The sequence below is a fragment of the Armigeres subalbatus genome, chromosome 3, assembly GCF_024139115.2.
Source record: "Armigeres subalbatus isolate Guangzhou_Male chromosome 3, GZ_Asu_2, whole genome shotgun sequence".
Taxonomy (NCBI): Eukaryota; Metazoa; Arthropoda; class Insecta; order Diptera; family Culicidae; genus Armigeres; species Armigeres subalbatus.
In genome coordinates, this window is record NC_085141.1 from 65,726,604 (window position 1) to 66,623,674 (window position 897,071).

Here is an 897,071-nt window from a genome sequence, read left to right on the forward strand (position 1 = left end):
TAGTAAGTAGCAAAGCTGGGCAAGATCTCAGGTAACATTACAGTTCCAGAGTTTATATAGCATTTACAAGAAACAAGATCTTCGAGCATTTTAACTAACTTCTAGAAATGGTTACAGATTTCTGAAAATTTTATTAAATATTTAATCATTAAGGTGAATATACAATAAAGCCAGGAATCGGCCATTTTGTAAACCACATGCTTTTCCAATATGTTTTTCAAGAGCACGAGATGAAAGAACCATAACGACTGAAATAATGGTAGATCGTTTGCTTAGTTATGCTGAACAATCATAATTTGAGTTTCGGCACTGTACGAAAACTATTACGCCAGATTTGGGCTTTTGGAAATGTATGTAGATAAACGTGTGGTGAATTTGAAATTCACCACGGGCTTCATTCTATAATCACCTTAAGCAATTATTACTAACTTCTAGGAATTTGTACCTTCAAAAACATTGCTACCCTTTTGACTCAAATCCCGAACATGACTCATATTCCGAACACTGGCGTTTTAGCACCCTAAAACTAATAATTTCGTAAGTTTATCGTACGGAAGATCAAGATTGCAAAAGAATGCAAGATCATATGGAGAAAACTTCGCGAATATGGTTCTAATGACCGTTTAAATGCGAGTGTTCGAAATATGAGTCATGTTCGGAAATTGAGTCAAAACGGCACGATTTACCAGGAAAGAACGATCAATAATCTTTCAGGGTGTTCTCGAGAATTATGTTAGTCCTAATTTTAAATATTTAACTTCTAAACCTTCATGAAAACGTATATACCTACGTTTTTGTACAGATTTCAATCAACTATTTAAAGTTTCCAGAGCTGTTTTTCTCACAGGCTTGCTACCTCACATCCGGATGTGCTACAATTACTGTAAACTACTTCATATTTGCATATTCGTTCGATTTTGAGCTTTTGGAAACCAGCTCACTAGTCTAGTAACTACAGACATGAGGTCGTGGGCTCAATCCCAGGCTCGTCCCTATTTGAAAAAAAAATGTGGCATAGACTAAACATCAATTTTCTTAGTAAATATTCGATCTCTATCCTATCGAATTAACGAAATAACGAAACTTTCTGCGATATCGTGGGAATACACAAGTATTCTCGGTCTTTAGTAGCAACAATAACTATAAACTAACATTCCTCTCCTTTTCCCACCTTACTGGCTTCGTTATTGCTCTATATTTGAGGGCTGCTGAAAAGTGTTCTTCCAGAATATAGTAGATCCCAATTTTTATTCATTTGGATCGTAATGCAATTTACACTAGTTCTGATCAGTCCCGCAGTAGAAAGCATTGAGAAGTACAACCATCTAGGATAAATTAAGCTACGCTATATCTCATAAAATTTAATAGATTCACTTAGCCTCCTCCCTGACTTGCAGAAATGTTTCAACAATTGTATGGAAGAGCAAAAACTATTAATAACTTCAAGACTTCTTGGAAAATTTTAATACATCATTGAGCATTTTTTCGAATAGAAATCCTCACAGACTCTGAGGAGCCTTTCGGAAATTTTTTTCTACAATTATGGTCATACGGAAACCATCTGAAATCTCTGAAATTTTTTTATCTAGAACAGTATTGATAATATTAGATCCTTTAGTTATCCATATATGTTTTTACCAAAATCATGGGTAGGACAATGCTTCGACTGTCCTACCCAGGTATTTTCATGCGTAGGACATGTCCTACTTGTCCCACCCACTCCCGGCGCCACTGCATTACAGTATGGACAACAATAGGAGGGATCTTCTCACCACTAATGTGGTCCTTAGTTGTAGACGTAGCTTAGAGGACTAGGAATTCAGCTTAGTAAACAGGTAATTGTGGAGTATACCTTTATAAGTGAACGGGCGAAAACCCGAAGATGTCGTTAAACATTGCATTCTGAACCACCTTTGAGTTCGGACGCGCTTTTTTAGCGCTCGTGTATATAATTTTATTATTTTGACTTTTTTTATAAATATTATTAACTGACCGCGCGCGACCTCCGCGTTCGTTTTTTTTTTCTCTCGTAAGTAAGTACCCGCGTGTGACAATGAAGTGTGGAATGGTGAACTGTGCACAAAACGGCAGCTGCAGACGCACATTTCACGCAGCATGCGTAGGAGTACAGCGCAATCACGAGGAAGTATTGCGGACTTTCATGCTCCCACTATGTCAAGACTGTCAGGAAAAGTTCACCTTTGAACAAAACCTGCAACATTTAGCAGAATCCTTCTTTAATATCAAAGAAGACATTGAGCGCACTTTGTCTGCAAACCGTAAACTGCTTTCTAACTACGAAAGCTTAGCTGCCACTCATGACGAAACGCTTGAACGCGTAGAAAAAATGTTTGGTACTATTAAGCAAAACATTTCAAACGTCGCCAACAGCAGCAAAAATAGTGCTACGGAAATAAAAAATAAATTATCAGCCCTACTTGACACACCTTCAGCATTCACCTGTACGACTGTGGAAAAGACCGCCAATTCGACAGCAGCTGCAACAACAACAGCAACAACAACAACAACGGAAGCAGAACACTCAACAGACTTGCTGCCGGACCTCATGAATGCAGTCAAGAGCGACTTGGTAACTTTAACCAAGTCAGCTGTGACTGCGGCAATAACTGAAATTACATCAGCAGTAGCAAAACGAAGCACAACTGGAGACTTCCCTCACTTAATTTCTTTGAGTGAGCAACTTTTAGAGGAGGTCAGGTCAGTTTCTGCTGCTATTTCCAATATTGACTGCAGTACTGACAAAATTTCAACGCTCGCAAACAAAACTTTGGCGGATGAACTAGCAGAGGAATCCCAAGACAAAAACTCCACTGAAAATAATTTAGTTGCTGGGGCTCACAATCCACAATCTCAACTCAACATCAAAGTAAAACAGCACCAACCAAACCCATCTCCTGCCCGGCAGAAAATTTCGCGTGATGCCATTGCAGAGCTTTTCGCTGAGCGACGCGCAAAAATGGCGCAAGTAAAGGGAAGTTGTGTTAGACACCTCAATAAAGCTGGTTGGAAATGCTTTCTGCCAGGAAAAAAATGCAGCTGGAGCCCAGACTGGAAAAAACTGGAAGAATACCAGCAGCATGAAATCTCCAGAAACACCCTCACCAATAATCCATTGACTGAAAAGGCGACTAACAGTAAAAGACATCATAAACAAAAAGCTCCACCAATAAGAAGCAAAAACAACGTTACAACTTCCTACACCAGCAAAAACAACAACAATAACAACAAATCTACAGACAAACAGCTGCTCGTAATGGCAAAGCATCAATTTTCCGGACCCCCAGCATCTACAGACCACCCAATTGCAGCTCTCTCTGCTCCTGCTGCAAAATCGTTCATCAATTTCAAAATAGGTGAAACGATAAACCCGGCCAAAAAACAAAACCCACACCTCCACCAATCCTCAACCAACAGAGTGAACCAAATAGCGGAAATCTGCAAAGCCTTCAGCAACAGCACCAGCAACAACAACAACAGCATCTACGACAACAACAAGAACAAAATCATCAACAACACCAAATATATCAGCAACAACAACAACAACAGGAAACACAACTACCGAATCCTGACAGCCAATTTGAGTTAGATCCGATGAGACCACCCATCGTCCGTCTGACTCAGCAATCCACCGAAGGAGACGGCCGTTTCCTTAAAGCCAGACTACGTGACACGAGGATTATGAAGGTTGTCCGGTTGTTTTTGGCATACATGAAGGACCAGTCTGCTAATGTATGCGTCGAGGGAATGACTCCAACGAGCATCAGGATGCTCCTTGCATCTGAAGGACTGCCGACTGCACCAGAACATCTACATCAAATATTCATCCAAGTACATCAGGAATACGGAATTGGGCCAGCAGAAGCTGCAGCTGATCTACAGTCATACCGACAATACCTGTCCAGCGAGCGGACACATCGCCTGCAGCAACTACGGGAGAGCACAACGAGGTACCACTCTCCTTCCCCCGGAAATTTTCGCAAGTAAGGACGCCTTCTTCGGCTGAAGAAAATAGCACTATCTTATCGACCAACGGGGTAAATATTTTAACAACCAACGTGCTTCCAACAAGTTCTTCATCAAAACAGAATGCCACTGAAGTTTTGATTTACTGTCAAAATTTCAATCGCATGAAAAGCCCAGCTAAAATTAAGGAAATTCATAATAACATCTTAAGCTCGTCCTTCTCGGTTATTTTGGCAACTGAAACCAGCTGGGATGAAAGCGTGAATAGTGAAGAACTTTTTGGAAGCAGCTTTAACGTATTCAGGGACGATCGCGATTTCTTAGAATCCAAAAAAAAGTCTGGCGGTGGAGTTCTAATCGCAATCTCTAGCAATTTTGATTCAGAGATAATAACTACAAAAAAATATAAGAACTTTGAGCATGTTTGGGTGAAATCTAACATTGCAGGAGAAACCCATGTTTTCTCCTCTGTGTATTTCCCACCGGAACATGCGCAAACAACATCTTATGAAAGCTTTTAAAAACTGCAGAAGAAATTTTATCGGGACTTCCACCTGAAGTCAAAGTACATATTTACGGAGACTTTAACCAACGCACCGTTGACTTTATTCCGGATTCAGAAAACGAACAAATTCTACTTCCAGTCGCTGGGGAAAATGAAACACTTATGTTTATATTTGACAGAACTGCTAGCCTAGGACTTAACCAAATCAATCACATTAAAAATCAACAGAACTGTTACCTTGATCTCCTACTAACCAATATTCAAGAAGATTTCTGTGTGACTAAATCATTGAATCCCTTATGGAAAAACGAAACATTCCACACGGCAATCGAATACTCTGTGTTCGTTCATGAATATAAAAAAACCCAGCGACTGTGACTTTGAAGAAGTCCTTGAATACAACAAAGCAAACTATGACAACATAAGACATAAGCTAAGTAGATTTAACTGGAAGCAAATTTTAGAGAATGAAGGTAATATTGAATCTTCCGTTGATGTCTTTTATAACATTATTTTTGATATTATTATTGACGAGGTCCCAAAAAGAAGAAAACGACGGAGCGGAAATTCAAAATATCCAATTTGGTACAATAGGCAAAAAAAAATTTAAAGAATCGCAAACAAAAACTACATAAAACTTACAAGCTAGACAAGACGAATGAAAATTTGGAAAAATATTTGAACATCTGCGATCAATTAAAATTAGCAATTGATGTAGCATTTGAAGAACACAACACGAAAACAGAAAACGAAATAAAGTCATGTCCAAAGAACTTCTTCAATTACGTAAAATCAAAATTAAAATCAGACAATTTTCCGTCAACCATGTATTTAGACGAACGCGTCGGTAATTGCTCGGAAGATATCTGTAATCTTTTGGAGATTTCTTCCAAGAAATATACACCACCTTTTCGGAACAAGATCGCGACCTAGATTTTTTGCGCCTATCCCAGAATTCGCTAGGGATATCGGTGTTAATCAGATCATGGTGAACGATATTCTAAACGCTTTAAAAACTTAGATGCATCTAAAGGCCCTGGTCCTGATGGTATTCCACCGATATTTATGAAGAGTCTGGCTAAAGAGCTGACTGCACCTTTGTTTTGGCTCTTCAGATTGTCATTGAATCCGGAAATTTTCCCAGGGTATGGAAAAGCTCCTATCTTGTGCCTATCTTCAAATCAGGCAAAAATCTGACATTCGTAATTACCGTGGAATAGCCATTATCTCTTGCATTCCCAAACTTTTTGAATCCATTATCAATGAAAAATTATTTTCACAACTTAAAACAGAATTACGAATAAGCAGCATGGATTTTTCAAAGGTCGCTCTACCGCTACAAATTTAATAAAATTCATTGACTATTCTCTTAATGCAATAATGGTCACTACGTGGAAGCTCTATACACTGACTTTAGCAAGACGTTTGATCGCATTGACATTCCAATGTTGCTCCTCAAATTGCAAAAAAATTGGAATCGAGCCAGGACTCCTTAGATGGCATGAATCTTATCTCACAGACCGGCAACAAATAATAAAATTTAACGGAAAGAAATCCAATCCCATTCAAGTCACTTCAGGAGTTCCACAAGGCTCTCATCTTGGCCCTCTTTTATTTATATTATATGTAAATGACATTACCTTCATTCTCAAAAATATAAAGATTTTAATTTATGCCGATGACATAAAGCTATTTATGGAAATAAAAAATGAAGACGACATAATCATATTCCAGAATGAAATACACATGTTCTATACATGGTGCAGAAAAGGCTTTTGCAACTGAATGTTAAGAAATGTTAACACCAAATACACAAATTGTATTAGGGAACAATACTGTAGAAAGACACGAAAGAGTTAGGGATTTAGGAGTGATTTTAGATTCGAAACTAACTCTTGTTGATCACTATAACACAATCATCCACAAAGCTAATAATATGCTAGGCTTTATCAAGCGTTTTTGCTTCAACTTTCAGGATCCCTACACAATCAAAACACTATATATTTCATATGTACGATCTATACTGGAATATTGTAGCATTGTATGGTCGCCTTATACAACCACACATGAAGAAAGAATAGAGTCAGTACAAAAATAATTTCTATTATACGCTCTTCGTAAATTAGGTTGGACGTCATTTCCTCTTCCATCTTATGAAGCACGTTGCATGCTTATAAATATACAAACTTTGAAAGAGCGTCGAGAATGTGCAACGGTTTCATTTGTTAACGATATAGTTTCTCAACGTGTTGATTCAACTGAAATTTTATCGAAATTTAACTTTTACATACCTTCTCGGCTACTTCGACATAGAACATTATTTTTAACCAACCACTGCCGAACAAATTACGCCAAATTTGGGCCTCTCAACCGAATGATGGCCGTTTACAATCAACACTGCGAAACTATTGACTTAACAATGTCTCGGCATAACATTAGACAGTATTTCCAAAGAACAAACATTACAAATTCAGCAATATAAACTCAAAATCAAAATTATACATCACTTTACAACCTATTATTTAATTATACTATAGCATTACAAAAACAAACATGTATATGTATATGTACTAGTCTACGTTGGTTGACGAAATAAAATAAATAAATAAATAAATAAAATAAATAAAAAACGACAAATTAATGTATGGGTCGTGAGTCGACCGTTCGGAGATAAATACAGGTGTAATAAAAACATGTGGTGAGTCTAATCGAAAACTTCAAGCAGTACGTTACTCCGATCCGACGAAGTATCACGGTGTCTTACAAAGTCTTACGGTAGTTTCAATACTCAAAAAGTGGCGACGAGAGATAAAGTGACTTGAGTGGCATACAGTGCTTTGAAAGAAGGTTATAAGTGTTAGCTGAGAGTAAAATCTTGTTCTGGTGAACACTGTACAATTGTATAACCCGTTGCAAGCCAAAGTGCGATAAAGGAATAAAAGACGAAATAAAACATTGTGCGGATACCTACAGGACAGCAGCGTGACCCCTCCAGCAAATTGAATTGACCATCGTTGACGCGCAGTGGAGTCAATATCAGGGAGAAAAGAATCGCTTGCACTAGGTAGATCACAGAGTTCCTCATTTTTTTTAGTAAAAGTGATCTCTTCTAGCGCCATTTTGGACGCTGATGTGATCTATTGTTTGTTTCTCTTCCTTAAACAGACAAAGAACTGAAATTATTCAATAGGACAAAAACCTGAAAAGAAAAGTGGATTACATAATTGAATTTTTCTATACGTTTATTGAAAGATTTTTTTTTCTTTTTTGACGTAAACTACGTCTAAGGGGAAGACTCAGATACAGGGTGTAAAATAAAAATTTCTAAATTGGGGACCGTCACGAAAGCATGTAAGATTTGTAACATTAAGAGCACCTCAACGGGAGTCCTCATCTCTACTCTTATTATAGCGCTCCCTCCCCAGTGCTATTTTAGTATAGCGCCCCACCATCCCACCAATGGTTTCTGTTTGAGGTATAGCGACTTCGTAAGTATATTGAGTTCTCACCAGGCGTTGCTAAAAGTAGTCGTTTTCTTCTTCAATGGCTCTACATTCCAACTGGAACTTAGCTAGCTGCTCAACTTAGTACTCTATAAGCATTTCCTCAGTTATCAATTGAAAGCTTTTCTGTGCCCGTTATTGCATGAGTATGTATTTTGTGTGACAGCTGTGCTCAAGGAGCCCACTTGAACATAACAGAATCGGGAATCCAGAGGGCAATTCTATGCTTCGCTCGTAAGGCTAGCTGGAGACCCGACATCAAACTACTTCCTTTTTTTTACCATTATTCCTTCTGGACTTCCTTCCTCCTGGAAATTTCCTTCGGGGATTTATGCTACTCGCGGTCGAAGAAATTCCTCCTGCAATTCCAACCAGTTTTGCTACATGAATCTCTTGACTTGACAAAATCCTGCAGGAATGCTCCCACATTTTTTTTTCTCTGAAGAATGTCCCGGACAAACAGTTTTGTAACAACATCCGAAAGAATCCAAAGCATTTTCTAGGGAAAACTTACTAAGGTTTCAAATGAAATCACAAAAGAAATTATAGGGCAGTTCCAATAAAAAAAATCCCGATAGATTCTGGAAGAAATCCTAAAACTATTCTGGGACAACTGCTAAAGATTCTTAAAAAAACTCAAAGATTGCTTGGGAACTCCCGGAGAAATCTTCCAGGGATCCTATGATGAATTTCCAAAGCAAATCATGTTCAAATGAAAAAAAACTTGCGGGAGATTTTCTGGCGGAACAACTTGAAGAACATACTGAACAATTACTCAAGCAACCTTCTGAGGGATTCCTGGAAAACCTCCTCCTTAGAACAACTTGCTAAAGAAAAACAGTAAAATTTTCTTTCGCGAAAATCCATGAAAATTTCGGACTCTAGCGGGCATCCGTGCGCATCGTTCCTCATCATACCTGATCCACTATAGTATAATTACTTCTCCGCGTCTTCGCGGAGTTGAATTGGGGCGCTAGATCAAAAAAATTGAATATTTCCCTTGCTATTTAATTTACGCCGGAATTGTATTGAAAAAGAAAAGCAGAATAGCAACTCTGTATGGATATTTAGCAACCCAGTATGGGGCACTAAATTTGGAAACTCACGGCTAATTTTGAGTTGCGTTCTTATTTTACATTCCCGTTTAGATACCGCCGGTGTAAAAGTGGGTCTCTATAAAGGGCCCGGAAATAGCGATAGGGATCCAGATGGGGACTCCCGTAGAGGTGCTCTAATAGGTCCTTATCTTTTAATGGATTTTAAGTTTCATATATCAATCGATTCGCAAACTCTACACCAATTTGCCAGTAGTATTGAAACGTTTGAGTATCAACGCTAAACTATTGATTTTTTTTTAGTTCTTTCATGTATCATGCATCTCATATGCAGCGCGTTTTAATTCTTGGCTGCCTACTTTTAGGGTATTATCGATTGTTGAACTGGGGTGGCCCAGCTGCTAGACAGTGGGGATCCCTACTCCCTCACAAAGTGGGAGATGCTGCTAAAACTGGGTAGTAGTGTCGGTGGGATAGTTTCTTCTCTTCTATATACAGCGGAATAATTGGTACTTTAAGGTTCCCCCAAACACACGCGACGCAATTCTATCGCTTGGCGACAGCGATTCTGTCGCCGTTAACATGGAAACGTAAATAGAACATTGCCTGCAGCGACCCAACGATAGAATCGCGGCGACTAGTTGTCGCCGGCGCGGCGATGAAATCGCTTAGGTCTGGGGGAGCCTTTATTTGGTTTTACGTAGTTTATGTCGAGTGGTCGTATCTTGTATACAACCCTAAATTTTTTTTTCAAAGGTGTCGAAGGGCATTATCGTGAAGATCGCTTTTACCTTTCCGGATTGGTCCAGTTGTTCCGTGTCCGCATCTGGGTAATTACCCAACGACTCGCGTGGTTGCTAACGGGCATAATCACGAGCAACTATTGAAGTCAGCGAATGCTGAGAAGTTTTTTCTGGTGAGTCAATTCATTTTATTACTAAGACCAAACTGCTATCGTAGATTGGAGTGGATTATTGATCAAATTATTGGTTGAAGTTAGAAGAAAATCAATACCTATTTTTGACATGGCACAATCTAATATAACGACTACATTAGAACCCTACCGGAGAGGTACTTCCTTTAGTGACTGGGTTGACAGACTTAGGTTTTTCTTCAACATGAATAAAGTTCCTGAGGACGCTAAAAGAGACCATTTTGTTACCTTGAGTGGTCCAACTATTTTTAAGGAGCTGAAGCTACTGTACCCTAATACTGATCTAGCAGGAGTTTCTTATGATGAAATGGTAAAAAAATTGAAAGCACGACTGGATAAAACAGAGTCTGATTTAGTACAACGCCTTAAATTCAATATTAGAGGACAGCAGCCGGATGAATCTCTGGAGGACTTCGTCCTATCTGTCAAACTTCAGGCGGAATTTTGCAGTTTTGAGGCTTTCAAAGATATGGCCATAAGAGACCGTATTGTAGCGGGAATTCGTGATAAGGTACTACAACATGGAAGACCAATGGACCGCCATCAAGAATGCCTTCATCGCCACCAGCGAGAATAATCTGGGCGAACTGCGCACCCAGAGAAAGCAATGGATCACCGATGAGACCTGGAGGAAGATAGAGGAGCGAAGAGAAGCCAAAGCCGCGATAGAGCGATCGAAAACCAGAGGAGCCAAAGTCTTAAGAGCTCCGCACATAGGATACGTTTGCGTTGCGTTTGACAGTTTTCCCATGGGAAATGTGTCAAACGCAACGCAAACGTATCCTATGTGCGGGCCTCTTTAGCCCGTCAACGATACGCGGCTCTTGATAAGGAAGTAAAACGCTCATGTCGACGGGACAAGCGAGCGTGGGCAGACTCTCTGGCCGACGAAGGAGAGAGAGCCGCCGCAACCGGGGACATTCGCCTCCTCTACGATATCTCACGACGCTTAAGCGGGGCGAAGATGAACGCAACGATGCCTGTGAAAGACGCGAATGATCAGTTATTGACCGACCCAACTGACCAGCTGAAACGCTGGTTCGAGCACTTCGAACAACTTTTTCAAGTGCCAGCCAGGCCATCACCACCTCGGCATGATCTGCCTAGGATCCGACGTATAACACGCGTCAATACCGAAGCTCCATCACTGCTAGAGATTCAAACAGCCATCCAAAGCATGAAATCGAATAAAGCCCCAGGGGTCGACCGCATATCAGCCGAGATGCTCAAAGCTGACCCCATGACATCCGCACAACTACTGCATCGTTTATTTCAAGTTGTTCAGAAGCTTTTTAAAAAGGTTCGGATGCTTGGAAGCCTCCTTTCAAGAGGCCTGGAAGCCTCCTTTCAAAAGGTTCGAAAGCCTCCTTTCAAGAGGCTCGGAAGCCTCCTTTCAAGAGGCTCGGATGCCTCCTTTCAAGAGGCTCAAGCCTCCTTTCAAGAGGCTCGGAAGCCTCCTTTCAAGAGGCCCGGAAGCCTCCTTTCAAGAGGCCCGGAAGCCTCCTTTCAAGAGGCCCGGAAGCCTCCTTTCAAGAGGCACGGAAGCCTCCTTTCAGGCTTTTTTCAAGAAGCTTGGAAGACTCCTTTGAAGAGGCTCGGAAGCCTCCTTTCAAGAGGCTCGGAAGCCTCCTTTCAAGAGGCTCGGAAGCCTCCTTTCAAGAGGCCTGGAAGCCTCCTTTCAAGAGGCCTGGAAGCCTCCTTTCAAGAGGCCTGGAAGCCTCATTTCAAGAGGCCTGGAAGCCTCCTTTCAAGAGGCTCGGAAGCCTTCTTTCAAGAGGCTCGGAAGCCTCCTTTCAAGAGGCCTGGAAGCCTCCTTTCATAAGGCCTGGAAGCCTCCTTTCAAGAGGCCTGGAAACCTCCAGTCAAGAGGCCAGTAAGCCTTCTTTCAAGCGGCCCGGGAGCCTTTTTTCAAGAGACCCGGAAGCCTCTTTACAAGAGGTTTAGAAGCATTTTATCAAGACGCTTAGAAGCCTGCTTTCAAGAGGCCCGGAAGCGTCCTTCCAAGAAGCCCGGAAGTCTCGTGTTAAGAGGTCTGAAAGCCTCCTTTCAAGAAACTCGGAAGCCTTCTTTCAAAAAGCTCAAAAGGCTCCTTTCAAGAGATTCGGAAGGTTCTTTTCAGAAGGCTCAGAAACCTTCTTACAAAAGGCTCGGAAGCCTGCTTTCAATTGGCTCGTACCTGCTTTCAAGTGGCTCGTTGGCCTCCTTTAAAGCGGCCCGGAAGCCTACTTTTAAGAGGTTCGGAAGCCTCCTTACAAAAAAAATCGGAAGGCTCCTTTCAAGCGGCTCGAAAGGTTCCTTTCAAAAGGCTCGGAATGCCTCGAATGGATCTAAACCCTCTTTTCAAGAACCTCGGAATTCTACCTTCAAGAGGCTCGGAAGCGTATTTTCAAGGGGCTTTGAAGCGTATTTTCAATATGCAAAGCCTTTCAACAAGAGGCGCGGAAGCCTACTTTCAAGATATTCAGAAGGTCCGTACTAGAGGCTCGGAAGTCTCCCTTCAAAGGGCTCGGAAATAATCTTTCAAGAAGCTTAGAAGAATACTTTCAAGAGGGGGTACCTCTGGTGTAGAGTGCTGCACAATGGGGTCCTGTCCGACCCTATCCGGGTCGTAGCTGGTGTGAGGCAAGGATGTATTCTATCACCGTTACTGTTCTTCATCGTAATCGATGAGATTCTGGTAGATGCGATTGACCGTGAACCAAACCGCGGGCTGTTATGGCAGCCTATAACCATGGAGCACCTAAACGACTTCGAATTGGCTGATGACGTTGCACTCCTCGCGCAACGGCGCTCTGATATGCAGAGTAAGCTCAACGACCTTGCCGAGCGCTCCTCCTCGGCAGGTTTAGTCATCAACGTCAACAAAACCAAATCGTTGGATGTAAACACGGTGACTCCTTCCAGTTTCACAGTAGCCGGGCAACCAGTGGAGAATGTTGAAAGCTTCCAATATCTTGGTAGCCAAATGGCGTCAGACGGCGGTACCAAGATCGACATAGGCGCACGGATCAAGAAAGCAAGGGCTGCCTTTGCGAGTTTAAGAAATATCTGGAAAAACAGGCAGATAAGTGAACGCACCAAAATACGAATTTTCAACTCTAACGTGAAATCTGTGCTGCTATACGCTAGCGAAACATGGTGTGTATCAGTGGAGAACACTCAACGGCTGCAGGTGTTCATTAACAGATGCCTGCGGTATATAATTCGAGCCTGGTGGCCTCACAATTGGATCTCAAACAACGAGCTCCATCGTCGTTGTCACCAGAGGCCGATAGCAACAGAAATTCGGGATCGGAAGTGGGGCTGGGTCGGCCACACTCTACGTAGGGGCGGAAACGAAATCTGTAAACAAGCATTAGACTGGAACCCAGCGGGACATCGCAGCAGAGGCAGACCCAGAGGCTCATGGCGGCGAAGCCTCAATAAAGAAATAAAAGAAGTCGACCGAAATCTAACCTGGCAACAGGTTAAAGCGATAGCCAGGCAACGCTCAGGATGGAGATCTTTCAAGTCGGCCCTTTGCACCACCGGAGGTGTACAGGATCCATAAGTAAAAAGTAAGTACTACAACAAAGACTTTTGAATGAAGAGAAACTTACTTTAGATAGCGCAGAGAAAATGATTGCGACTTGGGAAATAGCCAGAAATAATGCGAAAAAATGAATTGTGCCAATAAAACTAGAATGGAGCATGTAGCAGCCATAAATGCTAGGGGGGGTTCGTCTAGCTCAAGATTCAAAAATTTTGGTTGTTGCTACGTTGGAGTCAGCATCTAAATATTTCATGCGCCCACATGCATTCTATGGGTGTTCACACATACTATCCATGTGGGTCATAGTATCTATGTGTGAATTTGTATGCAAATAAGTATGTGCCGACGCATGTTATGCATGTTTCAAAATACATGGATTTTTGCCATAAAGTATGTGTCGATTTTCCTGAGTGTTGTTGAAGGAGAAGTCGTAGTTTTGGTTAAATTTAAAGGAATTGAACGAAAACTGACCCTTCTTGTACTTAATTGTAATAACAATTTCATTCCACTCTTAGGAAGAACTTGGATTGACGTTTTCTCCAAACTGGAGGAATTTTTTTGTTAATTCAATTTCTACTAGTATTGTGACGAATCATGAAATAGTTGATGAAATTAAAAGTAAATACTCAAATGTTTTTCATAAAAATTTTACCACACCGATCCTGGGCTATGAGGCGGATTTGGTTTTAAAATCCGAGGTACCGGTATTTAAAAAGGCTTATGACGTCCCCTATCGTTTAAGGGATAAAGTATTAGAATATTTGACGAAACTAGAAAGTGAAAATGTTATCACGATTAATCCGGTGACCGGCATCTCCGGTGATCGTGGTTATGAAAAAGAATAATGAGATTAGATTGGTTATTTCAGTAAACAAATTCATAGTACCTATACATACCCATTGCCAACTGCCCAGGATGTTTTCGCCGGAATAGCGAATTGCTCTGTGTTTTGTTCTTTAGATCTTGAAGGTGCTTATTAGGGTGGCTCAAAAAACACTTTTTCAAATTTTTTGATGGGCCGCCCTCTTATTCGGTTCTATTTGATGCCCTGATGCTCTGGACAAAATTTCAGCCAAATCGGTCAACGTTTGGGCAGTGCTAAACTCGTTGGAAGTTTATATGGAAAAATGTATGCAGAAACATCCAAAAACAGTGATTTGCAGTTGGACGGCACAATTTAAGATCAAGAACCATGATACTCATTCAGTTCTTGTAAAATAAAATACAGAATGTTATGCTGAAAACCGCGAGAAGATTAGAGTTTATTACGCAAAGATATTAGCATTTTACTGGAGTGTTGTAGGTGAATTTATTTCTTTTCAAAGGTAAAAGAAACGAAATTTGCTCAAACCCCACTGCAGAGAAATGCTAATAACTTAGCCGGGCAAACTCGAATCTTCTCGCGGTTTTCTGCATAACATTCTGTATTAAATTCTCCAAGATCTGAATGAGTATCATAGTTCTTCATCGTAAGTTGTGTAGTCCAGCTGCAATTTACTGTTTTTGGATGTTTCTGCATACATTTTTCCATATAAACTTCCAATGAGTTTAGCACTGCCCAAACGTTGACCGATTTGGCTGAAATTTTGTCCAGAGCATCAGGGCATCAAATAGAACCGAATAAGAGGGCGGCCCATCAAAAAAATTGAACAAAGTTTTTCCCATACTAATTTGAGCCACCCTAGTGCTTATACACAATTGCCCTTATCAGCCCGATCCTGGCAATTTATGGTAGTAAATACAATAAAAGCACTCTACACATACAATAGATTGCCCCAAGGTGCATTCTCAAGCGCCTCAATATTTCAGCAAGTTATGGAACAAGTTTTAAATGGTATTGAACATGTAACTGTTTATTTGGATGACGTTTTGATATCGGGCATAAGTTTTAACGATTGTAAGGTTAAATTGATGGCGGTCTTAGAGAGATTGGACGCCGCTAACATAAAAGTGAATTGGGATAAATGTAGGTTTTTTTGTAACTGAGCTTGGTTTTTTGGGACATGTTATTAGCGAAAAAGTTTTAAGACCGTGCCCCGACAAAATCTCGACTATAAAGCAGGCTAATGCACCACGTAATGTGACGGAATTGAAATAGTTTTTAGGTTTAATTAATTATTATCATAAATTCATACCACGGTTATCGTCGAAAATGTATTTTTTATATCAATTATTGAAGTCGGATGTGAAATTAGTTTGGGTATTGTAACAAAGCGTTTGTAAGTAGTAAAAATCTGTTGACACAAACACAATTCTTAGAATTTATAACAATAAAATATTTCATAAAACTAATAATTACCGTGTAAAGCTTATGGTATCTTAGACCCGTTTGCACCTTGAGCGCCATCTCTAAAATAGATGAGACATCTGAAGCTTTTTTATCAAAGTTTACTGATTGTTTCGCGAGATCCCGTGAGTACCTCCACAAGTAATCTCATTTAGGTGACCACCGAGAGAATTTAAAGAAAAACCTATTTGAACTGGACACTCGATTTTATTTATGGAACTACTACCTACTCGTATCGAATCTATACCAGCGGTGGTAGAAAAAGAATCATATAGGCAGCAAATAACAAGGGAAAATGAGATGGGGTGCTACCATTGCGTTCACTAATATAGATACGCAAATTTTGAGGGTTTTTATAAAATTTAAGCAGACCTAACTCGTTCGAATAAAGACTCGACAGTTAAAATTTAGCCAAAGTGTACCATATAGATTGTAATTTCTAAAAATCGTAGTGCCGTGCAGGTGAAACTATATTGTAATAACTAGAAAATTATTATAATTAAAGAAACTGTGTATTTTCCTTAGATTGAAATTTAGATCAGGGAAGCCATTTTGAATTTTATCCTTACATGTGCTAATTATCAAGGAGGTGTAAGGTAAGAAGATGTTTTAAAAACCTATCCGTTATGCTTGATGATAAAATTGTGCTAATTCGAATGACCAGGAAAATCCCGCTGGTCATCGCGGGTGTGAGTTTGGGATCGAGAGGACCGGACGAGTTCTTTGATCTAGGAACCCCTGTGCACTGTTGCAGTGCCCTATAGAGCCCCATATCGACGCTCACGAAAGCTTCCCACCGTCACGCGACATCGTTACCTGTGCAGCCTCAACATAGACAGAGCTTGCTAAAGGGTTGCATACTACGCGGAGAACCCATCGCACGAACAGTGCAAGGCACCGACGTTTCCAAGTGTGCCCCTGAGAAAAGCGTGAAGAAAAGTTCGATGTTTGGGCATATTTTATTGTAAAAACCCTGAATAATCCACCTAGCGGCGATGGTGCCTTTCTCGTGCATTAAAAAAAGTATTTTGGCCATTACTCTTGAGCCCATAGTTCGATCAGGCCAGTTTTCAATAGGAAACAATGGGAGAGTATTCTGCGTCGAATGCAACTTGTTGCGAATAAATCGGTTAAGGATAAGTGCCTAAAAAATGAGTGACATTTTTTTACTAAATTTTTTCTATAAAAAATTGGTATTTTGGCCATAACTTCCGAGCCCATAGTCCGATCTGACCAATTTTCAATAGGAAACAATGGTAGAGTATCCTGCGTCGAATGCAACTTGTTGCGAGTAAATCGGTTAAGGATAAATGCCTGAAAAATGAGTGACATTTTTTAATCAATTTTTCTATAAAAGAGGGGTATTTTGGCCATAACTTCCGAGCCCATAGTCCGATCTGACCAATTTTCAATAGGAAACAATGGTAGAATATCCTGCGTCGAATGCAACTTATCGGAAATCGGTTAAGGATAAGTACCTGAAAAATGAGTGACATTTTTTTTGGGTTGGTGCGCACAGACACACACACATACACACACACACACACACACACACACATACACACAGACATCACCTCAATTCGTCGAGCTGAGTCGATCGGTATATAACACTATGGGTCTCCGGGCCTTCTATAAAAAGTTTGTTTTTGGAGCGATCATATAGCCTTTACGTATACTTAGTATACGAGAAAGGCAAAAAAAAAAACAAAAACTTGTTGCAAACATAAGTGTTGCAAGTCACCCCGTTTGACGGTACATAAAAATGAATTTCTGTCTGTCTGAACCTTATAGACTCCGAAACTACTGAACCGATCGGCGTGAAAATTTATATGCAGAGGTTTTTGGGGTCGGGGAAGGTTCTTAAGATGGTTCGAGACCCCTCCCTCCTTTGCAAAAGGGGGCTCCCATACAAATGAAACCGAAATTTCTGCATAACTCGAGAACTAATCAATTTTAGGCGAAACGAAGTTCGTCGGGTCTGCTAGTAAATAATAATAATGAAATATGTATTCAACCTTATATCATATTCGTTATATCGTTTGGAAAGTCAACATACAATCTTGGAAAAGTCTGTCATATTCATATAAAATGTTCTTCAGAGCTTGAAATCTACGATTGAAACAGTACCTTTTTAGTTATAATGGAGTTCGGATAATGTAAAAATATTTTTTGAAGTATTATTTTCGTTATTAATTAAAACAAAACAACATATAATATAACGTTGAAAAATATTCAAAAATGTATACCTATGCACTAATGAGTATTATAAAAGGCATCAATTGAGATTCATTGGCCCAAATCAAAACAAGTGGCATTGTTCAGATACTCACCGGTGTCGAGCAGTACTCCCCCGGGTAGACAGCGGAACGGATCATTTGTTAACTCCTGCCAATTACGTAACTTTAGTTGGAGTTTTTCAAAAAGTTCCTTGACCACCGGTTTCCCGGCCAGATTATTCCTTTCGGCGGGATCCATCTTGAGGTCAAACAGCTCCCACTCCGGCCGATTATAATACAGTTGTAGGTTTTTGTACCAGCGCATGTCCTGGTTGTTGGCCTTGCGCGCCAGCAGATCTTGGAAGGTAGGTGAAACGAAAAGATCCTGATCGACGGGGAACGGCAGCTGGTGGTTCAGGTTGTGGATCAGCTTGTAGCGTTTGGTGCGGATGGCACGCATCGGGTAGGTCATGGTGACTTCGTGGAACGATTGCGAAGCAAACACGGCCTGATCCGGGTCAGTGGGTGGCTCAGCGGCGAGCAAGGGAAGAAGCGACTTGCCAGTTAGAATGGGTTTTGGTGGGGGTTGTTCGTCGATGGCATTTGTATCGGGCTGGGCAACATCAACGGGGTACGATAGATTAAACCAATCCAAAAAAGTGGGAAGTAGATCAAGGTGGCTGGACAAAGAATAGGTGACCTCGTTTCGACGACTTTTTGGATCCGGCGAACGAATGAACATGGGTTCAGCCATCCCTGGGTCGTAGAGATTAGTACGGGCAGCCGGGAAGGGTGGTCCGTTATCGGACGTGTAAACTACGAGAGTGTCCTTTTCGAAGCCAGCATCGGCGAGTTCCTTCAGTACCAGGCCAATACCTTGATCGAGGCGAGAGATGGTTGTGTACTGGGCAGCAACGTCCCTGCGAGCTGGTTCAGTGTCCGGAATGTAGTACGGTAGGATCAACTGGTCCCAAACGTAATAAATGGGATGCCAATCAGGAATCAATCCCATTCCTTCTTCTCCGGATCCCCAGCGTTCGCAGAAAGGCCCGTACTGGGGAGTTATGTGTCCACAACGATGTGGATCATGGAACGAAACCATCAGGAAGAAAGGCTGATCCTTCTTCTTACTCTCCCCAAGGAATTCTCTGACAAATAGCTTTATGTTAGTGATATTCCTTCCAACCTGATTAACAGAGTACTCTTCTTCTGTTCGCTCGTAATCGAACTTAAATACATCTGCCGGTCCAACGTGTTTCTTACCGATTAGGCCGGTCCGGACACCCGTCTCAGACAGTATGGTCGAAATGCTTTTCACCTTGTCGAGGGCATTGAAATGATGCACTCCGTTGTGCAGACCGTACATTCCGTTCTGGTGCTCCGGCATTCCAGTGAGGATCGATGCTCGAGACGGGGAACAACTGCTAACGGAAGCATAGGCATTGTTAAATATCAAACTCTGCTTCGCAAGGGCATCTAGCGCCGGAGTTTGCACGATCTTGTTCCGGTAGGCCCCGATCTCGAATCCACCGTCGTCCGCTGTTTGAGGAACGATCATGTTACACATATTGTAGATATGGTTATTAGAAATCATAACAAGAAAGGGCAGACTCACCTAATAGAAGCAGAACATTCTGATGGGCAGAGGTGACTCCTATTAAAATAATTACTAGATAAAATGGAGCCCCATAACGAATGTCCATCTTTGAAGGAGAAAGAATTATCCTAAAGACGGTGACGACTTTCACTTTTGAAAGTGATCTCGAGGATCTCGGCCTCTCCAGTGCACATTCGAATCGAATATAACGAGTTCTTTCTGATCTAGGTGGCGCCGGGAAACGCAGATCATTACTGCGTTCAACTAGCTGACTCTTTCACTCTATCACTAAATGTATGCGTATCGCAGAAAAAAACAGGTCTGTGCCACGAAGCAGAAAAAGAAAAGACTTTTTTCTGTCTCTGTCTATTTGCGCGAAGTCGAGGCAAAATTATTCTTCACACAACCAATGACAGTTCTTTATGGGTTTTTACAGTTGAGTAACAGAGAGAAGGGGATGGCGGCCATGTTTTCTCTCCAATAGGTTTTCTCATAGAAGGAAAAAGCAGTATTTGCTTTCGACTTCGTGAATGGCCTTATAGTAATGCCACAGACAAACAGACGTAACACTAGAGAAATTCCCATCGATCATGACTTCAACGCTCAATTTGAATTAGGTCGATTACGCGTTTCACAACTAGAGGCGCTAGCGTCGTAATCCTTCGAGTTTGACATTTCACTCCAGCGCCTTCTGGTGACAATCTCATACGAAACATTGTTTCGTGTAACATGCTCGCAAGATGGTAGTAGAGGAGTTGGGCGATGGATTTCTCTGAAAAATGTTCAATCTGTTACGTCTGTTTGTCTGTGGTAATGCTGTCCTGTGCTGTCCAATGAACAGCTCGAAGTTGTTCCCATCCCTCTCATGTCCATTCGTTGACAAAAAAGAACGAGCAGGATGGGAACAACTTCGAGCTGCTCATTGGACGGAACAGGACAGCACTAGTGTAACCTGACAGTTTGAACGATATAAAATCATAACAAAAATAAACGTGCGCATGGAGAGGCAATAAAAGAGTGTAGAGTGGAGCTTATTTTATTTTTAATAAGCGCTTTATTACGATCAAATAATGGACACCGATAAATTAAATCACGAGGTAGCTATAAAAACACTAGATACAATTATGAAGTTACAATTTTGTGTTCATCTTGCAGCTTCAAATCTTCCGTAACCATGTGAAAATCGCCCGCGAAAACATCATCCACAAGCTGGTTCGGGACATCAAATTCTGGAAGGCAAAACAAGAGACCAATGCGGACAACAAACGTGCCACAAAAAAGATGGAATCTCTGGTGGCATTAATGGGCCACATCAAGGCTCAACCGGCTTCGGAGCTGACCAAAGCCATCATTCGGTTCAATCCGAAGAAGACGAATGGTGCCGGCCAGGACTTGACGGAACGGGCGTTGGCGAGGTTTCACGAAAATAAGAAGCTGCTACCGGAGGTGAGAGCATTGATTCGACGGTTCGGATTAAACAGTAAAATGGAAGTGTTGGATAAGTATCTAAAAAAGCGAAAAGATGATGAGAAGAAGAAGAAGAAGAGTAGAGATAAGATCCAAAGCAAGAAGCGGAAGAAGGTCCCAAATGTGAAGCAGGATGTGGTGGAACTAGAGTCCGAGGACCAAGGGTTCTGCGAGACTGTGGCAGAAGCTAATGAGTCGATGGGAACCGTTTCGGGTTCAGACTCGGAAGACGACAATGGCAAGGAAAAAGTCGGATTGTTTGTTAAAGCAACACCAACTAAACAAAAGCAAAAAGTAACGCAGAACAAAACACAAGTCGCCAACAAGAAAGTTAAGCAAGCCAAAAAAGAGCGAAAGGAAAAAAATATATCACCGGAAGATGAGGACAGTGAGAGTAAATGTGTACAAGTCCAGGACAATTTTTTCGTTACAAGTAGCGGTCAAAGTTACGTGGCTACTGCACCGGTTGTGGATCAAAAACAGCAGCAACAGGAAAATGAAGAAGAGTTCAGCTGGAAGCGGGCCAATAAGCGGAAGGATAATTCGGGCAAGAAGGATGAACGTTTCCAGAAGCGACCATACCGAGAAGATATCAACGAGGATGACGAAGGTCAGTCGTCTTGGAAATCCAAGCAGCAACAGAAAGGTAAATATCTCTATTGCATGACAAAAGAATCAATTGTAATGCCGGAACTTTTAGGAATCAAACAATTTCAAGGTCAGAGCAAACGATTTGGAGAAAAGAACGAAGATTTGGACCTTCACCCGTCATGGGCCGCGAAACAGAAGCAACGCGGCATTCAAACTTTTGCAGGCAAGAAGACGAAAATTGAGTCAAACGAAACGGAGACAGTATCTGCCGCGGAAGATCTACACCCATCCTGGGCTGCGAAGCAGAAACAAAAAGGTCTAAAACCATTCCAGGGAAAGAAAATTGTATTCGATTCCTCTGAGCAAGGGCAGCAAACTCTTGCAGACGATGTTCATCCATCGTGGGCAGCCAAACAGAAACAGCAAGGAATAAAAGCGTTCCAGGGCAAAAAGGTTATTTTCGATACCACTGAGGTCAGAAGTGGTGCAATGAATAATGATGCAGCACCTGCAGACTTGCATCCATCATGGGCGGCTAAGCAGAAAGAGAAGGGAATTTTGGAATTTCGGGGGAAGAAAATCACTTTCGACGACTAGAACCGCAATTCTAAATTAAAGTGCATTTGTAAAATAACTTTTTTTTGTGTTCCGTCTAATTTTTAACTTTAAATGGAATAAATGCGTTGTTATAGAATCGTAACTGTAGTACCTATTGTAAGAAATATAGAATTATAGAACGTCCGTTTTGTAAACGCTTCGTGGTTTAGGTTTAGGAGGAGCCCGAAGTTGTACTTGTAGCTCTAAGAGCAGTTCCGGCTTTTTGTCAGAAATTTTCTCGAAGCGGGCGATAGCAATCGGGAGCAAAACTTCGCCCATGTAGACCTTGTTCTTTGAGATAAAATTGAGATCGACACTCATCGAGGGATGCGGCTTCACGGCGTGTTGCGCCAGGAAAAGTTCTTTCAGAAGCATTTCTGCATCTAGCGTCAAAGAATCATATCTAGCCAGATAGGCGCAACTCTCCGTAGTTGTGAGAAAATGTCTACAAAAGTTTACCGAAGTTTGTGTCAGATTAATCCAGGTATCCCCTGTTACTAGCGGTTTCATATCCAATCCTAACGCATCAAACTCTTTCAGAACGCTCCTCAAATTGGCTTTTGTCTGTAGATTGTAAGGCTGCCACACATCTTCGGTTCGCCCGATTGAATCTACCAAGCGAAATTTAGCTTCCTCCAGGAGCTGCTCCAAAGTATTACGCAGCAAACCTTCCATGTGGTAGGACAAGTCTAAACCAATGTCGGTCAGCTTAGAGCAAGGTTCCCTGACGCCTTCCACCACCTTTGCCACCATCTCCAATTGAGTGTCCTTCGTAAGATAGTGCTTGATAAGTTGCGAAGCGAAATACTGCAGCTCCATGTTGCACCAAACGATCAAGGCACTGGTGCAAGATGCTTTGCTACTGAAAGCTCTCAGAAATTCGCTAGCCACCTGTGCCACATCGCAAAAGAATAGCTCCGATACTGCCAGATTATTACGACGAGCCTGTCTCTGTGATGTGCGAATAGCACTGCTACAAACTCTCAACAGTATCCCACACGCTTCGCGGGCTTTCCCCATCTCTACCAGCAACTTCAAAGGCCGTCTACTGGAACGCAGTGCAGCCTGCAAACTACGACTTTGCGAATTAGACAGTTCCTGCATCAGTACCGAAGACAATGTGCTCTTCAAACCCTTAATCTTTTTCCTTATTTCAGCCGCCCCGCGAAATCCGCTATCTTTCTCCAAATATTCTTCGCACTTCTGTACCAAAGCCAAGCAGTCCTCAAAGTGCCGTTGAGCAATCTCCGCTTGGATTTCTTCCGGTGCCGAAGCCAACCAATCTGGCGCCAGCTTCTCCACAATCGGAACCACGTCGGAAGCCGTCGGGCTGAGCATCTGACTGTCAACCGATTTCTGCTGGTGTTCAAACTTGAGAGCCGGCGGCTGTGGGGCAGGGCCCTTTTTGTGCTTCAGCTGATTGAATTTAATAGCCACTTCGAACTTGTCGATCCACTCCAGCTTTGAAGCCGAATTGACGCACTGAAAGATGCGTGCCCCGTCGCTGGTGAAGACATTGATCGCATTCTTGTTGACCCCGTCCAAGTCTTTGATGTTGATAACGGCTATTTTTTTGGTGTCGTACTCCGTCAAGAATTCCAATTTTCTATGTAAACAAAAATTGTACGGTTTGAGCATATCTGATGAATGATGAAACAACAAAAACCTACTTGTCGTGTTTAACTTTGGCCAGAACCAGTATCTCATTGAAAAGAAACAAGTGGATCCGACAGATGGGACGGTAATCATTGGAGTCCAGTTCGATTAAACCGCCCTCGTAAATGAATACTTTGTCATCCAAATTTCCCTGAAAGAGTTATTTTTTGTTATTTCAGATAAATGTACAATACAATCTTTTTAATTCCACCTTATATCCAATTAACGATTCCTTAATCAATTGGATTGCCTTCTTGTTCTGCTGTTCCTCATTGTCGTTCGGGTCAATACTCTGATCCTCGATAATGTACTTCTGATCATCAAGCATAGACTCGTCCCTCAAAGTCGACAGTAGATTACGCTGCTCGATCAGGATATGCGACAGTTGGTACATTTCCGATTCCAGATCTAAAACCCATTGATAACCATTAGAACCCTAGAGCCTGCTTTAGAAAACCGCAATTACTTACGGGAAATCTCCTTGGCCGTCTCGATAAACTGCATATAATTTTCGTAGACATGCTTCTTCAAGGTAGATGATACCAGGTCGCTGTGACTCTGGATCTTGCCTTTGGTCTGCTGCAGCTCCGGTCCGCCCACGCAATCCTGAACCAATTCTTTGACATCTGTGAATAGCAGCGAATGCAGTCTATAGAAGCACCGTTTTTCATGTGTTCACAATTACTTACACTTCTCGGCATTGAAGTTATCTTTTTCGAACACCGCCACGGCCGATTCAGGCATAATTTCAGCGAATTAATACTTAAAAGCTAAATTTAATCTCTGATGGAATTCTGAATTTTTATCAAATCAATGTTGTTTTGACGTTTTCAGCATCATCATTTTGTAGTTTTGACATCACGTCATCATTGATTTTTTTTTTTTTTTTTTGGATAAAAGGCCTTTTTTGAGAGTAATTTTTCAAAATGACCGAAAACAGTTATCCCGGATAAAAGTGTATACCATAGGCTCAACAGTGTAAACAATTGAATAACCATGCGCTCTACGGTATACAATAGGATATATAGTTTCTTGATGGTTGTCCATATTGTATCAACACCGTGGATATAATACGTCAACATAGTTCTCTAATGTAACAATACTTCCAATTGTTTTTAGAACATTTAGTGCATAAATTTTAATCATTGATAACTTCTGAAAATTTTGTTCAAATTGTATATAAGCCATATAATAATATTTATCCAATTGTAGCAAATATGCATTATTTTTCTTAAAATTTCATTGTTGACCGGTAAAACCGTCATAATTAAGAAATCCAATATCGTATTGTTTTACTATAAAAATACAATTCAATCTAATGTAATTTGAACGGTTTTCTTCGGATATTTCAACAATATAATTACGATACACTCTATTGTTTGACAAAAGAAAGTGTATGAAAAAATCTCAAATTTTGTATAGTTACGATACTTAACAACCCGTACGTTCTAATGCGAAAACTTCATTTACAATTTAATGAATGGTTCATAACAATGCATTCTAATGTATTTCTATTATTTCATCTACAATAAAATCTATTGTAAATTTATTGTGTATTATAGTGATGTTACAATAAATTGTATTGTTTTTCTATAATATTTTTTATTCGGGATGGGCCAAACACAATGCACGTAAAAAAATTAATGTTATTTATATTTAACAAATATATATTATTAAGATTTCTAATACTTTTTTGCCAAAGCAGGCGCTTAATGATATGTACATAGAAAAAAAAACTTATAACATCGCATTAGTCACATACATTCTAAAACTTATACTTTTCATTAACTTATGAATGTTATTAGCTTTTTGATATGGGATCATTCGGGTCTGTTCAAATATAACGTAACGCGAAAAACGTTGTTTTCAAGAACCCCCCATCCCCTCGTAACAAACTGTAATAAAATTTAGAACTACCCCCATCCCTATAGGCTGCCTCACACCTCGGGAAAATTTTCCAGCGGATTTTGAGCCCCGTGTATTTTAAATGGGGCCGGGATTTTGATTTTCCGTGTCCAAATTCCGAAAACATCGCATATGCAAAAATGCATGGGGAAAAAATCCGCGAACCAAATTCCCGAGGTGTGAGGCTACCTTATGCGTTTTGCCTTTCTCGTATACTAAGTATACGGTAAAGGCTATATGATCGCTCCAAAAACAAACTTTTTATAGAAGGCCCGGAGACCCATAGTGTTATATACCAATCGACTCAGTTCGACGAATCGAGGTGATGTCTGTGTGTGTGTGTGTGTATGTGTGTGTGTGTGTGTGCGCAAAACTACTCAAAAAATGTCACTCATTTTTCGGGCACTTATCCTCAACCGATTTGCTCGCAACAAGTTGCATTCGACGCAGAATCCTGTCCCATTATTTCCTATTTGAAATTGGTCAGATCGGACTATGGGATCAGAAGTTATGGCCAAAATACAAATTCATACGAAAAAATCGCGTAAAAAATGTCACTCATTTTTCGGGCACTTATCCTCAACCGATTTGCTTGCAACAAGTTGCATTCGACGCAGAATCCTGTCCCATTGTTTCCTATTTGAAATTGGTCAGATCGAACTATGGGATCAGAAGTTATGGCAAAAATACAAATTCATACGAAAAAAACGCGTAAAAAATGTCACTCATTTTTCGGGCACTTATCCTCAACCGATTTGCTTGCAACAAGTTGCATTCGACGCAAAATCCTTTCCCATTGTTTCCTATTGAAAATTGGACAGGTCGGACTATGGGATCGGAAGTTATGACCAAAATACCTTTTTTCATAAAAATCACAAAAAATGTCACCTATTTTTCGGACACCTAACCTTAATCGATTCACACGCAACAAGTTGCATTCGACGCAGAATCCTGTCCCATTGTTTCCTATTGTAAATTGGCTAGATCGGACTATAGGATCGGAAGTTATGGCCGAAACACCATTTTAGCCTTTTATACGAAAAGGCTGTATGTTCGCTCCAAAACCAAACTTTTACGGAAGGCCTGGAGACCCATAGTGTTATATACCAATCGATTCAGCTCGACGAACTGAGATGATGTCTCTATCTCTCCCACTTCATACGGGAGTTTGGCAGAAAGACGGTCATGAGATTTATATCATAACAAATATTGCCCTCCGCTCGCGTGATGGGAATGACATTTTCGTTTTCTTTTGTGTAGTCGGAGCTTCAGTTCAACTAACATCCAAAAGTGATATCCTTAAAATATATGACTGGGTGAAATGAAACAGGGTTATGTACGTCAAAAGATTGGAAAAGGAAACAAAAATGTCGAAATTCCTATTAGCATATTGTAGATCAAGCTGAAAACCGAACCGAGGTCCCGCGAAATCGCATTTTCTCGCATTTCCGGATGTTGCAACTGCATCGCGAGTAGTGCGCAACTGTGCCATAGTCGGGCACCACTCGCGATGCAGTTGCGACATCCGGAAATGGGACAAAATATGATTTTCGGTTTTCAACTGGATCTACAATATCTTTGCCATAAATAATCTGATTTTCATAGAACGGACAATGAAATTTGTCTTTTTTACTCCTAGCCACTAGCTCATCTGTTTTCAAGCACACACATTTTACGAAGGTCGAGAAAGGCACCATCACCGCTAGGTGGATTAATCTGGGTTTTTTAAATGAAAATCATCATTCATATGGCAACGTATTGAAATTCATACCGATTCATTGTGGCAAATTTCCATAAGGCGTTTGATTGAAAATCATACGTCCATTTTCCTCAGTGTATAGCTCCTATGATGTACACGCTTAGATCAATTTACCTCTTTATGGGTACTTGATTCACCCATATTTGGGTATTGAATACTTCACTCATATTATTGGTAAAATATACTGAGGAAATCGGTGAATATTACCAATATTTTCGGTAAAGTGACTTTACCAATATATGAGTTAATGGATTTACCCAAATTTGGGTGAAAAAGTAAACATTGTTTTGTTATTTATATCTCATTCCGGGGAGTAGTAATTGTTGTTTTTCTAATATGTTGTAAAATTAGTTTTTTTAATGTTAATGTACCGAATCACGAATTACGGTAAGTGTCTCTGTTCTACCTTTATTCGTCTATTCTGGAAAAGATGAATCTACAAATAAATTTTCATCTTTTCCACAGCCGGAAGATTAATACCATAAATACAGGGCTACAGCAGCACTCCTGTCGAATTTCGCTGATGAAACTCCGAACTTGCCTACCGAATCAGCAGCTCCCCCAAATAGTAAGTCACGATTATGATATACCCTCTAAAAAGATAATCGCTCCAATACTCTCAATGACAAATAATATTTCCCGTTAACAGTTACAGAATTGCCGTTGGGAACTCTCCTACGAAACAACATTGCTTTCAAGGGTGTTTGGCCAAAGTCGAAAATCGCACACAAACTATTCAACGTGTAAATTCCACGAAATTCAGCTAGGACACAGACAATCGCCCTCGTCGAGGCGTTAGGTGATCTACCAGACCGGAATCAATCTTGCGCAGATTCAACAAGTTACTGACCGGAACGAAACCAGCCTCTGCGACTCTGCCTATGAGGCACCCAGAACCAAGTCGGCGTGACTTTTCGAAAGAATGGATCGTTACCGGAGGGGTATATTGTAGCGTTAGGATGACCCGATTTGAACTTCTGGGAAGATGTAATCTGCGCGCAGAGGAACGGCGTTATTCCCACACTGACGGTCAGAAGGAGACAGCAAGGATTGGGTCGAATTTCGAGCATAAATGTCATCTACAACATGGCGTTGAAAATGCAATTATAAGCTGACCCAAGCTGTAAATCTGACTTGATTCCAATGGATCTGTTACAGGTCACCTGTATGTCAGTCTTCCGAAATGCTTATGCAACACGGAATGTTGGATCCTCGTACCTGTTCCTCCCACTGGTAAGTACATAATTCTGAAAGTATGCAGTTAAAACATAATACACAATAACTTCTCCATTTGATTCCAGCATACCTAAGCGGTTTAGCTACTTTTAGTCTTGCTCTTCCTATGGTCACGGTTGTAGAGGCCCAAAGAAATGCATTCTACCGAATCCGCCTTCTACGTTATCCCCGGGAGCGAGAACGCATTTCTAAAGACAGCCAAAATGCAGCGGTCCGGATTGAAATATGGTTCCGGTATCATCATATGCAGAAACACCAGCAGCAGACAACACGAACTTCCTCGAGAATCGCAGCATACTACTTCTACTTCCTGAACCATGCCGAAAGCAGCAATATTAAAATGTCATAAATAAGATTTACGTTTAATCACAGATAACAGATATTTAAGCTAGAACAAATTTTATTGAAAATCATGTGTAAACTTTTGAAATGATATACGTTGACTCACTACTGCCATCTACTCAACTGATTGCGGAAGTACATACGGACGCAACTGATAAGTAACCGTCGAACGCAGCCAATACGTTTGACAGTTGTATTTAGGCTGCGTTTTACACAGTAATGATCATCGCGCCATCTCCAAACGATTGCCAATCGCGTTCCAAATGTTCGATGCATTTGAATCAACGGTTGCGGATATTTACACACGTATGCTATACCGGCCTAAATATCTGTTATCTGTGGTTTAATTAAACAGATTTTAAACTCGCAGTTTTAATAACAGTTTCTTTCCATGGCAAACTAAATGAAAATTTAAAACCAATTTTGAATTCCTATGGGAAAGACGAAAGGCGAAAGCTGGAAAAATCACCCAAATTTGGGTGAAATATACCTATATACTATTTCTATACTGAACCACCCAAATATGGGTAAAGGTCATTTTACCCATATCTAGGTATGTGCACTTTTTGAAGATTTTAGGTACTCTTCACCCATCTATGGGTGAACTGAACTAAGCGTGTAATGTATTGTGGATTTACTTGACCAATGGATTCGAAGGTCGATTCACTTGCCTATTTCAAACGTTCCCTTTTCCAGCAAGGTTTGCCAAACTCAATAAATGTTTGGTAGATTACCTTGTTTTTGTTGAGTTGGCAACCGATCAACATGTTACTAATAGCAACTTAATTGTTGCAAACGCAATATGCCATGGATAATAAAATTTTCATTTCTGTTACTTCTACCTAATCTCCCGTTCAATAAAGACGTGTTAACGCATAGCTCTGCCTATTTTATTAGGTTATGGGCCTAGTAATTTATCTTTTAAATAAGTAATACACGATAGAATGAGAGAAGAAAAGCTGTGGCTGTTCGATGGAACCAATTTCGGTAACTGAAAGTTCCGAATTGAAGTTTTGATGGAGGACAAGAACCTGCTGGACTGTCTGGAGAATGCCATTGAGGACGAGGATTACGCGAAGGAGCTTCCAGAAGACACAGCGGCTGTCAAGGCGGAGAAGAAGCAAAAACTCGACGAGCGCAAGGCTAGAGACCAGAAGTGCAAAAACTTACTAATTCATCGAATAGCAGAGGATCAGTTGGACTACGTGAAGCGAAAGAAGCATGGGACGCTCTGAAGAACTCGTTTGAGCGTGTTGGAATTGCCGGGAAGCTGTTCTTGATGAAGCAGTTCCAAGAGCTGCGCTTGAAAGAGAGAGATGCGGTAAAAGTGTACCTGCTGCAGTTCGAGAAAGTGCTACGAGAAATGAAAGCAGCCGGTGTCAAAATCGAGGAGGAAGATGTCGTTTGCCAGTTATTGCTGTCGCTGCCGAAATCGTACGATGCTTTAATTACGGCTTTGGAAACCATCCAACCGGACCAGCTAACATTAGAATACGTGAAGAAGCGGTTGTTAGACGAATCAGCCAAACGAGCGAACCAAATGAATCACACAGAGGATAACACAGGTGAGTCGGCGTTTGCTGGAAAGATCAGCGGCTTTAAATGCTACGAGTGTGGAAGATTCGGTCGTAAGCGCACAGAGTGTCCCGATTACCGACCGACAGATGGTAAGAGCCGCGAAAGAAATTCAAAATTGAATGCAAAGGTTAACCGCAAATTCAAAGCTAAGGCACATGCCACATGCGAAAGTGAAATTTCATTCATTGTTACCACGGACAACAGTGTATTCTTGGCGCCTACTATTATATCGAGCAAGCGAATCGAGTGGTTTCTAGATTCGGGTGCGACAGATCACATGGTAAAAGACAAGAGTCTGTTCGGTGAACTGCATTCGCTGGTTCGGAAAGTGTCGATTTCAGTGGCCAAGTGCGGACAAATCATCGTAGCAGAATTTGCCGGCACTATCCGTATAAATATGGTGGTCGATGGTAAGAAGTGGCCATCGGTAATTAAAGATGTTCTGTACGCGCCTGAGTTGCAGTTTTCCGTCCGTCGGCTGGAAGACAACGGGATGCGCGTAACGATTGCTGGAGGAAGAGTGACCATCGAGAAGGATAAGCAAGTAGTGTGCGTGGGGCATAGATCAGGCCAACTCTATGCTTTGGATATTTGTTACCGTGACAGCAAGAATTCAGCAAGTGCAATGACAACGAAGAATGAAAACTTTGAATTATGGCATCGACGGTATGGCCACCTGGGGGAGTCGAACCTGAAGAGCCTATGGAAGCATCAGATGATCGAGACGGAATCGAAAATTCAAGATTGGCCTGATCGGTGTTTGTGTGAAATTTGCCTGGCAGGTAGACAAACAAGACAACCGTTCAACAACGCAGTAGATAGACGTTCATCTAGACCGTTGGAGCTCATCCACTCTGACGTGTGTGGACCGTTCATTCCTACAACGTGGAACGGTAAGCGCTATTATGTGTCATTCATGGACGACTACAGCCATTTTAGTAATGATTTTACAATGGTCTATTTGCTCGAATCAAAGGATGAGGTGCAGGAAAAATTTGAACAATTTTGTGCACAGGTAACGTCTTTCTTTGGTACACGGGTGTCGAGACTCCGATGCGACAATGGCGGGGAGTATACTGGAAAATCGTTCAAGAACTTTTGTCGCACGGAAGGTATACGGAGACAACCGTTCCGTATAGTCCGCAGCAGAAGGGTGTGGCGGAGCGCCTAAATCTCACTCTGTTAGACAAGTCTCGATCCATGCTGCAAGATTCTGGTTTGCCGAAGAGTATGTGGGGTGAAGCTGTCCTCACTGCTGCCTATATTATTAATCGAAGTCCAACAGCTGCTCTGGAAGAAAGAAAGACACCATATGAAATGTGGTACAAAAGAAAGCCGAACGTAGATAGGATGCGTGTTTTCGGTTCAACTGCCTTCATCTGGGTACCAAAGCAGAAGCGTGGGAAACTGGATCCAAAAAGCGAAAAGAATCTAATGGTAGGATACACCACTAACGGATACAGAATTTGGGATCCGAGGAAGCAAACAGTTTTTACATCCCGGGATATTATCTTCGACGAAAGTAAGAAAGTGAAGCAGAGACATGAACCAGAACGTGTATTCTACGAATCGGAAAACGACACTGGCGAATATGTTGTGGATGAAGTCACTGCTGTTCCTCTGGATCCAGCTTTACCCGAGATCGAATCGTTCAGGGATAGCGAATCTGCCGACGATGAAGAATATGAGGAAGCAACCGGCGCGCTCCCTTCGCAATCAGATAGTGGAAACTGCCCTGCAGTAGCGTCCACAAGGCAAAGCGAACGGGAGCGCAAAATCCCCGGTAAGTTTTTTGATTTCATTACAAGTTTTGAAACAAATACTGGCAGTGAATGTTTCGCAGGTTCTTCTAAAGATTCAACAACTGATGGTGATGCAATAATGGCTTTCGCATTGAATGCGGAGGCGTTCGTTGAGGACTTACCAACAACCATTGAAGAACTGAAAAAGCGAAGCGACTGGGATCATTGGAAATCCGCTATAGATAGTGAACTAGCATCAATCCGGAAGAACGATACGTGGGAACTCGTTCAGAAGCCGGCGGGAAAACACCTTGTAGAATGCAAATGGGTTTTCAAGGTGAAGCGTGACGAAGCTGGAAATGTTGATCGCTACAAAGCGCGGTTGGTTGCGAAAGGCTATTTACAACGGAAAGGGTTCGATTTTGATGAGACGTACGCACCTGTAGCTAAAATCACCACAGTAAGGACACTTATGGTGGTGGCGAACGAGAAGGGGTACCATGTCCACCAGATGGACGTTCGAACTGCTTTCCTCAACGGCATGCTGAAGGAAGAAATATGTATGCGACAGCCCGAAGGTCTCGATTGCAAGAATCCAAGCCTCGTTTGTCGTCTCAAGAAAGCACTGTATGGCCTAAAGCAAGCCCCGAGGAGCTGGAATAATCGATTCCATTCCTTTGTAACAAAGCTCGGTTTCAAGCGCTCCGGAGTGGATACCTATTTGTACTACTTGAGGACGGGTGGATCTGTCGTTTACCTTCTGTTAGATGATATGGAATATCATCTTCCAAACTTGACGTACATGTTCATGCCAAGCTCCCGTATGAAGGGAGCTTGGCAGAAGGAAGGTCGTGCGATATGTGCCATCACAAATATTGCCCTCCGCTCGCTTTCAAATAGACTTCTATAAAAACATTCTTCATGCCTGCCGTATCCTAACGGAACTATCAATTCTATACTTTCGCCTCTAATGCTATCATGAACATGTACGTCCAAGTTTGGAAGATGATATTAGCATTTCCATATCATTGTAAATCGTTTAACTTCACGTAGAAGTAACACACACGAAATCATTAATTTAGTTCTGTTGTATGTTGATGATATCATCCTTGTCTCGGACGAAATAAACCTAGTGCATAGACTCAAGCGGAAACTTTCGAAGCAGTTCGAGATGTCCGATATGGGTGAGTTGAAGTTTTTCCTTGGACTTAAGGTAGACCGAACCCGTAGCGTAGAATCCATGAAAATAAGCCAACCTAAATATATTGCTGATCTGCTTCAAAAGTTCGGCATGGCTGACTGCAAACCTGTGGCAACTCCGTTGGAATCTAATTTAAAATTGGAAAGTAGAAAACATCAAGAACTAACAACCAAGCCGTACAGGGAACTCATAGGTTGCTTGATATATTTGGCACTTACATCGCGACCAGACATAAGTGCTGCTGTGAATTTCTTTAGCAAATTTCAATCTGCTCCAGCTGATGTCCACTGGTGTCACTTGAAACGCATATTACGCTACCTGAAAGGAACCATCAATCTATGTTTGGTTTATCGTCAGGAAAAAGAAGTACAGCCGCTTATAGGATACGCCGACGCCGACTGGGGCAATGACACAGATGATCGTCGATCAATATCCGGAAATGTTTTTCAAGTGTTTGGAAGTACCGTCTCGTGGATGACCAGAAAACAAGCAACTGTGTCACTTTCATCAACGGAGGCCGAGTACATTTCTTTGAGTCAAGCTGCATGCGATGCCATTTGGCTCAAGAATCTGCTCGAGGAGCTTGAAGTTGCATTCATTAATCCAATACCACTAATCGAGGACAATCAAGCTTGCATCCGGATTGCTGAAGAACCAAGGGATCACAAACGAATGAAACATATCGACATTCGATACAACTTTATTCGAGAGAAAATTCATGATGGTTTCTTCAAAATACTCTACAAGCCAACATCCGAGCAAGTCGCTGATCTTTTCACAAAGGGCTTAGCTAAAGGACCGTTCGAATATCTGCGAAACAAACTAGGACTATTCGGTTGAGCGGAGGTGTTGAGTTGGCAACCGATCAACATGTTACTAATAGCAACTTAATTGTTAGAAACGCAATATGCCATGGATAATAAAATTTTCATTTCTGTTACTTCTACCTAATCTCCCGTTCAATAAAGACGTGTTAACGCATAGCTCTGCCTATTTTATTAGTTTTTTGCTCCTTGTCTATCAAAACAGATGTCAAAACATCGGAAAAAGAAAGAGAAGTCCGAGGGAACCAGCAAAAAGCATGTTGCGGACTTGTCAGTTTTGACAGATTTTACTGTGAGGATGGGTGTGAAGGTGAAAACGGCGATTTCAACGACCGTTCAAGGAGCGACTATTTCGAACGGTCGGGTCCAATAGGGAAATCCATGTACACTCTGAAATAAAACTAATCCGAGAATGGTTTTAAATTAAACTTTTCCGTCATTTCTGAAAGTTATACTAAGCTAGTGTAAAAATTTATACTATCAATGATTATAATTTAAACTAAGCGGAATTAACGTAGAAATATATGTTGCTAGTATTCTGTCTTTTGCAGAATTTAATATTTTCTTCTAGCGCGTGGTCCACATCATTCGTACCGTACACTTTTCAATTAATTAATTATTTAATACAACAGCATTTGAGGCCTACAAAAAGGTGAGAAAGTGAGCATTTTTGTAAAATATGTGTACACTCATTTAAATTGACCTTTTCTTTTAGATCGGCTGTGAAAAATGATCAAATACCAAATCACGCATTTCCAGAGGACGTTTTACGGCTGCAATTCGCGACGCTCGACACTGTTGTTTACCATCAGCTTGGATGCTGCTTTCCACCGGGAAGATATAACCTGTTTCATCGCCCAACCACTCCTCAACCCTCAAACATGTTCCAAGCAAAACTTCCGCCGAGTTACAAAGTGCCGGAATACCAAATAAGGTCTGAGCGGGGCGCTTGCGTTGCATCATCTGTTCTCAAGCGATCCGGAATCATGTACGCAAAGTGCAGAATACATGAAAGTTCCACACTCAACAGGATCTCTAATCAACTTCATGGGGCAGCCGGCGTAACACTGAAAACCTTGGTGGCAGCCTAAGACATTCGCAAAACGACCACGCATTTTCGGAAATCATCAATACGGATTCGGGGAACGCACCGGAGGTGAGCTGCCAAATAGCTGCGGTTAAGTTGGGGAGTGACTATGCTAACGAAAGGTTGGTAACGAAATTAATAATCCGGTCAAACGCATTGATGACGTGTGTGTCGTACAACAACGCCGAAATTTCCACGATAAAGAGACGGCTTTAAAGTTAGCCAGAAAATGGCTCGAAATATGTATTGTATATTACATTACCAAAAATGAATAAAAAGATAAATATATTTTTTTTCTTTGATTTTTATTTAAATCATTTTATAAGTGAATTAAGAACAACAACATAACCTACAAATTTTGGATCCAAAATTATACGGCAGGATAATCTTAATAACAATAAATCCTATTTATACTAATTCACGATTTTTTCAAAGTTATACTATCCCGGTATTGTTGAATCAAATACGAGTATGGGGTCAACCAGGCGAATAGCCATTTAGTATGACTTTTAACCTATTTAGTTTAAATATATTTCTGAGTGTACAATATTTTAGTTACTAGATAAAGATTGTCGCTTCGGTTCCCTTTGTTCTGCTGTCCGGAACATGTTGGGTACCAAGCTGTCAAATCGTATGGATTTTTCTTCTTTGACATTTAGCTCCCCTATCCTCGCCAGCAAAAGATGACAGCGACGACAGCGACAATCTTTATCTAGTAACTAAAATATCTTTTATTTATATGTAGATGGAAACTTGGATGGAAACCTTAATATTTACGTTTTGGATTAGGCTCTTTTCAAATGTTAAGCGAGAATCATGCAAAAATCATTATGATTTTTGCCCCCTTCGAAAAGCCTATTCGCCTCCACTTCTGAACTGTTGATGGAAGAATTTCACCTGTCAAAATTGTCTTCCCTGCGTGTCATCAGTTTGCGTCTTCAAAACATCGTTTCTCTGTTCACTGTTTGCAGCTGATACGGGGAAATCCAGTGGTATAAAAAAATAAACCTGGTGCGTACATTACTGCGGAATTAAATGCGAATCCTGCCGGAAAAAGTATTTGTCGACAGTTTGGTATCCGTGTGCATCCCGGTTTGATCCGTTTCTGTTCCGCCTCGGTTGGAGTTTCGGTGTTTTGCGTTGTGGTCGCACTGCAGGAAAAAATAGCAACAACCATGTCCGAATCCTACGGTAAGATGGACGTGCTCTGTGTGGGGGTGATTTTTATGTAAATTAATTGAATATTTAGTGATTAATCGTTTGATCGAACGACGAATGAAGTGAAGAACGTATTTTGAGGGATTTCGTTCGATTCTGCTTCTTTCGACCGGAGATAGCTCAAATAGATTAATCAACCAGTTTCGTCTCTGTAGTTGCATTTTGGTTGATGGAATTGGAGCTCATTACAGTTTCTATTTTGGTTTCGTGTTTCTCGCTTTGTTTGCAGATTATCTCTTCAAATTTCTCATCATCGGACGGGCTGGCAGTGGAAAGTCGTGCCTGCTGCATCACTTTATCGAAAACAAATGTAGGTATTCCGGTTTGTTGGTCTTTGAACGATGTGTTAATGCGCTAATGGTAGGCATTGAAGGGTGGGTCGGAGACGGCAAGCGGGGGTGTTTGATAATGGCCCAGAACGTATTTGAGGCGAAGTTCCTCACGAATGCGAGCATACACTCATAGGCTTGTATAAAATAGCTATCATGTGCAGCTTAACATTGACTTAGTTGCTCTCAGAAGAATTGCTTTTTGCTGCCGTTGCAGAAAATAAATCGAATGAACAAAGTAGATGAAGCGAATTCTTCGTCCTGAAATTGGTGATGCTCGGTAAGAATCAATTTATTTGTATTCGAAATTGAATTATGTTTCAAGTTTGCATTATCCAAATGTTTTTTTTTTGAAAATCAAGTCTGTACCTACAGGATCATGTACAACTGAGAAAATAAATAATAGGTCTGTTGGAATTTCAGAATGGGCTTTAGATTAAAAAGATAGAATGATTTTATATCAGAATGAAGTGAGAAACTAGAGAGATGAGAAGAGATCACATGAAAAAATGTTGTACCCATTATGTACAAGAGAGTCAGGATTGATATTGTGACCAATTCGTTAAAAATGTCACTGTAATATAAACCGTACAATGATACTATCGTTCACGGTCCATTTCGTTTAGCCAATAATAATAACTTTTGTCGACTACGGTTCGATTTTCCAGGACCGATGTCTTCGGAAGTTCAAAACTTGCCCAGAAGCTAAGTGTTGACCGAAGCATCAGTTTCGTTCAGATTCGAATACCGTTACTCATTTTTGAGTACTCGAATGAGACAATCATTTTTAAGTAGACCTCTGTACTGTCCATAAATGCGTAACTCACATGTAGATAGGAAATCATGCAAACAGTTCTTTTCAGTGAATTTTTGTTTGCGATGGCTTATCAAGATACGGAGTGGAGTGTCGTTGCGATGAACTTCAGCGTCAACTAAATCTTATGGTTCTTTATTTAAGAAATTTTCAGCCCTAAGCAGAGGCGTCGCGTGGTCAATTCTTCAACCTGTGCACCGAGCGGCGTATTTCGGTTTTCAGTTGTTTGATGTAGCTGTCAAGGTATCAGAATTAAAATTACGAGTAAGCACGCGTCGCACATAGGGATATTTTCGCAATCTAGCCGGAATAAATTATTTTATCTCTCAAACTGCTATATTTCACTCTATTTTATGATACTGTGATAATAATTTAGCTGAAATATCAGTTTTCCTAATTTTCACTTTTTGACCCATGTGCTTTACCCTTTAAAACCCTGAAAAACATTGATAATTTTAATTAATTCGTTCTCGTCATCGCTTCTTCCGAAATCAGTTCAACTCTATGTGTTTGCAAGAAGAAACATAGAGCTAAAAGATGGCGTCATGGGAATTGCTCTATGACTCTTCCTCTTTTCATAGGAATGTTGAATGTATGATATAAGTCATAAATGCCTTAAATACAGTACCAAACTAAAAACATCCGCTTTCAAAATGGCGCAAGATTTTTCTTCGGGATCCTAAAATATAGACATAAATGCGTCCTCTCTATACTGAAATATTACCGAATATCATCGAATAAGTGTTTTATGCTTATTGAAAATATGAGGAACATTAAATAGTTTTAGCTCGAAAATGGACTTCGAATTACTCTTTTGTATTTTTGTTCAAAATCGTTTATTCTTGTCAAAAACACGTTTACATGATACTATTTTGTCTACTTTTTCATGGTATGTACTGATCTGTGGATTACTGTGACAAATATTTGACCACAATAAAACATACCGAACGTAATCAAATTCAACAGAGAAAACCGGTAATTTTCTCAATTCAAAACCCCAAACTTTCTAGAAGTGTAGTGGTAAAACTTTAATTCTAAATAGAAAACCTAGTACTAGGAGTGGCTCGTCTACTGTTCAGAGAAGATTGAGACATATTTAGACTGCTCTAGGACAATTTTGAAAATTTAACTTTATTCCGGCTAGAATGGCGAAATACCCCTATGTGGTGATACCTTTTCAAAATTATATTTGTTGTAGAAAAAAGTTAAGAATTCAATGATGAAAATTATGACGAGCTGATGATTGTTCATGCTTCTCGTATCAAAGTTAAATATTTTGAGAAAAACCTGACATGAAAAAGGGAACTGAAATGACACATCCAATATAAACGATCCCATATGTTTCGTCTATCCTTTGAGAAAGTGACGTATGCGCCAAATAACATCATACATGTTTTCCATTTTTCTGTTCAAGAGCTCGATGAGTGCTATCCGTTAACACCATTTTTGGAAAATGGCGTATACGTCACTTTTCCAGATTACGGCAGTAGGTTTATGCTTCTTAGCTACATCCCTTTTATCGAATTAAATTCAAATTAAACTTAAAGTGACAGCGCGTTAAATAGAAAAACAAACTAATCTTGAGAATCATAATGCTTTTCAATATGACATATAAGACATCAATTCAATGAAACGCTATCTTTTGATTTTAATTCAAGTTATTTTGTAGAATGAGATAAGTCTTAATAGTTATGTGTTCAGAAAATTGAATTTTATTAAGAATGATTAGACACATTTGTAATTAGCATGTCATACATATCAGAAAAATGGGTTCTATACAATGAAGTTTATAATCGAAACGTCCCTCAACTAGTAATTATTCTATTTTAAACCGTCTAAGACGAATTAAGTACTGTCCATTTAATTCCACTAGTTAATTTTCGTAATCTTTGCAGATACGTATTTCGACCACAACTGTGTGGTCGTCTTCAGTGTCTTGTACTTGACTCGACTTGAAGAAAACAATCGCAACTTACACTATTTATACTACGCTAGGTACCTAATCTAATCTTATTTGCCTACTTTATTTACCTATATAGTAAATTACTTTATTGTTTAGGTAGAAACTTGAAGAGCCAAGAGCTGCCATTTCCCTGATCCTTATTCAACAGCGCTGTTTGTACCTGTCGGTAATTCGTCTTAGACGGTTTAATACATTCCACTAAAAGAGCTTAATATATTTTTCTGAGTATTCTATTTTAGTTTATTCCTTTGATGAATCTTTTTCTCCGAAGGGCTGTTTTCATACCACGTGGACAGATGTTGAACAGTTTTAGATGTGTTCTTCCCTCCATCAGCGTACACATCTGATCATGCAATTTTTCATTAATTTGTGTGAACCATGGACATTCTTCCTACCCCTCTATCCCGTAAGTTTATCACATGGTGAATAGCTTCTAAATATTTTGGATATTGGATTTGGCGAAAAATTCATCATAGGCCAAAATCCCAATCAATATGAAATATTAAATAGCTTTTGATCCGATGTGGTTATTCAAAACCGGACTTTCACCATGCAACGCTTTGAGAGAGCAGAAAATTTATTCACCGCCTCTTTCCTTTTTCTATTTTGTTCCGATTGCGCGCTCTTCAACCAAACGCGCATGCGCTGTTTGAAGCGGTATAGGTGAACTACTCGGTAGGCACCAAACCGATGTGCTTTTCTGCATCGGCACCATCGGCAACAAACCGTGCACTGCCAGCGATGAACGCTTTGGCTACCTATACATCGCCGATTGCGGTTAAAGCGGGTGACCTACACATACAAAATAATGCGTGTATGATGCATGGCAAACCGTTCTCTACTGAAAGTGCACGAGTTGGACAACATGTGGCGGTGCGTCGTTTGCGTCGGTGCGTCGTGGAGTAAAATATAACGCGCCCCCATCGCAGCATTTCAGTTGCCTCATAGTCATATCACATGTCGCCTGTAAAAAATCCGTGCATATTTTAGGATTATGTACTTATACCTTATCGTTAAATTTGTACTAAACATATGACAAATGCACATAATCCAAGTATATATTTGTATAAGATTGACAAGAAATCTATCGAGAGTTTAAATGTTAGGGACAAAATTGCTACCTGTGCAGTGCACAGGTTGCACATGCGGACGCGACGCCTCTGGTCCTAAGCTGGCTTATCTGTCCCAACCGTGTTGTCTGTGTAGGTATACGATAGACTGTTTGAAAACATTATGAGAGTATGGTTTATCTTATAAACTAATGCTTCATAATCTATTTCTTGTCGTTTTATTGTTACTCTTTAAATTTCAAAATAAAGACGTGAATACCACTAGAATAAATAATATGTTTTTCACAGACAAAGAGGATAGCTCGCACACCATCGGTGTCGAGTTTGGATCACGCGTCGTCAACGTCGGCGGCAAATCCATCAAGCTGCAGATATGGGACACAGCTGGTCAGGAACGGTTCCGCTCCGTTACGCGGTCCTACTACAGGGGAGCCGCCGGAGCCCTGCTCGTGTATGACACAACATCCCGAGACAGTTTCAACGTTCTTTCCAATTGGTTGAACGATGCTCGCACACTGGCCTCGCAGAACATTTGCATCCTGTTGGTGGGTAACAAGAAAGACATGGAGGAAGAACGCGAAGTAACGTTCCTGGAGGCAAGTAACTTTGCCCAGGAGAACGAGCTTATCTTTCTGGAAACGAGCGCCAAAACCGGTGAGAACGTCGAGGAAGCATTCCTCAAGTGCTCGAAAACGATCCTGGCAAAGATCGAAACGGGCGAATTGGACCCCGAACGGATCGGAAGCGGTATACAGTTCGGTGATACTTCGAAGCGAAGTGGAACGGGGCTGACCGGAGGACGACAGCAGAGCAGTGGCCGACGCCGGGCACTGGATTGTGCAGGAGGATGCCGTACCTAAGTCTAAATTTGTAGCAAGGAAAGCAAGCTTTATCATGTTCCAATCTATCGCAAATGCTGCTTTATGGTACCGTTACGGGATTCTAATTGATCGCACCAAAGTTCTGCTTCGTGAATAATCAAAATTTACATTTAACTTAAGTTTTTCCTACATTATCTTTGTTTTGTACTACAAGGTAGATAATAGCACCTTTCGGTTCCCTATATCGAAAGGCACAAGATACCTAACTGTCCAAATCAATTTTTGAAAGCATGCACCGTAACCTCGGTTAAAAAAAAAGTGTTACAAACGATCATTGAGTCTTCGCTTTACGGTACCATGAACCGAGTAGAAAATGAATACATTGTAGTGGGTGTCTTTTTATCGCAACCAAACAAAAGCAAACTTATGGTGATTGGGTTTTGTAAAATTGAACGAATTACCAACCACTTTTTCACTTATTAGGTTAACGTCAATTAGGCATCGATTAGTACGAGATTCTCGAAAGTGATGTATCACTTATGCATTATTTACGTTATTTTTAAACGAATCGGACATTTTCAAACTATTTGTATTTATTTACACAGCCGCTTTCGAATCATAAATGTCAGCAAGGAATTTATCTAAAATCTCAGTTTGTGATCTTTGATTATTTACAATGAAACCAATTATACATTTATATATTTTATGTAATCAAAACTATATTTTATGTAAACTACTTACTTTCAAATATGAATATCCATTCCTCACAGCAAGACGATAATTTTTCAACCAGCAGCTAGCACCGTAAGTTGGTGTGATGTGATAGCAAATCGCAGTAAAAAAAACAGCATTAGCACTAATATGTTGATCGTTTGGTGTGAATTGTAAGAAAATTTAAAAATGAAAACAATCGCAACTTTACCCTACTACATACTTAGAAATGTGGTGATTTTTTCAATACAAGTGCTGTAAAATAAAGATGCGGACTTATCAAATACAAGTTTTTGATCGTCAGTACGTAGAATGCGGCGATCGATTAATACTAATTCCTAGTGATAATTATGGTAAACAAAACGGAGACAAAAAAACCTTATGTATTGATCAATAATAATTGTCTTGTAGACCAAATAAGAAGAAAAGCTGAAAGCTAGTTTCATATGAAATAGAAGTTAAAGAAATCCCACCCAGTAGGTGTGTGTGTGTGTGTGTGTTTCCATTTTATCTCCCACTGTCCGGTAGTGCTTTTATGGAAGAAAATGCCTTCATCAATTTGTTGATATTATTATTTTATATCCATAGATGAAAGAATTTTTAGCCCTGGGGATAGAAGGATATATCTCTACTGTGCATCCAAAGAACCTATAACAAGAAGCTCAGACCACATCTTGAGGTAATTTTCAGCAAGTAAGCCCCACATAAATACACTCAGATATCAAATGGATATTTGCAATGTATTTACACTTCCGGGATCAAGATTTATATCAATGACATACTATTTTAGGGGTCGTTCAACAATGATGTCACAGGTTTTAGGGGAGAGGGGGTCTAAGATTTTGTGACAGTACATGTACTAGGTATACAAAAAAGCACAGAGGTGGAGAGGGGGAGGTCTAGAAATCTCAAAAAGTAGTGGACGTCATATTTGAATCGCCCCTTATTTTATTTTATTTTATTTTAATGATGTATAAGGGGGCCAGGGGCCAGGTCACCGATACAAACGGGCGCGGAACAGACAAAACTCGATTTTCCGGAGGAAAAAGCACCAGCAGGAAGATCGAGACCTGTACCGCGCTAATAACGCACGAAAGTTCTATGAGAAGTTAACCGTTCACGTAAGGGCCACGTGCCACAGCCCGATATGTGTAAGGATATACACGGGAACCTTCTTACAAACGAGCGTGAGGTGATCCAAAGGTGGCGACAGCACCTGAATGGCGATACAGCAAACAACGGTGGCGGTATGGTAATGAACCTAGGAGCACGCGCGCAGGACATGCGACTTCCGGCTCCGAATCTCCAGGAAATCCAGGAGGAGATCGGCCGGCTGAAAACAACAAAGCCCCTGGAGTTGACCATCTACCAGGAGAGCTGTTTAAACACGGTGGTGAGGCACTGGCTAGAGCGCTGCACTGGGTGATTACCAAGGTTTGGGAGGATGAGGTTCTGCCGCAGGAGTGGATGGAAGGTGTCGTTTGTCCCATCTACAAAAAAGGGCGATAAGCTGGATTGTAGCAACTACCGCGCAGTCACATTGCTGAACGCCGCCTACAAGGTACTCTCCCAAATTTTATGCCGTCGACTAACACCAATTGCAAGAGAGTTCGTGGGGCAGTACCAGTCGGGATTTATGGGTGCACGCTCTACCACAGACCAGGTGTTCGCCATATTCGCAGAAATGCCGCGAATACAACGTGCCCACACATCATCTATTTATCGACTTCAAAGCCGCATATGATACAATCGATCGGGACCAACTATGGCAGCTAATGATACGGTTGATCAAGGCGACGATGGATCGGGTGATGTGCGTAGTCTGTCCAGTTATTTGGTTTCGCCGACGACATTGATATCATGGCACGTAACTTTGAGAGGATGGAGGAAGCCTACATCAGACTGAAAAGCGAAGCTAAATGGATTGTACTAGTCATCAACACATCGAAGACGAAGTACATGATAGGAAGAGGCTCAAGAGAGGTCAATGTAAGCCACCCCACCACGAGTTTCTATCGGTGGTGACGAAATCGAGGTGGATGAAGAATTCGTGTACTTGGGCTCACTGGTGACCGCCGATAACGATACCAGCAGAGAAATTCGAAGGCGCATAGTGGCTGGAAATCGTACGTACTTTGGACTTCGCAAGATCGCTCCGATCGAATAGAGTTCGCCACCGTACCAAACTGATTATCTATAAAACGCTTATAAGACCGGTAGTTCTCTACTAACACGAGACCTGGACGATGCTCGCGGAGGACCAACGCGCACTGGGAGTTTTCGAAAGAAAAGTGTTGCATACCATCTATGGTGGGGTGCAGATGGTGGACGGTACGTGGAGGAGACGAATGAACCACGAGTTGCATCAGCTGTTGGGAGAACCATCCATCGTTCACACCGCAAAAATCGGAAGACTGCGGTGGACCGGGCACGTAGCCAGAATGTCGGACAATAATCCGGTGAAAATGGTTCTTGATATGTACGGTGTAATGCTTATTCGAATGAGGTTCTGAATCCTCACATGAGTAATTGTATTGGTATGTAGAAATGATATAAATATGGAATAAAGATGACTTTGAGCTCTATTTTGATTTGTGAGCTGGAACGTATCAGATGTGTATTTATTTCTATAGTGACCGGCTTGTTTTAATAAGAACACAACTTAACAGTTCTTGACAACGATCCGACGGGAACAAAAAGGCGAGGTGCACAGCGGGCAAGATCGATCAGGTGGAGGGCGATTTGCGGACCCTCCGCAGACTGCGTGGCTGGCGAAGTGCAGCCATGGACCGAGCTGAATGGAGAAGACTTTTATGTGGAGCACAGGCCACTCCGGCCTTAGTCTGATAAATAAAATAATAAAATGGCCTTGTGGATATTCTTGCGGGGGAAGAAAGTGCTTCGGAATACCATTCCGCGGGAGGCTGCAAAGTTTATGCATCGTTGGCCGTTGTCGTTCGATACGGTATGCAGACTATCCGGTTCGATGACCGGTCTATACATTTCCTCCCTTCCTACCTGAGCGCTCATGTCACCGATGATGATTTTGACGTCCCGCAGTGGGCATCCATCGTATGTCTGCTAAAACTGTGCATAGAACGCTTCTTTCTCATCGTCGGGTCTCTCTTGGAGTGGGCAGTGCACGTTGATGATGCTATAGTTAAAGAAACGGCATTTAATCCTCAGCGTGCACATCCTTGCGTTGATTGACTGCCACCCAATCACGCGTTGGCGCATCTTACCCAGCACTATGAAGCCGGTTCCCAGCTCGTTGGTGGTGCCACAGCTTTGGTAGAAGCACAGATAACAGATATTTAAGCTAGAACAAATTTTATTGAAAATCATGTGTAAACTTTTGAATTGATATACGTTGGCCCACTACTGCCATCTACTCAGCTGATTGCGGCAGTACATACGGACGCAGCTGATTAACAACCGTCGAACGCAGCCAATGCATTTGACAGCCGCATTTGGACTGCGTTTCCGCATTTGGACTGCGATTTTTCCGACTTTCCCATGCACTATTTTGAAACTTTCTTCGCCTATCCTACATAATTTTAGATCTAGTTTTGTTACGGACATCTTAATGATGGTAAATATGAGGGAAACCACAAAAGGCGTTTTGCATCGGGGGGGCGTTTTGGGGCCTCTTCCCCTTCATATATATGCACGGCCGCTTCGACATCGCGAATAAAGATGGGCGAACCTATTGTATAGTATCAGTACGATCGCTGAAACATCTTGGTGTGTAAAACAGTTGTGGCGATAAATTATCACTAATGATGTACAACAGTTCAGTGGCAAAAAGAAAGACGAAATACGTAACTGTTGTTTCATAGTTATACTTTAATAATGGAACTCAAGGGTCGTAGGATTCGTAGATCGACAATTTATTCTTTGATATTTAGTGTAATAATTGACAACATTGTTTTGGGTTGCCGCATGGTGAATAACCAGTTTGTTTAAATTCACTCTAGTCAAATCCTAGAGTGCTGCAACGTAGCGTATCGTCGTGCAACATTTTTAAAAACTTGTTGATCATGCGTCTTAAATCGCGATCACAGAGAGAGTGGGAAGTCCAGTTCAGATGGAGAGTCGATCTCTCTGCACGATTGTCCCATTCGACATAGAGTTGCGTGCCTTGTTATGCTTCACACAAGGTTGGTAGGTCCAGAATTTGTACGCCTTGATGCAAAACTTTTTGTTTGAACGCCGAATATTTGTCAAGTTCAAATCATTGAGATATTAATATCGGAATCAGTCTAATTAAACAAATATTTATCGTCCTGATAAAGAGTGCAATTAAAGTCTTGCAAATATTTCGGACAACACAAATACCTAATTGGTATGTAATGAATAAAGAATCCTGTCATATTAGTCCTGTCATATTAGTTTTGAATCTGCAGCTGGACAACACTCACACAATATATCAAAGATCTCAGACAGAAATGATTGGGAGCTAGGGTAACGGGAGGTCATATCATATTATCAAATCAATCATTTAGCGATAGCACATCGTTTTGTAGGGAAATATTTATCACCGCCCCAGTAACATTTTGGTTTTATTCTGGTTTTATAATTCTCTTGAAGAGCAAATTATGGTTTTCAAGAGCGTTTAAAAATTTAAAATGTTACAAGAGTTAAAATATTTCAAACAAAATTATAAAACACATTTATTTTCATTTTTCTACCTCTAAGCTGTTGGTTTGATGCACTTCTCGATTGTTACTAGCAGATTCATCTGTTTTCACGACGTTGTTTTCCATTTAATTTCAAGCTAAAACAATTCTATCACTTCAAAATTCACTTCACAACACATAAAGCACATCACATTTTCACTATAAATATAATTATATTTCAAAAACCAACGCGATTTCCCATAGTTTGATATAGGTTTCTTTCGAACAACGTCTCAGGCTAACTTGTCTGTATTCCAAACTGTTTACATGGCTTGTAGTACCTGCAAGGGTTGCCGATCTAGATTTTTATTTCAGAAATGCTTGAATGAACTTTTATTGTGAAATTTAACTTTTATGTATATAACAAACATAAAATTAAACTGATAAGATCGAAAACTACAACAAAAACTGCAATTTTGTAATTATATTTCTAGACCAACATTTGAAAAGGGCGTAACTGCCAAAATTTATTCCTTCTGATTCCTCGCCTACATATATAGCTATATATGTGCACAAAGAATCAGAAGGAATAAATTTTGGCTGTTACGCCCTTTTCAAATGTTGGTCTAGATTTCAACTCAAATACAAAGCATTGAAGAATTCGGCATCACTGCAATCATATCGTTACGTATACACACAAGTAATAGTGTGCGTATTTTATGTTGGAAACAGTATTATTGATATAGGTAAAGGCATAGGATTAACTATTCTTGAATGTTATTGAAATAGGTGCATGGCGGTGATGAAGTTTTTCAGCTAAATTATTCTTTATTTCTTTTCATTTTTGAAGTTATCAAATTGTTTTCAATTAAAAATTACGTGAGCAGAGCATAATTATTCTCATGTTTCTTGATTATTGGGTGAGAAATCAATGCATTTCATATGCGCATTGACTTATTGTTATTGATATAGGATCAGATACCCTAACTGTTTATCCTCACGTTGTAATAACTTTAACCACTCATCGTCTCCGATACTAATCTGCATCACACTAGCCTTCGCTGGTTCGGGTTCTTCCCGAAGGAACTCTTCAACTGGATTCCGGCTCAAACAGTCAGCAGTCTCTTTTTCTCCCCTTTCCGATGAACCAGCTCATAGTCATACTGTAACAGCTTTAACATCCACCTTCCGACCACCGGTAATATTTGCTTCATCGCGATAGTCACAATTATTACGTGGCGGCCCACCTTGTACTTTCGAAAATGTTCTACTGACTCTACTACGGCTAACGGTTCTAACTCGTAGCTAAACTTCTGTTGCTCCGTTGGTGACGTTTTACGATTAAAGTAACTAATTGGGTGCAAACCGTCGTCCATTCTCTGTAGCAGTATACCCGACAAACCGTGAGAACAAGCATCTGTGTGCAGTTCGATCGATCTCTCCGGGTCATACATCACTATCACTGGTCGGCTCATCAATACCACTTTGAGTTTATCAAAAGCTAATTGCTGGACAACATCCCACTGAAGCTCAGCGTCCTTTTTAGTGAGTCTTGTAAGGGGTTCGGATATTATACTGAAGAACTCTCTCACGAAGCGTCTGAAGTAGTTCGCTAAACCCAGAAAGTCACGAACATTCCGCAAACTAGATGGAACTGGAAAGTCTTTTATAGCACAAATCTTCTCGAGTCCTGGTCACCTTCACTAATCTCGTGGCCCAAAAAGTTCACTTGGCTTTTCAGAAATAGGATTTTCTCAAGATTCACTGTCAGCCCATTCTCCAATAATGCATTTAACAGAAACTCAAACTTGTACATCACTTCATCGATATTCGCTGCTCCAAATGTAACATCGTCTAGTTTAGGTACAAATCCTTTTATTCGATGTGGTGCAATTACTGCATCGATCATACGCTGGAAAACTGCACTGCCATTGGACAAACCAAATGGCATCTTTCGATACTCGTAGTGCCCACTGGTGTAGAAAATGCCGTGTATTTGCAGCTATTTAGTGATAACAGAATCTGATGATACCCACGGAACAAACTAACCGCTACAAACAGCCGTCCTCCTACTAGACGATTTAGTAGGCAGTCTTCGATAACAGGCATTGGTCATTTATTATTAAACATTTTCATATTTATTGCACGATAATCCACGACCATGCGCCAATCACCATTCTTTTTCTTCACAAGTACCGTCGGACTGATGTACGGCGACTTCGATGACTGGATAATACTCGTAACGAGCAATTCTTCTACCGCATCTTCCACAATTCTTTCACGGGCATATTCCAGCGGGTACTGTTTAGTGTAGACCGGTTTTTCATCCACCAACTCAATTTGCATTTCACTATTTTTAGCAGTACCCATCTCCTTACAGTTCTTTGCTGATAGTGCTCGATAACACTTGCGCTCATTCTCCCTACCTTCTAGATTTATCTCACTAGCTGTTATCGGCTCGTATGCCCGAATACTATTCTTATTCGGTTGAGTACCATCCGCCTCCATCGATGGCTCGGAGACTACATTGCCCGTACCGGATCTCTCTTCGGATTTTTTCAATTCTCACACTTCCCTTTTCTTTGATAAAACGTTTATTGTCCTGATCAGGAATATTCCGACCGAATATCATTGAATTTTCCTGCACTTTGTTTGGCACTACACAGAAAAAAATAATGAAAAATAAACAGCGCGTAAAATTTGGCATGCGGAAATTTACGCTATTCTTCGCTAAAATGGTCCTCTTCCTAACAAGATTGCTTACAACTTGTATGCAATATTGACGATTCACGTCAAATATTGTATACATTTAGGCTATATCCCGTGTGGAATTACGCTAATAATAGTGTTCCATTTATGTGCATCATTTTTAGCATAAATTTCAGTGGATTTTTCTATCTGTGTACAAGCATAGTCACTTCCAAATTCAGCCCATCCACTTCAACTAGTTCGAAACTACGCTCCATGCTATAATATTTGACGTTGTTCAAAATACCACTGCGGCGTATTTCCTGCATCACTCTTGGGGTCGTTTTCTTCACTGGAGGCTTGGCAAAATGACCTCGTTCGCTACAGCGAAAACATTCGATTCGCAGATGAATGTGAGTTCTTCTTCTCACTACACATTGCTGCTACATGGCCCACTCCACTACATCGATAACATTTCATTCTTGATACAGTTTCCCCTCTGGTCACTGGTTTGGACGAAGATTCACGAGGCGTCTCCATTGGGCTTCAGTTGATTGACTTCGGATATCCATTTTAACTGCTTCAGTAATTCGGGTAACGTTTCAGCCTGAGCGATCGTGCCATACTGACCTTCGAGACCCGATACTGTATATACTTTATCGTGGCTTGATCAGGAAGTTTCCCTTTTCTTCCCAACGCAACGTGACTGTAGAAGTACGTCTCTAAACTTTCTCCAGACAGTTTCTTCCTACTCATCATATATTGATGTATGCTCACCACATCCACCGAAGTTGGGAAATCCAGCACTAGTCTGGTCTTGAATTTCGGCCAAGTTTTAACACTAGCACCAGTGAACCAAAGTTTAGCTGCCCCTTGCAGATTCACTATACCACATTGCAGCATCCACGAGTCATCTTCTTAATACAATGCATCAACCTTTTCAATTGTTTCAATATCACGAACATCGAACCGACGCTCATTTTCTACAGAGAGATTTCTGATTGCATCAATTAGAAGCTTGACCGCGTCGTTCTCCATTGAATCACTTGAACTACAACTGAAACGCTGTTTACATCGTGGATCTTGTGCGTTTAGTTGTTCGAACAGCTCACGATCCGATTTTTCAATAACCTTTTCGGACTCTTCACCAGAAAATAATTTCTCCAACAGGCCAAAAGAACCACTACTGCCCTCGCCCGAATCTGTTTCACGAATCACGTGCTCAGCTACTTCATCACAACCCGGCAACGCCAAAATCATGAAATTGCCCTATTTGCCTCGCGAACACGCTGAACTTTTCACGTACGATCGGTGTAGGGTAAGACGGTATAATATGCCCCCCTCCCCTCTAAGGCAACTCCTTGCTATCTTTTCACTTTTCAACGCAACTTATGCAAACTTTGTGTTATTTGGTAGTCCAGGAAGTCGTAAATATTAAAAAACCAACATAAGTCCATTTAAGCAAAAGATATTTTAGTTACTAGATAAATATTGTCGCTGTCCGGAACATCTTTTGCTGGCGAGGATAGGGGAGCTAAATGTCAAAGAAGGAAAATCCATACGATTTGACAGGTATGTATCACACATGTTTCGGACAGCAGAACAAAGGGAACCGAAGCGACAATCTTTATCTAGTAACTAAAATATCTTTTATTTAAGCAGATTTGAATTACATTTCAATGGTTTCCATATAATTTGGAAGCAACTGCTGCAACCTCGACGCGCTTGTGCCCATTTGGTAAGGGCAGATCGTCCTGCCTACACTGGGGCGTTTTGACCAGTGAAATATATTTTTGAAAAACGTTACATTTTTTTAAAATGGAAGCAATTTCATATTATATTAACCACTGAGAAAAGTTATTTTGTTCCCAAACTGAGTGTTCCAGTGCAAGTTTTGTTGAGCAAACAAACATTGAAAGTTACACAAAAACTGTAACTTTTTGCATTTTATTATTTTCATATGTAAAAAAAAATACTTCCACATTAACATAGTATGATGGTTTACAAATATTTATAGGAACCAACTGATTTTGTCCCTTAGTTAGTTTTAGTTTTCTAGAAATTAAAGGGGGGCGTTTTGGCCAGGTAGGGCGCATTATACCGTCTTACCCTATATCCTGTCTACAGAATTGTAAGAGTAAGGGAAATACCGTGATATCGACCGAACAATCAACAAATCGAGGTGTTCTTTTCTGTGGTACAAATTCAACTAACTTTAATTCAATTCTTTTTGATCTAGGATGGGGCACAATACAACTTTATCGTGGTATACACATGTATACAGCTATATTTCATTAGGATGGGTCTTCCTGAACCCAATATAATTATTCTACCATTACACAAGTTATTGCCTATAATAAGATCATAAGATCATCGTGTTAGCTCCATGATATACGAATGCAAAAATGGTAACTTGGCTTAGAAACCTCGCAGTTAATAACTGTGGAAGTGCTTAATGAACATTCTTTGGATGTTCGAGTATTATGAAAGCGCAGTTAAGGACGAACTTTTCGGGATCATTTTCAATAATGAAGCAATGATCAACTGTCATCTTTTTATTTCACGTTTGTTACGACGCAGCAAAACCAAAATAAAAAGATGACAGTTATTCGTTTCTATTTCCTCGGGAGCTCAGTGGTCACAATAAAAAACTCAGTGGACTGTAAAACTTCACTTCCTAACATTCGCGCTTCGCGACATCTTTATTCAAACTCAAACTTATTATCCTGACTTCCTGTCTGATCAGCACTAACCGGAAATACATTGCAAGAAAAATCAAGCAAATCTAGCTGTCAAAACAACCCCGCGAGCTTGACTTGCAAGTATGTACTTGCGGGAAAAGGCCGCCTAAAGAATGCAATGGAGTCTACCATGGATATTCTGGACTGCAGAGAATTGCATTCAGCAGCCACGGTAGATGGAAAGAAGGTATATTCCAAGTCAGGTTCGCTTCGGGTGACGTTCGCCGGTTCGATGCTTATTATTATAATCTTTATTAAAGAGGTTTTTAGCCCAAGGCTAGTTCACCTCCGAAAGGTTGGATGCTCCCAAAATATGTTGATATTGAAAACGTGCTATTTCCGGTGCGTCTTTTTGTTCCAAGTCCTGCCAGGTATTTGATTGTACCAATTGCAAACAACTTGGTCACACTGCTGAGTTTTGTGACAACAAACCACGTTGTGGCAAATGTTCTGAAAGGCATCGGGAGGAGTCCTGCCAGCAACAGGCAACAAAATGTGCTTATTGTGGTTTGAATCCTCCCCATGGTTTGCAGGAATGCCCGGTGTACAAAAAGTGAAGCGCTCGTTGGTACAGCGCTCCAAGCAGTCGTATGCGGAAATGGTTAAGTCGCAAGACACATCCGCCACAGCCACTGCATCGACTGCTATTTCAGCCACCGTTCGTGTAAGTGATTATTATGATTCCATATCCATTGATGAATTGGACTCTGACGTAGCCGATATGGATGATCCTGCGGAGGTACACGTGCCCGAAAAGAGGAAGCCGAGGCAACCGTCTTCCCCGGGATCGCCGCCTGTCCCTACTGCTTCTTTTGATCCTAGTTGCAGTAAGACATTACCGCCATTGCCAAAATCCGATGTTTCGAAGAAACATCCGGCTAGGAGAATCAATGAAAGAAAAAAAGTACTTTACACTTCTAGTATTCCGTCCAAGCGAGGATTGATCTTCTTTAAGGACCTTCTGGACAGTTTTTTTTTCGAATTTATTCAATATTCCGAATTCATTGAGGCCTATCATTAACCTTTTTATACCAATAGTGGAAAGTTATCTGAAACAATTGACTGTTTCATGGCCCCTTCTTGCAGGAATTATATCTTTCGATGGATAATACGGCCAATACCCAAGATACAATCACTGTGCTGCAGTGGAACTGTCATAGTCTGAAAAATAAATTAGACGTGTTCAAGTTTTTGATTCGCAATTCCGATTGTGATGTATTTGCTCTCTGTGAAACATGGCTTTCTTCTGAAGATGAAATCAACTTCCACGATTTTAATATTATTCGCCAAGATCGGGATGATCATTATGGTGGCGTTCTTTTGGGGATTAAAAAATGCTACTCCTTCTACAGAATTCCCATTCCGACTGTTCCCGGCTTAGAAATCGTCGCATGCCAAGTAAATGTAAAGAATAAAGATCTTTGCATAGCTTCAGCGTACATTCCTCCAAATGCCTCTATTAATCGTCGACATTTTTGGAGCGCAGTCTCCCTCCTATCATCTCCAGTATTGATATTGGGTGATATGAACGCACATGGTATTGGATGGGGCGAAACGTATGACGATTATAGAGCGCCTATTTTCTATGATTTGTGTGACGATTTCAATTTGAATACTTTGAACACTGGTGAAGTAACTCGAATAGGACCAAATGGTCAACAAAGCCGTATTGATCTGTCTTTATTTTCAAATTCACGATTATTAGATTGCACGTGGAAGGTAATTCAAGATCCCCATGGTAGTGACCATATGCCGATAGTCACCACAATTATAAGTGGCTATCAACAATCTGAGCCAGTTAATGTTCCTTTCGATCTCACGAAGAACATTGACTGGCAAAAATTTGCATCGGCGGTAATAATTGGTATGGACTCAACTGATACTCTTCCACCTTTGGATGAATATCGATTCCTTATTGAGTTGATTCAAAAAAGCGCACTAGAAGCTCAGAAACGACGCGTTTCAAGTACATCTGTCATCAGAAGACCAGCCACTCCTGGATGGCATGATGAATGTACTAAGTTGTATTCTGAGAAATCTGATGTAAACACGGAAGGTCAGAGCTTTTTGAAAGGTATTTGAGGCTCGAAAGAAAACTCAAAAAACTTCTCAAGGCAAAAAAACGTAGCTACTGGCGACGTTTTGTCGAGGGACTATCACGAGAAACCTCAATGACAACACTTTGGAAAACGGCTCGCAACATGCGGAACCGCATTTCCACCAATGAGAGTGAAAAATACTCCAATCGATGGATATTCAACTTCGCAAAAAAGGTCTGCCCAGATTCCGTACCAGCAGAACCGCTATTTCGAGAATCAGTCACTAATCCCGGTTCTTTGGGTGGACCATTCACAATGCTGGAACTTTCTATGTCTCTTCTTTCATCGAATAACTCTGCTCCGGGATGTGATAACATCAAATTCAATCTTCTTAAAAACCTCCCAGATATCGCAAAAAGACGATTACTTGACCTGTACAACTGTTTCATGGAGTACAACATTGTGCCACCTGAATGGCGACAGGTCAAAGTAATAGCTATTCAAAAGCCTGGGAAACCAGCGTCTAATCACAATTCATACCGACCGATTGCCATGCTATCATGCATGAGAAAGTTATTGGAAAAAATGATCCTTTCAAGAGTCGACCATTGGGTCGAACAAAATGCATTACTCTCAAATACTCAGTTTGGTTTTCGAAAAGGTAACGGAACAAACGATTGTCTAGCGTTTCTCTCTTCACATATTCAGCTGGCCTTTGCGCACAAGGAGCAATTGGCTTCAGTATTCTTGGATATTAAGGGCGCTTTTGATTCAGTTTCCATAGAAGTACTGTCAAAACGCTTATTAGACCGGTAGTCCTCTACGGACACGAGACCTGGACGATGCTCGTGGAGGACCAATGCGCACTTGGAGTTTTCGAAAGGAAAGTGCTGCGTACCATCTATGATGGGGTGCAGATGGCGGACGGTACGTGGAGGAGGCGAATGAACCACGAATTGCATCAGCTGTTGGGAGAACCATCCATCGTTCACACCGCGAAAATCGGACGACTGCGATGGGCCGGGCACGTAGCCAGAATGTCGGACAGTAACCCGGTGAAAATGGTTCTCGACAACGATCCGACGGGCACAAGAAGGCGAGGTGCGCAGCGGGCAAGGTGGATCGATCAGGTGGAAGATGACTTGCGGACCCTCCGTAGACTGCGTGGTTGGCGACGTGTAGCCATGGACCGAGCCGAATGGAGAAGACTCTTATATACCGCACAGGCCACTTCGGCCTTAGTCTGATTAAATAAAAATAATAAGGAGTACTGTCAGACAATCTGCACAGTAGTGGATTACCCGTTATTTTGAACAATTTCTTGTACAATTTGTTGTCAGAAAAACAAATGAACTCCACACTCGACACTCTGACAACTTCCAGAAATAGCTACATGGGCCTTCCCCAAGGAAGATTCCTTAGAGTCTATCTCAACTACATTTCTTCAGATCTTTGTCCTCCGTGTTATAATCCACCTCGAGTTCACTTCACCAACGACAGTTCCTCAATTGAATACGATCTGTCCACGAAATATGCTATTCAAGGAATACCAGATTATCTTCGACAAATATCTATTCCCTCTCTTTTTTTTCAGAAAAATATGAACAGATATTTCACTGATGGTTCTTGCATCAACAGATCCACTGGCTTTGGTGTTTTCAATGTAACTTCAACCATCTTCCGAAAACTTCAGAAACCGTGCTCGGTTTATGTTGCTGAGCTGGCAGCAATTAACTTCGCTTTGGGGATAATTTCCAATCAGCCCGTATACCATTATTTCATCTTCTCGGATAGTCTTAGTTCTATCGAGGCACTCCGGTCGATGAAACCTGTTAAGCACGCATTTTACTTTCTTACAAACATAAGAGAGCAGATGCGTGTTTTGGTCGAAAGATCATTCAAGATTACCTTTGTATGGGTCCCATCTCACTACTGAATCTACGGCAATGAGAAGGCAGACTCGCTGGCAAAGGTGGGCGCACAGGAAGGTGAAGTTTATGATAGACAATACTCGAGCAACGAGTTTTTCCCATTAGTCCGTCAGAGTACTCTTCAAAGTTGGCAAACAAATTGGACACACAACGAACTTGGACGGTGGCTATTTTCCATAGTTCCAAAAGTTTCTGGGCGAGCATGGTTCAGAGGTGAGGGCTTAAGTCGAGGCTTCATTCGCGTGATGTCGAGACTTATGTCTAATCACTATTCACTAAACGCACATCTGTACAGAATAAACCTTGTCGATAGCAACTTCTGTAGATGTGGAGCCGGTTATGATGACATCGATCACGTAGTTTGGTTCTGCTCGGAAAATGACGCCTCCAGAGAGCAATTATTGGATACCCTTGTGGCCCGAGGTAAACAACCCTTCCAGGAGATAAGAGGTGTTTTGGGGGATCGTGATGTGGTCTATATGCAAGCCATTTATAGTTTTCTTTGTTCCTCTGACATGAAAGTCTAATACTTTTGTTTTTTTTCTTTTCTTCAAAGTTTTTTTTGTTTTGTCTCTGTCTGTCTGTCCCGTAGAGCGCCGTAGCTCTGGCCGTCCGGAAGATGCTCCCATTCGAACCATTCTTCGAGCACGACGACACACCACATCGTCCCCGACGCCAAATGATCGGATGAGCTGCTGAAATTCCTTGATTATGATGATTCCCTAATTCCGAATCCTAATCCCCGTCCATCCTTAAACATTGTAAACCTAACCTCGAGTCACCACGAGTACGTTGGCTTATTTCCCTCTCTAACTAATTTAATAATAAGATTATGTCGATTGTACATATCTGAAAGAAACGTGGCTCCGTAAAGTGTTATACACGCCTGAGCCTACCAAATAAACGAAATTGGAAAAAAAAATTTCCAAGCTCGCCGGATACTTCACGAAACGGAATTTTGACAACATACCGCCCATCGTCTCCTCTAGTATGTGTGACTAGCTAAGACCGCACATTTGTATTTGTATTTATTAATCTTTTTTATCTGACTTTTATAGTCTTAATGAAGTAATATAGGATTAGGGTGGTTCAAAAAATCGATTTTGCTCCACAACGCTCATTTGATTCTGTATCATGTTCTGAGTGTCCTCCGAAAATTTGAGCTCATTTGGATTAAAACTGATTTAGCACAAGCCGTTTCAAGTTTGCATGCAAATTAGTATGGGGAAATTTATTTTTTCATTATACTGATTATGGCGCTTCCTCATTAAGCGCAGGTTAAAAGAAAACCTACATAGGTAGATGGAATACTCAAGTGCTTTCACTCAGTGAAAACCGCATCTTAATTAATCGTTCCAATAATTACTAATATATATCTTTCAAAGTTTGTAGAAAACTTTTTTCCGTGGGCTTTATTAATCCATTCAAGGACACTCCTCACGGAATCCATAACTAAATGCGTTCTCAAAGGCACACCATTCAATACGGAAGTAACGCACAACAACAACATTTTCATTATTTCGACTTTGCTGCGTCGCAGCATGCGTGCATTAAGATTTTGGATTTCGTAAGGATTGTCTTAAAGAATCTGTGTCAAAAGGTCGAAGGTCAAAAGGTCGAATATGTGTCATTAGAGTGATTCAAATTTTGACTTTTTTGCTCCCCGATGCTTAAACGATTGCATTTGCCTTTTTATTAACCCACCTAAATTTTTAGTTAATTTGGATGTAAATTGAGTGAGCACGTGAAGCGGGCTTCGTAGTTATATGGCTACTGCTTCTGCCTCATACGCAGGAGGTCGTGGGTTCAATCTCAGGTCCGTTCCATTCTCCTACTTTGTATCTTTCTCTTTATTTCTCATGTTCTAGCAATCGCTAGAACTGGAAATGGACTTCCATACCGTTTCCATTACTATTCCTTTACCTTCAACTTGAGTATTCTAACAGTAATCTGCTAGAATTGGAAATGAACTGATAGAGCTCGTTTCCTACATCCAATTAGAAATTCCATCAGTTACCTCCTCCTATCTATCACATTGGCAGCTCGTTAACCAAGACGGACCTCTGCCTCTCCAACCTAACCCAGAAATTCCAAAAATTCCGCATGAACTCGTGGCAAGTGAAGAGGTATATTCGGCTTACAGTGGGCGAGTGAGATTGCATCATTATTTCCTCTCCCTTGCCTACATTGACTTGCATTCTGACGTGGCAGGCGCCAGTATGACCTAACAAATGAGATCACCAGTACTTGTACATTGATGATGTGTGCTAGTCCCAAGCAAACATCTGTTGGTTCCCTGAGCAAGAACAGCTGATCTGGTCATAATGGAGTAGCAACTACGAGGAGTCAATCAAGCTCAAGCTAATTTGGATGTAAATTGAGTGAGCACGTGCGGTTTGAAGTTTGCATGAAAATTGCTATGAAAACAGTAACTTTCATGGAAAACGCTTCCCTTTAAGCTTTAAAAACAGATGAGTACATTGGAAACATGAGAAATTTTACAAGGGAACAGGCCGTCTTTGTTGCGAAACGATTTGATGCTCGCAAGAAAAGTTATTAAGGAAATACTGAATCGTGGGAAATTCAATTTAGCACGTAAAAGAATAACATCAATATCAATAATAAGCATTTTTGTTTTTTTCATAACTTTGCCTCCAAACGAGAAATCGCTTCGCAACAACTACCTTTCAGCTTGAGAAGTATTCTGTGTAGGCAACGCGTTGATTATATTTGAATAGTTCATGGGCCACCTCACGGTACGGTCTTCCACATAAGGGTCAGTTTTCACAGTAATTTCCATACAAACTTCAAATCTCGCGTGATTTTTGAAAACGTCGTAAGTCCAAAAGAGAGGCTCTCTTTGTTTACTTTCTCTTTCGATTATTACAAAGCCATACTAACATTTACATTGGATTTTCTTGCACCGATCTGAAGAAAATAGCTTTGCCTAGTGTGCTGAGGTGAAAATATTGCAACAAATTTTAAACTAGCCTAGATATTAGCAAAAGAGAGCGTAATGAAAGAGAGTCTCTCATTTGGACTTACGACGTTTTCAAAAATCACGCGAGAAATGACGTGTGCACAGTCAAATTACATCCAAAATTGCAAAAAAATTAGGAGGATTATTAATATGGCAAATGCAATTCTTCAAGCATCGGGGAGCAGAAAAGTCAAAATTTGAATCACTCTAATGTGTCATAACGTCGAAGGTCAAAAGGTCGAAGGACAAAAGGTCGAAAGAACAAAAAGACAAGAAATGAGATGGGAATTGTGAGTGAGATGCAAGATGGAAGTAGTGAGCATAGATAAATGAGAAGTGAGAAGTGAAAAGTGAAAAGTTGAAAGTGAGAAATGAGAAGTGGAAAGGAAGAAATAAGAAGTACAAAGTGGCAAGTGAAAAATGTGATGTGAGAAGTGAGGAACGGAGAAGTAAGAAGTGAGAGGTAAATAAGAAGTGAAAAGGAAAAAAGAAGAAAGGAGGAAACATATATAGTAGGAAAGAGAGAGGAAGAAAGAAAAAGAACAGAAGAGGAAAAAAGAACAAAGAAAAAAAGAAGAAGGAAGATGGAAGAAGGAAAAAAGAAGGAAGAAAGAAAGAAGGAAGAAAAAAGGAAAATAGAAGAAGGAAGAAAGAAGAAAGGAAGAAGAAGGAGAGAAGACACAATTAAGCAAAACAAAAGAAAGAAGGAGGAAGAAGTAACAGGAAAAGAGAAGAAAGATGGAAAAAATGAGAAAAAAAGAAGAGAGAAATAAGGAAGAAAGAAGAAATAAAGAAGAAAGATGGAATAAATAAGGAATAAAGAAGAGATAAATAAGGAAGAAAGAAGAAAAAAAGGAAGGATGAAAGAAGCAAGAAAGAAGAAAGAAAGAAGGATGAAAGAAGAAAGAAAGAAGAAAAGAAGGAACAAAAAAAGAAAGTAGGAAGAAAAACAGGAAACAAGAAGGAAGAAGAAAGAAAGAAGGGAGAAAGAAGGAAGAAAGAGAGAAGAAAGAGAGAATAAAGAAGGAAGAAAGGAGCAAAAAAGAAAGAAAGTAGGAAAAAAAGAAGGAAAAAAAGAAAAAAAGGAGGAAGAAAGAATGTGGAAAGAAGGAATAAAGTCGGAAGAAAGAAAAAAGAAAAAAGGAAGAAAGGAAGAACGAAGAAAGAAAGAAGGAAGAAAGAAAAAAAAGAAGGAAGGATGGAAGAGAAAAGAAAGAAGGAAAAAAAGTAGGAAAAAGAAAGAAGAAATACGGAAGAAAGGAAGAAGAAAGAAAGAAAGAAGGATAAAAGAAGAAAGAAAAAAGAAAAAAAGGAAGAGAGAAGCAAAAAAGAAAGAGTAAAGAAGGAAAAAAAGGAAGAAAGTAAAAAGAAAGAAGGAAGAAAAACAGGAAACAAAATGGAAGAAAAAAGCGCTATCGGAATTATAAAGTCCTAAAGAACAATCAATGCTCTACTCCTTTAGAATCGCGGAAACGTCTATGATTATTCTAAAGACTCCGATTAACTTTGAAATCACCATTTGATAACGAACATATTCTTAAAAGTCAATGACTTTATATGTTCCTTCCATAATCATGGGTAGGACAATGCTTTGACTGTCCCACCCAGGCAAATTCATGCGTAGGACATGTCCTACCTGTCCCACCCACTCCCGGCGCAACTGATTATTAATAATTAATAATTAATAATTCGTTAAAGCCTATACTGATGATTGATTATTATTAATAATGTATGTTGTAAAATGGCGCAGGAGGAGAGATACCACATGGTCCATGTTGCTTGGCTATTATGCTGCGATGTTGCATTTTGTGTTGTTGTCTTCGGTCATCTCTTCTTAAATGGTATGGAGATAGACGATATCATTTCTTGCAAGAGTGGAGAGCGAGAGACATCGCCGCGCGCGCGCAAAATTTGTGAGCGACGTTGGCCGGTCGAGCAACTGAGCCTCAGCTTTGTCCATGCAGTGACGATCAGTTTCAATTCAAACGCTGACGACGCCGGTGGCAGCTCCTGCTTGAGAGCTCGTGTTGGATTTGGGAGTGGATAGGACTTTAGAACTTTCGCATACTTTGGTTCTTTTGAATTTGGTTTCGGTTGAGTGTTGCATTCTCTAAAAGTGCTGCATACGCATAATTTATAACACGTCGTGAGAACGCTTTTGCCCATATTAAGAACATAGGGTTTGCAGAGTTGGAGGAAGTCAAGTTTTGGAGAAATACTTCGGATCATATGTTACAGCTATCGTCAGATCATCAAACAATTGAGAGTGTCTCTGGTTTCATTCATTGAGTTTGAATTCATTCACGAGGAGGATCGACGATCATTGCAAAGGCAAGGGCCAACGATTGGTGGTTACTCTGGAAAGCGTTGCACCTGATGGTTAATAGTTGGGTTCTGGTGTAGAACACGCGGTGGAATTGCTGTGGCTGCAAAGTTTCGAATTAATACGTGGATAGCGGTGCTTCAATAGATTTCAGGTGGACAAACTGCAAGCAAAGTCCTGAATGATATCAGAATCGGTGATGACACAAAACGGAACAAGAAGCTTGTGGTAGATGGTAGTGCTATAGCAGTTGGCGGTATAATAGAAGAGCAAGTATATGATCGAAGCCGTGTTGAATATTCATGAAAATTGATTTTCGAGATCCCAACCAGTTTTTTTTGTCTGGCTTTTGCACAGTCTTTCTCTTGGGTTGTTCGACATATAGTGGCGTTTGGTTCCGTGTTCTGTTCGATTAACCGTGATTGGTAATTTATTCACGGCGAGAAGAATTCCTGAACTTTATCACAGTTGTACAAGCACAATCAGTGAAAGAAATCCGAGAACAGTGAACCGAAGTGACATTTCTACTTCCGAAAGGAATTTGCACTAGAATTTGGGTACAGCGAAATTTCAAAGGAAAATCCCGCGTCCACGCGTGTCCGCTGGCGGAAAACCGAAAAGAAAAATCGACTGAGGAGTGAAGTGTCAGTATCAGTCGGCTGCCGGCTACCGTGCTTGAAAAAGGGGGTGTGCGCAATAAAAAAACGAAAATATTCGCAAGCTGCTGAAAGAGTGGTAAAGTAAGGAGTAAAGTGGTTTCATGAGATAAATCACTGCTGGCTTGGGTGTGATTGATCTTCGCAGAGAATTGCCCTGGTAATCGGAAGATTTCTTAGATACTAGGTAAGATATTTTTATCGTTCGATAAGGGTCAATGTTTTGTTATTAAGTACACACATTCATCTCATAATCTTGTGAGTAGAAGTGAGGGTAACTAGTTTTGCGCCCTTTTTGTTTACAAACTGCGAGTATAATTTCGGTAATGGATAGCGCGGTAAATTACGCTAAATTGCTACCCTGCAGATTCGGAAATGATTGGGGAAGTTTTTTCTCCTTCTATCGTTTTGTGAGTGTTGTTAATGGATTTGTATTTTCATGCAGTGATTGGCTTTAAACGGGTTTAGAATAACGATGATTTTTTGTTGTGGTAATAATCGAATGGAGTCTATAATAAATAGTTAGCATTGGTGTTTAGCATAGAGTATAGGGGAAGTGTACCGGTTTTGGCCACCTCAGTGTCTAATTTGGCCAACCCTGAAAAATGCATATTTTTCAAAAACAAAATAGCATAAGGGATATATCTCCTGTTACAGCTAATAACACCCACTGAAATAGCTTTATTTTTGGTATTATGCGAGAAATTGACCAAATTAGGAACATAGCCAAAACTGGTTCAGTTATCCTATGCCATTTTGCTAAAATTAGTATTGATGAGTTGATTTATTCAAGCTTTTTGTAGGGAAAATGAGAAAATTAAGGTGTTGTATTTTGGCGCATACGTCACTTTTTCAGATTACGGCAGTACTGCAGCCGAATTCCGAAGGTTCAAGAAAAAATTGAAAAAGTTCTTTATAAAGGCTGTGAACCATTTTACCGATTCGTTTAACTTTTAGTTAAAATTTAACAGTTCGATGGTTGTTTTCTCATCGTTTTGGGTTTTGACAAATTGAAAAAATAATACTAAATTTGGATTGATTTTGTTTATTTCTTTACTTTTCGTGTTTGTAAAAATTAATTGCATAAAAATAAAAATAAAATAAATGAAATAAATAATGGAAAATAAAATGGAAATAGTAACATGGAAATAGTAAAATAAATTTACTCCATATTTGTATTTGAATATATGGGCTTATTTCAATTAGTTTACTTTTTTTTTAAATTAAATTAGGCCGATACAAATATTAAATTTATTTTATGTCCGGCAGCTCTTGGAAAACACGACGAGGGGGTATAAAAAAAAAGGAAACGAAAAAAAGTCCAAAATGGGAATAATTGCATGAAAAATTTGGAATTTTAATGGAAAATGATAGCAAAGAATGTTTAGAGAAATCAAAGAATATGAATATTTGTAATATATTTATGCAGTAATGAACTTAGCAAAAACTTTATATAATTTAAAAAATACTGGAACTTATTACCGTAGAAATTTTAGTTTTTCTTTTTTTGACAGTGTTGCTGATGGACTCTAAACTGTTGAATCCATAACACCAACATTTTTAAAGTACGGCTAGAATTATAAGCTTTTGTTTAAGTTAAGTATGAAGCTAAAATTAGTTGTACTGGGGCAATGATCAGATGTATTTTTGAAATCAGATATATGTTGTCTGAACATGGATGGTTCGGAATTGCAGACTTCCCGGACTATACGGAAGGTGAAGTTTGAAGTAGAATCGGTAAAGCACGTCATATCATGCTCACATTCCTAAAATTATTGAAATGCCATGCTACTTGTTGGCGGCAAAGATACGACCTCGGATAAACCCGTAGAAAGAATGCAATGGACGTTGAACTTACTCATGCAAGAAATATGCAAGGATCAGTTACGGGGGTTTCTGTATAGTCGTAAGGAGGCCATTTCGGCTCATGCACGGCGATTGCTGCCTTACACGATCTGAGATGTCTTATCAGGTGTCTGGTTGCAGATTTTGGTTTATCTTATTTAATGGTACGATACATTGAAAACAATCTTGCTTTTTGAGCGCTACACCTCCACTTGTTTTATGAAAAATAAAAGATTCTTCCAAACAATATCTAAAATAAATCTCTATTACTAAGCTAATCAAAATTACACAATTCATAGGCTATACGGCACTAGGATTGGTTTCTTTCTCAGCACCCATGTACTTAGACCTCTTCATGTTTTCAAAAAGTATCGAAAATTCAACCAGTCAGCCCAGAATCACAATTCTTATGCTGAAATAAGCCTTCTGCCAAATTTTCAGCTAATTCGGATGAAATTTCGAGGTGGCTCAAGTCAATTAAGTGTTTTTGTTTTTGGACTATTTTCAATTTTGTAAAAAATCTAACAAGAGATATAAACGCCGAAAACCATCGCAACTCTATACGGAAGCTTTTGGTGTGCTCTACAAGTCTTGTGAACATTGCAATTCGTTTGTTAAATGTTTGTTAATATAATTGCCAATGTGCGATTTACCGTTAAATTCTTAAAAATCAAAAGCTAAACATTTGTTATAAATTTGCTCATATGGCATTCATTAAGTTGGATCCAATTCTCACCCACCCACTCTTGTGTTCTGAGCACCTTTTAGGGTACACGGGGATAACGTTAAGGATCTCCATCCTTGACTTGAGCCCAAGTCTGATTCCCATTGACTTTTTTTATTTCTCTGTTAGGGTTTCGCTGCCAGGCGATCCTGGGTCTGCCTCTGCTGCGATGTCGTGCCGAATTCCAGCGCTTGCTTGCAGATTTAGTCTCTGCTCTTACGTTGTCTGTGACCGGCCTACGCCTATTCACACTGTGAAGTTGCCGTTCATATTGGATCGTCGATGGAGCTCAGTATTCGGGATCCAGTTGTGAACCCACCAGGCCCGAACTGTAGAACATAGACATCGGGTGATGAATACTTGCAAATCTATGTGATCTCTGCCAATACGCACCAAGTCTCACTTGTGAATAACATCACAGATTTCATGTTAGAGTTGAGTATTCGAGGTTTGGTGCATTACCTGGACAGATTGGATTTCCATGTTTTTTGTTGATCTTGGTCCGCCGTCCGACGTTGGCTGGCTTTGGTTTCGACCTTCTCCAGTTGGAGTTTGTTGAGTGGGAGCATACGACCAGGGCATTCAGTTTACTCTACATGGTAGATCGCTGTGGCGTTAGTAGAGCAGTATCATCATCTCGTTCGATTGCTCTATGGAGGTAGACTGCTAGTAAGGTCTAAGATTTGGTCAAGGTATAATACATGCACCCTTGTCTCACTCTTGTACTCAGTCACGATTCCGTGGTCAATCAGTACTAAATGGAAGGTCTCTTGAAATTAAATAACCAGCTCCAGCATGATGCAAAGCGTGACAGAATAGTTCTCACATGATCGTCCGAGGCGGAATTTTTCTATCATCCACAGATTTATCCTTGCTCTATTCAGGTGTCGTGAAATATCGAAGAGATGAATATCGCTAATTGTTGCGGGTATCCTACCATCGTCGGCCGGTTAGTCCTCCTGAGCCCGCTTCTCATGTCTGCAGGCAGCAAAATTTGACTTACTTCCCAGACCCGGTTTTAGTTGGCAGGACTAGTATTTAGTTCCTCTGGAAAAGGATTAGCTGAAAACGGAGACGATGCCTTCTTGAGTCCGTAATAAACGCAACGCTGACATCGGTTTTGACTATCACCTTCTAATTGGCGACAATGCATTGCTCGGATTCAGCGGTGTCAGGAGAGGCTCGGGCGACAAATCAAAATAGACCGTTCAGAAGATCCAGCCGTGAAGAAATCGTTCGTTGAAGATCTTAGAACTCGGGTAGTGGATGGTCTGGAAGGTGGCTGCGTAGAAGATAAGTGGGCAGTGAAGAATGATTTTATCGAAATCGGATAGAAAAACTTGGGTGAACTGCTCACTCAGCGAAAAGAATGTATTACAGATGTAACCCGACGGAAGATTGAGGAGCGTAGAGAAGCAAACGGTGAGGAAAGTGAAGAATCAGAAGTAAAGTAGAGTCCGTCAACGGTATGTATTCCTCTAAGTTGCAGTTGGACAGGCGGGCATGAGTGAACTTCCTGACCATGACCGATGAAGAAAGGATGGCTGCAGCAACCGGAGGTTATTGCCTCAATTGCTTTTTGACTTAAGCTGAAGTGTTGGTTCAAGAACTTCGAACAGCAGCTTTAAGTCTCAGCCAGTGTTCTTCAAAAACCACCCATCCGAGGCATACAATTTGAAGTATTGACTGACGATCACGAAACGCTACATTAAAGCCTGTCCACGTTAAATTTCGGACACTTATACGCTACCATTTAGGCCGTTACAAATATTTAATTGACTTTTTGTCCTACTAGTCTCCGAAAGGTCAAGGGGGGGGGGGGATAATAAAAAATAAATATTAAAATGAAAAAAATCAAAAAACTCTTCGGATTTGTTAAAAAATGTTTTGAAAATCCTCAAAATTATCCGAATTTTATTTTGTTGCCCCCTCAAAATATCATTTTTTGGCAAAAAATTCCAAGGGGGGGGAGACAAAATGGATTTTAAATATTTGTATTGGCCTTAGACAAATAATATCATGTTCGTCATTTTTTGCATTTCTACATGTAAGCTAACGTGAATATTTTTTTATGTGGAAGAAACAGATGACATTCTGATTAGTTAATACTACTTGTAAAATGCATTTTTTAATAGGTGGGTCGCGAGACATATAGAATTTTGCTAGGTGATTCGCATACCCAAAAGTTTGGGAAGCTCTGATTTAGACTATGAGATAAGAGTAGCTTTTCAAAGTTCACTAATCCAATTTTCACTGAGAATAATGCATATGACGTTAAACATCAAGATTCACTTTATCAAGTGATAAAGCTAGAATTTTTAAAAGCCTATATTACATGCTGATAATTTTTTGGCAAGTTTTTGTTTTTGCCAAGTTATTCTCAACCAAATTAGTTTTATTTTTTAGAAGAATTTTTTAGTTTTTTTCATTTAATGAAGCGCTACATATCGCGTCACTTACAAAGTCAGGTATATGAAGTAACGTCAAATTGAGTTACGTACTAATTCTAAAAATAATCTGATTTGCTATACACAATTAACCATTCTGAATCTCAAATTAATTGAGCATATATTGCATATATGAGCATGAATCAATTATTTGATGCACCCTATTACGCACCTCAATCAATTCGCTTTGACGCAGCCGCGCTGTTGCCATCTAGTGGTGACGGACGTATGCGTGAAGTCACTGTATTTCAATATGGTGAAGTATAGGAAGTATATTTTAAAATGATTTTAAAATGTTATTAACAATGATATGTTGCTCCTTATCTACACAGGTTTTTTTAATCAAAATAATTCAACTTTTGTGTTACCAATATAAAAGTAAATTAAATTTCTAACCCAACAAATTGTACTATTTTCGGCTAAAATGTGTTTTAACGCTTTAAGAAGCATTTTAAAACTGACGTCCTATATCCCTTGCCGGGTGAAATAAAAAAGCATCACCCGGCCCCCATTTTGTTTTCTCGCTTTCGTTAGGGCCAATTCAACCAACCCCTTGAGAAGATTTTCGTTTTGACGTTTCATCTTGCTTCGTTCGCTTCGATCCTCGGGATGGATTCTTCAGTCTTACAATCGCCAGCGCACGAACGAAATCTAGTAGGCAGAGAAGAAAATCAATAACAATAATATTTACGATTGTTATCAGTATACCTGATTCACGGTATACAGAAAACAAGGTAGGCTCGTAAGAAAAATGACACTTCAAATATGACGCATATTTTATCGCCACATGTTGGAGTACAAAAGTAAGCATGCTGCGACCGTAGAGCATCGTCTCGGTCAAGATGAATACACAGCTAGGTGTTTCAATGTGCTCAGTTTATGGACGAGAAGAAGGCGGGGGTGAAAAATTCATTTTCGGTGCAAAACATAAACAAACCGGCTGGCTCTCCCATACTAAAATCCAAGATGGCTGAATCGTGAATTTGGCAGATTGGAACACCTAGCTGTGTATTCATCTTGGTCTCGGTCAAGAATGTGCGAAGATAGCAGTGACGTAACATGTTTACATTCAAACTGAATGTTTACATACGTGATGAGCCTACCTTGTTTTTTGTATGCCGTGACCTGATTGTATTTCACAGTAGCATTCCTTGTGCTGCTGCAGTATTTTTTCTTCCAATGGTGCCCAAACGTCGGCGAATGCTTCCGCCTCAGGTTTCAATTTCCAGAAATCGCACGAAATCCACAACATATTTGGAAGATGAGTGGATTGCATTATATCATTACGCGGAAAGTAGTGATTCACCAGTTCTACATCAAACGCTGGGAACACCGGGAAATCCAAAATAAAATCGTAGAAGTTCTCCTGGTCGCGATATTGCTGTCAGAATGTACTAGTTCACAACTTCAGCACTTGACCCTCGGCCTGCTGATTTGGGATGATTGTCTTCAACTCAAGGACCTGAAGTTGAACATATATTTTATAAGTATTTGTTCTTAATGTACTTTTGTTGTAGGTATACCAGTTCTCGAAGATTATCCATTTCGGAGTTTCCAAAAGTGCTTGGTGCAACATCTTGATTGGCAGGATCACGGCATACAAAAAACAAGGCAGGCTCATCACGTATGTAAACATTCAGTTTGAATGTAAACATGTGACGTCACTGCTATCTTCGCACAAGCTGGACCGAGACGATGCTCTACGAACGCAATGGAAAATCAGAGAACGGATCGGCATGAAATTGAGGTCTAGTTATCTGACAAACACGGCAAAAATAGTTAGCGCTTGGTCCTAATAATCCGAAGACGTCATGTACCGCTAATGTATCCCCACAAAACATAGTTACTACTGCTTTCAATTCAAATGGCACGTTACCGTAGAATACAGTGATACCTTGTTCCAACCGTTTAAGGTCCTCTATGAGAGGCCCAAGAACCTTTTGATATCCATGTTTCTTGGCATCTAGTGTAGTGCAAAACAGTAATAGGAAAACAGTTTGAGGAGAGCAATTATACTTTTCTGGCAGATTTTGGATTTTCATGCTGACATTGCACATTTTGTTGATACCTGCTCTAGAGCTAAGTGCATTCCCAAGCTCAACATCATCTTGATACAAACTTATTCTCACCACATTCGGGTTCTCCTTGAAGAAATCTTGTGTTTTATATGTTTCTCCTGTTCGAAAGGAACTGAATTCAGTAGTGCATGGTGTCATCGTGAAATTCAATTCTTTGAGAAGCTCTCTCGTGTTTGAATCTCTAAGCAGAAGGAATCAACTACACTGATGTACAAGGCTGTTTCATTAACCATAACTTTCATAGGAATAGATTTAACATGTCGAACATCTTCTCGGCGGCTCAGTAATATTTGCTTGGGTATGGGAGCAGAGACTGTTTGCTTGTTAATGAAATTGGATTGCTTTGCAAAAGTATTAATATCACGGAACAAGTCATCCAAACAGAACAAGTTCCGTAACTCAATAATTTTTTAGAACTGAGTTCAACGCCTTGTTCATTCAAGACTTGCAAGGTTTGTTGTTCCAAATAGCCACATACTTGACGAGTTATTGTGTCGCACAATCTAACAAACTCCGAAATTTTAGTTTGAGGCAATCCAACATCGGATGTCATACGACAAATACTTAAGCTAATAACTTGTTTGATTCCTTCCAAAGTTCTGTTCTCTTCAAAAATGTGTTCAGGGTCCGGACCCAGATCTGTTTCAAAATTATCGTGCTGTAAATCTGGTGACGGCGATTTTTGGATGGATTCCGGCTGGCACAATGCAGCAGGATGTTTTTCCACAACAAGTGCCAACTGTACAATCAAAAAAAATGTTCGAAACAGAAAAGTGTCCGTTTCTAAGGTGATGGTTGATATGACGGTGCAATCCGGAAACATATCCGGATACATGTTCCCGACAGTAGAAACGTATCAGCAGTATGCAGTATCGGAGAAGCCTGTAAACAATTGTGTTCAAGAATAGTTTAAAAAAAAAGCTTACGGAAAATTTCGATGAGTCGAGCATCCTGCTCCTGTAACTGCTGGTATAGCTGCTCCATTTCAACGGATTTCGAATGCCGGCCACGAGATCAAAACTTTTCACAACCGATCACACTATGAGCGCGAGACTATTTGAAGCAGAAAATGGCTGACACTTTGACAGTTGATTTTAGTTTACCGTATTTCGGTAATTTACATGTTATTTTACATTTTGTTCGGTAATGTGCTTACCGTATTCAGTAATTGTTTGTTTTTACCGCATGAATTGTATTTTTTACCGAATACATTAATTTTAGCTTCACGGATCGTTCGGTTATTTTTTACAAAATTACGGTAATAGTAACATGTCGACCCATGTTTACCGAAAATTCAGTAATATTTTTTGTTTATCGAAGTACCGGCGTACCCTTCATGAAAGGTACCGTCGCGCTTTTTGCACTCCGTTTACTTGGTTCTTATGGGTGAATAGCATTGCGGTGTATCGCTTGGCGCGGCCTATTAAATGACGATTGAATGATTGAAGTGTTATTTTAAGGGGTGCTGCCCAAATAGTAAAATAAACCAAGATAATCATGTTTACGTTGATAATCAATTTTAATAAAGCTGACAAATTGATTTCAAGAAGTTTTCGAGTTTATTGATATATAAATCTCACAAAATAAAGGCGCTACTAACGTTTAAAATCTTACATGATTTCATGGTGGTCCTCAATTATGAAATATTTATTGTACACCCTGTACCCAACTTTCCCCTTAGACGCAGTTGACTTTAACGTCCTTTTCAAATGTTGGTCTAGAATTATTGTCCTTAAGCATGAACCTGTTTGCATTTAGAGGGATCCCAATGAAAACTTTACGAATAATTATGTCCATCAGACTTAAGGCATGTAGGCTTTAACGAATTATTATCCAGGGCATTGCCCTTGTTAATAATCAATCACCTCTTTCAGCATCTGTAGCACTTTTTCATAAACACTGCACAACTCTTTTGCTTGGGGGGTCCCGAAGCGTAGTTGGCTACACGTTCGCCTTATAAGCTGAGGGGTCATGGGTCAAGGAATAAAAAAAGTTACACTCGTTTGCTTCGACCGCGATCATTGCTCTGGTTCTATTGTTCTACTTTTTGTGCAAATCACCGCACAAAAGTGGCTCCGATTCGTTTGATGATAAAACCTCGAAAATCCATCAAAAAATAAAGGATCTATTAGCATTTGAAATCTCGCCTAATTTCGTGACGGGCTCGAATTTGTTAATTTTTATTTTACACCCTGTATCCGAGTCTTCCCCTTAGACGTAGTTTACGTCAAAAGTTGATGTTGTTGTAGTTATGCTTTGGTTCAACACACTTCTACTTTTATGTAAATTTCAATAAATCTTGCTCATGCATTTAGGACAATGCATTACTATTGCAATAATGGAATCAATAAGAGAAGACAATAGTTGTTGTTACATTAATTCCATCTGATTTTTCTAAGGCTACTGTTATAAGCTTTCCTCGTGAAATTCGTATAGCTTTTCTATTGGAAATTTTCCATTAGATATTATACTCAGACTCTAAACTGTCAAATTCTGCGAATTCCATCGCCGTTCCACAGTATTACGTAGGGGGCTTAAGTGATTGAAAATGCGTATTATTGAAAATAAATCGGTTCTTTCCAAGACCACAAGCTGACCACAAAAGAAAGCTGATACGAAAAAAAAAACTTTCTTTCAAGTACAAAACACAATCGCTTGGCGACGGAAGAAAGATCAATTTTAACAAAATCCTTTTTTGTTTACCTTGTGTATTGTACACAAGTCTTCTGATTTTTGAGAAACAGATGATAAATCACTCACACTTGACCACAGCTTGACACGTGCAGAGACATAAACAGGAACCTTCTCATGAACGATTGTGAGGTGATCTGCCACAACGGCTTTTCTAGATCAACATTAAGAAAAGGTGTAATACATTCATATGGATAAAAAACTAGAACGATTACATTTTAACATTTCTACTTTTCAAATGTTTAGATTGGCCCTCCGTAATACTGCCACCCTCCTACTGTACGCATCGCACGTCGCGTCTACTCTGGCTGGCACCTAAGCCGTATACGGCATGGACGTGGACACCCGAAATGTCGCAATCGATCGAGATAATGAGGAAATGTACGAATACGAATTTCCGGACAAACCGGTAACATAAAATACTAACGAAACGTCTTTCTGGTTTACCTTAATTTGATTGTTTTCATCAATTTCCACTCTGATAAATATTGAATACAGTGATTCAGATAGCAAGCTTATGTTTGCTTGTTTGTTTAAATCCGAAAATGCCGTTTGAATCAACAATATCTTAAGTGCAGCTTAATAACGTTGTTTTTTGTGGGTTTCCGTCCTTTACCCATACGGCCCTTGATCAAACGGATGGAAATCACAAAGACCAACCAATGTTTCGTAAAAATTTCATCGTACTTTTTTTTTTAATATTTATTCAGTCGTACAGATGCTCTCGTCTTTGACCATGCACCAAAGTCTCTTTCGCGATCGCGATCGTTTGCTTACTTACCCCAATCAGGAAGCTTAGCCAGTAATAATTACTCCCGGTTACAGTTGGATTTCCTACAACAGGATTTTCTTTTCATGTGCATTCCGATAATGTTCATGCTTTCGGTGAGGAGTTCAAATTCATAAAATACGGAAGACAGCAGTACCCCGCTGTTAAGCATGCTGTAGGAAACTCGACTGTAGCTGTGTTTAATGCCTAGACGCATCTCGCGACGGTGTGCAAAAATAAATAAAAGTAAAAGGATTTTTTATTACATTCATAGGGTAAGTGTAACTCTGTTAGCAAACTCGATAGAAATACATTGACTCAAGTTCTGTTATAGACACAGTCTGGATGAAACGAGTCAACTTACACTCAAGTAGTGGTGTGACAATAGAGTCAAACTAGACATGAATCCCTGTCGAATGTAATTTGTTGCATTTACATCAAAAGGGCCACTCAGCCCAACAAATCGATAAAAATACCCTTCAATACAGAAATCGTTTTAGAGTAAACCCCTTTGTTGTACGAGAAATACAAAAGTTGACAGAAGGGTGACTAGTTTAGAAATTTGAATTTGCTTTAAAAAATTTGGGTCCACAATAGATAACGTTCCTCTATTTAACCAGTTTGCGCTGGGTCCGCGGCCGATAATTTTTCGCGACCAGAGCTGAAACGTGCCGTTTTTTAATGCTATTTTCTGCACACATTTGCCTATATTTCTGACTGTCTCTACTAAAAATAAATATGCAACAGAGTCCCCGGTACTGTGATGTTTATGAGTCTGATATTTACACACATTGCGTGTACAATATATAGACTATAGTCTCAGGCTGACTGGTTGATTAGCAATGTCGTGGGTGTGGGGAGGTTGGCCCCATGCATGTTTTCGGGGGCACATTTCCGGACACGGTAGTCGTTTATTGCAAATCCATTGGTCATTAGTTGTCTGACCCAGATTTTTCCTAATGTCGATGATGACGTGGGCGGTTGTACTTACGCATAACATCTGAAAGGAACAGGTTTGGTTTGGTTTGGTTTTGAATACTTGAATGGCTATAGCGGAGCATTACGCCATTACCGGTGGTATGGCAAATCTTCATCTTTGTTGGTCTTGGGAGATTCTCATCTTGGTCTTGGGTTCCTCCAGCTCTTATCCCCAGGTCCTTATCCACCGAGTGCAGACTTCCTTGACTTCTATCTAGATCCCTGTTTGAACTGTTTTCGCATTTATTTCTTCTGATAAGTGATCAGCCCATATTTGCTTTTTCACACACTTGATACAGCTTTCCGATTGGTTGAAAGATGTACCAACCATTATTGTGTCAATAGGTTGGCAGGTTCATTTTTATTAGAAATGTCTTCTGAATCTAATTATCCTTTGATTGAACTATTGTTTATGCCAAATTTGAATACAAAAAGCCATAGGAAAGCTCTTGCAATGGAAACAAACCTGTCAAAGGCCACCACTACCATCCTACATTTTTGCTATTTTACTAATTTTCAAGATTGCGCCGGAAATGAAAAATCGCGAAACGATTGCTAGCAACATATCTGTAAGCTCAACATCCTTCAGTTAAATTTAGGCAATCATGATTTTAGGAAGCCCTACAATATTCAGCTGTACATAGTAATATGATGTAACCCCTTTTCTTATGTCAAACGCCCCTCCGGGACATCGTGACGGCAGTAGCGATAGCAACTACAATACTAAAGTTTTTTTTTTCAGACAAGAGCAGTCCCCAACTCTAATCTTGTGAAAGGAATTGATTATACAAATCGACAACGATACGTGATGTGGCATACAATAACTGTTCATATGGCATATGCACCCGTCTGGCGAACTGGGGTCGGGGGTTCAAGTCTTCTCGAAAGGGTAGTGGTTGCCTCCAATAGATTGCATATGTATACACCGAGATTCCAAACATTATGAATAGTATAACTTTAATTCTTGGTCCGGTGTCAATTGAGTCATGGTTTGGGTGTGATTTGGATATCTGCGTGGTTTGGATATCTGGTTGGCAACAGCGTCGTTACACTTATGTGTAGAGTCTGACCTAATGGTTCTAACCGTAAAGGAGTTTGCCTAATTCTATACGATTACCAATGTTTTTTTTTGTACTCATTTAGTGGATTTTCAATAACTTATTTCAGAGGCTGAATTTCAAAATGTGTTATGTAAGGCATAGTTTTAGAGAACTCTTCGCGTTAAAAGTACACCATATAATTTTAAAATTTAGCCTCTCAAACAAGTTTTTTCTTAGTCAATTTATGTACCTCCTTCGACGGCAACGACAGCAAGTGAAAGCACAATAGATAACTGGAAGCTTCGCAGCAGTCCTCGTGAGCTGTTGTTGACAAAAATATCAACTTCAGGCATACCTCGATAGTACGTACACCTGCGTAATATTTTAGTGTACGTACTATCGAAGCAAAAAAAAAATCCGAATAAAAAAATGTTTTCTTTTCCTTTTGTTTATTTAGGAGTATTTAACTCCCCCGCAAACCAACACTATCAAGAGGTAACAGAAGCGTCCACCTACGTATTGATGATGTTGGTTTGCGTGGGCGTGCTCTTAGATTCGTCAAATCGACATTTCATTCTTAGTTTACAAAAGCAGATAAGTAGTTTTGAAAATTTTGTATTGAAATAGGACCCAGATTTTTCTTGAAATAGTGCCCACGTTCTGCATTTACAAAATCATCTTATTTGTAAATGCGAGGAATTTTTTTTAACGAAGTATTGTATATTAATGCTTTGGAACATCAATAAACTACGGAACATTTGTTAGTAGGAGTAATGTTTTAAAGATACACATTACATTACACATCTCACATAATTATGCATGTTACTACAAAAGTGTCGATTGGGGATGATTGATAGATCACTACATTTTTACGTGACATATTTTATGGATTTTTCCTATAGATTTATGGGAATGAAAAACTTTTAGGACAATCCTCACGGAATCAAAAACAGAAAGCACTCGCTTTCTCAAAGGCACCCCATTCAAAACGGAAGCTTCGCTTTGTCATTTTTATTATTTCACGCATGCTGCGACACATGCACAAGTTGCTTTCGTATTTGAGTGTTGTGCCCTGGAAAATGCGAGTACATTCAGTTTTGGATTCCGTGAGGATTGTCCTTAAGGTTACCCTGAATTGTCACTGTCGTTGCGGCTCTATTGGCTCCATTGACGCTGTCGATAATTTTCTAAGTTATTTTATTTTCTCGTCTCTAGAATCGTGTTCACCTTCCTCGTACACCAAGGTGTAACAAAAAGGCTATATGTTCACTCCAAAAACGAATTTTTGATAGGAGGCCGACTGATCAACTTAGCTCGACGAATTAAGGTGATGTCAGTCGATAAAGTCTTTCAATCCAAATATTTTCCCGTAACACGATAGATCACTTTGACGTAGTGTGTTGCGGTGTAAGATCTACCAAACAGAGCCCTAGCTTAATCCATTTTTCTAGCTAGGGCAATAAGTTGTGGTAATTAAGGATTCATCGTATTTAGTCCCCGCTACCAACAGCAGTCTCAGAAATAAAACATAATTAATGTTACCTTGCAGACAGTTGAAAGACTCGAATTTTTCTTGTTTGAGGCTAGACTGTATGCATCGGAAACAACTTTTCAAGCAGTTAGTTAAAAAAAACCTCGGTACCCAGTCCTAGGCTGAACTGACTGCTGGAAAAATCGAGTTAGGGGTTTAAATACGTACTAACTCTTCTTGAACTGGTGAACAATGGTAGTGAGAGAAACACATGGAAGCTCTGAACTGAACAAATTCTCTTGCTTGAAATGGTCTTGTAGACAGAGCTAAATCCCGGGATTCGTTGTTTTACTGGTGATATTCTAGAAGCAAGACAAGGATGTGGCTAGGGCTCCGATGCATGGCCAAAAACAGTGTCACTGTTCTGTTTTCTCGAGAAAGGATTGATTTCCTATTGATAAAGGGCGCGACTTTAATGGGATTGCTCTCTGTGAAGGGTCTAAATAGCGGGGCCTTGTCATGGTGCTCTTGAGAAAATAAATCAACAAATGTATCGAAACCGATACTGCATTGCTTGAATCATATATCATCAATCATCAATAGTAATGAAGTAATTCGACATGCACTTAAACACTAAGGATACGGGTAACGCTAATGTCCCGTTACGCTGGGATATGGATACTCTGAAGTAGTGCGTAACGGTGTAAATCCGGTCATATCGCCAGGCTCGGTTAAACACTGAAACTGACAATATGACGTCCCTAACCCCGAATCCCAAGGTGTCAGGCGACCCGTGCCGAGGGGATGAATGGCCTGGGGGGTGAAACAATTAGCCAGGCAGTTAACGGAGCCTGTAATGCTGGGTAGACACCTTTTTTCGTGGTGCATTACGGAGAAAGATCTACCACACTGTGCTCTAGTTCTTACTATTCTTGTTAATACTTATGAGTGATGATCGGAAGAGTATGGAACGACTATAATCTGCTTTTAGATGACCCACCTTTTGCCACTTTTGGATGGAGTCAATGGAGTAAATTATAAAAACGTAACTCAATATTAGGCTGGTTTTAAAGCCGATGACATGAATCTCAAAGCTCCAGAGCGCTTATTAATTAGGAAAGAAGCGGATACGAATTTGGTGGATCTGCTGAACCCTCTGACTGATTAGAGCTCTGTGTAAAGGTGAGATTCAGAAATGCCAAACGCAATGAAATCAGATCTCTGTACAAAAACGAATCCGGAACTCATAAGAAGACGCAAAAATATGTTTGAACTGCAGTACCGATGCATGGACAAAATCAGTATTATCCCACTTATTGTTGAGCCGAAACTGATTGAGGGGTGCGCCTTTGAGAGTTGGTATAAACCATTTTTGGAAGGGTATAAATAGCGGTACCCTAATCTAAAGGGACCTCACATTAAGTTTGAGTAATATCTGAATAAAACACGACTATTTCATTTCTTCTCAATAGAAATGTAGCAGAAACTCAACGAATGACACGGGTATACTACAAAAGTTCAATGTTATGGACGCAGTGGTTCATCCCGAACAAAAAAAAAAAAACGCTACAATAGATCTCATAACAGGTCGCAGTGGCATACCCGAACAGGAAAAAAAATCCAAATAGGGACACGGCAGGTATTTTCGTCTGTTCGTCATAGTCTCGAAACCCAATAAAGGAGACGCTTTTTTGTAAAACTCATACGTACCAAATCGGAGAAACGTTCTGCTATAGTGCAGTTCTAGCAAATGTACGTTGCTTTCGTTGGTTTAAACCCTTACGACGATGGACGGAAATACCTGCCGTGTCCCTATTTGGACTGAGATGAACCAGCTGAGCTAGAAATTTCTTAAATAAAGACATAAAAAACATCATTGGATGACGATCTACTCACAACTAGCGTGGAGCTAATCTCTGACCAAAAAGTGCGAAGTGCGAAAATTGCAACATGGCCACTAGATCCCTTTCTATTTAACATTTTCGGTGTTGAACTTAATCTGTAGATTAAAAAAACACTTTAATAAAGATGAAAAAAATATATTTAACATTTCTCGGTCAAACATGAAGCTAATTTTCCAGGAAACGTGGGAATTGTTCTTCGAGAAACTAAAGCAATGCTAGAATTTCATTTGTATTTCAGTCTGAAATTATTTCATAACTTTGATTAAAATTTGTTTGGAAATTCAAAAATATTTCCTCTGAAAATTCCTTATGAACTTCATTTGAAAAAAAAAACTTCTTGTTTTAGAATTTCTCTTAGATTTATCTCAGAATTCCTCCGAGAATTCCCCCAAGATATCTATCTGAAAACTTATTAAATTTATCCAAAAAATCCTTCTGGGACTCAAGACAGGAACTCCATCTCGGTTTTTCTTCAAGAATTACTTTTGGAAATTCTCCAAGAAATCGCTTGAGAACTCTTTCCGATACTCCCACAAAAATCATTCGGAAATTCGTCCTGAAAAAGGAACTTCATGAAGCAGTTCTTTGAGGAATTTTCTTCAGAATAGCTTGAGAAATTAAAGTGGGAATTTCAAAATGAATAAACGGGAAATTCTTGAAGAAATTTTCGGAGGAATTGAAGAAGAAATTTCAGAAGACGTACCTAAAGGAATTTCCAGGGAAATTCTTGAGGGAATTTTTGGGAGAACTCATGGAGGAATTTCTGAAATAAAAAGTAGGAATGTTTCTAGAAGAATTTCATTGTTGCAATACATTGCTGTGAACTCATGGAAAAATTTCTCAGAAAATCCTGAAGGGCTTTTCGGATGATTTTTTGTAGACATTTTAGGAGAAGTACGCACAGAAATTTTGAGAATTCCGTCAGGATCTTAGGGGAGAGTTTTCTCAATAATTTCTAGAGGAATTACAGGGAGATTTTTTGGAGGTAATTCCGAAAGAGTTTAGACGAAATTTTGGGAAGAATATGTGGAGAAATAGCCAGATGAATTTACAGACGAAATTTTCAAGAAATTTCCGAGAGAATTCTCGAAGAAAATATCCCTGAACAATTTCCGGGAAGGAGAGAGAGAGAGAGGAATTTTCGAATGATTTTCCGGGACTATGAGAGCCTCCATGTAAGATTTGAAGAAATGCAGGGGAATTTCTAGAAAGGCCTCGAAGTAATTAATGAAGAGGTCTTGATGGAACTCCTGGAGTAACTCCAGAGAGAATGTCAGGAGGAGTTTACATGAGAATTTCTGAATGATTTTCTCGTGGAAGCTCTTGGAAAGAGGACGTGGATTCTTAAGGAAACTTCTAAGTAAATTGCGAAAGAAATCTATATAGTTGTTATATTTGAAAGAATTAACATAGAGTTGCTTGGTAATAATTTTGCAATTTTCGAAAGAATTCACGAGGAAATTTCTGGAAAAAATTCCTATGAGTCCTAGTCGAACTTTCGGAGGAACTTCCGGAGAAATTCCTGGAGAAATTTCTCGAGAAACTTGCGGAGCAATTCCTCGAGGAACTAGCGAAGGAAGTCCTGTAGGAACTTGTGAAGGAATTCCTGGATGAACTTGTGGAGGAATTCCTGGAGAAACTTGCGGCGGGTATCCTTGAGGAACATCAGAATATATTCCGGAAAATTTCTAATGTACGAAATTAATTCACGTCGTTGTCAATCACCAGCAGCGTGACGCCGCCACGCCACCGCCGATAAAATTTGAATCAGCGTACAGGTCTAGATTGAATATCAAGTGAAATCCTGTGTGGAACGAAATCCTCATTTTAGTAACGCTGCTAATTTTTTTTAAAGAAAATTTATGTCACTGACAAGTAGGTAAATTGTAACTAAGCTTACTGTAAACTGAATTCAACGATTAAACAATGTTTAATAAACATCTTGTCGCAAATTGAACCTTAAGAAACACTATTCCCACGATGGAATTAATTTACTCCTCGGGGAAATATTATCTGGTCTATTAAGTGAGTTATTGCATGGGGACGGGTTCTAGACTAACTTCCTTGATAGATAAAATAATTCATAAATATATTGTTTGTTCAATTAAGTGGATAGCTACACTGCTTTCGAAGAAAATCATCTATACGTCCATTCCCATACAATTTCAATAATTGCGGATAATTCTCTTACGGGCAGTCCATATATCACGTGGACAGGTTTTGGTTAGTTTTAGATACCCTCCTTCTCAAGCGTGGACAATTGCTCATATAAATTTCCATAAAAATATGAACCGTGGACATTTACCCCTCCTAGACTGTCCACGTGGTATATGGACAGCTCCTTAGAGTATGTAATCAGCTATTTCAGATGTTCCTTGAATTATTTTAAATAATAGTATAGTTTACAAAAATTAAGACAGTCAAACATTTATGATACGTTGCTTTTCTAAGTTTTGTTACTAAATTCGTTAAAGGCTCACAATAGTGTTTAAATCAGATGTGAAATTATTACGTAGCATATGAAGGACCCCACGCATGTGTTATGATCAAAACATATTCAAATTACTAAAACCGTACAGAAAATGAAACAAAAAAAACTTTTTTTTTGTGTACGTATTATCGAGGTAAATGTACGTACAATCGAGGGTACGTACTATCGAGGGTACGCACTATTGAGGGTACGTACTATCGAGATATGCCTGTTTACGATATCCTGCGGTTATTTTTCTTCAGATTATGATTTTGCCGGATGTCCACCTGTCATATTTCCGTGATAACGATCCTGCGCTATAGTCTGCAAATTAAAAAAAAACTTTGGAATGTCTGATAGATAATAGTTTAGATATCTCGTTGAGGAGCTCGTTGCAATAGAAACTAATTTTGCTGGAGATAAAAGTTCCAACCATTATTCCTCAGATAAGGATTCTTTTTAAAACATATGTTGTTGCACTCCAAATATATTTTACGTATAATGTACTTGAAAGATACCATTAATAAACTTTATGCTAACCAGTTCTTTCTATAGTGCAATATTGAACTTATTTGGGAAAAATTTGGCTTCGCAGTCTTGGATGGGATTTGAAAACTATGTCTTTAATCTTTTCCCGACGTTTCGGTCCAATGGTGGAAATTAGCAAGTCCATTTGATTGCACGTTACACAGAAACATATTTGACGAAGAAACTTTAACAAATCGACCCCTTGAAAAAGGCCCTAAATGGACCGAAACGACGGGAAAAGATTCAAAACATATTTTCCGATTCTTTCCAAGACTGCGAAGCCAAATATTTCCCAAATAAGCTTAATACTACAGTCGAGCGGAAAAGACAATATTGAACAACAGGCCCGAACTTCCATCACCTTGGAATCGAACGAACTGGAGCGTTCGACTGGTTCCAAGGGTGTCTTGATAACTAGCATAGCATAGGTAATTGTACAAATCGTCGATGGTTATACAATGCTAAACTGAGTAAGAGAAGGAATGTTAGTGCATATGATATACGAATGCAAAAATGGTAACCTGGCTTAGAAACCTCACAGTTAATAACTGTGGAAGTGCTTAGCGAGCACTAAGCTGCGAGGCGGCTCTGTCCCAGTGTGGGGATGTAATACCACTAAGAAGAAGAAGAAGAAGAAGAAGAAGAAGAAGAAGATGCTGACGCCGATGACCCAAGACTATTTCCAACACCGACGACCACTAACGATGCGAATAGTTTACCGCTGGAACCACTCTCCACGAAATTTCGATCACCACACCGATGATGATGCCGAAACGATAATTTACCATATGTGATTTGAAAATCCAAACGTCTTCATACGACGCACGCTAAAGATTCCGCTACCGACGGCATCGATACGACTGAACGCCAATCGTTTGGTTTTTTTTTTATATTGTGAAGAGAATTAATTTCGGATCAACTTCCTCTAGAACAAATGGTGATTCTCTAAATCATCTATTTATTGTCAATAATGCGTATTTTATATCACTCATTGCGACAAAACCAAAGTTAGAATCTTGCGTGAAAACTTCACTTTTGACAGACGACAGGCAAATCGGCTCGGCACAGTGAAAATAAAATCTGTAGCAACCACCAATACTGACGCCATAAAATTTTCTTCCGTCATAATGCAAATAAATTTATTGCTTTGTCTCCTTCCGACACGTGCTTGGGATTCTACTGCCGACGGCAACTTTGTGCCGTTGCCAAGCGATTTTTTTTGTACTTTGAACAAAGTTCATAGGGGAAGAGGCCCCAAAACCCCCCCTGAGGCAAAACGCCTTTTGGGTATTCCCTCATATTTACCGTATTTGGCATGACCGTAACAAAATTAGACCGTAAAAATTGTCAAAATTAAAGATAGGATGGTTGGAAAAACCGAAATTTTCCATATTTCGATGAAACATCTAACATTTCGGCGAGGCAAATAGCTCTATGGGAACTAACCAACAATGTACTATGCGTCTCCACCCACTTTCCATACTAGAATGCTGACTCGCCGACGCGTGGTGCCTTGTGCCCTAATAGCTGCCAGCTAGAAGGCGTTTTGCCTCATGATTTTTCCGGCAGCGAAAGCGAAATATCACCACTTTTTTGAAATGTGAATATCATCAATATTATTTAGATTTTCTACAATTTTTAGATGGCATCAGTTAGCTATGTTGCTTAACTGTTGCATAAGGTAAAAATATGCATATAGCCGAAAACTATATAAAAGTTCATTTAATCATCATACAATGTTCTGTGAAATTGTTCTGTAGCATACCAACTGCCGTTTTTGCAATTCTGAGGTTAATCGAGCAATCAGAACCAATTTCCAGATCGAATGAGTGACGGAGGTGTATTTTCCTATACATTTTGGCTGAAATCCCCATACAAACTTCAAATCAAATGCGCCAGCTTATGCAACAAGCGATTTAGCTGAAATTTTCAGAGATTGATTTTCTCACCCAAAGACACAATTCTGGGGGGTGCCCCATGGAATTCGACAACATTTTTTTCTCCCCAGCTGGAGTCTAATGGAGACACATCAATCACAACGTAACTTCAAAGTTACAAAGGAAGGGATTTAAATTGATACACGCAAAAAAAAGCGTTCATGAATTCGTAAACTAACGAGTTCACGGTGTATTTTTTCGTGAACAACAGTCACGGATTCGGGAATACAGTCACGTTTTCTGGAACGTTCTGGAAAACGTGACGGGTGTTTCCGAATCCATGAATTAAATCACGGTGTATTTTTGCTGGTTCACGAATTCGGGAACGAATTTTTTTGCGTGTAGTACTATAACTCGTTGTATGGCAAGTAGCATCTTGTAAACCGTTGATTACATAAATATTTTTAAACTCATCAAAATGAACTGAAAATCTTTTCTTTTTGCAACTCGTTATATAAAAACCCATATTAATCCATCTAGCGACGATGATGCCTTTCTCGTACATCGTAAAATGTATTGAAAAAAGCACATAAGAGAAGCCAAAAGCACTTTAGCGGAATAAATCGCATTTTTTCTATCATTTGACATGTTTTTGAATTAATTATTATGTATGTCACCATTCTTGAAAAAAATTGTTTTTGCCTTTCTCGTACAACTAAGTTGTACCGAAAGGCTATCATTTCACTCCGAAAACGAACTTTTTATAGAAGCCTCTGAGACCCATAGTATTATATACCAATCGACTCAGCTCGACGAGCTGAGCACATGTCTGTCTGTCCGTGTGTATGTATGTGTGTATGTGTGCGTGTATGTGTGTGCACAAAAGCTATAAAAACATTAGACAACTTTTCGTATAGTAATCCTTAACCGATTTTTTCAGTTTTATTCCACAAGGGACAAAGCCTTGTGGAGCACTATTGCATTTTATAATGATCAGTCATTGCATTTAAAAGTTATGAAGAAAATGTTATATCGGACCATACAAACCCCATATAAGGTTGGTGTCTTAACTAAATGCGAGAAAGGCACCACCAACGCTAGGTGGATTAATCTGGTTTTTTTTTAGATTTTGGATTGATTGATTGTATTGATGAATTGAATGATTTTTCAATAATTCCGAAATGCAATATCTAATCGGGCCAATATTCAATAGCAAACAATGGGACCGCATTCCCCGTCGAATGCAACTTGTTGCGAGTAAATCGGGTAATGCTAAGTTCCAAAAAGTGTGTCTTCACAATTTGTACACACACACACACACACGCGCATACTTACACATACAGACATTACTTCGGTTCGTCGAGCTGAGTCGATCGGTATATAACACAACCCAAGTAACATTTTAAATTTTAAAATGCTCTTGAAAACCATAATTTACTCTTCAAGAGTATTATAAAACCAGAATAAAACCAAAATGTTACTGGGGAATGGGTCTCCGGACTCAAAATTTCTTGGTTTTAGTAATCCTATACCCTTTCGGTACAACTTTGTTGTACCATCGTTCGGGGTGACATTGGGCCTAGGGGGTAAGATTGGGCCAAAAACGAAAAATGTTCCAACTCCTAATATCTCAGAAAATGTTACGAATTTTGATAAAAACTTCAAACGGTTCGAAATTGTATTAAATTCACGTCTAGGAAATCACAAAACAAATTCCAAGAACTAATTGTGCTCGTACGATAATGCTTGGAATTTGAATGTAAAACTATTGAGCGAATGAACCCGTATTAAAATAGTGTCAGTAATGCCCCACAAATCTATTGCATAACTAGTTTTTAGATCGATGGATACCTGGTTATCATGATACGATAATCTGTTGTTGTTTTATCGAATTTTATTAATATTTATATAACCGTTCTGGTTTTTCGTAGCAATGCACGCAAAAAGGGGTGAGATTGGACCAAGCCTTCAGTTGATTTGCCTTACAAAGTTGGTAAGAGCCGTAATATAGGCAATTATTTTGATTGAACGATTGAATATTTTCATCGTCACCGCTGAACTATTTCATTTGGCCCAATGTCACCCCATATAACTTTGAACAACATATAACTTTGAAGAATTTCCATAATTCATTATTTTTTCCCCACACAGCGGTAAATTTATTATTCAAGCTTGTACCAAACTAATTAAAACTTGATTCCAATGTTAACTGCTAGAGCTTTGTAACATTTACTTGGAGCATACCACATTTTGGCCCAATGACACTCCCGTTGGCGGTACTAGAAAGGCAAAAATGTTGTGCTACAATCTGCACTTTATCAGTACGCAGCGACTGCCAAAAGTTTCTCTCTGTTCTTCTTCATTGGCATCGCATTTCTCCACAGATGTTGCATTTCTGCTTCGCAGATTCAATATTTATGCCTAGAGAAGCAGAGCATTTCCGAAAATTGCGTAGATCGGTCCAGATTCGAACCCAGCATAGTTCGCCTTGTGATAATGCGTTTTTTCACGCTGGGCAATGGAAGTTCTCTTTGTCTCAATGTTCCCTAAAGTTAACAAAGTTCAAATTCATGTTAATATTTCATCGATTCTGGCAGTAACTTTCTTGTCTCGATAAACTTTGCTTTTGCGACATGGTCATTATTAAAATTGATTTTTTAAATTCTGTCCATTTCACCTCCTGGTTGGAATTTTATTGGTTTATTCAAAACTGAAAAAGAAAATTAATTAGGCATTTTTTTGTAAACTAAAGAAGAAAATTAACTAAGTACATCTCGATTATGAATTCTAACAAAGCAAGATCAAGGCTGAATGCGCATCGCTGGGGTGGTCGGTAGTCATAGTCCGTATTTGGCGTAGACACAAAAAAACCTGAGCTTATAGTGTAGGCATAAGATAAAATGGTGTTATCTCTATTATCATGTGAGAAGTGTGGTGATAATTTTTGTAGATCATGGTACTTCACGATTTGAGACTGTGGCGAAAGATTTTCGCGGTCACGGCTTGGACTATGGATTATTTGTTATGCAACATTGTAACGTAGCTATAAGTAATTGGCTTCGAAACCATATTCATTGACAGGTCAATGCAATATCGATATTGTGTCATCGCTGGCATTGGTAGGAGATCACCGATCCCGTCATCGCAACATGGGCAGTTTCCAATAAATTAGTATTATCCTTAATTTTTCATACCCTCTCGAATAGCGTCAGACAGTTGGTCGTGTATCGATTCGATCATCGTTGCTGCTGCGCGGCCGGCCTTCGATTCGGATGTTGTAAGATGTAAACGCATCCCTGGACATTTGTATAAGTCGTCCACTGTAAATTTATGGCCATACGGGAGTAGCGCGAGCAGTCACACTTCATCTAGCACCATTATTCATGTTGAGTAATCGAACCACGCACAGTCATATGTCTTTGCAACAATATTTTCTGATCAGTGAGTATTGTTGTCTATTTTCAAGGTATTTTTGAGTGCCATTGGCTCGTTCTACTGCTAATTGGGCTTTTGATTCTTCGATCAACTGGAACCAGGCCTTCTTTTTAACTTTGTGTTCGATCACAGTAATTGAAGGGGAAGTTTCGGTAAATTTGACCTAAATTTTGTATTTTTTTTACAGAGCTAATTTTTTTATTGCAAATTGTCAATTAAATCTTTCTCTATAATCTCAATTTTGATTAAAAATTCAAAAAAATTAAAACTCAAAAACCAATACGGCTGCCGTCCGAAACACTTGTTCTTACACTGCATAAGTGGCATTTTCTTTAGTTACAAAAAAACATGAAGAGAAACATTACAATCAGTCTAAGACATTAACTACCCTCAAGTATAAGGCTGACACAAATCCTTTGCAAAAGAGTGTGACTATTTTAGTTAAAAATATTGGAATATTTAGATTATCATTTTTTGTGGCGCACATTGCCAGCGTCGTTAATTTTAAATGGAAATACACTATTTTGGAGAAAAAAAACTTTTTATTGTAATATTGTTGGTTTTTCTTGAAAATTCTTGGATCATATAATAACTGATATGTTAGATTATTGATTAACACTTCGAAACTACATTGTTTCGGATGAAATCACCTCCAAATTAATAGATTTGCTTAAGGGGTGCATATATAGTTCATCTAGGGTAATTTGCCAAATGTTGAACGGCTAATTTCTTTGCCTATTGTTGAACGCACGTGCAATTGTTATGGGCGTTCAACAATAGGCGACAAAATCTGAGACGAGACCTGCAAAGAGGAAACAATGTAACTTCAGCTGCTGCCAGTCAACTGCTGTCACGAACTGTCAGGTGCAACCAGCAGCTTTTTGAGTGAAAGTATTGGTATCCCAAATAAAATATTCCACATCATTTTGGTTTTACCAAGACTTTTTTACTTTAACGAGTATTCCAAACCTTCCGTTTAGCTTGTTAATAATCAGTAATAAACCTGTGTTTTGTTCCCGGTATAAAAATCCTTATAAAAATGAATTAACTATTTCGTGAATTGGATACACTTTTATTGTGCTCAGAAGGGTCCACCTGGGGCTTAGGTGAAACAGTCAAGTAAACAGTTGAAACTCGATGGTCAACTGTGATGAAAAGAAGAACAAGTGTCAAAACAAGAGAAAAGAAGCAGCGTCTTTGCAGGTCTCGTCTCAGGACAAAATTAGCCGTTCAACATTTGGCGGTTTCCCCTAGCTGATTATAAATTGTCATACACATATACAGAAAAAATAATCCGATCAACAATGATATGGAAATGCTAATATCATCTTCCAAACTTGGACGTACATGTTCATGATAGCATTAGAGGCGAAAGTATAGAATTGATAGTTCCGTTAGGATACGGCAGGCGTGAAGAATGTTTTTATAGAAGTCGATTTGAAAGCGAGCGGAGGGCAATATTTGTGATGGCACATATCACACGACCTTCCTTCTGCCAAGCTCCCGTATGAAGGGGGAGGGAAGAATATCAGTGTGGAAGCTGATATATCTCCACTGGCAAAAGGAAGGTGGTTTGACTTGCTCATATGCCATCGCGTGCGGAAGGATTTGCTATCGACGAGTACTGTCTCCAAATTTCTAATATGACATCAGCATTTAGTCGAATAGGATTTTTATTGCACAGTTCTGTTTTCTCATCCGATCAATTCACTGCTTATGCCAATATTTTCGCAATAACAGCGGGTTGCAATATCTCACACAGTCGAGCAAGGTCGAGTCTGGAAATATAAGAATACAGTTGCTACAGCTGAATCATCTCATATCATCCTGCTACAGTTGCTCCCAGCAGGAGTGTCTTCTTTGGACGAGACTCGGAAATCGATTCCATTCTTATATTGAACGTGCGGATTCACTTTACCGCTGTTCCATTGTCAATGAGAAATCACTCTAGGGGACTTGGGGGCAAAATTATAATTCTAAGTAATGTGATTCATTTCACTAATTGAAAATAAAGAACTCTTTAATCAGTCGTTGTAACGATTTTCCTGCACTCAATGATGAACCGTCGGATCATTATTTTTTTGTAAATTAGGTACACTCACATACTTTTGTGAACATAAGAAAAATGTAGATTGACATTCTCTAAATCTAAACCTTTGTTTTACTCAGAAATCGACACTAGGTTGCGTGTTGTGAGCAACTACATTTTTTCTGTTTTCATTCGCCATTTTGACAAAAAAATAGAGGATTAGAGCTTTCATTGGCGATAAACAAATCTCGCTTAACTTTTCAAAAGGACCTAAGTAACATTTTTTTCATGAATTAATTTGAATACAGCAATCAATAGCTTTCATGTTGTTCTATTGATTGCGCTATTCAAATTAATTCATGAAAAAATGTTACTTACGTCCTTTTGAAAAGTAAAGCGAGAAATATTCAGCTTTCAAAACAAAGTTTTCTTGAAGTCTAGGACTGCTTTCAGTTTTTTATGTTTATGAAAATTTTGAATATCTATTATGTAATAAAGAAGATGCCAATAAAGAAGAATAAGATGTCATATGACGTCATGATGCAATGGTTCATAGCAACATGTCAGAATTGGCCCATCTTACTGTTTGTCACTTTATATTTTACAAAGCGTTCAAAATGGGCTGCCCCCCACCCCCCCAAAATGAATGGAACAATGAGATTGGGTGCCCTCAATTGTTCACAGTCTGCTTATTGCGTGGTCTGAAAACGTCGCTAACAAGATCACTCTCCCCCGATTCCTTTATAACCCATGTGCTGAATGACATTTCCAAACAACAGAAAAAGCGACCGTTGACGCATTATTTATTCGATTAATGAAGATGCGTCCGAGATGAACGATTCTGTTTGCATACTTGTAAATTATATTTATCCAGCCGTTGCTGCCGGTGTGCTGTCGCAGAATGTGCTGCATGGCTGGGGCCACCTCACGGACGACTTGTTGGTTAGAATCGGTTGCTGCACGTTTGCTGTTGTTGAGTTGAGACATCGAAACGTCAGGCCGCAGACGAGAAAGAGTGTATTGGATTTCTTTCTTCTAACGAGCGAAGAAAGCGGCCTTTCATTACTTTGTGGATTGAGTTCTTCTTGGGTAGGAGGAAATGTTTGACGTTTGATCAATCATTGGACTTGTTCAGGGCGTTTCCTATATGGCAAACTTATGAAAAGACTTTATCCACAACGGGATGGTGCGATTCAATATAGATGTTTATTTTGGCGTGTTGTGATTCATTCATGAAGAATAATTGAAATTAATTTCGATAGAGGTAAAGTATTTTTTTGCATGGATAAAAGCCTGGTTGAGGATATTTTGTTCCACTGCACTGGCTTTATTTCGTATATTTCAAGGAATATATTTCTGAAAAAAATATGCTGAGCCTGATTATAAATCAATGCGCTTTGTCCTTATAGTTATATGATCAAAAAAAGTAATATAATTAAAGATCGGAAATATAATTGGTGGAAATATTGTTGTTGTAAATTCGTACGAACGATGTCGCTAAAGTGCTTTTTTATCAGACATCAATCAAGGAATCCTTCTGATGTCGTTCTGTAAGGCCATTGTTATATTTATTGGGGATTCTGCCAAATTGGACCAAGCGCCAATAAAAAAATACCCATTTTTATACACAAATTTCCGTGTAGCTGATCCAATAGATTACAAATCGAGTCGGATATTCTTACATCCTATAATATCCAACAAGAAATGTACGAATGTATTGATATGAATTTATTACTGTTTTCATTATAAGAACTACACATCACAAGCCAGTCAAAAAGGCGGTTTCGTTCAACCCCGACCATTTATGGCTCAAATATTTGAGCACATTTATCCTTGTAAATCTTCGTATATTGCAGCTCTAATCAAAATTATGCCACCAGACGGCTTGCTTACTTTGGTTATTACGCCAAGTAGACGAAACAACAATAATTGTGCACAATCTCTTATTTAAGCTATCAAAATCGATAAGTAACTAATCGATTTCTCTCGATTCTGGTCGATTATTGAATCGTTTAATCGTTGGGTAGTTATCGATTCAAAATAAATTGATTATTCGATTAATTTGCGACATCTCTACGAGAGCCTCAAATATTATCCAAAAAAGTATTGTTTAAACGTGTCACTGTACAAATGAAAATCTTATGACAGATGACGACATTCCACTAAAAAAACTTAAATATTTTTTCTCAGTTCTGAAGAGTTATTTCTTCTTTAGTTAGCCTAATTTGTAATTCTATCACGCACGCAGAGAAACGTGAACATTAGCATTTCGCATTTGCGTTCGTGTATTGTGCTTACCGAAGTGGATGCACATGAAATTTTGCTTTATACCAACCCTATACTAAGACAATTGTTGAGATGCAAACGGTTCAGTCTCTAATAGGTCTCGTGACCGTAGCGTATTACCGGCCTTACAAACGGTGGGCAAATAAATCGATCAAAGAGTGAAAGTGCAAATGAGACACGACTCTTCTTAAGGAATCATAAATTATGATTCATAATTCTTAATATTTGAATTGTAGTACAGGTCAGCCTCGTTATAAGGCAACTTTTTTTTTCGTTTCGTTGCTTTATATACATAGAAGTTACGTTATATAGAATCATAAAAAACATTTTTTTCTTCAGATAGTGCATAGCCGTTACGGCATCTTTAATTTTTATATCAGTACATATTACGTATTTTTCTTGAATATAGTGTTTCTCAAACTATGGCCGCACGTCACTTTACCTTTCATGATCAAAATTGTAGTTCGATAAAATGTTATACAGTTATGTTATATTCAAATCATAGTTGATGTTAAATTTATAAGTACAATAATGGATACAAAAGTCTATAGTTTTTAAAAGTTACGTTATTTAGAATTAAAAGTTGCCCTATAACGAATTACGTTGAATTGAGGTTACCTTATAACGAGGTTGCCTTTTAACAAGGCTGTCCTGTAATTCAATGCTTTCGAATTAGAAGTCAATAAGAAATTTCAGAATTTAGTTTCGTCCTTATTTTTTATGATTAACACATGAATGTATGTTCACTCTGTTGTTAAGACTATTTATTAGAATGATTGGTGAGTGTTTTGCCATATAATATGTATGTAATAAATTTGGAATAAATAACCATTCTGGCAGCGTTGTTCCTGTTATGGGTCATGCTTGGTTTATCAACTCACCATATGACCAAGTAGAGTACAGTCTCTTTTACCTACCTGGTACCTGGTACCTGGTTGGCTACAGCGTCGATACACCTATGCCTGGCGTATTGTAGAGCTCCATAATCGTCGGTCTTGTCGTCGGTCGGTCTTGTTCCTCCAGTTTTCCCGAACATTGCAGGTCCGATTCCACCGCGTGCAGCCAGTGTGTTCGTAGCCTTCCACGAAGTCGACAGCCCCTATCTGGTTCTCTATTGAATATTGTTTAAACTATTCTTCACATTTGCATTCACTTTCACATTTGCATTAAGTGACCAGCCCACTGAAGTCCGCCGTATTTTATACGATTCACAATATTTTCTTCTTTGTATACCACGCCACACACAATTTTCTAGTTTCCCTCCGAGTATTGTTCGCAGCACTTTTCGCTCGAAAACCCCGAAAGCTCTTCGGTCCGCCTCTTTTAACGTCCATGCTTCATGTTCATAAAGGGCCACTGGTAGAATCAGAGTTTTGTATAGAGCAAATTTCGTTTTCGTCTGCATGTTGCGGGACCTAAGCTGCTTACGTAATCCGTAAAAGGCCCTATTCGCAGCTAACAGCAATACGTCTTTTCACTTCACGGGAAACGTCAGTCTCTCTTATTCATTTATAATTCTTTAATTCGATATGCCCACTAATTTGTTTTGAAATTTGACTTCTTGACTTCGCGATTGAGCCTGTTTCGTATCGGACGCGGATCCGGGAGTTTAGTTCCGTTTTGTGCGGTCGGAAAGTGAATCAATTTGTTCGCGATTGAACGTGTTTCGTATCAATTTCGACATTATACAGTAGATGGCTCAGTTGAGCATCATATAGCCACCTACAAAGTGTAGTACAATCACCTATGCTACGATATGCTAAAAAAATATGACCTCTTATATTCGATATTCTGTTTCCCAAGATGATCCTTTTTGTACCGCATAAAAACAATTTCCCTGAATTAGGAAATGGGTTGAATATGAGTTGTGTGTGATGAGTTGTGTTGAAATGAGCCCACCAGATTCTATTGCCTACTATTTTAATAGGACTGATTATGAGCATGTGAAATTGTCGTGATTCAACAAAGATGATTCCTGATGGAAATGCTCTCATTTGTACTTCGGTTGTTTAAAATAAATTGAACGATTAAATCTGTGAATGTACGAAATGCGGATTTGAAATATTCTGTTCTGCAGTCGAATCAGCGGAAATAAGATCTTCAACTTTTTAGTTTTCAGTTGCTAAGTTCTGTTATTTGAAAAAAAAAACAACTAGATTAATAAAAATAATGCCAAGCGAACGAATCAAAATGATGATAATTCCGTCAATAAAGTAGGCTTGTCCTTGAAGTAAAGCTTTAGGCATAGTTTTCTAAAAAAAGAAAGAAAGGTGGTCGGAGATGCACCAGCAGGATTTTTGCTAAGCTTCACTGGTTATCTTGTGTCCTGTGCACGTGTTGCCTGGGTCGTTATTACAAAGCGGTTTAGTATCTTATCAAATTTTGTTTCTCATTTATAGCGTGGTATAATTTGTACATCCCAACAATCAAATTATTATAATTCAACTATATGAAGGGTTGTTATGAAGACGTCCTTACTGTTGAGGTCGAAATACGTATCTGTCAAGATACAATTAAGTGTTGGAATTCAATGGGATTGTATAAGCTCGTCTTATGACAAGTGAAGACATTCCACTAAAAAGCTTAAAATAATTTTCTTATCATTATATAATCACTAAAGCTGTTATAATTGTCTAATAATCTTGATTTGCCTATATGATATCATTGATTGATGTCCATAATAAAATATCTAATTGAATAGGTGTCTGTTGGAAAGGGAATTTACGATATTTGGATAAAGGGGGGGGGAGGTAGATTTATTTGAATGGCACCTAGGGACTTCTTTTCATAGCTCCGATGTCCATCTCATGAAAAAAAACAAGCAATGAAAAGGAATTTGATTAGTTTCTTTTTTTTTTGTTATTTTTTCAGCAGTGAGCACGCATGTTAGCAAAAAGAAGCGACAAAATTGGTGCCGTATTTGTTTGTTTCGCGATGAGATGAATATATGTTCAGTGAGATGGAAAACGGAACAGTACGCCTATATTCCCACTTTTCAACAAATTGGCTTGCTATATTGTCATTAGTCTCTCATCATTCATGCACTTAAAGTCTAATGATTGGAATGCTGAAAAAAGAAGTGAAAAAGCGCATAGTTTGCTCACAGCATTCCCTATCGTATCTAATACAATATGAAACTACACCCTTCGGAAAAGAAAATAGAATGTGCTGACTTTGGCCTTTTTTTGCCTGAATTCAACTCCTCACATGTGTAAGATTGCCATGACAAATAATGCCGTTATACGCATAGCTGTCCCATGCACATTGGAACCCCACTAAAAATAGGCCAAATATGCGATTGACGGCAGTATAAGAATGTTGGTCCATGTTGTTAAGTTGTGACGAATGGTTTCCATACATAAAACAGTCTGAACTTTGCCTTTCGAAGAGATAAGAAACTTTTCCGATGAGTGGACGTAAAATATATTTAGTTCAACGGTAAAAAGACCACCTCTAGCTCCCATAGCGGGCGGGGAAATGCCCTTCGCCATACAGCGCCTCTCAATGTCAGTAGACCAGGGAAGGTCGACAGAACGAGTAGTATAGTGGCCTGACAGGAGATCACGTTACAAGACAAATGTAATTTGGCTGAGTACGGCGAAAAACGGGAAATCAGTCGTGAGTGGCAATGCTTTTTTCCCAACTATTTGTCATTGCCAGTGTGGTGTTATTTTCACTAATGACAGTGAGCTATCGGGTTTCTCTTTCGGGACTTGGAAGATCTGTTTGACAAAGTTAGCATAGACTTAACGAGATTTTAATTAGGGAGTATATTCTTTGTATAGAAAATCACGATATTCGATGTAATGAGTTGAAAATTGAAATACGTCAATAAATTTCTTAGATAAATTATCAACTAAGGATTTTATTATCGTAATTCTACTCGGTTAATTACTTTTATAAGCATGTTTTCAATTCCTTATAAATAGCGCTGATCAGTAACTTGTTCTAAATGATTGGAATTTTGTTATTATAAAGTATGAGTTTCAGCAACTAACGATTTGACTCCGTCATTAGAGGAATTCAAACAACGAACTGATCCCAAGGTACATTTTTAGTTTTAAAACGCTCTTGAAGACTACATTATAAAACTAAAATGTTACTTGGGATAGGCACTTGTTCGTATGGCATAAACAATGGGCAATTCAATTTTGGTAACTTGGTAACTGGTAACTTAGCTTAGAAACCTTGCGGTTTATAACTGTGGAAGTGCTGAATAAACATTAAGAGCGAGGCGGCAATGTCCCAGTAAGGGATGTTATTCAGCTATTCAGAGTTTCCACAACAAATATTAACAATTTCAATAGAAAATTCTATGCTAATTCCAATGAAAATTCTTTGATGTTTCAACGGGAAATTGTTCTAAATGTTGATTTAAAAAAGAAATTCTTTAGATTTCTATGGGAAATTTTGCATAGTTTCCAAGGAAAACTTTTTTTTGAAGCTCCACTGGAAACTATTCGGAATTTACAATCTTATTTTTTTCAAATTGCAACGAGTTCCTTTTTGAATTTCTTTGGGAAATTCTCAGGAATTTTCTTCAAAATATCCACTAAATTTCTTTGAATCATGTTTAAATTCTTCTGGAAACTGTTCCAATTATTAAAGAGGTGATATTTCAGAATTTTGATGAAATTTATTTGGATTTATATGGGAATTGCATTACCCTTGTTTTTTTTTGGAAAATCCACGGGAAATTGTTCAAAAAGGGGAAGGGTTTTTTGGCAGAAAGTCGTACGGCGGCAAGCCATTTGTCCGAATGCTACTTGACCGAATAGCACGTTAAGCCGAAAGTCATATAGTCGAATTCCATTTGGCCGAAACAGTTATTAGGTCGAGAAAGGCTCGGCAGAAAATTTCATATGACAAATTTTCATATTTGACCTAACAGGTCATGAGCCGAAAATACCGTTGGATTGAAATGGTTGCTTGACCGAAAATGTTATTTGCTGCACAGGTAACATGGCCGTACATGCTTATTCGTTCGGGCAGATGGCTCTTTCTGCCAAACGACAATTTCGGCAAAATGTCCCATTCGATCAAACGATTTTTTCGACCAATGGTCCAGTTCAGCCGAACGACGTTTGTCCATTGGCCAAATGACATTGTTATCCTAATGATCCTTTCTGCCAAAAGACCATTTCGTCAAAACGGAATTTTCAATCAAATGACCTATTCGGCAGAACATTTTCGGTCAGATGGATTTCGGGCTAATGGTTTGCTCGGCCCAAAAAGTCGTTTGGTTTCGCAAATAGTAAGATATGTAAAATAAATTACCGAAACTGTCGGATGCAGAAGTAAACTTGTTTTTGCTGCTTCACAAGACTGCAACGGCCGAAAACGACTTGATTTTCATTTTTTTTTCAAATTTGCATGGGAAACCGGTTCTTTGGAATTTCCTCGGAAAATCTGCGGACAAAATCTGAATCGGCGTGGAAAATTATGGATCAGCGGTCTGATAGGTTTTAAACGGCGGTGGCGCACGTCTCTTGTCGTAAGCTTGAAATTGATTTTTTTTTAATTGGAAATTTCACGGAACAACGAACATTACAGTCAACTTTTCGGATAACACTTATGTGAACAGTTAAGAGCCACTTTTCCCATTTGTGTTTGAGTTCTTTTTTGTGCATTTTAAAAACGATTTACGCTTCTATTTAGACAAAAGCTAAAATTTCCACCGAAAAAAACTTGGAGGTGCTACGAGACGAGCCAGCCCAGGGCTGAAAGTCTCGCTAATAAAGACAAAAAAAAAAATAGGGTACCAATGCAATGGAAAAGTCTGAGAGGGCATTAAAGAGGAAGATCGAGAACCGCTGCTCTTAACGATGACTTAGGCTATCCAATTGACCCTAGATACACCAGGTCAACAATCCCGTCTTCACATGTTACGCTCTGCTAAAATCAACACTGAGACGAAGCTGTTGCAAAATATATGCTTTCTGTCTTAAAACGAATTCATTCTTCTTGTCATTGGCTACGACATAGAAATTATCAAAGACAAAAAGACTCCGTGAAAATTATTTTTAAATACATTCCTTAAAACATGTAAAAATGGCGTTTGATTTAAAAAAAGTCTACTACGAGAACGAGTTTATAGTTTTGAAGCACTTCAACAACCCTATTATAAGTAGAGTGTTGGGCCATGAATAGCACTTCAAAAAGTGGGTGTGCCATATGTCAAACAGAAATAATTCAAGGAAACCGCGAAACAAAGCAACATCATATATGAATGTTGAATGTTGATATGATTTCTTATGGCATTGTGCAATTGAACAACGTGTTGTTTTAACACGTATTTCTTGCAACTGAAGATTAAATAAAAATATTTTCTTGAAGGTAAGTTCCTGGTTATTTTTGCAATCCATTGATATTGATAAAAATTATCCATTATATGCTTGTTGAAATGAAGGCAAACTGCCACTTTCCATAAAAGCTGGGCTCCAATGTTATTAAATATCAATGTTTTCATCACCAGGTACACCGTGCCGCAGTGCAATATCAATGCACTGAACGACGCACCAAAATTATTCATCAATGATGGGCGGCCCACGTGAGCAGCCGGTTAACTTTCGATGACAACGCGTTTATTTGTTTTCGGCGAGGGCCATTTTTTCTCCTCCTGTTATTTAATGCATTTTTCACGGGGAGCGAACAAAAAGCATCAGACTGATTCTCATTATCGGGGCAGGTCCTGGGAGCGATTCCATTTTTGCATTTTGTCATTGTCGATACCCGGACAAAAGCCAAACCTTGCATAATTCCTATACACATAATGTGTGCGGCCTTTTGGCATTGTTGGACGTGTTGGAATGCCTGACGCACACGCAATTTCGCAAGCCCTTATTTGGAGCAGTCAATGGGGAACTTCTTTGGGGTTCCTCCGGAACGGGCTTGGGACTAGGGGGCTAAAATTGAAAGTGTACTGTCCTCAGTTTCATATCGTGATTGACAGTGATAAATGGAAAACTGGGCTGTCAGCAAAGACTTGCACCGATCTTTCTGTATCAGTAATGACAAAAGGCCGACGAATCTATTTGTACAGATGCGGGATTGCAATATCCGAGTCGCACACTAGGACAGAATCCTTTCTCTACTGGACAGAATAATTTACACTCTGGATGATTAAGTATACCCGAGACGTGCCTGGTTGTTGGTAATGCTAGACTTTCGATACAAAAACATTTATTTTGAGCTACCCGTGAATTCAAATATTTCACAATTTTCTCTACATAGTATCTCAGTATCTACCCGAGTGGGGAGCAATTGTATGAGATAACGCAAACTTCCTATAATCAAGTGAAATCAAAACATGTCCGGACTCGTTGACCTTAGTCAACTGTACAGAAGTTTTAAGTTTGTATGTAGCGGCTCAAAAATAGTATTGAGAAATAATTCTAAATAGCTCTTAGAAGCACACTAACATGACGAGATGAATAATTCCGAATAAAACATAAGACGAGTTTGTACCATTTAATTCCACCACTTGATTGTACCTTGACAGATACGTATTTCGACCTCAACAATAAGGTCGTCTTCAGTGTCTCGTACTTGACTCGACCAAGTCGTCTTATGGCAAGTGAAGACATTCCACTAAAAAGCTCAAAATTTTTTTCTTAACACCTGGGAACAAAGTTACAACACATCAAAGTTGACCGTTTCATTTGAAAATGTTTGCTGCTGTAATTCTGAATACCAGGTTTATTAAGTGCTAACGGGACCAAGAAAGTCTTATATGAAGATGGAAAAAAGTTTTGTCCAATGATGACACAGGCATGACCCTGTGTGATCCGCTTATGATCAGAATTGCATAAAGGATGCAACTTTTCTTGGATGTTGCATAAAAATGATAATATTTTCTGCGTCGGCCAATTGGTCGAAAGAAAGGGGTGGTGACCTTTGGTTTGGTTATTAATGACTTTTGCTGATTGGTGAGGATGTTCTTCACTTTCCGAACCCGATATGATTGGTTTTAAATATCAGGGTCCACCGCTAAAAAGGGTGGTGTTCCATTTCAATAATAAATCACTGCCAGGATCTTCGCTGGGATCGAGGATTGAGCGAGCTTCAGCGTAGACCCTCTTTACGACAGACCAGCCATAAATTGTGCAAATTAGCACCATAGTAGGAGCGCTTTGACGAGTATTTCGATGAGATATGATAACTGCTTTTGGAGCTTGGAAGCTGAAGAATCGCAACAGAAGCACAGTTGATGATGGTCAATAAATATGCAAATTTTGACTGCACAAATTGGAACAAATTAGTTGCAAAACGAATCGAACCATGTCCGAATCTCGTTTGAGTTTTGATTTGATTTCATAAGAAAGATCAAATTCACGACGTGGACCTTCGGCATGACCTCATGCGATGATTTCATCTCTGGATATCACAGCCTCTTCCGATGGCCTTCCATAAGTAATGGACTGCAACCAAACACGTTGTAGTAACGACGAGCAAATCATCACCATTTCATCCGACCCAAATGACATTTCTTCATCAGAGTTGTTCATTGTTTTCAAAGATCTACACCAAGGATGCATGCGATTCTCAAGCCTCTTGTGTCCTAGATCGATCGTTGGCAGTCGATGCCATTGTAAATCGTCGTTCGTGCTTTGACTGAGGCTATAAGGTCGACCTCGCCTTCGAAGAAAAAATCGTAAACTAAAAAGCTCTCTCGGAAAACAATTGTGCGCGCACAGATCGATAATATTTATGCCATGATTGATTCTTGCGAGTGCACTTTGTTGCCTTTTGTTTTCGGCGTCTTACACGTCTCGGTACGACCACCTTCCATGCATCCTGAACTGGTTCCCAAACTAGCGTATCTCCCGTTTTTTTATTGAATCAAATTTTATGAAAAATATGATTACATATTTATATATAAAAAAACGAAATACATAACATGCAGTCTAAAATATATTAATTATTGGTAAACGAAAGGGACTCTTCTGATTATTTCAATATAATATTCAATAAATCCGGTGAGGTTTATTTTATTTTATTAAATATTTATTAATAATTCTCCAGCCCACCCAATTCGAAAAAGAGAACTAGCACACTTTTTTTATATTTAATACTACCTTTCAAAAATAATAAATCTTTAAGTATTTTTGAACAATATTAGCAGCACTTTAACCCTTTCAGGCCCACATTTTTCTAAGCGATATACCCAGTAAGATTGATATGTTTCATTTGTTTTCGTGATTAATAATGATGACAAAACAAGTTGAAACATATTTTTTGGGATGTGCTAAATCATCCAAACTATCCTTGAGTCCAGAACCTGCGATCTACAGTTACCAAGCTAGCTTTTTTAGTCACTCCAAGCCTGGATATGTATTCAACCATATCCATAACATATTCGTGAGGATCAAGAGGCATGGTAAGATGGTGTTGGAATATCCTGGGTTATCCAAACCGTCCTTGAGAACTTGCAATCTACGGCATCGACACTAGCTTTTTCGTCGCCTCAAGCTTGGATATGCATTCATCCGTATCCAAAACATATTCCAGAAGATCAAGAGACATAGTCAGATTGTTTTGACACATCCTGGGTTACCCAAACCGTCCTTGAGATCAGAGCTTGTGATTTACAGTCACGAACTAGATTTTTTCGTCACTAAAAGCTTGGATATGTATTCAACCATATCCATAATATATTCCTGAAGATCAAGGAACATGGTAAGATGGTTTTGGGATATCCTGGGTAATCCAAATCGTCCTTGAGTCCAGAACTTGCGATCTACAGCCATAGCAGTAGATTTCCCAGGTAATGTAAGCATTAAAAAAGCCATACGTGCGACTATAACGGTGTCACAGTGGAAACATGCTTTAAACTGGCACTATAATAGCTTTATAATGCCGATAAGGCGAAATATAATGTAAATGGTTACTTGGGTTTTCCATCACCATGACCCCATATTGAAATCGTTAAAACTTTCTTATTTTTTGGCCAATTTTGGATTTTTTGGGCAGTTTCGAGAGATAATTCAATCATCTTTCAGGAAGTTACCTAAGATTTATCATAGGTGAGCGGGAACTTCGCGGGGAGGGGCTTTAATGAAAATGGGTACAAAAACAGAGATTTTTGTTGAATGTTGCCAAAAATTCCTAATTATTTTTTCCGCCATAAGACATTTTATTCCCACCAGATGAACTTTGCCAGACATATTTTTTTTTAACTTTCAAATTTGGGCGATAGGAATATTTACAATATAGGAAATTCCATATATCGGAATATCTTGAGTTAATCTAAATTAATGATTTCATATAAAACACCACCTATCGGCCAAGTTCCAAACTAATCAATGCCTCATGTCAAAGCACACGCCTGCCTGCATAATCTTTTTAAAAAGCTGCAGCTCAAAATGGGTAGGATTTTCAGATAAAAGCAAAAAAAGCTTACAAAATCACTGTTTTTGTACCTTTTTCTTACGAAAACCCCTCCCTGCGATGTACCCGCCCACCTATGACCAATCTTAAACCCAGACAGGTCAATATAACCCAGACAGACAGAAGGTTAAAGATTGATTAAATCGAAAGCCTCAGAATGCAGCCGTAATTAATTTTTTTTATTAAACGTCGCACCTCCTAGTGGTTAATGGTTCAACCACTCTATTTTCTTATCCTTACACTTACTTCATTTGCTTGTTGTCTGATGAGTTCGTTTCTTGTAACGGCAATTATTATATAATCTTTTAAACTCAACCAAGAAATAAAGAAAAAATACAACCAAAGGTCTTTCCGAGTCAAACAGTGATTTAGAGCAGACGTAGTCTCAGTATAAAGTGGAATTTTTAGTAAATCGACTGAAGTTAGTTGGTTAGTAGAACCGCCATTATGATATTCATCTTGCTTCTTGCTTTTTTCTACTTTTTCCTCCGCCTTTCTTCTTCCTTTTTCCTTCTACTTTTTCACTTTAACTTCCATCCTCATTCTTTATCTCTCCTTTTTTCATCTTCCATATTCTTTCTCTTCCCTTCTTTTTTTTATTTTCTCCTTTCTTCATCTTTCTCCTGTCTTATATCTTAACATTCACTTTTCACTTCTCAACATCTCGCTTACTATTTCCCAATTATCATCTCTCACTTCTCATCTTTGCTTCTGTTCTCCCCACTACTCACTTCCTACTTCTCGCTTCACAACGATCACATCTTACTTCACAGCATTCAATTGTAACTTTTCATTTCTCTCATCCCACTACTCACTTCACTTGTTACTGCACACATCTCACTACTCAGTACTCATTTCTATTTCTCAGTACTCACTTCTCACCACTCTGTACTCATTTCGAACATCTCATTTCTCACTTTTCACTATTCACTTAGAACATCTCACTTCTCACTGCACTTAATAAGGAAACAAATTTTAACTATTCGGACAAACGGCATTCGGCCAAATGACCCTTTGGACGCCTTTCGAATAGTGAGATTCCGAACATAAAGCATCCAGTCATCTTATCTGCAAAGCATCCACTGGCACTCATACTCGCCGAACATTACCACAAGGTTTTATTACATGCCAGGCCACCATTAATGATGGCTACGATGCGTCAGAAGTACTGGGTAATCGGTGGGCGGAATCTTCTTCGTCGTGCATACTACCGCTGCACGAAATGTTTTCGAAGCAAGCCAGTCCTGATCCAGCAGAGCACTGCAGATCTTCCCAAGTCTCGTGTTACCCCGACACGGCCATTCGCTGTGGACCAATTTACGTCAAATCACCGGTGCGGAATCGAGGGCCAAACAAGGCATATATTGGCGTATTCGTTTGTTTTGCTACAAAGGCTGTTCACATTGAGTTGATCACAGATCTATCCAAGCAGGCCTTTCTATTGGCTCACCGGCGGTTCCGAGCGAGCGGTCTTGTTAGGGAGCTTCACTCGGACAATGGAAGCGTTTCCAAAGGAGCATCCAACGTCCTCCATCGAATATATGAGATACTAAAATCCAATCATGACGACCGAAACCAAATTTAAACCTGGTGCGCCGCAAATCAAATTCCGTGGAAATTCATCCCACACCGCGCTACACACTTTGGGGGCTCATGGGAAGCTGCGGTCAAGTCTGCGAAACATCACCTTCTTCGGGAAGTCGGTAACACTAATCTGTATTACGAGGATATGATCACATTGGGCCAGATAGAAATGTGTTTAGCCATTGACTCTAATTCCGTCAGACCCTGATGGCCTGGGTGTACTGAAACCTGGCCATTTCTTGGTCGGCTCTAATTTGCAAACTGTTCCGGAGCCAAGCTACACCAACACTCCAGACAACCGTCTTGACCACTGGAAGCTTACTCAAAAATTGTTCCAAAACATTTGGGCTCGGTGGTATCCGGAGTACCTTGCTCAACTTCAGTCACGAGCAACAAAGGGTTGCAAGTCACCTATCCTGGTCCAGTTGGATCAAAACGTAATCGTCAAGGATGAGAATGCACCTCCTATGCAATGGCCGCTCGGGAGAATAACAAAACTTCATCCTGGGAAGGATGGAATCGTTCGCGTTGTCACGCTAAAGACCGCTGAGGCTGATACCGTCGTGAGGCCAGTTGCGAAGATCGCAATTCTGCCCATTGCAAACCACGAAGATAGCAGTAGTTTCTGAATCTACAAAGACCGGAGAGCAGACCGAATCTGACTCAACGCGAAAATAGAGCGCAATCAGGTGATTAGCGTTCCTTCAACTTTAACCGAGTCAGTTCGATCTTCTTCTTCTTCTTATTGGCATTACATCCCCACACTGGGACAGAGCCGCCTCGCAGCTTTGTGTTCATTGAGCACTTCCACAGTTATTAGCTGCGAGGTTTCTTAGCCAAGTTACCATTTTTGCATTCGTATATCATGAGGCTAACACGATGATACTTTTATGCCCAGGGAAGTCGAGACAATTTCCAACCCGAAAATTGCCTAGACCGGCACCGGGAATCGAACCCAGCCACCCTCAGCATGGTCTTGCTTTGTAGCCGCGCGTCTTACCGCACGGCTAAGGAGGGCCCCAGTTCGATCTACCGGGTCTTTTTTATTCATAGGACATTCCTCATCCTTTCCATGAAATAAACTGGCCCTTCTAAGACCGGTAGAGCATACTGAATCTGGCTCAACGCGCATTTAAGGCATAATCAGGTGATTAGCGTTCCTTCATTTCTATCTGAGTCAGTTCAATCTACCGGGTCTTGTCTCGTTCATAGATAATCCTGTATTCCATCTGTTTCCTCATCATGTCTACATCTCTCGTTCATCCAATCTATTTTACGGCATCATCGCACCATTTTCCGGGAGCTACAAAGATCGGACTAGCAGTCCGAAAGTGCTCAATGCGCAAACGAAGCGCAATCAAGTGATTGAGGCTCCAATAATCATAGGGTAATCTGTTCGATTTACCGGATTTTTTATAGTTCCAGAATTCGATCATCAATGTTCGCCGTCGACATCAATTTACTATCGCCTCCCATGTATTGAGCTGATGAACCGCCCATTGGAGAGATGCGCCATTCAATATTTTCGATTAATCGGAACACAAGCAACGAGTTACGAAATCCAGCGGAGAGAAAAGAGAAAGAAAAAGAGAGAGTCATAGGACGGTCCATCTTTTTGTTTGAAATTTGAAACTTTATGTTTCAAGGTGGCCGGAATGATCGGTTACAAACGATCATAAATGAAGATTTAACCGATTCAATACGGATGGGTCATATATGACCCAAGACGAAAATCAGTTTTAAAAAAATGTCAAAAAATCAGTTTCAAGAGATAGAGCTTTGCTTTCTTCAGCAAAAATGTTCAAAATTTACTGCTCCATCTAGGAAAAATATTGCACAGGTCAGGTTACGGGCACTACGATGACCTAGAGCAGCGGTTCTCAACCTCTTTCTTGAGAGGTACCCCTTAGAGTTTTTGCATTCATGGAGGTACCCCCTCATAAGATTCTCTTGAAAGGGTGCTTCCGAATCTCTTGAAAGAAGGCTTTTGAGCATCTTGAAACGACGTTTCTGAGCCTTTTGAAAGTAGGCTTCCAAGCCTTTCGAAATAAAAATTCCGAGCCCCTCGAAATGAGGCTTCCGTGCCTTAAAAAAGGGGGCTTCCGAGCCTCATGAAAGGGGTTTTCGAGCCGCTTGAAAGGAGGCTTTGAACATCTTGAAAAGACGTTGTAGAACCTTTTGAAAATAGGCTCCAATCTTCTTGAAAGAAGAATTCCGATCCACTCGAACTGAAGTTTCTGAGCCACATGAAATAAGGCTTCCGAAAAGAGGGGACCCTCCTACCGAAAAAGCACTTCCAATTTCTTTTTAAAGGAGGCTTCCGAACCTCCTGAAAGGAGGCTTCCGAGCCTCCTGAAGGAGGCTTCTGTCTTTTTTGAAAGTGGGCTTCCACGTCTCTTGAAAGGGGGCTTTCATCCCTCTTGTAAATAGGGCTTCTGAGCCTCATGAAAGGGGCGTCCGAGCCTGAAAGAGGAGTTTTCTGAGTCTTTCGAAAGGAGGCTTACGACCTGCTTGGAAGGAGGCTTTTGAGATACGTAGAAGAAGGCTTCCAAGAGTTTTTTTTTATAAAAGCCTTTATGGCTCAAGGCTTCTGAACCTTCAAATTAGGCCCTAAACTGAAGAATCGATATTCGATTTTTTTTTTCACGGAACGGCCGACATAGCTTATGATCCTGAGGACGTCAGATTTTTTACGACTCAGAAGTCGAAATAAACCTTGTTTTTTGTTTATTTTGAAATTTGAAAACAGATGGAAATCTCGCTTAACTATTCAAAAGGACCTAAGTAACATTTTTTTCATGATTTAATTTGAATAGCGCAATCAACAGAAAATCATGAAAGCTTTTTATTGTAGTACTCAAATTAATTCATGAAAAAAATTTTACTTATGACCTTTTGAAAAGTTAAGCGAGAAATGCTTCCTCGTTTGACGTACAAAATAAAGTAGTATAATATGTTTTCAAACGCACCAGCAAAATACCAAAGGGTATTTGACTCAACAACAACAGTTAATACATGGGCGTGGCGATTTGATGATTCATTCGTTCTGAAATGTTGCCTTTTCAGCTACAAAAGTTATAATTTTATAATTTAGAAATATAATTTTTTTTTTTTTTTACCAGAATTTATATAACATATCGGTTCATGTGTTCCTGACCGATGCACTATCTTTTGCAAACATAAACGAGGTACGGATTTAGGACCCAATTCAAGATTTTAGTTAAGAAGCATGTTCTTAACATATTATTCAACATTTTGTTTTGATCAGGTGGGTTGCTTTTGAAGATTTTTTTGATCTTTTGTCCAATAATCCAATAGTACTTCAAACACTGTGTTGGTTGTGATGGACATGATTCAATAGGCTTTGATTTAAGAAGATAAGAACATCGTTTCGACGAGAGGTCGTACAGATTGAACACTTAACACCTAGCATGAGACAACGGACAGGACACATACACCCAGTGGACCAGTGGGAAATTTTTCGATAGTGGATATTTTCCTCATTACCGGGGCGTCGATTGACGTCGCTAACCTCAAGGGCCGCAAGGGCACCAAGCTTACATTTGCTGATTGCAATGCACATTATGTTCAATACAACGTCTTGGAATAGTTTTTATTGGCATTGTAATACATCCGCCATTACGCATTTTTGTCCGAGGTACCCCCTGGGGTCAGCGAAGGTACCCCCAGGGGTACATGTACCCCAGGTTGAGAACCGCTGACCTAGAGCATCCAAACTATCATTGAGTTGTAATTTTTATGATCTTTGAAATCAGCACCATACTTTACCATATTCTTGTTAAATAATTGAAATTGAAATGCTTAATTATAAAATCCAGTGCCAGTGTTTGAATAGCTCCAAGGTAACTCGTAACACCATTACAGACACACCACCGAACTCGATCAACATCTACGACACTCCAAACTATCCTTGAGTACAGATCTTAATATTCAAATCGATCAACATGAAGATCTCTGGTGTCTCAACTATTTTTATGAGTTGGAATAACTCCACGGGACTTCATTACACCATTACAGACAAACTACATAACTCGTTCGACATCTACGACTTCCCAAACTATCCTTGAGTACAGATATTAATATTCAAATCGATCAACACGAAGATCTTCGATGTCCTTACTAGTTTTTAAGTAATAATAGCTTCAAGGTACTTCGTAACACCATTACAGACACACAACATAATTCTATTCACATCTACAACACTCCAAACTATCCTTGAGTACAGATCTTAATATTCAAATCGATCAACATGAACATCTTCGATGTCCTCATTAGTTTTATGAGTTGGAATAGTTCCAAGGTAACTCGCAACACCATTACAGACACACCACAGAACTCGATCAACATCTACGACACTCCAGACTATCCTTGAGTACAGATCTTATTATTCAAATCGATCAACACGAAGATCTTTGATGTCCTTACTAGTTTTATAGGTTGGAATAGCTTCAAGGTACCTCGTAACACCATTACAGACACACCACAGAATTCGATCAACATCTACGACACTCCAAACTATCCTTGAATATAGATATTAATGTTCAATTTGATCAACATGAAGATCTTTGATGTCCTCACTAGTTTTATGAGTTGGAACACCACAGATTTCGATCAATATCTACGACACTCCAAACTATCCTTGAGTACAGATCTTAATGTTCAAATCGATCAACATGAAGATCTCCGGTGTCTCAACTATTTTTATGAGTTGGCTCAACGGAACTTCATTACACCATTACAGACAAACTACAGAATTCGTTCGACATCTACGACACTCCGAACTATCCTTGAGTACAGATCTTAATATTCAAATCGATCAACATGAAGATCTTCGATGTCCTCACTAGTTGTATGAGTTGGGATAGCTCCAAGGTGCCCCGTAAGACCATTACAGACGCATCATAGAGTTCGCAGATCTTAGAGTACAAATCTTAATATTCAAAACGATATACAAGATCTTCGATGTCTCAACTATTTTTATAGGTTGGAATAACTCCACGAAACTTCGTTACTCTATTACAGACACATTAAAGAATTCGTTGAACTTCAACGAGACAACAAACTGTCTTTGAGCACAGATCGTAATATTCATATGGATCAACAAAAAGATCTTTAATGTCCCCCACTATTTTTATGAATTGGAATAGCTCCATGGTACCTCGTAACACCACTACAGACACACTACATACTTCGGTTGACATCTACGTCTCTCCAAACTATCCTTGAGTACAGATCTTAATATTCAAAACGATCATCATGAAAATCTTCGATGACTCAACTATTTTTATGAGTTGGAATAGCTCATGTGTGGTATCGTAGATACTATTTGTACATGGTGATGTAATGATGTCCCGGTGCTGTGCGTTTCCAACCACGTTCGTTCGGTCCACCATTCAATAAAGGTGTGCAGTTGTACCTATTTTGTGAAACCAAATCGATTTCTATTGGTATCCGAAATCGATCCTGATTACGCTGGAGGGCATGAAGTAGATGAAACGTCGGTACGTCGGTACGATTCGTCGTGAGTGGGTGGGATTCACAGACCAGCTGCACAGGATGAAGGTATCGTGAAGATCGCGACATAGTGAGGTGAAACGAACCGTGCAAAGTCTTCCTTATGTGGGGCAGGATAAAGTTAAATGGTGTTGTTTTTTTAGTGCAATTACTGAGACTGTTGGTTTCAGTGTGCCGTTTTGAGGAACGGATAGCAAACTCCTCCGATTTCCGGCATTCTCGAGCCTGGCGAGCCGGATCAGTACTCTCTATCTCGATACCTCCCTAATTCGACGATCCCTTCAATATCGAGTAGGGAGAGTTCACTGTAATTGAATGCATATTAGAGTGGGGCGTCATGGTCATTTTTTCAAATCAATGGTTTTTCGAAGCTATTCTGGGTCCTGAACAACTGTGCAGAGTTTGGTTGCTTCCTCGCTTTCCGCATCGCTTTTTAAGTTTGTATGGAAATTAGTATGGGAGAATGTATATTTTTGCATTTCTACTTCATCGTAAACCAAGTGGCACATTGCGTTAAAGTATAACCCAAAGAATGCCGAAAAACTTTGCTGAAGAAGGCACGTTGCTGGAACGTCCATGAAAAAAGTTATAACGCTTCGAACATTGAGTGTTCAAACCATATGCAAAAAATCGTTTATACTGCCAGCACTGCCGTACTACGTAGACCAATAATTTAAATGAGTGTTATTTCAAAATAATTGATCTTATAGGGCTTTATGGCTAATGGGAGTTATACGGAATTATTTCACAAAGAAAAAAAATCCGACAAGAAGGAAGATGGGTTTTGCCCTTCGATAACCATAGGTTGGCCGGTAGTGCTGGCAGAAACATTGATTTCTTGCATATGATTTGAACAATCAATTTTTTAAACGTAATAACATTTTTTGTAGACCTTCCAGATACGTACCTTCTTCGGCAAAGTCTTTCGGCATCTTCCAGACTATATGCTAACGTATTGAGTCACTTGATTGATGATAAATTGAAGCCGCTAAAAGCAAAAATGTAAAAAAGTACGTTTTCCCATACTAATCTCCATGTAAATTTAAAACGCGATGCGGCATGCGAGGTTGCAACCAATCGTGCCCATATTTTGCACAGTTGATTGGGGTCCCAAAACGATTCAGAAAAACCTTGATCTCACTTGATCTGACGAAGTTTGCCTTTTTCCTTCCATACAACTGCGCCCCACTCTAATGCATATTGAAGCTTCAAGTGCTGAAAAAAGTTTCTTGTGGCTTTGGATTTGGAACTCAAGGACAGTTTGAATTTCTTAAAATATCCCAAAATGATCATACATTTGTTGACCTCTCAGCAGATGTAATGGATATAATTGAATGCATATCGATGCTTTGAGTACCAAAAATAGCCCAATTTGAGGAAAGTTTGGATGATCCAGAATATCTCAAAGCAAAAATCATTACTTTGGCCTGGAGGAGGCCTGAGCACTTGACCTGAGGAGATGTAATGTATATAATTGAATGCACATTGAAGCTTTGAGTACTAGAAGAGGATTTTCATGCAGCTGTAGATCTCAAGTTCCGAACTCAAGGACAGTTTAGATGACGCAGAATATCCCAAATCAATCTTACAATATCTGTTGACCTCTCAGGAGATCTAATAGATTTAATTGAATGCATATCGAAGCTTTGAGTACCGAAAGAAGCTTCTATGCAGCTGTAGATCTCAAGTCCCGAACTCAAGAATACTCAGAACTATCTTGCGGTGTTTTTCTCACCTTCTATCTTCTATAAGTTGTAATGAGCATGGTTGAAGACTCAAATAAACTTTGAATAACGACAAAACGCTTTTTTGCAGCTGTGGAAGTCATACACTTAAAGATAGTTTGGATGGCCTAGGACGTCCAAGGAAGATTAAAAATAGGTTATTGTATATCTCGGTAACTCTATGGATACGTTTGAATAAAAAAATATTTTGAAACAGTACAATCCATTGTCAATAACCCTAACATTTTCTTTTTCATAACTTCACCGTGCTCATGACGTTCTAGGTTGTCGTGCGGTCTTGATCGCCCATGCCTGATATTTTTCCCTTGATGGGGGAGTTAATTTCAAGCAATTTTGCTGAAGAAAGTGTTCACTTTTATCAATCGTACGATTTTTTACATCCATTTTTCTGTTGGGGTCATATATGACCCCGTGGGCCTAAAAGGGCTAAAGCATTTCAAATGATGCGTTAAGATGCGCCGCTGCAAACCATTACCCAGCTGAAACTGGCTGGGTTTGATTCCCGGCGCGGTCTAGGATATTATCGGGTTGGAAAACTTCTTATCTTGCCTGGGCCTTAGAATATCATTCTTTTAGCCTCGTGACATACGGATGCGAAAATAGTAACTTAGATGTCCCGCTGTGGAAACTGAACTGAGAGGCGGCATTGTCACAGTGGAGGATGTAACGCCAACAAGAAGGAAGAATAAGAGTAAAAACGCAATGGCATGAATGAAGGTGGACCACACTCCTAAATCGTTTGGAAACCTCCAGAGTGCGATAATGTAATAAAAATGAGAGATGGAATTATTACACGGCACATTGGTGAGGCCCATTTCGATTGTTTAAGCAACTTCTTTTTTTTCTGCTGTGTTGCTTTTGAAACTGTTGTCGTTCCTGGCACTGAAAATGGGCGGATGACGGTGAAAAATGGCATCCTTTTGCGGCGCAGGTTTCGATTGCATTCAGCATGTTACCCGTCATAATCGACAGCAGTGTGTAGTAGTCAAATCCCACGACTTTTTAGGGATGGCGAGTTATGTAATCCTGTCTCCTAGTGAGTGGAGCTACAAGATTATTTTATTTTAATTAATATTTCGAAAACCTCTTCGTGACATTGATTGGATGGTTACTAGAAGGGGGCAGCGTGATGATTTTAAGATGTACTTGCAGCAATGCATGTAGGGTAGATTGTTCGTAAAGGTTTGATTATTTTGAATGTTTAATTGTTCTCTTTCGTGAACTGTCTTCACTTGTAATAAAACGAGTATGTACTATCCCATTTTATTCTACCACTTTATTGTACCTTTGACAGGTACGTATTGCGATCTCAAGAGTAAGGCCGTCTTCAGTGTTTCGTACTTGACCCAAAAACCTCTTTTGAGCAGCTCCTTTTTATAAAGAACGAAAGCTTTGACAGCAAATAGCATCACTCTGAATATTCTGACATGAATTTCGCAAATTTTGAGCTATCGAATGGCACCGATGTACTCAAATCCATAATCCATAATTTTCTTCTGGGGTTACACCAGTACCGATTCAAGTCATCTGTAGATGATCTAACTCACTCGAAAGTAAAGGGCATGAGTTTCACTGGGTTTTGGGAGAAAAATTACGAATTTTGAGCTGACGAACGGCGCCGTATCTCCATCTTTGGAAGTGTCCTATTAGGATCTTTATCTGAACCATACTTAGCGTGTGGACGTGATCGGATTTAAAAAAATATTATATTTGATTAGGGATAGGAAGTACACTTTTAAACGTTAAAAGCAACGGGAAGAGGTGCGGTTACAAAGAAGGATCATGCTGAAGGTCTTTAGAAATCTAGCTGACAAATTTGGGCTATTCCTTGTATAGTAATGTGTTTGAATAAAAACGTAATTGAACTAGAACAGATGAAAACTTTAAGATTTGTACTTTTATTGTTTGTATTCTAAACTAATGATGACATTATCTTTATTTCAGGTATGTATGATCGCATTGGATTACTCTTTGTTGAGGTAATTGTATTTTAAATGTCGTCGTCTGTCCGGCGGAACCTTGGAGAGATTGCAGCTGAACCCTTTTCTCTCTTGTTGAATGAAACGACTTACTTTGTTTCATTGTTTACCCCACAATCATAATTAATACTGGTAATAAAATCGGACCCATTGCGAAACCATTTGGATCAATTGACGGAGAATGTGCTATCTTCATTAGCAGTCATTGCAGAGTGCAAGTACAAGTGCAAATCAAACATTAATTTCTTTTCTTTTCCGATGCTGTGCCACACATAAACACGTCCCCAATGCCTCCCATAACAAGTGTGCAAACGATCATTAATAACAATTAAAAAGTCATTTTGCAACAGTTTTTCAATTTCCTTTGCGCCCGAGCCTCCAGCAAGATGTGCTCTGGTTCTGGAGGTTGAACGGCGCGCCGCAGTAAATATCCTTGATGAATCGTTTGTCTCCTTGGGTCACCGCAATCCAGCATCAGTGGGAATCGCCTCCGCTGGAGATTCACATTATTGGCGGATTTACGAGATCGTTGAATATAGGCGCATTGAACTGGATTGAAACAGCTCTGTAGGTACTGCAAGTGCGAGAAAAGTGAATGCCAAACTACTGATAGAGTTGTCTGCCACTTTTTCCTTAAGTTGGTAGCCGATGGTTTATTTGCTGCCCATACCATCAACCAACGCGCAGCGTCTTATGGGTGACCTCCGGCCAGATGATGGGAATTAATTTATGGGAAAACAACAAGTTTAGTGGTGGCGTAGTGCTGACTTGTTTCGATCACTATCTGATGATTCGTAGTGGAATGAGGGAAGCAGAACAAACAAAATCTCAAATTGATTTATGATTTACCAAAGACAGCGGATTGATCTCCCAAACTTCAAAAGCCAAGTCGCACACTCCGGTTTTCGACAGCTCATTCACCAGTAGCAGTACCACTACGCGACTCGTGGTGGACCATCCTGACCTCGCTTCCGGAATAGAGGAATACGATCGTAAATTTTATGCTTCAAAGACTGATGATTGAAATTTAATGGTCTACCACTCACTGCTCTATCTGTTCCTCTTCTGATAAGACGGAGCGAACTCTACCGCTGCCGTGGTTCTAAAGGAGATTAACAGTCCCCTTACATCTGACCGAATCCCAGTTCGACTTTTATTGGCATTTTACGACCGGATAGAAGTTCAACGCATAACGCAATCTCCACTTGAGAAGGAAGCGAACGAAACCCGTTGACTGGTGGTTCGTAGCTTCTGGGCAAGAAGCGAAAATAAAATAATTCCGCTGACATTACTACTCGCCCGTGCGCGGACCAGTCCCAGGGCACCGGTTGTTTACCGACGGAGTATTATGTTTGGCACCTTGTCCAACTCTGCTGTCTTTTCCGAGCAAATATTGATGTTACGTTTCCAAACCTTTCTGTGGCCCTAATTTTTCCTCATTCGTCGCGGCCATTTGTTCGTTCGTTCATGACTGCTTTCCTTCTTTGCGATAAACTGTTTATGGTGCAACTTGCTCGGACGGTGTGAATCCGAATGCATTCCTAGTAGACGCACTTTTGCACCACTGTGTGTTTGTTTATTATTGTAGTTAAAACAGTTACGCCGAGAGGTGACATTTTCACTTATGTTTGTTCATGAGAGTATTAAATTACTTCTATCATTTCTTTTCCATGTTATACATATGTTAACACGCTTTAATAAAGATACGTATCATATTACACACATATTTTTTAGTAATTTATTTTTGAACTGGAGCAATTCTGGTTTGATGTATTTGAGCACACTTACAATTAATCTTCTTTAACAAATGAAATGATTTTTGAATGCAAACTGCTTCATTTGTGTTATTCAGAATTAGCGAAAAAACCCAGCATGGGTGATTGTGTTGCAAATCTAGACCAACATTTGAAAAGGGCGTAACAGCCAAAATTTATTCCTTCTGATTCTTTGTCCACATATATAGCTATGTATGTAGACGAAGAATCAGAAGGAATAAATTTTGGCTGTTACGCCCTTTTTAAATGTTGGTCTAGAAATGTCATATAATGAACTTTTTGCAGCACCGCACTCTAAGTCAATTTCCGGGCAATTGTTTTGTTTCTTTTAACAACTGACCCCAAGTTGCATTTTACTTTTTTTTTACCTTTCCCCGTTAAATTAACTAACTTTTTGTATATACAAATGTTACGGAGCTCAAGACGAATCGATTAGAGAGAATATTTTGCAAATAGGTTAGCTCGTTCGTGAGTTAAATGGTCAGAAAGGGAACCTGAACTTTCTGCTTTCAATTAATACTAGGGAAATGCCAATAGAAGACTAAGTTGAACAGCAGGCCAAGTTCCAGTGGGCATGTCGAACCATAGAAGAAGTAGAGGATATCGTATCCAAATGCAATGGTTGAGCTGCGCAGGCCCACTCATGGCGTGGTGCTGTGCCTCGTTCCGCAATTCTAAGACAAAATTTAAAAAATTTCTTTAAGAGTTTCCATACGAATTCCTAACAGAATTTACAAAAAAAACTTCGTCATTCTTAAATTTTCCCAAGAATTCCTCCGGAAATTACTTCGAAGATAAATCCAGACATTCCTTTGGAAATTTGTTAAGACAATCCTTTGAAGGTTTAAAGAAGCTACTCTAAGAAAATTTCCAAAAATTCTTCGGAATTTCCTTTGCGAGTTCTTTTAGGCATATCTTTATAAATTCTTTTAGAAATTTCTTTGGAAATTCTTTTCAAATTCCATTGAAGATATCTTCGGTATTATTTAAAGTCACTCCTGACAGAATCCCAGTTTCAAAGTGCTCGCGTTTTCGGGGGCACACCACTCGATACGGAAGCAACATTTTTATTTTTTCACGCATGCTGCGACGCAGCAAAGCTGAATCAACAAAAATGACAGATGTCCGCCGCCTCCGTATCGAGTGGTGTGCCACCGAAAACGCGAGAACTTTGAAACTTGGATTCTGTCAGTAGTGACCTTAAGGAAAATCCTCTAGAATACCTACAGAAATTGTTAAAGAGATACCTCCAAAAATTCCTTTGGGAGAAAATTCTTCGAAAATTTCTACAGGAAATTCTCTGGAATCTCTTATAGGAATTTGTATTCCGAAAATTTTGCCGCACGATTTTTTTTCGGTTTTTTTTAGAGAATAAAATATGAAATAATATCGGAATTTTTGGAAGAGTTTCTAACGGATTGTTCAAAGAATTTACAGACAAATTTTTTTAAAATAATTTCCGAATTATTCCCAAAAGAATTTCTTAATGAATATCTGAAGTAACTCCCACAAAAAAAACTTAAAAGAATATCTGAAGGCCTCAAGGATTTTCTAATTAAACTTCCGAATGTATGTCTGATGGAATTCATAAAACAAATTGAAAAATATCCTTAATGACGTTCTGAAGACATTTCGTAGAAACTCCAAAAACAATTGCTTCCTAGAGCTTCCAAAGGGATTTCTTAAGGAATACTGGGAGAATGTCTTTAAGAAATTCCAGTAATAATTACTGCGGCAATTTCTTAAAAAAAAGTTCGAAGGAATTTTCCCATAAATTATGAAATTATGAAGAAATTTCGGAAGGAATCCTTCTTAGCGAATTTTGGAATATTTTCCTGAAACAATTCCCGGCTTTTCCGAAGAATTTTCCGTAGGAACTCCGACCAAACTTCCAAAGGAAATTCCAATGAAATTCTTTCAAGAATTCGTTAAAAAAATTTCGAAAAAATCTTGGAAGGAATTTTCGAAGATATTCTCAAGACGCAAATATTCTTTAAGACTTTTTTGAAGGTTTTCCTTTAGGAATATCTTAAAGCATTTCCGAAAGAATTTTACATGCTATCTCCGAAGTAAATAATACTCGAAGGAATTCCCAAAATAATATCCTAATGAAATTTTCGAAGGATTCCATAAAGAATTTGTGAAGAGATTCCGAAGGAATTTCAAAAGGAATCTCCGAAGGTCTAAAGGAAATTCTGTAAGAGTGCCTAAAAATCCGGAGGAATGACCGAAGGAATTGCTTGAAGAATTCACGAAAGAATTTCTGGAGGAAGTTCTGAAGAAATTCCTGAGGAGAATTTCGAAGAAGGATCTCTCGAGAAAGCCAGAATCTATAAATATATTTCGAAGAAATTCCTAAATCAATTTCTGAAGAAATTCCTTAAATCAATTTTTGAAAAAATTCCTAAAGGAATTCCAAAAGGTATCCCTAAAGAAATTTCGGAAGGATTTCTCCTACATGAATTTCTGAAGGTATTCCGAAAACAGTTTCCATAAGTGTTATAAGTACTGAAGAAATTCTTTAAATTTGAGAATTCCGTTAGGATTTTTTTTAATTCCTTTGGAAATTTCCTTATGAATTATGTTGGAAAATTATTCGGAAATACATACCTGTGGAAAATCCTTCGGAAATTCCTTCAGGGATACTACTAAAATTATTTTAGGATACCTTCGGAAAAATAATGATGCAGAGGGTTGGACTGATGTTGGTCAACATTCAAATGTAGTTAACGACCCCAAAAGGTAATTGAAAACATGGCATTTTCCATAAGACTTGAAAAGAAAAAATCTTTATCGACTCGGCGCCTCGAACCGTGGACCTCTTGATCTGCAGGCCCTGACACTACCACATAGCCCACTCTAGATCCATACCAGTGGATCGAGCATACTGGATGACATTGCTTATAAATCATGGTCAACTTTGTTTTAGCATGGGGGGAATGGTCTTGCTTAACTACCCTATTCAAATGTTGAGTATTTCATGAAAACTGCATTATTACATGCCGAAGCTTATTTTTCAGAATAAAGTGATGTATGGACGAAATTCCCGCAACACTCGAAGGAAATGAAAGGAAAAATTGAATTGGGCACATATTGAAAATTTATACTACCCCCAGAATCACCTAAAATAGTATCTAGTATCCACGACAAAGTGGTAGATAATAGTCTAAAGAGGCTATCAACGACTAATCCTTTTATTATGTGGAGTTAAATTGATGCATTCAGATGATATTTTTACGAAAAAGTCTGAAAAATCACAAATCTCGTTTGATGCACCTCTAAATCTCCTTGGATTTGGCTGAAAATTGGTCAGGAGACTCCATTTAAGATACTCATTGAAATAGAGGGATGGCACTTTGAATCTGGAATACTTTTGAAAATGGTGAATAGGTCTATTGCATAGCTTAGGCAGGTTCAGCTTTAGGTTTCTCGACCTTTTGCCCCGTCCATTTTGAGTTGCATAATGATGACGGTCGAGCTTGGCAGGACGCTTCTCCTCGACTATATCTCAATCGCATTGTGCTGCTGCATGCCGGAAATTTGCCGTAAGCGCTCTCCTTGGCGTTGCTTCGTCACATATTTCCTTCAGTTCTATCTCTTTCGCACCTGATGCGTTGAGTGGAGACCTCTCCGTACCTCTCCTTACGAAGAGGTTCGCTTCACTTCCGTAGTTTTGCTGGTTGGTTTAACATTATTGATGATTTTTGAATCTCCCTTAGGGCTGCCCTTGAGCTCAGCAGGAATAGTCGCCTTCTTGATCCCATGGGCAGGGCTCCTTCCCGGCCTGCTAAAAATGTGGGACCCTTATCCTCCTTACCTCGATCCCCCCGGGACCACGGGTTGCTGCAACTAGTTCGGGGGGAGCTGGCTGTGCTCATGCACTTCTTCTAAAATTCCGGCCCCTAGCTTATGCTAGTTCGCCGACTGGCTGGCTAATCCACTGCTACTCGATCCCTCGGCGGTCGTGCTACAAACTTCCTAACTCGAATCCTCCTGACTCCCCCAGGCCTCCACCAGTTCTGCTGAAGGAAACTTCCGCACTGATGGTGCCCCGACTACCGGCGGCTATCGCAGGGGACGCTTTCGCGCATTGCGCCTACTTCGTCTTTGGGTTGCAGAGGTAGTCCGACAGTTCCGGTGGTGGATGACGTCCGCACTGGCGGCGCCCTACATACCCGAAGCGCTTTCTTCTTCTTTCTTCAGCAGGTTGGCTGTTCGAGTGCCAAGGTTGGTCCGACGATTCCGGTTGGCAGACTCGTCGACCCGAGGCCAAACACTGCTCACTGGACTCACACTGGATTTTCCCCCGAGACTACGCTTATTCGCTGGTCACTTCTCCATCTACGCTGCAGCTCTGACAGTATTTGCGTCACGACTCTGCTGACCACATTCCACGTGCCTTCTTCGTGACACATTCGCTCTGCGATTTTGTCCGCCCGTAGGGCAGGCATTCCTCTACGTACTTCCGCAAACCTTGGGCAATCGAATACCACGTGTTCTGGAGTCTCTTTGACATTCTCACACTCTGGACATAACGGTGAATTAGTATGTCCAAACCGATGTAAGTAGTTCCGGAAGCATCCGTGTCCCGACAGAAACTGCGTCAGGTGAAAGTTCACTTCACCATGCTTTCTGTTCATCCACACCAACAGGTTTGGGATGAGCCGGTGGGTCCACCTCCCTTTCTCCGTACTGTCCCACACTTGTTGCCATCTCGCCATCGATCGGATTCTCACCTCCTTCCTTACGTTTCATTACGTTCATTGCCTTCGCCGACTTTTCACAGGCGTAGTCAACGTGGCTGTTGAAATTTAGTCGATCGTCAATCATCACTCCCAAGTGCTTCAGTGATCGCTTCGAAGCAATCGCATGGCCTCCGACGACGATCTCCATCCGCTGGATCGCTTTGCAGTTGCTGACTAATAGCACCTCCGTTTTGTGGTGAGCTATCTGCAGCTTAACACCGTTCATCCAGCGCTCGATCATGGCTATCGTCTCCATCACCAACACCTCCACTTCTTCAAGAGTCTCGCCCATTACCGCTAGTGACACGTCGTCCGCAAAACTCAAGTTTCTTACTTTCCTGGGTAGCTGCAAAGTCAACACTCCGTCGTACATCCCGTTCCAAAGGGTTGGATCAAGTATGGGGCCCTGAGGAACACCCGCTGTAACGCGCATCGATTTATGTCCTTCGTTCGTATCGTACATCAGAACTCTACCCTGAAAATAACTTTTCAGGATATTGACAGATAGTTGGGGACTCGCAGCGCCGCCGCGATGTCTTCAAAGCTAGCGCTGTTGAACACGTTCTTCACCTCTATCTACCACTGCGCAGTACCGATCTCCTTGTCTCTTCTGCTTGGACGCCTTCTCAGCACTCTCGAGCACTGTTCGAATTGCATCCACTGTCGATACTGCTTTACGGAATCCAAACTGCATATTCGACAATCCGCGTTCTCCCTCTGTACATTTCATCAGCCTTCTTCTTCTTCTTCTTCTTCTTCTTCTTCTTCTTATTGGCACAACATCCCCACACTGGGACAGAGCCGCCTCGCAGCTTAGTGTTCATTGAGTACTTCCACAGTTATTAACTGCGAGGTTTCTAAGCCAAGTTACCATTTTTGCATTCGTATATCATGAGGCTAACACGATGATACTTTTATGCCCAGGGAAGTCGAGACAATTTCCAATCCGAAAATTTTCTAGACCGGCACCGGGATCGAACCCAGCCACCCTCAGCATGGTCTTGCTTTGCAGCCACGCGTCTTACCGCACAGCTAAGGAGGGCCCACATTTCATCAGCCTATTGAGTGTCTAACAGGCATATAGGCCTGTATGCGGCCGGATTGCCGGGTGACTTTCCTGGCTTAGGCAGCAACACCAGCTTCTGGATCTTCCACATTTCTGGAAAATTGCCTTCGTCCAGGCACTTTTGCAGCGCCTTCCTGAACATGTCCGGGTATGCCAGGATCGCAGCTTTTAACGCAACGTTCGGTATTCCATCCGGACCCGGGGATTTCTTCGCTTTCAGGCGTTTAGTCGCTTCTGCAAGATCGCCATTGGACACTTGTCGATCTACGGAGTTTGCTTCTCCTTCTTCGTCGTACGGTGCTGGCGGCCACATGGTTGGATCATGTTTCGGGAAAAGACCCTCCACAATTGCCTTCAACTTGTCCGGACACATTTCAGCTGGCGTCGATTTGCCTTTGATCTTCGCCATCACGACCCGATACGCGTCCTCCTGGGGTTGGCGTCTGCTTCTCGGCACAGCTCTTTGTAGCAGTCTGACTTCCTAAGTTGGATAGCCCGTTTTAATGCGGTCCTAGCTTCCCGGAACACCGCTTTGCGTTCCTCTCTCTCTGGCTCCGTCCTTGCTCTCTGTACCCGCCTCCTAGCTTTGAGGCAAGCAGCGCGAAGCGTACTGAGCCTGTCGTTCCACCAGTAAGCTGGACGCCAATTGCTTCTCGTTTCTAGTTTTCGTGGCATTGTAGCGTCGCAAGCCCTTACCATCATTCTTGTTAGCTCGGCCCCATCAATGATCTCGGTACTGCTGTCCGGTCGAAGTGCCTCAACGAATAGGTCTTTGTTGAAAGCTTTCGTTTTCCACCTTGTAGCAAGTACGCCATATTTATTTATTTATTTATTTCAATGTTTAGTTTATCTTTGTAAATATATTTATTTTGTTATTTAAATTTTAAAACTTTGCATGTATAGTTGCGTCTTTTGAAATAAATCTTTGTCTTGGATCACCGCAAGAATAGTCTATAAGAAGTACGCCATTGAGTTACCTACGTTAAGAATTGAGTCTTATGAGTTCCCTACAGTCAGCTACCAAAGAAACACATGGGGTTTAGCCAGCTTATAGCGCATCATGACGCCAAAAGTAGCGCGTGGCTTGCGGCCAACGACCCGCACGCCGGTCTTTTCAAGTTGCGTTGACCTTTGGCTTGTCCGGCATTCCACGCTTGGCACGATTCTTAGCGAGCAAGCTTACTGGCTAATTTGAATCGTCTGTGGGAATGAGATGCACGATTTTGGGGGATTTCGTGGATAAATTCTTTTGATGCTCGGGTTCGCAAATTTCAACTTCGTTGAATTTCGCGAACTCTGGAGACAATGTCTAAAATTTCGCGGTATCTGAGGATTTTTCCAACCCGGAATCGTTCACTTTGTTCCGTTCCGTGGAAGAGGCAAAAGCGGTCAATTTTGTTCCGTGCCGTAGTGTGTTCTCAAAGGTGAAAAGTGACATAGATTTTTAATAGGTGTTAGCTAATATATGTTCTTGTTTCCCTCTAGTCGAGCCAAAGTCTATAAAAGCTCAGTTAAAGCAATTCCGTGTTGTGTGTGCGTAGATCCGTTTAGTGAAAGGTAAATTGTTGAGTTCGAATATGCAAGATAGTGTCTTAATTCTCGTGTGCATGTAAATTGTTGAATAGGTCGTGGCAGCATTGGTGAAGCCGACACACTACCCCCTGTTATTAAGACCGTTTTTGACCCCACGCATCGGCTACAAAGATTCCCGGGGTACACTTGGCCGGAGAAGGTTGCGTACCATCAAAAGCGCACCTTTGGCAGGCGAAGCCAAACCACCGAAACCACTCCAATCAATTTCAACGTTTTCCAACCGCATAGCAGCAGATCGCCGTTGTCGTCGTCGTCATCGTCTAGCAAGTGCCGACGGCGCCTCAACACTTTGCTTTGCGCGCCAGGACGGACGCTTGTACCGCGCCCATGCGTAAGCCCGCGCACCGAAGGAGGGAGTGAGTGACCACCACATCGACGCAATACGCCGTCCGTCGGCGTGAGTTTCTGGCCCGGAGTAGTGCTTAAAGCAGCTCCGGCCCCATCCGTAGGTCCGCTCCTGACTAGCTAGTCGAAAAACCGTGAGTAATATGCATGCGTAATTGTTTGTGTCGTCCATGGCCATGTGACTCGATTAGAGGCACAACAATTTGTTTTTGTGAGTACGTCAGTAGCCCATTGAGGACGGCTCCCGTGTGAAGCTCACCGTATGTGAGAAGCGAGAGTGAGCTCGCAGGAGAAGTTGTCGGAGTCAGCTAGAGGAGAAGAATCGCGTAGCCGGAGATACCGCCGGTGAAGAGAACGGGAAAGCAGAATATATGTAAAGAGAGTGTACACACGTAAAGAGTAGAGAAGATTAGATTGCACGCACACGTAGATAGAAGTTAGAGGGAAACAGTGGGAATGCTAGGCCTAGGCGAATGCAAGGAAATAAACGAAATGCATTAAAATCCATGTAAATGTTTGTTGAGTGTTCCATGTATGAATTAATCGGAGCCGAAATAAAAACCCAGAGTTGAGACGTTAGACTGGTCCAAATCGGTGTAGTTTGAATATATTTAGTTACTGTCCTTTAAAGAATTTATGTCGCTTCGTGTTCGAATTTAGGTTTTTGTTATTGTATTTACTGGGTAGTCAGCCCGATTTGACTTTTGGACCGCTTTCTAGTCTTGGACGGGGTGAAACGGGTAACTTTTTTGGGTTGGTCCGATGAGGAAAACCCCCGCCTGTATGATTTTGTCTCCAGGCCGGATATCGGAAGAATTTATTTGAGGAAATCTTTTGGAATTAGTTGTGTCCGCTCGGAAACGAGAAGTACGACGGACGTATTCGGTTAGCCAGTCAGCTTTCTTTCTAAGAAAAGTGACCCTTCCCCTAAGGAGGTCTCAAGCCGGGCAACGATAACTTGTTGGGCGGTCTCCTACCAGGAGTGGCGCATAAGCCGCCCAATTATTAACCGGAAACGCGACTGGCCGACCCGTTATAACCTGTGTTTACTAGTTATCCTTCTTCGTGTTTCACCAGGGTTTCGTTGACCAATACGGTAGCGAATCGCCTGGTGGTCGCTGTGAGTGTACTCCTCGCTAACTCTCCAGTCCATACTTGCCGCCAACGAAGGACTGAAGAACGTGATGTCGATGATAGACTCCCTCCCATCTCTCCAAAATGTGCTTACCGAGCCTTCATTACACAATCGTACATCTAGCTTCGCTAGAGCTTCCTGCAGCATATATCCTCTTGTGTTGCTCACTCGACTGCCCCACTCCATGGCCCAGGCATTGAACCTTCTATGACTACCGGCCTTCGTCCGATCAACTTATCGGTTAACTGATCCAATATCTGGCTGAACTGCTCCACGGTCCACCTTGGAGAGTGATCGTTGATTTTGGCAATCAATAAGCCTTCGCATGAACTCTCCACCACTTCTTGAATAGGGGATTTGCCCATTACTTGTATCGCAGCCAAACCCGTTCTATTTGTTACCCAGTTGCCGTTATCAGGGGGAACTCGATACGGCTCTGCAATTATCGCGACATCGCACATCGTTTCTGCTGTAGACTGCCATAACAGTTGCTGTGCGGTTTCACAATTATTCAGATTAATCTGAATTATCTTCACTACTGCTGGCCTGCGATCGCCCTCTTGTAGGCTGGGCATTTGTAGCCACCCGTCTGATGGTCATTTCTGTCCTCTGAAGTGCAAAGCATACACTTCGGTCTTTGCGTGCTGTCTCTCACAAGATGACCTGTTTCACCACATTTCCAGCACATGTTAGATCTACCCTGCTCCTGCCCGGTGTCCAAAGCCCAAACACTTGAAGCACCTCTCCGCAGATTTGCTCACTTCTTGGGCGGCAGTGTGTGCGTCTGTCGGCCGACTGCGGTGGGCCGGGCATGTAGCCAGAATGTCGGACAATAAGCCGGTGAAAATGGTTCTCGACAACGACGGGCACAAGAAGGCGAGGTGCGCAGCGAGCAAGGTGGATCGATCAGGTGGAATACGATTTGCGGACCCTCCGCAGACTGCGTGGCTGACGACGTGCAGAGTTGAATGGAGAAGACTTTTATTCACTGCACAGGCCACCCCGGCCTTAGTCTGAGAAATTAAATTTTAGGTACGAAATTTTAAAACTGATTGATATTTAATATTTAAATAATTAAACATTATTTTACATAAAATACTGTCAGCAATTAGTCGGCATATCAGCAAATGTACAATCTTTTACCGATATTAACCAAAAACCAGCTAACAAACGTAATTTTCGGTAAAATATCAGTACTAAAATTTGCTAAACAGTCGGCTATTTTGAGAGGAAACTGAGTTTGTAAGATTATCGCATAACACATCGCAACGAATTTCGAATATGGAACATTTCAAGAGGCGGTTTTGCAAATTAATCACTAACCACGGTGTCCGCTAAAATTAACCTCAACGTTCAGGAGATTAGTAACCTCGCGCCGCCCTGTCAAGTCAAGCAGCGCTCCCGAGTATTGAAATTTTGTTCTTGCTGATAGGTGCTGCATTTTTTTTTTTTCTTATTAAGGAATTGTTTGTCTACTGCTAGTAGCTGACATTTTCGTTCTCCACTTTGTTCTTCATTGCACACTTGAGTTGAGTTAATAAGTGTAGCACAACAAAATCAGTGATAATCAGTAAAAAAGAGTCTATGTAGGTAAGTTGAAGGGATGAGATGCAAAGGGGTGTAATAGACAGTTTTGACTTTAGTAGTTCCAAAACATTTTCATTAGTGGTGGTTTTTGGGAAACATTGAAATAACAATTATTCCCGTCTATCGTAATAAATTCTACAATTCATCAAATTTCCATGCACTTGAAATGTTGCAGTTAATTTTCCCGAAGCACACTTTTGTCACTTATATTCCTTTACTTATAATCAACTCATTTGGTATTCCATATGTGATGATATGAGCACCGATCGCGTCGATTCACGCGATCATATGCACGGAAGAAAGGTGGGGTGATTGCGGTAAGAAACCTATCAAATTTCAAGCTCACGCGATTGAACGCGACGTATTCACAGTAATGTTTATTGACTATTAGAGGAGAGTTACTCAATATCGTACACCGTAATCAGCTTTATTTTAACAACGAAAATTCGCTTTTCATTCTTGGCATCTTAACATCTAAAAAAAAAACTTTATTTTATGTTGAGGTTTCATTGCGCCTTCGGCCGAAAGACATACGCGCATTTATTTTTCATACTCATCACCCTCATTCGGCCAATTTTGGCAATGTTACCCTAATTGCATTATCACACAAGCATAGATGGGAACCTCGGGTTGGACGAGAATCATTTCTATCAAGTGTATTTGCATTAACGGCTAAATTGTGTAATGTGAGATTGTTTTATGAACGAAGCGATTAATTAATTGAAACAGATGATACTCACTTCACTGGAGGCATTCATGAAAACACGTTAAAAGCAGTCTAATGGTCAGACGTTAACCGGATGCACAACTGGATTCCATACAAGGTTGAAAATGCCATTTCATGTCATTTGATTATTTTGCACAGATCTGACGAGCTCGGTGGCTTCCGCTTCTGCCTTATAAGCAGGAGGTCGTGGGTTCAATTCAATGCTCATCATTTTCCTACTTTGTATTTTTATTTTAGTTCTTTCTGTGTTTCACATTCTACCAAAACGATTCCTACTGTTAAGCCTTACACACTCGCAAAAAAAGTCTACCGTGGCGCATATGACAGGTCGTAAAGTTCTCTGCATCTTTCTTAAGTAGGTGCCCAACTAACCGTTCTTTCTCTTCCTAAGCATTCGCAAGGACATGGCCAGGATAGATCTCGACTATTGAAGAGTGTATTGCTTCCATCTAAGAGATAGTGATTACTCCTAAATCCATATATGTAGTAATGGATGAAAGTAATGCTACTCTCTCTGCGAATTGCTCAATGCTTATGCTAATTTGATAATTTTGCACAGAACTTTTATTTCTCAGTAATTTTCAATTATTGAAAAACAATCTAGAGCTTTTTTGTGGAATGTTGTCACTTATCTTAAGACGAGTGAGCACTATTTAACACGTACGTCCCCAACCCCCATTTTACGACAAAACTCAAAATTGAAAACCACGCAGCTCAGCCAATTTCTAACGGATTTTCAAGCAATCTTCTGGAATCGATCACAAAATTCCTATAGTTTTAGGAACCGAAGTCAATTTTTGTCCAATGGCCATGGTTCCGGATATATTCCGGGGAGTACTGGGGTTACCTCCCTCCCGGAAAAAATGGTCACTGGCAGATCGGCTTCGAAATCCATCGTGCGATATGTCAAACTTCATGATTTTGCAAAACAAGTACACTGGAGTACATTTCGGCGATTTTCGATCGAATTGGTCACCCTCCGGGTACTTTCAGGGCCTGGTTCCCTTGGGGAAGTGGCCAATTTTCGTTCAATCTAGGAACCCATCTTGCGACATGTCAAACTTCATGATTTTGCAAAACAAGTACACTGGAGTACGTTTCGGCGATTTTCGCTCGAATTGACCACCCCCCGGGAAGTACCCGAAGAAAGCAGGGCCTTGGAATCTACCTTGCGGCATGTCAAACTTCATAATTTTGCAAAACAAGTACACTGGAGTCCATTTCGGTGATTTCCGATCGAATTGGCCACCTTCCGGGAACTTTCAGGTAGACCTGTGCGCTGATGGAAATTTAACCGGCGGTGGTGTGATAGATCATTTTCAGCCAGCGGCGTCACACCGTTGGTGATTGGCGGCGGCGTGGATCGGCGTTAACCAGTTTCAAGCGCCAAAATTTATTCGGAAGTTCCTCCAGAAATTCTTACATAAGTTCCTCCACGAGTTTTTTTAAAAGATCGTCAAGAAATTCCTTTGGCTTAGTAGTCATATGACTACTGCTAATGCCTCATACGCAGGAGGTCGTGGGTTCAATCCCAAGACGTTAACCAAGACGGACCTCTGTCTCTCGAACCTAAACCAAAAATTCCAGGAAATTCCGCATTAACTCGTGGCAAGTGCAGAGGTATATTCGGCTTGCAGTGGGCGAGTGATTGCATCATCATTTCCTGCCCTTCCCTACATTGACTTGCATTCTGACGTGGCAGGCGCCAGTATGGCCTATCAAATGAGATCACCAGTACTTGTACATTGAAGATGTGAGCTAGTCCCAAGCAAACATCTGTTGGTTCCCTGTGCAAGAACAGCTGATCTTGTCATAATGGAGTAGCAACTACGAGCAGTCAATCAAGCTCAAGCAAGCTCAAGCTCAAGATCGTCAAGAAATTCCTTTGGACATTCCTCCAGACATTCCTCTGTAAGTGCCTCTGGGAAATTCTTCCAGATACTCCTCCCGGATATCGTCTGGAAGTTCCTTCAGGAAGCTTCTCCAAGAGTTACTCCAGGAATTCCTCCGGAAGTTCCTCCAAGAATTCCTCCGGAAGTTCCTCCAGGAATTCCTCCGGGAGTTTCTCCAGGAATTCCTCCGGAAGTTCCTCCAGGAATTCCTCCGGAAGTTCCTCCAGCTATTCCTCCGGAAGTTCCTCCAGCTATTCCTCCGGAAGTTCCTCCAGGAATTCCTCCGGAAGTTCCTCCAGGAATTCCTCCGGAAGTTCCTCCAGCTATTCCTCCGGAAGTTCCTCCAGGAATTCCTCCGGAAGTCCCTCCAGGAATTCCTCCGAAGTTCCTCCAGGAATTCCTCCGAAGTTCCTCCAGGAATTCCTCCGGAAGTTCCTCCAGGAATTCCTCCGGAAGTTCCTCCAGGAATTCCTCCGAGTTCCTCCAGGAATTCCTCCGGAAGTTCCTCCAGGAATTCCTCCGGAAGTTCCTCCAGGAATTCCTCCGAAGTTCCTCCAGGAATTCCTCCGGAAGTTCCTCCAGGAATTCCTCCGGAAGTTCCTCCAGGAATTCCTCCGGAAGTTCCTCCAGGAATTCCTCCGGAAGTTCCTCCAGGAATTCCTCCGGAAGTTCCTCCAGGAATTCCTCCGGAAGTTCCTCCAGGAATTCCTCCGGAAGTTCCTCCAGGAATTCCTCCGGAAGTTCCTCCAGGAATTCCTCCAGAAGTTCCTCCAGGAATTCCTCCGGACGTTCCTCCAGGAATTCCTCCGGAAGTTCCTCCAGGAATTCCTCCTGAAGGAACTTCCGGAGAAATTCCTGGAGGAACTTCCATAGAAATTTCTGGAGGAACTTCCGGAAGAGTTCATGGAGAAACTTCCGGAGGGATTCCTGGAGAAACTTCCGGAGGAATTCCCGGAGGAACCTCCGGAGGAATTCCTGTAGGAATTTCCAGATGAATTCCTGGAGGAATTCTTGAAGGAACTTCCAGGCGAAATCCGGGAGGAGTTTCTGATGGAACTTCCCAGAGGCACTTACGGAGGAATGTCCAAAGGAATTTTTTGACGATCTTTTAAAAAATCTAGTGGAGGAACTTCTGGAAGAATTCCTTGACGAACTTTTGAAGAAAGGTGCTTGAAACAGGTTCACGCCGATCCACGCCACCGCTGATCACCAACGGCGTGACGTTGCCGCCGCTGGCTGAAAATGATCTATCACACCACTGCCGATAAAATCTCAATCAGCGCACATGTCTACCTGCAAGTACCCGGAGGGTAGCCAATTCGATCGAAAATCGCCGAAATGTACTCCAGTGTACTTGTTTTTGCCAAATCATGAAGTTTGATATGTCGCAAGATGGGTTTCAAGAGCGAATGAACATTGGCCACTTCTCCAAGGGAACCAGGCCCTGGAAGTACCCGGAGGGTGGCCAATTCGATCGAAAATCGCCGAAATGTACTCCAGTGTGTTTAATTTGCAAAATCATGAAGTTTGATATGTCGCAAAATGGGTTCCAAGATTGAACGAAAATTGGCCACTTTCTCAAGGGAACCAGGCCCTGGAAGTACCCGGAGGGTGGCCAATTCGATCGAAAATCGCCGAAATGTACTCCAGTGTACTTGTTTTGCAAAATCATGAAGTTTGATATGTCGCAAGATGGGTTTCAAGAGCGAATGAAAATTGGCCACTTCCCCAAGGGAATCAGGTCCTGGAAGTATCCGGAGGGTGGCCAATTCGATCGAAAATCACCGAAATGTACTCCAGTGTACTTGTTTTGCAAAATCATGAAGTTTGACATGTCGCACGATGGATTTCGAAGCCGATCTGCCAGTGACTATTTTTTCCGGGAGGGAGGTAACCCCAGTACTCCCCGGAATATATCCGGAACCATGGCCATTGCACAAAAATTCGGTTCCTAAAACTATAGGAATTTTGTGATCGATTCCAGAAGATTGCTTGAAAATCCGTTAGAAATTGGCTGAGCTGCATGGTTTTGAATTTTGAGTTTTGTCGTAAAATGGGGGTTGGGGACGTACGTGTTAAACGGGACAGTTACTAACTCGTCTTTATGACATGTTTCAATTCATGATTCTTGATGTGTCATAAGATGAGTTCGTACTATCCCATTTAATTCCACCACTTGATTGTAACTTTAACAGATACGTAATTCGACCTCAACAGTAAAGCCGTCTTCAGTATCTCGTACTTGACCCGACTGACATTATCTCCTGAATGGAAAACCGCCCGTAAGTCCAGATGGACTCTGTTCTCCACTTATCCACGATCCAAGTACCGTTTCCGGCAGGGTCGTACAGAGCTACATCAACTGCAACTGTAAATGCATTCTCCCTTGTAAAATAAAGGTACCTCAATTGTACACTCATTACCCGGCTGAAACCCTTCTGTGATAGGAGCGCTGCTCGTGCCCGTGCGGAGGCCGGACAGGCTTGTCTGCCGGCTCGGCCAGGCAGGTGAAAGCTTGGTGGCATTCAGCTCCACGCCTCCAGCATAGCTTACTGCGATCGTTCACATACAGTCATAAGAATTATGACCATAACTTGAGACACTTATAGTAGGTCTGAGGTGGCTAGCCTAAGTTTAGCGGACATCTCGACCAACCCACCTTCAGGTAAGCCTTATCCAGAACCTTCTTGGCTTCTGTCAGAGGAACCTGGAATGAGGCAACCTGCGTTCCCGCTAAGTATCTCCGCAACCAAATCGTGGAGTCCTTGATCTCGACGTCACACATGGTCGCACTGGGAAATATCAGTCCCAATGAGTGAGATTTGAAGGATATATCCTCGCTCGTTCACACTCAATTCTACGCATAGCATAGCACAGTTTCTCTGGCTGAGAGGCGCCGTCATGGGCAGCGGGAAACAACGGAAAATTGAAAACAAATAAATTGCAACAAGCGCCGATGAAAAATTGCAGCACTGATGAGCAAAGGGGTGGTATACTAATTACGTAAGCATATTTTGCGTGTTTTTCGAACCAACCTCTTCCCATGTAAGATTTTTCAGATACAAATTATTTTTTGTTTATATGGAGCGTAAGAAAATGACAGCCTCCCCTCCCCTCTAAAAGTGTACGACTTCATAGGTCTTTCACTTGGATCCCACCATTTAACACCTCCTCGCTAAACTTTTTATACGTGGAACTCTTCCACGCAGTATCCTGCTTCAGGGCGAGACTTCATCGTATTTTTAACCGTCAGACGATAATCGTTTCACCACTGCCTTTTCGTTTGCCATTGAGGTTTCCATCTACATCCGTTTATGTGGAAGAACTGTCAGTTTTTCTTGTTTTCTGGTTGTTGCATTGCCAAACTGAAAAAACTTCGCAAATTTGAACTAGATGCATGATTTGTCTAACAGACATCAGGTAAAAATGAATTTTTTTAGTTTGATTCAGTGTGCAGCGCGAAAAAATGCCTCTGTGATAGTGTTGGTAAAATCTGCTTGGAGACCTTAATGGCCATTGGAAGGGGTATCCTTTTCTCCACTTCACTGGCACTCGCCTTTGCTTTGCTCCGTCAGCCGCACTTCTAACAGTTTGCTTCACCTACACAGAAAAAATAAAGAACCTAAAAAAAAAGTTTAAAGAACTCAACTTTGAGTACGAAGTTCAAATTTTTAACTCAATATTAGGTAGTTTTCTCACTCCCTCTCATGAATGTTATTATAAACAAAGAGAGCTGCATCGACTCAACGTATGCTGTTCCGTGGAAGAAGCCAAATTTGAGTTGTTTTCACCATAGTCTCGAGTGAGTGAAAATAACATAAATTTGAGTTGGTGAAACTTCATAGTGGGTGAAAATTCAACACGGGAGTAAAGGCAAAGTACTCACCGGATTTTTTTTCGTATTTTACTTATTTTTGGCTTCTTCCACGCAAGGTCGGATTTGAGTGAAAGGAACCGTCAAGTGAGTTGTTTCGCGGTTCCGTGTACCTTTTTGCTTTTCTTTTCATTCATTCACACCCTCCGTCTAAGGCAGACTTTCACTGACACACTGACTGTCCAAACGGGGATGCGCTGCCGAGAAAAGACAGACACCCGGTATATTGGTGGAGTACCGAGATTGCAATCTTTGATCAGCCTGCCTTAAGGCTAGACGAAGCATGCAACGTGCCCGCACCGAGGAGGAAGAGCGGACCGCCGTGAAGCGTTTCGTGCTGCAAAATTGGCTCTCAACAAGGCTGTTAAGAGCAGCAAGAGAGCATGTTTCGGCAACCTGTGTAAGGGAGCCAATCCAAATCCGTGGGGTAACGCTTACAGGATTGTGATGGCCAAGACTAGAGGGGGCCCTTCACCCCCCGAGCGGTCCTCGGATAGGTAGGCAAGTATTATCGAGGTACACTTCCCGTCCCATCCCACACGTCAATGGCCTCATGCACCGTATGGTGTTTTAAGTGCGGCCGAAATTGTGGCTCCGGTGACAAACGAAGAGTTAGTCGCGGTGGCTGATTCCCTGGCATCAAGCAAAGCTCCCGGGCCTGATGGAGTTCCAAACACTTTTCTCAAGGCAGCGGTCATAGCAAACTCGAATTTAGATTAGCTATGCACAGATGCCTCGATGAGTGTAGTCTTCCCGATAGATGGAAAAAGCAGAAGTTGGTCATGTTACCGATGGCCGAGAAGCCGCTGGGCAACCCCTCGGCGTACAGACTAATCTGTCTAATTGACACGACGGGCAAGTTGCTGGAGAGGATCATTCTCAACCAGAGTATAAAATAAACGAAATTTTTTGGTAAAGTCCACCTTTCTTCACTTGTCAGTTCACTTCCAGACACATTCATAGTCGGATGCCATCGCGCTCTCGTTACACCGGCTTAACCTGGGCCTGTACCGGTTGGAAAACTATTTCTATTGGAAAACTTTTATACGCAGTGTTGGGAAAAACTCAAAATCTCAAAACTCATGAACGATTCAAATCACTCGTGATTTGAAATGCACCCAACTCAGCACCTAACAAAATCATGTCTGAGTTGAATCACCCATTTGAATCATCGTTAGTTTTCTTTTGTTCTCCTTTGTAAATTAACAGTAAATTAACGTTCAACACATAGAACAATGGATACCCTTGCGTGTGTAAACAATAAATTGCCCCCAAATTGATTTAAAAAACTTTTTAGAGCGAAATGATTTTTTGGGAAATGAGTGAAATGATCCGTTTTGGCATGAAAAACACAGACGTGACGCATTATTTTAAAATCGCAAACGAGTTATTTCGCACGAGAGCGCTCAATGAGCCAGGCAGCCATGTCGACTTTGCGTGAAGACGGTTTCGACTACTGTTGCTGCATTATCGAGGGTGATGTCCAACAGTTCCAAGGTGTCCCCGTCTGCCCTGACTGTCCAAGTGTTGACGAAGCTACAGAGCACATTCAGTTCGTATGTCCTCATTTCGACATCGAAAGTAGAGCTATGCTAGACGTTTATGATCAGGATACAACCCCGGATACCCTTATTACGAGGATGTGCCAAGCAGCGGAGAAGCGGCCCGCATTTTCGACTGCAACCACTCAGATTGAACGTGAATCAGGTGGCAGGGTGAGCATCCAAGTTAGTCTCACATGGCGAGTAAAGGGTGAGCACCCAAGTTAGAGTCACGTGGTGTGTCAGAGCGAGCGTAAGGTTTTGTCAGAGGGTAAGCACATGTGCTGGATCGTGCATAAATGCATTCTCTCCTGTAAAAAATAGCAAAAGACTTCCATCCCGACGAACGAACTTCAGTTACCCTCCTCGACGCTGTTCTTAAGGGAAGGCAATCTGCCGTCCTTTTCGTAGGTACTGGTCCGTAATCTCCACGACCTTTACTTTACAGGGTGCGGCAGAAAATAATGCGAAAATTTGTTCTATTTCTTTCAAATCCCATTTGAACTGCTCCAAGCAATAATCTCAACATTTTCGAGTTCAGTTATCATTATAAGGTCCTTTCAAACACATTTACTGAATGTGTGCTTTATTTTTATTAATAATATCCTCAAGATGACGCCGGAGCTAGAATACGCCTTTCGAACCTAGTCCTCCAACATCGACTGCCATGTGCAATTGTGCATGTTATGGTTGACGTTAGGGTCTTCACACAAGGGTGCGATGGTTTCCCGACTCATGCTTCAACCAGTCAAGATCCGGACTGCTAGGGTGCCATAAATCTTTCGACCAAAATTTCATGTTGTTCTTTAGCGATTGTTGGGTCGATTGGACGTGGGACATGACGCTCCATCATGCTGTAGGACAACGTTTTGATTCTCGGAAGCTTTGGCCTTCCTCCAGGAAAGCACTTGATCCTTTAAACTACCAAAAATACAATTCGTTATTGATTTTAACCCCAACATCAATAAAAACAGTTTGCAGTTTCAAACCGTTGGACGCCCCCAAGCCAAACATGATGGCACCAATCCTACTGGTGGACTGGTGGTTTGGAATTTAAACTTCACTTTCTCCAGAACATCTGCAATTTTCTTCGGTGAAATGAGGTGATGATGATGATGATGATGATGATGGTCCCGCCACATACCCCTACAAAGGTTTGAGCTAGACGATTTATCTTTAAGATATTTAATTGTGATCAATTTAATCAGATTTTGCAAAACAATAAACGATCCGATTATTTTCACAGATATAAACAACAATACAAATTATCATCGCTTTCCAGCAAAAAATATAAATAAGTAAAAAGAACCGTTGAGTTCTACTGCAGATTTTTGCAAGCATCATCAGTGATACAGCGAGGCCGAACAAATACAAAACTTGTAATATCTCTCGCATGAAGACGAAAGTTTCGTCAAGAAGCGCGTACTCAAACCATTCTCGCTAGTACCAATCAATTTACTGTACAAAGCTCGACAACATTCAAAACTTGTGTTACTTCTCCGTAGATAACAAAAGCTTCGAGAAAATCGCGTTCTATCTGAGAACTCCCTACTTTTCTGTAGTATCTTTCAAACAGTTTAAAATATTTCAAATTGTAGTGATAAATAAAAAAGTCATTTATACCTGTATTACGCGCGCGATTCTCAAACTTTCGTAGACTACACATAAAGAATAAAAGTTAAAACACATCAACAAATAAAATACCATCATCATCATCGAGGCGAACAATATAGTCTATAAGCGCCCTAATGAAATAACAAATCATTTACATTCGTCCAAACAAAAATATCCGTTATCACAAACTTCGTCAAGATACACAATTAGTCAATAATAAAACTTAAATAAATAGCTGTTTAAAAACAGCTTTCACGTGTGAAATGCAAAGTCTCTTGAACTGTGATAGTGTACTTGCTCGCTTGATGTGTGCAGGCATCGAATTGAAAACATTTATTCCTTTATAAAACAATGAATTTTGTGAAGCACCATGCAAAAAATAAGGTGTTCTTATTTCTTCCGCGTTTCTAGTATTATATCCATGAATGTCACTTCCTCTTTCAATTCGATTACACAAATATCGTGGCAGCAATCTATTTATTATTTTAAAATGAACACCATAGTCAAATAAACAATTCTCTGCTTCACTGATAACCATTGTAAAGCGTCCAACAAAAGGAGGAGGAAGTGAATCTATTGCATCTTAAAATCAAACGCATTACTTTATTCTGCAAACGCTGTAACCTCGATATTTGTGTTTCATTAGCTAGAAATAAAATGGAAGCACAAAAGTCCAAGTGAGGAGAGATGATTGACTTGTACAACTGTATTTTACTCGCAACAGTTAATTCGTTTTTTAATCGACATAAAATTCCATACTTCTTGGCTATTTTCTTGATGACATTGTTGATATGAGAATCAAATTTCAATTTATCATCAATAATCACGCCAAGATATTTAATTTCCTGAACGCGATCAAGTGTTTCATCATCAATTTGAACGGAAACATTACCAATGACTCGATTTCGCGAAATTACCATGTATTTAGTTTTGCTTACATTCAATTTCAACTGTTTGTACTTCAACCATCTACTTAAAGAACGCAAATCTGTATTCAAGCGTGAAACTGCATCTTCGATAGTTCTAGCTGCAATGAATAATACGGTGTCATCCGCGAATAGATTTATATTACAAAATCGTAAAACCCGTCCCATGTCATTAATATACATAATAAATAAAACGGGCCCTAATACACTTCCTTGTGGAACACCAAGATTATTTTCCATAGGATTTGAAACACAATCATTAAAAGCAGCCTTTGAGTTCTGTCAGACAAATAGCTTCTAAACCATTCATATGCAGAACCCGAAATTCCAAAGCGCTTTATTTTTTCCAACAATAAGGGCCTAGAAATTGTCTCAAATGCGCGTTTAAGATCCAAAAATACAGCAATGATAGTATCTTTACGCTCCATGTTCTCTTTCCATTTGGCTAACACCAAGTTCAATGCGGTTTCACAAGAATGTCCTTCTCGATATCCCGATTGTTCTTGTATTAGCAAGTTATTACTATTCAAATATGTAACTAACTGGCCTTTGACAACAAGTTCTAATATTTTTTCTAATGTGTGCAACATGTTGATGGGACGAAACTCTTCGGCTTTAATCGTTCCAGCAACTTTTTGAATAGGAATCACAAGAGATTCCTTCCATACCTGCGGCACGTGCCCGGTTCTCAGTGATTCATTTATGAGGTCCAGCAGTTTGTGTCCAATGACATGAAAACAATCTTGTAGAACTCTAGCGTTAACGTTATCAACTCCAGCCGTTTTACCTAATGAAAAGCATATGTTTTTAAGTTCATCAATTGTAATTGGGCGAAAACACTCGAACCTACATCGGCTGTTTAATTTCATCGGGTTCATCAACCAAATCAATAGATTGATTGATTGATAAAACACTATCGATGAAATATCTATTGAAATTACAAGCAATTGTTTGTTCCGACTGTTCTATTGTGCCATTGAAAGTTATGGACCGCGGCTTGGAACAATTGGGTTTTAACAAAGATTTTAAAATTTTCCATAACTCCCTGCTGTTATTCTGATGCTGATCAATTTTCCTCTGAATATATTCACAACGTGTTGTTTTCAACGATTGTGAATATGTGTTCCGCGCGATCTTGTACCTATTCCAATTATTATGACTACGTCTTCGCAAAATCTCTTGAACAATTTATCTCTTTTGCGTTTGAGACGCAACAGGTCTAAATTGTACCAGCTGTTCGAGTTATTCAAAGATACAAATTTTTCTTCAATTAACTTATTGGTACTCGATTTCAGAACGTTCGTTAGAACAGCTGCTTTCTGATCTAAGTTCCCGGAAATTACTTGAAAATCCTCGTTTCTCGCAACAAGATTCGAAACAGCTTGTTTCGAATATTTCCTCCAACACTTTAATTTAACAAAATCATCAAGTCTATTAAAAGTTTCTACATTTATCACTAAAGTTTCATGATCGGTTACTTTCAAACAAGTATCTGTAACTGAGTTTACAGAGTCAACATTAGAATAAACATGATCAATTATAGTTCTACTGTGTCGGGAAATTCGCGTGTAATCGACAACCTTTTGTTTCAAATTATAAAACTCAGTCAGACGCTTCAAATGATTCGAATTGTCGTCACACCAATTGATATTAAAATCACCAGCTATTACATTCAGTTTACTTAAATCGACAAACATTTCAAACCAGTTCTCTAAAATTTCAATAAAACGCTGGTCACTTGAACTTGGCGAATGATATAAAACACCATAATTACCATTCTTCATGCCACGTACAACTGTAATGCCCAAGAACCAATTTCCTTCACAAGCCTCGTTCAATTGAAGCATGAAGTGAACCGATTCTTTGACATAATAGTCCGTGGGAAAACAGGATTATAATTTTTTCCTTCTTCAACAAAGATAGCAATCTTTTTGATCGAGTTACTCGTAGTTCCTGTACCCGATCCGTAATCAAGTGGCATTTTACTCAAGATTTGGAAGGTACATGGAAGCCTTCTTTGATGGTCTTCGCATGGATTTCTCAGAAATTTTGACTTCCTTGGCATGTTTTCTGATGGAACGCACCAGGTTGCGAGCAATCTTTCCACGAGCCGATTTGATCACGTTTGGCATACGTGCAAAGCACGGACGTCCACTTCCCGGCTTTCGCAGCTTAGACCCATCATGCAGAGACATTTTAAGGTCACTCCTGACGGAATCCAAGTTCCAAAGTGCTCGCGTTTTCGGGGGCACACCACTCGACTCAGAGGCGGCGCAACACTGTCTTTTTTGTTTATTTTGCTTTGCTGCGTCGCAGCATGCGTGAAATGATAAAATTGACAGTTGGGCGTTGCTTCCGTATCGAGTGGTGTGCCCCCGAAAGCGCGAGCACTTTTAAACTTGGATTCCGTCAGGAGTGACCTTAAGTCGATAAACTGTGGCCAAAAGACATCCTACCATCATAGCAATATCATTCGGCGTCGTCTGGGCGAGCAACAAACTAGTAATCACTTCTTTTAGATACATTTTTACAAATTTGCAATACAACAATTCAAGACAAAATTTTCAAAACGATATCTGCTTTTGTAAACAAAGATTCAAACGTCGATTTGACGAATCTGATAGCATTTCGACGCAAACCAACGCCTTCAACAAGTAGCCGAAACCTTCACCTACCTATTGATAGTGTTGGTTTGCGTGGGGCTATCAGATTCGTCAAATCGACGTTTGAATCATTGTTTACAAAAGCAGATAAGTCGTTTTCAAAATTTTGTCTTGTATTACAATCTCTCGGTGTGGCATTTGAAAGTAAACATAAACAAATGTACTTTCAACATAAATTAGTAACTTGCTACAAGAATTAATCCAATTTTGAAGTTTAAACATTTTAGCATTATTTTCTGCCGCACCCTGTACCTTCGGAGATGCACCGCCATGCGTCTACAAAGATATACAGTCTGGCTTTCTGTCACCTGCTTGTATTTAGTCAGTAGAAGAATTTTCAATTCAGCCTTCTTACTGGACTTCGCACACCATCAACTTCCTTTTCTTCTGTAAGGAATCCTACGTTCCGCCTCCTTACTGGACTCCACCGTGAAACTCCCTGTTGCCGAGGAGTATCTGAGTAGTACGCGACCAAGCCGGGAGCTGAATAGCTCGCCAAGGAAGTGGTTCCGAATGATACAAGAACGGAGCTGAAGGGCTCTAGGAGTAGTTCGTCATCAAGCTGGAAATAAACGGCTAAAGTACGTAAGTAAAAAGTTGGGCCAAATTTCAAGTCTCAAAATATAACTCCCATTAAAAAAAAGAGAATCAGTAGATCAATCATTAGTTAAATTTGGAAAGTTTTCCTAATAGTTTTTTATTTTCTTTTTATTCTTAAATCTTCAGGGTGTTCAATAAGTTCGAATACACTTTCAAAAAATGTTTGAAAATTGTAATTAAATTATTTCTTTTCCCGGTTACATTTCATTGAAGATATTGTTTATAAGGAACGTTTGTAACATTTCTTCTGGAATGACCTTTATTTTGTACTTCTTTACGAGCTTCAAACGTTTCTGAAATCCATCGCAAGCGGCACGCACGGTCTGCATGGGCATTTCGTTCCAGATTTTGAGAATTACGTCTTGAACTTGTCCAAGTTACTGACCTTGTATTCGTACAGCTTTAACATAATAAAGGACCAAATAAGAAAGTTAAGAAGGTTCAAATCCGGGAAGCTGGGAGGTCGCAAAGTTTTGTCCAAAAAGTCGATGAAATTGTCCCCATATAAGGCTTAAATCGCATTTTCCGTGTATAAAGGGTTATCGTCCTATTGTAACATGTAGGGCTGATTATCACCGGGCCACTGGGGGTATCAATCTTCCCCAAAATCTCTGTTTTGTAGTACACCGCAATGATTTTGACCTTCAAAAAATGCTGTTTACAATGCCCCAATCCATTTTCACCGCGCGTAATAAACAAACAACAAGTGACAGAATGTCAACATCACACACATCCGTTAGCGTATATATACCGCTAACGCTGACACCAATACTTATACAGAATATGTACATAGGGGTTACAAACACAATGATCAAACATTTGTATTCGAACTGATTGAACACCCTGTATGACAAAAGGTCGAAATTACGAAATTGATTAAAATTGAAAAGCCATTTTTTTAGTACAATAGAAAGCAAAACTATAATTAAAATACCGTCACGTCATCGGTGACGGTGACGTCACGTCATCAAGTGACAATTCGCCATATAGGGGTAAGCTTGGGCCATGTCTTTATAATGGAATTTATGTAATCTAAGGACAAGGAAATTGTAATACAGTGAGTCCAAAAAGTATTCGTCTAGCTGTGCATTTTCTAGAAAATGTCAAAAATAGAATCTAGTGAGCTCAAAAAAATAAAACTATTGATTACATTGTGTAGCAAAATAATCAATTCATCTTTATTGTTAAAAGTCAAACAGAAAAATAAAACAATAACAAAAACAAAGGTAACAAAACCTAACAATTCATTAAATACGGGCTCAAAAAGTATTCGTCTATTCAGGTTTAGCACGCTTTTGAAATGAAAACAGGTGTTGTAGAATGGAATTCAATATTTCGTTGGATTCCCCTGTGTACACCCAGGTTTTTTTTACACGGTTGGAATTCATTAATTTTCCGGTTAACCGGAACTTTCACAGCTTTTTAAATACCACCTGAATTTTCTTTGATTTTTTGTGAATTTTTTCGTGATTTTTTGTGAATTTTTTTCATTATTTTATTAACGCTGAAGGTCTTAAACGACCAAAACCAAACCGTGTAAAAAAAACCTGGGTGTATCTATGACGGGCTGTAGTTCTTGTGGCATGGAACTGACCAAATTAGCCGTAACGGGGGACGAAATATTCTTCCATTCTTCTTTCAACACTAATTTCAATTCTTTGTTGTTGGAAACATGACTTTCACGAATTTCACGAAAAGTTTGTCGTCCAGAACCTGCAAATGGAGTTAAATTGGATTCATATCTTGGTTCTGAAGAGGCGTTTTGAGTTGATTGGGGTATTATAGAGTAGCTACAGCTTAGTACTTTAAGCTGTGTGCTCGAGGTAATTATCACCCCGTAAGATGTATGTTCCCTGTAAGCCTAATTTCTCAGCAATGGAGTTCAAATTTTCTTTCAAAATGCGGATGAACATTTTGTGATACATAATTCCTTCAATAATGTGAAATTTTCCCACACCGGTTGCGCTCAAGCACCTCAGAGACCATGACGGAGCCCTCACCATGCTTTACTGCTCGAAAGAGATTCTGCGGCTGTATCTCAATATTCTTTTTCCGCCATACCATACATCGGCCATTTGATCCAAATATGCTGTACTTGCTTTCGTCAGATAACATGACTTGATTCCGAAAGTCATCCTTCTTCCAACGATATTTTTAGCTGAAATCGAGCTGTTTTTGATAATTTGATGGCTCACTTGAATTTTCTTCCGTGATACTCGCCCATTATACCCATACTTTTCACAAGTATTTCTGTTCGTATTGGTTCATATCTGAGCACTTCTTCTCTCCAACTCACTTGCCTATATGGGTGAACTCGTTTTTATGGATTTTTTTATTTTCCGCACAATAAATCGCTCATCATTATCAGCTTACCATCGCTGATGAGCACTCTGTTATTTGTTTTGATAGATTTTTGTGGCGCTGATGCGACCAATCCCCAATTAAATGGTTGAATTCTGGCTACCCTTGGTCTACCCACATTTCATGCAAAGTCATAAGTCAACTTGCACTATTTATGCAGGCGTAGAATAAGTTTTTTTTTTTCATTGGGACTCATCTCTTTACTTTTCCCACCCATGGTGCTTCTATTTTCCGCGCCAAGTTCAAACAAACAAACAAAAACATTATTTTATCTGTCATTGAGTATTGACAAAATATTGCTAGACATCACTAGAGTGTGCTATTGTAATTACATGCGAATAAAACTATTATATTCGTGTTTCGCTCGATTATTTTCTGAATAGACGAATACTTTTTGAGCAAGCGAAATTGACGAAATTTAGATATTCTCTACATACCAGAAAAAGTAATTGAAATTTCTATTTGTTTTTGAATAATAATCATGTGTTGATAAGTTTTCTACCAAATTTAGAAGAAAGTTTTTTGATTGCACTTCTATCACGCCTAAGTTTTACATCTTACTAAAAAATATGCAGCTAGACGAATACTTTTTGGACCCACTGTATGTATAAAAGACCTTTTTGAGCTATTTAGAAATCCTACCTACAGACTGTCCGTGAGATTATTAATTTATTCTTCAGACTAAGGCCGGAGTGGTGATGTATAGGAACTTGCGTTGGTTAGCGGCGAAATAGTTCATAGTATGGCAGTGATTAAAAAACATCCAAACTAACACAGTGTTTCACTCAAACGCGCACTCGATGCGACTTCAAAAGAACGATATTTTGCGTCCTCAATGTGCAATGATCTAATAGGTACGATTAGGTACATAGTTTATCGCATACTCCACGCAATTCTCGCCTGGCGGTTTCTGCACATTATGGAGGATCACGCTTCTGGAAAAGTTCGGAAGCAAAATTCTTATCATGCGTCATTTTTCTCGTTTTTTTTTTTTTTGGGAAAAATACAAAATCCACTTTGAAGATTTAAATCTTGACTTTGACGGAGAAATGGTGGTGGTGGAAATGGTGGTTCCGAAGTTCCGAAGAAGTGATACTGCATTAGTTAGTTACTGGTAGCACAAGTTCTGGTGGCAGCATGAAAACTACAACGCCAGCGACGACGAAGATGGTGCGTGGGCGCTGGTGACGGTTGCTGGTTGTGGGGGTGGCTGCTGTACCTTAGGTGCCAACAGAAAGCTCCGATCCTCGATGCCACCTGTTGTCCAGTTGTCCGGATGCATATTGCATCTAAAAATCGCACTACTTTCAAGTACATAATTGTACGGTATTGTGATATAAGTGGATGGTAAGTACCTTCATTGTGCAAGAAAAAGTGAGTACAACTTCACTTCCCTATATTTTATTTTCACTTATTGAAGAAAAGCTTAATTGTAGAATTAGATTTGCAATTGCACATCAAATTTTAATCAATAGAAGGTGGCAAATTATCGATCACGTAGGGTGTAGCGGTGAAAGATGTTGTAAAATTTTCTTCTACAATGTTCCTCAATTTGGTATGCTGAAATTCTTACTGATAAGGAAACAGGTTGAACGAACAATGAATTATTTTGGAACACCTTATCGCATATTGCCAAGGTCTTTTGAATAAGTGCATAACAGATTTGCAATATGCAATTTGTTTTAGATTTTTGGAAAGGATGTTGGTTTTGATGCACATAGTTGGGTTTGACATTGGAGGGTGTTTTTTATGAGGTGTGCGAGGGAGAGTTCGGCTACCGGTGGGACTTGAACCCGCACTATTCCATTAAGAACACGGACGTATTACCAATTATACAACAGCTGCCCTTGCGAGAAAGCTGTCCCATAACCAGCTAATAACGGTGGCATATGAGTCAATTCCCCGTATCCATCGAATCCTACTTTAGCAATATTTCACATCTTTACTCTCTACCCAACTATGTGTATCGAAATTGAACAACAGTCGATCGCGTTTGAATCACAAACATGTGCTTCTGCCTGTCGTATTGAGGCGGGTTTGCTTCTGCTACGACAATAGAGGCTTGTTTGCAGCCGTTTGATCATTTATTCATCCACTTAGAATTCATTTGTTGATCAAAATCATTATCATATCAGGGGGGGAGGGGAATTTAATTTCTTTTTGCTTTTTTTCGTTTCAGAGAGCGAGCAAAGGCGCTTAAACCTAGGCTATTAGCCAGGGCAAGGCTAATACCTTCGCCCCATCCGAGGAAAATCATCGGCAAGGATAATGGAGTGACATAAATTTCTTAGCAAAGTCACTCCCAACGTATTTCCACAAATTTTCTATCATTTACTTATAATGATACTCCTAAACCACATACCCTACCCACCATCCAATTCCTTGACATCTATGAGGGCGTCGGTGAGTCGCTGGCCTCTCATTAAGTAGATGTCATATCATCATTTCCTTCCCTTTCCTAGTAACGGAGAAGATGGGCGTGGCCGGCAATGATAGCTTTCATGTTTTATCATTTTGGATTCAATTGGATTTCCATTGAATCCCGAATGGAAATCCATAAGCAATTGGGGTAAGAAAGGTAAAGAATATACATGACAACTATCAGTATGCAATCTACGAAATACTCCGTTACAACGCAACGCAACGCAACGCAAATTATGGAGGATCACGCTTCTGTTGAAACACGCGTTACAAACAAGTGCCCGACCTATCAGGTACAAACTAACCGGCATCACCATCCCGAGAACTGATAAAAATCATACCATACTCGTCCAGTGCATAGTGGTTGCTGCATGCTTCCTATCAATTGGTTACAGAACTGCTCTTGAAATGAAGAAGAAATTTCTGGGAAATGTTATAAGCTAGATTTTTCTTTATTCAAATTATCGACAAAGGAAAGCTCATCAAGGTAGTCGAATAACACGTTACAAGGTCCTAGTGCGAACATAGTATTAGAGGCATGTTTCAAAACTTGTTATCGTATATTTCGTCTTTCAATGTGTACAGCATTACAGATTTCTAAATTTTGTGTTTTCGACCTTTTGTCCTTTCGACTTTTTTTTGTCCCTTCGACCTTTTGTCCGTCAACTTTTTGTCCTTTGACCTTCTGTCCGAAACCCATCACATAAACTACCCGGGAAAAGCTTGAGATCAAATCGATAACTAATTTTGTTGTTGTGAAATCGCTTAACTTGATAACTTAGGTTGATATCCTTTTGGTCGTTTTAACGGTTAAAAGATCAAATTCTTCAGCAGAAAAATCTTACTGTGAAATCAAATCGAAAACTAACTTTGATATTGGTTTTGATAACAACATATGTACACATTTTGCTGTCAGATCATGCAATTTAGAAATCTACAGCAAAATGAGATCAAAATATGTAATCAATCATGATGATTCATATTTGAAAACAAATTATGATTTTAATTTGATGTCAAAATCAAAATATGTTTTCTATATGTTCTCATTATGTTTTCAGACTATGGTCGGGTAGCGTATACGCTACAGTTATAACTATTCTATCATGCAGATGCCCTCCTTAGCCGTGCGGTAAGACGCGCGGCTACAAAGCAAGACCATGCTGAGGGTGACTGGGTTCGATTCCCGGTACCGGTCTAGGCAGCTTTCGGATTGGAAATTGTCTTGACTTCCCTGGGCATAAAAGTATCATCGTGTTAGCCTCATGATATACGAATGCAAAAATGGTAACTTGGCTTAGAAACCACGCAGTTAATAACTGTGGAAGTGCTAAATGAACACTAAGCTGCGAGGCGGCTCTGTCCCAGTGTGGGGATGTAATGCCAATAAGAAGAAGAAGAAGATCATGCAGATGCTGATGATACGGGTTGTAGAGGATAGTCGCAGCTACTGCTGCAGATGTAGACTAACAACAAATACTCATCGTAAGTTTTTTTTATTGTTGAAAAATTTGATTATCCTTATCTCGACAATCAATTTGTGCTAGGTATATAATTTTATTCTTTTCTTATGCTATTTTGGTCTTATCAGGGATGTTACAAGACAAACAAAATATTTCTCGGTCATTAATTCTGTCGCTCGATATGAACCATTTCCCCCAAAAACGTTGTGCCTGTTAGCAGCGTCGGGGATTATGCAATCGCATGAACCACTACTGTTGCTGTCGCGCGTTTCTGATTTCCAGAAACTTTACTCTGTCTAGGTTGACATGCTTTTGTCATATCAACGAATGTTCCGAGCGAGATCAAAACCGATCGATCATGGTGGATCACGTGTTTGAGTCCGTTTTCCCAGGCGACGCAGAGTGGCGGATACCTCGATCAGTATTCGTTACTCCTTAGCATAACCGGCTCATTGGAAGTGCATCAGTGTGAGACGCATAATCGCAATGTTTTGTAGTAGTCCTCACGCGTAGTCCGGTCACGATCCTGAGGTTGCATCAAGCGTGGTGCAATGTACGCAACATTGTACCAAGCGGTGTTTTTGACAACGTCTAGCCCATACCGGCAAAGCATCGCCGGTAATTGTTGCGTGGTGCTGCGGCCGGCATGTTGATCTTGATACAGTATCAGTCAATAAAAATGCATCAGAGCTTTGTCTCTATAAAACATAAACAAACTTCGATCTACCATATCGTACTATCGTAAAAGATTAACTAACTTCCAAATTTGCAAACCCAATTGTTTGATGACTTCTCAAAAAGCTGAACTACGTAAGAGCCGTTTAAAAGTGTACATAATTTGATATTGTGCAAACCAAGAAGTTTGAGCTTTTCATGTGAAATTATAATGATTTTTTTAGCTGGTCTACTGACTATCGTTTCTGCCTTACAAATTTATGCTATGAGTTCAAACTCATTTTCGTACCTTTTCTACTTTATTGTTTAATTTACGTTCTTTATGGGATTGTGGCTCTGCAGAAGTTCTCTTGAAACCTTGTGAGATTAATACATTCGAGGTAATAAGGAAAAGGGTTTGAATGAATTTTTGTTGTCCGATACTGTGTGTGAGTAGATATCCGTGGTAGCGTAGAAGATGCGTGCATCGGGTTCATTATTTGTTCTTCTTATCATGTTTTTCATGCGTAGCTAGATAGCAATCTGTATGTACAAGATGTTATGATAAGCGTTGTTTTTTGCCTAAACTTTTGCGGTAGGTCGACACGAATGGACATATTGTAAGAAGGGAGCAGCACATTATAATGACTCATGATAAAGATACTCATACGAAGGCATACAAAATAAGAGGAATGTAGTCAAACAGTGTAAATACACAATTCCTTTTATAACTTTCGATGCTGACATCAACACATACACACGGACAGATTTGCTCAGCTCGTCAAGCTGAGTCGATTTGTTTATAACACTATGTATATCCATGACTTCTATTAAAATTTTCATCAACGAAATTCAGGAAATGCATTGAGGTCCGTTTATTAAATGCTGGTCACATTTGCATTGCACAATTCACGTTAATCAAAAAAAGCAAAGCTAACTGAACTGCCTTCTGATTTTCCGCGCCAGCTTGTCTCTTCCTTGTGTTTGCCTAAGTTTGTACGACTGATTCTCGACAAACTCCGGATGATGACGCAAATGTTCGCGCGTGTAATCACCGACTGGAATCGATCCGGTATGGTGCTCATCGATGCCTATCCGCGTTAGCACCTCATAATTATCGAAATGACCATGCCACACGCATACTCTATGTGACACTTCCTTTCGGTGACGACGACGACCGATGATGGTCAGCGGGTGGTGACGTTCGGTGCCAATTTGGAATTTTGGCCTATCGGGGCAAGGTTCTCAAGCTGGAAAAAAATGGCCCATAAAGTGGACATGCAATGAGCTTAAAACCGGGCGGTAGCTTTTGGCCACTCGGACACGTACAGCCGGTCTGAAGGCATCGATTTTGGTCGTTAATTGATTATCGAAGCCAATCTTGACACGTTTATTGCGTATGATTTGCGATTTAACTTGGTGGTTGGCCATTTCCAAAAAATCATCAAATGTTCGCTAATGTGACCTCACGGTCAACGAAGCACATTGCGTTTTGCGATTTGTGTTTTAATGGGATTGGGATCGATATGAAATAGCAAGCTCCAATGCTCAAGGGGTGACAACGTGTTATGCGTGAGTTGGATCAGAAGGATTTTAAAGATAAGGTCATTAATTGATATAAAGGTTCAAAAATTCGAACTTTAACCACTTATAGTCTAGTCTAATTAACGAGTTTTGCAAGGCTATTATTTTTAACATATTTTTATTGCATTTGTTTCGGTTTAGTGGCTACCAGGTTTTTTTTATTAACTATATTTAACTATTTTTTTATTTTATATTTTATTAACTTTTATTTTTTAACTATATCTATTTGAATCGATGCATACTCAAAGATTAATGAATCTGAAAAAAAAAACTCCTATAATATAGAACCGTTACAAATTTATAATTGAGGGGTTTGAAAGCAGAGGAGTGTAAGTGATATTTTGACCAAAATTGAGTTGACTACAGCAAAAAATGCTTTTGTTCTGGAGCTTTGCGTTTGACCCCCCTCAATTTTGTTTGCTGTTTCTTCAAGTTTAGAGGTGTTAAATTCTGCACGTTGGTATGGCACGATATCAGCGATATCTGTCAAAATATGTATGCCTCTGAATCTCGTTTAACTTCATCGAACTGTATCAGATAAGTTGTCTGTGATTGTATTTAACTTTCCTATTTATCAAACTTTGTAAAAGCATTCGGATAACAGACAAGAAGCTAATCTCGTTTGTGACCATAGATGGAATAAGGCAATGATAATAACTCGTTCTTTCAGCCGACGGGCTACGCCAACTGTTGCTGAATTCGCCTCCCCCTCGTAGATAAACGTTATTCCCTAATGCCGGATTTGCATTCCAAATAGGTCAATACCCACTTAAGATGGCATAAATATCACCGCAATCGTCTGGTATAATTTGGCATGGATTTATTTGATAGGATTCATAAAACATATTTTAATATTCAGTAGCTTGGTGGTTGGTCGTATCAATTTAAGTAGATGGAATATGAGGTGTTTAGCAGATGCTGTGGTTTATTGCCGACTATCGGATGAATGGAAATGTTATTACTCTTTCCTACTTGAACACGAACCTACATATCGACAATGTTGCTTGGTATGCGACGTGCAGATTGCAAAAACTGACTGAATGTTAGAGTTAATCTATTTTTTAAATAATTATTTAGAAATTATTCGGGAAAAGTCAACGTGATCATGTCGATTTTTTTGAATTAAATATAAATTACTTTTCGTATAAAAACACCGAGTTTGGATTTTTTTACAGATCGACAGGACATTTAGATATACCAATAAATCACTCTATTAGTTCATTTACTGAATAAATATTATAAAGGCATTAAGAAACTGTAAAATCAATGAGACGATGTTTTTGCAGAAAGTGTAGAAGAACACTGACTGAGCCCATAGTTCGATTTCGAAAATTGGAAAATTTACGATACGAGTCAATGAGGAAATTCTGAAGAATTTCCCGAAATAGTTTTGAAGAATTTCCCAAGAAAATCCCGAAGAATTGTCCTAAAAAAAATTCGAAGGATTTCCCGCAGAAAAACCGAAAAAAATTACGAGGAATTTTCGAAGAATTTTTCGTGGAGTTTCAGAGAGTTTCCCGAGGAAATTCCGAAGAAATTCCCTTGGAAATTCCGAAGATTTTCCCTTGGATATTCCCAAGAATTTCCCGTGAAAATTCCGAAGAACTGCAATTCCGAAATTCCGAAGAATTTCCCTTGGAAATTCCGAAGAATTTCCTTTCAAAATTCCGAAGAATTTCCCAAGCAAATGCCGGTGAATTTCCTGAGATATTTCGGAGATTTTCCCGTAGTAATTCCGAAGATTTTCCTTTGGATATTCCTAAGAACTTCCCGTGAAAATTCCGAAGAACTGTAATTCAGAAATTCTGAAGAAATTCCCTTGGAAATTCCGAAAAAAATTTCCATGGAAATTCCGAAGAATTTCCCTTGGTAATTCCGAAAAATTTCCCTTCAAAATTCCGAAGAATTTCCCTTGGAAATCCCGCAGAATTTCCCTTGGAGATTCCTAAGAAATTCCGGAGAATCTCCCGTGGAAATTCCGGAGAATTTCCCGTGGAAATTCCGGAGAATTTCCCGTGGAAATTCCGGAGAATTTCCCGTGGAAATTCCGGAGAATTTCCCGTGGAAATTCCGGAGAATTTCCCGTGGAAATTCCGGAGAATTTCCCGTGGAAATTCCGGAGAATTTCCCGTGGAAATTCCGGAGAATTTCCCGTGGAAATTCCGGAGAATTTCCCGTGGAAATTCCGGAGAATTTCCCGTGGAAATTCCGGAGAATTTCCCGTGGAAATTCCGGAGAATTTCCCGTGGAAATTCCGGAGAATTTCCCGTGGAAATTCCGGAGAATTTCCCGTGGAAATTCCGGAGAATTTCCCGTGGAAATTCCGGAGAATTTCCCGTGGAAATTCCGGAGAATTTCCCGTGGAAATTCCGGAGAATTTCCCGTGGAAATTCCGGAGAATTTCCCGTGGAAATTTCGGAGAATTTCCCGTGGTAATTCAGGAGAATTTCCCGTTGAAATTCCGGAGAATTTCCCATGGAAATTCCGGAGAATTTTCCGTGGAAATTTCGGAGAATTTTCCGTGGAAATTTCGGAGAATTTCACGTGGAAATTCTGGAGAATTTTTGGGAGAAAATTTCGGAGAATTTCTCGTGGAAATTTCGGAGAAGTTCTCGTGAAAATTTTGGAGAATTTCCCGTGGAAATTCCGCAGAATTTACCGTGGAAATTCCGAAGAATTTACCGTGGAAATTCCGAAGAATTTTCCGTGGAAATTCCGAAGAATTTTCCGTGGAAATTCCAAAGAATATCTCGTGGAAATTCCGAAAAATTTCCCGTGGAAATTCCGAAGAATTTCCCGTAGAAATTCCGAAGAATTTCCCGAGGAAATTCCAATGCATATCCAGAGGAAATTCCAAAGTATATCGCGAGGAAATTCCAAAGAATTTCTCGAGGGAATTCCGAAGAATTTCTGAAGAATTTCCCAAGGAAATTCCGAAGAATTTTCCGAGGAAATTCCGAAGAATTTTCCGAGGAAATACCGAAGAATTTCCCAAGGAAATTCCGAAGAATTTCCTGAGGAAATTCCGAAGAATTTCGAGGAAATTCGAAGAATTTCGAGGAAATTCCGAAGAATTTCCCGAGGAAATTCCGAAGAATTTCCTGAGGAAATTCCGAAGAATTTCGAGGAAATTCGAAGAATTTCCCTGAGGAATTCGAAGAATTTCCTGAGGAAATTCGAAGAATTTCCTGAGGAAATTCCGAAGAATTTCGAGGAAATTCCGAAGAATTTCGAGGAAATTCCGAAGAATTTCGAGGAAATTTCGAAGAATTTCCTGAGGAAATTCCGAAGAATTTCCCGAGGAAATTCGAAGAATTTCGAGGAAATTCCGAAGAATTTCGAGGAAATTCTGAAGAATTTCCTGAGGATATTCTGAAGAATTTTCCGAAGAAATTCCGAAGAATTTCCGAGAAAATTCCGAAGAATTTCCTGAGAAAATTCCGAAGAATTTCGAGGAAATTTCGAAGAATTTCGAGAAAATTCCGAAGAATTTCTTGAGGAAATTCCGAGGAAACTTCGAAGAATTTCCAGAGGAAACTCCGAAGAATTTTCCGAGGAAATTCCGAAGAATTTCCTGAGGAAATTCCGAAGAATTTCCTGAGGAAATTCGAGGAATTTCCTCGAGGAAATTCCGAAGAATTTCCTGAGGAAATTCCGAAGAATTTCGAGGAAATTCGAAGAATTTCCCGAGGAAATTCGAAGAATTTCCTGAGGAAATTCGAAGAATTTCCTAGGAAATTCCGAAGAATTTCCTAGGAAATTCCGAAGAATTTCCTAGAAATTCGAAGAATTTCCTAGAAATTCCGAAGAATTTCTAGAAATTCCGAAGAATTTCCTAGAAATTCGAAGAATTTCCTGTGGAAATTCCGAAGAATTTCCTGTGGAAATTCCGAAAAATTTCCCGAGGAAATTCCGAAGAATTTCCCGAGGAAATTCCGAAGAATTTCCCGAAGAAATTCAGAAGAATTTCCCGAAGAAATTCCGAAGAATTTCTTGTGGAAATTCAGAAGAATTTCTTGTGGGAATTCCGAAGAATTTCGCGTGGAAATTCCAAAAAAAAATACCGAGGAAATTCCGAAGAATTTCCCGAGGAAATTCCGAAGAATTTCCCGAAGAAATTCAGAAGAATTTCCCGAAGAAATTCAGAAGAATTTCCCGAAGAAATTCAGAAGAATTTCCCGAGGAAATTCAGTAGAATTTCGAGGAAATTCCGAAGAATTTCCTGAGGAAATTCCGAAGAATTTCGAGGAAATTCCGAAGAATTTCGAGGAAATTCCGAAGAATTTCCGGAGGAAATTCCGAAGAATTTCGAGGAAATTCCGAAGAATTTCCTGAGAAAATTCCAAAGAATTTCCTGAGGAAAATCCGAAGAATTTTTAGAGGAAATTCCGAAGAATTTTTCGAGGAAATTCTGAAAAATTTCCCGAGGAAATTCCAAAGACTTTCGCGAGGAAATTCCGAAGAATTTCCCGACGAAATTCCGAAGAATTTCCCGACGAAATTCCGAAGAATTTCCCGAGGAAATTCCGAAGAATTTCCCGAGGAAATTCCGAAGAATTTCCCGAGGAAATTCCGAAGAATTTCCCGAGGAAATTCCGAAGAATTTCCCGAGGAAATTCCGAAGAATTTCCCGAGGAAATTCCGAAGAATTTCCCGAGAAAATTCCGAAGAATTTCCCGAGAAAATTCCGAAGAATTTCCCGAGAAAATTCCGAAGAATTTCCCGAGAAAATTCCAAAGAATTTCCCGAGGAAATTCCGAAGAATTTCCTGAGGAAATTCCGAAGAATTTCCCGAGGAAATTCCGAAGAATTTCCCGAGGAAATTCCGAAGAATTTCCTGGGGAAATTCCGAAGAATTTCCCTACGAAATTCCGAAGAATTTCCCGCGGAAATTCCGAACAATTTCCCGAGGAAATTCCTAAGAATTTCCCGAGGAAATTCCGAAGAATTTCGAGGAAATTACGAAGAATTTCCGGAGGAAATTACTAAGAATTTCCGGAGGAAATTACGAAGAATTTCCCGAGGAAATTCCGAAGAATTTCCCGAGGAAATTCCGAAGAATTTCCCGAGAAAATTCCGAAGAATTTCCCGAGAAAATTCCGAAGAATTTCCCGAGAAAATTCCGAAGAATTTCCCGAGAAAATTCCGAAGAATTTCCCGAGAAAATTCCGAAGAATTTCCCGAGAAAATTCCGAAGAATTTCCCGAGAAAATTCCGAAGAATTTCCCGAGAAAATTCCGAAGAATTTCCCGAGGAAATTCCGAAGAATTTCCCGAGGAAATTCCGAAGAATTTCCCGAGGAAATTCCGAAGAATTTTTCCTAGGAAATTCCGAAGAATTTCCCGAGGAAATTCCGAAGAATTTCCCGAGGAAATTCCGAAGAATTTCCCGAGGAAATTCCGAAGAATTTCCCGAGCAAATTCCGAAGAATTTCCCGAGAAAATTCCGAAGAATTTCCCGAGGAAATTCCGAAGAATTTCCCGAGGAAATTCCGAAGAATTTTCCGTGGAAATTCCGAAGAAATTCCGAAGAACTTTCCAAGGAAATTCCGAAGAATTTCCCGAGGAAAATCCGAAGAATTTCCCAAGCAAATACCGAAGAATTATCCGAGGAAATTCCGAAGAATTTCTCGAGGAAATTCCGAAGAATTTCTCGAGGAAATTCCGAAGAATTTCCCGAGGAAATTCCGAAGAATTTCCCGAGGAAGTTCCGAAAAATTTCCCAAGGAAATTCCGAAGAATTTCCCAAGGAAATTCCGAAGAATTTCTTCGACATTCTTCAGAATTTCCTCGGGAAACTCTTCGGAATTTCATAGCGATTTTTTTTCGGAATTTCCTCGTGAAAATCTTCGTAATGTCCTCGGAAAATTCTTCGGGAAATTACGCAGAATTTTGCGACATTGACCTGTAACTCGCGTTATTTCTTGGAAGGTCGCGGTTTTTTTTAAATAATATGTACGTATTTTTTCTTATATATCGTCAAAGCACATATCCCTTGTATCTATGAGCGTAACATGCACACAGCAATCTATTGTTAGGTTTTTTATATAGCACAAACCTAAAGAACTCAAATCAGAAAATTATGTATTGTTCTGAATTGTACAGATGTTCTATGTCACCCAAGAACTCCATGGAGTACAGGCCTTTTGCATCTACAAGTGAAACTGTTTGCCTTTGATTTTTAAAAAATTGGTTCAGACTCTTAAGCTTGAAACAAGTAAAGGGAATACATTATAAAGCTTGGAGCCAGCACGGAGCGATCCATCTTCAAAAGCACGTGGCTTAAGCGCCACTCTATTGGAGAGACCACGGCCGGATGAGACTCCCAAAGGGCGAGTCCATTTGTTTGCCAGATAAGATTTACGGATCATTCCAACTGGCTAAGAGCTTATTCATGAAAAAACGGCATCACCCTATCTATCGCAGCATGCCTTACAGCGACGAAGCCACTCAGAGAGACGGTGAGAGCCCACCACATCTAATACACTACAAGCGTGAGTGCGCCTATCATCACGATTTGCACTCCTGGTAATAGGCTTGATCTGTGTTGATAGTCGAAATGGTTAATACTGGTCGATGACGTCATTACCTCATAGTACCGCTCTTGACGGGGCGTGTTCACGGGTCTGTGATGGCGGACCCAATTATTTGTCGGTGGGTTTTAAACTTTTCCATGGTATATACTCTCTTTATTTTACCTGCCCTTGATAGTATTTTGTCATACGTATTGAATTAGTATCCAGCCCATCGTAGTCTGCCACGTATTATAAGAATAAGATTTGCAGCCATAACCAGGTGGATTTTGTTTTAATGCCATCTGGGAAGTCCAAAGAAAGGCTTAGGGATAGTCCCCAGGCAACACTTCGAGAAACTTTTTTTTATATGGAACATTTTGCAAGGTTTTTTTTTTATCGTCGGGCCTTACAAGAATGTTTTTCTACTGCAGGCAGCCGAAGATATTGGCAGTTGATTAACGCATTGGTTTTCCTGTCATAAGACGAGTTTGAACAATCCCATTGAATTCCACCACTTAATTGTATCCTGACAGATACGTATTTCGACCTCAACAGTAAGGCCGTCTTCAGTGTCTTGTACTTGACTCGACTTGAAGAAAATGATCGCAGCTTACACTATTTATACTATGCGTAGGTATAATAATTTATCTAGGTACTTATCTTACTACGGTGCTTATTTCTACTCGCTTGATGCGCTTAATGCTTAGGTATAAACTTGAAGAGCCAGGAGCTACCATTTCCTTGATCTTTATTCAACAACCGCGTTTGTACCTGTCGGTAGATTTCCAAGCTCTCAGCAACATCAAGTTTCCACGGAGAAGAGACATTTCTTAAAATGGTAGCTCCTGGCTCTTCAAGTTTATACCTAAGCATTAAGCGCATCAAGCGAGTAGAAATAAGCACCGTAGTAAGATAAGTACCTAGATAAATTATTATACCTACGCATAGTATAAATAGTGTAAGCTGCGATCATTTTCTTCAAGTCGAGTCAAGTACAAGACACTGAAGACGGCCTTACTGTTGAGGTCGAAATACGTATCTGTCAGGATACAATTAAGTGGTGGAATTCAATGGGATTGTTCAAACTCGTCTTATGACAGGTGAAAACATTCCACTAAAAAGCTCAAAATAATTTTCTTATCAAAATGGCATCCAAGCGGAACGAGCGTAGTACTTTTATAGATTTGAAGAGGAGGATCGCAGGTATTCTTAAGGACGTGGCCTTCCTTAAGAAGTGCCAAAGGAGAGGCTGACTCCTGTCAGCCATAGGATTAAGATGGGAGCTCACATCCCAAAATCTATCAGTAAGAGGGCGGAATCGGATTTGTTGAAGTTGTCAATCAAGGGACACTATGCCAAGCTAGAGAGGTTGAACTTAGAGTGCTACAACCTGCACCTCAAGCTGGCAAAGGAGAACCAAGATTCTTTCGACATATTCCTAAAGAAGGTACAGCGGGCCGAAGAGTGTGAAGCGGACAGGAAGAGGAGACTGCACAAGAAGAAATTGACCATTCTACGAGGGAAATCAGCGACGGAAGGTAGAACGACTAACCCCACAGTACACATGATCGAGGGATTCGTTGTTAACCGTTCGACACAGCAGTTTACGGAGGAACAATTAGCACACCTCAACAAGGGGTTAGGGTATGCGACAACCCAGAAAGCGGATCTAGAGCAGATAATCGTGGATACTGAGACAGCGATTTCACGAAATGTTGATCAACGGGACCAGAATAGCGTGAGAAACATCGTAGCAGACGCCGTCAAAGCAGGACATCATGGGACATCGAACAAAGACGAGAGGAGGATTTTAAAGGAGTTAAAGGAGAAACCAGTTTACTACATGAAGGCGGACAAAGGAAACGCAGTGGTGATAATGGACAAAGAGGACTACGATGAACAGATGACGACAAAAATCAACGGAGGACCATACAGGCATTTGAGAGTGGACCCACTACCCGGACTAATCCGACTTACGGATAAAACGATAAAGGAATGCAAGACGATCATCGGAGAAGCCCGCGTTAAAATGACGAACCCTGTTTTACCAAGGATCAAAGGACTACCAAAGATACATAAGCCAGGTACAGAGATGCGAGAAATAGTTTCATCAGTGGGATCCCCTACACAAAACTTGGCCAAGTGGTTAGTCAAGGAGTTCCAGAGTATGCCGAAGCCGTTCCCCAGCAGATCAGTTGTAAACACCCAGGAGTTCACCAAGAGGATATTGGAATCAGGAAACATCGGAGAAGAGGACATCATGGTATCATTCGACGTAGCGGCATTGTTCCCAAGCGTTCCAGTGAAGGATGCTCTGAACCTTTTGGAGGATTGGCTACTAGGACAACGGACGGATACAACATGGCGAGGAAAGGTAAAGATGTATCTCAAGCTTGCAAGATTATGCATGAATGAGAACTACTTTACATTCCGTGGAAGCTTCTACAAACAAACGAAGGGTGCACCTATGGAAATCCGCTATCACCGTTTTTGTGCGAATTATTCATGGCGAATTTGGAGGACAACCTAGAGGAACAAGGAGTACTACCAGAGAAGTGGTGGAGATACGTGGACGACATTTTCAGCATCATCAACCGGAAAGATCTACCCAGGATTTTGGAAGCGATAAACAACGTGCATAAAGACATCAAATTCACCCACGAGGAGGAAAAGGAAGGTAAATTACCTTTCTTGGATCTACTGGTTATCAAGGGAACAAATGCAACATTAGACTTCGAAATCTACAGGAAGCCCACCAACACCATGAGAGTCATCCCATACACATCAAATCATTCGTATCAGCACAAAATGGCAGCTTTTCATCACATGATCCACAGGATGCAGACGATTCCCCTGAGCGAAGAAGAAAAAACGAAGGAGCTACAACACATCTTGGAAACAGCGAGGATCAATGGATACAAGGAAAGAACAATACAAGCAATCATCAACAAGAAGCAGAGGAACCTACGGAAAAACGAACTGACAACACTAACACCGATCGATGAACCGCTGAAGAGGGTATCGGTCCCCTATGATCGACACATCACCCACCAGCTACGCCATCGACTGAGGAAATTCGGCATCGATTTAGTATTCTCCAGCAGAAGCAATCAACTGAAGACACTGTTGGGCTCCACAAAGGATAGAGTAGAAATGTTAAATAAGGCCGGGGTTTATCAAATTAATTGTTCACAGTGTGATAAAGTATATGTAGGTCAAACAAAAAGATCGTTAGATGTAAGGTTCAAAGAACATATTGCAGAAGTAAGTAAGGCTAAGAGGGAAACTGATAAGGGATTAAATTATGAGTTTAGGTCTAAGGTAGCTGAACATGTATATCAGGAAAATCATTCAATTACGACATCAAACATTAAAATTTTAAGAAATGTCTCTTCTCCGTGGAAACTTGATGTTGCTGAGAGCTTGGAAATCTACCGACAGGTACAAACGCGGTTGTTGAATAAAGATCAAGGAAATGGTAGCTCCTGGCTCTTCAAGTTTATACCTAAGCATTAAGCGCATCAAGCGAGTAGAAATAAGCACCGTAGTAAGATAAGTACCTAGATAAATTATTATACCTACGCATAGTATAAATAGTGTAAGCTGCGATCATTTTCTTCAAGTCGAGTCAAGTACAAGACACTGAAGACGGCCTTACTGTTGAGGTCGAAATACGTATCTGTCAGGATACAATTAAGTGGTGGAATTCAATGGGATTGTTCAAACTCGTCTTATGACAGGTGAAAACATTCCACTAAAAAGCTCAAAATAATTTTCTTATCACATTGGTTTTTTAAAAATGTGCTGTTCCTATGTCTGCCTTCCGAATGCTAAGGAAAGGGAAGGATGGTTAATAGGACATCTACGTGCCACGGAAGGTTGTAGAAATCGTATTGGTAGAACGTGAAACACAGAAAGAATTAAGATAGAAATACAAAATAGGAAAAGGAGGAGCCTGGAATTCAGCCCACGACTTCCTGTTTATAAGACACTAGACCACCGAGCTCGTCTTCTTTTTAAATTTTATTGGAAATAATTTTAACACAAAAACTAAAGCCGAAAGGCCATGTGGCCCTACAACTTGAGTTGTTAAGAACACCGTATTACACAAACATTGAAAAATAAATGAATTTAAGTAAAAGGAAAATTCATGGGTCCTTAGTTAGGCTTATTCGAAAGGCTGTGATGTGGATATTACGAATTATATGGTTCGAAAAATTAATTAAGTACACATGTGTAGAGTGAGAGGATGCCGAACTTTTTGTATGTGCGATTCATTAGAAAGCAGGCGAAAATTCGTTGCCCTTTTTTTGTGGATCCCACGACTGTAAAAAGGTGAAGTTTTCGTTTTGTTCTTGCTAAGAGCATAGATTCCACGATAAATATGTGCGTATCAATTACGTAACTGCGTTTGCGTAAAACAACTTTTTGTACAATTTCATCGACTGTCTTCCTTCCTTTTGTTGCTGAGCCAACACTGTTAACACTGTTTGGGAACCTGTGGTATAATACATATCTATCGAAGAAAAGATGGAACAGAATTGGCGCATAAAATCACGTTTTGCGAATTTGCATTGGGAAAAGCCATTACCCCCAAACTCTATTATATAAACAAAAGTTCCCGCGTGCATGGGGGCCGAGAACCGAGATTAGACCGGAGTATGACTCAGTCCCCCGTTGATCGTGTCAGCCGGTTTCTATTTTTTGGCAAATTCATACCAACATGACTACCACGCTGCTTTATATGTGCGCTCACGAATATGTGATTGTGTGAAGGTAAATACGTCACCTTATAAAAATGGGTAATCGTGTCTATAGTGGAGTTGTCTACGAAATAAAATTATTAATTTTTATTTTTAGAGGACTTAAAGACGAAAACGTATCATTTCATTTAATTTAATCTTCACAAATACGCTTATTATGACCGCAACGACTGAATCGTTTCAGTCGTTATAAAGTTAAGCACGCAGCCTTGACAAGGATCCTACAGTTGAAGTCGTAATACACCCATCTGATAAGATACAAATAATACTCTGGAATTTATTTGAATATCACAAACCGTAAATATCATTGGAACTTCATTGGAGACAAAGCATTGGCAGTTGAATTAAAGAACGATAGCATATGCTGTTTTTATTAATAAGTGAAATAAAAGAAATACTTCATTTATCACACCATTAAGGTTGCATTTACTCTAACAGAATTGAATATCCAGCGAATCTGATCGAATCGATGGAGGAAGTGATCTTACAAGCTACACACAGTAAGCTAGGGAAGTGTGTCACTTGCTTAGTCGAAATTAGACGGATTTTTCTTCCTCAATGATGCGGTATAAGCGTGCGCATTGACGTTGGGTGTGATTTGCGAATTTATTTATGGAACTGGAAACTTTCGTTAGGATTTCTGCCATTTTCAAGTTCACGCAGTTTGCCAGTAGAGGTGAAATAAATGAAGCGTGTATCGTGATGTGAGATGATCGTTCGTTCTTGGAAGCCATATTTTGAATATGGCATTAAAAATATTCATTTAATGGCAAGCAGTAAATTATACTATTTTATGATTTATTGGACGCGAAACCAGGCAATTAAATCACAATTGTTTCAACACGTAGCTTACATTTCTGAACTTGAAAACTTCAGTATTGACATTGAAGATTAAAGAATGGAGATCCGTTCTACATAGCATCAAGTTAACGTATGCTCATTTTTCTGATACCAAACTAGTTGTATGATTGATTCTTCCTGGGCATTCAGAACATCTACTCTCATCTTCCAATATCCATCCGGAACCACTAATGGGACCCAATCACCACTGGGTGCGAATTCCCGCACCCAGTAAACTCCTTTCCGAAACGGGCAGTACCACTCGTCACCGACCCGTGGTAGGTTGGTATAATCGATGAAGTATTTATCGTACTCTTTGTACATTCCGTTCAGTAAATCACAGACTCTTATCCTTGGAACCTTCATCGGGTACTCGTTGAATTGTTGGTTACCCAATCTGCTGTGGGCACATGTCAATGTGAACCAATACTCATTACCGAAGTCCTGGAATGCTTCGGCTTCGCCATCCACGATGTATGTTGAACGGTTGTATTTCTTTACTCGTAAGCCAGTGATATTCACGTACTCGAATCCGGACACCTGTTCCACCCGGTCAAGCTGTATTTTCACTGTGATGAAGACGGCTTGTTGGACTAACAACAGCGCAGCAAAAGCAAACAGCCAGTCGGACATTTTACGGCAACAATGCTAACTAGAATCCCTGGGCTAGCCATTTTATATTATTTTGAGCCTACAAAGTCATAAATTACTAATGTTTTCACTTTAGTGGATGTTGTATGATAATTCGTTGTCACGTTTTTACTACGGCAATTAAAGACACGCAATACATTGGTTTCATTTAGTAATCGAGTATTAATCAGTTGCTTTGGCATCAGCACATAGGCGGACTTAGATATTAGTACTGGGTCATCACAGTATATTAAGAAATTTAAGTAAATTTAAGTTCTATCAGTTTTGTCTAGGAACTAGAAAATTGAATAAATATCTATCCTAATGCTAACATGTTGATACTTTTATGCCCAGGGAAGTGGAGACAATTTTCAACCCGATAATTTTGTAGACCAGCAGCCGAATTCCAAAAATTTTCTTCTCTTCCTAGCGCATTCCGATAGACTGAAAAGAAAGAAAAAAACAATATTGTTTGCGAAGAAAAATATCAGTTCGCATATTTTTCAGTAGATGTCTTTGACAACTACTGATTGTTCACAACATCCTCATATCGTAAATAAAACATGCTTTCGTTTATTGTTACCGAAATAATGAAGAGATAGCTTTACCTTAGCTTTAGCTTAGCTTTAGCTTAGCTTACCAGCTAGCTTTTAGCTTGTTTTGCTAGCTTTAAGCTTTAGCTTTAGCTAGCTTTAGCTTTTTAGCTTAGCTTGAAGCTTGCTTAGCTAAAGCTTTAGCTTAGCTTTAGCTAAAGCTTTAGCTTAGCTTTAGCTAAAGCTTTAGCTTAGCTTTAGCTAAAGCTTTAGCTTAGCTTTAGCTAAAGCTTTAGCTTAGCTTTAGCTTAGCTTTAGCGAAGCTTAAGTTTAGCTGAAGCGAAGCTTTAGCGGGCTTTAGCTTAGCTTAGCTTAGCTTTAGCTTAGCTTTAGCTTAGCTTTAGCTTCGAAGGGCAGTAGCTTAAGCTTTTGAAGCTTAGTTTAGCTTAGCTTTATTAGCTTTTAGCTTAGCTTTGAAGCGAAGCTTAGCTTAGCTTTAGAGAGCGAAGCTTAGCTAGTTTAGTTAGCTTAGCTTAGCTGTTTTAGCTTAGCTTTAGCCAGCCCCAGCTCTGCCCCCAGCTTTACCAGCCCACCCCAGCTTAGCTTTCACCCTGTTCCTGTTCAGCCCCACCCCTGTTCCAGCCCCAGCTGTTCCAGCCCCTGTTCAGCCCTGTTAGCCCCACCTGTTCCCAGCCCACCCCACCCCACCCACCCACACCAGCTCCACCCCAGCCCTGTTCCTGTTCCACCCCTGTTCCCACCCTGCCCACCCTGTCTGTTCAGCCCCCAGTTCCAGCTGTGCACCCCACCCCACTCCTGTTCCCTGCCCCTGCAGCCCCACCTGCACCCCAGCTCCCACCTCAGCCTGTTCACTGTTCCTGTTCACCCCACTCCACTCCAGCCCACCAGCCCCCACTGCACCCCCAGCTCCAGTCTGCGTTCAGCCCCAGCCCCACCTCAGGCCTCAGCCTCACCCCACCAGCCCCAGCCCTGCACTGTTCCCAGCCTCCCACCCCACCCCACTGCCCTGCCCTGTCCCCCACCAGCCCACCAGTTCCCAGCTGCCCCAGGCCCAGCCTCAGCTCACCCCAGCCCCAGCCTGTTCCCAGCTGCCACCACTGCTCACCCCCTGTTCTGCCTCCCAGTGTTCCACCCCACCTGTTCAGCCCCACCAGCAGCTCCCACCAGCCCACCCACTCCCACAGCTCCAGCCCTGTTCACCCCCAGCTGGCCCACTCCAGCCTGGCTGTTCCCAGCCCCTGTTCCCCAGCTGCTGTTCCAGCCCCACAGCCTGTTCCCACTCTGTTCCCAGCAAGCTGGCAGCCCTGCACCCCACCCCACCCCCAGCCCCACCTGCTGTGCCTGTTCCCAGCCCCACCCACCACCACCCCACCCCTGTCTGCACCCCTGTTCAGCCCACCCAGCCCCAGCTCAGGCCCCAGCCTCACCCCTGTCTCAGCCCCCAGCTCCCCAGCTCCCAGCCCTGTTCCTGTCTCAGCCAGTCTCAGCCTGTTCCCAGCCCAGCACCCACTCCCACTGAGCCCACCCCCACTCCAATTAAGCTCCCAGCTTTAAGCCCCAGCCCAGCTCCACCAGGCTCACCTGCTCAGCCCCAGCCCAGCCCCCAGCCCAGCCCCTGTTCCCAGCTCCATGTTCCCAGCCCCCAGCTCCAGACAGCTCACCTCACTCAGCCAGCTTTAGCTTAGCTTAGCCAGCTGCCAGCCTGTTAGCTCACCACCTCAGCCAGCCTTAGCCTTTATTTAGCTTACAGCTTAGCTTTAGCTTAGCTTTAGCTTAGCTTTAGCTTAGCTTAGCTGCTTTAGCCTTTAGCTTAGCTTTAGCTAGCTTTAGCTTAGCTTTAGCTTAGCCTTTAGCAGCTTTAACAACTAGCTTTAGCTTAGTTTATTTTTAGCTTAGCTTTAGCTTAGCTTTAGCTTAGCTTTAGCTTAGCTTTAGCTTAGCTTTAGCTTAGCTTTAGCTTAGCAAAGATCTCCTTCTCCGCTTTAGCTTAGCTTTAGTTTAGCAAAGATTAGTGTCAAAGATCTCCTTCGACACTAATCAACTGCAGTATCCTTGAGGGCACGTATACCGACGAAGATATCATATTTCCGGCAATAATCAGCAGGTAGCAGCAGCGGGCAGTCATAATGGAGTAAAAATGCTTCGTACACTTTCTCCTCTACGTTTTGGGCTTCTCAAAAGGCCAGGCTTACCAAAAAAGGGTTTTTCAATAGCGATTCTATATTTGTACTAATTTCAAAAAAAATCCATTACCTACGACAGAAAATTGTCACACCACACTTGAAAAAATGTTACATTTAAAGCGGAGCCTACTACTCTTTTTCTGATGCCATCTCAAAATTTTAAAGAAAAACTCAATGATATTGATATTATTCACCAGTAGTGGTACGAATTCTGTCTGAGATTTGTAAGATATTGCTAACATAGCCTGTTCAAACTCACTTCCTATTATCCACCTAGCGGTGACGATGCCTTTCTCGATAAAATCAAGATATACTGAAGGTGGTAACTTCGTTTTTTTTTTCCAATTCCTATCTACCAAAAATGTTGGCAATTTTGTTTTTCTGTAAAACAAGCATAATACATTATGTTATAATCAAGTTATGACGATCGATCGATCAAGTCATGACGATCGACACCCCCACCATTTGAACGATTCCTAATTATAAATAGAAGACAAACAAAACTGCATACATAATATAATATGGAAATAATGAGATGTATAAAACGAAAACTATATTCAAATTTGCCCTTGAAATCACCCAAACTTCACCATAACTCCACACCACCCATCATACCACACACCACCCAAACCAAACAGCATATTGAAGCATCAATAAAACTCCTCTTTTTCCCCTTCCAATGTATGACACAAAACATACGCAAACACCACCATGGCCACGAGCGTACGAACCAGCAGTTAATCGTGATTGTACCCGTTTGGCATAAAGTCATTTGGCATAATGTCGTTTGGCATAATGGCCGTTTGGCATAACGACCGTTTGGCATAATGGTCGTTTGGCATAAGGTCATTTGGCATAACTGCTATTTGAGCTGTGTAATGGATAAGTAAGATTTGGTGAGCCATTCAGTTACGTGGTTTCCTTCATATGGGTAAACAGTAAAGCAAATGTGGAGATTGGGCAAATCAAGCATCCGAAAGATATTCAATTTGCAAAAAAGAGAGCTAACCGCGGTGGAGGTTGGTACTCGGATTCTGATGGCTTTTCCGCAAACGTGACCTTTAAGTGGTCTTGTTGTGTAGGGGTTATCACGCCTATCTAGAGAGTAGGAGGTTGAGGGTTCGAGTCCCTCCAAGACACGTGGATTCTTTTTCGCAAATTTCATATCAATTTGTCCATTTCGAAACATATGCTGTGCATATGCACAGCCAAGATATTTAACAAAAAAATGGTTTTCGTACGGCCGAGTTGCCGAATAATATGCAATTAATTGTAATCAATAGACATTTATTTATAATTCATGTGAATGATTATTACTTGTTTTACGACTTATTCAATAGCAGGGCGACTCGACAGGTTCACCGTGTTGGACTCGCGATTCGTTTCATCTGTTTGAAAACAGTATAGAACGATTAGTTCTTGGTCCAAAAACTCCCATTACATATCATTTGCTACCTTTGAAGATTGTTTAAGCTGAGGTTAGAGTTTCCAGAAAATTTCAGCCCACGTCGACTGGGCTTGAGACGGCTCGCGAACATGTTTTTAAACAGAGTAATGGGGTAGAAAAAGTTGCTTTTGAAATTTGCCGGGGATAAACCTTACTGTGACAAGAATGGCATGACGACAAGACCCTAGAATGAGAAAATCTCTTCTGTTCTTCGAATACGCTTGTTCCTCTCATGGCATGGCAGGAATAAATTCATAATACCTTGCAAATGCAATCATTTAAAGGAGGTGATATCTCTGTGCGCCTTATATCGGGCAAATGCATTCATCTAAACATGGCTTTGTACACATTTAACCAACAAATGCGTTTATTAAAAGAAAGTATTACCAACTCTGTTCGCCTTATATCCGGCAAATGTGTTCATCTAAAGAAGGCATTATCAACTCTGTTTTCCTTAAACCGGGCAAACGTATTTATTTGAAGAAGGTGTTATCTTCTATGTTCGCCATATTTATTAAAAGAAGACATTATCAACTCTGTTCGCCTTATATCGGGCAAATGCGTTCATCTACAGAAGGCATTATCACCTGTGTTCGCCTTAAACCATTATCCTCTGTTTGCCTTATATTGGACAAATGCGTTTATTAAAAGAAGGCATTATCATCTCCGTTCGCCTTAAACCGGGCAAATGCGTTCATTTGAAAAAGGCATTACCTCCTCTGTCTGCCTTATATTGAACAAATGCATTCATCTAAAGAAGGCATTATCTCCTATGTTTGCCTTATACTGGGCAAATGCGTTCATTTTAAGAAGGCATTACCTCCTGTGTTTGCCATAAACCGTTACCGTTCATTTAAAGAAGGTATTATTTCCACTGTACACCTATGTTACTAGAAAGTAGGTGTTATCTCGTCACTTACACCATTTCGTAGAATAGAACTTTTCCAGATAATAATGGCGTAGAATGATAATTTAAGTAAAAAATGTTTATTAATCATAAGCTTTATTGCGTTTATCTAAGTAACTTTAAGTAGTATATACTTTCATTCTAACCAAATTCTTTTCAAAGAATGTCATTTTACGATTCATCGGTTTCTGTGGGTGTTAAAAATAGTAATAGTATAAAACTACATATTTGAAATGTAGTCAGGCTAATGGACTTTCGGAGTAATGGATCTCGTCTGTCCCATCCGGGGTACTGACATTCGGGGTACAGGGGTGTAGCCACAATTTCCTCTCTGGACTTCTGCCTGGAGAATGCATTTTCTGAATAAAGGGACCATATATTCCTTTGCCTAAACCGAGCAAACGCCTTGAATAAAGGAACTATGTCGTCTTTTACCTTTTGCCGAGCAAATGCATCCTCTAAATGAAGGAATCTAATCTTCCCTTGCCTCTAACCGAGTAAATGCTTGAATTGAAAGAAGGAAGCATATCGTATTTCGCCATCTGCCGTGCAAATGCAATGAAAAATGGAACCATATCTTCTCTGATGTAACTGTCGGAAAGATGCATCCTTTTAAAGAAGGGATCATATCCCTCTTTGCCTTAAACCGAGCAAATGCTTTAATTGCACAAATGAATAAAATCTCCCTTTGCCTTCGCCAAGAAAATGCATCCTTTGAAAGGTGGAGCTATATCTTCCCTTTCCTAGAACTGAATATTGCATACCTTGAGTATAGGAACCATACATATTCTCCCTTGTGTTATGCCTAAAAAATGCATTACACCCGAATCTGTTTTAACACGGATTTTTTACATTACTCATACAAAAGTTTTGCAAAGTTGCTCCATTTTGCATGATTTGTCGAGAAATCGTAAAACTTTTTTACAAGGATTTTCAAATTTTGAACTGACAACTTTTTTTACACGGAAAACATCTCCCGTGAAAAAAAAGAATCGGGTGTACTTAAAAAAAAAGAAACATATGCTTTTTAGACTTATGAACGGCAAAGCACAGACAAACAGACATAACGCATTGAACATTTACTCATCAAATTCATCGTCGTTCAAACACTAACGACATCTGTTGATTTCAGTTAGTTGGGCAAATCACGAACCAGATGGCGGTAGTGAGCAAACGTCAAACTCGAGCAAAAACGATGCGCGCGCCACGAGTGTTCGATTGGCCAACTAATGATTATTTGAAATGACCAGTAAATCAGTGAACGATGGAAATTTGACGAGTGTTATGTCTGTTTGTCTGTGGACAAAGTATGCTTTAAAGAGATGAATATTGTAGTTTGATTTAGTCAACGAAGATCTTGCTTCTGATACAGAGGTAAAAAGATTTTAAGTGTAAGAGGCAGATAATAAAAAGTCTAATTAAAGTACCTTCAAGCAGTGATTTGATAGAATCTGAACTTTAATTCGAGTTAAAGTGACAATCATTATAAATAATTGAACATATTATACATAAGTTTCGAAATTGATGATTACACAACTATTATGCCAAATGACCATTATGCCAAACGGCCATTATGCCAAACGGCCGTTATGCCAAACGGCATTATGCCAAACGACCTATATGCCAAACGGCGTTATACCAAACGACTTTATGTCAAATGACCTACCACCTTAATCGTGTCGTTATCATGTGCAATTTCTGTTGCCAACGATGAAACTTACAACTGTGTTGGTGCGAATGCTCCGATAAAGTATAATGGCAATAAACATCATCGAGTCGGCTCTACACTTAAAAGCGCGTACGTTGTTCGTCGATTAGTTTTCGTGTTCAACACGTTCCACATAGCAAGCTTTGAAAAGCTTTGCTCGTTGCGTTAGCGTTATCGATATTGCCGTAGCGAGGTTTCTAACCCATCGAGCAAACGTAATTTATATTATAGCATGGTAGCATGCTCAATGCTCGTAGTCCCGATTATATTGGAGAAAATGGAAAACTGCCTAAACCATTTTCCTTGTCAGTTACGAACGCATTAATCAATCTTGATGAAATTAAATAGCATGTAATTAGAAGAGTGGCTCTGCGGAATTCAACTTGATGCGATAAAATCAGTTGAGTCTAAGTACATGAAAATCGTGTGAGTTTTTGAGGTTGAAAAAGTGACCATACAGACACACAAACTGTATGTACACACACATACATACACACACACAGACATCACCTCGATTCATCAAACTGAGTCGAATGGTATAAGAAACTTTTCTATCAGATGTTACTGTAAAAAGTTCGTTTTCAGAGTGAAATGATAGCCTTTCGGTACAACTTTGTTGTACGAGAAAGGCAAAAACGTGGTGATATTCCGTTGCCGGTAAACTTATGAGGTAAAACGCCAAACACCAGCTTCTTATTGTCATTACATCCCCACACTAGGACAGAGCACCCTCGCAGCTTAGTGTTCATTAAGCCCTTCCACAGTTATTAACTGCGAGGTTTCTAAGCCAGGTTACCATTTTTGCTTTCGTATATCCTGAGTAGGGTGGCTCAAAAAACACTTTTTCAAATTTTTTGATGGGCCGCCCTCTTATTCGGTTCTATTTGATGCCCTGATGCTCTGGACAAAATTTCAGCCGAATCGGTCAACGTTTGGGCAGTGCTAAACTCGTTGGAAGTTTATATGGAAAGATGTATGCAGAAACATCCAAAAACAGTGATTTGCAGTTGGACGGCACAATTTACGATCAAGAACCATAATACTCGTTCAGAAAATAAAATACAGAATGTTATGCTGAAAACCGCGAGAAGATTAGAGTTTATTACGCAAAGATATTAGCATTTTACTGGAGTGTTGTAGGGGTGAATTTATTTCTTTTCAAAGGTAAAAGAAACGAAATTTGCTCAAACCCCACTGCAGAGAAATGCTAATAACTTAGCCGGGCAAGCTCGAATCTTCTCGCGGCTTTCTGCATAACATTCTGTATTAAATTCTCCAAGATCTGAATGAGTATCATAGTTCTTCATCGTAAGTTGTGTAGTCCAGCTGCAATTTACTGTTTTTGGATGTTTCTGCATACATTTTTCCATATAAACTTCCAACGAGTTTAGCACCGCCCAAACGTTGACCGATTTGGCTAAAATTTTGTCCAGAGCATCAGGGCATCAAATAGAACCGAATAAGAGGGCGGCCCATCAAAAAAATTGAACAAAGTTTTTCCCATACTAATTTGAGCCACCCTAATCCTGAGGCTAACACGATGATCCTTTTATGCCCAGGGAAGTCGAGACAATTTCCAATCCGAAAATTGTCTAGACCGGCACCGGGAATCGAACCCAGCCACCCTCAGCATGGTCTTGCATTGTAGCCGCGTGTTTTACCGCACGGCTAAGGAGGGCCCCTGACGCCAAACACCATGCGTCGGCAAATCAGCATTCTGGTATGGACAGTGCGTGGAGACGCGCAGTGCATTGTAGGTTTGTTTCATTAGGGCGTTTAATGTTTCTTCAAAATGTGGAAATTTTCGGTTTTCCGGGCGTTTTGGGGCCTCTTCCCTGATAAACTATTGTAACGACAAAGTTATGTGCTTTCAAATCGAAGAACCGATTGTAAAGACTTTCCATTCACATTCTCTTTTTCGTGTTCTTATTTCCCTCTAATTCTACTTGTAAATCTTCTTATTCTTATTCTTATTTTCTTTTTATTTCTTCTTCTTCGATGGCTCTTCATTCCGGCTGCAGCTATACCGGCTTTTCAACTTATTTTAGCATTTCTGTAGCAAATATTTTGATGTAAAAACTTTGTTTTTATTCGAAAGTTTCTCTATGTCTTCCATTTGCAGAAGTTGTCCCTTGAGTGGCAAGCACAATGAGTGCACTATGCCCACAGGACATCCCCATCGTCATCCGATCGGTACAGACAATTTATCGGATAGTATTCCGGCTGCTAGGTCGCTCCAGCTTCCTCGGTTGAAGATTATAGGAAGAGAAACTTGACCAGAGCTCACCCGAACTGCTGTAGCCGGAATAGCCAGCAGATAGTGAAGACACTTCCTGATACGATTGCAGCCCTCCAGTGTTATGTGTCTCAAACAAACACTTTGTTCAGGGATCCAAGCATGTTTTTCACTCGAGATCATCTTAGATCGAACAAGAGATTTGGACTCGCCCTCTCCGGATTGGCGATCCTCGGCTCAAAAAAACCCTATGTTGAATACGCCATCGGTTGAATACGCCAATGCTAAAGTTCAGATTCCATTGCTAATGTTGGAAAAACTCACTTTCTCGCGTGTGTACGATTTCATACGCAGTACTTAACAGACAAACAAATAAACAATATAGCGTGTCTAAACGTTGGAATGTTCTCTTTTCTGATATCCGATTATGTTGGAAACTGTAGAATTTCCTGTTTGTCGCAATAAATATTATCGATGCTCATATACATCGCTTACTGTGAGACGACATAAGTAGTAGTTTGTGCAACTTGTCGCAAAATAGGTTCTTTTCGGTACGAGGTATATGTTTATTCAACCAGGCTTCCCGAGTTAGAATACTACTTTTGCGAAGCAATGGCGAAAAATGGGGTTTTATATGATAAATCTGAACCAAAGTTGTTCAGTCCGATTTACTTCACATGATCATTTCATTTTTTGCCTTCCTTGGGCATAAAAGTATCATCGTGTTTAGCCTCATGATATACGAATGCATAAATGGTAACTTGGCTTAGAAACCTCGCGATCAATAACTGTGGAAGTGCTGATTGAACACTAAGCAGCGAAACGGCAATGTCCCAATGGGGGATGTAATTCCAATAAGAAGAAGAAGAAGAAGAAAAAGAAGGTTATCAAAATCAAGTCTAGTTCAGTCGGATTGAACCCAAATCGTTAAAGAACCATAAAATATCATTTCCATCATTATTGGTAACCTTGAACGGTGTCACACGACCTGTTATGGCTCAATTTAGAACGATTCCGTATGTTTTCGGATTAAACTCAAGTGGCCCAGAAGCGATGAAAATATCAATCCCATCGTTGCATTGTGAAATCATGAAGTTTGAGGTGTCACCCGACGTACAATATGATTGGATTGAGCCCAAGTTGCCCAGGAGACCTAAAACCTTTGTAAAATCATGTCTAATTGATCTGAGAAGTGGCCTTTTCGTAGGCCCCTAGGATTGTGGCCTGATTGGATCCAAAAGACCCAGGGACCCTAAGAATATTATTTCTAACATTTTGACGTAGGACAACGTCTTACCCGAATGTACTGGGTGTCAAATCAGAATCTAAAATTGGGGACCGTCACGAAATCATGTAAGATTTTGAACGTTAATAGATTCTTTATCTTTTGATGAATTTTCGAGATTTATACTGCCGTGAATCGCAAGTCAGTCCAATCTGCATTTTAATCAGTTTTGAGTTAGAACTGTGATTCACTTTCTTTTTGTATATATATTTAGCTATGCTAGTCAGAACGGGAAGTTTGTTCTAGAAAATTGAAAAAATCCATTCCAAGTCGAATTGTCCCATAACGAAAAGTAACCGCAAGTCAGTCCTATTAGTAAAAACAATTTAAGTAGCATGAAATAAATTGCAATAAGACATTAATTATAACTAATATAAGTTATATTTTGTTCGGAAATAACAATGGTTAATAATATCGAAATTAAGAAATGATTTTTGATAGCATTTTCGAAGCATTTCTGAAGGTGTTTTACTATCATTATTGACGAGCGGTAAAATAACTTTCAGCAAAGAAGCTTTGCTCTCTTCTGATATTCCTTTGGGAACAGCCTGTCGTTTTAGCGTGTCTTGCAGAAGGAAGCCATCACTTTGAATCTGGTTGTACGGTAGATTGTGGGAAACTAGGTAGATTTACTTTCGGTCCTATTTCAATCGCTACCGTAGCTTCAAACGCAGCGGCTCTCGCTTGTTCCAGGCGTTGCGCCTTGTCGCTAAATTCATGGAACTCGTCTGACACATTGGACTTCATCCGATCCATACAACATAAGCATTGCAACGCCGAGATAATTCGTAACGGATAGAAAAATCACAGACAAACAGACATAACACTTTGAACATTCACCCATCAAATTCATCGTAGTACAAACACGAACGAACATCTGTTGTTTTCACTTGGTTGGGCAAATCGCGAACCAGATGGCGAACCAGTAAGCAAACGTCAAATTCGAGCAAATCCGATGCGTGAGCCACTTGTGACTGATTTTTCTTCTTCTTATTGGCATTACATCTCCCACTGGGACATTGCCGTTTCGCTGCTTAGTGATCAATCAGTACTTCAACTGTTATAAGGCGCGAGGATTCTAAGCCAAGTCACCATTTTTGCATTCTTATATCATGAGGCTAACACGATGATATTTTTATGCCCAGGGAAGTCGAGACAATTTCCAAACCGGAAATTTCCTAGACCGGCACCAGAAATCGAACCCAGCCAGCCTCAGCATTGTCTTGCTTTATAGCCGCGCATCTTACGGTCTTAGGAGCACTACCATCCCTCCCCCCTTGTGATCGATTGGCCAACTAATAATTTAATAATTATTTAAAATGGCCCGTAAATCAGTCAACCATGAGAATTTAATGAGCGTTATGTTTGTTTGTCTGTGGAAAACTTTAATTTTTGCACTACGGAATTATTCTGACTCCGAGACAAACAAAAAAACGTCACCTAGACTAACGCTGCTACAAACGATCGACTTGCGGTTACTTTTCACGTGGATGAAGAATGTAAACGCATGTCAGTCACACTCGTATTACTATTGGAAAAATGATTGTATCAATAGTTTTAACAATGTTTCTACTTAAAATCATTCACTCTGTATTATAGCATAGCTTTTTATATATCAAATCAAATAATTGAGAAAACATTCTATTTTTTTGCAAGCGATTTTCTCGTTTTCACTTTTTTACAAATAGGACTGACTTGCGATTTGCGACAGTATATATCAATCGACTCCGCAACTCTCCAGCAATTTTTCAGTTCCATTGAAACTTTGGATTATTTACGATAAACTATTGAAGATTTCAGTCAATTCTTGACTTACCCAGTAAAACTATCAGAATTAACCAATTCCATTCATGCATTCCCAACACGGACATCAGAATGATGTAAGTTACGGGCATTTCATTTTCTACAGGTATAAAAAGGCCCGATGGCGAGATGATCCACGGTGAGTGGCCACGGAGAGAGGGAACGGAGAGCATTGGTCCTAGCATCGAAGGCGGTGCGGGGGTTTCTGCAGCTGTAGCGGTTAAGCGGCGAATAATCGAGCGACTCACGGTGTCTCTATGGGGAGATATTATTTTTCAAAAATCAGTATCTCTGAAACATCCACCCCGCGAAAGTAGACCGTATACCGTCTTTCATATGGTGGGAAAACTGAAATGTTCTATCGGGGAATCTAGAACATTTTTTTTACTATTTGTGGTGCAAATGAGTCTCTTCGTACAAAGACACCGTGTGCTATCATTGGCGTCAGTGACACTGCAGGGAAATTTTCTTGCATGGTTCTGGATCTGGATTTGTTGCAGGACCAATAAGTTGGTTCTTTTTATTATTATTTATTATTATTATTATTTAATCAGACTAAGGCCGAAGTGGCCTGTGCGGTATATAAGAGTCTTCTCCATTCGGCTCGGTCCATGGCTACACGTCGCCAACCACGCAGTCTACGGAGGGTCCGAGAGTCATCTTCCACCTGATCGATCCACCTTGCCCGCTGCGCACCTCGCCTTCTTGTGCCCGTCGGATCGTTGTCGAGAACCATTTTCACCGGGTTACTGTCCGACATTCTGGCTACGTGCCCGGCCCATCGCAGTCGTCCGATTTTCGCGGTGTGAACGATGGATGGTTCTCCCAACAGCTGATGCAACTCGTGGTTCATTCGCCTCCTCCACGTACCGTCCGCCATCTGCACCCCACCATAGATGGTACGCAGCACTTTCCTTTCGAAAACTCCAAGTGCGCGTTGGTCCTCCACGAGCATCGTCCAGGTCTCGTGTCCGTAGAGGACTACCGGTCTAATTAGCGTTTTGTAGATTGTCAGTTTGGTACTATTCGAACTCTATTCGATCGGAGCGTCTTGCGGAGTCCAAAGTACGTACGATTTCCAGCCACTATGCGTCTCCGAATTTCTCTGCTGGTGTCATTTTCGGCAGTCACCAGTGAGCCCAAGTACACAAATTCTTCTACCACCTCGATTTCGTCACCACCGATGCAAACTCGCGGTGGGTGGCTCACATTGTCTTCTCTTGAACCTCTTCCTATCATGTACTTCGTCTTCGACGTGTTGATGACTAGTCCGATCCGCTTAGCTTCCCTCTTCAGTCTGATGTAGGCTTCCTCCATCTTCTCAAAGTTACGTGCCATAATATCTATGTCGTCGGCGAAACCAAATAGCTGGACGGACTTATTGAAAATTGTACCACTCGTGTTTATCCCTGCTCTTCGTATTACCCCTTCCAAAGCGATGTTGAATAGCAAACACGAAAGACCATCACCTTGCCGTAACCCTCTGCAGGTTTCGAAGGGACTCGAGAATGCCCCTGAAACTCGAACTACGCACATCACCCGGTCCATCGTCGCTTTGATCAACCGTGTCAGTTTATCCGGAAAACCGTGTTCGTGCATTAGCTGCCATAGCTGGTCCCGATCGATTGTATCATATGCGGCTTTGAAGTCGATGAATAGATGATGTGTGGGCACGTTGTATTCGCGGCATTTCTGCAGTACTTGGCGAATGGCGAACACCTGGTCCGTGGTGGAGCGTTCGCCCATAAAACCCGCCTGGTACTGCCCCACGAACTCCCTTGCAGTTGGTGCTAGTCGACGGCATAAAATTTGGGAGAGTACCTTGTAGGCGGCGTTCAGCAATGTGATTGCGCGGTAGTTGCTACAATCCAGCTTATCGCCCTTTTTGTAGATGGGACACACGACACCTTCCATCCACTCCTGCGGCAAAACTTCCTCCTCCCAAATCTTGGTAATGACCCAGTGCATCGCTCTAGCCAGTGCCTCACCACCGTGTTTAAATAGCTCTCCTGGTAGTTGGTCAACCCCAGGGGCTTTGTTGTTCTTCAGCCGGCCAATCTCCTCCTGGATTTCCTGGAGATCCGGAGCCGGTAGAATTATGTCCTGCGCGCGTTCTCCCAGGTCCATCACCATACCGCCATCTTCGTCTGCCACATCGCCATTCAGGTGTTCTTCGTAGTGCTGCCGCCACCTTTGGATCACCTCACGCTCGTTCGTAAGAAGGTTCCCGTTTATGTCCTTACACATATCAGGCTGTGGCACGTGGCCCTTACGTGAACGGTTTAACTTCTCATAGAACTTTCGTGTGTTATTAGCGCGGTACAGTTGCTCCGTTTCTTCACGGTCTCGATCTTCCTGCTGGCGCTTTTCCTCCGGAAAATCGAGTTTTGTCTGTTCCGCGCCTGTTTATATCGTGCCTCGTTCGCCCTCGTGCGGTGTTGCAGCAATCTCGCCCATGCTGCATTCTTCTCTTCCACTAACTGCTCACATTCGCCGTCATACCAGTCGTTTCTCTGATCCGGGGGCACCGTGCCAAGTGCAGCGGTTGCGGTGCTACCAATGGCGGATCGAATATCTCTCCAGCCATCTTCAAGAGACGCTGCGCCTAGCTGCTCTTCCGTTGGAAGTGCCACTTCCAGCTGCTGCGCGTATTCTTGGGCTAGTCTACCATCTTGTAGCCGCCCAATGTTAAGCCGCGGCGTCCGACTTCGACGCGTGTTGTACACCGTCGAGAGTTTTGAGCGCAGACATACTGCAACGAGGTAGTGGTCGGATTCAATATTCGCACTGCGGTAAGTGCGGACGTTCGTGATATCGGAGAAGAATTTACCGTCGATTAGAACGTGGTCGATTTGGTTTTCCGTTTCTTGGTTAGGTGATCTCCATGTGGCCTTGTGGATATTTTTGCGGGGAAAGAAGGTGCTTCGGACTACCATTCCGCGGGAGGCTGCGAAGTTTATGCATCGTTGGCCGTTGTCATTCGATACGGTGTGCAGACTATCTGGTCCGATGACCGGTCTATACATTTCCTCCCTTCCTACCTGTGCGTTCATGTCACCGATGACGATTTTAACGTCACGCAGTGGGCATCCATCGTATGTCTGCTCCAGCTGTGCGTAGATCGCTTCTTTCTCGTCGTCGGGTCTCCCTTCGTGTGGGCAGTGCACGTTGATGATGCTATAGTTGAAGAAACGGCCTTTAATCCTCAGCTTGCACATCCTTGCGTTGATTGGCTGCCACCCAATCACGCGTTGGCGCATCTTACCCAGCACTATGAAGCCGGTTCCCAGCTCGTTGGTGGTGCCACAGCTTTGGTAGAAGGTAGCCGCTCGATGCCCGCTTTTCCACACTTTCTGTCCTGTCCAGCAAATCTCCTGCAGCGCCACGACGTCGAAGTTGCGGGGATGTAATTCATCGTAGATCATCCTGTCGCAACCTGCGAAACCTAGCGACTTGCAATTCCATGTTCCAAGCTTCCAATCGTGATCCTGTATTCGTCGCCTAGGTCTTTGCCGATTATATCAAGTCGCATTATCTCTTATATTGTTCGTAATGATTGGTTTTCTAGGCGGCTTATTGGGCCTGCGCAAACCTCCTGTCTCGTCGGAGGGCCGTCGTGTCAGGGCTGTTTAGCGTCCCACCTAACACCAGGACTTGGGCTTGTGCGCTTTGAGCGGCACACGGTCGCTTTGGTGGGGCCTACTTGCGGATACATGCAGCTTTTTATAGAGGTTTAACAGGGCCCACTGTCAAACCCCACCACATCCTAGGCAAGCCCCACAACTCGCAGATGGCCTGGGGAGGGATCGTCAAGCCCTTGGACATAGTCCCTGCTGCCCGTTGGTTCTTTTTAGGACTAGGGTAAAAGTTCCGATAGTCGTGGGTGTTCCTATAGTTGCGGTAGTGATGTTTTTACACAATCCACATAATAATCGCAGCAACCCATATAGTCTATCAATTAATTGATCTGTCATTACGCGAAATAAAAGAAAACAGATTGAGAATTGCATCAAAATCGGTAAAGTATCATTAAAATACCTTATTTTCTTCTCTGCTTTGCACACACTTAACTCATTGCACCGTATTCGGTAAATTTTACCGAAATCTCAACAGCAGAACTGTTCGGTAATATATTTTACAGATTTGTTGTAATTTTTTCCATTGCTCAACTGTCAAAATCACCGAAAATCAGTTAAATTATTTACCGAACAGTTCTGCTGTTGAGATTTCGGTAAAATTTTACCGAATTCGGCGATTTATTTTAAGTGTGCACCAATAGTTGCGGTAGTGTTCCTATAGTTGCGAGTCCCGTATAAAAACAATGGGATTCGCAACTATAGGAACACGAATTAAAAAATACCGCAACTATGGGATCATTGCTCCAATAATTGGAGGTATCATTTTAGGCAACAATGGGAGATTCTTTCGTGATTGGATCAATCTTCGTTTGAAAATTTATTGAGGAGCTTTCGAATGTACACTTGAGGTAAGTGAAGTAAAGTACAGACTTGGAGTGAGCAAAAAAATAGTGATTGAACGTGCCTAGTTACTCCACTATTGGGTGTTTTACCCTACCATTTTATACAAGGAAAGGTTGTTGTGTGAAGAATTTTGGTCAAAGTGCAAATTAAGTGCTTAAGAGAGGTGTGTCGGAGGGAGATGCTACAAATATTTATTCGCATGGATGGCATGGACAAATATTTATTCGCATGGATTGTTTGGTTTTGTTGCAGTTTGTAATTGTGTAGGTATTAAGAATAGGGGTCATGGCATAAAGTCATTTGGCATAACGCCATTTGGCATAAGGTCATTTGGCATAATTTTGAACTGCGAGAAAAGAATGGGTCATTTGGCATAACGGACATTTGGCAATATTTCGAACTGTGAAAGTGAAAGGGATAATTCATGTATTGTTTAGCGTAGATAAAGTAGGTCGTGGCTGTTTTCTGATAAATTTAGACTGATGGTAGACATTTTCCGGAAGAACGAAATTATAAAACGGCAGAATTACTTCCGAGGGAGGGATCACATCCATCCTTTAATTTATTCCTGCCACATGCCTACTTTTAAAGTAGGGATTACATCCACCATTGCTTCAATCCGGGGCCTTAAGACCGGATCAAATCTACCATTGCCTTAATCCGGGCAAGCGCCTAACTTTAAAAACTCAAGCAATACACTTGTCGTAGACGAGTTACTAAAACCAATCATGTCACATATAAGTTACTGCAACCAAATCAATCTAAATTGTGCTACTCGGGGATCACATCTATCATTGATTTATTCCCGGCAAGCGCCTACTTATAAAGAAGAAGTCACATCCACCATTGCCATAATTCGGGCAGGGCCTACTTTTAAAGAAGGGATCACATCTACCATTGCCACAATTCGGGCCACACACCTAATTTTAAAGAAGGGATTACATCCACCATTGCTTCAATCCGGGCATGCGCCTACTTTTAAAGAACGAATCAAATCTCCCGTTGCCATAATCCGAGCAAGCGCCTATTTTTAAAGAAGGGATCACATGCCTAAATCCGGGCAAGCGCCTTCTTTTAAAGAAGGAATCACATCCACCGGTGTCATAATCCGAGCAAGCGCCTACTTTTAAAGAAGGGATTACATCCACAATTCCCTCAATCCGGGCAAGCGCCTTCTTTTAAAGAAGGAATCTCATCCTCCATTGCCATAATCTATGCAAGCGCCTACTTTAAAAAAAGGGACCGCATCAACCATGGCCTTAATCCGGGCATCCGCCTTCTTTTAAAGGAGGGATCACATCCACTATAGTCATAATCCAAGGAAGCCCCTATTTTTAAAGAAGGGACCACATGCTCCATTGCCATAATCCATGCAAGCGCTTACTTTTGAAGAAGGAATCTCATCCATCATTGTCATAATCCGGGCAAGCGCCTACTATAAAAGAAGGGATTACATCCTCCATTACCATAATCTATGCCAAATGACTTTATGCCAAATGGCCCGGCCCCTAAAATAGATCGATTCTCACGATAACAATTTTATGGAAGCGAAGATTTAACCGAGACGAATTTTGTTTAAAGTGCAAATTATAATCGCTTGGCGACAGCAGAATATTGCCCTCGGTATTCGCAGGCATGGAAATAAAACCTGGAACAAGTAACAGACTATACTCTAACTTTCACCTACTCAGTGACTGAGTAAAATTGTATTGCCATCTCTTTTCTTCCCACGAAAATTTTACTCATTTTCCGTCAAAAGCAGAATTACTCATAGTTTTGAGTTGTCCTGCTTTTGACGAAAATTGAGTAAAATTTCCTTGGGATAGAAAGAGAGAGCAATACAATTTTACTCAGTCACTGAGTAGGTGAAAGTTAGCGTGTACCTATGTACTAAAATTAATTTTGGAAATTCCACTAGACTGCTGCTATCCATGCGAATAATTTTCGGCTGCCTCTTTCTCTGACACGCGCTCGTGATTCCGCTACCTACGAAACTATTTGCCTTCACCAAGCGATTGATTTGTACTTTGGTTAAAATTCGTCTCGCCTCAAGTTGTGGCTTAAGAGCTGCTTTCACTGATGGTAGCCAGGTGCTTTTCCTTGCTCCAATCAATAAAGTAAAAAAAAGTTAATTGTGTAGCCACGCCCCTTTGGTGAGTGTTACGGTTACACAATATTTGAATACAATTAAAAAGCACTCGTTACGAAATTTCTCGAGATTCAGCAGCTGATTGGAGCAGGAATGTATGTAAACCATCGTAAAGTCATATAGAATCTCGCGCCCTCATGCAGCATGTGAAGAGAAATTCGAAGAGCGGGAATTTTTTCTCAGCCAAGTAATTACAAAATAATTTTGCTTATGGGAGTTATTTCAAAATATCCCTTTTCTCGTTTGAGAGCAGAAAAGCGGCTCTATCCGCAGCTCTCGGACTGTGCACATTGATGATGAAGAGCAAATCCCATGCTTTCATCCATTGTTGCAATTGCGATTGTTCTGGTCAATCACGGAGTAGCAACTACGAAATGCACGGTCATCATGGTCATGCTCATGCATTTAAAAAATGCCCAATAAGTCCACTGGATTGTGGCCGATGTGACCAGATTAATCCGATGCGGCCGGAATCCGAGTGGCCCATGAACCCTGAAAAAATCATTCCCAGTATGACTTTGTGAAATCATGAAGTTTGAGGTGTCATACGACTTATTTTGACTCAATTTGGGAAATGGCCATTCTGGAGGTTCCCAGGTTTGTTTCAGGGTGGCCCAGCAGCCCTAAAAATATCATTCCCATCATTATATTGGAGCCCATCCGGTGTTTTGAGTTGATTTGTAAATGGCCACTTTATTCGGAGACTGACCCCAACGGATTCTGGAATAATTCTGGGACCGTTCAAAGGATTGATCCAATATAAATCAAAAATTGGGATCCATCCGGATCGAATGCATCTCGTTGCGAAGGAATCGGTCAAGAAATGTGATTTTTACAGCAGTTTTAATTTTTGAAGGCCCCCAAAAACAGACGTCAGGGGCGGAAAGGTTATCATCTGCAATTCACGAATTGAAGGCTTGCTATGGGGTTTGCGTTCATTCTTCTCCACTTTGACCTGGTTTCAACGGTACCAACAACCGAATGAAAATTGATATGTTTGAAATTGTCAATGACTATTTTTGCAAATTGACGTAATCGAACTGTTTTCTTCGCTAGTAGGGACACGGCAGGTATTTCCGTCCATCGTCGTAGGGTCTAAAACCAATGAAGGCAACGACCATTTGCCATAATTTCACTATAGCTGAACGTTTCTCATGAGCTAACGATTTAGTATGGATGAGTTTAGCAAAAAAGTGTCTCTTCTATTGGTTTTTGAGACTATGACGAAAAGACGAAAATACCTGCCTTAACCCTAGTAAGGCTGTTCTACCAGCAGCCAACCAAATGCGGAATCGTAAACTCTTCTTTGATCGACTAGTTAAATAATGATAATCCATCGAGAAACGGTTGAGATATTAGCATTCAAAGTCTATCGTATTTTGGAGATGTTATACAATACAGCAAACGCAGTCGTGGTCCTACGTCAAAATTCTTGAAAACGGTTTCTTTAGAATCGTAAGCCCACTTGTTTCAATCTAGAAAATATGCATAAAATCATAAACAGTCTCGAAAATTTTGCAAGTAGACTTTAATTCATTCCAGTAAATCATTTCAATCGCAAAAGCTGTCCGTTTCTGCCAGTTTTGCTATCAATTTCCGATTTTCAATGGTCCTTCTCGGTAAAACAAACATTGTAGTTATCCGCCAGACATGTTTACATATAATTAATGATGGTTCATTTTCTGCTTGCTCTTCTCCGTTTCCGCAGGTACGGTACTGGAACGCTACTCGCATGCACCATAAATTAAGGTAACACATCAAACCCATATTTCATCGACAGTCGCGTGAAACCGACAATTACATTCGTCGCCCGAATGTCAGACTGTGTGCCTCTTGGGCTTCGTGTTAGGCGGTGCATCGAACCCGGCAATTACCTTTACACTGCCACGCCATGGACCACAATACACCCATTTCCGATGACAACGGTCGCGACGTGTGGAAGATCGAGTTCATCGTTTCGTACCGTTGTTCTACCATATAATGATGACCCGAAGCAGGACTTCTTCCTTGGACCTGCTGCCAAAATCTGGCACCATTATCCATATATCAATGGGCAAGAAGCGACCGATCGATCGATGGTGTGTTCTCGGTAGTCGCGAGGGAGTATAACTCGAGCAGCTTTGGAATTTCTTGAGACATGCCCGTTTGTGTGTTTCTCTGCCGTCAGCATCAGTCGGAAACAATGATCATTGAATTCGATCGCTCACAGCGGGACTTTCTGATGACCAGTACTTTTTTTATTGAGCCGGGTAACGTTTCATGGCCGTGAAATCCTCTGCGAACGCTGGTTGTTTTCATTGTCTTACCCATCCTCCGTGTGCGAACCACGGGGACGATCACCGGAACGGTTTGTTGTGGTTGCGTTATTCGCGAACAAACTGTGATTCGGAATAGTGATCTTCGGGATCTGGTGTTAGTCTTTTCGTTTTGCCTTTCGTTCACAAAACATATGCACGGAAAGGCTATCATTTCACTCCAAAAATAACTTTTCAAAAAGCATAGAATTTTAAACTCTATTGGCATGAACTCGACTATTTGATGCGAGTAAATTAAAAAAGAAAATATTACACTCAAACATCAATCAATATTCTGCTATGCAATTAAAGTACCACGATGGCACTATTCTGTTCTCCAAGTTTTATAAATCATTCACGTTTTCATTCATATATTCATGTTGTGTTGTTCAATGTTTATGAAATCACGTCTAATCGAATAGTTTAAATTCCATGATTTCATGTTTATAACCATAAGAAAGGATTTGTTACCGTCCAGACACTTGCATATTGTATAAAACAAGCGTAGTTCGAACTAGTTGGTTTAATAAATGTGCTCTTTTTAAGAGTCACACGTAAGGGAAAACTGACCAGAACCCAAACTAATAATAATCCCAATTTATTTCGCCTTTCTCGAAGCTTCAATCTCAACAACTGTCAACATTTTGTTTTAGTTTTGCTGCGTCGTCGCAAGGAAGAATTAAATATATAAAATTCGATGACCATCGAAAGCGCGAAGTGGGACAAGAAGTGGCCATGTTTCGATTCTGAAAAGATTGTCCTTAAGAGCTGCTAACATCGTATGGCGGACGAACTCCGATCGAATACATTTTTCCTCCATGAAAATAAAGGAATGATCGGGATTCCACAAAGTTTTCTCACAACATGCATAGGAAAAGTTGGCGGGCTTTGTCCATCGGTTATCAAGATTCAAACGTAGCGGAATGTCTCAACCCTACCTTGACCAGAAGTGGTGTAATATTATTTCGAGGGACATGTCTAATAGGTACCTTTGCAATAAAACAGCTGTTGTCCAATTCAGTTGCGCTGAGAAGATAAGCACTTTCAAAGGTAGTTGACGGACTTCTTCGGTCGGTTGTCCAATGTCCAAGTAAGATCGAAAGGAAACGATCTGCGAAGGTAGCAAAGGCTAATATCAATTTATTTCATCTTGAAATGTGCAACCGGGAGTTTTTGTTGTTGGCATCGTTGCCTTCTTCGGCTCGCTGGCAGTTCGTGTTGTTGGGGATAGGCTGTCACATTGTTTTCCACAACATGTCAGTTAAGTCCGTCTACACCCGCATCGCTTTTCTTCGCGCGTTCAATCAAAGAAACCCGTCTTCGTTGTTGGTCGCTGATGGCCGTTGACACCGCCAAGCATGATAAACTATGATGGTAAAAACCGATGACAGATTGGAAAAAGTGACTCTCCGTCTATAATAGGTGGGTTTTACTTTTGTTGAAAGTACTTTAAAAGAGGCTCATATTACAGATTGTAATCGGCAAGACCTTCATGCGCGATAATGATCAGAACGATGATGAGCAATCATTCAGAAATGATATTTTTCATGCTGGTGATGAACCATAACCCAAAGTAAATAGTAATAAAATTCAGGGAAATATCGATATTAAATGACGTTTGAAATAGCTTTAAGTTTGCAATGCTCTTTGCAGAGATCCAGTTTTATCTGATTTCAAGACCCTACACACATCAGATTTCACTTACGATCATATTGGATTGTTTATTCTATAGCATGTGAATACCTTTTTGTGTGTAAGAAATCTAAGACAATTTTCTTTTTATTGCCCTCAATTGACAACATTCAGCAATCCATCAGAAAATCACTCATCCGAGTTAACGTTCCGGGCTCGCCTCGTGGGCACCCACAAGCGTGGAAATCCCAACTATGTGGATTACGACCCAAGTGTTCACTCTATTTGATGTAGTCGTCATTCGCCGGATGATCGCGTGCCTGATGCTAATGTCTAATGCTGATGCCACTGGTACCGATCCACACAGATGTTTCCTCGATGCCCAAGTAGTGACGATTTTCCTCTTACGAAGTGGTTATAAAATGACGATTAACATACTTCCCGTCGTCGTTAGTTTGTTTTAGTAGCATTTGTGGTTGAAGACTAGAATTTATTTCTATCTGTGAATTTCTTTTGTTTCCGTGATTTGAAACACTATTGGCGAGTGCAGTCGACGACGTGGGTGGGGACAGTTTCGAGGTTGAACCCCAATTAGCTGATGCATCTTTGAATAAAAGCTGGATACTGGTTTGTTTACATTTGAAAAGTGCTAATGGGTGTCCGCTTCTACACCAAGACTTTGTTGACAAATCGGGTCGGGGGTAGACTTTGTTGGTAGCGTGGTTGTTCAATATTGAGATCATATAAACAGATTCTTCTTCTTCTGCTGGAACGTTTGAAACAAGCTTCACTTAAATTTTATTCATCGATCAGGCTAGTGCAATTCTCTGTTCAAGTCTGAAATTGCATCATCATTAAATCCCATTCAGCTTCAACCTCGTAATCGCCTGAAACGCACCGATCTAGAGAAATTATAAGACATGTCCTGCCGTTGCCATAAACGTTTTGGATAGTGATTCGGAATCGCCTTACCGCCGGGCACAGCTTGAGCCAGTAAGTTATTACGAGGCTTAAAAATAAGCCACTTGTCTCCCACAAGGAACCGAGCTAGCGCACACCCCCGCCGGCGAACTGCATGGCCCAAACGATTAAGCACGCCTGCACACCTGGACATAAGGTGATGAAGACTTTTAGCTAATTAACTATCGTGGCTTGTGGGGTCTTTCTTTGCTCAGTCGACAGAGACCGTGTTCAACACAAAAATGCATTTTTTTTTTCGGAAATTCGAATTAGACCACATTTTATAATTTTCAATAACATAAATCGACTCCGCTTTGCTTGCCTTCACTTATTTTCATTATATTTGTAGTATACAGAACAAAACAACAACAAAATTGGAACGACAGACAAAAGCGGATAAAACATCTTATGATTCATATGGGACAGTTATGCGATTACAGGCAGTTAAGGTGTACGCAGAATCTCCATGGGTTACCAACATTACAATTGAAAAGGGGGCGCATGGTACGTTGTTTATTAAGAAATGCCAGATAACAGACGTTTTTCCTCCATGAGTGTTCCGACATCGGATTAGTATAATTGAACTTTCATTGGTTTTGATATACTTTTTTCACACTCGTGTAGCCCTGGATCATTCGGGCAGTATTTTTGCTCCTAACAGCTAACAAGCTAACAAATAATAAATTTCGTTCAGTTACTGTAGTAACTAGACGTATGCGCCGGTCCGAAAATCGGCGGCGGCTGCGTTTGTCAGAATTTTGGTCGGCGGCGGCGGTGTGAATCCTAAAATATTCATTTGGAAATTATTTTCGGATTTTTCACGGGAACTGCTTTAAAATTTCGAGTGTTCTTTGAAATAACCATTTGAAGTTCCTTGGAATTTCAAGGAAAACTCTGCGGAATTTTCACGGGATTAACATGGGAAATTATTTAGAATTTTAACAGAAAAATGTTCGAAATTTCGATTTAAGTATATTGGAATTTGAACTGGTTTTTTTTTAAAAGGCCATTTGGCCGAAGGTCATTAGGCCGAGTCCCGGATAAAAAATATGATTAGAATATCATAAATTTTACTGTTACATCGCCAATTAAAACATAGTAATTACCATTCAATGTAATGGAATTTTAACAACTGAATCACATCAGAGACAATGGTTTTCCACGATAAAATGAATGGTAAATAGGATTTTTACAATAAAAAAGGGGGGTTGTTATGTATCTTTCCAATAAAAAATCGAATTTTTTTCATACAAAATTCAGAGCAAAACAATTGATTTAACGGTTCTTCAATGAGATGAATTCGAAGGCCAAAACAATAGAAACCAATGTGTTTCAAATGTTTTTTCTCACATTTTTTTATTGTTTCACAGTAGAAATACAACGGGATTTTAAATACACTTCACTTCAATTTCGACTTCAATATTACAATAAAAATACAATTCAATTTAAAATAGATTAGATTCCATTTAATTTAAATTTAAATTATTAGTGGTATTTTTGAGTCTGTTAATGCTATTCAGACCGAAATTCAGGATGCATAAACGTAGATTTCGGTCGCCGATTATGCAACCGGCTATACTCACTGAAGACGCTGTAACTGATGCTGCTCGCATTTTTTTCCTGCCTGTGGAAGATATAAATTTTAAAATCATGTCAGAATTCTTACAAAAAGTATAAACCGAAAAGAAAAGAAAAGTTACCTGTTTATTTTTTATTGTATCCCGTTGGTGATATAGCTCGATGATAGTCGCCGAACGATATTTATTGAATCATCAGTGATGGTGGCAAGCAGCAGTGTTTTATCATTAACTCAATTTCTGAAACGGAACAAGGATACATGTTGACACAAATTTTGCGAACTTCTTCGGCGGTGTAAATAAAGGGCCCCTTCCTAAAGGTCTTTCACGTAAAACAAATTAATGTTATTCAGATTTCTAAAACTTTTTTTGCATAACGATATGTATAAGAGAAAGTTTAAATATTTTACTTGGTACATACATTCCAAAACTTATACTTTTCATTAACTTATGAATGTTATTAGCTTTTTGGTATGGGATCTTTCATGAGATGGCATTATGAAGTGTATTGATATGTTCGAATAGCTTGTTGCTTATGAGGGTTTAATTTATAAGTTTTTTCTTAACGTGTTGAAAGATTTCTCCCACAACAAAATGATCCGGTATCATGATGATAACACTATAAATACTCACCACGGTACAGCGGCCAATGATCAGCCGTCGCTTGCTCGCATAATCAAATAATAAAAGGAGCACTTCGTTTACTTCGTCTTTCCACTAATCAACTGAGACTAATCACAAACAAAAATGGAATGCGCTCATCTAAATCCAGTCATTCTCCAAGTAAAATTGTACGTGAAAGATTTTGTTCCTTTAATTTTTTTAAATTTGAATTGATCAGAACATGAATATTTCAAGAGCTGCAATTAAAATATATATTTGAAAATCGGTAGAACATTTTTTATGTAATAATGAAAGTTATTGTTATTTTATTGTTTTCAATTGTTATTTCATCAAAATAATGAATCAATGAAATATTCTTAAATTATATTTTTATTTTCTTTAAAACGGATTATCTGATTACCGAGATGGAATACCTTTATAGTTTGTTTAACTCTTGGGTGAGCAATATAAAACATAAGCCAACAACTAAAATATTATAGAATGTATCGGTCACATTTAAATGTATTGTACTTTTAAAGTAAGTACAATAAAAGATTTTTACAACCGGGAAAAATCTACAATAAAAGTACAATAGATTGTATTATTTACCATAGAACCAATTGTATTCCAATGGATCATACCATACAAGGTACTGTGAATTTTTATCCGGGGTGGCCATTAGGCCGAATTAGCAAAAATAAGCAAAAAGTTAAAACTGAGAAGTTAGTTCTTCGCCTTACCCCTTCTTCGTTCTTGTATCTTCATTCTTCTTTCTTCCTTCTTCCTGCTTCCTTCTTGCTTCTTCCTTCATGCTTCTTTCTTTTTCCTTCTTCTTCTTTCTTCCTTTTTCCTTCTTCTTTTTTACTTTTTAGTACTTCCTTCTTCCTTTTTCCTTCTTCTTTCTTCTTTCTTCTTTCTTCCTTTTTCTCTCTTCCTTCTACTTTCTTTCTTCTTCCTTATTCCTTCTTCTTTCTTCCGTTTTCTTCCTTCTTTCTCCCGTATTTCTTCTTCGTTCTGTTTTCTTCCTTCTTCCTTTCTTCTTCTTCCTTCTTCTTTTATCTTTCTTCCTTCTTTCTTCTTCATTCTTCCTTTTTCCTTCTTCCTTTTTCATTCTTACTTCTTCTTCTTCTTTTTCTTCCCTTTTCCTTCTTCCTTTTTCCTTTTCCCTTCTTCATTCTCTTCTTCCTTTTTCCCTCTTCCTACTTATTTCTTCTTTCTTTCTTCTTCCCTTTTCTTTTTACTTTCTTTCTTCTTCCCTATTCCTTCTTCTTTCTTCCGTTTTCTTCCTTCTTTCTCCTGTATTCCTTCTTCGTTTTTTTCTTCATTCTTCCTTTCTCCTTCTGTTTTCTTCCTTCTTCCATTTCTCTTTTTAGTTCTTCCTTCTTCCTTCTTTCTTCAGCCTTTTTCCTTCTTCTTTCTTCCTTTTTCCCTCTTCCTTCAATTTTCTTTCTTCTTCCTTATTCCTTCTTCTTTCTTCCGTTTTCTTCCTTGTTTCTCCCGTATTCCTTCTTCGTTCTTTTTTCTTCCTTCTTCCTTTTTTCTTCTTCCTACTTCCTTTCTTCTTTTTCCTACTTCCTTTCTTCTTCTTCCTTCTTCCTTTCTTCTTCTTCCTTCTTTTTCCATCTTGCTTCCTTCTTTCTTCGTCCTTCTTCTTTTTCCCTTCTTCCTTCTATTTTCCTTCTTCCTTCTTCTTTCTTCCTTCTTCTTTCTTCCTTCATCCATATTCCTACTTTACTTCCTTCTTTTCTTCTTCCTTCTTCCTTCTTTTTCATTCATTCTTTCTTCTTTCTTCCTCCTTATTCTTTCTTCCTTCTTCCTCCTTCCTTCTTTCTTCTTCCTTCTTACTTCTACCTTCGTTTTCTTTCTTCTTCCTTCTTCCTTCTTCCTCCTTTTTCTTTTTTCTTCTTTCCTTCTACTTCTTCCTCACTTTGCACTAGTGACTTCTCACTCCCCAGTTCTCCTTCGGCCTTATGACCGTTCGGCCTAATGACCATTCGGCCTAATGGCCATTCGGCTTAATGACCCAGCATTGTTTTGAAAAGTAAAGCGAAAAATTACATTTTTGGCCACATGGTTTTTCTGCGAAAAAAACCATCTCAGCCATAAGCGGGCTCATATGGGTAGTCATATGGCTACTGCTTCTGCCTCATACGCAGGAGGTCGTGGGTTCAATCCCAGGTCCGTTCCTTTCTCCTACCTTGTATCTTTCTCCTTATTTCTCATGTTCTAGCAATCGCTAAAACTGGAAAAGAACTTCCATACCGTTTCCATTACTATTCCTTTACCTTAAACTTGAGTATTCTAACAGTAATCTGCTAGAATTGGAAATGAGCTATAGAGCTCGTTTCCTACATCCAATTAGAAATTCCATCAGTTACCTTCTCCTATATATCACATTGGCAGCTCGTTAACCAAGACGGACCTCTGCCTCTCCAACCTAACCCAGAAATTTCAACAAATTCCGCATGAACTCGTGGCAAGTGCAGAGGTATATTCGGCTTGCAGTGGGCGAGTGATTGCATTATCATTTCCTCCCCCTTCCCTACGTTGACTTGCATTCTGACGTGGCAGGCGCCAGTATGACCTAACAAATGAGATCACCAGTACTTGTACATTGAAGATGTGTGCTAGTCCCAAGCAAACATCTGTTGGTTCCCTGCGCAAGAACAGCTGATCTGGTCATAATGGAGTAGCAACTACGAGCAGTCAATCAAGTTCAAGATCAAGCTCAAGCTCAAGAAAAAAAAACCATCTCAGCCATAGAACCAAGTTGGTTAATCGTATTTTCGGTCAAGTGATCTATTTTGCAAAACGACATTTTTCGCCAAATGACCAGTTCGGTCGAATACTCAACTCGGCTAAATGACATTTTCTGCCAGATGAGCTTTGGCTTAATGGTCGGTTCGGCCAAATGACATATTTGGCCAAACACCTTTCATCTTTGTAGTCTGCGGCCAAATGATCCTTCGCGTCGTTTGACCTATTTGTAAGAATGTCAGTTGTCCGAGAGTTATCTAGTCAAATTCCATTAGGCCAAATTGAGCGTTTGTCCGAAACGGTTATTAGGTCGAAAATGGTTTTATCAAAAATATCATTTGGGCGTTCGACTGGTAATTTGGGCAAAATGTTGTGGTTCTAACAAGTTATTTGGCTGAAAATGCCGTTTGACCGAATGGTAGAATGATCACGAGCATCGTCCGTGAAAGACTTCTGGACTGATGAGCTTTTTGTAAATAGTCGATTTGGTATGATAGCGATTTCAATTCAATAGGAGCGCCTTGCGGTGTCCAACGTATGCCAAAATGTGCTTGTATAGTTTTCGGCGATCCTCAGTGTGCCCAAGTACACGAATTCTTCAACCGTCTTAATTTCGTCACTGCCGAAACAAACCCGTGGTGGTTGGCTTACGTCGTCTTCTTTTGGACCTCTTCCTATCACGTACTTGTTAATGACTAGTGATCTTCTTAGATTCCCTCTTCTGTCTTTTGTAGGCTTCCTCCTTCTTCCCAAATTTACGTGCCACAATATCAATTCCGTCGGCGGAACCAAATAGTTGAACGGACTTTGTGAAAATCATACCAGCACTCGTGTCAATCCATGCCCTTCGTATTACTTCCTCCCTAACTTCCTGTTAAAAAGGACTTTCAAAATGACTCGAGAGGGCCCTCGAAACGTAAACTACGCACACCGCCTGATACATCGTCGACTTGACCAACCGTATCGGTTTATCCGGAAATCCGTGTTCGTGCGTGCATTCACTACCATGGCTGGTCTCGATCGATTGTATCATATGCGGCTTTGAAATTGATAAATAGATGATGTGTGGGAACGTTATAATCGCGGCATTTCTGCAATTTAGTGTTCGCCTATGAATCCCACCTGGTACGAACTGTATTGCAATTTGTGCTACTTGGTGGAAGTTGTTGAAACAAAAAGAACGTTTCAGAAGCTGTTTAGCACCGCACAGAAAATTGCAGCGTCGTACGAAGAAGGAGTGTGGTGTTGACGGTTGCAAAATATATAACCACAATACACTTTTGCATTTATCTGGAGTCCGTAACTCGAATACAGTGAACGTCGTCGAAAAACCGAGGAAGCACCAGAATATTCACAATTCTCTAGTTCATTCTTTTTTTCGACACCTGCCAGTGACAATCCTTAGTAATGGTAAATAAGTCAGAACATATAGGGAGAATGACGGCTTTGGCAGGTTTTGTTCTATTATTGGCAGGGGTTTTTTTATGACTGACTGAGGCTCAAATTTGGCCTAAGCATTCTTTGCATATCAAAGAATATTGTGGCCAAATTTCATAAAATTTGGTCGACAAAACCCCCCCCTGCCAATAATAGAACAAAACCTGCCAAAGCCGTCTTTCCCCCTACATTTTTATTCGTGCAGGTCGGAAAAATCGGTGCTCTACTTTATGGATGATATTGTAGATCCAGTTGAAAACCGAACTGAGCTCTCGCGACAATCGCATTTTCTCCCATTTCCGGATGTCGCAACTGCATCGCGAGTAGTGCGCATCTATGCCATAGCCGTGCGCCATCATGCGCACCACTCGCGATGCAGTCGCGACATTCGGAAATGGGAGAAAATGCGATTGTCGCGAGAGCTCAGTTCGGTTTTCAACTGGATCTACAATAGGTCCTTTTCAACGTTAACGGTATCGCGTCAGCGTTAGGCATCCATGGGTTAATCAATGCCTACTCTTTGTGCTGGACTGCACTGGAATGGACATGACGAAGGTAAATCCGAACGTGTTGGTGTAATAGCAGCAGGGGAAGACAAAAAGTTCAAGTTCAGTGTTCTTATCAACACCTAAAGGGTCTTCCAATATAGCATGTCCGACTGCTGACTTCATTGCGCGTACGAGAGGGCAAAACAACATACCATAGTCAGTGGTGGTCGGACACCAGTACTGTATCTACATCCAGATGGTGATTCGGGAAATATGAAACAGTATCAGTGGATGAAGCAGTTCTTCACAGTAGAGGAGTTAGTATGAATAAAAGAGGGTCGTATGAATAAAAAGTAGCAAAACTCAACGCTTGTAGCATCTACTCAAAAATAAAATCCACAGAGAAAACTACATGTTTGATATGAATAAAACCTTTTTCGAACTTATGGCATATGCTACATTCGAACTTAGCCTTTACTACAGTTTACTACCATTTACTACATGCAGAAACGTCAAAACAAAATAGACCCCATGATGACGATGATGATTTCATCATTTTTTTGCAGCTAATCAACAAAAGACATGTCTGTTTTGTTTGTTTTTCTTAAATTGGACTTCTATTTTCAAGAACAAAGCCGATTCGCTTCGATTCTGATGAATAATTTGCATTTTTAACATGAGTAGCAACGTCTTGAGCAGACTTCAGGAAATCAGTAGTAAACTCTTCTTTTATTCATACCGAAACAGTTGTTTGTAGTATGTTCGAAATGTGTAGTGTAGTAAAGTCTCTTTTATTCGTACGAACATGTTCCACAAGTGACGTTTACTACTCAAAATGTAGTAAACTCGAACTTACTACTTTTTATTCATACGACCCATTGTCAAACTATAGGCTGAAGAAGTTAAGCGAAGCCATTGGCCATGATACAGGACCGAATTGACAGGCTATAACGAGTGTTGTCATCAGTTGTTGATCCCCGGAATGTTTCTACAACGAATATCGTAGGATCCAGTAATCTTCTGGCGTAACAGATTCGGGAGATCCATGATGACTAGAGTGATTCAAATTTCGACTTTTTTGCCCCTCAATGTTTAAACGATTGCATTTGCCATTTTAATGATCCTCCTAATTTTTTAACAAATTTGGATGTAATTTGATTGTGCACACGTCATTTAAAATTTGTATGGAAATTACTGTGAAAATCGACCTTTATATGAAATACCGTTCCGTGAAGTGGCCCATGAAGTATTTATATATAATCAACACATTGGCTACATAGAATACTTCCTAAGCTGAAAGGCAGTTGTTGTTGCGAAGCGATTTGTCTTTTGAAAGCAAAGTTATGAAGAATACAAAAATGATGTTATTCTTTTACATGTTAAATTGAATTTCCCACGATTCAGTATTTCCTTAATAACTTTTCATGCAAGCATCAAATCGTTTCGCAACAAAGACGACCTGTTTCCTGGTAAAATTTTCTATGTTGCCGATGTTCTCATATGCTTTTAAAGCTTGATGGAAAGCCTTGGGGAACGGTGTTGCATAAAATTTACTGTTTTCATACAATCAAACTGCGCGTGCTCACTCTATTTAGATCCAAATCAGATCAAACTTTAGGAGGATTCTTAAAATGACAAATGTAATCGTTTAAGCATCGAAGGACAAAGAAGTCAAAATTTGAATCACTCCAATGATGACTGTGCGGTAAAGTTCACCAATGCTGCAATGATTTGGGAATTAAATCTCTCTTCGGCGCCCCAAATGGGCGAATCATGGGAGCGCACGGTGCTGTCTCTAATGACGATTTCGGCACTCCTCACCCGAGCGATAAAGTTCTGCAGATCGCTAATTTATATTCCGCTGGATTCAGCAGAGTAAGGAGTCCTAACGCCTAATCATTTCCTGCTGTTCGGTAAGGATAAGGAGTCCTAACGCCTAATCATTTCCTGCTGTTCGGTACAAAGAGCATTGTTCAACCCACAAGTCCAATGGAAACAGCCGTTGGCAGTTCAAGGGATAGTTGGACTAACTAGGTGGCCCTTGGGTAGCTGCAGATCTCGATGACTGGTTTCAGCATGAACGTGCACGAGTTCAGTCGTGCACGAGAAATTACAGAATGTTGACGTAATGAATATGAAACAAATTTGCTTGGATTTGGATTGAATTTTCGGAACCGTCGGAAGAAAACTTTGAACTTGAGAATTTTAATATATTACGGGACAAAGTGCAGCCGATGTGGATCGACAAGGAGTTTTTTTACGTACCCATAAGTAAGGATGTAAGGATCAAATCGTACAATATGGCATCCGTTTCGATGATGCAGTCGTTGATGGTTTCTAGTAGTTCGTTGCCAAGACCGCATATTGACTTTACCGGGATTGGATAGCCGTCAAGATATTTGAAGCACCGTAACACGTGATGCTTCTGGTGCAGATTGTTTGCACGTTAGTTTTGGCACATTGTTGATTGTGTGGGATATAAAATTCCAAATGCAATCAATCAATTTGGTAGTAGAAGTGCTTTAACCTTCTGTCTGTGCTCAAAAAAACTTACGTTGTCTGTGCTTTGGGGTCAAATTGACCCCAAATTGAAATTGCTATAACTTTTTTTATTGTTTGGCCGATTTTGGATTTTTGGGGCTGTTTCGAAAGATACTTAAATCATCTTTTAGGTCGTAACCAAAGATTGACTATTGGTGGGCGGGTACATCGCAAGGAGGGGTTTTAGTGAACAAGGGTACAAAAACAGTGATTTTTCGTGATTAATTTACTTATATCCTTAAATCCTACCCATTTTGAACTGCACCTTTTTCAAAAAGGTTATGCAGGAAGGCGTGTGCTTTGGCATAAGGCGTTGATAAGTTTAGAACTTGACCGCCAGGTGGTGGTATATTTGAATTCAAAATTTTAGACTACTCAAGATATTGCGATATATAGAATTCTCTCAGTGTAAATATTTTTATAGCACAAATTAAAAATTTGTTAAAATGGCGTCTTGATCAAAGGTCGTCTAGTGGGAATGGACTGTCTTGTGAAATCCAGAATTGGCCAAACATTGAAAAAGTTATAGCAATTCCAATTTGGGGTCAATTTGACCCCAGAGCACAGACAACGGAAGTTTTTTGAAAAAAGTACACTGTAGCGCATATTTTCAAGATTTTTTAAGCGAGTTTGCATCTCGGAGACAGATCTCGGCGAGTTTTACCAAACTACCAAAAATTAGGAGAATCGGTTGAAAACTAAAAAAAATGGCAGCCACTCAAAGTGGCCTGGGGTTATATTGACCCCAGAGCATAGACAAAAGGTTAATATTATAAGTTGCTTAGTATTCTACATATTTTCTACTTCATACAAAATATACACCGTTCGTTCAGTGCATTGTTTTTTGCTTTGATCTCTGCGGTTTTCGTTTCTGACCCGTAACGCTGGGTAGACACCTTTACGTGGTGTGTTACGGGGTAAGATCTACCACGGTTACATTGCCAGCTACAGGCAAATCCTGGCCCAACAAATACCTTCCTCATTATCCAACTCCGTGGTACTTATGAGGGTGTCGCTAAGTCGGCCTCTCGTTAAGTAAGTACCACATCAACACTTCCTTCCTCTCCCTAGTTACGGTGAAGATGGGCGTGGCCAGGAGTAGTAATCCTCATGCTTTTGTTATTTTTGTTTAAGACTGAAATCAAGGACTACTCCCCTTCTTGATTTCTGATAGCATTCTAGATAAGGATCTCAAAAGTAAAACATGAGTATCACTAGTGTCCAATCTACGAATTACACCGTAACAATGCTAATGCTAATGATCTCTGCGGTTTTCGTTTCTTTTCCCTAAGTGGACACCGCCGATTTTCAGCATTCTTGCTTTTGCCGAGATGTAAGTAAATGTTGCTAAATGCCGAATAATATCATGTCTGAAAATCAACTAACAACCGTCATTTGTTACTGAAGTCTAGTACTTATTTATTGGCTGAATGCAGGCTCTGATTCTTCAGAGGCGTAATGCCTACCATCAACTAAACACGAATCGGGCCTTATTCCGACTATATGCTAATTATTATGTTTCTTTCTCTTCTCCTTATCGATGGATAATGTCGTCCGCCTCATGTGACAGATAAAGATCATAAATTTGTGGATCGATATATGCTCGCCATTATTCGATGGCGTCTCGGAACGATGGCGGCCTCATCGCGGTGATACGATCGATGGTGGGTTACTGTTTTTTTGTTTGAAATTTATCGCTGAAGATTATCGCAGTTGGTGCTACTATTTTGGACTGCGGTTGCGCGATCGAATCGAATAAGGGCTGTAAATTAGTTTTCGGAAAGTCTACAGTCCGGTTCATTACTGAATCGCGCACCTATCAGCGGCCGTCACCGCAAACAATAGGGTCAAAACTTTATGGGCAATCGTCGGTTGTCGGCTGGTGGGAGGTCAGCAGTGTCTAAAGATTTCGTAGTCTGGGAGGATGCTGTGAAGAGGGTCGCGTCAGATCTTGACCGTCTTGAGGAGCGGGTGAGGTGTTGTGCGAAGAAGAAATCTAAACTAACACTGAATGGTTGACTGACTGTGTGAAATGTTTGGTCTTTGGTTTTAGTTGGTCCGCTGAGATTGTAGTTCCCACATTTGACGAGCAGAGCGGAGTGCAGTCGGTTTCTTTCTCTACATACGTTCCCTAATTGGTGCGCGAAGGCGTGTGACTATGACCTGCCCGCCAGACTACACAGGTTCATGGTTCTTGTGAAGTTTATTGGCAGGCAGACAGACTGGGAGGAAATATGTGTGGAGCCGTCCGAAATAAACTTTTCATAAACATCATAATGTGTGATGGACGTAATTTATTATACACATACGGTACTGCTTGGGTGTAGTTTTTGTGAAAATATCAGTTCAAACGATCGGATGAATCATTTATGTATTTATTTAAATAATGTACATAGAGTAATGAGTCAATTTATCTCTCAGTTGATTCTAGTACATCCGATACATTGGAGAATAATGATGCCTTACTAATTGCTTTACTTTATCAAAAGCAGTTTTGATAATGATTAATTATTTGCAAACGTCTTAGGGGAAATGTTACACGGATGACGATAACAAAACACTAAAGAAGTTTTCAAGTAGAAAACGAAATGAGTATCTGTTTGATACACAAAAATGAATTAGTGGAAGTAAATGGAAGAATAATAGTCTTTTAACCGCGAAAGTTTTGATAACTAAATTAGCGAATACAATACAAGGACGAATGCAAAGTTTTTAATCCAATAATACACGAAAAAAGTCAACATAAAAACACTGACTTTCACTGAATGTAATATGTAACTCACATTGAAAAATTTGGATTAATCCACTTAGCTGTACACTTAGTATACCAGGCTACTTGGAGCTCCGTCTTCCCACTAGTTGAACAGGAACTTCAAATCATTTGTCACATCCCTCTGCAATGGTCACTGCGCAAGTTCATTCACCACAGAATACTGCTCGACCAGGATCAATGTCCCTTGGAAGTCATTTTAAGTCAACCGAGCTTGTAATTCAATGGATTTATCTCCTACTTGTACTTACTTCCCATCGTTGCACCCAGCAATCATCTGATCTTTGGCTGCTGCAACTGCACGGTCAAGTTCTCGAACATGATCTTATTTTTCGATTCAATGCACGCAATCGGATAAAAAAATAATACGATCCAACCAGATCGCTCCGATCGTCGTAGACAACCCAACGCAGCAGACTCCGATGAGTCTTCCGCTGGCGTCGTCTATGTCGGCGTTCGGAGTTGATTCAAAAGTATAAGATTGATAATGTCGTTCCTGTTCGCGTGACTATCATCTAGGTTACTTCGACCTGGCAGCCAAAGTTCCAGTACTACAAGTGTCAAACCGATGTTAATGATGAAACTACAACATGATGCATAAATTATGGTCAATTGAAGCTTGTTGAAGCATAATTTGGCAAAATAATTTAAATGACTACAGCGCCACTAGCGTTCTAGTACTTAGGCTTCTACTGCGTTCGGTCGTTCGTTCTTTCAAACGCATTACATGCTGCGTGTAGGCGTTGACATCACACGCGAATATGCGCGAGATGGGCGGAGGCGACGCGAGACCGCAAGAGGAAGGCTGACTGAGGTCGGGCGCTGCGCTGGTGATCGATGTGATGCTGCACAAGCTGAGAACGTCTCACCCTTACGACGAAAGGAAGGGCTCCTCGCGCAGATTAACCGCCGATCTGCGCCTGCCTTGAGATATACCCGACAAGATAGTCTTTGGAAAAGATGAATATTAATTGTTTGGAAGATAAATGGCAGATAGACAAATAGAAGTTGTTTTTTGCATGTTCTGCGACAAAAGACGACGACGTCCGATGTCGGGTGGTGCTCTGATCTGGCCCGGTGGTGTCGTATTCCCGGTGTGGTTCACCGCATGCGTAATGTACTATGCGTGTTCCGGTTGTGTGTAGTACAACATCGGCTAATGTAAAGACAAGCTTTTGGGGTAATGGGTAAGGGAAGAGAGGGAATTGCTGTTTATATATAGCCTAACTATGCTGATATTGCTTTGAAAACAAGAAACAAGGAAATATCGTAAGGACGCCAATCTTTGGTTCAGCTTCGAAAAGCAATTCAATCCAATCACTTTTCAGAACGAAGTAAGTGTACGGTATCATTTTCGATTAGTATCATAATCTTGGATGATCTTTGGAATCTTCATTTTTTGCATCGTAAACACATTTTACAAAAAAAAAACAGTTGTTGTGTAGTGCGACATTTTTCAGATGTATAAAATCAAAACGATCTCATTTTCCCGCCCCTATGTCAATAAACAATCGACTAATCGACGATACATTCTTCTCCGACATCACGAACGTACGCACTTACCGCAGTGCGAATATTAAATCCGACCACTACCTCGTTGCAGTATGTCTGCGCTCAAAACTCTCGACGGTGTACAACACGCGTCGGAGTCGTCCGCAGCGGCTAAACATTGGGCGGCTACAAGACGGTAGACTAGCCCAAGGATACGCGCAGCAGCTGGAAGTGGCACTCCCAACGGAAGAGCAGCTAGGCGCAGCATCTCTTGAAGATGGCTGGAGAGATATTCGATCAGCCATTGGAAGCACCGCAACCGCTGCACTAGGCACGGTGGATCCGGATCAGAGAAACGACTGGTATGACGGCGAAAGTGAGCAGTTAGTTGAGGAGAAGAATGCAGCATGGGCGAGATTGCTGCAACACCGCACGAAGGCCAACGAGGCACGATACAAACGGGCGCGGAACAGACAAAACTCGATTTTCCGGAGGAAAAAGCAGGAAGATCGAGACCGTTAAGAGACGGAGCAACTGTAGCGCGCTAATAACGCACGAAAGTTCTATGAGAAGTTGAACCGTTCACGTAAGGGCCACGTGCCACAGCCCGATATGTGTAAGGACATAAATGGGAACCTTCTTACAAACGAGCGTGAGGTGATCCTAAGGTGGCGACAGCACTACGAAGAGCACCTGAATGGCGATATGGCAGACAACGGTGGCGGTATGGTAATGAACCTAGGAGCACGCGCGCAGGACATGCGACTTCCGGCTCCGAATCTCCAGGAAATCCAGGAGGAGATCGGCCGGCTGAAAAACAACAAAGCCCCTGGAGTTGACCAACTACCAGGAGAGCTGTTTAAACACGGTGGTGAGGCACTGGACTGGGTGCACTGGGTGATCACCAAGGTTTGGAGGATGAGGTTCTGCCGCAGGAGTGGATGGAAGGTGTCGTGTGTCCCATCTACAAAAAGGGCGATAAGCTGGATTGTAGCAACTACCGCGCAATCACATTGCTGAACGCCGCCTACTAGGTACTCCCCAAATTTTATGCCACCAACTGACATCAATTGCAAGAGAGTACGTGGGGCAGTACCAGGCGGGATTTATGGGTGAACGCTCTACCACAGACCACAGGTATTGCAGGAATACCGCGAATACAACGTGCCCACACATCATCTATTTATCAACTTCAAAGCTGCATATGATACAATCGATCGGGACTAGCTATGGCAGCTAATGCACGAAAACGGATTTCCGGATAAACTGATACGGTTGATCAAGGCGACGATGGATCGGGTGATGTGCGTAGTTCGAGTTTCAGGGGCATTCTCGAGTCCCTTCGAAATGTGTAGAGGGTTACGGCAAGGTGATGGTCTTTCGTGTCTGCTATTCAACATCGCTTTGGAGGGAGTAATAGGAAGGGCAGGGAATGACACAAGTGATACGATTTTCACGAAGTCCGTCCAGTTATTTGGTTTCGCCGACGACATTGATATCATGGCACGTAACTTTGAGAGGATGGAGAAAGCCTACATCAAACTGGAAAGTGAAGCTAAACGGATTGGACTAGTCATTAACACGTTGACGACGAAGTACATAATAGGAAGCGGCTCAAGAGAGTTCAAAGCCACCCACCACGAGTTTCTATTGGTGGTGACGAAATCGAGGTGGTTGAAGAATTCGTGTACATACCAGGACGTAACGATACCAGCAGAGAAATTCGAAGACGCATAGTGGCTGGAAATCGTACGTACTTTAGACTCCGCAAGACGCTCCGATCGAATAGAGTTCGCCGCCGTACCAAACTGACTATCTACAAAACGCTTATAAGACCGGTACTTCTCTACGGACACGAGACCTGGACGATGCTCGTGGAGGACCAACGCGCAATGGGAGTTTTCGAAAGGAAAGTGTTGCGTATCATCTATGGTGGGGTGCAGATGGCGGATGGTACGTGGAGGAGGCGAATGAACCACGAGTTGCATCAGCTGTTTGGAGAACCATCCATCGTTCACACCGCGAAAATCGGAAGACTGCGGTGGGCTGGGCACGTAGCCAGAATGTCGGACAGTAATCCGGTTCTCGGCAACGATCCGACGGGAACAAGAAGGCGAGGTGCACAGCGGGCAAGGTGGATCGATCAGGTGGAGGACGATTTGCGAACCCTCCGCAGACTGCGTGGTTGGCGAAGTGCAGCCATGGACTGAGCCGAATGGAGAAGACTTTTATGTGCAGCACAGGCCACTCCGGCTCTAGTCTGGTAATAAATGAATAAATAAATGTCAATAAACAAACAAAGTGAATGGAAAACAGCATCGATTATTTTTAAAACCTGGTAACTAACTATTTTTATAATATTTTACTAAACGTATGCCTGTGCTTCCATAAGCATAAGAAAGTAATGGAATTCGCAACTATAGAAACGTAAATAAAATATCCGCAACTATTGGCACAGTGCACCAATAATTGAAGTTACGATTCTAGGACGGAAAATATGGAATACATGCAACGGAAGCGTTTTTCCAATAAAATAGGTAAGGAAAGATTTCCAATGTTCATCCAAGGTGTGAGCTTTTTAATAATTCTGGGCAAATGAATAGTGTTGGAACGTGCTTAGTTCCTCCACTATTGGAGCATTTACCCTATAATTTTTTTTGATCTCTTAAACCACGTACATTTTTGCGTTCTATATCTATATGCCTCCCCTAATCCTAATTTGACTGTGAGGACGAGGCAGGCATCGTTATTGGTCTTGAATAATTGAAACTCCAAATCATGTACAGTGAGAATGGTTTTGTAATCTCAGGAAAGCCAAACACCGTTCATGGAATAATGCTCAAAGCAATTCCAACGGCAAAATTTTATTTGAAGATTGTTCTGCGGGATATTATACTATTCAATATCCCAATGGCCCAACTTGTTTTTCATCCACTCGAAATCCTTCGACAATTGATTTGGTTTTAACTGATTCAAGTCAGCTGTGTGGCCAATTGGTAACTCATGCTGACTTTGACTCTGATCACCTTCCTGTGACATTTGAAATCTCACAAGAAACCATTTATTATCCAATCAGCTCTACTTTTAATTATCATAGAGCTGATTGGGATTTATATAATGATGTTAATATTCCTTTGGATACCAAAAGTGATATTGACAATGCGCTCGTATCTTTGACAAATTTAATTGTCGAAGCCAGAGGCATTGCAATTCCTAAATGTGAAATTAAATTCAACTCCATTATTATTGACGACGATCTTCAGCTACTGATCCGTCTTAAAAATGTGAGGCGAAGGCAATACCAAAGAACTCGCGATCCCGCGTTGAAAGTTATTTGGCGAGATTTGCAAAATGAAATTAAAAAACGTTTCGCTATTCTGAGAAATACCAACTTTGAGAATAATAATGTCTCGAAGTTGGATCCCAGTTCGAAACCCTTTTGGAAATTAACGAAAATTCTTAAAAAACCTCAAAAGCAAATTCCAGCGCTTAAAGAGGGAAATAAAATTTTATTAACAAATGGCGAAAAGGCTCAAAAACTTGCTCAGCAGTTCGAGAGTGCCCATAATTTTAGTCTAGGTCTCACTAGTCCAATTGAGGATCAGGTTACACGGAGCTTCGAATACATTCTCAATCAAGAGAATGTTTTTGACCCTTCGTTGGGAACTAATTTGGATGAAGTGAGATCTATTACTAGAAAATTTAAAAATATGAAAGCACCGGGTGATGATGGTATTTTCTACATACTTATCAAAAAACTTCCTGAGAGCTCTTTATCCTTTTTGGTTAATTTATTTAACAAATGTTTTCAATTGGCATACTTCCCAGATAAATGGAAAAACGCCAAAGTTGTTCCAATTTTGAAGCCGGACAAAAATCCTGCTGAGGCTTCTAGTTATCGCCCAATCAGTTTGTTTTCTTCAATAAGCAAACTGTTTGAAAAGATTATTTTAAATAGAATGATGGTTCATATTAATGACAATTCTATTTTTGCTGATGAGCAATTTGGTTTTCGCCATGGGCATTCAACCACTCATCAGTTATTAAGAGTTACGAACTTAATTCGGCTCAACAAATCTGAAGGATATTCGACTGGAGTTGCTCTTCTTGATATAGAGAAAGCATTTGACAGTGTTTGGCATGAAGGTTTGATTGTACATTATTAAACTGATCCAAAATTATTTATCAGATCGCTCACTGCAGGTAAACTATCAGAATTCTAAATCTGATAGATTACCTGTAAGGGTTGGTGTCCCCCAAGGCAGCATACTGGGGCCCATATTGTATAACATTTTTACTTCTGACTTACCTGATTTACCACCAGGGTGTCAAAAATCTTTGTTTGCAGATGACACGGGCCTCTCAGCCAAAGGGCGAAGCCTTCGTGTCATTTGAAGTAGATTGCAAAAAAGTTTGGACATTTTCTCCACTTACTTGCAAAAATGGAAAATTTCCCCGAATGCTTCCAAAACTCAGCTTATAATTTTCCCACATAAGCCGAGAGCTTCTTATTTGAAACCTTCTAGCAGACATATTGTCACTATGAATGGGGTTCCAATTAATTGGTCTAGCGAAGCTAAATATTTGGGACTTCTGCTAGATCAAAAATTAACTTTTAAAAATCACATTGAAGGCCTTCAAGCCAAATGTAACAAATATATTAAGTGTCTATATCCACTTATAAACAGGAAATCAAAACTTTGTCTTAAGAACAAACTTTTGATTTACAAACAAATTTTTAGACCTGCCATGTTGTATGCTGTGCCAATATGGACTAGTTGCTGCAATACCAGAAAGAAGGCACTTCAGAGGATTCAAAATAAAATTCTGAAAATGATTCTGAAGTTGCCTCCTTGGTATAGTACCAATGAACTTCATAGAATTTCTAATATTGAGACATTGCAACAAATGTCCAACAAAATAATTTCCAATTTTAGACAAAAATCGTTGCAATCTTCTATTGCAACGATTAACTCTTTGTGCCCTCAGTATAAAATAGGTTAAGATTAGTTTAAGTTGAAAACATTGTAATTCCTCCATGGTTCAATTCAAGCAGAGGAAAAATTCTAACTGCCAGAGGCAATTGAAATGTATTAATAATAACTAAAAATATAACATAGCAAATAAGGATGATAGTGTTAAGAAAACACGGAACACCTAGTCTAAGAGATGAATGCATGTATTAGATAATTAGCAAATAAAATTAGTTAAAAAAAAAATGAATGAGAAGTGGAAAGTGAGACGTCTCACTTCTCACTGCTCACTCATCATTTCTTACTTCTCACTTGGCGCTCCTTAGTTCTCACTTATCACTTCTTATTACTTACGCATCTTTTCTCACTCGTCATTTCGTACTTCTCATTTTCTTAATCTCGCGATGAGAATTGAGAAATAATGAGAGAGAAAAGAGAAGCAATACGTCTCACTTCTCTTCTTATTTCTAACTTCTCACTATGAAAAGTGAGAAGAGTAAAGTGAGAAAGGAAACACCTCTCTTCTGATCAATCATTTTTTCTTCTCATTTCTCACTTTTCGCAGTGAGATTGGAGAAAGAAGAAATCTCGCTTAACTTTTCAAAAGGACCTAGTAAATTTTTTTTCATGAATTAATTTTAATACTGTAATCAAAAGCTTTCATATTGGTCTGTTGATTGCGCTATTCAAATTATTTCATGAAAAAAATGTTACTTAGAACCTTTTGAAAAGTTAAGCGAGAAATGGTTAAATGACATGGTTTAATGGTATATTCGGCCGATTGACCTATGGGGCTTCCTTAGCTGTGCAGTAAGAACCTATTCGACCAAAGGACTTATTCAACCACATAACCTGACTAAATGACCCACTCGGCCATATGACCCGTTCAGCTTAGAGATATTCGACAAAAAGGCTTTCAGCGGAATTAGTTTCGATCAAGCTACCCTTTCCCCAATATTATGTCAAATGTTTATATAATTAATTAATACTCGCTAATCCGTCGATGTTCATCTCGCGTAATTATTATTAGTTAGCACAAACATTTTTTGTGCTCACGATTTAAACTTCGAGGTTTTCCCTACGATTCGATTTAATTTGGTCCTTCAGGACCTCTTTTTCGAGATAAACGATGAAGTATTATGAAGGGGAAAATGTAATCGTGGAGCAAACGGTTAAACTTGTTTTTCTTTTCCAAATTATTAACACATATTTGCAGAAATTTGTGTGAAGTGTTGAGTGTTCTCGAATAATGCAAAAATGTGTGGGGGAGTCCCTTTCTTCTACAGCAAGAAGGTCTATACTGCCATTATACGCATAACTGTCCTACGTAATAGAGAATCCCGGCAAACATGGGACAAATATGCGTATGACGGCAGTATAACCACCAAAGAATTCTTTTTTAACTTTATTAATGTGTTTTTTTAATTCTAGGATTAAGTTCAAAACAGCACCACCAAAGAATCATTTCTTGTCTTTGAAAACATCCATATGCCAAATTCGGTTCCATTTGCTTAATTTGTTCTAGATCGAAAATAGCTCGTTGCTATGAAAAACGACCACAAAGCATATGCCATCTCTTGTTTTGAAGTGTTTGTTATTGTCCAAAGATTGTCTAGTAGCCTACACGCCCGTTTCAAATCACTCAGAGACTTTGGGAAATTGTTTTGCCGGCTCTTTCCTCTCTCACAGAAATCTTACTCATTTTGAGCATGAGCATTATGACCGCACAATTCGTAGTTGCTACTCCGCGATTGACTAGAACTTGCGGAATTGTACAGAGAACACAATTAATGGGGCTTGGGATTAGCTACCCATTCTCAATGGACACGTTTCGGGAGCTCAAATATTTTAAGTCAATAACGGCGCCGGCCACGTCCTTACGGTCATATAGGAAGGGAAGGATTGCTAGTCCGACTCTCGTTGCTACTAGAGACCGAGTATATCTCTGCATCTCCACGATTGTCTTAGGATAGGATATCGTTTTAGTTACAAAGAAAGATTTATCTGGATTCGCTTCGGTAAGCGATGTAATCTTTGGGATGGGATAACACTTATAAATTACTTTTGCTGTCTCGCGACGAGTAAAAAACACACTCGGTGGCATGTGAAAACTGAGGAGGATCGCGCTTTGTACAACCGAAACGACGCGCAATTCTAACACACAATTCTCCAAATACCAACTTATTACCTTCGCTGTCTCGCAATAAGAAAAACAAGATAAATTATGCACGCCCGGTGGCATATGCAAACTGTGAAGAATCGCAAATCGTGAAAAAGCGCAATACAAGCGCATCATCCGCCGAATATCTATTTTTTCTCCGGCTCGCGACGAATAACACACGCACTGCACATACTTTCCCGATGGCTACTTCCACGGAAATCTAACTAATTTTTCGTAAAAAATGGAACTACTCAAATTATGAGTAGTTCCACTGTTTACGAAAATTGAGTAAGATTTCCATGAGAAAAAAGGGACGGCAATACAATTTCACTCAGTCTCTGAGTGATTTGAAACGGGTGTGTAGAAGTTTGAATATATCGCCATAAGAAGAGAGTATTCTGAACAAAATATGACAAGAACACATCGAGATAGAGAGATATCGAGATAATCCTCCGTATCGAGATGTAGAAAGCTCAAATGTATGTAGATTAGGATGCTCATCTGATTCTTTACCATGTTCTGAGTGTCCTCTGAAAGTTTGAGCTCATTTGGATTAAAACTGATTTAGCACAAGCCGTTTCAAGTTTGCATGCAAATTAGTATGGAGAAATTTATTTTTTCATTATACTGTTAATGACGCTTCCCCATTAAGCGTAGGGTAAAAGAAAACCTACACAGTTAAAAGGAATACTCAACAGCTTTCACCCAACAAAAATCGCATTTTGATTAATCGCCCCAATAATTAGTAATCGAATTTAATCTATACCATGGTTTTCTGGAGCTAATTGCATAACTCATCAACAGGCAACATTGCTGCTCGTGGCGCGAAAGATAGCACACACAAATTCAGGCTACTATGTTGCACTGCACATTTCAGTGATGCCCTCAAAGAAGTTTAACGATCATGACTAAAGATTCGCAACCTGTCTTTAAATCGATTACTAATTATTGGGGCGATTAATCAACATGCGATTTTCGTTGGGTGAAAGCTGTTGAGTATTCCTTTTAGCTATGTAGGTTTTCTTTTAACCTGCGCTTAATGGGGAAGCGTCATTAACAGTATAATGAAAAAATAAATTTCCTCATACTAATTTGCATGCAAACTTGAAACGGCTTGTGCTAAATCAGTTTTAATCCAAATGAGCTAAAATTTTCAGAGGACACTCAGAACATGGTAAAGAATCAAATGAGCACTGTGGAGCAAAATCGATTTTTTGAACCACCCTAATGTAGATTGATGGGACCGAGAAAACCACCGACATAGTGAGAGATATCGACATATAGAACATCAATATGTAAATAGAGAGTCGTTAGTAGAAGATAGTAGAAGATATAATGCTACTTCAAAGGTAATTACCCTTATTACGGCTAACATCTAGAGCATAAATTCCACTATTGTGTTTGAATGAGGTACCCGAGCAAAAAAAAAATCGATGACTTTGAGAAGTAGATTTGGCTAAATAATAAGTAGGGGAACGGTTCGGCACTCCATCTCATAGCTCCTATGTTCATACCATCAAAAACAAAGCAATGAGGGGGAACATCCATAAATTTTATAACGCTTGGTGGGGAGGGGGGTGGTTGTTAAGGTTTGCCCGAAGTGTGACGACCCATACACAATTTTCAGATGCTTGGGGCCCTCCTTAGCCGTGCGGTAAGACGCGCGGCTACAAAGCAAGACCATGCTGAGGGTGGCTGGGTTCGATTCCCGGTGCCGGTCTAGGCAATTTTTGGATTGGAAATTGTCTCGGTTTCCCTGGGCATAAAAGTATCATCGTGTTAGCCTCATGATATACGAATGCAAAAATGGTAACTTGGCTTAGAAACCTCGCAGTTAATAACTGTGGAAGTGCTTAATGAACACTAAGCTGCGAGGCGGCTCGGCTCTGTCCCAAGTGTGGGGATGTAATGCCAATAAGAAGAAGAAGAATATACAAAAAGTATGACATAGGGGGGAGGGGGTTTCTGTTGATGGATAGTCGATTCTTTGGAAAAATCAGTCATTAATTGACTATCAAAGAGGCATTTTGTTTTCGAAAACTAAAAGTTTCATTAATCATGTAAATTCTCTGTTGAAAAGTAGTGAGTGGAAAAAGAATGTGAAGTTTGAACGAAATCGATGAAATTCCGCCGAAGTTATTGCTTTTTTGATCTTTTTCTTGATTATTATTTTTTGGTATAGATTATTATATGACATTTCACCCATCTTCCCCTATAATAAAAAGTCTAAAATTTCAGATAGAAGTGTTTTCGGAAGTTCCAAAGGTTATAGAAAAGGAAAATATTAAACATTTCAACAACCACGTCTAATAACATATATTTATATCTTTAAACAGGAATTTTCCCAAATGACCATTATACTAACGAAGAACTCCCATATAATTGAGTTATTATTACAAGATCACAAGAAAAAAGCTACAAGTTATGTAAAAACTTCGAAAAGCAATTCATACTTTTAAGGATAACTTAATTATAAAAACCTCCCAACGAATAGTAAAATCGAATCGATTATCCTTGAGCTTGCTTCAACGCTGGACAAACAGTATGTACCCCCAAACACACCGTTCGTATCACCTGAAGGATAATTGGTCATTAGCACAATCTTGCTTATCACGTTCGTGTTCGCTACCAGCTATAATCTCACACTCGAACTTATAATGCTTAGCGGCTTCGTTGGCGTTTTTGCTTGTGAGGGGAGGTGGACACAATTTGCCTTGCCTTGTCTAGACAAGTGCGATTATAAAATGAACAACTGACAAATTAAGTATTGATGTTTTGTTCATATGTTTTGCGTTATTCAACATTCAAATCTATGGCCATGTGTTTCTTTTTGTTTATATTTCACATACACCTTTGCTTATAAAACGTTTTGATTTAGAATTCAAATGCTTTCTTCCTAAAACAATTCTAAACTGCATAAATTTTTTCTCATAATAAGTATTGGTACCAGTGTGCGTTTTGAGTAATTTTCCCCTATTCGTCCATCGATCCATCCATCTGGCAGTCACCATTCGTCGGCTATTGATGCTGACCGGTTCTTACCGTCAACACACTCATAATATACTATACGAAACTGTGAACCAGAAGCCGGGAGACACCGAACTCACCTAGCGCGGCCGTACGGTTCTTTGCCCTCACGGCGACTACCGTCGGCTCCGGCGTTGTTGAAGATCTCTGAACTCTCGATTAGTACCCCTTCCAACCCATTGCCTGCTGTCCCATTCGAGGCGAACATACTTTTTTGTTTACGTTACCATCATCCACCAGATCGATCAGGCAGAGTGACGTTTGTATGCGCGTGATTCGTTTAGGAAGACCAACATGCGACGCCCGTCGTCCTCATAGTTCCTGCATGCAGGTCCATAAATTGATGCAAGTTCATGGAGTCGCATGGCTACGATGGAGGCTGACTCTGGCTCAGTGGCGGCGGCGGCCAAGAATAAACAACAATAGTCGGACTTTCACATCTACTGCATGTTTCTCGTAGGCATAGGTTTGATGCAGGAGCGTTTCGGATGACGATGGGGTTGGCGGTAGGAAACGAACGTCTCCTGGCGTGGTCCAGTAAATTGAATTCTATTAAATTTGCCAAAGCATTCTTCGTTGAACGTTGGTTTGACGATTGTTTAAATCACTGTCGATGGTATGGCACCGGATTTTCTTATACATTCTCGGAGCAATTAATCACAATGTTTAGATATCTCTTGATACATCTAATCTATATAGTAAAAACGCTTAATACTATCTATGTATGGTAAGAAAGTAGTTCCAATGAATGCCCATTTAATACCTTATCCTCTGATAAAGTCCATTTAATTGATCTTCCTTATACAAATAGTTCACGCCAATTTGCAGAATCCATCCGCGATTGATTGAAACATCACCCTCATTCATGATTCTGCTACTTCGGTACGTTAATGGCTAAGACCTTCGATATCCATCCATCGTGCAATGCAACAGTCAGACAGTGTAAGCTATTATGTCGAATGTACAAATATTTTCCTACACGAAAAAGGTAGCCCCGTCAGCAGGTTTTTTAAAGCAGTTGGTTGGTAGGTACTTGCGCGGATCGATGCCGATAATGCTTTGTACAATACTCTTGTCAGCGGATTCAAAACAGAGTCGAAAATAAACATTTCGAAAATCGGCTGATGGGAAAGGCTTCGGAGAGGTCGATCGCGAGCATTGCTTAGCGCGGCTAGGGTTGGTACGTTGAAGGAATACTGAAAGCAGTGTTACCTGCCACACTCCATCCGGATATGCTGCAGCTTAGATCCACCCCAACGTAAATACGTTGCGCCATCGAGTTGAACGACATCTTGAACTACAGCGAACGTCACGTTAGTCGGTTAATAGTGTGTTTATTTTTGGCGACCCAGTGTCAAATTTGGAATGTTCGTAAATCTGTCGTTTTGGGGCATTTTTTGTTGAATGAATGTTGTAATGAGTTTGTTGGTCGATGCTCATCGGGTGCTTAGAGGCAGTTTTCTTAGCCACTTTTTTGGTTTTGTAGTAACCGGTTTTAAAAAAATAGCCATTCAAGTTCGCTCATATGGATAAGGGGATAGACGTGGAAACGTGGGCTGCTAGCTTTCCGTGATCGTCAACCGAGTCACGTTTTTGTAGAGGCACTTCTCGAAAGTACCAAATTGATCTATTTGGACACCTGACCAACGGGCTAATTGCTATGCACTTGACGTGGTCTTGAAGGTGCGTGGCATTTTTCGATGGGAAAATGGCTTTGCAATATTCTAAATGATTGCCCATTTATCGTTGTTGTTCTGGATATGTGTATGTCCATCCAATGTCCTTTGATGTACTATCTTCATCAATACCTGTATGAATAATAATATAAAACTCTTCTTCTTAGTAGAGGGATCGAAACTGTCAAAATATATTGCTCTATCAATTTTCTTATTGAGCTTGCTGACGTCTGATATTCAAGCGCATAAGAATCTACCCCGTAAAGGAAGTAATGATTTACCTACGTCACTTTGCTTTTGGAAATCATTTCTGATTCGATTCCTATTTGATTTGTTTCAAATACTAGAATAGAAATTTCTTATCCCCAGCGTTGATTTTTATTACATGGTCAGTACCTGGAGGTGTTTAGTGATGTATATAAAAAAAACATTCGGTTTGATTATAATCCTGTAATATTTTTTCTTCTCTATTAAATAGGCTTACCTGTAATAAACGGCAATGCAATAATTACAGAGAAATTTAATTCGTTCCAATAAGGTTATCATAACGATAATCAAGCACAGTTTTGAGGAAACAAAAAACATTAATATAGTAATGAGAGATTACTTCCCACACATTTTGTTAGTGTTAGTGCCTTATCCGAAGTTTCTCATCGTAAGCTTCTATTCATGTTTTTTAGATACTGAGCATACAATTAAGTCATCAGCGTTATCATCCGCGGCAGCGGCTTATTTGTTACCAAAAACACTCGTTTCCACAGTGATCGTAATCTTCCTACATATGCGTAAAGTAACACTAATGCAATTTTTTTAATGGTTCATATCCACGAGCGTAGCCAAACTAAATCGCCTGTTTTGCTCAGCAAATTTGTTCAGCTTGTTGCATTTATGGATCTTCTTCTATAGGAACTTCCTAAATTTTGGACTGTCTTATCGGCAACCGTTGTTGTGTTGAAAGCGTAGAATGATAGCGCCATTTGAATATGGTACACAGATAACTAATTTCCCACCACTTAGATGAGCTGTTGGAATCCGTTTCCCGAAGTACCGTGCATCGGAGTCACATTGGTAATGTTCGATATACTCGTTGTTGAATGAAAGGTTGTCCAAATAGATTAGTCAATATTTGCCAATTATGGATTCAAATTTTCACAGCGGAAGCCGTTGTTAGAATAATAAACGATTATAAAGAGGAGTGCGTCGAAAATCGTCAATCGCAGCATGTTTCTTAACTTGGCTCAATGACGACGTGAACTGGTGACAATTACACATGCGCTTCGACAAACTAATGCTGCTCTATTATTATTTATTTATTCAGAGTAAGGCCGAAGTGGCCTGTGCGGTATATAAGAGTCTTCTCCATTCAGCTCGGTTCATGGCTACACGTCGCCAACTACGCAGTCTACGGAGGGTCCGCAAGTCATCTTCCACCTGATCGATCCACCTTGCCCGCTGCGCACCTTGCCTTCTTGTGCCCGTCGGATCGTTGTCGAGAATCATGTTCACTGGGTTATTGTCCGACATTCTGGCTACATGCCCGGCCCACCACAGTCTTCCGATTTTCGCGGTGTGAACGATGGATGGTTCTCCCAACAGCTGATGCAACTCGTGGTTCATTCGCCTCCTCCACGTACCGTCCGCCATCTGCATCCCACCATAGATGGTACGCAGCACTTTCCTTTCGAAAACTCCGAGTGCGCGTTGGTCCTCCACGAGCATCGTCCAGGTCTCGTGTCCGTAGAGGACTACCGGTCTAATGAGCGTTTTGCAGATTGTCAGTTTGGTACGGCGGCGAACTCTATTCGATCGGAGCGTCTTGCGGAGTCCAAAGTATGTACGATTCCCAGCCACTATGCGTCTACGAATTTCTCTGCTGGTATCATTTTCGGCAGTCACCAGTGAGTCCAAGTACACACATTTTTCTACCACCTCGATTTCGTCACCACTGCCAACTCGCGGTGGGTGTCTCACATTGTCTTCTCTTGAACCTCTTCCTATCATGTACTTCGTCTTCGACGTGTTGATGACTAGTCCGATCCGTTTGGCTTCCATCTTCAGACTGATGTAGGCTTCCTCCATCTTCTCAAAGTTACGTGCCATAACATCTATGTCGTCGGCGAAGCCAAATAGCTGGACGGTGTGCCACTCGTGTTAATCCCTGCTCTTCTGCTGCTTTATACAGAATATAAAAGAAGGTCTGCAAATTTCTTTCAAACTCTCTAAGTACACCTTTGGCCTCCACGGGCACTGTTCTGGTCTCGTGTCTGTAGAAGACTAAGGTGTAGTGACGGTAAACTGTCTTGGGAAATCCCAACTAAGTTCTTTGACTGCAATATCCCTGGCGCATTTCTTATCTGGGTAACGAAGCTACTCGCTTGACCTCTCATGTCAAGGTGTGTCACCCTCAGACACATCTAATAGTGTTTTTTCCTCATTCTTATTTTAAATCTGTTTTCTTCTTTTTTGTCTTTTTAGATTGATGTACTGGGGTAGGGCAGCCAATCTATTTTACCTCTGCTTATTAGGATATAACGGAATTTTTCTTCTTCTTCCTTTCCTTAATCTTTGTCATCCTCTTCTTTTTATCCAATGACCATTTCAACTTACTTACTTTACTTATGGATCCTGTACACCTCCGGTGGTGCAAAGGGCCGACTTGAAAGATCTCCATCCTGAGCGATGCCCGGCTATCGCTTTAACCTGTTGCCAGGTTAGATTTCGGTCGACTTCTTTTATTTCTTTATTGAGGCTTCTCCGCCATGAGCCTCTGGGTCTGCCTCTGCTGCGATGTCCCGCTGGGTTCCAGTCTAATGCTTGCTTACAGATTTCGTTTCCGCCCCTACGTAGAGTGCGGCCGACCCAGCCCCACTTCCGATCCCGAATTTCTGTTGTTATCGGCCTCTGGTGACAACGACGATGGAGCTCGTTGTTTGAGATCCAGTTGTGAGGCCACCAGGCCCGAATTATATACCGCAGGCATCTGTTAATGAACACCTGCAGCCGTTGAGTGTTCTCCACTGATACACACCATGTTTCGCTAGCGTATAACAGCACAGATTTCACGTTAGAGTTGAAAATTCGTATTTTGGTGCGTTCACTTATCTGCCTGTTTTTCCAGATATTTCTTAAACTCGCAAAGGCAGCCCTTGCTTTCTTGATCCGTGCGCCTATGTCGATCTTGGTACCGCCGTCTGACGCCATTTGGCTACCAAGATATTGGAAGCTTTCAACATTCTCCACTGGTTGCCCGGCTACTGTGAAACTGGAAGGAGTCACCGTGTTTACATCCAACGATTTGGTTTTGTTGACGTTGATGACTAAACCTGCCGAGGAGGAGCGATCGGCAAGGTCGTTGAGCTTACTCTGCATATCAGAGCGCCGTTGCGCGAGTAGTGCAACGTCATCCGCCAATTCGAAGTCGTTTAGGTGCTCCATGGTTATAGGCTGCCATAACAGCCCGCGGTTTGGTTCACGGTCAATCGCATCCACCAGAATCTCATCGATTACGATGAGGAACAGTAACGGTGATAGAATACATCCTTGCCTCACACCAGCTACGACCCGGATAGGGTCGGACAGGACCCCATTGTGCAGCACTCTACACGAAAAGGCCTCGTACTGTGCTTCGATGAGGCCGATGATTTTCTCAGGAACCCCCTTGCGTCTCAGGGCGCCCCACATATTCTCGTGATTGAGACGGTCGAAAGCTTTTTCGTAGTCAATGAATACCAAGTAACCATTTCAACTGGTACTACATATATGCAATGCATACTGGTATAAGCATTTTCACAGTTATTTTATTATGAACATGAATCATGTGAGCCAACTACAATGGATATTGGCTCTCTTCTTCTTGGCGAAGTTCTTTCTTTTTGTGAGTCATGGAGATCGATGTACTCTCCACCCCAGCCAATTTATTTTTGTCCTGATTATTAGGATTTAACGGAATTGCGCCGATACCTCCCTGTTCCGGCGGTGCTGGGACAGCAGGAGTCTTACTAGCGTGGATCCTGTGAATCACATCCTTAACCCCCTTATGCACATTGTTCCTCTCTTTCACAAAATCGCAGTGCTCCGCTGCCAATCTCTTCGATGCCATGTTTTCAACTTTTGTGGCGACTTGTTTCGCTCGCTCTGCCGTGGTCGCTGCTGCTGTTTTTCCTGCTTCTGCTGCTGCAGTTGCTGGAGCACTACTGCTACTAGTGGCGGCTATCTTAGTTACCCACCACTGGCAAACGGATTCGTCGCTGCTGCACCTACTTGTGTGTAATTTGTCGAATTATCCATTGTTGGTCTTCCTTTAAACCGATATCTCCGTCTATCGCACGTAGTCTCTTACGATCCATTGATTGTCTTTGCAAGCAGTGAGGTCCATGTGAGGGTTGACACGGACGCACTTTATTAGCAAATGGATGGATGCGGCAAATAAGACAAAGGTGAACATGATTCCCTCACGATTTGAGTATGTATCAAGAAGTTATTATCGAAAAACAGTTTGTTCACGGGAGGTGTAAAATGCACTTCACAAGTACCGTCGTGCGGGGATTCTTTTGAAAAATCGGGGGCTACTTTGGACATTTTGAAACAAGAATTACAACGTTAACAACTCTCAAATTGCCATTATCCCCATTCGGGTGTCTTGTTGATAGATAGATGGTAACTATTTGTTTCAAATTTGGTATTTTATTATTTTAGTTTTTTTAGAAAATCAAAAATCCAAACTAGCCCCCGGAATCAAAAGAAGCCCCGCACGACGGTAGGCATTTTCCAGCTATAAGGCAACGATGAATGTCAGAGGAGAAGAGAAAAATAAATATTAGTGAGTCGTTTTTTGAAGTATTATTTTTAATGGTAATAAAGAACTTAGCACAAACATTCGTATTAATGATTTAATGCTTACGTGATCTCTATGGACTTGCATGGACATACTTGGCTGTACAGGGTGTCTGCAAATTATCCGTACAGATTTTGATAGTTTGCTTCTACAAATCAAAAACAGACAATAATGTACTGAATCGGTAGCTACATGGGCTTAACAACTCAGCAGGCTGTAACAGATGTATATTCTGCGAACACTGAGCGTCATTTCATGTAAAAAAAATCTTTGTGAATGCTTTTTTTCCGGTTTTACGAACAAAAAAGAATTACCTTCCTACTCACCCGACTTGGATTGAATTTATCATTCGGTATGGTCTAACTTGAAATCGACAGCCATCAAAACACCGTACATATTATCGAGACATTTGAAATCATGTCATAATCGTCAAAAATGTGTGAAAAGTATCTGTATAGAAACTTGCGGCCATTGTGATTTTTTTCCAACACAATCGAAGGCGTACAACTCAGGATACAGGGGTCATTTTAATGTGAACAAATTCAGCTTGGTATATGTAGTCCTATTATAATAACATGCAATGCATGCTGGTTCTTTAATTTACTCCAAAAAATATTTAAAAAAAACCTGTCTTGTTGTACGGATAATTTGCAGACACCCTGTAATCGATTTAGTACTAGGCGTTGTTTTTTCTTCTTTACATTTTATTTATTTTATAGCTTTATGTACCCGGCCTTGCTCGGAATTGCCAGTTTGATTCGCAGTTTTTTTTTTCACAATCGGAAAATGAATAAACCAATTGGTCAACAGGATAATTGCGTTTTCTTATCGATACTTCATCATTTGATCAAAAGAAGGCAGATTTCATTTGAAAACATTGACTGATTTTGGAGAAGGGAGCGAACCCATAATCGCCATATTCCGGGCAAACGTCTATTTCTAAAGAAAGACAAACATCCACCGATGCCTTATTCCGGGCAAACGTCTATTTTTAAAGAAGGGATCACATTCACCATCCAGAAGGAAACACATTAATCATTGCTTTTCACGTTGGGCAAACCATGATTTCGATAAATGGTTGAATTGATCGATAACTAAACAATACAATAATGGGTTCAGAAGTTAGGCTGGAGCATACACACAAACATACAAACATTGAGTTTTATATATCTCGGCAACTTATTCAAAACGACGTATGTGATTTTGTAAACAAAGATGCATACGTCGATTTGTCAAATATGATGACACTCCCACGCAAACCAACACAACGAACATGTAGCCGAACCCTCACCCTACCTGTATGTGGCGATAGTTTGCGTGGGAGTGCTATCAGATTGCAGAAATCAACGTTTAAATTTTTGTTTACAAAATCACATACGTCACATACGTTGAGTAAGTATCCGAGATATATAGATAGCTAATAGCTATATGTATCCGGCTTATCTAGGGACTGAAAAGTAAATTATAGAATTAAAATGTCCAATGCTGTAGCACGAAACCCACAGAGGTAGATCTACCGCTCATAGAATTGAACCTTTGTATCAATATATTTTTATATCTTTGTTTGGCCCTTCTACCTTTTCAATAAACATCTTCCAAAAATAGAGAATAAGTGTACCAAATCTGGTTGGAATTTATCCTGGGAGTTACACTGAATTGCTCATTTTTTAAAGACAACCCCTTCCCCCATAACTTCCCTTTTTCCAAAATGACCCTCCCACCTTCTTTGTTATCTTCTCCTTAGGATAGAAAATGTGCACCAAATTTGGCTGAAATCGGTCCTGGGGGGTGGGTGTTACACCGAATTGCTCTTTTTTCAAAGACAACCCTTCCCCCTTACCCTCCCCTTTTCCCAATGATCATTCCACCCCTTTGTTATTTTCTCCTTAGGATAGAGAATGTGTGTACCAAATTTGGATGAAAGCGGTCCAGGGTTTCAAAAGAAACACTGAATTGCCTGTTTTCTGAACTATACCCCTCCCCCCAGACCCCTCCCCTCTTTCCCAAATTACACTTCCATGTGATCGACTTCTCTTAGTGAATATGTGTACAATATTTGGTTGATATGGGTACTGGAAGTTGGGAGTAATACTGAATTGCTCGTTTTATAAAGACAACCCCTCCCCCCATACCCTCCCTCTTTTTACAATGACCGCCTCACCCCCTTTGTTATCTTTTCTTTAGGGTAGAGAATGTGTGTATCAAATTTGGTTGAAATCGGTGCAGGGGTTCAGAATTTACTCTGAATTACCCGTTTTATAAACAGTACCCCTTCCTCCAGACCCCTCCCCTTTCCCAAAATCTCTCATATGATTGTTTCCTTATAGTGAATATGTGTACAAAATTTGGTTGAAATCGGTCCTGGGAGATGAAAGTTACACATAATTGTTCGTTTTCTAAACAAAACTCCTCCCCCTTTCCTAAATGACCCTCCCACCCCCTTTGTTAACTTCCCCTGAGGATAGAGAACGTGTGTACCAAATTTGGGTGGATTCGGCCAAGTGGTTCAGAAGTATTTAGCGAACATACATACATAGATTGGTTTTTATATATATAGATTTAAGATTATTATTTGTTTGTAAGTTCCACACCGACAAGGCGTTGTTGACCTGGAATATAACTTGTGGGAAGGGTCATGGGAAACCCATTCGACCGGAAGCCATTTGGCCGAATGCCACTGGCCGAACAGACCATTAGGCCGAAACCCATCTGGCCGTCATTTGGCCGAAATGATCATTTAGTCTAAAAGGTAGTTTGGCCGAAAGAGTCGTTTGGCTGAAAGGGTTGTTTGGCCGAATGGGTCATTTCGCCGAAAGGGACGATTGGCCGAAAGGTTCGTTTGGCCGAAATGGTCATTTGGCCGTATAGTTAATGTGAATAGTGAGAAATTAGGAATGAGAGGAAAGACATCTCACTACTTACTGACCCATTCGGCCAAATGACCGAGATCAGTGCTTGTTTTCTCTTGTTTTGGACAGCAGAACGATCGCGCGATCTGCCGAAATATTGTGTTCTGCATTGCACGGCCGGTAATAAAGTTAATCAGTTCGGTGCTTGTTTTCTCTTGTTTCGGACAGCAGAACGATCGCAAAATATACCAAAATATTGTGTTCTGCATTGCGCGGCCGGTAATAGCCATCAATCAAGTAAGTGCAGTGCGTGTTTTAGTCGTCGAGAAAGAAATAAAATTCCTATATTGTGTTCGGTGGCTCATGAGCATGTCGTGCGCGGTCGAAGTGCGTTCTTCAATAGTTTGCTGTAGCCATCGAGCAAGTGAGTACAGAGTGCTGCGCTTCCGTGCGGTCGTCCAAAACGCGAATCTCCTCAGTTTTCATATGCCACCGGGCGTGCATGTTTTAACTTTTACCTCGTATTAGTGTTATTTCCCATCCCATAGATCGCATCACTTACCGAAGTGAATCCAGATAAATTATCCTTTGTAACTAAACCGATAACCTATCCCACGACAATCGTTTAGATGCAGAGGTATACTCGGTCTCTAGTAGCAACGAGAGTTGGACTAACAATCCTTCCATTCCTATATGACCGTTTGAACGTGGCCGGCGCCGTTATTGACTTCAAATATTTGAGCTTCCGAAACGTGTATATTGAGCATGGGTGGCCAATCCCAAGCCCCATTCATGGTGTTCTCTGAACAATTCCACAAGTTCAGTCAATCACGGAGTAGCAACGACGAATTGTGCGGTCATAATGCTCATGCTTAATTACTCTTTCGGCCAAATGACTCTTTCAGCCTAATGACCCTTTGGGCCTAATGACCCTTTGGGCCTAATGACCCTTTCGGTCAAATGACCCTTTCGGTTAAATGACCCTTTCGGCTAAATGACCCTTTCGGCCAAATGACCATTTCAGCCAAACGACCCTTTCGGCCAAACGTCCCTTTCGGTCTAATGACCCTTTCGACCAAACGACGCTTTCGGCCAAATTACCCTTTCGGCCAAACGTCCCTTTCAACCGAAAGAACATTTCGACCGAATGACCCTTTCGGCCAAATGGGCCCTTAGGCCAAATGACCCTTTCGGCCAAACGACCCTTTCGGCCAAACGGCCCTTTCGGCCAAATGACCCTTTCGGTCAAACGACACTTTCGGTCAAACTATCCATTTGGCCAAATGACTTTCGGACTAATGACCCTTTCGACCAAACGACCCTTTCGGCCAAACGACCCTTTCGGCCAAATGACTTTCGGCCTAATGGTCTGTTTGGCCAAATGACATATTCGGCCAAACAACTTTCGGTCTTGTGGCATTTGGCCAATGGGTTTCGGCCAAATGACCCTTCCTCGTAATATTCGGACTTGGGGTCGGACAAAAGACGCCTGCAGACTAGATCATCAACTTCTATTAGAGCATTTTGGATGTTTCATGGTCCACCGAAAAATACTTATGTGGACATAAAAAAGTCAGATTATTGAAATATCTTAGTATTCTAACTTAAAGGAACATAAAACATGCAAGTTATTTTATCCTTATAGTTGAGGAACATTCTCAAGCGACGAACTCCTTGCTATTTTGTGAACAAATAATCACGGAATTCTCCTCATTATTCAATTAGCGGTAGCCACCAGTCGATTTCTAAGGCGGAGAACCACAAATGCGGCACATGAGCATACCAAATACTTTTGTACTGTTGCGGTAAACCTGTAGATATGGCAACGCAGTGTCTGTCGCACAGTGAGTAGAGTGGACAATCTGCTGTATCTAGCAATACGGCGAAGTACGAATGGGAAGAAATATGATGGTAAGGTCATTAGGATAAAAACAAAACAGATGATTATCTATCCAACGTGGAAATCATATTGTGTGAAACTTTAAACTCTTTAAAATATTGTAAAATTTCCTAAATAAAAGCTAGTTTGTTAAAAAATAATTAAAACGTTCACTGTACAAGTAAGTCTACATAAATTAATCAAAAAGTCCTACTTAAAACTAACTTAAATCTAAATAAATTAGGTACGATACTGTCAAGCAGGTTAGATTGAATTTGTAAAAATAGTGGATGTGCACGATTATTTTACAGTAAGTTCTGAGCAATTATTTGTTTTCCCTAAACCAAGATATAGACTAGCTACTTAAACTAACTTAAACTTATATGAATTTAGAGTTTCTACTGTGCTGAACTGGAATTTATAGCATAATCAACGAAATACGGTCCATTAGTGAGAGGAAAGCGATTTCAAAACTAAATTGTAAGTAGTCGAGACTTTAGTTAAGAGTTCATCATGCTCATAGAATAAATTGAAATTACAGCTTTGATCAACTGTTAAAGAAGACGGTGATTACAAGGACTAGTTTCTCAAGCAATCCGAACATAAATCAAAGAATTTATGCCTCAAACGATGGACTCTGAGAAGAGAGATTGCCTTATGTGCAACGCTCCGAACAAGATCTGCGACATGGTGCAGTGCGATAAGTGTGAGCTTTGGCTTTGGAGGTGAAAGAGGAAGATTGGAGTTGTACGAAGTGCGCTAGTACGCTGTTAGTGCCAAAGCCAAGGAAAACCAGCAAAAACGTGACAAAGAAGTCAACTGTTTCGAAGAGTGATGGAGGATCCATAGCATCTGCTTCGGAGGGCGACGGAGTGTTGGAAGACTCCCTTAAAAAGATGCAAAAAGAGCAGCGGGAAAAGGAAAAAGCGTTGGCTGAGGAAATGATCCTTCGGGAAAAACAATTAGAATTGGAAAAAGCCCTGCAAGAGAAACGGCGTCAGATGGAGAGAGATTTTCGCGAAAAGCAACTTCAACAAGCACGAGAGCTGAAAGAGCAGCAGTTGCGTGAAGAACGTGAGATGTTGGAGAAAGAGTTGGCTGAAGAAGCGGATTTCCAAGACCGACGCAAGAAGATGTATGAGGAGTTCCAAGAAGCAAAAAAAGCAGTTTCCGTTGCCGATCGTGAGAGCGTGGCCGGCGATACTAAGGAGGAAAAGGAGATGTCCTTTGAGAAAAAGGTGAACTTCTGGCTGAAGAAGCAAACGACTGAGAAGCTACCCACTACGACACTAGATGAACCGATAGCGGGTTCATCGAAGCAAGTTTTCTCAAGGAACGTCTCTCACCTTCAAGATGAAGTCGATTCGGCAGAATCTGAAGAATATACAAATGAAGAAAGCGGAGATGAAGATAACGATGAAGAAAGCGACGAAGACGAGCCAGACAATTTTCAGCTATCGCGGGAGGAACGAGAACTGCTTGCGCGTCTGCTAACCGGCGACAAAAAGAAGCATCAGCTGCCGATGGGGAAACGCCAACCACCGGAGAAAAAAATGCCGGTGAAGAAGCAGCAATCTATGCCAGAAAAGGTTCCGTTGAAAGTGACGAAACAACTGCCGTTGGTGGAAAAGTATCTCCAGTGCGCCACTAAATTGTCGAAGGAACAGATCGCAGCTCGACAAGCTCTCTCGAAAAACTTACCCGTCTTTAAGGGTGAACCAGAAATGTGGCCTATCTTCATTAGTAGCTATGATATACCACGCAAGCATGCGGGTTCTCAAACTTGGATAATCTCAAGCGGCTACAAGACAGTCTGCAAGGTAGCGCACTTGAAGCGGTAAGGAGTCGTCTTGTGCTTCCGGAGTCCATTCCGGATGTTATCGATGATTTGCGGCGTCTCTTCGGAAAACCTGAGAAGCTACTTAAGACGTTGTTGACTAAGGTACGCAGCGCACAAGCTCCGAAAGCGGATCGCTTAGAGTCATTTCTTCAGTTTGGCATCACGGTTAAACAGCTTTGTGACCACCTCGAAGCTGCTCACTTGTCGGATCATCTCAACAATCCAATGCTGGTTAACGAGCTGGTGGATAAACTTCCACCAAACTACAAACTGGAATGGGTGCGCTATAAACGGGACAAAAGAGGAACGCCGCTACGAGTTTTTACTGACTTTACGAACAGCATTGTTTCTGATGTTTCGGAAGTTGCAGAGTTCACTGCCTTCGGTATGAACGAAATTTCATACGTTGGTAAAGACAAGCCGAAGAAAAAGGAATTCATCCACGTGCATGGTGCTACATCGAGCAAAACGATTCTGTGATGACTTCAAGAAGCTTAGCATTATGGATCGGCTGAAGACGATTGAGCAACATAAACTTTGCTCATTGTGCTTGAATAATTACGGCAAAAGCCGATGCAATTTTAAAGTTCGCTGTAATGTCGCCGGTTGTCTCGGTCAACACCATCCACTACTGCATCGAGCGGAAAGAGCTGTGCAGTTATTAAATATTGAATGCCACACTCACGGACGATTAAATCGTGCCGTAATTTTCCGTATGGTACCGATTACTCTACACTATCGAAACTGCGCTATGGATGTTTTGGCCTTTTTGGACGAAGGGTCATCCTCTACACTCGTGGAGGAGTTTGTGGTTAACGAACTTAACGTGCAAGGAATTCGCGAACCGTTAGAAGTAACTTGGACAGGCAACGTCAAGCGCTTCGAAAATCAATCCCAAAGGGTGGATCTTAAAGTCTCGGTAAGAGGATCACGCGAGATACTATCGTTGAAGGACGCGCGCACGGTAGCAATGCTGAAGCTGCCAAAACAAGCCATGCATTACGAGGAAATCGCAGATCGATACTCTCATTTAAGAGATCTACCGATAATTAATTATGCCGCAGAGGAACCTCGTATCATAATAGGGTTGGACAATCTAGATTTATTTGCTCCTATAGAATCTCGAATAGGTGAGCCTGACCAACCGATTGCCGTTAGATCAAAACTTGGGTGGACTATCTACGGCCCAGGAAATACTACTCTGGGTGTAGCGGAAAGCTATGTTAACGTGCATTCTGTTGTATCGACGAGTAACGAAGAACTATTTGAAATGTTGCGAACGCAATATTTACTCGAGGACACCGGTACTGCTTGCATGACAGCACCAGAATCTGCTGAAAACCAACGAGCGCGTGAAATTCTTCAAGCAACAACAATACGAATAGGCGATAAATTCGAGACGGGTTTGCTCTGGCGTGAAGACGAAAGACAGTTTCCAGACAGTTATCCTATGGCGATTCGACGAATGAAGGCGCTGGAGAGAAAACTTGAAAATAATCCTGAACTCAAACAAAACGTCCATCAACAAATAGTTGAGTACTTAGCTAAGGACTACGCGCATAAAGCTACAGAGGAGGAATTAGCTAACACCAAGAAAAACGAAATTTGGTACCTTCCGTTGAATGTAGTGCTAAATCCTCGGAAACCAAACAAAGTCCGTCTGGTGTGGGATGCAGCTGCCACGGTAAATGGAGTTTCCCTAAACTCTGAATTACTAAAGGGACCGGATATGCTGAAGTTCCTGCCATCGGTGCTCAATCAGTTTCGACAATATCGAATTGCATTTGGCGGAGACATCCAAGAAATGTACCATCAGTTGCGCATACGAGAGGCAGATAAGCAAGCTCTGCGGTTCCTGTTCCGGTTTAATCCTGCGGATGCTCCGAGTATATACGTCATGGACGTGGCTACGTTCGGGGCTAGCTGCTCCCCCTGTTCAGCGCAATTTATAAAAAACTTGAACGCAGCTGATTTTTCTAAGGAGTTTCCTAGTGCTTCGTCTGCAGTTGTGAACAAACATTATGTGGACGATTATTATGACAGTGTCGACTCAGTCGACGAAGCAATAACGCTGGCAAACCAGGTGAAGCTTATACACTCCCGTGGAGGATTCCACATCAGGAACTGGGTTTCCAACTCCCCGCAGTTCCTTGACGCAATGGGTGAAGAAAAGCTGAATCCTGCTGTTCACTTCAATAGAGACAAGAATACGCATACCGAGCGTGTTCTGGGTATTGTGTGGGACCCGAAAGAGGACGTTTTCCTGTTTTCCACCGCCGGACGAGAGGGATACCAAGCAGTTCTACATGGAATGGAAATACCTACAAAAAGGATCGTATTAAGTTGTGTTATGGCGATGTTCGATCCGCAAGGCTTGCTTTCTCCGTTTACTGTGTTTGGGCGCATGTTGATCCAAGATTTATGGAGAACCGGATGCGATTGGGATGAAGAAATTGATGATGTGTCATTCCAGAAATGGATTCGCTGGACGAAGGTACTGCCAATGATAGAAACGATCAGAATTCCTCGGAGTTATTTCGGAAATGCTACAATGGATCAAGTTGAGAACTTGCAGCTGCACATTGTGTCCGACGCTAGCAAAGGCGCATATGGTTGCGCGGCATATTTTCGCGCTGTAGTGGACGGATGCGTTAAGTGTGTACTAGTATCGAGTCGAGTGAAAGTAGCACCGTTGAAGCCGATGTCAGTCCCACGACTTGAGTTGCAAGCGGCAGTTCTTGGAGCCAGGGTGGCTTCAGTAGTGAAAGATAGTCATTCGTTGGTGATCAATCAGCAGTTTTTCTGGACAGACTCTACGACTGTGCTCTCGTGGATAAGGTCGGATCAACGCAAGTATAAAGAGTTTGTTGGTCTTCGTATCGGCGAAATTCTTACGCGAACAAATCTGTCCGAGTGGCGTTGGGTCCCGACCAGAATGAACGTTCCAGATCAGCTGACTAAGTGGACAAAAGATCCGGAAATAAATTCAACTAGCAGCTGGTTCACCGGGCCGGGATTCCTGCATTTACCCGAAGAAGATTGGCCGAAACAGAAGTTACCACAACCAGGCACATACGCGGAGCTGAAAGCGCACCTATTTGTTCACGACGTGCACCTACCAACACCTGTAATAGCAATAAATAGGATTTCGAAATGGACTATTCTGGTGCGAACAATGGCCTGTGTGTTTCGCTTTGTTTCAAATTGCAGATACGTGGCGCACCATTAGATACGCTGAGACCTACGGAAAATCAAGCGCAAAGCATTATTCCGACCAATCATCCGAAAACGCGAATGCCATTGAAGCAAGAAGAGTACGAGTAGGCGGAAATCTGTTTGATGCGAATGGCACAAGCGGACGCATTTAGCAACGAGTTGAAAATTCTAATGAAAAATTCTAAGCTTCAGGCTGGAGAATGGTTGGAAGTTGAAAAATCAAGTTATTTGTACAAATTAACTCCACTTATAGATGAAGCAGGGCTGTTACGCATGGAAGGTCGAGCGGGACCTGCCGAATTCCTACCATTTGACTTGCGGTTTCCAATAATACTACCTAAAGACCATGCCGTTACATTAAAAATTGTCCAACACTATCACGAGCGGTATGGACATGGGTACAGAGAAACGGTGAAGAACGAGTTGCGGCAACGTTTCATGATTGCTTAGGTAGGCAGCGTCGTATCCAAAGTGGCAAGAGAATGTGTGCAGTGTTAAATAGCAAAGAGTCGTCCGCGGTCTCCTCGAATGGCTGCATTACCGGTGCAAAGATTAACTCCTTATCTTCGGCCATTCTGCTTCGTGGGCATCGATTATTTCGGACCGTTGGGCGGCGAAGTGAAAAGAGGTGGATTGTGTTATTCACTTGTCTGGTAGTCAGGGCAGTACACCTTGAAGTAGCGCACTCATTGACAACGCAGTCGTGTATGATGGCAATAACTCGCTTCATCTGTCGTCGTGGCCCGCCGTTAGAAGTATTCTCAGATAATGGTACAAATTTTAAGGGGGCGAGTAGGGAGCTAGTCAACGAAGTACGCAACATCAACGAGAATTGCGCAGGAGAATTAACATCAGCCCGGTTGAAATGGAATTTCAACCCTCCCGCATCTCCCCATATGGGGGGAGTCTGGGAGAGACTAGTTCGTTCAACGAAAGATGTTCTGAAGACCATAGATGATGGGAAGAGACTGACAGATGAAATTCTGACGACTGCAATTGCTGAAGCTGGGGATATCATCAACAGCCGACCGCTGACCTACGTCACAAATGAATCAGATCATTCTGAGGCTATCAGCCCAAATCATTTTCTTCGTGGAGTTACACCGAATGAACCAAGGTTCAACACCTTTCCTACCAACACAGCGGCAGCTTTGCGGGATTCCTATCAGCGATCGCAGCAGATAGCAGATGAGATGTGGAAAAGATGGATCAAAGAGTATGTTCCATCAATCAATCAGCGTACTAAGTGGTTTGGTGAAGCGACAAATTTGAAAAGAGGCGATTTGGTGTATATTGTAGAAGGAGACAAGCGGAAGAGTTGGGTACGCGGAATAGTAGAGGAACCAATAGTTTCTGGAGATGGCAGAGTACGTCAAGCCTGGGTACGTACCAACAGTGGTATTCTGAAGCGGGCGACAGCGAAACTTGCGGTGTTCGAAATCAATGAAAATGACGCTGGACCGGAAGCATCGGACCAGGTTCACGGGGCGGGGCATGTTGCGGTAAACCTGTAGATATGGCAACGCAGTGTCTGTCGCACAGTGAGTAGAGTGGACAATCTGCTGTATCTAGCAATACGGCGAAGTACGAATGGGAAGAAATATGATGGTAAGGTCATTAGGATAAAAACAAAACAGATGATTATCTATTCATTCCACGTCGAGCATCCGTGCGAGACGGTTGTAAGTCCGCGTACGGTCTGCTTCTCATTCGTTTTTTTTTCCTGAAGTACAGGTAGTGGTTTTTTTTCCGAAAGTGTTTTGAAGCATAGTGCTTGAGTGGAAGTGGTGCTTAGCTGTAGCAGTTAAGTAGCCATTTCGTTGGTTTTGCAACTACGCAAAACTTTGCAGTTTATTCGGCGTCCATCGCAGGCGCAGGCATCATCGTCCCACGCCGACAGTCATCATCCATCGTGCGTCTCCACCAACACAGACGCCGCCGTCCTGCCACCATCCATCCACCCAGTTGCAGTGTTGGGTGCGGCGAGAACACCAACAATAGCGTGGTTCGCTTCGACCGCACCACCGGCGAGTGTCCATCGAGCTAGTGTGTGCTGCCAGAACTGTTAGCCGGCAACACAGCAGTGTGAACGCAAGTATTTAATTGAGCTCCCTCTCATTGTTTCCCTCTCTTCTCCATCTTATTGGAATATTTTTTTTCCTTTTTTTTTACTCGTCTTGCCCTCTGTTCCAAATCATTATTTTGTTTGTGTGTGTGTTTTTTTTTCTGTCCTTGTGATAATTGTTTAGTTTTAAAATAGATTGTGGCTCGCTGCAGCGGCGCATTTCGTGTCCGCAATGCGCGAAGGCGAAGTTGGCGGGGGTACTTCGTATTCCATGTCAGATGTTTCGTTGCATTCGGGTGTTCCAAACCAAAACGAAATGGACACCAGCAACGCTAAAATTTCCTCTACGAGTTCCCGTCCCAAGGTCTACCCTCACGACTCTAGTGGGCCGTATGTTGTTTTCTTTCGACCCAAAGGCAAACGTTTGAATATCAGCCAGATTAGCAAAGATCTGGAAAAGCGATTTTCGTCTGTCACGACCATTGACATGGTTGGGTCCAGTAAACTCCGTGTCACGGTCAGTGATCGCAAACAGGCCAACGAGATTGTCACCTGTGAGCTTTTCACTCTCGAATATAGGGTGTATTTACCGTCAGCAGTGTGTGAGATCGCGGGGTGGTGACGGAGGGAAGTATGACATGCGACGATTTGAAACAAGGTTTCGGTCGTTTCAAGAACGTTTCTTTGCCTCCTGTTGCGATACTGGATTGCAAACAAATGTATTCGGTGTCGCAGGAGGGAGAGAAGCGGAGTTATTCCCCGTCTGACTCTTTCTGCGTCACTTTTTCCGGGTCCGCACTGCCTGACTACGTAGTGATTGGCAAACTTCGTCTACCTGTTCGGCTGTATGTACCGAAGGTGATGAATTGTGTTAATTGCAAGCAGCTGGGCCACACCGCTCAGTACTGTTGCAATAAACCTCGCTGTGCATCATGCGGAGAGAAGCATATGGAGGGAGCGTGCAAGACGGCACCGAAATGTGTCTATTGTAACGAAAGCCCTCCACATGCTCTTGAAGCTTGCCCAACGTACATACAGCAGCGAATCCACCAGAAGCGGTCTCTTCAGCAACGTTCTCGGCGAAGTTACGCCGAAATGTTGAGGAAGGCCGCTCCTCCACTCGTTTCTGACACCATCTACTCGTCTCTTCCTTTGGACGATCAAGGTAGCTCTGACTCCGAGGTTGGAAATGGGGTTCCCTTTGTTTTCAATGGCTCAACGAGGAAGAGAATAAAACAGAGCCAGCGACCCTCGAAAAAGCCTAGAAAACAGCCTCAAAGTGAGCCCCAATCCAACATGGTCAAATTCAAAGCGGGAGGATATCCTCACAAGCGTTCAACTTTTGTGGTTTCACATCGGGATGATCGAGAGTTTCCACCGCTTCCGGGAACATCTAAAATCCCAGATGCCCCATTTTTTGCGATTTCTCAGCCAGAAAGAGAGCATACAGAGCGAGCAGAAGAACTCCCTAGCGCTCCAATGTTCACACTTTCTGGCATCGTGGAGCTCATCCTCAACTTCTTTGATGCTTCCGACCCCGTGAAGAACATGGTCAAAACTGTTCTTCCTATTCTGACTCCTCTTCTGAAGCAGCTGGCTTCGAAAATGCCCCTCCTCGAGTCATTTGTATCCTTCGATGGCTAACTTAGTCAATAAGGGTAACATGATTTCGATTCTACAGTGGAACTGTCGAAGTATTCTTCCAAAATTAGATATTTTTAAATTTTTAGTTAACAAATTACAATGCGATGCTTTTGCTTTATGTGAAACATGGCTAACACCAGATGTGAACCTTCATTTTCCTGATTTCAACATAATCCGCCGCGATCGGGCAAATCGATATGGAGGAGTGCTTTTAGGGATCAAAAAACAACACTCCTTCTATAGAGTCGATCTTGCGCCGATGTCTGGCACCGAAGCTGTCGCATGTCAGGTGACTATTCGAGGAAAAGACCTCAGTATCGCCTCGATATATCTTCCTCCAAACACCGCGATATCTCGAAGAGATCTCGCACATCTGCTCGGTTATGCCCGAGCCACGGTTGCTCCTGGGAGATTTTAACTCCCACGGAACAGGCTGGGGAGAACTGTACGACGACAACCGTTCATCAATGATATACGACCTCTGCGACGACTTCAATATGTCAATTTTGAATACAGGAGAAGTTACACGAGTGGCTCCTCCAGCAAGAGATAGCCGTCTAGATCTTTCCATTTGTTCGAGCTCATTATCGTTGGACTGTACTTGGAAGGTGGTCCAAGATCCCCATGGTAGTGATCATTTGCCGATCGAAGTTTCGATTTCCAATGGACATAAGCAATCTGCTTCCATCGATCTTTCATATGACCTCACGAAGCACATCGATTGGGGCAAATATGCGGACGCCATCAGCGATGGCATACAGTCGATAGAAGCACTTCCCCGCGGGAAGAGTACAAGTTTCTATCGCAGTTGATTCTTGAAAGCGCTCTTCAGGCACAACGTCGGCCGGTGTCAGGAGCTTCGGTTCGTAGGAAACCCTACAGTCCGTGGTGGGACATCGAGTGTACGCAACTTTATCGCGAGAAATCCGCCGCGTTCAAAGAATTTCGGAAACACGGGGCGATCGTTCTTCACAAACGATACACCGCGCTCGAAATCCAGTTTAAGAAACTGGTCAAAGTGAAGAAGCGCGGATATTGGCGCACTTTTGTTGAAGGTTTATCGCGCGAGACTTCAATGAAAACTCTGTGGACCGTCGGGAGAAGAATGCGCAACGCGTCGTCCGTAAACGAAGATCGTGAAAGCTCGTCGCGGTGGATACTTGACTTCGCAAAGAAAGTTTGTCCGGATTCGGTACCGGTGAGGCAAGAGCTACGTGATGCTTTTGCAGACAGGGATGATATGGATCGTCCCTTTTCGATGATTGAATTCTCACTTGCTCTCCTTTCATGTAACAATTCCGCTCCAGGGATGGATAGAATCAGGTTCAATTTGCTCAAAAACCTCCCAGACGTCGCGAAGAGGCGCTTATTGAACTTGTTCAATCAGTTACTGGAGTGCAACATTGTTCCGGATGATTGGAGGGAAGTGAGGGTGATAGCCATCCAGAAGCCCGGAAAACCCGCGTCGGATTGTAACTCGTATCGCCCCATCGCGATGCTGTCATGTCTTCGGAAGCTGTTGGAGAAGATGATTCTCTTCCGGCTAGACAAATGGGTTGAATCGAATAATTTTGTGTCAGATACACAATTTGGTTTCCGCAGGGGCAAGGGAACGAACGACTGTCTTGCGTTGCTTTCTTCAGAAATTCAGCTTACTTTCGCTAAAAAAGAGCAAATGGGCTCAGTGTTTTTGGACATTAAGGGGGCTTTTGATTCAGTTTGCGTCGATGTCTTATCTGACAAACTCCACGAGTGTGGACTTTCACCAATTTTGAACAACTATTTGTACAATTTGTTGTCAGAGAAGCGTATGAGTTTTTCTCATGGTGACTCGGCAACTTCACGAATTAGCTACATGGGTCTCCCCCAGGGCTCATGTTTGAGCCCCCTTCTTTACAATTTTTACGTCAGAGACATTGGTGAATGTCTCATGCCAAATTGCTCGTTGAGACAGCTTGCAGATGATTGTGTTGTATCCGTTTCGGGGCCAACATCGGTTGATCTGCAAGGACCATTGCAAGATACTTTGGACAATTTGTCTACTTGGGCTACGAAGCTGGGTATCGAATTCTCTCCGGAGAAAACTGAGATGGTTGTCTTTTCTAAAAAACATAAGCCGGCAAAGTTCCCGCTCCAACTGATGGGTAAGACAATCACTCATAGCATATCTTCTAAATACCTCGGGGTCTGGTTCGACTCGAAATGTACCTTCGGGAAGCACATTGTGTATCTGACACAAAAATGCCAGAAACGGATCAACTTCATGCGATCAATAACCGGAACATGGTGGGGAGCGCATCCCGAAGATCTTATGACGTTGTATAGAACAACCATTTTGTCGGTCCTCGAATACGGTAGTTTCTGCTTCCAGTCCGCGGCTAAAACACACATGCTGAAGCTTCAAAGGATTCAGTACCGCTGTCTCCGTATCGCGTTAGGATGTATGAATTCGACACATACAATGAGCTTGGAAGTACTTGCGGGAGTACTGCCGCTAACAGATCGTTTCGCGGAATTATCGCTCCGGTTCCTCATCCGCTGTGAGGTTCTCAATCCATTGGTCATTGATAACTTCGAGAAGCTGCTCGAACAAAACCCTCAATCTCGATTCATGAGTATTTACCACTGGTACATAACGCTGAAGGTAAGCCCTTCTTCGGTAGATACCAATCGTGCTAACTTCTTAGACTCTTACAGTTCCTCTGTTACTTTTGATCTGTCCATGAAGCAGGAGGTTCATGGAATACCAGACTTTCTGTGTGCGGAGGTCATACCTCCATTATTTGCAAGCAAATACGGGCACGCCAGTGAGGAGAGAAGCTTTTTTACAGACGGGTCGAAAATTGATGACTCCACTGGTTTCGGTGTTTTCAACGTTTTTCATAGCGCCTACTTTAAGCTCAATGAGCCTTGTTCCATGTATACTGCTGAGCTAGCAGCTATACACTATTCACTCGAGCAAATCGCATCCCTACCTCCTGACCACTTTTTCATCTTCACCGACAGTCTAAGTTCCTTGGAGGCTGTTCGGTCAATGAAACCGGTTAAGCACTCAGCGTATCTTCTAAATGGGATACGGAAAGCTTTGAGTGCCTTATCACAACGGTCTTACACAATCACCATGGCTTGGGTCCCTTCTCATTGCTCGATCCCGGGAAATGAGAAAGCGAACTCTTTGGCTAAGGTGGGCGCTATGGAAGGTGATATTTACGATCGGAAAATCACCTTCGATGAATTTTTCACATTAGTTCGTCAGGAAACCTTGAACAGCTGGCAACAGAAATGGACAAATGGGAGTTGGGTAGATGGCTGTATTCAATTCGCCCGCAGGTGTCAGAAGCGTCCATGGTTCAAAAGATTGAATATGGGACGAGACTTCATTCGAACCATGTGTCGTCTAATGTCCAATCACTACACTCTAAATGCACATCTTTTCAGAGTGGGGCTCTCGGAAGGAAATCTCTGTGTTTGCGGCGAGGATTATCAGGACATCGATCATGTCATGTGGGCGTGCGAGGAGCATCGTGGCCCCAGATCTGCGCTAACTGAACATCTCCGGGTCCGAGGAAAACAACCAAAGCCTATTAGGGAAGTGTTGTCGGGCCTTGATCTCGAGTACATGTCCCTGGTCCACCAATTTTTGAAAGTTGCTGATGTTAAACTGTAATCATTGTCTGCCCATTCCCTTGTCTGTCGTACCCCATATCGAATGTCTTCCTCTTGTTGTACATTTCCATGTCTGTCGTTAATCCCTTCCGTATGTCTTCCTCTCGTCGTTGTCTCCCAAAAAAGTTTGTTTGTCCCGTTACAGATGTAAAAATGCGAGGAATGTCAACTTTGTGAACATCAGCATAGTAATTACTTAAGCACCCTAAAATCCTTTCCTTTCCTACTGTATTATTGTATTCCCTAACCTCGACTAAACCGCGAGTCTTTCGGTTCCCCAAAACTAACACTATGTATAAGAATCAAGAAATGTATTGTTAAACTTGATTTCGGCTCCGTAACGCTTCACGGCAAATGAGCCTTCCAAATAAACGAAAGATAAAAAAAAAATGATTATCTACCCAACGTGGAAATCATATTGTGTGAAACTTTAAACTCTTTAAAATATTGTAAAAATTCCTAAATAAAAGCTAGTTTGTTAAAAAATAATTAAAACGTTCACTGTACAAGTAAGTCTACATAAATTAATCAAAAAGTCCTAATTAAAACTAACTTAAATCTAAATAAATTAGGTACGATACTGTCAAGCAGGTTAGATTGAATTTGTAAAAATAGTGGATGTGCACGATTATTTTACAGTAAGTTCTGAGCAATTATTTCTTTTCCCTACACCAAGATATAGACTAGCTACTTAAACTAACTTAAACTTATATGAATTTAGAGTTTCTACTGTGCTGAACTGGAATTTATAGCATAATCAACGAAATACGGTCCATTAGTGAGAGGAAAGCGATTTCAAAACTAAATTGTAAGTAGTTAAGAGTTCATCATGCTCATAGAATAAATTGAAAAAACAGCTTTGATCAACTGTTAAAGAAGACGGTGATTACAAGGACTAGTTTCTCAAGCAATCCGAACATGTACTGTCGACCAGTGTAAAAGGTGTCCACAATTAAATTGCATAACTTTGAACTACTCGCCAAAAATAATTTTTTAACCAATTGTCATGAAATTTTCAGGGACTAAAATAATATGTAAGCTTGGTTTACGTACAACTATTTCACTACAATTCATTAATACATCCAAATGATGGAACTTTTTCCTAAATAAAATCATAAGATTTTGTACAAAACCTGAGAACAACATTTTTCAGCTATCTTTGTTTCCCAAATAAAAAATAACTGATTTTCGTGTCTAAGTCGATTAGCTTAGCTTAGCAACTGTGTGGTCGATAACAAAATAATTAGTGGAATAAAATGGAGAGTACTAAACTCGTCTTAGACGATTGGATACATTCCACTAAAAAGAGCTTAACATTTTTTTTATGAAAATTTACTAGTTTTTTACGCGGTAAAAATCCACTTCTTTGTATTTGCATTTTACCCATTTTAATACATAAGTGAAAAGCTCTCCCTATAAATATTATTCAGTCCACCCACCCCCGGTTTGGTCGACTAAAACTAAAGACCTTTAACGTCTATTAAAAAATAAGTTACCCAACATAAAAAAATCTTTAAAAAATCAAAGAAATTTCCGGTGTTATTTAAAAAGCTGTGATAGTTCCGATTAACCTCTTTATCTACCTTTATTTGAATTTTCCTTCACTTTATCTACTAGTGATGAATATCTCAGCGAGTTTTGTTTTTTCCATTACAATATCTCCTCACCAAAGCTGTTAGAACATCGGTTATTAAGTAGTTTTATTGTTTTATTGTCAAAATATAAAAACAGATTTGAAAGGAAAATTATATATTAGATTCAAGAAAAAGCAAATATGTACAAATGAAATAACATCATCCTACCGAATAAATCACCCCGCTGCACGGTATTTATACATTTGACGTATTTTGCCGTCCGCGTGCTGTGTGGTGACGTGAATATTGTCGCTCCCCCTGGCATGCTCGGAGAAATTTCCTGGTTCAGTGAAAAATCAATTTGATTGTGTGCTATTCCCCGCGATAGAAAAGTCTCGAGATTTGTCGTTACTGTATGTGCTTCTTCCGGTTTGGTCGCGCAACGCACAGATGGTACCGATCTGCATCATACACACATGGTGCGTAACATCATCGCCGGTTGTTGTCATCGATCGCTCGCAAGGTCTTTCCTCCAGTGCTCTGTTCGTACGGTCGCTCCTCGGCGGCTCTCTTTGGGATCCGATGTGGTTGTGCTGTGTTAGACGGTATTTATCTAACGAATGTGCGGTGCGCTTGTTTAAATTTGAATAATTCCGCAACAGGAGTCACCTCCACCGAAGATATCATGCAGCATCATCGCCGTAATCTGGCTATGATAGGCGAATGGCGCACCCTACCACACCTGCGTCCGCGCCGTTTCTCGCGAATGGTTTCTCCAAGTATTCGTGATCGCGTTGCACTGGCTCTCTTTTTGTTTTGTTTGCTTCTATCATGGTTGAAGCGGTGGGTGAGACATGCGACATGGCCTTTTGTTGTTTTGTGTTTTAAATCATTTTCTAGACTGGGAACAGCCGGTGTAATCTAATTTACGTGATCTTTTGGATTATTCCTGAACAAACTCCCACCATCGAGATGCTGTGCAAAATGTCAGTATTCTCATTAAAAGTGTCACAAGTGATCTCATACCAACGAATGGCGATGACACGGCATGCAAATTCGTCTATGAACGATCTCCTTCCCCTGAGTCAAGGTCGCGTTACTTCATCCGCGATCTTGACTCTGACCGGGAATCTCTATGGTGCGGGTGGTGCGGTGGTCGGCTGCGGAAAGCTCCGTATGGCCGAAAATGGCTTAGAACGATTATGGCTGGACTGAATGAAAACAGCCCCGCGGGGCATGATGTCGCACATTTGGTCCATTCATCATTTTCATATACATAGCTTCCAAGGAGCGAAACGAGTTCTAATAGTTTCGTCGACTGGCATACATTATGGGAAAGAGTGTACCACGACGACGATGACGATCGATGGATCTAATTGGTATGCTGGCGTGGTCAAGGCTAGGTTTCTGGAGAGTGCTTCTCTTCCTTCTGTTTGTTGTTTGGCATCATACACTAATTGTTTTGAATGAAAGAAATATCCGCCCGCGAAGCATGGGCAATGACAGGATAAAATATATGTCACATAGCTGAGTGACGCGAGAATGTACGCTTCAAAATGTATACAAAGTGAAAAATTTGGCACAATACTCACACTACATCTTAATGTAGGTTCATTCGTTCGTGATCATCGGAGTAAAACGTATCGAATGTGAGTTGAGAAGAACCAGATGGCTGTCTCAACTGGTGCCATTGAACAACAATATTTATTAGTTTCAATCCTGTCATGCTCTGGTTAATGGAGTAGAAATTATATCAGAAATTTAATTTATGTGAAACGAAACGTAAGAAACAATGGATTTCTATAGTTTGAATATTCATCAACTCAAGTTTTAGGGGTCTTCCGTAGCTCCGCAGTAAGAAGCACGGCTATAAAGCAGACCATGCTGAAGGTAGCTTGGTTCGAATTCGTGAGCAAAGACTATTCGTGATAGCCACATGATATACAAATTGGTACTTTAGATACCGCTTGGATACGCACCAATAGATTCACGAGTAATAACTTTAATTTTAATGAACACTAAGCAGTGAAAGGCGATGTCCCAGCTCGGGGATGCAAAGCCCATAAAGAAGAAAGAGTAGATCAAATCGAACGAACTAGTAAAATGCTCTCAAAACTAAATATATTAACTTGCTGGTATGCTAATTCACATGTTTTCTTCTTTTTTTTTAGGTTGGTATTGGTTCCGACGATCAAGAAACGTGTGGCTACACAGCATGAATAAACGAGCTGATATTTATGCAAGGTATTTTTTTAATCAAATTTATTCGGAAATCTTATAATGTGTTCTCGTGACAAAATATCGTGCTGAGCAGTGATTTGGAGTTGATTACTCTTAGACTCCAGATCATTCTCCCCTTAAAAATAGGATTTCGAGCTATTTGTTATTTTATATGATTTTATTTATGTTAGAAGTGGTTTTACCAGGATTTGTTTTTTAATGGTGTTCAGTGACGATAGCAGTTTTATTCATGGATTGGATTGAATATTTCTGAGCCAACTCAAAATGTGCAAAAACTGAAATAATGAAAAATCAGGAAATTTCAATCGAGGAAAAAATCATAAAACACTATTTTGAAAATTGATTGTGAAATATTTCAATTCCAGCTAGAAAGCTTTTTATTGACAATATGTTCTCAGTTGCACCAACTGCAAGGGAGTTCGTGGGGCAGTACCAGGCGGGTTTTATGGGCGAACGCTCCACCACGGACCAGGTGTTCGCCATTCGCCAAGTACTGCAGAAATGCCGCGAATACAACGTGCCCACACATCATCTATTCATCGACTTCAAAGCCGCATATGATACAATCGATCGGGACCAGCTATGGCAGCTAATGCACGAACACGGTTTTCCGGATAAACTGACACGATTGATCAAAGCGACGATGGATCGGGTGATGTGCGTAGTTCGAGTTTCAGGGGCATTCTCGAGTCCCTTCGAAGCCCGCAGAGGGTTACGGCAAGGTGATGGTCTTTCGTGTTTGCTATTCAACGTCGCTTTGGAAGGGGTAATACGAAGAGCAGGGATTAACACGAGTGGTACAATTTTCAATAAGTCCGTCCAGCTATTTGGTTTCGCCGACGACATAGATATTATGGCACGTAACTTTGAGAAGATGGAGGAAGCCTACATCAGACTGAAGAGGGAAGCTAAGCGGATCGAACTAGTCATCAACACGTCGAAGACGAAGTACATGATAGGCAGAGGTTCAAGAGAAGACAATGTGAGCCACCCACCGCGAGTTTGCATCGGTGGTGACGAAATCGAGGTGGTAGAAGAATTTGTGTACTTGGGCTCACTGGTGACTGCCGAAAATGACACCAGCAGAGAAATTCGGAGACGCATAGTGGCTGGAAATCGTACGTACTTTGGACTCCGCAAGACGCTCCGATCGAATAGAGTTCGCCGCCGTACCAAACTGACAATCTACAAAACGCTAATTAGACCGGTAGTCCTCTACGGACACGAGAGCTGGACGATGCTCGTGGAGGACCAACGCGCACTTGGAGTTTTCGAAAGGAAAGTGCTGCGTACCATCTATGGTGGGGTGCAGATGGCGGACGGTACGTGGAGGAGGCGAATGAACCACGAATTGCATCAGCTGTTGGGAGAACCATCCATCGTTCACACCGCGAAAATCGGACGACTGCGATGGGCCGGGCACGTAGCCAGAATGTCGGACAGTAACCCGGTGAAAATGGTTCTCGACAACGATCCGACGGGCACAAGAAGGCGAGGTGCGCAGCGGGCAAGGTGGATCGATCAGGTGGAAGATGACTTGCGGACCCTCCGTAGACTGCGTGGTTGGCGACGTGCAGCCATGGACCGAGCCGAATGGAGAAGACTCTTATATACCGCACAGGCCACTTCGGCCTTAGTCTGATTAAATAATAATAAAAATAATAATAATGTTCTCAGTTGCAAAATTACAGATTTGGATTTGTATTGCATCGAATTTTTTGACTAGATTCTAAAAAAATGAAAATTTCTTAACGTGCTTGTTAAAGCTTCTTGGAGAATTTTTCAATGGTTAGAGAGTCTATACATATATTTATTATTCTATGGAGCAGGTAGAGCTGGGACCTCAATTTCTTCAGCCAAAATGTTCATCAGGATGTCGGGTACACAGGAATAATATTGGAGATCAAGTTTTACTATAACCTGAAGACCCAGATATCCAAAACCTTTGCATCTAACAGCATGCAGATGAATCTGAAATGTTTGAATACTTTACCACATGGGTGACATCAATGCGAAGATCGGATCCGGAGAAATGATCGAAAAAAGGAGAGCTGTACGCCGAATTATGTGGTAATAATGACATGGTGATCGGGGGATCGGTCTTCCCTCATTAACCGGTTCACAATGTCACGTAGGTCTCCCGTGACGGCTTTACAGAAAATCAAATGGACCACATCTGCATCAGTCGAAAATAGAAAGGAAGCCATGTTGATGTACGGAATAAAAGTAATGCCGATATTACCTCCTCATCGACGAAATACGCCTGCGTATAGAGAGTATTCGTCGGCAGGAGTACGGCGGTTCAACACACGCCGACTGGAAGATGCCACGGTGAAACGGTCCTTCGTTGAAGAACTGGTGACGCGTGCTGCAGATATTCCGGAAGGTGGCAGCGTGCAAGACCAATGGAACGCCATCAAGAACGCATTCATCGCCACCAGCGAGAATAATCTGGGTAAACTGCGCACCCAGAGAAAATAATGGATCACCGATGCGATCTGGAGGAAGATAGAGGATCGAAGAGAAACCGAAGCCGCGATAGAGCGATCAAAAACCAGAGGATCCAAAGTCTTAGTCCGTCAACGATACTCGGCTCTGGAGAAGGAAATAAAACGCTTTAGTCGAGGGGACAAGCGAGCATGGGTAGATTCTCTGGCCGACGAAGGAGAGAGAGCCGCAGCAACCGGGGATATTCGCCTGCTCTACGATATCTCACGACGCTTAAGCGGGGTGAAGATGAATACACCGATGCCTGTGAAAGACGCGAATGATCAGTTATTGACCGACCCAACTGACCAGCTGAAACGCTGCCTGGTTCGAGCACTTCGAACAACTTTTTCAAGTGCCAGCCAGGCCACCACTACCTCGGCATGATCTGCCTAGGATCCGACGTATAACACGCGTCAATACCGAAGCTCCATCACTGCTAGAGATTCAAACAGCCATCCAAAGCATGATACTAAATAAAGCCCTAGAGACCGATCGCATATCAGCCGAGCTGCTCAAAGCTGACCCCATGACTACTGCATCGTTTATTTCGTAATATCTGGGACACCGCAACTTTCCCGGTCGACTGGATGCAAGGTATCTTAGTAAAGGTGCTCAAAAAGGGTGACCTGACTTTATGCGATAACTGGCGAGGCATTATGTTGCTGTGTACTGTTCTATGTAAAGTTATCCTAGCCCGGATTCAGGAGAAGATCGATGCGACTCTCCGGCGGCAGCAGGCTGGATTCCGTGCCGAAAGATCCTGTGTAGACCATATTGTCACGCTCCGTATCATTCTGGAGGTGGTCAACAAATTCCAAGAGTCCCTTTACTTGGTATTGATTGATTACGAAAATGCTTTCGAACGTCTCGTGAGACGCAAAGGGGTTCCTGAAAAAATCATCGACCTCATCGAGGCACGATATGATGCCTTCTCGTGAAGAGTGCTGCACAATGGGGTCTTGTCCGACCCTATCCGGGTCGTAGCTGGTGTGAGGCAAGGATGTATTCTATCACCGTTACTGTTCCTCATCGTAATCGACGAAATTCTGATAGGTGCGATTTGATATGCAGAGCAAGCTCAACGACCTTGCCGAGTGCTCCTCTTCGACAGGTTTAGTCATCAACGTCAACAAAACCAAATCGTTGGATGTAAACACGGTGACCTCTTCCAGTTTCACAGTAGCCAGGCAATCAGTGGAGAATGTTGAAAGCTTCCAATATCTTGCTAGCCAAGTGACGTCAGATGGCTGTACCAAGATCGACATAGGCGAACGGATCAAGAAAGCAAGGGCTGCCTTTGCGAGTTTAAGAAATATCTGGAAAAACAGGCAGATAAGTGAACGCACCGTAATACGAATTTTCAACTCTAAAGTGAAGTCTGTGCCGTTATACGCTAGCGAAACATGGTGTGTATCAGTGGAGAACACTCAACGGCTGCAAGTGTTCATTAACAGATGCTTGCGGTATATAATTCGGGCCTGGTGGCCTCACAACTGGATCTCAAACAACGAGCTCCATCGTCGTTGTCACCAGAGGCCGATAGCAACAGAAATTCAGAATCGGAATTAGAGCTGGATCGGTCACACTATACGTAGAGGTGAAAACGAAATCTGTAAACAAGCATTAGACTGGAACCCAGTAGGACATCACAGCAGAGGCAGACCCAGAGGCTGATGGCGGCGAAGCCTCAGTAAAGAAATAAAAGAAGTTGACCGAAATCTACCCCGGCAATAGATTAAAGCGATAGCTGGACATCGCTCAGGAAGGAGATTTTTTAAGTAGGCCCTTTGCACCACCGGAGGTGTACAGGACCCATAAATAAAAATAATAATAACTAGTCGACCCGGCAGACGTTGTCCTGCGTAGTAGGCGAAAATGCGCGTTGTGAACCGCCCAAGCAAAATTTACATACGAATCTTTATTTTAGTTTTTCACGATTTACTCAACCTTTTTCGTGATTTTGGCATGAGGAAATATCATATAAACCCGTCGGAAACTATAACGAATGTTTCTGCTGAAGAAATGAAAAAATCCATCCAGCCGTTTTCGAGTTATGCGGATACGAACACAGACCATTTCATTTTTATATATAAGATGAAATCTTGGCAGTAAGCAATAATTCAACCATGGAATATTTTTATTTTTTTTTAAAGCTTTGTTTAGGTGTTTTTAAATCTTAAAGTTAAATTTCCCTATGCGGGTCAACCTTGGGTCCCGCCAGGAGCAGAGCAACAATGGCTAGTGAAAGGAAGGCTAGCCAGAGGGGCCACTTTGCGAGCCAACCAAGGGCTTCGCCGATTGACTTAAAACTTAAAATTAACACTTTAAAAATGCTTAATGTTATAAAATAAAATTGGAAGGATAGGAACACAAAAAACGACATCGGACATGATGTGATAATGGGGTCTTAGACTAGGTTGTCCAAAAAACGTGACTCCAGAAACTTTTCTCCTACTGCTCCGCTAAAGGTTATGTTTTCTGCTGTTTTACTAGTTCTTATGTGCGCTGTTCTCCGGTGATAACCCTAGCAGCACACATGTTCCACTTAGGTTACTGCAGCTCGTATGTAACCAGATTAAGTCACAAACAAGTTGCTGCAACCGATTGTGACTGACTTGTGCTGCTCGGGAAATCTAGGACTGGGTTTAGTTCTCGTCTGCCGTCAGTTCTACTATTTACCAGCCATAAATTCGCTGCCCACAGAAGATCCTTTAAGATCAATCGACCTTTCATTTGTGAAAGGTTCAGATCGCCAGTTAAAATAGGCGAATTCAGAAATCCGAAAGTCGGAAAGAGCTTGGTTTGCTCGACAGAGATTTATCAATGATCCATACTCCAAGAATGGCAGCTAATGCACGAAAACGGATTTCCGGATAAACTGATACTTTTGATCAAGGCGACGATTGATCGGGTGATGTGCGTAGTTTGAGTTTCAGGGGCATTCTCGAGTCCCTTCGAAACGCGCAGAGGGTTACGACAAGGCGATGGTCTTTCGTGTCTGCATCGCTTGGAGGGAGTAACTCGAAGGGCAGGGATTGACACGAGTGATACGATTTTTACGAAGTCCGTCCAGTTATTTGGTTCGCCGACGACATAGATATTATGGCACGTCACTTTGAGAGGATAGAGGAAGCCTATATCAGACTGAAAAGCGAAGCCAAACGGATTGGACTAGTCATCAACACGTCGAACACGAAGTACATGATAGGAAGAGGCTCAAGAGAGGACAACGTAGTTGGGCTCTCTGATGACCTCCGATAACGATACCAGAAGAGAAATACGGAGACGCATCATGGCAAGAAATCGTACTACTTTGGACTCCGCAAAACGCTCCGATCGAATAGAGTTCGTCGCCGTACCAAACTGACTATCTACAAAATGCTTATTAGACCTGAAGTTCTCTACGGACACGAGACCTGGACGATGCTCGTGGAGGACCAACACGCACTGGGAGTTTTCGAAAGGAAAGTGCTGCGTACCATCTATGGTGGGATGCAGATGACGGACGGTACGTGGAGGAGGCGAATGAACTACGAGTTGCATCAGCTGTTGGGAGAACTATCCATCGTTCAAACCGCGAAAATCGGAAGACTGCGGTGGGCCGGGCACGTAGGTATAACTAGTTTAAAATTGGAGGCAAAACAGATATGATTTTTTTATTATGTACAAACTTGCGCATTTCCAACTGTTTGAATGATTCTTTAGATTAGTAATGGGCTATCTGATAAAGTTTTTTTTTTACACGGTTGATACCGAAACTTTGGATGTTGAAGGAGAAGTCATATCAATTAGATATTATGTGACATGTGATGAACATCATACGTGCTTGATATTTTTTTCCAATGACGCTCTGCTGAACGCCACATGCGACGCTTCTATTCCTCCTTTTATGTTGCGCCTTTTGAAGCCAACCTTGGAACGAGTCGTTCTTTCCCTGAATTTGGATGTGAATTAGGGTTCTCCCAAATTGCCATCTCAAGCAACACAACGCCTGATAGGGGTCTTTATAAAAATTCTTAGACATGCTGGATGGTACGAGATACAATCAACAAGTTTCCATTTTAAGTGATTCATCCTTAAGATTTCCAAGACGCCTCAAAATGGTGGCAGTCAGATGGAAGGAGTTAGTCGAGGGTCTGTTGAGCGGTGAGTCAAGTAGCAGGATGGAGCAACACTGAATGAGATTAAGAAGGCTCAAAAAGAGCTGAAAGGCAGTAAAACTTTTGAGAAGGACGCGATCCCGGCTTCCTAAATTTGGATATGTGCGGCTGCATCAATCGATCCACGACATAATTCAGAAAATGTGGGAGGATGAATAACTACCTGAAGAAGGAATCGCCATTCTGTACACGGCGTAAAAAATGCTGTCACGTATTCTGTTTAATGGACTGAAACAGCTTGAGGAGTCCTTCGTCGGAGAATACCAGGTTTTCGTGAGAGAGCGATCAACACCGAATCAGATCTTTAGCTTGCGTATGATCCTTGATAAAATGCGGGAGTACAACTGGCGGACTAACCATCTGTTCAATGATTTCAAAGCAGCGTATGACTTATTGAAAAGAAATTAGATGTGGCAGATAATTTCTGAACATGATTTTCCGGCGAAACTGATGAGGCTGATACGAACAATGCTTGAATCAAAATCATTCAAGGGAATCACGAGCTGTATGATGGGTAAAAGAAGAAATGCCTCTATTTCTCCTTTTCAGTTGCGACTTGGACACCTTGAAACGACCCAGGTAACCAATAAGCATTAAAATAAGCACTATAGTAGCAATATACTGGCATTGCATATGCTTCATGCTGTATATAAGCATTTCGAAAACCTGGCTGTTCTAAATAAGCATTCTCAAAGCAATCATGAGAGGCTTAGTCTTATAATAGCATTTTGAATGCACAATGTTGTTTTTCGTTAAGTGCAATGCACAATGGTCCCAGAGTCGAATCTAGCAAGACAAAAATGTTTGCGCCAAAACTATTAGTTTTAGATATATAGTGTCTTTGGGAAAAAAATTCATATTTTTGACGATTTTTTTCCATGTAGTGAAATTAGGATGGTACCTATATTTCAGAAGTTCATAATATCAACTTTTTAATTTTTCGGTAAAGACTTGCGCAATGTTCCACAAAGTTGTAGAGCAATTAATTTTGAGCAACTTTGCCAAAGTAACATTTTTCTATCACTTATGGTTCACAAGTTATGAGCTTTTTCAATAAATACGTTAGGGCGGTCCCTAAAAATCGGTATTCGTCACATAACTTTTCATACATTCATTTCTCGCATAAACTTTGTTCCGAGCACTTTCAGGACTTTTGAAGACGCACATTTTTGTTGAAGTACCATGGATCTATCTCTTATAACAAAAAGTTATTCGAGTTTTGTATGAAAACATGTTTTTTTCATATGCGTATATTTCAAAATGGAGCAAACCGATTTTCAATCTATTGGTTCTATTCGAAAGCTCGCACTTTTCTGCGTTTATGGTGGAAAAACTGAAAGAGCGTTTTTTGTTTAAAGCGTTTTACACCCGATTCTGTTTTTACACGGATTTTTTTTACACGGCCGTGTAAAAAAAATCCCATTCAAAATTTTGCAAAGTTGCTCCATTTTGCATGATTCGTCGAGAAATCATAAAACTTTTTTTACACGGATTTTCAAATTTTGAACTGAAAACTTTTTTTACACGGAACGCATCCCCCGTGTAAAAAAAGAATCGGGTGTATTTCATTTTGAAAAAAATATGTTTTTATTCGAAAAACGGCTATAGCTTGATAAATAAACGAGATAGGTCCATGGGTCTTCAACAAAAGGATGTGCCTTTAGAAGTTCTAAATGTGGTCCATACAAATTAGCCCTCAAAAATCAATACATAAAAATATATTTAAAAAAACGGCTTTCTTAAGGAAATAAACGTTAGATCGGTCAAAGTAGGCTGGTCGACAGAGCGTATGATTTGTTTTCTACGTTATTGCCTTGCGACAAAATGACAACTTTCGTGATAATTTTCCAAAGCTCTCATAGATGTGAAAAATTTCTCCGCAGTACAAATAGCACGTGCTATCCAAGCATTGCTATTTAAGCATCCTAGCACTACGTGGCGGCCAAATTTTAAAAATTATCGAAGTAGTTTTTTTATCTGGAGGTATGTTTTTCTTAGGCGACTATCTGGCGCGTATTTCCGTTGCGACCAAAAATGAGCGGAAGAGTTGTTTTTTTTGTAAGCGGTACAGTACATGGTTCATTAACAAATTACTTAATGCCGAAAAGACAATTTTCAACCCCCACCCACCCCTTTTTACAACTTTGATCTCGTGCTTGATGAAGATGTGCTCCGTTTCAAGGTTTTCCGTTCCGGAATTTCTCCTGATGTACCTACTTAGCCAAGTTTGTTGCGTTCAAGAAATGCTCTTTTTTTCTATTACTTACCTTCCATAACATTTCAAACTTTAATGCAAACCACTGAGATTTTCCCACCTGATTAAGATTTGCTTTTAAGGTAATAGTAATAGAAACATTTCAGTAGCTAACCACTGGTCATCTTCGCTTTCTCCCACTGGCGATACCGAAAAAAATCTAATCAAATTAAGGTAGGCTTGTAACAAAGGCTATACTTCAAAAGTGACGTACTTTTAACGCTACATATCCAACAGAAAACCAAGCTACTACCATTAATATGCATAGTAGCCTGATTTTCTGTTTGATGTTTAGCATGGCACACAAAAGACATGGCAGTCTCAACGCGTATGTAAACATTCAGTATGAATGAACCGGTGAACCGAGAAAATGCGCTCTCTAGTTCAGCCTACTTTGATCGATCTAACGTTTATTTCCTTACGAAAGCCGTTTTTTTAAATATATTTTTATGTATTGATTTTTGAGGGATACTGTGTATGGACCACATTTGAAACTTCTAAAGGCACATCTTTTTGTTGAAGACCCATGGACATATCTCGTTTATTTATCAAGTTATAGCCGTTTTTCGATTAAAAACATATTTTTTTCAAAATGATATAAAACGCTTTAAACAAAAAACGCTCTCTCAGTTTTTCCACCATAAACGCAGAAAAGTGCGAGCTTTCGAATAGAACCAATAGATTGAAAATCGGTTTGCTCCATTTTAAAATATACGCATATGAAAAAAACATGTTTTTCATACAAAAACTCGAATAACTTTTTTTTAAGAGATAGATCTATGGTACTTTAACAAAAATGTGCGTCTTCAAAAGTCCTAAAAGTGCTCGGAACAAAGTTCATGCGAGAAATGAATGTATGAAAAGTTATGTGAAGAATACCGATTTTTAGGGACCGCCCTAACGTATTTATTAAAAATCTCATAACTTGCGAACCATAAGTGATAGAAAAATGGTTTCTTCGGCAAAGTTGCTCAAAATTAATTGCTCTACAACTTTGTGGAACATTGCACAAAGCTTTACCGAAAAATTAAAAGTTGATTTTATGAACTTCTGAAATATAGGTACCACCCTAATTTCACTACATGGAAAAAAATCGTAAAAAAATATGATTTTTTTCCCAAAGACACTATATATCTAAAACTAATAGTTTTGGCGCAAACATTTTTGTCTTGCTAGATTCGACTCTGGGACCATTGCGCAATGAAACAGCTACATTAGTGCCACTTTAAGGCCTGTAGTGTTCAAACGTCAAACGTTTTCCAATATGGAACCATATAGTGGGTACTATTTGTCCAAGGAACTTACATTTGAGAATAGAAATAGGTACGTGCAGAATGTTTTTTCTATTCCGACCATTGACAGGAGTACTTGTCGTTAACCTAACGCTATCACTAATTACACAGTTTAGCTACATTTTATTATTCCATTGCACTATTTTTGATTGATGCATTAAAGCAGCACTACTGTAGCTGTTTTATTGCAACTGGGTATGATGTTTGTGACGGTTGCATTCTGAGATGAGTTAGATTAAGTTTCAATGTTCCTAAAGGGGCGTAATGTTTATGTTGGGCAAAGTTATTCCCACTACCATCTCTCTCTTATGGGTCAGCTGGTAAGGGCGATGACAACTACAGCGACGGGTGGCAAGAGCGCGAGTTCGAATCCCGCGCGAAGAAAGTAAAATAATTATGTCCCATTTCAAATATGAAAATACAATAACGATATAATATGAAAAAAAAAACTATATAAAAAAGAATTAAAAAAATGCCATTGAAAAATCTTTTTTCTTGTTTTAAAATTAAGCATTTATTCAGCATTTCGGATGCTGGATAAATGCTTTTCAACCAAATTTCTACTTTATCGATAAAGTAGGATAAAGCACCTAAGAAGCCATATATTGGGCCAAACCCTGCATTAAAATAGCATTAAAGGCAGGCGACTATATGGCTTATTGGCATTTAGTGTTTTGCAGTAAAGGTGCATATAATGCCACTTAAATGCTTTATATAATGCTTACTGGTTACCTGGGGAGTCATTCAGGCAATGCATTTGTATGTGAATTAGAAGATCATCCTTTCGCAACCTGCGAAACCTAGCGACTTGCAGTTCCATGTTCCAGGCTTCCAATCGTGATCCTTTATTCGTCGCCTAGGTCTTTGCCGATTATATCGAGTCGCATTATCTCTTATATTGTTCGTAATTAGTGGTAATTAGTGGAGATCCTCTTGCATCAGATGTCTCCACATAGATATGGATTGATATGGACGTTCTTCCCTACATGGTGATGCTGCTAAACTATTTGATTGCTACACCACAGCTACATTAGTCACATTACGAACGAAAAAAATCGCAGTTTTACGATAACGATGTAAAATGTTTTCTAGGTCACTAAAAAACAAAAGAAGGAAGCCTGTGGAAAACAACTCCTGATAAGGATGAATTACGAGCCTTTAAGTATTTAGTAAAGACATCCTTCTTATTTTAATGTATATTATGATTATATTGGTTGCGTGATTGCTACCGTTGCAAACACCACCTTTGACCACCTCTGATAGCAATGTATAAAGCTTGGGCGCCATGATGATCTCTGACTTGCATTCTCTCACTTATAAATCCCATCAAACATTGGGGTAGATCATGCAATGACCGAATTTCACCAGAATAGGTCATCGCTTCATCTGTATCTACGCCTTTCCAGTCAACTTAAGAAAATTGCTACATTCAACAAATATCCCGCTAAGCTTTCCTTTCCGCCTGTTTTCTGGACACTACATCGATATCCCTAGAAATAAGACCCGCAAAAAGTTAATCAGCGCGCGAACCCGTCGTAAATATATAAATAAATAAATTGATCGATTTTATTGCCTCCACACTCCGGAGCTGATGTAAGCCGATGTGGAAGTCGCATGGCACTGCTGCCGCGCCGCCGTTGCGTTGATTCCAGGCACCAGAATCGGCAAACAACGGCTGCTGCCGGAGGAGGTCCGGCTCTGCTGCTGCTGTTGCTGCGTCGTCATTCAACAGGTGGGTAGGCAGCCAGGCAATGAAAGCGAAAATTCACGACCAAACGAAAGTGAGAATCGATTCGACATGTGGCAGGGCGAGTATTTAACGTGTCCCGTGTAGTATGGTTGTACGAACTCGAGTATCGTAATAGTGGGCCCACGCCAAAAACTTCTTTGTACCTTTCTCCGGAGTACTGGAATGGTTTTGTGATCACTCCGTAAGCCCCACAGTGTCATATATACATTGTCGCAATAGTAATAATATTTTCAATGTTCGGACATGCCGTGTTTGTGCTGTCAAGTTCATAATTAATATCGTTTTGATCCAAACTTCAAAAATGACTCAGATTCCGAACAATGGCGTTTTAGCGCTCTGTAACTAAACTTTAAATGATTTTCCGTACGATGGATGAATATTGCAATGATTTATTGGAGTTCTTCTGAGAGCTAAAGAGACCATAAGTTTGAACAATGAACAATGCGGTAATAAAAGCTTTATAATTCATCAAAAAACTTATATTATATATATAAGTATTAAAGGTTATAGCATAAAAAAATGTGTTTAAATTTAAAACAGTACTGCCATAAACTGACACAGTGACGTATACGTCATTCATATATTGTAATTTGACGCATACGTCACTTTTTCAGATTACGGCAGAGTAGGTGGATAGATTTTTTTCATGTAGAGCCGGTTTACCGGTTTCGCTATTCGAGCTTGCTTATTGATGATGGTTTATAGTGTTACCAAATAGCAAGTCAGGTAATTTGGGGTTTATAATTGCGTATTTCTGCCGCATGGTATCCCGTTGGTGACATGAGCTTGCAGGCACAGGTGCTCATTTAGCTGCCTAGCACTGATTAAGAGTGGACTATAAATGTTGTGATTTCTGCTCATAATATACAACGTTGGAGCAGCCATATATATACTGCTGGGTGGTACGCTCAAGATTTATGAGTTCCCGTTAATCCGATGTTTAAAAGAATGATTTTACCTGTACGGGTTTTCGTTCGGTTGGTCAGTTTCGTGGAATAGCACTTATTGTGAAATCCTTCAGCATTGTTCCACCGAATAAGCCGCGCCGCGGGGGTCAAGGCGATTCCACTCACCGCTGTGAGATATCACCACCATGGCGATGATCATCGATTGACAGAATTGATTGGTAGTGAAAATTCTTCAGCGGTTATTGATTTATGACTGAGACGTCGCTTGACAAATAAAAAGTGAATTGAGGCATGCGTAAATGTGTTCAACAATTTGCGGCATCTCTTGAAAATCAACTCAGAATGACCAACAGTTCCATTAATATTGATTTACGAATAACGTTGCCCTGATCGCAGTTCGTTGCCAGTGTAGACACATTTAACACCAAGACTCCGAATAATAGTAATGAAAAAAAAATGATAGTAGGGTACGGGAGGCTATTACGCTTCGGCATACCACTCTAAAGCCGCTATTGCGTCTAGGTTTAATTTCAACTAGCTGCATTTAAATTCTCGAGCGAGCACAATCGTGTGTGCGTAGGTATTTTGGCAAAATAATGTTTCTATTTTTGGGGTTTTTGATCCTCTGTCAGGAATTGGACCCTGCCTGGAATATCATCTGTAATCCTAATGCTAGAAACGTGGCTGATGTAACTAATCTTTAGACATTTCGACATTAACTGTTAAATGAACGATTGTCAATATTTCATGTAATGGTGTTAAAGCATCTTCTATGAATGGAGAGTTGAAATGCATACAGTAATAGAGTTTCTAATTATATATCCACAAAGGCAATTTTTTTACTTTAGATAAACATAATTGTTTATTCAAGACAGAGCTCATGAGTGCCAATATTTTTCATGAATTCGAGGCCTACGATTAAACTATGTAAATATTTTCTACCTCTTGAATGTCAAAAAGGCACTCACTTAGCCGCCATTATCGAGCGCAAAATACTGGATAGATTTCCAGGATTGTCCACTTGTTCCCGGAGTTATTCCGGATTTAAAATGGGTGTAAGCCTTTGGCCATTTCCCAGAACGCATACTTCGGAAATGATTATTCGAGATATTTTGATTGGAAACGATACATAAACTATGCCAAATTTGATCTTGAATTTGATCGGTCCAAAATATGGCCTGTATTCCGGATTCCGGACGTACCACCGGAACCTGTTACGGGGTCACTTTTCGAAAACAGGCGAGTACCATCATGTGACACATCAAACTTCATGATTTCAAAAGTTATGACATTCTATGGTTGTTTTGTACTTCATGTACCGTATTTGAACTGATTAGTGTCGGTAAACGGATTTACCGAGTACCGGTTCAAGGGTCAACTCTGGGAAATAAGTAAACCCCATCGTGGAAAAATCATTTGGCTGAAACCCATTCGGCCGAAAGCCATTTGGACGAATCCCGCTAGACCGAACAGACCATTAGGCCGAAACCCATCTGGCCGAATGGGTCGTTTGGCCGAATGGGTCGTTTGGCTGAAAGGGTCATTTGGCTGAAAGGGTCATTTGGCTGAAAGGGTCATTTGACCGAACGGGTCATTAGGCCGAAAGCGTCATATGGTCGAAAGGGTCATTTGGTCGAAAGGATCATTTGGCCAAAAGAGTCTTTTGGCCAAAAGGTTAATTTGGCCGAATTGGTCATTTAGCCGAATAGTTTATTTGGTTCATATTAGGAATGAGAAAAGAGATGTTTCAATTCTCACTCTTCATTTTTCTCTTGTTACTGTAAAAAGTGTCACGAGATAAATGTAGAGTGATAAGTGAGACGTCTCACTTCTCACTTCTCATTTATCACTTTTCACTGCAAAAAGTGGAAAGCGCGAAGTGAGTAGTGAGACGTCTCACCCCCTTATTTGAAGTCCACGTAGACTTTTCTAAATTTTACAAAATATGTTGTGTTTTGTGCATTTTGAAATAATTTGGAGATGTTACGTTATTCAGTTATACAAATCTATCTAATTATAAAAAAAAATTGAAATTTAAACAGAACACAATCCAATTTAATCCTTTGTCCACGTCTACTGAAACCAGATCACGAAGCCAATCAATGGAATTTCCGTGCATTCGATTTCTTTTGAAGGTGTGCGCCACAGCCACTAACGTTTCCCGATTTATAACCCTGAAGCTTTGCCTGAAAACTCAGATGCTTAAATAAAACCATGCAATATCTCATTGTAATTTCGAAGAACTTTCTGTAAAAAATAAGCCAATAAATCATCCGTTGGAATCCAAAATTCCAGAAGTTTTGTAATTAAAATTAAGAATAACCTCCCGAGGTTTTTTAGAATTGAAGCTAGCATTTGAATATATTTCCCTTTGAATTAAAGAATAATTTCATGCATATTTATATAAAACTAGCTGTATGTACCCGGGCTTGTCCGGGATTGGCAGTTTGATTCCGGAACTTTTGGAATTGCCAATTTGATTTCGCTAAAACCAGTTGGTAATCGATAACCCCCATGTTGTTGATACTTCCTCAATTGATGAGAAGATCAAAAGATTCGTAAAGAACACCCAATGATTAAAAGAAGGTAGATATCACTTTCAATGAATGAAATCCTTATTGTTTTGAATAGGAGATCATTGTGAAATGAAGCTGGGTTTGTAAATTTTGCACCTATATGTTGAAATGGTTGGGTATTTTTATTTATATGGGCGAAAACATCGAAAAAGCTTAAGGGGTGCATTTTGGACCATTCTCCCAAATTTATTTCAAACCGACCCATGCATTTAATAGGTACGTATAATGTTCGTTTCATTCACATGTCCCTCACTCCTTTCTCCTTTGACCCTCCCATACAGTATATAACCTTATGTTAGAGCAGAGGTTCCCAAACTGTGGGTCGCGACCCCCAGGGGGGTCGTGGGCTGTTCAGTGGTGGGTCGCGAAAGACAAATTCTTAATTCATAATTTTGTTACTATTTTGTTCCACAAATCTATTCCATATTTTGAATTAGGATCTAACTAATGATTGGATGATTAAAGAACAACAAACCTGATGAGGTCAACGGCCTTTTTTTGTTATACGACATTTGAGCAAGTAGAAAGAAGTCCTATACAATCCAAATGTAAGCCTCGAACCCAATCCAAAACCAATCATAATCCAATTCGAATCCAAACTAAATCAAATCCAAATCTATTTAAAATCCAATCCAATTCAAATTCAAATCCAATCGTAAAATCTAATTCAAATTCAATCCAAATCCAATCCTAATCAAATAGAAATCCAATTCAAATCCAATCTGAATAAATTTTAAATCCAATCCAAAACCAATCCAAATTCAATTCAAATTCCATCCAAATCCAATCCAAAAAATTGACGAATTTTTGACAAATACAACGATGGAGTATAAAGCAATTTAATATAATTTGTCCAATCTAACGTGAACTCATTTTTATCTGATTTCATAAAATCAATGCATCTGGTACCTGGTGGGTCGCAAGCCATATGGGATTCTGCTAGGTGGGTCGCGTATCCGAAAGATTGGGAACCTCTGTGTTAGAGAATATGTGTTCCTCATTTGGTGGAAATCGGTTGAGGGGCTCAAAAGTTACAAACGATCGTTTACTAAACAATACACTCCGTAAATCCTCCCCCTTTTCCAGGAGGTTATCCTGATTTTTTCGTATTCTAAAGAGTTCCTCTCCCCTATCCCCTCCTCCTTTATACAATGACCTTCCCTCCCCATTTGTTATTTTCACCTGGGAATAGAGAATGTGTGCTTCAAACTTGGTTGAAATCAAGTTACAATGAATTGTTCGAAGAAAATCCCTCCCCCCCTTACCCTCCCATAAAACCATCCCTCTTTCTTTATTTGAAAAATGTATTGGAGGTAACCACTTTCCCTTCGATGGGACTCGAACCCATGACCCTACAATTTGAAAAATGTATTGGAGGTAACCACTTTCCCTTCGATGGGACTCGAACCCATGACCCTACAGTAGGGTCATGGGTTCGAGTCCCATCGAAAGGAAAGTGGTTACCTCCAATACATTTTTCAAATCAATATCTTCCACATAACGTACATATTCACATATGAGTTTCCATAACATTGTAAATTAACGTCCAAGTCGGGTGGTTTAATCCCCCGAAAATAGGCAATTAACTTTGATTGAACCCATCCCTCTTTGTTATCTCTTTCTCAAGGATAGAGAATGTGTGTAGCAAATTTGTTTGCAATCGGTTCAGGGTTTCACAAGTTACACTGAATTGTCCGTTTTTTTAACAATACCCCTCCCTCCCGACACCTCCCCTATTTTCCAGATTAGCCTCCCATATGATCGGCTCCTCAATTTTGATTGAAATCGGTCCTGGGGGTTGGGAGTTACACGGAATTTCTCATTTTCCAAAGACAACCCCTCCCCCCTACCCTTCCTCCTTTCTTAATGACCACCCCACCCCCTTTGCAATCTTCTCCTTGGTATAGAGGATGTGTTTAGCAAATTTGGTTGAAATCGGTCCAGGGGTTCAGAAGAAACACCAAATTGCCCGTTTTCTGAACAATACCCCTCCCATCAGACCCCTACCTCCTTTCGCAAATTACTCCCATATGATTGTCTCTTCTTAGTGAATATGTGTACAATATTTGGTTGAAAACGGTCTTTTGAGTTGAAAGTTACACAGAAGTGTTTGATTTCTAACCAAAACCCCTCCCACCACCGGTCCCCCTTTCCATATCACCATCCCACCTCATTTGTTAACTTCCCCTGAGGTTTGAGAATGTGTGTACCAAATTTGGTTAAAATCGGCCAATTGGTTCAGAAGTAGTTAGCGAACATACATACATAAATTGGTTTTTATATACAGTCGACTCTCTACATCTCGATGTTCTATATCTCTCCTTATGTCGATGGTTTCTTTGGTCCTTTCAATCTACATACATATGGGCATTCTACATCTTGATAACCTCTCTATATCGATATCTCTCTATCTCGATGTGTTATGATCATATTTTGTTCAGGATCCACTCTCATCATGTCGATATGTTCAAATTTTTAGGCTACTAGACCATTTTTGGACAATAACAAACGCATCAACAACAAGAAATGGCATTTGTTTTGTTGTCGTCTTTCATAGCAACGAAGTTTTTTGGATCTAGTACCCGTTTGAATTTTCCTTCCATTACTCGATCTCTCCTTATCTCGATCGTCCCTTCAATATCGAGATGTGGAGAGGCGACTGTATATAGATAGATAGATAGATAGATAGATAGATAGAAGATAGATAGTTCCGGGCAAAATCAAAAATGAACCCTGTGGAAAATCCGAAGGGTTTCTTGCGGAAATTTCGAAGAACTCCCCTTGAAAATTACAAATAATTTCTTTTTCAAATTTCAAAGACATTTTGACCGTTGCATAATCCAAAGAATTCTCGCTTAATTTTTTAAAGAACTTAGGCAACATTTTTCAATGAATTAATTTGAATATTGCATATCAGCAGACCAATATCAAAGCTTTTGATTGCAGTACTCAAATTAATTCATTAAAAAATGTTACTTAGGTCCTTTTGAAAAGTTAAGCGATAATTCTCCGTTGAAATTCAAAATAATTTCCCGTGAAAATACTAATGACCTTTTTGTGTAATTTTCAAAGAAGTTCCTGTGCAAATTTTAAAGATTTCCCGGTGGGATCTAGAAAAAATTTTTTTTGTTAAACACATAAAATTTACCTGGGGAAATCCAGGACAGTTTTACGCCGAAATTACACAATATTCCAGAAATTCCGGAAAAATGATAAAAAAAACAATCAAAGAAATGAACGCGATAAAAAATTGCTACGCCTATCCAAGCCGCTACTGCTGGCTTCAATGGTTTCGGCATGTTTCCGAAAGCATACATATCTGATTCCTTCTGTATTTACTCCTTAATATAGATAGTAGAATCTATAGATGAGCGAAAGCATGGCTGAGTCGATTTTTTTGCCCGTAACGTTTCCATTGAAATCGTGACGTCATGCTCGTTTGGAGACACGTTTGACAGTTCGTTTGGAGACAGAGGATTGATCTTCGCTCATCTATATATTCCACTATCTATACTCCTTAATTATTAAAAAAAAAGTCAACTTGGAGTCTTGAAATACTCCCGGCTCCCTTCGTAGACAAACGTAGAGTTTTCTAAACCACTAAGAGTCTACGTGGTTTATGGACAGACTTGCTCGATAGCTATTGTGCCTTGCAACAAAATGACAACTGTCGTGATCATTTTTCTACCCGCAGTACAAAAAGCACATGCTATCAAAGCCTTCACTGCCAGAATACACCACGTGGCGGCCAAATTTCCAAAATATCAAAGTAGTTTTTTCTCTGGAGGTATGTTTTTCTTAGACGACGATCTGGCGCTTAGTTTTGGTTGCGACGAAAAATAAGCGGAGGAGTAGATTTTTTTTTATGAGCGGTACAATACTGCAAACTATAGAAGATCGGACTACAGAACACCAAATAGACATTTTTTAATTTTCGTGACGACTTAAACACACACTCTGCTTGCTCTATGGCTACTGTAAACTATCTATTTCTATTAGTCTTTTCTACTTCTAGAGAATTATTCAGAATATGTTAAATTTTATTCTCACTTTAATACAACGATGAATTCGATTTGCCATGGTCGCAACTCTTATATTGATAGATCAGAATCTTCATATTAATGCACAATTATTTAGAAATATTGACTTTCTATTTGTCTGGCACCAGTCACGCCTGTATACATAAAAGTAAGACTCAATTTCAGGAAATTCGAAAACTATACTTCTTCGGCTTATTGGCCTCGTTTAATTTTTTTTCCAGAAATTCCTTGCATTCATTTAGGACTGATGCAAAATCATTTAATTTTACGGGCCACGGGCTACCTAAACCACCTTCGTTCCGCGAAAGATGGGTGATCGAAATACACAGGTTAAGCGATTTGCACTGGATAAGCAGGTTGACTGCATCAAGTCTATGGCTGCTTAAGCGTTTGCAGCGTCGTACCGGATGCTTTTCGTAAGTGTTTGATTCCAGAGAATTTCTCATGAATATTCAGAAAAAAAACTTTTTAATCAAATTAGGAAGAATTTATTATTGCAAATCAAAAGAATTTCCAATGGAAACTCGGAAGAATTTGAAAAGTTTTGAAGACGATAAACATCAAGTAAGAAGAAGCATGTGTGTGCACGAGTTTACTTTGTGGGATTCACCACATTCACGAACTATAATGATCGAATACCTACTTAAATTAGTGTATGTAAAGGAAGAAAAGCAAATTATAGATTATTATATATTATATTTAACATTGGCATACATTCTGATGAGAAACACAACTGATAATTAAGGTAAGTCAGATGTTCCTTTGTTCGTTTTAAACACCATGAGAAAGCCCCATAAAACAGTCCTATTAATGAACTCTCGGATTGTCACTATCGATTCGCGCCATCGCAAAATGAAGAGAAATGTCCAATCAACGTCAGTTGATAGACACCACCAGGCAGGCAGGTCACTTCTACAAAGTGTGAAATATCATTGCAATTGATGCTGCTGCCGCTGCTGTTGCTCCTGACAGGGGAGTCAGAAAGCAAACAACAAACAACATCAATGCCAATATTTTTGCGCACAAACGACGCTGACAGCTTTTGACTCGCACGCGCCTTCATCGCCAATACATTGGCGTTTATAGCCGTGTGATCAATAAAAATCGCTGAACAATTATCGCCGCTGCATACCGCTCTCGGATAGCGTCCGCCGCCGCTTTGAACCTGAAGAGATCTTCTTTCTGCAGAGATAATACACGGCGGGTAATACATATGCAGCTATATGCAGTATGTGTTAAAATAAGTAAAGAACTCATATTTTATTAAAAAGAAAATAATATTCATATGCTCACTAACTGACATCTCTCTACTAACTAAAAGCACGCCCATTTTTGTCTATGAGGCTGAAGTATTGTAAATTTCAACCAAAACTCAAAGTTATTTTTAGGAATTTTGCAATTCTATGCAACATCCTAGAACGCAGATTCCCAGGGAAAAGTGATGACTTTTAGAACAGTTTTGTTCCCTGGGGTCAAGGCTGGGGTTGAGGTCATGATTATGCAAAATAAGTTAGAGAAGTAAGCTGAAAGATTTTGGCTTGCGACCTCATGGTAAGGTCTGATTCCTATTGACTTTCTCTAATTCTTTGTTGACGCTTTGTCCCCACGAACCCTTGCGTCACTTCGACTGCTATGTTCGGCAACTGCTCCCTTATCTCCTATTATCTCCTCCCAAGGTACCTCCAAATACCGACCTTCTGACTTTCTATTTCTCGTCGTGGAGTTTTTCGCTAAAAATCTATATTTTTATTTATGTCGACGACAACTTGTTTCCCACCCGAAAACATCCTAGGACGAACTGAGAAACGAACCATCTCCGGATTGGCAATTCTAATCCTTTGCTCGCAAGGCTAACTGAAGTCCAAGGCCAGGTTCAATAAGTCCCATTTTCGGATTTAAAACTGTCAAACTTTCAAAAAGGTCAGCTGAGTGGCATTCATCTTGAATCCTCACGTCGTACTACCAAATCCATCCTTTTCTCTATAAGTCTATAGGACCTCAATCGTCACTTTTGGTAGTAACATGCATAATTATATATGATGTGTAATATATCGTTAGCACATTACATCTACAAACGTCACGTAATTTATGGATGTTCCGTTCCGAAGCATTAACATACAATATTTCGTAAAAACAATAGCCTCACATTTAGACGATGATTTTGCTTAATGCTACATGTAGGCACCATTTCGATAAAAATCTGGGTCATGCTTGTCCGTTGTGTACTATATCAAATATAAATATGATTAGAGTACAGAGGCTTCTATCCAAATTTTGGCTTCCAAGCAGTTTTGTAAACATTCCACCACTCCTAAATAAGTAGAAAGAAAGAAAAGAAAAGTTTTGTTCGTTATTTTTTTGCTTCGATAGTACGTACACTAAAATTACGCAGGTGTACATACTATCGAGGTATGCCTGTATTTGTATTGAGGTAGAGGCCACATTTTCATGTTTTAAAGCAACAATTAAAAAAAACCTATGGAATTATGTAATTAAATATTAGGTAATAAAATACAAAATCATTTATCCAAAACAGAGTTCAAGAACAGAAATTGCGCATTTTTATTTCACTTTTAAAATGCTTTTTCCTAATACGAGTTCCCACTTTTTCACGCATGTCTGTTGTGGATTGTATTCTAGATTACTCAAATTGAGGTCGTGCGTAAATGATGCGGATTTAATTTTGGTTTGTGCGGAATGCAATTGCTCTCGATACTTGCTCCGGAAACAAACGTGTGCTTCTCGAACAGATATTGGCTGGGTTTAAAATATATTTCTAGATTTTTTTCTCAAAACGTTAGAGAGATTTCTCCGATTTTCTCATTTCTTTCACATACCAACTTATTTTCCACATTTCTTTGGCGCACACTGTCCATACACGGTGGGAATGTTCTGCACTGTACTCTGCAACGATTGAAGGCACGCATTTGTCTCAGTCAGTGTGATCGGTGGCGGTTGTCTCGTCTAGTCTGTGTAGACTCCGTATAGTCCTGCGATGCTAAGAAAAGACCTGTTTCCTGGCGAACTGCTTCTTTATTGGTGCTCGCTCGAAGAGTGACTCACGTTGCTATTATTATCGTCTACCGGAGCAAGTGATGCGCTGTTTTTAGTATTGCAGCCGCAATCAATTTAATCGAGGGATCACCACGTACGAACCGGCGAACATTCATTTCAATTTAACTAGTAGTGAGCGGTTGCAGCGACTCTCTTCGCCCCCTTTTCCCTAAGAGCTTATAAGAGTATACGGCACTTAATAGAAATATTGTTTTAGAGAATTTGCAATGGTATTCAGTAGAATATGTTTAATTTCAATAACTGAACAGAAACTGAACATTTTATTCAAGAATATGCTTGTTTTTTTGAGACTCCAGATAGCCTAATCGGTAAAGTTTATTTTTATTCCTTTCTTTATTTGTTTGGCACGCTGTGTTACTTAACCGCTACTGTGCCGAGATCTACTGTGGTATTCTGCTGTACAGAATCCACACAGAATCTATTTTTATATATTTTATATATATATATTTATAAACTTCCATGAGTCGATGTTCTATAACTTGATATCGACTCATGGAAGCAAATTATGCCGTATTGAAAAATATTTTCTGGGTTACTGTGATGGTCCCTTCAAACAGCTTTCCGAGGATTTTATATTCCACATCTCGATATTTCCATGAGTCGATGGTTCCTTCAATATCGACTCATGGAGGTTTAACAGTACCATTATTGTTGTCGTTGACAGCCCATCTCAACGTGTGTCAGTTTGTCCATGTCGTGTATCGAATGATCGTTGCATTGTTCGGTTGCCATTTATCCGGGTAACGTTCGAGGCCAAGTTGTCAGTCAAGAAGAACAAGTTGTCAGTCGTCATCAGGCAGCCGTAACGGTAAGGTGCGTACCCCAAAACGCCACCGTATGAGTTGGGGATCCGGCGACTGACGAAGGTTTGGTGGAGGTGCTGGGAATCGAACACATGACCATTCGCCTGTGTAGCCAACGTGTAGCCAACTACGCTATGGAACTCCTGTAATCGGTAAAGATATATCAAAAGTAATCCTGATCGGCGGGTTTTATTTCCAGTCCAACAGAGGAAATTTTGCGGGATAAAATTTTTTTCAGTATTTTTTGGACATAAATAGAAAAGAATATCCAAGGTGCATTAACAATCGTATGGCTAGGTTGCGTGCTTTATGCGTCAAAGCTTACTCCTCTTATTTTTATTTAATACGAAAAAACTTTAGAAATATCGTAATCTGAAAAGTAATCTATTTGGGTGAATGTGGGAAATATGGCTTAAACAAAAGATCTTTATTCCTATTTGCGTTCAGAATCTCGAGAGTTCCATATCACATACCCTTAGCGGAGCCATGCTCCGTTTACGGCCTGATTAGTTTGGTTCCTGTCCGCGATCGTTGCAACCCGTTTCGTTTGACTACGGAGATCGCACACCAAACTAGTCGCCCGTGGAACGAATAGAGTCCGATCCGGGCAGCACGTTAATAGGAGAATAAATCGACTTTTAACATAATTTATTCATTTGTTGGTGAAGTTTTGCCCACGGTATTTGAAGGCGGATGACGACACGGAGGCAATCCGTGGGAGGGAGAAAACGCAATTTGCATAATTGGACCGCCGAGTGAAATTGATAGTCCGAGGGTTGACAGCGGAATCCAAGCGATGTGGTCGAATGTTATTTTTATCAAGCGATGTATGCTCCTAAGTAGAGAATGGATTGGATTCTGTTTATAGAAAGTTTTGCTAAAGTTGTTCTAAGAGCACCCAACCAGCGAATTTTGGCAAATACAATTCCGAAAATTTCAACCATTGTATTAAAGCCATACAATGTTGTATTATTTTAATGCAGTATCTGTATGAAAAGCTTACATTTGTTATATTAAAACCATGCAGAATTGTATATGTAAAAAGCAGTTAGGTTTTCATATATGGTTCTGGGTTATTCAAGTACTCAAATTCAACAAAATAACTAGTTCTGCCTTTCTCCTGGTTAACACAGACAATGATTTGAAACTAATAATTTATTGAATTTTGGATCATGATTTTTAAAGCTTTAAATCAATGTTATCTCAAACCAAACTCTACAACACTTACCAATACCTACTATCTGACATAATCGCTCTTAAAAGCATTGAATATATGCACTCGATATTTTTGTACATCATATAAACTAACTGCAGCAGTGTGTACTGTAAACTCTAATAATAACTCGAACCGGCTCACTTTGGACATGCTGGCTGATGTGTGAGAGAAAATATTGTTTACCCATTTCGGTTTCGGTCTCTGGATCTAAACAATCACGTTCTAGTTGCCAACGTTGGAAAGATAAACAATAAGCAAACAACGCGCATTCGCGCGGCTCCAACTAACAGAAAAACTCGATACATAAGCCGATAACCTAGCAACACTGGTCGTTCAATTTTAGAAACCGTAGAATGTGCAGAAAAATATTTCCATAAGGTCTATCGCTTGGAATGAGTTATAAAGGTGTACGACACACTTGTAACAGTATTCCGTATGTTGAGTTTCATCCATTTCGAAAATCGAGTTCCTTCTGTAAATAAACCCGAGCGGCTTCATCAGAAAAAGCCAATGTGTGTGATGGTCATCTCTAAAGGAGAACTAGACCGCAACATGAACGCCCAGCTGGGAGTGATTAGGGAGAAAAATGGGTGTGCTATGTGCCGCCTCCCGTGCCCTCTCCGAAAACTGAAGCGCGAGGCGTTGAAACTAACCAGATGCCCTCGCGAGCCGCGGATCATCCAACAGCCATCAGAACAGCTCAACGCGCTCTAGTTAGGGACTCGGGCTTCTAGGGAAGAAAAATAGTTGTGATGACTGTCAGGTTTTGTATCAACAAAGATTTTTCTCCCCGTGGGCGCAGTAATTAGACCGCCGCATTACCATACTTCCCAAACTAAGGTAGTCGGTACTGGTGAAGGGATGGCGCGGTGTTTATTCTAATGACATGATACCTTGATAATTTGACTATGTACGATCACATGTTACACATGCAGTAGATCATTTTCGTTGAATTTCTCAGAACGGTTTTTATTTACGCTGATTGTGTGCACATGCACAATCATAAACGCAAGAGAGGTTGGGGTAGTTCGGACAAAACTAATTCGTTACTTTTTGTCGGGGTTGAATCTATCATTTAGTCAAATTTTGTCTTCTTTGCCCATAGACGCATTTCGCGTCAAATCGTATTTGGAGCTGGCAGCACCCTCTCAGATTTCATTGAAACTTTCTGAACATGTGGACTTTATCACAAAAAAGGTCACTTTTGAAAAGGGCCTACCTTTTTTTCACCGATGTTTTTCAAATGGATATAGCCAGGACCCCCTTAGCTGTGCGGTAAGATGCGCGGCTACAAAGCAAGACCATGCTGAAGGTGGTTGAGATCGATTCCCTTTCTGGTCTATTAAGATAAAAAAATCACGTTAATAAAGAAATAAAAAAAAAAATTCGGTTGGAAATTTTCTCGTACAAAATTCGCACTGACAAGGGGCTGTTCACAAATTACGTAATGCTGTAGGAGAAGGGAGGAAGTCTGATGGAGCGTGACGATCATACAAAAAATAAACCTTTCATACAAAACGTGGTGCGTAATTTGTGAACAAACCCCAAGTATATCGGTACATTGTAAACGAATATGAATCCAGCATTTTAGCATTGACAGTAAAATCTTGCAGGAAGGTTTTAATCGGAAGCAATCACGTCATTTAAATTGTCATTGCACCTACAAGTCACTTTCTTTTTTATTTGCAGTCGTTGTACAAACTTCTTGGAGTTGGAATACGCTTCCGTTAGATCAAATAACTGGCGCAATGGCACACCGGAACAGGAGTAAAAAAAACTTCTCGGCATTCTGTAGCTGGATGAAAACCATTTAAAAAATCAGTACTCATCCAAAATTCTGCTTCAAATAGTAGCTTGTGGATTTTTAAGCACGAGTTGTACGTTTATCCAATGAGGCTTGCCAAGTAGGATGAATACTACGAGTGCTGAAAAAATTGGGTGTTGTTAACGAGTTGCACACGCTATTTTTTGCGATGACGAAAAAGGTACTTTAATATGATAAATCTGTAACAAAATGTTACAGTCTAACTGGCTTGTCATGATAATTTTTATCAATTAATCATTATTCTGCTGTTCTCTGCAGATTTCAGTTGCATAATGGTCATTGAAGCATCTATGTATTTCGTTGGTATGAAAAAGTAGCCCGTTTTTTCACTCAAACATGATCTGTAAAAAAGGTATAGATATTCTGATCAGGAATTGGAATTGGAATCTGTGTAATAAATTTGAACAAATTTCAAATATTGGCAATGCTAGCATGAATCAGGGTGTCGACTCAAATTTGGGAATGAAATTCCCTGACTTTCCCTGACTTTCTAGACCATTTCTCGAAAAGTTCCAGGTATAAAATTTTTTTTTTTCTATTCCTAGAAGCACATGAAAATCTCTGCATGTTTGATTCCTATCCATATGAGTTCCTAAGTTACTGGAAGCCTTATGACTTCTAGAAGCAGAACATTAAGGATATGTAGAATTTCGTAAGAAATTCTGGTCGTTCACAAAGAATCAAGTAAATGCGCAGAACTCCTGAAAAGTTTTCATAATTCACATCTTTCCAAAATTTACTCCAATGTTATAAACTTTCTGGTGCATTCATCCACCATTGGAAATTTCTACGGACTTCCTGGAGTCGCAATAGACCTCCAAGACTACTGACACGACTCTTTTGACACGACTTTTGAACAACTTTTTGAACTATCGTGGGAGTTTCTAGAAATCCTTCTAATTCCGTTAAAAAAAGCTTACGGGTTAGGTATTTTGTAGACATCGAGAAACCTCCATTGGGTCTCAAGAATACTTACGAAGTAAGAATTCTTATTCACTCTCTTTGGAGTTAATGGACTTCTAAAAATAATCACGAACGCTGCAATCTTCCAGATAATCAAGAATACAATCCCCACAAGATCACATAAATCCATGCAGCACTTATAGCCTAGAAAAACATTCTAGCCATGCAATACTTTAAATATGTTGGTCTGAATACACTCAGGTCGTTTAATATTTGTCGATTGTGGCCTTTGCCAATGACCCCATGGAAAAATATAAAAAAAGTTCATGTTTGTGAAGAAGTGTGGATGGATTTGAAACTTTATAAGGAACATCTAATGGAGTTTTTTTTTGAGGAACTCGTGGAAACATGTTTGGCATATTTTTCTTGGCATATTTTTCGTATGAATACTTCCACGAAGACATTTCAATGCAAATTTGAATAACACCATACAATCTAGAAATTTTTTGGAGCGGAGCTTTGAACAAAAAAAAATCTATTAAACATCCATCAAGGAGCTCCAGGATTAAACTATTGAGCGAGCTCTTGGAAATCCACTAGGATTTTTCTTAATGTTTCAGTGAGAATTCTAAAGTAATTTAGAAAATTTTCTGATGGGAATAATTATTTTCACAAGATATCCTAAAGCATTTTCACTGGACTATTTTCTGGACAAAATTCTCAAAGATCAACCAGAATATTTCCTGATAAAATTGTTTTATAAACATCCGAAGGAGCGAATGTAAATCTGAAACATTTCCATTGACAAAAACATTACCCTCTTCTTGCGTCCGACTATGGTTATGGAGTATCGAGAAAACGTTTTATTGAGACCATCGCCACCTACGTACATGAGGTAGATTATATGATGCTTTAATCAACTGTCATTCTCTCTACATGACTAGTACCTAAGTATGTGAGGCTCGACCAATGACTTTAAAAGCCCATCATCAAATGAAAGTTCACAAAATGTTTTTAAAACATTCCCTATAGAATCTTGTTTGGGGATGATGCCGATGCTGTGGAGTGTTGTCAAAGGTCAACAAAGATAGTATTCGGCGTTTTATTTCAACAAGAATATCTAGGTTTTTGGTTGTAGGTTAAACATTATTGATGATTATTTGTGGTTCGGTTCTGAACTATGCCACATTTCAGCCATTTGATTCAGTTTAGACAGCTTAGACTAGATATATTAGACTCTACAAATAATTGGGCGCTGAATTTTCATCAAAAGGTGATTTTTGAAAACGTCGTAAGTCCAAAAGAGAGGCTCTCTTTGTTTACTTTCTCTTTCGTTTATTACAAAGCCGTACTAACAATTACATTGGATTTTCCAGCACCGATCTGAAGAAAATAGCTTTGTCTAGTGTGCTGAGGTGAAAATATTGCAACAAATTTTAAACTAGCCTAGATATTAGCAAAAGAGAGCGTAATGAAAGAGAGTCTCTCATTTGGACTTACGACGTTTTCAAAAATCACGCGCGATATGATATATTGTTGGTTACTAATCAGCAATTTAAATTTATCACGATAGATCGCATTTCTTCCAATATCATAACCACATTAATATAATTTTATTAAGACTCGCGATGGATGATTAAGTATTTGAACGCTAGATGAGGAAACTGCAAAATAAAATCAAAAACGACTCTGACACAAAACCACTCAATCTATTTGTATCAGGCCTCAACAGTGATCATTTGAACAACATGGATTTGGAACCTGTGTTATTGCTTAGAGATAAATAGAAACAAACTCGATTACCATGGGTACATGGAATGGGCCCGGAGTAAACTTTTAATCTAGAGACTGGCAACGGTCACACACCAAAAACTTTAAAGCTTGATAGTGAAAGTGGTTGTCGACTGTAACTGCCTCGGAGTATTGTTTTGTTTATTGGCTATGCAGTCTGATTACCAGCTAAAACGCTATATTAATTCTGATCCGAAGTTTCGGCACTTTTATTGATCCTATTACAATGGATTAAAATGGTTCAGCGTTTCATTGTCATAAGTGTTTAGCATATTGCTCGAAATAAAAAAATCACCATAAATTTTCAACATTGGGTTTTGTGATTTTTCCCTGACCTCAATCGAAATTCCCTGACTTTCCCTGACATTCCAGGTCCAAATCGGAATTCCCTGACTTTCCCTGACTTTCCAGGTTTTTCCAGGTAGTCGACACCCTGATGAATCCAATGCCGAAATTTAAATCAATCAGAAGTCTTTCATTTTTATGAACTGCAAACATTCTGCCTAACAATATGAACATATTCAATCATACATTTTATAGTGATTTGAACTGTGTGACTTAAAATGTGTGAGTATGGACTGATTATCTAGAGGAAAGTGCTTGTGTGTCCGAAGTTCTTATTTGCACGATATTTCCAGCACCGCACTATAAAACAATTTTCATGTTTTTGTTTGCTGATCAGCAGTTGTATTTTAACGATTTTCAAAGTTCCTCGTCAAATACATCAGCTATTTATTCATATAAACATTGCGAACACCAAGATGAATCGATTACACTGGGGTCGCTTTTTACGCCATTTGTTTTTGGTTGGTTTGGTAACCCAACCAAAAATTCACTAAAAAGCGAAAAAAATCAGGTCACATCAGGTCGTATTTTTGAAGTTATGGAACTAAGGGTATGCGATAACACAATTTTTCTTAACGAAACGAAACGAAATTATAAATGCTACTGTTGGATCGGAACGAAACGAAACAAAATTCAGATTTTCTTCCGAAACTTCGCAACGAAACGAAATCCGGGTCCATTTGATTCGAAATTTTACGAACCGAAACGAAATTTAATTTTTCTCCGTGAACTTTTTATTAAATAGTTTTTTTAATGATATATAAATAATGCAAGAGAAAATAATTTTGTTTAATATTTTTAGAGTCAAATAGGGTCGTAGATTTTTTTCTCTAAAATAAAATTTTGATGCGACAACAAAAAAAATCAGAAAATTATCAGGGTTTTCAAAAAATTCTTTAACACATCCGAGGAGGTTTTTGATTTTTTTTTTCTCATTTTAATATTTATCTTTTATTACCCCCTCCCTCTTGACCTTTCCGGCATCAGTAGGACATCATTTTTTTGCCTTTCTCGTGCAACAAAGTTGTACCGAAAGGCTATCATTTCACTCCGACAACGAGCTTTTTACAGAAGCCTCGGAGACCTATAGTGTTATATAGCTCAGAAAGCTGAGCAAATGTCCGTCTGTCCGTGTGTATGTATGTGTGTATGTGTGTGCACAAAAGCTAAGAAAAACATTAGACAACTTTTCATATAGTAATCCTTAGTCGATTTTCTCGCAACAAGTTTCATTCGGCAGGGGGCAAAGCCTCATAGATCACTATTGAATTTTATATCGATCGATCGTTGCATTTGAAAGTTATAAAGAAAATGGTATATCGAACCATATTAACGTCATATAAGGTTGGTGTCTTGACTAAATGCGAGAAAGGCAGTGTTACCACTCGGTGAATTGGTTGGGTTTTTTTTTTAATGTAACAGCCTTAAGGCAAAATCAGCAATGCTTAGTTTGAATATGAATCTGAAACATTTATTTGCCCAGCAGCTGTTCTAGATTCATTTTTTATACCAGTCAACTGTCAAAAACTTAAAACTGCCATAACGCTCAGTTCTATTTTCTGCAGATTTGAACCACGATGAATCAAGAGTTTCAAATATTTTGGTGTATGAATGCGTCATTTTAACTACGGATCAATCCACTTTACAATCATGGCGCCTTCCTTGGCAGCAACATAATGATTTCATTTAATTGAAAATTTTAAAAACATGTGTTGGGTAAACCAGCGAGTTCGTTCTATTTTGCTCCAGATTCAAACTAGAATAGTGATCGAACATTTTAAATTAAGCTGAATCACTACTGATTTCATTCTACATAATTCTTACCCAAATGCCACACAGATAGAAAAAGTTGTTGAAATTTACACGAAAATAATGCACATAAAGGAAATGCCAAAATGAGTGTAAATTTAAACGATATTATCGCCCGAATGTATGCAATTTCTATTGTATTATGTCACTTTTCATATGACTTATGCTACAGAAATTGACATAATGCTATAGAAATTGCTTACATTTAGGGCGAACTTGTTGAACAAGAACCATGTACGCCCAGAATAGTGTAATTTTCCGCGTCTTTATTTTTTACGCGCTTATTAGTTTTCTTTTTTTTCTGTGCATAGGGAAAATCTGGCTTAATTTTACAAAAGTACATAGGTAAGTAACAGATCATTTTGGATCCAGTCACCGTTTTCAATAGAATGCCCCTCACTATAAACAACGTGAGAAAATTCAATAATATTATTCATCGCTTAATATCGCTCAATATTTCCAACAGATTTCACATTGATAAGATCTGTTCACTATTTTGAAAAGTATTCAAAGTGCCACCCCTCCATTTCAATTAACATCTTAAATAAAGTCTCCAGGTAAATTTTCGACCAAATTCATGAAGATTTATTGAATCTGTAAAATTTTCCGAAATGGTCTTTTAAACAGATCTAAGCAGTTTACAATTGCAATACAAAACTCGACTTTTTCAAATTATTACAATATTATTTGTTTTTAATTTAAAGTAATTTTTTGTGAGATTTTTATGGTGAGGGGCATTTCTCATCCATCACTTCTTTTTCAAGGATGTTATCGATCGTTTAGTAATTTGCGTTTGATCATTTAGTAGTTTGTCAATAACTCATTCCAGAAGCTGAATTTCAAAATGTGTTGTATGATGGACTCCTAGTGCGAACGTTTTTCTACAACTTTGCCAAATGGTTCGTTGTTTGAATTCCGCTAGTAACAGAGTTATAGCTATAGTATCAGATAACAAAATTCCAATCATTTAGTTTAAGCTACTGCAACTAGTGATGTAACTTCGCTATTAGTTGAATTCTAACAACAAATCATTAGGCAGAGTTGTAGAAAAACCTTCGCACTAGAAGTCCACCATACACCACCTTTTGAAATTCAGCTTCTGGAATGAGTTATTGACAAACTACTAAATGATCGAACGCAAAATAACCAAACGATAAAAATAAAGCAAAATATAGAACAAATTTTACGTAAAAAAATACGGTTATTTGCTGATTTTAGCAATAAAATGAAAGCTAGGGCATGATATAACAATTCAATTGAGACTACCTTGTTACTATTCAGTCGGTAGCTTTGAAAAGTTGATCGCCAGTGTAACCTAATTAATTTGACACAGAATCTTCCAAATACAGATCGCGATACAGATTTTATTTTCACTCCGGATAATCAAATCCTCCGGATAATAGAATCACCATGAAAAAATTAAATCTGCAATTAAAAACCCTATGTTTTATTTTACTTGCAGTGGTGTAGTCAAAAATTATTTAGAAAAACAAACTGAATAGTCCACCTGCCGTAGCGGTGACTTTCTGGTGTATTATGGAAAACTAGTATTTTTGCATAATGTTCATTAAAGCACCCATTTGGTTGGTATGGAAAAGTAGGCCTTTTTATCACTCAAAGACAAGCTGTAAACCAGATATTATGATCACGAATTGCAAAAATAGTTTATGACAACAACTCAAACGCAGACCTTTACGATTATTGCTAAATATTAATTGTTAAAAGCAGCAGCACGTCCAAACTAACAACAAACTGCCCTACGGAAAACGCACCGCGGCACGATTGTGACAGAAAATCGGTACGATTTTGAAGCATTTGAATAATCTGGATCTGAAGAATCTAGAAAATGTGACAAAATTATAAATTTCCATAATACAGTCCCTTCCCGATTTTGGGAACACGACCGGATTAATGTTTTATACAAAATTTCATTTTTTTTTTGTTGGAATGATTGAAGCTAAATACTTAGAAAATGCACAATAAAGTATGTGGAGTGTTTAAGTGATGCACGTGCATCATAATTGACATTTTTGTGATATTATTCATAACTCGGCGGTTGTAATTCAAACAAGATTGAAACAATCTCAAGAATGGTAATCAAACGATAATGTAACTAATTGGCCAATTTCATAATACAAATTGAATAATAAATAATATTTGAAATTAACAATAGCGTCGGCCACGTCCTTACAAAAAATTGTGGTGATAAAAAAAACGTTTCTATTGTATGTAAATTTTCTTGTGGTCGGTGTGATTAAGAGTAAAGTTCTGTGCCCAATTTTCGGTGACATTATGGAAAAAATGAACGCAAGGCATAAGACATGCCATTATTTTAAAAAATGGTAAGGGGTCGTACACAAATTACGTAAGCAATTTTTATGGGATTTTCGACCCCCCTCCCCCCATGTAAGATTTTTTTTCATACAAATGATTTTTATTTATATAGTGCGTAAGAAAACGACAGACCCCCCTCCCCCCATAAGTGCTTACGTAATATGTGTACGACCCCTAACGGAAATCTGCATTCTGCACATTGGTCGGCGAATCCAATGTAGTGTGAGTATGGATTAACTACACTGGACTACAGTTCTCCATGCACTACTTTCATTAGTATAACTTTGAAAAGATGGAAGAATCCTACATCAGACTGAAGAGGGAAGCAAAGCAGATCGGACTAGTCATAAACACGTTGAAGACGAAGTAGGCTCAAGAGAAGACAACGGCCATTCACCACGAGCTTGTATCAATGGCGACAAAATCAAGGATGTTGAAGAATTCGTGTACTTGGGCTCACTTGACCTCCGATAACGATGCCAGCAGACAAATTCGGAGACGCAACGTGGCAGGAAATCGTACGTACTTTGGACTCCAAAAAACACTCCGAACGAATAGAGTTCGCCGCCGTACCAACCAGACTCCCTATTAAACCGGTGACGGTAGTCCTCCTTGGACACGATATCCGGACAATGCTTGTGGAGGATCAACGAGCACTTGTAGTAAAAATGGTTCTCTAAAACGATCCGACAGGCACAAGAAGGGGAGGTGTGTAGCGATCAAGGTGGAAGACGATTTACGGACCCTCCGTAGACTGCGTGACTGGTAACGTACAGCAGTGGACGGAGATGACTGTTATGTACCGCAGAGGCCACTCCGGCCTTAGACTGAATAAATAATAATAAAACCACATGTGACGCATCACTCGCCTATCGAAGCAGCTAGAATTACACCAGCGATCTCATGGAAACTTCACAGGAGGTACTCCACTTCTGATACTTTGCCATCACAAACAGAACACTCGAAAGCAGGCATTGGAAGTGTGAGTGAGCATTGATCTATTGCAATCGTAGCATCTATAGCCAATGAGTTAACTTTCTCGCTCAAATGGATGCCAAACAACGAGTAGGAGCAATTGTTGCTGTGATAAACAATGAGCAACACCGTCTAACAAGCCAAGCCATGGTGAGGTATCCATGTAAGCAACGATTTTTGCATTAGTACCATGCTTTCTTGAATGGCTTCTTCTAATAGCGCACCGTAACGACGCTCATTGTTGTGTTACCAAGTTTCACTTAATAGACTTCCATTGGTGAGCGTTGAAGATCAATTAACGGTGAATAATCGAACGTCCAATTTCAAAGATTTTAGGAAGCTCATAACTTGCCCCGCGACAGTGCATCAAGTTGGCTTAGATTAACCCGATTTTTTCTCTTGGTCTGATCTTTTTCCAATGCCTGCTCGAAAGCCTTCCGGTTACATGTTACCAAACTCTTATCATTACTGTTGTACTGTTGGCAGCCATGCTGGAATCAAAAGGCTCGTTATGCAAAGCGGAAAAGCTAACTGTTTTCTAATATTATTCGCTAGACAAATTTGCGTGAATTTTAAACAATAAGACTCTCTAAAATAAATTGTTGCTTATAATCTGTACGGGAATGCAGCAGAAAGACGGATAAAATGATAAAATGACAGTTTCTCGGCTGATATCAGAAAAGAGGCGCAATATATGGCTATATAGCGCATTTAGAAAATCGAATGTGCTAAGCACTAGCAATTAAACCTACTGGGGTTTGCTTGCTCCTGGATCACTCATGCAGTATTGGTTGCATTGTGATGTAAACAGCGGGCTTCGCCTAATAGATGTTGTACTATGTACAACGGTGTGAGTCAGCTTGTCGACGACAAAATCAGTGAGAATGCAAAAAAATACGACATTCTACGGTGGGCTGGTTATATTAGAGTAGTGTGAATAGGGACATGGAAAACGTGGATAAAAAGAGCAGAAAAGTTTCAATAAAAATTGTTTGCAATGAGCGGTGATACGAGTGGTGATTCATTATTTCAGTGAAAGTGCCCACTATTCGTACAGAGCCTATAATATGTCCATAATATGACTGTATACGAAATAAAAATATCTGAAGGTAGAAGTTTAGGTTATGACAATGATCTCAATCGGAAAGATATGAATCAGTTCCAGAATCCGAAATAAATGAGATACCAGAGAATGTCTCAAATATGGAGCATTCTTAAATCTGCAAATATCTAACAATCTACTAGATCAGAAAAACTTCTGAAATGTCATCATCTCCATTTCATTGCTTTCAAACAATGGTTGTTTAAACTGAATACTTTCAAAAGACAACGAAAAACAGACATTACTCAGTAGTCCAGTGAGGATTATTTTGCTTATCGAAGAGTTTCCACAACTAGAAAAGCACAAATCGAACAAACGCCTCATAGTACATTATACTTCTTCATTCATACTTCATACACAACTCAGTTAATATAAATAAAAATATAGCATACCAAAACGATGAGATCCACGCATTATTTACATGCACTGAACAATATTATTTAAATTAACAAATGGAAAGCTAAATCCGTTTCTGCTGAAGATGCAGAATTGTTTTACGTAGTGAAATTTAGTGAAAGAATTTATATGTAAGAAATATTGAATAGAATATTGAATAGAATGGAAACCACGTAAAAACCGACACTAGTTTTGAGTGAAAATTTTGCAAATCGATAGACATGTTAGTGAGTTGAAACATTTAAATAAATAAATAAAATCAATTTATGTTAATACCCAACAGATCAGACCCTGTCATGCTTTGGTTTGGCCCTTAGTTTTTGAATGTTGAAAAGTTTTTGGAATACTGTGTACCCCCGATAATATGGACGGGGTTTATTTTTTAATTTGAACTTCTGGTTACTATATGAGCAATATAAAACCGGTTTCTGGCTGCTCTCTTTGCTGTTTTGTTATGATTCTGCGCTCCGTTTCACGATATTCCATTATACTTTTCTAGATCCCACGTACTTAATGACGTTTTAAGAGTTTTTAATTTGAACGATGTTCAAACCAACGGGGTTCAAATTAAAAAGCTTTCAAATTAAAAACGATCACATTACCGGGGGTCCACGGTATATTCAATAATATAATTTCGAAACATTTAAAGCAGAATCAAGTAACCCGAATCTTGCAAACAAACCGGGTCCTATACAAAACACGTTCAATCGCGCACTAAATGATTTGCTTACCGACCGCACGAAACAACACACAAATACTCGAGTTTCGCTAATGTTTCGCATCCTACACAAAACACTTCAATTGCGCACTCCTTCGAAATGAAACACGCACACTAATTGATTTACTGTCCGACCGCAAAAAAAAACAGAATTAAACTCCCGGATCCGCGTCCGATACGAAACACGTTCGATCGCGAGTTAATTGATTTACTTTCCAACCACACAGAAGAACTATTCCAAGATCCGCGTTAAACGTGCTGAAATATTTTTTTTTGAATGGATAATTTTTTATTGCTTAGGAAGACTTTGCATCGGAAATTTTATTTTTATTCATAGCTTCTGTCCTAATTTCTTTATTGATTATTTCATAATTTTGTATGGAAAATGCTTAATTCTTCATGGAAATTTCATTTTGCTACCATTAGATATTTAATCAATATAACATGTATGCTTTAGCTCTTGCTAATCTTTTATTGCTTTCCCATTTCAGGTATGTGCCAACTGTAAACAAGTATTATATGATGTTTTCTCGTAAGTACAAATACCGTTTCGAACATAGTATCGATATGTTATTTTGAGCATTTATGTATACACAATCAAAAACACTTTTTCAAATTTTGTGATGGGCCGCCCTCTTATTCAGTTATATATGATGCCCTAATGCTCTGGACAGAAGCTTCGCCAAATCGGTCATCGTTTGGGCGGTACTTGTTGGAAGTTTGTATGGAAAAATGTATGCAGAAACATAAAAAAAACAGTGATTTGCAGTTGAACGGCACAATTTACGATGAAGAACTATGATACTCATCCAGTTCTTGTAGAATTAAATACAGAATGATATGCTGAACACCGCGAGAAAATTAGAGTTTATTGGGCAAAGATATTAGCATTTTACTGGAGTGTTGTGGGGTGCATTTATTTCTTCTCAAATGTAAAAGAAACGAAATTAGCTCAACCACCACTTCAGAGAAATGCTAATAACTTCACCGGGCAAACACTCATCTTTTCGTGGTTTTCAGCATATTATTCTGTATTAAATTCTCAAGGACGAGTATACTCGACGATAAAATCCTTTAAAAATGTTACAATGACGGAGAGGCACCGATGCTCTACATTTTAACTTGTTAGAACTTGCGAAAGAAATCATGAAGTCCCCAACAGTGTTGGAAGAATCATACTTAAGTCTCATCATATAAAGCTCATGGGCGAGCTACATTGCTTGTGATTCTAGAGGGAGAGCATCGCGCTTGAGTTTTGTTTAGGCAGAATCGCATCGTTTCGTTCAATCGCCAAAAAATGATTTCACTTCAGGCGGCGTCGAAACTCGGTGGAGGCGTGCGTTTTTGTTCACATATGGATATATTATCCATAGTTTTGAACAAAGAAAGTAGGGGAAGGTTGTCGGTTGTCGGCACCCTTTTGTTTTTGGTCCATAACTCTCGTAGAAATGCAGAATGAGGTGATATTTGCATACCAATGGAAGCATATAGCTAATAGCTAGTGGAGAGATTTGTTTTATTTCATCTATTGGAAAATTTTATTACCAATTTTGTTAAGCGTTGATTTTATGCCGTTTCTAAAAAGGTGGTCGGTTGTCGGCACCCTAAAAAACCCACTCAAAATGAAAAACTATGAAGTGGGGGCGTTATGGTTGTAAAGATCAAGATTTATTGTGTCAATATCCTGCATTTGTTTTTATTAGCCATTCGATTTATAATTTAAGAAAATTCGACGATTTTGACAATAATGTCTTTTGTCGCCATATGTTTCCGCTACTTTACTTCCACGTTTCAGAGTATCATCAGATCTTTCAGGGAGCGACGAAAAAGTTTGCACATATTTGCACCTTTTTAAGTTAGAACTATTTGAGAAAATATCTAATTTGAGATAATTTTATATAAGAAAAATCAAAAAGAGCACTGATAGGTGGATATGTCTCACCATTCAAGTTCAATTCTAAAATCTCCTTCATATAAAATTTATTGCGAGCAAATCGGATGAGTAAAAGTGCCAAAAATGTGTTTTTTAATACACTTGTTGAAATTATAGTATTTTGAACATAATATTTGAACGCATTGACCTATGAGGCTCCTTTTCTAAAAGAATCCCCCGCTAAATGCAGCTTCTTTTGATGAGCGAATCGGTTGAGGTAATTTTTACACTAATGCACACTATTCGCATCCATCCATACAGACATATATTATCTTATTCTGCGGAGCTTTGTAGATTGATATACGGCAGTCTACCTTCTAGCTTTGTATCACAAATTTAGTTTTAGAGTGAACCTCTCGATGTCGCTTCGTAACGTAATACCCCGATTTCAATCAAAATTCCACATTTACTCGTTAAATCAATTCGAAGAAATCTCCAGTTTTTACCTTCTAACCACTTCTTCATCTTCACCGACAGTCTATGTTCTTTGTAGGCTGTTCGGTCAATGAAACCGGTGAAGCACTCAGCGTATTTTCTAAATGAGATAAGGAAAGCTTTGAGTGCTCTATCAAAACGGTGATTCATAATCACCATGGCTTGGATCCCTTCTCATTGCTCGATCTCGATGGGACGAGACTTCATTCGAACCATGTGTCGTCTAATGTCCAATCACTACACTTTAAATGGAGATCTTTTCAGAATGGGGCTCTCGAAAGGAATTCTCTGTGTTTGCGGCGAGGACTATCAGGACATTGATCATGTCGTGTGGGCATGCGAGAAGCATCGTGGTCCCAGATCTGCGCTAACTGAATATCTCCAGGTCCGAGGAAAACAACCAAAGCCTACTAGGGAAGTATTGTAGGGCCTTGATTTCGAGTACATGTCCCTGGTCAACCAATTTTTGAAAGTTGCTGATTTAAGACTGCGACCTTAGCCTGCCCTTCCCTTATCTGTTGTTCCCCATTACGAATATCTTCCTCTTGTTGTCTATTTCAATGTCTGTCGTTAACCCCTTCCGTAAGTCTTCCTCTCGTTGTTGCCTACAAAAAAAAATTTTATCCCTTCACAGATGTGAAACATCGCGAAGAATGTGGACTTTGTGAGCATCAGCATTGTAATTACTTAAATACCCTAAAATCCTTTTGTATCCCTGAATATAATTTTCTTCAAATGTCAAAAAAATTCAATCACTGTGTATTTGTCCGAAAAGGCTTATTATAAAAAAAAAATCAGTATATCTAAAACACCCACTACACGAAAGTATAGGTTTTCTTCTTTCACGTAGGTGCATTTTAAAAATGTTCTATCGGGGGTCATTTTTCCATACATTTTTGGGGAGGTTAAATCGGCTATAATTTTAGATTTCTATGGAGTTTGCACCAAAAATAGTGAAAAAAATAAAAAAGTACTAGATCCCCCGATAGAACATTTAAGTTTACCCACTATATGAAAGAGGAGAGTATATACTTTCGCGTGATGGGTGTTTCAGAGATACTAATTTTTGGAAAATAATATTTCCTCTTAGAGACACCGTGATAGGATCACTCCAAAACCGAACTTTTGATAGAAGGCTCGTAGACCCATAGTGTTATATATACCAATCGACTCAGCTCGACGAATTGAGGTGATATCTGTATGTGTGTGTATGTGTACAAAAATGTGAGCAACACTTTTAAGTAAGCATTATCCGATTCTAGTTGTTTTCTATTGAAAATTGGCCCGATCGGTCATTGCGTTCCAAAGTCATATTTTTTTTGTGTTTTTTGCCAAGGGTCTCCCCTTGGGGAAACAAATTTCAAAAACGAAAATAAAATGTTTTTTAATTGCGTCAATGCATTCAAATGACCGTAAATGGATATGAATTGATGGAAAAAGTAAAATCTATCCCCCATAAAGAGCTATTTCGACCTCTCTTATGTATTGTTCTTATTTTTTAATGTGCGAGAAAGGCTTTACGAACGCTAGGTGGATTGATCTGGTTTTTTTTAATAACTCCGGAATGCAAGAACAGGTTCGATTGCTTGTATCATTTCAACTACCGAAAACAAAAATCAACCACAGAAGATAAGTTTGGATTGCAGCTTCAAATTGAAACTCGTAGAACCGTTCGAGCATGGATCAGCAAAATTTGAAATACCGAAAATACCGGTATTTTCCGTCTCTAAAACCGATATTTTCGGTACTTAAAATTGGCCGGTATTACCGGTTAGACCACCCTAATTAGGGCCGAGCACTTGTATAGCATAAATAATTGTAAGAGCAAAAGGGCAAAAGGAAAAATAAATTTTGCTACTACTTATATGAAATCCTGATCAGTTATTTTTTGTTGGTATCACAGACTAAGGGAGCCCTTTAGAGTCAATACTATGTCAAATCATGATTGTAAAATTATGCAAAAAACCATAAACCACAATAACACATTTGCTGTTGAGCGCACATTTGCATGATAGCTTCGATAGTGAGTGATAATCTTATAAGCTGACATAGAAAAAGGCCAAAACCAACCAACCTTCGTTTTACGACTGCTTATTCAATCGACAGTTTTCGTCGATGACTAATGAAGCATTTAACTGGTAATCAATGGATCACCGTAACTTTAACAGATCTTTTTCACAGCCGACTAAATGCGACTACTTCCGAATACATCATCGCTGGGCAGTCCAACCCTCGTTCGCTAAAGCAGCTCAGCAACCTTTTATGGTGTCTAACTGCGTGGTGTTCCAAAGAAGAATCCCATAAATCTTAATCAGCACGTAAATTTGTATGCTATAATTCGCTGCCACCGAATCGATTCGCGATGGCGAACCTATCAAACATAATTGACGTTTCGACGACGACGTCGGGACACTTGACGCGTTCGTCGCCATCGTGGGTTGATTGTTGCGGCGGTGTCGTTTATTGTTCGCACTGTGTCGCATTCCCTTTGACCTGCTGAGCTGTGGAGGTTTGCCGTTTGCTGAAAGTGCCCTGCGGGAAGAACTGGACAATACCTCGACCGGACTTGTGAACGTTTCATCACACATTTCTTTGGGCGAGTGAAAAAAGCACCATCATTAACAACTTGAGTAGTTGAGAAGCTGGGGTTCGCCAACGTACATGATCGGCTGAGAGCATGAGCATATGCAAATGCAAATGCCCTAGAAGCACGCTTCAATCAGAGTTAAAGACGCTAAATGTTTCGCTATAATTTGGGAACCTCTGATGACGGTGGTTGCATAAACTGTTGTATGACAAATATTCATAAAGTCACGCTGCCCCCACGATAAGGATCAATGGGCCAGTGACTTTGGCGGTGTAATTGAGGTTATGCGTAGGCATCGGTGCACCAGCATTGCTTTCGCGTTTCAATGTGTCCCTCCAGGGGTGGAATTATTAATTTTTGGTCGTTAATGGGCGACGCCGGCTTCATTTGAACTTCAACATCTGGCCCAACACCAGGAGCCATAACCCACCCGCACATTCTTTCTTATCTGCGTTCGGAATCAAATCCCTATTCCAGTTGTGGTTTTGTGAATGAGTTTTATACAACCAACTACCAATCGCTAGTTTACCGAGATGGGCTCATAATTTTATGGCACCCAGATGAAGATTTATTGCCATGTGTTCTTAATTGCTACCCAAGTTTGTTCGCGGTTTATTACCCTTTCTTGTTTGTTCCGAAAGATTTCCCAGACAATGGAGGAACGCTGACCGCTGACTCCGGGGCCGAGACACTGTGTATCGTCACGAATCACGAATCTATTTCCTCAATGGAATTTAATAGACTTCGTCACCATGCGCAGAGGCTGTTGATCCCATTCGCTGCCGGTGTGAATTACTGTTAGTGATGTCAAATGTTCAGTTAAACATCAAACTGTGGGAGTCCTACAGCGTGTAATCATTATTGCGTAACTGATATCAAGCGCGTTGCTACATCTATTTTAGCGTGGAAACACGATCAGATTGATCTTTCGTTCGATTTTGGGCAACGCCTACGGATGCGGCTTCAAAAAAAACATGAAAACTGTCTAACGAACTTGAATCGCTTTTCTGCTCTACGGGTCATGATTTATGGTCAATTTGTTCGATGATGCGTGCAGGGGAGAATTAGCACGCGTGGTAAAACGGACTGCCAGTATTCTTTCTTCCAACATCATGCGATAAATTGATTCTTGTTTGATATCACACCCAATCAGCTAATATGTAGCTAATAATACAATTCTGTAAATAAGAACCTATTTTCTGCTGTGTGAACTCGGCAGAACAATTGTCTTGATGTTGGCCCAAAATCCAAAAAATGTTAGACCAAACTTGATTTGCACACTTTTTTTTAGTTTTTGATTTCACTTTGAAGAACAGTTTTTCTTCGTCTTCAATGGCTTTACGTTGCAATTTGGTCTGCTTTTCGACTTGCAAATAGTTAGAAGTGTTAAAAATATGGATTCTTTGGGCAAGTTGAATAAGTGAAAGAATTGATTGAACCAATAAAAGGATCATGATGCATGACATAAGTTATTATATTAGGTACCATTTGATTAGGTGCAAGAACGTTGCCTTTACTTACTATGAGTGGTGCCCTATCGCTGGAGGTGTCTCTCCCAGTGTACATGGCTTTAATTTTCTTTCGCGTTTTATACTACTCTCTTCTACCAGGAAGGCGGTAGGCAATTTAAAACTCATTGGAACTATTTGTTCGAATTCGGATCGCGAAAGATTTATTGCCGTTGTGTTGTAGCTTTTTCGATGATGATCGTCATTTGTTTGTCATTTGCTCGTTTAGTTTTCGTTAGTATCGTTTTTGGAAACGTGCAATTTATTTCTTATCTTTGGAGTCTTTTGTTTGTGCGAGACTGTATCGTATATCATCGTTATTTTGACTAATACACTACCTACTTAAAGCTACTTTGAATTTGCTAATCGAGCTTGCGAGGATCACCTAATTTGTTGGAGCATTTGGCAAAATTGTTGAAGAGGTCAAGGAGAGACATTGTAGTTTCTATCGCTTATTAGTTTCACCCAAATCGCTTATTTGTAGCAATCCATAGTGCAGCCATATGTTCCTACTCCTATACCTATTCTATTCTTTATAATTTTGGATTGCCGGATATTGCAATATGATTTATTTTTATTTTATTTAAAATCACATAAATTTATCACGGAAAGGTATAGCAAATAGAATTTAAAATAATTTTAAAAATTACGGTCTCAATTTTTTTTGAAAATGACTTGTTACACGAGATTAGAAATTCAAAAATCACCAAGACTAGTTTTTTCTCCTTGATCCCTGATCAAGATTTTTTTATAAACATAATAAACAATCGAATCAACATATTTTCTTCTTATTATTGGCATTACATCCCCACACTGGGACAGAGCCGCCTCGCAGCTTAGTGTTCATTAAGCACTTCCACAATTATTAACTGCGAGATTTCTAAACCAGGTTACCATTTTTGCATTCGTAGGGTAGAGAACCATTTGGGCAGCATCCCCAATTCCCGTCAGCAACGTTCATTACTCGAGCACATTACAATCGAATTGCTTGTTTTTTAGTACATGGTTAGTTTCTGTCGATATCTAGTGATGTACCAAAAATCAAGTCATTTGGTTGGAACGCGGTCGAATTATTAACGTTGCGGACGGGAATAGGGGTGCTGCCCAAATGGTCCCGCTCCCTATATCATGAGGCTTACACGATGATACTTTTATGCTCAGGGAAGTCGAGACAATTTCCAATCCAAAAATTGCCTTGACCAGTACCGAGAATCGAACCCAGCCACCCTCAGCATGATCTTGCTTTGTAGCCGCGCGTCTTACCGCACGGCTAAGGAGGGCTCCCAAATCAACAAATGTATAACGTAGATATGTAATTAAAAGTCTAACCTAAAGCGTATCTAAAAAAATTCAAACATTTCTTTTAAATTATTTGGAGTTTTGCAAATCCAGCTTTGGATTTTTTCCGTTATTCTACTCTTTTCATGTTCAAGTTTAAATTTCACGAGAACAACATTTATTTTCTTTATTTTTGATAGGATCAATTTAGTAGCTATGAGATGAAGAATAGGAACAGAGTGTCTGTGTAATCGTGCTAAGAGGTATAAAACAAATGTATCTTCTGCGGAGATTTGAATTACTTGGAGTCGGATTTACAGATAAAAAAATCACTATATATCAAATGCTAAAGGTGGCAGGGTATCCGAGCAAAATAAAAAAAAAACTCAATGAATAATTCTGTTATTGATTCTCAATACTATTATGGACTTGTATGAGATTTCAGTTACTGCTCAGCTTCTGAGACGTGCAGATGTGTTTCCGATTGCGCTCTTGAAAAGTCAAGTGATCGATTACAGTGGTTAAAGTTCGATTCCGTCCGTGCCGCGTCGCGCGTTTCAGTGATCCGCGATGAGGCGAGAAAATACTTTTCGTGAAGCTGTCGTTCGAAAAGGTTCACGGCTTCTGCCGCACGGTACTCGGCCTGAAGAAAGAGGAAGTGTTGAGACTACAGTCACTATGGTCCAGGATACAGATTTACGCGGAAAAATGAATTTTACGCCAAAACTATATTTTTTAGAAAAAAACTGTTGTTCTACAAAATTGTTCGAAATAGTAAGGTCATCATTATGGTGCAACCAAAAAATAGGGTGGCCCATCATATAAAAAATAGGAAATATTTTTTAATTTTTCGGAATATTGACATATTATGTTCTACAAAGTTGTAGCGCAGCTTATTCCAATCAATTTTGCTAAAAAACTTTTTCTGTAGCTCTTAAAGTGGCTGATTTAGAGCAATTTTACCTAATTGGATTAGGGTGTACCTAAAAAAACTGTATTTTTAATCTACTTTTTTTGTTTTAGATTTCTCGAAAAAGTCGTCTTCAGGTGACTTTAGAGCTCAAAAAAAATGCAACTTTTGATGGGTAAATATGCTCAATATCTTCTACCGATCAAAAGTTAAAATCGTTTTTCTGTCAAAATTATATTTTTTGCATAAGTTGATATCTCCGGTTAGGGCAGACCAAAAAAATATGTTTACATGTTTATGAAAGAAAAATTCATATTCTTTATTATGACAAAAAATTGGGGACATGTTATTTTTTATCTCAAGTTTTACTAATTTTACTAAAATCATGTTTTTTTAAATAAATTAATATAACTCGACAATGGAAGAAGATACAGACGATATTCTTATAGCAAAACACGTATTTTGGAAAGCCCCAAAAGTCTTCAGAAGGTGACATCCTTGAAAAATAAACAAAGGTTTTGAGCAGATCATAAATATTGTTTTTTGAGGGACACCCTAATTTTGGTAAGTAAAATTACTCTAAACAAGTGAGCTCAAGAGCTACATAAAAAGTTTATATAGCAAAGTTGATTGGAAAAAGCTGCGCTACAACTTTGTAGAACATTTTATGTCCATATTCCGTAAAATAAAAAAAATAAAATTTCATATTTTTATAAAATGGTCCACCATATTTTTCGGTAACTCTATAATAAGGGCCCAAGTATCCAGAACAACTATATCTCCAATTTTTGACATAATAAGGAATTAATAAGAATTTCTCTTTCAAATGCCGTAAAAACATATTTTTTTGGTCTGCCCTAAACGGAGATATCAACTTATGCAAAAAATGTAATTTTGACAGAAAAACGATTTTAACTTTTGATCGGTAGAAGATATTGAGCATATTTACCCATCAAAAGTTGCATTTTTTGAGCTCTAAAAGTCACCTGAAGACGACTTTTTCTAGAAATCTAAAACAAAAAAAGTAGATCAAAAATACTGTTTTTGTGAGGTACACCCTAATCCAATTAGGTAAAATTGCTCTAAATCAGCAAACTTAAGAGCTACAGAAAAAGTTTTTTAGCAAAATTGATTGGAATAAGCTGCGCTACAACTTTGTAGAACATAACATGTCAATATTCCAAAAAATATAAAAATATTTTTTATTTTTTTTATATGTCGGGCCACTCTATTTTCTGGTTGCACCATAATGATGATCTTACTATTTCGAACAATTTTGTAGAACAACAGTTTTTTCTAAAAAATATAGTTTTGGCGTAAAATTCATCTTTCCGCGTAAATCTGTATCCTGGACCATAGTGCAGTGCCACAGAGGTGAACAATGTGCGTTCGTCAAGGTTGACAACCTGGCGCTCGCACAACGAATAGTGCAAGAAAATGACGAGAAGCATGAAGTAGAGCACGCGGGAAAAAAGTACAAGCTTCGCATCACCATGGAAGATGGATATGTAAAGGTTAAAGTGCACGATCTGCCAGAAAACGTCCCCGAAGACAATATCGTTAAATTTTTGAATGCGCTCGGTGAAGTGTTTTCGCTGCGTGAGCTAGCATGGGGAGAAGGGTTTGAGTTCGGTGGGATACCGCTGGGCATTTGGTCGGCCCGAATGCTAGTATATCGGAAAATGTATTCGTGGGTAACGACCGATGGACAGCAGGCCTACATTGTTTACAAGGGACAGATCGTCTCTTGTAAATACTGCAAAGAGTAAGCGCATGCTGGCATATCGTGTGTCCAGAACAAAAAGCAGCTAGTCTAGAAGACTTATGCGAACGTGGAGAAGCAAACTGGGCCACGACAACCACCGAAGAAGATTAACGTTGCAAAACACCCGAGCCACAAACTGATAGGCCAGCGTTCTGTCGCCCCACCACCAGCATCGCTAGAGGCTTTCCCCGAGCTCTCAACAGCCGTCGAGTCAGATCGAACTGTCCGGCTCGAAAAACCCAACTGCTAGCCAATCTGCTGTTCCAATTGCACGAACGGTGTCCCCCAGTTCGTTGCAAATACAAACTGCGCGCAATTCATCGTCGTCGTTGCGCATACAACCACAGATCGCTGAAGTGGTCCTGGTTGACATATTTAAAAAGTAAGCAAACGCGATGCGATCGAAAGATCGAACCACCGGCACCGATACGGACGATTCGTCCACATCGACGAGAAGTAGCCGAAGCCGAGGAGGCCCGCCCGGCAGAAACAGCGATGCCACGACGCTGACGACGACGACGACGACGATGCGGACTTCCTTCCATAAATGGCTCTCACGTTATACAATCTCGCATCCATCAACATCGGCACGATCATGAACCCCACAAAACTGAACGCACTCCGAACCTTCATAAGCAGCCAAAACCTCGATATCGTGTGTCTGCAGGAAGTCGAGAACGAACAGCTTTCCTTGCCTGGCTTTGTCGTTTTCGTGAATGTGGACCACACAAGGAGAGGCACAGCTGTAGCGGTGAAGGAGCACACATCCACTCACGTGGAGAAGAGCCTGAACAACCGACTAATCGCGCTACGAATGCACGACACAACGATCTGCAACGTCTACGCTCCTTCCGGTACTGCACAGCGCGCTGCTAGAGAAGAGTTCTTCAATGGCACCCTTGCCTATTATCTACGCCACCACACCGAGAACGTCATCGTAGCTGGCGATTTCAATTGCGTGCTGCGTGCGTGCGATTCGTCTAGCCCGACCACCAGTCCATCTCTTAAAACCGATGTACAGCAACTGCAGTTACATGATGTGTGGGAGAAGCTATGTCCACGTGATGCCGGTTTTACGTATATCTGTCAAAAAGCGCGATCTCGCCTCGATCGGATATACGTGAGCCACGGTCTTCGCGACAAATTGCAGTCCGCCTACACGCACGTCTGCTGTTTTACAGACCACAAAGCGCTAACGCTCAGACTCTATCTCCCTCCACTGGGACATGAGCCCGGACGCGGTTTCTGGGCTCTTTGACCGCATCTTCTAACCGAAGAAAACGTTGCCGAGTTCCGATATAAGTGGCAATATTGGACCCGGCAGCGCAGAAACTGCGGGTCGTGGATGGAATGGTGGCACTCAACGGAAATCTTCCCCATGCCTTCGTGGAGGGCGTCATCGCTTTGAAAGATCGGATCTCCAGTCTCCGGCATCACCGTCGCGCTGGTAAGCTCATCAGCTTCGATTTGGAGAACGCCTTCGATAGGGTGCGGTATTCGTTTCTTTTCGAAACCATGCGGTCGCTTGAGTTCAACGAGGAACTCGAACATAGCCAGTCAGTCCACATCCCGGCTGCTAATCAATGGGCACCTCTCTCGATCGTTTGAGATCACAGGTCGGTGCGGCAAGGCGACCCGTTGTCCATGCATCTGTTCGTGCTCTATCTCCATCCACTGGTGTGTAGGCTTGAGCCGACGTGGTATCATCGTGGAAAATAGAAGCAATGAATAAAATATTTCGTCGCTTTGGGCCTGTCGCCGGCGTAAAATTGAATTTGCGGAAAATGGTTGTAGTGAAAGTTGGCGTTTTCGAAGGTAACGAAATTTGTACCCAGTGGCTACAAACAGCCAACGTAGTCAAGATTCTGGGTGTTACCTTCGTCAACTCGATTAAGCTGATGACTACACTCAACTGGGATGCGCTGGCGGACAAGTTTTCACAGCACATGTGACTGCAGTCCTTGCCCACACTAACTCTTCACCAGAGGGTGATTATGCTGAACACGTTTGGTACATCGAGACTGTGGTACCGGTACATTTCGTCTGTACTGCCTCCGCTTGGTGTCAACACGGCGAAAATAACAGCAACAATGGGACGTTCCTGTAGAGAGGAATGCCTGCGCGGCGCGCGCGTTCCCATTATGCAGCTGGTATGCAAGAAGGAGCACGGCGGGTTAAATTCGCACGTTTTGGCATGGAAATATCGTAGTCTGGCCACTAACAGACACTTGAAAGAAATCGACTCCATTCCTTATTATAAATCCCTTCTATTCCACGCAATTCCTCGCCCCGCAATTTCTATAGACAATCCTGACTTAAAATCAATACAATCAAATTTATCCCAAATTCCCCACCATATCCAACAAAACCCCTCCGCCTATCTGATTCACTGGCACTTCGTCCAGCAAATCGAACTGCCAAAGGTGGAACGAAACAGTCCAGCGCTTGACTAGCCACGCGCGTGGCGAAATATTGGGATGAAAGAGCTTTCCTCATCGCAGCAATCCCAACTTTACCTGCTGGTAAATGGGAAAATCGAATATCGGAAGCTTCTGTATGCGATGCAACGGGTGGCGGCCAAGAACTGTCAACACTGTGACATACAGGTACCTGAAACGCTCCAGCACAAGTTCTGAAGCTGCACTTGTGTCGGCCCTGCATGGACGGTCCTACAGCAGAGGCTAACCGGCTACACGAATGGTTGGAGGAGATTGTCATTCGAGGACCTCGCGAGCCCTCAGGAATTGGAAGAGCTGCGCGAGAGGAGATTCTCCGCCAGCTTGTAAAATACATCGTCTTTGTTATCGAGTGTAATGGTAGAATTGATGTTAACGCTTTAATGTTCCAATTAGACTTAGATTAATTTAGAAAACGTTTGAACTATAATTGTAAATAATTGTATATATAATGACGAAATAAAACTGAATTTTCAACCCCAAAAAAAAATTAAAAATTTTAATATAATATCAAAAACTAATATGCAAAATATTACAGACATAACATATTTTGTTATTACATCATCAAAGGCATAACAAAATTATGTTTCGTGTTGTACTAAAATATCTGATCATGTTATGCCTAAAGTATTTTGGAAATTAATTTTTGTTATTATTTTTTGTCATGTTACCGCTTAGTTATATCAAGTTCATACGATCTGCCTTTTTGAAGATATTAGCTTCTGCTCAGGCTCCATAACAAGATGGTGTGGCGTTTGCGATATCACGAAGCATGCCACGGAAGAAGTAAACCACATAAAAATATGAAAATAGTGTTTTGAAATGAAAAAAAAAACGACGTAGAAGAATAAGGTCGAGAAAACAGATTAAAAAATGTTTGTGCCATTCATAAATACAGCCGTTAGAAGAAAACTTTTTTTTTTCGAAGAAAAACCTAAATAACCTAAATAACATCACATTGCTAAGAAATTTTAAACAAAAAAAGTCCAAGTCGAGTCAAGTACGAGACACTGAAGATGACCACACAGTTGTGGTCGAAATACGTATATGCAAAGATAACGAAAATTAACTGGTGGAATTAAATGGAGAGTACTTAATTCGTCTTAGACGGTTGAAAAAAAAAAATTTGGAGCAAAAAAACTGCAATTTTATCACCCACTTGAGAAAATTGCTCTAAATCAGTCAATTTAAGATCTAGAGAAATATTTTTTTCAGTAAAACTCTTGGAAACTTGGCTGAAATATAACTTCACGGATCTCTGCAAATAAAAAAGTGTTATCTTTCATTTTTTTTAAATGTGGCTCATTCTAGTTTTTACGAAAACCCCAATAAGCCCCTTACCGTTCGGAACAACTTTGTGGAACAAAGTTTTTTATATCTCTGCTAAGTTCGGCTTGAAAAATTTATTACCGCTTTGTCTGCTACCTGGACCACTGTGCATTGTTAGGAGAAGTTATTCAAATTTTGCGTGGCCACTAAAACGATCTCTAGGAGGCTCCTAACAATCCAAAAATAAGTCACTACATAATGATCATCCGTTTAGAGGATCTACTAAAATTACGCTAGAATAAAACTACTATGGGGATCAAGTATTCCCACCTTCCCTTACTGAAGATCTTTTCATAGGAACATTTAAAGATAAAGTTTATATTTCTGAACAGCTTCGCCACAGCTTCAGGTGTGCTCCATGTCATGCGCACATGCTATGACAAAATTTGAAATGCGGCTCAGCTGGCGCCAAAAGATGACACGCTTCTTGACATCAAGTACATCAGTATCGTTCGTTGCAATGTCAAATAATGAAATAGCTATTTCCTGTTTTGAAACCCGCTTTCGTTACTATTTTTATAGCCCATGCACCGCACTCAGGTGACCTGTGACGCAAACATGACGCTTTTAAGGATGCTTGATCTTTGCCTCGGCTGCCTCATCGGTTCATACCAATTAATAGATAAAAATGAAATTTCAAAATTTTACCCCAGTTTTTCGGCATGGTGTCCAGTTGTTTCCATTTGGATAACCGACTCTGTTAGTCAATACATACGCAGTGACCACAGGTGGCGAAACACAGAACCTGAGTAGCACTCATAAATATCATGATCATCATATAATCATCAGTGTGACATACAGAAATCTTGATTTAGAAATGCATTTATTTTGTTTGCCTATCTGTTACACTAAGTGCATGTGAAGACTATATGTTCGCACAAAAATCAAAGTTGTTTAGGAGACTCGTAGACCCACAAGAATCCTGACCGGATCGAATTGGGGCAATCGAAGCTGTGGAAATGTGGCATGCATACATGATGTATCATGATGTATTTTCGACATAAAATGGTGCAAGACTTCATAGTGCTGCTCATGTTTGAGTTAAATTCAGTCGAGAGCTGGTTCTTCCCCGCAGCCTTATTGCTTTTCAGCTCTTTAATTTTTTAACCTCATCTTGTGTAGGCGACTCCACAGCTTGTTCATCATCGCTAGTGTTCATTCTGTTCACCGATGCACTCTCATTTGCACTGCAACAAAGTTCCAGCGTATTGCTTCCACCGGGCAACCACTTCGGTCTTATCTGTCAGCAAATTCTCTTCTTGATAGTTGCACATGACATGGAGATGGCGCTATCTTCTCCGCACGCCTTTGACAGTTTCATAAAACCTCCGCATATTGTTCTGTTCCACCTTTTCCTGCGCCTCCCTAATCACTTGTTCTTCATACTTTTTATTCTTCATGCGGTGGGTTCGTTTTTCGGCTGCTCTTGCTCTTGTACCGATTTCTATTCAACCGGGTACCCGACATCAACATCCGGATCATGGTCACGTTCTTCTCGTTTGTCAATCTCTGACACTCCCATAGATTATCGATGTTGTCGCTAACGTTGATTGCACCCGTTCGTCGAGCTTCTGGTGGTATTTAGCCGATACTCATTACGCCAACAATCACTGGATACTGTAACGCATCGTTCACCGTGATATTTTATTTGATACAGTTGACAACTGTAGTAGTCTGATCACGGTTGTCAACTGTATCAAATGTTCGGACCACTGAATGTCCGAACATCGATAACATCTGAGAAATTCTGCTTATCTACCAGAACATCTGGTTACAAGATTCACCATTTGGGTGTCTCCAGGTGTTCTTTCGGATATTCTTTCCAACCTTCCTACATGAAGCAAGCCCATATCGCTTGCCGCTGATCTGCTGAGTAACGAGCGTCCACCTTCGTTTGCGACGTAGAATGTTGTTTCAATCGGCGGTCTCTGCGTCCAGGAACACAAATCTCAGTTTTGAATGCTACATTGGTGGTAATGGGATTCCTAGAATAATATGCGTGCAGCTCATTAGCTGAGGACACCGGTATCGGATGATGTTTAGCATTACCTCCATGACATTATCGTTTTAGTTGCTCCCGAGTTAATCATGAACGTTTTTGGACTTAATGAGCCTACAATATAATCAACCAAGACATCATTCAGCAGAATAAAACAATTTATTCATGTTCTATTAAAACTATCGTTTCTTCAAGAGGAGTTCTCTTTTTCAATACCTTCTTGTCTTCTTCTTCTTCTTCTTATTTTTCTTCATCAGTCCAACCGGTAGGGTTGGCTCTGTCCGCCTCACGTTGCACGTTGCTAACGCTGCTCCTGTGTAATGGCCGATTGCAGCGTTTACAACGTTGCTGGTTACGTTCTTCACGTGACTTGTAGACCAACATTTCAAAAGGGCTTAACAGCTAATATTTATTCCTTCTGATTCTTCGTCCACATATAGAGCTATATATGTATGTAGACGAAGAATCAGAAGGAATAAATTTTGGCTGTTACGCCCTTTTCAAATGTTGGTCTAGACTTGTCCGGGCCACGGTATCGCATTGACTGATGTCTATCTTCTCTTTCCTCGTCTTTTTAACGCTTTCGTTGCAACTCCGTCGGCTTTTTTAAATTTCCTCGATGAACTGCAGATATTTCGGAGTCAGCGTGCTGAGCCGTTTCAGTCATACAAGCCTATTCTCTCGTGGCGGATTGACGATGAAATTTATATCGTAGTTATAATTTTTTTCCGTTTTTTTGTGAGATCCTTATTCCGCAGGCCCTTCAACATTTGTGCTCTGATTCTTACGGGTCTTGCTTCATCACAGCGAACGTTTCGTGTTCTGCAGTCGTGTCCGTCATCGACTGTAAATGAATCATTTGTCTGAGAAACTGCATAAGTCCATTTTACACTATTTCGAGAAAACAACAAAAAACTGTTTTCGAACAAATTTGCACCGAATCTTTTGATTTCTTCGATACAGATCAATAGTTTTTGGCAAAACTCAACACCCTGAGGCACTTTCAGTGCAAAAAATGTAAGCAGTACTGCACAATTGCTCTTCAAAGTACGTGGACATATGTAGTTTCTCAAACAAACGAATTTTTTTTTCATACATTTCTGAACAAAAAATTTTTTATCGTATTTTTTGCCAGAATACGTGTTTTTGGACGAGGATTCAGAATATATAAAAATCTCATTTTGACCAAAAGTGTTACATATGCAGTTTCTCAAACAAACGGTTCAAATACCCTTGAACGTTGTTCACAAAAACCGATTACCAATTCGGTTCTGTTAAATTCGGCAGCAACTTTGCGGGTCGCACGATTCCGAACCCAATGACCCTAGCAGAGACACCGCAATTTTGAACGTTAAACAGAATCCTTAGCGTTGCCCAAATATGCCGCGATCTCAAAATTTTGCAGAAAGCGGTTCCATTTGTAGGCGAGAACACCGCTTGGGAAAGATGTAATATGATCCCATCTTACTGTATTCGCGTTTCCGGTTGACCGATCGTTATGCTGAGAAATGTCACAACTTTTATCGACAACGGGAAGTGTCCTGGTAGCTGGCCGCTCGTATGTACTCATCCTTTCAGTAAGTTCCGCCATGATTTTCTGCAAGCTCTCGATCTTCTTCATAGCTTCGGATTCCGTCCATTTCGGGTTTTCAGAGGATAACTCGTCAATAGCTTTTGGAGCGGCGCGTACATCGTTTTCAATTCATGTGTCTGGAGAATTAGGGTAGTCCGAATCGGCGTTTTCTTCCAGGCTTCCACAGCTATGTTCATTCTTTCCATTTCCTATCATCGATCATCTGAACAAACAGAGTTATTGAGGTTCTCCGACTCTTCGTGTTCGCTATCCAAACTATCAGTGTTCCTCACGTATTGTCCTGCCATTGTAGATTTTTTTTGTAGCAGCAACATGTCATGAACCAGTGTCAGCTTTTGACAAATAACGAATTGGTTATTTTAAATACAGTAAAGACCACTTTAGAGGTACTATTCAAAAAACTTCATGACAACCTCCGTGGTTCGCTGACAAGAGTGAAAACAATATCCAATATTGTATATCATGAGTATATAGCAATATCTGGAGTCTGCTAAAGAGTGAAAACGGGCCACTTATTGTTCCCAAATTGCCTTTTCCTGGAGTCCTTCCGACCAATTCAGCAAACTTAGCAGATCAACGACTCAACTAGAAACGGTCCACTTAGTCATTTAACTGCTTCATTCTGCAGTCATTCTGAATAATCCAGGAATGTCAACACAAAAAAACGTTCCACCTTAACGTTTTATTCACTCACAATAATTCTCCTTTTTGTGCCGAGTGATTCCTGTTTATGGTCTGTGACTTTACTGTTGGTTTCTATAACACAGATATCAGAAACTAAAATTCTGGCAGGATCATCAAAATGAGAGCACTGGACTCTAAGCAGGAATCACTTAGCACGAGGTATCTGGTCCTTGTGCACACACGTCTCACCTCGAGGTGAGTTAGCCGTTGAAAGAGGACGATCTGTCAAAGCTCGTGGACAGGTGGCTGCGATCGCGTGTTGCTAGACGTACTTAGTAGCTCATTTCGAGCAGTGAAGGTTATCGTCTTACTGAGCTACTTCAACGAAGCGGCGTATGCTCACAGTGCTCAGGCTGCACTACCAGTTAAGCACGCAACCCTTAGCTGGTGGTATTGTAATCGGTCGATCCCTAAAAGCGTTAGATACGAACTTGTGATGACAAGAGTTCAATGGACGCCCATTCCTGGATGTAAATCCACCATTTTTTCCCCGCATATTGTTTTGAATTTAGTTGATTTTTTTTTAATTTTCCACAAGAAATTCTTTTCAATTTTCGAAAGAATAAATTCACACCATTTTCCTAGGGTCGTTTTCAATTTGAATTGGAAATCTTTCTAAATTACCTTGAACATCATTTTTAATGTTTATGCGGTTTTCCTTATTTTTCATGCAAGAACCATTTTAAAATAGACTATGCCTTTTTGACAAATGATGAATCATCAACTCCCAAAGATCTCCTCTTGTAGGTCATTTTACTAACACCATTCATTCCAAACAGCTACTAAAACAAACAAATCTAAAAACTAACAGCACTGAAGGTAACTATGAAAAAGCTGCGCTCGATAGGTTGTGATGACCGGCCGGCATATGACCGACCGCTGGTAGAATCGATACAGGCGCCACAACAATCTACAGCAGAAGTAGCGTATCTGCATAAACAATCGAATGGCCATTTGTGGATGCTACGATTCGTTCGCTTATAAATGGTGCGTCTACCTGCTCGCCCAAATAGTACACATAGGGGGAATTGACTAATAATGGACTTGTGAGTGATCTAGCGCCAAGCAGTTTCTAATGAAAGTATTCTTCTCATAAAATGCTCAAGTACAAGCAACATGGCCTAATTTAGCCGGGAGGGCGCCCCGGGGTCGACAGTTCCCCGGGACCACTCAATTTACAAAAAAATGTTGATTTTGACAAACAATGTGTTTGGATGTAAACTACATCTGAAAATCCTGTTCAGGTTTATGAATAATATATTGGATTTCTTTAATTGAATCTCCACTTAATGTTGGTGTTTTATTTCGAAAAGTTCTTCTTTCCTATTAAGGATCGTCCAAAGGTTTCCTTCTATTGACACTTTTGTATCACTTTATTCCATATGGCTTGAGGGCTCACTATAACGCAATGTACCCTAATCGAACGAAACGACGACGATGAGTTGAGGGCGATCAAGAAGACACGCCAATCACAACTAACGCTAGAAGTCGGCTCGGTTTAGTTCGCATAAACGTAGATATTTACTAGCTTGGTTACGCACACCCAACGCTGAAACGACACATCGATGACGATCGCTCGGTTGATCGCTTTGGTGGGGTGTGCGTACGACATCATCGCGCTGTAGCGTGCCGGGGGTTCAAGCTCATGGCACCGTTGGGTTAACCGAAAAATAGGAAGGTAAGTAGAAGCGTGGAACGAAAAAAAATGCCTACGTTTTGCCAAAAAGTGCTTCCATGCGCTAAATTTAGCGAAAACAACCTTGAGGTTGCTTACATTAAGGTTTTTTCCTGGACTTGTGAATTCGCGGCTGCTGTTGCCGTATTCGAAACCGAGGGAGTGGGGGAGAAGAGTTGCCAATTTTATGCGTGAAATAATGGATCGATTACACTGGTTGACGGTAAAAAACGTGGATCATTGGTAGTTCAGAATCACAAGAATTCACGAGTAACAGTCAAATGTTGATTAATGTTGGGAATATTTCAAGAATTTCTCAGAACTTCCCCAATATGTAAATCAACAAACGGCAGTCGAGTTATGTGGCCTTTAACTGTCGTTGTTGATTTGAACGTCCTGACACATCGATTACTTTTTTAATTGTGTTAGCCAGTGTTATTTACTTTTGGCGGCCCGCGCTTGAACCTAGAACATTAGTCAGAAGTTTAGAAGAAGAAAGAATATCAAAATGGGATTTATTTTGAACACTGATCGTTTGGACTGATTAATATGTTTGTAGGTGGTACGGTATGGGCCTCCCACAGTGCTTTGTATATACGATTACAATTGCAAGGCATTGGAAGATCTGCCTCTAATAGTTAAAAATAGTAACATGTACTTTTGCATTAAATTATTTATAGTCTCACTTATTTGAAACTGCAATGAATAAGCTTGGGGTTCTATCCTTTCACACTAGCAAACAGACTGTTGCTTTTAATACTTTCATACTGTGTGTCATCTGTGATTGACATTCTATCATTCTATGACAAGTATCCAAATTGTGTAACTTTTTTCCCAGTTTACCCACTACTAGTTATGGACGTTCTAGAAATAAATTGAAAATACACTTTTTTTATGGGAGTAAATTAAAAAACTAGAAAATTCCCAATGAGAATAACGTGCGAATGCCGACAGTCTATATAATCACTAATTTATTAAGCTGGCGAATTCCAGCATAGTTATAATATAGAATAACAAACTATTAAAGCCGAAAGATGTTCCACTCTCCCGGTAAGTTATCACTCGATATTTGAACTGCTGCATTGCGTTTGCGTATTATCCGATACAGAACACCTGGCCATTTTTTTTTTTGCTTTTGCCGACTGGTCTTGACCTCGAACCATCCATACATCAGTCAGTGGCGCCCATCATCTACGCTAATTAGTTTCTAAAATTGGGAGGAATGTTAATACTAAATACCCAATAACAATTAAGCCGATGAACCTGGACTAACCCACGCACGCGGAGTGGAATTTTGCAAACACACAGCGCCATTACTACTGTTCTGTTATCGTAAATATAGTAGCCACGGCCGGTCGGTGCTGGATTGCTCCCACGTGCAGTTACCACATGGATAATGCGTACCATGCAGCGGGAAAAAAAATCTAACAAATTTTTATGGGTTCACTTTGTGTACACATTATGTGCAATGCCCGTGTCGGTTCAACAAGAAGCTCAGGATCAGTTGCCGATGCATGTCAGTTGCCAGCCAGACCGAAAGCATTAGCCTCGTCACTATAGGTTCTATAGCTAAGTGCGCGAGCTTACGATCGATGCCGCTCGTGAGGTGAAATTAGATCTTGTTTAGTCTCGCGCGGTAGCTACTAGGAATAGACCATGCCATACCTTCTACCGATGACTCCGCTGGCTACACATGTCTTAAGGATTACAGTGCAAGAGAAAGTAGAAGGGGAAATTAAGGGGTTTATGAAGATGGAAATGTAAATTTTTTGCAAGCGGAATGGACTTCCAGTTCTGTGAGACTGGTTTTATGCTGTTCGGTAATAATTTTACGAGGCGGTGGTAATGCAAATATTTTTAGCTTACCAAACTGAAATTCCAGACCAACATCTGGAAAAATACTGGACTGTGGAATTCGCTGCCCTGCTGATTGAAGTTTGGATAGTGACTATCTTTAACAACACAAAGACGAATGTGACGAATGCGACGTGGGACCAGAGTTTATTTTGGAAAATCCACCTTTCATCACTAGTCAGTTCACTTCCAGACACATTCATAGTCGGCTCTGAGCTGTCAATATTCGGTTTAATATTGATCATCGAATATTTATGTACATTCTCTAGTATTATTTCTATTTCAATACTAAACACTTTTTTATTGAGTACAGTTACGCATCACACAGAACTAAGTTCGATTTTCAACCATGAGGCACTTCCATTGGTAAATTCTTGTTAATCTTCTACAATCTACGTTGTATGACATTAGGCAATACGTTTACACTGCTGGCTTAAATTTTCAACGTGACGACTAATTTATAGAACTCATGAAATCAATGTGAACTCGACTCGTGGAAAACTTATTCCAGGGTTTCCGAGGCTTGTGATAGACCCTTTATCACAACGGACCTTTCCATCCACTGACTGGTAGGCTCGAGCGTCCCGTCCTCTGCTTCAGACCCATAAGGGGTCCGAAACAGTTCAGTTTCAGGGTGGTTTAAAACTTGTGAGATAATAGAAGATAGAGGAGGAGAGTATGGAGCGGCTTGTTGACCGCTTCCGGCTCTAGCGACTGCTATGGAACCTTTTTATTAGAGAAATGTTTATAGAGATAGAAACGGTTGTGTTTATGTTCATAATAGATGTTTAGACAGTTCGGGATCGCTACGATAGAGTTTATTATAGCTTAGATGATTTATACTTATGGTAGAAAAGAAATGATTGAAATCCGTTTTCTGGTGATTGTCGCTTCTTGTATGTAGATTCGTATGTAGGTTGATATGATAGAGGTACGTGCAGTTTGGGATTAGTGTGATCACGTTGGTTTAAGTTTGAAAACAAAAAAATGATAAGGAGGGAGCAGGAGGGGTGGGGGAACAAATACCTAACCATTTGACGCAGAAAGATTAAAATAATTAAACTGAATTAAAATAAATCAATTAAATTTTACAATTTTGGTCGAACTTAAAAGATGTGTTCCAAGCGTGCCCACCGAATTAGGTATATTAGGAGTACTGATAACCTATGCTACTAATAAAGCTCGTGATTGAAAAATGGAGGATGGCATTGTTATAGCTCATCAAAATATAATATTATTCTAGATATTCTCTTAAGAATGAAAAATGAATCCTAACTGTCCAGAAACTGCTTTCACCATACTGCCGCCCCTAGCACAGCCACCTCTGCCACTCATAGGCAATGTCCCTCCCACTACCTTGACAGCCTCCAGAAGTATCTACCACAAGATTTGAGAACTAGTATGAATTATTGACATTTTATTTATCATCAGACTAAGGCCGGAGTGGCCTGTGCTGCACATAAAAGACTTCTCCATTCAGCTCGGTTCATTGCTGCACTTCGCCAACCACGCAGTCTGCGGAGGGTCCGCAAGTCGTCCTCCACCTGATCGATCCACCTTGCCCGCTGTGCACCTCGCCTTCTTGTTCCCGTCGGATCGTTGTCGAGAACCATTTTCACCGGATTACTGTCCGACATTCTGGCTACGTGCCCGGCCCACCGCAGTCTTCCGATTTTCGCGGTGTGAACGATGGATGGTTCTCCCAACAGCTGATGCAACTCGTGGTTCATTCGCCTCCTCCACGTACCGTCCGCCATCTGCACCCCACCATAGATGGTACGCAACACTTTCCTTTCGAAAACTCCCAGTGCGCGTTGGTCCTCCACGAGCATCGTCCAGGTCTCGTGTCCGTAGAGAACTACCGGTCTTATAAGCGTTTTGTAGATAGTCAGTTTGGTACGGCGGCGAACTCTATTCGATCGAAGCGTCTTGCGGAGTCCAAAGTACGTACGATTTCCAGCCACTATGCGTCTCCGAATTTCTCTGCTGGTATCGTTATCGGCGGTCACAAGTGAGCCCAAGTACACGAATTCTTCTACCACCTCAATTTCGTCACCACCGATAGAAACTCGTGGTGGGTGGCTCACATTGACCTCTCTTGAGCCTCTTCCTATCATGTACTTCGTCTTCGACGTGTTGATGACTAGTCCAATCCGTTTAGCTTCGCTTTTCAGTCTGATGTAGGCTTCCTCCATCCTCTCAAAGCTACATGCCATGATATCAATGTCGTCAGCGAAACCAAATAACTGGACGGACTTCGTGAAAATCATACCACTCGTGTCAATCCCTGCCCTTCGTATTACTTTCTCCAAAGCGATGTTGAATAGCAGACACGAAAGACCATCACCTTGCCGTAACCCTCTACGCGTTTCGAAGGGACTCGAGAATGCCCCTGAAACTCGAACTACGCACATCACCCGATCCATCGTCGCCTTGATCAACCGTATCAGTTTATCCGGAAATCCGTTTTCGTGCATTAGCTGCCATAGCTGGTCCCGATCGATTGTATCATATGCGGCTTTGAAGTCGATAAATAGATGATGTGTGGGCACGTTGTACAGTGTTGACCCGATTTTGTCACTCCCCGATTTTGTCTACCCCCGATTTTGTCTACCCCCGATTTTATCACGTTTTCGACCCGATTTTATCACGTCCCGATTTTGTCACGTTTTCGACCCGATTTTGTCACCCCAAAAAATTTTGTCATTCTTTTTATTTTTGTAAATAATACCAAAAATAACATTGATTTTCATGAAATAACTTTCACCGCCTGTAGTTTATTACGAACGACTTCTGAGTACCTGGGAAATATTCTGTATACAATTTCGATAAGAAATAACGGGTATCGTTCACGCATTTGGCCTTTCCAAAGCATAAAATGATTCATATTTGTGGAATGAATTTAAAAAAATGAAAATATTTTTTTTTCCAATTTTGTCACATACCCTGTTTTATCACCCCAAAATTCACCAGGGGGGTGATAAAATCGGGATATTACTGTATTCGCGGCATTTCTGCAATACCTGACGTATGGCGAACACCTGGTCTGTGGTAGAGCGTTCACCCATAAATCCCGCATGGTACTGCCCCACGAACTCTCTTGCAATTGGTGTTAGTCGGCGGCATAAAATTTGGGAGAGTACCTTGTAGGCGGCGTTCAGCAATGTGATTGCGCGGTAGTTGCTACAATCCAACTTATCGCCCTTTTTGTAGATGGGACACACGACACCTTCCATCCACTCCTGCGGCAGAACCTCATCCTCCCAAACCTTGGTAATCACCCAGTGCAGCGCTCTAGCCAGTGCTTCACCACCGTGTTTAAACAGCTCTTCTGGTAGTTGGTCAACTCCAGGGGCTTTGTTGTTTTTCAGCCGGCCGATCTCCTTTTGGATTTCCTGGAGATTTGGAGCCGGAAGTCGCATGTCCTGCGCGTGCTGCTAGGTTCATTACCATACCGCCAACGTTGTCTGCCACATCACCATTCAGGTGTACTTCGTAGTGCTGCCACCACCTTTGGATCATCTCACGCTCGTTCGTAAGAAGGTTCCCGTTTATGTCCTTACACATATCGGGCTGGAATTATTAACATGTCCTGCCATTATTTTCTTCTTATTGGCCATTATATAAAATGATTTGTTCAAGCAAAGTCGTCATAGATGCGGGAACGACATCGCCATAAACGACACGGGAGAACCATGCTCCACACGACAGTGCAACAATGCACCGAATCGGGGACCTCCTAAACTGTTCTATGCAACGCAGAGTTTTACCCTCTCTTGCGTTATGAGATGCTGAAAATAAGCTCCTAATCATTTGATGGCAAAAATAAAAATAAAATAAAAACAATCAGACAAAATTAAAATATTCTAGCTAAATTTTACTATTTGGTCGAGCATGGGTCAGCCGCCTAACACATGCGTTTAAAAATATGTTCCATGCGTGCCCCCCACATAAAATGATAACGTGTGCTAATCACTAATGATACTAAACGATTTAAATGGAATTAGGTATTGTTCCCGCTTATCATTTTAGCACCGCCAGGGGGAACTTGGCCGGTACCCACTGCACTTTTCTTTCCCTTTCCACAAGCAATTGCCATCATTTGTGATATTTCAACGGAATCTTACTGGGAATTCTGAAAAGGCAGACAATCAATGCAGTTAGATTGCCAGGTAATGCGTGCACATCGTAGCACTGGTGATGCATCACAATCGTATATATACAGGAGTATATGCACTATATGATGACATTGACCGGAAGATTAGATAAGCATTTCCCCCCATGAGGCACTTCCATTGGTAAATGTCAATATAATCAATGCTAATTTCTGTCTCCAGAGGGTGTCCAGTAACCCTGCGAGCAAAGGCGTAGGATTGCCAATCAGAAGATGGTGAGTTCGAATCTCGGTTCGGTCTAGAATGTTTTCGGGTTGGAAACTTTCTCGACACCCTTTTTCTCGGGCATAGTGTATCCATTGTACTTGCCACACAAGATACAGTCTCATATGCAATGGCTGGCATAGAAAAGCTTTCAATTAAAAAACTGATGAAAAGTGTTAAAAAAGAATACTAAGTTGAAAAGCAGGCCATGTTCCAGATTAAATGTTGAAGAAGAATTAAAATTGAAAAATTGAATTAATTGAAGAAGAAGAAGAATTTCTGTTATTTTTCATGCACTTTCAGTGACAGTCGAATAAACGAGTCGATAATGTAGTCTGACCATGAGAATGGGTCATCGCTCTCACCGGCAGTCTGGATGGTGTTGCTCTACACTATCGCTCAAAAAGGTCTCTTATATTTTGGTCTTCTTGCCCCCAGATGTATTCAATCTATTCTACAAGCATTCTAAGTAGTTGAAACCGTGACCCATTCTCACCCCCATTTGACCCATTGTCACCCCGGTCGACGGTAGTGCGTCTTTTCCATCACTAACTCAACAGCATCAAACAGCATCAGTTTTACATTTTTGTGTTCAAATCATTATGGGGAAAGATAATGAAGGGATTTTTCACATACCGCTACCGCCTGGACAATTTTTTCTACGGCCGGTTGTACTCCAGCGGCTAGGAAATTGTCGGAATTCCGTGATGCGACCGTCCATCGCTTCGTGGGTTTGGGTGGCCGCTTTAATCGAATACTCATATTCCCTCCACAGCGGTACCCGGGCCAAAATGGCGAAAGATGGCACGGCGGTTGTGATCTCTTCCTTGGTTCACTCTTATCAATCGCACGCTTTTCGTCCACCGTTGACGATGACTGCCGAATGGGGAGAGGATGACGCTTTCACTGCACTACGTACAACACGTGCCCGGCGACTCCAGATGGACCAAAGGGGCTTCTCGGGTTTCACTAACCGGGCCAATGGCAAATGGCTTACTTACTTACTTATGGATCCTGTACACCTCCGGTGGTGCAAAGGGCCGACTTGAAAGATCTCCATCCTGAGCGTTGCCCGGCTATTGCTTTAACCTGTTGCCAGGTTAGATTTCGGTCGACTTCTTTTATTTCTTTATTGAGGCTTCGCCGCCATGAGCCTCTGAGTCTGCCTCTGCTGCGATGTCCCGCTGGGTTCCAGTCTAATGCTTGTTTACAGATTTCGTTTCCGCCCCTACGTAGAGTGTGGCCGACCCAGCCCCACTTCCGATCCCGAATTTCTGTTGCTATCGGCCTCTGGTGACAACGACGATGGAGCTCGTTGTTTGAGATCCAGTTGTGAGGCCACCAGGCACGAATTATATACCGCAGACATCTGTTAATGAACACCTGCAGCCGTTAAGTGTTCTCCACTGATACACACCATGTTTCGCTAGCGTATAACAGCACAGATTTCACAGATTTCGTATTTTGGTGCGTTCACTTATCTGCCTGTTTTTCCAGATATTTCTTAAACTAGCAAAGGCAGCCCTTGCTTTCTTGATCCGTGCGCCTATGTAGATCTTGGTACCGCCGTCTGACGCCATTTGGCTACCAAGATATTGGAAGCTTTCAACATTCTCCACTGGTTGCCCGGCTACTGTGAAACTGGAAGGAGTCACCGTGTTTACATCCAACGATTTGGTTTTGTTGACGTTGATGACTAAACCTGCCGAAGAAGGGCGCTCGGCAAGGTCGTTGAGCTTACTCTGCATATCAGAGCGCCGTTGCGCGAGGAGTGCAACATCATCCGCCAAGTCGAAGTCATTTAGGTGCTCCATGGTTATAGGCTGCCATAACAGCCCCCGGTTTGGTTCACAGTCAATCGCATCTACCAGAATCTCGTCGATTACGATGAGGAACAATAACGGTGATAGAATACATCCTTGCCTCACACCAGCTACGACCCGGATAGGGTCGGACAAGACCCCATTGTGCAGCACTCTACATGAGAAGGCCTCGTACTGTGCCTCGATGAGGCCGATGATTTTCTCAGGAACTCCCTTGCGTCTCAGGGCGCCCCACATATTCTCGTGATTGAGACGGTCGAAAACTTTTTCGTAGTCAATGAATACCAAGTAAAGGGACTCTTGGAATTCGTTGACCTGCTCCAGAATGATGCGGGGCGTGACAATATGGTCCACACAGGATCTTCCGGCACGGAATCCGGCTTGCTTGCGCCAGAGAGTCACATCGATCTTCTCCTGAATCCGGGCTAGGATAATTTTGCACAGAACTTTGAGAACGGTACACAGCAACATAATGCCTCGCCAGTTATCGCATACAGTCAGGTCACCCTTTTTGGGCACCTTCACTAAGATACCTTGCATCCAGTCGACCGGGAAAGTTGCGGTGTCCCAGATATTACGAAATAAACGATGCAGTAGTTGAGCGGATGTCATGGGGTCAGCTTTGAGCATCTCGGCTGATATGCGGTCGACCCCTGGGGCTTTATTCGATTTCATGCTTTGGATGGCTGTTTGAATCTCTAGCAGTGATGGAGCTTCGGTATTGACGCGTGTTATACGTCGGATCCTAAGCAGATCATGCCGAGGTGGTGATGGCCTGGCTGGCACTTGAAAAAGTTGTTCGAAGTGCTCGAACCAGCGTTTCAGCTGGTCAGTTGGGTCGGTCAATAACTGATCATTCGCGTCTTTCACAGGCATCGTTGCATTCATCTTCGCCCCGCTTAAGCGTCGTGAGATATCGTATGGCGCGCCGGTGGATTCCCCTCAGCAGCTTGCTGGTGACGCCAGGTGGTTCGAAACGATGTCAACGGTGCGTTACGGGTGTGATTCTGGATGAGTGTAGGGATGTGCAAGATGATTTTCGTATTTCAAATTGATGTTTTAGTGTTTAGTTTTATTTTAATTCCATTCCGTCACTTTTATGTTCACACCCTAGTAATATAATTTAAGAGCAATAATAAGAAGTAGTTTATGTAAAAAGTAAATAGGATTTTATTAATAATCAATTATGTACAGTAACTTTGAGTAAATTTCTAATGTAAGCAATTTGGCAGGTTACAGCATCCACCGAGAAATAATGTTGGGGCCATATCTTATTTCCTGGAAGTTCCTCCAGGAATTCCTCGAGAAGTTCCTCCATTCATTCGTCCGGAAGTTCCTCCAGGAATTCCTCCGGAAGTTCCTCCAGGCATTCCTCCGGAAGTTTCTCCAGGAATTCCTCCGGAAGTTCCTCCAGGAATTCCTCCGGAAGTTCCTCCAGGAATTCCTCCGGAAGTTCCTCCAGGAATTCCTCCGGAAGTTCCTCCAGGAATTCCTCCGGAAGTTCCTCCAGGAATTCCTCCGGAAGTTCCTCCAGGAATTCCTCCGGAAGTTCCTCCAGGAATTCCTCCGGAAGTTCCTCCAGGAATTCCTCCGGAAGTTCCTCCAGGAATTCCTCCGGAAGTTCCTCCAGGAATTCCTCCGGAAGTTCCTCCAGGAATTCCTCCGGAAGTTCCTCCAGGAATTCCTCCGGAAGTTCCTCCAGGAATTCCTCCGGAAGTTCCTCCAGGAATTCCTCCGGAAGTTCCTCCAGGAATTCCTCCGGAAGTTCCTCCAGGAATTCCTCCGGAAGTTCCTCCAGGAATTCCTCCGGAAGTTCCTCCAGGAATTCCTCCGGAAGTTCCTCCAGGAATTCCTCCGGAAGTTACTCCAGGAGTTCCTCCGGAAGTTCCTCCAGGAGTTCCCCCGGAAGTTCCTGCAGGAGTTCCTCCGGAAGGTCCTTCAGGAGTTCCCCCGAAAGATCCTATAGGAGTTCCTCCGGAAGATCCTCCAGAAACTCCTCCGGAAGTTCCTCCAGGAGTTTTTTCCGGAAGTTCCTCCAGGATTTCCTCCGGAAGTTCCTCCAGGATTTCATCCGGAAGTTCCTCCAGAAATTCCTCCAGAAGTTCCTCCAGGAATTCCTCTGGAAGTTCCTCCAGGAATTCCTCCGGAAGTTCCTCCTGGAATTCCTTCGGAAGTTTCTCATGGAATTCCTTCGGAAGTTCCTCCTGGAATTCCTTCGGAAGTTCCTCCTGGAATTTCTTCGAAAGTTCCTCCTGGAATTCCTCCGGAAGTTCCTCCAGGAATTCCTCCGGAAGTTCCTCCAGGAATTCCTCCGGAAGTTTCTCCAAGAATTTCTCCCGAAGTTCCTCTCGAAGTTCCCCCAGGAAGTTCCTCCGGAAGTTCCTCCAGGAATTCCTCCGGAAGCTCCTTCAGGAATTCCTCTGGAAGTTCCTCCAAGAATTCCTCCGGAAGTTCCTCCAGGAATTCCTCCGGAAGTTCCTCCAGGAATTCCTCCGGAAGTTCCTCCAGGAATTCCTCCGGAAGTTCCTCCAGGAATTCCTCCGGAAGTTCCTCCAGGAATTCCTCCGGAAGTTCCTCCAGGAATTCCTCCGGAAGTTCCTCCAGGAATTCCTCCGGAAGTTCCTCCAGGAATTCCTCCGGAAGTTCCTCCAGGAATTCCTCCGGCAGTTCCTCCAGGAATTCCTCCGGAAGTTCCTCCAGGAATTCCTCCGGAAGTTCCTCCAGGAATTCCTCCGGAAGTTCCTCCAGAATTCCTCCGGAAGTTCCTCCAGGAATTCCTCCGGAAGTTCCTCCAGGAATTCCTCCGGAAGTTCCTCCAGGAATTCCTCCGAACGTTCCTCCAGGAATTCCCCCGGAAGTTCCTCCAGGAATTCCTCCGGAAGTGCCTCCAGCAATTCCTTCGGAAGTTCCTCCAGGAATTCCTCCGGAAGTTCCTCCAGGAATTCCTCCGGAAGTTCCTCCAGGAATTCCTCCGGAAGTTCCTCCAGGAATTCCTCCGGAAGTTCCTCCAGGAATTCCTCCGGAAGTTCCTCCAGGAATTCCTCCGGAAGTTCCTCCAGGAATTCCTCCGGAAGTTCCTCCAGGAATTCCTCCGGAAGTTCCTCCAGGAATTCCTCCGGAAGTTCCTCCAGGAATTCCTCCGGAAGTTCCTCCAGGAATTCCTTCGGAAGTTCCTCCAGGAATTCCTCCGGAAGTTCCTCCAGGAATTCCTCCGGAAGTTCCTTCAGGAATTCCACCGGAAGTTCCTCCAGGAATTCCGGAAGTTCTTACATTAATTCCTCCGGAAGTTCCTCCAGGAATTCCTCCGGAAGTTCCTCCAGGAATTCCTCCGGAAGTTCCTCCAGGAATTCCTCCGGAAGTTCCTCCAGGAATTCCTCCGGAAGTTCCTCCAGGAATTCCTCCGGAAGTTCCTCCAGGAATTCCTCCGGAAGTTCCTCCAGGAGTTCCTCCGGAAGTTCCTCTAGGAATTCCTTCGAAAGTTCCTCTAGGAATTCCTCCGGAAGTTCCTCCTGGAATTTCTCCGGAAGTTCCTCCAGGAATTCCTCCGGAAGTTCCTCCAGGAATTCCTCCGGAAGTTCCTCCAGGAATTCCTCCGGAAGTTCCTCCAGGAATTCCTCCGGAAGTTCCTCCAGGAATTCCTCCGGAAGTTCCTCCAGGAATTCCTCCGGAAGTTCCTCCAGGAATTCCTCCGGAAGTTCCTCCAGGAATTCCTCCGGAAGTTCCTCCAGGAATTCCTCCGGAAGTTCCTCCAGGAATTCCTCCGGAAGTTCCTCCAGGAATTCCTCCGGAAGTTCCTCCAGGAATTTCTCCGGAAGTTCCTCCAGGAATTCCTCCGGAAGTTCCTCCAGGAATTCCTCCGGAAGTTCCTCCAGAAATTCCTCCGGAAGTTCCTCCAGGAATTCCTCCGGAAGTTTGTCCAGGAGTTCTTTTGGAGGTTTCTCCGGAAATTACTCCAGCAGTTCCTCCAGAAATTCCTTCCAAAGTTTTTCCAGCAGGAATTGCTCCGGAAGTTCCTCTGGAAGTTCCTCCAGGAATTTCTCCGGGAGGTCCTCTAGGAATTCCTCTGGAAGTTTGTCCAGGATACTTTTTTGGGAGTTTCCTTAACGAGTTGCTTCATTCCAGGTACCTTTGGGGGACGCCAAGAAGGTACTGAATAAGGCCAAGCTGAAGGTGGGTTGGTCGGTATGCTAGACGAGCGCAAACCAACAACCTCAGGCCTGCTTCAAGTGCTTCGATTACGGACATAAGTCATATAACTGCAAATGTCCTGATCGGAGTCGGCTTTGCCGGAGGTTTGGAGCTGAAGGTCACAAAACTCACACCTGTCAGGCCGCACTGAGATGTTTCATCTGTAATCCTGGCACAAACAACAAACTCCGATACTGAACATAGGCTTGCTGAACGAGGGCCAAACGTCAACGCTCAGAGAACCGAATGGCGAATCATGCTCGTCTCCTACAGACCGATCATAGCTTGCGAGCGACGGGTGATGAGGTTACCCTTGAAGTCGATGTTGTGTTATAACGTCGGATGCGTTACCATAGGCATTCTCAATAGTCCTCCCCTGATGTATTGCTTAATTGCGAATCGGGGGATGCGGACTGCCAATGGGGTTTTGGTGGATCAGGTGAGCCCATCCCCACACTATCTAAGTTAACCTCCTCAGGTCTCTGTTTGCAGATTGCTGCTAGCCCTTGGCCAAGAAAAAAAAGACAAAAAACATTTAAATGATGCCATCTATTGACTTCCATATCGTTGTTCTGCGATTGAAAACCACGATGTTAAGACAAACAAGTTTATTTTGGAGCTCAGTTTTCAAAAGTTTCAAACGCAACATGTTTAATGTTCGTCTCGCGAAAATAACTTAGAAAAAAATCATTGCATTCTATGCTAGAGGATTTTTTTTGGCTTTTTTTATAAGCGAAGAGGGGTAATGTGGGGTTTGAGTAAGTTACCATCAGCGTGCGATTATATATTAACACCTCAGCTTGTCAATCGGTGAGCAACAAGCAATGACTCGGCCTTTCCTTGTCAGCTTGTTACGTTTAGTTTTGATTTTGAATTAATAAGAAATAATTAGTAAGTAAACGAACGCAAACACAAATTGGAAGGAACAATAGCGCAACAAGTGGAATGCACTTTTGATCCAGTGCAGATTTTTCGAACTTCAATTGCCATTTCAAGAGCGCTCCGTGTACGCGAACAACATGGAACAGACCTATCGGACAATGACGTTTCTGAAATTGACATCTGCCCGCATGCACACGCACACACCATCGTACGTCGCACAGAAAGTGAACGCAAGAAACGAAAAGTCATCGTCACTCGTCACCCACCTCTTGCCTGCATCGAATGGCAAAACAAGTAGATTCCTTTAAGGCCTGTGAAAGTGGTCAGGGCAGTGCTAAGAAAAGTTGTTGAAATTCCGGACCGTTTCGTGTCTGGTAGGCGGCACCGTTCCGTCTCAGTGTCTGCTGGTGGAATCGTGATTTGTGACGCGGACACAGGTGAGAGAATCCTGCCGTTTCTGGTTTATGCTGCTGACGACAACTTAACCTATAATAATCCGCAGGAAGCACGATCGTGCAAATTCTCGGAATACGGCACAACGCCGCCGCAGGAAGAAGAGGCAACGTGCGCGAGTTTGATTCGTCCACAGCGCAACAGGAATCACGGAATAGCGTGCCAATTATTGTTACTCCGAAGGTAATTGCCATCAAAAGTTACAATTGGGGAGTCTAACCTCGCATTCTCTGCACTATTAGCTGACGAAGATCGAGCGCCTGGCGGTGTGACTGGTGAGAGGACAGGCTAAAACGCTCATCAGATTGAGCGGAAATACCCCACTGGGTAAGAGCCGGAAAGAAATTTGATTGTGGACATTTAGCTAAATAAATGATTCAACAGGGTTTTTCCGTGGAGCCAATTTCCATCATCGAGGTCCGGGAGGATCGTGATCGAGGCAGCGGTGCGATAAGGCGACGGGCGGATTGCCGATACATCGAGTGTGCTTCACTCGGCCGGCAGGACCAAGTCGGAGGAGATTCGTTCGGAAACAAGCAGCCCTTCAGTGGATCACTCGGAGGGACCCCATCCAGTTACTTGGTCGCACTGGACGGCCAGAGGGGTCTCCAGGAGAGTGATCGCAATGCTTGGACCAAGAGCGAATGTGGCAGCAGAAGAATCGTGGCGATGAGAAGTCCGCCAAGAAGGTAGTGTAGGGGGACGCCCCGAACACAAGGAGAAGGTACAAAGAGTACAAGAAGAAACCGTGAGTAACCAACCAATTTCTAACTAGTAAGAAGATGTAAAAGGAGAAGCATAGAGAAATCAGGGACAGGTAGGAAGAAGGCAGGTGTATAAATAAGGGCAAATGCTCTGAATATATGTATCAAACTTAGATTTGCGGCGTTTTGTTTTTTGGTTGTCGCTTTAGCCCTCCAGTCTTGTAGTTTTGTTGTACGCTTAGGTAGTTCTGCTCTACCCGCTACCGGGAACTCGCAATAAGCTCTCCGTGACGTGCACACGCACCCATTTCAGTCATCGCATTTCACTCCGGTTTCTTGATTAGGTGATCTCCATGTTAGGCCTAGTGGATATTCTTGCGGGGGAAGAAAGTGCTTCGGACTGCCATTTCGCGGGAGGCGGCAATGTTTATGCATCGTTGGCCGTTGTCGTTTGATACGGTATGCAGACCATCTGGTCCGATGACCGGTCTACACATTTCCTCCCTGCCTACCAGAGCATTCATGACATCGATGACGATTTTGACGTACCACAGTGGGTTTCCATCATATGTCTACTCCATCGTATGTCTGCTTTTTATCGTCATCGAGTCTCACTTCGTGTGGGCAGTGTACGCTTCCAATTAAAATATTTTATAAACCCGTATATTTATTAGTATTTAATACGAAACTTGTACAAGAAGCTGTAATTTTTGTATAAGAATTAAGCAAATTTGCATACCGTCACTCGGGGTGACATTTGGCCTAGGGGATAAGTTTAGGCTAAACACGAAAAATGTTTCCAATCTTAATACCTTAGAAACTGTTACGAATCTTGATGAAAACTTTGACCCGTTCAAAAGAATATTAAATTTCAAAACAAGTTGCAAGAGCTAACGAAACACACGAAAGTTCTATGAGAAGTTAAACCGTTCACGTAAGGGCCACGTGCCACAGCCTGATATGTGTAAGGACATAAACGGGAACCTTCTTACGAACGAGCGTGAGGTGATCCAAAGGTGGCAGCAGCACTACGAAGAACACCTGAATGGCGATGTGGCAGACGAAGATGGCGGTATGGTGATGGACCTGGGAGAACGCGCGCAGGACATAATTCTACCGGCTCCGGATCTCCAGGAAATCCAGGAGGAGATTGGCCGGCTGAAGAACAACAAAGCCCCTGGGGTTGACCAACTACCAGGAGAGCTATTTAAACACGGTGGTGAGGCACTGGCTAGAGCGCTGCACTGGGTCATTACCAAGATTTGGGAGGAGGAAGTTTTGCCGCAGGAGTGGATGGAAGGTGTCGTGTGTCCCATCTACAAAAAGGGCGATAAGCTGGATTGTAGCAACTACCGCGCAATCACATTGCTGAACGCCGCCTACAAGGTACTCTCCCAAATTTTATGCCGTCGACTAGCACCAACTGCAAGGGAGTTCGTGGGGCAGTACCAGGCGGGTTTTATGGGCGAACGCTCCACCACGGACCAGGTGTTCGCCATTCGCCAAGTACTGCAGAAATGCCGCGAATACAACGTGCCCACACATCATCTATTCATCGACTTCAAAGCCGCATATGATACAATCGATCGGGACCAGCTATGGCAGCTAATGCACGAACACGGTTTTCCGGATAAACTGACACGGTTGATCAAAGCGACGATGGATCGGGTGATGTGCGTAGTTCGAGTTTCAGGGGCATTCTCGAGTCCCTTCGAAACCCGCAGAGGGTTACGGCAAGGTGATGGTCTTTCGTGTTTGCTATTCAACATCGCTTTGGAAGGGGTAATACGAAGAGCAGGGATTAACACGAGTGGTACAATTTTCAATAAGTCCGTCCAGCTATTTGGTTTCGCCGACGACATAGATATTATGGCACGTAACTTTGAGAAGATGGAGGAAGCCTACATCAGACTGAAGAGGGAAGCTAAGCGGATCGGACTAGTCATCAACACGTCGAAGACGAAGTACATGATAGGAAGAGGTTCAAGAGAAGACAATGTGAGCCACCCACCGCGAGTTTGCATCGGTGGTGACGAAATCGAGGTGGTAGAAGAATTTGTGTACTTGGGCTCACTGGTGACTGCCGAAAATGACACCAGCAGAGAAATTCGGAGACGCATAGTGGCTGGAAATCGTACGTACTTTGGACTCCGCAAGACGCTCCGATCGAATAGAGTTCGTCGCCGTACCAAACTGACAATCTACAAAACGCTAATTAGACCGGTAGTCCTCTACGGACACGAGACCTGGACGATGCTCGTGGAGGACCAACGCGCACTTGGAGTTTTCGAAAGGAAAGTGCTGCGTACCATCTATGGTGGGGTGCAGATGGCGGACGGTACGTGGAGGAGGCGAATGAACCACGAATTGCATCAGCTGTTGGGAGAACCATCCATCGTTCACACCGCGAAAATCGGACGACTGCGATGGGCCGGGCACGTAGCCAGAATGTCGGACAGTAACCCGGTGAAAATGGTTCTCGACAACGATCCGACGGGCACAAGAAGGCGAGGTGCGCAGCGGGCAAGGTGGATCGATCAGGTGGAAGATGACTTGCGGACCCTCCGTAGACTGCGTGGTTGGCGACGTGTAGCCATGGACCGAGCCGAATGGAGAAGACTCTTATATACCGCACAGGCCACTTCGGCCTTAGTCTGATTAAATAATATATGCAAGAGCTAATTGTATCGTACCATAATGCTAGGATTTTGAATGTGATACTATTAATCAAACAAACCTGTAATAAAATACTGCCAGTAATGCCTCACAGTTCTATTATATAGATGATGATAGATAGATGGATACTTGATTATCATGTTACGATACTCTGTTCTTGTTTCAAAGAATTCTGTTTTCGTAACAACGTGCAATACAAGTCACAATATCCCAAGACTATGATGATTTTGTAAGATTCTTATATAAGGAAATCTGGGAAGTCCTTCCAACTTCACAGATAAATCAACCATTATTTCAAAATCTGCTATTTACAGTCATTTAATGGATTCTTAAGTTGATTATTCACATTTAAAAACACTAACTTCAAGAATGGCATCTTCTCAATTCGAAATCATCAAGTGATATCCAATTCCACTTAACAAATCAGTCATTCGGTAAACCTTATTACACATAAAATGACGGCAAACGTTACCGACCATGTGGAATCGTCGTATAACCACCGAAGTAAATCATCAATCATGGGTCTGTGTTCCATCCTATCGCCGTTTTTCATTGTTTTGTCCCGTCACCGCGTCATTGGCGCTGAGTTGTTGGGTTGAAAATAGCTTTCTCACGCACGTTGGTAAATATGTCACGCTTGTCCCGAGCCGTTGTTGTATAAGGTCGCCGCATTTCTTTTCCTCTTCCGAGATGTAAGCAAAGAAAACAGCGTACACGCGCCGCCACGTAGCGGCGATGAAGGAAAAGCGGTCAACTACATATGTATGGAGGTACCGGTCTGCCAGAAACGAATGATGGCCACTTGATCTGAAGAGCGCCACTGTAGCGCAGGGTTGGCTCAACGGGATAGTTTTCCGAACCGAAGGAAAAAATGTATGAAATCAAAAAGATTTTTCCCGAAATTACTTTGACAATGTGGTGAAAATAATCATGTCCCTTTGATCCTAAATTTTCATGGTTTTAGTTTTATCATACTCTTATGACAGCTACGATTAATTCAGACACAAGTTATTTCATGCAATCCACCCCTAGCCAATTAGCTTGAAAAGAAAAATTTATATGTTTCCACTCTCTCGAATAGTAGGACCCATCAACGATTTTCCTTTCGCTGATCTGAGCCACGGCTCGGTCAGAACTGTATATTTGGCGATGTGGCGCAGATGAGTGGATATGTTTAGAGTAGCGAAAGATTTAGAATAGTCGTTTGGCGTTCCGTGGTTCTCGCGGCAATACCCTATAAAATGTATATAATTTTAAATTTTCAATGTCATTTTCTAGTGATGTTCCTCAAGTCTAACTTTTGCTCTTTTTTGGATCGTTTATTTATTTTTTCGCAGATCTCCTCTTACTCAGTGCTTGAACCGGTGGAAAGCATCATCACAACGCAGATCCTCGCCAGACGGCGTAGTGTAGGCGGAGCAGCCGGTTCACGTTCGGGGCTCAGTTCGCTACAGCCGCTTGATGCACGCTGACACGTGAAAAACGTATTGTGGGGTCGTGAAATTCCGCCTGCGCGCGGGTCCCTCACACCATCCCCCGTTCCACTAGATTCGAATTTGCGGACCCTGGCAGGGACGACCATTGCCAGGGTGGTGCAGCTGCCGCGGACCAGGACGACGACCTTTCGCAACTGTGCATCTCGACGATGACGACCTCGTGGTCCTCGCCCAAGTGTAAGGTCTGCACCTTGGTCATCTTCCTGCTGGTGTTGATAGTGACGTTGATAGTGAGTTTCATGCGCCATGGAAACGCCAGTCCCCAGCCGCAACCAGCTCCCCCTACGAGAATGGATGCGGCGACGACGGCGAGCGGTGATAGTGAAAGTGGAAGTGATGCAATTAGTGTTATGGGTAGGAAAAGTGGAATCTCGCCGCAGCAAGGAGTTACGGTGCCGGGACTAATGCCGGATGGACCCGGTGGTGCAGGTGGAGTGTTTAACGGCAGCAGCATATCAGGTAGGTAACTTGAGCGGAACAGTATTTTGATTTTTCTTAAAAGGTTTCTATCAGATCAGGTAAATACACTATAGCATTAGCATTAGCATTGAGCAATTCGCACAAATTCGTAGGTGGTACAAGCCAAGACTATTGCATGAGAGTAGCATCACTTTCATCCGTTACCACAGATATTGATTTGGGACTAATCACTATCTCTTAGATGGAAGCAATGCACACTCTCCAATAGTCGAGGTCTGTCCTGGCCACGTCCTTGCGAATGCTGGGGAAGGGGAAGGATGGTTAGTTGGACACCTACTTAAGAAAGATACAGAGAACTCTACGACCTCTCATAGGTGCCACGGGAGGTTTTGGGATTGTGTGGGAGGTTATAACAGTAGGAATCGTTTTTTGGTAGAATGTAAAACACAGAAAGAACTAAGATAGAAATACAAAGTAGGAAAGGCACGAGCCTGGAATTGAACCCATGACCTCCTGCTTATAAGGCAGAAGCGGTAGCCACTAGACCACCGAGCTCGTCAGGTAAATACACTATATATGACAAATTTAACTTATGAAACATTGAAAGCGATTTGCATTTGACGGAGAATCCTGTCCCATTAGTTTCCGTTTAAAATTTGGCTTAAAGATTTAAATATTATTGTCGACTAATTTCAAAACTTTAGTTTTGTTTTGACTCTTATACACATTGTATTTGCTCGCAACGAGTTGCATTCGACGGAAAATCTTGCAGTGAGTTTAAGTTAATGTAAATTATAGAACCTATCCATCTCTCAGTGCTATTTTGGCCTTAATTGCATGCTGTTTTAACTTCTTATTCCCAAGTAACAATTCTGTGGCCGTTGGGTTTTATATGAATTTTAATAACGTTTTATTGAGGGAATAATTAAAGCCAATTGTTTTATGGTGGTCATAAACAATGCTAACGAACACAGGTTTTATATCACTCTTGAGATATCCATAAAACTCTAATAAACCATGTTTTAAAACTCTACTTTTTGTTAGCTTTGAAGTTTTATTAATAGTTTTATCATTGCTTTCAAATGCGTCATAAAACCAGTTTGGGTTACTACTTTAAAACTACTCTACATGACTCAATCTATACGCCAAATTGAATTTGGAAAGCAGTGTTGCTGTATAACTTATACATGAATCATGCAATTAAACGCATGATGACAATGAGGTTAGCATATTTTTACCGACATAATGTTAGTGAAATGTGTTTCTGATAAACTTAAGATGCTTTTCATTTCCCAATTTTAAAATAAATAACTCTAAAGCGACAGGTAAAAATCTCCTGGTCACAAGAATCTCCGGTGTTATCCAATAATACCAATGAAGATTTGTCAAAAACAATTCGATTTCTGTCAATAGTAATTATGTTCTATGAGCAGGGTTATTTGAAAATTATTGAACTGTCACTCTTATGTTAGTTTTGATTTTGATTTGGGAAATGAGCCACGTTAATATGATATGCTGTTAAATATATGCACTTAATTGGATTGCGGCTTTCCATGAAAAGCCGATGCGATAAAGAATCATTTTAATTCACGATGATTTCGAGCTTCCGGTTTCTAAAAAGTGAAGGAGGAAATATTTTTTGCATTTTTCCTCATACACATGTCCTCCTGATTAAAGAATTTGCCCTTGTAACATACACACATATTTGATTCCTGTTATTATATTCCATATATTCGTAGGTTTACGAGCACTTTAATTTCCACAGAATTGGCATCGTTGCCCGTAGGATGAAAAAGTGCTTCCCGCCTCAGCCACTAGGCTGCATGTTATCGAACCGAACGCCATCTGTTGTAGGGAAGTGTAATCATGACACAGTTTTATGACAAGTTTAAAACGGTCATGAAGTAACCAAGGAGAATTATTGAGGTTATCATAAAAGCCATTGGGCTATTTATCGCCAGATTTTTTGTTTTCCTTTTTATGATGTCGCCATGTTGAAATAATGATCAACGTCATAGCCGTGATTGAAAAAAATACATCAATTACGATCAAATAGACTAGTCCTTAGTGGAATTAAAATATTTCTGAGATTCTTGATAGAAGCACTTACTTTTTTAGGTTACTTTTTTACAAACTATTTGAAATTGAAATATTTTGAGCAGTTTGGAAAATTATTTAATTTCCTTTTTTCATGCGATTATTCGACAATTTGGAGGCGCGTTGATTTTAAGTTTCTACAAACTCAATATTTACGATAAATTTGGTTGCGCATGTCATTCTGGTGTATAAACTACAAGTAAAATCAGAAGCATTATTTTCCACACCAGCTCTACATAGGGGACATTGACATCTAGTGAAAATAAAAACAAAGTTGGATGACAATAAATATAATCCATAATATGAAATTGAAACAGTTTTATTGTTACTCTTATGATGGTCACGACAACCTCTTATAGAGTATCAACAAATTCAATACAATGTTTTATTGCAGTTTTATTACTACCGTAATTAGGCCGGAAGGCTATCTTATTGATGTTATGAAGAGGTTTTGGTGGAGCTATTAGTTTTATTAGCAACTGGTCATGAAAACCTCTTATAGAGCATGATAAATCTTAAAATGTTACTTGGGATTAGTTTGTGTATTGTTTGAGAAAGATTGGTGCCTTTCTGATTGGATTTTACCTTCCCGTTTCCGATTTTATTTATAACTTTATCTGTCGCTATCTTTAGCTCATCGATATAAACAATCTTCCAAGTTTTAAGCTCGGAACAAAACAATATTTCGATTAAGATAAAATTGCTCTACAGCACAGAGTTGTCATCGCTAATGATGTTTTGAATCTTAGCTTGAGAAGTTTACACTTTCGGGTTTAATTTCTGTTTGCACAAGAAACACTTTATTGGAATACATACAACTCATTCCACCTGTAGAATTATTTTCCTCAAAGGTAAAAACTGGTTCACATAATACTCGATTTTGTTCAATCTAGAGTTGGGCGGAAGTAAAAATTAAGATATATGATATGGCTATGCAGATTACATTTCCATCAACCACCTCTAGTCGGTTGCGATACCCACATACACAACGACGTCAATTTAAGCTTGTCAGCGGGAATCACATGCTCTCGAGTGTGATCGGGGCCGTTTAATTAGTCGCCATCGGGTTTATTGCTTGCGTAGACAACATAAAAGTCCTTCCCGGTAATAATCGTAAATATTTGTGTCAGCCAATAAAAGAAGGTCTAGAACATGCAAACACGTAATCAGGGTCATGGCCGAAACGAACGGTTTCGCCACGGTTTCTTTGTTGTCTGAATCCAGCAGGCCTTAAAATTCGGAACAGCTCCGAATCGGGGGAAACCGCTAATTGATCTATCTTCCGATGACGTTTTCGACGTCACGATTCGATCCTTTATCGTTGCGCCGCACCGTACTCGCTGCATATGAGGACCCACCGTAAATTGCTTCCAATCACGCAATCCTTATATTCTTTGTGTCTTCTGCGTGGCGCCTTGTATTATTCATATGATTGGACAAAGAATTTCTCTCCGAGGCAATTAAGGCCGATCGAGGCATTCTTCGGAGATGTTCATATTAATTCGCACACAGTTCGTCTTGTTCTTCCTTTTTCCGTTCAACCATCCACGCCACCACCATCAATCACGGCGCCATTAATGTCAGTCGACCAGAGCGGTCAGGATTTATTATTCAATTATCTCGAAATTAGGGCTACCTACTTCGGCGTTTCTGTCGTGTGTGATGCTGCTTTGCATTGCAACATAAGCCATCCAGGAGGGTGATGACGTTTCAAGAAGGCGAGGCTCGGGATAAACTGCCTTATTTTGATGAGGAATGTGAGTCATCCAGAGAATGGAAACGATTTATGACCGTTTTGGTCAAAGGGTATCTTGTGGATCCATTCTTGATGCGGCCGCTGACCACATAAACTTGATACTGTACGTAGCATCGGGGTATGTCGCATCCCGCATTGTCGTAAAAATCTAGTTAATGCTCATATTTAAGCGAACTCCACGATAAGATCGTAACCCGCGCACTTGAGCAGCCTATTGTCAAGATTCCCGGATTGCAAGATCTTTCTTTGCCCAGGCAGCAACCGGGCCTGCAGCAAAAACATAACTGTCATAACTGTTTGAACTGGAACTCTTGTTTGGGTTACGTAAGTTATTCTCGCCAAGGGGTAAACTTTCGTGATGGCATCGAAAACATTTGAAACATTATTCTTTAACGATGATGTTTTAGCAGGGAATGGTATTTTGACCGAAAATTAATCGGCCCAAAGACATTTTGCCGAATTTCACTTGGCTGAAACTAATCTATCCGAATTCCATTTGGCCGAAACGGTTATTAGGCCGGAAGCAAGTTGACCCAATAAGACGTTTTGTTATTTAGCTATTTAGTCGAACAGGCCATTTAGCCGTATTGGCTTCATGGTTGAAGAAGTTAAATGACCGAAAATGTCTGTAGGTCGAACTGATCATGTGATTTAAAGCGAAATACGTCCGAAAATGTCATTTGGGTTAACAGGTCATACGACCGTAAATTTTGTTTGCCGAGCGAACGAAAATGTCGTTTAGCCGAACAATAGTGAATGCAAATAAGTATGAAGTGATAATTAAGAAGTTAGAAATAACAGTAGGTTATTGGAGTTTGTTTTTTGTTTTGAGAAAGCACATTTACTGTAAATTTAAATTCTGAAATCGAAATCACTGGAGCTTGAGCTGATTTCTAGCTGAAAAAAGGCGAAATATGTCGTAAGTAAATGTCTTTCTAAGGCCAACTTGGCTTCTGGATCCCTTGCCATGTAATTAAGAAATGCTTCTGATATTACTTTGTAACCGACAGAAAAATTTGTTGAATTTAACACAAGAAACAATGCACATAAAGAGAGTAAGTTTAAAAGGAATTCACTGTGAATTTTGGAAGAAATGCAGACTCTGAATTTCAGAAGGAACTTGTGTAGAGTTCTCGAAGAAGATTATTAACAATTTTGCAGGAGGAACTCCACCCGAGCAGCACACATGTCGCAAAAAAAAGTTTCTGTGACCCATATCCAACCAAATTTAGTCACATTTGAGTTGCTGCAACCAAATCGGTCTAGATTGTACTGCTAAGGCAGGTAGTATCCATGAGAAATTTTAAATGATTTCCCAGATAAATAGCTTGTGCCCTTCCTGGAGATACTTCTAGAGAAATTGGTGGAGGAATTCCTGGAGAAACATCCTAAGGGATTCCTAGAGGAACTTCGTGAGGAAATCCTGGAGGAACTTCCTGAGGAATTTGAAGAAAGTTCCTGAGGAGTTCCTGGAGTAACTTCCTCAGGAATTCCTGGAGGAACTTCCGTAGAAGTTCGTGGAGGAACGTCCAGTGGAATACCTAGAGAAGCTTCCGAAAAAAATTCTGGAGGAACTTCAGAAGGAACTCCTGGAGAAGCTTTTAGAGGAACTCAAGGAGGAGCTACCGGAGGAATTCCTGGAAGAGCTTCCTGGAAAAATTCCAAGAGGAACCTCCGGTGGAATTCCTGAAGGAACTCTCTGATGAATTCCTAAGGCTTCCAGAGGAATTCGTGGAGAAGCTTCCGGAGGAAATGCTAGAGGAAATTCTGGAAGAGCTTCCAGAGAAATTCATGTAGGAGCTTCCGGAGGAATTCCTAGAGGAGCTTCCGCAGGAATTGCGGGAGAAACTTCCGAAGGAATTTTTGAAAGCAATTCCATAAGAATTCCAGGAGACGCCTCCAGAGGAATTCGTGGAAGAACTTCCGGAAGAATTTTCGTAGAAGTTCCTGGATCAACTTTCGGAGAAATTTCTGGATGAACTTACGGAGGAATTCCTGGAGGAACTTCCGGAGGAATTCCTGGAGGAACTTCCGGAGGAATTCCTGAAGGAACTTCCGGAGGAATTCCTGGAGGAACTTCAGGAGGAATTCCTGGAGGAACTTCCGGAGAAATTCCTGGAGGAACTTCGGAGGAATTCCTGAAGGAACTTCCGGAAGAATTCCGGGAGGAACTGCCGGATGATTTCCTGGAGGAACTTCCGAAGGAATTCCTGGAGGAACTTCCGAGGAATTCCTGGAGAAACTTCCGGAGGAATTCCTGGAGGAACTTCCGGAGGAATTCCTGGAGGAACTTCCGGAGGAATTCCTGGGGAAACTTCCGGAGGAATTCCTGGAGGAACTTCTGGAGGAATTCTTGTAGGAACATCCGGGAGAATTCCTGGAGGAACTTTCAGAGGAATTCCTGGGGAAACCGCAGTAGGAATTCCTGGAGGAACTTCCGTAGGAAATCCTGGAGGAACTTCCGGAGGAATTCCTGGAGGAACTTCCGGAGGATTTCCTGGAGGAAACTTCGGAGGATTTCCTGGAGGAGCTTCCGGAGGAATTCCTGGAGGAACTTCCGGAGGAATTCCTGGAGGAACTTCCGGAGGAATTCCTGGAGGAACTTCCGGAGGAATTCCTGGAGGAACTTCCGGAGGAATTCCTGGAGGAACTTCCGGAGGAATTCCTGGAGGAACTTCCGGAGGAATTCCTGGAGAAACTTCCGGAGGAACTCCTGGAGGAACTTCCGGAGGAATTCCTGGAGGAACTTCCGGAGGAATTCCTGGAGGAACTTCCGGAGGAATTCCAGGAGGAACTTCCGGAGGAATTCCTGGAGGAACTTCCGGAGGAATTCCTTGAGGAACTCCCGGAGGAATTCCTGGAGGAACTTCCGGAGGAATTCCTGGAGGAACTTCCGGAGGAATTCCTGGAGGAACTTCCGGAGGAATTCCTGGAGGAACTTCCGGAGGAATTCCTGGAGGAACTTCCGGAGGAATTCCTGGAGGAACTTCCGGAGGAATTCCTGGAGGAACTTCCGGAGGAATTCCTGGAGGAACTTCCGGAGGAATTCCTGGAGGAACTTCCGGAGGAACTCCTGGAGGAACTTCCGGAGGAATTCCTGTAGGAACTTCCGGAGGAATTCCTGTAGGAACTTCCGGAGGAATTCCTGGAGGAACTTCCGGAGGAATTCCTGTAGGAACTTCCGGAGAAATTCCTGTAGGAACTTCCGGAGGAATTCCTGTAGGAACTTCCGGAGGAATTCCTGTAGGAACTTCCGGAGGAATTCCTGGAGGAACTTCCGGAGGAATTCCTGGAGGAACTTCCGGAGGAATTCCTGGAGGAACTTCCGGAGGAATTCCTGGAGGAACTTCCGGAGGAATTCCTGGAGGAACTTCCGGAGGAATTCCTGGAGGAACTTCCGGAGGAATTCCTGGAGGAACTTCCGGAGGAATTCCTGGAGGAACTTCCGGAGGAATTCCTGGAGGAACTTCCGGAGGAATTCCTGGAGGAACTTCCGGAGGAATTCCTGGAGGAACTTCCGGAGGAATTCCTGGAGGAACTTCGGGCGGAATTCCTGGAGGAACTTCCGGAGGAATTCCTGGAGGAAACTCCGGAGGAATTCCTGGAGGAACTTCCGGAGGAATTCCTGGAGGAACTTCCGGAGGAATTCCTGGAGGAACTTCCGGAGGAATTCCTGGAGGAACTTCCGGAGGAATTCCTGGAGGAACTTCCGGAGGAATTCCTGGAGGAACTTCGGAGGAATTCCTGGAGGAACTTCGGAGGAATTCCTGGAGGAACTTCGGAGGAATTCCTGGAGGAACTTCCGGAGGAATTCCTGGAGGAACTTCCGGAGGAATTCCTGGAGGAACTTCCGGAGGAATTCCTGGAGGAACTTCCGGAGGAATTCCTGGAGGAACTTCCGGAGGAATTCCTGGAGGAACTTCCGGAGGAATTCCTGGAGGAACTTCCGGAGGAATTCCTGGAGGAACTTCCGGAGGAATTCCTGGAGGAACGTTTTTCCACGAATCCCTCCAAACGTTTCCTCGGAAGTTCCTCCAGAAATACGTCCCGATGTTCTTCGAGGGACTCTTCATGAAGTTCCTCCGGGAATTCCTCCGGAAGTTCCTCCAGGAATTCCTCCGGAAGTTCCTCCAAGAATTACCCCTGAAGTTCTTCCAGGAATTCCTCCGGAAGTTACTCGTTAAGTTACGGAGGAATTCCTGGAGGAACTTTCGGAGGAATTCCTGGAGGAACTTCCGGAGGAATTCCTGGAGGAACTTCCGGAGGAATTCCTGGAGGAACTTCCGGAGGAATTCCTGGAGGAACTTCCGGAGGAATTCCAGGAGGAACTTCCGGAGGAATTCCAGGAGGAACTTCCGGAGGAATTCCAGGAGGAACTTCCGGAGGAATTCCAGGAGGAACTTCCGGAGGAATTCCAGGAGGAACTTCTGGAGGAATTCCAGGAGGAACTTCCGGAGGAATTCCAGGAGGAACTTTCGGAGGAATTCCAGGAAGAACCTCCGGAGGAATTCCAGGAAGAACTTCCGGAGGAATTCCAGGAGGAACTTCCGGAGGAATTCCAGGAGGAACTTCCGGAGGAATTCCAGGAGGAACTTCCGGAGGAATTCCAGGAGGAACTTCCGGAGGAATCCCAGGAGGAACTTCCGGAGGAATCCCAGGAGGAACTTCCGGAGGAATTCCAGGAGGAACTTCCGGAGGAATTCCAGGAGGAACTTCCGGAGGAATTCCTGGAGGAACTTCCGGAGGAATTCCTGGAGGAACTTCCGGAGGAATTCCTGGAGGAACTTCCGGAGGAATTCCTGGAGGAACTTCCGGAGGAATTCCTGGAGGAACTTCCGGAGGAATTCCTGGAGGAACTTCCGGAGGAATTCCCGGAGGAACTTCAGGAAGAGTCCTTCGAAGAACCTCGGGACGTATTTCTGGAGGAACTTCCGAGGAAACGTTTGGAGGGATTCGTGGAAAAACTTCCTGAGGAAGCCGGGAGCCATTTCCAGAGGAATTCCTGGAGAAACTACCAGAAGAACTTATGGAGGAATTCCTGAAGGAACTTCTGGAGAATTTCCGGTGATTTTTAATGCAAACGGCCTGTTTGGTAAAACGGTTATTTTGATCAAATGACTAATTTGTCATGGACATTTCGGCTAAATGACATATTCGGTTACACAACTTTTTGCCTAGTGGCCTTTGTCCAAATGGCTCTCGGTCCTGCCTATTTTGGCAAACTTTTTCCTTCATTGGATAATAGGCTATTTAACGACAGTTAAGCCCATTCCATTCTGTTTGTTTCCGCTATAATCACAATGAGTATGCATTTTTGTCTTCTGCTTTAATTGTTTTCGTTCCCAAAATATTTTGCTAGACCACTGCACTGCAGTCATTGGCAATCAAAGGTATAATTTTCTTAACAGTATTTACATGCCTCCTACTTGTCGTGCATTGCACACTGAACAACTAGCGTAAGATATACTCAATCAAGTTAAAAACCGTTTGTTTATGGACATTTTGCTTCAATTGATATGAACACGGCATGTATTACCGTCCATCGTCTTCTTCTTCTTCTTATTGGCATAACATCGCAGCTTTGTGTTCATTAAGCACTTCCACAGTTATTAACTGCGAGGTTTCTAAGCCAAGTTACCATTTTTACATTCGTATATCATGATGCTAACACGATGATACTTTTATGCCCAAGGAAGTCGAGACAATTTCCAATTCGAAAATTGTCTAGACCGGCACCGGGAATCGAACCCAGCCACCCTCAGCATGGTCTTTCTTTGTAGCCGCGTGTCTTATCACACGGCTAAGGAGGGCCCCTACCGTCCATCGTCATAGGGGCTAAAACCAACGAATGCAACGTCCATTTGCTAGAACTCCACTATAGCAGAACAGTGCTCCTAAGCTTACGATTTGTAACGAATGAGTTTGGCACAAAAATGTCTCTTTTATTGGATTTCGAGACTATGACGAGAAGACGAAAATGCCTGCCTTAACTCTATTTTGTATCGCAGTTTTCTAATTTGGAAGTAAAATTATTAATATTTATATTATACAATGTTCTGAAAACTCAGATGTGAATATGTACTTTATGTGGAAGATTATGATTTGAAAAATGTATTGGAGGTAACCATTTTCCTTCGATGGGACTCGAACCCCCGACCTTTATACTCAGGGTCGTGGGTTCGAGTCCACATAATGTACATATTCACATCTGAGTTTTCAGAACATTGTAAATTAATGTCCAATACCCGGAAAATAGACGAAGAACTTTAAATGAACCATATTTTTTATTTTTAATATCATAAAATTTGTGGAAAATTTGTAGTTTTTCGATGGCAAATTTGTACTTTAACATGGAAATTTTTGAGTTTTATCTTTCTCATTTTTCAAACTATAAGTCTTTGAGAATTTTCAAAAAAATACGGAATTATCATGTTATACAATTGCTTCTTCTTCTTATTATTATTGGCATTACATCCCCACACTGGGACAGAGCCGCCTCGCAGCTTAGTGTTCATTAAGCACTTCCACAGTTATTAACTGCGAGGTTTCTAAGCCAGTTTACCATTTTTTTGCATATGTATATCATGAGTCTAACACGATGATACTTTTATGCCCAGGGAAGTCGAAACAATTTCCAATCCGAAAATTGCCTAGACCGGCACCGGGAATCGAACCCAGCCACCCTCAGCATGATCTTGCTTTGTAGCCGCGCGTCTTACCGCACGGCTAAGGAGGGCCCACTTATACAATTGCATCCACTCTGATTTCTTGAAAGGCTTTAAGAATGATTGGATGTTTTCAGTACAAGAAGGATAAATTTTATAAATTGAAAATAAGTTCTATTTCTAGACATTTTACTTCATTATGGACCTGAAACATGTTTAGCTGTAGCATAGGACGCCGAGCCCATATAACCTACATTGTACCGAACAACATCATCTCGCATTGTTCAAATACTACCAGCTTATCCAGTCTTCATTTCCATTGACTTGATTTAACCTCACAAATCACTCTTCTATAGTTGAACGATTTAACCACAAAATATTCACGCTTGATAGAAGCCAGTAGCTGTGGTCAGACAACGGTCTCAGTCGTTGCACTTCCGGTTCGGTGCAGTATTTCACCCATTAACCATTTTTTACATGATGAAAAATTTCCATTCAAATCAACTGTGAGTGAACGAATGTGACAAACAGTTTTTCCCTTTCATCAAAGCGCAAAAGCAATCAACAAACTTTCTACAGAAAAGGCGCGGTTTGTTATTATGATTGTAATTGGATTGCATCGGCTGAGGGAATGCCGGCTGCAAACTGTCAATCAAAACATCGGTTCCTGGAATACGTTCCAGTTTACTCCCACTTTTTCGTACGTGCATTTCATGTCAGCGAATATTTCCACCAGACATTGGCGAAAATGACACTCTAGTGGTGTAGCTAATTGTGTTGTTTGTAGCTGAAAATATAATTCTCGGAACTGCATTCAATTGGTGAAAGAATGCACTTTTGCTGTAAGCTATTATATGTTTCCATTCATGCCAATTGCCGAAATTGTTTACGGTCGAGGTTTAGTTTTGAATAAAAACATTCCGCTCAGCGTAAGCCAAATTAATTGAACCCAGGACAGTTCTGTCGATTAAGCAATCCAAACCGCAACCGGTTGAACGAAAACAAACGTTGATAATGGGGATCCATTGAATGAAATTTAATAATGGATTTCGTTTTAATGCTTCTCCATCATCATCGTCTTCCTCGTGGCAGTTTGGCCAACCCTGATCGAGATAAATATGATTAGCAAACCCATTCTCGGAGCAATCCAAAGTGATTGGGCATGTCGGTTCGGACCATATCTCCTCCATCCTACTGTTGCCCACGAAAATTGTGCCCAATCTCAGCCCCGAACGCGATGATTGGCCCCTAATTGGGCACGATTAGCCCGAAATGCCGATCGATTCATCAAAACTCCTACCACTTCATCGCTCGTAATCGCCTCATTAGCCGAGAGGGTCTCGCACGATAGGAACCCGCACCGTAGCATGGAGAGACGGGTCTAGTCAACGCATGCAGAGCCACTTAAGAAATGCCGCCCTGATGGCCCTTTATTGCTTCTTGTACCATCGAATGTGTGTGGTTGTTAGGAGGGCGGCAGCTATCTTTACTAGGTGTAGGCATCCGGTAGATGGTCATGTGCATTCGGGAGTGAGAAATGTGTTCCTGTTGAATATGCCACGAGCTCTGCGCAGCTCGCCGTAGGATTCCACGGTTTTTGGCAATCGCCGACCATCAATGTTTGACCGGTAGAAAGGAAAGGAATTCTCTTCGCGATGGGCCAGTGGTTTCTCAGTCGGGATTAGTACCTCTCTTTAAAGATTGATTAATTATACCAATTTAGCTGATTGATTTGCTTTACTGGGAAATTTTTCATTATCTGTTTTAGCTGTAAATACTAGACTTCGTATTGTTAGACAATGTTGTTGGGAAAACATAGCGCAAGTAGGCCGATATACCTACAATATTTTTGGAAATTTTGCCTCTGGAATGAGTAGACCAACATTTGAATAGGGCGTAACAGCCAAAATTTATTCCTTCTGATTCTTCGTCTACATACATAGCTTTATATGTGGACGAAGAATCAGAAGGAATAATTTTTGGCTGTTACGCCCTTTTCAAATGTTAGTCTAGAGTTATTAGAAAACAGGACAACCCTGGCTAAATTATTGGTACACTTAGAAAGTTTTGATTTTAAGTTAATAAGGAATACATTTGGTGACTGTAGTCGACCTGTCGATGTGCTAGAGGCGTAGTCGAGATAGTCATCCTCTTTGTATCGTTCTAAGAGCTGGTTGGGCGTGGGAGTGTGAGCTAAGTAAGACTCGTGAGCTAAGTGAGACTCGGAATGTCCTGGCGATAAATATTTTGTTCATCGATTTTCACGAAAGAGCTGAAAAGATTATATCGCTGAAGTTTATACCCCTGTACGTTAAGTAATGCCATTACAGAGGTATTTGACATTGACTTGTTTCCTCTTAAAATATTTATTACTCGTGTTAGCTAGGGCACATTTAAGCGAACGTGCTGGAATCCAAATTTTGATTCTCGTGAGATATTGCTTTGTTCGAAAAATTTAAATAACCGACGGTAGATCGATTTTTCAAAAAGCTTGAAAACCCATAAAAACCGGGCTTGGTAGTCACATGGCTACCATTTGTGCGAGAGTTTGGTACAGCCAGCGCCGTAGCGCGTGGTTGGCCAGGTTGGCCCCCGCCAAGGGCGCCAAGCCTTAGGGGGCGCCGGAATCCAGAATTGCACTATGGGAAATTATGTAAAATCTCAATCAAGGTTTTCTCTACGCGGTTGGATACAACTTGAATTTTCTTCGATTTTTTATGAATTTTTTTGGTGTGGTTAACTCATCCCAAGTTAAAAAAAAAAAGCTTGAAAAACACCCTCTTCACCACTGATTGAACGTGGTTTACCATAATTCATGATAGATGATAGACCTTTAAAAAGGCCACAACCTATTGGCTGAAACGTCGGGCAAATAAAAAAAATAGTTCTTTCCAATCCCCGACCAAGGTTTAATGGCGTCCGATAGTGATCCAACCACTGACCGGCACACTTGAGAGATGGATTTTATTGGCATAGGTAGATCCACTAGTGCGTGAATTCACAACATGGAAGTATGATTTTTTTTTGTCGGTAACACACTCACTGCTGGGTCTAGTTTTTCTTATTTGCGTAGATTTGTTTAAACTTTCAGAAAATCGTTGATATATTTAGAAAGAGTTTTAGAAATGTTCCTGCTTTTTTAATACTCCTTACACTTATTGGAAGATACGCAGGTTATAGAGGCTTAGTGATTTTATAAAGCAAACATTTAATAAATCCACCACGCAAAAAAGGTTAATTTTGAAAATATCCCAGCTTTTATCATGCTATTTGAACATGCATGAAAGTAAGGGGCGCCCAATAACGGTTTCGCCAAGGGCGCTGAGAGTCCACGCTACGGCTCTGGTACAGCCGATACAAAGGTGGGTAATGGTGGCTAATATGCTGATCCTTAAGGCTGGGTAGATCGTTCCAGGAAGTCTTAGTACCTTCAATCTTACGGAGTTGGGTGGTGTTGGGAGCAATCCACTGCCTCTCCCAGTCCTGGTTGATGATCTTTCTTACCATTGACACCAGCCTGCGGGGTCAAAGCAGTTTAGCGTCGACCTCGATAACTGAAGTTGGAACGCAATAAAGGCTTGAATCTATGAATACTTTGAATGGTCGATTTGCAGCGCGGTGGAGTCCGTAAGCATTAGGATCGATGTATCGGAAAGAGTGGATGCGGCGGTGAGTAGTACAGCGCTCACCACCGAAAAAACGCTGCGTTGTTCGGCGAGACATTCAGAGATTGTAGTCTAAGCTGCTCTGCAACCAATCTTCGCAGGCCTTCCAAGCTATCCTTTCTTTTAAAGCGCATCGGGATGGAGCGGTTTACGTTGGCTATAGGGGAATGACGTCCATGTCAGTGAATCGATTAGAGCTTGATCTACCCGGAACCGGGTGGCCCTATATTTGGTCTTATATGGTTTGGATAGGGTTTTTTCAAGCTTAATCCTCGATCTGCAGCTGGCCTCAATGGCTCTGCAGTGAAGCGTGAAAGACAGTCCACCGTCAATGAAGATACCGATGACCTTCACAAGTTTTCGGTTTGGAGTCGGCTGGCCATAAATTTTCAGGCCGGGTCAAATTTTGTCACATTTTTTTCCTGTTCCGGTGTGCCACTGCGACCAGTTATTATATCTGTTGTAGCGTTATTCGTATCCTAAGTGTTTAAGAGCATGTCGAATTACCCCATTACTATTGAGAAGCAATGCAGAATCGGTTTCGATACACTTGTTGTTTTATTTTCTCAACAGCACCGCATGACAAGGTTCCGCTATTTAGATCCTTCACAACGAGCAGGCCCTCATCAACACTAAATCAATCCTTTCTTGAGAAAACAGAACAGTAATACTGTTTTGGCCATCTATCGGAGCCCTAGAAACATCCTTGTCTTGCTTCTAGAATATAAGCAGTAAAAGGCAGAAAACCCGGGTTCTGTAGACACATAGCATTTCAAGTTAGAGAATTTGTTCAGTGATAAGAACTTCCTTGTGTTCCTCTCATTACCATTGCTCACCAGTTCATGAAGAGTTAGATAGAGTTAGAGTTACAGCAGTCTGTTCAGTCTAGAACCGGGTACCGAGGTTTTTTTCAAACTAATTGCTTGAAAAGTTGATTCTTCAACTATAGCATCATCAACGTGCACAGCCCACACGAAGGGAGACCCGACGACGAGAAAGAAGCGTTCTATGCACAGCTGGAGCAGACATACAATGGATGCCCACTGCGGGACGTCAAAATCGTCATCGGTGACATGAACGCTCAGGTAGGAAGGGGGGAAATGTATAGACCGACAACGGCCCACGATGCATAAACTTTGCAGCCTCCCGCGGAATGATAGTCCGAAGCACTTTCTTCCCCCGCAAGAATCTCCACACTGCCGTTATACACATAACTGTCCCATGTACATAGAAAATCCCAGCAAACATATATAAAACATATGTATAACGGCAGCACAAGGCCACATGGAAATCACCTAATCAAGTAACGGAAAACCAAATCGACCACGTTCTAATCGACGGTAAATTCTTCTCCGGCATCACGAACGTTAGCACTTACCGCAGTGCGAATATTTAATCCGACCACTACCTCGTTGCAGTATGTCTGTGCTCAAAACTCTCGACGGTATACAACACGCGTCGGAGTCGTCCGCCGCGACTTAACATTGGGCGGCTACAAGACGGTAGACTAGCCCAAGACTACATACGCGCAGCAGCTGGAATTGGCACGATACAGCCAGACGCGGAAAAGACAAAACTCGATTTTTCGGAGGAAAAAACGCCAACAGGAAGATCGAGCCCATGAAGATACGTAGGAAGTATACCACGCTTATAACACACGTTCTATGTTCTATGAGAAGTTGAAGTTCTATGAGAAGCAAGGGCCACGTGCCACAGCCCGATATGTGTAAGAACATAAACGGGAACCTTCTTACAAACGAGCGTGAGGTGATCCAAAGGTGGCGGTAGCACTACGAAGAGCACCTGAATGGTGATATGACAGACAACGGTGGCGGTATGGTAATGATCCTAGGAATAGGTGTTTTCCAGGATTAGGGCAATGGTCGATATGATCCCTTCTTCAAAAGAAGGCGCTTTTCCGGATCAGGGTAATTGTGCATGTAATTCATTCTTTAAAAGAAGGCGCTTGTTCGGATTAAGGCAATGGTGGATCTGATTCCTTCTTTAAAAGTAGGCGCTTGTCCGAATTAAAGCAAAGGTGAATGTGATCCCTTCTTTGCAAATAGGCGTTTATGAGAAATGAAGCAATGGTGGATATGATACATTTCTTAAGCTTGCGTGCTTGCTCCGATTAAGGCAAGGATAGATGTTATTCCGGTGTCCTCCTTAGCCTAGCGGTAAGATGCGCGGCTATAAAGCAAGGCCATACTGAGGGTGACTGGGTTCGATTCCCGGTGCCGGTCGGGGCAATTTTCGGTTTGGAAATTGTCTTGACTTCCCTGGGCATAAAAATATCATCGTTTTACCCTTATGATATACGAATGCAAAAATGGTAACTTGACTTAGAAACCTCACGGTTAACAACTGTGGAAGTTCTGAATGAACACTAAGCAGCGAGGCGGCTATGTCCCAGTGGGGATGTAATGCTAATGAAGAAGAAGATGTCATCTCTTCTTTAAACATAGGTGGTTGCCCGTGTCCGTGTTTTTTTTTTAATTTTTTTTTACAAGGGAGAATGCATTTACACACTAACCCAGTACACGTGCATTGTAGTTGCCAAACTACCACACGGAAGTGTACTGGAGTGTCGGACTCGACCATACCGGTAATACCGACTAAACTCCCTTGGGCTCCACCATCGTTTCCCCCAGGAACTACCTCGCAGTACTACTTCTGGGGGGATGGCAGTACTAAGCGTACTCGCTCATTATCGCTCACACAGGCACTCGTCCCATGCGAGACTGACTTGGGTGCTCGCACACCATTCACTCCATTTGAGTCTTACTTGGATGCTCTCCCAGGCGCTCCGCTGCCATGCCTCGAGGTGTCAATAGCGGTAACTGCCTGGGCCTACAGATATTACGCTACGACACTCCTGCCTCAGCACGAGCAGATCAATCACACCACTGCCGAAGCAGACCACACGCTACCCTGCCGAAGCAGGAACACTCCCCATGCACCACATGTGCACAACTGTAGGTGTGTGGGTACAACCCACTGCTACCCTGCCGCCGAAGCAGCTTCTCCAAAGACCATTCGCTCCATGTGACCCTTTTTCGGGTGCTCACTCTAACACTCCACTGCCATGCCTCGAGGTGTCGATAGGTCCCTCGACTCCTACCTCAACATGTGCAGTCCATACTCAGACTTCTGCTGCGCTTCGAGGTGACAATAGCGGCGACACGCTATGACACTCCTGCCTCAGCACAACCAGATCACTCACTCCCTGCCGAAGCAGCTCACGCGCTACCCTACCGAAGTAGGGACACTCCCCAACTCACTCTAACACTCCACTGCCATGCCTCGAGGTGTCGATAGCGGTATGTAGGGACAAATCAACGATACTACGCTACGACACTCCTACCTTAGCATGTGCAGTCCATACTCAGACTTCTGCTGCGCTTCGAGGTGACAATAGCGGTGACGCGCTATGACAATCCTGCCCCAGCACAAACAGATCACTCACTCCCTGCCGAAGCAGCTCACGCGCTACCCTACCGAAGTAGGGACACTCCCCATGCCAATTGGCACTCCCTGGGCTTGTGTTTTTGAAGCGGCACACAGTCGCTTTGATAGAGTCTGATTACGGGCACTTGTGGTTTTTTGGGAGGGATTTTAGCAGAGCCCACTGCTAAATCCCACCACGCCCTAGGCAGTTCTCCCTGACTCGCAGACAGCTGGGGAGGGGTCGTCAAGCGTGTCCGTGTTTGAATGTGTCTATTGTGGATATGTTTTCTTTTTTAGAGATAGACATTTTGCCTAGACTTGTAGATATAACTTCTTCAATGAAAGCAAATGGCGTCTAGTATGATTTAAAATGATATTATCCAATTGTAGATATGATTTAATTTTTGAAATGAAGTCTACGTCTGGAATGAGACGAAGAAATATGATATCCATTCGTAAACAGTTTGTTTGTATTAGACAAATATGTTTTTCCTTTTAATCCCTTTTATGAAAATAAATTATACCGCAAATCCCTTTATCACTAAATAATGCCAAATCCACGTTATGCAAAATTACCTTCTTTATATATTTTTTTTTCTATTCTTTAGCCATGAATAATAAATGGAATTTCCAGTTTTACTATTTCTGGGGAATGGTACATTCTGGCAAATTACATTCTGGCAAATGGTCTATTCTGGGGAATGGCTTTCTGGCATATGGTCCATTCTGGCAAATGGGTTTCTGGCAAAAACCATTCTGGCAAACTGATTCTGGCAAATGGTTTTCTGGCAAACGTCATACAATCTTTTTTTCTTTTGTGCATGTCTTTCTGCTCCATTTCTGTTTAGAAGAAATTTGAGTCGTAGTAGTCGATTGTACGACAATTCCCCGAAAACCAATTCCCCGAATGCAATTTCCCCGAATGTAATTTCCCCGAATGTAACAATTCCCCGAATGCAGTTTCCCCGAATGTAACAATTCCCCGAATGTAACATTTCCCCGAATGGAACAATTCCCCGAAAAAAGTACCTCTTGCAAACACATCTTCGCCATCGACTGTATGCATCCAAAAAGAGCAGGGTTAAAAGATACGTTCAAGAGTGTCTTATTGGACATCATCAGCCCAGTATCCTTTGGTAGTAGGTTATTATTATACCTATTAGAGGTTCTTGATCCTCCAAGATCTCTAAATGATTTCCAAGGAAGCTCAAATAACTGATTTTTTTTTAAATAGAATGGCAAAAAGCAATTTGATTGAAAGTGTTTTGGTAAATATTTTTTCTATCTTCGAAATCAAACTTACGTCCTGTATATACTAGCTCAAGAAGTTTAAGACAATGGTGGATGCGAATCCTTTAATACAAAAATAATGCGTTTGCCCAGAAAGAGGAAATAGTGAATGTGATTCCTTCTTTAAAAAATTTTCCCCAGATAATTAGTGTTATTATTCTTTCATCAATAATATATTTACCCAAAATAAGATAATGGGGGATGTGATCCATTCTTTAAAATAAGACATTTTCACGAAGTAAAGCAATGGTAGATGTGGTCCCTTCTTCAGAAATAGACGTAAGCTCGAAACAATGCAAAGATTAATGAGTTGAGAATGAGAATGAGAATTTTGATGTAGGGTGAATTTGGCCCGAACAGAATGTTCAGAATTAAACAAATTGGCATTTTATTAGAAATGTGTGGTGTACCATAGTAGCAGTTTTGAAACATAAAATTGCTCTTTATCAATCCTTTATTATATCTGGCAAGCGCGCTCCTTTACTGAATGAATCATCTCCTCTTCTTGCCTTATTGCGGACAGACGCTTTATACCAGATAGACGAGTTAATATAAAGAAGGCGGTATCTCCTCCATTCGCATTACACCGGGCAGACGCGATAATTTAAAGACGGCATTGTCTCATTCTTTCACTTTATCCCAGTCAAACGATAACGACAAACGTTCAAATAAAGAAGGGACTAACTATTGAAAGGCAAAAAGGCCTTATACCGGGCAAACGTATTCATATGAGGAAGGCATTATCACTTCCCTTCCCCTAATACTATGATCTATCATCATCTAAAGAATTCAATATCTACTCCCTTCATCTTATACCGGGCAGACCCGTCCATTTTAAGAAGACATCATCTTTTCCCTTTGCTTTAAAACGGATACGTTCATCATACCGAACAAGCTTATCCATCTATAGATGGATATATAAATATATGGATATATCTTTATAAAGAAAGCAATATCTCCTCTCTTTGCTTTGGGCTGTTTTTCAACATAGCTAGTACAATGGATACACTGTGCTCAAGGAGCCGAAAATGCTTCCCACCCGGAAGCATCCTAGGCCGAACCGTGAATCGAACTCGCAACCTCCGGATCGACAATCCTACGTCTTTGTTTGCACGGCTATCTTGATACCCATCGCTTTGTTCCGCCTCATGAAGAAGAGAGAAGCTTTCGGGGAACTGTTACATTCGGGGAATTGTTTCATTCGGGGAAATGTTCCATTCGGGGAAATGTTACATTCGGGGAATTGTTATTCGGGGAAATTGTATTCGGGGAAATTGCATTCGGGGAATTGGTTTTCGGGGAATTGTCGTACAATCGTAGTAGTCGTTTTTTATGCAGATATTTCTCAAGCTTAATGTACCCTTCGTACCCTAAATACCATTCGAGAAATGGCTTATAACAACTCTCAAAGGCGAGCCCCTCAATCAATTTCGGCTTTAACAAAAATTGAGATAATACTGATTTTGACCATACATCGATACTGAAGTTCAAACATATTTTTGCGTCTTCTTATGAGTTCCGAATTCATTTTTGTACAGAGATCTGATTTCATTGCGTTTGGCATTTTGGAATCTCACCTTTACACAGAGCTCTAATCAGTCAGATGGTTCAGCAGATCCACCAAATTCGTATCTGCTTCATTCCTAATTAATCAGCGCTTTGAAGCTTGGAGATTCATGTTGCCGGTTTCGAAACCAGCCTAAGATTGAGTTACGTTCTTATAATTTACTCCATTATAGAGTCAATGGAGTAAATTATAAAAGATGCAAAAGATGGGTCATCTAAAAGTAAATTATAGTCGTTCCATACTCTTTAACCATCACTCATTAGTATTAAAAAGAAGAGTAAGAGCTAGAACACATTGTGGTAGATCTTACTCTAATGCACCACCAAAAAAGTTTCTACCCAGCATTACAGGCTCCGTTATCTGCCTGGATAATTGTTACACCCCCTAGGTCATTCATTCTCATGGCAGGGGTCGCCAGACACCTTGGGACTCGGGGTTAGGGACGTCAGCTCCAGTGTAGTATCCAGCCTGGCGATATGACCGGATTCATACCGTTAGGCACTACTTCAAAGTATCCATATCCTAGCGTAAAGGGCAATCCAGCTTTCCACGCTCGCCATAATGGCGGCTGCCATAAAAAAAATTGACAGTAACTGCTTCCGACGCTGATTTGTTTTCGACGCTGACCGTATCTAAGCAACAGTTTTCACATTGTTTATTTATTTCTATAAGGATAGCCACATCTGGAAAACAGGGAAAATTTCAATTTACGGAATACACTTTTAAGATTTTAAGAAGAATATCACAAATACATACCAATTTTTATGTTTTAGGTTGAATCTTATTCCTACAGTGTTAAAGAACAAGTTTTATTCCAACGTCAGTACCAACTTGTCACCACCAGCAATGGCTCCTTTTACCTACTTATAATGCAGCAAACCAAATATATCTGTGTTCCAATTTCAGCGAAAGGATTTGAGTATTTCCTATTCCGATGTACGGGCACTTGAATATACCCAGGGACGCTTATTTTGAGAATATTTTCACAGAAAGTTCTTTCGCCATGCCACATTACTAGATCGACGAGTGCATACTTGCAAAAAGCTACAGGAGAGTATAGCTATCCGTGTTAATACAATCTGAGAATCCCGGAAGCTCTAGGATAGGAACCGGGTGGCAAAACTGGCATGTGTTGTTTTGTTGTTTGCCATGTCTATTATACATGGAATATTGTCTGTTAATTTATCACAAATTTTGAAAGAATTTTCAACAAAGAATTTTCAACAAACAACGTTCTTTGGGGTATTAATTATAATTAATTGTACCACGATAGTCATTATTATTTGGATATTGTTTGTCTCTCGATGGCACACAGTGCGGCATCACTTAGTTTGATTCGGTGTAATAATATGACTGTAAAAATACCTTCTGGGGCCATTGTAACAGTAATGCTCAACGAAGGCAAATAATAATTTGTTTCAAATCTATTATTTTTTATCAGTTGATTTCAATAGATTTTTTAATAATAAATATATGTAGCAAATATTGCAACGAAAGAGACAGTTTTCTGGTTCCGCCATCGGGGGTGACAATGAGTCTGGGGGTGAGAATGGGTCATCGCTCTCACCGGCAGCGTGGAGGTCGGATAGCAAAATCGTTCAAAATGGTCTCTTATATTTTCGTCTTCTTGCCCTCAGGTACATTCAATCTATTCTACAAGCATTCAAAGTACTTGAAACAGTGACCCATTCTCACCCCCATTTGACCCATTGACACCCCCGACGATAATTATTAAAACGAATAATTGTAGCATAATCAACTACAGTGACATTGGCGACATTAGCGCTATAATTGATTAAAATGGAAGAACGAAAAGAAATTGAGATTTGCCTTTGTTGCTGTTACCATTGTCAATGTTCAAAAAAAAATAGTTTTTGCGGTAAATTTGTGTACCTATATTCTGCGTCTCGTATGAGGTGAGACGTTTCGACGTAGTTCTAGAGGTTTACTTTTCGACCCAGTTATGGGACATGGTAAATGGCTTTCCTAAAAATCTTCTTGAATTAAGTCTCATAATCAAACGCCTGTGTATCGGAATCGAAACTCCCGGAAATACTCGAATCCAAGTGCTGAAACTAAAGCACTGACATATTTTATTTGCTGCGTTGTAAGAAATAGAGGATCCATTGCGGGTGGTACCAATGCAGGAATACTTGAACTTCAACCTAAAACATGGAAACTAATTATATATTGTGGTATTCGTCTTTAAATCTTAAACTTGATCCCAAAAGTAGAAATTTTCCATGTTTTCAAGGCGTAACATTCGTTAAAGAAATAGATAAACAAAGTGAAAATTGTTGCTTAGATACGATCAGCGTCGAAAACAGATAAGCGTCGGAAGCAGTTACTGTCAGATTTATTTATGGCAGCCGCCATTATGACGAGCGTGGAAAGCTGGATACTGCCTTTGATTGCATTTCAATTCCATATTTGCAGGGTTTCTTATTTATATGGGTCAGTTATTCAATATTGTATATGGGTCATTCCATACCAAGTGACCGAACCACTTGTAATCGACTTACACCAATTTTTATCAAATTTTGTGGATTTGTTTATCTACCGATTATATGTGAAAATCCAAACATGGGCGTAGCCAGTATTTCGAGAAGGGGGGGGCCAACTTTTTCAGTCTTCTAAATCGTAGTTTTATAAAAACACATGAATAATAACACATGAAACCAAATCGAAACAATAATGATTAAAACAATAATGGATTTAAAAATGCGTGATTCATTGCTCATCAGATATTTTTAAATAAAATGAGAAAAATATTAACGAACTTAGTATTCAGAAAGAATATAAAATCAGCTATAACAATTATTATAAAAATCCTGCATTCTTCCATAAGTCTTGTCTTATGCATTCTTCCATAAGTTTAAGAAAACTAGAACCATACATCTGAATTTCTAAACAAATCCTCTCTGAAATAATATTTATTATAAAATAGGCAGAAAAATCAATATGTAAGCTTTCTCCAGGAATTCCTTCGACAATTGCTCCTGGCATTATATCCGAAATTCTATCAGGGATTCTTTAGGAATGCCTCCAGCAACTTATTCGGCAGTGTCTTCAGGAATTCCACCATAAATTTTGCCGGGAATTGATCCGAAAATTCCACCATTATTTACTCCAAGAAAATCTTCACGAACTTCTTTATAAGTTCTGCAGAATTCCCTGCAATAATTCAAATAATTTCGTGCTGTTTCCCATAATTTTTAAGAATAAGAATATTCCGTGGAAATTCTGCAGAATTGCCAGTAAACATTCCTGAGAATTTAACGAAAGATCTTCGAATTTCTTGTGTAAATTCCATAAAATTTTCCGTGAATTGTTTCGAATAATTTCTTGTGAAAATTTCAAAGAATTTCTCCAGGAATTCCACCGGAAGTTTATACAGAAATTATACCGAAAATGAAATCAACAATGGAATTTTCGGAGGAATTCCTAGATTAATTCGCAATGAAATCCTGAAAGAATTCCAGTGGAAACTTCAAGATTTCCACTGGGAGATCCTCCAGGAGTTTCTCCGAAAATTCCTCCTGGAATTCTTCCAGGAGTTCCACCGGCATTTCCAATTTCTCTAGGATTTCCTTCGAGAAATAATTCCGGTAGTTCTATCGGCAGTTCCTCTGAAAATTCTTCCGGGAATTTCGGCAGAATTGGAATTTATTTAGGCTTCTTCAGGAATTTATATAGATTTTCCACCAGAAGCTCCTCTGAGAATTTCTCTGTGAGCTCCTCAGGGAATTCTCCGGGAGGTCCTCTGATGATGAGGATGTTGTTTTGTTTGTTTGTGTATTTACGACACGTTACATCGGAAGGGTGCATGATGATTATGATGGTCCAGCTACAAACCCCACCAAAGGTTTCAGCTAGACGAGATTTGTCTATAAGATGAATTCTCTTGTTTCCGAGAATGCTTCTGGTAGTTTCCTCGGGGTTCCTTTGAAAATTCTCCCAGGAGTTTCTTCAGAAATTCTTCCAGAGAATTCCTTCGAGAGTTCCTCCGGGAATTCCATCAGCAATCCGGGAGTTTCTCAGGAAATTCCTCTGGGAGTTCCTATTCCACTATTCCAGGAAATTATTCAGGCTTTTTCGGGAAATCTTTTAGGCTTTCTTCAGAAATTAAGCTGGAAATTCCTCCAGAAGTTCTTCCGATAGTTTCTCTGGGAGCTCATCCGGGAGGTCCTCTAGGAATTCTTCTAGGAGTTCCTCCTGAAATTCCTCCGGGAGTTCTTACGGTAGCTCCTCCGGCAGTTCCTTCGGGAATTCCTCCGGGATATCCACCAACAGTTTCTACGAGAATCCCTCCGGGAGTTTCATCAGCAGTTTCTCCGGGTGTTTCTCTGAAAAGGAACTCCCGGAGGAACTCCCAGAGTAATTTCCGGAGGAACTCCCGGGGGATTTTCTATAAGAATTTCCGGAGAAATTATCAGAGGAATTCTCGGAGGAACTGCCGGTGGAACTTCTGGAGGAATTTATTGAAGAACTACAGGAAGAATTTCCGATTTCCGAGGAACTCTCGTAAGAATTCTAGGATGAACTCCCAAAGGAACTTCCGTAAGAATTCCAGGAGGAACTCCTGGAAGAATTCTTAAAAGAACCTCCCGGAGGAATTCCCGTAAGAACTCCCAGAGAAATTCTCCGAGAAACTTCTGGAGGAATTTGTAGATAAATGCCTGAAGAAATGCTAAATGAATTCCTGGAAGAAAGCCTGATTGAATTCCAGAAGGAACTACTGGTGGAACTTCAGAGGAATATCCTGAGAAGGATCACTCAGGAAAATCGACACATACTTTATGGCAAAAATCCATGTATTTTGAAATATGCATATCATGCGTCGGCACATACCTAATTGGACACAAATTCACACATGAATACTATGACCCAGATGGATAGTATGTGTGAACACCCATGCAATTAGAGGTGTGCGCCGGTCCGATATTCGTCGGCGGCGGCGTTTGTCAGAATTTTGGTCGGCGGCGGCGGCGTTTTCGGCGTCACGCCGACAACCATTTTAGCCGGCGGCGTGGATCGACGTGGCGATTTTTTTAAACGTTTTTCTAAGATTTTTTTTTCGCATTTTTTCGGGATATTTTCATGACACTAAAAGAAGAATCTTTTGAATTTCACATGAAAAATCTAATGCACTTCTCCAGAAAAATCTATAAGTTTTTTCCAAAATTTGGAAAATATTTTCGGATTGTTCGAAGTTTCGAGCAATCTTTGGAATTACCAAGAGAAGCTATTTTGAATTCCCAAACAAAATTGTTTGGAATTTCAGCAGAAAATTTATCGCAATTTACATGAGAAACTTCAGAATTTTCAAAAAAAAAGTTCTTAACTTCTACAGGAAAAATATCGGAAATTTATGAAAAGTTCCTGTTGTGTTTCTGTTGAGTATTTTTCCAAATTTGCACAGAACATTATTGATAATTGTAGTAGAGTGCAGCTGGAAGAATGGATGTTCAGGAGAGATTCTCCGTAAGTTTAACGGAAACTTCTTTAGAATTTCCGCTGAGGATTGTTCAAAATGTTTCAACGAAAAATTGTTCGAAATTATTGGATTTCTACGGGAAATTCTTTGTACAGTAGAAGTTTGATAACTGAAAGTCATTTAACTGCAATGCTTTTAACTGAATTTCAAAAGTTACATCAGTTTCGCAGTTATCGGACAGCTGAGCTTCAAAACGAAGTCAAAGTCGATGATAGCTGCATAGCAGTGAACAATCAGATGCACTTCTTTTTTGACGACGTCTGACAATTGTTTGACGTCTAGAATGCGTCGCAGTTATCGAACGCCATTCGCTAACTGAAACGAAAATATGTTGCAGTTATCGTACAACTAATGTATTGTCCATACGAAATTCTTGGGTAATTCCATTGGCCGAAAACCGTATGTCCGAACTGGTAATTTGGTCGAAAAAGTCGTTTTCCCTAACAGTTCGTTTGGCCGAATAGGTCTTCTTCTTCTTCTTCTTATTGGCATTACATCCCCCACTGGGAAATTGCCGCCTCGCTGCTTAGTGTTCATTCAGCACTTCCACAGTTATTAACCGCGAGGTTTCTAAGCCAAGTTACCATTTTTGCATTCGTATATCATGAGACTAATACAATGATTTCCACTGTCTAGTGAAGTCGAGACAATTTCTAAACCGAAAATTGCCTAGACCGGGAATCGAACCCAGCCACCCTCAGCATGATTTTGCTTTAAACGCATCTTGCCGCTAGGCTAAGGAGGGCCCCTGCCAAGGTTATCAACCCAAAATGCCGATTGGCCGATATGGTCGTTTGACAGAATGGGTCATTTGTCCGAGAATATCGTTTAGGCCAACATGTCATACGGACAAATGTCAATAACTGAATAGCTAATTTAGTCCAAAATATCCATTCGTTTGGCCTAATGACATTTACGTTGAAAAGACCTTTTGTCAAACAACCGTTGAATGAAATTTCGTAACATCTCTACTTTTAAGTCAATACTGGCATTTAAGCCAAATGCCATCTGACCAAATCCTATTAAGCCGAATTAAACATTTATCCGAAACTGTTATCCGGTCAAAAATGGTTTTACCAAAAATGTAGTTTGACAGAAAACGACAAAAAGCCGAAATGGATATTCAGCCGAACTGGTAATTTGGCCGAAAAAAAAAGTTTATCCGAATAGATCATTTGACCGTTTGATAGGAATGGTAATTTGGCCCGAAAAATGTCCTTTCTGCAAAACAACCCTTCTGGCCGAACGGCATTTTCTGTCAAATAACCTATCGGCTAAACTCTTTTTTGGCAAAATGATCACAGAAAGGATATTTATAGGCCAAATGGCTCTTTCTGCTAAAAGACATTTTCAGTCAAATGATGTATATTCGTTTAAACAACTTTTTCACCTGAACGGCATTTTCAGCCAAATTACCCGTATAGTACGAGGTTCAGTCATTGAAATTTTGCCGTATGACCCCATTGGACCAAATGACATTTTTGGCCAAATGGCCCATTCTGTCAAAAAAAACTTTTTCTGCTAAATGGCATTTTTGACCAACGATCATTTCGGCCAGACAACCGTTAGGGCAAACGGCTTTTTCGACCAAATTACCAGCTCAGCTGTCTGTTAATTTCGGTCAATGGAACTTACCAAGAATTTATAATCGAAAATAGAGAGAATTTTCTGAAGAAATCCAAAAACAATCCTCAAAAATTCCGAGCATTTTTCCGATGTTTTAAAGTTGGCTATGCCAAACTAGCCGTTTAATGATGAATTTCTCCCTGCGAAAAAAAATCACTCTAATAAATTAATCTTAATTAACCCGTATCGGCCTATGTGAAGGAAAATAATTCAAATCACTGCCATTGCATCATTTCTAGTCGTATTGGCCTGGGTTTAGCACTGTTCTGATTGTACGGATCCCAGAATTCAGAATACATTTTTGGGACTTGTGATGTGGCCCTCCTATCCGGAGTTATTCCGGTGGGTTACTGGGTCAGATGCAGTAAATTTGACCACAACTTCCTTTTTCGGCTCTATAAGTGCAACAAAATGTTACTTTTTTAGTCTTATTCCTTTCATTTAGGTTCATTCGTATGTAGGGATTATGGCAGTACCGTCAACTGGGGGGAAGATGATCATTGAGGTGAAGATGATCATTTGAAGTGTCAGTCAAAAGTTGCAAATTTTTTTATGAAACGGTAGTTAACAATATTCTCCGTTCAAGTAATGTTACCGCTAGGTAGAAATCCGAGTTTTTCGATTATAATCATGAAAATGTATTTTGTGGAAGAAAGAGAGAGATAGTCATAAATGACGCTATTTTCGTTTCAAATATTGACTTCGTAGACTTCTTCACGTAGTAAATTCAACATTCATACAAATAACCTAGTGTATTTTGACTACTAGGTCATAATGACTTTAGTAGAGCTGTCTTGATCAACTTTACCCCAAACCAGATTACTCAAAAAATGTGTGATAATTCAATTTATTTTAATAAATGCGAATGCATTTCAGAAAAATAAAAGGTATTAATTATTGCAGCGTATAGCAGTACATGTTTTGAAAATATTTGTTTCGATTTAAATTGTAAACACACATTGTTATTGCATGTTTTGTCTTAAAAATGATCATCTTCCCCCCAGTTGACGGTACCAGAAATCATGGTGACACCTGTTCCAGGGTTTCTTCGAACTGACCCTTCGGGAACCAAAATTGACAGTTCAATATTTTTGCTCCATAGCAATAGCAATATGGGAATCAAACTGCAGCATTTTGGAAGACGAATGGAATTATAACATCCAGATATGATATTGGCCACCCTGGGCCTAATTCCAAGGCTCTTGGAGAAGCCTTCGGGGGCACCAAAATCAGCCAATTTCAAAATATCACTAACTTTGGCAATATTGGTATCAAACTTCAGCATTTTGCAAGACAAGTGGGATTATGACACCCAAATATGATATTGGCTATCTTGGGGCCAGTTCCGAGGCCCTTGGGGACGTCTCCCGGGGCACACAAATCAGCCAATTTCAAAATATCAAATTGGGGAAATCAACGTTAAATCATCTCTTTCACTAGTCACAATTTTCTGTGTGAATTTCAAAGAATATTCCACAGAGACTCAACAGAGCTTTCCGTAAATATTCCGAATATTTTCCTGTAGGAATTTGGAACAACTTCCCGTAAAAACTTTCTTCTACCAAATAGTCTTTTCGGTTAAACGATTTGGCCTAACAACTTTCAACCTTGTGACTTTCTACCGAACAACTCTTTTCTGTCCAAAAATTCAATTTCAATTAGATTATTTTTGGGATTTTAACGGGAACTCCTTCGCAATTTTCACGCTTAGTTTTTGCGGAGAGCTCTTCGAAATTTTAACAATATATTGTATGGAATTGTCATGGAAATAATTGGTATCTTCATAAAAATTCTCTGGAGTTTCAACGTAATGTTGTAGAGATCTATCAGGAAACTATACGAAAAATGCACTGAATCTTCGGAGTTTCCACTGAAAATTTGAATCGGCGTGGAAAATTATAGATCAGCGGCGTGACAAATTTTAAACGGCGGCGCGCCGATGCAAAAATGCCGGCGGCGGCGGCGAGCCAAAAATTGTCGGCGGCGGCGCACACCTCTACATGCAATGCATGTGGGCCCATGAAATATATGTGTCGAAAATATGGAATCCATTTCGCTAACCCCATTGCAAAAATCCATGTGTGAACTCATGAATATAATGTGGAGTTTTTTGTGAGTGATCCTTGCTGGAACGACGACCAGAATTGTTTATTCTGCCAGCACTGCCAAACTACGTGTACCAATCATTCAACTGAGCGTTATCTAAAAAAAAATATTTTTTAGGGCTGAGGAACAAATTGCAGAAACATTGATTTCTTGCATATGATTTCAACAATCAAACTTCAAAGCGTTGTAATATTTCCAGCAATGTTTATTCTTCAGCAAACTTTTTCGACATCCTTCAGACTATATGCTAACGTATTGAGTTTGATGATTGAATTATCGATAAAATAAAGCCGCTAGGAGCAAGAATGCAAGAAAAAAATCCATGCTAATCTTCATTTAAATTTCAAACGCGATGCGGAAAGTGGGGAAGCAACCAATCGAGCTGTGTGTGTGTATGTGTCAATGCGAATGTGTGTGTATTAGGGTGGTTCAAAAAATCGATGTTACTCCACAGTGCTCATATGATTCTTTACAATGTTCTGAGTGTCCTCTGAAAATTTGAGCTCATTTGGTTTAAAACTGGTTTAGCACAAGCCGTTTTAAGTTTGCATGCAAATTAGTATGGGGAAATTTATTTTTTCATTAAACTGTTAATGATATTTCTCCATTAGGCGCAGATTAAAAGAAAACCTACATAGCTAAAAGGAATACTCAACAGCTTTCACCCAACGAAAACCGCGTGTTGATTAATCGCCCCAATAATTAGTAATCGATTTTAAGACAGGTTGCGAATCTTTAGTCATGATCGTTAAACTTCTTTGAGGGCATCACTGAAATGTGCAGTGCAACATAGTAGCCTGAATTTGTGTGTGCTATCTTTCGCGCCACGAGCAGCAATGTTGCCTGTTGATGAGTTATGCAATTAGCTCCAGAAAACCACGGTATAGATTAAATTCGATTACTAATTATTGGGGCGATTAATCAACATGCGGTTTTCACTGAGTGAAAGCTGTTGAGTATTCCTTTTAGCTGTGTAGGTTTTCTTTAACCTGCGCTTGATGGGAAGCGTCATTAACAGTAAAATGAAAAAATAAATTTCTCCATACTAATTTGCATGCAACCTTGGAACGGCTTGTGCTAAATCAGTTTTAATCCAAATGAGCTCAAATTTTCAGAAGACACTTAGAACATGGTAAAGAATCAGATGAGCGCTGTGGAGCAAAATCAATTTTTTGAACCACCCTAGTGTGTATGTTCGGAAACTGGTAAAAATATGCAATGTTCACAGTGAAAAAAGGACTTTTCATTTTTTAAATCCTGTATCTCATAATCGGAACATAATACCTCTGGGTTTCAAGCGTCTCCAATGTAAAAATGGCCAAAGAACACGTTGATGAGGTTATTTTTTAAATAAAACTATACTCATTGGGTTAAAAATGCATTTTTCGGACAAAAACTTAAAAATTGTTCATTTGGCAACACTGCACCTCAAAAAAATATTTTTTTATAAATTCCTTGAAAAATCTTCTTCCGAATGGTTACCTTAGATTCATTATAGACCTCACCGTTCCAGAGATATTAACAAAACAAAATGATGGGTTTCATACATTTGTTCGAAAAGGGGGATGGTCGTATTAATCGTGGGGAGGTCCAATCACTACGAAATTTTGGATTTTGGGGTATAACCCATACATAAACAATTGGTCAAAATTTCATTTAATTCTAAGAAAGTCGATTGCACGTTTGCATTTTTTCTCGGTCACTTCATATGGAATGACCCATATACTGTAGTAACAATTAAATCATACAATACCACCAATGATGATGATATGTACTCGAGATCCCTAAGATGATAGGAAGGCCAAATTCCAACGAGATCGCAGGACTCATGACCATAAAAATGTAGATCAAGATAATTTGAACTTGACCACCACCAATGGCTACTACTATTTCGCGTATGAACATCAAAAGCCTGTTTTAGGATCGTGTTCACCACCAATTTACGTAGCGCGATAATAAAACGAACAAAAAACCAAACATTAGGCTTGGGAACCTCTGACTTCAGAGGAGCCGACCAGCAAACCACACCAAACGGAGAGGGCGAGCGGTCATTTCCCATCAGACCAGGGCGATGGCGGAAGTCGGTTAATTATGTTTGGTTTTTGCCTTTATGTGGTACCCGGTTTGCCCCTGCTGTTTCTGGATTGCACCGAACCGGCAGATTTTCTAGCTCTCGTCTCAATTTTTGATTTGCTCGGACACGCGTTTTCCACAGCACAGCTTATCTGCATACCTTAGCTGAACGTGCTGGAACATCAGTGTTTAGATACATAATCATAGATGAACTCATCTAACGCGGCATCCTACACGGTTGAGAAAAATAATATCTTATTTATGGGTGATTTTTTCTCGCATTTTGCTGGCTATTTACTGTGCTGACAGAATGTGTAGAAAGCATCAAGAAATGTTTTTTGTACCAGTTTTCGTGTAAAATCAAGTCAATTCAACTCAGTAGTAGATCATATTTGAAAAATTTCGATTCATCCTAATATTTGTTTCATAAATTGAGCTTATGGTTTGAGTGAAAAGTACCATCAATTAGACAATTTTTTTACCGTGTACACACAATCTAGCTAAGAGAGCAAGCGCGGAAAGAAAAAAGCGATGCATCGATTTCATCCAACAGATGACCACCTGACTGATTGATTTGGGGGAAAACTTGACTTTATCTGCTGCGGCAAGGCGTGCGTGCGCAATCCCTTGAGCAGCAAAATGGTGCTAATTAGCGGCATCCAGCGGCGGGAAGTCGTATGATGATATTTATTTTTCCTCTCGGACTCCACCGCAGCACCGCCTCAGCATATCTAGAAGGGAGCATTTGGGCATGGGAACCGTAAACTAGATCCGAGAGATGTTATTTGGACGGTCGTAGAATGAGACAAAAATCGTCAAAAGAATGCTACAGACGGGAAACGTTACAAATTGAATAGCAATAAAAAGACAACAAACAGATGGCAGAGTATGATTTTGAGCGCCCTAATGAGTGTGGGTTTTGTTTTGTCGAGATTCAAGGAAGTTTGATAGCCTTTTATTGGGTATGGCTATGAAAACAGAAATCTTTGTGTAGCAATTTAAGGAACTTCTGACGAATTTATTACTTCAATAAAATATGGGAACAGTTTTACAACTCTTTTATAAAGGTTTAAGTGAACATAAATCGAGATTATCAAGACAAGTCTGAAGACAGCTCAAAAATACATATCAAACATATGCAGAGTACTTCAATTTTTGACGTATATGGTTTTGTAGTAAATCGATTTGTATTTAATATTTGTTGCATTTCAAAGTTTTTTACAGTCTGCATGGCAGAAGGACTGTCAGAAATTTACTACTTATATCTTGACCTAAAATAATGAATGACACACGTGCTGATAGAGGTTCGTGCAGAATTTAGGTCATCAATTAGGCAAAAATAACAAATACTTGGTAGGAAGTAACACAATTTCCTCTCTGAGGAAATGACCCGCAATCTCCGATCGTCAGACTGTCGCTATTGCCGCCGCGCTAGGAAACGATGTAATTACGCACACCGACAATTTTCATTTGAATTGTGGATTTACATGAGCATCTTGACTTTTAACGCGCAAGCAACCTACAACGTTTCAAACATATCGATTCTAGGGCGCACACCCACGCACTTCGGTTTCGAAGTGGGTTTTCACGTGGTGCGCCGCAAACGCAATTTGCTCGAGCGAGCGCGTACAATAACAATAATATTTATCGAGGGGGACCGAGTTTCCATTAAATTGTTCGGCTCACTCAGCTTACAAAACAGCGCTGTATGTCATCGGGTGATCTAGAGTGGAATAACGACGGAAATTATTTGGTTCAATCTTTGGCATACACCCCCAAAGGCCAAGGGTTGGGAAATTCCGCTGTTTCGGTGGGAGGTGGATCGCACTTAACTCAAATCTATATAGCGATTTTGGAAGTGATGAATAATGGTTTAGTGGTAATTGTATGGGTTAAAGTGAAACATTTGGAAAATTATTCACTAGTTAATTACGTTCTGCCCAATTTCACTTTGTCATATGTGACGCGTCGAGCGGAACATCTTGATCGTCTTGATCAAACCAATAAAGAACCATTATATTTAATTTATTAAAGTATGTTATACTCTTTTCGTCACCTGAATACTTGACTTATCTCCAGCTACCTTTATTTCTAAAAATTCAAACTTAACGTTGCGCAAAGTAGCTCAGCATTGGGATCTGAAGTCAAACCGATTAGACTCGGTCATCAAATTCGGCATTGCCGTAAAACAACTGTCCGACCACTTAAAAGCGGCGAACCAACAAGATCACCTTAGAAATCTAGTTCTAATGGAAGAAATGGTGAAGAAGCTGCAATCTAATTTTAAGCTGGAATGGGTACGCTTCAAGGACTAAGGAGCAATGTCGATTCGTACGTTTGGGAGTTTCATGGAAAATCTAAGGATAAGGATAAGGCCAGCGAAGTGACACTTCTAAATGCGCCATCAGAATCTATGGTTAAGCAAGAGCAAAAATGGTCAGTGAAACAAAAGGGGTTCCTTCTACCACACAGTGGTTCGAATGCTACATCTGATGATAACGCCGATTTGAAAAAAATGAGGAACGACAATCCATGCGCAACGTGTTTAAGGACAATCCTCACGGAATCCAAATATAAAAGTACTCGCCTTTTCAAGGGCCACCACCAAGGAATGTAAAATAACAACATTGCCAATGACAACGACATTATCCTCTCTTGTAAATGTTGGGACAAACTCAACTCACAATAAGCGTTTGTCCCGAACTGCAACAGAATAGGACAATTATCGCCTGCCACGCATTTTGAGAAGTAGTCGGTTTCCGATGATGTTTTTGGTTAAATTAGTATCAGTTATCATAGATTAGACATAAACTTAACCATCTGTTGACATGATTTGCGTTTTACTTCTAAAATAAACAAGTTATCGCAGTTTGAAAAGTTCACAACAATTACCTCTCCATGTTTGTTGCAAATAAAATGGAACGCAACAATGTCTTTATCCTCTGCAGATGAGGACAAAGAGTTATCGTTATTCTCTTTTGTCGCTTGTTTTTTGAATTTTTCAGCGACAATTACATTCCTTGGCCACCACTCAATACGGAAGCAATGTACAACTGTCATTTCTATTATGTTACGCATGCTGCGACGCAGCAAAGCTGGAATATGAAAAATACATATTGTTTCGGTTCAATTTTTCTAGCTTTCTCTGCCTACCTCTATGTTTTTTTTTATATCTGAGGTAGGGTTCGAAATGTATTTGATGGACCGTAGGCACCAGTGGCGCGGCCACGTTCCCAGACGTGGGTAGGACAAAAACTGGATTTTCAAATCTATGGAATAGACTTTCCGGAGATCCTCTCAGATTTCAGAAATCTCAAGAATAATGTTACTCCGAATCTCAGACTTTTTTCCTTCTAACTTATAAGATTTCATGCAAACGTAGGTATATTTGTGATTCCTACAGATTCCAATAAAAAAAACTTTCAGAATTATTTTTCTTATCCGGATGTGCTACCATCATTATATACTGCTTAATATTTCTGCGATTGTTCTCTCATGTCCTTAATTAGTTTCTCAACTTTTGGATATGAGCTCGGCAGTCTAGTGACTTATCGGCAGAAGCGGTGCCTTATAGAGAGGAAGTTTGGCAAAGACTACATTACATAATGTAGTCTATCATCACTTTTCTAAGTGAATCATCGATCTATACTTCTATTCATTTACCTCATCGAGTTAACGAAATTTTCTTTCTGTGGTATTGTGGGGATGCAGAGGTGTTCTCGGTCTCTAGTAGCAACAATAACTACACACTAACATTCCTTTCCTTTCCCAGCTGACTAGAGCTGTAGGTAGTAAACATCAACATTTGTTCACTTGGATCGCAGCGCAATTCACACCAGTTTTGACCAGAGAAGCAACCCTCGACAAGTACAGTTAGTCTTAGCTAAGTTAAGCTGAGCTATATCCGTGTTTAGATATTCAACTTTTGATTAATTCATCTGTCAGTCTGCCGACTTTTGTAAAATTTCAAAAATTCTCTAAGCGTCCCTGAACTTCTTGAAAAATCTCAAATCATTGAGCACTTTTTGGAATGGAAAGAATTCCACATAGACTCTGGAAAGCCATTCGGAATGGATTTCTTCTTTACAATCCCGGAACCTTTCACGATTATCAGTTTAACCTCTGATTCACTTTGAAAAGTTTCAATGATATTTTTTTTCGAACTAGCAATTGAAACAATATTGATAGCATTAGATCTTTAAGTTATCCATATGGTATGTTCTCACCATAATCATGGGTAGGACAATGCATAGACTGTCCTACCCAGGTATTTTCATGCGTAGGACATGTCCTACTTGTCCCACCCACTCCCGGCGCCACTGGTAGGCACTAAAGTCCCTTAAAATATTAACGTGCCTTAATGACGATTGAGAAACATTTAGTTCGATCGTAAATGGGTAAATCAACAGATAATTTCGAGTGTGTTTGCCTAAGCCTGTCTAACATAATACTTGCAGTGTTTTTCAGGCATTGTGACTGCCTAGCAAAAGTTATCGAACCATTTCGAGGTTGCTATAGCACAACTTTTTGCGCCTGACATTTAACCCCAGCGATCGCTTCTATACAACGCAAACACAGACTGAGGAGAAGTATATAAAAACCGCTCCAGTTAATATTGTTATTATAGTGCTTCCGATTCGCTGCGCCATACAGAAGGCACCAAACGATCAAGATTCGAATTTCGGAAGCGCGGTAGCCGAGAAAATGATGCCCGTTGCATGTTTGGATTATGAAAATGCTTCGTATATATGCGTGGCGCGCGGGGATTTATGGAAGATGAGATCACGGGTCGTAAATCACACTTGCAGAACGATCCGACGGGGCGGTCACGGATCCGGAATGGCTGGTCCCCGCGCCGTCGCCTCATCGTAAGTGGCACCCGTGCGACTCGACGGTTCCAGACGTATGGATGGGCTACGACTAGCGGCCTTCTTTGCGGATTGCAAACAGATTTCCCGCAGCATGCGAATAGCGATGAAAATCAGTACGAACCTACCACCATCCAGTCTGTGAGGTCGTGATGGTGGTTAAGCTATTTTGGTTCAGACAAATCTGTCTAAGGGGAAGCGGAAAAATACCATACAGAAGTGTCACACTAAATCGATGATGTTGCTTTTGTTGCTGCTGTTGCAGATAAATCGTAAAAAACGTTTTTATATCGCTCTTCATGAAAATCAGATTACGCATAAAACTTGATTCGCCATGGTCGGGTGAGCTGGTTATGTAGAGTGAGTGAACTTGCCATCTGAATGAGTTTATTGTTGATTTGTGTCTGGCATAGTTTTGCGTTTTTTTTGCTAAAACAAGTTTTTTTTTGTTGTTGCGGAAGGCAGAGGCAAACCAAACGAACTTCACCGTTGCAGACTGGATGTCTGACATCACATATCGGGACTGATTTGCGATTTGAGCGTAACTTATTTTGTAAGCAAACATTGTTTCTATATGGATTTCGTAGAATGCATGCGTTTTTCTTTAAAACTAATTTCCTTATCTGCTAGAGCAGCGGTTTTCAACCTGGGGTACCTTCGACGGGCCCAAGGGGAACCTAGAACAAAACTGCATAATGGCGGAAGTATTACAATTTTAATCAAAATTTATTTAATAAATGATGCTCTCCACATCACCTGATAGCTGATAGCTTATTATTAAGTTTTGATATATGTATAATTTTTTTTCTCATAATTTTGTCTTGTAAACTCAGAGAACTGTGGATGAAGTATGAATCTTCTATCCAGAGCTTCCCAAATCTTGAGTATGCGACCCACCTAGCGACCCACCTATGAAAAAATGCATTTTACCAAGTAGTATTAAGCATTAATTGAATCAGAATGTCATCTGTTTCGGCTTCTTCCACATAAAAAATATTCACGTTACCTTACATGTACAAATGCAAAAAATGAACAAAAATGAACGAACATGGTATTGTTTGTCAAAATGTTAGCGTTTTTATTTTACTTCATTAAGGGGACAGCTTTTAGGCATAAAAGTTTAAATAAAATAGCGTGGTGATGGATATTTAAAATAAAATGCGGTTTGAACTTGAAATAATGTTCTTGAAAAAAATGATCAAAAGGTTCAGCATTCGAGCTGCAATTAATATTTGTTCTGCGCGACCCACCATCAATCCGTTCGCGACTCCCCTGGGGGTCGGGACCCACAGTTTGGGAAACCATGTTCTATGCAATCTACCTGATCCAAACAAAATGTTGATTGATATGATAAGAACATGCTTCAGAACTAAAATTTAGATCTTACACGTTCAGAAGCCTCCATCTGAAAGACATAAATGCTTTTTTATGAAAAGCTCTGTTACTTTGCTGCTATGCCTCCGCCGAAAGCCTCCTTCTAAGCATCTCGGAGTAATCCTTTCAAGAGGATCGGAGGACTCCTTTCAAAATGCCCGGGAGCCTCCATTCAAAAGCCCCGGAAGCCTCCTTTCAAGAGGACGGGAAGCCTCCTTTCAAGAGGCCAGGAAGCCTCCTTTCAAAAAGCCCGGAAGCCACCTTTCAAGAGGCCCGGAAGCCTCCTTTTAAGAGGCCCGGAAGCCTCTTTTCAAGAGGCCCAGAAGCCTCCTTCTAAGCATCTAGGAGTAATCCTTTCAAGAGGATCGAAGGACTCCTTTCAAAAGGCCCGGAAGCCTCCATTCAAAAGCCTCCTTTTAAGAAGCCCGGAAGCCTCCTTTCAAGAGGCCAGGAAGCCTCCTTTCAAAAAGCCCGGAAGCCTCCTTTCAAGAGACCCGGAAGCCTCCTTTCAAGAGGCCCGGAAGCCTCCTTTCAAGAGGCCCGGAAGCCTCCTTTCAAGAGGCCCGGAAGCCTCCTTTCAAGAGGCCCGGAAGCCTCCTTTCAAGAGGCCCGGAAGCCTCCTTTCAAGAGGCCCGGAAGCCTCCTTTCAAGAGGCCCAGAAGCCTCCTTTCAAGAGGCCCACAAGCCTACTTTCAAGAGGCCCGGAAGCCTTCTTTCAAGAGGCCGGGAAGCCTCCTTTCAAGCGGTCCGGAAGCCTCCTTTCAAGAGGCCGGGCCTCCTTTCAAGAGGCCCGGAAGCCTCCTTTCAAGAGGCCCGGAAGCCTCCTTTCAAGAGGCCCGGAAGCCTCCTTTCAAGAGGCCCGGAAGCCTCCTTTCAAGAGGCCCGGAAGCCTCCTTCCAAGAGGCCCGGAAGCCTCCTTTCAAGATGCCCGGAAGCTTTTTTTCAAGAGGCCCGGCAGCCTCCTTTCAAGAGACCCGGAAGGCTCATTTCAAGAGGCCCGGAGGCCCGTAAGCCTTCCTTTCAAGAGGCCCGGAAGCCTTCCTTTCAAGAGGACCGGAAGCCTTCCTTTCAAGAGGCCCGGAAGCCTTTCTTTCAAGAGGCCCGGAAGCCTTTCTTTCAAGAGGCCCGGAAGCCTTCCTTTCAAGAGGCCCGGAAGCCTTCCTTTCAAGAGGCCCGGAAGCCTCCTTTCAAGAGGCCCGGAAGCCTCCTTTCAAGAGGCCCGGAAGCCTCCTTTCAAGAGGCCCGGAAACCTCCTTTCAAGAGGCCCGGAAGCCTCCTTTCAAGAGGCCCGGAAACCTCCTTTCAAGAGGCCCGAAAGCCTCCTTTCAAGAGGTCCAGAAGCCTCCTTTCAAGAGGGCCGGAAGCCTTCTTTCAAGAGGCCTGGAAGCCTCCTTTCAAGAGGCTCGGAAGCCTCCTTTCAAGAGGCTCGGAAGCCTCCTTTCAAGAGGCTCGGAAGCCTCCTTTCAAGAGGCTCGGAAGCCTCCTTTCAAGAGGCTCGGAAGCCTCCTTTCAAGTGGCTCGGAAGCCTCCTTTCAAGAGGCTCGGAATTCTCCTTTCAAGGGGCCCGGAATCCTCCTTTCAAGAGGCCCGGAAGCCTCCTTTCAAGAGGCCCGGAAGCCTCCTTTCAAGAGGCCCGGAAGCCTCCTTTCAAGAGGCCCGGAAGCCTCCTTTCAAGAGGCCCGGAAGCCTCCTTTCAAGAGGCCCGGAAGCCTCCTTTCAAGAGGCCCGGAAGCCTCCTTTCAAGAGGCTCGGAAGCCTCCTTTCAAGAGGCTCGGAAGCCTTCTTTCAAGAGGCCCGGAAGCCTCCTTTCAAGAGGCCCAGAATCCTCCTTTCAAGATGCCCGGAAGCCTCCTTTCAAAAGGCCCGGAAGCTTCCTTTCAAGAGGCCCAGAAGCCTCCTTTCAAAAGGCCCGGAAGCCTCCTTTCAAGAGACCCAGAAGCCTCCTGTCAAGAGGCCCGGATGCCTCCTTTCAAGAGGCCCGGAAGCCTCCTTTCAAGAGGCCCGGAAGCCTCCTTTCAAGAGGCCCGGAAGCCTCCTTTCAAGAGGCCCGGAAGCCTCCTTTCAAGAGGCCCGGAAGCCTCCTTTCAAGAGGCCCGGAAGCCTCCTTTCAAGAGGCCCAGGCCTCCTTTCAAGAGGCCCAGGCCTCCTTTCAAGAGGCCCAGAAGCCTCCTTTCAAGAGGCTCGGAAGCCTGATTTCAAGAGGCTCGGAAGCCTGATTTCAAGAGGCTCAGAAGCCTGATTTCAAGAGGCTCAGGCCTCATTTCAAGAGGCTCGGAAGCCTCCTTTCAAGAGGCTCGGAAGCCTCCTTTCAAGAGGCTCGGAAGCCTCCTTTCAAGAGGCTCGGAAGCCTCCTTTCAAGAGGCTCGGAAGCCTCGTTTCAAGAGGCCCGGAAGCCTTCTTTCAAGAGGCCCGGAAACCTCCTTTCAAGAGGCCCGGAATCCTCCTTTCAAGATGCCCGGAAGCCTCCTTTCAAAAGGCCCGGAAGCTTCCTTTCAAGAGGCCCGGAAGCCTCCTTTCAAAAGGCCCGGAAGCCTCCTTTCAAGAGACCCAGAAGCCTCCTGTCAAGAGGCCCGGAAACCTCCTGTCAAGAGGCCCGGAAGCCTCCTTTCAAGAGGCCCGGAAGCCTCCTTTCAAGAGGCCCGGAAGCCTCCTTTCAAGAGGCCCGGAAGCCTCCTTTCAAGAGGCCCGGAAGCCTCCTTTCAAGAGGCCCGGAAGCCTCCTTTCAAGAAACCTTCTTTCAAGAGGCTCGGAAGCCTCCTTTTAAGAGGCCCGGAAGCTTCCTTTCAAGAGACCCGGAAGCCTCCTTTCAAGAGGCCCGGAAGCCTCCTTTCAAGAGGCCCGGAAGCCTCCTTTCAAGAGGCCCGGAAGCCTCCTTTCAAGAGGCCCGGAAGCCTCCTTTTAAGAGGCCCGGAAGTCTCATTTCAAGAGGCCCGGAAACCTCCTTTCAAGAGGCCCGAAAGCCTCCTTTCAAGAGGTCCAGAAGCCTCCTTTCAAGAGGGCCGGAAGCCTTCTTTCAAGAGGCCCGGAAGCCTCCTTTCAAGAGGCCCGGAAGCCTCCTTTCAAGAGGCCCGGAATTCTCCTTTCAAGGGGCCCGGAATCCTCCTTCCAAGATGCCCGGAAGCCTCCTTTCAAGAGGCCCGGAAGCCTCCTTTCAAGAGGCCCGGAAGCCTCCTTTCAAGAGGCCCGGAAGCCTCCTTTCAAGAGGCTCGGAAGCCTCCTTCCAAGAGGCTCGGAAGCCTTCTTTCAAGTGGCCCAGGCCCCCTTTCAAGAGGCCCGGAAGCCTCCTTTCAAGAGGCCCGGAAGCCTCCTTTCAAGAGGCCCGGAAGCCTCCTTTCAAGAGGCCCAGAAGCCTCCTTTCAAGAGGCCCAGAAGCCTCCTTTCAAGAGGCCCAGGAAGCCTCCTTTCAAGAGGCCCGGAAGCCTCCTTTCAAGAGGCCCGGAAGCCTCCTTTCAAGAGGCCAGAAGCCTCCTTTCAAGAGGCCGGAAGCCTCCTTTCAAGAGGCCCAGGCCTCCTTTCAAGAGGCCCGGAAGCCTCCTTTCAAGAGGCCCGGAAGCCTCCTTTCAAGAGGCCCGGAAGCCTCCTTTCAAGAGGCCCGGAAGCCTCCTTTCAAGAGGCCCGGAAGCCTCCTTTCAAGAGGCCCGGAAGCCTCCTTTCAAGAGGCTCGGAAGCCTCCTTTCAAGAGGCTCGGAAGCCTTCTTTCAAGAGGCCCGGAAGCCTTCTTTCAAGAGGCCCGGAAGCCTCCTTTCAAGAGGCCCGGAATCCTCCTTTCAAGATGCCCGGAAGCCTCCTTTCAAAAGGCCCGGAAGCTTCCTTTCAAGAGGCCCGGAAGCCTCCTTTCAAGAGGCCCGGAAGCCTCCTTTCAAGAGACCCAGAAGCCTCCTGTCAAGAGCCCCGGAAGCCTTCTTTCAAGAGGCCCGGAAGCCTCCTTTCAAGAGGCTCGGAAGCCTCCTTTCAAGAGGCTCGGAAGCCTCCTTTCAAGAGGCTCCAGAAGCCTCCTTTCAAGAGGCTCAGGCCTCCTTTCAAGAGGCTCAGAAGCCTCCTTTCAAGAGGCTCAGGCCTCCTTTCAAGAGGCTCAGAGCCTCCTTTCAAGAGGCTCAGGCCTCCTTTCAAGAGGCTCAGAAGCCTCCTTTCAAGAGGCTCAGGCCTCCTTTCAAGAGGCTCAGAAGCCTCCTTTCAAGAGGCTCGGAGAGCCTCCTTTCAAGAGGCTCAGAGCCTCCTTTCAAGAGGCCTCAAAGCCTCCTTTCAAGAGGCTCAGAAGCCTCCTTTCAAGAGGCTCAGAAGCCTCCTTTCAAGAGGCTCAGAAGCCTCCTTTCAAGAGGCTCGGAAGCCTCCTTTCAAGAGGCTCGGAAGCCTCCTTTCAAGAGGCTCGGAAGCCTCCTTTCAAGAGGCTCGGAAGCCTCCTTTCAAGAGGCTCGGAAGCCTCCTTTCAAGAGGCCCGGAAGCCTCCTTTCAAGAGGCCCGGAAACCTCCTTTCAAGAGGCTCGGAATCCTCCTTTCAAGAGGCCCGGAAGCCTCCTTTCAAAAGGCCCGGAAGCTTCCTTTCAAGAGGCCCGGAAGCCTCCTTTCAAAAGGCCTGGAAGCCTCCTTTCAAGAGACCCAGAAGCCTCCTGTCAAGAGGCCCGGAAGCCTCCTTTCAAGAGGCCCGGAAGCCTCCTTTCAAGAGGCCCGGAAGCCTCCTTTCAAGAGGCCCGGAAGCCTCCTTTCAAGAGGCCCGGAAGCCTCCTTTCAAGAGGCCCGAAGCCTCCTTTCAAGAGGCCCGGAAGCCTCCTTTCAAGAGGCCAGAAGCCTCCTTTCAAGAGGCCCAGGCCTCCTTTCAAGAGGCCCAAGCCTCCTTTCAAGAGGCCCAGGAAGCCTCCTTTCAAGAGGCCCCAGGCCTCCTTTCAAGAGGCGCCAGAAGCCTCCTTTAAAGAGGCGCCAGAAGCCTCCTTTCAAGAGGCGCCAAAAGCCTCCTTTCAAGAGGCCCCAGAAGCCTCCTTTCAAGAGGCGCCAGAAGCCTCCTTTCAAGAGGCCCAGAGCCTCCTTTCAAGAGGCCCGGAAGCCTCCTTTCAAGAGGCCAGAAGCCTCCTTTCAAGAGGCCCGGAAGCCTCCTTTCAAGAGGCCCAGGCCTCCTTTCAAGAGGCCCGGAAGCCTCCTTTCAAGAGGCCCGGAAGCCTCCTTTCAAGAGCCCCAGAAGCATCTTTTCGAGAGGCCCGGAAGCCTCCTTACAAGAGGCCCGGAAACCTCCTTTCAAGAGGCCCGGAAGCCTCCTTCAAGAGGCCTGGAAGCCTCCTTTCAAGAGGCCCGGAAGCCTCCTTTCAAGAGGCCCGGAAGCCTCCTTTCAAGAGGCCCGGAAGCCTCCTTTCAAGAGGCCCGGAAGCCTCCTTTCAAGAGGCCCGGAAGCCTCTCTTCAAGAGGCCCGGAAGCCTCCTTTCAAGAGGCCCGGAAGCCTCCTTTCAAGATGCCCGGAAGCCTCTTTCAAGAGGCCCGGAAGCCTCCTTTCAAGAGACCCGGAAGGCTCATTTCAAGAGGCCCGGAGGCCCGTAAGCCTTCCTTTCAAGAGGCCCGGAAGCCTTCTTTTCAAGAGGCCCGGAAGCCTCCTTTCAAGAGCCCCGGAAGCCTCCTTTCAAGAACCCCGGAAGCCTCCTTTCAAGAGGCCCGGAAGCCTCCTTTCAAGAAACCTTCTTTCAAGAGGCTCGGAAGCCTCCTTTTAAGAGGCCCGGAAGCTTCCTTTCAAGAGACCCGGAAGCCTCCTTTCAAGGGGCCCGGAAGCCTCCTTTCAAGAGGCCCGGAAGCATCCTTTTAAGAGGCCCGGAAGTCTCATTTCAAGAGGCCCGGAAGCCTCCTTTCAAGAGGCCCGGAAACCTCCTTTCAAGAGGCCCGAAAGCCTCCTTTCAAGAGGTCCAGAAGCCTCCTTTCAAGAGGGCCGGAAGCCTTCTTTCAAGAGGGCTGGAAGCCTCTTTTCAAGAGGCCCGGAAGCCTCCTTTCAAGAAGCCCGGAAGCCTCCTTTCAAGAGGCCCGGAAGCCTCCTTTCAAGAGGCCCGGAAGCCTCCTTTCAAGAGGCCCGGAAGCCTCCTTTCAAGAGGCCCGGAAGCCTCCTTTCAAGAGGCCTGGAAGCCTCCTTTCAAGAGACCCGGAAGCCTTCTTTCAAGAGACCCGGAAGCCTCCTTTCAAGAGGCCCGGAAGCCTCCTTTCAAGAGGCCCGGAAGCCTCATTTCAAGAAGCCCGAAAGCCTCTTTTCAAGAGGCCCGGAAGCTTCCTTTCAAGAGGCCCGGAAGCCTCCTCTCAAGAGGCCCTGAAACCTCCTTTCAAGAGGCCCGGAAGCCTCCTTTCAAGAGGCCCGGAAGCCACCTTTCAAGAGGCCCGGAAGCTTCCTTTTAAGAGGCTTAGAATCCTCCTTTTAAGAGGCTTAGAATCCTTCTTTCAAGATGCCCGGAAGCCTCCTTTCAAGAGGCCCGGAAGCCTCCTTTCAAGAGGCCCGGAAGCCTCCTTTCAAGAGGCCCGGAAGCCTCCTTTCAAGAGGCCCTGAAGCATCCTTTCAAGAGGTCCGGAAGCCTCCTTTCAAGAGGCCCGGAAGCCTCCTTTCAAGAGGCCCGGAAGCCGCCTTTCAAGAGGCCCGGAAGCCTCCTTTCAAGAGGCCCGGAAGCCTCCTTTCAAGAGGTCCGGAGGCCTCCTTTGAAGAGGCCTGGAAGCCTCCTTTCAAGAAGTCCGGAAGTCTCCTTTAAAATACCCGAAAACCTCCTTTCAAGAGGACCGGAAACCATCGTTCGAGATGTTTGGAAATCTCTCTTCAAGGGGTTTGGAATTCATCTTTACAGAGACTTAGAAGCCTACCTTTCAAATGGATCGAAAGCCGACTTTCAAGAGGCTCGGAATAATGAAAATTTTAGCCACTTTTTATATTTATATTTTATATAACCTATTGAATCTCAGTTAAATTTTTTGGTATATCTTATGAATTACACTCATTTTCGTTTACCTCAATTAATGCGAAAGTGCGAAGGGGTACCTAACAAGAAAAATTATTGAGAACCGCTGCTCTAAGAAGCTCTAATTTTTTTATTCTTTCGAAATGTTTTTGGGCTTATGACCTTTCGGGTAATTGATTTCGGGTTAGTGTCCCATTCAGGGTGATGGTTTTCAGGGTACTGTCCCATTCGGGGTAGTAGCCTTCAGGGTAATGGCATTCGCTAGTGGGGCGGGGCCGTCAAGGATTAGATGAAAAGGCGTATCGATCAGATAATGTTTATCGGATTGCCATGATTCCTGATTAGTGTTCGTGCCTTACGATATCGTAAATGTTTATTATCAATACTAACATATTTCAAAGCTTGTCAAATTTCGATTTAAGATAAGGGTGTCCAACATCAAATTGCATCACAGAAAAACCATTGGCGTAACTATGGAAATATTCTAGGGGAAGTTAACTTTTTTTCTAATTATTTTTCTTACATTGAAAACCAGACAAGTTATCATCCATTTCATTGAAAGTCGCCATTCTCTGATTGAGCACTATCTCGACGCTCGACCCAATAAACGAATACTGATCACAAATTGGGCAACCGGAAAGATTTTAACAAATTTGGACTTGACCATCACAAAACATACTCATCGCTTTTCATTTAAATATTAGTTAGTTCGACTTGAATTTTTGAATCTTTCTCGAACATATGCGTGAACATCAAACACGATGAAACATGCTTTAAGTGGGACGTCTTTTTCTGTGCTAAAACTGTAAATTTGCAAACAATTGATTATAGTTCGATTGGGATTTTTGTTCCTGTCTTCTGGCTTTTCCTTTTTGAGATAAATTCAAACGAATTTACATTTGCATTGTCTGACGTTTCGGCCCGTTCATTGGGCCTTTCAAGGGCCAAATAAAAGGACCGAAACGTCTATAAAACCCGTTTGAATATATCTCAGACTGAAAATTTGCATTAATTCCTGGAAGCCTCCTTTCAAGAAGTCCGGAAGTCTCCTTTAAAATACCCGAAAACCTCCTTTCAAGAGGACCGGAAACCATCGTTCGAGATGTTTGGAAATCTCTCTTCAAGGGGTTTGGAATTCATCTTTACAGAGACTTAGAAGCCTACCTTTCAAATGGATCGAAAGCCGACTTTCAAGAGGCTCGGAATAATGAAAATTTTAGCCACTTTTTTATATTTATATTTTATATAACCTGTTGAATCTCAGTTAAATTTTTTGGTATATCTTATGAATTACACTCATTTTCGTTTACCTCAATTAATGCGAAAGTGCGAAGGGGTACCTAACAAGAAAAATTATTGAGAACCGCTGCTCTAAGAAGCTCTAATTTTTTTATTCTTTCGAAATGTTTTTGGGCTTATGACCTTTCGGGTAATTGATTTCGGGTTAGTGTCCCATTCAGGGTGATGGTTTTCAGGGTACTGTCCCATTCGGGGTAGTAGCCTTCAGGGTAATGGCATTAATGCGAATTCGTTAGTGGGGTGGGCCGTCAAGGATTAGATGAAAAGGCGTATCGATCAGATAATGTTTCATCGGATTGCCATGATTCTTGATTAGTGTTCGTGCCTTACGATATCGTAAATGTTTATTATCAATATTAACATATTTCAAAGCTTGTCAAATTTCGATTTAAGATAAGGGTGTCCAACATCAAATTGCATCACAGAAAAACCATTGGCGTAACTATGGAAATATTCTAGGGGAGGCTAACTTTTTTTGTAATTCTTTTTCTTACATTGAAAACCAGAAAAGTTATCATCCATTACATTGAAAGTCGCCATTCTCTGATTGAGCACTATCTCGACGCTCGGCCCAATAAACGAATACTGATCACAAATTGGGCAACCGGAAAGATTTTAACAAATTTGGACTTGACCATCACAAAACATATTCATCGCTTTTCATCTAAATATTAGTTAGTTCGTCTTGAATTTTTGAATCTTTCTTGAACATATGCGTGAACATCAAACACGATGCTTTAAGTGGGACGTCTTTTTCTGTGCTAAAACTGTAAATTTTTCAAACAATTGATTATAGTTCGACTGGGGTTTTTGTTCCTGTCTTCTGGCTTTTCCTCTTTGAGATATATTAAAACGGATTTACATTTGCTTTACCTGACGTTTCTGCCCGTTCATTGGGCCTTTCAAGGGCCAAATAAAAGGACCGAAACGTATATAAAACCCGTTTGAATATATCTCAGACTGAAAATTTGCATTAATTCCTAGTGGATGACAAATGCTTTTAAATCCGCCTTGTACTGAAAATGCGCCGGAAATCATAACGCATGGTTTAAAGAAACTCGATTTTTGAAGTTCCATTTGATGGTGCCACTAAATGGTTGTTTAGTCTTATTTGGAACTAAAACATGCATCGATTTGGTAGTTATCGATTAACACGATCTTCGCTAATCTTTCCTAATTTGCAAACCACGTCCAGATGAATTCCGCGACTTCTGCGTTCCGTGTTGCTAATAGCTGCTCGCTTTATCTTCGGACGAATCTACTAGCCACAATCTACGGACACACCAGCACACGGGGTCAATCTCCCCTGCAGTTTATCGATTAACAGGGACATAAAATATATCTGCTGTACAAACTCCACATTCCCACATTCGATCGAATGGATTCGCCCGGCATAAATTATGCAAAATAAATCGCATCTGATCTGTTATAGAAGCGTTTTTTCTTCCATTATTTGGTACCTTCATTGTAAACGGCACATAAATAAAAACGATTTTTCGCAATTATCACAAAAAAATCTGTAACATAAATATGATAAAAAATATAATCAAATTAAAATAAAATTTTATAAACTCATAATGCATACAATTCAATTAATAGAATCATATCTTTTGTGTTGCATTTTTTTTACAATACATTTTACTATTTTCATCTGCTCATAAAAATGTCTATTGGATGTTTGTAGATTTTTCTTATTTAATTATTGACCGTCGCATGTTTCTTCTTTGCTACACTTTTCTCGCTCGCCAAATCTAAACAGGGGGGAAATATTTTACATAGGCATGGGCGTTTTATCTGAATCGCAGATCTTGTACCAACGTCATGAACATTTGCAGAGCTTTAATTGCATAGTTTTCACGTGTGCATAGCTGCTGTCCGGAATCGAACGCATTTCACTAGAGCAACGGCTACAGCAGCAGCAGCGAATACAAGCCGTATTGGATCTTGATAAAACGAAATCCAACCAGGTTGCGTTCGGGGTAAACTTCCCGGTATATGTAGGTACCTGTTGTTGCAACTAAGTACCTTTAGGAATGGATGGCCGTATCTAAGTTTGATTAGTGTGCGGCGGTGCGCACGGCCCGCAACCATGTCTGGCATTGAACGGAAAATCTCCGTTACCCTAGAAGGCAGTTGGGATTTAAATCAAATGCAAAATGCATCGTTTGTTGGATTAGGATTAGTCCGGCACAACCGGCGAAGAAGGGGGTGATGCTGCGGTAAAACAGTTCACTAATTAAGATAAAATGTTGCGCCGCTAATGGTTTGTTTCTGCGTTCTTGGGTAATAGTGGCGGCCGGTTTCTGTGTTACGCCGGAATGAGTTATCAAAACACATTCTTCGATTCTTTGGACCCGCAGCGAGCGGTGAAAATTTATTGACCCATTAAATGTATGCATTTTGCATACATTTGCTACTTGATCACAGATATAGGCAGAGTTTTTATGGAGATTGCGAGAGAAAACGGTACTCTTGCATAGTCCATGAGCTTAGTTATAAATTATAGATATAATTTAAAATAAAATATTATTGCAACACCTTAAGTTTATTTCCTATATAGCATTACTGTTGCTGAGGTACAACAGATCTGGTATACATTTTTATACTAAAATATTCTTTTCTCTACGTCTGTCATGCTTACTTATCGTCGATTAAAGTTTGGTTCGTGATCCTACGAATTCGTTCACAGTTATGGTTATAGATCAGCATAATGAAAATTTCAAGAAATTGCGGTTCTTTTGTCCTTTAACCGTCCCAAATATATGCGAAAGTGCAATGGTTGTTATGTCAACTATGTAATCATGATCAAAGATTTTATGGAAAATATAATAATAATAATAGTTATAATAGTTTTAATAGTTGAAAATTAGTATTTTCAGAACAATACAAAGAAGCGTTGACTCTTCCTTGATCGAATGTTAAAAACCCAACTTAGTTCATCGAGTGGTTATACTGCCTTTCTCGCATTTAGCCAAGACACCAACCTTGTATGGCGCTTATATAGTTCGATTCCATTTTCTTTATAATTTTTAACGCAATGGTCGATCGTTATCAAATTCATCAATCAACAAGGCTTTGTCCCCTGTCGAATGCAACTTGTTGCGGGAAAATCGGATAAGAATTACTATATAAAAAAAAGTGGCTAATGTTTTTCGGTTGCACACGAACAGCGAAATGGTGAGTTGACATCTGGGTAGGAGCGACCTACACAGCTCTGGTCCTCACAAGTTCCAATCTTACGCTTCCACGGGTCTTCCGATGACAATCGACCGTCAGCTAAGGGTTTTGTACTTAGCTGGTAGTGCAGCCTGGGCACTGTTGTCCTTCTGACATCAGCTAGAGTGAGGGGGTGCGACCAAGGGAACCATCGTCCCTAACCCCTAATCCCAAGGCGTTAAGCGACCTCTGCCGAGGGGATGCATGGCCAGGGGGGTGAAATAATGAGCTAGGCCTTTAACGGAGCCTGTGAGGTACCTGGGCACCCTCCACAGTAATTGTCCCTTACCGCGTCATGCTGGGCTCTGGCGCGGTGGACCTCTTTTCCCGAGCAACTCGTGGGATCAAAATGGAAAACCTAGTCTTTTCTTCTTCAATTAATGGTAGTAGTGTAGGCGTCAACCCCTTCGCAAGAGGTGAGTTGTTCAAATATCTGCCTAGGAGGCCAGAGGCAATAGTCGGCAGCTCGGTGCGCAGCGGCAGCGTGGGTGGACGGCCCATGGCTTGTGAGGGCGATGAACCGCAAACGCGATGGGCTTTCGGCCTTCGAGGTGGCGACGGAACAGCTCGACGCCATCATCGACTTTGCGTCATCGAAGCATAATATCAGGAAGGACATCAAGGGGAGCTTGCTGAAACTTCGAAAGTCGATGTTGGACGCCAAGCTGGAGAAGGCGGTTGGGACGGCCAAGCACAAACCCGTGGAGTCGAGGTCTACCCAGACGCAGACTGAGGCCTAAGGACTTGCGGACTCGGGCAAGGTCGAATCGACGGAGGGCATGCCAGCGAAGACGGTGGTGCCAAAGTCTACCCAGACAGACGCTCAAGTATTCGCGGGCACGTCGGGGGTGACTACTTCAACGGAACAGACACTAAACGGAAGAGACAGTCTCCAGGGGATGAGCTCCGTGGGGGCCGCTCCAAAACGCGGAGAGTTACTACCCCGAACAAGGGTAGTGGGACTGGGAAGCTGAACCCCGGCCAGGTACCTCCAAAAACGGAGGAGGAAGGACCTGGAAAGGTCCGTCCACCCAGGAAAGACGGTGGTAAGGGGTTACGGCAGGCTGAGAGCTCTCGGGCGAGATGATCCTCGAGCTGAAGCGGGGCGTCTCGCAAAAGGTCGCCGCCTATAAGAAGTTGGCAGAGGAGGTCCTGGGCGAGACGGTCAAGGTGAGGGCACTCACGACGGAGATGAGTTTAAGGGTTAAAGACCTGGACGAGATCACCGAAGTCGAAGAGCTCCTCACGGCACTGCGGCGATAGTGTTTGCTTCAAGTGTCTGGAACCGGGGCACAAGCAATGGGACTGCAAAGGCCCTGACAGAAGCAAGCTCTGCCGACACTGCGGATTGAAGGGACTTAAGGCACAATGCTGTACGAACCCTCCCAATTGTTTTATTTGTTCCAGCAAAGCTGCGAACAGCAAGCACCCCATGGGGGGTTCGAAGTGCCCGGCGTTTAAGCGTGCTGCAAAATCACAGTGCAGGTATGGACAACGGGGAAACACGCAGTCCAAGAGTTAGTGTCTTAGACACGAGGGCTTCGTCATTGCCAAAGTCAACGGGGTCTTCTTCTGCAGCTGCTATGCGCCTCCTCGATGGTCGATCGAGCAGTTCGGTCGTATGCTAGATTGTTTGACGGCTAACTTGATGGGGCATAGGCTGGTGGTGATAGCGGGGGACTTCAACGTGCCAACGGGGGCAGATCCTGCTGGAATCACTTGCCATGTTGGATGTGGACTTGGCTAATGTCGGTACCGAAAGTACCTACAGCTGGAACGTCCAAGTAGTACACTTGTCACATATCAGTCACTGTGACTCATATGCGACCAAATCCAGTCACATTGGAGTTGCTGCAACCAAATCGATCTGAACTGTGCTACTAGGGGGGGCGAGTCTATTATCGACGTTACGTTCTGGAGCCCGGGCCAAACGAGTAGTTCGAACTGGAGGGTAGATGATGGTTACACTCACAGCGACCACCTGGCGGTTCGCTACAGTATCTACTATATGACCAGCATTCAGCAGACGGAAGAAGGGGCGAGACCTAGCCCTCGTATGTGGAAGACATCTTACTTCGACGACTAGGTGTTTAAGGAAGCGCTCCGCCGCGAGCACAATACTCTCGGTCTGAGCGGCGAGCAGCTGGTAATAGTACTCTCGCGTGCATGCGATGCCACCATGCCTAGGAAAGTCCATCCTAGGAATGGGAGGCCACCGGCTTACTGGTGGACTCAAGCAATTGCGAACCTGCACCGCGCCTGCCTACGAGAACGGAGGCGGATGCAGCAAGCACGCACATAAGAGGAGCGTGTTGAACGGCGGGTGGCGTTCGTGGCTGTTAGAGCCGCTCCGAAGACTGAGGTTAGATCAAGCAGACCGCATCGTGCTTTCGTGCTGTGCGGTTCTTTCTCTCTTTGCGGAAGGAAGTTTTTAATACTACCCGAAGCTATTTTAATTTCAACGGTGCTTCTTAGCGCTATTTGTACCCACTGATCCTGATCTTCAAATTCTGACCAGTGTTGGTAAAATCACTCATAAATCTCAATCAACGAGCGCTCCCGTGCGAACGAAATCATCTGCGATTTTATAGGAATGCATCACGCTTGAATTTTTCATGTTAAAACGCATCATTTCACTCATTTGCCAAAAAATCATTTTGGTTTTGAAACGCATGAAATCAATTTGGGGTTAATTTATTGCTTATATATGGAAGAGTGTCTAATATTTTATGCAGCAATTCACTGTTTTTAACGAAAAAGAACAAAAGAAAACCTACGATGATTCAAATGGATGCTTCAACTCATCCATGAGTTTTTGGGTGCTGAGTTGGGTGCGTTTCAACTCACGCTTGATTTGAATCATCCATGAGTTTTGAGATTTTGAGTTTTTACCAACACTGATTCTGACTCGCAACAAATCAAAATTCTTCGTAATTGGTGACTTCAATGCCAAACACCGTTCATGGAATAATGCTCAAAGCAATTCCAATGGTAAAATTTTATTTGAAGATTGTTCTGCGGGATATTATACTATTCAATATCCCAATGGACCAACTTGTTTTTCTTCCAGTCGAAATCCTTCTACAATTGATTTAGTTTTAACGGATTCAAGTCAGCTGTGTGGCCAATTGGTAACTCATGCTGACTTTGACTCTGATCACCTTCCTGTGACATTTGAAATCTCACAAGAAGCCATTTATAATCCAATCAGCTCTACTTTTAATTATCATAGAGCTGATTGGGATTTATATAAAACGTATATCGATAGGAATTTTGATGTTGATATTGGGCCCTCCTTAGCCGTGCGGTAAGACGCGCGGCTACAAAGCAAGACCATGCTGAGGGTGGCTGGGTTCGATTCCCGGTGCCGGTCTAGGCAATTTTCGGATTGGAAATTGTCTCGACTTCCCTGGGCATAAAAGTATCATCGTGTTAGCCTCATGATATACGAATGCAGAAATGGTAACTTGGCTCAGAAACCTCGCAGTTAATAACTGTGGAAGTGCTTAATGAACACTAAGCTGCGAGGCGGCTCTGTCCCCAGTGTGGGGATGTAATGCCAATAAGAAGAAGAAGATTCCTCTCGATACCAAAAGTGATATTGATAATGCTCTCGTATCTTTGACAAATTTAATTGTCGAAGCCAGAGGCATTGCAATTCCGAAATGTGAAGTTAAATTCAACTCCATTATTATTGACGACGATCTTCAGCTACTGATCCGTCTTAAAAATGTGAGAAGAAGGCAATACCAAAGAACTCGCGATCCCGCGTTGAAAGTTATTTGGCGAGATTTGCAAAATGAAATTAAAAAACGTTTCGCTATTCTGAGAAATACCAACTTTGAGAATAATGTCTCGAAGTTGGACCCCAGTTTGAAACCCTTTTGGAAATTAACGAAAATTCTTGAAAAGCCTCAAAAGCTCATTCCAGCGCTTAAAGAGGGAAATGAAATTTTGTTAACAAATGGCGAAAAGGCTCAAAAACTTGCTCAGCGGTTTGAGAGTGCCCATAATTATTTTAGTCTAGGTCTCACTAGTGCAATTGAGGATCAGGTTACACAGAGCTTCGAAGACTTTCTCAATCAGGAGAATGTTTTTGACCCTTCGTTGGGAACTAATTTGGATGAAGTGAGATCTATTACTAGAAAATTTAAAAATATGAAAGCCCCGGGTGATGATGGTATTTTCTACATACTTATCAAAAACTTCCTGAGAGCTCTTTATCCTTTTTGGTTAATTTATTTAACAAATGTTTTCAATTGGCATACTTCCCAGATAAATGGAAAAACGCCAAAGTTGTTCCAATTTTGAAGCCGGACAAAAATCCAGCTGAGGCTTCTAGTTATCGCCCAATCAGTTTGCTTTCTTCAATTAGCAAACTGTTTGAAAAGATTATTTTAAATAGAATGATGGTTCATATTAATGACAATTCTATTTTTGCTGATGAGCAATTTGGTTTTCGCCATGGGCATTCAACCACTCATCAGTTATTAAGAGTTACGAACTTAATTCGGCTCAACAAATCTGAAGGATATTCGACTGGAGTTGCTCTTCTTGATATAGAGAAAGCATTTGACAGTGTTTGGCATGAAGGTTTGATTGTAAAATTGATGAATTTTAATTTTCCTCTGTACATCATTAAACTGATCCAAAATTATTTATCAGATCGCTCACTGCAGGTAAACTATCAGAATACTAAATCTGATAGATTACCTGTAAGGGCTGGTGTCCCCCAAGGCAGCATACTGGGGCCCATATTGTATAACATTTTTACTTCTGACTTACCTGATTTACCACCAGCGTGTCAAAAATCTTTGTTTGCAGATGACACAGGTCTCTCAGCCAAAGGGCGTAGCCTTCGTGTCATTTGTAGTAGATTGCAAAAAAGTTTGGATATTTTCTCCACTTACTTGCAAAATGGAAAAATTCCCCGAATGCTTCCAAAACTCAGTTTATAATTTTTTCACATAAGCCGAGAGCTTCTTATTTGAAACCTTCTAACAGACATATTTTTACTATGGCTGGGTTCCAATTAATTGGTCTAGCGAAGCTAAATATTTAGGACTTCTGCTATATCAAAAACTAGCTTTTAAAAATCACATTGAAGGCATTCAAGCCAAATGTAACAAATATATTAAGTGTTTATATCCACTTATAAACAGAAAATCAAAACTTTGTCTTAAGAACAAACTTTAGATTTACAAACAAATTTTAGACCTGCCATGTTGTATGCTGTGCCAATATGGACTAGTTGCTGCAATACCAGAAAGAAGGCACTCCAGAGCATTCAAAATAAAATTTTGAAAATGATTCTGAAGTTGCCTCCGTGGTATAGTACCAATGAACTTCATAGAATTTCTAATATTGAGACATTGCAACAAATGTCCAACAAAATAATTTCCAATTTTAGACAAAATCGTTGCAATCTTCTATTGCAACGATTAACCCTTGTACCCTTAGTATAAAATAGGTTAAGTTTAGTTTAAGTTGAAACCATTGTAATTCCTGCATGGTTCAATTCAACCAGAGGAAAAAATTCTAACTGCCAGAGGCAATTGAAATGTATTAATAATAACTAAAAGCGTAACATAGCAAATAAGGATGATAGTGTTAAGAAAACACGGAACACCTAGTCTAAGAGATGAATGCATGTATTAGATAATTAGCAAATAAAATTTGTTAAAAAAAAAAGGTTAGATCAAGCAAAGAAGCCTGCTTCGAGGGCCTGTGTCAAAGTGCCAACGCGAATCCGTGGGGTGACGCCTATAGGGTCGTAATGGCCAAGACACGTAGGGCGATGGCCCCTACAGAGCGGTCTCCAGAGAGGCTGGAGAGGATCATCGCGGGGCTCTTCCAACGTCATGACCCAAGTCCCTGGCCTCACTTTGTGGAGCTGCCAGGGGCCAGGTTGGCCGACGAGGGAAGAGTAACTGTGACGGAACTTGCGAGGATTGCACAGTCCCTTAGTGTAGGTAAGGCGCCAGGACCGAATGGTTTTCCGATCCTGGCCATCAAAGCGGCCATTGCTGAGGCTTCCGAGATGTTCAGATCTGTCATGCAGAGATGCCTGGACGATGGTATATCGAGTAATCAGTTCGGCTTCCGAAAGGGTAAGTCGACCGTAGACGCTATCTTGTCGGTTACCAAATCCGCGGAGATAGCTATCCAGCGTAAGAGAAGGGGAGTTCGCTATTGTGCAGTAGTGACTCTCAACGTGAGGAATGCTTTCAATAGTGCCAGTTGGGCAGCTATTGCAGATGCGCTCCTGCGTCTTGGAATTCCCGAGTACCTGTACAAGATTCTCGGAAGCTACTTCCAGAATCGAGTACTGGTATACGACACGGAGGCGGGGCGGAAGTGCGTTGACATAACCTCAGGGGTTCCGCAAGGTTCCATACTGGGTCCGGTATTATGGAACAGCTTTCATGTACGACGGTGTCTTGAGGTTGAAGTTACCGGTGGGCGTGGTAATCGTCGGCTTCGCTGACGATATTACGCTGGTGGTCTACGGCGAATCGATCGAAGAGGTGGAGTTGACTGCAGCCCACTCGATCGCAATTGTGGAGAAGTGGATGAGTTCCAGGAAGTTAGAACTGGCTCACCACAAGACTGAAGTGGTTGTTGTTAACAACCGAAAGTCGGAGCAACAAGCGGTGATAAGGGCATGCAATTGCGCGGTCACCTATGAACGCTCCATCAAACTCTTGGAGGTAATGATCAACGATAAGCTCACCTTTGGTAGCTACGCAATTACGCCTGCAAGCGTACCTCCACATGATGATGTCCAATAGCTCTGCGGTTTATGCCAGCAAGCGCAAGCTTCTGGCTAGCGTCGCTCTGTCCATACTGAGGTATGGGGGACCAGCTTGGGGCACGGCCCTGCGTATTAACTGCTACAGAACGAAGTTAGAAAGTACGTATAGGCTCATGTGCCTAAGAGTTGCGAGCGCGTACCGTACCGTGTCGCACGATGCACTTTGGTCATCACCGGTATGATGCCTATTGACATCGTTATCGGTGAAGACATAGAGTGCTTCGAAATGCGCGGCACGAGTTGCATCCGTAGGACTGACTGAGGTTGGCCTCAATGGTCAAATGGCAGCGTGCGTGGGACAGCTCCACTAAGGGTAGATGGACACATAGGTTGATACCGGAGATAGGTACGTGGGTCAAGAGGCGTCATGGGGAAATTACTTTTCACCTGACCCAGGTCCTCACAGGGCATGGTTGCTTCAGACAGTATCTACACCGGTTCGGACACTCGGCCTCGCCCGAGTGTCCGGTGTGCGCAGTTTTAGAGGAAACGGCGGAACACGTGTTGTTCGTGTGCCCGCGTTTTCGCACAATGCGTGACCACATGCTTGCCACATGTGGTCTGGACACTACTCCGGACAACCTAGTCCGTAGGATGTGTAAAGATGAAGTTAGCTGGAACGCCGTTTTATCGGCTATCATCCAAATTGTCTCGGAGATACACAGAAGGTGGCGCGTGGACTCGAGGAATGGCTAGTTCAGGCGCAAATAAGAGGTGGTCCAAGGGTTCGGAGTCGGCTTCATGGGTCATACCGGTGCCCTGTGGTCGAACTCGATCCTTTTGTCGAACAAGTGGCCGCGTGAAGAACAACATGGTATCGTCGCTTTCGCGGCGTCGGTCAACCGGGCGGGTTCCGAGCCCGAGGACGGAAAGGGGTCCTCGTCAAGGCTGGGGCAGGCGTAGGCACCGCGTCGGCAAGTCCCTCTGTGTGCTGGCGAATAGACCCTATCGCAGAGCGGTCAATTTGGGGTGCACGCGGCATCATCATTCTTGATACCAGTCGTGCAGAGGGAAGCAGCAGGGAAGTCGACCCTTCCCACCTTCCGAGGACATAGGACGTGGTAAGGCCACCTGGAAAGCCGGCAATGCGCTGGCACGATACCATGGTGTTCTTCTAAAAAAGCGAGTCACGATGTTCGGTGCTGCAAGGACACGCAGCTAACCTCGAGGGTGCGTTGTGCACACGAACAGACAGACATTTTTTCAGCTCGACGAGCTGAGTCGATTGGTATGTAACATCATGGGTCTCTGAGACTTCTATAAAAAAAATCGATGTTGGAGTGAAATGATAGCCTTTCGGTACAACTTTGTTGTACGAGAAAGGCAAAAAATGAAGTCCATCGAGAAACAGCTGAGATATTAACGTTCAAAGTGATAAATAGTTGGAAATCATTATTTGCCGAACAATACAAAGAAGCGTTGACTCTTCCTTGATCGAATGGTCCAAAAACTTGAAAATCCATCGAGGATCAGCTGGATATTAACGTTCAAAGTCTATCATATTTTCGTGACGGTCTCCGATTTTCGCATTCGCATAGTGTACCTCGGTATAAAATACATTACATTACATTAATACAGACATTACCGGATTCATCCTACTTGTCCTGCATTGCTAGGCGTCCCGGAAAATGTCCCGCATTTCAAGATGAATGTATAAACGATGGAGAATTCATGGAATCCGTAGGAAATGGAATGTCTAGCAAATCAGTAACAGATGTAAATAATCAGAAGAAAAAGGAAAACATCGGCAGTCTACTGATCGTGGAGAATGAAGGTTTGAATAATTTTAAGATTATAGACAATTTCTGTAAGGTTTAAAAAATCTAGCCATTAGCAAATATTGAGTTTATTGGTCAGGGTCTATGTAACGCAGAAATCTTAGGAACCTGAAGCAATGGAATGCGGAAATATCAAGGATTTGTATACGGAAACTAAAATACCTCATGCTATGCTGAAAAGTTTAGGTCCTGGCAATGATTTATTTATATATTACCAAACTAAGGCCGGAGTGGCCTGTGCAATACATGAAAGTCTTCTCCATTCAGCTCGGTCCATGGCTGCACTTCGCCAACCACGCAGTCTGCGGAGGGTCCGCAAATAATCCTCCACCTGATCAATCCACCTTGCCCGCTATGCACCTCGCCTTCTTGTTCCCATCGGATCGTTGTCGAGAACCATTTTCACCGGATTACTGTCCGACATTCTGGCTACGTGCCCGGCCCACCGCAGTCTTCCGAATTTCGCGGTGTGAACGATGGATGGTTCTCCCAACAGCTGATGCAACTCGTGGTTCATTCGCCTCCTCCACGTACCGTCCGCCATCTGCACCCCACCATAGATGGTACGTAGCACTGTCCTTTCAAAAACTCCCAGTGCGCAATGATCTGATTCCTCAAAAAATGAAAAGATCTGAAAAGCTTCAAAATCATGAAAATTGATTCATTGATTGAAATAAAAACAAAAAAAGCTCCGAGAATTAACAATACAAGACAAGAACGAGAATTGACAAGAAAAGACAATTTCACCGTCTTCAACCAATGATTGTTCAAAAACAACGAACGAAGAAACCACATTCAGTAAACCAGTGAAGAATGTTTTACTAATCGAAAAGATTCCACAACTGGAGCGGGAATTAAACTTTCATCTCATGATACACAACATACTACACAATACTACAGGGCCACAAGGTCTAGATTTTGAATCATTTGTTTGTTTCTATGAAATCAAGTACCATTTCGACATTTTTTTTTCTTTTTTTGTCTTTATTTTGGAGGTTTGCAGCTCTGGGCTGGCTCACCTCTTACTTGACATTGTATTGTAGCTTGATAGAAGAAAAATCTCTTTTTAAACGTTTCGATACGCTTTCAAATGTTTAAAATATATAATACATAAGGTGTTCCGGATTGGTCCAAGGAAAATGTAATCACTTTACTTTAAACACAATGTTGAAGGAGTAAAACAAATGACCACCAAATTGGACGGCTGCTCTTTCCCTCGCAATTTGAATATGTTACTCGATGCTTGTTTACGCACAGAATGCAATGAGAAATATTTACAGCATTGCACTCAACTAACCTTTATCTTAAGCTATAATAACTGCTCAGAAATTGCAACCATTCAGCTTATCGCTCTTTTATGTAAAAGTTTTGCAAAATATACCTACCTATTCAGTACATAGCTCTAGGCGGTGCTTAACCATCGTATTGAATCCTGTCGAAAAGCATATTTCCACAATATTTAACAGGAGGCGGAAATGTTCTATAAATTGGCGTAGTTTTTTTACGCGCATCTACCGAGTTTAGTAACGAGAAAACCCTTAACCGCTCAACATGCACTTTATGTCACACTTAAAATATTTTCTCGCATGTTACTGCGCGCAAAAACATAATCTTCTACTTTATTATCGTAGGTTTAACATCCACTCATCGGTAGTTATGCAAATTGGCTCGAACTGTTCATGCAGGAATTATAATTGGGATGCATGGCGTATGCACTTACCTTGATTATTGTTATTTTCTGCCCTGAACTTTTCTTATTTTGATCGTTCCACAAAGCAGAACCCAGGAACACCAGACCATCGCATGAGCTGCATTTTACGCGGAAGCGTTTTCAGATATACATAATACATCTTGTTAACATTCTTTTCGATTTTGAAGATTCTGGTGCCGAAATAAACCTATTAAAATATCGAAACGTTTATCAATTAACAAGGCAACGAACTCGGCCATGTCACGAGGCCCAACACACTCCATTAATCGTTCCATAGCCTTATACACATAGCCGGCGCGTAAGTAATCGAAACATGTCATTTGCACCTCCCCAAAAGTAGCGCCAATTCGCCACGCCGGGAACTACACTAGCATTACTTCGTTTTAATCAACGGTTTACACAAGTGGATAAACTCTGACATTGATATCATAATACGCACTCGGTCGCGCTCGTCGAGCTTCGGGTTGCGGTGGACCAGTTGGAAAAGTCAACGATCACGATCGCTGCTGTATGCCTATAGGACGGAAACCCCACGGTACCATGATGAATTAACGTTCAACGGCCAGAAGAGCTACTGGCTGTTGAAACGACTTTGTATGGTCCAACGCTAGCGATGATTGATTTCGGACGCACGAGAAAACCTGAACCGAGGATTAAGGTTCGGAGCCCCCCTTTTTATGCGACAACATGTCATTACATCACTCCCAAAAATGGTCCCACTCGGGTCTTTGTACTCTTGTTGGGTCCGACATGGTCCCAATGGTGGTCGCAAGCGGTAGCAATCGCCAGAAGCAACAGAACAGTAGGTTACCTGTTTAGTGTGACTGGTTTCTCTTCTGGGACTGCAAAAGGTGAAACAGTGACGAGTCACGTCGCGCCGGACGGTGCGTGGAAACGCATATTTCAACGCGTGGCTTACGCGGTTCAGAGTGATCTCGATTTGTCTTTTCATCCGACCGATTGACACTTAGATAAACGAAACGTGTCTATTTGTGAGTCACGATTTGGTTGAGATATCTATTTGTTTCTATGTCGTAATCCAGCCGATGCAGATACACCGTTATCCAGAATGTCAGTAGCATTATGCACCGTGGGCACAAAAGAGTTGTACTTGTCAAAACACAATCCACACTAAAAACATAAAACATTTACTACAGAGCCGTAGCGTGGACTCCCGGCGCCCTTGGCGAAATCTTTTTTGGGCGCCCCTCTCGTATTAAGGAAAAATGTGCAATATTTCACAATCCAATAACATTTTGAATCTCACCTTAAAGTTTTATAATTTTTTATTAACGAGATTTTTTTCACTATGTTGGCTCATCTTGTAGAACAATAAGATTAAAAAGTTTAGTGGATTGAAGATGCTTCATATAACAAGCAATATATTAGGCGGTATGTCCCTGGAAAGTTTTTAAATTTTGTGACCTTTTACACTAATTTGCAAAATATGGTAAGAGCTTGGTAGAGTCGTGGACAATTCTGGATCCTCGTATGAAATCTGTTGGAACATCCAGGCTGAAAGATCATTAAAATTGCTGAAAGTTATTTACTTACAGCTCATAGTGTCCTAACGGTTGTTTCTTGCTCTTAGTGGAAGGAACTGACGTACTTGCAAATACATAGCAGAGAAAAGAGATTTGAAAATCATAACAAATCATATACTAATGTCCAATGGTTGGAACAAGAAAATCCAACTCTGAAGTGGATCGATCGATGATCGAAATCGCTATCGGATTTAGGAACAAGAAATGGATGGATATGGATGTTGGGTCAATAACATCCAACTTTGAAGTAGTCGGAATCGCCATCGGAAGCAGGACGGCCAGGAAGTGAGGAAATGAGGCTATGAATGCTTTGATAGCACATGCCTTGGCACATGTTGTATGTATTGCGGATAAATTTTGCTAATCTATGAGAGCTTTGATGAATGATAACCAGAGTAGTAATTTAATTATATTTATTGAACGGCTATTCAGTCTTGCAATTATTACAATGAATTTTTTTATGTACCCGACTTTTCAACACTGGGATTGTGTCTTTATTGAGTGGAAAAAATTTTTGGTGTTTGTCCCTTGAAAAAGGCACAATCCCCGTGTTGAAACGTCAAATAAAAAAATAACTCATTGTAATAATTGCAAGACTAAATAGCCGTTCAATAAATATAATTCAAACGCACAGTCGATCCATAATCGGTAGTCATTTAATCAAGGCACATTATCACTGCTTATCGTAATGCCGCCAGGTCAAATGCGTCCATGATGATATATTTTCGGACTAAATGAAGTTTTTCTGAATGAAATGAGAGTTGTCTTAAATCTACACCATCCTTACCTTTACCTCATCCCGATATAAGTCCCGATATAAGTCATCCCGATATAAGTCATAATTTGGTGGCAGTTTGTGTCCGAAAATGGCAACAATCCGATCTACAATTTTCAAATAACTTTTTGAATAAGTACAAGTATAAGTATTCTAGACTTTTTCTTGGCCCCTTGTAGACGGTTCCAAAAGGCTCAGAGAAACCGAAAGGGCAGTCAAAGTTAAGACCAAATCATTCGACTTGTTTATTTGAGATAGAAGAAAGATTAGATTTCTTGAAATTTCTCCGCCATAGACCTTTAGACTTTATGGTCGGTTTGTTATTATTTGGCCATGTAACGAATAAAATTGTTCTGTTTCCCATACCGTGATTCTTGATTCTGGCACCCCCTGAGGGCTGGCGCCCTTGGCGGGGGCCAACCCCACGCTACGGCGCTGCATTTACATAATGTTTTGCGGATCACTCCCCGTCAACAAGGAAATCAAAACACTGCGGAGTTTATGAAATACTGCTGGTTTACCTGTTTCAGAATGCTGCTGCATCATAAACTAAGAAATTGACATTATTTGGATGTGGTTTGGGCAGTTGAAGATTCATATATTTAGGATTTTGGAGATTGTTTGATTTGGAGATTATTGGCGCGTGCGATCAAATATTGGAAAGACGTTTATCTACCCTATCTCAATGAAAAAAAAATCATATTTGAGAAACTAAAACTCTTGGTTGTTTGTACAATTGTACATATTCTGATAGGAGGATATGAGTTTCTTCTGACTGAACTCCTGAACGTAGGAAGATGGATAAAGTTACTCTCATGCTTGAGATCGGGAAACAGTTTTCCCAGACTGTGCGATGGACTTATTTACAATAATTTATAATAATAAAAAAAAAATCACAAAAATAAAGAAATAAATAAAAATCCAGACTCTAACATATCGCCTGGCGATTGATGAGCAAAAACGGTGACGTATTCACTGTGGTGAGTTTAAATGTTTCCCTAATGTAATTTTTTTTTTTTGTTACCGAGATCATCCGAAATAGGAACTATTTGGTCACTCGTAGCTTATAGCAAAAATAAACTGCTAAGTCAGATTGAGATTTTCAATCGTACAAATATTCGAATACTTTAAGTTGGCGATATAACAACCGGCAACGCTTGAATCGGTTTGGCTCACATTCGACGTTTGCTCACCTGCTGACATTTGATCAAACACAATATCATTAACATGCGGCGATAGTGATTTTAAAATAATGATTTTTAACAAATATTATCTTAATTTTTAATATAATATATTTATTTTTGTTTGAAGAATATTAAAAGGCATTCATGATTTTTTTTCTTCTTTTATTTCAGGTACAGTTTTAGACGTATGACGTTTGTGGCTTGCATTCCTTTGCTTCAACTGTGAGTAAAAAACACTTTTATTTATACATTAGATAATGAGAGCTATTTTGTTTAAATTCACATGAGGGATCAAATGCGTTCAAACTGTAGGGGATCAAGTGCGTCCATGTATAGTAACCATCTTCTGTTGAATTTTCAAAATAAATCCAGAAGAAATTATAGCAATTTGACAGATTTGAGTTGCGAAGTCGTAATAACCCATCAAAAACAAAAATAATAACCCATCTAAACAAAACGAAAAACTACTTTTATGAGCAGAGCATGGACATTATGACCGCACAATTCGCAGTCGTAACTCGGTAATTGACAAGAACATTTACTTCTGATACCAGAGGTGAGCCAGCCAAGGGCTGAAAACCTCTTAAATAAAGACAATAATAATAATAATAAGAACATTTACAGAAACGCGAAATGGGGGCTTTCTACCCATTCTAAATATACAGTGTACACGTTTCGGAAGTTTAAATATGTTAAGTCAATAACAGCATCTTACACCCTTACGGTCATACAGCAAGAGAAGAATTGTTAGTCCGACTTTAGTTGCTACTAATTCGAGACCTACTATAGGGTAAGACGGTATAATGCGCCCCACCTGGCCAAAACGCCCCACTTTGATGTCTAGAAAACTATAACTAACTAAGGGTCAACATCAGTTGGTACCTATAAATATTTGTAAAACCATCATCTTATGTGAATATGGGAGTATTTTTGTATTACGTAATAAAAATAATAGAAAAATACAAAAAGTTACAGTTTTGATGTAACTTTCAATGTTTGTTTGCTCAACATTCTGGAGCGACGCTAGCATACTGTCCGCAAAACTTGCACTGGAACACTCAGTTGGGCAACAAAATAACTTTTCTCAGTGGTTAATATGATATAAAATTGCTTCCATGTTCAAAAATGAATCGTTTTTCTAAAATATGTTTCACTGGTCAAAACGCCCCAGTGTAGGTAGGACGATATACCCTTACCAACTGGACACAAGCGCGGCGATCTTGCAGCAGTTGGTTGTTGGTTTTTCAATGCCAAGCGCATAAGGATTTGTAACTTTTTTATTATGGGATTGATAAAATACGGGCAATACATTTGCGACTTTCTGAACTACAAATTAACACAAGGGGGTCCCGTAGCGTAGTTGGCTACACGTTCGCCTTACAAGCGAATGGTCATTAGGGTGGGACAAAATTTTATTTTCACTTCCTGCATGGTTTTCGCACGCCTCTTCGGTCCTATAATGCTTGTGCAAAATTTCAGATCAATCGGTGAAACTATATTTTAGCGCCGGGGATTTTGATTTTCCATAGGATTTACTATGGGAAAATTTATCTTTACAAAGAAAAAATCCCCAAGGTGTCCCATTATACTCTAACGATAAATCGATCCAACTACATCATATGAAATTTTACCAGCAAACTTTCATTGGAAGACCGCAAAGTGATCCGACGCTCGTGAAAAATGTTATTTACATAAAACTAATTGCTATATGAACGCAAGGCTCATTGTACTTTATGTTCCACCATCACTGCCGTCTGTTGCTTGCTGTTGTTTGCACGAGGCACCACTTTGCGTGGAGGATTCGCTCAGCATGAATGAAAAGCGGGTTACTAGGGATACGTTTATTGGCCTTACTGTTTGAGTCTTCGGCCTTCTAGCTAGAAGAAATTCAACCAAATTTCAATGAAGGTGTGATTAACAAAAAGATGCATGTAACGAACACTTTCCACACATCATGCAACGAAGTGATAATAGATGCGATGTATTAGTTGGGGCCTCTGAATCGCGACGTCAATAGTTCGAAGCTGGTCTGAACGGGACGGGGATTTTTTGGTACTGGTAATCTTTTTGATATTCATATTTATATTCCTAAATTCTAATTTTCGAGATTTCCAGTATTTCTAACAGATTTAGATAAGATACACAGATAAAAATATGTTGGAATTTTAAATGTATTTTTATGCACATATTTGGAGCATGCAAATAGACGCAATATCTAATCGATCTTATTTTTCCTTTAAATAAAATTAAATTCAAACTGTGCCTGCTTGTAAAACTCAGTCAAATTTAATTGAATATCATGTTAATTCGTTTGATGGAATTAGCAGCAATTTTACAAGTCGTTGAATTTTCAAAACTATTTGCTGTGTACTTGTGATACTGATTTCCGAAGAGAACAATTTAATGAACTTGCTCTGCTGCGTTGATACTTGATTGACATTTATTGACGATTATTCAAATCAAAGACTACCGTGTTAGAGACACTTTTTGTAAAGTTGTGTATTTTCTAAATTGTGAAATAGTTTAGGAGATTCCTAGATTTGTTTTGCCTCGAGTTGGAAATCTCTTTAATAAAGATTTTAGAATAAATCTAGATTTTATGTAAAGTTTACATCACATCCCATTTTAAATCAACGTCACATCATGAATATTCAATCAAACAAATTTAGCAAAGATCTCAATTATATAATTCTGCAACTATTACCAACATCATTGGGGCTATTTTAAGCCTGTTGATGGAAAAGAATAAATAAATAAATAAATAAACTAAAAAATTAAATTATTACGATCTTATAGAAATGGATAATATATTTTCCCATAGAAAATAATTAGAAAGCACATAAAATGAATCTATTTGAAAGGTTGTTTTGAAATGGCTCTCTTGTCTCAAGCATATTAATAAATAAGTGATTATTTTTGAAATTTTGGTTTAAAGCATATTTATTAAATCTATTTTATGTCACATTCCGACATACGAACTCAAAATATTCGTTTACAACATCAACGGTGATATTAAGAACTGTTTGTACAGTAGCTCATGATTTTAAGATATAACTATTAACTATCAACATCATTATTGTTTAGATGTAAGCTAAATAAATAAATCATCACTTCATAATTAAAAAAAAAAATACACGGCTGACAGAATAGTTTGTATGAAAATAGAAAATTAGTTATAATTCAAGTCTTTGATTTGAATTATTGGCATATCAATCAAATATCAAAGAAGCAAAGCAACTTCATTAAATTATTCTTTTCTGAAATCAGTATCACAAGAATCATATCTGTCTTTTAGAAATACCAGAAAGCTTCTCGAAAGTAAGAATATGGAAATATAAAGAATTTCCTAAAGAATACCAGCTTCGAACTATTGACGTCGAGAATGAAAGGCCCAAACCTATACCTCGCATCTATAGTCGCTTCGTAGCATTGTGTGTGGAAAGTGTGCGTTACATGCCTCTTTTTGTTAATCACACCTTCATTTAAATTTGGTTGAATTTCTTCTAGCTAGAAGGACGAAGACTTAAACAGCAAGGCCAGTAAACGTAACCCTAGTAACCCGCTTTTCATTCATGCTATGCGAATCCTCCACGCAAAGTGGTGCCTCGTACCTACAAACAACAACAAGTAGCAGACGGCAGTGATGCTGGAACAAAAAGTACAATGAGCCTTGCGTTCATACAGCAATTAGTTTTATGTAAATAACATTTTTCACGAGCGTCGGATCACTTTGCGGTCTTCCAATGAAAGTTTGTTGGTAAAATTTCCTATGATGTAGTTGGATCGATTTATCGTTAGAGAATAATGGGACACCTCGGGGATTTTTTCTTTGTCAAGATATATTTCCCCATAGTAAATCCTATGGAAAATTAAAATCGCCGGCGCTAAAATATAGTTTCACCAATTGATCTACAATTTTGCACAAGCATTGGAAGACCCAAAAGGCTTCTGAAAAATATGAGGGAACGAAAATTTATTTTTTTCATATACCCATGTCCCAGGCTAATGGTCATGGGTTCGATTCCCAACCCCTCCACCAAAACCTCGTCGGTCGCCGGATGCGCAGCCCATGCGGTAGCGTATTGGGGAACGCGTCTTACCGTCACGGTTGCCTGATGACGACTGACAACTTGTTCTTCTCGGAGGCATTCCTCGAACGGACCCGGCTTAATGGCAACTGAACAATGCAACGAAAACTGGATGCTCGACATGGACAAACGGACACAATGGACTCACGATGAGATGGACTGGCAACGACAACAATAAAGGTTATGGAAATCTAAAAATAGATTCTGTGTGTATTCTGCTCAGCAGAATACCACAGTAGATCTCGGCACAGTAGCGGTTAAGTAACACAGGCACTAACAAATAAAGAAAGGAATAAAAAAAAAATAACACAAAATTGCATAAATTGCGTTGAAAAATAAAAAGTTATCAAGGAGTTGCCTTAGGGGGGGGATATTATACCGTCTTACCCTACCTATGCATCTCCGCAATGGTCATGGGATAGGATATTGCTAGGGCTAGTTACAAAAAAAAATATTTTATCGGGATTCACTTCGGTTGGCGATGCGATTTATGGAATGGGATATAACTATGCGCATTGAAAATATTCTTCTCACTTCCCTCCCTATCAAATCGGCGTGGTGACCTAAAATACGACCAAACGCGCACTCGTTAACTTTCTACCGACCGCACAAAGCAGTACAAGTTATTTCGGATGGTCGTGAGATCGTTCTGCGTGCTTCTCGAAAACACAAACAAACGCGCACTGAATTACTAGACGAAGAACTAAGACTCGAGAGAGTGCAAAGGAGATTCATACGTTAAGCGCTAAAATCTTTGCCGTGGAGAGGTCTTGAAAACTTGCCGCCCTATTCTGAAAGATGCCGTTTGCTAAGTTTAGACACTCTGGAAAACCGACAAAAACTACAGCGATGTTTGTTTGTTGCTATATTAAAGTTATGTCCATTTAGAATCCGGAATAATAAAATCATCTGTATCTCGGTATCGGATTGACGTACAAATAAGGTTAATACATCAAAACAAGGGTAATTCACTGTACTTTAAGGAAAAAATATTGATATGAATGATTTTTTCTTGTTTCTAGTGAAAATTCGCACCTTCTTCTTTATTCCTCTTATCAAAAGTTGCACACCTCCGGAATCAACTGCCTTGACACATTTGTTCCACATTTTGGTCATATGAATCGCGTCCCGAGCTGTTTTCCACTTTTCTTGAGTTTCCGCTTCATTACTACCCGAAATGTCTCGATGGGCCGGAGCTGTGGGCAGTTGTGCGGATTTAGGTTTTTATGGATGAAATCTTCGTTATTATCGCGGTATCACTGGATGACTTCCCGGCTGTGGTGGCAACTCGCCAAATCCGGCCGAAACTTCACGGGACCTTTATGGGCTTTATGGAAGGTAGACCGCGGTTTTTGAGACATTTCTTCTTGTACAGCTTCGAGTCCATCGTCTTATTCGTCACAAACACTTAGGTCTTTGCTCCATAGCTGAATATCCCTTGCCAAAATCATTGTTTTTTTTTGCAAGTTTGTCCAAAAAGAAAACATAAACTTGGCTGCTGAAACTAATGTCCCCAATCTTCTATCCATGATGAACTTCCATGTAACAAGTAGATCACTGCAGAATACTACTTCATTACAACCAACTTGGAATTTGGATACAATGGACCGATCTCTGTCGCGCTTTTATTGCCATCATAGATTTATTCGAGCTCAACGAATCAACATACGTTTCGTAAATCTGGTTAAACGTTTGGTTATCTAATAATAAGTTTTTATTTCTATTAAGACTATTTGCCAGATAGACCATCTCAAATACAAATAGTTTTTGTAGAAAAATGCGTCATGCCAACTTAGGAGGTTTTTAAAGTACCGTTTTGACTCAAATATCAAACAGACTCATATTCCAAACACTTACCACATGGAGATTAATCTGCAATACTACTTGATACTTGATACTTGATGGGCTACAGGTCTTCGATGAACCTACGCCGAATGGAGTATCCTTCTCCACTGGACTCGATCCTGGGCCAATCGCTTCCAGTCGCCCTGAACATTGAGCGCCCTCAGGTCCTCTTCAACTGCAAAAAGCCATCGTGTACACGGCCTTCCATGAAGCCTGCAGCCTCTTCCGGGTTCTCTACTAAATATTATCTTCGCTTGACGTTCTTCCGGCATACGAACAACGTGACCAGCCCACCGTAGTCTGCCGTGTTGTATAAGCTTAATAATATCCAGCCCTTTATACACTTGGTACAATTCGTGATTCATGCGACGCCGCCAGATACCGTTCTCCAGTTTACCGCCGAGTATTGTCCGCAGCACCTTACGCTCAAACACTCCGAAAGCTCTCCGATCAGCCTCCTTTAACGTCCATGTCTCATGGCCGTATAAAGCCACCGGAAGAATCAGAGTAGTATACAGCGCGAGTTTTGTTTTCGTTTGCAGACTACGGGACTTAAGCTGGTTACGAAGTCCGTAATAAGTCCTATTTGCAGCTGCAATACACCTTTTCACCTCGCGGGTAACATCATTATCGCACGTCACTAATGTTCCAAGATACACAAATTCTTCCACCACTTCAAATTTTTCACCATCCAGCACCATTTCGCTACCACCACCACACCATTAATGAACCCACGTTGATTGCCAGCGACCATGTACTTCGTTTTGCTGGTATTGATCGTGAGTCCAATCCTCGCTGTCTCCCTCTTAAAAGGCACAAAAGCCTCTTCCACGGCACGGCGATCAATTCCGATAATATCGATATCGTCCGCAAATCCCAGGAGCATATGCGATTTTGTGATAATGGTACCGCTTCTTTGCACACCATCTCTCCTAATCACTCCCTCGAGCGCTATATTGAACAGTAGATTCGAGAGTGCATCACCCTGCTTTAAACCATCTAAGGTAACAAATGACGTCGATATTTCATCCGCAACCCCTACACTTGATTTCGATCCGTCCAACGTTATACGAATCAGCCGTATCAGTTTCGCCGAAAAACCATGTTCAAGCATAATTTGCCATAATTAATTCCGTTTCACTGAATCGTACGCCGCCTTGAAATCAATAAACAGATGATGTGTCTGCAAGTTGTACTCCCGGAATTTATCAAGGATTTGTCTCAGGGTAAACATTTGATCCGTCGTAATCTGTAATATTTCGTTATTATTACATAAACAAACTAATTTCAGGTGTACGGATCAATGACATTATAATTGTCTACCAATGAGATAGCGTTGAAGTTTTTAATTTTAGTGAATTTAAAAAGGTGATCGGAATTTGAATTGAACTTTCCCAGCAAATTCCTAAAACATTCATCTGAAATTTGTTGGCCTCATGTTGGTTCAAAATCGGGATTAAGCCAAACTTGAGAAACGGCACTTTTTCGAATTTTATTTTAATTTTTTTAAATAGTTAGAGGCTTCAAAAAATATGATTTCTTTGGAAAAGTTGACCTGAAAAAGATTAAAGAATCGATTAGGTTGAAAAAAATCGGCTAGAAGGTAAATTGTTCAAAATGTGGGCTTTTACATAAAATTCTTCTGATTTCAACGAGATATTGATCAGAATTGTCAAGGAAACTTCTTTGAATGTTCCACAGGAAATTCTTTGGAAATTTCATTAGATTTTTTTTAATTTAAATAGGATTTTTTTTCTAGAATTTCTACGAGAAATTCTTTAGAATTTTCACGAAAAATTATCCAGAATTTACACAAAAAATCGGTATTTCAACGAGAATTTTCGGGTTTTCGAAGGTTTTTTTGTTTTGCTGCGAGAAATCCTTTGCATTATTTATAAAAAAAAACCTTCGGAAATCCTCGGGAAATTGTCTGAAAAGGGTCGTTTGGCCGAAAGTCATTCGGTGGAAAGCTATTAGGCTGAATGGCACTTGGCTGAATATCAAGATAAGCCGTAAGTTATATAGCCAGCTGTATTGAACGTTTGGCCGAAAAGATTTTTAGGTTGAAAATCACAACGGCTGTTGAAAAGGACATACGGCTGAGCTGGTAATTTGGCCGAACAGGCCATTTGAGTGAAAAAGTGGTTTAGCCGAAAATGAACTTTCTGCCAAACTACCATTTCGACTAAAGGGTATTTTCATCCAAGTGAGCTATTCGGTCAAACGACGACTTTTTGGCAACATTACCATTTCGGCAAAACGACACCCTCAGCCGTATGTTCCAAATGAATCTCTCTGCCAAACGACTATTTCGGCCAAACGGCATCTTCGGCCGTGAAAATAAAGAGGTTTTGCTTTTAATAGCTACTGTAAAAATTTCAGCCAGATCCGTCAAGTCTAAGTGGGTGCTCAACAAGCATAAAACTTATATGGGAAAAAGTTACTAAACATATGGAAAAAGGCATACATTCTACCCTTTTACCTGTAGGTTTCGCTGTAGTCATTCAATCCCGCCTATTAGGGATATTTACAATCTTCACAAAGAAAACCGCGATATTTTTTTTTTTCTGAAATGGCAATACATAGTAATTAATGCAAAAACATACAAAATGATATAAAAATGCAATGTATTCTCCTAAAGTGCTTTTTTGACCTTTCTTATGTTATTTTTTTAATATATTTTACGATGCTCGAGAAAGGCATCATCACCGTTAGATGGATTAATCTGGTTTTTCTTTCAGTTCTTTAGCTACTTTATTTCTCATTCTCACGAAGAATCGAAATATCTCTCGCTCCTTCGTTGCAGTTGGCATTAAGGGCATGCAATACCACACTTATTCCTAACGGAACGAAACGAAACTTAAAATGTCTGTTGATTTGAAAGGAAACAAAACAGAATATAGAGAAACGGTTCGGCACTTCATCCCATTGCTCCTATCATCCCATCAAAAACAAAGCATTGAAAAGGAATTTGGTTTGTCTCTTATTTTTGTGATTTTTTGCACCAGTGAACACGCGTGATAGCAAAAAGCAGCAACGAGGATGGTGCTGTATTTCTTTGTTTTGCGATGAGATGAATATATGTTCAGTGAGATGTAAAACGGAACAGTTCCCTTAAATTTACTTTCGAGACTTCGAAACGATACGAAAACAAGATCCATTTAATTCGAAATTTTTCGGTACGAAACAAAATTGTTTTTTTTCGTGCAATTTTTATTGTATTGGTTTTACATTATAATCGCAATTCTGATTTCATTTTTTTAATGTCAACTAAATGCTTTGCTCAGTTTTCCAGGTATGATGAAATAATTTTTCCTTTCTCATACAAAAGTTGTACCAAAAGGCTATCATTTTCTACCAAATTCGACCTTTTATAGGGTGCTTGGAAATCCACAGTCTTATATAGATTCAGCTAGACGAACTGCTATTAGGAGAGGGAATTTAGTTTAACACTGGTTGTTATGAGAGACCGAGGAATGCTCTGCATATCCGTGAGCGCCACGGGAAGGAATGGTTGATTCGTTAAAAAGGCAATTCAAGTGAAGCCATCTTGGTTTATTGTAAACGAAGTTATGTTGAAAACTCGAAGACGAAAACCGTGTTTCAAATCATTCCAACGCAAAATCTAGTGACTAGCAGCAACACGATCATTATTGTGCAAATAGTAAAAAAAAATATCACAAAATTTAAATTTACATCTTGGGGGCTGTATGTATACAGCTGTATGTGCGGCTTATTTTTCGAATTTTTTCGAAACCTGGAATTCGTGTGCTTAAACGCTTTTTTATGGTAAAAAAGAGTAGCCTCAGAATTTGAGGTCAAAATATTGATGTTTAGAGGTCGCGCAAAGGCCTTTAAGGGAATTTTTAAACCATCATGCTTAGACTTTCCTAAAAATAATCATAGTTTTGGCAATTTTCATCCGATTTACAATCTATTATAATTAATCTCTTCAGTATTGAATTTATGAAAACTTTATGGAACATCATTATTCTTGAAATTAGCTCCAAATGATGGTAATATGCAGATTTTGATAAAAATTTCTTCTTTTTAAGGAAAATAAATTTTGCAAACGCTCTAACTTTGTCAAATATCAGCCGAATCCGGATATTTTTATATGGAATCAAAGAGAAATTTGTATTCTAATTTTCTTGTGCTTCTAAAACCATTTGGCAATGTTTAGACCAAATACTACAAAACTATTTTTATTTTTTTATTGGTAGAATTCTTCCTATAAAAATATATGTCAAAATTACTTTTTCAAACGGAGAACATTCTTAACAAACCGTTGCTCATACAGTCCGGTCTATTAAAACCGTAGTCACTATGATCAAAACATTACCGAACTACAGTGCAGTTCAGTAACCATTTTTGATTAAGGTACAACTATTATGAATCTACTGTCCCGGGTTTACCATGAGTGAATCGAGCCTTCCCGCATAATTATTTACCGTTCTTCGTACAGCTACAAATAGAACGTGGATATGATTGATATCGTTACCTATTAACACTAAGTTCTTCAAACAATACGAAATTATGGAAAAACCTTCATTAATATAAACCAATGAGGTTTACGGTCTTCGCAAAATAATAATAAATATTATAATTCAATACCATTATGAATATGGTACAATGTAAAATGTAGACCGTTTCTATCATAGTTCGGCTATAATAAAGGCTACTTGTTGATTTTAATTCAAATGATAAGTAAATCTCAAAAGATTTTTCAGAAAAATAGTTCGTCACCAATTTAATAAGATTATTTATAATTACAATTAACTTGTTTCAAAATTTCACTCGTGGTATAATCATCACTGTAAACAACATTTCATTATGTCATAACATTATTAAATTTCAAAACAGTAAAGCATAATGAAATTCTTACAGATAATTCAGTTTTCTGCTATTTTATATGAAACGGAACTATTATGTTTGAAATGTATTATGAAAGTAATAAAATTATGGAAAGTAATAAAAATGTGGCGTCTTTGCCCAATAAAAAAAAATGTCTTGCAGTATTTGGTCTAAAACATTGCCAGATAATGGTTTTAGAAACTCAGTTTGCTCTAAGAAAAATTAGAATACAAATTTCTCTTTGATTTCATATAAAAATATCCAGATTCGGCTGATATTTGACAAAGTAAGAGCGTTTGTAAAACTGATTTTATTTAAAAAAAAGATGAAATTTTTATCAAAATCTGCATATTACCATCATTTGGAGCTGATTTCAAGAAATATGATGTTCCACAAAGTTTTCATAAATTTAATACTGAAGAGATGAATTACAATAGATTGTAAATCGGATGAAAATTGCCAAAGTTATGATTATTTTTATGAAAGTCTAAACTTGATGGTCAAAAAATCACCTTAAAGGGCTTTGCGCGACCTCTAAACTTCAATATTTTGGCCTCAAATTCTGAGGCTACTCTTTTTTTGCCATAAAAAAGCGTTTAAGCACACGAATTCCAGGTTCAGGACACATTCCAAAAATAAGCCGCACCCTAGCCCACAAGCATGTACTTAGTCTTCGATGCATTCACCGCTAGTCCAACTTTTGTTGCTTCACGTTACAGGCGGGTGTACAGTTCTGCCACCTTTGCAAATTTCGGCCGACAATGTTCATGTAATCCGCGAAACTGTTACACCCGGCTCTCCGCATGACACCTTCTAGCGTAATGTTGAACAGCAGGCCCGAAAGTCCATCACCTTGTCTTAGTCCCCGGCGCGATTTGAACGAACAGGAGTGTTCGCCCGAAATCTTCACACAGTTTTGCACCGTTGTTGTTTGATCAGTCTGATAAGCTTCCCAGGGAAGCCGTTGTCATCCATAATTTTCCATAGCTTTCCAAAGCCCTCTTCTTCCAGGCGGCGTTTCTTCTCCTAAAAAATTGCGGGTCTGCTGTCTCCGTTTCCGTGTTAAACGATTCACGTTCTGCCGGGTAGCTTGTTGCAGCGCGACCGCCCGCACTGCGTCCTTCTCCTCCAGAATCTGCCTGCACTCATCGTCGAATCAATCGTTCCGCCAACTTCTTTCCACATACCCGACGTTGTTCTCCGCTGCGTAGTTAATGGTTGCTTTGACTGCCTGAAGAGGGGCCCCTTCGAGCTCACCCTCTTCCGGAAACGCTACCTCGAGATGCTGCGCTTATGCAGTTGTGACATCGAGTTGCTTCAGTCGCTCTAGGTCGTACCGCGGCGGTCGTCGGTACCGAACATTGTTGATGACGGATAGTTTTGGGCGCAGTTTAACCATCACCAGATAGTGGTCAGAGTCGATGTTAGCGCCACGATATGTCCTGATGTCGATAATGTCGGAGAAGTGCCGTTCATCAATCAGAACGGTCAATTTGTGATTCTGTCTGCAGTGGTGATCTCCAGGCGTATCGATATGGGAGGCTGTGTTGGAAAGGTGTTGCGAATGGCCATATTCTTGGAGGCGACGAAATCAATTAGTCGTAGGCCGTTTTCGTTCGTCAGCCGGTGAGCGCTGAACTTCCTAATAGTCGGTCTAAACTCCCCCTCTTGGCCAACCTGAGCGTTCAAATCTCCTATGTACTCACGTTCCAGCTGCGCGTGGAATGCGACCTTATCATCATCAGTGTTTCCGAAGTGAGGGCTATGGACGTTGATTATGCTAAAGTTGGAGAACCGGCCTTTGAACCTCAACCTGCACATTCGCTCATTGATCGGCCACCACGCGCCCGATCACGCGCCTTTGCATATCGTCCATCACTATGAAAGCTGTTCACAGCTCGAGTGTGTTGCCGCAGTTCTGGTAGATGGTATGATTACCTCTAAACGTACGCACCATTGATCCCTTTCAACAAAGCTCCTGCAGCGCTACGATGCCGAATCCACGGTCCTTGAGCATATCGGCGAGCAAACCTCCCACGCCCCCCACCCTTTCCCTGTCAACATACGACCATAAGTCCCACCGGGGTTGGCTTCCCTAAGGTTGCTCGTATCTCGGCCAGCACCACGAGGAAGTAGTGATAGGAGTTGCTAGGTAAAAGACTAAGAACCGCTGTTTAGAAATTCGGCGGCACCAGTAAGGCTGTCCTACTATTATGTTTAGGGACGAACTGGGAAGCCTCCTTTCAAGATGCGCGAAAGCCTACTTTCAAGAGACTTGGAAATCATAAAAAGTCCTGTATTACCTAAATTTGAATTGAGAAGTTTCATGGAATAATGAAAATGTGAGCTAACTTCACGGAGAGCCATATATCCCGTTAATTTTAAGGTCTATTTTTCGTATCTCTTGTATGATACGCTTATTTTCATTCACAGAAAAAAGGATACCTCAATTAATGCAAAAGCTCTAAGGGGTACCTCTCAAGAAAAAAGTTTGAAACAGTTGTGTTATAATTCGAAATAAGCGTTCATTACTATCACATTGGCAACGCGTTATCGAAGACGAACCTCCGCCATAGAACCTAACCTCCAGATTCCGATAAAATTCCGCCCCAACTTGTGGCTAGTGCAGAGGTGTTCTCAGCTTGCAGTGGGCGAGTGATTGCATCATCAATTCCTTTCATCTCCGATAGACCATGAGGACGTGGCAAGCGCCATTATCGACCATTTAAAATACTAGAGCTCTCGGACTGCGTACATTTAGGTTGAAGAGCAAATTCCATGCTTCCATCCATTATTGGTTCTCTGTGAAACTGCGATTGTTCTGGTCAATGACGGGGTGGCAACTACGAAATGCACGGTCATCATGCTCATGCTACTATTTGCTCAATGTTCCTGCGGTATCGAAACGAAATCTTCTTTTTCAAATATTTTTCGTGGCCGGTTTGATAGTTTTACATTTTTTATATCAAAAGGAAGAACTTTCAAATACACTAAAATTTGAGAAAATTACATTTAAATCAAGTCTATCACTGCCACCGTAAACAATTGTACTTTTATATTAGTAAACAAATGCACTTTTCTAAATCAAAGTGCATAGTATCAAATAAAACAATGCTTTTTTTGCTGTGTACCTAGCACTACTTCTGTGTTTTATATACTGGGATACACTACGCGATTTTTTTTTCAAAAATGTTCCCAAAAGGACTAAGAAGAATGGACTCTATTTTTCCAAATTTAGGTAAATGTGAAGGCAAAATTGAAGGATTTTGTATTGAAAATTCTAGACAATTTCTGAAAAATCCATGAAATTTGCATTAACTCCACTTATCTTAAAGAATAGTGGAATTCAAGGAAATTCAAATTATGTTTTCCAATGAAGAAGATAAAAGCATAGATTTTCTCGTGGAAATTAATTATAATTACCTGTGTAAATTAAAAAGAATTTTCCATGAATATTCAAAAGATTTTCAGAAGAAATTCTTTTTAATATTCACAAGAATTTCTCGAAAAAATTAAGATGAATCATCATGGTGAATCACTAATTAGAATTATTTTTTTGTGGAAATTTAGAAGATTTTCCGTTAAATTAAGAATAATTTCCTGTGTCAATTTAGAAATATTTTTGCAAATGTTCAAAGAATTTAAGAAGATTTTCCCATGGAAATTGAATGAAAAAGATTTTTCTTTGAAAATTAAAAGAAAATCCCATGGTGAAAAAGTTTTCAAAAATAAATGTTATAGTTAATTTTTCTGTATGTTCACGGAAAATTCAGGCATTTGTAGGTTTGATTACAAAAGTGTTTTCTAATAAATATTGAGCTGTAATTGTAGTTAAAAGCAGAAGAACCCTTTGTCAGAATTGAGTCATTCAGTAAACCTTATATAACTGCAATTCATTAACTAGCACTTTGCATCAATCAAAACAATCCACTGCACACCACTCAGTCTAGGTGTATATCTGCAATCCCCGATCGAAAACCAGTTACCCGACTCGAAAACAAATCCCGCGCCAAGCGATCGTGTCTTGGGCAAGGTCACTTCCCGCAAAGTTGGTGCAGTCCGCACACTCAGCACCAGGTTTGACCACCACCATTCATCGATTCGTCACTCATCAGCAGCTCTCTGTGCCGCCGTGCAGTCGTCAGCCAGTGCAGCGAGATGCAATCGATTCCTCAAGTGGCTCTCCGTATTGATGCTTGAGTTGATTGATTGTGCTCGAAAGGCGTCACCGCGAAAAAACACTTCGCTTCGAAGATCGAGTGAGCGTATCATCGCACGCCGTGAGATGTTTATCGACGCCACCGCCGCCGCCACTGGCCACAAGTATAGGAAACGCCATCGTCTCAGCATCATCATTACACTCTTGGTCCTGGCCGCGATGGTGTGAAGATGACAATTATTATGTGCAGTTATCGCGCTCTTCACTGGGCTTCGCTTCACTCATTGTATCGATCCCAGATGAACCGGGTGTTGATTCGATCGAGCGATGGAGTCCAACGGCGTTAAACAACTGTTGCTCATTGGATTATACTTACCTCGCGTGAGACAGAGTATAAACCTTTGTAAATATGCATATCTTGTAAATGCAGAAGATATGTTCCTATGAATAAATGATTGAAATTTATAAAGCCAGCGACAGTAAATTGGCAGCAAAAAACATTTTTATACATTCATATGAAAGTTTTTACGGGGAGCTGATATTTGTGGGGGCGAACGTGTTTCGTCCTTCGTTAGTACAAAAACGTATGTATCGATTGCATGGTATGATTTAGTTTGAACAAAGATCGCTAGGAATAAGTTAAATTAAAGATTCTTTTAGTTGTATTATTATTCGTTGGTTCGTTGTTGCTAACTAGACCATTAGCAATTCCAAATATGTATTTGAAGTATTTATTGTTGAAAAAACGAACACATGAGATAATTAATAGGTTTATGAAAATCAAGAGTCATGGAAATCAACTGAATAAAATGGACCAATCTTATAACAGGAAGAAGCAGTAGTACCTCCCATTGCAAAAGCAACCAATCTATCGACAGTGAGTTCAACAACGGAACAGATGATCCAATCCCGGGAATAGCGGTACCTCGGTACGTGCAGATCGTTGCGGTTCGGTTGGGTGGGTTGGTTTGGACATAAATATGACATAATTATAGAGAGGGCAGAAGGCAAACCGTGAAGAGTTGATTCGAGAAACGTGACCTATACATTCCGTTAGCAGTCAGTCAATATATGTTCAGCATGCAGCCTTTGGCAGCGATTTGCTCGCTTCGTGTACAGCGAATTGGTTGGTTCGCACTTATGAATGGGTTTGCGGAACGACAAGTGTGATGCCGTGATTCGCACAGTCCATTGATGCATATGTTAGCCCCATATTTTGCAGTTGTTGTAATTTCGTAGACAATTAGTGACTTCAATGAAGAGTGACATTTAGCGTGCATGAAGAGAGACGTTGATTTTGAATAGATTGATGTACATGTTTACAACTGTTATCGCGGCGTAATGGTAACGAACTAATGCCATTTTTTATTCAGTCAAAATGAGTTTAACACGTAATTCATGACTCTTCACGTGCCGCCCGAACAACCAAAACTAGTCTGAACCGCACATCAGCAACCCAACGCTATTATTAATGCACCTTCGGAATACGCCCCATGAATTCTTAATCATTGCGTGAGAACAAACTTCCAGACGGTTACACATTAGAATCAGAATTCAGAATCCTCACCTCAGTTCCACGGAAAGTCATTAAAACCATCCATCAATTTGCATCGAACGTAACAAAAAAACAGCACTGGATTCTCGATATCCATTGAACAGCCCCCAAAAGTACGCCATTTACAGGGACCATTATTACGAATTCTACTGCTGCTGATGATGATGATGGGTTCCCGGGCCCTCACGACTTTGTTTCATTCAATTTTACAACCATTTCGAGAGTCACAATTTTTGCATAATAAACTCCCATTAGCGAATTACTTTTGGCGAACACGGTGATCTGATAACGACAGAACGCTTCGCGCGCTGTCTGCTAGTGGCTGCTATGTATGTCCATATTCTTCAAGTGTTTGCTTCTGCATTTTCGCTGGTTGGTTCTTGCTTTAGCTGGTTCTGCTTTGCTAATTAATTCATCTCTTCCGATTCGTGCGTGCCTTTCAGCAAGTATTCAATTTAGCATAAACATCATCTTCAGTTATGATAAGGCAGCATATTCTGGACACAGTTCTGTTTGGCATGCGAAAATTGGTTTTACACGGTGATTATCTCTTGGCCATTTCATGTTATATCTCTGTGAATTGCAAAGAATTGTTATAGAATTTCATTATTTTTGAAATCTTTATGAAGTTGGATAGTATATTTATTTTGTACGGATGCGGACAACTCATATAATTATAACACAATTTCCATTTTCCATAGAAATCTCATTACGCTCAACGCTCATAATCAGACTTCCAGATTCTTAGCTGTCAGGATTCCTAGCTTATGTACTCCCAGACAATATTACATTTTGTTCGGGCTTGTGTATCTCAAAGGACAATTGAACTTTTTTTTAATCTGTTAGAACTTTAATGAATTTGTTGAGGATGATGGAATACAAAAGAGGATTTTTAGGAATACAGACTTTTAATAATCCTTACGCAGTTTCAAGAGTTCCTACGAAGCTCACTGAATTTGCTTGAACTTTTGATAATATCCGCTAATTTCTAGGTTGTTACTACCGATGACGCCCATGCGTCTTTGGCATGGACATCCGCACGTCCCGAGCTAGCTCACCTCCTTTCTTTATCTCAGGGTCGATCAATCGCACTAGTGGAGACTTTCCTGTACTGTACCTCTTTGCAACCGCCGTGAAGAATTTGAGCTGAAACTTGATTTTCGGTGCACACAAGAAGTGGGCCAAGCAAAACTGAAAAATTGACTACCGTAATCCAGGGGAACATTGATTAACGGGGTAACATTGATCAGTTTTACCACTTTCAAGAAATAAATAAAATATTATTTCCTGTTATTACAAATACTTATTGTGAGTAAGGTATCATAATCTTGACTAAATTTGCTGCTGAATGATATAAACTTCGGATGAATTTGCAATTTTTTTCGCCAAAATTTGAACAATAGAATCAACATTAATTTTTGAACAGACAGGAAGCTGTCAAAAAAGCACTCAGTACAAGTATAATAACAAAAAAATTAAGCTCGTACCTATAGTTATGTTATGTTATGTTAAGAAATTTTATTATATTTTGTTGAAAAACCAGATAATTCCACTAGCGGTGATGATGTTTTGCTCGAATCAATCGATGCACATTGCTTCAGCATAAGAGATTCCAACTGTAATTGGCTACCTTAAGGCGTTTGCATACGCTTTTTCTATAGATAAATGATCAAAGTTACCCCAAATTGAAAAATCAAAAAACATTTTTTAAATAAGTTCAAAATTATACGTTCTTATAAGTTGTACATGTAGCAGTACGCGTTTTAAAAATATGAAAAAAGCTATAATTTCACTTACGGGGGAAATATTTACAAAACAATTAAAAAATGATCAATGTCCCCCCGGATTAACCTTCCATAGTTCGTACCGCGGAAATCGGGCGACTGCGGTGGACTGAGAACGTAGTAAGAATGTCGGACAATAACCCGGTGAAATGGATCTCGAAATAAATTAAATGAACCCTAGCCTAATACATTCGTTAATTCGAAGTCATTTAGGTGCTCCATGGTTATCGCAGCCCGCGGTTTGGCACCTTCCAGAGATCCCTCCATCATCTTATGTAGTATAATCAGTGGCCTAGCCAGACAATTGGGGGGGGGGGGGGGGGTTGTTTCTGAACATTTTTTTTTTCTTCTGAAAAATTTGTCTCTGGGGGGGTTTTATGTCCAAAACCACCCCCGTGGCTACGCCACTGAGTATAATAGAAAGCTATTGAAAAGTCTTTTACCTGTATGGAATATCAGATCTCCATGTTGTAAACTTTGTACAAAATTTGAAATTAAACAAAAATGTGAAAATTTTCCATGTTTCGCCTTATTTTAGAAGGTTTAAATCAACAATATTAAAACCCAACCAATGCATTCTGATTATGTAGAGATGGTCAATATTAGTCATATTTCAAATAGCGACCATGATTTGCTTCACCCAAAACAATTATGTGTGACATTCTTTGTATTAAGCATTTTGTATCAAATCTCGCATTCAAACCGATCAGAGAATGTCATACTTGTTAATACAGCTCATTGTATTAAGTTGGTTTATTTGGTTTCAATCAATACATCCAAACGAATCTTGTTGGCTCCTCCTAGAACAAGTATATGAATTCCGTACAGCTGTATAACTGTAACCCACACAATCTTCCCGATTCCATTTAGCTTGATAACGGAAAAGGACGCAAATATGCATGGTGCTTATTCCTCTCGTATCACTCATTGCTATCCCTGTTACCCTTCCACTTGTCACATCCGCATAGCATGAAACGTAGATTATGATTGCCTTTGGTCGCGTCGTTCCTCATCTGGTAAATAGTCCAGATGGTTAGCGCGTCAGTCTAGATGTGCTAAGGGTGGAGGGTTCGGGTTCAATTCCCGTCTTTGACCGAATTTTTTTGTATGGTTGCTGAGGTTGTCGAAGTATACGGAATTTCACTTTTTGATGGGGAGTGTAAAATTAGATTCAATGTAGGCACTAACACATAACCAGTTCTTATTTTCTCGTGAGCGGAGACCTAATACAAGGGCCTGCCGTTTACTTAATACAATCTGTGCATATGTCGCAAATTATGGCAAACTGTACACGAAACTAATGCGAGATTGCAATAAAATGTTGCAATCTCTGGTTGGGTGTTGATATATAATGTATCTATGGTCCAATATCAATTTCTGTATCCGGTAGCTGTCCCCCGGGTCCGGACAGTGAGTTTTTTCATGTGATCAAATAGCCATTCTCTACACCTGTTTTGTTAAACTTACTTCAATTCAATTATTTTTTCTTACTGAAGTATCAGAAAGCTATAGAAATTAGCAGAAACAAAAATTGAAGATGTCATTGAAAATGGAGGGAATTTTGAGTAGGATGTAAGAAATTGATCTGGAGAGTCAAAAAAGCTCTACTAACACGTGTTAATATCTACAACGTGAAGCAAGTGAAAATTATCACTTTTCTATATGATTTCTTTACTCATGTAATAGGAATTTGGTCATATTTGAACATGATGCAATAGTGTCCGGTACTCGGGGACACTTTTCTGAACCGTGAAAATTTTCACTAAAATTCATTATCAAAATAAATCTTCACAAAACGTGTTCAAATGATCAAATATAGTTTGTATGAATCATCAATGATAGTATTTTGTGTATATGGTATAGAAGTAAACATAATAATTAGAGAGTGTTTCGTTAAATGGCTTATGTGTCCGGCACTGGGGGATCTCCCCCTACTGCGTCTCGATGAGGCCAATGATTTTTAAAAGCCTCCTTGCATCTCAGTGGTCAGCTTTGAGCAGCTCGGCTATTATGCGATCCCTGCGGCATCGTTCGATTTCTTACTTTCGATGGCCGTCTGGATCTCTAGCAATGACGGAACTTCGGTATTGACGTAGGACTATGTCTATGTTTTAGATACGGATATGGAGGTACATTTCAAAATTTGGATAAATGAAACCATCATTTGGAAGCTTATAAGTTGATAATTTTTTAATGGATTTTCATGATTTTGTCACCAATCAATTGTAAATTTATCAAAGAATCATTGCATCATTAATATTTATTCATTCTCAATAGTAAACTATTGATTTGTGCTCTATTCTCGAACACATTTTTTTACCACAAACAGTCAATTATTGCATGATTTCATTGCCCTCTATCAGTTTACTCCTTACTCATTTATGGCATAGGTTCAATAAGGAAATTGATTGATAGGATAAATGGCATGTTCGCTTAAAGCCTAAATGAATAAAACTAAGTAAATTCTCTCCACTGATGTAATGATCTGTGAATCAAACAGAGATCCGAGTAAAGAGCATTTACTAGGTGTTATTTATATAGGATAATATCTTCTTCTTATTGGCATATTACATCCCCTCACTGGAACATTACCGCCTAAGCACTTCCACAGTTATTATCTACAAGGATTCTAAGCCAAGTTACCAATTTGCATCCCTATATCATGAGGCTAACACGATGATACTTTTTATGGGATAATATGTCAACGCTAAAAATGAACAAATGACTACTAGGGTAATTGATCCGATTGATTGATCTGTGGGTGTTCCTAAAGTTGCGGTAGTGTAGTTTTTATCAAATATACGCAATAAACGCAGCAACCTACATTCTACTTCTATTTGTTGACCTGTCATTATGTGCTAGAAATGTAAACAGATTTCCAAAATAATTGGTAAAGTATCACTGAAATATTATAATTTCTTCTCTGGTTATAGCAAAGATGGCAAGAAGCAACAAGATACCCGATTTCTATGATTTTACGGAGACACGATAAGCGCCCCAAGTGAACAAAAACCGAACTAGTACACTGTTAATTTTAATCGATCATCTTTTGAAGAAATGTCAATAAAATAAAACAATAACAGCTGAGCCATTGCATCATGTAAACAACTCATACAAGGCGATGGCCAAAAATAATTTCTTTAAAAGTGAACTGGTAAGATTTTTACCAATCTTATTTTCATTTTATGAAGTGTGTATAATAAATTATGTTCAAGAATGTGAGACCCTGGACCGAGATTTGTCAAAACCCGGGTATCAATAAGAGCAGTCAAATCTGCTCGATGCATTTCGTCAACTCTGCTTTTTTTTACAAATAACAGAAATAAATCTCAATGATAACAAAGTCCAGCTATGAAATCCGTTTTAGCTTAAGGCATTTCGCAGGTCCATCACAGCCTGCAGCAGTAATATCAACTCCGATGGAAATATATGTTTCATCAAGGAAGAAGCAACTTCGATGGATTTAGGCCACGAGTATGAGGATAACGGAATTGATGTGGCTGGAGAAGTTGAATTGGGAAATGTTGATCTCTAGATCATGATTACGCATTGGATGTGGAACGAGTTATTAAATCTATGGAGCGACTTGTTATTGTGGAGAAGGAGAAAAGAGTTTTAAAGAAAAAAAGTAAGGAGCTATCAGAAAAATATGTCTAAACAGAAGTCATGAATCAATCTCGTTGCAGAAACAAGAAACACAGATGATATTACCGTGTAACTGACGTTTGTGTTCTTTCTTTTCTTTCTTTTCTTTTCTTAAACAAAAACCTTTAAAATAGTATTAATGCTTGAGTTTTTGTGCAACAGATGGAAGCACTTTCATTGATTTCAGTGTCTCCGGTGAGATATATGAAAAGTTTTGAACTCGGTAATCTTGTTGCTTCTTGCCATCTTTGGTTATAGTTTCGATAGTGTTCCTATAGTTACGAGTCCTGTATGAAAACAATAGGATTCGCAACTATAGGAACACAAATTAGAAAATATCGCAACTATTGGAACATTGCACCAATAATTGGAGGATTAATTTTTGCTGCTGCTATTGGAATACTTTTTACTAAAAATACAAACGAAGATCTTTCGATTGCACCGTTGAGGTAAGCGAAATAATGAATAATTTTTGTGCAAGCGAACAAATCTCGCTTAACTTTTCAAAAGGACCTAAGTAACATTTTTTTCATGAATTAATTTGAATAGCGCAATCAAAAGCTTTCATGTTGTTCTGTTGATTGCGCTATTCAAATTAATTCACGAAAAAAATGTTACTTAGGTCCTTTTGAAAAGTTAAGCGAGAAATAGTGGTGGAACGTGCTTAGAATCCAATTATAAAAGTGCTCGCGTTTTCGGGGGCACACCACTCGATACGGAGGCGGTGCGAAACTGTCATTTTTGTTGATTTAGATTTGCTGCGTCGCAGCATGCGTGAAAAAATAAAAATGAAAACGCGAGCACTTTGAAACTTGGATTTCGTCAGAAGTGACCTTAACTTCCTTCTCAGGAGCCTTCTCTTCGGATGGTAACCCGGATTTGAAACTTGATTCTATTAACTTTTCTATGCACTTTTCGTGGGGGAACGGACTCACTTTTTGCTCGTCGATGCTGCTGCTGTTCGTGATATCGCCACCACGAGGTCTTCTTGGTTGGCAATGGCGCCGGTTCACAACCGGCTAGAGACGATTTACGGCACTAAAACCGCCGGGAAATACTGCTATCCGGCTTCGCTGATTCACGGATTCGGGATCTTTGGTTCACTTTCACCCCCGCCTGGAGGACTTGGGGTCGTTTGGTCACGGACGACCTTCGGCAGACCACTGCCGAGCGTTCGTGTGCACACACTTTAAAAGGAAGGTTTCCGGGTTTAGTTCACTCGCGGTACCATGCACACAAGGTCGGAATATTCACGGTCACTGTACCGACTTGTAACTCTTCGACCTGTTGCAACCTCTTTCACATCACTAAGGGTCTCAACGTTAGCGATAAGGAGTACCGGGGCTCATTAATAGCCTACCTAGTCTGACTTGACTTTAAATGTCGAAGTAGAACACTATCTTGCACACTATTCAGGATCTAACAGAGAGCTTCCATGTGGGTCGGTGAGCCTTATATAGGGTCCATTAGCCTTATATAGATTGAGAGAGCTCTAACTTGACGGCACATGAACTATTTTTCCCGCGCTGCTAGATTTCCTTTCATTCCTTTTTTTTTTGGAATTCAGCTTGATGATCGATCACAATCCAGCTACCACAATTATTTTCAACTCAATTAATTTTAGCGAAATTCGATGAGGGGGGGGGGTATTTTTATATAAGAAAAATGTTCTTGTGTGATATCAAAATTAATGGCGTGACAAAACAATTACCTCAAATGGCATTTCAGTCTTGTAAACTTTAAGAAAGGTTACAAGGTATTACAACCAGTGCAGGAATGATATGTCCCTCCTCACAGAATACGATACTAAAAAGTCTACACCAATAGGTTTTTTTAGACTCTTTACAAAGCCAAATAGCTGATAGTTCTTTCGAATCCTGTTAAAATGCATAATCTTCTAAAAGTTGTCCGGAGCATTGTATAGTCTTAATGAAAGCCGACATTCGTCAAATTCGTCAACATTCGTCTAAAACGACATAGAAGAATGCGTTCTCCAGCACAATTGATGAAAATCTTTCTGCCCTTTAGCAATTCCAATAGGATAGATTCGAATGATAGCATTTTAAAAAGTTTCCGATAAAAGCATTTATCCGGGCGTACCAAATCAATAACTAAACGAATGTCGTCCTCTACAGGCTCAATTATTCCTGTTGACAAAAGTTCCTCAATTTTAGTAGTGTCTTCTTAAAGACTGCCGGTATATGATTATACACATTTCTAGCAGGAGGCAAATATTATAATGTAGCAGAACAGATGAAGCGTTGAACTTCAAAAATTCTTGTGATACTTTCATTTTGGATGCTTCTGCTTCTTGTATGTTCGGCATGATTGACATTAGATTTAGACGTTCCCAACTTTTTGCCAAACCACGAACTGAAATCTCCTTTTCTTTGAGAATCCAGTTTTCCATGCTAGCCATTATGGTGGCTGCTATAAATAAATCTGCCAGTAACTGTTTTCGACGCCGATCTGCTTTCGACGCTAGGCGTATCTAAGCAACAGTTTTCACATCGTTTATTTGCTTTTATGAGAATAGTCACAATTCGCCAAAACTTGAGGAAATTCGGAACAACATTTTTAAGATTAAATTTTACTAGCTAACACCTTTTTTTGCATTTTAGATCGAAGAAAAATATTCACCGGGCAGAATTGTCGTGATGTACATGTCCGTGTTATTATGATTTTATGATATATTACTCGCGCTTAGTTTCATAGGGGCGTAACTGTATAGATCGATTTCTCTTCGTCGATGTTTTATTTTTATTATTGGACCGAATCGCGCTAGTTTGTCGATGATTTAATGGTTTGGTGTGATAAATAATGATTGTATCTTGCACCATAATCAATTATCACGATTGTAGCTTTTGACACAATTGTAGTCCTGAAAAAGGACTGATTAAGGGCGCCATTCACTATCAGTATGCGATTCACTATCAGTATATTTCGCTTTAGTACTGTTCTAACCGACGACGGGATTTCTGCAACAACCACCAGCAACGGCCATCATTGTTGGATAAATACAAAAACCTTGATGATGTTGCTGACGACGGCCACACGATTATTTACATCACACCGGATCTGCCACATCCGTCATCTACGTGAGAGAACACTACTGATATCGATACTGGAACCGCTCTCTAGAGGTGGGCAAAACAGCTCATTGCAGTGAGCGGATCTGATCCGTTCAGCTCATTTAAAAGAGTCAGCTCCTTAGATCAGCTCTTCAGTTCTTTAATGCTACATATATTAAAAAATGTTTAATAATTTGAAGTATTCATGTCATTCATTAGGGTCTATATCTATTTGTCTTGCTTTGAAATTTTTAAAATGTTAATGTTAAGAAACCTCGCAGTTAATAATTGTGGAAGTGCTAATTGAACACTAAGCTGCGAGGCGGCACTATCCCAGTGAGGGATGTAATGCCAATTAAGAAAAAGAAGAAGATGATGATAACTGATGTGGCCCATGCTTCAGTACAAACAACTGGACTGAATTTCCCGTCGACTTGCTTCGTGCACAAATGCAGACATCACCTTTATTCGCTTCGATATTTTAAAATTGGATGCAAATTAACGATTAATATGAAATGCTCAGGTATGGAAGTATCGAACAGCTTACGACGTACAAATAACAATTCGGATCTAATTGCTCGATTCACCGGGATATAAATTTACAGTGTACGATCGGTACGACGTTTACCCCCCGATGGGCAGTTATCATAAAACTTCATTCTCCGCACAATGTCCAGTCCGATAATGTACGCATTAAACATGCATTCCCACTGGGGCAGCACCGAAAAAATGAAGATGAAGTATGCGATTTACACTGTTCGGTATGGATTTCGCCGCGAAGAACACACCACGCTGCTGTCCCGTCAGAAGTTATGCTTTATGAAGCGTTGAGAACGTCCGTAAGGCGCGACGCGAAGGGAAAAGTGTTGAAAAGGGCCACTACGATGCCATCACCGGACGGAGTGCATCATCCTCGACTCTCTAAATCTGCAGGCATTCGCCGAAAAGCGATTCTCGAGTTTTCGGTTCTCTGCTACAATATCAATCTCGGAAACGTGGAAGAATTTTTCACATGCTTTTCGTCCGTTGTGCGTAGGGTGGTTCGAAATTGTTGCCTGAATGTTGATACTTTGGATAGCATTTCGGACAGAGGAGACTACCGGACTTACTTTTAATTTAAATGAGCCAATTTGTACAGCTTCGTTTTCTGCATGAACATTTTATCTTTCCCTGCACGGGTAGCACGACCGACCAGGCCGTTGACGCTTCAATCATGTTCACGCTTGCGGCGTTGCGGAACCTCGAAAGGGAAGCATGCATGAAATAAAAATTAATTTTATTCGCATTTTTCACATTCAGTTGAACTTTGGCTTACAAGCAGGAATTGAGATAACAACTTCGTTAGTGATGCAAAGGCGTTATTGTAAGGATATACTTATGTACTAACTTGCTCCCCTTTGCTGTTTGGGAATACGCCTCAGTGATTTAGGTTTATGATGTTTTAAATTTCACTACAAATCCTGGATGATCTAAATGAGGCTTCATTGCTGTAGAATATTTTCGTTCAAAAATGTTTTCGGTGCATTTAACTGACAGATATTTTGAATCAGCGATGAAAACAAAATTGTGCGGTAAATATTTTCCTATGTGCAATTCTGGATAGATCTGAATTTTCTTATTGGTGGGGTATAGAATATCATTATCCTTCTCTTCGTCCTACGGAAATTCAGACCAGTATCAGTCAAACATAGTGTATTTTAGTGAGAAAGCATTTTTTTACCAAATCCTCATGGGATTATTGTTCACTCACTTCGTCAACAGATGAATATGAGCGCGGTACCGATAAACTGAGCTTACAGTCTACATGGTTCATTTTCAAACTATGTTGTTCTATCAAACTCTCTGATGCAAATCAGACTACGAATCGAATCGTATGTTTGCAATATTGAGAATACGGCTATCATGAAGTGTGTTATTCATGCTCTTATATTTTCAAGAATAATTTTTCTACTATTTTATAGTGGAAAATACGAAGGTGCCCCTCATTATAAGCTTAAAACTTGTCGAATCAATCATTAACACTACATTGTATTCAATCCCTAGTAAATCACTTGAAAAAAATAACCTTTTACCTTCCCAGAATTGTTTGTTCAAAAGCTTTGTCAGTTTCAGTCGGAGCACACATTTGCCACCATCACTACCGGTGTGATTTCTTTCAAATTGGCAAATAACAATAATCCATCATTCCCAATCGCAATTAGTCAAAGCTCGAATCCCCGGTCGTTAATCGACAACGGCAAGTCATCCTTGAGAGTCCGTTAAGCGCCAAGTTGCAGTCTTGGAAACTCCCTGCAGCACCCTCTCTTCGATGCAACAATTCCCAGACTCGGGTAACTGACTGTGCACTTCTCACGCCTGATTGAACCTCATCAATCTCAATCAGTCTCGCGGCACTTGGGACCGTTGCAACGCCGGTATTAATCGAATCAGATTCGCTCCCAGAAAGTACATATGGCTCAACTAAACAATCAAATCAAGCCTGGACGCCCTGGCACCAGGAAGAATCTTAACTCGTATTCCGCCTCCCATATTCCACTGTTTCATTTGTCATTTAAGGCGTTTCCGTGACTGCGCACCTTGATTTCGGATAAGTGTTCCATAATGATCAGCATCTTTTTTGTGCATCCAGAAATGATGTGGTAAAGTTGTGTGCCAAAAGTGCAATTACACTCGACCAAGCAGCGTAATCACATAACGCATAGAAGCGATGCGCAAATGAAATAACAGAAAAAAAACGGCGGAATGATGAAAGGATGAGGAAGTGGTATGACAGAAATAAGCAGCAATCATACATTTCGGTGCAATTTTCAGAGTCACGGTATGCCACGGCATCGTGAGCCATTAAAATGTGAGCAACGTGAGATGAGTCTTTCATTACCTAAAATTAATTGAGAGTTGAAAATTCGGGCGAAAGTTGAAGATCTCAAGGGTTTTGTGGATTAGTATTCTCAGGTCCTATAGCCTTTCTCGAAAACTAAGTATACGGAAAATCTATAGGACCGCTCCAGAACCGAACTTTTGATAGAAGATTCGGAGACCCACATTGTTATATACCAATCAACTCAGCTCGAAAAGATGAGGTGATGTCTGTTGTATGTGTTTGGTATTCAACTTTATCCGAGTTGCTCGCAAATCGTTTGCAATCGCAGCGAAAATTGACCAGATTGGAGCCATGGTGCCACCAGTTATGGAAAAATATTGGAAAACAATTCAAAATAAAAAAAATGTTCAATGATTGCTGCAATGCATTCAAATGGCCGCAAATAGATATGAATTGATGGGAATAGTGGAATATATCTCCCTAAAATGCAATTTTCACCTCTCTAATGGGTTTTTTCATTATTATAATGCGCGAGAAAGGCACCACCAACGTTGTTGTACTACGTAGTTGTATTAAATGTCAAATTTGACTTTTTCGCAACATTTGAAAAATTTGAGATCTTTCATATATGAATTAACATTACCGAACCAAAAAAATTGAACAAATACCTATAAAATCTCTCAAATTAATTTTGAATAGGGTAATGGGTTACGTATACTGAGTTTTTCTACATTTTAAGTCATACATTCATTTACGCATGGTCATATGCAGCATTGACTACCATTTCCGCTAAAATCTATCAATCGACATCATTGCCTGGTGTTCTACTTACCATTTATACTCGCATTTATACTTGCAATTCTTTCAGAAGAATCCCTTGAGGAGATCCTTGTGGAATTCCTCGAATAATTTCTGGTGTAATCCCAGGAAGAACTTAAGGATAAATCCCTGGAACAAGGAACTTCCGGAGGAATTCCTGGAGGAACTTCCAGGGGAATTTCTGGAGGAACTTCCGGAGGACTTCCTGGAGGAACTTTCGGAGGAATTCCTGAAGGAACTTCCTGGAGGAACCTCCGGAGGAATTCTCGAAGGAACTTCCGCAGGAATTCCTGAAGAAACTTCCGCAGGAATTCCTGATTAGTGGAGGAACTTCCGGAGGAATTCCTGGAGGAACTTTCGGAGGAATTCCTGGAGGAACTTCCGGAGGAACTTTCGGAGGAATTCCTGGAGGAACTTCCGGAGGAATTCCTGGAGGAACTTCCGGAGGAATTCCTGGAGGAACTTCCGGAGGAATTCCTGGAGGAACTTCCGGAGGAATTCCTGGAGGAACTTCCGGAGGAATTCCTGGAGGAACTTCCGGAGGAATTCCTGGAGGAACTTCCGGAGGAATTCCTGAATAAACTTCCGGAGGAATTCCTGAAGGAACTTCCGGAGGAATTCCTGGAGGAACTTTCGGAGGAATTCCTGGAGGAACTTCCAGAGGAACCCCTGGAGGAACTTCCAGAGGAACTCCTGGAGGAACTTCCAGAGGAACTCCTGGAGGAACTTTCGGAGGAATTCCTGGAGGAACTTCCAGAGGAACTCCTGGAGGAACTTCCAGAGGAACTCCTGGAGGAACTTCCAGAGGAACTCCTGGAGGAACTTCCAGAGGAACTCCTGGAGGAACTTCCAGAGGAACTCCTGGAGGAACTTCCAGAGGAACTCCTGGAGGAACTTCCAGAGGAACTCTTGGAGAAACTTCCAGAGGAACTCCTGGAGGAACTTCCAGAGGAACTCCCAGAGGAACTCCTGGAGGAACTTCCAGAGGAACTCCTGGAGGAACTTCCAGAGGAACTCCTGGAGGAACTTCCAGAGGAACTCCTGGAGGAACTTCCAGAGGAACTCCTGGAGGAACCTCCAGAGGAACTCCTGGAGGAACTTCCAGAGGAATTCCTGGAGGAACTTCAAGAGGAACTTCCAGAGGAATTCCTGGAGGAACTCCTGGAGGAACTTCCGAAAGAACTTCCGGAGGAATTCCTGGAGGAACTTCCGGATGAACTACCGGAGGAATTCCTGGAGGAACTACCGGAAGAATTCCTGGAGGAACTACCGGAGAAATTCCTGGAGGAACTACCGGAGAAATTCCTGAAGGAACTACCGGAGGAATTCCTGAAGGAACTACCGGAGGAACTTCCAGAGGAACTCCTGGAGGAACTTCCAGAGGAACTCCTGGAGGAACTTCCAGAGGAACTACTGGAGGAACTTCCAGAGGAACTCTTGGAGGAACTTTCATAGGAACTCCTGGAGGAACTTCCAGAGAAACTCCTGGAGGAACTTCCAGAGGAATTCCTGGAGGAACTCCTGGAGGAACTTCCGAAAGAACTTCCGGAGGAATTCCTGGAGGAACTTCCGGAGGAATTCCTGGAGTAACTTCCGGAGAAATTCCTAGAGAAATTTCCGGAGGAATTCCTGGAGGAACTTCCAGAGGAACTCTTGGAGGAACTTCCGGAGGAATTCCTGGAGGAACTTCCGGATGAACTACCGGAGGAATTCCAGGAGGAACTTCCGGAGGAATTGCTGGAGGAACTACCGGAGAAATTCCTGGACGAACTACCGGAGTAATTCCTGGAGGAACTTCCGGAGAAATTCCTGGAGGAACTACCGGAGGAATTCCTGAAGGAACTACCGGAGGAATTGCTGGATAAACTTCCGGAGGAATTCCTGGAGGAACTTCCGTAGGAATTCCTGGAGGAACTTTCGGAGGAATTCTTGGAGGAACTGCCGGAGGAATTCCTGGAGGAACTTCCGGAGGAATTCCTGGGGGAACTTCAGGAGGAATTCCTGGAGGAACTTTCGGAGGAATTCCTGGAGGAACTTCCGGAGGAATTCCTGGAGGAACTTCCGGAGGAATTCCTGGAGGAACTTCCGGAGGAATTCCTGGAGGAACTTCCGGAGGAATTCCTGGAGGAACTTCCGGAGGAATTCCTGGAGGAACTTCCGGAGGAATTCCTGGAGGAACTGTCGGAGGAATTCCTGGAGGAACTTCAGGAGGAATTCCTGGAGGAACTTCCGGAGGAATTCCTGGAGGAACTTCCGGAGGAATTCCTGGAGGAACTTCCGGAGGAATTCCTGGAGGAACTTCGGAGGAATTCCTGGAGGAACTTCCGGAGGAATTCCTAGAGGAGCTTCCGGAGGATTCCTCGAGGAACTTCCAAAGGATTCCTGGAGGAACTTCCGGAGCATTACTGGAGGAACTTCCGGAGGAATTCCTGGAGGAACTTCCGGAGGAATTCCTGGAGGAACTTCTGGAGGAATTCCTGGAGGAACTTCCGGAGGAATTCCTGGAGGAACTTCCGGAGGAATTCCTGGAGGAACTTCCGGAGGAATTCCTGGAGGAACTTCCGGAGGAATTCCTGGAGGAACTTCCGGAGGAATTCCTGGAGGAACTTCCGGAGGAATTCCTGGAGGAACTTCCGGAGGAATTCCTGGAGGAACTTCCGGAGGAATTCCTGAATAAACTTCCGGAGGAATTCCTGGAGGAACTTCCAGAGGAACTCCTGGAGGAACTTCCAGAGGAACTCCTGGAGGAACTTCCAGAGGAACTTCTGGAGGAACTTCCAGAGGAACTCCTGGAGGAACTTCCAGAGGAACTCCTGGAGGAACTTCCAGAGGAACTCCTGGAGGAACTTCCAGAGGAGCTCCTGGAGGAACTTCCAGAGGAACTCCTTTAGGAACCTCCAGAGGAACTCCTGGAGGAACCTCCAGAGAAACTCCTGGAGGAACTTCCAGTGGAACTACCGGAGAAATTCCTGGAGGAACTTCTGGAGGAATTCCTGGAGGAACTTCCGGAGGAATTCCTGGAGTAACTTCCGGAGGAATTCCTGGAGGAACTTCCGGAGGAATTCCTGGAGTAACTTCCGGAGAAATTCCTGGAGAAATTTCCGGAGGAATTCCTGGAGGAACTTCCGGAGGAATTCCGGGAGGAATCCCCGGATCAATTCTGGGAGGAACTTCTGAGAGAAACTTCCGGAGGAATTCTGGTAGGAACCGGTGGGCCTCAGGGAGGAGCTTCTGGAAGAATTCCGGTATGAACTTCATGAGAAATAATGGAGGAGCTTCCTGGAGGAACTTTCAAAGGAACTTCCGAGGAATTTCTGGAGGAATGTCCGGAAGAATTTCTGGATGAACTACCGGAGGAATTCAGAGAGGAACTTCAGGAGGGATTCTGAAGAATTTCTGGAAGGAGGACTCTTGGAGCAATTCATGGAGGAAATGGAAGAAAATCTTATAGGAATTTTCGGAGGAATTTCTGGAGCAACTTCCGGAGGAATTTCTGAAGGTATTCCAGGAGGATTAATGAAGGAATTTCTGTAGCATTTCTGAAAGAATTTTCAAATGCAATCCTGATGTAGTTTCTTAAATTTTCTAAAGGCATTCCTCAAGGAATTTTTGAGAAGTTGCCGGGTGAACTTCCGGAAAAATCCTCATGGGAATTTCCCGCGGAGCTTCAGGATGAGTTTCCGGGATATTTTTTTGTGAAATTCCCAGAGAAATTCCTACAGGTCTTTCCGGAAAAATAGCTGAAGGTTTTAATGGAAGGCTTTCCGAATCAATTCTTGGATGAATTTGAAGGAAAATTCCTAAAAGAGACTTCTGGCAGAATTTCCTAATGAATTCTTGGAGAATTCTCCAAAAAAAAATCCAGACGTAAATTTATCAGAGGTCGTAAAGGAACTTCCTTCAAATCCATGAAGCAATTTATAAGAGAATTCTTGGAAAACATTGGCCGCTTATTATTGGTGTCTTTCCTGTACGAAGTTTTGCACATCTGATTCTAATTAGTTTGGAGTTCAGAAACAAGTAGTGTTTCACTCGATGGCGCAGGATATACAACGTACCCATGTATAAGCCAGACGTTGCCAACGTAAAAAGGACCGCCAACAACGTAAAAACAACCGCCAATAAAACTGCACTTCGATGACAGGGACTATTGGTAATACACAGAAGTGAAAGCACTTTACGTGATCTACTCTGTAACCTGACGGACATGGTTCCACCAGAACAGCAGTTGGAAATCTTACCAAATCCCAAATCTGTTCTTCAGTTTATATAAACCTGATATCGGCCCCACAAAATTAATGTTGTTTATATCAACAATTTGCTGGAAAGCTCTTGATGCCGCTTTCATGCCCGGCGGCAACCGATTTCACTGGTAGAGACCTCGGTATATATTGATCGTAAGAATCTACAGCGATGGTTAATCGATTTCCACCTGCAGCAACGAAATGATTAAATCTATCTGACAGCAGAATCTATCTAAACAGCAGAAGAAGAAGAAGCAAAGGCATCCTGAAGAAGGAACTCAATTCCTGCTTGACTTACGCTTTCGTCCAGAGGAGTAACTGCTCTAAGAGGACCTCAGAGAGCCTTGCTTTCGCTTAAATCGTGTCAGAACCAAGCAGATGAAGAAGTTCTTTGCAGACCCGGATTAGGCAACGATTATTATTTTCACTGATGTCTTTTTCGCACAAGAAATCACCAATCAGCACCAGAGACTTCCTTGTAGCAGCTTTTGCAACTATTGATGATGGACGCATTCAATAGGACCGGTATCCAGTTGCATCCGCACCGTTTCTTCATTTATCTTCACGGATACAACATTCCAACGTTTCTGGACGATACAGTTACCACCTTACAGAAACATTTGCTTTCCGTCGATTGAATCTTTCAAATTTCATTTTTATGGCGTTACCCTTCTTGGCGGCTGTTTTTTTTTTAATCACTGCACTTATGATTCCTGTATGAAAAGTATCTCGCATAATGAAGTCCTTCGCACAACCAACATAATACTTCCTGATTGATTGCATTATTTTCGCTTTCCTCTCAGCATTGTAACTCGGTTTGAGCTTCGGCTAACCTCTTTTGGAAAGCTTCCACGATCGCATTGCATTCACCGACATTGGGTTCTAAACCATTTCCGTATCACACCGCAAATTGACCAACCTCTGGCACTCTCCCGAAATCCGCTCCGGCTCCAATAATGCCACGTCAGCTCGATCCACAATTCCAGTCAGCAAATTTGTCCTCATTTCAACGTTTGTCTGATTCCAAGCCATAGACGAATACTAAACATATTAAGTTCTCTTCCGTTAGTTTCTCTCTCCACGCATGATTTATTTATTCGACAAGCATACATGAAATAGGGGTCCATGACGTTAGGCATAAGTACGTTAGACATAAAGGATGTTAGGCATAACGGACGTTAGGCATTATGTACGTTAGCAGTGGCGTAGCCAGAAAATTGGTCTGGGGGGGGGGGGTTTTCTGAACATAATTTTTTTCGAAAAAAAAAATTTCTTCTAAAAATGTTGTCTTTGGGGGGGGGTTTATGCCCAAAACCACCCCCCTGGCTACGCCACTGTACGTTAGGCATAATGGTCGTTTGGCATAATTCTGCCTTCTTTATGTCATGGGCTGTTCTTTGGGTCATTTTATGCCTAACCTCCATTATGCCTAACGTATATTATGCCTATCGTCCATTATGCCTAACGTTCATTATGCCTAACGTACTTATGCCTATCGTCTTTATGCTTAACGTACTTATGCCTAACGGGGTATACCCATGAAATCTCGCTTAACTTTTCAAAAGGACCTAAGTAACATTTTTTTCATGATTCAATTTGAATATTGCAATCAATAGCTTTCATGTTGTTATGTTGATTGCGCTATTCAAATTAATTCATGAAAATAATGTAACTTAGGTCCTTTTGAAAAGTTAAGCGAGAAATAGTCTTTATTCATTAGCTTCGTCATTTGTAAACAACAGTACCTCCGGCTGATGACGGATTCCGTAGAATCAAAAGAGAATTGAGTTTTGCCACCGACTCCAAAAATGAAAAATCTTTATGAAGCTTCGGTAGGGTGAAACTAACATTGCGCTCTTGCTCAGACTTTATTTACTTCCTCATCAGCAAACGAAGCTTGACCCTTCTATGCAGGCGACTAGCAGCATTGACGAATAATGTCTTTTCCCGTCAAAAATGTTTTCCGTCTCAGTCGATTGTTGATTAATTCAAGGTCAACTTTCCTATGAAACACATATTTTTTGAAGCCTTTATTTTAAAAATTTAAAACAAAAATAGAAGCACGTGTGAACCGGTTTGAAGAACTGGCCTGATATTGGATTAATTCCGAATGTCAGGCAAAACTTGATAAACAAGAACATTTTTTTATTTTATTGTTTTAAATTTTAAAAATAGTTAAAATAGAGGCGTACATAAATAGGGGTTTCTATGGAAAGTTGACCTTAAATAAATTGAAGAATCAATTGAGCGAATATAAAAAAAAATGTCGAAAAAGTTCAATTATGAATATAGTAGCATCTTAATAATAATGGAACAAATACTATATGTAGCAATTCCGTGTTAATTTTTTGAGTTTGAAGACCTTAACAAAATTGACCATTTTTCACATAAAATATCTAGATGTTAAACTTTTAATATAAAATGAAGAAAGCCACCATGAAGTATCATTCTATTATTGAAACAAACAAACACATTTCACTCTTCAATTCTTTGCTTTCAAGTAAGATTAATATGAGTACATGTGTTTAAACCCACGATTTATTACTATATTATTCGTTTACCTAAAAACCACGAATAGCTACCTCCTAGCTCATACAATGTACGACCCATTCGTTGACTAGTCATCATTCTGACTGACCGCCCACGGGCTTTCACTGCCCTCTAGCACATTCATGGCATGAGTGTTCTCGCCACATGATGTCCAATCATCATTCCACTCAGGTCCAACAACCAACCAACCGCAACGATCATATTTTCGCACGCTTCGCCTCGGTACATGTGGACCTGGCCGAAACAACACTGGTCATTATTTTCACGAATTTATACCCCTGTTTAGATCGTTAAAGGCAGGTAATTGAAGAGAATTAAAAGCGGATATTTATCGACCTCCAGAGCAAACAACCTGCCGTTTTAGCGCGGGTTAATGATAGCAGAGCTGTTCAGTCAATCGACGATGAAGACGACCGGTGTGTGGAATAGAGATTTATGGATCACGAGTTCACGCCTGGGCTGTGATTTATCGTCCGGAAAACAGAGCAACAAACAGTTTGACAGCTACAATGAGAGTGTTTCTCTTTTCTTTCGGATGGTCGAAGTTCATTATATGAATCAAGAATTTGGGGCATTACTTGGGTGTGCCTGAGGCGGATCCATGTTCGTGGCTTGGAGCCCTCGGAAGCATTTTTCGGATGAAGCTAATTGGGGCTTCGAGAGTTTTCGAATTCAGTAAGGATGATGCGGTGGATGAGGATGATTTGCTGTGAGCCTGCGAAAGGTCTCTGATCGCCTTGTCGTGAAACTGTCGGAGGTAGTTGAATTTATGGGTAACGGTGGGTGGTCGGATTGCTAGTCGGATCATCAGAGAGTCCTTTTTAAGGAATCCTCCGTCCAACAGTTCATCCCGAGAAACGAAATTTTTCCACCCGAATGGCATCCATGGTTGAAAGTTATGCTCCAGTGATTTCTTGATGCACTTTTTCGGAGACTCGTTGATGAGGTCCACCGAAAACTCGTACCTGGGAAATGATGAGTAAATGATATCAGGAACAGAGAAAAAGGATGCTCACAAAAATTGACTCACACGTTAGGAATTCCTTCAACAAGTTCCAAAAATATGCAGGCAAACAACCCTTTAGCGTCTCCATTACCTCCAGGAAAAACCTGAAGTCGCCACGATCCACCGAGATCGTCACGAATGGTGTCCGAGTACAGACAACCGTAGTTGTTGCAGGCTTCCGTAACATTTCGAATGCAACAAATCTCATTCGCGCAATCTACGGAACATTCCCTGAAACGATAACGATTCAAATCAGTGCACAGCGGGCAAATATTCGAGACACGTACTCCAAAAGAGCGGTGTTGTAGCGCTCCAGCTTTTCAGCGTATTTTCGCAGACAGTCGTACTTTTCGATAAGATTTGGTGAACGAACCGAAAATCGTATCTCGAAACAGTCGTTTTCTACAAACTCGTCCAGCAGAAGTTTCTGATCGATGAAGTGATTCTGGCCCCAGCCTTTGCGCAGCTGGAAGTATTCTTCGTCCTCGTAACGGTGCGGTTGTGTCCGGTGTGGCAGTTCGATGGTGAAGCAGAACCTAAGAGGGTGGATATGAACTTATGTCAAAGTAGGTTACAATGGATAATAGAACCCTCAAATGTTAAGTGGAATATTTTCACAGGGCTAAAACTCCATTTGTTTCAATTAATTTTTATGTAGAGGAATTGTGGGTAAAACCGACACTGCGGGTAAAACCGACACCACTTCAAATCTCTGATTTCAAGTGATTATCGGACAGAATTTCAACACGCTTTGAATGAACGTTTGATTTCTTGTAGAGGAACTAGGTTTAAAATGCGCCAGTCAGCTAATACGAGCCATTGCATTTTCTGGGTTAATAGGCTAAATTGAGTTACAAAACCGATGGCAGCTGACGCCTAAACATGTTTTTAGATCAACAAATTAAAAATAATAGTCAAGACATCTATAATAAAAATTTTAAAAATAAATTTGTTTTTTTCCGCCTTTTGATAAAATTTAAACTTCCGTTCCCTTAAGGATTTTCCACTAGATAAAAACATTTTTTCAATAATCTTTGCACATGTCTGGAAAAATAAATTAGTAAAGATTGTGCTATGTTACTAAAAAGTTACTACATTACCACATAAAAAACACACATTGTAATAAAACCTCTGCATGCAGGATAAAACGCGCATATCTGATGTGCTTGACTATGGATGTCATAGTTTGAGAAGGGCGCGTGCCAATAATAATTTATTTTTAAACAAGCATCAATTAAAAAGTGAAAAAGTAAGAATTGAAAAGTGAGAAAATAAAAGTGAAAAGTGATGAGTGAGAAGTTATGAGTGATGAAAAGTGAGAAGTGAGAAACAACAAGTGAGAAGTAGGAATTGAGAATTCCACTAAAAACCCCTCAATAGTTTTATAATATAATCAATCGTGAATTGTAAGCTGAGATTTGGGATATGAGAACTGAGGAGTGAAATGGGAGAAGTGAGAGAAAAGAATGAGTATTGAGAAGTGAGAAGCGATAGGCAAGCAGTAAGAATTCTTACTTAAGTGCGAAATAAGATGTGATCAGTGAAAAGAGAGAAGCAAGTAGTGAGGTGAGAAGTAATAAGCGAGATACTTTGTGTGAGAAATGAGCAGTAAAAAAGCATGAAGAGGAAAATGACAATTGATAAATGGGATGTGAATAGTGAGAAACGAGACGTGAGAGGTGCAAGGTACAAGGAGTGAAATTGTAGAATAGAGAAAAAAAGCGAGAAGAGAGACGAAGAGAGAGTAGCAAATAGTATGGCAAATATACTACTCAGAATAGAGTTTTTTTCAGCACAGATTTTTGGGCATCCAAGAAATCTCTGGAGTAAGGGCTTAAGATCTACAAGCGTAGCTGAAGATCAATCAAACTGTTTCAATTATGACACATGTCCTTCTGGATGTGTAGAACAGAAAGAGCCATCGTAAGAGATTCTGGGTCATTCAAGAAATTCCTGGAGTTAGGCCTTAAGATCTACACCCGACACTAAAGATGTATTGGACTGTTTGGTACATGTGGTACATGCCCTTTTGGATGTGTAGAACAGAATAAGTCAACGGCAGAGGTTTTCGGTAATCCAAGAAATCCCTGGAGTTAGGTCCTCCGATGTACATGCGTAACTAAAGATCAATCGGACTGTTTAAAATGTGGTACATGCTCTTTTGGATGTGAAGAATAGAATAAGTCAGTGATACAGATTTTCGGTCATCCAAGAAATCCATGTTAGATCCTCAGATCCACACGCGTAACTAAAAATCAATGGTACTGTTTTAAACGTGGTACATGTTCTTTTAGATGTGTAAAATATTGGGACACAGGGCTGCACTAGTAACCGAAGATAAATCGATCGATTTTGAATGTGGTACATGCCCATTTTAAATTATAAAATATGATGTATCTACGGCATAGGTTGTCGGTTATCCAAGAAATACCTAGAGCAAGACCTTGAGATCTACTACAAAACTACTACAAAAAGAGAATTGCCCTTTGTGGTGCATAGGCACAGTGCATGTATCATATTTGAAATATTCCAATTGCTCTATGGTTATTTATGTAGATCTAAACGCCTTATTCCAGGGATTTTTTGGACAACCAAGTATTCATATTTTGGACACATTCTATTCTATGCATCACAAAGGGCATGCTCCATATTTGAAACAATCCAAGTAACTTTTGGTTACGCATGTAGATTTAAGGCCTTATTCCAGGAATTTCTTGGACGACCAAGAACCTATGCTTGGAACGCGGTGTATTATATGCATCATAAAGGGCATGTAGCATATTTGAATCAATCCAATTGATCTATGGTTACACATATAGATCTAAAGGCCTTATTTCAAGGATTTCTTCGATGGACAAGAACCCATACTGTAAGCACATTATATTCTATCCATCACAAAGGGCAGGTGTCATATTCGAAACAATTCAAGTAACCTTTGGTTACGCATGTAGACCTAAGGGCTTATTCCAGGAATTTCTTGGACGACCAAGAACCTATGCTTGGAACGCGTTCTATTCTATGCATCACAAAGGGCATGTACCATATTTGAAACAATCCAATTGTTCTATGGTTACGCATATAGATCTAAAGGCCTTATTTCAGGGATTTTTTGGACAGCCAAGAACATATTATGTGAACACATTCTATTCTATGCATCACAAAGGGCATGCTCCATTAGGGTGGTTCAAAAAATCGATTTTGCTCCACAGCGCTCATCGGATTCTGTATCATGTTCTGAGTGTCCTCTGAAAATTTGAGCTCATTTGGATGAAAACTGATTTAGCACAAGCCGTTTCAAGTTTGCATGCAAATTAGTATGAGGAAATTTATTTTTTCATTATACTGATAATGACGCTTCGTCATTAAGCGCAGGTTAAAAGAAAACCTACATAGCTAAAAGGAATACTCAAGAGCTTTCACTCAGCGAAAACCGCATCTAAATTATTCGTTCCAATGATTAGTAATCGAATTTAATCAATACCGTGGTTTTCTGGAGCTAATTGCGTAGCTCTTTAACAGGCAACATTGCTGCTCGTGGCGCAAAAGATAGCACCCACAAATTCAGGCTACTATGTTGCACTGCACATTTCAGTGATGCCCTCAAAGAAGTTTAACGATCATGACTAAAGATTCGCAACCTGTATTAAAATCGATTACTAATTATTGGGGCGATTGATCAACATGCGGTTTCCGTAGGGTGAAAGCTGTTGAGTATTCCTTCTAGCTATGTAGGTTTTCTTTTAGCCTACGCTCAATGGGGCGGCGTCATTAACAGTATAATGAAAAAATAAATTTCCCCATACTAATTTGCATGCAAACTTGAAACGGCTTGTGCTAAATCAGTTTTCATCCAAATGAGCTCAAATTTTTAGAGGACACTCAGAATATGATACAGAATCAGATGAGCGCTGTGAAGCAAAATCAATTTTTTGAACCACCCTAATGCTCCATATTTGCCATAATCCAAGTAACCTTTGTTTACGCATGTAGATTTAAGACCTTATTCCAGGGATTTCTTGATCGATCAAAAACCTATGCTGGGAACGCGTTCTATTCTATGTTTCATAAAGGGCATGTGCCAGTTTTGGAACAATCGCATGAAGATCTAAGATCGCAGTTACGCATGTAGATCTAAGAGCTTATTCCAGGAATTTCTTGGACGACCAAGAACCTATGCTTGGAACGCGTTCTATTCTATGCATCACAAAGAGCATGTACCATATTTGAATCAATCCAAGTAATCTTTGGTTCCACATGTAGACCTAAAGGCCTATTCCAGGGATTTCTTGGATGGCCAAGAACTCATACTGTGATCACATTATATTCTGTGCATCACAAAGGGCAAGTCCCATATTTGAAACAATCTAAGAAATCTTTGGTTCCGCGTGTAGACCCAAAGGCCTATTCCAGGGATTTCTTGGACGACCAAGAACCTATGCTGGGTACGCATTCTATTCTATGTGTCATAAAGGGCATGTACCATGCTTAAAACAGTTCGATCGATTTTTGATGCTCCTATAGACCTTATGGCCTTGATCCAGAGATTTCTTGGACTATCAAGAAACTCTGTTGTGAACACATTCTATTCTACGTATCACAAAGGGCATATATTACATTCGAAGCAATCCGATAGATCGTTGGTTACTCATGTAGACCTTAAGATCTCACTCAAGGAGTTTCTTGAAAGCGGGATACATGAACAGAAAATCGTGATTTGGCTCCGTAATGCACAAGGTTACATGCGCCGACCAAATAAGTTAAAGAATAAACATATCTTGTATTCACACATCAACTAGTTACACGTAAATTCAGCAAAACAAATATTAATTAACGTTTCATAAGCTGTCATTGCAGTGGAAACAAGAATAGGACTTTTCATAAATTGATACTTGATGCTTCTGTCAGTTCACTGCTGTTTGTTTACATTTTTAGGTTGGCGCGTTTTAGCTACGGGGTGGCGCGTTTCAACAAAAGATATTTTAGTTACTAGATAAAGATTGTCGCTTCGGTTCCCTTTGTTCTGCTGTCCGAAACATGTGTGGTACATACCTGTCAAATCGTATGGATTTTCCTTCTTTGACATTTAGCTCCCCTATCCTCGCCAGCAAAAGATGTTCCGGGCAGCGACGACAGCGACAATATTTATCTAGTAACTAAAATATCTTTTGTTTCAACCCGCATGGTTTGAATTTGCACGAAAATGCAGCGCTTCAAAATAAAATCGTTTTATTGGAATATAGTTGGTTTTTGGTCCAAATTTTTATTCCGTATTATAGATGGTAAGTTAAATTAGTGATTAACACATTGGAAGTACATAATATCGACCATTATCATCGTAAAATTCGAAGATTTGCTTAGGGGGCGCATATTGAACGTCCCTCCCCTATTTCTAGTCATTTTGTAACAGGCGGAGAGGTGTAAGAGTAAATTTGTTACTAACATTCTTATACTCTATATATATTTTTCACCCGACCCACTAAAGAAACTAAAAAAAATATGATATGTGGTGATGACTTTGAATATATAAAATTTTGTTCAACCATCGTTTATGAGTGACCACTAAAGACGAATTTCATACACAAATATCGAAATGAATGTTGTTAAACATTTTCAATTATGTTGTAACATCATTTAGAATTGTTCTGATGTTCGATTTCATAACTACTTGATGTGTCGGTTTTACCTTCAAGTGGTGTCGATCTTACCCGCACCCCAGCTGTTTGGGCTGGAAGATGGACTGTTCGCGTTTTCATCATAAATCAAATTCTATCAAGAAATATTGTCCTGAGACCTCATGGACTGATGCATGAAGAGCCAAAGTATGCTTGTATGAAATTTCTAGACCAGAAAATTGCTTCATAGATTGGGGAACTGTAAAGTTGCTTAAGGTATCGGTTTTACCCACTATTCCCCTACATTGGTAAAAACTTCATCATTATTTGCTGAATCGGCTCCAAGTGTCTTAGTTTTTCATTCCTAAATCTTCCGTAGTTTAGTTTAGTTTTTTTTATTGATAAATTATTGACAATAAAGTAGTTGTTCTTTCCTTCCATTACAAAGGTAATGAAGTCTCCAATCGAAACACAGCCGTTTTACAGATTAGATTTCTTCAGGCTTTTTACAAGTAGGTATCAACAGTCAAGCTTTTAAAGCGTTGGTACCAAGGTACCGTTGAGCAATAATAATACAGTGTACAACGGGCATGCTTCGCACAAAAAAGAACTCAAAATTTCCAACTTGTTATTTTCTAGTCTGGACCAGGAATCAAATCTAGCTTTTCTCAATATGTCTTTGTTATGATGTCGCAAGTTTTACCTCTTAGCTAAAGATAATCCCAATAATATAGTTACTTGATTAAAAATGTAACCTGTCGTAAAGCAGTGTTGCGCTAGGAACGAGAATTATTTCCATTGAGTCTCTGATTTTTATGGTGCCGAATATTTATGTATGAATATTTGAATCATTTGTTTGAGAAACTGCATAAGTCCATTTTACACTATTTTGAGAAAACAACAAAAAACTTTTTTTGAACAAATTTGCACCGAATCTTTTGATTTCTTTGATACAGATCAATAGATTTTGGCAAAACTCAACACCCTGAGACACTTTCAGTGCAAAAAATTTAAGCAGTACTCCACAATTGCTCTTCAAAGTACGTGGACATATGTAGTTTCTCAAACAAACGAAAAAAATTTCATACATTCCTGAACAAAAATTTGTTTTTTGTATTTTTTGCCAGAATACGTATTTTTGGACGAGGATTCAGAATATATAAAAATCTCATTTTTTCCAAAAATGTTACATATGCAGTTTCTCAAACAAACGGTTAATTTATGTAGTGAAAAAGCATTTTTTTAGGAAGCCTCGGTTTTACTGGCTTTAGAAATGTTTGACCAGCTTTCATGCTTAACTTTTTCTGAATGCTCATAATATATAAAACTCTATTTATGTATAGTTCTTCAAAACAGCTTTTTACTTTTTCGTTATTATATAGTTTCTTTCTTATTTTTATTTATTTCAGGTACTTAAAAGGCATACTGACACCAATGTAACCACCTGAAGTATGAATATGTATGTAAGTAGGAGGGAAAAATAAATCTTAACAAAGGACTTTTTTTTGACTTAAATTCGTTTATTTTTCAATTTTTGTATAGTACAGTATTTAAAAAACAATTCAAGTGGTTGGCCACAAGGCCCTTCAACTTTAGTCTCTTTTTTAAGGTTATTTTCAATAAAATTTCAAAAGATTATCTAGCTTGATTTACCATATCATCCTTTAGGAGGAATTGATTATTTCAGAAATTTGATAACCTAACTACTATGTACACTAATATTTACAATAAAAATTTGATAACCTAGATTGGAACTAGCGCCCTAATTGGAGCCTGATCCGAATGCAAGCAACGGACCCTAAACTTTTCTTTACACTCACCAAAGCGTTCATGTAAGGTTTTTATTCCGGCCAGACGGTGGACCTCGGATGTTCTTGTCCTGGGAGGGGTGTTGAGGATCATCCTCAGGAATTTGTTTTGGACCCGTTGAAGTTTGAGGTGGTGGGTTTTAGCGCAGCTCTCCCAGAACGGCATGCCATATTCGATCACAGGGAGGATGATTTGCTTGTAGACAGCAAGCTTATTTTTCAGGGACAATGACGACCGGCGGTTGATCAAAGGGTACAGTAGTTTCAACAAGACGTTACACTTTGTCACCGTTTTGTCAACCTGTTGCCTGAAAATAAGCTTGCTGTCGAGGGTCAAGCCAAGGTAGCCGGCCTCATTGGCCCATTCCACGGTCGTGCCATTGAGGATGATTTTACAGTCCCCAGGCGGAACATGTTAGGAGATTTAGAGTGGGGGAAAATGATGACCTGGGTCTCCGCCGCGTTAATACAGATCTTCCAGCTGGTAAGGTACACTGCCAGGGCATACAGGTCTCGTTGAAGTTTTGCCACTAGCGCTCTGACCACTCTACCGTTGTAGACGATGGAGGTATCATCTGCGAACAGATCCAGAATGTCGCCTTCTGGAGGTTCTGGCATGTCGGAGGTGAACAGATTGAAAAGCAGGGGCCTGAGGATACTGCCCTGGGGAACGCCTGCGACGATGTTGTGCGCATTGGAACTCGCTCCGCTGATTGAGACCCGGAATGTCCTTGCCGACAGGTAATTGTTGATGATTTTCACCAGGTAGCTGGGAAGATTGTAGCGTTGTAGTTTGTACACCAGGCCATCATGCCATACATTGTCAAATGCCTTCTCGACATCGAGTAAGGCCATGGCGGATGTTTTCGAGACAAACTTGTTCCGTCTGAGGACGTTGGTAACTCGGGTCAGTTGGTGTACAGTTGAGCGACCGCGTCGGAAACCAAACTGTTCCTCGAGCAAGATGTTGAGATTTTCGGCAGACTCAAGTAACCGATGATGAATAGCTTTTTCGAATAGCTTGGATAACCCTGAGAGAAGGCTGATGGGTCGATAACTTTTGGGGGAGGAAGGATCCTTCCCAGGCTTCCGGATGGGGATGACTTTCGCTGACTTCCAGGACGATGGGAAGTAGCTAAGCCGGAGACACTGATTAAAGATCAGCGAGAGGTGCTCAAAGAACGGAGCACTCATGTGTTTGAGCTCGAGATTCAGGATGCTGTCGAAGCCTGGGGCCTTCATGTTCTTCGATGATATGATATAGGCCGTCAATTCGCCAGCTGAGATCTCCAACTCCTCCGAGAAGTCGTTGGGATACAAATGGATGTTGTTAGCATGCTCGTTGACGGCTGCTTCGTGTGGGCTGACGATGTTCTGCCCAAGATTGTGTGAGCTGACGAAGTGACGACCTATTTCAGCGACCTTCTCTGCAGGAGTTATCAAGCGATCGTTAGAGCTCATACAGTCTACTGGGATCAAAGGTGCAATAGGCTGAGGCTTGGATTTAAGAATTTTGATCATTTTTCAGAACGGTTTAGCATAGTCTGGGAGAGTGCGGATCTTATTCGAGAAATCGTGATTTCTACCATTCTGGCCTTGCTAATTTTTGTGATTCGTTTGCAGAGTGCCTTAAGTTCAGGCCGTCCAGTACGCTAAAACTGCCTGTGAGTGACATTCCGCAAACGAATCAAATCTTTAATGAGTGTATAGATGTTTAAGGAGTTGCTTACCTGCCGAGCCGTCGGTACGTGTTGCTCTCGGGCCGCCGTGATCGCCTCCTCGATAGCGCACAGCTGGCGGTCGATACTTTCCGGCGTCTCCGGACGCACCTCGTAGTCGACGGTGTTATCGACGCACTGCTGGAAACACTGCCAGTTCACTCGGTGGTAGTTCCGCCGTAACTGCTGGTGCCGATTGACCGAGGAGCCCAGTTCCGCCACCACCGGATAGTGATCCGAACTGAGCTCCTGGTATACAACCGGCTGCGAGACGTGGTCACCCAGGTTTGTTACGTAGAGGTCGAGCGTTGCGTGGGCACCGGACCGACTCAGCCGAGTGGGGAATCCGGGCTCAGGATCGTGTAGTGGCCTTCCTCCATGTCGTTGCTCCAGATGGTGCCGTTTCGATTGCCGCGACTGTTGCCCCAGGCTTGATGTTTGGCATTCAAGTCGCCGGCAATGATATACTGGCCTTGCCTCCGCGTCAGCTTGACGATGTCCCTCCGAAGGGCAGCCGATGATCCATCGCCGGCTTTGGCTTGCGTTGGACAGTACGCCGCGATGAGCGCGATTGTGCCGACCGAAGTGGTGATTTCGACACCGATGGCCTCGATGACACTGAGCTGGAAGCTTGGAAGCAGACGACAGTTGATGTTGTAGCGAAGAGCGATGGCCACACCACCGCTCCTGGTCGGCCGGTCGAGTCGCACGATGCGGAAGTCCGGGATGTTGATGTTCACCTCCGGTTTTAGGTGCGTTTCGGTGATGAACGCCACGTCTATTTCCTTCTCCTCAAGGAAATCCTTCAGCTCAATTGTTTTGCTCTTTAGCGAGCAAGCGTTCCAGTTGACCAGGCCCACCCTAGCAGCCATTTTCAATGATGAACATGCCAAGTGTGAAGACCTGGTCGAATCGGGTTTTGCAGCCGCGCAGTCGAGTGGCGAGCTGCGCGAAGATCGGCATCAGTTGCTCCGGAGTGTACAGCGGGGCAGATTCTTCCGGTGGGACGGCTTCGTTCTCCGACTGCCGACGGAACCCAGGAGGAGGAAGCGGGGGCCATTCGCTGGTGGATGGTGCCGACGATGCTGGAGCTTGGACCGATGCAGCTGCCGCTGCCAGTCGCTTGTGCGGCTGTAGCGGTGGGAGTATTGGAATCACACGACGGGGAGCCGGGATGGCTGGAAAGTTCACCTCGTTGATTACAGGAACACGGTTCTTCTTCGGAATGGTCCTGGTGGAAGCCTTCTTCCGGATTTCCAGGAACTCGGCTCGCTTTGGGCAGCCCTTTGTGGTGGCCTGATGTTTGTCGCCACAGTTGGCGCACTTGGGATCGGCCACCTCCATTTTGTCGCACTCGTCAGTCGGATGGGGTTCGCCACACTTGTTGCAGCGCGGCTTCATGCGGCAGTTCCTGGTGCCGTGCCCGAAATTGAAGCAGTTGGTGCATTGCGTGACATCGCGGTGCACTGGCCGATATCGCTCCCAGTCAACGACGGTGTAATTTATAACGCCAACCAGCTTCAGGTCCTTCCAGGTAGTGGAACCGTGCTCCAGATGGATCAGGTAAAGCTGGTCGCGATATTTCCTCGCCTTGTCGTGACGAGCGATCTTGTGGACGGCTACTGGCTTCAGTCCGCAACTTTCAAGCTCTGCTTGGAGCTCTTCCTCCTTCATGTCGTGAAGTCCTCGCAGCAAAGCCTTGAGCGGCTTCGTGCCGGGGTGGTCATGAGTGTAGTACTCATACTTGTGGACCTCGAGGAACTCCACGACGGATTGATGATGGTCCCTGTTGGCCGGCATCACTTTCACGCCCTCGCTGCAGAGCCGAAAAGTACATTTCAGCCCCTTAGCGATCAGCTGGCGAATTTTTGGGCGTAAATCCGGCGGATCGCCCTTCACAAACACGGGCGGGCACTTCTCCTTCCGCTCCGGTTGCACCTGCGGCAGCTGCGATTGCTGCTTCTTCCTCTTTTTCGGCGGATTGCCGGCGTCATCAAGCGGCAACGGCGAGAACACGTTGCTCTGCAAAAGCTGCTTGGAGGGGTTACCCGCGCCTCCAAGAGCAGTGCGCTTAGGCACTTTTCCAGCGACCGAATCGGCCACCGAGTCTCCCATGACGGGTCCGGGAGAAAATAACGCCAACGCGACAAGCGAAAACGTAAACAGCGAACGAACGAGAAAAAACACTTGAAAAAAAAAAATGCGCGAGCAAAAAACACGTCCGTACGTGTTGCTGTCTCGAACTGGAATGAGATGACTTAACAAAGGAGATTGTAGGTTATTGTATTGGACGAACCTAATCAGAGATATACTAGACAATTTTCTGGAATAAGGTTTTTAAAAAATGATTCTTTCTTTTGAATTACACGTTTGCCCTGACAGACAGAATAAAACAGAACCACGTGTTTGCCTGCATGAAAAGGCAAAACAATGGATGACTCTCTCTTTCAAAGTAAGCGTGTGCCAGAAATATGACGAAAGTATGGAAATTAAAGGAAGCTGGCACAGAATAAGTTAAGAGAGTAAAATACTTTTCATCTTAAGTACGCAATTTATCCGGAATAACTAGAGTGAGTTGATGGTTCATTCTTCTAAAGCACAAATTCTCCTGGAATAGTAAAATGTTGTTTCTTCGTAATGTTATTCCCGTCGAAAAAGCAGTGATGGAGAAGTGATACACCGTTAGGGAATGTAAAATAACAACATTGCCAATGACAACAACATTGTTCTCTCTTGTAAATGTTAGGACAAACTCAACTCGCAATAAGCGTTCGTCCCAAAGTGCAACAGAATAGGACAATGATCGCCTGCCGCGCATTTTGAGAAGTATTCGGTTTTCGATGATGTTTTTGGTTAAATAAGTAACAGTTAGCATAGTTTACACATAAACTTAACCATCTGTTGACATGATTTGTGTTTTACTTCTGAAATATACAAGTTATCGCAGTTTGAAAAGTTCACAACAATAACCTCTCCATGTTTGTTGCAAATAAAATGGAACGCAACAATGTCTTTTTCCTCTGCAGATGAGGACAAATAAGTTATCGCTATTCTCTTTTGTCGCTTGATTTTTGCATTTTTCAGCGACAATTACATTCTTTGTACACCGTGAAGTGTTATACAATCCATGTTACCCATTCACAGATAAAAATATTTTTATTTTTATTGCATTTTTATATACATACGCAACATTAGATTGAATTTGCTGCTATTTTAAATCACAGTCCCACAGGATGCTCTTCGAATAATCGTTACAAACCTCCCGGAATCACATATTGGTTCTTCTCTTTTCAATCTTTTAGAAACTGACGTGACCTTCTAAAAACCTTTCTGGAATGCAGCCAGCAGCCGATTGTGGTGACCATCTTTGGTGCTTTTCTAACTACATACGTAGACTAAAAAGGTTTCACAGCAACGCAGAATATTGTGTTAATACTCGACTGTTGCTTACATAATACATGAATTGGTTTCAATTTTGAATAATAAATACGTGATCCGTTTAGAAATGAAGAAGGGAAGTGAGTCATAATTTGAAGTTGCATTAGAGCTAAAATATTATTAAATCTGACCAAATTTCATATTTTTCTGACCATTGTGAATTTGTTGCAAACGACCGAATTAAGCATAGGTTTCGTCGGAAAAGTTTTCCAATTGAAGGAGTTCTGATAAGATAAGCTTTTAGTGTAATGTCTTTAGATTTACAGCCCGCGGATGGCTACACACGCTCAAATACGTTGGACCAACATTGACCCCGTCTCCAAGAAAACGCTTCGGTTGTTGCTTTGTTGGGCCGTGTGTGAAGTTGTTTGAACAACCATTTGACATTTTTTGGCTCGGTTGGAAAAAATCAAAGCGGTTTGATTTTGGTTTGAGCTGTCGGGGCGGAGTCAAGATTTGCCGAACATGTTTGGGCGTTTGTAAAGCAGCGTACACACGGTCAAGCAGTTTGACCAACATTGACTCCACCCCGCGTTTAGTCAAGCATCGACCTTGTTCTATAAATCGCGACACGAACATTCAATTTATTCGATAAACACGAACGACCGACGCACCAACTTGAACACCAACCATCAAAACATATATGTGCATTTGTGCGACTTCACTACAAATGCTCGAACATGTTCGGCGATCCTTGATTCCGCCCTCGACTGGTCAAACCGAAATCAAACCGCTTTGATTTCTTCCAACCAAGCTGCTAACTGCCAAATGGTTGTTCGAACAACTTCACACACGGTCAAACAAAGCATCAACCGAACCGGAGGCGGAGTCAATGATAGCCCAACGTGTTTGAGTCAACGTGTGTACGCTACATAATGAAGTCGCACAAACACTCATATATTTTTAATGGTTGATGCTTAAGTTGGCGATTCGGTCGTTCGTGTTTGATATTGTTGGTCAGATGAATTGAGTCTTCGCGCCGCTGTTGGTAGAACGTGGTGGATGCTTGACTAAACAAGAGGTGGAGTTGTTGGTCAAATTGCTTGACCGGTGTGTACGCTGCATTATAAGCAGTGCAGTGGTGCAATTTATCAACAATGCTAACCGCCGATTTCTTCACCTCCGCTTAGTTATGGGTAAGCACCGTTTAAGAGTTAAGCGGAGGTGAAGAAATTGGCCCTAAGAGGCGAACCAGTCTCCGTCTATAATAAAGCTATAACATTTTCTGGTGTCGTGACCAGGACGAGTTTTCCAGACTCGATCGTTCGTCGCGAAAATACTCGGCAAACTAAATCTTACTCTTCTTCTTACTTCACTTTAACACGACCCCCAGGTGGGTCGCGAGCAGATTGTTGGTGGGTCGCGTAGAACAAATATTTATTATAAATATTCATCACCACGCTATTTTAGAAAACATTTATGCCTAAAAGCTGTCCCCTTTATGAAGTAAAGTAAATACGCTAACATTTAGACAAACAATATCATGTTCGTCATTTTTTGTAGTTGTGCATATAAGCTAACGTGAATATTTTGTTATATGGAAGAAGCCGAAACAGATGACATTCTGATTCAATTAAAACTTAATACTACTTGGTAAAATGCATTTTTAATAGGTGGGTCGCGAGACATATAGAATTTTTCTAGGTGGGTCGCATACCCAAATGTTTGGGAAGCTCTGGTTTACACAGTAGATTAAATCAAATTGTCTCGCATTCTCAACAAGTTCGCTATACGTTCATTAGAAATACTCTGCAAAAGAATATGTTAGGTAATTTCCAAAACCGCATTTAAGTAAAGAGAATCAATTTTGTTTTATTTCTGATATCTCATAATCTTTATCTTATACACTACACCAGGGAGTCCGACGGGAATGTTCCAGGGATTCCAAATCCACGTCGACGGGAATGTTTCAAAGATTCTGTCGGAAATCCTCCAGGAATTCTAACGTAGGTAATGTTCCAGGGATTTAGGAGCAAATCGTCGAAGGATTCCGAAACAATCTCGTCCGCAAATCGTCGAGGAACTCCGAATTAATCCTCCAGTGATTCCGTAAAGAATCCTCCAGCGATTCTGAAAGGAATCCACCAGGGATTTAGAAGCAAATCTTCGACGTATTCTGAAGCAATTTGTCAATTCCAAAATAAATCGTCGAAGGAGTCCGAACTAAATCTTCGAGGTATTCCGAAGCAAACCGTCGATATACTCCGAAGCGAGTCGTCAAATGATTCCAAAGCAATTCGCCGAGGAATAATAAAAAAATCGTCCGAAGTTCGAATCGTTCGAATCATAATTAACACCAAGTTCAAATCGGTTTTTGGAGGATAATCGGAGCATGGGACGGAATCGAGTGAGCGTGGTGGAGCTGGGTCGTTTTTTGTACCACCCTACTAATATTCTTTATGTTTTTATTAATATGACACCAATACTACAACAGTATATGAAATTTGTTATTACACCAATACTTTCAAAGGTTATTCGGCACAAGTGTCCTGTCTTTTTCTTTCAAGTGATAGTATTTAGAGTATTCACCAGAGCACCGACATCCATTTTCTTACTATGGATTTTGACAGGTTTGCCTGATCGTTCTTTTTGGGGGGATAAATTTATCCCCCAGTGTCAAATTACCCCAATACTGAGTTTTTTTTGCAATAGTATGTGCGTGAATTTTGAATGTTTACGTTTTTACAGGAGAATATGGTGCAAAACGCCCATACCACTCCATAAAATTTACAGAACAGAAAAAATTTAAGAACTATAAATTAAAAGTATTTTACACTCGATTCCATGCTTTAAACTTAAGAATGTACAACTTATTTTGCTCTATAATTCAGAATGCTACTTGCACAAGGTACTGTCTATGCCTTTATTCGTTTTATATCATTTTCACTCTCGGAATTGTTTATATTGCATTCGCAGTGCACTCGTATTAAAAGACAGAATCACCGTCTTCGACCAAATGTCGCACAGACTGAACACTTAACATCTAGCATGAGTCAACGGACAGGACATTCACGCAACACCCAGTGGACCAGTGGAGAACTTTTCGCTTTACGAAAAGTTTCCTCCTTACCGGGCACAATAGGAAAAAAGGAGGTATTTTTGGCCAAAATTATGAATCCTGCAATAAACAGTGGTATTCATCATAAAAACATAGATAGAAAAGAAAAATATTTTTTCTGAGCCTTCAATGGGGTATGGGGCCAATTTTCGGCATAGTATCGATTTTTGTCATATTCTACAAACCAACGGAATTTGGTCACTTTTTGGGTTACAATAAGCCTGTTTGATGCTGGATAAAATACTAATGGTCATATAAACTGTATATTCGTGTCACAGACAAATGGACGCAACACAGATTTCCTAAAATGATCAAAAAAGCACTATCAGCTTCTGGTGTTGAAAATTCACTGAGTAGAACTTATTAAACCAACAAAGGAGGGTAGAACAGATTCAATTAGCGCCATATTGTGACATCAACGAAATAGAATTTCATTTATTTGATATTTCATTAAGATTTCTTTCATAATTATAAAAAGGTATTGTGCCAAGGAGTTATTCAACACACTACTCATCCAACACGTTATGGTTAAATCTATAATTCGCTCCTATAATGTATTAATGTCAAAATTGTAAATTTTGCACAACTTCCCTTCTCACTGCGTAACGCTTTTTATATGATAGATGATTTTTTCTTGAAATATGCGCAACGTTAAGACATAACCCTCCCCCTTAAAATGTTATGTAAATTGTGTTCGTCACCAAATTCAATTAAAGTGGCATTATTGAGTAACTCAGATTAAAATTGAAAAATAAGAAGTTTACCAAAACACCTGATTAATCCCCCTAGCAGTGCATTATAAGAAAATGTATTTTGGCCATAACTTTTGAGCCCATAGTCCGATCCAACCTATTTTTAATAGGGAACAATGGAACAACGTTCTCTGACGAATGCAACTTGTTACTAGTAAATCGGTTTAGATTAAGTGCTTGAAAAAGAGTTAAGACCATTGTTGCGCACATACATACAGACATTCACACACATGTACAAACAGACATCACCTCGATTCTTCGAACTTAGTCGATTGGTATACAATACTATGAGTGTTTGGGTTTTTTAAATGCTTTTAGAGCGATCATATAGCTTCTACGTATACTTAGTACACGAGAAAGGCAAAAATGAGCAATTTTTAAAATTCATGTATCAAAATGGTGAATTTGGGCAGAATTTTATTCATGGTCCTCAAAGTTTAAGAGTTCAATAGTGTAGTGCATGATGTTTTACTGCGGGGTATTGCGGGGTACCAAACTGTTTTGTTCGTTAAATATTGCGTAAAATATGCTTTTACAAAACTACTAAAAACTAAATTCTGGACGGAGCTATTATTCCAATATCAAGCCTATTGCATAGATCTGTTTAAGAGCTTTGTAACTATATATAAATATGTTTTTGAGACGAAAACATGGCAAAGCTGCCCGTTTCCCCAAAAACCGTAAACATATCATTCCTAGGAGGGGCTAGTATGAACACCGCCCCCTCCCCTTCCCTGAAAAATCTAAAAAATGAAAACCGTCCTGATTATAAAAATATAGGTTATAAGCTGTGTATTCATCACATTTTACTCGCCCAAATCTAAAATTGGCCTTTTGGTAGTTTTGGCCACACCTTTATATGGGGCTGTCCTATTGTGCCGGGGCGGGAATCGAATCCACACTCCACAGCACATGCGCCCAAGCGATTGAGGTCGCTAACCGCACGGCCACGAAGCCCATTGGTGACTAAGAAAAGATGTGACAAAGATGGCGTAGCTTGCCATCCCCGTGGTATTCACCCATTGATGTCTATAGGGCCGTCACTTTTACGCACCAGCGAGTGAACTGAATGGATTGTCCAGGATGAATTTATTGGGGGGTGCTCTGACTTATCAATATCCCTAACTCAGCCATCTTGGATTTTTGTATGGAATTTATGCTCGTTTGTTTACGTTTTGCACTGAAAATCAATCTCGAGATAAAATAGAATACTGTGGCTTCCTGCTGGTTGCTTCTCAGGTAATCGCAACGGTCACTAAACACGACAGAGTCAATGAAAATCTTACCCATCGTATGCACTCGTCATGATAAACACTCCATGTACTCAGTAGTGCTGTCCAATGAGAGCTTGAAGTAGCTCGAAGTTTCTCCCTGTCCTGCTCATGTCCATTTGTTGACAAAAAAGAACGAGCAGGACGGGAACAACTTCGAGCTACTTCGAGCTGCTCATTGGACAGCACTAGTGACTCCGGATGCATCTCACTAATACAATCGAACACTGCTGTCATTTGGTTTGTGGTTTGTGCTAAAAATGATTTGATTTGTTCAATGCATTCAAATACCTTAAGTTTAAACTAGAAAGAAAATACCACCGCTAAGTGGGTCATCACTTTTGCCAGTTTTCTAATAAATATATTTCGCATCGTTGGTTTTGGAGCTTGAGATCCTGATGTGCTATTACCAAGAACAAACTAACAGCTCAAGATATTTATAAGTTCTTATAAATGCCAACCCTGATATTTTTATGATATTCCGGTGCAAATTTGAATTATTTTCGCTTGTTATTTTTACTCTTATTTCAAACAAGTTCATATCATGTTTTGTTATCAATATCACGTTTTACTGTTAATGAGCTATCGTCGTCTACCCGGGTATGTAGAAGACGAGACACACAATTTGTAACGAATCGTTATAGAATAATGACAGGCATTCCCGGGAGGGATCATATTCCTTGGATATAACCTAGGTCAGTGGTTCTAAACCTTTTGCTTGGGAGGTACCCCTTCGAACTTTTGCATTTATCGAAGTACCCCCTATTTTTTCGCTGTAAATGTTATAAGTAATAAGCGTAACTCTGTCTTAATTGTGCTGCTAGAGATAAAATAGATATATGAAAAATGGACCTGAAAATTAACGAGATAAATGCTGTTGTGAAACGTAAGTCAGTTCCAAACTTCTTACAAGTCTTTGAGGACTTGAAAGTAGGGTCCCCCCTTGGAAAAAAAATTTTCAAAATCGAACAAAAAAATTGTCAAAAATTGCTGCAATGCTTTTAAATAAACTCATATAAATGTGAATTGATGAAAATAACTGAATCTATCTCCCTAAAGTGCAATTTTGACCTATCTAATGTGGTTTTCTTGTTACTCTGATGTGTTTTCTTGTTTTATAATACACGAGAAAGGCACCATCACCGTTAGGTGGATTATTCTTGTTTTTTTTACTATGGATTTTAACAGGTTTGCCTGTTCGTTCTTTTTGGGGGAATAAATTTATCCCCCAGTGTTAAATTACCCCAATACTGATTTATTTTGCAATAGTGTGTGCGCGAATTTTGAATGTTTACGTTTTTACAGGAGAATATGGTGCAAAACGCCCATACCACTTTATAATGCAACATGATACAATCATGAGTAAATAGAGAAAAACCACAGGTTGAGAACCACTGATCTAGGTGAATAAATTCCTTTCGGTTCCCTATATACTGATACGATCGTAGAAAAGCAAAGTTGCGCTAAAATTAAGAGTGATTTAAGGAAGGTCATTCAAAAATGATGTCAAGAATGATTCTTTAGGTGGAGTTTTTAGTTTAGCCCACTAAAAATCACACAAATCATACCTTCCCTCCACGCCTTCGTACAGCTGCATGAACACACTGACACTTTTATTCTTAGCATCATCGAACCCGTTCGGATGTATCTCCAACCGCCAAGTGTTGCCCAAATCATCCCGCACCAGATCCGAGTATTGCACCTGGTTGTTCATGCGTGCCTGGTGGAAATTTCGCACCGTAAAGCGCCATACCACCGGCGCCGGCAACAGTTTGCTGTAGAACTTATGCTCCGGAACGTTTGGAGCCAGAAGGTCCAACTTCTTCTTCAAAACATGGCACTGCGTTTGCAACTGGTGTTGCTCCGTTTCCGGAACCGTATCTTTGGAAATGCTTTCTTGCAGGGTATACAGCAAAATTTCCAGCTTATTCAACTCCTTGGATAGAATTTCACTCCACGCGTCCACTTCCGCTAACTTGCCGTTGTACTGCTGATTTACATCTCTAAACTCCTGCTGCACCAGAATGTTGATCGATTTAATTACCCCATCTTTCGATTTCTTCAGTGCTTCTCGCCTTCCCTCCAGTATATGATCGATTCGTTCGGATGCGGCAGTGAATGCACCTTGCGCACTACGCAAGTCATTTTTCAAGTCGATTTTATGGGCAATTGGAGATCCACTTGGTTTGGCCACCAAATTCCGCAACGAATCGATGCTATTGCCCCAGCGAAACTTCACAAATTCCGGCAAGCTTACTGTTCCCAGACAGTTGGGACATGCTTCTTTGCCAGATTTCTGCAACCAATCCCGAATGCAACAATAGCAGAAAAACTTGGAACACTTGGGGCAAAGATGGGGATCGTCCGTCGTCTTCAAACAGATCTGACACTCTAAACTATCGGTCAGCTCCTGAAGCAGCTGTTGCTGTTGTTGATGTTGTGAAGCTTCACCGGCCATCTTGCCAAATCAGCATACGATGGTTACCCTCAATTCCACTGGCTTATCTCGATCCGATCGACGATTTGTCTAGCTCAACACACTGCATCCGCTAATCAATGCGGTCATAGATCTCTGACCTTGCCTTTCAAACCCCTTCGTTGCACTATTACGGCAAATCAATGAACAGAAAAATTCTTTTTCCACTATTTGTTTGTGTATTTTTCAACCAAAAAAAAATCGACCTTCTTCACGATCACTCCACGGGAAAACTAACCGTGCCAAGCATTTTCTCACCACCAGCAGTACGGGTGGGGTTCTATTTTTGGAAACCATTCGTCGGCGCAAGTGCGTTCTAGAACCGGTGGGTTGTATTGGTGACGTTCGGCCATGGGAACGCCGCACCGAGCTGATCTTGAACGAAGGAAACACAGCCGTTCCCAAAATAACTGCCGGACTGCGCCGGTATGCGATAGGATTGATCAAGCGCTCTATAATTGCATTTCTTACGCTGAGTCAGATAAGAATGGCTAGCTGTGGAGTAGCCATCCGCGTTGTTGTCTTCACGGGAGAGAAGGTGTATAGAGAAAAATCCTTATCACGATTTGCTGGTGGTCATTGACTGCTTGTTAGATGATTATGAATGAATAATCCTGATTACAAAAATGATACGAATAAGCGAAATGATCAATATATAAACGATCCACTGGAACTTAATCGATACAGTTCAACTTTTCCTTTCATTTCTTTCACTACCAAGTCAAGGAGTATAGTGAGGAGAAAAAAATGTTGGTGAAATTGTTTCTCCTCGCTCTGGGTAAGATTTACATATTACGATCATTTGGGAAGAGCAGCATCTTAAAGAATATCTCATCTCTGCTTCTACAGTGGGGATTAGTACTGCTTACCAGTACTCGTACCAGTTCGAATTCCCGTACAAATACCCAGAAAATAGAACTGGATTTGAATTTGGCGCTTGGGAACCCAACCGCCAATATGTCTACAATGTAACCTCGAAGACCATGACTGCCCTGCCGGATCTGGAAGACCAATGGGCTGGTACTGTAACGCGTGCCTACCTTGTGTTCCGTCCGAAGAGTCCGGAGTACATTTTTGGCTATGTCAAGCAGCCAGAGTACGCCGTTTTCAACGAGATCCTGCCCCATGGATACAGAACAGATCTCCGTAGCCGCGATCTCAAGTGGCGCCCAATGCCAATGAGCCCAAAGCCGTTTGCCCTCCGTTACCACAAAGGAGCCATCAAAGGTTTCTACGTTGACCAATCTGTTCCCAATCACGAAGTCAACATTCTTAAGGCATGGCTCAGTCAATTCCAGCTTGACACCCGTGGAGCTAACATGTATAAATCCAAGCACAACCAATTTCCTGGAAACAACTCTTTCACCGGTATGTACGAAGTGATGGAACCAGTTGTAACCGGCAAATGCAAGACCATGTACGACGTCAGCGTTCTCCCTGAATACATGATCAAAGCAAACAGTCATATGGTACCTCAGCCACAACTTCGCGAAGACGATCAATACTTCTTCCAAATTGTCAAGACCTACGATTTTGATCGTTGCGAACAACGTATGGGCTACCACTTCGGCTTCAGCGGCTACAGTGACTTCCGTCCAAACACCAACAACATGGGCAACGTTGCTTCCAAATCTGCCGTTACGAACGTATACTTGACTGGTACCTGGTATAACTACACCATCCAATCCGCCAGCACTGTAAACAAAGTCGCAGTTGCTCCCTCTCTGATTAATAAGGACAAAGCCCTAGTGTATGCTTCCGTAAATTGCACTTTGAACCGCGTAGAAGAATACAAGCAGACTCCAATGGGTCCAGCTGAAGACCATAAGGTCTTTGTCGACATGGTCTACAGCTATAACATGCCGAGTGACAAGAAGAACAACGTCCGCCCAGGAAATGAAACTTCCTCTTCTTCGTCTTCGTCCTCGTCCTCGTCCTCTTCGGAGTCCAGCTCATCCAGCTCGTCTGAATCGTCGTCCAGTTCTGAATCAGAAGAAAACCCTAAGGTCAGCCCTATGAACCAGTACAAGGCTAAATTGGAGGATGTCGAAAAGCGTGGAAACCGTAACCGTCGTGACTTGAATGCATACAAGGAAAAGCAGTACTACGAAGCCTATAAGATGGATCAGTACCGTCTGGGTCGCCTAAATGATACCTCATCTGACTCCAGCAGCTCGGACGATTCTTCGTCATCCAGCTCCTCATCCAGTCAAGAATCCAACGAACGCAACAACTCTTCTTCTTCATCTTCCTCGTCATCATCTTCTTCGTCCTCATCCTCGTCCCAGTCCTACAGTTCGTCTTCCTCATCGGAATCCTACTCTCTAAGCAGCGAGGAGTTCTACTATCAACCTGCCCCGGAAAGCTTCAAGGATGCACCACAGGCTCCGTTTATGCCATTCTTCACCGGATACAAGGGATACAACATTCAATACGCACGTAACGTTGATGGACACCGCGCCATTTACAAATTGGTCCAGGAAGTCGCCGATGAGATGCAGAACCCATCAACCATGCCGAAGTCGAATACCCTGAGCAAGTTTAACATTGTAAGCCGCATTTTCCGCACAATGAGCTATCAGGAGATCTATGAAGTTGTCCAGAAATATTACGTTTCGCCGAAGGAACGCATGGAAGGCGACAACAACAGTGAGAAGTTTGCCAAGCGCGTCGATGCCTGGTGCTTCATTCGCGATGCTGTGGCAGAAGCTGGTACTCCACCGGCCTTCAAGGTTATCAAGGAATTCGTCGAAGAGAAGAAAATGCGTGGCCTCGAAGCTGCTGACGTTCTGTCGACGCTGGTAAGAGCGATCCGCTATCCCACAGAATCCCTGTTGCATGAATTCTTCCTGCTGGTCACGTCCGACACTGTTCAACATCAAGAACACTTGAACACAAGCGCTCTCTTTGCCTACAGTTTGTTCGTTAACCACGCTCACGTGAACAATCGTTCTGCATATAACTACTACCCAGTGTTCAGTTTTGGCCGTATGGCTGACGCTGACTACAAAATTGTCGCCCACAAAATTGTTCCATGGTTCTCTCATCAGTTGCGCGAAGCTGTGAATGCCGGAGATAGCATTAAGTGCCAAGTCTTCATCCGCTGTCTTGGAAATCTTGGACATCCGGAAGTATTCAACGTATTCAAACCGTATTTCGAAGGCAAATATGAAGTTAGCGATTACCAGCGTTTGGCTATGGTTGTAGCAATGGATAGAATGACCGAAAATTATCCACATATGGCCCGTTCCATGTTGTACAAGATCTACCAGAACATTGGAGACATTCACCAAATCCGATGCGCTGCTGTGCACCTGCTGATGCATTCCAATCCTCCAGCTGATATGCTCCAACGCATGGCTGAGTTCACACACCACGATCCAAGCCGTTATGTACGTGCTGCCGTCAAATCTGCCCTCATGTCTGCTGCTGAAGCTTATGATTATGATTCGGACAATGAGTTTGCTGAAAATGCCAAGGCTGCCATCAAGTTCCTTGACCCAGAGGACTACAGCTTCCAGTATTCTTCATCCTACATTCGTGACTATGCCTTCGAAAATCTTGAAATGTCTTATCGCATGTATTACGGACAAATTGCATCCGATGATCACGTCGTACCCAATGGTATGTTCTTCCAACTGCGCAACAACTTCGGAGGGTTCAAAAAGTACTCCTCTTTTTACTACCTGTTCTCAAGCATGGAATCGTTCTTCGATCTGATTGACAAGCAATACGATAGCAGCTACTTCAAGGAAGACTATAAATCAGCTGACTACTACTACAAGTACTACAAACAGTTCCCCAACAAGAAGAGTGAATACTTTGACAAGTACTACAAGTCCCACGGACCACAGAGCGACTACTACCAAAAGTTCAGCAAGAGCGAATACAGCGACAAGGAACCACAGAAGTACTCTACTACCCGCATTGCCAAGCTATTGAACATTGATCCACGTGAAGCTGAAGAGCTGGAGGGTCAGTTCATGATGAAATTGTTCAACCGCTACTTCTTCTATGCGTTCAACAATCAGACCATCGAAAATGTTCCGGAATACCTCAAGGACATGTTCGAAGATTTGGAAGATGGTTTAAATTTCAACTACACCAAGTTCTATCAACAAGATGAAGCTTCCCTGGCTTTCCCGCTGGCTACCGGATTCCCATTCGTATATACTCTGAAGACGCCAACTTTGTTCAAGTTTGAAACTGAAGCCCAAGTCAAAACCTACCCAAGCATTCACAAGATGCCAACTGGTCACCCGGAAAATGAAAACGATGACTTTATCTACATGCCAAAGATGTTGAACGGATCCGTTGATGTGAACCTGCTGTATCATCGCATGGTTGATGCCAAGGTTGGATTCGTCACTCCATTTGACCACCAGCGTTATATCGCTGGCTACCAGAAGAAATTGTTCACCAACTTACCATTCAGCATGGAGTTGTCAATGAACTTCGAAGCCGACGAATATGAATTTGAACTGATGCCCTTGGAACCAAGGAAGGACCAGCTATTGTTCCACTTGAGCTCTTGGCCGTACACTGGCTACAAGGATATCACCGAAATGCGCCCAATTGCTGAAAGCCCAACCGTCAGGATTGTTCATGATGATGATCAGACAACCAAGAGCTTCGAACGTACGATGGGACAGGACATGGTTGGATTTGCTCTGCGTTTCCAAGCCAAGTACGATCAAGACTTCTTCAACATTGAACAGCTCTACGATTTCTATCAACAGCACGACCTCTACTCTGCCCTGTTCTATCCATTCGCCACTCAGCCTTATGAATATCATCAGTTCAACTTGTACTATGATGCCCAACGTACCAATGTGCAGAAGATCAAGATCGCGGCCCACTACAAGGAAGGAGACTTCGACCAATACTTCCAAGACACCGATGTCAAGCACCCGAAAGGACGCCACGGCTACTCTGGATACTATAACGAAGCTAACTTCGCTCAACCTTTCATCTTCTCTGCTGCTAGCCAGCGTCGTCAGGAGCAGTTTATCAAGAACGCGGCTGCTGGAATCCGCAACAGTGATGTAGGAGTCTTCGACTTTGGTGTTACTTTCGAAGGAAAGAAGCAGAAGGCCGAATATGTCTTCACCACTGCCTACGCTGATAGCCCGGTTGATGAAAAGTCTCGTTTCTTGTTCTTCTTCTCTGGAAGCCCATACTTCCAATCGAATTACTTCTTCGGAATGCCATACCAAGGAAAACAGTTCCAGATGTGCTTCTCTGCTACCAATGAATTCCCGAATGTCCCTAAGCTGAACTTCTTGAATGCTCTGAACCAAAACGAAGATGCCGATCTGAAATGGGAGCTTTCTTATGGTGAGAAGTGCCAAGGAGGAGTCCAATTATCAATGAAGGGTAAACTGCATCAATCGGACATGTACCGCCATTATCTGCGCACCTCCAATGTTGGCTCAACCTGTAAGGAACAGATGGATCGTGGCTTCTACCAACTGATGGAATGCCAAAACGCCACCCGTCGTGCCAGTTATTTCGACCAATACTCTTTCAAGTTTGATTTCAAGAACTTTGATTCCTACTCCCAGAACTTGACCTATAAGTTCTATAGCTTCTTCCAGCAGTTCGCTTTCCCGTACTACGAAGCAAACTACTTCTACAAGGGCAAGGACAATCAAGCTCAGTTCAACTTCGAGCTGGCTCCATATGCTGATTACTTCAATGCTTCGTTCTTTGGACCTGAGTTTGCCTTCCAGGTTGAAAACTACCCTATTGAGAACTACTACTACCGATACTTCACTTCGATTCACTCTGATTTGTCTTTCTTCGATCGTTTCGCTACCTACGCCTATCGTGGACAGTACAACCGTAAGTAGTGACAAGATAATCTTGATTGGGTTTTATGATCTTATTTCCGATTGATTTGTTCCACAGCATCCTGTTCCGTGTCCAGCAAATACGTTGCTACCTTCGACGGAAAGACTTACGATTACACCATGGGCGATTGCTGGCATGTCGTTTTGCACACCGTTAAGCCAGATTACGAGTACTACGCTTATCAGTCGCACTTCCAGAACTCCGACTACGAGTACCGTTTCAAGAATGGATTTTATGAGGATCAACAAATCAGCGTTCTGGGACGTTCTGGACCAAACAACGAGCTGTTCTTCAAGGTCATCCTTGGACAGTACAAACAAAACGATTACAACATTGATATTATCCCGAGCGGTTCTGAGCTGCCAAAGGTTTACATTAATGGAAAGCCCCAACAGGTTCACGAGAAATACGCAATTGAACTCTACACCAACGATAACGGCGGAGAGCAGCCATTATTCCGCTGCTATGCCCTTCCCGGAAACGAGCTGGAGATCAACATTCGCAACAATGATCTGAAGATTGTGCATGATGGATACCGCGCTCGTTTCTTCGCTGATCAATCGTACTACAACAACTTCGTTGGTTTGTGCGGAACCAACGACGGCGAATACTATGACGAGTTCGTTACCCCTGACCAATGTTACATGCGCAAGCCAGAATACTTTGCTGCATCATACGCCCTCACCGGCCAGAACTGCTCCGGACCAGCAAAGGCTTTCAACTACGCTTACCATCAGAAGGCCAAGGAAGAATGCGTCAAGCGTGAGGTATTCTACGGAAACGTGATCTATGAACACGATTCTTATCGTCCACGTTACCGTTACTACAACCACAATGTCGAAGATTCATCAAGCTCTTCATCGTCTTCCTCGTCCGACTCTTCGTCCTCGTCTTCAGAGTCCCAATCTCGCGACAACTCCGGAAGCTCCTCCAGCTCTAGCTCTGAGGAAGAAAGGGAATACCACCCACACCAACAACAGCATACCGTCAAGCAGTGCGAAGTCAGGCACCAGCATCAGTTCTTCGAGCAGGGCAACCAAATCTGTTTCTCGATGCGTCCTCTGCCAGCCTGCCCATCTCACTGTTCGGCCACCGATAAGATGCCGAAGTACTTCGACGTGCACTGCCGCAATGCCGATGACCAAGCCGCTCAGCTGTACAAGCGATTGATCCAGAAGGGTGCCTCTCCGGACATGAAGGCTCGGTCTGTCACCAAGACTGTCAAGTTCAACATCCCGAAGACTTGCGTTCACAGCCAATAAAACCTCAACGAATCGTTAAGGACTGACCCCCCGCTTCCACCCATGAACAATTTAAGTAAAAATGTATGATTTCTAAAAGCAATAACCAATCAAATAAAGCAAATTTCAAGCAATTTAACAATTTCCTCTTTAATTTTCTTTATCATTATGGACAATGGAGCTGTTCCGTCCAAGCTCGATATTCTCTTTCCGAGATGGTCACTCCCTTTTTTGCTGGGCGCTGGTTTAGCGGTCGGTTCATTATTTTCGATGAGTAAACAGATAAATCATTCACTCTGCGTGGTTGGGTTCGCGAAATGGAGAATTTATTCTAATGAGAATGTCTTAATTAGGCTTAATACTTCCTGCGGTGAGACGGTTCCAGTAATTGCGACGAAATTGGAGGGGACTGAGTGGCGGCAGCACTGGGAAACAATGTCCGGAATGATGAATAAGGTCAAGCTTGCAAATTGATTGGCCACCAAACCACGGCGACGCGACGGCTCAGTGGCGTACCAGGTGGAGCGTTGATTCGATCGTGAGAGGTTGGGAAAATATTCCGTTGGGGTAGAAGAAGCAGAGGTACAAGAATACTCAGCTATAGAAGTAGTGAAATTAAAAGCGTATTGCACATTATTTTAATTAAATTAAAGTGCAATTTTGCGCAACGCAGAGAAAAAATAAAGTACTTAAAAAAAGTTTAAAGAACTTTGAGTACGAAGTTCAAATTTTTAACTCTCTAGTAGGTAGTTTTCTTACTCTCTTTGTCTCTCATGAATGATTTAAAAACAAATAGAACTGCATCGACCCAGCCTTTGCCATTTTAACCATAGTCTCGGGTGTGTAAAATAAATTTGGTTTGATGAAACCTGGTGGTGGGCAGTGACATGTAATGCTTAAAGGATCCTAGAGCTTTGTCAAACAGATCATTGTACAAAATGTGAGGCATGAGAAAGAAATTGAAGAATGTCATGGAATGTTATGATATTAGGGTGAATATACAATCAAGCCATGTGGTGAATTCTCGCTTAACTTTTCAAAAGGACCTAAGAAACATTTTTTCATGATTTAATTTGAATGTTGCAATCAACAGACACATATGAAATCTTTTGATTGCAGTACTCAACTTAAATCATGAAAAAAATGTTACTTAGGTCCTTTTGAAAAGTTAAACGAGAATTTTAAATTCACCACACGGTTTTCTACTCCTGTTATCAAAAGTTCGAATTCAGCGTAATAATTTTCGTACAATGCTGAAATTAAAGTCGATTGTTTAGCATAAGTTAGCAAACGATCTACGGATGTTTCATCCCCATGGGCGTTGTGGCTCTCTCAATCCGTGCTCTTGAAAAATCACTAGAAAAAGCACGTTGTTCAAAAGATGGCCGATTTGTGGCATTATTGTTATATAACCACCTTAATATCATTTGACACTAATTCGGCTCTCGCGCCGTCAATTTCAGAGCAATGACCTAATAGAAAAAAATAGGATCAGCCCGCATTTCACTTACTTTTGGCTGCTTGAACGCGAGAGCGGATTAGAGTGAAAGGAACCATAAAGTGAGTAGATTTGCTGTTCCGTGCATCCGTTTTATTCCACTGTTCCCATTAACCTTTCCGTTCCTGACGTCTGTTTTTAGGGGCTTTCAAAAATTAAAACTGCTGTTAAAACCACATTTTTTACCCATTCCTTCGCAACAAGATGCATTCGATCCGGATGGATCCTAATTTTTGATTAAATTTGGATTAATCCTCAGTACGGTTCCAGAATTATTCCAGAATCCGTTAGGGTCAGTTGTCGCCGAAAATAGAGGTCATTTACAAATTTAAGTCAAAACAAGTCGTGTGACACATCAAACTTCATGATTTCACAAAACAATTATGGGAAAGATATTTTTAGGGGTCCGGCCACACGGGCTCAATCCGGGGTTCAATCCGAGGGAGCTCCGGAATGGCCATTTCCTAAATTGAGTCAAAAAAGGTCGTTCGACACCTCAAACTTCATGATTTCACGAAGCATTGATGGGAATGATATTTTTAGGCCAGGCCTTAGGGAGGCGATTAAGCTTCCGGAACTCGCACCATTGTAAAAAGTACAACACCTTCGAAAAAAGCAAGCTTGTTTACTAGAGCGGCGGGACTGCGTGAGTGATCAAGGACCATGCGAGTCCCGGAAGGTTAAAAAGTTTAATAGATTGAAAATACTTCAAATAGTATTCGGCGGTATGCCCCTAAAAAGTTTTGAAATTTTAAGGCATTTTTCAGTATTTGCAAAATTTATAACGGATTTTGTAGAGTCATGAGCTTTTCTGGATCTTCGTATATAATGTTACTCATGATTCATTTCAGCACATATTGTCCATAACGCCTTTTTCTTGTACTCTATTGAAGGAACTTGACTTACTTTAAAATACATCACGGAGAAAAGGGTTTTTAAAAATCGTGACAAATCATATAAAAATTTGGGTCAAAAAAATCTAACTCTGGATCGTTCAATGGTCGAAATCGCTATCAGAACTCTCGGATCAAAAGAAATCGAACTTTTGAATGGGTCTGCCAATAGTTTGGAGGCACTGTTGTACTTCGTTGGGTTAAATTAATCTAACTTTGCAGAAGTCGTAATTGCAATCGGGAGCAAGACGGGCACGTGGTGAAGTGATCCGATGAATGCTTTGATAAGACGGGCTGTTTGTATTGCGGATAAGTTTTGCTAGCCTACGAGTACCTTGAGAAATGATAACCAAAGTTGTCAAGCAAGGTACACTTTAACAGTTTTGCAGTTTTCCTCATTGAGCTCCCCTTATAAGTTTCGTTATCGTTCTTCGAACTACATGGGGTTTTTCTGAAGTGATCATTAGAGCCACAGCCCACATGGCCTTTCGAAATTTGGTCAACTAGTTAACAAAAAATAGAAAACATTCGATCCACAAATTTCCATTTTTTTTAATACCAATGAGATTTTAGGCTTTTGCTTGGCCCCTTGTAACCGGTTCCAGAAACCAAAATAGCGGTCAAAACTCAGACCAAAATATTTGACCTGCTGATTTGAGATAAAAGAAATATTCTTTGTTTGCACTAGATTACTCAGAATATCCTCATTATAGACCTTTGGACTCTGTAGTCGGTTTGTTATTAATTGGCCCTGAAACTAATAAAATCAAGAATGAAATTGTACTATTTTCCATTCTATAATTCTTGATTTCGGCGCCCCCTGAGGGCTGGCGCACAATGGGATCATCCCGAAAATAGACGATCGATAATGTTTTCACCATCCAAACGGTATTTTTAGCTACGATGTCTTCCTAGGGTAGTCTCATATTTTTTCCTTGGATCAGCAGGAATATAAATTTTAAGGATCAATTTACATGGATTCCCGAGCAAAAAAAAAGTGCGTGAAATTTTTTTAGACGGTTGATGTCTGGGGGAAGGGATCATTTGCAGAAAATTATTTTAAGCTCTTTTTAGTGGAATGTGTTCAACCGTCTGAGACGAGTTTAGTACTCTTCATTTAATTTCACTACGTTTTGTTATCTTACGCAGATACGTATTTCGACCTCAACTATGAAGTCGTCTTCAGTGTCTTGTACTTGACTCGACCTAAGTCGACGAAACTTTGCGCTTCTCACTTTTGACAGCGAGAAGTGATAAATGAGGAGTAAGAAGTGAGACGTCTCACTTCTTTTTCCTCATTTCTCACTTTTCAAGTGAACATTTCGGCCAAATGACCCTTTCGGCTAATGACCCTTTCGGCCTAATGACCATTTCGGCCAAATGAACCTTTCGGCCAAACGACCCTTTCGGCCCAATGACCCATTCGGTCAAACGACCCTTTCTGCCGAACGACTCTTTCGGCCAAACGACGTTTTTGACCAAATGACCATTTTTGCCAAATGACACATTCGGCCAAACGACGCATTGTGCCAAACGACCCTTTCGGCCAAATGACTTCTGAATGAATCTGTTTTCTGAGGTATTTCATGTTTTAGTATCAATTAATTAACTCAGTATGTTTCGTGAGCTTGTACATATAAGTAAAATATAAGTAAAAGCAATTTGAGGAGACTACAGCAATATACAATGAGGATATGTAATGATATAATGATTATTAGATTTTTAATTTATTATTATAAACTAAAAGCTTAAGAATGCCACTTTTATGAAAAAATCTGAGATCCTACAATTTATTTGATTTTGCTTGGATATTTTACAAAATAGTTTGTTTTCTTTGACTTTTGAGACATTTAACCTTCTGTCTGTGCTCAAGAAAACTTACGTCGTCTGTGCTGTGGGGTCAAATTGACCCCAAATTGAAATAGCTATTACTTTTTTATTGTTTGGCTGATTTCGGACTTTTGGGGCTGTTTCGAAAGACAATTTAATCATCTTTCTCAAGCCGCCATTTTAACAAATCTTAAATTTGTGCGATAAGAATATTCACAATGAGGAGAATTCTATATCTTGAGTAGTCTAAAATAATGAATTCAAATATACCACCACCTAGCGGCCAAGCTCTAAACTAATCAATGTGTCATGTCAAAGCACACGCCTTCCTGCATAACCTTTTTCAGATATAAGTAAAATAATCATGAAAAATCACTGTTTTATACCCTTGTTCACTAAAACCCCTCCCCGCGATGTACCCACCCACCAATAGTCAATCTTTGGTTACGACCTGAAAGATGATTAAATTATCTTTCAAAACAGCCCCAAAATCGGCCACACAATAAACAAGTTATAGCAATTTCAATTTGGGGTCAATTTGACCCCAGAGCACAGACAACGGAAGTTTTTTGAAAAAAGTACACTGTAGCGCATATTTTCAAGATTTTTCAAGCGAGTTTGCACCTAGGAGACTGATATTGGCAAGTAGACATACAGGGTGTTCAATAAGTTCGAATACACTTTCAAAACATGTTTAAAAATTGAGATTAAATTATTTCTTTTCCCGGTTCCATTTCATTGAAAGTATTGTTTATAAGGAACGTTTGTAACATTTCTTTTGAAATGACCTCTATTTTGTACTTCTTCACGAGCTTCAAACGTTTCTAAAACCCATCGCAAACGGCACGCACGGTCTGCATGGGCATTTCGTTCCAGATTTTGAGAATCACGTCATAAACTGATCCAAGTTACTGACCCCGTATTCGTACAGCTTTAATATAATAAAGGACCGAACAAGGAAGTTAAGAGGGTTCAAATCCGGGAAGCTGAGAGGTCGCAAAGTTTTGTCCAAAAAGTCGATGAAATTGTCCCCATATAAGGCTTAGATCGCACATCGAAACCTCGCAGTTAATAACTGTGGAAGTGCTTAATGAACACTAAGCTGAGAGGCGGCTCTGTCCCAGTGTGGGGATGTAATGCCAATAAGAAGAAGAAGAAGGCTTAGATCGCATTTTTCGTGTATAAAGGGTTATCGTGCTATTGGAACACGTAGGACTGATCTCCGTCTTATCACCAGGTCACTGGGTGCATTAATCGTTCCCAAAACCTTAGTTTTGTAGTACGCCGCAATGATTTCGACCTTCAAAAACGGCTATTTACGATGCCCCAATCCATTTTCAACGCGCGTAATAAACAAACAACAAGAGACAGAATGTCAACACCACACACATCCGTTAGCGTATATATACCGTTAACGCTGACACCAATACTAATACAGAATATGTACATTGGGCTTACAAACACAATTATCAAACATTTGTATTCGAACTTATTGAACACCCTGTAACAGGCTAGCAAATTATTAAAAATTTAGGGGACCAAGAAGTCTAGACCAACATTTCAAATACACATATACACTGGATTCTGTTTTTACACGATTTATATTTTCTCTAGTTTACACCCACCCAAATTTTAAACGCATATTAATTACCATGTGATTTTTTTTTAATTATTTAGGATTTTTTGAAACATGTTGCAAAAATTTCTGGGGCAAATTCAAGTCACGATCAAAATTACAAGCGAAAAAAAATCGTGTAAAACAGAATCCTCTGTGCAAGTTCACGGAACATAATGAATTGATTAATTTATATTAAAACATGGAAAAGCTCGGAAAATTGTTGTTGAAGTTAGTTTACCAAATTGAAGCGATTTCTCCTACAAATGTCAGTCCAAAGTATAGGGTTTATTCAACAAAGATGTTCAAAATAACATACTCTACAACTTTGCTGAAGACATCAGCCAGCTCTCCAAAAAAATTCTATCGAAAAAAAAACTTTGCTCGGGTATCCTAGGGTAGTAAGTTGGTCCTTGATTTTTTTTATTCCTTCTGATGCAGGAAATAAATATGTGACTGTCCTTAAAAGATACGGAAGCGAATAAATGCCGTTTAGGGAGTCAAAACATTTTCGATCGTCTATTTTCAGGATGATCCCATTGTGTGGCGCCCTTGGCGTGGGCCAACCTGGCCAACCGCACGCTACGGGGCTGTCCATAATAAATCGTTTGACGTATCTCCGGATGGCCATGTTTCGTCTATAACTGAACCGGTGCCAGCGAAAGTGGTACATGTTACATTGAGTAAATTTTACAGGAAACGCATTTTTCCAAAAACTTAGAAAATAAAATTCAAATTAGCAATTTTTTCCTACTCAACTGCACCAACGTTTTATGACTGATGTGCCTGAAGGTAGTAATGAGAAATTTGCGTAGTTTCTTGACAAATTTCATGTTTGTTGAAACAAAATGCACATGTACCACTATTAACACGTACGTCCCCAACCCCCATTTTACGACAAAACTCAAAATTCAAAACCACGTAGCTCAGCCAATTTCCAACGGATTTTCAAGCAATCTTCTGGAATCGATCACAAAATTCCTATAGTTTTAGGAACCGAGATCAATTTTGGTGCAATGATCATGGTTTCGGATATAATCCGGGGAGTACTGGGGTTACCTCCCTCCGTCCGTGCAGAGCCCAATATAACCCATAATCGCATATTTATCCCATACGAATAGGAAACCCAGCAAAGATGGGACTGATATGCGATCATGGGCAGTATAGCTCCTTCCGGGAGCAGTTGCAAGTGATTTTTTTTTTAAATTTGTCGGAATAAACTCCAAGTAGTTTACTAAAAAAACATGCTTTCGGTACCGTAACGATTCACGGAAAATGAACCAAGTAATAAAAATGAGTTTTTTTGTTCTCTCATGAAATTTGGACGAGTTTGAGGAGTCAAAGGAACAATCATGCGATGTTCAATTTATTTCCGTTCTTCAACCAAGAGTTTCAGATCAAGTTTTGAATATTCTTCTGCGATCGTTGGATAACAAGGTTCATTCTAAATGAAAACTATGAGAATAGCTCGACTACTTATGAATTTTTGAAGAGTTTGTGGGACGAATGATTCTTTTCACTCTTCAATTTTGGCCTCGTATATCCGAACTGGAATGTGTTCCAAGGCCACCGGATAATCAGGTACTCTCCATAGAGAGACTAAGAGTTTTTTCAGGTTTTTTTTTTATGAAATTCTAAATGGCTTAATGTGTTAAGCCTGATCAATTTTGACCTTCACTAGCAAAGGCTAGTGGACTTGATAGCTATCGAGTGACGAGTTGTACTCAAAGAAGAAACTTTTCAATTCTGATATATCGGATGAGCGATTCGTTGAAATGATCTTTTTTGACAATTACTGGCAATTATTTCGTAAGTTTCGAAACCTATTTCGTGACCACCAGATGGCCAGCTCCATTTCAATATGAAACAGTTAGAATTGCTTGACCAGTTAAATTTTGGCAACTTGACCCGGAGATCATTGAGGTCTTTTCTGAAAAGGAGTGTGTCGGACAAATGATTTCCATCACATTTCAATTTTGCACTGTGAAAATAATCTATGGTACTTTTTAGTTTTCTTAAGAAGCTCTGAAAAGTCTGAGGTGTCATACAAACAACTTCTTTTGGTCTTCTCTAACGAACATTCTCATTTTCCCAAATCAATCCATAGACCATAATAATGATCAGTTTTATTCCAAGTTGAAACAATGAAAATGTCAAGACTGCCCATGAAACACTGAAAAGTTGGCCTCGGCGTGCATTATTTTGACAAATCGAAGTGACATTTAGAAAACTCAAATATCCATCTATTACTCACTGAATGAATTTTATTTGATTGTTAAAAAATGTGAAAAATAAAAGAGCGGATTTTTTGCTAACTGTGTAGGACATTTCTGATTTTAAAAGGTTTGAAATGTCGGTGTACCAATTTCTTTGTTGTAAAATTCAAGCCTGTTGGCTATGAGGAATTTTCAGTCAAAGAATTTTTGGTCGGTGGAGTTAGAAATTCATCAATCTTAAGAATTTGCTGCTTTTTTTTCAAATGGAATAAAAAAATCGAGATAATACATTTATTTTGTGTGTGTGTGTGTGTGTGTGTGTGTGTGTGTGTGTGTGTGCGTCATCCTCTACCCCTCACCCATCTGGGGGCGTTGGTCAAGTAGTACTACGAATAATTTGATCAGATCTCATGTTCCGTTATGGTGTCCTTTTTGTTACGAAGACTAGTACTACAAAAAGGATTCACTCCTGAAGCAAGAAAGGTTTCTTCAGAAAGTGTAGGGAAAAGGATGTACTAGTAGTTCATAACAGGTACAGCCAGAGCCGTAGCGTGGACTCCCAGCGCCCTTGGCGAAACCATTATTAGGCGCCCCTCACTCTTGCAAATGTTCGGAACAAAAAGCGTGCTAAGAGCAGGGAGAATATTAATTAACTTTTTTTGCGGGGAGGATTTAATGATTTTTTTCTTTCCTAAAGCCTCTCTAACCTGCATATGTTCCAATAGGTAGAAAGTAAGGGTTATTAAAAGACCAGAACATTTTTAGAAATCCCCTGAAGTTCAACGTTTTTCGTCGTTTCTCATTTATTAACATTCATTTCATCATTGCAGCAATTTCCGAAAAAAAAATGACAAAAATATATGTTTTGTTAATAACTGCGGAACGCAATGTTCGTTCGGTCTAATTTTCAATAGGGTCTAACTAGGCCTCAATCTGCGTCGAATGTAACTCGGATAATGCTAAGTACAAAAAAGTTTGTGTCACATTTCTTGTGCACATACATTTCTTGTGCACAGACATCAGTCTATTGTGGAGTCGATTGGATGACCTTCGGAAACGCCATTAGTTCTTTTGATGACAACAAATCCAACTCCAGAGTGCCTTGGTTTGCAAAAACTTTTGATCTTTCAATGAACTTCCACTTTGGAGTGAATTGGTTGATTGTGAGAATAGCGATTGGTCCAAGTAGTATCAAGACCAAATAATTAGGTTGTTTGATGACCAGAATAACCAACGGGCCTATTCAGATCAAGGTGTATGAATTTTTAGAGTGGGTCTGACGGTAGTTTGGTAGCACTGGTTGTTTTGGTTGAACCAATAAATTTCAATTTCAGCATACCTTGAAATGATGGTACTAAAACTATATGAATTTGATTTACGCTTTTTTTAGTCTACTCTGTGTTTCGCCTTTGGCTTATTGAAGTCCTTATCTAGGGCTCTTTCCCCAGAAGCTTGTTTCATGCATTTGTATTTCCTCTTCCACTTTCTTTTCCATCAAGTATATGATGAAAAAGACATTCCCAAATTAGGGGAGCATACCGACGTTACAATACCTTGAAACGTTATGACCCCGGGAGTTATTGCTGTCCCAGAAAGGGTCTGACCAACGGCAGCTTCCGGGGTGGGCGCGAAAGGCCTCTTTTCTCCCAGCTCCCAGGGCGTGCGAGCGTGGGGAGATTTCGAATGGTGGTGAAGTTTATTCATCACACTTTACCTTTATTGGTTTATTCAGCGGTTCTTGACGATCTTATGGCCGAGGTAAATTACGGAATTTTCATCCGTTGATGGAAGCCGATAACACGGGGTTAGTTGGCACTATGCGTGAGAAAAGCTGGGACGAACAATAGCTGTCGTTGTCAGGACGCTGTATGACAAAATGGCGTTCGTGGCGAGGTACCGCCTGTCGGTTCGGATGAGAAAGTACCTCCAGGAATGCGTAGAAATCCCGGCACCTCTGGGCAGGATGTTAGCAGGCTCGGTGGTTCTCACTTGGCAGGTCTTGCTAAGCTCGGCTTGTACAATACGCACCGCTCGCTGGAAGTCGTCTGCCAACCGGATCAGCCGGAACAGTTGTCAACCCCGGAAACGAATAACCAAACGTCGGCCATCCAAATGGTAATTCCTGGTAATATTCGCTCCGGAGGTGCACTTAGGCACGCGCCGCCTTGCGAGATGGCGTTCTCGTGTTGATAGCACCTACAGTTGGTGAGAGGCGTCGAAAAGGCGCAATATCCAGCCACGCACGTAGCAGGATTCCCACGTAGTTCCCGAACTTCACACTATCGGACTGACTATTTGGGCTGATTTACCACACTTATCTCCAAATTCCGAGTTTCACGAGGAATGAAATAAACTTCAAAGATGCGAATTGGATGTAGGTTCTTAGTATCTCGTACCTCGACTGATCGCTTTCTTCATTTTTTGCATTCTTCATCGAAGCCACTGGAGCTCATATTTTTGGAAACCGTATTTATTTGTCACCCACTTTGCCAAAATTCACCGCTTTGATTCATCGCCCACCCGTTTTGAAATGACGGTTAGACACTCAAATTATTTCCTTGCATTCCAACACCATACACAAAGTGTTACCATTCGGTAATAACCTGATTATGGATGTAGTCCCCGCGAGAATCGTGATAAGATGTTAAATTTGTATCAGTTTGCACCAATGAATTTGTGAATAATTTAACTCGCAATTTGTGAGTAACTTAACTCGTCTTAGACGGTTGAATAATTTGTCATCCTTTTCCATAGCGGAATTCTGGATTTCGGCGCCCCCCTAAGGCATGGCGCCCTTGGCGGGGGCCAACCCTGCCAACCACACGCTACGGCGCTGGGTACAGCAAAACTTCCCAAGGACGCCCTTATTTGTAATAGCTACTCAGGGAATAGAAGGTCAAGAAGAGCCACCGTTGCTAACTAAAGCGTGAACCGGATACCTGGGACTCCCACAATATCCGCGGCAATAGCAGCAACGATGCCCTGTACGTATTTAGTGTCAAGTTTGTTGAATTTATATATTTTTAAGGCAATGAAAAATAAAGAACTGGAACGTGCTCACCCGATTTGTTCGTCCTCTATCAAAATTGGTCCAGTTTAGAACAGGATGCACCATGGATATCCAGGAAGACAACATAAATTACAAGCATTTTGTACTTCTCGTCCTCCTTTGCTTCTATTTGAACTGTGGCCGCAATACCCCATTGTCGCCGACGCAGTTAATTGGTTATCTTCGCAAAATTATAGTGCGTTCACATTGAGTCTTGCAGTATTGTTTTGCTCTATGATGAAAAATTATCATACTGAATGACGCTCTCTACAAATAAATGGAAATAAAAAATATATATATATATTTTTAGAAAACCTCTAATACAAACTACAAATGCATTTTTATGCTTTTCCAATTTTCCATTAGAAGAAAAGGGTTTTGGCGTTGTTATGATCATAATCCAAAATTAATCAAATAACATAGCATAAATCATTGCTATTTTTTTAACAGTTGGGCGAATATTCCTTCTTGATGACAAATAAGCAAAAATTTCAATATTTATATCATTGAATATGTTGGTAATTAAATAAAACGAAAATTAGAAAAATTAATAAATTTATACCATACGTTAACATCAGAAATGCTTATAATTTTTCTTGAATTGTAGACAATATTATTTTTTTAATCAAAAACGGTTAAATTCAAAGTTAATATTGTGCTATATGAAAATAAAACCTCTATCAAAAACATATTACTAATCTTGTATATTGAGATGAGATATTGGGTTTTGGTCAATTAACTTCAGTATAAATGTATCTAGGTGAAGAAGAGTGGATAAATGTCTGAGTTCACATATCTTTTTTTACTAGAAATAATGTATGAACTTACATTCACGCAATCGCCATTGATTAAGATGGAATATCTAGCTAAAATTTTGAAATTAGAGTGAATAAACCGATTTTTGTACCCAGGATTTACATCAAGCTACAAAACATCGAGTGTACTGTATATGATTTATCATATGAACTTACTCTATCACACCATATACCCTATATCAGTAGAGTAGACACATGAAATTGAATCGTGAAGTAAATTGATATCTATTTAAAGTGTCGTTGACTTTGCCGTTTGCTTTCTGTAATTCCCGCGGAAATAATTACACGCAGAAAAATATAGTCTATTAGAAATTAAAATTACAATGAGTAGGATGAACAAACTGTTTGTGCATAAAACTAATAAAAATATTTCTTTACATTTATTTACTAAATTTGTTGAATCTATAAAATTTGAAATCGAAAATAATATTTGCTTATTTTTGTTATTCCTGTTTTCAACTGAAGTTGACTCAAATAATCAATTTTGTTGAAACAATAGTTTGCATTGTAAACTCAAGGATATTTTCCTTTTGAATCTGCCTATTTATTCTCCATGTTCGAACAAAGGAACCAGATGTATGAAACAATTAGACAAATATTCTTTTACTAAGTATATCTTATTTATAACAAATATTAACAAGAAGAAAAATAGTGAACTATAGGTCTGTAAGTTTTTAAGGTAAGTTTATTTTTTTATTCAACTTTCTACTGTTTCATATTTTCCTAATAATATATTCCTAAAAATATTTTTATCAGATTTGTGATTAAAATCATCAAATAAATGAAGATAATGAAGGTATTTTTTTTAGCTCAATAGCCAATTCATGTAATAAAATGATTTTCTCTTTTTCTAGAGCCAGATTGTTTGAGAATGAAGGATGAAGGCAAAAATACTGTAATAGAAGTATGACATAAAAATCATATCTTTGATTAAGGACAAAATAAAATATACTAGAACAATCCATGTTTTTAATAACAAAACAGTGACATCTGAAATGTGCAAAAAAAAATCCAAGGTTTTAAATGGAAAACACAATATTTTTACACAACAATTGGAGTTTTGTGCCGAGAAAAATAAAAATATTTGTTTCTACAAAATTTAGTTTTTGTTTCTGGCGTGTATCAAATCAATGAAATTTACTGGTAAGCCGTGAGTCAACAATAAAATTTGTTGAATCGATACGAAATCCTTTTCAGTTTACAAGATATTTTTCTTCGTGTACAATATATTAAGTTTTTCAGTGAGTAGAAATTTTTTAGTGATCTAAGAAATTTTTGAAAATAAATTGTGGGTATAAGTAATAACTCCCTGGCAATAACTGGTGAATTTCAGGTATATATTCTTCTATGATGTTATGCCAATGCTGCATCAGCAACAATGATCGAAATACAAAAATGGAAATGCGAGTGGATACGACTCGATACAATTCTACTCTCTATTCGCACAGTAAACTTCAATGGTTAAATCGTAAAATAAATATCGTTATCCCTGTGGGATTTGCCATAGCACCTTTGTCATTCGTCATGTTTATCACCTATTAATGTTTATCACCTATTAATTTATAATAGTACTCATGGTATAAAACTGATCAATTTCTTGCTACTCTCTTGAGTAACGTTGATTCATTTTAAACATTTGAATGCATTATTGATATTATTTTCCTATGTAGAGCTACGTCCTCAGAATTATTTTATTTTTATAATTAATGAGGTAATGAAATAATGGAGTAATAAGGAAAAATATAGATAGAAAAAGTGAAGAAATTATTAGGAAAAAAACACAAAGGATTGAATTAAAATGATACTTAATGGATCCAACAGATCAAGGCAGATCTTGAATTGATCACCCAAAATTCGCCTAACGCCAACTGCCCAATCAAGTTATTTGGTACCGCTATCTCACTGCGTTCACCCGGTCTTCTGTTTCCGATGAGCCTTCGATTTGTCGATGCGAATTGCCAATTTATATTTATCTCTATCAGCGGATTCCCGACTGGTTCAGCTTACAAAACGGCTTAGCATGGCGATGACTTGATGGCCGATAACCTAAGTCTTTTGATCTCACTCCTCGTCTCACTCCGGAAGTTTAAAAAGGGATCAGCCGATTTTCATCCGAATATGGAAAGATTTAATATTCTAAACCACCAGAAAAAGACGTCAACCGCGAGGCATGGCTTACTATTTCATTTTTTAGATAATACATTTATTTTGTGTGCATTTAAAATTCTAACCTCTTAAGCCAAAAACTTTGTGAAGAAATTTCTCAATTTTTATATATGTGTTTAAGTATGTGTTTTTTCATTTCCAATACCACACCGTGTGAAATGTCCACGAATCTACTATTTCTCTCGATGACAGCTGGTGATCTTCACCTTCTCTACTCCAAGTGCTTAGTGGTGTGCAGGTTTTTAATGCACTATGTAAAATTCGCAAGTTGGAGTGCGTACATATTTTAAAATGCTTATATTTAGCATCTGCACCCAAAAAACAAATCTGACAATTATTGTATAAGATCTGGGCATATACAATTCTGTAAGCTTTTTATACAGATATTGTATTAAAATATTACAAATCTGTATTATTTCAATACAACAATTGTATTAAAATCTTCCGAAATTGTATATGCCCAATTATTATACAGTTTCTGTAAGGTTCTTATGCAGATCTGTATTAAAATCTGCCATCCGCTGGTTGGGTGATGGAATAAAAGTTTTATATCTCCTCTTCGACTTTTAAAGAACAAAATGAGTAACATTTTAATTATATTCTTTCTTTTTCGATAATCTTTTAGTGGATAATTGAATCATTAACAGCTCTACGTGCATTTTGTATTTCGCCCTAAGTTTAACTTATAATTCTTAATAGCCTCTGCCTCAGAAAATGTGTGGTTCATTAAAATTATTTTCAGTTTGAATTTTTTGCAATTTTACCATACAAACAACATCCATTCCTTAAAAAATAGGTAATTTTAAGCTATGGAGCAATATATTTTCTTCAATGTTATCAGAAGGAATCATTTTCATCCTCAATCTAAATCATTTTATATAGGAAATTTACGCCGGCATTATACCTACTTATTTCCGGGTTGTAAAACCAGTTTTAAAATTTGTTAAAAAGTAACAATGAGCTGAGTGTTAATTTGAGTAGCCATAAACTGAGGGTAAATTTTATTTGAGCTATGCTTTTCTCTGGTCCTAGAGATTCCCTCAAAGAGAATGTATAGTCTAATATAAGTAGGTGTGCTCTCCTTGCTACACCGCCGACTACTCGCATTCCCATACGAAAGCTTATTGAATTCTATCGCAGGTCTACAAAGGGACCCTACCTCTCCAAGCGATATGCAAATCAAGCGCAGACTGCACTGCATCGCCTTTCGTCGTTTCTTTGGGACACCAAAAGCGGAGTACATTATTCGAACAAGTCAGAATAACCGCACTTGATCTTGGGGACAATGATGACGACCGAGCGACGGGGAGATCGCGGTGACTTGCACGGACGGCGGTGGTGATGTATGACAAACAGCCATAATAAATTACACCGCCACAGATATTATCGTGCGCAGCTCCCCTGGCAAGGGTTATAACTTTATTAATTTAACTATTTTAATGAGACGAAAAACATCAACCGCGAGACGTTTTGACCGTAAACAAGTAGAATTATTCTAATCGGAAAAAGACATCGACATGGCGCGGCAGCTTGAATGCCTCCTGTCAGTACGAATTACCGCACTCCTAGGAGCGGGAAAAGTAAAACTTCTTTGTGGGGCTACGTTCGGCGACTTAGCAGGAAATCGCGTGCATAGAATCCATAAACAAAACATCATTCGAGCGCGCCGACCGACGTCCAAGAATGAAGGATATGCAGTTGCTCCATAAGTGCATCCCCAATAAGTTTTCCGCCTTTCACTAGAGCTACCGCAAAACAGTGCTGAAAAGGTATCGTTTCTATCGAAAAACTAATCATCGGTATTAAGTGCAAAAATCTAAAACTTATGGACAATTTATTCATTTATTATCGTTGTATTGTTAAAAATCTCATGTCGTCGCACATGTTAGTCATTGAAGAAGGTCATACCAAAGCTTGAGTGGATTAATCAGATTGTTTTTTTTTTTCATAGTCGAAATTTCAACTCTCCTACTTCCTTGTTGGTACTGCAGCAGTCCATTTCACGCGAATTATGATCGCGCGCACATGTCATTTCGTTGCTATGATCTGACGACGGGACGACGCGTGCCTTCCTTGTTTACAGAAACGTGCACTCAGAGAAACTATTTGCTTGGTGCTCACATCCAAGATGTCGTGACAGTTTAGCAACGAAAAGATTAAATGCAATTGAACTGACAGCGGATTTCGAATGCATCTGAAGAGCGGTGCGAGCATGATCTGTGCCGGGCATTGAATATATGTACGTCGTTTGGTAAACAGATCCCATTTCAGTTTGGTGGCAATTTGCGATGTTTATTTTAGTGCGTTGTCAATCATGTATAATGCACTGTTGGGCAGGATTAAAAAAGTTTATATGAGTAATCTTCTCCCGTTCTCGGCCTGTTATAGACTTTTGCTATGTTTAACATTATAAAGATAGAAGTGTTGTTATGTTTTTAACTGATGACATGAATGTGATAAGTAACGCATTACTATGAAAAAACGTAATCTATCGTGGGGTACATAAATTCGTAGAGCATCGAAATCCGTCCACTTCAAGAGATATTAAGAGATGTTGTATATCCACAGTCAAGCGAGTAGTAGTAAAGCACATGTGAAGATTGGACAAATCAAGCATCCGAAAGATTTTCAATTTGCAAAAAAAAAAGAGCTAACCGCGTTGGAGGTTGGTACTCGGATTCTGATGGCTTTTCCGCAAACGTGACCTTTAAGGTCCTGAAAGAATCCAAGTTTCAAAGTGCTCGCGTTTTCGGGGGCACACCACTCTATACGAAGGCGGCGGACAACCGTCATTTTTGTTGTTTCAGCTTCTGCGTCGCAGTATGCGTGAAAAATAAAAATGACAGTTGTGCGTTGCTTCCGTATCGAGTGGTGTGCCCCCGAAAACGCGAGCACTTTGAAACTTGGATTCTGTCAGGAGCGTTAGCGTTAGCGTTAGCGTTGTTACGGTATACTTCGTAGATTGGACACTAGTGATACTCATGTTTTTCTTTTGAAATCCCTATGTAGAATGCTATCAGAAATCAAGAAGGGGAGGAATTCTTGATTTCAGTCTAACAAAAAATAACAAAAGCATGAGGATCACTACTCCCGGCCACGCCCATCTTTACCGTAACTAGGGATATGGAAGGAGATGTTGATGTAGAACTTACTTAGTGAGAGGCCCCCGACTTGGCGACGCCCTCATAAGTTCTACGGAGTTGGTGTTTGGGTAGGGTAAGATAGGTCAAGGATGTTTGCCTCAAGCTGGCAATTCGACCCATAGCATATGTTGTTTATATGTTTCTAATTTAAACTCTTGCCAGCCGGCTGTCGAAAGAGTATATACTTATATCTATTCTATTTATTGTTTGTTCTTTAAACGTTCATGATTTATCAAGCCAATAGAGGCAGCAATATTTAGTTTTAGACTATGTATTCACTCGTGAAACTCTGATATCCCGGCTTATTTTGTGGGGATAGATTATTAAAATATAATTATTAAATTTGGGCAAAACTTTTTGATCATTGAAACTTGGATTCTGTCAGGAGTGACCTTAAGTGGTCTTGTTGTGTAGGGGTTATCACGCCTATCTAGAGAGTAGGAGGTTGAAGGTTCGAGGCCCTCCAAGACACGTGAATGGTTTTTCGCAACTTTCATATCAATTTGTCCGTTCCGAAACATGTGCTGTGCACAAGCCAAGATATTTACCAAAAAACTCTGATTAATCCACCCAGCGGTGTTGGTGCCTTTCTCGAGCAAAAAAAATACTAAAATATATGAGTGAGTGCTTTTTAGCGTGTTTTGGGCATAAAAAATAGTATTTTGGCCATAACTTCTGATCCCATAGTCCAATCTGGCTAATTTTCAATAGGAAAAAAATTGACAGGATTCTCAGTCGAATGGAACTTATTGCGAGTAATTCGACCATTACGTGTGGAGTGCAATTCGCACTGAAACAGTGCATTATGAGCAACGTAATACACTTTTGTTCAGATAGCAAGGCAGATATTCGGTATTCGGCCAAACGGCCCTTCCCCGCTTTTAAAGGCGACTTATTGGTCGCTTTGACGGATGCTGCTTGCGGATACATGCAGCTTTTCAAAGCAGTTTAACAGAGCCCATTGTCAAACCACACCACATCCTAGGCAGGCATCACAACTCGCAGATGGCTTGTGGAGCGATCGTAAGCCCTTGTACATAGTCCCTACTGCCCTGGGAGGGAGATTCAGACTCAAAAAATATGAATGTCAGTGCAGACCTAACTTTAGTTGTCGTGAAACGTCACCGCAGACCTAGCTGAAAATGTTTAATAAAGTATCGATACTGATAATTTGCTTGAAAACTATAAAAGCATAAAATTATATTGAACATTATCAATCTATATTTGAAGCGACGGTTGTTGAACAAAAAAAAATGCCTAATACAATCGAACTGTGAAACTTGTTTGAAAATGGTGTCCATTGTAAATAAAAAAGGAGACGTCTAGGATACATCCCTTTGCTCATCGCTTATTAATTCATTATCTGCATCGCTCGTTTCACGTTCTTCAAAGTCAACCCAATCCGCAGCTACAGTAAAATTATTTTTCGTAATCTTATTCGTGAATAGTCGGGTTTTGACGATTTGAAAAAATCTGTGAAGTGTTCGTCGTCCGAATCTGGCATAGGGGAACTGTTCCGATCTCCATCTCACTGTACGTATATCCATCTCATCGCTAAACAAAGAAATACGGGACCAAATTCGTCGCTTCTTTTCGTCAACATGCGTGCTCACTGCTGAAAAAAATCACACAAATAATAAATAAACCAAATTCCTTCCATTGTTTTGTTTTTTATGGGATGGAAATAGGAGCTATGAGATGAAGTGGCAAACCGTTCCCCTATATGGTAAAAGCATGGAAGCGAGATTTCGCCGTTATGAAACAAGCTACTTCGAAATGCAAAATAAAACAAAAACACATTTGTCAACATGAATAATCAATCCTTGCCATCCATTTCTTTAAGTTTCTTCAAAACTATTCATGTCCAAGTTTTCTTATGAACCATCGATAGCGATCGATGCCGTTTCATAAAGAATTTTAAATTACTTAAAAATTTGCAAAGATTTTTTTTCCAAAATATCGATACCGATATGATATGATTTTTCACCGTTATACTTTATCGATCTGTCAGAATTTTTTATAAGAACTTTAATTTTAGGTTCTTCAGAGGAGCATCGAGAGTTTTCTTTTATGCAGATTTTTATTTATTTATTTATTTGCTTAATCGTTAATCTAACCTGGAGGAAAGAATACTGTAGAACCTTTGCTCAGAGATCTTAATCATTGGACCACAATGCAGTTTTGATTGGTAATAGCTAAATTGCATTAACATTCTATCCCATATAATTTTCATTCAAATATAATCAATATGTAGGGCAATTATTTTCCTTACCCCAAAACATCAATTACCGGCAATGTCCTTGTGAAATGGTTCTTCATGACGACAAGGCTATCCCTTCATAATCCAAAAGCTAATGTCGTTTCATTCAATAAATTTTTATCTCAAGAATATAAACTTCCGGAGATAAACAAACGCCAAAATACCGATGATTCGATGAACAAAAAGGGATAAAGGTGGTGATCATTTATGAAATTATTTGTCAAAATATATCATTGCGTTGATATCGTAATTTATTAGAAATCAGATAAACGTTTCATGAATGCTCATGTCGTTATTGCATAGTGGTAAATATGTTCCGGTTTTCATCTTTAACATGCTTTTTCAAACTATATCATTGCATTCGAGATTGCATTGATATCATACTTTACAAGAATTCAGATAACGATTTATTGAAATTTATATCATTATTAGGAATAAATTTGTGTGAAGAAATATCGACAAAATTATTAAATTTTATATAAAGTGACTTTGAATGAGTTTTGGTTGTTGAGTTGGTCGAGATAGATGCTGACAAGAGATTCGTGGGAAGCAAAAAACGACTATGTTCCGGACACTTCCTAATTCGATACTCCGGGAGAGAGAGTTTCACGAGACGCTTCATATTTCAAATTCCCCCACTCGGAACGTTATCTGAAACTCGAGAAAGTTACGCACCAGCTTCAATGAAATCAACGAAAACATCGATGACACGCAAAACAAAAATTGGTCAGTGCGTGTGACGCTTGCTTTGGTATATTTTGCTCGTCGATAAATTTCTTGCGTCATGATGTTTAATTTTATTTTTATTTCGTGTGTAGTATCTGGATCTCCCTCCCAGCTACTGCCCACTACACCTTATGAACGGACAGTTGTATTTGGAAGTGACTCCAAAAGCGGGTTCTCCCTCTCCTGAAAGCTTAAAACGGTTCAACAATCTTCTGGCCGGATTTGGCCACTGCACGAAGCACGTGCTAGAATGGTATAAGGCGAATGACGTCGAATTTGTGCCGAAAGATCTGAATCCCCCGAACACACGACGAGCTCGGTGGTCTAGTGGCTACCGCTTCTGCCTTATAAGCAGGAGATCGTGGGTTCAATTCCAGGCTCGTCCCTTTCCTACTTTATATTTGTATCTTAGTTCTTTCTGTGTTTCACGTTCTACCAAAACGATTCCTATTGTTATAACCTCCCCACACAATCCCAAAACCTCCCGTGGCACCTATGAGAGGTCGTAGAGTTCTCTGCATCTTTCATAAGTAGGTGTCTAACTAACCATCCTTCCTCTTCCTCAGCATTCGCAAGGACGTGGCCAGGACAGATCTCGACTATTGGAGAGTGCATTGCTTCCATCTAAGAGATAGTGATTAGTCCCAAATCGATATCTGTGGTAACGGATGAAAGTGATGCTAATACTCTCATACAATAGTCTTGGCTTGTACCACCTACGAATTTGTGCGAATTGCTTAATGCTAATGCTAATACTAAAGATCTGAATCCCCCGAACACCGGAACTGCGGCCGTTGAGCGTCTTATAAAACGACATAACGTGGCGACGAATGTAGAAGCAATGAAGAAAGCAAGCGTTAATATGCAAGAAAAACTGTGTTTGTGGAACCTTAGATGCGATGGTGGCGCAAGAAAATCATCATCGGTGGCATTGATACACAGATCTGTCAACAACAGAAGCAATAAAACGCTCTATCATTATTAGTGATCGATAAGATGAAGCTAGAGTTGAATGGATTTTGTCTGGAGCAGACAATCTACAATAATAAAATAATAATGGTTTATGAATTGTTATAAACATTTTGTTCACCAGACCTTTTTCTATATTAAAAACTTGTAGGGGAACGGTTCGCCACTTCATCTCATAGCTCCTATTTCCATCCCATCAAAAACAAAGCAATGGAAAGGAATTTAATTTGTTTATTATTTTTGTGATTTTTTTCAGCAGTGAGCACGCATGTTGACAAAAAGAAGCGACGAATTTGGTGCCGTATTTCTTTGTTTAGCGATGAGATGAATATATGTACAGTGAGATGGAGATCGGGACATTTCCCCTATTTGTTATTATTAGCGAATATAGCGATTCACAATCATAACACGCTAATTTAATCGTTGATGCACTATTATTTTGTTTTTGTTTACTCATATTTAAATGATGCATAAATTGCCATCATTATGCCATTGTAGAGCCTCTCGTATGCCGTTCCTAGGCTGACCAAGCATTTTCATTTTATATTAATGTGACCAGACGTCCCGCGTTTCGCGGGACGCTGCATTTTTCAACTTCGTTTTACAAACTTATTGCAATCCATACAGCCTTACAAATATTTTTCTAATTTTTTTTGGGCCAAAATCTATGCGAAATGCACTTTTGGAGGAACCACTTTCAAGCCAGTAACGCAATCCAGACAGGCGTCCCGCGTTTCGCAGGACGCTTGCTGGTCACATTATTTTATATTCATATTTTCTCATGACCCTGCGCCCCAACTGGATCAACTTAACTGTTCTTATTTGTATTTTCATAGGGTAAAATGCCCAATAGTGGACCCCCTAGTAGCGAAATTTTGCTCTTCCTGTCAAACGGCTTAGTAATTTTCAAAATATTAACTCTGCTTGATATCTAACAACAAGCTCTGCATCCCCTCTTCACGATACATACATAAAACACCCAAATACACGACGTTATTCGTTGAAATTAACATTTTAAAGTCTAACTGAATTCGCCCTATAGTAGACCCCCTGGGGGTCCGTAATAGGAAATTGCTTCCCTATAGTCGACACTTCATTTGATTTTCATGTTCCGTTTCGGGACGTTCTTCTTCCCTATTATGGACCCCCCAAAAAATTCCTATAATGGACACTCTCGTGTTTATTTTTTATAGAATTGTAAAAAATCATCTAATTTGACTTTCCATAGCATTTCCAACGCATGTAATCAAATCATAGGACTGTAAGGTAGGTTCTCCCGATAGAATTTCATAGCGAAATGTTGACATTGTGCAGTAATAATGCAAAAATGGCTGGAGGGTCCACTATTGGTAGGGGGTCCACTATTGGTCATTTTACCCTAGTTTTAATTCGCTTCTGTTCCTTCTTCTTCTTCTTCTTATTGGCATTACATCCCCACACTGGGGGACAGAGCCGCCTCGCAGCTTAGTGTTCATTAAGCACTTCCACAGTTATTAACTGCGAGGTTTCTAAGCCAAGTTACCATTTTTGCATTCGTATATCATGAGGCTAACACGATGATACTTTTATGCCCAGGGAAGTCGAGACAATTTCCAATCCAAAAATTGCCTAGACCGGCACCGGGAATCGAACCCAGCCACCCTCAGCATGGTCTTGCTTTGTAGCCGCGCGTCTTACCGCACGGCTAAGGAGGGCCCCGCTTCTGTTCCTATTCCTAGAATATATACACAAAAGGATCCTCAATCTTTCGACCGAGAATCTAACGTCAGTTTTTGAAAGCAAATGCTAGCCGAAAACCTCTTCAATATTGTCCATTGCAATTTATAATCAATTCCAGTTACCGTCAATCGAAAAGGCAGGCCAGCGACAAGACTGTGACCACATCCGCTATTTTTCCTCACGCTTGGGGGTGTTAATTACAGAAAATTGAATTCTTCGTGATCTCACGCATAATTTCCATACGTATAACGAATTTGCTCTCCGTAGGATGCGAGAACGGTTACTGCGCTGCGCTGGCAGCAGTAATTGCCTAAGCACTGCGTGGGCCTTCCTGATCAACGGGTGGAGGGTTTAAAAACTAGAACAGCCGGCACTTTGGATACCCTCTTATTAGGCACGTATCACATCACTTTGTCACCAAACGAGACCTCCTCAGACCTGTCGCTGATGCATAAAAACAAATTGCCCATTCAGCAACGACCCGATGATGACGACCACTACACGCGCCACTATCGACGGACGTCCTTAATTGACTGTATCGTGTCTAGCGGAGACGAGGTCGAGCAGATGGGGAAGCCATTGGTGGTGTGGGCCAACAAAAATATCGGTCAAGGTGGTTATAGACGCGAGACGCTGCATCAACTGCATATGACAAGTGCAATCTCCGAGGTGCAGTGAACTTGAGTAGCGGTCGTTCGATGCATGTACATATATCGACGTTACTGTCTACCCGCCTTCTCATCAGTTTAGCTAGAAGTTTTTGCTCTCCTATCTGTCAATCTGTTACAAGCTGGGTGAGCTGACTTGTCTGTCGATCAGAGCACTGATAGAGATGACGATTCTATAGCTGTCCGTCGCAGACAACAATCATCCATTGAGATCAGAAGAACCTAACAAGAGTGATTAATGGGTCTAGTTGTAGCGATCTTTATTATTGTAATGAATTTGAATGGGGCTTCTTACACCGCTTGATTTCTTGGTTTGACAAACAATATAGAAACTGTTGAAGAAGTTTATCGCAATTTTCCCACAATACAGATCACCATATATTCCAACTTCAGAAGTAAAGCCGCAAAAGCGTGGGTAACTCAAAGAGTAAAACACGAAAAAACAGCAAACATAAGAGACAACAACAAAAGAAGCCAGTATCAATTAAACGTACCAACGGAGATAAGCCATTAACGCAATTAGCATAAACATTATTGATTTTTGATATTTACACTTGGTGTTCAATGTTCGTTGCGGGGCACTTCAGCTAAGAGTTCGATGAGCACATGCACCGTGCTTATACGATCGGCTCGACGTGCTTTGGTACGGGGAGAGTAGGTCTTTAATCGCTTTCATTTTCCAATCACTACCTACCTCTTTCTTCTCCCTTTCCTTGAGTCGTTTCTTCGTAATAGCGAAGTATCAAGTCGGAGTGCGCCAGCTCCTCAGACAATGAGCGAGGTTGCTTGCCGCCCGGTGGAAGTGTTTTGCATGCGCGGTGCGATGTCAAGAGAGGTTAAGCAGGCAGTTAGGTAGGCAGTCCAGCTTGTGTGTCCTCACTCCTTATTACCGATGGTGGATCGAATGGTCGCGGAGAGTAGCGATGCGCGAGTACTTAGTACTCGCAGTCGCCCCGGGTAAGATAATAAAGCCTAGGCGAAATGACAGCAATAATCGTTCTATTCGCGCACAGAAGCGACTTTCATTTGCATTCAAATGCGATTGGATACATGGCTACCGTTGTTTTTCTCACGGATCCGGAACAGAGGGGAAGGTTTTGCTTATAGCTTATAGGTCGGTGACGATTTTCGATCATTTACATGCGGAGGCAGTAGTGAAATCCTAATGGCTAATGAGTGCAATGTTTTTAGAGTACCGAAAGTATGGTTTTGGGTCTATCAAATAAACCATGATTTAGTATGTACCTAGGTATCCCACACCTACTTGTAATGTAGAAACTCTTAGTTCAATTCCAATCAGTGACGTTGGTATTGTAGTAAACTGAATTTCCGGACTTTAATTTCCAATCAACAATATATTTTTCACTAAGTTGACTATTGCACAAAACGGTATCATGCCATGCTACTTTGAGTCGAATGAGAAACAGTTCATCTCCCCATCGCCGATGGCCTCCAAAGAGCTGAAGGGTCAAATGTTTTTACTTGTTTCTTCTACACCGTAATTTGGGTGTAAATTGACCCGCGGGTTCAAATTGATCACTCTATTATCATGTTGAATACCAAAACATAGTAATTCACTGTAATGGAATATTCATACTGAATGGTATCACACTCCAAGAAAGTGTTGAAATCTACATAAACGAGTTGGATTAGACAGAAACATGTATTAAGGTGAAGGTGGGTTGAGTACCAAAACAAAGCTTTGAAAGTGTTGGTACAATAAAAACTGTTATATACTGTAGTAGTATTGGTGTCGTATTTATAAAAAAAACAAAGAATATTAGTAGGGTGGTTCAAAAAACGACCCAGCACCACCTTGCTCAATCGATTCCGTCCCATGCTCCGAGTGTCCTCCAAAAGCCGATTTGAACAAAAACTGATTGAGCACAAGCCGGTTAAAGTTTGTTTGAAAGCTAGTATGGGAAACTAAACCTTTCATTACACTGGCTACAGTGCCTCTCCTCCAAACGCTGGCGAAAAGAGAACCCACATAGCTGAATGAAAACCGCACCTTGGGAAAGATCCATTGATTACGTAACGCGAAATAAGCATTTTATACCCCGCTTGATTTTTTCAATGCCCTTTGAGAAGAAGTGAAGTGCAGTGATAAGCCCACCAAATCGCGAACGGCTATTAAATTGGCACGAAACTGCTTATTTATGCTACAATTCGTGCCGAAATGCATAGGACTCTTTGAAGAAACATGTTCATTATTACGGGAAGTAAATAAATATGCTGTGAGCAGGTTAGTAATTTGAATATCAAACTTTTGTTCGGTGCTGTTCGATGCATTCAAATGTTTGTGGCAGAGGAGTGCGGGAGGTGTGGTAATGACCCGTGGAAGGTCCGGTGCCATATTGACTGCCATCGTGGTACTCTACCAACTATGTCCTTAATGGCGACTTTATCAACGTTTTTCATAATAAGTTTAATAACAAAAACCATCAGAGATCGAGAAATTACTTTTGTAATGTAAACATATTTAGCAATATTTTCATTATCTTCAGTTTACCAAACAAAAACTTTTTAAAGAGATCAATTTCCCCTGGGATTACGGTACCATACACACCTAGTGCAGTAGAATCATTTAACAATTTGCGTTTTGCGAATTAAAACCCGGGGGCACGTTTAGCTTGTTTACCTATCATTCATCCCCTGTCATGGTGTGACAAGTGTCCCCGAGTCGGCTTGTCTCCGGACTGTTGATCGTGTCGAGTGATCATCGGCGTGTGAAAGCCGTTTTTGTGTCATATTCGATACGATTCCCACCTGATGCATGTGCCTGGTTCGATCGAGCGAAGTGTCACCCTCTGACCGGGACCGTTAATTACCGGTTGGTATGCCCTTCCTCGTTATAAAATTATTTTCCCTCGGAGGGATTTTATGAATGATTGATGGGATTCCTGGTTGGTGTGCATTATAATAATTCTGCGAAAATAATCATTACGGAACCCGTTAAGGAGATGCACGTTGGCAAGATGCACACCTAGAAAGAAATATTGATGAAGAGGCTGGGCAATGGTTGTGTCCTTGAAACAATCGGTGAGAACATGTCTCGTTACGATCAATGTGTTGATGAATTCTAGTGGGATTACGATGAAGCTTAAAATAAATTATCATTAGTCAATTCTTGCTAATGTGTATACTGTTTATGCACTCACAAATGGCGATTGAGGTTTTAGAAGAATTTAACATCTGTATAGGGGAACTGTTCCGATATCGAACTTACTGAACATATATTCATCTCATCGCGAAACAAAGATATACAACACCAATGTCGTCGCTTTTCTTCCCAACAAGCGTGCTCACTAATGAAAAAAAACACAAAAAATTAAAATTCTAATATTCGAACAATGAATAAAAAATCGGTAATGTGAAAATCAATAAAGTATAGTACAAACAGTTCTGATCAGGGATAGAATCCTAAAACAAGTCTCTCACTAATCATCTCTGTATACATATATAGCATACCGCGAGAAACTTTTTCGCAAGCTATCATGAACTGATTCGGGAGACTATACCCCATGATAAATTTCTTTTAGAAAGCTCCAAATGTGGGGAGCACTGGCTCTGATGATGCATTTAAACTTGTTCTACACAGCTGTGCAGTAACCAACGCGAAAGGAGCGAGAATCACCATTTTTCTGTGGGGGCTGCCTATCCGATTCTGTTTTTTCGCACTTGTATACAAGTTTGATAAATTTGTTATGATTCGGAAAAGCTTTTGCCTCTCTTTTATCGTTGTTCGTTATCTATTGAGAGCGATTTCTGCAAACCCTGGTTCTGATGTTATACAGTGTGTAAATTTCATCAGATATCTGCAAACTAATTTAAGTGAGAATAATTTTATGGTCAACGTGAACGAGAAACAACCTTACTTACTTAAAGGTCCTGTACATCTCCGGTGGTGCAAAGGACCGACTTGAAGGATCAACATCATGAGCGATGTCCGGCTATTGCTTTAACCTGTTGCCAGGTTAGATTTCGGTCGACTTTTTTTTATTTCTTTACTAAGGCTTCGCCGCCATGAGCCTCTTGGTCTGCCTCTGCTGCGATGTCCCGCTGGATTCCAGTCTAATGCTTGTTTACAGATTTCGTTTCCGCCCCTACGTAGAGTGTGGCCGACCCAGCCCCACTTCTGATCCCGAATTTCTGTTGCTATCGGCCTCTGGGGGTGACGAAGGTGCTCGATGTTTGAGATTCAGTTGTGAGGCCACCAGGCCCGAATTATATACCGCAGGCTTCTGTTGATGAACACCTGCAGCCGTTAAGTGTTCTCCACTGATACACACCATGTTTCGCTAGCGAATAACAGCACAGATTTCACGTTAGAGTTGAAAATTCGTATTTTGGTGCGTTCACTTATCTGCCTGTTTTTCTGGATACTTCTCGCCGATGCAGCCCTTGATTGCTTGATCCGTGCGCCTATGTCGATCTTGGTACCACCATCTGACGCAATTTGGCTACCAAGATATTGGAAGCTTTCAACATTCTCCACTAATTGCCCGGCTACTGTGAAACTGGAAGGGTTTATCGTGTTTACATTCTACGATTTGGTTTTGTTGACGTTGATGATTAAACCTGCCGAAGAGGAGCGCAAGGTCGTTGAGCTTACTCTGCATATCAGAGCGCCGTTGCAACGAGGAGTGCAACTTCATCAGCCAATTCAAAGTCGTTAAGGTGCTCTATGGTTAAAGGCTGCCATAGCAGCCCGCGGTTTGGTTCACGGGATAACTTAAAGATGACATTGCATAGAACTTTGAGAACGGTACACAGCAACATAATGCCTCGCCAGTTATCGCATACAGTCAGGTCACCCTTTTTGGGCACCTTCACTAAGATACCTTGCATCCAGTCGACCGGGAAAGTTGCGGTATCCCAGATATTACGAAATAAACAATGCAGTAGTTGAGCAGATGTCATGGGGTCAGCTTTGAGCGTCTCAGCTGATATGCGGTCGACCCCTGGGGCTTTATTCGATTTCATGCTTTGGATGGCTGTTTGAATCTCTAGCAGTGATGGAGCTTCGGCATTGACGCGTGTTATACGTCGGATCCTAGGCAGATCATGCTGAGATGGTGGTGGCCTGTCTGGAACTTGAAAAAGTTGTTCGAAGTGCTCGAACCAGTGTTTCAGCTGGTCATTCGGGTCGGTCAATAACTGAACATTCGCATCTTTCACAGGCATCGTTGCATTCATCTTCGCCCTGCTTAAGCGTCGTGAGATATCGTAGAGGAGGTGAATGTCCCCGGTTGCTGCGGCTCTCTCTCCTTCGTCGGCCAGAGAGTCCGCCCACTTCACGTCCTTCTCCAGAGCCTAGTTTCGTTGACGGATGTTGATCAGACGCGATATCGGTACTAAGTTTATTCCGTACATCAAGAAGGCTTCGTTTCCATTTTCGGCTGATACAGATGTGGTCGATTTGATATTCTGTAAAGCGTCGGGAGACCCGAGGGACCTTGTGAGCCGGCCGATGAGAGAAGAGCGATCCCCCGATCACTATGTCGTTATTACCGCAGAATTCTGCGAACAGCTTTCTGTTTTCGCTCATTTCTCCAAGACCATGGCGTCCCATAAAGCGCTCATGGTTCGAGTTGTCGGATCCGATCTTCGCATTGAAGACGCCCAAATAAACCTTGATATCACCCTTCGGAATTATATCTACGACGGCATTGAGTAGACTGTAGAAGTTTTCTTTGTCTTGCAGATCGGCAGCATCGGGAGGCGCATTACATTGAATTATAGTAAGGTTTCGGTCCCGTGTTCTAAATCTGGCATCGATTATCCTTTCACTTCATAAGCGCAGAGTGTGCCTGGCCGCTTAGTAGGAAGCCTCCCTAGTAGCATTTTGGTTTTATGCTGGTTTTATAACACTCTTGTAGAGTAAATTATGGTCTTCAAGAGCGTTATAAAACTTTAAATGTTACTTGGGCTACTCCGCGATGCCGGGTAAACCAGAGTATAGCAGAACTTGTCCCGACGGCGTTCTGTGTTCTCCAAAGTTTGGCCAACGGACTTCACTCAGTCCCAGGATCTCAAGCTTTATGCGGCGTGCCTCATTGGCAAGTTGTGCCCTGCTAGGCTAGGGCTAAAACATTCCATGTTCCTATTCGTGTCCGTTGTTGCGCGCTAAGAGTCGTCGACGTAAAATCAGTCCGTATCGGATCATTATCGGATTCTCGAACAAATTGATCTTTCGAGAACAGTATAGGTTTGTTGGCCCAAGGTTCCCTATCCACCGGGATGGGGCTGCCATCTTAGGTATATCTTCCGGGGAATAGCATTTCATATTCAGCCTCTGGATGCCAGATCAGACTCTGTTGGAGCCGCACCTCCTTGGTGAACAGACGCTCGATCAGTCGGGTCAAATTTGTATACAATTCCACACAACCAAGACTAGGCTAGTGCCCTTTGAGTGGGACACGGTAGCTTTGATAGGGCCTGCTTGCGGACATATTCAGCTTTTTATAGAAGTTCAACAGAGCCCACTGACAACTGTACTACTACACAGATTTAAACAATATACAGGTCGGACTCAATTATCCGGAGTATTTTTTTCTTCGATTTTTTTTAATTTTAATTTTTCAATTTCAATGTTATATAGGGTAGAATACGGCTTTGGCAGGGTGCGACATTTGTTGGCACCCTCAACAATATTTGCGTTTTCCAGCAAACATACACTATTTATGAACATAAATTTGATTCAATCTCACAATTTAAAGTCTAGGCTTTCATTTGAATAAGTTGTTTGTGTAAAAGTAACAAGATTTGACGAATTAATCACCGAAACAAATTTGCACCTACGAAATCCTTGCCATTATTGCATCGCCCAAGAAAGCAGCAGAGCGATTCCAAGCAACAGCATCAAAATTTAAGAAAAATTTTAATTCATGATTTTCTATTGAGTTGAAACTTTGCACAGTTTTTCAATTTCATCTAAATCGTCATTTTTCGATATCAAATCTTCATATTGAGTCACGACTAACTTTTCAAAAGGGTGTATGTGAAAATGGTTCAAAAATATTTAAAAAGCTGCACAGCAAAAACGGAATGTTCGATTGTTATGATTTTTTCAGCAAAGTTAGACAACTAAATGGTGATTCTTAAGAAAATGTGCACAGTAAAAAAAATTTTTTTGCCTTTAAAAATATCATTTTTGTCACAAAAACTCAAATATCTCAAAACCCTATCTTTTTTCGAACGTAATTTTTTTAGGGAAAACGGTCCATTATATTAGCTATCTACCATAAAAATTTGGTGATGGTAAACTAATAAACAAAAAAGTTATGACATTTCAAACATTTCACAATTTTCACATATAGTAAACAAAAAAAAATTTCCGTGTATTTTTTTTTAAGAATCGCAGTTTGATGCTGATTTTATTGTTAAGGGCCTTGCGTGAGTTAAACAAGTTGTTTGTATGATATTCCATATTTATGTATTCATCGATATTATGTATATTATATGTATAAATATTATATGTATAAATAAAGAAAAATGAATTAATATTATCCTAAGTATTAAATTAAATGTGGCAGTTACACAATGTTGTTATAGAAACTCTAAGAGTTTTGGGTTTGAATTTTGGTATGGGTTATGATATCATGAAAACAGTTTATTAATACTTATTTTTTATTTATTTTTATTCAAATTTTTTAAAATATCGAACACTTTTGAATTATTATCAGCACAGTTTGAGTATACTTTTGCTTTAATTTTATTTTCCGACAATGGAATGAAACAGTGAAATTTTTGGGTTCCTTGGATCGTTTTCGCGTTATTAAATTGCTCGCTGAGCTCTGAAGCCTTTATTTCGTACTCTTCAGTAGTAGTAAAACAAAATGATAATTTGGTTAAATCTTTTTCTTTTCTACGACTTGCCCAATCAAAAAGTTCTTTCGCAGTTTTAATTGGATGCTCACGTTCTTTGGCTAAACTTGCTCTTGTGGCCATGCGCTTTATTGTTCCTCCAATAGCATCACAAGGACCTTTGCCATGTGATGTAGCAAAAAAATGCCATTCTGCATCAATTCCGTACATCTTGTCTTGTCTTGTCTTAGCACATGCACAGCCAGTATTGAAAAGCATCCTGGAAATGTCGGTTGTGTTCCCGAGCATTTTCTTGTCTGCATTAATATTTGCAGCATATCATAAATATGACACAAGTATTAAAACGGCCAGGCCCACCGTGCAGGCTTGAATTTGGGAGACAATCCATAACTCCCCGGTAATCAGATTATTTAGAAATAAATAACATGATCCTCGAAGAGTTTTGAATCTACGAAAGGAAGAAACGGGGACAGCCGTACCAACCGTTTCACATTCAGGGGAAAATATGATTGACGAAATCGTTGGGAGTGACTTTGCTAAGAAGATTAATGTACACTCCTTGAGTCCTCGACGTCTTGGGATGGGACACAGTTTTTAGTCTAGTGCCCTGGCTTATACATTGATGGGCAAAAGTATTCGCATAAATTAAGATAGATTACTATGAAAACATGACGAATACTTATGTACATCAGTGTACATATAGGCCTAGGCTTAAGCGCCATTACTCGCTCTCTGGAACGAGAAAAAGAAACAAAAGCGATGAAAATCAAGCGAAAACTCATTGACGATAACATTATACCATATTTTTACTTACACTCCATATTTTCCGTCCTTGGAATTGTTTTTTTTTACTGCTCCCATCAAAACACAATTTATTGAAATTGCTTACCACAAATTTTCGCGAAAAAAAAATGAGGAGTAAAAATTAAGAAACGAAAAAAAATATCATCAAAAAAGCCGATTTTCGTTCATTCTAGGTTCCGTTCTCCCAGGTTCATTCTAAAGAAAAGAGGAGTTAGTCAAAGATGTTTTTCACCACAAACAGAAAGCATAATATTTATATTTATCAGAAAACAATGCAAACAAATCCTATCCTTAGCATGCGTTTGGAAAAGAAAGATGATTGAACGACAGCCAGGTCTATGATACGTTTGAACCTACGGAACAAACCTTCTGAATTATTGGAATAATTTGCCTAACTTCAAACTGACAAACGACAGCTCGCCCTAGATTGTAGTTATCCAGGAGATCAACTGTATCTCACTATCTTCGATAAATCGTTGAATTGGGGCAAGAAACCAAATGAGTGTTACTAAAAACATGTTTTAAAACAAACCGAAACCAAAGATTCACTTCGAATCTTTTTGTTTTATCATTGTTGTATAAGATAATTGTTGAATTACCTAGCCCACATTTTATAAGTGTTTCAGAGATCTAGTGTATCCCGTAGAAAAAGTACAATTGTAATAAAACAATTACGAATTTTGTTTGAGATTGTAGATGATGGATTGTACAATGTTGTGAATAAGAATATAATTGGAAACGGCTCACCGGATATAACTGTCGAATCAACTTCAAATTCATGTCCTTCTAGTAAATGTTCCGTACATAAGTTGGTACAAACATCGAGTTCATCTCATCCGGTTGTCCGATGCGTCGAAGTCAACTCACAGCTTTGTTCGACTTGTAGATCAGCCGCCAGTTGTTGATGCGCTCCACATTTCTCGTCCCGTTCAGCGTTAGCACTGTGTTTCGCCATATTTTGCGTCTCACAATCAAATTTCTTCGTTTAAAATACGCTTTCCTTTTCTATATTTTGGATTTTTTTTGACAACGGAAAATTTTCACGACTTGTTCGTATCCCCGGCACACTTCGATCCCTTCCATTCTGCATCAATTCCGTACATTGATTTAAATTGACATAGGCTCGAAAAATTCTTACGATTTTTGTACTGCGACGCTGCTCCATCAGACATGAAATATATCTTTTTGACTTCTTTATGCTTATCAACGCGTAAAAAGTTAATCATTTTTTCAATGAACAAGTTTACGGATACTGAATCGTGTCTTAAATCTTCGGAAATTATAATAAAACTTAAGTGTTCAATTTGCGTACTTCCATTAAAATAAATAACGAATGGATGAATTGTAGCTTGTTGTACGTTCCAGTGATGGGACTGCACTTCATCTTGCAATACAAAGCTGTAATTTTCAGAAAAATCACAAATGACTAAAAATTCACCATTTTGTAATGTATTTTTCGTATTTTTAAAAAGCTGGGTTGTTCTGTTTTAATGAAATCGTGAGGGATTAAACTTTCTAATTTCAAGCAAAAATATGACACAAACTCATCTACAGGTTTTACAATAGTTTCTATGTCACACCTATCCGTGGTCACCCATTGCTCAAATGATAACTGATCAATATATTTTTCTTCAAACTCAGCGAATAAAGTATTTTCCAATGATGAAGAATCTGGACAATCCGAACAAGATCGTAGATAGCAATGGTACCAGACTACCAGTTAACATTTTAATATCCTTTGTTAAATTGATTCTTTTCAAACTATGTAAAATAAGATTAATATTCTCATGGGTTGTGCACACACACACATTATGTGTTCCTGAATTGGAAAGAAGCTTACATTGCCTTGGCCGAAGGCTTGCAAATGAGGAAAAACCTATTTTAATATTATCGTGAATTTCCTTGAAGCGTGTGTACGCTTCTTTCAAAAGTCGTCATCATTAATCGTTTTTGGATTGCTTGACGCTTTCCATCTTTTTTACTGATACATAATCTTTTGACCAGGCATAGCTCGACTTACTTCATCATCTTCAAAATATTGAACTACTATTTCTTTTGTCTCATCTGTTAATGCAGTACTAGACCTAGTATTTTTGGTTGAAAGACAGTTATTCTTCAATTGTTTTGCCTCTTTTACTGTATTTCTATTGGTTTTGAACTCATCAATGGCATCCTGAATAGACCACGAACACGGTATTTTTTCTCCGGGTAATAAACGTAGTCCATCTTACTCCATTTAATCGGAGTCACTTTTATCCCAGCTATGCCCTCGTTAAAGCGTTCGATGTTGACCTTTTGGATACACTCATCTTCCGATTGATTTGTTGAAACAGATTTCGCTGGTGGTACGGTGGCAAGGCTCTCAGCACTTAATACTTCTGGTAATTCCTCAGTTGCTGTCGTTTTCGAACTTCCTGCGCTCTGCTCAACCGATGATATACAGATTGCTCTTTTGTCAACGTTTAGACGGCAGGACGTGCAAATGCGTAAATTTGTATTCAATGTGGACATTGGAGCATAACCAGTCGCTTTCAGTTTATCTATGGTGCTTTCGGTGAGATTTCGTAACTCTTTTGAACACTTTTTCCATCAAACGGCCTACAACAGTTGAGAAAGCGGCTACTCATGTTGTTCGTAATATTTCAATAAACAAAATCACTTTTAAGTTTTTACTGACTAGTTTGGTGTCATTTGCTTGACTGAAGAAAAAAATTACTATAAGATCTTTAACAACCTTAGTAGTAGTAATTTTTTGCTTTTTCGTGAGCATTGTCATGGTATGTACCTATCATGCATTTGCTGTTGTTGAAGATACCCGTTTCCTCCCGATCATAAAGTCTATTCTCTAAGAGGTATGTTTTTTGCAGCTGTAAACTATAGACGTACACGTGTATATAAATCTTTGATTTTGCAGCTTTTGTCTTAAAAATAACATTTTTTGATATGTTTCTATCAACGTTATTATCAACAGGTTTCAACACTATTAAAAGAATTTTTCGCCAGTCACGTGCAATGAAAATTATGACACTATCAATACTTTTGATCACAACACTGGATCGTGTCTAAGTTTCTTATAGATGCTATGAATAATTAAATCAAAATATCATGAAAACAACTTGTTTAAATCACGTCCCTTAACAATAAAATCTGCATCAAACTGCAATTCTCGAAATAACTTACACAGAAAAAATTTTTTTTACTAAATGTGAAAATTGTGAAATGTTTGAAATGTCATAACTTTTTGTTTATTAGTTTACCATCACCAAATTTTTATGGTAGATAGCTAATATAATGGACCGTTTTCCCTAAAAAAATTACGTTCGAAAAAAGATAGGGTTTTGAGATATTTGAGTTTTTGTGACAAAAATGATATTTTTAAAGGCAAAAAAATTTATTTTTTTACTGTGCACATTTTCTTAAGAATCACCATTTAGTTGTCTAACTTTGCTGAAAAAATCATAACAATCGAACATTCCGTTTTTGCTGTGCAGCTTTTTAAATATTTTTGAACCATTTTCACATACACCCTTTTGAAAAGTTAGTCGTGACTCAATATGAAGATTTGATATCGAAAAATGACGATTTAGATGAAATTGAAAAACTGTGCAGAGTTTCAAATATTTTCGAAATGGTCGCTCAGGATCGACTGACATGCCCCCGTGGAATGCCTCAATTGCGCATTCGACAGAAGAAAACGCAACCTTGCCACCATAGAACGATGTGTTTGGGTGCATAACAAATGATAGCAGAATTCGCTCTCAATTGATAATTATGATAGCAATAGATGAGAAGCATAAGGCTTTTTTGATCATAACAAGTCATAAAAACAAATTGCTTGTCCTGATTTTCTGAATTTCCATTAGAAGTACTTTCCAATTTCCAGGGAAATATCTTCTTATTTTATTCAGAAATTCATCTAAATTTCTTGAAACTTTTTTTCTTTTGAGTTTCTTTTGAGTTTCCACCATAAATATGTTTGAAGCTACACGGAATTTCTTATAAATTTTCACGGGAAAATCTTCAGCAACAAACGGAAACACGACTGGCACCAAGTAGAGATAGTAAGGATCTGTAAATGGTGATTTTATGTGCAGATAATTGCCTATTTTATTGATTCTCAAGACCCCTTTTTGTCTTTCTCGGACACGAAGTATACCGAAAGGCTATATGTTTGCTCCAAAATTAAAACAATATTTTGCCTGCAGCGAGCCAACAATAGAATCGCAGCGACTAGTTTCGGCGATGAAATCGTTTAGGTCTGGGGGAGCTTTTGCATTGTTTCCTGTCAAACAGGACTTTCATTGTTTTCATTTCTGCGAACAAGTTTTATTGCTTTCTGTTGAAAATTGACTAGATCAAACTTTGGGTTCAAAAATAATGTCCAAAATACTATTTTTTGTACAAAACCCGTATTTATGTCTAGCTATTTTTGGGACCCTTTTTTCAACCAACAAGTTGTATTCAAATGGGAGTCCTGTCTTACTATTTAATATTGAAAATTGGCTGGATTATAGACTCAAAACTTAGGGCAAAAATACTATTTTTCCATATTACACCAATACCGCTAGGTGGAATAATCAGGGTTTTTCTTAAATAATTTCTAACTACACCACTGCAAATGAAATAAAACATAAGTTTGTCGTTATCTAATTGCAGATTATATTTTTTCTGGTGATTCAATTATCCGGAGGATTATATTATCCGGAGTGAAAAAAATATCGATACTCCGGATAATCGAGTCCGACCTGTACTCAAAAGAGAAACTGTGCAAAATTTGATTTATTTTTTTAAAATTTTCAATACAGAGTTTTTTTTTTTGTTTGACGGCTTACAAATATTTTTTTACGGTTTTGAGTACCTACATGTTTCCCCAAACACACGCAACACGACTGTTGCCGTCGCCAGGTGACTGCGATTCTGTCGCCGTTGGTATGGAAGCGAAAATGAACCATTGCATGCAGCGACCCAGCGATGTAATTGCGGCGACTAGTGGATATCGTGGCGATAAAATAGCTTAGGTTTGGGAGAGCCTTAATTCGAGCCTGACTAGCGCAATTGAAATCTATTTCCCTGACTCGTAGTTTTTTTTCAATCAGAATTAAGGTGATTATAAAATTTGTAACGGTCGGCTAGCTTCGCCGTCCGAATCGGTTGGAGTAACCACTTCGCTTAAGCGCCAAGCAGGCAAAAAATTTCACCTGCATGCGAAGAGGCAAGATTTGTATCCCGGCGAGACTCCTCAAGGCGAGCCCTTAAGAAAAACCCAACTAAATTCACCGAGTGGTGACACTGCCTTTCTCGCATTTAGCCAAGACACCAACCTTATATGGCGCTTACATAGTTCGATTCCATTTTCTTAATAACTTTTAAACGCAATGGTCGATCGTTATCAAATTCAATAGTGATCAACTAGGATTTGTCCCCCGTCGAATTGCAAGAAAATCAGTTAAAAATTACTACATGAAAAAGTGGTTTTTCGGTTTTCGTGTGCACACACACACATACACACGGACAGACAGACATTTGTTCATCTCGACGAGCTGAGTCGATTGGTATATAATATCATGGGTCTCCGAGACTTCTATAAAAAGTTCGATTTTGGAGTGAAATGATAGCCTTTCGGTACAACTTTGTTGTACGAGAAAGGCAAAACAACCGAACCGGCGAATCATACCACCTCACACTCTCCAAACTCTATCGTTAGACGGAATGGTCAACGGGGAATCAAAATAACGCATGCAAAAATTAAAAAAAAAACTCGGTTATCGCTTTTCTCACCTCGTTCAACAGTTCGAGCGGGCAGAAAAAAATGTATTTTTGATTTCAATAGATCGCTTAAGCTACCGGGCGCGGCTCTTCTTTACCGAACTTTCAAAGTAATTGAGTTCAACTCTCGATTGTGGCAAGTCCTTTTTTTATTTATTTAGCCTATGGGGAGCGGTACCGATGGTCAAGGATTTAAATATTTTGCAATACAAAAAAATAGAGATCTCTGACCTGTTTGTGATGCTTCGCTGAAGGATACCTGCTGCTCGATGCGATGCTGTCAGTGGTGGGTGTCTCGACTTACGACACGTGCACACCAGGGTAGTTCGTTGGCGGGCCCGCTTCTTTCTCTCGCGAGTGCTGCTTCGAGGCCAACAATGGAGTGTGGCCGGCTATTGACGACCGGCTGACACCCCGGAAGTAGTGGTCACTTCCGATGGCCCGTAGATGCGCTGGGGCCTGATCACTAACCCGCTGCGAGACCAGCTACAAGCGGACGAGTCTTCGGACCTTCCAGAGGCCACGCGACGTGCGTAACCCCCTACACCTACACGGACGAAACACCTTCGCTTGAAGGATATTTGGTCCTTCAAGCGATAACACACATTATAATTTCGGTCTCATGGACTAGAATATTTGTGTCGAACATTAACCTTGGCAATTTCAATCACCGAACTCCGATTCGTAAGCAAATACACTTGACCTTTCGTTAATCTACAGACATTGTACATTCAAATAGGAAACACTAACTCTCTTACAAAAACTCACATTTCTAGTAAAAATAAAAAGGCGCATTTGGACCTTTCATCACTTCCTCAACCACTTGGGAAACTCCCGAGAACTATGGGACAGAGTATAAATTAACATTCATAATATTGGAAGCTTTTTGCTTTTTACACTACTAACAATATAACTTGCGATTGGCTATCCACTAGTACAATTTTGCTTCCACTATCTTCGGGACCTACGTCCGTTCACTATGCCGATCGACTCGAGAAAGAACGATACTCGGACTAAAAATAGATGACCTTTACCTTGGCCATTGCGTAACCGCGAGATTCCTACACATACATCTACTTCAAAATTTAGCAAATCATCTTTTTTTCTAGACCATTGGCCATACTGTCCAATTCTGGAGCGAGCGATTTGATATGCTTCGCGATCCGTTAAAAATGGATGCTTCAAATTCTCGCCACCCCTAGCGCTGCGGTCGATTAAAATTCTAAGCAAAAAGCACGTGGCAGATTTGTGGTTTTGTTGTATAATCACCTTAAGCAAAACACAAATAGCCATGCGTATACCTAATTTGTGACCGTATCGGTAAGAGGTGGTGGGTAAGGTGGAGTTGTGTGCGAAAACATCAACTGCATGCAATCAAATGAGATCAAAGTTTTTTTATACCATGTTTTATCTGTTATCTGTACCCAAATTTCTGTCATAAATCAAAGGTGGTTCTTCTTCTTCTTCTTGGCATTAAATCCTCCACTTGTACATTGCCGAGCGCATTTGTTCATTTAGCACTTTCACAGTTATTAACTGGGAGGTTTCTAAGCCAAGCTACCATTTTTGTATTTGTATATCCTAAGGCTAACACGATGGTACTCAAGGAAGTCGAGACAATTTCCAACCCGAAAATTTCCTAGGCCGGATCGGGAATCGAACTCAGCCACCTTAAGCATGGCCTTGCCGCACGACTAAGGAAGGCCCCGAAGACCCCACGACTAAAGACGGAAATCAAAGGTGGTTTATACTTTGATTCAATTCTAAGATAAAATGACAAAAGCATGAGGATTATTATTTCCGCTAATTTCCCCACCCCTCTCAATCTTCTCTAGCAAATAAAAGGGAAGTGGTGATTTGGCACTTACTTAAAGAGATGTCTTCATTTGAACTACTCCCTTTAAAAACCATGTAGTTGAATATTAGGGAAGTTGTTCATTATGTCGGTAATTTTTTGTAGCTGGCTATATGCGACCGTGAAAAATGTTACTCCGCACAATACTATAAAAGGTGTCTACCCAGCGTTATGGGTAGATAAATTCATTATGTCTGCCACCAAATACAAACAACATTATTGAATTTCTATTGAATACCACACACATTTCATAGGCCGATTTATTCCTCGGCCGATCGCATCTACTAAGATCTTCAATATAAATAGCCTAATTAAAATCCAAAAAAGTGAAGAAGATTGATCACATCAATCAAAACAAACCCATTACAGCCAGAACATCATCAAACATTGTATACATATGAAAACATCCGACAACTGGACACACCTACCGTCAACCCTAAACGTCTTCTAAGAATCGATCGTTATTGAATTTCTATTGCCCTTTTGTTATGCTCCGCATATTGTCATGTCTTCCTCGCGCGCCATTCAAATCGCCGAATAGAAACGAATAACTATAATAACGGACTAACCAACAACAACAATCAACGTCGCAGTGTGATGCTTTGTGACCCTCAATCAACCGATTTGTTCCTACAAACAATAATGTGCCTAGGAAAAACATAATCATTTGCATAATTTAATATTTTTCTTGTCGCTTCTTGCCGCCGCCTTGTCATCCGTTGCGTTCACGGATCATTCGTTCTCGGATCGGATGTGGTGCCACGGGGCACACTTTTGACTGGAGACGCGATGAAGACGACCGTCGACAGACGCGACGTATCCTATGGACGACTTCATTGAACCTGCCTACAGGTCCAAGTCACCGAGACTTCCCTCCGTTTGGCGTTGGACTCCCATTGCTTGGTGCGAGCGGTATACTTGCTTAAAGTTATTTTCATGTTAATGATGCATTCAAATCGAATTGTCTTCCTCGCCATAGATGTGGATGACAACGACGACAACTCTCAAGTACGCGAGAATGGCAGCTAAATGAAGGCTTCAAAAAAAGATGGAAATTGTTTGAAAAACTTAAAGTTTGGCATTTACAAAATTTGCTGAATTCTTAAAGTAAACCGGTAATTTTGAATAAAGAGTTTATCATTCTGCATGCTTACAATGTAATATTTGTATAAAAATCTCGCCATTTTGTTTGATTGGACCAAGATATATAAGATTTTTTTTTTCAATAAAAATAAAAGTAAATATGACAAAGGATGGTTGGATGTATATGGAAATTATCTTCTCTACTACGTTCCGTCCACATTGTAGTCACAAGAAAATGAGGCTTGGTTGGAATTAGATTTTCTTCTTGATTGTTCGGGCTCCGGACGGAATGAATACACACGACAACAACGGGAGGAGCAAATTAGTCAATGGTACTTGTTTGCTTGTTTCTTACGGGTCTATGCTTTTTCACTTCTCAGATTGCAGACAAGCGATCTGGGTGGGCGCATGCTATTAGCGTCCATTTGCGCGGATTGAGCATGCTTTCAATGGAACGGCGACGGAGCGGCTTGCTTGGAGGCACAAATAGTACACGCCGTCGCTGCAGTTCCGAGCTGGTATGCAAATGTCCATGGCAAAAGCATAGAGCACAAAATGACCCGTGAAGTGTAAAAAGGATGAGCAAAGTCTCTTCCACGCTGTATGTTGAGTTCAAAAAACACATTATGATAATCGGTGGACGCGATCTAATCTTGTATAATGTTTTTAGTGGAGTGCATTGCTACTGAAATTAAACTGATTTGCAATCGTTCACGGATGAATCGTTTTTCCTAATAACTTGTTATGTAGAGGCCTAGATTAATCCACCTAGAGGTGATAGTGTCCTTCTGGTGTATTTTAAAATGTGATGAGAAATATACATTAGAGAGGTCGAAACAGCACTTTAGGGTCATCTTTTCCATTATGTATACTCATTTGAAGAACTCTTGTCGAACGCAACTTGTAGCGAGCAAATCGGTGAAGAATTAATGTCTAGAAATGTGCGAGATTCTTGCATGCTTGAGGACGGCAAAATCTGATTTTTTGATTTCGTCTCGTTTCGTTGAATTCCAGAGATTTCGCCAGAAAAATCTAGATTTTAACAAAAAAAAAGGAAATTCGAAACAAAATCTAACGAATAATAATCTTCGTAAAATCAAACATTTTCGTCTGTGCCGTTGAATAAAATCATTTGTTTATTTGTTTATTTATAAAAATAATTCAACTGACAATGAACGTCTAAATGAATATTAGTTAAACTAATTGGTTACGGTCAGCGGTACGGAAAAAGTCAAGTAACCGATGACGAAACACGTCAACTGATTAATTAAGAAGAATTCGTTGAAGCGGCGACTGATGAATCGAATTGGTTCGTGTAGTGCATAGTTGCTAGTCTATGGTTCTAGAAGCAAAAATAGACGTCGACGAAGAGGTCTTTCAGTTGCATATAGATTTAACTGCGACAGTAGTGCTGGCTAGTAGATGTGACCCGTGAGCAGCTTTCCAGAAAACAGGCAAGTTCGTCGGATCACGCCACCTTAGGGATCGAAGAGCGTATCTTAGGAACTTCCGTTGAACGGCTTCGATTCTAGCGATCCATGTGATCTGGAAAGGGCACTAAACCACAGCGGATAATTCCATTATTGATTGCACAAGGGAACAGTACAGTGATCTAAAGCATAACGGATCACGGAATTCGCCGGCAATTTTGAAAATAAAACCCAATTGACGATTAGCTCGGGCAACAATGTAGTGAGGTGTGTATGTCAGTCCGCTATCCAGGATAACGCCAAGATCCTTAATGTGCTGAACGCGAGTGAGCGATCGTTCAGACAGACCATAGTCTAAGATGATTGGTGCGTTTTTCCGGTGAAATGAAATTATGTTGCATTTTTCAATATACTTAAGCCCATAAGATTTCTTGAGCACCAGTCCGCAAAAATACACAATATATTTTGCAGTTCGTTGCAGTCTGTCAGGTTTTTTATAACGTAAAAGATTTTGAAATCGTCTGCGTAAAAGAGACGGCAGCCTTCTGATATCATTAATAAAGATCGAGAATAGTAGCGGGCACAGATTGCTGCCTTGAGGTACGCCCTATTTGTTTGCGAAATCTTCTGATTTTGACGTGCCAATTTTCACACGCACCGAACGATTCTGCAAACATGACCTAAACCAATCGGCAGCCGTTGCTGAGACGCCGAGTAACATCAGCTTCTAATCTAATTTCTCACTCGGTTTCTTTAACTAGATTATTTATCAGTAGCTGATAAGGATTTAGCTTCTAGTTGGACGTGGTACCTGGGATACAAGCTACACTTGAAAGTAATTATTTAAGTGAATCTTCTGAGGTTTCCACTGCCACTGTCGTTATTGCTGTTATCGCCATTGGCATGGCATTTTTCTATTTCAACTTCACATCATTAGACAAGGTTGCCAAATTCTATACTGTATCGCCAACATTCCCCTTCCCGTAAGGATGAGTGATAACACCATCGTTACTAGGACTTGCGACATCCAATACTGCTAATTTTGAAACCGGTATTCGAAACAATCCGTTTGAGGTCTGTATTACAGCCTGGCGAACTCGGCCATCTCTCCCTTTTACTATATCCAGAACTCGTCCACGCGTCCACCCATTTCGTTTGTTGTCCTCGATGGTGACCACTTAGTCCCCGGCATTGACAGATCTTGCTTCGCCAAACCATTTGGTCCGCTTCGTCAGCACTGGGAGGTATTCCCGTATCCAACGTTTCCAGAAATGGTCCAAGTTCTCTTGAATGAGAACCCAAGTGTTGCGAAGTATTTTGAAGGGACACCCCAACTCGACTGATGGGTGCTTAACGCCATTCGAACTGCCGAGAAGAAAATGGTTTGGGGTTAACGCCTCTTGTTCCGGGGAATCAAGCGGCAAGTATGTAAGTGGACGGAAGTTTACGATAGACTCAGCCTCCATCAAGTGAGCTAGTAAAGCTTTATCGTAGAATTTCCTGTCCTTAGGTATACTCATAAGCGCTGTATTGACTGAGCATACCAGGCGCTCCCATGAGCTTCCCATGTGGGGAGTGGATGGTGGTATGAAGTACCACTACCAGGTACCACTTCGTCTCCGCATTCGTAAACATTGCTGCAGCAGGTTCGTCGATGCGCCTTATCTGTTCTTCCAGAATCTGCTCCGACGAAATTCCGACCATTATCGGAGTATATCTCTAATGGTGCTCCCTTACGGCATATGAATCTGCGGATGCAAGCTATGCATGAAAGAGTAGACAGGTCGTACGCGACCTCCACATGAACAGCACGGATTGTTAAACATGTGATTCGACAGACCCTTCTTTTTGCATTTGCCCGACCTACTTTGATGAGAATTGGTCCGAAGTAATCGATCCCGATATAGCTGAACGGCCGCACTTCGGGAGACAAACCACATTGAGGTAGTGGACCCATTCTTGGTACAGCTGGTTGCGACTTGTATATCTTGCAAAATTGACAAGATCTTGTCACTGTCCGTACGACGGGTCCCTATGGCAGGGATCCACAATTAAGAAAATAACATAGTGTTTTCGTGGTAGAATGACAGGATACTTGAGGTCAAATGAATCAACACGTGCCGCTGAAGTGCGGCTGTCTATACGCAGAACTCCAGTTGGGTCCAGCATAGGCGTGAGTTTGTAAAGAGGGCTTGACTTCGCAAGTGAACTTTGCTGGTTTACCGGATGTTTATTTTCTGACATGATAGCCATTTCGTCCGGAAAGATGGACCATTATACCATCTTCCATATTTGGGTTTCAGCTGCTTTCAAAACTACATGAGTCGGTTCTTTTCCCACTTTTGAATTTGATTTATTGGCTTTATAGACGGCGAAAAGGTGAACAACGAATGCAACCGCTCGCATCAGTAGTCGGTTCCAGTTGGAGAAGCGTTCGAAATCGATGAATGGTGTAACCAAGATGAATATAGGTGTTGCAATCTGCCAAATTCACGATTCAGCCATCTTGGATTTTAATATGGAAGAGCCAGCGGGTTTGTTTTCATTTTGCACTGAAAATTAATTTTTCACCCCCGCCTTCTTCTCTTCCATAAACTTGGAAGATTGCAATACCTAGATGTGTATTCATCTTGGGTGTAACTACTTCGTGAAACAAGTGACACGGACGTAATTCTTCTTCTGTGGAGATAATCGGAGAAACAACCTTCGGCCAAAACTCCTCCGACATGTTCAAAAGCTCTGGTCATTGAACCCAACAACTACAGGGATCGAAGCAAGGCCCTCTGCCCCATTTGATAGCCTCATCTGTGATGTTAAGCTTGCTTGGAACCCACCGCCACTCGTTGACCTTGCTTAACGTTAAGACTTCTTCTACGCGACAAGCAACGAATTGCTTATAGCGGCGATGTTCAGAGCGAAGCCAGGCCAAGACTGTATTCCCTAGTAACATTTTTGTTTTATGCTGGTTTTATAACACTCTTGAAGAGTAAATTATGGTCTTCAAGAGCGTTATAAAACTCAAAATGTTACTTGGGTTGGAATCAGACCAGCAGAAGCGTTGTTGAATCGTGTGATTTTCTTCCACGAACGTCAGCAAACGATCTCTCAGGACAACGGCCATCAACTCAAAGCGCGGAACTGACACATACTTTAACGGAGCAAATTTTGTTTTTGCTGTCACGAGTAAACATAGTGGAATTCTTTCTGTGTCGATAATCCTGAAGTATACAACGGCATCGACGAACAAATGTGCTTGCAGCGTTTCATATTGTTTAGTGCAAACTTTTGCGAAGTAACATCGAGGTATCCGTATTATTTCTACTACGTTCAATAACTCGATCCATTTTTGCCAACGTCGCTCGATCCGTTCATCCATGTATTCATTCCACTTGATAACGCTTCGCCGTACATCCTGCATGATTATTTTGCCTTGCACCAAGAAAGACGCAAGGATCCCGAGCGGATCGAAAAGGTCGGTCTACTTCTCGAACGGATGAGAGCATCTATTTCGGTCCGAAACATGGTAGTTTCCGTTTCCGTGTGCCAGAGCATTCCCATCACTCTCTCCGTTTCACCATCACCTGCAGCTTTCAAGTCTTTTGTCGTTACCTTCAAGCACTCACCCAGATTCTCCAAAACTTCCTTCTCATTGCTTAATCAATTACGGATTTCCGAAATCCGCCCTTGCTGTGTACTGCTCTGTAACTAGTTTGGCTTGCTGCGTACTCTCGAAACTATCGAGGTAATCATCCACGTAATGTGATTTTATGATTCCTTTTGTCGCCCTTGGGAACTGGGCCTCATGCTCTTGCCCATTTTTATTCTTTATGAATTGAGCAGATGAAGGTGAGCTGGTCGATCCAAAAGTCAAGACGTCCACCACGTGAATTTTTGGGGGTTCTTCAATGGTATCGCGCCATAGAAAACGCTGGGCTTGACGGTCAGCTGCGATGACCTTTATTTGATGAAACATTTGGTCATTTAGGTCACCGCAGACTGCCACTGGAAATTGGCGATAACGGAACAGAACCGAGGGTAGTGGTACTAGGAGATCGGGTCCTGGAAGAAGAAATGTGTTCAGCGACACCCCTTCAACTTTCGCTGCTTCGTCCCAAATCAATCGTACCTTCGTAGGCTGCTTAGAATTAATAACGTCACCCAACGGAAGGTACCATGTTCGCCTGGGATCAGTCTCGTTCAACTCCGCTTCTGTGGCAGGGTGCGCATAACCTTTGTCCTGATATTCCTGCAGTGGTCTGTGCAGGTTTTCTTTCAGAAAAGGACCATGATTCATACGTCTCTCCAAACACTTCATTCGTTGCAGAGCCATTGGAAAGCTGTCGGGAAGCTCGATTTCATCGTGTTTTCGCAACAACCCTGTCGCGAAACGGTTATCTTCTCTACGAGTTGTTTGTTCCAGAATCCTCCGTGCTCTATTCGCATCATCTGACTCAAGATGTTCCATCTTCCTTAATCCAACTTCTTCTGCGTCAATGTATTCACGAAGCAAGAAGTTCATTTTTTCTCCGGGGTCGCACTCGCAAATATGGTAGTTGGAATGGTTTGCTTCACAGTTGTCCGACATACTCCCATATACACACCAACCGTGTTTTCACTGCTATTGATCCTTCTCTTCCTTCTTTCATTTTTTGTGGCACCGCCAGCGATAGATTACGCAAACCGATTAGCAATTTAGGAACCGCTCTCTTGTAGCTGCAAATCGATAATCCAATTAGATTCTGATACTTCGTCTGAAGTTCTTCAAAGTGAAGAGTTTGAAATGGTAGATTCAAACGATCCACGGTTCTAGCGTAGTCCAATCGGTATTTCTTCTTACTTCCCAGTTTCCGATATTTCCCAGTTCCGATATTTCAATCGAAACTATCTGCGTGCTTTCCTCTAAATGGAACATACCCACAGTCCATTTCTAACTCTCTGACTTTGGTGCCGGGGTTTCACAGACAGTTTTATCAACTTGGCGATTATGACTTCTGGACGCCCATAGAGAGTTTGCAACATGCGGATAACTTCAAGTACGGAATCTGCCCTTAAGGCATCGTTGCAACCGTGCCAGGTTTTCCGCTCTGGTGTATCCACAAGCTGAAGTACTATTGCGGTAGCTGCTAATAAATAACGGCCACTCTTCTGGGTCACCGTAAAAATCTGGCAGATTTTTCGGCATAATCTGTCTTCCCGCCAGCTATTTTTCAGCTTCATGACTGCTACACCCTAATTGTGGTTACTGTGTAGTACTGACTAATCCGATCTCCGTTAAGCGTGCGAATCTGCTACGCTGCTGCTCTTCTGTGCGTTGACCTATGAAAGGGTTCGGTGAATTAAAATCGCGAGTATCACTAACCTAAACGGGTTTTTCGGAAACTTCAGCTTGATTCCAATTGGACTGAGACGAAGGTTCCACAAAGGCTTGTCCTAACGAATTAGATTTCGCAATGGCCACATAGGATGTGGCTGATTTACGCTGCTGTAACTCCAGTCGGCATTTTCGAAGCAGTTCTTAAAGATCCTGCAAAGCCTGGCAATCATTTATCGAATCCTCTTGACATTTCTTAAGTTACGATTTAAGTATAATGAAGTCATCTGGCATAGGCTTTGGTACTTCAATTTCCTTGGGCTCTGTTCGGCTCCGTTTGATAACGACAGTGCGCTTTGGTGACACTTTGCTATTCAACTGACCGTCATCAGCAGACCTACCTATTGATACTATCGCAGGCATGGAGTGACTGAGAGGATCGTTTATTTTGGTTGTGCCTACAGCACCTTCTTCTTCCTCAAGCAATGTACATACAGAGACGGATTTCGGTTTCATGCCTTCATGAACTCTTTCTCCATACTTATCCCTAATTCTTTTTTCCGTAGCTCTTTTTCCTATGCTAGCCGTTGTAAACTAATTGCTAGCAGAGCTCTTCGGTTCGACGTCATCGACGACACCCTCCCCTCATGTAAGATTTTTTTTCATACAAATGATTTTTTATTTATATGGAGCGTAAGATATTGACCGACCCCCTCCCCCCTATAAGTGCTTACGTAATATGTGTATGGCTCCATATCGTCAGCAGTGTCGGGAAGATCACATCCAGCGCAGGCATACGAGTCATGAGGTGAACTTGTCTTGGACATCCTTGTCGAATTTCTTAAAGATTTTGTTCAGGAATGATACAACACCGGTTCTGTTTAGCGTGATGCTTTAAGAAATTCGGTTTGGTATTAGGTGATTCCTATTCCGCGAACAAGGTATCTAATTTATAACTCGGTTTCTTCAACTGGATTATTTATCAGTAGCTGATAAGGATTTAGCTTCTAGTTGGACGTGGTACCTGGGATGCAAGTTACACTTGAAAGTAATTATTTAAGTGAATCTTCTGAGGTTTCCACTGCCACTGTACCCAGAGTTATAAACTATCCAAGTATAAATCAGACCAAATTCTATACTGTATCCCCAACATCCATAATATATTGTTATAGATCAGGAGACACGGTTTTGAGATATCCTGGGTCATCCAAACTGTCCTAGAGTTCCGAACTTGCGATCTACAGCTACGGTCTCTCGTCACTAGGAACTTGGATATGTATTCAAGCATGTCCATAACATATTCCAGTATACCATGAGACATGGTAAGCTGGTTTTGGGACATCCTGGGTTATCCAAACCATCCTTGAGTTCAGAACTTGCGATCTACAGCCACCACTATAGCTTTTTCATCTCTTTAAGTTTGGATATGTATTCATCCATATCCATAATACATTCCTGAAGATCAAGAGACATGTTTAGATGGTTTTGGGATAAACTGGGTCATCAAAACCGAGCCCACCCACGCAATCCAGCACCACTGATGGAAGCAGCGAGCCCTCTTCCTTCATTTAATTGCGCTGTATATTTCATTACTCACTTACGGTATCTGTTGACCACCCAAGAGAGGTAATGGATATAATTGAATGCATCTTGAAGCTTTCAGTACTGAAAAAAGATTTTTTTTTGCAACTGTAGATTTCAAGTCCCGAACTCAAGGATAGTTTGGATTGCCCAGAATATCTCATCAATATCTTACCATATCCGTTGACCTCCCGGAAGGTGTAATAGATATAATGGAATGTAATTGAAGCTGGCTGAAAAACGATGTTCTTGCAGCTGTAGATTTAAAGTCCTAAACTCAAGAAATGTTTGGATGGCCTAGGACGTCCAAAGAAGTTAAAAAATAGTTTGTCGAGCATTTTCGGCTCACACCTCTAATATGATATCCAACATCAGTCATAAGCTCGATCATTGGATTGGTCAAATGATCTGAGCTCCAGAACGTTTTCAAGAACCAAAAAGGTGATGCACGGATATGTGGTTCAGGACTTGGTTGATCGGGTAGTTTGCATGTTTTTAACTGCAGGACGTTTTGAATAACCAAACCGGCCTATAGTAGCTTGAAAAAGTAAAGAGTGAAATTCAATCGGGTCAATGGACCGGGTCCGCGACGTTAGGCATAAGTACGTTAGGCATAATGGAGGTTTGGTATAATTCTGCCTTCTTTATGTCATGGGCTGTTCTTTGGGTCATTTTATGCCCAACGTCCATTATGACTAACGTTTTTATGCCAAACGTCTTTATGCCTAGCGGGGTATACCCCAATGGACCTACTGCGATGTTCGTCGATGCACGGATGCATCGTTCAGGACTTGGTTGATAAGGTAGATCACATGTTTTGAATTCCAGGACGTTTTGGAGACCCTAAAATAGTTTACGTTTATTCAAAACTCGATCAATTTAAGTTTTAAGAGTTAAGATGACATAGATATTTTTGGACATATATCTCAACTTAGGACATATTGTTTCTAGACATATTTCCTGATACATTCGAGGATGTATACTACAGAACAGATTGGACGGCCAAGAACAACCGAAAACAATATTTCAACGCTTTTTCAGTTATATCTATACTAGTTTTGGCAGGATCCAGTGAAAAACCCAAACCAAACGTCAATCTCCGTAAAATAGAGTCGTCCTGAAAGGGCTAAGTTAGTGCCATGAAACCACTGATTTGATCTAGTGTTGTGTACCCTCATGTGATCATATCCTCATTGCATATTTGATTAAAGCGCACCTTAATCATTCTGTTTACCTTTTCCACCACTGCAAGTCATCATATATCATCGACCCAACCATGCTGTCAAATTGCGCAACTTATCGAAACCGAAAACGGCATGTCCTGGCTTTTTTTCCTTTTAACAAACGAAACCACCCATAAATTACAATCATATATAGGTGCTCGCGCAGCTCACTTCAACAATGGATAAATTCGAATGAACCTTTAACTCGATCAATAGTAAATCATTTTATTCAACTCTTCTAGTGTGACAGTCAGTAGATATTCTCGCCAAGTAATTCATAGTTAAACTCGAAAATTAAGGACAAGCTTCCCGGAATCCAAAACTAAATGCACTAGCGTTTCAAGAGCACCCCATTCAAAACGGAAGCAACGCACAACTGTAATTTTTGTTATTCCATTTTTGCATTTAGTTTTGGATTTCGGGTGGCTTGTCTTTAATGTAAGCATCTTTAATTTGATAGAATTTCACCGTTCCAGAAGGTGTTTCCTTATTCGTCAGATTCATATAGGAAAAAAATGTTATTTTTATCAGATCTCGAGCCTACGGTAAAAAATAGGCCATGATGCTTTTGCTCTATTTGCGTTTGGTTAAACTCTTTAGTTAACGTCGAAGGTAACCGGATTGTTGCGATTAATACTTTTGCTTATCGCAACGGTGAATATTGAATAGCTGTGGTTCCCCATGAACTGTACAAAATGACTTTTTGCATTTCCTGCGGTACTTTGCTTGTAGAACGAAAATTTATTCATATCCATTTATGGACGCATTTGTTATATTTGGACTATCTACAACTACTGAATCGAGGAACATTGGATACGATGAATGATTACTGGGACTGATGAAAATAAACTTATTGGGTCTCCGTTCGGTTCAACAGAACCCCAACTAAATGACATCGAATCTTCTGTCGAGGTTATTCAAATTTTTGAACTAGCGGCAATAATATGAAATCCAATACTTTATCCCGGCTAGATGTTTTATACTGTGCATTAGGGTGGCTCAAAAAACACTTTTTCAATTTTTTTGATGGGCCGCCCTCTTATTCGGTTCTATTTGATGCCCTGATGCTCTGGACAAAATTTCAGCTAAATCGGTCAACGTTTGGGCGGTGCTAAACTTGTTGGAAGTTTATATGGAAAAATATATGCAGAAACATCCAAAAACGGTGATTTGCAGTTGGACGGCACAATTTACGATCAAGAGTTATGATTCTCATTCAGTTCTTGTAGAATTAAATACAGAATGTTATGCTGAAAACCACGAGAAGATTAGAGTTTATTAGGCAAAGATATTAGCATTTTACTGGAGTGTTGTAGGGGTGAATTTATTTCTTTTCAAAGGTAAAAGAAACGAAATTTGCTCAAACCCCACTTCAGAGAAATGCTAATAACTTAGCCGGGCAAACTCTAATCTTCTCGCGGTTTTCTGCATAACAATCTGTATTAAATTCTTCAAGATCTGAATGAGTATCATAGTTCTTCATCGTAAGTTGTGCCGTCCAACTGCAATTCACTGTTTTTGGATGTTTCTGCATACATTTTTGCATATAAACTTCCAACGAGTTTAGCACCACCCAAACGTTGACCGATTTGGCTGTAATTTTGTCCAGAGCATCAGGGCATCAAATAGAACCGAATAAGAGGGCGGCCCATCAAAAAAGTTGAAAAAAGTTTTTCCCATACTAATTTGAGCCACTCTACTGTGCATTAGGGTGTCCCAAAAAAATCGATGTTCGAAAAGTCATGGTGCTCAACCCTGAAATGAAAGATATACCTGTCTGGATAATTTTTGTAGAACAAACCGAATTTCTAGAAAATCGTTTAGAGGTCGCGCCAGATCGATTTTTGAAAAATGAGCTTTTTTTAGGTCAAAAATCAAATATTGGGTCCTTTCACAATTTTTTTCAGGGTCACCGATTCGTTTTATATTTTTTATTTTTCTGTGGATCTTTGCCCATATTCTCCATGAATTGGTTTTTGGTATTATACGTGTTTACAGTCTGCAGAACTTTTTAAACATCGAAAAAAGCACATTTTTTGACTAATTTTTGAAGTTATTTCATTCTTACTCAAAAAATAATTTTTTCTCGTTCAGAAAAACTTACATACTTCAAAGAGCTATTTATGAGGAGTATTTCCATAAAAAAAGATCCAAGAAATGTTGTTCTGGGGCTGAGATATTGCAGTTTTAGTAAATAGTCAAAAAGTGTCCAATTCGGTATCGGTTTTGATTCAATCATAGGATGCTTTTCACGGTATACAAAAAACAAGGCAGGCTCAGCACGTATGTAAACATTCAGTTTGAATGTAAACATGTATCGTCACTACTATCTTCGCACAAGCTGAACTGAGACGATGCTCTACGGTCTCAGCATGCTTACTTTTGTACTCTAACATGTGGCATTAAAATATGCGTCACTCTTGACGACCTTGTTGTCTGTATACCGTGATGCTTTTGACATGTCATATGACAGTCAAACAATTTTTTTCGTCGTTCCAGTTCGACAGCTTTTTCATCAGTTCACTTGAGATATTGGAAAAGTAAAAACGGAATAAACGTAAAGTAAAAACGGAAAAATGACACTTCAAGTGAGACCCATATTTTATCGCCACATATTAGAGTACAAAAGTAAGTATGCTGAGACCGTAGAGCATCGTCTCAGTTCAGCTTGTGCGAAGATAGTAGTGACCACACATGTTTACGTTCAAACTGAATGTTTACATACGTGCTGAGCCTGCCTTGTTTTTTGTATAACGTGAAAAGCATCCTATGATTGAATCAAAACTAATGAAGAGAGCATAGTAAACCGTATTATTTGTATATTGCTACATATTAACTGTTGGATTTGATATCATTTTATAACTGGCTCCATCCATATACTCCAACCAAATCCTGTAATTCAGGTAACCAACTCCATCGGAAATAAAAGCTATGTTACATAGAAAATATTCCCATTTATGTGCTTTTGAATTGTTTTTAATTTAAATTAATATATTGGTGCAATCTTGATAAAATTATAACATGTAAAGAAAAAGTACCGAATTGGACACTTTTTGACTATTTACTAAAACTGCAATATCTCAGCCCCAGAACAACATTTCATGGATCTTTTTTTATGGAAATACTCCTTATAAATAGTTCTTTGAAGTATGTGAGTTTTTCTGAACGAGAAAAAAATATTTTTGGTGTGAAGATGAAATAACTTCGAAAATTAGTCAAAAAAATGTGCTTTTTTCGATATTTAAAAAGTTCTGCAGACTGTAAAAACGCATAATAACAAAAACTAATTCATGGAGAATATGGGCAAAGATCCACAGAAAAATAAAAAAATATAAAACGAATGGGTGACCCTCAAAAAAATTGTGAAAGGACCCAATATTTGATTTTTTACCTAAAAAAAGCTCATTTTTCAAAAATCGATTTGGCGCGACCTCTAAACGATTTTCTAGAAATTCGGTTTGTTCTACAAAAATTATCCAGACAAGTATATCTTTCATTACAGGGTTGAGCACCATGACTTTTCGAACATCGATTTTTTTGGGACACCCTACTGTGCATGCACCATGCTCCTAATAAACAATCCGGCAACGGTGACCTAAGAAGAGAAAAATGCCGATTGTGTTTCCATCATCTAACTTTTGTTTCAGCTCCATTTCCCTGTTGTTTTTCTGCAGATAAATATGCACCTAGTCTAAGCTATTTAGAAGAAACATTCTTCTTCCATCCCTTCTGGATCACTGTGTGCGAGGGTTGAATTAATGACAACGTGTCTGCTGTGCCACTCATTTGCATTTGGATCGAGATTTCTCAGGCATTGGGACCACTACTATCATTTCTCAGAAGGTCTCTAATCTGTCTGACTCAGTAACCACCGGCATTTGAACAGGTCACGCCCAACGATACGTTACCATCCAATAGGCAAATGAGTGCACAAAGCCCTATCAAATAAACAGTGACATTTGTGAAGGATCGTAGGGAAACTATCAACAGTTGCTACTTGTGGGAAATCGGTCACGGGCACCCCAGCTTAATTGGAATTATAAGGAAGGGACCCTACCGATAGCCTTGGAAAGCTTATCTCCACTTCAAATCGCTGTCGCTGGTAGCGCCAGCTTCTTGTAGAAAATAGGACTGTCACGATTCTAATTATTGTCTACTGCGGAAATTCCCAACTAATAAGCGAGTGCTTACTGAGGTATATGTAGATGCGAAGCTCCAATAATATGTATTGCTTGTAAAGCAACATTCAAAGTAAAATAAATTGATTGTGACTCCAGCGAGCACATCAACTCGAACGGTCCTTGAGTTATTACTAAAAAAAATCCATTAATCCTGCAGTCCATTACTTCATTCTCGAGGCGGTGTTCTGCTGGATCGATGGCATGCAAATGCAACATTAAATAAAAAGCCCGTCCATAACCATTTGTCAAATCAAAGGATTCGAGTCCTACACCCTGTCGAGCATCTCTGCGACAGTGATTAAAAACCAAATTCAATTTACTGATGACTGAGTCAGCAAGAAAAGGGCTCCCCGATTCTTAAATCCAATTTAAATTTATCCGCAAAGAGTAGGTTTCACCGTTGACAGGCACAAATTCTCCGGAAAAAGCCGGACCGTACAAATTTTGCATATCGGATCCCGACAACAAGGAGAAATGCGAAACGACCTGCATCAAAACGATTAAAGTGGTCAGTAAATTTGGTCGCTCCGCGCCCCGGTCAAGCCGGCGATTTCGGATGAATCACTTAGCGACGACGGCCACGGATTTATTGGGCTCCTTCTTATAAAAAATGTTCCCGACAGCTAAAATAAAAGAAACTAACCTTCTTTCCCGCTTTGTATCTTCATTTACAGATGATTCGTCCATTCTGCGAAGGCCGCTGGACGGCAGCAGTGACGGCAGCTGGACGCCTTTCAGTACCGCCGACGGTAATGGAACGGTGACGGCGTCGGATTTCAACGAAGAGATCCCCCGGTTACACGATCCAACGAAATCGGACGTGGAGTATATCCAACCCACCAAGATACTGACGCAGCTGCACGATAATGACCTGCTGTATGATTCCAAGACAATGAGATCTGGTGAGTGGGTTGAACGCATATTAATTCTTAGAGCAACATCTTTTCTAATATTACGAGTGATGGGAAGTGTCAAAAAAATGTCATGGAATTCCTGTTACTAAATTGCTTCTATTTATTTTTTTAGAAGATATTAACAATTCGGAATTTTCTATTAACATGTTAAGCTTAAAGGATTCTAGAACTTACAGATTATTGTTTTAGATACAAAGTGTGATCGATGAGAGTGAAATTAAAAAAATGTTACAAACTGTCATGAAATTAATGTCATTTGACACTAATTCGGCTCTCAAGCCGTTATTATCAGATTTAGAAAAATGACCTATTAGTAAAAGTTATAGGGTACTTTGAGGACTAGATGTTTATATAAAAACACAATTTATTGTAAATAACTTGTGAAAAAAGTTATTAGCAAATTAGCCCCATAACATCGAAATGACATTTCCCATCACTTACGATTTTTGAAAAATAAATTCTAAGATGAATCGTCTAACAGAATAATAATAATCAAGAGACGAGTCAGCCTAGAGCTGCCAGTTTCTCTAATAAAGACAAAAAATAATAATAAGTACAAGATTTTTCCAAGTTTTGCTGTCGACTGTTTAAACTATTTTTTTACCAGCTAAACAGGGAAGATGTTCGGTAGTGGGCACCTCTACGAATCTTTTGACAGAAACCAGATGCTTTCATTCTGACAACTGTCATTTGTTTGCTGTTCTTCATATAGTAATCATTAGGGTGCCAATGGACTGTATGGGAAAACATTGTCATTGAATTTCAAAAAACGACATTGTTCACATGTTTCATTACCCCAAAATATGACCCCCATGCAAAATTTGAGCTCAATCGGACATGATTTAGAAGTGCCTAAAATTCATCAAAGTTTTGAAATTTTTACCCAAGAAAATTTTCCCAAGGGGGGGCCAAAGAAATAGTCGAAAATCGATTTTTTGTTTTTGATGCCAAATGACTTAAAAATGCATGAAACGTCGAGATTTGACGATATATATATTTTTTTTAATATCGTTGTTTTACTCTTAGAACATTTTTGGGACTGGGAAATTTTTGCAGATGATGGAAATTTTGTTCATCGAATTTTAACACCGGATGATACGCAAACGTTTTCGTAGCCAAAAATATCCCCCTAGGCAAAACTTGAGCTAAATCTGACATGATTTAGGGGCGCTCAAAATTAATCAATTTTTTTTTCTCACAAGGGGGAATAATTTTGTTTTTTGATGCCAAAGGACTCAAAATGCATGAAACTTTGAGAATTAATTTTTCAAACAAAAAAATCGACTGTTTTGGGACTTAGAAAAAATTTCTTACGGCGAAAACAATTTTTCATCGAATTTAAAAACCGGATTTCCTCAGAGAGAGATTTACTTTTGCGCGGTACCACGTCCGCATGAATTAAAAAAAAATCAAAATTTTGTCCGACGTAGCTCAAATTTCACATAGGGGCATATTTTAGGGCTTAGGAAATGTTTGCGTAACGTCCCGAAACAGTCGATTTTTTTCAAAAAATTAATTCTCAAAGTTTTATGCATTTTGAGTCCTTTGGCATCGAAAAACAAAAAAAAATCCCCCTTGTGAGAAAAAAAAATAAAGTTTTGATTAATTTTGAGCACCCTCACAATTCAAGTCTCAAATCAAGAAAAAAAATATTCCTTTTATCAAATTACGTTTTCAGTCATTCATTTTTATTTTTAGCCGAGTTTTCCAGGGTTAATTTGTCCAAAAACATCAAATTTCAAAAACTGTCAATTTTTTTATTCAAATTGTCGTAATCAAGCTAATTCCTTCGCAAGTGGTAAGGTCTAGGTAAGTCTAGCTTTCCATTGGTATACAATTATTGGCATAGTATCAACAGGTCGGGGCTCTAAAAAACCGCACCAAGCTTCTTTTTAACTGACTTATGATAATTTGTTCGTAAAAGGAAAACGTAAATCATTTCATACCAATTCATATGTGCATTTGTTGTAGGATATACTTAGTTATGGGGTTGAGGAATATCCAATACGATTTGTGATCAACTAAATCCGCTAGACGGATGCTTACACGCTTAATTTATTTTACCGGGATCTCAGCAAAATGGTCAGCTTTTACCGAGATTCGCACAGCCGTGCCCCAGCAAACATGTTTTTTGCCGAGATTTCTGTCAAAATTGCTGGAAATCAGCAAATTATTTGCCGAAAATCAGCTAGCAAACCTAATTTTTGCCGGAATATCAGTTTTTTTTATTTTGCCGGCGCACGGTTGTGCGGATTTTTTCCGAGCTGCAAAAATAAAAACTAAGTGCGTAGGCAGAAAAATATGAAATTTTTTGTTGGCGCTTGGTGCGATTTCGCAGGACCCCAGCCAACTAGAGCTAAGATTATGAATGAATGATTATCACAGTCACATTATCGGGGCCCTCCTTAGCCGTGCGGTGAGACGCGCGATTCCTGGTGCCGGTCTAGGCAATTTTCGGATTGGAAATTGTCTCGACTTCCCTGGACATGAAAGTATCATCGTGTTAGCCTCATGATATACGAATGCAAAGATGGTAACTTAGCTTAGGGGCAAGCCAGAGTAAACGCGACGAGCGATGCGACGCGGCGCACGTAAAAGAATAACAATCATTATCATCAGGCTGTCAAATTGCACTGTCGCGTCGCATCGCACGTCGCGTTTACTCTGGCTTGCCCCTTAGAAACCTCGCAGTTAATAACTGTGGAAGTGCTTAATGAACACTAAGCTGCGAGGCGGCTCTGTCCCAGTGTGGGGATGTAATGCCAATAAGAAGAAGAAAGATTATCACAGCTGAATCTCTCACAAGATTTTGCAGTGCGTCAAGATTACTGCACAGGTTTTCTAATTTTTCCATACAATATTTATTTTGAAATACCTAATTTTTATTGGCCTTGCATCTGAAACAAATTTCTATAGTCAACAATGAAAATATTTTGTTTTCATCGTCGTTTCAAAGCGTTTTACAGTGCGAAGTCCGAAAACGGGGAGAGTAGGATTATCACAGAAATCTTACACTGTGCACTCGCTTGACTGTAGATATACAACTGTAAAGCACATGTGGAGATAGGACAAATCAAGTAGGTATCCGAAAGATATTCAATTTGTAAAAAGAGCTAACCGCGGTGGAATTTGGTACTCGAATTCTGATGGCTTTTCCGCAAACGTGATCTTTTAGTCGTCTTGTTGCGTAGGGGTTATCACCCCCATCTAGAGAGTAGGTGGTTGAAGGTTCGAGTGCCTCCAAGACACTTGGATTCTTTTTCGTAAATTTCATATCAATTTGTCCATTTCGAAACATGTGCTGTGCATATGCACAGCCAAGATATTTAACAAAAAAAACCAGAGATCTTAACAATTTTGAAAAGAGCAATAAATATGTCAAAAGCCTAAAATTTCTAATATGGAGATGATAAATAAAATCCTCGGTCCAGCCTTGGAGGTGTTCGGCTTGGCTACACGTCCAGAATGTTTTCGCCTTCAGTTCGGAATGTCACTGATTATGATCCTAAGCAATGAGTCTTCAGCAAACAAATACTATTTTGTTCAAGTTGTAAAAGCATTTCACTATTCTGATCAAGTAATTTGAAAGTGGAGGAATAAAATATATAGCTTGAGCTTGATTGAATTCCCGTAGCTGCTACTACATTATGACCAGATCAGCTGTTCTTGGACTGAGAACCAACAGATATTCGCTTAGTCCCATGCACTCATCTTCAATGTACAAGTACTGGTGAACCCATTTGTTAGCTCACACTGGCGCCTGTCACGTCTGAATGCAAATCAATGTGGGAAGAATGGAGGAAATGATGATGCTCTTCTTCTCGCCCACTGCATGCCGAATATACCTCTGCGCTTGCCACGAGTTCGTGCGGAATTTGTTGAAATGTTTTTTTTATGGGTTATGTTCGAGGGGCAGAGTTTCGTCTTGATTAACGAGCTGTCTATGTTAGATTGCTAGAACATGAGAAATATAGAGAAAGATACAAAGTAGGAGAATGGAACGGACCTGGGATTACCTGCGTATGAGGCAGTAGCAGTAGCCATATGACTACCAAGCCCGTTTACATGAGAGTGAAGGATTAAAATATATAGGTTAAAAACACTATTTATACGAATGGGTAATATGGGTAAAATAGAAGTAATTTTATGGTGCGATGAATAATCAAAACGATGCATTAATATTCTGTGTATAGCACTAATTTATCAAAGTAGTTATGAATATTATTAGAAAAATCGTCGATCGTTTCAAACCATTGTACTTAAATCTACATATTCCCATCATTCCAACTTTGTATCAGCTCTCCTGTCCAGTCGCAATGTGCATCAAAGGCGTCCCAAGTGGTACGTGCATACTACACTGGCATTTGGGAGGCATAACTTTAAAATCCGCTCTAATGTATTCAATATACTATGAACTTTGCACACACTGTTCAACTATCTCGATTCATTGTGGAACTTGCTTCAGAATCTAACTTTAATCTAACTGAATACAGTCGACTCTCTACATCTCGATGTTCTATGCCTTGATATCTCTCCCTATGTCGATGGTTTTCTCCATCCCTTCAAACTACATACATCTGAGCTTTCTACATCTCGATAACCCCCCTATCTCGATATCCCTCTATCTCGATGTGCTCTGATCATATTTTGTTCAGGATTTACTCTCCTTATGTCGATATGTTCAAATTTTTAGGCTACTAGACCATCTTTGGACAATAACAAACACATCAACAACAGGAAACGACATTTGTTTTGTTGTCGTTTTTCATAGCAACGAGGTTTTTGGATCTAGTACACATTTCAATTTTTCTTCCATTCCTCGATCTCTCCCTATCTCGATGGTCCCTTCAATATCGAGATGTGGAGAGGCAACTGTAGTTAGTTACAGTATGTAAAGTTTTACCCTTGCTGGTTTCATGAGCTTAGAGGACATGCAGAGGTAGAACAATTTTGATAATATCATAACATCTTAAATTTTGAAATCACTGGCACTGTTATTTATTTTATCAAAATTGACAAAGCACCGATGAGCATCACATTGTTCAAACCTGCTCACGACCTCAGCATACTTCGACCTAGGAGTCAAAAAGAGGCTACAGATGCTTCAGTAATTATAATCAATTCGAGAGGAAATTTTTTTATTTTCTGACCGCTGCTTTTCGTTTAAACCATTGAAGCGTGAATCTTTCTTTTGGCCTGGTTTTGATACACTCTTCTTCTTCTATGGCTCTACATTCCAACTGAAACTCGGGCTGCTATTGAACTGTTGCTATTGAACTAAATTGTATTCTATTAGCATTTCCCCATTTATTAATTGAAAGCTTTTCTATGGCCACTATTACATGAGTGTATCTTGTGTGGCAAGTACAAGAGATACGCTATGCCCAGGAAGTCGAGAATGTTTCCCACCCGAAAACATTCTACACCGGAGCGATAATCGAACTCGCCTTTTCCGGATGGATAATATTACTGGGGACCTTAAATACATTATTGATACATTTTTATAATTATTGCCCGTAAATAAAACCCAGTCACCGAATGCTTAAATCTATATATAGAAAAAATGAAATGGTCTGTGTTCGTATCCGCATAACTCGAAAACGGCTGGGTAGGTTTTCTTCAATCCTTCAGCAATTATGTTCATCATCATTGCCGACGAGTTTATATGATATTTCGTTATGCTAAAGCCATAAGTAAGGTTGAGTAAATCGTGAAAAACTTAAAATAAGTATGGAAAAATCGCCTACTATGCAGGATAACGTCTGCTGGGTCGTCTAGTTGCTTCATAAAATTCGCTTCTTATAATTCACAAATTTCCCAAAGTCCCAATGTTACACGACATAATACCTATAAAAGTTGTGATTCACTCAGCTATGTTGCACCAAGAATGAAGTTATCCAGGGATGAATATGAGTTTTATGCCATGTTAGTTGTTATATAAATGAGTTTCCTGAAGCAAATTGACGTGGCCGATGGTAAACATGTGTGGAAACTGTTTCAACAGCACTACTCAAAATCCAGATTATCCTATTTTAGTGAATCACATGGTTGATATTTTGACGGGAGTCGCTCATATAATTGGAATTGATGATCATCGCATCGCCTATGGACTGATGAAGTCATATAGGTATGCGGAAAAAGAAACGACATGTGGTGTGCAATATATTTGCGTATTAAGCACGCAAACGAGCTGCAGAAATCTGAACAAGAGCAATAAAATAAATTTATGAATTTATTTCAGTTGTTGGAAAAAGGGTGTCCGGTGGTAGAAGACAAGCGTAGAGTGAGACAAAATTGCTGCGTCAAACGATTCGCAAGCGTCAACTTTATAAACGTTTATCTACCATTTCTACATGGTGACGGCACGAGGAGTAGTTCCTGCGAAGTTTAAGTTTGCTTTTTGATAAGAGGAATAAAGAAGAAGGTGCGAATTTTCACTCGAAAAAAGAAGAAAGATACAGAGATACAGATGATTTATTATTCCGGATTCTAAATGGACATAGCTTTATCCACCCAAAACAATTATTTGATTGCTCACTAATATACCATTAGGCCAGGAGCCATTATGCTGAACGGTCATTGAGCCGAATAAGATGTAAAAGGTGAGAAATCAGAAGGAACAAGTCAGTTCTTTATCCTTTTTTCTTCTTTCCCCTTTTTTAAACTTCCTTTATCTTTCTTCCTTCCTTCCTACTTATTTTATTTTTCAAAATTCTTCCTTCGTCCTTGTTGCTTTCTTCGTTTTTTTCTTCTTCTTTCTATTTTATTTATCTTCTTCCTTCCTCTTTTTTCTGCTTCCTATTTCTTTCTACATTTTTCCTTTTCATTTTTCTTTTCGCTCTTTCTTCTTTCTTCCTTCTTCCTTTTTCTTTTTTATATATCCTTCTCCCTTCTTATTTCTTTTTTCTTCCTTTTTTACTTTTTTATTCTTCCTTTTTCACTTTGACTTCTTCCTTCTATCTTTATCATTTTTCTTCACTCATCTTCCTTTTCACTTTTCATATCTCACTTCCCACTTTTATATCTCACTTCCCACTTCTCACTCATTTTCCACTTCTTATTTCTCATTTCTCACTTCCCCTTTCTCATTTTTCATTCCACACTTCTCACCTCCCACTTCCCACTTTTCACTTCTCACTTCTCACTGTTCATTTCTCTCTTCTCACTTCCTACTCCTCACATTTTACTGCTCACTTCTCATTTATAAAATAGCAGTTTTCACTGCTCATTTCTTACCTCTCACTTCTCACTTTTCATTTCTCACTTCTCACTTCTCATTTTTTACTTCTGACTTCCTAATTCTTACTTCTAACTTATCATTCGGTCTAATAACCATTAGTGTGATCAAAATTCTTCTTCCTTTTTTTATATTTCCTTCTTGCTTTTAACTTTTTCTTCTTCCTTCTTCCTTCATCTTTTTTTTCTTCACTCATCTTCCTTCTCACTTTTCATATCTCACTTCCCACTTCTCATATCTCACTTCCCACTTCTCACTTCTCTCTTTTCACTTCCCACTTCACACTTCCCCTTTCGCACTTTTCATTCCTCACTTCTCATTTCCCCTTTCTTATCTTTGACTTCTCACTTTCCTTTCTCACTTCTCACTTTTCATTTCTCACTTCCCTTTTCTTATTTCTTACTTCTCACTTCTTAATTCTTAATTCAAACATGTCATCCGGCCTAATATCCATTCGACCTAATGGCCATTCGACTTAATGACCTTCCGGCCTAATGACCCAACATCTTCACTAATATGTACCGCTCAGTGAATGTCTTCCACAAAATGGCTTCGAAACTTTACTGAAAACGGTTATATTTCACACCTTACAGATTCCAAGATATCGTCCAACAACGTCAAAACAACTAAGCGGAAACTAATCTGATTATCCAGAACGCGCCACAATGTCCTAAACACTTTTGTCTAAAATCCTTCGTTTTCATCACGCATAATTGCAGAACACACTAGTTTGGTTGAGTAAATCGCAAAGTGCGGAAGGGTTTAGGCTTTTGATGTTTGAGGTTTCAAGCGAGGAAACGGGCTTTCTTTTATCGAGCTGAAATCACATCGACTTCTAGATGGTTAGAACTTAAAAGTTTTCATGTTCCAAAAAGAACCATCGCCATTTTTTTTGTTTTTGCCAATCTAGTTTACGAACCATTACGTTAAACATGAGAGGTGAAGATTGCAGAGCACAGAGATCTATCAGTAAACCGGTTGAATAAAAATTATTTAATTCCCACGCATCATCATCTTGCAACGGCGTCCCAACCAGATCCAACTTGATCACATTGTCGACGAAACAAGACTGAAAGGCGAGTCTTCCATCTGGATTTTTAATGGATTCATTGGATATGTCTACCAACGGACGTCCGAATCTTCATTCATATGCTTTCTGTGGTGCATATGAGATTTATGATTTACTTTTCGCCGGCTCATTAAATGCTACAGTGACTACGAAGTATTCTCGGCAAGCGAGAGTTGCATTATGATGAATTTTGAAGCACGGTGAGACGCGTCAAGAGGCTTAACGTGGCGAATTTCGGTTCAAAGGTAAATGAACTTCCTCTCTGCAATGGTTGAATACGAGGTTCTCTTCGAGATGGATGCATGCAGCCGTTGATAATCATGTGCTGGAATTACTCCAGCAGCGCCTGCCAAAGGCAAATAAACCGGCCAGATTAACCTATTTTGTCGGTATGTAAACGATGTTGTTATTTTGACGGGAGTCGCTCATATGATTTCGCTTGATGATCATCATATCGTCTCTCACGGAGTGATGAAGTCATCGTATGCGGAACACGGAAAAGACATGTGGTATGAAATATTGTAGCAGATATAATCCTCAAAGCAGCGCAGCGGAGAACTAAACAAAAAATATAAATAGCATGGAAAGGTGTATTATAAAGATTTTCCTTTAGTATACAGGCAAAATTATATTCTAATTTTCTGTTTATTTTCTTGCACATCAATATTGACAAATATCGAATGATCTTAATCGCACAGTCAGTTTTGGGAAATATAATTTAGATATCTTTGGACTAATTTGCTAATAACTTTTTTTCACAAACTTTTTACAAGTGAAAGAACACTCTGGGGGATCTCCCCCTATTTGTTTTTTAAACAATTATTCTCCGAGAACAAATGCACAATCGTATAGAGATTATTTCGGCTATGCTAAAAAATGGAACACACAGTTTATGAACATGTACCCCTGAAATGATCCTATATCTTTTTCTAACAGGTGATTGCTTTAATTCTGAAATTGTCGGCCTAAGATCCGATTTTTTGCCAAACGACTTTTATCATAAAAGTTTTATGTCATGACATTCCGTGACATGTTTGTAATTACTCTATCATACCACACACTTTGTATTTAGAACAATTGTCTATTAGACAAAGCTCTAGGATCCTTTAATTGTAGCATGTTCATCGAAGATCTCGCATTGTAAATAACTTTAAAAAGTTATTAGCAAGTTAGTAATAGCAATTCAATGACATTTTTGTGACATTTCCGAACACTGGGTACAGCGCATCGATGTCGCAAAGATTAATTACTTTAGCCTTGGAAATGGACAATGTATTCCTCCGGATATGTTACGACATTGTCCGTACATTCTAATTACGGCAGTCAATATGACCAAGCGCCACGTCGATACATTGGTTTTTAGCGCCAACCCACACGTCTCAGCCAACCAACCAGACGCAGACAAAAACGTGACAAGTATTTTAAATCACAGCGACGTCGTCCCCATGATGCAGGTTAATGCAACTTGCATTGCTGCCAGACCAGAGTGAAAATATCTTCGTGTTCACGTCACGAATTGCGATCGACATATTCCGTCATCAACTGTAATCACTTTGTAATTTGTGTGGGGTGTTAGTTCCATTTTTTGGCAGAGCCGAATTAATCTCTATACGATTGTTCATTTGTTCTTGAAGGACAATTGTTAAATAACCAAATAGGGGGAGATCATACTTATGATGATCAGTGCTCATACTTCGGAAGCACTGATCATCATAAGGACGCATTTCCCGCGAAGCTCAAAGTTAGTACGACAGCTGCCCAAGCCACAACGTCGAAATCATCATAGAAGATCCAAACGTTTTGGTTGAGGAGTCTGGAGGAGTGAGACGTCTCACTACTCACTTCGCGCTTCACACTTTTCACAGTGAGAAGTGAGAAATGAGGAGTGAAAATAGAGACGTCTGACTTCTCACACTCACAGAAGTTAGTAGTAAGGCATCTCACTTTTCACTTCACACTAATCACTTTTCACAGTGAGAAGTGGAAAATATGTAGTGCGAAATGAGACGTCTCACTTCTCACACCTCATTTTTCACTTTTCAAATGACTTTTTCGGCCAAATGTCCTGCTCGGCCAAATGACAAGTTCGACCAAATGACCTATTCAACCAAATGATTTGTTCGGCCAAATAACATATTCGGCCAAATGTCCTATTCGGCCTAACGTCCTATTCGGCCAAACGTCCTTATTCGGCCAAACGTCCTATTCGGCCAAATGTTCTATTCGGCCAAATGTCCCATTGGGCCAAATGGTATATTCGACCAAACTTCCTATTTGGCCAAACGTCCCATTCGGCTAAATGTCCTATTCGGCCAAATGTGCTGTTCGGCCAAACGTCCCATTCGGCCAAATGTCCTATTCGGCCAAATGTGCTGTTCGGCCAAACGTCCCATTCGGCCAAATGTCCTATTCGGCCAAATGTCCTATTCGGCCAAATGTCCTATTCGGCCAAATGTCCTATTCGGCCAAATGTCCTATTCGGCCAAATGTCATATTCGGCCAAATGTCCTATTCGGCCAAATGTCCTATTCAGCAAAATGCCCTATTCGACCAAATGCCCTATTCGACCAAATGTCCTATTCGGCCAAATGTCCTATTCGGCCAGGACGTCAAATGTCTTTTTCGGCCAAATGACCTATTCGGCCGGATGGCCCGTTCGACCAAATGACTTTCGGCCAGATGGGGTTTGGCCTAATGGTTTGTTCGGCCTAGTGGCATTCGGTCAAATAGCTTTCGGCCGAATCGGTTTCGGCCAAACGGCCCTTCCTCTCATCAAGCTGGCTTCGTTGACGGCTGCTCAACAACAGACCAGTTAGGTGTTGTACGGCTAATGCTCCAAAAGTGCCGTGAATATCAGGTCCCAACGCACCTTCTGTTTATCAATTTCAAGGCAGCATACGACAGTGTAAAATGCGTAGAGCTATGGAAAATCATGGACAAGCTTTTCCGGGAGGTTTACAATATTGATAAAGACAGCGGTGGATGTTATGCAAAATTGCATGAAGATTTCGGACGAACAGTTCGTTCGAATCCCGCCCGGAACTACGACAGGGCGATGAACTTTTGTACCGGTTGTTCAACATTGCCCTAGAAGGTGTATAAAAGCCGGGGTACGATTTTCAACAGATCCAGTCAATTTGTTTGTCTCGCGTATGTTGTCTACTAAACACCCAAGCAACACAGTTCAGTTGCATTAAGTCACAGCAACTTATTTGTGACCAATTCTAGTCACGTTTAAATTATTTTGCCAAATTATGCTTCAACAAGCTTCATCTGGCCATAATTTACGCATCATGTTGTAGTGCATGTTTCGTTTCATCACCAACATCGGTTTGACACTTGTAGTACCAGTAGTCAGGTGGCTGCCAGGTCGAAGTAACCTAGATGCTAGTCACGCGAACAGGAACGACATTAGCAATCCTAAGGACCTCTAAGGGCATGAAACTTGGACCATGCTTGTGGGGGACTTGCAAGCTCTTGGAGTGTTGGAGACGGGTGCTTGGGACCATCTTTGGGGGTGTGCAAGAGTACGTTGACGAAGGATAAACCACGAGCTCGCCCAACTCTACGGTGAACCCAGTATTCAGAAAGCAGCTAAAGCTGGAAGGTTCCACCAGCAGTTCCTCCGAGAATTCCTCTGATAATTTCTCCGGATATTCCTATAGAAAATCCCCCTGGAGTTCCTCCGGAAATTACTCTGGGAGTTCCTCCGGAAGTTCCTTTTCAGAGAAACACCCGGAGAAACTGCCGGTGAAACTCCCCGAGGGATTCTCGTAGAAACTGCTGGTGGATCTCCCGGATGAATTCCCGAAGGAACTGCCAGAGGAGCTCCCGTAAGAACTCCCGGAGGAATTTCAGGAGGAACTCCTAGAAGAATTCCTAGAAAACCTCCCGGATGAGCTCCCAGAGAAACTATCGGAAGAACTTCGGGAGGAATTTCCAGCTTAATTTCTGAAGACAGCCTAAATGATTTCCTGAAAAATCCTGAATAATTTCCTGGAATAGCTTCTGGTGGAACTCCCGGAGGAGTTTCTGGAGAAACTCCCGGATGAATTGCTGGTGGAATTCCCGGAGGAACTCTCGAAGGAATTTTCTGGAAGAATTTCTGAAGAAACTCCCAGGAGAATTTTCAAAGGAACCCCGGGGAAACTATCAGAAGCATTCTCGGAAACAAGAGAATTCATCTTATAGACAAATCTCGTCTAGCTGAAACTTTTGTTGGGGTTTGTAGCTGGACCATCATCATCATCAGAGGACCTCACGGAGAATTCCCTGAGGAGCTCACAGAGAAATTCTCGGAGGAGCTTCTGGTGGAAAATCTATATAAATTCCTGAAGAAGCCTAAATTAATTCCAATTCTGCGAAATTCCCGGAAGAATTTTCAGAGGAACTGCCGATAGAACTACCGGAATAATTCTCGAAGGAAATCCTAGAGAAATTCTTGGAAATGCCGAAACTCCGGTGAAATGCCGGTGGAACTCCTGGAAGAATTCCAGGAGGAATTTTCGGAGAAACTCCTGGAGAATCTCCCAGTGGAAATCTTGAAGTTTCCACCGGAATTCTTTCAGGATTTCATTGCAAATTAATCTAGGAATTCCTCCAAAAATTCCATTGTTGATTTCATTTTCGGTATAATTTCTGTATAAATTTCCGGTGGAGTTCCTTGAGAAATTCTTTGAAATTTTCACAAGAAATTATTCGAAACAATTCACGGGACATTTGATGGAATTTACACAAGAAATTCGAAGATTTTTCGTGAAATTCTCAGGAATGTTTACTGGCAATTCTGCGGAATTTCCACGGAATATTCTTATTCGTAAAAATTAAGGGAAACAGCACGAAATTATTTGAATTATTGCAGGGAATTCTGCAGAACTTATAAAGAAGTTCGTGAAGATTTTCTTGGAGTAAATAATGGTGGAATTTTCGGATCAATTCTCGGCAAAATTTATGGTGGAATTCCTGAAGACACTGCCGAAGAAGTTGCTGGAGGCATTCCTAAAGAATCCCTGATAGAATGCCAGGAGCAATTGTCAAAGGAATTTCTGGAGAAAGCTTGCATATTGATTTTTCTGCCTATTTGATAATAAATATTATTTCAGAGAGGATTTGCTTAGAAACTCAGATGTAGATGCAGGATTTTTATAATAATTGTTATAGCCGATTTTACATTCTTTCTGAATACACCCGATTCTTTTTTACACGGGAGATGCGTTCCGTGTAAAAAAAGTTTTCAGTTCAAAATTCGAAAATCCGTGTAAAAAAAGTTTTATGATTTCTCGACGAATCAGGCAAAATGGAGCAACTTTGCAAAAATTTTGTATGGGATTTTTTTTACACGGCCGTGTAAAAAAAACTCAAAGGTGCAGCCCAAACGGGTTGTACGCAAAGGTGTCGTAGGACTACGTAGCTATTCGAAATTGATGGTATTTGCCATAATAATTTGTGTCGTTTTATTTACATTGAGCAAACTGCTCGGAGGCCAACTGAATCAAGAAGTCGAATAGTTGTTCCCAGATGGATGGACTTTGAGTCTCTAACCGTGGAATTAACATGACTCATCGGCCGCTGAAGCCACTCGACTGGCTTTCAGTCGGGGACATCACAATCCTTACTTTGCCACGTACGCTTACATCGCGGGCGAAAACCAAACGTTGCAAATAAATATATTTGCTTTTGGTTTCACGCCACTTCTGATTCTGCTTATTTCTCCTTTTTTGATTTCGCCATTTTTGAGGATGGTGTCCTCCAAAAAGGTACTTATACAAAAGAAGGTTGATCCGACAATCCGATATGAACTTTCTTCAAAGTGCAAAACTCAATCGTAACTAGCAAATTTGATAGCGCGGCGAAGGGAGATGATGCAATTAATTTGAAAGGATGGAATCACTAACAGCAACCAAGATATCACGCTAAACCCGATGCCGCCGAAACCATTTTCACAATTAACTCTTTCTTTCTATAAAATGCTGGTCCTGAGAAGAACCAATTTTCTTTTCCCAATGCGTCTTTCCAATAACTAACTGTATCCAAACGCTTGTCAGCACCTTGCGTTGAAATTGTCCGACACATTTGGAATTAATTTTCAGCATTGCCACTGCTATTCACGCCTTCATGCTGCTGTGTCCGCTCCGCTGCATCAAATTTTGTCGAACCGCTCATTCCGCTCTTTTCGCGGAATCCCGAGCAAAATGGCTCGCGCGCGCCGGAAAGCAGCTTTCTTGTATTTAATAAATTAAGCCCGTAAGCCCCGCCCCTTTGTGATCTCTATGGTTGTAAATATAATGTGCACTCATAACGATTATTGAAGGGGCGGGGCTAATTACTTCATTAGATATAAGAAAGCTGCTTTCCGGCGCGCGTGAGCCATTTTGATTGGGATTCCGCAGCAGACAGCGGACCGTTCGGAGAATGACAAATTCTAAGAATCCTATGAAATTTTCTCGCAAGATTCTATATTTGGTTATGATATGTTGGTTATCTAAGATGCGTATTGTTGCGAGGAATAACAACAGAAATTTGACTCAAGACGAAGTTTCTTCATATTACAAAACATTATCTCTTGGCATCTGTCTGTCCGAGCGACGTTCACCGATGGGTAATTGCTGTAGAAAGTTTCCACTAAGGTGGCGTCTTCATTGATTTTATACAAAAGCCACCATTTTTTACAAAAGAAGGTTGATCCGACTATCCGAAATAAACTTTCTTCAAAGTGCAAAACTCAATCGTAAATAGCTAATTTGATAGCGCGTCGGAGGGAGATTTTGTAGTGAATTTGATTGAATGAATGGAATCACTAAAAGCAACCAAGCTACCACGCCAAAACCGATGCCACCGAAACAGTCCATTTTCGCAATTAACTCTTTCTTTTCATAAAATGTTGGTCCTGAGTAGAACCAATTTTCTTTTCCCAATGCTCCTTTCCAACTAACTGACAACCAATTTGTAATAAATTTTCAGCATCGGCACTGGCGGTGCGGGATCGCCACAGTGCTATTTTTATGGTCAACCCTTTCTTCATATGAAATGCTGGTTCGTTGAGGTTGAATGATCTGCAGCAACACATCGAGCACCGCCACCAATGCAATGGATTTTCTTTGAAAATGTTATTAGCGCCTCCGTGATGCTGTGTCCGCTCCGCTGTGATCGCTTTGATGCGTCCGCTCTGCGTAAAATCTTGTTCAAACTGAGGATTAGATCCAAACCCGCAAGTGATTGATTTTTAATGTCTGTGCTAGTGATGCATGTACGTGATTGGTTGGTTGACCTATTTCTAAACTTTTTATCAATTTTCGATAATAAATAGTTAAAATTCAGTATTTTCATATAAATACAAAGAAGCGTTGACTCATCCTTGATCGAATGGTCCAAAAAAATTGAAAATCCATCGAGAAACGGCTTAGATATTAAAGTTTAAAGTCTATCATATTTTCGTGACGGTCCCCGATTTTCGCAATCGTAAAGTGTACCCCAATATAGAAAACACAGACGTAGTCCTACGTCAAAAACGTGTAAAAATAGAATCGGGTGTACTAAGTTCGTTAATATTTTTCTCACTTTATTTAAAAATATCTGATGAGCAATAAATCACGCATTTTTAAATCCATTATTGTTTTAATCATTATTGTTTCGATTTGGTTTGGATTTGGTTTCATGTGTTAATATTAATGTGTTTTTAAAACTACTATAAAACTACGATTTAGAAGACCAAAAAAGTTGCCCCCCCCCTTCTCGAAATCCTAGCTACGTCCATGTCTGTTTATAGATGTAAGATAAATGAATGAAATGAATGTAAAAATGCCTTATGAATAATTATATGTTTTTCGACCATCCAAAAGAAGAACAGTCGTTGAAATTAGAATATCAAAAACTTAAAACAAACCGCCACCTGTCAGACAATATCTATAATTAAATATTCAGTAGTCAATTGTTATATTCGGTCAAAGTTGTGTAAATTTATACTGTCGCCGCAAGCGTAACTATCACATATTGATATGGATTTCACATCAATGTAGAATAGTTAAGCTTGCAGCAGTAGTATATGACTTGATTAAAATTCCGTCTGGAAAACGGTGAGATGTTCCGAATCATCATTGAGGGATTATTTAATAAATAAAACTGACTTAATGTGTTACAACATCCCAAAAAACAGCAGAGTTACTGTTTCATCAGGACGATTAAAAAGCTTGTGACTTACATTGTTATATTTTTGAAGACTTATACAAATATTGAAGTGTACATAATAATGTTGATATTTTTTCAATCAGAAAACAAAATTGAAATTGGTATTAATTTTCACGTCTCAAATAATTCAGGAAAAAGTTTGTTAACATTTTTATTTTTCAAGCATGGTTCGAAATATGAAAATGTATAGCTTTTTCTGTCAGTAAACGGCACAAAATCCGAATTTCTCCAGAACCCTACTATTGCGGAAGGTGATGGTTACGTTCTGCGCTGACTCCCTGGAAGTATTCTTTGCCGCGAGGGGCACGACAATCCGCTTAAGGCAGTGACAATAAAAGTGACCAGTGCGCTAAGCGGATTCCCCGTGAGCTTAAAGTACGTATACGGGCAGGTAGGTATCGCTCGTTTGTCCAGTCTTGGTGACAGTAAGCGGTTTTTAAAAATCAAAGCTCTGAAGCCTAAATGGCTCGAATGCATTAGGATTGACTTTTATGCATGTTGATTGGGCGATTGGGTTCAGTTAATATGGGAAATTTTTATGACGGGATATGCGACGTTGCATTTAGCTGTATTTCCGCAATAAATGAAACATATAATTGAAAAATAATTGAATCGTTTTATGATAATGGTTTTCATTTATCCCAGTTTTTTGCCTTTTGAATTGCTGGGTTCAATTTATTCCTATACTAGCGAAAAATACCCAGCTTTTTCAGGGTGTTTGTGATACAAATGTCATATTCTGAACTATTCGCAGCACCGCACTTTAATCAATTTTCGTGCTATTGTTTTTGTTTCCTTTAACCACTGACCCAAAGCTGTTTTCTACTGATTTGCTACTTTTCCCCGTTAAATTAATCAACCTTTTGTACATACAAACCTTACAGATCCCAATACGAATCCATTAAGGAGAAAAAAAATCATAATGGGTAGCACGTATAAATATGTATATTGAATGTCGTAATGTAAATAAGATCAAATAACATTATTTTGAACTTCAGTAATTAACCATAGGAACCACCTGAAATCATTATGAACAAGTTCTTTTTGTTTCACAGTGTAATATGATCCTCTTGCTGAGGCCGAGAATGGTCTTTTTTGACGAGCTGATATTTTTATCTGCTAATCTGCTTTCAATGTTATGCATCGCCAGTACTATTTAATTTTGCAAATGTGTTTCCCTCAAAATAAACATGAATTCAAAAACACAAACATACGACCATTAACATTATGGACTGCACCTCATCACAGAATCAAAATGACAATCCAAACACTTCGGTTTATGCTCCATCAGACGCCACCATACGAAACGAATTAAAACCGTTTTATTGGCGGCATCAAACTTTATTGCCGCACTTCCTCCATTAGGTTCCTACGGCCCGGACACCACCCGAATGCGCGCAACAGCGCCGAAGTCCTTTAAACCTAACCCTGATGCTGGATGGGCAACCAACGAGATACATGTCCGTCCATGTGCCTCAATAGTCTTTTAATCGTGCACATCGAACCAATAAGATGCGAGGTCTAAAATCGTAAAACGCGCGATCCGACTAATTATCCCTACCCTACATGGTGTCCATTACCTCTCGTGTTACAATGCCTGCACACATGACTGGGACCAGCGACAATCGTATCTTTCGAAAAATAAGGAACTCCCCCATTGAGCCATCAAGTTCCTTTACGATGGCTCGCCCTTAATGGCATTTCAATGTCAGGTCTTTGTCAACTCATTTTCCGAGACAACCAATATCCCGCTGAGTGTGCTTCTTCCTTTGGTTAGGTAGGGTCAGTGCACCGGTTGAGGTCATATAGATTACTAAGTTGGCCGACCACGCTAAATATATTGTTTCTTATTAGGTAATCTCGTTGTTTCAATAGAGTGTAGCAGCTGCTGACACCCATTGAAAATGCTAAAGCAGGTGGAAATTGTGAATCTAATGATTTATTCCCTAAAAAGTGATAAAAAATTATTGGTCAATACAGCCACTCTCACCCTATTTAATGAGTGGCCATTTAATACTCAAACATGAATTCTCGTGAAGTTCTAGCCATTTTTATGCAAAAATAGATCCGAACAAAAAGAAAAGATCTCTTTGGGCAGCACTTATTTTTCAGTCTCCATAGGGAGAAGAACCCTTTTGTTCGATGGTTCTGAGCATCACTTTATTAACCTCGTACTAAAAACGACGTAGTTCGGTTGTTATGTACGAGTCCGGAAATTAAATCTCCAATATTCATAAATTTTAATTTGGTTTTTACGGTTTATTTTTAACATGTCGTTGTTTCAACACATTTTTTATGTGAATTATTGCGACCATCCTTCAATAAGAAATGACATCAAATTTCATGATTGAATAATTACCCTATGCTTTGAACATATTTATTTCCAGATTCCACCGGAGCGCACCTCGCACCCAAGTTTCACCGGACTGGGCTGTACCGTAATCGGTCCTCGCGCATATGGGATCCCCACCCGGAGTACGAAATAAACGCATTCGGGGTTAAGATGCACATCACGCTGCGACAAGATAGCAGCTTTATACCTAAGGACCTGAAGGTAAATTCAAAATGGAATTCAATTCATACATGATGGGGTGTAGAATTTGTCCAACTGTTTTGAACTCCCATCTATGACCATAAACGAGGTTTACGCTTCAACTGCAATCCCAATACTTGATTTCAAGCCATCAAACGCTTCACGTATCAGCCTGATTGGTTTCGTCGGAAAACCATGTTCAGAAATCATGATAGCCATGTAGTCCCTGTAAACACCTGATTAATTCTCATGTAATCTCGGGTTGTATGGACAAGCTGCGCGGCAACATTTTGTACATCTTGAACTAAACCGAAAACGCCTACGCAACTGTAGTTGTCGTCGTGATTTTTCACACTGCTGTACTACATATCGTGTTGGCATCATCTAAGGCAGGCCTGCCCAACCTTTTTAAGCCACGGGCCAATTTTCAGAATGACCACTTGCTAGCGGGGCAGAAGATATTCGGTACATGTTTTGCCTTTCTCGTATACTAAGTATACGGTAAAGGCTATATGATCGCTCCAAAAACAAACTTTTTATAGAAGGCCCGGAGACCCATAGTGTTATATACCAATCGACTCAGTTCGACGAATCGAGGTGATGTCTGTGTGTGTGTGTGTGTGTGTGTGTGTGTGTGTATGTGTGTGTGTGTGTGCGCAAAACTACTCAACAAAATGTCACTCATTTTTCGGACACTTATCCTCAACCGATTTGCTCGCAACAAGTTGCATTCGACGCAGAATCCTGTCCCATTGATTCCTATTTCAAATTGGCCAGATCGGACTATGGGATCGAAAGTTATGGCCAAAATACAAAATCATACGAAAAAATCGCGTAAAAAATGTCACTCATTTTTCGGGCACTTATCCTCAACCGATTTGCTCGCAACAAGTTGCATTCGACGCAGAATCCTGTCCCATTGTTTCCTATTTGAAATTGACCAGATCGGACTATGGGGTCGAAAGTTATGGCCAAAATACAAAATCCTACGAAAAAATCGCGTAAAAAATGTCACTCATTTTTCGGGCCCTTATCTTCAACCAATTTGCTCGCAACAAGTTGCATTCGACGCAAAATCCTGTTCCATTGTTTCCTATTTGAAATTGGCCAGATCGGACTATGGGATCGAAAGTTATGACCAAAATACAAAATCCTACGAAAAAATCACGTAAAAAATGTCACTCATTTTTCGGGCACTTATCCTTAACCGATTTGCTCGCAACAAGTTGCATTCGACGCAGAATCCTGTCTCATTGTTTCCTATTTGAAATTGGCCAGATCGGACTATGGGATCGAAAGTTATGACCAAAATACAAAATCCTACGAAAAAATCGCGTAAAAAATGTCACTCATTTTTCGGACACTTATCCTCAACCGATTTGCTCGCAACAAGTTGCATTCGACGCAGAATCCTGTCCCATTGTTTCCTATTTGAAATTGACCAGATCGGACTATGGGGTCGAAAGTTATGGCCAAAATACAAAATCCTACGAAAAAATCGCGTAAAAAATGTCACTCATTTTTCGGGCACTTATCCTCAACTGATTTGCTCGCACTGATTTGCATTCGATGCAGAATCCTGTCCCATTATCTCTTATTTGAAATTGGCCAGATCGGACTATGGGATCGAGAGTTATGGCCAAAATACAAATTCATACGAAAATATTGCGTAAGAAATGTCACTCATTTTTCAGGCACTTATTCTCAACCGATTTGCTCGCAACAAATTGCATTCGACGCAAAATCCTTTCCCATTGTTTCCTATTGAAAATTGGACAGGTCGGACTATGGGATCTGAAGTTATGACCCAAATACCTTTTTTCATGAAAATCACAAAAATGTCACCTATTTTTCGGCCACCTAACCTTAATCGATTCACACGCAACAAGTTGCATTCGACGCAGAATCCTGTCCCATTGTTTCCTATTGAAAATTGGCTAGATCGGACTATGGCAGTGGTGCTCAGCACTTTGGGCGTTTTTCCTTAATTTACTTCTCACACCATAAAATGAGCTTAACCCATATTAAATTAGCACTTGGTCGAAAGCTTTCAAATATATCTATCTGCTGAGGGTAATAAAACGGATGTTGGTGTTAAATTCACTCCGTACGAAACGATCAAAGCAAAACAAAGTGCGGCCCGCGGGCCGCAGGGTAATTTTACTTTGATCAAGTCGTACGGAATGATTTTACCACCAATATTCGTTTTAATATCCTCTGCTGATAGATATATTTGAAAGCTTTCGTCCAAGTACTAACTTTCAAGATGAAAGCTCATTTTTATTGTGTGATAAGCAAATTAAGGCAAAAAACACACAAAATGCTGAGCACCACTGGACTATGGGATCGGAAGTTATGGCCGAAACACCATTTTAGCCTTTTTATACGAAAAGGCTGTATGTTCGCTCCAAAAACCAAACTTTTACAGAAGGCCTGGAGACCCATAGTGTTATATACCAATCGATTCAGCTCGACGAACTGGGATGATGTCTCTGTCTCTCCCACTTCATACGGGAGTTTGGCAGAAAGACGGTCATGAGATTTATATCATAACAAATATTGCCCTCCGCTCGCGTGATGGGAATGACATTTTCGTTTTCTTTTTGTGTAGTCGGAGCTTCAGTTCAACTAACATCCAAAAGTGATATCCTTAAAATATATGACTGGGTGAAATAAAACAGGGTTATGTACGTCAAAAGATTGGAAAAGGAAACAAAAATGTCGAAATTCTTATTAGCATATTGTAGATCAAGCTGAAAACCGAACCGAGGTCCCGCGAAATCGCATTTTCTCGCATTTCCGGATGTTGCAACTGCATCGCGAGTAGTGCGCAACTGTGCCATAGTCGGGCACCACTCGCGATGCAGTTGCGACATCCGGAAATGGGACAAAATATGATTTTCGGTTTTCAACTGGATCTACAATATCTTTGCCATAAATAATCTGATTTTCATAGAACGGACAAAGAAATTTGTCTTTTTACTCCTAGCCACTAGCTCATCTTTTTTCAAGCACACACATTTTACGAAGGTCGAGAAAGGCACCATCACCGCTAGGTGGATTAATCTGGGTTTTTATATGTACTTTTTCAAAATTATAAGTGTAAAATATATTTTTTGGGAAAATGGTAAATGCATCATGAAACAATCATGATTATCCTTAAACAATTGAAAAATGCTCCTTAAAAAATCTGATCATTTTTCCTTAAATTATTGAACAAATTACCTTGGAATATATAAAATGCTCCGTAAACATTTGAAAAGTGTACCGTAGAAATGAAAAAAATGTACCGTAAACAATTGAAAATGCTCCTTAGAAAACAAAGATTTACTATTTAACTAACGATAATTGCGCAGTATATTGATATAAGAATTATTGTGAAATAGTTGAAAAAGTACCTTGAAATTGGCTGTCATAAAGTAGAATCTTATGCACTATTGTATAGCCCCTGGAGTATGAAGCTGATTGTTTTGCTTGGTAACTCTATTCAACAGAAAAATGCTCCGAAAACTAAGGAAAATGCTCCCTAAAAAGAAGAAATACTCCTTAAACCAATAAAAAATGCTCCTTAACCTGAGAAAATGCTCCTTAAACTAAAAACACTGCTCCGTAAAAAAAATGAAATCCTCCATAAACTTATACAAAATGTAATCCTAGCCTACAATCAATTCAAAGCATTGTTGAAGAAATTGTGCACCAGACTGCTCATAGACAAACAGACGTCCCATACAACTGCACATCGCATAAACATGCTTGACGATACGAATTTCATTTAAATCACATTGCATATTTTTAATGCTAATAGGTTTATTTAATCATCAATTTCCCTGCATAACCACAAAAGATATCTTAGTTACAAGATAAATATTGTCGCTTCGGTTCCCTTTGTTCTGCTGTCCGAAACATGTTGGGTACCGAACTGTCAAATTGTATGTATTTTTCCTTCATTGACATTTAGCACCCTATCCTCGCCAGCAAAAGATGTTCCGGACAGCCACGACAGCGACAATTTTTATCTTGTAACTTGAATATCTCTTATAACCACCCACGGCTTGAGGAACTCGAAATTGTCGAAAACTGCGCTTAAAAAATTTTCTAAGGAGCATTTTCAATTGTTTACGGTACATTTTTTTCGTTTTTACGGTACACTTTTCAAATGTTTACGGAGCATTTTATATATTTCAAGGTAATTTGTTCAATAATTTAAGGAAAAATGATTAGTTTTTTTAAGGAGCATTTTTCAATTGTTTAAGGATAATTTCATCTGTTTTAATGGACAATTTTTGGGCTGCCGTTGATTATGTTAGGAAACCATTTCATATCATATGTATTCATATGTACATTTGTTGTAGGATATCCTCAGTCATGTGATTGAGGGATATCCGATACGATTTGTGATCAGTTAAATCTGTTAAACGAAAGCTTGGGCAGAAAAATAGGATTTTTTCTATTAACGATTGGTGCGATTTGGCAGATCCCCTGCCATTTGATCGAATGACGTTTGGTCGAATGGACATTTAGTCAAAGTCAGGTTTTAAAATGAATAATCTTCGTACATTTGATCGAATGACGTTTGGTCGATCCACTTTTGAATGAATAATCTTGCTACATTTAGTTGAATAGCGTTCCGTCGAAGGCATATTTGAAAGAAAGGAACAATAATTAGAAAAGAAAAGAACTATTGCGGTGTTTTAATAATATAATTATTGCTCCAATGTTGACCAAAGAATGATTGATTCATTTGTTAAAAAAAATAAACGGTTGATATTCCAAAACAATAAAAAAACAATTGGTATTCCCGACAGAATATTGACTTTGGCGAACCCCTCTACCCCCTAGCAGCTCCTGGAGGAATATCCGAAAGAATTCTTGGAGGAATATTTTATTTGTCTTATTTGTCTTCTGTATTTCACATCCTTTCTTCATCAGGACCACGACCACAACAGATCTTTTAAAATATTTTCCAATGTTGTTCCAGAAAACGCACATATTTTCATATTACTAAATCATCTGGTGTTTGAATGATATGGAAATGCTAATATCATCTTCCAAACTTAGACGTACATGTTTATGATAGAATTAGAGGCGAAAGTATAGAATTGATAGTTCCGTTAGGATACGGCAGGGCATGAAGAATGTTTTTTTTTATAGAAGTCGATTTGAAAGCGAGCGAAATATTTCAAGGAATTCTTTGGGAATCTATTAGGAATTCTTCAGAAATTTATTAAAATACTCATTCAGGCATTCTATCAAAAGCTTTTTCAAAAATTCCATGATTTCCTTCTGAACTTCTTTCTTCCTTCAAGAATTCATTCGGAAGATATTTCTGGAATTCTTCCTTCGGAAATTATATTCTTTCGGATTTTTTTCAGTATTTTATTCTAAATTCACTCTAGAAATTACTAGAAATTTTTTACTTTTCTTAAATTTCGCAGTAATTCCTTCAATTTTTTTACTTTTTTAAATTTTCGCAGCAATTCCTTTAAATATTTTCTTCGGAAATTCTTTTAAGTATTCCTACAAAGGCTACTTTATAAATTCCTTCCAACTTGACAAATGCCAGTCGCTACTAAACCGGTAGCGTACCTGACAGGTGACCAAATTTGGTAGCGCAGTAAGAGCGTTGGTATTTGATGAACTGGTAAACGCCAAAAGTCACCGGTACGGAATACAGCAACCAAATTGATAGCTGAAAACGGGGACTGGTACGAAAAAGAGTGACTAAACTAAAATGACAAAGTGATCAAAATACTCGCGCCCGGTAATGATGCTCTTGGGCATTCCATTGGAAATTTATTTAGAAATTCCACCGAAATTTCCAACAAGTATTGCTTTGGAATTGTTTTTAATGATGTCTTTGGGAATTCGATTGGAAACTCTTTAAGGAATTTTTTTAAAAATTATTTCTGGAGAAATTTCTGAAGTAAATCTATTCTTCTATATTTTTATATATATAAAACAAAATTGGCATTTGGACGACCGCGCATCACTCAGGAACAAACAGCCAAATTTTTACTAATTTATATTCGTTTTCTTTTTCTTTTTACGAGGAAAAATGTTATAATGAAATGAGAATGCTTTGGAAATCAAAAATTGAATCTTTTGGATGAAATGGTTTTTCTTACAACTTGCACGGAATTTTAATATTCGCGGATCAGTCAGGAACAGACAACTTTTACTAATTTATACTCGTTTTCTTTTTCTTCTTATAAATATTAAACAACTTTTGATATTTTTTATTCGTTTTCTTCTTCTTTTTACGAGGAAAAATTTATGATGAAATTCGAATGCTTTTCAAATCAAAACTCAATCTTTTCATACAATTTGCATGGAATTTTAAAATTTTGATCATCTATATCAGCGGTTCTCAACCTGGGGTACCTTCGCTGGCCCCATGGGGAACCTCGGACAAAAATACGTAATGGCGGATATATTACAATTCCAAGCCTTCTTTCAAGAGGCTCGGACGCCTCCTTTCAAAAGGCTCGGACGCCTCCTTTCAAAAGGCTCGGACGCCTCCTTTCAAGAGGCTCGGACGCCTCCTTTCAAGAGGCTCGGACGCCTCCTTTCAAGAGGCTCGGACGCCTCCTTTCAAGAGGCTCGGACGCCTCCTTTCAAGAGGCTCGGACGCCTCCTTTCAAGAGGCTCAGACGCCTCCTTTCAAGAGGCTCAGACGCCTCCTTTCAAGAGGCTCAGACGCCTCCTTTCAAGAGGCTCGGACGCCTCCTTTCAAGAGGCTCGGACGCCTCCTTTCAAGAGGCCCGGACGCCTCCTTTCAAGAGGCTCGGACGCCTCCTTTCAAGAGGCTCGGACGCCTCCTTTCAAGAGGCTCGGACGCCTCCTTTCAAGAGGCTCAGACGCCTCCTTTCAAGAGGCTCAGACGCCTCCTTTCAAGAGGCTCAGACGCCTCCTTTCAAGAGGCTCAGACGCCTCCTTTCAAGAGGCTCAGACGCCTCCTTTCAAGAGGCTCGAACGCCTCCTTTCAAGAGGCTCAGACGCCTCCTTTCAAGAGGCTCAGACGCCTCCTTTCAAGAGGCTCAGACGCCTCCTTTCAAGAGGCCTCAGACGCCTCCTTTCAAGAGGCTCAGACGCCTCCTTTCAAGAGGCTCAGACGCCTCCTTTCAAGAGGCTTGGACGCCTCCTTTCAAGAGGCTCAGACGCCTCCTTTCAAGAGGCCTGGACGCCTCCTTTCAAGAGGCTCAGACGCCTCCTTTCAAGAGGCTCAGACGCCTCCTTTCAAGAGGCTCAGACGCCTCCTTTCAAGAGGCCTGGACGCCTCCTTTCAAGAGGCTCAGACGCCTCCTTTCAAGAGGCCTCAGACGCCTCCTTTCAAAAGGCTCGAACGCCTCCTTTCAAGAGGCTCAAACGCCTACTTTCAAGAGGCTCAGACGCCTCCTTTCAAGAGGCTCAGACGCCTCCTTTCAAGAGGCTCAGACGCCTCCTTTCAAGAGGCCTGGACGCCTCCTTTCAAGAGGCTCAGACGCCTCCTTTCAAGAGGCTCAGACGCCTCCTTTCAAGAGGCTCAGACGCCTCCTTTCAAGAGGCTCAGACGCCTCCTTTCAAGAGGCTCAGACGCCTCCTTTCAAGAGGCTCAGACGCCTCCTTTCAAGAGGCTCAGACGCCCCTTTCAAGAGGCTCAGACGCCTCCTTTCAAGAGGCTCAGACGCCTCCTTTCAAGAGGCTCAGACGCCTCCTTTCAAGAGGCTCAGACGCCTCCTTTCAAGATGCTCGGACGCCTCTTTCAAGAGGCTCGGCCGCCCCCTTTCAAGAGGCTCCCACGCCTCCTTTCAAGAGGCCTGGACGCCTCCTTCAAGAGGCTCAGACGCCTCCTTTCAAGAGGCTCAGACGCCTCCTTTCAAGAGGCCTCAGACGCCTCCTTTCAAGAGGCTCAGACGCCTCCTTTCAAGAGGCTCAGACGCCTCCTTTCAAGAGGCCTGACGCCTCCTTTCAAGAGGCTCGAACGCCTCCTTTCAAGAGGCCTCAGACGCCTCCTTTCAAGAGGCTCAGACGCCTCCTTTCAAGAGGCTCAGACGCCTCCTTTCAAGAGGCTCAGACGCCTCCTTTCAAGAGGCTCGGACGCCTCCTTTCAAGAGGCTCGGACGCCTCCTTTCAAGAGGCTCGGACGCCTCCTTTCAAGAGGCTCGGACGCCTCCTTTCAAGAGGCTCGGACGCCTCCTTTCAAGAGGCTCGGAAGCCTCCTTTCAAGAGGCTCGGACGCCTCCTTTCAAGAGGCTCGGACGCCTCCTTTCAAGAGGCTCGGACGCCTCCTTTCAAGAGGCTCAGACGCCTCCTTTCAAGAGGCTCAGACGCCTCCTTTCAAGAGGCTCGGACGCCTCCTTTCAAGAGGCTCGGACGCCTCCTTTCAAGAGGCTCGGACGCCTCCTTTCAAGAGGCTCGGACGCCTCCTTTCAAGAGGCTCGGACGCCTCCTTTCAAGAGGCTCGGACGCCTCCTCGTAATCCGTCGAATGTTTCACGGGAAACTCTTATGAATTTCCACGGATTTTTTTTCCGGTAGCTACTAGACCATCCATCATGACTGATCAACTGTATTTCTGTTCCACACTTCTAGGTGTAAAATAATATGGTCACTCGAATTGTTGATGTTTATTTTGTATATTGCAATTCTGTATACATATTCACATATACATTAGACCTCTTAATGTTTTCAAAAAGTATCAAAAATTCAACCGGTCAGCCCAGAACCACAATTCACATGCTAAAATAATTCTCCTATCGAAATTTTCAGCTAATTCGGATAAAATTTCGAGGTGGCTCAAGTCGATTTAGTGTTTTTGGGCTATTTTCAATTTTGGAAAAAATCTAACGAGAGATATAAACGTCAAAAACTATCGCAACAACCTATATACGGAAGCTTTGGGTGTGCTCTACAAGTCTTGTGAACAATGCGTTTAAAGAAATCTAAGCGTGCAAATTTATTACAAATGTTTAGCTTCTAATTTTTAAGAATTAAACGATAAATCGCACATTGACAATTATATAACTCAAATTTCCAGGGAAATAAGAGGAATAATAATAGAATAAATTAGCAATCATTTGTCATAAACTCAAGAATTTTGTAGAACAACGACTTTTGGGGGAAACAGTATTTTTATGCACTTAAAAGCATGAAAATCACTTTAACATGGACAAAATGTGAACGGAACGAATCGCATTGTTCACAAGACTTGTAGAGCACACCCAAAGCTTCCGTATATAGGTTGTTGCGATAGTTTTCGACGTTTATATCTCTCGTTAGATTTTTTCCAAAATTGAAAATAGCCCAAAAACACTAAATCGACTTGAGCCACCTCGAAATTTTATCCGAATTAGCTGAAAATTACGATAGGAGAATTATTTCAGCATGTGAATTGTGGTTCTGGGCTGACCGGTTGAATTTTTGATACTTTTTGAAAACATTAGGAGGTCTAATATACATTCTGCTTCCTGTTGGATTCTCGGATGTTCCGATTTGCACCATAATAAAATTTCCCGAGAGTTCATAAATCATTTCGGCTTATATCGAACCGTGTGCAGCATTTGAATCCCACTCTCTAACCTTGATCCATCTAAGTGCACTTTTGATTGTTCGCATAAGCTGGATCGCCTGTGGTGGCCGCTAGTCGGCGATCGCCACACAATTGTTAAACCGACTAACACGTGTAGAACGAAAGAAACAAAACACAATAAACAAACTTTGACTAAACTGATCAACCCAATCGCACCCTGTACTTCGGCACCCTCGCGTGATCACGGAACTCAATAATCACTCGGGAAGTTATGACCACTTCACCACGGGCGGTGGTGCTTCGGTGCTGCAATTTTCTCCTCCGACGACGGTCGAAATGTGCGGTGCACTCGCGTTCGCAACCACAGGCCGATAATCTAATTACCCAGAGTAAATTATTGGACCACTTGAAGTTTACACAGAACAAGTGGCTGCTTGTATCCATTCAGTCGAAACTAGACCTGTTGAAGATTACGCTAATTTAACTCATAAGTGCGAGATGAGTGCGCATGCAGTCAATTAGAGACATTGTTGTACTCAGCCCGTGTGGTACCTACAAAAATCAAGTCACGATCTTAGGTCTTGTTCGGTACAGTTTATTATACACGGCACCTTATTCACTAAAACAAAATCTTAGCTATAAATGAAACAATAGTTTAGTAAATGCCCAAAGTGGCTGGGGAGGGGGAAAAGCACAATTTAGAAAAAAAAGGACATTTATGTCTGATAAAATCAATCTTGCTCTACGAGAAAGGTCCTTCTTAAAAATATTGATTAAATATTGTTAAGTAATTGTAACAGAGTTATGAGGGCAAAAATGATAAGAAATTTCACACTTTCAAAATATTCAAACTTGAAAAATGAATTACGTTCAGCCCAGATTCGCTCAGCAACAAAATTGCTCAATCGATAAAACTAATCCAAATAAACTCCCCATTTAGCAATTCGCTACGTAAACACAGCTAATGACACTAAACATTGAGAATTATTTCATGAGCAACAAACCGCATGCATTTCCTTCTCTGTAAGTGTGGAAATGAACGATATTATCTCCAAGCAGCAATTTTAGCAACAACGCCGCTTGATGATAATCATACGCCCGTGAGTGCAATTATACTCACAGTTTGCAATAATATGTCATTGCTTTTCTGTTTTAGTTGCACTGCGCACCGCGAAATGGTTTTCCTTTTGAGCCCGTGTATAATGTTCAGAAGAGGCGACTAAGCATCAAGGGTCTAACATATCTCAAAGATTATGCCTGCACAGTGCACTGTGGAATGAACTTTGCAGGAAATTGGAAACGTTTTTTATGAGTTTGCTGTAAAGCGAACAAACCTCAAACAATCCTTTCCCAACAATGAAGAACCATATCAAATACGACGAATATTTAGCGTAAATTTCAATTTGAAAAAGGTAAACACAACTTATTTTCTGCAAATATTAGTTCACATTTTTTATGTGTTTTGTAAATAAGTTGATCAATTCCACGAATGTTTTAAATACATTCGACAGTATTTGTGTTCCGCTCCACTGCGCAGTACTTGTGAACCCAGTAGGATATCCCGTAGGCAATGCGTTGCAGTCGTCACACCTCTGCTGTTAGCCGTCATAGCCTGTGTCCAACCAACACCGAGCGATGAGTCTTTGCTCGTGGGGCCAGTCGGAGGCAATCGCCGTAAATTGGCACCTACTAATTGGAAAATTACGAACCACACGTGTGGCATGTCTAGCTAAGACACACCAGCTGCTGGGCACTTTGTTGCCATCGTCGTCGTCGTCATCGGTATCATGAGCGTTTAGCTTTCTGTATCTAATCGTGAATATGGGGCTGGCTGTTTTCTGCGTGTTCTTTTGAATCAGCGTATATCCTGTTAGGCTTGGCCACTGTTATTGTAGTTTATCAGATTGAACGGTATAGTATACTGCCCATGATTGCATAGTTGTAATATTTTCTAATGAATCGTCTCCAAACTATTGGTTCTTTTGGTTGCCCAGATGAAATCAGAAAGTTTGGTTTGATTTTTTTTAAACTAATCCAAAGTATTGTAAATGTTGCTACCGAAGAATCCAACTGAGAAATTTGCATTTTTTTTAATGCAATTTTTATAAAATCATTAAGATTTCCATACTCTTGCTTACCTTCAACATTATCCCTAACATTATCCTGAATAAAACCTAACATAGCCTGGTGCCATTCTGGAGACTCTTTAGTCTGAAACTTGCTGAGCACTGGTAGTAAAGGGTTTAATTCATAGCTCTCCATATTTTTTTTCGTACCGGGTTGATTTTCGTTATAACTCAAAAAAGTATTAAGAATAACTTTCCAAAAACTTCTATAACCAACTAACAACGGTTATATTAAATTGGTATAATGCGGTTTCCTAACTGATTGTCTTCTATTCCTAACGTGATCCCATAGATTCCAGGACTCCCATGGTCCTGGATCACTCCGGCCGCTCTTATGATCGACAAGCGTGCTTTTTCGTACTATACTTTTTACAACGGTCCCAGAAGGTTAATTTTATATAACGCTTGTGGTTGTTCAGTTTACAGACTATGTCAACAATTTTTGTTCATATATACTAATTCTTGGAGTGATTTTATATTTATTTTATACTAATTATTACAAACATTTAGAATAAATAGGCCATTTCTTCAACTTTAGCATCATCAACGTGCACTGCCCACACGAAGGGAGACCCGGCGACGAGAAAGAAGCGTTCTACGGACAGCTGGAGCAGACATACGACGAATGTAAACTCCAGGACGTCAAAATCGTCACCGGCGACATGAACGCACAGGTAGGAAGGAAGGAAATGTATAGACCGGTTATCGGATCGGAGTGTCTGCACTCCATATCGTATTATAACGGCCAACGACGCATAAACAATGCAGCCTTCCGCGGAATGATAGTCCGAAAAACTTTCTTCCCCGCAAGAATATCCAAAAGGCCACATGCAAATCACTTAATCAAGTAACGGAAAACCAAATCGACTACGTTCTAATCGACGGTAAATTCTTCTCCGACATCACGAAAGTCCGCATTTACCGCAGTGCGAATATTCAATCCGACCACTACCTCATTGCAATATGCGTGCGCTCAAAACTCTCGATGGTGTACAACACGCGACGAAGTCGAAAACTGCGGCTTAAAATTGGGCGGCTACAAGACGGTAGACCAGCCCAAAGATATGCGCAGCTGCTGGAAGTGGCACTTTCAATGGAAGAGTAGCTAGGCGCAGCTTCTCTTGAAGATGGCTGGAGAGATATTCGATCCGCCATTGGTAGCACCGCAACCGCTGCACTTGGCACTTGGTGCCCCGGATCAGAGAAACGACTGGTATGACGGCGAATGTGAGCAGTTAGTGGAAGAGAAGAATGCAGCATGGGCGAGATTGCTGCAACACCGCACGAGGGCGAACGAGACACGATATAAACAGGCGCGGAACAAACAAAACTTGATTTTTTGGAGGAAAAAGTGCTAAAAGGAAGATCAAGACCGTGAAGAGACGGAGCAACTGTACCGCGCTAATAACACACGAAAGTTCTATGAGAAGTTGAACCGTTCACGTAAGGGCCACGTGCCATAGCCTGATATGTGTAAGGACATAAACGGGAACCTTCTTACGAACGAGCGTGAGGTGATCCAAAGGTGGCGGCAGCACTACGAAGAACACCTGAATGGCGATGTGGCAGACGAAGATGGCGGTTTGGTGATTGACCTGGGAGAACGCGCGCAGGACATAATTTTACCGGTCCGGATCTCCAGGAAATCCAGGAGGAGATTGGCCGGCTGAAGAACAACAAAGCCCCTGGGGTTGACCAACTACCAGGAGAGCTATTTAAACACGGTGGTGAGGTACTGGCTAGAGCGCTGCACTGGGTCATTACCATTTGGGAGAAGGAAGTTTTGCCGCAGGAGTGAATGGAAGGTGTCGTGTGCCCCATTTACAAAAAGGGCGATAAGCTGGATTGTAGCAACTACCGCGCAATCACATTGCTGAATGCCGCCTACAAGGTACTCTCCCAAATTTTATGCCGTCGACTAGCATCAACTGCAAGGGAGTTCGTGGGGCAATACCAGGCGGGTTTTATGGGCGAACGCTCCACCACGGACCAGGTGTTCGCTATTCGCCAAGTACTCCAGAAATGCCGCCACATCATCTATTCATCGACCTCAAAGCCGCATATGATACAATCGATCGGGACCAGCTATGCACGCTAAAAATGAACTACTCAAAATTGAGTCGAATCCGACTCATTTTCATTAAAAACGGGACAACTCAAAATTTAAGTAAAAGATACTACTTCAATAAAATGATGATTGCACTTAAACTAGGAGTCTGTTTGTCGTAAAATGCACTTAGATAGATAGATAAACTTGATTCGCATCTGTCATATTAAAAATTGATGGAAGGCCAAGCTTAACTTTCGCGAAATCATCATTTTATTGAAGTAGTATCTTTTACTCAAATTTTGAGTTGTCCCGTTTTTAATGAAAATGAGTCGGATTCGACTCAATTTTGAGTAGTTCATTTTTAGCGTGTGGCAGCTAATGCACGAACACGGATTTCCGGATAAACTGACACGGTTGATTAAAGTGACGATGGATCGGGTGATGTGCGTAGTTCGAGTTTCAGGGGCATTCTCGAGTCCCTTCGAAACCCGCAGAGGGTTACGGAAAGGTGATGGTCTTTCGTGTCTGCTATTCAACATCGCTTTGGAAGGGGTAATACGAAGAGCAGGGATTAACACGAGTGGTACAATTTTCAATAAGCTATTTGGCTTCGCCGACGACATAGATATTATGGCACGTAACTTTGAGAAGATGGAGGAAGCCTACATCAGACTGAAGAGGGAAGCTATGCGGATCGGACTAGTCATCAACACGTCGAAGACAAAGTACATGATAGAAAGAGGTTCAAGAGAAGACAATGTGAACCGCAGTTTGCATCGGTGGTGACGAAATCGAGGTGGTAGAAGAATTTGTGTACTTGGGATCACTGGTGACTGCCGAAAATGACACCAGCAGAGAAATTCGGAGACGCATAGTGGCTGGAAATCGTACGTATTTTGGACTCCGCAAGACGCTCCGATCGAATAGAGTACCAAACTGACCAAACTGACAATCTACAAAACGCTCATTAGACCGGTAGTCCTCTATGGACTACGTGGACCTGGACGATGCTCGTGGAGGACCAACGCACTTGGAGTTTTTGAAAGGGAAGTGCTGCGTACCATCTATGGTGGGTATGCAGATGGCGGATGGTACGTGGAGGAAGCGAATGAACCACGAGTTGCATCAGCTGTTGGGAGAAACATCCATCGTTTACACCGCGAAAATCGGACGACTTCGGTGGACGGAGCCGAATGGAGAAAACTCTTATATACCGCACAGGCCACTTTGGCTTTGCCTGAATAAATAATAATAATCATGGCAGGAAATCGTACGTACTTTGGACTCCGCAAAACGCTCCGATCGAATAGAGTTCGCCGCCGTACCAAACTGGCTATCTACAAAACGCTTGTTAGACGGCAGCCCAAAAATTGTCCATTAAAACAGATGAAATTATCCCTAAACAATTGAAAAATGCTCCTTAAAAAAACTAATCATTTTTCCTTAAATTATTGAACAATTTACCTTGAAATATATAAAATGCTCCGTAAACATTTGAAAAGTGTACCGTAAAAACGAAAAAAATGTACCGTAAACAATTGAAAATGCTCCTTAGAAAATTTTTTAAGCGCAGTTTTCGACAATTTCGAGTTCCTCAAGCCGTGGGTGGTTATAAGAGATATTCAAGTTACAAGATAAAAATTGTCGCTGTCGTGGCTGTCCGGAACATCTTTTGCTGGCGAGGATAGGGTGCTAAATGTCAATGAAGGAAAAATACATACAATTTGACAGTTCGGTACCCAACATGTTTCGGACAGCAGAACAAAGGGAACCGAAGCGACAATATTTATCTTGTAACTAAGATATCTTTTGTGGTTATGCAGATTAATAGATAAATAAACCTATTAAAAATATGCAATGTGATTTCAATGAAATTCGTATCGTCAAGCATGTTTATGCGATGTGCAATTTTATGGGACGTCTGTTTGTCTATGAGCAGTCTGGTGCACAATTTCTTCAACAATGCTTTGAATTGCTTGTAGGCTAAGATTACATTTTGTATAAGTTTATGGAGGATTTCATTTTTTTTACGGAGCACTGTTTTTAGTTTAAGGAGCATTTTCTCAGGTTAAGGAGCATTTTTTATTGGTTTAAGGAGTATTTCTTCTTTTTAGGGAGCATTTTCCTTAGTTTTCGGAGCATTTTTCTGTTGAATAGGGTTACCAAGCAAAACAATCAGCTTCATACTCCAGGGGCTATACAATGGTGCATAAGATTCTACTTTATGACAGCCAATTTCAAGGTACTTTTTCAACTATTTCACAATAATTCTTATATCAATATACTGCGCAATTATCGTTAGTTAAATAGTAAATCTTTGTTTTCTAAGGAGCATTTTCAATTGTTTACGGTACATTTTTTTCATTTCTACGGTACACTTTTCAAATGTTTACGGAGCATTTTATATATTCCAAGGTAATTTGTTCAATAATTTGAGGAAAAATGATCAGATTTTTTAAGGAGCATTTTTCAATTGTTTAAGGATAATCATGATTGTTTCATGATGCATTTACCATTTTCCCCATAATCAACCAAATATGGGAAGAGCAGATTTTCTCGGATGACTGAAGAAAAAGTTGAGTGATCTTGATCCCAAATAGCCTGGTCCCAGGCCAAGACCCATCCAGCTTCAGATCGATTTCCCTAACCTCATGTCTTTCCAAAGTGGTTGAAAGGCTAGTCAAGGCCTGTCTGCCCGACAAGTAGGAGGAAGACGGAAAATTCGGTTTGCAGCAACATGCGTTCCTAGCCTAAGGGATATGCTCCAGAACGAATTCGAGCAAAGATAATATACCGACTTTGTCAACCACAATTAGACCCCTCAGGACTTATCCAGTTGGCGGATTTGGTCCACAGTTTCCGCTCCCACCGGGCCTTTCAAACATTTAACAGCATCAGCGTCCAGGACGTAGGACGTATGAGGAAGGAACTGGTGTCCTATAAGGATCTAGTAGCTGCCCGGGCCATATCCCGCTGGGCCTAATGGGTGGGGCTAACAATTGCAACCAGGAAAAGTGTCCGTGGGGACTTTTGGAATGAGCGTGACCGTCTTTCTGGCCCCATCGTTAAATTGAGCCTACAAATAAACGATCCTGGGTTCCTAAATGACCAGGAGCTAACTTTAATCACCCAGTTTAGAGCACTCAGAGCCGGATGCAGACCAAGACAGACGATACAGTCCAAGCTGCACAGGACAACTAGCATGCCCATCCTTTACCGGATAGGTTAGGGAATCTATGACAAAAGGTCGAAAGGACAAAAGGTCGAAAGACAAAAGGTCGAAAAGACAAAAGGTCGAAAGGACAAAAGGTCGAAAAGACAAAACGTCGAAAGGGACAGAAGGTCGAAAGGACAAAAGGTCGAAAGGCATAGAAGATCGAAAGGGACAAAAGGTCGAAAGGGACAAAATGTCGAAAGAGACAAAAGGTCAAAAAGAACAAAATGTTGAAAGGTCGATAAGGAACAAGTTGATAACAAGTTGGGTGTATTCCAAAGGAATTTGTGAAATGCATTTAATTTCAAGCAGAAATAACACACTCATCTCATCAATCAAAGTTGAAGAATGAGCAATTTTCAAAGAAGGAGTAATTACTATGAAACAGTATTATGAATATCCAGATAGTTCTGTTAGAGATAAAAAAAGATTGTTGATTTAGAAATATTGAAAATACGCCGATGTGTAAAAACCCCTCTCTCCCCCAGACAGCTAGACGCCGCGATTCTATCGTTGGTTGGATGCTGGCAATGTTTCATTTACGCTTCCATACCAACGGTGACAGAATCGCAGTCTCCAGACGATAGAATCGCGTGTGTTTGGGGGAACCTTAATACACGCCGGTGTATTTGATGTGCGCCATATTGAGAAACGAAGAAAACGAACATTTAGAAAACTAAAACATCCATAAACAACTATAAGTTGTACTCACTGAATGAATTTAATTTAATTGTTTAAAATTGGGAAAAATAAAAGAGCAGAGTTTTGCCAATTGTGTAGAGCAACTCTGGTGCGAGATTAATTCTCTCCGTTTCAGTTTCTTGTCTATTTCGACCTTTTGTCCCTTTTGACCTGTTGATCTTATTGATCTTTTGTTTATTTCGACCTTTTGTTCCGTTCGACGTTTTGTCCTTTCGACCTTTTGTCCCGTTCGACGTTTTGTACTTTCGACCTTTTGTCCCTTTCGACCTTTTGTCCTTTTCGACCATTTGTCCCTTCGACCTTTTGTCTTTCGACGTTTTGTCTTTCGACCTTTCGTCCTTTCGACCTTTTGTCTTTCGGCCTTTTGTCCCTAACCAAATATATTATATTAACAATATGGTTCACTTCGAGCTTTTCCATACAACGAAATGGCGAATCTTTTGCCGGTGATAACAACATCATCTAGCGAGCAAAGAGCCCAAGTAACAATTTCCATGCTTCTTGGATTTATCTAATTCTTATTGCAGACTTATGACAGCAATCACCAAGCTAATTGCTCAGTTTTATTGGCGCTCTTATCGCTATCAATAAACCTCTCATAAATCTGCTGAAAAAAGCTTCAAACGTCAAATGCCTGTTGACCATATGAACAGATCTATGGTTGTGATAAAGAGCGTAATAAATCTAATTCTCAACGCTCGGATAAAGGTTCAATTTTTGGTCATAATGTGGTCAAATGAATTACCCTCATAAGAATGTTTGCATTGCGAAGAATTTATAACGGCGTTTAACAAAAGCAACATTTTTCTGATCAAATTTCATGATGGCCATATTGAAAATGGAAATGCATTTCGAAGTCAGTGAAAAATATCACTGAAATTTATGATTAAACGTAATTTTCACCGCGTATCATGCCTTCTCTGACAACCAATTTTACTTATTAATAATTTTGGTAAAAGTACTAATCAATTTAGCAGACATCTTAGATAATGTGGTTATAAATATATTCAATTTATTTCCCTGATGTACGTTATATTGTCGGCGCTTGGTGTTCAACTTTATTTTTTCACCAGCTTTGACCATGAAATCGGGCGCGCACCTCATTTTCAATGGCAGTAAATCAAAAAACAAACCTGAAACAAATATTATTTTGTTGTCATCATCATAACTTCCATCAAAAATCCATTTTGTTATTGTTTTTCTGCAAAGTTTTGTTTCTTTTATTTTTCAAAGAAACATTTTCGACAGCTCCAGCAGCCAAATTCCCTTTTTTGCGGGTGCTCTTATGATAGGTTTATAGTGGTTATCTGGAGAGGGCCACTTGGCAATATCTTACTCTTATGGAGGTCATCAGAAGGTTGTCGTGTATTCTTCGGTTTTATTGTTAGATCTTTTAAATTGATCTTGATAACCATTCCTAGAGCGGAATAAAACTTGAAATGTTACTTGGGAGGAATCTAAACGTGTTTTCTTCTTGTTTATTCTAGCTAATCTTCCTGCCAATTTACAGTGACAGTCATACTGTTGAAAAGTTTTCATACGACACTGCAGGGATGTCCATACTTTTCTGAATAAATCGATCATCAACAGATCGATTTTTTTTCTTTTACACTTTCGATAATACAGGAAAATAAATTGTGATCCGACTGCTCCAATAGAAGCAAATGCTTGCGCGCTTTAGAAAATATTGATTCAATTTCTTTTGAGTCGAAAATAATTGCAAGCATTAGCTAGTTTTTCGCAAGATTTTTTATCCATAGTTGCCAGCATCCAAGTGCTAACATATATGCGTGGAAAGCAATGTTTAGTTTTTAATAAACCACCAGAAATTTGCATCACATGCAGGTGTTCTCAACAGTTTTAAGCAGGTAGTTAAGCAGGAAGGTTTTCGCAACTTCACCTGCCAAAAAAAATCCGAGGGGGGAAGACAAAATAGTCCTTAAATATTTGTATCGGCCTTAAAAGAAATAATATGGACTCAGTGGCCAAACTTAGTTTTATTTAAATATTGCATTATTTACAGCAATTCAAGCAATTTGGAGGGCTTTGCTTCTTAACTGTTCAAAAAGATCGATTTTTTTTTTGGAAAAAATGCTTTTTCAGGATTGGTCATGTTAGGCAGGTGGCGGCCAAAACCGGTACAATTACCATCTATCAAAATCAATTTGATTCATTAACGAATTCCCCCCAGAAGTACTTGAATTATTTTCTACGTTCGTATATGTTTAAACCGTGTGATCAATTTGGTTGACTGCAAACTGAATAGCTAGTTTGCAGTCAGCCAAATTCCGAATTTCATATTGCGTTTTAGTTAGTTTCACGAACCCGTCTTTACTCAAAATTTTCATTTAGGTTTTACTGTCCTACTGTCAAATTTCAGCTGGATTACTGCTACATTCTAAATAAATTTGAGTGCGATTGTGTTGGTTTTTCACGGCTGTTGAATTTTGTGTTCATATCCTACCTTGATTCAATCAGAAAAACAATCTTAGAAATGTGAGTTAAAAAGTGACAAGGGATATTTCAAATAATTTTGTAAATAAACAGATGAATAAATAGATTCAAAATGTTTCATATTTGTAAATTTATTGAGTATTTTCAGAGCGTGATATCATTTTTTTCTCAGTAAAAATTAGGGTATCCAATCATGGTTTAAACCAAATGGCGGGTTTCAGATGAGCCGTCAAAACAAAGTTGATTTATTTCATTAAAGGGACATGTTGCAACTGCGATTTCTAGTTTATATGGAAGCTTAGTTCATTATCTTTCTAAAAACATCCTGGGTGCACATATTTATGCTTAGTTTCATTGAAAGAAATTAATAATTATATAACTTTGATTCGTACCATGGTTTGAACTACACTGTTCATGGTTTGAACTAAATTCGTACCATGGTTTGAACTACTGCAGCAGCCAGCAGCTCCTAAATATAATACTAATCACATGCATGAAACGCTGAGGAAATCTATAGAAAAGCAAATTTGTTATACTATTCATCTTCTCGCATTAGATTAGTAACTCGAAACGTGTGAAAATCGTCTAAATTATCAATATGAAAATTGCGATTTTTTCATATTGTTCATATTGGAAACGTAAACAAAATGCTCCAGTTAGGCGCATGCAGCGCTCCTAGCGGACAGCAGCTTCAAGATCAAGTTCAAGTTTACGAGCTTTTTGAAATTATGACACTGACAAGGGGGATTTAGCGCAAATTCAGGACGTTTTTAAATCGCTCCATTTTATTACTTAAACAATATGTACAAATGTTTAAATAAACTCTATCACTTCCAGTATACCTAAATATGCCATTCATACTGTTTTAGGTTCATTTCCTGCCAATGAGATGGTAATTTCTACAGATTTCAAAATGGTTCAAACCATTATACGCTTTTCACTAGTTCAAACCATGATTGGATACCCTAATAATAAATAATTATTTTCTTAGCTTGTCACTAAGTTAACCAAAATGTTCATCGGGAGTTGATAAACGGATGATAAGCCGTGCAGACAAAATGTCATTCGACTATCATGATAACACTACTTTTGTCGATAGTTAGAAAATTATGTTTTCGACACGTGAAATGTCAGCAAGAAAATACAAAGACATGTCACAAGCTCGTAATCTGAACTAAATGCTCGTAAAATCCATATATGTAAATAGTAAAAATGCATGAGCTGTACGATATAATATAAAAATGTCTTTTTCAAATTGATACTTCCCAAACGGACAGAAAAAGTCATTTTAACTACACTCAAATAGTTGACATCCAACACACAATCTAGTCGCCAGTATTTCACAAATTTGAATGTGCGAATGAATAGGACGGTATGTGCACGAACAGCAGGAAGCGTCGAATCTCGGTGTCAGCGTTGTTTTGTGCGGTGTCAAAATCAATCTTCAGTTTAGTACATTGATATTCAATTTGAAATCTCAAAATACGAATATTATTTTATAGTGCAGTGCATGGATTTAACATTTTCAAGTCAGATTCTTAGAATATAAATCTGTTTAGTATATAAAGTAAAATAATAATCATTCATCGGTGCAAATCAACCGCAATTCCAAATATTCATTTCAACCCCGGTAGATATTCATTTTCTACGTTCGATTATCAATCGGCTGTTAAGGATCGGGTGGATAATTTGGTATGTAAGTTTGACAGCATGCTGCGAGATATTCGTGCCTGCATTGTCGAGCGTCTGATCAAAACGTCTATGCAACTGATAGTAAAACGAAAATTTTCGTCCTTGAGTATAATCTTGTTTTTTTTCTCTCAGTCGATTCTTTGACTTTTTTATTGTCAAATTTCCCAAAGAACCGTATTATTTGATGCCTTTAAATATTTTTAAAATTAAAACAACAAAAAATTAAAAATATATGGCAGCCAAACGAGCTGCAGAATTGGGCCAATGTAAGATGAAAACCGGCAAAAAAGTGTGAGAACAGAGAGCGAGTATAAAACGAGATGTGAATGCAGAATATTAAGTATTAACTTCAACAGCAACCTCTTAGCTTTCCAAATGTTTCACCGTGTATCGATATGGTGCACCGGCGGTTCAACGCGCAACATCTAATTTGTTATACATATTAGTAAAAAAATGTCTACCAAATTTTGATTTTGACATTTGATTTTCCGTTGGTATTCGATTAACTTTAATCGATTATGTGCACAAAAAACATAAGACATCCCTATTTTTTGTTGTGATGACATTTTGAAGTGTGTGTGTTTACCGATCCTCATATTTTTGGTAGTTTCGTTTCAGCGTGTATCGATCCTTTTGGGCACGGATGGCGCCACATGCGGTGTCGCCAAAATTTCGTGAGAGTGAATCATATTGTTAATATAGTATATTTGCCCTAACCCTAGGTTAGGCGGTTATCGACAGCAGACTGCAGTATGGAGTCCATCTGACCTGTCCAGCACACGATAATCAATACCTACGTGTCGCCTCCGGGATCCTATCTAGGCATCCACCGAGGCTGCCTACGCTGAAGCAGGGGTCTTCAATTTCACCACCGTGTGCTGGCGGCAATTTTCTAAAAAGCCGCCGCTTACGCTTCTCTCTGCGCACGGTCTACTTCCATTGGCACGCGTCCACGTGTCTACTGGAGAACCACCGTAGTTCTACTTAGATCGGAAGCGGAATTTAAACACCAACTTCGCCAGGTTTGAGCAATGATACACTGACGAATCGGTATCTCTTCGTGGTATCGGAATAGATTAGGTGTGGAAGGAAATGGTTTAATCGTCTCTGAGAACTTGCCCCCTCTTTGCAGTATCTTTTTCCGCTGATGTTGTGGCCATCGCCACCACTTCCTTTTTCGACAACCTCAGCCAATACGATTGTGGCCTTAAAACCCCGAAACACCCCTGGCTCCAAAGTATCCCTCCAAATGTGCCGAGTCCAACCTCATTGGAATTTCGTGTCCTCAGCTGATGTCAAAATTTACTGGATTAAGAAATGTGTAAGACTTGATTGGGAAATCGAATTACCAGAGTCGATCACTACGCAACTGAGAAAAGTTTAAGGGACTTCTGCCCCTTTAATCGAGATGAGAAGCTCAGCGAGTAGCAAGTAGTATCCAGGCTTCTAACTGGTCGGACGAGTCTCTTCCACAATTTTGATAGCGAAACCTTCCGGCCTTTCTGCGAAACCTGTGAGGTTCGCAACACAGTGCAGTACAGTTATGCGCTTCATTTGTCGGGGCCTCAAATATAAGGTACCGCACTTCATATACGACGAACAAAATTTTATCAGTGTTTTCTTTTAATGTTTTAACTCATCTGCTAATCTCGTATTTTGTTCAATTAATTTTAAATTTGGATTCTCCATTTACTGTTAGATTATGTTTTAAACTAAGTTTGCTATGAAATACTATGTCTATACAGTAGACTGGCCCAGATTACTATGGGGCGAAAAAATGTTGTCGAATTCCACGGGGCACCCCCCAGGATTGTGTCTTTGGGTGAGAAAATCAATCTCTGAAAATTTCAGCTCAATCACTTGTTGCATAAGCTGGCGCATTTGATTTGAAGTTTGTATGGGGATTTCAGCCAAAATGTACAGGAAAATAGACCTCCGTCACTCATTCGATCTGGAAATTGGTTTTGTTTGCTCGATTGACCTCAGAATTGCAAAAACGGCAGTTGGTGTACTACAGAACAATTGAAAGGGTGTTTTTCGACTGGATGGGATGTACTGTTCGGAGGATGGCTTTCTCAGTCTGAAGTATCAAAACGATGGTTTAGTTACTTGCCCGACGTTTCGGCCGATGGGTTGTGGCCTTTTTCAAGGGTCGTATAGTCTATAACAATAATTTACGATAGACGATAGACTATACGACCCTTGAAAAAGGCCACAACCCATCGGCCGAAACGTCGGGCAAGTAACTAAACCATCGTTTTGATACTTCAGACTGAGAAAGCCATCCTCCGAACGCTACAGAACAATTTCACAGAACATTGCATGATGATTAAATGAACTTTTATATAATTTTCGGCTGATTTATTAGGAGCTGATTTGTGTATTTTTGGGTTTTTTGATCGAATCGCATCACCCGAAACCTATATAAAAGTTCATTTAATCATCATACAATGTTCTGTGAAACTGTTCTGTAGCATACCAACTGCCGTTTTTGCAATTCTGAGGTCAATCGAGCAATCAGAACCAATTTCCAGATCGAATGAGTGACGGAGGTGTATTTTCTTATACATTTTGGCTGAAATCCCCATACAAACTTCAAATCAAATGCGCCAGCTTATGCAACAAGCGGTTGAGCTGAAATTTTCAGAGATTGATTTTCTCACCCAAAGACATAATCCTGGGGGGTGCCCCGTGGAATTAGACAACTTTTTCTTTCCTGGGCCAGTCTACTATACAGCCAACCCGAAATACCAACATTTTATTTCAATCTTCCATAAATTGTGCGGACAGTTTGCCATAATTTACGACAAATGGAAGCTCAAAAGAATTTCAGAAGAAGTCCCGATGAAAATTCGGAAGAAACTTTCATTGCATTTCTTGAAAATCCATAGACGATCCCAAAACATAATCAAGCAACAACCTTATGTCACTTCAGTTGTTAGCATCCACGTTCCGGGTCGTGGGTACGACAAATGGGAACTCCATTTGTCCATTTGTCGACCAGTTCTGGACTTCTGGTTGACAAGAATGTTCTTACGTTCGACTACCATTATGATATTAAAATCGAGTGAAGTCTACCGCTGTGCTACCGATTGTCAACTGTAGCTTGTTGGTTGAAGCATATTTTGCCAAATACTTTATTTGGGCTACGGCGTATAGCACTTATGTTTCAACTGTAGAACAGTCAAATGTGAGCTTTCTTCATCTTCTTAAAGTTACGAGCCGTAACGTCGGTGAAGCTAAAGTAGATAAATGGACGTTGTTAAAATCACAACATTCGATGTTGAACAGCACGCCCAAAAATCAATCACCTTAGCGTAATCCCCACGTGCGCCCCTGGAACTCAAACTACGCACACCATCCGATCCATCGCATCCTTCACTAATCAAGTTAGTTTGTCCGGAAATCCATATTCATGCATAGCTGACCTCGATAGATTACGTCGTATGTAACTTTGAAGTCTACGAACTGATTGGACTTCACATCCGCTACATTTTTTCAGTATCTGACACATAGAAAACACCTGATCCGTCCATGGTAGAGTGTTCACTCAAGAGCATGTTTGTGTTGAATATAAAAATCATGAAACTTTTCCTCTCTGGTACCATTCTAGGTGACGCACATCATCTCATCTAATGAAACCCTGCAGCGGCCCAAAGACCATCTGGAAAACGAAGCCCTACAGCGGTGCTACTACAAAGGGCAGGTAGTTGGCGACGAGAAATCGGCCGTCACCGTTTCGCTCTGCGAAGGGATGGTAAGTTGCCTATTAAGAATACCAATTATCAACAATTACCATGAAAAAGGATTTCCGACTGAATTTTTTTTCGAACACTCAACTTCAAATAACTTTCAGCGACAAACGTAAATATTCCAATTAACTTGGATCCAAACTGTTAGTGTTGTCATTGGCAATGGTATAAACGTGACTATGAAAAAGAATACTTATTACTTATTGTTGTTACTTTTCTTGGGCATACATAACTAGCGAATTATAAACTTCTTTGTCTAATGGAAAAGAAAAACAAAACTCCAAACCAATTCGTCGGCCCACTTACAAACTAGACAATGTGTTGACAGCACGAGACTGCTAACAAAGCTTATATAAACTGATGCACATCCATGCCAGAATTTGGAGAAGAAAAACATGTGCTGAAACAAGAGCCAGTAAATTCAATCTGGAGAATTCCCAGCTCGATCTGACTCATGTGTGAGTCGCTATGCAACCATCCAAAATAATGGCCTTAATGATCAAAAATACCTACGGAGTAAGCCATAAATCTTTCATCTGATGGAAACAGCAAACGACTGCCTAACCAATCCCACACGCTTGCTTAAGTTGATTCAAATATTCAACAAAAAATGATTAGATTATTGTACTATCCTGCCTAAAATCTTATTGTAAATAGGTGTGTAAAAATCACAAAATCATAAGTTGATGCAAAAATGTAGCAAAATTACTATAAAAGTAGTATGTTTGTATAAACTGATCCAACACAATCAACCAAATCTTTATGAAGACCACAGGGATGAGCCTGTTTCTAAACTTGGTGTGACAATTAGTATATGAATTATAGCCCATTCGATTTCTCAAGCTTGAATAATGTTGTTAAGGCTAACTTTGAAGAAACTGAACTTCGTTCAATGAAATTTAGTATGGATGATTTTCAGCGTGCACTGCTTTAATGACATTGGAGGATGGGATGCGTTAATGCCCAAGACACTGTTCTAGAGCTGCGCTAATTTTGGATTTATTGCCATTTTTTCACCACCTCGTGGTTGCTGGATTCGGTTTGGTGAATAATCCGCTTTGCCAGATAGGGAGAGTTGCAATAAGGAAGCGAACAAAAACAATGCAAATGTCGATTTTTTCTCTAATGTGGATTGGCGCACCATGGCGTGCCTTTTGGAACGTTGTTTAAGTATTTCTTAAATGACAATCCGGCACATGCCGGAAATAACTTAGTTTGATATTTTTAGCATTCAAATCCCAGCCTAATCAATTTAATAATAATCGCGTTCAATATTACCACAAAGAGAGCCTTGTTTAACTAATTCAAACCAATTACATTAATATTATATGCAATAATTCTCAAGGTGTAGAACTTAATTTAAAATAAAAAAGAAACACAATTATAAAGTATAAATACCCTGATTAATCCCCCTAGCATTGGTTGTGCTTTTCTGACGCATTTTAAAAATGAAAAAAAAATTCATAAGAGAGGTCAAAATTGCACTTGAGGGGGATAGATTCGTTTTCATTAATTTTTATCTATTTGTGGTCATTTGAGCGTATTGCAGCAATTTCTGAAGACATTTTTTTTTTCGATTTTGAAATTAGTTTTCCAGGGGGAAGGGGGCCCTTGGCAAAGGAAAAAAATGTTTTCTCAATAACTCTGGAACGCAATGACAGATTGGGTCAATTTGAAATAACAATGGGACTGGATTGTGCGACTGACGCAACTTGTTTCAAGCAAAGCTTTTTTCAAAAGTTCGGTTTTGGAGCAGTCCTATACTGCCGTTACTATAGTAATAATTAATAATTACTATACTATAGTAATATACCATATGGTATACGTGAAAAAGGATCGTAGTGTGCCGCGCGCGACGGGTGTTAATTTTTTTCGCTGCTCGATTGTTTTCCGTTTCCGTCCGTTTTCCAAATCCGTCCGCGAATTTGTATACACTTTATGTTTTTCAATAGTCGTGGTATGCTGTTTAAGTGAAAAATCAAATTATTGCCGAGGACCATCCATCCACTTCGGCTGATGATTGGTGCATGTTCGTCATAATGCGTCGCATTTGAATTCAAGATTCGCAGGCGCAACACGGATCGAGCGTGCACAGTTTCAACGCAAGTGGACTTATTTGGTGAGATGGTTTCATAATGGTTCTACTTATTTTTCATATTAACAAACGAAAAGTGTTCTAATTATATAACTTCTTAACTAAATACGCGCTGGATTAGAGAATCCGGAAGTTTATTTATGGTAGCATAAACAGGCGGGGCTTATTGTGTGCAAAAGTGACATCGGACTGGTCATTAACTATTAGGCAGTCTGAAACGGGTCACTAGAGCTGTAATAGAGCTAGCACTTTCCTACTCACGGATTAAATCTAACAGCTTTCTTCTATAACATCACTGCCAGACAGTGGGGGTTAGATCGGGCACACACAGTCCTATACTGCCGTTATACGCATAACTGTCCCATGTTCATGGCAATCCCAGCAAACATGGGACAAATATGTAACCAACATATATTCCAATATTACCAACTTGGTTTTGCAGTTGTTGAAACATCTTAAAAAAGTTAAACCAAAAGAGTCGTCATGGATCGATATCGGACACAGAATTTGTGCAAGAGCTTGGTGTTTAGTGCTGTTGTGTGCGGTAGGAATGAAAATTAATTGGTGCGGCTTTGAATAGGACGCAGAACTTACGTAACATTACGATCGAGTTTCGATTATTACGTAGCTAAAGTTTTACAATGTTGATTTCAGATTTAAAAAAAGAACAATCATTCCAATCGCATCTGTTGTGATGTTTTGCGGAACCTCACTATAGCAAGTTATCCAATTTGATGGTACTTCAAACTTCATAATTAAGTAGGAAAAGCGTCTCACTTCCCACTTTACACAAGCTACTTATTTTTCTCACTTATTGCTTCTCACTTTTTTACAGTATTTCCCACTTATTTCTGACTTCTTATTTTTCTTTGCATCAGGCAAGATATTCAAACGCTAATAGCGCCTTTATTTATCGATGTATTTTAATACCAATCATCTTGTTAAATCCATTGAAACTTTTTATTATCAACTTTAAACTATTGAAAATTTCAACTCTTTCCAAACCCAGAAAAAAATCAGAACCAACTAATTTCGTTCGTGCATCTCCAGTTCGGTCCTCAGATTGATGTAAGCTACGGTCCTTTTGGCACACCGCTACTTTTTCTCTGTGCATAAAAATACCCGCGTCATTTTCGATCGAGACTGCACACGGAGGTCGGTCGAGGGCGTCCAGTAGCAGCTCCATCTGAGAGGTGGCAGCGGCATCAGAAGCGATCATCGATGGTGAAGCGGCGAATCATCGACGGTCAGGTTGCCAGCAGCACTCCAGGGGAACGCTTTGCATTGCAGCTCTTAAGTCTGATTTGTCTAACCAAATTAAAACTAGTTAAAAGTTAAAAGGATGTTTTACAATTGTGCAACCACTAGCGAATTCATGGCGCCCAGTGATTTTTTTCTCGTAAGAATTTTAAGATTAGTTATGTGCTGTTGGAATACATCCATAAATTTTGGGGGATTGCAGGTTGTCTTCCTTGTAGATGGGGCACATAACCCCTTCCTTCCACTCCTCCGGTACCGTCGTCGGGGGTGACAATGGGTTTAATGGGGGTGGGAATGGGTCACTGTTTCAACCACTTAGAATGCGTGTAGATTGAATTGAATGCATCTGAGGGCAAAAAGACTAAAATATTAGAGATCTTTTTGAACGATTTTGCTCTTCGACCTCCAGACTGCCGGTGAAAGCGATGACCCATTCTCACCCCGATGGCGGTAGCTGTTCAGTTTCGCAGATTCTGATTATCAGTTTGTACAGGCAAGTGGCCAGCTTTTCCGGGCCCATCTTAATGAGCTCAGCTCTGATACCATCCTCTGATGCCAGCTGTTTTATTGGCATTTAGCTGTTGGATGGCATTCTTAACCCTTATGCAACCGACGGGGTACCCGTGTTCCTTTTTCAACTTCAAGTGGTGATATTTCAATGAATTTTTATAGCTGAAAGCTGAAACTCGGTGACATCTAAGAACTCCATAAAATGTAGCATCTGTTAGAAAATCATGTTGATACAGTGAGGAGGGACGTGGGGAGGGGCATCTGATTTTTTTTACCACGTGGATGGCCGACAGGGTACCCGTGCTCCCATAAATTGATATTTTCATAACTTTAACAATTTTGAACCGATTTAGATAATTCTGACAGTTTTGGAAACAGAAACTCATATACTTTTTGCCCATTGTCAAGGTTTACAGCTTTTGTCCATGGTTATACAAGAAATCTTTGAAGTAAGGCTTAAGAGCCTACACACGTAACCGAAGGACTATCAACCAGCAGAGTGTAAAATAATCGAAAATTTTTAGTGAAGTCCATTTTTCTTCATTTGTCACATTCATAGTCGGCTCTGGACAGTCAATATTCAGTTGAATATTAGTCATTGAATATTTATGCACATTTTACAAATTGATAAATTATCTGAAATCTGAACACGTTTCAAATGAGTAAAGTGATTTATTACACAGGACTTAATCCGATTTTCATCCGTGAGGCACTTTCAGCGGTAAACATCAACATAAACAATGATAATTATGATTTTTTCTGCACATAGTAAACACATTCAGTGACAGTCGAATGAATGAGTTCGTGGAGTAGTCGTCTGACTATGTCATTCTATGTTTTGAATATTCCTGCGATGTTTGTCAAAATTCGGACCGAAGTTGCTTCATGAAGATGAATATTTTAGGCTCTGTCAACCAGTTTCAAATATATAACATGCTCATTGCGCTTCTTAGAATAGTCGGTGTTCACAATATATATTCTGGATCTACAAAAACCCCTGGAGTAAGGCCTCAGTCATCCAAAAAATCCCTGGAATAAGATCTTATGGTCTGCTAACGTAACCAAAACGTGCTTAGCATATAATGCTTTCACAGTATATGTTCCGGGTCATCCAATGACCTTTTCTTAAAACATGTTTGCATTCCAAGTAGTTCTTGTTGCTGTCATTGATTCCAGGTAGTCTACGAACTCTATAGAGTCAAGGTCTGGGGATCGACCTCGATAACGGAGGCAGTGTTTGAAGAATAAACAAGTTTTGTGACCCCTTCTTGATGTATGTTTGTATTCCAAGTAGTTCTTGTTGTTGGGGCCCTCCTTAGCCGTGCGGTAAGACGCACAGCTACAAAGCAAGACCATGCTGAGGGTGGCTGGGTTCGATTCCCGGTGCCGGTCAAGGCATTTTTCGGATTGGAAATTGTCTCGACTTCCCTGGGCATAAAAGTATCATCGTGTTAGCCTCATGATATACGAATGCAAAAATGGTAACCTGGCTTAGAAACCTCGCAGTTAATAACTGTGGAAGTGCTTAATGAACACTAAGCTGCGAGGCGGCTCTGTTCCAGTGTGGGGATGTAATGCCAATAAGAAGAAGAAGTCGTGTTGTTGTCGTTGGCTCCAGGTAGTCTACGAACTCCGTAGATTCAAGGTCGGTGGATCAACCTCCGTAATGGAGGCAGTTATTGAAGAATAAACAAGTTGTGTGACCCCTTCTTGGTATATGTTTGTAATTTTTTTGTATGTAGTTCTTGTTGTTGTCGTGAGTTACAGGTAGTCTACGAACTCCATACAGTCAAGATCTTCGGATCTATCTCCGTAATGGAAGTAGTTATCGAAGAATAAACAAGTTGCGTGACCCCTTCTTGGTATATAAGCGTATTCCAAGTAGTTCTTGTTGTTGTCGTGAGTTCCAGGTAGTCTACGAACTCCATACAGTCAAGGTCTTCGGATCAATCTCCGTGATGGAGGCAGTTATCGGAGAATAAACAAGTTTTGTGACCCCTTCTTGGCATATGTTTGTATTCCAAGTAGTTCTTGTTGTTGCCGTGGGCTCCAGGTAGTCTACGAACTCCATAGATTCAAGGTCGGCGGATCAACCTCCGTAATGAAGGCAGTTATTGAAGAATAAACAAGTTTTGCGACCCCTTCTTGGCATATGTTTTTTTCATGTAGTTCTTGTTGTTGTCGTGAGTTCCAGGTAGTCTACGAACTCCACACAGTTAAGGTCTTCGAATCCATCTTCGTAATGGAGGCAGTTATCGAAGAATAAACAAGTTTTGTGACCCCTCCTTGGCATATGTTTGTATTCCAAGTAGTTCTTGTTGTTGTCGTGGGCTCCAGGTAGTCTACGAACTCCATAGATTCAAGGTCGGTGAATCAACCTCCGTAATGGAGGCAGTTGTTGAAGAATAAACAAGTGACCCCTTCTTGGCATATGTTTTTTTTTCATGTAGTTCTTGTTGTTGTCGTGAGTTCCAGGTAGTCTACGAACTCCTTACAGTCAAGGTCTTCGAAACAACCTCCGTAATGGAGGCGTTTATCGTAGAATAAACAAGTTACGTGCCCCTTCTTGGTATATGTGTGTATTCCAAGTAGTTCTTGTTGTTGTCGTGGACTCCAGGAAGTCTACGAACTCCATAGAGTCAAGGTCTGGGGATCGACATCGATAACGGAGGCAGTGTTTGAAGAATATACAAGTTTTGTGACCCCTTCTTGATATATGTTTGCATTCCAAGTAGTTCTTGTTGTTGTTGTGAGTTTCAGGTAGTCTACGAACTTCATACAGTCAAGGTCTTCGGATCAATCTCCGTGATGGAGGCAGTTATCGGAGAATAAACAAGTTACATGACCCCTTCTTGGTATATGTTTGTATTCCAAGTAGTTCTTGTTGTTGTCGTGAGTTCCAGATAGTCTACGAACTCCACACAGTCAAGGTCTTCGAATAAATCGATACGGAGGCGGCGCACAACATGCGTGAAATAATAAAAATGAACAATTGTGCGTTGCTTCCGTATCGAGTGGTGTGCCCCCGAAAACGCGAGCGATATTCGTGTAAGCCTAGAAGTCTTATTCCATAAGTTTCTAGGATGGCCATTAGCATATGCATGAACGCATTTTATTCATGGACCCCAAAGGCATGTACCAAATTTAAAACAGGCTGATATATCTCTGGTGTCGATCCTAATTCCTTACTTCAGGGTTTTCTCGGATGACCATGAATATTTGAAATGGGTGCATTCTATTCTACGTACCATAAAGGGCATAGTTATCAAATAAGCCGAAAGAACTCTGGCTACGCGTGAAGTTCTTGAGCAATGAAAGCGGTATATTCTATGTACCACAAAGGGCATATGCCACTTTTGAAACAATCCGAAAGGTATCTGGTTACATGTGAAGATCCTGAGGCCCATTCTAGCATTTTCTTGGAAGACCATAAACATATGCAATGGACGTAGTCTATTCTATGTACCACAAAGGGCATGTACCACTTTTGAAACAAGCCAAAAGATCTCTGGGTACCCATGCAGATTTAAAGGCCTATTCCAGGGCTTTCTTGAATGACCATGGACCTATGCAATGGACGTAATCTATTCTATGTACCACAAAGGGCATGTAACACTTTTGAAAAAATCTGAAAGATCTTTGGTTACGCGTGTAGATCTTAAGGCCTTTTCCAGGGTTTTCTTGGATGACCATGAACATATGCAATAAAGACGTTCCATTCTATGTACCACAAAGGGCATGTACCAGTTTTGAAACAATCTAAAGATCTCTGGTTAGGCGTGTAGACCTGAAGGCCTTTTCCAGCGTTTTCTTGGATGACCATGAACATATGCAATGAAGGCGCCAGAGGACTTATCCGAGAAATTTCTTCGATAGCGCAGAACATATGCAGTGATCACATTTGATTTCAAGATGCGCAAAGAGCATGTACTACTTTTAAGCCAAATTTCATAGACCCATGGTTACGAGTGTAGACCTTAAGGCCTTATTCCAGAGATTTCCTGGATGACTCGGAACATATACTGTGAACGCATTCTATGCTAAATACCACAAAGATCATGTACCGTATTTGAATTTGCATAATAGGCCTTTGGTTACGCGAGTAGATCTTTAGGCTTTACTCCGGAGATTTCTCGGATGACTAAGACCTCATTTTAGGGATTTTTGCATTACCCGAAGGATATACTGTGAACAACTTCAATTCTAAGAAGCGCAAAGAGCTTGTAGCATATTTGAAACTGGTTGAATGGCCTTTGGTTACGCGTGTAGACTCTTAAGCATTACTTCAAAGATTTCTTGTATAACCATGGGCATAAGCCGTAAACCTTGTCAATGGGCAAAAAGTATATGAGTTTTTGTTTCCAAAACTGTCAAAATTATCCAAATCGGTTGAAAATTGTTGAAGTTATGAGAATATCAATTTATGGAAACACGGGTACCCTGTCGGCCATCCACGTGTGTTTTTTTTTGTTGGCCGCATAAGGGTTAACTTCCCTCAAGGTGGGAACTAAACTGACGTATTCATCTCCTCCACTGCCTTGACTTTCACTGCCTGTACTCTCAGCGCCATTTGAATGTTCCTCGTAGTGCTGCTTCCACCTTTCGATCACCACACGTCAAGATGCTCCCATCCTTATCCCTGCACACTTTGGCTCGCGGCACGAAGCCTTTGCGGGATGCATTGAGCTTCTGATAGAACTTGTGTGTTTCTTGAGAACGGCACAGCTGTTCCACCTCCTCGCACTCCGCTTCTTCCAGGCGGCGTTCCTTCTCCTGAAAAAGGCGGGTCTGCTGTCTCCGCTTCCGTCTATTATGTTCCACGTTCTCCCGGGTACCTTACTGCAGCGCGACCGCCCACGCTGCGTTGTTCTCCTTCAGAATCTGTCTGCACTCTTCCTCGAACTAATCGTTCCGTCGACTTCGTCAGATATGGATTAGACCAAAATCGTAGTACTCTAGGACAAACGTTACAATTCGATGTTTCTAGTTTTCCGTTCCGAATTTTCCGAGAGGCTGTTACAGGTTATGAATTAACTCCCAGATCACTGTCAGAGTTAATTAAGAAAAAAAATCTAGAGCGAATTTTACAAATTGATCATTTTACGGACGTTTCGGATTTTTCTTAAAGCCGTCGGATGGCTACCTGAGGTCATAGCTGAGTTAGAATCATTAATTATCTTCAAGACGACTCCCAGGAATGATTCAAAAGAAAAAACGCGCTGTTCTAGGACCAACTTTACAAATCGACCATTTTTACGGACGTTCCGGATTTTCGAAATAAACTTCCAGGTCACTGCCAGAAATTATTTAGAAAGAAACCGCGCTGCTCTACGACGAATTTTGAAGATTGACCATTTTTACGAATGTTTCAGAGCTTTTGGAAGGCCATCTGGTAGCCACCTGCGGTATAGATGAGCAATAGGATGCTAATGAAAATGACATTTTCAAATTTCAAAAAACGACATTGCTCACAAGTTTCATTACCCCGAAATATGACCCCATGCAAAATATGAGCTCGATCGGACATGATTTAGAAGTGACTAAAATTCATCAAAATTTTGAAATTTTTACACATGAAAATTTTCCCAAGGCCAAAGGAAAAGTCGAAAATCTAATTTTTGTGTTCAATGCCAAATGACTTAAAAATGCATGAAACGTCAAGATCTGATGCTATTTAAAAAAAAAATGAAAAAAAAAATCGTTTTTTTCTCTTAGAACATTTTTGGGACTTTTTTCAGATGATGAAATTTTTTTTTCATCGATTTTTAACACCGTACGATACGCAAACGGGGTGCTCAAAATAATCAATTAATCAGATCTTCTATTGAATGTCTGTCCCAAAAGACATGTCACTTTTACTCAATGTGTTATATTTTTTCCAACAGTACGAGTCCCGGAAAGTTCAAACAAACAAAACTAAACCAATCATATGAATCAAAAGTCAAAGGATCTTCTATTTCGGAGCGAAACTGTCAAACCGTCAAACTATTTTCATGATCTTGTAGCAAATTTCTATTTGATAGTGAAGAATTAGAATGATTTCAATAAAATTGAGTTTCTGAGTGATCCTGTGATGTAATATACAGCAGGACGTCAGCAATGAAAATTATGGTTCAATTACATGCCATATTTTTAATTGTCTTCTTTTGGCTTTGGTACAAGCATACGTAGAACGGCCGTATAGCACGATTTTTTTTAATAGATTCCATTTGCTGTAACAAATCGAAGAGACGGTCGATGAAGATAATTCTCTCTTGCAGTTACGTCATTATGATTCTCAGTGCAAGATTTACATAAGTCGGTTATCACCCTTTTATGTATACTTCAATCTGAGTAGTGCTCATGTAGGTCATAAATCATTAATTAGGTACAAAGTAGGATTGTACTGAAAACATAGTTTAAGTGAAAAATATTGTTACTGTATTAAAGCCTCACGGTCACAATCACCCTTATTCTTGTGAACGAACGATATTTTCGTACGAATGCGATTCGTTCGAACCGTTTCTGCACTTGATTTTGCTTGCGTAAACGAGAATGCGCTTCAACTTTTGATCAAAAGCGCGTTCGTACGTAAACCTGAATATGGGTGAATATCAATATTTTCCACCAAAACTATGTTTCTAGTGGGGAGCAGGCCATTTGGCATAAAGTCATTTGGCATAACGCCATTTGGCATAAGGTCATTTGGCATAAAGGCCATTTGGCATAACGGTCATTTGGCATAACGGACATTTGGCATAATTGTGACCAGCGTCAAAAGTAAGAGTCTCTTGGCATAACAGACATTTGGCATAATTTTTCTTTGCGTTCGCTGAATGGTGACTAAGTGCTGCGGGAAACACACCGGAATAGTAAATATAACACCTAATACAATATTAAAAAGACATTATCCTCTCGTGGAAAGAATGCATTTGCAATGCAATGCAAAAGTAGGCGCATGCTCGGATTAGAGCAATGGTGGATGTAATCCCTTCTTTTGAAGTAGGCGTGTGGGCGGATTATGGCAATGGAGGATATGGTCTCTTCTTTAAAAGTTGGTGCTTGCCCGGATTAAGGTCATGGTAGTTGCGATCCCTTCTTTAAAAGAAGGGGCTTGCATGGATTGTGGCAATGGAGGATGTGATCCCTTCTTTAAAAGTAGGCGCCTGGATTATGACAATGGTGGATTTGATTCCTTCTTTAAAAGAAGGCGCTTGACCGGATTGAGACAATGGTGGATGTGATCCCTTCTTCAAAAGTAGGCACATGCTCGGTTTATGGCCATGGTAGATGAGATCCCTTCTTTAGAAGTAAACGCTTGCATGGATTATGGCAATGGAGGATGTGATCCCTTCTTTAAAAGTTGGCGCTTGCCAGGATTATGAAAATGGTGGATGTGATTCCTTCTTTAAAGGAAGGCGCATGCCCGGATTGGGGCAATGGCGGATGTGATCCTTTCTTAAAAAATAGGTGCTTGTACGGATTATGGCAATGGAGGGTTTGATTCGTTCTTTAAAAGTAGGCGTTTGCCCGGATTGAAGCAATGGTAGATGTAATCCCTTCTTTGAAAGTAGGTATGTGGCCCGAATAAGGCAAAGACAAAGGTGCTGTTTGAACGAGATGGCGCCACAACATTTGAAGTAAAATGAATTTTCTTGTATGGACAAATCATTCGTTCTCATCAACTACGCATCGCATCAATATGAAAGCTAGGTCAAAAAGCAACAAATAATTTTTAGATTTTTTGTACCCACGACTTGTTTTACAGTTCTAAACAATAAAAGACATTTCATTGTACCTCCATTAGGGTGGCTCAAAAAACACTTTTTCAAATTTTTTGATGGGCCGCCCTCTTATCCGGTTCTATTTGATGCCCTGATGCTTTGGACAAAATTTTAGCCAAATCGGTCTAAGTTTGGGCGGTGCTAAACTCGTTGGAAGTTTATATGGAAAAATGTATGCAGAAACATCCAAAAACAGTGATTTGCAGTTGGACGGCACACTTTACGATCAAGAATCATGATACTCATTCAGCTCTTGTAGAAATAAATACAGAATGTTATGCTGAAAACCGCGAGAAGATTAGAACTTATTAGGCAAAGATATTAGCATTTTACTGGAGTGTTGTAGGGGTGAATTTATTTCTTTTCAAAGGTAAAAGAAACGAAATTTGCTCAAACCCCACTTCAGAGAAATGCTAATAACTTAGCCGGGCAAACTCTAATCTTCTCGCGGTTTTCTGCATAACATTCTGTATTAAATTCTTCAAGATCTGAATGAGTATCAAAGTTCTTCATCGTAAGTTGTGCCGTCCAACTGTAATTCACTGTTTTTGGATGTTTCTGCATACATTTTTCCATATAAACTTCCAACGAGTTTAGCACCGCCCAAACGTTGACCGATTTGGCTGAAATTTTGTCCAGAGCATCAGGGCATCAAATAGAACCGAATAAGAGGGCGGCCCATCAAAAAAGTTGAAAAAAGTTTTTTCCATACTAATCTGAGCTGAGTTTTTTCCATACTAATCAATTTCTTCAAGACTGTTCTCCACCTCGTGTGTGTGGAAGGAACATTGAAAGATTACGATATCTAACAGCAGATGTCACTAGTGTATATGCAACATTACATTGATATAAACACGCAGCAACATCACCTGTCGCCTGATAATGGAAATATTGCAATTATACCATCAGGTGTAGTGGCTGCTGTTAAAATGTTTTGAAAGGGCCTCAAGCGGATTTTTTGCTAGAATGCAACTGACGATCTCCTATTGTGGCAATGGTAGATGTGATCCCTTCTTTAAAAGTAGGCCCTGCCCGGATTATAACAAATGGTGGATGTTACTCCTTCTTTATAAATAGGCGCTTGCCGGGAATAAATCAATGGTAGATGTGATCTCTTCCCCGAGTAGCACATTTGAGATTGATTTGGTTGAAGTAACTCATATGTGACGTGGTTGGTTTAAGTAACTCGTCTACGACAAGTAAATTGCTTGAGTTTTTGTTATTTCGTTTTGTTATTTCATTCTTCCGGAAAATGTCTACCATCAGTCTTAATTTATCAGAAAACAGCCTCGACCTACTTTATCTACGCTAAACATTACATGAAATATCCCTTTCGCTTTCATAGTTCAAAATTATGCCAAATGACCCACTCTTTTCTCGCAGTTCTAAATTATGCCAAATGTCCGTTATACCAAATGACCATTATGCCAAATGGCCTTTATGCCAAATGACCTTATGCCAAATGGCGTTATGCCAAATGACTTTATGCCAAATGACCCAGACCCGTTTCTAGTGCATTCCTACTTTGTAATTCACGGCCCATCCAATGATGCATCCAATTCAATCCAATGGTCCAATGAAACCGCGAAGCCTATCGTTTCATGAAATCATAACGTAGTTGGTTCCAACGTGCAATTAATCTCATCATTAAAGCATTAATTACAATCATCGTCGGTCGTGGTCGATACTCATGCCTGACTAGGATCCAAACTTAAATCTGAATAAGCTACCGCGAACGCAGCTCATCGAAATTCCACGCAACGCGGCAGCATCGCCAATGCCCACGACGACGAGTTGATCCGCTGCCATCACCAATCCGCAATGTGGCGGACCGAGTTCAACGACTGACGAGGCGCGACGGTTATAGTGACCATGACCGTGAAAAGAAAGCGAACAGTTTGAAAACAATCAAACCATTCTAAAATTAGATCCCACAAATTTGGATTTCCTAGCGGCAAAGTATTGGGTATCAAGTTACATAATTTCACAGATCCGATTATACTAACTTCCATCAGATTCACTTTCGTTCAATGCCGTCTGGAACTACCCACGAACAACAAGTCGAGAGGCCGGTTTTATCTCCATTATTTATGATGCCCATCATCATCGGTCATCATTAGCAGTCGGTTGGTTGCCAAAAGAAGAAGTTGAATCTCACTTTCATTTGCTACTCTTTGCGTAGTTTCTTTCCATGTCCAATTATTGATCTGATAGGTCCGTCCGATAATTTGGTTAAATAATTGAAACCGGTAGCAATTTTCAATGTAATTATTTTGTAATTATCGAATTCAAATTTAATTTTATTTGAAATTAATCTAATTAAACCTCTCCTTCTTCTGGTTCTCCATCACTTTATTCTTTATGCTCAGTCGTGAATATTTTCAACAGAAAACCGCACGTCTGACCACTGCGCAACAAACTACAAATATATTTACATAAATATTTTAATTTGAAATACAAATTAATTATTGCTATCTGGGTGTTTTGTCGTGAAGATGTCCGGTCAAAATAGTTATTTCGACTGTCGATAAAAGACCGTTTTTCTGAGTCATTGTCGACTGGTTATCCAGTTACAGCATCAGATTCCCAACACAATGTGAGTTTATCTAATTCAACAGATTAGACAGATTTCAGTCTTCTTCGAACTCTATATTGTGTTTATTTTTGTGTAATTGTGGCAGAGTATGAACCCTACTTTGAGTTTCATCACGTATTTATATAATTCTCAAGTCTCTATCCAAACACAAACGCTCTTTCAAGATCCCTAAACTTACCCACTTGGGCGCTATTAGCGAACAAGCCTTCGAGTTGCTCAACAGCATCGTTCTTGATCACAAAAAAAGAGCATTAGTCAACCCACTATCCGTGGAAGATCGGATTTCATAGCGCTGACCTTTCGTGCGTCCCTGTGTGCGGTCCTGGACTTCCCGTGGAGCAAAATCCGCCTCGAAAATCCGATCAAGTTGCATCCGTGTCCTTCCCTAGCAGCAGCAGCAGCAGCAGCAACAACAACAAACGAAAAATGTGCTCCAAAATTATTGTTGCATCCAGCTACGATTTCGGCAGTCCATCATCATCCTTGTCGGCGGTTGCGAGCGAACAATTTTTCACGCCACCGCTTGACACCGGGATGACAACGTCGTTTTGCACCCGCGCTGGCAGCAGAACGACACACTGTCTAGCAGCTTATTCGGACATACATATACTTTCCGCTTCTGGGATTAACTTTTCGCATGTCAAATTAAAATGTACACATCGCCAAGATACCCATAGCAGTGATGCGCGAAAATGTATAAGCGAGGAAAGATTCGCGATACTGTTGGATCCACATGGATGACTCACAGCCGACATAGGCACAGTCAGTGGATAGTTGGAAAAACATCTGCAAAGTCTGCTTATAGGAATTGGGTAACGATGGAGAAGAGTCAGGATAGGATTACAAATTTTTAGGGCAATAGAGCATAACTGAGATCATCCATTTTAAACAGCTATGCAGTTTTTGATGAACTTTGAATCGCGGAATGAGTTCTCAAAGTCAGTGTTTTGTTTTTAATTTCATTGAGGCAACTGTTGCAAAGGCTGCAAATTGCGTATAGGTTCAGAAATGTTTATCAAATTATTGATATTTAAAGAATACCATGTTTTAGAGTACCCTACTATGTTTGAGTGTAACTAGATTGTTTACAATTTAATTATCGTGACGTTTTTATAAAAAATTAGTTAGTTGAGTAAACATTTGTTAAATGAAAAATTATGCCAGAAAATTTCAAGATTTTACCACTGTCCACGAGGAACTTCTTCATTTTGGTTTCAAGCTGATATAGACGACGAAATGGTTGGAAGTATCGCTAAAGGATTAAACACTTACGCGCGAGATGGTTTTAGAAATCGGCTTGTCAACCGATATGTTGGAAGGAACTTTTTGCTCTTCTCTATGTTGGAGAAATCAAATGATTATGAGACAAATCATTAGTGACAGGTTCTAAATTAAACCTTTTGGCCGGACAGTAAAAGTGAGTCATACGGTATGTGAACAAAGTTTATATTTTAGGAATAAAATAACTAAAATAAAAATAAATGTAACTTTTTTTCATACACTGATGCATGGAAAATTCTAACAAATTTTCAAGAAGGTTGTTGAGGGCTGTCCATAAACCACGAGGGGGGAGGGTATTATATCAAGAATCAACGTAGACTGTTTATTGTGTGGACGCAAACGGAATAACAGAAAAACCAAGATGAATACAGTACTAGCTGCTCCAATCTGCCAAGTTTGTGGAAGAGAAGGCGGGGTGAAAAACGAGGTGAAAAAATCATTTTCAGTGCAAAACGAAAACAAACCGTCTGGCTTTCCCATACTAAAATCCAAAATGCCTGAATCGTGAATTTGGCAGATTGGATAAGCTGACCATACGTACCGTATTTAACGGGATAGTCCCGTATTTTAGACCTTATTGTGCTGTCCCGTCGTAATCTAGAAAATCCTCAATTTGTCCCGTTTTTTCATTGTTTCTTCCAAAGTGCTGCAAAAAATTAAAACAAATTTAATATTTTAGGCAGGAATCTAAAATCAAATACATAGAGAGTGCTTTTTTGTGTCTTTAAAATTGTTTTTAATTTGTCACCAATTAATAGCAAAGTTTATTCTTATACTATGTTAATAGTACGCAATACCCCTTAAATATGATGGAATATGCTTAACTTTGCCCATTCGCGTTACTAGAGGAAGGGGCAGGGGGCGGGAGGTTGGACTAAATTAGCCCCCTCTAGAGTTTTTGCTCTTTTGGATAAGTATTGCACATATTTAGCTCTTTGATCATGGGCGTAACTGCAAATAATGACTACAGCAAGTTGAATCTATTTTTCTGAGTTTTCTAATTTCGTCCCGTTTTTCTATTGATTCTTCCAAAGAGCTCCAAAATATTTGAATAAATTCAATATTTTAGACAGGAATCTAAAATCAAATACCTAGAAAGTGATTTTTTTGTGTTTTTAGTAGAAGAGAGATTTGCAGCCCTTGGCTGGCTCATCTCTCAACCCACCCATCAAAAATATGAATTTTCAGATTAGGTTCATTTTCGATTATTCTTTTTGAATCTTCCAAAGTAGGTAAATCATTTTTTTTTTTAATCTGCTTTACCACATATTTTTCAATAATTTAATTCTTTTCTAAGAATCATTAAGAATCAGTCTTTCTGAATAATTCTGAATTTTTCGAACTCATCCACTGTAAAAAAAAACGACGACATGAAAAAATAATTTATAAATAAACTGAACAAAATCGAGTTCAAGACAGTTTCAAACCGAGGGAAAATTTGGTCGGATTAAAAGCTAGATTTAAGGTCCTCATCTAATTTAATCCTAGTTTACACATCAGGAGCTTGACTGCAAATTTCGCTCCTATGTGTGTGGACGGGATTGATGGGATTCCTTTATGAAAAATTAGCAATTCTGCCCGATTTTTTGTGACAAAATTGCATGAGCTCTGCTTTTTTTGGGAACATATGGGAACAAAATCAATGGACAATATTCCCGAGGTGTGATGCTACTTTTAGCGTCGTTGAAGGACGAGCTTTTTGGAATCCAATCTAGTTTCAGCTCGTGTTTTCAAGGGCACTACTTTCAATATCGAAGCAACGAACAGTAATCATATTTTTATACTATGATTGCTGCGACGAAGCAAAGCTAAAATAAAAAAGATGACAGTTATTCTTTGCTTGTTCATCGAGATTGGTGCCTCTGAAAACGCGAAGTATAATTTATTTGGATTCTGGACAGTTTCAGCTTAAATCAATTTTGATCAAAAAGAACTGTGAATTGATTAGATTTGACATTCTCTTGTTGAGATTCTTGTTATTCTTACCGCAGATTTTTCCCAATTGTATTCATAAAATCGCTTGCAACCAAATTGATAATCCCACCCTATTGCTCTTTTTGCATTTGTGTTTCAAATTTTTTTTATATATTTTTTATTAGCCTTCTAATGCCCAGAACTGGCCTTAGAAAGGGTACTTTGACCATTGTTTGTTATTTTTAATTGTTCAGAATTTGAAAAGTTTTTGATATTATTCAATAATAAAATCCCTAAAGTATATCAGGTATCAGAACGTCGGCTCCAGGGGCACGTTCACCTCAATTTGGGAGATTTGTGCCATCGCCTTCACAGCCTTTTTCATCACACACCTAACGGAAAAGGAAGTGAACAAAAGGAAAGGAATGTGGATGGGAGAACAAAGGGAGTGTTTGGAAAAGGGCCCTTGAAGAGGGCATACAACGCATTAGCGTACAAGAGCTTATAGCTCCTTACCACAACGGGTTATGAACAACAAAATACTCTGAAGGTTCAGGTTTCTGAAGTCAATTTCACTAAGTAAGTGTTTACCAAATATTTGGAAGCGCAATTGTGCATAGACTGGGCAGTTACATATTAGATGATAAGAAGTTCCATAATCGGATTCACAACTATCACAAACAGATGATTCAACGCGTTGAATATTTGCCATGTGATAGTTCAGTCGGCAGTGACCTGTCAAGGCCTTGACTAAGACACTGCAATTCTGTTTAGACAGATTAGCTAAATAGCTTGCTACTACCGGAGATGGCTCCCGGATGTACAATTTTGTTTGATGACATGAATCCAGACTACTCCAATGCCATTTGTGCTGAGTGACAGCCCAAGAGTTGATCAAAAGCTTCACCCAACACTTGGATATTGGAATAGCTGGCTCAGGACCAATAAAGTCATGCGATGCTCCATTACGAGCTAACTCATCAGCCAATTCGTTTCCAGCTATGGAAGAATGGCCAGGTACCCATATAAGGTGTAAAGTATTAACTGAATTCAGTTCCTCAATTTGAGTTCGACATGCGATTACTAACTTCGACCTTGAGTTGGCCGAGGCGAGAGCTTTAATAGCTGCTTGGCTATCTGAACAGAAGTATATTACTTTGCCCATAATGCGTTGCTGCAGTGCAGATTGCACTCCACACATGATGGCAAATATTTCCGCCTGAAAGACAGTGCAGTGTGTACCCAGTGAGTGTGACTGTTCCAATCTCAGCTCACGCGAATAGACGCCTGCACCTGCTCTACCTTCGAGGAGGGAGCCGTCAGTGTAACAAACAATGCTGTCCGACATACTTCTCTCCAAATAGCCAGATGTCCACTCATCCCGCGAGGGGAATTGTGTTGAAAATGTCCTATAAGGAAAACTACTAACGTGTGTGAGATCACTTGGAGCAAGGAAAATTTTGTCCCAATTAACCATAAGCGGTAACAACGAAGTGTGTGTAGAACTGCGGTTTACAGGATTCTCTTCCATAAAACCGAGAACCCATAGTCGGTAAGTACAAGAAAATGCTTCTTGTTTGAGATGTATGTGTAGTGGGGCCACGTCGAAGAGAACTTCGAGAGCAGCCGTGGGAGTTGAAGAGAATGCACCAGTCATTGCCATTAGGCACATCCTTTGAAGATGGCCTAATTTAGACTGAATTGTCCTCACTTCACCCTTTTGCCACCACACAAGACATCCATAAGCCAAAATTGGTCGTACAACTGTTGTGTAAATCCATTTGATATATTTGGGTTTAAGACCCCAAGTTTTACCAAAGGTTCGTCGGCATTGGCCGAAAGCCATACACGCCTTTTTGATTCTGAACTCAATGTTAGGAGTCCAGGAAAGCTTTGAATCCAAAATTAGACCCACATACTTTACTTGATCAGTTACATTGATTTCAGAACCAAAAAGATGTAATGGACGAATACCATTACGATTACGTTTTTCCGTGAAAAGAACAATAGATGTTTTATTCGGATTGACCGAAAGGCCATATTGGCGACACCAACTTTCAACTACCTGAAGGGCATTTTGCATCAGGTCGAATAAGGTAGTAATGCACAAACCCACTATCAATATAAGATAGTCGTCGGCAAATCCATAGGTAGGAAAACCGCCATTATTGAGTAACCTCAATAGCGTATCTGCAACGAGATTCCACAAAAGTGGAGATAATACTCCCCTTGGGGCATCCGCAGACACTTAATTTCCTAATCGCTGCTTGACGTAATGTCGAGTAAAGATGTCGGTTTTAAAGCATCTGGTGAATCCATTTGGTAATAATATTAGGTAGCCCATGACAACGTGCGGCTTCCAATATTGCATCGAAAGACACGTTGTCGAAAGCACCTTCAATATCTAAGAAAGCACCCAAGCACGATTGCTTTTGAGCGAATGCTTTCTCGATATCGTACACAACCTTGTGTAGAAGAGTCACGGTGGACTTTCCAGATTGGTAAGCATGTTGATTAACATGGAGAGGCATGTTTGCCAAACAGTCATCACGAATGTGATGATCGATAATACGTTCTAAGCATTTCAGAAGAAATGAGGTCAGACTGATGGGTCTAAAACTCTTCGCTTCTTCATACGAAGCACGTCCTCCTTTTGGGATAAACTTTACAGTGACATCCCGCCAGGATATGGGAATATACCCAGTAGCAAAACTGCATACTAAAAGCTTTTTCAAAACATGTTTGATATGTTCAAAACCTTTCTGAAGTAGAACGGGATAAATCCCATCCTCCCTGGAGATTTGTAGGAAGCAAAACTGTTAAGTGCCCATTGAATCGATTCAGTAGTTATGATTCTACGTGCTTGAGCCCAAGACCCATAGCTACATGAAAAGACATCAGGATCATCCGAAGATGTTATATCGACACATCCAGGGAAGTGCGTATCAAATAAGTGCTCTAACGATTCTTCATCAGAAGAAGTGTAGTCGCCATTTGGCTTGCGAATTTCGCCAACTTGGAAATCCTTGGATCTCGCAAGAATTTTATTCAATCGACTGGCTTCACTCAAATTGGAAACATTTGCACAAAGGTTTTTCCAGCCGGATCGTTCAGCAGATCGTAGAGCCTTCTTGTAAGCTTTGCGAGCCAACTTGAAAGAATCCGTCCCTGCTGAATGGCGTCTGTTCCAACTCCTTCTGCACTGCTTCCTTAGCTTAGCCAAATCGGAATTCCACCAAGGGGTTCCTCTTGAGGTTTTTACAGAACGTAAAGGGCAAGCTTCTTCGAAAGCTTCCACGATGTGCAACGTTGTAGTATCAACTGCATCATCCAAGTCGGTAGGAGTTTCTATAGAAGGTAGATATCCATGAAATTTGGTAGAGAGCAACTCTGTGTAAAGATCCCAGTTTGTTGAACGGGGATTTCTAAAACGCAAGGTCTGCGAAGTAACATTCAAATGATCAAAGTAGATGTAGCGATGGTCAGATATCGATTCCTCATCTGACACATGCCAACCCGGGCAGAAACCATGAACAGAATAACAAAACATGATATGGACTTGATTGATATAAGAGATAAAAGAACAGGCAACAATATCAAAAATTTGCACCGAAATATCATTTAAATATCAAGATATGCTATGGATAAGAACAAACTAATGGCACATGATATTGATCACTTATTACAATTAGCATAACTTGATCTTCTGATGATATTTTAATGCAAAATTTTGATATTATCGTCTGATCTTTTATCTCTTATATCAATCATGTCCATATCTCATTTTGCTATCTTATCAACATTTGATATTATTGAGCTATTTTCGTCTACTCGGGAATTCGTCAATTCGTGACTGATTCTATTGGAGCAAAGGGTTATGTCTAACACTTCTGCTCTATTAGATACCATAAAGGTTGGGCGATTGCCTATGTTAAGTAAACCAAGTTCGGTACTACTTAAGTATTCCATCAAGCTGGAGCCTCTCAGATTGATATCCGAGCTACCCCAGATGATGTGATGAGCATTAGCATCACTGCCGACAATTAGCGGAAGGCCTTTTGAAGTGCAATATATGACAACTCGTTTGAAAGCATCCGTAGGGGATGGTTCATCATGTGGTAGATAAACCGAACAATAGACGTATTTCCTGACGGGGTTTCCGCCAGTTGCATCAATTGTGACAGCACATACATCTCTGGTTGTTAGTTCAGAGATAAGTGTAGCAATAATAGCATTGTTAATAAGCACACATGCACGCGGCATTGATCGAGAGTTTGCCATTTCTTTACTGAAAGCAGCAAAAACCGGGTTCACTAGGTTACCTAGGTAGAAGCTACCCTTGCGAAAATAGGGTTCCTGCACCAAAGCCACTTGGGATTTGCCATTTTGCATGAGTCTACAAAGATTAATCGTTGCTGTTCTTTTATGCTGAAGATTGATTTGAGCTATCTTAACTGAAGCCATTGCAAATTAAGATAATGCACTCCACAACTTCAGCATTAATATGAACAGCAACGATGAAACCAAATTGGTATCTTATCAGGAAAGTCAAAGACGAAACACAGAGTACAATGTGTATAACGCATAAAGCGAATCCATATAGGTGACAATTTGTTGAAAAACTAAATAAAAACATGCTCATAATCCCACCCTTATTTGACCTCAAGTTGAGATTGAATAAGAGTAGCCGATTATTTCGGAGAAGCAAAAAGTCAACTACGCCATAGCTCCGGTTAGCGCAGTAAGGGCTAGATACTGTGAAGGGTGCCCTGGTGCTTCACAGGCTCCGTTAGCGGTTAGATTCTTTTTAGACCCCCCTAACCATTCATTCGTAGGCACGGTAAGCATAAAGCCGCATCACACCAAGAATTTGGGGTCACCTGTATGGTGGACTTCTACCACCGGAACAGGCAATCCGTAGCGTTATTCTTAGCCAGAAAACTGGCTGCCGACACCACACAGCTATAATTGATTAGATTTGACATTCTCTTGATGAGATTCTTGTTATTCTTACCGCAGATTTTTCCCAATTGTATTCATAAAATGGCTTGCAACCAAATTGATAATCCCACCCTATTGCTCTTTTTGCATTTGTGCTTCAATTTTTTTTATATATTTTTTATTAGCCTTCTAATGCCCAGAACTGGCCTTAGAAAGGGTACTTTGACCATTGTTTGTTATTTTTAATTGTTCAGAATTTGAAAAGTTTTTGATATTATTCAATAATAAAATCCCTAAAGTAAGGTACACTGGAGGAAGTGGAAAAGGAATAATCGATATTGCATGTTTGAATTAGTGTAAAACCAGTTTAAATGATTTAAATGCGTTCAATCAAAATGGGCTATCAAAAACAGTCAATTTTGCACCAACTGTGCGTTAATTCATACCATTTTGTTCGCTTGAAATTTATGGAAATAGATTTTAAAATTAGGAGTGTTAATGGGAGTTAATGGGATGGGGTAAGTGGAAAACCCATGTTACCTTGACCTTCAATAGTGATGAGTAGTTACATATAACTCAAATCAATACGATAATTGCTCTGAGTATCTTTTGTGGAATAATTTCATTACCTTAAAGGCATAGATCCTCAAGGAATTCTCGTAATAGCTAGGGGAGGGTTGGTTTTGCCTTCTCCAACACTTAGTGTACTTAAAGTATATATGTTCGCCCCAAAGATGAACTTTATAAAGGAAAAATGAGACTTACAGGGTTATAAACTAATCAACTTAGTTTAACGAATTGAGATGATGTCTGTATGTGCGTATTTGTATGTATGTGTATGCGCAAAGCGCGTACAAAATTATCAGCTATTCTTAAGCACTTGTCCTTAACCAATTTGTTCGCAAACGAAATTGCATTCAACGGCGAAACTTGTTATGAATTAAAATTAATGTTAATTATTCAATATATTTACCTACCAGTGCTTTTTTTAACTTTCTTGTACATTTTTTCATGTGCTAAACATGGCAGGCATCAATACCGATAGGTGGATTAATTAGGTATTTTCTCATTTATATGAGTCCAATCACCACTGGAATCACAATGATAACAAAGAAGGAACATATTAAGATTCACAGCTATCGAAATTAACCCTGGAGGGAATAAAAAAAATGCGTAATTACAACATTATCCACTTCCCCCGCAGTGTTTGATACCTGGGGTAAGTGTAAAATCTTTGAATTATTTGCTTTCTTAGTACAAACTACTACCAATTGAATGGGATTAATTTAATTGTATTATAATCGTCACCTGTGATATAAATTCACTTGAAAAAAGAACAATTGGTGCAAATAAGAATTGATTTTATGAATGCAAAAATCAACTTTTCGCGAAACCTAAAATTACAGTTCAAGTGTTAACCGTGTTAGTGTATGTATTATACAAATTTCAACATAGTATTAGTGTGAGCATCAAAGTATATTCTTGCATAATGTTGTGATGTGGTAAAAACTGTAAAATATGTACAATTCCCATTTTTGAGTCGATTTTTACACTTACCCCCTTTTTCTACTTCCCCCAGAAGTCTAGAAGTAAATTAAAATAAAATTTCAAAATTCCACTTTTTTAAAATATTGTATGATTTGAAATTTTATGTCCCTTCGTGTCTCTGTCCGCTTCCTTTTGTAGAGTGAAATATTTGTAGTTTAGTATTTTTCACAATTAACTTAATACAATAAAAGGATATGGTGGTGAATGATTCACTCTAAAATATTACTAATTTATCCGTGTATAATGAAAATTAAGCCCCTAAATTTTAGAATTTCCACAGCTCTTGAGTTTTATGAAAAGAGTTTTTTGACATGTTCCGTTTTGCAAGCGCGTTTGTCCCGTTTTTTCACCGAAAAGATCTGGTCAGCCTAAGATTGGAACACCTAGTGGTGTATTCATCTTGAGAAGAACACCTCAGGAGTTGTGGAATCAGGGCGACTAAAGGGTACAGGAGGAATCAGAAATATGCGCTGGTTCAATAATCGGCTTCAAGCTGAAAGCCATTGTGAGCACCGGAATTTCCACAGAAACTTTTTCTGGAAATTGCACAAGAAATTCTTTTGAGATTTGGAAAATTCCTTGAAATTTTCAAGCAAAAGTTTTTGGAATTTCCAAAGAAATTTTTTTGAGATCTCCACAGGAAATTCTTCATAATTTCATTCATTTTCATTTCATTTATTTCGCGCACATCCAAATAGATAACATCGAATCAACAATTTTACGCCACAATACTTCATCCTTAGGGGGGTCCCGTGGCTTAATCGGCTACACGTCCGCTTTATAAGCGGATGGTCATGGGTTCGATTCCCAGCCCCCCATCAACCTCTCGTCAATCGCCAGAAGGGCAGCAGCAGTACGGCGTAATGGGGAACGCGTCTGACCAGCACAGCTACCAGATGGCGACTGACAAACTGATCCTCTTTTCGGAGACATACCTCCAACGGACTCGACCCATGGCAAACGGAACAAAGCATCTACATGGACTCATGATATGGACGAACGAACGGACGATGATATGGACAATAGGTAATCTAAAAATAGATTCTGTGTGGATTCTAAGCGACGAGAATACCACAGTAGATCTCGGAACAGTAGCGGTCGTCGAACACAGAGTGCCTACTAAATAAATGAGTAAAGAAAAACTTCATCCTTTTCTTCATCATCTCTTCATCCTCGAATGCACCCCACGATCGCCAAGTCGTTCTGAAACTGGTCGGACCACCTCGCTCGCTGCGCTCCACGCCGTCTCGTACCTGCCGGATCGGACGCGTACACCATCTTTGTAGGGTTGCTGTTCGGCATTCTTGCAACATGCCCTGCCCATCGTACCCTTCCGGCTTTAGCTACCTTCGGTATACTGGGCTCGCTGTAGAGATAGGCGAGCTCGTGGTCCGCCACACACCGTCTTCTTGCACACCGCCAAAGATGGTTCTAAGCACACGTCTCCCGAATACTCCGAGTGCTTGCAAGTCCTGCTCGGGCATGGTCCAAGTTTCATGTCCGTAAAAGACTATCGGTCTAATGAGCGTTTTGTACATGACACATTTGGTGCGGTTGTGAACCTTTTTTGGAAAATCTACCAAGAGATATAAACGCCGAAAACTATCGCAACAACCTCTATACAGTAGCTTTTGGTGTGCTCTCCAAGTTTTATGATAAATTAGCGATGACTTGTAATAAATTCAAGAATTTTGTAGAACAACGTCTTTTGGAGGAAACAGTGTTTTTATACTCTTAAAAGCTTGAAAATCACTTTAACATAGTCAAAACGGGAACGGAATGAATCGCTATGTTCACAAGACTTATAGAGCACACCAAAAGTTTGCAAATAGAGGTTGTTGCCAAGGCTTTTGATGTTTATATCTCTTGTTAGTTTTTTTTTTCAAAATTGAAAATAGCCCAAAAACACTAAATCGACTTGCGCCACCTCGAAATTTTATCTGAATCAGCCTAAAATTTGACAGGATGCTTATTTTAGCATTCTGGGCTTATTGTGATTCTGGGCTGACCGGTAGAATTTTTTATACTTTTTGAAAATATGAAGAGGTCTACTGTCTATCGTAACACTGCTTCTCAAGCGGGCCCTGTCGCGCTCGGTTCGCCCAAAAGCATGTACTTTGTCTTCCATGCATTCACCACCAATCCCGAGACCAATTCATCTTTTGTTGCTTCACGTTTTTCATTTTTCTTAAGGATCATTCTTTATTGTTTGTATGTAGACGACCTCGGTGGTCTAATAGTTAATAAGTGGTTTCAATGTCCGGCTCGTCCCTTTCCTACTTTATGTTTCTATCTTAGTTTTCTCTGTGTTTCACGTTCTACCGTTCTACCAAAACGATTTCTACTGTTATAACCTTCCACACTGACAATTCCAAAAACCACCCACGAGAGGTCGTAGAGTTTTCTGCATCTTTCTTAAGAAGGTGTCTAACCAACCATCATTCCCCTTCCTCAGCATTCGCAAAGACGTGGCCAGGACAGATCTCGACCTTTGGAGAGTGCATTGCTTCCATCTAAGAGATAGTGATTAGTCCCAAATCAATATCTGTGGTAACCGTTGCATATGATACTAGTCTCATACAATAGTCTAGGCTTGTACCACCTACGAATTAGGGCGAATGGCTCAATGCTAATACATTCTTTATTGTTTATATGCAAAACAATGTTTCGCCGATACCTGTTGCTTGTCATCTGGTACAGCAGAACTATAATTTGTCACGAGGCTCGCTCTGGTGAAGCGACTGAAGTAAACTGCAGTTGTTAAGGGATCCATTACTAGCAATCACTCCCTACTCTTCCGCTTATTTTTCGTCGGACCCAAAAACAGGTAAGCGCCATATTGTTGCCTGAAAAAACATACCTCGGAGAAAAAGCTACTTTGATATTTTTGAAAATGTTGTTGTGGTGGTGAATGCTTTGATAGCACGTGGTATTTGTACTGGACCTAAGTAACATTTTTTTCATGAATTAATTTGAGTAGTGCAATCCAAAGCTTGGTCTGTTGATTGCAATATACAAATTAATTCATGAAAACCCCAAAGCAAACCAGATGTTCTAAGTTCTCCGAACTATTCTAATGTTTGGATCAATTGGTCTACCAGGGCAACTGGACTCGATATAAATATGACAGCAACCAGTCATGTTCATACAGCTCCCTTGGGCCTTCACGTATATTTTTCATTGCAGTTATACTCTGTAATTGCTGGTTTAGCCAACCGGGAGCACTTGCGAGACTCCCCGAGTTAACTGCCTCAGGGTCGGCGCACTCATGATTGGCGGGTAAGTGCACGGCTTGTCCCAAGGTTCATGACCCCATCTTTGGTCATCGACTTTTCACAGTCTCCATACCTTTTTCGTGCCACCCAATTGTGCAACCCATCATGACCGCTCCCAAATCCGTATCCTGCGGCTCCTGGTGGTGGGTAGAAGAAGCTTGGAGGGTGGTTGGTAGCAGTTAAGGTGGTTGCTCCTAATAGCTATCTATTTGTATGCCAAGTGTACTCTGCTGGGGAAAAACCCAAAAAAAAAACATCCTGTCATACATATTCACGATTATTAAAATACAAAATCTCTTCAATACACACAATTAACAAAACCAAACACATGTTCTAGGATCTTCAAATTGTTCTGGAGTTTGGGACAATTGGTCTACTAGGTCAACTGGACTCGATGCAAATCTGACAGCAACCAGTTTTGTCCATACAGCTCTCTTGGTCCTCCGCGCATACTGTACATTGCAGTTATACCCAAACCAGATCTTCTAGGTTTGCTAAACTGTTTTAGAGTTTAGATCAATTGGTCCACCAGGTCATCTACGCCTGGACACAAATCTGACAGTAACCAGTCATGTCAATACAACTCCCTGCGTATATTAACAAAGTTATATCCCAACCAGATGTTCTAAGATCTTCAAACTGTTTTTAACCTAGGCTAATTGGCCTTCTAGGTTAGCTACGCCCAATATAAAACCGATGCCAGTCATGTTATTACAAGTCTCTAGAGACCACGCGTGTGATATTCCACTTAGAATTGCCAAAACCAGATATTCTCTTATTCTGGAGTTTGGATCAATTGGTCTACTAGGTCAACTGAGCTCGATACGAATCGTCCAGGAGCCAGTTATGTTCATACAACTCTCTGGAGCCCCTGCGTATTACTTTCCACTCAGTTATACCCAAACCAAATGTTCTATGCTATCCAAAATGCTCTGGGGTTTGGTGCAATTGGTCTGGTTCAAATGGGTTTAATTGAGTTGCAAACTATACGCGGAGGCCTAAGGGAGCTGTATGGACAGTACCCGTTGCTATCGGATTTATATTGAACTCAGTTGACCTGGTAGACTAATTGGACCAGATTCCAGAATAATTTAGAGAAGCCAGAACATCTGGTTTGGATATATGTAACTGCAATGTAAAGTGTATTCGGGGGCCCAAATGACTGGTTGCTGTTTGATTTGTATCGAGTCTATTTGACCTGGTAGACCAATTGATCCAATCGCCAGAACAATTTGGAGAACCTAGGACATTTGGTTTGGGTAGAACTGCTATGTAAAGTATGCGCGGAGGCCCAAGGGATCCGTATGGACATGGCTGGTTGCTGTCACATTTGTATAATGTACAATTGACCTGGTAACCCATTTGATCTAAACTCCAGAACAGTTTGGAGAAACTAGAACATATGATTTGGGTGCAACTGAGCTGCACATCATTCGCGTGAGCAGTAGAGACTATCATGGACATAGCGGGTTTCAATTGGAATGCGTTATCGTCGAAAAATTGTTAAAATTTGCATATCGTCTTTCATCATTATTATTATATATCTTCTATAACACCACATGAAATTGTTACGGTATGCATAGAAATGTGGGATAAGTTGAACGTCAACCTTAAAAGATTTGAAATCCTAACCAATCAATTTTCTCACACCGATTAATCCATCAGACGGCAAGACGGGCCAAACATTTCCAAATCTTATCATCATTTGGCAGTCGCAAATTAGTTTGTCATAAATTGCGTAGGTGTTTCCATTCGGCGATCGACAACGGTGAGTGGCGTACCGTAACCGCTTCATCGGAGCCGGCGGTGATCGTCACCTGCACCAGCACACCACCCGATCAATATCGGCAAGCTGTCTGAGTGAACTGGCCAACGAACTAGACGTTGGCGAACAGGTGTCGGACCGATTTAAAGCTTCTGGCTGGATATTAGCATAAAACATTCGTGGGTTTCAGGATGAGCGAGAAGCGTTAGAAACCTGTGCGTGGTATGTCAAAGACTCTGCCGAAACGCGTGGGCAATAATTCAGTTTTAATAACCCTCCATAACATTCCTTCGAAAAGATCGTTTGTAGTCATTTGGTTAGCATCATCAGTACCTGTTATGTTAAATTTATTCCACAACTTCTGATATATTTTCTCGGTCTAATGAATATTATCCAGAAATCTGGGTAACTAGGTTAAGTCCACCACCCACGGCGAATATCCAGACCAGTATTATGCAATAATAAGCACGGCAACTGCAAAATGTTCTGGTTAAGATACTATCAACAAGTGGTTCTGTTAATTGCATAATTAGGAACAGTAGGGTTTCTTACCCCATTCCCGGCCTAACATGCGCACGACTGCATTATTTAATTGATATTTATGACTAGGAGCTACTTTTCCTGAATTTTGTGGGCCATGTAATATTGCGATGGGGTTCACCTCTGCTTAAAACATAGTTATTCTTGCTAAAAACCGCTCGAAAAAGCTTTTATTTGATTTAAATTAACATGGTGCAGCACTCATTTCAGTCATAGGCGATTGCTTATCTGGCATACCCCAAATCTCTTCGGCATATGCAATATTTTACTCAATCTCTCAACATCTTACTCTCAATCTCTCTCTCGGGACGGTAGAAAATGAGACGTAAACAAAATATGCACGTTCCACGATACCGTGATGCCAGATGGTATTATTCATAATAATTTTTAATTGGTTGAGAAGATATATGCACTCATCCAAATTCCTTCCAAATACTTGAAAAATATTGCTTTTAGTCTTTGAAATTTAGATAATTATAAATAACATAAAAGCGTCAACGTTTTAGACAGTTTTCCTATTAACGACGAAGGATTATCTTCATACTAAAATAAGACTCATGGCCTTTTGGCAGCACTGTACAGCTAGAAGTTCTTGGGCCGAGGTGATTTTTTGTTAGGTTTGAGGATACATTTTAAATGTATTCTAATATGTTTATATAAAATCTAGTGATACGAAAAATTAGAAAAGATTGAAGTGCGTGATATTAGCATTTTTGTGTGGTGATAAACAGCCTGAAGCAATGGTTGTATCGAGCACTGTGAAGATTTTCAGGTAGGTGTTTATTTGATGATACCGTTTTGTAAAAGAGGAAAGAATCACTCCGGCTCAGTGGTGTTGCAACGAAGAGTAAAAGTTTGAAATCTACATTTTTAATTTCTATAATTAGATCGATTAGGAGTGAAATAAATGGTTGAAAAATATTGAGTATTGTGCGCGATAAATAGGAGACATTTTAAAAAATATCAATCATAAACCTACGGCTACCAAACAGTACAAATAATTAGTTTTTTGTGCAGTGAGCCGGGAATGGGGTCCATAGGCCCAAGTAGTGATTTACCCTATTTGGCTTCAATTCCCACGCGGCAACCACTGCGCTGCGCCGGCCGGCCGGCTAGAGCTATCATCATGAGTGCTTGTTTATAGCACAACGCTCAACCAGCGGTCGGCGGTGCGAGTCGCGCTCAAAACGCACATGCATAAACACACAGTGTCCTTTCCTTGCATCGCATATTGGTCTCGTAGCTTTCAAACTTCATCGGTGATCAAACGTTCGTGTGAGAGGATTTTACTTAAATTGTTCATTATTGTTTCTATTATTCCTAATTATTGACTTATTTAATATGCTTCAATAATCAATAGACTAAATAGGAAAAAGCTACAAATGCAATATAAAAATAATGTGTTTTTCATGTCAAATCTATTAATTATTATTATTATTACTAGCAGACCGGACGAACTTCGTTTCGCCTAAAATTGATTTATTCTCTGATTAATTCTCGAGTTATGAAGAAATTTATGTATCATTTGTATGAGAGCCCCCCTTTCCAAACCAGGGGCCAAGTCCCCTTTCTCGAACCATCTTAAGAACCTTCCCCGCTTCCAAAAACCTCAGCAAACAAATTTTCACGCCGATCGGTTCAGTAGTTTCGGAGTCCATTAGGTTCAGACAGACAGAAATTCATTTTTATGTATATAGATTATTATAAGACTTATTACGATATAAAATATTATGTTGAACATTTAAGTGGAATGTCTTCACTTGTCATAAGACGAGTTAGTTCATACTATCCCGTTTAACTCCACCACATGAATGTAACTTTACAGATACGTATTGCGATCTCAACAGTAAGGCCGTCTTCAATGTTTCGTACTTGACTCGACTTATTCGTAAGACAAGAGAAGAGGGGGGATTTGTTATATTTCTGATAGATAAAAAACCAAATGTATGCATTATTGGTAGCGCATACGCGTGTTCTGTGGAACTCTGAGCGAGTAAAAGGTGTGGAGAAATAAAAAAAAATGTGTACACGTATTTTGTTTGACACACAGATTTCCATCATTGCATGACATAGAAGAAAGGCCATTTGTGATTTTATTAATTATGAAGCAATGTTAATTTCTTACCGTTTTTCTTAGAAATGAGGCCACTATGCACTAGCAGGAAAGCCGGCGATGATGATATCAGCTGCAGAATGTTTTTGCAATCACTCGCCGATGCGGTTGCTTTGCTCTTGCTCAGATCAGCTTTGGTTTTACCAATCCAAAAATAAACTGGACCGTAATGGGATTTTGGTGAATCCGAATGGTTTGAATTTCCTGGTAATATGAATTTGCTTATTTTAATAACGTGGATATGACCTAGGTATCTGGGAAATATGGTCAGTGGGTAGTATACCGCCCTAGCTTTGTCTGAGCAAAAATAGAAGGTGAATGTTTCTATGGAATATTGTTCTTGCCACAAAAGTACATCTTTGTCATCATTTTCCAAGCAGATCAAATGTGGGTATTTGGTAACGTTTTTTTTTGCCATTCTCGTACAACTAAGTTGTACCGAAAGACTATCGTTTCACTTCAAGAACGTGAATAATTAATTCAATATTCGAGAAATTTTGAAAGTATCCTTAGTATTGAAATGATTTTCATCAAAATAATTGCTTGGGGGTCTTAGCCCTTCCTAGAAAATAATTAGTCCTCCTAGGATTTTAAAAGTTAGTTAGGAATGATATCGATTTTTAACATATAGCATAATGAATTACTGAAAAGGTTGGAAGACAACAAAAAATATCTCCCATGTTCATCCTATCATTGTGAAATGAGTGAACAAATTAGCTTGTTTCTGAGAATGATTTCAATCAGCATCCAAGAAGGATTCTCATCAAAATTCGAGAGGAATTTCCATCAGAATCTGAGAAGAATTTCTGAAGAATTCATTTCAGGATCATTGAAGAATTCACACTGGATTTTTTCGGTATGATTGCGGAATTCCTTGAAGATTTAATTCGGAGTCTCTCGACGTTTTGCCTCGGAAACCCTTAATTATTTGCTTCGGAATCCCTCGACGAGTTGCTTTGGAATCATTCGACAATTCGCTTCGTCGAATACATCGACGGTTTGCTTCGGAATCCCTCGAAACTTTAGTTCGGAGTCTCTCGACGAGTTACTTCCGAATCATTCGACGATTTTCTTCGAAATCCTTCTATGATTTGCTTTGGAATCCCTCGAAGACAACATCCCTGAAGGGTTTCTTTCAAAAACGGTGGAGGATTCTTTTTGGAACACCTGGTGGATTAATTTGGAGTCCCTCCACAGGTTCCTTCGGAATCCTTCGACGATTTGCTTCTACATCCCTGGAACATTGCCAACAAAATCCCTGGAACATTCACGTAGGAGTTCCTGGAGGATTTCCGATGGAATCTCTAGGACATTCCCTTCGCTTCTCAATCCTCCCTTCTTCCTTCTTTCTTATTTCTTCTTCCTTCTTCCTTCATCCTTATTCCTACTTCTTTTTTCCGTCTTTTTCTTCCATCTTTCTTCTTCGTTCTTATTTCTTCTTTCTTCCTTCTTTCTTCTTCATTCTTCCTACTTCTTTATTGCTACTTTCGTCTTCCTTCTTCTTTCTTCCTTCCTTCATCTTTTTTTTCTTTCCTTAATATTTTTCTTCCTTCTTTCTTCTTCCTTCTTTCTTCTTCCTTCTTTCTTCTTCCTGCATTCTTCTTCCTTCTTTCTTTTCCCATCTTCCTTCTTCATTCTTCTTTCTTCCATCTTCCTTCATCCTTTTTCCTTCATCCTTCTTCCACCTTCCATCTTCCATCTTTCATTTTCGTTATTCGTTCTTCTTCGTAATTCGTTCTTCCTTCTTCTTTCTTCCTTCTTCCTTCTTCCTTCTTCCTTCTTCCTCCTTCTTTCTTCGTTCTTTCTTCTTCCTTCTTCTTTCTTCCTTCTTCCTTCTTTCCTTTTCTTTCTTCCTTTTTCCTTATTGCTACTTCCGTCTTCCTTCTTCTTTCTTCCTTTTTCCCTCTTCCTTCTTTTTTTTCTTCTTCCTTCTTGCTTATTCAGTCTTTCATCATCCTTATTGCTTACTCTGCCTTCCTTCTTCCTTCTCCCTTCTTCTTTTTTCTTCTCTTTTCCTTCTTCCTTTTTCCTTCTTCTTCCTTGATTCTTCCTTCCTTCTTCTTTGTTCATTCTTCATTCAGAGATAATCCTGCTTGGTATTGCTTGCTACTCACTATCTCACTGATCACTTCTCGCTACTCACTTCACACACTTCATAAGGACGTTTCCTTATTTCAACTATTCGGCCAAACTACATTCAACCAAACGGCATTCGGTCAAATGATCCTAAGCCACCTCTGCATCCCCACGATTTTGTTAGTTACAAAGGATAATTTATCTGGATTCACTTCGGTAAGCGATGCGATCTAAGGGATGATTATACCCCATAAATCATTATTATTATTTATTGAGACTAAGGCCGAAGTGGCCTGTGCGGTATATGAGAGTCTTCTCCATTCGGCTCGGTCTACGTCGCCAACCACGCAGTCTACGGAGGGTCCGCAAGTCATCTTCCACCTGATCGATCCACCTTGCCCGCTGCGCACCTCGCCTTCTTGTGCCCGTCGGATCGTTGTCGAGAATCATTTTCACCGGGTTACTATCCAACATTCTGGCTACGTGCCCGGCCCATCGCAGTCGACCGATTTTTGCGGTGTGAACGATGGATGGTTCTCCCATCAGCTGATGCAACTCGTGGTTCATTCGCCTCCTCCACGTACCGTCCGCCATCTGCACCCCACCATTGATGGTACGCAACACTTTCCTTTCGAAAACTCCCAGTGCGCGTTGGTCCTCCACGAGCATCGTCCAGGTCTCGTGTCCGTAGAGAAGATAGTCAGTTTGGTACGGCGGCGAACTCTATTCGATCGGAGCGTCTTGCGGAGTCCAAAGTACGTACGATTTCCAGCCACTGTGCGTCTCCGAATTTCTCTGCTGGTATCATTTTCGGCAGTCACCAGTGAGCCCAAGTACACAAATTCTTCTACCACCTCGATTTCGTCACCACCGATGCAAACTCGCGGTGGGTGGCTCACATTGTCTTCTCTTGAACCTCTTCCTATCATGTACTGCGTCTTCGACGTGTTAATGACTAGTCCGATCCACTTGGCTTCCCTCTTCAGTCTGATGTAGGCTTCCTCCATCTTCTCAAAGTTACGTGCCATAATATCTATGTCGTCGGCGAAGCCAAATAGCTGGACGGACTTATTGAAAATTGTACCACTCGTGTTAATCCCTGCTCTTCGTATTACCCCTTCCAAAGCGATGTTGAATAGCATACACGAAAGACCATCACCTTGCCGTAACCCTCTGCGCGTTTCGAAGGGACTCGAGAATGACCCTGAAACTCGAACTACGCACATCACCCGATCCATCGTCGCTTTGATCAACCGTGTCAGTTTATCCGGAAATCCGTGTTCGTGCATTAACTACCATAGCTGGTCTCGATCGATTGTATCATATGCTTCACTTTGAAGTTGTATTCGCGACATTTCTGCAGTTCTTGGCGAATGGCGAACACCTGGTCTGTGGTGGAGCGTTCGCCCATAAAGCCCGCCTGGTACTGCCCCACGAACTCCCTTGCAATTGGTGCTAGTCGACGGCAAAAAAATTGGGAGAGTACCTTGTAGGCGGCATTCAGCAATGTGATTGCGCGGTAGTTGCTACAATCCAGCTTATCGCCCTTTTTGTAGATGGGACACACGACACCTTCCATCCACTCCTGCGGCAAAACTTTCTCCTCCCAAATCTTGGTAATGGCCCAGTGCAACGCTCTAGCCAGTGCCTCACCACCGTGTTTGAATAGCTCTCCTGGTAGTTGGTCAACCCCAGGGGCTTTGTTGTTCTTCAGTCGGCCAATTTCCTCCTGGATTTCCTGGAAATCCGGAGCCGGTAAAATTATGTCCTGCGCGCGTTCTCCCAGGTCTATCACCACACCGCCATCATCGTCTGCCACATCACTATTCAGGTGTTCTTCGTAGTGCTGTTGTCACCTTTGGATCACCTCACGCTCGTTCGCAAGAAAGTTCCCGTTTATGTCCTTACACATACCAGACTCCGTCTCCGTCTCCTCACGGTCTCGATCTTCCTGCTGGCGCTTTTTCCTCCGGAAAATCGAGTTTTGTCTATTCCGCCCCCGTTCATATCGTGCCTCGTTCGCCCTCGTGCGGTGTTGCAGCAATCTCGCCCAGGCTGCATTCTTCTCTTCTACTAACTGCTCACATTCGCGTCATACCAGTCGTTTCTCTGATCCGGAGCCACCGTGCCTAGTGCAGCGGTTGCGGTGCCTCCAATGGCGGATCGAATATCTCTCCAGTCATCTTCAAGAGACGCTGCGCCTAGCTGCTCTTCCGTTGGGAGTGCCACTTCCAGCTGCTGCGCGTATCCTTGGGCTAGTCTACCGTCTTGTAGCCGCCTAATGTTAAGCCGCGGCGTCCGACTTCGACGCGTGTTGTACACCGTCGAGAGTTTTGAGCGTAGGCATACTGCAACGAGGTAGTGGTCGGATTCAATATTCGCACTGCGGTAAGTGCGGACGTTCGTGATGTCGGAGAAGAATTTACCGTCGATTAGCACGTGGTCGATTTGGTTTTCCGTTTCTTGGTTAGGTGATCTCCATGTGGCCTTGTGGATATAACGAGCACTGATTTATTATTCATTGGCCGTACAAAGCACAAACTCGGTTTTCGCAAATTTTTTGCTTCCTTGCACCATTTATTTTAATCACTCATTATTATGTCACCGATCTATAGGATCGAATCTCGAAAATTGTGTATCATTTTGAGTTTTTCAAGACCTTCAAAGACTATATGAAATACAGGCCTTTGCATCTACAAGCGTAGCTGGTTGTTGTTGAAGGTTTTTTTTTAAATGGTTCAGACTCTTAACACTTAATCATTAACACTCAAGAAAGAGTAAGTAAAGAGAATACAATATAAAGCTCCATGGAAGCTACACGAACTACATTGAATAATGTAGGGTTACTGCTCCTGGACTTCATATCATAGCAAAGCTCAACCCTCTTACGATCCACCTGCCACAAATTGTCACAAATCACTTTGTACACAAAAAGAATGCACGGGATTCATTATATATGAATTTCTATTAACTTCGACAAGAATTGAAAATTTCAATAGCTTATCGTTAATAATCTTAAGTTTCAATGAAATTGGCAAATTGCTGGAGAATGTCCGAGTCAATTGATATATAAATCTTCAAAATCCATCGAAAGATGAAGGCGCTAGTAACGTTCGAAATCTTCCCTTTCAGCTTAACGCTCTCGATTTCCAAAATTCTAAATGACGGCATATGAGCCGATATACTTCCTATGCGAGCAATAGTTCCAGAAATAGCAGAACGATAATTCGATGTTATTGCATGCGTTTGAGAACATCATGGAGATAATTGCTTAACTCCTCAACAGGCAACATTGCTGCTCGTGGCGCGAAAGATAGCACACACAAATTCAGGCTACTATGTTGCACTGCACATTTCAGTGATGCCTTCAAACAAGTTTAACGATCATGACTAAAGATTCGCAACATGCCTTAAAATCGATTACTAATTATTGGAGCGATTAATCAACATGCGGTTTTCGTTGGGTGAAAGCTGTTGAGTATTTCTTCTAGCTATGTGGGTTTTCTTTCAACCTGCGCTTATTGTGGAAGCGTCATTAACAGTATAATGAAAAAATAAATTCCCCCATACTAATTTGCATGCAAACTTGAAACGGCTTGTGGTTAATCAGTTTTAATCCAAATGAGCTCACTTTTTCAGAGGACACTCAGAACATGATACAGAATCAGATGAGCGCTGTGGAGCAAAATCGATTTTTTGAACCACCCTAATAGGCATCTTTGCCTTGGAATGTGGTCCTTCCATGATTTTAAAACACTAGCGAACCTGGCGGTGGAAATCAAGCTAAGCATAAGACAGAGCTTGCTTTTTTGTCTCCTGCTTTTCGCCTTGATAAACTGGAACGCCATTCGTCGATTGTTGATACACAAACAGTGGGCAAGATGAATTCACCACTAGGTGTTCTGATCTGCTAAATTCACGATTCAGCCATCTTGGATTTTAGTATGGGAGAGCCAGCCGGTTTGTTTTGCACCAAAAAATATTTTTCACCCCTGCCTTCTTCTCGTCCATAAGTCCATAGTCGATAGATTAACAAATCCGCGAAATTTGATTCGAATCGGTGTAAAACGATCACTTGGTATGGAATGACCCATATTCACATCTTATTCATGTATATCCTCTACATATAAGACAATTAATTAAATAGACCATTTTTGCTATTTTTGAAACCCGACTAATATTATGAGCAAATACGGGCAGCTGCAACTTCTGATCATAATCACGCCATCAAAAACTATATCTATTTGTATTCATACACCACTTGATGATCTTGTTAACTGGCCGTACTTAGACCGTTCACGCTAACTAAATTAAATAAAACTACCATTTCTTCCAATCATTTCGCTGACACTGTGAACAAGAACTTTTGCGATGACCGCATGGAACACGGCCAATGAATGTACCCAATTGTTTTAGCTTCCAATTGCTAGAAAAGAAAATAACTCAGCCATGAACTCCCCCGACGGAGCGGAACAAACAGTAGCAATCGCCGCACTCAATTGGACGCTTTCATTCCACTGGAAAATGATTAATTGCTAACCACCTCTTCGATCTTTATGCTCATACGAATTTTAACTCGCTTGCCTCAACACGATGTTCTCCACGCTTTTCAATGAACTTGACCTTGCCTTGGTTAGCAGATGAGTGAAATTTATGGGATTGAATCTTATGAATTTTATTTAGGCAGCGAAGAATAGTGAGTCATTGACACGTTTCGTTGGTTTTGCTTCTGAGAAGTGTCATGTACATTTTGTTTAAGCCTATAGTGGATGTTTGTTTTTCAATAATCATCAAACTCGCAAAGTTATTCAAAATTCATCATTTATTATGCTATAAATAAAATATTACAAAACATTCATGTCGGTTCCGGTAGGTTGGCGTTCGGTAAATCTAGATAAAATAGGTTCGTTCAGTAAGCCTTGTGGACGCAGCTCTTCGGGTAGTTGAACTTCAGAGTCTTGTGCGACGAGTAGTTCCTCAAATCCGGGTTGTTACCGCGGGAAATCTCGGAACGTAGCTTCTCAGCCTGAGGGGAGCTCTTCTCGAAGCAGTGAACATCGAAGTATCGGCTGATCTTGTCGGTTGCGGCGCACTTGGAGTGGCAAGCGGGCAGAGGACGCAGAGTGAAGCAAATTTTATCACCTTGTTGGATGAACTGATGCTGGTGCTGAACTGGACAGTCTTTCAGAGTGTGGTTCTGCTGGTGTGGGTGGAATTCCCTGTGCTCCTCTGAGCTAGAGCTATCGGAAGAATCCGACGAGCTGTCAGAGTTGGATTCTGAGGACGATGAAGAGCTAGATGATGAAGAGGAATCGCTGGATGAAGAGCTGGAGCTGGAATCTTCAACATTGTGATTGTAATAGCGATAGCGTGGATGGAAGTTTTCGTGCTCGTAGATGATGTCTCCGTAGTACACCTCACGCTTGACACATTCTTCCTTGGCCTTCTGCTGGTAGGCATAGTTGAAAGCCTTGGCTGGTCCGGTGCAGTTCTGGCCAGTGATGGCATAGGAAGCTGCGAAGAATTCCGGTTTGCGCATGTAGCAATGATCGGGAGTGACAAATTCATCGAAATATTCTCCGCTGTTGGTTCCGCACAGACCAACGAAGTTGTTGTAGAATGAGTAGTCCGAGAAGAAACGAGCGCGGTATCCATCGGTAGCGAACTTCAATTTGCCACCGAAGAAGCTGACTTCCAAATCCTTGTTGGGGTAAGCAAAGGCGTAGAAGTATGGGAAGCTTGGGTAACTTTCCTTGTACTCGAAGTGGGCAATGTTGTATTGGCTGATATCGTATGGACGTCCATTGAACATCACCATGGGTACATCGCCATTCTTGGGGAAGATATCGATGGTGTTATCTCCGAACAGGAACTTGAAATACAGTTGATTATTCGAATCACGACGAGCCAAAGCGGCAAACTGTTCATACTCTTCGAATCCGTTCTTGTACTTGTAGTCGTAATCGGAGTTATAGAAGTGAGACTGCTGAGCATAGAAATCGTAGTCAGGCTTAACAGTGTACAGAATTGTATGCCAGCATTCACCCATGTCGTAGAAATATTTCTTGTCATCGAAAGTGTAGAAGTAATCCTTGGAGAATGAACAGGAAGCTGAAAAAGAACTGATTAACATCTGAGAAACACATAACCATCAATCATTACTTACGATACTGGGGCTTGCGACCAAAAACAGCAAATTGTTCGTAGTCAGAGAGTTCGCTGTAAGGACGATCACGCTGCTTGTGTGATGGCAGACGGTGCAGGAAGTATGGTTGGTAGCGAGGGAAGAAAGTGTACTTGAAGAAGTACGGGAAGTAGGTCGAATAATCGTTTTCGATGGGGTAGTTCTTAACCTGGAACGCATAGTTTGGTCCGTACCACGACGCGTTGTAATAATCGCCATAAGGAGCGAATTCGAATTCAGCCTTGATCTGGTTGTGCTTTCCTTGGTAGAAGAAGTTCGATTCGAAATACGGATAGAAAGCATACTGGAAGTAGTCGAAGGCCTTGGCACTGTAGTTCTTAGCAACGGCACCGACGTCCTTATATTCAATCGAATAGTCGTAGAAATCATAGTAGTACGCCAGATCGATAGCATTTTGGCATTCCTCGAATTGGTAGTATCCGTTGGCCATCTGTTCTCGGCAAGCCTTGGCATCATCTGAGAAGCCAAGGTACTCGCGGTACTTGCCAGTCTGCTTTTGCTTACCCTTAACCGAAACATGGGCTCCACCCTGGCATGATTCACCATAAAGAATATCGAAGGTCTGGGAAGCATCGCCGTAATACTTATCAAAGTCCGAGAACTTCATATAAGGTACACGAGGGAATTCACTGGTAGCGGTAGCGCAAATCTGGAACTGTTTGCCAGAGAATGGAATATCTCTGAAGTAGGATTGACTGGGGAACATTGGACTAGCGTGGAAGTAGTACAACTGACGGGATGTCTTATCAACTGGGCTATCGGCAAAGGCGGTGGTGAACACAAACTCACTCTTCTGTTTTGGAGCGTAGAACTCGAAACCAAAGTCGTAGTAACGAACGAAGCTGTTTCTGATGCCTGAAGCAGCATTACGGAAGAACTGTTCGGAGCGGCGTTTGCTTCCGGCGCTGTAGACGAAGGGTTGAGCATAGTTTGATTCGTAGTAGTTTCCAGAGTACGAATGACGGTTGGCTGGGTGCTTGGGTCCAGTTTCTTCGAATGATGGAGTTCCGAACTTTTGGTAAGCGAAGAATTTGAAGGACTTGGCGTGAGTGCGCTGGGCATCGTAGTACAGGTTGAACTGATGGTATTCATATGGCTGGTAAGCAAATGGATAGTTGACAGCTGATACGAAGTCGTGTCTCTTAATCGAGGTCCAGAACTGCTGGAAGTTGAAGAAGTCATAATCGTATTTAGCGTGAAGGCGCAGAGCAACACCGGTCATATCCTGACCGAAGGTGTATTCCAAGGACTTGGTAGTTTGATCTTCATCGTGAACAATCTTTGCATTAGGATTTTCGGCAATCGGACGCATATCAGTGATGTCCTTGAATCCGGTGTACGGCCAAGAGCTCAAGTGGAACATTAAATGGTCTTCCTTAGGATCCTGGAATTTCATTTCGAACTCATACTCATCGTTGACAAAGTCCAATCCCAATTCGATATTGAGTGGGAGATATCCATGCAGTTTCTTCTGGTAACCAGCGATGTAGCGTTGATGATCGAATGGCGTCATGAATCCAACCTTGGCATCAACCATACGGTGATAAAGCAGATTAACGTCAACTGATCCGTTCATAGACTGTGGCATGTAGAAGAAGTCATCATTTTCGTTTTCAGGGTGTCCAGCTGGCTGTTTGTACACCTGTGGGTGCGATTTGGCCGAAGCTTCAACTTCGAATTTGAAAACAGTTGGTGCCTTCAGAGTGTACAAGAATGGGAATCCAGTTGCCAACGGCCAGGCGAGAACGACATCTTGCTGTTGGTAGAATTTGGTGAAATCACAATCGTATCCCTTTTCCAAATCTTCAAACAGATGTCTCATCTTGTGCGGAAGGTTTTCAATGGTCTGATTATCGAAAGCGTAGAAGAAATATCCGTTGAAAAGCTTGAATAACAGCTGCCCTTCCAGCTGTTCAGCCTCTTGGGCGTCAATGTTCAGCAGTTTGGCAATACGAGGAGCGGTAAATTTGGATGGTTCCTTATCATTGTAGTCATTCTTCTTCGGTCCATAGTACTTCTGGTAGTATTCGTCGTTCTTGCTGTAGAAGTACTGTTTGTAGTATTTGGAGTATTTGTCAAAGTTGTAGAAGTTGGTGCTGTAATCAGCCGATTTGTAGTAATCAGCGAAGTACTTGGTGTTGTACTGTTTCTCGAAAATATCGAAGAAAGCTTCCATACTGGAAACGAGGTAGTAGAAAGAGGTGTACTTCTTGAATCCACCATAGTTTTGGCGCAGGTGGTAAAACACTCCACTTGGATAACGATGATCTTCGGAAGCAATTTCTCCGTAGTGCAGACGATAGCTCATTTCGAGATTCTCCATAGCGTAATCGCGAATATGGTTGAAAGAGTACTGTACACTGACATCTTCTGGGTACAGGAAGTTAACAGCAGCCTTGGCATTTTCAGCAAGCTCACTATAATTGTCATAATCATCAGCAAGAGCAGCGGTTTCGATGGCGGACTTGACGGCGGCCCTCACATAACGGCTTGGCTCATGATGGGTAGATTCAGCCATACGTTGCAGCATATCAGCCGGTGGATCAGTGCGCATCAACAGGTGGATAGCAGCACAACGGACTTCGTGGACATCGGCGGTATTCATGTAAGCACGGTACAGTACCGAGCGGGCCAGCTCCGGATAGTAGATGACCAAATTGTCTAAGGCAGCAATCATAGCCAAACGTTGGAAATCAGTGATTTCAATCTTACCCTCCAGGTATGATTTGAAAACCGACAGGATATGGGGATGACCAAGATTTCCCAGGCAGCGAATATAGACTTGAGTCCTGATACTATCTCCAAACTGGACGGCTTCACGGAGTTTGTGAGCGAAGAAAGGAACGATCTTGTGCTCGATGATCTTGTAGTCTGCATCAGCCAGACGACCGAAGCTGAACACTGGGTAATAGTTGTATGCCGAGCGGTTGCTCACATGAGCCTGGTTGACAAAATCGGAGTAAGCAAACAGAGCAGTGGTATTCAGATATTCCTGGTGGAGAACGACGTCACTGGTAACCAGCAGGAAAAATTCGTGCATGAGATTTTCGGTTGGGAAGCGAATGGACTTAGCCATGGAAGAGACCACGGTTGCTGCCTCATACCCACAAAGCTTCTTCTCTTTGATGTATTCGGAGATCAGCTTGAAGGCCGCTGGTGTTCCAGCTTCAGCAAGAGCATCACGATAAACAACCCAAGCGTCGACGCGCTTACTGAACTTCTTATCGGTAAGTTCGGCTTCTTGGCGTTCCTTCTGTGAAACAAAGTATTTCTGCGCCAGCTCGTACATTTCTTGGTGTCCCATAACGCGGATGGCACGGGTGAGGATGTTGAACTTGCTCATGGTGTTGGCCTTTGGCATGTTTGATGGGTTTTGCAGATCGGCAGCAATTTCGTCGACTAGTCGGCCAACTGAGCGGTCAGCATCAACATTGCGTGCGTAGAAGATGTTGTATCCCTTGTATCCGGTGAAGTATGGCAGGAAAGGTGCTTCAGGAGCATGGTCAAAGCTTACTGGAGCTGGTTGGTAGTATAATTCTTCGCTGCTCAACGAGTAAGACTCCGAAGAGGACGAAGAAGACGAGGAGTAGGATGACGACGACGACGATGACGAGGAAGAACTCGATGAATCGGACGAAGTACTGTTATTGCGCTCGTCAGACTCCGATGAGCTAGATGAGCTGGACGAAGAAGAATCGTCAGAGCTGCTGGAATCTGAAGATGTGTCATTCTTGCGGCTCAGGCGATATTGATCCATTTTGTAGGCTTCGTAGTACTTCTTCTCCTTGTAAGCATTCAGGTCACGACGGTTTCGGTTGCCTCGCTTCTCGACTTGATCTAGCTGACGTTTGTATTGATCAACAGGGCTGACTTTGGGATTCTCCTCAGATTCGGAAGAAGAGCTAGATGAACTGGATTCCGAAGATTCCGAGGACGAAGATGATGACGAAGAGGAAGACGATGATGAAGATGATTCGGTTTCATTTCCTGGACGAACGTTGTTCTTCTTATCGCTTGACAAGTTGTAGCTGTACACCAGATCAACGAACACTTTCTGGTCTTCGGCTGGACCGGCTGGGACCTTGTCGTAGACATTCACATCGTTGAGGGTCAAGTTAACCTGAGCATATACCAGAGCAGGCTCCTTGTTCACTAGGGAAGGAGCGATGGCAACCTTGTTGATTGAGCTAGACGATTGGATGGTAAAGTTGTACCAATTTCCTGTCAAATACATGTACGAAACCAAAGATTTGGATGCAACATTTCCCATCTGGTTGGTGTTGGGCCTGAAATCACTGTATCCAGTGAATCCGAAGTGATAGCCCATTCGCTGATCGCAACGGTCAAAGTTCTGAGTTTTGGTAACTTGGATGAACTGACCATCTTCACCACGTAGATGACCTTGTGGAACCCATTGTTTGTGAGCCTGGATCATGTAGGCTGGGATCAAATTGACATCGTAGTGGGTTTCGCATTCACCGGTAACCAGTGGTTCCATAACTTTGTAGTGGCAGTTGACTTCGCCCTTGTTCGGATGAACAGGTCTGCTGGAGTGCATCCTGTTGGCTCCACGAGTATCAACTTGCAGCTGGCTAACCCATGCCTTCAGAATGTTAACTTCGTTGTTGAAGACGGTTTTCTCAACGTACAGACCCTTGATGGCTCCCTTGTGGTACCGGATGCCGAATGGCTTGCTGGTCATGGGCATTGGGCGGTACTTGAATGCATCCATATGCATGTTGGTTTCATATCCGTGTGGCAGACGTTCATTGAATACAGCGTATTCTGGCTGCTTGACATAGGCAACGACGTAATCCCGACTCTTGGGACGGATGACCAGGTAAGCACGGGTGAAAACCCCCGTCCATTGGTCGTCCAATTCCGCCAAGGCAGTCATGGTCTTAGATGTCACGTTGTACACATATTCACGGTTGGGTACCCACGAATTGAATTCGAATTCCGTGCTCATATTCTGCCGGTACTTGTAGAATGCAGCTTGGTAAGCGTTTTGATATCCATATTCAAATCCGTTCTTGTAATTGTAACCTTCGTAGCCAGGTTTATAGCCAGCATAGTTGCCCGTGAACGAGTTCTCGTACTGATAGGCAGCAGTTAGTCCCGCTATAAGAATGAAACGAGAATTATTAAATTAAAATTGAAAATATGATTCGTTGATTATTGGATGAAATACGGAAATACATACCCAAGGCGACGAGAAGAATCTTCGTTAGCATCTTGTCACCAAGATTCAGTAGCTCTTCCGATTGTATGTTCACCGATGAAACCGAAATGGAGAAGTGTACTGTTACTGAAAATTGAGGGGCTTTTTATATAAATCAAATTGCTTACCTCGCGCAAAAATATTGATCGCATCGGTCATAAACGAGTGTACATGATAAGTATTTCGATCAGTGCAGCGATCGCACTGTAATCATCTAAGCGATAAGAGGCAATACATTGTAGCATTGTAGCAAAACAGATTACGGTTCACTGCAGCTTCTTTCCTCCAGATTTATTTTGTCACGCTTTTAAATTTGAATCGCTTTTATCCAGACAACAACGGTGGACACCATTCTGCGCGATGATTAATGGCACTATTAGGGAGATGCACATTCCTGCACTCATCCGTCTCTTAGGTGGGTTGCAATTAGCCCGAGGCCACACGTGACTGGTTTGTTCGTCCAAAGTGCGAAGAACCCAGCGCAAGAAAACGGCAACTCCTACGCGCCTTCCCATCTGACGGGTCTCGATCCGGGCAAATTCGCACCTCGTAATCGTGCCTCCACAGATCTCTAGGAGTTTCATTCAACTTTTGTGTCTCGTTTACCTTTCGCTTTTTTTAATGCACATAAAAGATTTGTGCTTGTTAGTAAATAGCACTTTTCGAAAGACCTGAAAATCGTTAAATATTTCAATTTGCAAATATTAGGATCACCTACTTTTTTCGGAAGATTTATTGATATTAAATTAAATATTAAATTTTGATAAAATTAGCATCCTTCCTCAGTTTTGCAATTGCATGGACCACTAGAACTATCAGAAGAATAACCTAAGCTGCAACTCCGTGATTCAACGGAACGATCAAAATTTCATTTTTGTAGAGCTTTGAAATTATTCTTCTTCTTCTGACATTGCGCTCCAACTGAATATAAACACACACAATTCCCTTTTTTTTGCTTTCCATGCCAATATTACTATTTTCCATTCCTATTTCTTATCTGCGAGATCCTCAACAAGACAGGGAATCAAATTTACCCGCCAACGGTATGGCGTTGCTTCGTTCTCGCTCTTTTTGGATTTAGAGCCAAGATGTTTCGCATCATCAGAACCGGTGATCCTCACAATTGATGCTTTTTTAAAGGAATTTGTCATAAAGTACGCATAATGAGTGTTATAATGGATTTTTTTTTGCAATTCTTGATCATTATGATCAGGTTTACATACCTGGTTTACAGTTCGTCTTTGAGTGATAAAATGGCCTTACTTTTCCATACCAACGCAATGGGTGCTTTAATGACCATTATGCAACTCAAATGGGTTGCATAGAATCCATTATATATCCATTTGGGTGCTGTAATGAAAAACCAACATCAGCACATGTTACTTACATGTTAACATGTGTGGTTACATGTTAACATTTTGCTGAATTATTTCAAAACACATTTATTTAAATAGTGTATTCTCTGCATCGCGTAATAAATGAGGTAGATTGATTGACATGACATCATTTTTTTCCAAATGCAAGTTCATCTATCGCTTTATGGTTTGTAAAGCTATGCAATGTGGCACTATAACATAGAATCTGAATCTTCTCTTCAGCAATATGAATTATTCACCCGAATGATCATGTGGAGTAAATTGGACTGTAAAATTTGGTCCTGATTAAACACATTAAAGCCCATTTTCCGTCATTGCAAAAAATAGCGTGTGCAACACGTTGCAAAACTCGATTTTCACAACACTCGTAAGTACTTATTCAACTCGGCAAGCCTCGTTTGATAAACATACAACTCGTACCAGCGGCGTAGCCAGAAAATTGGTCTAGGGGGGTTTTTCGAAACATTTTTTTTAATTTGAGGGTTCAAAAAAAATTCCTACAAAAATATTTGTCTCTGGGAGTTTACGTCCAAAGCCCCCCCCCCCCCCCCCCCCCCCGGGGCTATGCCACTGGCTCGTGCTGAAAAAATCATCTTTTTGCGCAACTAGTTGCACAAAGTACTATTATGCAACTCATTTGAGTTGCATAATGATCATTAAAGCACCCATTACGTTGGTATGAAAAAGTGGGAAGGGTCCTTTGGCCGAAATACATTCGGCCGAAAGCCATTTGGCCGAATGCCACTAGGCTGAAAGTTGTTTGGCAGAACGGATCATTCGGCTGAAAGTCATTAGGCCGAAAGGGTTGTTTGGCCGAAAAAGTAATTTAGACGAATGGGTTATTTGGCCGAAAGGATCGTTTTGCCGAAAGGGTCGTTTGACCGAAAGGGTCATTTGGCCGAAACGGTCATTTGGTCGAAAGGGTCATTTGGTCGAAAGGGTCATTTGGCCGGAAGGGTCATTTGGCCGAAAGGGTCATTTGGTCGAAAAGGCCATTTGGCCGAATAGGTCACATGTGATTGATGACCATGCAACTACTGTTCTAATTTCCCATTATAACACCCAAATGAGTTCTGTAATGCACGAGCAGCACCAGTAAGGTTGATCACTTTTATATGAAAAAAAAACAAAATCATTTTTTTAGACGTATGCCCCCTGAAAATATAGTTTTTTGCTCCCAGAAGCTACTGTAAAAATTTCAGCCAGATCTGTCAAGTGTATGTTCGTGATCGACATCTAAAAGCGAATTCTCATTGGTTAGCGTGAAATAATTCGTTGTACGAAACTACTTCAAAGACACCAAAACTAGCACCGTGTTTCAGTTAAAAGCGCACAAAAATTCTATATCGTGCACACGAAAAATTTGACGAAGGAAACAGTTAAAACAAGTGGCCGTGTTTCACGTTTTTCAGCCCTTTTAGTACTGTCCCGTCGTAATCTGAAAAAATCCTCAAATTGTCACGTTTTTTTTTTCATGAAGCTCTAAAATTGTATTTAAACGATACAAAACACAACGAAAGTGAATGAAACCTAGCAGAAAATTACGAGATTTGAAAACCTTTAATAATTTGAAAAAAAAACATGAAAATCGTGTAAATTAACAAATCACGAAGCTTATATGCGGATCTCTGTCCCAAATGTTATCAAAGTGGCGGGATTACGTCTTGGAAATTGAAAGTCTTAGCCTCATTACATATAGGAGAACTGGTCCTGGACTTCATCTCATGGCTTCAATGTTCATCCTATCAAAAACCAAGTAATGGGAGGGTATTTGATTTGTTTATTAATTTTGTGATTTTTTGTGATTGTGTTCAGCAGTGAGCAGACATGTTGACAAAAAGGTGCGACGAACTTGGTGCCGTATTTTTATGTTTCACGATGAGTGAGATGGAGAACGGAAAAGTTCTTGGGACGGGACAAAAATCCGGGGGGAAATTTCTTCGAACTGCAAACCAGCCGTAAAACATTACATCCGCGGAAACTTGTCCACGGATTTTGTTTCCGTGTCATTGCAAAGGGGCGGGTATGACAGAATGTCGACACATAATATCCACATCCCGGTCCCATTTAAAACACACGGGGACCAACATTTTCCCAAGGTGTGAGGCATTCACTATGCAGGATTTTTTAAATTTTCTCACGAAATCCGCCTTTTTAGAAATACATGGGAACAAAATCAGTTGACAAGATTTCCGAGGAGTGAAGCTAATTTCAATAATTTGAATCAATATCGATTAAAAGAGACTGTAAATTGATTAAATTTAATATTTATTCACATGTGCCACCCATTTGCATGGAATTACATAAAATTTCGAATGGAAAGGGATTTGGCACGAGAAATCAATAATCCTTCTACCTAATAAACTATTGCGTTCTTTGCGATTTTTTTTTCCTAAAACTACTATTTAAACCACATATTGTCACAAGGTTGTTTGACATGTCCCGTTTTGCCAGTGCGTTTGTCCCGTTTTTTCCTCGAAATGTTCTGGTCAGCCTATTTATCGGCAAATTTTCGAGTGGATAATGTTGGCATCAATAGCAACTAAAGTGCTTAATTAAATCGAGATTGATACTCTACGTATTTGTTAGTACCTACTTGGATGCTTACCCGGTGTCAGGCCATTAGGCCGAAGGCCGTTAGGCCGAAGGACATTTGGCCGAAGGTCATTAGGCCGAACGGTCATTAGGCCGAATGGCCATTAGGCCGAATTAGCAAAAAGAAGCAAAAAGTGAAAAATGAGAAGTTCTTCCTTCTCCCTTCTTGTATCTTCCTTCTTCTTCCTTCATTCTTCCTTCTTCTTTTTTTCTTTTTCCTTCTTTCTTCTTCCATCTTCCTCCTGCCTTATTTCTTCTTCCTTAGTCTTTATTTCTTCTTCCTTTTTCCTTCTTCCTTCTTTTTTCTTCTTCCCTCTTCCTTCTTCTTTCTTTTTTTCCGTTTTCTTCCTTCTTCCTTTCTTCTTCTTCCTTCTTCCTTTCTTCTTCTTCTTTCTTCTTTTTTCCTTCTTCCTTCTTCATCCTTCCTTCTTCCTTCTTCCTTCTTTCTTCTTCCTTCTTCCTTCTTTCTTCTTCATTCTTACTTCTTCCTTTTTCTTCTTCCTTCATCCTTCTTTCTTCTTTCTTCTTCCTTCTTCCTCCTTCCTTCTTCCTTCTTCCTTCTTCCTTCTTCCTTCTTCCTTCTTCCTTCTTCCTTTTTCCTTCTTCCTTCGTTCTTCCTTCTTCCCTCTTCCTTCTTCCTTCTTCCTTCTTCCTTATTCCTTCTTCCTTTTCCCTCTTCCTTCACCCTTCTTCCTTCTTCCTTCTTCCTTCTTCCTTCTTCCTTCTTCCTTCTTCCTTCTTCCTTCTTCCTTCTTCCTTCTTCCTTCTTCCTTCTTCCTTCTTCCTTCTTCCTTCTTCCACCCTTTTCCTTTTTTCTTCTTTCTTCTTCCTTCTTCCTTTTTCCTTCTTTCTTCTTCATTCTTACTTCTTCTTCCCATTTCTTCCTTCTTCTTTTTTCCTTCTTCCTTCTTCCCTCTTCCGTCTTCCTTCTTTCTTCTTCATTCTTCCTTCTTCCTTCTTCTTTCTTCTTTCTTCCTTGTTCATTCTTCCTTCTTCCTTGTTCCTTCTTCCTTCTTCCTTCTTCCTTCTTCCTTCTTCCTTCTTCCTTCTTCCTTCTTCCTTCTTCCTTCTTCCTTCTTCCTTCTTCCTCCCTTTTCCTTTTTTCTTCTTTCTTGTTCATTCTTCCTTCTTCCTTGTTCCTTCTTCCTTCTTCCTTCTTCCTTGTTCCTTCTTCCTTCTTCCTTCTTCCTTCTTCTTTCTTCCTTCTTCCTTCTTCCTTCTTCCTTCTTCCTTTTTCCTTCTTCCTTCTTCCTTCTTCCTTCTTCCTTCTTCATTCTTCCTTCTTCCTTCTTCCTTCTTCATTCTTCTTTCTTCCTTCTTCCTCCTTCCTTCTTCCTTCCTTCTTCTTCCTTCTTCCTTCTTCCTTCTTCCTTCTTCCTTCTTCCTTCTTCCTTCTTCAAACTTCCTTCTTCCTCCCTTTTCCTTTTTTCTTCTTCCTTCTTCCTTCTTCCTTCTTCCTTCTTCTTTCTTCCTTCTCCCTTCTTCCTTCTTTCTTCTTCCTTCTTCCTTCTTCCTCCTTCCTTCTTCCTTCTTCCTTCTTTCTTCTTCCTTCTTACTTCTTCCTCCCTTTTCCTTTTTTTAATTCTTCCTTCTTCCTTCTTTCTTCTTCCTCCTTTTTCTTTTTTTCTTCTTCAGTTCTACTTCTTCCTCACTTCACGCTAGTCACTTCGCACTCCCCAGTTCTCATTCGGCCTAATGCTTTTAAACATCTGCGTAAATTTTTAATTCCATATCGCCCTTCAAGGTGGATAGATCATTGATCTTTTCATATCAAAAGAAAGCTCAAGAAAATATCCTTTAACTCTTCTGAAGACATCATGACTCTAAAATGTAGTTTTCAGGTCGAAAACTAAAAACGCACGTTTTGGGGGCTTCTGAACCAGTTTGCGCTGTTGGTAAAACTTGATGGATGTTTGAATAAACGAGAGGAGGAGTCAATGTTGGTCAAACTGATTGACCGTGTGTACATTCCATTACGGTAGTATTATTGTATTATTGTGTATTATTGTGCACCAACGTCGGAGCAGTTATCCTAATGCGATATCGAGGAAGTGCCTTCCACTCAAGGAAAGGCTTTCAAGACGGAATAGATTTGCAGTGCAACACCAATCGAATCAAATTTCACGAATTTCTGAATGTAAATAAAGATCAACCTAATTGTGGCGTGCATATTCCAACATGTTTGATCAAAATGTGTCTCAGATACTCATACTTTAACCATACTCATATTTTAACCAACAAAACAATATTACTTTAGTTAACACTAAAATCATAACCATAATAAACTACAATGCGTAACACAACACAACAATAATATCCTTACGTTGCCTAACGTCTACCTTGCGGTCGTGTCTTGTTTACAACTTTTCTGTTTTTTTTTTTCATATTTTTAAAACGAGTACTGCAACATGTAGAATATACAGTACTGGTAGTTTTCGAGATCGTCATATGAAAGCGGAAACAGTTGCATTTTCATTTTCAAGAGACAAAATGAAAATGTGACGGGCTCCCGGTCACCTGTCACATTACGAGCAGTCAAGATGGGAATGTTGCTTTGTTTTGTAATCTAAATGTCTAAATTATTTTATAAGATCTGTGCAAATAACGATGACTACTCGAAAAAATGATTGCATTGTTTATGGATTTCGAGTTAAAAGCAAAACTATTTAGGAAGTAACAGCTTGTTTACAATCGTTTAAAGCGCTTTCATGAAATAAAAATCCGTAAAAAAATTAGAGAAATTCCTTTCATTGTTTATGTTTATATGTTTATTGAACTTCCTTCCATTGTTCATTCTATGAAAGCGGGAGAGAATAAAATGTAAATATAGCGTGACCTCTTTAAATGAAAATGAAAATTTCAATCTCAATCTCAAAAAGCTTTCGAAGCTCATCACCGAATTCAGCATCTTGCGAGAAAATTTCACAAGATGTTTTGAATTTCCATGCTTCGGGACCGCTCTCTGTAGAATCCCGATCACAATGGCTCGCGCGCGCCGGAAAGCTGCTTTCTTGTATCTAACGAATGAATCCCATTAACTCCGCCTCTTCGTTAATCGTTATAACTGCACATCTTATTTACACCCATATCAGATCACGAAGGGGAGGGGCTAAAGGGCGTACTTTATTGTTTATAAGAAAGCTGCTTTGCGACGCATGCGATTCATTTTGTTCGGGATTCTTTAGATAGCGGTCGAACAATATTTTTCGCAGTGCGGACGCAGCGGAGCGGACTCAGCAGCACGAGGACTCTGGTAGATGTTTCAACGGAAAATTATCGCATTGATGCATCATGATGGTGCCGTCCGTAGCTATTCCGCGCCAGCAGTGGCGATGCTGAAAATGTATTCCAAATGGTGGCGTCTTAGCCAAAAGTCATCTAGTGGCCGTCGGACAATATCAGCACGAAGTCGAATTTCAACTCAAGGTTCCGACAAGCTTTTGGTTGCAGTTTATTATTGGAAAGGCGCATTGGGGAAAGAAAATTGGTTGGAAAGAAAAGGTTGATTGCAAAAATGGACTGTTTCGGTGGCATCGGCGTTTTGAATGGTAGCTTGGTCGCTGTGAGTGATTTCATCAATTCGAACAAATTTATTGCATCATCCTCTCCGTCGAGCAATTGTGATTCTGCTACTGAAGGGTAACTTTATGTCGTCGCTAAACGATTAGGTTTTGCACTTTGAAGAAAAATTCATCTCGGATTGGTGGCCCGGAAAAAAACAATTTCATTTCCATTAACTTACAGAAACAAAACCAAATAATATTGCGGAAAATACGCTTCTTTAGTGTTTGAAACGGCGAAATATTAAGAATGAAAGATCCCTTTCAGAATCGTCATTGTCATAGAGAACTTAAGCCGAATAGTCTGTTTGTTTGGGTCAAAAATTTTCCCAACGGTCATTATCTCTTCTTGGATAAATAGTTTAAGTCCTGAAAAGGATTGGGTGTAATTAATTCTTGAGCTCCTCTCACTTTGCCACCGGCGCCATAGAACGATATACGCACGGTTCCATCGCGAGCAAGGATGTTAGGGGCTGTCCACAAACCACGTAGACCGAAATTTCACTTTTTCAAACCCCCCCGTCCCCCCTAGTAGACTTTCGTAGACTTTTCCAAAACCCCTCCCTCCCCCCATGATGTCTACGTAGATTTTACCATATTTTACAAAACATCATATGTGATTGGAAAAATATAGAAATCAACCAAGTTTTAAGCAATGCAGCTATTCAATTCCATTTCCATGTAAACATTACAACAAAATTCGAATTTCCAACCTAACAAAATCACACTGAGCAAACATACAAGCGGCCAATTTCATTGCCGGCAGAGCCTCTTCTGAGTTGAAGTGGTAGCTTGTTATCTGTGTGGTAGTGATCTTACTTAGCTAGCTGAAGTAAATGAGTTCTAATAAAGGTGCGGAGAAAGTTGATGTCTGCTAGTGTTAGTTAACTGTCAACAAATAACTTTTAGGGTAATTTTTTTCCACAGTAAGGACGAGTAGAGTTCTACTCTAAATTGCTTCGACATTGACATATACAATACTGTCGCAATATGTAAAAATTTTGTCATGAAGCGTGTATATAAACTATTTTCGCAAATCGCCAGTACCAATCAATTTACATTGGCCAGCCATGATTATGCCCTTCAGATAATTGCCTAGCTTCTGGCTATTAGTCAACCAGCACCACGCCCTCGCCGCTTGTTTCAGCGGGTTACAAAATTTCTCTTTAATGTTTATTTTGCTGATGGTCTACCAACACAAGCAAACGTCGATAAACCCCGCACCCAGAGTCTATTATATATAGAGTTACGCAAAGAGTGAAGCCAAATCTACCTATTGAACTGTCAAACCGTCTACCTATCGAGCAAAGTAAACAAATGCTTGTTGGTAAGACGGAAGTATTGTTATCGCCTAATGATTATTATGGCGAATTAAAACGCATGAATTGAAATGTATTAGATTTGTTCTAGAAACAGCTTTAAAAAACTTCAATACACCCCCCAATAAAATAGCAACAAGAAACTCACGTGTTTGCACTCTGTGGGTGACTTGGTTATCGAATTAAAAAGCTTTAGCAGTGAACACTCCCGTGAAGTCACTGTAAGGGTTGAACAAAAATGAAAGTTGCAAACAGAATAACAAGAAGATCGTTCAGAATAAGTGTAAGAAGATCCTCTTTGCGCAACTCTATATAATACACACTTAATTTTATTTACCGGGCTCGGTTATCATATTACCGAATTCTCAACAGCTGAGCTCTCGGTACCCACCTCAGTAAAGTAGTTCAACTAATTACCGAGGTCTCGGTTCTGAGCGCCCGGTGACGAAATGTCAGTTATAACTGAGCAATCGGTAAAACACTACCGAGTGATCAGATAAAAATAGTGCGGATTTCGGTAACAAATAATACCGAATAAATTGTAATTTAGGTTTCGGTTTTTCTTAGATAAAGAAATAAGGAAGTAGAAGAACAATCACGGGGTTTTTAGCAAGGATTTTCGTTATCCATCGTTATATTATTCAACTTTAAGCATATCTACTTATATATAAAAATAAATCAGTTAGTGTTCGTATCCGCATAACTTTAAAACGGCTGGATTGATTTCCTCCATACTTTCAGAGTCTTTGACGGGTCATTTGCCTGAAATTTTATCCAAGTTAAAACTGTAAGCCAACTGAATAAAATGTTTGAGCCTACCTGAACTAAATTACCTTTATCCATCTGAACCGTGCAGCTTTAAAATTAAATGCAGCAAATCACTCGCGCAACAACTCCTCTTGAGTAAATCGAAAATCTGTACTTCTCAAACATGGCGTCGCTGAGCCGGCACCGCTGTTGATGGCGTCAAATCGAGCTACTGAAAGCTCCGTACTTGTTTTACCGGGAGCTCAGTGAAGCGTATTGATTTTTACTGACTGATCGGTACACTTTTGACAAGTACAGGGAGTTTTTCGTTAAACAGAGTTGTTCGGTAATGTATGGTACCGAAGGTCTGTATATTATTTTAAATAACTGAGACATCGGTAAAAATAATTACAGAAATCAGTAAATTCATTTCAAATAACTGAGCTCCCGGCTCAAATTTGCTTTTACCGATTAAAATCAGTAAAAAATATTACCGAGCTGAAATTCTGAATTTAAGTGTGTAGACTCTGCCCGCACCTTTATTATTTGCAATGGAATATAGCTGTCAACCCACACGGAATCACAAATCAGCTCAGTTTTGTACAGGCAGCAAAAAATCTCGTAAAACTGAGTTTGAAACAAAAAGAGTTTTTCGTGACAATTCAGAAAAAAAACACAAGCGACAAATTCGGAATTATTATTTGTATGAACATCTCGCACGGGCAGTTCCTTGGTACTTAACACCAATCAAGAGAAAAAGAGAGTCAGAAAACTATCTGGGTGTAAGTTAAAAATTGAGGTTGTTTACTTAGTTTTATATGCTTTAAACATATTTCTTTGGGGTCTTATTTGCGTTCTTATCTGTTTGTCTACAAAATAAAGTGTTGTGATTAAAAAACGAATTTGAACCTATTGGAACCTTTGAAACATCAAAAACTGAAAAGCGATAAAATGATTTTTTTGCCTAGGAAAATTATTAATCTGTCTAAATTCTGGCTTGCTCCGAGGTAACATAATCACGGCTAGTGAACCAACATTCTGAATATTTTCCGTTCTTTCTATATATTACCATCTATTATCTGAATTTTCTCAATAAATTATTGGTTGGTTGGTAATGGCTGGTTTCCTACTCGCCGCTGCCAGCATTAAGGCGCTAACGTATATGTGCAAACAGCCAGCATGAGAACCACCGGATATTTGAATGGGGAAAACACCTAACGCGGGTTATCTCAAAGTTAGGAACTTTTCAAGTAAAACTATTTGGTACTAGTTAAGTACACGCCCGTTTCAAATCACTCAGAGACAGAGTGAAATTATATGATATCTCTTTTTTTTGACGGAAATCTTACTCATTTTTCTTAAAAAAAGTTACACTTGTCGAATTTTAACTAAAAGTTAAACGAATCGGTAGAATGGTTCACAGCCTAACCACCACATATTTTTTTGTTGAAGGTGCTTTATTTTGAATCTTAGATGCCTTTCGCCAAACTGATTTCAGAAAGTTAACTCCTAGTGTGCCGCTGGAAGCACTCACAAGGTGGGTGATTCAGTTTCTACTATGTCTAGGATAGCATAACCTTTTCGAACTTTTGGCTTTTTAGGCAAGGTAATAATAAAAATAAGAAAAATCTAAAGAGTAAATTGTTTCAAATCATATCATGAACACAGTCTGCAGTCGAGATGTGAAGGAAATCAACAGGTCCGTACAGAAATTAACATAGAGTGTGGCACTTTCATCAATTCAAGACCAAATTCGGAATATTATTCGGGTTAAAGTTATGCTGATCTCATAAAATTGAAATACGTTTAATCTCAGTGTACTTCTCGAGTTTTTTCGAACCATAATTTAAATATGGTTTTCATATATTTTGATTGAACGTGTAACTGACTATACAGTATCAACTCACTCACACAAACAAACATAGTACCACCTCGGCTCACCGACAGCGCTGCTAACAGTGTCGCCCGATTTCCGACTGTGTTGCCAGTCTTCTTGATAATGTGGTCTTCGAACGAAATCAAATTTAATCCTCTGTCCCAAAATCCTGAAATCAAATCTCAAACCCAATTAATTAAATTACTGTTGAATTCAACTCCTCCTAGAAGTGTGCACAACCATCGCCGACATTTCTGCATCGGCGCGCCACTGATACAATCTATCACGTATCTGACCTATAATTGTCAACGCCGGTTCACAATTGTGAAAATCGTGAATTTTCAGAATTCAGAAAAATTTCGAGTTGAAATTTCGAGAATGTCAAGTCTACATCCCAATAAGTTTTGCGTGGAAAATTCGTAAAATTTCCCAATTGATAACCTTGAAATACTCCAAATAACTCTCCGTGATAATTTCGATGCTTTTCTTGAAAATTCCATGCAATATCCCACTGAATAATCATCTGTTGAAATCCCAAGATTTTTCTTCTAAATTCCAAAAGATTCCCCGTTAAAAACTGAGTAATTTTCCGTGAAAATTTAGAATTATTTCCGAGGTAATTTAAGTTCAAACGGACATTCCGAAATATTTCCGTGGAAATTTAGAATGGTTTCCTACGATATTTTTCAATTTGTCTTGCAAATTTGGAGCAATTTCTTGATGAAATTTAAATAAATTTTATGGGCATTCCAAAAAATATTTTGTGTATAATTTTCGGTGGAAATTATGGGGAATTTTTAGTTGAACTTTTTGTGAACTTCTTGTAAAAAAATCGAATAAATTTTCGTGAAAATTATTAGGGTTTTTTTACAAAAATTGCAAATAATTTTTTTTTGTGGAAACACAAACTGTTTTTGGTGGGATATTCAAATAATTTCTTGTGGGAGTTTTGAGCAATTTATTTAGAAATTCCGAAAATTTTCCATCGATAATTCCAAAGAATTTGCATTAGAACTGCCGAGGAAATTTACGAATAAGAATTTTCCACGGGCATTTCGAACAATTTTGCTTATACAGCAACCGTTCGCTAACTGGGCTAAAACACCAGCCCAGTTACCGAACGCCGCTTTTTAACTGGGCTGACGAGGGAATTCGCGATGCATTGTTGTGATCGTGTTTTACATGAAGCTTAAAGAATATACCATTCAGAATCCCCTCGTCACCGAGTCTTTGTTGTTGTTTTTTGACGGATAACTGCTTTTTAACTGGGCTTTGGCCCAGTTAGCGAACGCCCAGTTAAAAAACAGTCCAGTTAAAAGGCGCCCAGTTAGCGAACTGTTGCTGTATTTGCAAAGAATTCCTCGCCAAAATTCCGAAGAATTTCCGAAATTAAGCAAAAAAATTCGGGGACTTCCCAGAAAATCTCCAGTGAATATTCTGAAGGGTTTCTCGCAGAAATTTCGGTGATTTCTCTTTACAAGTTCCAAAGAATATCTTTTGGGCATTCCAAAGACTTTTTCTTGGATATTCCAAAATACTTCCTTTGTAAATTAAAAAAAATCCGTCGAAGTACGACATAATTTCCATAGTTTGCAAAGAAGTTCCTGCCGAAAATCAAATGAAATTCTAGTAGAATCTGCAGTAAAATCCAAGTGAAGATTTTGAAAAAAAAATCGAAAGTTTTTATAGAATACTTTGGAGAATTTTCTTGCTTTACACAGAAGAATTTCCTGGTGAAATCCATGATAGTTTTAAGCCGTAGCTCAGACTTTTACTTTAGTGAAATTCATTAAATTTTTAAGGAGAAATGCAAAAGATTATTTCGGTAAAGTCATGCAAAAAAACGGAACCGCCCAAAAATCAAACAAGTGAGCTTCGCACGAAGCTGCTGTATAAATCGCTTTTAAAAAACATTAAATTAAAAAGTCTACGTAGACTTTTGGTATACCCCTCCGTCCCCCTTCGTAGACTATCGTAGACTTTTTCAAAACCCCTCCCTCCCCCTCAAGAGTCTACGTGGTTTATGGACAGCCCCTTATGTTATCGATCATTTAGTAATCTGCGTTCGACCATTTGGTAGTTTGTCAATAACTCATTCCAGAGACCTAATTTCAAAATGTATTGTATGGTGGACTTTTAGTGCGAAAGTTTTTCTACAACTCTCCTAAACAGTTCGATGATCGAATTCCACTATTAAAGGAGTTATGGTGATAGTTGCTATACTCATACTAAATGATAACAAAATATGCAATCATTTAGTTACTGCTACTAGCGCTATAGCTCCGTTATTAGTGAAATTCAAACAACGAACTGTTAGGCAGAGCTGTAGATAAACCTTTGCACTAGAAGTCCACCATACAACATATTTTGAAATTTAGACTCTGGAATGAGTTATTCACAAACTACTAAATGATCGAAGGCAGATTACTAATTGATCGATAACATCCTTGATCGCGGGCGAAAATCAAACGTTGCAAATAAATATATTTGCGCTTGGTTTCGCGCCACTTCCGATTCTGCTTATTTCTTCTTTATTTCGGATGTCTTTGAGGATGATGTCTTCTAGGATTGTGATGTGCTCCACTGAAAGCCAGTCAAGTGGCTTCAGGGGCGAAGTCATGTTAATCCTTTTTCCACGTTGGAGACTCAAAATCCATCCTACTGGAAGCTGCTGTTCGGATTCTTAATTCGGTTAACCTCTTAACAGTTTGCTTAATGTTAATAAAGAGAAGTTCTTATGTAGAGATTGTATAATATAGGGTCGTGCAGCTGCTGCAAGCAATTTTCTGGTATATAGTTCTATGGTTCGGGTGATTTTCATATCTGCATCCCCAGCTTCACATTACAGGAGGCGATTCAAACACAAATTTGTAACAATGTCCAACTTCACTTCTCAGTCGATATCTCTAAGAGTGTCCCCATTTATACATTTGCAATTCAATTCGTCCCCATAAAACTTTTCCACAGAATCCAATCAAGCTTATATTATCCCACTCTTACCAAAACACTGACTTAACGATCGTTGCCCATCAATCCTGTTTCGTTGCAGAGTGGACACATTCACACCTCGTGGGGATCGTTCCTGATCAGACCGGTGCAAAAGTACTCGAACGAGGATACCAACATTTTGCACGAGCTTTCGCGGGAACGGAAAGCAGAGGAGAACGCCGTTGGTGGTCCGGAGCGGCTCGATCCGACGGCACAGGGCGACGGCAGTAACTGTGCCGTCGACACCAAACAGGAAGGTAAGTCGATGAACCTTCATGTTGTTGTGCCGATGAAAATTGAGAAAAATTAAGTTAACTGTTAAGGGATTTTTTTAAACTTTTAAGATATTGTACATACAAAAACAATGCAACAGCCCTTGGTCCTGATGAAGAATGACTAAAATTTATACTTCTCGAACTGCTTTTCAACGCGTGTCCAAAATTTAAAGTAGCGACAACAAAATTATCTTCACCTTCGATCAATTCACAAGCAGTGTTTCCGATACCAGGAATAGTGCAGACAGACCATCGTGCCAAAAATGATCGATGTTTACCGTGACTTAGCGGAGTTGCCGCTGATTGAACGGACAGCCGTCATTGATTCCAAATAGAGAAGAACTCTTCCAAAAATAACTGTCGAATCTGAACAGCAAGCTCCACTAGCTAGCGAAAAACGGTGATGTTAATTTATTTTATCTGCCATCGATAAATTTACGAGATAATTTACATAATTGGATTCGAAGTTTTTCAGAAAAAAAAACTTGAACTACCCAAGAGAGAACCCTTCTTCACTTCACAAATGTGTGTAACGTTAATTAGGGGGTTTGTATCGTTCGGCACTGATCAGTCGATGAATGAGATGCCAAGCAGGCGGAAACTTGTTAGTGATCGTTAGAAACCATTGAATACGGCATTTCTGGTAGAATTATAAAATTTGAGAATAAATAAATTAAATAAATCAATACCAGGAAACCGTTTTTCTACTCTAATGACTATCAAAATGACACGAGCATAGACATCGTAGCAATTGCAAATAATATTTACCTAACCAATAAACCTAGACTATGTTTACGCACTAATTATATATTAAGTGGCGTATAAATTAAATTGTCTTCATTCAACTTCCAATAAGCGTAAACTATGATTGACGGTGCAAATAAAATAGAGTTTGCGCTAGATTTTAGGGGGAACTTCACAGTTTAGGTTGAATTAACTGACAAGCATAATATTTTTGAAGTGTATTGAAAAAAATATTCTGTTAAATTTTGGTGGAATTTTTTTTATTCTTCACTAGGCGAACCAGTTCGATCTCGCTTCTGTTTTTTTTAACTGTCAATAGTTTGCTTTTTTGCAGCGTCACACTCTATATCGATTTTAACTTGCGCTGATGGCTTTCTTTGAAACTTCCTCGTCAAATGCGCCAACTTTCTGTATATATATAAACAAACCTGAGGTCAAAGCGAATCGATTAGTGAAAAAATCTTGTTCGTGAATTATATTGCCTCAAAGGAAATTCAAACTCATTTTTATATATAGAATATGAATATTAAAGAGATTTTCAGCCCGGGGCATCAGGTCGAAAATTTTATTAAACTTCCCGTGGAAATTTTGAAGAATTTGCTGTTAAAAATTCGAAAGAAATGTCCGTGAACATTCTAAAGCATTGTCGTTGCGAAAAAAAATCCAAAAACAAATATCGTGGGAATTCTAAATTGGATACTTTTTAGAATTTCAACCTTCAATCTTTAAATAAATTTAAAATTGTCCGTTGAGAGCTGTGATGTAAGACAGTAAACATTTCTTCAGGCTTTCTTGGACTCATTGATCGTTGATGATGAAAATATTGTTTTCAGTGAGCAACAGTAATTTAAAATGATAACGAATACAGAAACAGGTACCCTCACGACGGTAGAAGAAAACTTCTAAATCAATCGGGCCATGTTGCCTTAATTCTTTCAAATACACTTGTATATGGATAGCGAGTAGAGAGGATCAAAGATCAGCACCGATTGCCACCGGACCGTAATGGCCAATGGTCGTCATCGTGGCAAAGAAGTAATCGATCATGATTACCGTTGTTTGAGGAAGAAATATTTGACAGTTCAGCTCATCACTCAAGCCGTACTTTGTGCGTGGCACGTGTGGCAGGCCGATCATAAGAAACAAAATCTGGTTTCATCACGCATGTTGCGTGAGCGGCGATGATTCTGATTTGTATTTGATTGATGATCATTCTTTTTATGATATGTTTAAGCGTCAGGTTTTGGTGGTAGTGTTTTGTTGACCAGATTCAGTACAACATATGGATGTTTCGCTGAAAATTTAACAAAAACAGCAAAATTTGGTTAGCTGTTTTCCAAACACTACAGTTCGTCAGAGTATGATCAACATGTCCCAAACCAATAAATAAAATCAATGTTGATGCAAACATTGAAACCTGAATGTTATCAAAAGGCATTAATCATAAGTTCTAAATCCAGTATTAAAATTTAAGTAACTGCTGCTGCTTATGAATACACATTCAACCAATTCAATACTAGTCGACCTTCAGATCCTTTGCTTTGTAACAAACATCTCCGTGGGAACTGCGGAGTCGTCATCGATACGGCTCATAAATCACTCCTCGATTTAGCTCTCATTAAGCAGCGCTAAACACCAAGCTAAGCGCTATCTAATTCCCTAATCAGCTTAAACTAACCAAACCTGTACTTCGACCAAAACGCTACCTTCAACGTTCCATTGAAGTCGCTCTATGCTGCTATCCAACCTCAACTTTATGAGATTCAGCAACAGCAACTGTCACAGCACGTCTCTTTTCCTTGTCGAACATTTTTAATAACATATTTATTAGCCGTATCGTTAATTGCATAACTATGCGCTTAGCACAGGAACTCCTACGGCATACATTAACTAAGCTGCCAAGTCGATGCAATCCGAGGTGACTCAAAGTCTTGAGCTTGGTTCAAACCACCACCAGACGGTTTATTGCATTCAGCAAAGGTGATAGTCGTCGGCATCAGCTGGCTTAGCGACGCGAAGCGTTTGAGAAATGTGAACCCAAGGCAGGTCGACTGACTATTTTAATCATTCGACAGGCTCGATGGCAAATTTATTGAGTGGTTGCAAATCGACAGAAAGATTTACCCACGTGGCCATAAATATATGAAGGTATGAAGCCGAGTTCTTCGCGTTGGGACCACCTCGGAGATATCTCCTCGACCGACTGTTTTATGAGACCGTGAGGACATCAGAACACTGCAATTGATCGGTAAATGTGCGCGTTGTCATAACTTGCATATTTGACATTTTTGAAAGGGTTGGCTCTCGCAGTCAAAACCTGACGGCTTCTGAAATGCAACGTGTTTGAAATAATCAATCATTAGGCAAGGAAGTGGTGACGGACAGACGATTAATTGCTGACACTGGTTGAATCATGATTTATGAATTAAGCCAAGCCAGATGCTAGTGGAAGGCTGTTGATGCAATTGTTGGGGAACTAATCAGACAAATCAATCGGAGAATCTCATTGTTCCAATTTCGCGCGAACTTACTCGCCCATTCAGTATCATCCCTGGCCGTACAGTCACGTCCCATGGAACTGGTCGCTCAGTGTCTATATGACTAACCTGCTTCCGAGGCACGTAACCCCAATACTGTCGGTTAAACTAAACTTGAAAATAGTGAATGAAATGGCGATCACCATATGGCAAAAGGTGAACCAGGTTTATTGAACCTCCATTGTCCGATAAGGGTCTGTTATGGCTTAGATGGCAAGCTGTAGCAAAATAAACAGATAGCCGTTGGTCCTGCTGTTTGCATTTCGTAACATCTCTATATGGTGATAACGATGAAAGATGCTTATCGTCAAGAAATCTGACTTCATTCCCGAATCAGCTGGAATCTGGAGCGGATGTTGGTTGTCGGTTGATTAGTGATTAGTGGAATCTATTTAAATGTTATTACATTGAAGTATAGTGCTATCATGCTTTTGTTTTGATCCTAGTGTATAAAATTTTTATTTAGTTTGCCAAGATAAATATATTTTTGAATATGTGATTTAGTGACATTTGGTCAAAAATTAAAAAATCACGGAGCAAATTAGCTAATGAAAATCATATGAAAATACTTTTTTATTAAAATAGTATTGTAGTATAGATTTTAACATTTGGAATTCTTCAATAAAGAATCTTGAATCTTGTCTTTGACAATTAATATAAGTGAAATCAAAGTGAAATCTGCATGACTGCATACACTTTACACAATTTGGTTATGTATATGTTTAAGAATATAACAAACAGAAATCCGATGAGTATGGTTCATAATATAGATTAAGATATTTGAACTGTTTGGAGAGTCCGACACGCAATGCGGTGATATATAGCTAAACATCAGTTCAACTTATATGAAAATCTTTACTCATGGATAGTTTTAATTTTTTGTGGATATCGTGGCCTTGTGGCTAGTGGCGTTAGTTATCAGAACGAATGTGTTGTGTAGTGTGATTTCGTTTACCGCACAGTAGGGAACACCTCCTTAGCCGTGCGGTAAGACGCGCGGGTACAAAGTAAGACCATGCTGAGGGTGGCTGGGTTCGATTACTGGTGCCGGTCTAGACAATTTTCGGGTTGGAAATTGTCTCGACTTCCCTGGGCATAAAAGTATCATCGTGTTAGCCTCATGATATACGAATGCAAAAATGGTAACTTGGCTTAGAAACCTCGCAGTTAATAACTGTGGAAGTGCTTAATGAACACTAAGTTGCGAGGCGGCTCTGTCCCAGTGTGGGGATGTAATGCCAATAAGAAGAAGAAGAAGAAGAAGAAGGGAACACCTTTTCATGCTCACTTAACGATCTATACTTGATCTCATTGTGTGTTTAATGTGAAAATATCCTGTCAATTAACTAATGTTGAGCGTTAGGTATTCAACTTGCATGACCTCAAAATAAGTGATAAAAAGTTCTTATGTTGCAAATTTCCGGCGATCTGTCATTTTCGGCAAATATTATTTTCAAAAAAATATATTTTCGGAGAAACGATATTTTTAGGGAAATGTTATGTTCGGAGAGCTGATGGTGATGATGATAATGATTCCAAACTCGTTTTACATGGAGAAGTACTAAAAAAATATAAATTGACAAAACCTCCAATCTTTCTGAAAATTTGGCATAATATTATTTATCTGTAAACATTACTATCGAACTATTAAATGGACCATATATTTTATTTATTTTTTGGGCAAAAGTGTATCAAAATCTGGAATGTGACTGTTATGCCAATAAATAGGAAGATGGGGCAAAACAAGTGGGTTTTGATTTGTAAGTTTCTTGAACGAAGCCTATTATTTTATCAGGTTTTCTTAAAGATGACATCATTTTAAGTCTATTTCTAGAAGAAAATCAAAATCGTCAAAAATCGACTTAGAACTCTTATGCGAATCGCGGCAGTTAGGTTGCTTTGACTGTAATTCTGCCTCATTGGACTCACCCTCTTCAGGCAACAATAGATAGTTTGGTAATATGATAGTTAAGTGCATCAAATTAATAATTTTAAGTAGTTTTGTGAGATACAGAAGTAATTTTAATTGTTTGTTTCGAATTGAACAATAAGAAGACGTCCTATTAACAGGAGCGGGGTTCTTCTTCCGGCGTTCGGCGTAAAGGCCCCCGTTGAAAAACAAAAAGAAAATTCATCTAGTTGCTGATGACCATACTGGTGGAGTACATATTCAGAAATCTGCTTTACTTTATATATACTTCTTTATCTTACTTTTAGTTGAGCTTTAATTTTTTACGGGAATGTAAATCATTGCACATTTTTTATGTGATAGTATACTACCGTTCTACGCATTCTTGTACCAAATTCAAAAAAATGCAACTGAGCAAATCGCATTTGGACCAAAACTATAATTTTCACTCCAGACCTCATACAAGTGACTATTAAGGGAGCTCTATTGTAATGACTTCATTTAAAGTTTTAGTTCTGAAATATAATTTGCGACCTTATTCATGAAAATAGTTTAGCGGGACATTTATTCCGAGAAATATAACGCTTATTTGCGGATTTCTACGCATATGAGCCCCGCTGAGTGAACCATCTCGTTAATGACTACTATGATCGACACGCAGCAAGGCTGAATCAACAAAAATGACAGTTGTCCGCCGCCTCCGTATCGAGTGGTGTGTCCCCGAAAACGCGAGCACTTTGAAACTTGGATTCTGTCAGGAGTGACCTTAATAGGGGGAATGACGGCTTTGGCAGGTTTTGTTCTATTATTGACAGGGGGGTTTTTATGACTGACAAGGCTCAAATTTGGCCTAAACATTCTTTGCATATAAAAGAATATTGTGGCCAAATTTCATAAAATTTGGTCGACAAAAACCCCCCTGCCAATAATAGAACAAAACCTGCCAAAGCCGTCTTTCCCCCTATATAAATTTGTACTGCTCACATGGTTGATGTTGTTAGATGAGCTGTTGTGATAATGTGTGGCAGCCAGTTTGATTAAGATAATTTAATAACATTTCGATCGTTCAATTTTATAGAAGATTCGAGGGTTCTAGCTACCGTATGTCTTTCGTTGAATTTTTTTGGCAGTATTTCGACCAAATTGGTGAAGAATTGTGTTTGTATGGTGGTTTGTGTGGAAGGGATTTAGGATTTATGTTGACCTTAATTCTTCATACGATTGCCGGATCGTGTTAGATTCGGTTGTGCACGCAATCCTGGCTACCGTGTACATGGGCGGAGCATGCGGATGACTCATTACCATTACTGTTGAGTTGATTTAGCGATGTAATTGGCATTGTTTATATGAGATAAATAGAGAATTTGGTGCAGTTAGCGTCAACTGATTTACTATCAGAATCAACGCACGATGAGTTAGTTTGTCTGTGGTTTTATTTGGAAAACGGAACTGGTGTTGTGAGCGTATGTGTTTGTGATTACTAATATACGAAATTTGTTAGTTTCTCATTTCATGTATCAATGAGATTCTTGCCCATACATAATAAGAAGGTTGAGTACATTTTCTTCAATATACTGTATATTTATATATTGTGAAAATGTTGTGGGGTGTTCAATTTGTAGGGTGGATATTTCTCAATTATGTATTAAAAATAGGTGATACATTTTTTTCAGCCAGATGTCAGATAGAGTGTAGAGGAATCTAGCAATTTCTCATATGCCCAGTTGTAATGATTTTTATGGGTTTTTGTACAGGATTGTGAGATAAAACATACAAAACACGTCTGGTGGCTTCCGCTCGTGAATACATTCCACAGAAAAGCCCAATATAATTTTTTAGAGAGAGTTTACATTTTTGTCTCTTGAATCCCCCCGCGTCGAAGAAATGAGTTTCTTTGAAAATAAATGTAGGTTTTGCAACTGCAAAACAACTTTGCAACTAATTGCTCATTTATAGGTTGTAGTTTATAGGTAGCAGATTATCGCGGACAGTTAAAAGATAAATTTACATTAGTTCTACCGGAGCGATTGATTGTCTGCCCTTTCGTTGGGTGAACAAGAACACAACAAAATACGTCGTAGCTTTGTTCTCGCGTCAACATTAACATGCTAGTTACTTGGATTACATCACTTACCAAGGTGAATCCTGATCTAAGTAATGACACTTCCTCTCCCTACTTACAATACTCCTTCCCGTAACAACCGTAGAGATGCAGACGATTCGTCGGTCTCTAAAACAACGGTTGTTACACTAACATTCCTTCCCTTCCCTAGATGATCGTAAGGACGTGGCCGGCGCCGTTATTGACCCATTGAAAGTTGAGCTTTCAGAACTTGCACATTGAGGATGGAGTGCTAATCCCAAGTCCCATCTGTTGGTTCTCTGTGCAATTCCGCTAGTTCTGGTCAATCACGGAGTAGCAACTACGAATTGTACGGTCATCTCATGCTCATGCTCTCATGCTCATGCTCATGCTCACATGGTTGATGTTGTTAGATCACAGTGCTATCACTTAAAATAAAGATCCTTTTAGCCGGCCTTAATTCCAACTAAAAGTAGCAAGGCTTACGAGAATTAAGCATTGAATACTTTTTTATGAGCAACACTCTATAAAATAACAGACTCTGCCATAATAATGAGATAAATACCTATGCGTAGAAATTCAACAATGGGACAAATCGACTTGATGTTGTTTTCAATATGCTTCCAGCACTTCGAGAATATAAACAGTGAACTCCCCCTTACTCGATGTTCTGTAACTCGATATTCTCCCTTACTCGATGAAATTTAAAGTCCCTTGAATCTAGCATACTGTGTTCCGTAAGTCGATACCTCCGTTACTCGATATTCTCTAAGTGCCGTTTTCTTCACCTCCGTTTAATTCTTAAGCGGTGCTTACCCATACGATTAAACCTGGTGTAAGTACTAAGCGGAGGCCCACACATCATCTATTTATCGACTTCAAAGCCGCATATGATACAATCGATCGGGACCAGCTATGGCAGCTAATGCACGAACACGGATTTCCGAATAAACTGACACGGCAAGGTGATGGCCTTTCGTGTCTGCTATTCAACATCGCTTTGGAGGGAAGTGCAAAGGGAAGTACGAAGTACATGATAGGAAGAGGCTGAAGAGAAGTCATATAAGCCACCCACCACGAGTTTAGATCAGTGATAACGAAATCGAGGTGGTAGAAGAACTTGTGTATTCGGGCTCACTGGTGACTGCCGAAAATGATACCAGCAGAAAAATTGGGAGATGTATAGTGGCTGGAAATCGTACGCTTCGATCGAATAGAGTTCGCCGCCGTACCAAACTGACAATCTACAAAACACTCATTAGACCAGCAGTTAGCAGTCCTCTACGGACACGAGACCTGGACGAAGCTCGTGGAGGACCAACGCGCACTTTTAGAAACTTTTTTCGAAAGAAAAGTGCTGCATACCATCTATGGTGGGGTGCAGATGGCGGATGGTACGTGGAGGAGGCGAATGAACCACGAGTTGCATGAGCTGCTGGGAGAACCATCCATCGTTCACACCGCGAAAATCGGACGACTGCGGTGGGCCGGGCACGTAGCCAGAATATCGGACAGTAACCCGGTGAAAATGGTTCTCGACAACGATCCGACGGGTACATGAAGGCGAGGTGCGCAGCGGGCAAGGTGGAAGTGACTTGCGGACCCTCCGTAGACTGCGTGGTTGGCGACGTGTAGCCATGGACCGAGCCGAATGGAGAAGACTCTTAGATACCGCACAGGCCGCTTCGGCTTGAGTCAACGCCTGTGGTTACCGTCGCAGTGAAGGCAGGTCTAGGGCTGGCTGTCTGGTGATTAGACGCTGGACCGTCTCTCTGACTAGGCCGAAACGACCAGACAATTAACTCATATCGAAAACCCTTTTTATAAAAAATTATCTCAACTCTTTGGGTTTGCTCTGAAAAGAGCCCTCGCATGCAACTTGTTGCAAGTAAATCAGTCAACGCTTAGTTCCAAAAAGTATGTGTACAATAGCTAGACAATGTCTAGTAGCCATGCCCATCCCTAGTAACATTTAGGTTTTATGCTGGTTTTGTAACACTCTTGTAGAGTAAATAATGGTCTTTGATAGCGTTATAAAACTTAAAATGTTACTTGGGATAAAACAAAAATATCAATTAATAGTAGTTTGTGCAACAAAATAGCGTGTGCAACTCGTTGCAAAACTCGATTTTTTCAGCACTCGTAGTATTTATCCAACTCGGCAAGCCTCGTTGGATAAACGTACAACTCGTGCTGAAAAAATCATCTTTTTGCAACGAGTTGCACACGCTATTTTTTGCAATGACGAAAAATGGGCTTTAATATGTTAAATCTATACCAAAATTGTACAATCGAATTTACTCCACATGATCATTCATGCCAATAAATTATGTTGCGGCAGAGAACAATAAGATTCCATCTTATCGTGCCAAATTGCATAGCTTGAAAAGCTATGAAGCGATGGATGCAATTGCCTTTGGAAAATTGGGATGTTATGTCCAACAAACTATTTATTACGAGACGCTTAGAGTACACTATTTAAACACTCACCCAAACTAATTCAGCTAAATATAGTCATGTAACTACTGTCCCAATGTAGGTTTTTCATTATAGCACCCAAATGAGTGCTATAATGAATATTATGCAACCCATTTGAGTTGCATAATGGTCATTAAAGCACCCATTCTGTTGGTATGGAAAAGTAGGCCGTTTTATCACTAAAATAACAACTGTAAACCAGGTATTATGATCAGGAATTGCAAAAACTCATTATTTCTATCAATAATGTTTGAATAATTATAAAAACTGCATAAAAACGCCATTCAAAATAAAATAGGGGACAACTATAGCGACATTGATTGATTTGTTAATATAATAAGGGTGCTTACAACCGACTTTCGCAGCCTCTTTGTAATGTGAAGAGAACAAATTTCGCTCTCAAATGTCCCCATGCACTAATATTCATAAATTTTTATTAATTTTAATAAAGATTGAAAAATATTTTATATAATTTACACAATTGCAATTCAGAAAATCCTTAAAAGTTGTCCCCACTCGAAATCCTGGCTACGCCCATGGAAATGGAACATGTAAATCAAAAGGGAGACCATAATACGTATCTTAAAATGCTTGATTTATGGATTATTGAAGTTTTATATACGAAACACGTTGCTGATACCTATTGCTTGACATCTTACTTACTTACTTACTTACTTTCTTACTGGCTCTAGCAGCGCTTAAGTAAATTTCAATAGCACTCACTGCCTATAATACTATTAATGTAAAATGGGAAATTTGTAACTTTGATTTTCTAAAAGGTTCGAGTAAACAAAGAAAACCGTGAAGTTGCACTTGATTTGTCAAACGCAAAATAACGCTTGTGAACAAAAACAAGTACGTGAGCTGTAGTTTAAAAAAATACTAGCTGTATGTGCCCAGCCTTTCTCGGATTCGCCAGTTTGCTTCGCAGTTGTTTTTTTACAATAGGAAAATGCTAAAATGAATTGGTCATCAGGGTGATGGTATTTTGTTATTGATACTTCATCATGTGACTTCACTTTTGAAAACATTGATCGGATTTTAAAGAGAAGTCATCAAATCCACCATCGCCTTATTCCGGGTAAACGCCTATTTTTAAAGAAATCCTTTCTACATCCATCATCGCCCTATTACGGGAAAACGGCTTTTCCTCAATAAGGGATCAATCCCACCGTCGCCTTATTCCAGACAAAGGCTTTATGACAATGACTTTGTTTTTACATACATTATGTCTAGGGGTAGTGGAAATTCGCGACAAATTTTTCAAAATTTCGCGGGTAGCTCATTCAGAAAATCTGGAAATTCGCGGTAAATTATATTTCGGCACAAAAAATAAAAAAGACAATGTAGATTCCATATTTGTTCGAATTGTTGCGTTTATTAATTTCAAATTATTTTTTTTATTATTTCTTTGCATTACTGGTCAAAAGCACTTGGTTTGCCAAATTTTTTTCCGTCAACTTTTGGCGCTGGGAAGTGTTGATTAAATTGTACTGCCTTATACTACGTTCAGCATCTACCGAGTTTCCAGGAATAGACAGATATTTCACCACCATTTTGAAGAGCTGAGGAAAGCGGTCTCGGTTTGCAAACCAAAACGAGAGTGGATCGTCATTTTCCTGTATTTCCGTAACGGCATGTTTGTAGGCCGATAGCTCATCCTGTATCATAGACTTGTTGGTTGCACATTTTGAAATTCCATCGAACAGGTCATCGAACAGGCTTTGAGGAATTTTATTGGTGCAATCGATTAATTCTCTTATTTAGGATAAACTTTCCTAAAGAATCCATATTTTTCACGTCTCTAACTATTTTTAAAATTTGAAAGAAAAACAAAATTGTCCTTCAATTTAATTTTGGCTCAACATTCGACCAATTTCGGCCTTTGCACTTTAAAAAAAAATTCTAGACGTCAAAAAATGCGTTGTTTTTCGAGTTGGTATTGACTAGGTCAAGAAATCGACTGAGGCAATAGAATGGAATAAAATTATTAACGGGAAAGGTTAATTTCGCGGTTTTTCGCGAAAATGTTTAAATTTCGCGGCTAACGTCAAATTTCGCGGATTTCGCGACTTCCGCGAAATCGCGAATTTACACCACCCCTAAATGTCTAACGTTATTATGCTTAACATACTCATACAGAACCTCGCACTCTACAACACCCACACACTTTTCCCTATTCCCTATGACCGTCCCACCCCATCTTTAATCATCTGCTAAAGTTAGAGAATATGTGTCCCAATATTTGTTGGAATCGCTTAAGGGGTTCAGTAGCTACACTGAATTATTCCAATCTCTTTATAATTGTTTCCTTTGGGAAGAGAATACATGTTCCAAATTTGGTTTAAATCGACCCATGAGTTAAAAAGTTATAAAAAACTGTCAAGGGCTCAGGAGTTACACTGAGATTATTTATTTATTTTATTGTTACCTCCATCTCATCAACACTCTTAATGAATCCAGCTTGAGGTGATTATAAAACGCCTCTCTCAAAGTGCAATAAAAACCCCATATTTAATCAAGTTGATTTGAGTTGATGAAAATCCAAACAATACCCCTCCCCACACACTCTCATCCTCTTATAATGACCCTCTCACCATCACTATTATAGTTCTTTTATCACTATAATAGTCTCTTTAAGACAGTGAATATGTATTTCATATTTGGTTGGCATCACTTAAGGGGTTTAGGAATTGAGTTACACTGAGTTGAAGAACTACTAAGCAATACCCCTCCTTCACATTTTTTCCCTTTTCCAAAGGTGATCCAACCCCCTCCCCCCTTCGTCTCGAATATATATGTTGGTTGAAATCGGTTAAGGGGTTCAGAAGTTACACTGAGTTGATCAATAACTAAACAATACCCCCCACCCCCACACAACCTCCTTTTCCAAAGATCACCGCTTCTCCTTAAGATAAAGCATGTTTGTTCCAAATTTTAATAGATTTTAATTTTTGAATTTTTTTTATTAATTTTAATTATTTTGAACAATTTTGTAGAAATTTTCATGTTAGTTAGATATCAGTTGCATATGTTTTGTCCAATACCATTTATGACGTTTCATATCAAGATACTGTATATCATTTCTAGATTAGTCTAAACTCTGAATATCCTTCAATGGATACGTAATCACCATAAGTACCATAAATACAACACCTGAGAACAGTTCATGAAAAAATGTTGCATTCTAACTACAAATCCTTGTCAGTCAACTGCTCTAATAGGCCGAGTGTTTATGGTTATTTTATTGATAACATATAAATATCCCCTAACCCTATGTCAAGGACATAATTCTAACGCACGTCATCAGGTCTTGGAGCAGTAGCACTCGAAGCACTCGAAGGGCAAGCCAGCTGAGTCCCCGTGTCTCGTGCACCCACATCCATCGATCGTCGACGACGATGGGAGTTACGGTCGGCCAAAGGTGGGATCATTGTTCACAGTAAACACGCTTGAAAGGGGTCAGCGAGGGGTCAACAGCCGTCAGCTGGATCGTGGCTTACAAAATGTATCTATGGCCAGTCAACATAAATTGCTCACAAGCTAACACACAGAGCTCACCCCGCGTCCTGGGACTGAGGCTGGAGTGAAGCAGCAGCAGCAGCATGATCGTGAGACCATTATTGCCCGTGCTTGTAAACACCTTTATTTAGAGATTTCCAATTGAGATAGGAACTAGAACTGCGCCCTCGGTCAGGTCCCTTGTCAGCAGTCAGGAACAATAGTTTGATGTTAAAATTAATTAAATTCCTTTCAACATTACACGGACATTGTCCCTTGGAAACAAGGGCTAAACATATGGCAGACAGAGCAGGTTCGTTAAGTTCGCAACAATCTGTATACCTACATAGCTTGATGGGAACCGTGCAATGAATCTGACTCATAATCCTAGCACAGGTCCCCCATGTAATCACCACTCAGCTGGTTTAAAATAAATTAATTTATTTTCGATACGAAACAACAAACAGAACATGTTGTAGATATAGCCATACTATGCATCATGTTCGGGGCTGGATCCGCATACCTTCGAACTGCATAGGCAAACTATTAGTTACATAGTCCACCAACAGCAACTGACGCAATGGGAGAAGCTGATTCTGAAACAATTTCGCTGTTTTACAAGCCCCTCCGTCGCTCGCCGTTCTCAAATGCTTTCGAGTGCACTGAAACTTGATATATCTCAATGGCCCATGGAGCTTATGCCCAACACCAGAGCGTTGAAAGCTACTTACAAACTGGACACAGCCCGTTTCCGAAGCGTAGCTCCTAATCTGACATTATTAATCTTGTAAGTAATTTATTCGCCAATAAGCAGCGATGGTTTCTGTTATCCGAACAGAATTTGTAGATTAATTGAAGCCACGGACGGAGACGGTCTAATGCGACGTTTTCGAAAGAGCGTGGTAGTATTTAAACGGTTTTGATCAATGTTGGAAGATGAATTCTAAATATTCCAATAGCTCGCTTGAAACGGTACTCGCAACGGGGATTCCATATCATGAATCTTCTTTGTGGGACCAACTGAGAAATTATCGGTAGATAGAAGTGGAGAAGACGCCTAGCGGAACATAATGCGGCTCGAACAGTGGATGAAAGCGGAAAGGAAATCCCACAAAGCAGATCTTATTTCAAGAGCTTCCAAGGATGCTATATAAGGGACCAATATGGTAATTTGAGCCATTAATCAACCTATTTGCAATGATATAAATCAAAATTACGCAAGACGGCTCGGCAACAATGGAAATATGGGTAAGGATATTAAATATATTACGACAAATCAGGATTTTGCTGACAGTAGAAACTGTTTATTCAGTATAATCAAACCTCCTACATTCCCATTTAAATGAAATTTCAATACGCCGAAGACGGATGTAATTTTACCACGATGACGAATCAATACACTGTATAAATAGATTTCAGTCAATTTTCCTTAAACTGGAATTTAAATTCAAGCATTCAAAATAATTTAATATTTTATCATTAAATTTGTTTCTGGCATCCTTCGTAGGTTAGCGGCAAGTACACGTTTAGCACTTGCATTGATCTTTTTGTGGGATGACATTTTAAAATTTTTATGTATTGAAAGTCATCATTCGAAAACACGTGCCTACTTATGATGATCGTACACCTTGTTTCAATTAGGACAGAACCAAAAATATCATCACTGTTCTAGCACACCAAAAAAGCGTTCCTGAATTCGTGAAGCAGCAAAAATACCGTGATTTATGTCATGGATTCGGGAACACCAGTCACGTTTTCTAGAACGTTCCAGAAAACGTGACTGTTGTTCCCGAAACCGTGACTAAAAATACACCGTGAACCGTGAACGCTCCGGGATTCTTTCGGGAATTTATCCGGGAATTCCTTCGGAAATTCTTCTGAGAATTGCCGGATGGAATCTCGAGGGAATTTCCAAGAAAAAGCTCCCGAAGAAATTCCCGGAGAAATTCGTGAAGAAATTTCCGAAGAAACCCCCAAAAGAATCTTCCAAGGAATTTCCGAAGGAGCCTCGGTGAAATTCCTAAAATAATATCCAAAGGAAATCCTGAAGCTTCGAATTGAAGTATTCCCTAACGATCTTCCAGAGGAATTCTCGAATTAATTTTCGAATAATTTCACGAAGGAATTCCCAGAAGTGTCCCCAGAGGAATTCCCGAAGGAATTCTCGAATAAATTCCCGATGGAATTCCCGGAGGAATTTGCGAAGGAATTCCCGAAGGAATTTCCAAAGGAATTTTCGAAGGAATTTCCAAAGGAATTTCCGACGGAATTCCCGAACGTATTCCTGGAGGAATATCCGAAGTGATTCAAGCAGAAATTCCCATAATAATTACCGAAGCAATTGTCTAAGAAATTCCCGAAGTTCTCAGAGAATGACTCCAGAAATTCCTCCGGGAATTCGGTCAGGAATTTCTTTGAGAGGAATGCCTGAAGTATCTCCCAGAGAAATTTGCGGAGACAAAAGAATCCCTTGCAGGAGAAATTCCCGAAGGAATTTTTAAAGGATTTCCCGGAGGAGTTCCCAGAGAAATTTCCGAAAAACATTCTGGAGGAATTCCATAAAAAAAATCCCGCGGAAATTCCAAATAGGATTTCCCTAAGAAATTCCCGAAAGAATTCACAAACGATTTCCTGGATGAATTCTTGAAAGAATTCGCAAAGGAATTACCAAAGGATTTAGAAAGCAATTCCTGGAGAAAAAAAATATGAATTTACAAAAGAACTCGCAAAGGAATTCCCAAAAATCCCAAATGAATTCCCGAATAAATTTTAGGAGGAATTTCCGTAGAAATTATCGGAGGAATTCTCCAAAGAAATTCGTGAACATTCTTCCGGAGGAAATCTCGAGATCATTCGAGAGGGGGAATTCACGAAGAAAAATTTCAAATGAATTCTTGAAAAATCCCCAAAGTAATTTCCGAAGGAATTTTCGGAGGAGTTGCCGAAGGAATTCCCGGACAATTTCTCGTAGGAAATCACTTCAAGCAGTTTCCTAGGGAATTCTCGGAGGGATTTCCGAAGGAATTCTCAGAGGATTTTTCGTAATAACTTCATATTAATTTCTCAGGGGAGTTCCCGTTGAAATTCTCGAAGGATTTGCCGGAGGAATTACCGAAGGAATTCCTGGAGGATTTTCCGAAGAAATTTCCAAAGGAACTCCCGGACATATTTACAAAGGAAGTCCTGCAGGAATTACCGAGGGACCTCTTAGAGGAATTTGCTACGGATATCCCAGAGGTATTCCTAATGGATGCTCCAGATGAACTCCCTGATGATCTCCCCTAGGAATCTTCGGAGGAGTAAACTAAGGATTTTTTGGAGGAATTTCTAAAAGAATTTCCGTAAAAATTTGGTCTTCCTGAGGATTCTCCCGGAGTAATTTTCGAAGGATCCTTTGAACGAATTCTTCCAGGAGTTTCTCCGATAATTGTTTCAAGGATACCAACACTAACTTTACTGGGAGTAGCTCAAGAAATGTCACAGTAATTACTTTGAAATCAACATCAAATCCAATCCAAATTTAATCCAAATCCAAATCCAATCCAAATTCAATCTAAATTCAATCCAAATCCAATCCAAATCCAATCCAAATCCAATCCAAATCCAATCCAAATCCAATCCAAATCCAATCCAAATCCAATTTAAATCCAATCCAAATCCAATCCAAATCCAATCCAAATCCAATCCAAATCCAATCCAAATCCAATCCAAATCCAATCCAAATCCAATCCAAATCCAATCCAAATCCAATCCAAATCCAATCCAAATTCAATCCAAATTCAATCCAAATCCAATCCAAATTCAATCCAAATCCAATCAAAATCCAATCCAAATCCAATCCAAATCCAATCCAAATCCAATCCAAACCAAATCCAAATCCAATCCAAATCCAATCCAAATCCAATCCAAATCCAATTCAAATCCAATCCAAATCCAATCCAAATTCAATCCAAATTCAATCCAAATCCAATCCAAATTCAATCCGAATCCAATCAAAATCCAATCCAAATCTAATTCAAATCAAATCCGAATCCAACCCAAATCCAATCTAAATCCAATCCAAATCCAATCCAAATCCAATTCAAATCCAATCCAGATCCAATCCAAACCAAATCTAAATCCAATCCAAATCCAATCCAAATCTAATCCAAATCCAATCCAAATCCAATTCAAATAAAATCCAATCCAAATACAATCCAAATCCAATCCAAATCCAATTCAAATTCATTCCAAATCCAATCCAAATCCAATACAAATCCAATCCAAATCCAATCCAAATCGAAAGCCAGTCTAAATCCAAATCCAAATCCAATCCAAATCCAAATCCAATCCAAATCCAATCCAAATCCAATCCAAATCCATTCCAAATTCAAATCTAATCCAAATCCAAATACAATTCAAATTCAATCCGAATTGAATCCAAATCCAATCCAAATCCAATCCAAATCCAATCCAAATCCAATCCAAATCCAATCCAAATCCAATCCAAATCCAATCCAAATCCAAATCAAAGGAAAATTCAATCCAAATCCAATCCGAATCCAATTCAAATCCAACCCAAATTCAAGTCAAACCCAATTCAAATCCAATCCAAATAGAATATTGATGAGCATTTGTCTAAAACAATGATGGGGTATCAAACCGTTTATTATGATTTGTTTAATCTAACGTTAAATCATTTTGATCTAATTTCTAAAATGTATTGCATTTCTCAAATGTATTGCAAATGCAAGCATTACGGGATTATGCTTGGTAGGTCGCATATCTAAAAAGTTTGGGAACCTCTATTAACCATCTTCATTAAATCATAATGATAACATGAGCTGATTTCAGTATAGCTTTTCAACAATTTCATACTGGTTTCGGAGATATCTTGAAGCTTTTCAATTAATTCTTTTTTTTATTATTATCTTTATTAATGAGGTTTTCGGCCCTTGACCGGTTCACCTCATAATTAATTCTTGTTTCGAATAGTTAAAACGGTACAGGCATTAAATCGTCGTGTTGCTAATGGAAGTACGGCCTCCAGACATGGGGTCTCCTCTGTTGGTTTATATTTTCAAGTGGTAGAGATGTGGTAGAAATTGTAGATGAGGATCTGCCACCTCCGCTTTGCTTTCTCCACAGCCATAACATCGGTTCCCATCTTGCAGTTGCTTAAAAGCACCCTAAAAAAATTTAGTTACATTTTATAAACTAGCAAAAAATGTTTCAGTTGCTTAAGTTATAAGTATTACGCTCCATATCAGATAAGTGCAGGTCGGAACTATCCAATCCAGAAAGGATAACGGAATTTACCCGAGTATTCAAAGCAAATTTGTACGAAATAACTTTCATTCCGCTTTCTATTTCGGTGAAAACAAACGAAAACAAACTGTCAAAATATTTTTCGCACAAACTATTGCAAAATAAATCAGTATTGAGGTAATTTGACACTGGGGGATAAATTTATCCCCCAAAAAAGAACGAACAGGCAAACCTGTCAAAATCCATAGTAAAAAAATGGATATCGCTCCCAAGATTTGTTTATGTACAGGTTATCCGACATTATTCCGACTTCGTCAGTAGATGGGAATAACCAGCGCGGGAGGGAAACATACATTTTCAGTGCAAAACGTAAACAAACGAGCATAAATTCCATACAAAAATCCAAGATGGCTGAGTTGGGGATATTTACAAGTCGGATAACCTGTACATAAAAAAATCTTGATCGCTCCTCTGGTGATTTACCAACGACCCATCGCAGTCCACCTTAGGATGGGTTGATGGTGGTGGTGACAATGGATAATGGTTACGGATGAACTACTTATCGTGTAGCGTGACATACTTGCATCAATACAACAATAAGCAAACTCATCAAAAAACAATAAGATGAGTTTAAGGGCCTTCCAAACGAAGCCTTCCAGTGTCCTTAACAACACGCCTCAGATCTTAAAATCTAACGTCACGAATGAATTGGAGCGTTTTGTTGTCGTTTTTCATAGCAACGAGCATTTTTTAATCTGGTACCTACCTACCCATTTCAATTTTCCTTCCATTCCTCGATCTCTCTCTATCTCGGTGGTCCCTTCAATATCGTGGAGAGGCGACTGTATAATCTTTTGTAGGACATTTCTGAAAAAATATTACCATTACAATTCAATATTATTTATTCATTATCGAGCTGCAATGAAAACATCGAAAAAGCTTTAGGGGGCATATTGGACTGTTCGCCCTATAAGATTATCCTTTATAAAGAATCAAAAAAATACTAGATATGACTGAGAATAGAACGAGAGTCACCTTCACCACCTTCAACATGTACTTGCATCTACATATCCATACGGTTAAGGCTGGTCCCCGTCTACAGCGCCGGTGTTGATTATAAATACATGGGACCCTACAATGTGCACATTTAGGTTCAAAAACTGATTTTCCTAAGTTCTATTCACTTGGTTTCGTGAGTGAGAAAAGTACAGTCATAATAATCATACTCATGTTTGAAGGCTAACTTGTGTCCCTATGCGAACATATACTATTAAATAAATAGCAACTGTTATCAAAAAGAATTCGAACAACGCTAATGAACACATTAATAAATGTCTAGATATTTTCGGAAAAAAAAACCACACGGAATTTATCCAACAAAAGAAAACAAATTTTAGCTCATGTGTCTATTTTGAACCGTAGAAGCCAAAAATAATCTGTCAATTACCACTTTTGAGAGTCACATGTTGACGGATTGAGTGAGAAAATATATTTAAATTGCCGTAAATAATATCCAAAGTCAACGCGAATTGCGCACGGGCGAATCAGAGAACAAACGCTCGCAAAAGAGTTATTCTGATGAATCACTCGAACCATTCGCGTGGGATGGGCTTTTAAACAACCCCGAAAATAAAACCTGGTTCCCCATGTGACGAACGACCTTGCTAGATTACATAACCCTCTTCAAACCATCTAAGTGGAGAAGTAAACAAAACTGTTAATTTTAACCCAAACAGCTTTCGGCGTAGAAGTACCATCTGGATGGGATGAAAAATCTGGACATTTAACGGTTTTGCATTATATTAGCATAACATTACAGTGACATGTTCATGTTGAACAATTTGAGTTGTTTCTAATCTTGAAAAAGCGAATCCGTGGTGCAAATTGCTGAGTCCGAGCCAAGATTTTGCTTAAGGTGTTCATCATGATAAAGATGATCTACACGAAACAGGTATATGCTGGAGATTGTATGGTGTACAGATTGTGTTGTCACAACTTGGTCATCTTTTTTTTTTCTTGCTTGCCTAATTACGAGTGCGGTACGTCAAACATTGTCAATTGTTTAGATTAGCCATTAGCGTTTTGTTGTGCTTTCGTACATTCGCTGTCAATGAGTCTGCGGTATCGACCGTCCACTGAAGGGAACCCACAGACATTTAGGCGCAGTCAGAGTAACGATACTCGACCGAAAGAACAGGTTCCTGTGAGAAAAACGCAGAATCAAGCATGTCATCTCTCCTAGCTTGATCGCGGCCGACTGACCTTGGCCGATTACCGAACGCCGTTTTTAGCGTCTTTAGCGGGTGAATTCATATGAGTAGACACGAACGTGAGAGACAGACAGACGCACACCCGTCCGACGGAGTCAACAATTATTGTGTGATCCCGGAGGACAGCCAATGTCAGCATCCAAGTGGAAACATCCATATGGCAGCGAAGAAATTAGTCGCAGAACAGTTCATAACAAGCCAATTGGGTCTTATCATCTGGATATATCGGAGACGAAAACCGACACAGTCAGCAGTCGCACTCGAAACGTTCCATGCGGAATTAAGCAGCGGTCCCGCCAACACCCCGACCTTGAAAATTTGCGTATTGCACGTTTCCGCTAGACGTTGCTCGCTCACACTGCCGTTGATCAATCATCTTCGAAAGATATCGTTCAAGTGGGTCAGTGTTTTGCGTGCAACGTTCGTCACTGATCGAGTCAAGGTCTTAGTGTTAATTGAGTTTACCAAAACGGACGATGAGAACCCTTGTTTAAGATAAAGAAATGGGGCGAAGTTTAAACCTTTTAACTCTAAATTGTTTATTTTTTCCATTGTTACTTATTGATTTTTAAATCAAAGATTGGGAAACGAAAACTTTAAATTCAAACACTTAGTATAAAGGGGCTCATATAAAGGTCACAAAAGTTGAAAAGAAATCAAGTGATTTGCAGTTTAGGGTTTTCAACTCACATTTTCGCCTTTTTCCGTGATAAAGGTTAAACATTATTCATTATTCAGTGGAAGATGACTTGCGGACCCTCCGTAGACTGCGTGGCTGGCGACGTGTTGCCATGGACCGAGCCGAATGGAGAAGACTCTTACATACCGCACAGGCCACTTCGGCCTTAGTCTGAAATAATAATAATAATATTATTCATTCCCTGAATGATATATTTTTTGAAAATTCTATGATAAATACTGATCGTACATTTCATTTGTGTTTTACCCATTGGCTATCAAAATCATTCAGTGCTAGATTTCGAACAGCTATGGGCCCCAAATAGTCTATGTGAATAAAGCCGATAACTCAGCGGTAAGTGAAAAAAGTTTGTATTCAGAGTTGCGGTGAAGCCTCTTATTGTTTTGGTCAAAAGTTTTATCGGCTTATCAATTTGGGCTGCCCTAGAAATGCCATTCAAGAGCTATCAACAAATCGTCTGTTAGTTAACTTCCATCACCTTCTAACGACATCACTCTAGAATTTCTTAGTGATTGCATAATTCGTCACGCTGAGGATCATCCGCATCCTACGCAGGTTGAGCTTTTAAAATCATAATGGAGTTGCAAAATCTTCTCAACAAACTCGCATTTGTGTATATGTATTTACGAATTGTAAGTGTACCTTGTCGCTTCCTTCGGAATTCATTCGGTCGCAAATTGCTTCGCAGCATTCATATCATGACTGATGATCCGCTCCTCCCAAGTATCACGTATGTATCTGGTGGCGTTGCTCTTCTTCAATGCAACGATGACATCGCTTGCTATGCGTGGCACTACCTTCGCAGTAAGTCCACTGCACAGGCTTAGCTGACTGACTGACTGACTCAAGCTGAAGGCGTATTCGCGCACGCGTAGCCGCGGAAGATCCGTTCCGTTCATCGGTAATCGCTTTCGGCGTGGGGCGATGATTACTTAACAATAGGTTGAAGGTGCAGTTAATCTTCTTATGCAAATATCTTTGCCGTTGGTTGCATCGGTAAGAGTTATTACCCAGGCTGGGCAAAGCTTGCGCAGGAATTACTTCCACCCATCATCATTCACAGTACCTATGCGAAGTAGCGAGGCTTCTTGGTGGCACTATACGTCTCGGCCACGGGACGATTCTGGCAAAGCATGCACCCGGCAGCCTTATGCTGGCAAGAGATATGGTTCGTTCCGTTATCCGGCGCGAATGCAATCGAGCAGTTGACGATATGATGGGAATCGCTCGGTCGTCGCAGATGAAGATGTACCTTCTGCAATAGGAAGATTGACTTGATAAACGATGGTGTTCCTCCTTCGATGCGGTTTACCTCCCGACCGCGGGAATAATGAAACGATAAAATTAAGCCCGATAAGGTCGATCGTCCCGTGGTGCCGTACGTCGCAGGATCACGTTACGCCCAATCGATGTGAGCTTTTTGTGACCTGGAAAGCCCACTTCCCTTCGCAGCATAATTGGATGCAACCGTCAGTTCCACCAGTTGGCTAGGAATGTTCATAGCCGATGTGCTATTAATTATAATTAATGACGATTTAAAATACATTGTTGAGTTTACCGAGGGCGGAGGTAACCGATGAGATTGCCGGTTATGATCGAATAGATTATTTCGCCAGAGGAAAAGATGAACATTAATCATACGATGAAAAGGACAGCTGTCGCAAATTTAATACAAATGCCTTTTATCGATTGTCCAATTTTATGGTTAGAATTTGATTAAATTATAAGGAAAATTTTTCAACTCAGCAAAACCGGATCCACGCTGCCGTGATCTGACAAAGTGACGTAAGCGCCAAATTACAACATAATAGTTTTTCTGTTAAAGAGCACGATGAGTACTACTCGTTAACACCATTTTCGGAAAATAGTTAAAACGTCACTTTTTCAGATTACGGCAGCACGGAGGTTGCTTCATTAGTTGATAAGAAAATTATTTTTGTGTGAGCAAAAACGTGAGGTGCGCACAGGTTGACCGCCATTTTTCGGCTCCGTTGTAATTCACCCGATAAAGCGCAAATGACCGGAAATCATTATGTTGACAATAAGATACGATTTGAAATCCTAGAGGTTTAAATAAAAAGCTTGATGGAAACTGCTCGGTATCAACAATATCTCGAAAAGAACATATTGATACGTTGGGCGGATATGTTGGGGTTGAGAACAAAAGGTCGAAAGGACAAAAGGCCGAAGTGATAAATTGTCGAAAAGGACCAAAGGTAGCAATGAACAAAAGGTCGAAAGGACAAAACGTCGAAAGAGACAAACTGTCGAAGGGGCAAAAGGTCGATAGGGACAAAAGGTTGAAAAAGACTTCTTACTTCCTTCTTTTTTCTTCCTTCTTCCTCCTCCCTTCTGCCTTCTTTCTTCTTCCTTTCTTTTTTCTTTCTTCTCCCTTCTTTCTTCTTCCTACTTCTTTCTTTCTTCTTTCTTCTTTCTTCTTCTTTCTTCTTCTTTCTTCTTCTTTCTTCGTTCTGCCTTCTTCCATCTTCCATCTTCTTTTTTCCTTTTCCTTCCCCCTTCTTCTTCTTTCTTCTGCTTCTTCCTTCTTCTTTTTTTTCTTCTTCCTTCTGAATTCTTCCTTCTGAATTCTTCCTTTTTCCATCTTCTTTTTGCCTTTCTCGTATACTAAGTATACGGTAAAGGCTATATGATCGCTCCAAAAACAAACTTTTTATAGAAGGCCCGGAGACCCATAGTGTTATATACCGATCGACTCAGCTCGACGAATTGAGGTGATGTCTGTGTGTATATGTGTGTGTCTGTGCGCACCCGCCCAAAAAAAAATGTCACTCATTTTTCAAGTACTTATCCTTAACCGATTTACTCGCAACAAGTTGCATTCGACGCAGGATACTCTACCATTGTTTCCTATTGAAAATTGGTCAAATCGGACTATGGGCTTGGACAGTGTTGTCATTCTCCTCTGTGTAGTGAAGAGCGAGTGCCAGATTACTCTCAACACTCTTCTACAATTGAGAGCATCGCACTCGTCATTGATTATCACTACACTATTTTCCTGCGCGCAGCGATGAACTAAGCTGCGCTCACAATTTAAAGCACTCCACACTGTCCCAAACTGTAGCGTGAACAAAGAGCACTGGGATGCGCTGTAGTGACTGAGTGTCAACTAATTCAGTGAACTATACCAGTGCGCACTGAAGATTCCGCACTGCAGTGCGAACTGAAGTGAGCGAAACAGTTGGTCGGGGTTCAGTCAAATCGCACCGAGCGCCAATGATAAATTACCGATTTTTCCACTCAAACTTTCATTTAGTAGATTTAATTGACCACAAATCGTATCGGATATCCCTCAACTCCATAACTGAGGATTACCTTCTGCAAATGGTGCGGTTTGGCTGAACCCCCACCAGTTGATTGCTGAGATCGTTGGGATGGACGGCGCAGCGGCATGACTGCCGATGTTGTTTTTTCTTCTTTTTCTTCTTACTTCGTATTTCTTCGCACAAGGCAATTATTTGCATGCTGCATTGATATTAGGTCTAGCGCAGTTGTCCCCAACATTTTTACTACCAAGGGCCGCACAGCAATTTTGAACTGTTAAAGCGTGTTTTACATAGAAATTTTAAGTTTAATCAAAATGAATTTTATACCCATTTCACAATTAATCGAATTCGTTGCCCTGGGTTTTCTTCAAATAATATGTTTGTAAGAACATTTTTACAGTTGGTTTTATAGCCAACTGATTTTAAGTTCATACTAACAGAAACTTTTGCGGCAGCGGACATGAGACGAAAAATATTTTTTCGCAACAACACCTCTTCAGCATACTTTGCAGAACATATTTTAAGCTATTTTCCAAATGAGCATATGTCGTCTGATCTTAGGACTTTGAACTTTTGTTGAAAGATTATTGTTCATTACAAAACAGTAACGATTCCTCAATTTTAATTTATCGTTTCATGGAATTGAAATATGCGAAATTCATGCGCGAAAATGCAAAAAAAGTAAAGAGAATTTGATTAGATAATTGATTGTGAAAATTTTATTTCTTATTTGAGCTGTCAAACTTGAAATCGTCCAATTCCTACCCGATGTAAGCCGAACTAGGGCCCAAAAACTCGTTAGTGGAGACAACAATAATGAATATTCCAATTCAGTGTCATTTAACATTGAGATGAGTGATTGAGTGAGATTACGAGACCTCATTGATTATAACTTGTCGCGCGAAATAACGAGAAATATGATTTTGAAGCCAGGTGAACTTGCCAGCGGTGTTGAATAGAAATCGAGTAAATCTGCATTCCGCACTATTTACCGTGTTTCCAGATTTCCGAACAATTGAAGTTTACTGAAACCTTTTGTTCATCAACTAATAAATACATCTTGACTTTGTAAAATATTCTTCGTTGCGTAAAGTACGTTAATAGTCAATCATTTCTTGGGATAGAATTCAAGCTACTTTTCAATTGAATGTTGCTAAGGCCTAACTTATATTGAATGCATTCTTATTTCAGGGCGATGTAATGATAATGTTTTCATAATTTTGATCTTCAGTTCAACATTTGAATCTGCGAACAAAAAAGGACGAATTAGCTATTTTCATAGCCCGAAGTTGTTTGCTTTTGGCTTACGTAATATCTATGAAGTGATAGATATAGTTAATCATGATGATAACATAATTTAGGTAAATGTTTTGTGATTCACAAGACGATGCGATGGGATTGAGAACGATGGAAGGAACACTTTTTATGGAATTGTCTATATTCATTGATGGATTTTATATTTTTTAAAGTGCTGCTTTTCCATAGTTTTCACATAAAATTGTTTTTAAAAATTGAGCATGAGCATTATGACCGTACAATTCGTAGTTACTACTCCGTGATTGACTGGAACGTGTGAAATTGCACAGAGAACCATGTGAATGGAGCATGGGATTTTCTATCCATTCTCAAGGTACTACACGTTTCAGAAGCTCACGTATTTTAAATCAATAACGGCGCTGGCCACTTCATTACGGTCATATAGGAAAGGAAGGATTGTTAGTTCGACTCTCGTTGCTACTAGAGACCGAGAGCACCTCCACGATTGTCTTGGGAGGAGGATATTTTATCTGGATTCACTTTGGTGAGTGATGCGATCTATGGGAGGGAGCTCAGTGAAGTTTTACCGACTCTGGTCAAATTAAGTAGCTGTATGGATAATAACGAGAAAGGTGATATCACTTTATAAAAAAATAAGTTTCTTGAGATAGAACATGAAGAACAAAAAGTAATCGAATTTATGATTTTGAAAATATTTTCGCTTCTGCAGACTTTCGTATTGGAATTTATTTACTTCTGGTTAAATGGTTAAATGGTTCAATGGTTTTTTTAAATTGGTTTTAAAATGTATTTCTATTTGATTAGTTATGTTTTTGATTCATCACTATTTTGATTTAATATATCTTATCTCTTTTCATTTGATTTGCATTATATTCATTCATGTAAAATTTGAGGATAATTTTCGTTATTTTTTTTTCATAGAAATCCTAAACTAAAACTAAACTTACTTAAATAATTTGGTTACGCATATGCACAGCACATGTTTCCGAAATGGACAAATTGAAACTAACTTTGCGAATCCACGTGTCTTGGAGGGACTCGTGGACATGCCAACGGCTTGCTTGGCTAAAGCAACAAACTAACAGTTCGTTGTTTGAATTCAACAAGGGTAATAGTTCCGATAGCCGTGGGTGTACCGTGTCTGAAACATAATTGATGAGCTTTTGAATGCACACTTAAGATAAGTGGAATAAAGTAGACTCAGTGTATGCAAAGAAATAGTAGTTGAACGTGCTTAGTTCCTCCACTATTGTGTCTTTTATCCTGATAACGAAGTTAATGCGCTAGTTTCAGTAACTTATAATAAATGATAACAAAATTTCAATAATTTGGTTTAGGTTACTGCAACTCGCGCTTTGACTCCGTTATTAGTGAAATTTAAACAACGAACAATTCGGCAGTGTTGTAGAAAAACCTTTGCAAGAAGTACATCATTCATTGCATTTTGAAATTTAGCCTCTGGAATAAGTTATTGATAAACTACTAAGTGTTCGAGCCCAAGTTACCAAATGATCAAAAACATCCTTGTTTAAAACGCTATGACTGTCAACTCTGCTCATCCTTCAGATTCACAAATTTAAATGATTAAAATCCCGCAATAAATGTGGTACTTGTTTACAATAGCATTTCTTTTATCGCTATACTTTAGCAATCCGAAAGATAGATCAAAACGAAGAATGGCAACCGACAAGTTTCATAAAATCTATTTAACAACGCTACGCAATCGCTACGTGTAATTTAAAATAGTAACGTTTCATGTTTCATGTTACAGTCGATTGCTGCTGTTGATACTTTCATACAGCGTACCCGTTTCACCTTGATTCCGGAATCCGGACTGTTTGCATGCGACTCATGCAAGTCCTTCATCACAACATCGAGCAGGGAACGAATAACTGAACAGCAGAATCGTTCGAACGCAACTCTGTGGTGATATCACTGCAGTGGTATCAGACCGCATCGTGCTTTCGTGCTGTGCGGTTCTTTCTCTTTGCGGAAGGAAGTTTTTAATACTACCCGAAGCTATTTTAATTTCAACGGTGCTTCTTAGCGCTATTTCTACCCACTGATCCCGTTACGATCTTTGCAAGGACCCGTGCCTTCGTTTTACGTTGGACCCGTTTGCGGAAGTAAAATTCCGACAAGCGGTGGTAATCCTGCAGGGACACCGTTCTGGGAAAAACCTCTAAGAAGGTCACGTCTCCACGCTCAGCAATGAGTATTAATAAAAACAAGAGGAAGGGGAGTATCTGAATTCTCCACTTCCTCCAAAGAAACAAGATTTCAAGACCGTCCTGCCCAAGCGCGGAAAAATAGAAGGAAGCTGGAGACCTCAGATATTCCTTCTAAATCTAACGTTGACATTATTTCTTCTCCCATCGAACTGAGCAATCAGTTCGATTTGATTAATAACGAATTTGAGGAAATCGAATCTACCTCTAGCCCAGGTGATTCGATTCATGCGAAGAAACAACGGATTCCGCCAATTGTGGTATCTGTTGCCGAGTTTTCTGGCTTTCGGAATGAAATCTTGAGTAACCTTCAGGGATCAAGGTTTCATTTCAGATAGCTAGGAAGGGTGACTGCCGTGTTTTGCCGGGATCCTTTGACGATCGCAAACGTCTTCTCCAGTATTTAACTGAGCAGCGCCATAAATTCTTCACCTCCGACGACACAACTGAGCGATTGTTCAAAGTCGTCTTGAAGGTCTGCCCAGTGATGACAAATCACTGGATGAGATTAAAATTGAAATTTCTGAATTACTTGGATTTTCACCAGTCCAAGTAATTAAGATGAAAAGAAATCCCACTCTGGTACTTCCCAAAGGGCATTTCTCAAGAATTTTATTTAGTTCATTTTAACAAAAGTGAACTAAATAATATGAAAAGTTTGAAAAGGCCTGTATTATGTCCCATGTCCGTGTTACATGGGAACATTTCCACAGGCCTGGGGAAATTTCCAAAATCCCACTCAGTGCCGTAAGTGCCAAAAGTGGGGTCACGGAACCAAACATTGCCACATGGATGCTAAATGCATGATTTGTGGTGGAACCTCTCACGCCAAGGACGCTTGTCCTGTGAGAGAAGATTCCAATAAATTTAAGTGTGCAAATTGTGGGGGTAATCATAAATCCAATTTCTGGGAATGCCCTTCACGCAAAAAAGTTTTGAATTCCCGTGCAAAATTGATTGAAATTCCAATCGGATCCCAGATTCGACGGGTAGAAATTTTTCAAACGCTCAAATTTCGAAACCAGTTACCGGTCGAGCAATTCATACCCACCACAATTCACAAACAAATTTTGCCGCTCGTCAACGGGTAGCAAGCACTTCAGTAAATTCCAATTTTTCGAATGTACCTACGTATGCAAACATCGCTGCTGGTAGACAAAATTTCTCTTCTCAAAATGAGGTTTATACCCATGTCCCAACGGGAAATAATGGTCATGTTGCCGATTCAGGTAGCATGACTGCTTCCGATTTTGATTTTTAACTGAACAATTGCATCACATGATTGATGCAATGTTCAAAGCAAATACCATTCCAGAAGCTGTTCAGGTTGGTATAAAGTACACACAAAAATTGTTATCGGACTCCGTTTCAATGGATCAAAATAATTGTGTGAAAGTTCTAAATTGGAATGCCGCTCTCTAAAGGGTAAGGAAGATGAATTATTCAACTTCCTAACAGTTCATAATGTGCATATTGCCATTATAACAGAAACCTATTTAAAACCAGGACTCTCCATTAAAAGAGATCCAAATTATTTTATCTACAGAAATGATCGTCTTGACAGCGCCTGTGGTGGGGTCGCCATTGTCATCAATAGACGTATCAAACATAAATTATTTTCTTCATTCAAAACCAAAGTTTTTGAAACCTTGGGAGCTTCTGTTGAAACAAATTTTGGAAAATTTTCCTTCATTGCAGCTTACTTGCCATTTCAATGCAATGGGCAGCAAAAGAATTTGTTGAAAGCTGATCTTCAAATTCTGACTCGCAACAAATCTAAATTCTTCGTAATTGGTGACTTCAATGCCAAACACCGTTCATGGAATAATGCTCAAAGCAATTCCAATGGTAAAATTTTATTTGAAGATTGTTCTGCGGGATATTATACTATTCAATATCCCAATGGACCAACTTGTTTTTCTTCCAGTCGAAATCCTTCTACAATTGATTTAGTTTTAACGGATTCAAGTCAGCTGTGTGGCCAATTGGTAACTCATGCTGACTTTGACTCTGATCACCTTCCTGTGACATTTGAAATCTCACAAGAAGCCATTTATAATCCAATCAGCTCTACTTTTAATTATCATAGAGCTGATTGGGATTTATCAAAACGTATATCGATAGGAATTTTGATGTTGATATTCCTCTCGATACCAAAAGTGATATTGATAATGCTCTCGTATCTTTGACAAATTTAATTGTCGAAGCCAGAGGCATTGCAATTCCTAAATGTGAAATTAAATTCAACTCCATTATTATTGACGACGATCTTCAGCTACTGATCCGTCTTAAAAATGTGAGGCGAAGGCAATACCAAAGAACTCGCGATCCTACTTTAAAAGTTATTTGGCGAGATTTGCAAAATGAAATTAAAAACGTTTCGCTATTCTGAGAAATACCAACTTTGAGAATAATGTCTCGAAGTTGGATCCCAGTTCGAAACCCTTTTGGAAATTAACGAAAATTCTTAAAAACCTCAAAAGCCAATTCCAGCGCTTAAAGAGGGAAATAAAATTTTATTAACAAATGGCGAAAAGGCTCAAAACTTGCTCAGCAGTTCGAGAGTGCCCATAATTTTAGTCTAGGTCTCACTAGTCCAATTGAGGATCAGGTTACACGAAGCTTCGAAGACATTCTCAACCAAGATAATGTTTTGACCCTTCGTTGGGAACTAATTTGGATGAAGTGAGATCTATTACTAGAAAATTTAAAAATATGAAAGCCCCGGGTGATGATGGTATTTTCTACATACTTATCAAAAACTTCCTGAGAGCTCTTTATCCTTTTTGGTTAATTTATTTAACAAATGTTTTCAATTGGCATACTTCCCAGATAAATGGAAAAACGCCAAAGTTGTTCCAATTTTGAAGCCGGACAAAAATCCAGCTGAGGCTTCTAGTTATCGCCCAATCAGTTTGCTTTCTTCAATAAGCAAACTGTTTGAAAAGATTATTTTAAATAGAATGATGGTTCATATTAATGACAATTCTATTTTTGCTGATGAGCAATTTGGTTTTCGCCATGGGCATTCAACCACTCATCAGTTATTAAGAGTTACGAACTTAATTCGGCTCAACAAATCTGAAGGATATTCGACTGGAATTGCTCTTCTTGATATAGAGAAAGCATTTGATAGTGTTTGGCATGAAGGTTTGATTGTAAAATTGATGAATTTTAATTTTCCTCTGTACATTATTAAACTGATCCAAAATTATTTATCAGATCGCTCACTGCAGGTAAACTATCAGAATTCTAAATCTGATAGATTACCTGTTAGAGCTGGTGTTCCCCAAGGCAGCATACTGGGGCCCATATTGTATAACATTTTACTTCTGACTTACCTGATTTACCACCAGGGTGTCAAAAATCTGTGTTTGCAGATGACACAGGTCTCTCAGCCAAAGGGCGAAGCCTTCGTGTCATTTGGAGTAGATTGCAAAAAAGTTTGGATATTTTCTCCACTTACTTGCAAAAATGGAAAATTTCCCCGAATGCTTCCAAAACGCAGCTTATAATTTTCCCACATAAGCCGAGAGCTTCTTATTTGAAACCTTCTAGCAGACATATTGTCACTATGAATGGGGTTCCAATTAATTGGTCTAGCGAAGCTAAATATTTAGGACTTCTGCTAGATCAAAAATTAACTTTTAAAAATCACATTGAAGGCCTTCAAGCCAAATGTAACAAATATATTAAGTGTCTATATCCACTTATAAACAGAAAATCAAAACTTTGTCTTAAGAACAAACTTTTGATTTACAAACAAATTTTTAGACCAGCCATGTTGTATGCTGTGCCAATATGGACTAGTTGCTGCAATACCAGAAAGAAGGCACTTCAGAGGATTCAAAATAAAATTTTGAAAATGATTCTGAAGTTACCTCCGTGGTATAGTACCAATGAACTTCATAGAATTTCTAATATTGAGACATTGCAACAAATGTCCAACAAAATAATTTCCAATTTTAGACAAAAATCGTTGCAATCTTCTATTGCAACGATTAGCTCCTTGTACCCTTAGTATAAATTAGGTTAAGTTTAGTTTAAGTAGAAAACATTGTAATTCCTACATGGTTTAATTCAACCAGAGGAAATATCGTAACTGCCAGAGGCAATTGAAATGTATTAATAATATCTAAAAGCGTAACATAGCAAATAAGGATGATAGTGTTAAGAAAACACGGAACACCTAGTCTAAGAGATAAATGCATGTATTAGATAATTAGCAAATAAAATTAGTTAAAAAAAAAAAAAAAAAAAAAAAAAAAAACTGCAGGGGTACACTGGAGTGAGGCACGCTGATGATCTCACTGAAGTGAGAGAACTTGAGTGCACCTAAAATTCAATTCTCTAGAGTGGTGAGTGGGTGTACGCTGCCTTGATTTCTCTACGCAAGCGCTCTCTTACGCACGCATACCAGATCACTCACAGCAGAAGGTTCATTTTACGCGCTGCGTTTTGATTCTCTTATCCTCATTTCGATAGAATCTCTTACACTCCAGTGTAAAACCCCAGTGAAATGACATCACTGGGCTTGGAAGTTATGGCCAAAATACCACTCTTTCTTATAAAAAATTGAGTAAAAAAATGTCACTCATTTTTCGGGCACTTATCCTTAACCGATTTACTCGCAACAAGTTGCATTCGACGCAGAATACTCCCCATTGTTTCCTATTGAAAACTAGCCAGATCGGACTATGGGCTCGAGAGTAATGGCCAAAATACTATTTTTATAATGCACGAGAAAGGCACCATCACCGCTAGGTGGATTAATTATAAAGTTTGTAAATAATGTTTATTATTTTTTTTATTCGTATATTTATTTCGCTGGCACTTTATGTTCTTAAGCGCTACTATGCCGTGATCTACTGTTGTATTCTGCTGTCCAGAATCCATACAGAATCTATTTAGATATCCATAATTCGTTTTTGTTGTCATTGCCAGTTCATCTCATCGTGGGTTCATTGTATCCATTTGTTCATCTGGTGAATACAATGATCGTTGCTTTGCTCGGTTTCCATACGCGAGGAGAAGTGGATGAACGCTGTCATCAGAGGAAAAGTAGAATTACTGAAATTTAACACGGCAAGGTATAGCCAATGGAATTTAAAATAATTTTAAAAATTACAAACAGAGATATTTTTTGAAAATTATTTATTAGGTGGGATTAGAAATTCAATAAACTTTAAAAGTAGTACCATCTCCGGAATCATTTCAAGAAAAAACTTCATTGTAATTAACAATCAAATTAATATATGTATAATGTAGATAATCAAAATTCTAACCTCATGCTATAAATTATTTGTAAATAAATATCATTTTGAAATTTTGAAAATTGTTTTGAGAGCTGCATCCCATACCTCGCTGTGAAATTTTTTTCATGATTCTACTTTTTCTTTTGATGACAGAATTCATTCTTCTCCTAGCGTATTTATCGAGGTACGTTGGAGGAATGCCTCCGAAAAGAACAGATTTGTCAGTCGTCATCAGACAGCCGTGTCGGTGAGGCGCATTCCCTAAAACGCCACCGTACGGACTGTGCCCTGATGAACTCTAAAATTTGTTTCTGCAATCGCTTTAATGAAGAATAGAAATAAAAAATATCACGAACGCCTTGGATCGTCCCAGACGGCGGATCTATCCTCCGACGAGAAGTTGCCCAACAGCAAGAGGTTTTCCACAACCTGTCGTAACGTCACGCACTGTGGCTACGTGCACGCCGTAAGCTGGCGACAATTGCAACGTTGGTGCTTGCGTTCCCGATCATTGTCGAAATCTATCTTCCACGGCGATGTACTCTGACGCTCATGATCCGCTTTTCTCAATGGCGGCTTGCTGTCAACCTTGTTGTAGGTAGTGTTGGGAAAAAACTTAAAATCTCAAAACTCATAGAAAATTCAAATCCAGTGTGAGTTTAAACGGATCCTAAACAGTACCAAAAAAACCAATGCTAAATTGAATCAATCTTTTGTTCTCCATCGTTCTTATTCTTCTTCTTCTTATTTTTCTCCTTCTTCTTCTTTTTTTCTTCTTCTTCTTCTTTTCTTCTTCTTCTTCTTCTTGGCATTGCATCCCCACACTGGGACAGAGCTGCCTCGCAACTTAGTGTTCATTAAGCACTTCCATAGTTATTAACTGCGAGGTTTCTAGGCCAAGTTACCATTTTTGCATTTGTATATTGTATAAACTGATTTTTTTTTTACACGGCCGTGTAAAAAAAATCCGTTTAAGAACAGAATTGGGTGTACATGAAAACAAAAAAACTGCCACGAATTGATTTAAAATGCTTTTTGGAGCAAAATGATTTTTGGAAAATTCTCCTTCGAGTTTACTCGCACGGGAGGGCTCGATGATTGAGATTTGTGGATGATTTTACCACAACAGGTTGTAGGATATCGGCTATCCTGGTCATCACTCTTGCGACAGCACTCCACTGTTCTGCGTTTTGGCACAATTCTCCAACGATATATTATCAGTGATAGTGTCCATGCATGCCTTCATCATCGCAGTTCTCTTCGCTTCGAATCGGGAACATGTGTACAAAATGTACTCAACCGTCCGGAAGGATGCTGGGTCATTAAGCCGAAGGCCGTTAGGCCGAAGGTCATTAGGCCGAAGGCCATTAGGCCGAATGGTCATTAGGCCGAACGGTCATTAGGCCGAATGGCCATTAGGCCGAATGAGAACTGGCGAGTGAGAATTGGGTAGTGCGTAATGAGGAAGAAGTAGGAAGAAAGAAGGAGGAACAAGTAAGAAGGAAGAAGGACGAAGGAAGAAAGAAGAAGGAAGAAGAAAGAAGAAAGAAGAAAGAATGAAGAAGGAAGAAGAAAGAAGGAAGAAGCAAGAAGGAAGAAAGAAGAAAAAAGAAGAAGGAAGAACAAAGAAGAAAGAAAGAAGAATGAAGAAGGAAGAAGGAAGAATGAAGAAGTAAGAACGAAAAAAGGACGAAGAAAGAAGGAAGAAGAAAGAAGAAGAAAGATGGAAGAAGGAAGAAGGAAGAAGGAAAAAGGAAAAAGGAAGAAGGAAGAAGGAAGAAGGAAGAAGAAGGAAGCAGGAAGAAGGAAGAAGGAATAAGAAAGAAGAGAGAAGGAAGAAGGAAGAAGGAAGATGGTAGATGGAAGAAGGAAGAAGGAAGAAGGAGGAAGGAAGAAGGAAGAAGAAAGAAGGAAGAAAGAAGAAGGAAGAAGGAAGAAGGAAAAAGGAAGAAGGCAGAAGGAAGAAGGAAGAAGGAAAAAAGGAAGAAGGAAGCAAGAAGAAAGAAGAAAGAAGAAGGAAGAAGAAAGAAGTAAGAAGAAGAAAGAAGAAGGATAAAGGAAGAAGGAAGAAGGAAGAAAGAAGAAAGAAGGAGGAATAAGAAAGAAGAAAGAAGGAGGAAAAAAGAAGAAAGAAGAAGAAAGAAGGAAGAAGAAAGAAAAAAAAAGAAGGAAGAAGGAAGAAGGAAGAAGAAAGAAGAAAGAAGAAAGAAGAAAGAAGAAAGAAGAAAGAAGAAAGAAGAAAGAAGAAAGAAGAAAGAAGAAAGAAGAAAGGAGAAAGAAGACAGAAGGAAGAAGAAAGAAGGGAGAAGAAAGAAGGAAAAACGAAAAAAGTAAGAAGAAAAAAGGAAAAAGGAAGAAGGCAGAAGGAAGCAGGAAGCAGGAAGAAGGAGGAAGGAAGAAGAAAGAAGGAAGAGGAAACAGGAAACAGGATGCAGGAAGAATGAAGAAGAAAGAAGAAAGAAGGGAGTAAGAAGAAGGAAGAAAGAAGAATGAAGAAGTAAGAAGGAAGAAGGAAGAAAGAAGAAGGAAGAAGGAAGAAGGAAGAAGGAAGATGGAAAAAGGGAGAAGGAAGAAGGAAGAGGGAAGAAGGATGAAGGAAGAAGGAAAAAGGAAGAAAGTAGAAAGAAGAAAGATTAAAGAAGAAAGAAGAAGGAATATTTCTTAAAGAAGAAAGAAGTAGGAAGAAGGATGAAAGAAGATGGAAGAAGGAAGAAGGAAGAAGGAAGAAGGAAAAAGCAAGAAGGAAGAAGGAAGAAGGAAGAAGGAAGAAGAAAGAAGGAAGAAGGAAGAAGGAAGAAGGAAGAAGGATGAAGGAAAATCATGCGCAGATATGTGGCCATGAATAGTTTCCCAGGTTCGTTTTGAGCCAGTACACAATCCTGTCCAACTCGCATGAAATCGTTTGTAAAATAAAGAATTGAATTAGAAGATTTGAGAGTCAATTGATTTATTATACAGTATTTTCGTAATTTCGTTTGGTACATTGAACTTTCAGTTTTAGACATCTATCCCTCTCTGATCGTTAAGTATTGAATTGAGCTAGCTTAAGCGAGAGCGAGGTGTGACAAAGGCTTATGTGATAGAATTTGGGCTTCCGTAGATTTAGCAAATGATTTTGTTGATTTAGCCAACAACCGTTCAATAATATCCTCTGAAGTATCATCTCATGAAATTTCGACAGAATAACAGACGGATGGTCTCTCACATGTGAGAGTGGCGCAAAAACCAATGTCGAGTTCGTTTTTAAAAAGGAAACGGAAATATGTGGGCCTTGATTATTTAAAGAGTTCTTAAAAAAAAAATCTTTATGCGTTCTTTCCGGATTTTCTTCGGGAATTCAGCCAGAAATTCTTTCTTGAATTCTTGTATGCATTTCTTGACGATATCTTTCAGGAATTCCTCAGTGACATCTTTCAGGCATAATTATTTCAAGGAATTTCTTCGCGATGAATTCTTTTGATAATTCTGTTTAAGAATATTTTGAGCACTTTCTCTGGAGGTTGCTCCAGGAGTTAATATGGAAATTCCTGCAAGAATTCTTCCAGACAACCCCTCTGGAATACTTTCTGAAGCTCCTTCAAGAATTCCTCCTTAATTTACTCCAAGTACTCTTTTGGAGTTCCTTTAGTTACTTAAGGAATTCGTCTGGAGAACCATTAGAAATCCCACTGGAAGATCCTTTAAGAATTCCTCCACATGATCTTTTAGGAATCCCCTTCGGAAACTCTTCCAGGAATCGCTCCGGAAGTTCTTTCACAAATTCTTCCGATAAATCCTTCAATTCAGAAATTCCTCCGGAAGTTCCTCCAGGAATTTCTCCAAAAGTTCCTTCAGGAATTCCTCGGGAAGTTCCTCCAAGAAATCCTCCGGAAGTTTCTTCAGGAATTCCTCCAAAAGTTCCTTCAGAAATTCCTCCAGGAAATCCCTCAGGAATTTGCAGTGCCGGTAGAATAAACGATTTTTTTGCAAGTGGTTCAAACAATCAATCTTCGAAGCGTTATAAGTTTAAAAAAACGCGAAATTAAAAAAAAAATCTGGCTTCCATGGTTTCGCAGGATGTCCACCTGTGGTCTCTCTGATGACAATTGTAATTTTTGTTGATTCAGCTTTGCTGCGTCGTAGCATGCGTGAAAAAATAAAAATGACAGTTGTGCGTTGCTTCCGTATCGAGTGGTGTGCCCCCGAAATCGCGAGCACTTTGAAACTGGTATTCTGTCAGGAGTGACCTTAAATTTTTTGGATTTACGTCATGCTCCTGAAAATATTTAAAATTACGAAAAATTGTTGAAAGTGAATCGATTATTGTAGAATTTTGTTTGCATTCGATTCATCCCAATGACAACCGTACTAATTTTACAGAGCGGTTTTTGCTTTTGGAATTTTACTTTGCTTTGATTTTTGTTCACAAATATGAAACAAATATAAAAACTTTATATAGATATGACAAATTTGATAAAGAATTTTTAAATAATTTTAAATACAGAGAGCACACTGTTATCAAAGCAATTTCTTGAAGAGGTGTCAATTTCACCCGAATATTTTCAAATTCGATATTTGACAACACTCCAAAAATTTGATTGTACATCAACTTTACTGATGTTCGACAGTATGACATCATTGAAATTAAATTACATGTTTCTCAAAGAGTTTGTGCGGAAACAGCATAAATTTATAATTTTTTTGCTGTGATGCATCGGAAATGCAAAAGGGGATCAAGTCTATCCAGTCCCCCCTACTTACTTTAATATAACACACATATGAGTTTCACAAACTAATTCGATTGCATTGTAAACATAAATATCATCTGGTGATTTTTGATGACTCCTGTACAGATGCAAAAGATATTTAAAATCAAAATACAGATAAAATTGCCGAATCACTAATATTGGTCTGTTAAACTTGATAACACGATGCGGGGCAATATTTTGTTCGCCGAGCTCAAAATTAGCGCATTCTAGTCTGTAATTGTTATGTAACCAATGCATAATTCTTGATGATAGGACCAATGCCACTACACTTTTCTATGTTTCTAGGGGTTCGTTCTTTCCAACAGTATCTTAAATGTTCAGCATACTCAAGACTTTCTTAATCTTATCCACCTTAAATTCTCCTCATAATAGCTTCGCAATGTTGACTATTCTTTATTATTACTTTTCTATGTTACTTTTATATGTTTCTATCATTTTTAGCATCCACGTCACATTGTTTCAATTTAATATAAAAAAAAAATAAAGTAAAAAAAACAAACGCAAAATCTGTAAAGATTGAAATAGAAATAACATGACAGATATCTTTGACTATCTTCTTTTCTTCTTATTATTAACATTATATCCCCCACTTGGACATTGCCGCCTCGAAGCTTAGTGTTTAGCACTTCCTCATTTATTAACTGTGAGATTTCTAAGCCAAGGTACCATTTTTGCATTCGTATATCATGAGGCTAACACGATGATACTTTTATACCCAGGGAAATCGAGACAATTTCCAATCCGAAAATTGCCTAGACCGGCACCGGGAATCGAACCTAGCCACCTTCAGCATGGCCTTGCTTTGTAGCCGCTCGTATCACCGCTAGGCTAAGGAGGGCCCCTATCTATATCTTTGACTAGATATACGAGATCCAAAATAACCTTTACCCGATTTTCAAACAATCTGAAAAGGCTAATAAACAGCAAATGCCTCAAATAATAAATATCCAGAATAGGTAAATTACAGTTCAAATATTTGTCAGAGAGAATAAAAATTCCCAACCGCACAAGGCGCTCAAAGCTCACGTTCTTGTCCATAGAGCCTCCCTAGATGGCGTTCGAATTGTGTGTGGCTTCTCGAACCGCAAACAAAGCTTCTGTTCATACAAATTTTATTACTTAAAACACAGAAAAAAAAGTCGTGCAATGGCCACCAACAACCAACGCCGCGCTATGTTTGACTAATGCTCGAATGTCAATCAACTTTTCTCCTCCACCGTCGTCGCTCGGATGGAGCAGAGCAGGGAGTGATATGTTTAACATATAACAACAACAATCTCCTCAACAGATTTATGTGTACTCTTTTATTGTTATTGCTGCCTGCATATTTTTCCCCATTTTTGCCTGACAGTGGAGTCCGTTGACATTTAATTGAGTACCCGGCGTGTTCATAGTGACGCGTTTTGTGCAGATGATGGAATCGGGACCGTAGACCAAACTTGGGTTCAAGAGATGGAGTGTTACGTTAATGTATGGCTTAGCACTCTGCTGTAGTCATTTTTATCGACCACGGTGCAGCATGAGCTCATTAAGGGCCACTTCAAAGTGACAATTACGACAGTTTGCCCTGGTTAATAAAGACGCGTAGGATCCAATGAGCGCTATATGGTTGGGCTGTACAATATCTCATAACTCATAGAAACTGACTTACGCCACGGACTACGGATCGGTAAAGGGCATCCGAACCTTTTTGACGCATTCGAGCACGTCTTCTCCATTATACTAAAAGAGTAGTTTAAGTTCATCTAAATGTAAATGAAGCATTCAGTTCGAACTATGTTATGGCTAGCTACATACCAATACGATAGATCGTGAACAACAGGTCAGTTCTAGCTTATAAACTCAATTAGAAACAGCTGACTTATGGAATACCCTAACTCGAATGGGTGGATAATTCATTGACGTGAGCTGCATTTCCTTTTAGTTCAGGGTACCGGGTATGTGCTATTGGTTTTTGATTTTAATGGGACGCTTTATCTAAGAAATTTGAACATTTTGATAATTTCCTATAGTTTGATAAGCCAAGAGAACAGATGTATGTAAAGCTTCCCTACAATTTACATTTATTAATATAACAACGCATTGGAGAAGTTTCTCAAAAAAAATCTGCGGTTTGGATTTTTTTTCCTGATGAGAAACCTTTGGGGAAACAGTGTTTTGTAAATAACTCTGGAACGCAATCGCCGATTTGTCCAATTGTCAATAGCGGAAAACTTAACCGAATGCAAGCAGTTGCGAACGAATCGGATAATGCTAAGTACCAAAATGTGTTTCTCACTTTTGATACACACACCAACAGGCAGCAAAACACTATGGCTCTCCTAGCATTCTACTAAAAGTTCTGTTTTGGAGTAATCCCATAGCCTTCCGTTACAACTTTGTCGTACAAGAAAGACAAAACAATTCTAATGACAAGTGAATACATTCCATTAAAAATGTATTCTCTGAAATTATTATTATTTTCAGCTATGTCGAAATTAAACAGCTATCATATATAATACACTCCAGGACATTCGTCAAAAAGCCGAATTCGAATACCCCTATTCCGAACTTTTCTCGCCTCAATTCGCCAAAGATCGCAGCACCGTGGATTTGCTCAGCCTTTATTACATGCTCTCACCAACTTTGTAGCTGCAATCTTCTAAATCATTGAGATTACTTCAACCCACTCGAACGCTGTTTAGAAACATCACACGAATACTTGGGCTGGAAAAATATGCCACCTCGTGCACCAGGGGGAGTCCGGAGGTGAATGATGGATGCATGTACCACAACGTTTTCTGTTGCATGTTGAACATTCTCCTTAACTGCCACCACTTGCGAGAGCAAAGTGCGCGCGCGCACTAACTGTGCAGTGTTTTGATAAATCTTCGAGTATCATCGTCTTCAACCCTGATGCCGGCCAAGAGTTCTATGGCTAATGCCCACTCGTGCAGTTTGCCTTATTGGCCAATTTATTACCGACCCATTCTGCGGTGAAGTTGTTGCCATCCTTCCCTCCACTACTGGGACCCACACGATCGTTGTCGATTGGATATTACACCTCTTGACGGTTATTATAAACTATTACTGCGATTAGCCGAAAGCGTGCAATTCATTTCGTGGCCGATGGTAGCTGATGCACTTTGGTTGCATCTCACAAGCACAACGCATATGGGAAAAGAAAAGTTTTGTGGGATGAGACGGCCTAACGCTTCATTCGTAGAAGAATTAAAGCGTTATCAGTGTGAAACAAATGATTGCTTGTTGCCGTTAACGACATATGATAGGATCATAGGATCATAGGATCCTCGTTCTCTAACGGAATCTAAAAATATAAATTTATAAACAAAATCAATGGTGAATGTAACACTCTAAAAGGTAAATCAATAAACAAAGTATATTGTAGGTTGTTGAATCTCATCTCATCGAACTATCAGACCGCATCGTGCTTTCGTGCTGTGCGGTTCTTTCTCTTTGCGGAAGGAAGTTTTTAATACTACCCGAAGCTATTTTAATTTCAACGGTGCTTCTTAGCGCTATTTCTACCCACTGATCCTGTTACGATCATTGCAAGGACCCGTGCCTTCGTTTCACGTTGGACCCGTTTGCGGAAGTAAAATTCCGACAAGCGGTGGTAATCCTGCAGGAACACCGTTCTGGGAAAAACCTCTAAGGAGGTCACGTCTCCACGCTCAGCAATGAGTATTAATAAAAACAAGAGGAAGGGGAGTCTCTGAATTCTCCACTTCCTTCAAAGAAACAAGGTTTCAAGACCGTCCTGCCCAAGCGCGGAAAAAATAGAAGGAAGCTGGAGACTTCAGATATTCCTTCTAAATCTAACGTTGACATTATTTCTTCTCCCATCGAACTGAGCAATCAGTTCGATTTGATTAATAACGAATTTGAGGAAATCGAATCTACCTCTAGCCCAGGTGATTCGATTCATGCGAAGAAACAACGGATTCCGCCAATTGTGGTATCTGTTGCCGAGTTTTCTGGCTTTCGGAATGAAATCTTGAGTAACCTTCAGGGGATCAAGGTTTCATTTCAGATAGCTAGGAAGGGTGACTGCCGCGTTTTGCCGGGATCCTTTGACGATCGCAAACGTCTTCTTCAGTATTTAACTGAGAAGCGCCATAAATTCTTCACATACGACGACAAAACTGAGCGATTGTTCAAAGTCGTCTTGAAAGGTCTCCCCAGTGATGATAAATTACTGGATGAGATTAAAATTGAAATTTCTCAATTACTTGGATTTTCACCAGTCCAAGTAATTAAGATGAAAAAGAAATCCCACTCTGGTACTTCCCAAAAAGGGCATTTCTCAAGAATTTTATTTAGTTCATTTTAACAAAAGTGAACTAAATAATATGAAAAGTTTGGAAAAGGCCTGTATTATGTCCCATGTCCGTGTTACATGGGAACATTTCCGCAGGCCTGGGGAAATTTCCAAAATCCACTCAGTGCCGTAAGTGCCAAAAGTGGGGTCACGGAACCAAACATTGCCACATGGATGCTAAATGCATCATTTGTGGTAGAATCCCTCACGCCTAGGACGCCTGTCCTGTGAGAGAAGCTTCCATTAAATTTAAATGTGCCAATTGAGAGTGTAATCACAAATTCAATTTCTGGGAATGCCCTTCACGCAAAAGTTTTGAATTCCCGTGCAAAATTGATGACGGAAATTCAATCGGATCCCAGATTCGACGGGTAGAAATTTTTCAAACGCTCAAATTTCGAAACCAGTTACCGGTCGAGCAATTCATACCCACCACAATTCACAAACAAATTTTGCCGCTCGTCAACGGGTAGCAAGCACTTCAGTAAATTCCAATTTTCGAATGTACCTACGTATGCAAACATCGCTGCTGGTAGACAAAATTTCTCTTCTCAAAATGAGGTTTATACCCATGTCCCAACGGGAAATAATGGTCATGTTGCCGATTCAGGTAGCATGACTGCTTCCGATTTTGATTTTTAACTGAACAATTGCATCACATGATTGATGCAATGTTCAAAGCAAATACCATTCCAGAAGCTGTTCAGGTTGGTATAAAGTACACACAAAAATTGTTATCGGACTCCGTTTCAATGGATCCAAATAATTGTGTGAAAGTTCTAAATTGGAATGCCCGCTCTCTAAAGGGTAAGGAAGATGAATTATTCAACTTCCTAACAGTTCATAATGTGCATATTGCCATTATAACAGAAACCTATTTAAAACCAGGACTCTCCATTAAAAGAGATCCAAATTATTTTATCTACAGAAATGATCGTCTTGACAGCGCCTGTGGTGGGGTCGCCATTGTCATCAATAGACGTATCAAACATAAATTATTTTCTTCATTCAAAACCAAAGTTTTTGAAACCTTGGGAGTTTCTGTTGAAACAAATTTTGGAAAATTTTCCTTCATTGCAGCTTACTTGCCTTTTCAATGCAATGGGCAGCAAAAGAATTTGTTGAAAGCTGATCTTCAAATTCTGACTCGCAACAAATCTAAATTCTTCGTAATTGGTGACTTCAATGCCAAACACCGTTCATGGAATAATGCTCAAAGCAATTCCAATGGTAAAATTTTATTTGAAGATTGTTCTGCGGGATATTATACTATTCAATATCCCAATGGACCAACTTGTTTTCTTCCAGTCGAAATCCTTCTACAATTGATTTAGTTTTAACGGATTCAAGTCAGCTGTGTGGCCAATTGGTAACTCATGCTGACTTTGACTCTGATCACCTTCCTGTGACATTTGAAATCTCACAAGAAGCCATTTATAATCCAATCAGCTCTACTTTTAATTATCATAGAGCTGATTGGGATTTATATAAAACGTATATCGATAGGAATTTTGATGTTGATATTCCTCTCGATACCAAAAGTGATATTGATAATGCTCTCGAATCTTTGACAAATTTAATTGTCGAAGCCAGAGGCATTGCAATTCCTAAATGTGAAATTAAATTCAACTCCATTATTATTGACGACGATCTTCAGCTACTGATCCGTCTTAAAAATGTGAGGCGAAGGCAATACCAAAGAACTCGCGATCCTACTTTAAAAGTTATTTGGCGAGATTTGCAAAATGAAATTAAAAAACGTTTCGCTATTCTGAGAAATACCAACTTTGAGAATAATGTCTCGAAGTTGGATCCCAGTTCGAAACCCTTTTGAAATTAACGAAAATTCTTAAAAACCTCAAAAGCCAATTCCAGCGCTTAAAGAGGGAAATAAAATTTTATTAACAAATGGCGAAAAGGCTCAAAAACTTGCTCAGCAGTTCGAGAGTGCCCATAATTTTAGTCTAGGTCTCACTAGTCCAATTGAGGATCAGGTTACACGAAGCTTCGAAGACATTCTCAACCAAGATAATGTTTTTGACCCTTCGTTGGGAACTAATTTGGATGAAGTGAGATCTATTACTAGAAAATTTAAAAATATGAAAGCCCCGGGTGATGATGGTATTTTCTACATACTTATCAAAAAACTTCCTGAGAGCTCTTTATCCTTTTTGGTTAATTTATTTAACAAATGTTTTCAATTGGCATACTTCCCAGATAAATGGAAAAACGCCAAAGTTGTTCCAATTTTGAAGCCGGACAAAAATCCAGCTGAGGCTTCTAGTTATCGCCCAATCAGTTTGCTTTCTTCAATAAGCAAACTGTTTGAAAAGATTATTTTAAATAGAATGATGGTTCATATTAATGACAATTCTATTTTTGCTGATGAGCAATTTGGTTTTCGCCATGGGCATTCAACCACTCATCAGTTATTAAGAGTTACGAACTTAATTCGGCTCAACAAATCTGAAGGATATTCGACTGGAGTTGCTCTTCTTGATATAGAGAAAGCATTTGATAGTGTTTGGCATGAAGGTTTGATTGTAAAATTGATGAATTTTAATTTTCCTCTGTACATTATTAAACTGATCCAAAATTATTTATCAGATCGCTCACTGCAGGTAAACTATCAGAATTCTAAATCTGATAGATTACCTGTTAGAGCTGGTGTTCCCAAGGCAGCATACTGGGGCCCATATTGTATAACATTTTACTTCTGACTTACCTGATTTACCACCAGGGTGTCAAAAATCTTTGTTTGCAGATGACACAGGTCTCTCAGCCAAAGGGCGAAGCCTTCGTGTCATTTGTAGTAGATTGCAAAAAGTTTGGATATTTTCTCCACTTACTTGCAAAAATGGAAAATTTCCCCGAATGCTTCCAAAACTCAGCTTATAATTTTCCCACATAAGCCGAGAGCTTCTTATTTGAAACCTTCTAGCAGACATATTGTCACTATGAATGGGGTTCCAATTAATTGGTCTAGCGAAGCTAAATATTTAGGACTTCTGCTAGATCAAAATTAACTTTAAAAATCACATTGAAGGCCTTCAAGCCAAATGTAACAAATATATTAAGTGTCTATATCCACTTATAAACAGAAAATCAAAACTTTGTCTTAAGAACAAACTTTTGATTTACAAACAAATTTTAGACCTGCCATGTTGTATGCTGTGCCAATATGGACTAGTTGCTGCAATACCAGAAAGAAGGCACTTCAGAGGATTCAAAATAAAATTTTGAAAATGATTCTGAAGTTACCTCCGTGGTATAGTACCAATGAACTTCATACAATTTCTAATATTGAGACATTGCAACAAATGTCCAACAAAATAATTTCAAATTTTAGACAAAAATCGTTGCAATCTTCTATTGCAACGATTAGCTCCTTGTACCCTTAGTATAAATTAGGTTAAGTTTAGTTTAAGTAGAAAACATTGTAATTCCTACATGGTTTAATTAAACCAGAGGAAATATCGTAACTGCCAGAGGCAATTGAAATGTATTAATAATAACTAAAAGCGTAACATAGCAAATAAGGATGATAGTGTTAAGAAAACACGGAACACCTAGTCTAAGAGATAAATGCATGTATTAGATAATTAGCAAATAAAATTAGTTAAAAAAAAAAAAAAAAAAAAAAAAAAAAAAAAATCTCATCGAACTAGAAATTTTCTTTATTCCTAATTATGAGAATTGGGCGAAAATTCATTACCCTTTCGCTTACAAGGTGAAAGGTAATTTGTACACAGAAGAAATAGTTAATAAAGTGCTGAGAAGATTATTTTTGCATTATTGGACTATTCTCCCCTCCATAATCGCATAATTAACGGCTATTGCGTGGCATTTGCACCTGCTTGGTGGACACGTAAACTTCCTTACAAGTAAATCAAATATCATGTTCACTATATTATAGGCTGTTGTGTAAGCTCCGTATAACGCAATAAAGTCAACAATCTCATTAAAAAAAATTGCTGCATTATCTCTAAAAAGTATTTCTAGTCAGAATTTCACCCCAAAGCAGGTACTGGGTATCGAATCAAAATAAGGAATTCTAAACAGCATCTCAAAATTTGAAATTTATTTTAAACGGTCATATTGAGATCTTCAAAACAATAAAGGTTTGCGTTATTCTGCAGTACTTCTCTTGCAGTGTTTGTGATGTTTCTACACAGTTACAGCACTCAAATGAATTATTTTATTTTCAATAACTAAGTGTCGATAGGTTCCAATAAATGTCTGCAAGCACTAATGAGTTCTCGTGAGTGCCCATCAATGAGTGTTTTAAACGCTAATTAGCCAATTAAGGCATATTAATGCCAATGAGTTCTCTTGAGAGCCAATGAGAACAACCATTGAGCGCCACTGAGTACTAATAAGTGCCGATGTGTTACGGTGATCAAATTCTCTTGATTATCCATAACTATTAGTGAGATGGGATGATTTTCCGTTAGTGCCAATGTGTGTTCTCAAGTGTATGTGCGTGCAAGTAAATGCCTGCTAGGCATAATAAAGCTCCATGAGTTGTATAAAGTGCTCGAGAGTGCCAATGACTGCCCGGGCTCATGATGATCGACAACTGTCAGTTGATGATTTTGAGTGTCTGTAGTGTCTGTAGTGTCAGCTAACTTATTGGCACGGGGAATTCAATTAAACTCATTGGTGCTCACCTGTACTCATGAACAGTAGACTGGCCCAGATTAGTATGGGGAGAAAAAAATGTTGTCGAATTCCACGGGGCACCCCCCAGGATTGTGTCTTTGGGTGAGAAAATCAATCTCTGAAAATTTCAGCTCACTCGCTTGTTGCATAAGCTGGCGCATTTGATTTGAAGTTTGTATGGGGATTTCAGTCAAAATGTATAGGAAAATACACCTCCGTCACTCATTCGATCTGGAAATTGGTTCTGATTGCTCGATTGACCTCAGAATTGCAAAAACGGCAGTTGGTATGCTACAGAACAATTTCACAGAACATTGCTTGATGATTAAATGAACTTTTATATAGTTTTCGGCTGATTTATTATGAGCTGATTTGTGTATTTTTGGATTTTTTTATCGAATCGCATCAGCCAAAGCCTATATAAAAGTTCATTTAATCATCATACAATGTTCTGTGAAATCGTTCTGTAGCATACCAACTGCCGTTTTTGCAATTCTGAGGTCAATCGAGCAATCAGAACCAATTTCCAGATCGAATGAGTGACGGAGGTGTATTTTCCTATACATTTTGGCTGAAATCCCCATACAAACTTCAAATCAAATGCGCCAGCTTATGGAACAAGCGAGTGAGCTGAAATTTCCAGAGATTGATTTTCTCACCCAAAGACACAATCCTGGGGGGTGCCCCGTGGAATTACACAACTTTTTGTTTCCTGGGCCAGTCTAATGAACAGTCACGGGATCTTGATTTATTCTCGTCGATACCCCTAAAAACTCACGAGCACTAACTAAGAATCACAGAACTCGACGCTACTAAGAAAATCTAAAGGATACTCATTGGCACTTATGAGGAGAACTTATTGGGAAAACTATCAGCAAATGCTACGGAACTCACTGGAAACAAACGTCCCGGCCTCTTTCTCCGAGTTTACCCGAGTGGTTTTAGGCGCTGCTTACGCCATGATTCCGCAAACCAGCTGTCTACCCGGGCACCGAGCCCTCAGTTGGTGGTCTGAGAAGACTCGAAAAGCTGTTCAAGCCAAGAGAAGGGCCCCACGAGCTCTCAGTAAACTTTCTTCTAACCATCCGTTTTAGGTACGTGCTCTGAAGGTTTATAAAGAGAAACATCGACAGTGTCAAATCATTATTAGAGACGCTAAAAGTAAGCAGCGTGGTGGGAGGGTTTCCCCGATTCGGTGAACTCCTCACAATCAGCTACAGAACGGTCGAGGAAGGTAAATTCACTCAGTGGGAAGAGAAGGTCTTCTTCGATACATCCCGATTTAGTTGGTCATGCAATTTCGGATCAACCGGAAATCGCCGACTGCCTCGGTGTTTATTTTGCGACACTAGCTTCACCATATGGCTAGAAAGGATTAGAAGACTAATTGGACGAGGAAACTTGACCTTAGAGAATTTCCGGATCCCTCCGGATCGTCAACCAGCTCTTATCAACCAACCTTTCTCGTTCGCCGAGCTAACTCTTGCTCTAATTTGGAGCAACGGCAAATCCTGGGGCCTCTTGGGTACCCAATGCCAAAGCGTTCGAGGTAACACACTATTTAAAACTCGTCTACAATATTTGGGATCAGCAAACTTTTCAGACGACTGGAGTAGGAGCTAATTAATTCCGATATCAAAAAACCAGACTTCCGGTCGGGATCCCTCTAGTTTCCGATCAATTTCTCTATCATCATGTGTTTTAAAAGTAGTTGAGAGGCTTGTCAGCCGTCGATTAGAGGAAAAGCAGGAAGAGAACGAGAGGTTTAGTTTTTGGTAGCACGCGTTTTGTCCCGGTTACCGTACAAGCTCAAATATCGCCAGCTTTGATGTGCTCTAGAGCGCTTTCATGAGAGAGAAACATGCCGATCTCATCTCCCTGGACATCTCAAAGGCGTTTAACCTTACCTGGACCTCTCTAGTGTTTAGATAGCCAATGGAGTGGGGTTTCTCTGGAAACATTCTAGAACACAATGGAGTTATCCGCGAGTTGCCGCACAACATCTTTATCTTCGTCTATGCTGACGATTTGCTGGCTTATGATTTGCGGAAATACACCAGCACGAACCAGAATCCAAACCCAAGCAGCTGTTGACCGATGAGCCACGTCTGTGGGCCATGAAAAATGTTCGTGGATGTGTATGCATCGGATGCTACCGTCCCAGTATAAAACTGAACAAACAACTAATCCCTTGACTAATCCTTAACCGTAAGTGCTCGGTGTCTCCATCGATCGAGGACTGACTTTTCTTCCCCACTTCAAAGCTGCCAAAGCCAGGTGTAGATCTAGAATCAACATAATAAAGTCCCTATCCAAATCGCACCGAGCAAACAACAGGGTCACCCGGTACCAGATAGAACAAGCCATATAGACAGTCGACTGCTCTATATTTATATGTAATCGAGCTGACATGTCCAGCAGATCGGGAGCTGAATCTCCATTATCTTCGTATAGCCTTCGTATAGCCTAGATCCGGAGCAATTATCTTCGTATAGCCTTCAACACCCGCCGACACGACCTGCGCTGAAGCAGGCGTCTTGCCATTTTGTCACCGTGTGCAGGCGGACCTTGCGATGTAAATAACTCCATCTCGCAGCGAATTGATAGGGGAGAAAATACCAAGGTTCTACGAAAGTCGTAGCTGAAACGTAGCATCGATATACCGACGGGTCTTTTTCACGTTGCGGTGCCGAAATAGGATAATCGTGTAACGGCCTGGCGGTATCTTTCAACCTACCAATGCAGCCTGTTTTCATTCGAGACTGCAGCCATTGCTGTTACAAACCCGTGTGGCACCTGCATCACAGATTTTTTCGAGTTTCGACCGATTACAGCAGATCGCAATTATTCCGTCCGGATGAGTCAGAATTTAACATGTCTCATATTTGTCTATGGGTCAGAATTCTTTAATGCTCGCCAGTAGGGTTGTGGTACCGGTAGTACCGGTACCGAAAATACCGGCGATTTTCGGTACCAAAAATACCGGTACCAAACACCGATGAGAACCGGTATTTACGGTACCGAAGTACCAGTATTTGGAATAAAATATAAATATGGAGAAATGCTTAAAAGTGACAAAATATTTCTAGAAAATCACGATTTTGAATTATGTTTTCACTTTGCATAAACATGCATAAACACTCTGGAATGAATGCCGTTAATCAATGGAAAATAAAGCAGTTGTATTACAATTTTCCCAGATAGGGTTGCAATCCATTTTGCGCTATAAATACAGTTGCGCTGCAGCAGTTGACCAAGAATGAAGTTTCAGATGAGATACGTTTACGAAATTTGATTGATAGACGTTTCTCGTAGAGGACCAAGAGCGAACCCTATTAGCTTTTTTCTTATTTATGTGTTTTGTGCCTCAGTATTTGTTGTGCTTTTGTCAGCAAAGTTTTAGAAAATATCGAAGTATTGTTTTGGCAAAAAATGTCACATATGCGGTTTCTCAAACAAACGGTTTTTTGCAATTGATTTCCTATGTTTTGCTATTTTTCTATAAAATAATACATGCCCTCAAAATGGAGATGTGTTGAAAAATTCTGAAAATGTCCAATCTAATATTCCGCGAGCTGTAATGGACACAAATTTGCCTGGGCACCAATTTGCCTTATTTGGCGTTTGTGGAGGTCTACTGCACATGATGTGCCGAGTATTCGCAGCAATGAAGTAAATAAGAAGGTGTGGATAAACGATATTTTAGTTGCAAGATAAAGATTGTCGCTCTCATCATTGTCCAGAATATATTGAGCTGGCAAAAATAGGGCGCTTAATGTCAATGAAGGATAGTTCTGTACTCAACATTTTTTAAACTTTATTAAAGTGATTTCAAAGATATCAAAATAACATCAATAAAGATAGTACCGGTATTACCGGGAAAATACCGGTACTATCTTTATTGATGTTATTTTGATATCTTCTCTTCTATCTATTGATGTTATTTTGATGACTTTCTCAAAACCGTAGAACTAGTACCACAAAAAGGGGCCGGTATTAGGAACCCTACTCGCCAGCCCGTGCCATAATGGTAATAATAAATTTCTTAGAGAAGGATCAATTTACCAAACCAATGTTCTAGGCCTGTTTCCTATTGTGGCACGAACGATGACTAACGAGGATTGAAGAATTCTGACCCATAAACAAATATCCAGCGTTGTTCATATGCCACATGAGCGTGCTAACGCTGCAATGTGGTTTCTCTCTTGAACATTTATCTCTCCTTATCGTACTATGTATTGATCTCAAAATATACAATGCTACTGAGTCAAAACTGCTGAATAAAATCTATTACGCTTGTAAAAAGAACTCCCTCAGATAATGAGAAGTATCAAACAAGATTACACCCGTCCGACAAACTCATTCTGCTCCTGTCTTGTCAGCCCCATTGTCGCAAATATGCCATATGCTACTACCTTAACGTGGATCCCGGGGCGCTGCAGAAATCCGGAAAACCGGTACCAGGCCCACACTTTAACCACCTCCGTGCCTTTAGCGGACCTCAAACACTGGATCAAAAAATTGGTCAATTAAGACTGGGACTCCCAAAAGATGAGATACAGTACAACGCAATTGCGAAAGATGGACCGAAAGGAAAAATTCGAAGGAGCATTTCCAGTCTCCGAACCGGACACACACAATTCTCCCACTATTTCGGCCGTGGCCCATTTCGATCTTCATTACGTCTACTTTCGGTAAACATAAAATTAAAACATATTTGGAGGTCTCTTGGTTGGATCGAGAAGCGGTCTTCGACCCTTTCCCCCCGGGCAGTTGTCCGGCTGACTACTGCCTAGCCTTGACAAGTGAAGAACTGGGGTATCATCCTCAGAATTAACAAATTAACAAATCAATAAAGGGAAAAAAATCAGCACTCACTGATAGTTTTAGCATTTATTGGATTTTTCTAGCATCACTCACTCTTACTCAGAATTACTAACAACAACATACAATCACTCGATGGTTCTCAATTGCATCCTTTGAAACTCATGGGAACCAATTGGCACCCTCTTTCTCTAAAAGGAACTCAAAGAACCGTCTTCCCGGTATAAGGCAAATAGAGAAGTAACGCCTTCTTTAAATGGATGCATCTATCCGGTATAAGGCGAAAGGAGTTGATAATGTCTTCTTGAAAAGAACGCGTCTTCCCGGTATAAGGCAAATAGAGGAGTAACGCCTTCTTTAAATGGATGCATCTGTCCGGTATAAGGCTGAAGGAGTTGATAATGTCTTCTTGAATAGAACGCGTCTACCCGGTATAAGGCGAAGGGAGGGGTAATCCCTTCTTTAAATGGTTGCCAGTGTCCGGTACAAAACGAAAGGAGGATATAATTACCAATTCAAATGAATACTTTTTCTCGGTGGAATATAAGGCGGAAGGAATAAACAAAGGATTAATCATAAAAACGTCTATCCGTAACAAAGTAGAGAGAGGAGATAATCCCTTTATTATATCTGGCCCGTCTTTCAGACATAATACAGGATTTGTAAGAGGCAATTGAAATTTCGAAAACCACATATTCTGCGAGGACTTCCTTAGCCATGCGGGAAGATGCGTTGCTGCCAAGCAAGACTATGCTGAATGGCCAGTCTAAGAAATTTATCGATTAAAAATTTTCTCGATTTTTTCAGGCATACAAGTTTCAACGTGTTAGAGCATCATTTCCGGGCCCGAATATTTTAGTCGTACCAGTCACTGTTTTTGGCTATCAATTTGGTTGTTGTCTCCACATCGGTGACGTTTGACGTTTGACAGCTCGTTAAATAGCAGCGCTCTTACCGCGCTACCAAATTTGATTACCTGTTAGCTGTGCTACTGTTTTAGAAGCGCGTTTAGTATTGATCGGTAAAGTGTCAAGTAATGATACTGCGCTGTCAAACGGCGTATTACAGGAATGCAAAAAATATGGTAACTTGGCTTAGAAAGGTATTAATTGCTGTGAACACTAATGAATGAAAGCTAAGCTATTATTATTATTAATATTCCGCGAAATGGGGCATTCCGCGAAATGGTACATTCCGCCAAAAGTCATTCGGCGAAAAGGTACAATCCGCCAATTGTTATTCCGCGAAATGTTCGACAGCGAAAAAAAAAATCCGCGAAATAGTTTTCGGTTAAATGTTATACAATCGCAAAATAACATTGATTTTTGAGCTTGTGCCGAAAAATAGAACAAAGGGTAGTTAACTATCACCATGCTGCTATTTATGTAGGATTTCAATTTTTCTACAGTCCACCAGGGTTTCCGTTAGCTCAGGAGAAATATCCTTATTAGCTTCCGTATTCGTTTCTTCCGCTGCTGATTAAACTTCCTCACGTCCACTAAATTTCTCTAATCAGTTCATCCATGTATCTTGTGGATTATTTATTCAAATCTAGATCAACATTTGAAAAGGGCGTAACAGCCAAAATTGATTCCTTCTGATTCCTTGTTCACAAATATAGCTATATATGTGGACCAAGAATCAGAAGGAATTAATTTTGGCTGTTACGCCGTTTTCAAATGTTGGTCTAGAAAATTAACCAAATCTATTGACGAATTATCCATTTTACCAAATTACCTAGTACCGACTGAAATTCGCTTTCAAGATTCGACTAAATATCCTTTCGAATAAATGTTCTTCGACTAAATGTCCATTGGACCAAATGTCCCTCCGATCAAATGTCCTTCCGACTAAATGTCATTCGACCAAATACCATTCGACGAACTGTCGCAAAGCCGTGGAAAACAGCGAGTTGATGTGTCCCACACGTATAACCAATGAATTGTGTTCCAATAGACTTCCAACGTTTTTTGGAGCGAAATCGTTTTTTAGCAAATCAGTTGAACGATGCAATGCGTCAGTTTTGAATATGATTTTACCAACACTGCTTAAGATTCTCCCATCAATGCTTCCAATAAATTCTGTAAATACGGTAATTCACTTTAAATTTTATTACAAGAACTCCATAGGATATTCCGCTTTAAATTCGTTCAAAAACTTCCTAAATACTTTGGAATAAGGACTTTGGCATGAAATACATTAATAGGAATCAATTCGAGAATGCTGACATCCTGGTGGGAGAACCCATTCTTTTAAAATTGGCGACTAACAACGAATAATAAATTTTGTCAAATTTTACGTTCAAAGCATCAGCTTGTTATTTTTGGATTGAATTTTAAATTCATTTGTTTTGCATATAAGGCGTTTTGAGTATTTTTGAGTAGCTCAAAATATGCGTTCAAACATGGGTTCAAGTCCCATAAATTTCCGGACAGTCTGGCAATTTTATTGTTTTGTCTTTACTCGCCGAAAAATAATCGATAAAAATCTCAAACATCAACTCGCGGCGATCAATCCAAAGTAAACAGCTTCTTTCAATGAATCCTCAAAATATATCCCATAGCATTCGCAAAAAACTGTTTTAAGTAACTCTTAAAAAATTTCACATGAAATACTCAGAAATTAAAAATGTATTCGTTCAGAAATACAGTGAAAATCATCGTTATTTTTTGTAAAAATGTTGCAGATTTTTTTGAATAATTCCCAAAAAACGCATAATTCAAAATAAATATTTTCAAAGATCTGCATATTTGTAATACGTAATTTCCTTTTTTTACAAACGAGCCCAATGGTCAATTGGTTACTATTTTTGCCTTATAAGCAGGAGATCATGGGATCAATTCCATGGTCGCATCTTTCCTACTTTGTATCTCAATCTTCGTTCTTTCTGTTTTACGTTCTACCAAAACGATTTCTACAGTTATATACCTTTTACACTAACAATTCTCAAAGGGAGGTCGTAGAGTTTTCTGCGTTAGTGTCCAACTAATAATCCTTCTCCTTCATCAGCATTCGAGAGTACGTAGCTGAACAGAGCTCCATTTTTGCCATTAATGTACATTCAGGTTTTTTACGCGATTGGAATCCATTAATTTCTCGGTTAACCTGAACCTTCATAGCTATTCAAAAACCACCTGAATTTTCTTTATTTTTTTGTGTTTTTTTCATTGTTTCATTGGCGCTAAAGGTCTTAATCAACTAAAACCAAACCGTGTAAATAACCTGGGTGTACGTACATGTACCACTCAACAAAAACCCATGAGAATGAAACAGTTTTCATGGAAATTTCACAAAATATTCACCTGAAGAAACTCTACATTGTTTTTGTTGTTTCGCGTTGCATTTAAGAAAATTTTCAGTAGTTATCAATCATGTTTTCGAGGACTTTTTCAGGAAATCCAGAAAAACTAGAATTCCAAGATTTCTAGACTATAATTTATCCTACACAAAAAAAAACTTACAATTCTGTATGCTGCATTTTATACAGAATACAGCATATACAATTTTAGTTGTATACTACTATACTAGTTTAAAGCGTCTAATAAAACATTCACTTGACGTTATCCAGAATTCCCCAAAATATGTCCGCAATTCTCCCCATCGCTAATAAAATAAAAACAAGAAAATAAACCGCCAAGATGTGTACGACAATTCACCGAACGATCCATCCATTGTTCGACTGACCGCGAGTCATTGACATTGAATATACTTACATAATATCGTGCAAAATGATCGGATCACGATTCGCCAAAAACCCGCGCAACCAAAGAAGACAAAGGAAAACAGTGCAAAAACACACAAACTGCTGGATTCCGTCGAAATTGGTTATGCGAATGGTGGACTTCGTCGAAGGGTACACCGATGGGACGGAAGGCACCGAGGGGAACAAAAATACAGCGAAACTGATACAAGTTCACGGAAAAAATCTCAGTTGGTAGTCTCCACCGATGGGTGTATGAGTCCAAGGGTTCATCAACCAATCTGGAATGGCAATCTTATGCCTTATTATGCAGCAATTTCGGTGAACTTGATGGGTTGAGTGATTGTCTCCTTTCTCTCAAGTTGCAATGCGTTTGACATTAGATGAGTTGGTCAGGAGGATGGTTAAGAAATTCCTGAGGTCCCCAATGATGCCGTTGATCTGCTCAAACGATCATGAAGCAGGATGGACGAACAACAGCGAAATGTGTGTTAACGACCTCTCCCCATTTGTTGGGGGTAGGCTCCGTTTGTTGAGCAAAAATCTTCTCTCAGTTTCAGGTTCGCAGCACAAGTTTCTTCAATGTCAGCGAGCTGCATCTAAGAAGTGTGTTTACTCTTCTCAGGTTAATTGCATCTCTTGAGAATTGGGCACTCAAGTAGTGCTGCAAAGCAACACTTGACGGGCGATCGACAAGTCACGTAACGAGATCAAGATTTCTGTTGGTTTCGGTATTGTGCAATTGGACATTGAAATCGCTCTGATTGGTCATGTGATCATAACGATAAGGCTTGTTCTGTTTCAAACAGACAATTAAAGATAAGTATAGATACATACATTGAAGAATAGCTCGTTTAATGACATTCTAGCCGTGTTATTAACGTTACTCTAATCGACTATCAATCAGATTATGAAGTTGTTTACATTTCTTGCCTGTTCATGGTAAATATTGACACCCGGTTGCGTACCCGTCGAACTCGATCAGTGCTCAAGCATTGCTCATAATTTATGTTGCTAATTTGTTGAGTCCGCCTTGTGCGCACCCCTCAATCTCTGCCCAACCAACTAATCCACAGCCGAGCTCGCTGCTGCACTATAGGATTTCGGGCGGTCATTAATCGAAAATGTCATGTCTTCCGAATTATTTTAAAATATTTTCTCTCCATTGTCAATACTCTAATTAAGAGAAATTCTGAATTTGAAGTCTCTAGGTGCACTAGTTCCAAAGATATAAGGTGGCAAAAGTCAGAAATGGGTAAAAAGTTAGCAAATTTTCTGAAAAATATTTTATTTTCAACTATTTATTGAAATATTTTTTAAATGTTTTTCTTCAATGTTAATACATCATTACAAAGGTTATTGTATAAGCTTTTAAATGGTGTGCAAAAACTAATGGTTACACTGTGAAAAAAATTGAAAAAATGCGGAAGCAATATTTTTTCCAAAACGACGCTATTTTCAACTTTGATAGTGAAGAACTTTTTTTCCTCAGGAATCCCGGGTTCTTTATGATACACATCAAGGACAAAGCTTCGACTAAAATGTCCTGAAAGAATTTCTTGCCAGTATTTGCAATTAACAGAGTTAAGTCACTCTGATTTTTTTTCATTTGTTTTTTACCGTGTTTTGCCTCTCTCGTACTCCAAGGTTAATGCTCATTCCAAAACGAATGTTTGATAGAAGGCCCGGAGACCCCTAGTGGTATATATCAACTAACTCAGCGCGAAGAATTGAGGTGATGTCTGTATGTGTGTGCATGCGCGTCTGTATGTATGTGCGCAAAAGAACGCAATCGCCATTTAGACACTTATTTGTGTCCGATTTTCTCGCAACAAGTTTCATTCGACGGGAAATCTAGTCCCATCGTTTCCTATTGAAAATGGGTCAGACTGAACTATGCGCTCAAAGGGTATGGTCAAAATACATTTATTGGTAATAACTTCGACTTTATTTATAACCATTTGAGCTCATTTAATTAACTTTTCAAAGGAGTAAATGAATAAAACCCCCAATGCAATGCAGCACAACGGTAACGGAAGGATTTAACAGTTCGCTCATATATTTCCTGTCAAATTTTACTGTTTCCGTCGCCATTCCGCTGAAATGCGTTTGGGGCTTGAGTGGTTTGAGTCATTCTCTAAACCTAATTTTCTGAGCTATTCATTAGCTACTGATGGAGAACTAAATATGAGATTTCATAATATGTAAATATTTATAAATCTCCTGGAATCAATAATTCCCGACATGTTTATTGCAAAAGTAAAGACGAACAATATCTTAGTTAGAACGGAGCGTATGAAATTCCTGCTAGTGTTCATGAATGTCTGGCTAATGGTAGGGAAATATTTATTCACTCATCTACACTTTGAGGTTCACTGGCTGAACAACCAGCGGAAAGTCAATATAAACAGTTGAAGAAATTTAGAACTCATAATGCAAGAAAATGATCAAGAGAGGCAAATGTTGACATTTTCCTTCGTGCCTTACATGAATCAGATCCATTTTAAGCTCGATTTGGATAACGAGGAGACGTTGGAAAAAATTTTCACTTAGTTATTCTTATGCCATGCGTAATTTTGTAATATTTGAAGATTTTCAAAAGTTCTTTATCTTCTAATACTTTAGATGAATTTATCTCATCTTCCATCGTTGATGGAATTGAAGAAAATATCATTGAAGACTTAAACCTTGACACAGAAAAAGAATGATGCTGTATATAACTTGTAGAAATCATGAAAACAAATCAAAAGTAATTCAAATAGTGTTGTTATTTAAATTAAAAGAATTTTGCTTTTCGGAAGAATGGAGCATTCTTACATTCCACAATGAATGTCCACATTTTTGAGAATATATTAATCTCATTTTGAATAACTTGTACACGTAAAAATGTCATGGGATTGCGATTTCTAATTTGCTAATACCCTTTTTCAAAAGTTATTTTCAATTCAGATTATCTGATTAACATTTAATGCTTTATGAGCCTCCAGATCCTAGGACTTTGTCAAACAAATTGTTCTAAATACAAATTGTGAGGCATGAGAGTGAGAACAAAAAATATCACGGAATGTCATGAAATTAATGTCATTTAACATGATCGCCGCCATAATGTCCATAAATTGCTGAACTTAGTTTTTGTACAGCCCCTTCCTTCTCCTTAAGAAAACGCACGAAATTTCAACTTCCCAAATAGGTTTGCTTTGTCACGTTAATCGAACCTATGAAAAAAATAATTACGTAATTCATAGACGATCCCCAAAGGGGGGGGGTTGGAAATTGTATATTCATGCTATTTCGACCATACACAGCTAAAACTAAGTGGAAAATCACTTTAAAAGTCCAATTTTATTTTTGACCGCTCGCTTGTATGGGGATCCCCCATAGTGTGCTGGTTAGACCCCGCCGAGTGAAAGGATCACCTGCCTCTGTTTCAGTCTTTTAACTACCGGCACCAGCAGAACTGATAGCCTCACACAGCCTTGCCTGACGGGCTCTCGGTTAATCCCCGCAGGGGCAGCCAATTGGTGCTGTAAACCGGCTCGCCGAACAATTTGTAAACTGATAAGACCGTGTCTCAGTATCTCTTCTGCGGTCTCTCCATCTGGACTGGAGGAACCATGGGGCGCGTGCTGTTTAGGCCGTTTTGATGGTTATTTATGATTGTGCGTTGAGTTTGTCACTTTGACATGGTACTGCGGCGATGCTGATTCGAAGCAATTGATGGATCGAGTGTATCTGTTTATGTGATTGGTAGGGAGTCAACTGTGGCTGACTCGTTGGCCTTTTTTGGAGTGAGCTAATTTGCCAAAGCAGCTCACCAGTCAATCAACAGCCCAACACTATTCTGTTATGCTATACGTTGGCCGTGTCTCGTGCTGGCTGTCATGATCGTGAAGGTTTTGAAAGATTGTTTGAATGATATCCCAAGCATAGACTGGATGCCAACATTGTTGTGCGAATTGCAAGAGTACATTTTTGGAGAACAACAATTATCTCAGTTTCGTAATGTTTTTTTATATACTTATTTCGGTATATTATGAACTAAAAAAGTTCCATTAGTACCTTGAACGTCAAATATTGTTTTTATTTGATTATTCTCAAGTATGAAAATTTGGCTACCGTCGTCGGGGTTGACAATGGGTCAAATGGGGGTGAGAATGGGTCAATGTTTCAACTACTTAGAATGCTTGTAGAATATATTGAATGCATCTGAGAACAAGAAGACCAAAATATAAGAGACCTTTTTGAAAGATTTTGCTCTACGACCTCCAGACTGCCGGTGAGAGCGATGACCCATTCTCACCCCTCAGACCCATTGTCACCCCCGATGGCGGTACTTAATTTTGTTGTCTACACATACACATCCAGTTCGTGAGAGAATCCTGGAAAGTGTTAGACTCGACTGCATCTATCACTTTTCTTGTCAATATTTATGTTTGAAAGACATCATAAATAGAGTTCAGACATAAAAGTGGCCAGGCCTACTGTGCAGCGTGAAAATCAATTCTTAACTTGATTTCAATTAAGCCATAGGTATGAAAATTGGGCTACTGTGATCAAAAACAATGACATCTGACAAATAAAGTACCGCTTTAAGCAAAACATGTTGATCACAAGGTTTGCAGCGCCATTAGCAATCTAATAGTTATGCATCTATTGGTCATATGGCCAATAATGTCGTTTGACCAGAGATTGCAGAAATCGCTCTCAATAGATAACGAACAACGATAAAAGAAAGGCAAAAACTGTTCTCAATCATAACAAGCCATGATAACAAATTTATCTAACTTCTACTTCTTCTTCTTGGCATTTCATCCACCACAGGGACATTGTCACCTCGCTGCTTAGTGTTCTTTCAGCACATCTACAGTTATTAACCGCGAAAACCGCGAAAAAAACAGAATCGGATAGGCAGCTCCCACAGAGAAGTGATGATTCTCGCTTTGTCCTTGCTTATTTTATGTTGGGGATCGCACAGCTGTGTAGAACAAGTTGAAATGCATCATCTGAACCAGTGTTCCAGTGTTCTTTATCGAAATTAATTTATCGGCTTTTTTCGGTGATAATTATACTACTCAAAGCAAAAGGGAGTAGATGAAAGTAAAGAAGATACAGATTCGATTGACACCGAAAGCGAGCGGCAAGTATGAAATGCCGTGTGAAATATCCAAGCCGTTCCTGGGTGGACGTTAGGTCGAATAACAGCGATTTCAACAATGTTTGTTCTCTCATATTGCCCTCTGCTTATCTCCAGTTTCTATTCATTTCACATTTGCCGTTCGCTTGCGGTTTTTATAGATTCTGTATCTTCGTTACTTTCATCTACTACTTTTCGCTTTGAGTAGTATAGTTTATCACCGAAAAAAGGCAATCAATTTCTTTTTCAATCTCTTGCGGATTTAATCCCTGCGTTTGACCGAATAGGCCATTTGGCCGAATAAGTTATTTTGCAGGATACGGGCCAGCCTCGGACTGAAAGTCTCTATAATAAAGACAATAATATAGTTATTCTGCCGAATAGGTCATTTGGCCGAAGATCCCCTTTAGCCGAGATGGTCGTCTGGCCAAAATTGGTGACATTGATCGCAACCAGGTTTCCAAGAACTTGATTTGATAAAATTATAAAGATGGTCTCTGATTTTTTGAATATTTTTCCTCCGAAATACGCATAGATTCCGACCTGTGCTGTGCGTATTCATGAACAATTTTTGATATGGAATTCGACAGCGCATGCAATCTTTGAATTTGGGGAGACTTGATCCCCTTTCTATGATATCCACTCAATAAATGTTTGTTTGAGCCAACCCTTTGTCGAATCTGTCAAATCTACAAAAATCTAAAAAATAAAAGATATAAGATATAAAAGATCAGACGATAATATCAAAATTTTGCACTAAAATATCATTAGAAGATCAAGTTATGCTATATCATGTGCCATCAGTTTGTTCTTATCCATAGCATATCTTGATATTTAAATGATATTTCGGTGCAAATTTTTGATATTGTTGCCTGTTCTTTTATCTTATTATTACTATAATCTTTATCTAGTTCACCTCCGAATCGAACTAAAGTCGGCAGAGTGAGAGCCGTCCTCGCACACCACTCGGCCATTCTCACTTCTTTTCTTTTATCTCTTATATCAATCAAGTCCATATCATTTTTTTTTTTATTCTGTTCATGTCTTCTGCCCGGGTTCGGTTCTGCATTGTCGATTTTCGAGTTAATATGTGTCATATGCTGTTGCGACAATGTTTGAGATGTGTTGCAAAACACTTTGTGCTCAGCTTAGCAGCATTTCATTTTTACAGTCTACTACAGGTGTCATCGGAAGACTGCGGTGGGCCGGGTACGTAGCCAGAATGTCGGACAGTAAAAATAGTTCTCGACAACGATCCGACGAGAACAAGAAGGCGAGGTGCACAGCGGGCAAGGTGGATCGATCAGGTGGAGGACGACTTGCGGACCCTCCGCAGACTGTGTGGTTGGCGAAGTGCAGCCATGGACCGAGCTGAATGGAGAAGTCTTTTATGTGCAGCACAGGCCACTCCGGCCTTAGTCTGATGATAAATAAATAAACAGGTGTCATAAAAGGTACAATGACGTTACAAGTGACTTTGTTATTTATGTAGTGCACTTGTGGGCAGAATCTCCAAATAAAATTGGTAGTGTGATCGTATAGTAGAAGGTTGTAAATCTCAAGGTCCATGGTAAATTATTTAAATAAATAATCTTAAAGCGAATATAAATCAAGTTGATTTAAAATTGGCATACACAGATACTAGATATAACAAATTAACCTCCGTGTTTAACAACATAAAGTTATAGGCTCTTTAAATTTACACGTGCTGTAATTTATTTGTTTATATTTTTATTAGAAAATAAAAAAAAACGCCAACATGGGAGAATCGAACTTCGGTACGCAGAGTGAGAGCCTATCTCGTTAGTCACTCGAGTATTTCCACTTGGTAAAAGCGAGCCGATCCAGATAAAACAGGTTAAGCGTTCTGGTGATTCAACTACTCTCCATCAGACTTAACGATAGCTTAAATTTACACGACACGGAATCTCATCCGAAACGGAACATTTGAAGATTGAGTTTGCTGAAAGCATCACAGATTTCTCGTCGGAATAGGCAACAAGCAAAGAGTTACAGCGATGAAATGCAGCGCAATAAAGGCTGCTTTGTTTTTATACACTCCCCCCACAATCATTGTTTGTATCGAATTCCACGATCGTAAACAATAATGAACTCGAAGTGTTCCATAATATGGTTATTTGCAATCGATTTGAAGTTGAGTAATTTTGTTGTATCAAACCTATTTCAGATGGGATATCACATAGCGGACCGAAAGCTTAGATCCTAACTATGGTTTTCATGTATTAATATCTACAACTAGTCGACCCGGCAGACGTTGTCCTGCATAGTAGGCGAGAATGTGCTTTCCGAACTGCTAATGCAAAGTTCGCATAGAAATCACAATTTTAGTTGTTCACGATTTGCTCAACTTTACTCGTAATTTTCGCATTAGGAATTATCATATAAACCCGTCGGAAACTATAACGAATATTTCTGCTGAAGAAATGAAAAAAATCCATCCAGCCGTTTTCGAGTTATGCGGATACGAACACAGACCATTTCATTTTTATATATAAGATTGGTCGATTTTGTGGCTTGTTAGAAGAAATTGAATAAGCTGGACACCTCATTAGGACACCCACGTGCGCGTTCATCAAGATTTCTGATAGAATCATGTAAAATTAAGATATACTGAATTGAAATTTCAATGATTTTATCATTTACATTGCAGAAACTTAAATGTATGGCCTGGTACACACAGTATAAAAATGTTACAGCATATATGATGTAACAAAAAGGCTCCGTTCGATTCGACTCATTTTTCCATCACTTTTTAAAATTACAGGTCGCTTGTATTCAATATTGCGTACAAGAAAAAGTTGGATGTAAAATTAAAGGCTATTGAACGCAAAAATATGAGTTCAAATATTTCCATGACGTGTAATATTCAGAATTTTTAACAGTGCACATAATGTCACCGAATTTTACATTCAATTATGAATTCCGTCGTGTCTAATTTTCATAATATTTTACTGTGTAGCTACGATATATTTTACACAAACTGCTTTTGGTCAAAACCTACAACGACCTCTAAATGTCTATGTTTTGGTTTTAATCTGTGAGGCTACTCTTTTTAGCGTTTAGGCACACCCATTTTAAGTTTAAGACGAACCCTAATTATCATCCTAGACAGGCCCCGTAGGTCGCATCCCCTCACTCTGGTCGATGTCCGAAGAACAGCAGTGGCCATGGTTACACTACCAATTAAGTACGCAACCCTTTACCGGCGGTCAATTGTCATCGGTGTGCGAAGTGTTAACGAAAATACCGAGTTTCAAATAACTCATCGACTTTTGAACTAACTTCATACGCTTCGTCAAGAATATCTATAGGATAGGACTCAACATTATAAAAGTTAAGCATTAGCCTACGCCAATGTAATGTTGCGAACGTCCTTCACCAACTTACATTCCACGTATCCGATCAGTTTCGGATATCTCCCGCCGCGCGCTCAGTACCTGCTGACAAAAGCATGCCGACTCGGGTGTTTTTATTTACACACCCCATTAGATGTCATCGGCACCTGTTAGTAGCCCACCATTGCAAGCGCAATCTGCAACCGCACGACAGATCGATTTGTTAAGATAAACGCTAGACAACCAGCAAGTGTTTAGGAGTGCAGAGGTAAATACGCCTGGCGTGTCATGCTGTCATCGTCACCGCGCACTACTCCCTCCGCGTAGCACCCCCATCAACGTAGAACCACTTCTAATGGGCTAAGAGAGACACATTAAGTTTGTACTGCATCTTAATTATCCGCTTCCTCCCCAGTTGTCTAGCCGAACTGCCGTAGTTCGTATTTGCCGAGTATCATGAGGTGGGAATGTTTCTTCGTGAGCGCTACGACGCTTTGCTGTTAGTTGACAAGAAAACAATCCACCTCAAGGTCCGTAGGTTCTAGTTTAATGCTTTGCGGTTGCCATCACCGAACCGTGTGTCTACAGCAATAACCCAACCAAAGTGTATCCCTGTCGTACATAATGAGCCCCTTTGCTAGTGAGAGCTTCAACCACGTCGTACACAAATCTTGTTGTTGTTTATAGTGCAAACATATTTACATGGAGCAGCATGGCAGTTTTATTAACGAGCTGCAAGTACGATGTTGTGTTTTATGTTCACTTTTTCCAATTTGCCTATCACTCCCTACGATGCGTTGATGGTAGAAAGGTAAATAGTAAGGTGTGAACATTGCTTACGTATAGGAACGGGCAGACCATAAAATTGACGGCATTCGCGGGACCTGTAGCATAAATAATTCTCAACCGATGGCCGTGCTCTTTCCGTGCCATGTCGCAATAAAGCTGACCACGTTGTCACCTCCAGTGTAACGTAATCATCATCATAGTTATAATCATTAGCGCATGCTGCTGCATGCTGATACTAAGTGAAACTTTATGGAAACCGGTTGAGAACCCCTGTAACGGTATTACCATAGGAGCAGTGGTCCTCAACACGGTTTCACTTCAGGGTCGTTTTCCAACTCGATTCTCCCGGATATTTCTTCTAATAATTGGTGGCAAGGCGGAAGATACAAAACAAAATGGCGGAGAACAAGATTTCTTTATAATAAAATTTAGGAACGAATAAACAGCTAGGGTTTAGCAGGCCATACAGTTTTATTAAAGCTAATTTCAACGCATTAGATTTCACTTTAGGTTTTTCTTTTATTAAATTTTCTTCATAGTGAGCTCACCGTTGCGGCCGATGCAGGAACCGTTGGCATGCTTGCAGGTTGATGTCGTCGATATCTGGATCTCGGGGAATTTGGGACACTAGGGCATTTCTCCTTCGTTCTCTTCTTCTCACTGGGAATAGCTATAGCTTCACTGACGATTCTCAATATTGGCTGGAGAATCCTACTTTCTGTCGGTTTAGCCTATAATAGCGGAGGCTTTTGTTCCTGGCCCAGGGAGTGGTAACAAACGCGCGACCTGCAAGAGTGATCAATCAAGCGAGCTTGCACCACACGTGGCCGGACAGCCACAGATTTTACGGTGTGCCATTGTTCTTCATAATCAGTTGTCCGGCCGATCACTCTGGAGCTATTTTCCACTTTCACTGCAGTTTATTGTTCATCACCAGCTCGCTTGATTATCGGTGTACGTTCATGACCACAGAGACCTTAGCGCGGTCAGAGCTAACTATGAATTTCTATGGTGCACTTTCTGACCGTTGGTGATGAAGTCTCTATGATCCGTACTCGAGATTGAAATCACTAGGAAAAGGCACTTGAATCACTGTGGACTTTTGCAAACATTAATACCGAGTTTCTTTTTAAACTAAATATCTTTCGATATTATAGGAACTACCGCGGTCAGTATGTTAACGGACTAACACGCGGGACCGACACTGACATCACTCCTCTGGGCGATAAAAATGAACAAGACCTGTACCCTATTGGGGAATCCCTTTTTATCTCCTTTTTGATTAGTCATCCCCATGGCCATCCAAATCCCAGACGACGATGATAGCGGCTACGAGTATTGGAGACGATGATAAACGCACCAACACAATCAGGAACCTTACACTATAAAATATTTTGGTTGATATCCTATACTAATTTACATGTTTACTCCGACACTGGCTGCATGCTAAGCCTTGACAATTTTAAATACCCTAACACTTGTTTCCGCACAATAATTAATAAAAATAGACAAAATATGGATGAAATAATTAAATGCACAAAATAAGTAAATAAAGAAAACTATGTGAACAGAAAAATTGATATATAAATAAATAAAAATAAATAAATAAATTAATAAATAAATAAATAAATAAATAAATAAATAAATAAATAAATAAATAAATAAATAAATAAATAAATAAATAAATAAACTAAAGTCGGAGTAAAAGAAACGAACAAAATAAATAATAAATCTGAAGACATCAACCAAAAGCTACTGAACACAAAATAAATATCACTCAAACACTACAAAAAGTGGAGACAGACATTTATTGAATATTCAGACATTTACAACAACACAAGACATTCATAACAATGTTTTATTTGGGCTAAACCACTAACTGGCCTTGCCACCAAGTATTCTATTGTGACCCGAAAATGAACGGTCACAATCTTCCCGGAGTCGGGGTAAAAAAAAACAAAGTGTTTTTTTTTTCTTCCTGGGCTATCCTCACGAGATGCGACTACTGCTCTACCAGAATCAGTTACAATTCATCGAATGATTTTTCGTACGGGGCAGAGGAGCTCTGTTCGATGAATTATTTGATTCTAGTACAGTGAGCCTGTCCATCGGATGCGACTACTGCTCTACCAGATTCAGATTCAATTAGTTGAATGATTTGTCGTGGAATCCAGAGGAACTCTTTTCAACAAAATTGCATGAATCTAGTAGAATGAGTCTGTCCACCGTTTTCGCGGGTAGCACCAGGGAATTGTCAAAGTCAGAGGAATAGTGGATTTGAGTTGCTTCGATTGAATGGAGTGATTGTTCTATTGTGCGTCAGATTAAATGCGTTTATAGGCTACCGTCCCAGTTGTTGAGTTCAACTACAAACTAAAAATTCTCACCTCAACTTTTTGCTGATTTTAAATTACTGTAGAGACCAAACTTTCAGCAACGTCTCTTTCAAAATTTTCCGTCACAAGCTTCGCCTTGGACAATAAACACTTATTACACTACCTCATTCATTCAAATTCATTCAATCATCCCATTCATACTCCACCAACTCATTCACACTCTCTCATTCATTCACTCAAGTTTTCATTCAAGCTTGCCTTATTATCTAGCATTATAAACTATCTTACGATGGTAGGGCGCCCTATAGTTAGTTTGTCATATCGTCACTCTCCTAGGATAGAGTGACTATGACTATTTTTCAAATGGAATTATACCCACTCAGATCGTAATTTCTGAGTACTCGCTTGCTTTCGCAAGTGATAAAGGGTAGAAATTACGGGGAATAGTATAATTCCTATTAAGGTGTATCCACTGAAAAGTCCGACATGGATACTGGGTTATACGCTTTTACCGTATATCCCGATTGTTCTTGTATTGGTGTTTCGGCAATTGTTGATGAACTCAACAACAATGACGATGGCTAAACAGACGAGACAACTGACGAGACACTAATGCTTATGGATATTTTTCTAGTTTTTGTGGTTTATATTACTCTATTAATTAATTTCTTTTTGTATTTTAGGTACTTCTGACACGGCTATTTTGGAGATTATAGTGGAAATCAAATAATGTAGGCTACTATACTCGTTTTACTCGCTCGTAGTATTCGAAAAAAAAACAGACAGTGAAAATTTAGTCAACCGATTTGTTTACTATGCAACTATGCAATTATCCTGGTTTGAGATGGGCCGCAGGCCAGATACCTAGATTTTTACCGTTCATGTCCTCCAACTCATAAGAGGACGAGCCAATTTTGTTTTTAACGCGACAGGGAAGAAATTGTGGGCCGTATTTTGAGTTGTAGTGCTCTGCAGCATTGGAGATCTTCATATTTCTACGATACACGAATTGACCTTCTGCGAACGACTTAGCGAATGAACGATGACGTAGATTATAATGTTGACGAGATGCTTGATGTGCTTTTACCAAGTTTTGGCTGACTAACTCGTAGATTCTGGCAAACATTTTTTTTCTACGCTCGTTTTGCTCGTCGGACGTGAGATTGTTTTCGTGACGTGTCATTTTGTGATCGATTCCAGACTCCGAAAGCTCGTGTCCGTGCGTGACGAAGAAAGGTGTGAAACCAGTCGAAGCGTGCACACTTGTATTGAGCAGCATCTCTATTTCAGCAGTTCGAGTATCCCAGAGCCGTTGGTCCTCTTTCACGTAGGTGCGGATGGCACCGTTAATCGTACGATTGACTCTTTCCACAGGATTCGCCTGGGAATGGTACCTGGAATTAAGCCAATGCGTGATTTGGAACTGGTCCAGGAGCTCTTTGAACTCCTTAGAGGTAAAACAGCTACCGTTATCGGTGATTATTATCTCCGGCGCCGAGTTTCGGAGGATCCACTGCTCTTTGAGGATAGTGCAGAGACTCGAACTGCTGATGCTTCGGACTGGTTGGATCAGCACCCACTTTGAAAAAATAGTCGGCCACTACAAGGATGTGCTGATTTCCTTTGCGACTTCGCGGGAGTGGACCGACATAATCAGCGGAAATGATCTGCCACGGACGACTAGCCATTCTCATATTGCCCATCTCGGGTGCAAGCGGTCGTGAAGAGGGTTTTACCTCCTTGCAAATCCCGCACTGCTGGACGTAGGAACGAATTTCTCCAGCCATCTTTGGCCAATAGTACCTTTGACGGATTCTGGAAAGGGTGCGCTCATATCCTGGATGAAAACAAGAGTCGTGGCAGTCGTTTAGTATTCCGGGAATTTCCGACTTTTGGGGAACTATTTTCCACTCGAAACGGGAATCGCACGGGTAATCGCACACGGAGACGAACTTAAATAAACGATCGTTTTCAACCTTGAAGTCCACGTAATCTTCTGGCTGACTCAACACTTTGTCCACCATGGTGGAGTACCAGAGCGAATCGATGGAATCTACTGCGGCAATTAGACTTCTGGATAACGCGTCAGCAACGACATTGTCTTTGCCTTTGCGATGTATTACAGTCATATCGAACTGTTGCAGATTCAACGACCATCGACTGCATCTGGACCCTACTTTCCATTTGGTTTTCAAAATGTGAGTCAGCGCAGAAGAATCCGTGACTAAGGTGAAATGGTACCCCTCGATATAGCCGCGGAACGCATCAATTGCCAGGATCGCGGCAAGTGCTTCCTTTTCGGCGGCATGGTAATTCTTTTGCGGCGTTGTGAGTTTGTGCGAGAAGTATGCGATGACTCGCTCACCGCCCTCCTGTTGCTGCACAAGAATTCCGGCGACAGCGACGTCACTATGGCGTCGGTTTGTACAACAAACTCCTTCGTAAAATCCGGACTTCTCAGAATCGGTGAGGAAATAAGAAGTTCCTTGATTTTGCAAAAGGCTTCTTCGGAGGCATCGTTCCAATGAATCACCTTTGATTTGGTCTTCAGCAAATCACTCAATGGAGGAGTTACTCCGCTGAAGTCCGCGATGAATCTCCGGTAGTAGTTCACCATTCCTAGGAATCTCCGGAGCTTAGTGATTGTTGTTGGCCGCTCGTATTCTACGATGGGGCGTATTTTGTCTGGATTAGTTCGCTGACCGTTAGTGCTCTACAGTTATCCAGATAGGAATGGGACCTCACAGACTACGAAGCGAGACTTCTCCAGATTGATGCTTAGGTTGGCTTGGCTTAGACGACGTGCAATTTCAGTGAGGAGCTGTACGTGTTGCTCAAACGTATTGCTCCAGTATACCATGGCCAAGAACGGTATCCATTAGTCGAGCCAGAGTGGCGGGACTATTTATGAGACCAAATGGCATTCTGGTATACTGGAACAACCCTTTGCCCTGCACACTGAACGCCGTGTATTTTCTCGATTGTAGATCGAGTTGGACTTGTAGAAAGGCCTCGGAAGGATCGATCGTCGAAAGGAATTTCGCTTTTGGGAGTTGGTCAAGAAAACGTCCAGGGTGGGGCAAAGGGCATGCATCACGCACAGTTCGCTCATTGATTCTGCGCGCGTCTAAGCAAAGCCTTGCCTTGTTTGGTTTGATTACTGGAACGCAATTTAGGGATCAATCGGAATTACTCCTCTCGAGGATCCCAATGTCTAGCAGCCTTTGCAGTTCGACCGCCACCAGCTCTTGGGTTTTTGGCGACATGCAATACGGAAACTGCCGAACGGGTGGTTGATTTTTCCATTCCTCTTTCAGAACTATTGTGTGTTGAGCTAGTGGAGTGAGAGTTAGACTGCCTTCTCGAGCAGGGAGAAATTCCATCTTTACTTCTTCGATTAACCTCTTCTCCTCATTAGACAGAATGGGGTCATCTGAACAATGTTCAAGGGTGGAAACAATCGCATCTTGTTCGTTCGACAGCATGGTGGGTTGGATATGGAACTTCCTCCAGAAGTCCATTCCACATATGCAGTCGACGGAAAGATTTGCGACCACGAGGGTAGGGACAATCCGGGTCTTTCCATGGACAAAAAATGGGAGGTTCACTTGACCGAGGATTTGCAGTTGGTCTCCGCTTGCGGATAGAAGCGAAATGCTGCGAGGGGGTTTATGAAGACGCTTGACATTCAATTTCGTGTAGACTTTCTCACTTATTATCGTGAAATTGCTACCGCTATCAAGCAGTGCGTGGATGTGGAGACCATAGATTCTGACTGACACATGCGGACGACTATCGCCTTCGTATGGGTATGTGATTTGGCAAACATCGGTGGAATCTGCGTACAGATTGGGTGGAGCGGGCTCCCAGAAAAACGGTGGAGTACGCTCATGGTTAGAATGGGGAGGATTTACGCTTGTGGACCTTGCGGACGGCGATTTTGGTTCGCGGCCGGCCCGTTTTTTAAACAATACGGGCAGAAGTCCGTAGGGAAACCTCGAAGACCACACGTACCACAGAAAGTTCCACGGGGTTGTCTACACATAACCGTGTGATGGCCGAATCTACCGCAATTGTAGCATGTGTTGTCCGGTGGAGGAGAATGGTTATTCACTACCTCTTCCAGGGTAAGTGATGGGCGTTGCTGCGCCCTGGACGATCCTGCTACGGGGGAGCTAGAAGCGATATTCCGCATTTGAGCATTTGAAGACTCAGCGTGCTGATTGTTTGGACGTTGGGGCTTGGTGGTAGAGATATATGGAGGATTGGATGGACCGCGATTGTTCCTGTTTGGGTTAAACGGTACCGAAGACCCGACGCTCGCTGTCTGACTGGATCCATGAGATTCAGGCTGGCCGGAAACGCTCTTTTGTTTCTTTTTCCCGCCTGTTTCTTTGTTGCTTACCGCTTGGACGGTTTTCTCCGTGCCGAAGACTTTGTTGTAAGCGGAAAAGTTCAAAGCGTCGAGTTTCTGACCAGCCGCTACTAGGGTCTCCAAGTCAGCGATAGGGAGGAAGGTCATCTGTCGCTTGTAATCCATCCTCATATTTTGTTGAAGAATCTGCATCTTCTCCACGTCCGAAATTTGACCACTCATCGTGCGAAATAGCTTCTCCATCTCGAAAAAGAATTCGTGGAACGACTCGTATTTCTGTTGACGCCTCTGATAGACTTTCATCTTAATCAGAGCGTCAAGATCAGGATGCATGTACGTTCTACGTAGTTCGAAAACGAGATGTTCCCAGTTCATGAGCCGACCAGTGGAACGCTGGGACATGTACCATTTCAACGCTGATCCAGTGAACAAGTGTACCGCAGACTCGAACAACTCTCTTTCAGAAATACACTCCGCTTGCGATAATGCCTGAACATGCTCCAGGAACTCATTCAGTTTCAGACCTTGGTCATCCCCACTGTACTTCGCTATGTTCCACTTGGAAACTGGCAGAGTGTGGCGAGTTTGGTATGGCCCTGAATATTGATGCACAGGATAGGGATTAGGAAGACGAGGTTGGCTAGGAACAGCTTGTGTTGTTTGTGCAAACTGGGGGTGAAGGGAACTAATTGCTGGTCTGTTGGGATCTGGATTATTGGAAATCGGGAATGTTGTGTTCATAGGAGCATGGTTAAAAGTATTGGCAGAGCTAGTTTCTAGCGATGCTGTCCTATGATTTTGACCACAATGATTAACTGATGGAAAAGGAATTTGAGGGTGTGAATGAGGCCAGGAGAATGAACTAAGATGGTGGATGGGATTTGGGTTATTTACTCTGGAATGTTCTAAAGGCATATCACTCTCAAGCGAAGTTTGAGTTCCCACATCCCTTCCGTTCCTGCGCTGTAGCTCAAATTCAAGATCTGCGATTCTGGCCTGCAGGGAGTGAATCCAGTCTAGATCGTCTTGACTTAAAACAGTCATACGACGAGTCGATGTGTTTTGTGTTTCGTCTGGATCTTTTTCACCCACCTGCGATGTATTAACACATTCCTCATTCCCTTCTAAATTCTCAGTTACTATCGTTGACTTATTGTGAAGTGATTTAGTGCACTCTGGCTGAAGAATACTCACCAATTCTACCAGCACATTTTGTAGATTGCTGTGGAGATTTGGTGAGTCCTTAGCTGAACTCAAAATCACTACTATACGAGCTCCCACGTGGAGTAAACGAGCAAGATACAACTCCCTATCATTTTCACTGCTAATCATTCCCCATTTTGTTTTTAGTTCGGTGAATTTCTTCATGCATGTCTTGATTTCCTGTTTCACCTCACCTTTTACAACACCTACTGTACTAGTACCTGACGTTTCCTTCTCTTTCTTGAGACTGTCTCGTAGCCATTTTCTTTTCTGAGTCAAACTCAGATTGTCGTCTATTGCAATTGATCGAGATTCAAGCTCCCAATCGAGTTCATCAACATCAAGAAAGTCTACACGCATGCTATGATACCATCCAATTAGTAGTTCGCTAGCTTGGTCAAAAGTAGGACAAGCAAAAGCCATTTTTGCTTCTTTTTTTTATTAAATATGCAATAAATAATAAGTGTAAATAAATAAATCTGTAATAAATAAATAAATAAGTTGTAAATAAACGTATCTAATAAATAAATAAATCTATAAACAACAAAAATAAATATGCAGAAAAATGTTTAAACTATAATAAATAATTAAATAAAAAGCATCTGAATAAATATATCACAGGAAACACACAAAAAAAACACAAATAAAGTAGACTAACACTTTTGTTTCCTTTTGATAAATACGAAAATAATATGATTTAACACACTATTTACATTGAAAATAGAAAAAATAAGAATTTATTGCTAATTGACAACTTGTAACACTTGAAATTGACGAAGTTCCAGATAAAGTACTCAACAATAAAGTAACTCAACTCAACACTTGAAACATGCAGCATTTACGTATTTGGTTATCATCACTCGCAACAATCCTCAATTTTTCAATCTTTGAGAACAAATTTTTGTCCACTTATTTCACCTGACGACCACGCGATTATTGAAATTAATTTAATTAATTGAAATTCTCCGGGAGACCGATTAAAAAAAGGGTTTTATTTCAGGCCTTGAAAGAAAACACTTTTTTTTAACTTATAAATTTTTAACGTTGAGCGCCAATTAAAAATTCAAGCCACTTTATTGTTGAGTACTTTATCTGGAACTTCGTCAATTTCATTTGGCGCCCAACGTGGGGCCCGACACTGACATCACTCCTCAACTTCGTCAATTTCAATTGGCGCCCAACGTGGGGCCCGACACTGACATCACTCCTCTGGGCGATAAAAATGAACAAGACCTGTACCCTATTGGGGAATCCCTTTTTATCTCCTTTTTGATTAGTCATCCCCATGGCCATCCAAATCCCAGACGACGATGATAGCGGCTACGAGTATTGGAGACGATGATAAACGCACCAACACAATCAGGAACCTTACACTATAAAATATTTTGGTTGATATCCTATACTAATTTACATGTTTACTCCGACACTGGCTGCATGCTAAGCCTTGACAATTTTAAATACCCTAACACTTGTTTCCGCACAATAATTAATAAAAATAAACAAAATATGGATGAATAAATAAGTAAAGAAATAATTAAATGCACAAAATAAGTAAATAAAGAAAACTATGTGAACAAAAAAATGAATATATAAATGAATGAATGAATAAAAATAAATAAATAAATTAATGAATAAATAAATAAATAAATAAATAAATAAATAAATAAATAAATAAATAAATAAATAAATAAATAAATAAATAAACTAAAGTCGGAGTAAAAGAAACGAACAAAATAAATAATAAATCTGAAGACATCAACCAAAAGCTACTGAACACAAAATAAATATCACTCAAACACTACAAAAAGTGGAGACAGACATTTATTGAATATTCAGACATTTACAACAACACAAGACATTCATAACAATGTTTTATTTGGGCTAAACCACTAACTGGCCTTGCCACCAAGTATTCTATTGTGACCCGAAAATGAACGGTCACAATGCTAGGAGACTTGTTTCTTCCACGCTTCCACAGAAACTCCCAAGAAGTTCGGTTAGTGCGGTGGGGCGACGGAGGGCACTGCAAATGTGCGACTAGTTAAATTTATCTTCACACATATCAGATTACCACTTGAATAGAGGCAGGTTTGAAGTCCTGTCATGTTGCTGTGTGCCGTAAAGCGAATGTTTGCATATGATAAATTGTTTGTTCGAGCAACGTTGAAATTGATCAGACGTCCGACTAGGCGACATGCCAGGATGCAAAACGACGAATCATAATTAACTTACGAGCGATGGTGAACCAGTTAGGTTTGGTTCAAGAAGCGAACAATGCTCCTCCATAATTTGTACCTACATAACTACGGCTATTAAAATAAATGGATTGTTAAAAAGTAATTAAATTAAACGTTATCTCACACGTGAATGGATGATGGAAGAACAGGTCCTTGTTGCATAGAGGCAATAGTTCGATGGTATAACATCTTCGGTATCCATTTTCTAAACGTAATGTGCCATAATATTAATGTCGCCGCTGAAGCAAATTGGCTGAGAGCACGCTTTGAAATTATCATTTTTTTTATTATAATTTATTTGTGGAGAGTTGACTTAAATGTTGGCAAACCCAAACTTTACTGTCACGCTAGTACCGGTTGATCAATTCTATTCAATCATTGGATAGCAATAGTATGCGTATGCAATATTAAAATATTGATTTTGATTGGCAAAAAGTAAAATTGGAAAAAATAACTCATTTTTGTTGTAGTTCTAAACCTCATATAAACTTATAAACTGTGCAATTTCCACAAAACCAGAATTGTTGCATAATACAGTTGGACAGATGGAGCTAAGCGAAGCGGTGGAAGTGACAAAAACTTTTTTCGAGTGTCAAAGTTTCTCATTTTTTTTTTTTTTTTCAAACTAATTGCAAGGGAATTCAAACAATCTCAATTTTTTTCGCGTTATTACTTTTCTCCTCATCATCTCATCATAGCCTTTATAAAATAAAACATACAATAAATAAATTGTGTATTGAATAATTGTCTGGGTAGCGTGTTTGAATCTAACTCCAAACATTTGATTCAATAAGCAGATTTGTCTAAAAATTGCATTTAATGTTTTATGCGTTTTTAGCAAGATATGAGATTGTAAAATTGGAGCCCTCCTTAGCCGTGCAGTAAGATGCGCGGCTACAAAGCAACACCATGCTGAGGGTGGCAGGGTTCGATTCCCGGTGCCGGTCTAGGCAATTTTCGGATTGGAAATTGTCTCGACTTCCCTGGGCATAAAAGTATCATCGTGTTAGCCTCATCATATACGAATGCAAAATGGTAACCTGGCTTAGAAACCTCGCAGTTAATAACTGTGCAAGTGCTTAATGAACACTAAGCAGCGAGGCGGTTCTGTCCCAGTGTGGGGATGTAATGCCAATAATAAGAAGAAGAAGAGATTGTAAAAATTAACGGATGTTTCAAATGAGTCTTCAGTTAGATTTTTTTGGCTTTATTATTGTGATTTTTTAAAAAAATTATAAATTCATCACCTATAGGGTCGTACTCTAATTACGTAAGCACTTATGGGAGGAGGGGGGTCTGCCATTTTCTAACACTCCATATAAATAAAAAAATATTTGTATGGGAAAAATCTTACATGGGGGAGGGAGGATAGAAAACCCAGAAAAATTGCTTACATATTCAGTGTACGGCCCCTATCTTCAGTTAGAGATCATGAGAGCTGGAGCTCGAGAGGAACGGAAACTCGTTGAAATTATTGATTGATTGATTCTGTTATGGACTGCACTTTGAAGAAAATTCGTCTTGGTTCAACTTTTTCTGGTATGAAATGGTGTTCCTGAAGAGAATCGATTGATTTTCAATAATGCGTGTTTCAACAACTTTCAGCAACAAATCCAATATCAATATCATACGAGAAAATTTCACTTGATTGCTACTGACCCCAACATCACGATTAGCACGAAAATATCAAATCTTTCAGTTAAGAAATGGAGGGAACGTTAGAGTTTTTGTCATTGTTGCTACTAGAGACCGAGAATACCTCTGCATCTCCACAATTACCACGGGAAGGAAGTTTTGTTAGTTGGGAGGGATTGACCATGGAAGGTAATGTGACCTATGCAACTTCTATACAACTGTATTAGCATTTCCTTATCTTATTCAATTGTTCATCCTTCGCGAGGATAATAATAAAGGAGATATTCACGGCTGTTAAACCACATTGATAGCTATTGTCAATCAGCAACCCTTATTTCTCTCTTATGGATTCCTTTATTCCAATTGAAATGCATTGTCCAAAAAGAATGAGCAAGATTTATTATCGTTCACATAAAAGTAGAAGTGTGTTGAAGCAAAACAATAACTACAGCAACAGAAAGTTTTTTATTCGCTGAATGTGTAGTAAGGACTAATAAAAACGGTTACATTTGTTGTCTAAAAACTAAAGACTAAAAATAGAAAGACTGAAAGTCTGAATGATTGAAAAACTGAATGACTGAAATACTGAGGCTGAAGGATTACTTACTTACTTACGGATCCTGTACACCTCCGGTGGTGCAAAGGGCCGACTTGAAAGATCTCCATCCTGAGCGTTGCCCGGCTATCGCTTTAACCTGTTGCCAGGTTAGATTTCGGTCGACTTCTTTTATTTCTTTATTGAGGCTTCGCCGCCATGAGTCTCTGGGTCTGCCTCTGCTGCGATGTCCCGCTGGGTTCCAGTCTAATGCTTGTTTACAGATTTCGTTTCCGCCCCTACATAAGGTGTGGCTGACCCAGCCCCAGCCCCATTTCCGATCCCGAATTTCTGTTGCTATCGGCCTCTGGTGACAACGACGATGGAGCTCATTGTTTGAGATCCAGTTGTGAGGCCACCAGGCCCGAATTATATACCGCAGGCATCTGTTAATGAACACCTGCAGCCGTTGAGTGTTCTCCACTGATACACACCATGTTTCGCTAGCGTATAAAAGCACAGATTTCACGTTAGAGTTGAAAATTCGTATTTTGGTGCGTTCACTTATCTGCCTGTTTTTCCAGATATTTCTTAAACTCGCAAAGGCAGCCCTTGCTTTCTTGATCCGTGCGCCTATGTCGATCTTGGTACCGCCGTCCGACGCCATTTGGCTACCAAGATATTGGAAGCTTTCAACATTCTCCACTGGTTGCCCGGCTACTGTGAAACTGGAAGGAGTCGCCGTGTTTACATCCAACGATTTGGTTTTGTTGACGTTGATGACTAAACCTGCCGAAGAGGAGCGCTCGGCAAGGTCGTTGAGCTTACTCTGCATATCAGAGCGCCGTTGCGCGAGGAGTGCAACGTCATCAGCCAATTCGAAGTCGTTTAGATGCTCCATGGTTATAGGCTGCCATAACAGCCCGCGGTTTGGTTCACGGTCAATCGCACCTACCAGAATCTCATCGATTACGATGAGGAACAGTAACGGTGATAGGATACATCCTTGCCTCACACCAGCTACGACCCGGATAGGGTCGGACAGGACCCCATTGTGCAGCACTCTACACGAAAAGGCCTCGTACTGTGCTTCGATGAGGCCGATGATTTTCTCAGGAACTCCCTTGCGTCTCAGGGCGCCCCACATATTCTCGTGATTGAGACGGTCGAAAGCTTTTTCGTAGTCAATGAATACCAAGTAAAGGGACTCTTGGAATCCCAAGCAACACCTCTTGTTTCTCAGTGAGTAACAACAACTGAGGTGTGACTTACTAGAGGTCTGACTTATGCACAACGCGTCGTATTTGGAACTCTTTTGTGACACAAAAAGCGCAAGAGGTGGAGCCTATTTGCAACATCTTGCGGCTACAATGAAAATAAAAACACAAAAACCAACCGGGAATCGAACCATGGACCTTGAGATTTGCATCCTTCTGCTATAACCATCACATCATCAATTCTATTTGGAGATTCTGCTACAAGTGCACTACATAAACAATAAAGTCATTTGTAACTTTATTATACCTTAAACAGGATGTTCATGTTCAGGGGACTGTCAAAATAAAAAAAAAACTGCTCAGCTGAGCTCAAAGTGTTTTGCAACATATCAGAAATATTGTGGTAACAGCAATGACCCGAAATGTTATTAATTCTGCAACTTATCTGTTTTGTTTCTAATATAGAACACGTTGAATTCCGAATCACCCAAGAAGTCAGATGGGTAGAATATTGCGACGCCACTTAAACGGAAATGAAACATTGTGATTTTCTGAAACTGGGAAGTGGCTTTAATGTAACTCGATGTATTGCCAGTGTCTTCAATGCAATTTATTAGGAACAAACACCTATTTGAAAGATGTTGCGCGTGCTGCTTGGGATTCGTTGACCTGCTCCAGAATGATGCGGAGCGTGACAATATGGTCCACACAGGATCTTCCGGCACGGAATCCGGCTTGCTGCCGCCGGAGAGTCGCATCGATCTTTTCCTGAATCCGGGCTAGGATAATTTTGCACAGAACTTTGAGAACGGTACACAGCAACATAATGCCTCGCCAGTTATCGCATACAGTCAGGTCACCCTTTTTGGGCACCTTTACTAAGATACCTTGCATCCAGTCGACCGGGAAAGTTGCGGTGTCCCAGATATTATGAAATAAACGATGCAGTAGTTGAGCGGATGTCATGGGGTCAGCTTTGAGCATCTCGGCTGATATGCGGTCGACTCTGGGGCTTTATTCGATTTCATGCTTTGGATGGCTGTTTGAATCTCTAGCAGTGATGGAGCTTCGGTATTGACGCGTGTTATACGTCGGATCCTAGGCAGATCATGCCGAGGTGGTGATGGCCTGGCTGGCACTTGAAAAAGTTGTTCGAAGTGCTCAAACCAGCGTTTCAGCTGGTCAGTTGGGTCGGTCAATAACTGATCATTCGCGTCTTTCACAGGCATCGTTGCATTCATCTTCGCCCCGCTTAAGCGTCGTGAGATATCGTAGAGGAGGCGAATGTCCCCGGTTGCGGCGGCTCTCTCTCCTTCGTCGGCCAGAGAGTCTGCCCACGCTCGCTTGTCCCGTCGACATGAGCGTTTTACTTCCTTCTCAAGAGCCGCGTATCGTTGGCGGGCTAGAACTTTGGCTCCTCTGGTTTTTGATCGCTCTATCGCGGCTTTGGCTTCTCTTCGCTCCTCTATCTTGCCTGAAGTATTGGAAGACTGAAAGAAGACTGAGAGACTGAAGATTCAAAGAGTGAGAGACTGAAAGACTGAAAAATTGAAGCACTGAAGACTGAAAGAATAAAAAAAACTTTATTGTACGAGAAGACAAAAAAGAATAAAAACGAAGAATTAGCTATAAAATTAAAATTGCTGAAGAATTTGATTACTGAAAAATTGACAGTATGAAAGATTATGACTAATAGATTGGAAAGCTAAAAGAAACTTGCAGATTGAAAGACTGAAGGATTAAATAAAATAGGACTGAAAAACTGAACGACTGAAAATCTGAAAGATTGGAAGACTGAAAGACTGAAATTCTGAATGATTGAAAGACTGAAAGACTGAGAGTCTGAAGGATTTAAGGACTGCAGGACTGAAAACTGAAATACCGAAAGACTAAAAGACTGAGAGACTGAAAGACTGAAAGTATAAATAGCTGAGCGACTGAAAGATCAAAAGAAAAATTGAGAAACGGGAAAATAGAATAACTGAAAGACTAAAAAAAGAAGTGAATATGTGGAAGTCTTCAAGACTGAAAAAACGAAAGAATAAATTACTGAAACGATAAAGCACTAAGAAACCAAAAGAAGGACTGAAGAACTTGTTCGCCAAAATTTTACCTAAAATACTGTAATATCAAGAGTCGTTATACGCTTTCATACCTTTCCATAAATTTAACTCATAACACAAATCCCCATCGAAGGAATTCTTTCTTCTTGGTCCTTGCTGAAATTGCGTTAGGAGTTTGTTCAAACAACTTATTTGAAGAAATCCTAACGTGCAAATTTATGACAAAGCTTCAGCTTCTGGTTTTTAAGAATTTAATGGTAAATCGCACATTAGCAAGTATATTACTCAAATGTTCAGGGAAAAATAAGGAATAAAATTTTAATAAATAAGCAATGATTTGTAATAAATTCAAGAATTTTGTAGAACAACGACTTTTAGGGAAAACAGTGATGTTTTTATGCATTATGATAAGTGTCTTACACACTGCTTCAAAGCTGGAATTTATTTTCAATTAGTAACTATAAAGCATAATATATTTGTGACTTACAATCCAGTTTCCAATTCAATTTACAAGCCGCCGAATTCGTCACAACCGCACTCTACATTTCCTCAGCACATTCAATTTACAGTGTTGCTAGTTTCACAAATCCTATGAACTCATTTTAACAGATCATATGTTAGATTTCGGTTGAATGTTGCACCATTTTATGTGCACATACATGACCTCAATTCTTCGAATTGAGCAACTGAAATATGGCAGTCCGCCCTCAGTTTTCCTTTAAAAATCAATTTTGAAGTGAACTTACGGTCTTATTGTTACAACGTTTACGATAAATGTTCAGATTTGTTTTAACCGTGAATGCTATGTCAGAGCTGTCACATGAAGAGTCCTTTCAAATGATTATCGAGATGGCATCGGGCGGATCCCCCAAAAACGAATTGTGTGCGCTCACTGCGTTCCAAATAAGGATCGGGAATTCACCATCATTAAACAATGTCTCATTGGCTTTGATGGCAGCGTGAAAACAAAATGTGGCCTGTATGATGCTTTTGTAATTTAAAATCGACTCGAAAAATTGGAATTGTACATACTTTACAGTTTTTACCACATCATAACATTATGCAAGAATATACTTTGATGCTCACACTAATACTATGTTGAAATTTGTATAATACATACACTAACACGGTTAACGCTTGAACTGTAATTTTAGGTTTCGCGAAAAGTTGATATTTGCATTCATAAAATAAATTCTCATTTGCACCAATTATTCTTTTTTCAAGTGAATTTATATCACAGGTGACCATTATAATACAATTAAACAAATCCCATTCAATTGGTAGTGGTTTGTACCAAGAAAGCAAATAATTCAAAGAATTTACACTTACCCCAGGTATCAAATACTGCGGGGGAAGTGGATAATGTTCTAATTACGCAATTTTTTTCTTCCCTCCAGGATTTATTTCGATAGCTGTGAATCTTAATATGTTCCTTCTTTGTTATCATTGTGATTCCAGTGGTGATTGGACTCATATAAATGAGAAAATGCCTGATTAATCCACCTATCGGTATTGATGCCTTTCACATGTTTTACATATGAAAAAAATGTATAAGAAAGTTAAAATAGCACTGATAGGTAAATATATTGAATAATTAACATTAATTTTTTTATTCATAACAAGTGTCGCCGTTGAATGCAATTTTGTTTGCGAACAAATTGGTTAAGGACAAGTGCTTAAGAATAGCTGATAATTTCGTACGTGCTTTGCGCATGCACATACAGACAAATATGCACATACAGACATCATCTCAATTCGTTAAACTAAGTTGATTAGTTTATAACCCTGTAAGTCCCACTTTTCCTTTAAAAAGTTCATCTTTGGGGCGAACATATAGACTTTACGTACACTTAGTGCTCGAGAAGGCAAAACCAGCCCTCCCCTAGCTATTACGAGAATTCCTTGATGATTTATTCCGTTAAGGTAATGAAATAATTCCACAAAAGATACTCAGAGAAATTGTCGTATTGATTTTAGTTATATGTAACTACTCATCACTATAGAAGGTCAAGGTAACATGGGTTTTCCACTTACCCCATCCCACTAGGGTAAGTGGAAAAACAACTCCTAATTTTAAAATCAATTTCCATAAATTTCAAGCGAACAAAATGGTATGAATTACCGCACAGTTGGTGCAAAATTGACTGTTTTTGATAGCCCATTTTGATTGAACGCATTTAAATCATTTAAACTGGTTTTACACTAATTCAAACATGTACTATCGATTTTTCCTTTTCCACTTCCCCCAGTGTACCTTACAATAATTGGTGGTGCGAATTCCTTCCCCTCGGATATGTTACCTTGCCGCGGTGGGTCGGCTTACGCCATTAACACTGATATGGCAACCAAAGACATATCCTGTCGTGGTGGTATCACATGTTGACTATTTTTGTTTGGTGCCGCGTTACATATCTGGCATTGACGCACTAATTTACGGCATATGCATGTAATTCAACGGAGAACGTCTCTTGGAGCCTTGAATGGTAGTGCAGTCAGGCAGAAGCCTTTTTCATCAGTGATAATGATGTGAGTTCTCTTCTTTTCGGCAATACTTTTCTGATGCGTTCCCTGTGACGATGAGTCGTAGCCACGCTTACATTTAGCTAGCTAGGCATTTATTAAAAAAAAAAAAAACAAAGTATTCAAGACATTCGTAGGGAATCGACTGCTGGATTCACTGAGTAGAAGTTTTTTCAAAAATAGGAACGTGGTGCCAGTTTTATTTTGTTTTGCCTCACTTCGAAGAGCAATAATAAAAATTACCACACATTATAATGATGGTATATGAACAATCTTATGATGGCTTCATTCATAATAATTTTTACTAATAGTAGGGAATAGGTGTGATGAAGCTTTACTTTGCCACCGAAAAGTGAATCCTATAGCTGACTCATGACTGATCATTGGTACATGATAGATAATGACAGTTAGTTTGGAAACGATCAAGCTACTTATTAGAACATAATAATAGTAATACCTTGACAAAGGAATGACAATAAAATAGACTAAATGCACGAACAGTTTCCACTTTTTACAAGACATAACTTACATTGTGTATTGACACAGGATGAACCAATAACTTAGGCAAACAAAGTAATTCAAGGAACGCATACTTCATACCTTCTGACCATAAAGACAAGAATGACATCGTACAGATCAATCTATATGATTCGGCAATTGAGCCTCCAAAATAAACGAAAGATTTAAAAAAAAAAAACAGATTAATCCACCTAGCGGTGATGGTGCCTTTCTCGTGCATTATAAAAATAGTATTTTGGCCATTACTCGGGAGCCCATAGTCCGATCTGGCCAATTTTCGTCGAATGCAACTTGTTGCGAGTAAATCGGTAAAGGATAAGTGCCTGAAAAATGAGTGACATTTTTTTTCTAAATTTTTCTATAAAAATGTGGTATTTTGGCCATAACTTCCGAGCCCATAGTCCAATCTGACCAATTTTCAATAGGACACAATGATAAAGTATTCTGCGTCGAATGCAACTTGTTGCGAGTAAATCGGTTAAGGATAAGTGCCTGAAAAATGAGTGACATTTTTTTTATTCAATTTTTCTATAAAAATGTGGTATTTTGGCCATAACTTCCGAGCCCATAGTCCGATCTGACCAATTTTCAATAGGAAACAATGGTAGAGTATCCTGCGTCGAATGCAACTTGTTGCGAGTAAATCGGTTAAGGATAAGTACCTGAAAAATGAGTGACATTTTTTTGGGTGGGTGCGCACAGACACACACACACACACATACACACAGACATCACCTCAATTCGTCGAGCTGAGTCGATCGGTATATAACACTATGGGTCTCCGGGCCTTCTATAAAAAGTTTATTTTTGGAGCGATCATATAGCCTTTACCGTATACTTAGTATACGAGAAAGGCAAAAATCTGTATGATTAGGAATAATGGGAGAGAGTATCTATTAGAGTTGTAAATGGAATGTCTTTTGAGCCAGTTCAACAGTGTCTTAATGGACGACATGATCCTTGTACGGCTGGAAAACTGCTTCAAAAGTTATTAACTTGTCATTTTTTATAAATCGGGGATTGAACACTTTCTTATACTTGAAAAAAAAAACTTCCGACTCAGTTTCTTCGATGAAGCATTGGGCAACATGTTCCATGTGAGTCGAAAAAACTGCTTCGGTCGATTTCGAACGCGTACAATGACAATAGACGTATAAATAGCATAAAAACTGACAAAATAGTTTGACTCTGACAAGAAAATTACAAAAATGACTTTAAACTTTAACGATGTTAGTTAGCATGAGACCTGTCTGACTATTTATGAACGTAATTTCCTCTGATTCAGTTGTAACAGCGGCTTCTTGGACGACATGTTCCGTGTACGGCTGGCAAATTGCTTCGAATGGAATTATGCTACGGTATCATCAAAGGCCTGGTGCACACGGTTTTACTCTATTCAGAGTCCCTCCAGTAAACCTTCATAGAAAAATAATAATAATTGGTGGTGCGAACTCGCGACATTTTTTTTTTCTTTTTTTATAAAGACAGGAAGACCGTCTTCGGCCAGAGGTCGTACAGACTGAACACTGAACACCTACCATTAGACAACGGGCAGGACACATAATACCCAGTGGACCAGTGGAGATTTTTTCATGAAAAGTTCTTTCCTTACCGGGGCGGGAATCAAACCAGCGCTCCCTAGCACATGCGTCTAGACGAGATACAGCCATGAAAAGGGTTCAGTTCTCATAAGCGTTAACATTTGATGTGCCAAATATTATAGAGAAGCTCTTAGAAGAAATGAAAGAGTTTTCATATTTCTAAATATGATATAATTATTCTCAAGCGTCTTAGAATATGATTTATTCAGATTTATCCTGAGGAATGATCCATCCTTGCAAATTTATTCTGACGATGATTATGATTAAACATATGACAATTTCCCTCAGTTCGCAACTTCTACTTCTAAATGACTCATATAAATTTTGCGTCATTCGAATTACCGCTAGGTGTCTGCTATGCAACTCAAAATTTGTTCCTCATCTACTTCATCTTACTCTCCGTCTTCGCACATAACCATTTTAAATGGCATTTCTTGAACTCCTGTCCAATTCCAAAAACCACCTATGAACCGCTTCCAATTCACACAAAGCCCAGCCGAAGCCATCAATCACGGCCAACTCCACCTGGCCGGAGCACCGAGGCACGCTCTGTCTGACGAGGATCACATTCAGCAGCAAACAGGTTGATTTGGCTCTGACAAGCCCGGAGACTGTGTGAGCGCACGGGGCGACGAAGCTAGACCAAGTGTCTGCGCTGCTATTTATGCTAACTAGCGGTCCACGCCGACTGACGGCAGCCACAGCACGACCCTAAGCTGCAACCAAGCAAAAGAGGGAGTGGAACATTAAAAATCGTTAATTTGATTAGCATAATATTTTAATTTTTACGAGTTGCGCGACGCGGGGACAACCGCGTCGTTGTCTACCCTCAGAATCCCGCATCTTGGGTTGGTGCGGTGAAGTAAGTGATGCTGTGGGGACTTACACGGTTAACGGTGACGGAGAGGGTGCACCGTGGGGGGACTTTGACAAAAATTTGTAGAGTTGTTTTAATATGATGTATAAGCTTTTTCAACACTATAAAGGTTTTATATGAACTTGTTTTTAAAATTCATTGGTAACTTTTACTCCACAAATTTAGCACAATTTGTCCTACTCAGTCAACAGCTTACGTACACAGTTCGAACAAAACCTGTAAATTTCCGTTCAAGTAGATGTAACAAATTGACCTCCGTGTTTAACAACATAAAGTTATAGGTTCTTTTAAATTTACACGTGCTGTAATTTATTTGTTTATATTTTTATTGGAAAATAAAAAAAATAGTACCAACATGGGGAATCGAACTTCGATCCGCAGAGTGAGAGCCTATCTCGTTAGCCACTCGAGTATTTCCACTTCTTGAAAGCGAGCAGATCCAGATAGAACAGGTTAAGCGTTCTGGTGATTCAACTACTCTCTAGCAGACTAAACGATAGCTTAAATTTACACGACACGGAATCTCTTCCAAAACGGAACTGTTGGAGATTGAGTTTGCTGAAAGCATCACAGATTTCTCGTCGGAATAGGCAACAAACAAAGAGTTACAGTGATGAAAAGCAGCGCAATAAAGGCTACTTTGTTTCTATATGTGCAGATATCCATTTTGGTTGATGCATATATAAATAAAATTGATGCCAGCTGCGGTTTGAATGAAATGCAATGAAGTTTGTTTTGATTTGTTTTGACAGCCACGTGCTGGCTCATCAAGGTTTCTGGTAGAATCATGTAAAATTAAGAGAAACTGAATTGAAATTTCAATTATTTTATCGTTTCCACCACAGAACTTAAAATTATGGTCTGGTACAAATTATGTTACCGAATTTTACATTCAATTATGAATTCCGTCGTATCTAATTTTCATAATATTCTACTGTGTACGTTCCAACGTTTGTTGGACGTATAGCAAACATCTCACTTTATTCGAGGAGAATATTTTTGAATAGAATCCGTACAGAAGCATCCTCGTCATCTAAACTGAATCCACCACAATCTGAATATTAGTTTGAAATTGGCATCATAATTCCTTAATTTCGACGCAACAAAACTCAATGAATAAACCGGCCACTGCGGCCCCATGCGGGTAGTCGCACTTAACAATCATCGTAATGTTTTCTCTGGCGCGCGGCATGTTTTCGTTGAACCATCAAGATGATTGTGGTGTTTTCGTCCAATATTGTTGTTGCCTCTTATGAATGAAAACACGTTTCTACCACCTTTTGCCTGGGCGGATTATGATCGGTCACTGCTGTTCAATGACAGCGTCCGAATCAATCTGATTGGATACGGTTCCGGAGGTTAGTAAGGACTAGCAAACGCCGCTATCGTTTGTTCGGTGGTTTTGACTATTAATGCAAATAATTCCTAACTTGAGAGTCGTTCTTATGTTCTTATGGCTTATGTTTCCTTTATCTTCTATTTACAGAACACGATTCGCATGTGGAAAGCATTGAACTAGCGGACGATGCACATCACGGCCGGAGGAGTAGAAGAAGCACGGCGCACATAGCGAACAACGAGTACACCATTGAAGTATTGTTGGCGGTGGATAGAAAGATGCAAGAATACCACAAGGATACGCTTAAGTCGTACGTGCTGACGCTGATGTCGATCGTAAGTGTTAATTTGATAATGGATCGCTAACTTGGGCACGCAATCCCTAATTTCAATCAGCAATGTGCTTACTTCCTACCTCTTCTAAAGTGATTTACAGTATGGGATTTAACTCTTTATAGAGGGGTAGACTGCCTATAATCGCAAATTTCAGCTAAGATAAGACAGATATTCGATTACACACAGTATAAAAATGTTACAGCATATATGATGTAACAAAAAGGCTCCATTCGATTCGACTCAATTTTCCATCACATTTAAAAATTACAGGTCGTCATTACTATGGAGCTTGTATTAAATATTGCGTACAAGAAAAACTTGGATGTAAAATTAGAGGTTATTAAACGCAAAAATATGGGTTCCAATTTTTCCATAGCGTGTAATTTTCATAATTTTTAACTGTGCAGGCAATAAGCACCTGATAAACTCGATCCATAACTGCAATAAGTATTAGGGATAGTTTGAAGTCCATTGAATGGGTTCAATGCCAATCATGCTGGTACTATCTGAGGTAGAATAGACATGATGGGTAAAACGAATAATACATAACATTATAAAAATAAACCCAATTAATCCCCCTAGCGGTGTGCCTTTCTCGAGCTATAAAAAAGGTAAATTATATACTCAACCTGCGACTGTTAGATTTTCTAACAATTCTGTACCTTACATTTTTGTATGCTTTTCTTACAATATTTATTTTTGATCTTACATTTTTTGTATAAGAATCCAACAGTTCTGCATATGCCCAGTTCTTATACAGGTTTTGGTCCTTTAAAAATTAACAATGACCGGTTGGGTATATAAGAAAAGTCTGAAACAGCCATTAGGGTGGCTGAAATTACTATTAAAAAAATATTTTCATTTTTTTTTTTATGGGGCCTTTTATACGGTTTGATTCCCTGATGCTCTGGACAAATTTTCAGCCAAATCGGTCAGTATTTGGGCAGTACTAATTTGGTTTAAGACTCGTTGGAAGTTGATATGCAAACATTTATGCAGAAACATCGAACAACAGTGATTTGCAGATAGACGGCACAATTTACGATGAAGAACTATGATACACCCGATTCTGTTTTTACACGGATTTTTTTTACACGGCCGTGTAAAAAAAAATCTCATACAAATGTTTTACAAAGTTGCCCCAATTTTCATGATTCGTCGAGGAATCATAAAACTTTTATTAGACGGATTTTCAAATTTTGAACTGAAAACCTTTTTTACACGGAACGCATCCCTAGTGTAAAAAAAGAATCGGGTGTACTCATTCAGATATTGAAAATTTAATACAGAATTTTATACTGAAAACGGCACTAGGAGATCTCCCCATATGGCCATAATATCTGATCCCATAGTCGATCTGGCCAATTTCCAAAATTAGTGCAACTACTTAGTTTTGAACGTTTCTGCGTGGATGTGATTTAGTTTTTCCAAAAATTTGTATCAATCCAAATATAGATTTGTTCATAAAAACGCAACCCCACAAAAATTGAAAATTTCCATTAAAAAAAATTAAGAAACTTCCAGTAAAAAAAGTCAGGGTGGAAGCAACTACATACTAAAATGTTATTTGTATTTCAGTAAATATTGAAAAAATATGCAGATGCTCACGAGATTGATGACAAAGGAATTCGTATAAAAGTGTTGAGACATTGCTGATTTACAAAGTTTATTAATCGTGATGAATATATTTCAATATCGTTTTCTACAATTAAGGCTTCGTCTTATCTTACGAAATAACTCAAATTAATTTTAAAAGTGTCAGTTCAATAATTACCGAATAGATGGATAGATGTCTTATTTGTCACATTGGAAAGCAAAACGATTCTCATGATGCTAATTTTTTATTTTACGAACTGTCATTTTAAAGTTTAGTTTGAGTTAATTCGGAAAATGGAATGTAGCTAAGAAGCAGTTAGACGAAACATTAAATATAAATAATTGAGGAACGCGCTGGAAGATAAATCGTTAATATTGGATGTAGCATTTCTTGGAAAAATAAATTCAAGCAGTGCACAGGTTGCAGAATTGATCACACGACGCCTCTGATTTCTCCAACTTTTTTTTTCTTTTTTATTAACGTGAATTTTTATGGGATACACAATTGCCGAAATTCCTATAAGCGCACTGTATTTTTTTCAACAAATACAAATGAATACCGTTATAAGGCTAGTTTTTACAATGCCGATATTTTCATCGCAGTACGATTTTGAAATGTTGAGTGGAAAAAAAAAACCCTAGTGATGTATATAATTTTTAGACCAACATTTGAAAAATTTCAAATAATCGAGCATGACCAACACTCTCAAGCGATCACATATCCAAATTATCAATTGATAAAAACACGCTTGAGAGTAAGAATCATTCGATAATTGTATCTCGATTCAAAGCATTGGTAAATGCTACTTTTGAACTTATTTTCCTACATAACAGCAAAACACAACGCCTACTTTTCACACCTGAGAAGTTATCAAATGATAATTCCAATTATTATCGTATGAGAATGGATCAGCACAACCGTGGCTAATAGTGTACAGCTGCAACCATCACCGACGCAAACTGGAACACAGAGTGCATGTAATGAATTATTGGCAGTGGCTGATTTTCTACTCGCCGCTTCCTCATCGCTATCGTATATGCGCAAATTGGCAGCATGAGTTAACCGCCAGAAATTTGTATGTCGAAAGACATCTAACGAGGGTTTTCTCAAAATTAGGAACTTTTCATGAAAAACTATTTGGTACCGGTTATGTACACGCCCGTTGAATGTTACTCAATGAATTATTGGCAGTAGCTGATTTTCTACTCGCCGCTTCCACATCCAGGCGCTATCGTATATGCGCAAATAGCCAGCATGAGTTAACCGCCAGAAATTTGTATGGCGAAAGACATCTAACGCGGGTTTTCTTAAAATTAGGAACTTTTCATGAAAAACTATTTGGTACCGGTTATGTAGGAAGGTGTCCGCTACTACGCCTACCAAATATTTTTTCGATGAAGGTGCTTAGTTTTGAGAAATCGAACCTTAGATGCCTTTCGCCATACTGATTTCAGAAAGTTAACTCCTAGTGTGCCGCTGTAATTACGTTCAAAGCAGGCGATTCATTTATGTTTAACTTTCACTTATTTTCGGAAAAGTATGCAATACACGCCCATTGAATGTTACTCAATTTATGTTTAACTTTCACTCATTTTTGGAAAAGTATGCAATACGTCAAAAAATGACTAAAACATTTTTATCAAATTGAGCAAAATGTAATCATATATCTATTGAAATGACTTCATTCGATTTTGAGTAAAAATTGCCGACGCCATTAAGACGTGAAATTGAATTATTTCCTAACTTAAACCTCGATTTAGTATAAATTTTAGTGAACTAAGTGCGTAATTTCTTCAAAAATTGATCGTTTGTCGAAAACGGTGGACACGGAGGTTATGAAACTCCATAGAGGTAAGCTTTTTACTAAATATATCTAAATATATATATTCAAATAATTAAGTAATGTTTTAAATTAGGATTCCGCTGTCATTTATCGGAATGTGGTCAATTAGTTGACGGATACATTTCGGAACTGAAGAACCATTATCGCCTCGTCCATAATATAAATACGAGTAGTAAATTGGAGCTACGACGGCAGAAAATCGCGGAGGTGGAGCATGCAGTTCAGGCTATGGAAATGTTTTTCCATTTTCGGATTAACGGTCCCACAGCAGTTGAGAATGTTATATGATTTTGTGGAAATTATCTGTAAACCGTTTTGTAAGTCATTCAAGGAGGTAGCCGAAGCCGAAGAATTTGACGACTAATCGTTTGTTATGAATCAAAAAACAATAATATAATCTCAAGTTTGATCGTTTTTATCAAGCTTCACTTTGTTTCATTGAAAATTTGAAATAAATCGAATATTTGCAGGTTCATTAGTGAAAAGAAGACCGTCTAATTGTTGAGGTACACTAGGGAGAAGCGAAGATGCTGGTAAATGTGGTTTACTACTGAGAATTTGAACAAAATTTCTAAAATACCTAGGGTTTTGACAATGTTCATTCTAGTTATTGCCTGGGAGGTTTTTTAGATAAAAAAACACCAACATAGAACGAATCTTTAAATATATATACACCCAAAAAAATCTGCACGTTGTTTCCACCTGAAAATGTACGTAGATTTTTTTCCACCTGAAATTCACGTAACCTTTACCTGATTTGTCGATAGAATCTTCATTCTACGTGAAAATCAGGTAAGTTCTACCAGAGTTTTGGATAGAATTCACCGGACACGTAAGTTTCACCTGAATTTTCTGAAGCATTTGCAGTTACGTGTGCACGTAAAATGTACCTGAAAATTCAGGTGGAAACAACGTTTAGATTATTTGGAGTGTATTTATTTTTGAACAATTAGTCGTATAAAACTCCCTCTGCCAATAATAAAACAAAACACAGACAAAGCCGCCTTTCCCCTGTTTTATCACAGATTTCATTGATACCATTCCATACCAGAAAGTTTGCAATATTGAGTAAAATGTAATCATTTGCATTTCATTATTCATTAGTAAAATTGAGTAGATTTGAATCATTTTCTGACAGGAGGAAGTGTTTCCTCAAAATTGAGTAAAGTCCAGTTTAATCATTTTTTGAGTTGTTTCACTTTTTCTGAAAATGAGTGGTTTTTCACTCAATTTTGAGTGGTTTGTTACGGGCGTGTAGGAAAGTGTTCGCTACTACGCCTACCAAATATTTTTTCGATGAAGGTGCTTAATTTTGAGAAATCGAACCTTAGATGCCTTTCGCCATACTGATTTCAGAAAGTTAACTCCTAGTGTGCCGCTGTAATTACGCTCAAAACAGGCGATTCATTAAGAGTGGCGACGCTATCAGAATGAATCGCCTGCTTTGAGCGTGCTTACAGTGGCACCTTCATCGAACAAATATTTGGTAGGCGTAGTAGCGGACACCTTCCTACATAACCGGTACCAACTAGTTTTTCATGAAAAGATCCTAATTTTGAGAAAACCCGCGTCAGATGTCTTTTACCATACAAATTTTTGGCGGTTAACTCATGCTGGCTATTTTGCGCATATACTATAGCGCCTGGATGTGACAGCGGCTGGTAGAAAATCAGCCACTGCCAATAATTCATTGTAACAAAAATTCAACTGTCATTCCCATTCAAAATCGTGTTTCAAACGGGCAGGAGACCAGTTGAATGCGGCACATGTCACCACTCTTAATTACATACACTCTGCTGAAACAGATACTAAGCACCCGGCACTAAGTTAGTCCAAAACCCCGGTGGCTCATTACAGAAAAGCAGGGCTGTCAACGGCATTTGGTGGACATCCTACCCAAGCAGCACGCGCAACATCTTTCAAATAGGTGTTTGTTCCTAATAAATTGCATTGAAGACACTGGCAATACATCGAGTTACATTAAAGCCACTTCCCAGTTTCAGAAAATCACAATGTTTCATTTCCGTTTAAGTGGCGTCGCAATATTCTACCCATCTGACTTCTTGGGTGGTTAAAAATTCGAGGTGTTTCATATCAGAAACAAAACAGATAAGTTGCAGAATTAATAACATTGCTGTTACAACAATGTTTCTGATATGTTGCAAAACACTTTGAGCTCAGCTGAGCAGTATTTTATTTTTGACAGTCCCCTGCATGTTCCGTATAAGGTACAATAAAGTTACAAATGACTTTGTTGTTTATGTAGTGCACTTGTAGCAGAATCTCCAAATAGAATTGATGGTGTGATGGTTATAGTAGAAGGTTGCAAATCTCAAGGTCCATGGTTCGATTCCCGGTTGGTTTTTGTGTTTTTATTTTCATTGTAGCCGCAAGATGTTGCAAATAGGCTCCACCTCTTGCGCTTTTTGTGTCACAAAAGAGTTCCAAATACGACGCGTTGTGCATAAGTCAGACCTCTAGTAAGTCACACCTCAGTTGTTGTTACTCACTGAGAAACAAGAGGTGTTGCTTGGGTATGGAGGAAGTCAGAGTAGACACGACAAAAAAGTGTGACAGTTCATTGTCAATAATTATTATTCCTTCACGTGGGTTGCGTCGGACTTTGCGTTTACTCCGGCAGACACCTAGGAATCAAATACGTTTCCCAGAATGCATCCACTGCAGCAGCGAAGATTCCGAGCCCCTCTACTGGCATCAATAGACGTAAACAAGAAGCTACCGTCAAACGTCCCTAGACTTTCGAGAGAAAACGCGCGTGTAAGTTAGCAGAAATAAACTGCACCAGCTAAAAGCCCTGTAAGTTGCATTAATTTGACATCTATACTGACTTGAGGCCTCCAGTTAACCTTGCGAACAAAGGTGTAGAATCCGGAGATGGCGAAATCGATTCTCTATGCGATCTAAGGATGTTTTCAGGTTGGAAACATTCTCGACACTAGGGCTTCCATTCCGGGAAACGATTTCCCGGGAAATCAAATTTCCCGGAATTCCCAAATTTCGCGGGAAATTTAAAAAAAAAACCTGATTAATCCACAACGGTGACGATGCCTTTCTCGATTCAATTCCTTGGTTTTAGCTTAGTTTGATACATATCTTCTTCTTCTTCTTATTGGCATTACATCCCCACACTGGGACAGAGCCGCCTCGCAGCTTAGTATTCATTAAGCACTTCCACAGTTATTAATTGCGAGGTTTCTAAGCCAGGTTACCATTTTTGCATTCGTATATCATGAGGCTAGCACGATGATACTTTTATGCCCAGGGAAGTCGAGACAATTTCCAATTCGAAAATTGCCTAGACCGGCACCGGGAATCGAACCCAGCCACCCTCAGCATGGTCTTGCTTTGTAGCTGCGCGTCTTACCGCACGTGATACATATAATAAATAATAATAAATAAACGGCTCTTACAAACGCTGTAATGCAAACAACTAACCAACCGTATATATTTCAACACACCATTTTTTTCGTGATTATATTCAATAGTGATCAACTAGGGTTTGTCCCCCGTCGAATGCAACTTGTTGCGAGAAAATCGGTTAAGATTTACTATATCAAATGGAAGCTTACTCGACACCCAGGGTATAGTGTATCCATTGCATTTGCCACACAAGATACATCCCAAATAAAAAATATTATAGAAAAACAATCCAATTTATTGTAACATATTGTAGATGAAATAATAGAAATACATTAGAATGTACTGTTTTGAACCATTTATTAAATTGTAAATGAAGTTTTCGCATTATAATGTACGGGTTGTTAAGTATCGTAACTATACAAAATCTGAGGTTTTTTCATACACTTTTTTTGTCAAACAATGGATTGTATCGTAAATATATTGTTAAAATATCCAAAGTAAGCCATTTTATTTCAAATTACATTAAATTGAATTGTATTTTTATAGCAAAACAATACGATATTGGATTTCTTTATTATGACGGCCTTATACCGTCCAACAATTAAATTTAAACAAAAATAATGCAAATGGGGTAAATATTGTTATATTGCTAATATGAAATTTTGTTTTAAAAAGTACTCAATGATTAAAACTTATGTACTAAAATGTTCCAAAAACAATTGCAAGTATTGTTACATTAGAGAACAATATTGACGTATTATATCCACGGTGTTGATACATTATGTGCAACCATCAAGAAACAATACAGTCAAACCTCCATGAGTCGATGTTCTATGACTCGATATCGACTCATGGAAGCAAATTATGCCATATTAAAAAATATTTTCTGGATTAGGTACTGTGATGGCCATTGGCCCCTTCAAACAGCTTTTCAAGGGTTTACTGTTCCACATCTCGATATTTCCACGAGTCGAAGGTCCCTTCAATATTGACTCCTGGAGGTTTTACTGTATATCCTATTGTATACAGTAGAGCATATTTAATTGTTCACACTATTGAACCTATTGTATTTTTTATCCGGGATACTAATGCAATGGCGGCATAGAAAGCTTTCAATTAATAACTGAAGAAATGCTAATAGATTACTAAGTTGGAAAGCAGGCCAAGTTCCAGTTGGAATGTAGTGCTATGGAAGAAGAAGCAAAAAACCGCAAAAAAAATGTTTATCCACCCCTCTGGTTCACTTAGTTTTAGTCAAGGAATGTAAAATAACAACATTGCTAATGACAACAACATTGTCCTCTCTTGTAAATGTTGGGACAAACTCAACTCGCAATAAGCGTTTGTCCCAAACTGCAACAGAATAGGACAATGATCGCCTGCCGCGCATATTGAGAAGTAGTCGGCTTCCGATGATGTTTTTGGTTAAATAAGTATCAGTTATCATAGTTTGGATATAAACTTAACCATCTGTTGACATGATTTGTGTTTTACTTCTGAAATATGCAAGTTATCGCAGTTTGAAAAGTTCACAACAATTACCTCTCCCTGTTTGTTGCAAATAAATTGGAACGCAACAATGTCTTTATCCTCTGCAGATGAGGACAAAGAGTTATCGCTATTCTCTTTTGTCGCTTGTTTTTTGCATTTTTCAGCGACAATTACATTCCTTGGTTTTAGTACGTCGTGTGACCACCTTTGGCTTCAATAACTGCTCAGTACCATCGTGGCATCGACTCAACAAGCTTAGCAGGGATTTCCGGAGTGTTTTGTCCCATTTAGATAAAATTACCTTGCAATTGCTAGACGCTGTTAGTTTTTTTTCTTCTGAACCTTAATTTTCAAAATTGACCAGAGATGCTCGATCGGATTTAGGTCGGGAGAGTGCTGGCCACTCTACAACCTTGTTACGCTTTTCCATGAACTACTTTGAAACCAGGGGCCTCATTGCGCTTCTCCTTTCGACAGCTCTTCCGTATGAGAGTTTGCATGGTTTGTTCGTTTCGAGTCGAGGTGCGCAATGCCACCCCAGTTTTGAGGTTCGGATCTCCGTCTTGTTGAATCGTATACCTGCTATTTGCTAGTTTTGTGATGTTCAATAATCAAATTTCGGATGCTGATCGAAATTTGTGCTTTTTTGGGTATTTGCAACATACAACTTCCATTTTTAAAAACGAAACTAAATTTTGAACACGAAGCTTCAAGCGCACTAAATGACAGCTAGACACAATGTTAACATTAAAGACACCAACAACCGCCCAGATAAGATTTACTCAGGGTAGTCGAGGATCTGTGCTATGGCTCTCATTGCAGATATTGTTATTTGTAACACATATTAATATATTATCGAAATTAATTTATTGGCTTTTTTCGGTGATAATTATACTACTCAAAGCGAAAGGGAGTAGTTAAAAGTAATGAAGGAAGATACAGATTCGATTGACACCGCAAGCGAGCGGCAAGTGTGAAATGAATAGGCTAAACAGCCTTGGTACAGTGATCACTACCTCACTATCCAAGCCGTTCCTGGGTGGATGTTAGGCAGAATAACAGCGATTTCAACAATGTTTGTTCTCTCATATGGCCCTCTGCTAATCTTCAGTTTCTATTCATTTCACACTTGCCGCTCGCTTGCGGTGTCAATCGAATCTGTATCTTCATTACTTTCATCTACTCCCTTTCGCTTTGAGTAGTATAATTATCACCGAAAAAAGCCAATAAATTAATTTCGATAAAGTCACGCGGTGATCAAAGCTTTCCTAATTATATTAATATATTTGTGATATATTTTTGTTATGACTAACTGGCCTGGTTTACAGTTCGTCTTTTAAAGATAAAACGGCCTACATTTCTATACCAATAAAATGGGCACTTTAATGACCATTATGCAACTCAAATTAGTTACATAATAGTAGTTTGGGCAACTAGTTGAAAAAAAAATGATTTTTTCAGCACGAGTTATACTGCGAGTGATGAAAAAAAACAAGTTTTGCGACGAGTCGCACACGCTATTTTTTGCAATGCAAAAAATTGGCTTAAATACGATAAATATGTACCAAAATAATACAATTTTATTTCTTTACATGATCAATCTTGCCAAAAATCATGTTGCTGCAGAAAACAAACAGATTCCATGTCATCGTGCCCCATTGTGTGCTCGATAGATCTTAAAGCGATAGATAAACTTGCCTTTGGAGAATTTGATGTCATGCCCATCAAATTATTTAATTTATTACGTGTCACAGAAAACACATTATTTAAACACTCACTCAAGCTAATTGAGCTAAAGTGGTCATGTCCCTATCTATTGTTCTAATGCTGGTTTTCCATTATTGCACCCAAATGAGTGCTATAATGGATTTTATGCAACCCATTTTATTTGTATAATAATCTTTAAAGCACCCATGTCATTGGTATGGATAAGTAAATCGTTTTATCACTCAAACGCCAACTGTAAACCAGATATTATGATCAGGAATTGCAAAATAGTAGTTTATGCAACCCATTTGAGTTGCATAATGGTCATTAAAGCACCCGATGAAAGGTATGGAAAAAGTAGGCCGTTTCATCACCAAAACACGAACTGTAAATCATGATTAAGTATTTCAAAAAATCCATTATAACACTATGCTATAATATATGCTATAATTTAAAAAAAATATAATAATAGTTACAGGACTATAAATTTTGCTGAACAAGCTTGGGTAAGTGTTAAAATAGTGAATTCTCTGCATCGCTTGGTGGATTAATCAGAGCTAAATACATATGATACATTTTATAATGAACTTGATAAACCTAATAAACTAAAAAAAATTAAAGTTTAAATATGTTTATTTAATCTTTCATCAAGAAATTCTTGTCTGAATATTGCTTTTAAATTGTGTTTGAATGTTACTTTGAATACGCATTGCTTTCACTCCAATTTCTATATTGATAATTTACGAATTTTTTTATTCGATATTTATCATGGGGCTTCACGACTGTTTTTAAATTTTTATCGTTTATTTATGCTGTTTATCTATCACCTTTAAACTTGATTCGATCTAACGGTACCTTGAATTTCAAAATTTAATTTGCTGTGCACAGCTAGCCCATCTACCTATTACCTATTCTATCATTATGATTTATTATGTTGAAATTCGACGACACTCAATCACTGTACGAGATGCACTCAAATGCGTGTTCAACAGCCCATTAGTAATGTCGCAGCAACATGCAGTTCTTCACTCACCTCCAAACCGTTACATCACAGTCGTCATTCATCAATGGAGCTGCAAGGAATTTATGTCAAGTTAATAAATTAGCCCACCTAAACCATTAATCAATTGCTACCTCTCGCTCGATTCCATACAAAAAAAAATCAGCTGATCTGTCAACTGCCTTCACATGTCCAACAAGCCTCTCTCAACGCACCAACTTGTTCCATCACTGAATTCATTCAGCTTGTTCTCCTAGAAACCGCTGCACTCCTTCCTTGCCTCCGGGCATCCGATTACTATCAATCAATTTTCATGTAAATGAATTTGTTTAGCAACACCACTTTACCCACTCGTGCTTTGCAGTCCACCTACGGCCGCAAAAAAATAGCTGCCACAACATCGAGGGAAACAAATCGATGCACCGCGATCAACAGAAACAAAACAGGAAAATTCAATTATTCACGCAATTACTATACTCCCGCGGGCTCCATTTAGAGTCAACCCAAAGTACTCAACCAAGCTACCCCATCCAAGAAGGGTTGAACCACTTCAGCAGCAGGTACGCTTGTAACTACGGTTGCAAAGGTCCATCTCCTCCACTGATTAATCGCTCACTTGGGAGTGTAAAAATTATCTTGATCCAATTGAAGCAGTGCCCGGACTACCTAGGGGAGGTTGTTGCAATGTCCCTCTATAGTTAAAAAGTCGATTTGCTTCAGATTATTCAATGCTTCAACTAAGTGTTTGAAGATCTTATTCGAGATGTTGAAGTCAATTATTACATTCTACCGTTGTATGAAATAGTTTATTTTTATTTTTTTATTATTAAATTCAAATTTTTGGGAATAACCTATGTCTTGGGGTTTTCAATTGTCCCATAGTGAGCTCTAAACCACTTTCCCCCATATTATTCACTTGAAGTGCTGTTGCAATCGCACTTACAAATCTGTTTGGGGAGGCGGTAGCGCGTCATAATTCATCTCCCTCGCAGCGAAAAAGAGCAACCGCCAAAGCCGATATTTGTGGATTGGCTCCAGATGGCAACCGACAGTCGGGTTGGTAACCGTTACGGCGCTGGTGGTTCTCTACTAACTGCCATCCGCCACGTATCGGAATCTGTCGATCGGAGGTACCATAAATCTCGACAGCCAGGTCGCGTTCCGCTTCGGGACAGCCACCACTTTAGCACACGTAGAGCTGTAATGCTTCCCAACGCCCAATAGATACCCCATTTGCCCCATACATGTACGCTTATTATTCCGACATTATTCGAAGTCCGCGAGCTAATAATTCTCATTTTTCTTTCCTTTTGTTCAACAGGTTTCCAGCATTTACGCCGATGCCAGCATAGGAAATTCAATTAAGATAGCAGTGGTGCATATTCTGTACCTCCACAAGGATTTGGTCCCGCACAGTACGCTGGACATAAACGGCAGCAAAGGTAAGACAATCGTTTGGTTGGGCGCAGGTGCGGTGTGATCTATGTAACCCTACCGATCAACCGCACAACGCAACGCAACGGTGGAGCGGGACCGATACTATCGGAGGTCGTTTTTCAATTTATACTTATTGTTATCTGAAACCGAATTTGTTATGTTCCCGATGCAGCGAGCGAGTGTCACGACGTGTTTGTGCCACTTCACAGAAACTGGGGATCCGATTTGGTAATGGGACAAACTGTTGAATGTTGGCCTCAGGTGATTTGAAGGATCGTTAGATTGAATAATGATAATTACAGTCGGATTGCATGAGTCGATATTAAAAAGGGAACCGATTCATAGAAACAACGAGACGTGGAACTTGTATTCAAAGTGTACATCTAGTTGCACATATATCCGCGACCCTCTATAAAAAAAACTAACTCGCCTACAACCTGGAACGATGACGCATTTCAAGAACTGATTCAATAAACGGCACTGCGTTAAATCTGGGATAAGTGTTTTTGAAAGATTGGGCCTGAATCTACGCTGAAAAAAAAAACAGGTCGTAATGACGATTTTCTTTCAAAATATCACCATGAGGAGGAATATTTATTCAGCTATAGGCAGGCCCAGGGTTTGAATTCAAAGAAGAATAACATGACAAATTATTTCCCCTCCCTCTCAACAGAGGTCGTCTGACACCATGGGGTTGATTAAGTCATATTGTCAGCTTCAGTGTTGAGCTTAAACTGACAATACGACGTGATACGCACCATGTGAAGGGGGGACCCGCGGCCAGAATGTACCCAAAGAAATCTTCGAGTTTACTAAACGATGATTACGTCACTCACCCAACAAATATATCCTGAGCACCTCTAAGGGCCAACATAGGGCCAAAGTAAAAGATCTCCGTCCATGACGGTTGCTCACTTTAGCCTTGACCAGAGGCAGGGCCGGATGTAGGGGGGGGTCTGAGAGGACCATGGCTCCCACAAATCTTATTATCACAACCAACCTTTTAGCACATTTGGGCCCCCACAAACTGTCGGCCCCGGGGCTCCCTTCCGGGTAAATCTGGCCCTGACCGGGGCCATATTTATGTCCACATCCTTAATTTCTGTATTGAGGCTACGTCACTAGCAACCCCTGGGTCTGCCTCTGCTGCGATATCCTGCAGGATTCCATCCCAGCGCTTGCTTGCAGATTTCGCCTCCGCTGTTTCGTAATGAGTCACCTCCATTTTTGCTTTCGAATTTCTGTATTTTTGATGGCATCGTCGATGGAGGTAAGCATTCGAGATCCAGTTGTGAGGTCACTAGGACCGCATTATAAAACCGTAGACAACGGTTGATGAATACTTGCAGTTTCTGCGTGATCTCTGCTGATACATACCAAGTTGACTTATCTGATTGGATCTCCATTTATTTCGTAAACTTTCAAAGGCAGCCCTAGCCTTATTAGAGCGTAGAGCGACATAATTAGCAAATTCATTTAGATGGTCCATATGCCAGATGCCAGAGCAGCCCACTATTTGGTACACGGTCAACCACACGTCCGCACCTACCATGATCTCGTCGATTACGATGAAAAACAGTGGCGGAGATAGAATACATCCTTGCCTCATTGCAGCTTCGTTCTGCGCTTCGATGAGGCCGACGATTTATTCCGGAATTCCCTTGCATCTAATTTGTAGACCTGATCCAGGATGATACGGAACGTGACAATATGGTTCAAATATGATCTTCCGGGGCGCAATCCTGCCTGCTGCCGTCGGAGAGTCGTGTCTATCTTCTCCTGTATCTGATTTAGGGTAACTTTGCAGAGTAGTATGATGATCCGCCAATTGTCACACACAGTCAGATCCCCTTTTTTGAGATGAGACCTTCACTAAGACGCCCAGTCAGTCGGAAAAGTAGCGGTTTCCCAATGTGATTAACAATAACTCAGCTTATCATCTATGATACGGAACTACAATTTTCAACAAAAAAAAACAATATTTCGAAAAAACGATTTTATTTCAAATCTATGCACCTTTATGAAAATCAAAACGATGTAATTGCAACCTGTCAACTTGTCTTAAATGCGCCAGACTAAAAAAGTAAACAAACGGCATTGAACCTGATCCCCAAAGTTTTCCGGTCCGCTTTTCTAACGTCCACGCTTCATGCCCGGAAAGGCTGAGTATTGAGTAGTTTAACCCTTTATAAGGCAGTGGCAACTATATTGCCACCAACAAATTATATTTTTTTCTTTTTATTCACAAGAGCTCTGCTTATTATTTCCCATGTAGTGGCTTTATTTGCTTCCTAGTAACACCCCAGATGAATTTGAGCCAGAAAAAAATTGAAATGTCAATTTGAGAACAGTTTTTTTACGAACAGATCGTAAGTTTTGAGTGGAAGAAGGATTTTCAGTTATAATTCGTTAAAAAAAAGACGAAAATATATTTTTTCCCGTTGGTATTAATTATTTTGAATCTCCTGTGTTAGATTATTACGTGATTAGCGTTTAAAAAGCTTTGCCTTTCTATATATTTGGTTTTTGGATTTTTGACGAAATTGTGTTTTTTTCCAAGGGTCCCCCTTTGGGAACAAAAGCGCAAAACATTTTTTTGTTTTTCACTTATAATGCGTTTTCCTTCTAGGACTCTTTACTACAAAATGTAACGTGCCTTAATTTGACTGGTTTAACGTAAAATCTAATTTTTAAAAATCTTTTATTTATTTTTGTTGTTGCCTGTTTTCCCGCTTGCCGGGCAGTGGCAACTATATTGCCACCACAATGTTGTCTCGCTTGCCGGGCAGTGGCAACTATATTGCCACCAATTTTTCAATGTTTCTGAACTGTTTAATGTATGACAAACATACATTTGAGTTTAATACCATGTCAACATTGTGTCCTATTGTTGGTTTTGTTAATTTATTGTTTAGATTCGTCTGCCTTATGAAGGGTTAAGAAAAATATCATTGTGTTCCATTGTATGACAACTTATTTCTTCGCTGATTTTTTTTAGTTTGGCTGGAGCTACACCACCAGTACTTTTTTGCGAATTTTATCAGAAAATACATTAACGCCAAACTGTTTCCAATATCGTTGTGAATAGTTTTTGTCCTATTCGGCCAAACGACCTATTCAGCCAAATGACCTATTCGGCCGGATGACCCATTCGGTTAAATGGCTTTCGGCCAAACGGCCCCTTTCCCATGGGACGGAAGCCTCCATTTCTGCGCTGCTTTTCCTTCTTCAATGGCTGTACATTAAAACTGGAACTAGGTCCGCTTTTCAATCTAGTATTCTATTAGCATTTCCTCAGTTATTAATTGACAGCTTTTCTATGTCCTATATTGCATGAGTATGTGTGTCAAGTCTATCTGGTGTGGCAAAGTACGGTTGTATACTATTTCGCCGAAAAACAATTCGCGGATTTTTTTTCGCGGTGCGACATTTCGAGGAATGTATCAACTCTCCGAAACATGTTTCGCGGAATGCACCTTTTTTCCGAAAGACATTTCGCGGAATGCCATTTGGAGGAATTCAGTTAGAATAATTGTCATTGAAATATTGATGGATCTCAGCTTAATTACATGCAATCCGGGCTAAATTCTTTTGGATTGTGATTTAATGCAATGAAAAACGATAATGCCTTCTTCGAATGACCGCCTCCAGTCGTTATGACGCAAAGTGTGGGAACAATGCCTTCTTGAAATGGACACGTTTGCTCGGTAGGTATAAAGAAAAGAAAGGAGGTAGTCCAGGCGGGTGCTAAGCTGTCAAATTTTTGTTGCCACCAATCGAGCGAATGCCGACGGCACTAACACCAAGCCGTAGTCTATGAAAAATAAACACTGCAATGAGTGAGAGTGTTCTGAAACGCACAAAGTTAGGATAATGCAAGAAACAACTGTTTCTGCTCAGCACAGAGTTTCTTCTACCAACATAATTATTTATCTGCATATTTTGCGTAAGGAATAAAGTAAAACACTACATATTTACGGATTTGGTGTATTTTTGTTCGTTGCGATCTTTAATTTAATATGTGCTTTCGACACCACTCTCTCTTGTAAAAACGGTAAACAATACAAATTTTTACAAATACCACCACAATTTATAATAGTATATGAGCATTTTGACATTGGAGTATAAATTTATGCGCCAAAAAAGAGAGTACTGTCATACTTGCCAAACTCCATATGAAAAAAAATCCGTTGTCCCCCCTCTGAGGTAGTCCCTTCTACGGATTAACGCATCTGCCCGGTAAAGGGAAAAAATAATGCCTATTTTGAATGGATGCGTCTGCCCTAGAGATGATCGGGTTTCACATTTTGCAAACCGACCCGAACCCGGAATTTTTTTTATCAAACTCGAACCCGACCCGTACCCGAGAATTTTTACATTCGTAAACCCGTACTCGACCCGTACCCGACCCGGACCCGATTTTTGCATCTCACAAACCGTACCCGACCCGAACCCGATATTGTTATAATTTTTCAAACCTGAACCAGACCCGAACCCGTCGGGTTTAGGGTTTCAAAACCCAAAACCCGAACATCAGAGCTCAGTGCGTGATCTCTCATGTTTCGGACAGCAGAACGATCGCGCGGTCGGCCGAATTATTGTGTTCTGCATTGCGCGGCCGGTAATAAAATTAATCAGTTCAGTGCGTGATCTCTCATGTTTCGGACAGCAGAACGATCGTGCGGTCGACCGAATTATTGTGTTCTGCATTGCGCGGCCGGTAATAAAATTAATCAGTTCAGTGCGTGATCTCTCATGTTTCGGACAGCAGAACGATCGTGCGGTCGACCGAATTATTGTGTTCTGCATTGCGCGGCCGGTAATAAAATTAATCAGTTCAGTGCGTGATCTCTCATGTTTCGGACAGCAGAACGATCGCGCGGTCGGCCGAATTATTGTGTTCTGCATTGCGCGGCCGGCAATAAAATTAATCAGTTCAGAGCGTGATACTTGTTTCGAGGCTTGGTAGTCATATGGCTACTGCTTCTGCCTCATACGCAGGAGGTCGTGGGTTAAATCGCAGGTCCGTTCCATTCTCCTACTTTGTATCTTTCTCTATATTTCTCATGTTCTAGCAATCGCTAGAACTGGAAATGGACTTCCATACCGTTTCCATTACTATTCCTATACCTCCAACTTGAGTATTCTATCAGTAATCTGCTAGAATTGGAAATGAACTATAGAGCTCGTTTCCTACATCCAATTAGAAATTCCATCAGTTACCTTCTCCTATCTATCACATTGGCAGCTCGTTAACCAAGACGGACCCCTGCCTCTCCAACCTAACCCATAAATTCCAACAAATTCCGCATGAACTCGTGGCAAGTGCAGAGGTATATTCGGCTTGCAGTGGGCGAGTGATTGCATCATCATTTCCTCCCCCTTCCCTACATTGACTTGCATTCTGACGTGGCAGGCGCCAGTATGACCTAACAAATGAGATCACCAGTACTTGTACATTGAAGATGTGTGCTAGTCCCAAGCAAACATCTGTTGGTTCCCTGTGCAAGAACAGCTGATCTGGTCATAATGGAGTAGCAACTACGAGCAGTCAATCAAGCTCAAGCTCAAAACCCGAAACCCGAACATCACTAGTCTGCCCGGTATAAGACGACAGGAGTTGATAATTCTTTCTTTAAAAGAACGCATTATCACGTTCTTAAAATGGATGCTTCTGCCCGGTATAAGGCGAAAGGAGTTGATAATTCCTTCTGCTAGGTATAAGGCGAAGGGAGGAGTCAAGCCTTCTTTGAATGGATGCATCTGCCCGGCACAAATCGAAAGTAGTTGATAATGCCTTCTTTAAAAGAAACGCGGCTTCTCGTCGGCGAAGGAAGGGGTCCTTTAAATGGATGCTTTTGTCAGGTATAAGGTGAAAGGAGTTGATAATTCCTTCTTTAAAAGAACGCGTCTGCCAGGTATAAGGCGAAGAGAAGAGTAACGCATTCTCTAAATGGATGCAGCTGCTCGGTTTAAGTTGCAAGCATTTGATAATGCCTTCTTTATAAGACCGGTATAATCTCGGTATAAAGCGAAGGCAAGGTAACCCGACCAGTAGATAGTAACAGATTTATATCAGAACTTGTTATTCTGTTACAGCAAATTTTTTTTACAGCGGCTGTTATAAAACATGAACCATTAGTAGTTAAAATAACAAAAATTGTAACAAAATCTCTTCTAGTTCTAACAAAAATATTACTAAATATGTTATTAATTGAACAAAAATATAACTCGATGTGTTACAGAAAAAGTAGTGAGAATAGCTTATTCTACAACAAATTATGTTCTTGAAAAGGTTATGATTATCCATAATGTAGGCAATTAACTTTGCAGCTGGACTTCGAATGTAGGTTCAAGTTATACTGAAGGTGGTACCTTCGTTTTTTCCAATTCCTATCTACCAAAAATGTAGGCAATTTTTTTTCGGTAAGAATAAACATAACACATTATGTTATAATCATGTTATGACGATCATGAAATTCTCTTTCCTCAATTTTTGACAAAGAATTTATAACAAAATTATTACAAGTTTTGTTATTTGTAACACATATTGATATAATTGTGATAAAATTTTGTTATGACTAACTGGTCGGGAATGCATCTTCTAAATGGATGCATTTGCCCGCTATAAGGCGAAAGAAGTTGATAATATTTTCTTTAAAAGAACGCGTCTGCCAGGTATAAGGCGAAGGGAAGAGTAACGCCTTCTTTGCATGGATGCGTTTGCTCGGTATAAGACGAAATGAGTTGATAAAACCTTCTTTAAAAGAACGAATCTGCCCGGTATAAAGCGAAGAAAAGGGTAATACCTTCTTTAAATGGAAGCGACTATCCGGTACAAGGCAAAGGGAGGATGCAATGCCATATTTTAATAAATACGTTTTTTTTCGGTATAAGGCGAAAGGAAGAAATAAAGGATTATTCATAAAAACGTATATACGTTTAACGTATAACAAGGTAAAGAGAAGAGATAATCCCTTCATTATATCTGGCCCATCTGCCAGATATTATAAGGGATTTGTAAGGGGCAATTGAAATTTCGAAAACTACTTCTACATATTCTGGGAGGCCTTCCTTAGCCGTGCGGGAATATGCGTGGCTGCCAAGCAAGACTATGCTGAAGGAGGCTGGGTTCCACTCCTGGCCTGGTCTAGCAAATTTATCGAAAAAATTTTTCAGCTTTTTAGGTACCGTCAAACGGGGGGAAGATGATCATTGAGGCGAAGATGATCATTTGATATGTCAGTCAAAAGTGCCTAATTTTTTTATGAAACGGTAGTTAACAATATTATCCGTTCAAGTAATGTTTCCGCAAAGTAAAAAATCCGAGTTTTTCGATTATAATCATGAAAATGTATTTTGTGGAAGAAAGAGAGAGATAGTCATAAATGACGCTACAACATTCATACAAATAACCTAGTGTATTTTGACGGCTAGGTCATAATGATTTTAGTAGAGCTGTCTTGATCAAATTCACCCCAAACCAGATTACTCAAAAAATGTGTGATAATTTTTTTTTTTTATAAATGCGAACGCATTTCAGGAAACTAAAGTTCAGAAAAATATATTCAGCTCTTTTAGTGGAATGTATTCAACCGTCTAAGACGAGTTAAGTACTCTCCATTTAATTCCATCTCGTCGAGTCAAGTACAAGACACTGAAGACGACCACACAGTTGTGGTCGAAATACGTATCTGCAAAGATTCGAAAATAATTGGTGGAATTAAATGGAGAGTACTTAACTCGTCTTAGACGGTTGAAACTAAAGTTGTTGATTAGTGCAACGTATAGCAGTACATGTTTTGAAAATATTTGTTTCGATTTCAAATGTTAACACACATTGTTATTGCATGTTTTGTCTTAAAAATGATCATCTTCCCCCCAGATGACGGTATAAAATTTTCAACTTGTTAATCTCGTGGAAAACTTCGCTGGTAATAATTGTGTTCAATCAAAGTTAATTGCCTATTTCCAGGGATTAAACCACCCGACTTGGACGTTAATTTACAATGTTATGAAAACTCATATGTGAATATGTACGTTATGTGGAAGATATTGATTTGGAAAATGTATTGGAGGTAACCACTTTCCCTTCGATGGGACTCGAACCCATGACCCTACAGTACGCTAGACTGGTGCTTTAACCAACTAAGCTACGAAGGACCTCCGTCGGCTTTCGCAACCTAGAGGCTACTGAACGAGTTCGAGATTCCCAAATTGGACGCATAGTCAAATCACTCGCAATTCATTTTTCAAGCCAATACTTCCACATGTGTATTGTACACGTCCACATTAGAGGAGCGTGAGTATTTAGAATGTCTGGCGGCTATACACATTCAAGTGAGATTGTGTAAGCTATTTGCCAGTCGGTCGTCAAGCTCAGACCCGACCGCATTGCGTAGGCAAGAGCACGCAACTCGCATCAATATCTTCCACATAACGTACATATTCACATATGAGTTTTCATAACATTGTAAAATAATTGTGTGCTGAATGAATATTAAGCTATTATTATTAATAATATTCCGCGAAATGGTTCATTCATTAAAAGGTACATTCCGCCGAAAGTCATTCGACGAAAAGGTACAAACCGCCAAATGTCGTACCGCGAAAAATTACACACCGCCAAATGTTATTCCGCGAAATGTTCGACCGCGAAAATTAAATCCGCGAAATAGTTTTCGGTGAAATGTTATACGATCACAAAGTACAATGGATACACTATGTCCAAGGTGTCGAAAAAGTTTCCAACTCAGGGGTGCCTTTCGAGAATGGCTCCTTCTTATACTATTGCACAGGGAATTTAAAAACACATGACATTTTGGTTGATGCCCTAGTTTAGAAGTGGTCACCATAATGGAAAAATAAAAAGAATACGTGTCTAATATTTGGTGATAAGGAACAAAACAACCAATTTTCATATTTTATGGAATGGCTGTATATGCGACCATGTGATGTTAGTGCCGTTCCAATGCACGCTGCTTTGAAATCAATGAACAGATGGTTAGTCTGCAAGTTGTACTTCCGGAATTAATCGAAGATCATCGACAAGCTAAACATCTGATCCATCATTAATCTACAATAACGAAAACACGACGAAGGAGTAATGCGATGTCAGGCTGTTAAACAGAATGCGCGACAGAATGTTATCCGCCGAGCAAAGAAGGGTACTTACTTTACTTACTTCATGGGTCCTGTACACCTCCGGTGGTGCAAAGGGTTGACTTGAAAGACCTCCACCCTGAGCAATGTTCACCTATCGCTTTAACCTGTTGCCAGGTTAGGTTTCGGTCGACTTCTTTTTTCTTTATTTTCTTTATAGATTTCGTTTCCGCCCCTGCGTAAGGTGTGGCCTCCCTAACCACACTTCCAATCTCGATTTTTTGCTGCTGTCGGCCTCTGGTGACAACGACGAGCTCATTGTTTAAGACCACATATTAAGTACTAAATAATTTTCGAATCAAATGAAATCAAATCAAGACAGTTACTTACGATTGATGCATACCAACAGAACTCATTCTCAACGTATCCCTCAATCTTCCTTCCTACTCCTCTGCTAGTTCCATCTGCACTTCCCGCTTGATGTACTCTACGTCTTTAAAAGTAAGCATATTATGCGACATATTAATAGTTCTCTGGCGTTTGTTCAACTTGTTCAGGGCAAGCTGTTTTGCCTTGGTGGTACGGGCTGATCCCGATGACTAATAGGTCGATGTTGGATTTGAATTCTAATCTTTCTTTCTTCAATAGCCCTACATTCCAACTGGAACTTGACTTGCTTTTCAACTTGGTAAAACAACAAAAGTATACAGCCCAATAAATCAGCCAAAATCTACCTGAAGTTCATTCAATCATCATATAATGTTCTGTGGAATTAATCTTTAATATATCTAATGCCTTTGTTGCCATTCTGAGCTCAATCGGGCATACCGAACCAATTTCTACAACGAAAGAGAGACGAAGATGTATCTTCCTATGTATTTAGACTGAAACTCAATCCATTTTCTAAGCGAAAGGAACAATCCTGGGTAGTGCCCCGTAGAAAACGACAACTGTTCTTCTTTCCATACTAAACTGGGCCAGGGTAATGCCCAGGATATTCCACCTGAGCTCCTATACCTACTCACCATTTTTTATTAGATATAATACAATTAGAGCTTGGACCTTCCTTAGCCGTGCGGTAAGATACGCGGCTACAAAGTAAGACCATGCTGAAGGTGGCTGAGTTCGATTCCCGGTCCGATCTAGGAAATTTTCGGATCGGGAATTTAGGTTCATGAGGCATGATATACAAATGCAAAATTGGTTAATAACTTTGTAGTTGCTAAATGAACACTAATCTGCGAGGCGGCAATGTCCCAGTGGAGGATGTAATGTTATTAGAAAGAAGAACAATTAGAGCTGTTTCGTTTTAGTTGAATCGAGTATTGGTTTGAGTACTCCATACTATCAAACTACATGTTTCAAGCAAAACATATTATTTAACAAAGGATGTTCCAATAATCCGCATCTCTTTATTATATTCAAACTCTATCATAACACCCAAACTATACTTACGTAGATTATGTCACTTATAAGTAGCGGTTACCGCTCAATCAGGTTGGAATGATTGAAATTTTATTGTTCGGCTACTGCCGTAAAAACGATTACTATCTAAACTAGCGTACAACACAATGAAGTATCCAACATACCTACGGTAATGCAACCTTAGTTGCCTTCGTGGCTTCGTACAAAAGATAGAAAACATATTTCTGCTAGATTTACTACACAATGATTATTGCTGCTGGATACCTTCATATCTGTTTGCTTGTTGGAGCAGTTCGATCCGCAACAACTGTGTAGTAGCCGCCGATATTATTTGCGCGATTGATTTATCTAAATTGCTGCCAGATAGCCCCAGGCAGGCCGAAGAGTTGTATTTTGTCGAGTATTAGATATTGATTCATTGTCAGTTTCCCCGCCGCAGTGCCGGAGTACGGAACGTGTAACTGAAGCTACTGGCTAGTCAGCTGGTAATTCGAATCTAAATTGATTTTAAATTTGCCGCAATTACGCGCTACTCATAAATAGCCCCCACTTGGCTAGTGGAATCATAATCTTCGCTAGAACAAAACCGAGAAACACCGTGCTTTCGAGTTGTCGGCCAAAGGGTCCGAATGGGACAGCGTGTAAAATTAATTGACTAATTGCCTGGCACTCGAAGTGAGTGTGTCTAGACGCTTGGCATAATAGTTAATGGTCGCTCGGTACGCTGGCTGGGCCCGTCTGTCCTGTACGTCCTCGCGCTAAAGTTGAACTCGAAGCGCAGTGGCTTTGATCTTGGGCAGAAAATATGCATTGGAAGTGGGTACATTGCACATACGTCTGATCTCGGTGGTACTTTGGGAACATAGGAATGTTCAAACGCAGCTGGGCGACTAGTTTCTATATTTCAAATCTGTTGACACTTTACACCATAGGCTGACGGATCGGCGTTTGTTTTGTAAAAGAGAACAGCTAGTCAGGGGGACAGTGATGGTTGTGAACAGTGATGAAATAAGGAGGTGAGACTTCTAAATTCTGAATGAGTAATGTAAACGTTATTTTTCGATTTTTTTTTCAAATAACATTATTTGAAAAACATTGTACAAGAATCTTATTTCTGAATATTCAGGACTTTTTTGGAATTTTGATTTTTTTTTAATACTTGGACATATTTTGGAACTTTTAAGAATTTTAGATGCAGTTGAAACTATAATTGTTTGAAATCACTTCTCAAAGTTTGTATAGTGGCATATTTTGGCCTTATAAAGCTTTTGCGCAAAGTCCTAAAAAAAATTCCAAGAATTCTGAAAAAAAGGAATCAAAAAAACAAGTTTCGACGTTCTATCCATGTTTAGGTTATTTCATTTAACATCGAAAACTATTTTTGGATTTCGAATTTTGATGGATTTCATATTAATAGAGGACACTTATGAAACCATTTAGAATGAACAGGTCAATGGGATTCTTTAGTGCAAAACATCCATATAAACCCTCCTCTAAACTTTGCATTCACCCATGATGGTCATGTCATGGATATATCACTGAGAGAAATTTAATAATATAATGTTCCTCCGAACCACGATCGGCAAGTTGCCAAGTCGATTCAACGAAGAAAAAACAATGACCACAACAACGTGAGCAAATGTAAGACCGGCGGGCAATGACGAATCGCTGCGTGAATTTATTGCTTTATGGAAATGGTTGCGACAAGCGTGGGTTAATAGGAGTAGAAGAACTCGCTCAACGAACCAGCGACGACAACGTCTATAAATCATAAAATATGCGTACGGAAAACTGATTGGAAGGATCGTTGTTCGGGACACGTTTGATAATGCTCAGCGTTGTTGGTCGTTTGGTCATGCTCTGAGAACATAAATTATTAAAATTGACCCGAACTGACGTAGTGACGTGCCTTGTGCCTGAGTCAGTGTTTGCATTCCATAAACGAATTCTTATGTTTGATACGATGCTATTTCGTTTTTACTTTCAGGCGTATCGGCATCGGAAATGCTGCAAGCGTTTTGCCAATCGAAACTAAAATCGGACTTCCACCACGATACGGCATTTCTTCTGACCAGGGAGCAAATCTGCCGAAACCAGATGAAGTGCGACACCCTGGGGCTGGCCGAGCTGGGAACTATGTGCAAACGATCCTCGTGTGCGATCGTGCAGGACAACGGTCTGTCGGCGGCGTTCACGATCGCACACGAACTTGGACATGTGTAAGTATATGGGAGATCGGATTGATAAACGAAATGTACACAGATAGAAAAAGTTGTTGAAATTTACACGAAAGTAATGCACATAAAGGGAATACCAAAAAGAGCGTAATCTTAAACGATATTTTCGCTTGAATGTATGCAATTTGTATTGCAATGTGTCACTATTTAGTCGACTAACTGGAATAATGCTATACAAATTGCATACATTTAGGGCGAAATTTATGGAAAAGATTCATGTATAGTGTAATTTTCCGCGCCTGTATTTTTTACGCGCCGATTAGTTTTCATTATTTTTTTCTGTGTACCAATAGGGTAAAGTGCCCAATAGTGAACCCCCAATCAATAGTTGACCCTCCAGCCATTTCTGCATTATTATTGCACAATGTAAACATTTTGCTATGACATTGTGAACTTTTTTCCCGGAGAACCTATCTTACAGCCCTATGATTTGATTACATGCATTAGAAATGCTATCGAAAGTAAAATTAGATGATTTTTTACAATTCTATAAAAAAATAAACACGATTCTATAACTGGACACTATTATAGGCCCATTTTGGGGGTCCATAATAGGGAAAAAGAACGTCCCGAAACGGAACATAAAAATCAAATAAAGTGTCGACTATAGGGAAGCAATTCCCTATTATGGACCCCCAGGGGGTCTACTATAAGGCAAATTCAGTCTAACTTTAAAATGTTATTTTCAACAAATAACGCCGTGTATTTGAGTGATTTATGTATGTATCGTGAAAAGGAGATGCAGAACTTGGTATTAGATATCAAGCAGAATTAATATGTTGAAAATTTCTACTCCTTATGGCAGGAAGAGCAAAATTCCGCTACTGGGGTTATTCCGCGCTCAATAACTTTTTCTCTTGAATAAGAAATCTTCTTCTTTGTTGACCTTACATCGCCCTGTCAATCCAGTTTTCCGCGAGCTCATTTGTGGAGGTCAACTGCACCCACCGTTCCTAGCATTCTGACCAATGCGGTTAATATGAAGATTCTGATAGTTTTCGCCGCAAACACAGAGATTACCCTCTGAGAGCTCCACTCTGTAAAGATGTGCATTTAAATTGTAGTGATTTGACATTGTTCGAATGAAGTCTCGTCCTATTTTCAATTTTTTTTAACCATGAACGCTTCGACACCTGCGGGCGAATTGAATACAGCCATCTACTCAACTCCCAACTTGTCCATTTCTGCTGCCAGTTTATCAATGTTTCATGACCAACTAATGTGAAAAATTCATCAAAGCCTATCGCCTGCCCATCGTAAATATCACCTTCCAAAGCACCCACCTTAGCCAAAGAGTCCGCTTTCTCATTGCCCGGAATCGAGCAATGAGAAGGGACCCAAGCCATGATGATTGTGAATGACCGTTTCGATAGAGCACTCAAAGCTTTCCTTATCCCATTTAGAAGATACGCTGAGTGCTTCACCGGTTTCATTGACCGAATAGTCTCCGGTGATGATGGAAAAGTGGTCAGGAGGTAGAGATGCGATTTGCTCGAGTGAATAGTGTATAGCTGCTAGCTCAGCAGTATACACGGAACAAGGCTCTTTGAGCTTAAAATGGGCGCAATGAAAAACGTTAAAAACACCGAAGCCAGTAGAGACATCCGTTTTTCGACCCAAAAAGACTCGAGAAAAAAAGGAAAATTACTGATAAACGATACTTACGTAACGTTAATTTTCATATTTTTTAGGAGTAACTACCATTTTGAGTTTGGAACTATTTCAGGATCTTTTGAATTTTATTTGAGATTTCACGCGGAAAACGAATAAATCTCATGACGGTCAATTTTTGTGTCATTTTGCAAGCCGAAAAACCATCGTGATTATGAAAAGACTGAACTTGAATGATTAATGTCCACACAACAAATCTATTATAATTCCAGAAGTGTGCTTACTAATTAGCGCCACTGACATTAAGTTGATTCCGCTGCTAGGCAAATAATCGAGGCTCTTCGGTCACGACATCGACAGTATGACACGTTCATACATCCCGCCATGAGTGTCACACTGTCCCTTTCCGTGAAGCGCTTGGCCGCAAGGGAAGTCCCTTCGCTTCATCCCTCCTTCCCATTGTAAACCGCGGTCAGGGTGTGCTGATTGTTATTTATTAGCCAATACCGATCGCAGCTGCTGGGCTGGCTGGCCGGCCGGGACGACCCGAACAATAAAGCTATTAACCAACGAAGAAGCGTGCGCAAAATCAGAAAAACTGTCTGTTCGCTGTCTGCGCGGGTACGCTTTAGCGCTTCGCCCGAGGTGGATTAGCGTATACGGAACGGAATGACACATCACCCAACGTTGTCAACCAGCAGCAGAAGCTGCCAAGCAAACAGTAGCCCCGGCACCACCAGCAGTCAGTGATATCAGGCGCGTAAGTGCGCTATTGTTTTTATGTCAAACACGCTTTAGCCGTTAATTGAGGGGGCGCTTGCGGCTTACAAGGGAGACCCATCACGCCTTGCCCTTAGCGACTGCTGCAGAACTCGATGATTAACGATCATTGCCACCGGACAGCAAGTGAGATCCTAAATAAGCTTTATGATCTGGTACTATTAATCACAAGTGTAGGGATATTCATGATCATATTGAATTTAGTGAAACGTTCTTCATATATGAATTTACAGATCGTCAAATAATAATAATTATCACATAAAAGAGGAATATGATATTTATTATTCATAGAGAAACGGTTTGTGAATTTGTAGAGTGAATGTAATATTAACGCTTGCAAATATATGAGTCACGTTTCTTATAATGCATGCTATCAAACAAAGACTAACAGTGAATCAGTTGACATTTAGCGCATTCACTATTAAGCAGTAAATCTTTGGATTTATATGACGAAGTGGCTTTAAACTAAACTATGAAGGGATTACCACCAGTCAGAAATTGTCTATTCACGTCAGTCTACGAGATTAATAGAAAACTAGAAGTCAATAATGACAGTAGTTAAGATTATTATCCACGCTTCCTTATTGTAGGAATAATTGCTTTTTTGTTATCTTCATATTATTGAAACTTTTTGCGAAAAGACGACGGTTTCGTGCAATATTGGCACAACCCAAAGTTTTTCGTTTTGTACATTTTGATGGCAAAGCTCGGAAATCGGTATGAAGTTTCACAATATATCGAATATTATGCATATTTCGATTTTTCCGAAAATTCATATATTCATATATTCATACATCTATAAATTTGTCAATTTTTGTGTTTTCAGCAGGAAAGAAATATACAAAACTAATCATTTTTTATCAACACATGCAAAAATATACCGTCATTGGGGATGACAATGGGTCTGGGGGGTGAGAATGGGTCATCGTTCTCACCGGAAGCCTGAAGATCATAGAGCAAAATCGTTCGTTTAGTCTTCTCGCCCTCAGATACATTCAATCCATTCTACAAGCATTCTAAGTAGTTGAAACAGTGACCCATTCTCACCCTCATTTGACCCATTGTCACCCCCGACGACGGTAGGTGAAATTTGAAATAATTACCCAAATATGGAAGTTTCTTTTTTTAAGGTTTGAGTTTTTTGAGTTTCTGAAAATTTGCAGATTTTGGGTTGTGTTCTTCGATATGTACTTCAACCTAAACCGGAGGTAGGCGAACAAGACAGAAGCGTATGTAATCACTTAAGTGCCCGTATTGTTAGATACACAGTCCAAGATTGGGTTGGCAAACACTACGATCCGGCTCTGGCTACTGGTAGCAGGACTATCAATATTCCTACCAGAGAAATAAATAAATGTCATTCAGCACATAACCAGGTTCAAGGTTTTACGTCTCTCTTAGCCAATCAGCTTCACGAGAGGGTCGAACCAAGAAAGACCAAACGAAATTTCGTATTAGTAGTACCCTTGAAGTTTGTTGAGGCGAGTGCAACAAAAAGATTTCCGGAGTAGAGCTGTGCGCCGCCGCCGACACTTATTGACGTACGCCGACGCCGGTCAAGGTGTCGGCGGCGCGCCATACGCCGGTTAGCTCCACGCCGCCGAATTTCGTATTTCACGCCGATGATTGGCCAACACAAAAATCACAGTATGCAGTGCGTTTGCATCTGCCGAAACAAGGCAATTTATCAGGCATTAATTAAATAGCTATTATACCTTTAGCAGATTTGTTTGCTTTTAACTCTGTTACTTTTACCCGCACGCAAAAAAAGCGTTCATGAATTCGTGAACTAACGAGTTCACGGTGTATTTTTTCGTGAACAACAGTCACGGATTCGGGAATACAGTCACGTTTTCTGGAACGTTCTGGAAAACGTGACTGGTATTCCCGAATCCATGAATAAAATCACGGTGTATTTTTGCTAGTTCACGAATTCGGGAACGCATTTTTTTGCGTGCGCATTGGAATGTTAAATGTTAGGTCATCTAAGAACTTCTTGGTTACAGACGATGTACTTCTAATCTCAACTTCATGTGGAATAACCTCATTCTTGTCGTATTGGGTGGTTCATCATGTTTTTAAAGGTTTTAATGTTACATATCTTGATTGATCTAGTGCTTATATACGCAGCTTCATGTCAACACTACCCGGGCAGAAGCCATAAACACAATAACAAAACATGATATGGACTTGATTTACATAAGAGATAAAAGAACAGGCAATAATATCAAAAATTGCACCGAAATATCATTTAAATATCAAGACTTGCTATGGATGAGAGCAAACTAATGGCACATGATATTGATTACTTCTCACAAATAGCATAACTTGATCTCCTCATAATATTTTAGTGCAAAATATTGATATTGTCGACTGATCTTTTATCTCTTATATCAATCATGTTCATATCTCATTTTGCTATCTAATAAACATGTGATATTATTGAGCTATTTTCTTCTACTCGGGTATGAATGTTGGATTTTGATTCCCAGTCTGGTAGGATTTTTTTAAACTTCCCTGGGCATTACGATGGCCTCGGGATATGCGAATGGTAACTTGGCTTATGGAGCAGGAGCACGATGGGGCATGTGACCCACAAAATTTAACATTTTTTAACTCCTCCTTGTACTTAAATTGCCAGAATTGTTCTGAAAACAAACTGGTTTCAATTTATCACCCAACAAGCGGATGGCAGATTTAAATACAGTTCTTCATAAGAACCATACAGAGATTGTATAATAATTTGGCATATACAATTTCGGAAGATTTTAATACAATTGTTGTATAGAAATCTTACAGATTTGTATTATTTTAATACAATATCTGTATGAAAAACTTACAGAATTGTATACGCCAAGATTTTATACAATAATTGTCAGATTTGTTTTTTGGGTATAGGTATTGATAAACAATTCCCAAAGAAATTTCTTGGTTTTCCTGAAATAATTTCCGAAGGAAGTCCTGGAGAAAGATCTGAAGGAATACATGAAAAAAATTCTTAGAGTCTTGAGGAATTTCTGGATTTATCCCCGTAGTAATTTTTGGAGGATTTTTTGAAGGAATCCCTGGAGAAAATTCCGAAGAAATTCTTGGAGGAATGTCCAAAGATTTTTTTTAAGAATTTCGGTAATTCTTTAGGAGTTCCTTTGGAAATTGCTCTAGGAATTCGTACGGAGATATCCGAAAATTCGTCCTAGAATTTTGAAAGGAAATGGCGGTGAAAATTCCGAACTAGATGAATTTCCGAAGCAGAACAGATACACTTACGCGAAGCCCGCAACAGTGTAATCCAACAGAATAATAAATAGGTTCACAATACTTTACTTTGATAAAGTATTCCCAAATAAATTTCTTGGTTTTCTTGAAATAATTTTCGAAGGAAGTCCTGAAGTCCTGAACACGAATTCTTAGAGTTTTGAGGTATTTCTGGATCCCTGAAGGAATTCTTGGAGGAATGTTCAAAGCATTTCTTTAAGAAATTCAAGGAAGTCGGTAATTCCTATAGGAGTTCCTTTGGAAATTATATCTGATACAGTCAAACGTTCCTGAAGGGAGGAGTGGAATATAAGGAAGGAGTGGAATAGAAAATCCTTGGAAAGCTGTTTGAAGGGACCATCACAGTAACCCTGAAATATATTTTTTGAAACGGCATAATTTGCTTCCATGAGTCGATATCGAGTCATAGAACATCGACTCATGGAGGTTTGACTGTATCTGGCAATTCGTCCTAGAATTTTGGAAGAAAATGGTGTAGGAAATTCCGAAGAAAGTACTACATGAATTTCCGAGGGATGAAATGTCTTATGGAATATATAAGAATTTCCTTTCAACAGTGTAATCCAACAGACTAATAAAAATATTAGCATTCCTATTTGAGCTATCCGAGGAATGGCTTCTTTGAGGAAGGGCGCAGCAAATCCATTACAACTGTGGGGAAGTGTACCCATCTACATGGTTAGAAATTTTTGAAGATTTACTAGAATGAGTTTCTTGATGACCGAATTAATTCCGTAATATATTTCCTAAGGAATTATTGAACAAAATCTTGCAGTTAATTCCCAAGGAATTTTTGAAAATATCCGAATATCCGCCATCTCATAAAGTCAAAACTGAGTTTGTTTTACTACTGTCCAGATTTTCGAAGAATTTTTTGGAGAAATATAGGAATTTTTATTTACATTCCAATAGCTATCTGTTTGAAAACCCCATCGAAAATTCCTTTTAGGATTCCTTAGGATATTCCTCCAGAAATTCATTTAAAAATTCTGTTCGAAAATCTTTTCAAGTTTTTTTTTCGGTTATTCCTTCAATAGTTGAGTCGGAAATTCCTCCAGGAATTTCTTGGAAAATCTCTTCAGAAAAGCCACCAGGAATCAATTTGGACATTCGTCCAGGGATTCCTTCGGAACTTCATCCAGGAAATCCTTAGGAAATTCCTAAATCCTTAGTAAACCGTACAAAATTCCTGCATGAATAATTCCGGAGCGAATTCTAATTTAGAGAAATTTTTAAATGAATTTTCAAGGAAGTTATTTGAGTGACAAACTTATTTTCAATTGAAAACAGTTAAACAACGATTCAACAAAATTGAAGGAGCTTACAAACGAAATTTCCGAAGATTTCCCATGCTTCTTTGTTTGACAGCGGGCTTATTTTAGCAAAGAATCGTGATACTGGCCTGACCAGTCGAATTTCGATACTTTTTGAAAACATGAATAGGTCTAATCCACAGGAATTCTTGGAAGAGTTGTTAAATGAATTTTTGGAGGAATGTTTGAAAGAATTCCTATAGAAAGTTCGGAAAGAATTCCTGGAAAAAGTTCTAAATAAATTCCAGAGAGAAATTAAGAAAGAAAATCAAAAATATCTTCCTAGAGTCTTCCTACATTCTTTTATGAATTACTGGAAAAAGTTTTATTGGAAATTTCTAGAAGAAATTCCCGACGGAATTTCTAAAAAAAAAATTTCTAAAAAAATTCTAAAAAAATCCTAAGTCAAATTCCAAAGTTTTTCTTCTAAAGGGATTGCCGAATGTATTCCTAAAGCAGTGTCCGTAGGTATTCCTATAGAAATTCTCGAAAGATTTTCAAATGGTATTTTCTAAGGAATTCTTGAAGGAATTTTCTAAGGAATCTTAAAAAAAGAGTTTTCGAATTCGCAAAAGACTCCGTAAAGGAATTTCCGAAACAATCCCTAAAGTAATTTTTATGGAAATTCTTGAAGGAATTTTTGAAGAAATTTCAGTACAAATTTCCGAAGAAATACCCAAATAAATTTTCAAAGGGAATTCTTAGAGGAAGTTATGAAGGAATTCATTGGGAAAATTCTAAATGAATTCTTATAGGTAATACCTTTTTCGAATTTTCTGAGGAATATCTGTGAAGCGGCAATGTCGTAGTGGAGGATGTAATGCAAACTTTTGCTGTGGAGATACAATCTATTAGGATGTCCACCCCATCAGTCTGACTGGAGCTAGCAATTGTACAAAAAAAAACCCTAAAATTCATTGAAAAGCATCATGTGCCGCGTATTTTATTTCTCTGCTCAAAGTTCTTCCCGCCGATTCACGCCGCCGCCGCCGCCGCCGAATATTGCTTACGGCGTGACGCCGCCGACGCCGCCGCCGCCGGTGTAAAAATGGCCTTACGCCGCCGCCGCTCACAAATACTTCGGCGCACAGGTCTCCGGAGGCAAGCTCGTTTCATCTGGGAGGATGCTTTAAGCTGCGGATTTTAATTTGTTGTTATTTTCAGAATTGGGATTCATAATGCATTACATGACAGGTTCATAGTTATTATTTGAATCTGTCTACTGTATGTTTGTATACTTTTCATTTTTTTAAGTATGTTTACTTACCTAATATGTTTTAATAATTTCAATTAAGTGAAGTTTTACTATAATCACTTAAATTTTTTGAAGTAGGACTACGTCTGTGCTTTCTATGAGTTTGAACGTTAATATCTTAACCGTTTCTAGATAGAATATCAATTTTTTGGCCCATTCGATCAGAAAAGAGTCAACGCTTCTTTGTATTGTTCTAAACATTCAGTTAGAACAAAATTTCACGTAGAGCACGAAAACACCGGTAGCTGAGACGAGACTTGCAAAGACGCTGCTTCTTTTTTCCTTGTTTTGACTCTTGTTCTTCTTTTCATCACAGTTGACCATGGAAATTCTGTTTCACCTAATGTCGAATTCGTCGAATAAAAAAACATTTTCAGTTCCATCTGTCATTGGATATGTTGGTGTGCGTAGCATCGTGTTTGTTTTGATTCGAAACATATGATCCAGGACATCCAGTGCACTGGCAGTGCGTTGGCCTTGACTAATCAGATCATGATAAATAAAAATGTTTAAGTGCGTGAACTGATTTTTGCGGATAATGGAATTTACTTTTGGGCGACGAGCTCGGTGGTCTAGTGGCTACCGCTTCTGCCTTATAAGCAGGAGGTCGTGGATTCAATTCCAGGCTCGTCCCTTTCCTACTTTGTATTTCTATCATAGTTCTTTCTGTGTTTCACGTTCTACCAACACGATTCCTACTGTTATAACCAGGCGGGTGCTAAGCTGTCAAATATTTGTTGCCTCCAATCGAGCGAATGCCGACGGCACTAACACTACGCCGTAGTCTATGAAAAATAAACACTGCAGTGAGTGAGAATGTTCTGAAACGCATAAAGTTTGGATAATGCAAGAAACAACTGTTTCTGCTCAGCACAAAGTTTCTTCTACCAACATAATTATTTATCTGCATATTTCGCGAAAGGAATAAACTGAAAACACTACATTTTTACGGATTTGGTGTATTTTGTTCGTTGCAATCTTTAATTTAATATGTGCTTTCGAAACCACTCTCTCTTGTAAAAACGGTAAACATTATATTTTTTTACAAATACCACCACAATTTATGATAGTATATGAACATTTTGACATTGGAGTATGAATTTATGCGCCAAATAAGAGGGTACTGTCATACTTGCCAAACTCCATATGATAAAAATCCGTTGTCGCCCCTCTGATTATAACCTTCCACACTAACAATTCCAAAAAAAACCTCCCGTGGCACATATGAGAGGTCGTAGAGTTTCTGCAACTTTCTTATGTAGGTGCCCAACCAATCATCCTTTCTCTTCCACAGCATTCGCAAGGACGTGGCTAGGACAGATCTGGACTATTGGAGAGTGCATTGCTTCCATCTAAGAGATAGTGATTAGTCCCAAATCAATATCTGTGGTAACGGATGAAAGTGATGCTACTCTCATACAATAATCCAGGCTTGTACCACCTACGAATTTGTGCGAATTGCTCAATGCTAATGCTAATGCTAATGGAATTTACTTTTGGGCGGCGGATATATGTATTTAATTATATTCTATAATCCCGTGCACATTTTTATACCAAGAATTCCGCATAGAATTCATGTAACGAAGATTTTCTATTCTACAAGAATTCATCTAATAAATCAAATTGAAATTCCAATCACAACGTATTTCTGCAAAAGTTTTTTTTTCTTGGAACACACTGAGAAGCATGTGATAAAAAATCTCCAGGAAACGCAATTTTTTTTCCTCGCCACCCCTTCTGATAAAGGTAGCCTCACACCTCGGGAATATTTTCCGCCGGATTTTGGGCCCCGTGCATTTTCAATGGGGCCGGGATTTTGATTTTCCGTGCCCAAATCCTGAAAACAAAAATACAGGGGGAAAAAATCTGCGGACCAAATTCCTGAGTTGAGAGGCTACATTAATGCTAGGAGTTCCTTCTGAAATAAACCAACATAGAAAACACAATAACGTTTTGCTTCGGAAGTTGCTTCAGGAATTCCCCCGCAGGTTTCGTCTCTACATGTTCCTTGAAGAAATTCTACGAAACTTCCTTGAGGAATTTTTTCCGGAAGTTCCATGAAGGAATCCTCAGAAAGTTCCTTGAAGGATTCATCCGAAGGTTTCTTCAGGATTTCCTCAGAAAGTTCCTTCAGGATTTCCTCCGGAAGTTCCTTCGGGATTTCCTTCAGGAATTCCTCCGGAAGTTCCTCCAGGAGAATTTCTTGAAAGAACTTCCGGTAGAACTCCTCCAAGAACTTCCGGGAGAGCTCTCCACTTCCAGAGGAATTCCTCAAGGAGCTTCCGGAAGAATTCCTCAAGGAACTTCCGGAGGAATTCTTCAAGGAACTTCCAGAGGAATTCCTTAAAGACCTTCCGAAGGAATTTCTCAATAAACTTCCGGAGGAATTCCTCAAGGAACTTCCGGAGGAATTCTTCAAGGAACTTCCGGAGGAATTCCTCAAAGAACTTTCAGAGGAATTCCTTCAAACTAATTCCTAAAGCAACTTTCAGAGCTAGATATTGCTAGAAGATTTCTAAAGGAATTCATCTAGAAGGGATCTCTTGGAAAAAAAATATCGAGAAATACCTGAAAGATATCGCTAATGAATTCAAGAAAGGATTACTGGAATTAAAATCTGAAACGCGCAAAAGAGTTTTTGGAAGAATTTCAAAATAAATTCTGGGTATTATTTAAGAAAGAATTCTATTCGGTATTCTTCAAATATATTTTTCTGACAATTCTTAGCGGATTTTGTGAACGGGTTTCAAGAAGAATTCCCAAACTATTTCCATCCACCGACCTAATTTAGGACACAATCTGTGAGAAAAAAAACCCTGAATGAACTTATGAATAACTTCCCTAAAAATAATTTTTAAAACTAAATCTAGACAACAGTACCGGATTAATTTCATTTAAAACTACAATAACAAATATAACAAAACCCCCGGAAAAAAAAAATTCATTGCGCATTTTATTTGAATAACAGACAGTTTCGTTTTTCCCTCTGCTTGTTTATACCGCCCAGTCCCACCCACTCACATGGTTTTGACAGTGAACCCGGTGCGAAAACGTGAAACAACACAGTGCGAACCCGACAGCTTTGGGGTTGGAACTAGTGCGAACCTAGTTCCAACCTGAGCGAATAAAAAAACACTTTGACAGCACTTAGGTTGGAACTTTTTAAAAACGAATTCGACATAAGTCCCGTATAGGCTCTTCTTAGCCCAATAAAATGTTTCATGTTACATGTTTCAATGTTACATATTTTTTTTATAATGATTTACACAGCAGAATTAAAACACATATTCGTAACTATTTGACATAAGGCTTCCCGTCTAATTTGGATTACTCTTCGAAGTCTTCGTAAAACAAAAATCATGCGAAAATAAATTATGGGATACCAATACTTTCAAACAAAAAGCTGTTGGATTCCACTGGCGGCGCCAGAGTTTTGGTAGTGGTGGAGCACTTGCATTTTTGGCCTAATTGGTTCATTTATAATTTGGCATCAGTAGCACAAACTATAATTGAAAGCGAAAATCAGTCAGGCAGTTTCAAGTTTTCCGAAATTTTAGTGCATTTTATCGTCTGTTATTGAAAAGGTCACCAAGGTCCAGGAATGTTTCAGCATATTTTTCAAAAAAAAAATCCAATTCCAAATCCAATTACCACAATTACCACAAATGACCACAATTCTTCGGATATTCTTAAGAATTCCTAGGGAATTATCCTCTGACATTGTTTCATAAATATCTTAAATAATTCTCAAAGTAATACCTCCGGGATTTTTCCAAAAAAAATCAAGAATACTTCCAGAAATTTTTCGAAAATTATTTCAGGAATGGCTTCGGATACCATCGAAAATTCAATTCCGTCGGAAATTTCTCCAATAATTTCTCCGGAATTCCCAGCAAGAATTTTTAACGGAATTGTCAAAGAAACTCCTTAAGACATTTCCGATATTCTTAAATTCCTCCAAGAACTCTTTAGGATTTCCCCAGAAAATCTTCCGTAAATAACTTCGGAGATATACAGTGAAATCTCCCTTACCCGATAATGAAGGGACCATCGAGTTAGGGCGGTATCGAGATAGGGAACACATTCATATTTGACCGAATGCGGTTTGGCAGAATAATTAAAATTTTATTTCTTTATTAAGTGAAGTGAGTAGAGAGATGTTCAAAGTGAATAGTGAACTGCGAAAACTGAGAAGTGAGAAATGAGGTGTCCGAAATGCGCGTAGAGTAGTGAGAAGTGAGTACTAAGAAATTTAAGTAAGTATTGAGTAGTGAGATGTGCACTAACATGCGAGTAGTGGAAAGTAAGAAATCAGAAGTGATTGATGATTGATTCTTATATCTCACTTCTGATTTCTCATTTTTCACTTCTAACTTTTAGTTTTTCACTTGTAACTTTTCACTTCTCACTACTACATCGCACTTTGAATTTCTCACTTCTAACTTCTCAGTTCTCATTTCTCACTTCTTACTTTGCAGTTCTCGCTTACTTTACTTAACTTTTCACCTCTCACAAACATTGATATTTGTTTCTCACTTCTCACTACTCATTTTTCTACTTCTGACTTCTCATTTCTCACTTCTCACTTTTCACTTCAAACTACTAACTTTCCACTTCTTACTTTTCACTTATCACTTTGCACTTGTTGCTACTCACTTCGCACTTTGAATTTCTCACTTCTAACTTCTCAGTTCTCATTTCTCACTTCTTACTTTGCAGTTCTCACTTACTTTACTTAACTTTTCACCTCTCACAAACAGTGATATTTGTTTCTCACTTCTCACTACTCATTTTTCTACTTCTGACTTCTCATTTCTCACTTCTCACTTTTCACTTCCAACTACTAACTTTCCACTTATCACTTTGCACTTGTTGCTACTCACTTCGCACTTTGAATTTCTCACTTCCAATTTCTCGCATATCATTTCCCACTGATCACTTCTAACTTCTTACTTTGCACCTCTCTTCTCATTTCTCACTCCTCACTTCGAATTTCTCACGTTCTAACATCTTATTTCTCACTTCTCATATCTCACTTCCAAATGCATTGGAAAATAACTTCGACTTGGAGAATATCTTGTAAGGGAGAACGCAGTATGCTAGATTCAAGGGACTTTGAATTTCATCGAGTAGTGGGAAAATGTCGAGTTACAGAACATCAAATTAGGGAGACTTAACTGTATCCAGAAATTCCTATGGAAATTCAAAGAAGGGATTTCAAAACAATAAAATTACTTCGGAAGCTTTTTTAGACATTCCTTTGGAAATTCCTTTGTAAATTCCTTTAAAAATCTTTTGAAAATTTCTTCGGAAATACCTAAAGAAATCAGCCGTTTATATTGGCCGACACGACACGAGCCGACACGCCGCAAGATCAAGGTTCGTCTTCGAGAACACAGGAACGCAGTAACACAGGGAAAGCCAGGAATCCAGCGTGGCAGCACACACAGAAATTAGTGGTCACAAGTCACAACATAGACTGGGTGAACGCAAAATCAATAAAAACGATCAGAAATGTATCGAGCCTCAACGCATAGGAATCAATGTACATTACAAACACCACGAGACCATTGATGAACGAGGACGACCCACCTATAGTAACGTATCTCTTCAGTCTTGCCAACAAAATATAATAGTTTCTCTCTCTTTCGGACGTGTACGAACAACGTACGAATCGTAACCCGTTGGACATTGTCCTGATGATGGGTGACATCGCACCCGAAACTGGTCGACAGATAAGGTAAATTTTCACTTGTTGACGATTGTAAGAACTATAAGTGTTATGTATTGTCTTGCGTCGCGTTTCTTTTGAGTGTCGTGTCGTTCTTACGTTAAGCACAAACCATACAGATTGTTGTCTAAAGAAATCCTTCCATCAGAAATATCTACAGAAATTGTTTTAGACCTTCAAAAACTCGTTTAGGAAAAATCCTTTTAGGAAATTTCTTTAGCATTTGTTTTGGGATTTTTTTTTTTAGGAATTTGAAAATTATTAAGATTTTCTTTCTAGTAGCCACACGGATTTTTCCCGAAATTCCTGAAGTAACTATTCCGGAAATTTTGTTGGGATAATTTCTTAGGAAATTTATTAAAGAATAGAATAGGAAATACTAAAGCAATTTTCGGAAGAGTTTCTAACAGAAATATTCAATGGAATTTCCAGATGAAATATCCTCAAGAATTCTTATAGTGACTTCCGAATGATTCTCAAAAGTATTTCTGAATAAATTTCTGAAGTGATTTCCGATTTTTTTTTCAAAGGAATATCCGAAAGTTTAAGACTAATTAAATTTCCGGAGGGATTTCCGAAGGGATTCCCAAAGAATTTCGAAAGAATTCCTGGATGATGTTCTAAAGAAATTACGAAGGGATTTATTAAGGAATTGTCGGAAGAAATTCTTTGAGCAATTCCTGAAATATTTGCTGAAGGCATTTTTTAAGGGAATTCCTAAACCCATTTTAGCAGGAAGCAGGAATTTCTGGAGAAATTTACAAAAGAAATTTTGGAAGGAATTCTCCTAGCAGAATTTGGGAAGGTTTCGCTAATAAAATTTTCGTAGGTATTGCCGAAGAATTTCCCGAAGGAATTCCGACCAAAAAACATTTTAAATAGTTCATTAATGATATTTCGAAGAGGTTCTCAAAACGCAAATATTCCTTTAAGGATTTATAAGGTTTTTCTAAAGGAATTTATGAAGCAATATCCTGATGCATTTCCAAAAGAATTTCTGGCTCTATCTCCTAAGGAACTTCCTGAGAATTTGCCAAAAGAATCCCTGGAGAAAACTCCGAATGAATTCTTGGAGGAATCTACAGAGAAATACAAGAATTTCAGAAATTCCTTCAGGAGTTCCTTCGGAAATTGCTGAACGGAATTCCGGCGGAATTATGGGTGCCGAAGGAATGAAACACATTAAAGAATTTCTGAATTTCAGAAAATTTGCCAAATTAATTCCCGAAGGAGAAGTTTCGGAGGAGTTTCAAAAAGTATTTTTAGACAATTTTTTTTAGAAATTTTTGAAAGAATTCCTAAAGAAATTTCTGGAGGTATTTCTAGATTTATTTGCGGAGGATTTTCGGAGAAATTCCGTGAGAAAAATAGTAATGAATCACTGAAGGAATTACCGATGTATAAATTTGAGAAATTTTCGATGGAGCTCCTCGAGGATTTTTTGAAGGTATGCCTGAAAGAACTTCTGGATGATCAACCGTATTAATTCCTGAGGGTATTTTTTACGAAAAAATGTATTGAAAACTTCCCGAACGAACTTTTTGATAAATTCATGAAATATCATCTGGATGAATGCTGAAGAAATTTCCGAAGCAACTCGTTCCCGAATTCTTGCGAATATCCGAAGAAGTATGATGATGGATCGACTGCAATGACGATATTTTTTGGTTTTTCTTCTTGGCATGAAGTCTTTATTCCAGATTCAAAATAGTGTTTTGTTTTACTACTGTCCAGATTATAAAAGGAATACCCGACTAAATTCCTAGACGAGTTCCCGAAGGGATTCTTTCAGATATTTCTAAAAGAAAGTTTCTAAAGAAATTTCCGAATGAATTCCTGTAGAAATCTAAAAGTTTATATAAAAAAAATGGATTCCTATTCAAGAAATTTATTCAACAATTCCTTCAGAAACTCGTTAATAAATTCTTTTCGAAAACCCATTAAGGTTGTTCTTTGGAAATTCCTTTGAAAATTTCTCCTAAAATACATTTTGAAATTCCTCCAAGAATGTATTCAAAATTTCTCCTTCAGATATTCTTTCTAGAACTCATCCAGGAATAAATTATAAAATTTCCCTAATTAGCTAATTTGAATACTCCCCTACGGATTCTTTCGTCAAATCTCCCAAAAAGCCTTCGTAAATTTCCTCAGAAATTTCTTCAGTAAAACAATGTTATATTCTTTCAAAAATCCTGCAGGAATTATTCCGGAAATTTTGTAGAAAGAAATCTTCCACAAAAATATTGAAGAATGAAATAGGACATCCTTAAAAAATTTCCGGAGGAGTTTCTAACGGTAATTTGAAAGGATTTCCTGGAGGAACTTCGTATAAAATTTCTAATTTTTCAAAGTAATTCTCAAAAAGATTTCTAAATGAAATTTCCGCATGATTCCTGAAAGAATATTTGAAGAGTTTTCTGAAAGGATTCCCAAAAGAATGCTCAAAGGGAATTCCGGAGAAATTTCAAAAGGAATCTCCGAAGGTCTAAAGATATCCCTGGAAGAGTTGCTATAAAACATCTGGATAAATAAGCAAAGAATTCCTGTAGATCTGAAGAAATTTCGAAAGAACTCCAAAAAATTCTAACTAGAATTACCGAAAGGATTTCTTGAGAAAGTACTGGCAGAAATCTTAAAACATATTCCAAAGAAATTCCTAATAGAATTCGTAAGGGAATTTCGGAATTACTTTAATAAATTTCTTATAATTCCACTCTTTGAATTTTCGAAGCAATGTTATGAGGAATATTCAATGGAATCTTTCAATTTATTATCGTAATTCCGATTATATTTAATTCGTCTTCGTAAATACCTTTCAAAATATCCTCGAATCCTTCAGAAATTACTTCGGAAATTCTGCTAGGGATTCCTCCGAGAATTCTTTTTGGAATTTCTTTGGCAATTCTTTGGTAAGTTCCATTGGGAATTTGTTTGGAATTCCAACGGAAACCCTTTCTGGAGAATTCTTTTTATGAGTTCCTTTGAAAATTGCCTTACGAATTCCTGCGGAAATTGAATTAGGAACTCTTTCATTTTTTTAAAAAGTTGCATCAGCAATTATTTCAGCTTTTTTAAACAAATTCTTCCAGTAATTCCTCAAGAAACCCCTCCCGCAACTCTAGGAAGAAATTCTTGGAATTCCTTTGAAATTTCACTAAGGAATTTATTCAGAACTTCATCCAGAAATTCTTTCTAAACTTTATTAAGGAATACCTTCGGACATTCCTCCAAAAATTTAATTAGAAAATCCTCAACACCTTCGGATATTTATTTAGATATTTTTTCGGGAATCTCTCCCATTAATAAATTCTTACTTCAGTAGTTTATCGAAAAATTCATCTGGAAATACCTTTAACATTTCCGTTAGAAATCCTTCCAAAAAGGATTACACAAATTTTGTATGGTTTTTCTAAAAATGGAGTTCCGAAGAAATCTCCAGCTCCAGCTCTTGCATGAGTTTACGATGGCCTTTTCAATAGAATTTCCGGAGAAATACGAATTTGGTTACCGATTCCTAGAATTTCCTCTGTAATTCTCTCGAAAGAAACTTAAAACAATTTTCAATAAGATTTTTTTTAAAGTTTTTTTTTGCAAGATAACACAAGATCTTGACGTTTCATGCGTTTCTAAAATATTTTGCATAAAAAGAAACAAAAATTTTGATTTCAAAATTTTCCCTTACCTCTTCTCGAGAAATTTTTCGTGTTTTAGAACAGTCAAACTTTGTGCAAATCGTCGAATCATTCCAAAGCAATTTGTCGAGGGATTCCGAAGTAAATCATCGAGTGACTCCAAATAAATTCTTCAAGGAATTTTGAAGCAAACCGTCGTGGAATTCGGAAGCAAATCGTCGAAAGATTCTTGGGTATCCCTCAACGAAACCGAAAGGAATGCAGTATTAATGCTTCTGGATCCCGGTTGGAATTCTTCGATGATTCTGGAAGGAATTCTTTAGAGATTCCAATGAGAACTCTACTCGGATTCTGGTGAGAATTCCTCTCGGATTCTGATGATAATCCTTTTCGGATTCTGATGGGAATCTTTCTTAGAAATGAAAAACAAGCTCATTTGTCTTCCACTTCCACTCTTTTGTTTTCAAACTTTTTCAGTAATTCATAATGCTATGTTGAAAATGGATATCACTACTTACTAACTTTTCAAATCCTAGGTAGGGCGGCGTTAGTTTCCAATAAATCTTCTTCTTCTTATTGGCATTACATCCACACTAGGGTGGTTCAAAAAATCGATTTTGCTCCACAGTACTGATCTGATTCTTTACCATGTTCTGAGTGTCCTCTGAAAATTTGAGCTCATTTTGATTAAAACTGATTTAGCACAAGCCGTTTCAAGTTTGCATGCAAATTAGTATTGGGAAATTTATTTTTTCATTATACTGTTAATGACGCTTCTCCATTAAACGCAGGTTGAAAGAAAACCTACACAGCTAAAAGGAATACTCAACAGCTTTCACCCAACGAAAATCGCATGTTGATTAATCGTCCCAATAATTAGTAATCGAATTTAGTCTATACCGTGGTTTTCTGGAGCTAATTGCATAACTCATCAACAGGCAACATTGCTGCTCGTCGCGCGAAAGATAGCACACACAAATTCAGGCTACTATGTTGCACTGCACATTTCAGTGATGCCCTCAAAGAAGTTTAATGATCATGACTAAAGATTCGCAACCTGTCTTAAAATCGATTACTAATTATTGGAGTGATTAATCAACATGCGATTTTCGTTGGGTGAAAGCTGTTGAGTATTCCTTTTAGCTATGTAGGTTTTCTTTTAACCTGCGCTTAATGGGGGAACGTCATTAACAGTATAATGAAAAAATAAATTTCCCCATACTAATTTGCATGCAAACTTGAAACGGCTTGTGCTAAATCAGTTTTAATCCAAATGAGCTCAAATTTTCAGAGGACACTCAGAACATGGTAAAGAATTAGATGAGCACTGTGGAGCAAAATCGATTTTTTGAGCCACCCTAATCCACACACTGGGGCAGAGCCGCCTCGCAGCTTAGTGTTGATTAAGCACTTCCACAGTTATTAACTGCGAGGTTTCTAAGCCAAGATACCATTTTTGCATTCGTATATCATGAGGCTAACACGATGATACTTTTATGCCCAGGGAAGTCGAGACAATTTCCAATCCGAAAATTGCCTAGACCGGCACTAGGAATCGAACCCAGCCACCCTCAGCATGGTCTTGCTTTGTAGCTGCGCGTCTTACCGCTCCGGAGGGCTCCAATAAATCTAATTAGCCTTTGAAAAACTAGAAGACGAGTAGTTTCGTAGTACACATATTGCATTCTTTCGAGCTTTTTCCAATCATATGGCTCATGAAAATTAGCTTCTAACCGACCCACAACATAATATGTTAAATGCACCTTCCCCAGTTATTTTTCCAGGAGAATTTGCGATGTTATCCAGGACCGTTATCCAACTTGAAAACTACAATTAATCCATTCTTACATTTGTTAGATTTCAATGCACCCGAGGGTGGTTATAATTGAGCTACACAAAACAATCATCGTCATAGAGCATATCTTCAGCAAACATTGATGCAATTGTTCGTGAAACGTCTATCCCAACTACATTTACGGCGTCCTAAAATTATACACCTCAGCGTAGACCATACGTAATCGCATCGAAGATTGAATAGGGCAGCATTTATATCTAAACAGTCCTCAATTCGCAAATCATTCCATCACCGGAGCAACACAGTCCATCAAATCAATCCAAATAGTCCAAAGCATATCATTAGTGGGTACGGTGAACGATTCCTTTCCTGTCCAACCATCCGTAAATTTTAAAAGAGTCTATTGAATTTGAACTCAGCGATTCATGGTCATGACCCATTTTCGCTCCTTATGCGCTGTGCAAACTTCACCCAGTATTGAGTTCTATCCAGTTACCCACACTGAAACAATTCGCAACGCCACTTTTACAGCATTTCATGGGTCAAACGCGCATGTCATCAAAGAGCCATGTCCGCTCGAGTTGATTAAACGGTTTAGGAATCTCTTTGCGTTTGAAAAGGTTGTTTTGTGGCAACGTGCATGGTACGACGACAATTTGACGACCGTGCAATTTTCGCTTAATTTCTTTCGATTTTCGGATCAACTCAACAGCTCTTGGCCGCCGCCCGCTTTGACTCCCAAAATGGTCACGACGCAGCGCGATGAATGATGATAATCGTTCTGCCATTCCAAAGCGCAATCGATAATAACGGCGATTGGTGCGAAATGTATCGGTTGCAGTAATCTGCCGTTGCGATGATCGAGACGTGCTGACACGGGTGCTGATTCATTCAAGTTTTATTGTGATGATTATTTCTCGACTGATTTAATAATTTATTACAGTATACAATATTTTCAAAAAATCTAAATAAATATAATAATATATGACCTCTAGGTTTTATGTGATTTAAAGTATTATTTATTTCTACTTAATTACAGATTAAGCATGCCGCATGATGATGACGCTCGGTGTGCTCCTTACAGAAATGAAGCCAGTGGAAAACAGAACATAATGTCCCGAATGCTGGACCAGAACACCCATCCTTGGTCATGGTCCAAATGCTCCCGTCATTTTGTCACCGAGTACCTAGAGTAAGTATTCAAATATCTTATAGCACAAAAACTGGGTTAATCTATTTGCGGGAATGATTAATGTTCATTCGCTTTGCCGAGATCGTTCGCCACACAAAATCGAACTGAGTTATGTGCCGCTGTCGACGCACTCCGGGTGTTCAAAACAGCCGAACCGTGCGTGTTTGCACATTAATCCCCTACTATATTCCCTAGGGCTAGATCCTCCCTCTCCCACACTGAAACGTGGCTAGATTAAATCATTGATAAATTGTGATATTGAAATCATCGATCAAACGCGATAGAGGATTACAAACAGTGATACTACACACGAATGTGGCCATGTTGCTTGGCAGGACCAGCTAATGATCTAGCTAATTCCGTGACATGTTTAGTAATAGAAATAATCGGGTTAAGCGCGGATTAAAGTGATGAATGTAGATAGTACATGAATAATATTGTGAACATTTTTGGGCGTCGGCTAATGAAATGTAAGCATTGCTATAATTATAAGTTGTTCCAGAACTAACCTTATCACACATTCACATTCCATCTTAATGAATAGCGAAGTAATTTTTCACCTTCTCATGGGAGATACGTAAATTGTGAATTAGATGAGTCACAAAATTCCCACCGAACACCCAAGTCAACAAACAAAAAGAGAAGAATGTACATTGTCAGAAGTGCCAATTTATGATTGGAGATAATTAATGAAATTATACTTCTTTCGGCAATCCTACACCCAGCCATCCAACCAATGCAATGGTGAAACCATCACACTGTTATCTTGCTGTTCTTCTGCAATGACTTCACATTCCAACTGGAACTTGGCCGACTTTTGAACTTTACCTTCTATTAGAATTTCCATAGATGTTGATTGAATGCTTTTCTAAGCCTGCCATTACATGAACATGTCCAGAGATTCGATAATGTTTCCCGTCCGAAAACATCATAAGCCAGACCGAAAATCGAGTCAGCCATCTCCAGATTGACAATCCTACGCCTTTGCTGGTAAGGCTAACTAGAGACCCCTGTCATGCGTACATGGTATAACGATGAAGGCATGCCCTGCCCTGCTAGGCGAACTGGGAAGTTAACCAGTTCTTATAGCCACCCCAACGTTCGCAATGCGTTGTCGGCGGCGTATCGAATGCGATAGGATACCGCGAGATGATTACGATTCAATTTAATGTTTTAATCCGCACGCACCACATGCTGAGTGTGCCGCGCCGCCGCCCGAAGAGCGTGCAAGTAAGAGAACTTCAGAGCCAACATCGTCGACATCAAGCCGAGATGATTAGTTTTGTCGGTGAGATGGATCGTGGGTAACGATGGAGCCTGGGGATATGGAAGTTTACAATGCGATGTGCCGGAATCGCGAGAAATTTGTTCACCGAAAATGAATAGATATCAATAGTACTTTTTGGAGATTCATATGCCGCATGAGGTCGGCTTTTGTTAGCTGATCATTGTATTTTTGTGGCTCTATTTGGTATTTTAGAGGGGTGAGAATGTAAATCTGGAAACAACTAGTTGAGCGATTTATTTTGGATGGAAATTTTATTAATTGAACTAAATCTGCATTATTTTATTTACTTACTATCCAATGTTTAAAGAGAAGAACCTGCCTCCTCTATCATAAATTTTCGGAACGGTTGAACTACTTGATCATTCAAGTCCAGATTTGCCGATGATGAGGATATTGCTAAAGTCTTGATTGATCTGGTTGAAACTATGAACTAAACCCAAAAATATTTTGGAGTACCTTGTACGGGACGAACATTGGGTTTGCATGGTGCGTATATGCCTATTGAATAGGATTCAGAGTATACCGACGAAAATGATAGTACCTTGAGCATCTCGTATTCAAGACAATTGAATTTGCATCAAACGTAAATGCTTATTGAACCAAATTGGGGGAGTATCTATACTGACGACGAGAACATTGATAAAACCTTGATTGATCTGGTAAATACCGTGGGCTGAACTCCAGAATGTTTTGGAGTACCATGAGCATCTCGTATTCAAGAAAATAGGCTTTGCATGATGCATATAGAGGTGTGCGCCGGTCCGAAAATTGTCGGCGGCGGCGTTTGTCAGAATTTTGGTCGGCGGCGGCAGCGTTTTCGGCGTCACGCCGAAAGCCAATTTAGCCGGCGGCGGCGTGAATCGGCGTGGAGATTTAAAAGTTTGTTTTTTTTTTTAATTTCTGCATTTTTTCAGGATATTTCCAATACTTCAACGGGAGAATCTTTTGCATTTCGTCGAAGAAATCTGATGAACTTCTCTCGAAAATTTTCTGAGCTCCTCCAAGATAATAATTTGAAAATTATTTCCGGACTTTCCACTACTTTGAAGTTTTGATATTTCTTTGGAATTTCCAAGGAAGCACTTTGGAATTTCCAAGGAAAATTGTTTGAGTTTCTACAGGAAAATGATCGGAAAATCCACGGAAAGTTTCTATTGAGTATTCTTCGAAATTTACACAGAAAATTCTTCAATTTTCCGCGGAAGATCGTTCAAAATGTGGACATCAGCAAAACAAAATTAGATTCAAATTTTTCTAAGGAAAATTCTTCGGAATTTCTGATGCGAGTTTTATGGAATTTAAACCAAAATAGTTGAGAGCTTCTCGGCGATTTTTTTAAATTTTTTTTTACGGGAAACTGTTTGACAACAACAAAAAAATCGGATTTCTGAAGGAATTTCTTTGGATTTCTACAGGGAATTGTATTGTCCATAAAAAAATCGTCGGAAATTAAATGCAAAATTATTTAAAAGAAGAATGGTCGTTCGACCGAAAATCATTTGGCCGAATAATATGTTAAGTCTAAAATCATCCAGGCGAATTGTATTTGATCGATTGAAGGTTTGTGCAATAAACGGTTATGCAACGAAAAACAGTTTGGCCAAAAATTTAATTTGCCCAAAGCAACATACATCCGAATTGGTAATTTGGGCGAAAAAGCACTCTTCCCTAATACGTCTTTTGGCTGATATGGTCGTTTGGGTGAATAGGGGCCGTACACTAATTATGTAAGCATTTTTTCTGGGTTTTCAACCCCCCTCCCCATGTAAGATTTTTCCCAAACAAATATTTTTTTATTTATATGGAACGTAAGAAAGGGAGCATCCATAAATTACGTAACGCTAAGAGGGGGAGGAGGGGTTGCTCAAAATGTGACAATCCATACAAACATTTTAAAGGCTTCATACAAAAAGTGTGACGTAGGGTGGAGGGGGGTTAAAAAAGGTCAATGTTTGCGTTACGTAATTAATGAATCTTCTCAAAATGGCAAATAACACCTCCACCCACCCCCTTGGTGTTTACGTAATTAGTGTACGACCCCATAGGTTATAAGGCCGAAAATGTCGTTATGCCGAAATGGATGTTTGACAGAAATGGTCATTGGGTCGAAAAACTGTGATTACTGAACGGTAATATGGTTAAAAATATCCACCCGTTTGGCCTTACTTCCAAACAACCAAACAACTTTTTGGCCAAACGACTTTTTCGACCAAATGGCCAGTCGGCTGAATGACATTTTCGGCCGTATGTCTATTTCAGCTCAATAAAATTGTCGGCCGGATCGGTTTTGACTTAATAGTTTGTTCGGCCAAATGACATATTGGGCCAAACACCTTCAGCCTTGTGTCTATCGTCCAATTGCCCCTTCCTGTCGTTTGGCTGAAATTCATTCGACGAAAACCCATTTACTCAAATAACTGGTTAGGCCAAAGGTCTTCTAGGCAAATTCCAATCGATCAATACAGTTACGCCCCTATAAAACTAAGCGCGAGAATTAACAGTTAAACATTCCTCATTATACAATGTAACATATTAGTGACAATTACTAACGTTGATGAATGTGATGAATGTGGGAAACACAAAGTTCTTAAAGAAATCTCCGCAAAAATTTTTGAATGTATTTTTGTAAGTATTCCTGGAAAAGTCTATTGGCAATTAAAAGTGAGGTTAGGTTTCGAAAAAATTCAAAACTGGAATCAAAATTTACGCTTTATTATCACTGCAATTGTAAAAATCAAAACAGGGTTTTCATTATCATACATTTTCTTCCATTTTAAACACAAGAAACAGTGCATAGAATGCGTCAATCATCAATTTATCGAATGATGATCCTTCGTTTTTAACCTCACTTTTATCTGCTAATCAAAAAAGGAGGAGATTTTTTTAATGATATTTCGGAGGAGTTTCTGAGGGAATTTTCCGAAAAAAAATCTGAATTCTGTAAAATTTTAGTTGGTTCGAATTACTAGGAGGGCTTAAGTACGTTAGACATAATGGACGTTAGGCATAAAATAATCCAAAAAACAGCCCATGACACTAAGAAGGCAGAATTATGCTTAACGTACTTATGCCTAATGTTCTTATGCGTAGCGTCGCAGACCCGCTGGAGGTGCTTGGTCTGATTTGCCAAGGATATGTTGGAGAAATTTTCGGAAAAAATCCTAAAAAAAATCTGAAAAAAATAACAGAGGTATTTCTGATGGAGCTTCCTGGGAGATAACCTTGCAGGAATTGTTAACGCAAATATGTTGTACGAGAAATGCGAGTAGGATTGTCTAAAAGAATACGCAATTGAATTACCATGAAAATTTCTAGAAGTATTTCTGGACGACTTCCGTAGGTAATTTGTGTAAAGTTTGCAAAGTAATTTATAAATTGTTCTTGGCGGAATTTTTAAGGAATTCCTGGAGGAGCTTGGGCAGGAAATCCTGGAGGAACTTGCGCAGAAATTTCTGGAGGAGCTCCCGGAGGAGTTTCTGGAGGGAGCTTCCGGAGGAGTTCCTGGAGAAAACATCCGGAGGAGTTCTTGGAGGAAACTTCCGGAGGATTTCCTGGAGAGAACTTCCGAAGGTGTTCCCGGAGTGAATTTCCAAAGGTGTTACTGGAGAGAACTTCCGAAGGTGTTCCTAGAGGGAACTTCCGAAGGAGTGCTGGAGTGAACTTCCTGGAAGGAATTTCCGGAGGAGTTCCTGTAGCGAGCTTCCGGAGGAGTCCCTGGAGCGAACTTCCAGAGGAGTTTCTGGAGCGACTGAACTTACTTAGTTAAGACTATAAAATCCTTTAGCTGGAGTGAAATCAAAAAGCTGAATTTTTTGTCTTGAATGCATGACGACACTGTCCGCAGTACATAGTTCCAAATCGAGCATATTTGTATTAGCGAAAAATGGAGACTTAGCCTTCTTGATAACCAAAATAAACCAAGTGCTGACGTCGCGTCTGACTATCACCTTATATTAAGCGATTTGGCAATAACCAGAACCACCAAATATGAGTCCCATCAACGGTATTCGGCTCTAAAGAAGGAAGTTAAATGACGCTACTGACGGGACAAGGGAGCGTCTGTACACTCCTAGCCAGACTAATGGGAGAAACCGCAACAACTGGCAGAGGCAATACTCGCCTCCTCTACGATATTTCACGACGCCTGAGTGGAAGAAGAATGCCAGTGAAAAAAGCAACAGGTCAGTTACTTACCGACCAGCAGAAACGTTGGTACTTCGGAACGTACACTTCGAGCAATTGTTCTTCAAGTTTCGACGCCCGATCAACCATCAACATCTTGGCATTAGGGTGCTAGACGTAACATACGTCAACTCCGAAGCCCCATCACTGCATAAGATTGATGCAGCCACACGTAGCATGAAATCGGTCGATCGCATATCAACAGAGATGCTCGAGGCTAGACATATAGACACGACTCTTCGAAGGCAGCAGGCAGAATTCCACCCCGAAAGATCATGGTCACGCTCCGTCAAAAACATGGTCACGCTTTCAAAACTGATTAATTTCTTCTGCACTAAACATCTCCAGGACTCCAAACAAACTTTCGTTTTGGATTGCAAAGCCGCGTTCCATTTTTTTCCAAAAATTTCTTCACTACCGATCATAAGGGACCCCAAACCTCAGTTAATTTTTGGTTGCATCTTGAAGCGCGATCCGGGAAAGAAATACTAATTAATTCGTTCTGGACTTAACATTTGCGCAGGGCAAAACTGAATTGTAAATCATACCTTTGGACTCTGTGAGCCTGTTTGGACATAAACAGTTAACTCGATTCCATATCAGCTGTAGTATACCTGGGAGACCAAACGAGCTAAACTCCAGATAATTTGGAGAACCTAGAACATCTGTAATTACGCTTACTGTAGTATGCCTGTTCACAATTTCTGAAATTGTTTAAAGCTTAATTCTCGAAAAAACAGAATCAAAATCAATCGAAAATACTGAAGAAACATGAATGTAGTACCAACCAGCAATGAACCAGATAGCCCAAACCTCAGTTAATTTTTGGTTTCATCTTAGAGCCAGATTTTTTTTCATAATTTGTTGCGCAAACTGCTATGAATTCATAAGAAAGCACTTATGATGTTATCAAAGAATACGTTAGAACACTTGATTCAATATACAATTTAATATTCACAGTATGAAATTGATCTATGTATAAATGTAAGGAATTGCTATAATTGCATATGCATGACAATTTAACTTGTCAAAACGTGGCCTGAAAAACGAAAAAAAAAATTATTGTTCCCATTTGCTGAGATAATCTCTGAAATGTTTCTTACAAATTCGAACAACTCAATCTTTGTCGTAGATGAGGGTGACAATACACCTACACTCCCATTTAGCTTACTGCAACCATGTATACAATCGTTGGATCCGAAAAGGAGTTCGTTCAATAAAAAAAGGAAGAAACAATGAAATTTTTATGAATGAAGAAATTTACACCTCTCAAACACAATGTACCGGTCGTAAAGTGTCAATTCTTATTCATATGTGATTGAACAGCCAAACCTACACCCAATGGTTCGGTGTAATGCCACTGATTGGACGACCACGACTGCAGTTTTGTTGCATCATTGAACATCCGAGCGGATGGCTTGAGTCGAAGGGTAAGCCAATGCTGTGCTGAGTGTGCGCGCGCGCACAAATCAACGCACCAGACGGTGCTGATGAATACGATTTAAAAATTTATGCGTTTCAGAAACGAAACAGACTCATAACTAACCGGCGCACAACAAAAATGGGTTTCACATGTCAATGGGCCCAGTATTTTGTGGTAGCGCTTTGTTGCTGTAGGTCGTTGAAGACGTTTTTACGGCGGTTTAGTTGCCATTTTCTGACCAACCGAATGGGGGGGCAGTAAAAATCATTGACGAATTTATGACAGTAGATTGTGTAAATGATAACTGCTAAACATGGGGGGCCGTCCAATAAATTGTGCTGGAACGAAATCGAATCGTAAAATATTACTGAAAGGTACGGATGTAATTGATTGTTTGACTAGCAGCAATAACGTTGTGCTACAGAATGACAGAAACTGTAAAAATAGATTTTAACATTACGTCTGTCTTTAAATAAATACGTTTGGACTTGTAAAAAAGAGCAGCGAAATACACTTTTAGTAAGAAAGTATGAAAAATAGAACGAAAACGATCATGAAATGTAAATTTTCCACGAAAGTGGCTTAAACGCATCAAAACTTGCAATAAGCCAGAAACTTTTATCTTCAATTTTCTACATCTCAATAAATATTGAAAACATATTATTTCTCTTTAAAGATAAGAAAATGACCTGCTGTTTGGGTGTAATACCTAAGACACTGAAGAAATTATTCACAGAGTAATTCAATTTAAAAAAGTAAGGTAACAATTAAAGTGAAAATTTGCTCTCATCGCAAAGATATTATCTGTATTGTGAAGACAAAGTTGGCACCAAAGATGACTACAACAATGCAATGACCGCTTGCTCCCCACATCGCAATTTCATGGAAACACTGTGAACGCTGAGTGGATTGCCAGGATTTTGCAACAACAAAAATTCGGATATTTTTGAAGATTTTCAAAACATTCTTCAACAAATCCTTGGAGTTTTTATTTTATTTTTTTTTTCATTTTTATATTTTTTTTATTATCCACCCCTTGACTTTTCGGAGACCAGTAGGACATAATTTTAATTAAATATTTGTAACGGCCTAACTATTATTTATTATTAATAATTTTGATTGTTTGAAATAAACCTTTACTGTTAAGTTGTGAATAATCATTTTAATAGATTCAACTTTTAGAATAAGTTGGTAAAAAACTGTTCTTGTTTTGTTCGAATGATGTAATTTCCAACAAACGCTGATTAGAATGCGACATTCTAATCAATTATTTACTAAGCCCTAATGAGAAACACGAGTTAAATAATGCAGATGCTTAGTCAGTCACTGTCTGCTTCTCGGGTAACCTTTACATTGAACTTATGCAAAATGCAAGCAACAAACAACCTTTTATTATCTAGGTCGTGAATTTTATTTTTCTTTCCGACTGCCAGACTGCTATCCTATGAATATTAATTTCCCCGGAAAGTCATGAAATTCTCATCAGGAGGGCGAGTATATTTGTTTTCATTGACATAACCGCTGACTGACATACAAGAAAAAAGTTATGTCGAATGTTCTATTGAATGTGAAAAACGACCCATAGCCGTACGATGCGTGGAATAACACAGATCATATTCAGACCGCATCGTGCTTTCGTGCTGTGCGGTTCTATTTTCTCTCTTTGCGGAAGGAAGTTTTTAATACTACCCGAAGCTATTTTAATTTCAACAGTGCTTCTCTGCGCTATTTGTACCCACTGATCCCGTTACGATCTTTGCAAGGACCCGTGCCTTCGTATTGCGTTGGACCCGTTTGCGGAAGTAAAATTCCGACAAGCGGTGGTAATCCTGCAGGGACACCGTTCTGGGAAAAAACCTTTTAGAAGGTCACGTCTCCACGCTCAGCAATGAGCATTAATAAAAACAAGAGGAAGGGGGAGTCTTTGAATTCTCCACTTCCTTCTAAGAAACAAGGTTTCAAGACCGTCCTGCCAAAGCGCGGAAAAAATAGAAGGAAGCTGGAGAATTCAGATATTCCTTCTAACTGTAATATCGGAAATAATTCTTCTCCTATCGAACTGAGCAATCAGTTCGATTTGATTAATGATGAAATTGAGCAAATCGAATCTACCTCTAGTCCAGGTGATTCTATTCATGCGAAAAAGCAAAGGATTCCGCCAATTGTGGTATCTGTTGCCGAGTTTTCTGGCTTTAGAAATGAGATTTTGAGTAACCTTCAGGGGATCAAGGTTTAATTTCAGATTGCTAGGAAGGGTGACTGCCGCGTTTTGCCGGGATCCTTTGACGATCGCAAACGTCTTCTTCAGTATTTAACTGAGAAGCGCCATAAATTCTTCACATACGATGACAAAACTGAGCGATTGTTCAAAGTCGTCTTGAAAGGTCTTCCCAGTGATGACAAATCACTAGATGAGATAAAAATTGAAATTTCTCAATTACTTGGATTTTCACCAGTCCAAGTAATTAAGATGAAAAAGAAATCCCACTCTGGTACTTCCCAGAGGGGTATTTCTCAAGAATTTTATTTAGTTCACTTTAACAAAAATGAACTAAATAATATGAAAAGTTTGGAAAAGGCCTGTATTATATTCCATGTCCGTGTTACATGGGAACATTTCCGCAGGCCTGGGGGAAATTTTCAAAACCCCACCCAGTGCCGTAAGTGCCAAAAGTGGGGTCACGGAACTATACATTGCCACATGGATGCTAAATGCATGATTTGTGGTGGAACCTCTCACGCCAAGGACGCCTGTCCTGTGAGAGAAGATTCCAATAAATTTAAATGTGCTAATTGTGGGGGCAATCATAAATCCAATTAGGGTTTCTTACCCCATTCCCGGCCTAACATGCGTACGACTGCATTATTTAATTGATATTTATGACAGGAAGCAACTTTTTCTGAAATTTGTAGGCTATATAAGACTGTATTGGGGTTCCCTTCTGCTTAAGAAATAGCTATTCGTGCTAAATATCGTTCAAAGAAGCTTTTATTTGATTTAAATGAACGAGGTGCAGCACTCATTTCAGTCATAGCGATTCCCAATCCGGCATACAAAAACCAGTTCCCGGCCTAAGCAAAATTTCACTCAATCTCTCAACATTTTACTCTCATTCTCTCTCGGGACGGTAGAAAATGCGATGTAAACAAAAATATGCACGTTCCACGACAACAAGATGTCAGATGGTATTATTCATAATCATTTTTATTTGGTTGAGAAGATATACAAACTCATCCAAATTTCTTCCAAATACTTTAAAACAATATTGATTTCACCTTTTAAAATCGAGAGAACTTTAAATAACATGGTAACGTCAACATATTAGACAATTTTCCTATTAACGATGAAGGATCATTTTTATAATCCTGGCCTTTTGGCAGCACGGTGCGGCTAGAAGTTCTTGGGCCGAGGTGAATTTTTGTTCGGTTTGTGAATACATTTTAAAATGTATTCTAGTATGTTTAAATAAGTTCTAGTGAAACGAACAAATAAGAATAATTGAAGTGCGGGTGTTTAGAATTATGGTGTGGTGATCAACAGCTTCATGCAATGGTTGTATCGAGCACTGTGACGATTTTCAGGTAGGTGTTTATTCGATAATACCGTTTTGTAAAAGTGGAAAGAATCACTCCGGCTCAGTGGTGTGGCATCGGAGAGTAAAATTTTGAATTCTACATTTTTATTTTCTACAATTGAATCAATTAGGAGTAAAACAAGTGATAGAAAAATATTGAGTATTGTGAAAAATAAATGGGAGACTTTTTAAAAATTATCAACCATACACCTACGACTTCCAAACAGTTTAAATCATTAGTTTTCTGTGCAGTGAGCCGGGAACCGGGTCCATAGGCCCAAGTAGTGATTTACCTACTGGGAATGCCCTTAACGCAAAAAAGTTTTGACTTCCCGTGCAAAATTGATGACGGGAAATTCCAATAGGATCCCAGATTCGCCGGGTAAACATATTTCAAACGCTCAAAATCCGCTATCATTTGCCGGTCGAGTAATTCATACCCACCACAATCAACGAACAAATTTTCCTCCTACCTCTCAACGGGTAACGAGCAGTTGGTCGAATTCTAATTTTTCAAACACGCCCTCCTATGCTAGCATCGCTGCAGGCAGGCAAAATTTTATTTCCGAAAATTTACCGACGATGAATGACTTTCATGCCCATTCTTCAACGGGAAATAACGTTCGTTTTGACGACTCAGGTAGCATGTCCGCTTCCGACTTTGATTTTCTTAATAAACAATTGCATCACATGATTGATGCCATGTTCAAAGCAAATACGAAAACTGAAGCAGTTCAGGTTGGTATCAAATTTACTCAAAGAATTGTTATTGGACTTCGTTTTAATGGATCCAAATAATTCTTTGAAAATTTTAAATTGGAATGCCCGCTCTAGGGTAAGGAAGATGAATTATTCAACTTCCTATCAGTTCATAATGTGCACATTGCCATTATAACTGAAACATATTTAAAACCTGGTCTTTTCATCAAAAGAGATCCAAATTATTTTATTTACCGGAATAGTCGTCTTGACAGCGCCTGTGGTGGGGTCGCCATTGTCATTAATAGACGTATCAAACATAAATTATATTCTTCGTTTGAAACCAAAGTTTTCGAAACCTTGGGAGTTTCTGTTGAAACAAATTTTGGACAATTCAATCTTTTATTGCAGCCTACTTGCCTTTTCAATGCAATGGGCAGCAAAAGAATTTGTTGAAAGCTGATCTTCAAATTCTGACTCGCAACAAATCAAAATTTTTCGTAATTGGTGACTTCAATGCCAAACACCGTTCATGGAATAATGCTCAAAGCAATTCCAACGGCAAAATTTTATTTGAAAATTGTTCTGCGGGATATTATACTATTCAATATCCCAATGGCCCAACTTGTTTTTCATCCACTCGAAATCCTTCGACAATTGATTTGGTTTTAACGGATTCAAATCAGCTGTGTGGCCAATTGGTGCTGACTTTGACTCTGATCACCTTCCTGTGACGTTTGAAATCTCACAAGAAGCCATTTATAATCCAATCAGCTCTACTTTTAATTATCATAGAGCTGATTGGGATTTATATAAAACGTATATCGATAGGAATTTTGATGTTGATATTCCTCTCGATACCAAAAGTGATATTGATAATGCTCTCGTATCTTTGACAAATTTAATTGTTGAAGCCAGAGGCATTGCAATTCCTAAATGTGAAATTAAATTCAACTCCATTATTATTGACGACGATCTTCAGCTACTGATCCGTCTTAAAAATGTGAGGCGAAGGCAATACCAAAGAACTCGCGATCCCGCGTTGAAAGTTATTTGGCGAGATTTGCAACATGAAATTAAAAAACGTTTCGCTATTCTGAGAAATACCAACTTTGAGAATAATGTCTCGAAGTTGGATCCCAGTTCGAAAGCCTTTTGGAAATTAACGAAAATTCTTTAAAAACCTCAAAAGCCAATTCCAGCGCTTAAAGAGGGAAATAAAATTTTATTAACAAATGGCGAAAAGGCTCAAAAACTTGCTCAGCAGTTCGAGACTGCCCATAATTTTAGTCTAGGTCTCACTAGTCCAATTGAGGATCAGGTTACACGGAGCTTCGAAGACATTCTCAATCAAGAGAATGTTTTTGACCCTTCGTTGGGAACTAATTTGGATGAAGTGAGATCTATTACTAGAAAATTTAAAAATATGAAAGCCCCGGGTGATGATGGTATTTTCTACATACTTATCAAAAAACTTCCTGAGAGCTCTTTATCCTTTTTGGTTAATTTATTTAACAAATGTTTTCAATTGGCATACTTTCCAGATATATGGAAAAACGCCAAAGCCGGACAAAAATCCAGCTGAAGCTTCAAGTTATCGCCCAATCAGTTTGCTTTCTTCAATAAGCAAACTGTTTGAAAAGATTATTTTAAATAGAATGATGGTTCATACTTACTTGATACTTGATGGGCTACAGCTCTTCGATGAACCTACGCCGAATGGAGTATCCTTCTCCACTGGACTCGATCCTGGGCCAATCGCTTCCAGTCGCCCTGAACATTGAGCGCCCTCAGGTCCTCTTCAACTGCAAAAAGCCATCGTGTACGCGGCCTTCCACGAAGCCTGCGGCCTCTTCCGGGTTCTCTACTAAATATTATCTTCGCTTGACGTTCTTCCGGCATACGAACAACGTGACCAGCCCACCGTAGTCTGCCGTGTTGTATAAGCTTAATAATATCCATCCCTTTATACACCTGGTACCAGGGCCGGATTTAGCCGGAAGGGGGCCCCGGGGCCGACAGTATGTGGGGGCCCCAAAATGTACAAAATAGGTTGGTTTTGGTACATAAGAATTGTGGGGGCCCGGGGCCATGGAGCACCCACCCCCCCCCCTAAATCAGGCCCTGCCTGATACAATTCGTGGTTCGTGCGACGCCGCCAGATACCGTTCTCCTGTTTACCGCCGAGTATTATCCACAGCACCTTACGCTCGAATACTCCGAGAGCTCTCCGATCAGCTTCCTTTAACGTCCATGTCTCATGGCCGTATAAAGCCACCAGAAGAATCAGAGTAGTATACAGCGCGAGTTTTGTTTTCGTTTGCAGACTACGGGACTTAAACTGGTTACGAAGTCCGTAATAAGCCCTATTTGCAGCTGCAATACGCCTTTTCACCTCGCGGGTAACATCGCACGTCACGTCGCACGTCACTAATGTTCCAAGATACACTAATTCTTCTACCACTTCAAATTTTTCACCATCCAGCACTATTTCGCTACCACCACCACTAATGAACCCACGTTGATTGCCAGCGACCATGTACTTCGTTTTGCTGGTATTGATCGTGAGTCCAATCCCCGCTGTCTCCCTCTTAAAAGGCGCAAAAGCCTCTTCCACGGCACAGCGATCAATCCCTATAATATCGATATCGTCCGCAAATCCCAGGAGCATATGCGATTTTGTGATAATGGTACCACTTCTTTGCACACCAGCTCTCCTAATCGCTTCCTCGAGCGCTATATTGAACAGTAGGTTCGAGAGTGCATCACCCTGCTTTAATCCATCTAAGGTAACAAATGACGTCGATATTTCATCCGCAACCCTTACACTTGATTTCGATCCGTCCAACGTTATACGAATCAGCCGTATCAGTTTCGCCGAAAAACCATGTTCTAGCATAATTTGCCATAATTCATTCCGTTTCACTGAATCGTACGCCGCCTTGAAATCAATAAACAGATGATGTGTCTCAGTGTTGGTAAAAACTCAAAATCTCAAAACTCATGGACGATTCAAATCAAGCGTGAGTTGAAACGCACCCAACTCAGCACCTAAAAACTCATTGATGATCCATTTGAATCATCATAAGTTTTCTTTTGTTTTCTTTGTTAAAAACAGTGAATTGACGTTTGTCACATAAAATAAAAGATACTCTTCCATGTATGAGCAATAAATTGCCCCCAAATTGATTAAAAATGCGTTTTTAAACCAAAATCGATTTTTTGGCAAATGAGTGAAACGACGTGTTTTAGCATGAAAAATTCACGCGTGATACATTCCTTTAAAATCGCAGACGATTTTGTTCGCACGGGAGGGATCGTTGATTGAGTTTTATGAGTGATTTTACCAACACTGTCTGCAAGTTGTACTCCCGGAATTTATCAAGTATTTATCTCAGGGTAAAGGTAAACATTTGATCCGTCGTTGATCGTCCCTCACGAAAACCTGCTTGGTATTCGTCGAAGAAGGACTCTTCGAGCGGTCTCAATCTGTTGAACAGACTACGGGACATAATTTTGTACGCCGAATCAAGGAGGGTTATTCCTCGGTAATTGGCGCACTCCAGTCTGTGCCCTTTCTTAAAGAGAGGGCAAATGAGGCCGTCCAACCAGCTAGCAGGCATTTCCTCGTCTTCCCATATTTTCGACATAATATGGTGCAGAACTTCATAAAGCTGCTCACTGCCATATTTGAGAAGTTCAGCCGGGAGCTGGTCCTTCCCCGCAGCCTTATTGTTTTTCAGCTCTTTGCCAGCTTTTTTAACCTCATCTAGTGTAGGTGACTCCACAGCTTGTCCATCGTCGCTAATATTTATTCTGTTCACCGATGCACCATCACTTCCTCCATTCAACGAAGTCTCGAAGTGTTGCTTCCACCTGGTTGCCACTTCAGTTTTATCTATCAGCAAATTCCCTTGTTGGTCGTTGCACATGACGGGAGATGGCGCTGTCTTTCTCCGCACGCCATTGACAGACTCGTAAAACCTCCGCATATCGTTCTGCTCCATTTTTTCCTGCGCCTCACTAATAACTTGTTCTTCGTACTCTTTTATCTTCCTGCGGTGGGTTCGTTTTTCGGCTGCTCTTGCTTCCTTGTACCGATCTCTATTCGATCGGGTATCTGATACCAACATCCGGCTTCTGGCAACGTTCTTCTCGTCTGTCACTCTCTGACACTCCTCATCGAACCAACCCGTCCTGAGTCGCCTCTGTGCAGTGCCTACCACTTCTCGTGCTGTTGTGCTCACCGCTCCATGGATCGACTCCCATAGATCGTTGATGTTGTCGCTAACGTTGATTGCACTTATCCGTTCGTCGAGCTTCTGGCGGTACTCAGCCGATACTCCTTCCGCCGACAATCGCTGGATATTGTAACGCATCGTTCGCTGTGATCTTTCGTTCGATACAGTTGACAACCGTGATCGAATTTTACTGACAACGAGGTAGTGATCAGAGTCAATGTTCGGACCTCTGAATGTCCGCACATCTATAACATCCGAGAAATGGCGCCCATCCACCAGAACATGGTCTATCTGGTTGCAAGTTTCACCATTTGGGTGTCTCCAGGTGTGCTTTCGGATGTTCTTTCGTGCAAAGTAGGTGCTACTGATGGTCATCCCTCTTGCAGCAGCAAAATTTACTAGCCGTAGGCCGTTGTCATTGGTAGCGGAGTGAAGGCTCTCCCTACCGATTATGGGACGGAAAAAGTCCTCTCTACCGAGCGTTAGCGTCTCCGATAACAATTTTCACGTCATGCTTTGGGCACTCTCCATAGGCTTTATCAAGACATTCATAAAACGTGTCCTTCACGTCATCGGATTTATCGTTTGTCGGTGCGTAAACGTTGATTAGGCTGTAATTGAAGAATTTGCCCCGTATCCTCAACACACATATTCGTTCGCTAATGGGTTTCCACCGCATCACTCGCTTCATCTGCTTGCCCATCACTACGAAACCAACTCCATGCTCTGCTTTTTCACCGCCGCTGTGATAGATGTTATACTTGAATGCAGTATTGGTCGTGGGATCCACGGCTCGGAATTCACGTTCTTCGGATCTAGGCCATCAGACTTCTTGAATAGCAGCAATCACGCACCCATATTTTCACGGGTCCGTGATAGCGGACCCTCGCGATTGTTAGTGGGTTCTCAGACTCCGACTAGCGACAAATTGTTTCGGATTTCTATCAGCACCTCCTCGTCGGACGCCGCCCTCCAATCAAAAAAGGTTTGGTGACTCACCGGTTGTTTTGTGGCTTACTGACCCAGTTGATGACCTGCCGGTGGGGTCGACGCTCCCGGCAATTGCTCCTTAGGGCCGATGCCCACGTAGCGTTTTTTCAACGCTGCGTGCACACGGCGTTAAAAGGACGCATGTGTGCATCGGGAAAAAGCGGTAACGCAGCGTCGCCGCACCGATGCACACCTGCGTTTTTTCAACGCCACGTGCACGCAGCGTTGAAAAAACGCTACGTGGGCATCGGCCCTTAATGAGTCCGACGCGATGGCGGTTGCACGCTGCTTCGCCGGTAGTTTGTAGCACCGGCTGGTGCACTTCGTCCAAGTGGAGGTCCCCTGGTCCCCCTCGGACCAGTTTGTTTACGGACCAGTCCGCTTCCGACCAGTTGACGGTTGTCGGGGATTTTCCGTCCATTGGGGACAAGCGTCACCCGTGGGTGCGGGAAGAAATCTGCTTGCGAGAAAATCAAGCCACCCTGGCTACACAAAACACATTACCACAGTCACGGTTAGCACATTTTAGAGCAACAAACTTTACCTTTGCAAGGTTTTCTTTACCTACCATCGCAAATTTTTACGAACACGAAAAAAGCGTCGGTAAATGTGAAGTAATGACTTTTCATCGTTTGAAGAACCCGATTATTTTTGAATATTACATAGATAACATTCTACTAAGCAGAGTTGATCAAGCAATAGATCTTGGCGTAACATTGGACACAAAACTTTCCTTCAACTCGCATTATGCTGCAATAATTAGCAAGGCAAACCGTCAGCTCGGTTTCATCTCTAAAATCGCCAGAGAATTTACAGAGCCGCACTGCCTCAAGGCGCTTTATTGCTCGCTTGTACGACCCATCCTGGAAAATGCTGCAATTGTGTGGGCTCCAAATGACGTGGCATGGAATTTGCGAATTGAGCGAGTCCAAAAACGGTTTGTGCGGCTTGCTTTGAGGAGTCTACCATGGCGTGACCCATTGAACCTACCAGCTTATCCCGATAGATGCCAACTACTTGGTCTCGAAACTCTCGATCGGCGGCGCAAGATTCAGCAAGCATCGTTCATCGTCAAATTACTCAACGGAGACGTCGACTGCCCGCATCTTTTATCTTTGCTGAACTTTCGTGCATCAGGAAGACTTTTAAGGCAACACACTTTGATGCAGCATGGATTTCACCGAACTCGTTATGCATATAACCAGCCCATTTGCGCGATGATACGAGCTTTCAAATCAGTTGAATCTGTGTTTGATTTTGGATTGACTACATCTCAATTTGTTAATCGGATAAGAAGACTACATATAGATTAGTAACGTTTCACGTTATTCATTAAGATCAGATCAGATCAGATGAATTATAATAAATAAATAAATAAATAAATAAATAAATAAATCAATAATTGATTAACTAATTACATTTAAAGTCACAGTAACACCCACTTTTGAACAATTGAATTAATTACTAGCAAACGCGGACAGACGAAAATGATCGAGTCCGTGGATCCTCAGATCAAGGATGGTGGGCTTGGACACAATCGGAAAAACGTCATCTACCGACCCGTCATCAGGAAAAACGTCATCTAACGGTGATGCGGCCAATGAGTAGTGTTAATCCCTTTTCCACGGTTGGTCCATCCAACTGGGAGCTGCTATTCAGCTTCTTCGGCGGTTGACCTCCGAGCAGTTTGCTGAATGTTAATAAAGTGATACAAACTATGTTATCAAATACCATCTAATTCGAATAGCTATGTAGTCCTGCATCTCCTTTGCGTACAACCCTATTGGGCTGAACCTAAGTTTTTAAGACAGTTTTCATTATTCTGAACCTGTTCATATGCAAATATACTAAATAATCGAATCATATAATAGGATTTTCGTTAGCATCTAGAACATACTCTCACAGTAAGTGTAGTAATATCTTACATGCAACCAATTAGAATCCACACTCAATAAGATGTTTTAATTTTCTCTATTTGTTTGCATGTTGCCTTTATTCAACGCAAACAAAATTGCTTGTAATATAAACAGCAACTCATCTTTATCTTTCATTTGTTCGAAATCAACAATCACTCGTCTCAAGTGGGCAATGGGTCAACATTTTGTCCATTTCGCTAGAAACTTTCGTTGGTTTCAATGAGATATTGTGGACTTTTTCGTCGTTTTTTGCTGTTTGGCGTCAAAACCAGAAGTAAAGAACCCGTCTGGGGGAATATTTTTGGTTGAAACTGCAATACACTGGATTCTGTTTTTACACGATTTACATTTTCTCAATTTTCCACTCATCCTAAATGTTTAACGTATAATAATTGTCATGTGATTTCTCTTTGATTTATTCTGGATTTTTTGAAACATGTTGCGAAGAGATTGGTGGCAAAAGTCACACGATCAAAAATACGAGCGAAAAAAAATCGTGTAAAAACAAAATCCTGTGTATATGAAGATTTATAACGATAAAGGTGCCCAACCGTAGCATATTAGGCCATATGTTTGAGCCATATACCCTGTACTCAATGCAGTAGGCCTGAACTTGAAGGAGAGCATGCCTCCTAGGGATGAACTCTCATGTAGTTTGATTGATTTAATCCCCCGAAAGTCACATAACGGTAACCGCAAATGATACCCATTTGTCTTCAATATTGCATATCGAAATTTTCAACTCCCATAAAACATTCCGATAACGATCGCAGCAAAACAAACTGGACATGCGTCGTCCTCAGCGGCTTTGTCGGCATGGCACTTTCGCCCCGAAGAAGGAAGGTAGAAAACATTCGCGTGATTGACCCAACCGAAAACTGTCACTCAACACTGTTGACCAGGCGACAAGAAAGTGACCGAGAGGAACACGAAACACGACTCATCTCGCGTGCATCACGCTGCTGCCGCGCGGCTGCAGCTGAGATTGCAAGAATTAATGCAGCCCATCAAGTTGCATTAATTTCATCGTGTGTAAACGGCAAGATAGTGATTGAAGGAGCAACTTTTATCGAAATCAATTACACCTTGAACGTAGATGGCAGTGGCATGATCTTCCATGCGTAACAGGGTGGCCAGAAGATGGGTTTCATTGATGTAGACAATGTTATAAGTTAAACAATGTGAATTTAGAGTGACTTCTGATAAAATTAGTCAGATGACATGAATATACGTTTTTTTAAAAGCAAAGCTGTCACCTTCATAGAAAGAAAAGATCATCTGAATGTATAGTGAGGATGATTATTGAAACGCTGGTGAGTCCGACTATATTTTAAAAATAAAAATATATTGTTTAAGAATCTGTAGAAAATAGTCAGATTACTATCCAAAATCGCATATTCTTCTTCTTCTTATTGGCATTACATCTCCCACTGGGACATTGCCGCCTTGCTGCTTAGTGTTCACATTCAACACTTTCACAGTTATTAACCGCGAGGTTTCTAAGCCAAGTTATCATTTTTGCATTCGTATATCATGAGGCTAACACGCTGATGTTTGTTTGTTTGTTTGTTTTTATTAACGGCATTTCACACCGCTGAAGTGCATTCATGCAACGGGAATCGAACCCAGCCACCCTCAGTGGGGTCTTGCTTCATAGCCTCGCATTTTACCGCTAGGCTACGGAGGGCCGATTTTTCCTACTAATTATCACATTAGCTTTCAAAATTTTATAAAACTTTTAGAAAATACTCCACTGATACGAATAACCCCTATTAAAAAGTTTTTGATTTGTTGTGAAAACTCATATGTGAAAATGTCACCAACTAAGCTACGAAGGACCTCCGTCGGCTTAGTTGGTTAAAGCACCAGTCTAGCGTACTGTAGGGTCATGGGTTCGAGTCCCATCGAAGGGAAAGTGGTTACCTCCAATACATTTTCCAAATCAATATCTTCCACATAATGTACATATTCACATATGAGTTTTCACAACATTGTAAGTTAATGTCCAAGTCGGGTGGTTTAATCCCCGGAAATTGGCAATTAACTTTGATTGAACTGAGTTTTTGATTTATTTTGACACACCCTAATGAAGAGTCTTTCGAAAGACACGCACTTTCTGATGCACCGATGCGATTATTTGAGAGGTATTGTCCTACGGCATGCATCAAAAGGCGAATGGGATGTGATTCATGTTGTTTGAAATACAGATGATGGCCCTTAGGACGCACAAATGATGGCAACGAGTTTGGTGGTGACGATCTCTGGTAGAGGAATTTTTCATGGGAGGTTTTTTCGAACAAAAACATTTTGGGCAATAGTGGAATGCATCAACTTCGCTCGTCAGATGCACACGAAGCTCTCGAGCGAATAACGGTTGTTTGATGAGTTGCATTTCGGTGAAGTTTTCTGGCATAAAGTGAAAAGTTAGGTAACAGCAACTAAACAATTTTAAGGAGGATTGATATCCATTGAAATTTCCAAAGTAAATATGTGGACAACTTCAAGCTGGAATCGATATTTTGTTAAATTCAAATATGTAGGGGAAACTAGATACACATGATCCCCACTTTTTGTTTCGAATGTATCTCGATATAAAATGCTTAAATTCATACGATTTGAGATGGAATTGATGAACAATTTGATTAGTTATTCTAAAACATCATTTTTGTATAGTCTACCATAAAAAGGGTCGTGCAAACACGAAATGTAGTTGGTGTTAAGTAAAGCACATATGTTGGTTCTCGAATGGAGTAACGGTGTCTGTTACTATGTCTGTTTTATCAACAAAGTTAAAATGCTGATCATGTTCACTCCTGTGAAAGACAGTGGTCACTGGTCATATTACGACAACCATGATTTTTCCAAAAGGATCTCTCTGTCTGGCTGATACAGTTATGGTGCCAAATGTGATTGGTAAAGAGATAAGGCTATTGGCATATGTATTCAAATTGCTCGAATGATAAAGTTGAAGTAAGTAAATTAATCTATTTAAACTTTCAAGCCATAAAAGAATTATTACAGATCAATTATTTACAGTTGAGTATTTATCTTGGTTTATTTCTCCATTCAATGTGAAATGAGTAATAATCAATTTAAGGAACTTATTCAATTTTGCTATAATAAAACTATGTCCAGCAACAATTTAATACGTTTTGGTTGGATATATTCAAAGTTATCAACTTTTTTCCTTTGCAGAAAAAAGAATTGAAAACGCTGTAATAATAAAACCTCTCTAAAACCCATATGCATAAAAGAACTAACACCAAATGTTACTTAGATTCAAAAATCTGTCTTACGGATATACTTACTAAAAATCAATCGTAATTGTGCGAATAAGAACTCGTATTAACTTATATTCCTTGCAAAAACCTATATCAGTACGAATGAATGTCTATGTGAACCGTAATACAATCGAAACCACTTCAGTGCAAATTAGAAACTTCAAATTAGAAACTTCAAGCAGTTATCTTTACATCTTTGTGTAGTTTACGTTGGACAAAAATTCGATTCACTTCAAGGTGTGCAGTGTGGTGCGGTGGATGTTAAGATTTTGATAGTGATGGTAAGATAGTTAGATTTTTTATTATATATTTTAATGTTTAATCGTAAATCGTGAAATAAAACTCGTATACGAGTATTATCTACATCGCCTCCACTTTGGTACGTATATAGCCAATCTGTGCATTATATACGATTAAGTTGGTTCTTATATAAGAATCTATACCAAAAGTTATAGGTACCAAAATGTTGACTGGGATATGTATTAGAGTGGGGCATCATGGTCATTTTTTGCTGTTAAGGACACTCTTCACGGAATCCAAGTTTCAAAGTGCCCGCGTTTTCGGGGGCACACCACTTGATACGGAGGCGGCACACAACTGTCATTTTTGTTGATTTAGCTTTGCTGCGTCGCAGCATTCGTGAAAAAATAAAAATTACAGTTTTGCGTTGCTTCCGTATCGAGTGGTGTGCCCCTGAAAACGCGAGCACTTTGAAACTTGGATTCCGTAATGAGTGACCTTAAAACCGGAAAACGGCTATTTAGAATTTCACTTCATTTTTACATAAAATTTATCTTTGAACGTGATAAGCAGTTAAGCCCTCCAATGCAAAGGACGTCTCCTTTCGGAAACAGTCCTTGGCTTTCAACTGGATTGGGTGAATACGAACACTTTTTAAGTCGTTAACACTCCAAGTGTAGTTTGGTATGATTCTTCGGACCATGCATAATCAGCAGCTGCCTCAGTTAGATACGAACATGCTTCTTGGGTAATTTATATGGCTTCTTGCTTCCAGTTTCATCAAGAATTATGATTTCACTAGAATAAAATAACAGTTATTTATAGATTAGCGGTTTTTTACAATTTTTTGGTTGCTTGCCAATGGCAGTTTGACGTAAACTACGTCTAAGGGGAAGACTCTGATACAGGGTGCAAAATGCAAATTTGAAAATTGGGGACCGTCACGAAATGATGTAAGATTTCAAGCGTTGATAGCGCCTTTATCTTTCGATGGATTTTTGAAATTTATTTTTGTCCTTTACGGTTGGCAGAAGATCATTTTCGTGTCGGTGGCGTCAGTAGCGCATCATTTACGGTCAAAATTTCACGGAGCATGTACCTACCGGCGTCCGTAGCAACGAATCATCGGACGGCGTTCGAGTGGCACAATTAAAATTAATCGGTCCTTTGTCAGAACCACCATTATATACAGAGGAGAATGTTCAACAAAGTGAAAGTGAAAATTCATCCAACAATGGCGGCCGTCGGCGGTGGTTGCTGCAGAAAACTCGTCGTCAGTAGGAACAGCACTCACGTGAAATCGATTGTAATTTGCTCGCATGCTGTTTGTAATTGCAAAACCGAACATTTTAAAAAATCGGTCCTTCGTCAGGACTATTACTAGACGTAAAAAAATTTAATGTTGTTTATTATTAATATTTCTTATAATTTTTTGCCAAAGCAGGCGCTTAATGACATGTATAACAAAAAACTTATACATCGCATTAGCCACATACATTCGGAAACTTATACTTTTCATTAACTTATGAATGTTATTAGTTTTTTGATACGCGGGCTCATTAGGTGGCATAATGAAGAGTATAAGTATTTTCGAATGTTTTTTTGCCATAATATATAAGGTTATTTTTTAACGTGTATACATAGAAGAGGGTTCGATTTCCCGTATTTAAATTTGATGCTTGAATTTGCGAAACGATTTCTCTTTAAATTGCTGAATGACTTCAGACGATAGCGCGATCAATAATTTTTGTGCAGCAAACTAGTTACTTTACAGTTAAAACTTTACTTACTTACTTACTTTACTTACTTTGAAGAAATTTCGTCTTAATCTAACTCTTTTCCGTTTCAAATGGATGTTTTGAGAAAAACCGATTTACGCTTCTTGAAACCTTGTTGAGAATTTACAACTACTAACTAAAAATTTTCACTTGAGTGAAAACCAAATGTTTGATACTTGCGAGAAATTTTTCAAAGCCAAATGGTTAGAAAAGCTACCACGACGATAGAATTACTGCAGTAGCCACCTCCGACAGCGTCATCAAATTCATCAAAATCATCATTTCTGTCCCTGTGTGCTGTGTGCTTCATCCTCTATCCCTCACCCATCTGGGGGCGTTGGTTAAGTAGTATACTTATGCTCCGTAATGGTGCCCTTTTTGTTACGAAAACTAGCACTACAAAAAGGATTCACTTCTGAAAAAACATTTCTTCAGAAAGTGTGGGGAATGGGATGCACTAGTTCTTCATAACAGGTACAGCAAAACTTCACAAGGACGCCCTCATTCGTAGTAACTACTCAGGGAGTAGAAGGTCGAGAAGAGCCACCGTTGCCCGCTAACGCTTGAACCGGATATTTGGGACTCCCACAATATCCGCGGCAATAGCAGCAAACGATGCCCTGTGCGTATTTAGTTTTTATGTATGGGGCATCAATGAAATACAACATAATATAACTGGAACATGCTCACCAAATTAATTCGTCCATTCTTGAGTCCAAAATTCATCAGGGCACGGCAGCTACGCCAAATGATATGAAAAAATTATCATTTCTGTCCCTGTTAAGAATATTCGTCACACATGGGTCAGACAATGGGTCTTCCATTTAAAATCTTGATCCTGAGATAGGCCGGTTTATACGTCTCGATACAGATCCGCTGACGATTGTTGCAGATGGTCACTCGACACCCCACGATTTACAGAAATTTCACTTAAATATTTCTGACGAAGGCCACGCGACGATAATTCTGCAGCAACACGACGAGCAGCACCGATCCCGATGCTGGGGCCGCCATCCGCTGGACACAACAAACTCCGACGACTGCCACTGATGCCGATGCAGGGACCGCTCTCCGTAGAATCTCGAACGAAATGACCCGCGCTCGTGGGAAAGCTGCTTTCTTGTATTCAATATAGTGATCCTAGTAGTAGTAAAATTCTTCTTTATTGTTTCATTTTCTGTTCTACAATTATTTTTTACATGTACAGTGCTCGGCCGGCTTGGCCCTCCAACTTCAATTTTAATTTTTATGTTTACATTGTTATTTAAGTGTTAATATGATATATCATGACGGCCTTTAGGAGGCGCTGGTGTGTTTTTTTAAATTTGATAACCTAACTACTATGTACACTAATATTTACAATAAGAAATTTGATAACCTAGATTGGAACTAGCGCCCTAATTGGAGCCTGATCCGAATGCAAGCAACGGACCCTAAACTTTTCTTTACACTCACCAAAGCGTTCATGTAAGGTTTTTATTCCGGCCAGACGGTGGACCTCGGATGTTCTTGTCCTGGGAGGGGTGTTGAGGATCATCCTCAGGAATTTGTTTTGGACCCGTTGAAGTTTGAGGTGGTGGGTTTTAGCGCAGCTCTCCCAGACCGGCATGCCATATTCGATCACAGGGAGGATGATTTGCTTGTAGACAGCAAGCTTATTTTTCAGGGACAATGACGACCGGCGGTTGATCAAAGGGTACAGTAGTTTCAACAAGACGTTACACTTTGTCACCGTTTTGTCAACCTGTTGCCTGAAAATAAGCTTGCTGTCGAGGTTCAAGCCAAGGTAGCCGGCCTCATTGGCCCATTCCACGGTCGTGCCATTGAGGATGATTTTACAGTCCCCAGGCGGAACAAGTTTAGGGATTTGGAGTGGGGAAAATGATGACCTGGGTCTTCGCCGCGTTGATACAGATCTTCCAGCTGGTGAGGTACTCTGTCAGGGCATCCAAGCCTCGTTGGAGTTTTGCCACTAGCGCTCTGATCACTCTACCGTTGTAGACGATGGATGTGTCATCTGCGAACAGAGACAGAATGCCGCCTTCTGGAGGTTCTGGCATGTCGGAGGTGAACAGATTGAAAAGCAGGGGCCCAAGGATACTGCCCTGGGGAACGCCTGCGACGATGTTGTGCGCATTGGAACTCGCTCCGCTGATTGAGACCCGGAATGTCCTTGCCGACAGGTAATTGTTGATGATTTTCACCAGGTAGCTGGGAAGATTGTAGCGTTGTAGTTTGTACACCAGGCCATCATGCCATACATTGTCAAATGCCTTCTCGACATCGAGTAAAGGCCATGGCGGATGTTTTCGAGACAAACTTGTTCCGTCTGAGGACGTTGGTAACTCAGGTCAGTTGGTGTACAGTTGACCGACCGCGTCGGAAACTAAACTGTTCCTCGAGCAAGATGTTGAGATTTTCGGCAGACTCAAGTAACCGATGATGAATAGCTTTTCGAATAGCTTGGATAACCCTGAGAGAAGGCTGATGGGTCGATAACTTTTGGGGAGGAAGGATCCTTCCCAGGCTTCCGGATGGGGATGACTTTCGCTGACTTCCAGGACGATGGGAAGTAGCTAAGCCGGAGACACTGATTAAAGATCAGCGAGAGGTGCTCAAAGAACGGAGCACTCATGTGTTTGAGCTCGAGATTCAGGATGCTGTCGAAGCCTGGGGCCTTCATGTTCTTCGACGATTTGATATATGCCGTCAATTCGTCAGCTGAGATCTCCAACTCCTCCGAGAAGTCGTTGGGAATCAAATGGATGTTGTTAGCATGCTCGTTGACGGCTGCTTCGTGTGGACTGACGATGTTCTGCCCAAGATTGTGTGAGCTGACGAAGTGACGACCTATTTCAGCGACCTTCTCTGCAGGAGTTATCAAGCGATCCTTAGAGCCATTATTGTCTAGTGGGATCAAAGGTGGAATGGGCCGAGGCTTGGATTTTAGAATTTTGGTCATTTTCCAGAACGGCTTAGCATAATCTGGGAGAGAGCGGATCTTATTCGAGAAGTCGTTATTTCTGAGGTCCACCATTCTGGCCTTGATAATTTTTGTGATTCGATTGCAGCGTGCCTTAAGCTCAGGCAGTCCAGTACGCTGAAACTGCCTGCGAGTGACATTCCGCAATCGAATCAAATCTTTGGTGAGTGTATCGATGTTTAAGGAGTTGCTTACCTGCCGAGCCGTCGGTACGTGTTGCTCTCGGGCCGCCGTGATCGCCTCCTCGATAGCGCACAGCTGGCGGTCGATACTTTCCGGCGTCTCCGGACGCACCTCGTAGTCGACGGTGTTATCGACGCACTGCTGGAAACGCTGCCAGTTCACTCGGTGGTAGTTCCGCCGTAACTGCTGGTGCCGATTGACCGAGGAGCCCAGTTCCGCCACCACCGGATAGTGATCCGAACTGAGCTCCTGGTATACAACCGGCTGCGAGACGTGGTCACTCAGGTTTGTTACGTAGAGGTCGAGCGTTGCGTGGGCACCGGACCGACTCAGCCGAGTCAGGGAATCCGGGCTCAGGATCGTGTAGTGGCCTTCCGCCATGTCGTTGCTCCAGATGGTGCCGTTTCGATTGCCGCGACTGTTGCCCCAGGCTTGATGTTTGGCATTCAAGTCGCCGGCAATGATATACTGGCCTTGCCTCCGCGTCAGCTTGACGATGTCCCTCCGAAGGGCAGCCGATGATCCATCGCCGGCTTTGGCTTGCGTTGGACAGTACGCCGCGATGAGCGCGATTGTGCCGACCGAAGTGGTGATTTCGACACCGATGGCCTCAATGACACTGAGCTGGAAGCTTGGAAGCAGACGACAGTTGATTTTGTAGCGAAGAGCGATGGCCACACCACCTCCCTGGTCGGCCGGTCGAGTCGCACGATGCGGAAGTCCGGGATGTTGATGTTCACCTCCGGTTTTAGGTGCGTTTCGGTGATGAACGCCACGTCTATTTCCTTCTCCTCAAGGAAATCCTTCAGCTCGATTGTTTTGCTCTTTAGCGAGCAAGCGTTCCAGTTGACCAGGCCCACCCTAGCAGCCATTTTCAATGATGAACATGCCAAGTGTGAAGACCTGGTCGAATCGGGTTTTGCAGCCGCGCAGTCGAGTGGCGAGCTGCGCGAAGATCGGCATCAGTTGCTCCGGAGTGTACAGCGGGGCAGATTCTTCCGGTGGGACGGCTTCGTTCTCCGACTGCCGACGGAACCCAGGAGGAGGAAGCGGGGCCATTCGCTGGTGGATGGTGCCGACGATGCTGGAGCTTGAACCGATGCAGCTGCCGCTGCCAGTCGCTTGTGCGGCTGTAGCGGTGGGAGTATTGGAATCACACGACGGGGAGCCGGGATAGCTGGAAAGTTCACCTCGTTGATTACAGGAACACGGTTCTTCTTCGGAATGGTCCTGGTGGAAGCCTTCTTCCGGATTTCCAGGAACTCGGCTCGCTTTGGGCAGCCCTTTGTGGTGGCCCGATGTTTGTCGCCACAGTTGGCGCATTTGGGATCGGCCACCTCCATTTTGTCGCACTCGTCAGTCGGATGGGGTTCGCCACACTTGTTGCAGCGCGGCTTCATGCGGCAGTTCCTGGTGCCGTGCCCGAAATTGAAGCAGTTGGTGCATTGCGTGACATCGCGGTGCACTGGCCGATATCGCTCCCAGTCAACGACGGTGTAATTTATAACGCCAACCAGCTTCAGGTCCTTCCAGGTAGTGGAACCGTGCTCCAGATGGATCAGGTAAAGCTGGTCGCGATATTTCCTCGCCTTGTCGTGACGAGCGAGCTTGTGGACGGCTACTGGCTTCAGTCCGCAACTTTCAAGCTCTGCTTGGAGCTCTTCCTCCTTCATGTCGTGAAGTCCTCGCAGCAAGGCCTTGAGCGGCTTCGTGCCGGGGTGGTCATGAGTGTAGTACTCATACTTGTGGACCTCGAGGAACTCCACGACGGATTGATGATGGTCCCTGTTGGCCGGCATCACTTTCACGCCCTCGCTGCAGAGCCGAAAAGTACATTTCAGCCCCTTAGCGATCAGCTGGCGAATTTTGGTCGTAAATCCGGCGGATCGCCCTTCACAAACACGGGCGGGCACTTCTCCTTCCGCTCCGGTTGCACCTGCGGCAGCTGCGATTGCTGCTTCTTCCTCTTTTCGGCGGATTGCCGGCGTCATCAAGCGGCAACGGCGAGAACACGTTGCTCTGCAAAAGCTGCTTGGAGGGGTTACCCGCGCCTCCAAGAGCAGTGCGCTTAGGCACTTTTCCAGCGACCGAATCGGCCACCGAGTCTCCCATGACGGGTCCGGGAGAAAATAACGCCAACGCGACAAGCGAAAACGTAAACAGCGAAAGAACGAGAAAAAACACTTCGAAAAAATGCGCGAGCAAAAAACACGTCCGTACGTGTTGCTGTCTCGAACTGGAATGACCCAATATAGTGATCCCATGTGCTCCGCTCTTTTGTTAGTCGTTATGGGTGCAAATTTTATGTGCACTCACGACGAAGAGGCGGAGCTTATCAGCTTACTTCATTATATACAAGAAAGCAGCTTTCTTGCGCGCGCAAGTCATTTTGTTCGGGATTTTGCAAAGAGTGGTCCAATACGGTCCCAGCATCGCAACCAGCAACCAGCGCGTGCAAGCCAGTTAGTTCAAGATTCTTCGGAGAGCAGACCCAGCATCGACATCTGTGGTGTTCTCTCGCGTAATTGGCGGTCGTCGCCAAATAATCGTGCGGCCGTCATCAACAATATCATCAAGATTTCAAAATTCATCCAACAATGATGGCCGTCGGCAGTGGTTGCTGCAGAAATATTATCGTGTGTGGGAGCAGTGAAATGCCGCACAAGTGAAATTTTCTCGCAAAATTCTTACTTTCATTTTACTACTGTTAGTGACTGGAGAGGGGCATTGAGAGAATTTTTTTTTTCCAGTGGCGGCCGTCGACGGGTAGTTGCTGCAGAAAATTATTTACAAGGATGGCGTCTGTAATATATAAATGGAAAATCATTGTGTGGCTGCTGTATTAAGATTTTTAAACAATTTTTTTTGACGGCTGCTGATGCTGATAACGAGCACACGATGATATCCAGCAAAACCGATAACCCGCGCGGAAAAGCAACTTTCTGAATTGACTTGAAAACAGATTACAATCTGCTGGTAACGTAAATATTTTACACTTCACATAATTTTTGGTTAAAATTTTCGATTCTGTCATGTATACAAATTTAATGATTCTGTGCTTTTTTTTCGAGCATGTGTGATGTTCATCTAAAAGTTTGATTTTTGAAAGATGAGCTTTACCGAAATCTATCAGATCTTAATTTTGCCGATCATGAGTGCAAACCGTATTACCGAGTGATTACAATCAACGTGTACTATCAATTCTAGTTAAAATTCAACAAGATTTCAGTTACAATTAAGTGCTTGTTCAGTTAAAATTAAGCGCTTGTTCGTTATTTTATTTCACCGAATAGAATTTTACTTTCAAATGTATAGGAGTTCTGAAGAGATGCTAAACACTTGGTAATACTCAAAGTTGATGTTGCAATACTTATTTTTGCGCTTCCATACTTTTGGCAGTGTTACCTTGTTTACTGGCAACAATTTTAGTTTCATCTCCGAGCTTCCGGAGCTTCTTATCAAAAGTGAAAGTGAAATATTAGTCTTTACAGCCCACGCATCGTTTCCGCATGTTATTGGCATCTTTTAATACTGTGTTTTTCTACCTTTTTACAGACAAAACCGCGGCGACTGTATGTTGAGCAAACCGCAAACGGACCTTATCGAACCGTCATCATCGCACACGAAGCTAGCCGGCGAAAAGTTCACCAACAATCAACAGTGCGAGCTTGTATTCGGGAATGGCTCACGCATTTGCTCGTACATGCCGGTTTGCGAACGGCTTTGGTGTAACAATGGGGACGAACTGCTGGGTTGCCGGACTCAACACATGCCTTGGGCGGACGGCACGAGCTGCGGCGAGAACCAGTGGTGCCAGAAGGGACAATGCGTATACGTGAACCGGGAGGCACTACAGCCGCAGGACGGTGTTTGGGGCCAGTGGAGTGCGTAAGTATCGGGTACTAGCTGCTAGGAAAGTACATTGCGAAATAAGTGTATCCTTCACCGCATTTGTAGGTTTAGCGAATGTAGCCGCAGCTGTGGTGGTGGAGTGCAAACTTCGACGCGGAGTTGTGACTCCCCTCCACCAGCGAACGGCGGCAAGTACTGCACCGGTATGCGAATGCAATACAGATCGTGCAATACGCAGGATTGTCCGGAAGGCACGTTGGACTTCCGGGAAGAACAGTGCCACGAACTGGATGGTAAAAACTTCGAGATCCCTGGGCTTGAGAAAAATGTCATATGGATCCCGAAATACGGAGTCAAGGCCGAAGATCAGTGCAAGCTGTTCTGTCGGGTAAAGCATTCGAACAATTACTTCTTGTTGCGAGACAAGGTAAAGGACGGTACGCCTTGCACGCATCCTCACGAGTCGTACGACATGTGTATCAATGGGCATTGCAGACGAGCTGGTTGCGATTACGTGTTCGACTCCGATGCTACAATGGATAAATGTGGAGTTTGCCGAGGGAACAACGATACATGCGACAATGTTAGTGGGAAGTTCTCCTACTCCAAAATGAACTACTCGAATAAAAAACCTCAAAAAATTGTGAGGATACCTCGCGGAGCCACGAACATTATTATTTTTCAACGCGGCTATAAAGATGACGGTAACTATTTAGGTGAGTGTGCCGTTTTTCAAAGCGAATTTGGATATTTTACTTTGTACCGGTTTTGTTCGCATAAATATTTAACGTATTAAACGTATTATCCGATTCCAGCGTTACGAGACGTAAACTACGATTACATTTTTAATACACCGAAAACAACGGTTGGGCCCGGTTTCAAAAAACGACTTTTTGCTGGTGTCATGCTGGAATACAATGGCCCAGATGAAGAGATAGAAACAATACGATCGGACTACGGACGACCCTTGAAGCAGGACCTAATAGTCGAATTGGTCTACTTTTCGAAAATGAGACACGTCAGTGAGAACATTGTCGAGTACAGCTTTACCATTCCTATCGATAAGCCTATAGTAAAGGCGTCCAATACGCCTTTTTATATGCATCCAAATCCTAGCCAGAATACTATCGTTAATTATCAATGGAAAATGTCCGAATGGAGCGAATGTGACCAAGGATGCTCAGGTAAGCGCCATCGGAAGGCTGGATGCTTTGATATTGAAACGGGCAAGGAAAGGGCAATCTCTTTTTGTCGGAACAGTGCTAAGCCTTTCGATGACTATGAGCCTTGCAATGTGGAGTGTAAGTTTGAGTGAGTAGTATGAAGCCGACTTGTATTAGAGCTTTCGGTATTGAAGACTTAAATCGTTCGTCTACAGATGGCAGGCTTCCGGTTCTAAGTGCTCCAATGCGTGCGGAGAAGGCATCATGAACGTCCAGTACCAATGCGTCCAACGGTATATCAAAGCTAAACAAACCAATGTCGTTGATCAAACGTATTGTGCAAACATCCCTAGACCGATCACTACAGAAAAATGTCACGGCCCATGTCCGGAAGCAACTTGGATGTACAACGATTGGCAACCGGTAAATTTCATACATCAAAATTGCCAAATCTTGTACTACTAATTTGGATACTACGTTCGTCTTTATAATCAGCCGTTTTTCTTTCTATTGTTCTGTTTCTTTATTTCACATGCCTTGCAAATGCATGGGTTGGGGGAATACTTCCGTAATGTGCTATGTCCCGAATCGAACCGACTGTAAAATATCATCAATGCTTACGTGTTTGTGTTCGTCCCTTGTACTTCAACGAAACCTTCGTAATGCCGCAGTGTTCGCAAACGTGTGGTGGCGGAGTGCAATACCGTACCGCTAGCTGTCTCTCGTCTCCGGAAGGTTACCGGATAAGCGACGAGTTCTGCTCCCAAGGATTGCGTGAGGAACTGAATCGGAGCTGCAATACCAACAGCTGTCCTGATTGGTTCACAGGAGAACTGACACCGGTAGCTATCACTATGTTCCATTCCCGTTGGAAGATGGAGGCTTTTGAATGTTCCTGCTGATCTATTTTGAGCGAGCTCCCTCTTAGTTTCGGTGTTTCAACATCTTTCTATTTCTCATCCGCGTACCCATAGTTGCACACAAATGTAGAATATTAATTGGCAATGTATAATCATATCAAAATCTTTCATTCTATCTGCTTTCCTCCCACATCCTCCTTTCTAAGACGGATTTGTTCACTACTTTGCAGCCCGAGGTTAATTGTATACTCTAAGTACAACTGTCGAAGCAAACAGTGGATGTTCGGTGTGGTAAATTTGGAAGAGAGAGGTTGGATCCGGTTGGTTCCCACAGTTGGCCAGCTTGTTAGTAGACTACCGCCGTTACACTAGCCCCTGGTGTTGGTTTTTGTGGGGTTTGATTCTTTTGTTTTCGTCTTTTTATACTAGGTATCGGGATCGAAACGGCTACAATCGAGACACGATTCTATTGCTTGACGGCTACGATTCCGTCGCCGTTGGTATGGAAACGTAAACAGAACATCGCCGATAGAATCGCCTAAGGGAGCCTTTATATTGCCACTCACCGAAACCGGTTTAATAAAGCCGTGCTCGACTTGCGATCTACTTACGATTACCGGCAGTATATTTATCTTGATTATGTAACGAAATGGATGTAACAAAACTAGTCCTTGATGTATGTTAATGGTAAAAAAAAGTATTGAAAAAAATGTCAGGAAGGTGTTAAAAACTGAAAATTTGCACTTTTGGATTTAATAATTTTGCCAAGCAAAACGCAACATCGGAACCAGCCGATGATGCACCACGCGTCTCCACAAATTAATGCTAACGTGAATTAATGGAAATACTTGCATCCATCCCCCTAAATTGGCTGCCTTGCAGCCTTTCACCTTGTAAATTCAAAGGAATTTCCCGAAGAAAATCTATGGAGCTTTCCAACAAATCCAAAGAAATTCCTAAATGAAATTCAAAACAATTTCGCCAAAAAAATCGAAACAATTTCACGAAGAAATTTGAAACAATTTCCAGAGGATATATCATGGTAATTTCCCGAAGAAATTCGAATAAATTTCCCGAGGAAATTCGAATAAATTTCCCGAGAAAATTCGAATGAATTTCTTGAAGAAATTCTAATGAATTTCCCCAGGAAATTCAAATGAATTTCCCGAGGAAATTCGAATGGATTTCTCGAGGAAATTCGAATGAGTATCCCGAGGAAAGTCGAATGAATTTCCCAAGTGAATTCGAATGAATTTCCCAAGTAAATTTGAAGTAATTTCCCAAGGAAATTCAAAGGAATTTCCCAAGGAAATTAGAAAAATTTCACGAGTAAATTCGAAGGAATTTCCCGAAGAAATTCGAAGGAATTTCCCGAAGAAATTCGAAGGAATTTCCAAAGAAAATTCGAAGGCGTTTCCCGAGGAAATTCGAAGGAATTTCCCGAGGAAATTCGAAGGAATTTCCCTAGGAAATTCGAAGGAATTTCCCGAGGAAATTCGATGGAATTTCCCGAGGAAATTCAAAGGAATTTCCCGAGGAAATTCGAAGGAATTTCCCGAGGAAATTCGAAGGACTTTCTCGAGGAAATTCGAAGGAATTTTCCGAGGAAATTCGAAGAAATTTTCCGAGGAAACTCGAAGGAATTTCCCGAAGAAAATCGATGGAGCTTTCCAACAAATCCAAAGAAATTCCTAAATGAAATTCGAAACAATTTCCCCAGAAAAATCGAAACAATTTCACGAAGAAATTTGAAACAATTTCCAGAGGATATATCATGGTAATTTCCCGAAGAAATTCGAATAAATTTCCCGAGGAAATTCGAATGAATTTCCCGAGAAAATTCGAATGAATTTCCCGAAGAAATTCGAATGAATTTCCCGAGGAAATTCGAATGAATTTCTCGAGGAAATTCGAATGAGTTTCCCGAGGAAAGTCGAATGAATTTCCCAAGTAAATTCGAAGTAATTTCCCAAGTAAATTCGAAGTAATTTCCCAAGGAAATTCAAAGGAATTTCCCAAGGAAATTCGAAAAATTTCCCGAGGAAATTCGAAGGAATTTCCCGAGGAAATTCGAAGGAATTTCCCGAAGAAATTCGAAGGAATTTCCCAAGAAAATTCGAAGGAATTTCCCGAGGAAATTCGAAGGAATTTCCCGAGGAAATTCGAAGGAATTTCCCGAGGAAATTCGAAGGAATTTCCCGAGGAAATTCGAGGGAATTTCCCGAGGAAATTCGAGGGAATTTCCCGAGGAAATTCGAGGGAATTTCCCGAGGAAATTCGAGGGAATTTCCCGAGGAAATTCGAGGGAATTTCCCGAGGAAATTCGAGGGAATTTCCCGAGGAAATTCGAGGGAATTTCCCGAGGAAATTCGAGGGAATTTCCCGAGGAAATTCGAAGGAATTTCCCGAGGAAATTCGAAGGAATTTCCCGAGGAAATTCGAAGGAATTTCCCGAGGAAATTCGAAGGAATTTCCCGAGGAAATTCGAAGGAATTTCCCGAATAAATTCAAAGGAATTTCCCGAGGAAATTTTTATGGAATTTCCCTAGGAAATTTGAAGGAATTTCCCGAGGAAATTCGAAGGATTCTTCGAGGAAATTCGAAAGAATTTCCCGAGGAAATTCGATGGAATTTATCAAGGAAATTCGAAGGAATTTCCCGCGGAAATTCGAAGGAATTTCCCGAGGAAATTCGAAGGAATTTCCCGAGGAAATTCGAAGGAATTTCCCGAGGAAATTCGAAGGAATTTTCCGAGGAAATTCGAAGGAATTTCCCGAGGAAATTCGAAGGAATTTCCCGAGGAAATTCGAAGGAATTTTCCGAGGAAATTCGAAGGAATTTTCCGAGGAAACTCGAAGGAATTTCCCGAGGAAATTCGAAGGAATTTCCCGAGGAAATTCGAGAGAATTTCCCGAGGAAATTCGAAGGAATTTCCCGCGGAAATTCGAATGAATTTCCCGAGGAAATTCGAAGGGGAAATTTCCCGAGGAAATTCGAAAGAAATTCTCGAGGAAACTGGAAGGAATTTCCCGAGGAAATTCGAAGGAATTTCCCGAGGAAATTCGAAGTAATTTCCCGAGGAAATTCGAAGTAATTTCCCGAGGAAATTCGAAGGAATTTCCCGAGGAAATTCAAAGGAATTTCGAGGAAATTTTAAAGGAATTTCCTAGGAAATTGAAGGAATTTCCCGAGGAAATTCGAAGGAATTTCCTGAGGAAATTCGAAGGAATTTCCCGAGGAAATTCGAAGTAATATCCCGAGGAAATTCGAAGGAATTTCCCGAGGAAATTCGAAGGAATTTCCCAAGGAAATTCGAAGGAATTTCCCAAGGAAATTCGAAGGAATTTCCCAAGGAAATTCGAAGGAATTTCCCAAGGAAATTCGAAGGAATTTCCCGATGAAATTCGAAGGAATTTCCCGATGAAATTCGAAGGAATTTCCCGATGAAATTCGAAGGAATTTCCCGAGGAAATTCGAAGGAATTTCCCGAGGAAATTCGAAGGAATTTCCCGAGGAAATTCGAAGGAATTTCCCGAAGAAATTCAAAGGAATTTCCCGAGGAAATTCGAAGGAATTTCCCGAGGAAATTCGAAGGAATTTCCCGAGGAAATTCGAAGGAATTTCCCGAGGAAATTCGAAGGAATTTCCCAAATAAATTCGAAGGAATTTCCCGAAGAAATTCGAAGGAATTTCCCGAGGAATTTCGAAGGAATTTCCCGAGGAAATTCGAAGGAATTTCCCGAGGAAATTCGAAGGAATTTCCCGAGGAAATTCGAAGGAATTTTCCGAGGAAATTCGAAGGAATATCCCAAGGAAAATCGAAGGAATTGCCGAGGAAATTCTAAGGAATTTCGATGAAATTCAAAGAATTTCCAGAAGAAATTCGAAGGAATTTCCCGGGGAAATTCGAAGGAATTTCCCGAGGAAGTTTGAAGGAATTTCCCGAGGAAATTCGAAGGAATTTCCAAAAGAAATTTGAAGGAATCTCCCGGGGAAATTCGAAGGAGTATTCGAAGGAATTTCCCGAGGAAATTCGAAGGAATTTCCGAGGAAATTCGAAGGAGTTTCCCTAGGAAATTCGAAGGAATTTTCGAAAAAAAAATTCGAAGGAATTTCCCGAAAAAAAAATTCGAAGGAATTTCGAGGAATTTCGAAGGAATTTCCCGAGGAATTCGAAGGAATTTCGAGGAAATTCGAAGGAATTTCGAGGAATTCGAAGGAATTTCCTGAGGAATTCGAAGGAATTTCCGAGGAAATTCAAAGGAATTTTCTGATAAAATTCGAAGGAATTTCCTGATAAAATTCGAAGGAATTTCCCGAGGAAATTCGAAGAAATTTCCCGAGGAAATTCGAAGGAATTTCCCGAGGAAGTTCGAAGGAATTTCCCGAGGAAATTCGAAGGAATTTCCCGAGGAAATTCGAAGGAATTTCCTAAAGAAATTCGAAGGAATTTCCCGAGGAAATTCGAAGGAATTTCCCGAAGAAATTCGAAGGAATTTCCCGAGGAAATTCGAAGGAATTTTCCGAGGAAATTCGAAGGAATTTCCCGAGGAAATTCGAAGGAATTTCCCGAGGAAATTCGAAGGAATTTCCCGAGGAAATTCGAAGGAATTTCCCGAGGAAATTCGAAGGAATTTCCCGAGGAAATTCGAAGGAATTTCCCGAGGAAATTCGAAGGAATTTCCCGAGGAAATTCGAAGGAATTTCCCGAGGAAATTCGAAGGAATTTCCCGAGGAAATTCGAAGGAATTTCCCGAGGAAATTCGAAGGAATTTCCCGAGGAAATTCGAAGGAATTTCCCGAGGAAATTCGAAGGAATTTCCCGAGGAAATTCGAAGGAATTTCCGAGGAAATTCGAAGGAATTTCCCGAGGAAATTCGAAGGAATTTCCGAAATTCGAGGAAATTTCGAAGAATTTCCGAGGAAATTCGAAGGAATTTCGAGGAAATTTCGAGGAATTTCGAGGAATTCGAAATTTCCCGAGGAAACTCGAAGGAATTTCCCTAGGAAATTCGAAGGAATTTATGGAGGAAATTCGAAGGAATTTATGGAGGAAATTCGAAGAAATTTCCTGAGGAAATTCGAAGGAATTTCCCGAGGAAATTCGAAGGAATTTCCCGAGGAAATTCGAAGGAATTTCGAGGAATTCGGAATTTCGAGGAAATTCAAGAATTTCCCGAGGGAGAAATTTCGAAGGAATTTCCGAGGAATTTCGAAATTCGAAGAATTTCCGAGGAAATTCAAAGAAATTTCGTGGAAATTCGAAGAAATTTCGAGGAAATTCGAAGGAATTTCCCGAGGAAATTCGAAGGAATTTCCCAAGGAAATTCGAAGAAATTTCCCGAGGAAATTCGAAGGAATTTCCCGAGGAAATTCGAAGGAATTTCCCGAGGAAATTCGAAGGAATTTCCCGAGGAAATTCGAAGGAATTTCCCGAGGAAATTCGAAGGGAATTCAAAGGATTTTCCCGGGGAAATTCGAAGGAATTTCCCGGGTAAATTCGAAGGAATTTCCCGGGTAAATTCGAAGGAATTTCCCGAGGAAATTCGAAGGAATTTCCCGAGGAAATTCGAAGGAATTTCCTGAGGAAATTCGAAGGAATTTCCTGAGGAAATTAGAAGGAATTTCCCGAGGAAATTCAAAGGAATTTCCCGAAGAAATTCCAAGGAATTTCCCGAAGAAATTCCAAGGAATTTCCCGAAAAAATTCAAAGGAATTTCCCGAAGAAATTCAAAGGAATTTCCCGAAGAAATTCGAAGGAATTTCCCGAAGAACTTCGAAGGAATTTCCCGAGGAAATTCAAAGGAATTTCAAGAAATTCAAAAAAAATTCCCAAGGAAATTCGAAATAATTTCTCAAGGAAATTCGAAAAAATTCCCGAGGAAATTCAAAATCGAACGAATTTCACGAGAAAATTCGAACGAATTTCTAGAGAAAATTCCAAGGGCTTTTGTGGATTTCGAGGCCATTTGATTCGTTTAGATAGGCATTCAATTGCATTATGCTGCGGAGTTTGGTTTCGATTCTTAGTTTTTCTTGGAATTCTTCTTCCCGTGGAAGCTTGAAAGAATTAGGAATCTCAAAAAATTTGAAGAAATTCCGGAAATTTAAAAAAACTTTGAAATTTGAAAGCATTTCTGAGGAAATTAGAAAAAAAATCCACAATTATTTTTTCTGTCATATCAAGCTGAAATTAAACATAAAGAAGTTCAGCCAGGGTCAACAGGAACGTTACGATTTTATCCGTTGAATAAGAATCTGCCTTTAAAAGCTTATTTCAAGGGTACGGAAAGTGTCTATGAATGCCTAATTTTGAACAGACCCAAACCAAAAAATACCTCTAGGATGAGCTTCCTCAGTTTATTATGAACGCCAGTATCCACATAGGTAGATGAAGTCCAGGAGCAGTAACCCTACATAACATTCGTTATTCTGAGCCCTGTGCTGCAATATATTCAAATCCTCAAAAGGTTGCAAAAGTTAGTGACAAATCTGTTCAGGTATATTGAAACACTACACATTTACATAACATTACACACTCTAACTTGTAAATATAAAAAAAAAACAAAAATCGCCACCGCAAAATAAAGCTTTAGAGTACAGTGACCGAAGGGACACAGCTACAATTCGGTAAACAAAAACAAACTACCCCTCTGAAAGCAATGGAAATTTGAGCTGTGCACTGATTATTAGCAGTCAAAAAGCTTTCATACTTCAACTGTTTTGAGGAAACAGATTGAATAAAGGCTAAATCCAATCAGTATTCACCAGATTTTCTTACAATGCTGTATAAAAACTTTACGTAATCTGTGAATGTACAAAATTACTCAAATCACATACAACAATGGTAAATTTTTATACAAGTTTTGCATACAAATTTAACAACTGTGCATGCTTTTATGCAATATTTGTATACGAATTTTGTAATTTCGAACATGCCAAGATTTTATACAGATTTTGGAAGGTCACATACAGAAATGTAAGAAAGTTTGCTATCCGATATCTGGGGGTAGTGGTATAACGTTATTGAAATTGAACAATATCAGCAGAGCAATAAAATGCACTTAAAATTCTCCGCAGTTTTATAGCATAATCTCACTTTGGATAACCAGCCCCAGCTGGCAAATAACTTTTTTTTTTTAATTTGAAGAGAAAAACAATTTTAGAATGAACAGACAGCCATTTCCATTGCTTCATGTTGTTGATCAATAAATAATCCATGCTATGTGCTTCATAATAGAGATAATAAACAATGGAATAAGATTGTCGCTGGTGTCGTATCATTGAATGGGAGATATATTTCACCACAAAATCTATATATTTTGACAAATGTGTTCGCGAATGAGAACTCTATTGTTTATTATCTCTCTAATAAATCAATCTCCCCAACTGTCACTGTACTTTTGTTTATTTCAAAAATGACGTTCAGTGTTTAGGAAGAGCAAGCTGGACTATTGAACACGTGTTCGATACCAATACCACATGACATGAACACAAAATTTTCAAATATTAATGTAAGACGTCATATTTGAAACAGTACCAAGAAAAACAACATCAACGGCCTCTCGTCTTACCTTATTTTTCTGTCTTCATGAATTAAACGTTCCTTTAAAACTCCATGCAAATCTATCCACCGTCCAGTGCTCTGTAAGCTGCGGGGAAGGACAACAACGGTATGCTATCCACTGTGTACTAAACAATGTTAGCGTTAATGCTGCCCTGTGTGGCGCTCGGCCGGTTGCCGTTATTATCAACTGTACCATGCCACCCTGCGAGAAGAAGGTATACCAGCTACAGTCGTCCATTTATTTCTAGTTTTTTTTCTCTTTTTTCCAAATCTTATATACGTTCGCTTACTATGCCATCCATTTACACATATGCACACAAACAACCAAATTATGTTTTAGCTTTTTCTGTTCTTTATATGGAATTCAAAACAATATCTTTTCGCTTTATGTGTAGTACTTTAGGTTCAATGTTTTAAAATTTTGGCGCTTCGGTTTACTTTATAGGACCTATCTGTGATGGGATCTAGAGCATGTATAGGAAAAACGCGGATGGAAAATATAACACTGCAAAAACTGATGTTAGTCTTATCGATGAAACGATTTATGGAAATTATACAGCTATCATACACCTCTCACTTTCATTAAAATTAAAACTACCGCAATCCAATGAACGAAGCACTCTTTTCTCTAAACCAATTGCCATTTATTCAATAGCTGATTTTATAGATGGTCGGGTCTGCCAAACCGCACCAAACGGATTACTAACTAACTTGTAATAATTTTGTTCGTAAAAGATAAACGGAAATCAATTCATACTTATATTTGTTGTGAGGTATTCTCAGTTATGGGGTATATTCAATACGGTTTGTGATCAATTAAAACTGTTAAACGAAAGCTTGGGCAGAAAATTTGATTTTTTATGGCGCTTGGTGCGATTTGGCAGAATCCACATATAGCTCATATAGAGTAGCATAATGTCAAATTTCACACATCCAATGTTCACTGGGAATAATGTATATGACGTTTCACATCAAATAATAAGTTCATAGTTTGAAAATCCTTTTGAAGTAGGGAACATTTATTGTTTCCGGGTATCGCCGAAACCTGTCCGGTGTCCGTTTTTCTCCTGTACATGCTCTAGACGGTTTATGTTCAACGATTCTAACCAAAGTTTATCACACCCAAGCCCGAACCACCTCAGCAAGAGCACCCTGCCCACGCATACTCGGGCGAAGAAACGAGGCTCATGTCGCGGATGCACGACAACGATTACTATCCGGCGTCGCACGGCGATATCAGTTACCAGAACAATACGATACAGTTACAACGATACAAATGGTGCACCGGCAGATGGAGCATATGCAACGCGAAGTGCAACAGCACTGCCTACAAACGACGCAAGGTGCAATGCTGCTACAAGAACAACGAGTCATCGGTTGTCAATGACCGACACTGCTCGGGCATAGAGAAGCCGGTGGAGCACTACATCTGCGGAGGCTTCCCTTGTCCAAAGTGGGATCACGGCCAGTGGACCGAGGTATGTAAGGTCATAAGTAATTGCGATTCATTAGTCGATAGTTGAAATTATCGGGATGCTAATATAGGTAGTTTGTCAAATCGACTGGTGAATGTCGTTCATTGATTGGGTAAATACTGAGATTAATTCGACACAAAATAGGTTCTTTCCGACCTGAATGTTGTAAATTGTTCGTGAATCCATATCAGTTTCAAGCATATTCTATGATGTAGAACACCAACACCGACAATTTGATATACTCTTAAACCCACAATGGCAGTGTATATGTGTATGTACCTAAGGGACCCCACACACGCCCCGACATGTTGTACAACTTTGACTCCGCCCCTAGCAAATTTGGTTCAGTCGAAGTAAAGTCGGACCATCTGTGGGCAAGTTGTACGACTGTTGAACAGTACAACTTGCCCACAGACGGTCCGACTTTACTCCGACCGAATCAAATTTTCTGGGGGCGTAGTTAAAGTTGTACAACATGTCGGAGCGTGTATGGGGCCCCTAACAAACTATTGTAATGTTATGTCAAAAACCTTTCAAAGTCACACTTTTAGGTGTTTTATTTTCTTACCAAATCGGAGGTCAGTTTCAAATCGAAGCAACTTATAATTTGTAACAAACCTTTGAAATAGATGCATTGATTTACCAACAAATTGTTTTGCTAAATGTTTTGTTCAACAGGCACAACTGATATCGTGTCCTTGTAGTTAGTATCAACCGGCGTTAGTTAGTATCAAATGAGGTGCTTTGTGGTATTACCGTATTGATAAAATAACACGGTAATACCACAAAGCACATAATTACAATGGTGTTATTATTTTCTTTGTCGCAAAACATTCATTTTTTTCTTCTTTCCAAAACTTTTCTAAGTTTCTGACAGATCCAAGGAACATTGCGTCTATTGTGGTTCTTCCTTCTTATAGCATAATGTTCACAGAAAGCAAAGTCACAAAAAAACATTCAAAAATAAAAAAAAATTCTTGGAGATTTGTGAGATAACCATCTAGAAATTTGAAATTTGAATCCCTCGAAAATTTCTAAGAATATTCCCGGTAATTCCTAAAAATATCCCGGAAACTTTTTAGAATTACCGCAATAGTTGGCTAAAAAATTTCTGTAAATTACAAAGCATTTCCACTGGAGAATTCTAACCAGTACTGAAATTTCTTATTTTCAATGAGAGATGTCACGCGATATATCTGCCCCTTTCAATCTCTATAGAAACGCGAAGGATAAGAGACATGCCACAAAAATATCAGACAAAATTTGTTCCGTGGAAGGGCCTACTCAACTCTGTGGATTGAAGAAATATGATTGATAAATTAGCTAGTCATAACTCTTTAAATATATCTATTAAAATAATTTGGAAAATTTAATTTTAAAACAGAGCTCAACATCCTATCATGACTGTTTTTCATGCGAAATTGATCATAGAACCCACGATACTTTCATTTGGTCGACCGAAATAGAAAACGGCGCTTCGCTCTCTGTTATGCGACGACCACAACCTTTTTTGGAAATTCAAACAATTTTCACCTGAAATTCCAAACAATTTCCACTGGAAGCAATTTGACAGGTTTCAAGAGGGAAAGGGGCACTACGCAGAATAAAACAACGGTTTGTTAATAACTTTCGACGAGTAAAGAACCAAATATTTGAAAATTCACATAATTCAAAGGAAAAAATCTAATGGTTTTTGGCATATTATTGGCAGCTATTAGATTCAACTTAACACGACTGAGTTAAAAAAATTACCAGCAAGACACCATCAACATGAATGTTGATGCTAAACTGGTCATTGGATTTATTTATTTATCATCAGACTAAGGCCGGAGTGGCCTGTGCTGCACATAAAAGACTTCTCCATTCAGCTCGGTCCATGGCTGCACTTCGCCAACCACGCAGTCTGCGGAGGGTCCGCAAGTCGTCCTCCACCTGATCGATCCACCTTGCCCGCTGTGCACCTCGCCTTCTTGTTCCCGTCGGATCGTTGTCGAGAACCATTTTCACCGGATTACTGTCCGACATTTTGGCTACGTGCCCGGCCCATCGCAGTCTTCCGATTTTCGCGGTGTGAACGATGGATGGTTCTCCCAACAGCTGATGCAACTCGTGGTTCATTCGCCTCCTCCACGTACCGTCCGCCATCTGCACCCCGCCATAGATGGTACGCAACACATTCCTTTCGAAAACTCCCAGTGCGCGTTGGTCCTCCACGAGCATCGTCCAGGTCTCGTGTCCGTAGAGAACTACCGGTCTTATAAGCGTTTTGTAGATAGTCAGTTTGGTACGGCGGCGAACTCTATTCGATCGGAGCGTCTTGCGGAGTCCAAAGTACGTACGATTTCAAGCCACTATGCGTCTCCGAATTTCTCTGCTGGTATCGTTATCGGCGGTCACCAGTGAGCCCAAGTACACGAATTCTTCAACCACCTCGATTTCGTCACCACCGATAGAAACTCGTGGTGGGTGGCTTACATTGACCTCTCTTGAGCCTCTTCCTATCATGTACTTCGTCTTCGACGTGTTGATAACTAGTCCAATCCGTTTAGCTTCGCTTTTCAGTCTGATGTAGGCTTCCTCCATCCTCTCAAAGTTACGTGCCATGATATCAATGTCGTCGGCGAAACCAAATAACTGGACGGACTTCGTGAAAATCGTACCAGTCGTGTCAATCCCTGCCCTTCGTATTACTCCCTCCAAAGCGATGTTGAATAGCAGACACAAAAGACCATCACCTTGCCGTAACCCTCTACGCGTTTCGAAGAAACTCGAGAATGCCCCTGAAACTCGAACTACGCACATCACCCGATCCATCGTAGCCTTGATCAACCGTATCAGTTTATCCGGAAATCCGTTTTCGTGCATTAGCTGCCATAGCTGGTCCCGATCGATTGTATCATATGCGGCTTTGAAGTCGATAAATAGAAGATGTGTGGGCACGTTGTATTCGCGGCATTTCTGCAATACCTGACGTATGGCGAACAGCTGGTCTGTGGTAGAGCGTTCACCCATAAATCCCGCCTGGTACTGCCCCACGAACTCTCTTGCAATTGGTGTTAGTCGACGGCATAAAATTTGGGAGAGTACCTTGTAGGCGGCGTTCAGCAATGTGATTGCGCGGTAGTTGCTACAATCCAGCTTATCGCCCTTTTTGTAGATGGGACACACGACACCTTCCATCCACTCCTGCGGCAGAGCCTCATCCTCCCAAACCTTGATAATCACCCAGTGCAGCGCTCTAGCCAGTGCTTCATCACCGTGTTTAAACAGCTCTCCTGGTAGTTGGTCAACTCCAGGGGCATTATTGTTTTTCAGCCGGCCGATCTCTTCTTGGGTTTCCTGGAGATTCGACGCCGGAAATCGTATGTCCAGCGCGCGTGCTCCTAGGTTCATTACCATGCCGTCATCGTTGTCTGCCATATCGCCATTCAGGTGCTGTTCGTAGTGCTGCCGCCACCTTTGGATCACCTCACGCTCGTTTGTAAGAAGGTTCCCGTTTATTATGAACGATTCAACTTCTCATAGAACTTTCGTGCGTTATTAGCGCGGTGCAGTTCCTCCGTCTCTTCACGGTCTCGATCTTCCTGCTGGCGCTTTTTCCTCCGGAAAATCGAGTTTTGTCTGTTCCGCGCCCGTTTGTATCGTGCCTCGTTCGCCCTCGTGCGGTGTTGCAGCAATCTCGCCCATGCTGCATTTTTCTCCTCAACTAACTGCTCACATTCGCCGTCATACCAGTCGTTTCTCTGATCCGGAGCCACCGTGCCTAGTGCAGCGGTTGCGGTGCTTCCAATGGCGGATAGAATATCTCTCCAGCCATCTTCAAGAGATGCTGCGCCTAGCTGCTCTTCCGTTGGGAGTGCCACTTCCAGCTGCTGCGCGTATTCTTGGGCTAGTCTACCGTCTTGTAGCCGCCCAATGTTTAGCCGCGGCGCTCTTCCGTTGGGAGTGCCACTTCCAGCTGCTGCGCGTATTCTTGGGCTAGTCTACCGTCTTGTAGCCGCCCACTGTTCAGCCGCGGCGGACGACTCCGACGGGTTGTGGTAGGTAGTGGTCGGATTCAATATTCGCACTGCGGTAAGTGCGAACGTTCGTGATGTCGGAGAAGAATTTACCGTCGATTAGAACGTGGTCGATTTGGTTTTCCGTTACTTGATTAGGTGATTTCCATGTGGCCTTGTGGATATTCTTGCGGGGGAAGAAAGTGCTTCGGACTAACATTCCGCGGGAGGCTGCAAAGTTTATCCATCGTTGGCCGTTGTCGTTCGATACGGTATGCAGACTATCTGGTCCGATGACCGATCTAGACATTTCCTCCCTTCCTTCCTGACCGTTCATGTCACCGATGACGTTTTTGACGTCCCGCAGTGGGCATCCATCGTATGTCTGCTCCAGCTGCGCATAGAACGCTTCTTTCTCGTCGTCGGATCTCCCTTCGTGTGGGCAGTGCACGTTGATGATGCTATAGTTGAAGAAACGGCCTTTTATCCTCAGCTTGCACATCCTTGCGTTGATTGGCTGCCACCCAATCACGCGTTGGCGCATCCTTCCCAGCACTATGAAGCCGGTTCCCAACGAGTTGGTGGTGCCACAGCTTTGGTAGAAGGTAGCCGCTCGATGCCCGCTTTTCCACACTTTCTGTCCTGTCCAGCAGATTTCCTGCAGCGCTACGACATCGAAGTTGCGGGGATGTAATTCATCGCAGATTATCCTGTCGCAACCTGCGAAACCTAGCAACTTGCAGTTCCATGTTCCAAGCTTCCAATCGTAATCCTTTATTCGTCGCCTAGGTCGTTGCCGATTGTATCGAGTCGTATTATCTTCTATGTCGTTCGTAATAGTTGTTTTTAAAGGCGGCTTATTGGGCCTGCGCAAACCTCCTGTCTCGTCGGAGGGCCGTCGTGTCAGGGCTGTTTAGCGTCCCACCTAACACCAGGACTTGGGCTTGTGCGCTTTGAGCGGCACACGGTCGCTTTGGCGGAGCCTACTTGCGGATACATGCAGCTTTTTATAGAGGTTTAACAGAGCCCACTGTCAAACCCCACCACATCCTAGGCAGGCACCACAACTCGCAGATGGCCTGGGGAGGGATCGTCAAGCCCTTGGACATAGTCCCTGTTGCCCCTATGGTCATTGGAACCAATTGTATTATTATTTATTTATTCAGACTAAGGCCGAAGTGGTCTGTGCGGTACATAAGAGTCTTCTCAATTCGGTTCGGTCCATGGCTACACGTCGGCAACCACGCAGTCTACGGAGGTCGATGAAAAGATGATGTGTGGGTACGTTTGGTGAATGTTGAACACCTGGTCCGTGGTGGAGCGTTCGCCCATAGAACCCGCCTGGTACTGCCCCACGAGCTATCTTGCAATTGGTGCTAATCGACGGCATAAAATTTGGGAGAGTACCATGTAGACGGTGTTCAGCGATGTGATTGTGTGGTAGTTTCTACAATCCAGCTTATCGCCCTTTTTGTGGATATAGATGGGAATAGCTCTCCTGGTAGTTGGTCAATCCCAGGAGCTTTGTTGTTCTTCAGCTAGCCAATCTCCGCCTGGCTTTCCTGTAGATCCGGAGCTGGTAAAATTATGTCCTGCGCGCGTCCTCCCAGGTTCATCACCATACCGCCATCTTCGTCTGCCACATCGCCATTCAGGTGTTCTTCGTAATGCTGCCGCCACCTTTGGATCACCTCACGCTCGTTCGTAACAAGGTTCCCGTTTATGTCCTTACACATATCAGGCTGTGACACGTGGCCCTTACGTGAACCGTTCAACTTCTCGTAAAACTTTCGTGTGTTATTAGCGCGGTACAGTTGCTCCGTCTTTATACGGTGTCGATCTTCCTGCTGGTGCTTTTTCTTCCGAGAAATCGAGTTTTGTCTGATCCGCGCCCGTTTATATCGTTCGCCCTCGTGCGGTGTTGCAGCAATATCCCCCATGCTGCATTCTTCTCTTCCACGAACTGCTCACATTCGCTGTCATACCAGTCGTTTCTCCGATCCGGGGGCACCGTGCCAAGTTCAGCGGTTGTAGTGCTACCAATGGCGGATCGAAAATAGTCTCCCGTCTTGCAGCCGCCCAATCTTAAGCCGGCGGCGTTCGACTTCGATGCGTGTTGTACACCGTTGAGAATATTGAGCGCAGGCATACTTCAACGAGGTAGTGGTCTGATTCAATATTGGTACTACGGTAAGTGCGGACGTTCGTGATGCCAGAGAAGAATTTACTGTCGATAAGAATGTGGTCGATTTGATTTTCTGTTTCTTGGTTAGGTGATGGCCTTGTAAATATTTTTGCGGGGAAAAAAGGTGCCTCGGACTACCATTCCGCGGGAGGACCGGTCTATACATTTCCTCCCTTCCTACCTGAGCGTTCATGTCACCTATGACAATTTTGCCGTCCCGCAGTGGGCATCCATCGTATGTCTGCTTCAGCTGCGCATAGAACGCTTCTTTCTTGTCGTCGGATCTCCCTTCGTGTGGGCAGTGCACGTTGATGATGCTACAGTTGAAGATAAGGCCTTTTATCATCAGCTTGCACATCCTTCCGTTGATTGGCTGCCACCCAATCACACGTTGGCGCATCTTACCCAGCACTATGAAGGGGGTTACCAGCTCGTTGGTGGTGCCACAGTATTTATAGAAGGTAGCCGCTCGATGCCCGCTTTTCCACGCTTTCTGTCCTGTCCAGCAAATCTCCTGCAGCGCCACGACGTCGAAGTTGCGGGGATGTAATTCATCGCAGATCATTCTGTCGCAACCTGCGAAGCCTAGCGACTTGCAGTTCCATGTTCCAAGCTTCCAATCGTGATCCTTTATTCGTCGCCTAGGTCTTTGCCGATTATATCGAGTCGTATTATCTCTTATATTGCTCGTAATTATTGGTTTTACAGGCGGCCTATTGGGCCTGCGCGAACCCCTGTTTCCTCGGAGGGCCGTCGTGTCAGGTCTGTTTTGTGTCCCACCTGACATCAGGACTTGGGCTTGTTTGTTTTGAGCGGCACACGGTCGCTTTGGTAGGGCCTACTTGCGGATACATGCAGCTTTTTATAGGAGTTTAACAGGGCCCACTGTCAAATCCCACAACATCCTAGGCAAGGCCCACAACTCGCAGATGGCCTGGGGAGGGATCGTCAAGCCCTTGAACATAGTCCCTGCTGTCCCCGAAGATCTTCACTTACAGATTGACAAAAACTTGCGTACATTCAAAGGATTTTCCCGAGGAAATTTATAAAAGTATGAAAAAAGATCAATTGAGTATCTTTTCCCGGAGAAAATTCGGAGTACCGCCGTCAGGGGTGACAATGGGTGTAGAGGGTGAGAATAGGTGAGCGCATTACCGACAATGTGGAGGATAACAAATTCGTTAAAAAGGGTCTCTTATAATTTAGTTTTCTTGTCCTTAAATACATTAAATCTATTTTACAAGCATTCCATGTATCTGAAACAGAGACCCATTCTCACCCCCATTTGACCCATTGTCACCTTCGACGACGGTAATAATGTTCCGTGCAAATTCCGTTCAAATTGGGGAAAATTTCTTGGAAAATTTAAAACAATTTTCGGTATAAAGAAGTATAAAATTTCATAAGATTGGAAAAACAGGTATGACGCGTCGATTCAAGATATTTCAACAAAATTCCAAGAATGATATCTCAAAAATATTTATTTAATCCAATGATTTGTAGAAATTTCTCTCACATTCTTGCGAAAATTTGAGTACCTACCGATTGCCATGTGGATTTAGCTAGCCTTGCGAGAAAAAACTGCAGAATTCCCAATCCGGTCCAGAGATGGCGAGTTCGATTTCTCAGCTCCATGGGCATATGGCCGGCACAGATAAGTATTTAAGTATAAACTGTGGAAATGCTGATAAAAACACTAATAAAAGTTGAAACGCAGGCCAAGTTCCAGTTGAAATGTAGAGCCATTTAATAAAAAGAAGAAGTTGATTCCAAAAGTGCAATAATGTTTCTCAGTATTTTTTTTTATTTAGTGGGCACTCTGTGTTCGACGACCGCTACTGTGCCGAGATCTACTGTGGTATTCTCGTCGCTTAGAATCCACACAGAATCTATTTTTAGATTACCTATTGTCCATATCATCGTCCGTTCGTTCGTCCATATCGTGAGTCCATGTAGATGCTTTGTTCCGTTTGCCATGTATCGAGTCCGGTGGAGGTATGTCTCCGAAAAGAGGATCAGTTTGTCAGTCGCCGTCAGGTAGCTGTGCTGGTCAGACGCGTTCCCCATTACGCCGTACTGCTGCTGCACTTCTGGCGATTGACGAGAGGTTGATGGGGGGGCTGGGAATCGAACCCATGACCATCCGCTTATAAAGCGGACGTGTAGCCGATTAAGCCACGGGACCCCCCTTATGTTTCTCAGTATGTAGCAACAAATTTGTTGTACCACGCGTCTCCATCTGTTCGTTGAAAATGAGCCATACATACACTGTCCTCTGTGGTCTGTATTACAGACTCCGTAAGACCCTTGTTTCCTTGAAAACAATTTTTGCGAATATATATCAGAGAATTATTTTGAGCTTTGGAATGTGGAATGGAATGTTTTTACTTGTAATAAGAGGGTTCTTTCTAAAATTACTTAACACTTAATTTGGTGATTTTGGACCCCCACACTCCCCCTCGTAACACTTTTTGTATGGAAGGTTTAATTTTGTTTGTCTTGAGAGTCTTGGCTTTGCATTTAGAATATGCAAACGATTTCAGCGGATTCAAGAAATAGAACAACCTCCGCTTTGAAAAAATATAAATCATAATTAGATGGTTCCGGAATACTTACCAGTTAATGAATGAACGACAATCACCAGTTGACTTTTAAAATCTTGAACACCATTTGCGGCTTAGAAGCATCCCGATATTTTGAAAACTTTTCGATCTCGTTATTTCTGTTTGTTTCTTTAGATATTGTCTAATATATCAAGAAAATTTATTCATCAATTCATTGTAATTCATGCAAACCTTTATTACCCCAATGCCACTTGCGTAGTCTTGTTTCATAATGTGTATCATATTCTAAAGAAATAGCAATGTTAGTGTTCGCACTAGATGTGTATCGATATTAGCATAGCATAGCATAGCATATGTGATTGTACAAATCGTGGGTGGCTAAAAAATGCTCAATTGAGCAATCTACTGTATATTGTCGCAAATTGGTTCTTAGGAATGGATACCTGGACACGTCCTTACAATCACGGAAGGACAGGAAGGAATGTTAGTTCAACATCTACTAGTGAAGATGCAGGGAACTCATACTACCTTCATAGATGTCTCGGGAAGGAAAATTTGTGTTAGTGGGTAAGGTGAATAATAGGGAGCTCTATTCGACAATATAGAGCGTTTGTCAATAACAGTATATGCTGAAAAAATAATAAAATATATTCATCAATTTACTTACGAACCGTCCAAAGGAGGACAAAGTAACCTGGATTTTACAAATGTTTCGCATTATTTACAAAACACGCACACTTATTCACCGAACATTATAATCAGAACCAAAAACTCGGATTTTACGAATGCTCTAAATCCTACCTGAAACACGTCCGATCACGCACCAATTGTTTACTCACTCGGCCGCGCGAACTATCTGCTTACTGAGCAGAAACACGACAAAACAAGCACTGACTAGAGATGTCGCAAATTAATCGATTACTTCTATTAATCGATTCATCGTTGTGATAATCGATTAATGTTGAATCGATTATTACCCAACGATTAATCGATTCAATAATCGAGAGGAATCGTGAGTAATCGATTAGTTACTAATCGATTAATCAGAATTTTACGACATCATAAGGATGTCGAAAATTAATTCATTATTTCTATTAATCGATTCATCGTTGTGATAATCGATTAATTTTGAATCGATTACTATAAAATGATTAATCGATTCAATAATCGACAAGAATCAAGAGTAATCGATTAGTAACCAATCGATTAATCGGGATTTTACGACATCTCTAGCACTGACGGCCGCGCAATGCAGAACACAATATTTTGACAAATCGCGGGATCGTTCTGCCGTCCGAAACAAGAGCCAACACGCACTGAACTAATTAACTTTATTACCGGCCGCGCAATGCGAAACACAAAATTTCGGCAAATCGCGCAATCGTTCGGCCGTCCGAAACAAGAGCCAACACGCACTGAACTTATTAACTTTATTACCAGCCGCGGAATGCAAAACACAAAATTTCGGCAAATCGCGCGATCGTTCGGCCGTCCGAAACAAGAGCCAACACGCACTGAACTGATTAACTTTATTACCGGCCACGCAATCTGTTCGCACAAGATGTGTATCGATATTCAGCAGATATTATAACCAATTCACAGTGAACGGGAAGATGGCAGCTGCAGTGCTCAATAGCCGCTCACGAATGTTTTTGGAAAAAAGGTCTTCAGACATAGGATCAGTATTTAAAAAATTATATTCAAAAGATTGGAGGAAAGATTACTATCCGTCCTGAAAGGGTTGAGGGAATTTTCTGAAATAAACAATATCTAGGCTTTTTTAGTGGAATGTCTTCACGTCTGCTTCGAGACTATTCCATTTAATTCCACTACTTCGTTATCTATACAGGCACGCATTCCAACTCCAGCAGTAAGGCCGTGTTCAGTGTCTCGTAGAAGAGCGCAAGACATGTCAAATACGAGACACTGAAAACGGCCTTACTGTTAGGGTCTTACTTATCTACTATTGGGGTCGCGTTGGTTACGCGTCTGTGTGGATAACACAGTGGTGGAATTAATTAGAATAAGACTTACTTGGGGTCTGTCTCGTTTGGAGAATTAAACTCAAATTAAACTTAAAAGTTTCAGTTCAATAATTATCAAACAACCCTGCTCGTAGAGCAAGATTACTTTTGACAGATATCGAATCATTTGTGAACTATGTCTTATTGGTATTGCTGGGTAGCACCAGCCATTCTTATTGCCGGGTGAATTTTTGATTTTCGAGCTGTCACTTTAAGGTTTAATTCTCCAAATGAGGCAGAGCCTTAGTGCTCGCCTTACGATAATTGAGAAACTAAATATTTTTGCTGCTGCAGTTGAACAGTGAACATGTATAAGAAGGGGAACATTGAACAAGCTATTTTAATCTCCTGATCAACATATAGGGACACGGCAGGTATTTCCGTCCATCGTCATAGGGGCTAAAACCAACGAAAGCAACGTACATTTGCTAGAACTCCACTATAGCAGAACGTTTCTCCTGAGCTTACGATTTGGTACGTATGAGTTTTACAAAAAAGCGTCTCTTTTATTGGTTTTCGAGACTATGACGAACGGACGAAAATACCTGCCGTGTCCCTACTTCAACGATCCACGATCAATCCTTACCATCAATATTCAATCAAGAAAATACAAATTACAAGGAGTTGAAGTTTTGAATCACTTGTGATTGTCGCGGTTCGGCTTTTAAACTAAACATTTAAGGCTCCCCCAGACCTAAGCGATTTCATCGGCGCGACGGCGACAACTCGTCGCCGCGACTCTATTGTTGCGTCGCTGCAGGCAATGTTCAATTGACGCTTCCATACCAACGGCGACAGAATCACGTCGCTTGTGTTTGGAGGAACCTTCAATGAGTTATGACGAAACCCAAAAAGCAGCGCTGCAAGCAAATCAGATTTTGATATTTGAATCGCGAAATTCTGATCAAGGCAGGGTTCATTTAGCTAGTTGTCAATTATTTTCTATCGTATAATGGACACATCAGAACCAGTAACCAGTCGTTATGATATATTTTAATTTTGTTTACCCAAACGCTTCAAATTTTCCGCTGAATGCAACTAAAATGCTCTTCATTTGTAATTCATAGTGCAAGCTTTTAACTTACATAATATGCTACAGAAAATTTCAATGGTTTATTAACATCTTCGCTTGTAATCCCACACAAATAATCAAAAATTATATAACAGGAGAGATAGAGCAATACGAAAGCTTTGGGTTGTTTTCAAAAGAGCGATATTGACTTAAGGATGATCCTCAAGGAATCCAATTTTCAAAGTATACCAAAGAAGTACCATTCGATACGGAAGCAACGCACAACTGTCATTTTTATTGTTTCAGCTTTGTTGCGTCGCAGATTGCGTGGAATAATAAAAATGACAGTTGTGCGTTGCTTCCGTATTGAGTGGTGTGCCCTTGAAAACGCGAATTTGAATTCCGTGAGGAATGTCCTTAAAGCGATTTCTTGCTGTGAACAAACCATTTCGTTGAGCTGATGTGACTTGTAGATATATTAGACCTTATTCTATTTACTGATGACACCAGCCGTCCGGAAATAATTCCATTTCAGCAAAAAATCACCGTTTTACAATTCAAGGTTAAAATACAATGTCGCCTTAAGCAATCCAAAATATTCAATGAATATATTTTTAAAACAATTTATTACCTGTGACTCTTTCATTTCAATCATATCAATAACACGAAACGATATTCGAAATCATGCATTAAAACAATAGTCATTCATATTAAACAACACCTTCGATCCAAATTTACAATTGGCAGTTCATAGTTTTTGCATTCCTATCCGTTTTTTTTGGTTTCAAAAAAATAGTAGCTAAATCAAGGAAAAGTGGCTTAATTAGTAATTTGTAATGGTGCGATTGATTTTGGTATGAGGAAAAGACTTTATACACGATTATTATAAATAAAAATTTAAAAATATTGCGCAGTCAAAATTCATTCATTCATATAAAGTCATCCACAGCCCTTACGCCCGCTACAAAATTAAAAAAAAAACAAATCGTGCAAAAGACACAAAAAAACTAGGAGTTGAGATTACTCTTTCAATATTATCACACACAATGAGTTTGCTGAATTTCGCGATAAAATCAATGCATCGGAAATTATCAGTGTAGGAATAATGATATTTTCTGAAGATTTGATCTATATGGGTCTCCAGTGGCCTTGCGAGCAAAGGCGTAGGATTGCCAATCCGGAGATGGCGAGTTCGATTCTCGGTCCGGTCTAGGATGTTTTCGGGTTAGAAACTTTCTCGTCACCCTGGGCATATTTATTTATTTATTTATTATCAGACTAAGGCCGGAGTGGCCTGTGCTGCACATAAAAGTCTTCTCCATTCAGCTCGGTCCATGGCTGCACTTCGCCAACCACGCAGTCGGCGGAGGGTCCGCAAATCGTCCTCCACCTGATCCATCCACCTTGCCCGTTGTGCACCTCGCCTTCTTGTTCCCGTCGGATCATTGTCGAGAACCATTTTCACCGGATTACTGTCCGACATTCTGGCTACGTGCCCGGCCTACCGCAGTCTTCCGATTTTCGCGGTGTGAACGATGGATGGTTCTCCCAACAACTGATGCAACTCGTGGTTCATTCGCCTCCTCCACTACCTTCCGCCATCTGCACCCCACCATAGATGATACGCAACACTTTCCTTTCAAAAACTCCCAGAGCGCGTTGGTCCTCCACGAGCATCATCCAGGTCTCGTGTCCGTAGAGAACTACCGGTCTTATAAGCGTTTTGTAGATAGTCAGTTTGGTACGGCGGCGAACTCTATTCGAACGGAGCGTCTTGCGGAGTCCAAAGTACGTGCGATTTCCAGCCACTATTCGCCTCCGAATTTCTCTGCTGGTACCGTTATCGGGCATAGTATATCCATTGTACTTGCCACACAACATACATACTCATGCAATGGCGGGCATAGAAAAGCTTTCAATTATTTAATAACTAAGAAAATGCTTATAGAATACTAAGTTGAAAAGCAGACAAAGTTCCAGTTGGAATATAGAGCCATCGAAGAAGAAGAAGATCTATATGCATGTACAGTGTACACTCAGTAAACTGTTATGGGTCAGCTCTGTAGGGTTTATTTGACTAATCAAAATTATGTTTCCAACCAGTTCGTTCATTTGACAGGCTCAGTCGTATGTGATACATTACGGAGTCACGATTCTGAAGTATGATATTACATTTTACAGTTGATATCAACTTATCAATAACAATAAGTAGGGGAGAAAAATAGACCAAAATACTCGTGTCGGGTCAAGGTTAGAAAAAAGCTAATTTCAGGATGAACGAGGTAAGGATTTAGGTTTAGGTTATTTTAGCTGCTCATTCCGGCGTATGTCATTAATACGGCTATAGAACGGGTTTATTTTGTAGAGATATGCGTTTAAGGTCACTCCTGACGGAATCCAAGATTGAAGGTGCTCGCGTTTTCGGGGGCACACCACTCGATACGGAAGCAACGCACAACTGTCATTTTATTACTTTATGCATGCTGCGACGCAGCAAAGCTAAATCAACAAAAATGACAGTTGTGCGCCGCCTCTGAATCGAGTGGTGTGCCCCCGAAAACGCGAGCACTTTTAATCTTGGATTCCGTCAGGAGTGACCTTAATATAAAGAATAATTATTGCACATAAGTCATGAAAATGAAGCCTTGATTCAAGGTTTTGTCTCTTAGCCACTCTCTAAGAACTACGGTAGGATGCGTGCTTAACTGGTTTCATCAATCAGAATGCCTCGATAGAACTCGTTCACCCAAAATTTTCAAATTATTTTCCGAACAGCTCTGCTGTTAACATTTCGGTGAACTCTTTGATTTCTTTCAAGCGTGTTGATCTTACACCATTCAAAATCAATGTTTGATTGTATCTATTATCAAAAACGAACTGCAGTATACAGTATCCCTCAATCATATCAACAATCGCATCATTCGTAAGCAAATTACAAGTCAATTATTCATGTTATGCATGGTGTGCAATACAGTAAACTATAGCTTGGAATCGCGATTCCTAAGACTCTTCTTTTGTTTTTCTCTCGTTCTAGTGCAATGACGATTGCAAGCGCTATCGTAAAATGCAATGCATAGACCATCGTGGAAATCCCAATAACGAATGCCCTTTGAACGAGAAACTGCCAGAAGTGGAATCGTGTTGTGAATTCAAATGGAGGATTGCTAACTGGAAGCCTGTAACTATCCCTGAATACCTTAACTTTCCAATTCCCTACCGAATTCATCTAAACCTGCACCTGTTAACCGCTTTGAACATTTTTTGTCCTTTTCTCTCTCGGCAAATGTCGTCGTTTTTGCTGCTTGTTTTAGTGTAATGTGACGTGCGGTGGTGGCGACGGCTATCGAGTCGGTGAACGTGTATGTATGCGTCTATTCAAGAAGTCTAAAGAGAACCCGCGTCCGGTCAAAACCGGCCGTAAAGTCGATGCCAAGCTATGTGCCAACGCAAAGATGCCATCGGCAGAGAAGTTAGTTCGCAAATGTAAACCTTGCCAGTTTCGGTGGGAGGTATCTGATTGGTCAAAGGTGGGCTTGTTTTATTATTTTGCAAAGTCAATATTTACACATAGCTAAGGCACCATGTTCTACTAGCAGTATCCTAATTCTATTGTATTTCTATTTCTTTCCCATATGCCACATTGTAATACGCCAAATCACAACCATTCACAACGATCCTTACCATCCACTTCATCTGTTTACCCACGTATGATCCTTGTGTATATGTCGGTCATTCAACGTCCATCACATACTCGCCTACCATACTGCGCACTGACGATGCCTGCTGATGCATATTGCTGCTCCTGCTGCTGCTGTTGCTGATAACAACTGCCACAAAATCCTGAACTCAAAAACTCACGATACAGTGTTCGGTTGGCTGCGGAGCTGGATTGGCGACGCGCAATGTTACCTGTAGCAATGGGCGAAACACTGCGAATGTTTGCAATTTCAAACACAAACCAAGCAATGTGAAGCCTTGTGAAACGCACAGCTCCTGTAGCTGGAACACCGGACGATGGAATAGAGTAGGTGCAACCATTAACGGAAACACTGTTTAAGGATACTACCCACTTCAAATGGATTCTTTTTTTTTGTGTCTACATACAATTTTACTTTATCAACGTGGAATCTAATAATGTTTATATTCTCGTGAATATTGCAGTGCAAGTGCGATGGATTCCAACGACGAAATGTTAAGTGTTACGATGAACTGACGAAAACAGAATCGAATCGCTGTCCTCAGCCACGACCTAGCAGTAAACGAAAGTGTCACCCAGCACCGGACTGTAGACCAAAGTACAGTAAACTGGTAAGTTACTCCTGTCACGACATCCAGCGAAACCGACGAACGCGGCTTGATGGAGAGTACACTTTAACCGTCAAAGGGCAATCGGTAAGCATCTACTGCCACAACATGTCATCGATTGCGCCGACCGAATATCTCACGTTACAATCAGGTAAGCTTGTGCACTGTCGGAGAGGATGGTTATAAATAAGATTTTTTCTTAGGACTTGTCGAAAACTATGCCATCTACAACAATAAACGAGCGGAGATAGCCGGAGTCTGTCGACCGTCCTCTGCGGATCGAGTGGACGACAGCATAGACTACGGCGCAACACACTATCGCAAAATTCGGCTAAATATTCACACCCTGCAGGTGATAGTAGACGACACCCGGTTTACGGACCGATCCGGGAAACCCCAGGCATTCGGATCAGCTGGGGATTGCTACAGCAATACCGGAACGTGTCCTCAAGGAGATTTTTCAATTAATTTGGAAAACACTCCCTTCCGGATACGACCTCGCACCCAGTGGGAAACCAAAGGGGTCAATGCGGTGCTAAATTTCCTTATACGGGTAAGTTAGGTTCTACTGGCACGCATCTCACAATCACTTTTGTTGATCTTAAAGTTTGAGCCCGAATTACCGCTGAAAACTACACAACAACAAACAATATGAAGATTGCACTGCAGCAATTTTCGTAATATTTGGAGAATCATTACTTCTCGCAAATTGTCGGTTGTCTGTTCTCTTTGCTGAAGGAAGTTTTTAATACTACCCGAAGACCTTTTTAATTTCCACAGTGCTTCTCAGCGCTATTTGTACCTACTGATCCCTGTTACGATTTTTGCTTGAACCCGTGCCTTCGTTTTACGTTATTTACGGACCCGTTTGCGAAAATATAATTCCGACAAGCGGAGGAAATCCTTCAAAGACACCGGTCCGAAAAAAAACCCTTTTAGAAGACCACATCTCCACGCTCAGCAATGAGCATTAACAAAAACAAGAGGAAGGGGGATCTCTGAATTCTCCACTTCCTTCTAAGAAACAAGGTTTCAAGACCGTTCTGCCAAAGCGCGGATAATTCAGATATGGAGATATACCTTCTGGAGATTTCAGAGATTCCTTCTAACTTTAACATTGGAAATAATTCTTCTCCTATCGAACTGAGCAATCAGTTCGAATTGATTCATGACGAAATTGAGCAAATCGAATCTACCTCTAGCCCAGGTAAGTCACTTTATGCGAAGAAGCAAAGGATTCCGCCAATTGTGGTAGCTGTTGCCGAGTTGTCTGGCTTTCTGTATGAGATTTTGAGTAACCGTCAGGGGATCATGACTTCATTTCAGATTGCCAGGAAGGGTGACTGCTGTGTTTCGTCGGGATCCTTTGACGATCGCAAATGTCTTCTTCAGTATTTAACTGAGAAGCGGCATAAATTTTTCACGTACGCCTGGGCGATTGTCCAAAGTCGTCTTGAAAGGTCTACCCAGTGATGATAAATCACTGGATGAGATTAAAATCGAAATATCTCAATTACTTGGATTTGCACCAGTCCAAATAATTAGGATAAAAAAAAAGTCTCTGGTACATCTCAGAGGGGTCTTTCTCAATAATTTTATTTGAATCACTTTACCAAAAGTTTGGAAAAGGCCTGTATTATGTCCCATGTCCGTGTTACATTTCCGCAGGCCTGGAGGAAATTTCCAAAACCCTACTCAGTGCCGTAAGTGCCAAAAGTAAGGTCATGGAACTAAACATTGCCACATGGATGCTAAATGCATGATTTGTGGTGGGACCTCTCACGCCAAGGACGCTTGTCCTGTGAGGGAAGATTCCAATGAATCACAAATCCAATTTCTGGGAACGCCCTTCACGCAATAAAGTTTTGAATTCCCGTGCAAAATTGATGACGGGAAATTCTAATAGGATCTCAGATTAGCCGATGAATGATTGTCATACCCATCCTTCAACGGAAAATAACTGTCCTACTGACGATTCAGGTAGCATGTCTACTTCCGGTTTTGATTTTCTAACTGAACAATTGCATCACATGATTGATGCAATGTTCAAAGCAAATACAATGTTTTTAATGGATCCAAATAATTTTTTGAAAACTTTTAATTGGAATGCCCGCTCTTTAAAGGGTAAGGAATACCCAGAATATAGGCAATTAGCTTTGATTGTCATGAAATAAAGGAAGCCGACAGGAATCTGACTTAGGTCCAGATCAAGGCTGAAGCGAGCAGCCGATCAGGGTACATACACTGATGATACTGGTCGTAAGACTACAGACAAACAGACGTAACACTAGAGAAATTGCCATCGACCATGACTTCAACGATCAATTTAAATTTGATTGATTGTGCGTTTCACAACTAGAGGCGTTAGGGTCGTATTCCTTCGAGTTTGACATTTCACTCCAGCTCCTTCTGGTGACAATGTTATACGGAACATTGTTTCGTGTAACATGCTCTCAAGATGGTGGTGGAGAAGGTGGGCGACGGATTTTCATAAACATGTTCAAGTTGTTACGTCTGTTTGTCTGTTGTAAGACTATCATACGATTCTCTTTTGAAATTTCGCCACACGATAATGTATTGATTTTTGTACGATTCACTAATGGAATGCATTTCATACGACAATCTTATGAAAAATTTCAAGTTCGTTTAAAAAAGTGTAACCTGGTTTCGATCCATGGACGTCGTGATTAGGAGGCGTATGATCACACCACACGTCCACCGACGCTTCGAGGAATCGTCTTGTTGGATATCCAATAAAAAGATATATTTGACCGAAATATGATCTTAAGATTTTCATAGTTCAATTCTTATGAAACATTCTCATAAGTTTTGTCGTATGAAAATCTTACGACCAGTATCCTCAGTATAGCTTTCCCATCGTCAACGCGCCAGCCTTGTTGATCCAGCACGTAGCCTAAATATTGCAAGCTTTTCCGGCAAAAGGCTGATTTCTCGGCATTAATTGTCAGACCAGCGCTTTTTAGCCTTCTAGTGATCTTTAGGAGTAGCTCCAGGTGCTCTTGGAAGGTTTCTGTTGCCAATATTAGATCGTCCAAGTAAACAAATGCTTTCGGCTCTAGGTCGATGAACAGATGATTCATAACACGCGAGAGGGCCTGACTGGCTGCGGATAGTCCACGATACCACTGTGAATTAGTAATGCCCTCGTTGCGGAATGGTGAACGCTGTCTTCTGTTTTGATTATTCCTTAAGGGGTCGATTGAGGATAGGAATTTCAATCCGCTAAAGTTGTTAACGATTGACGCTATCTGAGGGATAGGATATTTCACCGTGGCATTATTCCAAGGGCTACAAACTGCTTCTTCTATCACTCCCAGGTCAAGCATTCTGTCCACTTTTTATTCTAGTCATCCAGAACGAATTTGGACATGGGATAGTATTTCTGTTTAAACGGTGGTGCGGTACCAGTGTCTATCTTATGGCAGTACAGGTTGATTCTACCCAACCGACACTGGTTTGCGAAGTTATGAAATCTAGGATTGCTGCTTGTATCTGATCTTGCTCTCCTCGCGTTAATGTCCCTATTACTTAATTGTCCTATTGCTGGTAGTGATTCCAAATATCTTTGGTTTGATGCGAAACTTCGGCCAAAAATCTATTCCAAGGATTCATAAAGGTGGCATAGATTCAATAAATAGCAAGGGCAGAGTTACAACTTTATTATTATAGGCAGGCAACGCCTAATAATATACCCTTTGTCGTCAACAGTGCTTGTTACTGACAAACGCACCACGCAACAAGCCTGTATCAGAACCCAAACATAATATGACAAGAATCATTTGCCTTGCATGCTCTGATGTTTCCAAGAATACGATGCTAATTTTGTAATCATAGTTAGATTATCGAATATTGGAAATATTCAGAAACTATGATAGCAAAAAAACGAAAATTACTGTAGAGATAATGCAAATGGGGGCAGCAGGGACTATGTCCAAGGGCTTGACGATCCCTCCCCAGGCCATCTGCGAGTTGTGGCGCCTGCCTAGGATGTGGTGGGGTTTGACAGTGGGCCCTGTTAAACCTCTATAAAAAGCTGCATGAATCCGCAAGTAGGCTCCGCCAAAGCGACCGTGTGCCGCTCAAAGCGCACAAGCCCAAGTCCTGGTGTTAGGTGGGACGCTAAACAGCCCTGACACGACGGCCCTCCGACGAGACAGGAGGTTTGCGCAGGCCCAATAAGCCACCTTTAAAAACAACTATTAAGAACGACATAGAAGATAATACGACTCGATACAATCGGCAATGACCTAGGCGACGAATAAAGGATCACGATTGGAAGCTTGGAACATGGAATTGCAAGTCGCTAGGCTTCGCAGGTTGCGACAGGATAATCTACGATGAATTACATCCCCGCAACTTTGATGTCGTAGCGCTGCAGGAAATCTGCTGGACAGGACAGAAAGTGTGGACAGGACCAAAGCTGTGGCACCACCAACGAGCTGGGAACCGGCTTCATAGTGCTGGGAAAGATGCGCCAACGCGTGATTGGGTGGTAGCCAATCAACGCAAGGATGTGCAAGCTGAGGATAAAAGGCCGTTTCTTCAACTCATCATTCAGCATCATCAACGTGCACTGCCCACACGAAGGGAGATCCGACGACGAGAAAGAATCGTTCTATGCGCAGCTGGAGCAGACATACGATGGATACCCACTGCGGGACGTCAAAATCGTCATCGGTGACATGAACGCACAGGTAGGAAGGGAGGAAATGTATAGACCGGTCATCGGACCGGATAGTCTACATACCGTATCGAACGACAACGGCCAACGATGCATAAACTTTGCAGCCTCCCGCGGAATGGTAGTCCGAAGCACTTTCTTCCCCCACAAGAATATCCACAAGGCCACATGGAAATCACCTAATCAAGTAACGGAAAACCAAATCGACCACGTTCTAATCGACGGTAAATTCTTCTCCGACATCACGAACGTACGCACTTACCGCAGTGCGAATATTGAATCCGACCACTACCTCGTTGCAGTATGCCTGCGCTCAAAACTCTCGACGGTGATCAACACGCGTCGGAGTCGTCCGCCGCGGCTAAACATTGGGCGGCTACAAGACGGTAGGCTAGCCCAAGACTACGCGCAGCAGCTGGAAGTGGCACTCCCAACGGAAGAGCAGCTAGGCGCAGCATCTCTTGAAGATGGCTGGAGAGATATTCTATCCGCCATTGGAAGCACCGCAACCGCTGCACTAGGCACGGTGGCTCCGGATCAGAGAAACGACTGGTATGACGGCGAATGTGAGCAGTTAGTTGAGGAGAAAATGCAGCATGGGCGAGATTGCTGCAACACCGCACGAGGGCGAACGAGGCACGATACAAACGGGCGCGGAACAGACAAAACTCGATTTTCCGGAGGAAAAAGCGCCAGCAGGAAGATCGAGACCGTGAAGAGGAGGAACTGTACCGCGTTAATAACGCACGAAAGTTCTATGAGAAGTTGAACCGTTCACGTAATGGCCACGTGCCACAGCCCGATATGTGTAAGGACATAAACGGGAACCTTCTTACAAACGAGCGTGAGGTGATTCAAAGGTGGCGGCAGCACTACGAAGAGCCCCTGAATGGCGATATGGCAGACAACGGTGGCGGTATGGTAATGAACCTAGGAGCACGCGCGCAGGACATGCGACTTCCGGCTCCGAATATCCAGGAAATCCAGGAGAAGATCGGCCGGCTGAAAAACAACAAAGCCCCTGGAGTTGACCAACTACCAGGAGAGCTGTTTAAACACGGTGGTGAGGCACTGGCTAGAGCGCTGCACTGGGTGATTACCAAGGTTTGGGAGGATGAGGTTCTGCCGCAGGAGTGGATGGAAGGTGTCGTGTGTCCCATCTACAAAAAGGGCGATAAGCTGGATTGTAACAACCACCGCGCAATCACATTGCTGAACGCCGCCTACAAGGTACTCTCCCAAATATGCCGCCGACTAACACCAATTGCAAGAGAGTTCGTGGGGCAGTACCAGGCGGGATTTATGGGTGAACGCTCTACCACAGACCAGGTGTTCGCCATACGTCAGGTATTGCAGAAATGCCGCGAATACAACGTGCCCACACATCATCTATTTATCGACTTCAAAGCCGCATATGATACAATCGATCGGGACCAACTATGGCAGCTAATGCTCGAAAACGGATTTCCGGATAAACTGATACGGTTGATCAAGGCGGGTGATGTGCGTAGTTTGAGTTTCAGGGGCATTCTCGAGTCCCTTCGAAACGCGTAGTTACGGCAAGGTGATAGTCTTTCGTGTCTGCTATTCAACATCGCTTTTGAGGAAGTAATACGAAGGGCAGGGATTGACACGAGTGGTACGATTTTCACGAAGTCCGTCCAGTTATTTGGTTTCGCCGACGACATTGATATCATGGCACGTAACTTTGAGAGGATGGAGGAAGCCTACATCAGACTGTAAAGCGAAGCTAAACGGATTGGACTAGTCATCAATACGTCGAAGACGAAGTACATGATAGGAAGAGGCTCAAGAGAGGTCAATGTAAGCCACCCACCACGAGTTTCTATCGGTGGTGACGAAATCGAGGTGGTTGAAGAATTCGTGTACTTGGGCTCACTGGTGACCGCCGATAACGATACCAGCAGAGAAATTCGGAGGCGCATAGTGGCTGGAAATCGCACGTACTTTGGACTCCGTAAGACGCTCCGATCGAATAGAGTTCGCCGCCGTACCAAACTGACTATCTACAAAACGCTTATAAGACCGGTAGTTCTCTACGGGCACGAGACCTAGACGATGCTCGTGAAGGACCAACGTGCACTGGGAGTTTTTGAAAGGAAAGTGTTGCGTACCATCTATGGTGGGGTGCAGATGGCGGACGGTACGTGGAGGAGGCGAATGAACCACGAGTTGCATCAGCTGTTGGGAGAACCATCCATCGTTCACACCGCGAAATTCGGAAGACTGCGGTGGGCCGGGCACGTAGCCAGAATGTCGGACAGTAATCCGGTGAAAATGGTTCTCTACAATGATCCGACGGGAACAAGAAGGCGAGGTGCACAGCGGGCAAGGTGGATCGATCAGGTGGAGGACGATTTGCGGACCCTCCGCAGACTGCGTGGTTGGCGAAGTGCAGCCATGGACCGAGCTGAATGGAGAAGACTTTTATGTGCAGCACAGGCCACTCCGGCCTTAGTCTGATAATAAAAAAATAATGCAAAATAACGGGATGAAAAGTCAGCAACAAAATTGTCTTCTTTTTTGTTGCTGACAAAACTTTTCGGATCTTTGTCATTATTATCTCCGACAAAAACCAAGCTTTGTAGTTGGTTCTCTTTTGTCGCTTGTTTCGCGTGCGCATCCAAGAAAAAAATATTCCCTGATTATAGGCGATTGGCACGTGGGAGAAAAACGAGACTTTGTGTGGCGAGTTGTCCACCGTCTTCACTTCCCCTTCAACCGGAAATTTTGGAAGTCCCAGTTCGTCTACTATTTAGGCCAGAGATCCTCCTATAAGACTGCAGGTTGCGCCGCTGTCCAACAGACCTCGTAATTTTCTTCCTAGGATTCTAATAGCTGCGTATGATTGATAATCGTTATTTTCTGTGTCAATTATGATAGAATCTGCCTTACAAAAAGCTGGAATATTACGTAGCAAAGGAAAGATCCCACCACCTTTACTGTGCGTTCTCCCAGTTTCGGTTTTCCGAAAACGGAAGTTCGTTCTGTGTGTCTATCTGTCTCCAGCGTAAGATGCAGGCTTTACAGTTGCGCGTTGTGCATCCTTTCTTCTCACAGCTGTAGCAAAACAAGTAGCGTTTTGGATTAGGACATCTGAAATAAGTGTGTCCAGTGTTTTCACATTACCAGCATACTGCCACTATTGGAGTCTCCCGTGTTATATTCCTACCCGACTGGTTCACTGAGGTGTCGGACGCCAATATTCCGCTCCAATTATTCTGCCCCCGAATGGCACTTACCTCTTTTTTCGTTCCGATAAGCAATGTCCTGTTGAAACGCTTCTCTTCCCCTTATGCTCACCAGATCCAATTTTTCTTCGACCTCTTGATTATGTTCTACCATGTTGACCCGGACTGAGACGTACGCTTGCCGACTTAATGGAGGCCTTCCACTGTTCCATCTATTGATTACGGGTTGGTAAAGTGTTGAATTCTCATGCCGGATTACTAGGACTCGTGTTATTGGAACTCGCCCCCTTGTGCATAAGAACAGAAACTTCGAAATCTTTGCATACTGCCATACGACTTCACGGATACTCGCCGATCGGGAGGCCGAAGCAATTGGAGAGAAGTCCGTGTCCGTGTTCTCTGACTCTGATATTTCTGGTTCCACTATTTCGAACGCCACTACTAGGTCTCTGTAGAACCTTGTTAATGATTCATTTGGACCTTGCAATCGTTAGTACAGGTTCTGCTTCACAATCTCCGAGTAGTTCAAGTAAGAAGTCTTGTTTGATTTCCGCTTTGAAGATGTCCCAAGTTGTAACGATTAGAGCGCATGTACCACTGAAGTGCTCTTCCTTTCAATAGATGTTTGATTGAGCGAAGCAATGTTTGCTCATCCATGCCTTCGGTGACAGCATAGGTGTTCACTTGGTTCAGAAATTCACCTAACTTAACGATGTTACATTCTCCTGAGTACTCGAATGGCCACTTATATACCGGTTGCAGAAATCTGTTACTATTTGTCTGTTGAGAATTAATCCTCGGTGTGTTGGATCTATTAGGCGTTCCCCGGAAATTTTGTTGGTCATATTCCTGATGATGTACAGCTTTTACGGAGTCGCGTTGATTGTATGGAACCCAGTATCCTGAAATCGGGCCAAAGGTGTAATTAGGGACTTTCCCGCTGTGGAGGTGCTGGGGAATTGAATGATATTCCATCGTTATTAGCTGGTTATGGAACAAATTCTCGCAAGGGCAGCTGTTGTATAATTGGTAATACGTCGTATACCTAATGAAATAGTGTGGCTTCAAGTCCCATCGGCAGCCGAATTTTTTTTGTAATATCTCATAAAAAACACCTTAAATGGCAAACTTAACTATGTGTATCAAAATTGAACATCTTTTCCAAAAAAATAAAAATCTGACTTTCCTCACAAGTCATTAATCAAGAAAAATGCATCTCTTAGAGTTACCATCTTGATGCGCGATCCATTACTAACTTTCTTCTTTTCTCTTTCCCAGCTGGAAGCGCCGTACAAAAAAGTTCGAGCACGTTGCGGCGGATATTGCGGCACCTGTTCAGTGTCCCGAAGCACAGGCCTGTTCCTAGAGTTGGTGTAGAAGTCTTCTGGCAATTTTCCTACTCTCACATATTGATAGGGCTGAGCTAGGCCGCTCCGGAGCGGTTGATACATTGCAAATAAGACATCAATGCCGTAGACCTTCGTCTCTTTTTTCAAAGTATTTAGATTTTATTTTTTTCCTGCATGTATACGATTCACGTGTGAGTGATTAGGTTTTCTTTTTCCTTATTTTACTAATTTTAGCCAATTCGATATCCCTCCCCTCGGATATGTGATCTTGATGCGATGGGCCATTAGCACTGAGATGGCAACCAAAGACATATCCTGTCGTGGTGGTATCACATGTTGACTATTTTGGTTTAGTGCCGCGTCACATATCTGGCATCGACGCACTGATTTTACGCATGTGATCCAACGGACATCGTGTCTTGGAGCCTTGAATGATAGTGCAGTCAGGCAGAGACCTGTTTCATCAGTGATAATGATGTGAGTTCTCTTCTTTTCGGCAATACTTTTCTGATGCGTTCCCTGTGACGCCGAGTCGTAGCCACGCTTACATTTAGCTAGCTAGGCATTTATTGAAAAACAATGTATTCAAGACATTCGTAGAGAATCGACTGCTGGAGTTTCGTTTTTTTTTTCAAAACTGTAGAAGTTGAAGAAGCTGTAGGCGTTTTTTTTTTCAAAGCTAGGAACGTGGTGCCAGTTTTATTTTGTTATGCCTCACTTCGAAGAGCAATAATAAAAAAATACCACACATTATAATGATGGTATATGAACAATCTTAAGACCGCCTTATTCTCGATAATGTTTACTAATAGCTAGGGAATAGGCGTGATGAAGCTTTTGCCACCGAGAAGTGAATCCTAAAGCCGACCTTGATTAGAACTTAATAGATAATCACCGTAATTAAACAACGATAAAGCTACTTGTTAGAGCAGTACAAAGTTATAGGCAACCTTGACAAAAAATGATAATAGCATAAACTAAACTCTTTAACAGTTTCCACTTTTACATGATATAGCTTACATTGAGTTTGTTGTAGAACTTTTTGTTGGGAGAGTTATTCTCCGATCACGATTTATAACATTGGGGTCGCTTTTAAGACGGTTTGTTGTTGGTTAATAATGGCCTTTGGATTAGTTAAAACAATGGGTTGATCCATTGAAAAAATATTTCAAAAAATCGATGAATTGGTTTCATTGCTTAACCCAAAGAATTGAAAAAAAATTCTCCTCAACAGGTCCTATACTTCACCGGGTACAATATGAATCAGTGATTCAATCATTCAGCATCTATAATTTAAATTATTATTCCAGTTTTTTTTAACTACCCGAACAGCAAACTTACTACTTACTAAATACTACTTACCAAGTTGCGATGCCTAATCACATACCTTATTAGGTGCGGTGCTTTATGCAAAGCGTGAATTGTGAATTTATGCGGGAGACTTTGCTTAAAAATGATAGTTAATTGCCCATCATCAGTACCTAAACGAGGTATTCAGTAGGATTAACCAAAAAACTCAATGAGACATAATGATTCTTACATTATAAAAGCGGGGGTCAGCGGCAAAGACTTCGTAGTTAAGCAATCTGTGGTTTTAGAGCTTTGCGACAATATACCAATATGGCGACAATATGCGACAATTCACCAATATATATGTGGGCTTCGTGGCTTTGCGGTTAGCGACCTCAGTCGTATAGACGTATGTGCTATGGAGTGTGGGTTCGATCCCTGCCCCGGTGAGTGGAAAACTTTTCATGATACGAAAAACTCTTTACTGGTCCATTGGGTGTTGTGTCCTGTCCGTTGACTCTTGACTGTCTTAATATAATGTATAGGTTGACAATAATAAATGTGATAATGCAAAGATTTTTTTTTAGCTACCATACAAACTGTATAAACTGTATCTGTATAAAAAATCTCATTTAGTTCAAACAAAGTTTTTTGTCACTTACAATCCTTCGCTTGTAACCCTCTCAACTATCAAAATATTTCCTTAGAATTTCACAATTTTAGTACTAACGAATTTAGTTTTCACAATGCTTTTCGTATAAAAATTTGGTACTCGCAGAATGTGCTTGAGTAATTATTTTTGGAATTTTACCTCTAATGCAGAAATTGTTTAACTTAGGGTAGAATGCAGTTATTGCTTGCTTGCATGGGTAAGTTGGGTAAGATGGAATCTGTGTGGGTACTCCATGATACAAAACTATCCAGACAAAATAATATCCTAAACATATGGTCTAAAGCATTGATGTTCTTATTTTCTACATGTAGGATGTAGTGCATTTGCATTTCAATGTTATACATAAACCGATTATCTGAGCTGCCACTTGACAATTAACAATTAAAGTAGGAAGTGCCACAACTAGTTACATGTACACAAATTTAGCTTATCTTAATGACAAGGTATTTAATTAAACTAAGAATAATTCCGATGTTAACGATTTTAAAATAGTTTTTCGGAATTCAAAAGATTTTGGAAAAGATTTTGTACTATATGAACCGGGCGCCATTAGCGCGTGTGGTCATGATCAAAAGATATTTTAGTTCCAAGATAAAGATTATCGTTGTCGTAACTGTCCGGAACATCTTTTGCTGGCGAGAATAGGGTGCTAAATGTCAATGAAGGAAAAATCCATACAATTTGACAGTTCTGTACCCAACACGTTTCGGACAGTCGTATATAGGGAACCGTAGCGACAATCTTTATTTTGTAACTAAAACATCTATTCATGATCCCAAAGGACCGAGCGGAAACAAACAAAACATGCAGAGATGCCAGCCGAATAGCAACTAAAGACTGACAGAGAAAGGAAAAAAAGGAAGAAAGTATGACAAGTATTTTGTTGCTGAGGCGACAGCAAACACTAACAGTATGAGTGACACGCAATATCTCTAATGCTCGGTCCCCGATCTGACTGTCTCTTTGTTCTGTTTTATCGAGCAAACTGAAACAGTGCGGCTGCCTTTGATATTATTATAAACGTAGGAACCAAGTCTCAACTAATCACCAACTATTCAGTGTGCTTCATTATATAAAGATAACGAACGCTTGCGATATTACGTAACAGATTAAATGTGTGCCTCAGACAACGAAACAATGATTTTAACAATTACTGCGATTTGCGAATTAAACACAAAAGTACAAATTTTCGGACACAGACGCCAATAGCGCCAAAAAAAATACTCACTCAATGCTGTTAAAAACAAACCAATCAAATAAGTATTACTGAATCGACAGTTTTTAGGTTAATGTAGACAAATTTTAAACGTGTTCCAAAAAGAATAAACGATCGAAGGAGATTCTCCGTCTAAAGCGAGCTATTTTGTTTAGAAACAAACCGGCACAACCAACAGTTCAAACGTCTCGTTCGTCATCCCTTTTCGTCAGATAACATTTATTATTTTTCCAAATGGAAAAACGCAAGCTTTCAAGAAGGAGCTTGAAATGTAGAGAATAAGAGCAACCACACCCTGCCACCTCGTCAACGTTGAATTGGAAATCAGATACGAAACTGCCATAACCTTAGATGTAGTAACCAAATGTCTAATTTAGTACTTTCCATTGTCCTATCAAGCATTTCTCGTTTGGATGAAGTGCCTTTATTTCGATGTATAGTAGAACCACCGTTTTTATTATTTCTGATGCAACCATTTAATATTAAATGTAGTAGAATAACAATATTTAGTTTGAGTAAAAGCTACATAGAAAGTATTATTCTACACAAGGGCCTGTTCACAAATTACGTATCGCTGTAGGGACAAAGCAAGTGATCAGTCAGAGCGTTACGGTTTTTCCATATCAAAATTGTTAGTAGGTAAGGTAGAGAAGCGTTATGTAATTTTTGAACAGACCTTAAATATCTCGCGCATTCGCATACCAATTTATTGGTACTGTATCACAAGCACAAACATCAAAGTCCATACTCTGAGGTTTAGCCTTCAGCAACTCGAAATCTATGTTTTCCCAAATCAACAAGTACGCTTACTCGTAGAAATCCGTTGAAAATAAAGAGTAAATAAAAATTCGACCAAAATTGAACCCTTTGGATGGATCACGAACAAAACAAATGGTTTCATGGAAGATGTTGATAAAGAGCAGAATAAAATTATTAGTTGAAGCTACAAATTATTTATTTATCGATTTTTTTTGTATTCTTTCGAAATAGAAAAACAAACCCTTATAATGTATAAGAAGAATTTGTACCAATAGAGGTGCTTTAATTATAATCACGTGTTATCTAATCAGTTCTCAGCCATATGATAGCAAGAAACAAGAACAACAAGGAAACAGCTTGTCGCCAGTCGAAAACGTACATTGTGTTGCAAAAGAGAAGATCTAATTGTGTAACACCCTAACTTAATTACTCAGTCCTCCAACCAAGTGAGCTGATCTTTTGTAGATAACTAGATTTATGCGGACATTTACCATGATAGTGACCAAGTAATTTGGTTGGAATGCGGCTGAGTATTAAACTTTGCCCAAATAAAACGCCTAACTACAAACGAAGCAAAATAGAAAAGGTAATATTTTTCTTGTAATAAAATCTATCGTTTTGAAATCCAGAATTTGCTTCTAGCGCAATCCGAAATTCCCACTAAACGTGAAACCAGCAATGATTCAGTTTAGCAAATTGCAGATTTTTCAACACTATTATAGATTAAATATCCTGGCTGTGCACAGCACATGTTTCGAAATGGACAAATTGATATGAAACTTGCGAAAAGAAATCCACGTGCCTTGGAGGGACTCGAACCCTCAACCTCCTACTCTCTAGATAGGCCAAGGTAAGACCACTTAAAGGTCACGTTTGCGGAAGAGCCATCAGAATCCGAGTACCAACTTCCACCGCGGTTAGCTCTTTTTGCAAATTGAATATCCTTCGGATTCTTGATTTACCCAATCGTCACATTTGCTTTACTGTTGCATATCCACAGTCAAGTTAGCCCAGCAACGGGTCGAGTGTGGATCAATCGCAGTTTCAGTTTTGTACTGCTCGATGTTATAAAAGTAAAAAAAAAAACCTTTACCTTGCAATGAGTTTGTCTGTTATCTGCGACACACAAACGCTTACAAATAAATTTGAAACTCAGTTTCATTCCAGTTTCAAAGACCTAAATACAACAAATCAGTCGAGCAAATTAGTTTCAAAATTTGCTCGAAAAATAAAACTATACGAACTGACAGTTTAAGTTTTAGTTTGATTTCCAAACACACTTTACCAAACCCAAACAGCATTCCGACCGGCCATAGCTCCAAAGTTGCTATAAAATAAGCTCATACTATTGGCAGGTGCTCTAAAGCATTACTTGGAACGGAAAGGAACGGAATAAATATTGTGGATGGCATAACGAAGCAAAGCTTTCAATGGCTGCGTTCCTATAGTGTATATGAGCTTTTGCATAACGTTATAACGCCGAAGTCAGTTATAAAGATAGAGGCAGAGCTTTCAATAATCGATCATTTTTTGGTGGAGTCGGCTTTTCTTCTTTGTCGGCCTATGTCACAATTTTATAGTCGGTGCCAGAGTTTAAAATATTCAACATCATGAAGCTACTTCAGTTCGATTATTGACATAATATCACATTACACTGGTGGACAAAAGTATGAAGACAAACTCGGTTTCCATACAAAATGGCCATGTTGCGAGGTCAATATCTTGATTCTTAGCGATTCGATTGGGCTGATTTTTTGCAAGCAGGCCTAAAATGACTTGCATGTTTATTCAATGGAAGTAACATTTATGCATATATTCTACTCATACGCATTTCTGTTGGAAATAATTATAAAGACAGGTCTGTCTGTAGTATGGAGCCCCATATAAAAAAAGTGGTGTCTTTATAATTATTCCCAGATTCGGTGGTCAAAATCATTAGATTTGTATACAATTCTCTCAACGATCGAAAGTTCAAGTGGAAAACAGGTGCCTAGTAAAATTTTAGCCAAATCGAATCGCTAAGAATCGAGATTTCGATTCTCAAAAATGATGAAAATGTATGAAAAACATGCTTGTCTTTTTTTTTCGGCGATATATTATTCAGATGAGCGTTGTGGAGCAAATTTTTTTTTTTCTGTCGGTCTAATACTTAGTTGAAAACCAGGCCAAGTTCCAGTTGAAATGTAGAGCTATAGAAGAAGAAGAAGAAGAAGAAGAAGAAGTCATACATATGACCTTCTACAGTACTGGGCACAAGCTCAAAAGGACAGAGTTGATAACAACCAGCATGATTACGTGCGACAGCCAGCATGCTTTAGCTCAGTTCCGGCGGTTCCAGGTGCGAATTTCAATGCGCTTAGAGAGCAAAAAAGAGAAAATGTCGATCCCCAAATTGGATTAACATCCGCGATTTTTGCAACAACATTCATGGGACCTGTCTGATGACTGATGTCTTGTCCACTGAAAACTGGCCCACTGAAACCAAAGGCTAAAGGTCTTCACTCTTCGCCAGGGATTGAAACCTAAAGAGAATGAATAAGTCTCTCACTCTCTCTCTGTATACATCTCCAATATGTAGCATACCGCGAGAGACTTGTTTCGCAAGCTGTCATCATAGAGAACTGATTCGGGAGGCTATACCCCATGATAAATTTCTTTTACAAAGCTCCAAATGCGAGAAGCACTGGCTCTGATGATGTATTTCAACTTGTATTACACAGCTGTTTAGTAACCAACACAAAATGAGCGAAAACAAAGCGAGAATCACCATTTTTCTATGGGGGTTGCCTATCCGATTTAATTTTTTCGTACTTATTTACAAGTTTGATAAATTTGTTATCACAGCGTGTTACGATTCGGAACAGTTTTTGCCTCTCTTTTATCGTTGTTCGTTATCTGCAAAGCGTTTTCCGCAAACCCTGGTCTCCGCACAATAGTTACGTTTGCGTACGTTATGACAGTACTTTTGTGTGGGAAAACTGTCAAAACATACGCAAACGTATCCTTTCTGCTTGGCTCGTAACTTCTAAACACAATTCGGCGTCCCGTCTCATAAGTTATAAATGAATCATTTGTTAGAGAAGCTGCATATATCCATTTTACACTATTTCGAGAAAACAACAAACAACTGTAGGGTCGTGCGTTCGAGAGTAGATGCATAAGTATTAGATTGCTAATGTCGCTCCTGTTCCCGTGACTAACATCTAGGTCACTTTGATCTGGCAGCCAAAGTACCGGTACTACAAGTGTCAAACCAATGTTGGTAATGAAACAAAACATGCACTACAACATTATGCATAACAAACCGACGAGTTAGGCATGTGGAAGCATATTTTGGCAAAATACTTTTAATGACTACAGCGCCACTAGCGTTCTAGTTCTTATGCTTCTACTGGTTCGAGTCCCATCGAAGGGAAAGTGGTTACCTCCAATACATTTTCCAAATCAATATCTTCCACATAATGCACATATTCACATATGAGTTTTCACAACATTGTAGGGGAGAATGGTCCAACATGCACCCCTGGGGCAAAATGACCTCACTCCTAAAATCACTCGTATAATCTGTTGTAGTACATTTATGAACGAATATTACCATTACAATTAATAATTAGTTATCCATCATTGAGCTCCATAGGAAAAATTTAGCAAAATCCCTTCATATTCACTCAAATTTAACGATTTGCTATTCTTCCACCACATCCGTAAGATTGTAGTTCAATCCATTAAGAAAAAATAAACAACCACGCGTTCACCATAATTTTACATACAATTGAGTCATTTTAGACCACCATTCGGGCGTTTTGTCCCAGGCCTATTTTGAAAACATTTTTTAAATGCGTTAGAAAGTCATGAAAACCTTATTGTTTTGAATCGGAGATCATTGTGAAATGTAGCTGGGTTTGTATATTTTGCACCTATACGCGAAAACATCGAGAAAAAGCTTAAGGGGTGCATTTTGGACCGTTCTCCCCTAAACTAATGCCCAAGTCGGGTGGTTTAATCCCCGGAAATAGGCAATTATTGATTGAACAAAAAACTGTTTTTGAACAGATTGGCACCGATTCTTTCGATTTCTCGATACAGATCAATAGTTTTTGGCAAAACTCAACACCCTGGGGCACTTCCAGTGTTAAAACTGTAAGCAGTACTGCACAATTGCTCTTCAAAGCGCGTGGACATGTGTAGTTTCTCAAACTAACGAAAAAAAATTTCATACATTCATGAACATTTTTTTTCGTATTTTTTGCCAGAATACGTATTTTTGGACGAGGATTCATAATATATGAAAACCTCTTTTTTTCCAAAAATGTTACATATGCAGTTTCTCAAACAAACTGCTCAAATGTAGTATATAATGGCCATAACTTTTTAGCCCGTAGTCCGACCTGGTTAAGGAAAAGTACCTAAAAATATGAGTGTGTTTTTTGCGCACATACATAAGAAAATACACACGCATATAAAAACACAGGGACTTTCTTAGCCGTGCGGTAAGATGCGCGACTACGAAGCAATGTGAAGGTGGTATTCGATTCCAGCTCGTGGGCATAAAAATATCATCGTGTTAGCCTCATGCAGGGACTGAACTTATCATTTCATTATCATTTAGTATTCAGCAAATAACTCATTCCAGAGATGGAACTCCGGAAAGTGTTGTATGGCGGACATCTAGCTCTTTTTCCCCTCTACAACTTTGTCTAAGGGTACATTGCTCTATGTCTAATATTTACTGCGGGAAACGCTAGTGTTACTTAATATACTAAATGATAATAAGTGTTATTATCATTTAGTATTTTAAATGATACTAGCGTTTTACGCTGTAAATATTAGACATAGAGCAATGTACCCTTAGACAAAGTTGTAGAGGGGAAATAGCGCCAGAAGTCCGCCATACAACACTTTTCGGAATTCCGCCTCTGAAATGAGTTATTGGCTGAATACTAAATGATAATGAAATGATAAGTTCAATCCCTGGCCTCATGACATACGAATGCAAAAATAGTAATTTGGCTTAATAACTGTGGAAGTACTCAATGACAGGGTGTCCATTCAAAATAGATTATCAGATTCCCGGGTTTTTTCCCGGTTTGAGAAACTGGTACTAAAATATCATATTGGCGGATCTAAGCAAGAAATTAGCCAATTTTTATGATTGTTTCATCAGAGCAGTGGCGTAGCCACGGGGGTGGTTTTGGATATAAACCACAAAGAAACTTGTGTGTAAGTAGTGGATTGGGCGATCAAAAATTTACGACAAACAGCTCAAAGGAAATAAAATAGATATAAGAGCTAATCAAATCATAAAACACCGACATGGTTTACAAATAATAGGTACTTAGCTTAGAAAACGATCGAAACTTTATCTTCGGTAATTTAGCATTAGCATTAGCATTATTACGGTGTAATTCGTAGATTGGACACTAGTGATACTCATGTTTTACTTTTGAGATCCTCATCTAGAATGCTGTCAGAAATCAAGAAGGAGAGTAGTCCTTGATTCCAGTCTTAAACAAAAATAACAAAAGCATGAGGATTACTACTCCTGGCCACGCCCATCTTTACCGTAACTAGGGAGAGGAAGGAAGTGTTGATGTAGTACAGTGTTGACTCGATTTTGTCACTCCCCGATTTTGTCTACCCCCGATTTTGTCTGCCCCCGATTTTATCACGTTTTCGACCCGATTTTGTCATTCTTTTTAGATTTGTAAATAATACCACAAACAACATTGATTTTCATGAAATAACTTTCACCGCCTGTAGTTTATTACGACTTCTGAGTGCCTGGGAAATATTATGTAAGCAATTTCGACAAGAAATAACGGGTACAGTTCAAGCATTTGGCCTTTCCAAGGCATAAAATGAATTATATTTGTGGAATGAATTAAAAAATTGGATTTTTTTTTTCAATTCTGTCACATACCCTGTTTTATCACCCCAAAATTCACCAGGGGTGATGAAATCCGGATATTACTGTACTTACTTAACGAGAGGCCACTGACTTAGCAACACCCTCATAAGCACCACGGAGTTGTATAATGAGGAAGGTATTCGTTGGGTCAGGATTTGCCTGCAGCTTGCAATGTAACTGTGGTAGATCTTACCCCGTAACACACCACGTAAAGGTGTCTACCCAGCGTTACGGGCTGGAAACTTTAATTTCGGTTATTTTGCAAAAAAAAGTTCATATTTTTTATGAATCTACAGACACAACAATATGCCCGTCAAAAATATGTTACCTTACAGGTCAGGAGGACTATTTGTACTTACTTTTTAGCTATCACTATTATTTTAAGCTTCATTTGTAAAACAAAAGACACAGCCTTATCATTCTGAAACTTTTAGAAATGCAATACGGAAATCGAGAGACAAGATTTACGCAGAAGGGAAGGGTCGCGATCCATCACTTTGGGAAGCTATGTTTTATACAATTTGTATCATTATTATGGTGAAAAAAATGTGAGTGATTCACACCATTGCCACATATCTTATTTTCAAATGAAAGTTATTTAAAACATTACAAGAAAAAAGTTCATAACTTTCGTAATGAATGTTTATGATTTGATTAATAGTTCAATTTCCCGATTGGTTTCATGATTTCCCGCATTTTCCTTGGTTTTTTCCCGGTCGAGTTCAATTCCCTGTTTTTCCGCTTTTCCCGGTTTTCCCGACTGGCTGGACACCCTGCAATGAACACTGAGCTGCGAGGCAGAAATGTTCCAGTGGGGGATTTAATGCCAATAAGAAGAAGAAGAAGATGCACACAGACAGACATCACCTCAATTCGTCGAACTGATTTCATTGGTATATAACAATCGGTTTTCCGAACCTCCTATGGAAATACATTTTTGGAGTGAAAACATATACTTTTTGTTACACCTTGGTGAACGAGAAAGACAAAAATGTTCTAATCGCTTTTTATTAGTGAAATTTCGATTTCTCCGCAACTTCATAAATTCTTTTTGTGTTTTACGTTCTACCAAAACGATTACAAACTCCCACATTAACAATTCCAAAACCTCCCGTGGCACTTATGAGAGGTCGTAGAGTTCCCTGCATCTTTCTAACCATCCTTTCTCTTCCTTATAACATTCGCAAGGATGTGGTCAGCGGTTCTCAACCTTTTTCTTGAGAGGTACCCCTTCGTGTTTGTGTATTAATTAAGGTGCCCCTTATTTTTATTTATTGTACATCGTCTTCAACTTATAAATTGCACAGACTGATTGTTTGACTTAATCCTATTTTTTAAAATTAATTTGCTAACATTAAAGTCGAAAAAACAACAGCATAAGTCTAATGGATTATTTTGACCGTAATGTGTGCGGTGGCCACGGATTCATAACAGTTGACGATTCCTGAGTTGACGAGACGGTGCATGAAATCGAACATTCTCCAGGATGTAATGGCAGTCGATGTTGCACGTTACGACGTCGAAAATAAACATCCTCTGAAGCATCACTCGGCGGTCTGCTAATGGTTGCAAGTCAATCAAAGCACAATGATTTCGGTATGGAGGCAGGTTTGATGGATCGTTCCATGGTAAGCGGCGCAAGGCGTAGTTGATGAAGCGTTTCTGTATTCTCTCGATGCGTTCAATGTGAACGGAATGATACGGAGCACAGATTTGCACTCCATACTCTAGTATGCTCCGAAATAATGCACAATATAATGATTTAAGAGCATGGACATCATCGAACTGTGCTGTGTTCTGCGGTAAGAATCCAAGCATAGCATTAGCCTTAGCGATGGTTTAGCGATGATAAATGTTCCGTAAAACGAAGCTTACTGTCGAGAACGATTCCAAGGTCTCTGATCGATGTAACCCCCTGAATTGCTGTGTGACTCAGACAATAGTCATAGGTTATAGAAGAAGATCGGCAACGAGTGAATGTTATGGCTTTGCATTTAGTCGGGTTCATCTGCATACCATTGATCTTGCACAGTTTACAACATATCAGTATGTAAAGCACAATAGTCTACGATCGATTTTATGGCACGGTATATTTTCAAATCGTCCGCATAAAGCTGTTTTCCGGAGCTCACAGATCATTGACGAAAAGAATAAAGATGAGCGGACCTAGAATACTGCCCTGCGGTACTCCAGAGGGAATGTCATAGGCATCGGACTTGGCGCCATGTACTTTGACGAAAGCCTTGAGAGAGTATAAATATGATTTTAATCACCGAAAGATCCAAGTAGGTAAGCCAAGTCGGACAAGTTTTCTATCGCTAGTGCATGTGGCACCTTATCAAATGCCTTGGAAAAGTCAAAATAAACAGCGTCGTCCTGACTAAGTGACTACGGTTCTCCAATTCGTCTAGCATTGTATGAGTGAATGACATTAGGTTGGATGTCGTCGAGCGCTTTTTCATGAGCCCATGTTGATACTCGGAGATGATAGACTGTACTGCTGGGTATAACACTTCGTGCAAAAGACTCAAAAACTTTGGCGAAACAGTTCAAGATTGACATCGGATGGTAGTTCTCTACACTATGTATGTTACCGGATTTGTACACGGGAACGATCGAAGCAAGCTTCCAAGCTTCCGGGAAAACGCTATCGCTTATAGATCGATATTGAAAAGAGACTTTTGCGCATCTTGAAATGACGTTTCTGAACCTTTTAAAAGTAGGCTTCCGAGCTTCTTGAAAGAAAAATTCCGAGCTCGAAAGGAAGTTTTCGAGCCTCTTACAAGTGGGTTTCCAAGACTTTAAATAGGAGGCTTCCAAACTTCTTGGAAAGGTTGCTTCCGAGCCTTTTTAAACTAGGCTTCCAACCCTTTTGACAAGGGGCTTCCGAGCCTCATGAAAGGGGTCTTTCGAGCCTCTTGAAATGAGGCTTTGGGCATCTTGAATTGACGTTTCTGAGCCTATTGAAAGTAGGCTTCTAAGCTTCTCGAAGAAAGAATTCCGAGCCCCTTCAAAGGAAGTTTCCGAGCCTCTTGAAAGGAGGCTTTCGACCCTTTTGAAAAGAGGCTTCCGAACCACTTTAAAGGGGGCTGGCTGAAAAAAGAATTTCGAGCCCCTCGAAAGGAGATTTCCGAGCCTAATGAAAGGAGGCTTCGACTATCTTAAAATGACGTTGCTGAGCCTTTTGAGCTTCTTGAAAGAAGAATTCCGAACCCCTCGATAAGGTTTCCGAGCCACTTGAAAGTGAAATTCCGAGCCGCTTGAAAGAGGGCTGCTGGGTCTTTTGAAAGAGGGCTTCCAAACCTCTTGAAAAGGAAGCTTGTGACCCTCTTAAAAAGGGGCATCTGAGCCTCTTGAATGAGAGCTTCCTATCTTTTTGAAAGGGGGCTTCCGAATCTCTTGAAAGGGGGCTTCTAACCCTCTTGGAAAGGGTGCTTCCGACTCTTTTGAAAAGAGGCTTCCGAACCACTTCAAAGGATGCTGTCTGAAAGAAGAATTCCGAGCCCCTCGAAAGGAGGTTTCCGAATATCTTAAAAGGGTGCTTCCGAGCAGCATGAAAGAGGTATTTCGAGCCTCTTGAAGGGAGGCATTGATCATCTAGAAATGACGTTGCTGAGCCGTTTGAAAGACTTCCGAGCCACTCGAAAGAAAGTTTCCTAGCCATTTGAAATGGGCTTCCAACTCTCTCGAAAAGGTAGCTTCCGAGCCTCCTGAAACTGGGCTTCTGACCAGTTTGAAAATAGGCTTCCGAGCCACTTGTGGGGGTTGGCTGAAAGAATTCCGAACCCTTTGAAAGGAGGTTTCCGATCCTTTTAAAAAGAGGCTTTCGAGCCTCATGAAAGGGGTCTTTCGAGCCTCGAAAGAAAGTTTGAAAAGGGGCTTCCAACTCTCATGAAAGGGGGCTTCCGACCCTTTTGAAAAGAGGCTTCCGAACCACTTGAAAAAAAGCTGGTTGAAAGAAGATTCCGAGCCCCTCGAAAGGAGGCTTTCAAGCCTCTTGAAAGGGGATTTGAAAGGAGGTTTTTGAACTGCTGCTGTGCTTTTATGCCTCAAGGCTTCTGAACCTTTAAATTCAATATTTTGGTTAAGAAGTATATTCTTAACATATTTCATAATTTTGTTAAGTCGAGTCAAGTACGAGACATCAACAAGACGACGACCTTACTGTTGAGGTCGAAATACGTATCTCTCAAGGTACAATTAAGTAGTGAAATTAAATGGGATTGTACAAACTCGTCGTCGTATTATGAAAAGTTTCATAATTTTGTTTCGATCAAGTAGATTGCTTTTAAAGATTTTTTTGATCTTTTGTCCCACAGCCCTTCATACACTGTGTTGGCTGTGGTGGACATGATTCGATATGTTTTGATTTACTGATTGCTATGCGAAGTCTTGCAATATAAATTTCTTTACCAATAACTTTTTCATTGGAATTGTAATATGTACGTCATTACGCCATTACGCATGTTCGTCCGAGGTACCAGGTTGAGAACCGCAGATCTAAGAGGTAGTGATTAGCCACAAATCAATATCTCCGGTAACGGATGGAAGTGATGCTATTCTAGGTGGCCCTGGCCACTAAATAGGGGAATGAAAATAATGGCTCGGGAAGAAAATTACAAAGAAGTGCAGTTCAATCTTATATACGTTATATAAAGAGTTGTCCTTAGTCTTTAAGCTTAGATTAATGAATAATAGCATATGGTTGTGGTACACCGTGCGGAGTAGTTTAATCTTACAGGTATCATATGACCGCTGGACGGCTGCCATTTCCGGATGATGCTTCTGATCCTATTGATGAGTTGCTTCGTGTCTTTGGCTTTCCACTTTTGTATACAATAAAGCTCAGAGACCAAAAATCCTTTAACAGTTTTCGAAACATTTCCACGTTTAAAATTGTCCCCCGTGTACTTTTCCCAAGATCGCTTGAAGGAATTGTACAATGCGCGCCGCAGTACTTCCTGTTTTGACGGCATGTTCAAGCAACTGAACATGTTGGAGTAAAAATGTGTAGCTGACAATTTTCATAATATTCTAAGGGCTCATTCACATAAGAAAATATTTCTCGGGTACTTATTCAAAAGGACGTATGTGATTTTGTAAACAAAGATTCAAACGTCGATTTGTCCAATCTGATGGAACTCCCACGCGAACCAGCACCACCAACAGGTAGCCGAAGCCTCCCCCTATCTGCCTATGGTGATGGTTTGCGTGGGAAGGCTATCAGATTGGACAAATCGACGTTTGAATCTTTGTTTACAAAATCACATACGTCCTTTTGAATAAGTCCGAGTAATCCGAGATTTCTCTGAAAACATATTAATGTTCTCATAAAAAAGTATTGGAGTACACTGGAGTCGGTTTTTACGCGGGGGATACGTTCCGCGTAAATCAAAACTGCGTAAAAACGACTTCACTAAAAACCGTTTTTTTTGTGGTTTTCACTTGTTTCCGAACCTTTTTTGAAAACCGCGTAAAAAAAAACTTTGGAAAAAATAAACCGCGTAAACCCCGAAAATCGTTAAAAAACCGCATAAATCCCGCAAACCGCGTAAAAAACTACTTTTAATAAAAAATCGGTTTTTCGCTATATATCATACGTAACCAAAGGTCTGTCGACCTGTTTCAAATGTGGTACATGCTCCTTATTTTTTTTTTTCATTTCGTTTATTTCCCAGGCTCAGACGTGTGTAACACTTTGCGGAGCCATCAGCAAATGTTTGTACCTAATTACAAAAACAAACCTAACTTCTAATTCCAACTGATATTAAAACTAATCATGGAAAACTTCAATTTCCTCAACTACAATATTAAATACTTTTGCAATCCTCGCCATGTCATCTTCGATAATTGCTTTTCGTTCGTTATCGTCTGCTATCCACTCGTACGTCGGCACACTGAACCGTCTCTCCACTATGTGAGACCGAAGATAGGGTACAAGCACGCTCGCTTGTAGAAGGAATAGCTACGCTCTGCGTTGAAACAACATCGGATGGCTGCCGTTGCTTTAATTTCATTTTTACCACTTTCCGTACTTTTGTATCGACACGAGACTGATCCGCACAGGGTTCTGTTGTGCCTTCTTTGTTTCCCCCCGGTGGTGCTATTGCTTGATTTACAGTGGTCTTCTCTTCGCATAATGATTTTTTTCGTTGTTTTTTCATCGGACAAGATTTTTTCATGTGAGTCTCCGACCTACATGCAAAACATTTCGCTTTTATTCCATCGTAATGGATCCTCCCCTTACGATGGTTGAAATAAAGTATTTCCGGAATATCCTTCTCGATGTCCACGTAGATTCCTCGGACTCCAGTGAACATGTCCAGTTGGAATTCAGCTGGGAATCGCTCACGAACGGTTCGTTTGACTTTACCAAACTTAGACAGTACCGATGATAGTTCGGAATCTGAAATCTCCGGCGGAAGATCGTAGACTCTCACATAACGAGAACATTTTCCCGCTACAGACATGCGAACCATCACTTGTTTACCGTTGGCATATAAGAATGGAAGCACTTCTTCATTGTTCTCCAATGAAAACGACATAGCGGCTTCGGTCTTAAACCGTATAAAAAATTCTGACTTTTCGTCAGAAAATTTATACGCTGACTCCATCTCAGAATGGTCTCCTCTAATCGCTTTCACAAAGCGGGCCATATCCGCCAGTGATGGTTGCGCAGCATTCTCCGGAAAAAGAAATGCCAAAGTACTTTTTACCGTCATTTCTCTGCACATTTTGACTGTTGGCACAAAATAAAGCACAGAAAACAAACGCACGAGTGACCAATACGTCTATTCACATCGAGATGTGATCGTCCACTGTGCATGCTCCTTATGCAACATAGAATAGAATGTGTATGAAGAATAACTTCTTGGACATCCAAGAAATTCCTGAAGAAAGGCCTTTTGATCTACACGTGTAACCAAAGGTCTGTCGACCTGTTTCAAATATGGTGCATGCTTTTTGTGGTACATAGAATAAAATGTGTACAAAGAATAACTTCTTGGCCATCCAAGAAATTCCTGGAGTAAGGCCTTTTGATCTACACGCGTAATCAAAGGTCTGTCGACCTGTTTCAAATATGCCCAAGCAACACAACTTGTTTTATAGAAGTTTATAATGCACATATAATACATAGTATGATGTATTTCTTCATGAATACATTACCTTTTTTCTAACGCTTATAAGCCCAAAAAAGCGCAAAAAATGGCGTCTAATAAAACATCATTCATGTCATAAAATATGTTTTAAATTCCATCAGTATAACCAATGTATATGACTTGTATGAGTATTATATAACATACTATGACAAGTAAAGTAATAAAAACGTTTATGAAATGCTTTTATATTACATGCATATATGTTGTATATTAGTTTTTATTTACATTTTTAAAACTATTAAGTTGTTTTTGAGTTATACAAATGTTTTGAATAACGCAAGTAAATTTTTGACCACGCAATAATTATAACAAAAGGAACAAGACATTTCATTCCATTTATATATTTATAATTCGATATCTTAATGGTCACCCATAATGCGCATAAAGTTGATTTTCAACAAATTCAATTAAATTATTGACTGCAAAATGAGTGTGTTAAATGTATTTTTCCTTGCCATTCGAGATTTATTGTGTAACTTTCGATTGCACTTGGTGTAAATTCTTGCGCCACCTGCAAAATTAAAGAAAGCATTCATCATTTTTATTTATTGACATATATCCTAAAGAATATCCGAAACCATTGCAATGGACGAGGCAATGAAGTCTTTCTGGGTGACATCACAGTGTCAATCAAAATGATTGTTACTGACCGCAAAAAAAAATGACAACTCAAAAAAAATTAAAACTTTTTTAATAATTTTGAGTTTCATGTACATCTCGATGTTTCCCATTTAAATTCAATGACTTATATTAGAGAGTCAACTAAAATGGAGAAGTACAAGAAGTGGGAATATAAATGGGATTAAATATAACATGCTAAGATAATGTTATAGGGGATCACGAATAATCATAAAAAATCGTGATGCAAATCTCTGTTTCGACAACAGACATAACTTGTTTGTAGCGCTGAATTGATTGGTAAAACAGCACTACATAAAAAGTTCTTTTTTGAAATAATCCTATTGTGCGAACAAAAGGTAAAAAATTGGAATATTTATTGGTCATGTGTTACTATTGTTCAGCCAACACTGTATTTTTTACTTCGAATTCGAAACATTGTTTTTGTTATACAAGGATGTTATAACTGCGTTCAAAACTAACCTCGAATGCAGCTTTATAACATATTTAAAACTTGTTGCATATTTGTTATGAGTAAGTTATTTTAACATAGATATAACTCTTTTCGGTAACTTCAGAATGTAGAAGGAAGTCACATCATAAAAATTGACGAACCTTGCCAACAGTTCCCATTTAGCTTACAACTGCCAAGGAGGAGAGATCATGCGATGAGTAATTGCAGATATAAAATGTGCATGACATCCGCCGCCGAAGAACTGCTCAAACAGTCTCAGTCTGTTGAACAGAATTTTGAACGCTGAGTTCAGGAGCGTAATCCCTTTGTGATTGGTAGATTCTAGTCTGTGTACTTTCTAATATATCGAGTATAATATCAAAATCATTTTCAAATGATTGAATACTAATTTCATCTAATCATATTTTTGTCGACATGACATCTTTTTCTCATATAAATCGACGAGTCAAGTACGAGACACTGAAGATGGCGTAAGGCGTAAATTTAGGCCGAAATACGTATCTGTCAAATGTGGAATTAAATGGAATTGTAAGTTGTAACTAATCTTATGACAAGTAAAGACATTCCACTAAAAGCTCAAAATTATTTTCTTACCCTATGTTTTTAGTTTTCTTCGTTTTTTTATTCTTGCAGAAATTAATGCGATAATTAACTTGTTATATATTCGTCAAAAAATGCATATTATGTATACAACCGCATTTATATAACATCAATAAAACATTCACAATGGTAATTTAGATGAATGCTATAATGAAGTCATATTTACTTCTTGTTGACAAAAATGTAACAAAGAATAATTGCGCTTGAAAATGTTTACCTCAAACACTTTTAAACCTTTTATATATCAAAGAAGTTTATGCTTGTCACTATTACAACTTAATTACAACAAGTTTTTATTTGTCTATAAAAGTAGATGTTTTTAGTGTTACTTGGGTGGTGCATGCTCTTTGTGGTACATAGAATAAAATGTGAATGAAGAATAACTTCTTGGCCATCCAAGAAATTCCGGGAGTAAGGCCTTCTGATCTACACGCGTAACCAAAGGTCTGTCGACCTGTTTCAAATATGGTGCATGCTCTTTGTGGTACATAGAATAAAATGTGAATGAAGAATAACTTCTTGGCCATCCGAGAAATTCCTGGAGTAAGGCCTTTTGGATCTACACGCGTAACCAAAGGTCTGTCGACCTGTTTCAAATATGGTGCATGCTCTTTGTGGTACATAGAATAAAATGTGAATGAAGAATAACTTCTTGGCCATCCAAGAAATTCCTGGAGTAAGGCCTTTTGATCTACACGCGTAACCAAAGGACTGTTGACCTGTTTCAAATATGGTACATGCTCTTTGTGGTCCATAGAATAGAATGTGAATAAAAAATAACTTCTTGGACATCCAAGAAATTCCTGCAGTAAGGCCTTTTGATCTACACGCGTAACCAAAAGTCTGACGACCTGTTTCAAATATGGTACATGCTCTTTGTGGTACATAGAATAAAATGTGAATGAAGAATAACTTCTTGGTCATACGAGAAATTCCTGGAGTAAGGCCTTTTGGATCTACACGCGTAACCAAAGGTCTGTCGACCTGTTTCAAATATGGTGCATGCTCTTTGTGGTACATAGTATAGAATGTGTATGAAGAATAACTTCTTGGCTATCCAAGAAATTCCTGCAGTAAGGCCTTTTGATCTACACGCGTAACCAAAGGTCTGTCGACCTGTTTAAAATATGGTGCATGCTCTTTGTGATACATAGTATAGAATGCGTATGAAGAATAACATCTTGGCCATCCAAGAAATTCCTGCAGTAAGGGCTTTTGAACTACACGTGTAACCAAAGGTCTGTCGAACTGTTTCATATGTGGTACATGTTCCTTATTGTAGATAGAATATAATGTGTACACAGCATAGTTTCTTGTCTCTCCAAGAAATTTCTGCAGCAAGGCCTTTCGATCTACACGCGTAAACAAAGGTCTGTCGACCTGTTTCAAATAAATTGCTTGCTTGCTGGAATAAATTCCGAGTGTAAATAGTCACGTAAATAACGACCCAAGTCAGGGACGTTGTACGGGTCGGACAGGAGAGCGACATCGGTCCTCGACTCCGAGACCGACTGCCACAGCAGCTGCTGGACAGATGCACAGTGGTTAAGATTCAACTGTGTTGCTTGCGTGGCTTCTTCTTGTTTTCCTCTCCGATGGGACACGCTCCATTAACTAGGGTAGGCAAGCTGCGTGCCAAATAGACGACCTTTGTACCGCACTGCTCGTCGTCATCGCGTTCGTGACCTCGTCCAGTTGCTTGCACTGGAAGTTCACTTCCGTCCCCAACGATCTCACCTCGGCGCCGTCACCCAAGATCTCTTTTGGGCCAGTCAAGACGACGTTTGGCCTACTGTCGCCTACTGCTTGGCTTTGCTCTGAGCACCTTCGTCGGTTTGCTGCCTGAGCCGTTTTTGGTTAGGCCAATATTTTCCTCGTTGGCCGTCAGGGCGATATCAATCGCCTCTTCTGCCATAGTCGATGTTCCAAGGAAGGAGAAGGCCTCAGTTATGGCACCTTTGTCGGCCTTCACGCTTCTCCCGGGTGGCTGATAAAAGCGTCCTGTTATTGTCTTACGACTCAAACACCAGCAGGTTCTGTTTCAGTTCATTAATGATGTTCTGCCTTTCGCTTGCGAACTCAATAATATTATCGAGTTACTCGACGACCACATCCCGGGTAGTGGGTAGTGGTATAAATATTGTACCCAAACCGGAAAGTAGTCTAGATTATAGACACTGTAGGTTCTATAGACGAGCTGAGGCGAAGACGAGGGTAGCCAAACAACTCTTAACTAGTGTAGCTAAACGAGCATGACGCCACGATTGCAATCCAAGCAATGAAGCGTGTGACGTCAAATTCGCGTGGTACACTTCTCCCTTCTCACTTCTCACACCTCCCATTTTTATCTATGTTTTTTCCTTTTACATCTCATTTCTCGCCTCTCACTTCTCACTCATCGATTTTCACTTCTCAGTTCTCAACTTTTTGCTTCTCACCTCTCACATCACACATCACACACCTCACTTCTCCCTTCTAACTTCTCTCTTGTCCCTTTTCACTTCTCTGTAAGATTACAAATTGCTTTTTATCTCTCACTCTTCACTTCTCATAATTAACTTCTCAACACTCACTTCTCTCGATTCTCACTTCTCATTTTTCACTTCTCGTTTCTCACTTCTTACATCTTACATCTCACTTCTCGTATCAAATGTCTCACTTCTCACTTCTAAATCTCACTTCTCACTTGAAGCTTCTCAATTCTCGGCGCTTACTTATAACTTCTCACTTTTCACATATCACATCTTTATCTCATTTCTCACCTCTCACTTTGCACTTCTCGCTCCTCAATTCTCACTTCTCCCTTCTTACTTCCCACTCCCCACTTCTATCTTCTAACTTTACCCTTCTTGCCTTCCCTTCATACATCTTACTACTTTTCATTTCTCGCTTCTCACTTCTCCATTCTCACTTCTCACAACCCAGTTCTCTCCATTCAATTCTGGCTTCTTAATTCCCACTTCTCACATCTGACTTCTCGTATTGAATTTCTCACTTCTCATTTGTCGCCTCCAACCTATTTCTCGGCTCTCACTTATCACTTCTCGTTTCACACTTATCGCTTCTCATATCTTGAACCTCACTTCTCGTATCGAATTTCTCACTTCTAAGTCACACTTCTCACTTATAGCTTCTCATTTTTCGGCTCTCACTTGTCACTACTCGTATATTTATCTCATTTCTCACTTCACACTATTCACTTCTAGCCTCTCACTTCTGACTTCCCGCGTCTCACTTTTCACTTCTCACTTCTTAATTCTCGCTCCTCACTTCTTACTTCCACTTCTCGCTTCTTACTTCTCACTTCTAATTTCTCATTTCTGCTTTCCCACTTCTCCCTTCTTGTTTCTCACTTCTTACATCTTACATATTACTTCTCACTTCTCCTTTCTCACTTCTGATTTTTCACATCTCACCTCTCACTATTAACTTCTAACTTTTCACTTATCAAAAATCACTTTCGACTGATCGCCTTTTACTTCTCACTACTCGCATATCATTCCTTACTTCTTCTTCTTCTTCTTATTGGCATAACATCTCCACACTGGGACAGAGCCGCCTCACAGCTTAGTGTTCACTAAGCACTTCCACAGTTATTAACTGCGAGGTTTCTAAGCCAGGTTACCATTTTGCATTCGTATATCATGAGGCTAGCACGATGATACTTTTATGCCCAGGGAAGTCGAGACAATTTCCAATCCGAAAATTGCCTAGACAGGCATTGGGAATCAAACCCAGCCACCCTCAGCATGGTCTTGCTTTGTAGCTGCGCGTCTTACCGCACGGCTAAGGACGGCCCCATTCCTTACTTCACACTTCCCAAATCTCACATTTCACTTCTCGCTACCGTTTTCTTACTTATCATTTCTCCCTTCCTATTTCTCACTTCTCACTTCGCACATCTCACTTCTCATTCACTTTTAACTTCTTCCTTCTCGCTTCTCATTTTTTGCTTCTCGGGTCACACCACTCGTTTCCTACTTCTCAGTTCTTACTTCTCACTACTCACTTATTACTCCTCAATTCTCACTTTACATTACTTACTTCACACTTCTCATTTTTCACTACGTACTTCCTACTTCTCTCTTCTCGCTTCTCAGTTTTTCTATCTTAAATCTCACTTATCGTATCTAATCTCTCATTTGTCACTTCTTACTTATCACTTCTCACTTTCCTCTTTTTACTTACCGCTTCTCGCTTCTCAGTTTTCCCACATCACATCTCACATCTTTATTTCATTACTCACTTCTCACTATTTACTTCTCGCCTCTCACTTTTTACTATTCACTTCTCGGCGCTCACTTGTTCCTTCTCATTTCTTCCTTCTTATTTCTCACTTCTCGCTCTCTCATTTCACTCTCCTTACTTCTCCCTACTTGCTTCTCACATCTCACAAATTATTTCTTACTTCTCATTTCCCACATATCACTTCTCCATTCTCACTTGTCACCTCTCACATCTCATTTCACACTATTCACTTCTCGCTTCTCACTTATTACTTCTCACTTCTCCCTTCCTCACTTCTTGCTTTTCATTTCACACTTCTCGCTTCTTACTTCTTACTTCTCCCTTCTCACTTCTACCTTTTTGCTACTCACTTCTCATATCTCCCATATTACACCTTTTTTCTCATTTCTCACTTCTCACTTATCCCTTCTCACTTCTCATTTGGCCTAACGGCTGTGGCCAAATAACCTTCGGGACTGACGGTCATCGCTCTAATCACCCAGCATTGTACCTCCATTAAATATTCTAAGTGTTTTCCCTTGAAAAGGACTTAGAATATTTTTTTGAAAACCGCGTAAAATCCGAAATCCGCGTAAAAAACGACTTTTGAAAAAATCGATAAAAAATCAACTTTTTACAATTTTTACGTGATTTCAAGACATTTTCGAAAAATCGCGTAAAAAATTAAAACCGGTTAAAAAAAATCAGCGTAAATCTCAAAAACCGCGTAATCCCAAAATCCGCGTGAAAAAGTCGCGTAAAAAGTGACCCGCGTAAAAAGAGACCCCAGTGTATTGAAATTCCCGTTTTTTAGTGGCCACCCGTTAGTCCAGGATTGTACTACCTATGAATTTGTGCGAATTGTTGAATGTTAATGCATCTCTGTTTTTATGAAGCAAATTACCCAAAATCTAAAGAAAATCGGATTTCCACTTTTACCGGTACAGACACCCTATTTTTTTTTTACTTTACAATCTGGCACAACTCTCGTGAATGAACGAAGACGAACGTGAACCGCCAGTATCGTATCTAGGTGACAAACGTTGAGTTAGTCGAGAGTGAGAGTTGTTAGTCTCCCGGTTGTATCACCGCTCAACTACATTACCTCAGTGGCATATATCGCATCGGTCGAAATTCAGTCGCAGGCGCGCTCTCGTCTCAATTGGACGTGAATCCTCCAACGGCTTTCACGTGGTTTTCTTATCACCACCATCCCAAGTTCAGGCCGAACAACGGTGTGTGCAAAAAGTCATATAAAGTCCCCAAATTAAAATTGCAACCAAATTTTTACACCGGCGAGGCAACATTGTTGCGCATTCTAGACAACAGCGGGACTAGAGGATTCACGGTTTTCATTTCACCATCACTCACGACTGCGAATAGGCTGTCAGTGATTGAAATTAAGTGAATTTTAATGATGCGCCGAGTGTGAAAGTGCCAAAAAGTGAAGGAGAAAACAACCGAGAGTGTTATTCAGTAGCAAACACATAGTCATTCAACAACGATTAATGAGATTGTGAAAAAGTACAAAATGCATGGGATCCGTTGAAAAAATTAATGAAAATCAACTCACTAAACCTAACCTCAAACTTTCCAGTGACCACAACAACACACAGTGAAGTTTATCTAATGTAGTGTGCAGCTTTAGCAATTTTTGTGTTCTTTTCATCACTGTGTTTATCTCGCGGTTTGTTGGTGCATGTAGTTTTTCGGCATTCTGCCAATCGTCATCGGTGGCGCATAGCTGGCGTCCGAAGTTTCGTCATTGATTCCCAATACTCATCAGTCGGAGGAATAGGGGTCAAAGTCGAAGTTCGAACTAACCGGCATTGCAGACGAGTGCACGCACAGCTACCCTCCCCGTTACATAATTTGGAATTGATTCAATTGAAACTACTACCGCGCGGTAAGTGGAATTAATCAGCATATTCTAATCGAGCATTTTGTTTATTGATTTTATTGTGCTGTGTCGTCATTGATTCGATATATGTACCTAACAGTGTTTTGATATGCAAGGTCGAGTAAATACCGAGTAGCACATGCTTGGTGAGAGAGATTGTGAGAGTGGCGTTTGCAATGGGAAGAGTGTCCTGATAGTGCAATTTGATGTAACCAATGGAATAAATGAATGGTCAATGCGTTTCGATTTAGGGGAACAGACGGCTTTGGCAGGTTTTATTCTATTACACTAGTCAACAGTGTTTTACTCCCTTCAACCATTCTCAGTGTACTTGAAAGATTTTTCTTCGCTGAATTCAGTCATGTATTCAGATTTTTTGTAACACGTCCAGTTTTTGAGAAAAACGGGTTTAAATTCACAAAACTACGTAGTCTTATGGGAATTTGTTTTCTCTGTTCTGTAAAGCTGGTTTTCAGTTTATAACTTTGAAAAAGAGGTTTGAATTATATAGAAGGAATCGTGCAAGATCTAAGTCAGTTGTTGAATCTTATTTGACACGTTCATTTGTTGTGAAAAACGGAATTTATTTCACAAAAGTACGTATTTTCAAAGAAATTTGGATTCTCTCCTCTGCAAAGCTGAATTTCGGCTCCTCACTTTTAGAATAAAGTTTGAATTTGGTTAAATGGGTCTTGTAGAATGCATGTGGGTTGTTGGATTTCATTCGGCACGTTCAATTGTTGTGAAAAACGGAATTTCATTCACAAAAGTACGTCTTTTCATAGAAATTTGGTTTCTCTCCTCTGCAAAGCTGAATTTCGGCTCCTCACTTTTAGAATAAAGTTTGAATTTTGTAGAATGGGCCTTGTAGAATGCATGTGGGTTGTTGGATTTCATTTGGCACGTACATTTGTTGTGAAAAACGGAATTTCATTCACAAAAGTACGTCTTTTCATAGAAATTTGGTTTCTCTCCTCTGCAAAGCTGAATTTCGGCTCCTCACTTTTAGAATAAAGTTTGAATTTTGTAGAATGGGCCTTGTAGAATGCATGTGGGTTGATGGATTTCATTTGGTACGTACATTTGTTGTGAAAAACAAAATTTCATTCACAAAAGTACGTCTTTTCATAGAAATTTGGTTTCTCTCCTCTGCAAAGCTGAATTTCGGCTCCTCACTTTTAGAATAAAGTTTGAATTTGGTGAAATGGGTCTTGTAGAACGCATGTGGGTTGTTGGATTTCATTTGGCACGTTCTATTGTTGTGAAAAACGGAATTTCATTCACAAAAGTACGTCTTTTCATAGAAATTTGGTTTCTCTCTTCTGCAAAGCTGAATTTCGGCTCCTCACTTTTAAAATAAAGTTTGAATTTTGTAGAATGGGCCTTGTAGAATGCATGTGGGTTGTTGGATTTCATTCAATACGTTCAATTGTTGTGAAAAACGGAATTTCATTCACAAAAGTACGTCTTTTCATAGAAATTTGGTTTCTCTCCTCTGCAAAGCTGAATTTCGGCTCCTCACTTTTAGAATAAAGTTTGAATTTTGTAGAATGGGCCTTGTAGAATGCATGTGGGTTGATGGATTTCATTTGGTACGTACATTTGTTGTGAAAAACAAAATTTCATTCACAAAAGTACGTCTTTTCATAGAAATTTGGTTTCTCTCCTCTGCAAAGCTGAATTTCGGCTCCTCACTTTTAGAATAAAGTTTGAATTTTGTAGAATGGGCCTTGTAGAATGCATGTGGGTTGATGGATTTCATTTGGTACGTACATTTGTTGTGAAAAACAAAATTTCATTCACAAAAGTACGTCTTTTCATAGAAATTTGGTTTCTCTCCTCTGCAAAGCTGAATTTCGGCTCCTCATTTTTAGAATAAAGTTTGAATTTGGTGAAATGGGTCTTGTAGAATGCATGTGGGTTGTTGGATTTCATTTGGCACGTTCAATTGTTGTGAAAAACGGAATTTCATTCACAAAAGTACGTCTTTTCATAGAAATTTGGTTTCTCTCTTCTCCAAAGCTGAATTTCGGCTCCTCACTTTTAGAATAAAGTTTGAATTTGGTGAAATGGGTCTTGTAGAACGCATGAGGGTTGTTGGATTTCATTTGGCACGTTCAATTGTTGTGAAAAACGGAATTTCATTCACAAAATTACATCTTTTCATAGAAATTTGGCTTCTCTCTTCTGCAAAGCTGAATTTCGGCTCCTCGATTTCAGAATAAAGTTTGAATTTTGTAGAATAGGCCTTTAAGAATGCATGTGGGTTGTTGTATTTCATTTGGCACGTACATTTGTTGTGAAAAACGGAATTTCATTCACAAAAGTACGTCTTTTCATAGAAATTTGGTTTCTCTCCTCTGCAAAGCTGAATTTCGGCTCCTCATTTTTAGAATAAAGTTTGAATTTGGCGAAATGGGTCTTGTAGAATGCATGTGGGTTGTTGGATTTCATTTGGCACGTTCAATTGTTTTGAAAAACGGAATTTCATTCACAAAATTACATCTTTTCATAGAAATTTGGTTTCTCTCTTCTCCAAAGCTGAATTTCGACTCCTCACTTTTAGAATAAAGTTTGAATTTTGTAGAATGGGCTTTGTAGAATGCATGTGGGTTGTTGGATTTTATTTGGCACGTACATTTGTTGTGAAAAACGGAATTTCATTCACAAAAGTACGTCCTTTCATAGAAATTTGGTTTCTCTCTTCTGCAAAGCTGAATTTCGACTCCTCACTTTTAGAATAAAGTTTGAATTTTGTAGAATGGGCTTTGTAGAATGCATGTGGGTTGTTGGATTTTATTTGGCACGTACAATTGTTGTGAAAAACGGAATTTCATTCACAAAAGTACGTCTTTTCATAGAAATTTGGTTTCTCTCCTCTGCAAAGCTGAATTTCGGCTCCTCACTTTTAAAATAAAGTTTGAATTTGGTGAAATGGGTCTTGTAGAATGCATGTGGGTTGTTGGATTTCATTTGGGTCGTTCAATTGTTGTGAAAAACGGAATTTCATTCACAAAAGTACGTCCTTTCATAGAAATTTGGTTTCTCTCTTCTGCAAAGCTGAATTTCGGCTCCTCACTTTTAGAATAAAGTTTGAATTTGGTGAAATGGGTCTTGTAGAATGCATGTGGGTTGTTGGATTTCATTTGGCTCGTTCAATTGTTGTGAAAAACGGAATTTCATTCACAAAAGTACGTCTTTTCATAGAAATTTGGTTTCTCTCTTCTGCAAAGCTGAATTTCGGCTCCTCACTTTTAGAATAAAGTTTGAATTTTGTAGAATGGGCCTTGTAGAATGCATGTGGGTTGTTGGATTTCATTTGGTACGTACATTTGTTGTGAAAAACGGAATTTCATTCACAAAAGTACGTCTTTTCATAGAAATTTGGCTTCTATCCTCTGCAAAGCTGAATTTCGGCTCCTCAATTTCAGAATAAAGTTTGAATTTTGTAGAATGGGCCTTGTAGAATGCATGTGGGTTGTTGGATTTTATTTGGCACGTACATTTGTTGTGAAAAACGGAATTTCATTCACAAAAGTACGTCTTTTCATAGAAATTTGGTTTCTCTCCTCTGCAAAGCTGAATTTCGGCTCCTCACTTTTAGAATAAAGTTTGAACTTTGTTGAATTATCCTTGTTGAATGCATGTGGGTTGTTGGATTTTATTTGGCATGTACATTTGTTGTGAAAAACGGAATTTCATTCACAAAAGTACGTCTTTTCATAGAAATTTGGTTTCTCTCCTCTGCAAAGCTGAATTTCGGCTCCTCACTTTTAGAATAAAGTTTGAATTTGGTGAAATGGGTCTTGTAGAATGCATGTGGGTTGTTGGATTTCATTTGGCACGTTCAATTGTTGTGAAAAACGGAATTTCATTCACAAAAGTACGTCTTTTCATAGAAATTTGGCTTCTATCCTCTGCAAAGCTGAATTTCGGCTCCTCAATTTCAGAATAAAGTTTGAATTTTGTAGAATGGGCTTTGTAGAATGTATGTGGGTTGTTGGATTTTATTTGACACGTACATTTGTTGTGAAAAACGGAATTTTATTCACAAAAGTACGTATTTTCAATGAAATTTGGATTCTGTGCTCTGCAAAGCTAAATTTTGGCTTCTCACTTTGGGAATAAAGTTGGAATTTTGTAGAATAGGCCTTGCAGAATGCATGTTGGTTGCTGAATTTCATTTGTTGTGAAAAACGGAATTTAATTAACAAAAGTACGTATTTTCATAGAAATTCGGCTTCTCAATGCGTCAAATGTCATCCAACAAACCATATGCTTTCTGCAAGGCCTATTCTACAAAATTCCAACTTTATTCCCAAAGTGAGGAGCCAAAATTTAACTTTGCAGGCACAAAATCAAATTTCATTGAAAATACGTATGTTGTGAATTATATTCCCGTTTCACAACAAATGTACCAGATAAAATACAACAACCCACATGCATTCTACAAGGCCCATTCTACAAAATTGGAAATCTGAAATTGAAACCAAAGTCAACTTTGCAGAAGATAGAATGTTCTATGATTTCCTATGAACAAAGTCATTCAAGTGAGGTCCAGGTCAGCTTTGAAAGAAGAAACTGTTTTCAACAAATACGTACCAAATGAAACACCAATGGGGAACCCATTCAATGCCGACTTTCCCAGAGAAGGCCGATTCCACAAAATTAGGAAACCAGGTTTCTGCAGGACTACAAAGTGAGCCAAAAATTCAGCTTTGGGGAGAAGAATGTGAACAAGACGTGCTGTGAAAATTTTTCACAACAAATGTACGTACCAAATGAAATCCAACAACCCACATGCATTCTACAAAGCCCATTCTACAAAATTCAAACTTTATTCTAAAAGTGTGGAGCCAAAATTCAGCTTTGCAGAAGAGAGAAACCAAATTTCTATGAAAAGACGTACTTTTGTGAATGAAATTCCGTTTTTCAAAACAAATGTACGTGCCAAATGAAATCGAACAACCCACATGCATTCTACAAAGCCCATTCTACAAAATTCAAACTTTATTCTAAAAGTGTGGAGCCAAAATTCAGCTTTGCAGGGGAGAGAAACCAAATTTCTATGAAAAGACGTACTTTTGTGAATGAAATTCCGTTTTTCACAACAAATGTACATGCCAAATAAAATCCAACAACCCACATGCATTCTACAAGGCCCATTCTACAAAATTCAAACTTTATTTTAAAAGTGAGGAGCCGAAATTCAGCTTTGCAGAAGAGAGAAGCCAAATTTCTATGAAAAGACGTACTTTTGTGAATGAAATTCCGTTTTTCACAACAAATGTACATGCCAAATAAAATCCAACAACCCACATGCATTCTACAAAGCCCATTCTACAAAATTCAAACTTTATTCTAAAAGTGAGAAGCCAAAATTCAGCTTTGCAGAAGAGAGAAACCAAATTTCTATGAAAAGACGTACTTTTGTGAATGAAATTCCGTTTTTCACAACAAATGTACGTGCCAAATAAAATCCAACAACCCACATGCATTCTACAAGGCCCATTCTACAAAATTCAAACTTTATTCCCAAAGTGAGGAGCCGAAATTCAGCTTTGCAGAAGAGAGAAACCAAATTTCTATGAAAAGACGTACTTTTGTGAATGAAATTCCGTTTTTCACAACAAATGTACGTGCCAAATGAAATCCAACAACCCACATGCATTCTACAAGGCCCATTCTACAAAATTCAAACTTTATTCTAAAAGTGAGGAGCCGAAATTCAGCTTTGCAGGAGAGAAACCAAATTTCTATGAAAAGACGTACTTTTGTGAATGAAATTCTGTTTTCACAACAAATGTACGTGCCAAATGAAATCCAACAACCCACATGCATTCTACAAGGCCCATTCTACAAAATTCAAACTTTATTCCCAAAGTGAGGAGCCGAAATTCAGCTTTGCAGAAGAGAGAAACCAAATTTCTATGAAAAGACGTACTTTTGTGAATGAAATTCCGTTTTTCTCAACAAATGTACGTACCAAATAAAATCCAACAACCCACATGCATTCTACAAAGCCCATTCTACAAAATTCAAACTTTATTCTAAAAGTGAGGAGTCGAAATTCAGCTTTGCAGAAGAGAGAAACCAAATTTCTATGAAAAGACGTACTTTTGTGAATGAAATTCCGTTTTTCAAAACAAATGTACGTGCCAAATGAAATCCAACAACCCACATGCATTCTACAAAGCCCATTCTACAAAATTCAAACTTTATTCCCAAAGTGAGGAGCCGAAATTCAGCTTTGCAGAAGAGAGAAACCAAATTTCTATGAAAAGACGTTCTTTTGTGAATGAAATTCCGTTTTTCTCAACAAATGTACGTACCAAATAAAATCCAACAACCCACATGCATTCTACAAAGCCCATTCTACAAAATTCAAACTTTATTCTAAAAGTGAGGAGTCGAAATTCAGCTTTGCAGAAGAGAGAAACCAAATTTCTATGAAAAGACGTACTTTTGTGAATGAAATTCCGTTTTTCAAAACAAATGTACGTGCCAAATGAAATCCAACAACCCACATGCATTCTACAAAGCCCATTCTACAAAATTCAAACTTTATTCCCAAAGTGAGGAGCCGAAATTCAGCTTTGCAGAAGAGAGAAACCAAATTTCTATGAAAAGACGTACTTTTGTGAATGAAATTCCGTTTTTCACAACAAATGTACATGCCAAATAAAATCCAACAACCCACATGCATTCTACAAAGCCCATTCTACAAAATTCAAACTTCATTCTAAAAGTGAGGAGCCAAAATTCAGCTTTGCAGAGGAGAGAAACCAAATTTCTATGAAAAGACGTTCTTTTGTGAATGAAATTCCGTTATTCTCAACAAATGTACGTACCAAATAATATCCAACAACCCACATGCATTCTACAAAGCCCATTCTACAAAATTCAAACTTTATTCCCAAAGTGAGGAGCCGAAATTCAGCTTTGCAGAAGAGAGAAACCAAATTTCTATGAAAAGACGTACTTTTGTGAATGAAATTCCGTTTTTCACAACAAATGTACGTGCCAAATAAAATCCAACAACCCACATGCATTCTACAAGGCCCATTCTACAAAATTCAAACTTTATTCCCAATGTGAGGAGCCGAAATTCAGCTTTGCAGAAGAGAGAAACCAAATTTCTATGAAAAGACGTACTTTTGTGAATGAAATTCCGTTTTTCACAACAAATGTACATGCCAAATAAAATCCAACAACCCACATGCATTCTACAAAGCCCATTCTACAAAATTCAAACTTCATTCTAAAAGTGAGGAGCCAAAATTCAGCTTTGCAGGGGAGAGAAACCAAATTTCTATGAAAAGACGTACTTTTGTGAATGAAATTCCGTTTTTCAAAACAAATGTACGTGCCAAATGAAATCCAACAACCCACATGCATTCTACAAAGCCCATTCTACAAAATTCAAACTTTATTCCCAAAGTGAGGAGCCGAAATTCAGCTTTGCAGAAGAGAGAAACCAAATTTCTATGAAAAGACGTACTTTTGTGAATGAAATTCCGTTATTCACAACAAATGTACGTACCAAATGAAATCCAACAACCCACATGCATTCTACAAAGCCCATTCTACAAAATTCAAACTTCATTCTAAAAGTGAGGAGCCAAAATTCAGCTTTGCAGAGGAGAGAAACCAAATTTCTATGAAAAGACGTTCTTTTGTGAATGAAATTCCGTTTTTCTCAACAAATGTACGTACCAAATAAAATCCAACAACCCACATGCATTCTACAAAGCCCATTCTACAAAATTCAAACTTTATTCTAAAAGTGAGGAGTCGAAATTCAGCTTTGCAGAAGAGAGAAACCAAATTTCTATGAAAAGACGTACTTTTGTGAATGAAATTCCGTTTTTCAAAACAAATGTACGTGCCAAATGAAATCCAACAACCCACATGCATTCTACAAAGCCCATTCTACAAAATTCAAACTTTATTCCCAAAGTGAGGAGCCGAAATTCAGCTTTGCAGAAGAGAGAAACCAAATTTCTATGAAAAGACGTACTTTTGTGAATGAAATTCCGTTATTCACAACAAATGTACGTACCAAATGAAATCCAACAACCCACATGCATTCTACAAAGCCCATTCTACAAAATTCAAACTTCATTCTAAAAGTGAGGAGCCAAAATTCAGCTTTGCAGAGGAGAGAAACCAAATTTCTATGAAAAGACGTACTTTTGTGAATGAAATTCCGTTTTTCAAAACAAATGTACGTGCCAAATGAAATCCAACAACCCACATGCATTCTACAAAGCCCATTCTACAAAATTCAAACTTTATTCCCAAAGTGAGGAGCCGAAATTCAGCTTTGCAGAAGAGAGAAACCAAATTTCTATGAAAAGACGTACTTTTGTGAATGAAATTCCGTTTTTCACAACAAATGTACGTACCAAATGAAATCCAACAACCCACATGCATTCTACAAGGCCCATTCTACAAAATTCGAACTTTATTCTAAAAGTGAGGACCCAAAATTCAGTTTTGCGGGGGAGAGAAACCAAATTTCTATGAAAATACGTACTTTTGTGAATTAAAATGCGTTTTTCTCAAAAACTGGACGTGTTACAGAAAATCTGAATACGTACCTGAATTCAGCGTAAAAAAATCTATTGAGTACATTAAAAATTGTTGAAGGGAGCGAAAAAAAGTTCAATTTTGTTGGATAGTGTTATTGGCAGGGGGGTTTTTGTCTACCGAATTTTATGAAATTTGGCCACAATATTCTTTGATATGCAAATAATGTTTGGGCCAAATTTGAGCATAAAAAACCCTTTGCCAATAATAGAATAAAACCTGCCAAAAACAAGCCGTCATTACCCCTATATTAGACGAGCGATCAAAATTCAAAGAAAATCAAAATAACCAAAAGTTCATAATGAGCTAATATTTCAATGCAGCATTCCAAGGTCTTGAACTAAATAAATAAACGAATTAAGTCAGTAGGGTTTGTAGCTGATAACAATCGCAAGGCACCGTAAAATGGAATAACTTGCAACGAAAGGGTAAATGGCAACACTAAGTATGGATTAGGGTGCCAATGAAAATGACATTTTTGAATTTCAAAAAACGACATTGCTCACAAGTTTCATTACCCCAAAATATGACCCCATGTAAAATTTGAGCTCAATCGGACATAATTTAGGGATGCCTAATCTTCATCTTCGGTCTAGGCAATTTTCGGGTTGGAAATTGTCTCGACTTCCCTGGGCATAAAAGTATCATCGTATTAGCCTCATGATATACGAATGCAAAAATGGTAACTTGGCTTAGAAACCTCGCAGTTAATAACTGTGGAAGTGCTTAATTAACACTAAGCTGCGAGGCGGCTCTGTCCCAGTGTGGGGATGTAATGCCAATAAGAAGAAGAAGAATCTTCATCAATGTTATGAAATGTTTACCCATGAAAATTTTTCCAAGGGGGGACCAAAGTAAAAGTTGAAAATCGAATTTTTGTTTTTGTTGCCAAATGACTTAAAAATCCATGAAACGTCGAGATCTGATGTCATTTAAAAAAAAATTTTGGAGAAGATCGATTTTTTCTCTTAGAACATTTTTGGGACTTAGAAATTTGTACATATGATGAAATTTTTTTCAACGAATTTCAACACCGGACGATGCACAAACGTTTTCGTAGCCAAAAATATCCCCCTATGCAAAATTTGAGCTAAATCGGACATGATTTAGGGTTGCTTAAAATTATTCAAAACTTTTTTTTCTCACAAGGGGACGGACTTTTGTACAATTTTCGATGTTCCTCAACTAACTGTAGAATACACTGTTTTTGATCCTCATCTACTGAGAGTTTGGAATTATAATTCACTACTTTAAGGCTTCAAACTCGTTGTTATTTGCGCACTTTGTTTAGCAGTTTGTTTCTCAGCTCGCAAATGAAACATGAACTTACGAAGAACTTCACCTTACGACGGCAAATTAGATGACTTGGGAAACAATGGCAAATATTTCCCAACAAACAGAATATCCTCCATTTTATGAATAATAATAATAATAATAAACAGTGTGACTGCTTTCACTTCTAAAGTTAAAATAAAATCTTTTAATAAGAAAACCTAGAATGAAAAAAAATAAATAAAGTTTTGATTAATTTCGAGCACCCCTAAATCATGTCCGATTTAGCTCAAATTTTGCATTGGGGGATATTTTTGGCTACGAAAACGTTTGCGTATCGTCCGGTGTTGAAATTCGTTGAAAAAAATTTTCCTAGAAATCCGAAAAATGAAAAAAAAAATCGTTTTTTCTTTCAATTTTATTTTTAAGTGACGTCAGATCTCATGCATTTTTAAGTCATTTGGCATCAAAAACAAAAATTCGATTTTCAATTTTTTCTTTGGTCCCCCCTTGCAAAAGTTTTCATGGGTAAAAATATTAAAACTTTGATGAATTCTAGGCACCCCTAAATCATGTCCGCTTGAGCTCAAATTTTGCATGGGGTATATTTTGAGGTAATGAAACTTCTGAGCAATGTAGTTTTTTAAATTCGATGGCAATTTTTTCCCCATACATTTTCTTGGCAGATCCCAATCAGATGCGTTATTTTCTAAATCTGGGCATCAAGGCAATCAAACTTTAGTATGTAATAGCAAGTTATGACGTTCAGAATAGAATAGAATTCCGCAAAGTTTTCAAGTTACATGTTCAATCAGTTCTTAGTTGATTTCAGCAACTCGATCCAACTTCCTAATAAGATTGCCAAATCTAAATCAGCCCACTAAATATCGGCCAAATATATTCACATTTTTTTTTTAGAATCCAGTCTCCAAATAAAATATTCAAACGAACAAAAAATGTCCTACGTCAAAATGGCTCGGAGTCCTATACTCGCTCAGAAATATAAAAATGCCTCGGAAACCTGCTCGCCCCAGAACAAACAAAAAAATGCAGGATCCGACTCACTCTGGAATAAACAAAAAGCAATGTGAGACCTGCTCAGTCTGGAATACACAGCAAAAATTGCCTCGGAGTCCTGCTCGCTCATATTAATTTATTAAACAATTCATCAACATCTACCATAATAATCACTACAAGCATATGTGATTGCCACTTTCCGGAAATTATTCAAATAACATTCCAATTGATTGCAATGTTTAGAAACCCATTTCCAAACATATAGAGTAAAGAGGGGAAAGTTTGCGCACCTAACTGTTGTCTTAGAATAACTTTTGATAGGAATACTTCAAAAGTTAATCGCCGGGGTAACATTGATCAGTTTAACCATTTTCAAGAAATGAATAAATTATTATTTTCTGTTATTACAAGTATTTATTGTGAGTGAGGTATCTTAATCTTTACTAAATTTGCTGCTCAATAATACTGCTATTCAACACCACTTTGGAAGAGGTAATACGAAGAGCAGGGATTAACACCAGTGTTACAATTTTCAATAAGTCTGTCAAGCTATTTGGTTTCGCCGACGACATAGATATTATGGCACGTAACTTTGAGAAGATGGAGGAAGCCTACATCGGACTGAAGCGGGAAGCTAACCAGATCAGACTAGTCATCAACACGTCGAAGACGAAGTACATGATAGTAATAGGTTCAAAAGAAGACAATGTGAGCCACCCACCGCGAGTTTGCATCGGTGGTGACGGAAGAATTTGTGTACTTGGGCTCACTGGTGACTGCCGAAAATGACACCAGCAGAGAACTTCGGAGACGCATAGTGGCTGGAAATCGTACGTACTTTGAACTCCGCAAGATGCTCAGATCGAATAGAGTTCGCGGCCTTACCAAACTGACAATCTACAAAACGCTTTTTAGACCAGTAGTCTTCTACGGACACGAGACCTGGACGATGCTCGTAGAAGACCAACGCGCACTGGGAGTTTTCGAAAGAAAAGTGCTGCGTGCCATCTATGGTGGGGTGCAGATGGCGGACGGTACGTGGAGGAGGCGAATGAACCACGAGTTGCATCAGCTGTTGGGAGAACCATCCATGGGGCCGTCCAGAAATCACGTGGTCATATATGGGAGGGGGGTTGGAAAATGACCACGATAAGCCACATGGGGGGAGGGGGGTGTTGCTCTCCAACCACGTGGTTTTTACACGAAAAACTTTTGGTGAATAACAATAGCGGTGTAAAAGATACAAATCATTAAAATTTAATGATTTAATCATTAAACGCAAAGCGCATCTTAGGTTAGGGCCGATGCCCACGTAGCGTCTTTTCAACTCAGCGTTAAAAAGACGCAGGTGTACATCGAGAAAAACCGGTAACGCAGCGTCGGTCGTAACGCCGATGCATATCTGCGCTATTTAACCATCTTAGCCTTAGATCCTTTTTCCATAAAAAAAAATAAACGAAAAAACAGGTTGCGATTCAGTCTCAATTTCCACAACAAAAATTTGGAAAGGAAAAATGGGAAAAAATAAAAAAAATCCGCCGCGCCACGCCACCGCCGCAGATGGTTTTTGGCATCACGCCGCCGACACTTTTGCATCAGCGGACTGCAGCTACAAATTTGAAAAATATTCATGTTTTTACAATAATCCAAGAAAAAAACTTCAAAGGAATTTCTTGTGGATATTCAGGAAAAATCCAGTAAAGAAATTTGCTGTAAAAACTTTGACATTACTTCATATAATCTTGATAAAGTGCTGGCATTCAAAATGATTTTTGAACAATTCTCTCTGAACAATTTTGCTTGGAAATTTTGCTACAAATTGTTGAAAAAAAAACCAAACATCTCCAGTGTAAATTGCGAAAAAAATTCCTTAAAACTCCGAAAAAAATTCCATGTGAATTCTGTCTGAAAATTCAAAACAGTCCCGTGGGAAATAGGGTATCTGTTCCTATATCAATAACAATAAGGCAATGCGCATATAAAATGCATTGATTTCTCACCCAATAATCAAGAAACATGAGAATAATTATGCTCGGCTCACGTAATTTTTAATTGAAAACAATTTGGTAACTTCAAAAATAAAATTATTATCACATTATAGAAGTATTTAGCTGAAAAACATCATCACCGCCATGTACCTATTTCAATAACATTCAAGAATAGTTAATCCTATGCCTGTACCTATATCAATAATACTGTTTCCAACATAAAATACGCACACTATTACTTGTGTGTATACGTAACGATATGATTGCAGTGATGCCGAATTCTACAATGTTTTGTATTTGAATTGAAATATAATTACAAAATTGCAGTTTTTGTTGTAGTTTTTCAACTTATCAGTTTAATTTTATGTTCGTCATAGATTATCTCTTCGATATACCTTATTTTACAAACATAATAGTTGAATTTCACAGTAAAAGTTTATTCAAGCATTTTAAAAAAATAATAATCTAGGTCGGCAACCCTTGAGAGTACTACAAGCCATGTAAACAGTTTGGAATACGGGCAAGGATAATTTAGACGTTGTTCGAAATAAACCTATATCAAACTATAGGAAATCGTGTTGGTTTTTCAAATATAATTATATGTATAGTGAAAATGTGATGTGCTTTATGTGTTGTGAAGTGAATTTCGAAAGGATACACTTGTGTTAGCTTGAAATTGAGTGGAAAACAACGGCGTGAAAACGGATGAATCTGCTAGTAGCAATCGAGCAGTGCATCAAACCAACAGTTCAGAGGTAGGAAAATGAAAATAAAAGTGCATAATAATTTTATCTTTTAATAATTTGATTCTTGTGCATTAAAACATTACTTTAAAAAAATCTTGAATAATATTCGAAACATTCAAGAATGTGTTGCATCCATTATTGTGTACATACGATGTGAGAAATTGTAATTAAATTGATTTTTTATTTGGTTTATCGACGGTTGGGATTAATATACGGGCTGTTATTAATATGGGAACAGATACCCTACATATAATTTTCGGTGGAAAAAAAATGTTCAAATTTTCATATATTTTTTTTACATTCTAAAGAAATTTTCTACGCCAAGTTCTTTCGAATCTTTACCAGAAATTCTTTTTTATTTCCAAAAGAAGTTTTTCGAACATTTTAAGGAGTGCACTTCAAAATGTTCAGTCTCCAGTTAGCTTTGCGAGCAAAGGCGTAGGGTTGCCAACCCGGAGATTACGAGTTCGATTCTCGTTCCTGTCTAGGATGTGTTCGGGTGGGAAACATTCTCGACATCCTAGGTATAGTGTATCCATCGTACTAGCTACACAAGATATATAATCGTGCAATGGCTGGCATATAAAAGCTTTCAATTTATAACAAAGGAAATGCTAATAGAATATACTAAGTTGAAAAGCAGACCAACTTCCAGTTGGAATATGGAGCCATAGAAGAAGAAGAAGACTTTTAAATTTTTCAATAAAAACTCTTCTAAATTGATAAGAAAATTATTTTGAGCTTTTTAGTGGAATGTTTTCACCTGTCATAAGACGAGTAATAATAATTAAGTGGTGGAATTCAATGGGATTGTATAAACTCGTCTTATGACAGGTCTTCTGAATTTCCGATAGATATTAAACAGCCAATGCCACATGAAACACTTTGATATTTCCGTTGATTTTTTGTTTTTGGATTATTTTTTTTAAATTTGGCATTTTGAAATGAATTTTTTTCGGAATACATTTTTACGCTCTTTGTGAATTCTATCACATTTTAAAAAATTATACAAGTATTTTTTTTTTCGAGGCATTATTTAGAATTTCCACGGAAGAGTCTATGGATTATCTTCAAAAAATTCTTTGGATTTTCAAAAAATAAATCTTTAGAATTCTCGAGATTCTTGTTTTTTTAATTTGTACCATAAATTCTTCCAAAATTTCATTCTTCTTCGGGAATGAAATTTGTAGGTAGGTTCTTTGTAGGTTCAGCTAAACATTGCTTTAAATCTTTACCATGCAAAAATGCACAGGAAATGATTTAAAAATTTTAAGGAATTTTCACATCAGAAAATCTTTAAAATTTTGGTTTATTTTTTTAAGGAATTCCTTCAAAAGTACAATTTTTTCGTTATTTTCACTTGTAAAAACATTATTGGTGATTCAGATGAACTTTTTTCGATTTTCTACTGGAAAATCTTAGGAATTTCCATCGGAAATATTATATTCCGAATAATTTGTTTTGGAAATTTAAAAAAACTGCTGAAAATGTATAAGAATTTCTTTTGGAAAACGAAAAAAAATTCCATTATAAGAATTTCCTTTGAAGATTCATTAAAGTTGCCCATGATTTTGAAAAAAAAATCTCAAGAGATTCTGTAAAAAAGTAAGCTGGATTTTTTTTTCTAATTACTGAATTAATTTATACTATAATAAATGAATACTGAAACCTGTTAATACCTGTTAATATTGGAATGTAAACCAATTTGATGATTCTGAAAGCAATTTCTACAGGAATGCTACTCAAAAGAAACAACAGTAGGAGGTTTTATTTGCATCTCTAAGATTACATATTAACTTTGTGATTCTCTGATAAACTTTTTGTTGTAAGAAGTCAGTTCAGATGCTTCGCTGAGGTTAATATATCTTAAGAATTTCCAGTACCTCCAGAGCTACGGAAGGTCCCATATACTCTTAATAATCTACAGGGATATTCACGGATGAACTTTATAATTATTTTAAAAAAATCACTAATAAAGAAATAAAAAAAAAATCAAAAATATAGAGATATTTTGGAAAATTTCTAAACCATTACAATTTTTTCTCGAAATTTTTATAACATATTCGCGAGTCCACATTTTTTTTGTATCTTCCGTGGTTGGCAAAGTGCAGCCATGGACCGAGCTGAATGGAGAAGACTTTTGTGTACTGCACAGGCCACGCCGGCCTTAGTCTGGTAATAAAAAACATACAAAACGAAGTAAAACGATCGGAAAGGTAAATTTTGTTACGTTTTTACGAAGCAAAACTAGCCTATTTTGTGATTCAATATTGAATGCTACCGTACACACCAAAAAATATGAATATTACAGGTGACGTACGTGAATAAAATGACAAAACCACATGAGATAAACTGAATTTCATATTTTTCAATGTTAGATGATTTAAAATTACATGTCATGAAACCTAAACACAGCACCCGATGCGACGCACCGAACGCTCTGGCAGTCGATGCCTTGATGCAGTGAAATACTTGTTCAGTGCAAATCGTGGAACATGCTTTACTTCAATCACCTCTCTTTCAAGAGACGAAGATAGTTGAGTGGTAACGTGTTGGGCTCTCACTCAGCGGGCTTATGTTCGGTCCTCGTTCTAATACTTAAATTTTTTGGTCAATATAGTTGTGATGTAAAATTAAATTATCACCTAATTTTAAGTCAAAAGTGACGCTCGAATATGTCGTTGTCACAGCACCTAAAATTACATGATAATTTTTAGGTGTGTAGCGTTCGCAATTAATCTTTTATTTTCACTTTCAAAATGATTACTGATCGGCACCTCTGTTTCCAAAGGAATATCAAGACGAATCAAAATTAATTGCCTAATTTCAGATTAGTAGCCACATTGTGAGCGAAAATGACAATTTTTGAAAGTTTAATTTAATATGTATAATGTATTTAAATGTAATTACAGTCGCTTCTCCACATCTCGATATTGAAGGGACCATCGAGATCGAGGAATGGAAGAAAAATTGAAATGGGTACTAGATTCGAAACTGCTCGCTGCTATGAAAAACGACAACAAAACAAATGTCGTTTCCTGTTGTTGATGTTATCAGTATAAGCAATTGGCGATTTGGTGTTGCATGAAAAAGAAGAAGAAGAATGCCGCGCGTTCAAAGTATTAGCACGGTTTGGAAATGTTTAATACTGTGAGTAACCAATTATACGTCTATTACGCAGTGCAAAAGCACTCCAACCCCGCGCTGATAACCGTTTTTAATTAAATTACTTCTAGAATTTTGAAGAAGTGTTAGTTCTTAACGTGAGGTATAGAAAATGACTGAGACAGATAGGTGATGGGTGAATTGAATAGGGTGAAATGAAGTGACGTCGTGTAAAATGTTTGACTTATTGGGAAATGAACTTTTCAAACCTACTAACACTTGTATCCCCTGACTTTGCTACAATAGGTTGAACTCATATGGCTCGACGACGCAATTCTCAAAATTGCTTTTTATATTATGATACGTTTTCCAACAACAGATTATATTGAAAAAACACTGATTATTTATTTAACTCATATAACTTTAGCATCGGACGTTACTTAGAACTCAGATATTAGAATGACTTAACGAAATACACAATTATTCAAAACCCTGTTTCTATGTGTGAAATATGAAGACAACTCTTAAGCGAATATATCTTATTACCATAACAAAATTTGCAGAATTTCGCTGATTTGATCACAATCTGAAAAATTTCATTACATTTTTATTCAAGACTAGCAGACCCGACGAACTTTGTTTCGTCTAAAATTGATTTATTGTCTGATTAATTCTCGAGTTATGCAGAAATTGCTGGTTCATTTGTATGGGAGCCCCCCTCTCCAAAGAACGGAGGGGTCTCAAACCATCTTAAGAACCTTCCCCGGCCCTAAAAACCTCTGCATACAAATTTTCACGCCGATCGGTTCAGTAGTTTCCGAGTCTATAAGGGTCAGACAGACAGAAATTCATTTTTATGTATATAGATTGGTTACTTGGAGGTGACAATATTACCACCCGTTGTCAACATAGACTGCTTTTAGGTATCTAATGTCATATCCAAAATACCCTATGTTCTACTCCACGTTAAACTAATTCACTTTCGTTGTAACTATTTATTGATCTGGATTAAAACAGAAAGAAACAGACAGAAAGACTGTAAAATTACTACGAAATACAAATTATAAACAATAACAGAAATTTTGACAACATGCTACTACGCGATACTCAATACAAACAGTGTTCACCGCATGAACATAAACTAATTGTGCTAAATATTGGTACTAGTAACGGTAACACTTATGTTAAGGTCTAGTCTTGTGTTTCGCCATTTGAACAATGTAGGTATAATCAATAACATAACATCTAATTATATCCCTATTTCAAGAAGTGTTACTTGGAAGTGGCAACGGTATCATCCGTTGTCAACATAGACTGCCTTTAGGTACTGATTGTCGGCTCCAAGAAACTATAAACTAAACTTTACATTCAAATTCTGCACAAATTTTACATTTCAAATCGTCAGTTAACCTTCGTTGTGTGTTTAAAACATTTTAAATTAGAACTTCCATTATTTGCTTGACAGACTGACGGGAAAACGACAATGGAAAAGGGTAAAAGGGAAATCTATACTACAACAGAAATTTTGAGATTCTGCTAGCTATCATAATACTAAAACAAATAGTGTTCAAGTGATCAACATAGACTAGTTCTTCTAAGTATTGGTCCTAGACTCCTAGTAGAAGCAAAACTTCTGTTCGGGTCCAGTCTTGACAATTTAAGCTACCAGGTACTCCAGCTGGATACCCCAAAAAAAATATTGAGGAATTAAGCCGCGTAAGGGTAATTGAAATCACACTGATCGAGTGTGTTGGCGAGAAACGAGCAGGAATAAACACCGGTACACCACCTACCCTGAAAACATGGCTTGGAAAGTATTGGAGCTGAGCAAAAATACCAAGTTATATGAACAATAATATTTAACAATATGCTTTCGTGAGTATAGTTTTCCAGTACTCGTTGGCATAGTGTGGCAAACGACATCAAGAAAATTCTCCAGCCAACAAACAAAATATACCTGAGAACTACTTCTTCTTCTTCAACTGAGAACTACAGCTCACGTGATTTTCTGTAGTTGTTAAAGAACCAGTCGATAATTTCAGCATGTTTCAATTTTAAGTATCCTTGATGCGATAGACGATTATAAATTACGCATTCGGGTTTTAAAAAAAATATAGAAATTTGAGTCAAAATACAAACACAAAGGTGAGCAACCATGCGTCTCCATGCTCGTGTGGTGTTTTTTTTTTTTTTTTTTTTTTTTTTTTTTTTTCTTGAGCAAGGGTAAACGGAAATCTGCAACCAGACACCTGAGGAGGTACTCAGGTAGTGTGGGGATGGGTATGTCATGTAACTCTTACCCGACCCACTAAAACCAAAACCCTTTCGCCAGTCCGTACCCCCGGCCCGCAATTAAGCAATACATCAGGGGGGGACTATTGAGAACGCTCACGCCTATGCTAACGCACTTGACGTCAATACACACAACATCGACTTCAAGGGTGGCTACCTCACCACCCGTCGATCGCAAGCTATGATAGTAACCTAACGGTCCGTATCATAATCTCACGTTGGAGACGAGCAACCCGACAACAACCACCGCGCGTGAACCGCAATGACCTCTATATCTACATACTGAGGTCCCCGCAGCCCACCCGCGACATGTTGGTTGTCGGGGTGAGCAAGGTGTTCACTGCATCACAGGTGCCCTTACTGCACTCGTTGGTTTTGTTCAAGACGCCACCACCGCTGCAGTTTCGACATGATCTGTTGAGATGCTGTGTTCACCGCATTCCATATAGCTTCTTCCCGGCACATCCTCTCGACGAGGTTGTCCGGGGTTGTATCCATACCACTAATAAGCAGCATGGTATTGCGTTCTACCTCGAATCGCGGGCATGCGAACATCACATGCTCTGCCGATTCTACCTCACCTACACATTCAGGACACTCCGCAGAATCTGCGAAGCCAAACCTGTGTAGGAATTTCTTAAAGCAGCCATGTTCAGACAACACCTGTGTTAGGTGGAAGTTGACTTGACCATGCTTCCTATCAACCCAGTTGGACACATCTGGAATCAGTCTGTGGGTCCAACGACCTTTGACTGCGGTGTCCCATGCTCTTTGCCATTTGAGCAACGAAGCTGCTCTCTTGACACGTCGCACTTGCACCGAGTCCCTTTCGTTGTAGCACTCCACATCCTCCTCTAGGAGTGTGTCAATCGGCATCATTCCAGCTATAACGCACACCGCCTCATATGATATGGTGCGATATGCGCTCGCGACACGTAAGCACATCAGCCGGTGTACTCTGATCAATTTCTTTACATTGTACTCGGCTTTTAGTGCTACGGCCCATGCCGGCACGCCATAACGGATGATAGACAATGCTACGCCAGCTATCAGCCTACGCACTTGACTATGCACCGCCGATCTGTTGGACATCATTCGTGATAAAGATTTTATCGCCAATGAAGCCCGCTGACATGCATAATCGACGTGGCTCGTAAAATTGAGCTTATCATCGATCATCACGCCCAGATGCTTGAGAGACCTCACGGAGTTAACTGTGCAGGTCCCTACTCTTATCCTAGCCTGTTGCAACCCATGACGGTTATGCACTACCACGACTTCCGTCTTTTGGTGTGCAAGGGATAACCGTCTCGAGTTGAGCCATTCCTCCACTCTGCCAATCGCGTATGAAGCCTTCAGTTCGACTTCGTCGAGAGTGTCACCTGCTACTTCTAGCATTACGTCATCCGCGAAGCCTTCTATCTTTACTCCGGCCGGGAGACTTAAGCGCAATACTCCGTCGTACATAATATTCCACAGAACCGGTCCGAGGATCGATCCCTGTGGAACACCCGCGGACACTACGATCGACTTTTGACCAGCATCAGTGTCGTATAACAACACCCTATTCTGAAAATAGCTTTTCAGTATCCTGCACAGGTAATCCGGAACTCTCAATCGGTGCAGGAGTCAGCAATTGCTGCCCAGCTAGCATTGTTAAACGCGTTTTTACATCAAGTGTAATCAACGCGCAGTACCTAATACCTCTTCTGTTTAAACCTCTCGCTATCTTTGCCGTATCCGTTACCGCTCGAATTGCTTCGATGGTAGAACGGCCCTTACGGAAGCCATACTGGTTGCTAGATAAGCCACCAGCACACTCTGTATAGGCCGACAATCTATTCAGAATGACCCTCTCTAGCAGCTTTCCAGCTGTGTCGAGTAGGCAAATTGGTCTGTATGCCGAAGGATCCCCGGCTGTTTGCCAGGCTTCGGTAATAGCACCAATTTCTGCCGTTTCCATCGATCTGGGAAGTTTCCTTCGTCCATGCATCTCTGGAGGCAGCTCCTGAACATATCTGGATTGGCAAGAATGGCGTGTTTAAGGGCCAGGTTTGGAATACCATCCGGGCCTGGCGCCTTATTGAGCTTAAGTTTTCTTGCTGCTACGATAAGCTCTTCGTTAGTCACTAGCGGTACCACGTCAACTGACTCGTAGGGAGTAGCGGGCCAGTTCGATGATTCATGCCTCGGAAACAACCCGTCTACTATTTTGGCCAACATCCCCGGAGATTTCTCAGGTGGCGTGCTATTGTCCCTAGCCATCACCATCCTGTATGCATCTCCCCATGGATTGTCGTTTGCCATCCTGCACAGCCGCTCGAAGCAGGCTCTCTTACTACATTTGATCTCGTAGTTCAGAGCTCTGCTCGCTGTCTGGAACACCCTGCGTCTCTCGACCTTATCAGCGTCTGTTCTGGCACGTCGCAGCCTTCTCTTTGCTCGAAGACAGGTTCTACGAAGGTCTGCAATTGTGTCAGTCCACCAGTACACAGGTTGCCGGTTTCCGGGAGGTTTGGTCCTCCTAGGCATCGTCACATCGCATGCACGGGTTAGTACATCGATTAACTCGTCGCCACTTAATCCCGTTGTTCGCGTCTCCCATCGTAGTGATTCCTCCAAGAGTTCTGGGTTGAACTGCGAGGTGCGCCATCCTAGATCGGCTTTGCCGATCCGCCTTGTGGCTACGGGGGTATACCGGATCATAAAACGAATTTCCTGATGATCGCTGGAGATATGCCCCTCATGAACCTCCCATTCTGGCTCCACCGTCCATCCCGCGCTGCAGAAGGTCACATCGATGCATGAATCACCGTTCGGTCCCCTGAACGTTGGCACTTGGCCTTCATTCAGCAGGACTACGTTTAGTACCGCTAGCGACTCTAGCAGGGTATGACCTCTGGCGTTTGTGGACCGGGATCCCCAGTCCACTGCCCACGCATTGAAGTCGCCTGCTACAACTAACGGTTTTAAGCCAGTTAGTCTTGCTGCGAGAATATCTACTACCCTAGTAAACTGCACTATACTCCACCTGGGAGGACAGTAGCAGCTACAAAAGTAAACACCGTTTACCTTTGCTATAACGAAACCCTCATCGTCAGGTGATGATATTATCTCCTGAATGGGATATCGCCCGCAAGTCCAGATGGCCACCATCTGGGACTTATCCGCAATCCAACTACCGTTACCGGCAGGGGATGCGATAAGGATCGGACAGCAAGGCTACATCAGCTTTACACTCAGTAACCGACTGTTGTAGCAGCAATTGAGCCGCCTCGCAGTGGTTCAGGTTAAGCTGTGTTACCTGCGTGTCTGGGTCCTTCTAGAGGCCGGACAAGCCTGGACACCGGTGAGGTGTCTGTTGTCTGTACCCGGGGACAGATCAGACACCTTGGTGCAGCCTGACAGGTGCGAGCTTGGTGGCCTTCAGCTCCACACCTACGGCATAGCTTACTGCGATCAGGTCCTTTACAGTCATAAGACTTATGACCGTTGCCAAGACACCTGAAACAGGTCTGAAGCGGTTGGCTTATACTTAGCGGACATACCGACCAACCCACTTTCAGTTTAGCCTTATCCATTACCTTTTGGCCTCAGCCTGAGGTACTTGGAATGAGGCAACCTGCATTCCGCGAAGCTTTTGCGTAACCGAACCGTAGATTCCTGGATCTCGACATTGCACTGATCTCTCAGTGCGTCGACCAGGTCTCGAGCCTCGGTTACTTCATCCAGGCCCTTGCACTGGATGTTCGAAACTGGACATAGGGCTCTTACTTGAACCCCATCGCCCAGGACTTCCTCTGTCAACTTTTTGTACTCAGAACTCTTCTGAGCAGCATCCCGCTTCAAGACAAGAATCATCTCGCCTCTCCGCGTCCTTCGGATGCAGTTGACATCCTCTCCTAGGCCAGCGAGTTTGTCATTAACTCTCATGGCCTTCAAGACTTCGGCGTAGCTCTTATCGTCAGTACTGACGATAATCGCCTCACCTCTATCTTTACGCTTACCACTGACATTGGAAGGTTCACCCGTCGTCTTCTGGGCTCTACCCTTCTTAACAGTGGCGCGTATCGCTCCGCCTGTCGCTTTCTCTGCGGTCTGCTGTCGTTGTCGTCTCGCCTTCTTGGGGTTCACGACTTCCCTCCAGGGTAGGTCTTCCTCCCGGCGAGCTTCAGTGGTCCTCACTGGTGGAGGCACTGGGTTCAACGGCTTGGGATGGCCATCCTTCTGCTCGACCTTCTTCCTTTTCGCTGACTTCGGGGCTGCGGAATTTTCGACGGCTGGTTTCAGGTTCGCCTCCTGCGTAACCTTACTCAGCTTCAGAGTCGCTCCCGTTACAGCCATCCTTTTGCGGAGTTCCTCGACCTGGCTCTCCGCCAGTCGTTTGCTCCTCGGACAAGAGACGAATTTTCAATTCCGCCTCCTCTTTGTCCTTATCCGCCTGCTTCCGCTCCTTGACGAGTTTGCGGAGCTCTTTCTCTGCACTCTTACTGGCCTCTAGTAGGGACCTCCACTCCGTTTTGGCCTCAACTACTAGGGCACAGAGTGCCTGTACAGCAAGTTTCAAGTCCTTGCTGTAGTTAACCCGGTTGTCTAGGAAGGACATAATCACGTCGGATACTTCCGTGACTACTTCCATCGATGTGACCACCGCGTTCTTCGTGGTTCGCCATCACAGATTTGATGACGCGGGTCAGGTAGGGCCGTCCATCTTTACTTCAACCGGCACCTCCTCAGACCCTCCACGGGCTTCACCATCGCCTTCCCCGGCGATCTTTGGGGCGACCTTTCCAGGCCGCTGCGTCTGGTGAAAGGGTTCTCCTTACCACCATTCGCTTCACCTCCTTCCTTCGTCGTTTTTGTTTAATGGGATTACTCATGTCTGATGGGTCCCCTTGCGGCTGCTGTCGAATCCTGCTGGTGTAGTCGCCTTCACGATCCCATGGTTATCTATACATACCTTGCGGCATGCAGGAGGCCATGCGAGGGTTGACACTTTCGTGTTCAGAGCCAGATCAGCGCTAGTCAGGGAAAAGCATCTGAGCCTACTCCCACTCAGCTGCCAGCTGAGCGACAGAATTGTACCGCGTGCTGCAAGGCCCGCCACGGTTTTAGGGGACGGAAGACAGCCTGGCCATTAGCCCATTCGCCGTTTCAGGTCGGTGTCACCCGGCCTTACTAAGAGAATAGAATAACCAGACTACCAGCCCTCGCGTTCACAATATCTCAATATCCAAAACAAGACCAATAACATACAACCAGTATACCATAATCAGGATCTTACTGGAATCAATCCTGATGTGCCAATGGCACTCCCTGGGCTTGTGCTTTTGAAGCGGCACACAGTCGCTTTGATAGAGTCTGCTTACGGGCACTTGTGGTTTTTTGGGAGGGATTTTAACAGAGCCCACTGCTAAATCCCACCACGCCCTAGGCAGTTCTCCCTGACTCACAGACAGCTGGGGAGGGGTCGTCAAGCCCTTGGACATGGTCCATGCTGTCCCTACTGTCCCTGCTGCCCCCGATGCTCGTGTGGTGTATATGTGTGAATAGTGTTTGTACCGTTCCCTCAAACATACGCGACACGATTCGGCGACTGTCGTCGTTGGTATGAAAGGATAAATGGAACATTGCTTGCAAGGCATCGCTTAGGTCTGGGGGAGCCTTAAAACTCCACTCATTCGATTATGATTTTGTCGTATGAACGGGATAGCGTTTAAAACGTTTTTTCCTTGTGGGTAATTTCAATCACTGCGACCATTTGCTAGATCTATTGTAATATAAAGATTCCCCTAAACATACGCAACTGGCGCCGTTGGTATAGAAGCGAAAACGAAATATTGAATCGCCCAGCGACAGCCGCGTCGCGTGTGCTTGGGGAACCTTACTTCGACAAACTATTACTTACTATTATTTATATGTTATGTAGAATTGAAAGATCTTTCAAATAAAAATGTTATCCGAAGAGACGTGAAAGACCCTCGCAGTAAAAATCAAGACAAGTACTGCTTAGCATTAGCATTTAGCATTTTAGTAGTTCGCACAAATTCGTAGGTGGTACAAGCCAAGGCTATTGTATGAGAGTAGCATTACTTTCATCCGTTACCACATATATTGATTTGGTACCAGGGACTGAATCTAAAAGAGAATGAACAAGTCTCTCACTTATCATCTCTGTATACATATACGATATGTAGCATAGCGCGAGAGACTTTTTTCGCAAGCTGTCGTGATAGAGAACTGATTCGGGAGACTATACCCGGGGACCATTGGCTCTGATGATGCATTTCAACTTGTTCTACACAGCTGTGCAGTAACCAACACGAAAATAAAGCGAGAATCACCATTTTTCTGTAGGGGCTGCCTATCCGATTCTGTTTTTTCGCACTTGTATACAAATTTGATAAATTTGTTATCATGGCTTATGATTCGTAACAGTTTTTGGCTCTCTTTTATCGTTGTTCGTTATCTATTGAGAGCGATTTTTGCAAACCTTGTTTGGGACTAATCACTAACTCTTAGATGGAAGCAATACATTTTCCAATAGTCGAGATCTGTCCTGGCCACGTCCTTGCGAATGCTGAGGAAGGGGAAGGACGGTTTGTTGGATACCTACTTAAGAAAGATGCAGAGAATTCTACGACTTCTCATAGGTGCCACGGGAGGTTTTGGGATTGTGTGGAAGGTTATAACAGTAGGAATAGTTTTGGTATAACGCGAAACACAGAAAGAACTAAGATAGACATACAAAATAGGAAAGGGACGAGCCTGGAATTGATCCCATGACTTCCTGCTTATAAGGCAGAAGCGGTAGCCATTAGACCACCGAGCTCGTCAAAATCAAGACAAGCACTGCTTCGCTATTTATCCATATCATTTAAAATATTGTAGAGTTAAACATTGATTAGGTAGACGTAGACGTTTAACGTTGGTTGATGTTGGCTTCGTCGACCTTGATCCATTGATGTCGTTTTCGGTTTTAATCCTCGACCCTGTATAACTGTCTTGCTTTTCTCTCAGAGTGAACCTTGCTGTGGTTGGGACGGATCGTGTTCCAACCCTATTAAATTACCAAACGTTTTGATAGCTCCAGGTTCGCCCCAGCAATAAGCGAAAAATAGCAAAAAGAAACGTAGAAAAGCTAAGAATTAAGATAAATCAGACTAGGTTAATGTAGAATGCTACTTGGAATGCCCAAGCAAGACCATGCTGAGGATGGCTGGGTTCGATTCCCGGTGCCGGTCTAGGCAATTTTTGGATTGGAAATTATCTCGACTTCCCTGGGCATAAAAGTATCATCGTGTTAGCCTCATGATATACGAATGCAAAAATGGTAACCTGGCTTAGAAACCTCGCAGTTAATAACTGTGGAAGTGCTTAATGAATACTAAGCTGCGAGGCGGCTCTGTCCCAGTATGGGGATGTAATGCCAATAAGAAGAAGAAGTATACAAAGGCAAAAATATAGTTTGCATCGTTATGAGAAGAGTGATTTATCCCATAGCATGATTGCAGGTAAAATGAACAGTTGTATCAAACTTACACAAATTAAGCTCGTTTTATTTCCTTCACGTGTTCATTTTACCACCTTTTCCCCTACGCCTGTTTTGACTTGATTTATGAGGTGATCTTATGAGTGCTTCGTGCCTACTTGAATGAACTGTTTTTATGCAACTCATTGCTTCAACTAGGTATTCCCGTAGGAGGAGCTTTAACGCTGGATCTATTTCTTTTGAGAGCCTAATGAGAATCAAATAGACAACGGTAATGATGCTTCAATTTCCATTTCAGAACTGTAATCTTATCAAACGGATTCCTGATGTATATACGTCCAATTGAAAGCAACAAAGTTACATCAAATTATTCAATAAATTATATTCTTATCAGCTTATCAGCACGACAAGATCTATTTGGTCATCTGCTGCTCATTAATATATGGGACATTTCATAGCTCCGTATTCAATCGCTGGGCTACAGAGCAGATGATGCAGATCCACTGTGCGAAATTTTCTGATGAGTAATTATCTCAACTATTTTGGAGACAAAATATTCGCGCTAGCTCCATAATTTCTTCTTTGTTGGCATTACATTTCTCAATGATAGGACTTTGTCGCCTCGCACTATTGTGTTCATTGGGCACTTCCACAGTTATTAATCACAAATTCATACAAATGACTTCTGTTGCGGTATAATTTTGATAGGTTTAAAATAATAATAATACCGCTATAAGAGGTTACGATATGTACAATTTGTCAATTAAAAAAATGTCACAGCTTTGACGTTCGACACTATCTCTTAATTGTTTGAATTAAACATATTGCTACCCTTGAGAAACAATTAATTTTGTGGAGCATCATGCAAACATATTCTCACATCATCCACGCTTTTGCCTTTTTCGTATACTAATTACTTATACGTAAAGACTATAGGATCAATTCAGAACCGAACTTCCCATAGAAGACTCGGAGACTCATAGTGTTACAGACCAATCGACTCAGCTCGACGGATTGAGGACACCCTGTTTGGTAGTCATCCAATTTGATCACAAAAGATTGCAATATACGCAGAATGCGGTCTAGTTGTTTCCCAAAAAAAATTGGATCGATCGGTCACTGCATTCCAGTTATTGACAAAACATTGTTTTTGCCAAAGGTTCCCTTTGGAAAAAAAATCGAAATAGAAAAAATAAATCAGGAATTTCTGCGATGCATTCAAATGACCGCATGACATCAATTGTTGGAAATAGTGGGATCTATCCCCCAAAAAAACTAGTTTGACTTCTCTAATGATTTTTTCTCATTTTTATAATGCGCGAGAAAAGCACCACCAACGCTAGGTGGATTATTCTGTGTGTTATGTATTATAACCTTGTATATCACTTTCGCTTTCATTTCGATCACACAAATATTGAGGCCATTAGAAATAAACACCACAGATGAAATAACAATTTCTTTCCGCTGATAATGTTGAGGAAGTAAACCTGCTGCATCTTAAAATCAAGCGCATTATAATATTTTGAATTATCTAAATAACTCTAATGGCTCTAGATCACAATGGAACTTGCCCTGCTTCTCAGTTTAGCGTTATATTAGGTAGCCTTTTTACAAATAATCATTTAAATCTATTCTATGCTTGTCGTTGCATGAGTATCCATCTCCGAATTTACAACCCTACGAATTGATTGCAAAGCTAACTGACCCCCGAAATCAGAAAATCAAAATTATATATCATGTCCTTGCTACACCCGATAAATCACGCAATAGAACACAAGTTGAAAAGCAGGTCAGGTTCCAATTGGAACATAGAGACGTTGAAGAAGAAAAGGACAAAACTGATTTATTATACAAAATATTTATTAGAAAAATATATTAAGCTCTTTTAGTGGAATGCATTCAACCGTCTAAGACGAATTAAGTACTGTCCATTTAATTCCACCATTTAATTTTCGTTATCTTTGCAGATACGTATTTCGACCACAACTGTGTGGTCGTCTTCAGTATCTCGTACTTGACTCGACTTGTCAAGTACGTCAAGTACGAGACACTGAAGACGACCACACAGTTGTGGTCGAAATACGTATCTGCAAAGATAACTAAAATTAGCTGGTGGAATTAAATGGACAGTACTTAATTCGTCTTAGACGGTTAAAATATTTATGTAAAGCATCAACATCGTTGAGTTGCTCATTCTTAAGTGATTTGTGTGCAAGTTGTATGCAAGTTCCAAGCTGACTTTTGCACCCAGAAGTAATTTATTGTGGGAATCAGAAGCAGTTTTTTTTATTAAATAAATTGATATTAGGATTTTATAGAATTTCTTTTTAAAAAAACCTCCAGGGGATTCGAAGTCTAAGCCCCCTGTAGCTACGCTCGCTGCTGGATGGAATACAAGTATCATTCCCATCAGTCACCAGTTTTAACTGCCTTTTGACGGAAACACAGTATCATGCCAGATAATTCAATATCAAAATCAAACAGACAATTGAACAATGATCTTGCTCTATATAGATCTAATCTTATAATTTAGATTTTGGAGACTATATGAGTGGGTGTCGAATGTTGAAGATAATAAAGGTATTTTCCAATGTGATAAACATTATTGCCCAATGATTCCGATGTCATCGCTGACATGCGTTGATCTAATTAATGTGTCGGGTCCGCTACACACCACGGCATGATTGAACCTCTTGTGCGCGGTTAAAATAGGCTGAAAGAGGAACAGTCGAAAGCTATGGAGGCAATATTGAACGCCATACTTGTACTTGTGAGTACTGCTTGACGCCTTGGGCCTGAAAGGGTTAAGAAACAGAAAGCTAGTCTCGTTATTTGAAATAGGAGATGATTGTGATATGTAGCTAGCTTTCTCTACACGTTGGAAATGGGCGAAACACTGAAAAAGCTTATATTGGCGCATCCTTCTCTACTTAAAAACTACGGCACCGTTCAAAAAACTGAAAATTGACAGATATGAGGGCTATTATCTCTCTTTTTTATGCATTTCACCTGTTTTCAGTGGCCAAGAAAGGCATCAATACCGCTTAAAAACTTTAATATTTTCTTATGCGCCATGACACGGTAAACATTATTTTTGAACTAAATCACGGTTATATATAGAATAGCAACTATCATATCCAATTTTCCAACTCACTATCCCTGAGCCAGAGTGGAATAAAACAAGTAGAATAATCGAAAGATTCCACTGGTGGAAAACTATTTCCAACCTTACACAGTGCTTGTAGAAATAATATTCAACCGTCTGGATGCAATTACTTTATGGCCGTTTTACTGTATCTAACACCACACAGACCGAAGCGGTCTCACAATAGCGTAGCAATCAAAACTGCTTCCTCTAAGGCTTCCTCTCCAGCTAGGGCAATCATCCGATGCTTCAAAGCTGTCACTAATTTAGATAACCGACACAAGTGTAACGACTTGTAATAGTCACCCGATTCAAGTGGACTTTCGCACCCATGTTATCATAGATGGATGGAGTGTTCATTGTCCAACAGATCTAGGATCTCAGTTTATCTGCCAGCCGTCGCCAAAAGATAACCAGCGATTTAACCAACACCGCTTTCTATCCCTTCAATTGTAAAATCACCGTTTATCTCATCAACGAATCTTCAATTATCTAATTACAGGTAAACCAAAAATTGCAGCAACATGACCTCGTTCGGCGTCTGGGACTACGTGGTGGTTGTTGCCATGCTGATTATATCCTCCGCGATTGGTATTTACTACCGGTTCTCCGGTGGCAAGCAAAAAACCACAACGGTAAGCAGGAATTTTGTTTTCAACTTTTTGTTCTTCTAGATTGTGTCGATTTCTACAGAAAATTGTTTGGTTAAGCTTACAATTCGTCGCGCATGGTAACTGATAGCAGTGCACGCAAAAGTTCGTTTTCGAACTACAAATTAACTCAATTCATATAGGGTATGTGCCCAAATTATCGTCAAGGTTTACACGTTGCTCTAAAACTACTTTGATTTTTGACGTAGGATTACGTCCTTTGGGAAGATAGCGCGTCATTTTCAGATTCAAATTTGAAACCGTCACGAAAAGTGGTCAGAAGGTATCGGCTAATAACTCAGCCGTTTTCCAACCGATTTTGGAGATATTTTTATCAATCGATCGACGAACTATATAATTGTTTCCAATATGTGCAACTCACGGGCTGGGCTTTAATCCCCTGTTCAATGAGGATTCTGCGGGCCGCACAGAGTACTGTCACAACGATGACGCCGGTAGCAGCAGTCCCAACATAGAGTGGATCATCGATTCGAAGGCCGTTGCCAACAGCAGCAGCACTCAAGAGAAATTTGTACGGCATATTCTAACCATCGTTTGACTGCTATTAGTGATTAGAAAGGCGCATTGTGAAAAGAAAATAAATTCTTTTCATGACTTACATTTTATGAGAAAAAAAGGGTTGATTGCAAAAATGGCGTCGGTTGCGGTCCCGGGACTTTAGTGGAGGTATTGAAAAAAAGTATTCTAAATGGTGGTGACTTTGCAAAATCATCGAGTAACTGTAGGGTAACAGCAGCACTGCCCTTCTACGCATAATTGTTCATTGGTATAGCACCAGGTATAGTATCATTCTTCAAATTGCCAAAATTCTCCAAAAATAGCATATCCTGGACAATAACATTTTCCCGGAAATAACATTTCCCCAAAAATCACTTTTCCTCGAATATTTTTTTTGTCTTAATTTGTTTTTAATGACATTTGCCTGTATGTGAAATTTTCCCGAATGACATTTGCCGAAAATGACATTTCCCTGAAAATAACATTTGCTCGAACATGACATCCAGAAAATAGCATTTGCCGAAAATAAAATTCCCGATAAACAACTTTTCTCTGGGAATCTCATCTTCTAGAATATAATACAAAATTATTAGGCAGCATCAATCTTTTTAATTAGGCAGCATCAATCTTTTTAATAGTCTGCCTTCTTTTAACCAAAAGATGAAATTTCATTAACAAACCACAATTACCGTGTTGACCAACTGGTTTTCTCATTTTCCGATTGTAACAAAAACTGGGATTCAAACTGGCAATTCCGGGCAAGACCGGACACATGCAGCTAGTAAAACTATACATACTGCCGTGAATCGCATATTTGTCCCATATGAATAGGAAACCCAGCAAACATGGGACAGAGATGCGATTCACGGCAGTATAAAGCATTCAAACAATGAACAAAAGGATTAGGATAAAGGCCATAGGAAAATAAAAAGCACAGAGAAACAGACGTCTCACTCTACACATGTATCATCGTTCATCTTTTTAATCGGCCACCGATGGCGCTTCCATCGGTTTTGCTTGTGTTTGACGTTTGCTCACTACCGCCACCTGGTTGCCGCTTGTCCACCTACAGTACTTTTAGCATTGGGCGGTAATGTTTTCGTGACGATGATTTTGATTGCATTTTGTTCTAAGTGAGACGTCTGTTTCTCTGTGTAAAAAGTATACAATTCTTATCAATGTTTATTCAATGTATACAAATATATGCATTTTATTTTCGGAGATACATAGGTCGCAAAAAATATTGTAAACTGACTTGTCATAAGACGAGTTAGTACTATCCTGCAAGACGACAATGCCCCAGTAGGAGATGTAAATTTTGCAAAGAATACATAAAAAATGATGACAAAAGAGCAAAGCAGAGTCCAAAAATGCGAGATCAATTTACTTTGTGTATACAAATTTACTCCAAGCTACACCTGAACTCTTCCCATCATTCCACATTCGTTTCGAGCACTTCCACGTGCAACAGATTGGAACAGAAAGCATACACAGCAGAAGGTGCTCAATGGGGTTCAATTTCCCGACCGATTTATCGACCAACATACTCGTTAAATTAATTGGATAGGAATTCCCGGCAAGGGTACTGTGCGTCGTCACACCCCTCTAAAAAGACAGTTATGTGCAGTTTTAACAAGCTACAAACTCAATTCTTGAGCAAGTATAAAGAATTAAGAATAAGAAACCAATTGCTTTCAAACCCATGCCGGGTGTAGGACCCCGGCCCTTAATATATATGTAGAATGTGTGTATCAACGCCATACTCAGTGAATATTTGCATATCACGCGATCACCATCACCTCATGTATAGCACATCAGCTGACTATGGCGTGTTCCTTCCCTTTGGTAATGATTGTGAACTTTTCGTCAGGAAAACGAATTGCCTAGCGGAAATGAATGGGTACAGTAGAAACAAAGAGTTGGTTGTATTGATTTTGGAAATTGATCATAAAGGGATGAGCACAACTCATATCAGACTAAGACTAAGTTTTTGGAACTGGCTGGTTTAAAATGCACACAATTGACAAACGCAAACTTATGGGAGTTCAACAACAGACAAAAAAAATATTCGTTAAACATTTGACGATTGACGATTTCCTGAAATTATATTTTTTATTTAAGTATAATAAAAAATAATTTTGAAATAGAAGTAATTGGGGGGTTAGTTTTATTAGCGGCTATAACAAAAAGTGCTCAAATTCCTTTTTCTTCTTGACTTCCAGCTGCTATAGCTGCTCCTACCCCAGTTTCTTCTTTAGTTCATTCATCAACTCTAGTAACTGCGGGGGTTTATTTATTAATTCGATTTAATATTTTATTAAATAATACTTATTGAGGTCAATTTTTATTATTAATTTCAGGACTTACTATATTTATATCAGGATTAAGGGAAAATTTTGGGTTCACCCTCAAAAAATAGTGGCAAAAGTTTTTGGCCATATTTTTGCCGTCTTACATCCGATTTCGGGTATTTCCAGCTCATTACATAGATTATGAGTAGATCTTGCACCGTAGGTGTTTGAAGCGTGTCATCCACTAAAATATTACCTTAATATACACATTTTTCTTAAATTTATGTAGTTAAAATATGTTGATTTTTTCTCGAAATTGAGCCCACAAAATTTCGAAATAAAAAATGAAATGGTATCCAGTTTTAAATCATCTTTAAGAGGCATTGATGAAATTTCGGCTGAATAAAATTGCTTTAGTTTTTTAAATCAAAATGTTTACTCAAGTGCATGGTATGCATCTGCCAAAAGTTTGGGTTCACAAACTATATGGTAAACCGGTCATAAGTTTGGAGTCACTCTCCTGATATGCGTTTTAATTCAATTTTAGCCGAACATGGTCAAAAGTGCAATTCTTGCCCTTTTGTTTAGAAACTCACTTTCTTAAATATGTATTTTGCCCGAATTGAAATGGTTTATTTAGATTGTTATATCAAGATTAACCTTCCTACAGTGCCCAAAAACTCACTCTCACTTACTTTTTCTCGAAAATGTGTAAAGACTATTTTACATATGAAGGAATACGTTATCCAGCCAATAGTTCTGCAGATGTTCCATGTTCTCCAAATCATTCTTGAATTCAGAGTTTTCGTCAATAACGCACGGTACAAAATCAATAACAACCCATTATATCGATACAATACAGGCCCTTATTGGCCATGCGAGTTATTTACGATTTAGATAGGTCCATACCAGATGTGGCAAACAAACGGGATTTCCTTTTTCCTAAACACGATATTCTTAGTCCTTTAAATGAGTCTGAACTTAACACCAATTCATCTATCAGGTCAGCTAGCCATATTAGAAAATCGATAGCAAACCCACCCATCAAGCCATTAGAGGCCATGCGTATGATTTACGATTTAAATTTGTCCAAACCGGATGTTGTACGCATGGTCTCTGAGGGTCTGTATGGTCATGATGAGTTGCTGTCAATTTTCTACCGAGTTTAGTTGACCTGAGAGAGCTTAGTTCATCGTATTCGATCATGTCTAAATCAAAAATCATACTCATGGTCATGATGCGTTGCTATAAATTTCCAGCCAGGACAAATTGACCTTGTCGACTCAAATTTGAGAATAAAATTCCCTGACTTTCCAGACCATTCCTCGAAAAATTCCAGGTATGATTTTTTTTTCAATTCCTAGAAGCGTGGGAAAATCTATGCATGAGTGAATCCTTAAAGTCCATTTGAGTTCCTGAGGCTGAGCTACTGCTTAAGTAAATGCGCAGAACTCCTGAAAGATTTTCATGATTCACATCTTTCCAAAATTGGCCCCAATTAATGTTATAAGTTTTTGGTGTCTACATCCACCATTGGGAATTCTTACGGACTCCTTGGTGTCGCAATAGACCTCCCAGACTACTGACGGACTTCTTCAAATCGATCAAGTTTTTATTATCTTTCTGGAAATTTGCGTGAAGTCTTGTATCTTTTGACACGACCTTCTAATGCCGTTAAAAAATCTTACGGATAAGGTATTTTCGTGACCATCGAGAAACCTCCATTGGCTCTTAAGTATACTTACGGAGTAAGAATTCTTATTCACACTGTGGAGTTTATGGACTTCTAAAAATAGTTACGAACTGCTTCCGGATAATCAAGAATGCAATGAATCGCCTGCTTTGAGCGTGCTTACAGCGGCACACTAGGAGTTAACTTTCTGAAATCAGTATGGCGAAAGGTATCTAAGGTTCGATTTCTCAAAATTAAGCACCTTCATCGAAAAAATATTTGGTAGGCGTAGTAGCGGACACCTTCCTACATAACCGGTACCAAATAGTTTTTCATGAAAAGTTTCTAATTTTGAGAAAACCCTCATTAGATGTCTTTCGCCATACAAATTTCTGGTGGTTAACTCTTGCTAGCTATTTTGCGCCTATACTACAGCGCCTGGATGTGACAACAACGGGTAGAAAATCAGCCACTGCTAATAATTCATTCCTACAATCTATGCATCACTTACAGTAAGCCAAGCTAAACATTCTAACCACTGCAATACTTTAAATAATTTGCTCTGAATACACTCAGGTCGTTTAATTTTTGCGATTGTGGCCTTCGGTTTAAATAAAACATTGTCCCATGGAAAAATATCCCAAAAAATTAGGTCGTGTTTGTGAAGAAATGGCATAACTATTCTCAAATGTTAAGGGAAGCTACAGCTACTACAGAAAGTTCAACTACTATCAACTAGATGTCAGACAACTGCAACAAGCAATGAATTATTGACAGTGGCTGATTCTCTACCCGCCGCTTCCACATCCAGGCGCTATCGTATATGCGCAAATAGACATCTAACGCGGGTTTTCTCAAAATTAGGAACTTTTCATGAAAAACTATTTGGTACCGTAGTAAGTAAGTAAGTAAGTATTCATTAAACTTAAATAGGAACATCTAATAGAGTTTTTTGAAGAACTCGTGGAAATATGTTTGAAGATTCTTAGCATATTCTTCATATGAATCCCTTCACGAAGACATTCAGTTCAAATTTAAGTAAATACGATAAAATCTACCAAGTTTTTTGCAGCGGAGCTATTGACGAAAAAATCAGCTGAACATCCATCGAGGAGCTCCAGGATAAAAACTCTCGAGACAACTTTTTTAAATCCTTTGATTTTTTATGTTTCAGTGAGAATTCTGAAGTAATTTCTGGACAATACCAGAATACTTCCTGATTAAATTGTTTTAAAAACATCAAAAGCAGCGAATGTAAAACTGAAACCATTGAAAATATTATCTTCCTTTTGCGTCCGAGTATGATTATGGAGTATCGAGTAACGTTTAATTGAGACTATCGCCACCTACATACATGAGGTAGAACATATGATGCTTTTATCCACTATCATTCTCTCATATCACCTAAGGGCGTGAGGATCGATTATAAGCCCATATTAAAATGGAAGTTCACGAAATGTTTTTAAAACATTATGTACAGAATCTTGTTTGAAGATGATGCCGATGCTGTGGATTGTGGAGTGACGTCACAGGTACACAAAGATACTACAGACAAACAGACGTAACACTGAGGAAATTACCATCGACCATGACTTCAACGGTCGTTTTAAATTCAACTGCTTGCGAGTTTCACATCCATAGACGCGCGTCGTATACCTTTGTATTTGACATCTCACACTAGCGCCTTCTATTGACATTGTTGTACTAAACTTTGTTTCGTACAACATGCACGTTAGGTGATGGTGAAATAACTAGGCGATGGATTTTGAAACAAATTGTTCTAGCTGTTACGTCTGTTTGTCTGTGAAGATACTATTCGGCGTTTTCTTCTAACAAGGGTTGTTGGTTGTAGGTTGAACATGTTTGATGATTGTTTGTTGAACAGTTCTGAATTATTGAACAGTTCTCGCGATTGATGATTATGATTAAGTATTAGAACAAACTTTCAGAACTTCTTGTGTTTGATAGGAACATGACTCAAACCCTACCAATAACGAAACTGCAAAAAATTCATAACGACTCCGACAGAAAACCACTCAAACTAACAAATCTAAAATATTAAATGAGACTTTAAAAAACTATTTGGATCAGGTCTCAACAGTGACCATTTGAGCAACGTAGCTTTGGAACCTCTGTTATTGCTTAGAGATTAATAGAAACAAACTCGATTACCATGAGGAACATGAAAAGGGCCCGGAGTAGTATAGAGACTGCCGACGGCCACGCCTTCCGGCCCCATCAGTACCTTTATTCAAGGATGTTAACGATCATTCAGTATTTTGCGTTCGATCATTTAGTAGTTTGTCAATAACACATTCCAGAAGCGGAATTTCAAAATATGTTGTATGGTGGACTTCTAGTGCGAAGGTTTTTCTACAACTCTGCCTAATGGTTCGTTGTTTGAATTCCACTAGTAACGGAGTTATAGCTATAGTTTCAGTAACTTAGACTAAATGATAACAAAATTCCTATCATTTAGTTTGAGTTACTGCAACTAGCGCTCTAACTCCGTTTTTAGTTGAATTCTAATAACGAACCATTGGGCAAAGTTGTAGAAAAACCTTCGCACTAGAAGTTCATCATACAACATATTTTGAAATTCAGCTTCTGGAATGTGTTATTGACAAACTACTAAATGATCAAACGCAAATTACTGAATGATCGTTAACATCCTTGCCTTTATTGGTCCTTTTTCAATTAATTAAGGTTCAGAGTTTCATTGTCATAAGTGTCCTTAGTTTACATTACCCGGATTTTAAAAAAATCCTATAAATTTTCAATATTGGGTTTTATGATTTTTTTCCCTGACCTCAATCAAAATTCCCTGACTTTCCCTGACATTCCAGGTCCAAAATGAAATTCCCTGACTTTCCAGGTTTTTCCAGGTAGTCGACACCCTGTCTGGTATAACAATTGGTTCGAACTCTATAATGATTTGAGGGGCTTGATCGTCGTATTTGGTCATTTTTAAATCAAAAATCATACGCATGGCCTTAAAAAGCTTCAAGCTGATAGCTAACTTTCAGGGTTCATACTTTTTGTTTCGATGAGACGAAATCAAGCGATTTTCGGGTCAGAAGAGAATCTTTTTTCGGAGTTTGTAGTGAAAAACATCTTTTTTCCACCCCTCTTTTCTCTAGAGAGAACCTAGGAGATAAGCGAAAATCGTGCCTACTTGATGAATTTTTTTTTTCGTTTCATCACTTTTAAGCCTCACTCACAACGGGATTCGAACCTAGAACATCAACAAAAATGGCGATGGGATGCGGTCACTATAACCATACCACCACATCGACTGCATGTAGGGATGAGGTTGTTTGTTCCATAAATGCCACTCTTTTTGCAATTGGTGATGGCACGAAAAGGAAGAAAGAAGTGAGAAAACGAGCAAATCAACTTTTCGTGGCACTGGTATAAGGGAGAAATGGTTATCTCTCATCACACGAGCATTCTCTGCTGGTGAGAATGAGTGAGAATTACGATCCCTGCTAACTATCGATTTTGTTCCGGACATAGTTGACCTGGTAGACCAATTGGGCTGAAACACAGAATGATTTGGAGGACTTAGAACATCCAGTTTGGTCGTATCTAAACTGTATGGGCGGCCTCTAAGTGCCTGTATGGATATGATGGGTTACTATCAATTTTGTACTAAGCGTAATTTAAATGGAAGACAAAGGATTTAAATTCTAGAATGATTTAGAGCTGTATTAATATTGGCTTCCAAGCGATATTTAATTTTTATTCACAAATATCAAGAACAAATAGAGAAGAACGTTCGTTATAGCAGAACGTGTTGCTTTGATGTACACTAAGGAAAAACAATTTTTGGGGCACACGCGTTTTTTTTCAAATCACGTTTTCTCAAAATGGCGCAAGTTTGCACAAGATTTTCCGTGGGAATCTGAAATTCCACATCTCGAATATGATCCCCAACTAAATATCTATGCGGGAAAAAAGTGGCTGTCTTTTAAAGTTGAAAATACCTCTATTTTCAGTGTTTTGTTCGAATTTTGTTTTTTTTAATTTTTCCTTCGTGATATCACGATTTTTGTTAGTACGATATCAAAGCTCTTTTAATTATCTTTGCAATGCTATATATTAACCTTAGTGTCGTATCAGAAAAAAACCTTTCAAAACCTGGTATGAAGTGAAGCAAGATTTTGAAGAGAAAAAACGTTTACGTTTTCTCAACTTTGATAACTAATATCTCAAAAACTATAACTCGCAGGGGCCTGAAATTTTGGGGTTTTCTTATTTTGTGTATCAACTATCGAAAATAAATAGTGAAAAAATGATTGATGAAAGTTGATTTTCCGATTAATGTCCGCCTAAATCCCCATAGTGCGCAAGTGGGAATGGGACTTTTTGACTTTTTCGCTTATTGGCAATAAACAATTACAAAACTTTCAACAAAATAATTTTTTTCCATAAAAAATTGAAAACTTTCCACGAAAAAAATAATGAAAAAATATGAAAATTTCAATAAAGAAATATAAAAAAGCAATACAGCTGAGCATATTTCCATAGATGACCGCTAAATATTGATTTATTTATGGAAATTTTGTATTTTTCCGTGTAACATTTTGATTTCTTTATTGAAAATTTTTTTTTTTGAAATGTGCTAATCTATTTTTGTTATGTGGAAAATTGACAATTGTTTAAGGAAATTTGCAATAGTTTTGGAAATTTAATATTTGTTTTTTGTTTATTCCCCGAATTATTTATTAACGATTTCCTAAATTTTTATGGAAAATTTTTAATTCTTCATGGAAACTATATTTTTACTGAAACTTTAAGTGTTACAATGTCCATAAAACCTTTATATCTTCCGCAGGAATACCTACTAGCCGACCGAAATATGTCAATATGGCCCGTTTCGTTCAGCTTAATGGCGAGCTTCATGTCGGCCATCACTCTACTGGGTGTTTCAAACGAGAACTACCAATTCGGGACACAGTTCGTGGTGATCAATTTTTCCTATGGCTTAGCAACCCCGATTGCTGCATACCTTTTCCTGCCAGTATTCTTCAAACTTCAAGCCTGCAGTGCCTACGAGGTAAGAGCATCAATTGCGGTGTAGTTATACGATTTTAGAACCACTATGAACTATCGCTTTCAGTATTTAGAAATCCGCTTCGGCAAGAAAACTCGACTGGCTGCTTCGCTTGCATACACACTACAGATGATCCTGTACATGGGAATTGCAGTGTATGCACCTGCGATAGCGCTAGAAGCAGTTACTGGGCTTAGTCAAACCTACTCCATCCTGGTGATTGGAATAGTTTGCACATTCTACTCAACGATCGGTGGAATGAAGGCAGTTTTGTTTACCGATGTTTTTCAATCAATTCTTATGTTTGCCGCCATCTATGCCGTAATCATTTGCGCTGCAGTTAAAGCTGGAGGCCTTGGCCCAATCTGGGAGGCGGCGGAACAGGGTGGTCGATTGGAACTATGGAAGTAAGATTCAGACAACAGTAAAATCGTAACAATCTAATTTGTATTTTGCATTTCCAGCTTTAATCCGGACCCTACAACGAGGCACACCTGGTGGTCACTGGTCATCGGTGGCATGTTCACCTATCTATCACTATATGCGGTCAATCAGACACAAGTTCAAAGACTGCAAACCGTCAAAGATCTCAAATCAGCACAACGTGCTTTGTGGCTGAACTGGCCAATCCTTTCACTACTTAGCCTTAGTACTTCCTTCAGTGGCCTTTGTCTCTACTACTACTACAGAACCTGCGACCCTCTGAAGCAAGGTCGAATCAGTGTACGAGATCAGACTATGCCACTGTTCGTGGTGGACGCCATGGGCGACATGCCTGGACTACCAGGGCTGTTCGTGTCCGGCATATTCTCTGCTAGTTTATCCACAGTTTCAGCTGCGCTGAACTCACTGGCAGCGGTCACCTTGGAAGACTACCTGAAACCATTATATGCGAAGATCAAGAAAAGACCTCTGCCAGACATGCAGTCCAGTTATCCTACAAAAATAATGGCCTTTATCTACGGAGTTATATGTCTCGCAGTTGCCTTCCTTGCACAGTTTATGGGTGGTGTGCTGCAAGCGTCATTGACAATTTTTGGAGTCGTTGGCGGACCGTTATTTGCACTTTTTTCAATAGGGATGTTCACTAAGCGAGCTAACCAACGGGTAAATTGTTATAAATTGAGCCAATGTGACCATATGCTGTAATATTCAATATTTTAGGGTGCAATCACGGGCCTTGCTGTTGGTTTGGCGTTTTCTCTCTGGATCGGATTCGGCCAACCCAGACCCCCACTAAAGATGTTAGACTTTTCTGTGGAAGATTGTGAGCAGTTTGGTGGATACAACAGTACTACTCCAATGGTGATGGCACTGAGAGCAGAAATGGCTGATTCGGACTACTTTTACCTTTATCGGCTGTCCTACCTCTGGTCTGTAGTGCTTGGCTACATTGTTACTTTTGTGGTAGGCTACGTGAGCAGTTTGATACTTCTCTGGTTGGGCTATGGAGGAACAGAACGAATTTATCTCGACAGTACCAAAACGTGCATCAATGCGGACTTGTTTTCACCACCTATAGCAAAACGCATGCGACGAGCTCTCGCCAAACACATAGAAAACGGAGGAGATGTAATACCAACAGAATTGATCAGATAGAATAACCATATTAGGATTATGATCTTTCTTTATATTTTCAGATCGAAATCACCAAAAGAAACGGATTCAAAAATTCAGATTTGTGATCAAAGTTCATCAAATTCCTCTGCCAAGGCTAGATTCAGTATCATTATTTGTCTGATTCAAAGCTGCTACCTTGCACAAACTACTTATTGGCGTTGTTTTTATGAACAACTAAGCGCATTTTACAGTACATACGTCAGAAGTGAGAACCATATCGAAGTCTTCCAGGGATGATCGCTACGATCAGCAACAATACGGTTAGGAGAAACAATTTACAGTAGAAGTTCATAAGTAGAATGTGCAAAATCCTAAATTTATACAGGAAAAAAATCATAATACATTAAAAATATGTTTTAGACATTTAATTTATTATTCATTCAACGAATTTTGAACTGATACAACAAAGAGATGCTTACTATCATGTACTTACTGTTTTGTGTACTTCACTTGAGCAAGCTGAAGAGCAAGCTTCTTTGTGTTCTCGTTTAAAAACGCGTGTATTGCGATGTTTAAAACATCGCTTGTAGGGTTATTATATTGAAAACTGTGGTATAATTTTTATGTTGATAATGAAATATAATTTAGTTCGTGCAAAACGGACTTTGTGAACAAATTCGCTTGTTTCAACATTGAAAGAAATCCTAACATCGAACGTTAACCTTTTAGTACTTCCTACGACATTCATAGTGACAATGTCGCATGAATAAAAGCTAGTAAGTTCGAGTTTACTACATTTTGAGTAGTAAACGTCACATTTCAAAAATACTACAAACAACTGATTCGGTATGAATAAACAAGAGTTTACTACTGATTTCTTGTAGTCTGCTCAAGACATTGCTACTCATGTTTCAAATGCAAAAAAAGTCCAATTTAAGGAAAACAAACAAAACAGACATCACCTGTCATAAGACGAGTTTATACAATCCCATTGAATTCCACCACTTAATTGTATCTTGACAGATACGTATTTCGACCTCAAAAGTAAGGCCGTCTTCAGTGTCTCGTACTTGACTCGACTTCGACTGTCGACTTCTTGACTCGACTGTCAAGATACAATTAAGTGGTGGAATTCAATGGGATTGTATAAACTCGTCTTATGACAGGTGAAAACATTCCAATAAAAAGCTCAAAATAATTTTGTTATCAAAACAGACATGTTTTTTGTTGATTAGCTGCAAAAAAAATGATCATCATCGTCATCATGGGGTATATTTGTTTTGACGTTTCTGCATGTAGTAAATGGTAGTAAACTGTAGTAAAGTAAGTTCGAATGTAGCATATGAAATAAGTTCGAAAAAAAATTATTCATATCAAACATGTAGTTTTCTCTGTGGACTTTATTTTTGAGTAGATACTACAAGCGTTGAGTTTTGCTACTTTTTAGGACCGCGATCTATCGACTATCGACAGAGAACCAACAGATGTTTGCTTGGGACTAGCACTCATCTTCAATGTACAAGTACTGGTGATCCCATAAGATAGGTCATACTGGCGCCTGCCACGTCAGAATGCAAGTCAATGTAGGAAAGGGGGAGGAAACGATGATGCAATCACTCGCCCACTGCAAGCCGAATATACCTCTGCACTTGATACGAGTTCATACGGAATTTACTGAATTAACGGAATTTAGTTTTTGGGTTAGGTTCGAGAGGCAGGGGTTCGTCTTGGTTAACGAGCTGCCAATGTGATGGAATTTCTAATTGGATGTAGGAAACGAGCTTGATAGTTCATTTCCAATTCTAGCAGCTTCTGCTAGAATAGTCAAGTTGAAGGTTTAGGATAGAAATGGAAAGGGTATGGAAGTCCATTTCCAGTTTAAGCGATTGCTAGAACATGAGAAATATAGAAAGTAGGAAAATGGAACGTACCTGGGATTGAACCTACGACCTCCTGCGTATGAGGGAGAAGCAGTTGTCATATGACTACAGGGCCCGTTTTGCACAAAAAAAATGAATTCTACACACTCGAAATGACATCATTTCGATACATTTTAAGTAGTTTGAATCAAACGTGAATACCATATTGAAAAGAAAATTAAACTTACAGATCATTTGATCGAAAATTATCAATTTGAAGTTTGAATATGCGAAGAATTTTCCACAGACATTACCGACGACTTTCCATTGCAATATATAGAACTTCTCGATAAAATCAAATTCTTGAATGGAGAAGTCCCGTTTAGCCGAAAGTCATTTGGCTCAACATTCAATTTGGCTACTGATTTCGGCCATATGATTCATCCCTTTTTGAACAATTGCTCGTGAAATTTTGGAAGATTTTTTAATGGACAATACAAATACTTTCCCGTCATTCGTAAAAAATTCCCTTAGAAATAAAAAATGTGCAACTTCCGAAAAAGTTTCCTTGTAAATTCTGAATAACTTCTTGTTGAAATCCAAAGAATTTCTTCCACATTTAGAACAATTTCCCGTGAAAACTCCAAATATTTCCTGATGTGAAATTCCCGAATTTCATGTGAAAGTTCCAGAGTTTTACCCGCGAAATTCTGAATATTTTTTCGTTAAAAATTTGGAACAATTTTCCGTGGAAATTCTGAAGAATCTTCCACGGAAATTCTAAATAATTTTTCTTAGAAATTCCATCCGCCTGTATGGCGAACAACTAAGCTACAGGACCCCCCAGACGGTCTATAGTTTATGTCGTGCAGATTACATCCAACATCCGTACGATAATTGAACCATTTCACGAATAATGTTTGGATTCAACCGTACTGTTGTTCATACACTCAGATGAAAGAAAAACATTAACATTTTGACTTCAAACAATCAATTTTGGAATATTCGAAACCGTATTTACGATATAACGAAAATATAATTCCGCGATTTTTGCTACAACATTGAAAGGAACCGCGATTCTTGCAACTGAACGAGCAAAGCCGCAACAAATCCACGATAGTTGTTACAGCTTTGTAAATTGCATGGTTTCATTGCATAGACCTTGAATTTTGGTCAGTCATCTTGGATTCCAAAACGTCGTCTATAGATTTTAAAATTCTACATATTTATCAATCTCAATTGAGATACCCATATTACAAAGTTTCATTGTTGAGATACCCACAAAACGTCCATTATCTTGAATTTTGGTTGGATCTTGAATTTCTTGGATTTCAAATGGCGTCAAAAGTTGATTTTTGAAATCTATTCATCGACCTTGATTGATAGACACCTATATTGCTTGATTTTATTGCCAAAATCCCCACGAAAAAGCCATTATTATTTTTAATTTTGGTGCGCCATCTTGAAAACTACCCAAAAGTGAGATCTTTCCACCCAATTTCTAATTTCCGTACGGGAAGCCAAATTACAGTAAAGTCAACTCTACATATCGATGTTCTATATCTCGATGACTTTTCGTATGTCGATGATTTTCTCGGTCCATTCAATCTACATACATTTGGGTTTTCTACATCTCGATATTAAGGTTCGGTTCTATTTAATACCCTGGACAAAATTTCAACCAAATCGGTTAACGTTTGAGCGGTGCTAAACTCGTTGAAAGTTTATGTGTATGGGAAAATGTATGCAGAAACATCGAAAAACAGTGATTTGCAGTTGGACGGCACATTTTAAGATGCAGAACTATGATACTCATCCAGTTCTTGTAGAATTGAATACAGAATGTTACGCTGAAAACCGCGAGAAGATTAGAGTTTATTAGGCAAAGATATTTGCGTTTTACTGGAGTGTTGTATGGGTGAATTTATTTCTTTTCGAAGAAACGAAATTTGCTCAAACCCCACTTCAGAGAAATGCTAATAACTTCGCCGGGCAAACACTAATCTTCTCGCGGTTTTCAGAATAACATTCTGTATTAAATTCTTCAATATTTGAATAAGTATCGTAGTTCATCATCGTAAATTGTGTCAATTAACTGCAAATCACTATTAATTGCATATTATTCAGCAACTCGGCCGTACGAAAATCTTTTTATTTTCAAATCACTGTTTTTGGATGTTTCTGAATACATTTTCGCATAGGCTGACCATACGTCCCGTTTTTTATGCCTTATTGTACTGTCCCGTCGTAATCTAGAAAATCCTCAATTTGTCCCGTTTTTTCTTAAGAAAATTATTTGAGCTTTTTAGTGGAATGTCTTCACTTGTCATAAGACGAGTCGAGTCAAGTACGAGACACTGAAGACGGCCTTACTGTTGAGGTCGAAATACGTATCTGTCAAGATACAATTAAGTGGTGGAATTCAATGGGATTGTACAAACTCGTCTTATGACAAGTGGGTCCGTTTTTTCATTGATTCATCAAAGGAGCTTCAAAATGTTATTCAGACAAATTCAATAGGAATCTAAAACCAAATACAAATAAAGTGGACTAAAAACCCATAAAAAGAGTGTGACATGTTATGATATAAGTGTTGCTTTTAAAAGAATGCTATCTATGCAGTTATGTATTTTGCATGGATCGACTTTTCTTAAGATTGTTTAACAGCTAATGACAACAGGTGAAACGGGAGATGTTTTTCATACAGTTTCATTTCAATGATTTTTTCTGCTTATTCCGAAGGCATTAAAATTTGGCCAATTTCATCAGCGGATTGAACGGAACCGGTAACTTGGTAGGCATGTCTGTATATCCTGGAAATCAGGGTATCGCCTCAGCGTCAATAAAATGAAGCGCAGGGACAGACATTCTAATTATAAGACCGAGGAACCCTCTGCATCTCCATGAGCGCACTGGAAAGGAATAGTATATTAGTTGGGAAGGAAATATATTGGAATTCGACTTGGTAAGCGACTAATTATTCATGATGATACAAAAACGGAAAATCAACGCGTGTTTTACGTATTTTCCCGAAGACTGATTCGATATCTTAACTACTTCGCGACGACTAAAACATGCACTGCACAACGCTTGCTCGATGGCTACTGCAAACTATCGAAGATCGCGCTTGATTCGACCTGACAATACATGCGCATTAGTCACCGAACAGAAGATGGATATTTTATTATTTTCCCGACGACTAAAACACGCACTGCACTTACTTGCTCGATGGCTACTCATCAGCTGAACAAAACCGAGTTCAAGCCAGTTTCTAATCGAGGGGAAATTTGTTCAGATTTCAGTCCTCACATTCTTTCAGGCTAGTTCACTGATCAGGCGCTTGTCTGAAAATTTCGCGGGCGGGTTTAATTTAGGCCCGATTTGAAATACAATCCGGCGGAAATCTCCGAGACTCCGAGCCGTAAACCAGCCTATAAATTAGGCAGGATTTGTTTTTTACTTTTCGTGACGAAAATTGCATGAGTTCCGTCTGTTTGGAAGCACATGGGAACAACATCAATGAACAAGATTCCCGAGGTGTGAAGCTACTTTTAACGTCATTTGAATAAATTTCAATCAAATAGAACTGTGAATTGATTAGGTTTGACATTTATTCACATGCGAAATATGGAAAAAATTACAATTACAGTTTATTAATGTTCTTTCCATGATTATCTTTCCTCAGATTTTCTATCACTTATATTTATGAAAAAGGGTTTTAGTTTGGGAAATCAATAAGTCCCCCCTATTACTCTTTTCGCTTTTGTCTTTTGACATTTTTTTCATAAAATTATTTTATATTTTCACTCTAATGCCCAGACTGGCTTTAGGCAGGGTACTTTGACAGTTTTTGCCTTTCTCGTATACTAAGTATACGGTAAAGGCTATATGATCGCTCCAAAAACAAACTTTTTATAGAAGGCCCGGAGACCCATAGTGTTATATACCAATCGACTCAGTTCGACGAATCAAGGTGATGTGTGTGTGTATGTGTGTGTGTGTGTGTGCGCAAAACTACTCAAAAAATGTCACTCATTTTTCGGGCACTTATCCTCAACCGATTTACTCGCAACAAGTTGCATTCGACGCAGAATCCTGTCTCATTGTTTCCTATTTGAAATTGGCCAGATCGGACTATGGGATCGAGAGTTATGGCCAAAATACAAATTCATACGAAAAAATCGCGTAAAAAATGTCACTCATTTTTCGGGCACTTATCCTCAACCGATTTGCTCGCAACAAGTTGCATTCGACGCAAAATCCTGTCCCATTGTTTCCTATTTGAAATTGGCCAGATCTAACTATGGGATCGACAGTTATGGCCAAAATACAAATTCATACGAAAAAATCGCGTAAAAAATGTCACTCATTTTTCGGGCACTTATCCTCAACCGATTTGCTCGCAACAAGTTGCATTCGACGCAGAATTCTGTCCCATTGTTTCCTATTTGAAATTGGCCAGATCTAACTATGGGATCGAAAGTTATGGTCAAAATACAAATTCATACAAAAAAATCGTGTAAAAATGTCACTCATTTTTCGGGCACATATCCTTAATCGATTTGCCCACAATAAGTTGCATTCGACGTAGAATCCTGTCCCGTTTTTTCCTATTGAAAATTGGCCATATCGGACTATGGGATCGAAAATTATACCATTTTTTTCATGGAAAAATCGCTAAAAAAACTCATTCATTTTTCAGGCACTTTTCCTCAACCGATTTGCTCGCATTAAATTGCATTCGACGCAGAATGTCTCATATTTTCTTATTGAAAATTGGCCAGATCAGACTATGGGCTTAGAAATTATGGTCAAATTACTATTTATTGTGAAAAAGAGTTCAAAAAATTCTAGCACTTAGACTTCATCTATTTCACAAGATACACAAGTTCAACAAATCTGGTTGCAGTAACCATATTGTGACTGAATCCGGTCATATAGAAGTTACTGTGATTGATGTGCAATATGTGAGCTTCTCAGGTCGCTCGCAACAGATTGCATTCGACGCCGAATCTTGTCCCATTGTTTCCTATAGAAACTTGGCCGGATCGTACAATTGGGTAAAAAGTTATGGCGAAAATACTAATTTTAAAACTACAAAATAAATTTTTGAAAAATTAAATTTTTTGCTCTTATGCTCATCCGATTTGTTTGCAACAAATTGCGTTTGGCGAGATTTTTTTTTATGCATATATTGTACGTGGATTTCCCTATTGGACCCGACCGTTCGAAATAGTCGCTCCTTGAACGGTCGTTGAAATCGCCGTTTCCACTTTCACACCCATCTTCATAGTAAAATCTGTCAAAACTGACAAGTCTGCCACGTGTTTTTTGCTGTTTCCCTCGGACTTCTCTTTCTTTTTCCGATGTTTTGACATCTGTTTTGATAGACAAGGAGCAAAAAACAAGGTAATCTACCAAACATTTATTGAGTTTGGCAAACCTTGCTGGAGAAGGGAACGTTTGAAATAGGCAAGTGAACCCAACGAACGAACGAACGAGATTATTCTGGTTTTTTTATATTCAATTTTTTAGAATTGGAAAAGTTTTTGATATTGGTCAGTAATAAAATCCTTAATGCATGTTTAAAAGTGAATTAAAATAATATTTCAAAATTCCAGAATTTTCCATTTTTTTTAAATGCATTATTTTTTGCTCCTTTGTGTTTTTGTCCACGCCCCTTTGAAGAGTTAAATATTTGTAGTTTAAATAAAATAATTCCACATCTAACTCAAAACAATAGAAAGTTATTGTGGCGAATGATTCACTCTAAAATGTTTTTCTAACTTCTTACACGTAAAATGAAAATAAAGCCCATAAATTATGAAATTTCCACAGCTCTTGTATTTTGACACAAGGTTTTTTGACATGGCCCGTTTGCAAGTGCGTTTGTCCCGTTTTTTCACCGAAATGATCTGGTCAGCCTATTTTTGCATATAAACTTCCAACGAGTTTAGCACCCCCTAAACGTTGACCGATTTGGCTGAAACTTTGTTCAGAGCATCAGGACACCAAATAGAACCGAATAAAAGGACGGCCCATCTAAAAAATTGGAAAATGTTTTTCCATACTAATTCCATATCTCTTTATCTCGATGAGTTCTGGTCATATTGTATTCTGCTGGATTCTCTCTCCCTATGACGATATATTTAAAATTCTAGCCTACTAGACCATTTTTGGACAATAACAAAAACATCAAAACCAAGAGATGACATATGTTTTGTTGCCGTTTTTCATAGCAACGAGCTTTTTTCGAACTAGTACTCATTTCAATTTTCCTTCCATTTTTCGACTCGATGGTCCCTTCAATATCGAGATGTGGAGAGGCGACTTAAGGCGGAGTTAAGAAATGAAATAATTTTAAAAAAGCTGCTAGTCACCATAGAGATCGGAACGTCTTTTCTGCATATTGTAGCTTTTTAGAAGAAAATTGAAAGAAATATCATCCCAGTACTAGAATGAGGCTTTTTGGTACCGTCATCGGGGGTGACAATGGGCCAAATGGGGGTAAGAATGTGCCACTGTTTAGTATTTCTTTATAATGGAATTATTGTTTCTAAGGACAAGAACTAGACACTCTTTCGAAGTTATCCGACCTATATGTAGACTATTGATGAGAACGATGGCCCATTTTTACCCCTAGACCCAATGTCACCCCCGTTGACGGTACATATTGAAACAAATTTCGTTTTGGGTTGATCATCTTTCCGTCAAAACCCTCGTCCCTCTCGACTAGCTAAATCTTGAGAATTCGCGCGCGCATTTCAAAAACCCGTATCAATCCACATAACGACGATTGCGCCTTTCTGGAGCATTGTAAAATGTGAACAAAGCACATTAGATAGGTCGAAATAGCACTTTCAGGAAACAGATTCCATTTATCCCACCAAATTACTTTTAGCAACTTTAATTTTTTTCTGAGGTAGAAATTTGGGACAAACAGTAATTTGGTAAACTCCAGAACGCAACGACCGATACAATCAATTATAAATAGGAAACAATGAAACCGTTTCGTTGGGCTGAGTCGATTGTTAAAAACGCTATCGATCTCATGGCCTCCTGTAAAAAGTTTACTTTTCGAATGAACACACGGTCTTCCATAAAATTAGCGTACAAGAAAGGAAAAAACGGACTGTTGGAATGACTTTGCATACAAAGCAAGTCCCACTTTTACGGTATGTTGTATAGAACATAAACCAAAAAGAGGAATCGATACTAATGGGTCCCCTCCCAGCTCAATTTTTATGTGTTTTCTTGAACGCTCCCTCAAGCCAGCCATTCTTCACTATCGAGGAAAAAAGGTGTAAAATGCGTCTATCGCATAAATGTGCTCGCGATTTCTCGTTATGGTCAATCAACTATTGTATTGAATTAAGTAAACATCTCTTAATTATAGGGTAAAGTAGATCACGTCATAATCATGTGACTTATTTAATAAATCTTTATAGTTTATCAGATAAGAAGAATGGTTGTTTCCTACATTCTTTTGGCAAAAGCAAGTTTGAAAACTGAAATGATTGAACAAAGAAACATGTGGAAATGTTTTAATATGCAATTGATCACACTATTTCACTCTCCCCTACCTGTACAATCGGACGCCGGGCGTACGCTTTTACAGTAAGAGCCTAGCCTGTAAAACAGTTCCAGTAGCATGTTCGCAAACCCATTTCCATCAAAAGACTATAGCAGCCCAATACCTCAATGATGTCGCGAATGCAAAGACTGCTTGTTTCTTATGCTGAAAGGCAGATGAGTTTGCAGAACTGTGACCTAGCAGCAGGTTCTTTTATTAATCAATCGACAATCCATCACTAGACGGTGTGACCGGCCGAGGGTATGCGCGAAATGTGTAGTAGACAGACATATGTACGCTTTGGAGAACGCCGCCGTGAATATTATAAAAGATGTTCACCGTTCCAGAAACCAGTTAGTCCGTCGCGTTTTGATGTTGGGTCCGGTTGTGGAGTCAAAAGCTCATTGAATTGTTTTTTTTTTCTTCTTGAGAAATTTTGTGGGAAATCGAGATGGCAACAACCACTAGAGTCCTACTGATGGTATTCACCACGTGCTATTCCTTTACACTCATCGCCGGGCAGTACTACAGTATAAATCTTGGTGGTGAAGAAGCTGTTATCGCACAACCAGCCCCATCTCCTCCCACCGGGGGACCTGCACAGGAAATAAGACCAAAAATCACTCCACTCGATGCCATGGTAGATAAGACCAACCATCTCGGCTTCCGGATATTGTATCTGCACTCGAAGGGAAACAAAAACAATATTGCATTTTCGCCATGTGCCCTAGCGAGTATTCTTGTGGCGCTGTATGAAGGTGCTGATGGAAAAAGTGCTGCTGAGATACACGAAAATCTGGTGCTGCCATTCGACAAGGATATCTTGCGCGTTGGCTATCGGGACATTCATCGCCGTTTGAGGAGTTATTTCTACCGAAGAGAAAATTTACTCAGTGGATTAAGTTTAAGCAGTGAAAATATAACGATCAGGTAAGTAATGGTTCGTTATCCTTCTTCTTCTTCTTCTTCAATGGCTCTACATTCCAACTGGAACTTGGCCTGCTTTTCAACTTACCCAGCGGGAAGAAAAGCTCCTCCCCCATTCATCTCCATATCGATGGAAGCATTGTCTCCGATCCTCCCGAAGTAATCAATGCCATTAGAAAATATTTTGCAACGCTATCCACCATAAATCAGAAGATCAATTTGTTCAGCAAACATCACCCAGGAGCATTTCTGGATTCCAACGGATCGTCAAAACATTCTTATCATTCAGCTTTTCGTTTGTTCTCTCTAGGAGCAATGGAAAATCTTCAGGGCCTGATTAGGTAGATTCTTATTCTTTGGTGGCTCTACATTTCAACTGGAACTTGGCCTGCTTTTTAATTTAGTGTACTATTAGGTGCTATTAGCATTTCCTCAGTTATTAATTGAAAGCTTTTCTATGTCCACCATTGCATGAGTATGTATCTTATGTGGACACTACAATGGTAATTAGCATTAGCATTGAGCAATCCGCACAAATTCGTAGGTGGTTCAAACTAAGACTATTGTATGAGAGTAGCATCACTTTCATCAGTTACCACAGATATTGAAGTGGGGCTAATATCTATCTCTTAGATGGAAGCAATGCACTCTCCAATAGTCGAGATCTGTCCTGACCACGTCCTTGCGAATGCTTAGGAATGGGAAGGATGGTTAGTTGGGCACCTACTTAAGGGGCCCCATACACGCTCCGACGTGTTGTACAACTTTGACTCCACACCCAGGAAATTTGGTTCGGTCGGAGTAAAGTCGGACCGTCTGTGGGCAAGTTGTACGACTGTTTGACAGTACAACTTGCCCACAGACGGTCCGACTTTACTCCGACCGAACCAAATTTCCTGGGGGTGGAGTCAAAGGTGTACAACACGTCGGAGCGTGTATTCCCCTATTCCCGTAACACGGTAGATCACTTTGACGTAGTGTGTTGCGGTGTAAGATCTACCAAACAGAGCCCTAGCTTAATCCATTTTCCTAGCTAGGGCAATAAGTTGTGGTAATTAAGGAATCATCGTATTTAGTCCCTGCTACCAACAGTAGTCTCAGAAATAAAACATAATTAATGTTACCTTGCAGACAGTTGAAAGACTCGAATTCCTCTTGTTTGAGGCTAGACTGTATGCAGCGGAAACAACTTTTCAAGCAATTAGTTAAAAAACCTCGGTACCCGTCCCTAGGCTGAACTGACTGCTAGAAAAATCGAGTTAGGGGTTTAAATACGTACTAACTCTTCTTGAACTGGTGAACAATGGTAGTGAACAATGGAACTGGTCGCAGTGGCACACCCGAACAGGAAAAAAAAATAGGGCCCCTAAGAAAGATGCAGAGAACTCTATGACCTCTCATAGGTGCCACGGGAGGTTTTAGGAGTGTGTGAGGAGGTTATAACAGTAGGAATCGTTTTGGTAGAACGTGAAACACAGAAAGAACTAAGATAGAAATACAAAGTAGGAAAGGGACGAGCCTGGAATTGAACTCATGACCTCCTGCTTATAAGGCAGAAGCGGTAGCCACTAGACCACCGAGCTCGTCATCACAAGTCGAAACCGATGAGCAAATTTATCAATCCGACGCTCTTCCAGAGCATTTCCGTCATCACAAGTCGAAACCGATGTGCAAATCATTTAAATCGACGCTCTTCCAGAGCGGCTTCGACATCAGAAATCGAAACCGATGTGCAAATCATTAAATCCGACGCTCTTCCAGAGCGTCTTCGACATTACAAGTCGAAACCAATGAAAAAATGCCGCAAAAATGTCGCCCACAGGATACTTACAAAACAATTATTTTCAACCAGGAACAACCTGGCAGGATCGCCAAATGTGCGGCCTAGTTCTGCGGAACGAGCTATCACGGGGTGTGCTGTCTTATCGCGCGTGCGACTCCGTTCGTTGTGATACGAGGAAAGAGGCAAAGTCATGGCCTGCTATTTACTCATGTGGGAACTATTTATTTTTTTTATTTATTTATTACTTGTCTTCGAACTAATCGTACAGACAGATACTACTAACTAGTTATACTATAAGAAAATTATTTTGAGCTTTTTAGTGGAATGTCTTCACTTGTCATAAGACGAGTTAGTACAATCCCATTGAATTCCACCAATTGTATCTTGACAGATACGTATTTCGACCTCAAATGTAAGACGGCCGTCTTACATTTGAGGTCGCAATACGTATCTGTCAAGATACAATTAAGTGGTGGAATTCAATGGGATTGTACTAACTCGTCTTATGACAAGTAGTTATACTACTTTTAAACACACACTTGGTCATATTATAATTAAAATAAACATACACTTCATTAAAACGTCGACAATGGTAATCAACCGAAAACATCTTAAGGATCGATATTGCCGTCTCCGGTTATCCCATCACTGCAGTCATTTGTTTCCTTAAAGATGGCTTATTCAGGAACATCTATTCCAAACGGCTCCATGGGTATGCCAAGGATAATCTCGGACCCACAATTCGAGACGCTCGGGCTTCCCTCGGACTCTCCCAAGGTTGTAAGTCCCCACCCTCAACTATTGATTTAAATAAGGTCAGCTGGGAGGGCGTCACACATTCCCAATTCCAACATCTTCACCTAACCCGCTCCGTCTATCTCCTGGTCGTTTCTTGCAGCACTGCAAGTTTGAAAATGCTGCCATCGAAAACTTCAATGAATTTCTCTTTAGCGTTTCCGGAGAGCAGTACATTGAACGACAACAGGTCCTGCTTCAACACCACCAATGGTTACCTGGATCCCAACTGTACGACTGATTGCCGGGTTGCTGGATCAACACTAAAATCGTTCACATATGTTTGTCTATGTCAGTGGTTCTCAACCTGGGGGTACCTTCGCTGGTCCTAGGGGGTACCTCGGACAAAAATGCGTAATGGCGGACGTATTACAATTCCAATCGAAACTTATTAACAAAGTTTTGACAATTGTGTATGTTTCATTTCTAAATTTTGTATTTTTTATACTAAGGCCGGAGTGGTCTGTGTAGTGCATAAAAGTGTTCCATTCAGCTCAATCCATGGCTGCATGTCACCAACCACGAAGTCTGCGGAGGTTCCGCAAATCGTCTGTCACCTGATCGATCCATATTGCTCGCTGCGCACCTTGGCTTCTTGTTCCCGTAGGATCATTATCAAGAACTATTTTCACCAGATTACTACCCGTCATTATGGCAACGTGCGCGGTCTACCGCAGTCTTCCGATATTCGCGGGGTGAACGATGGATGGTTCTTCCAACAGCTGGTGCAACTCGTGGTTCATTCGCCTTCTCCACCATCTGCACCCCAGCTAATGAGCGTTTTTTAGATAGTCATTTTGGTAGGACAGCGAAGTCTATACGATCGGAGCGCTTTGCTTCTCGGAAGGATTCACCCAGATAGCCTTTCAAGATGTTCAGAAGCCTTCTTTCGAGAGGCTTTGAAGCATCCTTTCAAGATGCTGGAAAATCTCCTTTCAAGAGGCCTGCAAGCCTCCTTTCAAGAGGCTCGGAAGTCTCGCTTTGAGATACCCGGAATCCTCTTTTCAATAGGCTCGGAAGGCTTTCAAGAAGATCAGAAGCCTTCTTTCAAATAGCTCGGAAGACTTTTTTCAAGAGGCTTGAAAGGTTCTTTTCGAAAGGCTTGAATAACTACCTACAAGATGCCGGAAGCCTTGTTTTAAGATGCCCGGAAGTCTACTTTCAAGAGGCTCGGAAGTCGTCTTTTAAAAGAGTCGGAAGACTTTTTTTCAAAAAGCTGGGAAGCTACTTTCAAGAGGCTCGGAAGCCTCCTTTCGAGAGGTCTGGAAGCCTCGCTTTGAGAGACACGGAATCCTCAAAAGGCTCAAAAGCCTCCTTTCAAGAATGTCGGAACCCTTCTTTCAAAAAGCTCCTTTCAAGAAACTCGTAAAGTTCTTTTCAAAAGACTTTGAAAACTCCTTTTAAGAGGCTCGGAAGCCTCTTTATAATAGGCTCACAAGCTTCTGTCTAGTAGGCTCGGAAGCCTCCTTTCAAGAGGCCTGAATGCCATCTTCCAAGAAGCCCGGAAGCCTGCTTTCAAGAGGCTAAGAAACTTCTTTTCCACACGCAGGGAAGCCTCTTTTCAAGAGGCCGGAAGCCTTGTTTTAAGACGCTCGGAAGCCATCTTTTAAAAGGGTCGGAAGCCTTCTTTCAAAAAGTTCGGATGCCTCCTTGCGAGAGGCTCGGGAAGCTCCTTTCAAAAGGCTTGTAAGCCTCCTTTTAACAAGCTCGGAAACCTCCTTTTAACAGGCTCGGAAGCCTATTTTCGATATGATCGCCTATTTTCAAGAGACACGGAAGCTTATTTTCAATAGGCTCGAAAGCCTATTTTCAAGTGGCTTGAAAGCCTCCTTTCAAGAGGCTCGTCTTCCAAGAAGCCCGGAAGCCTGCTTTCAAGAGGTTGGGAAGCTTCTTTTCAACAGACTACTTTTCAAGAGGCCGGAAGCTTTGTTTTAAGGCGCCCGGAAGTCTACTTTCAAGAGGCTTGGAAGCCGCCTTTCAAAAGGGTAGGAAGCCTTCTTTCAAAAGCTCGGAAGCCTCCTTTCGAGAGGCTTGTAAGCCTCCTTTTAACAGACTCAGAAGCCTATTTTCAAGAGGCGCGCAAGCCTATTTTCAAAAGGCTCGCAAGCCTATTTCAAAGAGGCTCGGAAGCTTATTTTCAAGATGCTCGAAAGCCTAATTTCAAGTGGCTCGGAAGCCTATTTTCAAGAGGCTCAGAAGCCTCTCTCCATTAGGCTTGGAAACATACTTCCAAGAGGCTCAGAAGCGTCCTTTCGAGATGCAAAGGAAGCCTCTTTTTAAGTGGCTTCAAAGCCGCCATGCAAGAGGTTCTAAAGCTATGCAGGAGGCTCAGAAGCCTTTCATCAAGGTGCGAAAGCCTACTTTTAAGAGGTTCAAAGGCTTGGAATTGTCCTTTCAAGAGACCTGGAAGCCTACTTTCAGGAGGGGGTACATCAATTAATGCGTTAGTTTGAAGGGGTACCTCTCAAGAAAAAGGTTGAGAACCGCTGGTCTATGTTACTTTCTCCGACCAGTTTTCAACTTCCAAACAAAATTTATTTAAATATCTAATGTCGTTTTCGTTTTTGTGGTGTAGCAACACCGTTTAGTGCAGCATTTTGCACGACAAAAACGAACGTTTTGAGTGCAGTTGGGTTTGTTTGTTATGGATACCTGTTGGATACCACAAAAAAAAACAATAACAACAGGAGAAACTTGACAACAAACTACACTACACGGCACACTCTGATTTTTTCTGGTGCTACACTGCTTGTTTCAGTGCAAGAAAAATGATACACTGGTGTAGCACGAAAATCAAAAACGAACATTTTCGGTGCAAAAGTGTAGCTACACCGCAAAAACGAAAACGACATAAGTGTTAGTTATAAGTTTTATCAATGTTAGTCTTAATTTTCATTCTTTAAATATACTTTGCCTATGGAAGGTCCCACGGTTGGACCTGAGGGTGGTTATTTTGAACCTCCTCCCCCTTCCAAGTGCCCCTGGCCTTGGTCCATGCGACGAGTGAAGAACTGATTCAAATATCAAAATTTACATTAATAAAGAAATAAAAAAATAATGCTTGACTACGCTGACGACATCGCCGGAGATACTCCCACCAGAACGTGTCCAAGCACCTCAAGTTGAACGATCTACTCATTCCCAACCGGAAACTTATTAAGGTCCTTGGGGTCTCTATTGAACGACGACTGATCTTCCTCCCTCATTTTAGAGCGGTAAAAACCGGCTGCAGGTCCAAGATCAATCAGATCAAAACTCTTTCAAAATTTAAATTTAAAGAAAAGGAATAATTTATTTATTCTTATAGCCAGGAGGCACTAAAAAACTCAAATCAATCCACCTAGCAGTGATCATGCCTTTCTCGTCCATTAGGGAGGATATTAAAAACAATCAGATAAGAAAAGATTAAAATTGCACTTTAGGTAAATAGATTTCATTTTTTCCATTGATTTACGTTTATTGCATTTAAAAAACCTGATTAATCACCCTAGTGGTAATGGTGCCTTTTTCGTTCATTACATATAAGAAATAATATTTTGGCCATAAATGTTGATCCCATAGTCCGATTTGACCAATTTTCAACAGAAAGCAATAGGATAGGATTCCCCGTCGAATGCAACTTGTTGCTTTGCTACTTAGTTCCAAAAAGTATGAGTACAATAATTAGACAGGCCCAATAAATTAAAATATAAATTAAACTAATTATTTCCGTTAAATTCTTGGCTGTGCATATGCACAGCATATGTTTCGAAATGGACAAATTGATATGAAATTTTGCGAAAAAGAATCCACGTGTCTTGGAGGGACTCGAACCCTCAACCTCCTACTCTCTAGATAGGCGTGATAACCCCTACACAACAAGACCACTTAAAGGTCCGTTTGCGGAAAAGCCATCAGAATCCGAGTACCAACCTCCACCGCGGTTAGCTCTCTTTTTTGCAAATTGAATATCTTTCGGATGCTTGATTTGTCCAATCTCCACATTTGCTTTACTATTGTATATCCACAGCCAAGCGAGTGCACATTGTTTATTAAACGAGAGGATCGCACTCCATGCCCCCAGCAACAGGTTGGGCGGCACGGAATAGAATGCGAATTCAATCGCACTCTGCTGTGCCAAAGGCTTGCTTGGCTAAAGCATTTGATGAGTTTGATTGCCTTTACGTAAGCGGTCGCGTGTACTCAGACGACTAATGACGGTGAAAGACCGACACTTGATTACAATTAATTGCATATTATTCGGCAACTCGGCCGTACGAAAACCATTTTTTTGTTAAATTCTTGGCTGTGCATATGCACAGCATATGTTTCGAAATGGACAAATTGATATGAAATTTTGCGAAAAAGAATCCACGTGTCTTGGAGGGACTCGAACCCTCAACCTCCTACTCTCTAGATAGGCGTGATAACCCCTACACAACAAGACCACTTAAAGGTCCGTTTGCGGAAAAGCCATCAGAATCCGAGTACCAACCTCCACCGCGGTTAGCTCTCTTTTTTGCAAATTGAATATCTTTCGGATGCTTGATTTGTCCAATCTCCACATTTGCTTTACTATTGTATATCCACAGCCAAGCATTTAACAAAAAAAGAATTTAACAAAAAAATGGTTTTCGTACGGCCGAGTTGCCGAATAATATGCAATTAATTGTAATCAAGTGTCGGTCTTTCACCGTCATTAGTCGTCTGAGTACACGCGACCGCTTACGTAAAAGGCAATCAAACTCATCAAATGCTTTAGCCAAGCAAGCCTTTGGCATAGCAGAGTGCGATTGAATTCGCATTCTATACCGTCCCGCCCAGCCAGTTGCTGGGGGGCATGGAGTGCGATCCTCTCGTTTAATAAACAATGTGCACTCGCTTGGCTGTGGATATACAATAGTAAAGCAAATGTGGAGATTGGACAAATCAAGCATCCGAAAGATATTCAATTTGCAAAAAAAGGAAGCTAACCGCGGTGGAGGTTGGTACTGGATTCTGATGGCTTTTTCGCAAACGGACCTTTAAGTGGTCTTGTTGTGTAGGGGTTATCACGCCTATCTAGAGAGTAGGAGATTGAGGGTCTGAGTCCCTCCAAGACACGTGGATTCTTTTTCGCAAAATTTCATATCAATTTGTCCATTTCGAAACATATGCTGTGCATATGCACAGCCAAGAATTTAACAAAAAAATGGTTTTCGTACGGCCGAGTTGCCGAATAATATGCAATTAATTGTAATCAAGTGTCGGTCTTTCACCGTCATTAGTCGTCTGAGCACACGCGACCGCTTACGTAAAAGGCAATCAAACTCATCAAATGCTTTAGCCAAGCAAGCCTTTGGCACAGCAGAGTGCGATTGAATTCGCATTCTATACCGTCCCGCCCAGCCAGTTGCTGGGGGGCATGGAGTGCGATCCTCTCGTTTAATAAACAATGTGCACTCGCTTGGCTGTGGATATACAATAGTAAAGCAAATGTGGAGATTGGACAAATCAAGCATCCGAAAGATATTCAATTTGCAAAAAAGAGAGCTAACCGCGGTGGAGGTTGGTACTCGGATTCTGATGGCTGTTCCGCAAACGGTCCTTTAAGTGGTCTTGTTGTGTAGGGGTTATCACGCCTATCTAGAGAGTAGGAGGTTGAGGGTTCGAGTCCCTCCAAGACACGTGGATTCTTTTTCGCAAAATTTCATATCAATTTGTCCATTTCGAAACATATGCTGTGCATATGCACAGCCAAGAATTTAACAAAAAAATGGTTTTCGTACGGCCGAGTTGCCGAATAATATGCAATTAATTGTAATCAAGTGTCGGTCTTTCACCGTCATTAGTCGTCTGAGTACACGCGACCGCTTACGTAAAAGGCAATCAAACTCATCAAATGCTTTAGCCAAGCAAGCCTTTGGCACAGCAGAGTGCGATTGAATTCGCATTCTATACCGTCCCGCCCAGCCAGTTGCTGGGGGGCATGGAGTGCGATCCTCTCGTTTAATAAACAATGTGCACTCGCTTGGCTGTGGATATACAATAGTAAAGCAAATGTGGAGATTGGACAAATCAAGCATCCGAAAGATATTCAATTTGCAAAAAAGAGAGCTAACCGCGGTGGAGGTTGGTACTCGGATTCTGATGGCTTTTCCGCAAACGGACCTTTAAGTGGTCTTGTTGTGTAGGGGTTATCACGCCTATCTAGAGAGTAGGAGGTTGAGGGTTCGAGTCCCTCCAAGACACGTGGATTCTTTTTCGCAAAATTTCATATCAATTTGTCCATTTCGAAACATATGCTGTGCATATGCACAGCCAAGAATTTAACAAAAAAATGGTTTTCGTACGGCCGAGTTGCCGAATAATATGCAATTAATTGTTATTATTTCCATCAATTATGTCTAAATAATCATAAAAACTGGTTAAAAATTCCATTATAAATAAGTATCGGAAATTGCCTCGACTTCCCTGGGCATAAAACTATCATCTCATAACACACGAATGCAAAAGTGTTAACTTGAATAAGATATGTCCCAGTGCATTCATATTTTTCACTATAACCGCATATGAAATGTACCTATTAATCAATAAACCTTAAATCTAATGTACCTCTGTTTTATTACAGACCCGAATATGAGTCTATTCTCAAATTCTATGGTTACGATTTAGAGAATATTCCTGAAATGAAAATGCAGACCACGACGACGACACTTGGTCCAACTTCACCCGATTACATGGAAAGTACAACACCCCTCACCGATTACGAAATGACCTCCAGTGAAGAGGAACAGTCAACGACGGAAGCGATCGCAACTACTTTCGATTTGAGCATGGGTTCGGCGGAGCCAGGTGATGAAGGAACTACCACTACTGAATCAGAACAAACATCCGAAGAGAGCGACACAACAACAGATTCCATCGTGACGGAGACTACAACTATCTCGGATATAGCAACGCCTGCGGAAGACACATCGGAAACTCCTACCGATGATGAACAAACCGAAGAGCCGACCGAGGAATCCGCCGCCGAAGGCACTGAAAAACGTCGTCGTAATCTCCGTAAGCGTGGTCAAAAGCAAAGCCAAGTGCAGAGACGACAATCTAACTCGAATTACCGCAGAAGAATGGTACGTTCTCGGCGTAGTCCCGAAGAATTTGACCTGGTAGGCCACCAACGTTTTCTACAAAACTTCCTACTACAAGATGTAACAACTACGTCGCCATTTGCAGCGTTTCCCTCATTCTCCGAAAGAGCTAGTCAATCTCAACAGGATCGTCAATTGGATGATACTATTGAGCATAACTTTTACCTAAGTGAAACGGAAACAATTAAGGTACCGTACAAGATCTACAATACAATTTTGAAGTACGCCTATATCGATCGGCTACAGTCAACAGTGCTGGAGTTGGAACTAGACTCCGACGACTACAAATTGATCATCATTTTGCCCGACTACGAATTTGGACTAGGAAATCTGATGAAACTACTGCAAAGCGGAGAGAATGTTCCTAACTTGAGAGACATCGTGAAGCAGATGGCACCTTCGTGGGTTAAAACTATCGTACCAAAGTTCACATTGAAAGGAAATATCATTCTAACAAGCGATCTGCAGAACGTGAGTGGAATTATATTATATAATGATGAATCTATTAATCTATTAATCTTTGCTAGATGGGTATAAACGACATTTTCGAACCAACGCGTGCCGACTTCACACCCATGACGGAAGACCCACTGATCTACGCCAAACACATCGAGCAGTCAATCAATATCAACATCCGGACGCAATCGCTGCAGCAACTCAAAAGTAATTATTGTAATTTGTTGATGCTTAATGTCTTTGGGAAGTTGTTAAGGGGGTGTGTCTACTTTGCGCGTTCATTGAATACCGATGATGTTTCAAGTATGTACGTACAGTGCCGGACAAAACTATAAGGCCAGAGACCGTTTTTTATATAAAACGACCAACTTTGGAGGGCTGTATCTCGGCTTGTAGTTGGACAATCGAGCTGAAATTTTGGCTACACGGGAAAATTTACTGGAATACACATTTTTCGGACCACGGAGTTCGAACTTACAAACCTCTGAAAGGACAAAAATAGGACAAAGTGGTGGTCCTATTTTAGAATTTGTAGATCAGCTCGCAACAAGGCAAGTAGGCAGCAAAAAAAGAGAATTGTCCAAAATTTGTTTCAACAGAAACTCCCAAGGTTTCGAAAACTTTTTTCCCTGCAGGATTACCACCGCTTGTCGGAATTTTACTTCCGCAAACGGGTCCAACGTAAAACGAAGGCACGGGTCCAAGCACAGATCGCAACGGGATCAGTAGGTACTGTCGTGACCGGACACAAATCTATCACAGGTACAAATAGCGCTGAGAAGCACTGTTGAAATTAAAATAGCTTGGGGTAGTATTAAAAACTTCACTTGTCATAAGACGAGTTTATACAATCCCATTGAATTACACCACTTAATTGTATCTTGACAGATACGTATTTCGACCTCAACAGTAAGGCCGTCTTCAGTGTCTTGTACTTGACTCGACTTAGTCAAGTACAAGACACTGAGTCGAGTCAAGTACAAGACACTGAAGACGGCCTTACTGTTGAGGTCGAAATACGTATCTGTCAAGATACAATTAAGTGGTGGAATTCAATGGGATTGTATAAACTCGTCTTATGACAAGTGAAGACATTCCACTAAAAAGCTCAAAATAATTTTCTTATTAAAAACTTCCTTCCGCAAAGAGAGAAAAGAACCACACAGCACTAAAGCACGGTGCGGTCATTACACGGGTTTTAATTTACGCATGAATGGGACCTTCCTTAGCCGTGCGGTAAGATGCGCGGCTACAAAGCAAGACCATGCAAAAGGTGGCTGGCTTCGATTCCCGATCAGGTCTAGGAAATTTTCGACTTCCCTGGTCATAAAAGTAACATCGTGTTAGCCTCATGATATACTTCCGCTAACCGCAAATCGAGCACATCTGTATATGGACGTATAATACATGTATGCAAAAATGGTAACTCGGCTTAGAAACCTCGCAGTTAACAACTGTGGAAGCGCTTTATGAACCCAAATCTGCGAGGCGGTAATGCTCCAATGGGAGATGTAATGCCAATAAGAAGAAGAAGGATGGAGTTGAATGACAACAATGCATCTGTGGGGATAGTTTCATGTGAATCATGTTCATTTTAGGGGACAATGGGGCAAGACATCCAACGTTGTATGACTTAAGTGAGGATTATAATCACATTATTATTACGAGGAATGGTTAACAATTCTGTAAAAGGGCTATAATACTAAAAACAACCTCACTTGTTCTTGAAATATTGATTTTAAGATGGATTAGCTGAAATTCGAATTTTCTTACAAATATATAAATTACTAATTTTTCAGCACAAATTTATATTTACCAAGGCTTTTATATAACTATAGCTTATCTACATTCATATTTGAGGAGATTCACAGTAATTAGGATCGATAGGATACAGATCTTTGATCGATTTGGAGCTGTATTAGGAACAAGGTCAACTCCAGGATTAAGAATCGCCTAACCTAACCCTTAAATGCATTTAAAAAATCATCAAAATAGTTTCTGCCTAAATCAGAGATTATTTAAACAACAGTTATGGTTTTAACAGGGTGGCCACTCAATTTCCATTTTCAAATTTCCGGTTTTTCCCGGTTTTCCCGGTTCACATATTGAAACTTCCCCATGTGTGGTGCAAGTTTTCAAAATTCCTTAGAGATTTTTTTTTAATTTTCTTCGGGAAAACCCTCAAAATATCCTCAGGAAATTCTTCGGGATTTTTCAAAAATTTTCCGGAATTTCCTCGACAAATTCTTTGGAATTGTTCGGAAAATTTCCATTGGAAATTTTTTGAAACCTCTCCGTTTTTTTAAATTTCCTCAAGGAAATTCTTTTAAACTAAGTCCGGTATTTTTTCGGGATTATTTTGGCTGTTTTTTGGGAAATTCTTTTGAATTCTAGAGATTTTCCTTCCAAATTTCCTTGGATTTTTTTTTGTTATTCCCTCAGAAAATTATTCTGAATTTCCTAGGCAAATATTTCGAAATATCCACGTCCACTTCGCAATTTACTTCGGAAATTCTTCAAATCGTCATAAGGAAACTCTATGCAAACTCTTCGGGAAGCTCTACAGAATTTCCTTTGGAAATTCTGAAGAACTTTTTCAGGAAGTTGTTCGAAAATTCGTTGCCGAGAGGGCGCTGCCGAGAGTAGTTATTCTCATGATTTTATTATTCCTGCTAAGACTGGAATCGAAGATCCTTCCCCTTCGTGATTTCTGATAGCATTCTAGAATTCATTTTGTTAAGAAAAACGAGACTATAACAAGTTTCCAATCGATGAATTACACCGTGATTATGCTAATGCTAATCATGATGCTAAATCTCCATTTTAAGAATAGTATGCTTGAAATATGTAAGGAAGACAATTCTTTTGAAATGGAATTCGTTTAATAGAAAAACTTAATCAACAATGAAAAGTGTTACAAGGATTCTCAAATTCAAAAGGATTTTCTACGACTCATACCAGAATTCCGAAAAGAGTTTCTTCAATTTTCCAATGACGAATTTCCAAAGTTCTGAAATCTCTGCAACTTTAAAATATTTTTTTTTTCAAAATATATTTTAAAAGGGATTAAATTCAAGTTTTGGTATTCAAATACCACCCAACAATTCTTAAACTGTGAAAATACTCCGAAAGCAAGGGGCAACTAACTCTCAACTTTCGACAGTACTTATCCAAAAATACTAACAAATATTAGCGAAAAACTACGCCGTATCTACGGTAAATTGATCGAAGAGCTCTGGTTGGGAAAGCATGAAACACAACGCTATCCAGTCGATACAGTCCTCCCAGTTTTAGGCACACATGATTTTAGTCTCCTTTAAATTCTTAAAAAATCACTGAACATCTATTTCTATTACTATTACTTTTTGAGCAACCTTTGGAGCCAACGTTTGGGTTTGATGGTATTAGAAACATAAAATGCGGTTTGAAAGTTTTCAAGAACCGTTTTCCGAACTAGCAACCGTTTCATTGTTTGACGAAAATCGTGGATACTAGGAATATCACGAAATACTATTGCCGGACAATGAGTGATATTATCCCAAAGCTTAGAGATACTTGCCCCTTGTCCGAAAGCAATGAATGTTGAAAATATATGAAATGAGAACAGACCTCGTCTTCCTGATGGATTTTTTTTAAATTGATTGAACGAAAACAACTGACATAACAAAATAATTTTGGAATCGAAATTCTGATAACCGGAAAAAAACCTGTTCTTTTGAGAAGAATAATATTATTGTGGAAATCGTGGAATTAAAAAGTGATTCCTAAGATATTTAGGTTCTGAGATGATTTTTGACATGATTTTGAGATTTTGACAAAAATCAAAATTTCATTAATTACTGAAATCCGGTACATTTATAAATACTGAGATAACAAAAATCTCAACAACACGCATCCTTATAATAGTTCCTATAAAACACTATTATAGTAAAACTCATTTTGATATCGATTGTACATATCTAAAAAAACTGTTGCTCCGTAAAGTGTTATACACGCTTGGGCCTACCAAATAAACGAACTTAGAAACAAAACTCATTCAAAATACGCATCAAAATTGGAACCTTTTGACCCATAATAGTTTCTAGAAAACAAATTTAAGAAAATACGAGAAATCGGTGTATATCAAGTAAAAAACCTAAGAATAACTCAATGTCAACGAAATTCCCGGTTATTTCCCGGTTTTTCCCGGTTCTGTCAAATTCCCGGTTAATTCCCGGTTCTACCGGCTTTCCCGGTTCAGTGGCTACCCTGTTTTAATCGTAAAAAATAGCTTTAGGCAAATTCAAATATTGTTATCAGATCCCTAGAAGTGCAAGAAACCTGTTCTAAATAAATTTAGCATACTTTTGATATAATTTTTGGTCCTCGCTCGTCTTGCCCCGAGGGGGTGGCCATATGGCCCCATATGATAAATATAGGTATCATGAATAAACCTTTTTTAAAACCAGTTTATAAGATACTGAAACGTATCTTTAGTTTCAGGCAAAATTCTACGTATTCATGATTATGGCAACTTGGTCATAATTTTACGTTTCCAGTGAGTTCTACATACATGAATAATCACGAATAAATTACGCGATTTTCACATAGAATGTAAATCTAATAAGAAAAGACCCGCGTAATGTTCAGTGTTGGGAAAAACTTTTCAAATCTCATCCACGATTCAAATCAAGCGCAAGTCAAACCACACCCACTTTCTTTGCTTAAAACAATGGATAATAAATCCATACGTAAAAATCGCGAGTTAGTTCGCGCATGAGACTTCAATGATTGATATTTGAGCATGATTCTGGCAACACTGGTGTTGTTTGTACATTTCTCGTGCATTAAATATACTAAAAACTAGAGTGGATTTTTCTTAGAGTGTTTTTTGCATGAAAATCATATTTTGGCAGTAATTTTGATCCCATAGTCCAATCTGGCTAGTTTTCACAATAGGAAAGGATTCCCCGTCGAATGCAACTTGTTGCAAGCAAATTGGTTTAAGACGAGTTCTATGAGTGAGTTCTATTTTGCGCACAAACATACACACACAGACAGACATCATCTCAATGCTTCGAGCCGAGTCGATTGGTATATGGGGCCTATGCTGCCGTCATACGCATAGTTGTCCCATGTTTGCTGGGAATTCCTATATACATGGGACATTTATGCGTAGAACGGCAGTATGGGCCTCCTACAAAACCGCCTTTAGAGTGAATATATAGTAGAGTGGCGCATCATGGTCATTTTTTCAAATCAAAGGTTTTTCGATACCATTCGGGGTCGGTCCCAAACAACTGTGCAAAATTTGAGCCAGATTGGTTGCTTCCTCGCTTTCCGCAACGCGTTTGAAGTTTGTATGGAAATTAGTATGGGAAAACGTTCATTTTTTGCATTTTTGCTTCTAGAGGATTCAGTTCATCTCAAACCAAGTGGCACATTGTGTTAAAGTATAACCCGAAGGATGCCGAAAAACTTTGCTGAAGAAGGTACGTTGCTAGAATGTCCACAAAACAAGTTATAACCCTTCGAAGATTGCTTGTTCAAACCATATCCCAAAAATCAATTATTCTGTCAGCACTGCCGAACTACATGGACCAACAGGGAATCAATTTTTTTTCGATGCGCAAGCGAAACAAGCGACAAAAGAGAACCAACGACAAAGCTTTGTTTTTGTCGGAGATAATAATGACAAAGATCCGAATAATTTTGTCAGCAACAAAAAAGAAGACAATTTTGTTGCTAACTTTTCATCCCGTTATTTTGCATTATCTCTACAGCTAAATTCGTTTTTGCCTTTCTCGTACAACTAAGTTGTACCGAAAGGCTATCATTTCACTCCAAATTCGAACTTTTGATAGAAGTCCCGGAGACCCATAGTGTCATATACCATTCGACTCAGCTCGATGAGCTGTACAAATGTCTGTCTGTCCGTGTGTGCGTGTGTGTGTGTGTATGTGTGTGCGTGTGTGTGTGCACAAAATGCCATAAAAAACATTAGCCAAATTTTCACAAAGAAACTCTTAACCGATTTTCTTGCAACAAGTTGCATCCGATAGAGACTAAAACGCTGTTGATCACTATTGAATTTCATAATAATTGCAAATTGCAAAAAATAGATAATATTAAAATAGTGATGAGATATAGTGATATAGAACAATAATGTGTTATGAAAAATGCCTTGCATCTATGAATATTTTTAAAGTTTATCCACGGCTTGCTCCCATTAAGAGTTTCATCGTACTATAAAGATGCTCGTGTTGCACGCATTTAGGCGTAAGTATGCTCTTCGTTCAGTTTCATAGTACTATGAAATTGTCCGAAAGTCAAAATACGAACATAGGAAATTCGAGAAACTTTTGGCAGCGCCATCTGTCGTCTACTAGTGTAAATTTTCTATCATAACATTAGACGGTGTAACTGTTTTGGCTTTCTTGTACATCATCGAGGTGTAAGCGTAAAGGCTACATTTATTACCTTTTTGCGCGAGGAAGGCGCCATCACCGCTAGGTGGATTAATCTGGGTTTTTTGCTATCATAGTTTCTGCTTTTATGGAAATATTCGAGAATTTAACTATGATTACAAAATTAGCATCGTATTTTCCGAAATATCAGAGCATGCAAGGCAAATGATTCTTGTCTTATTGTGTTTGGGTTCTGCTAAAGGCTTGTTGCGAGGTGCGTTTGTCAGTAACAAAATCTGTTGACGAGAAAGGGTATATTGTTAGGCGTTGCTCGAATATTGATTCCCTGTGGACCAATAAATCAACTAAATGTAATTTCGAAATCATTGATCTTATAGGGCTGGGGTGCTAATTGGAGTTATTTGGAATCATTCCTCAACGTTTAAATCGGGTCAAGAATGAAGAACGGTTTTGCCCACATGTAACGATATACAGTCACTCTCAAAATTGAGCGTACAGCATGGATTAGATGAATATATTCGAAAATTTCAAAGGAAATTTAATTGTTGGCTCGATTGTTTTTAATGCATTTCAATATTCATCATTTCCTTCAATGTATGCGTACATAAAATGGTTGAAATTTTTTCTCTAAAGTTCATTTATTTGAAAATGATCTCAAAATACACCTATTAGATGAGACAAAATTGAGCGTACAGCGATTTTTTTCTGTAAAATTTCTTATTATAAACACAATTAATGTTTTTTAATATTGATTTTTCATGATTATATATTTATAATAATAAACATCCGCTACTTAAACATTCAATGTTTTGAAATTAAACCATGTTTTGGTCAAAATGGCGAACAAGTGAGAGGTAAGAACATTGCTATTTAACTATTCAATGCTGCTAGGGAAAATAGATGCTTTAAGATATGGATTTCACCGGCATCGTATCTTATATATGATAGATAATCGAAATCGAGCGAGACATACGATAAATTTGGGAAAATTCAGTCGGTAAATGATGAAAACAGATGTAATCATACAGAGAAAACGACAAATGTTAGGAATGACATAATTCAAATTTAGTATGTCTTTAACTGAAATTTGTTTTAAAGCTTGTTTTTTGTCTCAGGTTTTTCATTAAGAGTAATATTATTGAATCCAATCATTAACAGTCAAATTCTAAAAGTACAAGGTGCATGTTAAGGTACCGAACATAAAAACAGCTTTTCAACCCCGTAGAGCAATTCTGATTGAATATTGAAAAGATAGCTTTAAATCGTAATTTCATAATTAAATTTGGATTAAACTCCACGATCTGTTACCATCAGGGATACAGTTGGATGATTTCCATGTGGAGAGAAAAAATGAACTTTTTTAAAAGTTCGACAGCTTATTTAATGATACCTTGATGAATTTAAATGATTCAACCAAATTTGTTCCTACGGTGACTGAGTCTCCAAATATAAAATGACATCTTATAATGTATCCGTGTTCTGCTCTTTTATTAATATTATTATTAATGAGTGTCCTGAGCTTATAAGCTACCTATACATTGACCTTTAAATAAAGTTATACTTAATTTGAAATATGCCATTCCCAACATTTGTCGTTTTCGCTGTATGTTTACATCTGTTTTCATCATTTACCGACTGAATTTTCCCAAATTTATCGTATGTCTCTGCCTCGATTTTAATAATCTATCATATATAAGACACGATGCCGGAGAAATCCATATCTTAAAGCATCTATTTTGCCCAGCAGCATTGAATTGTTAAATAGCATTGTTAATACATCCTACTTGTTCGCCATTTTGATTAAAACATGGTTTTATTTCTAAACATTGAATGTTTAAGTAGCGGATGTTTATTATTATAAATATAATCATGAAAAAACAATATTAAAATACATTAATCGTGTTTATAATAAGAAATTTTATAGAAAAAAAATCGCTGTACGCTCAATTTTGTAACATCTAATAGGCGTATTTTGAGATCATTTTCCAATAAATGAACTTTAGAGAAAAAATTTCAACCATTTTATGTACGCATACATTGAAGGAAGGGATGAATATTGAAATGCATTAAAAACATCCGAGCCAACAATTAATTTTCCTTTTGAATTTTCGAATATATTCATCTAATCCATGGTGTACGCTCAATTTTGAGAGTGACTGTATAGCCTGGTAGTGTTGGTAGAAACATTGATTTCTTCCATATGGTTCAAATAATTAATCTTCGAAGCGTAATAACATTTTTTGTGGACGTTACAGCACCGTACCTTCTTATATTTCATACTATATGCCAACGAAACAAGTCATGTGATTGACGATAAATTGAAGCCGCTTAGAGAAAAAATGTAGAAAAGTACGATTTTCTATACTAATATCCATTTAAATTTAAAACGCGATGCGGAAAGCGAGGACGCAATCAATTGGGGGCCGTACACATATTACGTAAGCACTTATGGGGGGAGGGGGGTCGGTCAATGTCTTACGCTCCATATAAATAAAAATTCATTTGTATGAAAAAAATCTTACATAGGGGGAGGGGGGGTCGAAAAACCCAGAAAAATTGCTTACGTAATAAGTGTACGACCCCTGAGCCCATATTTTGCAAAGTTGATTGGGGTCCCAAAACGATTCAGAAAAACCTTGATCTCACTTGCTTGGATAAAGTTTGCGTTTTTCCACACAACTGCGCCCCACTCTAATATATAGCCTTTTCGTTACATCTTGGTATACAAAAAAAGGGACAAACATATCAATTTCGTGTGAATTAGGTGAAGATTATCAATTGTTACTGATTTTGGAAAAAATCTACGTGTTTTATGAGGAAACGATGAGCAAATTTTTAGTGTGCTTATGTCAAAATAAATATGAATAAACATAACATTTTTTTTATTCCGCAGGATTTACGTCGCTTTATAAAAATCCGATCGAACTGGCCATTAACTACCCGTTTTTGTTTTGTATTCTGGATAATGAACTGGATTTAGCCCTTATTACCGGTCGGATACTTAATCCGCTAAACTCAAGAATTCATTGATATTGATGTATAATATATAAGTTATAATAAAAGTTGATAAAAAAATCGAAAAATCGAAACATACCTTTCACTGGCGCTGAACCAGAATACCCATCTCGAAAATACGCTTTCGAATTTCTGGACATCTACAGAAGCCGATATTGGAACCATCGCAATACTGAAATATTTGAATAAAGTAATTATTTCCCTTAATACCAAACTACGACGGGTCCGACTAACCTGAAACAACTCCAAAATAGACCGCGCCTTCAGATTGAACAACCTGAGTTGCATCCGGAGGAACTCGGCTTCCATCATACTGAGTGAAAGCGTCTGCCTGAGGTAAGCCAATTCCATGTTTTCCTCGTCGATGACGGAGCACTGATTTAACAGTGCTAGTTCGATTTCATTGAAAGTGACGTGAGCAATTGAGTTGTCCAAAATTTCGGGGATATTGGAAACTGGGGTACTTGTAGCCAAGTACGCAGCATTGTGGTTGACAAATTGCAGCGATTTAGGGACTTGTTCGTGTGAAACCTCGATTACTGTTGAATCGATTGTCGATGAGACGATGGGTGTTATTTCTCTATTATTTTCCTCTACAGAGTCATCCAGCGGGATCGAAACCATGACAAGCGGCGATGGAGTTTTAACCGGACCAAGCACTTTAGCTATCTTCAGAGGATCAGGTTCGTCAACCGGAAAGCCACAGTTGGCCAAAAGCTCACCTAACAAGATGACAAATCTAATAAAGCGTAAACTGAAAACGAAGATCGAACTTACTTAGAACTGTAACAGCTACTGCAGGATTGATTTCCAAATAAACTTTTGCCTGCGACATTTTTAATGCTCTGAAATGAACCATGGTATTAAGAGTAATAAAAATATGGATTGTTAGCCTATTCAAACAAGGAACCACATCACTTTATAAAGCGTATCTAATATGAAACGAATATGATATATTATTCCAAGTGGATATTATAGATGTAATGTCTGTTTCCAAAGATACTCCTTATCAAGTGACAGCTCGAAGCATAAATAGGCTACTTGGATGGCTTCATTCACAAATTTCGTTCGCCAGCAATTTTTTTCGTTCACGAGTATATTATTCACCAAAATAATTTAAGCATTGCGACCGAAAGCAGGAGAACCGAGTGAAAGGTCACGTTTGTTATTAACAATACTGATATTGTCAGACGTAACGACATATACTGTCACCGTCGGCCGTCGTCGGCATTCCAGCTGAGAATTATTCCTCTCACATCAGAGCGAATGCTGATTCAACGAATACTACTCTAACTAGTGGGTTTGTTCATGAACTCAACTGAAGCACAGTGGTGTGAATTGTAACTTTTGATAAACACCTCCCACCTCTCCAGCGTTACGTAATTTGCGAATGAGCTCAAACAACAATGGTTTCAAAAGAATATATACTTACCAATTATCTCCGAAAATATTCGTTAGATTTGACTTCAAAAATGTACACGAGTTCACTGATGTTGGAAAATGACGACCTTGTCGAGTATTAATACTACACTGATCTAGGAAAGGCATCAAGACACACCAATGCAATTGAGCTTTCCCGTTGAAAATTGTATCTCGTTTTGTTGTCTCAGTCAATTCTTTGACTTATTTAAGGCCCACCTTCCTAAAGAGGTCTTGCTTTTTGAAGCGTCTAACAATTCAAAAAACCAAAAACGAAAACTGCAAAATGCAGCAGTTTTAACCCGGCCTCAAGAATTGGATTGATGTTGGTTCAAAATCGAACGATTGTTAATTTCTTCTTGCTTTTGTTTTAAATAAAAAATCTGAAGAATCAATTGAGCGAATATTTTTTTTTTTTTTTACGGGAGAGATCAACTGTCGTTTTACTTTTCAATGTACATAATGGTCACAGATGCAAAGCACTGAATCCATGGTCAGTTTCCCAAACAGCGCGATAAGTTTCGTGGCGTGAATCAATAATCTGACGCCTCAATACACGGTTTTCCACATCCTCGATTGCATCTCACGAGTGCCAAATCGTTTTGAACATGGTCCGCCTACCTCGCTCGTTGCGCACCCCGCCTTTTTGTACCGGCCGGTTCTGAGGCAAACAAAACTATTCTCGACCATGACTTTCAAATGATCTACGCAATCTATACTATCGTATGCCGCTTGAAAACGATCAACAGATGGTTGCGTTGGGAGTGGTTGGTATCTAATATTCACTGTAGTTTTGAAGGATTTGCCGTACAGTAAAGATCTGGTCCGTTGTCGAGACAGACAGGCGACGAAAGATGATCTGGGATATCACTTTGTAGGCAGCGATTAGGATGGTGATCGCTCGAAAGTTCTCACACTACGGCCCTTTTCTTCCACTCATTCGAAAGCTGTTGTTTCCCAGAATCTGACTGTTAGTTTGTGCAGACAAGTGACCAGCTTTTCCGGGCCCACCTTGATGAGTTCAGCTCCGATACCATTTTTACCAGTTGCTTTTTATAATAGAGTGCTTTGAAAATAGGTCGTATGTGCAAAAGAGAGTCTCTCTTTGGATCTATTCTCTTTCGATTATTACGAAACTATACAAAAGTTTACTTCGAATTTCTTGTTAGATATCCAAAGACAATAGCTTTGTTTATCATGCTGAAGTGGAAATGTAGCAAAACATGCAAAACTAGCCGATATATTAGCGAAAGAGAGCGTGACCAAAGAGAATCTCTCGTTTGCACATACGACCTATTCTCAAAGCAATCTAGTATTGTTCTTTGGCTGTTGGATGGCATCCAATTCAAGGTGGGAGTGATTGGTTTCTATCGTTCGCTGAAGTGACGTCTCCTTCGATGCCTTGACCGTCACTGCCTCTGCTCTCAGCAGCATTTAAGTGTTCTTCGACTGAACCTTCGAATCACAACACGTTAGTCCGTCAAGAAGATCCCTTCATTATCCCTGCCTTTGCTAAGAGATGCGTTAAGCATCTGATAGAACTTGCGTGTTTCTTGAGAACCCCACAGCTGTTCTATCTTATCATATTCCACTTCATCTCCGGGTGATCTCCAGGTTTACCTATATGGAAG

General features: G+C 40.2%; 15 protein-coding genes and 1 pseudogene across 25 annotated transcripts; 9 read left to right on the forward strand and 7 right to left on the reverse strand.

Annotated features, from left to right (window-relative positions):
• Nucleotides 1-17,805: 17,805 nt before the first annotated feature.
• Nucleotides 17,806-19,849, reverse strand: LOC134224685 (N-sulphoglucosamine sulphohydrolase). The gene is made up of 2 exons (XM_062704186.1): nt 19,632-19,849; nt 17,806-19,555 (listed from the first exon to the last, which is right to left on the reverse strand). The coding sequence occupies exons 1-2, from the start codon at nt 19,717-19,719 to the stop codon at nt 18,087-18,089; spliced, it is 1,557 nt and encodes a 518-aa protein (XP_062560170.1). The 5' UTR covers nt 19,720-19,849; the 3' UTR covers nt 17,806-18,086.
• Nucleotides 19,850-20,556: 707 nt separating this feature from the next.
• LOC134224686 (uncharacterized) lies at nt 20,557-22,371 on the forward strand. 2 transcript variants are annotated; one of them, XM_062704187.1, is made up of 3 exons: nt 20,557-20,710; nt 20,769-21,726; nt 21,781-22,371. In XM_062704187.1, the coding sequence occupies exons 1-3, from the start codon at nt 20,684-20,686 to the stop codon at nt 22,266-22,268; spliced, it is 1,473 nt and encodes a 490-aa protein (XP_062560171.1). In that variant the 5' UTR covers nt 20,557-20,683; the 3' UTR covers nt 22,269-22,371. The 2 variants fall into 2 exon arrangements, with proteins under 2 accessions (XP_062560171.1, XP_062560172.1); XM_062704188.1 differs by having other exon boundaries at nt 21,799-22,371.
• On the reverse strand, nt 22,272-24,770 carry LOC134224684 (exocyst complex component 8). Its single transcript, XM_062704185.1, has 5 exons — nt 24,614-24,770; nt 24,395-24,550; nt 24,136-24,332; nt 23,939-24,075; nt 22,272-23,874 (listed from the first exon to the last, which is right to left on the reverse strand). The coding sequence occupies exons 1-5, from the start codon at nt 24,666-24,668 to the stop codon at nt 22,401-22,403; spliced, it is 2,019 nt and encodes a 672-aa protein (XP_062560169.1). The 5' UTR covers nt 24,669-24,770; the 3' UTR covers nt 22,272-22,400.
• Nucleotides 24,771-36,508: 11,738 nt separating this feature from the next.
• On the forward strand, nt 36,509-42,533 carry LOC134227362 (ras-related protein Rab-4B). Its single transcript, XM_062708776.1, has 3 exons — nt 36,509-36,789; nt 37,046-37,126; nt 41,281-42,533. Exons 1-3 carry the CDS (start codon nt 36,774-36,776, stop codon nt 41,850-41,852), a joined length of 669 nt encoding a protein of 222 aa, XP_062564760.1. The 5' UTR covers nt 36,509-36,773; the 3' UTR covers nt 41,853-42,533.
• An 18,985-nt stretch (nt 42,534-61,518) lies between these two features.
• LOC134219229 (A disintegrin and metalloproteinase with thrombospondin motifs 1) lies at nt 61,519-802,436 on the forward strand. 4 transcript variants are annotated; one of them, XM_062697927.1, is made up of 23 exons: nt 61,519-62,688; nt 309,775-310,392; nt 492,584-492,811; nt 511,701-511,867; nt 537,205-537,348; nt 596,969-597,164; nt 684,835-685,022; nt 697,363-697,483; nt 709,993-710,224; nt 730,675-730,827; nt 761,162-761,494; nt 761,564-762,174; nt 762,274-762,769; nt 762,837-763,044; nt 763,293-763,463; nt 771,123-771,263; nt 772,176-772,526; nt 787,341-787,484; nt 787,618-787,833; nt 788,172-788,330; nt 788,468-788,762; nt 788,815-789,164; nt 797,804-802,436. In XM_062697927.1, the coding sequence occupies exons 2-23, from the start codon at nt 310,083-310,085 to the stop codon at nt 797,900-797,902; spliced, it is 5,313 nt and encodes a 1,770-aa protein (XP_062553911.1). In that variant the 5' UTR covers nt 61,519-62,688; nt 309,775-310,082; the 3' UTR covers nt 797,903-802,436. The 4 variants fall into 4 exon arrangements, with proteins under 4 accessions (XP_062553911.1, XP_062553913.1, XP_062553914.1 ...); XM_062697928.1 differs by lacking the exon at nt 61,519-62,688 and adding an exon at nt 234,503-234,566; XM_062697929.1 differs by lacking the exon at nt 771,123-771,263.
• LOC134221684 (uncharacterized) lies at nt 160,126-161,723 on the forward strand. The gene is made up of 2 exons (XM_062700872.1): nt 160,126-160,167; nt 160,791-161,723. The coding sequence occupies exons 1-2, from the start codon at nt 160,126-160,128 to the stop codon at nt 161,721-161,723; spliced, it is 975 nt and encodes a 324-aa protein (XP_062556856.1).
• Nucleotides 220,909-223,481, forward strand: LOC134221685 (uncharacterized). Its single transcript, XM_062700873.1, has 2 exons — nt 220,909-223,284; nt 223,368-223,481. Exons 1-2 carry the CDS (start codon nt 220,909-220,911, stop codon nt 223,479-223,481), a joined length of 2,490 nt encoding a protein of 829 aa, XP_062556857.1.
• Nucleotides 224,084-224,887, forward strand: LOC134221686 (uncharacterized). Its single transcript, XM_062700874.1, has one exon. The coding sequence runs from the start codon at nt 224,084-224,086 to the stop codon at nt 224,885-224,887; it is 804 nt and encodes a 267-aa protein (XP_062556858.1).
• LOC134227789 (sericin-2-like) lies at nt 346,969-403,693 on the reverse strand (the record flags this gene model as incomplete). Its single annotated transcript, XM_062709465.1, has 4 exons — nt 346,969-347,149; nt 383,995-384,008; nt 402,860-403,326; nt 403,591-403,693. Coding segments are annotated over 4 exons (765 nt in total), but the record flags the coding sequence as incomplete, so codon positions are not given.
• On the reverse strand, nt 404,707-405,297 carry LOC134228048 (sericin-2-like; annotated as a pseudogene).
• Nucleotides 409,548-430,405, reverse strand: LOC134227068 (E3 ubiquitin-protein ligase TRIM37-like). The gene is made up of 4 exons (XM_062708298.1): nt 429,277-430,405; nt 410,339-410,587; nt 410,076-410,282; nt 409,548-410,010 (listed from the first exon to the last, which is right to left on the reverse strand). Exons 1-4 carry the CDS (start codon nt 430,164-430,166, stop codon nt 409,620-409,622), a joined length of 1,737 nt encoding a protein of 578 aa, XP_062564282.1. The 5' UTR covers nt 430,167-430,405; the 3' UTR covers nt 409,548-409,619.
• On the forward strand, nt 430,932-437,411 carry LOC134220728 (vitellogenin-A1-like). The gene is made up of 3 exons (XM_062699827.1): nt 430,932-430,962; nt 431,034-436,028; nt 436,095-437,411. Exons 1-3 carry the CDS (start codon nt 430,932-430,934, stop codon nt 437,297-437,299), a joined length of 6,231 nt encoding a protein of 2,076 aa, XP_062555811.1. The 3' UTR covers nt 437,300-437,411.
• Nucleotides 575,873-582,504, reverse strand: LOC134219228 (vitellogenin-A1). Its single transcript, XM_062697926.1, has 3 exons — nt 582,429-582,504; nt 577,187-582,346; nt 575,873-577,131 (listed from the first exon to the last, which is right to left on the reverse strand). Exons 1-3 carry the CDS (start codon nt 582,457-582,459, stop codon nt 575,930-575,932), a joined length of 6,393 nt encoding a protein of 2,130 aa, XP_062553910.1. The 5' UTR covers nt 582,460-582,504; the 3' UTR covers nt 575,873-575,929.
• On the reverse strand, nt 797,403-895,584 carry LOC134219232 (uncharacterized). Of its 7 annotated transcripts, none has more exons than XM_062697934.1 (5): nt 895,063-895,187; nt 894,799-894,866; nt 894,256-894,743; nt 894,101-894,193; nt 797,403-797,427 (listed from the first exon to the last, which is right to left on the reverse strand). In XM_062697934.1, the coding sequence occupies exons 1-4, from the start codon at nt 895,074-895,076 to the stop codon at nt 894,104-894,106; spliced, it is 660 nt and encodes a 219-aa protein (XP_062553918.1). In that variant the 5' UTR covers nt 895,077-895,187; the 3' UTR covers nt 797,403-797,427; nt 894,101-894,103. The 7 variants fall into 7 exon arrangements, with proteins under 7 accessions (XP_062553918.1, XP_062553917.1, XP_062553921.1 ...); XM_062697933.1 differs by lacking the exon at nt 797,403-797,427 and adding an exon at nt 893,895-894,015; XM_062697937.1 differs by lacking the exons at nt 797,403-797,427; nt 895,063-895,187 and adding an exon at nt 895,454-895,584 and having other exon boundaries at nt 894,061-894,193.
• LOC134227990 (putative sodium-dependent multivitamin transporter) lies at nt 821,921-864,585 on the forward strand. Its single transcript, XM_062709722.1, has 7 exons — nt 821,921-822,706; nt 852,852-852,984; nt 862,319-862,540; nt 862,604-862,944; nt 863,002-863,644; nt 863,702-864,109; nt 864,178-864,585. The coding sequence occupies exons 2-7, from the start codon at nt 852,874-852,876 to the stop codon at nt 864,220-864,222; spliced, it is 1,770 nt and encodes a 589-aa protein (XP_062565706.1). The 5' UTR covers nt 821,921-822,706; nt 852,852-852,873; the 3' UTR covers nt 864,223-864,585.
• On the forward strand, nt 873,675-894,036 carry LOC134219231 (uncharacterized). The gene is made up of 4 exons (XM_062697931.1): nt 873,675-874,459; nt 883,624-884,614; nt 884,671-884,806; nt 893,900-894,036. Exons 1-4 carry the CDS (start codon nt 873,981-873,983, stop codon nt 894,034-894,036), a joined length of 1,743 nt encoding a protein of 580 aa, XP_062553915.1. The 5' UTR covers nt 873,675-873,980.
• Nucleotides 895,585-897,071: the final 1,487 nt, after the last annotated feature.

Coding starts and splice junctions, on each gene's coding strand:
- LOC134224685 (XM_062704186.1), bottom strand. CDS start 19,719: ATGGACATTCGTTATGGGGCTCCATTTTATCTAGTAATTATTTTAATA. Junction 19,556..19,631: donor GAATGTTCTGCTTCTATTAG/GTGAGTCTGCCC, acceptor TTCCTCAAACAG/CGGACGACGGTGGATTCGAG.
- LOC134224686 (XM_062704187.1), top strand. CDS start 20,684: ATGGACACCGATAAATTAAATCACGAG. Junction 20,711..20,768: donor CCGATAAATTAAATCACGAG/GTAGCTATAAAA, acceptor TTCATCTTGCAG/CTTCAAATCTTCCGTAACCA. Junction 21,727..21,780: donor ATCCAAGCAGCAACAGAAAG/GTAAATATCTCT, acceptor CGGAACTTTTAG/GAATCAAACAATTTCAAGGT.
- LOC134224684 (XM_062704185.1), bottom strand. CDS start 24,668: ATGCCTGAATCGGCCGTGGCGGTGTTCGAAAAAGATAACTTCAATGCC. Junction 24,333..24,394: donor GACGGCCAAGGAGATTTCCC/GTAAGTAATTGC, acceptor AATGGGTTTTAG/ATCTGGAATCGGAAATGTAC. Junction 24,076..24,135: donor AATCGTTAATTGGATATAAG/GTGGAATTAAAA, acceptor TAACTCTTTCAG/GGAAATTTGGATGACAAAGT.
- LOC134227362 (XM_062708776.1), top strand. Junction 37,127..41,280: donor TCACTTTATCGAAAACAAAT/GTAGGTATTCCG, acceptor TGTTTTTCACAG/ACAAAGAGGATAGCTCGCAC.
- LOC134221684 (XM_062700872.1), top strand. CDS start 160,126: ATGTCTTTGACAACTACTGATTGTTCACAACATCCTCATATC. Junction 160,168..160,790: donor GTTCACAACATCCTCATATC/GTAAATAAAACA, acceptor CCCCTGTTCCAG/CCCCAGCTGTTCCAGCCCCT.
- LOC134221685 (XM_062700873.1), top strand. CDS start 220,909: ATGGATGTTTTGGCCTTTTTGGACGAAGGGTCATCCTCTACACTCGTG. Junction 223,285..223,367: donor ACGTGCACCTACCAACACCT/GTAATAGCAATA, acceptor TTCAAATTGCAG/ATACGTGGCGCACCATTAGA.
- LOC134221686 (XM_062700874.1), top strand. CDS start 224,084: ATGGCAATAACTCGCTTCATCTGTCGTCGTGGCCCGCCGTTAGAAGTA.
- LOC134219229 (XM_062697927.1), top strand. CDS start 310,083: ATGACGACCTCGTGGTCCTCGCCCAAGTGTAAGGTCTGCACCTTGGTC. Junction 537,349..596,968: donor TTTCGCTCTGCGAAGGGATG/GTAAGTTGCCTA, acceptor GTTTCGTTGCAG/AGTGGACACATTCACACCTC. Junction 730,828..761,161: donor TTTGTCACCGAGTACCTAGA/GTAAGTATTCAA, acceptor ACCTTTTTACAG/ACAAAACCGCGGCGACTGTA.
- LOC134227068 (XM_062708298.1), bottom strand. CDS start 430,166: ATGGCCGGTGAAGCTTCACAACATCAACAACAGCAACAGCTGCTTCAG. Junction 410,588..429,276: donor TACGAAGGCGTGGAGGGAAG/GTATGATTTGTG, acceptor CCACCCTCTTAG/GTTCTGCTTCACCATCGAAC. Junction 410,283..410,338: donor TACAACACCGCTCTTTTGGA/GTACGTGTCTCG, acceptor TTATCGTTTCAG/GGAATGTTCCGTAGATTGCG.
- LOC134220728 (XM_062699827.1), top strand. CDS start 430,932: ATGTTGGTGAAATTGTTTCTCCTCGCTCTGG. Junction 430,963..431,033: donor ATTGTTTCTCCTCGCTCTGG/GTAAGATTTACA, acceptor CTGCTTCTACAG/TGGGGATTAGTACTGCTTAC. Junction 436,029..436,094: donor CTATCGTGGACAGTACAACC/GTAAGTAGTGAC, acceptor TTTGTTCCACAG/CATCCTGTTCCGTGTCCAGC.
- LOC134219228 (XM_062697926.1), bottom strand. CDS start 582,459: ATGCTAACGAAGATTCTTCTCGTCGCCTTGG. Junction 582,347..582,428: donor GATTCTTCTCGTCGCCTTGG/GTATGTATTTCC, acceptor TCATTCTTATAG/CGGGACTAACTGCTGCCTAT. Junction 577,132..577,186: donor TGGTCGCAAGCCCCAGTATC/GTAAGTAATGAT, acceptor GTTCTTTTTCAG/CTTCCTGTTCATTCTCCAAG.
- LOC134227990 (XM_062709722.1), top strand. CDS start 852,874: ATGACCTCGTTCGGCGTCTGGGACTACGTGGTGGTTGTTGCCATGCTG. Junction 862,541..862,603: donor AAGCCTGCAGTGCCTACGAG/GTAAGAGCATCA, acceptor TATCGCTTTCAG/TATTTAGAAATCCGCTTCGG. Junction 862,945..863,001: donor GGTCGATTGGAACTATGGAA/GTAAGATTCAGA, acceptor TTGCATTTCCAG/CTTTAATCCGGACCCTACAA.
- LOC134219231 (XM_062697931.1), top strand. CDS start 873,981: ATGGCAACAACCACTAGAGTCCTACTGATGGTATTCACCACGTGCTAT. Junction 884,615..884,670: donor TAACAAGCGATCTGCAGAAC/GTGAGTGGAATT, acceptor AATCTTTGCTAG/ATGGGTATAAACGACATTTT. Junction 884,807..893,899: donor ATCGCTGCAGCAACTCAAAA/GTAATTATTGTA, acceptor TTTATTCCGCAG/GATTTACGTCGCTTTATAAA.
- LOC134219232 (XM_062697934.1), bottom strand. Junction 894,744..894,798: donor AGTAGCTGTTACAGTTCTAA/GTAAGTTCGATC, acceptor TCATCTTGTTAG/GTGAGCTTTTGGCCAACTGT. Junction 894,194..894,255: donor CTATTTTGGAGTTGTTTCAG/GTTAGTCGGACC, acceptor CAAATATTTCAG/TATTGCGATGGTTCCAATAT.